The sequence below is a fragment of the Pleurodeles waltl genome, chromosome 1_1 (assembly GCF_031143425.1).
Source record: "Pleurodeles waltl isolate 20211129_DDA chromosome 1_1, aPleWal1.hap1.20221129, whole genome shotgun sequence".
Taxonomy (NCBI): domain Eukaryota; kingdom Metazoa; phylum Chordata; class Amphibia; order Caudata; family Salamandridae; genus Pleurodeles; species Pleurodeles waltl.
Genome location: NC_090436.1, coordinates 292155895 through 293309327, shown reverse-complemented (window position 1 = coordinate 293309327; position 1153433 = coordinate 292155895). Strand labels below are relative to the sequence as shown.

The 1153433-nt window shown below is 44.0% G+C and overlaps 1 protein-coding gene and 1 long non-coding RNA gene across 5 annotated transcripts; one reads left to right on the top strand and one right to left on the bottom strand.

Moving 5' to 3' along the window:
- Positions 1-219382: 219382 nt before the first annotated feature.
- On the bottom strand, positions 219383-221201 carry LOC138283805 (uncharacterized). The gene is made up of 2 exons (XR_011201309.1): positions 221011-221201; positions 219383-219744 (listed from the first exon to the last, which is right to left on the bottom strand). It is a non-coding gene; the product is annotated as an uncharacterized lncRNA (long non-coding RNA).
- Positions 221202-221237: 36 nt separating this feature from the next.
- Positions 221238-1062844, top strand: ARL15 (ARF like GTPase 15). 4 transcript variants are annotated; one of them, XM_069221875.1, is made up of 6 exons: positions 221238-221792; positions 313304-313360; positions 568982-569126; positions 590843-590902; positions 721671-721879; positions 1060939-1062844. In XM_069221875.1, the coding sequence occupies exons 1-6, from the start codon at positions 221781-221783 to the stop codon at positions 1061089-1061091; spliced, it is 636 nt and encodes a 211-aa protein (XP_069077976.1). In that variant the 5' UTR covers positions 221238-221780; the 3' UTR covers positions 1061092-1062844. The 4 variants fall into 4 exon arrangements, with proteins under 4 accessions (XP_069077976.1, XP_069077987.1, XP_069077997.1 ...); XM_069221886.1 differs by lacking the exon at positions 313304-313360 and having other exon boundaries at positions 221268-221792; XM_069221896.1 differs by lacking the exon at positions 590843-590902 and having other exon boundaries at positions 221268-221792.
- Positions 1062845-1153433: the final 90589 nt, after the last annotated feature.

Here is a 1153433-nt window from a genome sequence, read left to right as displayed (position 1 = left end):
CTGAACTGGGCCCCGCCGGCTCCAGCACCGCTCCGCTGGGGACCGCCGTCTCAAGAACCGCTGAACTGGGCCCTTCAAGGCAAGAACCGCTGAACTGGGCCCTTCAAGGCAAGAACCGCTGAACTGGGCCCCGCCGTCTCCAGCACCGCTCCGCTGGGGACCGCCGTCTCAAGAACCGCTGAACTGGGCCCTTCAAGGCAAGAACCGCTGAACTGGGCTCTTCCAGGCAAGAACCGCTGGCCCTTTGGCAGACGTGGCAGGGCAGGATCTGTCTCGGGCAGGGCTGCAGGATGTCCTCTGGCCAACATGCCTCCTCCAGTGGCAGTGGAGTCTGTTATGGACTGTTTGGACTGTGGCTTTGCACTCCCCAGGATGGCCCAGTGGGCAGGCCACCCACTGTATGGACTGTATGGACTGTGGCTTTGCTCTCCCCAGGATGGCCCAGTGGGCAGGCCACCCACTGTATGGACTGTATGGACTGTGGCTTTGCTCTCCCCAGGATGGCCCAGTGGGCAGGCCACCCACTGTATGGACTGTATGGACTGTGGCTTTGCTCTCCCCAGGATGGCCCAGTGGGCAGGCCACCCACTGTATGGACTGTATGGACTGTGGCTTTGCACTCCCCAGGATGGCCCAGTGGGCAGGCCACCCACTGTATGGACTGTATGGACTGTGGCTTTGCTCTCCCCAGGATGGCCCAGTGGGCAGGCCACCCACTGTATGGACTGTATGGACTGTGGCTTTGCACTCCCCAGGATGGCCCAGTGGGCAGGCCACCCACTGTATGGACTGTATGGACTGTGGCTTTGCACTCCCCAGGATGGCCCAGTGGGCAGGCCACCCACTGTATGGACTGTATGGACTGTGGCTTTGCTCTCCCCAGGATGGGCCAGTGGTCATGGAGTCCCCTCGTGGATCTGGCGTCGTGTACTCAAGTGGCTGAGGTGCCCTCCCTTCCCTTCCCCCTGAGGTGCCTGTCCTTTTTTCTTTCTGATGCCCCTGCAGTGTTCTCTCCGTGGAGTTCTTGTCGTGGGACTGGGCCTTGCCCCTTTGCTCAGGACCCCTGTGGTCCACGGACAGTGGTTGGACTACATATAGTTGATGTATATATTTTGTACATAGTTTATTTATTTATTTGGATTACTGCTGTCCATTTTTCAATATATCTGCCCGTTTAGGATCTCTTCTTTTGGTCTTTGCATTATTTCGGAGGGGGGGGTTTGTGGGTTGTGACAGTGATCTGTGGGAATGCATTGATGTGTGTGTTGTAGTGGGTGTGGGTGGGTGGGTGTGTGCCGGTAATCTTTTCCCTCCCCTGTGTCGTAGGTGCAGTACTCACCGATGTCTTCCGCGCCGCCCGGCGTGCTCCTGGTACAGGAGCAGGTATAGGAGTGCGGGGATGACCTGTAACTCGGGTTCCATACTGCCGTAATCTCGCGTGGAGTATGTGGAGGTGAGTGTTTTCCCTGTTCGTAGTCTGTTTCCGCCGTGTTTTTATCGGCGGTGCTCCCGCCCCGGAAAAGGTGGCGGATTGGTGGGTCGTGATAGGGTGGGCGGTACATTGTCTGCCGCCTGGCTGTTGGCGGTGACCGCCGCGCTGTTTGTTTGTTCCGCCGTGGCGGTCGGAGTGTTAATGCAGCGGGCTGTGTTGGCGGTTCCCGCCAGGGTCAGAATTGCATATTTTGGACCGCCGGCCTGTTGGCGGGTTGGCCGCCGCTTTATCACCGACCGCCAGGGTCAGAATGACCCCCATAGTCCTTTACATATGTAGGCATTTTCTCATTCCTCTCACTACAGCGCGGCACTTCACACTCATTGTCATAATCACTATGACACCCAAACTCACCCATGCCAGTAGGATCACTTCCAAATAGATATCCACTGCATTCCTCTCTTCACTCTGCATCCTGTATCACAACATTAGGCTCTCCCCTACATATAGACGCACGCCTTACATTCCAAACTTTGCCATCATCCAATTTCACTGCATTCCTCAAAACTCTCACTATCTTCTTCGGTTCAGACCATTGAGATTTTCCTTTTTCCACAAATCCAGGTAACTTAACTCGAACACTTTGTCCCATTTTGAGTCCACCAATACTGGATCTAACATTATGGTTGAACTTAACCTGAGATTGCAACACCCTATTCTTCATCTCCTCATCACAAACTACCTTAAACTTCTCACGATTTCTTTCCATCAACCACCAAGGGACTAAACCAGTAGAAGGCTTCCTTCCCCTTAACAGTTGAAAAGGCATTTTCCCTGTCACAGAATGTGGCGATGCCCTGTAGGAAGAAAGCATCTTTCTTACTGCTTCCTTCCATGGAATTCCAGACTTTAAAGCTAGTTGAATAGTTTCCTTAACAACCCTGTTAAATCGTTCAACTAATCCATTAGAAGAGGGATTATACAAAGCTACTCTGACATGCTTAATGCCATTTCTTTTCAAGAATGCTGCCATTTTTGTAGAGGTAAACTGCACACCATTATCAGATACTAATATCTCTGGAACCCCTTCTCTAGCAAAAACATTCTCCAAAAACTCTATGACAACCTCAGTAGAAATTTTGCTCACAAACTCAACCTCAGGCCATTTGGAAAAATAATCCATCAAAACAACAGCGTAAGCTTCTCTTGCAGGTAAAGTGGAGAACGGACCAATGAAATCAATAGCCAGTTTCCTCCAAGGCCTGTCAGGTAGTTCAACTGGCAATATCGGTGCAAAACAAGGTTTAGCACTCTTATCACTTTGGGCACAAGCAACACAATTTCGCACATATCTGTCAACCATTGCATCCACTCCTGGCCACCAGAAAAATTCCTTTACCTGCCGTTTATTCCGAGACATTCTACTGTGACCAACATGACTTCTTTGCACAATCACCTCACGTACTCCCTTTGGAGGAATTATTCTGTCTCCACGCATGATTATACCATTTTCTAAACTAAGTTCATTTTGCAATTTCCATAACACTGTACTCTCACCTCTCATAGATCTCTCACTAGGCCACCCATCACTTATATATTTTTTTATCAATTGCATTTCATTATCTTTCATCATTTCCCGTTCCCATACTTGTTCAGTTAGTACTGTTTGTTCCGTCTCACAATTTATCTCAGAACCAGAGATTACATCAGCATACGTGTATGCAACATCACATTCTACGTCATCATGCACATCTTGAATGGGTAACCTAGACAATCCATCAGCAATGAAATTATTTCTACCGGGTACATATTCTATATCAAAGAAATACATCTGCAATCTGGAAGCAAGTCTTGCTAATCTTGAAGACAAATTCCGTCCACCACCCGGTTGTAGAATATTCACTAAAGGTTTGTGATCTGTACGCAATTTAAATTTCCTTCCCCACACATACATTCGAAATCTTTCTAGAGCCCACGAAGCTGCCAACAATTCTTTCTCAATTACTGAGTAATTTCTTTCAGATTGAGATAAAGTACGTGAGGCATAAGATACAATCCAATTCTCACCATTACTTTTCTGCGATACAACAGCCCCAATGCCATAATTGCTTGCATCAACTGCAATTATGCAATCAGCATTCGTTACAAATGGTTTCAGACATGGTGAATTCACAATTTCTCGTTTGATACAATCAAAACATTCTGACTGTTCCTGCTCCCACACAAATTGAACATTTTTCTTTAAATTTTTCCTCAAATTCTCCACCTTGGTTGCATAATTCTCTATGAACCGAGAATAAAATTCAGTAAGACCCAAAAACGACATTAATTGTTCTTTACACTATGGTATAGGTGCGTCCACTATAGCTTTTACATGACTTACTTTGGGACGGATACCTTCAGATGAAATTACGGGGCATATTTATACTCCGTTTGCGCCAGAATTGCGTCGGTTTTTTTGACGCAATTTCAACGCAAAACTAACTCCATATTTATACTTTCGCGTTAGACGCGTCTAGCGCCAAAGCCCATGGAGTTAGCGTCATTTTTTAGCGTGGAAACCTACTTTGCGTTAATTATATGCAAGGTAGGCGTTCCCGTCTAAAAAATCGACTCCGAGGCATGTGCGTCGGATTTATACTCCCGGGCAAAATTCACGCCCGGGAGTGGGCGGGTCAAAAAAAATGACGTACGGCCGCTTTTGCGCCGTTTTTTTGCACCTGAAAAAGGCAGGCGTTAAGGGACCTGTGGGCTCTGAAGGAGCCCAGAGGTGCCCTCCCATGCCCCCAGGGACACCCCCTGTCACCCTTGCCCACCCCAGGAGGACAGCCAAGGCTGGAGGGACCCATCCCAGGGACATTAAGGTAAGTTCAGGTAAGTGTTTTTTTTAATTTTTTTTGTGGCATAGGGGGGCCTGATTTGTGCCCCCCTACATGCCACTATGCCCAATGACCATGCCCAGGGGACAGAAGTCCCCTGGGCATGGCCATTGGGCAAGGGGGCATGACTCCTGTCTTTGCTAAGAAAGGAGTCATTTCTATGGGGGTTGGGAGTGGGAAAAAATGGCGCAAATCGGGTTGAGGCGAAAAAATTGCCTCAACCTGACTTGCCCCATTTCTTGACGCCCAAGCCCCATATCCCCCTACGCCGGCGCTGCCTGGTGTACGTCGTTTTTTTTAACGCACACCAGACGGCGACGGCGGCTAACGCCGGCTAACGTCATTCAATAAATACGGCGCCCGCATGGCGCTTCAGAATGGCGTTAGCCGGCGCTAATTTTTTTGACGCAAAACTGCGTTAGTGCAGTTTTGCGTCAAAAAGTATAAATATGGGCCTACATGTCCTAAATATTCTACCTGGGACTGGCCATCTGGAGGCATCTGAGTGGCCAGTTCCAGCAGGTGATATCAGAGACCCCTTCTGATTGGTGCATACCTGGTTAGGTAGCCAATCCCCTCTAGGGCTATTTAGGGTCTCTCCTGTGGGTTCTATTCAGATTTTACTTGCAAGTTTCCAGCTGTAATCCTCTGCAACTACTACTTCATCCTCTGACCTTGGATCAACCGCAGCCTGCTCCAGGAACCGCTGTAACAGCAACAAAGTATACACAAGGGATACTTTTCTTCTGCAACTTCTGCTCCTGCCAGCAACTGCAACAGTTTCCATGGTGTTCATGCTCTGAGTACTCCCTGTCTTCAGCTTGCACCAGAAGGACCGAAGAAATCTCCAGTGCGGTGACGGAGTTGCTCCCTTGCTCACGCAGGCACCTTCTAAGTCGACGACCGGTTCTCTTGGACTTCTCTCACAGCGACGAGCATGCTCCTTGGAACACAGAGGGTGGACCCCATCAACACAGACTGTCCTGAGGTCCTGCTGTCCCAATTTGGAGGAGGTAAGACCTTGCCTTTCCCCAGAACAACAGTACCCCTGTGCACCACATCCTCTTCACTTTCTGAGGCCTCTGTGCACTATTTGCTAAATTCCTTGATGCACAGCCTGGCCCAGGTCCTCAGCACTCTATCCTGTGACGCTCAACTCGCTGAGTTGATCTCCGGCAGCGTGGGACCTTCCTTTGTAGTGCTGCACCAACTGCATTTTTCACCTCCTTTGTCCCCATGTCCTGGGACACCCGTGGGTGCTATCTGGTGCTCTGAGGGCTCTCTGAAGTGCTGAGAGCCCCCTCCTCCTCACATAGAGTTGAGGTCCCCAGGTCCCTCCTGGGTCCAGATAGCACCTAGTAAATGCAAAACGTGACTTTGCCAGAACCAAGGCTTGTTGGAGGAATCCAGTGCCAAAACTCGCCTGCATCCAACTTCACGACGTGGGACATCCTTTGCATCATGCAGGAACCCGCTGGCATCTTACTAGGGTGCATTTCTGCAGACTTCGTCTTACAGGGGACTCTTCTTTTGCACCCTCTTCTGGGTTGGCAGGGGCTCATGTACTTCCTGGAAGTATTTTTGACTTCTGGACTTGGTCTCCTTCTTTTGCAGGTCTTCAGGTCCGGGAATCCACTGTTTGTTGTTTGCAGACTTGGTTGGTTCTTGCAATAATTCCAATCACAAGGTGTAGTGTGTCCTAAGAAAACTTGCAGTACTTTACTCCTGCTTTTCTTGGCTCTGGGGTGGGGTAAGTTACTTACCTTTACTGTATTCTTACTCTCCCAGCTATTCTGCATACACTACACTTGTCTAGGGGGGAATTTGTGATTCGCATTCCACTTTCTTAGTATATGGTTTGTATTGCCCCTAGACCTATTTTCTCCCATTGCATTCTATAGCATTTCCTATTGTTTGCACTATCCTATGTCTAATTACTTGCTTTATTTTGGTGTCTAGTGTATATATTGTGTATAATACTTACCTCCAGAAGGAGTATTGCCTCTAAGATATTTTTGGTACTGTGTCACCCAAATAAACAACCTTTATTTTTGGTAACACTGAATATTGTCTTTACTTGTGTATAAATACTGTGTAACCATAAGTGGTATTGCATGAGCTTTGCATGTCTCCTAGTTCAGCCTACGCTGCTCTGCTATAGCTACCTCTATCAGCCTATGTTGCTAGAACACTACTACTTTTCACTAATAAGGGACAACTGGACCTGGTATAAGGCGTAAGTACCCAAGGTACCCATTACAAACCAGGCCAGCCTCCTACAGCACCTGCAACAGTTTCCATGGTGTGCACACTCTGGGGAGTCCCTGTCTTCACCCTGCACCAGAAGGACCGAAGAAATCTACTGTGGAGTGATGGAGTCACTTCTCTGCTCCAGCAGGCACCTTCTAAGATGACGACCGGTTCTCTTGGACTCCTCTCCTGGTGACGAGCATGCTCCTTGGAATACAGGTGGTGGACCCCTTTGACACAGACTGTCCTAAGGTCCTGCTGTCCAAATTTGGAGGAGGTAAGAGCTTGCCCTCCCCGTTTGCCACGTCATCTTCACCTCCTGAGGCCTCTGTGCACTATTTGCAAGAATCCTTTGTGCACAGCCTGGCTCAGGTCCCCAGCACTCTATCCTGTGACACTCAACTCGCTGAGTTGTTCTCCGGCGGCGTAGGACCTTCTTTTGTAGTGCTGCAGCAACTGCATTTTGCACCTTCTTTGTCCGGGTGTCCTGTGACCTCTGTGGGAACTGCCTTGTCATCTGTGGGTTCCCTCCAGTGTTGGGAGCCCCCTCTGCTTCCTCGGTCTGAGTTGAGGCCCCCAGGTCCCTCCTGGGTCCAGACAGCGCCATTTTGATGCGATTCGCGACATTGCTTGAACCAAGGCTTGTTGGACGAATCCAGCACTGGAACTGGCCTGCATCCAACATCTCCACGTGGGACATCTTTTGCATCACACCGGAACCAACAGCCATCTTTGGTGCTCTTCTGCAGACTTCTTCCAACCGGAGAATACTCTTTTGCCCCGTCTTCTAAGGTGGCAGGGGCCCCTGTCCTTCCTGGAATCTTCTGCGACTTCTGGACTTGGTCTCCTCTCTTTGCAGGTATTCAGGTCCAGGAATCCATCATTTGTTGATTGCAGTCTTGCTTGGTTCTTGCAATAACTCTAATCCCGACTTGTAGTGTGTCCTAAGGAAACTTGAAGTACTTTACTCCTACCTTCCTGGGCTCTGGGGTGGGGTATTTTACTCACCTTTGTGGTTTTCTTACTCTCCCAGTGATTCTCTACACACTGCACTTGTCTAGGGGGAATGCATGATTCACATTCCATTTTCTTAGTATAAGTACCCAAGGTACCTACTACAAACCAGGCCAGTCTCCTCCACATATCACTGCACATTTGAAATGATGCTGCATGGCACAATAAGCTGAGCTGTTGCACTGCGTCTTTCTTCATACATGGGTAAATATGTGCTACAATGCCCAGACACATACATCATAGTGCTCTACCAATGCAGATTTGTTATCTTACACTCCAGTGATGGATAGTAGTAGCTCATAATTACCATGCCAAGGTTAGGCACCTTGCATACTTGGCCAAATTCTCATGTGCCCCCTCGTACCTGACACTGCATGTTGTTGGCATTCCATGTCTATATTTGGGATTTTCCTATGCAACACATGTGACCCACCCAGCTTCTGATGCCTTTAAAAATATGCACATCTGGATTTGGGTCAGTGTAGTCCAAGAACTCAAGGATGGTGTGGGAGTGACAAGTGGGTGGGTGACAAGTTTGTACTTCCAAAGATTTTTGCTGTTCATTGTGTGTTGCATTGCACATCACACATAGACTAAACATTCTATGTATCTGGTGCATTGATCCCAAACACCCATTTTCCTTGCAGCCCTCTTGCCCCAGCCAACGACACTATGGAAGCACCTTATTTACATTACTGGTCACCATGGTGGACATTTCCACAGTAGCCTCATGGGTTTTGACAATATAGAGGTGCTTAACTGCATTGGCACCATAAGTGATGGCACTAGTTCAGCCAAGCACAGGGAGGTCCATTGCTTGCAATGCTTGTGTCACTTTCACATCTTCCTGTGGCAGGCCTCACAAAGAAGGTTGACAGATAGCACAGTGCAGTCTTAATGTTTGTCTGTCCCATTTGTTCTTCCCTCCCTGTGTAAGAAATATTTCCTTGCATACATCATATCTGGTACAGGCATGTTGTGGTGCAAGGATGTACAAAGTGGATCTAAGCATGCATTTAGTGACTTTATTAATGTGGCACAAGGGGAATGGGCGGCTTAAGTCCACATTGGCATCAAACGATATGATGCTAATGTTGCAGTAAGGGCTTGTAAATATTGGCCCCTAGTGAGACAGTGAGACCTCTTGTGAGTGATGTTATGCATGACTGTTTTTGTGCATGACACCAATCATTCCCCCTACACAGGCAACCTTGCTATATGGTGACTTGGAAGCTACTTTTACAGCAGCACAGATGATAAGCACAGACATGCCCATTTGTTGTGTCTGATCACTTTTGTGCCCATTCCCAATGGTGCACAGAGGCGTCTCGCAGTTCTTGTTGGCCCACCCTGTGCAACAAGCATAGTACATGTTGCCCAATGAGTGTTACACATGGGCAGATGGCTCAGTTGCAACAGTGAAGGGACTATTGTGAGGGTTCGGTAATAGTCTGTGCATATAGGGGGGAAGGTGTGAGTGCATTAGAAGTGTTTGGTCATTATTGTGTCCCCATTTGACCCTTTTGCGGGCATTCAGTGTGTCCTAAGGGCCTCCCCCTTCTGCCATTTATTAGTTTCAAAATTGCCCCCAATGCAACTTACCCTGCATTTTGTGGTAGGTCTTGGAAGTCTGCACTGTCCTGTCCTGGGACTCCAGTGACCTGCTCCTCCTGGAGGACCCCTGCCACTATCTCCTCCAGCTCATCCAGGTCATCCTGAGGTGAGGAACTTCCACCTCCAGTCTGCAGTGCTGCCTTTCGGTTCCTGGCCAATTTCTCTTTAGTTCTGCACTTGCAATCATGCCAGTGCTTCTTATAATCAGTGACAGTCCTCTTCACCTCTGCCACACTATTGACTTTGTTGACAATTGACTACCATATGGCCTCCTTCATTCCTATTGGCAATTTAGAGGTGACAAAGAGCTGGTGTTGGTGCTCTGTCATCTCTCTGATAAAGATGGCATTCTCCTCCTCATTGAAGTAACACTTCCTCTTCCTTTTCCCCTTCTGTAATAATGCATATTGCATAATGCATGCAATATAAGTGAGTCACCCCTCTGGCAGGCCTTACAGCCCTAAGGCAGGGTGCACTATAATACATGTGAGGGTATATGTGTGCATGAGCAAATATGCCCCAATTGTGTTTTTGCTAAACCTTAAGACATAGTAAGTGTACAGGGAAGCCATAGCAAATACATGTGCTGGACACTGGTCATTACGAGTTCCCCAGCTACATGATGGCTTCTCTCAATACTGGGGCGTTTGGTATCAAACAACTCAGAATATTTGTTATAAAAAATTTTTCCCAGAGGGCACCTTAGAGGTGTCCCCTGCAAAACCTAACAGCCCTGGCATGGTTGCTGACTGGTCTTAGTCAGCCTGCCACTCCAGACAGAAGTCTGCACTCCTGGGGTGAGAGTCTCTGCTCTCAGGAGCCAGAACACAAAGCCTTTCCTAGGTGGAGGTCTTACACCGCCTCCCCCCAGGCAGACACTCTGCACCATCGGTCAGCTTCAAATGCTTTACCACATTTGAAATCTGACCCGCCTCTCATGCTACTAGCAGCTGGCTGCCCAGTGGTTTTTACACCACTGGGCAGTGGGAAAACCAGTGGGAAAACCTAGCCAAAGTAGGGGAAGTGACCCCCCTCAGTCTGCCACACTCCTCAGGTGTGGCAGGCGAGGTGACCATTCCATTTCTTTTTTTCCATTTTGGATGGTAGTAAAATAGCCAGTCAGGGTTACGGATGTGACCCCTTCTCACAGGAAGTGGGCACTTGGTGGGTGTAGCCACCCTAAGGTAGGTGGCCCATTGGCCACTACCAGTCACTCCCCGTAGCACCCACTAAATGCAGTTATTTAGTGGGCCTCCCTGGACCTACAGATCAGATCCAATGTACACAAGAAGGCCAGTAACAAAGAAGACCTGAGGGCTGAGAACAGAAGTCCTGCTGCACCAAAACAAAGGGGCCAAACTATGCCTGCTGCTCCTAGGACTCGACAATTGCTGCTGAGGTGTCGTCTGGGAACCTGAAGGACTATACAAAACCCCAGAGCACCTCCAGCCTTCTGAAAATCACCAAGAACCTCCCTCATAGTGAAGGTGTAACTCTCCTGCAATCTGCAAGCAAGAAACTAGTGAAGTCCAGTTCAATGACTGGCTGCTGAGCAAAGAACCAGACCAAGCAGTCTGACCAAAATCCACATAATGGACCCAAATGACAAAACCTTCCAGTGTGCCACGTTTGGTGGCACTGTGCCTTTCAGAGCCTAAGATGTACCACTCCCCAGGGTACTAGAACCCCCAACGTCAGACACCAATAAGGAAAGTCCACTCTGGACTCTCAAAAGTCCATAAGCAAGCACCAGTCAAGGTACTTCAGGGCACCCAAGAACCACTTCCCGAGTGGCCCTCCTCACTTGCAATCTACCCTCCAAGTGACTTGCTCCTGGCTTAAAGGACTCCAAGATGCATGACTCTTGGCTGACCTAGCTGCACAGCACCTGGCCTCCCTGCATCGGAAAACCGACTGGGCTGCAGGGGTCTCGAACCCCTTGAAACCTCTACACTCCAAGTGGGCCCACCAGACAAACCTTTAAGTCCATCTGTGCAGTGTGTTTCCAAGTGGTCCCCTTTTCTGTGGTACGCCAGCTCCTAGACTTTCAACCGCTGCTCCAGCTTCAACTAGGAATTGCCCAAACTGTTCCTGCTGGCCCACAATGCATCTCGATGACCTCGACCTAAAAAAAGAAGGTGACACATGTGAGAGCATTGCCTGATATTATATGCATTTTTAAAGATTTTCCCATTCATTCGCATTGTGCGTAATTACGCACAAAAACATAACATTTCCCAAACTTTGAAAAATCATAACTAAAGAAGTATTTACCATATATAGATGATCTTGGTCTTTAAAATGTTATACAAATATGAAGTATTTTTGCAAAATTTGTCTTGAGTTATTCTTCCAAGTGTGGGTCCACATTTTTTGATACTGTGAGTACAACAAATGCTTAGCACATCTCCAAGGTAAGCCTAACTCCTCACTGATACTACCACAAAAACCGAGCATTAGGTGGTCTACCTTTTACCTCTGGATTCCAAAGTGGGATTGCTTGGACTCTCTGCACAGTGCATGTCTTTTTTGTACACTATATATAGAGAGCCAGCCTCCTACATTTGATGGATCAGCTGTAGGATACAAGACTTTGCATTTGCTGATACCACTTTGTTACTAGGTGATCACACGAATAACTGTAAGAATTGTCTTTAGCCTAGTTGTATTTTGCAATTGGACTATTTTTCTACATTTTAAAATTAATTTCTAGGGCTCTGGTTAGTTGCCTAAAAACAGTGTTTAAGAAAATAAAAGTATTTACTATATTTAGGCCTTATACAAAATTCCCAAAAAGTTTGCAAAAGTTTTGGAAAGATGGTACACGATTTTCCAAAAGTTAAAAAGTTCCCGACTTTAGTGAACAAAATGTTTAATGCAGCGAACCAGGCTAAGGAACTCGACTTGGCCCCTTGGATGGAATTGAGATACCCCCAACTAATGTCTCTCCGCAAAGGTTACCCGGTTCACAATGGTGCTCATGCTATCACAGAAAAGCTTAGGCAGCATGAGGCAGAATATGAGAATGAACACCAAGTGGATGAGGGAGAACCCTCGGCAAAAGAAAATCAAGACAACTGAGAAGAAGCTGAGGAGAAAGAGGTAGGATCCTCTGTTTCAAAAGTAGGAGCCTCCTCAGAGGAGGATGTGGCTCTAGGAAGGTTGACAAAAAGGCTGGCTTTAGAAGCTCAACATTTGGAAATAGAGTGAAAAAAGAGAGTTGGGCCCAGGACCCATCTCGGGTGGCAGCATACAAGTAACTAGGAAGAAAGAGAAATCTTTTAATCTAAAACTCCCCAAAGGAGTTGTCCTACCTTATGCAGAGGGTATACCAAGTGGTTTTCTGCTTATGAGAGAGCCTGCATAGCCTGGGATATAGATAGAAGGCATTGGGGCCCTCTGTTGTGGGAATCGTTCTCAGGAAAATGGAGGGATAGACTTTTGACATTGAATGACAGAGATGCCAGGTCCTATGACCTCATGAAATCTACCATGATTAAGGGCTTTGGACTTACTACTGAAGAATACAGAATCAAAATAAAGGAGACTTGAAAAACCCAGAGTCAGTCCTGGGTAGAATTCATGGACTATTCAGTAAAATGCTGGGTGGCTGTTTAGAAGGTAACAAGGTACAAGATTTTGATGAGCTTTATAATTTAATTATCAAAGAGCATCTACTGAGCAACTGTTACAATGAGAAACTACACCAGCTCCTAGTAGACCTAGGTTCACTTTCTCCTCTAGAGTCCGGGAAGAAGGAAGACCACTGGGTCAAGACAAGGGTAACCAAAACAACAACTGGTGTGGGGGACCATAAGAAAGAGGCCAAAGTGCCCCCCAAGGGAAAGATGGGAACCAAAATAAAAATAAAGAGTCTTCATCAGGCCCCCAAAAACCTGTTCAGCAGGGTGGGCCCCAAGACTCCTCACAGTCTAAAGGTGGGTACTAGGGTAGGAACTTTGATCCCAACAAGGCTTGGTGCCATGAATGTAAAAACAGCGGACACCAAACTGGAGACACTAACTGTAGAAACAAGAAAAATGCCTGTAGTCTACCTGTAGGAAATGCAGTTGCAAATCTCCAGATGGGATCACAGTTGTGGCTTGACCACATTAGTGAATCCACAGGGGTAACATTAGTCACAGAGGGAGGGGGAGACCTATCCTGTGCTGCCTGGCCTACGGACATGCAAAAATACAGGCAACACCCTTTGATTAATGACTCTAAGGTAGAAGCCTTGAGGGACACATGGGCTAGTGTCACCATGGTGACCGGCACCTGGTCCACTCAGATCAGTACCTCTTAGGGAAAAGTTGTCCTGTTACCAATGCTGACAATGTCACAAAGATCCATTCTATGGCAATGATATCTTTTGACTGGGGGGAGTAGTTGGACAAAAATAAGTTGCTGTGTCCCCATCCATCCCTCTGGGCTGTTTGCATGGAAAAGATTGGAGCCATCTCCCTGGGCTGAAGTTGAACTGAGGACTTATGCAGCAATGCTTGGCTCCCAGAATGGGGTTGTGTCAAAACCAGGGCACAGAGCAAACTCCAGGTTGAACAAGAGGTGCAGGATCCTGGAAGAATGGACCAACCCTCCAAGAGAAAAGGCAAGAAGACTGGGCAACCAGCTTCTGAACAGACCACAAGTCAGAACCCCTCATCCCAGAAAGAGGACTTGTTATCCCCAGGGGGAACTGAGCCTACGGAGCTTGGGCCTTACCACATAGAGCTCCTGGTACTAGGGGGACCCTCTAGGGAGGGTCTGTGCAAGGGACAAAAAATCTCACCCACTCTTGAAAGCCTGAGGCAGCAAGCTGCACAGGAAGAAAATTGTAGTGTCAGTGGTAACCACAGAGTTTATTGGGATGATGGACTCCGGTTCACTGAGGCCAGAGACCTCATGCCTGGTGCAACCAGGAGGGTGGTAGTGCCCCAGAATTTTCTTCTCTCTCTAGCCCATGACATTCCCATAGCTGGGTATCTGGGCCAAAACAAAACCTAGCACAGGGTAGTTAATCACTTTTACTGGCCTGGAGTGTCCCATAAGATGAAGGACTTTTATCAGTCCTGTGTCACCTGCCACCCCAGTGTTAAGGCAGAAGGCCACCAGAAGGCCCCCTTAATCCTACTACTTTTGGTTGGGGTGCCTCTCGAAAGGGTAGGGGTAGACATTGTTGGCCATTCTGACCCTCAAACAGCTTCAGAAAATAGATACATTTTTGTGGTACTGGATCATGCAACAAGATACCCATAAGCCATTCCTCTTATGACCATCACTGCCCCTGCAGTGGCCAAGGCCCTCGTGGATATTTTTACTAGGGTTGGCTATCATAGAGAGGTAGTATAAGACAGGGGTTTAAACATCATGTGTACATACTTGCAACAAGTGGCAGGAATGTGGAGTAACTTATAAGGTTCACTACCCCATACCATCCACAGACTAATGGGCAAGTTGAAAGATTTAACTAGACATTGAAAGGCATGATTGGAGGACGCCCTGAAAAGCTCCGAAGGAGATGGGATGTCTTACTTCCATGTCTGCATTTTGCTTACAGGGAAGTGCCACAAAGGGAAATAGGGTTTTCCCCCTCTGAACTTTTGTTTGGGCATCCTGTTGAGGGACCACTGAGTCTTGTGAGGGAAGGCTGGGAGAGGCCTCTCAAAGAGCCAAAACAAGACATTGTGGATTATGTACTTGGCCTTCATTCCAGGATGGCTGAGTATATGGAGAAAGCAAGTAAAAACCTTCAAGCTAGCCAGGAGCTCCAGAAGCACTGGTATGACCAAACAACTGCTATGGTGGAATTCCAACAAGGGCGGAAAGTTTGGGTGTTGGAGCCTGTGGCTCCTGCGGCTCTCCAGGAAAAGTGGTCTGGGCCCTACCCCATACTTGAAAGAAAAGGGAAGGTCACCTACTTGGATGACAATGGTAGTTGCAAAAATCCCGAAAGGATTATACATGTCAACCACCTGAAACCCTATTTTGACAGAGCTGATGTGACCATGTTCATGGTTACAGATGAGGGGCAGGAATGAGGGGCAAGAAGAAGAAAGTGAACCTCTCCCTGATGTCTTCTCCAGCAACCCACAAGATGGCTGTATGGATGGAGTGGTCTTGTCAGACACCCTCACAGGACAACAACAGGCTGATTGCAGGCAAGCCCTCACCCAATATGCTAAACTATTTTCTCCGACCCCTGGTAGGACTAACTGGGGGTGTACCCATGATGCAGACACCGGAGATAGCTTGCCAATCAAAAACAAAATTTAAAGGCAGCCAGACCATGTGAGAGAAAGCACCCATGTTGAAGTCAACAAGATTCTGGATTTGAGTGACATTGAACCCTCTGAGAGACCATGGAGCTGGACCAGTAGTTTTAGTCTCCAAACCTCACTCCAAGGGATGAAAAAGAAAATGAGGTTCTGTATAGATAATAGGGGCCTTAACTCAGTCACAAAAACAGATCTACACCGAAATCCAAGAGCTGATGAGCTCATAGACAGATTAGGGGCAACTAAATACCTGAGTGCCTTCGATCTTACATCTGGGTACTGGCAGATTGGCCTGACCCCTGGAGCAAAAAAGAGATCAGCGTTCTCCACCCCAAGTAGGCACTAGCAGTTCACTGTCATGCCCTTTGGAATAAAGAATGCCACTGCCACCTTCCAGAAGTTGTAGAACGAAGTCCTAGCTGAGTTGGAATCCTTTAATGCAGCATATCTAAATGATATTGCTGTCTATAGCTCCACCTTGCATGTTCAACTGATCCACCTTGTAAAGGTGCTTGAGGCCCTGCAAAAACTGGCCTCACTATCAAGGCCTATAAGTGCCTGATAGGGCAGGGAAATGTTGTATATTTCAGGTTCAACCACTAGAGCCCAACATCCATTCCTTGGCCTGACTGGATACTATAGGAGGTTTGTGAAAGATGATGGCACCATAGTGCCCACCCCTCACAGAGCTTACGTCTAAGAAAATGCCCAAAAAGTTCAACTGGACAGTGAGTTGTCAAAAGGCTTTTGACACTCTGAAGGATGCAATGTGCTCTGCCCCATTCCTGAAGCTCCAGATTACTCTGGGCAGTTTATTGTCCAAACAGACACCTCATAACCTGGGATAGAAGCAGTCCTAGCCCAGCCTAAAGATGAGGTATATGACCAGCCTGTTGCTTTTATAAGCAGAAGACTAGTCACTAGGGAACAAAGATGGAGTGCCGTACAGAGGGAAGCCTTTGCTGTGGTCTGAGCCTTGAAGAAGCTGAGGCCATACTTGTTTCGCTCTCACTTCATATTTCAGACAGAGTATAGGCCTCTCAGGTGGCTGCAACACATGAAAGGTGAAAACCTCAAACTGCTTAGGTGGTCCATATCCCTACAGGGAATGGACTTTAAAGTGGAACACGGACATGGGACAGCCCATGCAAATGAAGATGGCCTTTCCAGGTTCTTCCTCTTAGAGGATGAAGACTCCCCAGGGGAAGGGTAGTTTCATCCCCTTTCTTTTGGGGTGGAGGATGTGATTTCAAAGTAAGTGCTGTGGAAACCTGCTAAACAGGTTTCCAGGGTCAGATCTCTTCCCCAAAACTGTACTATGTATTGGCACTTCAGCCACTCTTGAAGTTCCTAGTAAATGTTACCCCTGGTACTTAGGGCATGGGCACTAAAGAGGGCCCCCAGAGCTGCAGCACCAATTGTGCCACTCTGAGAGGCCGCACACCAGCCTCATGCAGACCGCCATGGCAAGTACATGGCAAGGTGTAGTTAAAAGTTGCAAACATGACATAGCACTCACCAGGAGTGCTACGTCCACTAACACTGCATGCAATATAAGTAAGTCACCCGTCTGGCAGGCCTTACAGCTCTAAGGCAGGGTGCACTATAATGCATAGGGTATATGTGTGCATGAGCAAATATGCCCCTACTGTGTTTTTGCAAAACCTTAAGTCATAGTAAGTGTACAGGGAAGCCATAGCAAATACGTGCGCTGGACACTGGTCATTACGAGTTCCCCAGCTACATGATGGCCTCTGTGAATACTGGGTTGTTTGGTATCAAACAACTCAGAATAATAAATGCACTCTGATGCTTGGATTGGATTTATTATAACATGTACCTAGAGGGCTCCTTAGAGGTGCCCTGTGTAAAACCCTAACAGCCCTGTCATGGTTGCTGACTGCTCTTAGCCACCCTGCCACCACCAGACAGAAGTCTGGACTCCTGGGGTGACAACATTTGCTCTCAGGAGCCAGAACACAAAGCCTTTCCTAGGTACGGGTGCTACACCGTCTCCCCCAGGCAGGCACCCTGCACAAGCAGTCAGCTTCAAAGGGGTTACTGCCTTTGAACTCTGATCTCCACCTCTCATGCTAGCAGCAGATGGCCACCCAGTGCTTTTTACCCCACTTTGAGTGGGAAAACTGGAGGGAAAACTCAGCCAGAGTAGGAGGAGTGACCCCCCCGCCTGCTCCAACCCATTAAGTGTGGCAGCCAAGGTGACCATTTCCACAAGTTATGATACTTTACATGTTTATACATTATATCCTGTTCACAAAGAATGTATTTGTTAGAAATCTGGGACTTGAGGTTCTGTTTATTCAGTTTCTCAAGAGAACTACAGCACTCAGAATGGAAAGGCGGAAAATATGTTCCTCTGTCACTGGCTGAGACACAGCATAAATGCTTTGGAAACATGAATGTCAGTTCCTTTGTGATTGTAAAACATATCTCATGGCACTACTATAGGCAGACACCTGCATTCACTCACAAATATAGCCAAGTACTCACACAATCTACTCAGGTATGCTTCATTCATGAATGAGGCCTGGTAGTGCAGAGTTTGTCTGTGTTCTGCCACTGGTAACTAAAATTAGCCGGTACAACCCCTTTCTGAACATTCAAACTCAAGTTTAAGTTCAAACATGTCACGTCTGTGATATGCTGTAGTTATGCCATGAAGCATGGTGCATTGTGCTTCAGTGATTAAGAAACACACTTTATAGTTTTACAGGCCTAGTTGAGCACTTTCAGACCCCTAACCAAGCACTAGATAGAGTATGCCACTCAACAAGGAACTGACATTCATGTTTCCAAAGGAAGGATGCTCTGTCACAGTCTCTGATACAGAAACAGAGACATTTGTACAGTCACTGACATTGGCATATTGCAAATAACTTACTTATGTGATATGTTGTTGGTATGCCATCAAGCTTGGTGCAATGTGATTAAGTGATTAAGAATGGTACTTTTAAGTTTTATAAATTCACTCATGCACTTCCAGACCCCTAAGCCAAGCACTGCATAGATTATACCATTCACCAAGGAACTGACAATTTTCCAACGCATGGATGCTGTGTCTCACCAGTGTCAGTAAAACAGAGACACTTCTACATTCACTGACATACTCAGAAAGCACTTATATATGCAGCAATATTGAAGGCAACTGCAGACACACTCACATACCTCGGTATTCCCTAACAGAGGCACTGAAGTATATGCTTAGGCACCTATGTACATGTGTACAGACTCATACAGGTACTAAAAACAAGCAGTCACTTACCGGTAGATGTACTAATATATTTCATTACGCTACTAGAAGTAGGTAGGTACAATCTCTCAGATATATAGGCAAGTACTCATACAATATTTTCATGTATGCAGACAAATATACTTTTTAAAAGAGTGAGGCCTAGTAGTACAGAGCCTGTATGTGCCTTGTCAGTAGACACTGAAATTGGGCTGTCAAAGTGCTTTGTGAAGTCTCAAACTTACGTTTAAGTGCAAATATGTCACCTCTGTGGTATGTTGTTGCTATGCCATTAAGCATAGTGCATTCTGCTTTAGTGATTAAGAGACATACTTTTCAGTTTTACAAGCTTAGGTGAGCAGTTTTAGACCCCTAAGCCAAGCATTACATACAGTATGCCAATCACAAAGAAACTGACATTCATGTTTCCAAAGCACACATGCTGTGTCTCAGCCAGTGACAGAGAGACACAGATACTTCTGCATTCTCTGACACACTCAGAAAGCACGTATATTCGTAGCAATATCAAAGGCAATTGCAGACACACTCACATAAGCCTGTATTCTCTATCAAATATACTGAGGTATTTGTTCAGCCAGTCACGTAGAGGTTTACAGAGGTATACAGGTACTAAAACAGGTAGTCTCATACCGGCCGATGCATTAAAATATCTTGTGGCACTACTATAGTTAGACATCTGCATTCACTCAAAAATATAACCAAGTACTCGCAGTATCTACTCATGTTTGCAGAGAAATACTGCTCTGTCATGAACATGGTGCACTGAGCTAAAGTCATCAAGATATGTACTTTTCAGTTTTAGAAACTTATTCACGATGGATGCTGTGTGTCAGCCAGTCAAAACACTTACATATGCAGCAGTATCAAAGGCAATCACATACCAGCAGATGTACTAAAATATCTCATGATGCTACTAGAGGTAGACAGCTACGTTCATTCAAATATATAGGCAAGTACTCACACAATCTTTTCATATACGCAAATACTGTTTTCCAGAAGGGTGAGGCATAGTACTGCAGAGCCTGTGTGTGCTCTGTCAGTAGACACTGAAATTGGCCTGTACAACTCCTTTGTGAAGTCTGACACTCATCTGTTAGTGCTAAAATCTCACCACTGTGATATGTTGTAAGTATGCCATCAAGCATGGTGCAATGTGATTAAGAAGGTATTTTTCAGTTTTAGAAAGTTAGTTGTGCACTTTCAGACCGCTAAGCCAACCCCTGCATAGAGGATACCACTCACCAATGAACTCATATTCATGTTTCCAAAGGATGGATGCTCTATCTCGGCCTCTGATAGAGAAACAGAGACACTTCTACATTCACTGACATACTCAGAAAGCACTTATATATGCAGTAAAATCAAAAGCAATTGCAGACACACTCACATACCCACATATTCCCTAACAGAGGCACTGAGGTATATGTTCAGCCACTTACATAAACATTTACAGAGTCATACAGGTACTAAAAGAGGCAGTTACATACTAAAATATCTTATTGCGCTACTAGAAGTAGAGAGGTACTATGTCTCAGATATGTATGCTAGTACTCACATAATCTTTTCATTTATGTAGACAAATACTGATTTTCAGAAGTCTGAGGCCTAGTAGTGCAGAACCTGTGTATGCCCTGTCATTGGCCACTGAAATTGTCCTGTAAAACTTGTCTGTGAAGTCTCAAACTCATGTGTTAGTGCTAATATCTCACCTTTGTGGTATGTTGTAAGCATGCCATCAAGCATGCTGCAATGTGCTTAAGTGATTGAGAAATGTAGCTTTTAGTTTTAGAATTGTACTCATGCACGTGGACATCTGTAAGCCAAGAACTACCTATACCATATGCCTCATTAAGGAGCTGATCTTCAAGTGTCCTGAGCATGGATCGTGTCATCTAGTAACATAACAACAAAGATACTGCTGCATTCAATTCCATACTTTCAAAAGTATTTTTGTATGCAGCACTATGAAAGGCAATTTAAAATACACTCACATAATGCTATGGTCCCTATAACGGGGCTGAGGTATTTGTTCAGTCACTTACAAACACATTTAGAAAGTCATGCAGGTTCTCAAACAGGACCTCAGATACTGGAATATGTACTAAACCATCTGATGGCCTTCCTATAGGGAGACACCTACATTCTCTCATATATTTAGGGAAATAGTAACATAATCGTGTCGTGTGGCCAGAGAAATTTTGGTTTCATGATGGGTGGGGTCTAATAGTTTGGACCTGTGAAGTATTTGTTCACTCACTTAGACACACATGTTCAGAGCCATACAGAGAGAATAAGAGACAGCAACAGATAGGCAGACGTACTAAGACATGTCATAGTAGTATTAAAGGTGGACAAATACATACATTCACATAAATAAGGAAAAAGTGCATGTATGTAAGATAATTATTTCTTCATGATGGTTGAAATGTACTATTCTCAAACCTGTGTATGTTGTGTCACTAGCTATTTAAATAGGTGTACAGAAGCACTTTCAATAAATTCATAAAGTTATGTTTTACTAGAAGTAAGTGAGCTGTGTGATATGCTACATATGTTATGAACTATAATAACGCAATTCCTTTTGTTGTACTTACATTTTTAACATTTTTAATATACAAGTAAATAGATGGAAATTAAGTGTACCTTTTTTATTCGTTTTCAGGTGCAATAATAGCCTAAGCTGCACAGAGTTGCAGTGCTGTCAAAAAGTGAACAAAAAAAAAGAAAAACAGAAATACTACCTCCTTAGAACTAAGAAACATAAGGTGCAAAATGCTGAAAAAGTAGTGAAAGAGAACACATTTTTTAAATTAGTATGTGGTCACCTTGAAAGACAGCAAAATGGAGTGCATAAAAGTTAAAGTTTCACATCAAGAAAGAAGTGAAAGTTCATGATATCAGAAGTTAAAAATCCTACAAAGAAAAACTGAGTTTAACTAGAAGGCAGTTCAAAGAAGTAAGAGTTAGAATGTTCTGTAGCGGAGTAATCAAGAATCTAATGGCAAGTATGAAGAAGTATAAAAGAAGAAAAGAAGCTGTGAGACCAAAAGAATGTGTTGAGAGTATAGTTGATAATGTGTTTGCTCTGAAGAGAAAGCTTTTTATCTCAATCTTGAATAGAATGAGAACACTAGATAAAATAGTGTTGAGTATGAGGAGAAAAAGCGTAAAGAAGAAACTTACATACAGGACTAACGTTTGCAAAGTTTTTAGTGGGGAATGGACACATTCTTCTAGTACTGAGCCTTTCTTAGATGAAGAAAGCTGCTTGCAAGAGAACAGACTATTGCATGTAGTTGATGAATCTGGGTGGTGTTATGAGATGAAAGATGGTTCTCCTATTGAAAAAGAGGTGATGGTACCTAGAAATGTGGAGGAATTCATAGCTGAAGAGGTTCAGGGAAGGCATAGACAGACCCCTGTATATAAGTCGAATTGTAGCAGTATTTGTACTGTTCGATAGGAATCAATTGACATAGTAATTTTTAGTAAATAGTAAAAGTTTCCATACAAAAGTGTTAAACAAAAAATTGTAGTTTTGCAAAGACTAGATCCATGCAAAGTTAGAAAATATACCAATTAACAGGCACATTCACTAGCATGTTTATCAAAGAGAGTGTACCAAACCACCTTTCATCATTTTAGAATGTTAGCTGTACACCATTTGAGAATGTGTACTCTAGCTAGGAGGCTTTACTATGTGAAGAGACCTGCAGTATGTTTAGGGGAAATGAATAGAGTTATTTTGTCTGGAACAGTGACAGAGTTAGAAACGATTTGTGATGATGTGCAGTTTCATTTCTTTGGACCCGCAGAGGAGTGCAGAGACAATGAACAGTTGTAATCTACAGGTGTAGCAGAACAGGAAATAGCCATTAGTGTATATAACTTTCATGAAAAGATTAGAACGTTTAAAACAAGCTGTTCAGAGAAACCAGACTGTATTTGCATATGCTGTAGTCGCACTGACTACAAAACTCATACTCGTTATGTTATTGTGTCTCCGAAAACTGATGAAGACGACAGATAGATGGCTAGAATTTGCAGCTTATTTATTTGTAGAAGAACGCATTGATTGTTGCAAATGACAAATTATATGAAAGTACTTTTATAGTAAATTAGAGGAGAACAAAATTCCAGCTACATCAGTGTATAACAAGTTAGAACTTGTTCCTATTCCACAAGAACTGCAAGACTTGAATGTTTGTGCCTATACTTATACAATGTGTGAATCAATTCCAAGCAATTGTCCATATGGAGCCAAAGACAGGAAAGTTAACTCCAACAGAGCTCCAGAAGGGTCTAAAAAGGTAGAGTTTTTTGTTTGCCATTAGATTGTAAGCAGAATGTTGAAACTGTAGGTGTGGAAAGAGATTTTAAAGAAGGACTTGTGTTTCTAGTAATTGTTGTGCCTACTAGGAGTAAAAAGATATGGTAAGAGTTAATAGATGTTAGTAAAGTTAAGAAAGCAACATTATATCTGGAACAAAATAATATTTACTATAAAAATGTAGATGGTCTTCAAGATATTTCAAATTTAGATGATGATACAGTACTGTCCAAAGACCAAACTGAAAAGGTGGATTTAACGAGAACAGAATAAATTTATGAACACTACAGTATTCATAATCTACATTCTAAAGACATTATTGGACATGTTTTTAAGCTATTTCAAATTAAAAAAACAAAAGGTGATACATTAATTGTGTGGGAGAAAAGTTGGGAAGCCTGTTGTTTTCCACATCTGTTTCTTACTGGCGTTGGCGGTAGGTATGATGGCCCGCCTGACAAATACCAGCAGCCGGGTACACATCTACTAGACTTTATTCAGAGGATCCCAGATTTCAACAGAGTATTCCCTATATATTTCATCTACTATTTGAGAGTGACTTGTCTGGGTTATCCTTAGCAGTAAATCACATTCTAAAAGTAGCAGTAAATCTCCAGAATCTGACAGCAAGGAAATTTGTTGATAAAGTTCAAGGAAAACATGAACACCTTGAATACAATTTAATCATTATGAGGGCATGCCAACGTGGTAGAAATGAATATTCATATCATCGCCATAGTGAATTAAAATGCATGTTGAAAAATCTAGGATCACCTACTTGGTTTGTGACACTCAGTTGTGCTGAATATGCATGGGACAACCTTTTTGAGCTTTTACGTGAAGCAGACTCAAATATAAAAGATATAAATTCTGAAAACACCAGAAGAAATCGGTTTGATTGATCCTGCAAACATTTGCAGATATTTTAACCACCAATTTCAAGCAATGATTACTTTTATCTGCAAGAAAACAAATCCACCTCTTGGCCAAGTCACTAATTTAGTTTGGCAGAAAGCGTACCAAGCTAGAGGTGCTCCACACATTTATATGCTGTTACGGGTGAAAGAGTCCCCAAAGTTTGGAACAGACACTGATTAGTCTATATTGTAGTTTATAGAAGGATATGTGAAATGCCTAATACCAAAAGACACTTCTGAGAAGAGTTTGAGACAACAAGTTCTTAGATTTCAAACTCATAGGTGTGGCAAATACTGTCATCGGAAATACAAATCAAAAGCAAAGTTTTAAACAGAATGTCGTTTTGGATTACCACGTCATGTTATGTCAAAAGGAAGAGTGAATAGACTTTTGTCTGCAGTGAGACACACTTTGACATGGAAATCACCAAAAAACACATACAACATCAGAGGAACAGAAGCTTCAAAATATATAAATGACTAGAACCTGTTATTCTAAAACTCTGGAATGCAAATAAGAACATTTTGTTGCAGATAATTCTATTGCTGTAGCTCGCTACGTCACTTTTTTCTGTAAAAAAGCAGAAAAGACAGAGATAAAAGAGATGTGGGAAGAGATTTCAGTAGAAAAGAGTCTTACAGTTTTAGGGCCTGATTACAACTTTGGAGGACTGTGTTAATCCGTCCCAAATGTGACGGATATCCTGCCCACCGTATTACAAGTTCCATAGGATATAATGGACTCGTAATACGGCGGGTGGTATATCTGTCACATTTGGGACGGGTTAACACCGTCCTCCAAAGTTGTAATCAGGCCCTTAGTTTGAAAATGCTTTAGCACAGGGAAATTAGTCTTATGAATGTGCAGATAGGTTGAGCTTGGCAAGTTTGTTCACCAAGTCTAGAGGAATTGTATGGGTAAGCCTAGAGTATTAAAGTCTTTCTTAGAAAAAGAAAATCTTGCAGAAGTTGATCCCGACAGTGGAAACATTCTAAAGACTAACATGCTGGATACGTAGGCCCATATTTATACTTTTTGACGCTAAACTGCGCTAACGCAGTTTAGCGTCCAAAAATTTAGCGCCGTCTAACGCCATTCTGAAGCGCCATGCGGGCGCCGTATTTATGGAATGGCGTTAGCCGGCGCTAGCAGACCGGCGCTGCCTGGTGTGCGTGGAAAAAAAACACGTAGACCAGGCAGCGCCGGCGTAGGGGGAAAATGGCGTTAGGGCGTCTTAAAATGGGGCAAGTCAGGTTGAGGCAAAAAAATCGCCTCAACCCGATTTGCGCCATTATTTTCGACGCCCAGACGCCATTTAAATGACTCCTGTCTTAGTAAAGACAGGAGTCATGCCCCCTTGCCCAATGGCCATGCCCAGGGGACTTATGTCCCCTGGGCATGGTCATTGGGCATAGTGGCATGTAGGGGGGCACAAATAAGGCCCCCCTATGCCACCCAAAAAAAAATAAAAAATATAAAAAATTATACTTACCTGAACTTACCTGAATGTCCCTGGGGTGGGTCCCTCCATCCTTGGGTGTCCTCCTGGGGTGGGCAGGGGTGGCAGGGGGGGTCCCTGGGGGCAGGGGAGGGCACCTGTGGGCTCATTTTGAGCCCACAGGCCCCTTAACGCCTACCCTGACCCAGGCGTTAAATAGTGGCGCAAATGCGGGGTTTTTTGACCCGCCACCTCCCGGGCGTGATTTTTGCCCGGGAGTATAAATACGACGCATTTGCGTCGCCGTCATTTTTTTAGACGGGAACGCCTTCCTTGCATCTCATTAACGCAAGGAAGGCGTTCACGCAAAAAAATGACGCTATTTGCCCATACTTTGGCGCTAGACGCGTCTAACGCCAAAGTATAAATATGGCGTTCGTTTTGCGCCGAATTTGCGTCGAAAAAAACAACGCTAATTCGGCGCAAACGGAGTATAAATACGGGCCATAATTCCAAGAGGTAGTGTCCATCTTGAAAATGTGTGTCCCTATGAAGTACTACAGCAGTACACATATAGAAGTAATATCACTGAAAACATTGAAGAAGGAAGATTTGCAGTTACTGGATGTGATGGTTAGTTCGCAAGACACAACAAAAGAAATCAAATTAACCACAGGAAGCTTAGTTGCCAAACTCCAGTCAGAAAAGAGTTTTCTCCTTTGCACTTTTGCAACTGTTCAAACCATGGCGAGCTGAATCAGATTTACCGGGACACTATGACTGTTCTGAAGATTCATTTAATGCTGCAAAATACAGTATTCAGTGTTCTGTCTTTGCAACATACTTACAGATGTTGAAAGATGAGGTACAACAAGAAGAAACTACTGTGGCTGAAATTGCCAGGCACAGTTCACAGAGCAGACACAGTTCTGCACCAGCAAATCAAGATCCTCTTGGAGAACCAGTAATTTAAAATCAACGAAGCAGCTATAGCAATGAATGAAGTGGAGATTGCAATGCAGCAGGCAAGAGAGGAAACTGTGGATTTAGAACAGTAAGTGGAACAACTGAACAGTGAACAGAAATAATTTTCCAATAGAGTTAAAACTAAAATAGAACATGGATTTCTCCACAACAAAAAACGATGTGAATATTCTACCTAGGAACCAATATTACTGTACATCAGTGGACAAGCTGCTACTGGGAAAAGTTTCTTAATAAAATGTTCTCACTAGTTACCTACAGAAGACTACTGATTCAAATTTGTTACGTGTGGTAACAGCACCAGCAGGTTTAGCTGCTCAGAACATTAAAGGAATCACTGTGCAACGACTACTAATGCTACCTGTTGAACATGACAATAAAATGGAATATCAGAAGTTATCTGGTGACGCTTGAAATGAAGTATCCAGAGCACTGAAAAAGATGACTTTTCTTATCATTGATGAAGTGAGCATGGTATTGAACATAATGCTTGCTTTCATACACCTAAGGATGCAGCAAGTTTTAAGAACCAACTATGATATACTATTTGGTGAAAAACATTTAGGGGCATATTTTTACTCCGTTTGCGCCGATTGTGCGTCAAAAATTTTGACGCACAATCAGCGCAAACGTTGCCCCGTATCTAAACTTTGACGCCCGAGCCCACGGACTACAAAATTCCGCCGTGTGCGTAATTTTTTGGATGCGGCAACCCGCCCTGCGTTAATGATATGCAAGGTAGGCGTTCTCGTCCAAAAAATGACTTAAACGGCCGTGCATCGTGTTTATGCTTTCGGGCAAAAATGACGCACGGCTGGGAGGCGGAGCCAGAAAATGACGCACAGCCCGATTTGCGTAAAAAATTAACGCCTGGGTCAGGGCAGGCGTTAAAATGGGGCAAATACACCTGTATTTAATCAGAACAAACAGCAGAGCAGCAGAGCAGCAACAGGGAGACATGGAGGTCATTCTAATCCAGCGTGCACGCAGACGCAAAGCCCAGCAGCAACAACAGCAGCTACAACAACACCAGCAGGGACCCCAAAGGCAGCGCAGAAGGCAGGAGAGGATATTCCGCCCAAGAACCACCCTTCAGGGCCTCAGGGAACACGACATCATACAGATGTACCTGTTGAACTGGCAGGCCATTCAGCAGCTGCTGTGAAACATTGAACAGCAGTTGGCCCCCACTTTGGTGACACCCGCACCATACCAACAGAAACAAAGCTGCTTGCCGTACTCCACATGCTGGCAAGTGGCTCTTTTCAAACAACTGGTGCCCTGGTAGGCGGAATATCACAACCATCATTCTCCACATTTCTGCCCAAAGTACTGGATGCCATCATTCGCCTGACACTCCGCCACATCTGCTTCCCTAACACACTGCAGAAGCAGCAGGAAACTAAACAGGGGTTCTACGCAATCAGTGGCTTCCCACACGTCCTTGGTGCAATCGACTGCACACATGTACGCCTTGTGACACCTGCTGCAACTGAACACCTCTACCGCAACAGGAAGCACACACATTCCATCAACGTGCAGGCCATAGTTGATCACCAAGGAATGTTCACCAACATCGTGGCTAAATATCCTGGGAGTGTACATGACTCATTCATCTTCCGTCACTGCACCATCAACCAACACTTCCAGGGTGGACGGTATGGCAATGGACTACTTGTTGGTAAGTACAAAAACCTACTTATATACACACTGCACAGCAACCCTCTAGAACACAACACATACACCACAACAGCAACATCTAGACAGGAACACACTGAGGTCCTTAAATCACTAGCCATGTTTCTTAAGTCACCATTGAACCTGTCACACATTGGATTTTACTGTACAGCCTAATGTGAAGACATTAATGAGTGTGGTTTCCAAAATGTCACCTTGCAAATTGTAAGTGTCCCAATGACCTTTACATTAATACATTGCATAAGCCTAAAGGTATGGGATGTCCAGGGTACTTTGATATGGACGTGTTAACAACAGTTACAATTTAAACTCTACATGGAACTATCAACTCACCCCAAGTGAAGACACAAGGACACCTGTATCACAAGTCACAATGCTAGGGAGGGCACACTGCACTGAAAATCCCAAAACATACTGATGACAAACGGTTAGCAGACAAACACTTGCTCAGCCAAGGAAACAACACAATGCAGATGGTATAGCCTACAAGTATATGATGTCACATCAGTACACAAAAGAGTCAAAGACAACACAAGACTACTACTGCCATGAAAGGTCTTTTCAATAGTGCCAGCTACATCAACATGATCCCATTCTTTTTCTCTTTCAGCTGATCAGGGGTATGGCATCCAGCCATGGATAATGACACCATTTGGCAACCCGAGTACTGCTGCCGAGTGTGCATACAACGAGGCCCATAAGAGGACACGCAGCATTGTCGAGCGGACCTTCGGCATCCTCAAGTCAAGGTTCCGCTGCCTCGACATCACTGGTGGTAGCCTACTATATTCCCCCGAGATGGTCTGTAGGATCAACCTCACATGTGCAATATTGCACAACATTTGTGTCAAAAGGAACATTCCCCTCCTGGAACCAGACCCATACATGCCTGAAGACGAGGAAGAGGAGGATGCTGCCCTGCAACAGGAGGGGGAACAAACAAACACGGCTGCTGGAGTGCGTAGGCGCCAACACATTGTGAACATTTTTTTAAAAATATTATCACCATCCCCACTTAATGAACTATTGTAAATAAACACTGATAACAAACACCACATCATGGTCTGGCTATTCATTTCTGCACACCTTTAGCTCTAAATATCAGAAGAAGAGTGTCTCCTCATGGAGCATTAATGAGATAACAATCAGGACACAGAAAAATAGACTACAAATGTGATGCCTATCATACAACGGTCACATACACACACAATGTAAATAACTGACATCCTGTACAGTTCACCTTTGAATGGCAATAGCTGAGGACCACACCTATTGCACACATACATGTTGGAAACATGGTTCATCGCAGCAGATGGCACACAACTAAAACATCATCACTCAACTAGGGGAAAACAGGCCTCATACATCAGGAAGTTGACATGCTTTTGCTTCAGGAACAGGAATGTATGACCAGACTCTTGGCAGCAGTAATTCCAAATACATACAATCTTTGCAATGACTATCTGTCACTAGAGTTACACATAAGCAGAACATACACAGCACAAGTGCCACACATATGACAAGCATCCAGCACATCACATCCCATCTACATGTCAGCCATTTTCTAAAAACCTTACACACCCATGCGCCTGGTCACACCCCACCTGTCTGAAGAGGTCCCTGGAATGCTGATATGTGTACCCTGAGATTCCCTCATCTACACACACACACTCACAAGTGTCATCCAGTGTGCCACACCCTTTCCCATGCCTACCATTGTCATAGTACCATCTCACTGCATGGAAGTCAGCTCAAATAATACACTGGCTTGGAGTTTCCAAGGCCTGGTATCACCTGTAGATTGATTCCCGTGTGAAAGGTACTGTAGGCCATTTTAAAGCAAATATCATCCTACATGACTTGTGAGACACTGATGGAGGCCACACCAGTGATCCCCTCCATGCACACCACCCAAATTTACATGCACCGTCCCTGCTGATGCCTCCTACAGCATAGAGGTTGTCATTTGGGCAATTACACCATTAAGCATTGCTACTAATGTTGCCGTGTAAGACTTTATCAGGGTTCATGTGTCACCTTCAAAACAACACAGGACATACACAGTGTGACATGTCAACTGTCTACTGCTCCCTCTGACAAGTCCTAGTCAGACCACTGATCATGTCATTTGTCAAAGAGCTGGCTCCTGATTGACCCAGCATCCTGTCCTGATTAATTTGCAAGTCAGGAACAGCAAACCCCAGGGTGCTGGGGGCCTAAGTCCCCCTCTGCTGCACCCCAAATAGACATTTTTTACGCACATGTGAAGCACACACATGCATAAGGGGCATGTGTGCCCTACATGTCAATACTGAAACATATTTTAGCTACATTAACTCGTAATTAGCACATGGTTACCCCCAAAAAAGGTTTAGGCGACAATTGCATTAACGAAATGCCCTTTTTGCTATTTGGAATAGCTTGATACATGTGCTCTGAAATTTGCTAATTAATACATCCTGTTATCTCTTTCATATTTTTAAAGTTGCTATCAGCAATTACCTACATATGTGCGCTCCTATGAGTAATATCCATTCTGGCCAATCATTACTATTGCACTGTGAATACCTTCTATACATCCTATAAGGGACATTTGCTATAGCTAACCCCAAGGTTTATCACTTAGCACCGTTTGGTCATGCAAAATTCCATTACTCATTTGGACAAATTAAATACATATTTGTCATAATGCGTCATATTTTCACGCATACACCTTGGGCGTCATAATTTTTGATGCACAGGAGTGCAAATAATGCAGAGTCAATTTTTTTTTTAATAAATAGAAATAATATTTGGCTGTGGTTTAATTTTCACCTCTGGAACTGTAAATTATGCCACAAACAAATATTATTTACCAATTATTAAAAATATTTTGACTCTGCATTATCTGCACTCCAGTGCGTCAAAAAATATGACGCACAACCTGTATGCGTGAAAATATGACGCATAATGGAAAAAAACGGCGGCCATGTTATGCAGGATGTGATGTAATAGGATATCCTGTTTACAGAATCTGTACAGTGGGTGTACTTTCACTTTCAGTTTGCAGTCTCTGATTATTCTAGACTGTGTGGCTGTGTGCAAAGTGTTGTCCTGTCAATTTGTGCTTTTGTGTCCAGAGTGCCATCTTACTTGTTGTTTTGTCATCAATATTGTGTTGTAGAATACTGTCTGAGTGTGTGTTGCATAAATTTGTCCAGTCCAGTGTTGTATTTATTGTCTGTGGGAGTCTGTTGTGGGTACTATTATATAGGGGATAGTTGGGCTATTCTATTCTTCTATTCTATTTCTCTTTGTATTTCCTCACTCAAACTTTCCCCATTTCCCCCTTTTTTTTTTTTTTTTTACTACTACTTTTTCCCCTTTTTCTGTGCCTAAATGTCTGGTAGGCCACGTCTCTCCAGGATGGGTGAGGAGGAATTGGGGGGGTTTATATGGCTGGTTTGCCATTTCCTCCCACTGATGCTGGAGGCTGGGGGTAGGGTGATACAGGGTATCACATGGAGGCCCGAAAAGTCAGGTGGGGGAAGGTGCGCCATCACTCGGTGCGTCTGTATGGGAGCCAACAGAATGAGCATCAATTGAAGCACCGCTGGGCTGACCTGATCTCTAGGGAGCAAGATCTGTTGGACCACCTGGGAATCATGATTGGTGGCCATGTTGGTGAGTACAGATCATGTAAATGTGCACAATTAAAATCTGTGTAGTGACATGAGATGATTGGTACCCAATCTGCCAGATAAGTAGCTGACTGTGTGTAATGCTAGGGAAACATACAGGGTAATTGATGCACTATGTGAAGGATGACAAATGCTAGCAGTCAGGCAGCTCATGTTTTCCACACTTACAGGTTGCTTGTAGCAGAATGTAATGTAGTGCCGCCTTTGTGTCAGACAAGCGACACATTAATGACGCAATCAGGACTCTACAGGTCACAATTGCCAGTGAAGTATGGATGTAGTAACATCATACCTATATATGTTGACGCTATAGCTAGACTGACATTGGAAACCCTACATGATGCTGAAAATGAGTGCTGCCGTCACGTCAATTGATGATAGCAATGTGGCCCAGACATATGTCTCATGTGTGTCTGGTAAGTGTGTAGGGAAAGTGTTCACAGAAGTGCCATACCTGTTCGGGATAAATGTGCTCCTTCTCATTTTATTGATACATGCCAGATCTGAACATGAACCATATTTGGAAAGGAGTCAGGTGCCCTCAGGTAACATCTTAGACAGGTATTTTTTGTTACTTGTGCCAAAATTCGATTAGGGATGGCAGTCCAAAGGTATGGACTAGGGTACAAACATCTATGTTTGGTGCCAATCACCATTGTTTGGACACATCAATTTATGAAACTGTAACAGCATTAGGTATTGCCAAAGTACCTGGCCCTCTGTACCATGTACCTAACTGTCACAAATGTGTCATGACCACATAGGCTGTTTGACAGGTCATGAAGTCCTCAAGTACCCAGCTTTTGGATGTCTCTCTTGGATGCACATGATGAGATGAATGCACACCTATATTGTTGCTGCACACTAATGGAGGTGCATGTTTGCCACCACATGACAGTCAGGGCCACTGTATGTGTGTAGAAGTGTGTGTAACTGCAGCAGGAGACCCATCCTATGTAAATGTTGCCCAGGAATTATTCCATGCAGTATGAGCATGTCTGAAAGTGTTTCATTACTCATGTCAGATTATCACATTGTATTTGTATTTGAAATTGTTTGTCAGTGCACGGATTCTGAGCATATTCTTCCTTCCATGCTTTACAGGTGGACCTGCACCGTACACAGTGGGAGAGGTGGCTCATTTTGAGGACCCGACACCTACAGTGAGTGTTGACATGTGTGGTATGTTTTGTGTTTGCTGGTGATGTGTGATGGACTACTGTGTGTTGAACACATTGCAAGGTGTGATGCGCTGCCCAATCATTAGTCTTGTTCCATTACTGGGATTTCAGTTTTCATATTATTTTGAGTTGACCAATGCTTATCCATTTGTCTGATCTTGGGTTTGTAGGCCATTCCTGTAGGGCCCGCTATGGGAACTGGGGTGAGTCATGTGGAATACACTACTTACAATAAGAGTTGCACTGTGACTCGTCTCGGACTGAGTCTGCATGTCAGACTGACATTCTCCCAGATAGTTTCAGCAAATGGCTTGTCTGAAGACTGCTGCTTCCTTATTAACCGATGTACTGAGTACACTGTAGGTTGGATCTTCTGGGAGCATGTACTTCCACAAGTTGTACTAGAAGTGTGTGGGACTACAGTGCAACGGCCTAGGTGTGCATGCTATTCATGATCATGGGTGTTCTTGCTCCTCTGTGTCTGTTGAAAATTATGCCTCACTGGAAGTATGTGATGTAGCCCTAGGTCAGTACATTTTGACATGTTTGGACCTTGGATAGGACAAGGTTTAGCTGACTCCAATTTGTTGATAGCCCTTACTGGTGGTGTGTGTGTGGAGCCAAAAACATGTTGAGCTTTCTATACACTCCTGGGTGTGCATCTATTTTGGGATTGTTTGTTGTTCTTCCCACCCCCCCCTCAAACACAGGCATGGGTTTGTGAATAGGGTACCTAGGACTGAAGCAACCAGTATGTTACACATACTTGTGATTATATGAAATATGGTTTTGAACCTAGTGTACACACTCAGTTATGGCACATGAGTACTATACTAGCAAATCCCATGATTGTTATCACATACACTGACATATGTAGTCCAGGCAATAGGCGGAGGAGGTGCAGCATGACTGTTAGCTGTAACTGTGAGTACTTTGATGACAAGTTATTGCCAGTTGTTACCCATCATGTAGATTTTGTATGGCTATGTGTGAGATGACCTTTGTAGGCAGGCTTTCCATGTACTTCCTCTGAGACTTTCAATGATCTCTATGGTGATATGAGCTGTTACAAGTACAGTTGATGTATTGTCAGATTGACCACTTGTGCTATTCCACACAATGCAGTTCCTATGGTAAGTAGTTGCCCTTGGTCTTCACAGCTGCAAACATGACTGCCGCACAGAGGCATGAATTTGAGAGGCGGGCCATGAGGTACCGACACATCCTGCAGGTGCAGTCGGGGTTCCGAAGGATGGCCCGTAAATACCAGTCGGATCGGGCCTCCGGAGCATGGTGGGCTTCACCACAGGGTGGCCCAAGGTTGCCCACTACAGCCACCACCACCACAACCACTGGTTCTCCCCAAGTGGCCCCAGCCACAGCGGGGACAATTGTCCCTGCCTCTGCAGCACACCCAGGCCCCAGCAGTGTGACAGCTGCAGGACAGTCCAGTGGGCTAGGCTCAACACGCCCACAGAGCACCTCCGCCGGAACCCAAACAGCAGAAGCACCACCAATCGACCCTGCGGCATTCCTGGCTTTGGAACGCAAAATGGACAAAGTTATAAGGAAGGTGGACAATCTCAGCCAGGATGTTGCCTACATCAAGAAGCGGGTCAGGTCTATCAGGCGGACCCTCCGGAGGGCCAACCTCTAGGACTGATGTATTCAATGGACATTATTCCCTCCCCTCCCTCCTCTTTCCTTGTTATCATGATTAGTGGGCTTGGGGGATTAGTGTTAGGTTAGTATAGGCTGTTAGTTTAGTTAGTGTTAGGGAGGAGGGTGGGGATCCTGATTCTTTCTACTTTTCCTTATTAAGTGTGTGGGTGGGTGGGTGGGGGTCAATGTTGGGGTTCCAATTCACCCAAAAAAAATATATGATTGTTTAGGATAGTATAATATGTGTGTAGGTTAGTATGTGTTGTCCTGCATGTGTCCTGTCTCATAATGGTGGGTGGGGGGTTGATGTTTAGATCGATTCGTTATATGTGAAGAGTAAGTTTAGTTTAGGTTAGTTAGGGACAGTTGTGGGTAATGAGTAGTCAGGTTAGATTAGTGTAGGTATGACTTTTCCCTTAGTTGCCTCTGGTGTGATTAGTTTGGAATAAATATTTAGATAACCCTTTGCATTATGTGTTAACTGGTACTTGATCATGGCCTTGGCATCAGTGTAGATGATTGTTGTTCTATGACATGTGTGTCCTATGCTACATACAAAAACAAACTGAGGTGTAAAATGGCAGCTACCCCAGTGCTACCTTGTTAAGTATCCACCATTTGTTAGAACCACCAATCGGAGTTGACATGGATCACAAAGGATTTGTGTCGATGAGTATGTTTTCTACGTCACAAAGTGTGCTTCCAGACTTGGTATTGTGGGGACATTTTTAGGTCGGACTGCAGTGTGATGTTCAGGGACATCTTTGACGATGAGGTCTTGTTAACACTCTTGTCTTCTTGTCTTCATAACTGACATAGATCATTTGTGCAAAAATTCTGCATGATTACCTATTTGGATGTTTACTCAGAAAGGTTGATTGATGCTGTGTTTTGTAGTGTTTGCTTAGATTAGACTGCATACTTCAATGTGTTAGTATTGCATGGTGACAACATTTATCAGCCACTATTAGTTGACTTTGATTTCTCTTGATGAAGCATTATTCTGTCCAACACTGCATGATGGTGTGTGGTTTCTCCCTTCATCAGTTATTCTCCTCAGGATGGGCAGGCTATGATGCAATCGTGCCCACTGCACAGATGTATCTGACTACATGATGTCAGGACAGTTGTATTGACAAGAAACATGATTGTCACACAGGCACATTTGTGTTATCTACTGCACAGTTGATGTGTCAAATTACACAGAGACATATTTGGTGTGCAAGTGCTATTTATTGATAGGTGCTGTAGTGCAATATGTACATTGTCCATGTTTGCTGTGTCCGTTCTAGTGCAATCTTACATGGTGATCCTACAGAAGGGGTGTAGATAATGCTACTGACATGCTGGGGTGATGTTACAGACAGTGCAGAGGGACAGGATTTGCCGATTAGTAGGAGAGAGACATTAACTGGGCATGCTGACAAGTTATACAGTGGTTTGCAGAACAGTCATTGAGTATAGTTGTTGTAAGACTGGCATTTGACAAAACTTAGGACCTTTGTCAAAGTAGGCCATGGTGCAGGAACTAGTGCTTCCAGGTACTCTTCCGTGTGAATGTGATCTGTTCCATGTCTTCTTCTTCTGATGTGTGTGTTGCCTGCTTTGTCCTTGTTGTTGTTGGTTGTGAAGGGGCAACACACACCTCAGTGTTAGAAGACGTGGAGTCAGACATCCCGGTTGCTGCTCCCTGTGAACGTCTTAAGGGCAGTACTGCAGCAAGGAGGGTCTGCTGGTTTTTGAGAATAGCAGCCACATCACGATGGTAGGCAGCCAGGTCAGCCCTGAGGGAGTCATGATTGCACTCGTGCATGCAGTGGAATGTTTGGGGTGCGAGGTGTTGTGGCAACTCCCTTACTGCAGTGGTGAATTCCTTGACAGTTTCTTGTAGTCCTTGCAGTATGGATGTTAGGGCTTGCATAGCTGCTGCCTGATCTGCAGATGACATCATGCACGAGCGCACCCCCTCAAGGCTGGCTGCCATAGTTTGCATCCCCACGCGCACCTCCTTGGCCAGCTCCCGCTGTACTCCAACTACAGTTCTTTCAAAGCTGGTGCCAGTGTCGTCAGAGTCCTCAGCTGTATTGGAGCTGGCAGGGCTTGCAATTCGGGTGGTGGGTGGTTCCTCTGCGCTGGCTGCTTGTTCTGTGCTCCTCCTTGTGACTGAAGGTGGGGTCTGGAGGGTTTCAAGGACCTTTTGGATGGTCTCCTGGGGAATGTTTATGGGCTCGTCATCCATGTCATCAGGGAAATCTGGGACAGGCATATCGGCAGGAGATCCATCTTCCTCTGCAATGAAACAGGGTACAATTAGTGTGTCTGTGTTGTGACAATTGTGACGTGACGTGCCTGCCTTTTGATGAATTCACTTTGTGATCTTGTTTTGTATTGATATCTGCTGTCCTTCAGATGGGCATTCTTCCAGGCCTATGGCCCACCTGTGTGTCACATGTATGTTATTGAGTTATCAGACTTCTCAGCCTCATCGCCTCTAGGTGTTGCTTTATGCCAAATAGAGAATAGCCACCTTTTTGTCCTACTCGACCCTCCATGTATATCCATTCTCATGGTATGACCTTTCACTGGCTGTGGGTGTTCTGATGGTCCTGGCAGCACACTTGACTCTCAGGACCTGCCCCAATCCCTGAGCGTTCACATTGACTTAATTGTAATTGACATGTAGCATATCCTATGCATGGCAATGTTATGATGTGATATGGATGTTGATATTGTTAATGTGTCCTGCTGATGTTGGGTAATGTGTGTTACATTGGATTGCCCTGATAGTCGTATCAGTGTCCTATTTCGTCCTCTGACTGTGCAGGTGTATTTCAGGGACCAGTTCCATGTGTCCCCTCCTCAATGCTGTTGTCTGAGCAGTATGACATTTGTGATGTTGCCTTGTTTGCCAGGCACGGGAAGGACCCTGACATATGCAGCATGGGTGTGTCCTTAGTGGTGTGTCACTCCTATTGTTGTTTACATTGGCTGATGTTTGTGACACCTATGGGCATTGACATTTGCGTGTACTGGGGCCTTTGTCTTGTTTCAGGAGATTGTTGCAGATGTCATCCTCACCCCCTAATTTAGGTATGTATGTTCCATGGGGAGGTTACTGCCATTGGCTACTATAGCTGCACACAGATCAGAGGTGGTAGTGGCAACTGTTGTTGCAGTTACATTGCAGTTGTCGTTTTGGCTAGAGGATTGCTAATAGGGCCCTAGTTACTGTAGGAGATATGTTGGCTGACGAGTTCCAGGATGTACGTTTGACGTAGTGGCCTTCCCTCCTGTCGAGGCTTTCCCTTTGCTCCATTGTTGGCATGACAGCATGCCCCCATGGGACTGTTGTTGGTGTAGTGTAATGTTGTGCCCCAGCTTATGTTCGTGCAGGCCATGCCCCCCTGCAGTACCCCTTTACCCATGCCACTCCATGTATATGATGACTTACATGCAATGTGTAGTAGGTATTTCCCCCCTGCTTACAGTCAACATTATTGTGTTTTAATTCCCCATGCGACTTACCCTGCATGTGTGTTGTCTCGTGGTAGTCTGCACTGTCCTGTCCTTGAATCCCTGTGACGATCTCCTCAGGGATGACGGCTGCGACCATCTCCTCCATGTGGTCCAGGGCCTCCTGGTGTGCTGGACTCCCACCTCCAGTCTGCAGTGCTGCCTTCCTGTTCCGGGCCATCTTTTCCTTGGTCCTGCGTTTGCAGTCATGCCAGCATTTCTCACACACAGTGACTGTCCTGCGTACTTCAGCCACACTGTTAATCTTGTCAACAATTTGTTGCCATATGGCCTCTCTCCTACTGATTGGCAACTTTGAGGTGATAAACAGTTGGTGCTGGTGTTCCGTCACCTCTTTAACCAGGATTTCCTGCTCCTCTGCACTGAAGCGACGCTTTATTTTCTTTCTATAAATGTCCTGGTTCTTGTGTGGGTCCTCCTGGCTGGTTCCTGGTCTGCTGTCATCTTCCTGGGGTCTGTAGTGGCATCTGGGATCCATTTTGGCTCTCCTCTGGTGCACTTGCAGTGTTCGCGGGTATTTTTGACGCTATTGCGTCAAAAAACAGCGCATATCTGGGTTGCGGTGTCGTAAATCAACCCACAGTCATTTCCGCCACGTTAACATCGTTTTCCTTTACGACTTGACGCCGCGGTGTGCGTCAAAAATAATGACTCCCACCTGTTGATTGCGCCGCCGTGCGTCAAAGTATAAATTTGATGCCCGCATGGCGCTACGAAATGGCGTTAGCCGGCGGTAGATTTTTTGATGCAAAACTGCGGCGGCGCAGTTTTGCGTTAAAAAGTATAAATATGGCCCTTATTGTCTTTGGCGATCTACTCCAACTTACCCCTGTAAAAGGACAACCAATTTTCAAAACTCTTCTGCATAATGAAACAAGAATTTCCCCAGGAAGTATTGGAAATGTAAACATTTGGTTAAATTTTGAATACAAAGAATGAGTAAAAAACATGCGTCAAGCATCTGATATTAGAGTAGAAGTTTTTACGAAACAGGAAAAACATGCTTTGGAAAGCCACCTAATGAAGAGTCAATTCTCATCTACTATAACTGCACCGGAACTACTGTTCAATTTCATCAAAGAAAGTAAATCTATGGTATGTTTATCACCAACACTTCAAGGGCCATATTTATACTTTTCGACGCACAACTGCGCCAACGCAGTTGTGCGTCAAAAAATCTAACGCCGGCTAACGCCATTCTGAAGCGCCATGCGGGCGCCGTATTTATTCAATGACATTAGCCGGCGTTAGCCGGCGGAGCTGCCTGGTGTGCGTCAAAAAAAATGACGTACACCAGGCAGCGCCGGCGTAGGGGAATATGGAGCTTGGGCGCCAAAAAATGGGGCAAGTCAGGCTGAGGCGAAATTTTCGCCTCAACCCGATTTGCGCCATTTTTTTTGACTCCCAACCCCCATTTAAATGACTCCTGTCTTAGCAAAGACAGGAGTCATGCCCCCTTGCCCAATGGCCATGCCCAGGGGACTTCTGTCCCCTGGGCATGGTCATTGGGCATAGTGGCATGTAGGGGGGCACAAATCAGGCCCCCCTATGCCACAAAAAAAAAAAAAATTACTTACCTGAACTTACCTTATGTTCCCTGGGATGGGTCCCTCCATCCTTAGGCGTCCTCCTGGGGTGGGCAAGGGTGACAGGGGGGGTCCCTGGGGGCATGGGAGGGTACCTCTGGGCTCCTTCCGAGCCCACAGGTCCCTTAACGCCTGCCCTGACCAGGCGCTAAAAAACAACGCAAAAGCGGCTGGACATCATTTTTTTTGACCCGCCCACTCCCGGGCGTCATTTTTGCCCAGGAGTGTAAATACGGCGCACATGCCTCGGAGTCACTTTTTTAGAGGGAATGCCTACCTTGCATATCATTAACGCAAAGTAGGTGTCCACGCTAAAAAATGACGCAAACTCCATGGACTTTAGCGCTAGACGCGTCTAACACCAGAGTATAAATATGGAGTTCGTTTTGCGTTGAATTTGCGTTAAAAAAAACGACGCAAATCCGGCGCAAACGGAGTATAAATATGCCCCCAAGAGTCCTCAAACTTTAATGAAAAATTACTTCAACTGGAAAAAGAAGAAATTTGGGAAATTACAGCTATTGACAAAATGGAACATCAAGGAGTCACAATATTACTGACAGATAAACAACAATCAAAATTTGATTTTTTTTTTAAATCAGCATTGAAAACAGCAGGATTAGAAGTGTTTTCATATCTGTAAAAACTGTTGAATTATTTTACAACGCAACTTGAATGTTGAGGCTTAGTAAATGGTGCGATGGGTAAAGTTTTTGATTTTATTAACTTTCCAAATAGAAACAATATAGAGTATTTAGCTATAAAATTTGATCAGTTATATGATGTTAAGAAGACTGGCCGATGTATTGCACCCTTTTTGCTTGTACATCCGTCAACAGCAGTTTAGCATATGCAGTAACCATCCATAAATCATTATATGCGATAAATATCTGGTCCAGCAACCCCAGATATTTTTCAATGTTTTCTACTCTCTACTGATGAAGGGCAATAACCCAGAAACACGTGTATAGAGATGAACAGCAAGGACTGCACTAACTTTAGTGAAAAACTACAGACACTTTCAAGTAAGCGTTAAATTTGAACTGCATTTACCAGGATGCAAAGGGGCGAACTCGACTGGGATGTGAGGCAGTGTGCTCCCAACCCGCCTTCCTCCATAAATCCCAAGGTCTAAGTGTAGATTCAGCTTTGGTTAATATTGGAAGCTCTGATTTCAAAGAAGGAATGTTATATGTAGCATTGCCATGGATTAGAACTTTATCTGACTTGTTTTTAATTGACTCTGTCGAAAGCAAGGTTAGTGCTGATGTAAACTGTGTACGAGAGTATAATCTGTTAAGAAATCTTTACGCTCCTCATTTAGGGCAGTACCCTGTTTATGGGAAACGTATACTGTGCCCAAAGTGGAAGATTACAAAACAGTCCATGGACCCTCAAGAAAAAAAAAGGATAGAAGAACAACACAGACAGTGCTGAGAAGAGAAAACTGGAGAATAATAGTGAAATTGTTGGATACCAGCTAGAAAACAGTTCAGGTGTCAACTGTTATGCAAATATCATTCTCAACACGCAATTCCATTTACTCCATGCAGTAAACCAAATTGAACAAAAGTCAGATAAGAGAATGTGTTCTGCACTGTATATTTGAATGAATGACAGAACTGTAACACAATCTGCTTAAGGGATCCGAGATCTTTTAGATATATGTACTGGATCTATAATATTTACTTTGAACACTTAGCAAGATGCACAGGAATTTATTATGGTGTTGCTTACAAGAGAAAGTAAATATTGATGATCTTTTTGAATGGACAATTGGAGCCATAATTGTCAAGGTAGCTCTTATAAATCTAGCGCTGGCATCAACTCTGAAATATGTTTTTTACTTAACGTTACCAGATTGTAAAAGAGTGCCTTTCAACAAATTGTATAGAAATGCTTACCAAAATATGATCTTCCCAGACTGCAGATCAGACCTTGTCTCTACATTATTACTACGAAGAACAGGAAAATACCTTATTGAAATGCTGCAGTGATGTAGAGCAGATGGTTCCTAATTGCAAACTGAAATTGCAAACTTCAAAGCTGGACAAATATCTTTTTCAAGAAAAACTCTTACTACTTTGGCTATCATCTTTAATGAAGGAGTTAATATATCCTCTGGACGCTACACTGTGTATTTGAAAAGCAAAAGCGGATGGACAGAATGCAATGGCATCAACCTAAAACCTCAAATACAAACAAAAGCTTCCCTTCAAACTACCAAATTCATATTTTCTTTTTCTTAGACCAAAGTTCTACTGAAAAATTATGATCAAAGAAGTGGAACAGTGTTTCATGTACATTGTTTATCTGTTTTGTAGATATTTTTCAGCCTATTAAAGATAATGGTGGTCATTACAACCCTGGCGGACGGTGTTAAAGCGGCGGTAAGACCGCCAACAGGCCGGCGGTAAAAAAATAGCAATTACGACCGTGGCGGAAACGGCCAACAAAGACAGCCACTTTAACACTCCGACGGCCACGGCGGTACAAACAAACAGCGCGGCGGACACCGCTAACCGACAGACAGGAGACAAAGTACCGGCCACACTATTATGACAGGCCAATCCGCCACCTTTTCCGGGGCGGATTCACCGCGGATAGAAACACGGCAGAAACAGGAATTTCAAAGGGAAAACGCTCACCTCTACACACTCCACTAGGAACAAGGACACCATGTAACTGGAACTCCAAATCCTACCTGCAATAGTCTTCCTGCTCCTCTACCAGGGGCACGAACGCCGGTGGCGAAGACCACGGTGAGTACTGCACCTACGACACAGGGGAGGGGGGAGGAAAAAAACAGGGAAAGATACACGCAACACCCCCACCCTCACCCACTACAACACACACACTAATGCATATCAATACATCACAGTTACACCCCCCAAGCCCCTACGGAAGAATGCAAAGACCAAAGAAAATGAGTGTAACCATCGGAATATATTACAAACAAGTAGGCAGAAATATATATATATATATACACCATGTACAAAATATATACCAGGCATAGTAGTCCAGGTACTGCACAAAGAAAGTCCGTGGAACACTGGGACCACACGGTATGGGCGAGGCCCACACAAGATTCCCGACCATGACGGAGAGAACACTGCAGGGGCATCAGACAGCAAGAAAACAGTCACCTCAGGGGGAGGGAAAGGGGGGGCACCTCAGCAGCTTGAGTGCACGACGCCAAATCCACGAGGGGGCCGCATGCCCACTGTTACATCCTGGGGAGTGCAAAGCTACAGTCTTTCAAGTCTCCCAAGTGGGTGGTTTGCCAACTGTTCAATCCTGGGGAGTGCAAAGCCACAGTCTCTCAAGTCTCTACAGTGGGTGGTTTGCCCACTGTTCAATCCTGGGGAGTGCAAAGCCACAGTCTCACAAGTCTCTACAGTGGGTGGTTTGCCCACTGTTCAATCCTGGGGGGTGCAAAGCCACAGTCTCTCAAGTCTCCCAAATGGGTGGTTTGCCCACTGTTCAATCCTGCGGAGTGCAAAGCCACAGTCTCTCAAGTCTCCCAAGTGGGTGGTTTGCCCACTGTTCAATCCTGGGGAGTGCAAAGCCACAGTCTCACAAGTCTCTACAGTGGGTGGTTTGCTCACTGTTCAATCCTGGGGAGTGCAAAGCCACAGTCTCTCAAGTGGATAACAGTCTCCACTGGTTCTGGAGGGGGACTGGTGCCCAGAGTGCTTCATCCTGTTTAGGACAGAGGTAGTGGTTGACAGTCTCCACTGGTTCTGGAGGGGGACAGGTGCCCAGAGTGCTTCATCCTGTGAAGGACAGAGGTAGTGGATGGATCTCTCCACTGGTTCTGGAGGGGGACTGGTGCCCAGAGTGCTTCATCCTGTGAAGGACAGAGGTAGTGGATGACAGTCTCCACTGGTTCTGGAGGCGGACTGGTGCCCAGAGTGCTTCATCCTGTGAAGGACAGAGGTAGTGGATGGATCTCTCCACTGGTTCTGGAGGGGGACTGGTGCCCAGAGTGCTTCATCCTGTGAAGGACAGAGGTAGTGGATGACAGTCTCCACTGGTTCTGGAGGGGGACTGGTGCCCAGAGTGCTTCATCCTGTGAAGGACAGAGGTAGTGGATGGATCTCTCCACTGGTTCTGGAGGGGGACTGGTGCCCAGAGTGCTTCATCCTGTGAAGGACAGAGGTAGTGGATGACAGTCTCCACTGGTTCTGGAGGGGGACTGGTGCCCAGAGTGCTTCATCCTGTGAAGGACAGAGATAGTGGATGGATCTCTCCACTGGTTCTGGAGGGGGACTGTTGCCCAGAGTGCATCACTCACCCCGTGACGGACCCAGTTGCGTCAGTGCCCCTGCCGCTCATGGGCTAGCGGTGCTTGAGTTGGCAGTGCCCTGTTCAGCGGTGCTTGAGTTGGCGGTGCCCTGTTCTGTGGTGCTTGAGTTGGCGGTTCCCTATTTAGCGGTGCTTGAGTTCGGTGCTTGAGTTGGCGGTGCCCTGTTCAGCGGTGCTTGAGACGGCGGTGCCCTGTTCAGCGGTGCTTGAGTTGGTGGTCCCCTGTTCAGCGGTGCTTGAGTTGGTGGTGCCATGTTCAGCGGTGCTTGAGACGGCGGTCCTTCATGGCCCAGCGCGGTCCTTCATGGCCCAGCGCTGCTTTTGATGGCGGTCCTTCATGGACCAGCAGGGCTTTTGCTGGCGGTCCTTCATGGCCCCGCGGGGCTTTTGCTGGCGGTGGCCTCCTGGGCAGCTGTGCTGGGGCTGGCGGTGGCCTCCTGGGCAGCCGTGCTGGGGCTGGCGGTGGCATCCTGGGCAGCTGGGCTGGGGCTGGGGCTGGCGGTGGCCTCCTGGGCAGCTGGGCTGGTGCTGGCGGTGGCCTCCTGGGCAGCTGTGCTGGGGCTGGCAGTGGCCTCCTGGGCAGCTGTGCTGGGGCTGGCGGTGGCCTCCTGGGCAGCTGTGCTGGTGCTGGTAGTGGCCTCCTGGGCAGCTGTGCTGGGGCTGGCGGTGGCCTCCTGGGCAGCGGGGATGATGGCGGTCTTCTCCGCCGTGCAGCTCTTCCCAGACTTGCCGGGTTTCTTGTGGCCCTTCCCCACCTTGGAAGGTGTCAAAGCTGACTCCACACTCCCACTGGGACCCCTGGGAGCGGCTTTGGTGGCTGGAGTCTTCCCCCTCTCCCGCCGGGCACTGGCCAACTTCTGATGCTTCACAGGTGGGGGACTGTCTGTGCTGTGGCTCCGTGCCACACTGGCTGTCCTGGTAGCCGGTGCACTCCACATACCGGTGACTACAGGCACCACTGGTCCCGGAGATGTTTTGGCTGAGGTGCGACTTATGACCTATGAGATGGACAGGGTGGGGGAGGTGTGGGAAAAAGGTCAAGGGTGGACAGGAAAAGTTTTTGGGACACACTGGGACGGGTAGTTGGAGGGGATTTGGGAGTGGAGGAAGAGGTGGTGGTTGTAGGAGGTGTTCGTTTGCTGACTTTGGGTGAAGGTGCATGCGCTGGAGGCTGTTGTGAGGTGGATGGCTGTTGGGTGGGTGTGTGCCTATGTTTGTGTATCGTGTGAGGGGGCGTCACAGACACACTGGGAGAGGACACAGGGGACGTGTGAATGGTAGTGGGGGTGGTGACTGCACGTGAGCGGGGTGTGGTGGTGGGTGTGCTGGATAGGGATGTAGTGGCTGTAGAGGTAGTGCATGCAGGTGTGAGTGTAGATGAGACTAGGAGGGAGGAGGGAGACGACGCAGAGGTGGACACAGTGGAGGCAGTGGATGTTGGTGTGTCTGCATGTGTGTGTTGCTTGCGTGAGTGCCTGTGGGATGTGTGGTGCTTATGTTTGCCTGAGCTTCCCTTGTGTGTTGAGGTGTGAGCAGGCTGGTCTGATGGTGTGCTTGGGATAGGCAGAGGTACAGGGGATTGGGTCTGGGTGGAGGAAGTTGGAGGGGGGAGGCTAGAGACGGGGGCGATGGCTGCCATCAGTGCTGAGGCCAGAGTTTGAAAAGCTCGGTGAAGGGCCGCCTGACCAGAATGAATGCCCTCCAGGAATGCATTAGTTTGTTGCAACTGCCTTTCTACACCCTGGATGGCATTCAAAATGGTAGACTGCCCAACAGTGAGGGACCTGAGGAGGTCAATGGCCTCCTCACTGAGGGCAGCAGGGGTGACTGGGGCAGGGCCTGAGGTGCCTGGGGTGAGCGGGCACGGGGCGAAGGCTGAGGGGCTGCTGGGAGGGCGGTGCTGGTAGGAGGGGTGGTGGCTGTACCTGTAGATGCGGGGCACAGACGTTGCCGCCACCACAAGGGAGCTCTCATCAGAGGACGAGTCCGTGTCGCTGGTGTCAGCTCCTGTCCCCGCACGGAGCTCCCCTCGCCCTCCGTCCCACGGGTGAATTCCCAGTCCGTAGTCTCGCCCTCCAGGGCCATGTGGGATGCAGCTCCCTCCTGCTCTGGTGCCACTGCTCCTCCGCCTGATGATGCTAATGCACACAAGAACAGGGAGACCACAAAAAGGGGGACGACAACAGAAGAAAGACATGTTGAGTGCATGGATTACCGCTACCGTTGGCGGACACGACAGACACAGAAGCCCCCTGCACTATGCCGCGCTCTTGGGCTCCACTGTTCAATTCCTGGGAAATGGCCTACAAGGCTATGGACGACATCTGCACACATAGATGACACAGGGGCATGACTAGGTGTACTTGGCACTCTACAGAGGTGGGGTGGGGTGCCACATGGCCTGCCTTACGGAGGGGCCTTGCCTACGGAACTCGCCCTGGCCTAGGGAAACTCTCAGCCCTCCTCCCCCACCCAGACACCTCCACTGCACACAAAGTCAGCAGAATGAGAGTGTACTCACCCCCTTGTGTCTGCTGTGATGCCCTCAAGCGCCCATCCAACTCCAGGTAGGCCACCGCCAGGATCCTGAACATCAGGGGGGTCATGGTGCGACGGGCACCCCTCCCACGTTGGGAGGCCATCCCCAGCTGAGCCTCCTCCATCTTCTTGCTCCAGCGGCGAATGTCCTCCCATCTTTTCCGGCAGTGGGTGCTCCGTCTGTGGTAGACCACCAGGGTCCGGACGTCCTTGGCGATGGCACGCCAAATATCTTTCTTCTGGTGGGCGCTGACCTACATGAAATGTACAGGGGAAGAAGAGAAGTCATTACCAACTGCACCGTCAAAGTGATTGGCCCCCATCCCTACCCTTGCCATGTGGCACATGCATTCACCATCTTTCATGCACGCAGCACTCTGCCCCCTTCCTTCTTACATCCAGCCCTCTCCACACAGGCATAGCCCATACAACATGCTCCCTGTGTACTTACCTGTTTGTCTGGAGGACTGTAGAGTAGCGTGTACTGGGGGAGGACCCCATCCACGAGCTTCTCCAACTCCTCCGATGTGAAGACAGGGGCCCTTTCCCCAGACGCACGAGCCATTGTCTCTTCCAGACCGAGGTCACAGCAGCACTTGCAGTGTAGGTCCTCTCCTGTCGAAGATCAGGTATAGAGTGATTGAACAGATAGAAAATGGCGGTCACGTCCGCGGCGGTGCGTACCGTCACCGCCGGCGTACATCGTCATTGGCTCCTGGGACCCATAGGGTCCAATGTTAACCAATGCAGCATTGTGCCGTAGTCTTCGACCACCTACCGCGACGGTGTACAACGCCAGCGCAGTTACCTCACATCCCATTGTCCCACTTTAGAGGTCAGGCAGCCGCCATTTCAGGGGCCCACATGGCTTCATTTTCAACTGTGTCACACATACCTAGGCCTAGATTCAACACACATACAGGCCACCTTTTGTGTATAATTGGTGTTCTGGGTAAACTGTGGGTACGTACCTCTGAGTTGTTTGACTCTGTGCTCGCTGTTGTCCTTCATAGGCACCATCCGCTGGGACATGTGAGGAGATGGTGGCATCCTCCGGTGTACCGACCGTTGGTGGACCTGTCGACAATGGAGGAGCGACATTTGATATTCACCTACTGGCTTGACCGTGCCACAATCCAGGAACTGTGTACCCAGTTGGAGCCAGACCTGATGTCAGCAATCCGCCATCCCACAGGAATCCCCCCTCAAGTGCAGGTGCTGTCAGTGCTCCATTTCCTTGCAAGTAGGTCATTTCAAACAACAGTGGCCATGGCATCAGGGATGTCCCAGCCTATGTTTTTCAACGTATTGTCCAGAGTGTTGTCTGCCCTTCTGAAACACATGCGGAGCTACATCGTTTTTCCTCAGGTGGAGGATTTGCCTACAGTGAAAGGTGATTTCTATGCCCAGGGACATATCCCCAACATCATAGGTGCCTTTGATGGGACCCATGTGGCTTTGGTCCCCCCCACGGGAGTGAACAGGTGTACAGAAACCGGAAGAGTTATCATTCTATGAATGTACAGATGGTATGTTTGGCAGACCAGTACATCTCCCATGTGAATGCCATGTTCCCTGGCTCAGTGCATGACGCCTACATCCTGCGGAATAGCAGCATCCCTTATGTGATGGGTCAACTCCAGAGGCACTGTGTGTGGCTATTAGGTGAGCACCTGGAAGCAAGTCAGTGGGAATGGTTGTCTGGGTCTAAGGTTATCCCTCCAGGTTAGTGTATGTCTAACAGTTGTCCCTCGCCATTTGCATGTGACTCTGGTTACCCCAACCTGTCATGGCTACTGGCCCCAGTGAGAAATCCCAGGACAAAGGCAGAGGAACGCTACAATGAGGCCCATGGGTGAACTAGGAGGGTGATCGAGCGGACCTTCGGCCCCCTGAAGGCCAGGTTCAGGTGCCTCCATATGACAGGTGGATCCCTATTCTACTCTGTGAGAAAACAGGGCTGATTGCAGAGGCCCCATAACTTTTTGCCCCCATTTTCCTCTTTTTGCTGGTGTTTTCCTGACTTTGATGGTGCCCTGGGTACTGCTAACCAGTCCCAGGGCCTGTGCTCTGTGTAAAATGGATATGCAAATTAGGCTAATTATAATTGGCTAAGTTAACCTACCTATAAGTCCCTAGTATATGGTAGGGCATGTAGGTTTAGGGACCACAGCATAGGTGGTGCACACCTAGGTGCATTGCTGAGGTGCCCAGTGTCATTTTAAAAGCAAGCCTGCCTTGCTGGCTGCTTTTAAATTAAAGTTATATGCAAATTCGACTTTGGAATTAAAGGTACTTCCAAAGTCTTAAACTACCTTATTTTTACATATAAGTCACCCCTAAGGTGTGCCCTATGTGCCCCTAGGGCTGGGTGCCATGTAACTATAAGCAGGGACTTTATAAAAATAGATTTATAAGCCCTGGTGAGGTAAAAACAGCCAAGTTCGTTTTTCCCTCATTGAAGTAAATGGCCTTCATAGGCTAGAATGGGCAGACTTTATTTTAAATTTTAAAGTCTCCTTAAATGTTACATACCAAGAATTTGGTATCAAATTGATTGTTGTAATAAATCCCACAACTTCCAGTTGTTGGATTTAATATAACTTGTCCAGGTAAAAAGTTTAGACTTTACCTAAAAAGTTGCCAATTTCAGCTCTGCATTGTTTTTGCTGCTGTGCTCTGATTGGCCAGCCTGCAGCAGCTTCTGCCAGGCTGCCTTGATGAGGTGTGAAGTGGCCAGGCTTCACACAAAGGAATGTGCTTGGGGGAGAGAATCTCCCCTCAGCAGATGGTGAGGCAGGAAGGGGGAGGGCTGCCAAACTGGTCTTCAAAGGCAGAGAAGGACATTTGGAGCACCCAGCAACACCCCCACATCCTGCAACCCCAGACAATTAGGTGCCCCCTTGATTAGATTAGGAGAGGGCAGGAGAGGGGTGTGTTTATGATTTTTAGCCACACCAGTGGGTGGGCTCAGCCAGATGTAACCTCCAAAAATCAGATTCATCCATGTTGGATTTTTAGAGACTGTTGCCTTCTGGGATGGATTTTTGCCACACTTCCCAGGAAGTGGTCATCACAGGGGGACGACCCTGTCCCTGATTGGAGAACCAGGGCCCCCCTGCTTTTCACCCAGGAGCAAGGATAAAACTGGCAGACCTGCACCCACGCCTCAGATCCCCTCCAGAATTCAACAAGAAAGGAACTAAAGAAGAAGAAGGACTGCCCTGCTGGACCCCTGGCCTGCACCTGGACCCTGCACTCAGAAGGACTGCACCAGTTGCACACTTGGGCTTCACCACAAGAAGGACTTTGCCTGGCTTCAACTGGTTCAAGGAGGGACTCCCTGTTTGCTACAGGTGAAAAATTGCTAAACCAGAGTCCCCTGCACCAACTCCCGAAGAAAGCGACCAGCTGACCACTGTCCAGTGGCCAAAAAGGAGTTTGCGCCAGGTGCATTCTGGGAGTTGAAGTCCGCACCCCCAAGGACCATCACAGAACTTCTGGACCCTTGGGGTGAGCTGTGGACCCCAAAAGAACCTTAAAAGAACATCTGGGTGAAGCCCCAGAAGTTTGGAAAAGATTTGAGAATTTTTGGAAAAAAGCTCCAGAGAGGGACCGACCCGCAGTGGAAATTCTAGCCGGCTTGCCTCAACCGCGACCCGGCCTGACTTCGTGGTTCGTCCCGGTAAAGAAAAACATCCAAAAAAGAGACTAAGTCCGAACGTAAAAAGTTGACCGGGACCTCCCAGCCATCGTATCCGAGAAGGGCTCCATGGACGTCGGATCAAGATCCAGGTTTACCCCGGTCGAAGGATTTTCATCTCGAAAAAACGACTAAGTCCGAAGGTAAAAGTCTCCACCGAGGAAACCCACATCGCGTATCCGGACAAGGGCTCCAGGAGGTCGGATTCAACTGGCAGGTTCGTCCCGGTGAAGAAAAACTTCAAAATAAAGACTAAGTCAGAAGGTAACTTTTTAACCGAGGCCTCCCGCGACCTGTAGCCGAGCAGGGCTCCATCGCGGTCGGCCTGAAAGTTTGACTTTGCCCCGGTCGAGGTGTAACCAGATGACCCGATTGGCGCTTTTTGTTTCTAAGCGCTAGAAAAGTAATAATTCTTTAAAAATTCATATCTCCGGTTCCCCTGAACCGATTTTAATCGTTTTTGTGTCATTTTAAAGATAAAAATATAAACTATTTTTATAAATTGGTTTTGGATTTTTAAACTGTTTCCTGTGTTTTATTTAATTACTGTTTTGTGATATTTGAATGCTTTACACTTTGTCTCCTAAGTTAAGCCTTGACGCTCGTTGCCAAGCTACCAAGGGTTGAGCTGGGATTAATTTACTGAGACCTAACTGTACCTATGTGGAGGTTGGTGGCTTGTTGCTAGGTGTAGGTACCTACCTGCCCTACCAATAACCCATTTTCCAACATAATTGGAAGCAGCGACGGGATCCTGTACTTGTGTTCAATATCACGTTACAGTTTTAGGTAAAACAAATTAAAAATCCTTTAAATTGTCCTAGTGCAAAAATTGTTTTTAATTTTTAATTTGGATTAATTTCAAATATTGAATTTTTGTAATTTTTCTAAATTCTAGTTTCCAATTTTTGCAAAAAGTTTTTGTTGACACAAAACTAGGGAACCATGGAGCTTGATCTGGCTAGCCTACCCACACTGACAGTAGTCCAGCTTAGGGGGTTGTGTATTGAAAGAGGGTTGCCTGCAACCACTGATCTCAGGAAGCAAATCCTGATCACATCCCTGACAGCATGGGCTGAGGCCCAAGAGGTAGAGTCAGAAGAAGCTCCAGAGGAGGGAGAAAGAAGGGAGGATGCAAGCTCTAACCACTCAGGGGAGGGAAGGCATCTGAGCCCAAGTGAGGATGAGGAAGAACGGTCCTCAGTAAACACAGTCACTAGGGGCAGATCCAAAGCTAGTGGTGGGAAGGGGGTCCTTTCAGGAGGAGAGAACCCATCCATCAGAGAAAGAGAGCTGGAGGCCCAGCTAGCATACATAGCTTTGGAAGCAGAGAAGCTGGCCCTAGAAAAGAAAAAGTGGGCATACAAAGAGAAAAGAGATGGAAGCAGCGATAAAGAAGCTGAGGTGTCCATGGGTGGGGGAGTTTGCCCCAGATTACCCAAGGGGGTAGTTCCTGCTTATGTAGAGGGGGATGACATAGATAAGTGGCTGGGGGCCTTTGAGAGGGCACTCCAAATGAGAAGGGTTATGCCTCAATACTGGGGTTCCCTTTTGTGGGAGTTGGTCCCCAACTCAGGGAGGGATAGGCTTCTTACCTTAATGGGGGAGGAGGCAGATTCATACCCTAGTATGAAGAGGTGCTTAGCCAAGAAGTTTGGTCTGACCCCAGAGCAATATAGAATGAAGTTCAGGGACACCCAGAAGGTCAGTACCCAGTCTTGGGTTGACTTTGTGGACATTTCACTAAAGGCACTAGAGGGCTGGATTATTGGTAACAAAGTAGATACTTATGAGGGGTTATACAATCTGATCATGAGAGAGCACATCTTGACCAATTGTACCCAAGAAAGGTTACGCCAGCATCTAGTGGACTCTAAGCAGACCAACCCTAGAGAGCTAGGGGAGGCAGCTGATGAGTGGTTGAGAACCAGGGTGGTTGTCAAGTCCCAGGGGGGAGACTCCAAGAAGGGGGGGACAGGTCCCCAAAAACCTAAGGAGGGAGGTGGTAAGCCCACCACAGAGACTCCCTCTGTACCCCAGAACCCTAAGAAGGAGGAGAGTAAATCCCACTCTGACCAGCAGAGACAGTTAGACCCAGGGTTAAAAAAGCTCTTGGACAGTAGGGCTTGCTTTGACTGTCAGCAGACAGGTCACTTCAGAGGAGATGCAGCCTGTCCAAAGAAGGTGGTTAGCACTGGGCTGTCCAGTGTAGCCATAGAGGAGGATTCCTCAGATGATGAAGTCCTCCTAGCATTGAGCTGGGAGACAGGACCAGATGGTAAGCTGGTGATCCCTGAGGGTGGGAGTAGGCACTTCCACCACATTCAAGTGAATGGGATCCCTACCACTGGCCTGAGAGACACCTGTGCCAGTCACACTATAGTGAGTGACCGGTTAGTGACCCCAAACATGTATGTCCCAGGAGAGACAAGGAAAGTCAAGATAGCCACAGGGGAGGTCACCTCCAAACCTGTAGCCATAGTGCCCCTAGAGAGGGAGGGTATCCTTGACTGGATTAGGGTGGTAGTCAGTGCTGACCTTCCCCTAGATTGTATCCTGGGCAATGACCTCCCAGAGGTGAGTCTGGTCACAGATGGGGTGGTCGCCCAGGGCGCCCCCCCAACCCAAAGTCCTGGGGAGTCAGTCCCTACAGTTAGGAGACAGGGGTCCCCAAGAAAAGGAAAGAAGAAAAGGAAGGGTAGGCCACTCTTAAAGAGAGTTCCAGGGAGCCAAGGGCCTCCTGCCCCAGTAGGGGGGGAGCCCAGAGTTGGCACTGGTGAGGCCTCACCTGACCCCAAGGAAGTCCTGAGTAGTCAGGCAGCTGTCCAGATGCAAGGTGTTGCCCCTGCACTGACAGAAGGGAGAGCGGAAGGAGGGTGTCTGCCACAGGAGGTGGTAGCCCCCCACTCTAGACAGCAAGAGGGGTGCCAGGACCCCAAAGATGCCCCTAAAGCAGCTCAGCCACCTGTCAGTGGAGAGCTTAGGGTGTGGTTCTGGATACTGACAGCTGTCAGTAGCCTCTGCTGGGTGCTAGCCTTCCTGGCAGCACTGTACTTGGCCTGGGAGGCAGACCCCAGGGCCAATAGCAAAGTAGGCCCCCTGACCCTATTGGTCATGGTGGGGTTGCTCAAGTGTTGGGTGACCTCTTTAGGTAAGCTAGGTGTTGCCCTAGCAAAGTTTGGAGTAGGGGAGGTAGGCACCTCACTACCCAAGTTGGCAGAGAGAAAGGAGGAAGACCCCCCTAGAGGAAAGTTTCAGTTTGAGTTGGGTCCTTTTACTGTTGGGATGGCTTCACTACCCATAGGGAGTGCCCCTGACAGGAGGATATAAGGCAGAGTAGGCCCTGCAAAGGGACAGCCAGTTTTCTTCGCTGTCTTCCTCACCTAACAAGCCAGGAAGACTCTCCCAGGGTTGGGCTGAGTCTCCTGGGCGTGTGGGCTGGGGGGGGGTTGTGTGAGAAAACAGGGCTGATTGCAGAGGCCCCATAACTTTTTGCCCCCATTTTCCTCTTTTTGCTGGTGTTTTCCTGACTTTGATGGTGCCCTGGGTACTGCTAACCAGTCCCAGGGCCTGTGCTCTGAGTAAAATGGATATGCAAATTAGGCTAATTATAATTGGCTAAGTTAACCTACCTATAAGTCCCTAGTATATGGTAGGGCATGTAGGTTTAGGGACCACAGCATAGGTGGTGCACACCTAGGTGCATTGCTGAGGTGCCCAGTGTCATTTTAAAAGCAAGCCTGCCTTGCTGGCTGCTTTTAAATTAAAGTTATATGCAAATTCGACTTTGGAATTAAAGGTACTTCCAAAGTCTTAAACTACCTTTTTTTACATATAAGTCACCCCTAAGGTGTGCCCTATGTGCCCCTAGGGCTGGGTGCCATGTAACTATAAGCAGGGACTTTATAAAAATAGATTTATAAGCCCTGGTGAGGTAAAAACAGCCAAATTCGTTTTTCCCTCATTGAAGTAAATGGCCTTCATAGGCTAGAATGGGCAGACTTTATTTTAAATTTTAAAGTCTCCTTAAATGTTACATACCAAGAATTTGGTATCAAATTGATTGTTGTAATAAATCCCACAACTTCCAGTTGTTGGATTTAATATAACTTGTCCAGGTAAAAAGTTTTGACTTTACCTAAAAAGTTGCCAATTTCAGCTCTGCATTGTTTTTGCTGCTGTGCTCTGATTGGCCAGCCTGCAGCAGCTTCTGCCAGGCTGCCTTGATGAGGTGTGAAGTGGCCAGGCTTCACACAAAGGAATGTGCTTGGGGGAGAGAATCTCCCCTCAGCAGATGGTGAGGCAGGAAGGGGGAGGGCTGCCAAACTGGTCTTCAAAGGCAGAGAAGGACATTTGGAGCACCCAGCAACACCCCCACATCCTGCAACCCCAGACAATTAGGTGCCCCCTTGATTAGATTAGGAGAGGGCAGGAGAGGGGTGTGTTTATGATTTTTAGCCACACCAGTGGGTGGGCTCAGCCAGATGTAACCTCCAAAAATCAGATTCATCCATGTTGGATTTTTAGAGACTGTTGCCTTCTGGGATGGATTTTTGCCACACTTCCCAGGAAGTGGTCATCACAGGGGGACGACCCTGTCCCTGATTGGAGAACCAGGGCCCCCCTGCTTTTCACCCAGGAGCAAGGATAAAACTGGCAGACCTGCACCCACGCCTCAGATCCCCTCCAGAATTCAACAAGAAAGGAACTAAAGAAGAAGAAGGACTGCCCTGCTGGACCCCTGGCCTGCACCTGGACCCTGCACTCAGAAGGACTGCACCAGCTGCACACTTGGGCTTCACCACAAGAAGGACTTTGCCTGGCTTCAACTGGTTCAAGGAGGGACTCCCTGTTTGCTACAGGTGAAAAATTGCTAAACCAGAGTCCCCTGCACCAACTCCTGAAGAAAGCGACCAGCTGACCACTGTCCAGTGGCCAAAAAGGAGTTTGCGCCAGGTGCATTCTGGGAGTTGAAGTCCACACTCCCAAGGACCATCACAGAACTTCTGGAACCTTGGGGTGAGCTGTGGACCCCAAAAGAACCTTAAAAGAACATCTGGGTGAAGCCCCAGAAGTTTGGAAAAGATTTGAGAATTTTTGGAAAAAAGCTCCAGAGAGGGACCGACCCGCCGCGGAAATTCTAGCCGGCTTGCCTCAACCGCGACCCGGCCTGACTTCGTGGTTCGTCCCGGTAAAGAAAAACATCCAAAAAAGAGACTAAGTCCGAACGTAAAAAGTTGACCGGGACCTCCCAGCCATCGTATCCGAGAAGGGCTCCATGGACGTCGGATCAAGATCCAGGTTTACCCCGGTCGAAGGATTTTCATCTCGAAAAAACGACTAAGTCCGAAGGTAAAAGTCTCCACCGAGGAAACCCACATCGCGTATCCGGACAAGGGCTCCAGGAGGTCGGATTCAACTGGCAGGTTCGTCCCGGAGAAGAAAAACTTCAAAATAAAGACTAAGTCAGAAGGTAACTTTTTAACCGAGGCCTCCCGCGACCTGTAGCCGAGCAGGGCTCCATCGCGGTCGGCCTGAAAGTTTGACTTTGCCCCGGTCGAGGTGCAACCAGATGACCCGATTGGCGCTTTTTGTTTCTAAGCGCTAGAAAAGTAATAATTCTTTAAAAATTCATATCTCCGGTTCCCCTGAACCGATTTTAATCGTTTTTGTGTCATTTTAAAGATAAAAATATAAACTATTTTTATTAATTGGTTTTGGATTTTTAAACGGTTTCCTGTGTTTTATTTAATTACTGTTTTGTGATATTTGAATGCTTTACACTTTGTCTCCTAAGTTAAGCCTTGACGCTCGTTGCCAAGCTACCAAGGGTTGAGCTGGGATTAATTTACTGAGACCTAACTGTACCTATGTGGAGGTTGGTGGCTTGTTGCTAGGTGTAGGTACCTACCTGCCCTACCAATAACCCATTTTCCAACATACTCACCAAAGAAGGTGTGCCAGATCATCGTGGCCTGCTGTATGCTTCACAACTTGGCTTTGCGACGACAGGTGCCTTTTCTGCAGGAGGATGCTCCAGATGGCGGTGTTGTTGCAGCTGTGGAGCCTGTGGACAGTGATGAGGAGGAAGCAGAAGAAGAAGACATGCACAACAGGGACTCAGTGATCCTGCAATATTTCCAGTGAGACACAGGTAGGAATACAAACCTGCCTACTACATGTACTTTGACACTACTACCTCTCTCCTGTCTGTCGTTTTCACCCAGTGTATGGTCACTGAGTTGCCACTTTCCCTTACGATTTCACAGATGTGGGTCCCACTGTGTGACATCTGCTTAGATTCCTAATGGACTAGAGCTGTGTGACAAAGGTATGTTGACGTTACTATTTAAAAAACATTTTGTCACTGTAATTGCTAATACACTATTTCGAAATCACAGACAGACTCCAGATCATTTGGTGCTTTAGGTGTGTTTATTTAAATGCTCAATATTGGAGGGGGTAGTGAAATGGTGAGGGGTGATGGCGGAGGAGTGTCCATGGCAGAGTCCAGTCTATTAGTCTCACAGGTGCATTGCCCATATGGGCATAGGAAGTGGAGCTGGGGCAGTTTAATTATGGCCAGGGTGACAAAGTGGGACAGTAGGATAACAATCAGGGTGGTCTCATTTCTTGGCGGGGGTCTTGGCATCGTGCTCTGTCTTTGTCCTGGATCTCAGGGACCGTTTGCGGGGTGGTTCTCCCTCTGCAGGGGGTGGGGTGCTGTTGTGGTGGTCCTGTGGTGGGGTGTCCTGTCCACTAGCGCCGGCGGAGGTGGTGGGCAGTTCATCGTTCATGCTAGTGTCTCGGGCCCCTTGTAGTGCCACAGTGTCCCTCCTGGTGTTGAGTACTTCCTTCAGCACCCCTACGATGGTGCCCAGGGTGGAGCTGATGGTTCTGAGTTCCTCCCTGAAGCCCATATACTGTTCCTCCTGCATGCGCTGAGTCTCCTGAAACTTGGCCAGTACCGTTGCCATCGTCTCCTGGGAGTGGTGGTAGGCTCCCATGATGGAGGAGAGGGCCTCGTGGAGAGTGGGTTCCCTTGGCCTGTCTGCCCCTGTCGCACAGCAGCCCTCCCAGTTCCCCTGTGTTCCTGGGCCTCCGTCCCCTGGACCGTGTGCCCACTACCACTGACTCCAAATCCCTGTTGTTGTTGGGGTGGTGGGCTATCCTGGGTTGCCTGTAGTGGTGAACACACAGCTGATTGACGTGTCCTGGGAACTGAGGTATGGGCCCGCTGGGTGGGTGCTGTGCTGGTGTTTCCAGAGGGGGGAAGGTCTGTGGTGGCCTGTGCCTGTGTGAGGGGAACCGACTGTCCAGAGGTCCCTGATGGTCCGGGCTGGTCATCTAGATCCAGTTGGACAGAGGTGCTGTCATCACTGTGGGCCTCTTCTGTTGGTGGTGTGGACATGTGTGGACCCTCCTGTCCGGTGACGTTGGGTAGGGGTCCTGCAGGGGTATAAAAGGATGTTTATTAAATCTGTGTGTGTAATGGTGTGCAATGAGTGGGTCACCGTGTACCCCAGTGCTAGCATTCCTGTGTGGGAGCTTGTGTGATGATGGTTTAGGGGGGTGTATGGGTATGTGCAGTGGGCATGCTTTGGTGATGGGTGTCCATGCTTTGTTGTTGCATGTAGGGCTTGGTGGTGGAATGTGTGGGTTGTGATGTTGGGACATATGTGAGGAGTTGGGGTGCTGGGGGTGAGGGTGAGGGTGAGGGTGGGGGTATGTGATAGCATGCAGGTAGGGTGGGGGATGTAATAGTAAAGCTTTGTCTTACCAGAGTCCATTCCTCCACCTACTCCTGCGAGGCCCTCAGGATGCAGAATCACCAAGACCTGCTCCTCCCATGTTATTAGTTGTGGGGGAGGAGGTGGGGGTCCGCCGCCAGTCCGCTGAACCGCCAGGTGGTGTCTTGAGACCACAGAGCGCACCTTCCCCCGTAGGTCGTTCCACCTCTTCCTGATGTCCTCCCGATTTCTTGGATGCTGTCCCACTGCGTTGACCCTGTCCACTATTCTTCGCCATAGCTCCATCTTCCTAGCTATGGAGGTGTGCTGCACCTGTGATCCGAATAGCTGTGGCTCTACCCGGATGATTTCCTCCACCACGACCCTGGGACGTGGGAGGAGTGGACAGGGCAAGGAGGTGTGCACGTTTAGGGGCGAGACGGGGTGGGCCAGTGGGGTCAAATAGGTCTACATGGGATAGGAAAAGTTTCTTAGGGGCAACTGGGGTGGACCTGGAGGAAGGCGTGGGAGTGGAGGTAGAGGAAGTGAACGTGACAGGTGTAGGTGTGCATGACGTGGGTGCAGGTGACTGGACAGTATGCTGAGGTGTGGTGGATGTGTGAAGGGTGGGTGTTTTGGTGCATTTGAGTGTCTTGGGAGGAGGGGGGGTGGGCACAGTGGGACAAGACAGGCTGCCAGTGTAAATGTATGTTGTCTAGGTGTCTGCAAGTCTGGTGAGTGTGCTGCATGTGTCAACTAAAGTCATTGTGGTGAGTGCAGGTGTGGTGTCTGGGGTGCATGAATGGATGTTTGATATTGTGACGACTGCAAGAATAGGGTCTGCAACATTGAATTAGGATGCAGTGCCTGTGGGTGTGCATGTAGAGGGGACAGACAGGGAGGCGGAAGCAGTGGACACACTGGGGGAAGTGGATGTTGGTGTGTGTGCATGTGTATGTTGGCTGTGTGTATGCCTGTGGGGGGAGGTGTGGTACTTGTGTTTTGAAGTGTACTTCTTGAGTGTTGAGGTGTGTGCCTGCGTGTCAGATTGTGTGCTTTGGACGAGTGAAGGGAGTGGGGTGCTAGAAGGGGTAGAGGTGGTTAGAGGGGGGACAGAATGACCAGGGACACTGGCTGCTGTAAAAGAGGAGGCCAGAGCCTGAAAAGATCTCTGCAGGCCAGACACGGCACTGTGATTGCCATCCAGATAGGCATTGGTCTGCTGCACCTCTGATGCTGACCCCCGAAAGGCATTGACGATGGTTGTCTGCCCTACAAAGATGGTTCTCAGGAGGTCAAGCCTCCTCCATGAGGGCAGCAGGGCTGACTGGGGCAGGGGAGGAGGTGCCTGGGGCAAAGGAGACTCCCACCCTTCTGGGTGAGCAAGCATGGGCAACTCAGTGGGGAGCAAATGGGAGGGCGGTGATGGTATGGGGGTGGCGGAAGACGACACAGAATGGGTATGCCCACTAGGGTCCGCCACTGCCAGGGAGCTCCCATCGGAGGAAGTATCAGAGCCACTATCTCCGGTGGTAGTTGCTACCCCCATGGTACTACCCTTACTCTCCAACCCACTGGTCCCCTTGGTGTCAGACGACTCTGCCTCTGTGGAACCGTGGGCGCTGCATCCCCACTCGCCGGTGCCTCAGCTCCCTCGCCAGATGATGCTGATGTACACAGACAACGCAAGAGAACAGGGATGGGAAGACAAAACAGGAGAGACACTTGTGAATAGCTGAATGGAAGTACATAACTGGTTCACACATACACCCACCGTGAAAATATTCCACCAGGCAGGCCCCATCGGTGTACAGACCACTTGTTGATTTGCGGACCATGGTGGAGCGTCACATCATTATCAATTACAGGCTGACTCGTGCTACTATTCATGAACTTGTGCATTACTGGATCCAGCACTGAGACCGGCTAATCATAATCACCATGCCATCCCTACTGAAGTGCAGGTGCTCCCTGCACTCCATTTCAAGTGACAGTGGGCATGGGTGCAGGTTTTTCACAGCCAATGTTTAGCATTATACTGTCCAGATTCCTGAATGAATTTGTACAACACTTGCAGTCCTATGTGAGGTTTCCCCAAAGTGCTGACCTCCCTGCCATCAAGTCGGACTTCTATGCCTTTGCCAACATACCCCATGTGATAGGTGCCATCGATGGCACCCACATAGCTTTCATCCCCCCAAGAGTCAGTGAACAGGTGCACAGAAACAGGAAGAACTTTCATTCCATGAACATTCAATTGGTGTGTACTGCAGACCAGTACATCTCACATGTGAATGCCATGTTCCCTGGATCATTCCATGATTCCTTTGTGCTAAGGAACAGTAGTGTGCCACACAAGATGGAACAACTACAAGGGGACAGAGGATGGATCATAGGTAGGTGTGTCTGACACTTATTGCCACATAGCAGACTGAGGGTTGTCATTGACAGTCCTGTTTTGCCCCCTTTTTTAGGTGATTCTGGCTACCCCAACATGTGTTGGCTCCTGACACCGGTGAGGAATCCTGGGACAGATGCAGAGAGAAATTACAATGAGGCCCATGGACAGACTAGGAGGGTGATAGAGCGCACAATAAGTCTCCGGAAGACTCGATTTCGTTGCCTACATGTCTCTGGCGGTTCCCTGGCCTATGGGCCTGAAAAGGTGTGTAGAATAGTGGTGGCCTGCTGCACGCTGCACAACGTGGCTGTGAGGAATTCTATCCCCCTCTCTGAGGAGGAGGGTGCTGTATATCCAGACCTGCTTCCTCAGAAATGATATGTGAGTGGTCGTGATAATGAGGAGGGGGAAGATGTACATTCCAGGACCCAACTGATGCAAATCTACTTCCAGTAACTATGTGGGACTAATTGATGAGATTGCTGTCTGTGCAGCACACTGTCAGTGTGCCTTTTCATCTAGGGGTGGGTTGGGTCAATAGACATTACGACTGTTACCAGGTCTGCATAGGACATGTAACATTATAGTATAATAGTTCGACAATTCTGTAGGCACAACAACATGTTATGCGTGGGGTGCCATTCCTGCTACTCAGATAAGAATACATGATTTATAACACAGTTGCATCCATACTTCAATTTGTTTCGACATAATTACAGGGGACATTGTAATTGGTGAACTGGTGTTTTATTTGGTGCAGGGATTACATCGTGCAGTTTACAGTGATGGGAGTGGGATACTGGCGGTTGAACATGGTCGCAGCATTTGTTGTCAGTAGTGGTATGTCCATCTATGTTTTCCAGTGTTTGGTGTTGTTTTTACACAGTTTGGTCGTTGGTTCAGTGGGACACTTGGAGGACAGTTCTTGCCAGAGTCACTTCTTTGAGGGGGCCTTGGTCTTGGCAGGTGTTCCTGTGCCATATTTGGGCCTGAGGGACCATTTGGGTGCCTGGTGTTGGCCAGTACGGGTTGAGATGCATGTCTCCTGTGTGTTCTGAGATGGTGGAACATGTTCAGTTACTGATGCTGATGTTGTTGTCTGGTCTGTATCTCGGCCTGTAGTAGGGGCTTCCTGGTCTGTGTGGGCCTCAGGCTGTGTTGGGACAAGGTGCAGCAGTGCACCTGCTATGGTGGCCATTGTGGCATTGTGCAATTTCCATTGATCCATGGCCTCTTGGTGGTGTGCTACCTGCATCCTTTGTCACTGCTCTAGGGTGGACACTATCTGGGCCAATCTGTCCTGGGTATGGTGATATGCTCCCAGGACCTCAGAAAACACGTCCTGGGCTGCAGCATCAATCCCGTGGCCTCCCCCCTGGGCCAGTGATGCCCTCCCACTGGACGTAGCACCCTGTGCCTGTGTCCCCTGCACAGGTCTGGCGGTACCAATTGTACTGGGGCCATCGTTTTCCTGTCTGTTGGAAGGGGGTGACTGTGGCCTCTGTCCATGTGTTCTACCAGTCTGTGGCCTGGATACACAGGTGTGGGGACGGTTGCCCTGGGCTGATGTTGTTGGCTCAGTGGTAGGGGTGTCAGTGGTGTCCTGGGTGGGGCTGCTAGATGATGACAGTCCAGGACTGTGTGAGGGGCCAAGGTGTTCGTCAATGTCCAGGGTTCCATCTCCAGTGTCCTGGGAGGTGCCTCTGTTTCCCTGTGGGGCATGCCACTCCTTGTCCTGTCCGTCAGGGTGGCATGGGTGGTGGTACCTTTTAGGGAGAATGGACATGTCTGTTACAATTGCATGATCTGATGGGGTGCACAGGTCTGGGCTGTTTTTTGCAGGTTTTCACACTTTGGGGACTGCAGGGTGCCTTTGTGAGGTTTGCATTGCATTTTGCTTTGGATGTGGAGGTGCATTGTGGGTGGTGTAGTCCCTTTGTGATTCCTTGCAGTTGTAGGTGGCTGTGCACAGGGGGATGGATGTGGGCCTGTTAGTGGGTTTGTGGGCATGCAGGGTGACATCAATAGCGCCATGAAAGATTACGCTATTGCCCCCTACCCTGTGCCATGGTGCACAGTATTTTGAATACGGCAAACACATGGTGGCATTAGGGGGCACTAAGGGGTGCAGGGAAAGTGGCGCTGCACTCAGTGCCGTACCACTTTCCATAAATCTGCCCCTAATTGCCACTGTTGGAGCTTCGGATGGCTATTCTCCCCTGCACTGCATTCTCGTTGAGCCCTTGCTTAACGTCTACTGTGGAACATTTTGGGATGATAAAGCATGCTTGTGGTACCACAAGAATATTTCTTTGAAGTGCCCCTCAATAATATCTTATCACAGAGGCTGCACTGGACCAGTTTTGCACAATTTTGCTCTCCCCAGTGGTATGGTATGGTAAAGAACTCTTGTGCATTGATTTTATTTTTGCAGGGGGTTCTTCTTCTGATGAGCTTTCCTCAGGGTGGTGAGCAGCTTCCTTTCCAGTACTAACAGATGCCATTTTATATTTTCAAAAGCAAAAACAAAGTACAAAATTACCTCAAAATTTAGGGGCATATTTATCCTCCATTTGCACTGAATTTGCGTCATTTTTTTGACGCAAATTTGGCGCAAAACGATATTTATAATTTGATGTTAGACCCGTTTAACGTCAAAATATTGGAATTTGCAACATTTTTTAGATGCGTGAACCTACCTTGCGTCAATGAGATGCAAGGTAGGCGTTCCTATCTAAAAAATGGTGATAACCCCATACCCCTATATTTATCCCCCTGTGATAAAATGATTCAAGGGTGGGAGGAGGCGCTAAATAATGCTGCAAAGCTTGTGTTGCACCATTATTTAACGCCTGGGTCAGACCAGGAGTTAGAGGACCTGTGGACCCATTTACATGGTTAAACACCATAAAATGGGTCCACAGGTGCCCTCTTCAAGCCCCAGGAACACCACCGCCCACACCAGAGGGACACCAGATGATGGGCTACCCCGTCCCAGGTAAGTAGGGTAAATATAGGTAAGTATTTTTTTTTTTATTAAAGTGCCATTGGGGGCCAACCTGGGTGCAATGGCCATGCCCAGGAGCCACTGGTCTCCTTGTGCTGGCCATTGGGGTGGTGGGCATGACTCCTTTCTTTTCTAAGACAGGACTCATGTGGTATGGATGGTTCGCATCAGAAAATGATGCTAGGCTGGTGAGAGGCAACTTTTTTTGCCTCTAACCAGCCTAACGTAATTTTTGGGTGCAAAACCACCTTCTCCGATACCGCCACCCCCACCCAGCTAACGTAATTTTCTTTTTACGCTAGCCCACCCTTTTGCACTGGCTTGTGGATTCCACAAATATGGTGCCCATCTGGTGCTAAACCTTTTGATGCAAAACTGCATTAGTGCAGTTTAGCATCAAAAAGTATAAAAATGCCCTTTAAATTTAAGAGCAGCTCCAAAACAACTCACTAGAAACAGGACTGCAAGTGAAAAGAAAAACAATTGGGTGTGGGCCAATCGTATCACTTCATTCCATGGTCATGTGAGCTTCACAATTGATGGTGATGACGAAAACGTATTTAAAAAGTTTTGAAAATGATGTTTAAGCACAAATATCTCTATAGTTAACTGTTTACAGTACACTTCTACATTCAAGAATGATTCACAATATTTCTATATATGCTATTTTCAATTCCTCCAAAATACGCTGAATCCGCAATTAATTGCGAAAACAGAAGATACGTATCGCTACATTTTGCGACATAATTGCAATTAATAAAGAAGAGAAAAAATACATACCTCAAAAATAAATCTATTTTATAGTAAATAGTAGGGGGCATCCATTTCAACTCGGCCACGCCAGTCTATGGCATACTAAGTGGTACAACCTCAGTGGTTGCTGACTTTGGATTTGGCACCATGCTGTCAAGTGGAATATGTTTTGAATAGCGCCTGCTGCCACTTTTCCTTTGCTCTACCTATTTTCAGGCAACTTTAACAATGTGAAGATAATTATTATCATAATAAATGTTCTTTCTGAATAGATATCTGACATCTTTCTGCTACAACTTTACACTCTACTGTAACGTGAAGCAAAAGGTGACTATGCCTGCTGCAAAGAACATATACCATGCACATTAGAAAGTACATATAACTTAAAAAATGTCAGAGTGTTACTGCTTTTTTGAGAGAGATTCTTTTTGTATCCCCACTCTTTCATCATCCTAATGCTGCAAACATAGTTCAGTTGAGTATAACTCAATTTTTAATATTAAACAGAAACTTCAACCATGGTACTAAGGCCCTGATTTATACTTTTTCACACAAAACTTCATGCAAAACTGCGCTAAAAAAAATGACGCAAATTCGGCGCAAATGGGGTATAGCTATGCCCCTAAATTTTAAAGTGTCTGTTTGTGCTTCCACAGAACAAGCACTCTTAAACTATACCGCCTACAAGTTTGGATAGCCTGTGCCTCCTGCATTTTCTTACTTTACATTTCCTAAATTATTTACACACATGTATGATTTTCTCTGTGCTATAACACCCTACTTTACTATACTATAAATGATGTTAGCAAACTAAAAACTTTAAAAATGTTTCTCAGAGAAAGTCTACATGAAGACTTCAGTAGTTCTGATAAAGGGTGGCACTGAGGGAATCTATCACAGAGGTGGTCATTGGGGGAAGCTACAATCATTTTCACACTGATTGTTACCAGCACTGAAAGGGGTTCTGCAGTCAGTTATGCTGGGGTATCTCTTTGATTTTATCAACAATTTGTACATACACAGTAAAAATTAAAAGCACACTCTGTCCATGTCTCAGCACATTGTTAGGATGGGTGGTTATACTTATTGGACACTGGGCCTGACCCTCTGGCCAATCACCACCACGTACTGTGAAATATTGTACACAGTGGTAGATGGATTAATGTATAGTATCAAAAACTACTTTACGTTAAAAAAACCATACAGATTCAGTGAAATAACCAAAGGTTACAGGGACGTTATAGTTAGAAAATAGAATTTAAAAAAACTTAGAAATTCACTGAAAACACCAAAGGCTACAGGGACGTTATAGTTAGGCTCACATTTTAAATGGACAAAACCAGAGGAATTCACCAGCTATATTTAGCTGACCTAACTATAACTTACTCCCCTGCAATGCCCAGCTTATGGCCTCACATATTACATCACCCATTACATGGTTTAGTGACATTACTGATGACATTTCAAATTACATCACTGATGATATCTCAAATGACATCACTGATGACATCATCATAGAACCACTCACACAACCACTGACATACCCATTAAAAGACTCATACAAACACTCACACACCTAGCCGCTGAACCACAGAGCTACTCACACATCAACTCACCCATACAGCTACTAACGCAACCACTAACTCACATATACAGCCACTCATGCACCTACTAACAGACCAGTACAGCCACTCATTCATTTAGTCATACAGACATAGAGACACTTACACACACTCATACAGCCACTCACACACTGAATATGTCATCCATACAGCTATTTACACATCTACTCACTCACCCATTCAGTGACTAACACAACCGCTCACTCACACATACAGTTACTCACAGACCTACTCACTTACTCATACATATACTAATACTTGTGCTCACTCATCTATACAGTCACTGAGACAAACACATACTCTCCCACACAATCTCTCTCACACTAACTTACTCACTCATAGAGTCACTAAGACATGCTTTCACTCACACACACAGCCACTCACTCATCCATACAAGCACTTACACACCCATTTGCACCTATATAGCCACTCATGTACTATCACTCACCCACACAGACACTTCCGCACCTGCTCAGTCAGCTAACTACTCATACACCCTCTCATTCATCATTGACAGCTAACACACCCACACAGTCACCCATACAGCCATTCATTCACCCTGCCATTCAGCAATAAAGCCACTTACACACCCACTCACTCACCCATACAGATACTCACACAGCTACTCACTTACTGACATAGCTACTAACACACCCACTTACCCATCCATACAAAAACTCAAACAGCCAGTCAGTCATGAGTACACTCTCTCACATACCACTCTCTTTCTATACACACCTTACACACCCACTCACTCACCCACAGAGGCACTCTCATAGTCACTTACCTTAGTATACATGTTTAACACTCAGTAACATTTAGAAAATACTGAAACTCATGGGATGCTGTCTTCAGTGATGTCATTTGAGATGTCATCAGTGATATAATTAGTGACATCATTTGAGATGTCATCAGTGATGTCACGGACCATGTAATGAGTGAAGTAATATGTAAGGTCATAAGCAGGGCCTTGAAGGGCGTAAATTACAGTTAGTTCAGCTAACTTTAACTGCTGAATTTCTGTATTTACACCCTGTCCAAGTAGTGACCCTCTCTCTAGTCAGGGTAAGGGAATCACACAGCTAAGATAACCCCTGCTCAACCCCTTGGTAGTCAGGCTTATCACAGAGGCAATGTGTAAAGTATTTGTACACACACACAGTAACACACTAAAAGCACTAAAAAAGGACTCCACACCAGTTTAGTAAAATAGGCAATATTTATCTGAATAAAACAAGACTGAAACACCAAAAATCCAACATACACAAGTAAAGATATGATTTTGTAAAGGTTAAATCTTAGTATAGTGCTTAGAAACACAATAGCTCCAACTGGCGCTATCACGACGTCTTGACGGAGTTGTCCCCAACAGTCCGACGCCACTTGCGAGAGAGTGCGGGACGATCACAGAGTCGCACAGACCCCAGTACAGTACCTTAGAAAATGATGAGGAAGCAAAGACGTTGCATGGTGTTAGGAGGTGAGGAGACACTGGAGCCAATGCAGTGTTGGTTCCTTACTGCTACCAGGGAGGTGAGGTATAAGTTCCTTACTGCTAGGCAGGGGAGGTGAGGCATTGGTTCCTTACAATTGCAGGGAAGGTGATGCAGCGTCAGTGATGAGGCGTTGGCTCCTTACGACCCGGCAGGGTCAATGAATCCAGCTAGTCAAGACGGGAGGCGTTGACTTGCAGTGTCACAATCACACTACAGGGCCACAGGTGCTACGGTGGAGTTGGGTGTCACGGACGTCGGAAACATGTCACTCCAGACTCACGCTGTGGCGGGACTTCAGAGGTGCTACTGCAGCGTCGTGCCTGTTTTGCAGGTCATGGATGCTGCACTCAGTGGGGACTGCGGGTTCTGAAGTCAGTCTGGAGTCGATGTGCTTGGTTTCTTCTTGGTTGCACCAGAACTCACTCCCAAGGGCCCAGGAACTAGATTTTCCACCACTGAAGAACAGAAGGCAAGCCAGCAAGCTCTTGGAGTCACTTCGTTTCTGGGTTCAAGATCTCATCCAGGCAAGGAGGGCAGCAGGCAGCAGGTTAGCACAGCAAGAAAGCAGTTTTCCAGCAGCACAGCAGAGTAGCAGTCCTTGTAGGAACAGAGTAGTCCTTCTTCTTGGCAGAGTATCCAAAGGTCCAGAGGTGTACTGAGTTGGCGGTGGCTGAGGCGCAGTTCCCATGCCAAGTGGTGCCTTTGAAGTAGGGGAGACTTCAAATTAGGGCTTTGAAGTGCACAGAGGTCTTTCCTTCCTGCCCTGGCTCCAGACTCACTATGTGGGTTTAAGAAGTCCCTTGTATGGGAACAGGACACAGCCTATTCAGGTGTAAATGTGAGGCTGTAGCCAACTCCTCCCTCCCATCCTGCCCAGGGTGGTCTATCACGATGTTGATGGCTTACCAGTCACACCTAATCTCTCTTTGTGTGTGGCTGTCTACACAGAAATCCACAAGCCTAGCTCTCACCCCACCCCAGTCATGAATTGAAGACAGGCTGCGGGCACACAGGTCCGAGAGCAGGAAAATTCAAACTTTCTAACAACAGCATTTTCAAAATCATAACAATAAATCCGACTTTACCATTAAAGAGGATTTATCATTACAATTCCATTGGTGCTAAATATGACAGGTCTATCCCTTCCCCATCAGGAATTACAGCTTATTACATGTAAAAAGGAATCCCCAACATTATCATGTGAGAGGGATAGGCCTCAAGGTGATGAAAGCGAATTTGGGAGTTTTTCGTTACCAGGACATGCACAACTTAGAAGCATATGTCCTGCATTTTACTTACACTGCACCCTGCTGTATGAGCTACCCAGGGACTGCTTATGGGTGACCTATATATAATAAAATCATCCACAGATGACAAAGGTCATTCACAAATGACCAGAGGGTGCAGATAGGAGATAATTAGGAGGCCCAATCTTCCAAGGGCAACCTACTTCTGATGTACATGGCCTATGGTCACGAACAACATGGGATGTCCACACAGCATAGCCAGGTGTCAAATATGCTGTGGATGTCCAACACCCACTACACATTATGTTCTACTGTGCACAGCCACAGGGCCTACACATTTAAACTGGAAAGGTATTTTTGGGGGAGAAGTAAAAATAGTAAAAAATTATTTGTGATGTTTTTAGTTACTTTTTCGTAGCACATCAGATCTTTTTCAATTTTGTTCCCCTGACTGTTTAGTATGATGTGTGGTATTTCCTAAACATTTTCAGATGTGTCCCCTTGCATTCAGCAATGGGGCACATTGCTTAGGTTGTCCCTCTTTTACTTCTGGACCTCTTCTCTCTGTTTCAGCTCATGCAAATGCATTTGAGTGCATCTCTTGAAAATGTTTGGTCATCCTTTTTGTCCCAAATGAAGACATCCCAGAATGGCTTCTTTGCAGTAGTTGGATGTCAAGTGGCCATGTTATCTTGAGCACATTCACTGTTTCTCTCCTCTACGATGTGTGCAAAAACTGACTCATTGGGTGGGTGCTCAACTGATGTGGAAGTTGTAAGCACTTCTAGATCTCCTGCCTCTTAGTCTTTCGAAGTTCCTTTTAGTAGTCTGTTGCTTTCCATCTCAAGTCTGCTGGCTTTGGTCCTGTAACATTCTGTTAGGACTTTTTATGTCTTTTTTCTCAAGAGTTACAATTAAAATGGTCCTTTTTTCAAACAAATGGAAATTGTTTTTAAATATAAGCTCAGTGTATAACCAATCAGGCGTCTCCTTTCATGTTTTGCACCATTAGGATTTGCACAGAATTTACAGTTGCCAGTGACACAGAAGCTAGGAATTACGCTGGATCCCTGGTTGTAGATACAGAGACTAGAGAGCCTGCGCCTAACTCAACTTTGACAACCAGCCTCCAATGTGCCCGGCCTTTAACTATGTAGAGAATGGGTTGACCACTAGGCTTAACCTATGGCAAGGCCCTGCATCAAACCCACTACAAGCAGCCAATACAAGCTGCCCTCAGAGAGACTTTGGGGGTCATTCTGACCTCGGCGGTCAGAGACCGCCGGGGCCAGGGTCGGCGGGAGCACCGCCGACAGACCGGCGGTGCCCCGCAGGGCATTCTGACCGCGGCGGTTCGGCCGCAGTCAGATGCGGGAAACCGGCGGTCTCCCGCCGGTTTCCCGCCGGTTTCCCGCTGCCCTGCAGAATCCTCCATGGCAGCGGAACAGGATGGCGGTAGGGGGTGCCGCGGGGCCCCTGGGGGCTCCTGCAGTGCCCATGCCAATGGCATGGGCACTGCAGGGGCCCCCGTAAGAGGGCCCCACAAAGTATTTCAGTGTCTGCTATGCAGACACTGAAATACGCGACGGGTTCCACTGCACCCGTCGCATCTTCCCACTACGCCGGCTCAATTCTGAGCCGGCGTCCTCTTGGGAAGGTTGATTTGCCCTGGGCTGGCGGGCGGCCTTTTGGCGGCCGCCCGCCAGCCCAGGGCAAATCCCAAAATACCCTCAGCGGTCTTTCGACCGCGGAGCGGTATTTTGGTGGGGGAACTTTGGCGGCGGCATCCGCCGCCCGCCGAAGTTAGAATCACCCCCTTTGTGCCTAACCTGCCATAATCAGCCAAATGCCACTGAACATAAACTGGCTGTCGGTTGCAAATGGGATTATCCCATGATCTGTCACCTTAGAGGAACTGATAACCCAGTAGACACCAGAGATTTTACTTTATCCAGGCAGAGTCCAGTACAGGGTCAAACCCTGGCACCCTTGACATGAATCAGGAATGGGGCTATGTTATAAAGGGTAGACTCTCCCATTCCTTACACTGCCTATCAGGCAAGGATTCCAGGTCATGAGTTGTGTAAGAAAGTACCAATTACGTTTACCTGGCTGCTGCAACCTCCTTCAGCATAGCATGACTCCCGCCACCTACCATGTGAATTTTAGTTCACCTTGGGTTTCAGGGATCATTTTCTAAATGTAACAAATAAAGCAAAGTTGTGAGTTGAACCTTACAGCAGAAGGTGTTTGGGGCTGATTCACAAAGGTAAGTACACTTGCTATGTTTGGTATTCACAAACTCCAAGTGTAGATTTGCCATAAAAGTGTAACCTAGATGTCTCCAGCGACCCCCAACCGGAGGGGGTAATGTCAAAGTATCCATAATTTGTGACTGCAAAGTTGCTAAACATAGCTTACAACTGTATTTTATGACTTGCATAGATTACACACTCCTGGCGATGTCTCTGCTTTTGGGATGGAGATTCGGCATGGGGGTGAATGAGAGACTCTGCACCGAAGGTGGAATCTCCATACATGGACATATCCAATTGGCAGTGAATTGGAGATCACCACATTGCAATTAATTTTAAAATGAAATAACCATTGAAATCAATCAAGCGCCCCTGAGATACGTTTACTTGCAACCACATGTAGACTGGCCAATTCTTAGAATCTATTCTTTCCTCCACAATATTCTCCTCCTGCTACCCACCTTGACCTACTCAGAACCTGTTTGGGACACTGACTGAACAAAGCATGCTGTATGTGCTGAGGAGGAAGGCAAATTTCACTGACGAGGAGACAGCCCTTGTAATGGTTTGAGGTACAAAACTACAAACTCAGTGGAGCTAGAAGGCAGCCTTGTGGCAGAGATGGCTTATGACATCAATGTATTAGGGGAGGAGGTCCACAGTGTGGGGGGATATAAAGAAAAATGACAGGATCAGGGCAGGCGGGTGAAGGAGAAGTTCTCCAGTCTTGATCGTGTTGGAGCTCTTCCTGGAGGAGCAACTGATGCCTGTCTCTGTCTCACCCCCTTCGAGAAGGACACCCTCACCACCATGCACCCCCACCTGCTACTTGGGCTGCCCCTTGGATCCAAGACTAATGTGGTACCAGGTAAGACTTTAACTTACACTCCCCATACTTTTCCCAGCTTCTAGCTCTGTATGTTTCAAGTATGACGAAGTATGGCAGCCTATGTTTAATATTTAGCATAATGTTACTTACAGTACAGTTTCCTTTATATTTTTTCATCCAAAAAATACAAGTCCCAGAATTCAATCTAAAAAAACTGGGAATGGCTTAGCTATTCATCATGTGTGGACCTTTATCTAGCTAAGACTTTGGGGGTGATTCAGACTATGGCGGACGGCGGAGGCCGTCCGCCATAGTACCGCCGCCAAATGACCGCACGGCGGTCAAAAGACCGCGGCGGCCATTCAGACATTTCCTCTGGGCCGGCGGGCGCTCTCCAAAAGAGCGCCCGCCGGCCCAGAGGAAATGCCCCTGCAACGAGGACGCCGGCTCAGAATTGAGCCGGCGTAGTTGCAGGGGTGCGACGGGTGCAGTTGCACCCGTCGCGTATTTCAGTGTCTGCAAGGCAGACACTGAAATACTTAGCGGGGCCCTCTTACGGGGGCCCCTGCCGTGCCCATGCCATTGGCATGGGCACGGCAGGGGCCCCCAGGGGCCCCGCGGCACCCCCTACCGCCATCCTGTTCATGGCGGGTTTCCCGCCATGAACAGGATGGCGGTAGGGGCTGTCAGAATCCTCATGGCGGCGGAGCGTGCCCCCGAGCAGCGGTAAGTCGGCGGGAGCCCGCCGACTTGCCGCTTCTGACCGCGGCTGAACCGCCGCGGTCAGAATGCTCGTGGGAGCACCGCCAGCCTGTTGGCGGTGCTCCCGTGGTCGGTGGCCCTTGTGGCCACCGGCCGCCAGGGTCAGAATGACCCCCTTTGTCTTTCAAGAATTTAAGCTACAAGCATCCAGTACATCTCGGTACTTCAGTCATACCTGCACTGCTTGCTGTACACTACACCACTTATAAACCACCTTTCGCACTAGTTTTAATATTGTTTTTTAGTGTTTGATAAGTTTATTTCAAAGATTCCTCAAACAGCTAAAGTGAATCCTTCAACTAAGTCAGATGTCCATGTACCTTCAGCGGGGGCAACACACAGTTCCCATTTTGCAGCAACAAACACCACCAATGGCTGATATGTGCCTATGTTACCAAGAGGTGTTGTGTTCTGTAAACCTACCTAAAATGTGATTGTGGCCATCATTACAACCCTGGCGGTCGATGATAAAGTGGCGGTAATACTGCCAACAGGCTGGCGATAACTACCTCCAAATTATGACCATGACGGTGAGAACTCAGATAGACAACCACTTTACCACACCGACCGCCAGGGTGGAAACAACAGCCACCACGGCGGTAACCGCCCACAGCCAGGCAGAAGACAAAGTTCTGCCCACCGTATTAAGACCCCGGAAACCGCCAACTTTTCCGGGGCTGTACCAACGACATCAAAAGCCTGGCAGAAAAAATGAACAGAAGGGAAAGGACTCACCTTTGGAGACACAGGGAACAACTACTGTATGCCGCCATAGAGCCTGAGCTGCATGTCTTCCCAATGATTTTTAACCTCCTGCTCCACCACGAACACCAACGATGGGGAAGACAACGACGGTGAGTACAGCCACCTAGCACACGGGTGGAGGAAAAAGAGAGTGACACACACATGCACAACACACACACCCACCCCAACACTATCCACACAATCAGCTGCAGTAATAAAACATATTAACCTCGTACCCCTGATGAATAATGCAAGGACAGCAGGAATGTACGAAAGTGAGTGTAATAAGATCAACACAGTAGAAATAAGAAAATGCAATGTAACTGTTATATACGTATGTACAGTTCAAGGGACACTGCCCAGTCCTCATTGTGCATGGGCCACAGGGCCAGGCCAAAGTCCAAGGCCCCACTTGTCACCTACATCAGCACAGAGAGAACACTGGGGTTGGTGAGTGTTGTACCCACTGGTTCTGGAGGGGGCATCATCTCCTGTGATCTTGATCCTGGGGAGGCTGGGGTAGGTGGATGTCTTACCCACTGGTTCTGGAGGGGACATTGTGCCCTGTGCTCTTGATCCTGGGGAGGCTGGGGTTGGTGGGTGTCTTACTCACTGGTTCTAGAGAGGGCATCGTGCCCTGTGCTCTTGATCCTGGTGAGTGCAAGGTCACACTCTCTCAGGTGGATGTCGTACCCACTGGATTTGCAGGTGGTAGGCCGGACAGCAGCCCATGGATGCAGGACTGCATACCGTCTGCCGGCGGTAACGGCTGCTCAGTGGTGGTAGTGGTGCTGTTGCAGCCACTGGTGGGGGGAGGCTCCACTGGTGGTGGTGCTGCTGCTGGTGTAGGGAGGCTCCATCCCATCCTCTGCAGCCTCGGACAGCTGCACAATCATGGTTGGTAGTGGGGTCTCCGTCTGAGTCCCTGCCCCAGGCCCCTTGTCCTTCCTGCCTGCTGGTGCTGGCTCCTTGCCCTTCCTGGCTGCAGCTGGTGCTGGCTCCTTGCCCTTCCTGGCAACAGCTGGGGCTGGCGTCTTGCCCTTCCTAGCTGCAGCTGGGGCTGGCTTCTTGCCCTTCCTGGTAGCAGCTGGGGCTGGCTTCTTGCCCTTCCTGGTAGCAGCTGAGGTATGCTCCTCTGTCTTCCTGGTAGCAGCTGTGGCAGGCTCCCGTTCCTTGAGGCTGTCTGGTGCAGACTCCTTCACCCTCAGGACATGTGTCCTGGATCCTTTCCCACCACGAGTGGGTGTGGTGACTACTGGGCCCGTGGACTAGGTGGCTGAGGTGCTTGGCTGGGTTTTTTCCACCCTGGCCAGACATGCAGGACGGGGGGAGGGGTAGGGAAGAGATCAAGTTGGGCAAGGAAATTGGGGGGGAGAAGGTTTGGGAGTTGAGGAAGAGGGAGTGGTTGTAGGAGGTGTCTGTCTGCTGATTTTGGGTGCAGATGCATGGGCTGGATGCTGTTGTGAGGTGGATGGCTGTTGGGTGTCTGAGTGCTTACGTTTGTGCACCTTGGGAGGAGTGGGCAGACACAGTGGGAGAGGACACAGGGGACGTGTTGTGGAGGTGTCTGTCAGTGAGGTGTGTGTTCTGCTAGGTGTGGTGGTGATGATGGTAGTGGATGAGGATGTAGTGCATGCAGGTGTGAGTGTGGACGGACCTTGGGGGGAGGCGGAGGTGGAGGAGGAGGGGGAGACAGTGGAAATTGTGGATGTTGGTATGTCTGCATCTGGATGATGTTTGTGTGAGTGCCTGTGGAATGATGTGTGGTGCTTGTGTTTGCCTGGGACACTCTTGTGTGCATGTTCATCTGCCTGTGTGCTTGGGATAGGGTGGGGTTGAGGGGAATGGGATTGGGAAGAGGAAGTTGGAGGGGGAAGGGAGGACACAGGGACAATGGCTGCCATCAGAGAGGAGGCCAGAGCCTGGATTGATCTCTGTTGGGCTGCCAATCCAGTGTGAATGACCTCCAGGAATGCATTAGTCTGTTGCATCTGGGCTGCCAGCCCCTGGATGGCATTCACAATGGTTGACTTCCTACAGAGATGGATCTCAGGAGGTCAATTGCCTCCTCACTCAGGGCAGCAGGGCTCACTGGGGCAGGGCCTGAGGTGAAGGAGATGCCCACCCTCCTGGGTGAGCGGGCACGGGAAGCCCGATGAGGGGCTGCTGGGAGGGTGGCGCTGGTACGGGGGTGGCGGCTGTACCTGTAGCCTGGGTGGTCACAGAGGTGTCTGCCACCACCAGGCAGCTTCCATCGGAGGAGGTATCTGTGTCTGAACTGTCCCCTCCAGTCTCCACTGTGGTGCTCCCCTCGCCCTTCATCCCACTGGTGCCCTCACCGTCGATGGACTCTGCCTCCTTGGTCCTGTAGGATGCAGCTCCCTCTGTCGCCAGTGCCTCTGCTCCTCCGCCAGATGATGCTAATGCACATAAGGACAGGGTGACAAAACAAAAAGGGGGGAAGAGACAAGGGATTCACTTGGTCAATGGCTGCACCAACACCACCATTGGTGTACACACCACTGCCACACACAGAGAACAGCCCTATGCACTATGCATTGCACCAACAGTTATATTGTTAGCCACCAAGGCATGGGGAGGAGCACAAACCGCCAAATGCAGCACACCTGGGACCCACGCAGCCCTGACCAGTAGTGGATGCCTACGAGCTAGGTAGCACATTGATCACTTCAGAACCCTAGCCACCATGGGACCTACTCTGCAATGTCAGGTGTGGACTAGGGGCACCCACTGACACACATCTCCCACCCGGATACCACCCTACCATGCGTAACTAGTAATGATGGGAACTGTACTCACCCCCTTGTGGCTGTTGTGGTGCCCTCAAGCGCCCATCCAGTTCAGGATAGGCCACCGCCAGTATGCGTGCCATCGGGGGGTCAGAGTTCGATGGGCAGCCCTTCCTCGTTGGGAGGTCATCCCTAGCTTATCCTCCTCCGTCTTCAATGTCCAACGTCTCAGGTCCTCCCACCGTTTCCGACAGTGGGTGCTCCGCCTGCCATAGACCCCCAGGGTCTGCATATCCTTGGCGATCGAACCCTTCTTTTGATGGGCGCTGACCTGCAGAGGAAATACACACAGGAAAATAGTATCAGTCAGACAGTCCTGCCTGTTACACTTTTGGCCCACCATACCTCTTCACTTTACCATTTCCACACACATGGCCCAGCACACAACCTGTACGCTGCCAGAGGACTTCCACCAACACCCCGTACACGAGGCCTTCACACACACCACTCCATGCATTCATGCCACATGCATCGTGCCCAAAGTGTACTCACCTGTTGGTCTGGAGGCCCATACAGTAGTCCGTACTGGGGTAGGACCCCATCCACCAGTGGATTCAACTCCGCCGAGGTGAAGGCAGGGCCCTTTCCCCAGTCACACGGGCCATGGTAGGTTCCAGACACAGGTCACAGCAGCACATGCAGTGTGGGTCCTCTCCTGTTGAAGGTCAGGTAGCAAGCGAGTGATCAGATAGAAAATGTCATTCACGCCCACGGTGGTGCATACTGTCACCACCAGGAACATCACCATTGGCCACTGTAACACATAGAGCCCAATGTTAACCAATGAGGAGTTGCAAGGCGGTTCCCGACCGCCACCCGCAATGGCGCACAACGTCAGCGGAATTACCTCACTTCCACCTGTACCTCCACACAGGAGATCTGGATGCCATTTCAGGGGGAGGCAGGCCCTGGATAATAACTGCGTCACAGTTAAAATTTGGACATACAGGACAAACCCCACTTACCAATTACAAATTAACATCATGCATTGTACTGTTGTGGCTCCAATGTTCAGTTTGTGACCGGCTCCTCACTCTTTTGTCCCTTAGACTGCTACCGCTGTGGATGAACAGGAGATGGAGACATACCCCCATGTACAGACCGCTGGTGGACTTAGGAACAATGGAGGACAGGCACATTATCCTCACCTATAGACTTGACAGGGCCACAATCCCAAAGCTGTGTGTCCAATTGGAGCCTGACCTGATATCTGCTATCCGACACCCCACTGGGATCCCCCCCTCTTGTGCAAGTCCTATCTGTGCTCTATTTCCTGGCAACTGGTTCTTTCCAAGTGACAGTGGTCTTGGCAGCAGGAATGTCACAGCCAATGTTCTCAATGGTGCTGAAAAGAGTTTTGTCTGCCCTGATTAAGCACATATGCAGCTACATTGTTTTCCCCGAAGTGGAGGATTTGGCCACAGTGAAGGCTGACTTCTATGCAATGGGACATATCCAATGTTTCCTGTAAGGCGCGCGCACCTTTCCTTCCCCCATCGCGCAGGCCCTTTTGGCAAGCGCGCACATTCTTGCAACGTTGCTCCCTGCATCGTGCGGCAGAGAGGACATCAGCGCTGCGTCTACAAAACAGACACAGCGCGAGGACAGGGTCACTCTTTGCCACCGAGCAGGAAGGACATCTTCAGGACGCAGGTTTGCTTCAGAACATTAGAAAATGTGCTGTTATCAACTTTTCCATCATTGTCATACTTCATAGTTGTTTATATGCATTATCACTTTCTCAGCTCAAATAAGCCTTTTAGAGTGATAGTCGTGCTCTCCTATTGCAGATAATGCTCATATTTGAATCTGGATTGAAGTCAATGAAAACAGCGTTTAAATGCTGCGGGGAGTGTTTTAAACATCATTTGGCGTACTTTAGCATACAAGCGAGCAAGTGATATTTATGTTGAAAATTAATGGTTAATGAGCTAGGAAATGCTTCAGAACAGTAGAAAATGTACTGTTATCAACTTTTCCATCATTGTCATACTTCATAGTTGTTTATATGCATTATCACTTTCTCAGCTCAAATAAGCCTTTTAGAGCGATAGTCGTGCTCTCCTATTGCAGAAAATGCTCATATTTGAATCTGGATTGAAGTAAATGAAAACAGCGTTTAAAGGCCGCGGGGAGTGTTTTAAACATCATTTGGCGTACTTTAGCATACAAGCTAGCAAGTGATATTTATGTTGAAAATTAATGGTTAATGAGCTAGGAAATGCTTCAGAACAGTAGAAAATGTGCTGTTATCAACTTTTCCATCATTGTCATACTTCATAGTTGTTTATATGCATTATCACTTTCTCAGCTCAAATAAGCCTTTTAGAGCGATAGTCGTGCTCCCCTAAGGCAGATAATGCTCATATTTGAATCTGGATTGAAGTCAATGAAAACAGCGTTTAAATGCCACAGGGAGTGTTTTAAACATCATTTGGTGTACTTTAGCATACAAGCGAGCAAGTGATATTTGTCTTGGAAATTAATGGTTAATGAGCTAGGAAATGCTTCAGAACAGTAGAAAATGTGCTGTTATCAAATGTTCCACCATTCCTATACTTTGTGGTAGTTTATATGCGTTATCACTTTCTAAGCTTAAATAAGCCTTTTTGAGCGATATACGTGCTCCCCTAAGGCAGATAATGCTTATATTTGAATCTGGATTAAAATCAATGAAAACAGCGTTTAAATGCCGCGGGGAGTGTTTTAAACATCATTTGGCGTACTTTAGCATACAAGCGAGCAAGTGATATTTGTCTTGGAAATTAATGGTTAATGAGCTAGGAAATGCTTCAGAACAGTAGAAAATGTGCTGTTATCAAATGTTCCACCACTCCTATACTTTGTGGTAGTTTATATGCGTTATCACTTTCTAAGCCTAAATAAGCCTTTTAGAGCGATATACGTGCTCCCCTAAGACAGATAATGCTCATATTTGAATCTGGATTGAAGTCAATGAAAACAGCGTTTAAATGCCGCGGGGAGTTTTTTAAACATCATTTTACGTACTTTAGCATGCGAGCAAGTGATATTTGTCTTGGAAATTAATGGTTAATGAGCTAGGAAATTCTTCAGAACAGTAGAAAATGTGCTGTTATCAAATGTTCTACCATTCCTATACTTTGTGGTAGTTTATATGCGTTATCACTTTCTAAGCCTAAATAAGCCTTTTAGAGCAATATACGTGCTCCCCTAACAGGTCATGTCCTTGGGGTGTGCAACCAGGTCACAAAACTGCCTTGATGCCTATTGCATGGAGCAATGATATCCCTTTTTTGCTTTAGTGGTATGAAGAGGCTAATGCCAAAGATCTTGGCTAGTTATGCGCTGCGCGCGGGTGAATGGTCAATTTCTTGGCGCACGTATCCTTGGATGCAGCGCACAGAGGACGCACACTGCCGCCCACAGTGGAAAAACATTAGAGGGAACATTGGACATATCCCCAACATAATTGGGGCGATTGATGGAACTCATACTGCATTTGTCCCCCCCGCCAGAATAAACAGGTGTTCAGAAATCGAAAGTGTTTCCACTCCATGAATGTCCAGATGGTGTGCTTGGCGGACCAGTACATCTCCCATGTCAATGCTAAGTATCGAGGGTCAGTGCATGATGCCTTTATCCTGAGGAATAGCAGCATCCTTTAAAATATCCTTTCAATATATAATAGTAAAATAACATGTAATTATTTATTATTTTGTTTTATGCAGGTTCTGTAATGTTGTCCCATCCAACAGCTCCCCCAAGAGAGACTTTTGCTCCTGGCAATAATATCACAAGAGGACTAGCACCACACAGCACACAGATGGCAGACTCTGGTAAGTTTTGTGTCAGCTATTTTTACCAAATTTCTAATAACTTTATTTTTACTTCTTATTTCCTAGGTGTATGTGTTTTTCACTCATCTCTGTTGTTCACAAGCTCAATATGCTAGACAGCAGGTTTCCTTTTCCTTTTCCTTTTTCCATTATTGCATACTCTTTATGCCAATGTAAGGGTGTGAACTTAATGTAAATGTTGCCTTGTTCTAGGTATAAAAATATAATTTGCGTTAGTTTCCAAAGAAGTTTTCAAAACTTTGCTTTGGCATCTTCTTGTAACATATCCACTTACCTAATCTAATATGTATGTTTCTCATTCACGTCAGCTTCTGTAATAACAGGCCCTGGTGACAGCCTTTAGAAAACTAACATCTAGTACATCAGGGGACATATTGGTAACAGTAATTAGGCTCTCTACCATCCATTCATCTGGTAACGTGTTTTTTAGTTCCACATCGCATAGCCTAGTCACTCAAAAACTGTTTCAAAATGTATTTGAAAGTGTATTCAAACATCTAAAATCATGTTATTGTGTTCTGTAATCACTTGTATATGTTTTTGCAATGTATCTGCTTTTTTTGTTCAGGATGACTTATTAAGATTGAATATAAAAATTGAAATTACAACTTCTATTACTGGCTGCTGGATCAAGTGTTTGTCCATTACAACTTTAAGGACTCCTTTTCAGCAGCTGACATCAAGGGGAAACTCAAAATCACTCATCTCTGTGGATGGAGGTGGTGACTTTGCCTTGTAAATATTTTTTAATCTCATCCATGGTTCAATCATTCATACCAAGTGTTGAGTTCAACTAACCTCTTAATATGTCTGTTAAAATTATTTGTGAAATATGTAGTAAAACGTTATGTTGCTAATAGCACTGAAATTGGAATGTGATGTATTTTATCTGTTGCAATCTTCTTCTCCCAGGTACCGGGGACACTGAACCAGACAATGATGCTGAACCATCTACAAGTAGCCTTCTCTCAATCATCTGAAATAGAAGATACTGCTGTTAAGGAGAAGATAGCGCCCATTCATGAATCTCCTCCCCATAACAATTCAGTTGACACCCTTCTCCGTGCTGATTATTTGAGACGGCCACACATGTGTGAGTGGTTGACATGGGTTTATGAGGGGCAATGGATGGATGCATTTTTCAATTGGCAAAATAATGTGCATTACGACATTTCATCAATGTGGGCTACTCTGTGTGAACTTTCAGACTTACTCAAAGGATTCCCTCAGATGGCTGACAGCCAGCTTCGTGCCTTGGATAATGTTGAGAAATGTTACCAAGACATGGCTAAGATGCACCAAGAACAGCTACGAATTTATAGGCACAATGCCTTGGCCATGAAGATATTCGAAGCAGTGACTAAAAAAAGCCAAAGTGAATCTTCACACCCAACACATGTAGAAGATTCTACACAGACAACTGCTTGACCTGCACCACAGCCTGCTTCACCTGCAAAGGCTCCTGTCCCACCTGCAGTGACTCATGCCCTACCTGCAGTAGTTCTTGCCACACCTGCAGTCACTCCTGCCATACCTGAAGTGGCTCCTGCCCCTCCTGTTACTTCTACCCACCAGCACTGTCACCTCAGTCACAAAACCTTTTACCAACAGCACTGCATAGGTGGAGTAGTAGGAGAAATCCCCCATAATAAGTGCATTCACCTTTGTTTATACAATTATTTGATAATAAACATATCAGCACTTTTTTCTACTCAAGCTTGTGTCAAGTTGAAAATGTTTTTGTTTGATATTTCTGGTTGTTCCACATATATCCGCATATATGTCTTGAACAATGTCAATTCGAAAGGTAAGCATTTTTTAAGAAAATAGACACATACAAAGAATATGCTAAACAGACTTTTTTTTTATCAAAGGACATTGCATGCAACCAACATTATCATAAATGTTTAAAAGAAAGAGATTTTTGATTTTTAATTTGTACTTTTCTATAAATAAGGATTTTTAAAGCAAAAAATAATGATACAAATTTAAAGAATGGCTTTTGGAACTGGAAAATATAAAACAAATAAACCCTTGATTCAGAATGTGAAAGTTAGCTTTGAGAGGGTTTGGCAAAATATAATAAAAGGTCAGGAAGCATCAAGCTAACCAATCTATATAAAAAGAGAATAACAAAAAAGTCCATAGTCCAAACATAAGAGCCCACTGTCACATAACACACGGAACTCTGACTCCCAAGCGAGAAGAAGAATGTAAATCTGGGTCCTCCCTTGGGGGACAAGTCACTGTCCATCCTCACACTCTGTTTTCACAATAATGTTCATTCCTATTCTGATGCAGACGTGGATTGGTTGACCAGTGCAGCACCATACACCCCATGAGAAGTAAGAGCACAAGGAATTGCAAGGTAAACAGTGAGGGCAGGCAAACTAAGAGATGGGATGACAGGAGGTAGGTTGGGTTGGGGAGGCAGGTGGTCAAGGTGGTGATTGCACCAGTTAAGGTATTCAGCCCTATACAGAGCTTCTCCTTGTGCATCTGGACCTCTCCCATTAAGTCCCCGATGGCCTGTGGAATTGCTCCCTGAGCCGCTAAAATGGGAATCATCACATAATTGAATGAAGCGACTGTGAGAAACTTACTATCAACAGATTAGTTAGCACATGAGGGACGTAGGGTACCTGGAGCAGATTTGTCCTTCGACTCATGTTCTTCCAGGTGGGCTCTTGGTGGAGAAGGATGTGCAGGGGGTGCAGCTGGAGGCCTGATGGAATGGGGACCTCAGGAGGTGAGGAGGGGTTGGGAAAGGCTAAGATGTTGTGGGATACCACTTCTAGAGCTTCTTCTTATTGGCAATGAGAGCCTACATTTTCTGTTCCCTGGATGAAAGTGCCCACTTCCACTAGCCCCCTCCCCCAGAAATCTCTGGAGTCTCTTGGTGGTGGAACGCCTTATTCTCCAGGTGGGAGCACTACCTTTCTGTTGTTAGATTCCTTCCACATGGGTGGTGTCAAGGTGTCATGCCCACCCCTGAGCCAAGATTGTTCTTTCCTGCCCTGGTTCTACTTTGTTGTTGCTTGGTCAGCCCAGTCAGCTAAAAAGCAATAAAGAAGCAAAAGTATTGAATTGGTTCATTCTATTTGACTTAAAACATATGGTTATTAATATTGCTGACATGGTAACATAACCAAACAACTTCCTGTCCTGTGCTTTCATATGATAATGATGTAAATTGCAAGTGGTTTATTTAACTGATTCACACTATAGATATCACACTTTACAAGTATGTACAAGGTTGTGTGTGAAATGTTTTAAGACTAAATACACATATTGGAAATGTAGGTTCCCATAAGGTTACATGCACTGTTCATGCTTAAGTAAATTACATGTTTAGAAGCAGCCAACAAAGTATTATAACTAAACTTTTACAGTTATATATTTCTTGAGCAACAAAGTTCTTTACATTAATCAGTAAATGTGTGATCTTATACAACATGAAAAACGTGTTTTGTGTTGGTAATAGGGTGGAAAAAGTCAGGTTAAAATAAAGTATAAATTGAACACATGACAAGACATATCACACAAAACTCATGTCTGCCAATGTACATGTACTGGCAATGAGAAATCATCCGATGGCCATCATTACCTTCCTATATTCAGACGAGTTACTGTAATAATCCTGCGTTCCATGTAGGGTTTTATTTATGGCCTCCTGCCATCCAGCTATTCAGTGATGCTGAAGATCTCATGAGAAGCAGTGATAATTGGTGTATAACCAAGGATGAGGCCTAAAAAGACCACGTCCATTCTGACAAACTCAGCTTGGTTTACAGCTATGTTGGAGTTTTTGCTTCCTGTTTGATTCAGGCTCTCCTCCATAGTCATTTAGGGCCGTATTTATACTCTGGTTGCGCCGAATTTGCGTCGTTTTTTTCGACGCAAATTTGACGCTAAACTAACGCCAACTAACGCCATATTTATACTATGGCGTTAGACGCTTCGGGCGCCAAAGTGCCCGGAGTGAGCGTCATTTTTTAGCGTGAACCCCTTCCTTGCGTTAATGAGATGCAAGGGAGGCGTTCCCGTCTAAAAAAATGACTCCCAGGCCTTTACGTGGTATTTATACTCCCGGGCAAAAATGACGCCCGGGAGTGGGCGTGGCCAAAAACGGCGCATTTGCGCCGCTTTTTAACGCCTGGGTCTGGGATGGCGTTAAGGGACAAGTGGGCTCAAAATGAGCCCACAGTGCCCTCCCCTGCCCCCAGGGACCCCCCCTGCCACCCCTGCCCACCCCAGGAGGACACCCAAGGATGGAGGGACCCATCCCAGTGAAGTACAGGTAAGTTCAGGTAAGTATAATTTTTGTTATTTTTCAAAAAAAAATTGTGGCATAGGGGGGCCTTATTTGTGCCCCCCTACATGCCACTATGCCCAATGACCATGCCCAGGGGACATAAGTCCCCTGGGCATGGCCATTGGGCAAGGGGGCATGACTCCTATCTTTACAATGATAGGAGTCATGTTGATGGGGGATGGGCGTCGAAAAAAAATGGCGCAAGTCGAGTTACGACGATTTTTTCGACGTAACCTGACTTGCCCCATTTTAAGACGCCCATGCGCCATTTTCCCCCTACGCCGGCGCTGCCTGGTGTACGTGTTTTTTCTCGCGCACACCAGGCAGCGCCGGTCTGCTTGCGCCGGCTAACGCCATTCAATAAATACGGCGCCCGCATGGCGCTTCAGAATGGCGTTAGCCGGCGCAAAACTTTTTGACGCTAAACTGCGTTAGCGCAGTTTAGCGTCAAAAAGTATAAATATGGGCCTTAGTTCCCACAGCAGCTCCCGTCCCCATCTCCACCCTGAAGGCCTTCTACCTTACCTTCCTCCACTCAGTTGGCAGCTGTGACTTTGGAATCTTCTTGATGCTTTCCAAGCCCCAAACTCTTGTGAATGTTAACAACACAAATAATGAGGATCAGAATTATGCGTTTGGCTTCCTGGATATCTGGGCAATTCTATCAGTACAGGCCAGTGCATTGAACCTTAGAATGTTTTTGTTTACACGTCTTACCATCACACGTCTTACAGACTGCCTGTAGACTTTGTTAAAGGTGTTTTGGCAATTTAAAAGAGTTTCCTTTACTACAGTGGAATATGGACTTAAACTGTAGAACCTTGAGAGGTTCTTTCTGATCTCTCTGGAGACCCTGCATGGTACTTTTTCACAATGAAAGGAGGTTCTTACGAGACAGTCGTCTAGAAGTATGTGGGTGAGTGCGCATTATTGTAATTGTATTATGGCAGTACTTATTTGCACAAAAACGACATCAAAGTGCATCCCTGGACTAACACACTGAGACGCTTCTTCTTTTTGTGGTTTTGTAGTGCATGTCAGAGCAGAGGTCGATTGATTAGACTACTGATAGTTGCCTTAATCCCGGCAACCTTTCTGACAGACAGTGTCCTGAACCAAATAGAGTTAAAAGCTGGATCTTCTTTGGTTATTCTGAATCCCCTTTCCCTAGGGGATTGATTACCGACATTTGGTTTTCGGTGCTAGTGTTGGAGTCAATAAAATAGGGACGGGGAAATTATCTTCGCTCCCACAGAACTCAAACACTAAGGTGAATGACACCTGACAGAAAGTCAAACCCACAACTATCAATCTGTCCCAGCAAAAGTGGAACAGGGTTCCCCCCCAATTAGGTACGCCACTAGTTTCCCCAGGAGCACCATCAGGTCCATGGATGGAGAAACTAGCTAATGCTTTAGTGACTGTCCAGGCAGAAATTCAGTTAAAAACAGGAGAATCCTGCCTTAAAACTGTAACTGTCCAAGTATAAGCAGGCAATAGACTCCTGGGGAGACAAGATGGAAGCACTTGCTAAGGGCAGAGAACCTGTTCTGCATCCAGCTACCTTCCCTGCTGCTCTAATTGGCATATCTCCTTCAGGTTCAACAACATCTTCGACAAGATCTCAACAAATTATCCTTCTATATGATAATGAACATTCAGAGACACTTAGGGGCTGATTTAAGAGCCCCTAGGGCCTCCTTACGCCACATTAGAGTCATTTATGCTAATATGGCCCAACAAGGCCAAGATCGCCGCGCCTAATTTACAAAGTGGCGCAATGCATGCATTGCGACACTTAGTAACCCCTTACACTACAATATGCCTGCGCCAGGCATAATGTATGCAGAGAGGACATTCCCCCGATAGGTGGCCCAAAACAATGTGCAAAGAAATCTAAAAGATTTCATTGTGTCATTTCTTTCAGTGCTTTTAACGCCAGCTCAGAGCAAGTGTTAAAAGGAGGCATGCCATTGTTTTCAGTGGGCCTCAATGGGCTTTGCAGGATTAGGGTCAAAAACATTTACGCTAATCCTGCAAAGTTTGGGACTAGCGTAAAAAATGTTGACGCTAGTTCCTGTACCTACCGCCATGGTGTACCGTATCTTAGATACAGAACACACATGGTGGCATTTGGGGGCACTAAGGGGCACAAGAAAAGTGGGGCTGCACTGGGTACAATGCCACTTTTCTTAAATCAGGCCCTTTGTTTTGCTCTGGTAGATACCCATACTTTTGGAGTAAAGTTGGGGGTTTTATGGTTGCAACAACACAATCCTAGAATCAGCTGGTCAGCTAGAACAGAAACCTTGGATTCCAGTCACTGTCTCTGTTTTTGCTATCGGGAAGCCACTGATTGAGTAACCACACTGACTTGTGCAGTGACGTCCACACATAATACTGAAGTATTTCCTTAGCCCTAGTGGGGAATACGCTTCTGATTTCGATAAACTCAAGGCTATTACTCTGCCCCCTCACTGTAGTTTTGACTGCAGAACTGACCTCATACCTGGAGCTACATTACCATGTACTAGATTATATGCCCTTACAGAAGCTGAAAACAAGCATTTATGGGATCATTTAAATGAACTTCTTTCTTACGGTTTTATCCATCATTTCTCATCACCTGTTTCTTCCCCCTTTTCTTTGATCCAAAAAAGAATGAGGAATTAAGGATCTGTATCTGCTATACAACATTTAACAAGGTCACCATTAAAAACAAATACCCATTACCTTTGACCTCGGTGGTTTTGGATCAGGTACAGAAAGCCACTATATATACCAAGCAAGACCTACGCCGGAGCCTATCATCTTATTCATGTTCACAAAGAAGATGAATGGAAGACAGCTTTTAGGACTAAGAATGGCCTATACAAGTAATATATAATGCCATTTGACCTCTGCAATGCCCCTGGCGGCGTTTCAATTCTTCATCAATGAAGTGCTGCGTGATTTCCTCAATCTTTTTGTTATCATCTATTTAGATGATATTTTGATCTATTCACAATCAGAATAAGAGCACATACAGCATGTTATGGCTGTACTACAAAGATTACATGAAACTCATCATCTATTTCATGTCAGACAAATAGACTTTTGGGATTTATCATAACATCAACTGAGATACAAATGGATAAAAATAAGGTTGAAGCTATCCTAGCTTAACCTACACTGCCATGTACTAAAGACATTCAAATTGTACTGGGATTTGCCAATTCCTATCAACGTTTCATCACACAGTTCTCCAAAATTGTAACACCCATCACGGCATGATTAAAGAAAGGAATACCCTTCTACTGGTCCTCTGCAGCAGAACGTGCATTTCTCCAACTAAAGGCAAATTTTACATCTGCCCCTGTCCTTCAACATCTGGAAGTGCCCTACTTTGTTGAAGCGGATGCGTTCCAATACACTGTAGTGGGTATTCTCTCTCTCAAAGAGACAAAGGGGCATATTTATACTTCGTTTGTGCCGGATTTGCGTCGTTTTTGTTAACGCAAATTCGACGCAAAACTAACTCCATATTTATACTCTGGCGTTAGACGCGTCTAGCGCCAAAGTCCATGGAGTTTGCGTCACTTTTTAGCGTGGACACCTACTTTGCGTTAATGATATGCAAGGTAGGCGTTCCCGTCTAAAAAATTGACTCTGAGGCATGTGCGCCGTATTTACACTCCCGGGCAAAAATCACGCCCGGGAGTGGGCGGGTAAAAAAAAATGACGTCCAGCCGCTTTTGCGTCGTTTTTTAGCGCCTGGTCAGGGCAGGCGTTAAGGGACCTGTGGGCTCGGAAGGAGCCCAGAGGTGCTCTCCCATGCCCCCAGGGACCCCCCCTGTCACCCTTGCCCACCCCAGGAGGACGCCTAAGGATGGAGGGACCCATCCCAGGGAACATAAGGTAAGATCAGGTAAGTAATTTTTTTATTTTATTTTGTGGCATACGGGGGCCTGATTTGTGCCCCCCTACATGCCACTATGCCCAATGACCATGCCCAGGGGACTGAAGTCCCCTGGGCATGGCCATTGGGCAAGGGGGCATGACTCCTGTCTTTGCTAAGACAGGAGTCATTTCAATGGGGGTTGGGAGTCGAAAAAAGAATCAAGCCAGATGCATCCAACAGCCTTTTAAAAAAAAAAAACGAATCCCAGCCAAACTGAACTATACTATTGCAGAGAGTTAGCTGTTGGCTATTAAATTAACGTTCCAGGAAAAACACTGTACAGGGGGACGAGGCTCTGCATGTGGAGGGCAATACCATACATACAGTAAAAGACCCAAAGCACACAAAAATAAATCTGTTGGCTGAATAGAAATAATGTAAAAAATGATTTACAATAAAAAAAAATGTTTTGTAGGTAGGAGAAATAATTTAGGGACAAGTGAGGTAATATTTTCTACTATTGAGCACAACATTAAATTTACACACATGATGCTAAGTGAACAGAGTTGACTCTGGTATTTTTGGGCAGTGTGTTAGTTTCCTAACATTCATAATTGTCAATAGACTATCCAACAATATAAAGGCAGCAAACTAACTAGCAGCTCCAGAGAAAAAAGAGCTGACCAGTTTTCAAGTACCTGCATATCCTGACCTATGTTTTGTGAAACACCGAACTTCTCTAGAGGTAGACGTATGTGAGGATTAAAATCTATGTGTAAGTTGTTTCATATGGCGATGTTGTGCAATGCACAACTGACTACAATAATCTAGTACACAACTTTAGGGGAGTATACCAGCACCACACACATACTGTCAGGATATCTGAATCGTAATCCGATGGCCAAAAAAAGTGTGTTCAATAATAATTTGTGTACATATGTGTGACACAGTGGTTAATTTGAGCCAGTGGTTTCCGGCAATTATGACGGTTTGCCACATGGTGGCACTGTCTATGTAATTTTGGAATGAACACAAATAATTCTATTTACATTAAAAATCGCTAATATCCATCATCCAAGCCATTCTTCTAGTTTTGGGTAGCCCTGAATAGTCTGAATTGCCACACTTGTAGGAGTGTCATAGCTAGTAGTTGTGTTGGCACAGCCATTGCCAGCTCAGATAGGGCCAATGGGTGGTGCAAGCTGCAGTGGCCTCCTGACAAGGGCCCTGGCAATTTTTTTTTTTTTTACAAATTAAGCACTGGTATGGCCAGTTGTACCTTCGCTGAGATACAGTGGTTAGACAACAGAAAGGTGTGGGGAGAAGGAGAGAGAGAGCAAGTATAACTAGCATCACCTTAAGGGAAAAAAAGGGCATTCTATTGCATTGGAAGTATATTATGCATCCTACCTACATGCAGTGTGTGTCAGAGTCAGGTGTGTTGATTGTGTTTAATTAAATCAGGGTGACTTTTAAAAAGACATCCATACTGCTAGCCATGAATGTGGGTTTGGTACTTACCAAGAAGCCACATGTCACCAAAATCACCACCAACCATACAACGTGCAAGAGGTGACTGACAGAAAATAAAGCTGTTGTGTGATCTTCCATGATAGGCAGCATACACATCTGTAAAGCACTGCTGTGACATCACAGACACGCTGCACATTGATGGAGTGTCAGCAGTGTCTTTTGCAGAGAAGGTGTGCTGAGGTGGCTGAAGTGCCCTCCTGGGTACAGGCAATGGCAACTAGCGCATGAGGGGAGTAGGCAATGGCATAAAATTGCTGAGCTAACCTTTGTCTTTCCACCAGTGACTGTGGCATCACAATAAACGGGTACACTCTTTTGTTGATGCATCTTAGTACCTGATGCAAGCATCAGGACTGACTTGTGTGTGAGATGCCAACAATGTCACAGGACACCCTCTGGAAAGATCCAGTGGCAGGAAAATGTAGTGCAGCTACTACTTTCACAAAGGCTGGGATAGCCTAAAAATGCAGCTCTTGGTCCCACACAGCAACCATGTCCAAGATGACATCAGGTAGGAAACTGTGTTCGGGAATAACAGCTTCCCTGGACATCCCAGAGATGTTTATCCTTTGCCTGTATGCCCTCTCTGTTTTCCATCCTCAAATAATTCTCCCTCAAAAGAAGATGCAAACCCAAAAACATGTTCCACAAAGTTTGGTTGTGTAGGATAGTTTTTTATTTGATCAGCCTACCCGTGATTGTTTTTTGGCGTTAATGCAAGTCGGGTGTAGATGGGAGGTGGAGTTGAGAGCAAACATTAAGGGGCTGATTTAAGAGCCCCTACTGCCTCCTTGCGCCACATTCGCATCATTTTTTTATGCTAATGTGGCTTAACAAGGTGAAAATCAATGTGGCAAATTTACGAAGGGGCGCAATGCATGCATTGCACCACTTTGTAACCCTTTGCGCTACATTAGGCCTACGCCACGCATGATGTATTGGGAGCCAAAAAAATGGCGCAAAGAAATCTAAAATATTTCTTTGCATCACTTATTTTGGCACTTTTAACGCCTGCTCAGAGTAGCCATTTAAATTAGGCATACCATTGTTTTCAGTGGGCCTCAGTGGGCTTTGCAGGATTAGCGTCAAAAGTTTTAACGCTAATCCTGCATAGCTCCGAACTAGCGTCAAAAATGTTGAAGCTAGTTCCTTTAACTACAGCCATGGTGCACCGTATCTTGGACACAGCGCACACATGGGGTGTTGGGGGGGTGCTAAAGGGCAAAAGAAAAGTGGTGCAGCACCACTTTTCTTAAATCAGGGGCTAATTACATTACAAGTAAGTGCTGACATTTTTTTTATATAAATGTATTTCTTTAAGATTTGTAAATTTGCTTTTTAAGAACATGCACATAAAAATATTAAGTTTAATTTATAGATTATATTTATATTATACATTAAAAATGTTGTGCATTGAGTTTAAAATTGTATTTAACAAATTAACTATTCATTTTTTTTAAACATAAAATTACATCTGAAGTTCAATTAAATTAAATGCATTATATTTTTTTAAATAAAAAATAATATAAGATCAGAGATTAAAAGCAATTTTACATAAAATGATTTGTATGTTTTTGTTAGAAGGATCCTGGCTCCATTATTTCCTATGGAAGGTTGTTGCAGTACCAGGGTTTGACCATATGTGGTGCTTGACTTAATACTGTTTTTCAGTTTGGGCTATAACAACTATAGAGTGCAGTTTGTGAATCTCAATCATGTTACTTTTTTGTGGGTGGGTGGTATTTCTCTCTAACCCACTCTCTCTCCCTCTGTAAACCTCTACTTACTCCTCCCTGTTCCTCTCTCCTTTAGTAGTAAATATGTCCCCTTTTCCACCCACTTCCCTTTGCACCGCTCACATTTACTATTAAAAACTATACTTACATGTGCAGAGGCTCTGCAGTTGGAGGGGAGAACTCCGCAAAAAGAAAAGCTAGGACTGGAGGAGGCGTAAACTCTGCACCAAGCTTTTGAATAGCAACTTGCAATACTGCAAAACGTACTACAAAGTGAAGCTTGAGAATCAGGCCTTAGGCTTCTAACCCCCAGCTACCATCTAGATGTCAGCTATCATGGGGACCAGATAAGAGGTTGTGGTGTCCTGTATGTAAGAAATGAGGCAATGTTCTGGAATGTTGAGTAGTTACTGAGGTGGAATATGGAGAGAATCAAATGAAGACGGCTGCTGTTACCTAATGGTGGATGAGGTCTCTGTTTATGCTGGTCTTAATAAACCACTGTGCAATTATAAATCTACTCAGAATGTTTACATGGATCTTACACTTGGCGATGAGGGCCAAACTCACTGAGAGACCTCAACACCTAAGAAATTCTCAACAGACTGAAATGCCGGCTTGGCAACTTTGCATGCGAGATTCAATGTATGAGAACAACTTAGCTTGAGGTAGCAGTTTTACTCATTCTTGAGGAAGCGAGATTGGTTCGGTGGTGAGGAAGCGGTGATACTCGTGAGTCCCATGGATCAGCTTCCAAGACGGTGTGTGTTCCACGGATCTGCTGTAAACATCAGAGCGTGTTCCACGGATCAGCGGTCAACATTTGTGCATGTTGTATTTACTACTGCCCAGAGGACCTGTTGCGTGAGTACACTTAAAAACTTCAATTATTTATTTCAAAAGTTAACCATGCTCTCCGCTTGTCTCGCACACACAGAGGTTTGCACTCGCTCACGGTTAGGCCTGCATGCACTCACTCGTGGAGTCTGTTCAAGTGTACCACAGTGTTGGAGACCTTGATGACGAGGCACGTGCGGTGTGCATCATTGGATCATCGCGCTGCTGTCGACACCCACCGTACCAGAAATCTTGATGAAGCAGCACGTATGGTGTGCGTCATTGGATCATCGTGCTGCTGTTGAACTTTGCAGCATCAACGCTGAACACCTGATTTACTTCAGCAACAATGGTGCATTAGGGTGCACTCACCAGGACAAAGTGCCTTATCAGCGGTGTATCCTCACCATATTAACGGTGCATTACTGACAGTGTTGTACTCATCAGGACAAAGTTGGTGCATTGTCAACAGTGATACACAAATTTATTTTGAAGAGGTATGTCTTCACCATATTAATGGTGCGTTACTGACAGTGTTGCACTCACCAGTATGTTAAGAGTGTGTCAACATTGATACACACACTCCTCATTTTACATTTTGTTACACACACCAGTACAATAACTAACAATACTAGAACTTAATACAAACATAGGATTAAATTATAGGTTTTCTGTGGTACAGTTTGAGATTCGTAAGCACTGTTTCTCCTGTTATAGAAGTGAAATATTAAGATGATTCAAAATGTTCCTGCGCCTTCATTTTTCTTGACTTCTCCTGGTGACCCGTCTAATCCATGGTTAAAGTGGAAAAAATGATTCAATCACTATGTTTGTTTGTGGAACTTCCCTCAGTGCGGAGAGAAAAACTCCACTTTTAATACATTGACTTGGATCAGAATGGAAGGAAGTTTTTGAACATCTTCCTGAACTTCTGGATCAAGTTGCTGCAAATCTGAATGAGTATGAGATATGTCTCAAAAGGTTGAATGTACATTATCTAACCAAGCTGAGTGCTGTTCTTAAAAGGTACCATTTTGGGAGGAGAATGCAGCGTCCTGGAGAGACGGTAGAACAGTATGTCACACAATAACGTAAACATGCTTCTACTTGCAATCTTGATGTATCTCTTGAAGAAAGGTTGAGAGACCAACTGATGTTGGGGTGTGCGTCGGACAAAACCTGGGAAAGTATGTGGCAAAAAGACAATCACTCTCTTCAGGAAGTTCTCACTACTGCCAAGACATTTGAACATTCTTGAGCCAACGAGCTGACGAGCTCTGGTTGAGCACCTGCGTGCCAGTGAGTATTACATAAACCTGAGAGGACTTTTGGCAGCATTTCCAGCAACCCCACAGACAAAGCTGCTCTCTTCTGATGAAGGGCTGAACCCAGAAACACATGTCCAGAGATTTACAGCACTTGCTGCACCTACTAAGGTGAAAAACTACAGTTTACTTTATGGATAAAAAACAAACTTTGACTGCATTTACCATGATGCACTGGGGCTGACTGCATGCTGGAGTGTGAGGCAGGGTGCTCCCTTTCTGGTTTTCCTATTCAAAGGCATGTTTTGATGTACTGCAATGACAAGGGAGAAGGAAGCACTGGAAAAGTAGTACAAGGTAAGACTTCCAATAAGGTATCTGCAGTGGTCAACCCTAGTTTGAAGTCTGTGCAAGGAAAGTGCTTCAGGTGTGGCATCTCTGGGCATTTTACTAATAAGGAATGTCCTGGTTGGAAGACCATGTGTATGATCTGTGGATGCAAAGGACACTTCGCTAAGTGATGCAGATCGGCAAAGGATTAAAAAAAGGTGGAGGAGGTAGAGTTTGATGAGTCTGATGTAGGAGATGTGGAGGTAAGTAACATATTTCAAGTGAAGGGGTCTTCTAGTGATGGCCAATTAGAGGTAGTTAAGGGCAGTAAAAAGCCAGTCAAAATGCTGTTTGACTCGGGGCTAAAATAACACTCATCCTAAAAATCTTTTATGAACAAAATGTAAGTGGGAAAATGAAGCTATTTAAACCAGATATCAATCCAAAAGGATATGGGGGAGAGCCAATTGATTTATTGGGTTATTTCTGGGGCAAATTTGAGTTTAGGGACATAATCATACCAGGAAAAGTATATGTTTTTATGAAAGGTGATTCCCTTAGTTGGTTTCATCAACGTGAATTGTATGCACATCTAGGTCCCAATGAGAATCCCTCTGTTTGTGTCAGTAACAGATCTGTGATCAGCTCAGTTTCAAATGAGAGTGAGAAGTGGATGAAGGAGTTTTCAGAAGTGTTTGTTAACAAGTAGGGTTGCTTCAGAAAGTACTACCATCTTATAAGAATGACGTTGAGTGTATCACCAAAAGTAGCTAAAGTCAAGAGTGTACCATTACTGGTGAAAGAAAGCATGAGAGCTGAATTGGACAGACTGATTAACAGTGGAATCGTGCAAGATGTGGAGGCCACAAGTTGGTTCTCTTCTGTTGTCATGGCACGTAAGGCCAATGGTGAGGCCAGACTCTATGTGGACCTGAGAGAACTTAATAACACGGTGATTGTAGATCACTATTCATCCCCAAATATATGTGAAACGTTGAGTTCCCTTAATGGAGCAAAGCATTTCTCATCTCTAAATCTATCTTCCGCATACCATCAAATAACTTTGCACCTACATTCCCAGGAGTTAACTGCATTTGTCACACCCTTTGGTACCTTCAAATTCATGAGAATGCCCTTTGGCCTTATTTCAGTGACATCAGTGTTCCAGAGAGTAATGGGGTGTGTTCTTAAGGAAAATATATCAAGATGATATTTTGAATGTAAGAACGCATGATAAAGAACATAATGATTGGCTGAGGAGAGTGTTCTCGAGACTCTGTGATGCTGGCTTGACTTTGAAGGCTGAAAAATGTAAATTTGATGTACAGGAGATTGAATAGTTAGGCCATGTAGTGAGTGCTTCTGCAATCAAACCAAAGGCTGACCTGGTCAACACGATTTGAAATCTTAATACTCCACAGGATAAGGAAGAAATTATGAAATTTTTGGTATGACTGAGTTTTACAATAAGTTTGTTCACATTTGGCTGAAAAACTTCATCTATGAGAGAGTTAGTACATAAAGGGAAGGAATTTGTGTGGTGTATAAAGTGTGATGAGGAATTTGAACTGGTAAAACAGTGTCTAAAAACACATTTTGATCCAGCAGATGAGTCATGGATATTGCCATATCCAAGCTCAAAATGGTTGGGGCAGTTCTGATGTAGAAGAAAGATGGTATAGAGCAGACTGTTCTATTCATATCTTGTACGTTGAAGGGAGCAAAAGTCAATTACTCAAATGTAGAGAAAGAAGCCCTTGCATTATTCTGGGCTGTACGTAAACTAAGAAAATTCCTCTGCGGTGAGGGTTTCATACTTAAAATGGATGACAAACCTCTTAGGGAAGTTTTCAGCAAGAAAGGAATAGACTTTGTTTCTCACAGGATACGCAAGTGGGTAGTAGCACTACAGGAATTTAACTGTGTCATATTTACCAGGTATTGACAATGTTTTGGCCAATTGTTTGTCAAGAATGGGTGATGTATAGAGTGAGGTGTCAGAGGAAGGAGACTGGTTTGGTGGTGAGGAATTAGAAAAAGAAGTTAAGGTATGTCTGTCTTGGTGGGATAATTTCCGAGAATGAGTGGAGAGATAATTTGAGGAGTAATAACATATTGCAAAAGGTGATGACAATGGTTTTGATAGAATAGTGTGAGAAAAATAAGTGTGGTGATGATTTGAAGGGATTTTGACACATCATGATGAATTATCAGTTGTTGATGGTATGCTCATGAGAGACATTAAATTAGTTCTCCCAGTCAGTGTGCGCAGAAAGTTACTAGATCATGCTCATGCAAGTCAGATGGGTTTAGCCAAAACCAAAGAAAGGGTGAGAGAAGGATACTGGTGGCCAGCAATGGATATGACTATTGAAAGAATGGTGAGGAACTGTGTGGAGTGCTCACGCAGTGATAAAGTATTGAAATGTCAGACACAGCCTATGGTGTTGAGGGAACAAGCAGAGGGTCCTTGGTCTGACATTGCTATAGATATCATGGGTCCTGTGAAAATTAATTCTTATGATCGTTATGTTTTGGTATGTGTGGACATGTTTTCACTCTGGCCTGAGATCATGATAGTGAGTTCGGTGGAGTCTAAGGTAATTATTGAATTCTTGGAAGATCTGTTTGAGAGGGAAGGTTTTTCTTCATCGTTACTCTCAGATAATGGGGTGTAGTTCACATCAAGGGTAGTAGAAGAATTTCTGAGACAAAGAGGAGTGAAATATAAGAAAGCTGCACTATATCATCCTGAAAGTAATGGTGCAGTGGAACGGTTTATCAAGGTTTTGAAAGAATCTAACATGCTCTGATGTCAGAAAATAAATGGGCAACAGCCATAAATGAAAAAGTACAAGAATACCATTTTATGCCACCTTCATCAACTCGAGCATCTCCTTTACAGCTGTTAAAACTGAGGGTGGCAAACGCAAAAGTAATACCATTGTGGGTGTCAGGAAAACAAATAATGGTGAATGATCAGATTGGAGAAGTAAAGGATTGGAGAGAAAAAGAAAGAGAGAAGATGGTGAAGAGAAAGAGGAGGTACGATGTGAAAAAATCTGTTAAGGATAGAGTGGTGCATCTAGGGGACTGGGTGAAAATAAAATCTCCCAGGAAGGGAAGTGGTGTCTCTAAATACAGTCAACCCTTTGAAGTAATCAATAAAGTAATCAAGGTGTTTAAAAATGCCATAAAAATGAGTGACCACAAAATTTGGAATCTGAATAGAGTAGCAAAGTACATTCCATCATCTGAAGAGGGGTGGACAAATGAGAATCTAGTTTAGGATAATGAGGTTTTAGAGGACATAACTTCCTATAAGGTTAGGGGATCAGTAGGCCTCAACGTGTGAGAAAAGCTTTCCTTTGTTTGCAAGACTATGTAAAGTAGACGTATAAGTGAGAAAAGCTCCCCTTCGTTTGCAAGACTATGTAAAGTAGATGTATACGTTTCTACTTAGTGTAGGTAGAGTAGATGCTCAAGTTTGCAGTAAAGTGAATGTTTTGTTTATGTATGCAATCTTTGCAGAGTTCATTATTTATGTTTTCTTTGTATAAAATATAGCTTGTATATTATGTTAGTGGGTGAGGGAGGTGTTGCGATGTCTTTTTTAAAATTTGTTTTAATATTTTTATTAGTACTCAAAACAGCCAAAAATCAACATATGTATAGTTACCAACAATCACAACAATAGATCTGCAGTTCATTTAGCCACATATAACATATCTAATATAATCATCACTTATTGGCTAGCCCCATCTTTCTCACCCTTTTTGTCTACCTCTTTTTCCTTTTCACTCATACAGAGCCTTTTCCAACTGGTATACTGCTAGGAGATGATCTAACCAATTATGATATGTAGGAGGTGCTTGATCAAGCCATCCCGAAGAAATTCACAGTCGATATGCTGACATAATCATAAAAATAAATTTTCTGACAGTAGGCTTCCTTTGCTTCGTAACTCCTAATAACACCACCCCCGGTGTTAACTCAATTTCTAGTCCTACAGTATTTTTAATAATCTTTTCCAGTTTCACTTGAATATTCACTAATTTGATACAAGTCGCAAACATATGAATTATATCCACCCCATGTTGTTGACATCTAGGGCAATGTACCCCTTGTTCCCGACCCCATTGTGCTAATTTCCTGGGTGTTATATACAAGTTGAATATTGTTTTATAATGTTGTGCCTGGAGAGACGCTGCCAGCAGGGAGGTACACCCTAACTCTAGAGACTCATAAAAGGCTTCCTCTTCAACGTTTAGCTTAATACTCCATTTTTGACTATACTTCCTTAAATAATCAGGAAGATTGTTTGTCAATTCCACATATAATAATCATATCGTATTCTTGTCAGGTGAGTTGATCTTATCTAGTAAGGAATTCTTAACAAACCCTAGAGGTCCAGCAGTCTTTCGTGAAATAAAGTCTCTGACTTGTAGGTATTTAAAATAGCTTGTTTGGGCTAATTCAAATCTCCCCCGTAGGTTTCCAAAAGCCATAATTGTAGAGTCTTCAAAAAATCCCTGAGCCTTTGTATGCCCTTTTGATTCCACTTCTTCATAATACTGTCGTGAAAAATCCCAGGGAGGAACCTATTATCTTTGATCAAAGTATAGTAATTATACCTTCCCAATCCCATTTTATTTCGCAGCGGACCCCAGATTTTAAAAGCTGCCTGAAGAACTTTAAACCGAGTTTTCTTAAAATAGCTTGGTTCCAAGAGCTTGAACATCGCCTCTTTTGCATCCGAGCCAATTAATAGCTCATAAATGCTAGGGACATATTCCTTATCATTTGCAAATGTTCCCCTTATGAACAATGATTTCATATACTGAATTGCAGCTGCTATTTGGTACACCTTAAAGTTGGGGAGGGACCATCCGCCCTTTCCCCTTGAGAGTGTCATCTATTTGCTTGCCCTGCGTATCTTCCCGTATGACCAAACAAACCGCATAATTAGTTGGTCTAATTTCCTAAACCAAGATTTCTCAATTTCCAATGGAATTGCACGAAATAAATATTGTATTTTTGGTAGAAACGTCATCTTTACCAAATTACACCGCCCCATGATTTTCATGTGCAAGTTATTCCATCTACTAAAGCTATATCTGGCATTTTCTATAATAGGCAAAAGGTTAGACCGGACAATCTCTTCTACCTGAGGTCGAATATCAATCCCTAAGTACACTGCGTGATCTACTTTCCGTGTATCTGACGATCTACAATACTCATTCATAACTATTTGTGTCTTATCTCTGTTGAGGAGATAGCCGGAGACTACCCCAAAATTTTCTGCCTCGTCCTCGATTTCTCTCAGGGCAAGATCAGGGTTCGCGGTTATAACTGCCACATCGTCTGCATAAGCCAAACCTTTTGTTGACCACCCATGACAAATAACTGGCTGAACATTCGTACTTTTTTCCAAAACTCGTAGGAAAGGGTCTAAGTACAGCGCAAATAATAATGGTGAACATGGACATCCCTGCTGTGTACCCCGTCTAATCCTAAAGGAATGGGAGCATTCTCCCCCGATCCGTATGCTAGCACTCGGTTCCTTATATAGTGCTTTGATAGCTGTAGTGAATCTTTCCCCTAAGCCATATACCCTTAATATATCCCAAAGATACTTCCAATTAACTCTGTCAAATGCTTTCTCTGCATCCAATAAAATCATAGCCATAGGTTCTGCTGCCACATGTGTAGCATCAAATAATGCTATAACCCTCCTTATGTGATCAGTTGTATCCCTACCGGGAACAAAACCATGCGGGTTACAACTAACCAACTGGCGAATGCATCCAGACAATCGAGCCGCTAATATTTTGGAGTAAATTTTTGCATCACTATTCATCAAGGTGATAGGGTGATATGAGCTTAAACTATCCGGATACCTCCCTTTCTTTAAAAATACCACAATATTCGCGGAGCCCCAGGATGGGGGAGGATTACCACCCATCTGCACATGAATCATCAATTCCAACAAAACTGATAACAGCACCTTCTTAAAATGTTTGTATAGCTCTAAAGGAATACCATCTGGCCCCACAGCTTTTCCACTTGAAGTGCCTCAAGTGCATCTAACGTTTCTTCCACTGCCACCTCCTGTTCTAATATTTTTTGATCATCTGCTGTAATCTGGCTACACCTAGTTGGCATCAGCCAGTGACTAGCAATATGCTCCTGTTCCATGTTAGCTGTGTCATATAATTCTGTATAGTATTCCTGGAAGGCTTCTCTAATAGAAATCAGGTCTCGTTACTGTCAGCCCAGCCTTATTTTGTACTTGCATGATTATACCGGACGTTGCCTTCCGCATAGCTAATATATGCCCTACTTTTTCACTACATTCATAACACTCACTTCGTTTTGTTGCTATTTGGCGATCTCTATCCTTAATTACTAATACCAATGGGTTATGATCCGCCATAAAGCAAGGGTATAGCTTAATCTCTAATTTGTCTAGAAATATTGGAGACACAAAAAAATAATCCAGTCTAGCAAATTTCCTATGTGGTGCAGAAAAATAAGTATACCCCGGTTTAGGGCCTTCCAGAGCTAACCATACATCTATTAACCCAACCTCCTTTTGCATATTCTTAAGAGCCTGAAAAACTCTAGGCTTCCGCCCTGGATATTTATTCCTTCTAATATCTCTTAGGCTCTTTGCCCCATCCCATGACCCATTAAAATTAAAATCACCACAGATAATGTATGGTGCGGGCCATAGTGTCAATTCTACAGATATAAATTCAAATAATGAGGGGTCATCCTCCACTAAACCGTATAAGGAACATAATGTGAATCTAACATTCCCTACTATACACTCCATTATTACCCACCTACCAATTGTATCTACTTTCTGCTGATTAACAATGCAGTTAGCACTAGCTGCCATAATCGCAACCCCCTTTGTTTTAGTCATCTGTTCGGTACACCCTAGTAACCGCAAACCCAGGCTTTCTAACAATTTCCTATCTACCTTTTCTACATGTGTTTCTTGCAGGCAGTAAATATCTGCTTTTAACGTTCCTAAATCATCTGCGTTTTTTTTCCTCTTCCGGGGGGTATTTAGACCACATATATTAATGGTTGCTATCCTAATGCTCGACATGTATACAATCTCAATTTACAACATTTGACTAGCTTGGGTGGTTTAGCTTTAAACCTAGCTCGTGGCCTTCTTACATAAGTAACATCATACATTATGCTACACACCTTTTTGGGTACACATTTTTCTCTTTTCCCCCATCCCCCACCCCAGGCAGAGCTTGTCCCCACCCCCACCCCCCCCATCTCTCCCAAACCCCCCCCTGGCACCCCTTGACCCCCCCTCATGTTGGTGTCGCCTAGGTGCCGCCTGCCACCGACCACCCCCACCCCCTAGTGACCGGCCTCTTATGCTCCCTTTGAGGACACCAAAACTACTTAATTTCTTCACATCATATTAAATTACAGTCCAAGCAAATACTCTTTAGCCTGAAATTCTGAATTAAATACTCAAGTTTTTCCATTAAACACAGTTTTAAGGCAAGCGGGAGCAAGTAAATACGCCTCTCCCCCTTTATCTTGAAAGGGCTTAATCAGTTGCCGCAATCTCTACCTTCGCTCCACTATGACATGACAGTAATCTGGTCGAGTAAAAAAAGTTACTCCGCCGCCACTGCGCAAAGCGTCAGGACGGGCTTTTTCATATATAGACTGTCTCAAAAGATAAGTCCCAAAATAGACCAGAATAGCTCTAGGATGGTTAGGCTCTTCTCTATGACCTTCCCGGCGTACTAATGGGTACCTATGTACTCTCTGAACTTCAGCTTCCCAGTCCCAGTTGGAGAGTTCCGGAAATGCTTCCTGCAGTACTCTAATCATATGGGCCCTGATATTGCCGCCCTCTGCTTCTTCTTTAATGCCAAGGAAGCACAAATTGTTCCGCCTTTGCCTATTTTCCTGATCCTCTAACTTCCACATAATGTCAGTTAATTGTCCTTCGTGCGTTGTAGTTTGCGCTTTCAGAACCTCGATCTCTCCTTCAACAGCCGACGTCCTCTCTTTTATTGAGCTTAGTTCCCCCTCAATTTCTATGCAGGATTTGACCACTAAAAGTTCCTTGTAGCTGTTTTGTAGCCAGCTGTGCCCTACGGCTTTCTGCTCTTGTCTCGATTTGTAGCTCCTTTATTGAATTGTATATGGACTTTAGCATTTCGGAATCTGTATGTCGATCAGCAATTGTATGGGCTGGGCCACTTACCGACTCTTCTGCCCCCCTAGTTGCATTCTGAGAGGGATGGGCCTCTACTGTGCTCATAAGATTTGTACCTGAATAATCCCATTTGAGGGCTTTCCGGGTCTGGGCTGAGGGCTCTACATTATCTCTACTGGGGTCCAACCCCTTGCTTTTCCACCGCCGCTGTCGGACCGTAGACTCTGCGAAGGACAAAAAGCTAGCAGATTCAGAGGAGATATTTTCACTTGACCCTAGGTCACTGTTGGTAGAATCTGAGTCCTCTGTTAAAGAATAGAATTTGTCCCCTCCATCTTTAGATAATTCTGGCCCCCTTGCAGAGTCCTTTGATACCCAGATAGCTTCTTGGGCGGCTTGGGGTAGGGCATGATCTCCCTGTTCTTTAAGTCCAAATTGAGGATTGCCTTTAAGAGCCGTACATGTCTCTGCATCCTTTGGCCTTCCGGGCTCCTATCCCCCCTTGAGCGCTATGCTCTCAGCGGCTTTCAAGGACATAGAAGTTTGCTGCCAGTCCGAAGGGAGGCCCTTCTCTTGACTTCCATCCTCAGAAAACTCTTTCACTTCTCTATCATCCACCTGTCCCATGCTTGCTGTCGCTTGCATTCCTTCTTGGTGGGGGGGAGAGAGATGTGCAAAATTGTCCTCTTGTACGCCTCCCTTCCAAAGGCCCGTAATTATAGACTGTGTTTTCTTTCCCTGGGGGGGGGGACAATAAAGGGCAGTTCTTTTTTGCTTCTTTGCTTATTCCCATAGCCTGTTTTTCACTTATTTTTCCAAGCGCTAGAGTTGGTCTTTTATTACCGGTGGCCATCTCGCTGCTAGACTTTTTAGCCCTGGAAGCACATGCCCCTTCTCCTTTCTCCCCAAGATTGCGATTGGTTTTGGGCGCCATGATAACCATAAAACTGTTAATAATTGAATCACAAGTTTTTTCCAAACGTACTAGCCCAGTTTGCGCGCTCAGCAATAATGCGCCAAAAGTTTTCAGGGAACATAAATTCACAAACTTCAAGTGGACTTGGCTGTACATATCCTGATGTCTGCTCCAGTTCAATTTCCGAGCACAGTTGTCACTCTGAACATTTTCAAAAGACCATTACTCCTACAAGCTTAGCTTAACAGTCTATTACTTTTAACATACTGTCTCATAGCCCCATTCAGCCATGAATCATGCGCTATGTAAGAGCCAACTCATGAGAAAGGAAGCGAAGAGCACACCAAATTTGCAGATTGATATTCAGTAATCCAGCAGAAAAGGAAGTTGAGCTGAAGAAAAAATAGTATGGCCCAAATGGAGCCTTCGCCTCAGACCCAGTACCTGATCACATTTGATGCCCAGCCGCTCCTGGTTCTCCTCCTGGGGTTTTAAATCTTGTTTTCCCTCACCCTCCTGCTGCTTTTCATCCCAGACACGGGGAAGGGAGGGGGGGGGCCAATGCCGATGTTCCTCTAAACGGAGTGGGGCAGTATCCAAGAAGAAGTAACGTCAGCGAAGGACGCTGACAGGCCGGTGCGCGCCGAGCCACCAGCGCGAGCCGGCCTCGGCGTGCAAGGGGACTCCGAAAATCTGCACAGAGCGGCGAGGCGGCAGCGCCTCAGCAACCTCGCTCGCTCCGTGCAGAAACATGCAAGGAGCCCCGGCCTCCTAAAGCTTTCCAGCACACCCTCGGATCTGGGCGGAAAAAAAGGAAGAAAAAGGGGGAACGTTTCTCCCAGGCTGAGGGCGTCCTCAGTCCGCTTTCGGCCGTCGTCCGAGCCGACACCAGAGGTGGGCGTGGCGTAGTGTTGACGCGACTACGCTGATGCCATCTGTCTCATCCAGCCCACAATGGCCATCGTTGCGGTGTCTTGTATCTAAGGAGTGAGGTCATGTTCTGGAATGTTGAGTAGTTACTAAGGTGGAATGTGGAGAGAATCAAATGAAGACAGTTGCTGTTACTTAATGGTGGATGAGGTCTCTGTTTATGCTGGTCTTAATAAACCTCTATGTAATCATAAATCTACTCTATGTGTTTATATGGATCTTACAGGGGTGTTACCCCATAAGTTGCCCAATTCAAGGGACCTGTAAGGTTCTCTCAAATCCAGGTTGTTTCCTGATTATTATAATCAAAATGGAAATTGTTTTTTGTTAAAAGAATTGTCTGCAGTAGCATAATGTTCAGGCCACTGCTTTTTTTACTACTGAATCTGAGGCACACAATGTCTGCCTCATTTGCAGTTATTTTCATCAATCACAAAGCTGAAACTCTTCATCCACATCACTGATTTGTCTGGCATACAGCCAACTCTATTTGCTCACTGAGACCTAGAATGTTCATTTAAGAGAACCTAGAACAAAATTTGGTAAAGGTCTTCCTACACCACTAAAAGTTACAGGCTATCTCCAAGGATTTTCGTGCCACGACCAAAGGATAGCTACTTACTTGTATCAAAAGTAGGGTGCTTGGTCGAGCTGCAACAATAAATCAGATGCTATCTGCCTTTAATTTCTTTTGTTTTGATCGGGTTTAAAATATAATCATTTACATTAAGCAGAATCTCTGATGCATGTACCACTTTGTGTCCATATGCATATATAGAGAATCAGAGACCGGAATTCACCTACTGCGTTGCGCACATATGCATGCTGGCACTCAGAGAAAGCAGTTTGCACAAGCTGGGGAACTTTTGAGCATAAAATAATGCCAGGGTGCTGTATTTTATTTCTTTATAGACAACTTTGAGGTTTGCTTTGATGGCATTCTGATGCATTCTACCAATGATACTGAATACATAACAATATCACCAAATCTGTTTGCAAATGTAGCCCGCAAATGCTCACGTTACCATAGGGGCATTTTTAAGTTTCATTTAATACTAAACATCATTGCTATGTGACTGAAAATGGTGAAGGTAATAGTGAATTGGCTAACCTTCCAGATGCTTACAGACACACACGCACACACACACAACACACACACACACATACACACACACTCACATTATAAGTGAGTTAACCCTCTACGTTTGCCCCAGAATCTCATTTTCAGTACATGTATTTCCAGCCCTCAAATCATCAGGACAGTGTGCTGCCACTCTTGACCTACAATTCCTTGATGTTTTTGTAACCTCTGAAAAGGACATACTTTGACAACAGCTCAGTTTAAGCACCAGTTGTCCCTCTATGCTAAATTGCAAGTCTAAGGCCAGCTTGTACTTTCACTGGTCTCTGTCATTTTAGCCACTGGTCTGTCCTCTGCCTTGCTGCTTTGGCCAGGCCTGAACACAAGAGATAAATAAGTCTAGGACTCAGGGTCGGAGGACCTGCTTCTTTCTACCTCCTGTAAAACAGAAAGTTTGTGTGTTGTTTCCATGTTCCAGTCTTCCTTCGCTCACACCCCACTGGAACCATGCAGTGCTTCATTGCAGCTGGGATAGAAACATCATGAAAAAGCTGCAGGCAAGCGGGCAGGGTGGAAGACCATCAATACACTCTACACTTCTGTATGTCTCTATTTACCTGTGTGTGTGTCAGAGAGCATTTATGTGTGTGTCTGTATGTGTCTGTGCATCTGTCCGTGTGTCTCTGTGTGTTTCTGTGCATGTGAGTGTTGCCATATCAGAACATGCTTAGCATTTTGGTGACCATCCCTCAAATTAAACGGGCACTTAAGACATTAGCTGAGCTTTGCATATATCTGACAAGAACCAATGGCATACGGTGGCCATTCCTGGCAACTACTGAGGATTTCTGACATCCAGTGCACATCTCTGAAATATTATGGCCATCCTTGTCATTAATTGGGCATACCTCGAACATGGTGGCCATGTCTGGCACTTGATGGTCATCAGTGGCATATGACGGTAGTCCTTGATATGTGGAGGGCCTCTGTGACATCTGATGTCAATTCCTGGCATGTACTTATACATGTGAACTTTGTTGAACATTGATGAAGAGTTTCATACTTCAAAATATGTTTTAAAGAAAATTGAAAGCACTGCTTTAAACAGGACACCGCAGAAACTTTCAAGCAAAAATAGCTCAAACCTGCTTGAATTACATTTCACCATGATTGACATGCACATAGAATTTACTTAGACCTAGTGCTTGATTAACAAATGGTGAAAATTGGTCCAGTAGTTTTAGAGGTGTCAAACTTTAAAAATGTACACAGTTATTTACAATTCTTACATTTATATAGTGACACAAGTCCCCTCTGCCAGCAAGAGCTCTGCCACCCAGAGCCTGCTCAATCGTTTCAGGTCTGCTCTGTGTTTTTAACCCATGGAGTCAACAACTAGAGGTTTTCATGGTTTTCACTAGCAAAGCATAAGACTGTTCTGCAAAGATGGTGCACCTAAGAGTACCGCCATCTCTAACTGAGAGTGGCCACTGCCCCTCCTCATGCCAAGGCATAAAGAGGCTAATAGGGTAGCAACTGACACTTGGTCAAGGACACGGGCCTTTTAACTTTACTCAAAGGGGGAAGTGTTATGTCCTGTCTTATGTCACATTTATGTCTTGCACCTGTATCACTTGGTCTGCAGTGTAATGTGGAATCTGGTTAGAAAGAACAGGAGACACAACTGTAGAAGGTAGTTGGATGTCTCACTGTTGTGGTGGGCTGTTGCCTTCTTACTTGAATTCTTCAATAAAGAATATTTTTCTTACCTTCTTGATTTTGTTGTAACACTGGTGATAACTACATACTTACTTACAGATCTGAATGCACATTTAGAGGTGAGTGCATGCCAAGCTTTCTCTGTGCTCTCGATTTAATTTGTTGACAATTTGAAGTGATTAGTCTAATTTTGTTTCTACTTTCCATCACAGTTAATGATCCATGGTGATTTCCACTCATGCAACTGCTTGTTTACTAATACGGTGTGAACTGTAAACAGCGAAGAACTGCAGAACATGTTGTATTGGCAGCCCTCTCCTTTCATTACGTCACTTACTGCTTTGTTTTGGAGACACACTTAAGTGCACATGTGCATATGGCCATCGGTCATTTTGGTCAGGCATTGCGGCAATCCACAATTCAATTGGTTGATGCCTGTTCACTACCAGACCTCATTATTCCTAGGGGGATAGAAGCCTCCCATCACAAGCACTGTTGGAGTCATTGTGCTAAATTTCAATAGTAAACATTACAGTTCATGAGTGGATATATTTAACTTTGCTGCTTGGTTTTCCGTACTGTTGTGCCACAATGCAAGCCATAAACCCCCCACAACCTTTCATAGAATTGCCTGGTGAACCTCCCATAGCTTGGAAAAATGGTTCAGAGCTTTCAATGCATTTTTAGACGCTATTGATGGTTTTAAAATCCAACCAGAAAGGGAACCGTGGCTTTTGGAACATTCTCTTACTATGGAAGGCCAGGAGATTCCTATACATTTACCTACAGTTGCACCAAAGGAGGAGGATGAAATTGATGAATATGATGAAGCAGTAAAACAACTGGATAAACATTTCAGCCAACCTCCCAATTTAGTTATTAGGAGACACACGTTTTTTCAAAAGAACAATCTACGATGGAAACTGTGGTATGTATGTAATGGTTCTTTATGAATTTTGGTTTCCAACTGTAAATTTGGTTCATTTACTGACCAGCTTATTAGGGATTACTTCTTAATCAGGTGCTATAATAAAAAGATCCAGGAGAAGTTATTTACCTACAAAAATCCATCCCTTGAGGAGGCCATAGACATAGCTAACAGCATTCAAGGTTCTAGAAACTCTATCAAAGAACTCAATAAACGTAAGAATTATGCTGTTCTGACAGTCAAATGAAACATACTTCATCCCTACAGAATCATGGAGAAGAGAGAGAGGATAAGTGGAAACAGTGTTTCTTATTGATGTGGCTGCAAGTTTCACATTGCTTCATGTAAACCATGTCCAGCTTTAGGCAAAGAGTGCATCAAGTTTAGCATGATTGGACATTTAGCAAGAGTAAGTCACATAAATCAAAGAAAAAGCACTGTGAATGTGGTACATTATGCTACTGAGCATACTTTGTCTGGAAGCATGGACAATTTTCTTTTATGTGTCAGAGTTCACAAAGATGATTTTCCCTAATATAAAGACCCTATTGAAGATTTTATTATTGGTGTGTTCACATTTCTCTCTGAACTGATTCAGGTTCTAAAATTACGTCAAACAACTTTTAAAAACAAGAATTATAGGAAAAGTATAGCAGTACTTGATTTAAACCTGCAAGGTTACAATGGTGAAAGGATTGGCTTAGAAGGTTTGTTCAACTTTATCATAATATCCAAGGGGCGGGAGGTAGAAAGTACAATCTATGTTTCGCAGCATGGGCCAGACATTCTTGGTTGGCATCATCAAGGATGTATGGATATTGTTCTAAGACCTGTGTCTGATAAACAAGTTTTGTTTGTGGAAGAAAACACTGTGGATGAAAACTTTAATACTTTGGAAGCTGTGTTGACAGAACATAATGACATTGTTGGAGAAAAATTAGGGAAGTTGGAATGATTTGAGAATACCATTAAGCTCAAAGATGGGAACGTGCCTGTGAAACACAAACTTAGATATGTTCCACTGAGTATTAGAGACAATTTGGATACGCTTCGTGTCTAGTTGTGTTAATAGTACCAATTAAATATTCTTTATGGTTGTCCCCTATTGTGGTGACACTCAAGAAAAATAATGAGTTGCGGATGTGTATTGACCTTAGGAGTCTCAATAAAGGTTGATGGACATCCTTTACCTAAGATTGAGTAAATGATTGTTATGCTGACGGTGTCACGGTTTCGGGCGGGTCTGATCAGGACTTTGGTTGGGACACCCCTTGAGGTCACTGAATATTCTAAAGAGGTAGTAGACTGGGGCAGAAGAGCAGCTAAAGGCGTAAACAGAAATGACAGCTATGGACAGGAACAGGAAACAGGAAAGTAAAAGCAGAACAACCCTTGTGTGAACAAACAGGAAACAGATTACTAATGGACAAACACGCTGGGGTTGTACACAGAGTAAGGCGCAGAACCTCCCACAGTGACAGGGAAATTCAAATGCCTCTGTGCAGTTTGCTCTTACAGATAGTCACCCTGCCAGCCCCATAGAAAGGAGGCAGCAGAAGTGATTCTGTCTCTGGACCCTAGAGCACAAACAAGGATAGTACTTACGTACACAAGACACTCTCTTGTGGGTCTAGCTGGAAACACAGTGGCGATTCCTGAGAAAACAGCAATAGCACACTGTCACTGTTAGGCACGAAAGACAATGTATAACACTAGACAAGGATGGGGGCTGGAATTGCCTCCTGGAAACCAGGAGCCAACCCCAGTACAAAGGAGGACACTTATATACTGGTGAAGACTGACTGAACACTTACCAGACACAAATACCAAGAGGAAACAGAAACAGAAGGGACAAACTAAGAGACAGAAGCAGGAACTGGGAACAGGCTCAGGCTGAAGCAAAGGCAGGACTAGGACTGGAACACAGGGCGCAAACTTCTGGCTGGAACAAACAGAGACAGGACTGGGAAACAGAGAGCAGGCTCTGGCTGGAACAGGCAAGGACAGGGCTGGAATACAGGGTGTAGGAATAAGCAGAAAACAGGACTGGGAAACAGAAAGCAGGTTCAGGCTGAAACAAGGCAGGAGCAGGACAGAGAAACAGGGAGCAGGCTCTGGAACAAACAAATAGGTACAAGGCTAAGAGATAGGGAGCAGACTCTGGCTGGATCAATCAGGAGCAGGGCAGAGAAACAGGAAACAGGATCAAGCTGGAACATAACAGGAACAAAACTGGAACACCATCCGATAAGGGATCTGTAACACAAAGGAATCCAACTCCCATGCACGACGGGGATCTTGAGGAAATGGCAGCTTATAAGCAGTTCCAAGCTGGGCTGCACAGGAGAGGTCTCAGGTGTGTGTAATTTCAGACACTTGCAAGTCCTGGAGGAGAGAATCCGGTGAAAAGGAGCAACTGGACTTCTCCTATAGAAAACAATGGGAGATAGAATCCAGGTTTTCCTGACTACCAGGCTGTGCATTATGGGATTTTATAGTCCCAGGAAGCAAATGTAGTACTACAAAAGTATACCATGGCCAAAAGAGAAACAAACCGGATTCAGCAAGGGACCCTAGATAAGTGATCAAGGTGATTCCCCGGCTTCCAACAGTCCCCTCACAGCGCCCCCTAGAAATGGGACGACAGAGTCGTAACAGACGGATGCTAAATGTTTTTCAAAGCTTGACATGTAGTCAGCTTACCACTGGGTGGTACTTGCTAAGGAGTCCAGACTTCTTATTGCATTTAGTATGCCTTTTGAAACATTTCAATTCTGCAGGATGCCTTTTGGACTCGCTTCGGTTGCTGCGGTGCTTCAATGGGTGATTAGTAATGTTTTGAAGGGTCTGGAAAGAGTACCCATCCAACACAAAATTCTATAGTTGGGCAAAAGGTATCATTTTCCAAAAAAAGAGAAGTTGTGTTCTTTGAAATGAGTTGTGGACAATTTGCAGCAATATATTAATAGAGACTAAGGCAAACCTGACTATAACTTAGAGAAATTCATGCTCAGACAGAAAAGGCATGTAGAGAATGGAAAAGAAAGCGAGAACCATGTGAAAGGAAAAAGGAGAGGGGACCGTCAGAACTTTTAAGTAAAGATCAGTTTTCCATGTTGGATTTTAGGAGTATAGAGGACATTTTTTGAGATAGCATGCAATTTACCACTTTACCACTTTGTATGTGTGCTATACAGTGCAACACACATGCAAAATTGGAAACGTTTGGAAAAAATAAATCTTCTCTCCAACTTTACACCACAAGAAGGCATTATTTCTTAATAAGAAATACTGTCTAATAAAGTTAGCAGATAAGGATTAGCATCCAAATTCATGGGTAGGTTCATGGGAATGTCCATGTACCACCCATGGTATGCCTCATTGACACAAGGTAGCACAAAGGGCTGCTTTAGGACTACATTCCAATGCAATTCAGGATTTGCACTTCAAAGTAAACTCAAAAACAACACTATGCACCTAGTTTATGCCACTTTTGTGAAGCAAAACAGGCATGAAAAGTTAGTAAATCCATACCTGAAATTTAGGATTTGAAACGTAACATAATAGTTGGGGGTGTAACACTAATAAAGTTGTATTACTACCCTAGGGAAACCTTTCTAGCAACCTTACAATAACGAAAGACTGAGAAAAAAACAATAAGGTTCTAAACTTATACCTTGCAATTTGCTGAAGCGCTTTGGTGCCAGTTCATAGCTCAATGTACTATATTACAAAGATTGTTACATATGAACTCCAAATTATAAAAGTATCTCGGTGAAAAAAGCAGCAATCCACTGAGCTATCAGAATATAGTACAAATCTGAGATGTGCAAGTTATACATTGTGTTTTGGAGAAGGAACTTTATGCCGGTACACTACTTTATCATAATTCAAAACTGTGAATAGACAAATTACAGATCTCTACATCAGGAGCATTAACCACCAGACTTATCAATCTATTATCCTCTAAAAAATGCCACACTCTCAAAGGTCTCTGCAGGCTGTGCTTATCATGCCTCAGCCTGTCATTCAAAGTGCACTCCCTAGAGCCTGTCACCTGATGCCTTAGCACTGATCAAACAGCTTAAAGTTGACACTGTTAGAGATACACTATGTGAATGAAAAACTGATATTTTGGGACACAATACGTGTTTGCTGCAAGTGACAATCTGATATTTTGGGTCACGTTAGGGCATTTATATCTAACCACAAGATTATATTTTGTGTTAAATTATCTAATGTGCAGCATGACTGCACAAGTGTTTTGGGGGAAAATAGTGCATTTGAGGCAAATGACAAGCAAATGTTTTGGGACAAATAAATGTCCTTATGCAGATAATAAGCATACTTGCTTTCGCATTGACCTGGCTGTCGTAGATGTAGTTGTTTTTTTGAGTAAACATAATAATGTAGTCGTAGTTGTGATGCAGAGCTTTGCTTTAGGGAGAACGCTCCATTGGTACAATGCACCTCTCCGGTTCAGAGTACTGTGAGTTATTAATAGAAAGTACTTTAACGAGTTTAAATTACTTTTTTAAAGTTTATTCTTTAGTTTTCCATTGTTTTTTGTAATCTTTAAATAACAATTAGGACCTTGTTGACACTTTTCATTGTAATTTCCTGTGATGCCGTTTCTTATAAAGTAACTTCCTGTGATGTAATTGATGACAAAGGTCACGGCATCACTTCCTGTGTATCCTGAAATATGGCCCAGAGGATGGTGATAATAATATTGCAATCTGACTCAAAACGATTGGATATCCCCGGCCTAGAATTATCTCTGTAAACAAAATCAAAAGAAGTTACATTTAGTAGGCCAGTTGGCACACATTTTGCACAAAAGAATGCTGAGTGGCAGGAACCTACAACCATTTTTTCAATTAGGAAATAAAAATGATTTAATGCTACAGGGAATTGAAAGACCTATGTTATTAAAATGAATCTGAAGTTAGGGACATGGCAGTAAAGAAGACTACTCTACAATCCACATATCACTTATTTAGAGAGTAATTAAGAGTCTTGATGAATACGGATCAACGTACACTACCCTGGATAAAGCCTGTACCTCAAAGCATTGTGCTTTTAGAAATCAAAATGTTTTTGGATTGACCAATAAAGGAGACCATTTTTTTTGTAGCCAAAATTACAAAGGATTCTCTTTCAAGGACTGAGAAGAGTTTAACTCAGGAATGTCTATGATTCAGTGTTAGAAATGGGGTCTCTGGGGTTGGCAGTGGTTTGCGCCCTGTCCAAGTAGGGACCTTCACTCTAGTCAGGGTAAGGGAATCACACAGCTAAGATAACCCCTGCTCAGCCCCTTGGTCGCTTGGCCTAAGTAGTTAGGCTTATCTCAGAGGCATAGTGTAAAGTATTTGTACACACACACACATGGTAACACAGTGAAAACACCACTAAACTACTCCACACCAGTTTAGAAAAATAGCCAATATTTATATGAGTAAAATAAGACCACAACATCAAAAATCCAACATACACAAGATACGCATTTTCAAAGATTAAATATAGTATGGCTTAGAAACACAATAGCTCTAACTGGGTCTATCCCAATGGCTTGACGGACTTTCTTCCAATCAGTCTGGCACCATCCACGAGGGAGTGCGACTGGCCACACAATCGTGTAGACCCCGGTTACAGTACCTTGGAAAACAATGAGAAAACAAAGACCTTGCATGGAGTCGGGAGGTGAGGCATCGCTGGAACCGGTGCAGCGTCAGGGAGGTGTGGCGTCAGTTCCTTGCTCCTAGGCAGGGGAGGTGAGGCATCAGTTCCTTACAGTTGCAGAGGAGGTGATGCAGGGTTGGCGATGAGGCATCCGTTCCTTTGACAAGGCAGAGTCAATGAATCCAGCGGGTCAAGACACGAGGCGTTGACTTCGCAGTGTCGCAATCACACCACGGTGCCACAGATGCTGCAGCAGAGTCAGGTGCCACAGACGTTGGTGGCGCAGCACTCTGGTCTCACACTGTGGGGGGACTTTGGAGGTGCTGTCGCGTCGGCGGGCCTGCGTTGTGGGTTGAGGTTGTTGCACTCAGCGGGGACCACAGCTCTGGTGGAGGCTGTGGTGCGAGGACAGAGAGCAGCGCTGGTTCCAAAGTAATTCTGGAAGTTGATGTACTAGTTTCTTCCTTGTTGCATTAGGACTCACTCCCAAGGGCCCAGGAAGTGGATTTGGCACCCCTTGGCAAGTCAGGACTCTCAGCAAGAGAGCCCAGGTGCTGGGAGATGAAGTCTTTGGTGTCCCTGAGACTTCTTAACAGAAGGCAAGCTCAGTCCAAGCCCTTGGAGAACCTTTGGAAGAGGCAGGATTTGGAAAGCCAAGTCGAGTCCTTTCACTCCCAGGACAGAAGCAGCAAGCAGCAAGCCAACACAACAAAACAACAGGCAGAAGGGCAGTCCCTCCTATAGCATCCAACTCTTCTTCCTGGCAGAATTTCCTCAGTCCAGATGGATTCTAACTCTATGGTGTCAGAGGTCAAGGTAATTCCCATTCCTCCCTATTGGAGTGATAGTCCTTGCAATAGTGAAAAACAAATTTAGCAGGATTTCACGATCAGGACATTTAAAACACACCAACACATACAATACCCTACCTTTTAAATACACTGCACCCTGCCCATGTGGCTGCCTTAGGCCCACATTAGGGGTGACTTACAGGTAATAAAAGGGAAGTTTTTGGACCTGGCAAGTGGGTGCACTTGCCAGGTCTACATGACAGTCTACAACTGCACACACAGACATCGCAATGGCAGGCCTGGACATGTTTGCAGAGCTACTCGGATGGGTGGCACAACCAGTGCTGCAGGCCCACTAGTAGTATTTGGTTTACAGGCCCTGGGCACACCAGGTGCACTGTACTTGGGACTTACTAATAAATCAGATATGGCAATCAGCGAGACACCAATCACCAATACATTTAGACCGAAAGCATATGCACTTTAGCACTGGTTAGCAGTAAAGGAAAAGTGCCCAGAGTCTTAAAACCAACAAAAACAGGTCAGACAAAATAGGAGGATGAAGGCAAAAAGTCCAGGTATAACCCTGCAAAAGGGTCAGGTCCAACAATCAGCATATTTCCTCACACAGAGAAGGAGATGAAGTGCAAGTAGAGGATGAGGACAAGCTCAAAATTACCATGTCAGATGAATGTGCAAGGTTTTAATTTTTTTCCCATGTGCAGGGGAGGCAAGATTTTCACTGTTTAAAACGTGTTTGTTCATTCAGAGGTAAGCAAGTTGCTTGAGAAACGAGTCAATGTGGTGGAGAAAAATCAAAGGGTAATCTGATTTGTGATCAACCTGACCCTGCCTGTAGTGAACTATACAGGTATGTAGTTCACAGGGATCTCAAGATGTTGGGAATCTATATGTTCCAAAGCATGTTACAGGAAGGGAATTAGCTAGCAGTCGCTATGTTCAAAACGCATTCCTTTTCCAGTACCAATTGACCAAGGTGAGTCAGGCATCACTACAGTTTTGATGGGCGGACAAGAGATGTCACTTTGTTTCATTTTCATTTTTTTTGTCATTCGCTCCTTGCCTGTTTTCAGTTGTACCTAGACGACATCCATATCACATACCAGGATGCCATGTTGTTAAGTGAACATCTAAGGGCTATGGCTTGATTACTGGAGAATATAGGATTCATAATAATCCAGAACATTTTTTGGAGCTCATAGAGGATACCAAGGAGTCACAGCTAGAGCTACTGAAATCTAGAAGATGAGTTATCAAGCAAGAGATTCATAAGCTTCTCTCATTAGAGCCTTGGTTTTTACCTCCGGTATTTGGCCAAAATTAGGAATCCATTCAGGCTATTTTTCAAAGGCCTTCAAATTTCCAGATCCTACAGTGGTTAAAGGTGTCACTTTATTCTGGAGATTTCCCTATGTGAGGAGGAGGCAAAACATGATGTAAATGGTTGAAAATCTGGTGGCCTGCAATGGAAGTGCTATTTTTGGAGCAACAATATATTGAGTGATAGAGCTCAAGCAAGCACTCATGTTGGTGGTCCTAGATGAAGGACCAGAAACTGGAGGTCAATGATCTACGTCAGGGCAGACGCTCCATGTAGATTGCCTTGAGAAGCTTGCAGGGAATTTTGCAGTCAAAGCTATTGTGGAACTGGGGACAAAATGTGGTATACTACAGCATACAGACATTGTCTCAGCAGTTCAGTGCATCAACCAGCTGGGAGTTTGTGGGTCAATAGAACTAGCACATTTGACAAGTGAATTGTGGGATTATTCTTTAGATCAGGAACTAATCATTAAGGCAAAAAACGTACCTAGCTTAGCCAAACAGAGCTTAGCTCTGCATGGGCAATTGGAATTCTTGTTACTTGAGGGGTTACAGAGAATGGTTTCTTTGATTGCAGGTCCTGGACACTCCTCAGTCTTTTTGAGGTCCTTTCGACACAGCCCTTTTCACTTTCCATCTGTCAGTTCAAATTTCATTTATAGCTTTTGATACCAGGTGCGGGGCAAGTGCAGAGATCCCTTTCTGCAGAACTGGGCTTCAGTAAAAGCGCATGCATTTACACCATTTCCTATTTCACTGGTTCTACTGAAACTTACTAATTATTCAGTGAAGCTGATGTTCGTCAGGTGTTAATAAGTTCTGTTTTTGGCTCATTTGTCTTGTGGTGAAAAGGCCAGTAAAGATTTTACATTTGGTTTGAGAGTGGAAGATATCTTGAAGGTTGGTGATTAGTTTTATACTTTGACTATTTCCACTTTTTAAAAAACTGATTGAACATGCATCCTCAGTTTGTATTGTATTGTACTGTAATTACATTTCTATAGCACCTACTGCCCCCAAAGAGGCGCTGAAGAGGTTCACCCTGGGAAGCACGCTGCTCTGGAACCCTAGGTTAGTGGTTATTCCAGTGTTAATAGCTGTAGTGGATTATCGGGATTAGTCTTGTTTGGTCAAGCAAACAATTCCATACATTCACTCCAGTTTTCTTTGTGGTAGATTAACCGGTTCTGTGCCGTGGACGTAATGGTTACGTCCCGCGGCACAGTGCTCATGTGCCGAGGACTTAACCATTACATCCTCGGCACTGAGCTCAGAGGGAGCACTAGCGCTCCCTCTGTGGGCTTTCCTCCCACCCCCCAAAGGCAGGGATGGAAGGGGAAGCCCTTCCCCTTCCACCCCGACCCCCCAAATCTCCCCCGTGACGTCAGCGCGCGATCGCGCGCTAACCTCACAGAGGCCGCCTCCCATCGCGCTGGAAGCTGATCAGAAGAGAAATGCTTTTGCATTTCTCTTCCGATCATGTGATGGGGGCCTGAGAGGCTTCAAAGGTAAGGGAATTAATTTCCTTCCCTTTGAAGACTCTGAGAGCATTTTAGCAGCGGGATCGTGAAGCGATCTGGCTGCTAAAATGCCCACTAGACACCAGGGATTATTTTTACTTAGGAAATTGGCATAAGGGGAGCGACCCCTTGGGCAAGGGTCGCACCCCAGGGGGGCTTTTTTTTTCCAACACCTTTTCTGCCCCCGAGGGGGGGGGGGGGCAGAAACCTCTAGGCGCCAGGGATAATTTTTTTTTTTTTTTTTTTGTGAGGTGGGGAGCGACCCCTTAGGCAAATTATATTTAGGCCATTTCTGCCCCCGTTGGGGGCAGATTGGCCTATTTTTATGAGGCCAATCTGCCCCCACTTAGCCACCAGGGATTGGTGTGTGTGTTTTGTTTGGGGGGCAGCCCCTTGGGCAAGGGTCGCTCCCCATGGGGGCACATTACTGTTGGCCATATCTGCCCCCCTTGGGGGCAGATTGGCTTATTTTTGGAAGGCCCATTGGCCCCCAAGGGGGGCAGAAAGCCCACCAGACACCAGGGAAGATTTGTTTCCAAAATAAAAGGGTGGGGGTATGGCCATACCCCCACCCCAAATAAATGGGGACAAAGTTGTTCTGCCCACCAGAGGGCAGATGGGACACTTACCCCCGATCCACACCCTGGGCGGGCAGAAAGTCTACTAGATGCCAGGGAATAAAAAAAAAAATAGTTGGGTGGTGGCTATCAACCAGTATGGGCCTGGTTATGCCCCCACCCCAACTGAAGGGGGTAACAGTCTTTCAGCTCTCCCCCGCACACTAAAACATCTTATCCCACAGCAAGCAAGAGAACATTTGATTATTTTGGGTTTTCGTTTTACATTTGGGCCATGAGAGCTTGGCCAACTCTCAAAATCGCCCCACTTGGAATGGTGAGGGCTGCACTTTATGGACTTTGGGACTCTGCCATGTAGAAAAATCCACGAGACCTAGACACATCTGAAAACTAAACATCTGGGTCATTCCAGGGTGGTGTGCTTCACAGGCACCCTGCACCATTTTCTTACCCACAATGCCCTGCAAACCTCCAGCTTTGCTGGAAATCACACATTTTTCCCACATTTGTGTGGTGGAACCTTCCGCAATCTGCAGGAATCACAAAATTCCTACCTCCCAGCATTGTCTCATCTATACTGATAAAAATTCTGCTGCACTTGTCAGCCTAAAAATTTTTTTTTTTTCAAACTGCCCTTTTGGACCCGCTTTGGTTCCCCCTCAATTTCGACATGTTTTTGGCTCTTCCCTGTCACAAGCACTTGGCCCACCTACACAAGTGAGGTACCATTTTTATCGGGAGACTTGGGGGAATGCTGGGTGGAAGGAAATTCGTGGCTCCTCTCAGATTCCAGAACTTTCTGTCACCGAAATGTGAGGAAAAAGTGTTTTTTAGCCAAATTTTGAGGTTTGCAAAGGATTCTGGGTAACAGAACCTGGTGCGAGCCCCACAAGTCACCCCATCTTGGATTCCCCTAGGTGTCTAGTTTTTAAAAATGCGCAGGTTTGGTAGGTTTCCCTAGGTGCCGGCTGAGCTAGAGGCCAAAATCTACAGCTAGGCACTTTGCAAGAAACACATCAGATTTCAGTGTAAAAATTTGATGTGTCCATGTTGCGTTTCCTGTCGCAAGCATTAGGCCTACCTACGCAAGTGAGGTACCATTTTTATCGGGAGACTTGGGGGAACACAGAATAGCAAAACAAGTGTTATTGCCCCTTGTCTTTCACTACATTTTTTCCTTCCAAATGTAAGACAGTGTGTAAAAAAGACGGCTATTTGAGAAATGCCCTGTAATTCCCATGCTAGTTTGGGCTCCCCGGAATTCAGAGATGTGCAAATAACCACTGCTTCTCAACATATTATCTTGTGCCCATTTTGGAAATACAAAGGTTTTCTTGATACCTATTTCCCACTTTTTATATTTCACCAATGTATGAATTGTGTCGGTATGCTTTTATGGTATTGTTTTACCGAAATAAAGCTGAAATTGAAATTGATATTTCACCAAATTAATTGCTGTGTGCCCGGTATACAATTAAAACCCGTTGCAAGGTGCAACTCCTTTATTGGCTCTGGGTACCTAGAGTTCTTGATGAACCTACAAGCCCTATATATCCCCGCAACCAGAAGAGTCCAGCAGACGTAACAGTATTTTGCTTTTGAAAATCTGACTTTGCAGGAAAAAGTTACAGAGTAAAACGTGGAGAAAAATGGCTGTTTTTTTCACCTCAATTTCAATATATTTTATTTTAGCTGTTACTTTCTGTAGGAAACCGTAGAAGGATCTACACAAATGAATCCAGAATTTTGTCTACTTTTCAGAAATGTTTAGCTGTCTGGGATCCAGCATTGGGTTCACATCCATCTCTGTCACTAACTGGAAGTAGGCTGAAAGCACAAAAAATAGTAAAAATGGGGTATGTCCCAGTAAACTGAAAATGGGGTTTTGTGATTCAAGTCTGCCTGTTCCTGAAAGCTGGGATGATGGTGATTTTAGTACCACAAACCCTTTGTTGATGCCATTTTCAGGGGAAAAAACACAAGCCTTCTTCTGCAGCCCTTTTTTCCCTTTTTTTAAAAAAAACAAAATTTTCGCTGTATTTTGGCTAATTTCCTGGTCTCCTTCAGGGGAACCCACAAGGTCTGGGTACCTCTAGAATCCCTAGGATGTTGGAAAAAAAGGACGCAAATTTGGCATGGGTAGCTTATGTGGAGAAAATGTTATGAGGTCCTAAGCGCGACGGCCCCAAATAGCCAAAAAAAAGGCTTGGCACAGGAGGGGAAAAGGCATGGCAGCGAAGGGGTTAAAGTAATAGGAGTAAGGTGTGATGATTAGTGGGGAAAGGTGGTTATGAGAGTTCATGCAGATGTTCTGATGGGTTAATAGATGGACTAGATAAGATTAGGTTGTGTTAGGCTGCAAGGGTATGACTTTCCAAAAAAGAGAGGTTGTGATCTTTGAGTTGTGGACAATTTGCTGCAATATATTAATAGAGACTAAGGCAAATATAAATGTAATTTAGAGAAGGTTGCCCTCAGGCAGAATAGGCATGTAGAGAATGGAAAAGAAAGAGAGAGAGACATACGAAAGGAAAAAGGAAAAGTGACCATCAGAACTTTTATAAGTAAAGATCCGTTTTTCATGCTGGATTTTAGGGACATAGAAGACATTTTTTTAGATAGCATGCAATTTAAGGAGGGAAGACTGTAAAATTAAAAAAAAATATTTGCATGTGAAGCCAGTGCTGCATTAGGTACTTTCACAGGTGCTATGGTAAGGCAATCAGTTTGTCCACTGTCAGGTTACCCCTAGACCACTGCTTCAGCAGGAAAGCTGATCAGCTCAGGGGTTGGAAGTGTAAAGTAATGGCAGTACAAGAAGCAAACCTCTTTTTATATTCATCCACACGTTTGGCTCACAGTATTCATTATAAGGCTGAGTGGAATCGATTTGGAAACCTCTGGTTTGACATGACACAAGATGGAGGGAGAGGGCAGCTTCCCTAGACAATGGAAGTGTATTGCCTGCATCCCTATGGCTGGAAGTAGGAGAACCAGTTAGCAAGGGGCTGCAGCTTAGACTTCCTGAAGCATTTCCCTATGGGAGATAATAGGGGTAAGAGACAGGACAGCGATTCTGTTGTGCAAGGTGAAGAGGAACTTTTCAGTGAGGCTCGTGATCCCACTGTCATTTGGGCTGATGACAGGGAATGAATGAAAAAACAATTATATTTTGTAAGTGTGTGCAGCTTTTGCGTCATAAAATGACGCAAATGCAGCGCAAAAAAGTATAAATATGGGCCTAAATGTATTTATTTTAAAAAATTAAGAAGCTATTCAAATAACAGTTATACTTTGAGTGCATCCGAAGTGGTAGATAATCCACGTTAAGCAACCAAGAACCAAGCCTCATTTTCATTTGTCCAAACAGGTAATCAGTTTTCACGTTGTTGGTAGACATTGCAAGAGGTTATTTACAGTGTCACTTTTTTAATGGCAAGTGGATTTAACGAATGCAGTATGGCATTTCCTCTCCTCTGACAGAGAAGGCCAGTAATGAGAAGACACAAGAGGAAGTATTTGCCAATCACCAACACTCCCGGACAGATTAGCGCTGGATAATATCACCATAATTGCTACCAATTAATTTAACAGAAAGGCATGTTCTTGCTAATTACTCAGCGAGAAAGCCGCCTTCCCTGCATTTCAGCAGCGCAATTAGTCTGTGTCCCGCATCCATTTGTGTAAAGGGAAAAAATGTCATTCTGGCCTACAGTGCGCTGTAAGAATCGCAACATAGAATGTATTTAGCGCCTCACATTCCTGTAGGGGGCTTCAAGCATTTTGGTTTGCGTAGGGGTCCTTGTTTGTGTTTTTTACACCGCTCAGTGCTGCAGTCCTGTTAATGGCAATGTTTCTGATTGCCTCAGGAAGGTAGCTGAATTGAACCTATGGACTGGTGGTTGCACACCTCTCTCTGTAGCAGGGGCATTAGCCTACTAAGATATCAGAACACTATCAGAGTTACTAGTGGGGAGTGCAGGGTCACACTGTAGAAACAGCTATAGGGGGAAGCAATTTGATTGTTTATAGTGTTTGCTGTCAAAGTTCCATAGGTGCAAAGCACCATAAAAGTGCTATAAGGCAGTAGTACTGACCTCGCTTCCATACATCTCCAAAGAACAAATTGTGTATTTGGGCACATGGACAAAAAAAATCACAGGGATTTCAGTATCGGGATCACAGAGATTTCTGTTGTAGGCACATTAATCCACCGACCCATGTGTTAGCGGCTGGAATCCAGGGCACATAACTCACAAAAGGAGGCTTGAAAACCACTAAAGTATCCTATGGGAAGGGACTCAATGGGCCAAATTTACAAGAAAGTGGCGCATCAGCTGTTCCCCCTTGCAACTTAATGACACCATGTGTGCGCTCGAATAAATACGGCGCACCATGGTGCACGTCAGGACAATAGCATCAAAATGTCTGAAGCTATTGAGGTATTTTGCCGGATTAGCACCATAAATTGTGGCGCCAATCCTGCAAAGTAAATGGAGGTCTATTGAAAGTAATGGGCACACCATTTTAAAGCCTGCTCTGAGCAGGCGTTAAAAATGATGCAAAAAATGGCACAGTGAAATGTACATTTCACTGCGCTGTTTTTACGGGGCTCCCTGTGGAGGAGTGCCCCTCTTGCATACATTATGCCTGGTGCAGGTATAATGTGGCACAAGGGGGTGCTAAGTGGCGCAATGCAAGCATTGCGCCACTTTGGAAATACGGTGAAGGACAATAGCCTCCTTAACGCCACATTAGTGTAAAATAAATGACGCTAGTGTGGCGCTAAGAGGCGCAAGGGCCTTGTAAATCTGGTCAACTGTTTCGTAGATCTCCGCAGCAGGCGCCTGAATACACTGAATGGGAATGGACAGTGTGCATTTAGTTTAGATCGCAATAGCATCAAGATGTCTGACGCTATTGAGGTACTTTGCCAGATTAGCACCATAAATTGTGGCGCTAATCCCACAAAGTAAATGGAGGCCCATTGAAAGTAATGGGCATACCATTTTAAAGCCTGCTGTGAGCAGGCGTTAAAAATGATACAGTGAAATGTAAATTTCACTGCGCTGTTTTTACGGGCCTCCCTGTGGAGGAGTGCCCCTTTTGCATACATTATGCCTGGCGCAGGTATAATGTGCCGCAAGGGGGTGCTAAGTGGCACAATGCAACATTGCGCCACTTTGGAAATACGGTGAAGGGCAATAGCCTCCTTAACGCCACATTAGTATAAAAAAATTATGCTAGTGTGGCCCTAAGAGGCACAAGGGCCTTGTAAATCTGGCCCACTGTTTCGCAGATCTCCGCAGCAGACACCTGAATACACTGAAAGGGAATGGACAGTGTGCATTTAGTTTAGATTACAGGCTCCTACAATTCACACAATTAGAAGTTCCTCTGGTATTTTACGTTCTTGCCAGTATCACCCGTTTCCTCTCTCCTACAAGTCCCCAAATGAAGATCCCAGACACTGTTTTGAAAAGAAGGCTGACCAGGAGCAACCAATGAATCTGTATTGCAGGGAACTACGGAAAGTCAGAGGGGAGCAGAGACGAGGGAAAGGATGGGAATGTCTTCTGACTGCTAGGCAGCAGATGAGCTTCCTAGAAGGATAGAGTCGAGAGCTCGAGGTTTAAGGGTGTTAAACAGAAGAGTTCGAGCTCCACAGTGGGGTGAGCTTCCCGAAAGTTGGACTCACCCAGAAGATGATGTTGAAGCCAAAGAGGAAATACTTGATGCAGAAGCTAACTTCGAACCCCTTGTGGTGCTTGCGTGACATCATGCTGTGGGCTCAGAGGAGATCTGCTGGTACCAATGGCTGAGGAGGAAACGGATGACGAGGCCTGGTGGTGGGTCATCCAGGCCAGGCCCACCTGCACACACCAGGGAGACCAACAGGGGTAGGTTTGAAGAGGTGGAGAAGCACTTGATGACTTTCAGAAGGGTAAACAGAGCTGGGCAGCTTCTAGCTCCTCCGCCAGATGAGTATGCTCTAAACTTCAGGTCTAGTGTGCCCGAAATTCGTAGTTTGTTGTATGAGGGTTTTAGAACAATCAAAACACTAACACCCCGGCTTGCCTCAAATATGTGATTCTCCAAAGAGATGTTGGGGAATGTAGATGTTATTAGAGAAATGAGGGCTAACGTAAACTGGTCCAGTTCGTTTAACCAGAGCAGTGCTTAATTTCAGACGGTGGTTTCCGGCACCTATTTTTGATGGCAAGCATTTATTTTTCTGCCTCAAGCATTTAGGGGCATATTTATACTCCGTTTGCGCCGAATTTGCATCGTTTTTTTCGACGCAAATTCGACGCAAAACTAACTCCGTATTTATACTTTGGCGTTAGACGCGTCAAAGTTCATGGAGTTAGCGTCATTTTTTTGCGTGAATACCTTCCTTGTGTTAATGATATGCAAGGTAGGCATTCCCGTCTTAAAAAATGACTCCGATGCATATGCGTCGTATTTATACTCCCGGGCAAAAATGACGCCCGGGAGTGGGCAGGTCTAAAAAACCTGCATTAGCGCCGGATTTAGCGCCTGGGTCAGGGCAGGCGTTAAGGGACCTGTGGGCTCAGAATGAGCCCAGAGGTGCCCTCCCCTGCCCCCAGGGACACCCCCTGCCACCCTTGCCCACCCCAGGAGGACACCCAAGGATGGAGGGACCCATCCCAGGGACATTAAGGTAAGTCCAGGTAAGTATTTTTTTTTTTTTTTGTGGCATAGGGGGGCCTGATTTGTGCCCCCCTACATGCCACTATGCCCAATGACCATGCCCAGGGGACAGAAGTCCCCTGGGCATGGCCATTGGGCAAGGGGGCATGACTCCTGTCTTTGCTAGGACAGGAGTCATTTCAATGGGGGATGGGCGTCGTAAAAAAATGGCGCAAATCGGGTTGTGGCGATTTTTTTGCCTCAGCCTGACTTGCACCATTTGTGGACGCCCATACGCCAGTTTCCCCTTACGCCGGCGCTGCCTGGTGTACGTCGTTTTTTTTAACGCACACCAGACAGCGCCGGCGGCTAATGCCGGCTAACGTCATTGAATAAATACGGCGCCCGCATGGCGCTTCAGAATGGCGTTAGCCGGCGCTAATTTTTTTGGCGCAAAACTGCGTTAGCGCAGTTTTACGTCAAAAAGTATAAATATGGCCCTTACTGTTTGCACAAGAGACATACGGGAAAGACGGAGGAAGAGAAAAGCAAAAACGCTTCAGGATTACGCTGCCACAATATTTCGTGCTCACACATATAATTGCTGCAGCCGCGTGTTTCAGACAGGAGCTTTGGGCACCAGCACGTTTTTATTTACAAATTAAGCACTATATCAGAGCATTCGTTTTGAGTAGTTGTAGTCAATTTAAGGATGTGGTCGTGATTTGGAAATATTTCTGTTTGCTATCATGTTAAGTTTGATATTATTAAAATAGCGGCGCAGACGAGTGAATAGATCAGTTTTTATTTGAAGCAGCACAATAGGGGTTGGTGGGCGTGTACAAGTGGCTTTACTGGAAAATGTGTAATGTTAGAAAAATGCATCCCTTTGTGTCAACAGGATATGCAATTTAACAGTTTAATAGTCTTATGAACGTTCAAGAGGATGAGGGAGGTAATGTAAAAAATGTAATCCTATCTCCCACATTTTTATAATCGAGCAACTGTAGGGTTGCATTAAAGAAAGTTTAACGTGAAATTTGTGTCTATACGGAAATATAGATTATACCTGCTTCGAGTACGAAATACATTTTTATTTAATTTTCATAACAATAAAGCCGAGGCCGCTTTTCCAATTGCAGAGCAAATTAAATAAAATTAATGCAATGTGGTTTTCAGTTAGAGACAATAGGTGAACATTGAGGTGACAACGGAAGTGTGAAGTTCTGCATTTTAGCTGCCAATGATGTAGGCTTTGTTGCATCATGTTTCAACCGACCAGCTCACCTATTTTTCAGTCTTAGACAGAATATTGTAGTGATAGACAACTTATCTGGATTTTTTAGGCCTTGAGATTGTGGATGGCGTGTCCGAGAAGGAAGTAAAGATTTACTCTGAGCACTATTCTACCAGGTGTTAACAAGTGTATTATGTAACCGGAATGGGAAGATCAGTCCCTCTGAGGTCCCAGCGCTAATTATAAGACTGGAAAAATTCCAGAGGACAGGTTACAAAACCAGTTCTTTGACTTTTTAACTTAAAAATTCTCAACAGTTCAATTGATGTAACTGTGTATGTGGGGGAGGGGCATGAAGACCGAATTTTCATATGTTTTAGAGCAGTGGTTCCCAACCTGTGGGCCGGGGACCCCTGGGGGTCCGCGAAGCCTCCTCAGGGGGTCCGCGGCTGCTTAAAAATGTTAATAATATTTGGTCCCAGGTATCAGTAATGACTCCTTGGGGGTCCCCGTGTTCCAATAATGATTCAGTGGGGGTCCCCAGGCTCCAGTACTGATAAAATGGGGGTCCACAGAAGTCAAAAGGTTGGGAACCACTGTTTTAGAGAAGTGGGTCAGAAATATGTGTGCAGAAATATGTATGATTTTGACTGTGGCCCAGTTTCATGTTAGCATGAAAGAGTTGGGCTCTGATGTGTTTTTCAGATCTGAGCTTTGACAGTACTGCTGCCAACACACCTATTGCTATAAATAAACATAGAAAGGGCTTCGAGGCTGGTACTTTCTATGTCGTCTTTCTTCGATCAGCCACTTTCGGCCACTGCCTTGAGACTGTCAATCAGTGGAATAGTCATCTCTCATCAGGGGACTTGGTTGGGGAGTTCGAGCGAGGCTGCTGCTACAGAAGTAAGACCGAGGCTGGTTTGCACATGGCAGGTCACTCTCCAGAGTGGCCCAGTGGGCAAAAAACAGATGGGTTGGAATAAGTACCGGTGTCTGAGATTGATTCAAGCATTCCACCCATCACGTTTTTGTTTTTATATTTGAGAGGCCCTAAGGGGCATATTTATACTCTGTTTGCACCAAATTAGTGTCATTTTTTTTTACTCTAATTCGGTGCAAAACTAACTCCATATTTATACTTTGGTGCTAGACCCCTCTAGCACCAAATTTATGGAGTTAAAGTAATTTTTTGAAAGTGGAGTCCTACTTTGCCTTAATGAGATTCAAGGTAGGCGTTCCCGTGCAAAAAATGACTCTATGGCCTTAACACCATATTTAGGGGCATATTTATACTCTGCGGCGTATTTATACTCTGTTTGCACCGAATTAGTGTCATTTTTTTTAACTCTAATTCGGTGCAAAACTAACTCCATATTTATACTTTGGTGCTAGACCCATCTAGCACCAAGGCCCTTATTTAAACTTTTTTTGCACTGCATTAACGTCATTTTATGACACAAAAGTGGCGCAAACTTACAAAATATTGGCCCTTATTTATACTTTTTGCTGCAAAACTGCACTAACTCAGTTTTGCACCAAAAAGTTGAGCACCGGCTTGCACCATTTCTGTGCACCAGCCGGGCACCATATTTATGGAATGGTGCAAGCCGGTGCAAAGAGTAGGCTAGAGTTTAAAAAAATGACTTTAGTCGGGTGGGGCTGGCAGTATAGAAGAAGAGGGTTTAGCACCAAAAAATGGCTTTAGGCAGGTTAGAGTAAAAATAAATGACTCTAACCAGATTAGCGTCATTTTATGGTGCTAAACCTACCATGCCACATGACTCCTGCCTTAGGAAAGGCAGGAGTCATGCCCACCACCCCAGTGGCCAGCACAGAGGACAGGGGTCCCCTGGGCATGGCCATTGCACCCGGTGCCATATATGGGGGCCCATTTCAGGGCCCCCTATGGCACTTTCAAAAATAAAATGCACTTACCTGTACTTACTTGGGATGGGGTCCCCCATCCTCGCAGTCCCTCTAGTGTGGGTGGGGGTGCCCCTAGGGCCTAGGGAGGGCACCTCTGGGCTTATTCCATGGTGTTCCACCATGGAAATAGGGCCACAGGTCCTCTAAGACCTGCCCTGACCCAGGTCTTAAAAAATGGGGCAAAGCAAGCTTTGCCCCATTTTTTGACCCTTCCTCCCTCCTTTGCACCATTTTTACATGGGAGTATAAATATGGTGTTAAGGCCATAGAGTCATTTTTTTGCACGGGAACGCCTACCTTGCATCTCATTAAGGCAAGGTAGGTTTCCACTTCCAAAAAATGACTTTAACTCCATAAATTTGGTGCTAGACGGGTCTAGCACCAAAGTATAAATATGGAGTTAGTTTTGCACTGAATTAGAGTAAAAAAAAAATGACGCTAATTCATTGCAAACAGAGTATAAATACGCCCCTTAGCGTCAAAAAATGATGCTAATCTGCTCAGAATCATTTATTTTGACTCAAAACTGCCTAATGTAATTTTTTTTTTAAGCTATCCTACCCTTTGCACCGGCTTGCACCATTCCATAAATATGGTGCCCAGCTGGTGCTAAAAAATGGTGCAAGCCGGTGCAAAACTTTTTGGGGCAAAACTGCCTTAGTGCAGTTTTGCACCAAAAAGTATAAATAAGGCCCTAAGTGTTACGAGTATGCCTAAACATGGGTCCTATGCTCACTGTGCCATTGAATACAGACTGTACCTCACTGACAAGGCCCAGAAGACTAAAAATGGGCTGAGGTTGCTTGTATTCCAGCCTTTAGCATGCCTAGAGTAGCAGGTATAGCTGGGTTGTTCTTTAGGAGCAGGACTAGGACTGATTTGTAAATGACTGGGTTTTGTACCATGTTGGCAGAGAAGGTAAAATAAAGATGAACTGAAGTGCAGATTGAGTAATTACAAGTCATTGAGATTAATGTAAGAATTCTTCCCTTCACTTCCCATCAGGCAGAACAAATGAACAGCGAAGACTAGCATCAAATCCACTTTGAGCAGGCCACCGGAGGGGGCAGGGATGTTGCCGCATAAATCATCCAATGGCAAACCAGAGTAAATAAAGATGCGTCAAAATTCTATGAGATAGCTGCACATATGACTATGGCACCATCTGAAGATAAAAACTTTTATGGTAGGTCAAGGGCTCTACTGGAAGTCACTCCAGTGACTGTGGACCTTCTGGGTTAACCATGTACAGAACTATGCTCACCTGGATATACCTTGAAATGCAATAGGCATGAAACAACGAAGACAGAATGACTGCCAAATGTAAGAGCAACTCTATTGGAAGGTGTCTGGCAGTAGATTGTTCTTCCTGCTGGCACATCTCTCCTTCTCATCATTTTTCTACAATAACAGCAATAAAGCCTTCAAAACATAGACGAGAGAGGTTTGTGTGTTTTTGTGAGTGTGGGCATGTAGAAATCCCAGGTGAATCCGACCAGTACTTCACATTACCCAACTGAAAGCACTTGTATCCAACTATTTACTTCAGAATACATTTTTTAGGGGTAGGTGCAACACCCAAAAGCCCCCCGCCCCCCCACACTCCCTGGAGCTATGTCTCGGATGGTTTCTAAAAAATACACCACTCACCAGGGAGAATTTCTGCTGTTTCTTCTTCTCAGGCCAATAGATCTTTGACGTTGGCTGAGATTAACAGGAGCTACAAATCACATTATTCAATCAAATATTTACTTTTATTCGAGTCACTAATGAGAGTTTAGAGTGAGTTAAAGGGTCTTATTTTCAAATCCTTTTAGTAGCTCAACTTTATTCAAATTTCCATAGTAAAATCGTATTAGTTCTCAGTTAATGAGAGTTCAGTTCAAAATCAATAATCCATAAGTAAATCACAATACAAAGCAATATGCATGTTCCATTAAGGAAATAATCCCTATTCCAAGAAAAGGACAGAAACGGTGTCAATGCAAGAACCCATAAAAAGTTCTGGCTCAAGAAAGATGTCAGATAAAGCATAAAGCTTCAGCGTTAAAGGGCAGCTAAATTAATTAAAGCAAAAATCTCTCATGAAGAGAAGTACAATAAACTCAGTAGCATCTCCAGCATAGATTCGGGCTCAAAATGGCAAGTGCAAAGGGCTCTGAAAGACAAGTCAGGATTGATAGACATGCCCTACTCTAGGAACACACACTATCACAAACAACACCTATTTTCAATGGTGCAGTTTCTGGTGTCTTCTTTCTTCAGTCAGCCAATCAGCTTTTGATACTCTCATGGGAACGGTTACACTCCCATTTTTCTCACAGGAACACAATAACTCCAGATTGCAGCACTCAATACCGCAACTATTTGTTATTGACGACTAGTTACTTATCTGGGTTCTTCTTGTGATTTATTCTCCTGTTCAGAACTACATTTCTGTGTGTTTCATATCTGTCTTCCTAAATAACAAGCCTATTCATTAGCTTAGAGTGGTAATTGTATAAATAGAAACATCTTCAGACATGAAAAAAACATTTTATACAGCTACTGTTCATTATGAAAAACATGTTGATGGGAATGCCAAGAAATAAACATTTTATACTGAGCTATAATTCTTTAGTCATGTCAGCATGTCAAACAGTATTGCTTTAACTGTTCAGACCTAGTACAAGTAAATATGATTCCCTATTGCAATTTTCCATGTAAACACATTGATTCTCCATTAAATCCTACCAATTAATTCTGCACATTATAATAAAACTTCATTACTTTTTTGATAAAATGCTGCTGCACTCCTGAGTCCTTTAGATTTTGAGTAGTTCAAGGGAGATGGACCTGAAAAGAACTGCTTGGTAACTGTTGAACTGATTGAATTCGAGGTTAAGCTGTTACTGACAATGTTTGAAACAACCAGTCAAAAAAGCAGGCTACAGACCACAGTTGCTGATGCTACAATAGTAACTCTTCCTAAAAAAGGAAGTGTCCTCATATCAACTACTGTCCATGTGGAACTTGGACTTCAAGGTCGTTGGCAAACATTAGCAGGAAGGCTCACCCAATTAGGTCCTGAATTGGTATATCAGGAAGGCATAGTGTGTGCAGAAAAATACGGCACATAATATTAGGAGGCCTTTTCATGACATAGGGGAATGCCCAGAAAATGCACAAATGCCCTTGGCGGCCTCGACCAACGAGAAGAAAGCTTTTGATAGGCTTCATTGGAATTACCTGCTTATGACTCTGAACAATGAGTTTTGATCCTGTAATAACAACAGAGATTACATTCTTACAAACATCACCAACCACAAGGGTCAGAACAGATAAAGTAATTTCTGATGCCTTTCCAGTATAGCGATGCACTCAGCAGGAATGCCCTCTGTTGCCTTTACTCTTCTTGCTGGTGATGGATCACTTTGCCACAATACTCAGGAGGGTTAATGCTAGGAGAGGTATCAGAACAGTCAATCATACACATCTGGTATCCCTATATGTGGATGACATTTTGTTTCATTTGGAAAACACAGACCTGGCCTAAAACTGACTCTAAAATTAGTAAAAGCCTTGAAAAAAACTGCTGTGGTTACAGGTCAAGAAACATAAATCAGATATATTTCCTCTTAAATTCTTAAACTAGTAGAGAACATGGGTCAGCAAGACTCACCATACCTTCATTTAGACTGGACCCCAGACACCTTTAACTACATTAGAGTCCAGGGTTACAGTGAGGGAAAAGGCTTAGACTCTGATTATGAGTTAGGTTTAGTGGTAATTACAGCATGCCAGTGTAAATAGCACGTGAACATCAGGAAATGCCTTTTTTCAGGCACTGTTAGCGTCGGGATGTTAGACAGTTAATCCCTTAAGTGCAGAAACAGTCAGAGCTGTACATAGAAAGACCTCAGGACACCCCCAAAGCACACCAATAACTCCTTTCCGTATGGTGGTGTACCCCTATGAGGGAAAGGAAATAGAAGTTCAAAAATCCTGAGTTGGATGTCCTAGCAAATGCATTCATTTTGTGAAGACAAAACACCTTGAAACAATACAAACATAATTCATTGCAATCCTCTGATATCACTCAGTCATCACAAGCAGAAACGTGCCAAATCCTTCCACCATGGACCCCAAGAGGATAAGGAAGTAGAAGTTTACGAATCCTGAGTTGGATGTCCTGGCCAAAGAGATGATAAGACACCATGACCATCTAATGTGCCTTAAGATACTGAAGACACCCACCAGAAACAAGACCATGCCTGTGGAATGGGATAATGGACAAAATCAATGCTGTAACAACATATTCCCATTGTTAGACCTGACATGCCTTACTGTGGTCACCCCTAACTTTTTGCCTGCCTCCCTCCACTTTTTGGACTCTGTTTTTTCTGGCTCTTAGACTCTGCGCACTTTACCACTGCTAACCAGTGCTAAAGCGCATATGCTCTCTCCCTTTAAACCTGGTAACTTTGGATCATACCCAATTGGACTATTTCATATACTTATAACTCCCTAGTAATGTGCACTGAATGTGCCTAGGGCCTGTAGATTAAATGCTACTAGTGGGCCTGCAGCACTGGTTGTGCCACCCACTCAAGTAGCCCCTTTACCTTGTCCCAGGCCTGCCATTGCAAGGCCTGTGTGTGCAGTTTCACTGCCACTTCGACTTGACATTTAAAAGTACTTGTCAAGCCTAAAGCTCCCCTTTTTCTACACATAAGTCACCTCTAATGTGTGCCCTAGGTAACCACTAGAGCGGGGTGCTGTGTGGGTAAAAGGCAGGACATGTACCTGTGTAGTTTACATGTCCTGGTAGTCACCCATGATGCCATGAACATCATAAACATGTTCCAGACTTTGAAAAGCTTGATACATAAGCACATTCCCAAGCACAAGCATGAAAGCATCGCAATTGGTGAGGGTTCTCCACCTCAGCTCTACCTCAAGTCCTGGGAAGGAAAAATGATGAGCATCCTCAACATGTCCAGAGTTTAAGATATGTATGAAGGTCTCAAGGTCCAAGGAATCAAAGGTAAAAGAAAAGAGAGATGTAATGGGAGACCCTCACTAGCGCCTTGAGACCCTCACGGGTGAGTAGCGCGCTTTATAAATGTTTTTTTATTTGATTTGATTTTGATTTGATATATGTAGTTGTTACTAAGTTGACATGGCTGACAATCATCATGATTGTGAAGAGTGACTGATGTAATTTATTACACAAATTCACATTGATCTATGTATATGCTGCCATGGGGTCTAACAAATCTTTCATGGCACTCCCCGGTTGGGATTCTATACTGCAGAACCTAAACAATAAAATGATGAGACACACACTTTAGAGAGAACAATGACATTTCACACAGGAGGCACAAAATACTGAAGGCATGCTAACAGTATTCCCTTGCCAGGACAATGGTCATTTTGCTCCCATCCTCTCAACTTGTCCCCATCTCATGCATCCCATACTGACAAATGAGTTTCAAACTAAGGAATATGATTTTGTAGAACAGAGGTCTAGTCCATGTGTGCCAGGTCCATCAGGTGCAGTATCAGATATAGATTGACTGCCACTTTGGACAATTTCTAAGGACAGCAACTCATCCATTTCTAAAACCACAAATGTAGCTAGAGATGGGATCTTAGATTCTTCCTTTCAGAAGAGTCTGGCTATGTCATCTAAAGATATTACATCTAAAACACAACTCATACAGAGTCATGTTGGAGTGGACCCTTTTGTGTTCTCTCACAAGAACTCTAGGGTCCATGAGACATTAACATAAAATTTCATAACATGGAATGTGGCGGGAATCAGAAATAAAAAAGATGATGTTGACTGGGGGATGTACATAGACACATTTAGTATATGTTTGTTCCAGGAAACTTGGGCTACCACAAATACATACAGACAGGGGTATAGTTCCTTTTGTAAGGAAGCCAGGCAGTCCTCTGCTGGTAGAGCAGCAGGAGGACTTATTACTTGGATAAGAATATCGGAGGTGGGTAAAGTTAAAGAAGTTCACATGGAATCGCCTGATATATTAGCCCTGTCTATTCAGACAAAGCAAGGTTTACCGTTACTTTGTATTAATGTCTACAAAAGACCAGACCACCCAAACCAAACGTCTCAAACCATCCAGATCCTGAATGCCTTTTTGCTTGACCATTGCTCAACCCATTTTATTATCATAGCTGGTGACTTTAATGTGTCCCTGGAACCTAATTCTGCTTTCTCAGAAATCACTCAGATAGAGGATATGATATGGAATATTCCTCCGTACACATCCCAGAGAAAGCAGCCAAAATCCAATGCCAGGGCCCTGCAAGTTATAAATCTTATATTAACTCATGGTCTTCATCCAGGGAATGGTCGTTTCCCATCTGATGCCCCTGTGAAACCTACATATCTTAGAGGGTCCTATAGTGCCACTCTCGATCTTGTACTAATTGATGTGAGATTATGGTATATTGTTAAAGATCTTAACCAATATAATAGCGATCATGCCCTCCTCTTAGTAATATATGATAGTCAGCTCTTCTTACAAAAGGTGCACAACTACATCATGAAGTCCCTCTTTCCTTAGAGGTATCTTCTAACAAGCGTACCTTGAAATGAGATTCATTTAGAAATTCAAATAAACTATGCGAAAAACTCTGCAATCTTGTTCTCACTTACCAACCACCTGTTAGTTCCTCCCCATGCCCCCCGAATGAGGTAATGGACCTACATGAAGGGTTTTTTCTTGCTATAAGAGAGTTATTTATTAGATCTAGTGGTGTGAATAAATGTGTGGGAGCAAAACTGCTTCATAGGTGGTTTGCTAAGATATGTAAAGATGCCAAGAGCAATCTGATAGGAGCATTAAAACTAAAAGATAGAACTGAGATAATCCATGCTAGGCATGAATACGCATCCGCAATCAAGACTAGCAAACATCAATGGGAAGAAACATCGTGGCAGGAGTTACTGCTGGCGGCCAGAGACAAAGACTCCCATCATTTTTGGACCCTGGTTGCCAGAAATAGGCATAGCGAAAACTCTAGTCTTGATGGTCACATCTCCCCTGAAGATTGGATCGTCCACTTCTCGCAGTTGTACACCTGTGAGCCTGCCTCTCCTCTTGTCTTTGAGAACGAACCCATTGAGGAGCTGCCACTTATACCTAGCCTCACCCCCTTCTCCCTTAAGGAAACTGAGATTGCTATCAGGGCCCAAAAAGTAGGCAAAGCCCCTGGGTTGGATTGTATACTCGCGGACATGTTTAAATCTGATCTTGCCAATTGGGGTCCCTGTGTCAACAGGGTGTCAAACGCCGTTCTAGCAAGTGGCATTCACCCTAAAACTTGAAAGGGAGCAATCATTGTACCTATTCACAAAAAAGGTGAGAGGCGGTACCGGGGAATTATAGACCAATTAGTCTTCTGGATAATTTACAAAAAATATTTTGTTATCAGGTATTGAGCAGGCTTAAGGTATGGATGGAAGATAATCAAGTATTGAGCGACTTACAGGCTGGCTTTAGACAGAAGATTAGCACGGTCGACCAGGCCTTCCGCTTCCTCACGATTAAATGGAAGATAGTAGACCTGGAGGCCAGGAAACTGTTTGTCGCATTTGTAGATCTTAGGTCTGCCTTTGATTTGATCCCACGCAGGAAACTCTGGGAAGTCTTGAATAAAGTTGGAGTGCCGGGCCCTTTGTTAAATCTCATGAAAGAGCTGTATTCAGGGAGTTATGCCAGAATTAGATAGGGACACAAGGGAACTAACAGGTGAGATTGCAGTACACAGAGGAGTGAGACAGGGATGTGTGCTGGCTCCTACACTTTTTCTATTGTTTATTAATGTCTGTGTCTCCTACCTAAGTGTCAGTGATGCACCCAAAATAGAGGGGGAGAGGATTCCTTGTCTCCTGTTTGCAGACAATACTTTGTTATTATCTCAAACTGCCTCAGGTCTTATTAATCTGCTTGAGAAGTTTACGTGCTTCTGCAAAGACCATGGGCTGGAAATGAATACTTCCAAAACCAAATATATGGTGTTTGGTGATTGTAAACACAAAATAATAAGGAAGATATCTTTGGAGGGAGAGGTTTTGGAAAGAGTAACCAATTCTGATTATCTGGGAATAAGACTGGAGGATTCCTATATATGGCAGGCCCATTTATCAAAGTCTGTTATGAGCTTAAAACAAAAATCTGGGTGCATTCTGAGATATGTTGCCAAATCTCCCAGCTTTGCAATTACTGCTGCAATAGAAATATACAAAGCTCAAGCAAGGGGTGGAGTATTATATGGTGGAGAGTTATGGTGTTATTGTAACCTGAATGATTTGGAGAAAGCTGAATTATTGTTCTTGAAAATGCTATAAAAATACCGGTAAGTTCCCCGACTCTGCCCATTAGGTTGGATTTGAATCTGCACCACATTTCGCATACTGCTGCCTTAAGGCCATTGACGCACTGGATTAGGATATGGTCCTTGGACATCTTCGGCCCATACAGAGCTGGGCTTAGTGCCCTGACGAGTACGCAAGCCCTAAAGAAAGTTAGATGGAGCAATTACGTTAAAGAAACCCTTATCAATCTTGGCCTCTGTGATTTCTGGTCAGACCCCTCTCACCTTCCAAAGAATGCTGTGCAGCTTGTGAAAGATGCATATTGACTGTGTGTACAAATGAAAAAACTAGCAAAGGTTCCCTCACTTAGTCTAACTGACAGTTTTTTGTACTTGAAATGCCATTATGAATTTGAGCACTTTATGGACTTGATTGTATCTCCTTCAGCACGTGCACTTTATATCAGATTTAGGTTAGGACATTACCACTTTGCTCTTTTACTTGTAAATAGTCTAATTCTGGCACTGACAATGACTTATGTCCGATGGGATGTGGAGTTGTTGAACATATAGCCCATGTTTCATTTTGCTGCCCTACTTATTCTAAGCAGAAAGCACGTTGGCTTATACCACTCTGCAGATCCATGGGTTTAGGGAGTGGGAGTCTAGCTCTTAGGATTTTTAAATCAAATGCTTATGGTAACGTGGCATGTGCATTGCAAAGTTTCTGGAGGCAATTTGTCCCATTAGACGCAAATCCTTGAAGTCATAATCATGACATACAGTATTATATTTGTCATGAGTTAGCAATTGTAAATCGAAAGCCAATATTATAGTGAGGACCAATGCGAATTAGCCCCTAACTGAGAATATGTGATGCGTTGTGGTTTGTAGTTATGCTTTTTAATACTGTTTTTCATAATTCTCAAATGTTTTTTATCATATTGTATTTTTAGATGAGGCTTGCGATGTGGCAGAATTGTTATATTTTTTGCTTGCTATTACTAGCTAGAGATTTTATATATTTATGGCTTTTGTTCATGTGCTTTGATGGTATTTTATTTTACCGAAATAAAGCTAACTAACTAGTCAAGAAATTAACAGAGAAGGTACTCTTTAACCAAGAATGTTTTCTTTGCAGAAGCTGTTTAAGCCTGAGGTTGAACATTTCTTTCCCCCTTCATTCTTATCTTCCCCCTCCTCTCTCACTAACTGGCTGGACCTGCTCCATGCCAAAGGCCAACAGGGCTCACATGAGAAACCCCAGGGTGATGCACACACTCACCATTGATTGCGCAATAGCAGCACATGTGTCAGGCCTCTGTATATGTAGTTTTGTCTACATTTGATGTTAATAACTGGATCATGGCATTCATATTTGATATGCCATGTGTGTAATGAAAGTAAAAGTAATCTGCTAGCAACGAAAATTGTGTAATGTTTGTTAGATGTAAAAATTAATAAAATATATATTTTTTAAAAGTGCGTCTTCGTTGGGGTGTATCATACCACCAGGTATCAAGAAACGGTAGCTCTAAGGAGCACAACTTCAAAGGTGGTTGTTAGAGCACTCCTAGGGATCTTTTCTAGGGTCAGAATTCCTGAGATAGTGATTTCCAAAACCGGCAGCAAACTTTATCCCCTCATGCATGAGGGAGTTGTGGGAGCAAGCTGGTATGACCTATCACTTTTCCATGGCTTACCACCCACAAACGAATGGGTTGGTGGAAATATTCCATAAGACACTTTTAACAGCATGATGGAGATTCTAATGGAAAACCTCAGGAGAAAGTAAGATCTTCTGATGGCACGTCTTTTTTTCACCTACAGAGAAATTCCATAGCATAAGTATGGTTTAGTATCTTTGAATTTCTGTTTGGGTTTTCTGTGTGTGGCCCGCACCTTAAGCCAAGAGGGGTGAGAAAAAACGTTGAACTCACCTCAAAAGGATGTGGTCAACTGCATTATCTACAGTGGAGGGATTATGCCAGTTCATGGTAATGCCCCTTGTGTTGAAGAAAGCTCCTGCGATTTCTAGCACCTGGCGAATGAACCATGTTCTGCCTGGGCTATAAGAGTTTAGTGTGGCCTACCTGGATGAAATTGCAGTGTTTAGCAATTTGTGGGAGAAAAACCTCTAGCACCTAGAACAATTGCTGTTCAGGATAAAGGAACTGAAACTGACCATCTAAGCAACCAAATGCCAGGTAAGTATGTTGCCTGTAGTTTACTTTGGGCATCAGGTTGGCAATGGGAAGATTCACCCTGGATTTAAAGATTCAGGCCCTCATTTTGAGTTTGCAGGGCGGCTGAGGCCTCCTGCCAAATTCTTTAGGACAGAAAACCGCCACTCTGATTTTCCACCCGCTGGCCCTATTATGAGTTTCCCACTAGACCAGCGGGCAGAACCTGCTGGCCCAGTGGGAAACAGGCCATAACATTGACGCTGGCTCGTAATCGAGCTGGTGGCAATGTTGCCGTGCATGAGGTGCGACAGTAGCTGTCACACTTTTCGCTGCCTGTATTTCAGGCAGTGAAAAGCACGATGGGCCTATCCATGAGGGGCCCTGCACTGCTCATGCCAAGTGAATGCGCAATGCAGGGGCCCCGTGGGGCTCCCTGCACCTCATCTCTGCCAGCCTTTGCATGGCGGTGGAACTGCCATGCAAAAGCCAGTGGAGAGGAGACTCGGAATCCCCAGGGCAGCACTGCTTGCATTGCTGCCCTGGTGGATTAAGACCGCTGGCACCGCCAGGCTGTCGACCAGCGGCAACCTGGCGGTGCCGGCGGTCGGACCATGGTGGCTCTGCCACGGTCATAATGTGGAGGCCAGACCGCCACCTCAAGTCTGGCAGTCCTAGGACCGCCACCGCAAGTCTGGCAGTCCCAGGACCACCACCGCAAGTCTGGCGGTCCCAGGACTGCCAAACTCATAATAAGATCCTCAGTGTGTGTTGGACCACCAGACTCGTAATAAGGGCCTCAGTGTGTGTCAGAGTGTGGTGTTCCCACCACCCAGATGCCAGTGAGAGCCTTTACAGATCTTACTGGTTACTAAAAGTACATTGTAGACAAATATGAGACCATAGTTGCCCCATCGAGAGACCTGACATCAATAAGGGGGCCCAAGAAAATGATATGGAATGAAGAGAGTCAGAGAGCTTTTGAGGAATTGCAGACGCAATGCACCTGTATTGAAGGACCCTGACTACAATTATCCCTCCATAGTACAAAATGGCGCTTTAGATAAAGTAGTTGGAGAAATATTAGCTCAACTTGATGATAACGGTAGAGCGCATTCAATGGCATTTATCAGTCACAGATCACTCTCTAGAGAGTCAAAGTGGGTGGCCATTGAGAAAGACTGCTTTGCCACTATGTGAGCTTTGATAAGGTCCCAGCTTGATACGTTTGGTACCACGTTTGTGATCCAGACAACTCACAAACCACTAAAGTGGACAATGAAAGGTGAAAATTCGAAGTTGCTGAGATGGTCTTTCTCATTACAAGACTTACATTTCACAGTGGGGCAGAAAACCAAAATGGGACAGTGAATGGACTTTCCTGCCTATTTTGCTGATCCAATGGCTAGGCTTCTGTGGAGTAAGGATCTAGCTATTCAGCTCTGGTAGGGGTCGTCTGTTGGTATGGTAAAGTCTACTGCATGGTATAATGACATGTTTCTCTGCCTTGAGTGCCCAATTGAGTGTATATGTGGTATTCTACCTTTTTATTTTCACCTTAGGTGTCACACTAATATGTGTGTATGCAGAGGTCTGTGAGTGTCCCTGACTACGAGAGGTTTGGGATCTGTCCTCCACAAAGGTACATCAAATGTGCCCTGCCTGCCATGAGTAGAATGCATAGAGGGGTGGTCCCAGAAACCATAGTTGAAAGAATTAATGGTGTGATCAGACCTTTTTATCTGGGTTACCTAGTGTGAGGAAAACGTTTTATTATATGGTGTGATTGTGTGACCTCACTGCGTTATAAACTCACAAACATGTCTTGGGTCCAGTCAGGCTCATTTGCAACTTAAGCTCAACCTTAGCTCAATCGCTTGGTAGCTGTGACTTTGAGCAGTCAGGCTTTGTCTAAGGAACAAGTGCAAAGCATTTAGAAGTACCAAAAGAGTTGAACAGCAAAGAAACACAACCCAGAGGAAATCCTAAACAAATTTATAAGAATACCTCATATTTTTATGACTTTTTAGGCACCAAACAGAACAAAATCCACAGAGAGTTCCAGAGACATTAGTTATAAGGCAAAAAATAAATCAATGCTGTTCATTCAAATTGCAAACAAGCTTTGGCAATTACAGCAGTTAGCAGTTACTTGGAAAACTTAAACATTTTTAAAAACATTTTTATAAAGTTGTGTTCAGTTTCTCCAGTCCTAGGGTGACCAACTCCAGCAGGGAGCAAGTCACAGCTGCCAATGAAGCTTGGCAGGACAGTTACCATACAGTCAAAGCTGTCTTCTGTCCAGTTCCAGGCTCTATGGGCGAACGCTATAGACGTAAATGGAGTGGTCCTGATGCAAGGTTTACAGGGTGCTGAAAATGCTGAAGGATGCAGCAGATGCTGATCGGTGATAGGGCACTTCCTGGGGCCACCCCTCAGTCCATAAACACAGTGTGGCAACTTTGTCCGCGGGAGTCAACGCCCCTTGAAGTCCAGAAAAAAAGAGTTGGTACTGGTCTACTAGTCTCCGGTTACGGCTAAACCAGGTGTTCCATTTAATAAAGGCTAGTGTCTGTTTTAGGTGCCCAAACTGCACTCCGATGGCTCACATGGGTCCCACAGACTCAGATGGAACATTTGAGCATCAAGACTCGGTATCCGAGGCTGTTCTTCAGAAGTCAGTGATAGTCAAGTGGTTGTGGCTACCAACTCACCAAGGTCTGGGCACCAGAGCTGCCACTTTTATGCCCAAAACTTACCACCAATGCTTCAAAGGTGAATCCCTCCTGTGTTGGCTCTCTTCCTTGGTTTCAGTGAGCCGGGGCTGTCACAGGTGCATTGTGAAAAAATAATTTAATTATCAGATGCAGTTTTAATTCACACCCATTCCTTTCCCAGGAGCAGGGTCAAGCACAGTTAATAGCTATTTTGTGTGAAGAGGCCGTTGATCCCTCTGCATGGGGACTAGTTCAATTACCTTGTGCCAGTGGAGGGTTCAAAAGCCTGGGAATCTGGTTCTGAGCTGAGCCAGGAACATATGACACATTTTACAGCGCCATAAGGTGTATATATAGGATGATGGGGTCTATAAATTCACACTTGGGATGCATGTTTATCACTAGATTGGGACCTCACTGGACCCTGTAGGCCTAAGTGAAGTGAAACTGCACTTTAGGACAGATTCTACCTAACCTGTGTACACAGTGTAAGCACTACAGACCTTCAGTAAGCACTCCAGACCTGCACCAAAATGCCCACTCACATTATAAGTCATAACGCAAGGCAGTAGCAATTCTTGAAGAGTTCCTTCAGGGGTGTAAGAAAATCCGCCTTACTGGTCCTGGGGAGACCGACTGCTAGTAGGGTCAACTCTAAGCCGAGTTCCTAGCCCAGTAAAGTATCAGGAGGCTAGTCCATCCAGCTGTCCATGGTGTTGCCACCACCCAGTTCTAGTGTCCAACTCTTTCTCTCTTATGCAAGAGCTTTTAAGTGGAGATGGAAAGTTCTTGATGCCAGACACCACTGAGCAAAACTAGGATGCCACCCCACCCCTCCACCCCTGTCCCAACCTTCCTGCACAGCATGCTGGACAATCTAAGATGAGGCTGTCAAGTAGTCCTTGTTATCTCTTTGAAAAAAGTCATCTGGGGCCTAAGCTCTGCCCCTAGCTGACATTATTATCAAGGACTTTCCCATAACAAACATCAGAGGGGAGCCCCCTCATGTGTTGCCTCCAGATGTCTCAGCTTCCTCTTTTGTTCACTGGGCCTCGGCTGCTCCAACCCTGGTACAGTGCAATGGTTGATTACCACATTGCAATTTTCTTCCTCAACTCTTCATCCTCAGGAGTTGAGTGAAGCACTGTTAATTACACCTCTTGTTTGTTGAGACTTTTGTTCTCTCTTCTGGGGAGCAGATTAATTAACTTGGGCCAGGAGGGTGAAAAAAAGCCTGGACTCTGATCCTGAGCTGAGCCAGTGAAATATGACACTTCTGGATGACCCAAAAGATGTACATGTAGGTTATTGGGACTTGTAAATTCAAATTTGGAGTATATGTTTCACCCCAGTTTGATACCTTACTCAACTCTGTTGGCCTAAGGGAAGTGAAGGTGCACTCTAAGGCAGATTTCCCCCATGTGTATAATACAGAGACACTTGAGATAAACAAGTAAACTCTACTGACCTTATTTATGAGAGCCCACTATTATTATAAGCCCTACCCAAGGTCAACATCTAACCTTGCAAAGTCCCTTTTGTTCCAGGCTATCTGTCTGCAGTTATCAGGCCGCGTACAATGGTAGTCTCACATGCTCAGCCTGCACACATGGGAACATGTGAGTGCACATGTGTTCATGCGTGGCCAGCCAAGTGCCCCCTACCTTAGCTGCATCGCAGCAATCTTATCTGAAAAAGTGGGCATTGGCGGTAAACAGGTGCAGTCCATTTACTGTGTGATTAGCGGGGGTAAGACACAAGGAGTGAGACTCTCACACGGTAAAAAGTCCAAAAAACAGGTGAAATATCTGGGTGGATGAAATGGGCAGAACCTATTTCGCAAAAACAAATGGTGAATTGCCTAAAGCAGTGTTTCTTAACCTTATGACTTTTGTCGATCCCCAGTTAATCATTACTGGGACCGGTGACCTCCAATGATCATTATCAAAATCCGGGGACCCCACTATTACTGGAAGCCCAGCCTGAGCAATTTTGATGGTTTGAACAGCAAAACAATACACAAAAATAAACAAGTATTCATCAAACAAATACAAAAATATAAAATATTCTTTTTAATTTAAAAAGAAATATTAAAAAGTCAAATTTGCAATTTATAGAGGAAGGTTGGAACTTTTCCAATTTCAATTGAGGCCACCTAATGTCCATACTGTATTTTGTTTGATGCACATGGACTGCTGTCAAAAATTAATCCAAGGATACCATCTTCATTTTTAGCCTCACATTTTAAATTTCTTCACATTTACAAAACAGCTTACATTTTTTTTATTTGCATTTTCCTTCTTTATTTCTAAAAACTTTATTAATCTGTTAATTTTCTAAGCAGTTTCTGCCCCCCTATGTAAGAGCTACAGACCTCCAGGAGTCCCCTGACCATAGGTTAAAAACCACTTGCTACTAAGTGAAAAAGTAACTTACAAGTGAAAATGTATATGTGTAAGTTCACCTAAGTGAATAGCTCCCTCTCCAGTGATCAAGAGTTTAAACTTTGGTCTTAAGCTCAGTGACTTATGGAGTTCATGCTCTATTGTCTACCTCTCTGCTCGGGCTGACACCAACTCAGTGACTCTTTCAGACATTTCACATTGGTCAGCTATAGTTAAGCTCAGATCTTTTGCAACATAGTCATTTGTTTTGGTCTCTAGTATCTCCTGGGTCAGGGCTAGTGTCTCCAGTATAGCACTCCTTCTGAGTAGTATCTCCTGGGCTCTTCTGCATGCCACTGGAGGGCACAGCAAAGTTGCACCCTCAGGGCATGCTGCGGATTGGCTTCCTACACTATATTTACCTATGCTCTCTCCTTCAAGTTTGCCCATGCTTTACAATCTACACCACGTGTCGCCACTCCCCTCAGGTCAGGACAGTTCAAGAAGCTTCTTCAGGCTAGCCACCACAACCTTTAGTTTAGTGTCTCTTTGTGTTTTGTTGTGCCGGATTAGCCTTTTGACCAGACTGAATTCAGGTATCCCAGTGAGATAAACAGGTTAGTAATTGAATCAGTAACGTACAACACTAGTGTTAACGCGTCCCTTTATGACTAATTTACTCACTTTGGGACTCATTTTAGGCCAATGAATCTTTTGATCCTTATTGAAGACACCTTAGGACGAGATAGCTAATCAACATGTCAATCAATATGTCAATAACGTCATCATTATTTATTAAAACAATGCAATTCACCTTAGTCAATGACATTTAATGAAACTCAGGAAACACCATGACCTTTCAGTCATGAATAATCACACCAGAATAATATGATTTTGTGAAGTTTATTCCCTATTGATTACAATTCTACTAGCAAGTTTATTAGTCTCAAAACCAAGAAACACATTAGCATAGTCACAATATGGCAACACTGATAAGATTTCATCAAAGCAAGAATCACGAATATTAGAATATAACACAGCGTCAGCATAGGTTATTTTCAGCAGAGTAACATCACCACGTTATTCAACAAAGCATAGATTCAGTCATTTGTCTATTTGCGCAGGTTTAGTGAACCCCTCTCAACTAACCTCTAATTAGCATTGGCATGTTGGGCTTCATGCAAAACAATTTAGTAACACCAATTTGGAAAAACATCTAACTATGGTCTCTGTCAAAAGAAGCAGTTGGTACCTAGAAAGGAAAAAGCAAACAGACAATCACAATTTCATTGTCATATAGTTACCCTCCGTATTTGGGTCAGCACTCAGGTTCGGTCTTCGTCCTCCGGACATCAGTTGATTGCCATCAGGAATTCAGCTCTGGTAAAAGGGGGCACATCCCTCGTAAGGAGGTAACGTGTAAACGGCAATCTAAGGGCAAGGATGGTTCTAAGTAAAATTAGCAAGTCACTAAGCAAAGTGACAAAGTGACTGGATCATAGCAAATCGCATCAGCATCTCCCCTAACTCTCTCCTATTCTCTCGCCTCTAGTTCTAACTTACTTCCTGGTGTCAAGGGTTTTTATCCCCTTTTCGTTGTACATCCCCCTAAAATTTGGTTGGACTTAGGGGGTTGCACCCCACTATCTTTAACCAATTGTCTTCATATTAGGTCATCGAATTTGTCACCCCATAACAGTTCTCACGTATTTTATTGGTCCTTATGATTGACGTCTGTAGCGGGTGGAATGTCCGGTATGATTTCATAGTCTTGTGGTCCTTTGCACATCTTCGGTCAGTGGCTCCATTGTCTGTACCGGTTCAGGCGACCTTGTACCTACAAGTAGTCTACAGTGTTGCATTCAGCTAAAATGTTTCTACAAGCAAGTCGAATTTCATGAGAACGGATCTACTACGGTTACATTCAGCTTCTAGTTTAGAGAAAAAACAAGAGTTCATGTCCTTCAGCAGGTCAGCACACTGCACGTTAGAAAAACACATTTAGGCCCATATTTATACTTTTTGACGCTAAACTGCGCTAACGCAGTTTAGCGTCAAAATGTTTTGCGCCGGCTAACGCCATTCTGAAGCGCCATATTTATTGAATGGCGTTAGCCGGCGCAAGCAGACCGGCGCTGCCTGGTGTGCGCGAGAAAAACCACGTACACCAGGCAGCGCCGGCGTAGGGGGAAAATGGCGCATGGGCGTCTTAAAATGGGGCAAGTCAGGTTACGTCGAAAAAATCGTCGTAACCCGACTTGCGCCATTTATTTTCGACGCCCATCCCCCATCAACATGACTCCTATCATTGTAAAGATAGGAGTCATGCCCCCTTGCCCAATGGCCATGCCCAGGGGACTTCTGTCCCCTGGGCATGGTCATTGGGCATAGTGGCATGTAGGGGGGCACAAATCAGGCCCCCCTATGCCAAAAAAAATTATTAAAAAAAAATAAAAAAATACTTACCTGAATGTCCCTGGGGTGGGTCCCTCCAGCCTTGGGTGTCCTCCTGGGGTGGGCAAGGGTGGCAGGGGGGGTCCCTGGGGGCAGGGGAGGGCACTCTGGGCTCATTTTGAGCCCACTTGTCCCTTAACGCCATGCCTGACCCAGGCGTTAAAAAGCGGCGCAAATGCGCCGTTTTTAGCCACGCCCACTCCCGGGCGTCTCTTTTGCCCGGGAGTATAAATACCACGTAAAGGCCTGGGAGTCATTTTTTAGACGGGAACGCCTCCCTTGCATATCATTAACGCAAGGAAGGGGTTCACGCTAAAAAATGACGCACATTCCGGGAACTTTGGCGCTAGACGCCTCTAACGCCATAGTATAAATATGGCGTTAGTTGGCGTTAGTTTAGCGTCGAATTTGCATCGAAAAAAACGACGCAAATTCGGCGCAAACGGAGTATAAATACGGCCCTTAGGCCCATATTTATACTTTTTGACGCTAAACTGCGCTAACGCAGTTTAGCGTCAAAAAGTTTTGCGCCGGCTAACGCCATTCTGAAGCGCCATGCGGGCGCCGTATTTATTGAATGGCGTTAGCCGGCGCAAGCAGACCGGCGCTGCCTGGTGTGCGCGAGAAAAACCACGTACACCAGGCAGCGCCGGCGTAGGGGGAAAATGGCGCATGGGCGTCTTAAAATGGGGCAAGTCAGGTTACGTCGAAAAAATCGTCGTAACCCGACTTGCGCCATTTATTTTCGACGCCCATCCCCCATCAACATGACTCCTATCATTGTAAAGATAGGAGTCATGCCCCCTTGCCCAATGGCCATGCCCAGGGGACTTCTGTCCCCTGGGCATGGTCATTGGGCATAGTGGCATGTAGGGGGGCACAAATCAGGCCCCCCTATGCCACAAAAAAAAAAAAAAAAAATACTTACCTGAACTTACCTTAATGTCCATGGGATGGGTCCCTCCGTCCTTGGGTGTCCTCCTGGGGTGGGCAAGGGTGGCAGGGGGGGTCCCTGGGGGCAGGGGAGGGCACTCTGGGCTCATTTTGAGCCCACTTGTCCCTTAACGCCATGCCTGACCCAGGCGTTAAAAAGCGGCGCAAATGCGCCGTTTTTAGCCACGCCCACTCCCGGGCGTCTCTTTTGCCCGGGAGTATAAATACCACGTAAAGGCCTGGGAGTCATTTTTTAGACGGGAACGCCTCCCTTGCATATCATTAACGCAAGGAAGGGGTTCACGCTAAAAAATGACGCACATTCCGGGAACTTTGGCGCTAGACGCCTCTAACGCCATAGTATAAATATGGCGTTAGTTGGCGTTAGTTTAGCGTCGAATTTGCGTCGAAAAAAACGACGCAAATTCGGCGCAAACGGAGTATAAATACGGCCCTTAATATGAGAGCCAGGCAGCTAGGCCTCGACTCATGCTAACTAAAGCCTAATGATTTATTAGCAAAACCTTTGCATATATCTTATTGTTATTAGAGTAAAATCATATTATAACATAACATTTCAAAAGTATTAGTCAGTTTCATTAGTCCCCGTATATGTTGACGGCCACTCCCCTTGGGCACATTTCAAGCCACGTTTTAGCAAAATACATTAAAACATTTTCTATGCGGGATTATTACACATTAGTACATAAACATTTCATGTTAGTATAGGTTATATAAGCTACGCTCTCTCACTAGTGTTAATTCTGAATCAAGTTTGCCCAACCAGTCACAAAGTAAAAGAGTTTGTTTGAGTCTGTAGCTCTAACTCTGTTTGACCTTCACATACCCCATGGTTTAGATATCACATTGCCAAAATTACTCAGTAATTTAACATTGAACAAAGGGGTGCTTTTCAGAGACACTCTAACCCAAGAAATAGCAAGGTCCACAATCAAGCAACAGCTTCAGTATACAATTTTAGAGCATTCTCTGGAGATCTGCAATCATTGGTGCTCATGCCCTGCTGGCCCGCTGACCTGCCAGCTGTCTCACACTTCTGGAAGGATTAATGAGTTCTGATGTCAACCTGACAGTCTATTGGTGACTCATGAGGAAAAGGGTGAAAGAAATGTTGCAAATTGACGCACCTCCGCTTGAAAAAAAAGCTTTCATCTGTCACTCTGATGGCTCTAGAATACTGGAAACCATGCTCTAGAACATCCTACTGTCTATAGCACAGTCATGCCAAAGGTAACTGTCACACTAGGGCCCATAGTTATACTTTTTTAGCACCGCATTTGCATCATTTTTTTTTACGCAAAAGCAGCGCAAACTTACAAAATACAATTATATTTTGCAAGTTCGCTCAGTTTTTGCATCAAAAAGTGACGCAAATGTGGTGCTAAAAAAGTATAAATATGGGCCTATGTCTCTTGGTCTTTTGTGCGATTTAGTTCATTCCTTTCATTGTCTTAATTCAAACACCATGGAACCATGCAACTGCGCAAGCTCTCACAGGTGATACTGGTAATCTAATTGTGGAACATTTCCACCAAGAAGGTCCCTTCTGATGACTGTGTCCACAAAGTTTACACAGCATCATAAAACAGGGAGAGAGGTGGTGAGAAGTGCTTCTGGATGATGAGAGCAGGGCACTACTGCATGATGGTGAGCATGGGAACGATCCTGACAGTACCTCCTTCCCCAGAAGTCTCCTCTCCATCATGAGGCCTGGGTGTCCAGACTCAACTGAAAACAAGACTTCAGACTCTAACGGGATGTGGGTACACAGGACAATCAGGCGTACATCACAGAATAGAAAGGTGGCAAGACATCTATGGCTACCGTGATAGATGAAATTTGGGGATTCACACATGCAAGTATTGGTGTCTTAACCACATTATTATGGTAGAGGTTCGTTGTTTTAGGGAATGAGGGTCATATCTATCTGTAGCAGTCTTGAATAAAGAAACTGAGACAGCTGTCTCAGGTAAGATTTATTGAGCAATGGGAGGCAGCTTAACAACCGCCCGCATCCGTATCTCATCAGCACCAATACTCCTGCTAACTGTCACAACCAACATTCCAACAATCCACCCCAACATTCTTACTCTACCTACACTGGTAGCTATACTAGCTTACTACACCATACAAGGTGGTAACCAGGTTCATCTTCTTGGTCATTGTAAGCAGAACAATATATAAGGGGTGCATTTTCAGATTGACTTTGCCTGGCAACTATGTTTGTTGGTGAGCTTCTTTGTTCCTCATTCTGCTCTGTCCCCAACATCCCTTAAATTTGCACCATTGTTTTTTTGGCATTTATGCAGGGTTTGTTGATGCTGTCACTACTTACCTCTTTCTCTTTCTCATTCAGCTCTTTTTATCCTGGAATTCATGGATTCAGCCTGCTGACAAAGCTATCATATAGCTGCAAGTTGGTGAGTTGAATTACAAATCGCTATCTATTTAGGCAATTTATCATGACTGATCATGCATGTCAACCCTACTTTTGAGTCTGATGGTGTAATACATTTCATTTACCAGTGGAGATAATGGGCTTAGTACATCTCATACTATTGTGTGTCACCCTTCCCATTCCCTTCTCTTCTGTTTCCCAGGGACCCAATTCTGAATGCCTGTGGTTCTAATATAAGAATCATAGGCTTCATGGAGGCTGGGGTCCATTTGTTTTTATTACAATACTACCTGAGGTCATGAAACTAGGGGCCATATTTATACTTTTTTTGCACCACATTTGTGTCACTTTTTGTAATTGTATTTTTTAAGTTTGTGCCGCTTTTGCCTCAAAAAGTGACACAAATGCGGCGCAAAACAAGTATACATATGGGCCTAGGTTTCTGTGGATAACATTCAGGAACTTCTGCCACCACTCGTGGTGCAAGAACACTGGATGCCAGTTCGGCTTCAGCTGGGTATCTCTTCCAGGAAATCAAATACCAGATTTGGCCTTCGACTGCCCTGGAGTCCAAGATGCACTATTTGTACATATTTTGGGTTTCCTTTAATGAGGAGATGGGGTGGATATGGCATAGCCTGCGTCTGTGCTGATTTCAAGACACTTGACACATAGGGAGTATTCTCATTGGGGCAGGAAGTTATAGCTGGGTGTTCACAAGGTTCACTTGTTTTACTGCCACAAAAGGTCCTATGAAGTGAGAATGGAATCTGCTGGGATAATGTAAGGACAATTTTTTTGGCTGAGACCACTAGTATGTATCCAATCAGCATTCCACTTGTACACAGATTTTTAACAAATTGTCACCAAAAGATTGTGGGGCATATTTATACTCTGTTTGCGCCGGAATTGCGTCGTTTTTTTTGACGCAATTCCGACGCAAAACTAACTCCATATTTATACTTTGGCGTTAGACGCGTCTAGCGCCAAAGTCCATGGAGTTTGCGTCACTTTTTTGCGTGGACACCTACTTTGCGTTAATGATATGCAAGGTAGGCGTTCCCGTCTAAAAAATTGACTCTGAGGCATGTGCGCCGTATTTACACTCCCGGGCAAAACTCACGCCCGGGAGTGGGCGGGTCAAAAAAAATGACGTCCAGCCGCTTTTGCGTCGTTTTTTAGCGCCTGGTCAGGGCAGGCGTTAAGGGACCTGTGGGCTCGGAAGGAGCCCAGAGGTGCCCTCCCATGCCCCCAGGGACCCCCCCTGTCACCCTTGCCCACCCCAGGAGGACGCCTAAGGATGGAGGGACCCATCCCAGGGAACATAAGGTAAGTTCAGGTAAGTAATAATTTTTATGATTTGTGCCCCCCTACATGCCACTATGCCTAATGACCATGCCCAGGGGACAGAAGTCCCCTGGGCATGGCCACTGGGCAAGGGGGCATGACTCCTGTCTTTGCTAAGACAGGAGTCATTTCAATGGGGGTTGGGAGTCGAAAAAAATGGCGCAAATCGGGTTGAGGCGAAAAATTTGCCTCAGCCTGACTTGCCACATTTTTTGGCGCCCAAGCTCCATATTCCCCTACGCTGGCGCTGCCTGGTGTACGTCATTTTTTTTCACGCACACCAGGCAGCGCCGGCGGCTAATGCCGGCTAACATCATTGAATAAATACGGCTCCCGCATGGCGCTTCAAAATGGCGTTAGCCGGCGCTAATTTTTTTGACGCAAAAAAGCGTTAGCGCAGTTTTGCGTCAAAAAGTATAAATATGGCCCTGTATTTTTTCATTTTCCTTAGGATATAAGGAGAAATCTGGGGTGGAACCCATAAGTTCCATAAAACGGGATAAAACAGCTGGACACGTGGATAGAATTGTAATAGGTTAATTCAGTAAGCCATAACAGAACCACCAGAGATCCTGAAGTTTCTGTAAGATAACAAAATAATTGTTTTAGGATTTGGTTGAAACACTTTGGCTTGCTACCCCTTTGCAGCTGAAAATTTGGGCCATAGTGGAGAGTACTTGAAAGTCAGAGCACCATTCTTTCCAGAAATAAGATGTAAACTGACTACAAGGAACAAATATTATTGTGGTGGTCAAACCATGAAGGCAGACTGCATGCTGGAAAAATTGTTGTGCCAACTGTGATGCAGTAGGCAAGCTCTTAAGGGCTACGAAGTGAGCCTGCTTGGTCAGACTTCTACGACCAATTTGATAGTCACACACTGATCTGAAACTAAGGCTAAAAGACAGTCATAGAGATTTGTGCTATCTGATGGGTTGTTATGATTGTTTGAGGTGCTGTCTCTTTCCCTAAGATACTTCCATCTTTAATCTGCTATATGATTCACTAAACCATGACAGAAATGTTATCACAAAATCAAAATCAAAGAAGGACAAGGCCCAACACAACTGTTGTTGAATTAGGCATCTGACAGAGCCCATACATTGCTAGTTGTAATAATGTGTGAAAAAAGTCACTGTATAGTGGGCCCTTGGCAAATAATGCTGCCACTCCTAAAAGGCCTCACAAATTGCAAATTGCAAGCAGCACTTTCTCAGCAATGGTATAGCTGTGTTCCGCAGGTAACAATTTCTGCAACAAGTAGATCCCTGAGTGGATTTTACCAGTTTTGTGGTCTTGTTGAAATAATAAGGCTCATAGGTGATCTTCAGATGCATCTTTCTCGATAAATGGTAATTCAAAGTTCGGGAGTACTAATACGGGTGCAGTAATAAACACTTTCCTTGGGGGAGTTAACTGTTTGTTGAGCCTCCCCAGACCAATGGAATGTCATTTCCTTTCTCAGAAGCTTGGTGGGGTGGCACTATACATGAAAACCAGCCTATGAGCCTGAGGTAAAAATTGACGTTTTCATTCATTTCTTTGCCTCATGCACACCAGATGATAGGCCTTATGTATGTCCAGTTTGGTGTATAGCTTAGATGATTTTACTTGGTCTAAGGGAATTCACCTGATTCTATTCCATTTACCTGAATTTATATAGTGCATGGCTACCCAGCGGGCTTACCGGCACTGTTAGTGCTGATTAAAGTTATGAGTGCAAGATCGAACAGCAAATACATTAAGAAAAGAGATATGTTTTCATATTCTCTCTGAATCTCAAGTGATTATTGTCTCCTCTCAGCTCAATAGGTAGGGCATTTCAAAGAGAAAAGGAGTAATGTGCAAGGGGTATAGTTTTTTAACTGTAATCTTCTATAAACCTCAATAATTTATATCAGTATGGAGCTCACTATTGGCATTGAGATAAAGAAAATACAGGTGAAGCAGCTGAAGTCTCGTACGGTCAGATAAACCCTTTTGCCAGCAAACATCTAAGGGTTCTATTTACTACGTTTTAACGCAGTGTTAAACTGCATTGTACAGCACATATACAAATTGGGAAAATGTTTAAAGATAGCCATTTTAGTTATAGCTTCATACACGTTATTTTAGCAAACTAGGCCTGCCGCTGTGCACTTTAACCTAGACATATTTTATTCAGCTTTGTTTTATTATTTTTCACAATAGCCACATTTTTGGTCTTGTTTTATTTTCTCCATCTAGCTGTTCTTTGCCTAGGCCAGCACTGCGTTCTTAAACAAGACATTTCTTTCACTCTGGGCTTTTTTCAAGGCTGCAGTAAGATAGGTTGCCGGCAAACGTGGTACGCTCTGTCTTTAATGTTCACAGAAACATACACACACTTACCTGGGGATCCTTTCTTGGAACACCAGCCGTTTCATCATAAAAACACTACTTTGACCCATGTATGTTAGAGGGAGATTCCAACCAGATGACCACGACTGTATGCTGATTGCTACATGCTCCGCTGCTTATGTAGACTACAGGCCTCTTGCTCAAGTATGAGGGTTGATGTCTTCCCAGAGGAACCTGAAGGGCAGAACTAGCGCTTAACATGCTGTGCTCTAACATAGCCTAGGTAGGAGCTATTCTAGTTATTCTAGTGACAATATGGTAGTGTTATTTTTATGCTTTACTCTCCTTGTCACAATTTTAATCCTGTCATGCTTCATCGTTCTAGTTATTGCAGTACATGCTTTATTATCTAAGATGCAGTTACTTCAATAAACCTTATTGAAATATATTCTGCCTCTGATTGTCCTTGTATATGTGAGACTAATGTAACTGAGAGAAATGGATGAGATCTGAGTGACTACGATTTCGCTGAGGACTCAATTATGTCATATGCTCGGTTGCCCAATCATCCCTGCTCTTTGGTGGAGATGAGGCACTGCCAGTTAGCCAGAACAAAACCTGGATTAGACGGACAGGTGTCACCTGTAGTGGGTTCAGACTCAGTCCTCCACAGTGCAAGTGATTCTGCCGCCCAAATCCAGTAGTCTCATTAGAATAATAAGAGCTTAGGCGACATGGCGACGCCAACGTTTGGTCAGGCTCTAATTTTCAGTTCCTCCTGAGTATCTCTGTCTCACTACATACAAAGACACCTCAGTACTATATAAGGAGATGTCTGTGGTATTGAGGATTTTCCTCCTAAATTAAGCAGGGAGTACCTAACTAACGCTCTAGGTTGTTCTAGCTTGAACTCTAAAAGGATAATCCCCATTTGGTGTGCTTATCGCTGAACAAAACTCACCATTCATTATGGCAAACCCACAACAGGTAGCAATTGCAGTCAATATGCAACCACCCCTTACTGCACATTTATTGGCATATGGCCTAAAGGCCCAGGGGGTCCAGTTACATTTGTTGTTGAGGCTCATCCAGCCTATAGAACAGAAATGTTTTATTCTTGGGTCATATTTTCAGCAGCTGATGGGAACACAAATTAATTTCATCACTATCCACTTGCACACGTACCTGCACAATACAGAGCATATGCATATCTAGAAATACCTCTATCTTATCAAGAACATAATAATTGGCTTGATGGTGCCCTACCCCATACAATTCTACATATTAGGTTAGGTCCTCTAATTAATGATGGTCCTAACTGGCCTTTATTGGCTACATATACACCTCACCCTGCCACAGTGAACGTAACGGTAGCTAAAGTCTGTCGCTTATATGCTGAGCTTACGGCAATATTCAGACGATTAGTACAGTTTGTAATGCAAACATTAAACACAAACCCAGCATGTGCTGCTCCGACGCAACCACATTCAGTGACGCCAGGCATCAGTCCTGCGACTGTACATTTGATCAAGGGTAAAGTACCGGCCAAACGAGAAGAGATTCTGTTTTGGTTAGCTAAAAAAATAAATGCATTGGAAGCAGTATTTCCCCATACGGGACCTCAGGATAAGCATAGAATATTACCAATGCACTTGCCATTTGAGATGGTTCCCACAATAGATAACATCAAACCCAATATCCAATAAAACATGATGCTAAAGCACCCGTGAAGGAAACCTCACACAACTGGAGTTCCAGGGTGTAATCAAACCTTGCGTTTCACCAATGAATAACCCCTTATTCCCAGAGCTAAACCAGGCCATTCGTATGGAATAGTCTTAGACTAAGGGCATCTAAACAGTCATACATGCACATACGCTATACAAAACTCACATAGCACAGCACCCATGAACAACATAGTGCGTAAAAAATACAAAACAACACTGGACATTTCCAATGGTTTCTTCTGCCCAAATATAGCACCTGAGAGTAGAAACCTAACAAGTTTCAGCACTCTAGGCTCCTAGAAAAATTCTGTTGTTTACCACTGGGGTATAAGAACAGTCCAGGACTCATTGCGGCTCATGTGACTTCAATATTGCACGACATTGACCCTGAAGCATTGTCCTATGTAGATGATATCTATCTCACAGATGATGAATTACTGCAACATCTAAGACGGGTGGACCGGATTGTTGTAGGATTTACTGAATTCGGCTATAAATTCAATTTCAAAAAACAAAAATAGCCTTCCTTAGTGTCCTGTTTCTGGGATACGAATTATCAAGTGAAGGTAAGAGCCTAGCGCCACAATTCTTAGAAAAATGCGTGCAGTTGCAGCCTCCAAATACCATTAAAATACTCCAATCATTATTGGGTTTCCTAAATGTTGGCAGAACTTACATTCCAGATTATGCATCATGTATAAAACCATTATATGACTTAATACGTCCTGACTTTTCCAGTCAATTTTGGACAGTTGAATACACATGCATCCTCAGAGCTTTGCAAACAGACATGCTTGCAGCACAACAATTACACACGAGAGACAATAAAAAACATCTGGTCATCAGAGTAATTGCTGGTGCTATTGGTTTCACCTATGTAACTTTCAATGAGGGTGAGACAGTCCCGATTGCATACAAATCACATTTGTATTCAGCAGCAGAACAACGCTTTGCTCCCACTGAAAAAACTCTCACTGCTGTTCAGATGGCTGTCATTAAAGAAAGACCACTGGCCCAGGGGAAACGCATTATTGTTGTATCTTCAATTCCAGCCCTTGAGACTGTTACCAAAGCCAGCGTTCTAAACGCTAAAGCATTACATCCACGTTGGGTTTAATGGGCAACGTCTTTGACAGCCACTGATGTTAACTATATTTTTGACCCAAAATTACAAACTCAGGAATTGTTACAATACAAACTAGAATATCCAGTTCCAGCAAATACACTGCCTATTGATCAATTTCAAAGAGTCATGTACACCCATGGCTTAGCACAACAATGCAATTGGCACAAAGCATCAATACTTCGCTGCTTGCGCAGTCGTAAGTGGTTACATGGAGGGTAATATATTTTGTCCACAACATACATTCACGCAAACCCTAGGGGATTGCACAGCACAACTATCAGAGCTAAAGGCTCTGGTGATGGCACTGGACATACGGATCCTGCACAGCTAACACTGATTGTCTGTGATTCATACTATAGCGGCCAGTCCTTCAACTAATACTTGCATTACTGGTGCCAGAATGGATTCAGAGATTCTAAAGGCAACACCATCAAACACAGATTTCTGTGGAGGAAAGTAGCGGATCTGAAGGAAATTCTACCAAACATCCATGTTGTACATACACTTTGACACCAGCGCGTTGGAATACATGTTGCTGGAAATACACTGGCTGATGAAGCAGCCAAATCAGCAGTAGCTATGGCTTCTGTTGCTGCAGTAACTCGTTCTGGAATGAAACCAGACAATGACATATGGGCTGCCGTGAAAGCCACGGCTGAAGGCACACCCTATCCAAAAGCATTTTCCGCTAAATATTCCTACCGAATGGGAGGCTTCCTTGACGCAGAAGTAAAAATACTCAGTTACATTAGTCTCGGTGCAAAACAAGTATAAATATGCCCGTAAGTATAGTGTTTTGTACTTGAAGGTTATCCTTCCAGTGGAAAACCTATGCTAGATTCACAGAGACACACCCTTGCACTATGGTGGAAATGTGTGTCTGTGGCGTATGGCCCCTCATTTCTGCACCAGCGTTAAGGAGATAGGAGGAAAATGCCATATTTCTGTAAATATGGTGCTCTCCTGCTTTCTCCTTCTCATACAGCGCAGCATTTGCAGGTGCTGCACTGCGCTGCGTTACAAACTGGTAAACCTGGCCCAAAGTATTTCTTCTTGTTCCATAAAAGTGCAGATTTGACCGCACTAGTCACCCACCCTGGGCAGCAAATCTATCTGGTAGTATATGGACAATGTGGTGGCAGTGTTTCCAACACCTTGGAACTAAAGACATCTTCAAACTGAGAGTATTGGCTATGTAAGTCCTCCTCTTTTTCAGCAGCACTCACTACCACATAAATCTCTGTTTGGGCTTAAACTAGTACCTCTGCCCTACAGAGCTATGTAGTAGAGAGGGTCAGGAAACCTAAACTACGAATGACAGTAAAACAAGGAAAAATGTATGCACCGAATCATCCACTCAGTACCAGTGATATGCAGTCTAAGCCACTGGATCCCTAAAATAATTCCAAACTGGGGAAAATTGATGACATTGAAGCATATTTTTCTTTGTGTACATTCTGCTCAATGATGCACTTGACTGATACAGAAATGGCATGATTGGTTATGAGGTCTTTCTCACAGGGAAGCTAGCTTCTGCATCACAGCAGCATCATTAAATAGCCATATGCTCTAGAATCAAATAAGTTTCTGGCATTCACCTCACCTAGACTTGGTATGTGTATTTCAGTATTTGTAAGGAAGTGTGAAGCTTCTACCTGGGATAAGCTGGTAATATGAAGAGTAGAAGGATCCTTTTGTGAGCTCAAAAAAGCCTCTCTGCCTGCTTTGAGCATATCCTTTTTTCAATATCTGTGAAACTGTGGCCGCTTGCACCGTAGGTTTGGACGGACACTCCTTGATGAAGTATCCATTAATTGCGCAGTATGAACATTGCCCATTATGATGACAGGACTCCTACTCTTCTGTAGAAAAAGGTTCCCTAATATTCCCAGTCTCCATAGGCTCAGGGGCTGGGGTTTCTTGTGTAGATATTTTCCCTTTTTCAAACCCAATGTTGAATGTTCAGTCAAGTCTCTTACTTGACAGAAGTAACAGACCGCCTAGCTAAGCGGAGGTCCAGTCGTAATGTGGGCAATGATCAACTCCACATAACTTTTCTATTTGGGCAAGATTATCCTTGAATTCATCTTGAAGACACTGGCAAAAACGGGGAAAGCCTTTCTCCTCAGGCCAAGATCTTTCCAACATCAGACTATTGAAATGGTTCACATAGGTAAGTGGATCTTTGTTTTTTTACAAAGATCTAGAAGCCCCTGGTTTACAGACGATGTTAAGTACTATGGTCAAATACTTTATTGAATTCTCATTGGAAGGGACCCAACTGTAATATCTTGGGCCATTATCTCTTACCAATAGAACTGCCCAAGTAGCTGTGTCCTCTCATCAATATGAAATTAGGAATGCTACATGTGACTGATCATTTGGGAAGCTGTGGAACAACACATGAAGTGGAACTCTACCTGATTAATGAACAACTGCACCTCGATTGGATCTCCTGTATAATGTTCAGAAACGATCAAAGGTACCGTGGGTGGTACAGTCACTGAAATATTAGTGGGTACAGCAACAGGGGTGCCCTAAATATGATATGATGGTGAGGGTATGTTTTGTGAAATATATAGAAAGAGAGCAAAAAGAATACTGAATGTACTATGCAATAGACAAGCATAGCAGTTGAGGTTAGGGTCAGCTTCACCTACTTTGACTACTCTGTTAGCTAGCACAGTCCAGTATGTTCAGGAACCAACTGAGGATCTGATTTAAGCTTCGGTGGATGGCCTGCTGTCCGTCAGGGCAGCCAGCATCTGTCCTCTTCCTCCCTAGCTGGACTACCACCTGCCATATCTGGAGATCTCCATTAGCCCTGCAGAAATCTTTGTGCCTTCAGAAGAGCTGCTGTCACAGAGGCTTCTCTGAAGGCACTGAAAGACTGGAAAACAGATGCCATGGTTCAGGCAGTTGGCCACTAAACCTTTTTGTTTTCCAAAAAAAAACTCTCAACTTGGGAGTTTGTTTTCCAAAAACAAAACACAAATGACCCTGACACCCTGGGAGGATGTGGAGATTATTTTTCTATGTTTCCTGTTTCCAGGGTTATTTAAAGTGTAGCCAATATATCTTCACAGTAAGCTTGTATCCTACTGGTGATTGAGAGAGGCAGAGACAATGGAAAAAAGTGGTTCAAGGAAAAACAATAAAGGGAGGGAAGAATAAAATGACTGAGACAGAGCAATGCAGGGGAAGGACATGAGCAGAGTGGACAAAGGTGGGAGCACAACAGAGTATGCATGACAGGGGGCAGGACATGCTAATAATGCTAGCTAAGGGGGTGTAACAGAAAAGACAAAGGAGCAGCATAGAGTGGGCAGATGCAAAGTAGGAAATTAGTATTTAGCTGTGCAATGCAGAGGGCAGAAGCAGCAGAAAAGTGCATAGCTGTTGAGGAGGGAGAAGGAAACAGCAAGCAGAGAGAATGGTATAGCTTTGTGACAAGGTAGAGGATAAAGCAGGGTTGAATAAAGGCCGTGGATGAAGTGGGGCTCAATGAAAAAAGGCATTGGAGGCAAGTAGCCAGAGAACTCATGAGAAAGACCACAGATGAGTGTGTGAATAGGGAAGAGCACATCAACGCATATTACAGTAGGCAGAGAATTGAAATAAAGAAATACATAAGGAAGAGATCAGAACAGATATTCAAAAGGAAGTGGAAGTGGTGGTAAAGACAGGAGAGATAGCAGGAGTAGCATAATGGTGAGCATTCACACCTTCTGACCTGCTGCGTACATTGTTCAACCTCATTCATCCTCCCAAATATTACTGTCCACTCGGCCACAAAATTATTCCCTTTATCCACAACCTACATTCTCGATTCAGCAGCAAAGGGAAACCATGTCAGTTTGCCAATGGTAGGAAGATCCAACTAGGTCTACAGAATATTCATAAGTACCTACAGTTCAGCACCTCTGACTCCAGACACGGGCTGCTATAGTTGCAGAACTATCAGGAATTTTATTAGATTTGGGCATTGGGAAAAATCCTTGTGAAGTGGAAAGTCTAACAAAGTGCAATATATTGCCATCTCTCCAGAGTTAATATGCATGGAACAAATTATCTGTCAAATCAACTAGCACTGCAACAGTACTGCCCTCAAACCTCTATTACATTAGATTATTTCCATCATTTATAGTGAAAATGCACTTAGCACTGGAAAGGAGGTACCAATGAGGACTGAAGAGGTGAGTTGCAGGTGAGGGAGGAGACGTTTAGAGAAAGAGTAAGGGACACTGTAATCTAAAGTGATTAGTAATGACAGAATTAACACAGAAGCGATCAGAGCATCAGTTTGGGCTTGTGCATGACTACAATGGGGGGATCCACTGCGTGGGTACATCCACCCTCGCAATAATGTCAGCCACCTCTAGTATGTTTGCTTCTTCTTTCACTTTTCTACACATGAGGGGGCCTCAAGCCAATGTCTCTGTACCATAGGTTGGGCAAGTCAACAAATAAAGATTTATGAATATACCATTAGGATAGCTGGCATCAGTGAATGACTCACGGTATTCCTCCAGAATCTTGTCTAGTTCACATGTTCAAACATTAACGCATCTTGTCTAGGTCACATGTTCAACCATTAAGGGCAATCAGAATTAGTTGACGATACATGACCATGTAGCAGCAGAGGACGGTCCTAATGTCTTGCTTTGTGACACAAACATTGGTGCTTGTATGGTAAGAGCTGTGGTTGGTGTGTGCACAAAACACCCTCCTGAGCCATAGTCGTGATTGTGTAGGCATGAATCTTTACCTTGTTTACTGAGAGAGCCAGAGTTAGTTTGAGGAGACGGAATCAATGTTCAACATTATTATATATACTGTTGAGTCGGTGTCAATAGGTGTGATAACGCGTCCTTCTATGTTAATTTATACACATCGGGACTCGTTTTAGGCCGATGAATCTTTGGACCCAGTGGTGAGACACCGTAAGACGAGATAACTGATCAATATATCAATCAATATATCAATAACATTGTCAACATATATCACCACAATATATCCACTTTAGACATTAGTAAACCTTCGGCGCAACCATGACCTTTCAGTCATGAATAACCACACCTTACTGAAGTTTTGTGAATTTTATTCCCTATTGATTACAATCTAATGGCAAATGTATTAATCTCAAAACCAAGAAGCAAAAGAGCATAGTCACAATATGGTAATAATGCAAAGATCACAGACATAAGATAGTAATATGAAGATGAACAAATCTAGACGCATAAACCTCATATATGTTTAGTTCAGCATAGCACCACGTCAGTCACGTCATTCACGTCAGTCAAGATGAAATGCCTCATCTAACCACAATTAGCATCAGCATGTTGGACTTCATGCAAAACAATTTAGAACATCAATTTGGAAAACATCTAACTAAGGTCTCTAATCAAAAATACACAGCAGTTGGTACCTAGAAAGAAAAGGCAAATAAATGAATTTCAATAGCTACAACATAATTTACCCTCCTCGGAATAGGTCAGCATACAGGATCAGTCTTCGTCTTCAGGACATCAGTTAGATCGCCGTCAATCTATCTAGTCGAATGGCAGGGGACACTTCCCTCATAAGGAAGAAAGTGTAATGGGGCAGTCTATGGGTGAGGATGGTTTTGTCTAAGTCTCAAATCACCAAATAGAGTGACAGAGTTTCTGGATGCAATCGATATCATTCCCTACCTAATGCTCTCTAGTCTCTTGGGTCATGGGCTTTTATCCCTTTTTCGTAATACATTCCCCCAAAATTCTATTGAATAGTCACTACACCCCACTATCTGTAACCTATCAAATTATACATTAAGTAATGCATTTGTCATTCTACGATAATTTACATTCTTCTGATTGGTCTTCACAATTGACGTCTTTCGTAGGTGGCATATCTGGGGTTACTTCATTTTCTGGCACGTTCTTCGGGTCAAGAGTTCTCTTTTCCGTGGTTCAGTATCCTTGAAAGTGTCCATATTTGTTGCAAAGCGTGCAACTTTATCCTAAAGCAACTAGCATGCGGGTGAGAGTATAACAGTCAATGATACAATAAGCGAAGAAAAAGAACAAATGATGGGTCATGGCCTTTTGCAAGTCAGCACACTGGAGAAACAGAAATATATGCTTTAATATGAGAGCTACACAGCTAGTTTTCGACTCACGCTAACTTAAGGCTTATGGATTCTAATAAAATGCAATTATCGTACGTATTAATATATTCAATTAGTCATAATTCAAGCAATTATTCCTTACAGTCAACATTAGTTTATGCATGTGAAAAAAATTCTCCACGTTTAAAATACGTTTCAATGAATAATATTAGCATTGTTAATATAAGCATTTCACATCTAAAATAGGTAATGTTCAAACTACGCTCTCTCAGGTGCAATGGTGTGATGTTCCTAGGCAGGGATTTCCCTTCTTGAATATTGTTTTTGCCAGACATAGACCTCATTTGCCAAGATGGCCACATGGGTAGCGTTATTGGCTTCATTCTCATCTATGTCCTCTGTGTGACATTCTCCTACTATTGGGTCAAAGAGAAAGGGAGGGAGAGAACGAATCATCCTTAAGTGCTGGGATGAACCTATTGTATGCCACCCAGCAATTATACAGTTTGTCTCATACATACACTTTGTAATTGTGCATGACATCAAGAATATGTAAAAGAGAATCTGGCACACACACGCCCAGTCCTATGAGCTTGCTGTGTTATTGGACACTGTTTTCCCATACAGCACTGGTGACGAGGAGCAGCTCCAACATGTGTTCACAGAATTGTAAACTACTCACAGCTTTCGGCTGAATCCTAGCCCAGATGACATGGGCGATGAAGAAAGATGAGAAAGATGTGCACAATGGTATACACCATCGGCCAATGGGAGACAAAACATCACACCCAAGCTAAATGCAAAGTCTTCATTGGAGCAAAACAGTCCAAAGATACTGGTGCCTCAATTACCTTTATGTCGGAGTCACAGAATGACCACCTTTCACCTACTACACCAATGAAGCACATGAAGGTTCGATTCTTCACCTACAGCAATGTCCGTCCGCTTCCACTGAAGGATGTATTCACATGGAACATAATCCACAAATCCAAATTCTGTGTGACAAAGGCATGCTCGGGAACACTTATCAAATCAAAAAAAAAATCAAAAAAATCATTAGCATTTATAAAGCGCGCTACTCACCCGTGCGGGTCTCAAGGGGCTAGGGACAAAGGGGGTGGTTATCGCTGCTCGAACAGCCAGGTCTTTAGGAGTCTCCGGAAAGCGGAGTGGTCCTGGGTGGTCCTGAGGCTGGTGGGGAGGGAGTTCCAGGTCTTGGCCGCCAGGAAGGAGAAAGATCTCCCACCCGCCGTGGAGCGTCGGATGCGAGGGACGGCGGCGAGTGCGAGGCCAGAGGAGCAGAGGGGGCGGGTGGGGACGTAGAAGTTGAGGCGTCTGTTGAGGTATTCCGGTCCCTTGTCGTGGAGGGCTTTGTGTGCGTGGGTGAGAAGTCGGAAGGTGATCCTTTTGCTGACTGGGAGCCAATGCAGGTGTCTTAGGTGTGCGGAGATGTGGCTGTTGCGGGGTACGTCGAGGATGAGGCGGGCTGAGGCGTTTTGAATGCGTTGCAGGCGATTTTGGAGTTTGGCGGTGGTCCCAGCGTAGAGGGTGTTGCCGTAGTCCAGACGGCTCGTGACGAGGGCGTGGGTCACGGTTTTTCTGGTGTTGGCGGGGATCCAGCGGAAGATCTTGCGGAGCATGCGGAGGGTGAGGAAGCAGGCGGAGGACACGGCGTTGACTTGCTTGGTCATGGTGAGAAGGGGGTCCAAGATGAAGCCGAGGTTGCGGGCGTGGTCTGCGGGGGTCGGTGCGGTGCCGAGGGCCGTGGGCCACCAGGAGTCGTCCCAGGCAGACGGGGTGTTGCCGAGGATGAGGACTTCAGTTTTTTCAGAGTTCAGCTTTAGGCGGCTGAGCCTCATCCAATCTGCGACGTCCTTCATACCCTCTTGTAGGTTGGTCTTGGCGCTGGCGGGGTCCTTGGTGAGGGAGAGTATAAGTTGGGTGTCATCGGCGTAGGAGGTGATGATGATGTCGTGCTTGCGTACGATGTTAGCGAGGGGGCTCATGTAGACATTGAAGAGTGTCGGGCTGAGTGATGAGCCTTGAGGTTCTGAGCGAAACGGAGGGAGGTAGACTCTTTGGGAGCGGTTTACGAGGAAGGAGGCGATCCAGTCCAGGGCCTGGTCTTGGATCCCGGTGGAGCGGAGGCGGGTGATTAGGGTGCGGTGACAGACGGTGTCAAAGGCAGCCGAGAGGTCGAGAAGAATGAGGGCGACTGTTTCACCGTTGTCCATCAGGGTTCTGATGTCGTCTGTGACTGAGATGAGGGCGGTTTCAGTGCTGTGGTTGGTTCGGAATCCGGTCTGTGAGGGGTCGAGCAGGTTGTTGTCTTCCAGGAAGGTGGTCAGCTGTTTGTTGACGGTCTTCTCTATTACTTTGGCTGGGAAAGGCAGAAGGGAGATGGGGCGGAAGTTTTTCAGGTCGCTCGGGTCAGCCGTAGGTTTCTTTAGTAGGGCGTTGACTTCGGCGTGTTTCCAGCATTCGGGGAAGGTAGCAGAAGAAAAAGAAGAGTTGATGACGGTCTGGAGGTGCGGGGCGATGATGTTGTCGGCTTTGTTCAAGATGAAGTGCGGGCAGGGGTCCGAAGGGGCGCCGGAGTGGATAGAGTTCATGATGGATTTGGTTTCTTCCGTGCTGATGTGGGTCTAGTTTTTGAGGGTGATGGTCGGGGATGTGGGTTCGGTGGTGTTAGGTTGGGTCTGGTGTCCGAAGCTGTCGTGGAGGTCGCTGATCTTGCGATGGAAGAAAGTGGCGAGGGATTCGCATAGATCCTGTGAGGGCGTGACGGCGTTGGCGTTGGCGCTGGGGTTGGAGAACTCCTTGACGATGCTGAAGAGTTCTCTGCTGTTGTGGCTGTTTTTGTCCAGTCTGTCGGTGAAAAAATTCCTTTTGGCAGTGCGGATCAGGTGGTGGTGTTTGCGGGTAGCGTTCTTGAGGGCGGTCATGTTGTCAGCGGTGCGGTCCTTGCACCAGGCTTTCTCAAGTGCGCGACAAGTTTTCTTTGATTCTTTGAGGGTGTCAGAGAACCAGAGGGGTTTCTTGGTGTTGTTCTGTCGCTGTGAGCGTTTGAGGGGAGCAAGGTTGTCTGCGCGGTTATCAGCTCTTGCAACACTAAACTGCTGTGCACAATTTGCCTATGGCATTCATGCCTGTGATACTGACAACCTGCTACCTGACTGAGGCCAAAACTGCTTGAAGAAGAAAACTATCAAACTCCACATCACCAACAACATCTGCCCTGTAGTGCTACCTCCACAGCCTTCCATATCCAGCTCAAAGTTGAAGCTGAGCTAAAGGTATTGGAAGTAAATGACATCACTGGAAGGGTAGACACGATAACTTCCCGGGTCTCTCCCGCTATTGTGTCTCACAAACCGAAACAACCAAGTAAAGTATGCCTCCCACTGCTGTCTTCAAAAACAGTGCCATCTCACACCAATGGCTGATGACCTATTGGCGGAAGTTAACGATGTATGATGGTTTTCATAAGTCAATCAGCGCTTTAGGTACCACCAGCTTCTTCTAGAGCCAGAGCCCAGGTAAATAGCAACTTTCTCCACGCTCTTGGGTCTGAGATTTTACAAGCAACATAATTTCTGCATCCTGGGCGCCACAGAGGTGTTTTTAGAATGTGTACTCATCGGATTGTGTCAGGCCTAGAGTGGGTGTTAAATGTCATCAGTGACGTTCTGGTGCACAAAAAAACAACTGGCAAGCATAACATAAGACTTCCAACTACTCTGCAATGACTAAAAGACACTAGGTTGACTGTACCCACTTTTTTGGATGCAATTGTTCTACGAGTGGCATGGCTATTGATACTCTCAAAGTCTCAACTGTGAAGTCTGCTACTCTGCATCCTCCTATCTCGGAAGTCTGCAGCTTTCTTGGAATGAGGACTGACTGAGAGAGGTTCATCAAAAATCTCACAACCCTCACTGGCACTCTGAGAGAGTTAATTAAATCCACCATGTGTGGACTTGATCCCAAAAACATCAACGGCCACTTCAACTGAAACCAATTTGCAATATTTTGACCCTGTAATATATCCAAAATTAAATTAATGCCAGCCCAACAAAAAAAACCTGGAGCTAGGATTCCAGCTACTTATGCTAGTGGGCTTTTGCCCTCCACAGACCAGTGCTAGTCACACATAAAAAAGGAGGCTGTGCATTGGTTAAGACGCCCTTTTATTTATATCTGAATGGACACTCATTTTGATTGTGATTAATCATAAACCTATCATACCACTCTTACAAAGTTTATCTTCGAAACCCCTGTTGAAAATAGTAAAATGGATCCTAAAACGTCAACAATTCTTGTGCACCATTTTGGATACACCTTGATAATCATCTGCTGATTATCTTTACTGACACTGATGTCCAATTTCATCTGATGAGACTGTATCTGCAATCAAAACTGAAGAATGTGCTTGTCTGGTTGTTAAGAGGTTTTGACCTCTGCCCAGTCTTCATTAATAACCTCTCCAAAGCCAGTACAGAAGATGTAGGTTTGCAGACAGAGAGGGAACCTGATACATCTCAACATGCAAAAACACACAAACGGATTCCCCCAAATCTAGTAGGTGCTTGCTTCATTGCACCATGGAAGACAGAAGCTTCCCATCGCATAAGATACCTGTCTTTTCCGAGGCAATTGGCTGGTGATTTTGTCAGTTCTCCAGGAAAGAAGTTTGCAGCTTTTGTAAGCTGGCCATTAAGTCATCACTAAAACGAAGCCAGATTATGAAATAATGTTGGTTTCAAATGCCCAATGCCCTAGTAGAGACAGTGATAAAAGGGTGCACTACCTGTAAGGCTATCTACGTTTCTGACCCATACTTGCCGATTATCACTGAAGATCTTTCTCAATTACCGTGGATTAAAGTAAGTGAAAATGTTTGGCCATTTGCCAGATGGACAGCAACACTTTGTCATCACTGCTGATTATTCTAAATATTTTGAAGATTAAGGCCCATATTTATACTTTTTGACGCAAAACTGCGCTAACGCAGTTTTGCGCCAAAAAAATTAACGCCGGCTAACGCCATTCTGAAGCGCCATGCGGGCGCAGTATTTATTCAATGACGTTAGCCGGCGTTAGCCGCCGGCGCTGTCTGGTGTGCGTTAAAAAAAAACGACGTACACCAGGCAGCGCCGGCGTAGGGGGAAAATGGCGTATGGGCGTCCACAAATGGTGCAAGTCAGGCTGAGGCAAAAAAATCGCCACAACCCGATTTGCGCCATTTTTTTACGACGCCCATCCCCCATTGAAATGACTCCTGTCTTAGCAAAGACAGGAGTCATGCCCCCTTGCCCAATGGCCATGCCCAGGGGACTTCTGTCCCCTGGGCATGGTCATTGGGCATAGTGGCATGTAGGGGGGCACAAATCAGGCCCCCCTATGCCACAAAATTTTTTTAAAAAAATACTTACCTGGACTTACCTTAATGTCCCTGGGGTGGGTCCCTCCATCCTTGGGTGTCCTCCTGGGGTGGGCAACGGTGGCAGGGGGTGTCCCTGGGGGCAGGGGAGGGCACCTCTGGGCTCATTCTGAGCCCACAGGTCCCTTAACACCTGCCCTGACCCAGGCGCTAAAATCCGGCGCAAATGCGGGTTTTTTAGACCCGCCCACTCCCGGGCGTCATTTTTGCCCGGGAGTATAAATACGACGCGTATGCATCGCAGTCATTTTTTAAGACGGGAACGCCTACCTTGCATATCATTAACGCAAGGAAGGTGTTCACGCAAAAAAATGACGCTAACTCCATGAACTTTGGCGCTAGACGCGTCTAACGCCAAAGTATAAATATGGAGTTAGTTTTGCGTCGAATTTGCGTCGAAAAAAACGACGCAAATTCGGCGCAAACGGAGTATAAATATGCCCCTAAGTGTTCTCCAAGACTTCAGTAGCTATCATCACCAAGGTATATGTGGCCAGTCTCTGAACTGAGCAGTGAGAACAGGTTCCCCTTACATGGGAAGGACTTTGCCACCTTGACAACTCTGATGTCTCTATGGTGTGGTAACCTGTTCTGTGAGCTGTCTGGTGCACCAAGCATAAACAGAGGCAGCAGGACTGTCAACCTTGGGCTTTTTCTTTGTGTACCAAAGAAAGCCTTGATTCACAGGAAAGGGCATAGACAAGCCTTAGGAGCTGTTCTTCCAAAGATGGTAGTTTCTACAGAGGATGCTATTTCATGTTCCCAATCCAAGATGACGTAAAGCCTTTTCCTGGAAATCAATTCCTGTTTGAATCATAGATTAGGATGTATTTCCAATGAATGATGCAGTACAATGAAATCTTCCCTTATCTTAGATTGTGTTCTTTTTGCTACTATTTTTGTTCTTGAGGTTAGCTTCTAGCAGGTACAACTTTTACTGGATTCTACTTCTGGATTTCCTTGCTTGGCTATTTTGTCCTACCCGGTGTCAAAGAGTTTGGTGTGTTGCCAATCACTTCAGTATTCATCTTCAAGAGCTACAGGTTTGTGAAGAAGGGTTTTGCTCCTATCTGGAACTCTCTGAAGGACACAATTGACACATTTCACATATACTATTTTGTGTAGGGTGGCCCCTTGGCTACTGTGATAATTCATCCTTTCCTCAGGCAATCAAGAAGGGGTCTCAACAGGCCTTCTCAGTGTCAAGTCCTTGACAGATGTGGACCATTAATAAAACCATGTTTATTGCACATGTGTGGGAGCCAAACCCCAATACTTTTCTGAACCACAATATTTTTATGCACCCTGATTTTGAACTCAGGTAGTTTGGCTCCGCCATTTCCATTGATCTAGCGGCAAGAGACACCACCCTTTCCAACATTAAGCTAATTAATTGGCAAAGTAAAATTCCAACAGAAACTGGGACCACTCAATAACTGAGTTCTGGACTCATAAATAATTAAACTAATAAAGATTTATTACAGAATTGTTAATATAAATGATACAGAAAATACATACGTGCCTCGAAGGCTCAGATACAGAACACAGAATCATAAAACCATAGCACAAAATCCTTTTAAGCAGTTAAATCTCTCCAGAAGTTAAGCATCAAACTTATAAAGAATAATGACAGCATCCTAAGGGAGAAGGAGTCTCAAAGTAATTTTACAGAGTATCTGGAGGTAAAGGAGAACTCACCCCCAAACCTTCAAAACTAGGGTATTTTATACATGCTTTATGCATAAACAATTAGCAAACCCAATTTCATGAAGTAAAAGAAAATCTTCTGCTTGTTTCCTCAGCAACTGCACTCTGGAGATGAACAATATATTATGAAATATTTCTCAAACAAAAGCTCATAGAATTATGTTCTTCTGCAGGCCTACACTGGAACTTCCAGAAGGAATTCTTCAAAATGATATATAGGTCACACGGTGGAAACCTCCATTCAGAATACACGCTTTCTAAGACAATCAGCAGTTACATCATTGCAGCCTCTTTTCCATGGAAACTATGAGGGAAGAAGACTTGCAGCGGGTCTCTGATTGGGAGGGTGAATGAGCAGGAGCAAGATGAGCAGAACATCAGAAACTTCATCCATTCTATTAAAAGGAGTTTTGAGGTCCCTTGCCCAGTGTCACTGTTGTTTCAGAAGATGAGCAAATGTCCCATGAATGCTCATCAGGAAGAGACCCAATGGAGATCCTGTTCCAAGCAGTGGTGATCCTTATAGTAGAGTGCTAGTGGTGCCTCATTAGTGTGGTAGATAGAAAAGTGCAGGTATCGCCTTCTAGAAAATCCCATCCCATCTCAGTGACATTTTGTTTTTAGTTCCGACGTGTGTTCCTGAGAGTTAGCAGATACGATTTGACATTTGTAGTTCTTTGTGTTTATTGGAGGAATTTAGCATTGCATAGATGTGTGAATCCAGCCCAGGAAAGTTCCCTGGCTCCTGGCCATGTTTCTGGTTTAGCCCATTATGTGGACAAGTAGAATAAGTAAAATATGGCATACACACTTCAACGACCAACATCATCTAAGATACCAGTGCTGGTGCCTTTATTTAAGTGTCTTGATGACAAGAGGCCTCATGTAGGATTCAGTTTTCAATCAAGCACTTCAATCACTTCATAAGCTAGAGTAACAGATGGTACCAATAAGTGAGAAAGGGCCACAGCACCAATGCTCCAGTCAGTCTCACTGCATGTGACACGATGTCAGGACTGGAGGCTCAGACTGAATATCTTACTCAATTTATTTTGCTCAGCAACCCATCCACAACCATATGTCATAACAATAGTAACACCAAGACTACCTATCCCATGAGTCTCAAAAAAGAATCAGCCTTTCACCAATAATCTTTCGAGTTATCCAGTCTACACTTATTCTTCATACACATAATCTGTCTGATGGATTCCATCATACTGATACTCTTGTTTCTGATTCAATTCTGTGTGGATGATATTTCCTAAGTTTCCCTGCTTTCGGTCTTTATCATGCACTTACATTCTACTTAATTTCACTTTTAGATAAAATACATGTACTATTAACCAGAAGCAACCATTGGTTACTTATGCCCAATGATGAAACTGTTTCCGCAGCAATGGGTGCGTGTCTTGAAATCTCTGAATCTCACTGGGTTGATAATCCTTGCACATGTGTCCTTAACAGAATTGAAACCTTCCTTCACATTAGTGAGGACATTTTACATTCTATATAAAAAATGAAGGCTCAGATTATTCAAGTATAAAGCATGCTTACTACCAATTATGCTACCCTCATCACTGATTTCAAGTAAAAACTACTAAATCAACCACATTTAAGGTATCTTCTAAGCTGCTTGCTAAGGAAAAGGCTTTAGATGTCATACCCACCACTCTCCACTGGGAAAGCCCCAAAACTGGAGGTGTCGAAGCCTGCCTCTTGAATAACCCCTCTGGCACACCTCGCTGTGGTAGGGGAAGAGACAGGTTTGTGTGGCTTCTTCATCACAATCAAGAGCTGATTTGCACTCAGAGGTCTTGAGTCAGGTATCTCTAACCTTTTATGTAATGAGAGCTACTGATCATCAGTGAAATCATCCAGAGCTACTAATATTACTACTGTTGAAATAGTGACATCAACAAGATCACTTTATTGGCTACCCCATGCAAGATTGCACCATGCAGGTGTGTCAGAAGTATTGTAAAAATATTGTATTAATTAAGAATGCCATAGCTGCAATTTCCCTGGCACCAAGATAATAAAAAGCATAAGAAGTCTTTCCAACCCTGCAGGAGTCATCACTCTAATTTCAGCTTTAAATATATTTTTGAATTTCATCAATTGTTCTCCAAATATCAGGTTATAAGTTCTGAAAATAGATTCATTATAGTCTCAAATAAGTGCTTTTAAATGTTGTCATACATATATTAATTTAACCAATTAAAAGGTTGTAATTTAGTAGACTTCGAGGCACACAGGAGAGCTACTTGCAGGTAGCCTACTCATTGGAGAAGCCTGTCTCAGATCCTCTATTGTGGTTTGAACTGAATTCACATTCCCGGTATACGTATCTCAGTTCCGAAAGCAGTGGCACCCTCATCCCTCTAAGTAGTTTACATACTAGATGATCTTCTCCTTCCGGAACTCCCTGAATGGGGAGGTGTCCCCCTGAGATGGCTGATCTACAAGCATTGATTGTGCAGTAAACCTTCCCCAGCGCTTGCCTGTTCTGATAAAAAAATCAGAGTATGGACTACATCTGACCCCACAACAACCAGAATCTGTCCCATACACCAATGGTACCATCTACCCTAGTGAGACTCAAGGTATGTCCCAGGGGGCGCTTGCGGCCCTCCTGACCTTTACATGTGGACCCCTACATAACAGCAGTCCTTGGCTCCTGATTACTTTACCGTGCACTGACAATCAGAAAGCTTTTAAATAAATGGCCATTTATTTAAAGGTTATCATGCTTCGCTTGCCCCACGCCCACCTTCAACACCCAACAGCCACCCTGCTGGCATCAATCACACCAGTCACATCATAGATCAATCCTTTTGACCCCTAGAATAATGTTTGCCAGTACCCATGACCTACCCAGGTTGAACTATATCGTTTGACTTTAGAATCTGCCATGCCCTCCTGATGAGGCTCGAAGCCTGTTCCAAAAGGGCATTCGCTGCTGCACAGAACCAGAATGTTAACAAATGCACTGCTTATGGCGATCACAAAATGCCAGAGCATCTCAAAGCTTCACCTTTATCAGCTTGGTGGTCTCTAAATCACGTTGCAATAAACATGAGTCAAGTGTCTGTCATGCGCGCAGAAGGCAGCATCCTGAATGCTGTTTGCTATTTTCCACATTGAAAACCAGTTAAATGATTTATATACTGGATGCAGTCTTGATGACATTGTCTCTTTTTCTGCATGGTGTACAATGTTCTGCATGTTCCATGTGTTGCTGCACAGTATCTGTTTGGCAGCAAATGCTTGCCTTGTCATGCCAAAAATTTCACCTGGGTGTTTTTAGTGTGAGGGGAAAAACTGGCATACATTGTAACTGGTGTGCATTTGCTTCCCTTATGTATATCTCGAGTACGTCTGTCTGCTGCTATTCGTCATTTCGACGTGTCATTAGTTATTTGCTTTCTTCATGTCCTCCTTGCATGGACCATTGAGTGTGTGCTGCCTTCTGAGTGTGTGCCCTATCCCCCACTGACCTCCGTTTACTGACAAGCCACTAGCTTTTGTTCCTTATGCCACGACGAGGATGATTTAAAGATGACTTGGACTCAGTCGCCTTCATATTTTTTTTCTATTTTTACAAAGTTCTAACAGAATGAAGTTGAACAAGGACAGGGACTGCCTTTCAACTTTCCATGGAGTCCTGGAACCCAGACCCATTCAGCACTCTGCTCCCAGTGTACACTGCAAATGGTGTTTAACCAATCCTCTTTTTGCAGTCCACACCCTGTTCCCCTTTAGAAGTCCATGGACACTATTTTGTTATGATATATGTCACTACTTGAATGTCCTGTTCCAAGCAACTGCAGGTTCGGTTTGCATCCTGGACTAGACTAAAACACAAATGAGTTGTAGGAGTACTGTACATTGAAATAGCCAAAATACAGTGCAGTTCTCCTATAGAATGCTGATGCCATTTCCAGCTTTGAAATTGGCCTTTGAGAACATGCAGCCTGAGCCTGTGTTGGTCTTGACCCAGGCAGTGCAGTTTTTATGTGACTGTAGAAGTGTATCTTTGTGTCGCCGAAGCTGCGGAAATGATTTAAAAACACAGTGGAAATTATTTAAAAAACCTTATTGTGGAGCATAATAAACACGACACAGTGAGGCACTGAGAGACATGAGCACCACAGCAATCAGAACGGCCAACCTTCCAGTACTAAGCCAGTAGCTTGGGCCCTCTCCATATTACCGTACTGCCTGATCACACCAGACACATTCCTGGTCTGCCAGTGCATAGCAAAGGGCTTCCAGTGCACATTATAAGACTGCCAGTGCACATCCAAGGAGCCCAAGGACGGGTCTGCCCTGCCGTGGCCTCTGCATGCCCCTGGTTTGGTGAAGTGTAGCCAAGTGCCATCTCATTCTACGCATATCCACCATGCTTCATCACCATACACATGCTATGAAACCAACAACAGATGTACTTAGAGACTACATAGAGATGTAAACGCAAAGTGATGCATGCACCACTGATACATGCAGTGACACACAGAGTGAAGAACACAGACAAACCGAAGCCTAGGACAGAAAGAGATACACACATAAATATACATTTCCACACACAGGCTGGTACTGGCGAGAAAATACAGATTCAAACTCAGATACTCTATATACATACAAATAGATGTGCATCCATGAAAACAGATACACGGTCTCTGACTCACACATATACAGGTATTCATAAATACACACAAAGTTCAAATACCAAGATTCATACAAGAATACACATAGCCACGTCCACGGAGGCCCCAATAGATGCACACAGGTGTATGCACGAGTACCACAAATGTACATGCATACAGAGGACTCACAATTACCTAACAAGCATAGATATACTGTTTCATGTAGACATATTCTTCCTGCTGACACCACACCAGCCACTCACCACTTTCTCCAACTTCTAGTATTCGGACACACTTCCCAAACCCTCCCGTAGATGGCCAACAGAGCACATTCTTTATGATATGGTCCTTGGCTTCCAGTACCAGCTTCAGCACTAGTCCAATCATCGGATCTTAAGGACCATTTCATGACATCTCCCTGTGGAAAACAACGCTAAGCCTACATAACGTAAGGGGTTCCTGAGGGAGGTGGAAGCCAAAACGGATGAGAGACTACCATGAACCTTGACGTGCACCGTAGGCCAGTTCACCAATGACAATACTTTGCTCACACACAGGGCAGGTTAAAGCACTTAGACAGGTCCTCTGTTCGTTCCTCTTCTCTGCACACTGGGGATACTGGATAACATAAGGCTTTAGACACTATCTATCGGACAGGCATAGGTACATTGGAATTAGGGTTACATTTACAACTTCTCCTATTGCACACCAGTGTTTTAATACACTTGAGAAGACTGATTGTGTATGACACTGCAAAATGTTGGTAATAGTCTTTAACAGTATGCTTTTCTTCTCTTGTGAGTTGTAATGAATATGTGACATGCAGTTGGAAAAACTGGTTAAAAAAGCCTACACAATGTAATGTTTAAAATTGTGTTAATATGTGCAATTATATGCAGGGCCTGTGAAATAACACAATTTCCCAGTCAAAGGTTTTTCCACGAAAATATGAATTAATACCATGTCCCATATAATCTAACATCTGCATGATTTGCATATTGTGCCAAACGTTACCTGGTCACCTTTCAACTATAGATTGCTTACTTTTTACTAGTTTACTTTTTCCCCTATCTCCCCCTGGCTCAACCATTGGTCCTCTGCTCCTCCTTCTTACATATTCTTTAAAAAAAAAAATCACACTTTGTTTCTACTGCTGGCCGGCATCGACAATAACTTTGTTTAGGTTTTGCCAGAGACACTGAATGTGCTGTTGCCAGCGATACATTTTGTTTACTTACAAGGGGCTTTGAGCCCGCCCATTGCTTGCCATTATTTTGGCTTCATTGTCACTCTCATTTCCTTGCTTCTCTTTGGTCAGCGCTTGCGGCTTTACTTCCTCTTCCTGTGTTTTTTACTCCCCTGGAGCATGGCCCAGGTATTGCTTCCTTTCGGCGCCTCTGGCTTTCCACTGCTCGCATGATTTAGTTGCATCACTCCATAAAAATGCATGTTTGCAGGCCACCTCCCCGTCCCTTCTCACTTCCTGTTGTTGCTTGTCCCCTTCCACTCTTCCGACTCTCTCCGTGTAGTACGAAAAGGGGTGTGGTTAAAATCACAGAGTTGACCCTACCAAGGCTAATCCCATTTTACATAAAATGTGCACATCAAGTGAGGTTTGTGGCAACCAAGCTTGCACATAATGTAATTTTGTTTCAATATACGAGTTTTTATATTATGTATTCTTCTATGTGGCACATCTGTCTTTGGAGTGATTCATATCTCATCATTTAAATTTTATTAAGTAATTACGTCATCTGTGAATTATCCTATCTCTTAGGCTGCCTTTTTCAATAGTTACCTTTGCCTGTTTAAAATAATATTTCATGTAGGCCTACCGAGAAATATTGCTGAGATTATATTTACATCTAAACAAAGTCTCACATACCTGCTCAGCTGCACGCAGGCACACCAAATGCAAACACCACCAACACCCACCACCCTATACCACCGATACCACCACCACCCTTCCTCCCCATCACTACCACCCTACCACAACCATTTTACCACAGCTATCCTACCACTACCATCTTAGGACATCCCACCACCATCACCCTACCACAACCACCCTATCACAATCCTAAGACTATCATCCTATCACAACCCTACCAACATCATGCTACCACCACCATCACCACAATAGCACCCTACCACCACCACACCACCCTACCACCACCACCAACCTTCCATCAGCACACTACCTTACCACCACACCACCCTACCACCATGCCGTTACCACCAACCAACCTACTACCACCACCCCCTACCACAACTCTACTACCATCAATCTACCTCTACCACCATACCACCACTTTTTCACCACTCTACTACCACAATCAACCTACCACCACATCCTTCCACCAGCATAACTCTACCACCCTATTACCACCATAACCGCCACCCTCGAACTGCCACCATCCCCACAACCACCCTATCCACTATCACCAACCTCCGAACCACCAAGACCAACATGATAACCTAAGCAACCACCACCATTCCAAGCAACCTACCACCACTTACCACTGCCACTACCAACCTGACAACCATATTACTGCCACCAGCACCACCCTATCACCACTACCCCTTATCACCCCCACCATACCCTCAAGACCACCACCATCACCCTGACCATCCTACCACCACCCTAACCATGACAACCAAAACTACATCCTAACCACCACCATCCCAAGCAGCCTACAACCACCCTAATACTGCCACATCCACCACCCCAACAATTCTACCACTGCCAACACCACCCTAACACCACCACCACCCTAACCACCATCACCCTCATAACCACCACCTTTACCATCACCACCAGTGTAACCACCACCCTCTAGACCACCACCTCCCTCACCCCCATCCACAGCACAACCACCACGCTCACACCACATCCACCACCACACACACTTTCAGCCTAAACACCCTACTTTAACCTCCACAACCACTTTTTCATTCAGCATGGATCTCAATTCCTGTAGAAGCTCTTCAATTTTTAACAACTATTTTCAACTCATTACTTGATTGTTGTTTGCATGAAAAGTTGTAGACTAGGTTTGTACAGTAACTTCTTCTTACCTAATACTATGGTCTAGATATCTAGTAAAGCTATGGCATATCAAAGATTAAGAAACATTTACATGTCATCTATAGCTATCTCTCTAAAGGGTTTTTCCTTACCTGATTCCCTGTGGCCGGGCTATGACTGCATCTCGCCTCTGCAGGCTCCCACCCTTGCAATGGCCTTCCCCAGTTCGGGGATGATGTGGGGTCCTCAGCGACCATCTTGTTTTCTCTCAGTGCATCTCGGCTTGATCATGCCAGTGCAGGCAATTGTGGAAAAATCTCATCCTACATGCTGGCTACTCTGTAACACTGCATGCAGGAGAGTTATTGGAATCATGGTATTTTAACATTTGCCAGGAAACCAAAAGAATAAATCTGCATGGCTTTGAAAAATCTTTTGTAGGAGGCTGGTCTGGCTTATAGTGAGTACCAGATGGTACTTACACCTTGTGCCAGGTCCAGTTATCCCTTATTAGTAGATTAGTAGTATTCTAGCAGCTTAGGCTGATAGAGGTAGCTATAGCAGAGCAGCTTAGGCTGAACTAGGAGACATGCAAAGCTCCTACTATACCACTTATATCATATAGCACTATATCATAAGAATCACAATACTCAGAGTTACTAAAAATAAAGGTACTTTATTTTAGTGACAATGTGCCAAAAATACCTCAGAGGATATACTCCCTTAGGAGGTAAGTAAAATACACAAAATATACACACAAACCAAAATCAGGTAAGTGAACATTTAGAAAGGTAGTGCAAAAACTGTAGAATACAATAGGATGCAATAGGCTAGGGGCAACACAAACCATATACTAAGAAAGTGGAATGCGAACCACTTAGGGTCCCCTGGCCTAGTGTAGTATGTAGAGGGTCGCTGGAAGTGTAAGAAAACAGTAAGGGTGTCCAAGATACCCCACTCCAATACCCTGAAAAGTAGGAGTAAAGGGATACTACTTCCCCAGAAACACACTAAAGTTGTGATAGGAGAATCTGCAAAGACCATAACAGACTGTAAAGCACTGAAGATGGATTCCTGGACCTGAGGACCTGCAAAGGAAGGGGACCAAGCCCAAGAGTCACAAAAGTGTCCAGGGGGGCAGGAGCCCACTAAACCCCGGATGAAGGTGCAAAATGGCTGCCTATGGATGGAAGAAGCTGAAGATTCTGCAACAACGAAAGGTGCCAGGAACTTCTCCTTTGTGCAGAAGATGTCCCACAGAGTGCTGGAGGATGCAGAGCTGTTTCTTTGGAGAAGGACTGCAAACAAGCCTTGCTATCTGCAAAGGTCACAGTTGAAGAAAAAGGGTGCTGCCTGGGCCCAGGAAGGACCAGGAGGTCGCCACTTGGAAAAGGAGACAGAGGGGGCCCTCAGCAACACAGAGAGCCCACGCACAAGAAGGCAGCACCCGCAGAAGTACTTGAACACAGGTTCAAGAAAACTGAGCACGGGGTCGTCTCAACACTACATAAGAGGGTCCCACGAAGCCGGTGGTCAACTCAGCGAGTTGAGCAATGCAGGACGGAGTGCTGGGGATCTGGGCTAGGCTGTGCATGAAGGATTCCTTGCAAAACTGCACAGAAGCCCTATCAGCTGCAGTGCACAGGATTACTGTCTGGAGAGGGGAGGCAAGGACTTACCTCCTCCAAATTTGGACAGTTGGACCACTGGACAGTCTGGGTCACTTGGGACCACAACCTGTGTTGTCATCGTCAGGATGAGAGGGGTCCCAGAGTACCGGTGACGATGAAGTTTGGTGCCTGCTGGAGCCGGAGGAAGATTCAGTCGACCCACTGGAGATTTCTTCTTGGCTTCCAGTGCAGGATGAAAGCAGACAGCCCCCAGAGCATGCACCACCAGGAAACAGTCGAGAAAGCCGGCAGGATAAGGCGCTACAATGGCGCTGGTAGTCTTCTTGCCACTTTGTTGCAGTTTTGCAGGCGTCCTGGAGCAGTCAGCGGTCGATCCTTGGCAGAAGTCGAAGAGGGAGATAAAGAGGAACTCTGGTGAATTCTTGCAAGTTGTTATCTCCGGAACAGCCCCCAGGAGAGACCCTAAATAGCCCTCAGAGGAGGATTGGCCACCTAGAGAGGTAAGCACCTATCAGGAGGGGTCTCTGACATCATCTGCTGGCACTGGCCACTCAGAGGACTCCATTGTGCCCTCACACCTCTGGATTCAAGATGGCAGACGTCTGGGACACACTGGAGGAGTTCAGGCCACCACCCCTGGGGTAGTGATGGACAGGGGAGTGGTCACTCCCCTTTCCTTTGTCCAGTTTCATGCCAGAGCAGGGACTTTGGGGTTCCCTGAACCGGTGTAGACTGGCTTATGCATGGAGGGCACCATCTTTGCCCTTCAAAGCATTTCCAGAGGCTGAGGGAGGCTACTCCTCCCCAGCCCTTAACACCTATTTCCACAGGGAGAGGGTGTAACATCCTCTCTCAGAGGAAATTCTTTGTTCTGTCTTCCTGGGACTGGGCTGCCCAGACCCCAGGAGGGCAGAAGCCTGTATGTGGGTTGGCAGCAGTAGTAGCTGCAGAGAAAACCCCAGAGAGCTGGTTTGGCAGTACCTGGGGTCCATGGTGGAGCGCCGGGGATGCATGGGATTGGCACCCCAATACCAGATTTGGCATGGGGAGACAATTCCATGATTTTAGACATGTTACATGGCCATATTCTGCGTTACTATTGTGAAGCTACATATAGGTATTGACCTATATGTAGTGCACGTGTGTAATGGTGTCCCCGCACTCACAAAGTCCGTGGAAATTGCCCTGAACTATGTGGGGGCACCTTGGCTAGTGCCAGAGTGCCCTCACACTTAGTAACTTGGCACCCAACCTTCACTAAGTGAGGGTTAGACATATAGGTGACTTATAAGTTACTTAAGTGCAGTGTAAAACGACTGTGAAATAACGTGGAGATTATTTCACTCAGGCTGCAGTGGCAGTCCTGTGTAAGATTTGTCTGAGCTCCCTTTGGGTGGCAAAAGAAAGGCTGCAGCCCATAGGGATGTCCTGGCACCCCAATACCCTGGGTACCTAGGTACCATATACTAGGAATAATAAGAGTGTTCCAGTGTGCCAATTAGAATTGGTGAAAATGGTCACTAGCCTATAGTGACAATTTTAAAGGCAGAGAGAGGATAAGCACCGAGGTTCTGATTAGCAGAGCCTCAGTGACACAGTTAGTCACTACACAGGGACATACATTCAGGCAACAACTTATGAGCACTGGGGTCCTGGCTAGCAGGATCCCAGTGAGACAGGCAAAAACAAACTGTCATACACGTAAAAATGGGGGTAACATGCCAAGCAAGATGGTACTTTCCTACACCTTTTCCTCAATTTCAGTTACAAAGTATAAATGGTCTGATTTGTGTTCAAAACAAACTATTTTTCCTTTCAAAACATGCACAAAGAATTATGATTCAACTATGACATGACTTTTTGATCTCTGGTCACAGAGTAGGAAGAGTCAATGAAGATTTGATCAGGAGGTAATTCTGGTGGCCATCTCTTCACCATGATGTTACAAAATCTGTCCAATCATGCAAAGTGCGTGCCCAAAATAAATCTTAAACACAAAAGAAAGTGGGATTATTATTGATACCTGAAATTCCCTCTAATTATTGTGAAATCATCCCTGCTGACTTTGTAAGGGGTTACCTCCATCTGAGAATTGTGCACTATAATGGTTACAGTGGATTTATATATTAAATTGGATAATTTTCAGCCCTTCTTAAATTGCCAACCTCATCAGAAATAGCTGATGTTTTCTACTTTGCCATATACAGAATCAATGGATTACTCTCAAGAAGAATTTCTGATACATCTCCAAGTTCAGGAAACGGCTATGCCATAAGCTTGGAATCCGGAGAGCTCTAATTTCTGGGTTTCACCCTCAATGAAACAGGCAGACTGAGAGGTTATACTGAACTCTTGAAGAATTCATGAGATGCTAAATTTCTGCTGCTCGAAACAACTGGAAGAATTTGTTAGCAACAGTTTGCTCACAATAACTCTGTTCATACTTCCACTGGCTTCTCTCCATTTTTTGTCTTAACTGTGTTCCATTTGAAAACTGTTAGAAATGAGGTCTTTGGTTGGCAGTCAGGTTACCCCCTGTCCAAGTACGGACCCTCACTTTAGTCAGGGCAAAAGAGAATCACCCTCCGCTAACCCGTGGGTACCCCTTTGGTAGCTTGACACGAGCAGTAGGCTTGACTTCAGAGTGCTAGGTGTAAAGTATTTATACTAACACACAGTAACTTAATGAAAACACTACAAAATGACACAACACAGGTTTAGAAAAATAGATAATATTTATCTAAACAAAACAAGACCAAAATGACAAAAATCCACAATGCACAAGTCAAGTTATCACTAAAAATGCAAAAAGAGTCTTCATGTAATTTTAAACACACACTAACACTGTTAGCGTGAAAATGTACCTCGGGTGCGTCAAAAATAACCCTGCACAAGCGAATGTGGGTCAAAAAGGGCTTGCGATGTGTCGATTTCCCTCACTAGCAGGACCTTGCGTCGTTTCTCCTTTCATCGGGTCCGGTGCGTTGTTTCTTGCGATGTGTCGATCCGGTCAGCACTCTAGGGTCCGGGCAGGCCTTGCGTTGTTTTTACACGCCCCAAGGTACTTGCGTTGGAAATCCAGCTGCACCATGATCCGAAAACCACGCAGCATGGGTTGCGATCTCACCAGCCTCCGTCAACGATGCTGTGCGTTGTTTCTCCAGCCCCAGGCATCGATCTTCGGGTCACGTTGCAGGGGTCGATTTTCAGTCACGAAGCCGGTGGCACATCGATTTTTCAGCCGCAGATTGGAGTTGCGTTGCCCTTTTCCCCGCACGGCGTTCTATGCGTGAATTTCTTCCTCTTAGGCTGCCAGCTTCTTCTTTCAGGGTGCCAGGAACTGGATGGGCACCACTTGGCAGAGTAGGAGTCTCTCCAGAGACTCCAGCTGCTGGCAGAGAGAAGTCTTTTCTGTCCCTGAGACTTCAAACAACAGGAGGCAAGCTCTAAATCAAGCCCTTGGAGATCTTCACAAGAAGGAAGGCAACACAAAGTCCAGTCTTTGTCCTCTAGCACAGGCAGAAGCAGAAACTGCAGGATAGATCCACAAAGCACAGTCACAGACAGGGCAGCTCTTTTCCTTCAGCTCTTCTCCAGACAGAGGTTCCTCATGGTTTCCAAAAGTGTTCTAAAGTCTGTGGCTTTGGGCCCCCTTTTTATACCCATTTTCTCCTTTGAAGTAGGCCTACTTCAAAGAAAAGTCTCTCTTGAATGTGAAATCCTGCCTTGCCCAGGCCAGGCCCCGGACACTCACCAGGGGTTTGGAGACTGCATTGTGTGAGGGCAGGCACAGCCCTTTCAGGTGTGAGTGACCACTCCTACCCTACCTCCTAGCACAGATGGCTCATCAGGAAATTCAGACTACACCCCAGCTCCCTTTGTGTCACTGTCCAGTGTGAGGTGCAACCAGCCCAACTGTCAAACTGACCCAGACAGGGAATCCACAAACAGGCAGAGTCACAGCAATTGTATAAGCAAGAAAATGCTCACTTTCTAAAAGTGGCTTTTTGAAACACACAATCTCAAAATCAACTTTACTAAAAGATGTATTTTTAAATTGTGAACTCAGAGACCTCAAACTCCACATGTCCATCCACTCCCAAAGGGAATCTACACTTTAATCATATTTAAAGGTAGACCCCATGTTAACCTAGGAGAGGGACAGGCCTTGCAACAGTGAAAACCGAACTTAGCAGTAATTCACTGTCAGGACATATAAAACACATTACTATATGTCCTACTTTAACCATACACTGTATCCTGCCCGTGGGGCTACCTAGGGCCTACCTTAGGGGTGTCTTACATGTAAGAAAAGGGAAGGTTTAGGCTTGCCAGGTCAAATTTGCAGTTACAACTGCACAGACACTGCAGGGGCAGGTCTGGGACATGATTACAGAGCTACTAATGTGGGTGGCACAACCAATGTTGGAGGCCCACTAGTAACATTTGATTTACAGGCCCTGGCACCTCCAGTGCACCTTACTAGGGGCTTACTAGTAAATCAAATATGCCAATCATGGATAAAGCAATCAACAATACAATTTACACAGAGAGCATATGCACTTTAGCACTGGTTAGCAGTGGTAAAGTGCTCAGAGTCCAAAAGCCAGCAGCAACAGGTCAGAAGAAAATAGGAGACAGGAGGAAAAAAGTTTGGGGATGACCCTGCAAAAGGGCAAAAGTGCAACAAAAACCTTTCCAGATTCTTTGGAAACTGATGGCTGTGTACCTTTGATTCAAGATTCATTAGAAAGGTTACAAAATGTCTGAGAAAAGCTAATGCAGAATCTACAGACCTCGAAATTTAATCAAAGATTACAGGCCTATCAGCGTATGCAACTATCTCCTTCTTAAAAGATAGGAGACTGAGTTTAGCTGTCCTCTACTAATTTACCCAATCTGTAGACGTAATCTCTCTCCCAGGTTTTTGGTCTTTCTGAAATTCCCAAGCTCATTAATTGTGTCATTGCATGATTCAAACTTCCCGTTTCCTGGGAAGTTCATCTTTCTTTCCATGTTTCTCATCCAAAACCCTATCTTTATCACAAAGGTACTCATGTCATTCCTGTTGATAGTCAGCTTGAGTATGAGGTTCAAGACATTTGTGACTCCTGGTATTTCAAAGGGAAACTTCAGTTCATATTGACTGGAAGGGGTATAATCCTTGTGACCGCTCATGGAAATAAGCAGGACAGGTTCATGTGGCCTTTTTGGTTAAACAATTCTACTTTGAAATGTTCCCATAAACCAGGAGCTCATAAGAGTAGGCAGAGTGTAAGCATTTTCCCCTTACCTCATTCACCGCAGCTGACCAGGCTGCAAGGGATCTCTCCGGTGTGGGCTCCTGCCACACAGTGGCCTTCAGGCAGTCTCAGGAAACCACTGCCATCATTTTGTTTTCCCTCAGCATGTCTCAGGTGGATCAAGCCAGTGGAGGTGATTGTGTGGCAATCTTTTCCTGCATGCTGGCTGCACTGTAATGCCACATACATGGGAGGTATTGGAATTACAGTAATTTAATGCCACAAATAATCTGGACATACATTCTTACTATCATTTTTCTTATAATTCTGAAACATGGTGTGACAACTACTGATATTCTTAAAATTGTATTAATCCTGTGTTCCCAGACCCAGATGGCTGATGCTTTTACAAGAATTTCTCGCATCCTGCCTGGCACTATAAAAGTAGTGTCCACTTTGAATCCAGTTGTGTCACAGTTGTGCTTGTTTGATTGCTTGCTAACTGGACTCCTGGAACTACTCCTGGAAATTCTCCACTTTATTTTTCCTTGATTCTCCAGCTCTTCAATCTGATGCTTGGCTGGACTGTTGGAAGGTGTTTCTGGTCTCAAGTTTTCTCTTTTTACTGTTGGTATTAACAATAGCAATTCTAGACATTCAGTTTAATTATGGCATCTGGGAATGTTTCTGAAGATAGTAAGCTGTTCCTATGTACCAAGAAGACTTTACAACTGTCGCCAAGAAGACCTGCTCTTGGCACTATTGACCTGTCAGCTTATTCTACGGAAATCAACAAGTGAACGTTGAGAAGGAACTCTTCGGTATGATGTTGCTGGTAATTCTAGGGAAGGTGCTCGCTAGGCAGATTCACATTTGCATAATCTTCATATTTGATTACTTTGTATATTTTAGTAGATGTGGGGTGGGACTAAGAAAATGTATTGTCCATCGCATTACATGCATACGTTTAATAAAGCAACCTATGAACGCAGTCAATCCTGCTTCAGAGTCAGGTTGTGTGGGCTTTCTTTCTTTTTCTTGTATTTGTCCCTTCCCTAAAGCATGGCCTCATTATTTGTGTCCTTCTACTGCTTACTTTTCAGGTACTCCTTTTTTTTCCTTTTAGTTAAGCACTCCATCACAGTGCATGTGTTTTCCAGCAGCCTCCCTTATCTACTTCTCTTCACCTACAGGCTGCACTCCATGTTGTTCTCGCGCATGTGCTTTTCCACCGCATTCCCCCGAGTTGTGCTTGCCTTTGAGTGCTTCTCCCACCACATTAGTTTCTTGTCTGTCTGCTTTTCCTCATTCTTTGTTGCACTCTCTCTCACATGTGTGATCCTGTTCCCCAGTACCTCTGACCTGTGTTATGTACTTCTCCCACCTCCCTCCGTGTTGCTTCCGACACCACCATCCATGATGCTTCCATCCGAACCGCACCTTCTTTGCTGCTTCCACCCCCTGCTCCCATTCTTGCTTCCCCCACCCACTTTTTTTTTAAATACTTTTGCACGTCCTTTTTTTAATATACCAATCTAACTTATCTCAATAATTAAAAATTAAAAATATCACCTATACATTTTGTAGGCATGCGTGGTGCACACACCCACAGAAAGAGACTGGAGTGGCTGTGTCATAGCATATTTCTTTGGGTTTCCTATTTGGCCATGCTGCACAGAATCGCTGAAAACCATTGGCGAAGCCAATAGGTCCCAAAGCGAGGCCCAGGGCTTTAACTGGTCTAGATCCCTTGAGCCTTCATACCCGGTAGTAATTAAAAATGTACACAGAAATGGGTACAAGTCAGGCCCTATATTCATGGGACAACTATAGTGGCAAAAGCACTTATTGATTTCTGAACGATTGTATGTAAAAAAAATTAAGGTAATCAATGTCTGCGATTTAGCTCCTGCTTATCTTTCACGTTTTTTTATTAAATCTTGCATTCCCTAAGAGCTATTTCCAGGATGTTGTGTTTCTGTTTTTTGTGTACTTTTGAATAGAGCATACTTTGGACTGAGCCACCTCCAGGTGTTTATAATGGACCACGACCGAGAGTTCTGGACCGGAGCCTGAAGGAGTTTCTAACACAGCTGCCAAGTTTTCACATTGGCATTTCTATGGTTTCAATCCATCTATGAGCAACATTCTAATGTCCAATGTGTGATACTTTGAGTGACTCTTTCTCGTGAGTAAATAGAAGCAATTACCAGTATTTGAGTGTCTCTCTCTGTGAGTTTTTAGTCACTGTATCCAGATATCACACAGCAATGGACATCCATCTAAAACAAGCTAGACCTATTGGTGTAGCAAATGCTTATTAGCAGAATCAGATCAATGAGCAAACACAATGATTTTGTTAATAATTAGAATTAAGTATGTCTCAACTCTGAAAGTATTAGACTGTGACTCGCACCATTCTTGGCCTGTTGAAGCGACAGTGTTAGCGGACTGTCTCAATCACCGTTGTCCTCTCATCCACACCAATTTCCTATGCAGTTTCTCACTATTAGCCACTTACCGGGCAGAAGACTGTGTGTGGTGCACCATACTGTGCTGATTGCAGGCAGGCTTAGCCTGGTGATTAGGAGGTAAGAAGCCTGCTCTTGGACTTAACTTCAGGTCTGGCCGCAGTGCTGTCTTATAATACCTCTCCACCACAAGTACAGCTTAGCCAGGCTGCTAGCTGCTGGTGGTGTTGTCCTGCTTTGAGGCAGGCAGGGTTTGCACTCTGTGTCTCTCTCAGCCTCAGGTCCATCGACAAGGTGAAGGCTGGCTTGTCAGCCACTGCTGCTGAGATAGGACAGCATCCCACTCAACACACACACACACACACGTGACCGAGAGCAGGGGGGGGTTGCACACTAGCTTCACCGGTAGTCATTCATTAGAGGTGGGCGAGCCAACAAATTAAGAAGGAGAGCCGAGCTAGAGCAGATCCAAGGGTCGACTCTGGCTCTAAGAGGCCATGCTTGAATCGAGCCTTGAAAATAGTTGGCAGGTAAATTATGTAAGACTATGATACAATCTCATCATGATCCTAACACGTGGGACAGTTTTACAATGGTGTGTCCGATTAAATCTTTTGATTGAGAAGTATTAAAAAGTAAGAGTTTTTAAACAGGTACTGAAAAATATTCCTGCCCCGTCTTGATGACTATGCGATTAGTGGACTAAGAGGAAAGTCTGTTGTCATGTGTGCCCTATATGTGGCTTGGATTTTTATTTTAGGAGCCTGTAGAGGCTCATATATTTGAAGGTGGTATCATACATGATAATGAACAAAAAAGAGGTTCGGTATTTCTCGATCATCACACAATTTGGTCACAGTGCAATTCAGCCACAACAGGGTATCACTTTCCCACATCACAAGTTCATTCATTATCCTTAATTCATTTTAGGATGATGTTAGAGAGTGGATGACAGGGAGATCTGCATTTTATTGTTGGACGTTTTACATAGCGTGAAAATTGCCCAGTGGCCTAGGAGTACTAGTTACACTTTTTTTCTGCCCAGATAGATTTATGTGGGATTCATAGGATGCAGGCGATATTTTCGGTGGTGCCTAGGAAGGCCTCGCCTGTTACAACATGAGTAGCTGAAAAATGCAATAGGCAGGTGCTACAGGTGTACCTGCTGGATTGTCAGTAGTCTTGTAGCAGGCCAGCAATGGCTAGAGGGATGATATTGTCCCTTCGCCCAGGTATGTCCCTCCCACAGGCGGCAGGTCACCAGCAAGGGATCAGTTGGGAAAAGACGCTGCTATTTAGGAGAGGGAGGGTACGGACCCCAGACCAGCTGCAGCAGTGCTTAATTTGTGCTTGTTGTTTCCGGTGCTGAGCACCGGCACTTATTGTTGAGGGCCGGCGCTTTTTCTTCGTCCCAAGCATTTGCTGCGGGCAAAAGACACATATGGGAAAGACGGAGAAGAAAAACGAATAAGCGTCACAATGGGAGAGAGCAGAAAGCTGCAAAAGTGAGCTGAAGTGGCAGGGGGGGCTTGAAATTGAATGAAGTGGCCCGAAATGGCTTCCGGATTAAGATCCCTCAGTATTCCGTGTTCCCACATTTAATTGCAGCAGCCGCATGTTTAAGAGGAGCGCTTTGAGCACCCACCGGCACCTTGTTATTTACAAATTAAGCACTGAGCTGCAGAGTCCCATAGTATTACTACACTAGAGGTGAACGACATCCACAGTCTAAATGACACAGCCCTTTGCGTTCCTGTACAAGCCTGAGTGATGAAATAAAAATAAAAATGTCCATTGGTGATTCATTTGGCGAATGAAATTAGTCTGAGGGGACTTCTGTGGGGGAAGCAGGACATGAGCGATGGGAATCAAGCCAGGAGAGGGAAACAGCAGTATTTCAGTACGGAGAAGAGGCACATCACTCAGGGTCGCATTGGGGCAGGCAACTGCACAGAAAAACACAAAGCTGACAACATTGCTCTGGGCCAATCTGTTGAATGCGTAGTGGTGACGGAGTGCCTAAATGACTAAAGGCCAGACGCTGCCGGATTTACCCATGTGTGTCTGCACTCTCCTCCTCCATATCTGGGCAACTGTATTTATTTATTACTTCAGCACCACACGAGATCGGTCAGACCGAGGCAGGCTGGCTTGTTTGGCAGTGGAAGCCTGGCTTCTGTTGCTTACTATGGTTAAAAAAAAATGTTTTTAAAACAGCTGAGTGCTAATGGTCCCTCCCTGCAGAGTTTACAGTGTCAATAAGACAACTGATTTGCTCCTGCTAGGTTGTAGCAGCACTGCAGGCACTGCCAGAAAGCCAATTTAAAGCGATCATGCTGCTTTTCTTATGCAGCCTTGGTAGCGACTCATAGGGGGTCTAGGAGCTATAATGCGTCACTAATGCATTTATTCACTGTCCAATTCTGGTAAAACCTCCATTACTTTCCGCTTGCCCCTAATTTCCTCCTGTCCTGTCCGGCATCGCGACTAGATGCGCTATTGTCAGGGTGGGAGGGTGGTTTTTCAGTGCTCCTTCAGCCCGTCGTACCGGGTTTGTTGTCCGTGTGTCCTTGTCCCGGCCAAGGGGGGCTCCATAAATGCCCCCCATCACCTCATTGGGCTTTGCTGCCCTGGCGCTCATTGGGAGGTTTGAATGCCTCAAAGGTTGCCCCCTGTTCTCCTTGCTGCAGCTGCTATCTCGCTTACCCTGAAAGCCCCAAAGAAAGCTGTGGAAAAAGCCACTCTGAATAGACCTAACTCGCAAGGGTTGTCCGCAACTGTATCCAGAGCGTCTATTATTTGTGTAAGTTTGTTCAAATCTATGGGGTGTCTGCTGTCTGATTTATGCCCCTCCAGTCGCTTCCAGCCCTTCATGGCAGTTTTTATGTAATGCGAGGCTGTGGGGTCTAATCCTGTTTGTATCTTTGAGAAATGGGCCACAGCTGCAAAGTGGGCTTGGGCCCGTGACTTTGTTTTTCCCTGTTGGTAAGTCCATTTGATGAACCGCTGCGTGGCTGGCCCATTTGCTGCCGGGTCTCCTAGGGATTGGAGTCCTGCTATCTCCAGTACCGTCTTGATGTATTTTTGGATTGAGGGCATTGAACACTAAAATTGACAAATCCGCTCCGCCAGTTCCCAGAGGTCGGCTGGAAAAGGTGTCATCACTGGTCTCGCCTCCGGGGCTAGCTTTCCTGGCGACCTGGGTTGTTGTCTTTCAGTCCCCGAGGCCTCTGGAATATGTTGCCCCGCCTCCTGGGCGAACACGTGTGCCGGATGTTGCCGGAAAACCTCTCCGGGCTGATGCAGAGGATCGGAGAGCACGGAAGGGAAGAAGCTCTTTTCTAAATATATGCAAGTCCTGATTAAATAGATTGCCGGTAGCCAAATTTAACAAATTGGTGCTGACCTTATATGTCAGCCAGTGCCCAGTTCCGTTTTAATAGTTCTAAGGTCTGCCCGAGCTAAGTGCAGACCTGGCGAGATCAGGTGGGGAGTTGCGTCGCCTCTAGTAGGCGGTCCTCCCTCCTTAGTCGCTATGAGGTGCTCGGCACGCATGGTAACTTCTTGGCAGGAGTCGTGTCGCCTTAATCGGCGGACCTCCCTTCCAGGAAGCTTACCTTCTTGCATCGCTTCCAGATGCAGGGGAACCGAGGATCTGGTGTCGGTCGGCGGTTGGGAGGAAACCTCCTGTCGCGTTGGCTCAGGTGGGGCGCGTCACCTCTGGTAGGCGGATCCCCCACCTAGGTGCTCGCAAAACGTTCAGCGTGCTGGCAACTTCCTGGCGGGAGTCGCCTCGGATAGGCGGTCCTCCCTGCCAGGAAGCTTACCAACTTGCGGTCGCGTCGCTTGAAGGCACCCACCGAGGATGTCAGCAATCTGTCGGTCGTCCTCTATGGGAAGCGCTGGAGTGGTGCTGTGGAGCCGGGTGGTGGTCGCGTCGCCCTCCTGGTGGTCCCACTGACCCTGATTTCTTGGATTGCGGCAACGTCTCCGGACCGAATAGGGAAGGATCGGGGCAGCCTGTGGTCACGTCACCCGGCCGGGTGGTCCCACGGGGGCTGTGAGCAAAGCTTGGAGAAGATAGGGTCCGACTCGGTTCTTCTTCCTGGCGTCTTCTTTTTTTTTCGGTGCTCCTTCAGCGCATCGTACCGGGTTTGTTGTCCGTGTGTCCTTGTCCCGGCCAAGGGAGGCTCCTTAAATGCCCCCCATCACCTCGTTGGGCTTTGCTGCCCTGGTGTTCATTGGGAGGTTTGAATGCCTCAAACCCTCCCCATTGGTCCTCGCTAGCTCTTCGCACCTTCTTCCCCCACTTTGTTGTTTACGGGGGGAGGAAGAGGCCCCCTCTGGGCGAGCGCGACATTCCTAAAACCGGTAAAACCGGTCCCTTCCGGGTCCAAGGCGGCCGTTATGGTGCCGGCCTGTAATGCCCCCTGCGGGGGCGGCCTTTGCTCATAATGCATCACTAATGCATTTAAGTGTGGAGATGCAGCCACCAGCACTAAAATGCGTTAGTCTGGCCCCTAATGCATGGTACTTGGCAGGGCTGTTCTAACAGTCAGTGGGTCAAAAAGGTATTCAGAATAAATGGTAATTCATTCGTTGGCTTTCTTGCGAAGCACACAGAACAATGATCATGTATTCCCGTAATTGTGATTCTGTGCAAATGTGGGTGAAGGATATACACAGTTGTCAAAATATTGACAAGGCAAAAGCGAAAGAAAATACGTTGCTTAGAGATAAGTGGGTAATTTGTGTTTTGGGGGGATGGTGAAGTGAAGGAGATGTGATGAAGTGCATTCAGGAGAAAGTAAAAAGTGGGTGCTGAAGCAGAAACAGATGAAGTGTAAGATATGCAGATGGATGATATGTGAAGAGAATAGGACATACATGTCTAACATAGATGGACATAACTGGAGTGATTGAGACACTCTGAAAACCGCTACCTCTTCCATAGACATCAGTAATATTTATTTTACAGCCTCACAAATTCAGCACTGAAACATTTTCACAGGCCTGCCAAGTACCACGCATCACGGGTCAGACTAATGCATTTTAGTGCTGGTGTCCGCATCATTACATTGAAATGTATTAGTCATGCAAACATAGCATCCCCCCATCCCTAACCACCCACCAGGTGCACTCTGAGAACTGCATGATAAACAGTGATCACTGTACTGGATTCCCCTGTGCAGAGAGTGCCTATCGCTAGGAAGTATCACTTTGACTCTTCACTACAATAGCATGAAATGAACTTTGCATCGTGGTTAAATGCTAATCATATTTTGTCCAGTCTTACTCCTCTCTCTGGCCAATGATAATTCCAACTCATAATGCGCTCCACATGGATCCAGGGGACAGCGCCCCACGTGGATCCAGCAAGGCACCTGACCCACTGTGACCATGCAGAGCCTTATTGGCCAGAAGTAGTGAGACTCCAGCGCCGTGCAGGCTGCAGCAACTTTGTTTTTCAGTCAGGGACTGACTAATTTACAAAGCACGGCTTGTGCCACTGGCATTGAAGAGGTGCTCGTGGAGGTCTTCTTCCCACCTCAGGTTCAGAAACTGCTCGCGCTCTGGTGAGGCACCATAACTTATTTGACCTAAACTAGAAGTCGACCGGATCTTTGGACTCACTGAGGACTGTGGTAACTGGAATCATTTAACACAAATCAATACCATGAGAAACATAAACAAATTTTAAACACCATGACCAATTTAACCACACAACAAGACTTCAAACTGAATAAAGTCTCAAAGTTTCATTACAACCACAAAGTTAATGTAACATGAATGGTGTGCAAGACTAAGTTATAAGCATACATGAAAACCATAGGTTGGCCAAAATACTGTTAAAGACTTCAAGAGGATAACACCAATTAACAAAACTATAATATACACATTAAAATCTGACTTCAATGCAGATGATGGTGACATGAGTAAATCATCAAAATTCACTTAATAAAAATCAGTTTTCAGGGCTGGAACATCCTTATCCCTAATATCAATTCAGACATGCATGTGTGGGGATGGGCTAACACATGCGGGCAAAACAAAAGAAGAGAAAAATAATTTGGAAAATTATTTAACGAGGGCAACTCACTATAAAAATACACTGGTGTAATAATCTAAGCTGAAAAGGAAACAAGAAACCACATTATAGATTATACCTCTCCTCATTGGACAGGAGACAGGAAAGATTAGTCGAAAAGAGCGTTCAAAGTTTCTCAGCAGACAGCAGCATCAACGGCAGTGCAGAACACGGCTTGTACATAGGGCAAGTCAGCAGTTCAGAGTTTATTGGGCATATTAGTAATAAACATCATAAGTAACGGGACACATAAGACTAAAGGGAAACTCATAACTTAAAGACTAAGGCCCTTATTACAACCCTGGCGGTCTTCAGATCGCCAGGGTCGCAGTGGTGGTCGGACCGCCACCAATGCGGTGGTCCAGCCTCCGGACTGCCCATGCACTTGGCACTGCACCAGTCAATTTTGATCCGGCGTCAATATTGTGGGCTGTTTCCCGCTGGGCCAGCGGGAAACTCGTAATGGGGCCTGTTTAAAGGCAGCCACACTGGCGGCAACCTGCCCACAGGAGTTTGGCTTTTCCATCAGCCAAACTCGTAATGACCCCCTAAATATGGCAGAAGACTTGGAGAGGAACAGGAGATGACAGCACGAGTCCCCTTAGACAACTCTCTCAGACTGACAAAAAGTTTCAAAAGTCTCTTCCTAACTAGAAATGTCCATACGTTTTTGATTGGTCCTCCAAGTGGGCTCATCTTGCACACATTAACCAATATCCAGTTCGAATTTTAGATGCACACCAGGTTTGCAACTATTCCGGATTTCCTCAGGAAGATGCAAAGTCATCTCGATGAATTCATACAGTTCCATCAAAATATGATACTTATTAGTCGATTCCAACTTTACAATTCTTTCCCACACCTCAGAGGATGATTATAACGGTTCTCATACAAAATTAATAAGGCTTCCTGTCTTATTCAACTGCTAGAACAAATATTGTTACATTGTTACATCAAAACACGTTCTTGGTCTTTAATACAATAGTACATTCACCAACACATCAGCATCCTAGGAATTAATTTAGGTTAAAGAGAACAGAATGAATCAGTATATTTCTTCTACTGCTGCAAAAATGAATCTTCAGACCTAGTCTAGCTAAGAGAGCCTAAATACATATTAATGCAATTAACACATATAAATCCTGATGAACACCTTGCAGTTTGAATCAAATATGCGAAGCAAATTATTAATTTCAAACTTTATTCACAACATATTAGGACACAGTTCAAACGTGCATTTATTTCTCTGCACACATCACTCAGATTAATAAATTAATTTAAATCAATGCAAGTATGATTAATTCATGTTCATTTAATACTCATAATATACTTTATTTCTAATATTCTTCTAGGAATAATACTTTTTAATATTAATTCATGTCAGTAGTTCCCTCGAATATAAATGCATAACATCTTTCATAGCAAACCTCAATGTCAAATACAAAGGTAGTCCCTCCTCTGACTGCAATTCATGCCATCACAAAAAGGCATTCTAATTTACTATGAGACAACTCAAAGCCTTGTAGTATGATAAAGCATAGGTCAAGGTCTGAGGTAATTTTCAATTCTCTTCATGGTAACTTCTGTGTCTGATATTTTTAATTTCAATCTCTTACATTATCTGTTTATTATTTGGTCTATGTTTCCTCCAGAAATTGTAAGCCTTGTAAAAATCAAGTTCACAAATTATGCACACTGTCACAATCAATAAAGGTTTCAGGATCATTCGCATGAATCCATTTCCTAGATCTCCAAACTAAGATCCTCATGTAGAGACTGCTTCACCTACTGTTTTCCAATATTTGTTTGTTTCAGGTCATTCAAGTGATGTTTCAGACTTGTCAGATTGGAAAGATATCCTTACTGTTGTCAGGTATGTACGTGCAAGAATGGTGCATCTTTAAAACTCAACAGACTCCGCCTTTCTTTGCTAAAAGGATGTCTAACACAAGGCGATTCTTCAAAACCATTGATCTTATTGCAACCATTTCTGTGTCCATTAGGAGCACTGCACCTGCAAAGCCAGCTTAACATCTTATCTGCAATGGCTGATAACTTCCTTTTCTTAATGTAATTTAGGCTCATACCTACTGATGGAATAAAAGCTCCTAAAATATTTCCAGTAATTTCTGAACTACTTGTTCCTCCTTTAATCCTCATTTTAAGTACCTTATTCCCTGCTGGATTGTCAATGTTGTCTACTTGATAAATGTTCTGAAAAACCACCCCTAAATAGCATGTGCCATTCCTTCCCGGACAGCTGGAAACACGCAGAAATCCAACCCCTCCTCAAGAAACCCAAGGCCGACCCCAATGATCTCAAAAACTTCCGCCCGATCTCTCTCCTCCCTTTTCCAGCAAAAGTCATCGAGAAGATCGTCAACACACAACTCACCCACTTCCTCGAAGACAACTCCATCCTGGACCCCTCACAATCCGGTTTCAGACGAAACCACAGCACGGAGACTGCTCTCCTCGCCGCCACAGATGACATCAGACATCAAATGGACAACGGCGAAACCTCGGCCCTCATCCTCCTCGACCTATCAGCCGCTTTCGACACAGTCTGCCACCGCACCCTACTGACCCGCCTCCAGGAAGCCGGCATCCAAGACAAAGCCCTCCACTGGATCTCTTCCTTTCTCTCCGACAGAACTCAGAGAGTCCGACTCTCCCCCTTTCGCTCCAAAGCCACCAACCTCATCTGCGGCGTCCCCCAAGGATCCTCCCTCAGCCCCACATTGTTCAACGTCTACATGGCCCCCCTCGCTAAACTGGCCCGCCAGCATCACCTCAGCATCATCTCCTACGCCGACGACACCCAGCTCGTCCTCTCCCTGACCAAAGACCCACTCACCGCCAAAACAAACCTCCACGAGGGACTAAAATCCATCGCCGAATGGATGAACAACAGTCGCCTGAAACTCAACTCCGACAAGACGGAAATCCTCATCCTCGGACGCTCTCCCTCGGCCTGGAACGACTCTTGGTGGCCCGCCGACCTCGGACCCCCACCCACCCCTGCCAGCCACGCAAGAAACCTCGGCTTCATCCTGGACCCGGCCCTCACCATGTCCAAACAGGTCAGCACCGTCTCCTCCTCCTGTTTCAACACCCTCCGCATGCTCCGCAGAATCTTCAAGTAGATTCCAACAGAGTCCAGAAAGACGGTGACCCAAGCCCTCGTCAGCAGCAGACTGGACTACAGCAACGCACTCTACACAGGCATCCTAACCAAAGACATCAAACGACTCCAGCGCATCCAAAATGCTTCCGCCCGACTGATCCTCGACATACCCCGCCGATGCCACATTTCCCCTCACCTGAGGGAACTCCACTGGCTCCCGGTGGAGAAGAGGATCACCTTTAAACTCCTCACCCACGCTCACAAGGCACTGCACAACACCGGACCTTCCTACCTCAACTCCAGACTAAACTTCTACGCTCCCACACGTCAACTTCGATCCGCCAACCTCGCCCTCGCCGTCGTCCCCCGAATCCAGCGCAAGACCTGCGGCGGCAGATCCTTCTCCTTCCTCGCCGCCAAGACCTGGAACTCTCTCCCCACATCTCTACGCCAGACCCAGGACCCCCTCGCCTTCAGGAGACTCCTCAAGACCTGGCTCTTCGACCCCCCCCCCCCCCCAGCGCCTCGAAACCCTGACGGGTACATAGCGCGCTTTATAAATATCGTGATTGATTGATTGATTGATTCCAACCTTTTGCTAACCTGTAATAGGCGTTCATCCCACAAATGTAATATACACCAGACACAGCAGGGTCTTGTCCATTCAACATAAAATCCCACACATTCTTAAACAAAACCTCATGTCTGCATACACTCCTTCCTACAAACTAATTTTCATTTTTTGATTGCAGCCTATATATGCAAAGCTTCCCTACATGTTGCCAATCTAAAGCTAAGCGTCCTTGTGTATTAGGCGTGTTATACGCAGCTTTCTTTTTGTAATCATGTGAAACTACGCCCTAATCTATTTTTTCTTTCATTTTTTTCTTCTATCATCAACTTCATTAATGAACTATTTCTCTACTTGTGTGAGGATGCATGTTAGGTTGTTCCAGTGTGCATATGCTATGCCAAACGTTAGTGTAGGTTCAATGAACCCAGCTACTATATCTATGTTCTTAGCTTTTGCAATGCTGCTCAAATGCTGATTAATAGAAACAAAAGAGAAAACTAGGTCAACGTTTGAGTAAAAACACTGAATGTACTCTTGATTGAACAAATGTGTTAACAGTAAGCTGAAGCTAATGCCATAGTCAGTGGTAAGCTGTGATATGTAATTTCTTCTTGTACTGACAAAGGAATCTGTATGCACACGTAACAGTCAAGAACATTCATTGTATTCACATATTCAAACACCAAACTATAATAAACATTGGAAGACTAATATCCTTTTGCATCATCTAAGTGAAGCAATCCCTCATTCTCATGAAACTTATCCTGCTTAGATGGTGATATTCCCTGCATTGGAGTTGCTGTACTTTGCATACCCTCTTTCACTGAAACACTCATTCCTGTCATCAATAAAATGCACACAATCATGCATACTATGACTAAACCAATGCACACATATTTACATTTACTACATTTACCCTGTCTTGGGTTCATGGCTTCTGTAGAATCCGAAAGTGATAAGAAAAAGAATAAATTCGAAAGCAAAAGTGAGCAAAAATTAAATCCAAATAATTGGCTATTCAAAAGTCTTCTGCCACTTATTTGAAACAGTTTTTGATGTTCTAGAAAGTTCATCGAATTTCAACCAAAAACAGTTTTAAAAAAATAGTTCAAAATGTTTGTCTCAAATATATCATAGTTTGATGATCGCTTATGGTCACTTCCAGTGTACACTGTCTTTGATGGTCAATTTGCAATGTTATTTCAAAACTCAGTTCAAATGCAATATCAAGTTCCAGAATGTTTAACTGAATTTTCACGGTCAAAATAAAAGGCAATACATTTGTTCTCCCATTCATTTGCAAAAAATAGATCCTTTTAGGTGAAGAGTACTTACGGCTTGGCACTCTTTTCCTTTTTGCTCTCCCCACAGCACAAATTTCGTCTTTACTTTGATTTGACTCTTCAATTGTTTCTGTTATAGTTGGGAGTTTATCAGCAACCAAATCAGATGTGGATGCAGGCCATTGATCTCCTTTTACAGTTCTCTTTATGGGTGCAACTGGATTCACAACATTTGCTGCGTTGGCAGGAGTCAGTTGGCTTTGACTTTGCTCTTCTGCATCTTTATCTACATTCAGAATGCTTGCATTTTCACCCTCTCACGTGAGTTCTGCTTCAGCCACTTGTTCAGTCCTCACAACTTGATCAGACCCTGTGTTTTCAAGAGAACACACAACTTTACGTGTGGCTTGCATGTATCCAGTTTGGTTCACCAAGGTAACTTGATAAGGTCCTTTCCACCTTGGTTCTAGGCAAGTCTTCCTCACATGCTTTTGATAAGCACCCATTCACCAGCCTTTATGCTGTGGCAATGTTCTTGAGCAGTTTGAACCATTGCTGCTTCAACCTGATGAGATAAAGTACGAACCACATCAGCCAGACCTTTGCAATAATCCAGCATTAAGTCATCTGTTATGCTTACAAGTGCATTGGCTGGTACCGCTGGTAACCTCATTGCATGCCCTATAAGGACTTCTGTCAGGAGTGAGATGCATGCTCATTAGGACAAGTTGTAATGCATCAGGCCATTTCAACATTGTAGAATACACAAACCTTTGACAATCAAGCTTTCAGTGTTCCATTAATTAGTTCCACCAATCCAGATGCTTCCGGTCTGTAATTGCAGTGCAACTTTTGCTCAATGTTCAGTGTAGCAAACAACACTTTTATGATCTCATTATTAAAATGAAATCCTCGATCTGATTCCAAAGAAGTCGGGAAGCCAAACCTTGGTATCAGTTCCCTGAGCAGCCTTTTGGCTACAGTAAGACTGTCATTCCTACAGGATGGATAGGCTTCTATCCAATGGGAAAACACACACACAATTACCAGCACATACTTCAATCCATTGCAGGCAGGCATCTCAACAAAATCAAGCTGCATTCTGTTAAATGGACCTCCCGATCTGCCTACATGGCCTAAATTAACCACAGTGTGTTTTCCTACATTCATTTGTTGACATGTAACACATCTGTGACATACTGCTTCTGCAATCAAATTTTGGGGTTGTACCATGTCTGCTTAAATGTGTAAATAATTGCATCTCTTCCGAGATGAACTTGACCATGGTAATATCTAGCTATAAAGGTTAACAAACAATCTGATAACATGACTTTTCCTTCGTTTGAAATCCTGACATCATCTTCCTCTCTTTGTACACAACCTGCTCTACTCCCGCGTTCTTTCTCTGTTGTCTCTTCCTACAATCTCTCAATTTCATCCCAGGTATCATCCACTGACATTAGGAAGCAATGATTTGTCTCACCGGTGTCACTTCCAGCACCCCACTCTTCATTGAAGGCGTCGCAATGGAGTGCACAATATCTGACAATTTGGTCAGTGTAGGCATTGACCAACAAGACATAATCATTTGATCTCTGGAGTGCAGTACACTTTTAAACCGCAGTTTTCTCAGGTAATTGTAATGCATTTAATAAATAGTGTATTTTCTCACCATTTTGAATGGGTGATCTTGAAGAGGTCATAAAACCTCCCTGGTGCAATAACTGCCCGAAGTAGTGGACAACACCCTATTGGTTATCTGTGAATATAGTCACTTTGAGCTGCTGAGATACACAGCATGCTCTTGTAAGTGCAACCAATTTGGCTACTTGGGCAGAAATGACTCCTTGAAGCCATGAAGATTTGACTATTCCTGAGACGGTGCAGACTGCATAACCAGCTCTCAGAGTACTCTTATTGTCTCTTAAACAGGAGCCATCAACAAATACAACTTGATCATTCTCCTTTAAAGGAATATCCTGAATACCAGGTCTGGGTTTGGTGCATTATTTAGTGACATTGAGGCAGTCATGTTTCATTTCATTAACATCATCTGGAGCATCAACATTAACAGTTAATAACGTAGTAGGATTTAAAGCTAAACACCTTTTGCTAGTCACATTGGAAGAGCCAAGAACTAATAACTTTTAATGGGTAAGACGGGCATTAGTCAAATATTGGGGTTTAGTTCGGGCCAAAAGGACCTCAACTGAATGTGGAACATAAACAGTTAAAGTGTATCCCATCACAATGCCTTCGCATTGACCAAGACTTACAACATTGGCAGCCACATTCTTTAAACAGCTGGGCAAAGCGGTAGTGACAGGATCCAATGTGGTAGAAAAATATGCCACAGGTCTGTTCTTTCCTTCATGCAACTGTGTCAAAACAGAAACAGTACAGCCATCACGTTCAAGATAAAACAGTGAAAAACATTTTGGGTAATCAGGTATTCCCAAAGCTGGAACTCTGCACAAACTCTCTCTCTCAACTCAGTGAAAGCTTGCATGCATTTTTCATCAAACGGAACTGGGTCAGCAACTTCGTTGTGCGTTAACTTCTGTAGTGGTTTTGAAAGTTCTGAAACATTAAAGATTCAGTGGCAACAGTAGGTCATCATGCCACAAACATTCTGACATCTCTCTGCGTAACTGGGGAATTCATCTGCATAATAGTTATAACTCTCTCTCTCTGGACACTTTCCTTGCACCTTTCTTAATCTGGTGGCCCAAATATTTTACTTGCTTTTGGCAATACTGTAATTTGATTGGGGAAACTTTATGTTTGTTCTCACCCAAATGATTCAACAGGGCTATGGTGTCTTGTCTGCAAGCTTAGAAAGTATTGGATGCAACCATCAAATCATCAATGTATTGTACCAAAGAGGCCTGAAATGGCATGTTTAAGGACTCTAAGTTCTCTTTCAGGATCTGATTAAAGATGGATGGTGAATATGAGATTCCCTGTGGAGTACGGAACCACAAATACACATATCTGCCATATTTGAATGAGAAAAGAAACTGACTATCTTCATGTAAGGGCACTGGGAAAAACACTTGGGACAAATCAATAACAGAAAACCACTCCATTTCACATGGAATCTGATATAAAATTACTGCTGGATTTGGCACTACGGGATAACAGGATACCACAATTTCATTCACCTTTCTCAAATCCTGGACTATGTGGTATTTGCCACTTGGCTTTCACAATCCCATTATTGGAGAATTACAAGGGCTACCCATTACTTCTTTAAAAACTCCCTGCTCAACAAAATCTGTAATTATTGGAGTAGTTCCTTCAACTACTTCTGGGGTCATGTTATACTGTGGCGTTCTGAGAAAGACTACATTTTACTTTATGGTTACTTTGACTGGCTCAACATCACGTATAAGTCCAATATCTTTTCCGGAGAGATCCCAAACTCTCAACATCACTGTGTCCTGTGATTCATCAGACAAGACTCTCACTGGTGTGACAGGAAACAATAAAATGAGAGGATGCATTTCATCAATCACTATTTGTTTGAATTGCTATCCCTTCATGAGTAGAAGTGATGGAGCCTTTTAATTTGCAAAGCAAATCTCTTCCTAACAGACTCACAGGACTTGAAGCGAAGACTAAAAATTGGTGCAAATCCTCAAAGGTTCCTATTTTAACTGAAATAAAGTCCATAATGGGGTTTACCAAATGCTGGTATGCTACTTCTACTACCGGAACTGTCCTTCCAGAAAGGGGCATATTAGGGACTTCTACAGATCTGGCGGTGAAACGGGTTGCTCCAGTGTCAACCAGAAATTCATCATTGGGTACTGTGTGATTAACTGATTTACATTTGCATTTGCTCTTTGGTTTCCGTTCTGCCGAGGAACCATTACCTGTTGCAGTACCATCATAAATTGTGGAATCTGCATTTGCTGTGGGGCCTGAATTTTCTGTTGGGGAAATTCTACTTGTTGTTGGGGAACTTGCATTTGTACTGTTCCTATAGGAGCATTCATGTTTTGATTGTGGGGCCTTTGAACTCTGATTTTTTAAACTGACTTTTGTCGACCATCCATGCATCACCACCACCTTGCACCAAATTATTTACACTATTATATGGATACTTCAGTTTCCAGAGTCCGACATTCCCGCGTGCATGACAAGGAAGCATTCGCTTCATGTTTTGAACATCAGACATCTTTCCCTAAAACTGTACCTTCGTCTCCACAATTGGCATAGCCCTGGCACACAGTTAAGTCCCTAGTAAAAGGTACCCCTGGTACCAAGGGCCCTGTGGCCAGGAAAGGTCTCTAAGGGCTGAAGCATATATTATGCCACCCTGGGGACCCCTCTCTCAGCACATGCACACTGCCTCACAGCTTGTATGTGCTGGTGGGGAGAAAAAGACTAAGTCGACATGGCACTCCCCTCAGAGTGCCATGCCCACAACCCACTGCCTGTGACATAAGTAAGTCACCCCTCTAGCAGGCCTTATAGCCCTAAGGCAGGGTGCACTATACCACAGGTGAGGGCACAGGTGCATGAGCACTATGCCCCTACAGTGTCTAAATCAATTCTTAGAAATTGTAAGTGCAGGGTAGCCATACAGTATATGGTCTGGGAGTTTGTCAAAAATAAACTCCACAGTCAGTCTCTATTTTTATATTGTGACGCCTTTTATCTTGTTTTAAATTTCAAAAATCACATTTTACTTATCAGGGGGCCTAGGTTCAGTGGCATTCGATTGCCATATCTTTTTTAAATTACTCAGCTGATGTTAAGTTAGTGGCCTCTCTCCTACTTGCTGCCTTTTCGGACCGACATTTTTATTCCCCTTCTGGTGCCATTATAGAGACCCCATTTTGGGAGGCACTCTAGTTGTTTGGGTTGCTCTTCCTTGCCTAATTAGTTCCCTATTTAAAAGCCGATGATTCTGGCGTGCAGCGGACGCGTGCAGCGAGCGCGCCACAGGCAAGCTCGTCTGCGCCCGAACGGGCCCAGGGGCCAGAACTCTAACCTAACTAATTCAGGTAAATTGCCTTACTCTTCAAAGGAATTGTTAGGCATTAGGAGTCATTCCAATCATTTTAGTAAAGTTTGTCAGCACACTGTTCATCCTGATTCTCCTATTATAAGATGTGACTCCTGTCAATGGCTCCCTCAGCGTAAATTGTCACCTGCTCTCATGAAAGATTTAGAGCGTACAGGCAATTTTCTTCTAGTCAATTATCGGCCTCTTCCAGCACACAAATGAGATATCTACTCACTAATGAGCGAACATGCTCCAGAAGCTCTTTTTTTTTACTAAAACTTGGCTTTCTGAGGAATCCTCACCAGGTGTGGTTTGGGCTCTACCCTAAGATTATCTAATACATTGCCTGGATAGACCTCTCCTTAAAGGTGGAAGATTCGTAATCATTTATAAAAATTCTATCAATTGCACTTCCCAGCCTATTGCTTTACCTGATAGTGAGAGTTTCTTCTTCTCTTTATTAATCAGCGCTAAGTGTACATTCTCTGGAATTCTAATACACCGTCCCCCTGGTCCATATGGAAGGTTTCTACAGGCTCTTCCAGAATTGGTTGTGTACTTGGCCTGCAAACACCCCAACTTTACTATCCTGGGTGATTTTAACATTCATATGGATGAGATGCACAATACAGCTAGCAAAACTCTTTTGATGGATATGACATCATTAGACCTTGGACAGTTGATCACTGCCCCCACTCATGCCAAAGGTCACACCATTGATTTAATTTTTAGCAACCTCCAAATGCTATTTGTACAACCCTTCCTTTGGTCTGGTTTGATCATTTCTTAATTCCATTTAATATCACAATCACATACTCTTCATCAACATACCACCCTTTTAGGAAGCTGACTTTGCGGCAGTGGTCTAAACTTAACTGTAGGGATTAGTCAGACACCCTAAAATATACCTGCACTTTTCCAATAGAATCATGTTCAGCAGAAAGATTTAATGAATGGATTTCTAGTTCCCTAGATATCATTTTACCGACCAAGATGATGGTTACAAACGGGGGGCAAAAAAAGCCACTTTGGTTCTCCTCTCAATTGTGTCTTTTAAAAAAGGAGTGTAAAGGACTTGAAAGGAAATGGAGGAAAACCTACAGTGATGTTTCCAAATTGGAATACAGAAAATCAGTCAGATTATATCATATGGAAATCAAATCTGTGCAGGCAGCTTAGTATGCTTCTAGAATAGAACAATCCTCTAATTCTCCTAAGGGGATCTTCTCTAACTTAAGGAAATGACTCAGGAACCTGTTGCCTCCAGTCTTATAGAAGCTTACAAAGAATAAGCACACAGCAATAATAAGTAAGCACACAAGCTTACACAGCAATAATTTAGCTTGCTTTTTTCATAATAAAATTTCTGAGATCCAGCCAACCCTTTCTAATGACTCATCTAAAGAGCCTAAAAAGTTATCTCAGACTGAACACCATCACTCCAGACCCTCTCTCTCAGTCATCGAGACCCTCCAGACCCTCTCTCTCAGTCATCCAACTGATGACAGGAGATCTACTTGGAAATTATTTGTTAAGAATAAAATAAGGATCTCATTTGGATCCTGCTCCTCCAGCCATTTTAGTTCAAGGTTTGGATGTTGTAGCGCCGATTTTAACTAATATTTTCAACAATTCTTTTATAGTTGGGAGTCTACCCCAAATTTGGAATCACGCTATTACTAAACCTCTACTGAAAAAACCTAAGCTGGATGCATCTCTACTAAGCAATTATAGACCTATTGTTCTTCTTCCTATAGCATCCAAAAGAGCGGAAAAGCATGTTAACAAACAAATTTCAGGCTTCTCAGAAGAACATAAACTCATACATCCCACTCAGATGGGTTTCAGACCTCAACATAGTACGGAAACCGCCTGTTTGGCAGTGACAGAAGAAATTCAACACTGACTAGATACTGGTGGCTATGCAGCAATTAGTTTATTAGACTGAAGTGCAGAATTTGACACAGTCGATCATAAAATCCTTCTTCAAAGAATTACTCAAGTGGGAATCGAAGGTACTATTTTTAACTGACCTTCTTCCTTCTTAGAAGGTAGGTCGTTTCAGGTTTTGGATTGGTCTTTTTTTTCTGATATCCATTCCTTTAGCAGTGGGGTTCCACAGGGCTCCCCTCTAAGCCCCACTCTTTTTAACATCTCTGGCCCTCATTACAACCGTGGCGGTAAATGCCGCCTACCACCGTGCTGACGGCTGCCAACATACCGTGACCGCGGCGGATATCCGCTACGGGTATTATGACCCACACAGAAAAATCCACCACTATACAGACACCCACACAAGTCCGCCACACCAAAGGACTTTGATAAACTGGCGGTACCAAAACCCACACCGTTACGCCAACAGGAACACGCCCACAGTATCACGACCCACGAATCACCGTGGCGGTCTTTCAACCGCTGTAAACCATTGGCGGTACACACCGCCGTACTCAAAATACACACACACTTACAAAACTACACCACATTGGACAATTCAAAATACACACACCTGACACATATACACACATCACACCCACACACTCACACCACTATAAAACACACACCCACATTACCCACAACCCTTTACGACCCCAAGGATTTGACAACTGAGAGAGAGACAAGGCAGGAGCACCTACTCAATCAGAGGCACAGAACACCATCACACATACACCATCCACGGACCTCATACCACACACCACAACACATCACCCCACACATCACCCCACACGTCCTCACACCTACCACTCACACCACATCCATGGCACCCCAAAGACACCCCAGGTTTTCTGAGGAGGAGCTAAGGGTCATGGTGGAGGAAATCATCCGGGTAGAGCCACAGCTATTCGGATCACAGGTCCAGCAGACGTCCATTGCAAGGAAGATGGAGCTATGGAGCAGAATCCTGGACAGGGTCAATGCCGTGGGACAGCACCCAAGAACAAGGGATGACATCAAGAAGAGGTGGAACGACCTACGGGGGAAGGTGCGTTCCATGGTTGCAAGACACCAGGTAGCAGTACAGAGGACTGGCGGTGGACCCCCACAACTAACAACATGGGAGGAGCAAGTCTTGACGATCATGCATCCTGAGGGCCTCGCAGGAGTAGCAGGAGGACTGGACTCTGGTAAGTCAAATATTTACTACTTCATCCCCACCCTACCTGCATGCCATCACAAACTCCTACCCCTACCCTCACTCCATCACTCCACCTCCTCACATATGCCCCACCGTCACAACCCACCCATCCCAATACCAAGCCCTGCATGCAACACCTATGCATGGACCCCATCACAGACCTGCATGGACACCCATCACCACAGCATGCCCATCACAGAGATTCACCCAGCCCACAAAACCACCACGAACAAAAGGCCAAGCTGACAGGGAAATCACAATCATACAGGGAATCACACCCATGCACAAGACAGCACACGCAGATACATTAACAATGCATTTGCATCCCCACAGGACCCCTACTCAACGTCACCAGAGCGGAGGTGCCAGCTACAACCAGTCCACCCCCTGAAGAGGCCCACAGTGATGACAGCAGCTGTGCACGCCTGGATCAGGATGACCAACCTGGCCCATCAGAGAACTCTGGACAGTCGGTTCCCCTGCCACAGTCCCAAACCACCACAGAGCCTCCCCCTCAGGAAACACCAGCACAGCACCCACCCAACTGGCCCATGCCACTGTCCCCAGGACACGTCAATCAGCAGTGTGTCCACCACTACAGGGACCCCAGGCAAACCCACAAACACAGGAAGATCAGGGACGTGCGGTCAGTGGCAGTGGGCACACGGTTCAGGGGACAGAGGCACAGGACAACAGGGAAGCTGGGTGGACTGCTGTGCGACCGGGGGAGGACAGGCCCAGGGAACCCACTCTCCACGAGGCTCTCTCCAACATCCTGGGAGCATACCACCATTCCCAGGAAACCATGGGCCAGATACTGGCCAAGCTGCAGGAGACCCAGCAGCTGCAGGAGGGACAGTACCTAGGGATCAGGGATGACCTAACAAACATCTACACCATCCTGGTCACCATTGCAGGGGTGCTGGGTGACATGGCCAAGACCATGAGGGAGGCAGTGGCACAACAACAGGCCCCTGACACTAGCCACACAGATGAACAGCCCTCCACCTCCGCCGGGGCTAGTGGACAGGAGGCATCGCCACAGGACCAACAGGCCACCAGCATCCCACCCCCTGCAGAAGGAGAACCACCCCGCAAATGGTCCCTGCGATCCAGGCAGAGGACAGGGAACATTGCCAAGACCGCCGCCAGGAAATAAGACTCGTCTGATTGTCACCCTTCTGTCCCACTATGTCACCCTGTCCACCTTGAACTGCCATTGCTCCCCTTCCTATGCCCCCTTGGACAATGCACCTGTGATACCAAGAGAATGGACTCTAACTGGACCTTCCTCCACCATCACCCCTGCCCATTGCACATCCCCCTCTACTTATGAGCACTGAAATAAACACCCTTGGATCAAATACAAGTACAGAGTCTGTAAATTGATTGCAATATGTATTCGTTTAACAGGCTGTAAACATTTCAATCCATATATCCAAGTATATATACATTGGTATGACCTGTAGTGGGCAGCAGTACACATAGCAGGAACCAGAGTAGGGGACAGGGATCTGAAAATAAAGATGACAAAGGGTAAAGTCAGTGGCCAGAGACATAGGGTAAGAGGCTGTCTTGTACAATGTCCAACAGTTAACTCAAATGTAATATGAACGTACAATGTCTTACCTGTGTGTCACTGGAAGTATTGCAGAATAATGTTGCTCCTGTTGTCAACATCTTCTTCCTCTTCCTCCTCTTCCTCACTGTCCACAGGCTCCCCTGCTGCCACAAGACCATCTCCAGGCGCATCCTCTTGCAGAAAAGGCACTTGGCGTCTCAAGGCCAGGTTGTGCAACATGCAACATTGATCTGGCACACCTTCTTGGGTGAGTAGTACAGGGAGCCATCAGTCAGATGGAGGCACCGGAATCTGGCCTTCAGGAGGCCGAAGGTCCATTCTATAATGCTCCATGTACGCCCATGTGCCTCATTGTAACGTTCCTCTACCCTTGTCCTGGCATTCCTCACTGGGGTCAGTAGCCATGAGAAGTTGGGGTAACCAGAGTCACACACTAACACTTAGGGACAACCCCATACCCAGACATCTACTCGTACTGTGTGGGTACCTTGGCCTCACCTATTAGCCACACCCGGTGCCTCTGGAGTTGGCCCATCACATATTGGATGCTGCTATTCCTCAAGATAAAGGCGTCATGCACAGAGCCAGGATACTTGGTATTCACCTGGGAGATGTACTGATCCGCCAAACACACCATCTGCACATTCATCAAGTGATAGCTTTTTCTATTCCTGAAAATGTGCTCATTTCTCTGGGGATGGGGACAAATGCCACATGTGTACCATCAATGGCACCTATGATGTTGAGGATATGTTACAGGGCATAAAGGTCACTTTGGCCAAATCCTCCACCTGGGGGAACACGATGTAGCTGCGCATGTGTTTCAGCAGGGCTGAAAACACTCTGGCCAACACGTTAGAGAACATTGGCTGAGACATCCCTGATGCCATGGCCACTGTTTGGAAGGAACCACTTGCCGGGAAATGGAGCACTGACAGGACTTGAACTAGAAGGTGGGATATCAGTGGGCTGGCGGATAGCTGACATCAGGTCTGGCTCCAATTGGGCACACAGTTCCTGGATTGTGGCACGATTAAGTCTGTAGGTAATGATAATGTGTCTGTCCTCCAGGTCCACCAAGGGTCTGTACACCGGAGGATGCCACCATCTCATATGCAGCCTCAGCGGTTGGAGCCTATGGAAGAGAACGGTGAGCAGAGGGTCACATTCCCACATCTATTACACTAATGCTGTTTTTTTTTTACTTTACAGAAACAAAATGTGAATCCTAGAATCACTTGCCGTGCCAATGTCTGCTGTGATGCAGTTAGGTCTCATGCCCTGTGCCCCCTGAAATGGCGGATGCTTGACCTGTGAGGATGGACAAGTGGAAATGAGGTAATTGCACTGGCATTGTGCGCCGCTGCGGTAGGCGGTCGATGACCGCCGCGCAACTTCGGATTGGTTATCATTGGGCCCTATGGGTTCCAGGAGCCAATGGCAATGTACTCCGGCGGTGACGGTATGCACCGCCGCGGACGTGACCGCCATTTTCTATCTCATCCCTCACTTGCTACCTTATCTTCAACAGGAGAGCACCTACACTGCAAGTGCTGCTGTGACCTGTGTCTGGAAGCGACAATGGCTCATGTGTCTGGGGAAAGGGCCCCTGCCTTCACTGCAGAGGAGTTGGAGAAACTGGTGGATGGGGTCCTACCCCAGTACACGTTACTCTACGGTCCTCCAGACAAACAGGTAAGTACACTGTGAGCATGATGCGTGGGCCATGATTGTATGGACTGCTGTGGATGTAAGCCATATGTTGGGGGGTGCTGAGGCGTCCGGGCTAGAGTGCAGCATGTAAGGTGGTCACACTATGTGCGTCAGGGGATGGGTGGGAACTTGTGGCCAATGAATCTGACGGTCCGGACGGGTGAATAATTCCCTTTTCTGCTGTCTTTTCCATCCAAGTCAGCACCCACCAGAAAAAGGGTATTTGGCGTGCCATCGCCAAGGAGGTGCGGACCCTGGGGGTCTTTCACAGGTGGAGCACCCACTACTGCAAGAGATGGGAGGACCTGCGCCTCTGGTCAAAGAAGACGGCAGAGGCCCAGCTGGGGCTGGCCTCCCAATGTGGAAGGGGTGCCCATCGCACCATGAACCCCCCTGATGTTCTGCATCCTGGCGGTGGCCTATCCGGAGTTGGATGGGCGCTTGAGGGCATCACAGCAGACACAAAGGGGTGAGTACAGATTCTGAAAGCTGACTTTGCGCGTGTTAGAAGGTACCTGGGTGGGGGATGTGGGCTGTGGGTGCCCCTAGGCCAGGGCGATCATGGCAGGGTAGGTCCCTTGTTTGGCAGGCTCTGGCACACTCCTAACCCAATAGTGTAAGTGGCCATCTACTACTGGGCAGGGTCCTGTGGGTTTCTGGTGTGCAGATGCTGGCGTTAGGCATTGTACCCCATGGGCTGGTGACTGTCTTAGGAAATGGGTGGGCATGGCCGAGTGCATAGGGCTGCTCCCTGTGTGTTGTGTACGCCAACGGTAGTGGTGTTGCTGGCATTGACCAAGTGTATCCTCTGTCTCTTCCCTCCCCTTTTTGTTTTGTCACCCTGTCCTTGAGTGCATTAGCATCATCTGGCGGAGGAGCAGAGGCACGGGCGATGGAGGGAGCTGCATCCCACATGGGCCTGGAGGCCGAATCCACCGAGGGTGAGGGCACCAGTGGGACAAAGGGCGAGGGGAGCACCACGACGGGGACAGGAGGGGAGACCACAGATAGTGACTCCTCCTCCGATGGAAGCTCCCTGGTGGTGGTGGACACCTCTGAGCCCACCCCAACAACAGGTACAGCCGCCACACCCCCCTATCAGCACCGCCCTCCCAGCAGCCCCTCAGGAGGGTGGGCATCTCCTTCACCCCAGGCACCTCAGGCCCTGCCCCAGTCAGCCCTGCTGCCCTCAGTGAGGAGGCTGTTGACCTCCTGAGATCCCTCTCTGTTGGGCAGTCAACCATACTGAATGCCATCCAGGGTGTTGAGAGGTATTTGCAACAAACAAATGCATACGTGGAGGGCATTCACTCTGGTGTGGCGGCCCAACAGAGAGCATTTCAGGCTCTGGCCTCAGCAGTGATGGCAGCCCTTGTCCCTGTGTCTGGCCTCCTCCCTCCAACTTCCTCAACCCAGACCCAATACCCTCAACCCCAGTCTATCCCCAGCACACCTTCAGACCAGCATTCACCCAAATCAACACACAAAGATGGCTCAGGCAAACATAAGCACCACACTTCATCTCACAGGCACACAAGCACCTTACCCATGCACACATATCAACATCCACTGCCTCCACTGTGTCCCCTTCCTCCTCCTTGTCCACCTCACTCCCAGTAGCGTCTATGCTCACACCTGCATGCACTACATCTTCATCCACTACCTCCATCACCAGCACGCCCATCACAACACACCCCTCACGAGCAGTCACCACCCCCACAACCATGCACACGTCCCCTGTGTCCTCTCCCAGTGTGTTCCCTACCCCTCCACTCCCCCGTCCTTCCCCTCGGGCCAGGGTGTCCAGATCTCAGGCCAGCACCTCAGCCACCAAGTCGACTTCTGCAGTGGTACCTGCAACTCCCAGAGGATCAAAGGGGGCACCCATCAGGCCAGGCATAGTGCCACGGACCCCTGCAAAGGACCAAACCATTCCACCACCTGCCAACGTGAAGAAGGGGCCAGCATGCAGCAAGGCCAAGGAGCATGACCCACCCAGCAAGACCTCCTCCAAAACTCCAGCTGCCAGAGCCAATGTTCCAGCAGCATCTGCCAAGGTGAGAAAGGGTCAGAAAAGCCAAGGCAAGGCACTTCAGGCTTCGGAGGCCCCAGGTGAGGGCCTGGTGCCCACCATCAGAACCAACAGCCCTGCCACCTGTACCGCAGCCAGCATCGCTACAAGCACCGCCACCTGCACCGCCGCTTCCAACACTACTGTCAGCAGCAGCATCCCCAGTGGGCAGCCGTCTGAAGCTGCAGGAGATGGGCTGGTGCCTCCCTCCACCACTGAAAGCACCTCCATCAGCACCTGCACTATCACCTGTTTGCAACCTTAGTCGCCACAGGATGGAGTTTGGCCCTGCCTCCATGGAGTATCATGCTACCTCGTCCATGCAAATCTCATGCCTCAGACACCCAGATGAGGGAATGTGAACTGCCACACCCCAAGTGCTGCATCACTGGGCACAAGGCCCCCTCCAGAACCAGTAGAGAAATGCATCAACTCACCCTATCCTTGGCAGGATGAAGCACACTGGGCACAAGGCCCCCTCCAGAACCAGTGGAGAAATGCATCCACTCACCCTATCCTTGGTAGGATGAAGCATACTGGGCACAAGGACCCCTCCAGAACCAGTGGAGAAATGAATCCACTATCCCTATCCTTGGCAGGATGAAGCACACTGGGGACAAGGCCCCCTCCAGAACCAGTGGAAGAAGGCATCCACTTGAGAGACTTGGGAGACTGTGGCTTTCCACTTCCCAGGACCAAGCAGTGGGTAAAGCACCCACTTGAGAGACTGTGGTCTTGCACTCCCCAGGACCAAGCAGTGGGCAAAGCACCCACTTGAGAGACTGTGGCTTTGCACTCCCCAGGACCAAGCAGTGGGCAAAGCACCCACTTGAGAGACTGTGGCTTTGCACTCCCCAGGACCAAGCAGTCGGCAAAGCACCCACTTGAGAGACTGTGGCTTTGCACTCCCTTGCATGGAGCCCCCTCGAGGAGCAGTGCCATAGTACCATCTTCCGGCTGAGGCGTCCCCTCCTTCCCCGTCCCCCTGAGGTACCTGTGTGTTTTCGACCTGATGCCCCTGCAGTGTTCTCTCCGTATTGAAGCAGGAGTCAAGTGTGGGCTTGGCCCATGATTTTTGGCCCAGTGGGCCATGGACATTTGCAAAGAACAGTGTACGGCCTTCTGTAAATACTGTAAATATTTGTATATAGTGTTTTTCTATTTGTTACGTATATCTGCATATTTCAAAAATATAACTTATTTCACTCTATTCCTTTTGTCCTTGTGTTTTTCCAGGGGGTAACGGGGTGTAAATGTACTGTTGTTGCATGTGTTTGTGTGTATGGTTTTGTGGGTGGGGGTGGGGGTGCTGCGAGTTGCGTGTGTGTGTCACTCTCTTTTTCCTCCCCCTGATGGCGTTGGTACTGCCCGGGAAAAGCTGGCAGATTGGCGGGTTGTGATGTGGTGGGCGGCACATTGTCCTCCGCCTGTCTGTTGGCAGTTACCGCTGCGGTGTTTGTTGCTACCGCCGTGGCAGTCGGAGTGTTAAAGTGGCTGTCTGTGTTGCCGGTTTCCTCTGTGGTCGTGATCCCATTTTTTTTACCGCCGGCCTGTTGGCGGTCTTATCGCCACTTTAACACCGACCGCCAGGGTTGTAATGAGGGCCTATATGTCTCCCTCGGCTAAAATTGTGGAACCCTATGGTCTCTCTCTGATATCTCATGCTGACGATACCCAGCTGGTCTATTCTTTTAGCACCAATGTAAACTCTGATCAAGAGGCGCTATCCCCCTGCCTTACAGACATTGCTAACTGTATGTCAGATAGTAAGCTCAAGCTAAATGATTAAAAAACTGAAGTAATGTTGTTTGGCAATTTTTCCCTACTTAAATCTGTCATCTGAATTCCAGAAGACTTGAAAAGACTTCCTCCCCCAAAGGAAACCATAAAAAGCCTAGGAGTATGGCTGGACTCCTCTCTATCGAAGGAACAGCATGCAAAAAAATGAGTGGCTTCTTGCTTCAATCTTTAATAATGCTTAGAATTCTTTTTTTATCCCCCCCCTTTCTCGCCAAAAGACTTATTATTCAAGCCCTCATATTATCCCGCCTAGACTATGGGAATGTGCTGTTCCTGAGTTCTCCCATCTGTGTATTAAGGAAGCTGCAGAGAGTGCAGAATGGGGCAGCCAGGCTACTCATGCCCATCCCCAGAACTGCATCGGCCAAACCAGCCTTAGCCTCCCTCCATTGGCTTACTATCCAGCAAAGGATTAATTTTAAAGCTTTGTGTATGGTACATTGAGCTCTTCATGATAAGGGACCTTATTTTATCAAGCGCATGATCACACCCTACACCCCCCAGAGATCCCTTACATCCTCATCTGCTGCTCTAATTAACACCTGCTGTGTTAAAAAAACAAGATGGGGAGGTAGGTACTTCACCTTCAAAGCAGCGAATCTATGGAATTCCCTCCCCCTGTCACCTTGAATGGGCAATTTCGAACTTTCTTTTTTAGGTAAATTGAAGACTCTACTCTTTCCAGCATAGATTCTCACTGCGATGCCTTCGTCCTCTTTCAGCGCTGGGAAGCCTTCGGGTATCCATGCGCTTTATAAATCTATTAAACTAAACGAAAACTAAACTAAACAGTTCCATAATGGTTACACTGAATACTGGGAAGTTTGGCATCAAACTTGTCAGCACAATAAATCCACACTGATGCCAGTGTGGGATGTATTGAGAAATTCACACAGAGGGCTTCTTAGAGAAGCCCCCTGCATGCCAGCCAAACTGCTAGTGCTAGGCTGACCAGTCTCTGCCAGCCTGCCACTTCCAGACAAGTTTCTGGCCACATGGTGTGAGTGCCTTTGTGCTCTCTGTGACCAGGAACAAAGCCTGCCCTGGGTGGAGGTGCTTCACACCTCCCCCTGCAGGAACTGTAACACCCGGCGGTGAGCCTCAAAGGCTCAAGCCTGGTGTTACAGCGCCCCAGGGCACTCCAGCTAGTGGAGATGCCCGCCCTCCAGACACACCCACCACTTTTGGCAGCAAGTCTGGGGAAATAATGAGGAAAACAAGGAGGAGTCACCCCCTCAGCCAGGTCCACCCCTAAGGTGACCAGAGCTGAAGTGACCCCCTCCTTGGAAAATCGTCCATCTTGTGTTGGAGGATTTAGCCCAATAGGAATAGGGATGTGCCCCCCCCTCCCCAAAGGGAGGAGGCACAATGAGGGTGTAGCCACCCTCAGGGACAGTAGACCCTGAACTCAGGAAATCAGATTCCTGATGACCTACAAAAATGGACTGCCTAGCTGAAAAATCCAGCAGAGAAGGAAGATGACAACTGAAAGAAGAAACTATCTTTAAATAGACTCCCACCACACTCCAGAAACATGAGTCCCCACCACCCTGCACCTGACGCCCCTGGCCCGTGTCCAGAGAAACCAATGACCCAGAGAGGACCCCCAGGCAACACTGACAACGTGTCCACCCTGGGCTGACCTCTGCATCCCCACAACGACGCCTGCAGGGGGAATCCCCTGGACCCCCCTGGCCGCAACTACTCGGGACGAAGATATCCAACGCCTGGAGAAGCACTGCACCTGCAGCCCCCAGGCCCGTGAGAAAACGACCACCGGTGCACTGCCTGCAACATCTGAGTGACCCCCGGGTCCCTCCACTGAATCCTAACTGTGTGCATTACTGTTTGGGTTCAAAGTTCTAACTATACCTATGCAAAGTACCTTATATTTAATGTACTTACCTTCAATTTGAATCTTGTGGTTCTAAACTAAATTAAGAAAAGAATATTTTTCTATATAAAAACCTATTGAGTTAAGTCATTGAGTGTGTGTTCTCATTTATTGCTTGAGTGTGTACAACAAATGCTTGACACTACCCTCTGGTAAGCCTAACTGCTCGACCACACTACCACAAATAGAGCATTAGAATTATCTATTATTGCCTCTGGCAAGCCTCTTGGGGAACCTCTGGACTCTGTGAACACTATGGGCCTGATTACAACTTTGGAGGAGGTGTTAATCCGTCCCAAAAGTGACGGTAAAGTGACGGATATACCACCAGCCGTATTACAAGTCCATTATATCCTATGGAACTCGTAATACGGCTGGTGGTATATCCGTCACTTTACCGTCACTTTTGGGACGGATTAACACCTCCTCCAAAATTGTAATCAGGCCCATAATCTAATTTTGATATATTGTATACAGAGCAAGCTTCCTACACTTCTCCTTTATTCTCTTCTGCTTTAATTAAATTTCATCACTACAGTATTTTCCATACTGCAGTACTTTATCAGTCGGTTTACTCAGCCAGAAAAATCAAATGATTCTGAACTATAGTGCCAATTTCAGGCTTCAATCCTTGGACAAATTTGAGCACAAAATGAATCATATCTCTCAGTTCAATAATCTCTGTACCACTGCATTATTTGAATGATTGCAACAATCTCTCATAATAAGCATGAACAGACTCCTTTGACTCCTGAGCTGTCCTGTTAATTCTCTGCCAATCAACATCTTTAGCGGACACTCTACTTTTAAAAAATTCAACCACCTTATAATAAATTTTCATCACCTCTTCAGATGGCGCACCTGTCATTAGATCTCTTGGTGCTCACAAGTTGGCCAATCAACACTCTGCTTACATTCAACCCACAAATCTGCTGGAACCACAATTTCAAATAAAGTGTTCAAATCTTCCCACAAACACTTTGCAAGCTTAACAAACCTCTCAGTTTGCTACTACAATTCTATTGGTTTTTCCCTCAACTTTGAGTAATCATTGGGAAATGACCATATGTCACTTCTGCTCTATGGGACATTAACAAAATTCCCTCCTAGAATTTCTCTCATTGGCATGATTGTTAGAACTCCCTCAGCCTGCTGTACACCATTTGAAGATGCAGTCAGATTTTTCTTCTGATCTCTTTTCTTGGCCCATCTGCCTTTCCGTTTATCCAATGCTCCCTATGTTTGGATGCTCTGAATCAATTCCTTAATCTGAATTTTCATACCAGCTGATCTCATGTTTCCAAATGTCTCTAGAATTTAATTCTAATCTGTAACTTCTTTTTAACTGTTTAGATGTATTCATCTAATTTTCATACTTTTCTGCCAAATCAGCCAATTTCCCATAGATCTATCCTGCATGATGTGCGACTCATTTTCACTGTAAGAATCCAAACTGTCCAATTTAAGTGTTCCCTCAATCATTTCATTCAATTCCAATTTTAGTTTAGCCAAATTCAATGTCTTTTCTCCCTCTGGTGTATTTCTGGAAATTGATTTTCCACTTAAACTATCTAACTAATCAGTTGGTTGTTGAGCTGCCAATCCTTGTAAACTAATATTGTTACTACTATCTTGCGGTGTAAACTGTGGAAAATTACATGGAGCTCTCATAGCTTCCACCTGACCCAGCACAGATGGACTTACTGAGCATGGGAGACATGTCATATTAGTCAGCGGACCGACTCTATTACATGTCTGATTAGAACTAGAAAAATTAATAGGGGTCATGACTGGCACAGAAGTGCTCAGCCTCTCAATTTCTGCATTGGTTCCAAAAGGAGAATTCATTGCTGACACCAAATTTGGAATCTGTGGGCCACTCTCATTTTTACCCTGGGAATACAACGAGACAACTGGACCTACTGTCACCGGAACTCACAATGCATATGGTCCTGAGAAGTTTGTTTGACTTGGTGGTAATATTGGTCCTGTACCATAATCAGTTAAAACTGTACTAAAAGTCTGATTTTACTGATTTGGGGCAACATTCTGTGGAGTCCTCACTATGGAATACATGAGCATTGTCTGTCTCTGGTTCACAGTTTTTGCAGGTGTAGGCTCATATTGAGTCAATCCTGAATTCTGAATTGGCTGTGACATAACTGGAACTGTGACATTCAAGGTTGTATTGGCAATTTGAACTGTCGGATAAACCGCTGGCAACTGTGCTACAGTAGTAGTAGGTGCATTTGGAGCTATTTGAACCTGGCTTTGAGCAACTGCCGCTGTGGCTATATTCAGGGCCACATTCTGATTTACTGATTCAATTACGTTATAAGATGGGACGATTCTGCAACAGCTGAGTTATAAATGTATCATCTAAATCACTTTCGGTGGTTGTTACCCTTCTGTGTTCATCTAACTTCTGCTCTAGATCTTCTGCAGGTTTCTTTTTGGCTTTAGATACAACACTTCCATCAACTTCCTGTGTTACTGCTGGGAATAATTTCACTGCATGTAATGTATCTGCTCTCCACATTCTCTGCTCTTCATCCCATCTAGCCTCTGCCAGCATCTGTTCTGCTTTTCTCATTCTCCTCTCAAATCTCTCTTTCTGCCTCACAATTAATTCTGAAATGGCAGGTGCTTCAAATTGTGCAGGCTTAGGAAGGGATTTCAATTCATACAACACTCTCCTCAGACTCTCTAATACCCTGAAATTGAAAGTTCTGTAACAGGGAAAAGCGATGTTACCTTCCTTCTCAGTTATTTTGCACCACTGGTTTACCCAAAGACATGCTGAAACTCCTCTTTCCTCCATTACCTCGAATGCTGGTGTACCCTCCGGTGGAGTAGGCTCACACTCTCTAACTGGAATAAAAGCATCTCCTCTTAACACGCTTCTTAAGGCTTTAAAAAAACTTCGTTTTTACACAAATTCAATTCACAAACACAAATTCTACAAATCCAGGAAGTAATTTTCAAACCTACAATCCTCTGCACAAACTGTCCTCAGCCTATAGCAGTGCAGTCTTGTCCACGAATCTGTGCGCGGCTTTTCTTACTAACCGACCAATCCCAACATGGACCAAATGACGTCACACTTGCTTCACTCTGCAGCTGCGACTCACTTCAGAGTTGTCTCATACACTTCTCACATATACACCCTGAATGCAAATATTGCGAGCACCAAACCAAACCTATCTGCTCACTACAGGTAGGACTCAAACGGTTTGAAAGCTGTTCAGCTACACTTCCGACTGTGGCTTTCGCACATACGTTTGTAAGATTTGACCCGCAAATCTCACTCAGGGCGATACGGATTCTCCCTGTGCACACAGGACTCACCTAATTCCAATCAACAACTCACACACTCAAAGAATCTACTGGTATTGTTGACAGCAATCAATCGACCAACACCTCACTGCAGATGATAAATTAAACAAGCGTCCCCATACACTTGTGCGGTACTCCAAAGTCTTATGCCATGCATTACCAATAAACGACAACAACCACATGTGCAATTGTGAGCACAAAGTGCAACATTCACCTGGAATACACAAACTCCTTACTCTCTTACTTGGAGTATGCAAACTTCCTACTCATTTATTTGGAGTACACCAACTACCTACTCTCTTCACACAATACATTTCACAGCTATTTTTGCCAAAAGCATTGCAAGCGCAAACCCTACTGAAGACACATACCTTACCCTTGTAACACAATGCTGGAATTATATCTACACTTTCACAAAGAAAAACTCACAATGTGGGCCAAATCCAATTCCCCTCCTCATAAGGCAAAACCATCCTGTGCTACCAAAACTGATGGAGTGCTCCAGGAGTTCTACTTCCTGCCTCAGGTTCAGAAACCACTTCTGCTCTGGTGAGACACCATAACTTATCCCACCTACACTAGAAGTCAACCGGATCTTTGGACTCAGTGAGGAGTGTGGTAATTGGATTCATTTAACCCAAATCAATAACATGAGAAACATAAACAAATTTTAAACACCATGACCAATTTAACCACAAAACAAGACTTCAAATTGAATAAAGTTTCAAAGCTTTATTACAACCACAAAGTTAATCTAACATAAATGATGTGCAAGACTGAGTTATAAACATACATTAAAATCATAGGTTGGCCAAAACGTCTAGGAGATTGGGCCTACAGCACATCAATACTGTTAAACACTCCAAGAGGATAACACAAATTAACAAAACTTTAATATGCCCATTAAAATCAGATTTCAATACAGATGATGGTGACATCAGTAAATCATCAAAATTCAAATAAGGCCATCCTTAGTCCTAATACCAATTTAGACATGCATGTGTGGAGATGGGCTAACACGTGCGAGCAAAACCAAAAAAAAGAGACAAAAGTAATTTGGGAAAATCATCTAACTAGGTCAACTCACTACAAAAATACACTGGTGTAATCATCTAAGCTGAAAAGGGAACAAGAAAGCACATTATAGATTATACCTCTCCTCATGGGACAGCAGACAGGAAAGATTAATCGAAAAGAGCATTCAAAGTTTCTCATCATCAGTAGACAGACAGCATCAAGGGCAGTGCAGAACACGAGGTGCACCAAGGGCAGGCTAGCAGTTCAGAATTTATTGGGCATATTAGTACTGAACAGCATAAGTAACAGGACATATAAAATTAAAGGGAAACTCATAACATAAAGACTAAATATGGCAAAAGACTTGGAGAGGAACAGGAGGTGACAGCACGAGTTCCCTTAGAGAACTCTCTCAGACTGACTAAAAGTTTCAAAAGTCTCTCCCTAATTAGAAATGTCCATATGTTTCTAATTAGTCCTCTAGGCAGGCTCATCTTGTGCACATTAACGAATATCCAATTAGAATTTTAGATGCACCTCGGGTTTGCAACTATTCTGGATTTTCTCAGGGAAGATGCGAAGTCATCTTGATGAATTCATACAGTTCCGCCAAAATATGATACCTATTTGTCGATTGCAACTTTGCAATTCTTTTCCACAGTTCAGAAGATGATTCTAACAGTTCTCATATGAAATTAATAAGGTTTCCTGTCTTGTTCGACAGCTAGAACAAATATTGTTACACTTGTTAACATTGAAACATGTTCTTGGTCTTTACTACAACCGGGCATTCACCATCACATCAGGAACCAGGAATTCATTCAGGTTAAAGAGAACAGAATGAATCAGTATGATTCCTCTACTGCTGCAAAAATGAGTATTCAGTTAAATAAAGCCTAAATACATATTACTGCAGCTAACGCATATGAATCCTATTGCGCACCTTACCATTTGAATCTAATATGCAAAGCAAATTATTAATTGCAAACCTTATTCACGAAATATTAGGACACAATTTAAACGTGCATTTATTTCTTTGCACACGTAACTTGCGTTAATAAATTCTTTTAAATCAATATAAGTATGATTAATTCATGTTTGTTTAATACTCATAATATACTTCATTTCTAATATTTTTCTAAGAATAATACTTTTTAATATTAATGTATATTGTTTATATTTAATATAAATGCACAACATCTTTCATAGCAAAACTTGATGTCAAATAAGAAGGAAGGTCGCATTGTCCACCATAATTCAAACGTGCATGTTTTTACATTTCGTGTTAACTTCTCTTTTAGGCTTTTAAATGAAACTTATAGGTCACCATATGCTAACTTCTATGCCACCAATTTATTAGTCAAATTTGATCTCTATCAGCATCATGCAGGAGGTGACACCAGTCATTGGCACTCCTGCTCTCGGTATGACACGGGGTCTATAGGCAGGATGTTTTCAAAGCCTGTAGTCCCGCTGGCCATAGCAGCCCCCAGCAGTGCCAGATAATTGTTGGCCCTGCTGTTGAAAACATCACCTATGCAGTTCCACATGTGTTAGGCAGACTGCATTCAGACTGAGCACACAGTCTGAATGCAGGCACTAGGAGAATGTTTTAAGGTCCTGCGGCCCCCAGCCCGTCTACAGCCATTACATCTTCTTTGGTTCCGTGGTGGAAAATAATTAGGATGTGGATTTCCTGAAAAGAAAAGGTAAGAGAATATTTTATTAAAGTCTTACGGATGCTTGTGTTACAAACGTGCCAGCAGCTGAGCAGCGGTGGCAGAACCCGCTGCTCATTGACTGACAGAGAAAGAAAGCATGATAGTCCCACTCGCTCAGAAGGGTTGGGGGGCAAACTAAGCAGCATTTAAAGGAGGCAGTTGTTGCATACAAACAGAGTCCTGGTCATCCATAGTGCTCTGCATAGCAGTCCCACAATGTAATCCAAGGCAAGCACCTTTGCATATATACATTTTGATGTCACCACTGAAAATTATTTTTATACTTGACAGTAGGCAGACATGGACTGGTTTGTAGGTAGACATAGCAATGTTTATCAGAGTATGTGGGCCAGGTCAACATTTTCTATAACATAACCTGAAAGATAAAGTATGTAAGCTAAAATGAGAGGAAAATGCACCTTATGTTTTCTTTAATGCAAAGTGGAGAATAGTGACTTCTGTATTTATAGTACTACAGGGTACCACATTGCGACTCAAAGCAATGAGTATATGCAACACTCATCATAAAAAGCGCCTGTACTGTAGGGACCTTCTATTTCAGAGGTTTTGCAGAAGTTTTATGATCTTTTTACAGCTTCCCTTTGCTCAGAAGTGTGCAATGTCAAATATTTATGTATTTCTACACACTTCATTTCTTGGTTTTACTCACGAGAAAGTGTCACTCGAAGTGTCACGCACTTAGTAGTTCAATGTCACTCGTAAGTACAATGAAACAATGAAAATTTCACACATAACCAATCTGGAAATTTGGCAGCTACATTTTCAATATTAATTATCTGCAACAAAATCATTGTTGTTATTCATTTATCTTAATATGCTAAGAAGCATTAACAAAGCCAATAGTCAAAGCTATGTTTTTGTGATACAAATCTGGGTGCAACGAAAGAAAGCTCAGAGAGGAAGCAAAAAAATGTTCTAGTTTACGCCAGTTTTCTTTTGCTGCTGTCAATTTATGCAATAAAGAGAGAGAAGCATAATTGGAGCCTTTGGTCCTGAAATAGGGTACAGGTGGGGAGGCACACTTTTAAATTCACAGAAATGTAGTAGGTGTTAAATCCATACCCTGACTGAATAATCCACACCCCTTTTAGAGACCCTCTATATTTCAATCTCACTGCATGCCCTGGGGAAAATACAGGCTTTGTCAATGCTTGTTTGTATTATGGCCATGTTCCCGCCATCATAGGTCAGCAAGTATAGCGGGGGATGAATAAACTTACTTGCCTACATCGGGGAAGTCATCCAACAGGCTCAGATATCGTTGAAAGGTACAGCTTTAAGAGCCTTTGTCAACTTAGGCCCACGTGCGTGATCAGGTGATCAGGGTTGCTCCCATCCCGCCCCAGCTAAGGAGGCGGGGCAAAAAACGCCTGGCGTTTCCTGAACCACTGAATCGTGTTGTGAGCCTACAGGGGTTTCAAAGCCCTGTGCCCATGCGCAGTATGTCCAAGAGCTCTGGAACTAGTGAGCTTGCGAGGTGCGCGCGCCAAGAAGCTCGAAGGCGTGCACGATGCGGAGACTATAGGAAATGGCTTGCTGAGAGATTAGCGTGCGCGTTCGCGTTTTACGTCACTCTGAAAACCTAGGGGAAGAGCGGTGGCCGGCGCGCGCATTCTGTGTGTTGACAGTGCGCAGCGCGTGCGTGTTGTGCCCTGCTTTGGATGCTCGCCCAGCTACCTCCCCTCTGGGCAGCAGTAAGCTCTTGGTGTGTCTTTGAGTGCGCGCTAAGGGAACCAGTTGGGGGTTCAGCCAGTGTGCCTGTTCCTTCCCTTGTCGCTGCTTACTGAGCCCCCGGCCGAGGAAAAGAAAAGGATCGAGAGCAGACTCGGGCAGAGGGAGTCCTGCCTGCTGCTCCAGCATACTGTGCAGCAAAAGTAGGTGGTGGCAGCACAGGGAGCCGTTGATCACACCCACCTCCCATTATAAAAGGAGTGCAAGGCACGAACTGACCTGCGGCAAGAGCCGGCTGCTGCTCTCACTACATGTGTACATGGATTATCTGGTATGTCAACTTTCTGCACTGTTGCGTTCTTTAATTCATGCTCATATCACCTTAAGCGGACACCTGCCCTAATTTTCCATTCTAGTATGTAATGCAGTAACAGTAATGATTCTGATCGCACCGAGATCCACAATAGACACTGTGCTACCCCCTCCCCCCAGGTCATCTTCTAATTTGTTCAAGACTAGCATGGATTTATGTTAACTTTTCCTTTTCTCACAGGAAACATGCAGATACACAAGTGTGGAATTTATTATTGGCAAGTGCAAACGAAACACTCAACACCGTTGTGTAATTTGTAGAAGTTCGAAAATAATTTGTAAGGCCACCATTCCCGAGTCCTTTCTCGTGGAACAGTGAAGTCAATATGCAATGTTATGACAGGCAGGTTTTATTCAGTGGAGCGACATAGGGAACGTGTTTTGCCACATGTGGCAGGCATGGCTTGTTCAACTTGTAAAGGCAATAAGTAATGCCACAAATGCATGCTTCAATATTGTGGCAGTACAACTAAACTGGCTCATGCTGTTTCATGGAAGAGTTAAGGAAATGCCTATAGTGGAGAGTCAAATGTTATTCCCTTGGAAATGCATAGGTATCGCAATAGTGGAGAGTCAAATGTTATTCCCTTGGAAATGCATAGGTATCGCAAATTGCCAGATGTGCCAAGTTTGACTTGTAGGACATGGAAGGAAAACAGACACCGCCGCGAGTGTGTAACACAATTCAGCGGGAGCCAAAATAAAACGTGTAGTGCCATATTTTATTTTGTGGCACCATATTAAAATACACAGTGCCACATTTGGCAAGTTCCACAAATAACTAGCCATTCTTACAAGGGTATTGTTATTGTTTGGAAGCACTATGGCATGAGAGCCAAGTGTAAATCTGTGGTGCTGTATATCAAACACAATGCCAAGTGTTGCAAGTTTGAAATATAACAATAAATACACACAATGCCAGAAGTGTGTAATGTGATCGTGCAGAAGTACAAAGACGACATGTACCAATTATCTATTGGTACGAGAGTCAAATTTAGTTCTGCGGATCCACACACAAAATACAATGCTGTAAGCACCAGGTTCTATATGAAGGCCGAATTTGTTTCAGTGCACGAACAGAAATAACTCAGGCCACGTGCGTAAAAGTCAGTTCTCTGTATGTGTACAGGTATCTTGTCATATCGCAAATGACAAATTTAGATTGCAAAAGCGAGCTCAGAATGTGCATTAACACGCATGCCAAAATAGATACCCAAGCAGCGAATTATAGGTACTAGGTGCAAAAGACAAAATGAGAAATAAATAACTCATTGGGTTCCACTGTAATGAATCTGTGGGAGTGCACAACATTAACAGTGCCACCTACAGCAAATTTGAATCTGGGAGTGCAAGAAATGAGCACTGCCGCGTGAAGATTAGGTGGATATGCAGAACAAATGTGCTAAGGAAACGCACAGTGTCACTGCCCTGGATCGATTCTCTGCAGCACAAAGAAAACACGAGTTCCAAATTATGTTCGGATGAAAATCATATACGGTGCTGGGAATGTTGGATTACATTCTGGGCAAGTGTGGAGTGTCGACAAAGCTTATTTCATGCCACTGCAGAAAGTAAAGTAGGGCTTCGAGTGCTGTATCAAATTCCTTGGCAGTAACAAGAAATTGTACAGCTACATTACGCCAATTCTTATGAGTGCTAATAATGAAACATGCAATGATTCTGGTGCAAAACATACTCCATTCACATAAAGTCGCAGTGCTCCCAAAGTTATACATGCACCACTTCAAGTGATATAACTCATTACTCCACAGCAGTGAAATCCCTCCTAAGGCACTGTCCACTCTATGACATTGCAAAGAAGTAGTGTAATGATCTGTCTACCAAAAACATGTTATATGTGTCTGTCACTACATATAAATTTTGCCCATCCATCCGTGCAAAAATTATTTTCCGTAGAGATGCAAAAGAAAGTGTTAAGCTCATTCGATGCCTGTGAAAAAGAGCGAAGTATTAAATGAGGTACATGCTCCCACATTGAAATGAAAAGCAATGTCCTGTGTGGTGCATGCCGCTTCCCAGAAATTAAATATAAAGATGTCACGTCAGTAGGTTCCAAGCCCTTTTTTGTTGGAGCGCAAAGGAAATGTGAATTGCCTAATCTGTGCAAGTGCAAAGACGTTTGCATTGTTTACATTGTGAGCCTTATTTGTTTCTCAAATGGACACAGAGTAGCAAACAACTAACCCATTATCATAGATGTTGAAACAAATGGTGCCATGCTACCAGTGCCTAAACCTGTTCCATGTGTTAGTGAATCATGTCAGAACCCATTCCATGGAAGTACTAAAAGTAACAGAAGCATAAGTGTAAATCTCATTCTGTGTTAGTGCACTATGTTTAATGCTACATGTGGTCAATCCAGAGCAACTTTAATTAAAAAAAATAGGCATAAAATGAATAAAGAAGAACCCTTTCCCTCAAAAACAAACAAGCATTTGCAATGCGATGGGTCTTGCGTTTGCTCGAGTTAGAGCTATTAGCGTTGCAAATTTCGAACTGGACTTTTCTTGCCACATACATTGAAAATGAAATTTAAAACAGTTGACATAAACAAGTCAATTAAAATCGCCACGGCTGCTGTGAGAGCAAGAGTTACTGGCTCCCTGTGTGAATGTCTAGAAAGGATTGCGGCTGGGATGAAAGGGAAACCGAAAGCAGAGGAGGGGCCATCACACGCTGTAACAGGAGGAAGCATGACGTGTGATGGCCAACAAAAATGTTTACTTAGTGAAATCGCCTGGGAGGGAACTCGGCACACAAAGGATTGACATTTCACAAAATGGTCCAATAAAAATGAACCATTTAAGACAAGCACAACAAAGAATGAATAGCAGTAGTGGGCGTGGTTAAAAGCCCATAGAGAGATTACAGCTGGCCAGAGCGCTTGCAGACTCGGCCCTAAAAATCTGCCAGAATCAATCAAAAATATTCGGTTTATTATTATGATTATTATTTGTATTATTATGATTAGTATTGTTGTTGTTATTATTGGTATGCCTGTCCCTGGCACAGAGAAATTCCCAATAGATAAGTGCAGAGGAATGGGAACATGTTGAACAAGAATAGATTATATGTACTTCACTGCACCTTGTTGTCCTGTGTTCATTTTTGCCTCAGTGGGACATTTATGTGGCTCATAATCAGTTCAACCTTTTGATTCCTTACCAAATCTTATCCCCCCTGACTGCCCTATTAACACGTGTATGTACGTCATCAAGTGTGTGCTCAGAACACCATGAAGGTTATAAAACACAGATGTCAAAAGCAATGCTCTTGCAAAGTTTGGACAAGGTCTGTGCAAACATTTGGCAAACAGGAGACACACCAGCGATCACAGGGTTAATCTGTCTACCATCACAGTAGGCACCAGCAGTCTAGAAGAGAAGTAAATGCAGCCATAAAACTTAGTTCCCCAGAGAATGACAGAAAACATAACAGAAACTTAAATATATAGTAAAAAAGCCATGATGTGGTCTCTGAAGATAGAAAAAATACCAAATGTTTTGTTTATGATCATTATTTCTTCTGTTTCTAAATGTCCTGTAATTAGATAAAAACCTAATTCAGAAACCTGCATTCAGTTTCAGTTTTGCTAGAAAAGAATACTGAGGCACACTGAGATAAAATGATTAGCTGAAAATCATTGAATTTATCCAGGACTAAGTTGATTTTGTTAGAGCCCATGTCTCCAGGATTCATAAGGAGAAATAGTCGGGGTTGTACCCCCTAACTATGATAGGATTCTTATATAGAAAAATGCCTCAATTTGTCCAAGGACTTGTGCCTCTGATATCACAGGGGAGGCTGGATTGTGACTCATAAGGAAAAAGACTTTTGCGACTGACTCTGCCTGCCCAACCTGGCTTTTAATGATGTAACCAGTAGGGAAGTCATATGTTTTCTCAGAAGGCTGGTGCCTATAAAAGGATCACATGTAAGTTGTATTTCCTATATGGTTTGTCTCAGCAGCAAAAATATGAGTCCTAATAGACCTCACTGGTTCCTCTCAAAGTTCACCCGAATTTGTCTCAATGTTGCCAAAACAAAATATTAGTTGATAGTAACTGTGGATCCACAAAGGTTGAAGACAGATGGTAACTAAAGATTCCCTTTGCCCAAAAGAACAACACTGAGCCAATCATTTTCATGTATGGCTTCAAGACTATGTAACTATTTTCTGTAGCAGATTGGAAGAACCCATGTCTGTCTAACCCCATTTAGGAAATATCCGTAGAACCAATTTTTAATGAATCAGATTTTAAGATGACTTGCTTCTTGTTCCATGGGACGTTGATCTGTTAACATGTTATTTATGATGTCTATTAATTGTCGTTCTTACTGCATAATGTGAAGAGCTTCGTTGTCATTGTGACTAGGGTTGTAGTAAAGGAATTTTTAGCAATAAGTAAATAACAAATTATAACCAGTGTTGTCTTATGTCCTGGCCTCTAAAGGGACTATTCATTGTTACTTATCTAATTAGAGTTCATTTAAGAATGCGTGCATGTGCTTGGGAAAAAGAATGCATAAACATATGAATGTGTGAAGAAATATCGAAGAAACATAAGCATCAACCAGCTAAACACGTGTGAAGTTATTCAAAAGTTATTTGCATTGATTGGCCCATTATTATCATGATTGTTATAATACACACATATCTGATAGTAACTCGCTTTGCGTAATACTTTTAATAATGGAAGCTCCGCCAGGAGTGCTAAGCCATCAGTTTCAAAATAAAATAGCAAACACTGTCCATTGGTCATGGAAGCCATGTTTTTACTTCAACAGCACAATTTGTAGCCTATCCTAATAAGCAAGACAAAACTACAAGTTCAGGCTAATAAATGTAAAACTAAAAAAAATCAGAGCTTTACTTCTATTTATTACTTGTGGATCTGTGTACAAGTTTTTATAAAGTGCTACACTTTACCTTGTGAATACCTCAGAGCACTAGAGGAAATGACAGATGGTAACTATGAGTGGAGTCCAATTAGAAGGATGAGGCCCATATCCAGAATTCCTCTATTGCAGCCCCTGACTGTAAGGAATATTGTTTTAAAATTGAAAAAAGGGACTTTGCTTCACAGGCACATGCGGACAGTTAAGTTTAGAGGAGTGTCCTGGCCTGTGGGTTGTGGGGTTTGTCTCAGTCAGGCTGAGGGCATTCCACAGTGTCAAGGATATGTTGCCATATCTTCTTGACTGATCATTGGTGGATCAGGCGGGTGAATGATGAGGCGGTTTCTAGCTGTGTTGTAGCATGAGGTCAATTTTTGCAGGTATTCTGGACCTTTGCCACAGTAGGCTTTGTGGACTGTACAAGGAATCTTCAACTATTCCCTAGTTTCTCCTGGAGGCCAGTGGAGAACTTTCAAACATGCTTTCTACATTTTCAGTTTGCGTGGTTTGTAGCCTTTGGCTGGTGAAGTCTTTGGCAGACCCAGTGTAGATGACCTTGTGGTAGTCCAGATGTGCCATCACCAGTGCTCTTGCCACCTCTACCCAATGTTTTGCATGGTGGAAGGATAGCTGCAGGTTGATGACTTTGACCAGAGAGAATGCCAAATCTTTGAAGTGGGTAGTTGAAATGGATGTGATAAGACAATGTGGAAGTGACTGTGATGCTGTGGTGACTACCTTTGCAGGAAAATTTAACTACTCTGAACCCACTGTCTATTCCACCATAATTACCCCAGTAAACAATGTAAAATCGTTGAAGTAAAATTAGAAGAAACATAAAAATCAAGGGCCTCTACTAATGAACCTCTTGGGACAATCACTAAAGACAATCCTCGCAGCAAAACTGGGAGAATACATAATCATCTCAGATTCTTTCAGATTAGTAATTACAAAGAAGTCTTCATTGTGGTCCACGTCCAAACCACCTAGGGAATCGGTGCACAAGGAACATCTTGGTTTGATGAAGAATGCAGAACCCTGAAAAAAGATCAGCCTGTAGCTCCATGCATGCAGTATTCTATCACAAATACTGCAAGTTTCAAGGACTTAAAATAGCTATATAGAGCTGATAAATGGAAAAAACCTGAAGAATTGTTATGTAGTGATGTAACTTTGCTGCCAAAGAAAAAAATGCAAAAAGATTTTGGGAGCTCGCATTCCACAGCTTTCCCAGGAAAGCAAACATTATATTAGAGCAAGTTTGTGGATTGCCCACTTTTTTAAGAAACTCTATTGTGAAAGTGGCAACAAAGTTCATGCTTTTCGAAATACTAGCTCTCCCGCTTAAAGGGAGATGATTGATACAAGTATCAACTCCCCACTTGTAATTCTATTTTCTGAGACATAAAGTGTCCTCATTTGTTAAAAAGGGAATAATGCCCCCGATCCTGACTGTCCCTGCAGACATGTTCCATGCCAATCCCAAATTTCGGGGCTAAATATTAAGAGTATTCTATTCATCACTGACTACTAATTCAATGCCATCATCATGGTGTTCAGCTACATAAAAAAGTAAGCCATGAAAGCCAAGCGGAATATAAGGCGATCTTCAAAATATTTGTCTAGGTTCTGCTTAACCAGTTGCAGAGCTGAGTTGACTGGGGAATAATTTTGTTGCCGCGCATGCAGGATTCAGGAAGGGAATAGGTACTGTTCACTAGGCAATTGGACTTTACAGGGCTTGTATATAATACTCTACAATTAAAATGCAACCATTCTTAGGGTCTAGCCAGCGAGTGCATGCGCTTGTACATGCGTCTCGCATGCAAGACACTCTTCTGTTCAGTAAAGGGCTTGGAGCCTGCCTGTCGCTCACTACTTATTGCTTTGCGTGGCAATCTTCTTTGCAGCCTTGTAATTCGTCAAGGCATGTCTGGCATCATTTCTGTTCCTCTGTGTGGAGCAGGGATCAAGCACTAATTGATTTCACTTAATTAGTGCCCGTCTCCTGCTCCCGACTTGATAGAGGTACTATTTTGTTCTCACTTCCAGTGCCCTGCAAACAGAAGGCTTGTGACTGGCAAAAACGTGCTTAGCGGAACAAACAAAATTGCAATTTTTTTTTTTTAAAGCTAAGTTTATTTTATTTTATTAGGTTGTCTTTTCTCAGTTTCCACTATTGTTTTTGCTTGTGGGCAAGATGACTTTTAACTTGCTCCAAATATGCTCGACCTATTGCATTGCAAATGCTTGTTAACTTTTATAGGTCTAAAATTTGTGTTTGACCTGGTCAACACAGCCAAATAATGGAAACCATGAATCATGTGGAAATTAGCGAACTTCGTGACGCATTACTACATGCAGAAAAAGCCTTAGACACTGAAACAAAACCCCAAGAGTTGTATATGCCTGCTGAAGAATGTAACAGTAGCACTGATATGCTGACAGCCACACCTGTTTGCTAGCCCTTCTATTGTTGTTGAACATTACTTGTGGAGATCTAATCCGAATGTAACCAAGCTATGCGGCAAGGAAATACGGATATTACGTTTTACAGACCATGGTGTTTTGTTATGGTTAACTGAAAATGCTATCCATTAGCAGATGGATATATTTATTGATTACTTAAGGATTAAGATCCAAAAACTTGAACAGTGATAATGAAGCCATCCCATTTTGAAGAAGGAATATTATAATCAACTCTCAACTAGTAGAATGTGGAATTACTTTGACTATCTTCATTTACTTTTTAGCCAGAAACTAGACTGACATGTACACCTAGCGTATGCTACAGGCGTTTAGAGTGAACTACTGTCCTCAGTTTCAATCACAAGGTTGGTTGCCAACCCCTCAGTGTAAATCTGCAGGCGCACAGGCAAAAGGTAGTTGCCTCAGCCATATAAGGAGCTTCGGGCTGTGTATACGCTACTATAAAAAAAACTGCAAATAATTAAGAACAGGTTTCACTTCTTTAGCACCACTGAACCTGGAGCTTAGCATCAAACCAGTTTCGAATATAATTGTTGTACGCCCGCTGTTGTATTTGCTCTGATTGTAAAGAAACCACTCTGGGAAAACATTCCTAAAAACCATAGTCGATTAGAGGCTAAGGTCTCTGGTTGGGGTGATGGGGTTGGGTAGGATTGGGTGCTAACAACTGTTGGGCAGTACATGTTAGATGTGTCCTCATGACTGTGAGGTGGACACATATGGAGCAATCCTCTTGATATCAGATAGGATACAATCAAGCAAGTTAATCAAGAGTGTTGGTCCCTAAAGCTTACATCTATATCTGCTTGTACAGGGCTTCTTTGTTGACACTTAACTATCTTTCCATCATACGGACAGATTTGAGCAATATCTTGCCCAGTTATATCCACAGCAATGACCCGCTTAATATATAAAATTTATACTTGGCATCCTCCCATCCAACAATGAACATTTGGCAAAATAAAACTTTTTGTTGCCAAATAATGACGTTTGTGGTTGTTATTTGGAGGGCCCAGAGATGGCATTGCACTTTATGCTATTTGGAACGTCACCAGTGGCTTGTTTGGTTATTTAAATTGTTTACCATTATATCTTGCTCTGAAGCCTTAAAACTTTGCTACAGAGTAGACAACCCCACAATATAGTTTTACTTAGCAAGCTAGATTTTGTTTGCTTGCCTAATATTTGAAACAGTGTTAGTGGTGTTGAGACAAGGATTTTAGGAGAGATATTCTTTCCTAGTGCCCCAGGTTGAAGGTAACTGACTGCAAATTATTTGCTATAAATTTATTCATTATTCATAATGTATTTTTTTGTTATTTTTACCACAAAATGTGATGCACTTGTGAATCGATTTTTTTATACTCTTGTGTTGTGTATTCTGTTATTTTAATGTAATGTATCACAGCTATTGCCAAAAACAATAAAGAGATTGTTGTTGATTTTGAGGGCAGGGGTGTGAGGGAAAGTTTGGAGTCCAAGATTATCCCCAAGGTACTGATTTTTTAGATAGTTTAAAGAGTGGTTCCCACGGCGTGGGATCTCAGTTGTATGTTGGGTAAAGTTAGATCTTCTTCATTCATTGGAGTAAAGTTTTCCAAATATTGTGTGATGAGATTTTTTTTTGGTTGACTTCCTAGCTGGAAGAATCATCTATGTACATTTGGAAGTTCATCTCTGCCATGGAGTTTACATATATCGACATGGTACAACAGGCAGGAGAGGGACTATTTATGGTAAACACCATAGGGCACCTGACACATTGACAACTCCATCAAACCAATCCTAATTTTTTGGTAAAAAATGTGGAGCAAGGATTGAACCCGTAACAAAGGATGTCTTGTTATGCTTGCCTCATTTTCCATTCTTTCCAGTAGTATTGTGTTGTCAGCAGTGTCATAGGCAGCAGAGAGGTCATGTTTTGTAGAACAGATTTCTTATCTTGATCCATGGCAAAGATAAGTTTTTCCCTTAAATTGGCTAGAGCTAATTATCCGTTCCATTGTACGTCTGGATCCTGACTGGGGGTCATGGAGGATCTTATTTAGTTTAACTTACCTTTATTCTTGTTTTGTTATCTCTCTTTCCATGATCTTGCTAGGAAAGGGAAAGTTGAAAATGGGAAAATAGGACAGTAGTTGCACACGATCTTCAGACTGACATTTGACTTTTTTTAAGAGGAAGTGATGATGGCATTTGTGATGGGACTGGGCACTTATCTGGGGCTAGAGAGCCAGTTATCATGTCGGTGGTGTCCATTGCTATGAAAAGGAGAAATGATTTGAACCATGAGGCTGAGGAAGGTCGATTGCTGATTTGGATGTTATTGCCCTGGATGACATGCTCAGCACTTGGAGGTCTCTGGCAGTGTGTAAATGAGGAGAATGCAGATTGTAGCATCGGTGTTGAAGTAAGAGGAATGGTAGGTTAGGCAGGTGTTTTAAAGAGTGGCACAGATTTTGGCAGTTTTTTATTTGAAGAGATTGACTTGGTCTTTGCATTGCTGTTGAGTACCTCAATGGTCACATTTAAAGACATCGGGTTTTGATTGTTCATAGTAAATGATGAAAATGTTCTGTTCCATTTAACGCTTTGTTTAGATGTTTACGAAGCAAAGTCTTTTCGGCTCCCTTAATTAGCCAGAGGTAGCCTCTCCTTGGTATTTTACAGTGGGCTTTTTCGTCTTCGGTCTTATACTTATGCCATGACTGTTTCAGGCCGAGGTTAGCATTTTTCCTGTAACCTAGTCCTACTCTGAGAGAGGTATTAGTTGCTTCAATGCCTGCCTTGAGTTTCTCATGGAGCTTATACGTTTGAAGTCACTTGTAAGAATAGTAGATGTTGATTTACTGTGCCAAGCTGATAGATTTGGATGGTCAGGTTAATTTAGACAAATAGTGACCTGGCCTTTCCTAACTACATGCTAACTTTTCTTCCAGCAACCAAGTTGTATCTCTACCTGCAAGACTGCTGACGTGAGCAATAGGCATCGTGCAGTGCTAGGCAAAACTCCCCAATAAATCATTATCTGTGGTTGTTCAGCTAAGATTGAAGTTTCTAGTATGTGGCGGGTGGTGTGCAATGGCCTGTCTTCTACCTATAGGAAACCTAGTGCCTGCATAATTTCGATGCGATCCACTATAGGTTTTCAGTTACACTTGTCGACCCATAATATAAGTTGTAGTCGCATGTGATCAAGATTTTGTTGCCTTTGGTTTGAAGCTGTAGTGTTATTTCAGAAAATCCCTTCATTGTGTCCAAGGGCATTTAACTACTGCTAAAACTAGAGAGCTGTTTGAGTTGATGGAGCACTGTGTAGCCTGTGCTTAAAATGGAAATAAAGAAGTGTAGGCAGGACTTTAAGTGGGCCGGGTCCCTCCGGGTTACAGACCCGTTAGTAAGTAAAAACTAGAATTGAAGTGGCTCCATGTTGTGCCCTATTTCATGTCCTTAATTTTACTGACAAAAACAGTCATCAGTTTCTGAACAGTGAATGTAAAAAACGTTAAGGTAATCTATGGCCGTGATTTAGGTCGTGTTCATATTTTACGTGTTACCTAATCTTTCATTCCCTAACAGTGTTTGCTATTTCCAGGATGTTGTGTTTCTGTATTGTTTTTGCACAGCATCTTACTCTTCCATGGTAGTACATGCTTTGAACTGGGACACTCCCAGGTATGTATAAGAATCCACAACATTAGAGCTCTGAAGTTGAGGCTGAAGACAGTGCGCGTTTCTCAGTGAGTCAGAACGGGGTTTGGAATACAGGATCATCCACTCCCTGGGCTGCCTGCAGAGCTCGCAGAGCAGTGGTCATATATTCCAGTTGCAGTTGTGATGAGGTGCAAGGGTGTGTGAGGGCGGTACACAGCTGTCAATATTTTGACAAGGCAAAAGAAAATGCATTGCTTGCAGGCAAGAGGATTGATTGTGAGCTTTAGGGGGTGTGAAGTGAAAGAGATGCGAGGAAATACATTCAAGAGAGAGTGAAAAGAGGGTGCGGAAGAGGAAAAAGAGTTGATGTACGAGATATTTAGATGGAGGAGACGTGGAGGAAAAGAACATGTCTAACGTAGAGTGAACATAACAGAAGTGATACTGTCTGAAGACTCCTTCCACAGAGGCCTCGGTAATGCCTAATTCAGTATCACAATTTCAGAATTGAGTCATTTTCAGTATTATTTTCAACAAAATCATTACTCATGTATCTTAAACAACTAACAGCCTCTGACAAAGTCAATAGTCCTGGCTGTTTTTTGATGTATAGCTGTTGTTTTGTTATATATCTTGATGCAATAACAAGACCGGCGGCTCAGAGAGAAACAAATAGGGAATCACAGAAACGTACTTTACATATTTAAGTCACATCCTAATAGCATAGGCCACACCCCTTCTAGAGACAACCGCCCCCTCTGTTTTCACACGACTTAAAGGCCTGAGTCTAGATACTCACTGTCTCAGAGTACCTGTTTACTACTTAGAAGTGCTGGCACACTCCCATTAAAAGTGTTGGTCCTCTGCTGAGAAGTCCAGGTACTCGTCCTCTCAAAATGAAGAAGTGCATGTACTAATTACCTGTCCATTTAATGCACTGTTTGTAGCTTTGCACTTGACGGGGAGTAAGTTGAGTCAGGAATCTCGGTGCAGGTCATAGCTACCCCTCCTCCTCTTCCTTTGCCCTCGGTGTCTCTGGATGATATTGTGCCACGGTTTGAGTGGGTAGATTAGGCCAGAGCTAGAATTGTCTTTGGACAGCGTTTCAGTGAGTAGTACTAAATAGCAGTTGTAACTGAAGATCCGTGGCTTTCAAGCGTGTGCAAGGCCCGAAAGTCAGCAGTAAACACTTCAAGTGTGCGGCCGGTGCACAGAGCTGTCCTGATTGCACAAGGGAGGGCAGTAGCACCACGCCCACATGCTGGCCAAAAATGCAGGCATAGACTGCTTGTCCACATCTCGGGGACGTGGGCGGCCATCTTCTAGGCTGGTTTGCCTCTGGCTGACTCTCTGGAGCAGTAGGTGGCATTAGCCCTCCGTTGCCCTGTATGCTTTAAATCGGAGCTAATGGGATGTGGCTACTGCTCGCCTTCGTGTGCTACCTTTGTTCGGCCGACAGGAAGTAGGGATGGTGACTCCTCAGAGGACGAGTCTAGAATTCCCGGACCTTCAGCGGGAGCTCATGGGCGCCCCAAGGAAACGCTCCTTCCGGGTTTTGAAGTGCAAAAAGTAGCGAACTTTTTATGCTTCCAATGTTATATTTGCTGCATCTGTACCTGTCCTCTGCTTGAGGAGGAAAGTCCCGTTTTGTTTTTCCACACGGTGTGCGTTGCATGCTCTGGCCTTCAGCGCTGGTGCCCCTGCTACGGGAAGGGAGTACTCCGTGCGCTTATCTGATCGCCACACCTATTAAAGGACAATAACGCGAACGGTGAACTGAAGTATGTTGCAGGTCCGGCCATTTGGCTGCAATTAGATCTCAAAAGATATGACCCCGGCTCTTGTTTTGAAAGAACTTGCTTTCAGGTTTGCTTCAGTGATCCGTGCGCGCGCCCCAGGCCCGTGCTCCGCTGAACTTGAGTGCTTTGCTTGCAGTGGCGAAGTTAAAGATTGTTTAATGAAGGCTGCCCCCCTGCCGAGGGTCGGAGGTGCCTGCTGGAGGCCGCACCGGGCAGTCAGACACAGTGCTTACTTACTGGAGATACATGACAGCGCTAGTCTTGTTTTTCCACTCTTGATTTTATGTTGCAATATAAACATTGCTGCTATTGGAAATAGTCACATCTTACAAATAAGGTTTTCTAGCTGGCGTTTGACAAAGACCGCCTACACTTGCTTTACCATCTGTAAAGCATTCATTGCCATTTCTGTTTTTAAGCTTTTATATGGTAAGTTTGTCGAAATCAGACACAATGGTTCTTTTTCAAGTTCTTACAATCCAAATACCTCACGTGCTCTGGTCTCTGTTCCTCATTCAAATACACTTGTAATGAAGACAACTGTTGTAAAGTTTAAAAAGCTCATATGGCGTGTGCATCAGGTCTCTCCTGCTGCATTTGGTATTTTCCCCGCCCTAGTAACTATAAAGGGTTTTTTATCCAAACACTTAAGACATGGCGAGCCCGCAGCGACCGTATGCGGATCCTTCCTGCCTCCTATTTTTCCAGCCTCCGCTACTCCGGCTGAGCTCTACTTTTCTTGATACAGGTACTGTCCGCTAGCCGCCGGAACTCGAGCTCTCTTCCCCACCCTCTTCTGCGCCTTTACCTCTGCCGTGCTCTGCACCCATCTTCTTGTAATGGACTACCACCCGTCTAACTAGACCCGCACCCGCGACACACAACCGTACAGGCGCGGGCATTTGTACCTTCAGCTGCTCGGCCGGGTGTCCTGTGGAGCGACCCTGCATTCTGTGACCATGGAGTGTGAAAAGATGCCTGTCGGAGCCCAGGGTGTTAAACACTGCATTTTTACCTTTAGAGAAGCTAATACGGGGCACGGAACACTGACGTGGCCCTGAAGCAGCAACGTGTCCCTAATTCATCAGGGGGCAGGCCCCAAGCTTTTCATGCAGTTGCCATATTGTTTTACTCCACGACTCCCTTTACAGAAGTGAGGCTTGGCACGTATGACCAGTGATGCAGAGTGACAAGACCTGGCCAGTATGACCAGCAGGGCACAAGTCCAAAAAAAAAAAAAAAGTGGAGAGACTAACCAAGATAGTGTCCAAGTTACATCATGGCGCATGATATCGCATGTGACATTACAGAGAGTGACATCACAGGAGGTGGCATTACAACCCATGACTTCATAAGAAATGACATCAAATCTAAGGATCTCATAAATATATTTAGTAGCTCTATGATGAATACAGTTGAGCGCATTACGAGTATACATACAAACACCTGATTTGGACAGAAGTCTGAAATTTCTGTAAGCTACACATAAAACAATGTTGCCCTTTTTCAGCATATAGCTTTCTTTGCCCAAGGACTAAACAAACCTTCACCGTCAGGTATATTAGTCCATATGCAGCACATTTTCATGTGGATAAAATTGCTTTAGTTGCCTGCACATGTAACACATACCTGACGCAAGGTAATGCAAAGCAGGGCAATATGCTGCCTTGTGTTCGTGTTTTTTTATTTTTTAAACAAATTAACACAGCTGGGATTTGTGTGGCACTATAAATTCCAAAATAGATTTTGCATAAGGGTTGTGCCAGAAAAGTGAAGCAACTCTTACGTAAAATCTGCACCTCAACTTATACATTTGTTTTTAAAAACCGTGCCATAAAGGAATTGTCAGTAAGGAGAAATGGGACAATAAATCTGTTCTGCTTAATTGGTTGCAAGGTCTGAATTTTAAAATATCTTATAGGGGTAAGGCACCTGCTGCAGAGATCTTTGGGTTCCCAGTAAATCTGGGAGAATTATAATAATGATGGTAAGATAACTTTGATGGTTAATGCTTTTTCTGGGAATATCTGTGCTTTTTATAGCGCCCCTTTTGACAATAAGAAGTATAGAGGGTTAATAGGTCTCCTGAAAAGCACATCATGTGACATGCAGAGGACAGCATTTTATTTTATGTAGATAGGTAAGTGGGTTACTGCTTTTACCACAGAGATACTTTTGTTACTTGCAGTTCATAAATTGTAATCCTTCTAACATAGCGCTGTGAGTTATTACGGACGATATGTGACTCCTACACCGTGTTAATCTCGCTGTTTTGTGTAACACATGCTGAACATTGATGTACAAAATGGTATGATTTGTTGTCATTGTAATGAGTATGTGTGATTTAAAGTGCTCTGACGCCCCTCAAAAACAGTGATATTTATATTGGTATTTTGTGTAAATACTGGGACAGACATCACATCTGGCATTCTTACAGTGTGTGAATATCTCTCATATACAAGGACTGAACAAATCGAAACTGTGCCTCTCAAGTGCTTGTAGAGTACTAACAAGCTGTGAGCCTTTGTTTTCCCTCCACTGTATTTACATCTTAGTGTTAGGTTACAGATGGGTGAGAGGCAGGATACTCCAAAAAGAAAATACCTGATGGCTCCTTAACTTCAGCCTTTGCTCTAGGCCCAGCTGGAATCTGATAAGCCATGTCCCTGCCTGCATATTGTTGTTCGCATCTAAAGCAGACAATGTGAAGGCACTGCTGAAAGTGTCCCGGTGTCTGAAAATCACACCAGACGCGTTCAGCATTTTACAATGGGGCCCAACTTCTTCTTAGCAGTGTGGACGGCGTTCACCCTGGACCATAGTGAGTGGACGCTGTCCACCCGCTTGTACCCCCAACTTGTGCCCTTAGGACCAGTGACTCAGGGTGACCAGATTTGGCCAGTTTGACTAGTGGCTCAGGGTGACCAGACCTGGCCAGTATAACCACTGACGCAGAGTGACGCTATGTCCCCTACATCCCACACTTCCTTCCACAAATGGAAAGACCTATTGAACTTATCATGTAAGTGTCTCTTTATGCAAAAAAGATACTTTGTGCTCTGTGGAGATCACCTGGCCTGAGAATGTGGGGAAGAGTCATTGGGCTTTTGACACACATTGTTTCCTTTGTGACAAAGGTTTCTTGAACCAGTAACCCTTAGGGAAAGCATGTTAAAAGTACCCAATTGTTCATGCATGTCCTACTCTAACCAGTACTGGACATATGCATGTTATGACGTTCAGATACTGATCCGGTTCTGGCCAGATTTCCTCCGGTATCTGTCTGCAACCAAAGAAATGTACAGATACCAGGAACTTGCACTTGAACTTAAGATTCCTGTACTGGTCACCCCTGTTTATTACACATGAGTGTCAAGAGAAGCTTCTCTAGCCAAGTTGCTTCATTCTGAAAAAAGCCCTCTACGTCTTGGCATTTATCACTGAGCATTACACATCAGCATCAGAAAAGGCCAAAAGACTTCCCGTTTCTCTGAAGGCATAGTGCAGTGTCACCCTCTAAGCCAACTGACATCCCAAAGAGTGAGTTAGAGTATTTGTTCAGGCCCTCAATAGTATGTACCTCTATGTTCCTCTTCTAACTTGGTATGGCTATCCAGGATTTTGGGAGTCTACACAGTTATCATGGCCCTGAATCCCTGATTGTGCGAGGGACTGGTTGAGCAGCGAGTGGGGATGTCCAAGGTGAGGCCCTCCGCCTCTGTTCATTTTCATTTGCACTGGTTGAGGCCAGAAGCACTTCCCAGGCTCTAGAGGTGTCCACTTTGCCCCTCCCCCTCTTGGCTTCTAAGGAATACTAATTCCTCCATACTCAGCCCACCTGAAAAGTCCTCGCTTCCAAGGTTTGTAATTAGGCCGCTCCACTGCCTTCCACTGCTTTTCAACCTATTTATAAGCTACCACCAATGCTAAATCAGTAAGTTTAACAGTAACTTGTTTATTTTTAAACGAGACTATTTGAACTGTATACATGTCTCAGGTAAAGTTATGATATGCATGTCTGTCGATCATTAACAAAGAATCCAGTATCTTCCAATGATTTACTAGCCTGGGTCAACTCCATACCATGTGACCTTGGTCTGACCCTCACCCTCCACAGCTAGGGCATTTAGCTGGCCACAGCAGAACTTTTCATTAATTCTCTAATGTCATTCCAGAGCTGTTTCCGTTCCCTATTAAGGACACCCATCTCGCCAGCCATTGCTGTTGAGCAGAAAGTTAAACAGGCCTGAGAATCTGGGGCTGCCATACTCCCTCCTAGCGTGGGGAATTGGAATTTGGCCAGTGATACTCTGTCTGCCAGTGGTCCAAATTAGTTCTGATAGCTGTGCTTTTATTTCCCGCAAACAGATACACTGATCTAGGGATTATAATCTGCAGTGTAGCATATTAGTGTAGGGGCTGTGGGAGTGCCACCATTTTTTTAAATGGTAATTCTGCCTTCCACACATATTGGTAGTGTTTGCCAGAAGAACGCCCCAGTTTTTATCACTGTTATGGCTGCTCTGATGTTCCCATCTATAGACCAGCCTTCAGTCGGTGTATTATTGCCAGTAGGTACCAGATGGGGATAGTCTCCCATTTGAGCTTGCCTATGATGTCTGGTGTTGTTTCCCCCTCTTAACAGTAGATTTACTCCAGCTCCTCTGCACGTCTGCTTGTCCTTCAAAATTGTTCAGTGCCTGTATGGCATTCGCTGTGTCCGAATGCATGTCACAACGGGTCATCTGTGTACGGTGATATATGATGGGAGGTTTTCTTTGTCATTATTCCTCTACAAATACTGCTTCGTCACATTCTACTTGCTATAGGCTCCATTACTATGACAAATAGAAGAAGGGGTACCACGGGCAGCCGTGTCTCGTTCTTCTTTCTACCACATAGGCTTTTGATATAACTTGGCCATTATGGACTCACCTTGTGGGATCAGTGCACCATTCTCGGGAGCCTGCCTCATTCTTTCCATAACTGTATACAGCTACTTACATTTCAAAATGTTGAATGCTTTTTTCAATGTCTATGGATACAAATAGAGTATTTGGGAGTGTTTCAGTGGGATGCTCCATTATTTCGATCAGCCTTCTTCAGTTCATGACCATTTCCTTTCTGGAATAAACCCATTCAGATCCGGGTGTATTAGTTTCTACACAAGAGGCAACAGCCTGTGTGCCTTCATCTTGCTCAATATTTTGTAATCATCATTAAGCCTTGACAATAGCCTTTATGCCATCACATATCTCTTATTTGCTAATATAGAGAACACTTGTGCTTCCCTAGGTGTAGGCCACAAGACTTTTGCACAGTGGCACATTCACACTAGTCTAGGGACAATTTGATCCGGGTATGTTGCGTAAAACTCAGTGGGAAAGTTGCCTGACCCCCGTAACTCTCCCCCTCACCATTTTCTTTATTGTAACTCTAATCCCTGCCTCAGTGATGTCTCCTGTTAGTACCTCTGCTTTCTCAGGCGACAACATAGTCAATCTGCTTCCCATTATAGCTTATCTAAAGGCAGTCAGTCCCTCCATTTCTCTTTTTTTTTTTTACACAAAGTTCTGTAGTAATTTACCAATACTTCATGTATTTCATTCTGAGAATGTGCCAGCTCTACTTGTGATGTTTTAATACCCAGGCTCAGAGTACCCCTTTTTATTCAGATTTGCTAACCAGGCTTGCATGCTTCTTGCTTTCTCACTCTTATCAAAGCATCACCATTTTTCACTTTTTTTAGGGCCGAAGTCGGGGGTACACGCAGGTGGGCGGCATCCACTCACTATTTTCCTAGCGTGGACGCAGATTACCCTGGCAAGAAGTTACCCCCCCTCCCCCCCACCTTTAAAATATGCTGAGCTCGTCCCGGTGTCATTGTAAAAACACCGGAGCACATTCAGCAGCACCTGTACATTGTCTGCTTATGATCCAAGCAACAACGTGCAGGCACGGAGGTGCCTTTTTCTTCTTATTTCTTACTCCAGCTGGGCTGAATTTAAGGGGCCATCGTGCCTCCTTTGTTCGAGTATCCTAGTCGTGACCTATCATGAGCCTAACACCTAGATCCGTGCTTAATTTGTGCTCGTTGTTTCTGGTGCTGAGCACCGGCACTTATTTTTGAGGGCCGGGGCTTATTCTTCTGTCTCAAACATTTGCTGCTTGCAAAAGCCACATGTGGGAAAGACGGAAGAAGGGAACGAAAAAGCGTCACAAAGGTGAGAAAGTGGAAAGCTGCTAGAGTGAGATGAAGGGGCAGGGAGTGGCTTTATATGGATTGAAGAGGCCTGAGATGGCTTTAGGATTACGCCACCTCAGTATTCCGTGTTCCCACGTTTAATTGCAGCAGCCTCATGTTTAAGAGGACGGCTTCGGGCACCAGCACGTTTTTACCTACAAATTAAATACTGACCTAGATGTAAATGCAGTGGAAGGGAACCAAAATCACACAGCTAGTTAGCTTTTCACATTTGAGATAGGCATGATTTTAAGTGTATATATATGAGATGCTGTGCACTGTAAGAGTGCCAGATATGTTGCTCTGTCCCAGTATTTACAAACAATAGCAAATTAAATAAGATTGGTTTGTTTTGTTTCTTTTGTAGCGCTATTCATCCCAGTGCAGTCTACATTGACAACAAATCATAGACGTTTGTAAATTAATGACCAGGATATGTGACATAAGACAGTGAGGGTTACATGATGTAGGAGTCACATATCACCGTTCATAGCTCGCTGTGCTACGTTAGAAGGATTACACTGCAAGTATCAAAAGGATATCTGTGTTAAAGCAGTAACCCACTTACCTATTTATACAAGATAAAAATCTGTTATCTGCATCGTGCATGATGTGTTTTGTAGGAGACACATTAACCCTCTATTTTACTTTAAGTCAAAACTGGGATTAGACAAAACACACATCTTTCCAGCAAATACATCACTTCTAAAGTTATTGTACCATTATAATTGTTCCCTCCGACTTAATGAAAAACTATTAAGATCTCTTCACTAGGTGCCTTAACCCTAAAAGATATTTTCAAATTCAAACTTTGCAGCCAACTAAGGAGAACGGATTTTCTGTCACGTTTCTCATTCTTGCCTATTTTTTTATATCCATCCATGTATTTGTGTATAAATAATATACACAGTCTTCCTAAGACAGGCACACTAGCTTCTCCCTGAGTCAGCTCTTCAATCCCACTTCCCTATCAAAGGATTGTGGTTATTCCCCATTTATATGAGGCGACATCCAGCTAGGCCTCGCTAGTGAGTTCAAGTTTTAGAAGTTCCATGATGGCTTCGGGAAAGTCGAATTGCTTCCGTACCATAGCGTGTCCGTCAGAGCAAGCTGCCCCCAGGCCTGGTAGCTCAGTAGTCATTCTTACCCGCTGTCCATGAAGTGAAGGTTCAGAGGGCCCTGGTGCACGTCGGCAGCCCAGCGGTGAGCACTTAAGATGTTAATTAGGATGTTGGAGAAAAGTGTTAATTAAGTGCCAACTTTAAGGCACTTACTTAACTTATTACAGACGTGGATATGGTGCATGACTTACTTCTGATTAGGGCCAAAGATAGTTTGATTATTTGTGAATTGCTATACTGTAAAGTTACCATGTATTTAGCAATACATATTTTAAAAACATTTTTCTGTTATATGTTTTCTATACTATTGAAGTGAATAGGATTTTAATTTGTGTTTATTGTGGTTTATGTTTTTCTTCAGCCCTGAAGAAGTCCCATTGTCTTTGGGATGAAAAATGTTGGCTGTGTTTGTCATTCATATTGAAGCTGTGATTACCATTTACACGACAAGAAAGGAATAAATGACTATGAATGAGTATCTATTTGAAGTAGATTATTTGGCTTGGACTTCACATATGAAACATTTAGCTTCGTCTTTGACAATTTGAGAGTTGTGCTATCATGTACGGGGTGCCTCTCCCACATTTTTGTATATTATTACTGTGATATTTGAGGTTTTCTGAATGGTTAACCCAATGAGTGGAGCATTTGTGTGGTGCAACGACTTGGAGTGCTGCAACATATTCCATAACGATTCTCAGCTTTTTAGGCTTTCTGTTGGACTTTTGCTTATGCAGGGTCATCCCCAGTCTTTTTGCCTCCTGCCTCCTTTTTTTTCTGACCTGTTGCTGTTGGCTTTTCAACTCTGAGCACTTTACCACTGCTAACCAAGTGCTAAAGTGCATATGCTTTCTGTGTAAATTGTATGTAATTGGTTTATCCATGATTGGCCTATTTGATTTACTAGTAAGTCCCTAGTAAGGTGCACTAGAGGTGCCAGGGCCTGTAAATCAAATGCTACTAGTGGGCCTGCAGCACTGGTTGTGCCACCCACATAAGTAGCTCTGTAATCATGTCTCAGACCTGCCACTGCAGTGTCTGTGTGTGTATTTTTACACTGTAAATTTGACTTGGCAAGTGTACCCACTTGCCAGGCGTAAACCTTCCCTTTTCTTACATGTAAGGCACCCCTAAGGTAGGCCCTAGGTAGCCCCAAGGGCAGAGTGCAGTGTTTGGATAAGGTAGGACATATAGTAATGTGATTTATATGTCCTGACAGTGAAATACTGCCAACTTCGTTTTTCACTGTTGCAAGGCCTGTCTCTCTCATAGGATAATATGGGGGCTACCTTTAAATATGATTAAAGTGTAGATTCCCCTAGAGAGTAGATGGACATGGAGTTTGGGGTCCCTGAACTCACAATTTAAAAATACATCTTTTAGTAAAGTTGATTTTAAGATTGTGCGTTTGAAAATGCCACTTTTAGAAAGTTAGCATTTTCTTGCTTAAACCATTCTGTGACTCTGCCTTGTTTGTGGATTCCCTGTCTGGGTCAGTTTGACAGTTGGGTTGTTTTTCACCTCGCACTAGACAGTGACACAAAGGGGGCTGGGGTGTAACCTGCATTTCCTGATTAGCCATCTCTGCTAGGAGGGAGGGGTGGAGTGGTCACTCTCATCTGAAAGGACTGTGCCTGCCTCTGACAATGCCGGCTCCAACCCCCTGCTGTGTGTCTGATGCCTTGCCTGGGCAAGGCAGGATTTCACAAGTAGGTGTGAGTCCCCTTTGAAGAAAGGTGACTTCAAAGACTAAAATGGGTATAAGAAGGGCACCCAAATCTACAGACTTTAGAAACACTTCTGGAACCAAGAGGAACCTCTGCCTGGAGAAGAGCTGATAGCTGAGGAAGACGTGCTGCCCTGCCTGTGACTGTGCTTTGTGGAGCTTTCCTGCAGTGCTGCTTCTGCCAGAGTAAGAGGGCAAAGACTGGAATTTGTGTGCCTTCCATCTTGTGAAGAAATCTCCAAGGGCTTGATTTAGAGCTTGCCTCCTGTTGTTTGAAGTCTCAGGGACAACAAAGACTTCTCTCTGCCAGCACCTGGAGTCTCTGGAGAGACTCCTGCTCTGACAAGTGGTGCCCTATCCAGTCCCTGGGCCCTTGAAAGGAAAGCTGGTGGAAATCCAAGGAAATCGACTTCGGACGATTCCGGACCGATGCGCTGCTGAATCCGGTAACGCCGCCTGCACCTGGCGCCGTGACCTTCGCTGGAACGCGACACTCTTCGCAGGCCTGTCGCCGCAGCAGCCCCGCTGAAGTCCGCGACTCCGTGGAAGTCGCCGCACCACGTCGTGACCGACGCCGCTTGAAGTGCACGGATTCAACGTTTCGCACAGACGCCGCGATTCCTGACTTCGCGCCTCGGCTTGTTTTCACTCTTCACCAAAGGTACTGTACTTGGGGATCTACACGACTCCGTGTCCAGCGCCGCTGGTGTCGGCTTGTTGGGAACGACTCTGTCACGACGCCGTGTTAACATCTCATTGAAGCATTTTTGTTTCTAAGCGCTATTTTTGAGTTTAATCTTTAAAAATTCATAACTTGACTTGTGTATGTCGGATTTTTGTCATTTTGGTCTTGTTTTGTTTAGATAAATATTTCCTATTTTTCTAAACCGGTGTTGTGTCATTTTGTAGTGTTTTCATTGAGTTACTGTGTGTGTTGGTACAAATACTTTACACCTAGCACTCTGAAGTTAAGCCTACTGCTCTGCCAAGCTACCAAGGGGGTAAGCAGGGGTTAGCTGAGGGTGATTTTCTTTTACCCTGAATAGAGTGAGGGTCCTTGCTTGAACAGGGGGTAACCTGACTGTCAACCAAAGACCCCATTTCTAACACTTTCCTTAAGTTTTGCCAAGTTGTTTCCCTGCCAGGGTATGGATGTTTTTGTTTTTTTGCCTTTGTCACACCTACCTGCTGCAGCGATGCTTCAAAGTTTGTAATGTACCGTATTATGGCAGAGGGTCGCTTTGTTGTTACGATGCTCTTATGCGTAGGAGCTTGATGTAATTCTGAGACTGATGTAATTCAGAGTTATGCTATGTATGAAATGAAAGATCATGTGTGCTTATGTGGGGCTGGCACATTCAGTTACAGTGAATATTCGAGCCCATAGGTCAGTGTTACTTTAAACAAGTATGTCAAGTAGACCATCTGCAGTGCACCATTATAGCAGTGTAACATGTCTAGGATATGCAAATTTCTTATTAGTCAGCATAGTCTAGTGTAGATTCTGATTACTATAGTTTGTGGTGTCTCTCGCTGTTCCTACGTCTCCTCACTTAGGTAGTTTTTCCATGCAAACTAGCAATATTTTCTTCTGATGGTCAATATGTTCTTGAAAGTGCTAGTTGGGACTGGAATTGCATGTGCCTTTTTCTTGTAAGTTACTTTTGTCACCATTTCCTTCTCATCTTTGGATACTAGGTGGCTTACACTTATTTTAATGTGGAGTTGATACTTCTTAGTTTGAAATGTATGGCTCATTCTTTGTGTGGGTGTTCTGGTTGTCCTGATTTCAGGGTAAGCTGTCTGGTTCCACTGGTGAATGTGAACGTGGCTTAGATATAGTTATGCCAACTATAAGAACACAAGAGATGTCTGCTGCTAAAAATGCAGGAGATCGTTTGAGGTATAGTGTGTGATTTGTAAAAACATAAATGCAGAGCCCTAAACATTTTCCTGGGTCCCATTGCTGAATGGCAAGGTTGCCATAACCCTTATCTTTCACAACTCTACACTTGCTTATTGTTACAGGACTTTTATCACCCCCTTTTTCGCCTTTATCTTTGTTTTCCTATCTTTCATTCTCTTTCTTGCATTTCTGTCTTTGTATCTCCCTTTTGTTTGTGGTCTGTCGGTGAAATATGAGCCCTAATCTTCTCAAATGAGTGCCGCTGTCCACCGCAGACACATAAAGTGGTGGGCAGGGCTGAGTAACCATACTTTGCATAAGAGAGTGGGCTCACCTCTGGAGAGCTCAGGCAGCTAAAGCAATCACATCTCCATGGAAACATGCTACATATGGAATGTTCTGCCTGGTGGAGTAAGGTGGCGGCGAGTTAGTTTATTCAATCCTTGGGTAAAGGAAGCTTTACGCTGACAAAAGGTATCAATGTTTTATGTGTAGCTTACAAAGGCGTGGGTCTTCTGCCTAAATCAAGAGTATTTGCATTTTTACTTGTAGTGCGCTCAAATGTACTCATGATAGACCCGCTAAACGTATGCCTGAGGTCTTAAAATCTGTCGCTTTTTGTGATGTCACTTTCTGTATAAACAATGCTTGTGATGTCACTTCCTGTGATACCACGTTCAATGGTATGCACTGTGATGTCACTTGCATACTGCCTAACTTGGTTAGTCCCCTCACTTCTTTATATCCCGCAATAAAATGGGTCTAACAAATACAGAGTTTTTTATGCGCTGCCCCATGTATTGTTTCTTTAAATGCCTCCTGTTCTATTAAGATTGACGGTTCATCCCCTCTACACTAGTACGTCACCTGTGTCATATATGTGATCCTCCACTCAGTATATTCACTTTAAAGGCCTTGCTGGTTTGCAGGAGGGGGTTTTATGTCTGTATTTTTGTGATGTGTAAGTCTCTACCCTTTGCTTTGCACTCTCACCAGGACGGAGCTGTGTCCATTCTGTGTCTCCACCGCTGTGTGTGTTTCCCAGGCTCCTTCATACTCCTCCAATCGCCATCCTCTGTTTTTCACGTAGAATAGCTGAGGCACAGTGTTGTCTCACTTGGGAAATCTAATGCATTAAGTGGTTCACATTTTTTAGAGATTTCTTTCGTTGATGAGTCTGCCCTCTGGAACACTTAAAATAAATAATTAGAGACCCATCTGTACGGCTCGCTGAACTTGGCCTCTGACTCCCACCTCACACAAAAGGACTCTGACGCCATTTCCCGTCTCTAGGAGTTTTTCCCATGTGCCACTTTTATGAGTATTTTTGTTCCCAACCCCGTTCTTTCAATTGTTCTAGTTCACAATGCATTCTGTATCTGCTGTGGAACAGAACAGGAAGGGTTAGGCATAAGTCTAAAAGTGCGTGAAGATATTTCAGTATCCAATGTGCTCATAGACTGATAGAGCGTGTCTTATCTCTGTAACCTTCGGTGGGCAAGTATGGCTTACAAACCTGGCTGCGTTGCCGTGAGGTAAAATGTTGTTGCTGAACAGGACTCTCGTCCCACTGCTCCACTCCTGCCACCTCCCGTGTGCCTTTTTTGCACTGGCGAACAGATTCTCAGATATTTTATTATTTGTTCAGTTTTAAACAAAGCTCCAGTTGTGCTTTTATTTTGAGCGATGTTCCTGGAGAGGGTTTCCCAAAACGTGAGGGGTTGGGTGTGATGCTGGTAGGGCAGAGGCAAGCCGGAGAGCGCCAGTGGTGGCCTCGCGCCTTCAGAGGGAATATTTAAAAAATGCAAGAGACACAAGGAGCTAAAAGGAAATGAAAAAGGTATGCCTTGTTTGGTGATTCGCGTAGGCCAGACCAGAACCATTGGAATTAGTATGCAAGAAGATTATATTGTGTTGCAAAAGTAACTGAATTATGTGTCAGGGAAAGGCTATCTGTGTCTATTATGTGCTCAGAGACACATTCTGCTCTTATTATTAGCTAGTTTGACATTTTAACAAATATTGATACTAAAATACTCCCATTACTAACAGAAACACACCTCTTGCGAAATAAAACTATAAACGATCGGATTCAGAATGTTTCTTCAACAACAATTATTGATGTTTTCTTCTGTGGATTCACAAGAACAGCATTTTATTGATCCCAGAATGAAACTGTTTTTTGTGAAACGTATACTATGTTGCACTCAAGAGAAACCATCAGTCTGTACAAACGCCTTGTTTTAAAAATTGTCATTAGTCCCTCAACCCATATGTTTAACGATGTGTCTTCAGTTTCCAATTTACACTCTAGGCTCTTTGGAGTCCCTCTTTAAGTTAAGGGACAATCCAGCGACCAGTATAGTACATCTTCTATGTAGATGTTCTTAGCATTCAAAAGATCATCCCTTAAAAAGAGCAGCAATATGTTTGGTTTCACTAGTACTGTTCGAGAATGGTGTCTAGGATGTATATTTTGACAGCAACCTTTGATAACTGCACTAGAAACAGATCATATTATGAATGGTCTGGCGTTACCCAAAACTATTTCTTTTTAATAAAAATGTATGCACTGCACATACGTACAGGGGCTTTCAGTCAGCCCTCTTCATCCATTGTCTATTGCACTGTGGCCTCGGGTATTGTTTCAGTTGATAAACTACACAATGAAGGCAAGCATTGTCTAGAGATAAGGTGTATTTTATAGAGTGTCAATAGTCTGGATTAGTAGAAGATAGAGAAAAAGGCCATAAAATGCATCTGACAGGGTAGTGTTCTTAAGAATAACCCCTTGTAGTACCTAAAAGCAGCTCTAGAAAACCTTAAGGGGCAATATTTACCCCTTCCACACTCTACATTTCTGAGGGAAAAGTGAGTAATGGTGCTAATAGCAGAAGGCCACAAGTGTTTTGGGACATTTGGAATCTCCCATACCAGAGGTGGTTGCTTCCTGATCAGTAAATTATAACTGGCACCTAAAGGTAAATGAGCTGAAAATGAATCTTTCAGTAATTGCCTTACAAGGTTATTATTATATTATCTGTTTTCATTTCGTTCACTCTGAAAGAGACCAATCATCATACTCCCGAAAATGGCACAGCAAGCCCTTCACGTGAATACTACAATCCATGCTTGCAATACAGGAAAAACAAAAGTGGTGCAGATTGTAACCACATTCACCTTAGTACTTTTTAATATCAAAATTAGATTAGTAAATTCCAAGACTCAAGTATGTTGATATGTCATATTAATTTCTGAAGCTAAGACTTATGGCCTACGCTTCGCTAGATTTTTAGGTCTTGCTTAAGATGGCATGTATGTGCTGTCGGTTGTGAGAGAGACTGTATAGAAAAAAAGAACTTGGGCCCCAACCTTTGCGTACCATTCATGGTCTTCATTCTTATTTTCTGGCTCATAATTGGACAGCGCGTGCCGGCTTCACTTCATCTTCATTTGTCTGGAGCATGGACCAAGACTTGATTGCTTCATCTTGATTGATGCCTTTCTACTGCTTGTACTTTATTGAGATACTATTTTCTTTTTTCCCCGTTGTCCTTGTCCATGTTGCTTCTTCCTCTCCCAACCCACCTGTCCCGTGTTGCTTCTTCCCATCTCTCCACCATCCTTTTCTGTCTTTTTCTTTCCCATCCCACTCCCTACCCCAACCTTGTCCGTCTTGCTTCTTCCCTCCCACCCACGGTCCCTCACTCTCCTGTTTTACATGTTGCTTCTTATATCCCATCCCCACCCTCCTGTTGTATGTGTTGCTTCTTCCCTGAGTCCCATTGCCTGTGTTCCTAACCCACTCTCCATAAGAAAAAAAAGAGCTATGATGTGGGAAGTTACAAAAAAGTGTTGTAAGCATTTTTTTTATAACGCTTTACAATATGGCTAAAAGACATTGGTAAAGCCAATAGCTTTCACATAGGCGAGACCTGATGGCTTTGCCTGTGCTTGTTGTCATGGCCACAGGCTGGCAAAGCTCCTTGGCTCCCGTAGCCAATAGCGAATGCTGTCTGAACACTTTGTTCCATTGTTGGTTTGCTTAAGTTGGTTTGTTAATTAGATTCACTCTAGAACAACTGGAAAAAGCAATGTAACCTGTGATTGGTGAGAATTGTGACTGCCAGAGAGAGCAGTATGAAACAGGGCGAGCTGCTTAATTATTGGAAGTATACTTTTAAGTAATCTGTTCCTGTGCAGCATGACCTCTGTGTCGTTGTAGCCTTCGGTTTGGTGACCTGTAGGAGAGGGAGTAGGACTAGAGATGTCTAGTTAAGGTAACAGATAATAGGATTGAAAAACAATGTCATGTATTTTTTCTCTGACTATCTTGTAAGTAAGAACACTTGTTTGCATGCGTGATCATACTTAGAATTAATTATGGTGGTAGGTTAAAGGAGGAACTGCCTGCCGGTCTCTTATTCTCCAAAAAGGACATGAAGCCTAAAAAAGTAATCTTTTGGAAGCAGATAGAAATGCTGATAGGGCTGGGACACAGTCAGACAGACATGTGGCTAGCTACATCCTGACACACCTGACTTCCAGTGGCACGTGCCCTGAAACACTCTGATGACAGCCAAAACATGTAAACCTAATTGAGTTCTGCTTACCGAACTATAGAAAAATGTTTTTGCAATGCAATGGGTCTCGCGTTTGCTTGAGTTAGAACTATTAGCATTGTAAATTCCTGACTGGACTTTTCTTGCCACACAAACAGAAAAAAAAAAAGTTAAATAGTTGACATAAGCGAGCCGATTCATAGCGCCCTCCGCCGTGAGCGCCAAGGCGAGACACAAAAGGAAAAAGAAGTTCGCTAGTAGTCAAGGTTATCGGCAAAAGTGTAATATCCATGTCACAGGGTCGGTGGCTAAGACGGTAATAAAACTGCCCCAAGGAGGGGCAAACGTAAAGCATTTACCAATGAAAACAAAGGATTTTTGAAAGGCAAGCTCATGAACGAGTGATAGTGATGAGCATGCAGTGGGCGTGGTTAAAAGCCCAGATACATACCAACATGTCAGAAAAACAGCACTTGCGTGCTGCTATGCTCGACCCAGAAATTACGTTTACTATCTCAAAGAGGGACAGGTTATTCACCTGATTTAGTGATTTGTTGTGAGTAGAGGGGCATAAAAACAAAAGTACTCAAAGTTACAAAACCTAAAATGTATTGATTCATATGGCCTCGTTTTTGTTCTGTTTTTTATTAATGGCAAGTTGGTTTGTTTGATTCTACAAATATTAGTGCAGATGGGCGGGAGAGGTAAAAAAAAAAAAAGTAGATAATGGAGGGAATGTGAGGGTACGTAGTGCATTAAAGTATAAAGATCATTAGAGAGGATATGCTGTGAGCATAGACAGTAAGGGGGTTACTTAGAACAAGGGGTGGAAATTGATCCATGACAAAGTCACGTCTTTGTTTTCTGAATTCAGCTGTGCAGAATGCAAACAAATGCAACTAGATCACACACTTCTTTCTGATGTTTTGTGATGTATGAAATGGTGTTCCATTTATCTAGCTGTGTAATCATTTATTTACCTCCCATAACGTGAAACTGGTGGTTTCTAAAATGTTAAATTGGCACCCTTCAATGTCTGGCTTGTGAGCTTGATGGCTGCTGTGGCAAATTTATAGTTTGCAGGACTGCAGAGCTGAAATGCTACAATAATGTTAGCATATTAGTAATGTAAACAAAGTAGCCAACTATCCAGTTATTGCCTTAAGTACAGTTGGAAATCTCTGATGTATTTCTGCCAAATGTCATTATCTACAGCCCCGAGTATGTGTCGGCTAATTTACCAGGTCTTTCTGATGATGAAAAACGGTTCCTCTGCTCACTCACTGCGATAACTCATTTGTACAGTCATAATGAATCTTATTAATGCGGCTTAGCAATTAGTAACCTGTTGACAAGGGGCATTGTGGACATCTTGTGAATGTGCCAGTGCCCTCACCTTGTAGATATGGCCTTAGTGATTGTAATTACTGACTCGAGTCGAGCATCAGTGTGTGTGTGTGTGTGTGTGTGTGTGTGTGTGTGTGTGTGTGTGTATATATATATATATCTATATATCTATATCAAAAACAAAGTTGTCCTCATGTGAAAGCGCACTCCCAACAGGTTATATATACGGGAAGAAAAAGCAAAGCCAGCAACTCACAGTGAATTCTTTAAGCAGTTTCATTATTCCAGGCCTTAGGTTATAAAATCATCTCTGGACACATGTTTCTAGGTCAATCCTTTCTTCAGCAGAGAAAAATATAAAAGTGTTTCACCCTTGTAGGTGCAGCCAGTGCCGGAAGTGTTCCAGGCATTTCTTTCTTACTGAAAAGACCGGCATGGCTTCAGCTTGTCTAATTCAGGCACCTGATTAATCTCTTTCAATACCAGTCCGCCCCAGTGGGCCTCTCAAGTGAGTACAGTGCATGCTGGTTATGGTGGTCCTGCAATTTTTTCATTTTGCCCCAAGTGGGTTGCTGGAGCCAGACGAAATAATGAACCAAAGTGCAAAACCTTTGTAGGCGAATCCAAAGTAAAATTGTCAGATTTGCTGTGAATATCCCAACCTGATTGCTCTTATGTGACAATCCATTTTTAGTCACACTGACCTGATTTTATAACCTAAGGCCTGGAATAATGAAACTGCTTAAAGAATTCACTGTGAGTTGCTGGCTTTGCTTTTTCTTCCCGTTTATATAACCTGTTGGGAGTGCGCTTTCACATGAGGACAACTTCGTTTTTGATATATATATATATTTATATATATATATTGTAATTTCTTTTGTGATTTTTTTTTTTTTTAATTTTTTTTTTTTTTTTTTTAATATTAAAGACTTTGCCCGGAGGCATCGGAGCCCAAGTGTTGCGCGCCCAAAGCAGTCGCTCCTCCCACAAAAGAGCTCCACTGACTAAGGGAGCCCACTTCAAGTAAATCTGAGTGGTTAGGTCCAATAATGAAGCATGGCAGTTTGAGTGAGTGCGGAAGGCATTGTACAGTAAACCCTATCTGTCTGGGTCACCTGAGGACTCACCTGTACCTAACACTGGCCTCGGTTGTGCATGTTCCTGCCTGTGAATATGCCCACGGCTGCTGCAAGTGCTGTGATTTATGGGGGGTGGGGGGATGTATTGCTTTAAATTATCGAGTGTGTTGCAAATGTATGAGATAAACTTGGTCCCTACATTAGCTCCTTACCTTCTCGATCGTCGATGTGTTAACCCTTGTGTCTAATTCTTTTTAAAATGAGTCTTTTCCTTTGGCTTGGTTCAAATTACAGAAGTTAATTCAACAGAGATACAAGCAAGGTCAATGGAATTATGCTTTAGGGGGAGGAACAAATTATGTGGCTGGTTTGACTAAATTATGCTGCAGGATGAGGGTAATTATGCTGTGTAATGCAGCACATTTTGTGGTATTATGTCACAAATTTAAATTTTTGTTATTTTTAACAAAGTCTGTGCAAATTACGTCAAACGTACCTTTTTAACACCAAATGCAGCAACCACAAAAAGAAAGGTAACACGTCGCTGTGCAGTAAATAGCCTGCGAATGCCCAATAACTTGGGGCAGTTTTTTTTAGCAACTTTTGATGCGTTTGAGTTAACTATTTTGTTAAATTCTGCAAATTGTGCAGGTGGTGATGGACAGTGTGACAAATGCCAGAATTCCATAATGATGCAGAAAATGCTGCACCCCAGAATAATATAATTCAAGCATCTCTGGATATAAGATCTAGAGGTGGGTGAGATACTGAAAGCTCAAGTCAAGCTCGAGGTATTGTTGAAACCTCAAGCCCACAATGAGTCGAGTTTTCGTGTGGCCTCTGCCTCCCTCTATGCAGGATGTGGTGTTACGGCCAGAACTGCTGCTTATGGAACTCAGGAATCAGTTTTGAGAATTGGCATTGGCTCAACATCATATCTTTATAGGCAAATCGCTGAATCTCCCTGAGCTATATGCACAATGCATGTGACCTTGTTTAATGTAACTGGTGCTCAAGTAAAGTGCTCCAATACCTTTGGGTCGAGTTTGCACTATATTTTCAAAACTGCAGAAGAATGCACTAGGAGGTAAAAACAAAGCCTTAAAACATAAGGATAGGCAAATAGATAACCTTTTATTGGCAGGTTTGCACAGAGTGAGACCAGAAAACCCAGATAAATCATGCCTTCCTTGCTTAAATTGTGTGATCTTAGGCACACATTTTATTTCACAAAAGCTCCTTTTTTCTTCATTACTAGATATGAAAGCACTTTCAAATATGTGAGTTCAGACTACCAGTTGTTCAAAATGATCAGATTTAATAAGTACTTCTGGGTGCAGTGCCATGATGTGCCCTATTAATGTCAGAACTTCCACATCAAAGAAATACACTTTTAAAGAGACTTTATCATACTTTACGTGGTTTGTTGTATTACATAACGCGTGTTTTCAGGGCTCGGCTCATGATTATGACTGCAAGATCCGAGCCAGGCCCTTGGCTCGGCTGCCCCTGTTAATTTGCTGGCTAGCCCGCCTCTAATGAGGTTCAGCTATGTAGGGTTCTGTAGGGTGTAAGTGCATTCTAGAAAGCAGCTGTAAGTTGCCCCCGAGGGTACAGATTGTGCCCATGTATGCCAACTTTGAGGAACACGTGGAGGCAGCACGACTTCCCTGTAGCAGTTTTCTGGTCTCTGCGGTGACCTACATTGCAGCATGAGCGAACAAAAACACTCTGGCGTGGCGCAGAGAAACGGAGGTTTGTGCATTGTGCCTGTCGCGGAGGCCTGGGCGGGAGGCAGGTGAACAGCGCCACATTTGACTTCCTAAAGCCACCAACGAGTCCGTTTATAGAGTTTTCAAACTCCATCACATGCTTTGTTGTGTTTCGGGCTACTTCTACGCCATTGTGTACTCGCGCCAGGCCGTTCACGCCCCACGGATGTGCCTGTTTTGAAGTGCTGCAATTTGTCCACGATTGTTTGAAACGATGGGTGTCACGTGTATAAGGTGTATTTGAGAAATGTCACTTTTGTAATGCGTAGGTCTGCGTAACCTTGCCTTTGAGTTTGAAAAATACTCCTCCCTGCAGGATGCTGGCCAGTGGTCTCGGGGACATCTCAAGGGTTTTGGGGGGGGGGGGGCTTGCCTAAACGTATTTTAAGGGCCCCTGTTCGAAACACATTTGAATTTATGATCGAGTTTCCGCTCTTTCATTGCCCTTTAAGGCCAGGTCACAGACCGAGCACAGGCAGACTTGTCCAAATGCCAGATGTGTTTGCAAATAAATAGTGCGTGTTTTCAATACTGTAACACAGCAGCAACTCACTACCTCCCATTTCTCGTACGTAAAGTCCTGTTTTAATCGAAAATACACTTTTTTTTATATGGATGTTGCACGAAACAAACAACATTTCTCTGCAAAATGTCTATAATAGGCTCTCTCAAATAAACCACATTGAAAATAAATCAAACGAAAATGGTATTTAGAACAATGCTGTTTAAGAATTATTCAAGATCATCAGGGAAAGATTGCAGAACAGAGCAGATTCTATCAGCCCCCCCTTGAAAGGCTGGGGCCCTGGGGGATGGTGCTTTTGGGAAAAGTTTATCTGCTCGAAGGCAATATTAAATGTGGTATACCCTGTGGTTTTATATACTTACATGAATGTATGACGGAGCACGTTTAATTCCACTGAACTACTCCCTGTCCCACAAAGAGACTCCTGGCGCCTGTCTGACTGACGTACTTGACTGTTTCGGTGACGGAAGCGGATCTCTGCTGTAAGCGCTGCTAAGCACAGCATGTTCGCTCCCCAGCAGGTTAGAGCAGCTATGCTGGCCTTGTTGCAGTTGCATTTTAAGGTCGAGGCCTTCCGTGCCCGCTGAAGGCCATTTCTTGACCACCCTTAACCGCTTTTCCTGCCTGTGCATAAAGTGATATGGCTGGCATCCACTGCCAGCAAGGATGGAAGTAAATATCGTATAGCGGTGATGTGGATGTCACTGATTTCTGACAAACTGGACAAAATATAAAATAATAAAATGCAAGTTTGTGCTTCCGTAGGATAGATTTAACTAAAACAGGCAGAGCACACGTCCTAAAAATAAAAAAAAGTGGGGGGCACTATGCAAGTGACATCATGGCGTGTGACATCACACCATCATAAGAGGTGACATCACAACCCATGACCTCACAGGAAGTGACATTACAAGAAGTGACATCAGATCTTAACTCTTCATGCGTTTTGCAGGTCTATCATCCATACATTTGAGCACATTATGAGATTTAACAAATGAGATTGTGTCTGGGTTGTGCCAAAAATGTGAAGCAACCCCAACGCAATATGTGGCCCTCAATTTATTCTTTTTTTTTTATGTCTGCCACAAAGAAGTTGGCAACAAGGAGAAACATAGCAGTAATTTGATTCTGCTTAATTGGTTGCAAAGTCTTCATTTTAAACTTTCTTATGGGGTTAAGGCACTTGCTGCAGAGATCTTTGTGTGCCCAGTAAATCCCAGGGAACAATAATATTGGTAAGATAACTTTGGAGGGTAAGGCATTTGCTGGAGAAACCTGTATTTTCTTTAGTCCCAGTTTCGAATCAAAGTAGTGTAAAGGGTTAATGTGTCTTCTGCAAAAAAATCCGCAGATGAAATATTTTTATTTTAGGTCACTAGGTTGGTGAGTTACTACTTTTAACACAGACATCCTTTTGTTACTCACAGTTCGTAAATTGTAATTCTTCCAATATTGGACAGAAAGCTATGCAGGAAATATGACTCCTATACCTTGTAAAACTCGCTGTCTTATATAACACATCTCATAGATTGTTTTACACATTTATAGGATTTATTGTCAATGTATAATGTGAACGTTTGATGTAAAGCGCTCTGACGCCCTACATTGGGATAAGTAGCGCTATAAAAGAAATAAAACAAAATAGTGGTATTTAAAATGTTATTTGTGTAAATTCTGGAACAGACCAACACATGTGACATTCGTAAAGTACATGCATATCTCTCGTATACAGGGATTGAAAACCTGTAAAAAGCATGCCTCTTAACAGTTTATGAAGTGGTAACAACAAGCTGTGAGCCTTTGTTTCCCCTCCTTTGTATTTGCATCTAGGTGTGAGGATCAGATAGGTCCCAGTCAGGATAGTGGAACAAATGGAGGCCTGATGGCCCCTTAACTGCGGCCTTTGTTATGGCCCAGCTGGAGTCTGAAACATGAAAGCCCCCTCCCCGCCTGCACGTTGCTGCTCGAAACAAGAGCATACAAGGTGCAGGCACTGCTGAATGTGTTCCGGACTCATTCAGCATATTTCAGTGAGGCTCACTTCTTGGAGGGTGGACAGCGTTCACCCTGTGAAAATAGTAGACGAATGCTGTGTACCTGCATGTACCCTCGACTTGTGCCCTGAAAACAGGAAGGACTGTAATGTATCCAGAGACAAAAATAAATATTTGTTGACTTGGGTCAGCATCTCTCCTAATAGGTGTCACAGTCTTATTTTCCTATATTCTGACTCCTGTGTTGGAAGAGCAGCAAGCCTCTGCTGTAAATAGTGTCCTCCTTTGCTGCTTTGGAAGAGCAGCGGGTCACTTGTGTGATTAGTTCACTCCTTTCCTTCTTTGGAAGAGCAGCAGGCCACTGGTGTGATTATTGCCCTCCTTTGCTTCTTTGGATGAGCAGTGGGTCACTTGTGTGATTAGTTCCCTCCTTTGCTTCCTTGGAAGAGCAGCAGGCCACTGATGTGATTAATGCCCTCCTTTGCTTCTTTGGAAGAGCCGCGGGCCATCAGTGTGATTAGTTCCCTCCTTTGCTTCCTTGGAAGAGCAGCGGGCCACTGATGTGATTAATGCTCTCCTTTGCTTCTTTGGAAGAGCCGCTGGCCACTGGTTTGATTAGAGTCCTCCTTTGCCTCCTTGGAATAGTAGCGGGTCTCTGGTTTGATCAGTTCCCTCCTTTCCTTCCTTAGATGTGCAGCGGGCCGCTGGTGTGATTATTGCCCTCCTTTGCTTCCTTTGAATAGTAGTGGGTCTCTGGTGTGATTAGTTCCCTCCTTTCCTTCTTTGGATGAGCAGTGGGTCATCAGTGTGATTATTTCCCTCCTTTGCTTCCTTGAAAGAACAGCTGGTCATCAGTGTGATTATTGGTCTCCTTTGCTTTCTTGGAAGAGCAGCTGGTCATCAGTTTGATTATTGCTCTCCTTTGCTTTCTTGGAAGAGCAGCGGGTCATCGGTGTGATTATTGCCCTCCTTTTGCTTCCTTGGAAGAGCAGGGGGTCATCAGTGTGATTAGTTCCCTCCTTTGCTTCCTTAGAAGAGCAGCGGGCCACTGATGTGATTACTGCCCTCCTTTGCTTCTTTGGAAGAGCAGCCAGTCATCGGTGTGATTAGTGCCCTCCTTTGCTTCCTTGGAAGAGCAGCGGGCCACTGGTGTGATTAATGCCCTCCTTTGCTTCCTTGGAAGAGCAGCGGGTCATCAGTGTGATTAGTTCCCTCCTTTGCTTCCTTGGAAGAGCAGCAGGCCACTGATGTGATTAATGCCCTCCTTTGCATCTTTGGAAGAGCCGCAGGTCATCAGTGTGATTAGTTCCCTCCTTTGCTTCCTTGGAAGAGCAGCGGGCCACTGATGTGATTAATGCTCTCCTTTGCTTCTTTGGAAGAGCCGCGGGCCACTGGTTTGATTAGAGTCCTCCTTTGCTTCCTTGGAATAGTTGCAGGTCTCTGGTGTGATTAGTTCCCTCCTTTCCTTCCTTAGATGTGCAGCGGGCCGCTGGTGTGATTATTGCCCTCCTTTGCTTCCTTTGAATAGTAGTGGGTGTCTGGTGTGATTAGTTCCCTCCTTTCCTTCTTTGGATGAGCAGCGGGTCATCAGTGTGATTAGTTCCCTCCTTTGCTTCCTTGGAGGATCAGCTGGTCATCAGTGTGATTATTGCTCTCCTTTGGTTTCTTGGAAGAGCAGCGGGTCATCGGTGTGATTATTGCCCTCCATTGCTTCCTTGGAAGAGCAGGGGGTCATCAGTGTGATTAGTTCCCTCCTTTGCTTCCTTGGAAGAGCAGCGGGCCACTGATGTGATTAATGCCCTCCTTTGCTTCTTTGGAAGAGCCGCAGGCCATTGGTGTGATTAGAGTCCTCCTTTGCTTCCTTGGAATAGTAGCGGGTCTCTGGTGTGATTAGTTCCCTCCTTTCCTTCCTTAGATGTGCAGCGGGCCGCTGGAGTGATTATTGCCCTCCTTTGCTTCCTTTGAATAGTAGTGGGTCTCTGGTGTGATTAGTTCCCTCCTTTGCTTCCTTTGAATAGTAGTGGGTCTCTGGTGTGATTAGTTCCCTCCTTTCCTTCTTTGGATGAGCAGAGGGTCATCAGTGTGATTAGTTTCCTCCTTTGCTTCCTTGGAAGAGCAGCGGGTCATCAGTGTGATTATTGCTCTCCTTTCCTTCTTTGGATGAGCAGCAGTTCATCAGTGTGATTATTGCTCTCCTTTCCTTCTTTGGATGAGCCGCAGTTCATCAGTGTGATTATTGCCCTCCTTTGCTTTCTTGGAAGAGCAGCGGGTCATCAGTGTGATTAGTGCCCTCCTTTGCTTCCTTGGAAGAGCAGCGGGTCATCAGTGTGAATAGTTCCCTCCTTTGCTTCCTCAGAAGAGCAGAGGGTCAACAGTGTGATTAGTGCCCTCCTTTGCTTCCTCGGCAGAGGTTCATCAAAGTCATTAGTGTCTTCCTTTGCTTCTTTGGAAGAGCAGCGGGCTGCTGGTGTGATTATTGCCCTCCTTTGCTTCCTTGGAATAGTAGCGGGTCTCTAGTGTGATTAGTTCTCCCCTTTCCTTCTTTGGAAGAGCAGCGGGTCATCAGTGTGATTAGTTCCCTCCTTTCCTTCTTTGGAAGAGCAGCGGGTCATCAGTGTGATTAGTGCCCTCCTTTGCTTCCTTGGAAGAGCAGCGGGTCATCAGTGTGAATAGTTCCCTCCTTTGCTTCCTCAGAAGAGCAGAGGGTCAACAGTGTGATTAGTGCCCTCCTTTGCTTCCTCGGCAGAGGTTCATCAAAGTCATTAGTGTCTTCCTTTGCTTCTTTGGAAGAGCAGCGGGCTGCTGGTGTGATTATTGCCCTCCTTTGCTTCCTTGGAATAGTAGCGGGTCTCTAGTGTGATTAGTTCTCCCCTTTCCTTCTTTGGAAGAGCAGCGGGTCATCAGTGTGATTAGTTCCCTCCTTTCCTTCTTTGGAAGAGCAGCGGGTCATCAGTGTGATTAGTGCCCTCCTTTGCTTCCTTGGAAGAGCAGCGGGTCATCAGTGTGATTATTGCTTTCCTTTGCTTTCTTGGAAGAGCAGCGGGTCATCAGTGTGATTATTGCTCTCCTTTGCTTCCTTGGAAGAAGCAGCGGGTCATCAGTGTGATTAGTGTCCTCCTTTGCTTCCTCGAAAGAGCAGTGGGTCATCAGTGTGATTAGTTCCCTCCTTTGCTTCCTTGGAAGAGCAGCGGGTCATCAATGTGATTAGTTCCCTCCTTTCCTTCTTTGGAAGAGCAGCAGGTCATCAGTGTGATTAGTGCCCTTCTCTGCTTCTTTGGAAGAGCAGCGGGTCATCAGTGTGATGTGCGTCCTCCTTTGCTTCCTTGGAAGAGCAGCGTGTCATCAGTGTGAGTATTGCCCTCCTTTGCTTCCTTGGAAGAGCAGCGGGTCATCAGTGTGATTAGTGCCCTTCTTTGCTTCTTTGGAAGAGCAGCGGGTCATCAGTGTGATTATTTCCCTCCTTTGCTTTCTTGGAAGAGCAGTGGGTCATGAGTGTGATTAGTTCCCTCCTTTACTTCTTTGAAAGAGCAGCGGGTCATCAGCGTGATTAGTTCCCTCCTTTGCTTTCTCGGCAGAGGGTCATCAATGTCATTAGTGTCTTCCTTTGCCTCTTTGGAAGAGCAGCGGGTCATCAGTGCGATTGGTGCCCGCCTTTGCTTATTTGGAAGAGCAGCGGGTCATCAGTGTGATTAGTGTCTGCATTTGTTTCCTTGGAAGAGCAGCAGGTGATCAATGTCATTGGTGTCTTTCTTTGCTTTCTTGGAAGAGCAGCGGGTCATCAGTGTGATTAGTGCCCTCCTTTGCTTCCTCAGAAGAGAAGAGGGTCATCAGTGTGATTAGTGCCCTCCTTTGCTTCCTCGGCAGAGGTTCATCAGTGTCATTAGTGTCTTCCTTTGCTTCTTTGGAAGAGCAGTCCGTCACCAGTGTGATTAATGCCCTCCTTTGCTTCTTTTGAAGAGTAGCAGGTCATCAGTGTGATTAGTGTCCTCCTTTGCTTCTTTGGAAGAGCGGGCCACTGGTCTGATTAATGCCCTCCTTTGCTTCCTTGGAAGAGCAGCGGGTCATCAGTGTGATTAGTTCCCTCCTTTGCTTCCTTGGAAGAGCAGCAGGCCACTGATGTGATTAATGTCCTCCGTTGCTTGGATGTTGTAAAGCATCAAAAGCTACTTGAGTTATGGTAGTTGGAGACAATTTGTCAGATTCAGTATATGAAGTTTGATATAGCTATTTGGGATATAGTGTGAAAACCAAGTATGGCCAGATGACGTAATGGTCATAGTCTATGTAATTGTCACGTAATGTGGTCTTGAGATATTGAGGATGTTTGGTGTAGTCTCACTCTGTGCTACAGCCGTCCATATTTTTACAGCACTTGGGATGTAAGACGTCTGATCAGCATTAAGGGGCATATGTATACTCTGTTTGTGCCGGAATTGCGTCGTTTTTTTTGACGCAATTCCGACGCAAAACTAACTCCATATTTATACTTTGGCGTTAGATGCGTCTAGCGCCAAAGTCCATGGAGTTTGCGTGATTTTTTAGCGTGGACACCTACTTTGCGTTAATGATATGCAAGGTAGGCGTTCCCGTCTAAAAAATTGACTCCAAGGCATGTGCGCCTTATTTACACTCCCGGGCAAAAATCACGCCCGGGAGTGGGCGGGTCAAAAAAAATTACGTACGGCCGCTTTTGCGCCGTTTTTTAGCGCCTGGTCAGGGCAGGCGTTAAGGGACCTGTGGGCTCGGAAGGAGCCCAGAGGTGCCCTCCCATGCCCTCAGGGACCCCCCCTGTCACCCTTGCCCACCCCAGGAGGACGCCTAAGGATGGAGGGACCCATCCCAGGGACATTAAGGTAAGTTCAGGTAAGTGTTTTATTTGTTATTTTTTTGTGGCATAGGGGGGCCTGATTTGTGCCCCCCTACATGCCACTATGCCCAATGGCCATGCCCAGGGGACTGGAGTCCCCTGGGCATGGCCATTGGGCAAGGGGGCATGACTCCTGTCTTTGTTAAGACAGGAGTCATTTCTATGGGGGTTGGGAGTCGAAAAATATGGCGCAAATCGGGTTGAGGCGAAAAATTTGCCTCATTCTGACTTGCCCCATTTTTTGGCGCCCAAGCTCCATATCCCCCTACGCCGGCGCTGCCTGGTGTACGTCGTTTTTTTTCACACACACCAGGCAGCGCCGGCGGCTAACGCCGGCTAACGTCATTGAATAAATACGGCGCCTGCATGGCGCTTCAGAATGGCGTTAGCCGGCGCTAATTTTTTTGATGCAAAACTGCGTTAGCGCAGTTTTGCGTCAAAAAGTATAAATATGGCCCTAAGTTCTTTGGACATGAAGATGAGGAACTGTAAAAGTGCTAGGAAGAATAATTATGAGGCAGAATAGATTGTCAGATGACATATTTACCATGTGGCGTAACAAGTGACATATGAAGAAGTGTGCTGCAGCAGTAAAACAGAGATTTCTAGAGCTTTGGGTCAATTTGTCCCTTTTCTACCTTCACCAAAAGGCACGAAGTGCTCCAGAGTATTAAACAAGCTCGCTAATGGATTTGTATGAAGATTGTGGTTTGAACTCGAATCGCATTTTTTTCCTGTGGCTAAATATAAAAAAATTGAAATGGTGCCTTACGGCTTTAGCAGAAGCCATTCGTTTAGACGGAAAGTGTAACGTTCTTGCTGAGTGCCAGAAAATCCGTGTGGGTTCCTTTATTTGTGTACATTTTAGCAATTATTGTAGTGAAACTTAAATATTTTTTGCCATAAGTGATAGATCTTTTTTCACATAAATCTGTTATTAACAAACATGTAAACCTGGAAAGTATGGCAAAAATATTGGATCGCATTAAAAAGAAATGTTTGCTGATTGGCAGCATTGAAAGTTGAAGGCTTGCTTATGCAGCATCACTGTCTCGGCTACAAACAGATTATTAAGCATTCATTTGGCGAAATTATGAAGCCAAAATACTGAATCAGAAAATGAACGAGTCACAGAGAGCACCATGCCTGGATGCTGCCGCCTGGGTGGAGTTATTTCTTGTCTCTGCCTCCAAGTCCTAAGCTTATGCATCCTTCCTCTTTTGTGTAGGCGCAGAGCTTCTCAGATGAGAGTGAGCTTATATTTGATGCATTCGAGCTCGGACTGTGTGCCCCCCATGCAGATGGGGTTTTGTGGTTGAATATTCATCCAGCATCTTTAAGTTTAGCTGCAGAAGCTGTAGTGAGGAGGTTTCTGACATCAGTGAAACATATGAACTCAGTTCTGAATGTTGAACCTGCCATTGTATATCTCCGTTTATGGCTAGAGGTGCAACAGGAGAAAAGGTCTCGCGCTGTCAGCTAGGGCTTAGGCAAAATCGATTTAAATCTCTTAGAAACTTCTTTCAGAATTAACTATGTCATGGCTGCTGCAGTATTATCAAAATCTACAGTTCTGATCATTGATATGAAGTTAATGCATTCTCTCTGTCAAAACATAACCGCATACCTCTGTGGTTATCTAGAAATTCAGTGGGCATAGACATTGTGACTAAACGGTAAAATGATCAGTGCTGCTTTCATAAACCATTGTCCCCACCTGTACTTTTTTGTGTGGCTATTTTAGTGTGCTAAATCTAACCCAAAAACATACATACACGACTGTGATGTCACTTTATTTCCCCAAATTAACTGTTCATGGAATTTCTCTTGGCCCCATTCTGTTTGCTCTTGCATTCCCTACACTATAACGTCAAGCTCACTGACATTTCATAATTCCATTAATTCAGGTATTCATAAGGTTGACTCTGTTTCTTCACTGCTGCACTCCATTGTGGATCTTGGTGGTTCTTCAAAATTACCAACCAATTTGGGGTCCTGCTTTCATCTGCAACTCTCCTTAACCCCGAAGGGATTTGGGTTTCACAGGAACTCTTCAAAAGTTCCCTAACCCAGGTGTCTGTCACTGACGTATTCTGGGAGAGGCCTGTGTTAGCCTAATATATATGTTCCCTTAGCGGTGAAAACGTACAAAGGGCTACCCAGTGTACATGTAAAACACTGTAGTGTTATAGCCTTCACCAACGTAGTGTACCTGCATCTCTGACTCCTTAGGTCCCATTACTCCAATTCACTCGCTCTCCAACTCCTACCCCCTGACTGTTCCCTCTCTTTGCAGCATAAATATTCCATTGGTGCATACCAGCAATTCCGTACTTGCTGCATGTAGGATGTCCAGCACAACAGCACATGCACAGAGGTCAGTCACCTACAATATAGTAAATACCGGTTACAGATAAACTCTGAGAGATAGAGCCTGTGTGTGGCAAACTGCACAGCACCACATAAGGTTGCACAGGCCGGAATAACACTGATGCTGTAGTGACTCAGCATCACTCCCTGCTGTGCCATTTACTCACCTGTGAGCACACCGATCATCACCCCCACATGGGTTAAATAGGTTGGCACATATTTTCCAACTATGAACATAGACATGATTCTTATTCATTTTGCTTGGAGTGACCGAATATTTTTGATTAAACAGCCAGGATGTGCTGATACACTCAGACCATCTTTCCAGGAAATTCCCGAAGACCTCCCTGTGTTGGACTTAGACACCTAAGAATAACATAGACCTTTTTTAACTCCTCAGCAATACCCTTTTAGAGACATCTGCAGAGGAGGGTAAAGATGACGCTGTGAATCAGGGCTGTGCAGTCTGCTGGGCGTGCTTTGTTGGATGCAATCAGAGCCGGAGCATTAATCACTGGAACTCAGAGCAACAGAGTAGGAACTAAAATAGAGACAACAAAAATTCAAAAACCAACCCCACTGGAAGTCGAAAGAATGGAAGCCTGAAATAAGGAAATACTCCCATTGAGGAAAGTGGCAGATGAGATGAGAAGGCTGTGGGGTTGTATAAATGGGAATGAAGGGAGACTTAACTACTAGTCACCAGTATGTAAAGGACATACATGTGCTTCTGCACCCCCTGATTCTCACAGCCCCCACAATGAGATCTTACATCCTTATGGCATCAATTTTGCCCATTATACCTAGGTACCCAGAGATTTTAGTTACAGTTGCCACTATATAGTTATCTCCACAGGGCTGACAAAGTCTATTGCAGGCACTGAATTGTTGCAGATTGTACATCGTCTAGCTCTTCTTGTACCTATCTCATTTGGAAGGAATACTTGCACTGTTGCTGCCTGTACTGCACCTACTCAGATTGTGAGGGACCTTGCACTGTTGGTACCTGTTTAATATGCTGCGCTTGGAAGGGAAGCACGCACACATGCTGCCACAATGTAATTGTTTTGTCTAAAATAATCTAGCGCACTCGCTGTCCACCTGCTACCTGTTCTCTGCATTAGTGTCACCTAAAAGGTTTCCACTATAATATAATAAGACAAAACAGTTGGTTTTGTCAATGCTTGTTTATAGGCGTAGTAGTTATTGGAGTTCGGTAAAGGAATTAATCAATCTGCTTGAACAGTGCTTCGCGAGGTGACGAGTACAGATCCACGAGCTGTGTTCAGTACCATGTCAAAAAAGACCTAAAGTATTGCGTCCTGTGAGCCCTTTCAAGAGTCTTGAAACAGCCCGCTATTCCAATTGGTATAATCCTTGGACCCACATTGTGTAAGAGACTGTTAATTACAGATAGATAACAATGGCCGCAATCGCCTGTCACTACACCAGAGAAGCATTTCAAATTTCACAACGCATCTGCATTTCCCCTTTGTTACTATCTCTCCTCATTGCATCTTTTTCCCTTAACCCTAATTCTTTCTTTCTTTCTTTTGTCTCTGTCTTTTTTCTGTAACGCACACTGTCACTCTCTATTGATTCTAGCTCCATTTTAACTTTCCTATAGTTACCTTTCTTTATTTGTGTGTCCAGATCCATCCGTGGTCTCCTCTCCCACAATTTTTAACACACAAAACACCTTTCTCAGCCCATTGTTTTCTTCTCTCAACTGCTTTTCTCCCTCGGTTCCTCTATCTGTCTGAATAGCTCCTTTCTTCGCTCCTGTTATCTTGCCCTCCTATTTCTTCCCGTCAGGGTCTAGCTTTTTCCTACCCTCAGTCTCTCTTATGATTTCCTGTTTGTGCCTTAATTTCTCCCCTGCTTCTTTTCTTTAAAACTTTTTATGATACTTTTGTTTTACCATTTACAGACATCTAAGAAATTATTTCTTCCATGCATTTGCCAGTTTAAGCAGTCACAACATATATCCATGAACAATTTCTCCCAGCCCTCTTTGTCCCATTCCTTTGCATCCACACCCGCCCTCAGTCTGCTGGGAAGCTTCCTAGTCTTTCTGTAATACCCTGGTCAAGCGGGCCAGTGTCAAGGCGCTACATCCGTTCCAGGTCCTGCGCTTCCTCTTCTACCCAGTTCAGGTCATAGAATTCCCCCCATTCCCTCCATTTCCCCCAGACCTTCTCGCACTTCTCAGGCAGTGCCTGCTGGTTCAAACCACTCTTTCCGCTTTAATACACATCCAGTCCCAAGGTTCACTGCCCTGTTTTCAGGCGCTTTGCTGAGCCCCATCTTCAAGCAATGTCCCTTTTTCCTACTACACAACCCAGGTTACAGAACAATAACTGTGCTCAGGCGAGATCCACTTCACATGGGATGCCTTAGAGGATGTACTGCGGCGTCATTGGGAAGGTAGCATCGGGCACCATCTCCAGTTCCTTCACAATTGTGGCCCAATAGGCTGTTATGAGGGGACATTCCCAGAGTGTAGGTAAAAAAAAAAGTGTCTTCAGCCACCTTAAATTTTAGAGACATAGGATTCAGTGCTTGGCCCAGCTTGATTAGTCAGCTTCTGTTATAGTATTTCACAAGTCTGTCTAGATTTGATGGTCACCTCTCTGTGGAGTATCATGACTGCCTCCCCCTTAGTGTCTTCCATGGAGCCTACGCCTCTTTCCCACATCAACATGAGAGACAGAAGTTTGTCTGGCTTCTAATCAGTGATCATGCAGTATGTTTGTGAGACCACTTTAGTGTGGCGCTCTTCATCTAAGATTTCGCTTTCTATTGGATTATGATCCAGGATCTTGTTCAAGGCTAATCTTCCGCTCTAAGGACATGAAGCAGTTGTAAATATTTAACATTTCATTAGGGATGTATAGACCCCTGCTTCTCTCTTTCATTTCTATACTTCTGGGTTGCCTTTGCCATTTCTCAGTGCTGTGCTCCAGATGCTGGTAGATCTTTTTCTGCCACTTGCTCTGTCCTCAGAATACCAGCACCTGTCTGATTCGAGTTACAGTGGGCACCTGTTGCTGTAGCTTTGGTAGCCTTTCTGTGCCTGGTGCTGCTGCATGGTTAATTCGCCCCTAGAAAGTGCCCTATTCCTCATCAGTATACCTTGGTTCCCTATGCCCCTTCGTACTACTCAGATATTTGGCATAGAGGCCTACTAACCATGTGCCCCTTCCCTCATGTCATCAGAAGATATCTGTTGAATTCTTCAGCTGAGATCAAGATAATCACATGCACTGTTTGTCTTCGGTGTTCATTGTTATAGATGCTTTTCTACAGATCCTCCCTCAGGAAAAGATGCACTGTCCTGCCAATTACAGAAAGTGTTTACAATGCATGGACTCTTGGGATGTGTGCTTCCATGTCCTAGAATACATATAAAAGCTGACACTCCTTAGTTTGTGGACAACAACATTTTTGGTATCCTCAAAAGCCCCATCGTTGTTCCCCAAGATCCTGATGGTGGTAACAGCAAATTTACGCCATCAAGTGGTCTGTCTTTCCCTCTGTCTGACCAACTGATTCATCACTGTCTTCACCAGGTTCAGAACCTTAGCATTTACTCTGTGACGTAGTCACGTGTTTAGATGCCCACATAAACAGTTTAGTAAGATAATGAAAAAGAACAGAATTTTCCAAGTCGCCCTGTCTCTGTTGCGGGCATGGTCAAGCACTTTGTGGGGCAGTGGTATCCAGCAGCAGAAACCACCATGTGAGCCCCATGGTAGCACAGAAGCCTCCTGAGGGAGAAGGTGGGTGCTGGAATAGGAACTCACTGCACTTCTCTCTGCTGCGAGAAACAAGCCCAGGAAGACAACCTTAGTTTAAAGAAAGGGTGGGAGGGCATGCATTAAAAAATTGCAACCCACAATGTGCAACAACAGCCAAATGTAAATTGCATGCAAGCAAAAACGGGCACACACATAAAATAGATACTAAACAGTGAAGTTATGACAGTGAAATAGTGAGATTTGAATTAACCTAGGAAAAGGGCAAAATATTAAAAGGCAAGGGAGGGTTCCGCCTCCTTTTAGGCATGTGTGGCAGAGATTATAAGCTGGCGCATGCATGTGTTGTTTAAAAGAATGTGTGTTTGGGGCGGGGGCTTTCCTATGTGGGAAGGGTTTCATTTGGGGCGTGCTGGACAAAGATGTGCTCTGATGGTGCCAAGGCAGACTTGGTGCTGAAACGAAGCGTGCATGTGTCACTGAGATTTCTAGAAGAGTGCCACAGGTTGCTTGTGCATCATACATACTGTGGTATGGGTGATTTGGTAATCCTTACAGCCTTGATAGCTTCATAGCATGACTGGATTTTGATGACTGGTTGTCCAGGTGGATTCACCTAGGAGTTACTGAGAGCTTGAAGACTCCTGTCAAGTACACTGAGGACTAATCTACCCGAGCGGTCAGACTTTACACACTAAGTTGGCTGAGAATTAATCAGATACTGCTATCCAGTCCCCACAGTTCTGATGTTTTAAGATGGCTGAGTATGACCTCAAACACTCGTGTCACTGTTACCAATTGTAATTATTTGGCAGACTAGTATACCTCAGTTGTGGGATGTCAAGGTGGTTAAGTTTCTCAGCCCACAGGCCAGAAAAATTGTGTGGTACACCTAGCCGGTCCTTTCAATGGGATGCATTGCTGAATCAAGTGCATGTCACTATGCAGTGGCTGAAATATCGTCATGCTAAAAATTGAACAACAACATCGATTACCACTTTATTGTTGTGTTAAATATATAGAGGTAAGTGTAGATTTACTTTTCTGAACTCCACATCAGCTTACCTTGACACTGTACCAGTAGGTGATTTTGTGGATTTGATATTTTTTCAGGTTGTAGGGGCATGACACTGCTCTATTCATTAGACATTGTTGATAGATTAGAAAAGTCTCATCTCCTTTCTGGATTGTCAGTGAGATGTTACGGACCACACCTGGGCCAGGAAGCCAAGAGAGGTTGAGCACCTGTCCTCTATTCTTGACCATCTTATTAAACAAGACGTACCCGACGTCCTCCTCTGGCTCAAACTACTCTTGAGTAAGGGATGAAATTAGTTGAGTTTCCCACTCAGGAACCTACCCCTGTGGGCAGCAGGGTTCCTCCGCTCCCAAGTAGCCAATCAGAGCACATTTGTCTCCCTCACTGGGCACGGCTGCACTGGGGAGACACAATACATAATGCGAATAGTCCAATTAGCTTTCCTGGTCTACCGAAGACCAGTGGAATGTCTTTTCCTCAGGAGCCATAAAGCTCAAACTTCTACATTAAATTTATATGCCTACCACAGCTTTGCTATGGTGCCTGTGGCACTACAGGTTGTCTAGTATAACGGAGAGGGGAATGTGTAACATGGCTGTGTTTCTGGTTCTTAAGCACAGTTAGCGACATCCTGAAGATATGGCAGTATGACAGTGGGACTGATGTAGGAAAGGGAATCAATCTCTACATTACCTCTTCAGTGGGGAGTGGAATGTGGCACAGGTGTGGCTCAGGTTCACTATACTGTTTCTGTGCATGATCACCAGACACTCTTCTCTCTTCTGAGAATGGGAATGACTCCCACCCATGATAGCAACCCAGTCACATTGGCCAGAGAGGTCTGAGCTGAAAGAGTAACCGATGCTGTGTATGCTTCTTTACCTACCTGGTCTCACTGGCGATTGGGAAGGCTAATGGCTTACCGTAGCAGCAGCTCCGGCCTTCCATTGGTTTCTTCGTCCCGGCTGTCCTTCACTGGCGATGCTTGATGGCGGCAACAGCTTGACGCGTTCTTGAGTTGGACAGTGGTGGAAAGCGGCTATTCTGTGGTATGAGTTCACAGCAGCTGACCGTCCAGTTTCCACTGATGCCTCTAAGGATGAAGGCGGGAGTAGTGTCTTGACCGCTTGTGTGTGTTTATTGTGTTCACTCCTGCTTTTGTTAGCGTGTTAAATTGGTGGTGAAAAGGTCACATATGTCATAGGGAGTTATGCAGGCAGTTAGCCAGAACCTGCATACAACATGAGAAAGGAACCTGTATATGCTTCTTTCGGGGACCCTCTGGCAGTTACTTCTTCCCACAATTTACTACTACCATTAAAGGACTCCATCGGTGCCTTATGACTCCAGACTTGTGTTTGCAGCAAGTAGCCCTTTCAGTTGGCACAACAGGTAAGCACCATAACAAAAGAAAAAATGACTAACTTGAGAACCTCCCTTTGGTGCTTCACTTATCACAGCGCTACGAAAACAACTCCAAGCTCGCTGCAATAAAACGAAAGTAAACTTGGTGATCTAGTGCTTCGTCTAGCACCGCCCCGCTGGTGGTGGCGGCGCAGTCAGATGTCTTGTGATAGGCAGCGACAAGGCCGATGATTCAATCTTGGGGTCAGCAGAGGGAGAGAACCCGCTCTTATTTGTCAAAGGACTATCTTAGATTTAGTATGCTCTGAAGCTACTCTTCTGAGAAAACAAATCACCCCGAGGGCAAGTAAGCGCAGTGAGCAATGAAGGGTCTACCGTGTTTACACTGGGTCTGAGCTCGCCAATGATTAAGATGCTCTGCGAGGCAGTTCAGCCTTTTCTGTGTTAGAAATCCCAGGTCGGCGCCAAAATGCATCTAATCTCAGAAGTGTGTGTGGGTATATAGGGTGCAAACTTAAGCTGTGAGCTAATGGGGTGCTCTTGTGGAAAGAGGGTGGTGGAAGGTGTGTGGGGCTGGAGGGAGAGAGGACAGCTGAGTGACCGAACGGCGTGGGGGAGCAGAGGACATTCCTCATCTGGCAGCATGGGCTGAGGTTACACATTGATATTGTTGTTTGAAGAGCAGGGCCTTAAGGTGTTTTCAGATAGCGGCGTGGAAAGATTTCAGCTCGAATCGCATTCCACTCCCTTATGCAAGGACGCTCCTTTTTACTAGAGAACAAGGGTGATGGGATTACCTCCAATCCAATGGGCTGCAAAAGTTTGGAGTTTCAATATAAGCACCAAACAAAGAAAACCCCAGGAAAAAGTATGAGCAAACACCAATTATACGAGAGTCTCGCATTCTAAAGCTATTCTCCTGAGCTTTTCACTCTGAGCAGTCCTTTCAGTTTCATGTGCTGGACAGTTGTTTTTAGGTCTGGCTTGACACCTCAGCATTTCCTTCTTACCTTGTTCGATCAGTCGAAAAAGCGCTTTAGGACTCCTTACTGGAGAGGGGCTTTGATCCTTCAGCATCGTGGTTTTCTTAATTACAGCAATTGATTGGGCAGAAGTGGTGCGTTTCCACTGAAAAAGAGCCCTTACAATTTATGCTAAGTTGGAAAGCTTGCACTTTATTCAGCAGGCCTGAATTGTTTATGGTAACAAGCCTGATCTCATCTGTTATTATGAAATGTTATGACAGAGAGTAGGCTATGCCAAACTCAGTAGGCCTTTTAGGATGGGTTGTTACAATGAGTTAAAATCTGTAAACATCTATTTTGTAACATGGAATTTCACAAGTTACAGCAGTGGGCAAGGATTTTGGTATTGCTTATCTTCTCTGACAAGCTTCAGGAGTAGATTTGTACTGTGAGAATCCCTGTTATGTCCACTTAGAAGGGAACGCATATTGTTTTACCACATATTGCAGTTCTAATTTTCTGCATATTTGATTTTTTGATTGCATGCAGATGGTTGCTTTGTGGGAAGGCCTACATTCAATACAGTAGGCCTTAGTTGGTAATGACGACGAGCTAATGATAAAAGGTCTAGGCCGGATTGGTTCACTGGGGAACATCATGTTCGATGCCATAGGTCTGCTCTGTTTATTATGAAAAGTTATGCTAAAGGCAGAAGACCCAACTTATTTGTGAAAAAACGTGTTACTGCCAGGAATCTTAAACATTCCTGTAGTAATTATTATTTTGAGTAGATTTCCTCAGGTGCCAAACAATGGGGATAGTTTCTCATTGTAATACTTCCCGTTGCAACCTTTATAAGAAGGGATTTATTTTTGACAATTGCGATTTTGTACATATATGTAGTTTTACGATCGTAAGACTGATGGTTGCTTTCTGAGAAATAGGACTGAGTTTTCTTTCATAGTAACAAGCTAATGAGAAAGGCTGTAGGGCTGTTTGATTTACCTGGAAACAGTAAGTCCAATGGCAGATCATACCTGTCATCACTGGCCACATGAAAGGCAAGGCTCGACTTACTTACTCTGTGTGGCATTTATCAAAACCAATAGGCCTTTAAGAGTGGATTATTATTAGACTGTGTAACAGCCACTACGCGGGTAATTAGTTGGAATCCCACAGATTATCGTGTCAGGCAAGGGTTTTGTTACTTTCTCTGACAAACCCTAGAAATAGAAGACTTGCACTGCAGTATTGCTTTTTGGGCCCCCATGGGAGGGGTTTTATATATTTTTGCTGAATGTAATTTTTTTATTTAAACATGTTTGTACTGTGATGACTATATACCTGATGGCTGCTTAGTAAGAGAGTTTACACTTCCTACATTAATCCTGTGTTGGCTGTGGTAACAATCCATTAATAAAGTATAAAGGTGTGGTTGGTTCTGTCAAAATGTGGGCATTTCTATTTCCACGGTACATTGGGAAAACAACTGTCAGATGCTGTAGGTCTCATCTGTTTATTAGGAAAAGCCTTAGTTAGTTATTATGAAAAACATACATTAAAGCCAATAGAGCTTTTATGATGGTTTGTCATTATACTCTGTCAAAGCCCGTTTACCAGTATTTTGTTACAAGAAATCTCACAGATTACAGTGGGAGGCTGGGCTTCTGGTGTTGGTTATTCCCTCAAGCAACCCTCATAGCAGAAGATTTGCACTCTCGGAATTCTTGTTAGGCCCACTTAGGAAGGATGCATATTATTTTGCCAACTGTAATTCACATGCCTTATGTCTGTTACGTGTATTACAGTATTATATGACAAAGGCAGTACGGTTGACCTATTTTTTTGGGGGGAAAACATTGTCTATTTCAGAAGTATTGCCTCCTCAGAATGCCTATGTTTCGTTTATCCTTCAGTGGTTTTCTGACAATTATATCTTCCTTCTCTAGGGGTCTGCAGGATAAGGTAGGTATTTTTGTGCCAACCAACGTCTAATTACCCAAGCTTACCTGCACCCCCAAAATGAATTTTCTTAGTTTTGCTCTGTACTTCTGCCATACCTGTAGGTCTAAGTCACAATGAGTGGAAAGTGAGCATTTTTTGTTTTGATGTGCTCATACTGCTTTTCAGGAAACCAGAATGTGCACACTACTAAGTGCTTGAAGAACTTCAAGGTGGCTTGCATAGGAAAAGTTTAGAGTTCATGGTGTCGACTAAGCCATGAGATCTTTGCAGCTAAGACATAAGCCGCCATGAAAAGGTGAATTTTAAATTCTCATGGAAACCACATAATTTCTACGTGCCTTGGATGAAGTGGGTATATAGTTTGAGTGGGTTAACTGCGTGATTGGTTAGACCTTCCCCAATATATACATCTAGCTGGGCAGATGGTTGGTAGGTTGTGGGAGGCCGCTCTTCGCCACTTAATAAGCTAGTAGGATTGCAAATGTTATGAGGCATCCTGGAGAGTGTCTGTGCTGTGCTTTGTGGTCTGGACAGTGTCTTGCAGTGTTATATATCTGACCAGTAGCCAAAGCAAGGTCTTTGGAGGAGGGATGATGTAACCAAGAAGAGACACCTTCGGTCTAGTACAAAAAGCAAGGCATTATCTCTCCTAGGTCCAAGGCATGCTTGTGAGAAAGGATTTTTAATATAGAGGGGTATGGGTGAGTGCCCTACACAGACGACTCCATCACAAACATCTTGCAGTAGTGGGTCGTCAGTGGCAGGAGAGGCTTCATAGCTCTTTTTTCTGCAAATTTGCACCCTTCACTTCATGTGAGCTAGAGCAGATGTAGTTACCAGCCTGAAGTTAGAGTCTACCTGCCGTCTACCTCTCAGTAAGAGTTTGTTTATTGGAGGGATGTTTCATACGATGCATCACATTATATATAACCTTCAAAGAGACCCCTTTGGTGTATTGTTTTCTTCTATGAATTCTTTGTAGGCTGAGGCTGCCTCTTCTTTAGTTCTGCTGTCTATCCTTACGCATGTGCTGTCTTTTGAAAGCAGGGTTTAATGGGCTGTAATGGGAGGTTTTAAAGGTATAAGCAAAGACTCAAAGAAATATCTGCGCTGCAATGTTACTGACTGTTGAAAGATGTAGGACAGGCGAGTAGCTCATGAGCTACTGGTAGATCTCTAGTGCCTCCAAGTAGCTCTCTTGTGTGCCTCTGACTCTACTAAACTGCAATCTTTTAATTTGTGAAATTAATATATGTATGGCAACATATAAAACACTTGTTTGAGAATATAATTATTGTATTTTCAGAACTCGTAACCCGATATTTGGAGAAAAATTTATGAAATTCGAAAATATATTTAAAACTATATTTGAAGCTGAAATTAGAGTAATAACTCTTGCAGTGTTGGGAAGACTTCTTACTCGTTTTATTATCTTGTTGCTGGGGCATTGCTGCTATGGCATTCCTAATTAATACCAGCTTTTTACAATACTTCTGGCAAACTTGCATGGTTCACTGAGGTGGTCACTGCTGACAATCTTGTACGAGGTGGCCACCAAAGTGATCTTGTTGATGTTGTCACTATTGCAACACTAGTAATATTACTTGTAATATTCGGAGCTCAGGATGATTTTCACTGATGATCAGTAGCACTTGTTACATAAAAGGTTAGAGACCCCTTATTTAGTATATTTCGGGCCATCTGTTGTATTTTGTATTTTTACAAATTGTAGAATTTGTATTGCACTCCAAACACTTGATAAGGCTTTCAAGCTCTGCAGTTCATCTTCGGGTCCTGGACCTCGTTTCCAGAGGGCATGATTAATAGGTTGTGGTGCTGTGAGGGGGACATAAAGTTTAGAGATGTGCTCCAACTATGGTTTGTTAGCTGTGCATTGCATTAGCATGAGGTGTTGTATAAAAGTGTGATAATAGAACTGTGACATTAGTGGGCACCCAACCCTTCTGTTTTTTGTGTATGTTCAGAACAAATGATGTGATTAGGAAGAACCAGGGTTTTAACGCACTCTGCAATTCAAAGTGATGTGCCATTATTCTTAATCTAGCAGGAATTGAGTTCTCCATTTTCCACTATTCTTACTCTAACAGATTTTGAGTCCCTCAGTTTCCATTATTCTTAATCTAGCAGGAATTGAGTTCCTTTTTTTCCTTTATTCTTAATATAGCAGGCACCGGGTTCTTTATTTTCCATTATTTCTAATCTAGCAGGTATTGAGTTCCTTATTTTCCATTATTCTTAATCTAGCAGGAGTTGAGTTCCTTATTTTCCATTATTCTTAATATAGCAGGCACCAGGTTCCTTATTTTCCATTATTCTTAATCTAGCAGGAATTGAGTTCCTTATTTTCTGTTATTCTTAATCTAGCAGGCATTGAGTTCCCTATTTTCTACCATTCTTAATTCAGCAGGCATTGAGTTCCTTATTTTAGCGGTCTGAACTGAGAAGGCAGTCCACCCCAATCCCGTTCCTCCCCCCTCCAAGAGCACCAGGCTTATTACAGGAGCGAATGATCAAGAGTGGGGCCAATTTAGAGACAGGTGTATGTCTTTGGTAGCCAGAGTTGTTACAGGGACCACTTTCTTTTCAACATGAACCAACATTATCTTTACTATGCTGCGGTTTGGTGAAGATCTTCTCACAAGTGCTAATGATTTGCTGTTGGCTCGCCCAGTTGTAGTATTCATTTGTCTGATGTCAAGTGGAGTGCAGTCTCCCATGGAACTGTGCTCTGTGATTGCGGATGAGAATTGTAGTTGTTTTCTTCATAATCTGTTCATTAGCACAAACATATTTAATTGGAGCGTTGTAGATGCATGTTATTCTTACTTTAATTATTTTATTGTAGTGCTTAAATCCTACAGTTGACTTCAGCCGTTTTTTTTAATTAGTTATTCATTGCAGTAACCCGTTTTGTTTATATGAGTACATTCTCGTCCTTTTATGCTGCTGTGGTTCTAAATTTGCTTGTCGAGCTGAAGGAAGAGCCATTGTATAGAAAGAATATGTTTACTCAAGGATGGAAGTTTATGTAAAGTGATTTCCTTTCTTGTGTATATTGTTTGTGGTTCTAAAAATTATAATTTTCATTTTTTTTTTGCGTGGTTGTTACGGATGAGTGTGTTTTGCAGCACAGCTGCTTTTATTTTAAATCACAGCAGGTACAAAGGACACATTAAAAAGGAAGTAATTCGTAGAATAAGACTGCCAGAAAGACAGTTATCAAAAGTAGATTAGAGAACTGTAAATCATGCAGGAAAACAACCGATGTTGAGGGAAGTAATCCATGACGAATTTCCTATCATAGGTCCAGGCTATTTCAGAAAGTGACTGCTCAGAAAACTCCTAGAGGAGTGAGAAAAGGGGGACTAGAACTACTTTAAAAATAGCCACCAATTTGTATGAGGCGGCATTCCTCCAAAGGAGAAATAACCTGAGCTGTTGGTCGGTTTATGTCATAAAAAAATCAACAACTCCAAGCTTCTATCCAAACCACCAGAGTGCCCTCGCATCTAACTTAGTTGACTTTCAAATCCATAGAAATACTACTACACTTCCCATACCTGTTTGACAGAGAAATAGTAATCTTAACTGTGATAGAGGATGTTCCTTCTTGGTTCGTCCATCAGCCTCTGTTTGTGCCTAAGAGTCTTCTCTGGTAAGAAGCCCTTGAACTGGAGTTGCTGCAGCTACTGATTCATACGCTTATCAGCCAAACTGAAATTTGTGTGGAAAGGTCATGATGCTACCCAATGAGTGATTGCTACCTGGGGACCGAGCCTTATGCTGTCTAGATACCCATGAGTAGTGTATTCAATAATGGGGCTGTGCAGGTGGAAAGGGTTTGGGGTCAGCATTGAGTAGAAATCATCTGCCTCTCTTGGAAGAGATGGTGAAATTGACATTACTGAAAGGGCACACTCTGTGTAGCCTACAAGTATATCTGGGTCACGCACCTGACCCGAAACCTTGACCTCCTTTGCCATGTCTAGAATCCCAGCCAGTGGTTGAGGTAGATCTATACTTTGCCCTTGCACACTCAATAGTATCCCATGGTTCCAGGCAGGACTGATTTGTATATGCAACTTGGATCCTGCAGCAGTGTGAGCCCAGCACCCATGTCGGGGCATTCCACTGCGCTTAGAGTCTCACATGAAAACAAAAGGTGATGGGGGAATACTTGCAAAAGTTTCTTCTATGGTCTCCATTGTATGGTGACTGATCCCTCAGGGCCTACTGCTGATCTAGAGCTAGTCTGTAAGGTCCAGACCTCTGTGTGCCACATACTCCAATGACCACTGCTCTTTGAAGTGTGTGGACACTGGGTAAGATTGTTCAAAACCCAGAGCAACCAGGAAATCCAAATAAGACAGGAAAGTTTCTGATTCTACCCTCATTGGAGGTAGCTAGTATCTACCATTAACATCATTCTGAAAAAGCATACGTTAGTGGAAGCAGTCTCTGAAATTGTAGTGACCCCCAGGACATCTACCTGAAGTATCCTGCTACATGATGACCTCTGTAATGCGGTAGAGGTATCCAAGCCCTCCCATTCCTTTTTTGAAGAATGAGAGTAGGTATGTTGTCCTGAAAAATTGGAAGCAAGCAGGTGCCGTGCAATACTTGTTACATACAGATGGTGAAGATGATGTTTTTACTAGTTTTAAAATAACTATTTAAGTGCAGGTTTGTACAGTGCATCATGTATAGCCATGCTGAAAATTCAATGTGTACACTATTTAATGTAGCTGGATATATCGTCTGTCCTCATCTGTAGTCACGTGATTCTGTGTGCTCCATCGTCGGCCCCCCCATTGGCCCCTTTGCAGGGTGAAAAAAACAATTTCAAAAGGCAGGCGGTCCAGCAAGTATAGGTGAGTAGAGATTCCCAAGTCACCTGCTAATGCCTGGGCAGTGCCATCCAGTTTGTGTTTGGAACGTTGCCCATATTCTAAAGGTGGTCCAACCGTTTCGACCCACCAGAGGCTTCGAGGTTATGGTTAGATGTCTCCTAGCCAAAAGTATTTATTTTGCAGATTCCCTTTTTTTTTGCTACAGGTCATTAGTGTACTTTCCCAATAGCACCGCTTTGGTGGATTGTTCAGGTGGAGCTTCAGTCACAGAATTTCACAACGGCTCTTTTTTGGGGAAACGCAGGTCACCAGGGACTGGGGCCTGAGAACAAAGTTTCTTCTTCCATTTGTGTGTTTTAACGAGAAAAGCACGAGAGCAAAACCACTGTGAGAAGTGGGGTCATTGCAGACCTGTGCAAGTGAATTGTGAAAGGGAACTCCTCCCAGAAAGGAGCTATTATTTTACCCATTGCATGCTGCCACAGAGCTGCTTCTGAGGTATGGGTTATATGGGCAAAGCCATAAAGATAGCTTCTATGTGACCAGAATAAAAGAGCAGGCATATTTCATAAAACAACATCTGTAAACCATCTATGCCTGTAAAATGACCTTGAGAGCCAGGACAAAATTGCAGACTTCTGAACCATGTCTTTTCAATGGAAGAGACTAGCACCTTACCTAATGATACTCCTGACACTCGAAAGTGTTAAAGCCAAGGAGGTGTATTTGTACTTCCCACACCAGGGGACATTCATGAATCTGGGTGTTACCTTTGTTACTTTTTATATTTAGGGAAGTTTTTTTCCATAGAGAAGATATCACTGCACAAGTACTGGAGCATGTTACAGACAAAATGAATGTGATGCATCAGGACTGCAATGAATGGACCAACATGGTCCAGGTGAACATGACTTAATGATAACAAACATGAGAAGAATTAGCAATGCTTCATGGAAAGTTATTTTTGTAGCCTTTGCTAGTATCTTCTAAGAGAGAGTTCCAGAGACAGCTAACATTTAACTCTTAATGCTCTGAAGAACCTACAACTCTTCCAGGCCAACCACTAAGCGGGGCTATTGACAGCTTCCTTATACATGCCTTAATTTACTGCTGTGCAGTACTCTACAGCATCCTCCCCCAAAAAATCATGTTATCTTACATTATATTGATTTTTATAGCGCATTAATTGCCCAAGAAGGTATTCAGGCACTGGAGTATGTGTGTAGTTTTGTGGTCCTTATGGTTCTTATACGAAGAGCCAAGCCTTCCATTTCTTATGTAGCCCAGTAAGTGAGGAGGAGACTGATGTGTAGAGGGAGGCAGTTCCATTCCTAGATGCAATGTAAGAGAATGAGCGACCTCAGGTTTTGATTTGGCGGATGCAGGAATGTGTGTGAGTGAGAATGGGGCACAGCAAAGGTGTCTGGTGGGTTGGTGAAAGTGTATGCGGCTGTTCAGCTATCCTGGTGCTGTGATGTGTCCAGCTTTTTATGTATGTATGAGGAGTTTGAATTGGCTGTGCTTGTGAATGGGAAGCCAGTGAAGCATCCTTGAGGTGCAGTGTGAAGTAGGTGCGGCATGGGAGGTTGAGTACGAGTCCTGCAGCGGTGTACTGGATGGTCTGGAGTCTGTGTGGGAGTTGTTTGGCGATTCCAGAATAGTGTGTTGCCATAGCCCAGCCTGCTGGTGATAAGCACTTGCGTGACGGTCTGTCTGGTTTTCTGAGGAGACCTCAACAAGTGCACATCACATAGCGAGGTTGTGCTTTGGCTTACAACATGTACATGATAAGTCTACCTTAAAAATACTACACTGCACCTGTTACAATCCATGTTTAAACTCAGAGTTCCCTTTACCAAACTTGAGGCATTCTGGATTAAAGAAACTGCCCCCTCCCCCCCCCCCCCCCCCCAACCTAACCTCCACCAGTCACCATCTAGAAAATTCTGATTATCTAACATGCAATCAACCTGACAACTGAAATTAAAATCCGGGAAATGCATAGTGCAATTGTTGAGTAAAGGACTTCAGCTTCGTCTCTGGTGTACCCTTTACCCACCATTATCAACAAAACCAGACTTCATATTTTTTGGAGGATTTCTGGAAACTGAGCCCTTTAGAAAGCCTGGCTAGAACTGCACTAGGTTGCATGCAAGATACTCAAGTTAGAGGCCCCACCTCTGCCCGACTCCAGCTATGCATGATCTTCTCCTCCTGACTCACTTGGGTATGCCTCAGCATGATGGGACGTCTCAGTAGTGTACACAGACTGTGGAACCTGGCGTAGCTTTTAGACTGTGACTTAACGCCTCTGGCTGTGAAACTGTGGCAGTATTGGGCAACCAGCAGAAAAAAATGTCTGCGTCTCAGTTTGTTTCTTTTTGTGGAGAATATAATTTGAAGAGTCTTTTAGTTCACCTCTGTTCTCGTGGAAGAGGCAGATATTTGCTTCTATGCTGAAGTGGAATTCTGATGATTCCCAAAGCATAAGCAGCACACAGTTCTAAAATCATGACCTACTCCTGAGTTACATTACGTCTTTATGAGTAATTTTCAACTAAGGACACATGATCCCTTCAGTTGCAGGGAAAAATATGGCAATGTATACTTTTTGAGACCAAAAATATTTTTTTCTTTTGCCTGTGTTTTTATTTATATTGGTGTAGGCCAAGGAGCTACTTCAACTATAATTGTTTAACCAAAACAAACACAGAGCAAGGATTGACAAAGCCAAACGTCTGGCAGCAAATAACAGACATATTGGCTTTGAAAGTGCTTGTTGCTTTTAGCTATACAACAATAACGTTTTACAAACACAGTAACAAATCACGCATTGACGAAGCCTTAAGGAAGCCTCCAATGCCAGATCCATTCACTTTGCCAATGCTTGTTTTGCATTCTGCACTGTCCTTTCAGTAACAAGGGAAGTATTTCCACTGCTGTGTAAAGGACAGTGGTGGTAGGGTGGAGGGTAATTATGCCTAAATTTAGGCCAAGCAGAATTCACCTACAACCCCCAGGACCCATGCGACTCCGACACCCGAACTTTGACCCCAGCCCTGCTCGCGGTCCTAGGGCAGCTGGCTCTGAAGGTAAACAGTCGAATTGCAGCTAGTGCGAAGAGCAGTGAAAAGTATTAGTCACGAAGAAACCTTGTTTCTACAGGTCAGTTTTGTCCAGATTGGCTGAATGTTGCTGGGATAAATCCAAAGTTGGACGCAATTTATACAGGAACCAGAAAATGCAATAATGGTTGCAGTAGACTACCACTACTGTGGAGCGATTACACGGTATTAAAGGGGCCATCAAGTGTAGGAAAAAACAGTTTTTTTTTGCCCAGTCCTGCATCTCTAATAATCTCCAACAAACTTCCTAGAACAGTCCTTGTTTGATGGCGTCTGCGTGGGTTTGGCACCTTTAGTGACGACATCCATTTTAAGGGCTCTTAGGGTGAGAACGCTGCCTCTGCTGTACAAGGTACCTGGCAGTGAGAGCGCAGGTGACACAGGAAGTTATTCTAAAGTGGCCACCGAGGCCGGAATGAATAGGTTGACTTTAAACAGGAATCTTACCTTGGACCACGTTTAGTTTCGAACGGAGGATCATACCTGAAGTCGACATTTTGTTATGGATGAGATTATCTTATCTCGGTGATAGAATCAGCTACAGTTATTGGTCTTTCGATGGCTTGGGTCATGCTTTGGTTCAGACTCAGGCCCAGCCCTATAACTCTGGCTTGGCTCTCCCTATGAATTATGTGGCATGCTCACCTCTTGACCTGTCGTAAACATGCCAATGATGTGGATAAAATACTGGCTAGCAGGCAGCTCGGAACAAGACAGGAAGAGGGAGAGACCTTTTTAGTAAGGTAGGAAGAGTTGTGTCTCCGAGCACCAGACGGATCCGTGTTCCTGGGAAACAATACATGAAGCACATTGATGATGTGTTCGGGTCACGTGGTTAACACATCTGTACCGCTCATCGGACGATACAAATGCTTGTGTACCGATTAGTTGTAGCAAACCGAGTCGCAACCTGGCTTCTGTCCTTCTCAGATACCTTTCGGGCCTACCGAGCACACAATCCGGGTCCCCTGCCTTAAGAAGGGCTGCACATTCCTTCGCCTTCCGCTTGCAGGCCGTCCGAGCGTCCGCTGTGGAATGCCTCTCTGTTGGCTTTCATTCTGCCCCCGTCCCCTGCACGTCCGGGCAGAGCAGAAACACATGGCCCTGCCGCGGCCGCCCGTTTACAGTGCTTCCCTCGTGTCGCTATTTTAACTGATTGTGAACAAGCAGGCCAGCGATGTCTGATTGTAGTTTCTGAGCTTTATAAATAATTTTGTGTAAATAAAACTAGACTTCTGCATCCCTAAAACCACCAGACCTGAACGATAAAGCGGTTTGTGGAGTTTATAAAACTAGCAAACTATCGATGCCTTAAAAAAGGAATCAACACAGACTGGAAAGCAAACTAAACACAGAAATATTAGATTTAGCATCAACAAACTTAATCTTTGTTTAATTTCCCTGTTGAAGACAAACATGAACCTTTTCAGACCGCAGGATATTAGGCACTGATTAGGAATTTTTGCGGCACACTGTTGCGTTTTTGCGGCACATTATTTTAGAGACATTTAAAAGTGATGTCGTTATAAGAGGAGAATTTGCAGAAAAAAGCCACAGTGTATACTCTTCTAATCACAACAGCATTCCACCTGTCATCCGTGCTGTGACGCCATCCTCCATGACTTAATGACAAAGCTTTACGCTTTAATGTCAGAAAGTGATACGTATCTCCACTGATCTGCAGGGCCTGAAACTACCCCAAAAATGGAATCAATCCCGGCTTCCTGCATGGGCAAATATTTTATTTTACGGAGCTTTTCACTTGTAACAAGCTTTTCTATATTTTGAGGTGTGTTTTTTTTTTTTTTTTTTTTTTTTTACTTCTCCTTATGGATGCGGATGTGCGGATGCCTGCCTCTTGCAAAGTAGGGTGTTGGTGGGGGCCGAATGGGCTGGCATCACCTTGAAGTAATTAAGTGCAGGATGTGCACTATACCAAAACCTCGCTTGTAAATGGACTGATTGACTGTAATGTTGCCCTAACCATAACAACAGTATAGGCCACGTGTATGGCACACAACAACTGGCTAGTCTCTGGGTTCACTGATGATATAGTCGTAATAGGGGATGATGTAGTCGTAATAGCGGAGAGTTCAAGAATGTTTCTGGAATTACCACTGTTGATAACTGTTACCTCAATGCAAAAAAATAATTTAAAGTACAGAAACGAATGACATGAGCATACTAAATATCCCTACTTTTTAAGTTCTTAGAGCCTTTATCAGACAGCCAAACCAGAACGTTCACTTGGCTGTACCCACTGATTCCCTGGCTCCCTCACCTATAAGCAAGTACCGCTATAAAGAAATTAGTTCGCATTAGTTGAAAAGGAAAGAAAGCTACATGGATCGGTATTTATTTGTAAATCAACAAACCCTGCTGATTTTTTTTCTGGAGCATTTACTTTTTGTTCCTGTTGCACAAGTGCGAAGTAAATGCCTCGTAACAGTACGGCTCTGTAAACAAACCGGCCCTGCTGTTCACTTTCCACGCAGTGACACTGCATTTTCCAAAGGCGTGCTCGCAGTTATTACTCACAATGGTATTTTTTTTTTTTTTTTTTAAAGGGCGACTCTTCATTCTCCCGAAAGTAGGGCACCCGCCACCGACAATATTCTTTTCCTCTGGAGCAGGATAGCTCCATGCAAGACGAGCCTCACACGCGGTTGTGCCCTAGGCAGCCAGGCAGGCAAATGCCAGAGCATGGCACTTGAGCAAGACATTTCGAGGTTGCCTGCCCGGTCATGTCACTTTTCCTTTTATCACCCTCCTGCGCTTGGAATTATAGCATCACGCACCTTGGGCACTTTTGCGCTACAACTGTGATTCGGGAAATCACAAAAGCTGGTGGTCTGCTTAAATGATTTAATGTTTGTCGTGCAATGAGAAGGACAATTTGTTTAATTGTTGATGTGGGCTGTGCCGGTTTGGTTCCAAAATAAAGATCTTAAATACAGATACATAGAACAAATGAAATGTGCCTAACAAGTCCAGTAGCCAAGGCTGAAAAAGGATTATACGGATGTTGTCTGTTGCGCCAAAAGAGCTGTTTCCTTGCTGTGGTTGGCTCTGAATCTGAATTTAGTGGTGTCGACGAGCAATGGAGTAGCTGGGAAATGTAAATACCCCCCACTTTGAACCAAAGTTCTTATGCCACCGAGCATGTGAGGAAGCAAGTTATCACAACCCTCCCCAGAAGAGCTCTCTTGTCTCTTCCAACCAAGCATCGATCCATTCATCCTTTCATCCTTCCATCCACCCACCCTCCCTTTCACTTATCTATCCATTCGTTCACTCATTCATCTTTACATCAATACTTTCACGCATCTATCATCTATCCTTCCTCTCATCCACCCATCCATCCATCCAATCACAGATCCTCCCTCCCTTGTACTCATCCATCCTTTCACTCATCTATCCTCCCTTTCACGCATCATCCACTCAACCATTCATCCTTTTCCCCTTCTACTCATCCATACATCCTTTCACTCACTCATCCATCTATCCTTTCTCTCATCATCCATCCATCCTTTCTGTTATCCATCCATCCATCTATCACAGCGATCGTTCACCCGTTCATCCATCCAGCCTCCCTTTCACTCATCTGTCAATTCTCACTTATCAGTCCTTGCATCATCCATCCATCTATCCATTCATCTATCCTTTCTCTCACCTATCGATTTATCCTTTCACTCATCCAACTGTCCTTTCGTCCATCCATCCATCATTTCTCATTGCTCATCTACCCTTTCACTTATCTATCCATCCGCTCTTTTACTCCAGCCTTTCATCCAACCATCTATCTGTTGACCCTCCCTTTCACCCATCCATCTGTTCTTTCACTCATCCATCAACTCTCTCATTCATTATCCTTACATTCATCCATCTATGCATCCACTGTTTCATTCACCCAATCATCCACCCTTCCACACACACATCCATCCATCCATCCATCCATCCTTTCACTCACCGAACCCACCTTCACATTAATTACAAGCATTTGTCTGCCGAGTTTTAGGCAGAAGGGGCCCATCAAGAACTCCACCCCTGCTGTAGCTGATAAAGTAAGGGGTTCACAATGCCCCTGCATCTATCCAGCAACCGTTCACCCGCTCATCCACCTATCCACACTCTTTCCCTCATCTATCCATTCTTTTACCCATCAATCCTTAAATCCATCCTTTCACTCATCCATCCATTTATCCATCCCTTTGCTCATTCATCAATCCACTCTTTCGCTCCATCCATCAATCTACCATTTCACTCATTCAGCACCCATCCTCCTTTTCCCTCATCCATACATTTATTTACCCTTTTACTTATCCATCCCTCCTTTCATCCATTCATCATTTATCTCATCACTTACCCATCCACCCTTTACTCATGCTTCCATCCAGCCTTTCATCCATCCATTAACCCCCCTTTCACTCATCCATCATTCTTTCACTAATCATCCTTACATTAATCTTTTCCTGCATTCATCCATCTATCCATCCAACCTTTCACTCACACATCCATTCATCCTTCCTTTAACTCACTCACTGACCCACATTTATGTTAATTGCAAGCATTTGTTTGCCGAGTTACAGGCAGAAGAGGCACATCATTCAGGTATCTTGGCTGGGTAAGGTAGGAGGGGGACGAGCTTGTAGTTTTTGAACTTGGCTAGGTCTGCTATGGACTTTTTTAGTACGGTGTTGACAGCTTCCAATTTCTAAGCTTCTTGGAATGTGGCTGTGTTGATAGAGGCATTGATAATGAGAGAGAGGTTTTGCTGAGGGGGGTAAGCCCCTTGAAAAAGGCAAGGTAGGGGCCATGGGTCCGATGGTGCTCCTGAGTGGATGGGCTTCATAGTGGTGGTGGTCTTATCCGTGGTGATGGCGTTAAATGTGGTTAGGGTCTGTTCTTTGGCTGAGATTTGAAGACTAATTTCTAGGATGATGGGATTAGGTTGTGGGTTGAAGTTGTTGAATGTGGCAGAGATTTTGTTGCTGAAGCAGTCTGAGATATCATTGCATCAGTCTTGGCTTGAAGTAGAGTTGCTCACGGTGTCTGCAGACGTGGTAAAATCCCTGATGATGGAGAAGTTTATTTGCTGCTCTTGGTGGTGCCGTCAATTCGATGTATGCTAGGGCCTTCTGCTTGGATTTCTGGATTTGCTGGTTGTAGCGGCTCAATGTGACTTTGAAGATGTTCTTCTTAGTGGTCTCCTGGTTCACTCTCCATCTTTGTTCCAGTTGCTTCCAATGCTGCCCGGTCTTCCGTGTACCACGAAAGACTGTGGTTTCCTCAGTTTGTGTTCTTGCTGTTTTGCTTTGTTTGCAGGAGGCCAGAGTACTGGTGCAGACTGTGATTCAGCCATTGAAGTTTTTGATGTCTTCTGCTAGGTTGCTAGTTTGCACAGGGAGGTTCTTGGAGAGGACAGAAGCTCATTCCTTCTCTGATATGTTATTCCAGCAGCCGTGGGCCCAACCTGTGGTGGCTTGTCTTCTGTGGTGTGGGAAGTTGATGTAGAAACTGACAAGGGTGTTCTATGTTCAGGTGGTGGGTTATTGTTTCTTGGCCATGATGTCGCTGAAAGAGGTGAAGACCGTATTCAGGAGGTGTGCGGCAGGCGTGGGTGGGTCCAAAGACATGCTGGTGAGGACAAGGTTAGCAAAGCTTTCGAGGAGGCTTGACAGTGCAATTGTTCCCTGAACATATGCAAGAAAGAACTTTAGAGTACTATTGAGAGTGGGTCCTGGGCCCCTCTCACATGTTGATTCCCTTGAGTGCAGGATTTCATTGAGCCAAATGTCTGTGCTTCCACTAAAAAGCCTGTTCATATTGCACTTTTTGGCCTGTGGCAAAGCTTATACTCTGAACAGCTGGAGTGTAGCAAGGCAATAATCATGGCTGTATGCCTGGTCTGTTTAATATGAAATGTTATTATAAAGGCACTATGCCTGAGTTATTTATGGTGAAAGCATATCTTAAAGTCAATAGACATTTACGTGTGGATGGGTATTACTCTTTATTCAAGTCTACAGATAGGTACTTTGTTACATGGAATCTCACAGATTGCTATAGTGGGGAAGGGCTTTGGTGTTGCATACCCCGTGGGACAAACCGTGAATATAGAATGTTTGTAGTATGAGCATTTTTTAAAGACATTAGAGGGTTAAGGTTGGCTTGTTATTACACTGACCTAAAGCCTGTAGACAGGTATTTTGTTGCATGGCACCTTGAAGATTACCGTAGTAAGGCAAGGGTTTTGCTGTTTATGACCCACACAAACTGTAGCGATAGACAATTCATACTGTGGTAATCCCTATTGTTAGGAATAGGGTCTCTAGTTGGCAGAGGTTTGCACTCTGCCCAAGTAGGTACCACAATAGTAGTCAGGGTAAGTAAGATACACACTAAAAGTTTACCTGTGCTCACCCTCTGGTAGCTTGGCACAGAGCAGTCAGGCTGAACTAAAGAGGCAATGTGTAGAGTATTTATGCACACACACAGTGAAAGGACTCCACACCAGATTAGAATGTTAGCCAATTTTAACACCAAAACAACAAAAATCCAACATACACAAATCAGGTTATGATTTTTTAAAAGTTAGATCAAAATGCAGTGCTTAGAAGACAGTAGCCAACAGCAACTATCTGGTTGCAGTGGACCGGGGTAAATCCAAAAGTGCAGTTCGGCCACGATGGAGGGAATGCTGGGTACAGGATTCACGCAGACCTGCTGACAGTACCTTTGTTGCGTCAATGCCTGGTGATGATGCGTTGACTCAGATTAGGGGATGCATCGCACTTAGAAGCGATGCATCATTTCCTGATAGGGCAATGTTGTTGATGCGCCAATGTCCAAAAGCAATGAACACTGGTTCCGATGTGTCGGTGCTGCGTCAGCTAAGCTGGGGCTGCGTTGTAAGTTGGGGTTATTGCGTTTTGCAGTCGACGAGTGGTGTTCGGTGGCTTCGGTGCAGGGAGCAGCAAAAATGGCGTTTCTGCAGTGGGATGCATCAGTTCCAAGTGAAGTGCTGGTGTTGTTGCATCAGTTCTTGTGTTGGAACACCGCACCCACCTCCAAGGATCAGGACTTAATTTGGCAACACTTGGCAGAGCAGGACTCACAGCGGAGATACCTAGGTGCTGGTAGCAAGATGAAGATGGGAAGTCTTTGATAGCCCTGAGACTTCAGAAACAGGAGCTCAGTTAGGCCCTTTGTGAAACTTTAGTTTGCAGGATGTAGAGAGTTAGATCCAGTCCTCTCACTCCCAGGCAAGTAGTAGCAGGCAGCAGACCAACACAGCAGACCAAACAGCAAAGTGGCAGTCTCTCCTGATAAGACGTGTGGACCTTCTTCCTGGTAGAATGTCCTCAATCCAGGAGTGTTCCTCCTGTATGGTGTCACAGTACTTGCACCCAAATGTGCCTTTGAAGTGGAGTAGAATTCAAAGAGTGGTTTTGAAGTGCCCCAGTTCTCCTTCAGCCCAGTCCTGTCTGCCAGGAGGTCTGTGGGGGTCATCGGTCCTTTGAGTGGGGTCAGGCTACTACCCTTTGAAGTGTGAGAGCCCCTACACCCTTCCTGCACAGGATGACCTACCGATATGCAGTTGGAATGCAGGGGCAGTGAAGTGTCCTGTGTTTTATGGCAGTCTGGATAGAATGCACAGATGTAGCTGTCACCTAAACCTTGCATAGACCAGGCGTGGATTGGAAGCAGGCTAAGGCACAGAATGGTTAAAGTAAGAAAATGACAACTTTCTAAAAGTGGCATTTTCAGACCGGCAATTTAAAAACACCTTTATCAAAAGATGTGTTTTCAAATTTTGAGTCCAAAGACACCAAACTCAAATTTTCTAGTTTTTCCCAATTGGAAATTACACTTTTAAGATGTTCTAAGGCAATCCCCATACTAGTCTATGGTAGAGATAGTCCTTGCAATAGTGATAAACAAATTTAAGAATTTGTTTTCACTACCCGGACTTGTTAAACTTAAAAGTACATGTCCAACTTCTTAAATACACTGCACCCTGCCGTTGGGGCTAACCAGGGCCTACCTTAGTAGTGTCTTACATGTAATATAAAGGAAGGTTTGGTCCTGGCAAGTGGGTACCCTTGCCAGGTCGAACTGGCAGTTTAAACTGCGCAACAGACTCTGCAATGGCAGGCCTGAGACATGTTTGAAGGGCTACCATAGTTGGTGGCACAACAGGGCTGCAGGTTCACTAGTAGCATTTGACTTACAGGCCCTGGGCACACATAGTGCACTTTACTAGGGACTTAATGATAAATCATATATGCCAGTCATGGAGATGCTAGTGTTACCAAGTCTTAGACACTGAGCGCGTGCACTTTAGCACTGGATAGCAGTGGTAACGTGCCCACAGGCCTAATGCCAACAAAACTAAGTTCAGCACACAGTCCGAACAGGAGGTCAGAAAGCAAGGAGGAAGAAGGCAAAAATGTGTGGGGATGACCCGGCAGAAAGGAACATTTCCAACAGTTATTAAGATAAATTACTGTTGCTTTGACAGCTGTATTTTGTACATATTTGTAATTTTATTACTGTATACCTTATGATTGCCTTGTGGGAAGACATTTGACCAATAGAGTAGGTCTAAGTTGCTTATGCAAACAAGCCATTCATAAAGGTTACAGGCTTGATTGTTTATAATGAAAAGTTACATTAAAAGCATTAGGCCCGACCTATTGATTGTGAAAAGCATATGTTAAAGTCAGTAGGCATTTAAGGGTAGATTGTAATTACTTTGTATAAAGTCTACAGATAGGCATTTTGTTTCATGGAATCTCAGAGATTACCTTTGTAGCAGGAATATTGTAGTAGGCAAGGGTTTTGATGCTGGTTACCCCTTCTGACATACCTTTGGTATAGGAGATTTGCACTGTCCGAGTCCTTGTTAGGTTCTCTTGGAAAAATAGTGTTTTGCTTTGCCAACTCTAATTTTGTATACTGTGGAATTTTATGACTTTATGCCTGGAAGCTTAGTATATGATGTCTCAGTTATATTGACAAGCTAATGATAACCCCCCAAAATCCTGATTGGTTCACCAGGAAAAAATATTTGAGATGCTGTAGAGAGCCACCCGGGCTCTCTGATATAATGTTGTGATTTGAGGGCGAGGGGGTCGGCTCACTCCGAGGTAATAAACAAAGTGAGTGCTGCTGACCCCAGCAGTAGCTCAGTAATGTTACACTAGCAGTGTCTTGTCCCCATTACTGTAGTAGCGACACCAGCGTATTGCCACGCGCTACAGATGCTAAAAGTCTGATCTGTTTATTATGCAAAATTGTGATAAACGCAATTGGCCTCATATTGATTTTGAAAAGCTTGTGTTAAAATCAGTAGGCATTTAAGGGTGGATTGTTATTTCTCTTTGTTATAGTCTATAGATAGGTATTTTGTTACATGAAATGTCACAGATTACCTTTGTGTGGAAGGATTTTGGTGTTGGTTTCCTCCTCTGACAAACCCTAGAGGGAGACGATCTCCACTGTAATTCTTGCTAAAGTCTCTTAGCTGTCTGCCAGGATCTTCTAAAAAAGAAAATTATTACATAATGCATGTATCAATATATATACATATAGGTACTGTTGTGAAATGGGTTCTGCCGGTTTAATATGCTCAGAATTTATTTTCTTTTGGATCACCTGGTTTTGGACTTCCTACAGTGGATGAACCTCACAACTGGTGTCTCACCCATAGGAATCACACAGTAAATGGACTACACATGTTTACTGCTAGTGTCCGCCCTTTAAGATAAGGCCGCTGCGGCACAGCAAGGGTAAGCATAACTTAGCTGGTTATATGTGGATATGTGTGCACAGGTGTGATGGCTGTGCGTGTGAGACTTCCGTCATCTGCAGTCCGGTAATTGTTCACAGGTAGACTGGCGCAGAAGAGACTCTTCAGGGGTAGATTTTGACCAAACAGTAAACAGACAAAGAATGTTTACCGCCAGTGCCCCTCTTTAAGATAAGGCCGCTGTGCCACATCAAGAGAAAGGGGCACTTGGCTGGTTATATGTGAATATGTATGCACAGGTGTGACAGCTGTGCATGTGAGACTGCCGTCATGCGCAGTTTGGTAACTGTGCACCAGTAGCCTGGCGCAGAAAGGACTCTGCAGGGTTAGATATTAACCTGAGGTAGGCCTTATAGGTGGGCACTCATAAGTAGTAAAGTCAGTATGGTTTACTGTTTTTCTGCAGTGACACTTAATTACACGTGTAGGGGGAAATCTGCTTTAGAGTGCAGTTTTGCTTTCCTCTGACCTACAAAGTCCAGTGAGATAACAAACTGAGGTGAAAAGTGCGTGCCCAGTTCAAATTTCTGAGTCCCATCAGATATATGTACATCTTATAGGTCATCCAGAATGATCATATTTCTCTGGCTCAACTCAGGATCAAAGCCCCATGCCTTTTGTCTCTGTGCTGGGCGAAGTTAATTTCTGTGCTCCCCAGCAGTAGGAACAAAGTCCTTCCCGCACGTAGGGAGCAGTTATCAGTGTGTCACTTCGGTCAGAGGAAGGTGGTAGATCATGAGGATTCTCTCTACCTTAGTCATCTAGAATAGTCATTAATTAAAATGCCACTGACAGGTCGATGGATCTTTGATGTCGACAGAGTAGTAAGGAGCCGTAACTGACTTAAAACCATGATCAATTATTATATTTTAGTTCAGTCAGTAAAGAGAGTTAGTGTGAATTAATAGGTTTTATTTTCAAATCTTTTAGTTATTCATCTTTTATTAAAGTATTATTTCGCCAAGTATCATCATTAAAAGTTAATATAATCTATCAGTCGATATTTTATAATAATGTAAATCAACGTATTAGTCAATAAGGCAGTCAATACAATAATAATGCAACAAGTGTGTTCCACAAAGAAACTTCCCTATTCTAAGTTAAATCAGGATTAAATGTGAGCAGGAAAAGGTGTCAGTTCAGATACTCATGAAGAGTTTCTGATGAGAGAAAATCAAGGCATAAGCATGAAGCTTTAGCGTGATAAGCTGGAAAGTATTCTCAGCTAAAGTATTAACAGACCAAGAAAAAACTAAGGGCTCTCATAAAGAGATATCTAAGAAACTCAATGAAGAGTCTCCTCCTGGAGAGTCGAGTAAGGAAAAGGTCTGGGTCAATCTCTGTGTGTGGGGTCGGTGTGTCTCTCTCGTCTAAAGAAAAGAATAGAAGAACACACCCTAATAAAAAATACACAAATTCTGTGTTGCAACATTACTGCTCTTTTTTTCTTCATGATGACCAATAGGATTTCAGCACACTCCTGGGAACAGTTTTACTTCCCATCTTCCCAGAGTACAATCATCTTTCAGACATGAGTTCTTCAGTGTTTCAGCATGTCTTTCTTGTTTTCCAAAAACTTCTTCCCATGAATCATTATTCCTGTCATCTGCATCGTTTGCGGCAAGAACCTTACTATCAGTTGTCTAATGCAAAATAAGTGTGACTAGTTAACAAACAGTAGCTTCCAAAATGGTAACATCTGCAGCAAAGAGAAGAAAAACATCTTTCACAACAAATATTCAATGCAAATATTATAGTCATTTCACTATTAATATATTTTCTATTTAACATGGCACCGTCAGTTAGGTTAAGAGTCCATATTTATTTTTGTGTTACAGGCCTGTAACGATTAAGTATAGCTACCTACTACAAATGCTGTATTTAGCACTCTTCTTTCTTGAACATAAACAGTGCTCATTATTTTAATAAAGCATTTTGTCAGTGACTAAAATTTTCTGCAGCAAAGGGATGGGCAAGAAAATCTGCGTTTCTTAATTAGCTGTCACACTGTACCAGGGCTGAGACAGCCTACACTCATACCAGGGTTGACAGCCCACACCCACTGAACAAAGGATGGAGTCCAGACTTCCAGAGCCAACTAAGGAGGCGGCTCCTCTTTAAAGTTTTGGTGGCAAAGCCCCTGGCAGTGATGTCAACGAGGGGTGGACCTGAGGCTCTCAGAGGAGATGAAACCAGTCAGTCCAGGACGGCACCATCTTGAACTGTCCCTGCATGCGGTGCAGGAGTGTTGCGACATGGTAGAAAGGTCACGTGGTACCCTAGAATTGGCATGGGGTGCCTGGCTTCTAGAACTTCCCACCATTTAAAACCTCTTACACAAGGAGAGAGTGCTATTTTTGCTGGAGCTGGACACTGGAACTGGACAACAGCAGCCATTGACATCTGGAAGGACAATTTCCTTGATGTCATCAGGGACTAAGGACTCTGCCCACAGTTGACCCAAGGGCCAGTGGGTCTCCCTCGAGGACTAGGGAAGCCCCGCCCCTTGCACCCCTAAAGACCAGTTGGGGGGAAATCTGGACTTCTGCGCCCAAACAGGAGGAAAGAAGCACCAGAGGGCAAGGCAAAAACGAAAGGCTTGCTCAGGGAGCCAGTGGAACCAGCTCACTGCAAAGTGTGTCACCTTAGAGGAAAAGACTGAGGAAAAGGCTCCAGGTGGCTAGGGCTTGTCACCAAGAGCAAGAAGAGCAATAATAATAATAATGTAATTTATAAAACGCATGGTTACTCCAGACAGACTATCCTCACGCTGAACGGAGCATTAACCATGCCCAACCCCTGACACAGGAATACAACCCCTAAGGTTGCCTGAAAAACCATGTCTTAAGTTTCATATAGAAGGCTGCTTCAGACTTCCTGTCTTAGTTCAATAGGCAAGGTGTTCCAAAATTTAGGGGGGACGCTCCTTCCGCTTTCTGGCCTCTAAATGCAGTTTTGGTATCCTGGGGATAACCACACGGGAAGTTCCAGCTGATCTGAGGTTTCTATTCGGAGCATACCCTTTTGCCAAGGAGTATAGATAACGGGGGGCCTTTCCCACTTATGGTTTTGTGACAGAAACACAAAACCTTGAAGGTAACTCTCTTCCTTATAGGAAGCCAGTGTAGCCTATCAAGAGCAGCCCCACTAGGCGCCCGTTTGGGATGTTAAGCAAGAGACATGCCGCTGCGTTCGGCACTCTCTGGAGTTTAGCCAATCTGCCTTGTGATACTCCAAGATACAACACATTACAGTAGTCCAGCCTTGAGGTAACTAAGGCCAGGACTACAAATTTTCTGGACTCCACAGGGAGGAAGCCTATATTTTGCTCCGAATTTTCAGAATTCCGAAGCACTTTCCTGCCAGACAGGAAATCTGGCTTTCAAATGCTAGATTGGGGTTTTCCCTTTCTGCTGGGCCACCAGTACAAGCCCTAGTACATCAGGCCACCATGCAGAGGACCAATGTGAGGGCTGTTTCCCAACTAGCAATACCTCAGTTTTACCAGCATTAAGCCTGAGGCAGCTCTGGGACATCCACCCCGCAAGGTGAACCATACAAGATATGAGCCGGGAGGCAGATGCTCCTCTTTCATGAGAGAGAGTGATAATAAGCTGCATATCATCAACATATGATACAACATTAAAACCATGATGCTCTATGACATCAGCAAGGGGGCGCATGTACAGATTAAAAAAAGTAGGGCTCAATGCTGAACCTTGTGGCACCGTTTGCTGCAGCGGCACCCCCTCCAAAAAAACAGTTGTTGAACAACTTGAAAGGTACGATTCTGGAGGAAGCAAGCTAACCACCACAGATCCAACTCCCCAACTCTGTTCTTCCACAACCATTCCAGCAGTGAATTATGGGAGACGGTGTCGAAAGCTGCTCTTAGATTCAGCATAATCAGAGCAACAGTTTTCCCCCCATCTGTTTCAAGGATTCAGATGCTAACAACAGAGCCGATTCCATGCTGAACTGCGGGTGAAAGCCCGATTGTGTCTCATGTGAATGCTCCTTTGCTTCAGCAAATTCCATCAACTTGTCGTTCACGTGTTTCTTGCCCACTTTGGCGCAGAAAGGAAACAAGTATTTGCAATGGGACACACATTTGCTCCGATTAGAGCTTTTGGCTTTGTGAATTCTTAGCTGGACTTTTCTTGCCACATAAATTGAAAATAAAAAGTAAAACATTATTTGACATAAGCAAGCCAATTTAAAGCACTGTTTGTGAATTCGGAAAAGCCACTAATTCAAAGACATATAGCATATTGGCACACAAAGTAGTTTTGCTCAGTGCCGGGAACTATGTGGCAATCAGTGGCATAATGAAACTGCAGAGGGTCCCTCTACAAAGAACATGAAAGCCCCCCCCCCCCTCCAGACTCACTCAGTGCTGGGCTGTGAGGAGGGGGGTCCCCACTGCACCACAGGGGCTGCGGAGCCCTTGTTACTCCACTGGTGTCAATGTGTGCTTTTTGAGACCATAACACTTTTTTTGCTTTTGTCAGTGTTACAATGATGAGGGCCTGGTAGCTCCCACAACAATAAAGTGTCACAAAAGCCATGTCAAAACAAGGCCCGCATTGGCGAAACCAAAAGACTCACATCAAATGTTGGACCGTTGGCTTTACCTGTGCTTGTTTATTTTCATGCTTCCAATAATCTTGTTGAAAATGATTTTCCATTAGGAATATTTTTTGGAAATACCAGCATGAATAACACATTTAACTAAATGATGCTTCAAAAAAATAGCATCTAAAATTTCATAGTAGTGAAACGTTTTTGTCCTACTTGCATTTTGTTCTGAACATTTTATTTTGAAAGCAAAGAATCATCACCCTTGCTTACAATCTTCTGCAAACATTTGCATCTAATCAGAGAGCATCCTGGGAGCATTATACTTAGCCTCACATTGTTAAACATTTCATATGTGTGAACACTTTTTTTTTGTTTTTGTTTTTACTGGAACCACTGTCAGTAGTGCAGTGTAACCTTAAAACATGTATTTACAGTGCTCACCCTAATAATAAAGGCTTTTCAATAATGAACCATAAATACAAGTTTGAACACCATTAACTTAACTTATGGACACACACATTACCTCAACTACAGAGAGTTCCCTTCTCTGTAAACTGGGTGCCAAATGGTTTGTGCTGCAGGGTGTTGGGCCTACTTGTCACAAGGACAAAATAAACATGAAAACTTGTTGTCCTTGACCCCAAACAATATGTCCTGGGCGTCGGGCGATAGGAATTCCACATCCCTGAGTGGAGAACCAAAGTTAAAGGTAACTTGTTTTTTCGCTAACAATGGGTATTTCATAGATTCATAATCTTGAATCAGAAAAGAAAGGTTTAGAATTTTAAACCATTATGCACATTAAATGGGGATGGTGTAATAGAGAAACAGGGTCTCCATTTTTTAATATAGGACATAGAAATGCAGGATATCGGACTGTCCAAATTGGTGGTTCTCAGGAGCCAATTTGAGAGACTATGGACTGACATGAAGTATCTGAACCCAGCATTAGGAGAGAATGTCTGTTAACAATATCAGAATCTTGTTCTAGTTAATTGAGGTCTGAAAACTAGTACTGGCTGGTCCAGAAGGGCCTATGAGAATCCGAATGCAGGGTTCTTTTTCATTTTTGCTATTAGTTTGGATAGGAGGGGAATTGGTAGATAAGTGTAGGCAAACATCTTGTACCACCCTATTGAAAGAGCATTCCCCCAAGAAAGTAGTTGTGAATGCCTGCTTGCACAGTAGTGGCATTTCCTATTGTGCTTTGTTACAAAAGGTCTATGTTTTGCTTCCTCCAGGTCTGCAGTATTTGATTTGGTACATTGTCCTTCCACTCCCTCTTCAATCCTGTAATAGTCTGCAGAGTTAATCTTCCTGCTCATTGTTGGTGCTGGGTTGATGATCTATTCTAAGGGTAATTTTGTTATGAATTGCTCAATGCCATATTTTTTGTGCATCCATTCATGGGATCTAGGAGCATGTTTCTCCTTGTTTGATTATGTAGAACACTGTGGTGGTGTTGTCGGTGTTGTCTGTTCAGATCAGCATTTCTGAGTTGGAAATACGTCAGCGAAAGGACTGCAATGGCTTCCTGATGGCTTTGAGTTTGAGCATATTTATATCCAGGCTCCTTTCTTGCGAAGTCCAGAATCCTCTTGTTACTAGCTTTTGGATGTGTGCTCCCCATCCTTCCACTGATGCATCAGTGGCGACCACTAGATGACATTTTGGTTGAAGGACGGTAAGACCGGACCTTGTGTTTTCCTGTGCTCTCTAAAAGGGAAGTGCATTTTTCATAACTATTGTAATCTCCACCTTGTCCTTGAAGGAACCTGATAACTGTGCCCTTTGTTTGTTCTACTCTTTTTCTGTAGACCTCAAGTGCAGTCTGCTGAACGGTATTAGCACTATACAGGAGTCATCTTGCCTAGTGGTCCCTTGAGGAGGCCCAGGGTTGGGGCATTCAACTCTTTGGGGGACGAGAAACTATAATCCCTATTTAGTCAGATGGACAAGTGGGAATTCATTATTTCCCATTGGGTCTGAACTCTTTCATCTCCATGGCCCTCTGATGCAGCTAATTTTATCAGAAGCCTAGAGCAGAATGTGCAGCAGTTACTGTGAGGGGCCTCCACTTGTTTAAGAGGTAATTGGGAGGAAGGCACTGCACAGCAACGGTCAAAAGAGCTAAAAAAAAAAAAAAAAACCTCTATGGAAACACATTTATATGTTATTTGCGCAGGCTAATAAGGTCGATTAGTCCTCTGAAAATTTGCAGCAAGGAATCATTTGAAAACACCAGGAAACTGTTGTAATGCATTCTGTGCAGCTTTAGTTAAATGATTAATATCCACACTGTGGCTGCAGTTTGACAATTTTTAAGTTGCATATATTGCATTTCACAACCCTTATGCGGTACAAGACGCAATAAAAATAATACACATTCCCCAGCACTCCAGTCACCCTCAGCCTGACTGTTGGTTATATCATGTTGCTAGTGTCATACCCTGAGCCGGCCTGTGAAGGTCAGGCCAGCTAAAGGTATTATTTTCTAGTGCAAGATGTGTTGACTACAGTACCTGTGCATCTTCAGAGTGCATGTGTACTTAGTATCTGATTCTTTATTTGCATAGTGTATGTCCGTAGTGTGTATCTTTCTGCACAGTCTGCGTTCCTGTGGTGTCTCCATGTTTGAGTCTGTCTGCAGATATTTTTCCTCTCAACAGCGTGTCTGCAGTATGTAATTGTTTGCAAGTGTGTGGCTGCAGAGATTCTATATGTGATGGTAGAGTGTGTGTTTGGGTGTCTGTCTTTACAGTGTGTGCCTCTGGTACATTTAACTGTGCACGGTGTTTGTGTGACTGCAGTGTGCTTGCTGAGTTCCTCTCCAGACTATGGCCCTCATCACAACCTTGGCGGTAAATGCCACCTACCGCTGTGCTGACGGCCGCCAAGATACCATGAGCGCGGTGGTATACTGCTATGGGTATTATGACCCACACAAAGAAATCCGCCACTATTGCAGACACCCACACAAGTCCACCAGCCCAAAGGTCAGTGATAAATTGGTGGTACCAAAACCCACACCGTTACGCCAACAGGAATACGCCCACAGTATCAGGACCCACGAATCACTGCAGCGGTCCTTCAACTGCGGTAAACCATTGGTGGTACACACCACCAGGCTCAAAATACACACACATTTACAAAACTACACCACATTAAACAATTCAAACTACACCACATACACACGCCCACACACTCACACCACTATAAAACACACACCCACATTACCCACAACCTTTCAATGAAAAAACTAATTGCGAACAGAGAGAGACACAAGCCAGGAGCACCCACTCAATCGGAGCCACAGAACACCATCACCCACACACCATCCAAGCACCACACAGCACACACCACAACACATCACCCCACACATCCTCGCACATATCACTCACACCACATCCATGGCACCCCAAAGACACCCCAGGTTTTCAGAGGAGGAGCTAAGGTTCATGGTGGGGGAAATCATCCGGGTAGAACCACAGCCACTCAGATCACAGGTGCAGCAGACGTCCATTGCTAGGAAGATGGAGCTATGGCGGAGAATCGTGGACAGGGTCAACACCATGGGACAGCACCCTAGAACAAGGGATGACATCAGGAAGAGGTGGAACGACCTACGGGGAAGGTGCGTTCCGTGGTTGTAAGACACCAGGTAGCCATACAGAGGACTGGCGGTGGACACCCACCTCCTCCCCCACAACTAACAACATGGGAGGAGCAAGTCTTGGCAATAATGCATCCTGAGGGCCTCGCAGTAGTAGCAGGAGGACTGGACTCTGGTAAGTCATATCTTTACTACTATATCCCCCACCCTACCTGCATGCCATCACAAACTCCTACCTCTACCCTCATCCCCATCACTCCACCACCTCACATATACCCCACTATCACAACCCACCCATCCCAAAACCAAGCCCTGTATGTAACACCAATCCATGGACCCCATCATAGACCTGCATGGACACCCTTCACCAAAGCATGCCCATTAGAGAGAATCACCTAGCCCACAAAATCACCACGCACACAAGGCAAAGCTGACAGGGCTTTCACAACCATACAGGAAAACACACCAATGCACAAGATGGCACACGCAGATACAATAACACTGCATTTTCATCCCCACAGGACCCCTGCTCAATGTCGCCGGAGAGGAGTTGCCAGCAACATCCAACCCCCCCCCCAGAGGAGGCCCACAGTGATGACAGCATGACAGCAGCTCTGCACGCCTGGATCACGATGACCAACCTGGCCCATCAGGGACAGTCGGGTGCTGATCAGTATAGGGAAAGGCATTGTGACACGAAGGGTTAATTAGCTTGAGCAGTGTAGATGAGTGTGATGCCTGCTGAACCCCCCCCCCCCAAACAACATGGAAAAGTTCATGATATTATTTTCAAGCTTGTTTGTGTAGAAGACTCCGTCTCAACCTTGAGAACGAGAGTACAGGGAGAAGATGGAATGAAAACAAAGGCTGGAGAAGGGCAGAGCAGCCAAGTGCTGATAACATAGCTAGAAAATGCCAGAAAGAGAGAGAATCCAAGCTTCGAGTTATTTAAGCACTGAAGTGTGGGTGAGGGATCTGAAGCTCGCAGATGGGGTTGTGAAAGCTGCCATGGCCCAGCGCGGCCTCCCTGTTTTGCTGTTCAGAGACCGTGATGCTTGAGGGAGAGAGAGGTCCAAGCAGGCCTCATAATTCATAATTCATAATTGGCGTGTGGTCCTTTATTGAGCGTCCTTATTGACTTATACCGAACAGGTGTCAACCAGTCACCTGGATAAGACAGTTGCCCTGCCACAGTCCCAAACCACCACAGACCCTCCCCCCTCAGGAAACACCAGCACAGCACCCACCCAGCGGGCCCATGCCACTGTCCTCAGGACATGCCAGTCAACAGTGTGTCCACCACTACAGGGACCCCAGTCAACCCCACAAACGAAGGACGATCAGGGACCTGGGTTCAGTGGCAGTGGGCACACAGTTCAGGGGACAGAGGCACAGGACAGCATGGAAGCTTGGAGGACTGCTGTGCGACAGGGGGAGGACAGGCCCATGGAACCGACTCTCCAGGAGGCACTCACCAACATCATGGGAGCATACCACCATTCCCAGTAGACCATGGGCCAGATACTGTACAAGTTGCAGGAGACCCAGCGGCTGCAGGAGGGACAGTACCTGGGGATCAGGGAGGACCTAAAAAACATCTACACCATCCTGGTCACCATTTCACCCAGGGGTGCTGGCTGACATGGGCAACATCATGAGGGAGGCAATGGCACAACAATGGGCCCCTGACACTAGCCACACCGAAGAACAGCCCTCCACCTCCGCCGGCGCTAGTGAACAGGAGGCCCCGCCACAGGACCAACAGGCCACCAGCACCCCATCCTCTGCAGAAGGAGAACCACCCTGCAAACGGTACCTGCGATCCAGGCAGAAGCCAGAGAACATTGCCAAAACCCCGCCAGGAAATAGAACTCACCTGATATTCACCCTTCTGTCACACTCTGTCACCCTGTCCCCCTTGAACTCCCAATGCTCCACTTCCCATGCCCCATTGCACAATGCACCTGTGATACCACGAGACTGGTCTCTAACTGGACATTCCTCCACCATCACCCCAGCCCATTGCACATCCCCCTCTACGTATGAGCACTTAAATAAACACCCTTGGGACAAATACAAATCTTGAGTCAGTCAAATGATTGAAATATATATTGGTACAACATACTGAAAACATTGCAAGTCATATGTACAGTTATATATACATTGGTATGACCCTTAGTGGGCAGCAGTAAACATATCAGGAGCCACAGAGATCTGAAATTAGAGATGCCAAAGGGTACAGTAAGTGACCATAGACATAGGGAAATCAGGCTGCCATGTACAATGTCCGACAGAAAACTGAAAAGTTACAGTGTCTTACATGTGTGTCACTGGAAGTACTGCAGTATGATATTACTTCTGTTGTCCACATTTTCTTCCTCTGCCTCCTCTTCCTCACTGTCCACAGGCTCCACCGCTGCCACAAGACCACCTCCAGGCTCATCCTCCTGCAGAAAAGGCACCTGGCGTCTAAAAGGCCCGGTTGTGCAACATGCAACGATGATCTGACACACCTTCTTGGGTGAGTATTACAGGGATCCAGCTGTCAGATGAGGGCACCGGAACCTGGCCTTCAGGAGGCCGAAGGTCCTCTCAGTTATCCTCCTTGTTCGCCCATGTGCCTCATTGTAATGTTCCTCTGTCTTTGTCCTGGCATTCCTCACTGGGGTCAGTAGCCATGAGAGGTTGGGGTAACCAGAGTCACCTGCAAATATCGAGGGACAACTGTCAGACACACATTAACCCTTAGGGACAACCCCATACCCACACACCAACATATACTGGGTGGGGACCTAGGGCTCACCTATTAGCCACACCTGGTGCCTCTGGAGTAGGCCCATCACATATGGGGTGCTGCTATTCCTCAAGATAAAGGCGTCATGCACAGAGCCAGGATACTTTGCATTCACATGGGAGATGTACTAGTCCGCCAAACACACCATCTGCACATTCATATAGTGATAGCTTTTTCTATTCCTGAACACTTGTTAATTTCTCCGGGGGGGTGGGGAGAGGGACAAAGGCTACATGGGTACCATCTATGGCACCAATGATGTTGGGGATATGTCCCAGGGCATAAAAGTCAGCTTTCACTGTGGCCTGATCCTCCACCTGTGGGAATACAATGTAGCTGCGCATGTGTTTAAGCAGGGCTGACAACACTCTGGTCAACACGTTGGAGAACATTGACTGAGAGATCCCTGATGCCATGGCCACTTTTGTTTGGAAGGAGCCACTTGGCGGGAAATGGAGCACTGACAGGACCTGCACTAGAGGGGGGATACCTGTGGGCTGGCGGATAGCTGACATCAGGTCTGGCTCCAATTGGGCACACAGTTCTTGGATTGTGGCCCGATCAGGTCTGTATGTTAGTATAATGTGTTTGTCCTCCATTGTCGCAAGGTCCACCAGGGGTCTGTACACAGGAGGATGTCTCCATCTCGTATTTATCCTCAGCGGTTCAAGCCTAGGGAGGAAAACGGTGAGCAGAGGGTCATAATCACACATCTAGTGCAATAATGATGCTTTTCTACATTTACAGAACCAGTATGTGAATCCGAGAGGCAATTGATGTGCCAATGTCTGCTGTGACGCAGTTAGGTGCCATCGCCTGTGCCCCCCTGAAATGGCGGCTGCCTGACCTGTGAGGAGGGACAAGTGGAAATTAGGTAATTTCACTGGCGTTGTACGCCGTTGCGGTAGGTGGTCGATGACCGCCGCGCAATTTCGCATTGGTTATCATTGGGCCCAGTGGGTTCCAGGAACCAATGGCGATGTACGCTGGCGGTGACGGTACGCACCGCTGCAGACGTGACCGCCATTTTCTATCTCTTCACTCACTTGCTACCTGACCTTCAACAGGAGAGGACCTACATTGCGAGTGCTGCTGTGTCCTATGTCTGGAAGCGACAATGGCTCATGTGTCTGGGGAAAGGGCCCCTGCCTTCACTGCGGAGGAGTTGGAGAGACTGGTGGATGGGGTCCTACCCCAGTACACGTTACTCTACGGTCCTCCAGACAAACAGGTGAGTACACTGTGAGCATGATGCGTGGGCCATGTATGCATGGAGTGCTGTGTATGCAAGCCACAAGTATGGGGGGGGCTGAGGCGTCCTGGCCAGAGTGCTGCATGTACGGTGCTCAATGTATGTGTGTCAGGGGATGGGAGAGATATGGTGGGGCATGAGTGTAATGGTTAACTAATTCCCTCTTCTGCTGTCTTTTTCCTGCAGGTCAGCGCCCATCAGAAAAAGGGTATTTGGCGTGCCATCGCCAAGGAGGTGGGGACCCTGGAGGTCTTTGACAGGCGGAGCACCCACTGCCTCAAATGGTGTGAGGACCTGCGCGGCTGGGCAAGGAAGACGACAGAGGCCCAGCTGGGGCTGGACTCCCAACGAGGAAGGGGTGCCTGTCGTACCCTGACCCCCCCTGATGATCCGCATCCTGGCCTATCTGGGGTTAGATGGGCGCGTAAGGGCATAACAGCAGCCACAAGGGGGAAAGTACAAATGCAGATTAATTACTTAGCTTTTACCTGGGTGGGGATGTGGACTGTGGGTGCCCGTAGGCCAGGGCGAACATGGCATGGTAGGTCCCTTGTTGGGCAGGCTCTGAAGCACTCCAAACCCAATAGTGTTAGTGGGCATCTACTATTGGTCAGGGCCCTGTTTGTTTAAGGTGTGCGGCTGATGGCTTTGGGCATTGTATCCCATGGGCTGGTGACTGGCATTGTAACTGTTAGTGCATGGCCTAGTGCATAGGGCTGTTCCCTGTGAGTTGTGTACGCCAACTGTAGTGTTGTTGCTGGTATTGACCAAGTGTATCCTCTGTCTCTCCCTCCCCTTTTTGTTTTGTCACCCTGTCTTTGTGTGCATTAGCATCATCTGGCGGAGGAGCAGAGGCACCGGCGATGGAGGAAGCTGCATCCCACATGGGCCTGGAGGCCAAATCCACCAACAGTGAGGGCACCAGTGGAACGGAGGGTGAGGGGAGCAACGCCATGGGGACAGGAGGGGACACCACAGACAGCGACTCCTCCTCCAATGGAAGCTCCCTGGCAGTGGTGGACACCTCTGTGCCCACCCAAACAACAGGTACAGCCGCCACATCCCCTACCAGCACCGCCCTCCCAGCAGCCCCTCAGTGTGTTTCCTGTGCCCGCTCACCCAGGAGGGTGGGCATCTCCTTCGCCACAGGCACCTCAGGCCCTGCCCCAGTCAGCCCTGCTGGCGTCAGTGAGGAGGCTGTTGACCTCCAGGGATCCCTCACTGTTGGGCAGTCAACCATTCTGAATGCCATTCAGGTTGTTGAGAGGCATTTGCAACAAACAAATGCATACCTGGAGGGCATTCACTCCGGTGTGGCGGCCCAACAGAGAGCATTTCAGGCTCTGGATTCTGCACTGATGACAGCCATTGTCCCTGTCTCTAGCCTCCCCCTCCAACTTCCTCTACCCTGTCCCAATCCCCTCAACCCCAACCTATTGCAAGCACACCTTCAGACCAGCATTCACCCAAATCAACACACAAGTGGCTCAGGCAAACACAAGCACCACACTTCATCTCACAGGCACTCACACAAGCACCATCCCCATGCAGACACACCAACATCCACTGCCTCCTCTGTGTCCCCCCTCCTCCTCCTCGTCCACCTCCCTCCCAGTAGCATCTCCACTCACACTTGCATGCACTACATCCTCATCCACTACCTCCATCACCAGCTTGCCGATCACTACACACCCCTCACTGGCAGTCACCACCCCCACATCCATGCACACGTCCCCTGTGTCCTCTCCCAGTGTGTCTGTGACCCCTACTCCCAAAGTACACAGACGCAAGCACCCACCCACCCACCTGCCACCCACCTCCCAAAAGCATCCAGCCCATGCACCTGCACCCAAACTCAGCAGACAGACACCTCCTACAACAACTCCCTCTTCCTCCACTCCCAGACCTTCTCCCTCTTCCCGCCCCAGTGTCCCTAAGAAGCTTTTCCTGGCAAACATTGACCTCTTCCCTACCCCCTTCCCCCCGTCCTTCCTCTTGGGCCAGGGTGGCCAAAACCAGCCCAGCCCCTCAGCCATAAAGTCCACGTCTGCTGTGGTTCCTGCAGCTGTCAGAGTATCGAAGGGGGCACCCGTCCGCCTAGCCAGTGTGCCACCAACCCCTGCCAAGACAAAATCCATTCCGCCACCTGGCAGGGGGAAGGAGCCAAAACCACCCAGCAAGGCCACATCAAAGACTCCAGCTGCCAGACCCAAGGTGACACCACCATCTGCCAAGGTGAGGAAGGGGCACATACCACCAGGCAAGGCACTTCAGCCATCCGAGGCTGCAGGTGAAGGCCTGGTGGCTACCAGCACAGCCGCCCACAGCCGCCAGCACCACCACCTGCACTGCGGCCAGCACCGCCAGCAGCCCCACTGCTAGCACCGCCGCAAGCACTGCCACCTGCACCGCTGCAAGGACCACTACTGTCAGCAGCCCCAGTGGACAGCCGTCTGAGGCTGCAGGAGAAGGGCTGGAGCCTCCACCCACCACTGGCAGCACCGGCACCTGCACCGCAGCCACCACCTGCCCCGCCGCAAGCCCCGCCACAAGCACTGCCACCTGCACTGCTGACAGTAGCACCACTGCCAGCAGCAGCAGCCCCAGTGGGCAGCCGTCCGAGGCTGCAGGAGAGAGGTTGGAGCCTCCCTCCAACAGTGGCAGCACCCCCACCGGCACTACCACCAGTGTGCGGCCGTAGCCTCCGCCGGATGGACTCTCGCCCTGCATCCATGTACTATCATGCATCCTGGTCACTTCAAATCTCGTGGTTGCATCACTGGGCACAGAGCCCCCTCCAGAACCAGTGGAGAAAGGCATCCACTCACCCTATCCTTAGCAGGATGAAGCAGACTGGGCACAGAGCCCCCTCCAGAACCAGTGGAGAAAGGCATCCACTCACCCTATCCTTGGCAGGATGAAGCAGAGTGGGCACAAAGCCCCCTCAAGAATCAGTGGAGAAAGGCATCCACTTGAGAGACTATGGTTGTGCACTCCCCAGGAGCAAGCAGTGGGCAATTCACCCACGTAACTGTGGCTTTGCATTCCCCAGGAGCAAGCAGTGGGCAAACCACCCACTTGAGAGACTTGAGAGACTGTGGCCTTGCACTCCCCAGGACATCGCTGTGGGCAAACCACCCACTTGAGAGACTGTGGCTTTGCACTCCCCAGGACCAAGCAGTGGGCAAAGCACCCACTTGAGAGACTGTAGCTTTACACTCCGCAGGACCAGGCAGTGGACAAACCACCCACTTGAGAGACTGTGGCCTTGCACTCTCCAGGACATCGCGGTGGGCATGGAGCCCCCTCCGGGAGCAGTGGCGTTGTCCCATCTTCCGGCTGAGGTGCCCCCCCTTCCCCATCCCCCTGAGGTGCCTGTGTGTTTTCGACCTGATGCCCCTGCAGTGTTCTCTCCGTATTGAGGCAGAAGCCAAGTGTGGGCTTGGCCTATGTGATATGGCCCTGTGGCCCAAGGACATTTTGAGTGGACAATGTACCGCCTTATGTACATATTGTATATATTGTAAATACTGTTTTTGAATTTGTAACATATATCTGACTATTTCTAATATGGCACTTATGTGGCTCAATTCCTTTTGTCCTTGCGTTCTTCCAGAGGGTTACGGGGTGTTTATGTAATTTTGTTGCATGTGTTTGTGTGTATGGTTTTGGGGGTGAGGGCGGGGGTGTTGCATGTTGCGTGTATGTGTCACTCTCTTTTTCCTCCCCCGTTCCCTGTCTGCTAGGTGCAGTACTCGCCGGGGTCGTCGCCGCCGACGTTCGTACTCCTGGTAGATGAGAAGATACACCAAAATCGGAAACACCTGTAGTTCGGGCTCCATGGCGTCCTGGTTCTTCGTGGAGTGTCGAGAGGTGAGTGATTTCCCTTCCAAATACTGTTTTTGGCAGTGCTTTTGATGGCATTGGTACCGCCCCGGAAAAGCTGGTGGATGGGCGGATTGTGATGTGGTCGGCGGAACCTTGTCTTCCGCCTGACTGTTGGCGGTTACCGCTGCGGTGTTTGTTGCTACCTCCGTGGCCGTCGGAGTGTTAAAGTGGCTGTCTGTGTTGGCGGTTCCCCCGTGGTCGTTGGCGGTATTACTGCCGCTTTAACATGACCGCCAGGGTTGTAATGAGGCCTCTGTGTCTGCAGGGTGTGTGCGTTTTAGTGTATATTGTCAGGGTGGTAGGTGTCTTTACTGTATGTTTGTATCTGCAGTGTACGTCACTGCAGTGTGTGTGTCTGCAGAGTATCTGTTTGCAGTGTGTGGTATTTTAAATGGGTAAGTGTGTGTCTGCTTTGTGTGTGAGTGGTTCAGTGTGTGTCTTTCTGAGTAGGGCTGTTTGTAAGTATTTGGCATTTGCAAAGGACCTGCAGATCTTACCGACTGTATTTCAATAGTTTTCAGGGTATTTCGTTGCATCTTTTAAAACAAGCATTTTTCCCTCCCATTTCAACAAAGCTCCAATGAAGTTAACAATAGCAGAGCAGCCTGAGAAGATTTATGGCCCCTATAAAGGAGATAAGCAATGGCCTGTGTGGGGATGTCTCTGAGGGCTGGCAGGGAGGGGGCCTGGAGACAGAGACTCCAGATGTGACGCTCTGCAGGTTTCACATCATTGCTTCTGGGTTTAGCTACATTCCACCAGAAAGGGCATATTGTGGCTTTGATGAGCAGTGAGTTCAATGTTTAGGCACCGGGTGTTTCTTTTGTAAAATAAGCATATTTTAGGATGTGCGTTATGGTATAATGGCCCAGTCGACGCAATGGCTCTCTTGCCGTGTGAATGATTGTATTTTCTGATCACATGTGTACATCTACCTGAAAAAGTGTGTGCTTCATTGTTATGGCTGGTTGGCGAGTCCATTGTTTTTCACTTTTCTTATTAGATTTAGCAGAGAGGCGTGACAGACATCTGCGAATACACACAAAGTCAATAAATGAGCCACACGACTCATGAAGGGGATCCACACCAGTTTACAAAAATACCAAGTATCTTTATATATGTTTTGGCACCAGAACCAATACGATCCGGTAAATACATCTTGCAGGAAAAATCTTAGCAGTTTTTAAAAGTCGACAGTGCAATTTCTGAGACGCTGCATTGTTATCCTACAGAGAGAAAAACAAGTACTGCATTCAGATATAGTACATCGACGTACGGGACCGATCTCCTGGACTTAGGGTAAGTATTGGGCAAGGGTCGGGACCACACCAACAGGACACACCTGGTGGCGCTGGGCCAGCCAGGTCCAGAAGTGTAGTGCAGCGTCGGATACCCAATGTTAGTCAATGGGGATTGGTCTGGTTGCAAAGAGGCTGCCGTTCTGGACAGGGAATCCAGTCGGGAGGAACCAAGTGGTAGGTTCAAGTCTTGAGATGCTCAGGGATGGAGGGACACCTTCGATCCTCTTCTCCACGGACCAGGGGTGACGGCTGCAGAGGTGTCAGGTTTTTTCCACCGGGAGCACTTGCGGTTGAGGGGGCCTATGGGAAGAGGCTGCAGGCAGCATCGGTGATTCCACAGTGGGCAAGTCCAAGGTAGGCTCTGTCTCTGGAGGGCTAGGGGACCACGTTGGCACCATTGACCCACTTCAGCTTGGGCTAGGTGGCACAGGTGCAGTGGTGCTTTCAGGTGTCAGGTTTTCTGTGGTCTAGAGTCCTTGCAGTTGTCTTAGAGTGCCTGCAAGATGCAGGGAAGCAGCTCCTCTGCTCCACAGGAGTTCCTGAGTCTTTGTTGAAGGCAGGCAGGCCTCCCAGATTTTTGGAGGCACAGTAGCTTGCAGGATGAGTCGACTTTGGCGCAAATCGGTGGGAACAGCAGACAGGCCGGCAGGGCTGGAGCCAAGTCAGGTGCTTCTTCTTTGGGCTGTGCTTTTGCGGCTCTTGGGTGTTCTTCTTGTTTGTAGGTCAGCAGGAATCTGATTTCCTGGTGCAGGGGCTCCCCTACATTTAAGGGTGTTTTGGGGAGTGTAGGGTACTTAGCCCTACGTCACTACACCCACCATATGACCACTTCATGTGGGAAGAGGGCATAACCCTGTCCCAGAGTTCCTAAATCAGACATCACCAAGATGGCAGATTTCTGAAAGTTGTGTCCACATCAGTCAGCTCACCATAGGGGGTGATTGACCTGAGAGGTGGACACACCTCCCTGAATACTACATTTCCTGCCTGTCCAGGTGTCAAATGGACCCTGGAGTAGAGGGTGTTGGCACCTGTCCTGTGAGTGAAGCCATATTTGCCAACCAAGGGGTGGCCACACCTCCCTGAATACTACATTTCCTGCCTGTCCAGGTGTCAACTGGGCCCTGGAGTAGGGGGTGTTGGCACCTGTCCTGGGAGTGAAGCCATATCTGCAAACCAAGGGCAGTGGAATTCTTTGAAGCCCCCTACCTTGGAATGCAGGTTCATAGGTCATACTGTTGGGTGGGATGTGTTAATACCTCTCCCAGAGTAGGCTTTGTGATTGACTGAGCGAGAGCACAGGCTCTCAACCTAGGAGGTCAGACTCGTGTCTGGTGGTGGCCGGCTGGCTAAAACAAGTCAACCCCCACACGGGTAGTTGGTCGGTTTTCAGGGGGCACCTCTAAAATGCCCTCTGGGTGCATGTATTGATAAATACATGTCTGGAATCAGTGAGGGTTTATTAATACGAGATTGGAAACTCGTAGTGACCAGTGTCTAGCACAGGTACTTTAAATGGTTTCCCTGTTCACCCTGTTCACTCATTATATCTAATAATCGACAAAGACATAGCAGGGGCATATCAGCTCATGCGTATATGTCTTTACATGCATTGTAATGCACCCTGCCTTGGGGCTGTAAGGACTGCTGTAGGGGTGTCTTGCATATATTGCATGCAGTATTTAGGCCCCCTGGAACACAGCTGTGGGCAATGTCGTGTTTTCACTTTTAGCTGCACCAATACATGCAGTCTTCATGTTCTAGGTGAGGGGTCCCTGAGTGTGGCACAATACATGTTGCAGCCCTTGGGAACCCTCTTTGGTACCCATGCTCCAGGTACCAGGGGTATGATTTACTTGGGACTTATAGTGAGACCAAAGGTATTGACAATTGGGGAACAATCGCACAGTTTTAGGGAAAGAGATCTGGCACTGGGGTCCTGGTTAGCAGGAGCCCAGTGCACTTTCAGTCAAAATTGCTTCGAAGACCAAGCAAAAAGGCCCGTGGAAGAACATACGTGCTGCTCTGTGTGGGTATGCGGCAGAAGGGAACATTTGCACCAAGAAAGTGTGGCTTTTCCATTATTTGTCTTCATCTTAGCCTGTCAGCCACTAGATCCTTAGCCCACCGCATACCCATGCCCCACAAAAAACTTTAATTAGTATCTATACTTTCTCTTATTAATACACGGGCTGCGGCAATATACATCTTGCCAGGAGTAACACAATGAACCACTGCTTGAAAGCAGCTTTAACATATTGACAGTCAATAGAAAATGGTGCAGCACTGGAAGCGGCCTGTTTCATGAATGCATCACCACATTCCACTGCACTCCATTGTAGGTCCTTGCATGTGTTTTTCTTTGAGTAGGAAAGCCCTAGGAGATAGCTAGACCTATTTCAAGCCAGACCTAAAAACAAATGACGCAAGGTATGGAGACGAAATTAAAATACTATTCTGGTGTGTACTTATAATTGACACAGAGACATTTTCCTAAAACCTTCAGTGTAGATGCTGATTAGGTTGAGCGTGCAAGCGCATTTCGACCTGTTGTAAGTATTTTGTGGGCTTTTAACCATGCCCATCTCATGTCCATCACTTTCACTCTTTTGTGGGCTTGCCTTTCAAAAATCCATTGATGTCATTGGTAAATCCTTTACGTTTGTCCTGCCTTGGGGTATTTGTGTCACCACCTTGCAGACTGACCCTGTTACATGGATTAATGCATGATTGCTGATATACTTCAGCGTGAGCGAATTATGGCGCACACAGCACGAAAGCGCAGGACAGTGCAAACCCCATCATTAATATTGAGGAGCTGATCACGTTGTTTACACTGTTACCTAATCAGAGTCATTTCTTTTGGCTCTCCCCTTTGTGCTCCATAGGTTTCACAAAAACACTTGTAATTGATAAATGCTTTATGTAAGAAACACGGAAATCCCCAAGTGGCTCACCCGACACAGTGGGAGAGACAATACTACAATATTCACTACACTATGGGAAACTTGCCCCTTAATGCTTGGCAAGCATTACTTTTCAAAATATGTTTTCCCCATAACTCAGCCTGTAGTGATCCTAGGACCATGGTACCACCACCAAAAAGTTCAGCACGATACACTCTTTCTGTTTAGGTCAGCTCTGGGTCTCCTCACTAGTTTGTGGGGACCCCTAAATAATAACCCCCACCACCATTCAGTGTCTTTTTAAGCTCTTTTATGGCTGGGACTTGTGTTTTACAGATGAGAGTAGTTTTTGTTTTAAGGGTCTTGTTTGTAATATTATTGCAGTAGTCTTGCTAGCCCTGAAAATGTGTAATGCACTACACCCTCTAGGGGCTACATCTATGATACACTGCATTACTTTCTGCCATTTGTTTTTCATGTGGTGATGCCTTCTAGGGGCTAACTACATAGATACATGACCCTGTTTCTTAAAAATTCTATTTTTATTGTGATGTCCTCTAGGGGCTGTTCTGAGCATTACAATCAACATATTACAATATTTGCAGCACTCAGAAACTCATCCCATAATGCTTTGCAGGGCATTCTTTCTACAAAACATTTTCTCACAAGTCAGCCTGTGGTGGTCTTAGGACAATGGGACCACGACCAAAAAGTTCAGCACAACACGATCTGTTTAGGTCATCTCTGTGTTCCCACACTAGGTTAGTTGAGACCCCAAAATAGTAACTTTTCCCATCATTCAGTATCTTTTTAAGCTCTCTTATGGCTGGAACTTTTGTTTTACAGCTGAGAGTAGTTTGTGTTTCAAGAGCCTTGTTTGTAATATCATTTAAGGAGGTCTGCTAGTCCTAAAAATGTTTAATGTGCAATGCCCTTTAGGGGCTAACTATATGGTTAATACTGCATTACTTTCTGCCGTTTTATTTTCATCTCATTATGCCCTCTAGGTGTTAACTATATAGTTACATAACCATGTTTCTTACGAACACTATTTTGATTGTGGTGTTCTCTATGCTATTCTGAGCATTAGAGTCTAATGCCAAATGTTTATTTCTGATAAAAGTTTTTATTGGGTTATATGATAATTGTATATGTTTTATTGATCTCTTCTCATTGCAATTATGACATTGATTCAGGCCAACTTAACATCCTTATTACACTGTGGCCATTTGCATGATCTTTATATGTTTGGGTGACCCTTTTAGTTTATTTCTCTTGTTTCTCCTCCTTGGCTGTCTTGTGGGTTTTTTTTGGAATTGTGTTAGCCAGCCAGCAACTCTAGTGGTTGGGTGGTGAAAGTGGCATTCTATTGGAATTAGCATAGCAGATTTAAATTAAGATGCTTAATGGCAACATTTACATTTTTGCCTGCAGATAGAGGAAGAAGGTAAATGGAAGTGCTTTAGTTATGTGCAGGGCAAATGGAATTATGTGGCAGGGAAATACCAAATAATGAGGCTAATGACTAATTTATGTGGCAAGAAAAGCCGAGTTATGAATTTACAGCGAAAATAGCTCTAACTCAAGGAAATGCAAGATACATTGCATTGCAAATGCTTGTTTTTGTTTTGTCATTGTAAACATACACAGAAATAGATCAAATTAGTGTTCACGGTTACTCAAACTAGGCTAGGAAATGTAATGAAAGGCTGTCACGTGATGTGTTTAGTCTTGCATAGCCTGCATGATGTTCAGAGTTTGTTACAGAAAGCAATGTAGCAAGCAGTAATTAAGTGAAAGTGGGTTACCGGCATATACCTTTCCTGGTAACCACTTTTTTTTCTCAATCTTTTTAGACTATGTCTGAATGTATCCAGATCTCATGTGCTGTATGTAGAATTGGCATTTACACGGTAAGATATGCATAATTTATGCTGATTCCAATTCATTTTGGACAGCTGAACATATTTAAAGCACCCTTTTCACGTGTGGAATTTATAGAAGCAGTACAGTTCTTGAGAATATTTACACTTTTGTGTTTCATGTGAATTGTCCTTAACTGCACCTTGTAAGTGAATGTTTTAACATTTTAACGTATCAACCTGTAGAAACTTGTACATGGAAAAGGTTTAAGGCCGTTCCAGGCATACTTCACGTGTTCTAGCTCAACACAGCCCAAGCAAGATGAAGTGCAGAGTTTTTTTTAACTTAATATGCATCCCTTACCACCCACCGTGTGAGTTAAAAAGTTTCATTTTCTCCTTTAAGCAGATGTTATTTTTATATTTTTCGCACACATGTAAGCGTTTTTGTAGGAAGGCGTAAGCTATTTGAAAATGTCTAAATAAACAATTCGTGTTTTAAATTTTGCAATATAATAAAGCACATGGTGCTGGGAACAAATGAGCGCTGAGGCTAGCTGTGCTGAAGGGATGCTTGTTGAAGGCAGATGGGAAACGGGGGAGGCTTCTGTACCTGAAAATGTCCTTTCTAGAGCTGATGTTTGGGCGCATGTTGTTTAGAAGTTGGGGGCTAGAGTTTCCAAAAATGTCTCCCCTTTCTTCAGAGAGACAAGATGTCTGCAAGATGAAATGGCTTTTTTGAATTTATGTTTAATTTGAAATGTGAAGGGTGCTTTATAGTAAGATTTAGCGGATCCCTATTCTACACCCAGTGAAGATGCTTAGCACCATAGCTGTCAAGATTTTTAGTATGAGTATGTGTGACATTACATTGTTTGCAGTAGGTCTGTTTGCCATTTGACTACCCTATGAGTGAACTTGCTGAAGGTCCTATGGCAGCTGGATAGCTCATTTCAGATTCCTGAAACTAACTTGCAGAAGGTGTCTTTAATGGGTGACACCATCAGTCCAGTAGGGGCCCTCAGAATCATCTACAGTTGTGTCCAATATGGGCAGCACATCGTCTCACTTGAGCTGTGTCACACTCTGAGATCCGTGGTGGGTGTGGTATATACCTTCTGAGTTAATTCAGTCAGAGGGAGGCATCGAGGGTACAGACCCTCTTTTCTGTGTGAACAAAAAAAAAACATTCTTGCAAAGAGTGGGGGGGACAATGCAGTAGATAATCATGACATCACCTGCCTGGAGCTGTAATGTCGGGGACGGCTCCAGGCAGTCCTGTGTGTCATTGCCTGGGGAGAAAAAGGCACTTTTCAAGCAAGCTGACACCAGACATGGGCTTAAACTTAAATGCATTGCGTGACAATATGTTTACATGCATCAGTGAGCAAAAATGTTAAATGCGTTAGGTTAACCCTTGATGCGTGGTACTTGGCAGAGCTGTAGGAACGTGGTGAATCGTTGCTGCATTATGGCATAACTTGCAATGCTGGGAACTTCTTGTTATCTGGGTCCATTAACTGTTGAATATGACTGCTACGTGGAATGTATTTCAGTGCCTTAGTGCAGGTTGGAGTAATGTAGCGCATATGGTGTTAAAAGAATCTTCTAGAAATTACTTAGTATGAGTTAAAAGGTGACAGTAAATTAATATGCTGGAAAAGTTTGGAAATAGGCTTCCAAAAACGAGAGACAGGAGGTAATGAGCCACTATGCTGCTTGTCGCCTGTGTACCTCAGTAAGTCTGCAGATGTACAGCTTGTCTGTTGATGTAAAATGAGAGGGTTCACCATAATGGGAGGTCCACAACACTTAAAAAAAAAAAAAAAAAAACACTAAAATCCTTCTGACGTCTGCAAGTCCATTGTAATGTATTGCAAAATTGCAAAATTTCTATAGCTCTTACTACCCCTCTTTGGGGCGTTGAAGAGCTTCCCTACATGGGTAGCAGGCTTCAGCATGTAAGATGTGTGGTTGAAATTGTGTTGTATTTGTTTTTATCCTACATGGGACTTGTTTCCATGTCATGTCTGATCACCACTGAGGCACTATTATGGTCATAGGATGCAGCACTTATCATTGTGATGGATGAAGCGCGATACAGGTGTGTTGTTCATGGTTTTCAGTAAGCTGACAACTTTGAGCAGCACTCCAAGTACTTTTATGTTATTTTTGTATGATGATCATGGTCCACTTAGCAGGTTACTATACCGGGCTGTCCATTCTAGGATACTTTGTTTAAAGTTTATGGTCCTAAGCAGGCATAGGTTTGATGGAGACATGGGGAAGAGATCTGCTAGGATAGACGGTTATATCATCCCATATCTGATCGTCATTGTGAAATGTCAAGAAGCGGTCATAACTTGCTAGGACTTGCAGTGTTGGACTGCATTAAAATCTTCCTTTGGCCAGTGGCATGTGAAAAATCTCTTCAGTTGTTCCATGTCTGTTCATTTGATGGTGGATGGTTTATTGTTGGGGACTTGAACACTACTGGGCAATGGACATGGCCTATACTAAGTTTGTCTTATGTGAGATTAAAAGCGTTAAGATGAACTACAATAGATGAACTACAGTAGATTGCCTGACCATTCAGTGTTATGTTATTAGTAATAGTGTAGGCCAGGATGGTTATATATTGTATTGTAATTGCATTTATATAGCACCCAGTACTCTTGATGAGCCATCAAATCACTTGAATCCAGAATTCAAGGTTAATGTTTTTTTTTTCTGAGATTATTATTGGGGTTAGTCTTGTGCGCTTAAGGAAACCATTTCATACATTTACTCCTGTTCTATGTAGTAAATTACATTGACAGGATTTATGACATCTTTAATGGAGAGGAGGTATCTAAATATAAAATTTCCTAGCTTTAGTTACAAAAGATTTCAATTCTATTATGGACACGAAGGTGAGGATTATGCTTTATCTTTCTTCACTTCATTCAACAACAGCCTTAAATCATTAAAGAATTCCTTTCCCTTGATCCTTCGTAAAGGGAAAAAAAAACGGCAACAGCCAATCATAGTCCTTCCTTCTGAATATAGTCCTATTTCCATATCTACACTCCCTCTTTCTTCGCACGACAGGAGCCTCCAGTTATGTTTTGTTCATTCTTGTTTAGAAGTGTCATTCCCTGCAAGAAAAGGAAACCCTTCTAACTCATCCGTCCAAGTGCCAATGAAAAACATCTGTGCACAATATCGTTAAACCATACAACAGATTTAGCAGTATACCTGATAAATAACATATTCCCCCCACCAAACAAATCAGAAAATGTCTTATACCATTCAAATCTCAAGACTCTTACCGTTCATAACTTTAATATAAGGGTGTGACAGAGATCACTCAGACTCGGGTGGAATAATCCTTGCCTCCGTGTCCTTAATAGAATTGAAACTTTCCATCACTAAAGCTAGAAAATGTTATATTCAATGGCTGGACCGTATACAAGGATTATGCTAATTCAAAGCTAACTGATGACCAATGTAGCAACGTTAACTGCAAGTTTGAAATAAAAAGTCTTGAAAATAGTCTGATGACCGATCAGCTGCGTTCAGAATATCTTCCAGTCTAACACCCAAAGAGAAAGCTTTGAAAGCCATAGCGCCTCTCTCTGAGCGAGCGCCATGAACCGATGAATCTATGCCAGCTTCCTGCATGACATACCTCACCCACCTAGTTATAGTGAGAGAAGAGACAACCTTAAATGGCTTACATAAGGAAGTGAGGAGCTGACATTCCCCAGCAAGTCAACATCCTCTGTCATGGCTTCATAGGTTTTAATGCATCTTACCACGCATAGTTTGGGTGTTTTTGTGAAAAGCAGGAGAAAAGACCACTTGAATTACACTTTGTCCTTCTAGAAATGTGAAAAGTAACCCCTTCCGAAGTTAAAACCCTACCTGTAATATCCAGGGATCTCACATCCGACACTCTTTTGTATGAAATTATTCATAACGACATAGCCAACTTACATGATACGTTTTTCCTAGTAAGGTATTTATTGTATTGCCATAAGAAAAAAAGGTTGAGAACCTTGTTCACATCCCGGACAGTGGAATATCTAGGTTTTGGCAGAATAGACACTCTGATTTCCCTCATCAGTGCCCCACTCAAAGGGTGTTCGCCACTGGGTAGCCATCAATCGGAAGGTGTCCTGCCAGTATGACAGACCTAAAGGTCTCCACCGACCTGTACGCCAACCCAACCGACACCAAGGACAATAACAATTTCAAGATCACATCCGACTCCACAGGATCTGTATTCATCGGAAAACACCAGCATAGCCATCATCCCCAAATTTTCTGTCCGCCCACGCCTTTGACAAGAGACGCTCACCCTTCTCCGAAAGGCCTCTGATCATCCCAACAACTCGCCTTTTCCATCGTCCAGCAGAGAACCACAAAGGAGCCCGCCAGAAGCTTCAGGCAACTTACATGCATATTTCGTTCTTCAGATGACCATTTTCCTCCACTGTACATATTTCCACATCTGGCTTTCCATTCTGTTTTGCTGGTGTTGGATTCTTTCACGGTATCCGTACTGGAACCAAAGATTGCTCTCCCATTTCAGGCCTCCGTGCGTGTGGACTGCCACTGCATCTCCTACCGGACATCCTTCGTCAAAGGAACAGACTTTGGGCACTTCAGGCCCCTGTGCAGATGGAATGCTTCAATCATTGAAGCACCCTGTAATGAAGAGGGCCCAGGAAAATTGCCTGTATCGGTGATTCCAGTAAACCAACTAGACTGGCGAACTGCCTAAGGGACATGTTCTGCCGTGACAGAGGCTTTCTGAGTTGTGCCAAATCTTTGTTAACTGCTTTGAGAGCAGACTTATAGTCAATTCTCTGCAGTAGTTGGCAAAACCCAGAAATGTCATCCTTTGCGGAGGAACAAGTAGAGATGACTTCTTTTGATCACGAACCCCAGTTTTTCCAACAAATCAAAGGCCGTCTGAAGCTGATCTGATAGTGCTTGTGAACACTGATTCCTCAGTAGACTGTCGCCAAAGTAAACAATTAGGTGGATACCTAAATAGCGAACGAGCTCCACCATTGGTTTGAAAAACTTGGTAAAGCACCAGGGAGCGGATGACATGCCGAAGGACAGTGTCTTGAACTCGAATGCCAAATGCTGCTACAGAATTTGCAGAAATCGGCGGTGCAGAGGAAAAATTGGAACAATCTGGTAAGCATCCTAGAGGTCCAATCTTGCCAATCAGTCTCCTGGTCTGAACGTATCTCGGCAAAATTTGGATTTCTTCCATCTTGAAGTGAAGATACACCAGCAACTCATTGAATTCCAGGAGGTTTATTACAGGCAATGTCCCCCATCTCTTGTTTTCCACTAAAAAGAGGTTGCTCAGGAACCCTTTCGGGTGTAATACTGTAGGGACAGTTACCCCTTTTTTCAAGAGAACCTGACACTTCTTGATCAATGAGAACCGAGTCCTCCTGGGAGAAGAAGCAAGGTTGAGGCCTGGAAGTCTAGGTTGGTGTCCTGAAGAATTCTGTATGGATTCCCTGGATTGTCTGAAACCCCCTTGCATCAGACGGCCAAACTCACCAATTCTCTAGAAGTAGAGCCAATCACCCTCCCACTCTTAGTTGGTATGAAAAAGGAGACTTCTCACCTTGGGAAGATTCCTGGTCTCTACGGCCTCCACCTCTGGCCTGCTGTTCTGTTGAAGGAGTCTGGATGTGAAGAATCTGTTGTACTTGGACTGATCCTGCCATTGTGCCAGGTGGAAGCCTTGGCCTCTTTAGGGGACGTTCGACAGGAAGCAGCCATATGATCATCCCCTACCACGACCCACCCCAACAAAAACCTTGGAGGAGAAAACTTTCTTGATGGAGCCTGCACAGTGTCAAGGGAATTAAAAGTGGCAACAAATTTGCCCAACTCCTTCATAAAGGGGTAGCCAAACAGCCCGCCTTGTGCCATGGGGCCAACCTCTGACGTTAACAAGTCACCTGATTTTGGGTCAACTTTCATTAGCAGGGAGCTGCCCCTCTCTGTTGACAATTTTCATTGCCTATACAAATGACTACCCTTTGCACCCAGCCGGATAGAATTAATGGAAAATTAGAGATCCAGACTGTTTTGCCTCCTCTGCCATGTCTAGGATCTTGGCCAGGAGACCCGTGTCATCTAACAGTTTAAACTGACACGACTGCCAGGAACAGTTGATGTCCTTCTTGGGGTCCCTTCTGTGTTTGACCGAGAAAGTGAGGGTCGTTCTCGGGGGTCATAGCTTCCTTCCCCTCCTTCTCTAGGGGTTTTCGCAAACGCACCACCACATATGCTACCACCTTGTCACTGGGGGACCACATCGAGAACCTAGGATGAAACAAATCGTCAGGATCTAGCATGTCTGCCGCCAAATTGCCCAACTGAGAGCCAGGGCTAGACCGGAGTTGGAAAACTTCGGCCCAAGACGGGTGCCACAGTCTAGAGGGACCCGGTTCCGCATCCCATAGGGCCTCAGATGTGGCTGGGGACAAGTAATAGGGTTCAGTGTCTGCTGATTGTGGCTTGGAATGGAGGTAAGGTTTTTTACAGTGCTCAAAAACGTCCTTATTCTTATCCTTAGCCTCTTAGGTGCTGAGTACGGCGTTCCCCCTAATTTCACAAAGGGCCGCAGACTGAGCTGGTCCTGCGGTGCCAGTAATATAATGCTGATAGCCAACAAAGTATAGACCCTCTGAAGTAGGTATCACGGCCACCTCACCAAGAAAATGCCACAGAAGAGAGAATCTCTTTTATATTGGCCCCCAGATGTGGGCTTCGGGGTTCCAGGCTGCTTTCGGGGAGGACAAGTGAGGCCAAGGCTCTGTGGCACTCACGTTGGCTTTCCCACTGTTAAGGGAATCAAGCATGCGGGGGCCGCGGAGACGGAGGAGCATCTCTATGGATTAGAGCACATTCTAGTGGCCCACATGCCCTCCCACACTCACGCAGCTCTGAAGTAAACAGTGAAAGCCTATGTGAAGATTGGTGAATGCAATCCTGTGGGCACCTGTCGAGGGAAATTGAAAACACTGCACAGTCACATAAAAATACCATAAATCAAGCGACAACACCAAATATATGAGGAAGAAAAGAACACTTCACTGCACGGCCGTCGAGCAGAGAAGAAAGAGTAGCATAGCTATGGACAATGGACTACAAACTAAAGGGAGGACTATGATTGGCTGTTATTTTTTCTCCTTCCCATGGGCTCATGGGGAAGGAAGTCTTTAATGTTTTAAGGCTGCTGTTGAATAAAGTGAAGAAAGAAAAAGCATAATCCTCGCCTTCGGTCCTGCCATAGAATTTATGCACATGCTTGGTGGTCCCAGTAGATGAGCAACATCAGGTTAGTTATTGTTAGGTTGCATGGTATGAATCTTTTAAAGGATAGGTTGTGATATTTGAAATGATGAATGGGAAATTTGCTGAAATACAATAATAGGGTTAAAAACAAACCTGTACGTGACTTAAAGTAAGCCATGCTTAGAGAGAGGCATGCAGAGTATGTAAATTAAGTAGAGGGCCATTTGAAAGGAAAGGCTACAGTTGGAAGTTGTCAATTTTCATGGGATTACATAGCATGTTGTTTAGGGTGCAGCCTACCAGACAGTGTAGCTGTCTGATTTGCTAAAGGCATATTGGGGTCAGAAAGGTGACCTGGGAATGCATTCTGCTTGTTGATTACCATTGGCTTTGTGGTTTGTAACTCACACTTTCTGGCTTTCCATTTGGTAGCTTTATTTGCTTTAGACTCTCCAGGTTGAGTTTGTCTCCCATGCTGTCTAAATCAGGTTTTCTGTATCCTTCCACAAACTTGCTCTCTGTTAACAGGCCTTTAAATTTGGTTCTTATCTCGTCATGCTGCACCACTCCACTTTATGCCACTGCACTCTATGCCACTTCACGTTACACCTCTCTGCTCTACCCTGCACCGCTCTACTCTATGCCAAAGCACTCTCTGCCACTGCACTATTTACCACTGCACTCTACACCTCTCCAGTCTAGATCACACCAGTCTACTCTGCACAACTCCACTCTACGCCACTCTGCAACACTGCTGTCTGCGCCACTGCACTCTATGCCAATACACTCTACGCCAATGCACTTTATTCTCTAACACTCAACTCTATGTCCTTGCACTCTATGCTAATCTACTGTACGCCACTCTAGTCCACTCTGCACCAGTGCACTCTATGCCACTACCCTCTACACCACTTTACTCTACGCCATTACACTCTATGCCACTCTGTGTAACTGCACTCTACCCTGCACCACTCAACTCTGCGCCACTCTACTCTGAAACAATCTACTTTACGCAACTGCACTCTACGCCACTCTACTCCAGTCTCCACCACTCCACTCTATGCCACTGCACTCTACACCAGTTTGCTCTTAACCACTGCACTCTACACCAATGCACTCTACACAACTGCACTGTCACTGCACTCTACACCACTGCACTGTACTTTGCATCACTGTACTATGCACCACTACTCTCTATGCCACTGTTTTAGTGCACTCTGACACTCTACTCTGCAGCACTGCACTCTCCACTGCTGAACTCTTCCCCTCTGTACCCTACACTAATGTACTGCATGCCACTGCACTTTATGCAGTTGCAATTTAGGGCACTATACTCTACTCTGCACCACTCTAGGGTACTCTACACTGCACCACTCGATGCCACTGCACTCTATGCCACTCAACTCTGTGCCACTGCCTTCTGCATTATTCATCTCTATGCCACTCCGCCAACTACGCTATTCTACTCTATGCCACTCTGCTCTGCGCTACTCTGTACTACTCTATGCTCCACCACTCTACTCTGCACCAATCCACTCTACTATGCACCACTCTAATCTACGCCACTGCAGTCTACGACACTGCATTGTACGCTGCTGAATTCAATGCCAGTGCACTCTGCAACACTCTACGCCAATGCATTTTACACCAGTCCACTCTACTCTATACCACTCCTTTGTATGCCACTCTGTGCGACTACACACTATGCCACTCCAATACACGACACTCTCTGCCACACCATTCTACAATATTTTACTCTAACCATTGTCATTCCACTGTACGACACCCTACTCCAATCTTTGCCATTCCACTGTACAGCACTCCACGCCACTCTCCTCTATGCCCCCAACCTTTAGCCATGCTGAACAGTAGCATCGGTGGTGAACAACATGGCTAAACCACACTGGCAAAGCCAGTAGCTCTAGCATAGGCAAGACTTATAGGCTTTGCCAATGCTTTTTATATGGCACGCAGTTTGAGGATGCAAAACGTGAGGCAGTGCTATATTAGATACATTTTGATAAGGACTAGAGCCAGACAAATTTTATCTCCCTTGAGAGGCTACCACTTCAGCAAGAACAGCTGATCAACTTCATGCCTGGAAAAATCTGGAGAGATTTAGCCTGCGTTCAAAGGCATCAGGAACTTCATGATCGTAGCAGTGTGACAGAGTTTAGGGGTAAATGATGTGAACATCGATAAGGAGGTTCTACAAGTGCTTGACCTTATTTATGCCTTTCGATGTCTACTCAAAGTTTGTCTCGGAGTATTATTTACAAATGCAAAGTGGGATCTAATTTGGATGCCCGTGGCAGTCATGTTCACATTAGCGTAATAATTTATGGCACTAATGTGGTGCTTTACTGGATTGGCGCCATACATGATGACTCTAATGCAGCAAATCACAGGGAGGCCCATTGTTTTCAATGGGAGCGTCATCTTAATGCCTGCCTTAGTCAGGCGTTAATAATGACTCTAAAAGTGACGCAGTGAAATCTAGTACATTTCACTGCACCATTTTTCTGGGCTTTCCTATGTGGGAACGCCCCCTTTGCATACATTATGTCTGGCGCAGGCATACTGTGGTGCAAGGGTTTACAAAGGAGTTAAATGCTTGCATTGCGCCACATTGTAAATATGGCATGTGGGAAATACCACCTTGTTATGACATTTACGTCAAAAAAATGATGCAAATGTGGCGCAAGGTGGAACTTGGGGCATCATAAATATGCCCCTTAGAGTTTTAACAGTCCCAAACACACCAGTCAGTGTTTGCAACAGTTAAAATCCATTTTTTTTTGTGATAAAGCCATTTTTGGAGTCGGTAAAACTTAGCGAATCCTTAACTTAGCTTTGCAAATGGATATAATTCACAATTTGGAATGGATGTGTTGTAGTCATCTCTTTCAAATTACAAATTGATATATGTTACATCATTGTGTTGAAACCATACTCCTCTCCGGTTTAAACTTACTGACTACAGAGCTGGGGTGGTAATGCATTCACAAAAGGAAAGGGGTTCCCTAAGTGTGACCCCTTCCTCACTGTGCATCTTGAAAGTAGGGCTTGCTTGGGAGCAGGCAGGGGGCCACTGCCAATTTTTAAACAAACTTTTAAAGAAAGGACATATTTTTTTAATGAAACCCTGTTTCCTTTAAGAACAATTGGCTGCACTAAAAAGAAAATCTTTGAGAGGGAATTACAGACATAGTGGTCTGCTGACCCTACGAGGCCATTATCCCTGTGATGGCCTCCAATCTGAGTGAGTCGCAATTTGCAGCCTACCTCATTAATATTTATGCAGAAGGTTGGATTGTGACACACTTTGAATACGTTTTGTGTGAACCAATCTATTTGTACATAGGCCGGTTCGCAAAAATACTAGTCTCAATCTGGCCCAAAATTCCCTGACAGGTTTCTTACATTTTGTGCATGTAACGTGGTATCAGGGTGTTACTTAAATTGCTATCTGAAAGTGGAGAAAACAAAATATATGGAAGAAGATCAGTATTATTTATGACATTGCTTGTAATGCACAGTTCTTTGAACCACACACAGCAGCAAGTGCAACAGACAAATGGCACCATACAAAACGAAACTGGATAAATATTGGAACGGTCTGTATGTGTGGCACATTTTGCTAGTGCAATCCAAAATTTGCAGAACAACTGGCATCATTACTTGCTACAGTGTACTGAAATATAAGACGGAAAGATTCACTTAACTGTGTAGAGGTGTAAAATGGTCTGTATCACATCCAGTATCTAGGGATCAGGGGTATGAAATTCCTATAGCCCGACACCCAGGACATATTGTTTGGTGTCAAGGACAACAAGTTTTCATGTTTAATTTGTCCTTGGGACAAGTAGGCCCAACCCCCTGCAGCACAAACCCTTTGGCACCCAGTTTACAGGGAAGAAACTGTCTGCATTTGAGGTAATATTTGCGTCCATATGTTAATTCTGTTTGAACTTGTAGTTATGTTTATTTTAATGCAAAGCCTTTATTATTAGGGTGAGAGTTCTAAATAAACATTGTAAGCTCACACTGCACTACTGACAGTAAAAAAGTGTTCACACATGTTTGAAAAGTTTAACAATATGAGGCTGTGCTACATATAATGCTCCCAGAATGCTCTCTGGGTAGATGTAGATGCTTGGAAGTAGGATTGATTATTCTCTGCTTTCAAAATAAAATGGTCAGAAAAATGCAAGTTGTCAAAAAAACGTTTTCTTAAATTACTGTGAAATTTTAAGTACTATTTATTTGAAGCGTAATTTAGTAAAATGTGTTGATGCATGCTAGTATTTCCCAAAAATATCCATAATGGAAAAATCAGTGTAACCATTTTCAACAAGATTATGGGAAACATGAAAATAAACAAGCACTGGCAAAGCCAGCCGATCCGACATTGGTTGTTAGTCTTTTGGTTTTGTCAGTGCGTGTCTTGTTTTGACATGGCTTCTGTAACACTTTATTGTTGTGGAAGCTGCCAGGCCCTCACCATTGTAACAAACATTAGCAAAAGGCAAAAATGTTTTTTGGTATCAGAAGCCACACATTGCCACAGAAGTTCCTGGATCTGAACAAAATGACTTTTGTGCCAATATACTTCTTGTGGAAGAGCAGAATGGTATCACTCACAGTAAAGCCAGCCGATAATAACAGCAAAAAGTCTTGGTTAACGCCAGACCTAATTAGGGGCCCAATTCTTAAAGAAAGTCACAAAAGTCCACCCATGGCATATGTCTTTGAATTAGTGGATTGCATGAAATTACAGAAGTAGACCAGGAAATTGTACTCCTAGAAAATAGTTGTTAACAGTATTTTAGCATGAGCAAATATGCACATGTAGATTTGCTCATGCGAAAATCTATTGAGCATGTACAAGTTCACTTTCCCTCCAACCACTTTTTGCTCAACCATGGAAGAACTTCTACTTCTGCCCTTGTTAGGAGTAAATTCCCAACCTTTCTCAGTATGGGAAAAGATTAGAGAAGAGCTGGTGAAAATCCTTAAAACATATAAGTTAGTAGGGTTGCACAGACTTAAAGGCATTACAGCCCTGGAACCATTGCTTACTGCTTCCTCCAACCCCAGTATGTAGATCTGCGGAAAGGTGGCAAAATGAGGAAATTTCTATAGAAGGGCTTAAAATTGCTAATATTCAAGCCCTACTATAATATTATCCCTATCATATTCAGAGAGGCTATTATCAGAGCTCTTCCATAATGAGATTGCTGCCATAATTTGTTGCTGCACTACATGGCACAAAAGGGACAAGTAGAGTTTTTACAGGACAAGTAGATTCAAGAATCAATCTGTTCCATGAACAAGTAGATACTTTATTAAATTCCACACTCCTGAGGGATACTGTAGTTATTTTTGAGTCATTGAAACCACCCATTAGACAATTGATGAAACAAATGCTCATGCAGTCAAGTAGCACACGTTTACATAGTGTGTTTCTTAGCCTATTGTGTACGGTTATTATCCATATTTTCCCATCACCTCTTTTCCTCCAGAGTTAATTCAAATACTTTGCCATGGCAATATTTTACAATTGGCTGCTATTTTTCGCGACTCTCAGGATTCTTTTGTTTTGTGACTTCAATTACCTTCTACTCCTACTTTCATTGTGATGTGAACTTTATAACCTAGAGGCACCAAAGACGGTTCTGAAATCTTTTTGTGCGACTTGCTTATGTGTCTCAAATGGAATGTAATTGAATAAGAAATTTGTAGATAGATATCTTTGTCATGAATCTTTTATAGTGCTTGGGAGTACAATTATAACATGGACTGGAGGCTAGTTCACTAATGAATTTTTTGAGTCCTAGTTTGGTTTAAGTTAGGATTGTTTGGAAGGATTACTGCTTCCGCAGAGAGGTATTACACTTATTTCTGATGACTCATGTGGGTTTGTACATGCCTGATGCTACTCTGAATTGTAAGTAGTTTATAAATTTAGAACATCTAGACCATTATTGCTTTACCTTTGGTCCGGGGACACCTGGGGGTTCACAACACCTACTCAGGGTATCCACGACTGCTCGAAAATTAAATATTATCAACAGAGTAATAAAGTGTATGTAAATAAAGGATCAGTACTTGATTTGATTTTGATTTGATTTGAGTTGTTTTGATTTAAAATGTATGCAGGGCACGAATAGCCAAAGGGTGTCTTGGCACTAGCTAAATACTAAGACCTTCAACATCAAACCAATTCAATTACATACAGGGATGCAGAAAACAGCCAGGTTTTCAATAACTTACAAAAGCAAAGAAAATGATCCCACCTTTTCAGAGACTAAGGCAGATTGTTCCAGAACTGGCAAGTGGAATGTACAAAACTGCGACTACCCCATGATACCTTCTTTATCCTTGAAACAACACCAACCTACAGGTGGTGGATCACAACGTTCTTTTGGGAAAGTACCACTGAAATTTACTTTTAAAATACTGTGATCCCCCTCCATGTAGTGCTCTATGAGCCAAACATAGTGCTTTAAAAGCTACCCTTTTTCTGATAGGGAGCCAATAGAGCTCCACCAAAGCAACACTTACAATATTGATTTTGGGGATTTCCTTAATCAAACGACAGGCTGTGTCCTGAAGCAGCTGCAGTTTGTTTGAAGGTCTCTGGTTAATGCCTACGCAAAGGGCATTGCAGTAATGAAGTCTAGACAAGATCAGCGAAATGACGGCTGACTTCTGCAGGTCCGCTGGAATAAAAGGTAATACCTTCCTTAATGTTTTTATAATAAAGAAGGAAAAAGATGTTAGTTGATTAACCTGTTTCATAAATAATAACTCTGAATCAAATATAATTCCAAGATTTCTTACTTTGGAAACTGGCAGTGGAGCAGAACCAAGGGACTGAGCCCACCAAGTATTGTTCCAAAAAGAGGCATTTTTCCCAGATTGAAGAACCTCAATGTTTGGGGTATTTAATTTTAGACAGTTACTACTCATCCATTTTACAATGGCATGAAGTGGTTGTTAAATCGAACTACAACTACCTCATCATTATTGGGGATCGGTACCACAATCTGGGTATCAGCTGCATACGCAAAAGGAGTGAATACGTTTGGCAAGAAGGGCCACATAAATATGAAAAAGCATGGTGCTGAGAGTCTGGCTTTGGGGAACTCCGCATGGCAGAGTGAAAGCTCTTGAGTTAAATTCCACTAGGGTCACCCTTTGCTCCCAATCTGCTAAAAATGAGGAAAGAACAAAAGCAGCTCCTGAAATCCCAATTGTCACCACCCTTTCCAGAAGAACTTTATGGACACTGTGTCAAAGGCTGCGGATAGATCCAAAAGGATCACCACAGCCCTCCCATTGTTATCCATAGTGAGCCTGATCCCTTCTGCGGCTGCTACTAAGGCTGTCTCAGTACTACAACCTGATCTAAAACCGAACTGTGCATCATTTAAAATATTATTACTCTCCAAATAATCTAATAAAACGCTATTAAGATACCTCTCGCTGATCTTCGCAGGATACAATAGACAAGATATTGGTTGATAGTTACCTTACTTCCAACAGGTTTCAAGTAGATTTTTTCAAAGAGGTAAATCCAGAGCTTTTTCCATTCTCTAAGAAAGCTTCCTTCCCTTATAATATTGTCAAATATAGACCAGGACACACCAAAAGTAATCCGTCACAGTTCATCCAAGTGGAAAACAACTGAAAGTCCAAAGCCAAGTTTTATTCTTATCAAGAAGGATAGGTCCAGTATACAGCTTACAGCCGACACGTGTTTTGTCACATTGACTTTATCAAGCCTGTAGATTAAATGAGCAAAGAGAAACGATAATAAGAAAAACAATTCTGATGATATTCAGGGATCATTACGTAAATGATACGGTTGAGAGCATGAACAAACCACTGTAAGTGATCAAACCACCCAGGAGGGAGGATTGATAGTGTCTTTAGAAAATGAGCTGTGACAAACAATCTATAGTGAGGTGTTGACCCATTAGAAAAGAGAAAAAAAAGAAAAAAGAATTGTGCAAAGTTGAATATGATAGGATAAACGTATTGTGAGTGCTATAGGATAAAGCCCTTATATAACCAACTATCCTTTTGAAAGTGAGAAAGTAATACAGTGCAGGATAATCCAAAAATATCAAGAAGAACATACCTAAAGTAGATTAGGTCATCGGAAAAAAATATCCAGTAGTAAGGACAAAGTGCGTTTTTGCAGTTGATGTGTGGATCAGTATATTATCCCTTTTAATATTATTAAATAATAATGTAGGGGTTGGTGCTATTTTTAAGGATATTTCCTGCATTGTCTTAGGTGGAACTGGATCAGCAGGGACTCCTTATTTAGTATGTAAAAGCTCAATCACTTGATTTTCTGAGAGCAAAGGAAAGTCTGAAAACTTAGAATTCTTTAAGTCTTGAGGGAAAAATTCAGCACCTAGAGCCTGTGAGGAACTAGTTGAATCAAACACACGATAAACTGCTTACACTTTAAGTTTAAAATTTAAGGCCAGTTCATCACAAAATAACTGGCTTAGGTGGAGGGGCAATTAAAGGACTGGGGCCCGCTAACATTTGAACTGTACTAAAAGGTTTTCTTGAAGAATTAACCTCATCATTAATTTTAAAAAAAACTATTTTTTATTTTCTCCATAATAAGTTTCTTATACTCCTGTTTAGAGCTTCTGTACTTTATTTTATCATCAGTCTTATTGCTGGATCTCCAGATTCTTTCTAATCTACACATTTCTGCTGCATTTGTCTGTTCTTATAAGAAAACTAGGGTGCAGATGGACTTACTATAAAAGTTCTCAGGGTTTTCTCTGGGAGAAAGCTACAGACCGCATTGGACAACCACTTATACACTCCTACTGCTTCGTTTGAGTGTAGCATAAGCAATGGTCTTGAACCATTATCCTGTTCTTTCAGGCTCTCAAGATTTACTTTATTATAGGCACGATTTGTTTTGTCATCCCAGCTGAAATGACTTTGGACTTTTGTACTGTTAAGTCTAATTTGAAATGGATTGCCTTATTGCCTGACCAAATTAATGGAAGTACCGCTTCCACCTTCAAAGCAGAGTAGTTTGAAAAAATGCCATCTGAAGTGTGCCCTGCAGTATGTGTAGCCCAGGTCACCAGCTGGTTCATATTAAAACAGCTAAACGTTTCTAGCAAACATGCTGATTCTTTGTTCTTGGCATCTTCTAAATGATAACTAAAACACCCAGGATTGTAAAGTTTGAATAGTGAATACTGGTCTTTAGCAGAGAATTTAAAGCATTCAGAAACTGTGCCCTAGTCCCTGCTGGCCTATAAATCAGTACTCAATGGAAGGTCTCACAGGCAATTATTTTACATTTAAATACTATTGCCTCACTATCATCTAATTGTAGAAGTTCACAAGTAAGTTCTAAAAAGGTAAAATAGATAACAACTATACCTCCCCCTAGTTTACCAGTTCGATCAAACCTGTAAACGCTATATCCCACTGGGAGTGCGGAAGCAAAATCTGGAGCAGAGGCTTCATCAGCTCAGGTTTCTGTTAGAAATACCATGTGAGGGCTTTATGTCTCTCAAAACTCAAAAAACTCACAATTATGTTTTATTAAGGACCGGGAATTTATTAAGAAGCCGCTAAAAGTCTCTCGGAGTCCTAATAGCAGTGGCGTAAGTTATGGACAGGTGGGAAAGTCCTCACCGAACGAACGAGTTACTTACCTTCGGTAACGACTTTTCTGGTGGATACATTAGCTACCTGTGGATTCCTCACCTCATGAATACTCCCATGGCGCCAGCATTCGACGGAAATCTTCTTACTAGTCTCTGCACGCCGACGAGGACGTCACTGTCTCGCACGCGACGCCGTCTGACGTCATACAGGCAATAAGAGGTCCTCGACGACGTGCGGACGTCAGTACCAATCATTTTTTACGTGCATGAGAACAACCAGGCAATGCAATGAAAGAACAAAGCAACATCCATTATATTGTAAAAATACACCACATTGTATGAATAACTGTAAATCTTTTTATGTACATATATATATATATATATATATAAAACTCTCTCTTTTAAAATATATACACACACCAAGTATATACATAAAGATATATACACATATACCTATATATATATAAATATATTATATATATACATCTATTGCACCCTCAAAGATCAAGAGGAGCGCCCTCAAGGATTACTTGGCAAGACCATAAAGGCAACGGGGAGGCGGGTGGGACCGTGAGGAATCCACAGGTAGCTAATGTATCCACCAGAAAAGTCGTTACCGAAGGTAAGTAACTTGTTCTTCTGATGGATACAACTACCTGTGGATTCCTCACCTCATGAATAGAGTCCCAAAGCAGTACCACGCCCGGCGGTGGGTGCCTAAATGGTCAAACCAAGAAATCCTGCAGCACTGACCGTGCAAAATGGCCGTCCCTTCTAACCTCAGAATCTAAACAGTAATGTTTTGCAAAAGTGTGAAGGGACGACCAAGTTGCGGCCTTGCAGATGTCGACCACAGGAACACCTCTGGCTAAGGCCGAAGTGGCCGACTTAGCTCTGGTGGAATGAGCTCTAATGCCCTCAGGAGGATCCTTCTTTGCCAAAGAGTAACATATTTTAATACAAAGAACAACCCACCTGGATAGTGTTCTCTTGTGGACTGCCTTTCCTCTCCTCTTGCCCACGTATCCAATAAACAGCTGATCCTCCAGCCTGAAATCCTTTGTTCTATCGATAAAGAAGCTCAACGCTCTCTTTGGGTCCAAACGGTGCAGTCTTTCTTCCTCTTTGGAAGGATGAGGCGGAGGATAGAACGTGGACAAAGTAATTGCCTGAGCCAAATGGAAGGGTGAAACAACCTTCGGGAGGAAAGCAGCCTTGGTCCTCAACACCACCTTATCCCCATAAAAAGTTGTATAAGGGGGTTTTACTGATAAGGCCTGCAACTCACTCACTCTCCTTGCTGATGTTATAGCTATCAGGAAGACTGTTTTTAAAACCAAATACCTCAAGGGGCAAGAATGCATAGGTTCAAAAGGGGACCCCATAAGGAAAGTCAGGACTAAGGACAAATCCCATTGCGGCATAACGAATGGCTTTGGAGGATATTGATTTAGAAGACCTTTCAAGAATCTGATAACAATAGGGGATTTAAATAAAGATGGTTGGTCTGGAAGACATATGAAGGCTGACAAGGCCGATAAATAACCTTTAATGGTAGCCACTGCACAACCTTTCTGCGCCAGAGATAGAGCAAAAGACAAAACGTCCGATAGATGAGCTTGTAAAGGATCAATCTGCCTCTCTCCACACCACGCAACAAATTTAGACCACCTATTAGCGTAGATAGATTTAGTGGAGTGTCGCCTGGCCGCTAATATAACATCCACTACCTCAGGCGGGAGAGAGAAGGAACTCAGGTTGCCCCGTTCAATCTCCAGGCATGTAGGTGCAGACTCTGGAGGTTGGGGTGTAGAACCTGCCCCTGCGACTGCGAGAGGAGGTCTGCCCTGAAAGGGAGACGGAGCGGCGGGCACGTTGAGAGTTGGAGAAGGTCGGAGTACCACACCCTCCTTGGCCAATCCGGAGCTATTAAGATTACTAGAGCCCGGTCTTGGCGAATCTTCCTCAATACTCGAGGAATCAAGGGTATGGGAGGAAACGCGTAAAGCAACTGGCCGCACCAGGTCATTTGAAACGCGTCCCCCAACGCTTCCTGCATCGGATACTGAAGGCTGCAGAACAACGGACAATGCGCGTTCTCTCGAGTGGCGAACAGATCTACCCGAGGAAACCCCCACTTCTGGAAGATTAAACAGACTTGATCTGGATGGAGACGCCACTCGTGGTCTGCCGAGAAGTGGCGACTGAGACTGTCCGCACGCACGTTCAAGACTCCGGCCAGATGGTTTGCTATCAAGCAAATCCGATGGTCCTTTGCCCAGGACCATAGTCGAAGAGCTTCTCTGCAGAGAAGGTACGACCCCACTCCTCCCTGCTTGTTTATGTACCACATCGTGGTAGTATTGTCCGTTAGGACCTGTACCGACTGACCACGAAGGGAAGGGAGGAAGGCCTTGAGAGCCAGACGTACAGCCCGTAACTCTAACAGATTGATGTGAAAAATCTGTTCCTCTGGAGACCAAAGACCTTTGATCTCCAGATCCCCCAGATGAGCTCCCCACCCTAGAGTGGAAGCATCCGTTATGACTGTGGCCACTGGTGGCGACTGCTGGAACGGTTTTCCTTGTGAAAGATTGTTGCTTGCAATCCACCACTTCAAATCCACAGCAGCATCTCTGGAGATCTTGACAGTACCCTCTAGATCCCCTCTGTGTTGAGACCACTGCCTTCGGAGGCACCACTGAAGAGCCCTCATGTGCCAGCGAGCATGCGTGACCAACAGAATGCAGGAGGCAAAAAGACCGAGCAGACGAAGGACCTTGAGGACTGGAACTACCGCTCCATTTCGAAACATTGGAACCAAATCCTGAATATCTTGAATCCGCTGAGGCGGAGGAAAGGCCCGACCCAATGTCGTATCCAGTACTGCCCCTATGAACAGGAGGCGCTGAGAGGGCTCCAGGTGAGATTTGGGCTCGTTCACCGAAAAGCCCAGGTCGAACAACAACTGGGTTGTTGACTGCAGATGACGCAACACAAGCTCCGGGGACTTGGCTTTGATCAACCAATCGTCCAAGTAAGGGAATACTGCTATCCCCTTCCTTCTGAGCTCTGCCGCAACCACCGACATCACCTTCGTGAAGACTCGAGGTGCTGAAGTAAGACCAAACGGAAGGACCGCAAACTGGTAGTGTTGCGATCCCACCACAAACCGGAGATACTTCCTGTGTGACTTGAGTATCGGGATATGAAAGTAAGCATCCTGCAAGTCTACAGACACCATCCAGTCTTCCATGTTCAACGCCAAAAGCACCTGTGCTAGGGTCAGCATCTTGAACTTTTCCTGCTTGAGGAACCAATTCAAGATCCTCAGGTCCAGAATTGGTCTCAAACGACCATCCTTCTTGGGAATCAGGAAATACCTTGAGTAAACTCCTTGACCCCTTTCCTGCTCCGGGACCAACTCCACCGCGCCCTTTAAAAGGAGGACTTCTACCTCCTGTTCTAGCAACAGGAGGTGTTCTTGTGAACAATACGAAGGGCGGGGCGGGATGAGGGGCGGAAACTCCCGAAAGGGAAGGGTGTAGCCTTTTCCCACAACACTGAGAACCCAAGTGTCCGACGTAACAGTCTCCCATTTGGTGAGAAAATGCTGTAATCTTCCCCCTACAGGAGAGGAGTGAGTGGGAAATGGTGGAAGCCTAAGGCTGCTTCCCCTGCTGCACCCCGCCAGAGGATGAGGAAGAGGCAGAGTGCTGCTGAGAGGCTCCCCTGGTGCGGACCCTACCCCTCCCCCTAAAAGATCTATAGGGATGGGAAGAGGCAGGTTGCTGATATCTTCCCCGAAAGGAAGAGGAGGAAGAGCCACGCCCAAATCCCCGAAACCTCCTGAAGAATCTGGAAGAGGCCGTGGAAGAAGGAGCTTGGAGTCCCAACGACTTAGCCGTGGCCCTGCTCTCCTTAAAACGTTCCAAGGCCGAATCAGCCTTAGCCCCAAACAGTTTGTCCCCATCAAACGGGAGATCCAACAATGTGGACTGTACATCTGCCGAAAAGCCCGAGTTACGGAGCCAGGCCTGTCTCCTTTCCACCACAGTTGTGCCCATTGCTCTGGCTACCGAGTCGGTGGTATCCAGTCCCGTCTGGATAATTTGGGTCGCAGCAGCCTGGGCATCAGAGACAAGATCCAAAAGACCCTGGGGAAGCTCTGTAAACGAAGAGGAGATATCATCCATCAGAGCATGAATATACCTCCCCAGGATACAGGTCGCATTAGTGGCTTTTAACGCCAGACTGCAGGACGAAAAAATCTTCTTCGACTGCGCCTCTAGCTTTTTTGAGTCTCTGTCCCCAGGCACCGTCGGGAAAGAACCAGGCGCTGACTTGGACGAACAGGAGGCCTGCACAACCAAGCTCTCCGGCGTAGGGTGCCTAGATAGGAAACCAGGATCAGTTGGAGCCGTCCGATACCTCCTGGCCACGGCTCTGTGAACTGCTGGGGAAGATGCCGGCTTCTTCCACACCTCTAAAACCGGATCCAGCAGAGCGTCATTAAAAGGTAATAGAGGCTCCGCCGCGGCTGAGGCCGGATGCAACACCTCTGTCAAAAGGTTTTGTTTCGCCTCCACCACCGGCAAAGGCAGGTCCAAAAAACTAGCTGCCTTCCGTACCACTGTATGAAAGGAAGCAGCTTCCTCGGTATATTCCCCCGGGGACGAAAGGTCCCACTCAGGGGAAGTGTCCAGCCCACTGGCCGACTCCAGTCCACGCAGCCCATCACCCGAGTCCTCTAGCTCTCCTTCCTCTAGGGCTCGTTGGTACTCCTGCTCCTCTAGTACCCGGAGAGCACGCCTCCTTGAATGCAGTCGTTGCTCAATCCGCGGAGTCGACAACACCTCCGCCGAAGTCGGAGATCGGCGCCGATCTTCCGAAGCCACCGACGCCGCATCCGGCGCCACAGGTAACTTCGGCGCCGACTGAAGAGCAGATGAAACGGATGGACCCACCGGAGTCACAGGCCGAAATCTCGACGTCGACGGGATGGAAATCCCTGGGGCCAATCCCTCCGAAGCCATCGGAGGGGCCACCGGCGCCGACACTGGCGCCGAGCCCACGTTCCCAAACGGGAGAAAGGGCATAAAGGGTGCCGGCCGAAGAGGCGCAGGATCACCCAAAGAAAAGGCCAAAGGCCCAGCCGGAGCACCCCCTGGAGCCATCTGTTGGAAGATGGCATACATCGCATTCAAGAATGCGGAACTATCGGCTCCAGGGGTGGGAAAAGCCGGATACTGGGGTGCCTGACTCGGAGGCGACCCCGACGCCGGCCTCGGCGTCTGCGCCGGAGAAAACACCTGAGGCTCCAATACCTCAATCACCGACGCCTGTCCAGGCGAAGTTGGAGACGTCGGAGAGAGCAACGGCGTCGAAGGATGCGGCGTCACCGTGGGGCTGACCTCCCATGTCCTCCGGCGCCGATCCGGAGACCTGGAACGAGCCTCCCTTGAATGACGCCGAGATTCTCTACGGCGCCGGGAGTCTCGATGACGCCGATGTCTTGGAGAAGACTTTTTCTTGTGATGCTTCTCCTTTGACTTGGCCATAAACAGCTTCGCCTCGCGTTCTTTAATGGCCTTCGGATTCATGTGCTGACACGAATCACAAGTCGAGATGTCGTGGTCGGAGCTCAAACACCAAAGGCAATCGGAATGAGGATCCGTCACCGACATCTTGCCTCCACACTCACGACAAGGCTTAAATCCAGACTTTCTCTGCGACATTATTTCCACAGAGAAAGAGTACGCAGCAAGATATACACTGTAACCGCAAGAGTAACAGTTGCTCCCTCGAAGATAACCGTTTCGAATGCACGGAAAAAAGGGAACTGACGTCCGCACGTCGTCGAGGACCTCTTATTGCCTGTATGACGTCAGACGGCGTCGCGTGCAAGACAGTGACGTCCTCGTCGACGTGCAGAGACTAGTAAGAAGATTTCCGTCGAATGCTGGCGCCATGGGAGTATTCATGAGGTGAGGAATCCACAGGTAGTTGTATCCATCAGAAATGCAAAATTACAGTTATTGCAATACAAACATTCAACTTCACTCATCAAGTTAAACCGTATGCACTCTACAGTCTTACCTTCATGATTGATCTGCAGCAAAAAAGTCTCTATAATATCGTATTGGAGAAGAACTGGCAGGGGTCCTGGCACAAGGTGTAAACTGGTCGGGGACGGGCGCAGACAGGCTTTCCATCATCACACATGTTGTGTGCAGTCGCACATCCATGTCTCTTAAATAGTCTCCTTAATCGGAAGACTAGACCGCCAACCACAAAAATGGCACCCGCTCACTCGCACTAACAGGCAAGCCTAAAAGTGGAACAGTATGCAGCTAAAACACTAGATTAAAACAGATTAAAAAGTGTCAGCAGCCCCTAATCAGTGAAAATCATGTGCAAACTTACTACAAAAAAACAATCTTAGTATACGCTGTGCTGTCACATCTCTAAATAGTCACCTTAATCGGAAGATTATTGAAAAAATGTAAGCGTTCTGTAAATGTGAAAGAATTTGAAAATGGAGGCTAAAGACTAAGGGCCTCATTACGAGGCTGGTGGTCTTGAGGTCGCCAGCCTCACGGAGGTGGGCGGACCGGTGCATTCCAGGTGGTCCGACTTCGACATTACAACCCTGGCAGACGAACCGCCAGGGGACCACTGTCCACGCCAGGAACAGAGTTCCCGAAGGGCTGACGGCGGTCGGACTCATGGTCAGCACAGTGGCGCTGAGTTCAACGCCACCGTGCTGATCAGGAGTCGCATTTCCGCCAGCCATTTCAAACGCGGGTGGAAAGGAAGTGCTAGGGGCTACAGGGAGATATGGTTGTATGCAGTGCAGGGGCCCCCCTGCCCAGCACTTTTGGAATGTATACTGTCTGCTTTGCAGACAGTGCGCATTCTGAGGGTGCGCTTGTGCTACGGTATTGGCTTCAGCTCTCTTGAGGGAGCCGAGACCAATACCGTAGCACTGGTCCCGCTGGACTGACCGGTGGGAATGTCGTAATACGACTGGGGGCGAGCCTGCCCAGTTGACGACGGTCTCATCCCCGCGAGATTGACAGTTGGTTCGTCCGACTGCCAAACTCGTAATGAGGGCCTTAGTTGGTATCCTGCGATTGGTTTGTGGTAGCAGTGCAAGTGCATATAACAGAATACAGTATGAGCAATAGAACTGAATTTAGAAAACTCCAATCTTTCAGCTTAAATCAAAATGTACATTTTATATATTTGATGGATTTTATGAATTCAATAACATTTTTCAAGATTTGTGTATTTGATGAGTGCTTGTTTCTGTATTTTTGTATGTTGTTTTGCTATTTAAATCCTCTACATTGCTTAGACCGTGGTCTCCTCTCTTCCAGTAATGACTCAATGAGGAGAGGTCCCTGGGTTCCAGTAATGATTAAAGTGGAGTTCACAGAAGTCACCCAATTATTATTATTTTATTTTTTTGAGTGAGGGGAATATTGGGATATTTACATACTCTTGATATATTTACATTCTCTTCAAAAGCAAATAAAAGAAAATAAGTCTTTGGCAGTATTTGTTTGTCTTTGAGAAGGTGCTGTGGCTCATATACTTGTTCCTGTTGTGACATAATTTGTTGTGAAGTGATAAATGTGCATGAAACATAAGATTTTCAATGTTTTTGTAATGCTTAAAATATTAACCTTTGAAGTCTGGCTGTTGGCCAAACAACCGCACTACCTCTCCAGTGCAAGTGTTGGCCACTGGCCGACACTGGGGAGGTAAATAAAGGCACTTCTGACATCACCAGGCCCAGTCACAGAAGTGGTGGAGTGTTTTTATCGGCACAAGTGGGGCAATGCTAAGTAGTAGGAATTTTGTGGGTTACTACGTATACTGGAAGCTTCCATCACAGAAATGTAAGGAAAATGCTAAATTTCAGGCAAAGTTTGAGGTCTGCATGACGTTGTGGGTTGAAAAAAAAAACGTCACGGGATCCATCCAAGGCACACCACCCTGGACTCCCTTAGTTGTCTTGTGTTAAAAAATGTCCAGGTGTGCTAGGTTTCCCTAGAAGCCGGCTGAGCTAGGACCAACAAAGAACAGCTACCCACTTTGCAAAAAACTGATCCGTTTTGTGTAGCAAAATGTGATGTATCCATGTTGCGTCTTGGGCCGTTTCCTGTCGCAGGCACTAGGTCTACCCATACAAGTGAGGTACCATTTTTAATAGAAGACATGTCGTAGCATAGAATAGTGAAATGTTTGTTAATACCAATTGGATTATGCTGCATTTGTGCATTCAAAATGTAAGCCACTGTGTAAAAAAGAAGACATTTTGAAAAATATCCTCTAAATCAGATGCTCGAAAGGTTACCCACAAATTCAGAGATGTACAAATAACCACTGCTCATAAACTTCATATCTTGGGCCCATTTCAGAAATACATAGGTTACCTTGATACCTATATATTTCACAACATGGAGTAGTATGTATTCAGAACGCAGTAGTTCTTAAACTTTTGACTTCTGTGGACCCCCACTTTATCATTACTGGAACCTGGGGACGCCCATGGAATAATTATTGGAATCCAGGGACGCCCTACTGAGTCATTACTGGAAGCTCGGGACCCCCGCCTAAACATTGTTTAGGATTTGAACTGCAAAACAATAAACAAAAAAATACAGAAATAATCATTTCATCAAATGCATACACAAATGATAACACATTTTATTTAATTTGCAAACAAATATAAATTAAAAAAATAAAACCTTTTATTTTAATAGGAATGTTGGAGCTTTTCTAAATTCAATTAAAGCCACACATCATCCATATTATTTTCTGTTTGATGCACCTGTACTGCTCCCACGAATCATTCTAACGATACTAATTTAATTTTTAGCCTCCAATTTCAAATTCCTTGACATTTACAGTACGTTTTAAAATTTTAAATTGCACATGTAGCCGCTTTATTTATATAAACTTTGTTAATATTATTTAATTTTATAAGCAATCACAGGCCTGAGGAGCCTTTGCGTACCCCTGTGGGTCCACCGGACCACAAGTTGGGAACCACTACAGTGCACAATGAAAAACTATTGTTGTACTGTGCAGGTCAGTTGTTGGCTCTGTGTACCTCGGGCTCTTGGAGAACCTACAAACCCTATATATCCCCACAACCAAAAGAGTCTAGCAAACGTAGTGGTACATTACTTTTGTAAATTTGCCATTGAGACAAAAAGTTACAGATAAAAATATTGTCACAAATGGCTGTTTTTGCTACTCATTGTCAATATTTCTTTATTTCAACAGGTAGTTTCTTTAGAAAAATCGTGAGGGATCTACACATATGAATTTTGAATTTTAGAATTTTGTCTACTTTTCAGAAATATATAGCTTTGCTGGATCACCCATGGGTTTCACACTGGCTTCCACCACAAACTGGAAGTAAGTTGATAGCACAAAAAATAGCAAACATGGGCTACCTCTTTGAAAAATGCCAAAACTGTGGTAAAAAATGTGCTTTTTTTAATTCAACTCTGCATGTTCCTGAAAGCTGGGAAGGTGGTGACTTTAGCACAGTAAACCGTTCAATGATGCAATTTTTATGAAAAAAACAACACTTTTATCCAGAGCACTTTTTCCAGTTTTTCCCCAAAAATTCAAAACGTAGCAAGATTTTGGCTTTTTTGTTTCCCTCCAGGGGAATCCACGAACACTGGGTGCCTTTAGAATCCCCAGTATGTTGGGGAAAAAAGGACGCAAATTTGGCCTGAATACTCTGTGGAAATAAAGTTATGGAAACCTAAGCACGAACCACCCCAAACAGCTAAAAAAGGGCTCGGCAGTGGGGAAGAAAAAGGCCCAGCAGTTAAGGGGTAATAAAATGTTTGTTTAAAATTCTTATATCACAGTTTCCCAACATCTGCCTAGGTTAGTCTAATCCCTATAGGCAGACGGGAACCATTTTTTCCACAATTTAACTTGGAAACTGAACTAAATAGAGTTGTTTAAGGAATTGCCCTTCTCTTTATGAGGCAATCGATATTCAATGGCTTAATTATGCTAAATCTGGCTTTGAGTCCCCCACAGTTGTTTATTCTTCGGGACAGTCGAAAAACATCCGATTTGAAGGGGACAAAAATGACTTTGCTTGCATTAAAAAATTCAGAGTCCAGTGAATAAATGTAGCTACAGTATGTGCCCACGGCCTGACACATACAACTATGTTGATTGATCCCTATTTGACTTTTGCACTAATACTAATGATCAAATTCTTATTAAAAGTTTTGGACTCAGTTTGTTGCACAGCTTGTTGGCTGCTCCATAAGGGTGATCTCAAGTGAAAGATCTTGTACCGTGTTGGTGCGATATGTTTTCAGAACAGGAAACAATCCATTGTATTATATTCTGTGATTTTTATGCAGATTTACGAACCAAATCTATTTTACCTTTGTTAAAAAGTTAGGGCCGTATTTATACTTTTTGGCGCACAACTGCGCCAACGCAGTTGTAAATCAAAATTTGTTACGCCGGCTAATGCCATTCCAAAGCGCCATGCGGGCGCCTTATTTATGGAATGACGTTAGCCGGCGGAGCTGCCTGGTGTGCGTAAAAAAAAATGACTTACACCAGGCAGCGCCGGCGTAGGGGAAAATGGAGCTTGGGCGTCAAAAAATGGGGCAAGTCGGTCTGAGGCAAAAAATCTGCCTCAACCCGAGTTGCGCCATTTTTTTTTCGACTCCCACCCTCCATTGACATGACTCCTGTCTTAGCAAAGACAGGAGTCATGCCCCCTTGCCCAATGGCCATGCCCAGGGGACTTATGTCCCCTGGGCATGGCCATTGGGCATAGTGGCATGTAGGGGGGCACAAATCAGGCCCCCCTATGCCACATAGGGGGGCCTGGACGTCATTTTTTTTTACCCGCCCACTCCCGGGCGTCATTTTTGCCCGGGAGTATAAATACGGCGCACATGCCTCGGAGTCATTTTTTAGACGGGAACGCCTACCTTGCATATCATTAACGCAAGGAAGGTGTCCACGCTATAAAATGACGCAAACTCCAAGATCTTTGGCGCTAGACGGGTCTAACGCCAAAGTATAAATATGGAGTTAGTTTTGCGTCGGATTTGCGTAAAAAAAAACAACGCAATTCCGGCGCAACCAGAGTATAAATATGCCCCTTAGAGTTTTACTCAGGTCTGGCCGCCCCTACAAAAGTTACCCATGGAATGTATCTGTTTTGATGTTGTGGTTTTTAAAAGGTGTACTTAAGAAACAGAAGAATAATGGACAACTAACATTATATTGTTTGTGAAATTTGTATATGTTCTTTTATGGTTCGTGTGAAACCGAAATTTTGTTTATGATGTTAATGCTTTGACACTTATTGGAGAATGTGATGATATGTGTTGCATGATCTGTTCTTGCTGGTGCCAACTTAGTTAAATAATGTGTTTGTGATCAATTTAAATTTGATGTGATCCCAGTAGGGTGGAATGTTTTGCTATATCAGGAGTGTAGCTATCATTATGTTGGTTGCAACCGCAGTGCTTTGACACAGAGATGTGAGGGCTATCTGCACCCCAATAATGTTTTTACACAACCAGGGGAAAGGGACGAACTTCTATTGCTTTCGTTGTGTCCTTTGAATTCCTTGCTGCATACTGAAGATATTTTGAAGTAGTGTAGTAGCTCTTGCTGGTCCAGATGCAGCGGTCATCTATAATTTTGCTGATCAAGGAATCTTGTTTTCACTTGAATAAATAGTTCTACAGCAGAGGAATGCAGTTTTCTATTTTCTGGACTGCTTATGCATACGTGACTGCTGCTCGCAGCCTGCCCTTGGTACTGACATTTCAAAGGTGGATATAGCTCTGAGTACCTTGTATTATTTATGTATACAGATATGTAGTCCTCGAAAAAGCATTACTGTTTAAAAAACCCTAAATAGGGAAATTTACCTGGGCAGATATACTTTATGCCCATTACGTGCAACTGTTGAATTTCTCTATTTTGTTTTACAAACTGTATTACTTTTCCAATGAATGTCTAAGCTTTTTTTTAAATGTAAGTCTTACTACTGTGTTCGCGTATAACTCAATTTTGACTTTCGGTCTTTACAGTGAATTTCAATTTTTTAAAGTAATTTTGTATGAGAAGTTTGCGGCCAAGCCCATCCCATGGATGGCCTTCAACTCCCTTACGGCAACAGACCCTCACCCCTCATGTAATTTTTTTTCTCCATGGGAGCATGTGGGGGATGGAGGCTTGCTAGATTTCGCGGAGTTTATCAGGAATGCGACAAGCCCCTATATGTGCCCGGGAGTGGAGGCACCCACACCCTGCCCCCTACTTTCTTATTATTTTACTGGGTCCCTGCGTCCTGCAATGGATTTTTCTTTCATGTTGCAGCCAGTGAATTAGATCGCTCCCTCCCGCGGACCATGAGTCTTGGGAGGGACAAAAAGCACTTGTGCCAGATTGCTCTATTTTTTTTAATGTGCATCCTGCAGGATCAACTGTCAACATATCTATACATTTTGAACCCTCATGTCTCAAAAACTACTGAACAGATTTACACTAAATCACAAAACACCCACTTCCTGGGTGAAGAATAACTTTCTGCCAAATTTGGTGCAATTATTCTTGTTTCCCACTTGACGGATCCCCAAAACATTTTCCAGGAAGGAGCGGAGGTGAAAGAATTTTTTGTTTTGGAAAATTTTGTGAAGTTTCGTCAAACGGTGCACAAGTTATTAGCAAAACAAAAAATACTCTTTCCATGGAAACGCTAACTCACATATAACTACACAGTAGCAGCAGCCACTGTGTAGTGTGTGTGTGTGTGTGTGTATATATATATATATAAACATATATATATATATATATATATATATATGTTCAATGGCATGTGTAGCTGCAGATACACATGCTGTGCACATCCCGCCATCTGGTGTTGGGCTCGGAGTGTTACAAGTTGTTTTTCTTCGAAGAAGTCTTTTCGAGTCACGAGACCGAGGGACTCCTCCCATTTCGACTCCATTGCGCATGGGCGTCGACTCCATCTTAGATTGTTTTTTTTCCGCCATCGGGTTCGGACGTGTTCCTTTTCGCTCCGTGTTTCGGATCGGAAAGTTAGTTAGAATCTCGGAAAAATCGTCGGTATTGTTTGCGTTCGGTATCGGGTTAGTTACAACAGATCGACACCGAAGTAAGAAGAGCTCCGGTGGCCCTTTGGGGTTTTCTTCCATCCCCATCGGGGCCTGGTCGGCCCGGCCACGTGTCTCTTCAAGGCTGATGGAATGGACCCCATTCCGCTTATGTCCAGAATGCCATAACAAGTATCCATATACAGATCAACATCTGGTCTGTAACTTGTGTTTGTCACCAGAACACAAGGAGGATACTTGTGAGGCCTGTCGAGCGTTTCGGTCCAGGAAGACACTCAGGGACCGAAGAGCAAGAAGACTGCAAATGGTGTCGGCGCCGACAGGACAAGAGCGTTTCGAGGAGGAAGAAGAAACATTCTCCACCCAGGAGTCGGACTCTGAGGAGATCGATCCCAAGGAAACGCCGAAAACCGTGAGTAAGACGTCGAAAACAAAAACTCACGAGAAAAGCGCTAAAGCCCAGGGGACGCCATGGCTTAACCCAAAAAAGTGGTGACCGAGCCAAGGCACCGAAAAAGGGCACGCTGGTGTCGATGTCATCCGACTCCGGTCGAGATACCGCCACACAGCAATCTCGGACCCGAGACATCAGCTCTGAGAAATCTCGGCACCGTGACAGCGGCACCGAACAAATTCGGCACCGAGACACCACCACGCCGAAAATTCCAAAGGTTTCTTTGGAGCCTAAAAAGACCTCCGAAAAAGTTTCGGTTCCGAAACATCCAGCCTCGGAGCCGAGAACAGGTTCCTATACGGAGGAACAAGGATTAGCCTCACAAATGAAAAAACATAGATTTGGAGAGGAACTTCAAGCTGTAGAGCCAGACTATACTCAAAGGAGGCTCCACATTCATCAAGACACAGGGAAGATAACCACTCTTCCTCCAATTAAAACAAAAAGAAAACTTGCCTTTCACGAAAAGGACAAGGAGCCACAGGCAAAGGTGGCAAAGAAAACAACTCCACCACCTTCTCCACCACCATCAGTGCACACATCACCAGTAGCAACTCCTCCACTGATGCACTCACCGACTCATACTGCCATGAGTCAAGATGATCCCGATGCATGGGACCTTTACGATGCTCCAGTATCGGACAACAGCCCAGACTCATACCCTACCAGGCCGTCCCCTCCTGAGGACAGTACATCTTACACACAGGTGATCGCAAGGGCAGCTGCTTTCCATAACGTCACCTTGCATTCAGAACCAATTGAGGATGACTTCTTGTTTAACATGCTAACCTCCACTCATAGCCAGTACCAAAGACTACCTATGCTCCCAGGAATGCTAAAACATTCAAAACAAATCTTTCAGGATCCTGTTAAAGGCCGAGCCATAACTCCAAGGGTGGAGAAAAAGTACAAGCCACCGCCAACAGATCCTGTTTATATTACAACGCAGTTAACTCCAGACTCAGTAGTTGTAGGGGCAGCTCATAACAGAGAAAACTCTCATATCTCGGGAGACGCACCACCTCCAGACAAAGAGAGTCGCAAATTTGATGCTGCGGGCAAAAGGGTTGCAGCACAAGCAGCAAACCAATGGCGCATTGCCAATTCACAAGCGCTTTTGGCAAGATATGACAGAGCTCACTGGGATGAGATGCAACATTTGATAGAACACTTACCCAAGGAGTTCCAAAAAAGAGCACAACAAGTGGTGGAAGAAGGACAAAGTATCTCTAATAATCAGATACGGTCTTCAATGGATGCAGCAGATACGGCTGCAAGGACAGTAAATACTGCAATAACAATAAGAAGGCACGCATGGCTCCGCACGTCAGGTTTCAAGCCGGAAATTCAACAAGCCGTGCTAAATATGCCATTTAATGAACAGCAGTTGTTTGGGCCGGAAGTCGACACTGCTATTGAGAAACTCAAAAAAGACACTGATACGGCAAAAGCCATGGGCGCACTCTACTCCCCGCAGAGCAGAGGCACCTTTCACAAAACACCTTTTAGGGGAGGGTTTCGAGGACAACCTTCAGAAACCACAACATCACAAACAAGGCCCACTTACCAAAGCCAATATCAGCGGGGAAGTTTTCGGGGGCAATATAGAGGGGGACAATTCCAAAGAAGTAGAGGAAAATTCCAAAGCCCCAAAAGTCCTCAAAATAAGCAGTGACTCACAAGTCACACATCCCCATCACATAACACCTGTGGGGGGAAGATTAAGCCAATTTTACAAACATTGGGAGGAGATAACAACAGATACTTGGGTACTAGCAATTATCCAGCATGGTTATTGCATAGAATTTCGCGAATTCCCTCCAACAGTCCCACCGAAAACACACAGTATGTCGAAACAACATATAAATCTTCTAGGATTAGAAGTTCAAGCATTGATCCAAAAAGAAGCAATAGAATTAGTACCAAAACAAAAACTCTACACATAGGAGTTTACTCACTGTACTTTCTGATACTCAAAAAAGACAAAACACTAAGACCTATACTAGATCTCAGAATATTAAATACATACATCAAATCAGACCATTTTCACATGGTTACATTACAAGAAGTAATCCCACTGCTCAAACAACAAGACTACATGACAACACTGGATCTAAAGGATGCATATTTCCATATACCAATACATCCTTCACACAGGAAGTACCTAAGGTTTGTATTCCAAGGGATACATTACCAATTCAAAGTGTTGCCATTCGGAATAACAACTGCGCCAAGAGTTTTTACAAAATGTCTAGCAGTAGTAGCTGCACATATCAGAAGGCAGCAAATACATGTGTTCCCGTACCTAGACGATTGGTTAATCAAAACCAACACGCAAAAACAGTGTTCACAACACACAAATTACGTCATAGAAACCCTACACAAACTAGGTTTCTCAATCAATTACTCAAAGTCTCACCTTCTGCTGTGTCAAACACAGCAATACCTAGGAGCAACAATCAACACAGTAAAAGGAATTGCCACTCCAAGTCCACAAAGAGTCCAAACATTCCAAAATGTAATACAAGCCATGTATCCAAACCAAAAGATACAGGTCAAATTAGTAATGAAACTCCTAGGCATGATGTCCTCATGCATAGCCATTGTCCCAAAGGCAAGGTTGCACATGCGGCCCTTACAACAGTGCCTAGCATCACAGTGGTCACAGGCACAGGGTCAACTTCTAGATCTGGTGTTGATAGACCGCCAAACATACATCTCGCTTCAATGGTGGAACAGTATAAATTTAAACCAAGGGCGGCCTTTTCAAGACCCAGTGCCACAATACGTAATAACGACAGATGCATCCATGACAGGGTGGGGAGCACACCTCAATCAGCACAGCATCCAAGGACAATGGGACATTCAGCAAAAACAGTTTCATATAAACCACTTAGAACTGTTAGCGGTATTTCTAGCTCTGAAAGCATTTCAACCCATAATAACCCACAAATACACTCTTGTCAAAACAGACAACATGACAACAATGTATTACCTAAACAAACAGGGAGGAACACACTCGACACAGTTGTGTCTCCTAACACAAAAAATATGGCATTGGGCGATTCACAACCACATTCGCCTAATAGCACAATTTATTCCAGGGATTCAGAATCAGTTAGCAGACAATCTCTCTAGGGATCACCAACAGATCCACGAATGGGAAATTCACCCCCAAATACTGAACACTTACTTCAGAATGTGGGGAACGCCACAAATAGATCTATTTGCAACAAAAGAAAACTCAAAATGCCAAAACTTTGCATCCAGGTACCCACAACATCAGTCTCAGGGCAATGCACTATGGATGAACTGGTCAGGGATATTTGCGTACGCTTTTCCCCCTCTCCCACTTCTTCCATATCTAGTAAACAAGTTGAGTCAAAACAAACTCAAACTCATACTAATAGCACCAACATGGGCAAGGCAACCTTGGTACACAACACTACTAGACCTTTCAGTAGTACCTCATATCAAACTGCCAAACAGACCAGATCTGTTAACACAACACAAACAACAGATCAGACATCCAAATCCAGCATCGCTGAATCTAGCAATTTGGCTCCTGAAATCCTAGAATTCGGGCACTTAGACCTCACACAGGAATGTATGGAGGTCATACAACAGGCTAGAAAACCTACCACTAGACACTGTTATGCAAATAAGTGGAAAAGATTTGTTTATTACTGCCATAATAATCAAATTCAACCTTTAAACGCATCTGCAAAAGAGATAGTAGGATACTTACTACATTTGCAGAAATCTAAACTAGCTTTCTCTTCCATTAAAATACATCTTACGGCAATTTCAGCTTACCTGCAAATTACGCACTCAACTCCATTATTCAGGATACCAGTCATAAAAGCGTTTATGGAAGGCCTAAAGAGAATTATACCACCAAGAACACCACTGGTTCCTTCATTGAACCTCAACATTGTCTTAACACGACTCATGGGTCCACCTTTTGAGCCCTTGCACTCTTGTGAAATGCAATACTTAACGTGGAAAGTTGCATTTTTAATTGAAATCACATCTCTAAGAAGCAATTCAAGCATTTACCATTCAAGAACCATTTATTCAAATACACAAAAATAAAGTTGTTCTACGGACCAATCCTAAATTTTTACCAAAAGTAATCTCACCGTTCCACTTGAATCAAACGGTAGAATTACCAGTGTTCTTCCCACAGCCAGATTCTGTAGCTGAAAGAGCACTACATACATTAGACATCAAAAGAGCACTAATGTACTACATTGACAGAACAAAACTAATTTGAAAGACAAAACAACTATTTATCGCCTTTCAAAAACCTCATACAGGAAATCCAATTTCAAAACAAGGCATTGCTAGATGGATAGTTTAGTGCATTCAAACATGCTATCTTAAAGCTAAAAGAGAACTGCCTATTACACCAAAGGCACACTCAACCAGAAAGAAAGGTGCTACCATGGCCTTTCTAGGAAATATTCCAATGAACGAAATATGTAAGGCAGCAACATGGTCTACGCCTCATACATTTACCAAGCACTACTGTGTAGATGTGTTAACTGCACAACAAGCAACAGTAGGTCAAGCTGTACTAAGAACATTATTTCAAACTACTTCAACTCCTACAGGCTGAACCACCGCTTTTGGGGAGATAACTGCTTATTAGTCTATGCACAGCATGTGTATCTGCAGCTACACATGCCATCGAACGGAAAATGTCACTTACCCAGTGTACATCTGTTCGTGGCATTAGTCACTGCAGATTCACATGCGCCCACCCGCCTCCCCGGGAGCCTGTAGCCGTTTAGAAGTAGATCTTAAACTTTTGTACATTTGTAAATATATTACTTTAAACTTCATTATGTACATACGCATTCACTCCATTGCATGGGCACTATTACTAGCATACACAATTCCTACCTCACCCTCTGCGAGGAAAACAATCTAAGATGGAGTCGACGCCCATGCGCAATGGAGTCGAAATGGGAGGAGTCCCTCGGTCTCGTGACTCGAAAAGACTTCTTCGAAGAAAAACAACTTGTAACACTCCGAGCCCAACACCAGATGGCGGGATGTGCACAGCATGTGAATCTGCAGCGACTAATGCCACGAACAGATGTACACTGGGTAAGTGACATTTTCCATTCTTTTTTAAATTTGTTTGTGTAACAGAATCATCCAGTCATTTAAAAAAGAAACATCTCTTTCCTGAGAAATTCAGGATAGATGATTGAGGAGTATATGGAAATGTCTGAAGGTTACTTCAGGACCGGTCATTTTGCTTTCCACAAGGCCCTATCCATTTTAGTCAGGGGATAGTTGCAGTCATTTCAATAGAGTAATGCAAAGCCTTTTAAAACAGGATTATTTTTAGTTTTTGTAAAGATATTAGGCTTAAAAGGTTGTTCAAGTCCAGTGTCCATAGTTTGCAAAGTTGAGCTTCCAGGATTGAGTCATCAGGATTGCCTTGCTGGACCTCAGGTTATAATTCAGAGTTAGCAAGGGTGTATGCCTGTGTGTACTTTAGGCCTATGCCCTCTTGTGCCACTGAATGTGGTGCACAGTAAATTGAATTGCATTATTTGTGAAATCATGAGCCAGTGTAATTATTTGAGCGCAGATACAATTTAATCAGACCTTTTAACTCGAAACAGCCTTGCTGCTTGTTTCTGCTGTCTCTGTAGCATCAGTCTCATTTTCTATGTGCTCTTGAATATACGATGTTACAGAAATCAGTCTCAGCAGCACCACTACCACTGGTAATAGAATGCAATTGGTTACATAGATTGTAGCAATGGCCATTTGGTTTTCATAGTGTGAGCTGCAAGAGTGATAGGCTTGGTGCCATTCGTAGAAATGTAGCTCTCCTTCATCCACAGACTCACGTCAGGCATATGTTGGTGTGTTTAGTTCCTGGTTATCTAGAAGTATGCATATTTGTATGTTGTATTTTAACAGGTCAAGAAAGATCAGTGTTTCATAGAGACCTTTTTCGCAGGAGATTATCATGTCTTCTCTGGAGTTATTATTCCCTTTTGTGAATGGTTTAAAAGCTCCTTTGAGGACTTAGAAAATATGAATGTTTTGCGACCGGATTTCGGTTGCAAAACATTAATACATGCAATGAAGAATCAATAGCTGGGCGGGAGCGCCTTTAACATGCCCCTTTCAAAGTCTTATTTGGTATGTAGTACCAAACCCAAATTATGATTCACTAACATGTTACGGAATCGCAGTTTGAGTCTCGTCAATATCAAAATACAATTTGGCGGTCGCAAAAGTTCCGATTTTATAAATTGCAGCCTTTCCGAGTACAAAACGGGTTTGTCTTGTACTTTCTCTTGCAGAGATGTGGCTAAAGTTTGTAAATGCATTTGTCATCAAGAGAAGCTTTTAAGCAAGGCCTTAGTGTTAGGCAGTCAACAAAGCATTAGAATGGAGAATGTCAAGCTTGAAGTAAAAAGTACATGGACAGTCTATGCTGATGTTTCCCCATCCGGACATAAAATTGCCATGATTTTGTATTCTGCTTACCTAAAATGTGTGTATTGATGCAGTAAGTGCACTATACGGATCAAGCCCTGTCATGAATCAGTGGTCAACATATTCTTTACTGTAGAAAACATTTAGATAATTTCACCTAGAAAACAATTGTTGAATCCAATATTATAAGAAAATGCAAAATAGTACATCCAAACGCTTGCGTAAAATGATCCGTATTTTTAGATGGTTTTACTAAGCATTTTCATTTAAAGGTTAAAGCAATGGTATCCAACAGGTTGATCGTGAGCTTCTGAGTAGTTCACACATGATAATAAACTAGCAACTGATTTGATAATATGCAGCTGCCAAAATATTAAGGCAGCACTGTGAAACGCAGTGCACCGCTTTCTGTGGGGCTTCGGAAGCTGAAAGTGCAAACCATTTGGCCCATACTCTTCTGAAACATTATCTGTTTTCTTTCTCTTTTCTTTCAATTTCTTTCTTTTGCTACTTCTTTGTTTCTCTCTTTTGATACTTTCTTTTTCTCTTTTCTTCTGCCCATCTTTCAATGTTTTGTTAGTTATTACTTTTTTCTTTTGGTTAATTTCGCTCCCCTTTCTCCGATTTTTCTGTTCATGTTTCTCCCCACTTTCTCTCCTTGTCGTTTTTTCTTTAATTTTTCATTCTGATCTTCTTTCTCAACAGCCCTTCTTTGTCATCTTTCTTTTTTCTCCCTGTCTCTTTTTCAATTTCTTGTCTCTAACTTCTTCCCTTTTTTTCCTCTCCCTTTTCTATTCTTTTCCCTGTCACTTTCTATTTTCTTTCCCTCTTTCATTCCCTCCTAGTACCTCGCATTAACCTTACTGATTTTCTTTTTTTCATTTTGTTTTTTCTTTCTTGCTCTTCTGTTTTTCTACATTGCCTTTTTGACTTGCTCTCCTTTTCTCTGTGGTACGCTCTTTTTTCTTTTTGTTTTAGACTCATCTTTCTCTACATAATATTTTTCTTTCTTTCTCTCCTATCGATTCTTCCTCGGATTCTTTCTTCGACTTCTTGCTTTTCTCTTTTATTGGTTCTTCTTTGTGTACCTTCTGTTTCTTTTTCTCTTTCTTTTCCCGGTATTTATTCTTGTTCTTTCTTGTTACTATGCCTTCTCTCATGTCTCATGTCTTTTTCTCTTATTCTCTTCGTTGTTTGTCTTGTCCTCTCCTTTCTTCCTCTCCATTTCCTTCTATTCTTTCTCCTTCCCTCTCTCATGATCTCTCACTCCACCTGTCTCTCTCTTCCTTTGTCTGTCATTCACTCCCCTTGCTTACGACTTTGCTCTTTTTTTTGCATCCTTTTTTAGGTCAGGCGTGCAAGTGCTCTGATGTGTTGTAATCTATCTGTGGGCTTTTGAACCACGCCCACCGCAAGCTCATCACTTTCACTCATTCATGTGCTTGCCTTTAAAAAGTCCTTAGTTATCATTGGTAAATGTTTTACATTTATCCCTCCCTGGGGCCGTTTTGTTACCGCCTTGACCATCGACCCTGTTACATGAATAATTGCACTTCTGCCGATACACTTGACTGTGAGCGAACTTCTGTTTCCTTGTGTCTATCTCTCCTTCACGCTCATGCTCGATGGTGGCTGTGGCACTTTGAATCGGCTTGCTTATGTCAACTGTGTTACTTTTCATTTCCAATTTATGTGGCAAGAGAAGTTCAGTTAGAAATTTACAACCCTAATGCCTCTAACCCGAACAAACACGAGACCCATTGCATTACAAATGCTTGTTCTTTCTTTTACTGGCTTTGGCAATTCCTTTCTCTCCTTCCTTCTCGTATTTCTTTCTTCCTCCTCTGTTTCTTTTTCTCGTGGTCTCTTGCTTCCTTCTCCTTTTTTTTAACTCGCATTTCCTTTTCTCTCCTCAACTTCCTTTTTTATTTCTTCCTCTCCTTCCTTTTAGTTACTTTCTTCCTCTCCTTCCTTCCTCTTTCACTCATCATTGCTTCTTCCTTTGTTTAAAGTGTGCCTAGCTTGCTAAGGACATCTCTTCATACATTGTGTGTCATTATTGTCTGATAGCTGTACAGTGTGCTGGTCACTGCTAAGACATGTTATTTTTGCAAACAGCTATGTAGTCTGCCTGGGCCTGATAAAATGTATTATTGCTAAGAAATAAAATCCAACATTGTGGTGACATATATTAACACTTTGATGGTCCATTTTCACTCTGCTGTTGGTTTTATTTTTTAGAGTCAAGTATTTTAGTTTCTATTTTCATGAGCTGTAACATGAAAGCAGTTTGAAGTTCCTGGTTCCTGGTGCTGTAGGACACCCTTCTTCAATCGTGCTCAGTGTTGTTTTTGAACTACAGGGTGGCCTTGTGGTTCCACGGAGGACTAGGATTGAATGGAATTCTGGGAAGCTGATCTTGAGAAGTAGAGTCCTTCCAGGTGCAAGGTGTTATCTGTTATCCGGTGTTCGTCTGGCATTGTCCTCTTCATGCCAAGCTCTTAATTGAAGACTAACCAGAACTGCTGTGAATTCAAAAGCTTTCTGCAACGAAGGTGGGTTCTTTCCAACATAGATTAGAGATAAGGGTACTCCAGAGCGATGACTCCGAAATTCCTAAGGACGGGAAACAGCAGTTACAACGCGGTCATAGCCACGTTGCATTACCCTTACTATGCTTACTTTACCACGCAGGATTTTACAACTAATAAGCCTTTTCCATGCATGCCTTTGCAAACAAATTTCACTTGCTTCGTGGCGGTAATGGGACAACCAGCTTTGTTGGTTAGGTCTGTTACCTTGCCACCCAAAAACCCATATATATACATACATATTGGTGTGTGTATAAATAGCTATCTTTTGGGTGGCAAAGTGTTAGACCTGGTAACCTAAGGGTGGTCCTACCCCAGACATTTTGCCTGTACCTCCTGTTTTGTTGCTGTAACATTTTGTTGGCCTTAGGACTCTGACAACTTTACCACTGCTAACCAGTGCTAAAGTGCATGTGCTTCTCCCCTAAACATGGTGTTAGAAATGGGGTCTCTGGTTGGCAGAGGTATTCACCTTTGTCCCAATAGGGACCCCAATCCTAGTCAGGGTAAGTCACACACAGTCCAAATTATCCTATACCCACCCTTTGATAGCTTTGCACTGGGTAGTCAGGCTTAATTTAGAAGGCAACGTATAAAGTATTTGTGCAATAAACAGCACAATAGCACAGTGAAAACACCACAAAAATACACCACACAGGCCTAGAAAAATATACGATATTTATCTGGTTAAATTAAGGTCAAAACGATAAAGATTCAATAAGCACAAGTTTAGATATCACATTTGCAAGATAAAAAAGAGTCTTAAATCTTAGAAATCAACAGTTGTCTCTTGGTTTCATAAAGTACCTGGTTTGCGTCAAAAATAACATGCACGGAAACCGCAGAGGAGGCGATGCGTGGAAAAATAGGGTGTGCGTCAGATTTTCCCAGGCGGCACAGACAATGTGTCGTTTCTTTCCACGCTGCAGGGGGCTTTGCGTCGATTTCTGGCGCGCAGGCTTGGTTCCTCACTGTGATGCGGGGATCTTTTTGATGCCCAGGGACAAGGTGTGGAAATCCTGGCTGTGTGGGATGAAGTCACAGGCGTTGTGTCGATCTGGTGTGGCGACGTGTTGAATTTTCTGTCGCACGGCAAACGATGTGTCGATTCTTCACTTGACAAGTCGGGCAGCATTGTTCCGGTTCGGCTGTGCATCGATCCGGGAGGGCTGTGCATCTAATTTCCAGTCGCAAGGCAGGCGCTGTGTCAAATCTTCACTCAGTAAGTCGGGCTGCGTTGTTCGGTTCGTCTGTGCAGAGATTTTCTTGTTGCAAGGCAGGCTGTGTGTCATTTCCTGCAAGCTGTGCGTCAATTTTCAGCGCACAAAGGTTTTCTTGAAGAGATGGAGTCTTTTTGGCCCTGATATTTCAGAAAACAGGAGGCAAGCTCAATCCAAGCCCTCGGAGGGCACTTCTCAACAAAGTTAGAGGGCAACAAGGCAGCAGGGGAACAGCAGGCAGCAGTCCTTCTCAGCAAAGCAGTGCAGATGAGTCCTTTGGGAACCCAGGCAGTTCCTCTGGACAGGTTTCAGGTTCAGGTCCAGAAGTGTCTTAGTTGGTGGGATCAGGGACCCAGTTTATATACCCAAAAATGTCTTTGAAGTGGAGGAGACTTCAAAGAGAGGTTTTGAAGTGCACAAGGTCCCCTTTCAGTACAGGTCTGTCTGCCAGGGTCCCAGTAGGGGGGTTGGCAGTCCATTGTTTGAGGGCAGGCCACTAGCCTTTGAAATCTAAGTGTCAGGCCCTCCACCCTCCCAGCCCAGTAAGACCCATTCGATATGCAGATGAGTGCAGGTGTGACTGAGTATCCTGTCTTTGTTGTTTTCTGGGTGAAATGCACAAGGGAGCTGTCAACCAGCCTAGCCCAGCCCAGACATGGATTGGAGACAGGCTGTAAGGCACAGATGGATTTTAAGTGCAAAGAAATGCTCACTTTCTAAAAGTGGCATTTCTAAAATAGTAATATAAAATCCAACCTCACCAATAAGTAGGATTTCCTATTACCATTCTGGCCAAATATGACCTGGTTACCCCTTTCTGATCAGAATCTACCACTCAAGCACTATATGAGGGTAGTCCTAATGATATCCGATGAAAGGAGCAGGCCTCACAGTAATGGTAAACAAATTTAGTTTTCCACTACCAGGACAGATAGAACACACATGTACCTGTCCTTCCTTTTACCTACATAGCACCCTGCCCCATGGGTTACCTAGGACCTACCTTAGGGGTGACATATGTAGACAAAGGGGAGTTTAAGGCTTGGCAAGTACTTTTAAATGCCAAGTGGCAGTGAAACTGCACACAGGCCTTACAATGGCAGGCCTAAAACATGGTTAAGGGGCAACTTATGTGGGTGGCACAACCAGTGCTGAAAGGCCCACTAGTAGCATTCAATTTACATGCCCTGGGCACATGTAGTGTGCACTTTACTAGGGACTTACAAGTTAATCAAATATGACAATTGGGAATGAACCAATGTTACCATGTTTAAGGGAGAGAGCATATGCACTTTAGCACTGGTTAGCAGTGGTGAAGTGCGCAGAGTCCTAAAAACAGTGTCAGAAAAGTGGAGGGAGGCAGGCAGAAATGTGGGGGATGACCGCCCTAAGGCTGTCAGGTCTAGCACATGGTAACATTGGTAAATCTACAGCTGGCATATTTAATTTAATTGTAAGCCCCTTGTAAAGTGGTATACCATATCCCCATTGTCTGCAAATTAAATGCTACTAGTGGGCGTGCATCGGTGATTGTGCCACCCACTTAAGTAGCCCTATAAACATGTCTCAGGCATGCCACCTCGACTTTGCATTCAAAACCTCTTGCCAAGCCTTAAACTCCCCTTTTCATGCATATGTCACCCCTAGGGCAGGCCATAGGTAGCTTATAGGGCAGGGTGCCATGCAAATAAAAAGCAGGACATGTACTTTTAAGCTTTACATGTCCCAGTAATGAAAAAAAAAACAAAGTTATTTTTCCTTACTGTGAGGCCAGTCCCTCTCATATGCCAGCATTGAGCATTTCCTTAAAATAATTTTAAGATGTAATCCCTGATCAGAGAGGAAAAGCTGCATCATATTTCATATCATGGGAATGGTAGTGATAAGTCCTTTTTACTGTTAAAGTCCGATTTATTATTACTATTTTAGAAATGCCACTTTTAGAAAGTGGACATTTCTCTACCCTCACTGCCCTTTATGCCTACAGCCTGTCTCCAGTACACATCTGGCCTTGGAAAGGTGAAAGCTACACTTGTGCATTCCCTTCAGACATCCACAACACATGATACTCAACTGCATCTGCGTACTGATGGGGAGGAGGTTAGGAAGGGCTCACACTTACACTTCAAAAGGTAGTTACCAGATCCCACACAAAGGGGCTGATTACCTCCCACTGATAGTCTGGAGCCAGGGCTGGGCTGAAAGGAGGACCTGTGCACTTCAGAGGAACCTGTTGAAGTCATCCTCTACATCAGAGGCACTTTGTGGCATAAGTACTGGGTCTCTGACCCCTTAAAAACAGTACACTTCTGGATGTAAGACAGAACCCTGCTGGAGTGAAGGCTGATGTGCTGGAGGGTCGCCACTTTGCTGTGCCTGACAGTTTCAAGGAAATGCTGTCCTGCTTGCCGAATTGCCCTTCTGCTTGCAGACCTCTGCACTGCAGATAAAGAACCAAGAACTACCTCCAGAATGACACTAAGGGCTTCGGAGTGGCTTCATTTGAGCCTACCCTCCATGTTTTGCCAGGACTTCAGAGTGGCTTCTTTTCTGCCTACCGCCTGTTTTGCCAAGACTTCGGAGCAGCTTCCTTCCAGCCGGCCACCTGTGTTGCTAGGTAATGGAAATTGACTGCCCGTGCTTGCACTTTCCCGGCTGGCGAACTGCGCTCAGGAGCAACCCGGCTTCTTGCCACAGTGCCGGACCGCCTCGATACCATCTCACCTTTAATCTGCGGCTGCAGTGGTGTATTCCCTAATGACGGAGGCCCGAGCGGCCTTAGAGCTTCCACTGCACTTTCTGGAGTAAAAGTATAAACACCCATTGAGATTTGAATTCCATACTCGGGCCAAACCCGAACGGCCCGACAAGTCTTCGCTGCGCACTTCGGAGAAGGGCACACACCGTAAAGGCTCTAAAACATGCCCCATACAAAGCACGCTTAACCTGACATCTTTTTACAGTGAATGTTCATTGTTTTTTTTTTTGTTTTGCTATTGAGCTACTCCGATAAATAAACTCTATTTTTCATACACTTGTGTCCCCACACCACCGGCTTGTTTTTGAAGGGCACATTTGGTGCCCTCCTTGCATAATCCGTTTTTCACCAGTGCAGGGACCTCCGGTGTGAAAGCACACAAAGGAAATGGGAGTGACAACTCCCCTCTCTATCACCACCCCAGTGGTGGTGCCCAGAGCTCCTCCAGGTGGCCACTTGATTCTGCCATCTTGAAAACAAGATGTGCAGAGGTCCCTGGGAGCAACTGGTTGGTCAGGACAGGTAATTTACTTCAGTAACCCCCTCTGATAGGTGGTCACCCTGCAGAGTGACTAAGCCCCCTGTTAGGGCTATTTAGGGGTTCCCTTGCAGGTGGGTCCCCAAATTCGGCGTGCAAGACTCCTTCAGGACTCCTGTGCATCGACCTCTTCTGCCCCTGGCCACCTGAACCGCTTCAGGAACCAAACAAGCCTGCAACCCCTGAGACAACCTCACTTTGCAACATTGTTTCTTCGGCTCCTTCTAGCATTTGCACAATTTCCCTCTACCCTCTGACCAACTTGGGAAACGGTGAGCCCTTTTCTCTCCTTGCAGGACAGTACCCCTGTGCACTGCGACTCTTGCAGCAATCAAGGCTTGTTGACTCCGGCTCCAAGAGATCTTCAGGCTCCAAGTAGCCCCGGCCTCCAGCACTTCATCCTTGCAAGGACAGTCTCTCCTCTGCTGCTCCAGCAACGTGGGACTCCTCTCCAGGTGTGCTGACTGGGTCTCACTGCAACTTACTGTGTCTGCTGCCAGTGGGTTGCCTGTGGGGGCTGCAAATGCTTCTGCTGGCCCTCCCGAATGCTGAGGGTCAGCCCGGACTCCCCTCCAGGGGTCGAGTCCCTTGGACCTTGCTGGTCCTCTTCTCTGCAAATCCTCTTTTGCCCATATTTGCATTTGCCAAGGCTTGCTGGTGGTCCTCCTGACCACTGAACATCCCCAACCCGGCAACCGATGTGGGACATCATCTGCACGACTCCAAGGACCCCACTGCAGCTCCTGGGCTCGACAGCTGATCTTCATTTTCCCTTGTTGACCCAGAGTAGGGTGGGTAGTGGCTCCTGCCCCACCTAGACACTCCTGTGTGGATTGCACTCTGTCCCCTTCTTTTGCAGGTCCTCTTCTTCCAGAATACACCATTGGGTTCCACTGGACTGGTCCTGGTCTTGCAATCTTCCTTTTCCAAGTCCGACAAGGAAGACAAGGGAACTTACCTCTGCTCTGGGGCACCTAGGTACTCACCTCTTGGGGTCCCGAGATCTCCCAGCTCCCCTCTAACTTCTCCTTTATCCTTGGGTGGGGAACCTCACTTCTCATTCCACTATTTTAGTATATGGTTTGCCCCCCCCCCCTCATAGGGCCCTAACGATTTTTTTCTATTTCTTGCCAATGCTTGTTGTTTCTATATGCTAATTCCTAATATTTACTGTGTATACATAGTGTGTGCTTACCTCCAGTTGAGGGACTGCCTATAAGTAATCTAGTTCAGTGTTACAGTAATAAAGTACCTTTATTTTTGAAACACTGTCTGGCTCTTTTCATGCAAGATAAGTTACTGTGTGACTGCTGTGGTATTGCAAGTGCTTTATACTCCTCCTAGATAAGGCTTGGCTGCTCACCACAGCTACCACTAGAGAGCCCTGGCTTCCTAGACACTGTTTCACTAACTAATATGGATTGCCTGGACCTGGTATAAGATGCAAACACCATAGGTGTCCACCACACACCAGGCCATCTTCCTACAGCAATGACATTTTTAGGGTTTCGGGTGGCTATGGATGTTTGGGTGGAAAGGGCATTTTTAGGGTTTAAGGTTAGTATAGGTATTTGGGTGGCAAGGGAGTTTTTTAGGTTTTGGGGTGGGTATGGGTTTTGGGTGGCAAGGGCGTTTTTAGGGTTTAATGTGGTTATGGGTTTTTGGGTGGTGAGGGTTTTTTAGGCTTAGGGTGGGTATGGGTTTTTGGGTGGCAAGGGCTTTTTTAGGCTTTCGAGTGGGTGTGGGTTTTGGGTAGAAAGGGAGTTTTTAAGGTGCGTATGAGTTTTTAGGTGGCATTGGAGTTTTTAGGGTTTAGGGTGGGAATGGCCTGTCCGGTGGCATGAGTGTTTTTAGGGTTTAGGGCAGGGGTGTCAAGGACATTTTAGGTTGCGTAAGGGTTTCTGGGTGGCTAAAAAGCATTTTTTCAAAATTTATGGCGGGAGTTCCGGTAGATCCGCTGTAAAAAAAACAAAAAAAAACACAAAGCACGGGCATCCGCGCTTTATCTTTTTGAAGCCCCCGGGTGGGCCAAGTTCCGGGGTCATTCTTCTCATAATGTAGGAAGGGCCGTCTGGCCCCCTCTCGCTACCCCGGGGAACGCCACCTCCCTGGGCCTTTTAAGTAATATGCGGGGTCATGCACCCCCCACCTGTGCCTGCAGCGCCGGGTACCACCTCCTTCCCAGGGCATATGTTTAAAAAAAAAAAAAAAAAAAAAAAAAAAAAAAAAAAATGGTGGTCCATTTCGAACCCCCAAGCCCTTGGGCCCACCTCCTCCCAGGGGCTGTGCCATGTTGGTGGAGGGCCACGCGGCTCCCCTCGAAGAGCCACTGATGGCACTGGGGACCGCCAGGGCCGGCTCCTACTACGTGCCAGAGTGCCCACCCCTGGGACATAGCTGTTTGCTGTGGCTTTGCTGCATCCTTGACTGCTGCAGCCAAGTCACAGCAAGTACTTGGCTTTGTGACAGCACGGCCTGTCAAAAAGGTCCCGCTGTCAGAATGCAGAGTTTTCATCTCTGTTCTCTGCACGCAGATATGTTGGGTGGTGGAGCATTGGGACCGCAGGGGAGGCCTTGAGATAGCCCATAAGAGGCCAAAGATAATTTAAAACAATATGAGCAGGGACTTGGGGGAGGCCTTGAGGCTCCCTCTGTGGTCCCGGATAGTACATAGAGGGCAAGGAAAATAACTAAAAAAATGTATGTATATGTAGCGTAATGGTGAAGGTGATAGACCTTCACCGTTACAGCTGAGGGTTTGACTCAAACAGTAGTCTTTTCCCTCCTTTGTATTCTTTTCAACTACAAATGGCTCATACTGAAAGGTGATCTTACTATTTTAAACTGAGAAATATATTTTTGTATTCAATTTGTGCAGAAATATATAATTCTGTGTATATCATACATCAAAGCCTAAAAAACTCTATCTCCCTTTGTCTTTTCCTCCCACTCACCCACCCTCTCAGACACACACACACACACACTCTCTCTCTCTCTCTCTCTCTCTCTCTCTCTCTCACAGACCCACTCAGTCCCTCTTGCACCCACTCACAGACCTGCACAGACACTCACACTCACTCACAGATCCACTTAGACCCTTGTATACCCACTCACAGCCCCACTCAGAACCTCACGCACATACTCAGAGACCCACGCAGACTCTCATACACCCAGTCACAGATCCACTGACACCCTCATGGTCCCACTCACAGACCCACTAAGACACTGATGCATGCAGTCTCACAACCAAACAGAGACTCTCACAGCCATATATATATAGTCACTATACACATATATGTCCATCTTGGTGAATTTCTTAGAAACAAGAAGATACCTCTTTTACTCAGTTACCCGTCTTGTTGTAAAATATCCCTGTCACCAGAAGAATGGCACTTGGTGCCGTCATCTTCATAAACCAGCTCCTCATTGGTCCGACCATATCATAGTACATTAATGAGACGAACAGGAGCAGGTTTGTCTCTGGGTAAGATCAGCAGCAACTTCTTTTAGGATGCATAGAAGACGAAAGGACAGGTTCATTAACATTATATCCTTGTAAAAATGCCATTGTCAAACTTGACACCTGAAACAAATACATCTCTTGGTATTGTGGCTCTTTACCTTCTTACATCTGTGGATTTGGTTTGCAAATCCACTGTTTCATGATGCAAGACTGTACATCATCACTTCCAAAATTTACTAATTTCAGATTTCAGACTCAGGAGAGAAAAAAGACGGTGAAGAAGTATTCTGTACGGCATGGCTGGCAGGAAACTTCCCCTAGCCCCTTAAATAGTTTCTTATCTTAATGAACAATAAAGGACAATAAAATACCATATTTTTCTAATTTTATGTACCTCACTTTTGCCATCAATAGAAAATGTTAGCATGCGAGTTACTTGTCAGAACTCTACGGTGGGGCTGCAGTAGAACACTGTGCTTTATCACTTAAAGCAGTGCGGCAGATATCTCCATGAACTCTTCCACCTATCTAGTGCCATTAAAAATATATCTTACAAATATCTTGTGAATTATAGGGAACGTTTAATGGGTTGATTTGCAGTTATATTTCTTTCCAGGACAGTGGGTGGGAAAGTTAACAATCCTGGAGTAATGCCCTCAGCTTTACCCCCGGCCTTCTGTTTAACCCATGGTCAATAGCCGCTTTTAAATGTCCACCTCCTGAATGTTTTTGCAAGAACAATACTTTCCAACCATTAGGGTAAAGGTGTCTACTAACATCACTCTAAGACTGACTTTTAGTATGTTTCCATGGTTTGTTTCTCAAAATTCTTCAGTTGCTGATTGAGGTGTTTCTTGTCACACTTTGGCGTTCATCTTTCAGTACATCAGAATAACATCTTGAATAAACATACTGTTTAAAACGTATTACTTAACTGTACAAATTAAATAGCATTAAATTACAGAGATAAAAGATGAACGGTTATGCTGTTTTGACAAAGGAAAGTGGAACACTTGCATTGACTCACCTTATATACAGGCATAGAGGAGTAACTGAGACTTACATTGCTGACCCAGCAAGACAATATAGGTTAATGTCACTTTGCTTCTAAAGTATTTGGATGGGAAATTTAAAATATGTCCAACAGCAGGACTTATTTTGAAAATATGAATGGGCCTTCAGTCTTTGACGCTGTGCTTCTTGATAAGCGTCAAACGCACTCACTCTGCTTTCCATTCTTTCTAGAGTGGACAACAATCAAAAGTCGTTTCCTGGAAAGCATGTGATTATCTCAGCATGTTATAGTGGTGGGATGTCACATTTTCTTTTTTTAGGGCGATTTGGGGAATTAGAATTTTGAGGTGACAAATTCATTTGGGCCCATATTTATACTTTTTGACGCTAAACTGCGCTAACGCAGTTTAGCGTCAAAAAGTTTTGCGCCGTCTAACGCCATTCTGAAGCGCCATGCGGGCGCCGTATTTATGGAATGGCGTTAGACGGCGCAATCAGACCGGCGCTGCCTGGTTTGCGTGGGAAAAAAACACGTAGACCAGACAGCGCCGGCGTAGGGGGAAAATGGCGCATGGGCGTCTTAAAATGGGGCAAGTCAGGTTACGTCGAAAAAATCGTCTTAACCCGACTTGCGCCATTTTTTAACGACGCCCATCCCCCATCAACATGACTCCTATCATTGTAAAGATAGGAGTCATGCCCCCTTGCCCAATGGCCATGCCCAGGGGACTTCTGTCCCCTGGGCATGGTCATTGGGCATAGTGGCATGTAGGGGGGCACAAATAAGGCCCCCCTATGCCACCAAAAAAATATATAAAAAATTATACTTACCTGAACTTACCTGAATGTCCCTGGGGTGGGTCCCTCCATCCTTGGGGGTCCTCCTGGGGTGGGCAAGGGTGGCAGGGGGGGTCCCTGGGGGCATGGGAGGGCACCTGTGGGCTCATTTTGAGCCCACAGGCCCCTTAACGCCTGCCCTGAGCAGGCGTTAAAAAGTGGCGCAAATGCGCCGTTTTTTGCCACGCCAACTCCCGGGCGTCTCTTTTGCCCGGGAGTATAAATACCACGTAAAGGCCTGGGAGTCATTTTTTAGACGGGAACGCCTCCCTTGCATATCATTAACGCAAGGAAGGGGTTCACGCTAAAAAATGACGCACATTCCGGGAACTTTGGCGCTATTCGCCTCTAACGCCATAGTATAAATATGGCGTTAGTTGGCGTTAGTTTTGCGTCGAAATTGCGTAAAAAAAAACGACGCAATTTCGGCGCAAACGGAGTATAAATATGGCCCTTGATGACCAGAGTGGTCATAAAAGTTAATAAAAAACTGTCAATTGTGACTATTGTTCTTGCCCAGACAGCTCTCGGTTCTGGGAACTGTCTCGTGCCTGTATCATGGTGCTAGTCTGTCCATTCTGTATTTTACCGGAGAGTAATGCTTCTAAAAACAACATTCACGGTTTGCAGTCCTAGTTCTAGATCTCTTGAGTTTTGAAGTTGCTTTCTGGATTTAATTGAAAATACTAAACTGCCTCTAAATTTTGCAAAAGTTATATGGAAGAAATTCAGTTTTTTATGCAAGGTAAGAAATTGAAATCTTACTTTTTGAAAGTCTCATATTTGTGAGCGCATACTTGTTTATATGTAGTCATCTATGCTCCTTTCAAAGTATTAAGTAGCGCTTCTTTGGTTTATTCGAACGTAGGTAATGATTTTATGAAATATAGATTAATGTTTATGGTCTCCATGATGTGGCTATTATGGGTTCTTCTAGTACAATTGATGCCATTGATTGCCCAACAAACACTTTGCTAAAAAGAGAAAATGACAGGAAGCTTTGCCGCAGATCTACTGGATCCCCCGTCATTGGATTCTATACGACTCTGCTTGGAACCATCATGCTTTTTGCAGCAGATTTTGAAACCTGTTTGCTTGTTTGCAAATATACCAGTCCTGAATCAGAACTGCTTTTTCAAGTTTGGTGCTGGTACTGAAGGATTCACTGTTATTCCTGTGTACCTTTTGTGGTGACTAGGGCACGTTTTCTGAATATACAACTGAGCCTCTTCTCCCCTGAGAAGTTGTTTGATTTGCCCGAGCAAAAGCTATGTTATTTGTACGATAAGACTACTGAAACTGTTGGAGGCTGATCATTGATAAAAAAAAGCATTAACTGCTACTGCATATGAGTACAGTCCTCACCCTCCTTTGTCTACATTTAAATTATATAAAACTTGTAACTGAGACGCTGTCAGGCCACAGTTGGTGACACTGAGAAAACTCTGGGCGTCTTGGGTAGACATGAGGTGTGCTTCATTAAACAAAATCATTAAACAAAATGTGGTTTATGTTCCTCAACCAACAGCTGTAGTAAACAAAGGTATTAGGCCACATACCATTGAAATGTTAGCAGCCAAATGCGCATTTAATTAAATCCACTCCTCCTGGGGTGCAGATCAGACAGGGACCATGTCTTGGATTGTACTGTAGCTCCACCACACACGATCCACGCTATCTGGTTGTTTGAAGTAAGTTTAAAAAAAAAAAACATAAAATACTTTACAAGAATGCAAACTATAGTTTAGAAATCTCTTTACAGCTCATATGAGCTCTAAGATGAGCACAACGTGCGTCAGTTGTTTTGTTATTTTCAAGTTAGAAAGACTGCGATGCAGATGTTTGAAGCATTATTACTGACCAGAATGGATTGGGATATATATTGAGAACAAAGGCTTCAAAAGTGTGCTTGTGGGAGGCAACATGTGAAATAAACTCACACCTCCACAAAATGTAAGTCACTGTTGATGGGCATGGGCATCTCCCGTTACACACTGGGTAACCTCTTCTCCATGTGGCACCCACAGTGAAAGATTGTCTTGAAACATGTTGTAAAAGTATGGCTTTAAACCTTCCTCTATTTGCGCTGATTTCCTGACAGGCTACTGCCCTCCTAACACGTGGTGCTAAGAAGATGGTGTAAAGCAAATACTTTATTCAGTACAATGTTAGTGACCACCAGCTCCCAGCCTGGAGCAGCAGCAGTGGCCAGAAAATGTAGTTGAACACAAGATTAAGCACCATCAGAATATAACTGTGTAGTCGCATTAGCAAAACATGTAAAAGTCTAATATATGAGTTCATTATCTTAATACATTCTTTAATAGACAGTCTACTTGAAAACACTGTGGTAAGGCTAAATGTAGGTGAGTACTTCTGACTATACTGGTATGTGCCAATCGGCCCTAACACATTTGGGATAGTTTTTTGGCCTGCATGGCCCTTAGACTTTTCACAACTATGAAAGGAAGATGCAACTGGGCCGAATCTTGTGAAATCCCACATCCCGTTTCCTGCTGTCCAGACACTCAGCTGCATATAAATGTATGAGCACAGCACACATGGAGTAGCTCACTAGAGACTGAACCTTTATTGCTAATACAAGGATGCTATAGCATCTTGTGATTGATTGGTGAATAGGACTGTGGTCACAGCCCTACAAATTACTGAAAGCTGATAGCCAGAAAAATGATGGGAAGTAATTCCATATTTCCAAATTAACCCATTGACACTCCGTGCTTTATTTGCTTTCTGATTAAAAGTATAGCTTTAGAGGACCTAAGTAGTATATTGTGGGTACCCCATCATTTCTATTTAATTCTGTATAATAAAGGGAGGGAGGCAGCAGCAATAATGTTTCTGCAATAGGACAACTTAATCATATTATCTTGACCAATTGAAGGCCTTACTGGTGAATTCTGAGTTTTGTGCGTTTGTTTCTAAATAACATGGATTGTCCTAACTACACATCTAAATGTTGTTAAGCATTTACGAAAGCATTTATGAAAGCATCTTCCTCCCTGTTGGGTCTTCATGGCAGATGAAAGATGTAAGTCCACCTATCTGTCACTGTGTTTTGCTTGTAGTATGTATGTGTTCATGAAGAGGTCAAAGAACACTTGAAATCAGAGTACTATTAAGAAGGGATTGGCCAAGGTCTAATTCAAGAACGTTGGCCATAGGTATGAAATATATATATTGACACTACTTCAGTTTAAGATGTTACGCCTGAGTAGCATTCAGTCTAATGGCCCAGAGAAGCACTGTAAGGGAATTCTAATTTCCAACTTGTACAGATGGATTGGGAATTTAAGCTCGCAGGTACACAATATAATATGCATGTGGCTTTATTATGAGGATTAGTATAAATATTATTTTCTGAGCTAGGGCTTTTTGCAAGAAGTATTGTAGGTTCTTATCCTCCACTTTACCCCTTAAACCGTGTGATACATCAATTATGTTTCATGGATATAATAACTTTAACCCTCATAGTTTCTATTTTCCAGTGAGAGGATCATAAACCTTTTTAATAAAGTATTAAACTGAAAATAAGTACTGTGCATGTTCGCTTTTTCACTTGTTGGTGCTTTGTACTACCAATTTTTGAAAGGTCTGATTTAGACTGTTCAGGCAATATCAGTCTCAATGGACGAAGGACAAATAAAGAAAACCTACACAAGACAAGATTCAAAGATCAAAGCATCAAGGTCCATGTAAAATTAGGAATAATTTCAGAAAGCAAAAAGACTAGTTAGTCAAATAGTTCAGTAATTCATAAGTAAAAGGATAACATAAGTTTACCTCCAGAAATATTCTAAGTATAGAGTCAAATTCCAATCTGTCGTAGAGACTACTTCGTAAGAATAGGGACAAAGCTCTGGCACACATCCCTAAGTAGTACTCTTTAGGTCTCGCCAGAGACAACATTTGTGCTGTAGCTTGCAAGATCTTTTGTTAATAAAAAAAAAGAATCTTTAAAAGGGTTTAAAGCCAGCCCATTACTAACCATTTGTTGGCTTCATTGTCACTCTAATTTCTTTTCTTCAGATCAGTCAGCAGCAGTTGGTTTCATTTTGCCATGGTCTCTTTGACAGGAACAGCCACAAATAAAATCAAATTAGCCAATATGAGTGGTACATCTTGATTACTCAGCCTTGGTTTTAGTGCCTAATTCTGTCAAATCAGTGCAATCATGTCACTTTACTCAATCTCGTTGTCAGCTTCCTCCCCAGGCAATGGCATCAGTGTTGCAGGATTCAGAATATTTCAGCCTTTGATTGAAATGCTCCCTTCTGCAAGTATAATCTGCTCATACTTAGTCAAGCGGTTCTCTGTAAGATGGGTACATGCCCCCAGGTCTCAATGTGCTGAATGAGAAACCAGCACAGTAAGTGTGTGTCACTTTACAATAATTTCACTTTGCACAGTTGCCACAAAAGAAGCTGCAACCCTCTGTATAGAACCAGGAAGTACCAGGGCCACTGCATCTACGGTAGCAAAAAAGTTTACAATGTGACACTTTATCCCTGTGATTCTGTTAGAGGACTGAAATTGCACATCCTTCTCTTTTACTGTAATTTTACAGGAGACACTTTATACCCATGTTTAGATAGGTAGTTTAACAATGCAGTTGGGTTCAAGTGTACAATCCTCTCTTGTTTTGACTGTGACCAGCAGGTTGTCTATATATTGAACTAGCACTGAGTCACAGGGTACATGTAGATTTCCCATATCCTTCCATGGGATTTGGGAGAAGATTGAAGGATGTTTTTGGATAGCCCTGTAGGATCCTGCACCAAACCCAAACTCTACTGTGGAATTTGAGCACAAAGAGATATTGACCCTATGCAGCGGAATTGAGAGCAATACTTGACACAGATCTATCAGGGTAAACCACTGGGCTTCTTCGGTGATTTGGAGTAGTATTTACTGTAGAATGTGACACCAGAGAACAACAAGTTATCGCTAGGTTATTCATTTTGTGCATGTGCTGTAGCATCCTCCATTTTCTTCCAGGTTTCTTTATTCCTATGATCAGAGAGTTACATGGGCTCCCTAATACATTTCATTTAGAATGCCCTGTTTAGTAATTTTACCAAGAACCTGTGAAACCCCCTCCTCTGCTTCTTGAGTAAGCTTGTACTGAGGAGTACTGGGTTACGCTACATTGCATTTCACTGTAATTTGCACTGGCTCTGCCCTTTTGATCAATCCAATTTCTTTTCCTGAAAAATCTCAGACTTCCTTGTTCACAGTATGTCTTAAATCAGGAGGTAAGTCTTCCTCTGTAAAAGCGCTCGACTCTTTTATATCTATCTATCTATCTATCTATCTATCTATCTATCTATCTATCTATCTATCTATCTATCTATCTATACATCTATCTATCTATCTATCTATCTATACATCTATCTATCTATCTATCTATACATCTATCTATCTATCTATCTAACTATCTATCTATCTATCTATCTAACTATCTATCTAACTATCTATCTATCTATCTATCTATCTATCTATCTATCTATATCTATATATTTATATATAGATATAGATAGATATATTTTAAATCAGAGTCCTTATTATTTGCATGGCAACACCATCTGTTGTTCAGTAAATTAATCAATTCAGTTTGCAGAGCAAGTCAAGTCCTAACACATTATTTGTTTTTGGACTTGTTTATACCTTGACATTAGCTAACAACTTATTAGTCACTTTCTTTATTTGAAATGTCTACAACTTGGGCTTCTTTTCCCAAGAGTGGTATGTTAGGATCCTACACCGGTCTAACCATAACCATAATCAGAAATTATACTGGATGGCCATTCACTTCTCCTTATACAAAAGGGGCATTCTTATCTACCTCTAGGACTGCACCAACCATGCAGTCCTTTTCCTAGCTTGGGCTCTGTCATTGTGCCGATCTCTGTCCAGTAGGAACTCCGAGTGTACCTGCAAATTGTGAAAATTCATCGTTTTTTTATATATATATTTTTATTCGTTTATCACATTTATTACAATCAATGTTAATCACATTCATTAAACTGATATTAATAACATAGAATCCAATCACTACCCCTCCCATCCCATCATCTCCGCGTGGTTCCCATTCCTTATAGTGTTCCGGTGTGCCACCAGTTGTTTCCCTAATCTATGAAATCTGGATATTTGTACTAATAGTACCAGGGGGTGGAATTGGTTCTTGCAGGGGTCCTATGTTGTTAAGGCCTTCCACTTATCCACCCTACATTCCCCAATTGCCCCATTTTTTTCTCACAGACACACCCACACTCTCTGTACACCTTCTTTTCCAGCACCCTACATTATTCTATTCCCATTTCCCAATCTCTGTGGGTGCACCCGATCCCCATCTCCGTGCAGTGTCTTGTTTTGCAAAGATACACCCCAAGTTAATCACATGTTTGTGATACAGTGTGTGATCTGTATTCTCTTACACTCTTAATAGTGCCAGTTTTAATGTCAAATCCAACGTAATGTCTGTGGCTTCTTCTTGGGATCATGTGTAAATTTATCATTAATCACTGACGTTTTTTGTGGAAATCCGTCATTGTTTTGAAAACTTTCCATATTATTCTGTTGCATAAATGGAACTAAGGCATATTTCCATTGAACTGCCTTGAATTCTTTATGTTCTGCCCACAGCCCGTAGGCCTGGGGTAGCTGGCTTTTTCATCACATTCCATGAAATCTCATTCATATTCTGCTGCATTTGGGGAACCATTTGTAATTCATTTTGAAATCTATTTTGATTTATCCTACATTCTCATTTTCAGTGGTGAGTCTTTCTACAAATGTGGTACGGGACATTTCTCATCTGCGCATTATTAACATTCTGATTAGGCACGTTGCTAACAAAGTGTCTACCTCTGCCACAAGGATCACCATTCCTTTTGTTCCATAAACTGCGCTCCGTTGCATTGTACATTGAAACCAGGAACAGAGCCAAAGCCAAAGTCAAAATCTGGTCTAGGCATCTGAAAACCACCTTGACCACGACCACCTTTTTAAATAAACTTAATTTGAGACACCATCAATTTCTCATTCATTGATTTCTTCTTAGTATTGCAACAATCGCTACAATACTACACATAGGCCAGGATCTCATCCCAAGATGAGACCTGCCAACACGTCACACTTGCTGAATATGGAAACTAAACTCAAGGTTTTGAGCCCAACACAAAAGCAGCAATGATTCCACAAACACCCTCTTTCATGGAGTCTTCAACTCCTCTAAACTGTCTATAAATCTGCATCACTCTGTCATAATATGCATGCACCGATTCACTTGAATCTTGTCACTCTCATGATCTAAAACCAATTTACCGGTTTATGGGAAACCTTTCTTTTCAAATGCTCAGTCACCTCTTTATACTTCTGCATAACAACTAGAGATGGTTTATTTTGTTGACACTTCCCTCTTGGGTTTTTCAATTGACCAATTTACAAATCATTTACACTTATTCCATAAATCCCTTGGGATAATAATTTCAAGCAATGTATTCAACCATGTCCAAAGCACCTTTGAAATAGTTACAATCCTTTCCGCCCCTGTATTCCACTTCTGTCAATGGAAATTATTTTTGACACTCTTTTCACTCTCAGAATCGCCTATGCTGAAATTTTTCTTCATTCTACTCTTTTTTGATACTTCAGACTGATCAGGTGGTTCCGTCTATGCCTGTTGAAAATGTGTTATATCCTACTATCGCGTCTCTAACAAGTCTATGAGAGTATCTTGACATTTTTGGGTTTTGGAGAAATTAATTCACTTAGAGCCAGTCCTAAAAAATTTAACTCACAAATTCCCTTTTGTTTTAAATCTACTCACAATTTTTTAGCCAATTCCTGACGTTGCTCAGATTCTTGATAAGGCTTCTGCATTCATATAAGCCAACTCATCTTTAGTGTATTTTCTAATTTTGCCTTTATCAATTCCTGTTTCTGCCATTAATTCATAATCTCCATGATCTCACTATTTGAAGACAAACTAAAAGCTACCTCCTCTTATCTTACACTCAACTCTCCTGCTCCTGTTTCCTGCACCCGTGCTCTCACATGAGCCTCATTTTACAGATATGGTCTTGCTCAGTCCATAAACTCATTCTCTTCCTGAGAATCACTCTCATTCTTTTCAGTCTCTTTTATGTCCTCATTTGTGTCATCTTTTGTTTTTATTTTTGTCTGATTCTTCAGTGATCACCAGGAAGGTACCTATAATTTCTAGCACTTTCTACCTCCAAGCCCTCTTCTTCAATCTCACATTCATCCAGTGGTTGACAGCCTTACCAATTTTTCCTTCCAGCATTTTCTTATTTGCTCTCTTGTTCCCCACGTAGTCCTACTCATTCAAGGCTTCAAACTGCCCAGGTTTAGGCTGAGGCTTCATCTCAAACATGGCATACCTCATACTCTCAATATTTTTCAGTTCCTATGAACAATGGACAGGAAACTATGTTTTTTTTAGGTTGAGCCTGTGAGAGCATGCACTAACGCATGTGCTCTCGCTTGTGAGACTCTTGTGTTTAATAATGGGCTTGGAACCCGCCTACAGTTTACCATTGGTTGCCATCATTTTCGCTCTTCCTTGGTGTCTTCTCATTGGGCTTCAATTACCATGCATCACTTCCTTATATTTCAGTGGTGCACAGCCCAGGTACACATTAATTACCTTTGATTAGTGTCCATCCGCTGGCCATCCGCGACAACTGGTGATGAAATAACCTACAGTGAAGCCCAAGAAATATTAACGAGTAAAAAACAAAAAGTGTGAGAGTTCTTTTTAGTCCGTAATCTTTTCCTCTCTGTATCGGTCACTCCCGATGCCTTGTGCATTATTTGAGCAGCCACTAGATATGCCCACTGCAGGAGTGGCCTCAGGAAAGCGCATGGAGATGCATCCAATGTAAGAATACAGTCCTATTTCCATTCTTTTATGCTCTTCAAGGCCTCCCCGGACCCGTGCAAAGCCTGTGCCCGTGCAATGCTTCACAGGGTCTCTGTGCTACTTATTCTTCACCTCGCCCCCATCTGGTGCTCCCTCCCCAGCACCTCCCTTGTTTTGATAAAGTAAAATAAAAGAAAAAAAAGAAAAAAAGAAAAATCCCTATGATGGAAGCAGCGGTCGCCGGGTCATAGTGTTTTTTTTTAGTTTTTTTTTAGTAGTAATGCTCTCTACAGCACATGCACTCTCTTTCATAGGCGAGACCTATTGGCTTTGCCAATGCTTGTTATTGTCAGCAGTAATTCTATTCCGTTTTTGAGCCATTGTTATGTAGGTAACAACTGATCATTAGCATCTTGCGAGCATGGGTACCATTCAGGTGTGCGGAGTATCCTCCATTAGCAGAAATCGCTGGGTTGTTCAGATACATACCCAATGTATCTCAATTTACAATACACAAAAACTAATTCACCCTATCACATCACAACTTTAAAACAATATTTGAAATAAATACCTGAAACCAAAACGAATAGCTTGTCTATCTCCTGGGAAAGGGATGGAAAATCAGAATCACCACAGGAAGAAGAAAAGGACACCACAGGAAGGGCAGTATTTTCAGCCACACTAAGTTAGGTTCTTGATGAGTGATAACCCATCTTTGATTCAGTGCATCTATTTCCCATGCACAAAGAAGAGATGGACACCACTCTGATTAGTTCATACATAGCTAAACCATAATGGACTTCACAGCTTTAACCCTATAACCTGACATGACCCCACACACATTTCCAGCAGACAACCTTAATATTTGCCTTTAGATCTTAGATTTCCATAAATCCCCTAACCTTTCGCATTAATCCAGAAATCCTTTACACATAAATAACATTAAATTTTATGCAAGAATACAATTTAAAACAACTCCAGCAATTCAGGTTCAACATTAAAGTGCAGCACAGGTTTTAATGCATGCATAAAACAAAACAGCATTGGCATGAAACCGTGGTTTGCACACGCGACAGAACAATTACCTCACTCCAAACCACACATCACAAGACAACAGGAACACACCATCACAAACCACATAAAAATCCTCATATGCACACAAGACAGCTGAATTCACAAAGCCCTAGTGATACTCATGAGATACAACTGTCGCCATCTTCAAGAGGACAGCTGCATCTGGTGTACTACTGCTAGTCCACCTATAATTATCCATGTGATTCCAGGAGCCCCTAACTCTGACAATTTTTGAGGGGTTCACATTTCAATTTTGCACCGAATTTGCACTAATTTGCCCAGTTTCCACAAACCAAATGCCTGTAAATTTCCTTTGCCATCAAAATCTGTTGGCACTTTGCACTATTACCAAAGAGCTGACTAGACGGATTGGGCCATGTTAGTCTGAAAGGACAATGGCCCAAGGCAGATATAAAGAACCTACGTAACAGAAGATTCAAAGTCCAAAACATGAATGTTTATTTCGAAAGTAAAAGGCAAATGGTTAGTCAATTCAAATTAGTGTAAATATCCTACAAGAGAAATTCTTAGGTATGAAAGCAACAAAATGACTAATATGAAGACTGCCTCTGGAGAATGAAGAAATGCTTTGCCACACATCCCAAAATCCGCACATTTTATAGTTTCAGGAGAGTAGAAAATAATGCTCTCTACATACCGTGAGGTGGTAACACGGGGCTGAACTAATAAAGTTACGTGGCAAAAAACAATCAACATTACAAAAATTGTGTTAGGTAAAACAGGCACACTCTAGGAGCCACCTAAAATTAATAACAAAACTCTCCTTTAACCTACATACAAAGGGAGTACACAATAAACCCTTTACAAGTGAATAAGAGCAAAATGAACCAGCAGACAGCATCAGCCTTGCACATTTGCAACGTTACATGCCCGTCTCCAACATTCTTCCTCTGTAGCACATTAGGTGATAAAGTGCAAATAAACATCATGGAGAAGATCACGTTCATGTCTGTTTTATAAAAAAGGAAAAACACAAAGTTAGCTGACAGTGAAACGGGACGAGTGATCCAGTAAATTTATTTTGCGGCCTTCTCTTGTTAATAAATGTGCTCTAACACACTGGACTGCATTGTGGTGGTTCCAAAACTCTAGTTCTTTCTTTTCCACCAGCACAAATTATCTTCAAAGTAAGGTTCTTTGAGTGTTCATTACTCTTATATTATTAGTTCTGATGTTGAGGGTCTCTCTAGTAGTCCTTTAGGTATGTGGCTAGTGACTGTAACTAGGTTTGTAATTGAGCATCTCATTCTGGTTAACCTATGCCAAATGCTGCTTTGTCTGACTTAAAATGGTGTGTGGCTTGGCCCTAATACATTTCAGCCGCCCATGATTATTAGCAAGGCACTTGGATGAGGTGAAGGTAGAAGGTAGAAGAGGGGAAAAGTAGATAGGTGGTTGAGGTAGGGTCATTGGTTATTTTTTCTACACCTGTGCATTAAATCATCTCATATCACTTACAGTTTTGAAGGGCATAATCAGTAGGGAATGCTAGAATAATTATAACATTCAAGTGTTTTGCCACTATTCTTAAATTATAACACGAGTGAGACATGTCCTTGCTGTTAACTGGAGTTCCTGGTGTCAGGTATCCCTTTTTACTGGTGGACTCCTTTGAATGCAAACTATTAACCTATCACTGCTGCTGTACCCTCCCTTTATGCTAGTTATGCCAAGTCTAAAAGATATGTAAACTAGTTTAAGGTACCTTGAAGTCTTCCCTCTGGGTGCATTGCACTGCAGCCTTCTTGCTTTTACACAATTGAATCAACATAATGAGCGATTTTTGACAATAAAACATGCTGTTATTGGTGTATTTAGACCAGTTCTTATTATGAGCTGGAGGTTGCAGGTGGAGCCCACCAGCACTTATTTTGGGGCCCAGCACTTTTATTTCCTCAACAGACTGAGCCAGAGTACGAGAGAAACACAGAAGAGGGCAAGAAGGAAGGGAAAGACGGAAAAACAGTGACAAGGAGAGAAAAGGGAAAGTCTGGAGGTGGATTAAAGAACCATGAGGTGCAGTCAAAACTTTGCAGCTTTGGTATTCAGTACCCTGATCTTCAATAGCATGTGCCGCAGACTTATGAACAAAATATTGGGCATAGAATTATTCTTTTACAAATTAAGCATGGAATTAGACAACATATTTAACTTATCCAAATTATTACCCTGTTCTTATTTACAACCAGGCCTAAATCTTGCTGTTTACCTGAAGAGAGAAACGGATAGTTGCTGGATATGCTTCCAGTAGTTAGCAGCTAGAACATATTTGAACGGGTCTGGATGGTTTATACAGTTATAGTTATTATGAATGGTTTGAGCTTTTATGAATTATCCATACCATAAAAATTAGGCCAGCCTAAACCGGAAAGCTTCAGTGTTCACCTGAAAGCAGTGCTAAACATCTGTTCCTTGTACAAAGAATCAGGTCCAGTGCCACTAGGACTAAGAGAGTGGGAGATGCTGCAGCCCCACCAGATAACCTCGAAGAACTTCAGATGAGGATAAATAATACAATAATGAAGCTCATGAAGTGTTTTTCTTCTGCAGCATTTGCTGTGTTTTCAGACAGGTTAAAATACCAGGCAAAAACTTTAGACAAACTTATTTAAGGTGGGTCCCTATATTTTTAGGTCAAGCGAAAGTGTACGACCTATAGTATTCTTTTAGTATACTTCTGTGGGCTTAAAGCTATTTCATTTGTTCATTTCAGTGTCATTTAAAAATCCTTGCTTGCTAGTGGTCAGTCATGCCCCTTTGTCCCTCCTTTTTCTCTTTTAGAGCAGGGACTAACTACTATATATTTGTGCTTTGTTGTGTCTATCTGTTCTTTGCGGGACTTTTTTTCCTTGGTTTCCTGCTCGTGTTCGGCGAAGCTTCCCTTTTCATTTGCAGAGAATTCTTGCTCTCAGATAACATAACCATGTTGTTCCTGCTTAAATTTCACATGCTGTACTTAATCTTGCATTCTCTGAGTGTTTTTTTTTTTTTTTTTTTTCAGCCAGCATATTACTCTTGTCTCCCCCCCCCTCATAACCTGAATGAACAGCGTAAACCTTTTCTCAAAACGGATGCCGTACTTCATTTTTCAGCACAGGGCCTGAAAGTCATTGAGTATGTGTTGAATTCAAGATTGCAGAGTGCATTATTACCTTATGTGGCCAAAAGAGGTTTGAAGGGACACCTAGTGACAGCCTGAGTTACTGCACCCTTTTTCTGCTTTGTGCACATTAGAACAGTAAATGTTGCAGTTTTTTTTAACAGCCAGCATATTATAAGTGTAAAAATTTCAGATGGGTCCCAGGCTACAGGTTTATCATTCATATTCGTCCAAGGAGGTGGCATTTTGAGGGTGGGTGAATACCACCACCTAATTTAAAACAAGAGGTAGTATTTTTATAGGTGAGGGAAGGGTGTGAGTGCTTTACATGACTTCATGCACAGCAGTTACCTTTTGTTGTTCCTCATGGGGCGGGGGTGCATTTATCACTACATTTGCAAATTGTGGAAGGAAACACTTTATTTCTGTGTGGACAGTGTTACGTCAGCTGTGGGGTGTCAACACTGCTTTCAGAAGTAAGTGCATTTAACCTTTTGTGGGCCTAGACCTTGTAACCTCATTGCAGATGCTTTTAGGGTTAAGGTAGGTGTGAGAGTTTAGCAACATTTCATTCTAAGCTGATGGAACACTTGCAGTGTTCTGATGAATGTGTGGCTGGGTGCTAGAGCACCGATGTTTGTCTTAAAACCATGGGGAAATTATTTAGGGTGGTATCTTAATCCCTCCCACCCAAATATGTATGGGGAGGACTGCTATTAGAAGCTATTGAAAGCAGATCATTAGATTATTTTTGATCTGGGTTAGGTTCAGGACTTCTTTGGTTACTGTTTAGCTCGGCAGGTGACAATTCTGTTTTTTAGATCTTCACAATACAAAGTCTTTTTTTCATCTGACAGGAGGACTTAGATGGCAAAATGCATTTGATGGTATAGTCATTAGCAAGTGTTTTGTTATTTTCGAGTACTGCCTGCTTTATCGCCTCTATGAACTTTTACTGATTTTTTTTGTGCTGCGGACTGTTAGCTTGTCAAGTGAGGCTTAAAGTCCTTCACATAAGTGCAAGCTCCTTTCACACTATCCAGGATCTCAAATCGACACATGCAATGCAGTGAAATATCCGGCCTCTCTGCATGGCTACCAAACCAAAGTCTCTTGTGATGGTGACCTTGTGAGGAGGGTATGGGGAGAAGAGAAAAATGTGTTAACGTAACCATGTTGTTCCTGCTTACATTTCACATGCTTTACTTAATCTGGCATTCTCTGTGAATGTTTGGTTTTCCCAAGATGTTGTTACTAACCTTTTTTTCAGCCAGCATATTACTCTCGTCTTCCCTCCCTCATAACCTGAATGCAGTAAACGTTTTCTCAACACGGGTGCCGCACTTAATTTTTCAGCACAGTGCCCGAAAGTCATTTGGGATGTGTTGAATTCAAAATTGCAGGGTGCAGTACCTTATGTGGCCAAAAGAGGTCCCAAGGGACACCTAGTGACAGCCTGTGGTACTGCATCCTTTCCCTGTTTCATGCACATTAGAACAGTAAACGTTGCATTTTCTTTTCAGACCGTATATTATAAAAGTATAAAAGTGCTAATATAACCATGTTGTTCCTGCTTACAATTCACATGCTTAACTTAATCTTGCATTCTCTATGGGTGTTTGCTTTTTCCAGGATATGGTTACTTTTTTTTTTTCTCAGCCACATATTACTCTTGTCTCCCCTCCCTCATAACCTCTTTCACATTTTCTGGTTCTCCAGCGCCACAAAGTCAAACGAATGGCAATAGCGCTATGCAAGTATCATCACTCCACGGCACACAAAAAACTAAAGTAAAAAAAAAAGCCATTTTCAACGCCAAGAGCTCTAACTTTCAAAAATGCGAGACCGATTGCATTGTAAAGGCTTGTTATTTTCCTTTCTTTGACTGCACACTGTCCTTGAACCTAATGACACTGTCCTTCCATGTATGGATGTATGAAAGGAGGCTGCAGCATGGCAGGTTTTCTTTTTTTTTTTTATAACTGAGGTAAACAAAAACATGTTACTAAACTTAACGTGCATGTTATTTCAAAAGTATTTTAACCATACTATTCATAATTATGAGGAGAGACTGGAAAAAACATTTAAGTAGGTTGAAAATAAATCAAGAGACATTACAGTAACGTTTATATTATACATTTTGACGACTGTAAGACTAAAATCGTTTTCTTTGAGGCAATCCAAAAGCATTTTTAGCCAGAAACATAGGGGTACAGCTAAAAACGTCTTCATTTACTCCTGCCAGAAATTCACAGAAGGAATCCTAGTGGGCGTAAATCGGTTTACTACTGAGGATTTTTCCGCTAGCACCCCCCTCTCTGAAAATTGTTTCAGCACCACTGATCAGGTCATTTGTGGTTTCTTTGAAAGTAAATCTGTTCACTTTTCTGTATGGGGATGATGGAGCAAGCGGTTTGATGCAGAGACTAGTTTACCTGAACAGGATTCTCCTGGAAATTGCTGCACGTTCTGCTGAGCATATTTTCCAAGTGACTGGACCCCGTTCCAACCCAGAGGAAGAATTGTGCCCCTTTGCCACAGGTGACGATATGTACACTCAAAGATCATCTCAAGTTACACTGATATCTACTTACTGTGTTACCCCTTTTTTTACTAGGCTTCTTGGTGCTGCAGAGGATAGAACACAGGTAGAACTTAATAAAGTAGTTGTTAAACTGAGCTGAAAAGAGAGGTTAGACAATTTGGCTTGACAACTATGAGTCCAACGGAGGCGAGGCAGTTATTTCGTTGTCAGCGGTTTCCTAAATCTCTATAGGTTGGATTCTTGATGCAGATTTAAGATCTGCTGAAAGGCCAGGGTCGCCAAAGTAGCAGTATGGGTACTGGGTTCACAGAGAAGTGTCCGTTTTCCCCTGGTAGATGCCATTTACACTTTGTTGACAGCACCTCAAGATTTTAGGAATGGAAAGGTCTGTGTGTGATCCCCATGGCCTTAAAACACTCTTGTGAACAGGGAGCAAATGTACTGAACGCAACATAAGTGAAATATGACCACAACAGGAGATGCCAGAGATTAAACGTTGCTATGGCATTCTGGATTAAGGTACAGGCTAGATAAATAGTGTTGCAGTAGTCCAGATGAGACTGGGGTAGGGTGTTAAGGGCTGCCTTGAAAGCGGGCAGGATTGATGAATGGAAGGATCCATTTGAAGGTCTTAATATGAAAGTAGCATGTATTGGAAACTTTGGACACCTGTGCATCTAACGACAGACGGATGTCAATATAAACGCTAATCTTCTTCATGACTTTGGGGACTGTAGTGAAGGGTCTAATATGTCTGACTAGAGGCTTTGGCTCCAGCTAGCAGTTGAAAGTTAAGTCGGCAAGTGTTCTGCTTAGCCATCCATCAACATGTTAATGAGAGACACTTTATTAGGGATGGTATATAGGTAATCCTAGACTGGCTGTGAGAGACTAAAGACCATTTGCCTGTCATTTATGTGCAAGTAGACCTGGCCCTTGCTACTGTTAATTAGCAAGTGGTCTTGTGTACATGTTGAAAAGATGTGGTGATGGTCCAGACCTCTGGAGGGCACCACGTGTGATATCTCTTGGTTCTGAGCAGTATAGGTTTAGAGAAATGGCCTGACTTGTATTCGGTTATCCAGAAATGATTGTTACCAGGCTAGAGCATGTTTTTTGCGTCATCACTCTGGCCTCATTAATTGTGGAATTAGCCCTTACCATGCATGCCTTTACCTCACACAATAAGTATATTTAAAGTGAGAGAGAGAAAGGAAGAGAGAACTAGAGAAATAGTGTATGTGTTTGCGTGTGTGTGTGTGTGTGTGTTCACTGAAAAAAACAATGGTTAAAGTAAATTTATGAATAGGTGTGATAAAAAGATCAGTTTTGTTTTATAAAAACATTAGAAATTTACTGAAAAAAAACAAAGGTTAAAGTGATGTGATAGTTAGGCGAATATCTGGGTGACAACATTAACGTTAATGTTTTGAGCTAAAAAAACACAGTAGTTCACAAGGTATTGTTAACTGAGCTAAGTATAGCTTGCACCCCTGCAATGCACTGCTTAGGCCCTCACATATTACTTCACTCATGACATGTTCTGTGACATCATTTATGACATCTCAAATGACATCCTGATGACTTCACTGATGACATCATCCAGGGAATATGTTAGTTTGTTTCATAGTTTACAGAGTGCCTGGTAACTACCATGTTACTTCTTTACCTAATGTTCTAAAGCCTGTGTCCAGCCAATGGGTGTAAGTGTTAGCAAAAAACTTGTGCTGCATCATAGTGTGTAGTGGTATTGAGCACAGTATAAATGTTTGTATTGAATAGTAACTCTGTCTGCAAGTGACCGTTGACAATCTGTGTCCAGTATTTTCCACACAAGTTTTGGTTGTACAGAAAATATTTCCAACAGGGAAATATTCAACGTACTACATACTAAGTATTGTAAGCAGCCTTGAGTTGTTAGACAGAATCGTCTCAGCGTGACTATTTCTACAGGACACAGAAATATGTGTGCACCAGGAACTAACCTATGTACATATGCTTGATTTGCCTCAGAAGATGGGCTACCTGTGAAGTTTTCACCACTGTATGAAGGCTGAAGGTTTGAACGTTAGCACCTTCAGACCACGGTTGTTTTAAGCGAATAAGCCTTTCTTTGGACACGTTTTGAATTGAGTATACTCTGTTCTGAGTAGATACTTTAGTAATATTCTGTTGTGTATTTCTTATGAGAGTTTCACTGTTTGCAAACAGTGTGGTACAGAGTAAACTCTCTCCATAGCGGAAACAGTTTACAGGACCCACTTTTCTAGTCATAGCGACTCCGTTTCTCAATGAAAGGTTTGTGACTGGAGGGGTTTGATACTGATAAAGACTGTCCGTAGTAGGACATTAATTATGTAACAGAAGTTGAGTATCTGGAGGAACTTGGTTTTCTCTGCACAGTTGTCATCAGACTGAACACTGTGTGCAGAAGGAGTTACCCTTCTATCAGTAGTTGATAGCCAACATGAACTCGGCTACATAGGAAGTGTATGGTTTAGGATCAGTGTTGCACATAACACAAGCTTGGTTCACCTAAGCGGGTTGTAAATATGATGGCATTAATGATAGTTCATATTGTTATGATGTATTTTGTGCTTACTTTCAGACCTCTAATGCCATACTCATTTATAGAGCAATGTTTGCAAAATAAGGCTGGATGATGTAATCAGTGATGCCATTTGAGATGTCATCAGTGATGTCCTAGAACATGTCAAAAGTGATGTAATACTTAAGGCAATAAGGAGTGCATGTGGGTCACAAGTTATAGTTAACTGTGTTAATTATTTGTGCTAAATGTCTGTGTTTTTTAAAAGACCTTTTAGTTCAAAACATTAATGTTGTTGCTGAGATAATCACCTAAACGTCAGTTTAACACTAGGTTTTTTCAGTGAAAAAAATAAAATATCTATCTATCTATCTATCTATCTATCTATCTATCTATCTATCTATCTATCTATCTATCTATCTATCTATCTATCGATCTATCTTGCTGGCGGTCACCAGTAGGTAGTTATAGATAGGACCTAGTTCCATAGGAAAATCGTTATTTGTTTTGCCAATAACTTTGGTGGCATTTGACGAATCTTCACGATATTTTCAAAATTAGTATAGCAGTCAGTTCAGCTGCTGTCTTGAAAGTTTCGGGGTGATTCGTCTAGTGAAGGCTGAGGAAAAAAGTGAGTGGGTCCAAAATGCACGTTTCCATGCAATTTCCTATAGGGATTTTGAACCCAAATACAGTCCGAAGCACTGGACTTAATTTCAATAAGTTTGGCAGGAAGGTAGCACTTGGTCAAGAAAGCACCCTATTTGTGATTTGGTGAAAATCTGTTCTGTAGTTTTAGAGATATTACAGGAAAAACAAATTTGTATATGTAGGGATGTAGAGGCTCCATGGATCTCGGAGATCTATGCTGAGATCTGATTGGCTGCCAACAATTAAGCCAAGAGGTGTTGGAAGCAATTTTGGGACTCTTTGCCTCAACTGAGTCCCAAAAGAAATGTAAAAAAAAAATGGAGGATCCACAAATCTGGTGAGAAGAAAAAAGAAAAAAAGCTCGATCTCCTGTGCTTGTTTACAATATAGCCCCCGAGTGGGCCAGGTTCCAGGGACATGCAGCAGTTAAAAAAGCAAGATGGGGGAGGGCATGGGCCCCCTTCCTAAGTCCCTTGAAGCCCCGGGGGCCACCACCTATCTGGGGCTTTTCAAAAATATTGGAGGATAGCTGCCCGGATCCCTTTCAGTTGAGTTTTTATGAGCCCCCGGGACCACTACCTCCCCTGGGCTTGATTTTTAAAATGGAGGGGGGCTGTGCAGACCCCTCTCCTGTGGCTGTTTGAAGCCCCGGGGGCCATCAAATCCTCGGGGCTAAATGAAAAACATTAAATGGGGGCCCCCCGGAGCGTCCGGGACCTCCATCTGCCTGGGGCCCATGAAATAATTAAAACTGGGAGGGTGCCGCAGGTCTCCCTACTGGGCCCTGTACGGGAACCACCACCTGCCTGGGACCAGTCCATGCAAACTAAGGGAGGGGGGCTGCGCTGCTCTGCTCCTGGAGCCATTAATGGCTTTGGGGGCTGCCACTCCCCAGGCCAAGCTCCTGCTGTCTCCTGATGTGCAAACTCTATAGCAGTTTGCTTTCGCTTGATGGGAGCTTTGACAGCTCCCACCAAGCGAGAGCAAACACTAACTCCGCTTCCAGCAAGCGGGAGCTAAAAAACTGCTTCTGCTCACTGGGAGCAACGTTTTCATCTGTTTCCCCGCCCGCTGTCATGTGGGCACGGAAACAGATAAAATGATTGTTTCCGCACTCAAGGAGCTGCATTTCTTGCAGCTCCCTACTTGTGGGAACAATGCAGTTCCTCAGGAAGCAGGGAGCCAGCTGGGACCACTGGGGCATTCCGGCTCCCCCTGCAGTTCCAAACAGTGCACACTGGGTGTCCGGGGTGGGGCATGGCACCCAGGTACAAGTGTCCGGGTCCTGGGAGATGTGGCCTCTGGGGCCAAAATCAGCCCTGGGAGAGGGGCCACACGGCTCCCCATCCCTCTTTCAATAATTGTTCAGGGCCCGAGGGATGGAGGCCCTGGAACCCTAATCGGGCAGGGAAGGGGGACCTATTGGGGCTTGGCCACAGGCAAAGCTCTGAGACCAGCCCCCGCAGCACACATCAGAGGCCGTGCGTGGCGCAGAGATGAGTGCTTATAGAGGGATGGCTGCAGCCCAGCCCAGCCCAGGCCAGGCTTTGTATGCCCAAAGGTTGTTGGTGGCGCTAGGTTGGACGGATCGGGGGATGGCTGCATGGCCTAGCTTGCAGCTAACCCCCGCCACAGACGGGCAAAGGACATGCACAGCGGTGGTTGGATTAATGTAAAGTAAGTGAATATTACTTAACGTTAAAAAAAACATAGAAATTCACTGAAAATCAAAGGTTACAGGGACAGTATAGTTAGGAAATGGAATTTGAAACGCCATAGAAATTCACTGAAAAAAACAAAGGTTACAGGGACGTAATGGTTAGGCTCACATTTTACTCCCACAAAACCATAGAAATTCAGCAGTTGTAGTTATGGCTATCTCAAGTAACTATAACGTGTGCCCTAAGGTGACTATAACCTGCGCTCTCGGTAGTCACTGCTAATTACCCCAGATACTGCATCACTCATGACATCTTTTTATAGCATCATTAATAATATCAATGTAACATTTGCAGGAAAATTATTTATGACATAACTGTGCATGGTGGGGACGGGAGTCATAGTCACCTTATGCAGAAGTTATTGTTACTTGAGAAAACCATAACTATAACTGCTGAACTTCTATAGTTTTGTGCAAATAAAATGTGAACCCAACATCCCTGCAACCTTTGTTTTTTTTTTAAAACAATTTTTAATTATTTCTATGTTTTCTTTTTTAATTCTATTACCTAACTGTAACGTCCCTGTAACCTTTGTTTTTTTTCAATACATTTCTATGTTTTATTTTTTAGTGTTAAGTAATTTTTAATTATTTACATTAATCCAACCAGTGCTGCGCAGGCCTGTGGCCGTGTGTGGCGGGGGGTGGCCGCAGGGCAGGCCCTGCAGCCATTCCCGCATTGACCCAACCCCGCACCATGCACGGCCTTTGGCCATGCGCAACGGGTTAGCCACTCTGCCTGGCCTGCGGCCAACACTCCATAAGCACCCAAACCTGCGCCATGATACGGCCTTTATCAATACAAGAAATTAGACCATCGGAATTGAAATCCTGCCGTACTTTCCAGAAAGGCTTTACTTTAATACTCACTACTTCCAAGACCTGTTACTTTTATTTTTGATACTTCTTTGTTTTGACTATCAATTGATTATATATTTGGCAGTGTTGACAGTTTCGTAGCTGATTTTTAAAGCTAAAATATAGGTTTATAAATCTGTTCGAATTGCCTGTTTTTTCCAGATGTATTTTGAGCAGTAAATTAAATCAGGAAACGGTTTTCCCTCTGGGTGACAGTTTTTTGCTCAAAATAGTAGCTTATAGCAAGACCGCCCTGCTGCTGGTGACACTGCATGATGAAAGCAGTAGACCAGATGCTAACTCGAACATCAGGGATCCATGCATGAATTTGCTGCAGTAGCTGCTTACATTGTGCAGAGTCTGGGAAATGTGTTTCCTAGTGCAGAGGTATTAATGTGTTCATGAGCTACATACATCTCCAAAGACTGCACAAGATGCCAGTCAAGCCTAAAGGATGATTTTGAAAATTGTGTTTGTATCTTCCCTTAAGCATCCTAATCATTTAACCAGAGCCCGTGGTCACTGGGACAGACAAAGAAGCCAATGTGAACACAGGGTACACAGTTCACAGGGATTGCATGCACCCAGCCTTCTCTCCTTGGAAGGGTGTTGATCCCCACTCCATCAGAGCATGAAAAGCCTGGTGATAAATGCTCAATTGCTACCAACCTGTCTAGCAGGAGAGTGAGTTTGTCGTAGGTCCCCAAGGACATAGTGTTTTTGTTTGGAGTGTGATGTTATTTGTTGTTCTGGGTCCTCTGCTAGTTATCTGTTCTTCTTACACACAACAGCTAAGGAGGAGGTGCCTTCGGGCCCTCTTTAGAAACAATTCCTTCTATTCATCTGTGGCTCCTGGTTTAGGATTCGCTTTCATGGGCCCACTCGATCCTACATGTTTTAGTTAACCCAGGTTGCCCTGAAGGAGAGGAAGTTGGTGATACAGTTTACAAGTTTTGGAGTAAACTCTTGAGTTCACTTGCCATAGCTATGGGTTCACTCATAAAGCAGAGGTCATCCAAGTTCACCAGTCATCAGCTTGGGAAACCGTGACCTGAATAGTATGGGGTCTGTGATCAAGGTTAGGAAAGAGCTGGTGTGCAAGTTTCGATGGAAGAAAAGAGTAAGATGTAGACATTCTTGGCCGTATTTGAAGAGCAGTGTTCATGTACCCAGCCTCCTTTTTTTGGAATGTTCACAGCAAGAGCCCCAAGTATGACCACTGAAATTGGTCAGGCTTAATTGTATGGCGAAAATACTTGGTGCAAATTTTAGAAACTTGGGCAAAGCATGATTAGTGTCCTCTGTCAACTTATCACCATATGGGATTCTTCGATCTCCAGTTAGTTTGCACAGAACTACTGACTTCCTGGAAATGTATTAATATATGCTAAATTTACAGTATGTGAATATGTAGTTAATCCTTTGCATCTCTGGTAGAATAGGTATGGGTTCCTCAGCATGAACTATGCCCCAATAAGGGATCAAACGGGTGTCCGTAGACTGGGCAAGGAGTTAGCAGCGCTTCTGGAAATATGGCTGGAACTATGTGAGGCCACTGTGTCACAATGTAACTAGAAAGAACAAGCGTTGGCAAAGCCAATAGGTCTGGCTGGCAGGTTGAGACCTCTGTAAAATATTACAGAAAAGCCTTCTACAGTAAAAGAAAATTAGTATTGAATGTAATAAGAATTTAATGTGTGATGTTTCAACATATTTATCAATTGTAAATTTAGTCCCCTATTGTAGGAAGTTGGCTCTGTATGTGCTATTTCAAAGTAAGGAATAGCATGCACAGAGTCCAAGGGTTCCCCTTAGAGGTAAAATAGTGGTAAAAATAGATAATACTAATGCTCTATTTTGTGGTAGTGTGGTCGAGCAGTAGGCTTATCCAAGGAGTAGTGTTAAGCATTTGTTGTACGTACACATAGACAATAAATGAGGTACACACACTCAGAGACAAATCCAGCCAATAGGTTTTTGTATAGAAAAATATCTTTTCTTAGTTTATTTTAAGAACCACAGGTTCAAATTTTACATGTAATATCTCATTCGAAAGGTATTGCAGGTAAGTACTTTAGGAACTTCAAATCATCAAAATTGCATGTATACTTTTCAAGTTATTGACAAATAGCTGTTTTAAAAGTGGACACAGTGCAATTTTCACAGTTCCTAGGGGAGGTAAGTATTTGTTAGGTTAACCAGGTAAGTAAGACACTTACAGGGCTCAGTTCTTGGTCCAAGGTAGCCCACCGTTGGGGGTTCAGAGCAACCCCAAAGTCACCACACCAGCAGCTCAGGGCCGGTCAGGTGCAGAGTTCAAAGTGGTGCCCAAAACACATAGGCTAGAATGGAGAGAAGGGGGTGCCCCGGTTCCGGTCTGCTTGCAGGTAAGTACCCGCGTCTTCGGAGGGCAGACCAGGGGGGTTTTGTAGGGCACCGGGGGGGACACAAGCCCACACAGAAATTTCACCCTCAGCAGCGCGGGGGCGGCCGGGTGCAGTGTAGGAACAGGCGTCGGGTTCGCAATGTTAGTCTATGAGAGATCTCGGGATCTCTTCAGCGCTGCAGGCAGGCAAGGGGGGGGATTCCTCGGGGAAACCTCCACTTGGGTAAGGGAGAGGGACTCCTGGGGGTCACTTCTCCAGTGAAAGTCCGGTCCTTCAGGTCCTGGGGGCTGCGGGTGCAGGGTCTCTCCCAGGCGTCGGGACTTTAGGTTCAAAGAGTCGCGGTCAGGGGAAGCCTCGGGATTCCCTCTGCAGGCGGCGCTGTGGGGGCTCAGGGGGGACAGGTTTTGGTACTCACAGTATCAGAGTAGTCCTGGGGTCCCTCCTGAGGTGTCGGATCTCCACCAGCCGAGTCGGGGTCGCCGGGTGCAGTGTTGCAAGTCTCACGCTTCTTGCGGGGAGCTTGCAGGGTTCTTTAAAGTTGCTGGAAACAAAGTTGCAGCTTTTCTTGGAGCAGGTCCGCTGTCCTCGGGAGTTTCTTGTCTTTTCGAAGCAGGGGCAGTCCTCAGAGGATGTCGAGGTCGCTGGTCCCTTTGGAAGGCGTCGCTGGAGCAGGATCTTTGGAAGGCAGGAGACAGGCCGGTGAGTTTCTGGAGCCAAGGCAGTTGTCGTCTTCTGGTCTTCCGCTGCAGGGGTTTTCAGCTAGGCAGTCCTTCTTCTTGTAGTTGCAGGAATCTAATTTTCTAGGGTTCAGGGTAGCCCTTAAATACTAAATTTAAGGGCGTGTTTAGGTCTGGGGGGTTAGTAGCCAATGGCTACTAGCCCTGAGGGTGGGTACACCCTCGTTGTGCCTCCTCCCAAGGGGAGGGGGTCACAATCCTAACCCTATTGGGGGAATCCTCCATCTGCAAGATGGAGGATTTCTAAAAGTCAGAGTCACCTCAGCTCAGGACACCTTAGGGGCTGTCCTGACTGGCCAGTGACTCCTCCTTGTTTTTCTCATTATTTTCTCCGGCCTTGCCGCCAAAAGTGGGGCCTGGCCGGAGGGGGCGGGCAACTCCACTAGCTGGAGTGTCCTGCTGGGTTGGCACAAAGGAGGTGAGCCTTTGAGGCTCACCGCCAGGTGTGACAATTCCTGCCTGGGGGAGGTGTTAGCATCTCCACCCAGTGCAGGCTTTGTTACTGGCCTCAGAGTGACAAAGGCACTCTCCCCATGGGGCCAGCAACATGTCTCGGTTTGTGGCAGGCTGCTAAAACTAGTCAGCCTACACAGATAGTCGGTTAAGTTTCAGGGGGCACCTCTAAGGTGCCCTCTGGGGTGTATTTTACAATAAAATGCACACTGGCATCAGTGTGCATTTATTGTGCTGAGAAGTTTGATACCAAACTTCCCAGTTTTCAGTGTAGCCATTATGGTGCTGTGGAGTTCGTGTTTGACAGACTCCCAGACCATATACTCTTATGGCTACCCTGCACTTACAATGTCTAAGGTTTTGTTTAGACACTGTAGGGGTACCATGCTCATGCACTGGTACCCTCACCTATGGTATAGTGCACCCTGCCTTAGGGCTGTAAGGCCTGCTAGAGGGGTGTCTTACCTATACTGCATAGGCAGTGAGAGGCTGGCATGGCACCCTGAGGGGAGTGCCATGTCGACTTACTCATTTTGTTCTCACTAGCACACACAGGCTTGTAAGCAGTGTGTCTGTGCTGAGTGAGTGGTCTCTAGGGTGGCATAAGACATGCTGCAGCCCTTAGAGACCTTCCTTGGCATCAGGGCCCTTGGTACTAGAAGTACCAGTTACAAGGGACTTATCTGAATGCCAGGGTGTGCCAATTGTGGATACAATGGTACATTTTAGGTGAAGGAACACTGGTGCTGGGGCCTGGTTAGCGGGGTCCCAGCACTCTTCTCAGTCAAGTCAGCATCAGTATCAGGCAAAAAGTGGGGGGTAACTGCAACAGGGAGCCATTTCTTTACACCTATGCATTACACTGCAGGCGCTCCATGTGAGGTGGAACGATATATTAAACACCCAGTACTAGGAGGAGGAAGAGATGTAGTCCTGTGGATGCAGCCAACGCCCACTCTGTTTATTTTAAAGAATGGTTAACAATATGCCTGCTGATAACTGTGCTTTCAGGCCAGACCTTAAAATGATAAAACAGCCCAGATTCAGAGGACATGTACAAGGGAATGTCTGTTGCTTATGATAGTAGCACCTACCCTAAGTAACACTGTGAACCAGTGCTCACAAAAGGTGGGGGTCATACAAAGCGACGTACTCAAGTTCCAGAGGCAGCTATAATTTTGCAAGCTGTGGAGGAAGAGACCACTGTACCATATCTAGTTCCATAATGGGTTGCGACATAGAGCTACAGGCACAACAAACCTAACCATCTCACCACTATTGTTATGGGGTCTCTAGTTGGCAGAGGTATTCACCCTTGTCCAAGTAGGGACCATAATCCTAGTCAGGATAATTCAAACAATCCAAATTATCCTGTGCCCACCGTCTGGTACCTTGGCACTGAGCAGTCAGGCTTAACTCAGAAGGCAATGTGACAACACCACAAAAACACCACACAGGTTTATAAAAATAGTTTATATTTAACTGAATAAAATAAAGTAAAAACAACAAAGATCCAATAAGCACAAAGTGAAATATCACTTTAAAAATGTTTAAAAGAGTCTCAATCCTTAGAAATAAACAGTTGTCTCTTTGTTACACACAGTACCTGATATGCGTCAAAAATAACGGCGCACGGAGACCGCAGAGGAGGAGATGTGTGGAAAAATAAGGTGATACATTGAATTTTACTACTAAGCACAGATGATGCATCGTTTTCTTCCATGCTACAAGGGATTTGCGTCGTTTTTCGGCACACAGTCTTGGTTCCTCACTGCGATGCAGGAATATTTTGACACCCAAGGATGATGCGTTGGAAATCCTTGATGCACTGGAAGAAGGAACAGGCGCTGCGTCGTTCCGGTACATGAGGCATTGAATTTTCCGTCGCAGGGTAGGCGCTGTGTCAAATTTTAGTCGGCTGTGCAGTGATTTCTCGGTCACAATGCAGGCTTCGTTCGTTTACTGCAGGGGTTGCATCGATTTTCGATGCACAAGGAAGTTCTTGAAGAGGTGAAGTCTTTGTTGGCCCTGAGACTTCAGAAACAGGAGGCAAGATCAATCCAAGTCCTTGGAGAGCACGTTTGGGGAAGGCACAGTCCTTCCAGCAGAGTCAGAGGCCAGCAGAGCAACAGCAGGGCAGCAGTCCTTTTTAGCAAAGCAGTCCAGATGAGTCCTTTGGGCAGCCAGACAGCTCCTCTGACATGGTGCAGGTGTAGGTCCAGAAGTGTCTGAGTTGGTTGGGTCAGGGACTCAGCAGAAATGCCTTTGAAGTGGGGGAGACTTCAAAGAGTGGTTTCGAAGTGCACAAGTTCCCCTTTCAGCCCAGTCTTGTCTGCCAGGGTCCCAGTGGAGGGTTTATCAGTCCATTGTGTGAGGGCAGGGCACTCGCCTTTGAAATGTAAGTGTCAGGCCCTCCACTGTTCCAGCCCAGGAAGACCCATTCAATATGCAAATGAATGTAGATGTGACTGAGTGTCCTGTGTTTGTGGTTGTCTGGATGAAATGCACAAGGTAGCTGTCAACCAGCACAGACCAGACGTTGATTGGAGACAGACTGTAAGGCACAGATGGTTTTAAGTGCAGAGAAATGCTCACTTTCTAAAAGTGGAATTTCTAAAATAGTAATATTAAATCCAACCTCACCAACAAGCAGGATTTTCTATTACCATTCTGGTCATACTAAATATGACCTGGTTACCCCTTTCAGAACAGAATCTACGACTCAAAAAGTATATGAGGGCAGTCCTAATGCCAATTTATAAAAGGAGCAGGCTTCACAGTAGTGGAAAACAAATGTAGGAGTTTTTCACTACCAGGACGTATAAACCACATATGTTCATGTCCTGCCTTTTACCTACATAGCACCCTGTCCTATGGATGTCCTATGGCCTACCTTAGGGCTGACTTATATGTAGAAAAAGGAGAATTTAAGGCTTGGCAAGTACTTTTAAATGCCAAGTCAAAGTGACAGTGAAACTGCACACTCAGGTCCTGCAATGGCATGCCTGAGACATGGTTAAGGGGCTACTTATGTGGGTGGCACAATCAGTGCTGCAGGCCCACTAGTAGCATTTAATTGACAGGCCCTAGGCACATGTATTGCACTTTACTAGGGACTTATAAGTAAATCTGATATGCCAATTGGGGATGAACAAATTTTACCATGTTTAAGGGGGACAGCATATGCACTTTAGCACTGGTTAAGAGTGGTAAAGTGCACAGAGTCCTAAAACTAGCAAAAACAGTGCCAGAAAAGTGGAGGGAGGATGACAAAACGTTGGGGGATGATGTGTCTGTGAGGTGAGTTACACGTGGGCCAGCTGCCATGGGGTACTGCATAACACTCCGCACCACAGACCTGTGCTCTGCTGCATGAAAGTCATTTTTTTCTTGCCTATTAATGCCCATGATTCTCAGGAAAGTTGGGTCAGGTTCAAGGTACATTGGTGAGACACTGTGTTGAATTTCCAGCACAAATATGGACCTGCACACAGATGATCACATGGTTTCCTTATGTGAGTAAATCACGGATGATGGAATAGCCACAAAGGGTGAGTAGTGGAGAGCGGACATTGGTGGCTCAGTGGTGATCTACATCCACTGGAGCAGTCTGGTTTTGACCTCATGGTTCAGTTTTCAGCACGCCCACTCGGCCTTTCATCTTTACGACATCAATAAAATGAGGAGCATTAAGTTGGGAAACAATACCATCTGTTATTGGGTGGAAGATGCTCCTAGGAGTGAACGTGCGCTTTACAAATGCGCCTCATGTTATGTTATATATCAGTAAATCCTGTCAAACAAAGGGTCTGCATGCCTGTGTCATTGGCCAGTTGGTGACCCCTGCAGTTTTAGAAGGAGCCCCTTACATTGTATAATCTTGGCAACTTTTTGCTTTGTTTCTTGATAACATTACCGTGGACCGAATACGTCAAATCTAATTCTGAATGAAGAAAATTGGAAGCTTTTTTTGGTCCTAATTCTCTCAAACTTTAACCATGGAGAATGAAGCTACGTGATAGAAACAATCTGTACATGAAAGATTTATTTTACTTCTGTCCTCTACAGTTTATTCCATTGCCTCTTTAAAATAACAAGTAATCCCTACAATATGCAGAAGGGTAGAATGTAGACCAGAATTATTTTTAAAAATCTGTTAGTATAGAACGTCAACCACATTATTAATGTTTGCACAAAGCCATGAATGTCTCTGGTAAATATTGTCATAGTCTATCTGCTTGAGTGCCTTATAAATAGAACTCAACCTCCAGGATATGATTCAATTCCGATTAAGTGTGAATGGACAGATTTGCAGTTGTCTGCATCTTCCAACTTCATGAAGTGTTTTTTCAAAACTTCAGCCTTTCCAATGAATTAAACGTTTTAAAAACGAGTCTTATAAATTACGGTAAAAAACACACAGCGAGAGAATGATCTAACAAAGACATGTTTTGTAAGGAAAAAATATCCCACAATTACCTTTTGAGGCTTAGTGTACTTGTCAGGATGTGCAGTTTGTGTCGACTTTGCAAAATCTTTTTACGGCAAGAAGATGCTGGATAGGATGTTAATGTGCTTTTGATTTACATATCTTAAGTACACACCCCTTCTATAAAGGAAAAATGTTGCATTTCATATGTACGCAGAAGACATGCTTTTTCTGAATCTCAGAGTTGACCACAAGTTTATTTTTCTTCAATTGCACTGCGATGTTGCTGTGGTATTGACCCAGCAGCGAACCTTTGGGGTACCCCGCTGATGTGTCCTCCCCACTTCTATGTCCCCATCTTCAAGGGGAAGGAATAATACGGGCTTGCAATAGAGGCGCCTGAGAACAGTAATGTTGTCATCGCTGCCGAGCTTGGTGCTTCCTGTGACAAAGAACTATTATATAAAATACAGGGGATAAATGTTAGTGCGTAGATAAAGAAAACGAATTAATGAAACGAGTTAAACCGAGAACCTGGGGATAACTGTTTGTCTGCAACACTGTGCGCTCGTGGTTATCAAGTTCGAGCAGCGCTACAACTGTTATGCAAGCCCTCTAGGCCTGGCGGTTTCCACTTGCTGACCCGTCTGGACACCAACACCGGCAGCCCGCGTGCACGCCCAGAGCGAGACCCGCCACTGCCTTCCGGTCAGAGGTTGTTTGTGATGAGGTGGCTGCAGCTGTATTCTGCTTTACACAACATTACAATGGTGTGCCCCAGAGCAAGGCTTTTCTGCTTAAGTTGTCTTGTGCTTCCTTCCCTAGTGCAGTGGGGTCGCTGGTGCAGTCGACGGTGTAGTTTCTCATAACCGAGTAATGCCTATTGAACGCAAGGGGAGAGCAAGAGAGACTCACTTCATAAGAAAAGATGTGTGGTTGTTTGATCATTAGCGGAATAAACAAATCACAGCAGATGTTACAAGCACGTTGAAACCATCGTTTCTAACTAGGATACCATTCCACATTCCTGGTTACTGTTGGTCCCCAGGGGACTAATCTATCCCGGGTCGAGAACCTTCTATATAGGACTTGGGCTTTGCGTAATTGCTGTTCAAAATTGTGGTATTTCACAGTCATGTAAATGAGCCGGAATGGACCTGATGAAGTTCTGTGTAAGGATTATTATGGAATGAAACGTGTTGGCAGGAAGCTTTTTGAATACTAATGAACTAGTTAATATGAAATAGAAAAAACAGAAGACTGTCAAAGAGATGGTGCATGTCTTTTTGATTAATGAAACTGTATTGGTGAATGAAGTCTAACTACAAACCGTTGGAACTATCCCAAACAGAAAGTGGTTTAAGGTCTTTATTTGCTTGATCTTGGATAGAAATATAGGTATTAAAATTAATTTGGCCACTCATAACACATGGACATAAGTGTGACACATAGGACAATTAATATGGGAACCAACCTAACAAAATAGGAGAAGTGCATTTCCTGGAGAGGGTTTCTGACGGCTGGGCTAGTAATATGACTCTCTGGGGAGACGAGAATGGGTTCCGTTACTGCAAGAGGCAGGTACCTGGAAAGATCAAGCATAATGAGCAATGTCACCAAGAGTGGCAAAGGGGAAACTCACTATAAAAGAGGAAACAATAAATTAACTGCAGTAAGTTGAGAGTGGTGAATGTTCCCTACAGAGTGCACGGGGTTGATTGGCCTCAACAGAAAGTAGCGTGTACTACAAGGGTAAGGCAAAAAGGAGAACTGGACAACATGAGGGATGGTTTATAGGAGTTTACAGCGATGTTCAGTGGTGGGATTCTCCTCTTAGAGTGACTAAATAATAGTACTTGCTACATGAGAAAAAGTGAATGACTGAAAAGAATCGGAGAGAGAATTGCTTTGCAGAGATGCAAAGATACTTATTTACCTTTGCATTAACAATACAGGTAGATGTACACAATAGAGAAATAATATGCCCTGTCTTTTGTGGAACAGAATATTGTTATATGTCAGAAATAGACTGCAGTGCTAGATTACTATGCAACTACTCCAATATGCAGTTTGTTTCACGGAGTCTAATCTTGTAGTTGTATTTGTCCCTTCATGTCACTTTCCGATGCGTACTTACGTTTTTGGGCTCTGTTACAAGTTCCTGGTTATATCCGCGGGAAGATTCTGGGGCAGACACTAATGATTCCCACTGGTGAGATAATGCAGATTACAAGTTTGTCCTTTGGATGGGGAATAACCTGCTCACCCCGGAATTACCAGGACCTATCGCGCAGGTTTTCCAGAATTCTAGGGAGATTCGCTCATATATTTCCCAGCTGCTCTGAGCTGGTGGAAAATATCTCTGGGGGCCTGTGTGGGTGGTGGAAGGGATGAGGGGTGGTCGAAAGAGGGGGTGTCTAGGAGTCGGACAGGCCTTAGTCTCTCTGGACGGTTCCTTGTTTGCCTCTGTGCTGCCCGAGGGGGCGACCTGGTCCAGGCTGCTGCTCTGCCCTGCAACACCAGCGTGTTTTTAAGGGAGAGGATTCATACTGGGAAAACTGTTCTGATGTTTCCAGACCTGAATATTTGGAGTCCGCACAACCCAGGCTCATTAGAGTTGCCTTGAGCGGCACCGACCTTGTATTCTGATCCAGGACACTAGTGATGGAGGCCCTAACGTGGGCATCACAGAATGCATCTTAAGGGCCAGGACTACAATTAGGGCATCATTCTAAACGCCCCTCAAATCCAGTAAATCTGCTTTTTAATCTGGTTTCAGAGTAATGTAGTCGTTTTAAAACCCATGGGTTTTGCCTGTACAGTTTTCCCCTTTTAAAATGTAGTGGAATTTGTGCAGGAAATAAAACAGTACATTGGGAGTTTAGACACCTCATAATGATGGAAAACAAATAGTATTACCATGTTAGCCCTATTCTGAGGTGTGAAGGTTGGAATTACGTAGTAATACTGCACCTGGTAAATACTACACAATACAGTACTGATATTTACCAGGGGTGTTAGTTCCACTGAATTGTATTGGAATAGGAAGGTCATTAGGTATCTTTATTTTCCACAAGGTATTGTTTTTGTCATAAATCATTCGGATAGATTTACATTACCAGCATATTTCAGCGTTTGTGCAGAGGGCAGCATTGAGTGGAACCATAGCATTAAAGAAGCAGCAATTCAGATTTTGTACCTATGCTTTAACAATGGCTCCTCATTCTCTCCTTTCCTTTATTTCTTAACTCCCTTTCTAATTTCCTCACACTCTTCATTTCTCTCACTCCTGTTCCTCTTATGTGCCGATTCTTTCCCTTCTAATTGTGGATTTCCCTGTAACCTGGCGTTGAGACCAGGAACTGATTCTCTAGTCTTTTAAATGCTAACTGTGTATGCATGCGTATGTCCTATGCAGTCAGCCCCCATTGTTGCACATATGCAAGCCCTCGCCGGTTTATTTTTTTGTCCAGTCCTCTGTACATATTCAACTCTTAACTCATTTATGCTCAAAGACTCCATAGAGGGTCTCGGGTCCTGTTATATTTCTTTTGTGTGTATATTCTTTGCTGATTTTTCCTGCGACCCTCTTCCTTCATATTGTGTTGTTTCTGCTGCTGTACTCTGGCTTAACAGATGCATTTTTCTTTCTTCCATTTGTGACAGCTCACTTGCAAACTCTCAGCTTCTTTTACTTGGGAAATAATCACCAAGAGCTGTCTGCGTTCTCTATACCGCCATCTGAATGATGACCCTCGAGAACCACCTGACAGGCGTGCATAGCAAAGATCTGTTGCAAAAGAGATCTTAGATTTCATTACCAGGAAGAGTTATGTACAGGGTCTCTGACATAGGTTTACTTAGTGCAGTTTCCTCTCCATTGATCCCCTCCCTCCCTCATGGAGGTCCTGTCTTCTGACTTGCCCGATGCAAGTAGTGTAAGTAACTCTGTAGTAGGCTGAAGGTAAGCAGTCAAAAGACTATCTACCCCTAGTACCTGACTTGTTATAGCCAGACTCTGCTGACACAGTCCAGCAGAAAGGGCCTAAAAAGTTTAAGTAGAGGATCCCTTGACATTCTATCCCCTTGTTCTGCTGCATCATCCTATTGAGCCCACCTCCACATCTGGATGTTCTTTCCCCGCGCTTCTGTTCCACTGAAGGGGTATCCAGTTTCTGGGCAAAGTGCGAGCTCACGCCCATCTCCCTTTCCACGGCACGGTTCTAGGAAACCAAGATACTTGAAACTGGCAGTCTAGGCTAGCTCCTCCTGTGGGTGCGTTCTGTCTCAGTCACAATCTGACAGAGGCTAGTGTCAAGATGTCTCCTCCACCCCTGCAGTCGAGCTAGGCTTCAATGCTTAACCAGTTGTTGCTGGGAAGAGGAGTATCACATAGCAGGTCTGTTCCTTGCCGTTTGCTATTTCCCTGGCTCAGTCAAAGTAAACGATACCTACCGGGTGGCTGGTAAGAGCACCATTGCTGCTGGTCATGAAGATGATTTATTTTTAAAGTGTGGAGCCTTTGACACGTATGATGTCTTGGGAATGAGACTCAACTTGCTTGTAAGAGTAACCATTATATCCAAGAATACCCTCACAACAGAAATTAAGCAAATTAATTGGTATTCAGACACTTTCTGAAAGGTAGGTAGGTGGGATTCAGTCACACACATATGCAATAGAAGTTTGTGGGTTCCATATAAAGACTTGCCACCACACTGTTTACATTTTATCCTAGGTACCAATAACAGCATTTGTCAGTCAGTCAAAGATGTTTATTTGGGGAGTAATCCCATTAAACAGTACATAAAATCATTCTTAGATCAGGAGTCTACGTAAATGAAATACATTATGAAAACTAATTTAAGCAATTCATAAAACAGTAAAACATGAAAAAAATAGTGACATTCATAGGCATAATACAATATTTAAACAGCTTTGTACAGCATTAAATATATGCAGCCATACTCGGACAAAGTGCCACAATATATCTAAACACTATCACTAATACGAGCGGGAAAATGTGACTGGAGATGAGTGTTGAGGCTACACGATACAGGATTAAGGTCTGTACACGTTCTTTGCGAAAAATATTAAGATGGAAAAGTGCACAATCACTTAGACAAAATGTTCTCTTAAACCAGACAGATGATTGGTTCAAATTAATGACAATCGGCCCTCTACTATTTGACATTAGGATTCTGAAGTCTACTTTATATTACACCACACCAAGCTGACATCAGATCGTAACAATCCATCTCCTGAAAGGGTGGGTGTAAGCCCAGCAAAACAAAAAATTGCAGGTGTGCAGCAGTCTCGATTTTACCAAGCGGGGCACGTCATCAGTTTTTTGATTATCTTCCCATTTGTTACAAAAACATTTCACTGGGGAAATTCCCAGTCTAATTTTAATTACAGTTGTTTAGCGATAGTGGTGTTATATTATCTAGATATGACTCAAATCTATATCAGCATTTAAAGTCTAAAAATGTGTTACTTAATGTTATATGTCTGGGATTAACAAGATAATTTGCCAGGGCAAATGATCCAATTTTTCTTTTTTCATGTAATCTTTAGAGGTATCAATCGCCTTGCTCAGGCTGCTCCATATCTCTTCCAGTCCATGAATATGCATCTACGGTTAAAATCTAACCTAAGTATCCTACAGTGAACTTCAAGCCTTGCTGCCTCCTCTAATGCCTTTCTACACACCGACACCTCTACTGGGCACCATATTTGTCACCACTACAACAACGGTCTAAGATTGATCATCTTCTCGGGACTGGGTATACTGTGGCAACTGTACCAACGGTCTCATAATACATTTCCTATCCAGTATTGTCAATTTAGAGATGTTTTGATGCCCCTACAGTTCAGCACCATGGAGTGCTGACCCCAGAACTGGACATTGTAAATCTCTAGAGACTGATTTGGCGAAGTTGATTTTTGGGGTTTTCAGTATACAACAGCTATATTGCTGCAGCTTTAATGCACTTTATGTAGCTTGTAGGAAAATGCCTCTCATGGCATGGTTACCTCCTAACTTTTTGCCTTTTGTTGATGCTAGTTATGATTGAAAGTGTGCTGGGATCCTGTTGACCAGGCCCCAGCACCAGTGTTCTTTTCCTGAACTGTACCTTTGTTCCCACAATTGGCACATCCCTGGCACACAGATAAGTCCCTTGTAAATGGTACTCTTGGTACGAAGGGTCCTGTGACCAGGGAAGGTCTCTAAGGGCTGCATCATGTATTATGCCATCTTGGGGACCCCTCACTGCCTCACAGCTTGTGTGTGCTGGTGGGGAGAAAATGACTAAGTTGACATGGCACTCCCCTCAGAGTGCCATCCCCACATCCCACTGCCTGTGGCATAGGTAAGTCGCCACTCTAGCAGGCCTTACAGCCCTAAGGTAGGATGCACTATACCACAGGTGAGGGCATATTTGCATGAGCACTATGCCCCTCCAGTGTCTAAGCCAAATCTTAGACATTGTAAGTGCAGGGTAGCCATAAAGAGTATATGGTCAGGGAGTCTGTCAAATACAAACTCCGCAGTTCCATAATGGTTACACTGAATTCTGGGAAGTTTGGTATCAAACTTCTCAGCACAGTAAATCCACACTGATGCCAGTGTGGGATTAATTGGAAAATGCACACAGAGGACATCTTAGCGATGCCCCCTGTATACCAGTCCAAACACTAATGTTAGGCTGACCAGTTTCTGCCAGCCTGCCACATCCAGACAGGTTTCTGGCCACATGGGGTGAGTGCCTTTGTCACACTGTGGCCAGGAATAAAGCCTGCACTGGGTGGAGGTGCTTCTCACCTCTCCTTGCAGGAACTGTAACACCTGGCAGTCAGCTTGAAAGCCTCAAGCCTGGTGTTACAGCGCCCCAGGGCTCTCCAGCTAGTGGAGATGCCCGCCTCTCTGGACACCGCCCCACTTTTGGCGGCAAGTCCGGAGGAGATAATGAGGAAAACAAGGAGGAGTCACCCACCAGTCAGGACAGCCCCTAAGGTGTCCTAAGCTGAGATGACCCCTGCCTTAAGAAATCCTCCATCTTGTTTTGGAGGATTCCCCCAATAGGAATAGGGATGTGCCCTCCTCCCCTCAGGGCTGTAACCGCCCTTTGGGACAGTAGCCATTGGCTACTGCCCCCCAGACCTAAACACACCCCTAAATTGAGTATTTAGGGGCAACCCTGAATCCAGGAAATCAGATTCCTGCAACCTGAAGAAAGAAGGACTACTGACCTGAAAGCCCCGCAGAGATGACGGAGACGACAACTGACTTGGCCCCAGCCCTACCGGCCTGTCTCCAGACTCAAAGAACCTGCACAGCAATGCATCTAGTGGGACCAGTGACCTCTGAGGACTCAGAGGACTGACCTGCACCTTAAGGACCAAGAAACTCCAGAGGACAGCGGCTCTGTCCAAAAACAGCAACTAAGAAATCAACTTTAAAGAGACTACCGCCTCACTCCAAAAGCGTCTTCACACTCTGCACCCGACGCCCCCGGCTCGAGTTCAGGAGAACCAACACCGCAGGGAGGACCCCTAGGCGACTCCAACAACATGGACACCCTGTGTTGACCTTCCTGCACCCCCACCGTGACGCCTGCAGAGAGGATCCAGAGGCTCCCCCTGACCGCGAGTGCCTGGTAACAAAGAAACCTGACGCCTGGACAAAGCACTGCACCCGCAGCCCCCAGGACCGAGAGGAACCAACCACCGGTGCAGAAGTGACCAGCAGGCGGCCCTCATCCTAGCCCAGTCGGTGGCTGGCCCGAGAAGCCCCCATGTGCCCTGCCTGCATCACCAGAGTGACCACCGGATCCCTCCATTGCTTTCAAAACAAAACCTGATGCCTTGTTCACACATTGCACCCGGCTGCCCCTGTGCCGCTGAGGATGTATTTTGTGGGCCTGTTTGGGACCTCCCCAGTGCTCTACAAAAACCCCCTGGTCTGCTCCCCGACGACGCAGGTACTTACCTGCTAGTAGACTGGAACCGGAGCACCCCTGTTCTCCATAGGCGCCTATGTTATTTGGTCCCTACTTTGACCTCTGCACCTGACCGGCCCTGTGTTGCTGGTGCTGGGTGTTTGGGGTTGACTTGAACCCCCTACGGTGGGCTGACTATGCCCAGGAGACTGAACTTGTAAGTGATTTACTTACCCTTGCAGGGTCCACTTTTAAAATAGCTTATTGCCATTTTTGCCAAAACTGTGTATACTACTGTTTTAATTTACAGTTCCATACTTACCTGTGTGAAGTACCTTACAATTTATGTACTTACCTAAATTCTGAATCTTGTGGTTCTAAAATAAAGTAAGAAAATAATATTTTTCTATATAAAAACCTATTGGCCTGGAGTTAAGTCTTTGAGTGTGTTCTCATTTATTGCCTGTTTGTGTACAAAAATTGCTTAACACTACTCTCTGATAAGCATACTGCTCGACCACACTACCTCAAAATAGAGCATCAATATTATCTAATTTTGCCACTATCAGCCTGTAAGGGGAACCCTTGGACTCTGAGCACACTATCTCTCACTTTGAGATAGTATGTACAGAGCCAACTTCCTACATAGCTTAATTCCCACGTCATTATTTTAAAGACATAACTCTCTCAAGCTTTGATCCTTTGATTTTAGTTCACACAAATGTATGTGGGTTTATGGCCATAAATTTAGTCTTGGCTGGAATTTACTTTGATTGCAGAAGATGCCCAATCAATCCAACAGGGCCTGTAGGACCAAAGGTGTCTTGAAAATAAATAGTGTAAAATCTGCAAACAAGAGGGCTGATACCAGTGTCTTACAAAATTTAGGAGAGTTGTTCTGGCAAGAAGCCAGAGAATCTATAACATAATTTATGTAGATTGAAATAAAGTTGGTGCAAGAACACATCCTACGTGCACTCCTTTCTTTATAGGGATGTGTTCTGTTAATTCACCCAATGTGTCACATCTCACTTGTACAAAGGTATTTTCATGCAATCTTATTAGAATGGAGGGGATGTTGTCTGGGACTCCCATTGTCTTAAGGATCATCCACAACTTAGTACGCGGTATCAGATCAAACGCAGACCTGAGGTCCACAGATGCAACATACAAATGCCCCTTTTCTAGGACAGACGTAGAATGTAAGCAATGAAAAGACACAAGTCATTCAATAAAAAGGATGATAAAGGAGCTGCACCCCAAGGCAGGGCAATCACAAGAAGAGGAAGGAAAGCCATTAATCAAGAAGCAAGCAAATGAGATTGATTAGAAGTAGTCTGAGTGGTAAACAGTGTACTAACCCAAAGTCCAATGTAAGTAGTAGTATTGTTCACAATTGGTCTTCACCAATAGGCTGCTAAACTACTTTAGCTGTCTGTAGGTAAGACATAAAGAGGATAATGTTGGCTTTGAACTGACTCTTTCACTCCTAATCTATTGGTTCTTTTCCAGCCGCCCAGCATCCCTGCCAAGTAGCGGAGGAACCTGAAATTAGTTCCACAGATGGTTAAAAAAATATATGGCATGTCTCCACTCCAGCATGTATGTGCACCCTAGCCAGTTTGGTTCCATTTAAAAAAAATGAACTTATTTGTGTGTGTTTCCCATCAGATAGCAGTGAGGTGAATGTGAAGGAGTTCATAAAAAGGAAATAGTTTGTCTGTCCCTTTTTCAGTGTTTATTTTCTGTTGATTTCAGTGATGTTTTCTCATTGTTTTCCAACATTTGAAATCAGTGCTTACTAGTGTTTGTTTCAGCTACCTAAACTAGACAAAAACTGTTTTTCCAGTGTTTCCAAAATGTGTTTTGCAGTGATTGTTATGAAGTGCATATTCAATTTAAAGGACAATTAATGTGGGGTAGTATGTAGTGTCTTCCTATTGGTAGTGTGTCCAATGGACTTATGTTAGATTGTTGTAAGCATAAATAGTTTGTGTATTGCACTTTCACTCACATTTCATTAGCCTTTATAACATCTCATTACCTCCCAGACTCACTGTGAGAACTCTGTCTGGTTTACAGGACCATTAATGGATTCAAAAATAAAGAGTGTTGTATTCAAATGTTTTAACAAACAAATTCCTTGACATAGTTGAAGGTCATTCACCTACTCCTTATAGAATGTTGTAACATTACAGGGCTGTTTAACCCTGCCAAAAGTACATTATGAAACATTTATAATTTTACAGCAGATTAATTTGTAGCCTGTAGTAATGGGGTCGCACACAGGAGCAAGGCAAGAGAACAAACACAGAGTTTATTGCAGTACAAAATAAACACGATCCTCCTCCCGAGCCAGCTCAACACCAACTGCCTCCGTCAGAACGATCGCTCCCACCACATTCTACAAAGCCCATACTACGTCAATTATAACATAGCCCTGCATTGTAAGGCACCCAAACCATTTGCTTTAAGTATGCTTGCCATAGTGTTTCTGCATTCTTTGCCAGACTTTAATAAAGTGGTGCTGCTTTTGGGTGGACATTCATAACTGCCAAGTTTCCCAATATCAAATGGATTACTTGAAGAAAATGAAGACCTTTTAACAGACTTCATACTGTATTCTGGGACTTTAAATTTAGCTTTTAACATTTTAACTATGGATTCATATACCCCAGCAGTAAAAAGCAGCTGGGTAAAAAGCCAGGATTAGGTGACAGTACCGCATATAATGCAATATCTTGCAGCTAAGAATTTTGTTGGTTTTTGGAGGTTCTTGTGACAGCACTCTTTTCACAAGTACCCACCATTATACCTTGCATTGAAAGTTTAAATCTTGGTGTGTTTGGAAGACAACCTCCTATAAATGCTGACTTATTAGAAAAGGGCACTGATGTATCAAAGGATTTACCCATTCTGTATCTGTGGGTAAATATGATAATACATATTGGCCAAGATTCATATGAGTCAGCCATTTCTTTAATCAGTGGAGGAATTAAACATTTCTAAAAATCAAGTATGTTTTTAATAATCTCAGATTTTCTAGTATTTAGACCAAACTTAAATCATACTTTTAAAAAAACTGCACCTTCAACCCAAGCACACCAAATTTGAGGATACATAAGGAAGAAGAAACAATATTTGAGTGAAATTCACAACAAAATTCATGTAGAATAATCTTAGACCAATCTTATCTTATCTTTGTGAATGCTTCCCTTCTAATCTCTTGCTTTCCTTTGCGTCAACAAATCTCCTTGTTATGTCTTCTGGTTTTTAAATGTTTATACCCACAAACCACCTCCTCTGTTGCCCCCTGCCCGCTGCTACTGCTCATTAGTGCTTATATTTAACAAAAATACATTTTTCCTAAAAATATATAAGATGACACATCGCCAGGCACTCCGATATGCAGAAGCTGAAACCCTCACACATCTTACTAGATGTCATGCTTCATCATAGGGTTGCTCGTCGTCAGACTGGCACTGCAATATCTGATGGGCACACACTATTAGTCAAGATCTCCGGCAAAGAGCCCCCTTGTGGGGCCCGTCAGATATTGTAGTGCCAGTCTGACGAGGAGCAACCCTATGATGAAGCATGACATCTAATAAGATGTGTGAGGGTTTCAGCTCCTGCATATCGGAGTGCCTGGCGATGTTTCCTCTTATATATTTTTTGGAACAGTCTATCTTTGTTAAATATCAACATTGTTAGGGAGAGTGTACACTGGACCATTGATTCTCCCTGTCCCTCTCATGATTGTATAACATTAGTGCTTATAACCAACCCCAATCTGCAGCAGCATTGCTCCCCATATTACTATATTTATTTATTTATTTTTATTGAGAGGGCTTGACAGCAATAATTTGCTGCCAGGCCACTACTTTCAGAAAAAATCGTTTTGGCATACATTCATACTTTTAAAATACTTTAAATTTAACACTCCAGAATGGGTATCTGTCATCTTGTATTGATAAATTAAATTTAAAAAATGGCCTTGTAATAACCCATATTATTCTAGATTATATGAGCACATGCATGGTGACGCATGTGCGCCTATCACCTATTTGTGATATTTTTGTAAATAATAGACCCAGTGCACACTTGTGCCCCAGAGCACTTTGGGAATCTCCAGCTATTAAAATATTATTAACGTCCACTGCCAATATTCGATTTTTCAATAAACATGAATACCTTTTGTTAATTATTGCATTGTATTGACCTCTCCACATTTTTTCAAAATCTAGCACCAATTACAAAACACACTACATAACCTGTGCCTTTCTTTATCGCAATCTTCAGTCTTAGCCATATAATTTGATCTGTTTGAAGTGCAAAGGTATCTTATGGATTATGTTGAATTGGTCTGTAGCAGTATATATAAACACCTGAAGCTTGTTCTCTTGCTCGAAACAATGCCTGTGCGTCAAGCCCCTTTTGTCTGTCTATTTTTTATGGAGGTTTCCCTTAATATTTTTACTTCAGTTACAATTCTTTCCTTTACTTTCTTTTCATAATCACCTCAGATGTAGAACTGGCTTCATTTAATAACCACTTCTTAGCTTGAATCGCACAAGGCTTACTGGCATCGCATATACCTTTCTTATCATCCCACCCACTTTGTTAAGTTAGGTTAAAATAAATGTATTTAGTTTGTCATTAGTGTTATTTTATGACTATTTAAGCTTTATTAAGAAATCCTGTTCCTCTTTCTAACTCCCTGTTCTGTCAGTAAGCACAGCAAATGGCCTGCCAGGCATAAATGACAGCGCGGAAGGGGTCGCAAATAAAGATCAACTTCATATTGTTCTTGTTGGACCTAGCCCTTTTGGCAGGTTCATCCCCTGACTTTTTGCCTCCTTCCTCATATTTCTTTCTGACCGCTCGCTGTTGGCTGTAGGACTCTGAGCACTTTATCACTGCTGATCAGTGCTAAAGTGCAGGTGCTCTCCCTTCTAAAGTTGGTATGATTGGCTTATACCTAATTGGCATATTTAATTTACCTGTAAGTCCCTTGTACAGTGGTATCTCTATATCCAGGGCCTGTAAATTAAATGCTACTAGTGGGCCTGCAGCGCTGCTTCGCCATCCACTGAAGTAGCCTTTGAAACCTGTCTCAGGCCTGCTAGCGCAGGGCCTGCGCACACAGTTTTCTGCCACAGGGACCTGGCATCTAAATTTACTTGCCAAGCCCAGAACTCCCCTTTTACTACATGTAAGTCACCCCTAAGGTAGGCCCTAGCTAGCCCTATGGGCAGGATGCTATGTATGTAGAAGGCAGGACATGTGCCTAGTAGCGTGGCCTGTCCTGGTAGTGACAAACAGCCTATTTGGTTTCTCACTGCTGTGAGTGCTGCCTTCTCATAGGATTTCATTAGAAATGCCCTGCCTTATGTCTAGAGGGGTATTGTCTCATTTATGAGGGGTTTCGTGGGCATGTTTGGTATGGTTGTAATGGTAGAGAGAAATGCTGCTTATTGGCGTAAGTGGATTTTTTATTACTATTACAGAAATGCCACTTCTAGAAAGTGAGCTTTTCCCTGTGCTTATGACTCTGGTGTTTTGCAGCTTGACTCCAATCCACGTCTGGGCAGAGTGACAGTTGGGCTTTGTGCATACTTTTCATACAGCCTGCACACAGGGAGGGTGGAGGTGTCACAGAGGAGCATCTGCATTGTGAATAGTCTTCCTGGGCGGGGAGAAGGGGGAGGCGGGGCACACTTGCATCTGTAAAGGCTGTGCCCTGGCCTCACACAAAAGGGTTGTTTACCCCCAACTTATGTTTAGAGCCTGTGCTGGAGGAGAGAGGGGGCACACCAGAACCAGTTGTAACTGGTTAGAACCTCCTCTTCCCTTCTTTGAAACACTTGCAAAACTGAGTATAAGTACAGGGGATTTTCCCCCACATTTTGGAACTGGACACAGAATGCTGCTGGACGGACTCACCAGGAACCGCCATGGACTACTGCTGCTGTGCTGACATGTGACCTGCTTGGTCATGTGGAGGAACTGCCTACTGCCTGCAATCACCTTGTGCTGGCCTGCTTCTGGGCCTTGCCGCCCTGTGCTTCCTTTGTACTGTTGCCCCCAGGGGCTGGGTGCTGTGGCCCCTGAACTCTGTAACTGCCTGTGGTGGCCCTGGAGAAGTGCTATTTGTGCTTTTTATGGTTATGGGCACAGCGCCTGGAAAAGCACTCTTTCTGCTGCCTAGGCGCTTTGAAGAGTGCTCCTGTTTGATATCGTAAGCGCTTTGGAAAGTGCTCTGCTGCCATTAAAAATCACCGCCGCAACACAGGCTCATTGAATTTCCCCAACGCCTATGAGTGCGTTGTTGCCAAGGGACTCACCGCCGCGACCCATCTTTGTTTTGTCAGCACGCTCCTACCATGCCCCCGGGGCGACGCACGCTCCAAGGAACGCCCCCAGGGCACAATCAGGCACCTACTTTGGTGCCTGCTAACCGCTGTAGCCCAGGCGGGCCTTTCTGTGAGAGAAGGAAATGGGTGGGGAAGGAAGCCCACCGGGCCCCGTTTGCTGCTGTGTGGATGGGCAGGGGGAAGGAAGCCTCATCGGAGGTTCCCCCTGCCCCACCGGAGCCCAGATAGTTCTTTTGAGACCGCGGGCTCACTGGAGGCCCCCTGCACCGTAAGGTCTCCCTTGTCGTGCCCCCGCGAGAGTCGTGTGAGGCCCCTTCCAATTTGGGCCCCATATTGTTGCGCTGGCTTTGTCTACCCCCCACCCCTCTGGTGGGCCAGTTGCGGCCTGGGGGCCCCTAAAGAGGCAGGCCCCAGAAGGGGCCCATTATAAAAGCAGGAGGTGGTGCGTGCTGCCCTCTTACCCCCCAAATTCGCGAGGCCCCCATTTTGTGCAGTGGAGCGCCTGGGGCCCCCTTTGTTACCTTGATGGCACGGTAGGTGCTTGACACACAGGACTACAGGTACTTTTTATGGACATACTAGTTTCTTATGTTCCTGACATAGACATTGTGGAGTGATACGTTTTCCTGGTTCTCTGATGATGTGCCATATATGTTTGCTGATGTTCCTTTTATGGGCATTCCCTGCTGATGTTTTCATGACTTGCCATATGTTTTATAATGTTCCTGATATGGGCATTTATGATATTTTTATGACAAATGCATTTATTTAGTAATGTGATTCCTGACTACTACTTATGTTGCAGAATAATAAGTAACTTGTGTGTTATGTGTGACCACTGCTGGTTCTGCAGAGTAACTATTGTGTAACGTTCTGATAACTGCTTGAGTAGTACTGACATGTGATTGGCCTAATAATTACCTTGTGTACAATACAGTTTATTTTTATATAACTTGGTGTTGTGTTTCCTTTGTGGTGGGGATAGTGCATCACATGTGTTGTGTATGTTGTACAAATGCTTTACACATTGTCTCTAGGATAGGCCTGACTGCTCGTGCCAAGCTACCAAGGGGGTGAGCAGGGGGTTATCTTGAAGGTGTAACTCCCTTGCCCTGACTAGAGTGAGTGGGTTCTGCCTGGCTTAGGTGCATACCCTAGCCAACCAGAAACCCCAATTCTAACAGTTCTCCTCTTGTAAAAGTAAACACAGAGTGGAAATAAAGATTGCTTTCCATCTGTATGGGGATCACAGAGCCACAGGCAAAGCGAGATTGCTCCTCATAAGCAACAGGACACCTCGGCTGACCGGGTAATTCTGCTCAAGATACATTCTATAGCCCTGTGTATTGATTGGCCTGTGACTGTTTCTTTCCTTTTCTACTGACCACCTAGATTGGAAAATTCTCTTACAGCCTTTAGAATGCTCAAGAGCCCCAACAATATGAACACCAGGGGCGACTCCTCCGTTAGGGTTGGAGGATTAACCAACAACATTTTTTTTGCTATTGATAGACTGCAACATTTTAAGTTATGCACTTGACTATTGATGTTCTTCAACTCTCACTATGCCCAGCGCAAAAAAGTGTACCACAGGCCTTACTCTCGTAATCTTCTCTTGGTGCACCTGTAGAATGTTGACCAGTGCTCATTGGTCCCCTATCAGTGGAGGGTCCCCTACACACACTCCACCAAAATCAAGCTAGAACCAGCAAGTTTCACAACTGAGGTCACCCAGCACTAAGGGTGGGCTCCTGTTACAATTCAATGCCAAAACCGCAGTGCATCTGTACAAATTGTTTCTTTTTTAGATGGGAAACAGTCATTACAACGCAGCTGTTTACCCAACTAGCCTTTATCACGCATGTGTTACAATGCATGCATCATTACCACAAATTGCCTTTACCATGCATACCATTACAATGAATTATCTTGTAATGGTGTGCATGGTAAGGGCTATGCGTGGTAATGATGGTGAAGGCTATTGGCGTTGTTAGAGGAAACAGGAAGATCATTCCATTTCCTCAGAACGTACTGCGCCGCTCATTAGGAGTGGGGTAAGGGGATTTGGGCCTGGGGGTTGGAGGGGGTACTGTTTTAGAGTGGGGGTGAGGGGATTTGCGTTTAGGGCAGGGGAGACGGTTTTTGGGCTTAGAGCTGGGGTGGGGGGGGATTGGACCTGGGGGTGGAGGGGTACTGCTTTAGGGAGGGGGCAGGGGAGTGGGGGGGGGTTAGTTTTGTCAGCAGGGAGACGGTTTTGGGGCTTAGGGCAGGGGGATTGGGCCTGCAGTGAGGGGGCACTGTTTTAGGGACGGGTTGTGGGGGTTAGGTTTTAGGGTGGGGGATACGGTTTTCGGGCTTAGGGTGGGGGGATTGGGGTTTGGGGGTACTGTTTTAGGGAGGGGGTGGGAGGCTTAGGTTTTAGGGCAGGTGGTTTTTGGGCTTAGTGTGGGGGGAGATTGGGGGTACTGTTTTAGGAATGGGCAGGGTGGTTAGGTTTTAGTTCAGGGGATGGTTTCAGGCTTGAGGGGGGATTGGGCCGGGGGGGGGTATACTGTTTTAGGGAGGGGCGGGAGGTTAGGGCTTAGCGCGGGGGGATACGCCCTAGGAGTGTGGGGGGTGCTGTTTTAGGGAGGGGGCAGGGGTCATGTTTTATGGCGGCGAGACTTTTTTTGGGCCTAGGGCAGGAAGATGATTTTAGGGCTCAGGGCGGGGGATAGGGTTATACTAATTTAGGGTTCAGGGTGAGGGAGGGCATTTTTTAGAATAACTTGGGGTTGGGGGTCGCAGTATGACCTTTACCACGTATATGCCTTTAAAACACATGCTTTTACAACGTAATTCATTGTAAAGGCATGCGTGGTAAAGGATATGAGTAGTAATGGCAACAGAATGCATAGTTCCAACATGTAACCATTTTAGACTGTCTGCATACTGGTGTGGACACTGTTTCTATTTTATTATTATTTATTTGTAAGAGGCACCCTGCAAAAGCTGGCTCTTGACCTCAGTGGCAAATAAAATTCTTCCTGCGCCTAGTTTTGATTCACATTATAGTTGTGTATGTATTTCTGTTATTAGCTACATTTTATATCTTTAAGCGAGCCAAAACATTGCTATGTATATGATTTTGAGTGACAAAGACTATAGCCTTACCTGTCTGTTACTGACAGAATGAGTATGAGAAACTCCATGAAAGCAGTGCCTGAGATGGATGGCTGGAATCAACGTACAGGTCTGAAAACTAGGATAAATAATGAGTTTGAAACCCAGGTCAGTGTTCACAGGCTTTCATTGACCATTGCAAGAAACCATGCAGAAGTGAGGATGAGAAATACCTGAGCTGCAGATCTAGTATCCATGGGTGCTGGCTTTGTTCCCAGGTGTTGCCATCCTGGAAAAGACTCCTGCAATGAGAAACGTAGACTACCTCTAGAAGAAGAAGCACCTGCTGGAGAAAGGGAGCAACTGACTGCCTGCCCCAGAGCATAACTTGCATATTGAAGACTTCACCCTAGCTTACCTTTTTACTATGGAGCTGTGTAAGATTTGGGTCCTAACCATATTGGGGTAGCGCCTGCCCTGAGAGAAGACGCCAACTCGCTGTGAGGTGTGCTGGGAGTGTGGCCGTGCAGAAGGAAGTTGTGCAGAAAAGGAGATTGTAGCTGTGCCAGGAAGGACATAGAACATGGATGATCTAGAGTGGCTTCTAAGAGACGGGTTGTTCTGCAGAGCGAAGCACCATAATCTATGCGACCAAAAGAACGAGCACTTGGGAAGAAAAAAATTAAATACAAGCATTGGTTCCCCAGAGGGAATGGGGCACCCACAGAGTAGAGCTGGAGCTGGAGCTGTTACAAAGAGCCACAGCCCCGATTATCCCCTAGTTGTGAAAACGTTTCACAGCCCAAGTCTACCAGGAGGGAGAATGGTGTGTCCAAAGGTGGGCATCTGATTCAAACCATTGTCAGGCTCAGACTTCTGTGAAGGCCCTGGAAATGTCTGAAACTCTGTGTTAGCGAGATTAATGATGTTGCTACGCAGCGCTGTGTACTAAACTGCACCGTTTTGGTGAGGGACTTGTTAATATTTAAATGCATTAAGTCTTCCTGAAGGTTATTATAGTCTCTTTAGGCAGAGACCTTAGGTTAATTTGTCAAAGGTGTTACAGCCTGATTGTTTATAATAACATATACATTGCGTTGTCAGAAGCAGTAGACAGTTCATAATGATTGTTATTACCTTTACAAAGGCTGTTGGTCTACCTGCACTGCTAGTGGAGAGTTCTTGATGTTGTGCAGCCTCGTTTTTCTTTTTTTTTTAGATTGTTAATCTCACCAAGAATGTATTCATAATGTGTAATATTGGTAATCGTATATTATGAAAATATTTCTAATTTTGCACATATTATTTAGCCGGTAGTGTGTTAAAATCCTTCCTTTTAAAAAAAAAGAAAAGCACTGACTGTACAATTGGTTTTGGGTGGTATGTGTCCTACTGAGTGCTGAGTTTGCAAGCCACCTAGGGAGACTTGGACTACTCTGTTGATGCTACCTTGAGAGTGAAATGCTCAAGACGTGTGTGCGATTTTCAGCTAGGGGAAACATTAATGTGTGGATATGCCCATACCAATGATTAAATGCCTCATTTGATATAATTGACATAATTGAGGTCCTATGACCTGCTGGATGTTTTTGGGCACCTTGAATTTGTCCTCAGATATATAAACCAAAAATTGAACAGTCAGTCAAACAAAACTAATTTCAGGATATGCCGTCTGGTACCAAATGCTCTACCCGTAATAGACTCATTTAAAGTATGGCTTTCTGCTTGGTTTGCCATCCATACTTGGAGTTCCCCACCACAATTGTGGCAATAGGGCCCAGACCCCCTTTTCATTGTGGGTTGGTCTGCATCTTTTGTTTTCAGAAACAAACAAACCCCCAAAGACAGTTTTTTCTACAAAATAAAAAGCAAAGTTACTGATGCACAACGAGCTTTCTCCAAGTCACTAGGTGACCTTAGTTGTTGTTTACTCTTCGTGACTCCGTTGCCTCATAGAAGTTGTAAACAAGAAAAACTCATTGGAAGGCCTACCCAAAGTAGTACTGGCCTTCGAACGCAAGCTAGTGGTCCTATGGCAGCTGTCCTGCCACCAAAGGGTTTCTGATGATGAAATCAAATTAGTCTGTGCATTCAGAAACTAGGCCGTTTCTCACATCTAAATAAGTTTTAGGAACCCCGAGGTCCCAGGGCATCCATAATTTTTTGGCTTAAGCCCTGCTTCCTTCCATCTCTAGATAAGTACCTTAGGTTCCAATCTGCTCTCCGCAATGGGCACAGCACATACTCCTAAACTGGCCTGCTCCTGTCAGTGGGCAGCTATACCATGTAACAAATTACTGACATCCACTGGGGGTTTTGTGGACAGGGACATTTGTGCCTAGGCTACTACCTTCTCTACTCCATCTGGAGTACACTAATTATTTTGCCTATTCCTAAAGTGCTGTAAAACAAAAACCAAATAACACTCATAGTTACACCATTTGCTATTGTCATTAAGCAGAATCGGATTCTGTTATTTATCTTATGGGTCAGATAACAATTTTGCGTACATTAATTTCTTCTACTTGTAAATTGGTGATATTTCTTTCAGTACCCATTTTTAGGTCTCATCTATGACTGCGCATGCACTCAAGTGCGAGAGGCACTGTTTACTAGAAGTGACTTGGAGAACCCGCTGTATGCTTTAAATGGCAATATGAAAAGTGCAGGTACTCACTCTTTAGAGTACCTGCTTGCCCCTGAGAAGTGCCGGCACTCTCCCAATAAATGTACTATAACAGTGCTGAGAAGTGCCGAAACACTCCTTTTTAAATAGAAGAAGTGCAGGTACTCAGAACCGATCAATACCTGCCCATTTAAAGCACCGAGCCCGCTCATTGCTTACCAGTCATTGGCTTCTTTGTCACTTTTATTTGCTGCCTCCTAATTAGCTAGTGCGTTCTGGCTTCCCATCCTCTTCTTTCATCCGGGGCGTTGACCAAGTGCTGATTGCTTTATCTTGATTAGTATTGTAAGAAATTGGGTTATTGGTTGAGGGGGGTTGAGGCTCCACTCAGGCAACAGCTTCAGTCCTTGTCAGGGTGAACCGCAACAAATACTAAATCAACCTGTGCATAACCCTATGGTAGCTTGGCACAAAAGCAGTTAGGCTTAATTAAGAGACACTGTGTAAAGTATTTATGCAGCACACAAACAGTAAAAGTGAAAACACAACACAAGAAAAATTCCAGACCAATTTAGAATAATAGAATACATTTTATTAAATAAAATTATACCAGAACAACAAAAATCCAATCAGTGAAACCCACCCATTGTCAGTGTTTCTGGCTGTGTCATATTGTTTTTTATTGTTGTTTTTTTTAGCTTCTTGTTTACTCCCTTCCTCCTGTTGTTTTTTCAGATGTTCTTTTACGCCAACTGGAAGCCTAGAACACCATGTGCTGTGGGGGTTGCTGGATATGTGGAATCCCCTCATCCTATAACAGGGCACATTGTGATGAGAAAACACTGCTCCATATATTTTTGTCCGTGGATCAGTGTTTTTGAAACTTTAACCTCGTGTCTCTGCTCTGTGTGACATCCATTCTACGCAGAGCTTTAGAAAGTGTATTATCCAGCGATGTGTCTGATTGGATGGGCTTAGTCCTTATGGATCGTTGCACCCACTGTTGTGCAAGACACATATTCTAAACAAAATAGGTATGATACTTTTACTTCTAGCCTTTTACATTTTCTATTGGTTAGTAGCATAATGGTTTATGATATTCCTTATTTTCACGGGCTAGTGACTAATTTGATTACCTTGGAGCCTGGAGAGCTGAAGGTCCATCTATACTTTAGCACTTAAAGTAATATTGCTTGATTGTGAGAAAATAATTTTATGTTCCTGCAATTCGGACTGAAGATGTAAGTTTGCCAAAAAAAAAAAAAAGAAAGCTTTTAAAGTGTGCTCTTTAGTACTATCCTACATTCTTTAACCCACATTACAGTTCACTCTGGGTTCTGTATTCATTCCCCTCAGAACTGGTCCCCACACTTATACTGTGCAAGTCCGGATGTTCGAGATGCTACACTAAACTTTTCTGTAAAGTAATCCACCGCTCTTGAGCTAGGTGCATGTCGCGTGTGATAATGTCATGCAGGAGTGCACCTCATCATGCCCCTTTCATTTTTTTTGCTGATACTGCTAATAGCACAGCATGTGTACAAAGCTTTTCTTTTTCCCGGTGCTGACCAGCAGTAGCAAAGCTAGTAAGTCTACATTAGCAGCCAACAGACAAGCCCTTCTGGCTTTGCTAATGTTTTTTTATGATTGCATTTGTAATTCTCTCCACTTTAAACAAAATTAGTCTTCTGCAAAAATATTACTGCTTTGTATTTTTCTCGTTTGATCATTATTGTCATTTCACTGTATGGAGTGTGTGCTTTCCTGGCATGGTTCTGGAATTAAAATGCCTTACCATGCAACTAAGGCAAAAGCGTGTCCTTCAAACAACATTCCGGGAAGGTCTTCGCTTTCTTCCGCAGGCATGTGATTGGAGCCCTGCTGTTGAGGATCAGCACCTCACAGCCATATTGCCAGTAGAGGTTCCAAGACTTGTTGAGCTCAGCAAATGAAGACTCCACGGGAAACTGAACATCTGTGCTGAATGTGCCCCGAATGTCTTTTCTTAGTTGTCTTTTTTTGTATTTCATGAAGCATAATATGGTGGGTCACGTTGCTGTGATCTTTAAGCTATCTGCAATCCCGAGAGCTTTTTTCTTCCACTACTTATATGGGCCTTATTATGAAAGCCTTGACCTGGCCTACTTTATCAGGAAACAGCAAAAATGAAGTCTCATCTTTTTGCTGTGGCTGATCATGATCTCACTTTACATCAAGGACCCATATGTCTATATTTGTCCCTCAGGCCTAATAATCGCACCCTCCTATATATTTTTGGTTGTTTTGTTCATGGCACACACTGTCTGTAATTATGATGTAAAACGAAGGTTGTTACATATCACTTTTAAGGATTTAGCTAGCATGATGTGATATTCCGGAATAGTACTAAACAGAATGAATTAATTAGATGGCCCACAGAAGTTGGAGGGCATTTAATGTATTTCTGTAGAGCCGCAGGCTTATATGGACTACATGAGTTGTGTGTTTTCAGTAACCTTGTCAAAGGCACTTGAAGAATAGGAGTCTGTAGTCACACATCTTAAGTTTACATGCACATTTTGGTGGTGGTGTTTATGGCTAGCGGCCTGAGAAGTTGACCAGGGTCCTTCTAGTACTTAACTCATGGGTGTGGTGATGGAGATGAAGAGATGGGCAGCTGCAATGAGGGAGTCCTTGGCTCTCTGGTAATGATATTCATTCAAGGTTGTTGTTCCATAAACTCTAATATAGTAGGCAAATCAAATTAATCAATTAATTTTATTTGCGTGACCCCCACCAACACCTTAATACGATGTGGATTGTAAATATTTTAGTAAGTGAATAGGATCCTTTCTATTTCTTCAAGGTAAATTTGGATTTGATAAATGTGCAACTAAAATATAGCATTATACTTTTCCAAAGTAATTCAGAGTCGTTGTTTAATGTTCTCAAAGTTTGTTACCAAGCGTGTCTTAATTCCTAGACTACTTCTCTAGGTGAAGTTTCCATTTTTCAAACATTCTTAAAAAATAACTCTCCGGGTTTCTGCAGGATCTTGAATGGGGGTCCTGGCTTCAGTAACAAAGTATCTCAGTTGCCTAGCATGAATGCTGTAAATCAAGAGGAAACCTGTACCCAACAAGTTCAAAATGGCTGCCAACGTTGCCAAACAGTTCAGTAAACACATAGGAATTGTTATTTGTGTTTGGGTGTTGATGCATAATTCATACTCCTGATACGCTAGAGCTTTTTGCCAAAGATCACTAATGTTTCATGACCACTGCCAGTTTTTCTTTTCTAGGATAAACCCGGTGCTTATGAGCTTTGAGTATTGTGCTCGCCCATCAGTTTTTTTTTTAATGTGTTTATTGAATTTCATTTTACAGTACAGAGATAATACAAACAATTAATAGAATAGCATACAATTAAAAGCATAATGCCACATGTTCAGTAATGGGTGCTGCCATATATGGAATTTTCCAGCAATGTAGTTGGGCGAAATTGGTAGTCAGCCTCAAAGGGTCCAGTAAGAAGAAGACAAAAGCCAAAGACCAGCCCTAGAATATGACATATGACCCGACACTTCGTCATATCACATACAATAGGAGGACATTAAATTAACCCCTGCAAAAAGGGGACATGGGGGGCTGACAAGTTCATCGTTGACAATTTTGGCAGCAGGTTAATTTTGTATAAAAGCGAGTGAACAATAGCAACAAAATCTATAACAAAATAAGAGTTCACATGGCTCTGCCATTTATTGCACACAGTTGAGGTCCAGTGGGAACGTGCATATTGTGGGTTTTCCAGTACCCATCGGTGGTGCTTGGCAGATGGGCAGTAATGATAGGTGTGTTATCCGTACCTCCCTATGGTATGTCAACGCTGCTGTCTACTTTGTGTGGGGAGTTAGACTGAAGCTTGGATAAGATGGTGTCCCAGTAAGTGGCCAAGATTATCTTCCCTGTGCCCAATCAAACATCGAATGTGTCCAAGCAGCCAATAGTGGGGATTTGGGAGATTCCATCTGTGAGTAATACATAGCTTGACCACTATTAATCCCAATTCTAGGGAACAGAAGGGTAGCTCTGTCTTTCTTGTGCCTGCGATATAGACCCAGTAGGCATATTTCCCATTTGTGCAGATCTGGGCGTCCTGTGCATGTGGATAATCAAGACGTGATGCTGAATCAGTAGATATGCAAACATAGGCAAGCCCATAGCATATGTAGTAAGTCTGCATCTATCAGACTACAGCGAGGACAAGGGGCATCTGTTCTATGGTAATAGTTAATTTTGGCAGGAGTGAGATAAGCCCTATTATGATGTAGAGTTAAATGAGCTTAAAATTGGCATTATGTGGCACTTGTCGTGGGATTTCCTACAAGGCAGTCTATTCCTTATCTTTTCAAGGGAGCATTAAGTCAGTTTCCCAGCGTTGTTGTAAGGTTGTGAGTTGTGGGGCAGTATGAGTGCATAGCGAGTCAGCGAACCAGTGTATGAGGTATCTGCCCGTCCCCATCACATGGAGATATTGGACAGTGGGATGAGTCGGTAGCTCATTGGTCATGACTCCCCACCAGTTTCCTAAGTAAGCAATCAGTTATATAATAGGAATTAACCAGGACGGGACACCCAACATGTGCAGGTCAGCAGCATGCCACAAGATCAGCTCCATTGCCATTGTGAATCTTCCACTCCTAGGCGTACCAAGCGACACCAGTGCTGGTGCGTAGGGGATTGTGTGCCTGGTAAGGTGGATACACCTGCAATAGCAATAATAGGCCACTCCCAGTAGCAAGGAATTGGGTGGTCGTGTTTGGGTGCAAGAGTAAAACAGATGAAGGGTACCGGGCAAGTCCAAGGCAGGTAAGAAAGTGACTGTATCCGTCAGGTGCAATCTTGCCAGCAATTTGTCGACCTACTGGATTTGAGAGGCAAGGTAATACTGTTCGAAGTGCAGCACAGCAAGTCCGCCCTGATCTTTGGGCAGGCAAAGCTTTGCCAGGGCCACCCTGCATCTGGACTGGTGCCAAAGTAATTTTCCCACCTGTCTGTCAAAGGGCAGAAATAACTCAGCTAGGATGTAAAGAGGGGGATTGATAATGTAATGTAAAAGTAGGGGCGGCCCCTCTGTAATAGCGGAGAAGCTTAGTCCCCCTGCTCAGAGTCAGTCAGTGAAAAATAAAATGATAATAAAACTATTTTATAATCATGTTATTTTCCACTGACTAACTGAGCCATGGAATCTATGGCGGGCCGGGCAATGGCAGGGAGGAGGAGTGGAGGGAAAAGTCCATCTGACATGCACACTTACATTTTTCCAACAATGCTGTGTTACACAGCTGGGTGGAGAAATGGCACAGGCTCCCTGTGCCTGAGCAAGTGTCAGACCAGCTTTGTCAGGCCAATCCCGGCACTTCTGTCGTGCTTGGTATAGCATGGGAGCAGCATCTAAATTGGGTGGGGAGCCTGTGCTTTTCACCACAGTGATTGCCGGGAAGAGAGGAGCACCAAGGCTGTTGGGTGCGGCAAGTACATTAAAAAAAAAAAATAATAATAATTTATATATATATATATATATATATATATATATATATATATATATATATATATATTTATATATTATTCCCCTGACACACAAACACTCACATACCCCCACCCCACTGCTGTAGATTTGCGGCAGTGGCCACTGTATAAAAGGAGAGGTAAAACCACCATTTTTAGAAGTGCCATCTGTCCCGCAACAGATAGTGGTAACGTGCACCAAAAGGACATCTGGGATCTTAAGAATGTGCCAGCTCAGGTAATGTTGCCATCGATGAGGTCCGCCAGAGAATGAAAGTTTTGCACTCCAAGGTAACGATAGGTGTGAGGCTGCTAGTCCATTTGCAACCCATTTAGAATGAAATGTGGTTTAGGGACATCAGGTAGGAAAGGGAACAGGCAGGACTTAGGCCAAATGACCCTCAACCTGGAGAGGGACTCAAAATGTTCAAGAGTTAAGGCTATCGTATCAGGGATTATGTGTGTGTCTCTAAGGTGCAGTGGTTATTCATCAGCATATAAGGATAATATGTGTATTGGTATGCCCCAGGGTTCACCTCGAACTTGCAGTGCAATCGCTAGTGGTTCAATTGCCAGGGAAAAAAAGTAAGGGGGAGGGTGGGCAGTCCTGCCTTGTTCCCCTTGTGTATGGCAATTGGTTGTGAGATAAGGGAGTCCATTTGGGCCCTCATTAATAGTTGGGTATACAATAATTTCACTAATCGGAGAAAGCGATGGCCAATGCCATAGCGAGGTATCATGTTAAAGAGATAATCCCATTCTGGTGAGTCAAAGGCCTTTTCTAGGTCTACGACCATGCACACCGCACAAGGCCAGCTCTTCAGTGAGCAGGTCATAACTCAAAAGGAACGGCGGAGGTTCAGGGAGGTATTGTGGGTGGGAACAAGCCCATTTTGATCTGAGTAGACTAAAGGTGGGACGAAGGGTGGTAGACAATATGCAAGGATTTTAGCTAGAACCTTCTAATCAGTATTAAGCATAGCCAGTGGTCTGTATGAGCATAATAAGGTGAGATCCTTGTTCGGCTTACGAAGATAGATTAGAGTCGTCTCTTTCTGGAAGGCAGAAAGGCTGCCAACGGAGAGGGCTGCTTCATACATTGCCAGCAGGTGTGGGGGCAAGAAGGGGTACCTTTGCTTTGTAAAACTCCCTGGCAAACAATCGGGACCTGGAGATTTGCCTTTGGCTACCGCTCTGATTGCGACTTGAATTTCAGGTTGCGAGATAGGGCTGTCTAGCTCGGCTCGCAGGCCCGCCCATCTGTTGCGTGCTGGAACGCGAGCCACAAATTATGACATCTTTGCTTTCATTAACATGTGGGGTTAGTAACAGGTATGGGTCTAGGAGCACTCTAGAGTTTATTACTTCTCTTATTCTAGCTAGAAGGGCCTCTGGTTCTTTAGCTGACGGTTGTATCCTAATTTGACAAGCTAAGAGGCAGTCAGATGTTGGTATTGCTTACTCGTTTCTTGTTATTTGTTGTCATCTATCTCTTTGAACTTGCCTCCTTGAGAAAAAGGTGCTCATGGATGTCTGGCCTGAGGATTGATGAAGAACACATGTTGAAGAAAACTTTACATCCACCTATAGTTTTGTCAGGAAATTTAGCACTGATCACTACTAGAATATCATTAATAACAATAAATTAGTAAATAGCTATTTAAAACATTGTTTTCACTCAAATTTGTTGAAAAAAAACTAAACTAAATATAAAACCTTTGTAATCTCAAACAAAGTAATAACAGACACTGAATGAACTATTGGGTAGCTCATACTGCTGATCCACACAAGCGCTCAGTTTTATTTTAAAATCTTTGAAAAACTTGGATTTCTCCAGTGTAGAGGAGGCTGAGTAACAGTCGTCAATAAGCTAGGTTCCTATCCGGAAATACTATAATTACAATCTTTCTTTCTCCATAACGGGAACCTCATCTTATGATGGGGGCTTTGATAGACTACTAACTGCCACTACCTCCAGGGAGGATCGAACAAGAAGGCCAAAACAGGAATTACAATAACTTGCTCCACCTGTGAATGCGTTTTAGCATCTGCATCAATACAGTGTCTGGTGAACATATGAATCAAAATGGCAGTAGCACGTGTAAGCACTTTGAATGTTACCTACTAAGGCCAATGTAGTGGAAGTGTCCTAGTCAAATGAGCACTTGACATCCCTAGAAGGTGCCTGTTTGCATTCTGCCATTATTGCCTTTTAGCTGTGCTTCTAGGTTACTTGATTCTTATTTAATTTGTTCTCTATAATAATGATGCTTTTTATGAGAATATTTATCATCACATGTACTGTCTAAAACCTGAGCTAGTTGAGCCTGTAGTATCAGAGTTACCCGAGATATGTGTGCTGTATGAACTTGCAAGGTATTTGAAACCTCAGTGCTAGGTGTTAACTTCACTACCTGTCATCTGCACAGCTATTGACCTCAGCACTCTTGATTGAACGTAGCGAATATCGTCCAAAAGAAAACCTATTTTCCATATTTATCGGTATCGAAAAATAAATACAGACAGGAAAATATATGGTTTTCTGCCAGTATTTTCTGTAAGAATCAGTGAAGACGTAAAACTGGAAGCCTTAATCATAATATAAGCAACCTTAACCCCCCAAATTCACTACCTTCTTGGAAGGTAAGGCTTGCTTGGGATGCCATGAACGCACTGGAGTATATAATGGGTGTGTCTTCAGAACTGACTGTAAAACCTGTAGCTTTGTAACAAAATTATTCGAAAATTGAATTTTAAAATGCACCATGTTGCCCAGTTCTTGCATTTTTGCCTTAAACACCGCCCTCCACCAATCAACTCCTTTCTGCAGCATGGCATCGTTTTCAGTCCCTTGGTTGCGGCGATGTATGGTGGTTTCCTTACCTCCCCTGAAGGGCACACCCGTGCCAACTGCAATGTGCTCAGCAATGCATCTGCCATACATTTGGTGTGATTATGCTTACAAGTGCAGTTTTTGGTTACATGAACAGTAATGAGTCTGGCTTTCGGCATGTGCTTGGCATTCGTTTCAGGTATTTAAATGAAAGATTTCTCTAAAAGCATCTATTTTCATAGATGTTCACAGTTTTCTGAACTGCTTAGTAGTGGTTTTATTCAAAACGTGTGAATGAACATAGTCTTTCTTTTTGAGATGTGGCCTCATGCTTTCCCCAAAATTTTTTATGAGAATACATGACCAAAAGCCAATACATATGTGAATGCACAGTTATAGCACTTGCACCCTAGTCTCGGATGTTCTACTGACTGTGAAGTGCGGAGGGATTACACTTGTGACGAGTTAACGGCACATGTGCACTCGATCTGTTACACCAGGGCAGGCAGTTCAAGGCTGTGGGAGCAGGAGAAAATATATTCATATATGATATATATAGACATACAGAGGCTTTTGGTCAGCTTTGTTTATCCATTTGCCATCTACCTTTTGCTTCAGTCAACCCTACAAATTAGCCCAATTTCGTGTAATTGGTAGGCCAATCTTTTCTTTCATTTCTGCTTTCATATATTTCATATACCTGTGATTTTGTTTTTCTTCTCTGAAACATATACAGACCACCTTTGGACAATTTAGTTTTACTTTCTGTTTCTTTTACAGCCCATTGTACATGTTTAAAAAATACAGGCTTGCAAACGCTGTGCCTCCTGACTTCGCCGGTGCTTGTTTGTTAGTCGAAGTAGCTCGTCAGATGCATCCTTGATATTTTGTTATCTTTAAAAATATCAACAGTTTAATCTACTTAGAGAGAACCCAATACACAAATATCAACGTTTTACAGTACTAAAGAACTACTGTTGAAATCTAAGCAACTTGCAGAAACTCAGATAGAACTCCTGCAGAAGTACTAAATGCAAATATGAAATCAGCACCTCAAACTGTGGTCACCTGTTTATTGCAGTTCTTCTAAGCCAGCCTGGAATTCCTTGTCCTGTCTGCACTAAAAATACTTCGTGCTTTTTTGCCTCATGGTGCCGATGCAGAGGATTTACAGAAATGCACAGCTTTGTAAACCATTGTCAAAAATAATGACTTTCTGTGGCCAATTTACGACCAGTGAACACTTTTATGGTCATTAAATGTGGTTTTGTGGTTTTCCTAAGCGTTTTTGTAGACGTTCTCTTTTGTTCTCTTTTTTTCTCTTTGGTGCTTGACGTCAGGAAACCAAGTAGCTATAGATGTGTTTCACTCTGGCATGTCTGAATAGGATAGGCACAAACCACTGTCCCCAATGCCTTTTGAAGTAATTTCTTTAGTGGAATCCGAAATAGTGATTCAGACAACTACTTCCGGCTCTCCTATAGACCTCTGCCCTCCCCATATATTAAAATTAGTGGCCTCTGCTGTGATCCCAGTGATTAATCATCTGTTTCATCAGTCACTAGATACCGGTACTTTCCCTTCAGATTGGAAAAAAAATCTAAGGTCTTACCTCTGAGAAAAAAAACTAACGCTAATCCCGCCTTGTTAAGTCATTTTAGACCTATCTCTTTGCTTCCAGCATTAGGTAAAATGCTGGAAAAAATGATACAGACTGCTGTCTAAATTTATTAGGAGTAATGCTGTTTTGCATCCCACTCAACGGGGCTTCTGCCCTGGACACAGTACAGAGACAGCTTTACTTGACGCCCCAGAGTTTATTAAAACCAACCTACATCATGGTAATAAAGCCCTAGTGATTCTTCAAGATGGCTTTGTCGGCTTTCAGTTCCGACTCCCTTGACATCTTGGTCTATTGTTTGGAGTCAGTTAGTATAGTTGGGAAAAACAGAAATAGACTAATTCTTACCTGTCTAATAGAGTTGAGGCTGTCTTTGTTCCCACTTTTAGTTCTGGCCATAAAGAAAAGAACTGGAATATGGGGTTTCTCCTACATACTTGGTACCACTGGCCAAAATTGTTGAGCAAAGGGGCTTTAACTTGGTGTGATATGCAGATGACACTCATCTTATGCTCTCCTCTGAGCAAATTGATATAGAATTGACTGACAGTTTCCAGGCTGGCCTTTCTGAGGTGGTAAACTTGATGCAAAAGAACTGCTTAAAGCTCAACTCAGGCAAATCCGAGCTTCTTTTTTTGGGAAGTACGATCCTTTTGACCTTTTACGATGGTGGATGACCGTCTCTGGAGAACCACCTGCCCCAGCCAAGGTGGTAAGAAATCTGGGTGTACAACTCAATCAAGAACTCTCTTTTAAAGCCTAAATCAGTCCTGTGAAAGGAACCTGTTTTGGCATTCTGAAATCGTTGAGAAAGATTCTGTATATACTACTGCTTCAGACTCGTAAGCTGATTGTGTTAGTTATGGTCACTTCTAAATTAGACCATGCAAACCCCCTTAATTTAGGGACTCCCAACTACCTAATCAGAAAGTTACAACTGTTCTAAAATGTGGCGTCCAGAGCTATTCTTAACGTTGCTAAGACACAATCAATTCATGCTGGCTTAAAGTAACTTCACCGGCTCCCCAGTAAAGAGAGAATTAAGTTCAAAGCCTTGTTAACTGTTTTCCGATAATTCCGAAAATAGGTCCTGTCTACATTAGGAATAGGATTCATCTATACCATCCCTCTTTGTTCAGCTAATCAGAGCCTTTATTCATGTTCCAAGAATCACTAGATCCAGGTTGAATGGTCCTTCCTTTTCATCACTTGCCACCAAGTTATGGAACAGCTGCCAGTTAAGCTCGGAATGTTTGACTCGAAAGTGCTATTTAGGAAAGGGCTAAATAGCTTTTTCTTTGCAGACGAGTAGAATTCCATGAATTTCTTTCCCTGCTGGTTGGTGCTTGGATGCTTCCCTGTGAAGCAGCTGTAGTGCTTTACAAATGGGCAATTAAATTCACTTGCCATAGAACTCTAAAGGAGGCACAGCATGTGAACCCTGGGAGTCCTGATGACGTGTGTCCAATACTAGGTGAAAGAGAAGGTGCAGTAAGCCTTGTTTTGGCATCTCTGGCACAGCTTTGCTTTTCCTCTCTCACAGGTGCAAATGAAAATACCTCTCGGTGGTCATGGGGGGGGGAGGGGCAGCCACTAATGGCCATTTATTGTTAGAGCTATGTTAGAGCTATCAGTAAAAAACTCAAGAACAAATAGGTTTCCCAGGCCTCTTACGAATATAGGAGCTACTGCCTTTAACTAGTGAATGGAGTGATGTTGGGTGCCTTATGGGGGAACCTGAACAGTGTGTGTCGACCCTAGGCAATCTCAAGTGATGGAGGGGAATGAACAAGAGACTGATCAAGACATTAAGAAGAGATGGTTTAGAGCAGAATTCTGTCAGTGTGGATGAGATTCATGATCTCTGGAATGCAGTTTTTGAACTGGATCCTTCTCTGGGCCATCAGTAGGATGTGCACAAGGTGTCCGCAGAAGGAATTCAGATCTTTCTGTGGGATAGAAGCTCATTTCTTTTTGCTTCTTTGCAGTTCTTGGGGAAGTCTCTGGTCAAGGTAAGAAGAATAGAAAAATGAAGCACCTATGATTGTGGGTGTTTTTGTAGCATGGAACTATGAGAGGTGTTTCTCTTTACTAAACATATATTTATGATGCAGAAGCCATTCCAATAAGTTACATCTGATGCATGATCACTTCTCTTAGTGCAGCAGTATGAGGTACACAGGGAAACTTAGAGGCATGCTTACCCTGAGATATCAGCTTTAAACGGCTGTGATTCCCACTGTTAGTTACACTTGTAAGAGAGTTAGTGGCAGATTGGTATGTTTTTTGTGATTTGTTGCGCATGTTGAAACAGTAAAACGATTTGCAATCAATAAACACAGACTTCATTTAGAGTTGACATCTCTGTGGATAGTAGTTGATCTGATCTGAGGAAGGTGCCTTAAGGATCTGAGGAAGGTGCCTTAAGGATACTTCTCAGGGATTTGGTGACATTTGAGAATGGTTATTACATTGATAGACCAGAGGACCATATTAGTCTGAGTGCAGGAGCAGTAGTTTAGTTCACCAAGTAAGAAAGGAATATATGAAGAATCCAGATGTTTGTAGCTCTTCTCGAGCTTACAAATTAACTCCCGCCGCTTGTGTGGTCTTTGTTAAAGTTCCATATAGTGTGATTGACCTCTGGTAAAACAATTGCCCTTCTTATTTGAAAGCATCTTAATATCTGCCATGTTATCATGAACACATCTGTACCAAAGTATCAGCAACAGAAGAACATTTACTATTGCAGTTTTGGTGCTTCCTTAACTATGTTCTAAGATAAAAGATTAAAAGCTGAAGGATTTCTGTCAAGTTTTCAGGTGACCTTAGTCATATAATAGTGGACTAAACCTTTGCAGTCCCAATGGATCCATGGAATGGATACTTGCAGATTTCCTCCTCTCCAGAGCAACTTTTACATGTCACTGCAGGTTTCCATGTCCCAAGGTAAGGAAGGCAGGACAACATCCATTCTTACCCTCTTGTTCACCAGCCCTTCAGCTTAATATTCATGTGTTTCAAATGAAAAATTCCAAGCTTACGTGGATGCTTTTAAGAAATGAGGCAAATTCCGAAGCTTAATACTAGTTCATTTACAGGGCATGATTTAAGAAACGGTCAAATGAGCATAAAGGGATGAAGTGATACCACTGGTATGAGCGAGATAGAACAAATATCCTAAAAGCACTCAATAGCCTGGTTTGCAGACAGCAGGTAGAATTTCCTGTAGTCCCTCAGGTCCGCTCTCATCTTTAAAGCTCACGGAAAAATTTATGACTAGTATTTAATTTTTGGATCTGTGAAAATCCTTACCAGTGTTAAAAAGCGCAAACTTTGTATGCTCAATCCTACAGGGTTGGTGCACTTCTCTGTGTCTCATTGCCTCCACCAGTAGAGCAAATGAGCTATGTATAGAAATAGGGATAGGAGAATGGGATAAGAGGAAAAACACAGACCTCGAACATCCCCAATCTGACTCGTCACTTCTGCTGGACACTGATGTCTACTGGTTGTAGTGGATATCTGAAGAAGACAGGAAAGCTATTAATAACTGTCTGCTGAAGTCCTTCATCTAACGTCACAGTGAAAAAAATGTTTTGCTATGTAGCCTGTTATTCCTGAAACTAAAACTTATAAAACATACTTGTCTACTATACATGTTTACTCTACTCTTCCTTCAGATAAATAACCACCTCAGCCTTCGTAACTCTGTGCTTGCTTCCGAACAAAACCTCCGTAATTGCCTCTGTGTCATAGAAAAGGTGATTACTAGTCGTTCATATTCTGTGGCTTCATTCTTGGCAATTCATGTATCATCTGTTAAGAACGCTTACTCCTATGCATCATCACATATACATATTGTGTATTATAGCTTAACTTTGGAATCCTCCCTATTCCATCACTGGAATAAGCCTGAAATGAAATAACCCCTAAGTCTTTAGCATGCCCAGGGTTGAATTAAAAAAAAAAAAAAAAAAAAAAAAAATGAATTTTCGTGCAGTGGTTCCCAACCTGTGGTCCGCGGACCCCCAGGGGTCTGTGACACATTCACAGGGTGTCCGCAGGCCTGTGCCGGCAAGAAGGCACTTCTCCAACTGGGGCCTCTCGCTGCATTTTCATTCATTGATGCGGCAGTTTGAAAAGATTAGGCAAAGTTCCATGTACATCCAAGAGCTTTCAGGGAATAATAAAAGCGTCAAGATAACTGATGATTAATATACCTGCTGGAGAGAGGTGGGAGTTTTTTCTAGTTATAGTTTTGAGTCATCTAACGTAGCGCAGATGGTTAATATGCCTGTTGCAAAGAACCTATATCATGCAAAGAAAAGTATTTTATGTGAATAACACAGTGGGTTACAGCTTTTGTCACAGAGATTCTTTTGTTTTTCTGCGGTTCATAAATTGCAATCATAATCTAGCACAGTGAGCTATGAACGGCCATCAAAGAGCTGCATGCAAACTGCATGGCACAAATTAGAAAGTTATGTTTTTTTCTCAGTCTTTCGTTAGCCCTATGCTGCGAAAAAGATTTGCTTGCGTAGAAATACACTCTTATTAACAAAGTCAACGCTAACCACTGTGTTATGTTCTGAATCCTGAGTCTGTGCTTCTCCAGACCAAGCACTCTGAGAAAATGCCTACCAATCCTGAGTCTGTGCTTCTCTAGACCAAGCACTCTGAGTGAGAAAATACCTACCAGTATGGATGACATGTGAATCCTACACCTTGGTGTCCCCTGTAAAGTGCTTCAACACCCTACACTGGTATGAGAGGTGCTGTAAAACATGCAATTACATGTGACAGAGAGGCTATGGAGGGATGAGAGGCCCTTATGGTTTTACTTCCTTTCCCCACCACATATTTATGTGAAAAAGCTTTCTCAGATCTCAACTACCTAAAAAAATAAAAACAGAAATTGCTTGGGAAATGTAGAATCCGACCTAAGAATTCAGCTTTCCTAAATAAAACCAAACATTGAAAAGTTAGTCGCCAAGATGCAGCGCCAACCTTCTCATTAACATTTTTCGGATTTTACATATTTTTTCAATATAAAATATTTATATCTTTAGTAATTTTAGTATTTGTTTGGCGTGTATTTGTTTGTGATTTTTTTTGTGAATTACTGTTTTAATGTTTGAAATTTAAATTGTACAAATTGCTTGCGGGTCCCTGGCACCCAGTAGTGATTCAGTGGTGGTCCTCAGGAGTCAATCAATCAATCAGTCAATCAAGGATTTGTAAAGCGCGGCTAATCACCCATAGGGTCTCAAGGCACTGTGAAAAGGTGGGAACCACTGGTTTAGAGTTTTTTTTCTCACTATGATTTAATTTGCAAACTAGTTATCTGCAGTGCCATTGCTATGCAACAACCTTCAAGAAGCAGTCGTTCTTTACAAAATAAATGTTGACTTCACCTAGGAAGATCCTGGCTGCATCAAGATTGTATCATGGTTGTCTAGCAAGGACACCTTGAGACATGCTGAAAGTTATACTCAATATCCCAAGATGACCTCCATTGTTTCCAAAAAACGTGAGAGCACAAAGACTGCTGGTAAATGTTCTATGTCATCTGGATGCCATCACTTGCAGCTTCACACTAGACAGTGTGAACACTGTGTAGAATGCCATCCCTTACTTCTCTGAATTGGATTTTTCCTGTTCGCAGGAGCTTTGAAGTGCTGTGCTATGCCATTGTACTTATCAAGCCATTAGCTGTAAGGCATACCTCCTAACATGCTTCTTGACACATAATTCTCATAATTTTGCCGCAAATGGCTGTGTAAATATGCAACATGGTGTAATGCTGTGATTTCAGGAATTTTGTATAACAATGGAAATGGAAAATTCCCAAAGTTTTTGGAATTATGTTTGTGTAATTTAAATTTTTGCCTCGCTTGTTAAAAAAATAAATAACCTTAGACCGTGACAGAGCTTGATTTGTTGACCTTTCTACCCGCTAGTGTATGCACTGCATTATGCCCTCGCTGATGAAACGGGGCTTACTCTTGCACATATGAATTGCTTAGTAATTGCCATGCAATAGTACATTAAAATACCCACGTGGCTGATGTTTTGTATTATTTTCACTGTTGAAAACTAAAATCAGGATATTACAGTGATACAACAAGTTGCTCTAGCACTTAAGCCACAATACTCAGTAACCATAATTCTTATTCACGTGACTCTGGGTATCTTTATCCTACAACGGTTTGGATGATCAGCTACTCTTCACTCCAGGTGTATGCACATGCATCTGGGTTATATAGGATAAACTACTCCCCACTATACAGCACACAGTGTGTGTGCAAGCACCTGGGTTATATAGGATAAAGTACTCCCCACTCTACAGCACACAGTGTGTGTGCAAGCATCTGGATCATATAAGATAAAGTACTACCCACTCTATAGCACACAGTGTGCGCGCAAGCATCTGGATTATATAAGATAAAGTACTACCCACTCTATAGCACACAGTGTGTGTGCAAGCGTCTGGGTTATATAGGATAACGTACTTCGCACTCTACAGCACACACTGTGTGTGCATGCATCTGGGTTATATAGGATAAAGTACTACCCACTCTACAGCACACAGTGTGTGTGCATGCATCTGGGTTATATAGGATAAAGTACTACCCACTCTACAGCACACAGTGTGTGTGCATGCATCTGGAATCACACAGGATTCCATCTACCATACAAGTTGTGCACACATGCGTCTGGGATTTCATAGCAGAAACTACTCTACCATCATACCAAGTGCTTATGCACTCCCCTGAGATAGATAAACTACTCTTCACTCTCCTTCACAAAATTTGTGTGCATATTATCAGAGATAATTTAGTAAACACTACTCTTCAAACTGTTATACTTGGTGTGTTCACAGGCGTGTAGGATAAACTACAGCACTACCGTACACATGTGCATATGCATCTGGGATTACCTATAATAAATTGTTCTGTACTGTACCATACAATGTGTGTATGTGTGCACGTGTTTTGGATTATGTAGGACAAATTACTGGTCACTTTACCATTTTTTTTTTACACACATTTTTTATAGTTAACACAAAGTAGTTCTGCAATTGTCGTCCATGGTGAATACATAGTCCACATTATAGGTAGTATAACTATGGGCTAGTGGTCCCACTAAGTCAATCTATATTACAAAGTAAACGACAGTAAGCAATCATAAGCACATTTCACACAGCTGCAACTCATAAACGCTCGCAAGCGTAAAAGGTCTGCAGAAGCACCAATTAGGTATTTAAGGGATAATTCCCTCATTAAGCTAACAGAAAACACTTTCCATCCCTCTCAGGGGTGACAGTCAGTGCTGGAGCCGTGCCTGGCAACCAAGGCAGCCCACCAGGTGGTCCACTAGTCAGATACAGCACCTTCAACTTCGACCTCACCCCTGTGCCGGTCAGCCAAGCACGTGCAGACTCTGTGGGCCTCTTGCCCTGACGCACCGCACGGAGCAGTGCACTTCCCTTCCTGTCCGCCCAGATCAGCAAATCCACCTTCCAGCACTAAAACTGGGGTTCCCACAGCATGTTTCCAGTACATCGTAATCCTACATTTGGCAAGTATCAGGGCCAAGTGGATGAATCTGGTCCTGATTTTGTGTTTGGCAGGTTGGGGATAAAAGCCCAGCATAGGACTAGGGTGGGGGTGGGGTGGAGGAGGTAAGGGAGTTGGGGGGCCAAGGAATGGTCTGTAATCTCAGCCAAGAGGTGCACCACCTCAAACAAATAAGAGGATGAATGAGCACAATTCAACAGCATATGGAGGAGATCACCATAAATATCATGGCAGCGCAGAAATGCAGGTGAAGTCAGCAGAATATAGACGCTAAGTTTCTGGGGCGTGAGGTATGTATGAAAACGTAAACATGTATGCGTTTTAAATGGGCACTGCTGGAGATTTTGGTTGCAACCTCCCACATTTTAGTCCAGTCACAGTCAGTCATAGGTGAACCCAAATCCGTTTCCCACCGCTCACATAGCAAGGTAAGGGAGGAGTGTCCATCCGCAGGCAATGTCCTGTACACCTCTGAGACCAGACTTCGTATGTTAGTGGCATCACATGGGAATTAACAGCTACAAAGCAACTGTGGTTCTGCCTCTCGCCTCCCCTAGATCCTACGCACAGCTGCAGCCAGGGTACCACACAACAGAAACAGCCCCTTTGAGAGGCCGAATCCCATGCATAAAGTATCAAAGAAATGCAACACGCCATCCTCCTACAGCACGCCCACCAAATCCAAGACTGCCACTTCTCAGTCCTGCAGTCGAACCCTCTCCATCCCTCGAATCTGCATGATGAGGGTCTGAATCAAAAGATATTGGGGATTCGGAGCAGGCCCGAAGTACCGATAGGTCATGTCACCCTGCAGGAAGGTCTTCCTTTGATTAAGCAAAAGGGTCCACCACAGGGTCTGGTAAACCCAGCATGCTGGGACCCACGTCCCTGAAACCAGCCCACACACCACTGCAATTGCGCTGCTGGATAGTAGGATTTAAAGTCGAGGTGTTCATCCCCCTGTCAGTTGTCACCCACTGCAACTTAACCAATGCAACACAACGCCAGCCCTTGCTCCATATCAAGTCGATCAGAATCGAGTCCAGCTTCAAAATGTATTCCACGGTACCACTATTGGGAAGACTGCAAAACATTACAAAAGGCGAGGTAGCGCTACCAGATTAGCAGTGGTGATGCGGGCCACCATTGATAGGGGCAAAGTCTTCCAAAACCCCACACTCAGCCGTAAAACTGTCTCTGCACACGCACATTGCAGTCCAGGAGATCAGTGATTGTCTGATAGATTCGGACCCCTAGATGTTGCACCAGGGTTTGCTTCCAACGCATGTCACCCAGAGTTGGGGTTCGTCCCTGTCTCTATCAGTTGGAAATAGACTACTTTTGAGCCAGTTCAGGTGAAGGCTGGAGGCCTTTCCAAAGTCCCCAAGGAGATGCATCGCTTCTCCGGTTCCATACTCAACTCACCCAGGTAAAGTAATCAGGTCATCGGCATAGAGTTACATTTTATGGGAAACTCTACTGACCTCTGATCAGTCTATCGTACAACGTATTTTCAGTTGCTCTGAGATATCCTGGCATCACAAAGGAACAGTCTTTCGTGCTGTCATTACATTTCTCACCAGCCTGACATAGTTTGAGATTAAATCATCACAGATAATTTATTCTACTCACAGATAATTTGTCCTGTATGTGTTTGCTCTAATTTACAGGATTTAAATAAGACCTGTGACCAGATTTCTTCAGCTGCCTGACATCAACATCTTTCTGTACCCCTTTCTCTCCTCTGGCTCTCTACTCTATCATTTATTTATGTGTTTCTCTCTTCTCTTAGCTAATTTCTAGTTGTTTATTGTACTCCAAAAGCCGCTATAAAGCACACCTGCGTGTCTCTTTGGTGCACTGGGGGCCCACATTTTTTAGCAACTATGCGAAGTTATATTTTACCTGTCTGCATGCTTCTTTGTGCCAGTGTTACCCGTAAATATCACAGGCTGATGGGCTGTTCATATGTGAGCTTTCAAAGTATGTTATAGCCGTGAACCCTAGATAACTAGTGCTTTTCGCACGTTTTTCAGAGGCCATCCACTTCAGGGTAGCATTGAGAAGTGGCACATTGAAAACCATGATTGATTTTCAATCTGCCCTTGAGGTATGCTGCACACCACTGCTGTTCTGAAATTCTGCTGGCGTCAGAAGTTACTTAGTAAGAGTTTTTGGTCACAGCTAAGTAAGCACCTGGTGCCACCCTTATTAATGTCTCAGATTTCAAGTGTAGGGGAATATACCTATTGTTGTTATTTGACTAAACGAATCGGCAGGCTGGTCTGAACTGCTTATCGAAAGGAGTTCATCAAGACGATATTGCAGGCATCTGTTGCATCCTGGCCTGCTCTTCAGTCCATACAGCCCAGGCACGCAGGGGACAGAATACTTCTCAAAGTTGTTTGACACAACGGAACCTTGCCTAAGTTCTTCTCCACAACATCTCCCATGTCTGGTGACACTTACAAACCAGTGGCCTCATTGTCTATCTTGTCAGCCGGGCCCCTCGATGCCCTTACAGACCAGAATGTATGCCGTTATAGCCTCTATGTACGTCATATTTGCCTATCATTATTTTGTAAACAGTAGTGTTTTCTAAATTTGTCAGGACTAGAACGATATTTAATATATGATTTATTGGCACTCATTCATAGGCATGATATCATTCCAATGAATTAGAATTCCCTAATTATTTTAAGCCTAATACAAAGCAGTTTATTACCCTCGGCATATAAAATGCACAACAGTAATACATTTTGTGCTTTACATTAATGCCTTTAGAGTTATGGTGACATTTATAAACCACTTTGCTTTTAGACATTTGTTAGAAATCGGGTTTCTGATTGGCTAGGGTATGCACCTAAGCCAGGCAGAGCCTACCATTCTAGACAAGGCAAGTAAGTTACAAACCAAATATAACCTGTGCTCACCGCCTGGTAGCTCAGCACTGAGCAGTCAGGCTTATCCCCAGAGGCAATGTGTAATGCGTTTGTGCAAAACACTCACACCAGTGGCACAATAAATACACTACAAATGACACTCTACTCAAGTTGTATAAAAATATGTTTCTATATTGTATATATCATAAGAACCACAATGTCCCAAATCACAAGTACTCTGCATAACCTCAGTCCAGTGTAAGGTGAACTCAACATAAATTAGGGCACGCAATGTTATAGTAAACACCTGTATCACTTAAGTATCACCATAAGCACATGAGACATAATAATTTTGCACATGCACGTAAATCACCAATTATCACTCTAAACACATAGGGTGCAGCATACCTGCACTCCTATTAAGCTTTATGTGGTAATGAGGACCAAAACCTGGGCCTAGCAGCACCTGCTGGCCTATTATAGTGAGTACGGTAATTCTGTTATCTGGGGAAAAGCAAGATTAAGGCCTCCATTGAGAGCTCACCCGTGGTGCCAACAAGATCCAGTGCTCCCAAGGTAAGGTCCTGAGACAGGGATTACCACTGTCTTGGGCGTGGGAGACCTCCACACATTCGGGAAATTCAAAGGCAGCTGTCTGTGAGTGTGAGGCATAACTGCTGCAGAGGCGACTGGTCGGAAGCCGGTTCCAGATTTAGGAGGCATTCCCTCCCGTTTCCAAAAAGGCGTGCGCTGCAGGGGAAGTGCACAGCCTATAGGTGTGAGTGGAAAGACCTCTCCCAGTCTCCCTGTGTGTTGGGCAGGTAGTGCAGCTGCCTGCGTGTGGGCAGTGCAGCTGCTGAGAGCCGCGCCGGCTGGCTATCTTCACCCTGGCCGGGCTGACCCAGGAAGCATCCAAGAAGGAGTGCAGTGCCAGTGCTCTAGACATGTCATACCTGCGGATGGGAATCGTTCCCTGTGGCCCCTCCGAGTCGACCTGCTTCGGCATTGGCTTCAGCTCTGGCTCCAACGGTGCCTCTTCCCACAAGGACGGAGATTTCACTCTGAAGCTCCACTCGCCACGTTCCTCAGAGGAGCAGGCCCCATGAAAGGGTGGGGTTCCTGTTGGTCGGTGATGGCACCGGGGAAAGCACACACCACTCTCCTTTCAACGCCAGTCGGAAGCTCCTTGCACACATGTTGACTGAGGACTCCCCAGGCGCTAAGCAGGAAATGAAGCACTCGTTACGCAGTCAGGGAAAATAAAGCGCTCAACGCTTCCCATGATCTGGGCTCTTCAAGGAACACTTTCTAAAAATGGCATTTCTAAAATAGTAATGTGAAATCCAACTACACCAGTAAGCAGGATTTCTCACTACCATTCCAAATTTACCAAACATGCCCATGCTACACCTTTCAGATCAGAAATTACCACTTAAAATATATAAGGGAATTCCCAAAGCTAACCTATGAGAGGAGCAATTCTCACAGTAGTGCAAAACGCCGATAGGGCTACCTAGGGACTACTTTAGGGGTGTCTTAGGTGTAGTAAAAAGGGAGTTTAGGCCTTAGAAAATAGTTTGGAATGCCAAGTCAACGTGGCAGTAAACTGTGCACACAGGCTCTGCAGTGGCAGGCATAAGACAGGTTTGAAAGGTTACTTCTGTGGATGGCTCAGTCAGCCCTGCAGGGCTACTAGTAGCATTTAATTTACAGGCCCACTAGTAGCATTTAATTTACAGGCCCACTAGTAGCATTTAGTTTACAGGCCCTGTGTATACCACTTTACAAGGGACCTACAGGTAAGGTAAATAGCCAAACAGATGTAAGTCAATCATACCATCTTTTAGGGGGGAGCACATGCACTTTAGGACTGATTACTAATGATAAAGTACCTGGAGTCCTAAAGCCAACAAAAACAAGGTCAGAAAAATAGGAGGAGGAAGGCAAAAATCTTGGGGATAACCCAGCATAAAGGGTCATTTGCAACAACATTGCAGTCTGCTATATTGTGTATTTGTAAAGTGTACTATCATACGCAAGAGTATCCTGGCATTGAAAATGTGTGTGTGCCTAGCCATTCCTATAGTAAGTTGGTTAATTGAAAAACAAGAACACAAGACGAGAGGTAGGAGAGATAAACCCTCCCCCACCTTCTCCTAATCTGATACTCGCACTACAGACAGAGGTAGGGCAAGTATGTGACTCACACCCTTAGTTTCTAGAGTTGTAATCTTCTATACCCTAAATCTCCACTGTTACCCTTGCGTAGACAGTTGTTATTTATAGACGGATAGGCCTTACCCGCATAACAAAATCTAGTTCCCTACATTTACCAGGGCATACTTTATTCTGAGCTCCCTTTTCCCAACATATTGTTTTCGGGTTAAGGTTGAGACAGCTGGGTTAGTACTATCTTAACCCAACGGGCGGACTGGCCAACGATGAAGTATGCCATGATCCCGTGGGTGAGGACTTTCCATCCATAAATAACATCATTTGTCCATGCAGGAATAATAGTATAGAATTAGGGTACAGGAAATTATGACTTGAGAAACGAAGGGCAGGAGTCGCATTCTTGCCTTGGTTTGGTTAATTGAAAAGCCAGGTCTTCAACAACTTGTGAAATTCAAGAAGAGACTTGTATGTGGAGTGGGAAGCGGTTCCACTCCTTAGGAGTGATGTAAGGGAACGCCCATCCTGCTGATCTGGTTCTTTGCATGCATGGGATGTGTGCGAGTAAGAGTCCTGCAGAGCTGAGGTGTCTGGTGATCGGTGGATGAAGATGAGACTTTTCAGGTAGGTTGGGCATTAGTTGTGTGGTCCCTTGAATGTGTGTGTGTGTGAGAAGTTTGAAATAAGGGCGTCTGCATATTGGAACCAGTGGAGATCCCTGAATTGTGGTGTGGTGTGATGGGAGTTCTTTGTGGGAGGATGAGAATGAGTCTGGTTGCTGAGTTCTGGATGGTTTGTATACTTGTAGATGCTTGGTGAACCCAGCATAGAGGTTGTTCCCGTAGTCCAACTTGCTGATGACTGGGGCTTGAGTGACAGGTATTCTGCTGTTGCTTGGGACCCATTTGAAGATCTTTTTTGGCATCTTCAGTGTGTGGAAGCAGAATGCAATTATGGGATTGATTTGTGCAGTCCTCTCCAGTTTGCTGTTGGTGATTATTCCAAGCTTTCTGGCTTGGGTGGTGGGTGTGGGTACAAGTTTGGCCAGTCATCAGTTGGAGTCCCATGGTGAGGTGTACCTGCCAAAGATCACTACTTCTGTCTTGGTGTTGAGCTTGAGATAGTTGGCTTTCATCCAGTTACAGACTTCGGTCAGGCAGCATGTGAACTTATTTCTTCTGTTAGGGATCTTGTCTAAGAGGGAGAGTATGGGGTGCGAATTGTCAGCATAGGAGAGGATGCTAATGTTGTGTATGTGGATGACGTTGTCCAAAGGAATCATGTAAGCGTTGAAGGGTGGAGCTCAGCAATGAACCTTGAGGCACTTTGCAGATAAGTTTGTGGGCTTCTGAGGTTTAAGGCGCCAGACAGACAGTTTGTGTTCCGTCCAGTAAGAAGGAGCAGTGGGTCCTTGGATGTGAATCTCGAGCAGGCTCCTGATGAGGATAGGGTGTGAGACCATGTCAGATGCTGCAGAGTGGTTCAGGAGAATGAGGGCTGCAGTGTCTCCTCTGTCAAAGATCATGCGGATTTCATCTGTGGCGGTGATAAAGGCTGCTTCTGTATTGTGGTTGGGCCTGAACCCAGAGTGTGTGGCATTGAGGAGCTGGTGGTTGCTGAGGTGGTCTATGAGGTGTTGTTTGATAAGTTTCTCTAAGACCTTTGCTGGGTTCTATCAGGTGTTTTTAACTCAATAAATAGATGTAAAATTCTACACTGTTAACCCCATAATTAAGTATGGTTGTCTCCTTTTTACTGCAGACAACTGAAGACTATAGCCCGGTAGTTCTTAATATTTTGCATAAATATTTCGGTTTAAAAAATAAACCCTTTTCAACCTAATTTTCCCAAAATAAAAATGTAATGTAAAAACACATACTCGATAATGTGTAATACGGGTCTGTATTGACAACATAAGGTTCTAATACAATCAAAAATCACGCCACCTTTAGCAGTATGTTTTGTTTCCTGCACAAAATCCCCTATCTTGTAATTACCCAGGCAATACCTGGTACTATATAGAGTGGCCGTAGTAACCAGCCCTCTTTCTATCCATACGTTCATGTACCGCGCAAGCTTCCAGGACCACGGTAGTGGCAGCAATGAAACAGATGGGCACAGCTCCCGAATGACAGACATGCAATTCATTGATGAAAGGAAGTGACATACCTTTGAAGGATGAGGTTTCCTTGCCTTAGTCTAGAATTGTAGGACCTGTTTAGACTTGTTTCCTCAGCCTTTGAACAACAAAGGCATAACTAGCCTCACTTAGGCAAAAAGCCGCAGACAAAGGTACCATTTACACTTAACCACATTGTAGCAAGTGCTACAAATAAACATTTTGGTAGGACTGTAGGCGAGCCAAACACTGTTTGGTTTAAGAAGATTAAATACTTTTACCACTTGTTTAGATAGAGGAAATCTCAAATGTATTGTGTATAATCTTTTTCTGAGCTCTGTGACTAATAGTGCTCACTTACAGTGACCGCAGGTTGTGGACAGAACATTGTTACTTGTTCCACACTGCTTGAGAGATGAACAGGGGTAGAGAGGGTGGGGCGGAGAGGGTGACCAAAAAAAATGACAGAACAGTAGGATTACAAATCCCCCTGTAGGTCAGCTATCGACTTGTCAGGCTATCAGGCTTTATTAGATTGGCAAACACATTGTATCCATCGTTATTGTTCCTTTACCTTCTGCTAATGCATTTTAAATTTGGTTTGCTGGACGCGTGGGTCACTAATGCATTATAAATGATTTGTGTAAGTAATGCAATAAATATCCTCAGCAAAGACGTTTGTGCAAGGAGAATTGCAGGCAGTTTGCAGGGGTACAAATGTGTGTTTATTACAAGAATTGAAGATATTTGTGTGAAATCTTTATTGCAAAGGAAGCATGATGTCAATTGTATGGGGACGCAAAATGTTAAATACATGGGTCGATGCCTGTGGCGGACACCACTTTTAGGATAAGCGGCACCAGTGCTGTAGTCTTGGTTGGCAGATTATTTATTTGTGTCTTTTGGAAAAGTGCTCTGTGCTTCCTTTCAGTTACTTCACACTCCTGTAGGAGACGGCGGTGTACAGTTTGATGAAAAGAGAGGGGAATGGTTGGGCCTGTGCCTATGTTCGATTTTCTTCTTTCACGACCCCTCACATGTGAGGAATTCCATTTAAAAGCAAGTCTGAACAGTTCAGTTTTCTGGATTGTAAGCTGTTGAGCCTGAATCTCAAGGAGGGCTTGAATGCATTCCATATTTTGAGGACCTTCCACATTCTGTAGCCCTGTGGCCTCAGCGTTCTGCCTCCGTGTTTCTTCCTCTTGAATGATCGTTGTTGAATCAGGTGGGCAGGTGTGACTTTTATGGAAGGGGTGTAGTATAGAGCCAGAGTCTGCAGGTATTCTGGACTTCTGCCCAAGAGGCTTTATAGAAGGTCATTCCGAAATAAAGTTCTCTATTAATGATAAGTCCAGCCTCAAAACCAGGTGCTGGTCAGCCTGGCTACCCTCACTGCTACCATTAGGTTCCTTCTGTTCTCCCACACTGTTTTAAAGTCCTCTTGTTTGTTAGTAGTTGCTCAAAGGTGACATGAATGTGTTGCAGTGCTGTGGCTTAACCTGTTTTTTTTAATTTCCACACAGTACTTTCTACTGTGAATTCAGAAGTTACACCAAACTCTTTGGACCAATGTAAGATAATACAGGTGACTAGGTCTGTGGTGGCAAAGATTTTAATGGCTGGATAAGTATTGCGAAGAGGAGAATCTATTATGTGAAGTAAAACGATTTGGACACATTTGTCATGGCATCAAAAGGTTGCAGCCTACATGTTTACTGGAATAAACGGAAACATACCTTTTTTCAAGATTATTATGGCTGATTCCTGACCTCTCGCCATGTACATCATCTGGTTTAAGCTACTACATGAACTTATCATCTGTCTAAACAAGGCATAAAGTCAACACCAGTCTTTTTGTGCGATTTGTGGAGTATTTGTTAGTATTGAATTATTCTGTAAATGTTTTGTCTTCAAAGCACCCAATCGTGTACAAAGGTAGTTTATCTTAAGCTCCTTGAAAGCTGAAAAATCATATGGCCCTATGAGTAAGAAATAGACCTGTGAGGCACCTAATTTGTACTTTTTTAAAGAAATGTGTTCAGTGTCAAGCACGCACCACCCACAACTGAAAATGTGAGGATCACATGGACATGAAATTTAGAATTGTATATAAATTCCAACATGGACTGGAGAAGGCTATTGTCACACTAACAAATTTAGCTACTGTGAAGTGTCACATTGGTGTTTGAATTTAAGCCAAACAGGTCCCATGTGGTTGATGCCTCAGGAGCCCTACAGGTTATACACCTCATAGTGGATTGGGCTGAAGCAATCCCTATCAGGGCTCCAAAAATCCACTCGACCACTCACATTGGCAAGTCTTATTTGATCAGGTCGAGCTATTTTTAATACTTACTGGACCCTTCCAGCGAGTTGACACTTAACAGGTGTTCTGTTCAGTTGAAAAGTGGAGGGGGCAATAAAAGATGCCTTTAAATCTTGTTCTTATTTCACATTTCCTCTGTGTTCACAGATAGAGGTCAAAAGTCAGTTTTTCTTACAATTAATTTTCCTTCTGACTGCAGAGTTCCAGGACTTTGTAAGATGAACTATGTGACCTGCTGCTTAGAATGTAAAATAAAAGGATATAGGGTGTCAGGTTTTTCCTAACACACATTTAAATGATTAGGTCAACTGTGCAAACATTTCAAAATATATTTCATTAGTTGTGAAAGCCCTTTTTTTAAATATTTGTGTGATGAAAAAACAAATTTTAATAGGATGAAAACAAATCAGAATACTTTCTGTTGATGTGCAAAGGATGTGTTTTCTTAAACCCAATTTTCAAAGATTAATACACTATATAGTTTTATCAGTAAAATTGCAAGTTAGTGGAGAGATGTTTAGACATTTCTTGGAAAGTTACCTTGTGTAGATGACAATATTACCACATCATGGTTTAGTAATATATTTATTACAAATGAGTGTTTAAACAAACTGAGAAACACTCCTGCTCTGAAGGCAATGTTGTTAGTCAACTAAAAGAACTCCTAGGTTATGTGTGCTAGAGGTCATGGGTATGTGGGCTAGATTCTTGTGATGCATCCAGCAAACTTTAGTCTACTTAATCAAACAAAAGAGGTTTTGGGGTACTGCAGTAATGCTGAGCTCAGATATTTTAAGGTGCAATCATATGTGAGAATGAAGAAAAAGGCGACTCTGTCAGCTATTTGCCTAGGATCACACAATTTGAGACCCGTATGGGTCAAGTACATTACAGTTAAGTCGAGTAGATTATTTAAGTCACTCGACCTGCATGTCTAGTAACATTTTTATGATTTTTCGAGCCCTGCCTACATATTGATTGTAGTTGTCAAAGAAGGATTGGGTCCAACTCAAAACAGTTCTGTTTCAAGTCCTGTGTTGCACAAAATTCAAATAAAGAAAACCTTTAGCAGTGTTATTTAGATGCAATTGATTCTGTCAAACTGCTTCACAGATGGTGCACTCCATGAAGGTAAGGCCCAACACTAATCATTAGGTTAGAAGAACAGCTAATTGAAGAAACATCCCACCCATGAACAGAGAGGATATAACCCTACTCTCATGCCTGGTGAGAACAGTTACATTAAGCAGTGTTGTGGGTATGCCCAAAGAATCATCTGGAAACCTGACCGATATTATGCCCCACCCTCCTGCATTTGGTCACATCATGATTAATACAGAAACAGATGCAGCTTTCCACCCAGTGCCATAAGTAAAATCCTAAAATATTGGCTTATGATGAATATCAATGGACTCCCGACTATTATAGTAAACAACACATGCCAAATTATGCTGGTGAAATAACATCTAAATCAAGAGTATAGAAATCTGAAGGACATCATGACTGTTCTGAATTCTTGAAGAAAACACAAAGACTAAGCCACAACTAACTACATGAGAAACCAATGCAATAAACCACCAGAAGCGCATGGTAGTAGGCAAAACTGTAAATAAATAATCGCAACTCACAAGCATAAACACGCATACCAACACACCTTCACCCAAGGCACCTGTGATAGCTATGACAGTCACATTTACATGGTTGAAACATTGACACATACACCTGAGGCTGGTAAAAAAAAAAAAAACTAGGACAAGGGTTGAAATTGGATGATGGAGACGTCACAAAAAGGAAAGTGTTCTAGACAGGTGGTCTTCTGGACAGCAAACTGAACAGGAGAGACAAAAGACATGACAGCAAATTTTAATTAGAATCACATAGAAATCTAGCACATGCGCTCCTAGTGCAGTTTAGGCTTCCATTCAAAGCTGAATTGCTTCTAGGATCAGAAAGACAGAAACATGTGGAAGCAATTACTGTTGATTTGAGTCGATGGGCGCTTATTGTGGTGGCGTAAGAGCAGTGTCTCTGAGTCATCTTTGAGTGTTAGCCCTTTGTTTGACGGTCTTAGACTTATGAGGAGGGCCTCACACTTTTGCAAGTAGCTCATGAATGGTTTCATGATCACAGATGTAGAAAGAGATAAATGAGTAATACATATCAACCAAAAATGTTTAATATTTGGTTGTGAAACATAAAGTTAAAGCCAGTAGGACTTGATGGATTTCTTCACCCTTTCAAAGCATTCCCAGTGCCACAATTTGTGTGTTCGCCATTTGATCTGGTGCTCCAAGAAGGGATGGGTCTCTTCAGACTTGTACATAGCCATTTATACCCGAAGACTTATCTCTGACTGCCGCCAATCCAGCATTTTTCTCTGTAAACGTCTTCATGAGAACAGGCAAAGCCATTGGAAAGTTATGACAATTTCATGGATGATACATGGGAGGTAGATTATTAATTGCTTTAGTTGGAAGAATTCTCCAATGGTTATATATCTTATATGTACATTCATGTGTTTGTTCTTTCTCACTGTGAATATCGCAAGGTTTTGTGCATTGCTTGAAAATATAACCCTCACATTAACAATATGAATGTGAGCAGTTATGGGACAGTGGAACTTGTGGTGGGGGGAATAGTAGCAGGACTCTGTTCTTGTTTGCTCGCAGCTTGAGGCTGCTTCTCATCGCTAGATTTCCCCGCCCATTCGTCAGTGACCTTTAAGTGTTTTGCTTCAGGGCAGAAGTGGTGGTTTGGGCTGTCCATTTTAAGATGGGTCTTTTTAGGTTTTGCCTGAACAGCGCTTGCAAAATCTCTTGTAAACAAAAAATAAAAAGGAACTTGGACCACGCCTATTACTTACTGTTACTTACCATTGGTTGGCTTCCATGTCACTCTTGTATTCTTGCTTCAGATTGGCCCTTGCTGCCTTTGCCTTCCTGCTTTCTCCCAGGGCTTCAGCTTTGTTTGTGTCATGGATCATGTCCTTCCACTGGCCACAGGCTCCTGCAGGTAATTTTTTTTAAACTTTTCAACGTGCACTCTTGAAGAGTGCATGTCCCTGCAGCCCATGTCCTGTCCTTTTCCCACACTTTTGTGTTGCTTTTCCCACCCCAATCCCTCGCTGCTGTGCTACGTGTCTAAAAAATCCCACTGACAACGCTATTAGATCATGCATAGGGAAAAACCTATTGGCTTTGCCAATGCTTGTTTTATTCAACATACCAAGAGGATTGTTGCAAGAGGCTCTAAACCATTAGGAGCTGAATTATAGTTGTGTCATAGGACATAGAAGGGGTTGAAGATGCTTATGCGCCCCCGTCTGTAACTCTCATTGTACTGGTATACATTTTCTGGCTTTGAAATTTTATTGAGGTGGTTACTCATTTTCATGATGGTGTTACCCTATGTAAATGATGGTCGGATTTTGGACATGGGCACACATGTCATGAGAATCTAAGTAGGTGTACTAACTACAGGGAGTGCAGAATTATTAGGCAAGTTGTATTTTTGAGGATTAATTTTATTATTGAACAACAACCATGTTCTCAATGAACCCAAAAAACTCATTAATATCAAAGCTGATTATTTTTGGAAGTAGTTTTTAGTTTGTTTTTAGTTTTAGCTATGTTAGGGGGATATCTGTGTGTGCAGGTGACTATTACTGTGCATAATTATTAGGCAACTTAACAACAACAAAAATATATACCCATTTCAATTATTTATTATTACCAGTGAAACCAATATAACATCTCAACATTCACAAATATACATTTCTGACATTCAAAAACAAAACAAAAACAAATCAGTGACCAATATAGCCACCTTTCTTTGCAAGGACACTCAAAAGCCTGCCATCCATGGATTCTGTCAGTGTTTTGATCTGTTCACCATCAACATTGCGTGCAGCTACAACCACAGCCTCCCAGACACTGTTCAGAGAGGTGTACTGTTTTCCCTCCTTGTAAATCTCACATTTGATGATGGACCACAGGTTCTCAATGGGGTTCAGATCAGGTGAACAAGGAGGCCATGTCATTAGATTTCCTTCTTTTATACCCTTTCTTGCCAGCCACGCTGTGGAGTACTTGGACGCGTGTGATGGAGCATTGTCCTGCATGAAAATCATGTTTTTCTTGAAGGATGCAGACTTCTTCCTGTACCACTGCTTGAAGAAGGTGTCTTCCAGGAACTGGCAGTAGGACTGGGAGTTGAGCTTGACTCCATCCTCAACCCGAAAAGGCCCCACAAGCTCATCTTTGATGATACCAGCCCAAACCAGTACTCCACCTCCACCTTGCTGGCGTCTGAGTCGGACTGGAGCTCTCTGCCCTTTACCAATCCAGCCACGGGCCCATCCATCTGGCCCATCAAGACTCACTCTGATTTCATCAGTCCATAAAACCTTAGAAAAATCAGTCTTGAGATATTTCTTGGCCCAGTCTTGACGTTTCAGCTTGTGTGTCTTGTTCAGTGGTGGTCGTCTTTCAGCCTTTCTTACCTTGGCCATGTCTCTGAGTATTGCACACCTTGTGCTTTTGGGCACTCCAGTGATGTTGCAGCTCTGAAATATGGCCAAACTGGTGGCAAGTGGCATCGTGGCAGCTGCACGCTTGACTTTTCTCAGTTCATGGGCAGTTATTTTGCGCCTTGGTTTTTCCACACGCTTCTTGCGACCCTGTTGACTATTTTGAATGAAACGCTTGATTGTTCGATGATCACGCTTCAGAAGCTTTGCAATTTTAAGAGTGCTGCATCCCTCTGCAAGATATCTCACTATTTTTGACTTTTCTGAGCCTGTCAAGTCCTTCTTTTGACCCATTTTGCCAAAGGAAAGGAAGTTGCCTAATAATTATGCACACCTGATATAGGGTGTTGATGTCATTAGACCACACCCCTTCTCATTACAGAGATGCACATCACCTAATATGCTTAATTGGTAGTAGGCTTTCGAGCCTATACAGCTTGGAGTAAGACAACATGCATAAAGAGGATGATGTGGTCAAAATACTCATTTGCCTAATAATTCTGCACTCCCTGTATACACCACGGTGCACTCTATCCCCAACGGTGCCATTTGGGTGGAGGCACTGAAGGTCTGAGAAACTCCAGCACAGGGAGACCCCATACCCTCCAAAGGCAGGCCTGTCTGCCTGCAGTGAAAGGCACTTGTGGCACTTCAAAATGACTGCGTCAGTTTTCCCTTTTGTGCTCTCTTCAGCACATGCACAAGTTTCAGGGTACGAGACAGGGCTGCTGATCCAGCATTTTGTTTGTAATCAGGCAAGCATGCCCCATAGGGTCTATTCTGGGGCAGACGGGCTCAGTGCATCCATTGTTTTCATACGAGGTGCGATGTCCCACTCTACTCCTCTCCTGTGCACAGGTTGGAGGTGGAAGTGCAATTAAGTGGATGGGGTTGAACAGAACCTAATGCATAAATGAAAGGCATGCAATGAAAATCAATACAGATCGAAACAGAGGAACAGTGCTGGACAGTGTTGAATATTACCGAGCAGTGGCTCCACAATGTAGAGCACGAGTGCCGGGCAGTGGTATCAGGAGTGAGTAGCATTGGGCACTTGGCAGCACTAGGCACAGTCACAGCAGTTTGGCGCCAGTTCATCACTGAGCATTGCACAATGCGTTGTGAGGCCTGGGGCTGGCACTTGGGATGCAATTGAGCAGGGAGTCTGGTGACGGGGTTAATTGAGAGCCTGGTTGGGTTGGCGAAGCCTAAAGTGAGCTCTAGGGGTTCTTGTACTTATTTTTTTCTTTCACTGCGCTTTGGCCTGTGGAAGACTTGACTTCAGCTTAATTATCCAGCCAGTTTATATGCCTAATGTCAGTGCGCATAATTATATGTACTCCTGACCTTATGTAAACTTGGAAAGTAAGAAGGAATGCAGGCACTTGGATCATACAACTGATTATTCCTAATTTGCCCAAGGAACTGCTTGTTCAGTCTTTCAGGCCAAGGTAATGAAAACTGGGAGTTTTTAACTATGGTGCGTGCCAAATAATTTCATCATTTTTAACGCAGGTTTTGAAACCAGTTCAATAACTTAATGTAGGAGAAGGACGTGAAAGTGGGGAAGGAACTGAGAGGAGAAGTCAGCTATGTGACAAACAGCCTGGAATATCTGCTGATGCTCTTCCACCTAAAGCATATTAAGTTTCCCACATGACTCCTTCTGTATTGGACAGGCAGGGACATCTGTATTCCCATTGATTCCGGCTTTTTCTGTGAAAGTATATACGTTACTTTACTTGCCATTTGGGTGTTGTATGCTCCCCGGCTACGCATTTGAAAATGCAAGAATGCTGCACAGCAGAGTAAAATACATGACCGTAAAGACCACTCCATGTCTGGGTCTTTACCCTGGTAGTGATGCGCAGGCTCCCCGGGTGGCAGGAAAAAACACCCCAGAACGAGCAGTCACAACTTTTTTCCTGTTTATCTCATAGTAGTTCAGAAAGTTACCAAGAGTCTTGCTCGCTGCCTTTCTAGCCTGATCGGACTTTCCTAACTCAGGTACTTACTGGGTTTGTGCTTCTGCTGCCGGTTCGGGTTTCTTGCTGCTCATCCCGCATACACTGAGTGTGGTTGAGCCGAACAACTTGTGGTGAGAGGGGGATCATGCAAACTTATATCAGCGTTCTGTCTCCTCGTGACGATTGCTGCGGTGCTTCATGTGATATGGCACCTTGCCACACTGAAGAGGATACCCTCAGTGACTGATTCCACAGTAGGGAAGGGGAGACTCAGTGCCAATGAGTGGGTGAGCATTGGGGTTGGCAGGCGGCAGCAGCAAAGGTGATGTGCAGTGCACAGTAAAGGGTGGGAGGTGGTGAGGAATTAATAGAATTTGCAAAGCAGATTTGCATCACACTTACCTCTTTTTAGCTCACTACTGCCCCTATCGATTTCAGCGTGCCATCCAGTGTCTTTTCATGAGGCCAGAGTAGGCCTCAGCATTTCACTACTGCCCTTGTGCAGCAGAAACATAAAAGCAATTCCAAAGCAAGTAGCCATTTGTGGAATTCTGAACAAGTTCTTGGAAAGTGAAACTAGAAGTGTGTGGCGAGATGAAAGGGCAGCTATGGGCGGGGCAATCCACCCAACTACTGCTCAACCCAGCCTCTGCTTGCTCCCATGCAACATATGCAAAAAGAAAGTGTTTGGCGCCACTAATTCCTAATCAGAGAATATGGGCATTTGCCTTCTGAATAACGAGTCCCAGCAGCTGGCAGTGAGCAGGAGTTGCCACTTGTACTGGGACTGAACCGCTGCACTGCTGCCCAGTGACTTATGTTAATTTCAGCTTTTTTGTAGGATTGTTTCAATCTTAGAGAAAGAAGTTTATTTACCTGACTGCTGCTGTATTCATTTATGCATACCCTCAGCTCCCTCTTCTCCAGGTCCCTGTGTGTTCTCCTAACACAACACCAGTGTCTCTTCTCACAGCAGTGGGGGCTTTTGTCACTACCACAGCCTGTGGACTAGTAACCAGATTCCGGCCATTACATTCCTGGTGCCTAAGGCCTCTCACAAGTTAGCGCTTTGGGTATAGGAGCTCTCGGCTTTGGGGTGCATTACCATTCCCTGACCGTGAGCTTCAGCAACATTGAATGTGGCCGCACACTCTCTGAACCCAGTATCACTTTGACTGCCTGAGGGTTTACTTGGTGAAACACCGACTCATTGCTTGGTAAAGTTTCATATGTCTTGCTTGTTATTTGTGAACATGATCTAGGCAACACAGTCTCACCGTATCTGGGGATGGAAGCCTCCCGTGTTACTTGTGCGCCTCACAATGTGGAACATTCTTACCTCTGAGTATAAGCGTCGACTCCTTGGAAAAATCTCACTCACTTAAAGGGAGTTTCACACTTTGGAGCATAGCTGTACTCACTGTATATGACTTGGAGTGCTAATTTTGCTGGGATGTTGTGATCGAGCCTCACGTGATCTAATTTCCGGTGATGTAATCTTTATGCTTATTGATGGTTTTGAAACCTGAAACCTATGTGGTGATGAAAGAAGTCTATGTGGGGAAGTTAGGAGGAATAGGACAGCTGGAGCTGCTGAGCTCTTGCACGGGTGTCTGGATACTATTGGGAAGGGTGAAATATTAAGAAAGGACTTTGAAAAGTTAGACAGGATGATTGGACATTTCTGGAGAGTGATATAGCAGGAAACGTGGGGAAGTCAAAGGGGTGGATGAGTGAAACAGTGCGAGAGGCAGCATAGAGTAATCATACACTTTGGGCCAGATGTTCTATTCTCTGCTTTACCGCAGTTGTACTGCAATTCTTAAGAAATGTCATTTTACGATTTGGTAAATGAAATGTACTATTACATACATGTTCCTGTACGCAGTCTCTTAGGATGCGCTTCCTAAAAATACCGAATTGCTAAGTAATTTCTACACATTCACAAATTGTGAATGGCCCCCGGTTACATCACAATCTGGAAATGTTGTTATATTGTTGCACTATTATTCTGAAGTACAGGCATTTGCTTGGAATCCCAGCTACTTTTCTTTAAATGGCAGCTCAGGGAGGGCGAACCAAGGATTCTTCAAGAAAGTAGAAGCGCACATTCTTATATGATGAGCTGGTATACTGGTGGAGGAGTGTGCAGCTAACAGACACACTTTTGGAAAACCCTCCTTTACTGTGCCTGAAGCCACAAAAAGGCAGATTTGGAGTTGTGACCAAGAAAGGTTCAATCCTGTGGGTCTACCAACTCGTAATTTTTCTGACATTCATAACTAGTGGTAGACCTTCAATCATGAATGAAGGAGAAGCTGGTCAGTAGGTGGAAAGAAGCTGCTAGCACTGGAGGAAGACCTTTTACCAAGCCACTCCCTATAGCCATAGAAGGGGGCATCAAAAACACCCTCACTATGGAAGCTATACCTGGCCTTACTAATAGTGATACTTAAGAACCTCATCAGCAAACACACAGGCTAGTTTATTTTTTCTAAATTAGCACACTACAAATGTTGGAGCTTTAATTATAACTGTAATGACATTATTTATTTTAAAAAGATAACCATTGTTTTGGGCTTATGCAACTGCTCTGTCCATTAACATTTGTTGTGTTCAGTAAATTTCATTGTGGGATTTGCAGTGAAATGACAGTCTTGGAGGTTTTAGCAGTTGAAAAGAATCCAAATTAAAATATTGTGTTACCATGTAATTATATAATTAATTACAATAACGTAAACACTTGTATAATGATTTTGGAGAAAAAAAAAGAAAATAGTGCATCATAGACTGTAGAGGCTTACACCTCGACATAGGCTGTTATGTGTCATTCAGAGTATAAAATTTACTAGCTATCATAAAGTTTCAGTTTTATTAAGGACATGGAGGCGACGATTATGCTTTACTCTTTCCAGTTTTATTACTAAGCATCCTTAACAGAACATTAACCTCCAAAGGCTAAATACCACACAAGTCTTTGCGTCAAAAGTCAACACGTTAACCATAAAGTCCCACATATTCCACATCAAGGAAAAGCATTTCCTCTTTCTTCATGTGAAAACATATCTCGATCCAGGCATTTCCTTCAGAATTCTTGCTTCTGGTCTGATCCTAGGACAAAGAAGAAATGGAATGAAAGTTCTCCAGTTTAGTAAATCTTGCGTAAAGTATTCATCATACAGTAGGAGAAACAATGCAAACCATAATAAGCCAGTGGAATCACCGTATGAAACTCAATTATACTTATCTAGAATGTTGTAGCTTCATAGGATAGAGGGAGGGTAACCTATCAAACAACCTGGGTGTGATACTCCTTGCCTCTGTGTCCTTAATAGAATTGAAACTTTCCTTCATATTAGCTAGGAAATGTTATATTCTGTGTCAGGACTGGAGGCTCAGATTATGCTAGTTTAAAGCTGGTCAGCCACCAGTGAAACCATAGCTATAATCGGTTTAAAGTAAAAACTTTTAAATCACGAGTCTGAGGACCAATCTGCTGCTCTTGCTGTATGTCCCCTATACGGCCCTCCAGGGCAAATACCTTGGAAGACATAGCTCCCCTTGTGGAGTGAGGCCGAAAAGCAGAGGTATCCACACCAGATTCTTGAAGAACTCATTTCACACACCTAGCGATGGTAACTGAGGAAACCGGTTTGAAAGGTTTCTTGAGAGAAATAAATAATTGGGCCGTCCCTGGAGGCTGAAACTCATCAGTCATAGCTTCATACCCTCTCAAGCAGCGAACCACGCACAGTTTGGAATGACCTGGAAAAGCTGGGTAATGAACCACCCTCGTATTAGAGTATGTCTAGATATGGTAAAGGGCACCCCGTCCGGGGTAAACATACATGCTGTAATGTCCTGGGCATGTACATCAGACACTCTTTTACAAGAAATAAGACATAGCAATATTGCCAACTTGCCTGTTAATTCTTTGGGGGACAGGTCCTGCTATCCTGCCATGATTGAAGTGGCCGGAGCACTACATTGACATCCCATAGGGCAAGAGTACCTCGGTTTGGGCGGGAAGGACAACAAAAACCCCTCAGGAAACGTTAGACCAGAGGGTGTTCGCCCACTGTAATGTCATGAAGAGGCACATGCCCTGCTGGTATCGCTGGTCGACAAGCGTAAATCATGTGATATGCCAGTGCTTTATCCATCAACTCAGAATCAAGGTTCAGTCGCAGACACCAGCATGACCATCTACGCCAGGCTGAACCGTATCTCTTTATTGCAGAGTAGGCTAGTGCTAGTCTGATCAGAGAGGGAGCTATTGTCAAAGTCTGGGACTTCCCAATGTCCCATGTAATCTTCCAAACCTTCAGCTGGAGAGTTCTGTCCTGAACCAGTTGGTGCAGGTTGCCATGAGGGTCCGTCAGCAGATGAGTAGTCCCGGGAAATGGGATTGAAAAATTCCATTAGAACTGGATGCTATACTTGAGACTTCCAAATTGGTGTCACTAGGGTTACCTCTGTCTTCTGAAGTCTGACTAGCACATGAGTCTGGCGATCATCGAGAAGGGAGGGAACGCATATCCCTGAAACTGACTCCAGTCTTGAAGAAAGGCATCTCTTGCTTCCGCTAGTGGATCTGGTCGCCAACTGAAGAAGTGTGGTAGTTTATAGTTTAGCCTGGACACAAAGAGGTTGACTTGGCAGGGGCCCCAACTGATTAATGATCTTCAGAAGTAGTGTGGGATCCAGTTTCCATGTGCTGTTATCCTTCAGGTGTCTGGATTGCCAGTCCACAGATTGATTGAGTTTCCCAGGAAGGTTCTCTGCTGTCACTGAGTTTGTTCTCCAGGCAATAATTCCAGAAGTCTCTGGCCAGATCTGCCAGAGCCTTGGATCGGGCACCTCCTAGGTGGTTGATATTACTCATCGATGATATGTTGTCCATCTTTAGTAGGATGGAGCAGAACACCTTGTGGGCCGCTAAATTTTGCAGTGTGAACGATCCTGCGAGGAGCTTTAGATAGTTGATGTGGAGAGCCTCTTTGCATTCTGACCACTGTCTTCCTGTAGTAATATCCCCACAGCGTGCGCCCCAGCCCTGTCAGCTAGCATTGGACTCTTTTACCAGATCCGGGGCTGATCCGAACGTGGCCTGCCATTTAATGCATGCATGTGGTCTAGCCACCCTCGTTATTGGGCCTGGTTTGTCGACCCAAATCCCCATCTGGGGTATCTGAGTCCTCCTTGACATTGTCATCTGTTCTCTGATGAGAGCAGGAATCGTCCTCGGGTGTATACCCAGGTTTGAAATTGTCTTGCCCACCTAGGGTGTCAAGATGCTTCTTTAGGAAGGCATGATGGAGCCTGTCAAAGTTGTCAGAAAGGGGGGAGGTCGCATGCACTTTGGGAGCTTACTGTTGCCCTTAGGGGCTGCCTGAGTGTTGGTGGCAAGCACGAGCCTTAATCCTTCCCAATCTGGGGGTAAAATGCTATGCCGTACCGCCAGTTCAATAATCGTCTGACTCAGGGGAGCCAGAGTCAAAGAGACCGCCTCTCAATGGATGCATCAATGGCATCCACCATTCCTCGTGGATTGGAAGGAGAGCCTGTTCCTTCTCCACAGACTCCCACAGATTATCAGCTAGTAAGGGTAAGGAAGCAATCGTAGAAACAACCTAAGCAAGCATACTAATGTTTGGGCCCAGTCAACAATTTGGTGGTGGCAATGCTTGTTAGCAAATGTTTGTCCTGACACGAATGTGCACTCACCTTTCTAGAATAGGGCTAATAGAGAAAATGCTCCGCAGGAGAACTTCTTATCAGGAGCAGGGAAAATACGTAAAGAAAAGGAGCTGTCACCAACTGCACTCTTTGTGCGCGCTGAAGGAATATCTTCCCTTCACTGGTGGTACTGAAGGGTAGACCATTTCCTTGGCCGCACACCAAGGAATGCAAAGAATGTCAAGGGGAGGGATGTGTCCTCTGCCATCAGGAGACACGCGCCCTCTTGCGGGCCTGACCGTGTTGCAAGAATGCACAGAATGTCAGGAATGCAGGGGGAGGGGCATGTCCTCTGAGGACATGCACACCTCCTGCACCCTCTGTTGCTCCTGACTGCAGACCACGCATCTCACAACCCTGAGCAAGATGCGCTGTGAAGGCAAAACGAAGGGCAAGCTGAGTGCTCCTTTGTTGCCCCTGCAGCACGCCACACAACTCGTTGCGGCGAATGAGGCACACTGGCAGCAGAAAAAACAAGAGTACTCCCCCTAGCGAGCCTAAGGCTTCCGGGTACTGGGGCAACCTGTGTGCTGGTGGTGTCCCAGTGTTACTGAGCCTTCCTACTGGGTTCGGCTCATGACATACTCCTTACAGGACATTTAGGGCAGGACAAAACATTTGCCAGACTTGCCACCCACTTTTATTGGCCCAGAATGAAGATAACCCCAGATACATTCTGTAGGCCCTGTCTCACCTGCCAGGTCAGTGGGAAGTCAGAGAAAAGCTGAACGCTCCCCTGATCCCACTTCCCGTCATTGGAGGGTGTCAACCTCTCTGCCACCCTGACTTCAGCACAGCAAAGTGACTGTTACCAGTTATTGGGATGGTGATCCTCACTGCTTTCACTCACCCCTGGACTCACACATCTGTGTGTCCATGATATTGACACGGTAGACAGTCCCATGTAAAAAACAAAATTTACAGGTTGTCAGATAGGGTAAGGGCCAGCATCCAGAAGAGGTCTCCAAGGTGTTAGCTTTAGGGGTGATTGAACCGTCTAGCAGTACCTGGTCCAGCCCTGTGGTGTTGGTACCAAAGGCTGCCCCACCGGCGCCAAACCCGAACTTCAGTTCTGCGTGGACTACAGAGGCCTCAATTGCTTAACCAAAACTGACACACATCGATCCCTAGAGCTGATGAGCTTATTTACAGACTAGGCGCTGCCAAACTCCTCAGTACTTTTGATTTAACATCAGGGTACTGGCAGATCGCCTTGACCGAGGTCAGCATTTTCAACCCCTGAGGGCTATTACCAATTCTGGGTAATGCCCTTTGACTTGAAGAATGGCCCTGCTATCTTCCAACGGTTGGCTAACAGGGTCCTGGCTGGCAAGGAGTCTTTCTGTGCCACCTACTTAGATGACATTACTGTCTACAGTGCCAGCTGGGAGGAAGACATGCATCACCTCGAAGAGGTGCTTCAGGCCCTGCAATAGGCAGGCCTGACAATCAAGGCCAACAAGTGCCCGATTGGGCAGGGTTCTGTGGTGCATTTGGGACACCTGGTAGGTAGTGGCAAGGTGCAGCCCCTCCATGTCAAGATTGAGACCATCATGGCCTGGCAACCACCTAAAACTCAAACTGAAGTGAGAGCCTTTCTAGACCTCATGGGCGACTACAGAAGCTTCATTAAGGGCTATGGCACTATTGTTGCCCCCTTAACTGAGCTGACTTCTTAGAAGCAGCCAAGGTTGGTGATGTGGACAGAGGCATGTCTGAAAGGCTTTGATTCTCTCAAGGAAGCCATGTGCACAGCACCTGGTCTCAGGGTCCCTGATTACTTCAATGAAATCCTCGTGCGGATGGACACTTCAGAGCATGGCATAGGGGCACTCTTAGCACAGCTGAATAAGGAGGGCCTAGATCAACCGGTAGCCTTCATTAGCAGGAGGTTACTTTCACAGTAACAGAGGTCGAATGCCATTGAAAGAAGCATTTGCTGTGGTCCGGACACTGAAGAAGCTCAGACGATACCTGTTTGGTACTCACTTCCGGGTTCAGACAGACCACAGGCCCCTCAGATAACTCATGCAAATGAAGGGAGAAAAACCTAAACTCTTGAGGTGGTCCATCTCCCTACAGGGAATGGACTTTACGGTGGAGCATCGTCCAGGGATTGACCACGCCAATGCTGATGGTCTCTCCAGATTCTTCTGCCCTAGTGAAGAGAGCTCCCATGGGGCTGTGTAGCTCTCCCCACTTTCAGCTGGGGGGACATATGTTAGACCTGACAGCCTTAGGGTGGTCTTCCCCCCAACTTTTTGCCTGCCTCCCTCCACTTTTCTGATTTCATTTTTCCTGATTTTAGGACTCTTTGCACTTTATCACTATGTAACCCTAGTGTCCTTGCGGGATTCAGATATGGTGCCAAAATCCCACATGCCTGCCAATACTTCCAAGTAAGTGGGTCGCCATTAATGGGCAATGGGTGGAGGCTCTGCGTGACACAGGAGCCAGCATGACAACTGTCAAGTGTCAGGTGATGTCAGCAGAACAGGTCCTACTGAATTAATTCCACCAAGTCGTAGTCGCCGACAATCGTGAGAACTATCTAACAGTGGCTCCGGTTCCCTTTGGGGGGGGAGAGTCTCTGGTACTCTGAAAGTTGCTTTGAGCCCTGCCATGCCTGTCGATTGTCTGTTAGGCAGTGACATAGAGCACACAATCTGGAGGGATGTAGAGCTCAGGTCTCACTTGCAGATCATGGGATTGCCTGACTGGGTCTGTATGACCACACGGTTCATGGGTGCCCGGGAAGTGAGTCAAGGCCATTTGGAGCCTGGAAAAATGGCCCAGACAGCTGCCAAGGAGAGGGGCAAGGGACACGGGAGACTGGTCCCTGAAGTTCTAGTGGTGGAGGTCGACAGGGTCCCTGAGGAGGAGGACCCAGAGCTAACTGGGGAGGACATTGCGACCCTTGTGACCCACCTGTGCTTGCTGGCTGGCAAGTTGAGGATGCACCCACCAGGGAGAAATTCTGCAAAGTACAGAGAGAGTGTCTCACTCTTGAGGGCTTGAGGTGCCAGCCCTCAGCCCATGCAGCAGGTAAAGGATCGGGATTACCTAGATGAAGAGGAAGTGCTTTTCCTTGATGTGGATTATATGGGACTTACTCTATGGTTAATATGATGACTTTTGATGCAAGGACTAATGGGATATGTAGACTTTGGAGGTTAATCTTCTGTTAAGACTGCTGAGTGATAAAATTGGAAAGAGTGAAACATAATTGGAGCCTCCGATCCTGACATAAAATTACCCACATTAACTACACTTCTATGACATTATATGAAATTCTATGTACAGATATAGAAGATCACATTACAGAAGAACACGATAGTCACTATGTGAAACATGTAGGTGATCAGGAATCTAACAAAAATGATATGTTTGGAGTAATGGAGAGCACACAACTCTAATATTGTCTCAATGTTTAAGGAGTGCTGGCTTCTCCGACTTCTATACACAAACTCTGTAGCACTAGATCAAATAAAGCTGTGTCCCATCAACACAGCCCTTTAACCTTTGTGAATGGTGTCTTACGAACAAAATCAGATTTGGTTAGCTGCAAGCCTTGTTGCGAGCTTAAAAAAATATATCTATGAATGTTTACCAGCCTTGCATCCTTGATAGGCTAAAGGGTGTAGGCAGCAAATACCTCAAGGTGTGTTGGTATAGCAACACTCCACTGTGTGTCACTACACAACACATGGTCTAACATAGCAATAAAATGTAAAATAAATAGCAGTTCTGCTGAACGTATACTTGCTGTATATCTCCACCAATGTCTACTGAAACAGTCACCCTGACTCTGAACACGCACTCCTGTCTTGCCATCTCCTGTGGTAGTGTTGAGTAAATAGCCTCATCCTCCTCGACATAGCATCCCATTGTGCAAAATAAAACCCACTCCTTTTATACTTGATTCTTGATTACCACCTAATCCCTCTTGATTCTAATTTGCTAGTGCAAAACCCTGTTTTTGTGAAAGTTCGCAATTAATAAATTAATAGAACATTCAAAAGTAAGAAACACAGATTGATAATCAGTAATTGGAAATAGGTAATCACTAACTACTTTGGTGCAATTTATCCTTTACCAGTCACTAACCTATTGGTGACCAATTACCAAATCGCAATCCGTTTGTACATCTGACCCTTGGTCAGATACCAGCGGCTGTGTTGTGTTTAGTGCTTTAAATGGGCCGGTACTGAGTAGCCGCACTTGTCAAGAAAAACGTAATACTTTTCATTGGACTGTAGCGGGCAGTACTCTGACACCGAGGACCTGCACTTCTATTTTTCCATTTTAAGCAGTGGTTGTGTTGCACGAGCAGTGGAGTGGTCTGGCCCTGGATACTGACACAGTGAGTGTGCCACAGGAGGTAGTTGTGACACGAAGGATGTGGATCGGAAAGTGAGAGGGTATACTTAGCTCTGAGAGAGGCCCCCTCGCAGAGCGGAGGAGGAAGTCCCTGATGCAGGCCTTGCAACAGGGGAGGTGGCACTCGTAACATAGATGTAATAAGCCTCGTAATAAATATTGTCTAGCAAAATAAAGTCATGTATATTCAAAGGAGCAGATACATTCTTTTATGAAGCGGTCAGACACGTCCAAATGTAACTATCTAAATTCAGTTCACTTTTTAAAGGTTTGCTATGAGGAAACAACGCTTGTCTGATAAACAAAAGAGAAATGCCTGTGTGCTCTGCATGCGTTCCTGTTTATTGTTAGTAACTTGCCGTCGTTTGTATTGTAAATAGTTTTACTGTAGAAATGCGTGCTGGGTTTCCGTTCCCATTAGAGTAGGTAGGTGTGGCAATGGCTTGTAGAAGTGCCAGCTGTTTCCTGTTTGCATTAATTCCTGTTTTCACTGATTCTGTTCGCTCACACGGTTCTGATAAATATGTTGGCTGTTATTTTAATTTCCTTCCAAGCATGTTAGAATAAAGCATGTGTAAATATGTGTTTCAGTGACGATATGGCTGGTTTTTAATAATTTATGCATCTTTTCGTCTGTCTCCGGCATAGCAATTATCTCGATTCAATGACATATTTTGTGGTTTTGTTTTCTGATAACAAAAACTATCATAAGATAACGTCGAACTTTTTAGGAGAGGAAGGAGCTTTTGGACCAAAGAAACTATTGTGACCTAAAAGGAATGTATTCATCTCTCTCTGGACCCTATGCATAAAAGTTATACGATTTTGTAACTTATTATTGTTTTGAACATTTTACCCGTGTTTCATTTTAATGTTATGTTACTATCACATGTATGGCACACTTCTGCCATGTGTATGCATTGTGGTATTTCTGGAGTCTAGTTGCTCTTTGTGCATGATTCTGGGATTTCTCATTGACCAGAGCCATGGCGGTTAATATTGGTTCAGTGAGATGAACACAATGTCTCTGATACTGCAGGGAATGTTGGTGCTCTGATTTGTGCGTATTGGGGGCATGTACCAAAGAACTGCAACATTTCTATTTTTAAGAGGCTCGGTTGTCTGTTGCCTGGCTGTAAGTTTCAGTGCTTTTGGGGGGCAGAGACTGTAAGTTATTGCACCAATCAATGAATCCTCCCTATACAGTATTCTTTTGGTGGTCATTGTTTGGCTTTTAGCCTTGTGTTCTCTGCAGTCTTTCTAAGTGTTGAACCAAGGGGCAGCATGTTTCTTTTCTTGACTGACCGACCCTTTATTTTTGCAAAATGTAATCAAAGCACAAAAGCAGAAACCAAAGTTCTGCCATGGCTGCCCCCTTCTGTCGTTGACTCAGTTTTGCTGTGGAAAATCCAGGTCTTAGACTCAGCCGAGGGTGAGTGCTTCCATTTATGGAGGGCGAGGGGCATGAAGAGCCCCTGTTCTGCTGCTGATTACCTCAGTTAGTCATGGCTCCCACCCATAGCTGCCAAGTTTTCCAAGTCCATGTGTGATGTGCTGCTCCAGTCCATTTTTAGGGTTGAGCCTGTGAGTGCATGCGTCTCGTATGGGAGGCGCTGTTGTGAGCAGTGAAGCGCTTGGAGCCCGGCTGTCGCTCACCATTTGTTGGTTTGCGTTTCACTATTCTTTACAGCCTCATAATTCGTCAAGGAATGTCTGGCATCATTTCCATTCCTGGGTGTGAAGCAGGGATCAAAGACTAATTGATTTCAACTTAATTAGTGCCCGTCTGCTGCTCTCGACGTGATCGAGGTACTATTTTATTCTAGCTTCGAGTGCCCCGCAAACAGAATGCTTGTGACTAGCAAAAACGTGCCAGGTAGGACATACAATATAGAAAAGTTTTATTTTTTAAAGGTAACTTTATTTTATTTGGTTAAGTCGTATTTTCTCAGTTTTCACTCATGTGTTTCTTTGTTTTTGCTCGTGGGCACTGTTGTTTATAGATGACAATTAACTTGTTCGAAATTTGCGAGACCCATTGCATTGCAAATGCTTGTTTTGTTTGTATTCTGTCCCTTGTAGTTCTTTTCTACAATGGAATAACTATTGCTACAGTGGCAGAATTCATCGAAAAAAAACCCTGGACTAAAAGCTAGTCACGCATAGACCTGAGAAACTTGACAGCGCTACATAACACTTTTCATCAAAAAAGCCTTTTGTAGATGTACACGGTCTGTGGGAGGTTGTGGGATAGAGTTAGCTTCATTTAAACAAACAAGTGGTTTGAACTTGCCCTCTCCTCCGTCCACATTCTCTCAGAAACCTGATGCCTACTTTGTTAAGGTTAGGTGCCAAATTTTGGTGGAGTGGTGTTTCGCTTAGTGGAAAGACTGTAAGCAAGATTGTTTGGCATAACTCTTATTTCTTGGTGTTGAATGAAATGCAACCTCTTCATATTTATGTGGCTGGGCATTTTATCATGCATTGGAATGAAAATATTACATTCTTTTGCGGCTGTCTGTAGGTGAAATTTCACTTAGCCCTTTCCCTATTAGAGTATCACTGTGTGGCTCACCTCTCTATTACATTTTTAAGGATGTCTTTAGGTGGAGTTTGGCTTATGGCCCTTCCTCTATTTGCATACCCAGGGTGGTTACTCCTCTATTACATCATTTTGTGGCTGTCGATAGGTGGAGTTTGCTTGCGGCGCTTTCCACGTTAGCACACCCCAGGGTGGCTCACTTCTCTTGGGGTCCCAAGTTGGGAGTGATGTAAGCGGCTCGGTCATGGCTGTTTTCTTCCCAATATGTTGTTTTTATCTCCAGTGTCTTTGTGCTTCAGTTTTGTATAAGTTGTTACTGCCCCCACTGCTTCTTTTATGTGACAAGCCAAAATGTCTGTAAAAATGTGTTCATCCCTTCTGATTATACAGATATTAAAGGCAGTTGTGGCTTCATCTGCAGTTTTGTTAGACTCTCTGTAACAGTAGGCTACGATTCTCTGCTTTGTATTGTGCTTTTAATGCAGGTCTTTCTCTATTTTTTTAACGTATTTTTTTAGTTTACGTCTTTAAAACCGATATCTTACAATTTGAAGGCAAGCTATTATTTCCCCAAGCCAAAGTTGTTTTTGTTATGCATGTGAAGCTTTCATCACATTAATTCGAAAGTCCTTTTTTGTAAAACAAACCCAATGTGTTTAAAATCTATTGAAATGGCAACCAGTAGTCCAGGCAAGAGACAGCCACTCCGCTTGGGTGTTATACACCGATCCCATTTAGCTCTCTCCTTTACCTCCTAATATAATATATATTTGTTTTCTTTTTCTCTTATCTTTTGTGTATTACCTACAAGGGAAGCTGCATTGAGTTGATGCTATATTTTCTCAGATGTTCCTTGATTGCACATATTGATTCTTACCGCGCCGCTGCGCAGGTGTTTGATAAAGTCTCCCTGCTTGGGTCCTCTGCTGATCTCCCAACCCATCTGTTCTCTGGCTGTCACCCTCGATCAGATAGTGGTGTTTTTTTTATACTGAGGCTTGAGCCTCATCGCTCCATATTCTCTTTCAATTATTTAATTGCAGTGTTTTTTCTTGTTGATCTGTGACACATTGTCACAGGTGAGTTGGCTCACAGTGTCAGCGCAGTGACCTGCCACGGGTAACATCCAGAAGGGTTTGCAGAAGCGTCAACAAGGTTATCGATTGATGGGTTTCTTTTTGATCCAATCCTCGAAAAAACGTCCAATATTTCAATTCCGTTCTTGTGAAGTAATGAGCACCTGCTGCTATCCGTAGGGCCTTGTTTTGGAGTTTGAGCAGAGATGTCCTGTTTTAGGCAGCCTCTTCACACTGGAGGAGCATATGGCAGCGTGGACCAGATAATTGCATTGATTGTGCAGGAGCGGGTCCATGCTGCCAGGATACTCAAGCACAACACTTCAGCCTTTGTATTATGGAAAGGGTAGTTCCTTCGGTTAATTTCCGGTTCACACATGTGTAGTAGAATGGAGCTTGCAAAAATTGTTTTGAAGAACAGCGGAGGAGATTTTTTCTACTGAAAACTGATTTATTCTCAGTTTTCTAGTGAACGGATTAGAGGCGGAGTGTGGCAGAGTGTAATATACTTTATCAAGTGTCCAGCTACAGTTTACAAGAAAGAAATTACCTATTTTAATAAGGAAATCAATGAAAAATAACGACAATAGAATATCCCACAGTAAAAACAGGTCACGAGCATCCCTTGCATACTATAGTTACATAAAAAAGAGTAGCTTACTATAAACAATATGCAAATTATTATAATATATAATGTATAGCTAACTAGATCCAACATTTAGAATGAATAAAGCAACAAAAAGGGTTTAAAAAAAGAGTGTAAGATAATGGTGGTCATTCTGACCCTGGCGGTCTTTGACCGCCAGGGCGGAGGACCGCGGGAGCACCGCCGACAGGCCGGCGGTGCTCCAATGGGGATTCCGACCGCGGCGGTAAAGCCGCGGTCGGACCGGCACCACTGGCGGGGTCCCGCCAGTGTACCGCCGCCCCATTGAATCCTCCGCGGCGGCGCAGCTTGCTTCACCGCCGCGGGGATTCCGACCCCCCCTACCGCCATCCAGATCCCGGCGGTCGGACCGCCGGGATCCGGATGGCGGTAGGGGGGGGTCGCGGGCCCCTGGGGGCCCCTGCAGTGCCCATGCCACTGGCATGGGCATTGCAGGGGCCCCCGTAAGAGGGCCCCTACAAGTATTTCACTGTCTGCTGCGCAGACAGTGAAATACGCGACGGGTGCAACTGCACCCGTCGCACAGCTTCCACTCCGCCGGCTCGATTCCGAGCCGGCTTCATCGTGGAAGCCTCTTTCCCGCTGGGCTGGCGGGCGGTCTGAAGGCGACCGCCCGCCAGCCCAGCGGGAAAGTCAGAATTACCGCCGCGGTCTTTCGACCGCGGAACGGTAATCTGACGGCGGGACTTTGGCGGGCGGCCTCCGCCGCCCGCCAAGGTCAGAATGAGGGCCAATGTGTCTTAAATAGTGTCAGTAATACACAGTGATGTAAATCTTAATTTCAGAATGCAGACTGGCAAATCATAAGCAATTGATATTAATTTAGACTCCTACCTAGAGTGTGAAGTGGCATTGAATCAATAGGCATTTATATTTTTTTGTTGGGTATCATAAAAGACCAGGGGGATTGTTTTGGAAAATAATTGTTTAGCAGTCTTTGATTTTTTAATGAAGAGCCATTGGGGAGGAGAAAGGCAGTGCTTCATATTTTTTTTGCCCCCTCAGATCGTTAGATACCTTAGGGATGAGGATTAGGCAGGCGTGCATGTGGATACTCTATTCTTTACTCCCTCTGCTGCAAGGCCTTTCCCCTCCTGTGCCGAGCATTTTTTTGGCTATTTGGGGCAGTTCGTGCTCAGGCCCTCATAACTGTTTGTCCACGTAAGCTACCCACTCCAAATCTGCGTCCTTTTTTCTAGCTTTCTAGGGATTCTAGAGGTACCCTGTTTGTGGGTTCTCCTGGAGGAGACCAAGAAAATAGCCAAAATACAGCTAAAACGTCTTTAAAAAAAAAAGAAATGGGAAAAGGACTGCCGACGATAGCTTGTCCCCCCTCCCCGAAAATGGCATCAACAAAGGGTTCGCAGTGCTAAAATCACCATCTTCCCAGCTTTCAGGAACAGGCAGACTTGAATCAGAAAACCACATTTTCAACACAATTTTGACGTTTTACTGGGACATACTCCATTTATACAATGTTTTGTGCTTTCAGCCTCCTTCCAGTTAGTGCCAGAAATGGGTGTGATACCAATGCTGGATCCCGGAAAGATAAACATTTCTGAAAAGTAAACAAAATTCTGAATTCAGCAAAGGGTCATTTGTGTAGATCCTTCAAGGATTTCTTACAGAAAGTAACAGCTAAAATAAAAACATATTGAAATTGAGGTGCAAATAAAAGCAATTTCTATCCATGTTTTCTTCTATAACTTTGTCCAGCTTGGAAGATTTTTTTTAAAGCAATATATCATTACATCTGCTGGACTCTTCTGGTTACGGGGATATATGGGGCTCCTAGGTTCATCAAGAACCCTAGGTACCCACAGCCAATAAAGGAGATGCACCTTGCAACGGGTTTTCATTGTATACCGGGTATACAGCAATTCATTTGGTGAAATATAAAGAGTGAAAAATAGGTATCAAGTAAACCTTTGTATTTCCAAAATGGGCACAAGATAAGGTGTTGAAAAGCAGTGGTTATTGGCACATCTCTGAATTCCAGGGTCCCCATTGTAGCATGTGAATTACAGGGCATTTCTTAAATAGACGTCTTTTTTTACACACTGTCTTACATTTGGAAGGATAAAATATAGAGAAAGACAAAGGGCAATAACACTTGTTCTGCTATTCTGTGTTCCCCCAAGTCTCCAGATAAAAATGGTACCTCACTTGTGTGGGTAGGCCTAGTGCCCCTGACAGAAAACGCCCCAAAACTCAACATGGACACATCGAAAATATCAAATACAAAACTACTTTTGGGGGTGGAGGGGACCTGCGTTTTTGGTCCTCGGCTCAGCAGCCATCTAGGGAAACCTACCAAACCCAGACATTTCTGAAAACTAGACACCTTAGGGAGTCCAGGGGGATGTGATTTATGTGGATTTCCCAGTGTTTTCTTACCCAGAATCCTTAGTAGACCTGAAATTTAGCTAAAAAAAAAAAATCACATTTCCGTGTGGGATCACCGCACCAGCACAAATTTCCTACCACTCAATGTTCCCCCCAGTCTCCTGATAAAAGTGATACCTCACTTATGTAGGTGGGCCAAGTGCCTGTGACAGGGAAGAGGCAAAAACATTTCGAAATTGAGGGGGAACCAAAGTGGGTCCAAACAGGCAGTTTGAAAAAACAAATGTTTAGGCTGACAAGTGCAGCTGAATTTTTATCAGTATAGATGTGACAATGCTGGGTGGTAAGAATTGTGTGGATTTCTGCAGATTCCAGAAGGTTCTATCAAAAAAATGTGTGATTTCAAGCAAAGTTGGAGGTTTGCAGGGCATTGTGGGTAAGAAAATGGTGCGGGTGCATGTGAACCACACCACCCTGGACTCACCCAGATGTTTACTTTTCAGATGTGTCTAGGTCTCTTAGATTTTTCTACATGGCAGCGTCCCAAAGTCCAGAAAGTGCAGCCCTCACCATTCCAAGTGGGACGATTTTGAGAGTTAGCCAAGCTCTCATGGCCCAAATGTAAAACCAAACCCAAAATAATCAAATGTCCTTTTGCTTGCCGTTGGGATAAGATCTTTTAGTGTGTGTGTGTGTGGAGGGGGAAGCTGAAAGACTTTTACCCCCTTCAGTTGGGGTGGGGGCATAACCTTGGCCATACTGATTCTGCCCTCAAAGGAGTGGATCGGGTAACTGCACCATCTGCCCACCGGTGGACAGAACAACTTTGTCCCCAGTCATTTGGGGTGGGGGTATGGCGATACCCCCACCCTCTTTTTTTGAAAAAAAATTGTTCCCTGGTCTATACTGGGCTTTCTGCCCCCCTTAGTGGCAGATAGGCCTTACAAAAATAGGCCGATCTGCCCCTTAGGGGGGCAGAAATGGCCAACAGTAATGGGCCTACATGTGGAGCGACTCTTGCCCAAGGGGCTGCCCACCCAAACACACACACACCAATCATGGTGCCTAAGTGGTTTCTGCCCCCCTGGGGGCAGATCCGCATAATAGAAATAGGCCGATCTGCCCCCAAGGGGGGCAGAAATGGCCTAAAATAAATTTTCCCCCATGGAAGCGACCCTTGCCTAAGGTGTCGCTCCCCATTTGTAAAAATAAAAAAATAAAAAAAATCTCTGGTGCCTAGTGGTTTCTCCTCCCCTTGGGTGCAGATCGGCCTAATTAAAATAGGCAGATCTACTCCCAAGTATGGCAGAAATGATCTTAAATACATTTGCCACACCAGGGGAGTGACCCTTGCCTAAAGGGTTGCTCCCCATGTTTAAAAAAATAGAAAACAAATTATCCCTGGTGCCTAGTGGCTTCTGCCCCCTCTGGGGGCAGGTCGACCTAACTAAAATAAGGCAATATGCCCCCGGTGGGGGGAGAGGGAGCAGAAAAGGCCTTAAAAAATGCCCCCCCCTTGGGGAACAACCATTGCCCAAGGGGTCACTCCGCTCATGTCACATTAAAAAAAAAAAAAAAAAAAAAAAAGCTCCCTGGTGTCTAGTGGGCATTTCTGCATCCTGATCGCTTTACGATTGGGCTGCAGAAATGCTCAGAAAGACATGAAAGGAAAGGCCTTTCCTTTCTTTTCATGCCTTTCTGCCCACCCCCACCCCCCAGTCGGAAGAGAAATCCATCCCTGTCTCGGCTCATGGCCAATGCCAGGATGTAATGGTTCCATCCTCGGTACAGGAGCACTGTGCCGCGGGACATAACCATTATGTCCCTCGCACAGAAGGGGTTAAGTGGGAACCAGTTCAGTGTAATTAAAATTCAAGAGGTATGGAAAGACTTGCATTAATAGCCAGCCTGGTCCCTGTTTGTAATGCTGCTTTGAGACATGGAAGGTGTAGTTTGTGTTTGTGTTTCCGAAATCCAGCTTTGACAGCACATGAACCTGATGAATTACTTGTTTAAAATTATTATTTACATAACAAGTTTGATACTTTGTAGGAGCCTGAGCCAAAGTGTTGGTGTGTGCTTGCAGCTTTGAAATTCTTTTCCCGGTATAAGTCTAGAGGTTTGATACATTTCCTGGTGGTGTACCTGCAATTCATTACAGATTGTGAATTGAGCAGCCTTGGAGTGGGGCTCTGCAGCTTGCAGGAAAAATCAGAAGAAATTCTCATTTAAGTAAGTTAACTTTTCATCATTCTCGATTGGATGCCAGCTACGGTTCGGGAATGGTTTGAATGTCTATGAGAGAGGTAATAAAAATCAAGTTGAGTCTGTTTAAAAATGGTGAGCAATGTTTAAGTATTTGCGAGAGGAGGCCAGTGGTTCCATATACGGATTGTAGAGAGTGGGACAGAGAATGTAACCTTGTGGACTCCCCTTGCCTGAGCTCAGTGGGTTTGAAAAGAAAGTTTGACAGTTTCTTTTGTTGCCACCAGTTCTCAAGGTTTCACTAGAACCATCTGAGGAAATTCGCTCGCTCACTCCTATTCTATCCTTGAGGATTTCAAGTCAAGTGAAATGGAGTGATCTACTCAAAGGCTGCTGGTTGTGGGTGCTGAATCAGCAGTTCTCATTCAGCCTAATTCTAATTTAGAGCAGATAAAGATTTCCTTTATAAAGCATACTTAACATACTGAGGCCCGTATTTATACTCCGTTTGCGCCGAATTAGCGTCGTTTTTTTCGACGCAAATTCGGCGCAAAACTAACGCCATATTTATACTTTGGCGTTAGACGCGTCTAGCGCCAAAGTATTGGCAAATAGCGTCATTTTTTTGCGTGAACGCCTTCCTTGCGTTAATGAGATGCAAGGAAGGCGTTCCCGTCTAAAAAAATGACGGCGACGCAAATGCGTCGTATTTATACTCCCGGGCAAAAATCAAGCCCGGGAGTTGGCGGGTCAAAAAACCCCGCATTTGCGCCACTATTTAACGCCTGGGTCAGGGTAGGCGTTAAGGGGCCTGTGGGCTCAAAATGAGCCCACAGGTGCCCTCCCCTGCCCCCAGGGACCCCCCCTGCCACCCCTGCCCACCCCAGGAGGACACCCAAGGATGGAGGGACCCACCCCAGGGACATTCAGGTAAGTATAATTTTTTATATTTTTTAAATTTTTTTGGGTGGCATAGGGGGGCCTTATTTGTGCCCCCCTACATGCCACTATGCCCAATGACCATGCCCAGGGGACACAAGTCCCCTGGGCATGGCCATTGGGCAAGGGGGCATGACTCCTGTCTTTACTAAGACAGGAGTCATGAAATGGCGTCTGGGCGTCGTAAAAAAATGGCGCAAATCGGGTTGAGGCGATTTTTTTGCCTCAACCTGACTTGCCCCATTTTAAGACGCCCTAACGTCATTTTTTCCCAACGCCGGCGCTGCCTGGTCTACGTGGTTTTTTTCCACGCACACCAGGCAGCGCCGGTCTGCTTGCGCCGGCTAACGCCATTCCATAAATACGGCGCCCGCATGGCGCTTCAGAATGGCGTTAGACGGCGCTAAATTTTTTGACGCTAAACTGCGTTAGCGCAGTTTAGCGTCAAAAAGTATAAATATGGGCCTGAATGTAACTTGTCATAAGAGTTACATTACCCTCTTAACACAGTTTAGTTTACAGATTTAGAGTTTGGCATTGGGGTACTCCGTCACAAACACAAGAGTATTGCACACCACAAATCCTCAGTCGACTTGCCTCATTTAAAGACAAGCAGTCCCGAAGTGTTACAGCAACAGAGCCCCTGTTGACTCCGTCAACTAAATACTTACTCCGATAGCCAGGCTGATGGAAGAAGGACTGTATACCATGTGCCCTATTTTGGATGGACGGTATAATGATTTTTCTTCTGTGCTGTCACTGCCACAAAATCCCCCTAGTGAGGGACAGAAAAAAATCAATAACCCCCACACCCTGGGAGAAAACTTCCAGCCAGGGTTTTGGTGTAATTGGGTTTTTTGTTTTTTAACACCAGCTCCCACTTTGGGAGTTTATTTTTCAAAAATCAAAAAAATTTGAAAGTTGACGACTGACCATTGGCAAACTTTTCCTACATTGAGAGGAACTGTCATGATGGCTTTTCCTGTAAATGTAAAGGGTTGCCTTGGGGCTCTGACGGAATGTAATCCATTCACCAAATGCTTTCTCAATTAGGCCCAGAGTTTTTTTTATCTCCCAAAGCTCATAAGGTTCTTTAGGCATTGTGTAATCTTGCCCAAAAAGACCCAAGGAGACTGCAGAACCCCATGCACTAAGTCTTCACTTTCTGTAAGTCTTCCCAACCAGTCCTATCCTTCCATCAATTACAGCCTGATAAATAAATGCTATTTGTTTGAGCAGGTTCAAAATACAAACTGGAACTAATCTCATTTCACATTATGCCTGCATTATTTTACAGACAAGGGTTATCTATAGAAGATCAAATGGCTTTGCCCAATATTTCAAAGAGAATAAAATGGAAAAACTATGAAACGCTAGGAAAGCATGCATTAGGGGATCCCTAAATATTCCAGAAGCCACAAACAATAAAGTTAGTGAGGACAACAATTTAAAGCTAGGAAAATACATCAGAATGTTGTAAATGATTCACATCTCCTCCAACAGCCAGACAGTTTATGATGAACCTTACAGACTCAGATAAGAATATAAGGGGTCATTATGAACACAGCGGGAAGCCCCGTCGTGTTCATGCTGGCGGTCTTTTCATAGACCGCCAGCCCCCTTGAGACCTTGCTGGCCTCATTACGAACATTCTGCTGGGCCGGCGGGCGGAAACAGTGTTTCCGCCCGCCGGCCCAGCAGAATGCAGGGTCTGGACATTGCCGACGGCTCCACATGGAGCCGTCGTCAATGCCTCAGTGCGGCGGGTGCAGCAGCACCCGTCACGCAGATCACTGCCCGTAAATCGGGCAGTGACCTGCGCGACGGGGCACTGCACGGGGGCCCCTGCACTGCTCATGCCAAGTGCATGGGCAGTGCAGGGACCCCCAGATGGGCCCCAGAGCACACCTTCCGCCAGCCTTTCTCTGGGGACGAACCCGCCAGGGAAAGGCTGGGGGAAACAGGGTTTCTTATCCGGAGGGCAGCACTGCTTGCAGTGCTGCCCTGTCGGATAATGATATCTGCCATTGTCAGGCTGCCTGTAGGCGGTAGCCTGGCGGTGGCAGAGGACCGCCAGAGACGGCCCTCCCTGTTTTTATAATATGGCGGTTCAGACCTCCATGCCGGTGGCAGTCTTTTCCGTCGCCGCCTGCATGGCGGTCTGAACTGCCGGGTTCATATTGAGCCCCATAATAACTTGGTAAGCAAGGATATCACAAACTCTGTAGAATTACGGAAACCTATTGCAATAAACTGCAACTACCAAAAATCTTAAGGCATCCTCAATGTTTGGTTGATAAAACAGGAATGAATTACTGCCATATGCTTTCAATATGCAAATCACCAGGCACAGGTGGGTTACTGAATACCTTCTTGAAAACCTTAAATTTTGTTCCTAATATATGTATTAGATTTTAATCTCCATTGTTGTTAATCCCGGCCCCCTGATATACCTTTGGAAAAAAAAATTGTTGTCCATAGATTTCTCATTTTTGATTTGTGTTTTTGGATCATTTAAAGACATATTTTAGCTTGGGTAGACATTGCTAATCTGGGCCGATTTTTCCTTAACAACATTTTTGAAAATGGTGGATGTGTTGCAGGGATGATGTAACATTTCAGGAACCACTTCTTTCATGATCTGTTAGTGTGTCTGAGCAATCAGCCCCCAATTAGTGCCATTTTATCTACTTTCAGGACATTATACAATTCTAAGGATGGGCACACCACTGTCCCCAACCTCAGATATCAGCAAAAGCATCTGTACAATTAGTGATGTTCCCTTTGGCAGGCCAGGGAACGAAGTCCAGATTTCCATAACTGTTTTTGTCAGTCTTGCATACTGCAGAAATTGAGTTGGTCTAACTGCATAGTTTTGTTGAGCTTGATACAGGTCTCCCATTGGTTCCACGTCCTCCCTCTAGTCTGCTGACTCCAGCCATATCTCACTTGATCTTTTTAAGGGGTTGAAGAAACCAAATTGGCATATAGTTTGCAATTTACTTTTTTTTCACTTGCTCCCAAATTTAACCGATGTGTCTAATCAGATATGGATGTTGTTTAGGTATGTTCACTTCCATCATCAGTTGGTCTGGTAGCGGCATTTGTGTATGTCAGGTAAATTCATGCATCACTGTCCACTCAGTGTTTCTATCACATCCATCTAATTTTACTCTCCTTTGTTTCCATGCCCATACCAATGATTTTAGGAGGTGGACTGTGTGTCCAAAGACCTTTGGTGATACAGCATACATCTAATTTTACAAAACGTAATGGCATCTGAACAGTACTGCCATTTCTGCTTGTGCCACCCTCCATGCCACCAAAAGTGGCAAGGTGGTCCAGAAAGGCTACTTCTCAAGCCCCCCCCCCCTCAATGTCGCAATAATGAAGTCTGCTGGAATTCAGTGTTGTACATCACCTGAATGCCCAGGTATCAGAATTTAATTTCCACTGGATCCCCAAGTGTGTGTGTATGCATTGTTTTCTGTGAGGGCTAATTTTCAAACTGGGAACATGTTTTGATTTTTTCCACTTTATAGAAAGCTTTACTATTTCTCCAATGCCTGTCAGTTTGCAACATAAATGGCAGTGAATGTTCCAAACGTTTTAAATAAACTTGAGTATCACCTGTATACATTGACACAGCATGAACAGGATCTGTTTTTCCTCAGTCTGATAAGGCTATCTGTAGCCAACTGCTCTGCTAAAAGGCAAACAGTAGAGGGGATAAGTGCATCCCAGTCGTTTTCCTTTTCTGTTCCTTTTTATATTCTCTAATTTTTTTTGGTACCATTTAGCCTGTCTTCACTCCGGTTAGGGTTCAGTGTACAAGAGATCTATCAGTTTTAGGATATATGACCACCAACTAGTTTCATTAGCACTTCACACATATACAGCCAGCTGATGGTGTCAACAGCTTGTTGCAAATCAGCTGACACCAGTGTAAGCCAGTCATCTATTCTTGCAGGGTGATGTACCACGTGTAAGATAATGGAAGTTAAGGGCCTTATTTCTGTGTGGGGAAAACCCACATTATTTGGATGTACTAGGCCCCTTGTTATCCCCTCCACTCTTCTTACAAGGGTCCTACTCATATTTTTATTGTTCATGTACATTATTATCTATATAGACCTATATGATTTGTACTGGCCTCTATCAGATTTTGGAATCATATAGACCACTGTCTCCCTTATGGTGGCCAGTAGAGTCCCCAGTCTTAGGGCTTCCTCAAAACCCCCCAGCAGCTTATTGAGTATTGTCCTTTTATAGGCCTAGTAAAATTCTGCGGGTAGACCATAGCTTCCCAGTGTTTCAACTGTTGTCATGTCTTTAATTACTTCTAGAAGTTTGTCTCATCAGCACGACTTCAAGTGCTTCACTTTGTTATTCTGATGGTCTGGGTAGCAGAATATTTGTGATTTCAAGCTGAATGAGCAAAACATTCTGCAATCTAGTTTGTGCATAGAGTGTTATTAAGTAGCCCTTAAAAGTATCCTTAAAGGCTGATTATGTATCAATAGGATTTCTCCTCTTTGTGCCAGTATCACAGTAAGTGGTCTTTCTCTCTGCAGCAGAGAGGTATGTAGCCTATCTGATTAGTTTGTTTCTCTGTGCAGCCTTTGTGTGCGCATGTGTGTAACTGTCCATATATATAGATACACACCAGTGGAGGCCGCTACTGGGTAGTTACAGTTAGGATCTTGTACTGTAGGAAAGGCACTTTTTGTGTTGCTAATAACTTTGGCATCGTGTGACAAATCTCCACGAAGCATTAAAAAAAAAGTGCTCTTTTTTGGCTGTTTGCGCATGGAAAGTTTCAGAGTGATCCCTCATCCAGGGGCAGAGCAAAAAGGGAAATCCCAAAACTTGTTTTCTCATTCATTTTTCCATAGGAACTTTAGACACAGCTACAGCTGAAACTGCTGATCAGTTTACACCAAATTTGGCAGAAAGCTAAATCTAGGTCCAGAAACAGAGCTTTTTTGTGTTTTGATGTAAATCTGTTCAGTAGTTTTCGAACAATTAATGCCCACAAACTTTGTATATCGAGGGATACGGAGGCTCTGCATAGCCTGACAGATCTCAAACTGAGATCTAATTGGCTGCCACCACCTCAACCAGGACTTGGCCCGACTCCTACAAAAACAACTCAAGAAAGACATAAGGAGGAAGGGTAGGAATTTATTTAAACATTTTGCTGGTTTGTTTTAAACTCCCCAGGTGGGTCAGGTCCCTGAGGGAGGGTGAGGGCATATTAATAGTTTGAGGGGTGGGGGATGCATGTGGCCACCCCCCTGTGGCCGATTTTGGCCCGGGGATCCCATTCCCCGGGGCCCGGCTGTGCAGTGAAGGGGGAGTCGCCAACTCACTTCAGTCTAGTCCCCATCACAGGGGCTATAACGTGTAGTGAAAGAGGAGGGTGACATTCGGCCCCCATCCCTGGTCAATCAAGGCACTGGGGATCCCATCCCCTGGAGCCAGGTCCTAGATGAAAAGGGGGAGGGGCAACACGGCCCCACCATCGCCGGGCCACTCTCAGCCCCTGGGACTCCTGGGGCCTGGCCGTATATGTAAAGTGGAGGGGGCCACGCGCCCCCCCCTGAGCAATTTATGACCTTGAGGACCTCATCCACCAGAGCTTTCTTAATTGATGTGGCCAGGGGTGCCTACACCTTGGTCATAGCTGTTCCCTGACTGCACTACCCCCTCTTTAAAAAATGGGGTCCCCAGCATGCGTTTCAAATTTAAGGCCTTCAATTTTGTTCTCACTTCCCCCAGTGACTTAGTCTATTTCTGCACATTTTTGGAAAGATAATGATGGGGTGTGTTGGACCTGGCTTTTTGACAGGGACATCCCCAAACTTTTTGCCTCCTTCCTCCTATTTTTTCTGACCTGTTGTTGTTGGCTTTTGACCTCTGGGCACTTTACCGCTGCTAACCAGTGCTAAAGTGCATATGCTCTCTGTGTAAATTGTACTACTGATTGGTTTATTCATGATTGACTATTTAATTTACTTGTAAGTCCCTGGTAGAGTGCACTACATGTGCCTAGGGCAGGTAGATTAAATGCTACTAGTGGGCCTGCAGCACTGGTTGTGCCACCCACTTCGGTAGCCCTTAACCCTGTCTCAGGCCTGCCATTGCAAGGCCTGTGTGTGCAGTTTCATTGCCACTTTGACTTGGCATTTAAAAGTACTTGCCAAGCCTAGAACTCCCCTTTTTCTACATATAAGTCATCCCTAATGTGTGCCCTAGGTAACCCCTAGAGCAGGGTGCTGTGTAGGTAAAAGGCAGGACATGTACCTGTGTAGTTATATGTCCTGGTAGTGTAAAACTCCTAAATTTGTTTTTACACTACTGTGAGGCCTGCTCCCTTCATAGGCTAACATTGGGGCTGCCCTCATACACTGTTGAAGTGGCAGCTGCTGATCTGAAAGGAGCAGGAAGGTCATATTTAGTATGGCCAGAAGGGTAATATAAAGTCCTGCTGACTGGTGAAGTCGGATTTAATATTACTATTCTAGAAATGCCACTTTTAGAAAGTGAGCATTTCTTTGCACTAAAATCTTGTTGTGCCCTTCAATCCACGTCTGGCTAGGTTTAGTTGACAGCTCCTTGTGCATTCACTCAGACACACCCCAAACACAGGGTACTCAGCCTCACTTGCATACATCTGCATTTTGAATGGGTCTTCCTGGGCTGGGAGGGTGGAGGGCCTGCCCTCACACAAAGGACTGCCACACCCCCTACTGGGACTCTGGCAGACAGGATTGAACTGAAAGGGGGCTTGGTGCATTTCTTAGACACTCTTTGAAGTCACCCCCACTTCAAAGGCACAACTTAGTATAAAACAGGGCCTCTGCCCTACCTCATCAGACACTTGCTGGAGAAGAAACCTGAACCAGAAACTACATCCTGCCAAGAAGAACTGCCTGGCTGCTCAAAGGACTCACCTGTCTGCTTTCTACAAAGGACTGCTGCCTTGCTGTTGCCCTGCTGCCTTGCTGAACTCTTGTCTGGCTGTGAAAGTGCTCTCCAAGGGCTTGGATAGAGCTTGCCTCCTGTTCCTTGAAGTCTCAGGACCAAAAAGACTTCTCTCTTCCTCTTGGACGCTCCGTGCGCCGAACTTTTCGACGCACAGCTTGTTCTGCGGCAAGAAAAACGCCGCACACCGACGCTGATCAACGCGACGTCTTCGGGACGACCGAAACTTTGACGCACGGCCTCGCAAGGACAACGCCGCCCGACTTCCCGGGAGAAATCGACGCGACGCCTGCCGTGAGATCGAAACTTTGACGCACGGCCTCGCAAGGACAACGCCGCCCGGCTTTCCAGGAGAAAGCGACGCAACGCCTGCCGTGAGATCAAAACTTTGACGCACGGCCTCGCAAGGACAACGCCGCCCGACTCCGCCGGAGAAATCGACGCGATGCCTGCCGTGAGATCGAAACTTCGACGCGCAGCCCCGCAGAACGACGCGCAGCCGGAAAACAAGCAGGAAAATCCACGCACAAATCCGGGACATCTGGTACTCCCCGCAAACCACAGTAAGAGACTGTCCGCGCGCCGGAAAACGACGCCCGACTCCCCGCGTGGAAAATAACGACGCAAGTCCGTGTGTGCTGAGGAGAAATCGACGCACACACCAGTTTTCCACGCACCTCTTCTCCTGTGGCCCTCTGAGGAGATTTTCCACCAGAAACCAGGTACTTTGTGTTTAAAATAGACTTTGTTTACTTTCTAAAGACTTAAGACACTTTCTATCACTTCTCAGTGATAACTTTACAAATTCGTATTGCAACTTTGATCGTTTTGACCTGAAGATACCCAGATAAATATTATATATTTTTCTAAATACTGTGTGGTGTATTTTGTAGTTTTATGCTATGGTGTTGTATGATTTATTGCACAAATGCTTTACACATTGCTTCGTAAGTTAAGCCTGACTGCTCGTGCCAAGCTACGGAGGGTGAGCACAGGCTGATTTTGGATTGTGTGTGACTTACCCTGACTAGAGTGAGGGTTCTTGCTTGGACAGAGGGCAACCTGACTGCCAACCAAAAACCCCATTTCTAACATTGGTGATCAGCGGTGAGGATAGGACTTGTGTTTGTGCAGTGACATACAGTAGCTAAGTATTTCACTACCTACCCACAGTTGAAGGTCAACTTGATTTTTCATCTTTTTTGGCTTTTGATTCTCTGATGTCCTCCTGGATATACTATTGATATTTTGGACTTTGGATTTTGGTTTTTGCTGGTAAGATCTTATCAGAATGGGATTGCTTACCTACTCATTCTTTGTTCGTACCGACCACCTCACTAAGGCTGACCTAAGGGAGCTTTGCAGAAAATGGGGCCTTCTTGTAGCAAGGAGATCTACTAAGGCGGAGATGCTCCATCACTACATAGTCTGGGGGGAGGAAAGATGGGCAGAGAGAGAGGCAGCAAGAAACCAAATGACTAAGTACCCCTCAGAGGAGGAGGACTACGCACATGAGGAGGAAGACTACTCAGATGAGGAGGAAGACTACTCAGAGTTGGACAGTGACCCAGAAATAGATGAATGGCTCCGAGGTCAAAGGCGACAGGAGCAACAATTAGAGGAGTATCTTTCAGAGGTTGAGGCAAAAAGACTCTTAGCCCTGGAAGAAGAAAAGATTGCAGCTCAAGAGCTGAGCTGTAAAGAGCTGAAACTGGAGGCCGGAAGGGCTGAGTCCAGTTCAGATGGTGGCTGCAAAAATCTTGCATCTAGTACTGCTGAAGAAGGGCACAAGCCCAGAGATGTGGTGCCCAACTTGAAGAACGGAGTTGACACACCCCAGGCAGTTCAAGGGTATGAGGTAGTTCCCGTTATGCACAGGGTCCCTGAGAAGGATTGGGGAACTGGCACAGGGAGTCATATTCCTACTGGGGGGAGGGACACTTTACTGACTCTAGCAGAGAGTGACAGAGAAAAGGGTTCCCCCCTGGTGGACGTCCTGGATATAGAGTGTAGAGACATCCCAGAAGAGTATGGGTTGAGTGTCAGGGACAGACAGATACTGTCTCACCAGTCTCAGGAGGGTGAAGTAGAGTGCTTTTCCAAGGTTGAGTTACTGGGTGGTTGGGTGAAGGGTACTGTGGTTAATACATGTGAAGGGCAGAATGCTGTAATTGCTGGAGAGCATATGTCTGGTCCTTATTTTCCATAGCTACGCCAACACCAGGTGGAGTGTGAGTTCTCTGACCCCAGGGAACTTACAATGGAGGCAGACTTCTGGGTGAGTACCAGAGAGTCTGAAGAGGCATTTGGGGGTGCTCCTGAAGGGAGTGGTCTAGGTGGTTCCCAACCGAGTGAGGTGGGAAAGGATTGTAGTGTCCCAGGTAGGTCCCAGGTCCTAGAGGGTTCCATGAGGGAACACCAGGAGGGAAGCCTAGCCTGTACTGTAGGGCCATCTTTTGAGGGAAGCCCGCAGTGTCAGAAGAACTTGGGGGGGTGACTGTAGCCAGCATCCCAACAGTTCTGGTGTCTGGCAGTACCCCTCCTAGTGAGGGGGTGCAGAAGTCCAGACATAGGGTTGAGAGGGGGTTGCAGACCCCAGTGGAGGACCTTGAGAGTCAGGGGACAGCTCTGAGAGCAGAGCCCCCCAGGAATGACCCAGGTGAAACCGTTTCTGGTTTGGGGGAAACCCAGACTCTGTCGGATGGGCAGAGGTCGGGAGACCTGCGCCAACCAGACTCTTGTGTGACCCTTGGGGACGGTATGTCCCTTGTGGGGGGTGAGAGTGCCCCCCAGGAAGTCCTGGCATGCCAGGCAAAGATTCAACCTCAGGGTGGTGACTCTAGGTTGGATACCCAGGTTCAGAGGTTAAACTCTGACCTGGTGGGAGGTAGATGTGCCTCCCAAGGAGTCCTGCTGTGCCAGGCAATTGTCCAACCTCAGGGTGTTGACTCTGGGTTGGATGACCAGGTTCAGAGGTTAAACTCTGACCTGGTGGGGGGTAGGTGTGCCCCCCAGAAAGTCCTGGCGTGCCAGGCAATTGTTCAACCTCAGGGTGGTGACCCTGGGTTGGAGAACCAGGTTCAGAGGTTAACCTCTGACCTGGTGGGAGGTAGGCGTGCCTCCCAGAAAGTCGTGGTGTGCCAGGCAGTTGGCCAACCTCAGGGTGGTGACTCTGGGTTGGATACCCAGGTTCAGAGGTTAAACTCTGACCTGGTGGGAGGTAGGTGTGCCTCCCAAGAAGGCCTGCTGTGCCAGGCAATTGTCCAACCTCAGGGTGTTGACTCTGGGTTGGATGACCAGGTTCAGAGGTTAAACTCTGACCTGGTGGGGGGTAGGTGTGCCCCCCAGAAAGTCCTGGCGTGCCAGGCAATTGCCCAACCTCAGGGTGGTGACCCTGGGTTGGGGCACCAGGCTCAGAGGTTAAACTCTGACCTGGTGGGAGGTAGGTGTGCCTCCCTGGAAGTCCTGGTGTACCAGGCAGTTGCCCAACCTCAGGGTGGTGACCCTAGGTTGGAGAACCAGGTCCAGAGGTTAAACTCTGACCTGGTGGAGGGTCAGTGTGCCCTCCAGGAAGTCCTGGCGTGCCAGGCAATTGTTCAACTTCAGGGTGGTGCCTCTGAGTTGAACGGTCAGGTGCAGAGGTTAAACTCTGACCTGGTGGGGGGTAGGTGTGCCTCCCAGGAAGTCCTGGTTTGCCAGGCAGTGATCCAGTCTGAGGGTACAGACCCTGGGCTGGAAGACCAGGTTCAGGGTGTCCCCCCGGACCTGGAGGGAGGGGCTACTGATAACAGTGCCCCTACCATGTTGTCTTCTGAGGAGGCCACTCCTAGTTGGAGGGTGCTGGACCCCAGAAGGGAGGGCAGGGGGAGGGAAGCCTCACCCGGGCCCTAGTCCAACCTGAAGGTACAGACCCCAGGTTGGAGGGCCAGTTGCAGGTTAACAGCCCTGCACTGGTGGAGGAATGGTACAGGGCGACTTCTGTAAGCACCCTGACCATGTTGGACTCTGGGGGTACCGCTCCAGGAGGGAGGGTACAGAGCCCCAGAGGGGAGGACCAGGTTCAGGCTGTCATCCCTGACCTGGTGAAGGGGAGAGTGGTTAAAGGGTGCCCAGCACCTGGGGCTACCACCCCCCACTCTCCACAGCCACAGTGGTTGGAGAGCTTTGAGAGGCCTGGGGCCTGGCTCTCATCCCTGGCAGCTGTCAGTAATCACTGTGGCTTACTGTCCGGGTGGACAGAGTTATCCCTGGGGAGGGGACAAGTGTCACACCCCGGGGGTAGAGTGGGCAACACCACTGTGTTGGTCATGGTGGTACTATCCTGCTCCTGGGATACATCTGTGAGCAAAGTAAGGTTAGGTGCTGCACAGATGGGATCCGCAGGTAATGAGAAAGGTTCCCCATGGGTTGGCTTAGTGGGCCCTGAGAGTATGGACAGAGGGACCCAATTGGAGTCAGGAAGGCGAAGAACTGGAGCATGCCCCTGCTGTTGTGGGCCTGGGTCCTTGTTCTGTCGCCTCAAACAGGGAAGTACATCAGGATAGTGATTGTTCTCCCCTGGCTTTAGGCTGGTAGGGGGTCATGTTGGACCTGGCTTTTTGACAGGGACATCCCCAAACTTTTTGCCTCCTTCCTCCTATTTGTTCTGACCTGTTGTTGTTGGCTTTTGACCTCTGGGCACTTTACCGCTGCTAACCAGTGCTAAAGTGCATATGCTCTCTGTGTAAATTGTACTACTGATTGGTTTATCCATGATTGACTATTTAATTTACTTGTAAGTCCCTGGTAGAGTGCACTACATGTGCCTAGGGCAGGTAGATTAAATGCTACTAGTGGGCCTGCAGCACTGGTTGTGCCACCCACTTCGGTAGCCCTTAACCCTGTCTCAGGCCTGCCATTGCAAGGCCTGTGTGTGCAGTTTCACTGCCACTTCGACTTGGCATTTAAAAGTACTTGCCAAGCCTAGAACTCCCCTTTTTCTACATATAAGTCATCCCTAATGTGTGCCCTAGGTAACCCCTAGAGCAGGGTGCTGTGTAGGTAAAAGGCAGGACATGTACCTGTGTAGTTATATGTCCTGGTAGTGTAAAACTCCTAAATTTGTTTTTACACTACTGTGAGGCCTGCTCCCTTCATAGGCTAACATTGGGGCTGCCCTCATACACTGTTGAAGTGGCAGCTGCTGATCTGAAAGGAGCAGGAAGGTCATATTTAGTATGGCCAGAAGGGTAATATAAAGTCCTGCTGACTGGTGAAGTCGGATTTAATATTACTATTCTAGAAATGCCACTTTTAGAAAGTGAGCATTTCTTTGCACTAAAATCTTGTTGTGCCCTTCAATCCACGTCTGGCTAGGTTTAGTTGACAGCTCCTTGTGCATTCACTCAGACACACCCCAAACACAGGGTACTCAGCCTCACTTGCATACATCTGCATTTTGAATGGGTCTTCCTGGGCTGGGAGGGTGGAGGGCCTGCCCTCACACAAAGGACTGCCACACCCCCTACTGGGACTCTGGCAGACAGGATTGAACTGAAAGGGGGCTTGGTGCATTTCTTAGACACTCTTTGAAGTCACCCCCACTTCAAAGGCACAACTTAGTATAAAACAGGGCCTCTGCCCTACCTCATCAGACACTTGCTGGAGAAGAAACCTGAACCAGAAACTACATCCTGCCAAGAAGAACTGCCTGGCTGCTCAAAGGACTCACCTGTCTGCTTTCTACAAAGGACTGCTGCCTTGCTGTTGCCCTGCTGCTTTGCTGAACTCTTGTCTGGCTGTGAAAGTGCTCTCCAAGGGCTTGGATAGAGCTTGCCTCCTGTTCCTTGAAGTCTCAGGACCAAAAAGACTTCTCTCTTCCTCTTGGACGCTCCGTGCGCCGAACTTTTCGACGCACAGCTTGTTCCGCGGCAAGAAAAACGCCGCACACCGACGCTGATCAACGCGACGTCTTCGGGACGACCGAAACTTTGACGCACGGCCTCGCAAGGACAACGCCGCACGACTTCCCGGGAGAAATCGACGCGACGCCTGCCGTGAGATCAAAACTTTGACGCACGGCCTCGCAAGGACAACGGCGCCCGACTCCGCAGGAGAAATCGACGCGACGCCTGCCGTGAGATCGAAACTTTGACGCACGGCCTCGCAAGGACAACGCCGCCCGACTTTCCAGGAGAAATCGACGCGACGCCTGCCGTGAGATCAAAACTTTGACGCACGGCCTCGCAAGGACAACGCCGCCCGACTCCGCCGATGAAATCGACGCGACGCCTGCCGTGAGATCAAAACTTCGACGCGCAGCCCCGCAGAACTACGCGCAGCCGGAAAATAAGCAGGAAAATCCACGCACAGACCCGGGACATCTGGTACTCCCCGCAAACCACAGTAAGAGACTGTCCGCGCGCCGGAAAACGACACCGACTCCCCGCGTGGAAAATAACGACGCAAGTCCGTGTGTGCTGAGGAGAAATCGACGCACACACCAGTTTTCCACGCACCTCTTCTCTTGTGGCCCTCTGAGGAGATTTTCCACCAGAAACCAGGTACTTTGTGTTTGAAAGAGACTTTGTTTACTTTATAAAGACTTAAGACACTTTCTATCACTTCTCAGTGATAACTTTACAAATTCGTATTGCAACTTTGATCGTTATAACCTGAAGATACCCAGATAAATATTATATATTTTTCTAAATACTGTGTGGTGTATTTTTGTGGTGTTTTGCTATGGTGTTGTATGATTTATTGCACAAATGCTTTACACATTGCCTTCTAAGTTAAGCCTGACTGCTCGTGCCAAGCTACCGGAGGGTGAGCACAGGCTGATTTTGGATTGTGTGTGACTTACCCTGACTAGAGTGAGGGTTCTTTCTTGGACAGAGGGCAACCTGACTGCCAACCAAAAACCCCATTTCTAACAGGGTGATTCTCATGTCATGAAGTCGCATGTTGTCCGAAGTGTTGGAATATAACATGTCAGTAGTTGAATAGCTTGCTCTCAAGGATCTTGGGTTGCCGTCTGGTGGCAGAGCTGATCCCAGAGTTCTGGGAATTCTTTGTGAAGACGAAATTAGTTTTGGTTTCAGATGTTCATAATCAAGTCTTCCTGGAAGAGCTTGAGTGAGGGTCTCTCTCCACTATCTGGGAACCCCACAAATACCGGAGTGTGTTTTTTTGAGTGTTCACCTGCTTGTTGTACATGTTTTTAGGTATTTCATGAGGGACTTAATGACTTGACCTAATCTGTAGACCATTGACAAGTGTGCCCAAGATGCCCTACCAGTGTCTCTTACCATCTGCTATCTTCCTTAGATCAGTATATTAACCTTAATGAAGATACTGCCTTCCTCATTTCAGTGCCCACTGCGCATCCTGGATTGAGTCAGGGTATTACTTGGAGGGTCCCTCATTGGTCTATTTGACATGCTATTGCCATATGATCTTGTGTTGTGGCAGTTCATGACATTGTCGCATAGTGGTCTGTTTTATCTGTCTGCAAGGTTTTGATCAATCTGCCTTCATCCATGCTAACATGTGAGGCAGTCACCAAAGCTCCATGTAGTCCCATTTGCTCTTGCTGGCTTTTACCCCAAATCCTCTCTGAGGAGTTAGGGACCTGCTCCTCACCCACAGGTTTTCCTTCCACCCTCGATGAGCCCTAGGAAATTTCTGTGCCCAAAGTTTTCCTTTATTAAGCAGCCTCCAGGCAGGCCCGCTATCTTCCTGCACTAAAACTCAGGATCCCTGCTTTCAATCCACTCACCATCACTCCACCTCAGTCCACAGTAGTTGATATTTCAACTGCTACGTTAGGTGTGTGAGATTTACCCTGTGGTCTCATGTCTTGCTGGTTTCTGTATCAACTACAGGCCATGGTCATAGCAAGTTTTCACCATTCCACTCCCAGGGAGAGAGATGCCGTTGTCAATCTGTCTTCTTCAGGATTCTCTCACTCAAAATACTGAAATAGCAATTTATCAGCCCCAATTACTGCTGGCAAGGGTCATAAAAATCTGATGTTTTTATTTACGATATATGCAGGATGTTTCAGGATATTAGAGAGGTATTCGGTTGCCTCATTGAACTCTGTTAGTAAGCCTTTATGCCAGACCTTTATGTAGTGTCTTGTATGAATTAGGACGGAACCTTTCTGGCTCTGAACGGACTCAATCAATCAATCACAGTATTTGGAAAGCACACTACTCACCTGTGAGGGTCTCACGGCTGCTAATGCTCGAACAGCCATGTCTTGAGATGTCTCCTGAAGGTAAGTAGGTCCTCTGTCTGTCACAGGTGGGTGCGAGGGGGGAGAACAATCTGCCACCGCGGTAGTTCTCTGGATGCGTGGGACGGTGATGAAGGTAGGGTCAGCGGAGCGAAGCTGTCGGGTCGGGGTGTAGAAGGAGAGCCGTCTGTTTAGGTATTCTGGTCCGGTGTTGTTCAGTGCCTTATGAGTATGGGTGAGGAGTTTGAACGTGATTCTCTTGTTGATGGGGAGCCAGTGTAGGTCTCTCAGGTGGGCTGTGATGTGGCAGAGGCAGAGGATGTCCAGGATGAGGCATTCTGTATGCATTGCAGTCTTTTCTGGAGCTTGGCCGTGGTTCCTGCGTAGAGGGCATTGCCGTAGTCCAGTTTGCTGCTTAGGAGGGCTTGGGTGTCCGTCCGTCCTGGTTTCAGTGGGGATCCATTTGTAGATCTTCAGAAGCATGCAGAGGGTGTTGAAGCTGGAGGAAGAGATGGCGTTGACTTGCTGGGTCATTGATAGTGATGAGTCCAGGATGAATCCCAGGTTGCGTGCGTGGTCAGTGTGGCTGGCCATCAGGAGTCATCCCATGTGGAGGGGCCGGAGCCAAAGATGAGGACCTCAGTTTTGTTGGAATTCAGTTTCAGGCAGCTGTTCTTAATCCATTCGACGATGGCCTTCATTCCTTCGTGGAGGTTGGTTTTGGCGATGGTGGGATCCTTGTTGAGGGTTAGGATCAGCTGGGTGTCATCGGCGTATGAGACGATGTTGAGGTTGTGAGATCGTGCAATGTTAGCGAGCGGAGCCGTAGACGTTAAAGAGGGTCGGGCTGAGGGACGATCCCATATCAGTGTGATGTAATCATGAGAATAGAATGTAGTGAAAGCTTTGTTTAGAATGTTGGGTTCACAGGCACACGCAGAGGAATAAAGACGACTGATTTCAGTGTGTGGCGTAGTCATTGGTGGGAACACAGGCTGGGGAGGATGCTACAACTGACGACGAGATAACTGATAAGTAACCAGAAGAAGAAAGTGCTGTCCTGGAGAATTTGCCGTGGTCCAAACAAACTGCTTGTGCATGCCACATGTACCTTTGTTGATGTGCCGAGTCTACAGTCGGCATATGTGGAGTCACAGTAGAACTCCAGCCGATGTGAAGCATTTGAATGGAAAGAAAGCCTCACTAAAAAATCTACGCATCATTGGTCAAGAAGCTAAGACCCAGACCCTACTGAAAGGTACTGCGCTGCCACGCAAAATAATGTTATACATTGTACAGAGCATTAATGCTCAAGGCAGATACAACCATGTTTACAAAGTGCAGTTGAAGATAATCATAATGTCTCAAAGAACGCTGTAAAGAGAAGCGCTGCAAGGCAGAGATCAACCAGGCGTCATAAAATGCAAACTGAAGTGTAAAAAGGATGAAATAAATGGCTTACAGAGCTGGCCATACCTGAAGCAGTTGCTCACCAAGCTACAGAGTGGGACTTAGAACAACTTCATGGGTCTTCAAAGAACAAAGAGTTGAAGGAAATTGTAGGATTTGTGAAATTTGAAAATGGCAGCTAAGTGAGAAGACACTGTTCCAATTAATTTTAAAGATGATCCTGAGGCTCACATGTCAGAAGACTTTAAAGACCCAAATATGATCATTCAACAGCGTAAGGGAGTACGCGTCTCTCAATGTCAGTAAGTTCCATGCAGTTTTATAATGCTACTGCCTTCTTGAAACCACCACCACCACCACCTTTTGATTCAGTTGAAAACAAAATAATGGCAATGGATGAACTGCTTGAATAGAGACATTTGAAGGTTTCATTGATGTACTTGAAGAAACTGATAACAGGAAAAATTGTCATATATCTCAAAAATCTTGCTGCTGATGGAGTGAAAGAAGTCATGAAGAAAATACAGAGAACTGACGAAGATGTCACATTAGAAATGCGTTAAATCTCAAGTTCAATTCAGTACCGAATGTTGATTATGAACGATACATTTTCAGTCAAGAACGTCTAAGAGTTGGTGAAACAATCGATGAATTTGTGCAATGACTTGATGCACTCATCAAACACTGTAAATTCAATCTTTTATTGATGAAGAAGCTGTGTGTCTTAGAATTATTGATGGATGCTTGTCAGATTAATTCAGACAAAGAATGCTGAGAGAAACTCTTAACCTGGAGTGAGTGTTGATTGCTGCCAGAGCTGAGGAACATGTTGAGAGACAAGCTGCTGCCATGGAGGCTGGAGGTGCCCAGAGCAAGTCAGTCATGAGTGAAAAGTAATTTGAAGCAAAAGACTGAAAGACACAAAGTGATGTCTGAACGTAAAAAGAAGTTGTGTTTTAGGTGTGGATTTTCATTTCCACATGAAAGAAGGTATCTCATCATTGGACAGATATGTCAAGGCTGTGGGAAAGAGAACCATTTTGTGACGGCCTGTAAAGCGAAGGAAAACGTAAGTGTCTCACCGCATGAAGACAAAATAGCCGCCACAGTGTTTCAGAAGCAACGTTTGACGCAGGCCCACAAGGCCAAGCCGCAACATCAGTTGAGGCACATAGATATTATACAAAGTCGATCATCAACTAAATCATTATCAGCATTTGTTCTGCCTCAATAATAAGTGAAAGTGAAGAAAGTGATTGTGCCATGTCGATGTTTACTTCAGAGAAACATGCACATGTTGGACTAAATGCGTGTGAAGAAAGTCAAATAAAAGTTGACATGCCAAAGTAACAATCATACAAACACAGTCCAAAGATTACATTGAAGATAAATGAATGTTCAATACCTTTCATTATCTACAGCTGTGCGTCAATAAATATAATGCCTGAAGGGAAATACATAGAACTGTCTCTATTACCGTGGCCTACGCCATTGAAGACCAAAGTGTATACTTGTGCTGCATTGACTCCCGTAAGGAATCAAGGTTTATTTGCAGCGACAGTGAAACATAAGAAAGCCAAGGTACAATAACCGATCCATGTGCTTCAAGGTACAGTGTCAAGTGCCTGTTTACTCAGTTTCAACAAGGCTTCTGATAGGGGACTGATTTCTGTGAATTACACTATGAATGCTCATCACAAAAAAGTAAGTCAATTCCCTTTGCTGTTTCATGGTTTAGAAAAACTTAAGACTATGAAAGTAAAACTGCATAATAATGAGGATGTCTGTCCTGTTGCTCAGAGACATAGATGAGTTGCTTTTCATTTACAAGACTATGTTGAAAAGGAACTTGAATTATACTTAAGCATGACATTATTGAGCGCTCCACTGGTCCAACACCATGGGTTTCTCCAATCATAGTTGTGCCTAAAAAGGACAGTGAATGAGCTGTGAGCATATGCATTGACATGTCAGGCAAATAAAGCAATTGAACAATGACAACATCCAGGGCCACACATTGCTGACATGATAACACAATTGAATGGTGCAAAGGTCTTTTCTGAACTTGATTTAAATAAAGGTTATCAATTGGAACTTGAAGAATGCTGCAGGTACATTACAACCTTTTCTACACATGTTGGTTTGTTTAGATACAAGAGACTTAGTTTTGGTGTGTCATCAGCTGCAGAACTTTTCCAAGACGTCATTCGACTTATTATACAGTCTGTTATGAATGCATTCAGCTATAGCAATTACACATTAGTTTTTGAAACTACACAGAAGGAGCATGATAGAGTTCTCATACATGTATGTCAATTACGCAGTAATGCAAGTTTGACTTTGAATGCAGACAAGCGTGAGTTCAACAAAACAAAACTGAAATTCTTTGTTCATATCTTTTCTGATAGGGGATATGATTCTTGATCTTGCAAAAGTTGAAGCTCTGTCAAATGCTGATCCCCACCACAAGATTGTTTGATGGTGTATTCTTTTCTGGGCATGGCTCAAGATACATAAAAGATTTTGCCAATGTTAGTGCTCCACTCCGCAAGTTGATGAAGATACAGGTTTCTTTTCAGTGGTCACAAGAATGTGAGAAAAGTTTCAAGAGAATCAAACATGCCATTGCAAATGTTACTGAAATGGCATACTTCAATTCAAAGCGTCCTACAGACGTTGTGGTTGATGTTAGCCTGGTCAGGTTAGACGCTATCCTTGCACAGCACAGTGGATGCCCAAGTGCCTGACAACATATTGTGGCCTATCCTAGTAGAAGTTTGTCCCAAACAAAAGGCGCTTACTACCTGAGAAAGAGAGTTTGGCTGTGGTATAGGCTTGTGAACATTTCCATGAATTCCTGTACGGAAAGCATTTTACGCTGGTAATTGATCATCAAGCTTTGTTGACCATCTTTGGCAATCCAAGAGCCAGGATGCCTCCTCGCCTTAAACAATGGGGACTACGATTACACAATTGAGCATCATCCAGGAAAGGATCAGAATCCTGCTGAGCAATTTTCTCAAGTGCCTTTACAAAGTCACGTTACTCCACCCAAGACGGCTGAAGCCTACATTAATTTCCTTGTCAAGTCAAGTGCACCAGCTACTATATCGTTGTCAGATTGTCACTGCCACAAGCCATTATAGTGACCTGCTGAAGATAAAAGACATAATTACACATCAGTTGTGGAACAAACACATTCAACCTCTCAGTAATGGCGGTGAATATCAAAAATACAAAATTGTCAAAGATGAATTGTCCATAACGCAAGACGGGGTTATACTATGAGGGTCAAGAAACCTGATTCCCGAGAGCCTTTGACAGAAAGTGATTGAAGTTGCTCACGAAGGACATCGTGGTATCATTGCCACAAAGAGAGCTCTCCGAGACCGAGTTTGGTTTCCATATTTAGATGAAAGAGTTGAAAGGATCTCAAGGCCTGTCACATATGCAACTGCCTTTCTACAATGTCACTCAACATGCTCTGAGCATGTCAGAACTCCCTAAACATGCATGGAAGAGAATAGCCATTGATTTCTTTGGTCCACTTGACAATGGACAACATCTGATGGTGATTGTGGCTGAATACTCACGTTTCCCATTGGTTGAAGATTTCTTATCCACGATTCACAAACAAGTTATTGAAAAAACTAGATGGCATACTTGCGACATGGGGTTTTCCTAGCCATTGTCAAGTCTGATAATGGCCCACCCTTTAACAGTTTAAAGACTTATTGGAGCATCTGAACAGCAAACATCAAAAAAATACACCTTTGTGGCTGCAGGCCAATGGACTTGTCTCAGTACAGCGTGCAATTCCTGAGAAGCTCAATTGGAAAATAGTACTAAATTCTACTCAGAACCTATCGTTCAACACCCCCACTCAACCACAGGTGAAAGTCCTGCTGCATTAATCGGAGGGAGAGCCATGACGACTAAGTTACCTCAATTGACCACCAAGAGAAACAAATCTGAAAACATGATTCGTACAAAAGACTTTGCGGAAAATGAAAGCTTATAGAGACAAGAGGCGACAGCTGAAGGATTTCACGTTTAGCAAAGGACATCTGGTGATTGAACAACAGATGTGCAAAAGAAAATCTTCTGCTCCCTATGATGCTGAACATTTCCAAGTGGTGTCAACCAAAAGACATGTGGTGACTGCCCAGTGCCATGGGAAGTCTGTCAGCAGAGACTCTTCTCACTTCAGGCCTGTAATTCATTGGTTGTCAACTCAAAATGGTGAATGAAAGACTGACTTTGAAAAACTCAGTGACTGCTGCTGTCTCCTTACTAACTTTAGCAATCCCCGACACTGAAGATGACAGCTTTCAATTTCCAGTAACTAGATCCACTCCTATGATCAAAGCACCATAAAGACTAATTGAAGTGGTATAGTTGTACGTGTGTGTGTGTGTACGTGTGTGTGTGTGTATATATATATATATATATATATATATATATAGTATGTCTGCTGATTTTGGAAAAAAAATATTTTTTCATATAACAGAGGGAGAGATGTAGTATCGTGCATGTTTTGGGACAGTACCTTTCTGGCTCCAAACGGACTCTATATCAGTATGACATAAAAACTAGAATAGAATGTAAGCAAAGCTTGGTTTAGAATGTTGGTTCACAGGCTCACACAAAGGAATAAAGACATGTGATTTACAGCTCTGTGTGTGGCATAGTCATTGGTGGGAACCAAAGGTGGGGAGGACGCTACACTTTACAAAGTTAATTTATTCCTCATAGCAAAACTCTTTTCATTACTGGAACAGGCTGGCTATCTCCTAAATTCATTGTTAATACAGAATGAAAGCAGTGTACAAAAATCTTAACAAGTACACTCCAAAATGTAGTGCTATCACTTACAACTCCAGCTGAAAATAGTTGAATGGCAAGCCTAGCTTCTTTGGTCACATCATAATTCTCAAAGAGAGGCCAACTAAACCATCCGCTGTAATAACCTAAGACCCTGAAAAGATTTTTTCTAGCGTTTTGCATCTCTTTCTACTAGTGACCTTAGAAAGGGCGTACTGAAGGGAGCTTTTGTATGAGAAGCTTCATGCATACCATGATTGCTTTGGCCTTAGATTATTTTGATAAAAAGAAGGTACACAAGGATGCCTCCACCACTCTTCATGTTAGAACTGGAATCGGTATTTAGGACATTTGAAATGTGGAAAAAAATAGTATATGTTTGCTATTTAAGGCGATGATATATCCCAGGTTGTGTGACGAGTTATAGGTTACAGCAGTATAAAACATCGAAGGCTACTGACTTCCAGATATAAGCCCTCAGGATGACTTTGGCCATGTGCCCCGAAATACCACTAGTGCCGGTGGTCTTAAGACTGCCCTAATATGACTGATCTTTGACTTCCGCCTAAAATCGGGCGGAATTCCTAGACCAGTCGTGCTGCCGGTCGGCTGTGCAGAGGCGGTACCGTCACCGGTACTGACACGCCAAAAAGAGACTGCACACTGTATTAGAACCTGTAATACGGTGTGGCGGTGTCCAGATGGCGAGGCACCACAGGCAGTGGAAGTCCCAGGATCCATCCCCTCCCGGATGACCTCCTCGACAAACGAGGTAAGTAGGTCGTCTAACAGGGGAGGAGAAGGTGTGTGTGTGTGTGTTTGTGTGTATGTAAATGTCGTGAATGCAGGGGGAGTGTTTGTTGGTGCGTGCCTGCATTTGTGAGTAATTGTGTGTGGACTGGGGTGAGGGTTGAGTCTTTGTGTGAGTGGATGGGGGAGAGCGAGTGAGTAACTGATTGCGGCACAGGATGTGTGTGAATTTATGTATGTGAATGGAGGGAAGGGGGAGTGAATGTGTGTGTCAGTGTGAATGGGTCTGTATATCACATTTGAGTGGGGGGGTGTTTGTGTGTTGAAGTGTATGAGTGCATGTGTGCGGTTATGTGGACGTTTGTGCGAGTGTATCCTGGTGACTAGAATGCCTATTCCTGTCGCCAGGGTGCAAGACCGCCAGAAAAATGCTGGCGGTCTCTCGCCTTGTGATACCACTACCGGTATCACGTCATCTGCTGTGCTGGATGTGCTCACCTCCAGCCCAGCGGAACGCGGTAATGTGGCCTGACGGGTGGAGACTTGGTGGTTTGGCTTCGACCAAACCGCCAATCTCCTAATTTGGCAGCATTCACCACCGGCTCGTCGGCGGTGACACCGCCACAGCAGCCCTGGCGGTCTTCGGACTGCCAGGGACATCATGAGGACCATAGAATTAATTGACACAGATCAGAATGCATGCCTCTAAATGTCCATTGGTCTAGTGACATGATAAAGTCTTCAGGTCTTAGATGCCAGGAACTACTTTGGTTTTACTACTCCTAAATAACATGGACGAAACAGTCAATGTCCCTTGTCTACCATCTATCCTGGCACTCAGCGGGTGGGGGCCCTGCCCGCTATCTATTTTCAGACTTGAAGAGTGTCTGTCAGGCTGAGCAAAGGTCAGCCTGAGCAAAGGTCACTTTGACAGACACTATTCTTGTTCAGGTCAGGCAGTCAGACGCTGTACTTGTGCGATATGGCAGGCACATAGCTGCCTGAGCTGAACTGTGTCCGACTGAACATGTCACAGTCCTGTGGGTGTAACCTCTTGAGCCCAATAAATAGTTTGCTGGTCCTGTCCCTCCTGGGGATGGGGAGAGTCACTAATAGCCTCAACCTGGACGCTTGCGTTTTAAGCCCTGAAGTGCCCAGGGCAGAGTGTCTATCAGTGACGCTCATCACAGAATGGGGTGGGGGTCAGCAGTCTCACTGACCCCATCCCACTTTGTGACAAATAAGGGAACTCTCGTTGCCTGACCCATAACAAGGTCAGCCAGTGAGGGGAGGCAGCAGTCCCAATTCTCCAGGAACCACTGAGGCTTCCGTCCTGCCCCCCAAGATCACCGCTGTGGCCCAGTAAGTTGTATTTTTTTTAATATATGGTGCATGTTGTGTATATGTATGTGTGAGTGCATGCTGTGAATAGGTGTGAAGGTGTGTGTGTTTGTTTTTGTGCATGGTGTGTGTTTGTGTGCGTGCATGTGAATGAATGGGCGTGAGTTAGTGTGCATGTGTGACACGACTTCTCCCGCTGCTTGAATTACCTGCGGCGATTGCTGACACTTGCAGTTGAGGTGGTTAACCCGGCCGTGAACAACGTATTAAACATCTCTTTAACTTAAGTATTGGTTCTCCTGTTGTGGAAGCACAGTAAGGTGGTCCCATTATTAAAAACAAAAAAAACAAAAACTCTGCTGACCTTAATATTCTGTTCAATATCCAACCCTTCTCTCTACTACCCACCCACCTCCAGGATACTCAAAAAGATGGGTTAATACAATCATCTTTGACTTCTTGGAGCAGCATGGGTGTTTGCATCCCGGTCAGTTTGGCTACTGACTCAGTACAGGGAGAGCCCTGTTATCGATGGCAGATTACTTCAAGCTGGCACATGAGCAGAAGAAGAATACCACCTTGATTCTGCTCGACCTCTCAGTGCCATTTGACAGTCTTACACTCCATCCAGTTGCAAGGTCTTGGCAATCTTGTGCTTGAGGGTCAGGCACTGAGTTGGAGTGAGTGGTTTTTTTGGACTCCAGGGGTCAAGCGATTTGGCTGTCCCCTTACTCATCAGCTACCAAATCTCTCAACAGTGGGGTGCTGCAGGGCTCTTCTTTAAGCCCCACCCTATTCAATGTGTATATGGTCCTGCTAGCACCCTTGGTTGAATCTTATGGATTTAACATAATTTACTATGCCAGTGATACTGGTTCAACGGACGTGGAAAAATCTTTTTAAGGCTGCTTACAAGCTGTCTTACAAAAAAGACTGAAAGTCATCTGTTTGACTCCTTCAGCTCTATTTGGTGGGAATCGGATTGGCCGGACACTTTACAGTCTCCCTCTCCTGCCAAAGTGGTATAGAACCTGGGATTTAAGTTTGACAATCAACCTCCCTTCCAGCCTGAGGGTGTCTGCAGTTGTTGGATCCTGTTCTCGGTTGCTTCGGACCCTTAAGAAGTTTCTTTATCTGTTACCACTGCACTGGAAGACTGTCGTCTGTGCATTAAACACATCTCGATTGGACTATGCCCGCACTTTCTATCCTGGTCTTTCCGCTGGTTTAACTAGGTGGCTGCAAGTTGTACAGAATGCCGCAGCTCATCTAATTCTGAAGCTGCCTTAGTGTGCTTCTGTATCCATCCAGCTTTGGTCTCTTCCCTGGCTTGCAGTGAAAGAGTATCTTCTTTAAATCTATGGGCCTGGTCTACCGGGCCATCTCTTAGCTCTGTCCTCTGTATCTTGTTGACAGATTTCAGTTTAACCATCTGGCTAGAGCTCTCCAATCTGCCGACTTGGCAGTGGTGGCAAGGCTCACACGAGTGAGGAATGGGGTGGCGGGGTTGCTGTTTCTATTAATTGGCTGCAAAGGCTTGGAACCAGCTTCCTTTGGGTTTCCATGCTCTCAGGTTAAGCTTAAGGCCGTACTTTAAAGGCCAGTCATTTTGTTTCTTGTTTTGCAAATCCTTTGCACTAGAACACCCTTTGGAGTAGCTGTGTGAAGACAGAAAACACTCTCCCTACAAAGCACCATCATTCATTCATTTATTCAATATCAACACAGAATACACTATGAAATCATTGTAGGGTCACTAGCAGTAAACAACAAAGCCGTGATCTGTGTAAAAACACATCTGCAACTCCAATATAGAACAACTGAAAGATCGGAATATAGCGGTCAGCATCACAGTGAGTGCCCTGGAAGGAGGTTAGATTTTTTTTGCCAAAGACTTTTACAAAAAACAGTTATCTACTATCCTTTTTCCAAATCCAGACCACATTGAGACGCCAACCGAGAGCTTTACAATTTCCAAAAACTTGAAAGCACTTTACCTTAAGTAAATCTAAAACATATCTCCAGATTTAATTAGGTAATCTAAGCACTTTAGTTCAGAAAGGGCGTGCAGTGCTAGAGTCGCATAAACTTTTTAACAAGCCTCTGGTGCCTCGTGATTAAGATTAAAAGTCTGCAGTATCTTCATCATCATCTAAAGGAAAAGTCTTTAAGTCTGAAATTTTAGTTCAAATCTCGTTTCACCAAGTACATCACACACCGTGCACTCATTACAAACTTTTTATACTGGTATTATCTAAATGATGTAATTGTTCACATTGTAAACTGACAGCTGCTCCTTACTACAGCTGCTCTCATCTACATATGTGATGAAATGTGCAATCCATAAGAAACCTGCTTTACTTTCTCTCCATCAAGCAAAGCACTGACTTATTTGCATGAGTCTTGTAAAATCTGAGCTGGATGGCAAAACACCTAAACTCAATTTATGAAGCATGATGCCTGCACTCCTCTCTTGCTCAACAGTTACAAAACCAGAAATTCCACATAGTGAATCAAAGTCATTCATGCTTATTATACCTCCCAAAAGATTTGGTATATTCATGGAGCGAAACCCTTCTGTATATGTCACCACAGCTGTCAAGCCTTTTCCTGTCCCTCTGGAGTTGCATGGGCAACCAGCCAGTATACGGCTTATACTGGCAAAATCAGCCCCTCAAACCTTCTCATCTCTCAGAGGAAGGAACACATAATCAAGACCTCTCTCAAAGTAGGTTGATTAACCTTGAGTCTGGGATGTACTGAAACACAGTTGTAACAAGTGCACACATTTTGAACGTACAAAACCATAAAAATTCACCTGTTATAGTTATCTCAAGTAACTATGACTCATGCCCTAAGGTCACTAAAACTTGCGCCCTCACCATGCACTGCTAATTACCCCACAAATTACAGCACTCATGACACCTTTGATAACATCTTTGATAATATCAATGTAATATTTGGAGTAACGTTTTTGGCGAAAAACTGCATGCAGGAGAGTGCAGAGGTGAGAAGTTGACCACATTGGGCAGGCGGGATGGGCAGTGGCAGCACAAGGGACCATGGGGGGCAGGGGAAAGGGGGGCAGGGGCAATAAGCCAGCCGTGCAGGACAGGCAAAAGAGGCAGTGGCAGTACAACCATAGATGTGAACAGACCTGATTGAGGCAGGTGACTCCCAATGTTTTTAAGCCCAAAGGGGCTTTCTTTTATATGTCTCCTACCTAAAATCTCCTATTTTTCAATGCAAGTCAATGGAGAAAATCAATTCCCCAGGTTTTTTCAAAATCTCCCTCTTACTTAGTTCAAAATGTTGCCAAGGATGGTTCATTCAATCACTAAGGGCAGGAGGAATGGGGTAGGGACATGGACTTGGATAACAGAGGGCAGGAGGGATATGTGAAGGGGCACCAAACTGACCTTACTGGGCAGATGTCAGTGGTGCAGCAGCACAATATACCACACAAGGCAAGGGGGGAGGCAGTGCAGCACAACAGACCATGGAAAGCAATAGGAAAGGAACAGGGCCTGGCACATGGACAACAGAGAGCCAAGTGGAAAGAGGCTAGGGTAGTAAGCAGACAATACCGGACAGACAAGATGGGCATTTACAGCATAACAGACCATGTACAGCAGGATGGAGGGAATAGAGGCACAACATTGGACCAGACAAGGCAGGATAGAGGGGATAGGGGCCTGGACATGGAAAACGGAGGACAGGGGGCAAAGGGGCCGGGCTGGAGCAGCAAGCTAACCATAGAGGGCATGCAGGATGAGCACTGGAAGCACAGCACACCATAGAGGTAAACAATAAGACTATAATGGCACACACACATACAACGGAGGGAAGATGGGAGGGCGTCGGGGGCAGCAAGCTGACCACGAAGGACAGGTGGGAGGGGCTATAGCAGCACAGAAGGCCATGCATGGCAAGCAGGAGGGTTAGTGGCAGCACAACGACCATGGTGGGCAAGAGGGAGGAGGCAGAGATATGTACAAAGGACCATGGAGGACAAAAGGGATGGGTAAGAGCTGGAGACAAACAAAAGAGGGCAGGAAAGGAGCTCCACAGCAGACCACGCGGGGTAGGCAGGAGGAACATCTGCAGCATAACAAAGCATGGAGGGCAGAAGGGAGTGGCAGCAAAATGGAACATGGAGGACAGGAGGGAGGGGGTGGGGCATTGCACTTGGACAGGCAGGGTTGAGGTGGCAAGGAGACGCGTCAGTTATCTGACCATGCTAGACAGGCGGGAGGGGCAGTGGCAGCTCAACAGAACACTCAGTAGATAGGAGGGGAAGTGGCAGCACCATGGAACATGGTGAGCATAAAGGCGAGAGCAGGGACGAGCACACACAGACATTTGTTATTATTTGTTACAATTACATATCGAACCTGCAATCAAACGTACCAATGAGGCTCTATTTCGATGCAGGCATTGGTAGCTAAAAAAGCCACTTTCCCATACTATTTAGACCATGTAGACTATTTAGTGATCATTTCTCATATTTCTCACACATTTTTATAAAGTCCTTTTCAAAATACAACATGATATCAGTATAAGTGAACTTGGCTCTAGCATGGATTACTTGAAACAATATCAGACCCTGGTTATGGAAGCCTTTGGCTTGTAAATCATGGAACAGATTTAGCACAGAATGCACCCATTACGTGCACAGTGACGCAATGGCTGCTCTAGGGCTGGCTCAGACATGTTTCATTGTTTGTTATTAAGTTTGGCAAAGGCTTTACAAATCATGTTATTAGAGCTTGCTGTGCATTCCCTGATAAACTCTAGTTCTTGCGAACCTTTTCACCAAACTTTAGCCTTTTGCACATTGCATTTAAAAAACAAACAACAAATAGAAACAGTTTACTGAGATGTTTATTATTTCCGTTTCACCTATGTCCAATGCTATTTGAATTAATCAGTCATGCAGAGTTTAATGTTTTTTCTTCTATGTTTTAGAAAATTAGTTTTTATTTTTGCACCTTTGAAAATTGTATTAGAATGTAGTTCTCTGTTTAAGACTTATTTGAAGTGCCTTTGGAATAGATCTTTGTCCTTAAGCTAAAATATGAGCTGGCCTCATAAAAGTAACATTTGCATGACCACGTTGTTTTTTGCTACTTACTAAAAACAAACAATACTCCGTTTTGGTTGATTCGATATGCTTAAAATCACACTTTCAAAGGCCAAGTGAATGGTTGTGGTTAAATAATGCTTTGTTGTGTGAGGTAGAGGGCATCCTTTATACCTCTTTAGAAATAACTTCCTTGAGTAAACTCCCCTGAAGGCCTCCGGCCCAAAGTAGAGCACTTTGTGACAACGACCCAATCAACGTAAAAGTTAATTATTTTTGATGCTGTATAATTAGGGCTCCCGGTTTTATGGTATTTATTTTTTTACCATTTCCGTCTGTATTTATCCATATTTCTTTTTTTGGTCATTAATCTGTATTTAGCCACATTTATGTTTGTTGCAAGCACAAGATGACACTGCAGCTAGTAATTTTTCACATTTAATAAAATATGCAATGCACACTTGCAGTTGTTTGTTGAAGGTTTAGATATATCAATATATACGGCAAATTAAGTAACACAATGCATTTATCTGTGTTTTTGTCAGTCCTTGATTATCCTGATAATTGTGCTACAAAGGGTTTGTTTGGGTAGAAATAAATTGTTATTAGTAAAGTAAACCATAACCACTGTGTTATGTTCTGAATCCTGAGTTTGTTTCCCAGACCAAGCACTTTTAAAAAATGCCGACCAGTATGGATGACGTGAATCCTGCACCTACACCCTTTGTCTTATAAAACATTTCCATACACTGATTTACACATGTATAATTTATTGTCTCTGTCTCTGTATGTGTATGTGTGATGTGAAGTGCTCCAGCACCCTACGCTGGTAGGAGAGGTGCTATAAAACAAATGCCATACATGCGAGAGAGGAATTCTGGAGAGATTTTAAAGACTGCACACACTTAAAAAGTTGCCAAACAAAACTAAAAACACAGAAAGACGGAATGTTCTATTTTAAGCAAAAAGTATGCATTTATTGTACAGACAAGCAGGCCACACTGAGCATGTAACGTTAAGCAGCCCGTTCTTGGAGAGGATGATGGGGGGATGCAGCCTCTCTTTTAGCAATGTTTGAAATATTTGTTATTGTGATGGCATCAAGCACGCACTGCACTACAAAATCTCTCCCCTAAGTTAACCTGTTCTAACCCTTTGTGATGCAAAGAGCAAGCCCAATGTTATCAAGGAAGTTCAGAAGTGGAATTAAAGCAAATCGGAATATACTTTACAAAGGCAACAGCAAAAAGGAAAGAGACTGCGATCCACAAATCTCACCAGAGAGGGCTAATTGCACAGAAGCAGTTGGGATTCCGCACGCAGTTAAACAAATGAAAGAATATCATTTTTTCTTGAAATAGTTACCATCATGTATGTACACTGCAGGTATGTTTGTTTTTAAATTCCCCAGTGCCTGCCATCTGCCACTAAGTACGCCACTACCTGCTAACAGGCCTCCTTGCTGCCACTCATTGGTATTCACAGGCTACTTTATTAGCACTGACCCCAGAAGGGCCCGCCAGGTGGTGCTTGCACTTCTTACAGTATCCCCCACTCCCTTAACATTCAGCACTTGCTCATGTGTAATTCGAGTAGCTTATCTTAAAAAGGTCACTGTGGTGTGGATTAGGAAGCGGGACAGCACAGTTGTCAGTATTTTTCCGTTTCTATTTCAGTCTGTATTTATATGTAAAAATCAGTTTTAATGGAAAACTGGGAGCCTTATGTATAATGCAATCTAATAATGACTGGTGACAATATCTGAAGCATTCTTGGGATCTCACGCTGTTTCCTGTGCACATGACTCTCGTTTTGGAGCGCCAAAATAATTTTTATGATATACTTGTCTTTTTAGGTCGTGTGCAAGCGTACGGTGTCTTTTATACTTCTGTGGGCTTAAAGCCATTACATTTGCTTGTTTCAGTGCCATTTAAAAATCATTCCTTGCTAGTGGTCAGTCATGCCTCTTTGTCCCTGCTTTTTCTCTTTGGGAGCAGGGACCAACTACTGTATAGTTACGCTTTGTCTGGTTTATCTCTTCATTAGGGGACTTTTTTTTCTTTGTTTCCTGCTTGTGTTCGGTGAAGCTTCAGTTTTGATTTGCAGAGCATTCTTGCTGTCTGTTTAGCTTCACTGTAAAGAAGGCTGTAAATCAGGCTGTTGTTACCTTGGTCACATTTGCTGTTTGTCGGCTCTCTGCGCTGAGTGTGCCTGCGTGCTGTTCTCGGTGCCAAAAGGGAGGGTGGCAGCCCACTTGTTTAATGAATTACTTGTTTTAACTTTGGAAGATTTACATAGGTAGCAGCTATATTAAACAAGAGCATATTAATTTTTGTAGGCACAGGGAAACAGAGGTCTGAAGAGTTATTGCCTGACTCTATAAGTCTACTCTACCCCCAAAACCTATGTTTTGACACCAAAATGAAGTATTTAGGTCTCATGGTTCCTGGAATATTACATCATCACTGCAACACATCCACCATTTTTAGAAATGTCATCCAGGAAAAATTGCCCTGGGTTAGCAATGTCTACTCAAGCTAAATTACTTCTCTAATGATATAAAAACACAAATAAAAAATTAAAATCTCTGGACAACATTTTTTTATGAAAGTATATCAAGGGGTCAGGACTAAGAGGGAATCAATAAGTTAGCTATTCCTTTTCTAAAGCATCTTTATTAGGGTTCACAATTGTTTGGTGCTGTGCTAACTTTGGTCCAGAGACTAGGCAATCAGTCTTTTTTTACCTGAAGAAATTAGTACCTTTTTAAGGCAATGGCAACTACTGTTATTTTAATCGCTCGGCATCAACAGTTCTGTTCATCTTCTCTAAATGGCGCGGCTAAAACATATTGATCATCTGCAGATCCCAGTGAATCTCCTTTATTACTAAAAGGCTGTGTTCATCTTAGATCTGGCCTTGTAATCTGGTTTGCCATATTGATCTCTAAGTGTGGAGCTTTTATATGTGTCTGATATTAATGTTGAAATCACTTAGGAACCCGAGACTTCTTTTCATAACACTCGGAAATTAGACTCCTACCTTATTCAGCTTTTAGTGAGACGATCTGATGTAGACTTTGAGCTACAGCAGTGAGAAACACATAAAACCAAAGAGTCTATATTTAAACACTGGGAATATAAATCATTCAGTATGTCAACAAATATTAAACTAATATAAATGAGTTCTCCGTCTAATTCTCTGCTGCTTCAGATTAGGAAGAGGCCGATTTTTAATTAATCACTATAAAATATAAATCTTAAATCTGTATGGTACAAGTTTGTGTTTCAGGGTTGTTTGTTGTGTTCGTTTTTCCTGTGCACTAATATGTAAGAAATGTTTAGCAGAATAAATCGAGCAGGCAAATCAAAAGCACGTAAATGCAACAAGCTTTGCTATTCTTTAATCTAGTTTTTAAATTTGGTAGGGAACAAATGTATATTTGGAACGTAAAGTCCCGAACTCGTTCTTTATGAGAGGGCGCCACTAGAGGGCAGCTTTCGGCAACATTTAGATTCAAGAGGTTTTAGGGAAGAACAAAGTCTTAGAACTTGAGTATGCTACCAGCTGTTTCACATTAACTATTACAGTACTAAAAACAAGTGCTGGTTTCAAAACATACATTAAGTAAAACGGACAGACTAAAAAAACATATGGTCCATAGGCCTTAACTCATTGCTCTGCAAGCTTAGCTCTTTACTTCCAACCTTCAATTAAAATACTTTCTCTGCACCTTGCTTCAATGTGCCTTTGATGGCCTTAGGGTAGTGCAGATTTCCGAGGATGTTATGCTTTTTAAAACACCAGCATTTTCAGAGAAGCAATAACCACAACAGGAATCATACGCACAGGCATACTTTCTTCATCCAAACATACTGAGTGGAAGGAAAGGTGCACCAGGCATCCGCATTTGATGATTCATAGAGGCAGAAGCTGTATGCAGGCGCTGCATAGATAAGCAAAGGACCAGGCGTATGTGGGACTTAGAACACATATCCAGTGCAATTTTGAAATTACAAAACATTATTCCACATCCAGACATTTTTACAAGCTCCAATTTAACTGCATACTGTGAGCCCCATTCACAAAGCTGTGCATGTAATTTCGATTTACATGTGTAAAGGCTACACGGTGGGGTACTATTAAACCGAAGTTAATACCACACAAGGGTACGCTCGGCCATTGCAAGATATGATTAGTCTTGACATGTTGTGAACTCACACGCAAGCACATGAGTTTGTGGGTATTCACTAACCCGTTCCACGCTCCTTGGGACTCTGGAAATGACCAAAGATGGAGTCTTTTAAAACATAAGAGTTAATCCCTTTCCCGGTTTAGGAGAATGGATCACCTTCAAACTTTGTGAGGGCTTTTTCTCTACCGGGAAATATATTTTGCCCATATGGAAAATATGTGCCATTGCAGCAGTGTGCTGGTTTTTGAGGTTGTATAATTGTACTAACATACAATTCCTTATTTGGCATAAAGGAACACACAGACCTTTGTCAAGGTTTTGCCTGGAAAGCTGCGACTGGCAGGTGGTAACTTATGTTAGAGCAGGGGTTCTTAACCAGTGGTCAGTGGACCCACGGGGGCACACAATGCTTACTTAAGGGGTTTCCCAACTGGTAAAAAAATAACATTAATAGATTACATAAAAAGTAAAAATTTAAAATTAAAAAATGTTCTTTGAGAAGAAATTTGAAATTAAGTTGGTAACCTTATCCAGACTTGTGGCAGGAGTACAGATTTAGCAATAGGAATCTACTGTGGACGATTGGTGGCCCCATTTAAAGCACTGGTCAACGATGATTAAAAGACAGCATCCATTTGGAGCAAAAAAGACACATTTATATGCTGAAGTGCTGCTTATCATTCTATCGTTCCGAAATAAAAAAAAATGAAAAAACTCCAACCTTCCAGTTAAAATCAACATTTGCATTTTTGCATATGTTTGTGTTTGTGAATTAAATAAATAAAATATTTCATAATTTGTGTGTTTGATGTATACTACTTTCTGTATTTTGGTGACTTTTCAGTACTGTTTTTAGATTCAAATCATAGAAATTGTTTAGGTGGGGTTCCCTGGCTTCTAGTAGTGTTTCAGTTGGGTCCACAGAAGTCAAAATGTTAAGAACCACTGCCCTGGAACAGACTAAATTGAAACAAATTGGATGCACCAGAGTACCAGCAGAAAGGGCCGTTTTAATAATAGTTGGGTAGGGTAGGATAGGAGTAGGTGGAGGAAAGGGTAGGAACAGGATTTCACTTTCTGCGTAAAAGGGAGGCACATCTGACATTAGGTTGTGAGATGTCACACTCTTGGAACATAGAGCAAAAATGCTTTCCTTTTAGTTGTTGTAGGGACATTTTTCCTTTATGTATACTTATATCTGATTAGTCTTTCCTTGCAGTAAACCTCCCAGTAAATATAGCAATTCTTAGATGAATATACTAAAACAATATCTTGAAATGATCAGATTTCAAATTTAACCTAGATTGAGCCAAAAAAGCTCTTAGAGATTGTGAAATATTGCACCAGTCCTCCACAGTCTATTAACATAGCTGAACATGAAAAGAACATGAGTAATATAGTTGTATTTTGTTTAAACTAAGATCAAATCTGTTGGAAGAATGGACACCACACTGGTATGTTCAGGAGCATATATCATCTAAGCCACCTCTTACCGCCATACTTGGAGTTTGAACCCCAATGCATTTTATAGTGCTTGAGGGAATGATGTCACACAGATCGAAGACATGGCAAACTGTGGTAATGAGAGCAGGGAAAAAGTCGCCAGACATTTTCCATTTTTGTACAATAAAAAAAAATCCCTACATGCATACCCCAGAAGAAAAGGAACCTAAAGTATAAAGGTAAACAGAAATCGGAGAAGCTTAAAAGTAGAAACACCACTGAGACACTGTTCGAAATGCCCAAGTAAATACTACACATAGGGGCAGATTTACCAAACTGTCAGGAGATCTCATATCTACAGAGATATGTCTCTCCCCTCCCCTCTCAATAGCACCGGTGCTGATTTTAGCCGCCATGTACCACGCACACACCTTTGCGCCATAGTCCAAGGGTCTGTATTTGTGAGTCTAGTATATGTTTTGTACTGTAAGGGCAACCTTCCAGTACGAAATATTATCCTTAGACAACATAAAAGTACTTTCTTACTTTTCATGTGTGCTGTACAGTGCAGCACCCATGCAAATTGAGAACAGAAAGGAGAAACGAATAAAAGTCTACTTATAACGCCTGGTTTCAAAAGGCGTTATTTTTTTATGCAAAACCCCGTCTCACATTTTTTAGTACATAGGGTTTTGCGTCATAAAGGGTGGGTCGTTGCATGGGAATGGCCATGTAACACCCCGTTGACGCTATGTAATACAAAGTAGCGCTTCACGCTAATTTGCATTACTTTTAGTCCTTTTCTGGCACAAAACACGTTTTGCTTTGGACAGTAAAAAAATAAAAATAAACATTTTCTACTGCTTTGCATCACTTTCATGAAGGAAACCCTGCGCAAAATGTTAGTAAGTTGCCCCCACAGACTCTTAGATGATTTGGTCTCTTGCAAATCCTTTTAGATCTTGTGTACTCAGCTACGCTGCCACCTTCAGTTCCAACAGAATCACTGTAACCCTGTTGTTGTTCTCTGTAGACTGGAGAGGCTCCTCGGTTGCATGCTGAGAAATCATCTTAGGAACAATTATTCCGTTGAGATTCCATATCCTACCATGAGATGCTTTGATGGCATTTTTGAAGAATTTGATAACTTTGCTAGGTTCAGTAAATTAAGACCATGATTTGAGTCTCGCGGGTGTACTCATCCTGACCAGTCTCCAATATGGACACTGAAATCTCTCACAGCATGTCTGACATCAAAGTGCCTCTTTCTCACAGCCATCCTTTTTACTTCATATCTAATCCATTCATCCTTCACAGAAACTTTCTCCCAATCCATCTTCCACTCTACCCAGCCAGAAACTAGATTCAAGTTGGGATTTCCTCCTCTAAATAATTCATAGTAGCTACAGGTGCCGTATGAGAGTCAAGAAGACACCCCTGCACCTCTTTTTCTCCAGACCACAGTACTTGGCCAACTGGAGACTCTTGGCATTTTTATTGACTCCCTCTACCAATCTATTGGGATTGTGCTGGTTGAGAATTGACTTCTTGTGAGCAATACCATATAGATTCAAAAACTCAGATTCACAAGGGTACAATTGTACACCATGGTCAATCAAGAGACGTTTGGGAACTCCCTCATTTTAAAACAAACTTTAGAGGAACCTCGTAGCTGCTCCAGACAAAACGACACTGTCACACAAAATTTCAGGCTACCTAGAGAACACGTTGGCGGCCACAGGAATATAGGGAGCAGAGTTCATTCTGTTCGAAGTTTCTACAATGTCTTTACCTATTTCCTGCCAGGGACCATCAGGTAACTCTAAACACACCATAGAGACAGTTCTTGGTTTGTGGATTTTTTCACTCTCCATGCACTCTTAACACTGTCTAATCCCTTTCTCAACCTCTTGATCAATACCGGGCACCAGAATTCAGAGAAAATACTCTCCTTAGTCTTCACAACATCTGAGTTACCCTCAAGGGCAGTGTTTATGACCCTAGTGTGCAAACAGTTGAAGTGTGCACGCTCTTAAAATCAAACAATCACATGCAGACGGCTCCTGTGTAGCCACGCAAAAGGGCCTCATGATCTCATCTAAAATATTTTTCCCAGCCACCCGTCCTTGAAAAACTGGAAGCAAGCAACCAACACCCTAACTTGACTTACCTCATCGTCAGTCTTATTCTGAAATAACACCCTCAGTCACCACACAAACACTTTTATCCAATCACAGGTACTTTCCACATACACAAACTCTCCAACTTTTTTTGTCACTAACCTAGGAGGACATTTGGCAGCACTGTTGTTGGCTCCTATAATGTATTCAACAGTGAATGTATACTCCTCTAATTTCACAGCCCACTTCCTGATTGTGGCAGAGGCCATGTCCAAACCTTCTTTTTATAGCAAAGATCTACCACGTGAGCTTATGATATGTCCACATGGAGAAAACACTGGCCTATAGAAAGTAACTGATGGCCCATAACACAGCCAGTGCCTCCTTCTCAATCAAGGAGTAGGTGATTGTCCTGTCTTCACTGCTATCTGCGTGAAGCAGTACAGCACCCAAGCCCTTGCAAGCCTCAGTGATGATGATTGTCTGCCTTCCATGTACTGTAAATAAGGAGCCTTCTGCAGCTCAGATTTAACTTGGTCATCCATATAGTCCCGGTTCTATTCAAATTTCACATATTTCTTACAGAACCAATAAAACTCCTGGGTTCTCTCAGAGAGATTAGAAGGAACCAACTGTACAATTCTTTAATTCCCAGGAATTAATCTTCCTCTTCGCACAGGGTATTAGGATTATAAATGGTGCCCTCCTATTCTTGGTTGGACATCCCTTCATGGGTCGACAGAGTACGTCCACGATATTTCCTTATTTCCAGAGACACCTTCTCAACATTCATTGTCAAGCCTGCTTCAGATTTTTCCAGAATGACACACACTCTGATTATGGTGTTTCCGGGTTGAGCCACATGCTAGAACATCATCCTGGAAACAATGCGCACCTTCCATATTGCCCAATATAGATTCCATACTCTCTGAAAAAGATCATTCCCTATACAGGAAGCCTCTCAGCTTCGACATTCTTCTGCATATGCGGGCTGACGGATAAAAAGCTTCATGGAGTTAAGCAGACTTAACATGTGCATCAGTCTTAATTCATGTTTGGATCTATAGAATACCTTTGGGCCCACAGGCAAAATACATCCATCCACGTCCATGGAAAAAAGATGAGTCTCTAAAGCCCTGCATATTCACTGTTATGGTGAAGTACCAATGTTAGGACTTTAGTCATAGCTCACAGTTGATTCATCATTACTTGGAAGGCTTTTTTCCTTGCAGTGTCTCAAGTACATTATTTTCTATGACATTTTAAATTCATTTTACATACCTTTTGTGATTGTGCCCCCCTGTTCCCCTGCTGCCCTCATGCCATTTTTTCTCCTGCCTTTTTCCCAGGACCAACCTAATTGTGGTCATAACACACCCCAGTGCCAAAGGCAAGCCCGTCTGCTCCCAGAACACGCCCAGCACGAGGAAACCTGGCTCACCCACTATCCGCCGGTACTCCGCCACTGAGCTCCTGTACTGTCAGCTCAGGAACTGTGACAACAACTGCTGAATCACCTCCCCACGGATCACGGTCGGACCCTTCACCTGCTGCCAATGCCACTTTATCTGCAACATCGAGACCTACTCTGACCCTGCGCCGCTGCCCCCAAGTCTACGAAGCAACCCCAGTGCCTACTGCTCACCACTAGATCCCTCTGCAAACACGTCACGAAAATATGGGACACCATATCCACCCTCAGCCCGGACCTGAAGTTTATCACCAAGACCTGACTCACACCTGTTTTGGCCCGACATCTCCTGCGTCACCCTGCAAGACTACAAACTGATCCACGAACACTGCCAAAACAAACACGGAGGAAGCATCGCCATCATGAATAAGGACGGCCTCCCGTGTTCCATCTCTGAGAAAGAATCATCTCACCTCATGAAACACCTCATCTTCCTGATGCAAATCAATGCCAGAACAACCACCAGGGGAACCCTCGGACACAGCCACCCTGGCACTGCCCCACCTTCTGCAAGGACATCGCCGATTTCATTGTTCCTCTTGGCCATCTACTCGACACACTACATGTTTCTGAGAGATCTCAATTTCCACCTAGACAACCCCAATGACCACAACTCCACCAGCCTCCTGGACAACCTAAACAACATCGGATTCAAACAAATAGTCACCAGCCCCACACACACATGCTGGACCCCATCTTTACAGCCAGCTACAAATTGAGTTCTCCCACACAACAGAGCTCACATTGACCGGCCATCATCTGGTACATTTCTCCACAACCAGCAGACCAGAGCTGTCTACCACACCCCCACCTACCATCCTTCGCAGTTGGGACAAAATCACAGAGACCCATGGACCACTACTCTCAACTCAAGCAAACCCATCCTCTCAGGCAGCCTCAGGCAAGATGCCCACAGTCTATCCTAATGGATCCTCCATGGCACTGACAAAATCGCCCCCATAAGGAACTCCACCTCCAGAAGATCTAGCAAGCCCACCAGGTGGTTAACCCCTGAACTCCGCACACCCAGGAGAGAATGCAAACAACTAGAAAGACAATGGCACAACAGCAGAGTCCATGCGGACCGCATCACAAAATGCACTAAACAATTATCGTCTTTGCCTCAGAGAAGCAAAAAAAAGTCACCCTACATAGCCTCTTCGAGGAAAGCACCAAACGCCCGAAAAAACTTTTCACGATCGTTACAGCATTCTCCTGCCCGGAAGCCTCTGAAAACACAATTCAACACTCTCAGACCTTATGCGACACACTAGCTGACTTCTTCCACAATAGAATCACACTCATACACAGCAACTTTGACCCCCAACCCACCAGCATCGACCACCTGCTGACCCATTCAGGTGGCTCCCCCAGCCAACTGATCAGACTGGAAACCTCTATCCATCCAAGACACAGCAGCTATCATGAGTTCGACCCACTCCAGCTCACTCAACGACCCATGCCCCCACTACATCTTCAACCATGGACAGAAGGAAATCAGCAACACCCTTGTCCCCATCCTCAACATCTCGATCAGGACTGCCACCATCCCCAAAGCCTGGAAGCAAGCAGTGGCCAAACCGCTCCTTAAGAAACTTTCCACTGACCCCAGCAAACCCAAAAATTACTGCTGCATATCTCTACTCCCCTTCCAAGCTAATGTTCTGGAAAGAGCCATCAACCAGCAGCTCTCTGACCACCTGGAAAGACACAATCTACTAGACTCCTCCCAATGCGGTTTCTGCACCAACTAGAACACCAAGACCGCCCTGATCGCTGCAAATGATGACATCAGATGCCTGCTCGACCATGGAGAAAAGGCAGCCCTGATCCTTCTCGACCTCTCTGCTACGTTCAACACCATCTCCCACCACACCCTCATCGCCAGACTCCACCACATTGGGACTCACCAATTCAAGAGCTATTGACTTTGACAATAATTTCTAGCCATGTGGTGCAGCAGTGCGATTGCTGTGTAGCATGGCTTGAAGTAAGAGACAAAGCAGCATATTTGTAGGCCCCTAGCGCCACCTTGCGCCATATTAACATCATTTATTTTTACGTTAATGTGGCCCAACGAGGCCAAAATCCCCGCACCCTATTTACAGGGTGGCACAATGCATGAATTGCGCCACCCTGTAACCCTTTGCACTACATCATTCCTGCACCAGGCATAATGTATGCAAAGAGGGCATTCCCCCCATTAGGGGAGCCAGTAAAACAGCACAATTCCTTGCACCATTTACTACGGCACTTTTAACGCCTGGTCAAGAGCAGGCATTAAAAGAGATCTTCCATTCTTTAGAATAGGCCCCTATGTACTCTGCAGGAGTAGCGCCAACAGTTTGGCGCTACTCCTGCAGCATACATCGATAGAGTCATTAAAAATTATTCTATTGCCCCCTACCATGAGCCATGGTGCACTGTATTTTAAATACGACGCACACATGGTGGCGGTAGGAGGGTGCTAAGGGGTCCAAGGATAGTGGCGCTGCACTTGGTGCAGCGCCACTTTCCATAAATCTGCCCCAGAAAGCGCTATGATGCGTTCATCATCGGCCACATCATAGCATTTTTTTTCTTTACTCTCAATCATGCTGCACAGCAGTACAATATAGCTAAACAAATAACAAGAACTCATAGTAGGTGCGGCCTATGGATTTTGCCAATGCTTGTTGAATAAGGTGCTCTCTTACTGTTGAGATTGTTTTCTTTAAGAGTTTTGCAGCATTGGTTGAGGATTTCCTCCATATTTTGTTAATTCTCTTTATACTTATACTATTTAAGGGCTTCAGCCATAATCGTCTGCCTGGATCATTATTTTTAAAACCTTTCAAATACCACAGAGCTCTTTGTGTGCTGTATTTGCATGAAGCCATAAGCGTTGTTGTGAATTTATCAGAGTGGTTGCATCAGTGGGTCTAAGACCTTTGGGGGGAAGGTGTGAGCGAGCATTTGTTGTGCCAGAGGTGCAAAGAGGCAACTCATTTAAGCGCTTCGGAAATCGCGGAGCTTTTGCTCAGACTGCCACGTTGGATGAATTAGACCTTTGAGTGTGGAGTTATTGGGATGGGTGCAGCGGTGAATTGGTTGTCTGTTTGTTGCACAATACAAAATGATGCCCCCTTGCAGAATGTGGCGAGGGGCCCCTAAGACTCCCATATTTCACAGATATTCGTAGGACTGGGGTCTAAAGGGTGGGTATTCTTCAGGAAATTAAACATACTGACTGCTTAACATAAAAACAGACCTTCAACTAATTCCATCCGTAGTAGAGGTGCTCATGCATAGGTGTGTAACGAGAAAGAGGAACTAGTTAGCCACTTTTTAGTTGTTGTAGCGTGGTCTCTTTTTGAATCCACACGTTGTAGGAAAGGAAATGTTATTTTACCTGTATAGTTTTACCCCAATCAAATAATAAGGTTAATAGTTATTGTTTTCAATAAAGTGTTTGTACTATTCGTGCTGAACATAAATACTAATGTAACCAAGGTGCCAACTACATAAAAAAAGTAACTTCCATTTTTCTAGCTTCCTTTATTGGTCAGCGTGTAAATCCAGCGGTTAAAAGAGTTAGTATTGTGTTAATGATTAGATCAAGTCAGTCTGTGTGAGGTTTGACAGAACAACTGAACATGTGATCATCTATGTAACTCGTGGAGGCAAATCAAAGCACTTCTAAGTGTTAGTGAGGCTTGTCGGAGGGTGTCGGTAGATGGCAGTGTTGCTCCACAGCTCTTTGAGCGCTCAGCAATTCGTGTGCACTGAAAAACTGCAATGTAATAACAATATCCCCACTAAAATGTGGTTTTCATAAAGAGTTTGCAGCAGAGTAAAACACATGTTTGCAATTGATGACTCGCTTCTGGATTCCTTGGGAGTCCTAGTTTTAAAAGCTTGTTGCGGAATTATCGTGTTCTGCGAATGTCAGTGTTCTTACATTTATCGCATAAGAACGGGCTTTCCTGATGGTAAGAACCGAAAACAGTTCGATGATTTAATCTAAAGCCTGAAGTTGGGGTGCCCCTGGCCAGGCGTCAAAATATATGCGTCTGTACCCCTTCTCCATAGTAATGGTCAGTGCGACTTGAGTGTTTTTAGCCAGGTCACCTCTCCACACATTGAGATGCTTTGGCTTCTTTTTTCATTTTATTTTTACCAGCAGCAAATTAACCACGGCAAGTTAGGAGTGTACACACTATATCGTTAAGCGGTGTTATATGTGCGATGGTTGCCCCTTAGTGTCACCTATTTCTAAATCTTTCTGTCGCCTTTCATAGAGAACAAAGCAGAGAGTGTGCTGAAACTCTTAGCATTCACAAATCAATGTGCGAGCTGGTGACCCAGGCCAGGTTTTTCTTGGAATTCTGGTATTATATTGTAATTGGATATAAATAGCACTTACTACCCCTGGAGAGGTGCTGAAGCACTTTATACTCCTGAAACCATGGTTATTGATCAATCATCCCATTATTGAGCTAGTCGTGACCATTAGTGGGGCTGTGTGAGTTCTTGCAGATGGTTGGTGGGATGAATTGATATGCCAGAGAAGATTAAGGGGTTTATTCTAACTTTGGAGGAGGTGTTAATCCGTCCCAAAAGTGACGGAAAAGTGACGGATTTACCACCAGCCCTATTACGAGTCCATTATATCCTATGGAACTCGTAATACGGCTGGTGGTATATCCGTCACTTTACCGTCACTTTTGGGACGGATTAACACCTCCTCCAAAGTTAGAATAACCCCCTAAGTATTGTTAGGTTGCATGGATAGGGTTTCAAAGAAGGCAAGGCTGTGGTCTGTGAAATGAGGTGTAGGCAACTTGCAGAAATACAGTACAGGAGATTAATGGAGACGGGTATGCAATTTGGAGTAGGCTATACATGAAGAGGAGACATTGATGGATGGAGGTAAGAAGGGGACATTCAAGAGATAATAGATGGAACTATTGAAAGTTTTAAGTCCAAGTAAGATTTTCATGTAGGGTTTTAGAATACAGTGGGAGGAGGGTTATTAGGCATAGCATGCAATCTCAGGATGTGAAACTGTAGAGAGAAACTATAGAAAAGACCTTATTTGCTTGTGAGATAGTGCTATATTGAATATTTTGATGGCCATTGGAATCGGGTGAAAAGTCGGCAGCTCGGATTGTAGGCGTGCACCCATACTCTGAGTGCCTGACTGCCACGGTGTCAGGCAACTTTCAGCTACCTGTACTCCTGAACTGGTAATGAGGTGTAAAGGTCTGCGAGTATGAAAATGCAAAGCGAGGCCTGGATCATCTACTCATGCATGCCACGCTCCTCAACCTGCCCTTTTCAGAGTTCTGAACTCCTGTTTGTTATGAAACTGAATTAAAACAAAACAGTGATGTAGCAAATGCCCATGACATGCACTGTCGTTTCTGGCTGCAGAGGAAATTGGAACTCCACTTGTCCTGTGGTACACTTTTATGGGCAAGCGCAAAGCCCTCCATCCAATCTGTAATCTCTCTTTGGGCTTCAAACCACGCCCATGCCACGTCAGTCACTTAAATTGGTGTGTGGGCTTGCCTTTTAAAATCCACTTGCTTTCATTTGTGAAAGGCATGCACACGTCATGCCTTTTCCGTTGTTTAGCCCGCCTACACAGCACCGGTAAAATACTAAAAACATCCGAGGCTCGATGTTTTCAGCCTGGGGTCTGGACTACTTTATCTGTTTATTTTCAACGCAGCGCGATCGCCTGCGTCTTGTTTTTCTTTACAAAGCTAATAGCTCTAACTCAAGCAAATGCGAGATCCGTTGCATTGAAAATGCTTGTTTAGCTTTTGGAAGCTGTCTCATTGGCCCTGATAATGCCAAAGGATGTCTTCCGGTACTCCTGGGTATAACGACTGGATGAGGCTTCAGATGAGCCACTTTGTTATAGGAGACCACAGTGAGGCAGAAAAAACTCGACTAGCACCGCTCTCCAGCTCTCCTGCGTGTTTATTCCCCAAGACTCCGACACAGTTTCTTGTCTATTCATGGTCTGTTAGTCAGGATGCATGGTTTAAGAGTGTCATTCTAGAGGGAGCCTCTACAATTATGTGGCATTAGAGGAAAAAATTATGCTGCTGTGACATGAAATTGCAAATCAAGCAGCTAAATGCTGTCTATTCTGTGGCACTATTATTTCACTTTTGTGTCTTGTTAACACACTTTATTACTGTCTGGGCAAGGTTTCACTTCTGCAGTACCAGTTTAATCCCTAAATACAAGACTGGGCAGCTCGGAGATAACCAGTTAATCTTGCAAAAGAGTCTGCCTCAGCGCAATAGCGCATGGCACTTTTCCCATAACTTTCGATGCCTTTCACCTAGGAACCCTTTTTTAGCTGGAATCTGCAAACTATGCAGCAAATGGCGAGTTATGTGGCAAATGCAGTAAATCTATAATGACGTGGAAAAGGCGGTGGCTGCAGAATTTCCAGTGTTCATGATCATATAATATGCCGGTGGAACATAGTACTGAATAGAGGTATACAGCACCGCAGTCTTATACGAATATGTAATAATTAAACATTAGTGGGTCGAGCACCTTACCAGGTTGCAGTGGGATAAAGAGTACACCAATTTGCTAGTTATTTGGCTTATCATAGACCTATTCTCAAAGACTTATTTTACATTTGCAGATGATTCTAACTTCTCTTAGTCTTAGGTGAAATATAATTTCCACACAGGTCAGTAGGTGTCACACTGCTGCCTTTAAGCAGGTTTCAAAGAAGGACTCTACTGTTGACTGCGGATGTACCATTAGGCATCCAGCAAACCTTTTAATTTACTTCCTGCTTAGCACTGAACTGTAAACAAGATGGCACAGTAGTGGACTGCTTGAGATCCAAGGCTCACATCTATCACTAGTTCTGGGTCTCGCTACCACATGTGGGAATCATGCTGCAATATCCCTGTCTGGTAACCCTCTAACAGGCTGTAGACCCATCTCCAGCCTGAACCCTACCCCAATATGCACCAGGAAACTAAGGGTGACCTGGACATGGGCACACTACAGCCTCAGTAGTTCAGCAATAGGTCACTGGCTCCTAAATACAGTATTCGACTGCATCTTGCACTGTATACATATAGTACTATAGTACACTCACTAACTGCACCTTTAGCCAGGTTTTGTATTTTCCATTACAAACACCATTGGTTCTGTGGTGACCAATGAAAACTGTCCGGTGACACTTGCTTCCTGCATCCAAGTAGCCTTTCTTGTCCCCTGTTGCAAAAGAGGTCTACATTTAGTGTGCATCAAGAAACACATAACAAATGACTTGCTTTGCATCAAACAATAGATATTGCAGTGTTTTAAAAGTATCTGGAAGGACAGCTTGTGAATCATGTAAAAAAAACGTACTCTCTGATTTGTCTTTGGATTGCTTTTCTGCAATCACAATGCTATAGGGCAGTGTTCATGTGTGGGCTTTGCCTTAAGAATCCTATAACTGTGCATCTCCCCAGTTTGTTGGCAAACAGTTGGGGTACCATCATAGGGACCCACAGTAGCTGAATGCACTACTTCACCCCAGCCCCTAACTCATCATTCCACTCAGTTCATCCATCTAACATTCAATAAGGGTGTACATTTTAAGACCAGTTTGAAAGTGAATTTAATGTTTCCAAATTGCAGTATCCAAAAAGGAGCTAATACTTGGGTGCAGATTGGGTGCAGATTATATAGTGCACTTTTGCATACCTTCTTTGCATAGCAGCAGAGACTGTGCCCCATGCTTATGCACTCAAGACCTGCATTAAATATGTGACTGTGGCACTTACGTTTTGTGTGTGTTACAGGCACAAATGGTGGTGTGTGCTACAACTTTTCACTGGCAACACTTTTGGGTAATGAGGGACTAGAAAAAAGTCCTTTGAAATTCCCTCACTCGGCTTTGCGTATTGTTCTCCTTTTTTAGGTTTTGCCTGCACAGTGCTTGGGAAATCTATTGTATTTCATATAAATCTTGAAGGGGCTTACATCCTCCCCCCTTGTTTTCCTTGCTTTTCAGTGGTTTCTGTGCTTGCCACTTACTTTCCCCTGTTTCTATTGTCTGTAACACTAGTTCCTACATTTTCCAATGATTGTTTGCTTTTATTAGTGTCCCATGGCCAAAGTAGTTTCATCGTCTTTCTTTGTTACGTAACGCTTACAGACTTTTGAAAACCTTCTTTGTTATTATTGTGAGCAATCTCCAAATGATCTCTGGGCTGATGTGTGAATAGAGCGCGACTGGAGTAATTATTGCAGTCTCTTTGTTGTTCTGTGAAGCAGACGGTGCTACTGTGGAGGCTGCTCCGTTGGTAGAGCGCCCCTACCCTCAAATGGTGGTGGCGCGGCCCCTTAGATCTCGGGGCTGCCGTGGCCTGAACCTCGCACACTAGTCGTGCATCGGGCTGGCCTTGCCACTTCCGCCCTTTCACCTTACGAGGTGTGAGGGTGGAAGTGATTCGGTAGGGGTCGCACAGGGGCCACGTTACTTCCGGGTCCGGCCACCGGTGCGCATCAGACGGGGGGGCTATTTAAATGCCACGCCCCCCCCCCCCCCAGAAGGGCCTCGGCCTTTTCTGATGCGACGTCTGCGGTCAGAGCACTCGGAACGTCGGAAGCGCGTCCCATTGGCTTCTTCACCCAGCATCTCTACACGGAGGCGGCAGCTCGAGTCAAGTTTCGGCAGCAGGGAAGTCGCGCCGCTTGGAGCCAGACAATCCTTTTTTGTTCGGCTCTTGGTGTTTTAGGCACTTCCAAGGAAGGGGATCGATTCCAGCCTTTACCTAAATTTTGCTCAGCGCTTTCCTTTGCGCACGCTGCCTCGGACCTGTGATCCCTTTTCCTCATCGTTGCAGCGCTGTGCGTGCCCGTTTCCAAGGCAACACATCGGGGCCAGCAGCGCTGCTTGGGCACGATCTTTATTTCTCACAGCCCGCTCGCTGTCCAGGCCCCTTTTTTCTTGGTAAAATGTAATCCCCTTTTGAGTAAACCTTTTCCTTGGGGGCCTACCCCGGCAATCTACTCCCCCCTTTGGTGGCTGGAAGGACTTTCTGGTAATTTTCAATTTCCCCCCCCCCCACCCCCCTTTTTTTTTTTTTTTTTTACAAATTATTGTCTGGGCCTTCCTCACCTGGCTGGGTGGCCCACCAGCATTTTCGTTGGCGCAACGTCATCCCGTTCTGAGCCAGGAACGCTCATCAGGATCTGGGGTAAGTGAAAAATTGCGGGGTGGGGAAGAAAAAGTAGTAACATGTCTTACTCACTATTTGCGCATAGGGGTGTAAATTTGTGAGGAAGGGAAAAAATAGTAGCACTGTGTTGTTTACATTTGTCGGACATTTCAAGATATAAGGGTGGTTTGTGCTTAAGTAATTCAATCTTGTAGTGAGAGTGATTGGTTTAGTGGTTAGCTGCTTGGGTTAGCATTGCTTTTCCGTCTGAGTGTGCATCAAGGGTCATGGCTTGCAATTGCAGTATTGTGGGAAAGAGAAATGGCAAAGACCCTGAATTGTCGCAGTTATTGAAATTGGTTTTGGCAAAATTAGGGGATGGGGAATCAGACAGTTGGAACTCCACATCAGATGGGGAAAACAGCTTTTGTCTAGCCTTGATACTCCCTCTGCTCCTGTTCCCCCAACTGCTCCGTGGGCCCTCACAGATACCCTAAAGAATACAGTAGCGGAACTCAAGTGATAGATTGAGGTAATTGCGGCAGCGCGCATTGTTAGACCAGTGGCTACTAGAACTACAGGCTCGAGTGACAACCCGTCACCGAGCGTGCAGTCTCCTATCCCCAACAATGTGGACAAAGGTAAGATCGGTGAGAGCAACACAAATAAGTGTGGGGGTGGTACTTTGGCAGTGAGCAACGGGCAAGACATCTATTATCCCGGCCAGGTAAGTTCGCAGGCCACGTTGCAGCAGATGTGAAAGAAAGGATTTGGAAAGGGGATTTTGTAGACATTTTTTCGCTCATCAGAGCTAAGACAAGGGAGGTAGAATTGAAAGATAAGGAGGGGAAGGCATCCTCTTCCAATGACAAAAAACCCAAGGAGAACATAACGAATTTTGTTTGGGTTTAATGTTTATATGTCTGTCATGCTTGAGAAGAAACTGGACTTGGCAACTTCTATGATTTTTTATGCTAATAAGATTTTGAAAGCACACCATGTGTACGGAGGTAATGCTTGGATGGAATATGATAGGGACTTCAAGGGGGCTAAGGTTGAGGACCCAGAAACATGTTGGGACCAAACCGAAGTGAATGTATGGCTGTAATGCGTGAACAGTAAGCTGCCTGGGAAGCAGCCTTTTCGCACACAATATTCCAATGAGGAAAAAGGCTCTTGCTGGGCATTTAATAGAAAGGTGTGTTCTCGCCCAGCGGGGTCCTGCAAATTTAAACATATCTGTTCCTTTATGTGGACACCCTTCTCATCCAGAGTTCAAATGCATTTAGAAATCCAAGGAGAAGGTTAAGGAGGGGTGTAAGCCCTCAAGCTGACTTAACATTGCCCTCACCCATACAGATTAACGCTTTCCTCCCATGGCTACAGTCCTATCCTAACAAAGACTCTGCAGACCTATTGTTTAAAGGCTTCTCTTGCGGTTTCTGGATTCCCGCCTTAAAAGTGACCCCTAATCCGTATTGCAATAATCTACTGTCAGCCCAGAGAAATCCGGGGGTTGTTATAAAGAAGGTTGAGAAGGAAAGGTTGTTAGGAAGGTTGGCTGACCCTTTCTCCTCTCCTCCATCCAAGAATTTTGTCTGTTCCCTCTTGGGAGTAGTCCCTAAAAAAGAGCCCGGGTAATTCAGATTAATTCATAACCTCTCAGCCCCACGTGGGTCTTCAGTGAATGAAGCAGTTGACCCCCAACTATGCTCGGTTCGCTATGTCACTGTAGACCAGGCTCTTGAGAAGTTGTGCGACCTAGGCCGGGGGGCCCTTTTGGCCAAGACTGACATTGAGTCAGCATTTTGGCTTCTTGCAGTGCACCCAGATGATTACCATTTATTGGGTTTCCAATTGCAGGGTCTTATTATTACGATAAATGCATGCCAATGGGTTGCAGTGTGTCTTGCAGTTACTTTGAACAGTTCAGCTCCTTGTTGCAATGGATTTTCACCAAGCGCACTGGGCACAGGGATGTGATTCACTACTTAGATGATTTTCTGGTACTGGGCCCTCCTGGATCTGCGAGGTGTCTGTGGGCTTTACGGGCTTTGACTGCCATGTTTGAGGAATTTGGGGTTCCACTAGCCCCAGACAAAACAGAGGGCCCCACAGCCTGCATTACATTCCTCTAGATTGAGATAGACTCAGTGGCGGGTGAGTGTTGCCTCCCCTTGGATAAGTTGGTGGCTTTTAGGAACTCGATTGACTCAGTTCTGGCACAAAAGAAGGTCACGCTACACCAGCTGCAAGTATTAGTAGGACAACCGAAATTTGCACGCCTACAATTATTCACATGGCACGCCCCTTGTCCCGGTCTATCGCAAGGGCTATGGCAGGGTTGACTGAGAAGCATCATCATACCAGACTGTCGCTAGAAGTCAGGGAAGATTTAAAAATATGGGCTTCCTTTTTACAATATTTACATGGGCGGTCATTTGGCCTCCTCGTCCAATCCCTAGTTCTACCCTGGGCCTCTTCACCAATGCAGCTGGCAGTGTAGGTTTTGGGGCCATCCTGGGTAACAACTGGTGTAGAGGGGATTGGCCGGTTGAGTGGCATGGTAATGGGATTACAAAGAATGTAGCATTTCTGGAGCTTTTCCACATTGTGGTTGCTGTCACAATTTGGGCCCTTATGTTCAAAGATAAATCTGTGATATTTTGGTCTGACAACATGACTGTGGTGGAGGCAATTAATAGACAGGATGCCTCATGCAGGCTTGTACTGCGATTACTGAAACACCTAGTCCTAATGTGTTTGAAACTGAATATTACCTTCCATGCAAGACATGTCCCTTGTTTTCATAACAATGCAGCTGATGCTTTATCTCGCTCATTGATACAGGATTTTCTGAGGTTCCACCCACGGGTGGAAGAGAAGATGACGGAGTTCCCAGCATATCTGTGGAAGATTGGAGTCCCGCCCTCTCCACTTTAGTAGCAGCATCCCTAGCAACCCGCACATGCAGGGCATATGAAAAATCATTCCAGCTATACAGACTGTTTTTGAATTCTTGCAAAATTACCGAGTGGTTTGCAATGCACCCATTTGCTGTTTGTCATCTTAGGGAACTTGGCAAACCAGTTTCCTGCGGTAAGGGTCAGCTGTCCGCCGTTTGTTTTTTCGTGAAAAAACTACATAATCAGGAGACTCAACTGAACGCATTTATCATTAAGAGGGCGGTGGCCGGGTGGGCTCGCCTAGATGGCACAAAGAAGGATTCCAAGCGCCCCCTAATGGCTCACATAGTGGGGGGGGGGCTCCTGGACAGTCTTGTGAATGTTTGTGCCTCCCCCTTTGAAGCAACTTTATTTGCGGCTTCATTTTCTACAGCTTTTTATGGAGCTTTTTGCATGAGCGAATTAGTGGGGTCATCAAGGGTGACTACACAGGAGGCCTCCAGTTGGCAGACGTTCGAATCGTCCCGGGGTTGGTAACAATTCAATTATAAAGGTCCAAAACGGATCAACTAGGAAAAGGGTCGACTGTTGAACTTGGGGTTGCTCATGGATCCCCTTTATGCACAGTGGGTCGCTTGGGCTCATACTTAGCAGTTTGCCCAGCATCTGAGGCCTCAGCTCTTTTTTTGCATGAGAACAGGGAGTGCTTATCCCGTTACCAATTTTTGGCAGTAATGAAGGTGGCACTGGGCTGCGGGGGTCGACCCTCAAGGGTACTCATTGCACTCATTCAGGATTGGGACAGCTACTCTTGCGGCCGGGGCAGGGATGTCCCCGGCAGAGGTAAAGTCCATCGGGAGATGGTCATCCAATTGTTATAAGCGTTACATACGGCCTGAGTTGCAATGATAAGCGTTTCACACTCCTGTTTTTTGATTCCTCATGATGGTTACTCATGCAACTTTCTTTTGTTTCAGTCCTATGCCGTCTCGCGTGGTTTGGGTGCCAGGGCACTCTTTTATCCAGCGGGCGGCCTACAGGTTGCAACTGCTCCGTAAGCCCAAGCCGGCGGCGATTCAGGATATGTCTTTTCGTTGGTGTGGGATTGGTGGGCTGGGAGTCACTCAGCTACAGCAACTGGTGGAAATGGCTAAAGGGTGCGAGGGACTCCAGTTCCCGGACCTCATTGTCATCCATATTGGTGGAAATGACGTGGTGAGACTGGGCCGCACGACTCTCAGGGAAACTATTTTAACGGAAAACACCTGATTATCCAAGGAGTTCCCGAGCACTGCCATCGCATGGTCACACATGGTACCTTGTCGCAACTGGGGTCTGAACGTTAAATCAAGGACCATGAATGTGTCAGTTCGTCGACTTAATGCGGAAATATCGAGACTGTGTCCTGGTCCAGGCTGCTTATGGAACATCCCACACAAACTGTTAAAAGGGCCAGACATGTTTCACAGAGATAGAGAGCATTTATCTGACGCAGGAACGGATCAATTTATTGCGGACATTTGGTCTTTCTCAGCTTGTTTGGCGGTAGGGAGGGCGAAGGACTTTTGGGGCCCTGGTCGCCCTCGTGGCGGAAGAGGAAATACTAAATTCACCATAACCAACAGAGGGGTCCGCAAGGCAGGGTCCCCCGGATAACACCAGAGGTAGGATCCTGAAGTCCTGAACCAACCTGTGGATGCACACACCAGCTTGGGGCGTAGGGAGCCCAGATCGCTGGTGTGGGCATGGGGCTTCCGCTCCTGGCTGCCCCGTTACACCCCCATGGCGGATTGGTGTTTGGGAAGGGTGCGGAACCCAAAGCATGAAGACAAGGGACGGCGAAGTCTGGGGAACCGCCCCCTCCAGGGATACAGGTGAGGTACGGTTCTCCTGTGTGGTCCAAAGGAGGTTCATGACAAGAAGGGATCCTGTCACATTGATTTATGACTTGAATAACTGAGTAATTCTTATTGAAATGATGTGAAGATATTTGATGTATTGTATTGTTTTTGAAGTGAAATATTAACTGTGTGTGTTTTTTAAAATAATTCTTCAATATAAAAATAAATTCCCTCCAACAAATAAGTCTTGTCGGTCTGCGTGTGGCAGGTGTTGGGGGAGGGCTTTCTGGTGGCCTCTGGGTTCTATTGTTGCCGACAATGGTCAGCGTTCTAGAGTTCCTTCTCTCTGGTGTGCACCTTGGCTGGCGACCCTTCCTGTTTGTTCAGTCCTCTGTTTGGAATGAACAAATTCACACATATGGCGGCTGCTTGGTAATTTTAATTTCTGTCGGGATGATGTGTGACAAACAAAGTGGTAATGTTCATATTCCTCCATGTTCATAAAATCTATCTGAAGCGTCATCTTTCTCCCATTAATTTTCTCCAGAGATAAGAGATTTCACAATCTAGTGTATCAATGTGAACGCAAGCTGGCTCAGGATTTTATTGAAGAAATGCAATTGTGGTTTTGGTCGCCCCTAGACAGTTCCAAAGTATGATTTTATCTGCCCTGGTTTGATATTTCAGAGTGTGGGCTCACTTGTGGTAACATAGTGGCAGCATCTCATGGGATTGGGTATTATTTGCTTGCAATGATTTAATGGCAGCTTTAACTTTGCTTTCATGTCTCTTGTGCTGCCAAAAGGAATGTATTCTGGGAGTGATGTCCCATATGATGATAATAAACATACGCATTGTGTTTCCAAACTACCTACCATTTTGTCATTTGGTAAAGCTGGAACGTAAACAAGCAACAGCCAGAGCCGTAATACGATGGGCATTTCTGGTACATCTCAGAGTCACTCCCCGGCGGAGCTTAAAGTCAATTAATTTAACCTGAGATGTGTTTGAGTAAGTGCTTTATTGTCAGACAGCACAACTCGAAAACAGAAAGAGACAAACCTTGTCTACTGTTTCTAAGCTGTGCTATCTAAAAATAAAGCAGGAACTCAAAGACATTTTGGGTTAAATGAATTAACTTTACGCTCCTGAGGTGCATTAAACGGACGCACGGCTCTGAGTTGTGACACAAATGCCCATCATGTTAAAGCCTGTGGTTTATTGAAAAGCAGTATAATGAAATATATAGGTTAAGAAGTAGGGGGTTCCAGTGGATCTGTTCAACAAGTGAGTGAACCTGTGTTCCAGTGCTGCCATTGTACACATCCAAGCACGTTGGTATATTTTGGATTTTATAATGTGTGGACCCAGCTCCAAGGGTGAACTGAGTTGTGAGCATTCAAAGACAGAAGAAAAGGAAGAATAAATGCCATTTTTATTTAACCTTTGGTCTTTAACCTGAGATTAGCAACCCATCATTTTTTTTTAAAGGAGCCAGCTAGAGAGCGGGATGGGGCCACCTGTCCATCAGTATTGCTTCACTGAACAGACATCAGATTGTAATGTTTTAAGGTAACAGCGAGCCATGGAACTGAAGCTGAAGATCGATAGAGGAACTAACCTGTGAAAAAGCACCCCATCCTGTCTTGAAGAAAAGGTTGTATGTCAGAACACTGTAGATAGAAATATTGAATAACTTGGCTGCACAGTGATGTGCTTGTTTTTAGGTGATGGTATTTCTGTTAGGGGGGCTTAATTGGTTAGTCAAAGCTTTTACAGAGTTCCTTTAAATTATATTTCACAACTGCTCACCACACTAAAACTTAAAAATATATATTACTCACATAGGCGAATCCTAATGCTTTTACCAATGCTTGTTTCTCCGGGTGGCATAGCAGCTTTGTGGACTTGCTATCAGCCCAGAAGGATGCTCTGAGAGGCCTGCTGAGAGGTTCCATGCAATATCCTTGCTTTTCCTATTGAGAGTGGTTCTGTGGTTGACATTCCTTTTCTTTCCTGATTTTCTAAGTAACTCGAATACACCCCATTCGTGTCTTCCTCGGTTCTCTTCCATTAGGTCTGCGAGACCAGCGAAGGGCTACCTGTAATGCACAAACTTTTTTAATGTCCTACCTACCCGTCCCTTGAGCACTTTTGTTATTTTGGGAAGGATGAGCGGCAGTGTTGGCTGGTTTATGGGGGCTCCCCTGTGAACTGTTTTTATTCCTTTTTTGTTTCAGTGATGAAACATGCCAATTCCTCATATGTTTATTCACTGATTCTCTACTCTGGAAACTCTTGCTAATAAGGGGAATGTCGAACTGAACCTTCTTCCAGCATGTATTAGAGATATATTAGTGCCCAGGATGCACTGCCACTGTTTCATATAAGACCAAGTGTGATTTGTGCCCACATCTCCCAATGTTGCTTATGTATTTGTAGTGAAGGCCCTTAGGTGAGCCGTAAGTTGTGAAGAGCTTTTCCCATGGTGTGAGTGGTCTTACTGCTGTCAGCCTGTTCTCCAGAAGGAGAACCAATGACATAGCTGAAAGTAATGCATTCACTCTATTGCTTTAAGTTTGAACTCTTGCTTACTTTAAATAAAATATTTAGTTCTCTCCCCTTGGAATACCTCACACCCTCCTGTGTCCCATCTCCTAAAGCCAGATCTTAAACATCCTGGTGAAAAGGCAAGATTTCCCAAAAGTGAAGGAAACGACCATGGACAGAGCATCAAAGCATTATGACGTGTGACTGAATCCCATATCTCCAGGGCTGGCTGCAAGATTTCTGAGTAGTTAGAATACTGGCAGTCATGTGGTCCTAGGCAACCAAGGAATGACTCATGGGGCTCAAGCCATCACTGCTACATCCTTATGGACTCTGGTGCCACTCTGTCTTGTGGAGAGACGATTTTATGTAGATTTAGTCTGAGTTGCTTGGTAGTACTACTTTGTTGGGTGAGCTCAGTCCCCCCGATTTCCTATTCACTCCTAGCACTTTCCCAATGAATTGCATTCTTTTCCCTGCTGAAATGAGTGTCAATGGCTTTATGAAGGGCCTTCAGGTGCTTGGCTGGAATTCTCACCAGAAGGGCCTGAAAAAGATGGAACAAGGGAGGAAATACATTAAGCTTAATTGCAGTCACACTACTCACCCAAGATATATAAAGATTCCACCATCACCTCTGTAGGTAAGTAGTGATGGCATGAATCAGTCTGGGGTAGCTAGCTTTATATAGCGATCTAAGCATGGGTGCAATGTATATCCCTAAGTATTTCATTTTGTTACTGGTCCAAAGGAAGGGGGTCCTGCCCGCCAGCTTGCTCACAATTTCTGCTGAGAGGCCTATATTTAATATTTCAGATTTGGCAAGATTGACCTTGAATCCTGACAACCTGTTGTATGAGGCTAAAACTTCCATGAATCCCTTGATTGATCATTCAAGGTTATTCAACAATAATAGGACATTGCCAGCAAACAGTTGGATTTTGTGTTGTTCTTCCTCAGAAGACATCCCATACATGTCTGCTTGTTGTTTTATTCTTAATGCCAGTGGCTCAACCACTAGGGCAATCAAGAGTGGGGAAAGGAGACAGCCTGGCATGTTCATCTCGCCAAAGGGGTATCCTCCATTCTGTTCACATTTACTATAACTTTCACTCTTGGTTGTTTATAGCTTGCGTCAATTCAAGATTGCATGTGGGGCCCCAAGGCTGTTGATGCTAGGACTGGGGAAAGGAATATCCAGTTGACCCTGTCAAATGATTCCTCTGCATTGTATGACAATATCACCAGAGGAATCTTTCTTGTATTCGCTTTTTTCGATAAGATGGAGGTCACAGGCTGATGTAATCGGTTGATTGTTTCTGGGGGATAAATCTTGACTAATCAGGGTCTATTCGGTATGGAAAGTATGACATTAACCTGTTGGCAACCACCTTTGTGAAGATTTTCATATCCGAATTCAGGAGTGCTATAGGGAGTTATGATTCAGGCTTATTGTCAGACTTGCCTGGTTTGTGTATTAAAGATATGTTTGCAGGTGCCATTGAAGGGGAGACTGTATGTGATCGGAGTATGGCATTAAAGGGAGATACTAGATCAGGTTTCAGTACAGATTGCAACTGTGTATAACCTCTATTGGTCAGACCTTGAAGTCCATGTGATTTGTTGAGATGAAGTTTGGGTATGCCATTAGCGACCATCCTCTATTGTAATGAGGAGTACCAAAATATCACTATTAGATTTGATAAGTTTAAAGAGGTTTGCTGCATTTAGGATTTGGAATAGACTAGTTCCTCTTGGCATAGGTCTAAGAAGAAATCTCGAAAAGCCTTGATTTTATCTTTGTTTTTACAGAGAGTATTACTTTAATGCCTTTGGAAGAGGGCAGTACTCCTTGAGTCCGGATTGTACACATTTGGTCAGTAGTTAACCTGTGTTGTTTGCATGTCCACAGATTCTGTGTTTAAGACAAAGTAGGGACTTTTCTGATTTTCTGTTGCTAAGAGCCCTATTTGGCCCCTGGGGGAAGTGATCTTTTCTCAGAACTTTTAATGGGTCTGAGGATCTGTTCTCATTTTCTGGCGTTTTTAACTGTGCTTCAAAGGACGCTTTTCAGGCTTTGCTGTTCTGGTATTGAGTTACCCACTCCGCAAAACAGCTACCCTTATACACCATCCCCCAGTCCTGTGGCTGCATTATGTACTTCTAGTATGACAGTTTTCTCTATCGAGCCAGTTACCATCCAGTTGTTCAATTTGAGATCAGGGTCAGAGGTCTTCTAGAAGCTCACCTCTGCCAGTATGATCCATATGGACCGTTCTAGAGTAATCAACTTCAGGCGACAGCTATTCAGATGATGTGTTTCGCTTTCTGATCAAGGAACTTCACCCAGCATTTGTGATGGTTGGGACTGTCAAAAGTTAATCATCAACTCAACTTTTTCACCTTTTGAGTATCCAGGAGGACCTCCCTATTTATGTGCTGTTTGCTGGGAAGACCTACATCTCTCCAACTTTTCCTTAGGTGTTCCAGTTGGGCTACTCTCCGTCTTTGATGGAGGCAGAGGACTATCCTTGTAAAAATCCAACATTTCCTGTGGTTTTTCCACAGTTTGAATCTTGTACCATTTTGGGTTCATCTGGAACCAAAGGGCTAAAAGGAATGGCCACTGTAGTGGATCTGTCTTCTGTGAAGTTCTGCTGTCAGTAATGCCAGCATCTGTCTTTTGTTTAGTGTGGTTTGTGATATATATTTTTTTTTTTTGGAAGAGCTTAACTGCCTGTACTTGGAAGGTCATGTTTCCAAAGTTTACTACCTGATATCATTATCCTATCCTTAAGTTGGGATGACCCCAGTTCAGCTATGATGTCTATTGGGTGGGTGTCTGCTGCTCCTCCCAGGGTGCCCAGTCAGTGCACTCAGCCATTGGGAATGGGGAATGTTGCTTCTTCTTTCAGGATGTGGCGGCACAGGTCCTCTCAGTACTAGACAGTGTTATCTTCCTTTCGTTTGTTACAAATTCTAACATTGTCTCATTGTGATCTGTCTTCCAGATCTGTGCAATTCTTCCAGAGCATCCTCAGGTCTGCCTCCAATTTTGCTTGTGAGTCTTGCATTTTTTGAGTATTGGCTAAAGTTTGCAATATTATCCTCTTTGGCTGTTACCCAGCTTCCCAGTGATTGCATTTGCCACGTTGGAGAGACCACCAGCTTGGTCTGCTTTTGATGCTTGCAGTTTGCGTGGTGACCATATTCAATATTTTATCATGCAGGTCGCTTAAGCATGCTTGTTGGGCCTCCTTCATGATTGCTGTCCCTTTGCTCCTTTTTTTTGATGCCATGTTGCCCTGTGCCGAGGGTTGAGCAGGCGGCCCTGACTGAGTGGCCTGTCCCCAAAATGTGTTTAGACCTCTTTGTGCTTTCATATACAAGAGCATAGCTATCATTGGTACAGCGGGTGCAGTGTACAGGGTACCAGACCCCTGAGGGTCCTATTGAACCTTGACAATGCTATATTTTACTACTCCAACATTAGTCGAAGAGCCATTTTCCTTTCTTGCACCATGGTCCTTGGCATCCTTGCAATGCTACTCTTTATCTGCTTAGGCACTGACAAGTACAGGGGGCTTACAGAGACTTCCGGAGGAGTTGGGCCTCTGTTGTTGCGGAAGGGGATAATATGGCACTTCACACTCTGGTCGTCTGTGCCTGGTAGGATCGCAGATCAGAACAAAAAACTTGTAGGATTGCAAACGTATTAGTATGTGGGAGGTGCCTCACTATCTGTAAAGGTGTTCATCACTTAGAATTAATTAATTTATCCATGACCTGCTCACATAATTGAGGTAAAAATATCGACGCTGATTATTGCTACATGTATTGCCCCTCTTGTCATCAAGAAGCTTCCATACTTTTATGAGGGACTTGCTTAATGCATATCAGGGCAGGGCTCTGTTCAAATGAGGGCAGGTTGAACATTAGCTAGTTATCCTGCACTTTGCAGACAAACAAGGGCAGTTCTTTACACAGTCCCATGCTGAGATAACGTTAAATACCTGAAGGGTAACTTGCAAACTGCAATACCAAGCACAACAGAGGGCAAAGATGATTATACTATTTCACCAACTCTACTATTCTCAGGTGCCTCAAGGACAAAGAATGAGAAGGAGTTCACAGAATTCTCAAGACAACAGTGCTGGAAGACACAGGTCACCGAAACACCACAAACAGTCCTTGCAGAGGTCCTAAAGGAAAGTGAGGAGGAAAACAACCCTCACCCGTAGCATGTTTTCCTTCAACTACATGTAGTGGAAAGTCAGCATTTGGTGTACAGGACAAAATCCCAGGGTTGGGAATGAGAAAATTGAGAAATACCACAAAAATCACCAATGAGGGGAAAAATTGATTATAGTTTGAAAGTGGCCATTTGCCATTAAAGTCACAGTACCACAAAAACTAAAAAACCTGTGCTTTGGAGAACCACTAACACCAATCAATAAAGAAAACGTGTGCACAATAAATCGTAGCACCTGCAATGCCACAGGAGGCCAGGGCCATTGGCCAAAGGATGTATGCACAGGTTTGGCCACCCACCGTGGGTTGGCGTTTGGGCCTGGCTGAAGGGCAGGTCCTGCAGCCAACCCTCAGTACTCCAGCCAAAGGCTGTGTCAGGTTGGGCACCGGACCTGGCACACAAAAAGCTACGCTTATGACCTCATAATACTTATGCCAGTAAGTAATAACAGTTAAAAGCACAATTTAATTAAACAACAACACAGGTCTAAATCACTAAATTATACTACATTCATCGTTGTCCCTTATATAGAGCTAAGGGTAATGTGATAACATTTGTAATTGCAAGTTACGGTTTGCATGAGTGTTGTGCCAGTTATGGATTGTGAAACATACTGTAACTTGTGAATTTGAGTGGTCTAACTCTTTTTAATCGTATTCATGACTGAGTTTAAGTGAATTTCTGAGGTTTTTTTTAAACATCGGTTAAAGTTTTCTAATCAAGGCAAACCATAACTTTACTTTAACCTTGTTTTTTCAGTGACAACATATAGATTATATATATATATATATATATATATATATATATTCGTATTATATTTATTGCTGGACTGTGGATACAGTATCTCACTCTTATTTTTCTAGTTTTCTGACTGTATTTTGGCTCAGTGTGGCGGGTGGGCGTTACTTTTTTGAGTAAAAACGCATTGTGTATACCTTACATATTTGACATATCTTGATTCTCGTGGTGAATTTCAAGACGATTTTTAGTTTTCAATGCCTGATGTCTTCAAGATTGTAACCAAGAAGGCGAAAACACATTAAAAAATAAAATACTATTATTCTATTTAGTCTGAAAATGTGATCGGCCGTTCACCTGTGTTTATGCCACTTACTCAGCGTTCTGTCTTTTCCAGTGACTGGTTTGCCCTTGTACTCGCTTTCAGATTACTTTAAAAGGAAGCCTGCCCATTTTCGTCTTCTGGAGGCGTATAAACATGTCATACAATGTATATACTGTTATCCAAGATAAAAAATACGCGCAGAAAATAAGAAAGTAGTTCTTCTAATTAAAAGAAGCAAATAAAGTTGGTAAACCTTGGATCACTCTGGTGAGTGCGTCCTTGTGCTTGCCTGATTGAAAACAAATGCTTGCACTGTATAGTAATTTACTGTTCCTACATCTTGAAAGCGCATTGGAGGCACACGTGTTTTTCTCATCTAATACTCTAAAATGAAATTGTTTTATCCTTCAGCTACATGATCAAATCCACGCATTGTGTATTTTCAACAGACTTTTGTGCATTGTGCTGTTCTCAGAATTTGATCGGCGCTCCTGTTTTTATTACCACAGCAAAACCTCTGTAAACTGGGTGAAGATTGACAGATTTTACAGTAGTTACGCGATACTGCTCTGTAAACTTGTCTGCCTTTTTAATCGTGTTACAAATGAGCGCATCCAAGAGCTATGTTAACAAATAATGCAGGTTTCGTAATCCGATTTTACTACACAAAGTGGTGTTTTGGTTCGCTGAACATACTGGATACAATTAACAATAATATTTTCGGTGGTAAATTTATGTTTATGGGCGAAAATGACTTCATTTACACCTGCCAGCATTTCACAAAAGGAAACCTGGCAGGCACTTTTTTGCAGTTTTATGTATTGCAAACTCGACCCAAGGGTACTGCCGCACTATACATGAGCACCAGTTACATTACACAAGGCCACATTATTATTATTATTATTATTTTTTGTCACGCAGAGATTCATTTTCCCAGAACAACAGGATGTTAGGCAGAAGTCGATACTCGAACCTCGTTCCCCATATCCAAAGTGGGCTGCTTTGGCCATTATGCCATATCCTCTCCACAGATAGATTTTCTACTTCGAACTACTGCCTGACAAGTGCAATTGCAGAGAAATATGTTGTAGTAATTCTGTTGCAGAGGGCTGGGAGTGTGTGGAACCAGCCATGATCTCCCTTGTAAGTTTGTGATGTGGCGTAATGGGCAGTGCTGCCGACTTTGGTACTGGGGAACCAGGTCTGATTCTTGGCGTCGGCTCAATGTTCTGTGGTTCTGGGAAAATCACTGGGGGGGGCTTGATTTAGTTCTCGGCGGACGGGTTACTTCATCACAACGGTGACAGATATCCCATCTTCCGAAATATAAATCCCATTGGATATAATGGAATTTATATTTCGGCGGACAGGATATCCGTCACATTTTGCTGAGATCTAAATCAGGCCCTTAGTCTCCTCGTGCCTAAATTAGACAAAAATTAATGTAACTGGTGCTCATGTAAAGTGCTCCAATACCTTTAGGTCGAGTTTGTGCTTTATTTAAAAAAAACAAAAAACAACTTGTATGTTTGTGGGCATTGATAAACTCCAAGCAAGTCTTTTCCACCCTGAAAACACTGTTGTCCCTAGGAAGGTCGGATGGGACCCGGGTCCCAGTTACATCTCTCCAGTCTGCACTAGTGAAATAAGAGCATGAGGAATGTCACAGGACATTCCTAGTAGTATGCCTGACAACCTGCTCCTGGCAGAGGTTGAAGTGGATGGGATAGGAGGAGCAGCACATGCCCATACTTTTTTGATTTATGAAACACCTTTCCCCTACTTTTTTGTAAAATCCGTTCGTTAGAATGCTTCAGCTGAAGTGTCATTCAGTGAGTTTTGTGTGCTGCGAAGCCAAAGCCGGGCAGACAGCTAAACAAGCCTCCCTGCCACAGTACAGTGCCTGCTTGCCTAAAAGAATGCACATTTGCACAATGAGTTAATCTGCAAATATCAAGGGTAATATGCAAATTTAAAGGATGCTTCGGGGTACTGGCTTTAATTGATCAAATCACTCAAAGCTGTGTGATGACAAAGATGTATTCTTTTTGAGTAGTAGTGCAAAGAGTTAACAACTAAGCTATAAAGTGTGTGTTTTTTTAATTGTAATTGTAGTTATATAGGGCTTAATAACCCGGGAGGCATTGAAGTGACAATAATGTAAAACAATCCGCTTTACGTAAAGTCTGGGTATTACTAAATGCCATATTTTGGAAGCACCATTTTATCTTAAACCTTTTTGCGCATTTTGTTGCAGTCTATCTTATACTGTGTAATGCAAGTTTAAAATAATTACTCACATATTCTGTCACAGGCACTGACCTCGTAGCACTGAAAATATACAAGTCATTACACACAGACCTCTGCAGTGCATTAAGTAAAAGAGGTTCCATAGTGTACTATAGTGCATTTCCCACTAACAATTTTTTTAATTAATTTTTCATTTAAACTGCATGTTATTTTATATGTAGCTACCGGATGTTGATAGACCAAAAATGTACAGAATATTTTGTTTTTTTAGCCTCACCTTTGACCCCGCCCCATGCTCAATAACCACCCCCCCCCCCCCCCAATTTCCTCCCACTGCATGCAGCATCACAGTTTCCGATACGTTTGTTAATGCACTCTGACCATTGGCTACTGGTGTAGATTTCCAATCATGCGTGTGGGAATGTTTGTGAATTAAAAAAAGTGGTATATTAGCGCCTGCTCATAAGAGTACTCTTATGGGTCCATATTTACTACTTTCTTGTGAATTGCTGCTATTGACACCTGTATTTAAACAAGCATTGGCAGAGCAAGTAGGTCTCGTCTATTAGACCTATTGGCTCTCCCATTATTTTTTAGCCATGCTGTGCAGTATTGTGGCTTAGGTGCAGAGTGGCTAGATACCCTCACCAGGTATGCAACACCCATTGGGCTGAAAAAGCAGTTTTTAAGCCGTTGTGGGCTAGGCTGGGTCTGACGCCTGAGATGCATTGAAAGTATTTTGCAGGTCTTTTAAACACAATTCAACAGTTAACAAGTCTTTTGGCTGATTTCTCTTCCTCCTGTGCTCCCCCTCCCCCGATGACTCCACTCTTGTAAGGATTTTTACTGCCAGTGGGGGAAGTATATTATATGGAAAATACAGCCTTGGCAAGCAGTTTATTAATAGGGAGTGCCAAGCCAGAGGTCAGCAGTTTATCAGACTTGACTCTAAGCGCTATAACACAAAGAAAGCCCTCTGCATGGTATGTAAATCGTTGTGTGAAAATGTGCTAAGGACCCTTCATAAGGTGTATTTAATTAATGTAAAAGCCTTTTACTTCAGAACACTTGAATGAACAGCCACATTAAATGAGATTTATCACGTCTTGGAGCAGATTTACAAACTTAATGCACTAGGTTTTCAAATGTTCATTTGGAATTTGTTTGAGAGCAAAACTTGTTTTGCACTGCAAATTTCCCGAAAATAATGCAAAGTGTCAAGAGGCTGTTCCGTGGGCAGTGCATGAATGTTCTTTGTTTCCATAGTTTTTAATTCACATGTGTATCTATTCAAAATAGCAGAAAGAGCTTTGTGCTGCAAACTATCGCCTCTTTGAGGCAGGTGTTTAAAAGGAGAAAATATTTGTATATCTCCCCAATTTTTTTCAACTTTGCATCTGTGCTACAGTGGACAGCATGCAGCAAAAGTGGGGAAAGTTTAAAGTTTTCCTAGCTATAGTATTTTGCAATGGAATAGGAACCTTACAGTGCATAACCTATGCTAGGCATCATGCACCCATGCTTGTATGGCGCTAGGTAGCCTGATTGTCCATCAGCGCTAAATTAATAGTATGGTGCTGTCCTGCTGTCTCCTCTCATGCAAGGCAGTGCAGCAACTGTTGTTGCTCTGCTGCTTTGCATTGGTTTTTAGCAACTCTACCCCATACTTTTGGAAACATAAACGTAGATATATTAATGCTTGCAATGATCATGATATTAACGAAAAAAGATACAAGTAAATTATCATGTGAGCCCTAGAAGAATTTTTATAACATATGGAGCAACATTAAAATCTATCAAACATAATTAGCCTCATTTGATTACAAGGAATACACCAAGAGACAACATGACTTGGCTGATAAAGCCAGAACTTTATTGGCCTGGCTTTTGCACTATTAATGCCATTAATGGGGAATTTGAGCGATATTACAGGACCCTTTACCAGGAGCCAGGAGAGGTAAGTGTAGATGAGATCAATACATATTCAGCCCGTATAGAGCTGACGTCTTTGAACCCGTAACTGCATCAGGAACTAGACGAACCATTGGCATTGAGTGAAGTGAAGGCCGCTATTAAACAAAATGCAAGGGGTAAAACTCCTGGCACTGACTGACTCCCCATAGAGTTTTATGCTATGTACCAGTCACTCCTAGCTCCATGATTACTAGAGGTGTACAATAAGGCTAAGACCAGAGGTCACCTTACAGACAGTATGCGAGAGGCCCTGATCACGGTTCTACCCAAGCCTGGCATGGATGCCCTTGATGTAACCTCATACCTCCCTCTCTTGCTTCTTAACCTTGATTACAAGATACTGAGTAAGGTGCTGGCAAATATGCTCACACCCAAGATACACACTATAGTCTACTCTGATCAGAATCCTGGAAGGAATACTTTTTTAAATATTCGTCTGCTCTTCCGAATTTTTGAATGGGCACAACATACAGCTAAGCAGGGTTGTGTTGCATCATTAGATATCCACAAAGCTTTTGATACCTTGTGGTGGAGCTATCTACAGGCAATACTGGTGAAAATGGGTGTTGGTCCTGAGTTTTGTACATAGATCTGGGTTCCATATGAGAAACCCATGGCTAGAGTATGCATGGGTCCTGTTATACCTGAGAATGTTCCTATTGGTCGGGGCACCAGGCAGGGGTGCCCGTTGTCACCCCTGCTCTTTGCTTTGGCCATGGAACCGCTGGCCGGCAGGTTAAGAGAGAGGACCTGGGGATATAGTATGGGAGACCACCCTAACATAGTGTTGATGTATGCAGATGACATACTGATTTATCTATAAGCGAATCATGTGATTTTATTCGAAGTCATGTCTGCGCTTCGCCCACGTATCAGGGCTCCATATTAATTTGGGGAAGTCTTGTTGAAGACACCGGGCGTGATGTCCCCTCCACCTACGAACATACCCCTTCAATGGAAAATCGACACATTCAAATATTTTGGGATTCAGATATATCATTTGAAACAGGACATAATGGATGGAAATCTCTGCAAAGCATTGCTCGGGATTCAGCAGTCCTTTTCCTGTTGGACACAGCTACCGATGTCCCTAATGAGACGGGTAACCATAGCCAAAATGTTGGTATTGCCGATAATCCTATATTTCTTTGCTGCTCTACGAGTAATATTATGAAAGAGTTAAGATGAGGACTCTATATAGTACGCTAGAAAGCGGTGGGCTGGGAGCGCCGAACTTCGAATGTTATTAAGTGGCAGCTCAGTTACAATGGCCCCCTCCGGTGGCTTCAAAATCCGATGAGTCCTGAGATACCGTTTTTGGGGGTAGATTTCCAGATTGCTGCATTAGTAGAATGGCTGTTAGATCCCTCACTGATTTGTTTGATTAGCAGTACTTTCTACATGTGGCTGCGTGGTGTTGGCAGACTTATATTTCACGAGGTAGAAGTAAGCTGACCTACGCGCCTGCTATTTCATTGTGTGCTCCTCCTCCGTGTAGATGATTGAAAGACACTTTCCAAGTGGGAGTATGGTATACAGTAGGCTACACAACCTGGGGCGTCATAGTGGAGGATGGTAAACTGAGAACTTTTGAGGATCTTATTGGAGGTGGGGTACTAGATCTGGACCTGTTCCATGTATATTCCGCCATACGGAGGGAGGTTGGCCGGAACACTTTGGAATATGGATAAAGAACGAGCCCTGACTGGGTCTTTACACGCAGTTTCTCTCATAAATGCAGTTCTGAATGCAGATAGGGCAGGAACGACAACCTTGGTCCTCAAGGAGTGGTTGGAAAACAAATCCGATACAGCGCTACAAGAATCCATGTGGCGGAGATGTTTAGGATCAGTTAGGACAGTATCACAAAATGCTCGATTTCGATTTGTACAGTTTAACTACATACATCACACCTGTATGTCCCACAACATCATTGCCAAGATGTATCCAGGGACTAATGCCACTTGGGCCAGATATCACCAAGAAGAGACACAGTTTTCCATATGGTGTGGTCATGCCTGGTTATAACAATCTTCAGGCAGAATGTTACCTCCTTTTTCTCTACACTCATGATGTCTGTTATGCCCTGTGATCCTACGATGTGTCTCTTCCACTCGGGGGGGGGTGGGAGGTGGTAACAAAAACCACAAAACAACTTGGGGGATTTGAAGACTTTGGCCTTAATCTTAGCGAAACAACATATTACTATGTCATGGAAGGCAAGCACAGGTACCCTCTATTGTTGTGTGGCAAAAGACATACTCCGATGGGCCACGACAGAGTTATCGATCCGTGCAGGTACCAGAGCACGAGACGGCAGATGCAACCTCATGGCACAGTGGTATGAGTTTCTGACGAATCTTGATGCATTACAGACCCCGTGCAATAATTCCAATCCCATATGTGCCGTTAACCAATGCATTCTGAGATTTCTGACGAACCTCTGGGTACTTCCAGTGTCTGTTGTCTTTCTTTACGTGAGGGATGGACAGAAGAATGCAGGAGGGAGTGCGAAGGATGAAACACAGTTTGTTTTAGCTACTTATAATTTGTATATATCCGGGTTGCATTACATGTTATTTGAATATGTGATGTTTGTTATGTCCAACAAAGACTGTAAAACGTAAACACAGCTGAAGGTAATATGCACACAAAGTCTACTTGCCAAATACATATAATATCTAGTGATAATAGTGTTTTATCTATGTTGCAGTTTCTTTATGTGAAAACTAATAAACAAATATTTTAAAAAATCTATCAAACATATACAAGTGAGGTTTTTGTAGAACATACTTCCTAAATGTAGGTTTTTTAAAGGTACACTCAAATGAGAGGACAAAGGAAAAGGAGGCACAATAAAATATGGTAATTGCCTACGGTCACACAATTTAGTGAAGCAGGTAAACCGTTTGATCCCAGGATCCTGGTTTCACATTGCACAATTTAGCCTATAGATGAAGAGGCCGGGAGCTTGGCTATTGAGGTCTTGGCTCGAGGTTCCAAAAATACATCTTCCTGAGTAAAAGTTCTGGATTTGGCTCTGGTCTTCAGTGGCTAGCACACCTCTAGGAAAATGAATTTGCCCAAAAAGCTGAAATAATGTTGCAGGATCTGCTGATAATTTATTTTCTCCACCCTAAGTCCCTTATTGACATCATGATAATCCTAGTTTAAATTACATCTGAAACCCCACTTGTCAACCCTCAATGACATTGTGAGTTCCTTTGAGCGCCTAAAGATAGATGGTCCTGCACTTACAAAGGCCCTCCCCTCGACCATTAGTCACAAAGCTGGATGATTATAGTGTCCGTGTAAGAGGAGAGTGAGTCATCAAATGGGCACACTAGTCATGACGCACTCATATAGGCACACCTCTCACTCAGCACTCACAATGCTAACTATCCATTCACACTACTCACCATCACTCAGCACTTACTTGGGCACAACTCTCACACAGCACACATTAAGTTACCCAACACTCATAAACTTGCACATATGTCTACATATGCACTCACAGAATATTTGTTCTTCCCGTAGTACTAGATGCCTATTTAGATCCATCCACAACCCCAGTGCCAGTGCAAGAGGGAAGAGTATAATAAGGCTGGAAGGTTGATAATGCTCAGGCTGAGTGTTCTGGTGTGGGGGTCAAGATGAGTTTTATTCTGTGGGGATGAGCCTGGAGAAAGTGCTGTTGTAGTACAGGAGGGCAATGCAGGCAAAATTTCCTGGAGTGGGAGCAAGCACAACAGGCTAAGGGTGAAGCACTGCATCTAAGACCGTGGGCTGCTGTGAGAATTGACTGGGGACTGCAGGCTAAGGGTGTGTGTGGGAACAGGCTGTAGATCTACTTGTTGATCCTGCACTTTAGCCCTGTTGGCCCTCATACTGGCAGCTGTGAATGACAGAGGTGTTGGGGGCACCAGTGACCAGACCCCTTTTGCTGCTTCTGAAGCCACAGTGTAGACTAGGATCTGGGCCTCTTTGTCCTGCATATTGGTAGTGCACTGCAAGGGCTGCTAGTGGCACGGACAGTGAGCTGAGACTGTTTAACCTAGTACGGGACAAGGAAGCTGATTGTGGAGGAGTCGGTGTAGTTAGGAAGAAATAACTGAGACTGTGGGGGGTGTTGGTGGGAGGCTTTTTGGGACAAGAGATCACAGGCTATGACTGCAGCAAACTGTACATCTGTTGGAGTGCCAGAAAAGAGGTGGGGTGTTTTCTGCATGTCGCAAACACAAATGGGAAAGAGAACACATGAAGAGGCTCAAACACCACTACGTCATCACGCTGTATGCAGCTGCCATTCTGGATGAGGGCCAAACCCTTAACGGCAATCTCTATTTACCAATACTTCTAGCAGTCATATTACTGCTGGCTAACAGAGCAATGCTCATAGCTAATACTATCAACTCATGGTTAAGAGGGTCATCTTCTTGTACACTGCCATGTCGTTATATTTTAATGGACAGTCAAGTTAGGAAAGAACACCCCTGAGGAACCAATAGGATTGCAAAAAGCCCTCTTTTTTGTCAGCAGCATACAACCTCTGCCCAAATAAGGGCCTTACTCATGGTAAATAACATGGACGGAGCCAACGTCCTCTCCCAGTTGTGTCCTTCAAAGGTATTTTTTTGTTGATCATACAAGTTCTGGTGACAGCCGCACTGTCAAAACTGATCTAAAAAGTAAATCTCAGAAGTACTAAAACACAGCCATATTAAGGTGTTCAAAAACGATTCAAACCACTTTACAAGTACATTAACTCTTCAAGAATAATGCATGGAGTTATGCGGTGTGTTGTGGAATACTGGTGATTATTCAGAATCAGTGAACTGGTTTTAGAACACTATTAGTTTTATTCAAGCTTACCCTGTTTTCACACCTGTGTCTTAAAGCATTTAGTGCAGAGAATCGTGCATCATTTCTGTCTGCACCCATCTGGCCCTGGACCCCCACTGAAAAATTAGTATTAAGTGAATTACAGTGACTACATAGAGATAGGAGGCACACAGTGCAAAGTTTATCAGTTTCAATACATATCCTTTCTATTAGAGCTGACCATGTTCAGGGAGCCATTGGGGCAAGGATGAGCTATTGGGTCTCATCCTTGGGGCTACAGTTATTTGCCTCTGTTGTCCAGAAGTCCATCCGATTACGGCTGTGCAAACTGGGTCAAGTACATCCCCTTCAGCACTTGGGTCTCAGTGGTAGCTATGGAAAGTAATCACAAGCATCTTAGAGAGGTAGTGTAGGGATGGCCAGTGGTAGTCAAAAGTCCTTTGATGAATGCAGATACTGTTGTTGGTGGGGGCTGATGGCAAGCATCGGACTAACTTCTTGTTCACTTGGTGTTGAGCAGCAGATGGACAGTCATGTAGGTAGGGGCACAATAGCATGCTAGCAGCATTTGTGATAGCTACAGGCACAGACCTTGGCTTTAATGTTGAACGAAACTGGCTGTCTTTATGGTGCACTTCAAAGATGTACACTGTGCATAGTGTCCAGTGGATCCCCAATTGGTGTACACAGGCAAAAGTAGATAGTACTAACTCTCTATTTTGTGTGAATGTGGTCCTTTTCTTTTTGGCCTGGGGCGCCCATGTGCGGAGGTGCAGTGGACTGCTGGGGTTACCGTCACCAAAGGTGGATGCGGTTGAGGGGGGCCTGCATAAAGAGGCTTCAGGTGTCGGTATGGAGGTTGCAGTAGGGAAACCCATGATGGACTTTGCTTCTGGAGAGGCTGGGGACCAGGTTGGCGCCGTTCGCCCTCTTCAACACGGGCTGGGAGGCTTGAGTGCAGTGGTCCTGTCCGGCGGTGGTTTTGATGGTCCGAAGTCCTCTTCAGCAGTTCTTGAGTGCCTGCAAGGACGCAGAGGAGCAGCCCCACTACTCCAGGGGAGCACCTGATGCTTGGGTGAAGGCTGGCAGTCCTCCTGGGCTTTTGTAAGTTCCATCAGCTGGAGGACGAGGCATCTTTCTCACAATTGTGGAAGTCCACAGGCAGGCTGGCAGGATTGGTGCTGAGTCCGTCACCGATCTTCAGTTATTGCCTTTTGCGTCACTGGAGTGTCCTACTTCAGGTCAGCAGAATTCTTGGATTCAGGGGTGCCATTGAAATTCTCAATTTAAGGGGGGTTACAGGGAATGCCAGGTGTCAGCCAATGGGTTGTCCACCTTTAGGGTGACTACACCCTCTATGGGCACTTCCGTTGGGAAGTGGGCGCAACCCTGACCCTAGAGGTCTAATTCCATCAAAAACAAGTTGGAGGAATTTAAAAAGTGGTGTCCACTTCAGCTCATCTACCTAAGGGGTGGGACTGGTATGATGTGGGCACACCTCCTAATCTGACTAATATTCCCACCTGTCTTGCTGCCATGAAGTGGGGTCAGGACAGGGGGGGTTAGTCGTCTCCGCCATCTGGAGAGACCTGGATTGCATTACAAAGGCGGCTAGGTCTTTAAAGCTTCCCGCCCTGGAATGTCCATCCTGCCTAGAGGAGGTGCCAACACACCTGCCCAGTGTAGGCTTTTTGTCTCTGGGCTTCGAGAGCACTGGCTCTCAATTTAGTGGGGTCAGAAACGTGGCTAAGGTGGCTGAATTGGTCAGGACCAGTCAGTAAGCACACTAGTAGCTGGTAGGTTTTCAGGGGGCACCTCTAAGGTACCTTTGAGTGCATGTATTGATAAATCCAACACTGGCATCAGTGCGGGTTCACCAATACGAGATGTTTGTACCAAAAATCCCTATCTCCAGTGAAGCCATCATGTAGCTAGGGAACTCGTATTAACCAGGGTCTAGCACATGTATTTAAAATGGCTTCCCTGGTCACTTACTATGTCTGAGAATCAACATAGACATAGCAGGGACATATCTGCTCGTGCAGGTTTGCCCTTGCATATAATATAAAGCACCTTGCCTTAGGACTTTAATGCCTGCTAGAGGGGTCACTTACATAAATTACATGCAGTGTTAGGGGACATGGCACACAGGCTGTGTGCCATGCCGTGTTTTCACTGTTGTCTGCACCAAGACACGCAGCCTGCAATGGCAGTCTATCATGTGCTTGGTGAGGGGTCCCTTATGGTGGCACAGTTTGTGTTGAAGCCCTTAGGGACCCTCTTTAGTACACCTGGGCCCTATGTACCCGGGGTAGCACTTACTAGGGAATTACAGGGTGTGCTAAAGGTTTTGGCAATTGGGGAAACAACTGCGCAGTTTTAGGAAAGAGATGAGGCACTGGGGAACTGGTTAGCATGGAACACAGTGCACTTTCAGTCAAAATCACATCATATACCAGGCAAAAAGTTGGGGCTAACCAGGCCAAAAAATTGTGTTTTCCTACAAATGGCTTCAGCCGCAATCGTTCTTATTGCACTGCGATTCCTACTTGGCACTTCACTTCTGGACTAAGTTCAGAGCTACAGCTCTTGCAGTTAGACAAAACTCCAGTGAATAAGCCCTCTCATCTGAGAAGCTGGCTGTCAGCCAGAAACCAGCTGTCAGTGCACAGCAGTCATCACAGCATACTTCAGAGCAGAGTGATGCTCCAGCCTGGAGTACCTACAACAGAGGTAAAAAGAGGCATGAACTTTCTATAACTGTCTTATCAACAGCCACAATGTACAGTGATCAGGGGAAATACAAAAAAGGCTGACTCACCTAAAATGAGCCACACTGAACAGGATGCTTCAGCCCCAGACTTCACCCCAACCATCTTTCACATGGCGGTGCTACAGGAAGACTAATAATGGCCTCCGTGAATTTCTAAAGGGACCTAGTCATCTCTGTCCCCACTTCACTGTGTAGGTCTCCCCCCTCCAGCTTCAGTAACGTCAGCAAAACACTTCCACCATCTGGGACAGCAATCTCACATCCATCTTTTTCACAGGAGGATGTTAGGTGTTTCTAAAATGGAACCCGCAGGCCTCCATTATAATGGCGCACCTGTGCACATATTGCATGTACAACACAAGCCAAATGTACAACACATGTTTGGAATGTTAGCACAAGCATTAGCTAATTTAAGCAGAACTTTACACAAATGAGGCCTCCTATCCTGCAATACGATAAAAAGCTCTGGCCAATAGTATGGATTCACAAAACGTGGTGGTGCTGCACCATCGATCTTCATGCTAAACCTTTGCAGGGTAGGACAGGCCATAGTGCCAGTGCCCGATGGGCTGCTTTGACTGATTTTGTGGGCTGTTTTTTTCTGTTTCTGGGCCAGTTTTGAGGTCAACTGGACCAGTTTTTACTATTGATTTCCTGCATATTAAAACAAACATTGCTTGCGGCAAGCTCAAATCCATGCAGACTTCCATATCTTTAAAAACACTTATACAGCATGTCTTTACAAGTTCAAAACAGCCCCAATTTGCAAATATGGGCCACTTTTTTTAAAGTATCGAATTCAGTAATGGTGGCTACTTTAATTTTGATGCCTGGGCTTATTTTCTATCCCAGTCTGCCCCGGGACCTAGGTCAAGCCAGTAGTCCACTGTCAGCAAAAAGAGGACATGCTGGAGTGCCCCTCCTCGTTACAGGACAGATCCAGGACCTTAGTCACATCAAGGGACATTATATGCCTGTATACACTAGATTAGCATAAGGCTAGAGCCAAAATCAGGGAAACCAGATACTATGTCTTGCACTTGGGATAGGGCCAACATGACTGTATACCTAGCAGGGGTCATTCCCATCCCAACAGCTTTTTCGGGCAATATGCAATAGTATGTTTTTATTAAATGGCTTCTGTTATGGTCTTTTCAATCTGTACATGTTTAATTGATTCCTGTAAATCTGATGTTTTGTGGACACTAAACAAGTGCATGTGTGCATCTCAGTGTGTAGTCATTGGTCTAAATATACATTAATTCTATGCACACATGCAGTAATAGTCACTCGACGGCATTTCTATGGTGAGCAATGTGGATGTTTCATTTTATTTTCTTCTGGAGAGGGTAGCGTGGAAAGCTGACTATAGCTATTAAAGTCAACAAACCACAATACCAGATGTCTTCCTTGCTTCAATGAGACCTGTCCTGTATCCTGGCGAGCTGACATTGGCTAAAAGCCCGTAGCATAGGAAAGGAGATCTGAATAGGGAGAGCTGTTGAACGACCGATAGACCTGATGTGGGGCCTAAAAGTCACAAACAACAACTCCTCTAGAAGAGTTCAGAGGAAAAAAGGCCATTCATCTGCAATACTTGAAGTAGTAGTAGCCTAGGGGCATCTTTGTTCCTTGGTAACACAGCAGAATGCCTCCTCATCACTGGCCCTTGCTGATTGCAAGTCCCACCTGAATTACTTCCAACCCACCAGTGCCAGTCCCCCTCCTTGCCTTCGACTGTTCAACCACAATTCTAGCAGCACAGCTCAGTTCACCAGATAACAAAATATGAAAACTACAGCTAATTGCCTTTACCTCTTGACCACAGAAGTCTTCCTTATTGCTGCAAAGACTTGTAGGCCATCAGACTCAACAGCAGACCTCTGTCCTCCTGAGTAGTGCTGTAACCAGTCTAGTCAGAACTGTCAACAATTCCTTGAATACAGGTATCTTCCCAGAGGATCTAAATGTCTTACATAAACCGTCCCTAAAACAACCTTGCCTTTAAACAAGAGAACATTCTCACTTCTGGCCAGTAACAGATTATTTAAGTCAAAAAAAAAGATCTGCTTTAAGACCAATATCTGCATTGGAGTAACAGCACTTGAATTCTCCCTTGCCTTTGATACCATCCCAGTCTTCAACAGAGACTTGAAAACAAACAGGGAGCAAACTGAAGCAGATTGCATCTTTTTTTATCAGACAAATCATCATTCTCACTTTATCCCTTCATAGTAACTCCATTCAACTCACAACTAAAATATCTAACAGTTCTACTTCCTATATAACATGTGCCTTCCTCTCCACCAGACATAATCTATTTCTTCAATCTCAACAATTACTGTTCTGCAGATACTACACAGATTATATTTAAGTATGAAACCCCATCTGACTTTGACTCTTATTTAAAAGGGCTGTGCCTCAAGTGGGTCAATAAAAGAAGATCTCTAATCACAGGAAATTAAACATGTAACAAATTGATATACTCATATGCAGCAGATAGATAAAACATCAGACATTAACAAGATGACCACGGCAACCAGGCCTGCCACCAAACAACTCAGCTAAGTGAAACAGGAGTAACCACAGACTTTAGTCTTTCAATCATATTCGGATTTGGTTTCTCCAATATGTTTAAACTGCTCAGTGTGTCACTTATTTCCTTCGTTTTAGCTACAAAGATAGCTCTGCCCACATTGCTTAAAATGCATGAACAGCACCACTTGCTGGAAGAGTTAGCCCGGCCACCCCCATCCCCGAGGTAGAGTCTAGTTGCGCCCCTGACCCACAGTCTCCTAGAGCTACAAGCCCCTGTATACTCTTGCTAAGCCCACAATTTCTCTTTAGCATCCAGACAGTATACGCTGTCTGATAGACTCAACCTAAAAAGGCTGTCGGGAATGGGGCCTCCAGCCTTGATCTGTTATTTGACTGCACTATAATCTGTAATACTATCTGGCTTGACCTGTAACAGTGAAACTTCTATAAAATATAAATCTTTAATATTTTCTTGAGATTTGGACACTTAAGTAGATAATGGAAATGTGTACTGGTTAAGATGATTGTTTAAAAATCTTTACATCAAGTTAACAGAAGCGGGGGTCGCTGTACATTTTTAGACAGTGACAAGTGTCATGTGTTTTGGAGGGTTTATGCTGTAATGTAATGAAGGTGAAAATCGAAATTAATGTATATTTTTCGACCACTGAGATACAGTATTGCACACCCCTATTGCCGAGGTGGATTCGAACACACAAATAATTTTGTTTTAATGTTTTTGTTCTGTTGGTTACTTTTTTATCTGAACAGAGCAAGTGGATAAGAATAAACGGAGATATTTCTGCCCAAATTAACTCAGTGGATCGAGAATATTGGCTGGTTTTCTGTTAATTCTACAGTGCTGCAAAGTGGTTGTAATGACGAGACAACGCTAATAAAATGCAATTAGACGCATAAATAACTAATTTATGGTGTATTTGTAAAGGGTGTCAACATTGCAGTGTAAGACAGGCCTTTCTAAAACAAACAGGAGCAGGTATGTAAAACTGTTCCTTTTTTAAACAAACAGGGGCAGTTATATCCCCGGACAGGCCCCGCTCATTAAATATTCCGTATTTCTCTGCCCTTAGCTCGTGAGCCGTCTCCACCGAGGGCTTGGGGAAATGGCTTGGTGTTCAGCGATGGATTTTATGAGCATTACTTCATGATGGCATTAGCATGTGCTTTGATCCACGTGTGAAAGGCACCGGCTCGGCTCTTGTTGCCATATCCAGATGGCGGGACTGGGAACAAACAGTGGTGTTTCTGCGTCTCTCAAAAGGCTGTCTAGACTGGCCCTGCAGCAGACAGATACCGCCGCCCATCAAATTAGCGCTTGTCAGATTTATGCTAATGGCTCACCCGAGCCCTTCCTGTCACTGGCAGTAGCCACGATTTACACCTCCACAGTTATTTTGTCTTTCACGGGGACAGAGCATTTGTGTGTTTTTTTTAAAAGTCTCCCTCCGTTTCTTTGAACAGGGGTCACCGTTCTGAAAGTGAAAGCGGTGGCTGCGGGTCAGGCACCGAGCTCGATTGATTGGACAAGCTTGCTTGAGGCCTGGTTAGAGGTTTTGTTGTAGACAAAATATGCCCCGCGTCCCCGTTCCGGTAGAACAGAAACATGTGCTGCATGTGTGCCGCACCGGCCGCTTTGCGCTTTCAAGTCTCGCTCAGGCAATCCGAGCTGCGTGCGTTCGCAGCGCGAATTACCTCCTGACAGACAGTATATCCACGCGACTGGAAATGTTTTTCCAAGTCTGGGCTGCTCCCCTTTGATCTTACCTTGCTGGATTTGAGGGCCTTGGGTACAGTACCGCGTTAGGACCGCAGGTTTCTGGCACTGTTCCCGGTCATTCTGTTTTCAGCTGCACTTAATCGCAGTGTGCGCGAGCTTCAATAAATAAGTACTCTGGGTCTCGCGCCTCGCCGCCTTGCAACAACTCCATTGGTATGTGCAAGAGCACGCGACTGCGCTGCGCCATCGCAGCTGAAAGAAACAGCATTGTAAACAAGGGTTCAAAGTGGTGGGAAGCGCATAATACAAAGCAGAGTAGATAAGACCCAGGCAAACCACGCAGAAGGGGATGTCGAGTGGCGGCAGAGTGTACGTCAGCGAAGGTATTAGTGACCGTGATGTTATGTAAAGACAGGGTGGCTGTAGGGTCGAAAGTCTCTGGCACAGTACTTTTTCACTACCCTGCTCCCCATTTTCTCATTCTGACTGAACCTGTTTGTTTTTCTGTTCAGAGGACTTTGGTCATGGGTTCCCCGACCACTGCTCAACGTGAGGCTGGATATTCCTCGCCACCAGTGGTAGATTGTGTTGAGGATAGGAGTACACGTATGGCTGTGCTCTTTTTATCACAGGTAATTTCAGCCTTCTTGACCAGGCCATGACACAACTGGTGGTTTATCGCTGCCCATCGATAAGTAAGGTACACTTTTGTTTAGTTTGTGCATCCCAGTGGGAGAACTGTCTATGTGCTCTTTTTGTGTACATCTTTGTGATCTACCATGACTGTGCCCTCCTCAGTACCCCGGAAGTGTACAAGGGCTGGGTGGGTTGGGGTGCATGGATAGTCTACAAATTAATGTGACTATTATAGGATACCTGACATTCCCAAGGAAATCAGAGTAATAATACACCTTTAGTAGTTGGTTGTCATGGGACTGTACAACACTTACAAGCAAAACACCATTTGTAATTATTGGTTCCCTCCACAGGTTTGGGGACCACTTTAAATACGAGTGGTATAATGGCCTGGCTCCGGCTACCACTGTTCTACAAATAGTCTCACACCTTCGGTTTATTTAGAGTTTACTTTTTGGCTTGGAAGAGTTCTCTACAGCATTGCAGTCAAAAGCTGATAACAAAGACAGGATATCTTGGCTGCTCTCCTTAAAGCAGTAAGGAACATACCCCAGGGCTTAGGCATCAACTTGTTTTTGCTACAGATGAAGAAAGAGGCGAGAGATTGCCTGCTGTGTTCAGGCCCTAGCTAGTGTCCATTATGCCCAGTTATCACATCACTAGCAGTTTCCATTGTAATCATGTAGCACATCAGTCCTTGGTTCCCTTATATGTGGATGGTACTCAGTGATCAGCTTCTATATGGTCAGGTTCCACCATGCAGAATTAGAATGATCAGTTCTCTGTGGAAGTTATTTCCCTACTGTTGGAAATGGCCCCTCTGCAGGGTTATCCCCAGACTTTTTGCCTTCCTCTTTCTCTTTTTCTGACCTCATTTTTGCTGTTTTTTAGACTCTGCGCACTTTACCACTGCTAACCAGTGCTAAAGTACATATGCTCTCTCCCTTTAAACATGGTAACATTGGATCATACCCAATTGGACTATTTAATTTACCTATAAGTCCCCAGCAAGGTGCACTGTATGTGCCTAGGGCCTGTAGATTAAATGCTGCTAGTGGGCCTGCAGCACTGGTTGTGCCACCCACTTTTTTAGCCCCTTTACCTTGCCTCAGGCCTGCCATTGCAAGGCCTGTGTGTGCAGTTTCACTGCCACTTCGACTTGGCATTTAAAAGTACTTGCCAAGCCTAAAACTCCCCTTTTTCTACATATGTCACCTCTAATGTGTGCCCTAGGTAACCCCTAGAGCAGGGTGCCGTGTGGGTAAAAGGCAGGACATGTACCTGTTGACATGTTACATGTCTTGGTAGTGTAAAACTCCTAAATTCGTTTTTACACTACTGTGAGGCCTGCTCCCTTCATAGGCTAACATTGGGGCTGCCCTCATGCATTGTTGAAGTGGTAGCTGCTGATCTGAAAGGAGTAGGAAGGTCATATTTTGTATGGCCAGAATGGTAATACAAAATCCTGCTGACTGATGAAGTTGGCTTTAATATTACTATTTTAGAAATGCCACTTTTAGAAAGTGAGCATTTCTCTGCACTTAAATCTTTCCGTGCCTTACCATCCACGTCTGGCTGGGTTTAGTTGACAGCTCCTTGTGCATTCACTCAGACACACCCCAAACACAGGGTACTCAGCCTCACTTGCATACATCTGCATTTTGAATGGGTCTTCCTGGGCTGGGAGGGTGGAGGGCCTGCTCTGACACAAAGGACTGCCACACCCCCTACTGGGACCCTGGCAGACAGGATTGAACTGAAAGGGGACCTGGTGCACTTCTAAGCCACTCTTTGAAGTCTCCCCCACTTCAAAGGCACATTTGGGTATTAAACAGGGCCTCTGCCCTACCACATCAGACACTTGCTGGAGAAGAAACCTGAACCAGAACCTGCATCCTGCCAAGAAGAACTGCCTGGCTGCTCAAAGGACTCACCTGACTGCTTTCTACAAAGGACTGCTGCCTTGCTGTTGGACTGCTGCCTTGCTGAACTCTTGCCTTGCTGCATAAGTGCTCTCCAAGGGCTTGGATAGAGCTTGCCTCCTGTTCCCTGAAGTTTCAGGATCAAAAAGACTTCCATCTTTCAACTGGACTCCTTGTGCGCCGAAAAATTTTACGCACAGCTTGCTCCGCTGTGAAAAATTCACTGCACGCCGATCCGGAAAGACGCGCTCGACCCCGCAAGGAAAAGATTGACGCGACGCCTGCGGTGTGACTGGAACTTCGACGCACGGCGCGCCTGGACAACGCCGCCCGACTTCCAGAGAGGAAATTGACGCAACGCCTGTCGTTAGGGGGTAAATTCCATGCACAGCCCACCAGAACGACGTGCAACCGAACAACAAGCCCAGGAATCCACCCACAGACCCCAGGGCGTCTGAAAACCCCGTGACCCACAGAGGAGACTGTCCGCGCGCCGGAAATCGACGCAACGTCTTCCCGCGTGGAAAATAAAGACGCAAGTCTGTGTGTGAAGGGGCAAAACCAACGCACACACCATTTTTCCACGCATCTCCTCCCCTGCGGCCCTTTGCAGAGATTTTTCACTCCAAACAAGGTACTTTGTGCTTGAAAGAGACTTTGTTTGCTTTTTAAAGACTTAAGACACTTCATATCACTTTTCAGTGATATCTCTACAATTTCTTATTGCACCTTTTATCATTTTTGACCTGCAAATACTCAGATAAATATTATATATTTTTCTAAACACTGTGTGGTGTATTTTTGTGGTGCTATATTGTGTTATTGTATGATTTATTGCACAAATACTTTACACCTTGCCTTCTAAGTTAAACCTGACTGCTCAGTGCCAAGCTACCAGAGGGTGGGCACAGGATAATTTGGATTGTGTGTGACTTACCCTGACTAGAGTGAGGGTCCTTGCTTGGACAGGGGGTAACCTGACTGCCAACCAAAGACCCAATTTCTAACACCTACTGTGCAGCCAAAACCACCAACCACCCAGAACTACCCATCCAGACCTCGCACCATGTTCCAAATTCTAAAGCACGCCAGAGGTCTGGGCATGGCTGCGTTGTTGACTACTGACTAATGCATTGTAAATGTGCATCTCTTCTTGGTGGATTCCAGTTTCCACAGTGAGATACTGAAGAGGCAGAGGAAAAGAAGACAGGGCACCCACTAGCCTAGACTGATTCACTTCAAGGGACTCAATAACGTCCATCGTGTTGTCCATGGACATCTTTCACACTGAAGGATCTCCATCTTTATGAAGCGCACAGAGTATTAAGGTCATCTTCATCCAACACCTTAACGATCCTCAAGTTCATAAAATCAAGACTGAGAGACTGACATTTTTTGGTCCAAGCAGCAACCCTGTGCGATCAACTTCTATCCAGTGTGGTACTATCACCACATTAGGCATGTTTGGAAAGGCACCTCAGACATGTTTCTTTGTAAACGTGATCTATCTTCCCCTACAAATATGTGGTCGCAGCCCTTCCATACCAAGCTGCCACCCTACACTGGGCCTTTGCATTGCCTTTTCAAAGAGTACTAAAACCATCATGGGTAAAGAGATACAGTCCCTCATTAGGGGGTTACAATAGTTATATCTGCACATACAAACGAGCTGCCCATTTCCTAGGTGTAAGTGTACTTATCTGTGTAGTCCACTTGTCATCCGTTCCGTCAAAGGTTTACACTGAAGAAAAATCCCAGTGTTTTCTACTGCTTTATATACCTGCTACACCTTCCAGAGTTAAGCTCCGTGATGTCTGATCCTGAACTCCATGGTATCTCACTTGTTAACCCGCATTTATTTGACTTACAAAACAGCGACCATTTTGAATAGTCTTCTGTTACACCTTGTTTACTTATCTTCGAGCCCCACTTTTTTGTTCTAGGGGTATTTTGGAGATTACATTCCAGATACCAGTTTTTTCTCATGTATATATTCTTATAAAGAACATAAAACATACACGAGAAATGTCTCTATTGCGGTGACCAATACAGTGCTGAAGAGATATTGTGCTGGCATTCTGGAGATGTTTATAGGCAACATCACTCAGTCTCAAACCCTAGTGCTACTGGAACATCAAGTTCATATTCTGTAGGTATTTTAGTAAGTCACATTCAAAGTGAATGATTTTCTGCAACTATATATTTTTATAAAAAACATCATACCTTCGGAAAAAAACGGTCTCTTTATTTAAGTTACCAACCTTATGATGCTAGAGAGATATTGCAGTGGTCATCTTAGGATGGCCATACTTAGCACGGTTTAAACTTGCATCGTAACAGTGCCAGTATCATGTTAGGTGGAATGCACTGGCCGATGTTATCTTAATCCCTGCATATGGGGTAAATACTGAGGAATAGTTATTTCAAACCCTGGAGCTAGAGATTTAGTTGGTGACAATCCTCTGTTAAAAAACATTGCTGTTCAACTGTATCTCTCACTACTATTACTATATCATAAGCACATCACTGTGATGCTGACATTAATCTAACCTGTCCCACAAAACATTAGATGACATGCATACCTATTCACAAAAAGCATGTATCTTTAGAAGATCGGTCTATACAGATCATATTCCATAGTATTGTATACTCTCTCTAGTAAGTTTTTCATTGAGGCCTTGAATGTATCCATTATGTAAAAATTCAAAATATTTCCCTCGTTTTAAGGTTTTTATAGTGTTTCAGACAGTCATATCGCTTGCATTTGTCTTCTAAGTTCCTCATGGTTTCTTTGTGAAAGACTGCTGTGAAACTTTCACACATGTTCAGGCATCTATTACATAAAGTGGGGGCTACACATTTACATTTTTATTTGCAAGTCGAATATTTTTTAGGTGGAGCGCGCAAGCGCTTTGACCTGTTGTAAGAATCGTGGGCTTGTAACCACGTCTACCTCAAGCCCAGCACTTCTAGTTTGTGGGTTTGCCTTTCAAAAATCACTTGATGTCTTTGGTAAATGCTTTACGTTTGCCCCTTCTTGGGGGCGGTTTTGTTACCGCCTTGCAGACTGACCCTGGTACATGGATAATTAAACCATGGCCGATACGTTTGACTGCGAGCAAACGTCTTTTTATTTTTCTGACTCTCCTCATACTCACGGCGGGCATGGCGCTTTGAATCAGCTCGCTTATGTCAACTGTTTTTCTTTTTCTTTTCAATTTATGCGGCAAGAAAAGTCCAGTTGGGAATTTACAATGCTAATAGCACTAATTGGAGCAAATGCGAGACCCATTGCATTGCAAATGCCTGTTATTCTATTACTGCCACAAAACCTAGGTCACATTTTAAGCAGTGTGTGGCAAAAAAACATGGTTACATCTCCTGCCCATCCCTTTTCTTCTGTGAATGGTTAAATGTTTCTGTTAACATGTTGACTAATCCTGGTCTGCAGGAGCTTACAAAGGCATGTTATGTATGTACACTGCTCTTTCCTGCAACAGTTGAAACCATTAGGTGTCTCATGAGGCCCACTAGATGTTCCTGTGAGAGGCCCTATTGAGGGACAGAGTATATAAAGCTCTGTCTTCTTCCATCTTTTCCCTCTTTGCTGAAAATTGCTGCAAACAAGTTGTTGACCCGACGAGCAACCTGGATCTACATGCACCATTTTTGGCCAGGTCAGATACGGCCAGTCCTAGCTTTTTGCACCTGAAAAATAACGCAGGAGTCTGTTGCTTCTAGCGGCTCTTTAATTTGTTGTATATTAAAAAAGACGCATAGATATATGCTAAAGCAGCTACGCTGTCCTCTGTTATCTCATTGGGCAACGTGAAGACAGTGATGTTGTGCATATGAATGGGTGTGAATCCTCACCCATTCAGCATAGACTCGATTCGTTAAATTGCTTACATTACCTTCCAAACTCTATAACAAACAGTGAAGGTTTGCTTTGTGCTCCTGTAGACCACATTGGCTTTAGGTACATCACTTTAGTTCTGTCCATGCCCACCAGTGGTGCCAGTCAACCATCAAACCAGACAGTGTCTTCCTTTAGGCATTATTTTGGTTACACCATTCTATGAGTTGCAAGATGATGTCCTGGTACTCTATTTATCCTTTGTTTCGTCTTTTTTTGAATGGTGTAGAATAAAGCCCTACTACTCAAGAGATCCCAATTGTGACTCGTTGGACACACAGATGTTTGTAGCATGTGTAAGATATCAACATCAGAAATACATTTTAACTTATTTACTCCCTTTGGATTTAAGCAGTCTGCTGATACCGTCTCTCCCTGCTTTGGTGAACCTGGACATCTTCCCCTTCTTGTTCCCTGCTGTAGCAGTGTGGATCTCTCACCCACACAGCAAGTGACAATACAAGGCTGCCCAGCCCTAATGCAGTCAGGTAATATGTACACCCATCCGCTTACTACATAGTAAAAGGCAACCATATTTTAGGTGCAGTAGCCCCTTACAATAGTGGTGCCAGTGCACCCTCATTTTAAGCATTACCCTTGATTTAGACGAGCATTATACCACAGCTGTTTGCCATGTCCCCCCAGTAACCAGGACATGGGAAACCTCTACATTTCCGGTGAAGCTGGTTCTTAGTCCTGAGCTGAATCCTGTAGAGCTAACTTGATTCAACACCACTAGGTAGTATTGCAAGGTCTGGGGTTCCATAGTGCAGAAGTGAGGAGTGACATGAACCAGCGTGTGCCGCAGGTTTTTTACATTGGTTTGCCCTCCGTGAACACCAGCCTTTTGATAGTGGTTGATTTTCACAAATAATGCTTATTTATATTTAGTTTATTAAACTCATATGGCCGGATTCACCAAAAAGTATACATTTACTCCCACCTACGTTTTGAGTAGATTTATTTTTGTAAATTCTCAAAATGTTGAGGAGTACTCCTGGGAAGCTGCAAGAATCAGAGCTGCCTGTGAGTACCCACATCTGTAAACAGTTTACACAAATACACACGTGCATGCTGTGCAAACGTTCATTTACACGTGTCAACATTTAATTTTTTTCTCCTCTTAAAAACTACTTTCTCTATGTACACATACCCATGCTGCCATTAATGTTAGAAGTTCTCTTGCCGAATTCCCATCTTTGTTACACATTTTCTCAGTCCCAGGAGTAAATCAGCGACTCTATCCATTGTGGGAATGTGTTGTGCAAATGTTTGTGAATGTCCATAAATGCAAAATTATGTAAGTACCCACCAACTTTCAGTGGTATTCCTGTCATGGAACTTACACTGCCTACTCGTGGGGAAATATTTACTCCCTCGTGAACTTAAGATGTAGTGGTTAATTTATAATGAGTATACTGGTGTAAATTGTAATTTTATGAGTTCCAAACGTGAATTTGCACTTACCTAAAATAATTTTAGTAATCACTTTCTTTGTGAATCGTGGCTCAGACAGACTGCACGGCCCTTAGTCATTTGACGCGTTTATAAGGGAAACAACTGAGATATATTAAAAACGGAATACATTTCAAAAAATCTGATTTTAATAAAGAGATGATTGACACTTGTTTTGAAACTAGAAGACTGCGCTGAACATTCCTCTTTTTTTTTTATTTTTAAAGAAGAAAAAAAAGCTTTGTGCTGTACCTGGGTTTCAACTGTTTTGTCTGATTGCAGCAGGTATTTGGTGTAGTTTTCTGCCAGAAACATTATTTTTACACTTGAAATCTAATACTGCAGGAACATTAACAACACGTTCTGTATTCCCCAGGGTACATGCTATAAGTCACATAGTTATTTCTGAATTCCGACTTCTATTTAATGATATCCCCGAACAAATGCCGCAGGCCAGGACACAGGTCCTAAAAAAAGAAGTGGGGGCACAAACCAGGTTAGGTGGTATGCAGGTGACATCATGGCTTGTGACATCACAGCTCATGACTTCGCACATGGAATCTTGGAGAGTGGCATCACAACCAGTGACCTCTTAGAAACTGACACCCTGAGAAGTGAGATATGTTTAGCAGGTCTATCATGAGTACATTTGAGTACATTACAATATTTAACACATTAGATTTTGAGTCGGGTTGTTCAAAAGATTTGACAGAACCCCATCGCAAAATCTGGGCCTTAACTTTCACATTTATTGCCTAAAACTCTGCCAAAAAGAAATTGACAAGAAGAAGAAAAGAGGCAGTAAATCTGTTCTGCTTAATTGGTTGAAAAGCATGCATTTTAAAATCTCTTATGAGGTTAAGTACCTGCTGCAGAGATTGTTGTGTGCTAATTAAATCTCAGGGAATGATAATAATGGTAAAATTACTCTGGAGGTTAACCTACTTGCCGGATAGATCTGTGTTTTTTCTAGTCACAGTTTTGAATCTAAGTAGCATAGAGGTTTAATAAGTATCTTGCAGAGCACATTATGTAACACACAGATAACATATTTTTATTTTATATACGTGGGTTACTGTTTTTAACATAAAGATCCTTTTGTTACTTGCAGTTCATAAATTGTAAGTCGCAGTAAGCTATGAAGGACCTGACTCCTATACCTTGTAACCCTCATTGTCTTATGTAACACATCCTATACATTGATTGACACACATCATTTATGGTCAGTGTATAATATATGTGTGATGTAAAGCGCTCTAACATGCTGCTTTGGGGTGCGAAGCGCTATAGCGCTATCAAAGAAATAAACAATTAAGTGGTATTTAAATTGTTGTTTGGGTAAATACAGGTACAGACTAACACATCTGACATTCTGTAGTGGTAAGCACACAACCATTGAGTAGTTCAATGCACTTTATTTGCCAAGGTACAGAGCATAGAGGCTTGTCCTTGCAACAAGCTGTCCTCCCTCAACTGCTCTCCAGCCTTCCCGCATAACATGCTAGAGCTAGAACTTCATACAAGTGAATCAAGCAAGCCCACGAGACACAAGCCCACAACACATCCCTCTCCCCTCCTTAAAAAAAGACAAAAGAATAATGATTGAATTGCCATACAAATTAATACAAACTGGAGACCAGCCCACAACACACCCTCCTTTAAAATGACAAAAAAGTAATAGTTGAATTAACCCACATAACTTAAACACCTGTACATTCTCCTCAGTTTTTTTTTTAAACAAAGTTTGATCATAACAGAATAGAATAATAATAAAACAACAATAATACAGTGCAGTAATATAATAACAAGACATTTCCTACTTATCACCTTTTTTTTTTAACTTACTTTTACTACTGTCAAGAATATAGCCCCCCAACCACTTTGGTGGTTTTCGTGTTCTACCACATTCTTTCATTCCCACATCAGATGATGCATCCATCTCTTGCCGAAGTGTAAATGTTTTCTCAGGTAAGACTCTGGTAATCCCACTACAATGTGCCATTACTTCCTCTGAATTTTGATCCTCAGAGCGCACAGAGCCTTTGCTTATATCTGTTTGGGTACCCATTTCACAAAACTCATTTTCATCATCCAGCCACTCAAAAGATTTAGTTTATTTGCTCTCTTTATGACCCTTTCACTTTTTAATGTTGTTCAGAGCCACCTGTTTAAGATGCCAAACCTTGCCATTACTTAACCGGCAGCATTGCGCAAACTTCCACTACTTCCTGAGGTTCTTTAAATCTGCTGCCCCCTTTGTTGTGAATCCAGGTTTCTTTACCAGTCACCAACGCAAACAGATTCAGGTTTGGCACTATTTTTAGCATCCTAATAAATTTTGCTCTTCAAATGCCCCTTGGCCATGGTGTCTCTGACATCCTCTGTCGACCATGGCTCCACATAAGTGCCAAATAACCAACCTGGGCTTTAGTTGTTTCTCAGATTTCTTCACCTCTTGATTAATAAAGGTGGCAACCCGATGGTCTCATTGTTAGTGACCCTGTAAGCCCATACTGCTTTCATCAATTGCACCTCCCAGTCTTTATTGTTTACGCAAACTGCCTGGATTATACCCTTAAGCACACAGATGTTCCTCTCAACCATTCGGTTTCCACTAGGATTGTATAGCGAGGCATTTGTAAGTCTTGTTACCACTTTCTCACTATACTGTGTAAAAGCATGAGATTTAAACTACCCCCATTATCGCTTAACACAGTGGAAGGAATTCCTTCTGAACTAAAACGTGATCAATGAAAATTAAAACTGCATTGGAATAAGCATTCTGTACAATTTTGACCACGTGCCTCCTAGAGAAAAAGTCCATAATCACGATAATGTACTTTTGTAGTTGACCCACTGGACCCATTATATCAATAGACTTCCCAAGGATTCTTTGGGTCACGGTTATTGCTCATAGGGGGTCAGATAGTCTGAAGAGACTTGTCTGCTTAAGAGCATTCCATGCATTCTCTGACCATTCACTCTATATCTGAATCAAAACCTGGCCACCAAAACTATTTCTTGACCACAGCTTTGGTACGATTTATGCCAAAATGGCCTTCGTGACATAGCCTTCATAATAATATTTTGATGCTATGAGGAGGAACTATCTTTTCTTCCCATAAAATTACCCCACTGTCAGAGGATAATGCAGAACGTATTTCCCAGAATGGTCTGATAGCGTCTGCTAAATTTCTTTTATCAGGCGACGCTTCCACAATGAATTTAAAAATATTTCTTGTAGTATTGCATTGCCCTTATATTCCTGCTCCAAAACCTGTTTTGTCACTGCAGGTAAATCCAACAAGATTGCCTAAAACATTGTTTAAATACAGCAAGAAACCAATTGTTTAAATAATGTATCCCCCATGGTTGGTACTTTGGTCTACAATCAAAACCCGCTCTTTGCTAATGGGGTCTAACATAATATACATATCTTTCTGGTCACACAAACCCGGAACTGGCGGCTCTTTTCTAACTATATACAATTTACCACTTGACACTCTGTGTTTGAATTTGAAAATTAGCCATCTGAACTCCAGTATGTCTATTTTGTCCTCACCCCAACCTTCAGGGTCAATATCAGATGGAATCAGAAATTCCCAATTTACTCCACAAAATTATCTTTCCAGATCTTTTCATCAATAATTGTGTAAGGGGAATCAGAATCTGCAAAGATAGTTACTTCTACCCCACCAATAGTAATTTCACAATTCGGTTTCCCTTTGGGTGTGTCATCTTGTATATTCAAGCTTAACTTTTCTTTAATATTCGTGACAATATTCAGCATATCCTCATTTGGAACCGGCTCTGAATTGTTTTCTTCTGCTATATCCTTTCCATCATATACACACTTAACACATTTTTCCTTTTGCATACTTTGGCCCAGTGACCCCTGATACCACAATTACTGCATTTCTGATTAATAACAGGACAACTTTTTCTGTAGGCAAGATGTTCTTTGCTGTCGCATCTGTAACATCTACCTCTTTCACACACTTTAGTTTTCTCTTTGTGAGAAGCAGCACTATCTTTTGTACTACAGCTTTTAAGAATTCTGTTCACTGATGCCATTTCCTTCTCATTTTGTTTCGTAGCCACTGGTCTTTTTTTCTGATATTTCCACTTTCAGTACAGTAGCCAAGATCGTATCCTAGAGTGAATCATCATTTACCCACAATCTCTCCTGAATGGCCGGATTGCTTGCATGCATCCCAACCTGATCACTTATTTGATTATCCTGTAAGATGACAAACTTACAGTCACTTGCCAGCTTTCGCAAATCAGCTACATATTCTGTAGTATTCACCTCGGTTTGCTTGTGCTGAAAACTTTTGTATATACTTATACCAATACATACTTTGGGTTGAAAATGCTTATCTAAATCATTAAGCACAGCAGTGAAAACACACAAATCTCCCATTGTAGGAGTTTTAGGCACTCGAGAAATTATTTTAACCCCCATTGGACCCAGGGAATGTAAAAGAATAATTTTCTTTTGTACAAATCAAATCAAATCAAATCAAAAACATTTACAAAGCGCGCTACTCACCCGTGAGGGTCTCAAGGCGCTAGGGGGAAGGGGTTACTGCTGCTCGAAGAGCCAGGTCTTGAGTTGCCTCCGGAATGCGAGGTGGTCCTGGGTGGTCCTGAGGTTGGTGGGGAGGGAATTCCATGTCTTGGCCGCCAGGTAGGAGACGGATTTCCCACCTGCCGTGGTGCGGCGGATGCGAGGGACGGTGGCGAGTGCGAGGTTGGCGGAGCTAAGTTGACGGGTGGGTGTGTAGGAACTGAGGCGACGGTTGAGTTATTCGGGTCCCTTGTTGTGGAGGGCTTTGTGTGCGTGGGTGAGGAGCCGGAAGGTGATCCTTTTGTTGACCAGCAGACATTTTCCCTGCCTCATCATTTGCTTTAATGTAGTTTGTAAAGTACTCTCTCCATTCCGTCCACTTCAAAGGAGGCTCAGGTCCTGATGACCAGAAAGGCTGAGGTGTACTAATGTTGGAATTTGGGTTAGTCATATTTATAATGGGCTAGTTCAGTGAGCAGAGCACTGTCCAGTCTTCACCATTAACAGTCTTCGGATGTACCTGTATACTCCTCAACAACTGGCTTTTTTTTTTTTTTTACACAGCCCAAAAAAAAACACTCAGTTTCCCAGCTTGTAGCATGCACTAGCAACAGAGATCCTGTAAATGCGTCAATTGCAAGGTTAAAAATGAAGCCAGTACTCTCTTTTCTCAACCTCCGGCATTTCACTGAAACCAGAAGTGCCGCTGAACAAAATGGAGTCATGGAGAGGTCAGGTGACCAGCTGATGTGTGCTGTGTTCCACGTGCTAACAAGGCCTTACGCCCACACTCCAATACATGTGTTGCATGAGAAGGCATCAGTTGCTGTTGCCTGGAGACCAAGTTGCGCCCCACAATGCCTCGCACAGCAGTTCTGATAGAGTGTGAAGGAAAGGGGCTGACCGCGCTTCCCAAAATAACAATAAAGCGCAGGCAATCTTGACAGTGTTACTAACCGACTTGCCGACCGCCACAGTGTCTCACCTGCCTGTATCAACTGAGGGATTTTTCACAGGTATGAAACTCTGAAGTGCCGCTACCAGTCTCTGGATGATCCTTTTCTCTCTGGTGGGTTTGTATCTGTACCTTGGCTCTCGTCACCAAGTTGTAGTGGTAAATACATAACCATTCAATAGTTCAATGTACTTTATTTGCCAAGGTACAGATAGAGAGCATAGAGGTCACGTCCTTACAACAAGCCGTCCTCCCTCAAATGCTCTCCAGCCTTCCCACATAACATGCTAGAACTAGAGTGCCATTCAAATGAATACAAGCGAGCCAACTAGACACTAACCCACAACACATTCTTACAGTGCATGCATATCTCCTATATTCAGGGACTGAACAAAGTTTTTTAAGTACCTGTGAAGAGATCTTTTAATTGTGAGGCTTCTCATAGCTCCAAGCCAGGATACTCTAACAAAATGAGGGCTTATGGCCCCTTAACTACGGCTTTTGTTATGGACCCAGCTGGAATCTGATAAAGCCCCCTGGCTGCCTTCTCCTTGCTGCTCGGAACGAAAAGCAGACAACGTGTAGGCACTGCTGAATGTGTCCTGGTGTTTAAAAATTACACCAGGACAAGTTTAGAAAATTTCTGTGGGCCCCAGACTGTTGGCAGGATAGACGGCCTACGCCCTGTGAAAATAGTGGGTAGATGCAGTTTACCCACATGTACCCTCACCTCGTGCTCTGCTGCAGGCCCATGCCAGTATGATGCATATCCAGAGGAGGGCAGCAGTGGTGCTGCCAACCTGGTACCGACCAATATGCTCTAATTAAATGAAGCAAAAGACAGGAGGTGTTTAACCTCTCTTTATAATATCTGATATGTTGGCTCGCTGGATCCCCAAGACACTTGGTCAGGCTATAATCATGCCCACATGATATAAGATGCCCCACCAAGGAGCATACCATAGCCCCGATAATAACAAACTGGGGTGATTTCTCGCTAGAATGAAGAGGCCCCCTTGGCATTGACAAGTCTTGCCAGAGAAGTGCCCCCCTTGGCACTGACAAGCCTTGCCAGCTTGTCCTCACTGGGATGTGAAAAACTTTGAGTCATTGTTTCCACAGTTAGTGAAAATTAACCCTCGAGCTGTAGGTCTTTGAGCACACTGGCCCCACCACTACAGTTGCTTCTGGGGCACACAAGATGTACATGCAGTGTTGTTTTCATGATTACTTGAAGTCTTGTGAACTTGCATGGATCATGCCCCACCATTGAGGTCATATGTCAGTGTGCGAGAGGAACCCCCTTCCATTGTAAAAGGTAGGGTGGTCGCCTCTCAATAAGGGGCGCCAGACGATGTTCAAGAAAGGGTTGTGGACCTGTGGTGCAATCAGTACCCCCAAAAGGAATACTTACATCGCTGTTTCTGGTCTAAGATCGTCTAGGCAACGTCATGTGAATGGGCTCTTTGAAGACCCGGACATAACGTCACTTTCTCAACCTGGAAGATCACCTGGTCCGAGCAGTCTTGCTTGGTATGCACAGAAGCAGGTTACCTTTCGTTGGGATGACTGTCTTTTCCCTGTGCGGGCTTCCTACATATGTGTAAGTAGAGTTATCCTGCATGTGCACTAAATTAGGATACTTATATGGAGCATCCTTTTTCGAGTAGATTCTTCATACAAGCCATTATCAAGGTGGCTCTTGAAACAAAAAGCAGCAAGTCCTCGCCCTGGGTTGCCCAAAGATAACATCGATGGAAAATATTTTGTTGTTAACTAGGTAGTGGTTATGTAGTCAAAGACCTGTCTATGCTAGGGACTTCCGAAAATCAATCGATTTTTATAGCACAGATAATCACCCTTGAACACTTTTCAGAATTCCGCTAGGGAGGTCAGGAGCTGCACCTGGAAGCTATTACATGCCTTTTCTGCAAGGTAGGAGAAAGATTGTCCTCTGCCCATGCTTCTCTTGATAGTGGGTGAGCGAGAGGGAGGCGGGCATGGTTGTCTGGATAGTTGGTGGAAGTTCAGGTGGTGGTTGATTTAGGTCGTTCCAAGGTTGTGTAGGGCCTGTATGCATGGGTCAGCAGCTTGAACTGGCATCTCTTCTGTACAGGGAGCCAGTGGATTTCCTTGGGTTGTTGGGTGATATGAGGACGAGTCTCGCTGTGCTTTTTGAATGCCTCTAGTCTCTGCAGGAGGTGTGCAGTGAGCCCTGAGTGTAGAGCATTGCCGGAGTTCAGTCTGCTGGTGATGAGGGCTTGTGTGACAATTGTGTCTAGTGCTCAGGGAGAGCTGCTTGAAGATCTTGCATTGCATGTGCAGAGTGAAGAAGTAGGCAGAAGAGACTGTGTTGATCTGGGACATCATGGTAAGCTTGTTGGTGAGGTTTCTGGCATGGTCTGACCAGGAGGGTGCTGGTCCTAGTTCAGCAGGGCACCATGAAGTGTTCCAGGGAGTGTTGTTGTTGCCGAAGATTAGTGCTTCCATTTTATCAGCGCTTAGCTGATTCTAGCAGCTAGATACTCTCCGTTACCTCCTTCTTCTGGGTGGGTAGTGGCCCAGTTAGTCCAGCTCTGGTATGATACTCTTCCGTTCTCCAGCTGGACAACTTTTATTTGGCTGTGGACTGTGGACCGTTCTCGCTTTCCTTGATACTGGTCCTTATTTTCCTCTTTATGGCCTCTGGTACTGAGTGAAGATTTGCCACAAAGCTAGTTGTTGTGTCCCACAAACTCCTTGACTAATATGGCCATCTCCTGTTAACTAAACTTACGGTTTCTTTTCCACTCCACTTACATTTCAGCTCTTGATATAATATTTCTAAATCTGGTCTCAGAGGGGGACGTTACGACTCACTTTCTGTTCATGAGGTCATCAGTGAAAGCCAGAGTGATGGTCGCAATTTACGGATTGCACATTAGTTAGTATATGCAAATTATACCAAATCAGTATTCAAGATTTGATATCGTCGATTTGCGATTATTTGTGAACTTGTGAACTTGTGGTTTCACTTCATATCCATTTGTACATCATGATCTGCGATTCGTTAATGTCAAAATTTCCGGGTGAGTCAGAATAATAGAACATCTGTTCCCAGACCACATCTGTTGTGCAACTGACAGACAAATCTAGACTGAATTACATATTTATTTAGAGTCCTGTGACATGATGTCCTTAAGGTCACTTCTCGAGGATGGTAGTCAACTGTGCCTCGGTCTCCTGGGCTGGAGGTTTCTTTCCTCCTCGCCTTGATCAGATTACTGAGCATCTTGAGAGGCGGCGAGGGAGAGGGGCGCGTAGTCTACGCGGTTACCTCGGACTTTCCCCTCAAACTCTACATCCTGTAGCCCCTAAGGTTGAAATATGAATAAAACTGCGCACTGACTTACATTGCTTCACGTGACATTGCCCGCTGGGCTAGCTGTGCTGCGACAGTGTGCACTTCGTTACTGCTCAGTGCGTATGTGGTGAGCATTACACAATGTGCGCATTATATTGCGATGTGAAAAAGACAAAATTGTTGTTCGTCTAGCAGGCTACACCGTGACATCATGTGTGTGAGCCTTGGGGGCTCTGAAACCGAGACTGTTCCTAGCTCGACTATTGATTTTACATTTTGCACCAGATGCCTCAGCCCACACAGAGCTTCGATTGGTACCATCTGCTCATCAGACACTGCTTTAGTGTGACTACACACGCGTTTTCTGAAAGCCGTCTCATTTTTTTCACAATTATTGATAAGTTATTAATGCACTTTTTCATTTAAATGATTGAGACGTCCGATGGTTTAGCTGTTAGTGGGTGGGTTTTGCATAGATTTTTGCTTCATTATATTTCTGTGCTTACTTGGCTTGCATGCTTGCCATTCGACCCTTTTTTCAACAATCTTTGTTTTTTTCTGGACAGTAATAATTGAGTACTCGAACAGCAATGTCAAGTGCCTTTCTTCTTTAAGTGTATAGATTTTCTTCAACGCTTTCTGTCGTAGAGAACATTTTTCACTCAAAAATGTGGAAGCGTTGAACACGTTTTTAATAAGAAAACTGTTCTTCGTTCTCTGTGGGTGGTAGTATTTGTATTCTCTCACAGCTGGTTTATTAAGAGAGGCTGTTCCTTACTTGAGTTCGCAAACTATAAAGAATAAACTACTAGATCCTAAGAAGAAAACTTACAATCTAGAAGGCTAACTTCATTTAAAAATCATAAAGTACTTGGTTTGGAGGGACAAGCGAAATTACAGTCTTGGCAACCTGTGAATGTGCATTCAGTTTCGTCTTTAGCCAGCAGGTGTCGCCCTGTGTGTGGGTATTACTTCGTCCTATTTTTTCACTCTCAGTTGAGTTGCAGGGCGGCTGCAAAATATTTCTAGCTGAGAAAGGGGTTTTATCTTTGCTTCTAACGCTGGTTTTCACACCAGTAGTACATACGACTCTGCTCCTTTAACAGTTTTTTGCAACCAGTGAGCATTTTTTTTATAATAGATACTTCAAACTAATAATGTCGAAATATTTTTTCACTACTGGAGTGCCTACCTCTCCAATAGGATAACATTGGAATTACTTTATTACATCTCATAATTGGGAATTGCATTTACATTATAAGTGTAATTTCCAATATGGAAGAAATAAGTCTGTCAAGTTTGGGGTCTCTGAACTCACAATTTCAAATCACAACTGATGGTGAAGTCTGGTTTTAAATTGTAGTTCTGAAAATGCCGCTTTCAGAAAGTTGGTGTTTTCTTACTTTAGCCTTTTGGTGCCTACTGCTTGTCTCCGATACACGCCTGGGGTAGGGTTACAGCTGGGCTTGTACATTCCCTTTAGAGAGCCACACACAAAGGGAGCTTAGGTGTGACCGATAAGCCATTAACATCCTGATGGCCCATCTGTGGGAGGGTGAGTGGGAGGGGCTGACACACCTGAAAGGGCAGTGTTCTGCCACACTCAAAGAGCTGCACACACTTCTGTAGTGAGTCTGGAGCTAGAGCAGGAATGGAGGGCCTCTGCACACCTTAAGGACACTTCTTTGAATTCTCCCCTTTTTCAAAGGCACACCTAGGTATAAGATCTGGACCTCTGACACCACCAACTCTGTACATTTCTGGACCTGTGGCTACTCTGCGAGGAGGAAGGACTGGTGTGTTGCTGCAAGGACTACCACTCTGCTGAGCTGCTACTTTGCTGGACACCTGCTTTACTGTGCTGACCTGCTGCCCCCTTGCCTGGGAGTGAGAAGGACTGGACCCGCATCCATTTCTTCATCTCAGAACCACAGTGACTTCACAGGCTTGCTGGCTTGCCTCCCGTTTTCTGACTTGTCAGGGACACAAAAGGCTTCCACCTCACCTGCTGCAGCTCCTGGACCCGTCTTCAACCAGCTCCAGACCACTAAGGGGCGCCCCTCCTGTCCTTAAAAGTGGTTTTGTGGCTCCTGAAATCAAGCTTATGGGCTCTTCGCTACCCCAAATGGACACGCTCTCACAAAAACTGTGCAACCTTGCATTCTGGCTCTGTTGCCATGCAAATATGGAGAGCCGACTCAGGTAGCTCCCATTGAGCCTCTAGGACCAGGGAAGGGTTCTCCTTTATACTACCCAGTCCAAAGGGCATGGTTTCTGCCATAAGCCCAAGTATAAATAAAAAGAGCATTAGGGTACTCAAAGGTCGAAATAGAGCTAGGAGACAACCAAATACTCAGAGTCCTCGCTTCTTTAGGCTTGTGGAGTGCTGTCGATATGGTTGGTGGAACATAACCCTAGGTGAAAGGAGGGTGGAAGCAGAGCAGGAGACAGCGAAGGGCTGGCAAGCTTCTCTCTCTTCTTCAGGGATGTTTATTGCACCTTTAGAGAAGGATACAGGGAGATCCCGCTGCTCACCGGTGAGGAGGTGACCTATGATCACAGGTTGCATTAGGAACTGGTTTCCTGTACAAACCAATGGGTGTGCAAGAATAACCATAGGGAGAACTGTTTGTGCCTTGAATAAAGAATATAACAGTGAAGTACTGAACTAACTCACAACTTACTTTCAGTATACCCCAGTCTCTGAAAACGATTAAGCTTTCAAGCTTACGCCTTATCGTTTAAATCCTCAGGGAGTTACTTATTGTATAGCTGCTTGTTAGCTTCACCCCTCCCAATTAAGCACTAATAATGCAAAACTTGATCTGAGGAAAATATTTGCTAAACACAGCTAGAAACCCACTGGCTGAAATGACCTAGGAGCAGAACTTAATCAACCATATGCAGAGTTATCTACATATCCCTCCTGCCCTCTGTGCTGAACTGATTCATAATAGGGATTTCACTTTATTATTCTTCAATCTTTTACATTGCTTAGGAGTGAAGCTTGAAAAAGGCCTCTCGCAGTGTAGCTTGTGCTAACCTATTTCTATCAAAATACTAGCAGATGGCCTTGCAAATACATCACATGAAGTTCTTGCCTGATTAGAACTGATAACCCTGGGTTTGTTCTGGTCTGCTCTTCCTCCTCAAAGGCTACACACATTACATACCATCCAGTATTTTAGTGGAACTAATACACAGGTCATGATTCTGTTACTTTAAATGCTTTGATAGCTTTTGAATGTGTTAACGTGTGTTATATTTTGGTTCTATACTTTGCATTTTATGGGCTTCAGCCGGGTCTGTCTTCTAACCATGACTTGTGCTTTATATGGTACAGACCTTTCAAACTCTGGAATAACTTCAGATCATGTAGCCAGGCATGTTAGACGTCAGCCACGAACATTATGTTGCTGGAGAAACTTGTGGCGGGGGTCAGTCTTGCCCACATTTAATAGAATTCATCAACTTACCAAATTCAGTGGTGAAAACGGACAGGTGTTGTCCCAACCATCTCTACTGAACTTAGCCGGAGAGAGTTTTTCATTGGGAACATAAAAGTAATTCAAAAGCATCTGTCAGAGACGCCGGGTTTTATGTGTTTTTTTCCCCTTTCTCCCTAAAAAAAATGCACAGACAAGAAATATGAAGCAATATTTTATAAGAACTCATTTGAAGTCAATCTTATACATAACGTATACAGCTGTGATAGTCAATATTGAAATTAATGTACGGACTGAGAATGAGCAGAAAGTAAATATTATTAAGACATACAACACTCTACATTAAAGAGATTCACTCCAGTATAATGTGGCTAATAATAGGACTGTGAAGGGCGCACAAGATGTGGTCACTCACTGGAAAGCGAGGGCTAACCCCGTGGAGCTGGTTGCAAAGATAGTTTATATTTTTAAGAGACCTATATATTCATGTACAGAGGGCTTGATATAAAGACAAGATTACTTTGTTTCCTTCTTTCTAAAGGACTGAAAACATTGGTATTGATTTGCGAACCTCAGTGAGAAAAATATGATAGGCTTTCATAATAATATATGCAGTGCAGGATATAAAACAAAAACACCCTTACTGCCTGCTCTTTAGTGATACCTTGGCAAAAATATACCTGAAGCTGTGCTTTTAAAGAGAAACTGGGAGAGGTGGTGGGTCAACACAGAGAGCATGGGGTTCGCTATTTGAAGGGGAAGAATCATGTGAAGGAGAGCGCAAGAAAACACATGTACTCTCATGGCATGCTGAAGGAAAAGGAAGACAATTGTTCTCCTAGTGCGCGCAGTGGGAGGATAGGTCAGCAAGTAAAATGGATAGTAAATATGTGATGCCCCTGGTGGGAAACAAATGTTAGACAGATATTGACAAAGCCAGTAGGTCTTGCCTATAAGAAAGCTATTGGCTTTGGCAGTGTGTTTTAGCCATTATACACCAGTGTGGCTGCTGGATAGAGTGGAGTGAGATAGATTGGATGGATTATGGTATGGTGGATTGGAGTGAAATGGGGGTAGATTCAAGTGGTGTGGGGTAGATTGGGTTAGGGTGGGATAGATTGGCATAGGTTAGGGTACACTGTAGCAGAGTGGAGTAAATTGAGTGGAATGGATTCGTTTAGAGTGATGTAGATTGTGGTAAATTGGAGTGGGGTTGATTGGAGCAGGCGAGTGGTGTAGATTGAATTGGGGTAGACTGAGGGAAGTGGATGGGTAGATTATTGTAGGGTAGATTGAATTGAGGTAGATTGGAGTGAAGCTGGATAGAGTGGTGTGGGGTAGATTGTGATGAGTTGGGGTAGATTGGATTGGGTTAGGTTGGAGTGGGGCAGATTGGAGTTGAGTACATTAGGGTGCATTGGATGGTGTACATTGGAGAAGGGTAGTTTGAGCTGGGGTAGGGTAGATTGGATTGGGTGGAGCGGGTTAGATTGGAGTGGGGTAAATTGAGTGAAGTGTGGTAGATTGGGTAGAGCGGGGCTGGAGTGTGGTAGATTAGGGTAGTGTGGAGTGGGGTACGTTTGGTGGATTTGAGTTGGTAGATTGGAGTGGAGCAGATTGGGGTGGGGTAGGGTAGAATGGTGTGGAGTAGGGTGTGGTGGAGTTGGATAGATTTTAGTGAAGTCGAGATTGTGTAAAGTGGAATGGAGTGTGGTAGCTTGCAGTGGGGTGGATTGGAGTGGGTAGACTGGAGTGGGGTAAATTGGGGTGGGGTGCAGTGGGGTAGATTGGAGTGGTATGTGGGGTCGATTAGGGTGGAGTGGGGTAGATTGGATGGGTTAGAGTAGGGTGGACTGGTACAGAGTGGGGTAGATTGAAGAGGGATGTTTGGAGTGATGTAGGTTGGAGTGGAGTGGGGCAGATTGGGCTGGAATGGGTTGGATTGAGTGGTCCACAGTGGGGTGGGATAGATTGCATTGGGGTGGAGTGGAATGGGATAGATTGGGGTAGATTGGAGTGTAGTGGAGTAGTCAGGCATAGATTGGAGTGGGGTAATTGGAGTGGGGTAGAGTGACAAGGGGTAGAATGTAGTAGGGCATATTTGTGTAAAATAGATTGGACTGGTGTGGGGTAGATTGGAGTGGAGTGGGGTGGATTGGGATGGAGGGATTAGATTACAATGGAGTAGATTTGAGTAGAGAGAGAGATTCAGCGTAGTCTATTGGAGCAGATTTGAGTTGAGTATGGTAGATTGGAATGAGGTGGATTAGTTTAGAGTGAAGTGGGGTAAAGTGGGTGGAGTGTGGTAAATTGGAATGGGGTAGATTGTCGTAGAATAGAGTGGGTTAGAATTTGGTGAAGTGGGGATGATTGGAGTTCAATGAGGTAGATTCCAGTGGAGAAGAGTTGGATAGATGGCTGTGGAGTTTGGAGTGGGTTAAATTGGAATTGAATGGGGTAAATCGGAATGGAGTCGAGTGGAGTGGGGTAGATTAGAGTGGAGTCAGGTAGACTGGACTCGGTTGTATTGGGGTACATTGGAGAGGGGTAGATTGGAGTGGATTGGTGTAGACTGGGTAGATTGGAGTGTGGTAGATTGGAGTGGAATGAGGTTGATTGGGGTAGATTGAGTGGAGTGAGGTAGACTGGAGTGCGGTAGATTGGAGGGAGCGGGGTAGATTAGGGTAGAGTGGAGTGAAGTGGGGTAGATTGGATCATAGTGGAGTGGATTAGGGTAGATTGTAGCAGAGCGTGGTAGATTGGATTAGAGGGGGGTAGACAAGTGGGGTGGGGTAGATTTGCATTAAGTAAATTGGTTGGAGCAGAGTAGGGTAGATTGGAGTGGAGTAGATTGGGGCAGATGGTAGCGAAGTGAAGTAGGGTAGGTTGGGGTAAATTGGAGTGGAGTGGGATAGACTGGAGTGGGTGGAGTACAGTGGGTTAGTGGTGTGGGAGAGGCGTAGAGTGGAGTGGTGTGTTGTATCGTGGTGTGAGTGGCGTAGAATGGAGTGGCGTAGAGTCGAGTGTCGTGTTGCAGAGTGTCTCAGAGTGGAGGGGTGTGGAGTGGCGTGGAATAGAGGGGAAGGGCATGGAGTGGCGTAGTGTGGAGTATGCATGATATGGTAGCGCTCTGCCATTACAGATAATACATTTTCATTTGAAATGACCATTACATTTGCATCAAAATGCTGTTCTACTGCACACAAACTATAATATGTGCAGATGTCATCTCATAGTGTAATGGTGTCTTAATTTGTTTCCATGAGGGAGCACCAATATGAAGATGTCTCACTTCCTCTCCACCCAGCTTTCTCAGCTGGGTAGTTTTTTCCCAGTGTGATGATTCTATACTGTATTTTCTTGATATCTGAAATCTGAAGGCGAGTGGCCATAGTGTCAAAATCATTCACTTCTGCACAGGGTTAATCACGCAATCTTCAGACTGTGGGCATCTTAGTGGCCACAGTATGTTGCAGTGGATTTATATGCTTTAAAAGAAAGCACCCTGTAACATTCAAGTTACTCATTTTGTATTAGAGGGAACATCAGCAGCGTATGGTCAAAGTTGCTATTGTTTGTGAAGTGGATACAGAGTAATCAATTATGCAAGTGAGTCCTTAATGCATTTTCTAAACATTAGAGCAGTGACAAAACACTGTAGCCACTTTATTCACATTAAAGTTGAAAGCACAGAGCTTGGAGACCTGGACTGCTTGAGTTGTCTTGTTGTTGGGACTGAACATTAACTGTTATTGCCTTTTACACACTCAGTCTGGCCTCAACTGTTCTCAGGGGGGTCATGGTGAAGAATTCATGCAAGGAAACACAGTTTGAGACATCTTTTCTGATTAACCTACTTCCTCAGTTTTCCTAAATTAAAGGCATGCCCTAGGGCAGTGAATCCCAACCTTTTTATCGCCGCGGACCGGTAAATGTTTGATAATTTTTCTGTGGCCCGCTTGTTTTGATTTTAATAATTTTAATTTAATTGTATTTAAACATGCCTTCAAGATTTGAAGACCTCGGGCGGCCCGGTACCGATTGATCCGCGGACCGGCACCGGTCCGCGGCCCGGGGTTTGGGGAACACTGCCCTAGGGTAACAAATTCAAGGTGGTGAATGGATTTCATATCAAAAGCTCTGTGCCCTACGCCTTTTAGGTCCATCTTTTAAGGCATGGCAAGGTGTCTGTTTGCAAAAGGCCTATTGAGGGCTTACCAAAACGTATAGGGGGTTACAGCCCGGCCATTGCTTTCCACTGGTTGACTTTCTCACTCTCATTTCTTTATTTCTTATTTGATGACTTTCCATGGCCCATCTTGTGTTTCTCCCTCACTAAGAGCATCGCTTGTTTACCATCTCTCTGACTGACTTTATTTTTATTTTCGGTTAAGCACTCCATGTGAGAACACCTTTTTACCAGATCTTTCCTTTCCCCTCAGTGTGATTCCCCCAAGTGCCCTCGTGTGCGTCTCCTCTGCGTCCTGTCGCTGTCACTTTCCAAAGGGGAGACCTATTCGCACATAGGCGCTTCCTCCGCGGCCTCTTAACTGCCCTTCCCTTCCACGCCTTAATTTTTTTCTAATTAGATAAACACCCTCCCCCACAAAGACAGTTCATCCTCTCACACGACAGTTCCCCATTCACACGTCCTACTCTCCTTCATCTCTCATTTTCACTTTTTTGACATGTTTCTGGTTCTCCTTTTAACTGTACACTTCTCTCCAATACCGTATATCTTTCTCTCTCATTTACTCCAAGGTTCCTTTCTTTTTTACCCTCGTTTTCCTCCCTTGTGTCTCCTTCCCTCCTTTCTTCCTGGATCGTGGTGGACACAGAAAATACACTAGCTCCTAATCCCCTAATTCTCTTCTTGTTTACATTAATGCAGGATTTGCAGTAATTTAGTAGGGTTTCTTTTCTCACATCCAGGCCTGGGATTCAGTACAAAGTCTGTTGAATTTTAACGTCAAGTTTCAGGCAGCGTTGATTTGTTTCATTTTTCGTGTTTTACAAAACATGCCAAGACTAACATTTGTCAGTTGTTTTTTCAATTTAGTAATCAGCATGTTGGTTTGTGGAACACGCTGGTCGGTACAGCCTGATGTTTAGTTCATTCAAGTGGCTAGAGAAATAAAAGTCAGGCTTGTCTTTCTTTTATTTAAACGTGATGATTTATAGCATAAGTAGGGTAAATAAGGTCATCTTGTTTACTTTTTGTTAACCTTCTTTGTTTGCGAACTATTAACCGCGAAAGGAGTTTACAAACTCTAAATCGTTAAATTAACTGCTAATGTGAAAATTCTAGCTGTAGCCTTAAATAACGGATATAGATGGAAGCTTATGTTTAACAATATAGGTGAGATAGCTGTTTCTGGATTCAATGTGTTTCCGTATCGGTTGAGGTCACTAAGCATGTATGCATACTTCCCAGGATAGTGTTGCTTAGAAGTTTTCACGAGCGCCAATTGGTACTCTTGAAGTTAAATGACCTCATTCCATGATTCTTTAACCCGGTCAGCAAAACAACTCATTTCCCCATTGCCCAATTCAGCCTGCCAGAAAACTAATTTCTCTGAGAACTCCTATCTACTAGGTAACCCATTACGTACTTGTGCATGCAATATCACTAGGCAACCCTTTACACCAATGTACTCTCTAGTTCACATAGAAATCCATTTCAGTCTGCCATGTAACCAAATCCACAATTGTGCACTCTAGTCCATCAGGTAACGTTTGACATTTCTACACACCCATCCAGGATACTCATTCCAACTTTGTGCATTCCCATTCATGAAGTAACTCATTCAATTATTGTGCACTGTGGCCACTAGGTAAACCATTCATAATGGAGCACTCCAGTATACCTGGTAACCCATCTCAAATAGTTTACTGTGGTCTACTTGTTAACTCTTATCATTGTACGCTGTAGTCAAACACGTAACCCATTCCTTCATAGTCCACTCTTGTCGACCAGGTAACTCGTGTCACTGTTGTTCATTCTGGTCCACCAGGTTACTCATTCAACCATTGTTCAATCTGGTCCACCTGGTAACTCATTTGAGTATTGTGCACTTTAGCGCACTAAGCAGTCCAGTCTAGCATTGTGTGTGCCAGGCCTCCATCTTTATGCTCAAAATATATGAGAAGTTTTGGTTATGACTAACATTTTAAAAGATTTAATAAGACGAAAATGTAGATAGATGTTTTAATAAGAAACTTTGTACAATTTCATAAATACTTCATCAAAAGCATACCTTATTCTTTATTTTAGCCACACATAATTGAAATATAACAAGCACTAGGCAGTACTATTTTTCGATTATATTGTGTTCTCAGTCACAACTTATTTATGCTACATGAACCACGATCATAAGCACTACAAACAATCTCTGTTACAGATCAAAAGTTTGGTAGTTGCAGTTCCTAGATGATGCATGGGGTGTCATATCCACGTGGTCTAGTTGCGACAGTGAAACTTATATCTTTCAACCCCAGTATCCGGGAGATCAGCTCCTGAGGATTTAATCAGGACAGTAAGTAGTTTATGCACTATCTAATGGGTATTGTACTGTCAGTCACTAAGGCCCTCATTATGAGTGGTGGGATTTCACCCAGAGCGATAACTCTGGGTGAAATGCCACCACCTTAAATTCTGAGTGGTTTTTTTTGGCCTGGAATTATTGGGTCGACAAATTCCAGACCCACTAATTCTGGACCCAGAGACACTGGACCCTATTTAAGGTGGCAGGGACTACACGCAGCACACCCCAGCACCACCCCTATTCCGGAAGCAGCAAGGGGAAGCAGTGTTGCTGAAGTCTCCCCTGATCCAATACCCTTCCCATAACCCATCTCTCCCCTTGCTAGTCCCCCTGCGGACACTTCCTGCCTAATCTAAGCAGCCACAAAGTGGGAGTAGTTTTCTCCAGAGTATCGGGAACAACTTCCCAGAAATGGATCCAATATCTGGATGTGTGTGCTTATTCGCCATTCTGGAGGGAAATGTCATGGTAGCCATTTTATGGTCCGGGCATAATGACCTGAATTGAGGATTCCAGCCCTTCCTCGCATCACAACACCATAAAGGGGTCTAAGAAAGAATATTTTTTTATCAGTGCCGCTGATTTCATGGTACAATTTAATAATCAGATGGAATTCAAGATATTGTCTTAATTGAAATTAGTTTTGCAAGAAACTTCTGCTAATTACATGTGTGTTTTTTTTTTATTGGCAGTGTTTTAGAGCGCTTTGCTGCAAGGGACCACCGCCTCCGCGACCAGAGTATGATGTGGTTTGTATAGGCCTTACTGGTGCTGGCAAGTCAAGCCTCCTCTCGCAACTGTGCTCAGAAAGCGCAGACAACATCGTGCCTACTACAGGTACAGTCAAATGTTTAATCTTTGTCTTCATGATAGAAGTTTAAAATATAGTTCTACTCTTGTAAATTAAGGGGCTGTTTTTCAATTCTTTCCTGTTTCCTTGTTTATCGAAAGGGTGACTATCGTGCATTTTTGTATTATCTTTATCAAACGATTTTTCTTAGTTTTTTCCACTTTGTGTCTGCCAGATGCTCCTAATGTTTGCATTAGCACTAGGAATCCCTGACACTATTGATCCAAAATGGTGGTGGAGGTGGCACAGTTTCCTGATCTAGTCTTATTCCATGTCTAATTTTACCTAGGATTTAGCTGATCCTGTATTAAGAACAAATCGACATCACTTAGTGGTCCCTACTGCTAAACTTAGATACTCAAAGGGGTGGGGATAAACTGTATTTTAAAGGCAGGGGGTTGTTGCCACTTCAGCATTTTAATTCCCAGTGGTGAAAAACACAGTACATGGATTTCGCCTCGGGGAACTAACTTTCAGTAAATATTCAAGGCAAATGCTAAATTTCATCGGAGCCCTTAGGATGCATTGTGGCTGGGCTCCGGTAAATAGGGTCCCGGGGCCATAATTGGCCTATGGAAGGAAGAGAGCCACATCGCCCCGTCCTCCTTTATTAATTAAGTTGGCCTCAGGGGATGGGGTCCCTTGGGCCAATATTGGCCTGGGGAGCAGGGCTGCATGTCCCCTCCCTTTTCAGAATAAGGCGGGTCCCAAGGTAATGGAGTCACCGGGGCCAAAATCAGCCTGGGTATTGGGGGCTGCATGCCCCTCTACCCCCCTACTAATGTGCAGTGGGTTCCCTGGGTGGGCTCCAGGGTGCCCACCATTTACTGGCCGAGCCCCAGGAGGATGGGGTCCAAAGGCCAATATCGGCCCAGGGATGGGGGCTGCGTGACCTCCTCCACCTGCTTATTATGTCCAGGCCTCGGGAGATGGGATTCAGGGCCCCGAAATCGGCCAGCGGAGGTAAGGCTGCATGCCTCACTCCCCATTTATATTGGGTTTGCTGCATGCGGGGTGTTGGTTGTATGTGGGGGGTTGGCTGCAGGACCTGGCCACCCTGCCGCACATAGCCTAAGCCAGTGCGTGGCATTGGGGTTGTCTACATGAGGGAGATGGGCTGCAGGCCAACTCCCGCTGCATTAAAAAAATAAAATAAAAAAAAACTTAGAAATTCACTGAAAAAACAAGTTACAGGGACCTTATAGTTAGGAAATATAATTTAAAAACCTTAGAAATGCACCCCCCAAAAAAACCCAAAGGTTACAGAAACGTTATAGGTGGACAATTTACACACAAAAAAACTTAGAAATTCAGCAGTTACAGTTAACTCAAGTGAATAACTTGTGCCCTAAGGTAACTGTGAATCATACCCTTGTCATGCACTGCTTCTTACCCCACATATTAAACAATTAATGAAATCTTCTATGACATTATTGATAATATCACTGCAACATTCGCAATAAAATTATTGGTGATAAAGCTGTGCGTGGCGGGGGCGTGAGTTATAGTTACCTAAGGGCACGAGTTATCATTACTTGAGATAACTCTTAACTATAACTGCTTGATTTCTATGGTTTTGTATGTGTAAATTGTGACCCGAGCTATAACGTCCCTGTAACCTTTTGTTATATATATATATATATATATATATATATATATATATATATATATATATATATATATATATATATTCACACACATAATATTTACATTTGCTAGTGGGACTTTTTGTACCCATTTTGGAGAACAGATACCTCAGCTCAAGAGCTGAGCGAGTTCAAATGGTTGCCCATTGAGATCGGGAGAGAATGCTTGTTGTGCTTATGGCTGCTAGGGTTTTTTTTCCTCACAGCCTCGGCTGTTTGAGGATCCAGTAGGATATGCGCCTCAGGTTGTCTGCTGGACTACCAAGCATAGACAAAACTAGGTATACAGCCTTTCAGTTCCAGGAAAAGTTAAAGCAAAAACATCACTTATGGAAGGCCGCCAGGAGGTAAAGCAAGCAGGCTGGGGGAAAAAGGAGGACACTCTTGGATAAAAGGCAGTGCCAACAGAAAAAAAGAACTAGAGGGCATGGCAGGCAGGAGGAAAAGTCAGACACATAGGGAAAAGGGAGGGGCAGAAGGGAGAAACGAGAGGGAGGAGCAGGAAGGAGAAACAAGAAAGATGTACAGGCAGGGTGTTGAGGAGCACACCGGTTAAAGAAGGAGAAATGAGAGGGGATGGTGGGTGGGAGAAATGAAGAGTAAGGCATGCAAGAAAGAAGGAGCATCCAAGAGCGAGGAGAGAGGCCTGCTTTTGTAAAATAATCCATTGTGCAGTTCAGTGTAAACGCTCCAGATAACCCCTAGCCGCCATGGCATTAGATGAGTGAAAAATACTACTCTGGGCTGAACCAAGATGAAATTGACAAAGTCTTAAGCCAGTGGCGAAAGTGGCTGGTCAAAAAAGACAATTGTTGAAGGAGGAGGACCTAAAGTCCTTTGGAAGGGTCTTGGCTACAGGTTGCCCCTGTTAGACGTGATGATTAGAGAACCAAATAAAATCCGACCCCAGGGTGTTTAGAATTTATTTGATGCAAATATTATGGCATATTCTGTCTTTTTTTGGGAACTATATGCAGATTTTGCCTACTGCACAATAATCCGCATATTCTGGTAAATACCAGCCCGTTCCTCCCAGTTAAATTTCATCGCATTTAATCTTCCAAAATGTAATGAAGGGTATGAACATTCATGGCCCTGATAATTGTGAGGGGTCATAAACATTGAGCTACATATAATTATGATCCCTGCACAAGCAGGGATTTGCACAGGGTTTGCAGTTCAACAGACCACACCTTTATTAGAAACTATGTCCATTTGATGGCAGCGCAGTTAAAGCCCATGTCTGAAAAAGGCATTATCTCTACCAAGAATAACTCCTGTTTATGCCCGAGAAGCATCTGTTAATGTCATGGGGAGTCACAGCAGTTTTTGAACAGAAGAGTTCTGGTTGATGTGTAATGATGTCATACTCACCAAACTGTTACAGTACTCATAGATTATAAAAACATTTTCTGCTGTTTGATATTTGTGCACATTGCTGTACCTTGCATTATATATAGAGAGAGCTACCACAAAATGCTTCGCAAGGTACAATGTGCAAGAAATTGTTATTTTAAAATGTATATTTAGGCAATATGACTTTACAAACATTTCCATTAGAATTATTCAGATCGTAACACAATCTCATTACTTTAAAACAAAAAGCACAAACAATATATAAATACAGCTTACTAACCAGGTTACAAATGTATTTGAACTTTGCAGTTTGGCAGCTGTATCCTGCCAGAAACAGATGTTTGCATTTCCAATATCTGTTGCTTTACTGCCATCTCCGAAAAAATGTGCCCAATGAATGTGTATAACTCTGAGGTTGATCTGTAGAAATCGGTTAAGATTAGTGAGGGCATGAAGTCAGTTTAGTTTCTGGATCAATTGATCTAGATAGATTCAGTGTTGTTTGTGTGCATGCAACTGAGCCAGCAATCATTTTTAATCTGTTTTGTATTGTCTTTATTTTATATTCCCTTTTTGTGTTAGGCCACACTTAATATAATGAAATAAAGAAGTTGATCCTCTTGATATTTGACATTTTGACATTTTTTAATGTGTAAGATCTGATAACTCTTCTGTTATCAAATTATTTGTAACCCTTAACGGAGAATTGATAATATGGGAAATTAAGGAAAAATTATAGGATTTTAGGACCTTCCAGGACAGGATTAGGGTTGAGTTTGCAAAATATTTTTAATCGAGTTAAAAAGATCCAATAGAGATCCTTCCAATAATCAATTTTAGTAGACGTTTGCACATTGGAATATTATAAAAATCTATCAATATTTTTTAAACTTGTAATTAATGTGTATTGGTAGAAAGGAAACTCTAGAAAATAATATTTCAGTTTAAGGATAAGCCAGGAAAGAGGCAACCAGCATTAGATGGAACCGAGCCTCGATTAAATATGTTTTGGAATAAATGCAGATGGAACCTAAAAGTGTGATTACAAATACGCATAATCACTCCTTGTTTAAACATCTATCAAATCGTTTACTAAAATGCACGATCTGTCAGGTGGTTCTGCTCCCCTGGAGATAGTGCAGGGCTTTGAAAGGTACGTTGGAAGCTCTGTAAAAGCTTGCTCTAACACAAGCATACTTTAAAACGTTTTCAAAGACTGTGAGACAACTTAGACTTATAAGTAGCTTGTGCTTAGAAGATTCAAGAATTCTTGTTAAAGTGGTAAACAAAGGTTCCTTAATGGGTGTCCTATTTCACAATACGGTCAGCAATTTAACTACAGTCTCACTTAGGGCATGCCTTTAAGATAGCAGTATGAAGTATGGGTATGCAGTACTTTGAACCATTCTTTCAGGTCAAGTTCCACTTTTAAGTGTCAAATTTTGATATTTATCTTTTAAGGTGTGTGTAAGCATGTATAAGCATTTTATTGAGAGGAAAAAAAGTTATTCCTAAATTTCATAAATTAACCAAAGGCAAAAACAATGGCATTTGGCAGTAAGCCAATAAAGAAGAGTTGGTGACTGTCAAACACCTGTCTACAAGAGGTAGACAAGTATGAATACTTCTGAATTTTGTTTACATGGACACCTCCCTGGGAAGGACATAGGCGATTGATCTGCACTAACTGAATAGCAACAATGATTGCACTAACCAGAGTTAATATTGCCTGCTGTGTGCTTTCAGTTGCTCTGTTACTCAAAGCATACGAGGGGACAGTTGTACCTATTGCTCTGTACGGGTTCTGTAGTTACCTAAAAGTACTGTGATGGAGGCACTTAATTGGAGCTAGGACATGTTGGCTGCTATAAAGTACTTTTTTAAAGTACCACAAATGGGAGACTTAACCATTTCAAGAGAAAGTTTGGATCAACTAATGTATAGGGACACTGAAATTAATTTGTCTGTGACTCCCTTTGTAGCCTGCCTAAACCTATTATATTAATTGGGATGATATTAACATTGAATTGAAAGAATGGCTAAATGTATTTAGGAGGAACTCTTCCGAGAGAGTGTTGCAAGATCTTCTTTCCTACAAGAGTTGGGGTAGCACCTTAAAAGTTTTATATTCATAAACCTAAAACTAATTTGGGGAAAAGGTTCTTTATGGGACTGGCTACAGACAACTAAGCAGTTTGTAAGACCTCATGTCTTACAAACTGGCTGGCCACAGACAACTAAGCAGTTTGTAAGACCTCATGTCATTAGTTCTTCAAAAAAAAAAACACACACAAAATTGGGGTAAAGAGGAGGGGGTCGTGGCCAAGATGGTGACCTGGTAATAGCTGACCTATGGAGCTCCACCATGCGTAGCAAAAGAAAGCAATCCCGGCAGCGCCATGGGGTGTTGACCCTGCTGGAATGGTGCTGTGATGTTGGTTCTCACAGGTGAGATGATCCCTGGCTGCAGAGCACCTCACAACCCACGAAAACAGTCTTGCGGTAGCGGTGTGCCGGCTGCCGCAGTTACAAGATGGCAGCCGCGGCCTGAGTCCCGGGCCACCCTGAGTGGAAACACTGGGACATGGCCAAGTGGCTCTGACCAAAGCTCCCCCCAATAGTGCGCTGAAGTAATCTGGGGCTCCGTCGACCCATGCGCCTCCCGCATGAACAGGTGAGAGTTGCTATGGGCACATTGGAGAAGCGCCACATGGAAAGGAAGGCACGCTGCCAGGCCCTGACTCTGCCGCTCACTCATCTCCTGTGCAGGACCTATGTGGAGCGATAGAGTCCTGCCTTCCGGACGTCTAGTTTCTCGATACATGCATGCCCTGAACTTAGGCCCTGCCTGAGGAGGTGTACAGCACTGCCCCAGAAGTCTTCCTATAGTGTCCAATGGCATGGGGGGTGTGCTGCAAGCAGATTCTGGTACTACTTATTGGCGCTCATCCTAGCACCCAGCAGTGCAGTGTTTGACCCCCTTCGCCATGGACACACTACCCAACAGCTCTTGGTGACCCCTGCGTTTGGCCCCCCCAACGTACATACGGCCTGTGTGGGCGCTGCCATATACCACCTACACAGGCAGTTCCAGCCCCTCTCTTAGCGTGCTTATATACCTCCTTTAGCACCTCGGGAACTCTCACTGTCACAGTGAGGAATGCCACCATTACAGTAATCCCCAAACCAGGGAAAAATCCCATGCACTGTGCCTCCTACCGCCTTATCTCTTTGTTGAATGTGGGCGCCAACATTTTTACTAGTTTTCTTACAGCTCGTCTAGTCCCCTATATTCAAGGATTAATCAACCCCAATCAGACTGGATCTAGTCCAGAGAGGGGCTGTAGTGACAACACTACACACCTCTGTTACCTTATAGATAAGGCACACGTGCACGCATATCAGCTCTCTCGCTGTCGATCTACACTGAAAAAGCGTTTGACTGTGTCCACTGGCCATACCTGCGGGAGGTACTATACAAAATTGGGCTCGGCCCCTGATTCCAGAAATTGATCTGTTGCAACTATGCGGCGCCAGGGGGCACAGGTTAGGGTGAATGGTATGCTGTCACATCCTCTTGCTATTGAACGTGGCACCTGGCAAGGCTGCCCCTTGTCCCATGCCCCCTCTCCTCTTTACCTTGTTTATGGAGTCCCAGGCGGAGAGGATACAGAGTAATCCATTGATTTCAGGCATTCCCATGGGTGACAGAGAACATAAATTGTCTATGTATGCAGATGACGTCATGTTGTCCCTTACCAATCCCTTCACATCCCTCCCACACCTAATAGCAGAACTAGAATCCTTTGGCAGGGTCTCCAGATTCAAAATGCAAGTTCTGGGTCTTACAATCCCACACACAGACTGCCAGCAACTAATCCAAAGTTTCCCCCACTCTTGGGCTACACAGGGGATCCCCTACCTGGGATTGCAAATTTACTCTGAGCTAGAGAAAATGGTGGAGTGTAACTATGGGATGCTCTTCTCCATGGCGTGAACAGACCTGGGTTCTTGGCTGGGAGGCTCCCTTCCATGGTTGGGGTGATTGGTGGCAGTCAAAATGACTCTACTGCCCAAAATATTTTACGTAATGCAAACACTGCCAATCCAACCTCACTCCTCCACAAACATTTTGGGGAAATTACAATTGATTGAGAACTACATATGGGGAGGAAAAAAGCCTGTATGGCAAAACATCAGGCATACTGACAGAGGAAAGGTGGATTGGACATTCCTAACGTAATGTAGCACAACGAAGATATGTGGTGGAGTACATTAAAACTGAGACCAAGAAACACTGGTGCTTTATTGATCAAGCTGTGATGGTAGAATCCACATCTGGAAAGTGCTATGGCTTTCCTAATAGCACAGGCCACCGGGGTGTACATCTCCCTAGTGTTGCGAGCCACAGTAGGCACATGGGGCAAGGTGCAACATAGGACAAACCTCTCTTCCCGCATCTCACCACTGACGTCGATTCTCCGGAAACCTGACTTCACCCCCGGCCCTCCATGATGCGCCATTTGTGCAATGGCAGATGAGTGGCTGTAAGAGAGTGGGTAACTTCATGATGGCCTCCTAGTTTTTATGCAACTCCAGGAGTACTATGCCCTGCTCTCCAGCGCCCACTGGCAATATTTAGCTATTAGACACTGGGTCACACAACCTTATATGAAGCCCCATGCCAGCCACCCTCTAACATCTTTTGAGTGGTGGCTTCTAACTTGCATCACAGACAAGAAGATCCAATCAAACATAAACACCTTTCTTAACACACCGACACAAAAAACACCATCTCCTGCACAAAGACGGTGGTAGTTGGAGTGCAACTGTTTCTTTACTCCTAAGGAATGGACAGTCATCTTACGCCGGACGCATACCTCCTCCATTAGTGCCGGCTCACTGAAATACTCTAGAAAATTGTACAGTTAACTCCAAGTCTTCTGGTCTGATGTTTTAGCAGATATCAATGAAATATATAACACTGATATGTTGCATTTCCCATGCTGTATCCTACTAGGCCTCCTCAATGTATTAACTTACCCGCTCTGGTTGGAGAGGGGCAAAGCTATCATGCTCACTTTCTGTGCAGCAAAGCAAACAATCCTGGCCAGGTGGGGGGTCCAGTTCTGTTCCAATGAAGCAAGACTGGCTTTACACACTTTTGGATATCTTAGGAGTGGACAGGATTGCAGTGGCAATCAAGTGTGAATTTCCCCATGTCGATAGGATTTGGGGCTCAACCTGTTATAAAGAGACAGTGCTGTGTACTAATCCCCCTTTTGTATTAATTTTCAGGTTGAACGTAAATATTTGACTACTTGTGTACTTTTAGTATACTTCTTTTGGCTTTTGTTGGTTGCAGTGTCCTTTAAAAATTCTTGCTCGTTAGTGGTCAGTTCCGCCTTTTTCTTCCTCCTTTTTCTGTTTCAGAGCAGTGATCAACTACTGTAGTATTCCACTTTGGTTTCTTTATCTGTTGCTGTGACAGACTGTTTGTGTTACTTCTTTGGTTCTCCCATTTCACTGTGGGTGTTTTAGGCTGGTAGCTGCCTTCCTTTTATTGCAGCATTCTATTCCTCCCATTTCCACCCATGTCGCTGACATTTTTTTTGGCTTTATTCCAGTGCTGTCTTCGTTTACCTCAGACTCTTAAAATAAGCTATTTTACAAAAGAAACATCAGGTCGTTTAGCTCACTGCTCACGAAAGCCACAATATGCCCTTTCTGGGAGAACATAGCTAAACCTAGAAGAAATAATGTTAAACTTGCTTAGCCTCGCATCGTATCTGAGGTCTCTCTCTCTCCAGTGCCCCTCCCTGCCAGCGCTCATGACATAGCACACAGGACATTGCTTATCTCCTTTAGTGGGGTCATAAATCTTCTAAGGCTGCTCTGCTCCTTTAAATGCAAGGCAAGAATGCTTGCAAGACGTTTCATTCTGTTTAAATAAAAAGAAAATATTGTTCCAGTCTTATTTTCCAATTTTTGCTCAGACTTTTACACAGTTAGAGGTAATGAAGTCATCTTCACATCTCTCCTTAAGGGCTTGTGATTTCTTTTGTCAGCAGCCGCCAGTGACTACCAAAACATGGCGGGAAAAGACAAAATTGTGAGACGTGGTTGACCAATTTATATTGCAAGAAAAGTCCAATTCTGAATTTACAATGCCAATAGCTCTAACTCAACAAAATACGAGACCTATTGCATTGTAAATGCTTGTTTACTTTACTGTCATGATAGAATGTTGCTTGAGTTTTATTTTTTTTTGTAAATAGATACACTCTCAAAGGATTTCTTAAAAATGCAACAAAATGCTTTCTCTTGGTCAGAGAAATCCACTATGCACTATTTTCTTGTGTGCCTTTTAAGTTCACCCCTTAAAACACAAACATCATCTTCTGACTCATTTTCTTAAAACTCTTCTTTGAAGTTACAGCTTATCTGTACTAATGCAGTCTGTTCGGGAAGGGGCTCAACTCCTAGCTTCCACAGTGTTGTCGCCCAAGATGTAGCCAAATATGTTGGAATTTCTGTTTTAGGACAGCTTGAACATATCTCCCAGTCACCGAGAATGCCTAAACACTTCCCCTACCAAATAACAAGGCCTGTTGATTTTGCCATACTTGTTACTAACTGTCGGTGCCTGTCATGAAATCTTTTGTAACTGAGATTTAGTTTGCTCATTCACTTTTGAAAGATTGACTACAAGTGATCTTGGCCAACTGGAGGTTAAATGTGTGTCTGCGGCTTGGGTTTTATGGGTTTAAGTATTCATTACTTAGTGTTTTGTCTGTTCTATGAACTGCTACAAAATAATATACTTTTTTAATGATAATAGTATTCTAAACGTTTAAGCAGTTTGTTTGTTGCATTATATGTTTAGTCCTAGTTTTGCCATTATGGGATGAAAATAAAATCTTAGGCTGAAATGATTTTAAGTGTTTTAGATTGTATTTTAAGTTCAATTGGCTATATGTTAAATAAACAACAGTTAATAAATATTATAGTTACTCTTCATAGTGCCTGTCAAGACAGAGGAGGAGCAAATTAAAAATAAAATGAATCACGGGACAGATGGACGAAGAAATGTGTGTGCGATTTCCCAATTGCGAATTTTTGTGATTCATGATTAGGAAGTCGCAAACTGCGGTGTACTAATGTGTCTCAGACACATTTAGCGATTCTTGGTGGGTCGCAAATAGACTTGCCTCATCAATATTCATGAAGTAGGTTGCAATTTACGACCCAATGGGAATCGCCAAATATCACAGGGATGGTGGCCTGCTGGGATCAGGAGATCACCATGTCTGTGGTTGCTTTTTAAATATAGCAAGTTTTTTTTTTTTAATGCAGCCCATTTTCCTTAACCCCTTCGCTGCCAGGCCTTCCCCCCTCAGGTTCCAGGCCCTTTTTTTTTTTTAGCTATTTGGGGCAGTTCACGTTTAAGCCCTCATAACTTTTTGTCCACATAAGCTACCCATTCCAAATTTGCGTCCTTTTTTTCCAACATCCTAGGGATTCTAGAGGTATCAATAGTGTGTGGGTTCCCCTGAAGAAGACCAAAACATTAGCCAAAATACAGTGATTTGTTTTTTTGTTTAATGGAAAAAAGAGCTGCAGAAGAAGGCTTTTGTTTTTTTCCCTGAAAAAGGCATCAACAAAGGGTTTGCTTTGCTAAAATCACCATCTTTCCAGCTTTCAGGAACAGGCAGACTTGAATCAGAAAACTACATTTTTCAACACAATTTTGGCATTTTATTGGGACATACCCCATTTTTACTATTTTTTGTGCTTTTAGCCTTCTTCCAGTTACTGACAGAAATGGGTGTGAAACCAATGCTGGATCCTGGAAAGCTAAACATTTCTGAAAAGTAGACAAAATTCTGAATTCAGCAAGGAGTCATTTGTGTGAATCCTAAAAGGTTTTCCTACAGAAAATAACAGCTAAAATAAAGAAATGTTGAAATTGAGGTGAAAAAAAGGCCATTTCTATCCATGTTTTACTCTTTTATTTTTTCCTGCGATGTCAGATTTTTGAAAGCAAAATACTGTTACGTCTTCTGGTTGTGTGGATATATTGGGCTTGTAGGTTCATCAAGAACCCTAGGTACCCAGAGCCAATAAATGAGCTGCACCTTGCAATGGGTTTTCATTCTATACCGGGTATATAGCAATTAATTTGGTGAACTATAAAGAGTGAAAAATAGGTATCAAGAAAACCTTTGTATTTCTAAAATGGGCACAAGATAAGGTGTTGCGAAGCAGTGGTTATTTGCACATCTCTAAATTCTGGGGCCCCATACTAGCATGTGAATTACAGGGCATTTCTCAAATAGATGTCTTTTTTACACACTGTCTTAAATTTGGAAGGACAAAATGTAGTAAAAAGACAAGAGGCAATAACACTTATTCTACTATTCTGTATTCCCCCAAGTCTCCAGGTAAAAATGGTACCTCACTTGCATGAGGAAAGCAACATGGATACATCACATTTTTACATTGAAAACTGACGTGTTTTTTGGAAAGTGCCTAGCTGTGGATTTTAATCTCTAGCTCAGTGGGCACCAAGGAAGACCTACCAAACCTGTGCATTTTCTAAAAGTAGACACTTAGGGGAATCCAGGATGGGGTGACTTGTGGGGCTCTCACCAGGGTCTGTTAACCAGAATCCTTTGCAAACCTCAAAATTGGGCCAGAAAAACACTTTTTCCTCACATTTCAGTGACAGAAAGTTCTGGAATCTGAGAGGAGCCACATATTTCCTGCCACCCAGCATTCCCCAAGTGTCCCGATAAAAATGGTACCTCACTTGTGTGGGTAGGCCTAGTGACCACGACAGGAAATGCCCCAAAGCACAACGTGGACGTATCACGTTTTCCCAAAGAAAACAGAGCTGTTTTTTGCAAAGTGCCTAGCTGTGGATTTTGGCCTCTAGCTCACCTGGCACCTTAGGAAACCTAACAAACCTGTGCATTTTTTAAAAAAAGACACCTATGGGAATCCAAGATGAGGTGACTTTTGGGGCTCTCACCAGGTTCTGTTAACCAGAATCTTTTGCAAACCTCAAAATTTGGCCCAAAAAATACTTTTTCCTCACATTTCAGTGACAGAAAGTTCTAGAATCTGAGAGGAGACACAAATTTCCTTCCACCCAGCGTTTCCCCCAAGTCTCCTGATAAAAATGCTACCTCACTTGTGTGGGTAGGCCTAGTGCCCGCAAAAGGAAATGCCCCAAAACACTATCTGGACACATCAAAATTATCAAATACAAAACTACCTGTTTTTGAGGGGGGAACCTGCGTTTTTGGTCCTGGTCTCAGCAGCCATACAGGGAAACCTACCAAACCCAGACATTTCTGAAAACTAGACACCCGAGGGAGTCCAGGGAGGTGTGACTTGCGTGGATTCCTCAGTGGTTTCTTACCCAGAATCCTCAGCAAACCTCAAATTTAGCTAAAAAAAATCACATTTTTCCCACATTCTGTGTGGGATCACTGCGCCGGGACAAACGTCCTACCACCCAACGTTCCCCTCAGCCTCCCGGTAAACACGATACCTCACTTGTGTAGGTGGGCCAAGTGCCAAAAACTGGTTGAAATTGAGGGGGAACCAAAGCGGGTCGCCCCAAAAAAATTTTAGGTTGACAAGCGTGGCAGACTTTTTATCGGTAGAGATGAGACAATGATGGGTGCTAGGAATTTTGTGGATTCCTGCAGATTCTGTAAGGTTCCATCACAAAAATGTGGGAAAAATTTGTGATTTCCAGCAACATTGGAGGTTTGCAGCGCATTGTGGGTAAGAAAATGGTGCTGGGTGCATGTGAAGCACACCACCCTGGAATCACCCAGATGTTTAGTTTTCAGATGTGTCTAGGTCTTGGGGATTTTTCTACATGGCAGCATCCCAAAGTCCAAAACGTGCAGCCCTCACCATTCCAAGTGGGAGGATTTTGAGAGTTAGCCAAGCTCTCATGGCCTAAATGTAAAACCAAACCCCAAAATAATCAAATGTCCTCTTGTTCACTGTGGGATAAGATGTTTTAGTGTGCGGGGGGAGAGCAAAAAGACTGTTACTCCTTAATTCAAAGGCCTTTCCTCTTCTTTCATGCTTCTCTTGCCCCCTCCACGTGATTGGAGGAGAACTGCTTGTGCATTTCTCCTCCGATCCGCGGGGTAGGCCTCTGATGAGGTCAGCGCGCGATCGCATGCAGACGTCATCAGACGCCGGGGGGGGGGGAGCTTGTAAAGGGAAGCTATTCCCCTTCCATCCCTGCCCAGGGGAGGGGGGTATGAGGCCCCCGAGGGGAGCGCTTGCGCTTCCCCATGAGAGCCCCTATGTGGACGTAACGGTTACGTCCTGGGCACCCGAGCAGTGCTGCCCAGGACATAACTGTTACGTCCAGGGCACCCAAGGGGTTAAACTTGATGCTTTTTAAAAAGAAAACAAAAATTTTTTATTTTTATTTTTTAAGAGTAGGCAGTGGTCCATGTGACAACTGCCTTGCCCTTAAAAATATTTGCACCCACATTGACAAAGAGGAAGTGGTCCCCTGGGGACCCCTTCCCTTTTTGTGAATGGGTTGCCACCAACTTGAAGTTAGTGTTAAACTGCAAATGGTTTGGGACTGCATTGCTGTTGCAAAACATTCATACATCATACTGCAAGTCACTATTAGGAAGGGAGGCCCTTAACACACCTCTTCCTAATACCGAATCGCACACCCTATTTGCGATTGAGTAATAGGTTACTGAATCACAAATAGGGTTTGGTACACCCCCATATGTTTTTTAGCAGTCACAAGCGGTCCGATTGTGCAAATTGGACCATTTGCAACCACTAAAAACCTTCGTACATTGGTGTTTTTACAAAGTAAAGTTCTGGAATCAGTACTGATTCTGACCTAATAATTGCAGCTTGAGGCCTATCTTTGTACATTAGACATGGAACAAACAGAGGAGTTGTTCACAGAGATATGAAAACTATGTCCTGTGCTCAATGCTTTCAAAATCTGCCAAGTAGAAGTTCCCTTCTTTCCTTCCCTTAGTCCTTTTGTATTTGGAACTGTCTTGACCCCATCAGTTCAGAACTGTTGAGCCTGTTACGGTTGTGGATGTCACTGTGTACACTAACCAGGAGAACCAAACCTAAGAATTGAATCCATAAGATGGTAGCTTGCACTAGAGACCATCCATTGCATTCAAAGTTGTGCTAAATGTCTATAAAACTGTATAAAAAGACATTCACTCTCTTACACTTTCTTGAAGGTACCCTGGCATATTCCAGCAGTGCATTACATTGGTTCAGGTACCCATTGAAGGCATAATACAGCTTGGTGATGAGGTGGAACTCCTATTATTTCAACCCAAATGATGAAGTACTGAAAACAGAAACAGAAACAATAAGGACAGTTAGAAGTAGAGTTACCACTTGCCCTATTTTCATATAGTGAGAGTTTCACATCCACTTCAGGACTACAGATTCTAGTACCTCACATGTACCGCCCTAAGGGCTAGCATTAGTGATCTTGCCCTCTATGTGAGGCCAATCATTACAATTACATTGACCTGACTTCAAGCCCTGAAACTCGGAGGAGTTGAAGTCCTCACAGGCTATCCAGTTTGCTATGCCCACTTCTTTCAGTCTAGTGAAAGAGCCAAGCCCTTATTCACAATGTATAGCTGATCAAAATACTTGCTAGTTTGTATTACAGATATTTTAATCTAGCATTTTTCTACTATGTACCAACTTCCACCCCAAATGAAGCCTAAAAACCCTGAGAGCCCTTCATCTTGATTGCCTGCTTCTACCTTAAATGAGAACAGTTTTGCCAATAGCACTTTTTGTTTACTCAAACAAGACTCCTATACTTTCTCAAAGTTACTGTAATGTAAGGATTATTCCCAATTTAGAGCATCCTACGTTTTGCCTTAGTGTTCATCTATTCAAAGAATATGCTTACTTGCCTGATCTTTCTGTTACTTGTCATCAACAAGGGACCTTTCCCTTTTGTCAACAAGTAGGAATTATAGGTTATCATGTTTACTGTGGTTTCTTACCTCTTATGGAGGACCCAGAGTGTTTTATGGATAGTCAGATGAATGGGTACTACTACTTCTGTGCTGTATGGATAGAAAAAGGGTGTTAGTTGAAATGTAATCTGTTTTTGGAGAGTTTTGTCCTTGTACTTGAGGCCCGAAGATAGTGCTTCATACTTGATGCATTGGCATGTTGGAATGACCTAAGCAGTACTTGATAAGTGGAAGGATTGTGAAGATAGGTGCCCAGGCTGCATATATAAACCAACTGGAGTCTTCTCAGAGTCACTTGAGCCTTGTGTTTGTGAAAAACAGGTTTCTCTTTCGAATTATTGATGGGGTTTATTTTCTTTGGCAGTTTATTCCATGACTTGAACATCTGCTTTCACATAGGAGCGTTCTTTTGGAATTGTGAAATTACTAGGAGTGTACCCATTCTTAAACAGAGGTATCTTCTGCAGGTATTTAGTCTGAGTTCATTTTGTTACACATGGACCACCAGATGTGCAATATATTATGCTTTGAAGGAAATACTTCTTAAAACTGATAACCAATGTGATGCCATGAGAGCAGGTGTATTTAGATCCCGCCTATTTAGCTTTGGGACCTATCTGACCACCTTGCTCCGGATTCTTTGTAGCTTACTGATTACTTTTGTGGTGAGTCAAAAGCAGAGAACATTTGAATATTTTGTCTGTGTGAGAGAACGGGGCTGATTGCAGAGGCCTCCCAACATTTTGCCCCCATCTTTTACTTTTTGCTGGTGTTTTCCTGACTCTAATGGTACTCTGGGTACTGCTAACCAGTCCCAGGGCCTGTGCTCTGTTTAAAATCAGTATGCAAATTGGGCTAATTATAATTGGCTACGTCAACCTACCTAAAAGTCCCCAGTATATGGTATGGCATGTATGTTTTTGGACTCTAGCATAGGTAGTGCACCCATAGGTGCACTGCTGAGGTGCCCAGTGTCATTTTAAAGGCATGCCTGCCTTGTTGGCTGCTTTTAAATTAAATTACATGCAAATTCGACTTTGGAATTAAAAGTAGTTCCAAAGTCTTAAACTACCTTATGTTTACATATAAGTCACCTCTAAGGTGTGCCCTATGTGCCCCTATGGCTCAGTGCCATGTAACTATAAGCAGGGACCCAGAGCCAAATTTGTTTTTCCCTCATTGTAGTGAATGACCCCCATAGGCTAGAATGGGGAGACTTTTTATTTTAATTTTAAAAATCCTCTTAAGTAACAGATACCAGATGTTTGGTGTCAAATTAATTGTTATAATAAATCCCACAACTTCAGTTGTTGGATTTAATTTAACTTCTTCAGGTAAAGAGTTTTAAACTTTACCTGAAAAGTTGCCAACTTCTGCTCTGCAGTGTTTTGCTGCTGTGCTCTGATTGGCCAGCCTCTGGCAGCCTGGCCAGGCTGCTTTGATGAGATGTGAAGTGGCTTGGCTCAGCACAAAGTGATGTGCCTGGGGGAGGAGATCTCCCCTCAGCAGATAGGGAATCAGGAAGGGGGAGGGCTGCCAAACTGGTCTTCAAAGGCAGAGAAGGACATTTGGAGCAACCCACCAACACACTCACATCCTGCAAACCCAGACAATTAGGTACCCCCTTGATTAGATTAGGAGAGGGCAGGAGAGGGGTGTGGTTAGGATTTGTAGCCACACCAGTGGGTGGGCTCACCAGACGTAACCTCTAAAAATCACTTTCAGCCATGATGGATTTTCGAGGAATGCTGCTCCCTGGGATTGATTTTTGCCACACTTCCCAGGAAGTGGTCATCACGGGGAAGGACCCTGCCCCTGATTGGAGAACCAGGACCCCCCTGTTTTTCACCCAGGAGCAAGGATAAAACTGGCAGAGCTGCACCCACACCTCAGATCCTGATCACATTCCAACAAGGAAGAACTACAGGAGAAGAAGGACAGCCCTGCTGGACCCCTGACCTGCACCTGGACACTGCAGTCTAAAGGACTGCATCAGCTGCACACTTGGGCTTCACCACAAGAAGGACTTTGCCTGGCTTCAACTAGTTCAAGGAGGGACTCCCTGTTTGCTACAGGTGAAAAATTGCTAACCAGAGTCCACTGCACCAACTCCTGAACAAGCCAACCAGCTGACCACTGCCTAGTGACCAAAAAGGAGTTTGCGCCAGGTGCATTCTGGGAGTTGTAGTCTGCACCCCCCAAGGAGCATCTCAGAGCTTCTGGAACCTTGGGGTGAACTGTGGACCTTACAAGGACCTTAAAAGAACATCTGGAAGAAGATCCAGAAGTTTGGAGAACTTTAGAGAACTTTTGGAAAAAAGCTCCATCGAGGGACCGACCTGCCGGCTTGCCTCAACTGTGACCCGGCCTGACTTGCAGGTTCGCCCCGCTGAAGAAAATGTCCAGAAAAACGACTAAGTCCTAAGGTAAACTTTTGACCGTGGCCTCCCATGGGCTGTAGCCGAGCCGGGCTCCATCGCGGTCGGCCTTAAACTTTGACTTTGACCTGGTCGAGGTGCGAACAGATTGACGCTTTTTGTTTCTCATGCGCTAGAAAGCAATAATTCTTTAAAAATTCATATCTCCGGTTCCCCTTATCCGATGTTATTAGTTTTGGTGTCATTCTAAAGCTAAAAATATTTCCTATGTTTATAAATTGATTGTGGATTTTTAAACTGTTTCCTGTGTTTTATGTAATTACTGTTTTGTGATATTTTAATGCTTTACTCTTTGTCTCCTAAATTAAGCTTTGTTGCTCGTTGACAAGCTACCAAGGGTTGAGCTAGGTTTAATTTACTGAGACCTGACTGGACCTAAGTGGAGGTTAGTGGCCTACTGCTAAGTGTAGGTACTTACCTGCTCTTACCAATAACACATTTTCCGAAAGTCTTGACGTTGCTAGAGCTACTGATATTTGTATCCTAAATGAGAGCCCAAGGAAGGGAAAGATGAGCCACAGGCATCTCATTATTTAGAAAGAGCTTCAACAGTTTGATGACATGCTATTGAAGTGGAAGTTCGGAATCCATGATCACCTGTAAGTTTGGATTTTTCTCTTCTTTGTTAAAATGATATAGGGTTATGGTTTTGCCATGATCTGCAGTTGAGTATTCCTGTTTTAGTATAGATATGTTTGAGATTACTCTTTAGCATCCATTGTTCCACTGCTAGACATTCACTGAGCCCTCATGTCTTTACATGTGCTGGTTGTTCCTGTTTTGAGATTATCTAAGTGTTCTGAACATAATTATAGGAAGTGATGTTAAAATAGAAAGCAAGATCAGGAAGGGGACTAGGTAAATATTTAAAAAGCATGGGGTGGCTGTTTATCCCTGTGCAAAACCTGTTAACAGTTAAAGAGCGAAGGGAGGTAATGAGACAATATGAGATCTATCTTTGAGGTAGCATTTTATCCATTTGAGAGCTATGCCATCTAGTCCATTGTCTACAAGTTGTTAGTTTACTGTGACATATGCTGTAAATAGGTCAAGTAGAATTAGGGCAGCCACTCCATTAGTGTCATTGAAGTTCTTGAGGTCATCACAGCCTGGAGCTTTATGTTAATTTGGTGCTTCTTCCAGATCTGAACAAATTCTGTCCAACAGTAGACAGTTTTGCATGATGAAGGTTCAATGAAGGCTGAAGACTTTTGAATGTGTTTGCTTAAGAATGGTCAATTCAGTATTTCAATATGAGTCAGTAGTTTACAGGATCAGCCTGGTAGAGCGCCAGCTTTTTTAGTATTGTTTAATGTAACATATTGTGAGACCACTTAGGAAATCACCAGTTGATAGGAGTTAATTATATTTCTTACTACTATGACTGCAAAAGGCTCTAAGAGAATGGATTTGAAGATGCTTAAATAGCAAGGGTATGCTCTTGAGCCTGCCATGTTTCTGCTTTTTGTTAGCTTTGTTGTCATTTAGCATTAGTAGGTTGAGCAAGTATGGTGTAGATGTGAGGGAACCTGCTTTGGCATTGACGACAGTAGAAAGTTGTAGTTGCTTTTCTTGTAAAGGAAGTAAAAGTCCACTTTTTTCGCTTTTTCAGTGTATTTGACAGGACGTTGCAGAGTTCCTGAGAATGTTTTACACTTGTTGAGTTAGTTGAAGGTCTCTTTGGTTGGGGATTTAGGGCCAGATTTACAAAGGTGCTTTGCTATTGCAAAGCTTGCAGTTTACAAAGTTACAGGGTTTGCGACCTCAGAATGTTTTTTGTTCTTTTTTTTATTTGCTGATCCCTTTGTGCAATCCAAACAAGCATTTCTGAATCATAAAATTAGATTTCCAACACTTTTTGAATCGCAATTAGGAGGGGTATGAAAGAGACACCCGCTCCTAATTGTTAGATTTTATAGAATGTCTCAGTGGTTTGCAACCACAGTTGTGGTTGAAAACCACTGATCAGCTATCAACACCTCCAAGGAGGTGGTAACTGATTCAAAAAGAGAAGGGTACAATTTCTGGTGACCACAGGGGGAAGAGGAAGTGGGCCCACAGATTTATTTTTTTCACAGCTGTATTTATTTCCTAGAGGACCAAGAATTGCTTTAAACAAAGGTTTCCTTTTGGGGATGCAAACTTGCAAAGACAGGGATTGTGGTCTTCTGTTACTCACAGGCCACCATGTCTTCGTTTGTAGCCAATCACAGAGGGTTACCAGTAGAGACCTGCCTAATTAATATTCATTGGGTAGGTCTGTCTGCATCCTCTTATGACTGGAGATTTTGTGATGTGAGCTATTAATACATGAGGTGCATCACAAAATCAGAGACAAGCCACAAAAAATTGGTGTGCAGTTTGCAACCACTTTTTGTGACCTGTCTACTCTATTGGGCCTATACTGTCTGTTCTGTGATGAGAGTATTAGGATCTCTTGAGCTTGAAAGAGATTCTGTACTATTTTTAAACTTTTGTTGTGGGTCTATGTTTTTCCATATTATTTTGTGAGAGTTGGTTTCAGGTTTTCAAGATTTACATCTGAGTCAAACCAAGCTGCTTTCTTACTGTTTGGTCTTCACCATGTAAAGTGTGTCATCCATGTTAACCGTGACCAGAACTATTTATGGACATTTCTAAGCCCAAGAGAAGTGAACTTTTCAGTTTTTCTTTGAAGGGCTTAAGTTGATATTCTTCTGAGAATAAGTGGTTGTAGCTGGGATGGGATCAGTAGATACTTATGTTGCCACTGGAAAGCTGAGCAGCTTGAAATGAAAGAAGTGTTGGGTGCTCCACACTGAGGCCTTGTTATTTTTTGACTAACTACAGTGAATATAGCATTGGAGTTATGGCCAACCAATTGAGTGGCTCCTGTGACCAATTGGTGAAAGTCTAATTCTTCATTGTTAAAAAGTAGGCTTCAGATCAGTCATAGGTTTGGTTTATCAAATCAGATGTTGAGATCTCATAGGATTAGTGTTTTGTATAGTCCGTTGTAATGTGTGGTGTTGAGTCTAGGAGGGCATCTGCAAAGAATAGATTTTGCTGTTGGGTGATAGAAGAGGAGGAAGAAACTTAGAAAGAGGTATTTCCTTACGTAGTATGGGAGCTGCATTGTCACCTTGCGTAGTTTCTGTGATGACACGGTCTGGTCTGAGGTTTACAAGACGTCCTAGTTCTGATTTCTGTTTCTGTGAGTGATTTGACATTTAGTAGAATGAAGACAGATACTTGTTGTCCGTCTGGGAAGGGTTGTTGTGGTAGATTGTTGGTTATGCCCTGCTTGCTGCCGTAGAAGTGAAGAGCTATCAGGATTTTTTTCAGGTTAGGAATGGATCAGCCATCTTGGGTGATCTTTCTGGTGCACCATCCAGTTTGCATGGAAGGTGGGAAGGTATTGGATCATTATTGATATTTAGAAGTTGGATACTCAATGATCTAATTCCTTGATCCTTCCCCCATGGGATGTATGTTTGATTGAGTAATCTCCATTAACAGTTCCCTAGTTGAATCTGCCCAGCACTTAGTTCTTCCATAATACTCAGGTTTCTAGTGCCTCTTTAAAGTCCACCTCAACAGTTTCTAGTGTGACGTGTTCTCTTGAATTTTTCCTGCTTTTGTGAGGCACCAGTGTCCGTTTACTAGAACACTGTGATTCAAAAAGCCTTCCTTGCAGTGTAACTGTACTTCATTATCTACATAGGTTATTCTGCAATGGCACCCATGATGTGATAGCTGGCAAAAAGAATGTGTGAATTAATTGTTCACTTCTGACACCAGTGGGTGATCTGTTGGTCTAGAGTTTTAATCTCTGGAAGTCCTATGTAGGCTTTTATCCTTCTGAGGCTAATAAATCGAGTACAATAGAAAGTGGGTAATACCAACACCTGTTGTAGAAAGGACAAAATATGCAATTTAGCACCACAAAAATATTATTTGTATGTTGCCGGGCCTGTACAGACACTGGGTTCTACAAAGCCCTGCCTGCATATCTACCTTAGAGTTAAGTGAAAGTAGGTAAACTGTTTCATAGAACAGCTATGTCATCCTCAATATAATAATACTCTCTGTCCTGTTGTACTCCCTCATTTTAATGTAAAGATTCAGGAAGTAAATGTGGCGTTTTCTAAATGCACTGGAGATATCCTGGATAGAATATGCTCTACAGTACATGTGTATTCGTTTCTTTCAGCCTCATTTTTAATATTGTAAATTTTATTTCTCTTTCAAGGTTTTAGCATTAAAGCCGTTCCATTCCAAAATGCCATCTTGAATGTAAAAGAACTTGGAGGTAAAATAATTATTCTTACTTTAGATTTAATTTGTATTCCTTGTCTTGAAATACTTTGCTTAATATATTAAATGTAATGGTCCAATAGTTTAATGTTTCCCTAATATAGTGTTGATCTGCAGGTGTGCTTAATGGTGTATTGAATGGTGTCTATTAAACAGTGCAGAACATACCAGACTGTTCAATTAATGTCAGGATTTCTGACCACTGATCAGCATCTCTGCTACGCTATCTTGCGCATAGAGATGAACAAATTGTATCTACAACTTTTAACATGCATTTTAAACAAGCATTAGCAAAGCCAATAGGTCTCACTTTTGGAGATATTGGATTTGCCAATAGTTTTTGGCTGTGACCTTGAGCAAACACAATTTACCGTCAAGCGATTTGGCTGGCGCTGAGCACTAAAGATCATGGGCATCAAAAAGGAACAGTTGAGGGGCATTATTCTCCTGGCCCCGCAGTTTTTGTGGGCCTCGTGATGCAAATTTTGTAATCTATTTTTAAGCAAGCCTGGTCTAATGAGGCAGCAAGCATAACTACACCACCAGATTGTTCCAGTTGTTGGAGTTGTGTTTTCTTTTTTCCTTGGAGGATGTAACCTAGAAACAGGTGCTTGTGCTATGTGAATCTCTGCATGATATTTTTAACCCGGGACCTGCAAAAATGTCTGTCGTGTGACAAAGGGGATAAAGATACGCATTTTCAGACCCTTCATGGAGGCCAGGTGCTTTGTTTTGAAGTGGGTGTTCTTTCACTTCTTTCTTGGGAGCTGTTGCTGAGGGGTAGCAATGTTGCTATCCGTACAGAAATATATATATTTTTTAAATGTCTGGGATATATGAAGCCGTCACATTTAGTTTTCCGCTCATGCCATAAGTAGCAGCATGGAAAATAGTTACTAAACTCTTTTCTATTACTCAACACTCCCCAAGGCTTTCTCGGTTAAAGAAGGAATCAGCTGCACATGTTGGTATTTCTTCAAAGTTTAGAAAGAGCAAAGAATGGCACTACTATTGCTCGATTCTGGGAAGAAACAAAATGTGCTTCATGCAGCACAATTGCTGGTCTAGATGTGCTGCTTATCCACAGATACATTTGTGCACAGATTATCACAGTGAACAAGTACTGGACCAGCAAGATTTAGAATACTACATATGTTGTGTACTCAATACGACAAGCATTGGCAAAGCCATTAGGTCTCACCTATACAAGAGGTATTAGCTTTGGCACTGTGTTTTGCAATGTTGTACATCAGAGTGGGTGTTGTTCAGCATGGCTAAACGTTAGTGGCGTGGAGTGTCAGAGTGGAGTTTGGGAGTGGAGTGTTGTAGAGTGGATTTGTTGGAGTGTCATAGAGTGGAGTGGAGGTCTAGAGTGTCTTACAGTTGAGTAGACGGGAGTAGAGTTCAGTAGCAGAGAGTGTCAATGAGTAGGTGTAGGAAGTTGGCTCTATATATACTATTTCAAAGTGAAAGATTGTGTGCACAGAAAAAAAAATAGATAACACTAATGCTCTATTTGTGGTAGTGTGGTCAAGCAGTAGGCTTATCAGAGGGTATGTTAAGCATTTGTTGTACACATAGGCAATAAATGAGAGCACACACACACAGACTTAACTCCAGGCCAATAGGTTTTTATATAGAAAAATATTATTTCTTAATTTATTTTAGAACCACAAAATTCAGAATTCAAGTGAGAGTACATAAATTGTAAGGTACTTGGCAAAGGTAAGTATGGAACTTTAAATGAAAACAGTAGGGTACACAGTTTTGGCAAAAATGGCAAAAAGCTATTTTAAAGGTGGACACTGCAAAAATCAACAGTTCCTGGGGGAGGTAAGTACAAGTTAGTTTAGCAGGTAAGTAAAGCACTTACAAGTTCAGTCTCCGGGGCATAGGCAGCCCACCGTTGGGGGTTCAAGTCAACCCCAAACACTCAGCACCAGCAACACGGGGCCGGTCAGGTGCAGAGGTCAAAGAGGGGCCCAAATAACAAAGGCGCCTATGGAGACTAGGGGTGCTCCATTTTCAGTCTGCTAGCAGGTAAGTACCTTTGTCCTCTGGGTTCAAGCCAGGGGGGTTTTGTAGATCACTGGGGGGGGTCCCAAACAGGCACACAAAATACACCCTCAGTGGCACAGGGGCGGCCGGGTGCAGTGTGCAAAGTAGGTGTCGGGTTTTACATTGGTTTCAATGGAGGAACCCGGGGGTCACTTTGGCGATGCAGGGAGGGCACAGGGGGTTTCTCAGGCCAGCCACCAACTGGTCAATGATGAGGGCCGCCTACTGGTCTCTCCTGCACCGGTAGTTGGTTCCTCTCGGGCCTGGGGGCTGCAGGTGCAGTGCTTCTTCCAGGCGTTGGGTTCTTTGTCACCGGGCAGTCGCGGTCAGGGGTAGCCTCTGGATTCTCTCTGCAGACGTCGCCGTAGGGGTGCAGGGAATTTGTCGCAGGGTGTCCACGTTGTGGGAGTCACCTGGGCGTCCTCGCTGCAGTGTTGGTTCTTCTGGACACAAGCCGTGGGCATCGGTTGCAGAGTGTTGGGGACTCAGGCTTCAGGAGTGAGGCTGGAGTCCCTTTAAAGTTTTGTTTTTCAGGCAGAGCCGCTGTCCACAGGAGTTTCTTGGTCCTTTGGGTTGCAGGGCAGTCCTCTGTGTCTGCGGAGGTCGCTGGTCCCGCTGGATGCTTCGCTGTTGCAGGTTCATTGAGTCTGGAGACAGGCCGGTATGGCTGGGGCCAAGTCGGTTGTAGTCTCCGTCTTCTCTGTGGGGCTTTCAGGTCAGCAGTCCTTCTTCTTTAGGTCATTAGGAAATTATGTTATCCTGGGTTCAGGGTCGTCCCTAAATACTAAATTTAGGGGGGTGTTTAGGGCTGGAGGGCAGTAGCCAATGACTACTGTCCCTGAGGGTGGCTACACCCTTCTAGTGCCTCCTCCCTTTGGGAAGGGGGGCACATCCCTAATCCGAATGGGGGAAATCCTCCAAAGCAAGATGGAGGATTTTCTAAGGAAGGGATCACCTCAGCTCAGGACACTTTAGGGGCTGTCCTGGCTGGAGGGCGACTCCTCCTTGTTTTTCTCATTATCTCCTCCGGAGTTGCTGCCAAAAGTGGGGGCTGTGTCTTGGGGGCAGGCATCTCCACTAGCTGGAGTGCCCTGAGTCGTTGTAACACCAGGCTTGAGCCTTTGAGGCTCACTGCTAGGTGTTACAGTTCCTACAGGGGGAGGTGTGATGCACCTCCACCCAGGACAGGCTTTGGTCCTGGTCACAGAGTGCACAAAGGCACTCACCCATGTGGCCAGAAACTAGTCTGGAAGTGTCAGGCTGGCAGAGACCGGTCAGCATAGCACAAGCAGTTGGGCTGGCATGCAGGGGGCAACTCTAAGATGCCCTCTGTGTGCATTTCTCAGTAAATCCCACACTGACATCAGTGTGGATTTATTTTGCTGAGAAGTTTGATACCAAACTTCCCAGTATTCAGTGTAGCCATTATGGAACTGTGGAGTTCGTGTTTGACAAACTCCGAGACCATATACTCTTTATGGCTGCACTGCACTTACAATGTCTGAGAATTGGCTTAGACACTGTAGGTGCATCGTGGTCATGCAGCTATGCCCTCAACTGTGGTATAGTGCACCCTGCCTTAGGGCTGTAAGGCCTGCTACAGGGGTGACTTACCTATGCCACAGGCAGTGGATTGTGGGCATGGCACCCTGAGGGGAGTGCCATGTTGACTTAGTCTTTTTCTCCCCACCAGCACACACAAGCTGTGAGGCAGTGTGCATGTGCCGAGTGAGGGGTCCCTAGGGTGGCATAATACATGCTGCAGCCCTTAGTCCTTCCCTGGTCACAGGGCCCTTGTTACTATGGGTACCATTTACAAGGGACTTATCTGTGTGCCAGGGCTGTGCCAATTGTGGAGACAAAGGTATAGTTTTAGGGAAAGAACACTGGTGTTGGGGCATGGTTAGCATGATCCCAGCACACTTTCAATCTTAGCTAGTATCAACAAAAGGCAAACCGTTAGGGGGTAACCATGCCAACAGTGGCATTTTCTTACAGTAGGGTGGAGTGGAATGGAGTAGATTGAGTTAGTGGGGTGGGTTGGATAGGATTGAAGAAGAGTGGGGTGCATTGGATTGGGGTAAAGTGGGGAGAATGAGTGGGTGTGGTAGACTGAAATGGGGTGAGGTGGATTGGAGTGGGATGGATTAGATTAAATTGGGGTGGTTGTTTGAATTAGAGTGATAGGACTGGTGTGTGGAGGATTGGAGTGGGGTGGATTAGATTGGTCTCGAGTGGTGTAGATTGGATTGGAATGGAGGGGGGGGTATTGGATTCACTTGATTTGATTGGAGTGGGGTGGATTGGATTGAAGTGGGGTGGATTGGATTGGAGTGGGGTGGGGAGGATTGGATTGGAGTGGCATGGATAAAAATCGGGTGGGGTGATTGGATTGGGGTATGGTGGTCTGCAGTGGGATGGATTGGATTGCAGTGGGCCGGGGTGATTTGGATTGGATTAGAGCAGGGTGGATTGGAGAAGGTTGATTGGAGTTGGGTGGATTGGAAGGATGGATTGCATTGAGGTGGGGCGGATTGGAGTGTGGTGATTGGATTGAATTGGATTGGGGTGAATTGAACTGAACTGGGATGGATGGATGGATTGGATTGGGGTGGGTCGGATTGTAGTGAGGTGGATTAGAATGGGTTGGATTGGGGTGGATTGAAGTGAGGTGGACTGAACTGGAATGGGGTAGAGTGGGGTGGATTGGAATAGAGTGGGGTGGATTCAAGTGGGGTGGATCTAGTTGAAATGGACGGGGTAGATTGGATTGGGGTGGTGTGGGGTGGACAGGATTGGGATGGATCAGATTGTAGTGTAGTGGATTGGATTGAGTGGGGTGGATTGGATTTAGTGGGGTGTGTTGGACTGAGTACTGTGGATTGGATTGAGTGCAGTGGATTAGGGTGGAGTGGGTGCATTGGATTGAATGGGTAGATTGGATTTAGTGGGTGGGATTAGGATGGAGTGGTTTTGATTGGGGTGGGATGGATTGCAGTGGGGTGGATTGAGTGGATTGTGGTGGATTCGACCGGAGTGGGGTAGATTTTAAGTGCGGTGGATTGGATTGGTGTTGGGTGGATTAATTGGCGAGGGGAAAATTAAGGTGGTTTGGAGTGGGGTGCATTGGACTGGAGGAAGGTGTATTAATGTGGACTGGATTGGAGTGGACTAGAGTGGATTGTATTGGAATGGGATGATTGGGGTGGATTGGATTAGAGTGAGGTGGACTGGGTTGCAGTAGATTTGATTGGAGTGGGTGGATTGGATTAGAGTGGGGTGGGTTGTATTAGATTAGGGTGGGTTGGAGTGACGTGGAATGAGATGGAATTTGAGTGCAGTGGATCAGACTGGAATGTGGTGGGTTGGGGTGGATTGGATTGGGGTGAGGTGTATTGGTGTGGGATAGATGGGACTGGGCTGGATTGGGGTGGATTGTTGTGGGGTGGACTGGATTGCAGTGTTATGGTTTGTGGTGGATTGCAGTGGGGTGGATTGGATTGTAGTGGGGTAAATTGAAGTGGGGCTGATTGTTTTGGGTTGGAGTTGGTTGCTTGGGATTGGAGTGGGCAGGGTGGAGTGGGGTAGGTTGGAGTGAGGTAGATTGTTTTAGATTAAATTGGAGCAGATTGGAGTGGGGCAGATTGGAGTGGGACAGTTTGTTTTGGATCGGAGTGATGCATATTGTAGTGAGGTGGATTAGACTGGATTTGAGAGGGATTGATTGGGTTGGAGTGGATTAGATGGAAGTGTGGTGGATTGGATAGTGGGGAGGGTGGATTGGAATGAGGTGAATTTGGCTGGAGTGGGGCAGATTGGAATGGAATGGAGTGGGTGGATTGTTTTGGATTGGAGTGGGGCAGATTGGAGTGGGACAGACTGAAGTGTGAAGATTCAAATGGGATAGATTGTTTTGGATTAGAGTGGGACAGATTGGAGTGGGGCACATTGTTTTGGATTGGAGTGGGGCAGATTGATTTGGAGTGGTAGATTATTTTGGATTGGAGTGGGGCAGATTAGATTGGGGTGGGTGGGGGGATTTGCGTTGGATGGGGTGGGGTGGATTGGTGTCAGTGAGGTAGGGTGGAGTGGAGTGGGGCAGATTGGGGTGTATGTCATAATTATGTGTTAATGCATTATTTCAGAAATTACACATAATAAAGAAACAATGACGCTTTGCAATATTTAGAACAAGATAATCGTAATATTGTTTTTAGAACAGCACCCACTAGCAAAAACAGAAGAAAACATAAGTGCAAAGTGAGAAAAGATGGCTTGACATAGTAAAAGAAAGCTAGCAATAAAACATAAAACTTTGCAGTTTGGTTTGTCCTGCTGGACACGTTTTTGACAGTCACAAGCCTTCTGTTTGCAGGGCACTAGAGGTTAAAAAGAACACAATAGTAACTCAATCACGTTGGGAACAGCAGACTGGCACTGATTAAGTTGAATCATTCAGTGCTTGGTCCCTGCTCCACATAGAGGAAATGATGCCAGACCTGCAATGACAAATTACGGGGCTATAAATAAGAGTGCCACGCAAGCCAACAAATGGGAAGCGACAGACGGGCTCCAAGCCCTTCACTGTACACAACAGAGCCTCTCAAGCAAGACTCATGCGCTAATGTATGCACTCGTAGGCTCAACCCTAAAAAATATCTGAGGACATCTCTGCCACTGCAGTATGGAGCCTGCTATTGCATTCACTCTTTTTTGCAATCCGTGCAATTCTAGTGCAGTGGAGACGGCTTCCTGATCTGCTTCTTGGTTACTCGCAAAATGAGTGAAGACTCTCACTCCTTGGCAATATAGAAGTCATACTTGTTTGACATCAACCCCAGGCGACGTCTGCCACACACCTAGTCTGTTAATGTGCTGAGAGCCTTAAAGCCGCGAACATCACTAGAACTAGCAGTGAAATACCGTGGCTCTTTGTCCAGTACAATGGTGTTCTGGAGAGTGGTTCAGACCGATCTTTCTACAATTAAGTTAGTCTTTCCTCAACCTACACTTGGACCATACCCAGGTTGCTGCCCCTACAGCTCACTGCTGACAGCGGATCAGCATCATAAATCGCAATCAATGACGTCTGAGTGCTCTAGCGGCATGTGTCTCCAGCGTCAGAGGAACTGCAGTCACCGCTGCACAAGAACAATTTGTATTTGCATATAAGACTTCACCCCCCAATTCTTTGCACATAAATCCATTGATTTCCACTTCTATTCCTCATGTTAAGCCAAAATCTGCTGCACAGCAACTGACCATTGGACTAGTTTTGGCCTCGAGTACCCTTGGATCTTGTGATGCTTTAGTACGTCCACCACATCTCAATGAACATTCCTGGTATCTATTAGTGCTCAGGAACGGAAATGTGAAGTATTGGGCAGAAATTAGGCACTTTGCACGATAAGTGATGCTGTCAAAGAATACATTTCTCCCTCAAAGGCCAGATGACCGCACATCTTTGATACTTTTGGTGTGTCGTGATGATTCCTTGTGAGCTGCATTCTGCCTTCCTCGTTTTCTCATGCATAGGTATCTTTCAGCCTCCATGTTACCGTAGCTGGTCAGGAACTCGTCACTGAAAGCATTTACTGCCTAGGCCGTGACTGTGCTAATAAGCACAGCTTTGCATTTCAGACCTTCTGAGTGCTAGTCGTGACATAGTGAAGGTGTAGTAGGCAATAACTCAAAGAAACTGGGCCCCAGCACCGTGTTCGGGTGGTAAAGGACAGCAAGCATTGGCAATGCAACGGCTCGCATTTCTCCGAGTTAGAGCTATTAGCAGTTGTAAACTCCCAACCGGACTTTTCTTGCCACATTAAATGGAAAAAAAGAGCGGGATTGCGCCGATACAGTTCACTCGTAGTGAAACATATCGGCAAAAGTGCAATTATCTATGTAACTGCAAAAGGGCAATTAATTGTGTAACAGGGTCAATGTCATGGAAAGCGCTCGACTTCTACCAAGCGAGATCCCGCTGCGAGAAAAGATAAAAAGTAGTCCACAAACCGGATGGAAAACAGCGAGCCTTGCATGTTTTCAGTACTTTGTCGCTGCGCTTGAGGAGGGCTATCCACTGGAAAAGGCATGACTTATGCATGCCTTCCACTAATGAAAGCAAGCAGATTTTAAAAGGCAAGCCCACAAACCAATGAAAGACACTGACGTGACATGGACGGGGCTCCTAGCCCTTTCCTAACTACTAAAGCGTCTCGCAAGCAAAACGCATGCGCAAGCGCATGCAATGCAGGCTGGACCCTAAAAATGGGGTGCAGCGCGCTCCTCACACACCTTGACCCTGGTACCACTGCATCTGCTGCACTGTTGGTAGTTCCGCCTCTCGGATTGTCATAATTCATCATAGTCCAGCAGCAGTGCAGTGTACGTCATGCATTACATTTATGTTCACTTAACTACCAAGGAAAAATTGCAGCTTAATATGCATCAACCAATTCTTTCTTCATACACCAGCAGTAGTGTGGTAATTTCATTAGCAAGGACAGAGACTGTCAGTATTTCAGTGGGATGCATCCCATGCCTGACTACCGCGTTGACGAGCGATGATGCAGTGAGCACAAGATGTGCAACTAGTTATGAGAGAAAAGTAGCTGCACTCATTAACAATGCAAATCACAACTTACCGGGTTGATGTCACTCATCTGATATGACCCTAGCCTTACAAATTTTAGGATGTCATTATAAAATTTCCTAAAAATACACTTTAAGGTATCTCAATTTGAAGGGACTACATATGCAACACATTCTCCTCCTTCTTCCTTATTTTCAGTAAAAATGCAAGCCGCTTTCATGCATTGTACGGTAAAACCTTTAGCCAGTGCTGCTTTCTGAACAAAATGGGATGTTTCACTGATGGTGACTGCTGCCAAATCCCACCTATGTTCAAACAGTTTTCTATACCTGCAGATGTAAAAGGTGCATTCAGTAACCTGCACCTTTTCACAGTGAAGTTCGGTGGCAGTTACTTGCAGCTTCAAAAATGCAGCTTTTATCATGAAATCATGCTCCCATCCGAACTGTGTGCTGAAGCGCATACAAATAAGGATATTTCTCCAGTATTGGATCTTTCATAGATTCACATGCTTGAATCATCCCCGTCGTCGAGGTGGGAGCCTCACGGTAAGTTTAAATACATAAAGCAGTAAGTCAGTAAGTGTAAAACCAGTAGGCCCTAGTAGGCCTCATAGGGTATTTTACAGTCTATCCACTTTGTTTTGTGAAAAGACCCAAACTTCAGTGTCAACCAATCAGGATTCAGCCCCTCCCAAACACTCCCAACAGAGGCTGAATTCCCTCAGATTTTCTACCACACGTCGTGTGAAGGGAGTCTCCCTGAGCTCTGCTCAGTTTTCCTTATTTCTGACTGAAGATTGTTTCTCTCAGGAAACTAGCTTTACAGCGTTATCATGTCTGAAAAGACAAAGAAGAGTCTGTTCAGAGACTGTGAGACTTGTGGGAAGAAGAGGCTGCATGTTGATGACCCCCACAAGAAATGCATCTACTGCCTCCATCCAGACCACAAGGTGAGAGACTGCAAAATCTGTCGCACCTTTAGTCAAAAAACCCTCAAGGACCGTGAGGGTAGACATCTCTTATGGCTGCAGAAACAGAAAGCCATAGAACATCCTTCCTCTGACGACAGTGAAGCGTCATCTCATGCTTCTCGCCCTCAGAAAAGAACAGGTGAGAGAGGGAAAGTGTCTAATGAGCCACCAAGGAAGATGCCCAAGAAGACAAAACAAGTCTCTACTGAGACAAAAAAGGATGTTTCTGTTGGACATGGCTTTTTGACAGGGTCATCCCCAAACTTTTTGCCTCCTTCCTCCTATTTTTTCTGACCTGTTGTTGTTGGCTTTTGACCTCTGGGCACTTTACCACTGCTAACCAGTGCTAAAGTGCATATGCTCTCTCTGTAAATGGTACTATTGATTGGTTTATCCATGATTGCCTATTTAATTTACTTATAAGTCCCTAGTAGAGTGCACTATATGTGCCTAGGGCCTGTAGATTAAATGCTGCTAGTGGGTCTGCAGCACTGGTTGTGCCACCCACTTCAGTAGCCCCTTAACCCTGTCTCAGGCCTGCCATTGCAAGGCCTGTGTGTGCAGTTTCACTGCCACTTCGACTTGGCATTTAAAAGTACTTGCCAAGCCTAGAACTCCCCTTTTTCTACATATAAGTCATCCCTAATGTGTGCCCTAGGTAACCCCTAGAGCAGGGTGCTGTGTAGGTAAAAGGCAGGACATGTACCTGTGTAGTTATATGTCCTGGTAGTGTAAAACTCCTAAATTCGTTTTTACACTACTGTGAGGCCTGCTCCCTTCATAGGCTAACATTGGGGCTGTCCTCATACACTGTTGAAGTGGCAGCTGCTGATCTGAAAGGAGCAGGAAGGTCATATTTAGTATGGCCAGAATAGTAATATATAAAGTCCTGCTGACTGGTGAAGTCTGATTTAATATTACTATTCTAGAAATGCCACTTTTAGAAAGTGAGCATTTCTTTGCACTAAAATCTTGTTGTGCCCTTCAATCCACGTCTGGCTAGGTTTAGTTGACAGCTCCTTGTGCATTCACTCAGACACACCCCAAACACAGGGTACTCAGCCTCACTTGCATACATCTGCATTTTGAATGGGTCTTCCTGGGCTGGGAGGGTGGAGGGCCTGCCCTCACACAAAGGACTGCCACACCCCCTACTGGGACTCTGGCAGACAGGATTGAACTGAAAGGGGGCTTGGTGCATTTCTTAGACACTCTTTGAAGTCACCCCCACTTCAAAGGCACAACTTAGTATAAAACAGGGCCTCTGCCCTACCTCATCAGACACTTGCTGGAGAAGAAACCTGAACCAGAAACTACATCCTGCCAAGAAGAACTGCCTGGCTGCTCAAAGGACTCACCTGTCTGCTTTTCTACAAAGGACTGCTGCCTTGCTGTTGGCCTGCTGCCTTGCTGAACTGCCTGGCTGCTCAAAGGACTCACCTGTCTGATTTTCTACAAAGGACTGCTGCCTTGCTGTTGGCCTGCTGCCTTGCTGAACTCTTGTCTGGCTGTAAAAGTGCTCTCCAAGGGCTTGGATAGAGCTTGCCTCCTGTTCCCTGAAGTCTCAGGACCAAAAAGACTTCTCTCTTCCTCTTGGACGCTCCGTGCGCCGAAATTTTCGACGCACAGCTTGTTCCGCGGCAAGAAAAACGCCGCACACCGACGCTGATCGACGCGACGCCTTCGGGACAACCGAAACTTTGACGCACGGCCTCGCAAGGACAACGCCGCCCGACTTCCCGGGAGAAATCGACGCGACGCCTGCCGTGAGATCGAAACTTCGACGCGCAGCCCCGCAGGACGACGCGCAGCCGGAAAACAAGCAGGAAAAACCACGCACAGACCCGGGACATCTGGTACTCCCCGCGAACCACAGAAAGAGACTGTCTGCGCGCCGGAAAACGACGCACGACTCCCCGCGTGGAAAATAACGACGCAAGTCCGTGTGTGCTGAGGAGAAATTGACGCACACACCAGTTTTCCACGTATCTCTTCTCCACCAGAAACCAGGTACTTTGTGTTTGAAAGAGACTTTGTTTACTTTCTAAAGACTTAAGACACTTTATATCACTTTTCAGTGATATCTTTACAAATTCATATTGCAACTTTGATCGTTTTGACCTGAAGATACCCAGATAAATATTATATATTTTTCTAAACACTGTGTGGTGTATTTTTGTGGTGTTATGCTATGGTGTTGTATGATTTATTGCACAAATGCTTTACATATTGCCTTCTAAGTTAAGCCTGACTGCTCGTGCCAAGCTACCAGAGGGTGGGCACAGGCTGATTTTGGATTGTGTGTGACTTACCCTGACTAGAGTGAGGGTTCTTGTTTGGACAGAGGGCAACCTGACTGCCAACCAAAAACCCCATTTCTAACAGTTTCCCATTCAGAGACACTCAAATATTTGCCAAAAAAGGTTCATTCAGAGCCTACTACACCTTTGCATCGGAAAAGCACCTCAAAAAAGACATCCCTGTCTCTGTCACCCCAGAAAGAGCCAGAAAAGGTCTCTTCAGGGAAAAAACACCCGTCGACGACCACCCTGTCGACGACGGTGTCGACGTTGACATCTACTACAGTGTCGGCGACGTTCACAACAGCGGTCTCACCGATGATTATGACTTCGTCGTCGTTATCGCCGACGACGATAATGACGGCAATTTAAAAAAAAAAGGCTTCGTCTGCAAATACATCGTCGACGGCGGAGGCCTCCTGGGTTCACCAATCGACCAGGGCACTCTTATCTATGAAGCACCTCTCAATGAGGTTTAAAAAGGCACTTGAGGAGAGGATACGTTGACGAAACAACGGTCTACGAAGGAACCGCTGACAAAGGATTCGTCCATGAAGGGCCCGTCGATGAAGGACCTGTCGACAAAAACGCCGTCAGTGACGGATCCGTCGACGAGGGAACCGTCGACGATCATATCGTCCACAGCATTAACAGTCTATAAACCATCGACCTACCTGGATACTCCACCGCACCATTCGTCAACTAGTCTGCCTTATCATCAGGACGACTCCACCAGGTTCTTACCCCTTTCACTTATCACCATGGGGGACAAAGCTTCTGATATTCTGCCAATGCATACCTCACCAAGTAAAGTATTGCCATACCCCCCACAACATCTCTTAGATGATGATGACGATGATGCATCCTCACAAAACGACGGAATGTTTGGGGCAGCTAGTAGCCCATCCCAACTCCATGTCAAATGCCAAGATTTTGATGATGAGGACGAACAGCATTACCAGCCTAGTTATGCCTCAACATCCTACCCACAGGCAGAACAAAAATCGCCCCTCTCCATGCCTAGCACACTAGTAGCAGACCTACAATATATGCTGAATGACTACTATAAAAGGTTTCCACCATCAACTCAGACCACGCCACCTAGACCTGAAAGCTACCAGACACCTCGTAAAACCCAGACTACTAATCTTCTGGAAACACCACAGGCTAGCATACCGGTAACTAGCCAAACTCAGGAAGCTCATCCCTCGTCAGACGACGAAAGGGAAGAGGGTGAGCTAAGAGATTCTGCGACTAGTGAATGGGATGATTATCTCGTCCCCACACCATCTCCACCTCCAGCAGGTCCAGTAGATTCGCCTCCAGAAGAAATAGGAGGTTTTCATAATTTGATAGAGAGAGCGGCAAAGCGTTTTGGCCTTTCAATTGTCTCTCATGAAACCGAATGTTTTCTGTACGACTTCAAAGAGCCATCAAAGAGATCGGTAAGAGCTATACCCATAGTAGATTTCTTATAGAAGGAGGGTTTGAAGGCAATGAAAAATCCTGCAACAGTGCCTTCACAAATGCCAAGACTGGAGAAGAAGTACAAAACCCCAGATTATTCTCTGGCCTGTTTAGTGTCGCAGCCAAAACCTGATTCTGTGATATCACAGGCGGCGCAGCGATGTTCCAGAAACCCCTCCGCACCTATAGCATCTCCCCCTGACAAAGAAAGGAGGAGATTAGACAACATCAGTAAAAAATTCTCCTCTGTTGCAGCGGTCACAGTTAAGGCGGCTAACTCCCTCGCCATCCTGGGATGATATGATCGCCAAATGTGGGCAGACATGTCTGCCTTTTTGGATCTACTGCCAGAAGACGTCAAGGTGGAAGCAAAAAAGGTGTTGCAGGAGGGAGAAAGGGTTGCCGCAGAGATTATAGACAGCGCAATAGACATTTCTCTAACTGGCTTCAGACAATTAGCTGGCGCAGCAGTCCTGCGCAGGCAAGGATGGCTTAAGGCCACATCATTTAGACCGGAAGTCCAGAGTAATGTTCTCGACATGCCTTTTGATGGAGAAAGTTTGTTTGGAAAGCATGTCGACGACATGTTACAGGCCATCAAAACTGATACGGATACGGCAAAATCTCTAGGTACTCTTCAATATAAAAAACAACCTTTTCGTGGAGCAAGGGGCAGAGGAAATTACTCCATTCGAGGGGGATACCAACAGTACAGATCCCAGTATCAGTCTTCCTCCACAGGATCACAACACCAGTACCACCAGCAACAGCAGCATTATAGGTTACCACCGGCCGCAGCTTATAAACATCCAACTAGAGGAAGAGGAGCTGCCCGAGGAAGAGATACGGGCAGAATACAATGACCCACCAGTCATCTCAGCACTTCCCCGCCCACCAATATCGAGGGTCGGAGGTCGCATCACTTCCTATTTCCCCCAATGGGAGGCTATAACATCAGACAGATGGGTACTCGATGTAGTAGCCAGAGGTCATACTCTGGAATTCACGCAAACACCACCAATTGTTCCTCCATCGGGCCCACCACCCCCGAGGATGAACCAACTCCTCAAGGAAGTAAAAGTGATGCTGAGCAAAGGAGCGATGGAGCCAGTCCCTTTTTCTCAAAAGAACAGAGGATTCTATTCCAGCTTCTTTCTCGTAAAGAAACCCTCAGGAGACTGGAGCCCCATCCTGGACTTGAGAGCACTAAACAAGTTTCTAAAGAAACAGTCGTTCAGGATGGTAACACTTCAGCATGTCCTGCGTCTTTTAAATGCTGGAGATCTGATGGCATCCCTAGACCTCCAGGATGCTTACTTTCATATTCCCATACATCGCAACCACCGCAAATTCCTAAGGTTCAGAGTGGGTGGTATGCACCTCCAATTTCGAGTTCTCCCATTCGGTCTCAAATCGGCCCCCAGAATCTTCACAAAAATGTTGGCTCCGGTAGCAGCACATCTCCGCCAGTCAGGTATCCAGGTCTTTCCTTACCTGGACAACTGGCTCATAAAGGCACCCTCAAAGTCGCAAGTAATACGTCATATTTCCTATTGCCTTCAATTGTTAGACAGCCTGGGGTTTGTAGTCAACTACCAGAAATCTCAGCTCCACCCCAAACAGGTATTAAACTTCTTAGGAGCAATTTTAGACACAGTCCACAACAAAGCGTACCCATCTCATGAGAGGAAACAAAAACTAACCTCCTTAGCAGGCAGGCTCTCCACAAAAAAGTTTGTTTCAGTCCGCATCTACAAATCATTGCTAGGGATGATCTCATCTTGCGTTCCGTTAGTCCCAGATTGCAGGCTCCATATGTGACCCCTGCAAGAGCATTTGGACATACAATGGACCCAGATCAACGGTTGTGGATGAGGTTGTAGATTTCTTTAGTCATCATTTGTGCAGAATCCATGTCTGGTTACAGCTAACAGGTGGTTACTTGGATTTCCATGCCATGGTTCAGTTTTGGTGATCAACACATGGCATGATTAACGAGTGAATCTGGGGATTTAGAAACGCTATGGTTCTCTGGAAGTGCACTAATGTGTAGATTCCATAAGAATGATAAGTAATATCTTCCGCAGGATAAGAAAGGATCCTCTTTAAACTACTTGAAATTTGTTAAGCTTAACAGAAACAAAAGATTTAAGAAAAAAGGTTTATGTAAACCTCTGTAACCATGTCCAGTGATGAAATTAACACAGCAGAGAAAGTGCGACCTGCAGTCACTCCTTTCCTGAAGGAAAATACCTCCCTTTAATGGGAAGGTGAGTGACATTTGCAATAGAAGCTGACCCAATCCATACTATTGAGTTATTTGATTCTTGGGTTGAGATATCTGCGACTGACACTAGGTCATTCATTAGGTATAAACAGGTAAGCTCACTAAGTTTTTGTGGAGATTTTATGGATAACCTGCCAAGATTCACTATCTTCCCCGAACTGCTAAGGAGACACAATCTTTAGCATAAGCCTTAAGTGGAAATGGTTTAAAGAAAAAACTCAGGCATCTGGTCAGGATAGCAGCACAGCACTTCTCAGGGGTGTCTCACCAAAGGGGGTACAGACAATCACTCAAAGCATTCTTAAAGACAGAGCACAAATATAAACATGACTGGAATGAAGGGCTAAGGCAGTTGAGTACAATAAAGGTTGAACAGAATGTTCGGCTTTCCATTCATCGAACGTATTGTGCTTAGCACACATCAGTCAGGGTCCTGATGTTGAATCCCAGGATGCCACAGGGACACTAACGCAAAGCAGGCAAGGAATGCTGTGAGTATGAAGTATGAACACAGCACAGGTATAACAATGACCAGGAGGAATAACTCACTAAGAAAAGGGGACCTGAAACAAGAAGAAAACAGAATGAAGGGACGCAGAGACTGGTTACGAACTAGTGTGAGCAGCAGCCACTGCAACTATGGAGTGTTGCCAAGCACCTATGAAATGGTGACTGGATGATTTATTTTTGCTCTGCCTCTCAGGACCCATCTCTCACAGCATTGATGCTCAGAAACCTGCAAGCTTTTTTTGTTTTTCTAACTTTTGTATGGCGATAACTGCAATGCAATGCTGAAAGTGTTAACCCCTTATGACAATTGATTACGTCTACCATCTCAAGGAAGGATTGTACTGCAACATATGTTGAGATTCTCAAAGGAATCCTGAAGAATAGTTTCAACCTTCTTGTAAATTTGAGATAATTACGTTTTACTTCAACACTCTACAGTGAGGGTCAGAAAAGTCCAATCGCCTAAGCATAACACTTGTACTCCACTGCTGAAGAACAGTTCTCTTCTATTGAGAAAATTATTTCTGCAGCTCAGATGGCCACCAATGAAGGAAGACCTATAGCTCAAGAGAAGATCATTATTAAAGTGACTTCAGTTACCACATTAGAGGGAGCCACCAAGGTTAGCATTGTATATGTGCGATGGGGGTCGACACAAGCTTTTGCTGATGTGAAGTTCGAACATGATTCCACACAGATGGTACCTTTTATTCCAAATGTGAAACCATGATATCTCAATGAGACAGCTTTGTACACTGATGGTCTGCACAAACAGCTATAGGCATGCAACAAAGGTACTCTTCTGCCTGTGCAGCAGTACAAGGTGGTTTTGAAAATGGCAAGTTTGAATCTTTCTAGGAGACACTAGACCTTTAGGAGAATGCAGCGCTGAAATAAATGCATTTTTGTTGGCCTTACAGAATGTTGACCCAAATGTTGTTACATTAGAAATTCAGACTCATCTTTCTTTATTCAGAGTTATAATGCGGACTTACACCATTAGTTACCCAATGGATACAGAGAGGTAAAACCATAAAAGTGAGCAAGCTTTGAGAATAAATAGGTAGTTTGTGAAGTCACCTCCCAATGTTAGGTGTGAAGCATACACTGTAGCATTCAGTGACAGGGATTCTCATAAGAGCTAATTCGGTCACGGATGAAGTTGCTAAAAGAGCAGTTTTAAAGTGTAACGTTGCATCTGTAACAGCGTCTCATAAAATAATATATTGGGACATAACACTAGCTATAGAAGCATCATCCTCTAAACTGAGTTATATTGTGTAAGCACAAGAGCAACCCAAAATTAAACTAAGTGATTTCAGAAGGGGACTCTGTCTCATTTATAAGAACACCCACTTAGTGGTCACTAAATCAGTGTCCAACATGTATGTCTTATTTAAATATATCTGTAACTTGAGTAGAGTAAGACATTACCTAAGAGTTACCCAGTGAAACATAAGTGTTCATTAGGGACTGATGGCAAAACTCATTGTAAATGTTACATGTGTTGTTGATTGCTATAATCAAACAAATGTTGCAACGTGATTACATTTAACCAAAGTGGTTCATGAGGGAATTGGATCTGCACATATGAGAGTCTCAGCAGCTCATAAGATGTTAATACATTACTTTTCGTGGCCACATCTTCCTAAGATGGTTAAGGAGTATGGGATAGAGTGTATAATTTGGCAACAAACTATACCCACTGTTGCAAGGCCACCTCTAATTCCTTAGACAAAGGCAGCTAAACCATTTGACACAATTTATGATCAGTTTTGCCCTTTGCTAGCTATCAGTCAATATACGTATACCTTGGTAGCTGTAGATGGCCACACACACTTAATGTTGTTATGACCTGAGCATAAAGTAAGGGATCATGCATTCACAAAAGATTTGTTATGCCTGGTTGCCATGGGAGGAGTTATACGTTTTTTACCAATGAGGATCCTCCTCATTCATCTCAAAGATGTTAGCTAATTCCTTTGTTGAAGTGAGAATTTAACTCCAATTTAGTAATCTATTAGATCCTAGAGTAATATAGTGGCTGAAAGGAGCAACAATACTCTTAAACAAATCTTGAGTTTAAGGTTTAAGCATAAGCGCTATTTGAGTTACAAATCTATTTAGCGCACAACAAGCCATTAATAACCGTCTCAAGCAAGCAGTATAAGACCATGCACTTTTTGAAATATGTGAACCTAAATTGTTAATTCCAGATCATCCAGGTCTTACAGATCTGTCTGGACCATTATGCTTTGATTGTCTCCAGGCCTTATAAGAAATGTGTGAAAAGACCACAGCAAGTTCTACCTTGCTAGACTCAACCAAGTTGTGGATAGCTATCAAAACCTGGTGATCAAGTCTGCACAAAGATTGAAGGAAAATAAGTATTTGGTCTACCATACAGAGTAACAGTCATCATCACAAAGGTTATAAGGAATCTAGTTCTAGCTCCCCTACTTGGCAAGAAGAGACTTGTTTAAATTAAAGTGAAAAGGTATTGTGACCAGTTCTGTCAGTACTGCACAGCACCAGCAACTACCAAGGCAATTTCAGATGACAGTTCGAAAACTGATCCCCATCTGTGAGCAGTCTACTTCTCTGGATCAACCAATAGAAAGAGAATTGGAGGTGAATGTTGATGTGTTCAACATCTAACTGCATCAGCACCCAGTCCTGAAACTTGCATTGAAAATACTACATATAGCACACTGGGAGTGCAGAATCACTTCCATCTCCACTATTAAAGAAGAAAGAAAGGAACTGAGTGGTAGAAGATTGCTTTGGAACATTGTGTTTGGAACAGAAACAGGGCTACAAAGAAATTGTTTTAACTGTACCCAAAACTACCTTGGAGGTAGTCAAGTGTGAGCTTATTTGCGATGGTATTCATAGTATTAATTAAACTGGTAGCCTTTGTTATTCAGATTCTATTCTATTCTCCTGGTTTTACATCGTGCATTACTACCCAAATGGGCCTCCTCGCACTGTCAGTGCTAGTTAGAGTACAAAGAACGGGATTGAATGGCAAATAGCTTTAGAAAAAAAATTGGTTCGGTTTTCAGTTTCTTTCTAAAGCTCATGTAGTTATTGTCTCTTCTCAGCTGCCAAACATCTTCTTTACTTCTTCTTTACTTGGGATGACATGGAGAGATGCTCATCCAGCGTAATCCCTAGGCTCTTAACATCCACTTCGGGAAATTAACTTTCACCCAGGGAAGGTGGCAGCTAATTTGATTCCAGAGTGATGAATTATTGCCAACTATCAAAACCTCTGTTTTTCTCCATTTAGTCTTAAACAGCTGTCTGGCATTCAGATGGAGACCTTCTCTAAGCAGCTGTTAAGTTTAATAGAGGTGGAGTTTATATCAGGGGGTAACAAGACAATCAGCCGTGTCGTCTGTGTACGACACCATCTTGAAACCGAAAGAGCCGATGATATCCAATAGGGGCCAGACATACAGATGAAGAGGGTAAGGCTCAGGGACAAACCCTAAGGAACCCCACATATCAGCTGGTGTCTGGCAGTGAAGAATGGTCCCTCACTGATGATGCATTGGCAGTATCTTTCTGGCTTGGATAAGAGGGAATCAGTCAGTGTTGAATTGCAACAGTGCTATTCATCACATCGTACAACATGCAGTTTTTGCCATACCTACAATGCCTTGACAGCCCTTCCTCTTCAAGATGGTGTCTTCTGGGAAAGGTTTCAATATGTGATACTGGGACCCACAGACACTGTTAACATTTCACACACATTTAGGATTATCTTAGGCAATATTATATCACCAGGTCCTTCTGCTATTGACTTGGACATTGCAGTGAATGAGAGACTGTTTAAGGGTCTTCAGTCACACGCTGCGTCTAATACAGTGGTTCCAAATTGCGACTGCTGACCATTACAGGGACTGCTGTGGCTTCATCCCGTGCTTTGAAATGTTTTGCATTGGTCAAGAAATGTTACAACACTCCCAACTATTGTTAAATGGGATCCATGTTTTATGCCTGAATATGAGAGTGAGCTAAGTTTTAAGCTGAAGTTTCCACATTTCTGGGATGTAAACAGATCTAATTCTAAAATGTATTATTTCAGTATGTACAGTGATGAACTAACAGATGTGTAAAAAGTATCTTTTCAGTATGTAGAGTGATAAACTAACACATGCGTGAATCAGAGTGATGGCTGGCAAAAGATTCTAGCACATCATTTCATGCTTGTCTCTTTCCAAGCTATTTATTGTATTTGAATAAGACAGTTTCTAGACCATGTGTTATGACTATGCCTCAGAAGAGTATTTCTTTGTACTGAAAATATCAAAGAGTCATCATGATACTATACCACTGTTGGAAAGTGGGTTATTAGTAGTGGTAAGTTAGTACCTTGCTCTGGCAGTAAGGCCACTAACACAATACAGGGTCAGTAAAGGTATCGGTCAATTATCCCCTTGCTCACCCCTTGGTAGCTATAACAGAGCAGGCAGGCCTAACTTAGGAACCACAAGTGTGAAGCATTCAAAAACACTAATACAGTAAATAAGTAAGACACAACACACAATAAATATCTCACACCAATTTATAAAAATAGGTTATATTTTTACAAGTAAATTGACACCAAAATAACAAATATCTGATGTAGGGAACTGGAGATATGAATTTTAAAGAATAAACACTTTCTAGTGCTTAGAAACACAAAACACCAAATCAGGACATCTGTTGCCGTAGACTGGGCCAAAGTCAAAGTTTGAGGCCGTCCATGATGGAACCCTGGTCGGATACACTAAGCGGGAGGCCTTGATTAACATTTTACCTTCACGCTTACAAACTCTTCTTGAGCTTTTTCTTCAGAGGGCCCTCAGTGCTCTTCACCAGGCCAGATCCTGTGAGGAGTCACCAGCTTGATGTTCAGGGAGCTCCCAGTCAAATCTTGTAAGTCAGACCTTCAGACATTTTCAGCGGGATAAACTTGAAATCCAGGCCAGGTCGCGGTGAGGGTTTGCCAGCTTGACTTCCTGGGTCGCGTCGGTCTCTTTCTGGAACTTTTTTTTTACTGAAGTTCTCCAAATTTCAGGAGATGTTTCCAGAGGTCATCCTTCTAAGTTCCAAGGGTCCAAAACACAAATCAAAGGGTCTTGAAATCTCGAACATGGCCCTTGGAAGGTTGGAACCAAAATTCCCACAATAAACCTGGCCAAATCCTTAAGTACACTGGATGCACTCGAGGCTGGAGGGGGGTCTTGCTAGAGATGATGCAGGTGAAGCTCTGGTAACCTATAGCTGCAGGGAGTCCAGTTCTTGGTCCTTCTTGAAGCAAGGCACAGTTCCCAGGGCTGTACTGCCAGACTGTGCAGCAGGTGCAGTTCACTCGGACGTGCAGGCCAAGGGTGCACATCCAGATTCCAGCAGGACAGTCCTCCTTTCTCTTGCAGTTTCAGGCAGCAGAACAGAGAGGCTAAACACCTCTCACATATTTATTCACAGCTCCAGGGCGTCAGGAAGAGGGGTTCCCCTAACCAATAGAATGCAGGGTGAGTCTCATGTGCATGACCACTCCCTCCCAAGTATTGCATATTCCTGTCCCAGAAAGCACTATTGTGCCAAAATCTATGATGGCTGAAATTTCTTCTGAGCAGTAAGCGCTAACTAAACCAATTCCCAATGTGGACCATTTCCATAGCTCTCCTCCTTCTGACATCTGCAAATTCCTTCCTTTAACCTGGTGTCTGGCTGAGGGACACAGGATGTGGGGGTCTTTGGCCTGACATTCCCTGCCTGTCCTGCTCTTCTTTGAGGCTGGATGCTTTATTACCCCTCCCACCTGCTGTGGCATTCCTTAGCAGCTGCGGAGCTCCCTTTAGCCTCTCCCCTGGAGAGACACATGTCACCTAATGAAAGCAGCCTTGGTCATCCTGTTAGCACTTACCAATCGGGTGAGGGGGTATTCCAGAAGGCTGGATGTTGGCTTATAGAAAGAAAAGACTCATCACTTCTTTTCTAAATGAGTTATGATATATTCGCCAATGGCAAATTGCTGGATTTATCAAAACGTGTAAGTCCTGGAAATGCAATATTGCAATGTTAGCCTGTGGAGCCCAGTATCTACAAAGGGTGGAGGGAAGATTAAATTTGCAGTTTTCCTTCACCAGGGATTATAAAACATCTTTTATAAGGACCCTGCTTATAGCTGCATGACCCCCTCCCCCCCTACTCTGGGACACCTAGAGGAGACACTGGGGTACCTAATATGTACACATAATGTATATCAACACTTATAAAGTGCCCATAGCACCAAAGCACTAAAGTCGAATTGGGACACCATTTCCATTTAAATGCAGTCTGCATAGTCAGGCTGCATTTTATAAATGACAGAAAACCTCCAGCAGTGCCCACTTGCCAAGGGGAGCAAATCTGCTGGGCTTCTATCTTCCCTGCCCTATTATCTACTATGGTCCTATAGGTAGTTGGCACCCCTTTGCCCTAATTTCTACTACGTACTTACAGGGGCTGTCATGCAAATGGTAAGAATTTGATTTTTAAAGACAGGCTGCAAGGCAGGCCTCCCTTTAAATGGACAGAAAGCACACAAAGCAGTGCAAATGCAAGTGCAGAAATTCTGCTAGGCGTCTAATCTCCATGCCCTATTAATACTAGGGACTTATAGGCAGATTGTACCCCCTTGCCCTATTAGCTACTAGAGACATACAGGCTCTATCAGGCCAATTGTAAGGGTACCCTAATACCTTGTGTACTCTACATGTGTGTGTGTTTTAACATGGCACTGGCCTGGGCCAGGCTGGCAGAGTCAGTTACCATCAGTACTAGTCCGCAAAATAAATGTGGGTAAACAGGACAAATGGATGACTTTGCAACAACCAGTTTGAAATGGTGTAGGGGGTTATCTGCAGTTAAAATGATATATTTACAGAGCAGTGGTGCAATTGAAAGGGCATCATATTCTTGTAAAGGTGTTCATAGATGGAACAAACCTGGTAATCAGTGACATCATTACTTTGCTAAAGTCCTTGATGGTCCAGTAGGGGAGACAAAGAGACTAGATTTACTGAAAATGGTGTTACAACGTTCAATGTTGGGAATTCACTCATTAACTTCCATAAAAGAACACATTGGTTAACTAAATGAAAATGCTAGTGTTCAGTTATCAGTTTGTTCTCAAAGAGAAGCTATGTGTAGAATCCTAGACTTTAAGGCATAGAATGCTTAGAAGGTATTTTCTGTTGCTATTGAGAAAGGAAATATATTGAATAATAGTGAATACTCATCATCTGAAATGTCTTCTGCTTTTAAACCATCGTATGTCACGGTAGGACAATGTATAAATTACTTAGGTACTGCAACTACATGCCAGTAAATAACTGCATGACACTTGTAATAAGTCAACTGTTGGTGACAGATGTATGTTACTAACTTCACCTTAGCCTGAAATATCTGAATTTATTATTACTCTGGTGAACAGGCCATGTCTAGTAAAACACAGACACAAATGTAAACTGAAAAAGGAGTAATAATTCGAAAATATCAAGAAGAACTTAATGTCTAGTTGATTATATATTTTTATAATATATATTTATATATATGTTATGTGTATCTGTAAAGGTAAAGCACATTATCACTCACAATAGTATCCAGTGTGTGCCTATTTCTAGAGTTATTGTGTCCGAGGTTCCTTGAATAATAAGTGTATAAGTTCCTTGCAAAATAAATATACAAGGCATGAGATGTCTTGTTCAAATGTACCTGCTTTTAAATAGATGAAAGTATTACAAGATTCACCTGTAATGTTTACTTTTCTCATTTTTAAAACACGTCTAATACCTGCTGCACTTGTGGACTAAGAAACATAGCAATGGTTCTGGCTCAAACATGAACAAGTACTGAAATTCACAGATTTTATTTTTTATGTTGTACCTAATTGGTCGCTCTCCATGACGACATAAAATCATTAAATACCCGGAGGTAGGGTTAGAAGGCCTGAACCACTGCAGTGGGTCCCGAACTCACATTATACATCACAAAGCCACAAGAAACCCTGCGGTAGGCTATACTGCCTGAACCACCAGCAGGAAGACTCCCTGTCTGAGCCAAAAATGCCGACCCACTCCTGCTTCCAAAGTCATTTCCACTGTGTGTGTGTGTGCGCACGCACCCCCCCACCCCCACAACACTGTTTCTTCAGAGCAGGTGCAAGGGCATCACTGTGCCTCTAGATCTCCCATCTTTTCCACACAGGAGGCGATTCCAACCTTGATCTTAATGCATCCCATGTTTCTGGGTCTGTTGGGACGTTGAAACAGGTCTAAGCCTTTAGAGAGGACATGATATATATCTTTGCCCCTTTTCTGGCTCCCTCTGGCACATCTTGGGACCCCAAGTATACACAGGGGAATCTAGTAGGGTTCTCATTGGTGGATCAGTCCTTTTTGGCCCTTGAACTTGCTTCGGGTTCTGCACCAATGTCGATGCTGGTACTGATGGCACTGGCGCCAGAGGAGGATCCACAGTCTGTTTGTGGTATCCAACTCCAATCAAATTAGTCTCAGCCGAGTCCAAACACAGTTGCACTCAGACACTGCACCAACTTTTTGGCTCCAACTCCAACCAGAGGCAGCCATATAGAGACAACAGTGGGGGTGATGGGGAAGAGTTTGCCCCATCCTATGACCAGGATAAATGGAAGATGTACGAAGCTCTGCAAGATGCCAGTGGATTGGATACCTCACCTGATACTCTGTTGGTTCCACCCCCTCCCCCAGGACCATTAACTGAGGAAAGTACATCCTTTGCGACAATCATTAGGAGGAATGCTGAAATCCTTGATCTTCCGTCTTTACTGAGGCCCTTCAGCCTGGCAAGGCACAGACCGAGCTTCTTCTTCCCTTCAAAGAGTCCCTCACTTGGGCAAAGCTATGTTTTGGCCCACCAGTCAATTACCAAGTCGCATGTCACCATAGACCAGCTCCAGGCTACCCGGCTATATATATATAGATATTTTTTTAACCTAGCATCCAACTTCTGAGTGTTTGATGCACCTTTCCGACTACTCTTCCTGACAGAGTCCAAACATAAGAAACATTTTGGCAAGACCATGTTTTCATCAGCCAGGCTTGCCTAGATATCAGTCATTGTCAGCTGCCTCCTTGGATGCACTGTGGAATATGGTTGGTGAGGCTACTGGGACACGTGTAGTGCTTCTGTGCCACTCAAAACGTTTGGCAAAAAGGCAGAATGGTCCCTGGACCTTTTTAAGGAGACGTGAGGCACTACAAGCTCCTTGGGCCTTTTGGCACACGTTTAGTAATCCCCCCAGCAGTTTTTCCATTTTCAGCAATATGAATGAGGCTTGGTGTATCAGCAGTGTCAGGCCTCGCTGCCCACACAGCAAGCCTCTCAGCCCTTTCGAGGTCAGGGCTGAGGCCCAAACAGACAATGACTAGGCCATTAGTAGCAGTGTATTTCTCAATCCCCAACCCCTCCGACAACAGCTTTAAAGCCTCTTTAGTGCACCATCTGTGGCATACATCCATCAGGTGGGTCCTTCAAAGTGTGCACTAGGGCTATGACTTGCCATTCCTTTTTGACCTGCTGCACCTGCCATCATCAGAGCAGCTTTTGGAGGATCATCTGTTCGATTTACAGTAGGAAGTGGAAAGGAGTTCAAAGGAGGACAAATAAGTTACGCAGATGTAATCTGCTTTGAAAGTCAAGATTGAATGTTATTCTCTCTACTTTGTTGTGCCAATGAAGAACAGAAACCTTCATCCTGTTTTCAATCTTTGGCCTCCCAACGCTTTACGGTGGAAAAAGTAAATTCAAGATGTTCATGCTGACCCAGATTCTGTCTGCCCTGGATCCTGGAGACTGGGTGACCCTGCAGGATGCCTACTTTTGTATCCCTGTCTTGCTGGCCCACATGCACTACCCAGGTGAAAGTGGACCTCAAGAACTTTGTTTGCTGTGCTCCATTTCAGCATCACCCGCACCCCTCAGGTGTTCCCAAAGGTGATGGTTGCTGCCTTTCTTTGGAGTTTGGGATACCAGTGTTCCCCTACCTAGGCGACTGGGCTCAACACCATCAGTCGTGGACCACCTCCAGATGACGACAAACTTTCTGACATTGTTTGGGTTCTTAATTAAACTGCTGAATTCACACCTGACTCCTTCACAGAGGCTTCCTTTTATCAGAGCCATCCTGGATATGGTGCACTTTCAGTCCTACCATCTGGATCAACTAGTTCAGGACATTGAGGTTATCATCCCAACGTACCAGCCCCTGTCCTGGGTCTCAGTGAGTATGGTTCTGAGGCTTTTTGGGCATCTGGCTTCTTCATTCTGCACGCCAACAATGACAGATGGCATGTGCAAGCTCTACTGTGGGATTTGAAGTCTTGGGGGGCCCAGCACCAAGGGACCCTGTCGGATTCCATTCAGGTTTTAAAGGAGAGTGCACAAGATTTGCAGTAGTGCCTGCTCAACTGTAATTAGACCAGCAGCAGAACCTGCTCCCTACTTCACCCAGAGATCACAGTTGAGACAAATGCATTACTGCTAGTTTGGGGAGGCTGTCTGGCAAGAGGTTGCACTCATAGGAGTCTGGTTTCTGGCAGAGGCTCAACCCCACATCATCCTGCTTGAGTTGTGGGCAATAGATTTGACGTTGAAGGCCTTCCTGCCATCCCTCAAAGGGAGGCCTGTACAGGTTCTCACAAACACCACTGCTGTATAGTACTGCAGCAAGCAGAGTGGGCTGGGGTAGGTCCTGGGTCAGGAGGCTCTGCACCTCTGGAATTGGCTGAATCATCAGGATATATCCCTGATCATGCACCACCTGAGAGGATCCTTAAATGACAGGGCATAAGACCTCAGCAGGCAATGCCTAATGGACCATGAATGGCAGTTAAACACAGAGGTGGCATAGGCCATCTTCCATCAATGGGTAGAGCCCTGGTTCAATCCCTTCGCCAGCACTGAGAACTCACAATGTCAATGTTTTTGGGTGCTGGAGTTCTCAAGAAGGTTCTCTCTCAGGAACACTTATGTCTGTAGTGGAGCATGGACCTCTTGTATGCCTACCCCCCACTACCTTTCCTGCCTTGAGTTCCGAAGAAGATCAGGAATGATCAGCCCCCAAGTCATCTTACTGGCTCCAGAATTGGCAGAGAGTGTGTGGTACCCAAAAATCTCAGCCTGTGCATCTGACCTCCGATTAAGCTACACCTTCGATAAGTTCTTCAGTTGTAGCAGTCGGATATGGTCTTGCATCTGGGGGTTGTGCAACCTGAATCTTCATGCACAGAGATTAAGTGACCCCGTTCGGAAGCTGTTCATGTAATCCTGGAAACCGGATGCCCTTCAACAGAATCAATGTACCCCCGCATTGGGATAAGTTTGTGACCCTTGTGAGGCAACTGACCTGTTGCAAGCTAAACTGTAGGATGTCTGTTTTTTTGTTTTGTCTGTTGCCCAGTAAAAACTTACAGTGGGCACTGTTTAAGTTACTTGTCAGTCCTCTTACCCTTACTTTACATTTGCCAAAGCAGTTGTCCTTATTGAAATCACCTTTTGTGATGTGCTTTCTTAAAGGTTTGCCATATATGTTTCCGCCAAAGCCCTCTGTAATGCCACAATGGGACTTACATTTGGTTCTCACTTTCCTACTGTGTATCCCTTTAGAGCCAATGCATAGTTGTTTGTTTGCACCGCCTGACCTTAAAAACTGTCTTTCTGTTTGCAAAACCATCAGCATGTCATGTGAGTGACCGTGAGGCCCTCTCAGTCCAGCTGCCTTGTATCACCTTTTTTCCAAACAAATTTGTTCTATGAACTTGAGATGCATTCCTGCCAAAGGTAGTGATGTCTTTTCGTGTCAGACGAACCATCATTCTTCCATCCTTCTTTGCTCCACCTCATTCCTTCAGAGGAGATAGACTTCATCACTTTGACCCCAAGAGAGCACTGAGTTTTTACATTGAATTTAGCAAGAAACATTGGGTGGACTTTAAGCTCTTTGTGGGGTTCTCTGCGGCAAAAAAGGGCAAAATGGTGCAGAAGTGGACCATCTCTTGATAGATAGTGCTCTGTATTAGGGTCTGCTACGAAGTGGCAAAGTAACAGCCTCTAGAAAGTCTCAGGGCTCATTCCACCAAGACCAGGGCTGCTACCACTGTGTTGGCATGCTGAACGGCTGCACTGGCTATTTGTCAGGCTGCTAAATGGGCCTCAGTTCACACATTCATGAAGCACTGTTGCCTTCACAGTCAGGTCTACTGAGATTGGCATTTTGCCTGTTTAGTCCTGCAGGACTTTTTGATCTCAGCAATTCCACAGATCCACCGCCCTGGAAAGTACTGCTTTGGTATCTACTCACAAGGTTAAGCTCAGGCTAAAAGTGTCCATCAGAGGAGCAAGTTACTTACCTTTGGTAATGCTCTTTTTGGTGGATATTCTAACTGCAAATTCCTCACCACCGTCCTACTGCCCTGATCTGCGAAATGGTTTCCTCTTCCTTATAAAAAGGTTCCAATTTAGGAGTCTGCTCATTGGTCCTTCCAGTAAGCTTCTGAAAGAAACTGACATCAGTATGTGAGCGGTGCCATTATGTGACACTGCTTATCACTTCTGGAGTGGAACAAAGATGATGTGGAGTCACACAGCACCATCTCTCAACAGTAGCTTGTTCTTTTGCTTTTCTTTTTGCCATAGGGAGAGGAGGTCAATGCATGGCTTCAGGCCTGCCACTGGAGCTTGACTACAGCTGTGTAAAATCTACAGTGTGACCTGTTAAAATAACTTCTTTAAATAGGTAAAAAGCTCCCTTTTAAATATTTGTAAGTCTCTACTCAGTACGATTTGTAGCCCATAATGTAGGTTGCATGATATTTAAAAATGGGACATGTAGAATATTTGTGTTACCTTACCCCTACAGTGACCAGACCCCAAAGGCTATTTTTATTACTGAAGCAGACCTAGCTGTCCTATGTAGAAACCCAGACTACAGGTTAAAATACTAATACCTTATCTCGGGAATGTGGTCAGCTTGAACAATAATGAAACATCTACTTTTATTAGTAATCAAAAATCAAATTCAATGGTTAAGTCATATTTATAATAAATAGTAAGGAAAATTACCTTTTAGAACGTTATCCTTTAACTGCCTGAACTGTCAGAAGGCTGTTTAGCATTAACCTCCGCTGTCTCCCAGCCTGTGCTCAGCCTGGGAAGAAGTGTGAAATTCTAATAGGCTGAGTTACGGGGACAGAGATGACTCTTCTGAGTCCAAATAGAATATGCAGGGCGGAGGCTGAGTCCCTCCGGTTAACACTGCAGTGTCACAAACTGAATGACAGGTCTCTCTGCAGCATACATATAAGTTTTGTATCCTTTAAAGGGAGCAAACATGATACCAGGACAATTCTTGTTTATACCCTGTCTGGCTACTGAAGGACCCTGCTTTTTTCCTAGCATACGTCTGTCTCTAGATTTGTTGTCTGTACTTTGTCTGCTTCCAACTGGAAATGTGTGTGGACACTAGGATTTCCATAGTACACTCCCCACTCGCACCCCCAGCCTCCGAGCCCAAGTTTAGTAGGCAGAACACCTTCATCAAGAACCTTCACCATCTTGGAGTTCCCCGACTTATTGCATTTTATGCCCGTTGGCAGTAAACGGGAACTACTGCTGCAGTAGGTAGGTCATGTCTTGTGAAACTTTACTTCATTGGTCAGAGAAGGACTATGAGGGACTTAGGATGTTCCCCCACCCACAGGCATGTAAAAACTACAAAGCTGGACCCTGTCCCAGCATTCCTCAGAACACACTTCTAGATTTACAAAAGGATGAGAGGTGGACTGAACCTGAATCACTTGGCATCTGTGACCTGCGAGAAGACCCTAAGGAGGTTGAACCCTCCTTCACTTGAAATCGAAGGACAAAAAGATCTCCAGTGATAGGATGGTTGATCCCTTGTGGGGCTCCAAGTACATAAAAAGCTGAAAAGAACATTCCTGAGAAGAATCCCATCAGCTGATCAGTGGCGACTGGACCTTGGCTGGACTTTTCTGTTGCCTTGTGCCTAACACCCTGAGAGTGTCTATGTGCTTCATGTGAGGTCCTGTGGGCATGAAAGTGTAGTCTTGTGGTTGTTTGGGTACAAAAAGAGGTTTGGGAACTTTATTGAAACCTTTGCTCCACAGCTACAGAATTTCCATTGGACTGACAGGGAAAAATATCTGACCAGTAGTTCACAGCACTGGTTTGAATGTCAGGGTTAGCCCACATGGAGAAGAGATTTTCCTCAAAGAACAACAAAGTCCCTTTTCACATTAGGACTTAAAAACGTTTTAAAGCTTCCCTATTTCCAGGCCTTAGTGGGGACCGTCTACTTCGTGTATCCAACCCATTCGCCATCCTGGTCAGCCTCATATCCCACCTAGGTCCCAGACACCTGCGATCATTGACGACCATTGGCACTTTGTGGTTTTTGGTGCTATTTTCAAATAAAAAAATCATGTTTCTGGTTCCCCTTCTTTGATTTTTGTCATTTTGGTGTAATTTTGCTTATTATTTTTTTTTTCTCTTTTTATAAATTTAAGTGTTTTTTTACTGTATTGTGTTTTCAACTTTTTAACTGTTTTTGTACTTCTGAATGCTTTCTCTTAGTTAAGCCTGTCTGTTCTGTGTCACAGCTACAAGAGTTTGAGCTCAGTGTTAGATTACTGAAACTTTCAACCAGACCTAATAGTGACTTTATTACTTGGGGTGGCAGCAAACCACCCCAACTAATAAAACACTTTCTCACCATCATGCCCTCCACCTGAGAGATTCATTTCGCTCCCGGGCAAAGAATTGCCTTATTACTCTTCTAAACATTAGGCCAGATTAGAAAGGTTCAGGTGTGTTGACTAACTTGCAAGATGGTTTGTGAGCTGAATTGCTGAGAGAATGATTAGCTTTGGAGCAGGAAGGGCTGTGGGGGCATGTTTTAGTCCCCCCACCCAGAATAGATGGGAATAGGCAGCACTGGTATGTATTCCAGTGTCCAGTACCTGATATGGTAAAAGTTGGACAGGAAACAAATCAAGAATTCCATTATACAGAGTCAGACTCAACCTGGATGTTAAGTATATCTGGAACTGGGATCTTTCTAGTTTCAGATACCTTCCAGAAACATACCGCCACTGTTGCCGCTTGAGCCTTCACCCGCCAGCTTCAATTTTAGTAGTAATTGATATTAGTAGGGGAAGCAGTTCTTCTGTCATAATTTACCTCATGGAGTCAAACACTTTTTTAGATCTTTTTTGACGTGGTTTTACCATGTTGCACTGTTGGATAAGAAAGGACTCAAATTGACTTAGCTTGAGATAGAGCACATACACCTGAAGGTTTGAATGGTGTCCAGGGAGTGTTCTAGGCACAGGGTGCCTTTTGAAGACAAGACCTTGAGTATAAGTGACTGATTCAACAGTTAGCTCTTGGTATCACAGTGACATTGGTACCACTGTCCTCTAAAGTGGCAAGTTAATGAGACCTGAAAGCAGTTTCCTGCTGGGGTGTAGAATTCCTATAGCCCGATGCCCAGGACATATTGTTTTGGGTCAATGACAACAAGTTTTCAGGTGTATTTTTGTCCTTGGGACAAGTAGGCCCGACTCCCTGGAGGACAAACACTTTGGCTGCCAGTTTACAGTACCACAATTATGGAACAGTTAAGGAGATTGTCTGCAGTGTCCAAAAGTTAATGCTATTCAAACTTGTGTTTCTGGTTCACTAATGCAAAGTCTTTATTATTAGAGTGACCGCTCTAAACAAATGTTGTAAGCTTGACTGCACTACTGACAGTAGTTCCAGTAAAAAAAACATTGTGCACACGTTTAACAATATGAAGCTAAAAATAATGCTCCTGGCATGCTCTCTGATTAGATGCAAATATTTGCAAAAGGTTGAGAGCAAGATTGATGATTCTTTGCTTTCAAAATAAATGTTCAAAAAAATGCAACTAGGAAAAAACTTTATGCTAAACTACTATGAAGTTTTAGGTACCATTTCTTCGAAGTATCATTTATTAAAATGTGTTGAGGCATACTAAATTTTCAAAAAATATTTATAACGGAAAGTCAGTGTAACCAAGTTCAACAATATTATGGGAAACATGAAAATAAACAAGCACTGGCAAAGCCAATAGGTACGACATTGGAGAGTCACTCTTCGGGTTTTGTCAATGCATGTCTTGTTTGACAAGGCTTTTGTAAAGGTCATTGTTGTGGTAGCTGCTGGGCCCTCACCACTGTAACAAATATAGCAAAAAGCAAAAATACTTTTTGGTCTCAAAAAGCACACATTGCCACAGTAGTTCCCGGCACTGAACAAAACTACTTTGTGTACCGATATGCTCCGTCTGAAAGAGCAGATGATGATCATTCACAGTGAAGCCAGCCCATCAATAGATAGAGAGAGCTAAATAATTTTAATAAAATCAAAAGATCTTGGTTAATGCCAGACCTAATTAAGGGTTGAATTCTTAAAGAAAGTCCCAGTGCTGGGATGCCATTGGTTAGCTATGCGCTATACACATTCAGTAGACTAGACCAGTAGACTAGTCACAGAAGTGCACCCACGGTATATGTCTTTGCATTAGTGCAGATTTACGTATTTCATGAATTTACAGAAGTAAACCAGGAAATATTACTCCTAGAAGATAGTTGTGAACTGTATTTTTGCACAAACATATATGCATGTGTAGATTTGGTCATGCGAAAATTTGTTGAACATTTAGAAGTTTACTTTTTCACTTTTTTTTGACAAACCCTGGAAGCTGTTGTACTTCTGCCCCCTGTTATTAGTAAATTTCCGACCTTTCTAAGTATGGAAAATGATGTGAAGTGCTGGTGCAAACCCTTAAAACATGCAAGTTAGTAGGTTGCACAGTCTCAAAAGGGCATTCTAAACCTGGAACTATTTCTTACCTCTACCTCCGGCTCCAGTATGTAGATCTGCAGAAAGGTGTCAAAATAAGGAAATTGCTAGTAATAAAGCCCTACTGTAGTATTAGCCCTGCCATAATCAAAGAGGCTATTATTAGAGCTCTCATATAATGGGTTTGCTGCCATAATCTTTCACCGCACTGCATGGCACCAAAGGGACAGGTAGATTTTTTTTTTGTACAGGACAAGCAGATTTATGAAGTAACCTGTCCCATCAACAAGTAGATATTTTATTGAATTCCACATCCCTGCATCATCACTAGGGGACGGTCTGTGAGGAAAGGGGATGCATTACATAGTGCAGTCCTCATTTCTTACTTCTGGCAGTGGCATGCATATGGCAGAATAAAGAGTGACAAGAACCAACGAGTTGGACATTGGATAAAGCTGCAAACAATTTGCAGTTTGCCTGTTTTCTGCTTGGTCTGCTGTGTTACCCTCACTTACTTGGTTCTGCTGTAGTCCATGCCTCCATCAACCTCTGTGAATTCACTTACTGTTTCAGTAGAAGCATGATTTTGGCTGATAATGCTTGCTTGTTCTTCTGCCTTTATTTTAGTTAAATCCTTCACTTCCTTCCCCCTCCCCTCCTCTCAACATTTGTGTATAATGTGCATCATCGTCCAATACAGTGCAATGCAGCCTTGCCAAATGCCACGACTCTAGGGTAAAACTAACACATTTCAGTGCCTTTCTCCTTATCACCACACTGAAATGTATTAGTCACGCAATTAAACCTCATCTCAGCCTTCACAGATGGAGGCTTTCAAAGTTCTGTTCTATATTTATTACTGGCACGAGAAAATGTGGGCATTTCTTGGTTACAGGGATAGTGGCTTGTGCAGCAACTGTCACGAATACTGCACTAAAATAAAAAAGCCATGTTTGGCCAAAATATGCCTGTCCTAAAACTGCAACGTTGGTGGTCAAGGCAGTGCTGATTTAAAAAAAAGCAACAACACTAATTGGAGAAAGGAATACCAGCTATTTCTTTTTAAGTCGCAAGCATTCGTTTTGCAAATTAATATTTTGGGGGAAAACGAGTTATATTTTTAGACTACATGAGCCCATAGAGTTCAATAAGTAATGCTCTGTCCATATGTGTGTATTGTCATGTTATCTGCAACAGATGATGAGTGAACAAAAGGAAGGTGCGAGCTTGTTGATACATGGGTAAGAAAAAGGAATAATTCTGGAGAAGAATGAGACAGTGGGGATAGATGGAATAGAGGGAGTAGAGAGGGGGATACAAACGGAAAAGAGAGCGGAGATGAAAGGAGATTTCACATAAGGTGCAAAGGGGGGGATAAGGAGAAGAGTAACATTCAAGGAGGTAAAGAGAAACCAGTGGAATGGAGGGGGAGAGACAAAGAGAGGAAGTCAGAGTGACTTGGAAGTAAGAAGAGCGACAGAGAGGAGGGAGAAAAGATGAAGGAGATAGGTGAGAGAACGGAAGAAGGAACTAGAAAAAGATTGAGCAAGGTGCAGTGGGTTAAGTGAGTGAGAAAAGGAGACAAAGAGCGCAGCCCATAGAGGGAAAGAGGATGTTGGAAAGATAGAGGATGGAGATGAGATTTAGAGAAGCACAGAGAAGGAGAGAGGCAGGAAAGAAAGATGGAAAATGAGGAAAAGAGGAAAATTGAGATCGTGGTGATTGAAGAGTGGAGAGGAAAGGGAGAGAGATTGTAAAGGGAGGAAGGTGGGAAGCAAAAGTATGGAGGAATGTCTAAAGGACAGAGAAAATAAAGATTGGAAAGGTGTTGTGGGACGTTTCCTGTCTGTAACAACAGTGAAGGGAAACATAGGGCCAGGCACATACACACATTTCTCAATATATCCCTACTGAGAGTTATCTAGCCCTGATTTACCTGCTACATTGGTGACTTATGAATGCTGCCTAAGTGATCTTGTGGTCAAACCATCTGGCCTCCTGGTTTGAAGCTGTGTGGTGGTGGGGAATCCTCCAGATTCTAGTGGAGGTGCTCAGTCTGGGGGAAAGGAGGGGATAGACATTTTATGTTTTCGACTTGAGGATTGTATTGTGGGGATGAGTGCCAAGGGTGGATTATCCCCTAGTTTTGGTACTTCCATGGAAGAGTTTTTCCTGTTGAGCTTTATTTCTATATTTGGCCGTACAGCAGACAGACTTTTGCCGCAAGATGTAAGCATTTGTTTTGGAAGGAATGTGGCTGTCATCAACAGTCCTGGTCCAAATTCTTTGTCTGGCACATGGGTACACAGCCGGAACAACGTTAGATACTGTGGCTGCTATGCGCCTCATGCATGTTCAGAATGCATCTGACTTGGCATAGGCACTTAAGGAGCGTACCTGAATTTTCTAAGTCAGTTTCAAGCCCATTCTCCTTCACTTCGGTGTCAGTAAGTCAAGGGAGAAAATAAATTCCCTCGATGTGTTCTTCAGAATCACCCTCGTTTCAGTTCCAAAATGTTGGCATATATGTTACATATTGACATAAACTTACCTACTATATTCTACTCAGTATACTGTGCCACTCTAAGTGCCACACATAATGTATTGAAATGTGACACATAAGAAAATGTGACACATAAACAAACTGAAAACTTGGCAGCTATGGCAATATGTCTAGAAAGGCTTTGCAAAAAAGCATTAAAATGTCCCGATAACAGCTTTTTCATTTTGAGTACTGTTTTTCATTCAGCTTGGTAGAAATAGGACTACAAGTTATTGAAGTTCCACGCTACTAGTGGAGATGCTGTTTATATGTAATCAACTATAAATAAAATAATGGCCCGAATTTTAAGAAGACGTGGCGTTAAACCGTTTCTAACTGGAACAAAGCATTTCTTGACCTAGCACCAGAACATCAGAGTGACGTGCCCTGCATACAAGTTATAAACAAGTTCACCGTTTTTTAGGTCGAGCATAGCAGCGTGCAAGCACTGCTCTTCTCGACATGTTGTAATATGTTCTGTGGGCTTTAACCACACCCGTCTCACGCCCATCACTTTCATTTGTTCCTGGGCCTGCCTTTCAAAAATCCCTTGATGTTGGTAAATGCTTTTGTTTGTCCCGCCTTGAGGCAGTTTTATTACAACCTTGGAGACTGGCCTTATTACATGGATTATCACGATTGGCAAGATACCTTAGTGTGGCGCACAGTTTTTTCTTTTACCTCGCCGCTTCGCTCATGGCGGTATGTTGTTTCTTCTGCCTTGGTTTCGGGCGTCTTGCTGTTTCTTTGCGATATCTGCGGGGCGCTTTTTTTTTTTTTTTTTGCAGATTTATGTAGCGCAAACTCAATATAAAGGTATTACAGCACTTTACATGAGCACACATTACATTACACAAGAACATAATCATTTTGGTAGCAATGAGAGATGAAGTGATTTGCCCAGACTCTCATGATGTTGAACTAGCGCCGAGACTCCAACCGTGTTCCCCAGCTCCAGGGTCGGCAGCTCTGGCTCCTACGGCACATCGGCTCTCCTAGGATTCTTTGTCAGGAGCGTGTAGGGACAGTCTGGGAATAGCTCATTTTTTTATATAGCGCTTGGTAGTACAAGTTCTGCCATTTCATAGTGCTGAAAAGCAGGTGTCATTCTTAACAAAACTGCTGTAATTCATTTGCATCAACATTGCAGGGATGAAAAAGCTATGTCAGGATTATTTATTTTTGTGAAGTTTTATGTAGCGTGAACTCGACACGAAGGTATTGGAGCACTTTATTTGTTTCTTTTTCAGTTTTATATAGCACAAACTCGATTCGAAGTTATTACAGTGCTTTACATAAGAAATGGTTACATTAGTTTGGTAGCAAGGGGCGATTAAGTGATTTTCCCAGAATCACAGGATGTTGAGCCGTCGCTGAGATTTGAACCGTGTTCTTCAGTTTCAAAGTCGGCAGCTGTGGCCCTTATGTCACATCCTCTCCCATAGGGTCTTTGTCGGGTGCGTGTTGAGGCAGTCTGGGAATAATTCGTTTTTTTATATATAGCACTTGGTAATACAGTTTCTGCTATTTCATAGCACTGCATAGCAGGTGCCATTCTTAACAAAATCACTATAATTAATTTGCATTGACCTTGCAGAGATGAACAGGTGAAAATCTATGTCAGGATTGTAATCTGTGACATTCTCGTTCTGTCAAGACCTCTGCAGGGGGTGCATTAACCAACTGACTTGAGCAGAGCTTAACACTAGGTGATAGCATGTGCTCCTGATAACCTCCGGAGGTCACCAACCAAGCACATAGGTTAGTTCTAGGCAAGAAGATGGCAAAATGTGTTCTCTAAAATGGTGGAAAAGGAGTCATGACTCCAGACCCAAGCACTTCATGACCTCAAGCTTGATAGCAAAACACATCCAGCCTTTGTATGTAAATTGGGCCTCTTCAAATAGATTTCAGTTAGTGCAAACTAGATACAAAGGTATTACAACTCTTTACATGAGCACCGGTTGTGTTACACAAAGACACATTCATTTTTGTTAGCAAGGTAACATTAAGGGCCGTATTTATACTCTGGTTGCGCCGAATTTGCGTCGTTTTTTTCGACGCAAATTTGACGCTAAACTAACGCCAACTAACGCCATATTTATACTATGGCGTTAGACGCTTCGGGCGCCAAAGTGCCCGGAGTGGGCGTCATTTTTTAGCGTGAACCCCTTCCTTGCGTTAATGATATGCAAGGGAGGCGTTCCCGTCTTAAAAAATGACTCCCAGGCCTTTACGTGGTATTTATACTCCCGGGCAAAAATGACGCCCGGGAGTGGGCGTGGCCAAAAACGGCGCATTTGCGCCGCTTTTTAACGCCTGGGTCAGGGATGGCGTTAAGGGACAAGTGGGCTCAAAATGAGCCCACAGTGCCCTCCCCTGCCCCCAGGGACCCCCCCTGCCACCCTTGCCCACCCCAGGAGGACACCCAAGGACGGAGGGACCCACCCCAGGGACATTCAGGTAAGTTCAGGTAAGTATTTTTTTTTTTTTTTTAATAATTTTTTTTGGCATAGGGGGGCCTGATTTGTGCCCCCCTACATGCCACTATGCCCAATGACCATGCCCAGGGGACATATGTCCCCTGGGCATGGCCATTGGGCAAGGGGGCATGACTCCTATCTTTACAATGATAGGAGTCATGTTGATGGGGGATGGGCGTCGTTAAAAAATGGCGCAAGTCGGGTTACGACGATTTTTTCGACGTAACCTGACTTGCCCCATTTTAAGACGCCCATACGCCATTTTCCCCCTACGCCGGCGCTGTCTGGTGTACGTGGCTTTTTTCCACGCAAACCAGGCAGCGCCGGTCTGCTTGCGCCGGCTAACGCCATTCCATAAATACGGCGCCCGCATGGCGCTTCAGAATGGCGTTAGACGGCGCAATTTTTTTTTACGCTAAACTGCGTTAGCGCAGTTTAGCGTCAAAAAGTATAAATATGGGCCTAAGTGCTTTGCCCTTACGCCATATCCTCTCCCCTAGGGTTCTTTGTTTGGTGCTTGTTGGGACAGCTCATTTTTAATATAGTGCTTGGTAATGCAGGTTCTGCCATTTTATAGCACTGCAAAGCAGGTGGCATTCTTAACAAAATCACTATAATTCATTTTCAGGCTTCCTCCTCTGTTGTTCTCCTTTTATGCAGTAATTTTTTTTAAAAGTTAGGCTGGTATTGCTAATGTAGAGGAATAATTCCTTTAAAAGTTTAACACACAGAAATAAATGGCTGCCCCCTTTTCTTTGCTGCTAACACATTTGATTCCCTCATTCTCTAGGTTAAATGCTACAAAGGTGCCTTTTTGTGGCTTGTTTGGTGCTATAAAAGTTTAGGTAAACACACTAGAAATGGTTGCATCTCTAGGGTATCAAAGCCAGTCTGTAGGAATGAGGCAAAAACACTCCCAAGATGGCAGCCTTTTTGTGTCCTGTCTCCTGTAGCGACAGGCCTGAGAGGGTTGCTGTGGCACCTGGCATACATCCACTACACTCCAAACCAAAAAACATAGGTAAGAGACAATGTCATTTACAACACCAATAGCTCTTACTCTCGCAAATGCGAGACCTATTGCATAGCAAATGCTTTTTTTAATGGTATTTGCTGTTTTGTATATAAAACCAATGGTAAAACAAAAAAATATAGAGCTGGCTTCTCAGCACGTCTTTTGCAGAGTTCTCTTGTCTCTTAATTACTGACTGCTAGCCTGGCATGCGAGATGGTTCCTTCCAGAGTGTGCATGACCCACTTGTTCTAACTCGTGTTAACTGTTTTCTGGCAATCTTGCTTTGTCTCACAATAAGCTAGAGTCTGGCACTCGCACTGCCATGCGACAGCTGGGAGCTGCAGTCACTTCACACTCAGGAGGCGGCCGCATCTGTGGTGGGAAGTAGACCGTGTCGAGCAGGTGTAGGTGACGGACAGAATATGTCCTTGATTTATGCATATTTCTATCACACTTACAGCTGTTTAACCTGATTTGGTCATGCAGAGTCTCTTGCAGTTTTTGAAATAAGAGTTTGAAGGTTAAATGGCTACCCTAAAAACACCTGATCCCAGTGGGCTGTATGTTTTTGTGTCCATTTCCTGTTTGGTGGATTTTTAATATGCTTACCTATATCACTGTCATAATTAAGGCTATAGGGGGCCCTGCAAAAGAAATATTTTGGGGGGCCCTTGTTTGGAACAATTCTAATTTTCTGCTCATTAATTTCAATTGAATTATACATTAAAGATTGAGATGCAGAAATACGCATAAGTGAGCAAGAGAGAAAGTTCACATGCCTTTGGGACCAGGGTCGGTTGATTTTTTTCAGCCCTTGGCAGACTCGGAATATGAAAGGCTCCTCTAGTTTGCATACAACGTGATATAAATATTAGTGCCATTAATTGTTAAACCTCTCCACCCCCACAATGTGGAAGTGACTTTGCAACAAGCAACTTTCCTCATGCAGATGTCAATAAAACATAACTAATAACCTGAATAAAATAAGTAGATCTATTTTAAGCTTTATGAAGTGGAAATACATTTTAGTAGGCACACAAGGTGGAAAGTTTGAATCAGGTTTCTACAAAACACATATCTTTATTCCAATGTGAAAAAAGTGTTTTCCAGGTAGTACAGTATTATGCATTTTGTGTAATTTATATACTGCAAACCCAATAGGCATTTGGAGGCCTGTAGCGGTGTTGTGACTTGTCATTGATTGCTATGCATGCTTTCCATAGTTCCTATTTCCCTGCTGGTCAGCCAGTGTGTGTGTCAGGTCACGGAATGTTGAGGAGTGCCTGGTTGGTGAATGTCAGTTGGTGGGAGTGGGCTGAGCAGCGAGGATGCTGCTCCTGGTGGGGCGTTACCTTAAACCTCTAACCAGTAACTACGCTGAATAAACCTACATTGTATAAGCTAAAAAGGATCCATTGTTATTTACAACACTGGCAACATGTTTCTAATTGGATGCAGTAGTGGGTATGAAGTCCCTGGTCCTGCCATGAGTTCCTAGGAGGATGTAGTTGAAGGTATGAAGTTCCTGGTCCTGCCATGAGTTTCTAACTGTAAGCAGTTAAGGGTATGACGTCCCTAGTTCTTCAATGAGTTTCTAAGTGGGTGCACTAGTGGGTGTGAGAAGTCCATAAGTTTCTAAGTGTATGCAGTAGGGGGAACGAGAAGTCCCTGGTCCTGCCATGAGTCCCAAATTGGATGCAGTTGAGGGTGCGAGAGGTCCTTGGTCCTGCCATGAGTTTCTAAGTGGATGCAGTGCTGGGTATGGAGAGTTCACTGTTTCTGCAAATATTGTGTGCCCTTCCTAAGGGGTTAAGGACGTTTGTTGTGTGTTCTTTCTAAGGGTCAAGGATGTGCTGTGTGTGGTTGAAGTAAATTGTATTTGGTTTATGTGTGTGTGGAATACTTGGTTGGTGAATGTCAGTTGGTGAGAGCGGGCTGAGCAGTGAGGATGCTGCTCCTGGTAGGGCGTTACCTTAAACGTGTAACTAATCTGAATAAACCTACATCATATAACTTACAAAGGATCTATCATTATTTACAACAGGAGGGTCAAATGCAAAGACACAAACAGCATGTGTTAGGGGAGTAGCTGGTTTGTGCACTGTTGCAGCATCATGCTGTAGTGTTCCTTAAAGAGGAGATGATTCAGCTGGAATCTAAATTGGAACTAGGTTAGGGCTGTCCAGAGGGATACAAGGAAAACGTTCCAGAGTTTTGTGCACAAATGAAGGATGTCTTGTTTTCTTCTTTTTTCCCTACTGAAAGTGTCCTGGCTTCAGGTGTGCAGAGAGCCACCCATAATGGTAAGCATGTTATCCAAGTAAGCAGGAGTGGCTACTCATGATGAATCTGTAGATTATATAACTGGTATTGAAGTGGTGCTGGAGGCCATGAGGAGCCTGTGGATTTCCTTCAGGGTGTAGTAAAGTGACTCTTTTTCTTCAGGCACTAGGGAGGCATGTTGCAGTTTCTAGAAAGTCCTTAATGGTCATTGGCTTCACAGATACACAGTGTAAGTTAAGGTGTGTGGTACACACAATGTGTGAGGAAAAAAAAAATGAAAGCAAACAAAAGAGTTGAAAATAGCTTGACTTGCACTGAAAGCATCTCTCAAGTGAATGTCAAATTAGGCAATGTGATCCACTGAGATAAATGGTAGTGAAATAAAAAGGTGAACATGTTAGCAAGCACTGTAAAGTACAGGTGAGACGTAGGAAAATGACAGCAGTGTGCTGTACAATAAAAGTATTGTTATTTAGGATTTTCTCTGATAGTGATTAGCATTTTTGGATTTTCCATCCCAAGCTTACGTTGTTAAATTTGAAATTTCTAATACGCAATGATATGTAAGCTAAAAGGTTTTAATGGCATGTGCCCTTAGCCATGGCTACAAGAACCATATCATCCCCGCCCCTTCAGCCTTTAAAATGTATAATAGTATCTATTAGTATAGACTTACAATTAGGTGGTTCCAGAGTACATTTCACCCTGTCTTCTTGGTCTTGTAGTGATGGATCGTGGATGTGAGTCCCAGGGACGGGATGGGAACTGAGGTTAAAGGCCTTCTGTACAAAGCACAGCCAAAATCTGAGTGGTACTTGCACTAAAGCCAAGAGAGCTTTACTAAGCCTTGGAAACGGTGCCTTTTTAAGTGACTCTTACAGCTGCTCCACTGTGCTATGAGATAGGCATCTCTGTGTGCAGTGGTGGCAGCAGATGTGAAAAGGCATCAACAATCTTGTGGGTGAGACAGTCTTGTATGCTTCCTTCCATAGATGGGCAGAAGGAGCACTGGAATGCTGGCTTCAGGAGGTCTAGTTGCTGCATCAGAGGATGTAACATACTTGTAGTAGTAGGGAGTAGGAGGGAAACTATACCTGGAAGCCAAAATTATTGGTGTCATCATCCTACTCAGTGGTACTAATTTCACAAACTTAGGACACATGGAAGGCTTGAGGTATCTATGTGAACCTAAGACACCCATGTTTAAATTTATAAACACAGCCAACTCTTCATTCTTACCATTTGACAGTCTTATCTCCTCTATGGGGTGACCTTTCTGTGAACAATTACTTTGCTGCAGGCAATCTATATGTGGTCAACGCTCTCTTACTATGCATTGTCTGATTGCACTGTGCTACCAAGAAGCTTGTTCTCTCAGAAAATTGGGACCTCTGCAAAGGGAAATAGTATTGTAATACAGGTGTTAACTTCCAACAATAAGAGGGTGTCTTTAGGCCAGCAGTACCAAATGTCCCCTTTTTTTCAGTATACTTAGTTCTGTAGGGTGAATACATATGACTGACTGAAAGTTAACTTCATTGCATAAAGTCTAGTATAGCATGTATACCAGAGCTGCAGAGTAGTGAAACTATGTCAACCTTTGTGCAGTTTATGTTGGGAAGCTATAGAGTTACAAACGTTTATGTTCACCTGCATAGGGCAATACAGTTGCACACCAGGCTATGAAACTACAGCCTCATGACGTCAAGTCATAAGGCAGTATGTATAGGCTTGCAGGGTTATAACTGTGACACTTTTTGTTGTTGCCTCCTTCTTCATTGTTGCCCCCACCCTGTGTCATTGCTTGCCCATTTGGATCCTTCCAAGTATTGGGATTTTGTCTTCGTACTGTTTCATTTTTTATCAAATACATATTTTTAATTGGATTGCCTGGTTATTAACCACCATCTCTTTGTTGTGGTCACTGGTTGCTGATTTCGTTGTGCCTACCCGCAGTTTGGAACGCAAACTTTCCACACAGCCTGCTCTCTAACGTAGAAACAGTTAGTGACCTAGTTTCCCCCAGGCAAGCCACGACCTGCATTCTGGTGTGTTCATTACCCATAACTCAGCCTTTACTATAGGGAGGGACGCTTGGGCCTTCACACTGAACTCCATGTGTGTTGCTTGCACAAGGGTTCTCGTTTCTATCCATGTCCAGGCCTGCTCTGTCGCTGCCTCTCTTTGCAGGTATGCTGCCGGTTTGCAAGGGACCCTAACAAGATTAAAACGAGTGACTCTATGTGGGATTTCTGATGGCCGATACACATCTTGGTTCCAAAAAGCGAATGGATGGGGCACAAGAGGAGCAAGCTGCATGATTCAAGATACTTCCGAGAAGCCTTAGGGCTATGTAGTAGCGCCCCCTGTTGGTAAGGTGAGTACGGGCCCTCCACAGCTGCCCACACTACATTGCCTAGCACCAGCTTGAAGAGGACTCATGTACCCTTCAAACGTCTCTGACTAATACAGTGAAAACAGATGTGATTGATACCTATCAAAAGGCTCTATGTCAAGAAGATGACTTTGAATCAAACCTAGTTTTCAGCCAAAGTGAGCGTTTTGGGACTTGTAGTTTCAGTTTACCCAGTGTAAATAATAAGCTACAAGTCAAAGCATGCTCTGAGTTACTAAATTAAAGTTACTTCTCCATGACACAAAGGCCAGTTGACAGCTGTGTATATCAGTGCCAATGCGAGAATGCAACTGGGGTTTAGCGCAATTGTGTCTGAGGCAGTGTAAGAAGAACATTATCTCCCCGTAAGTTCTTTTTGGTAAACTTTCTTTTACGTTACACATACTTGCATGTGCTACACATTTTTACATTTTCAGTTACAGGTGTGGACGCTAAAATCCAAGATTTACCTCAACAGAATGCCCACAATTTAATGAATCGGAGACTATGTTAGGCCTCAATTTAATGAGGCATTGTGTCCCTGCATTAAGACATCTCTCAACACATCAAAAACTCAGAAAAACGGTTGCTTTAGTAAAGGGCCCTCTCAGCGACTGAGTTCTAGATCAGCTGAATAGTTTAACGTTTTTATTACAAAACAAAATAAAAAATGTGCGGCACTGACCCAATGCTTTGATGGCTTTCAGCAACTAGAGCATAGGAGTGCAAAGTCAAAATTATTCAAAGTCTCAAGTGAGCAGCAACATCGAGCATAGGAGTAAAAAGTCAAAATTCTTCATAGTCTCAAGTGAGCAGCAAAATCAGGATTGAATCGGACAGCATCCCTACTAACAGGAAAGATCTCTGGCTCACCTCCAACATAGAGGATTTTTATACATTATTTGCACATATGAAATTAACAAAACAGCAGAATCACTGTGGCGTGATGGAAAAAGTTACTTCTTCAGCAAATCATAGCACAATTATTTATAAATGTCATACTGCTTAGCACCTTAATACTACACACTACATGAATGTTGACACTACCCTTCTACGAAATGCCATCCGGAGATGGTGGAGCAATGAAGATACATGAGCAATAACATATTAAGGAATAAGGCACAGTGAACCAGGGGAAGAACCTTAAAGTTATGCTTGCAGTTCGTGACTGAGCTGGGGAAAGTTCATCGAGAGCAGTACAAACAATGAATTCCCCCGTAATTCGAATCTAAGAAAAATGACAAGCCCATAATTTTATAAACTGCACAATTTAAGCTAGTAAGCATCCTTTCCAATTCATTTTATGCAGTTTCTGTGTTTGTATACAAACAGCTCTTTATTGTATGTAATACTATAGGTACACATAAAAACCATGCCACACGCACTAAAGGACTTGTGTTATTAGGCAAATACGTGATTGTAACCACAATCCTGCCATCGTGTCTCCTGGATCCGACATTCAGCCATTTATTTGCCAAACACAGCTTCTTTAGCCAATGTAATGGGACCTGATTGCTTCCATGCTGCAGACGTGATAATCAAGCACAACAACAGGTAATGTTGGCCAGTCTGGTCCTAAATCAAACTGGTGCTGTTGAGCAGATTCCTCGTACTGCGATCATCTGTAGTCCACAAGAAAGTTAATATACTACTACGACCAGCTGACACAATCGTGCCTTATGCTCTGTACCTGACTCATCCTCTCAAGTTACAGCTTACTTAGTGCCAGGTCGGCAACTAAACATAGACTTGATTGAGTGTGCAGATAGATGCCCAGTTTGAGTTTGCAGATAGATGCCTAGTTTCTGTATCTTGTGTCTGCTACCACCAGCAGTCCACAAGTGCAAAGACAACAGTATGCTTCGTGGCCACTCCGAGGTTACACTACATCTTATCAAAGGCAAAAAGGTGTTTAGCTACATCAAAACAACACTGAAGGAAGTGTTCTCCCTACAAGCCTACATAACATTCAAGGCCATATCCATCCACGTCAAAGCCATTTGAAACAGATCGACTGCATGCCTGGTGAAGAAAATAATCACCTCAAGCGGTCAGCACCAAACAAGAAGTCAAGATATCATCAAACTGGATTTGGAGTATTGCAAGTGGGAAGAGATCAGATAACATGCCTTCTCCGTCTATGCACCCAAGATGAATTTTAAAAGCTCCATCAACATCAGAACTGCTCCTTCCCTAATGCAAAAGAGGAAGCGAAAAGCTATCTCTTCAAAGACCATACCTCTTAACTCAGTAGGAACCCTTGGTAATATGACTCATTGTAAATGGTCATGAATCATACATATTCTGTGCCACTCTGATTTTTCAGCGCCCCATTGCCCATCAGCTAGTTTTGTGCTGTACCAAAGACCACTGCATACATACATCATACAGAGCTAGAACACAGAACACTCAGGGCCTCATTTACAAGCTCCTAGTGGCACACTGCGCCACCAGAGCGTCATTTTTTTGCCACTCTGGTGGCTAAGTGTGCCCACACATATTTGCATGGCCACGCAAAGCCACCTTGCTTGGTTGCTCCTCATGGCCATGTAAATATGACCCCCTTTCATTCATAACTGTGAAAGAGGTTTTCCATGGGTGTTGCTATGGGTGTTCCCACGCAACACCCATGGAATCTGATGCATTCCCAGATTTACAAGGCTGGGAATGCGTCAGATTTCTATGCCACCTCAGTGGTGGTGCTGAAGTGGCACAAAGGGGAGGAATAACATTATTTCTCCCTGCTCTTTCCTCTTGCATTCTGCAGCACACATAGAAAGAGAAAAACACAATTAATGATTGTTCATGTGCAGGAAGGCGTCTCTCCTGCACATAAACAATCACCCCTGCAATGCAGACACCCTTGCACCATGATGCAGGGGTGCCTGTGTTGGCACTAGGCAGCAGTTTGCGTGCCAGCGCAGAGGAAAGTACAAGGGTGCATCTTATTTTTGTAAATACGACACATCCCTGCCATTTCAAAATGACACAGTGCAGCAAGCTGGCTTGCAGTGCCAGGCTGCGTCACGTCTTTGTAAATAAGCCTCTCAGTCTCTTTTACGGGAAACTTTATAACCCCAAAGCACAAAATACTTGCACGGAATATCGCTAAAAGAAGGATTGATTACATTGATCTATAATGTGCGTATTGTGTAAGATAATTGATATTTAAGTAGTTGTATGTAAAATGCTAGTTACTCATTACTTGTTGGGCTTGTACACAATAATTATGCATCAACTCTTATTTCTGCCTACCGTCACAGATTTGGTACTTTCCATACTGACTGGTAATCCGTAGTGGGTTTCAACATCTGGGTTGATGATTGTACTTGCCTGTCCCGATAGAATGTGCTGGGAAATCTTTCTGCTTTGTTCTTCACTGTCAGTTGTTCACTTTTTGCAAGGCATTTGACATGATGTTTTTGACCACCTTCAACACTGCTGCATTTGTATGTTCCTCTGTTCTTTAGTCCCATGAAGTGGTCCTCGCAAAATACGATGCCTAATGAAATTGTAAGAAAATTGAAAAACCTCCATATTTCTACTGTGTAAATTCAAGCTGCTGATTGGTGTAGCAGTTCGCCTTTTTCTGCATACTCCTATATTTTCCCCTTTTATCGACTAACCTTTGGTGGTTTTAGACCTCTTTGCATTGTGGCATTGCCATTCAGTGTCACAGCATGTATGCCTTTTGTCCTAACTTGGTACTGTAAAACTGGTCCACCTGCTTGGCCTAGATGACTTTCTAGTATGTCCCAGATAAGTTGGTGCAGAAAATGCACCAGCAGCATGGAGTTTAAGCCGTATGTAGGCTGAAGTGTGTACGTACTTCACCAACATTTGTGACTGAAATATATGGCTCCAGAGACTGCCTTTGTGTCCTGGCTATGCTACGGTTTTAAAACCACTGCACCAATGCATGAAGGGAATGGTGTATTGCCCTGTAATACAGCTATTTGTATTCATTAGCTAAGTCTCTACTAATGATTTCTGTGGCCGGTCTCCTATCGGCCAGCAGGACAAAGTACTTCATTCCTCGTAGTTGAAAAATGCCAAAAGATGTTTGTTTTTCTGTATTCCAAGTTACGTTTCACTAAACAGTATAATTGTGAATAAAAGTCAATTTTTACAGTTCAGCCTGGCTGGAAACCTTCTTGAAAGTTATTTTCCACTTTTTATTGAAAATTTAATTCAATGGCAAAAGCAGATTCTGTAGTGAAACTAACTTAAAACTGTACTTTGATTTTTCCTAAAAGCCTAGCACAACTTAACCATTTCTGCTGGCCGCCTTTGAAATAGCACCCCAGTTGGGTGTAAAGTGCTAGTCTGCCAGAGAACAAAAAAGCCCCCTTTAAAGCTAGGGAAACTGTTGTACTGCAGACATCCACTACTCGGATGGGGTAAGCGATGTGAGAGGATCAGGAACTGAGCTTCATCAGCAGCCTCATATATCCCATGAACAATTTAAAAGGTGACGCGAGTGACAGAACCTGATCGGGCCAGTGAGTTCTCTCAGGCATAAGTTTCTGTGCACAACATGAGAACAAACTGTTTCCAAAACACTGAGAGGGTGTGGTATTCCCTTATTTCCAGTGGGGCAACCTAGGATGGGAGGCAGAGGTAATGAAATAGACTTGTATAGTTGACTCTGGGAACGATTACAGCAGCACAAAAGATGAAGGACAAAGAGAGGTTGCCTTCTGGTGCAGATTAGGCCAGGATTGGACTCGGGGAATGTTCCAAGTACTAGCTAATGCACTAGAAAGATGGCTTTTTGCCACCACCTCCTATGAACATTCTTGATCTTGGAAGAAAGAAGAATTCTGTCTGACTGCTGGGGAAAGACGCCTGAAGGATTCCTAATCACCATTGGCATCCAGGACTGTAACTGCTCTCCAGGGGTCACCTAGTTGCACAAAAGGTAGAAATATGTACAGACGATTCAGCTGGTCACTTGGGAGTGCGCTGCACCGGGCCATGTAGCCGTGTCTGGAGGGAGACCTGGTGCATAAGAGCCCGCTCTGGTGACCTGGAACTACATGGCAGAGCTGGAGTGACTTTCACAGCAACATCAAATCTTGGGACTCCTGGCTATAGCAGGAAGCTGTGGAAGAGAGGTCTGTTTTACACTCCGAGCAGTGATTGCAGTTGCCATGGAAGAACACCAGAAGACGGAAAGCATTGATTTTTTTTTCCTGGATCTGGGCCATTTGTTATTTGCACTCAGGAATATTCTACTTAAACGCTTAATGATCATGTATGTTTGATGAAAATAATTAAATTGTACACGTTTCAATCAGATATTCCTTGAAAATGATAGCATGTGCATTGGCTTAATCCACACCAATTAGGCCCTTAATCCTGTTGTCTTTCCTTTGTGCTCTGAGGTTTGCTAGAAGCATCATTTCTATGTTTCTCGGGGCTGAATAGAAATAGATGATCAGCCTCCTTCTATCACCCTCATTCAGCAATATTGTTAACACCCCATCTGTTGTGTTGCTGTAAGGACCACGGTGCATCTTTGATCAATATGTAATGAATTGCCCTGATGAAATATTCAATGTCTGCCTGAGGCCAGTAAATGCTTGGAGCACAAGCAAGTCATATCGGTCTCCTACCCTTTCGAAGCCTTCAGCCCACCAGGTTTTGGTGGTGTTATCTAGTGAGTTATCAGATAGATATATTAGGCACGTAAGCTGCTGCATCCCCAGATCTCTTAAGGTACATGTGAGGCAATGTTGAGCTGCATGTACACTCTGTCTGTGAGGTATGCAGAACTACACTTACCGGTATCACGTTTGCAATTTTTTTCAGTCCCAGGTCTTGTTTGACTGTTCTCGCCTCTTCAGTTTCCTCATGATAAGCATTTCACCACTCAGTGTACTTCCAATAGAGTTTAACATCTGGTATTTTATTGGCCTCCCTCCCTGATTGTGAAATGGAGCCTATCAAGTGCAACCCTCCCATAACCACACACCCTTATTAGCACTGAATCTTCTGAAATGTTTTCCGGCATGGTTGGAAATCAATAAAGAAGCCTTGAGAACTCCACATGACCTATAGCACGTTGCAAGTGCAGTTGACCCCCGTAGTCTTAAAATGGCTCTGTGTTTGTACCCGAAATAGAGTCTCTGATCTTGTGTACCCCTAGGTACTTGAAGGTGGTTGTCTCCTATGTAAAATGGGATCTTTTTTTAACTTAATTTTTATTGTTCAGAGGTAAAATAATAAATACATTTGCTAATTCATACAAAAGTCAAATTGAAAAATATTGCCAACTTTTAAACAATATATTCAAACATTTACCTATGTGCAACAAACAAAACATGTTTTGAAGATTAAAGTGCATAGTGCTATTATGTGGCTCATGTGAACTTGGCCAACAGGTTAATATTTTTTTTGCTGTCCTGTAAGGCATATATATTTTCCTATATTTTGACAGTATGCATTTTCAAGGACCAAATTGTAAGAAAAGGAATTAATGTATTTCTTGTTTTTTGTGGTAATAGCGAGAGTGCAACCAGCATTGAGATATAAATTAATCTATGACATCTTAAAGACATCCTATTCATAGATAAATAGCCGGCAAAGCAATAGCGAGGTTTCGAGGAATATTAATCTGTAATTTGCCTTCAAGGTATTCAAATATTGAACACCAAAAACTTTCTAAACTAGGACAACGCCATATGATATGGGACCAGTGCTCCCCCTCTGGTGATTAACATCTAAACATTTAGAAGAACACTTAGAATTAATCATATTTAAAAGCCGTAAGGTACATTAAATAAACCATTTTGAATAAAATCAGATTTTTCGAGAAAAAGCGCCCCTTAAAACAGAAACATTAAACTCATTAACTTTCTTCCCGTTTTCTGGAAATAAAGCACTGTCTTCCTCTTTAACCCATTTAAAAAAGATTAGGGAGTATGTCTTTTTGACTGATGTTCATTAGGTATTTTCTCCAATTCCCATCCAATATAGATACTGGATCCTTAACTAGATTGGGAACCAACCCTTTATTAGAGTACTGTTGAGGTAATATCTATATTCTTGAGTGGAAGATATATTGAATTTTGTTCCCATTGGAGTCAGTTTTCACCCTATTTTACTGTTGGTCATAATTTTGCCCAGGTTTTCTTCCTATCCCAATTTTAAAAATCTATTCATTTAAAAAAAATTGCTTTTTGTCTATTTATTGTAATCCTAAATCCTCAAGACTGGTTGACCAATTAAATTAGGGAATGGACACATTTTATCAAACTGGGATTTCCTTTGAAAAAACGTTGTAAAGTCTTGCAGCAAACTTTGTTAGGAGATTATACTTGAGAATATATCCAATGTTATTGTCTTTTTGTTTCAGATCTGTTATTATCAAAGTGTATTTGTAATTTGTGCAATTTTAAAATCTAAATGAATATTGTGCATAATATGTTTTTATGTTAGGCAGTGCAAGCCCATCCTCAGAAGTAAGCCTTCTACTAGCACAGCATTCCTTTCATAAAAAATATGTAATCATCATCGCTAATTTTTAAAATAAGCTGTATATGAAATGCAAGGTACAGCTCAAAAATGGAAGTGAAATAAAGGTGAAATTGCCATTTCGATTAAAGCATTAAAGCTACTCTGCCAAGAAGTGAAAGAGACAGAGGCTTTGCTTTTGATAATAACTTTTTACTTGCTGTTAGAAATGGGGTCTCTAGTTGGCAGTGATTTGCACCCTGTCCATGTAGGGACCCTCACTCTAGTCAGGATAAGGGAATTACACACCCCCTTGGTAGTTTGGCATGAGCAGTCAGGCTTATCTCAGATGCAATGTGTAAAGTATTTGTGTGCATATACACACACACACACACACACTGAAAACAGCACAAAATTACTCCACATCTGTTTAGACAAATAGCCAATATTTATCTGAATAAAACAAGACCAAAACAACAAATATCCAACATACTCGAGCAAAGATACAAATGTTTAAAGGTTAAGTCTCAATAAAGCACTTAGAAACACAATAGCTACAACTAGGGTTACCACTCGCAAGAGAGTACGGTCCATTCATGGAGTCGCATGGACCCCACGTACAGTATCTTTAAAAACAATGAAACAGAGCCGTTGCATGGAGTTGGGAAGGTAAGGCGTTGCTGGAGCCGGCACAGCGTCCATTCCTTACTGCTACCAGGGAGGTGAGCCGTCACTTCCTTACTGTAAGGCAGGGGAGGTGAGGTGTCGGTTTATTACAATTTCAGGGGAGGTGGTGTGGCATCGGTGGTAAGATGTTGGTTCCTTATGATTTGGCGGGGTCGATGAATCCAGCTGGTCAAGACATACCGGCGTCGACTTTGCGGTGTCATGATCACACCATAGCTGTCATAGGTGCTCCAGTGCAGTCGGGAGTCCCGGACGTCTGGGACACGGCACTTAGGACTCAAGCTGTGTCAGGACTTCGGAGGTGCTGCAGCAGCGTCGTTTGCGGTAGTTGCAATCAGCGGGGACCACAGATCCTAGTGGAGGCAGCAGCATGGAGTCAGACAGCAGCACCGGTTCCAAAGTAGTTCTGGAGTCCATGCACTTGGTTTAACCAGAAGTCAATTCCAAGGTCCGAGGATCGCGATTTGGCACCACTTGGCAAGTCAGGGCTCTCAGCAAGAAAGTCCAGGTGCTGGCAGATGAAGTCTTGGATGTCCCTGAGACTTGTAACAGGAGGCAGGCTCAGTTTACGCCTTTGGAGAACCTTGGAAAGCAGGATGTAGAAAGCAAAGTCCAGTCCTTTCACTCCCAGGCCAAAGGCAGCAAGCAGCAGGCCGGCACAGAAAAGCAACAGGCAGAATGGCAGTCCCTTCTACTGCATCTAGCTCTTCTTCCTGGAAGAATGTCCTCAGTCCAGAAGTGTTCTGAAGTTGTGGTCTCAGGTTCCACTACTTATACTCATTTCTTCCTTTGAAGTAGGCAAACTTCAAAGGAAAGTCTTTGTAGCGTACAAGACCCTGCCCTTCCTACCCCGGCCCCAGACACGTTCCAGGGGTTTGGAGACTGCTTTGTTTTAAGGACATGCACAGCCCTATTCAGGTGCAAGTGTCAGTTTCTCCCACCACTCTAGTCCAGGAAGACCCATCAGGATATGCAGGGCACACCTAGGCTCCCTTTGTGTGACTGTCTAGAATGAATTCATAAACGGTCCAACTGTCATCCTGACCCAGACATGTATTCCACAGACAGACAGAGGCACAGAATGGTTACGCTACAAAATTCCCACTTTCTAAAAGTGGCAGTTTCAAACTTACAACTTACAAACCAGCTTCATCAAAAGTTGTTTTTTGAAATTGTGAGTTCAGAGACCCTAAACTCCAGGTATCTGTCTGCTTCCAATGGGATATTACACTTAAAAGATATTTCAAGGCAAACCCCATGGTACCCTATGGGAGAGATAGGCCTATCAGGACATGTAAAACACACCAGTACTTGTCCTTCATTTTAAATACACTGCACTGTGCCCATGGGGCTGCCCTAGGCCCACCTTAGGGGTAGCTTGAATGTAGTAAAAGGGACGGTTTGGGCATGGCGAGTGGGTGCACTTGCCAGATTGAACTGGCAGTTTAAAACTGCTCACACAGGCACTGCAGTGGCAGGTCTGAGACATGTTAACAGGGCTACTCATGTGGGTGGCACAATCACTTCTGCAGGCCCACTTGTAGCATTTGATTTACAGGCCCTGGGCACACATGGTGCACTGCACTAGGGACGTACCAATAATTCAGATATGCCAATCCTGGATAACCCAATACCAATATCAATTTAGATAGGGAGCACTTCCACTTTAGCACTGATCAGCAGTAGTAAAGGGCCCAGAGTCCTAAAACCAACAAAAACAGGACAGAAGAAATAGGAGGAAGGAAGCAAAAAGTAAGTTTGGGGATGACCCTACAAAAAGATCCAGGTCCAACACTTGCACTAAAAGTGGTTTATAATTTAAAATCATAAAGATTATCAATTTCACCTGAAACTTGATCACTATATAGTGTTTGGGTTGAGCATGGTAGTACTTTTGTAGCTCCAGTTATAAGTTTACAGGGGGGGGGGGGCAATAACAGAGGATAATTTCTGTTTTGATTATTAAGTATGTAGCCTCTCAAAGTTTGGAAAACAGAAACATTCTCAATGCCTTTTTCCTATATTTCTGTATCCGTATCTGTAAAAAGGAGATGGGATGATGGCCATAGCGAGTGGCTCAATTACAAAAAAAAAATAGGTGCGAAACAACACGCTATGTAGTACAGTGCTTAACTTTGAAAGTACCTGTGTCAGATAAATTTAAAATTTATCTGGCCTTTGGCCCTTTATTAAAGATATGTATGACATCTTTGAGCTGGGGAGGTGGAAATTATTTTTTCCTAAAATCTTAAAAAGTCTCTCCCAGCTCACAAATTCAAAGCCTTTCTCAGCATATAGTATAAAATCCATAGCTGGAATTTGATTTATAGTAAAAGTATCAAGTGCTTCAATTACAAAATTAGTATTTGCACATAAATAGCTGCATAATTTATATGTGTGATACTTGTAACACTAGTTGCTATTAACTTCTGTGAAATATTGTAGTCAGAATGTAAGGGAAAAATTGGGTGAAATGAATACGGGTCTTCAAAATTCTTGCTCCTTTTTCAAATACTGACTACAGCCTCGGTATTGAATAAAGAAGGGACTGCACAACCAACCAGAGTAAAATTAGCAAGTTTTAGACAATGAGTATTTGAAACACTCAAAAATGCCTTAGAATTTCTGCAGGATATTTGTCCAGACCACATGCTTTACTAGAGGTTAAGCCAACAATTACTTTAGAAAGATTTTTTTTAGTAACGGTTGGGATAGGAACACTTTTCATTGATTTATATAGACACCTGAGTTTAGTTACTGGTCAGTTTATGGTGTTCCAAGAGGACTGAGTTTATTTCCTTTAGAGTAGTAAAGTGTACAGTGGATGTCAGATACTTCACAGCATTAATTGAGCTTTTATACATTTTCTTGTGTTTCTATCAGGCCATAAATCTGCCTGCATAATAGTCTCTTTGTATAACGTTTGGAGAGCTGTAGAATTGTTTACAAAGCTCTCTACATGGTAATACTCACATAACCTGATTTGCAGTTTTCTACAGCTTTTAGGTCAAGTGTAAGTGTTCAACCTCGTATATACTTTTAGTCTACTTCTTATGGCTTGAAACAATTTAATTTGTTGGTTGAAGTGTCCTTTGAAAATTCTTGCTCGCTAGTGGTTCGTTCTGCCCTTTTCTGCCTTCTTTTTCTGTTTCAGAGCAGTGACCAACTACTGTATTATTCCACTGTGGTTTCTTTATCTGTTGCTGTGACAGACTACTTTTGTTATTTCTTTGGTGTCCCCCTGTCACTGTATGAGTTTTAGGCTGTTAGCTGCCTGTGTTTTATTGCAGCATTCCGTTTCTCCCACCTCCTTCTCTGTCACTGACATTTGTTTTGGCTTTATTCCAGTGCTGTCCTCGTTTAACTCCTAAAATAAGCTTATTTTACAGAAGAAACACCTGGTGCCAAAACATTTAGCTCACTGCCTTCCAAATCCACAATATGCCCTTTCTGGTCAAGTGTAGCTAAACCTAGAAGCAATGATGTGAAAATTGCAGAGTCTCATCTGGAGTCTCTCTCCAGGCCCTCTCCCTGCCAGCCCTCAGCGACATCTGCACACAGGGAATTGCTTATCTTCTTTATTGGGGCCATAAATATTGTCAGGCTGCTCTGCTATTATTAACTTCATTAGAGCTTTGTTGAAATACAAGGCAAAAATGCTTGCAAGACTTTTCATTCTGTTAACTAAAAAGAAAAATACTTTTCCAGCCTTTTTTTTCAATTTCTGTTTAGACGTTTACACAACTCAAGGTAGCGCAGTCATCTATTTGTCTCTCCTCAAGGGCTTGTGATTTCTGATGTCAGTAGCTGCCAGTGACCACCAAAACATGGCAGGAAAAGAGGAAATTATGAGGCAGGGTCGAGCAATTTATATGGCAAGAAAAGTCCAGTTCTGAATTTACAGTGCCAATAGCTCTAACTCAAGAAAATGTGAGACCTATTGCATTCCAAATGCTTGTTTTATTGTCTTCAGTTCATGAATCAAAAATGTAGTGTATGGTTTTCTAACCTGTACTTCAAGCTCATGGTTTTCTACATTGATAATTTTGCTAGAGGCAATGTGATAGTAAATGATTTGTACTCACAGAGAGAGTTTTACGGCATCCCAAATCATATCAACTGCGGCTGTGTTCTTATTCCTTATAAAAAAAATAAATCAGATAGCTTTGATTTGAAACCTCCAGTTCAAGTTTTATTTTCTAGGTATATTTTATTCAGTGCCTACATCGTAGGACTTTGTGATCTTTTAAAACCAGAGACATGAAGCCAAAGAGCATAATGATCAGCGAAACCATTTGGAAAAACAAATGCGTAAACCTAATTATAGAAGTCACAAAGAAATTATTGCGCATGGCTGGTTCAACTTATTTAAATCAGGCAGAAGTACAGGTTTATTCTCGCTTAGTTGGAAAGGCAGTTTTCCAAAGGTGGATCAATGTCAGATCTTTTTGGTATGTAGCCAAAACCCTTGCTATCTTTGCCTTGTGCTGTCTCCAATTTGGCATTGTAGAATCTAGCTCTGGGTCCTGATGAAAATTAAAATCTTCTCCTTTAGTGATCCGGCCGTGGCTGTAAGAGGGAAATGAATGAATCTGGGCTATCATCAATGGGAGCATAAAAAATTATTAGGGTTAATTGAATAGAAAAATAGTACAGTTGATCCGACCCCGCTCGCCGCCTTAATCTTGCTGCCAGGTATGTATTTAATTTCTAAGATCTTAGCAAAGACCCATTCTTCAATAGAGTGAGTTTTTATTCTATTATTCAAGCCGTTGTCATTGAATCTGAAAATCTTTAACTTCTGTGACAGTCAGAATTTTTTTAAATTAGCCTTGATCACTGCCGTAAAAAAAAACAGATATCTGAATTATTGTTGCAAAATAGCCAGTTAAACAATTAATAACTCAACACAAATCTTAGCAGTTGAAAAATAAAGACGAGTCCCTAAAAGAAAATGCATGCGCAAAAGCGTAAAGTGCAAATATATACACAGATGAAAACTTACGATAACATAAGCATTGAAAAAATGCTTTATAATTAAACTGTATTCACTTAGCACTGAGCAATGAAGCAACAGATCTAAAACACGTACGAGAAAATGAGTTTGATAATACTGAAAGTGCAAGAGCTAGAAAAAATAACAAATTACGGTAAAGTGTTTTGAATAGCTGTCCTTCTAAAAACATTTGAAAAACAATTGATAGATTATCATTATGTACCTCCTTTTATGCTGCTCCCATCACAACCCATAACCACTTGTGCTCTGGCAGGTACTCCACCTAACAAAACACCTGTAGCACCCCCCGGACAAACCAGCAGCCAATAACACCATCTCGTGGTGCCAAACGTCACTGTTTCTACTAATCATGGCCCCCACACACTCCACCCATGTTCTATAACACGAATAGAGCATTTCTGACAGCCCAACCAAACCTAAACTGATAGTTAACAGGAACCTGAGCCACAAATCAAAATTATTCAGAATGTTTAAAAAATATATATACACCTTTGAAATTGGTTAACACATGACACTACCCTTGAAGTGAAATCTTCAGTCTGGACAATGGATGTTTTAAGGTCTGAGCCTCTATTGCTCGAAAATGGGGTATCATAGTCTTAATTTATTTTTGCCTTTGAGCTGTTTCCACAAACATGGATGAAAACAATATGAAAAGAGAATCAATTTTGAGCAGAACAATGCCATTTTCTTTGTTTGCTTTTGTAAGAATCAGTTCTTTAACTATTTTACTAAAATAGTTCTGGCATATTTAGCATGTACAGGGGGCCTGAGAGGGAACCCTGGGTACCCCATTATTGTAAGATCGTGTGATCTAAGACCGAATGCACTTCTTATATGCCTTTACCAAAAATAAACAGTTATACCTAAATAACATATCCACGCAGAGATATAAAGTTAAATTCGATTCTGTTAAAAGACTAAAGCCCACTGGCTCAGCCTGCAAGTGATATCATACTTTGTTGTCAGCATTGCCAGTGATTATCACTAGATGGCACTGCAGTTACAGCAATTAACCTCCGAGACCTTTGAGGCTTAATCCGCACATAGCAAGTGCAATTGTTTCCTGCAAATCGCGTCATTTAATAGAGGTTTTTTGGTATTTTAATGCCGGTCTATAATTTGTTGCCACTCAGTTGTCTCATTTTGTTTTGAAAGGTTCTCGGAAACACGCAGACATAATAAAGATTTTTTATTTTCATGGGTCAGGTGTTTGGTTGTTAATGCTATATAAACGCCAACCCAGATGCAGTCAGACGTTGGCAACAGTTTTCACGAGCCTTGCCTCATTAAGAATAGTAAAACACAATGGCACCTGTCTAGAAATGCACTCAGAGTCTGGTGGGCAGCACGGTCGCTAAGTCTAAAATTAATTCAGGTATACTCGCTCATACTTTAGTGGAATTATCAAACAATTCTGTAAGTATCATAAGATGTGTCAGTCACAAATTCCGTGCAGCACCTATTTATAAGCACGACACAATATGTAGTACATTTCCACGTACTGACGTGTTTTTTGTTTAGCCACCTGTAAAATGTGAGAGAGAACCCCACCTTCTTTCTACCAGTTGTTCCACTGAGACAAGGATACTTCTTGGGCTGTTTTCAGAGTGTAAACTATATGCAGATATTTGCTGAATACACAAATTTGTCAGTTTGTTAGTATTCGCTTTTATATGATAGACCCGCCCTGGTGCGCACACATATCCACCGCTATGAGCAGAGTTGCTCATTTGAAATTTCGCCATACTTGTTGGATTTTGTGTGGTTAATCCTATATATGATTGCGAATTTGTATCAGTCCATATCCCATTCCTCGTGAATTTGAAATGTAATCAGAAAATTTGGTGCGCAATTGCCTTTCTAAATTTTGGCCCCAATGTGAGTAGAAGTTAATACCACCTATGCAACTGGTTCACTCATGCTTTTTCGGCCTCTCTGTGAAGAAATTGTTGTAATTTATCTACATTTATGGGAAGGAGAAGTGTTGTTATTTATCTACATCAGCAGTGCCTAACATTAGTATTATATAAGTTTTGTACATTTTCTTATTTTATATATAGTGTGATATATCTGTCCGTTTTATGCCTATAATGACTGTATCTTTAGTTCCTCCCCCACTGTTGTATAGCTATTTTAGCCTTATTTTAGACTCTTTGTTTTATGTTAACTAGGCCTGCCGCTGTGCACTTTAGCACTGTCACATTTTACTCAGCATCACTTTATTTTCCTAGCAATAGCAACATTTGCGGTGCTGTTTTATTTTCTTTATCTCATTGTACTTTCAGCTAGGAAAGCATTGCGTTCTTAGTAGGACATTTTATTCACTCTGTGGTTTCTCCAAGGCTACAGTCAGATAGGGTTGCCGAAAAACGTGGTATGCTGTGTCTCCAACATTCACAGAAAACACACACTTATACATGGGGACTGTTTTTTATGCACGTTAGAGGGAGATTCCAACCATATGACCATGACTGCATGCTGATTGCTGACCGCTTCACTGCAGGTACTTGCCTAGACGGCCAGACCCCTGATCCACATGGAGACGGTGTCTCTCTAGACCACAGGCTCCTTCCTCCAGGTATGAGGGATGATACACCCCCAGGGGGGAAACCCAAAGGGCAGATTAGGCTTATTACGCTGTGCTCAGACATAGTTTAGGTAGGAGAAACATATACATCACTCCTGGTGACAGTATGGTAGGACTATTCTTGTGTTTTACTCTGTTAGCCACCTGTTAGCTTTTATTGTGTTTTATCATCCTAGTTATTGCAATACATGCCTTTTTATCTAAGATGCAGTTACTTCAAGAAATCCTTATGGAACTATATTCTGCCTCTGTTGTCTTTGCCTGTATGAGATCCTTTGGTAACTGAGAGAAAGGGATGGGATCTGATCGACCACGATTCCCCTGAGGAGTCTTCTTGTCATTTGCCCGGTGCCACAATCATCTCTACCAGAGATGAGGTGCTGCTAGTTAGCCAGAGAACCCGGATTAGGCCGACAGGCATCATGTGGTGTGGGATCATACTTAGTATCCACCAACCATGTGATCCTGTCTCCCAACTTCAGTAGCCTCATTAGCATAATGAGAACCTACGCGACACCACATTCCCCATTGTCCTCTTAGTTGGTACTTACTAACATTCCATTGACTCTTTGCTGTGACAGTTGATTTGGTCTGAGCAGATGTGGCTGAGAGGCTGTCACTGCTTTTATCAATAAAAAGTCCTTCTAATCCTTTATTGGGGTTTTAGCATTAATTTACAATATTAGCGAATTATCTACAGTGTAGAGGACAGCATTGACAGCCGTTTCCCCTATTCATTATAGCCACTTATTACTTATCACCCTGCCGGAACTGGCGTATGGTGAGACGTTCCACTCCAACACCTACCTGGAGGTGAGGAGAAGAAGGGTCGTTGTTGGTTGCAGAAATGTTTTCCAAATCCATTGTGGCCTCTACTGCATGCTGTTGAGCTCACACGAGTGAAGATTCCTCCGCGCACTTCATGGGATGTTCTGATTGCATGTACTAAATGGCTGGTTGAATTCCAGAGTTGCGCTCTCAACAGCAACAATCCTGCGCTTCCACAGGATGTTTCTGTCACAGTTGATTGAGTCTTACCGATCACATTGTTAGGAGCTTGGCTTCTGCTCAGCTTTGCCTGCCATCACTTGTGCCTTTGTGTCAGTACGGATATCTTGCACATAGCCTCTTGTGCCCGTTTAGGCAGCTCCAGGAACTCAGAAGAGTCATCTTGCCTCATTGCAGTGTAGTGTCTCTGTTCGAGTCCGTCTCGCTGACAGGCACAGCTTAGCTACAACTTTTACTTCTGTAATACGGAAGGGGATTTATTGAACCAAGTCATCGTAGTGTCTCGCCCTATAAGCAGCTCCAGCAACACGGAAGAAGTGTCTTGCCTCAGTGCAGCATAGTGTCTCTGCACTGAGTCTTTCACGCTGACAGGTACAGCTTTGCAACAGCTCCTACTTCAGGAATGTGTAAGAGGCGTTCTTAAACCAAGTCAGCATAGTATCTCAGCATGAAGCCTGTCACGCTGACAGGCACAGCTTGACACCGTTGAACGGCACAAGGTACACAGAAGTGTTATCCTCGGCTTTGGCATGTTGCTCCACGAAACCTGTCACGCTGACAGACATGACTGTTAATTTTCCAGCATTGGGTCTGCACAAGAACGCGGAAGCATTATTCTCAGCCTCGGCAAGCTCCTCCTTGAATCCTGTCACGCTGACAGGCACAGCTTAAATTTTCCTGTTTCTTCTGAATTCTACTGGAGTATCCCACATTAGTGTGGCCACTACAAGAAGTCTTGTAACGCCTGGCATGCTGACAGGCACAGCTCGTTAATTATTGTTTGCACAGATTAATGATATGTTCTGTCTTAACTGAAACAGGTTCAAGTAACATTTTGTATTGGTATTTTGTATTTATAAAGCGCATTCCAGCCAAGACATCGAAGCGCTAAGAAGGCAGGAGACACGTCCACTGAGTAAAGAGAAGTCAAAAGGAAGGCATTGGCGCGGGAAGAGCCATGTTTTGATTAACCTCCTAAAGACTAGGAAATGTTGTTCTTTCCTAATAGTCAGAGGTAGGGAATTCCAACATTTAGATGCAGCCACTGTAAAGGCTTTATCTCCCCATTTTGCTTTATAGGTACGGGGAACCTGAATTCTGAAAGCTCCTGCTGAGCGAAGAAAACGTTTGGGTTTATAGTTTATAGCAAAGTAGTTTAGAAGTCAGATATTTAGAGCCATTTCCATAGACTGCTTTGTGGGTCAAACATAGGGTTTTGAAAATAATGCGCTGGGCCACTGGGAGCCAATGCAATTGTTTTAGGCTGCCACTAGTCGATGCTGAGCATGAGGTGTTCAGAATTGTCCGAGCAGCAGTATTTTGAATCAACTGAAGTTTATTTAGAGATGATTTATCTAGGTTAAGCAGCAGGGTATTGCAGTAATCCAATTTGGACATCACCAGAGCCAAAGTCGCTGTCATTTTCAATTCCCTTTGAAGAAAGGGAAAGACTTTCTTTAGCATCTTTAATGTCCAAAAGCTAGTTTTCACAATATGATTGACGTGTGATCTAAAGGAAAGACAGTTGTCAAAAATGACCCCTAAGTTTCTTGTAGAGGAAATAGGAACTGGGAGAGTGCCACAGTCAGTCGGCCACCAACGAGAGCTCCACAGTTCATTTCCTGATCCAAAGCAGAGTATTTCGGTTTTGTCACGTTTAATTTAAGACAATTAGAAGTCATCCATCCATTAACTTCCCTCATGCATTTGTTGACACAATCAGCCACTTCCTCCCAATTTTTGGTAACTGGGATGATCAATTGGGTGTCGTCTGTATAAGAGGTTGGTCTAAGACCAAAGGAACAAATCAATTTGGCCAGAGGAGCAACATACAAGTTAAATAAAGTGGGGCTAAGTGATGATCCCTGAGGGACACCACACGGTAAGAGGTAAGCAGGGGATTTAAAGTCACCGCAGCTTACCGTGGTCCATCTATTTTTCAGAAAAGATTCCAACAACTTAAGAGCCTCATCTTTAATACCTGCTTGATGTAGGTGGGCTAACATAATCTGCGGGGAAATTGTGTCAGATGGCACCGATAGATCCACAATAGCCCCTTGAAGGATCCACCATTCTCCGGATCGAATCCGATGAGGTAATGAGGGCTGACTCTGTAGTGTGTGCTTTCCTGAAGCCATGTTGGGAGGCATCAAGTCCTCCTGACTCTATTAGAAAATTAGCTAATTCCCTGTTAATATGCTTCTCCAAAATCTTAGCCAGAAAAGGAAGTAAAGCAATGGGACGCAAATTATTCAGGTCCTGGCTAATTCCATCTTGTTTCTTTTTCAGAGGGATTACTGTAACCTCCTTCCATGAAACAGGATAGACTCCAGAAGTGAGGACCTCATGAAAAATTGGAGCTAAGGCTGTAGAAACAAGATCAGGGGCTAATTGAAAAATGGAGGGGGGCAAGGGTCCATGGGAGAACCTAATTTAATTTCAGACATAATTTTTTTTAATCTTTCTGGAGGTAGGGGTTGGAAGTTAGATAGTGTAGAGTGGTTCATACTTAGATCTATAAGGACTGTATCAGGGTAGCCAACTCTCTCCTCGGAGTGATCAAAATTAGCGTAGATTTGTAAAAGTTTGTTTTGGAAATGCAGAGCTACTTTATTGCAGAATTCCTGTGAATTCTCCAGCTCTGACAGTGTTGGAGGGGAAGTCAGAGCATTAATCACCTTGAAGAGTTCTCTGGGGGTGTTAGAGGCCTCTTTAATTTTTAGGGTGTAATATTCAGATTTAGCTTTGAAGCTCACCTCTTTATAGTTTTTAAGAGCAGTGTTTAGTTTTTCTTTCACAATCAAAGTAGAATTCAATTTCCATTGGCGCTCTTGTTGGCGATACTTTCTTTGGAGTAGCTTGAGGTCTTTTGTGAACCAAGGTTGACTAGGTTTTTTTATTTTTCATGTATCATATGACTTAAGGGGGGCAATTAGTTCATAGCAATAGCAATTCCCTGATTAAAACTATTTAGTGGTGGCAGGGAGAGCTTTTTGGCCCTTTCCCATCCTGCTTCCAGTGCGGACGCTAACTGTTCTTTTTTGATGCGCTTCCACTGCCTAATTGCCTAATTAATTTACGTTTGCAATTGGGTGGCTGGGTTAAGAGACCAGCCATAAATGTGAACGTCAGTAAAAAATGATCAGTCCAGCTTAGCAGGGCATTGCATAATGCCAGCTGGTCCTTGGTCCAGGCAAAAATCCAGTCGATTAGATGTCCTGCGATATGTGTAGCTGATGATACTTTTTTTTCCCAATCTAAGGCTGTCATGAGATTTATAAATTCTTTAATATTCAGGTTTTGAGTCTCATCAAAATGAATGTTGAAATCGCCTAGTATGATGGCCTTAGTTGACACAACTAGAGGCTCTAACAAACCTGTCCAATTCTGAGTAAAATTTTAAAACGGTCCGGGTGGTCGATAAATTAGTAGTAGAGTAAAAAATTATACTGATAAATTTTAAAATACATTGCTTCACATATCTCAGATGGGGCGTTAGGTCTGTTCCATTGTCACGTAAAATTTGATCTACAAATGATCGCTAATCCTCCTCCCCTACTAGTTGTCCTGTCTAATCTATAGAAGGCGTATCCTGGGGGAGAAGCCTCAATAAAATCGGGATTAGAGTCCATTTTGGCCCATGTTTCAGTGCTAAAAAGACAATCAATGTTATTTGACTCGATTAATTCCCTAATTTCTATTTTATGTTTTGGAAGTGAACGGGCATTTATCAGGGCATATGTGAGGGGCCTCCTACTAAAGGACATGTTTTGTACAAGCTTATTCACTATTTTATTTAGCCCTGAGATCTGGGCTCTAGCCTCCTCAAACGTTTGGGGTGCTTGAATCTCCCAGTTGCAGTGCCTACAACTCCATGCAGTAGAATAGTCTAAGGCCATCTTATGTTGGCAGGATTTACCTGCAAGCGAACTGAGATATGTCGGGGAGAGGGTGCAAGTTGTCAGCAATTGGGCATGGTCCCCAGCCCCCAGTCCCGGTCGGGTGCGGACGGGCGCAGACGGGCTTGCCTTAGGTAACTTAAGAGTTAGCAGTCTAACCAGAAGTAGGGCTCTATCTGGCCCTTACTCCCGAAAAATTAAAAACAGCAAGAACACCCTGAAGCAGTAAAAAGAACTTAGCCCCCAAAATGAAGGTAAAAACCAACGTAAAATCTGTTGAAAAGATTACATTAAAATATATTTGGACAGTAACAAATCCTTCGGCACACGCACTCACCTTCCGCTGTGCGGCCGCATTGTAGGTGAAGATATGCCGCCGGGTCGGAAGAGCAAAGCTCACGTGACCCGTGGCGTCTAGACCGCTAACCAAAGAGTTAGAATACAAGGGTTCGGATTTTGCTTCAAGATAGCATTTTATTTTGTGGCAGCGGGTCACCCCAAGAGTGTCGATGGCACTAATAAGTGAAGCCCAGTGCGCTCCTGTTGTAGTTCCCAGCAGGAGAGCAAACTGTTTCGTTGAACACTAAAAGAAAAACAAAAACAAAAAACTGCAGGGCACTGAAGATTAACTATTCTTAAGTGTTGGTAGCATATAATATAGTGGCAATATATTACCTGTACACAGTATTTTCCATTTAATATGGATCCTTGATTTCATGTTTATACTTAACATGGCGGCAGCAAATATGGCTCAGGCCCAACTATTTTTAGATGGAGGTGAACCTATAATGCCCTAGAAGGAATGGGATTTTTTAAAAATTTCCTACCTCATTGCAATTGGAGGCAAAACATTCTCTTTCTCAAAGAAACAGCATAGATTACTACACAATCTAGGCATTCAGGGGGAGAAAGTTTATGAAAACTTGCTAGAGTCTGAAACTGAAGAAACATTTTGGTCAAAAAGTGACTATTGTGTTAGAAAAACACACATTTTTCTGTACAGTACAAGGGAAGAGTGAAAAGGTGTCTAGCTATATTGCAGTATTGAGAGGGGTGGCTGGTGTGTTTGATTTTGGTTTGTTATGCGATTCTCTGGGTAGGGGCCAGTTGGTTTGTTGTACGAACAATCCCTAACTACAAGGAAAGCTTTGGCTGGGAAGCCCCTCACCGGTACCAAAGGTAAAAGTCATTTTTAGCAGCCTATTGCATGACACTCAGACTCCTCAGGAAAGTCGTGGTAGAACACATCTTACCCCTTTCTCTCAGTTATACAAGTCTCATACATGCAAAGACAAACAGAAACAGAATCTTGGTTCAATAGATTTCACTGAAGCAACTGCATTCTATGTAAAAAGTCATGAATTGTGATTATGAGGATAATGAAACACAACGTTATCACAATAGTGACCAGGAAAGTGAAACCCAAGAAGAATCCCACCATGTCACAAAAGTGTCCCTAATATCTCTACCTACACTACTAAGTTTCTACATGAAAGCAATAGCAGTGGTAGCCATAATCCACCCGTCTAGTCCTTGGAGGGAAGCCCAATTGCCATACCTGTGTTAGAGGTAACGAAGAGGTCAATTAGTCTGGTTGGAGTCCTCCGATGTAGACAAAAAGGAAGCATGATGTTGCGGCAGAAACTGTGACAATGTGCAGCATGAGTTGGCAAGCTGGCTGGAATGTCCCCTCTAAGTTGGTAGGGGCTGCATGTTGTTTTATAATAAAACATCTGGTTGTTCTGAGAACTACCCTGACGTGACAGCATGTATTATTTTGTGTAGCGTAGACATTGTACTCTATGGATCAGCAATACCCAGTAAACTATCTTGTATAGCCTTGGAGTGAGCACAGGATGAAATGTCCTTCACAGAAATTAATAACAATTCTACGTGGAAGGGCAACTGATATAAAATAATAAAACATCACCACTAAATGAAGCCTTGATAAAATGATAAAAGGAATAAAATGGCAATTGACTATGTGAAATAGCAAGGGTCCCAGACCCAAGCTAAAATAAATGCGTCTACATTAGCGCTAAAATAACCTCACAACAGGATCTTTGCCTTTGTTTTGACCTAAGAGACCTTAATGCTAATATTTGGATGGACAGTTTCCCTTTTCCCAGAATAAATGAAATGATCATTGTAATTGTAGAGGCTAAACACTTTAGTGTCATTGATCTTCCCTCAGCGTACCACCAAATAGAGTTGCATCAAGATTCCAAATCCTTAACTTAATTTACAAAACCATTTGGAGGCTTTAGGTATTACAGGATGCCGTTTGGCCTTGCCTCAGGGGCTACTGTGATCTTAAGAGTTATGCAATTAATTTTGGGAGGGATAAAAAATGTATTATGCTTCCAGGACAATATATTAATTTATGGTGATTCAGCAGACAACCACAAAAACTTTGAGAGAAAAGTTCTAGCAGCACTAAAAAAGCAGGGTTAACCATAAAAAAATAAAAAAACACTGTCACACTGGTGTGCAGTAATTAGATGATTAAGGTCATGCAATGTCAAGACATGGGATTGAACCTAAACTAGACTAAAAGCAGTAAAAGATGTGCCACCACCCATGATCCAAGAAGAATTGAAATCCTTTTTACGGTTTGTTGAGTATATGACAGAATTTGTTTGGAATTTTGCAGGCATCACTACGTCATTGAGAAGTGTCTTAAAAAAGGTACTCACTTCATTTGAGATGAGGAATGCCAAGAATAATTTAAATCAGTCAAGAAAACTATCATTAATGCCCCATCTCTGGGAAATGTTGATACCAGGCGTAAAACTGGCCTAACCACTGAAGCTAGTGGAAAGGGAATTGGATCCTCTTTGACAGAAATTGTCGATGGTGAAGAGAAAATCAAAGTGTTTGCCTCCAGGGCATTAAGAGATGCTGAATGCAACTATTCGATTGTGGAACGTGAAGCACTAGCTGGTACCTCAGCCATTTTACATTTAAAATATTTCTTATGGGGATTACCTTTCATTGTGCACACAGATCAGAAGTCTTTGATTTATATATTTTCCATGAAAAGGACGGAAAATACTACTCATTGTATAGCAAAATGGCTTTTCGGACTGGAAGTAAAAAATTTGAAATTTAAGTATGTCCCGGGTACAAAGAACTCCGTAGCTGATTGCTTATCCAGATTACTATGTAAATGGGAAGAGACAGAGGGAAGAAGAAAGATGACAGCGTAAGTTCCAAGCCCCTTTTAGGTTTTTTAATAACAAAAGATTTCGCAAGCGCGCGTGCAGACGAAACCTAAAAATGAAAGATGTGTGGAGCTCGGAGTGTAATTGTGAGCTCAAAATAGGAAGTTGTTTTATTGCAACCTTGATATTTGTGATCCTTGTACGGTGGTGAGTGATGTTAGCCAGCATGTTTTGAAGCTGTTTTGCTCAAGAGTTGTGGTGGCAGAAACTTAAGAGTAGCAGTTGTGTCACACAGATCTCCTAATCGATCAGTGAGCGTGAAGCTTTAGTTTGTTGGTGTGGTGTGGACCACTTTAGAAATGACCTTTTGGGCACCAAAATTATCATACGTGTTGACCTAAAAGTCTTAATTGATGTGTTTACAATAAAGGGAGCTACGCTTGCCAAATGGCAGTACAGACTGCAGGAGTTCTGTTCTACTTTGGAAGTATATTAAAGTTGTAAGAACTATCGCAGCGGATTGTCTTTCTTAGTTGCCAGTGTACCAAGTGTCCGTTGTGGAAGATGAGTGGAAGGACAATGCTTTTGTTTGTAACTTAATATACCCTCTTCTATAATGCTGAGTCCTTGAATATGAACATTTTCCTTACCTGCAAGTAAGGTGGTGACTGTATCTTGAAAGAGGTTGTCTGCTCAGTTGAAGTATGTAAAGGGCGGTTGATGATACTTGCATGTTGAGGTAGGGGGTCTGGTCAGGGAGAAGTTAATTGTGACTCACTACCAAGGGATCTGATGTTTCAACTTTCACTTAGAGGGAGGATACCCTCTTCTAAAATGTTGAGGCCTTGAATGGGCGATATTTCCTTACCAAAAGAGAGATTGGAGAGTGAACCTGGAAGGAGGCCGTCTCACTTGAAGTATGAGAATGGTAATGGATGACATCTGCGTATTAAGAAGGAGAATCTAGTTAGGGTAAGGATATTGGGGCTCATTCCAGATGTATCTTCAAAGCTTTCTGTTCCCAAGAGTTCTAACGATGGAGTGTGTTCAGTTGGAGGATGGCAAATGGTTGAGTGAAAACAGATTATCTGTGGTACCATTTGGTGCTGTACAGCAGAGTGGTACGAGTACGGAATGCCAAAAGTGCACTGGGAAAAGATGTTCCTAAATGAGAAGGAGTGCTCCCTAAAAGTTCATAGACTTTGTCACAAGAGGGCATATATTTGGAATCTAGGACTTCTAAGTCAGTTGGGGTTATGTTCCTTCAGTTGTTTGTGTGTGGAGTCTTGTTTGTGCACGTGTAATCTGTGTGTGCATATTGCTGTATGTTACTTTAGCGTGCTTGGTGTCAAAAGTACTTTTCTGTATTTTTTCTGTTAAGGAGGGGAGGTCTGATGGGTGTTTAGCATTCTTGATATATTATGTAACAGTAGGTGTTTAAGATGTGGTGGAAGATTGAATGTTAGAATTTACAGTTGTAGTTGATGGTTGAGAGACATTCATCCAGGAGCCTCATATCTACCGGTCATGCCTTGCATTCATTAAAAATTATTCACCGTTTTCTGTGTGAGTGGCAATTTTCAGTATTTTTGATTTTTTTCCTGTTTGGCTATTTCTTGTTACTAATCTGTTTGTACCACCACCATCTATCCATTAGTAGGACTAGATACTAATCCTACTATCTAGGAATAGATATAGCTATTGATAGCTACTTCGGAAAGAGTTGCACCACTAGTGCGTCACAAATGGTAGTTACTCTCACATGGGTCACATAGTTCCTAAATTTGTTAATATTCCATGTAAATGCTTGCCCTGTCAAAGACTGATCTTTAAATCTGCTCTAGTAGCTCATATCTGTTGTTCAGTGCTTTGAGCTCATATTTCTACCCATAGAATAGTTAGTGGTGATTTTCATTTCTGTAGCTTGAATTCTTTTTTTTTAAAACAGCAAATTTATAGTTAGTTACTGTACAGATTGTTGATGGTTCTTTGTATGACTCTACAGCCATGGTTCAGCCGAGCAACAAAACGCGTGCTTCTAAGATCACAGACTTTATTATCAAGTTAATTAGTACTAGTTCATCACAAGGATACTATTATATCAAAGGAGAGCTAAACAAACATACCTCAATTTAAAATTTCACAGGTATCGTGATGTAAAGTTGTAATTTTATTAAGAACTTGGAGAAGAGGATTATGCTCTCAATCTTTCTTTATTTTAGCTTAGCAGCTTTCACTGAAAACAGTATGAACCCATAACAAAGAAGGACTACGTTTCCCACGAGTCTAAGTAGACCAGATCCAATCATGATTATCTGTCCACATTTAATAACATGCCAGAGGAACAGCACTTCCTCTTTCTTTGTGCTATGAATACCACAGCCACGTCTTTACCAACTTTGGCCTAATTTTGTTTGTTCCCTAAGAGGGAAATAAGGACAATAAAACACATTACTCAATACATCCACCTCTTAGAAAAACAACTCATGCAATTCAGAACTATAGCATTCAAGAGCGATAAAGTCAGGGAGACCCGAGCTTTCATAACAAAGAAAATAGGCAGTATCAACAACAAATCAACATGTACAAGAACCGTATAACATTGTACAATATTGCTAATTATAAACTAAGAGTGTATACAGTCACAAACCCACAATATTTAGCCCAAACAAGAGAATATCTCTGAAAGTTTGCAGGGATGGTAAGTATGAGTGGTAATCTTCAGTTGAAATAATCCTCACCTCCTAGTCCTCAATAGAATTCAAACTTTCCAACATGTTAGCTAGGAAATTTCACATTTTATGCCAGGACCGAAGCTCAGATTATGCTTCAGCAAACTTTTACTGACAACCAGTGATGTTGCCTCAACCACTGGCCTAAGGTAAAATCTCTTAAACGGAGAGTATGATGACTGGCTGTGCTGAGGATGTTTTCCAAGTGACCACCCATTGCAAACACTTTAGAAGCCATGCCCCCTCTCCCACAACCCAAAAGGCATATGGATTTATGCCAGCTACCCACACAGCCTATCACATCCACCATGCAATTGTGGGAGAAGACATTGCTTTAAATGGTTTCTTTAAAGAGAAGAGTAACTAATTTTTTACACACAGTCTGAACTCTTCCGTCAGCCTCGTATGCTCTAACACACCTGACCACATATAATTTTGGGTGATCCAGGAAAGCTGGAAAGTGCAGACTTCGAACATTGGTCTTGGTGGCTTCAGACACCATGTAAGTTATTGCTTTCTGGCAGAGACATCTAGAGCCAGATGTATGAAAGCTTTTTGCAGTTGCAAACGGTGCAAATGCCGTTTGCGAATGCAAAAAGCCATTTCAGAATGTATTGAAGGCATTCTGAAAGCAATTTTAAGGAATCGCTAATATAGCGATTCCTTAAAATTGCGACCCTGTTTAGAGAGTCGCAAATTGCGACTCTCTAAATAAGAAATCGCAAATAAGGATTCCTTATTTGCGATTTCTAAGCACATGTAAGAAGCAATTCCTTAATGCGAATTAGGCATTAAGGAATCGCTATTTACCACCAAGTTGGACTTGGTGGTAACCATGTGCAAGTTTTAAAAATGCATTTAAAATGCATTTTTTAAATGTACATGTAAAGAACACACGCCCTTTTGGCCTGTGTGCACCTTACATGTCCTAAAAAACTTTTTGGGGTGCAGCAGAGGGGGCCTTAGGCCCCCAGCACCCTGGGGTTTTGCATTTCCAAAATTGCGATTTCAAGTTAAGAAATCGCAACTTTGGAAATGCAAAAAATTCACAAATATGGGCCTGCAGGCCCATAGGTGCGAATGGGGCCGGTATCGCAATTTGCGATTCGGTAATAGCATTTGCGATTTTTAAGAAATCGCTATTACCGAATCGCAAATGTGATACATTGCATTTTGAGAATCAGAAATAGCGATTTCTTAAAAATAGCTATTTCCGACTCGCAAAAGGCCTTCTTGGTACATCTGGCCCCTAGTGGCCTAACATCAGGCACCCATTTTACAGGAGACAAAGGAGATTAAGCACAAAAGCATTGCCTTTCCTGCCAAGACAAATACCTATTGTTCTTCCATGATTCAACATGTGGAGCACCACATTGATATCCCACAGGTGCAAATATGTGCACTGGGAGGGAGGAGGGGCAAGACAGTCAAACTTCCTGCAAGAGACGACAAATCAGTGGGTGCTCCCCAACCAGAATCCGATTGCAAGAGTAATGACTGGCTGAAATTGCTGACTTGACAGTGTTGATAGTGTGGTAAGCCAGCCCTTTAGTTAACTTTTCTGAAAGACAGTTCTGTATATGAACTACATCTGCTCTGTCTGGGTCCAGGTTTCATCCCAGACACCAACTGGACCATCTTCTCCAATCAGAGCTATACCTTTTGTTTGTTTTTCTCCTGTAATATGCCATGCCATCAATCAGAGTGACCCACACATCACCAGCGGATGGAAGTGGCCGTTGGCATCTGTCAGAACACTCAGTGTCTGAGGAAGAAGGCTTGGAGAATGTATGGAAAGTTCCAGAAGAATTGGAAACCAGTGTCACCAGGAACAACGAGGAAACTTGCTGATGAACTTGCATGATCAGCCTGGCTATCTTCGAGAAGAGAGGGAAAACATACCCTGAACCTGACTGTAGTCCTGGAAGAAAGCATCCATCGCCAGGACAGTCGGGTCTGGCCTCCAGCTGAGAACACATGTAGCTGGTGATTGAGGCAGGATGCAAAAATATCCACTTGGCAAGGGCTCCAACTGCACATGTCTGTGGAAGATTTTCGGATTCAGCTTCTATGCACTGTAGTCCATCAGATATTTGGAGATCCAGTCCGCTAGCCATTGAAGCTTGCCAGGTAAATACGATGCTGTGACAGAGATCTTGTAATTGAGGCAGAATTGCTGGAAGCCCTTGACGAGTTCCGCCACATCCTTTGACCTTGTTCCTCCTAGGCAGTTGATGTACCTTACTGTGGAGATATTGTCCATCTTTAGCAAGATGGAACAAGAGACCCTTTCCTCTTGTGAGTGAGCGCACCACAAAGGATCTGGTGAGCCGTTCTAAGCAGATGATGTCCAGTCCGCTTTCCTGCTCCAACCAAGAGCCACCGGTTGACATACGATTGAGGCGGGAAGGTCCAGACGCGCACTCGCGTTTCGGATCGGAATCTACTAAAAGCGTGTTGAATATATCTCCGGACCCAGGTGTTCAATGACCATAGTCGACTAGGAAACAGAACACATTGGCGCTTACCAGCAGACGGCTTGCATTTGCTGTACTCCAGATTCTTTGACATACGGCAGCCCTGACGAAGTCAACAGGGTTATTCCCCGGACGAAACACTTGTTGGCTGTGGCTGAGGACTTCAAATGGAACATCACATATGGCAAGCACCGTAGATTTATGGCCTGAATGATTTGGGACTTTGAGGTTTGGCCATGGAATTGATTGGAATACTACGGTTGTCAACTTTCACCAATATGAACTGAACTAGAATTAGACATTAGTATTAAAAGCACAAGATACGTGGAATTATACTGAAGTTGTATAAATTTCTTTTTCGCATTTCACTGAGTGTGCTCACATGATGTGCTTCTAGAGATACATCAATCAGAGTGACCCACACATCACCAGCGGATGGAAGTGGCCGTTGGCATCTGTCAGAACACTCAGTGTCTGAGGAAGAAGGCTTGGAGAATGTATGGAAAGTTCCAGAAGAACTGGAAACCAGTGTCACCAGGAACAACGAGGAAACTTGCTGATGAACTTGCATGATCAGCCTGGCTATCTTCGAGAAGAGAGGGAAAACATACCCTGAACCTGACTGTAGTCCTGGAAGAAAGCATCCATCGCCAGGACAGTCGGGTCTGGCCTCCAGCTGAGAACACCTGTAGCTGGTGATTGAGGCAGGATGCAAAAAGATCCACTTGGCAAGGGCTCCAACTGCACATATCTGTGGAAGATTTTCGGATTCAGCTTCTATGCACTGTAGTCCATCAGATACTTGGAGATCCAGTCCGCTAGCCATTGAAGCTTGCCAGGTAAATACGATGCTGTGACAGAGATCTTGTAATTGAGGCAGAATTGCTGGAAACCCTTGACGAGTTCCGCCACATCCTTTGACCTTGTTCCTCCTAGGCAGTTGATGTACCTTACTGTGGAGATATTGTCCATCTTTAGCAAGATGGAACAAGAGACCCTTTCCTCTTGTGAGTGAGCGCACCACAAAGGATCTGGTGAGCTGTTCTAAGCAGATGATGTCCAGTCCGCTTTCCTGCTCCAACCAAGAGCCACCGGTTGACGTACGATTGAGGTGGGAAGGTCCAGACGCGCACTCGCGTTTCGGATCGGAATCTACTAAAAGCGTGTTGAATATATCTCCTGACCCAGGTGTTCAATGACCATAGTCGCCTAGGAAGCAGAACACATTGGCGCTTACCAGCAGACGGCTTGCATTTGCTGTACTCCAGATTCTTTGACATACGGCAGCCCTGACGAAGTCAACGGGGTTATTCCCCGGACGAAACACGTGTTGGCTGTGGCTGAGGACTTCAAATGGAACATCACATATGGCAAGCACTGTAGATTTATGGCCTGATTGATTTGGGACTTTGAGGTTTGGCCATGGAATTGATTGGAATACTACAGTTGTCAACTTTCACCAATATGAACTGAACTAGAATTGGACATTAGTATTAAAAGCACAAGATACGTGGAATTATACTGAAGTTGTATACATTTCTTTTTCGCATTTCACTGAGTGTGCTCACATGATGTGCTTCTAGAGATACCTTGGAATGTTGTTTCTCAATTTCAGATATTTCAATGACTACAACAGATATTTCTGTACTTTTTATTTAATCTTTGTGGATATAAACGAGTGCCTCTTGTTATTTATTTTTATGAGCTGTATTGACTACCACACAGTTGGGGATTAGGGGTGTGGTCCCCCCAAGGGTGCACTGTATGGTAATTTAGGCATAACTTGATATTTACCTCGTAGCCCTGTGTGCCACTTTTCTCCTATTATATCGCACCCGCATCGCTTAAGAATTCAAGAGCCACTGGTAGCTGTGCACTCCCCAGCCTGACACTTGCATCCGACTCAATGACTATGTCTAGGGCAGAGCTGAAGCTGGCTTTGGTGTTTCACGCCAGCATGTGGTCCATTCACCATTGAAGCTCCAACCTGGCTTCCTCCGACAACTGGATGTTTGCTGTGTAGGAGAGACCTTTGCGCAGAGTAGATGCTTTCAGACACTGAAGGTCCCGGAAATGCAGAGGGATGAAGAAAATTGCCTGAAACAAGGATGCCAGTAGACCCACAATTCTGGCCAGATACCTCCGGGAAACCAATTCCTTCCTTAGCGCCTGTCCTGGTTCCTTTCTGGTGAGTGTGATCTTTCTGTGAGGAAGCTTGAGCATCTTCTGAATTTAATCAATGAGGAAGCCCAGAAAACAGGTTTGAGACTTCTGCTCATTAATAATGAATCCAAGGTCTTATAGGAGTGATCTGTAGATGCCCCAAGAGATGAGGTGGGTCCGGATGCAGCAGGAGAATGCCATCCAGGTAAATTAGCAACCAGACTCCCCTGGAGCACAGTTATTCTACGACTGGCTTCAGCATGTTAGTGAAGCACCAACGGGCTGAATTGAGGCCGGAAGGAATAGTACTAGATTCGTACTCTTGGCTGGCCCACATGAATTGTAGAAACCTATGATGAGATGGAAAAATTGAGACTAAGAAATAGGTGTCTGAGGTTCAACCTCATCATCCAGTCTTCCTATAGAAGAATGTCCTCTAGGAGGTGGAGAACCATCCATCTTGAAATAATGACAAACCACCTAGCCATTGAACTCTCTCGGGCTGATCATGGGGCTCATGCCCTTGTTATTTTACTTGACTAAGGAAAGATTGTGAGGAACCTGCAAGGGTTTAAGACAGAGGAAATTATTGCTCCTTTTTCTAAAGAGAGAGTCGGCCGCCTGGGTAATCAGAAGGGTCTCCTCCTTCAAAAAAAAAAAAAAAAAAGGATCTTGGTCTGTGTGTCTGAAACACGGTGCTGTAAAACCCTATTTAGAAACTTGGAGGGCAAGAAGGGATACTTCTTACTGATGTTCCTCCTGGGACATTGGCTGCGCCTCAGAAAAGTCCTCTGCCCGCAAATCCTCTACCACCACCTTGGGTTTGCAAGAAGCCTTCAAAGTGACTTTGGTCTTGAAACTGGTACTGGCTTGATCCACAAAACCTTTGGGAGGCTGGGGAAAAAGGGCGGCCTTTACTGGCCTCTCCAAAAACACACTTATCAAAGACCTACCTCATGGACTGCTAGGCCTTATCCTACAAAGAGAAGATGGTAACAAAATTACTCAGCTTCTTCACAAACCGGTCTCCAAAGAGGCCACCATCTGCTACTGCACCTGCCTCCGAAGTAGCCAGTTTCCCCAAATTGGGGTCTATCTTGATGAGCAGGGATTGTTGCTTCGCCGTGGAGATGGCACACTCAGCATTGCTGAAGAAACATAGAGCCCTCTGGGCCCAACCCAAATGGATTTGGTCGGAAATACGATCGCCAGAATCTTTAGCCTCCTCTGCAATATCCAAGATCCTGGTTAGGGAGCTGAACACACCAAAAAACTGGTAAATACACACATATGCAACGCTACATCTTCTGCTTCTCTCTTCTCTGCATGATTAAGCATAGACACAACTTCACAACAACATATTTTGAGCATCCCACCAGACCCCACATATAACACAGACAGTAATTGAAAACTTGGAACACATTTGTTACTATAAATATAAGAAAGAATGGGGGGGTTACCATCGGTATCAATACTAAATCCACACTCTACTCAAGAATTGAAGATTGTACTGCACACAAACAAGTCTTTATCTATCATGTATATTTGTATGGATCTATCTATGTGGTATCTGTATAGCACAAACCTAGCAGAAAGGAAGTGTAACGCTGTAGAGGGTCAAAAACAAACCCACATTCAGCATGAGATCAGAGGGGTAGCTGACAGTGGACTTTAACTGTGACTGCATCATGGTCCCTGTGTTTGTGCATCGTGTGAGAGGATCTTGAGTTGTGATTAGTGTGCCATGCATCGAGCACACTGAGTCCTGATTTTACATCTCACTTCTTCACTGTGCCCTTAGGTTCCTCCATAGGTTCTCTAAGATGAGCCACACAAACCCAACACTCAATGTTTCCATATAAGCCGGTGTCTAAATCCATACTCTATCAACCATGCATGACATATGGGGTTGTTCGATAACAGGGAGCCATTTCCGGGCCTCACAGGAAAACAAGTCACTATACAACTTCTACAATACAAAACAATATTTCCCCAAACTTTCAGGTGACATCCTATTGGAGTGAGAAATAACAGATGTTTACCTTTTGACGGCTATAAATCAGTTCTAAACAAATAAAGGCATAGACCTACAACAAAATGGATATTATTTGTATCTGTATTTTGGAAAGAGACTGATTGCCAAATTTGACCCCCCCCCTTCTTAATTAGTTCATTTTAATGAATAACTTTATAAACAGTATAGGCTAGACAATTTGTAATACAGATGGAAGGAGGTTAATGTCATGTTACTTTCAGTCCTCTGTGAAGGAACCAGCAATTGCTTTGTGGTGTGGATGACAGTGTTCAATCTCAGCCCTGAGTCTCTATATTTCCTCTGGCACTACCGCATGGACATAACCAGACTTCAGTACCCAGAGAGTGGGACTGTCACAACAAAAGAAGTTTGCAGCAGCTATGCACCTAATGCTGTGATTCCAGGCAATATGTGGTATCCTACATAGTGCAGCACATATCATCCTGGGCCTGTAAAAATAGGATCACATCACTAACACCCGGATGGTACTCCATTGGCTCCCCTTGACAACCGACACCATCTTCAAAAGCAGCTGCACCAATATGTGTAGTTGGAATTATTAGTTGAGGGGTGTCAGTACCCAAACCAATAAACAAGTCACAGCACAACACAAGAAAAATCCCAAACCAATTTAGAAAAATAGGGAATATTTAGTAAATAAAATTTCATGCTTATGAAAAAAATCAATAGGGTAACCTATACTTATGATTTTTTCAAGTTTAAATATGAAAATACCAGAAAAACGCATTAAGTCCTAACTGTGGTCATCTGATTGCACTTGACTGGTACCTAGACGCAGGATAAGTCTGACTGCTATTGAGCACTGGTCAGGTACAGAAACCAGGTTTGACCCAGTCAGACGTCTTACATTCAGACTTAGTTTCTGAAATGGAAGTCAAACATTTCTCCGGGGGGCAAGACAGCATGCTATCACCAAAGAGGGGTCCACATTTTCACTGGATGAGGCCCGGTGAACCCAGTGGCATTTGGCAGGAAAGAGCTCAATGGGAGACATTTGGATTTTGCAAGAAAGGACCACCGCCAGCCAGATACTTTTGGTGCCTTTGCCCGGTGGAGATTTCTGTGTTCAGATTTAATTACTTTTTGGGGTCCCAGATTTTGGCAAAATGACAGGACTGCAGGTTGTAGCCGAATAGGGCTTCACAAGGCTGGATACTGTTGTCAGATGGTCCTTCCGAACTGGATTCCCAGCTGCAGAAAATCATTGGCTCAGTGGCAATGCACCTTCTTTAGATTAGCTTGGCAGGTTTGACCTACTCCTCCACAGGTATTTGAAGTTAAGATGTTTTAAAGTGATATATGAAGTACACCTTGGCACCAACCAAGGGTCCTTGGAGACGGAACTTGAGTGTTAACACTCACTCCAGCAGGCGCCAGCAACTGGTTATCCAGGAAGTTGCAGAAAAGACCTTGTGTCTCAGTAGCGTAAGGAGAATGTCAGCCTTATGACACTTGGAGCTCACTTCTTTGTCCCGGGTGGAAGAGGGAGAGCAGGTCTAGACTTCTAGGCCCTTCTTTGCTCAAATACAGCAGGTCCAGTCCTTTTTTGTTCCTCTACAGGTCCGGAAAGTGTTCTGAGGAGGGTAATGCGGCTGCTGTATTTATTCCTTACACCAGCTTGTGAGTGGGGATGACTCCTAGCTCCTCCCGCACCAATGGGCATAGGGCCTGAGTACCCTAGGCCTGTGCAGACCGAAAGGAGTGAAGAGCGAGTAATGGCAGTGCTGATCGGAGGCGCTGTACTAGGATCTGGCAACTAATGCATGATCTGTAGTAAAGGCCAAGAAGGTTTCCCTTGAAAAACGGATGTAGCCAGAAGAAATCCCAAATTTAAATTTGCAGCACTATCAGGACGTGCATCTTACACTGTACACTCCGGCTGCGAGCTAACTGGTGAGCATTACCTGAGCCACAGTGTCCTTTGGCAGTGCTGAAACACCACTGTGCTCCAACAAGTGCCCGACGTGCAGGAAAAACAGGAGTCGTGCAACCGGAGAGGAAAGCATCCTCTTAAGCCGTGACTGGAGAAGGAAACCACCTCTTTGATTCATCACAGTAGGATCCTAGCGCCTGGATACTTTCAGAGGTGATTAGATGTGCTCTACTAATCCTGATTGATTGAATATAGACTGCCCCACAATGAATTTCTAGGCTACTTGGTAATGCTCTGCGTATGTGGACCCAGCTGGGGCCCCCATCCGAGGTTTCAGACATTTTTGTAATTGTGTCACTCTTTTACCCTGGGACTTGGGCATAGATAGCAAACATATAATTAGCTGTGGTTAGGGAACAGCTTTTGCTGTGCCATCATCTTCATGTGAAAAACAATAAATCATAAAAGTGCATATTTAAATACAGACATAGAGGGCCTTTGCTTCATCCCTCTTCAGTCATTGGTCTTTTCAACTGTCATTTATAGTTTGCTTCTGCCAGTCACACCACACGGAAGTCAGTCAATCCATTTCAACAATCTTGAACTCTGTTGTTCAAGGTGAATTTCTGTTTTGAAATTTTTTAAAGCAAATTAATGAAATTTGCCAATATACCCTGCTTTATAGACTGCTACATTGTTTTCTGTGTCATATAACAATTCCTGACCTTCCTGAAGTATGCGGAAGTTGTAACACAAAGACGTATACAATGGGAAAAGTGCTCTGGAATCCCACACATAGACAGGACTGTTCAGTCCTTAGGATTTGAGGGGAGATTCCCATGAAGGAGAGCTAGGGTTATACGTAAGAAACTATTTATTTATCTTCTGTGCTTCTTGAGTTTGCTCTTTCACCTTGTATACCTTTATCAAGAAGAGACTACCCTCTTCTCTAGGGTTCTCTTATCTCAATAAGGTTCTGCATATACTTTGACTATTACTCTCAGAACGTCTAAGTGGTCTTTCAGGAGTTTTCTTGAATGAAATCAAATCCCTAAAGGTCTGTTTTTTTTCTTTTTCAAAGGCTTCTTTTCTATGTAATCATTTAGAGTGACATTTTGTTTTTATTTTCCATGATTATTTGTATTTATCTCTGATTTATCATAATGCAGGGCTAGACTGGCTGTAAGCCTTATCGGACGTTTTCTCATGTGGGACTGGTCATATAAAGAACGTATTTTAGATGCCTGGGACAACCTTTGTCACTTATTGCAGCTCCCCTGGGTTTCTTGCAGAAGGCATAGCATGAGTTTAAAGTGAGAGAAAGAGAGAGAGAGGAGAGTGAGCAAAAGAAACAGAAAGAGTAATAAAATGGGTACCGACGAAGACAGTGGGTCTTGCCTTTTGGCTTTACCGTGGCTTTTGTTGGCGCTGTTCAACATTGACAAAAGCAAACACTACGATGTATACCTGAGTTTATGTATATCACCATACAAGCACAAGTATATTTCAGAATGCTAGAATGGACAGTTTTTCCTTTTTCTTTTATCATTCCAAGATAGCAGACAAAACAAAATATTCAAACAAAAATTCTCCAAAAAGAGCCTTTGCTACCATTTAACAGTTCTCTCACTGATGCTTTGATTGCTAATTGTCAAAGCCTTGTTTTTGTCCGCCAGTCTGATGCCAGGAGTTCTGTGACATAGACCTGCCCCCAGTGAACTGGACTTCTCTATCTAAGGACCTTACAAATGGGAGCCCTATTGTGCAGGCCTTGAGAAGCAAGGTCAATCCGAATTCCTACCTGACTTGTCTTCCATATAGGAACGACGCATTGATTCATCTGGTAAAAATAATGTTTTCGTCTGCAAGCCTGGTACTTGCGTCCATAATTATGGATTGTTTACTAGGCAGGTACACGCATGGTCTGTGGGACATGGCAAGCGAGATCTTGCTGGTGGACCTGGGCGACCTAGTGCCTCTCTAGCTCTCGCAATGTATGATGGAAAGGATACAGTGAAGTATGTAATCTGTGCAGTCCTAGAAACTACTGATTGCTTATGGGCTGTTTGCACTAGCGTCATGGTTAGAAGGCACACATGGAGTCGACCCATTTTTTGGTACTGTGCAAGCAATGGATATGTTCTTCGATGGGTCCAGGCTCTTTGCTGGGGGGGAGCGGACTCTGCTCTAGAGACATTTAAAGACACCTGAGCCCTGCCACGTTCTTTGGGGCTACTGATGACAGTGAAACAATTCCCCCATCAGTTCATAATATTCAGAGGCTATTGCTGGGGGCTAACCCAGCGGTTATAACCTTTTGACTTCTGGGGACTCCCAATAAATGACTACTGAAAACCAGGAAACTAAGCAATATCTGTGATATGAATCTCAAAACAATATAGAAAACTATAAAAACAAGTGCCCATTAAACAAATACATATATTATGAAACCTGTTGTTTAATAAACAGCGACAAGATATACAATAATCTAAATTTTAATTTTAATGTGAAGGTTAGAGCGTTTCAAAATTTGGATTTATTTCTAAAGGACAAAGCTATATAACAAGCTCTAGTAGATAGCTTTGTCCTTCTAGCTCCTAATGTATGCTCTCCCTTTGGTAGTGCACATTAATGCTTTAGTTGTCCAAACTAGTGTTTGCTGTACTTGAGCTGCTCTCAAAAATCAAGTTAAGGATACTAACTTAATTTTAGACACCAATATCATATCCCTTCACATTTATGGAATGTTGTAAAATTTTCAATTTTACATTTATCTCTTTTATGTATTCATAATTTATTAATCGGCTAATTTTTTTTTTTGATCAGCAAGTTGCATGTTTTTTCCAAATGCCAATACAGTACACATATTTCAACATTATCACAGTAAATTCCGCATGACCTAGACCTACAATATTAGATCTCGTAGATCCAGTCCATAATATTCCCATCTTTTACCCCATATCTTCCCGTGTTTTTGTGGGCAGCCTCCAGCAACATACATAGATTTTTTTGGTGAACCACACCAGTCCATCTGCACCCCCCATTTAACAATTGAGGGAGTCCGGTAGGATTTCCATTTTCGAGCATAATAACGCTTGGCTTCCATCGTAGTGTTCATTCTGCCTGGAAGCTACAGAGGCCTTCCAGCATGGCTAGTAAGGCCACTCTGTGGGTAAGGTCTAAAGGCTGATCAAGCAACGACTAGAGCTCTCTTGCTATCCTCTGCCTGATTCAGACCATCACAGGGCATGACCAGACCATATGGTAGAAGACCGCATTCTGTTTGGGGCAGCGGAAGCGAGTGGCCGGGCGATCTTACCAGCTTGGTGAAGTCCCAGAGGGGTCATATAAGTTAGGTTAGATAGTAAAGTAGAATCAGTCTGAGGCACGTGGTGATAGCCAGCTCCTGGGTTGCGGGGGACACCCTACTTTCCCTCCAGTCTGCGTCATCCAGATCCCTGACCCATACCTCCCACAGTTGTTTTAGTGTGGCAAACCAGTTTGTGGAGTTGACAACCAAGGAGCAATATACCTGTCGGATAGCATGCAAGCTTCCACATCTGTAATTTGGCCTCAAGAGGACTGAACTCAGGAATGTTGATGGCAGGAGGAATGTTAGCCGTAATTGCAGGTTTTTGTGAAACTGGGTGCAAGAGAGTTGATATTGTTCATGTATCTCCTGGAACGTCTGTATATTACTGCCTGAGTAGACGTCTTCAGGTTCTGTGATGACAATCTTGTCCCATTTCATGAACCCCTGAAGTCCTGCAAAATGATATAACCACCTACTTTGCCATGGGGGGTGGGGGGGGGCAACAGTGTCAGTCTCGGATCCCAGCTCCTACAGGGGAACTCCGCTTCCAGCAAAAGAAGACTACACAGATGATCCCCGGGAGGGAGTGGGGAATAGGTCTTCTGTATAAAATTACCATAATCCTATCCAGCCCCAACAGGCCAAGTCCTGCACTGTAGGTGGGGCATCCCATCTCCAATTAAGACAGTCATTAATGATGATCAGCTGCTAGACCCTATAGTAACATTGATGATCTGTCATGCCCAGCCCTTGATCATACGGAGACAGTCAGAAGTTGGCAAAAGGAATTTGGGGATGACCTCCTGCCTACAGGAAAGAGTGGATTACAGACCTACAGCAGAACACACGCAGACTCAATTCCTCACTGTGCCTAACAATGGGTCATGCAGAGGCCCTGGAATGCCACATAGAAAATGTGGAGGGCTGCTCCCGCCAAAGCAGTATACATGTGGTGGGGCTACGAGAGAACGGAAGGTCAGGATGCAGTTGAATATGTGGAACAATGGTTGCGACGCCTGCTTCCAGCGGAAACTCTCAAACAATTCTTCTCGGTGGAGCATGCTCACCGAGTACCGACATGCCAGCCGCCGCCAGGATCAGCCACAGACCCCTGATATTCCATTTACTGCACTATAAAGATAGAGACACAATCCTACGTGAGACACGTAAACAACAGATCACAGTAGATAGGGCTGAAATAATGTTCTTCCCAGGCTTCACCATCACCGTGCAGAGGAAACGTAGCTCCTTCCTCAACATCAAATGACTGCTCCATGACCTAAACATTAAATATGCTGTCCTTTTTTCAGGATGATTGAGGGTGACATCAGAAGGGAAGTCACTTTTCTTTACTTCTCCAGAAGACACATGGGACTGGATGGAGGTCTCGGGTCACTCGATAATGGGGCACTCACAGCAGCCAGGAACCAAACCTCATAGAGATCCTCTGTGTTGCAGGGGAGAGTGGCCCCAGTCAGGACGCTCCCCTCGATTGAAAGCTGTACCTAGCAGGTCGTAAGGGAGAAAAGAAAAGTACTACAAACATTATCTAATACTGATAATTGAAACGTTATGGCTAGACATCTCTTCTCAGAACTTACAGCCACCTGATATGCCACCTGTATTTTAATGATTACTATGCAGACCCCATGCTATCTGCTATGACTATTCTGCAATTGATATGCTTCCTATATAGTTCATAGGATAAGGGGACATTGTGGTGGATACGCTAACTGGCTCATACTTGGAAAACTGTCACTAGACCAGTGCACACAGGGCTGCACACCTTACTGCATGGACCGCTCTTATCAATCAAGGCCTCTGTGTATGACTTCTTAGCTATACAGCGTGCTGTAATTATTGGCTGTTTAGCTCTCCCCACATCGGTGCCTCTCATGACTGATTAACTTCTGTTAAGTTCGTACTCTTCACAGTTTGGGTGGATACTCGTTGTACATCTGCTCCTTTGGAATTTAAGGTTTAATGTTAACATTACACATGTTTCACGTATTGGCCCATTAATTGCCTGACTCAACTCGCTACCACAATTTTATTACAAGCACGCCATAAACTGCAATAGTTCGGCTACCACTTACTATATGCCCGGCTCTAAGACCACATACAGTATTACTCATGACCCATTTTAACATACTTAGGTGGGACATGAGAGGCATACACACCCCTTCATGATGCTACTCGTTCTACTCCTACTTGAGACAGCACTCCACGCACATTGCACTATTACCAGAAACTTACTTCACACAGGTGAAAAGTGCTACATTACAGCGGTGCTGGCGCAGACAGGTGTTTCCTAGTAATTACTCTACCTATGAATGCGGAGTGCTGATTTGTGGCTGAGGACATGCTCCTAGACCCAGAGGGTCGGTATGTCATAATAACGGGTCGTCTGGTTGGCATCCATTCCTTTAAACTCCATATATGCCCCAAACTCGAACCATACCATCTTTTTCCTTACACTTCTGACCGTATTCCCAGTTTGTAGTACTATGCCATGGCTCATGGGGGGGGGACTTCAGCAGCGTATTGGATATCACCCTTAACCGTTCATTTTCCCCCACTACCACACACTCCTGCATCATTCAGTGCTCATATGTTAACAGATTGTCTTCAACTGTAGAAGTTCTCTGGCATGGCGATTCTGAAACACAGATACAAGGGTGTACTTGTTTTATTTTACACCCCATGACTTACATGTTCACATTGATAGATTAGTTGGTGCTCCCTCATTGCTTCCCTCCATTAATCGGTGGAATACATCGGATGCACACATTTAGATCATAACCCCCTCATTATATAAGTCCAGTAGTCACCTGACGTACCCCCTATCCCTACTTGGCGCCTTCAACCTGCCTTGTTGGAAAACCCTCTTCCCAGAGCCTCACTGCAAGAAAAGATCTCAGACTACTTTGAGCACAATGCTACCAGCGCCTCATCTAAATTGACAGAATGGGACGCTTTCAAGGTGACATTGGGGACATTGGGGGGGGCACTGCCTGGGCATACAGGAATAAATGAGAAACCTTCTTAACAAAGATATAACCAAATTAGAAAGTACCTAATTGGAACTAGAAAACAGAGTAGTGAACGAACCCAGCTGTGCGGGAGAACTATCAGCAGCATAATGCAAGCACACTACATTGCTAGAAAGATTGTGCTGTCTTAATTATGCTGTGCACTCTGCACGCACACATGCCACGGCTGATAGGGCTGGATGGCTCTTTGCGTGGCTTATCCACCAGGAACAACCTCAGCGGCCCATAATGGCATTACGTGTGAATGTGAGCCCCACTCTTTACACGCAAAATGCTATACATGAGGAGCTCACACACCACTACACTCAGGTTTACCAATCAAATACAGATGTAATCCATGAAAATTACAACTCATTCTTTGATGGTTTGCATACACCCCACATCATCATGGACCTAAATGGCCCAATTACGCTGCTAGAAATCGAAGACGCAATTGCAGCACTAGCCACTGGCATATCTCCAGGTCCTGATACATTACCCGCAGAATTATATAAGACCTATGCAACCCAAGTGACTCCTCGCTTACTGGCCACATATGAAGAAGCCCTAGCTGTTGGCAGCCTCTTTGCTTCACAAGGGAAGGCACTGGTCATTTCCTTGCCTAAAACCAATAGGGATCTACTCCTTGGTGGCTCCTACAGACCACTACCGTTGCTTAACACTGATTACAAAACCCTAGCAAAAATACTTGCAGAATGGCTGGCACCTATGGTCCCAACCTTGGCGCACCCAGATCAGAATGGGTTTGTCCCCACACGTAACACCTCTCTAAATTTGCAGCGTTTCTTCAGAGTTATGACCTATGCCTGACATACCTGGCCTTGGGCTTATTGCCTAGTTTCAGGCCTCGAAAAGTCCTTTGACTCATTGGAATGGGAATACCACTTTGCTGCACTGTCCTGATATGGCCTGGGCCAACGCATCTTCATCTGGTGCAATTGCCATATACAGGTCCACTAATCAACGTCAAGATGGGGCCCCTTGTTTTGGCTGCCATCAACATACAAAGGGGAATGGGACAAGGATGCCCTCTATTACAACTCTTATTCTCACTGGCCATTGAACCACTAGTGCTAGCCTTACACCAAGGGGAGACACAATGGGGCATTCTGCTGGGGGATGGGATACATGTCATATCTCTTGATGCCGACGATATATTGCCTTACTTTAAAGATATGCACAACATTCATGACACAATCGCTTCTACTCTACCACAGTTTGTTACCCTTTCTGGACTGCGGGTAAATTGGTTGAAACCCTGAGTGTTTACCTTTCAACCAGATGTACCTGATCCCCACTTTACGTTGGATGACTCAAGATTTGACTGGCAACAACATCCATTTAGATATCTGGGAGTAAGGGTTTACCACACAATGTTGGACCTGTTCGAGAGCATTGCCACTAAGGTGGTAACATCTATAAGAGCACAGATGACCTTTTGGAATACGTTGCCACTGGGGGCGGCAGGAAGAGTGGTACTGTTAAGAATGGTGGTATTGCCCTGTCTGTTGTGCCACTTTGCAAGTCTCCCAATGTACATTCCTGGAGCTTTCTTTAGTGCATTCAACAAGCAGGTCCGCAAACTAATTTGTGGTACGTCAAAATGCAGGCTATCATTTGTGAAACTTTGTGCACCCACAGACAAGGGAGGGTTAGCTGCACCACAGTTTGAGCAATACTATCTCACCACCCAGATTCAGTGGATAGCCATGTGGATGGCAGGACTGCATTTGTCAAACACAGCCACGTCCTCCCCCAGCTGGTCATTAGCTGATATTTTACACTTGTTCCACCCATGTACGAATGCGCAGAACCCCACATCGTTGCTGCTGGCGTTGCATATCACTGCCTTCCCAGATGCCTAGGCATCACCAACAACGTGATGCCCTATGCACTTGGGGCTGGTCCTACACCAAGAACTGGGGGCCACTTGACAATGAACGAACTGTCACCAAGGCACACAGTGGGCATTCATACACTAGTAGGCCTATATACAGATGGCACCCTTGTGCATTATCAAACACTAATAGAGCAAGATGGCCTGCTCCCTGTGCAATTTTTGCGTCATACCTTATTACTGGCCACATTAAGGTGTCACTGGGGAGACATGAATACGGAACCACGTATGCATTTTACAATCTAGTACCTACATGTGCTTGGCAGGAGCAGACGCTTAATTCGCTGGTTCACTGATACGCTTCGCTATCACACCACCCCACAGCTTCTTACCCAACAACAATGCTGGGAAATGGACCTACTGTGCCCTTGCACTGAAAAGTAGTGGGCTGCTCTTCTAGAAGGCCCAAGACATGTGCCTCACAATGCCCTCTTTAGGCTCCTTCAACTGTACATAATACACCAAGTTTACCTTGCACCAGCAAACATAAACAAATTCTCTCATAGAGTAGACAGAAATTGATTGCCTGTTCTGCTCTTATGTGGATGCTGATTTACTTCACATACTTTCGTCTTGCCATTGATGGCATATATATTGGACTAGCGTTACTTCAAGATTAACTCCCTGTACTGGTCGTCCAGACCCCCATAAATAGGAAATATGTATCCTGGGTTTATTCTGTAGAAACAAGAACAGAGTGACCTCCCGCTTCCTAGATTTAGGCTTCATAGTAGCTAAACGTCTCATTACTCCTAGATGAAAATGCCCGGACTCACCATCGTCCATTGCCTGGGAACGCTCGATGCTTAATTGGGCGCCAGCGGAAAGCATGGCCTTACATAGGGAAGACACACCTGGTCTGAGGAAATACTCCATAGCCATTTACTGGGACAATATTCTACAGAATATGCAGCCTCTCCACTCCCCTGATACCAGTGATGGCCTCAGCGTCACAGTGGAGTCCCCGGATATTCAAGGAGTGGCTATGAGCTGAATTTAAATACTATATTCATTTAGTTGCCCCTCCTTGTACCACTCACAAACCACAGTAGCGGTATCCGGGTGCAAAGTATTTGCCAGATATAACAATGGGTAGGAATAATGACAGACGGCAATGGGGTGGGGTGGGGTGTGTTGAGGTGTTATGTTTGATGTTCAACTAATAATATTTTATTAAAATGTAAAATTCTATCACCAATGTCAGTCATATAATTAGTGATGATTCGTCTTAAATAATTGTTGCTTAAGAAGTTGCAACACCAGCACCCCATCTGTTTTGCAAATACCTGCATGATGAACGCATGTCCTGATATCGCAATCAAGATCCAGTATTATAATATACGCAGTATCCTACTGTCTAATACTTGCCACAGATGATTAGCGATCTACATGTTGCGAAATGATTTTGTAGTAAATTGCTAAAATCATGTACTATTAATACGTCCATTGCACACTGCACTGTTATATTTCAGGCATTTCATTGTACTGTGAAACCTTAAATACCTTTAATAAACAATTTCAAACAAAAATAAAATGAAGCAAACACAGGCCGCTTGTAACCGTAACCTTTGTGCTGCCCACTTTTTTGGCCCAAAAAGCATAATTTACATTTACTATTAGATGAGAAGTTATAAACTGTGCAATAGTTTGTGCAGCAGCTCATTCTGTAACGTTTAGCTGAAAGTGTCAGTTATTTATTACCAGCAGTTTGGGCTGAACTAGTTATTTGGGACAAGGGTAGAGCGCCCGCCCCGCAGTGGGGGGGCGCGGCCCGTTAGGGGACGGGGCCTCCGAGGTCCTGGGGGCACTCCACCCCCCTTTTCCCCTCTGCCGGGGGTGCGAGAGTCGGCCGGATTTCCGCCCTGACGCCTCGCGAGGCGTTGGGGCGGAAGTCATGCCACAGGGGGCATGTCGTGGGGCCGGCGTTGGCCGGCCGCCCGCCGGTTCCGCCCGCTGCGCACTGGTGGGGGGCTATTTAAAGGCCCCCCCAAGAAGGGCAACCCCTTCTTTACCTGTGCGCGGCGGCGGGACCTGGCGTGCGGCCCGCGTTTGTTGTGGATACGGCGTCGGCGTAGCCGGGATCGGCGGAAAAACATTGGCGGTATGAAAGGGGGTCGGAGGGGTCCCGGTCTCCTCCTGGGCATCCTTTGTCATTGGCGCGTTGGCCCCGTTCCGGTAAGCACATGGGGTAGTTGGCTTCATGGGTAGAGCTCCCGATTCTGCAACTGGAGATCGGGGTTCGAGTCCTAGCGTTGCATCAACATGCCTGTTATTCTGGCCACATCTTTAGGCGCGCGTGCTGCCGGGGGGATGGCTCGGGCATCCTTTTTCATTGGCGCATTGGCCCCGTTCCGGTAAGCACATAGGGTATTTGGCTTCATGGGCAGAGCTCCCGATTCTGCAACTTGAGATCGGGGTTCGAGTCTTGGCGTTACATTGTTATTCTGGCCACATCTTTAGGCGCGCCTGCTGCCGGGGGGGGTGGCTCGCGCTAATATGGCGGTTTGGCGAAAGCTATGTGGAAACTAAGGCTTTAATCTTTAGGCTCAATACCTTGCTAGAGCGAATGCGTGTCTATGAGGTTTTAGGTAGAATGAGGGTTATTACTTCGGCTTTAAACTTCACGTTGGCCGCAGAGACAAATGCCATCTGTACTAGAGCGAATGCGGATCTGTGAGGTTATTTTCACAAAGATTGTTATTGCTTCGCAGGGGTTAATCCGGCCTGGTTATGCGTTTGGTAGACCGCCCGTACCGTGTTAAGAATCTACTGATGTTTATTAACATCTGCAAGGCTTTATCGTTAGGCCCCTTACCTTGCTAGAGCGAAGGCTTGTCTGCGCTGTAAGTAGCAAAAAAAAAAAAAAAAATGGTTATTACTTCGGCTTTAACTTCATGTTGGTTGCAGAGACAATTCACCGTCTTTATGTTACACCGTTTTTTACTGTCGTGGGTGAGCTAATTCCCACGTTACTCCGGGCCTTTTTGGGCGGTGATTAATCTGGCCTAGTTATGAGTTTGGTGGACCGCCCGCACCGTGTTAAGTCTATCGTGCCCTAGTTCAATTTACAGCGGGTTGTCCAAGTAGAACTATTGATCCCAAAAGCGCCTGAGGTTAACATGTCCAGTGACGAGAGGAACAGGTTTACAAGAATTCTAATTCACTAAACTATCAGCGGTGCTATGTGCAGCGTATCGATTTACAGTGCAATTTCTGGGTAGTACTCTCGAATGCTATGTCAATCAAGCCTAAGAATTCAGGGCCATGTTCCGGGGCAGTCTCCGATCTGTTTGGTCTCCCACATCTAATGCTTCCATTACGGTCCCCGAATGCGTGCCTAGGCGGGGCGCGCGCCCTGGCTTGCGAGGCCTAGCAGCCTTTTGGAAGTATGGTGTTTGGTTTGGAGCGCTGTGGTTTGGGTCGCTAAAGCGCCTGCCTCATAATGAGGAGATCCTGAGGTAAAAATCTCAACGGTTCCTTGAGTATATTCTATTTTATATAGCTTCTTTACTGTCATGGTGGTTTTAATCATTGCGAGCTGATAACCGTTGCGCGTAATGGATGCTGCCAGGGATCCCTCACAGCAGTCTGCTGGCTGAGCCATACTGGGCTGGGAGGGTGTTATGACTGTCATTAAGACAGGTACCTGTGACTACGGGTACTTGGTGATCAAAGGGGAGCATGTTGTGGTAATTTTATGGCTAGCAACCCAAAAGAGGGCATCTTTACTGTTCTAGTTCGCCTTTGGTGTTTGGTCTTAAGTGCTGAATTAGTCATGTTCAATGGAAATTGTTGTAGCAAACATGTGGACAGACACCCAACTAGGTGGTGTACCTGTGCTGTGTTGTTCGCTAGTACGCAGCACGGTATGGTTGGGAGCTATGCAAATGCTGTCGGATCAAAATTTAGCAGCAATTTTAGGCATATGGCCTATGATATGTATGCGAAACAATAGCTTTTGCTATTGGAGTAACCCAAAAAAAAAAAAAAAAATAACACAATAGCTGATACTCTCACCATAGGCAAATGGCGGGAACGGCGGTCTTTCCCCAAGGAAGATTTTCACTTTATTGGGTTTAGTTGCACGTTAAGGAGATATAGCTCAGTGGCAAGGTCTAGGGCCTCTGGGGCGGCAGGCCCCCCCCTGGTCAGGGGTTCGTAAACTTGTTGAACGATGAATCGGAGTATGGGAAGGTGGGTTCGTACCCTTGTGTGTTCTGGGCCTTGTTATGGTGTCTGATATATCGCACTGGATTTGCATTGGCAATCTAAGTTCGCCCAGACTACACTTCCTTCTTAGTTAAGAAAGGCATTTCTCTCCTTTTGGCTGGTTAATGAACAGTCACATCCTTTCATAGGTAACAACAAAATAAATAGTGTTCTATGAATTATCATCAAGTGTAGTTGCTTTTCGCGTAAGTACATTTGGTCTACAGTTTCTTTTGAACTCAGTACTCTCCTTTGAGGTAGTTCGATCTCAGGTTAGAATCATTTCTTAATCAACACACATACTGTATGAATCCTTGGTGCTGGGTCTACATATATACTTTAACAGCATCCCTGTTCCCGAGTGTAGATTTAGTGCCTTTTTTATCAAAGGTTCACCTTCTCGACGAAACAGACGAGACGCCTCACTGTTTCTTAGGGAGGGACGAAAGTCCCCAGGCTGGAGGTGCTTTGTTCACAAGGGTGCTAAGGGGTGATGGGGCCTTTTCGTCGGAGCATTTCCTCATGGGAAGCGGTGGTTTGTCCTGGGTTTTTTATTACACAGTCTCATCAGTTGTCCCAAAACTCGGTTAGTGACCAATACTTCCGGGAGCAGCAGGTTGGAGATACTGGTTGTGCTAATTGCTGGTCATTCTGATTCTAATGTGGATATTTGCAGGTGAAAATTCAATGAGGAGTGTATGAAGAGGGAACAAATGAAATGTTCAGTTGCTAAAGTCATGTAGGTCATGTTAGCACTGGTAAGGAACCATGCAGGCTCCATGTGGGGTGCAGTAAGTGAGCACAGGAGTACACTGAATCCAACGTATTAAAAAAACAAATAATAAATAAATAAATACAAATATATATATATAGAACCGTCACAGTCATAGGCAGGAATGCTGGGTAAAACCAATATTTCACAGGATCTCCGGTAATATGGAACTATTGTCTGGGCGCTTATGTAACATGAGAAGTAGTTAATAGGTATTTGTGCCAGTGGATATAGTACTGTTCCTTTCGGCTCATCGCTTCTCATAATTTGCAGAAGTGTGTGAGAAGTACCATCAGGTGGATGGAATGGTATAACTGAATTAGGCATTGCCAATTAATGAGCATTGAATTCAATCAAGGGGTAGGTCTTCCTTGTTAGCAAACTCTAATTCGGAGAGCATGTAGGGGGCTGGGCTTGGTCACGTGCAAGCATTAATACATAGCAATAATGTATATCCCCGATTCCTGCTTTAAACTAGGGGCAGGGACGAGGTCAGCAGTTAGGTCTCACAAAGGCAATGTCGGCACCAAATACTCTCTTGGCACAGGAACAATTTTCCTCAGCAATAATTTGAGGGGGCATTACATATACGTAATTTAGTGTGCCAAGTTAACATGGCTCACCGCAGGATTTGCATAGAACCTGATGCTACTCTGCGTCTGTTGGTGTTCTCCAACCTTTAAAGCCTGGGCAGTAGAAAAAGAACCCCAGTCATATACAGAATCTCTAAGGTGGCTCCTGGGGCCGGGATAGCTTAACCAGCTAGGGTTTGCATTATTACCTGTAGGCACAGCCGGGGCGCGCGTACTACCAGCACTTAAGGAAGGTCTGGCAAGAAATAGGGTGGGAAGGCTCCTTAGCACCCTGGTGGTGCCACAATGTCTGCATCTTAGGTAAATAGCAATGAGAGCTGGTAGATGGAGCTTCTGTTGACCTTTGGTTGCATTGCGGGGTGAAAGGCTTACACACGAACATAATTCATTGCCTTAGTGGCTCGAATTGAGGGGGGTGGGGGCTCCTGTCCCGGGCCACCCTATCTCTCACCTATGGCGGGTAAGATACCTAATCATTTGGGAGCCCATCCCTTCATCCTTTTGAGGTCAGAACAATGAATACCAATTTTACAGTAACCAAGCTACTGTGAGTCCGTAAATGACTCAGGCAATTCAAAGAGGTAACCGTATGATACCTGTTTAGTTCCTTGCCCTTGGGTTCATAGGTATGTTTGTCAAATACATATCTCTTCGTTCCGTGAATTGGCACTGTTTCATCATGGTGGTGTGGGCAGAGGGGCACCGATGTGCACCAGCATGACTGCACTCACATCTCATGTGTCATTGCACAGCTTACACGAGTCCCTCCCTTCTCGAGCCTTTGGGCTCCTTTCCCTGCCCAATGCAAGCCTAGCGGGGGGCATAGCAAACCCTTGCTGGGTCAATTGCAGGTTGTCTCTCTCTCTCTCTCCTTAGCGGGCCGTCTCTCTCTCGCCCTGTCGCTGGAACCCCTGTGGTCCCACTCCCTAGGAGGCCTGTTCCGGCCAGAACCCTATGATGCTTCAGCAACATTCTGCTGAGACCGCGGCGAGCAGCTGCTCATTTGACTAAAAGGCATCCTGTTGGTGGGCAGTTGAAATCTGTAAGGCAGCAACCCCCATTTCCTGTTGGAGAGGTGTGCACTTCCTCAGCAAGGTTTTCCTTCACACGGGTGTAGATGAACGGGTTCGGTATTGGCTCTCTTCAGACAGGGCGGCGGACTCAAGAATAACTGTGGCCCCCAACTGGTTATTTGTCGGTCATTTCTTCAAGGGGCGGCTGCCGCGGCGGCAAACGCCGGTATGTTCTCAGGGGAAGCAGGAGCAAGCGGCTAGGGGCCCCCTGTCTGCTGCTGGCGTTGTATTCAGCCGGTGATGCATTGGCAAATGCTATTCTGCTTCGCTTATGCCTCGCTTCTGTAAAACACACTCATGCTTGTTTTCTTCTGTTTCAGTAGCAGGACGGGTTATGAGTGCTCAGTCACTCCTTTGTCTGGCAGGCGGCTTACAGGTTGCCTCCGCTCCGTAAGCCCATGCCGGCATGGGCTGCGCAGCATACACAGTGGTGATCGTTGAACTGAGAGTCGCTCACCTACAACGACTGGTCCTGAAGGAGGAGGGGGGCGGGGGACTTCTGTTCCCAGACCTTTTTGCCGTATAGAGGTGAGACTTGGTCATGGAAGGGTAAGCCTACCATGGTACTGCCCCGGTTCAGGGCGTACGGGGAATACCCGACACAAGATTAGTGGTGGTGCAGTCAGATGCTAAGAACAGGGTGCATATCTCTGATGTGGGCACGGACCGATGCAGTGAGGTCATTGGGGCCTTTTTCCCATGGTTCCTTTTTGGTGGGGAGGGCGAAGGACCCTGGGCCTCTGGTCGCCCTCAACTCTGCCAGGGCCCAGGGCGCTTATGGAATATCCCCCACAAACTGCTGAAAGGCGTGCACATGTTTCACAACGACCAGGTGCATTTGTCTGATGAGGGAACCGATCAATTTATCCGTGACATGTGGGGTTTTGCCCGCAGCCTCTTTTTGGGTGGGGAGGGCGAAGGACCTTTGGGGCCCTGGTCGCCCTTGTGGCGGAAATTGAGATAAAAATGTGACTAGAAACAATAGGAGGGGGTCCCCAAGGTGGGGCCCCCAGGAGGACATCTGGGATAGGATCCTGAAGTTCTGAGCCAACCAGCGGATGTACACACCAGATCAGGGGGTAAGAGACCTCAGATCGCTGGGGGAGAACATGGGGCTCCAGCTCCTGCCTCCCCCCATTACACCCCAGGGCTGATTGGTGTTTGGAGGGGGGGCGGAACCCTAAACTGGAGGACAAGGCACCGGGTAGTCAGGGTAACCGTCCCTCCTACGGATACAGGTGAGACACGGGTCACCTGTGTGGTCCAAATGGTGGTTCAGGACAGGAAGGGATCCTGTCAGATTGGTTATGGTCACAAGTAATTTCTCAGTAACATGTAAATAAAAATGTTTTCTTTATTGACTAACCTTGCTATGCTTGCTATTTAATGTTTGGCTTGTTGAAGTTATGAGTTATTTCATATGATGTCTTTTTTTAAAATAAAAGATACTTCTTCCAACGAATAAAGCTTGTCGTCTCGTGCATTCCTGGTGGGGGGAGTGTGGGCCGACTGGAGGCCTCCGGATCCTAGGGTAGAGCGCCCGCCCCGCAGTGGGAGGCGCGGCCCGTTAGGGGACGGGGCCTCCGAGGCCCTGGGGGCACTCCACCCCCCTTTTCCCCTCTGCCGGGGGTGCGAGAGTCGCCCGGATTTCCTCCCTGACGCCTCGCGAGGCGTTGGGGCGGAAGTCATGCCACAGGGGGCATGTTGTGGGGCCGGCGTTGGACGCCCGCCGGTTCCAGCCGCTGCGCACTGGTGGGGGGCTATTTAAAGGCCCCCCCAAGAAGGGCAACCCCTTCTTTACCTGTGCGCGGCGGCGGGACCTGGCATGCTGCCCGAGTTTGTCCCACCCACCCTCTCCTTTATGTTAGTAGTTTGGAAGGAAGTTGGGAAATTGAGATTAAAATGTGACTAGAAACAATAGGAGGGGTTCCCCAAGGTGGGGCCCCCAGGAGGACATCTGGGATAGGATCCTGAAGTTCTGAGCCAACCAGCGGATGTACACACCAGATCAGGGGGTAAGAGACCTCAGATCGCTGGGGCAGAACATGGGGCTCCAGCTCTTGGCTCCCCCCATTACACCCCAGGGCTGATTGGTGTTTGGAGGGGGCGCGGAACCCTAAACTGGAGGACAAGGCACCGGGTAGTCAGGGTAACCGTCCCTCCTACGGATACAGGTGAGACACGGGTCACCTGTGTGGTCCAAATGGTGGTATAGGACAGGAAGGGATCCTGTCAGATTGGTTATGGTCACAAGTAATTTCTCAGTAACATGTAAATAAAAATGTTTTCTTTATTGACTAACCTTGCTATACTTGCTATTTAATGTTTGGCTTGTTGAAGTTATGAGTTATTTCATACGATGTCTTTTTTAAAAATAAAAGATACTTCTTCCAACGCATAAAGCTTGTCGTCTCGTGCATTCCTGGTGGGGGGAGTGTGGGCCGACTGGAGGCCTCCGGATCCTACGACAAGCCTGGTTGGCATGGAGTTTGTGCTATTCTGTAATAACACAGACGAGCTAAAAACAATGAAATGTAAAGTACCCCGAGGAATAGCCAGTGGTTAAGAAGCATTGGATCAAGTATTCCTTTACATCCTTATGGTCTAAAGTACCTTCCCTAGGTAGGAAGGTGTTACGCTGCACTTTACCTACGTGTTCCAAGGAAGGCTGATAATATGTCTGAGTTTGCTTGTGTTCCCTAAAAGAGGGATTGTAATCCAGCAATTTCTGCTGCACATATTTAACGCGATACGCCCAAACTGAAATGCATATGATTGATCCCCTATCCCAGCAATATAGAGAAGCTATAAAGCATTGGAATGGAATACTATCCAAAACATTTTCCAATGACTGAGGAGCATGTGCTCCAGATGTTTATCGATCTATTTTAGTTGGATATATCAAGCACCCGCTTTCTGAAATATAGACCATGAAATTATCTTTCCAATTAGCATTTTGCACTAGTAAAACTTTTGTAGGGTTTTATGCCAATTGTGTTGTAAAATTCTCAAGACAAACGGTCAACTGGGGTAGGACATACACACAAAAGATGGAGTCTCCTCATATTGACTGATTTGTACTATTTTGTTAGGTGTGTTACAATGCTTATAGCCAAGTGGTCATTTTAGTCCATATCACTTCCCCCTTACTTATGTGTCCACACCAGGCAGCTTTCTGTGTGTGCTTACCTTCACACCAGGAGCCATAGGGAGTCTTTTATCAGCATTTTACAATACTGCAATGCCATCCTTGATTGAGTTTTTAGCACTGCAACCATTTCAAAAAGTGGCTGTGTGCCCTTTAGGGCATATTGTCCTGAAGGGCCACTTGATGTCTTCAAGGTGTTGTTCATCCCTATATGGTAGGTGTAATATTTAATTGTGCTATCTTCTAACTGTCAAGGGCTCAAGGACTCTTTGTATGTCATATAGTTCTGCATAAATGACTGCTAAACCATCCTGCACCTTTGTAGCTGTAAGGTTCTGTTACTCTTTTTTATAAAGATAGCAGGATCTCCTCTTCTTGGTCAGGGTTATATATTTAATCGTAACAAATGTGCCAGTACACTGGACTCATCATCCATGCTGTCAATTGTTTCCTGCATGTACTGTATAGTACCATACATCAAGTATGTAGAGACTTCTAGCTGCAGAATTTGATAGAGACTTCTAGTTGCAGAATGTGATAGAGACTTCTAGTTGCAAATTCCGTACCTTAGAGTTTCCCCCAGGCATCAGGAGATTTTTCTTTGAGCAGTACCTCTGCACGCCGTCAAGTGGCGTCATTCGACTCTGTTGTTGTTGGCATTGTGGTGGCCGGATATGACATCGCAGGTCCTATATAGGCACCACCCTGGCGCACTGTCATCAGTTATTTTCTTTCCGCGCCAACCTATGCACAAATCCGGAGAAGAGCTACCCCTACAGTGGCTTTTTGACTTTTTTTTTTTTTTTTACTTTGTGTCGAGCTTGTGGTATTTGGAGCAAGACCATGACCCGAAGTTGTGGTCGGAGTGCCATTCCTAGTCTTGCTCAAGAGGAAGGTCACGAGACCGCTCGCCGAGCTCTTACCACTCGTCGTCGTCTCACTCGAGATCTTCGGGACATTTGTGTAAGAAGAAGTCGTCAAAGAAGTCAAAACATTCTTCAACTTCACCCCGTTGATCGGATTAGGCAATGCAGGACAAGGAGCGTTGACACTCTAGTCCTCTGTTCTCTGAGCCTGTTTCAGGGTTGGCTCCGCTCTGAGTTTTCATGAGCTGGAGCCACCCCTGTCCAATTACAGGAGTTTTATGAGGTCATGCTCCTCATCTTTGGGCAGACTGACCCTGCTTGAATGCCTTTGGGCCCCATAGGGTCAGCAGAGGCCCTCTCGGGTTCCGCGACGGCGGCTCTGGCTCTTGCTCCAGAAGATATCTGCTTCCAGATCCAAACTGATGTCGATCGTGTCACCACGACCTTCCCCGATGACAGTTTTGAAGTTGATGCTCCAGACGCTGACTGGGCTTGTGGTTGCCATCGACCCCATACTCATTGCAAACTCTGACACAGAACTGGACCGACATCACCCGGCACCGATTCAGACTTTGACGGGGACTTTGCTCCCTAGGGAGAATCCTGACCCTTATTCCTATGGGTACGGATACAGTGAGAGTATGAGGGGTCGCTGTATCTCTTAGAATACCAGCTTGATGACCTTGTGGACTGGGCTCAGGAACTGGGTGAAGCCAGTGGTCTAGACACCACTCCTGAGGCTGGCATGCTTTCCCCCACTACCATGGCTATGGTGGAGGGAGCTTCATTTTCTATGGTGGTGCGAAGGGCGGCCGACGTCTTGGGCTTAGAGCTGCCCTCAGTGGCTGTCAGGACTAACCTCCTGACTGAGGCACTTCAATCTGGGGCTTCCACCTCTGTACCCCTTTTGCACTTCTATGAAGCCATTACTGATGTCCTGCTGGAGGCCTGGTCCAAACCCATCATAGGGGCTCCTGTGAACAGAACAATTTCCCGCCATCATAGGCCTGTGCCTAATGACCCAGCTTTTCTGTCCCAACACCCTATCCCTGCGATCTTGGTTATCCAAGCCACCATGTCACATGGCGCGTTCCCTTCTGCTCCCCTGGATAGGGAATCAAAAAGGCTGGATCATCTTGGGTAGAAGATGTTTTCTTCCTCCAGCCTGGCGCTGCTGTATGTTAACACTGCATGCATTTTGGTCCGTTAGACCCATACTTTATGGGACATTGTTGTGCGAGTGCTGTCACAGGTCCTGGAGAAGGCCTGGACCATTCTCTTTCAAGTTGTTGCTGATGGGAGGGCCGCAGCTAATTTCACAATACGCTGTGAGACGGTTACTACTGACTCTCTTGGCAGATCGATGCTTTGACGATGGCCTTGAGGCGCCATGCTTGGTTGAGGACATCTGGCTTTTCAGGGGATGTCTAATCTACTCTTATGGACATGCACTTTAATGGCACCCGTCTCTTCAGAGGCAACGCACTCAGCAGTTGAGTGCTTTAAGGAGTCTCAGGCTGCAGCTCAGTCCCTCAGCCTCACAGCTGCCCCTCTCCCTCCTCTGTCTGCTTTTCGCCCCGTTTGTGGCTATGGAACCATGCCCAACCACTTCCTTTTCCCTCCAGCTACCATGTTGTGCATGCTGCATAGCCTCTGCGTAGCCTAGGCTGTGGGATCCACCATCCGCGTGGATCAGGGAGCCAATAGTCTAGCAAGTCCACTCCCCCCTCCACAGCAGCCTCCAAATCTTCCTAGTCTGACACACTACCATCAGAGACCAGTCGGAGACAGGATTCGCTGTCACCTGCCCCACTGACAGACCATCACATCAAACAGGTGTGTTCTGCAAATAGTCTGATTTCCTCCGCATTATGCGGCCTTTTTGATATTTATTTCTATCTATTTTCAGCCCTGGGCTCTCCTCCCGAGGAGAGTTTGATCTTGAGCGTATCCTATTTGGTATTCTATCCAGCATTTTGGGTAAAGGATTTTTCTAATGAACCTTTATCTAATAAATCTCAACCTCTGAAAGTGGTTCAGCATATCGGGAGATAAGATTGGTCACAGAAGAAGATCATCATTTTTTGGGGGGTTTCCACATGGGTGTGGTTAGATTTCTATACATTTTTGGGTTATTGGAGATTATGTGACTTTTTCCTGACTTTTGTGCACAATATATGTTTTTTCTTCACAGATTTGATTTCATGGTATTTCTGGGCACATTTGGGCTATCCTATTCTTTTTTGCAGCAGTCGTCTCATGGTGTTGGTTGGATGTTCAGTGGCTACAACCATTTTAATGTACTGTGCAATGTTGTTTAAAAGTCTGGGCAATAACAATTGCGAATTGTGACATTTGTCTGCAGGAATGACTAATAGGTGAATTTCCTGAAGAAGGCACTTTCACACCGAAACACATGTTGATTAATTTGTTGTGGTTCCACCATTAAGATATATTGATTTTATTAGTGATTATAGGACCTCTTTATAGATGATTATTGTATTGTGTGATGATGTAAGTCAGTTACAAGTATTTGTACTATTTTGAGTGAAGTAAACACTTTATATAACATTGGCAATGCCAAGATTATTCAAGATGCCTAGACTATTTGCTCTGGATATTTATGCTCCTGCAATTTTTGTCTAAATTTGAGTCATTCCATTTGTTGTGAGATGTGTGACTGTGGAAGCGAAAGTTGTATGAATGTAATATAAATATGGAGTACAAGTTGTTTTGGTTTTAATTGAGCTAGTGTTATACAATTGTATTATATATATTTGCAATAGGATAATAAATTGTGTTGTTGAATAAACAGGATGTTGTTGCTTACTTGTTTTTGCTCTTTTTTGTGAAGTGTATTATGTTATTAACATTGAGATATCATGTAGAGTGTCCACTGTTCATTACAATTTACCCCTCCGCCCATGTCACCATCATGTGATCGCAGTCGGAGGATTACTTGGCACTTCTCAGCGAGTTGGTTTCAGCTCTCTTGGCCAAGGGAGCCATAAAGAGGGTTCCTGTGCCAGAAGTAGGTTGTGGTTGCTATTCCCCCTACTTTCTGGTACCCAAAAAGGACAAGGTCCTCCACTCTATCCTAAACCTCTGGTTCCCCAGTCTCTTCCTCCAGAAGAAGTTCAAGATGCTCACTCTGGCTCAGGTGTTATCTAGGAGACAGGATGGTAGCATTGGATTGAGGATGCTTATTTTCACATCCCTGTCCTGCCCGCCCACAGGCTCTTCTTGCAGTTCACTGTAGGCTACAAGCACTTTCAGTTCACCGTGCTCCCCTATGGCCTCACCAGAGCCCCTTGGATGGTTGCTATTCCTGCTACTTTCTGGGACCTAAAAATGATGAGGGTCTCCACCCTATCCTGGACCTCTAGTCCCTCATTCTCTTCCTCCTGAAGGAGAAGTTCAAGATGCCCACCCTGGTTAAGGTATGTGCTCTGGACCCAGGAGACAGGATGGTAGCATTGGATTTGCAGGATGCTTATTTCCCAGACCTGCCCTCCCACAGGCACTTCTTGTGGTTCACGGTGGGCTACAAGCACTTTCAGTTCACCGTGCTCCCCTTTGGCCTTACCAGCACCCCTCAGGTGTTCACCAAGGTGATGGCGGTGGTGGCAGCTCATCTGCGCAGGTTAAGGGTTTCAGTCTTTTCGTGCCTCAACAACTGGCTGTTGAAGGCGGACTCATCCCAGGCTGTCGTCTCCCATTCTTCAGACTACGGCGGACGTCCTACATTCTCTGGGCTTCACTGTAAACATGCCTAAGTCACACCTGGCTCCTTATCAGAAGCTCCCTTTCATCTGAGCAGTTGAGCGACCCAGTGCAGTTTTGGGCTTATCTTTCCGAGCAGCGAGTCCAGGATATTCAGGCCATGATACAGATGTTTCAGCCTCTGTACTGGATTTCGTTGAGAATGACTCTGAGACAGCAGGGTCTCTTGGCCTCCTGCATCCTGCGGGTGAATCATGCCAAATGGCATATGCGGGCTCTGCAGTGGGACCTGCGATTCCAGTGGGCACAGCATCAGGGGAATCTTTCCGACATGGTCCCGATCTCAGAGGGAACTTCAAGGGCTTGAAGAGGTGGCTGAGGAACCACAACTGGGTCAAAGGCAGACTCCTCCCCCTTTCCCTTCCAGATCTGACAGTAGTGACAGATGTGTCACTCCTGGGATGGGGCAGCTATCTGGCAGAGATGCAAATCAGAGCACTCTGATTTCTGGCAGAATCCAGACTCCACTTCAACCTGCTGGAGCTCAATGTTATCTGGCTAGCATTGAAAGCATTTCTTCCCTCTGTCAGGAGGGAAGTTAGTGCAGGTGTTCACGGACAACACCACCGCCATGTGGTGTTGCAACAATCAGGGCGGGGTGGGGTTGTGGACACTTTTTCAAGGGGCTTTGCGTCTCTGAGAATGGCTGGAACAGCAGGGCATAACCCTGGTGGTTCAACACCTGGCAGGTTCTCTGAACGGCAGGGTGGACAAACTCAGAAGTCGATACCTAGCGAATCACGAGTGGCATCTCCATTCGGAGGTGGCAGAAGGACTCTTTCAGCAGTTGGGAGAGCTTGGTTAGATCTTTTTACCTCTGAAGAGAACGCGCAATGTCAGCAGTTTTGCACATTGTAGTTTCCAAGATGGCTATTGCTCGAGGACGCTTTCTGTCTCGAGTGGAGTTCAGGCCTCCTGTATGCCTTGCAACCCATACCACTTAAGTCAAAAGAGTTCTCAAGAAGATCAGGAACGACGGGGCGCAAGTTATCCTTGTGGCTTCGGACAGGGCACGTAGAGTGGTATCCAAGCTTCTGAAAATGAACATCAGTCCTGGGATCAGCTGTCCCTTCAGGAGGATCTTCTGTTGCAGCACCAAGGGAGGGTTCTACATCCAAACCTGTCAACTATCGGCCTTCTTGCATGGAGATTGAGCGGCAACAGTTGGCTTGTACCTGTGGTTCACCCTAAGCCCTTTATCATGCCTCAGTGGGATCTTGATTTAGTTCTTGCACACCATGTGTGCTCCCTTCGAGCCGCTAAACAATTGTTTCCTCCGGCTGCTTACTATCAAGACTGCCTTCCCAGTGGCAATAACATCTGCACAGAGGGTGAGTGAGTTGCAGGCTTAATCATCAAAGCCTCCTTATCTATCTGTGTTTCCAAAGTGGTGCTTTACACCAGGGCTTCTTTCCTGCCAAAGGTGGTGAACCCATTCCATCTTGGGCGGTCTGTCACCCTGCCCACCTCTTATGTTCCTCCACATCCCTCTAAAGAAGAGGAGTGGGTCCACTGTCTGTACCCAAAAAGAAAGTTGTTCTACTTTGACCGCACAAAAGAGTTCCGGGTGGACGACCAACTTTTTGTTGGGTATGTTGGAGCTAAAAAATGTCAGGCAGTACAGAAGCAAACCATTTTGTGCTGGGTCATTTTCTGTATCAATATATGCTACTCCCTGGCTACAAAGCAGCCTCCTGAGGGCTTAGGAGCCCATTCCGCCAGAGGAAAAGCTGCCACCATGGCGTTAGCTCAGGGAGTCCCAGTCCTGGGCATCTGCCAGGCAGCAACTTGGGTGTCCCTGCACATGTTTTCCAAACACTTCTGCCTGGACAGAAAGGTCTGCAGGGACAGGCATTTCACCCTTTTGGTCCTTCAGGACTTTCTAGTTTAGAAAATGTATCCGCAGCCCACCAGGAGGATATGGCTTGGGTATCTATTCAAAGGTAAGGAATCTGCAGCTAGAAGTCTCTATCAAATGAACAAGTTCTTTACCTTCTGTAATGCATTATCTGGTAGAAGGTATATCTGGCTGCAGATTCCTTACACCCACCCATGCCTCCCCACTCTGCGGGCAGATTTCCAGGGTAAGGGATGATCTCTTTCAGGGCCCTGTTTGGACACACATTTGTCAGTTTACTTCATGGCTTTGTGCTCCTGGCGTGGAAAGTCGTGAAAAGTAACTGAAATCTTCTGGTTGGCGCCTGTATAGGTGACCGCAATGTCACTTCCAGCGCCAACGACGCCAACAACGTGCAGAACCAAACAAAGCCACCCACCGACACGCGGGGTACTGCTCACACAAAAGTTTCTGGATTCAGTCTGACGCCTGGAAATTCAAAGGTAAAGAATCTGCTGCAAGGTAGGTAACTTGTTTGTTAGTGCTTCTATGGTGTCTTCCAGCAACAAGATGTTCCAATTGTTAGTACACGGCATGTCTGTTTCATTTTCAGCTGTTGTGCCTGGAAGGGGGAATCATATAACGATGTGAAATGCAGTTACACCACGCAGATAATGGTAGAGGGAATGGACTTTTTAAGGTGTCATTATTTGAATGACATCAGAGGGACAGTATGGACAAGATCAACGTGTTCGAAGTTAGTATCCAAAATACATTGTATAGTGATAGTCATAAATGTAGGGGTCGCCGTATGTCATTCTGCACTGCTTGCTTGACAGAGGGTTTCCTTCTGTTGTGGTGCACTATATCGCCCACCATGTTTATTTATGTGAGGACTCATGTTGCGACACCATTTACAACTCTGTCCTGCTGCAGAGCGAGCTGGGTAGCTTTTGCCTGCTTTAGACTGCCGTGAACATGATTTGCTAATTAGACACATTAATGTCACAGTCTGTAACATTTCGCATGGCTATAGTTGCTTTATTCTGGATCAGTAGCATCTTTCCTACAATCCCCGTCTTTCTCTGTGATGTATGTCCAGTCCAGAGTCTGGATAATGTGTTGGAATGAATGTGTCCTCTGTGTGTGAAAGTCTACAGTTGGACATAGGCGAAATATCACATTTATAAATGTGATCATGGAGGCACTTAGTTACATTTACATTACGTTTACCTCAAGGTCTTCTTGTTCGATTCTTCCACACATTAGTTATAGCAGATCTGCTCCTTTGTGATAATAATGAGTTCCCAGCCGTCTAATATACCACGTGTTGCCTGTGACGTCATTCGGTTTTGTGCCAATGTCTCTCAGATGATGCCATCTTCTCACAGATGATGCCCCTTCAAAAAGACAGCGTATCTTCAACTCATCCACAGTTGTCATTGTGGATCCCACCGCATTTATCTTTTCTGGCATGTTGTTCAAAAGGGCCGTCTTTTTTAGCAGAAGGTACTTTTGAAGAGACAAATAGCTTGTCCTTATGTTTTGTACCCCACTGATTTCAGCTTCATCATCAGTAAATTTACATTTTCCGTTGCCCCCCTAGCAAGTCTTGTTTTTATATCGGCTCCCTGAGCTCTCCTCCTGGTTCTCTATATCGGCCTCTATTGGTTGTTCTGGTAACTTTCTTCGAACACATGCTCAATTTTCTTAATTTGTGTGCGGGCAGATGTGCAGTGCAAATTAAATGCTGCACTGCGTTATAAGAAAAAAAGACTAGTGCAGGTGCTGTTGCTTTTCACGCAGTGCTGCATTGCATGAAGTTTAATGTATCATGGCCTTCGTCATCTACATGCACGTCCTTTGTATTCACCCATATGTCCAGTTCTTTGTTGCAGGCCCTTCACATTTTTCTTTTCTTTTAGTTCCTCTAGCACCCTCTATGTCCAGGAGCTCTTTTGTTTTCCATTTTATTTTATTCTGAGACGGTAATTGGTACAGCCTTTGCCGCTCATTTCGTAGGACTTCCGATGTAGGTTCTTGTTCTGTCTGTTTCTCACAGATGCTAAATGCAAGTATGTTGAGGTAGTGGGTGGCCACTAAGTACTCCAGTAGTTTTTATTGTCCGTGAGCATTGTCTTCTGTGCCCTTTTTGTTTGGTATAGTTTTTGTTGACTGCATGTAGCCTGTTCTACTCAGGAATGATACTTCGTTCTGTTACTGCTTGATATACACAGGCAGGTGTCTTGTGTATTTTCTTCTGCTTTGTTCCTCAAAATCCATACACACATGCCTACGTAGCCTACTTTCAGGCCCTACCACGCTCTATTAGCTAGCAAAAGAGAATATGAAATAGTAACCTGCTTGGAAGGACATATGGTCTCTGTGGGATGGGAGCACTGCCACACACTGCTGTTGCCCCTGCTCTGACAAACTCATACTTTCTCCACATTTAGGTTTGGGTGGCCTATAGGTTTCCAGTGGCAGCATCACAGCTGGCCCTGCCCTTGACTCAGCAATTCCTCCACCACTGAACTATAGGGTTACCTCGACAGTTGCCTTGCTCTATTGGGGAAGGTTTGACACTCACTGAACCGCCATTGAAGAGATGGTAGTTACATGTGAAAATGTCCCTGAGGCGCATCAAGAAATCTCCCTACTCCTCTGTCTGCCACATTTGTATTTTACTTTTCCGCAACAGTCCCCTGCTTTGGGGGCTTGTAGCTGAAAAGCAAAAGAGAGTGACAAGGGGTAAAAAAAAAAACGTGGGTTTCAGCTCAGCATTCGGATGTGATAAACATGCATTTCCCAAGCTTGCAGGGGCACTCGGATCGCCGACGTGCCTGCCCGGGAGACGGGAATCTGTAAATATTGGTGGGTGGCGCTCCACAAGGGGAGCGGAGGACAGGGCCTTTACTGTCCATATGTTGTAGTGGGCCGCCTGCCGTTATGTAAGTGACGTCCATTGTTTCCTGAGTCACTGTGGAAAGGATGGCACTATTCCGTGTAACCCACCCTCCCCCCAGTGCGATCACAGTTTGTCATACATAGTGATTACACACTATTTTATTTTCGCTGCCCTGGCTGCTTCTTGCCTGTACTCGTGTGGTCTCACGTGTCTGCAGGACTCTTTCTTTGCTTTTTGCAGGGTTCCAGGTGAAAATTTTCCAAATGAGTCAGTGGCTCCTGTGATTAAATATTCAGGCACCCATCCAGTTACAGATGAGTGGAAATAACAGAATTATTGACCTGGTAAAAGCAAGTTAATTTGAAAGAAGTCTGTACTCACTTTTGCAACATTCATTTGCAGTCTGCACATCTGAAGTTTGAGTACTGTACAGTGGTTCCCAACCTGTGGACCCCAGAGGGTCTGCGAAGATTCCGCAAGGGGGCCCTGACTGCTTAGAAAATTAACTATTATTAACAGATTAATAAAGTGTATAGAAATGAAGGGGCTGAATGTACAGTTGACATTTTTAAAACACTGTAAATATGAACGAATTTGAAATTGGAGGCTAAAAATTAAATTAGTACTCTCATATTGGTTCATGGGAGCAGTGCTGGTGCATCAAAGATAATATAGTGTGGACAATGTGCGGCTCGAATTGAAGTTATAAAAGATCCAGCCTTCCTATGACATTTAAAACTTTTATTGTATTTGTTTGCAAATTAAACAAACTGTGTTATCATTTGTGTATGTGTTTGAAGGAATGCTTGTTTCTCTAGTTTTTGTGTATTGTTTTGCATTTCAAATCATAGACAATGTTTAGGCCTGGGTCCCCACCTTTCAGTAATGACTCAGTGGGGGCTCCCTGGATTTCAATAATGATCCATTGGGGTACCCCGGTCACAGTAATGATAAAGTGGGGGGGTCCACAGAACTCAAAAGGTCGGGAACCACTGCTGTAACTGACGGATGACCAACCCTCTCGCTTTCAGCACCCTCTCTCTCACTTTCCATCCTCTCACTGATTATCAGCTAACCCTCTGACAAAATTTCGAGATCATGACATATTACTTGTTTATTCTCTGCTGTTTGATAGGAAACTTAGGCCCTGTTGGTCATCCCCTGTGAAACTTGTTAAGACACTTTCAGTCCCGACTGAGGCTTCCACGGCCCGACTTTAAACATGAGAATGAATGTAATAAGGGTGTGGAACTCCACAAAACATTCGTAGACGTACACCTCTGTGCTCTCTATTCACATTCTCCTGCCACAACATCTCAGCCTCAGCCTTCACTCTCTCGCACCTAGCATCTACTCACTCACCCCAAACATCGACCCGTTCTGCACCATAACATCCAGGCTCTCAAAACCACAACTTCCATATTTTTCATCTTGCGGCATCCAGGTTCTCTGACCCAGTACACTCACTGACACTCCCATCATTCACTCGCTGAAACTCTTGCAATCAACATGCTTGCCGTTCTGATATCCACTTGCTAAGACCCATTTCATCCATTGCTTCACAACTGAGGTTCACTTGTTTGCACCGACTACGTTGAGACAAATGTCCCACGTCTGCTTCCACCCTTCCTCCACACTCCTCTTTCTCCTATCTTCCAGCCCACCCTGAATCTGTATAAAATAATAAGAAAAATAATAAGTTGTCATTTTTTACACTAATTAAGCAAACATAGAAGACTTAAAAAGCAACATGCTAGGATTTACACCTATATGTGCATTACGTTTTTCTTTGCATTGTTTTTTAGTTAGTTTTGTTTTATTACCAGCACTGGATGCTTTGTACCTCCTTGTGAATGTTTTAGAGCACTAGACGAGATGCACTTTAAACACTTTCACAACCATACACATTGGAAGTACTCATACAAGGATGGTTTGTCAGGCATTGTAGAGAATCAGTACCAGGTCGTTGCATTTAATAGGCAGGCAGGAACGGGCAGATTTACTATCAGAACCAGCACCACCTTGTCTCATTGCCAGCCTTATTCTAATGCATTATTGTCTGTTTTATTTTTGAAAAGAGACACACGCTGGTATTCCTCTTTTTACCCTTTAACACCCACATTTATTATCGGAATGATAATCTGCTAAACACGAATTTAGCAAGCAATGCATGTAACATAAAATGGAAGGCACGGCAAGAAACTGCATTGGATGGCCATTCAAGCAATTTCTTAATACACGCATAGCTGCACCTGCCTACTTATGCAACTATTTCTACAGCGACCTGCTGGTGCCTGAACCTGTGCATTAATTTTATCTATCAGTTCCTCCAGACCTTTGACTAGACACCAGATTTCACCATAATTTCAAGTCATGTGCTCTTATAATAATACCCAATGCTAGAATTTATAAAATATTCCTATTAACACGCTAGATCCCCACTGTATTTTCCGTTCCATAGATCCTACTTCGTGTATTTTCAGTCCTTTAGTATTCAAGTAGTCCTTCATTTGTCAAATGACTCTCTGTATATGGAGTGAAAGCTTTCAAAAGGATCAACCATATATACATTTCCCAGTCACCACAGACTTGTTGTATTTGGTCATACATTCATATCTTGGTGAACACAAAATAGGTATCTTTGGTAAAGGTAAGGAAGACATTCATCCTGAAGCATAACACCTGTTATAGGACTACCCTGTTATCATAGGTCTCATTTCACATACATCTATTGAAGGTAAGCAGCCTCATTCAAAATCACCTATTCACGGATACCTTCCATAATCCCATGATTACCCCTATGTAGATACATTTAAAAAAAATCACAAATATTATTATCCTAATTCAGTACATGTCACATTCCCACAATCTCACCTTAATCAGTTGTATAAGAAACTTTGCATGTTTATTTCCAAAGCAACAATATATTAAACAACACTTTTACAAGAGAGTGTTCGCACACATAATGTTATTAAATCATTGTGAAATCTGCAACCATCTGAAATTTTCAAGATAAAACAAAAGCTGTCTCTACGTCAGCAGTTACCTTATTAAATTATATCCTTTCTTTGTACATTCATAGTTTTCTTCTTAAATTATGGTATGTCTTCCTGTAATGACACTTAACCAGCTAGTTAATTGTGCATCAGTATATGCACAAGAAATACCAGTCAAAATAAGCCTCTTTCCAGAAGCCTCACCTTTTTCTGTGAATAGTAATGGGCTTAGTGCCTCACCTAAGCTTAGCCTGCAATACAGTAGCCCATAACATTTCACTTTGCTGCCTTTATTTGGAAGCTGGAATCACGGCTAATCCAGCTCTGCCTCCTTCCTAGACATTTTATAACAACCACTAATAGTGGGATATTTAATCTTTAACTTTGACCAAGTCTTATGCAGATGTCCTTACTAGGTCATGCCAGTGTTTTACTTCATAATCGAAAATCACCACTCTCCTAATGATCAGTGGCAATCCCAGTACCACTGTTATATTGACACCTCACAGTTTCTGCAAAACCACTTGACATCAGTGGAAGTATGGATGGCCTCAAACATTTCCAATTCAGTCAATCCAAGTCAGATCTGTTTTTTTTAATACTGAAGACATTAGCTTAATTGCTTACTTCGTTCTCTCGCTTCTTTCCAATAACAAGTCAGCACCACATTGTATCAAAGACAAAAGCTTAGGGAGTCACTTACTATTTAGCAATCACTGTCAAGGCCTACCTTAACTACATTTTCCTGTTCTCAATATAACTTCCACCATTCTGGAAGAGAAAGCAGTAATATGTTGAACAGTCATTAACTCCTAGTTTTAATACACTGCCCTGCTACCTCAACCGCTGGCATTTCAAATAAAAAAACAAAACAATTTCCATGACAAATTTTATTGAGTTTTATCGTAACGAATGGGCCGAGTACGAATGGGATACGTAGGCTGGCAATTATACAGACAGAAAAAGATCCCTAATTATAATCATAAGAACACAACAATTTCACAGAAAAAAAAAACTCCCCCCATCCCAGCCCCCCATCCCCCACCACAATATGCACTGCTATGTATTTCAGGCTACATTGCATCTAAGCACTTCCATGCTTCTGCACATTTGTCCATAGTTTCTAATTTCTGCAAACAAAAAGGAGCGTTCCGAGCCGGCAGGTTGCAAAATAATCCCCAGAAGTCTGCCTAACATCGCCAAACCTTAGCGTGTTTTTGAGGGCATCCCCTGGCTTGATGGACTGCGGCTTCTAAGCCCTTGTAGTGATCCAGACCTCTCTTCCACACAGCAAAGCACGGAGGGTCCTCCGCTCTCCACTCTCTTGCTGTGTCTCGTTTTGACAAGGTCAGCCCCAGGAATGAGTGTCCTTTTATATCTATTGCCCCCAAAGCAGCCAGTAACCTGCAGGAGGATCACCTTCGAGTTCACGGGTATTGCCTAGGAGAGCACCCACCACCCAGAAAGGAAATCACCTGCTTCCAAAATCTGTGCAAAACATGGCTCCCTTATACCGTATGAGAAAAGGAACCTTCTTTTGTTAGACATCGGAGGCATATTTAGGTGATGTTTAGTGTAATAGGTCCTATGGGGGAATTTAAGCTTTATGAGCTGCAGGCATGCCAATATGGCCACCTCTCGAGGCGACCATACAGCATCAGCCCAGTCATCATCAAGAGCACAAAGGTCAGTATTCAAGGCTGTCCGGAGGGCAGACAATCTATGTGGGCTCTAGATAAGAAGGGTACACTATAATTTGGCTAGTTATGGTTTCCTAGGTCTTTTGCAAGACGTTTCCTCTTGAGAGGATTGTAATCTGGAAGGGAGTCAAGATTGCTCACATATGGGGTGAGCGCATAGCAGATTTGCAGATACCGGTGAAATTTGTTGCAATGAAGGCTGAACTCTTGTTGGAGCTCTTGGAAGTATTTCAGAACTGTATTAGACATTACATCCTCCGTAGAGATACTGGTCAGGTTCCACTTCTTAAAACCTTCCGATGATGTCACCTGCCACAATACTGACCCATGCCATAGTGGTATCTGTTCTGTGAACCTCTCCTACCAACCCATTTGGCGTAGAGTGTTTTTCCAAGTAGTCAGCACTATCCTCATTGCTGGAGGAAAACTGTCATGCCTATCCCCCGATACAGATAAACCAAGAGGGGAAACGTGCCCATCGCCCACCTCTTCACCACATATGCTGGATTTCGCCTGTGGTCACACCACCATTTGTTGATGATTAGCAGATGAGAGGCATAGTAATAGGAGGATACATCCGTGGCTGCAATGCTGCTGTTAAATGTTGATTGAAAGCATTTGCCCAGGGCAATGTGTGGGGTCCCCGCACCTCAAAGAAACCTGATAAGGATTATGTTAAGCTAGTTAAACCACGACCTGGGGACCGGATAAGGATGATTTTGTAGTTGATAAAGCAGCTGAGGCATGGACACCATTTTAAAGATTGCTGAGCTACCGGTGAGTGACAAGGGCAGAAGTTACTAGGTGCGCGTCTCCTCTCTCACACCAGCCAGGACCACCTCCAAGTTGCATGATCGGAAGAGGGTGGCACCGGGGGTTATAAACACCCGAGATATTTAAAGCAATTGGTGTCCCTTCTTAAGTGAGAAGTACAGTCTGTCAGCTACGGAAATGTTAACCTGGTGTCCCTGAAGTCTCGCCAAATATGTGCAATATCTAGATAAGTATCTACCCTGTCACCTCGGGGTCAGTAATAAAGAATAACAAGTCATCTGCATAGAGGGTGATTCTTTCTGAGCGATCTGAACCTCACTAAAAACCTTGCACATGTGCATCTATCCGGACCCAGACTGCCAAGGGCTCCGTGACCAGGGCAAATAATAGTGGGGAGAAAGAACACCCCTGATGCGTCTGCCGCTGAATCAGGAACGGATCCGACACACGACCAGCGACCTGACCACTGCCATCGGATTGGAATATAGTATGTTGACATACCAAAGAAATCCGGGAGCAAAGTTCAACCGGGCCAGCAGTATGAACAGACAGTCCCAGCTAACGGTGTCAAATGCCTTGTCAATGTCAACCAATACTTTTGCAGGGGGGTGCCCAAGGCGATCCGCTAGGGCAAAGGAATTGGACACATGTCAGATGTTGTGGCAAGTGGCTCTGCTTGGCATAAATCTGACCTGGGCTCGGTGAACTAGGTCAGAAATGTGGCGCACCAGTCTGTTTGCTAGAGTCGTAGCTTAGATTCCATGTTAAGCAGTGAGATGGGGCGATATGAGAGTTCGGCCCGGCTTAGGAAAAATTATGATTTCACTGTGGCACCAATCGGGGGGAGCAATTCCTCTGCCCCAACCGCATGTATAACTTCTAGGAGGTGTTTCCCAAGCTTAGGCATATAGGTCTTAAAAAATTCACATGGCAGCCCATTGGGAACTGGGGACTTGCCAGATTTGAGCCCTAAAAGGGCCTATGAGAGCTCTGCCTCTGAGATATCTTCCTCAAGTTGAGTCCTTACTAAGTCTGAGAGGGTTGCGAGGAACAAGTCCTCCACAAGTTCACGTATCTGCTCATGTGGCAGATCTGCATGCCAGGCTTATACATTCGTGAAGTAGGCAGCAGAGCTATCAGCAATCGCACGGCTCAAGTAACGGTGTCCCGTCAGGATTCTGAAGGAAGGGGAGAACAATGGGCTGGCAGGCCATCTGACATAGTCTGTAAAGTAGGTTACTGGACTTATCTCCCCACTGATTGATGCAGCTCTGTGCTGCCCTTCACATCTGCTTAGCTTCGTCTATTAGCAACTGCTGGTGTTGCTGCTGAGCGAGTCCTAGCTGCTGTCGTGCTAAGTGACCATCGGACCTAAGCCTGCATTCCTCCAAGTAACATATCTGAAACTCAATGTCTGCCAGGCTCTGTTGCCTACAACGGCATTCTCCTGTGCAATAACTTATATTCTCCCCTCGGAGTGCAGGTTTAAAGGCTTCTCAAAGGGTTGCTGTGGACTCCACAGTACCTTCATTAAAGAGGAATTATTGCTTTATGAAGCACATGATGTGCGTTCTACATGGGGGGAGCTGTAAGTGGCAAGGCGTAAGTAGGCAACAAACAGCAGGTCTTTGGGGCCCAAGATGCAGGATTATAGCTATCGGGGAATTAATGGTTAGGCCTTTGGGCAAAATGTCAGTGTCAGATGTTCTATGTACATAGGAAGTGGGCACATGGAAATAATGTAGCCGGGAGAAGGACCTGTGTGTTGTCGAAAAGTATGTGAACCCTGAAACCAATGGGTGGTGTCTGACAGTCCCAGAGTAGACATCAAGAAAGCAAGCCTGGTCTGAATCCCGGGCATCATAGTTCCCTGCTTGCGCCATCTATCCACTTGTATATCCACAACATCATTCCAGTTCCCCCCGCCCCCCAATCACTGTTAGACCCTCGGGGAACACACCCCACAGCAAACAAATTGGTCTACAAATGATTGTTCCAGTGAAGGGGGAGCATATACACAGCATAGCATGACAGGTTTGCCATATAGGGTGCCAGGGGCGGCCGCAGAGCGACCAAGATGATCTAGCCAGGTATTAGTGACCAGAAACAGAAGATTCAGATGGATAAGAATACCCATTCCTCCTCGTGAATCCTGCAAATGGAGCACCTCACAATAGCCAAATCTAGTGAGGCAGGGGGCTTTGTTACCAAGGAGATGAGTTTCTTGTAGCATCACAATATTTGCCCTCTGCCTCTTTGCGTATTTTAGGACTGCTCCATGCTTTACCTTGTCTATCCTGACATTCCATGACAGCATTTGGACAGTGCCTGGCGGACCAGCTGACTCAGTTGTGCTCATATTGTGGGTAAGATAGGACATTGTCTTTAGGGGTGCGCAAAGGTGTGTGTGCTGGGTCCGTCTGTGCATTTCAACTACCATTAACAACTAACAATCCCAAAACGTCTCCCCTCACCCCTTACCATATCAACCTAGAAGTACCTGTTGTGGACTATGGATTCATATGACCCCAACTGGGAGTCCCTGGTACCACTTCTTGTGGGTCCCAATCCCCATTAAGCCTAGTAGCCCTGAAGGAGTTTGCTGCTTCCCAGGGTGGCAGTAAATTAAAAAATGTATGGCCTCACAGCCGTGTTTGCTTCGTATACAGTTGTTAATTAACAATCCCCCTTGTACCAAAACATCCTGCATTTATGCAGTGTTAATAAACATTTCTGTATGACAGTTATTCAGGGTCGACCTTCTGTCTGACATTTTTCCAGGAGGATCAGGAGTGGTTTCACTGCTTTCGGGCTGGTTTGAGGGTGGGCAGCCCCTCGTTTCACTGTGCGAGGAATCAGTCCATGCGGGGCGGCATATGGGGACGCAGCATCATTTTCTCATCCGTCCAGTGAAATATTTCTGGAGTTTCGAAGAAGAGAGTTTTGCTATTGCAAATGACTTTTAGGCAAGCTGGGTTCAGGAGCATGTACTGGAGTTTTAGATCCAGAGGCTTTGCTTGACTCCTGCAAAAGATTGAGATTGTTGTTGCACAAGCTTAGTATAATCTGGGAAAATCATGATGTGGCTGGATTGATACAAGACTTTATCATCCTGGTGCACATATTTAAGTATCGTATCACTGTCCATATAGTTCAGTTCACGCAATCACAGGCCTCGGTCTCACCCCCAGAGGAGGCTTCGGCATCTGCATCAGAGCCCTGTGTGCATGTTCCACCACAAAACATGTTGTGAGGGATTCCACTGGAAGTATTGACTTTAGCCACTGTGTCAGAAATGCATCCATAAACTGCCCCTTGCATCCCTCGGGAAAGCCCACAAAGGTCCTGGTGGAGAAGTAGCACATCTGAGCCCACGACTCCTATTTTTACATTAAGGGTGACTCACGATTGCACGATGGCCTCCAGAAGGGCAACATTATCTGGTATCGCAGACCCTGTGAGAAACGCACCAGGTCCCTGAGTGGCGCTGCCAGATTGCGCAGATTTATCCACAGTGCTTTGCTTGGTGGTGGAGGGCAGTTTTTCTTTGGTCATGATTACATCGATATTGCGATTCCAATTCTAGAGGACTAAGAGGTATTCTGGCACAACCCGCTAAACCCATCACAATGGATCAACGAGGGTGGCACGAGCAGTCGGCCAGTAGAAGCCCTACTATTAAATGCTATGCACCCTGCCTTAGGGTTTTATGCCCGTCCAAAAAGGGGTTATTTTGACAGATCATGTCAGCAGTTTTAAATTGGATGGCCAGATTGCGAGATAGGCCAGCATTCATGTTTGCATTGTTATGTAGTGGGTTGCACAATGGTTGCTGCAGTCCAGTAGTGACATTTAACTTAGGTGCACTGGTACACTTTGGACCATATAATGAGGATTTATAGGTAAGTTAAATAAGGCAATTAGGTGTATAGCCAATTTGGACATTTCTTAGTGGTCAGAGCACATGCACTGGGACTGGTTAGTAGAGAGCTAGTGCACAGCGTCAAACAACCAGAATCATAAGTCCCAAAAAAATAGGGGTTATCATGCAAAAAGAGCAATTTTCCTTCAGGTATTCATTACATAATTTCTCAATAAATTCCCAGTGCATTTTAAATATATGTCATTCATCAGTGGGTGAACTTACTCATATACCAGTTGGTGAAAATCAAACAGAACCAATCCATAAATTAGTGGACAAGCAATGAGGATATAATTCTTCACTAGAAAAGACTCATGCCCCCATTATGAGTGTGGCGGTCTTAAGACCGTCACACTCGCCGTGGCTGTCATACCACCATGGACCCGGCGGTAAAGACTGCTGCATTATGAGTCTGGCAGTTTGGCCAAAGCCATACCGTCACAATGCCACCATTCTGGCCGGACCGCTGCGACCGGCGGTGAGCTCCTCCAGACCGGCGGCAGACCTAAGACCACCGGCCCTATTAGGAGGCAGCAAACCACCAGGCTATTTTCAGCGGTCACCCCGCCACGAAAACCCTGGCAGTAACGCACCCGGTGACAGGAATCCCCATTCCTGTTGCTGGCACATGTACCCCCACCCGTCCACACACTTGCAAACACCCCCCATCCATGTACTTGCAACCTCCCATCCACACACTTGCAAACACCCCCCACCTGACTAACACATACATACAAACACCTCCACCTGACCGCATGCATACATACATGCACCCCCACTCGCTTTCAGACTGACATACATGCACCCACACTCGCTCTCACACTGACATACACGTACATCCCCACTTATCTGCACACCTTCATAGATGCACCCCCACTCATCAACACACTCCGACATACACCCCCACTCGCTCGCTCGCATGCACCCATAAGCATCCCAATACACACACCTACTCACTTGCAACCCGACACACCCCTCTCCCCTCTGCTTCCATTCAGACACAATCACCCTCCACACACACACACGCACTCACGCATGCACACAACACCCCCCTCTTACAGACGGTCCACCTACTTGTCTGGGCAAGGTGGTCATCCGGAAGGGGATGGGTTGTCTGTATTTCCACTGTCAGCGTCACACCGCTGTGCAGGGACGACCGTGCCGTATTATGTCTCGTAGTACGGCAGGCGGAGTCCTTTCAGCGTGGCGGTGCTGGCACCTCTCACCTGCCCTCGCCCGGCCTGGAGGTGTCGGTTTGTGGTGGTCTTTGGTCTCTGACTCATAATATGGCAGTCTCTTGGCGGCCTCCAGCACGGCGGTCTTCCAAAAGGACAGCCAATGCCATAATGAGGGCCTCAGTGTTAGGGTTGTCAAACTCTACTGCCTGACTTTCCTTCTACATGATTTCTATACAATTTGTTGCAGTTCAAATAAAAACTTTAGCCAATCATGGTGGTCCGTTGTGCATTAAAACCTTATTGTCTCTATTACATACTAAGAACTAAAACTGTGATGGGAACACAGGTTAAGTCAATTGCTCTAGTGCAAAGCATTGCATATGTTTGTGAGAACAAACTAAATGATCTGAATCAAATTGTAAAGTCTCATAGCCAATGTACCTTGTACATTAAACATTCAAAAGTTTTTTACTACCCTTTAAGAGGTGCTGACTTTGGGAACCATGATAGCCATTAAGAAGAGACAACATAAATGTGCTTACCTCCTTCGATGCGTCGGACGACTGAGATTCATCCGACGCAACTGTCCTCGTGTGCGTTGGACGGCTCCGGGCTGTCCGCACACATGGCACTGGAAATCCCTCTGGTGCAGGCACCAAAGTGATTTCCTTTCTACCAAAACAGCCTCAGAAGTGGGGAATAGCTTCCCCAGCTCCCGAGGCTATTCTGGGTTTTCAGTGAAATGATGATGAGTGCGCACAGTGCGCTGAGGTCATTTCACTGAAAACAAAGTTAAAATGAGCTGGTTGGCTCATTTTACTTGCACTGCCTCGGTGCTCAGGGGGCTGTCTCAGCCCACCAAGCACCAAGGCAGATGGGAGAGGTATCATTGGAAATTGGAGAATCTTCCCTTTCCAATGGTACCCCTATCTAGTGGATCCCTGCTTGGGGATCACCACAGGAGAGTGATTTCCAAGTAGGGATCCAATCACTAGTCACCAAGAAGGGGGGAGCAGCCCCTTGGGCAGGGGTTCTTGCTCCCCATTGTATATTTTGGGCATATTCAGTCTCTCTAACTCCCTGGGGGGCAAATGGGCACAGTCTTTCTGCCCTCCCCTCGCCCTGGGGGGCAGATGGGGATTTTACCCCCGATCTGCCCCCTAGGACTAGCAGAATGCCCACTAGACACCAGACAAGCATTTTTAAACCCCAACTGAAGGGGTCAACAGTCTTTCTGCCCCCCCCCCCCTGCGGACTAAATCATTGCATCCCAATGGCAAGCAAGAAGACATTTAACTCTTTTGTGTTTGATTTTATATATGGGCTAAGAGAGCTTGGCTAACTCCCAGTGTCGTCCAAATTGCAGTGGCGCGCAGCTGCACTTTTTGGACTTGGGTTTGCTGCCACCTGGAAAAACCTACTAGACCCAGACTCTTTTAAAAACTAAACATCTGGGGGAAACCAGGTTGGTGTGCTTCACATGCACCCCCCACCATTTTCTTACCCACAATTGCCTGCAAACTTCCAACTTTGCCTGAAATCAGGCATTTTCCCTATGTTTCTGTGAAGAAAACATCCTAAATCCACAAAATTCCTACCACCCAGTGTTGCCCCAGCTGTACTGCTAAAAACTCTGTCCCAGTTGTGTGGGTGCTCAACGCAGAGTTAGCTTAAAACATTTTGAAAAAGAGCTGCCCGTTTGAACCCGCCTTGGTTCCTCCCCAATTTACACACATTTTGGGCCTTCACTGTCGCAGGCACTTGGCCCACCTACACAAGTGAGGTATAACTTTTTTTTATAGGGAGACCAAGAGGAACGCTGGGTGGTAGGAAATTTGGGCCAGCATTGAGATCCCACACAGAAATGTAAGGAAAATATGATTTTTAGCTAAATTTGAGGTTTGCAGGGTGTTCTGGGCAAGAAAATGTTGGGTGATCCATGCAAGCCGCACCTCCATGCACTCTCCTGCCTGTCTAGTTTTCAGAAATGGTTGGATTTGGTAGGTTTCCGTAGATTGCTGCCCAACCTGGGAGCAAAAACTCAGGTGCCCCTTTGCAAAAATAGGTTGTTTTGAGATAGCTAGTTTTGATGTGTCCGCAATATGTTTTGGGCTCTTCCCTGTTGCGGGCGTTTTGCCTACCCACATAAGTGAGGTAGCATTTTTTTCAGGAACGCTGGGTGGTAGGAAATTTGTGGCTTCCCTCAGATTCCAGAACTTTCCATCACAGAAATGCTAGGTAAATGTGTTTTTTTAAGACAAATTTTGAGGTTTTCAAGGAATTCTGGGTAACAGAACCTGGTAGGAGCCACACAAGTCAGCCTATCCTGGAGTCCCCAGGGTGTTTAGTTTTCAACAATTTACATGTTTCTTAGGTTTCCCTAGGTGCCAGCAGAGGTAGGGCCCAAAAACCACAGCTTCCCATTTTGCGAAAACAGGTCAATTTTGCGTGGAAAGATGTAGTGTATCCATGTTTCGTTTTTGGCCATTTCCTGTCACAGGCAGTCGGCCTACCCATACAAGTAAGGTACCATTTTCATCAGAAGACTTCAGAAAATGCTGGGTGGAAGGGCGTTTGTGGCTCTGTGCAGATTCCAGAACTTTCCATCATAGAAATGTGAGAAGAATGTGTTTTTAGTCAAATTGTGAGATTCTCTGTAAAAAAACTTAAAAAGAAAAACTTGGTGAGAGCCACACAAGTTACCCCATATGTCTAGTTTTCAAAATTGTACAGGTTTGCTAGGCTGCCCTAGGTGCTAGGTGAGGTAGGGCCCACAAACCACAGGTACCACTGCAAAAAAGGTTTAGTTTTGCTTGGTAACATTTGATGAATCTATGTTGCATTTTGGGCTGTTTCATGTTTCACACATTAGGCCTACCTGCACAAGTGAGGTACCATTGTTATCAGGAGACATTGGGAAATACAGAATAATAGAACAAGTGTTATTACCGATTGTCTTTCTTTGCAGTCATTTTGAGAAATGCCCTCAAATTCACATGCTAGTATTACTTACCCCAAATTCAGAGATGTACAATTAACCACTTTTTCCAAACTCCATATCTAATGCCCATTTTGGAAATACATAGGTTTCATTGATACCTGTTTTTCACTCTTTATATTTTACTAAATTAATTACGGTATACCTGGTACACAATGAAAAACCATTGCAAGGTGTAGCTCAGTTATTGGATCTGGATAGCTATGTTTCTTGGTGAACCTAGATGAATTATATATCTCCGCAGCACAAAAGGGTCCAGCGGAGGTAACAGTTTATTGCTTTCAAAATCTGCCATAGTTAGAAAAAGTTACAAATAAAATTGTAGGCAAAAATTTATTTTTTTCAACTCCATTTCAATATGTTTTTATTTCAACACTTGTTTAAAAAAAAAAAAAACTTGAAGGATCTACACAAATGACTCCTTGCTGAATTCAGAATTCTGTCTACTTTTCAGAAATGTATAGCTTTCCAGGATCCACCATTGGTTTCACACCATTTGTACCACTAACTGGAAGGAGGTTGAAAGCACAAAAAATATGAAAAATGGGCTGTCCCAGTGAAATTTAAAAACTGTGTTGAACAAGTTGGGTTTTCTGATTCAAGTCTGCCTGTGCCTGAAAGCTAGGCAGTTGGTAATTTTAGCACTGCAAACCCTTTGTTGATGCTGTTTGCAGGAAAAAAAAAAAAACAGCCGCTTTCTTCCTCAGCACTTTATTCCCATTTTCCCCAAAAACCTCCAAGTTTGCTGTATTTTAACTAATTTCTCAGTCCCTCAAGGGGAATCCACAAACCCTGGGTACCATTAGAATCCCCAGGATGTTGGGAGAAAAAAAAGACACAAATTTGGCGTGGATACCTTATGTGGACAAAAAGATATGGGGGCCTAAACACAAACTACCTCAAATAGGCAAAAAAGGCTTAGCATTGGGGGGAGTCTGGCAGTGAAAGGGTTAAATCACAGGCTACTGCCAGAATGTCAGGGGTCGGTATTCGGACCACAGCGCTCAACTGAGAAGTCCAATCCAAGGTGTTGGACATTCCCTTTGATGTGCAAACACAATTCGTAAAACATGGACAGTGCTGTGCAATATCTAAAAATAGACACTGCACAGTACTTTGAAGCTTTGCTGCACAGGCACCCAGGTTTGTATGCTTATTATGGCTCGAGACGATCAGAAACATTGAGGAGAGGTATCACCCAATATGTGGATCAAACATGATACAGTTATATTTCTGGACAAAATAGATTGGTTCTGCAGCCAACGGAGGCTAAAGGCAAGGCAATGGCAGAACCTCTTCAAAGAAGAAGGGTGTTTCCCAGAAGCACACTAAGGGCAACCAGGAAATAGCTGTACTCTTCCAAGTTGCCCTTCTGCGATCCCAAACCCATCTAGTCAGGAGGAGAAGTTCCCATTACCCTAGGGGCTACAAAGAATGCATTCGGGGCACACATTTAGTTTGTACTAAAACACAAAATCATCCACCTAAGAAAGAACTTCGCCTACAGCTGCGGAAGCTGCAACAGGAAATTCTTGTCCTCCTCATGAAAGGAGCGATAGAGGATGTCCCAAATCCAAAGAGGTAAAGTGTTCTACTCCAGGTCCTCTTTCATAAAGAAGCAAATGGAACAATGCAGACTAATTCTGGCCCTGAGAGAGTTAAACATGTTATTGAAAAAAGAATCCTAGTGGAAGGTGACCTTTCAGGAAACCTTCCTGATGCTTCACGAAGCAGAATCATTTAATTCCCTGGATCTTCTGGATGTATATTTTCAAATCCCTGTACATGATAACTGTAGGAAATAACTCCGGTTTTTAGTGGTGGATCATCAATATGAGTTCAGGGCAATCATAGGCCTAAAATCTGGACCCCGATTTTTCACAAAGTGCCTGGCACCGCTTTCTACTTTCTTGCACAACAGAGTCACCAAATATATCTGTGCTTCGAAGACTGGCTCATGAAAGGTTCATCAACAAAGAGGCAAATTTCTCTAGAACCATGTGTGTCAGCCTGTTTCACATATTTGTCTGATTCTAAATGGTGAGAAATCTTCCATAAACCGAGTTAACAAGGTTTCAGCTCTGGTCATGCAGCTAGAGAAAGCTGTTTGTTCAACAGGATAGTTGTGTTATGTGTATTTGTAAAGCACACTATCTCCCATAAGAATATCCTGGTGTGAGAGTTTAGCCCTGTAGACAGGGAGTGGAATTCGAAGAGCCAGATCTTCGGCTTCTCTGCAGAGTTCAAGAAGAGAGAAGAAGGCTCTAATGCTTAGTAGAACATTGTTGCATGCTTTAGAGGGTGGTGTCAGAGAAGGCTCGCTCTCTGAATTATTTTCTCTGTAAGCATGGGATGTGTGCAAGTAGGAGCATGGCTGAAGGCAAGTTTGTGGATAGTTGATGGAAAGAGGTGTAGTTCTGCAGGTAGGCTATGTTGTCTAATGCTTTGAATGCATGGGCAAGGGGTGTGAACTGTGCACATTTGCATATTTGGGGCAAGTGGAGCTCTTTCAAGTGTGGAGTGATGTTGTTCCTGCGTGGGAGGCCAAGGATGAGTTTGGTAATTTCAGTTTGCATGGTTTGCAGTCTTCTGTTGAGATGTTTTCAAATATTGGCATAGAGTTTCCATAGTCCAGCATGCCGGTAATGAAGGCGCGGATGGCGGTCCTTCTGATGTTACTCAGGAGCCATTTGAAACTTTTCCTCAGTATCTTTAGCATGTGGAAGCAGAATGCGGCAATGACGTTGACCTGGGCAGATATATCCATCTTGGTGTCAATGGCGATCCTAATATTTCTCACATGTGAACTAAGCATGGGAGTGGGCCCGGGGGTAGCTGGCCACCAGGGAGTCTCATGGAGAGGTATTTTTTAAGAAGATCACTACTTCTTTCTTGTTTGCATTGAGCTTTAGACAGTTGACTACTTCAGAAATGCAGGTGGAGAGCATGTTTCTTGTTTTGGGGGAGCTTTTGTCAGCCAAAGGAACAGTATTAGTAGTATGGCGTAAGCATACAAGACGATGTTGATGTCATGAGTGCAAAGATGTTGGCCAGTAGGCTCATGTAAACAATGAAGAGGGTAGAGCTGAGTGATGAGTATTGAGGTATTCTGCAGATTAATTTGTGAGCTTTTGAGGGTTTTGGGGCCAGATTGACTGTTTGGGTTCTTCCTATCAAGAAGGAGCAGATCTAGCAGAGCACCGCTCCTTGAATGGCAATGTTGTGTAGTGTCTGATGAGGATGGGATGAGAAACCATGTCAAATGCTTCTGAGAGGTCCATAAGGGTGCCATTTCTCCTCTGTCCCTGATCATGCCAATGTTATCTGTTACTGCAACGAGAGCTGTTTCTATGCTGTAGTCGAGTCTGTTTATGGACTGGTGGTTGATGAGGTGGTCAGTGATGAGTCTGTTGATGGCTTTCTTTAGGACCTTTACCGTGGAAGGTAGGTGGGAGATTTGCCGGTAGATTGTGAATATGCAGTAGGTGCAGGTGAAAGTTCCCTCTGTAATTGTGTAGTGTGGCACAGCATAGCAGAGATTAAGGACATGGAGCGGTGCATTGTTATTGTGGTGGGTAGAACAGGACCAGGAATTCTGGTGCTAGGCGCGACCAAGACGAGGAACTGCACAAATGGGCTTGAATTGGCATGCCTGCTGCACATCTGTGCTGCCTTATCACAAAACAACATGAAACACCTTGGAACTGATTGCACTTTGCTCTGTCCTTTTTCTCTTTTGTTTTGGTGATACGATGGGGGGCTGTATAATTTGTATATATATGAGGAAAGAACATATGTTGTATTTGTAATAAAGGATGTTCTCCGGAATTAATGAATGGCAATGCTGCATGTTTGGGTATGAGGGTTGAGGTGATTGTGGTTACAATCAGTTCCAAGGGGTTTCATGTTGTTTTGTTATAAGCTTTAACCCAGACCCCTTTGGGTTTCTTGGGTTACCCTCTGTGGCTGGTAAGGCACATCTGTGCTGCAGCCACTATTAAGTGGGTCCTGGGAGGTGGGGAGCACTAAAAGCTGTGGACGGGGCAGAGAGGGGTGAGGAAGAACTGTAGGTGGGAAAAGTAAGTGGTGCTCAGGGAGAGAAATGGTGGGAAGCACAGGCCTAGGTAGAAATGGGACAGAAAACGGGAAAAATCATACAAAGGGGAGCAAAATGGCAAAAAAGGCACAGAGCGTGAATAGAAAACGGGCACAAAAGATACAAAGAACAGGGGCATAAAGACAGAAAAGGCATAAAGAGCAAACAGTAGGAAGACACAATAAAGAAAACAAAAAGTGTCCAAAATATAGAAAAGTGCAAGATGCTTGAGAAAGAGAGAGAGAGGTTGAGTGAGGGAGAGAAAGCTAAAGAGAGCAAGGTGAGAGCCTCAGGCTCAGGAGCCAAGTTTGAGAGGGCCTTGACTGATCCTGGCAGAGGACGTAGGGGAGAGGGTAACTAGGGCTATTGACTTAAACTCTGCAAAAACATTTTGCTTGAAGCAGGCAGCTTTGGTTAGTCTATACAAATCCCTCCTGGGCCTGATGTTCTCTTACGCAGGACTAAACCCCATTTGCTGGCTCGGGAGGAGCCCCATACAACTGGAACGGGACCATTGATGCTGACAAATAGATGGCTTATGGAACCACACATTCCAGGTGACAAGAAGGTTCAAACAGCCATTGTTACAGTGGAGGTTTCTGTCAAACCTCAAATCGACCTCCCATTGACAGCAAAGAGAGTAATGACAACTGACACATCTATGGTAGACTGGGGAGCCCATATGCAGGAACAGACAAGTAGAGTCCTCTGGTGGAACTCAGAGAAAACTCTCAACATCAACATTCTAGAGCTGTGGACCATATGGCTGGGTCTGCAGCCGTTCTTTCCAAGGTCAGCAAGATGGTGCTGATCAGAATGTTGGAATGGACAACACTACCTTTAGGTATTCCATCACAAAACAAGGAGGAACAAGGTCTCGTTCTTTAACATAAAAGTCACAGAAGCTGTGTGACTAGACCATCTACAACAGTGTGTACATTGTAGTAGAACATCTCCCAGGAAGCCAGAATGACAGGCAGATGCTCTCAGCAGTGTTCTGTGACTGTCACTAATGGGACCTACACCAATGCAAAATAGAGGACGTCTTCCAATGATAGGGCCAACCCACATAAGAGCTGTTTGCCACGCTACAGAACAAGGAAAGCCCTATGCCAGCAGGTTCTTGAAATCAGTGTGCAAGGGCAGTGCTTTGTCTATGGCAAGATTCAACGTCTTCATATATGTCTTTTCTCCAGTGCCCTGATCCCCAGGGTACTGAGGAAGACAAAGGTGGATCACTATTTCTTAACCCTTATTGGACCTGTGTGACCTCGCCAGTACTGAGACTGCGACCTTAGAAAGGGCTGTCACCATATCAACCAATACTTCTGAGGATGCATCCACCGCTTCTCATCAACACAATTGAGAGATCATCACAACCTCAAATCACAGAGCCTGTTAACATGGTACCTGACCATCTAGAATGTGGCCATTTGGACATTCCAGCAGACTGCAGGAGCATTCTGGCACAAGCCTGTGCACTAGCAACCACTACTCACAAAGTAAAATGGAAGCATTTTTTTTTACATGTGCTCATGATGCAAAGACGGTGCTTCAAACATTGCATTGATTGTCAACCTGCAACATTTTCTGGTACAACAAAGTGAAGAATCCACTCCTGGATAAAGTGGGACACATCCCACCAGAAGCATGGTAACAATTCCTGCATTTTATGTCTGTTTCTAGAATATATTCATTTTAAGCAGCAATGTGGAAGAGCACTGCAGCTGATTCAGCAGTAGGTCAGGCAGTTCTATGCAGCCTGTTTCAATAAAGGTGTTTCAATAAATGTGAGCCTATTTTTTGCTTTATTCATATGTTATGTACTGCTTGTTATTCTGATTCATGCATGCTATGGTGGAGAACGAATGAAACTAGTTACGTGGCCGATGAAGAAATGTGTTACTTACCCGTAACTTCACTTCTATAGCTTTGGTATTTTTTCAGAAATTCATATGCAACTCTCATTCCTCCCTGGTCAGAGGCTTCCTTCTGTCATATGTACTGCTCGCACTGCTATGAAATCTGAGCTAAGGTGCCCTTTAGGGGGAGAAGGAGAGCTTGCCACTTCTACTATGTGAAACGATGTGGATGTGCTACTACCCACACACTGTTGTTAAAGCCTATACAATTATAACAGTGTTCCTGCTATTTTTGTTACTGGAGATTCCCAGAATGACAATTGGGAATAAGATAAGTATAGATGAAGGAAAAGATACCATCACCGGAGAACTGGAGTTTCATGTAAGTAACTAATTTTTAACTCTTTTTTACTTAATGTTATTCTTCGATGACTAGTGTTCTGATGTTATCCTATAAATACCTCAAAGTCAAAGAAATCATCTGTTTTCTCAGGAGCTGCCAGATCTATTGTCTCTTCCCCTTAATCTCATAGTTTAGCCACTCCTTTCAATAATGCCAGGTTACGGTTGGGCTTTGCGGGCTCGTCTTCACAAAAGGGACCACGATAATGAGAAATAGTTGAAAAAAGGTCCCCTTCATGTACATTGGCCCTTAATAAACATAATGAGGGCAGCTACTAAGTGGCATAAATGTGTGACTCGCATGAGTGAATTGCATCACTAGGCTTGTCATAAGAGAAGTCACTTTTAACTACAGGATCAGATGATGTATTAAATGCCTGTGGGTGTTGGTCACTTCCATGGTGGACATCTATGCAAAAATCATACTAATATGCTGAGATTGGTGTTACCAAAAGTACTGTTGTGAGTCAAGTGGGACCATTCACCAAACCATGTAGCTGACCACTGATATGCAGTAAAGTAGGATTGTACTTAAACTTCTACCATGATATCCTGATGGTGGTCATTAAACCTAAGTTCAGATATAGAACACTTAGGCCCTGATTTATACTTTTTGATGCAAACCTGCATTATTGCAGGTTTGCATCAAAAAGTATACCACCGGCTTGCGCCATTCCTGGACTCCAGCGGGCGTCATATTTAAGCTATGACGCTAGCCGGCAGTAAGGCCCAGTTAGCATCAAAATTATTGACGCTAACCGGGTGGGGGAGGTGTAGGGGAAACTGGAGGTTGTGCGTGAAAGAATGGCGCTAGTCAGGCTAGAGTCAAAAAAATGACTCTACCATGATTAGACTTAAGTCTCCTGGGCATGGCCATTGGGCACAGTGCCATGTAGGAGGGCCCAAGTTAGAGCCCCCTATGGCACTTAAGAAAAAAAAAAAAAAAAACTTACTTGGGATGGGTCCCTCCATCCTTAGGTGTCCTCCAGGTGTGGTTACGTGTGGGTGGGGGTGTCCCTTGGGGCAGGGAAGGGCACCTGTGGGCTGTTTCCATGGTCTCTGACTATGGAAAAAGGCCCACAAGTCCCCTAACGCTTCCCCTGAACCAAGTGTTAAATAATGGTGCTAAGCAGGCTTAGCGCCATTATTTAAAGCCCTCCTCCTCCCGTGTGTGATTTTTGCACGGGAGGATAAATTAGGCACTTGGGCCTTTGAGTTTGTTTTTGCCCAGGAACTCCTACCATGCATCTCATAGATGCAAGGTAGTTTTCCGTGGTCAAAAAATGAGTTTAACTCCAATATTTTGGAGCTATAAGTGTCTAGCGTCAAAATATAAATATGGAGTTAAGTGTGCGCCGGATTTGTGTAAAAAAACTAAAAAACTCAAATCTGGCGCAAACGGTATAAATATGCCCCCTAGAGTCCATCTTGCTTGCTGCAGAGTTAGACCAATTCAAGGTTGGAAATTTGATGTTAAAGTCTCTTGACCAAATGGTTCATCTTGAAAGGGAATTAAGACTTTACTCGCAATGTGGTGCAGTTCACTTCCTATGAGGTTGTTAGTTTTCCACCTGGGGTATAGTGATAGATAATAAGGTTCACACAGTGTCTTTGTAAACATATGATAAACCTACTTAGTGACCTGTTCTAACTATGTTCAAGCTACTTGATGAATGAATTTAATGGCTTGTTGGTTCTGCATGAATGGATCCACATCATGTTTGTTTCCCCTGAAATCTTTGGCTAGTCATAAAGTGGACAGGCTTCTGGAGTTGTCAAGTTGGAGATCATGTCCAGTGCATGTACTGCAACATGTGAAATCTGATATAATTGGCCAAATCTTAATTGGCATATTTCCTTTAGGGCCATAGTATATATTGAAGAAATGCACACACGGCATAGAAAGATAAATATTACCTGTGAACAGTTACACTTAATGTGCCGTCCACTACTGTGACAATGGAAAACAGGATGTGTGCATGCATCATGATCTCATCGGAGGAGAGGTCAGGGTGGTAGCCATCATCAGTAGGGGCATGGGGCGGGGGACTTATTCTGTGATTAGGTGCTAGGACATGCCTGACACATCTTTAGCACCTGAGAGCAGTGCTAAGGATGTGTCTAGCACATCCTTAGTATCCAGTGAGTTAATTTGTTTCTGATTTTGTAAATTGGAGTATGATTTTTATTGTGTTATATTTTGTTCTTGTTAACTGTTTTGGCACCTCTAAATGCTTTACTCCTTTTTTCCAACTTAAGACTATCTGCTCTGTGCCATAGCTATCTGGGGTTGAGCTCAGGGTTAAATTATTGAAACCTTTGTCTGACCTTAACAGATTAGTAACTTAATTACTTGTGGTGACCTACCATCTACCCCAATTAATGATTCATTTTCTTACATCATGGCAATGTTGAACTAGAGTATCAATTCATGACCTTACTCAGGACAGGTTTAGAAATATCATATTTCGTTTCTTTATTGTTCCTGATTCGGGAATGGGTGGTTAAAAGGATGCTGAATAGGAATCATTTCCCTGCTGAAATGCCAGTTCTGTGGATTGACGAGGTTTGGCAGGCTGCGGAGAGAGCCTAGCCTGTCCAAATGACATAGCATATATCGTAATGATGGGTGGCCTTGATAATGGTAATTACTTCCTCACATTAGAGAAGGCTAGGATGCACTTTGGTGTATAACCAGGTCAGTTTTTATTAGACGCTACACTGGGCCAAACTGCACAATGCAGAGGGAGATAAAATTGTTTTGTTCATACAGAAAAAGTCACCTGTCATGCTTGTGTCCGATTTACCCTTTTCAAGTTTCAGCCCAAGGCACACACCGCTCCCACTGTCATAGGTAGAGTCTAGCCTGCTGGCATCAATTGTTGCGCAAGATGTATTGCAGTAAGATCTGACTTTCTCCATATGATTTGCTTCAGTCCAAAACATGGCGGAGATGTGTGGTGACATAGTTGAGAACCGCTAAGCAATTTAATAATTTCCTCCTTCAAACAAGGCAGTATGATTTACTCAAACCTAAAAGGGAAAACAAGATGTAAGAGTGACGGATAGGAAAGGAGGTATGCCAGGCCAGAGTGAAAAATGATGTGAAATCGGTGAATGATTTCAAGACTGGGGTAATCTTGTCATTGTGTTTGTTAAACCCCGTTAAGGGGGGAATATGCTTTTGTTGTAGTTTTTCTGTGGAACCACTTGTCCAGTCGTGTATCCACCATGAACTCTTGTTGGTATTAAAAATATTAGATTATTTTTGTCTTGCTCTTCGCAGTGGCCCATAGTGACCCTTCAATAAAAATGAAAGGCAGACTGTATTTACCTCCTGTTATTTGCTTCTTTTGTGCCTTTACCTTGTGCCCTCAGACCTCTCCTATATAACTATATATATATATTATGGTATTTTCAAATTTTGTACAATTAAAGTATTTACTTAGACTGTTAGGCCCTGGGTGAACTCTAAATTTGGCGGTCTGGAGCACCCCCAGGTTGGTGGATGTAATGTCCTCCACCTCGTTGACTGACTGGGAAAGTCCACCAATCTCTAGAGCTGGCCCTACCTTTGTGAAACATCAAATTATGTTTATGGGACATTCACAGGGGGAAATGGTTCCTAGTCAGAGACAAGTTAATTCACAGCAGTGACTATACGTATTTGAGCACATACTTCGATACTATTAACCTGGGGCACGGCTATGAGCTTTAGCGTAACCACACTAGAGACTCTTAGCAATGGACTTAGGAACATTAACCACAAGTTGGGGCATCTTTCCTTACATTCTTTACTGCTGGCATACAAAACTAAAGTGTCACCCATCATGACCTACGTGTGTGATGTCTGGCAAACTAAACTTCCCAGAACATTCAGTTGTGATGGAGACCAATGCTTGACGGCACCTCTTTCCCTTGAAATCTGCTTTCCTAGTAGAGATAGTAAGACTGGAGCTGAGGGTAGGGCCAAGGTTGGGTAGAAGTATTGAGTTTCATTATCTTGTTAAACGGCTGTTTCTGGCTTTGATCCTAAGTCTTTTTCTAACCGACCAGAAGGCCTATTATCATTGACCTGAGCATCCATTATTGTAGTCATTGGTGTAGCAGCAATTGTTTCCTATTTTTCTGATCTTCTCTCTGCATGCAGTCAGTTTCTGTTCCCTGCAGGCCATGTAACCTCCCCTTCAGTTTACAGTGATCTAGTATGTATATTTCATAACTGGTCGTGCTAAGTATTCCCTCCCAAATCCTACCTCACCATTCTGACTCCCAGGCATGCATGATGTGACCTGATCTGCGAAGTCTTTGATAAAGTAAAAGAGACGCAGTATTATGTAATTATTTCTTATGTATAAAAGAGAACTTTTCATGTTCTGAGAAGTAAAAATTATGACATTTGGTGGTGTTAACTTAATGTGTTTTTTCAAGGAGCTCAAAATATACGAAAATACTGGAGCCGATACTATCAGGGATCCCAAGGGGTGATATTTGTTCTCGACAGCGCATCTTCTGAAGATGAACTAGAAACGTCCAGAAACGAGCTGCATTCTGCCCTTCAGCATCCGCAGTTATGCACCTTGCCATTTTTAATCTTGGGAAACCACCAAGACAAACCAGCTGCTCGCTCAATTCAAGAGGTATTTCGTTTTTATTCTCCATGCAGGCCCGACTACTTTATTATGTTTTAACACGACGCTGCTCAGGAATAACAAAGTTATTGTTAGTCTAAATGCTATATTCTCCGAAAATCAAGTGTATTAATGCTTGCTTGAAGAAATGTTAAATAATACAATGGCGGTTTTCCATTTTAGCACCCTACTTCACTTAATTATCATTTGGCTATGCATATATCAAAATCATTACCATGTGTGTATTTGTGTGGGTGTGTATGTGTGTGTGTGTGTATATATATATATATATATATATATATATATATATATATATATATATATATATATAAGATCTACTGGCGGTCACCAGGAGGTAGTTATAGTTACGACTTAGTTTCTAAAGAAAGAGCGTTTTTTGTTTTACCTATACCATTGGCGCTGCTTCACAAATCTTTATGAAATTTTCAAAACTTATACTTTGCTAAGTTGAGCTTCTGTCTTGAAAGATTCATGGTGATCTGTCTAGCGGGGGCGAGAAAAAAGAGGGGGGTGTCACAAAACACTTTTTCCCCATTCATTTTTCCATAGGACCTTTAGACACGCCTACAGAACAGAACTACACCAAATTTGGCACATAGGTAGATTCTGTTCCACAGATCATGCTTTCTGTGATTTGGTGCAAATCTGTTCAGTAGTTCAAGAGAAATTTAAGGCCAAAAAATATAGATATCTAGGGGCGCGGATCCAACTGTCCCCATGCTGATATCTGATTGTCTCAGAACACTTCGGCAAGGAAGTGTTGGCAGCCATCTTGGGACTCTGCTTCTGCCGAGTTCCAGAAAAAAAGATTTAAAAAAAGAAAAGGGGCCAGGGTAGAGTCCCCTTAGCCCTGGTGCTGGGGTGCTTAAGGGACACCGCCAGGGCTAAAAAGCATTTTTTTTAAAACATTGGAAAAATACACTGATCCATCTGCGGATTTTTCAGATGTATAAGAAATATTCCTATATAGGGACGCGGACCCTTTGGTGGATCCACTCGTGGAAGATCCATGGATCCAGAGGAAAATCCAGGCTCTGATTGGCTGTTTACAACCTGAGAGGAAAGTAGTGTCTGCCGTTTTCCTTCCCACATCAGGCCGCGGGGGGGTTGGAGATGAAAAACTGATGTAAGAGGTCAAGATACAGGTATCCTGACCCCATAGGAGAGATGGAGTGGTCTCTAAGGGACCCCTCGTAGGAAGAAATAGTCCAGTTTTTGTTTTTTTTGGCCCATCCCCCAGTGTAAACTAGTGAAGGATCAGTGGATCCGGAAAAAAAAAAAACACCCCACTCACACTAAATACTGCTGCGCACGGCCAAAAGCTTTGTGTGGCATGGGTTTGGATGCATGCAGCCAACCCCCACCGGTCATGCGCATCAGTGAATGGTTGTGTTATTAGATATTACGTTACATTACAAAAGCCATAAAAACAAAGGTTTCAGGGACGTTATAGTAATGCTGATGTTTTACCCACACAAAACCATAGAAATTCACCAGTTATAGTTATACTTATAGTTATATTTATCTGAATAAAAAATACATTGTGACGTTAGGTAACTTTAGGTAGAGTGACCAAATGTCCCGGATTTCCACGGACAGTCCCTGTTTTCAGTGGACTTTCCCAGTGTCCTGACGCATTTGTTAATTTTAAATAAATGTCCTGGTTTTTGGGAGAAAGGTCATGTCATCCTGCGAAGAAGGAATGAAAGATATGCTTTCTCTCCCACAATCGCCCCAAAAGTTTGAAATAATGTAAGTTTTTTTTTTCTGCCAGGCAGCACAAGAGGAGCCAGATACAGAAGTAAGGCTAAAGGCTTTAGTTCTACTTTTATGTCCGACCTGTCCCAGTTTTTGCGTCTTACAGCCTGGTCACCCCAACTTTAGGCTAGTTATAGTTTCTTAACATAAGTTTAGCTACAACTGCTGAATTTCTATGTTTTTTTATGGGTGAAACGTCAACCTAACTATATAATGTGGGTGCTTTAAGTGCACAGAATGCAGTGACATAAAACCTCATGTTTTCCAGGACCCCATAAAATAGGGAAAATGTGGGCAAACAAAATTATGCACTAGACGTATAAATTATGTGGCAAGAGACACCAAATTTTGCAGCCTGTTCTCTGGCAGTAATATTTTGATCTATTTGAGTTAAAAAGATTTTTTTTGTTGAAATCGCAAATCATGTGATACATAAAATGATGTATGTGTGTGTCATGGTCACCTACCAATATCGTCTTCTTTCATATATTTCATATATAGAGTTTAGAAGTATTTACTCTTCAGACCATGTGAAAAAAAGGTATTTGTAACTTAGTCCCTCTTTGGCACATGATTACTCTCCATTTAAATATTGAATGTGATTGTCTAATGACCAACATTCTGTTTATGCCAACAAACCTTCTGATAATTTGTGGATGAATTTTCTGGTATGATTGTATACTGCAGGAAAGTTTACTCACTCAAATATTGTATTTTCACACATTTTAGACTTCTTTAAGTTCAAACAGTAAGCTTCAGTTAAGAAACTGACAAAAAAAGTTAGAAATTGAAGTCCAATTTTGTACTTTGATTTAAATTGAGACTGCATTCAGTCAGAACATATTATGAGTCAAACCATGCAGGAATAATCTGATTTTCTGATGTAGATGTTTTATTGGGCTAAATTATTAATGGTCGTGCATGATAGCAGTGACTGTGTCTTAGTGTCCAAAAGAGTGTTAGATATCACAAAAGGCTTTTGCTTGTGAGAGTGAAATATGCCACATTAGATGTACGGGAATATTGCAGGCACTATAGTATTTGAAGTATATTTCTTATTTATGTAGAGTGTTAATGGTTCCCAAATGCCTTGTGTTGTCTCGAAAGGGCATGAATTATTCTTGCAATTTATCTAGTGGTAACAATCTCTCACCTTTCCTTTCTCAAAATTAGCCTAAACATCTTTAACAGTGAGGGCTTCTTATCATATTGTGCTTGCTGTTTTAGTCACTGACATATTATAGCACTGTAAATGCAAGCTGCTACTGTTAAATGTTTTAAGGGTACTCTGTATTCGTAGCGTGTGTTGGCAGTATATATGTATGCTTAGTATATCCTGCTATCTAGAGTTGGGCTCTGGTATTTGCAAGTTGTTATAAGTTTTTAAGAAATCTTAGAGTCACGAGGTAAGTTGACTCCTCCTCTAGTGTGTATTGCGCATGTTCCTCAGCTCCTTTGTTAGATTTTTTGCTGCCATTGGATCCGAATGTCGATCTCTGAGCTCCTTGACCTAAGCTCAATTCCTGCATCAACCGTCGACAACATAGACAATCACATACACAGCTGGTGTTACCACAACTTTCAATCTGCCCGCCCGAGCTTGGTCTCGGCCTTCGACGCATCATTCTTTTCTAGACAACAACTCCAACAACGACAAACCCCAGGGATGGTAAAGATGCCCTCAGCTTCTGCCATAAGTGCCACGCCAAATACTCCAGACAGGACCAGTACACAGTGTGTAATCTGTTTGTCCCCGGAACACTATGAAGGGTTGTCTGAGGCATGTCTTGTGTTCCACTCCAAGAAGACACTTCAGCTGCCAAGAGAATGTTGTTGGTCCCATCCTACCATGCAAAGGCATTCAGAAGATATGCCCAGGGAACAATCAACAGAGCTAGAACAAGAAGTCGAAGAAAACCAAGGCACAGACAGTGCCAATGTATATCCCCATACTGCTGACTAGCAGTGGCGACAGCTGTGACTCCGAGCCTGATACATCATCGTAAGGGCATGTGAATACATCGGCAAAAGCCTCCCAAGTCCTGGCAAACTGTGCTAAGGTGGCTTCCCAAACCCCACTGCCCTCGGGCCATGGTGGTCTCTGAAAGCAGCCTCAGGAGCACTCCCACGTCACTCCACCTACAAAACACTCAACATAGTCGAAGTTTAAATCCCTAAAAGTCTCCCTGGTGCTGATACCGAAAAGACCTATCTCAACACCTTCCAAACAACACGTTGTCACAGCTGAAGCTGCCGCCATGGGATCTGAAGCAGCCTTCGGCGCTGACACACTGAGAGACGCCATCTGGGCTAAAACACTCAGACACGCCATCGGCAACGAAACACCATTCTCCAAAGCAGAACGTGTCAATGTCCAAAACACCTTTGATGTTGAAACACACAAAATCAAGGTCAGAGCCTAGACAAGGGCCTGTTCAACCAATTCTTGAGAAACTTCAAGCTAAAGTTTATTCACCCGGACACTGGGAGAGTAGGGGCAAAACTGCCTCCATCTATATTTCACACATTTCCTAAATGGAAGACATTTTTTGAAGAGAAGATCATGGAACCAGAGTCACCTAAGGCCCCCACAAAGAAAAGGACAGAGGCACTAGCGCTATACTTTTCCCTCTTTCTCCTCCTTCTCCATCTCCTCATAAGCCTCTAACTCCTCCTCTTACTCCGTCTTCACTGCCAATACTACAACGACTGGCACTATAGCCACTGCATTCACAGTCCCCTTAATATCTGCCCTCAGAGCAGCCACCCACATCACCTGCACAGTCATCAACAGGTGACATTGATACTGGGGTGGAGGTACCATACAATGCAACATATTTTCCTCACGCTCAAGGGGACCCAGATAATACACGGGACCCATGGGTTTTCGATGATGCAGGTCCGGTAGATGATGGCGATCCAGACCTATATCTATCAAAGCCCTCTCCACCTCATGATGCCACATCTTACCATTATGTCATCAATAGGGCAGCACACTATCACAAGGTAGATCTTCATACTTTAGGGCATAAGGAGGTCTTTTTAGTAGCGACAATGAACAGATCACACAGGATAGCACAGTTCCTTCTCATGGTAAAAGGCATGCTCAAATCCACGCAGGAAATCTTTAGGCAGCCAGTAAAGTCCAGGGTTATAACCCCTAGAGTGGACAAAAAATATAAACTGTTTCCATCATATCCAGCATATGTTAGAGGTCAGGTTCCCCCCGACTCTTGTGCACACTGCTCGAAAGAGGTCATACTCCCAGGGCATTGGAGATGCCTCATCCACAGATAAAGAAATTAAAAAATATTATGCAGCAGGGAAAATTGTTGCTGCAGAAGCAATCAATCACCTGGGCATCACAAATTCTGTGGGTTTACTCTCCCATCACAACCAAGTCCAATGGGATGAGATGCTGGAGTTATTGTAACGTCTCCCAGAGCAACACCACCAAAAGGGAATTCAGTTAGCAGAGGAAGGCAGGACTATATCAAATGCCATCATAGAATGTGTATTGGATTCTGCGGATACAAGTGCAAGTGAAGTGAATACTAGTATTCAGCTCCATGCATGGTTTTAGAGTTTTGGGCTTTAAGCCAGATGTCCAGCAGCATCTCTTAAACCTATCTTGTGGTAGCCAAAATCTGTTTGGGCCACCGGATGATGTAATGCTTGAAAAGCTAAAGACAGATAAGGATACGGCTGAAGCCATGGGGGCCCCTCAAGACCTTACTCCATATGGGGTTTCTTTCGACGGGGGACAGTTTAGAGGGACAGCAAGATTTACAACATCCAACGATTCAAGTAATGCCCAAAAACAACAAGGTTCCTTTCAGGCACACTACTCAAGAGGTCATACTATAGGTCACACCATAAGAACATTAGAGGAAGAGGTTGTGGTTGTGGTTCCACTTCAAAAGCAGCCACACCTTCAAAATAGTGGATACATAAGCCCCCCGCCCCCTCAACGTGTGACAACAGTACCAGCAAGGGAACAGCTACAACAGTATCACCAACAACGGACAAAAATCACTACAGGCCAGTGGGTTTCATCTATCATCAAGGATGGATATTGTTTAGAACTCACAAACACACCTCCATGATACTACCAAGGACATAAAATATGTCACTAGAACATCTTACACTTCTTCAAGATGAAGTCCAATCTCTCCCTCCAACAGGGTCTATAGAAATAACCCCAAAACAACACCAGGGACACAGACTGAACTTCCTGTATTTCCTAATTTCCAAGAAGGACGGGCGTTAAGACCTCTTCTAGACCGCTCAACAGTTACTTCTGCTCACAACACTTTCACATGGTCACACTATAAGACATGATACCATTACTACAGCAGGGAGATTTCGTGACAGCATTAGACCTCAAAGACGCCTGTTTCCATATTCCCATAAATCAAGCGCACTGACGCTAGCTATATTTCAGATCAACGGACAGCACTATCAGGTCAAGATGCTACCATTTGGAGTAAATACAGCTTCAATTGTATTTACCAATGCCTTGCAGGGGGAGCAGCTCATCTCAAAAGGAGGGGGCATACACGTTTTCCCCATCTAGACAACTGGCTCATCAAAAGTTGGAACAAACAATGATGCCTGCAGGATACACAACCGGTAATCAACCTTCTACACAAATTAGGGTTTACACTCAATGTCCTGAAGTCTCACATCCACCCCTTGCAGAGACAACCTTTTCTAGGCCCAACGTTAAAGTGGATCACAGTCAAAGCATACCCCAGTCCAGAAAGGGTACAAAAGTTCAAACTAACATTACCTCTGTTTCGACCACAAATTCAAGTCACTGTAAAGACAGTCATGCGTATTCTAGAAAGGATGGCATCTTGTATAGCCATAGTACCAATTGCTCGACTACATATGTGTCTTCAGTCACTATGGACTCAAGCGGAGGGGCATTGACAAGATCTAGTGTTGGTAGGGACAGCTGCCTGAAGTGGTGGGACAGCAACAATCTGTTGCATGGTAGACCCTGAAGGCCCAATTCCATGGGTCACCACCATATATGCATTACTTCAAGGTTGGGGAGTGCATATTCAGAAGCTTACAGTACACGGTGTATGGTCACTACCTCAAAAAGACTTCCACATCAGTCCTTTTGGAGCTTATCGCAATTAGCCTAGCTATGAAAGCATTTCCCAGTCACCTTCACAACAAGGTAGTCCTAATACATACAGACAATATGACTGCAGTGTATTATGTTCAAAAACAGGGGGGGGGGCACTCATTGCTGCTCCCCCTCCTAGCAGAGCGCATCTGGCACTGGCAATATATCACACAATCTCTCTCCTAGCACAATACCTACCAGGGGTGAACAACGACTTTGCAGATATGCTTAGCAGAACATACCAACAAGTGCATGAGTGGGAAATCAATACACCACTCCTACACTCCTGCTTCAGACGGTGGGTAACCCCAGAGATAGACCTATTTTCAGCACAGCACAATGCAAAAGGCCAAAACTTTGCCTCCAGGTCACCCCCCCTCCCCCCAATCAAAGGGTAATGTCCTGCAGATTAATTGGTCAGGGATATTTACTTAGGCATGTCAGGCATGGTTCACAACCTTCCTACCACCATCTGTAGTGCCATGCAAGAAGATACCTTTTTGGCCACATCTTCTAACTCAAGATCAAGGGAGGGAAATGCACCCAAACCACAAACAGCTCAATCTAGCAATCTGGCTCCTGAGATCCTAGAATTCGGACAACTTAATTTACTACAAGAATGTATGAATATTCTCAAACAAGCACATAAACCAACTACACGAGCATGCTGTGAAGCAAAATGGAAAATATGTGTACATTACTTTCTAAATAAACAAATCTAACCTCTGTTACCCGCAGTGCTAGAGCTTATTGGTTTTCTCTTCCATCTACAGCAAGCAGGACTTGCTGATACATCAATCAGGTTACACTTGACAGCCTTGGCTGCTTACATGCGAAACAGACAACATATGAAACTTTTTAAAGTTCCAGTAATTAAAGCCTTTATTGAAGGACTTAAGTGTCATCGCACCTTCCCCCCACCTGCACCATTCTTGAACCTTAACATTGTTCTCACTAGACTCATTGGTCCTACTTTTGAGCCACTTTATTCCTGTGAACTTCAATTCCTCACATGAAAAGTGACATTCATAGTATTGATCCAACTTCTCTAAAAACAATAAGTGAATTCCAGGCACTTGCATTAGCAGATCCTTTCTTTCAAATATTACCAGCAAAATTGGTACTTCGTACTAACCCAAAAATCCTACCAAATGTGATGTCAGCTTTTCACACAAACCAAACTATAGAGCTACCTGTTTTCTTCCTTAAATCTTATTCAGTAACAGAAAGAACCCTACATACACTAGCTGTTAAGAGGGCATTAATGGTCTACATAGAATTAACCAAGTATTTTAGGCAAACACAACAACTCTTTGTTGCTTTTACAAAGCCACAGCAAGGTTCTCCCATATGCAAAGCAGGGATAGCCAGATGGAAAGTTAGATGCATTCAGACTTGCTACCGCAAAGCAAAAAGTTTACTTGCAGTACCTCCAAGAGCTCACTCCACATGCAGAAAGCCTTTTTAGGAAACATCCCATTAGTGGTTATCTGTACAGCAGCTGCATGGAATAACCTACATGCATTCACAAAACATTATTGTGTTGATGTCTTAGCTAATCAACAAGCTAGTGTAGGTCAAGCTGTATTAAGCACACTTTTTCAAACATCTACATCAACTAATGACTGACCACTGCTTAGGGGAGCACTGCTTTATATTCAGTGCTAAGCATGTGTATCTAAGGCCAACACATGCTCTGAACGGAGTATGTTACTTACCCTGTAAGCATCTTTTGTTAACGTGTAGTGCCGTAGATTTATATGCACCCAACCTCCTGCCCGGTAGCTATTAGTTGATGTCTGGTTTCTTATCTCTCACTATATTGCACTGATCCTAAAGCTCACCCGATGAGCCAAAAGCAATCGAACAAATGCAGTACACACTAGAGGAGCAGTCACTACACATTGTGACACAAAGACTTCTTCGAAGAAAAACAACTTGCAAACAACCGAGACCATCACTAAGGGCCTCATTACAAGTCTGGTGGTCCATCGACTGGCAGACTTGCGGTGGCGCTCGGACCGGTGCCGACAGGGACGGTCCAACCTTCATATTATGACCGTGGCAGAGTGCCCACGGTCTGACCTACCGCACTGCCATGTTGCCGCTAGCTGATGGCCTGGCAGTGCCTGCTGTCTGAATCTGCCGGGGCTGCGTTGCAAGCAGCGTTGCCCTCCGGATTACGACCCGCATTTCCACCAGCATTTGCATGACGTTCCCACTGCCATGCAAAGGCTGGCGGAAAGGGGGTGCTGGGGGCCCAATGGGGGCCCCTGCACTGCCCAGGCACTTGGCATGAGCGGTGCAGAGGCCCCCATGTACAGCCCTGTTGTGCTTTTAACTGCCTGAATTAGGGCATTGAAAAGCGTGATGGGTGCTGTTGCACCCGACGCACTGCAACACTGCCGCCGGCTCTATTACGCCCTGTTCCTGCCCAGCAGGAAACTCAGAATAAGTACTACAGAGGTACAGCCGCATATGCGGTCATCCTGACGCAGGACTTTGGCTGGCGGCCTCTGTCGTAATGAGGGCCTAAATGGCAGGATATGCTAAGCATACGACTCTACGACACTACACGCTAAAAATAAATGCTTACAAGGCAAGTAACAAATTCTTTATCAACCTCTGAAGGATGAAGTGCTATGTCTGTCCTATTGGGATTCAGGCTAAACATGTGGCTTGCAAGGTTTCACAGCTCTCATCATCATGAACTTACCTCACTGAGTCATGTTACTTCACATGTTAGTCCATATTTAGAGACCTCCTTGTTTCCAGATGTCTCATCAGAAAAGCTTGATATTCTTTATATGGAAAAAACGGTTCCCCTATTGTTCATTCTGTTCTTGTCAGAATACAAGACTTTGAATATCTACACCCGCTTTAGTCCCTTTCCTCTCAGTTATCTGTTTCAGGTCTGCCTCGTGTTAGTGTGTTAAAGATATTGCTAAGGACGCCAGCCCTTGCAGCTTTTTTCCGGCTTTGAAACCATTGGTTAAGAAGCCATGCGCCATGGTTCCCGGATATACCTAGTACAAAAACTAATTCCCTCGTAGGGCATCTGCTGCCTATGAAGTGCTGAAAAAAACTCTCTTGCTGGCTGTCAGATAACGCCAGAAAATGTGGACCTCGACCCCGCTCCCCCCAAATATACAGAGAAATACTCCAGTATTATTTGCAGTGATAATCCCACAATCCAGTGCGAGCTCCAAGCCTAGACATTAAACCTTCAATAGAGTTGTATTACCTTCCCCTATAAACCAGTTTATGCCTTTCCCCGTTCTTTCATTTTATCTTCAGGGACGTAAATATAATTGTGCATTTTTTCTGCATGCACGATTATAATATACGTACCCTATTTTTGTGCTGGAGTTCCAAACATGCTATACAAACTGTAAAATAAAGATAGAAAAGTGCACTACTCAAGTATCTCTTAAAATCGAAAACTGAAAACAACATACATATATGTTCAAGTAATTATTTTATACAGAGGGCTGTTTAGAATGCCTCTATATCAGCACTACACACTATCAGTTAAAAATGTGAAGCCTCTATCATAACTCAGTAGGTTAAGGCACCTGCTGACAAGATCTGTATGTGACCTGCATGTTAAAATCAATGAACAGCTCAGGTTGCTTCATATTTCAGAGTTGGCCACCGTAACACCCATTATTTACGATTTATCCGAACAACAGCTATCTTCTATGGATAGCAAACTGATACTTTGCTGAAATACCGCAGTGAAGTGTTATTCTATTAAAATGTAATCGGAGCAGTTATACAATGTATACTCACGGTGGCTGTGTTTTGTGTATTGCTAAAAGAACTTACAAACGGAGCTTCTGTAGCCTGTCCGAATATAGTCAAAGTTTTTCCTTAGCTCTGCTTACACGTAGCGCCCAGCCCTGTCCTGCCTTCTTAATTTCTGGAGACGCCAGGTTCTTTCAAGGTTGCACCAGTCTGTTTGTGACTTACCAGCTTTGTCAGAATGATGAATAAATTATATTGTTAAAGTCCTAACTTAAACTTGAAACAAGGGGTGCACCAAGAGCTAAAGCTCTTTATGTGAGCCATGTATTTCAACCAGGGAATGAGTCTGGCCTTTTGCAGAGTTTTGGGCTTTTGGAGATCTCCCTTTACTATTTCGAAAACAAACTGTTCCAGCTGATTAATTTTCCAGATCACTTATCCAGATAGTTGTTCTAACTCTAAAGTTTTATTGGTATGTTTGATGAGAAGCCCAGGAGTGATACCAGTACTAAAGGCTCTGCAGAGCAACCAGGGGCCTTATTTCCCCACAGTACCAAATGACGCATGACCCTTTACGACAACTGCGTTCAGCTCCTTCCGAGTTACTTTCATGGCTGTTTTAGCTGAGGGTCTCTGTTATTCTACCCAAAATACCAGACCTACCCCACTCCCTGATAGTTTACTTAGCGTTACCTTTGTTCTTTATTGTTTAAATTGGCAGTTTTATAAAGCATTAACCGTACCTTTGGGGTTTTAGGACTAGTCTAGTTGTAGTATATAGTGGCACTTCAAAAGATGCAAAGTGGGTACTTGAAATCCTGGAGAACAGGGATACGTGCACGCCATGACTCAAGAGAATGAATGCTTGGGGCACCATTTTGATGTCTGATTCTGGAATGTAGAGTTGGATTCCCCACAGGTGTCTAGTTAATGTTTGGCAGTTTTTGTTTGAGTTAATGTGCACTTGTTAATTGAGTTCCTTGTTTAGATTGATGCTTGGCGGGTTTATGGAATCAATCAGAGGGTGGTAGGAGTCTAGGATACTCAGAGAGCGAAGCCGATATATAACAGTAATGCGGTTCAGGCCAGAGAGAATTAGAAAATGCTCCCATTTTTAAACTGTAGGTGGTAGCAGGTCATCCATGATTGATTATCCTGTAGGATCGAAGTGAGGGGTGCAATGTCTTCGGGCGAGAATACTTTTAGATATAGCTAAGTGTCATTAGCATACATGTGTTCAGAAATATTGGTCTGGCTGTGAAAAGAGCCATTGAAATTAATGTGGAAAATGAATAGTTGTAGGGGGAAAAGGAGTTTGCGGCAGTTAATTGAAATAGTAGGCATCACAATGTATGACTTAACCTATGACTTAAAGTGTACATCGTCCTTTTTTGTCTATATTGGTAGCCAGGCAACTGGATAAATTAGGAAACGTAATGTGGCCTGTAAGGCAAAGGTAACATGCCCAAATGTTTTTACCCATTCCAAAGTGCATGTAGAATTTTGAACATAGTGTATGATTTATTCTTATGATGCATATAATGCGAACAACTCTCCTGTTTCTAGAAGCATTTCTTAAGTTTTCGGACTGTCATTTTTAATTTCTCTTGAGTGACTCGTTTCATTTAATTACACCAGGCCACTCAACGACTCTTCCTGAACAAGAAACAACAACAGCAAACCAGTGTGTAATTCATCATAAAAATCATAAGCACCGTTTACTTAGTGCTAGAAATGCAAAGTACTGTTTTTGTGTTTATGTCCTGCTGCAAAATGAGAAAAGTGTGCTTCACTGTCGATTTAATACATATTGTGAGTGCATTATGGTGACCTTTAACCAAGAGATATGCTCACAAATTGCCTTATTCCCCATAGTAGTTGTGGAATTCATGTAAAATTATTTCCTTCTTTTTCGCCTGGATGTGCACGTGTGCATATGTAAACGCTCATTTACCCATTCTTAAATGTTACCTACAGTCCATTTGTCCTGCCAATGTTTTTTAATTTTCTCCATCAGGATATTTTTTTTCTTTTGTTGAAACCCTTTACTCTTTTCTCCCAACACTTTTGGGGCTATTCCATTCACATTCACAATGACATGTCTGCTATTAACAAAAGTAAATTAAAAAGTGTTTTCGAGGGGTGAATCTGCTGGAACAAGTTATAAATACTTCGGACTGATGGAACTAATCAGGATCATCGTGTTGTTTATGGATCTGCTGCAGTGTTCCTTTTAAAAAAGTATCATCAACGGATAAACCTAAAATTCTAAAAACAATCCATTTTATTTCACAGAAAGAAAAGTGCTATACATGATCTGACAAAACATCAGTTCTTCGTTCCAGATCATTGCCTGATGGTTTGGGTGTTAACTCCAAAAAACAGAGTTGTAACAAATTGAAGCGGTTATTTGAATGCTAATGTTTTAATCTGCATATTTTGATGTCTTGAATAACAAGTCACCAAGCAATTGTGATACACCAGGTAGGGATAGCATATATCTGAACAGTAAGTATCTGATAAACACTTCTAGGCGCAGATTCCTTACCTTATGGCATCATTGGCGTTGTCTGTGCTGGAAATGACATGTGCGGTGCCGATATAGGCGCCACCTCGGTGACCTCAGTTCCTTTCTTTTCCACTCCATCAGTGTGGGTCCTGTTCAAGCTTCCCTCCGTCTGTTTTTGACTGACTTCTTTCGACCTTTTGTCGAAATCTAGTTTTCCTTTTTTTTCCAACTTTTTTCAGAGATGTTCCTGAACAAACTCACTGGGTTCAAATCTTGTGGTGCATGTCATTGACGGATGACGTGATGGACCCCCACTTGCCATGCTGTGATGCCTGAAGAAGAACCACAGTTATGTCTTGTGCAGAGTGCAAGACCATGAACCTCAAGGCCATCTGTGAGAGAGATCCTTGAAGCTCTTGGCCAATAGTCATGCCACTCTGCACCAGGGCCTGTTCGCATGGGGCTCTCAAGACCGCTCCCAGAGTCACTGGCGCCGGTCCTTGTCCCACTCCAAGACTTCTTCTGGGAAGTCCCACAAGAGGAAGTCCTAGAAATCGAAGCACTCCTCGACTTATCTACATTCCTCCCATCCTTTGGATGACCCGAGGGAACGGTGCAACAAGTCCCGACCTTGCTCACAGGTGGTGCAGTTGCAGCCATCGTCGGAAATTGGATCTGCTCCATGCATTCCCAAATTCCCTGGCGCCGGAGTGACCCATGCCCAATTCCAAGAGTTTAATGCTCCCATGAGCCTCAATTTTGGGTGGGCAAACCCCTCTGGAGCACCCTTGGGCCCCATGGGTTCAGGAGGGTATTCAACTAGGGCTCTGCCATTGCGTTCGCCGTCAGCGCCAGTCAGCCCCTTATGATACGTTGGCCTGGTTGGGACTTTGCAACCTCCTCCAGGGACCTTTTCCAGTGGAGCCATTCCTGAAACTGCCAGTGCCCATCAGCAGTGCCAAACCGATCGTGTTTTTCGGTTCCGTCACGGTATAGGACTAGCATCGGATTGGGTTCCCGAATCAATCCTGGCGCATTTCCTACCACACCTCTGTCCTCCGGACAGAGGATTTTTTTTTGTCTTCCGCTAGCCTGGCACTGCGGTCAGTGAACACTGCATGCTTATTGGGCAATTATTCCCATACTAAGTGGGATATGGTTGTGCAAGTGCTACCTATAGTCGCGGATGAGGCCTGAGACGTACTTTCCCAAGCTACTGCTGACGCAGGCGATGCAGCAAAATTCACAATTAGATGCTGGTTTGATACGACCAACTTACTGGGCAGAGCCATAGCTTCTTCGGTGCCGTTTTGATGTCATGCCTGGTTGAGGAATACTGTTTTTTCAGTGGGATGTCCAAGCCTTGCTCATGAGCAAGTCCTTCGATTGAACTTGTCTCTATAGAGAAAAGGCGGTTTTGGCCATGGAGAGATTCAAGAACAGTAGGGCCACCGCCAGCTCCTTTGGTGCTCTCTGTGGCCCCACAACTCCCTTCTATGTCTATGGTAGGGGCAGTCAGCAGCATCCTTTCCCTCTTAGACACCACAGCAAGCAGGCTCAGTCCTTTAATGGCCACGGATGAGTTTTCCACAGGCTTTATCGGGCCCAAAGCCAGAGGTCCACCCAATCTGCTCCCCATCACCCCCCTTCTCCCCCCCCTCTACCCCCCCCCCCCCCCCCCCCCCACCACCAGGCCCAGCCACACAGTCACAGCCTGTTTGGAAAAATGAATGGATGTGCACAGTAGGTCTGCAAAATATGTATGTTCACTTACCAGTAGTAAAGCATCACAGAAAATACTTCAGATTTGTAATAGGAAGCAGTCATTTTCAATACACCTTCCTTTCATTTGGCCTAAAATCAGGTCCACGCATTCTCATAATACACGACAGTAAAAGCAACTCAACTAAGGAAAGAAGGAATCTTCGTCTAACTTTACATGAATGACTGGCTAATCAAATCACAGAGTCAGTTGAAAGTGGAATAACATTTCAAGATTACATATAAGCAGTTGCACTTGGTCTTCAAATCAACCTACAGAACTCAATCTCAAAACCAGTGCAACCTCTATGTATCCAATCTAGGAGTGACAGTATATACTATAGAAGAAAGAGGGTATCTTTCTGAGGCAAGAGTGTCAATAATCCCAGGCAAACAACATATCCTAAGGAATACTAGCAATCCAACAGCTTAGCAAATCCCCCTACTAGGTTCTATGGTGTTTATCTCATTGTTCCAAATAGAAGGCTGCATATGAGACCCTGGTGACAATGCTTGTAACATTAATCATCAGAAAAAGGACGATTTGGAAGACAAAGTGCAGCGATATCTTTATGTGATACAGTCTTTCATATGGTGGTGCAAGAGTCAGATCCTTCTGAAGGGAAATCCCTCTCAGAAGGTACACTATCGCCATTGTAACAAAAGCATCACTGACATGATGTGGAGCTCATCTAAGCCATCTGTCAGTTCGGGGGCATTGGATGTGCAACACAACTTCATACTATATCAGCTTCCTGGAATTGTCAGGAGTCTGTGTGGTCCTCAATGTCTTCCTTCCATCTGTGATTACGAAAAGCATTCTGCTACAGACAATACGACTGCCACTTATTACATAAACAAGCACAAAAGAAGGAGATAGTAGCCACTGTTAGAAGCACAGATAATTTGGCGTTGGGCCTCAATCAGAGGCAGCTCACTGACAGCAAAGCACATTCTGGATGAAGAGATCATAAGAAACATCTTGGAGGATTAGTGTACACTATCACTAGATATCTTTGTAGTGGCACGAAACAAATAATGCCAAGACTTTGCATCATAAATACTAGAATGAAAATTAGTGGGCAATGAATTTTTGATCAGTTGGTCGGGCAGTTTCTCTACACCTTTCAAACCCACCCACTCATTCCATCAGTGATATTAAAACTACATCTGTCTCAAATAAAAATCTTATAGCCACAGACTGGCCGAGACAATGGTGGTATGCAAACCTTCTACAGATGTCCATCGTACGCCATAAAAAGCTGTCATGCGGACCAGGTCTACTGATCAGATTTCAGGGTTGAAATCTGGTAAGCAACATCTGAACTTAATTTCAATTGAGTTAAGTTAACATCACTTAAATCAAGTTCAACAGCTGAACTTAACATCATTGAATTTGACAGATTTCTGTATTCAGAAGTCAAACAACAGACATTTAAATCTTCCACGGGTGTGTACGGGGAGCTTGAAAGGAGCAAAGCATCCTTCAACAAGAGCCTATTATGCCATGAAGTGGAAACTGTTTTGTATTTGGTGCCAGAACACGAACAATTCAACATTGTGTTAAGCATAAGTTGTATCTACAACTTGGATTACATTTAGAACACTCAAAATTACAATTTCCATCAATGAAGGTCCATCCAGCAGAAATAACGGTTTATAAAAAATCACCAAGTCAGGCTTCATCTTTCAAAACCCCGGTAATAAAGGACTTATTGAAAGAGCAAAAGAGTGCGTTTCCTGCTATCAGAATACCTTCTCCTTGGGAATTGAACCTAGTTTTATCAAAATTGGTAGACCCTCATTTGAACATATTAACAAGGCTACATTGAAACATTGTTCATGGAAAACGGCCTATTTGATTGCTTTTACCTCTGGTACAAAGGTGAGTGCAATACAAGCCCTGCTGTACAGGCTTACTGTTTTCTGTGCAAATAGAGTAGTCATGAAGCTGCATCTATCTTTTCTGCCCAGAATTCTCTACTGTTCATGACTGTCAGTGACTATCCTACGAATCAGAAGAAAATGTTACTTACTTGTAGTCCTAGCTCTGTGTATTATGCAACATTGCGTGTTTTTTGAGGTTTTGATTGAGTGTTAACTATCATATAAAAAATGGAACTTTGCTGGCAACTTTACTGACAATAGAAGGATTCCATCATGATGTAGCATGTTAACGATGTGAGGCCCCAAGGAAGTGATGTATATATCTAAGTGTTTGCTCATTTATGAACAAAGCTACTTATATAGTAATTAATAAGTTGGATGAATGGCGATTCTGAAGGAGGCTAAGCGTCCAGCCACCAGGGCATTCTATACCTTAATGTGGAAGAGATTCTGTATTTGATGCCAGAATAATCAACACGAACCAGTTGTAGATCTAGAGAACGTTGTCCTCCCATACCTCTTGCACTTCGGTAGAAAGTGACCAAATCAGGTGTCTTCCTTCAGAGTTCCTGTAATTCACTTGTGCGATTTTGGGGTTTTGGAAGGTGCCTTTACCCCAGTTAGAGTAACTAGTGCCTCTCAGCATTCTGAACATAGCTAAATGTAAGCTATTGGCACAAAACCCATTATCGAATAGACAAACATAGCAATTTTCCAAAATATGGATTTGGCTAAATTGTTGTGTAATAAGGGGATGGTAAGAACCACTGTGCTACAAGTACACAGTTTGGTATATTCAGGCTAAATTTGTCCTCATATGATAGACTTGATATCACTTTTATTTTGAGGCAGTTTATCCTGCATGATAACTTTTAATTAAGATTTAAGTGTCAAATTATATGCAAGTCAGGTGCCTATTTGTGACTTATTTCCACTTGTGTAGTAACATTTTCAGGCACCTTCCTGAATTTTAGATATGATAATAGTGTCAGGATTAACATGTGCCTTGTGTTGAGTGTGCATAACTCCATTTGTATTATGCATTTTTATCATTTAAGGGGAAACTATGCTTTATAATATTTTCATATAAATCTGTCCCCCAACCAGTGCAGTCTTCACATGCCATTTATTTACGATGGCCTTGGACTTTATTGTGATAATAACATTAATCAATATTATTTTTGAAAGGAGAACTTCCTGTGTGTCCCTTGTCTTGCAACAGTACCAACCCTTATTGCAGTCCCCACACAGACACAGCTTCCATAAACATATGCCACCAGTTAATCATTTTCAGCCTACTTGTGGGGCCATCACCAGACTCAAGAGAATAATTGCAAACTTGTGCAGTAAAATGAAGATGCAGGTATGAAGTTATTAACGCTGTCTATCCCTGACCTAGAACCCTGAAAGTAGTTTGGCAACCATTAAAGACACTGGTACCCATGAGTATTTAAAATCTGTAGTTCGACTGAAGAAGTCAATCACATTATTAAGTAGTATTGATGGGGGCAATTTCTGCGGAGCATCAAATCTACTTATCTCACATGATTTCTAGTTTCAGCATGAACTAGGGCACATGTACTAATCCACAGAATTTACAAATACACAGTCATATCAGGTGAGCCGTGAAACCAATTCCACTGGCTTCCGATGAAATCTAAAATGTAAATAAGCTGGCTAACCGTTGCACACCTCCTAGAACTTAGTTGGTTTCTTCTCAGCTGATAGCTGATCCAACAACTCCCCTTCAAGTGATTAAAGCGTGGAGTAAGTTTCGTATTCCTCCAGGACTGAAATGACAGAACACCCTCATACCTCAACTCTGAGCTGAAAGCATCTGCCTTCAGTTACTAAACCCTTAACCGAGGTCTGTTTAAGGCTACATTCAGCTAGAACTATCTACAAAGGAGGAGCAATTGAAACATTCAGGTTTAAGACCCTTCAGCTAATTTCAGCTGGACTCTAAACCCTGTTTTTAGGTCGACCGCGCAAGCGCTCTGACGTGTTGTAATCTATCTGTGGGCTTTTAATTACACCCACCTCATGCCCATGACTATCATTCGTTCATGGGCTTGCCTTTCAAAAATCCTTTGTTATCATTGGTATATGCTTTACATTTGTCACTCCTTGGGGCAGTTTTGTTACCACCTGGGCCGTCAAACCAGCTATATGGATAATTGCACTTTTGGGGATACGTTTGACTGCGAGCGAACTTCTGTTTCCTTTTGTGTATCTCCTTCACTCTCATGCTCATGGCGGTCGTGGCGCTTTGAATTGGCTCGCTTATGTCAACTGTTTTACTTTTCATTTTCAATTTATGTGGCAAGAAAAGTCCAGTTAGGAATTTGCAACGCTAGTAGCTCTAACTCGAGCAAATGCGAGACCCATTGCATTGCAAGGGCTTGTTTTCTCTCTGGTTTCTGATTTGATCCGTCAGTGTTCTTACATGACTTAAGTGGTATACATGGATAAAAATGTCACTTGCCAACACCTCCTGTGATGTAGATGTCACAAGTTTAAAACCTAGCAAATTATTCTTTCGAGGTCAGTAAATTAAATACCTAAAATTGAACAATAGTAATACCTGTAATTTACAGTGCTTAGAAACGGAGGTGTGGTATAAAGCACTATTAAAAACAAAACACCCACACACTTCTTATCCTGACATTTCAGTGCATTCTCCTGACATCGCTTCCGATACTTATAGTTGTTACAGGTTTCAGAAGCCATCGTAGAAATATTATATTACACACCTCAGATGGCTACGGTACTTGCGTCTGAGAATGTGCTTGCTACTTCTTGAATAGGTTTACTGGTGTATCATGTTGTCAACCCAGCATTCTTTCTTCCACAGCTTATCCTGACCGATACACTGCCGATCTAACAGCCTCCCTGCCCTCTCCTTTCTGTTCATGCCCCAACGCAGATAAATGGCTTTTTTGTCTGGCCCGTGGAAGGTTCACTTTGTCAAGCAGTGTACGCATGAAGTGGACCATACTGAATTGGTGCACAGAAGATAATGTCGAGGGCAGGCTCTTGCCATTATTCCCTCTGGAGCCAAAGCTGTGTGGTCTTCAGCCCCACTCTCTTGCATCCACAGGAAGGCATTCTTCCATCGTATCTGTCTGATGAATAATAGAGCCACAACAGACAAGCCCCCTGCGTGAACTGTGAACTCTCAGCTGACGGGCATTTTACTCTGCAGCCGGCTAAACAAAGATGCCCTCGTGATCTGATGGCGCAGCCAGCGGTATTTCTGAATGTGCCTATCGGTGGTGGTTGCCTAGCGCGCCATGCATAGCACCGTTAGTTTCACAGAGGTGGGTGGGTTACTTGTACTCTCTGTAGTTGTGACTCATTGTTTGTGGGGGTTTTAGGAGTTTATTTTCGTGCGAGTTTATATGTGAAGGACTTGTGCACTTATTCCCCATTTGAACAGAATACAATACTTTATAAGTACTGGTATTTTCTCTTTATGGTTAGTAAAGTAGGAGACATTTATTATTTTAAGCACACATAATGAAATTAGAAATCTGTTTTTATTGTCATTTATCCTGCTTGAAGTGGTACTCTAACTCACTAGAATGCTGTTCAGTATCGTATTTTTAGACACTTAGGTTCATATTTAAGAGCCACTAGCGTCACATTGCACCGCAGTGGTGTCTTTTTTTTTTTTACGCTAAGGTGGCGCTAAAGTGACTTTTCCCCGAGCCATATTTACAAAATGGCGCAATGCATGCATTGCGCCACTTTGTAAACCTTTGTGCCACAACATGCCTGCGCCAAGCATAATGTATGCAAGGGGGCGTTTCCAGCGCTAGGAGGCCTGTAAAAATGGTGCAGTGAAACTTAACAGATTTCACTGCACCATTTTTGGCGTTATTATAATGTCTGCTCAGAGCAGGCGTTAAAATGACGCTCCCTTAGAAACCTATGGGCCTTCTTGCACTTTGCTACACTTGCGTCAACATTTTTGACAATAGTGTAGCAAAGCACCAAAATAGCGTCATAAATTTTGATACTATTGTGCTAACGACCGCCATGGTGTACCATATTTATATCACGGCACAATCATGGTGTTGTTAGGTGCCGGTAAGGGGGGAGAGGATGGGGGTGCAGAAAAAGTGGCGCATCAGCTCTGATGCGCCAATTTTTCATAAATATGGGCCTAAGATTTATGTCCTTTGTTCTTATTTTTGTCTGTTTATCGAAGTTTAGCTTTTGCTCGTCTTGATGGTTTTTAGCCATTTGTACTACCTGTACTGTGAAATAATTCAGGCAGGTGAGCGGTTGTTTTCCATCTTCATTGACGAGTGAAAATCGGGGGATATCGAGAACCTAGGCTCACTTATAATTCTCTAAATAACCCGGATCATATTATGAACTTCCAAAACTGAATTGTGTTATGCAATCAGAACTCTCATGTATGAGGGAAATGACGGCAGAAGGCGCCTGTATTTTTTTTTTTTATATAGATATGTTGTAGTAGTGATACAAGGCGCCCTCCTGACACTGCTCTCTACAGAAAGTGAGAGCATTTCACACAGGTTTGGAAAGCTCCCTGAGTTTCCCCCGCATTCAGTGTGTGCCGTGTTCGAAGTCTGAGATACCCTGACTGAGCCCTCGCCTTGTCGTTCAGCCCTCATCCCTCGCGCGTGCAGGAAGTCGTCACCAGCTGCGAAGGAAGCACGGAGACTTACAAACTGGTGTTAAAGAGTGGGCGAGAGTCCTCGCACCAGTAATGTGGTAGTTGAGAGGGAAGTGGAGGACTGAAGCATAGCAGGAGGGATTTGAAGAGGTCTTGAACACATTAATTGAGTGCTGCTCCGATGATGCCTGGGATTGTATTTGGGGACAGCACAAACCTTTGTCATAACGGGGCAACTGTAGTTTGGTGCATGATACATACAACATGTGGCAAACCATGTATTGAAAAGTATGTCTGTCTGGGTGATATTTATTATCAATTGTGAGGTCTTTGACTTTATGAACACTATTTACCATCAACCCCACCCCTCCAAATATATTTCAGCAGGTTTAACCTGAGGTGTACCTGGAGAAAATACCGGGGTGCACAGGATGGGAACTACCCAGATGACTTGTAATCAGGGCCATAGTAATCAGTGGTAAAGCTCCATATAACCTGTGGACTACAGGTTACAAGCAGATGTTTCCAGCTGGTTCCCACCCCGCTAATGCATTGCACTTGTCCGAAAGGCACCAGAAACCCTCCTTGCCCGAAAACTGCAGTTTCCTTTTTTATGCCTGACCTGAAGAGTGATGTTTCCTACAACTTCTGCATGGTTCAACATTGTAAACGGTGAGTGCCTTTTCTCCAGTGTAGGAAGTTTGTAAAGTGGTTTGTTTTGGGCAGATCGGCCTCAGATTGCTTTCATCCTGTCTTGTAAAAGCTGCGATTTATCTGGTAAAGCACGCATTATTCTTGGTGACTATTTGCGATGTATCTGATGAAGCATGCATTATTCTGGGAGATTATTCATTGACCTTTGCCAAGTATCTACGGAATACAAACAAAATTAGTTAAGCAGTGACTCGACACTCTTCTTATCGGGCAAGTTCAAACTGTCAGATGTTGCTCCTAAGTGAGTTGTAAGGATAGCTTACGGACGGACTTTATTCATAATGCTTTTTTGTGCCTGCGGATTTTTTCCACTGGCTTTTGCTTTAGAACGAACACTGCTCCTTCCCGCCTCTAAAAAAAAATATAATACCATTGTCTTGCTTGTTTACTGCCTCGTTTTTTTCTCACGCCTGGTAACTCGTCTGCGTCTTGCTGTATTTTCAGCATCGTGAGTCACGACGAGTGAATTGTGCGTACCTGGGGTACGTCTTATTGAGCACACTTTTTGTTTTCTGCAGGGTGCTTTAAAAACATAATTTACGCTCCAACCACAACCGCCCGCCAAATAATGTCACCCTCCCCCCCCTACCCCCCACCCCCCGCCCCCCCCCCAAAGATTGACACGTTTGGAACTTCTCTTTATTTAATATGTTGTTAATTACTTGTTGACCGCCCTGCTGTGCCCCCGCCAAAGATTATCAAGAAAGGGGAGTGGGTTGGGGACGCATCTGTTGTTTCAAACATCATCTGTATTTGTATCCCGCCTAAATACCTGCTGCAGAAAAGTTGTTTTTAAGTAGGGATAAAAGTGGTTAGAGGCAGTCAAGTGGAATACATTTCATAGCATCTTTGTCTTCTGATTTATTATACAGAAGTCTGGGGTTTTTAAGCGCACAAAAAGTGTTTCTTGGGCCCATTCGCAGGTTCTTTTGATCATTGATCTAGCTGACCCCAAGCCCAGGGTTCCCTTTTTGACTTCATTTGACATGGACAGCTTTTTGAAGTATAGCCCTCCTTTGGGAGCCTTCTGGCAGTTCCACTTGAGTGACCTGTGATCTAATGAGCGGTAATATGGGGTTAAGCAGCCATTTTGTTTGTTGGAAAGGAAGATGGCTAGACAGAGGGTAGGGGAGCGGCAGTGTCAGCAGAGAAGAAAGATGCGGGGCGAGGGAACAGTGTGAAAAAGACTTGTTAGCTCGCATTAGTTTGCCTGATTTACTTCACAACAGGTCAAGCTAGGCCAAAGACAAGAGGGATGTCATTAAATCTCAGGGTTGGGTATCCCGATATGAGGTGCATTCAGATGGAGTACGGTTATAAATTGCCAGACCCGTATCATTCATGAGGAGTTTACAATGCAGATAATAGAGCCGCCGCGGTATATTTTCAACTTGAAAGGTACATGGTGAAATTTCTCAATAAATACATGTAAAAAGGACGCTTTTTTGTGTTTTCACGGTCAATCGTTTAGCAGTGTGCCAGGGTGTGATGGAAGGGCCAAACTTGCAAGGTCGCTGCACTTTCTCTATGCACTCCGTTGACCCTTTAGTTCTAGGCCCGTGCTTTAGCCAAATGGACTTTTTTAATCGGATAACGAATAAAATGAGCTTGTAGGTTTCTTGCCATATCGTTTTCATATGTACGAAAATAGTAGCGTTAAAGGGAAATTGATTGGTTTATTTTTGACGTCATAATAATGCTTTGTTTGCTTGTCAGTGCCACGCTTTTCCTTGCCAATGGCCAGTTGCACTATTCAGTTTGGAAGACCCGTATTCAGTTTAATTGCACTGTAAAAGGCAAATAAATATTTTATGCCTATTCAAAAGAAATTAAAAGAAATTTTGTGCAACGTATCAATCAGTACACATGCATTTTCTCTCAGACGAATATCGATTGTAATGTTTTGTACATCCTCTACGAACACAAGGACCCGTTGTGTCAGTAAAGTCAATCGCAGCGAAATGCTGGCCTCGAAGTCCCAAGTAGTTCAGCCTCGGATGGGGCGAGCCCATATGTGACGTTCTTAAACATGTCGCTGCTGTTTCTGTTGCTGGTGGCAGTGAAGAGGTGAGTACCTGAGAATGGAGAATCGTTGTCTAAGCAGCACAACGTAAGTGGGGCCTAGCTACCTTTTCTAACAGATGGAGGTCAGGTGCCACAAATTAGTTGTTGTTCCACTTAGGTGCTTTCAGCTCCAAGTTGTTAATACTTAATTCTGTTACTAAGTAAATAACTGCTTTACTTAAGGGCACACATCTTTTGTTTGTCAGATGAGTGTGTCCCACAACTTGCTGCATTTCGTTTGTGACACCAGTATTGCGCCTTTTCAGAAGTCTTGCAAGCCACCTGCAGGGCTTTTGGGTTTCTTCAGCTGATAGTTGCTGAACCCCTCTCTCTCCCAAGTAGTCTACCGGACTGATCGGCAAGCCCGGATGTTGCGCCTGCCTCGTGAGCCCCTTATAGTTCGCGAGAGTAGCTAGGCATTCCCCTGTCTGCCACTTGATTTCCTTATTTGTGTACAGTGGATTTAGGAGCTAAATCATGCATCCCACTGGGAAAAGTATTGTCAGTGATAGTTTGAGTTAAACACTCTGATCTCTACAGAAAATCCGTGTAAAGTGTATTGCACGACTTTTAGCGGTTTTAAAGAATCTGAATTCCATGTCCAGATTTTGCATGGATAACAAAAAGGGCCAGTTTTCCTAAGAAATCTCTAAAACCCCCAAAATGGAAGACTATCCTTCAGTAACACAGATGGGCACACACAAGGTTGCCTTCTGTAACCAGCATGTCATTAATCAGATTGGGACGCAGCATCACCATTGAAACTATAATTACAGACAGACAGACAGGCAGAAGGTAAGTACAGCAGCTGCTTGAATTAAAGAATGAGCAGCAGAGATTGTTCCTGATTCTATCAAGGACAAGGTAAGAGTGCAACCTTAATCTAATATAACGGTATGGGTAGTATGTAAAGGCTTATTCACTCACTTGGGCCAGAGCGAACAAGAGCAGAGCTTCTTCTAGACCTAGGAGAGTCTCATCCCCTAGGACTTTGTAGTTTGTGAGCAATGTTGAGCGTTTCCTTGTTTCCTTTTTGTGGCTATGTGAATGCCTTTGCTGATAATTGTGTCATTGATTCTTCCTTGTTTTGTAACTTTTAGCAATTTGGAGGCAGTATACAACGTGATATCTAAACTAATTTCTTATGTCCTGTCCACTTTTTACACCCGCTCCCCCACTTTCGCTTCCTACCTTATCCCTGTGCAATGTTATTTTTTTCTACTTCAGACTTGCTTTCAAACTTTGGCAAAGGTGGCAGATATGTTACGCATTGTATATGATGCAGTGGAAAAAATACATCTCTTCCACTAAAATCCACTTAATGGAAAGCCTTTACTATATCTGAATATGACAAGGAGGATTCAGCCTTTGCAAGGGATTTTGCACGTGCTTAAGAAACTCTTAAGAATACCTATACATATTGACTTAGCAACTGGAATGTAGTATCGGGGATTTTTAAAGCAAACGTTCAAAACGATATTGTTCTAGGCACTGCAGCTAAATCATAGCTAGTAGGTCTCTTAAGAATGAACATAAAGGGCACCTTGAAACGTGGGTCTGTAAGGGAAATCAGACACAACAAATATTTTGACAGCTGTCACTCTGAGGAGCTAGGTGCATTGTGCGTACAGAACTGTGACCAAAGCGTTCTACGCTGCTACCAACCTAGGTGGGTGGTTTTGGCCTCATGTTGGTCCACTGGGCAGAGACCGCTCAACCATGGTTGGTGTTTTATACAGAAATGGTGAACTGTTGCCACTCACTAGGCTGTTGGATGAAGTTGACCTTTCGCCTTCTCAATTTCTGACCTACTCTGCGACAACACAAACTGTCAAGATTAATGCGATGTACCAGCCATTAAAGAGGAGATTCAGTTGTTGTGTACAGTCGTAAATTGGTGACCTGGCTTTATTGCTCCCTGCTAGAGAAGGCTAAACCTGACCTGTCGTGTCTCCAGGTTAAATGGGAGGCTGAATTGGGCAGAGATTTTTAGCAACAAGTGTTGAGGGAGAGCCTTAACACGCCTGTAGAAGTTTTTAGGAACTTGAGTCTCAAGTACGGTCGGCGTAACTATTTACACATGACCTAGATGTCCCCCAAACGGATAGCCCTGATGATAGGCAAACAGGATGTTACTTGTCCCATATGTGACAGTCATAATGAAGGCTTCTACCATAAAATCTGGAGGGGTATGGAATTCATATAACCCAAAGCCCAGGACATATTGTTTGGGGTCAAGGGCAACACATTTTCAAGTTTATTTTGTCCTTGAGACAAGTAGGCCCAATCCCCTGTAGCACATACCCTTTGGCTGCCAATTTACAGTACCATATTTAAGAGCAGGGACAGGAATTGTCTGCAGCAGAAATAATTTGTGTCCATCTGTTAATGCTATTCAAAATGTTATTTAAGGTTCGTTAATGCAAAGCCTTTATTAATTGGGTGAGCATTCTAAATAAATGTTGTAGGTTTGGACTGCACAAGAAATGTGTACACACGTTTGCAAAGTTTTGAAATATGAGGCTCCCTATAATGCTCTCAGAATGCTCCCAGAATGCTCTCCGATTAAATCCACATTTTTGCAGAAGCTTGAATAGAAGATTGATGATTTTTCCCTTTCAAAAGAAAATGTTCACAAAAAATGCAACAAGGGTAAAAATGTTTTGCTAAACTTCTGTGAAATGTAGGTACCATTTCTTTGCAGAATCATTTATTAAAATGTGCTTATGCATGCTAAACTATTCAAAATGGAAAGTCACTTTACCCAGTTTCATCAAGATTATGGGAAACATGAATATAAACAAGAACTGGCAAAAGGCCAATATTGGTGGCCAGTCTTTTGGTTTTGTCAATGCATGTCTGTTTTGCCTTGACTTTTGTAAAACTTTATTGTTGTTGGAGTTGCTGGGCCCTCACCATTGTAACAAATATTAGTAAAAAGCAAAAATAAGAACACATTGCCACAGTAGTTCCTGGCACTGAACAAACTACTTGTGTGCCGGTATGGTGCTTGTGAAGGAGCAGATTCCACTCATTGTAATGTAATGTAATGTAATATGAATTGTAGAGTATGGAATTTGTCCCGTGTGAGTGTATCCAGGTGCTGAGTAGGAGCAGGTTCTGCAAGTAGGATCAGTCACAGTGAACCCAGCCAATAGATGGATAGAGAGAAACATAATTTTAATAAAACAAAAGGTCTTGGTTGACAGAAAACCTAATTAGGGGCCCAATTCTTAAAGAAAGTCACAGAAGTGCACCCATGGTATATGTCTTTGCATTAGTGCAGATTTGTGTGTTTCATAAATCACAAGATATTTCAGAAGTAGACTAAGAGATCGTAGTCCTAGGAAATATTTGTGAACTATATTTTAGCACAAGCAACTATGTAGGTGTAGATTTGCTAATGCGAAAATCTGTTGAGCGTTTACAAGTTGACTTTCCCTTTAATCACTTTTTCTCCCAACCCTGGAAGAAGTTGTACTTCTGACCCTTGTCAGGAGCACATTTCTTACCTTTCTCAGTATGGGAAATGATCTGATAAGAGCTGATGAACACCTTTAAAACATGAAAGTTAATAGGTTTGCACAGTCTGAAAAAGGCATTCCAGCTTTGGAACTATTGCTTACTGCTACCTCCAGCTGCAGTATGTAGATCTGTGGAAATGTGGCAAAATAAAAACATTGTTAGTATTCAAGCCCTACTATAGTATGAAACCTGGCATAATCTGAGAGGCTGTTATCAGAGTTCTAATATGATAATGCTGCCATCATTTGTTGCCACACTATATGGCACCAAAGGGACAAGTAGATTTTTTTTTTACAGGACAAGTAGATTTATGAAGCAACCTCTCCTCTTGCATGGGCAAGTAGATATTTAATTAATTGTTATTAAATTCCACACTCCTGAGTCTGGGTCTGCCTTGAGGTACAGGTGCATTGGAGAAGTATCATATAGCATCTTAAGTCCCTCTTGGACAGAGGCTCTGCTTACACCAGAGCCCAGTTTGTAGGGGTTGTTCCCAATAACAAAACTGAAAGGAGAGTAAAATACATAGCACCAGAATTATGTTTTGTCAAATGTCACATAGGAATGTATTAAAAGGCTAAAACACCCCCTTTTGTTGACAAAATGAACACAATGTAAATCTAAAAGGTTTACATTACATGCAGAGGAGAGAATAGACATACATAGTAGGCTGTTTGCTCAGCTATGAGAGGAAATCCTAAACAGAAGAGTCAGATGGATCTCGAGAAAAGAAAAGTGGGTTCATAGGTTAAGAACCCCAACCTTTCAAACTCTCCCCACGAATGGCTATATGAACCTTGCTGGAGCAGTATTTGTATGGTACAGAATCACAACAAGCTGTCAGTTGTTGTTAAGCTGTTTAGTGTTATTATGTGTAAATTATACATCAGTGGTTATTTCCACATCAACCTCACTGCATACATGCATCTGTCCCAATGATGGATTCAAACAACCAGCACTGTACTTATGTATTATTTTCAGTTCATTTACGGAAGAATGGTATGCTTCTAAACATCCTGTATTCCTCAAACAGCACAGCAAAGATCAAGTTCATTTAGTTAAATATGGATTTATCAGAGCGCCTACAGTAATGGGGTGATGTTTGAATGACATATTTTGCAGTAAACAGCAAAGCAACTCCATCTAAAAAAGGGTGGTTTTAACAGTCACCTATTAGTTTAAGCTTATATCAGGATCAGGAGGAGCAGTTTATTTCTTCCTGTTGTTTTGAGGGCATAGATAGTAAGGGGCGCACAGAAGGCACTGTATATGAGTAGATGTTTCTGTCCCAAAACCATAATCTTTGTTTTGCAGATATCTGATTCTCTTCAGTAACTCTGAAGCTGGAACTTCCCTGATCCTGCATACAGCAGTGGAATGAACATAGGCTTTAGTGATAAGTATGAATACCTACAAGTCAATGACATGCACATGAAAGCAGTGGTGCTAGCATTAAAGGAAATCCACAGGGTGATCATATGAAAATGTTTAAATTGCATTGGTATTAAGCCCTGTGAGGAAATTTCCATGTTCTCGGTTGTCTGTGCTAGAATACATACTGTTTCTTAGATGATATTGTTGAACCTTGAAAAACACATATTTAATGCCCTCAGATTAATTAACCTTATGTTAGAAATGGGGTCTTTGGTTGGCAGTCAGGTTACCCTCTGTTCAAGCAAGGACCCTGACTCTAGTCAGGGTAAGTCACACACAATCCAAATTATCCGGTGCCCACCCTCTGGTAGCTTGGCACTGAGCAGTCAGGCTTAACTTAGAAGGCAATGTGGAAAGTATTTGTGCAATAAATCATACAATAACACCATGTAGCACCACAAAAATACACCACACAGTGTTTAGAAAAATATGTATTATTTATCTGATGCAGGTCAAAACGATTAAAATGCAATAAGTTTATGTTCAGATATCACTGTAAAAGTGATATAAAGTGTCTTAAGTCTTTTAAAAGCAAACAAAGTCTCTTTCAAGCACAAAGTACCTGGTTTGTGCGAAAAATCTCTGCAAAGAATCGCAGAGGAGGAGATGCGTGGAAACAACGGGGTGTGCGTCTATTTCTTGGGCCGCACACAGGAATGCGTCATTTAGTTTTCACACAGGGGCAGCTGTGCATCGAATTCCGGCGCTCGGTCATGGATCCTCTTCGGGTTGCAGGGTTTTCAGACTCCCCGGGGACGATGCATGGATTTCCTGCGCTGACAGGACAAAGTCGAAGCCGTGCGGTGTCAAATTTTCTACCGCACGGAGGCGCTGCGTTGATTCCTCTCTGGAAGTCGGGCTGTGTTGTTCCGGTTCGGCTGTGCGTCGTTTCGGTGGGCCATGTGTCGAATTTCCGGTCGCTACGCTGGTGCTGCCTTGATCTTCTCGATGCGAAGTCGGGCTGCGTCGTTCTGGTGCGGCATGCAGTGAAATGTTCACCACAGTGCTGGCTGTGCGTAGTTTCTGGCAGGCTGTGCGTCAAATTTCGCCTCACTAGGAGTCGTCCTTGTAGAGATGAAGTCTTTTTGGTCCTGAGACTTCAGGGAACAGGAGGCAAGCTCTATCAAAGCCTTGGTGAGCACTTCTTCACTACAGCCAGAGAGCAGAAAGGCAGAAGGGCAACAGCAAGGTAGCAGTCCTTCATAGAAAGCAGACAGGTGAGTCCTTTGGGCAGCCAGGCAGTTCTTCTTGTCAGGATGCAGGTTCTGGTTCCAGTTTCTTCTCCAGGAAGTGTCTTAGTTGGTAGGGGCAGAGGCCCTGTTTAAATACCCAAATGTGCCTTTGAAGTGGGGGAGACTTCAAAGAGTGGCTTAGAAGTGCACAAGGTCCCCTTTCAGTTCAATCCTGTCTGCCAGGGTCCCAGTAGGATGTGTGGCAGTCCTTTGTGTGAGGGCAGGCTACTGTCCTTTGACATGCAAGTGTCAGGCCCTCAAATCTCCCAGCCCAGGAAGACCCATTCAAAATTCAGATGCATGCAAGTGAGGCTGAGTATCCTGTGTTTGGGGTGTGTCTGAGCGAATGCACAAGGGAGCTGTCAACTAAACCCAACCTGATGTGGATTGTAAGACACTGAAAGATTTAAGTGCAGAGAAATTCTCACTTTCTAAAAGTGGCATTTCTAAAATAGTAATATTAAATCCAACTCCACCAGTCAGCAGGCTTTTGTATCACCATTCTGGCCATACTAAATATGACCATCCTACTCGTTTCAGATCAGCAGCTACCACTCAAACAATGTATGAGGGCAGCATCAGTGTTAGACTATGAAGGGAGCAGGCCTATCCACAGAGTAAAAATGAATTTAGGAGTTTTACACTACCAGGACATGTAAACTACACAGGTACATGTCCTGCCTTTTGCCTACACAGCACCCTGCCCTATGGGTTACCTAGGGCATACCTTAGGGGTGTCTTATATGTAGAAAAAGAGGAGTTTTAGGCTTGGCAAGTACTTTTAAATGCCAAGTCGAATTGGCAGTGAAACTGCACACACAGGCCTTGCAATGGCAGGTCTGAGACAAAGTTAAGGGTTACTTAAGTGGGTGGCAGAATCAGTGCTGCAGGCCCACTAGTAGCATTTAATCTACAGGCCCTCGACACATATAGCGCACTCTACTAGCGACTTATAAGTAAATTAAATAGTTCATTTGGGTATGATCCAGTGTTACCATGTTTAAAGGGAGAGAGCATATGCACTTTAGCACTGGTTAGCGGTGGTAAAGTGTGCAGAGTCGTAAAACCAGCAAAAACAGTATCTAAAAAGTCGAGGGAGGCAGGCAAAAAGTTAGGGGTAACCACCCTAAGGCTGTAAGTCTAACACCTTAGTTATAGATTATATATATATATATTTTATATATAAGCCTCCTTGCCTTCATCACGGTTATACTCACACAAGCCATTGACTCTGTTAATGACCAGAATTTAACATGTGGTTTTCTACCCACCATTCACCATCCTCACCCTTTTTCCTTTAAGTCAATTCAACATGATAAAAAGCAAATCCAGTACTTCTAAAGGGTGGAAAGAGTTTAGTGCACTAATTACTTCTTCGATTACTAATTACCTTACCAATATTAAGGGTGTTTTCAACTCAGAGATGGGCTTTGTGGAGGAAAGAATTGATGCAGTCCAACATCTTACCCAAAATCGACTCTGTTGTTTGCACATTGATAGACCCATCTACGACAAATAGTGGAGCAAGTGCAAGTTATAGAATCAGGAGAGGTCCCCTTCTGACAAACTGTCAGCAGGGAGGTACCATTTAAAGACAGAAGTGAGGTTACCTTACTGAGTGATCACCCTCATGTCGCCTCACCCTGTGATGTTGCTTCAATTGACCACCCTGGATATCTCACAAAGATCAGCAAGCCCATTGATATCTAAAAGGAAAGGAAAAGGAGGACATCTACAAAAAAGCAAGCTTAAGGGTAGCCAAATATCAGTAACACACATTAATCCTATTCATAAAAACATATCTGTGATGACATAAACATGTTAGAAGGCCCCAGGGGACATAAAATGTATGTGCACAAAATTAACAGATCTTAGTAAAAACTTGTTCAAAACTATCAAGGCATGCTGAATGACTTTCATAAGGCGATCCATGCACATTTTAATACACTGGAAGACAAAATCTGCCTGTTAGTTCCTATTCAGCAGTCTTGTGCCATCCAGGCATATACCCAGTCGTAGCAGTGTCCTTGATGAGTCCACTCCTACAAGTGCCCCATTCGATTGACTGTCCATTCTCAACCTTCTGGAGCTAGTAATACCAGTTCTTCTTTGAGAAGGTGGGTAGTCGGTCAGGTTACCCCTCTTACTCAGCCGAATACAAGGAATACGAGACTGGGCCATGAGACTTGTGGCACTCATCTACAATCCTCCCCCCAATGCTTGTGTCCTACTTTATTATTTTGGAGGCGGTTCAACCCTTGGCATGTAAGCAAAAAGAAGACTGCCAGGACCTTAAACACAAACTGGTTTATGGGCTGGAGGAAAATGCTGTATGGCACACTGACTTAGGAGATAGGTACTGGGCAATGGGTTGGTCCTGTGCCAAAACATTCCTCTGGCGACTGCTTGGTAATTAACTTTAAAAGTCAATCTTTGGTGGATCTTGTTCTGCTGAGTGGCAAGGTTATTTTGCCTGTCCGAAGAAGTTGCACAGTTGACAATAAGGGTCTAAGGGCCTGATTTAGATATTGGCAAAGGGGTTACTCCTTCACAACGGTGACAGATATCCCATCCACGCAAATCTAAATCCTATTGTAGTCTATGGGATTTAGATTTCGGTAGAAGGGACATCCTTAACTGTTGCGCCGATAACTAAATCAGGGCCTTAGTCTTTTACCTTGGAACCTAGCTAATATTCATACACGATTATAAACACCTCCTGGCCGGACCTAGTAAAAGATTGACATTATATATTGTCAAGAGACTTGGGTGACAGCTGATATTTGTGTTTATTGTTTTCATGTTTACTGTCACCCAGTAACCCCACACCTGCGGGAAGGCCAAAAAGACGTTTCTGTTAAAATTCAAGGCAGCGGTGCCGCAAAAGTGCATTGTAAGTCTTGGTTCTAAATATTGCATCTCTTATTGCCAGGCCCAATTGATGTTTTGCTCATAAATTTCTATCATAATATTTTTGATAACGGAATAACAGAAGTAATTGACCACCTAGACAATGTTTTGGCAAAATCTGTTACTATATGTAATTGAGATACCTTAGCAGGATATTTCCATATTTATATTTGTAAGTTTAGTAGGCAGCCAGTTTGTGGATTTCTTGATACAAATGTGGCAGATCTGCCCACTTTATACTCTTCCCATTTGGAGAATCCTTAAATGGGCTTATAGCTACGTACTATTTAGTATTCGCTATAAATATTTAAGAGGAGGGTGAACTTTTACATCCCAACTTTTACAAGTTACAGTCATGGAGGTGTTAGTGATTTTATTTCATTATCTCGGGGCATTAAGATTGTTTTAAGTTATATTAGTGGCCACAATCCCCTCCATTTGGTTTTTAATTTAGATATTGGGCTGCAAAGACAGACAGGAGAACTGGGGTCTTAGATTTCTCAGAAAAATAACATCTTGCTGATCAAGTGGGGTAAAGTAGACCCACTACTCTTTTTGAAGGATTTGGTAGTCAATTACTTCGACACTCTATTTTTTAGCCTGGCCCTCCAGTATTATAATTGAGAGTTTTGGTATGATTAGACAGCATTTATTGCACTGGCTTACTGTTCGAAAATTCATGAAATCTATTATTAACATGCCACTACATAGATGGTTCAACTCAGCTTGTACGCTGATGCACAAACAACTCAATGCTGCCCTTAGCACTGTCCCATGAAACACCAATTTGGGTTTTCATGCCTGCACGTTTTATAAGTCAGTTTTGAACATTTGGAATGAGGAGATTTTTGGGACAGCCTGGACCAACCTCGAAGCAGCAGGGTGTGCTAGGGTCAGAAGAAGCTTCTGGGAGGTGGTGAATAGACCTTTTTTCTCTGTCTGTGCAGGTCCTGTAATTGAATGTCACATTTCAGCGGATAACTAGAGATGCTATTTTGAAGGGAATTTTGACTTTGGCTGTGCTATGGTGGATTTATCTCCCAAAGAAAGTGACATTGATTCATAGACTGGTCATATTCTGAGTGAATTAATGGACATCAAGGAAGTAATGTCTGCTGCCTTCCCACCCTGGTCCATCACGATTAGAACAGCTTGATCCCAGGGAGAAATACATTCTTACGATGCCTCCTTTGGCTCATGGAAGAAAGTCCACTATCAATCGCACCACATACAGCCTTATCTCTTGACACCAAAAAGCTTTTAACACTTTAGGATGACTCTACTTAATGGAAATGTTGAAGAGATTGGGGATAGGGATGGGGCCGGAACAATTGTGTTATATTGCCTCGCTCCATGTCACCCCAGTGGCTGGGGTTCGCACAGGCAGTGAGTTCTCTGTCACAATATGAGTGTACAGGGACACTAGGAAAGCTACCTACTGTCTGCGATTATCTTTGCCCTGGCCATGAAGTCTCTCACGGGTCTCTTCTGTAACAAACTCATACTAGGGAATCCCAAGAGCAGTAGTTGGGAACTGACTTGGTGCGTGTTGACGACGCACTTGTATACCTCAGGGCTGTGAGCAGGGACCTGCCTTGAGTGATGGAGGTGCTAGAAGATTTTGAGTGAGTCTTGGGTCTGTGAATGAACTAGGCAAAATCACACCTGTTTCCCTGTATGCACACTCACATGACTACAGCAGGAAGCTTTGCCTCATTTGACCATGGAATGGCAGCCTGACACTTTCAAATACTTGGGGTGAACATGTATCACGTAGAGGACCTGATCCAGAGGAACCTGGGAAGCAATGGTGGCTGGCATGCATCGCACATTCACGTTTTGGGGCTCTCTACCATTATCAGGTAAGGGCAGAGTGGCAATAGCTTAAATGTTGGCAGTTCCTAGATTGTCTTACCATTTCTGTGCTCTCCTGCTCTACCATCCTAATCTCTTTTTCAGGGACCTGGATTCGGTTCTCTCTGATTTGATTCCAGAGGCTGGCCAAAAGAAAGTAGCTCTTAATAAATTGTGTGAGGTTTTGGAGCACTGAATTAAGAATTATACTATGGAGAAGCTTAATTGCATTGGCTCTCTGACATCCACAACACTGAGTGGACAATCATACAGAAAGACCTTTAGGACTGTGCTGAAATAGACTGGCTAGTGAATCCCCAGTGGGCCACACTGCTCCTGGGTCACCTAGCCAAGACCTGCAAGCGTGCTAGTGCATCTATGTCCAGCTCAAATGCCACCTGCTGCCATACTCACTGAGTATACCACTATGGACACTTCAGCCCTCTGCAAGGTGCCTGAACACCACAATATTACACCATGGAGAGAGGCTGGCCTCACCACGCTGGATGACCTATATGTACAGAAAACCCTGCTGACCTTCAGGGAACTCGAAGAACAGCATAACATTGATGAGGGCCAGTTCTTGTCCTGCAATGCTCTAGTGGCTGTGATAGGAAAACTTTGGGGGGCCAGAACGAAGGGAACCCAAACATTTCCCGTCCTTGCATACTCTGTTTACCCATGGTAACGAGAGATGAGCGATCACAGTGCTATACAAAGCGCTACTGGATACTTGCACCACACTACTCCTTACTGTTAAGGATAAATGTGCACCTTTGATCGGTCAGGAGCTTACAGATTGACAATGGCACACTGCATTTAAACAAGTACGTAAGGTGTCCAGAAACCCCTGCCTGAAGTACACCCAATTCAGTTACTTGCACCAGGCTTAACTCACCCCAGTATTTATCCATTAAACGTTCCTGACTGCGACCCCAACTCCTAAATGCCTGCGATGCCTCCGCCTAGAGACAGATTTTTATCAGCTATAGTGGGCCTACCCAATGATAGGACAATTCTGGACAGAGGTGTCAGCAATGCCGACTGACATAACCAGTCGGATGCTCCTGGACGATTCCTCTGCAGTGTATCCAAGTGATCTCACAGTGAACACACAAGAATAAGTATATCATAAAATGTATTGATCTAGCCTATGTTCTTGTGAAACAATGGCCTAGATGCCCCCTCCACACAGCTTTGGTTGCATTACTTGTCTAAGTGGGTAACTGCAGAGGTTATGGCCTGGCACTCAGTGATAACACGCCAAGGGGAGACACTACAGTGGGATGCATGGAACACATATCTAAGAAAGCTAGCAGCAAAGTTTGATGAAATAGCCCTGTGAGTGGTAGACCTCTACCTCACAATCTTAAACTGTGGTACTAACGATTACATTCCATTCCCACTCAACCTGTTGGAACCAAAGTGATATACCACATTGACTCTGACGAATATGACCTTTTTCATCCTCTGCTATCTCCTCCCGGGTAGCAGGTGTGAGCCTGAGAGGTTGTTATCCTTTCCTTCACTGCTACATCACTCCTCCACATCCAGGCAGACCTCAACTATCATGGGGACATTTTACCATCACTGTAAGTGGTGCATTTAGGCTCCTTTCTTGTTCTTGTTGTTTATAGATAGTCTCAAAAGTAATTTAGTCCAACAGGGTGCTGATGTACCTCAGGTAGTTAAACGTCCAGTACCCATCTTGCTTTATGTGGCAATGCAGTACTCCTTGCGAGAACTGCAAATGACCTTCAAACATTGTTGAATGCATTCACTGTTTTCATGAGGCACTTCATGAGCAATCTAGATTTAACAGTCAAGCTTACAAAATCTTTTATCATGAGTGACCCCAAAAATGTGAAATCTAAATTGCACTTCCAGTGCCAAGGTGACACCCAGACGCTCTGCCGTAATATATTTTCTTTCTGCGCCAGTCAGTGCAGATTCAAAAACAACTTACCCGTTGGTCACTTTTTGACGAACTTTTTTTTTGATGTTTGGTCGATGATTTTTGAGGTTTTCTTTCCCTTCCCGGAATGTTGTCTAGGAAGCCTGACTTCAAGCCCTGTGGCGCCTGTCATTGATCAGTGTCAGTGATAGAACTGCATCTTGTATGCCTCTTTTGCCTTGAGCACGACCTGTAGACCTCGCCGACTACCACGTCATGAACCCGAAGGCCTTGAGGGAGCGATCTCTCAAGCTCCTGTTGGCTTGGCGTGCAACACCGCGATGAACCAAATCCCAGTCAAGAGGAAGGTCCCAGGAGCGGTCAAGGAGCCTGAGGCCTTTGTCCCACTCAAAGTTATAGGGCCACTCGGGTAAGACTCACTACCACATAAAGAAGTCATCGAAGAGGTCTTCAATTTCCTTGTCCATCAACCAATGAAATGAGGTAACTTTGTGCATCATTTACGGGAACCAAAGCGACCCATATCCAACTTAAAGTGTTCTATGAGGCCATGCATCTCATATTTGAACTGCCCTTTCCCTCCGGTGTGCCTTCGGGCCCCGAGAGTTAGGAAGAGGCTATTCTAGTCCAGCGTCAAATAGCTCTGATGTTAGTTCCAGTTGGGCCCCTAGGATTCGATATGGGTTCTAGACCATCAAGGTTGTTGCATGTCAACCTTCCCCAGCACTGGTCCCGATGTCAATGCTGCCGGCGCCTACAGACAGCGCCGCTCCAATTCTCATCCCTGACTCTGACACGGAGCTGGAAGGGCATCAGCCAATGCCACCTATGGTGCCAACTGGAGCCATGTCTTCAAGGCCGGAGCCTCAGGCCTATTCCTATGAGCTAGGACTCAGGGAGGATAGGGAGGGATCGCTGGACCCCGAAGAATGCCAGCATTATGAAGACCCTAACATGGAGTGGTGTGGGGATCTGGGTGAAGCCAGTGGACTGGATACTTCTCCAGATACTGGTATGCTTTCTCCCCCTAATGTGGGTACGGAGGAGGGAGTGTCCTTCGCAAAGGCAGTGCGGAGGGCAGCAGAGGTCTTGGCCTCAGGTACAGTCAAGACTAACGTCCTGACCGAGGTGTTGCAACTGGGAGTCTCCCCCTCAGAACATTTACCCCCGTTCAACAAGGTTCTCACAGATGTCCTTCTGGGGACATGGTCCAAACCCAGCACAGGGGCTCATGTGAATCGGGCGATTTCCCACTGACACAGTCCCGTTACAGGGGATCCAAACTTCCTCACACAACACCCTACCCCAGAGAGCTTGGTGGCCTAAGCCTCTACGTCCCATGTAAGTCTTGGTGCATTCCCTACAGCACCCTTGGATAGAGAATGCAAGAGACTGGGCATCCTTAGGGAAAAGATGTTTTGTCCACCAGTCTGGCATTGCAGTCCATGAACACTGCATGCCTTCTGGGCCACTATTCCCACACTTTGTGGGATACATTTGCAGAGGTGCTGCGATCAGTCCCGTACAAGACCTGGCCCATATTCTCCCAGGCTGACGCTGATGGGAGAGATGCAGCGAAGTTCACTATCTGTTGTAGGCTGGATATGACCGACTAGTTGGGCAAGAGCAGTTTCATTGACAGTGGCCTTGAGGTCAGTGAGCACCACATCCCTTTTGGGCCGCTATGCTCATGCTCTGTAGAATACAGTAGTTCAGGTGCTGCTATCGGTCCTAGGGAAGGCCAGGGCCTTCCTGTCCCAGGCTGTTCCGAATGGGTGAAATGCAGCAAAGTTCACTATCCGTTATGGACTGGATACAACCGACTCAATGGGCAAGGCGGTTTCATCGACCTGGTTGAGGATGACTGGCTTTTTTGGGAAGGTCTAATCATCGCTTATGGACATGCCCTTTGATGGCTCCAGTCTCTTTGGAGACCTGGCAGGTTTGTAACTAAAGTGCTTTAAGGACAACAGGGCTATGGCGAGGTCCTTGTGCCTTTCCATGGCCCCTCGTCATCCACAATCTGCCTTTCATTCCTTTCGTGGCCACAGGAGGGTCTTCCAACCGTGCCTTTACCCTCCCAGCCACCATGCTGCACATGCTCCCCAGCCTGTGTATGGCTGAGGGTGTTGTACCCACAGACCCCATGGGTCAGGCAGCCAGCGATTTGGCCAGTCCACCACCCCACCGGAAGCTGCAGCCTCCAAATCCTCCTAATCTGCCCTCGTACCTTCATGGGCATCCAGTTGGCGGCAGGATTCACCATCACCTGCCCCACTGACAGTCCATACCATTGGACAGGTGGGTTCTGTAGATCTTCCAGAGGGGCTACTCCCTTCCCTTCATGGCTACTCCTCCCTCAATGGATGAAGGCTTTTGTCTTTTCCCAGACCTGCACCTTCTCAATTTCTTCTTCAGGAAGGACAAGTTCAGGAATGCCCACATTAGCTCAGGTCCTGTCAGCCCTGGACTCAGGAGACTGGATGATAGCGTTGGACTTACAGAACACCTGTTACCACATCCCCATCCTGCCTGGCCACCGACATTACCTGCGGTTCATGGTAGGCCACGAGTACTTTCAGTGTAAAGTGATACCCTTTGGCCTTACCATGGCCCCTTGGGCGTTCGCCAAGGTGATGGCTGTGATTGTCTTTCCCTATCTCGACGAATGGCTGTTGAAGGCAGGCTTACTCCAGGCTGTCATCTCCCACCTCCTGACTACGGCAAACCTCCTGCACTCTCTGGGGTGACACCTGACTCCCTATCAGACGCCGCCCTTTATTGGAGCTGTTCTGGACACAGTGCAGTTTCTGGCTTATCCTTCCAAACTGCGAGTTCAGGCTATTCATGCTATAATACCGATATTTCAGCCTCTATCCTAGGTTTTAGTGAGACTGACTCTGAGGCTGCTGGGACTTATGGCCTCCTGCCTCCTACAGGTGACACATGCCTGCTGGCATATGCAGGCTCTGCTGTGGGAGCTTAAGTTCTAGTGGTTGCAGCATCAGGGGAATCCCTCCATGGTCCAGATCTCAGAGGGAACTGCAAAATAACTGCAGTGGTGGCTTATGAACCATGACTGGGTCAGTGACAGACCCATCTCCCTTACTCAACCCGATCTGAAAGTAGTTACAGATATGTCATTCCTGGGATGGGGCGGGCATCTGGGAGAGGTGGAGATCAGAGGACTCTGGTCTCTGGCAGAATCCAAATTCTACATCAACCTGTTGGACCTGCGAAAGATGCGACTGGCATTGAAAGTCTTTCTACCCTCAATCAGGGGAAGGCTAGTGCAAGTGTTTATGAACAACACCACCCCCATGTGGTACTGTAGCAAATAGGGCGGGGTTGGGTTGTGGACCCATTTTCAAGAGGTTCTATGACTCTGGACGTGGCTTGAATGTCAGGGCATTTCCCTGGTGGCTCAGCACTTGGCGGGCTCTCTAAATGCCAGAGCGGATGAACTCGGCCAAAAATGCCCAGCGTATCACAAATGGCACCTCCAATTGTCTGAGTGGAGCTCAGGTCTCCTGTACATCTTTCCATCAGTACCACCCCTGCCCAGAGTTCTCAAGAAGATCAAGAATGACCGATCCCAAGTCATCCCTGTGGCTCCGAACTGGGCAAGGAGAGTCTAGTCCTGAACTGTTGAGCACAGCCATTGATCCTCCGATCGGGCTACCCATTCAGGAAGATCTTCTGTTGCAACAGCAGGGGAGGGTCCTCCTCTGAATCCTGTCCAGTCTTGTCTTGAATGAGCTGCAACAGTTGACAGCATTTGACCTTCCTCCTGACATCTGTGATGTCATCTTGGCAGCCAGGTGTCCCTCCACCAAGATGGTAAATGCCTGCCGTTAACAAACATTTGTGTTATGGTGTTCAGAAAAACAGATTCATCCTCCTTCTGCCTCTCTTTCTCAAGTCCTTCTTTTCATTCTCTCTGTTGCCCAGAAGGGCTCTGTCTGCCTTTTTGTGGTTACCCGATCAGCCATCCATCTTCAAGTCTCTTTTTGTACATAACTTCTTGAAAGGTCCCCAGCATCTTTTCCTTCCTCCTCCAGTTATCATGCCTCAGTGGGACCTTAATCTTGTCTTGACTTTTCTGATGTTTGCTCCCTTTGAGCCACTTCATAATTGCCCTCTCAGGCCACTGACTGTCAAGGCGGCCTTCCTTATAAATCACATCTGCCAGGAGGCACATCCAAGCCTTCTTACCTTACCATCTATCCTGACAAACGGGTGCTTCATCTGCGGGCCTCCTTTCTCCCGAAAGTGGTCACTCCTTTTCACGTAGGCAAGTATATCATTTTTCCTGCTTTTTATGCTCCGCCTCATCCCTCTAAGGAAGAGGAGCAACAGTCTAGACCCATAAAGAGTGTTATCATTCTGTGAACAAAAGATCCAGATGGTTGATCATCTCTTTGTGGGGTATGTCGGAGCAAAGAAAGGATGGGCTGTGCAGTAGTGGACCATCTCCAGATGATTGTCCTATGTATAAAGATCTGCTACACATTGACCAGAAGTCAAACTCTGAGGGCTTGTGAGCTCATTCCAGAAGAGCTAGAGCTGCCACCACTGCATTAGCACACAGCGTTACAGTCGTGGACATCTGCCAGGCAGTGTTGTGGGACTTATTGCACATGTTTACAAAATGCTCCTTTCTAGATACCCAGGTCTGTCAGGATGGGCAGTTCACCCGTTCAGTGCTGCAGGACTTCCTCGTCTGAAATTGGTCCGCAGACCCACCTCCGTGAAAGGCATTGGTTGAGTATCTATTCAAAGTTAAGGAATCTGCGGCTAGAAGTCTCTATCAGATGAAGAAGCTACCTTCACTATTGCCTTGTCTGGTAGAGGCTATATCTAGCTGCAAATTCCTTACCGACCCACCCATCCTACCTGCTTTGCAAATGGATTTCTGGGATAGGGCTATAATCCTTTCAGATCTCTAGTTTTCCACACCAGTGGTCAGCGCACCTGGGTGGCACCTACATAGGCTCTGCAAAGGTCACTTCTGGCATGGGCCACGCCAGGCAGAGCTGAATGGCACCACCTACCACCACGCAGGGTTACTGCTCACGGAAAAAAAATCCAGATCCAGTCTGACGCCAGGGGATAATTCTAAGGTAAGGAACCTGTAGCTAGATATAGTCTTTACCAGATAAGGCGTCACTGAGGGTAAGTAACTTGCTCATCTGTCATATAGAACTGGCGATAAATTATTATTAGGATTCCGCCAGAATAGCACCCATGCTTTATGGCTTAAGATATGGCTCCCACTTGAGCCATCTTTTTCAAGATTATATCTTATGGACTGCCTGCAGTTAGAAAATCTGTTGAAGATTCCTTGGCTTAGTTACCTAAAACAGGCTTTCTTTAACTTGGGAGTGTTTAACTAAGCCAGAATCTACTGAGTCAATTGCAAGTTACGAATTAAAAACCTTTTTTTACATTTTTGTAGCAATGAAAGGTTGCATTATATCCAGACTATGCAGTCCTTCTTAATGTATTCTCCTTTAAATACCAGTCATCTTAGAACCTTATTTGGCCCTTATCTGCAACCACAATATAGATTCTATCCCACATGATTTTGCTTAAGCTCGCTGCACTTTTTATCAGCTTTCGCAGTGCAAGGTGGTTGGTTTACAAACCTGCCAAATTGTCCTTATGACAACGTGCCTCCCCAGAGCACCATGCACTTTACATTGCATTGCACTATAAATATCGCAAAACATAAGTGGGGCTACTTCCGATCTTACATGCTTTTGCTATTAGAAATCACAAGTTAGGATTATTATACCTACAGCTCCTTGAGTCTCTGGAAATTTGTCCTTCTATGATTAATTTTATTCATCAGGCTGTAGTAGTTGCGAAAAGATATGAAAGTTTAATCTGATCCTATTGACATATTTTATGCCTTTTACTTATTTAAGATATTAGTTTTATTATGTGCATCAGAGATGAACCGAATTAACTTTTGTGTCTGTTCGTTGAGATTTGTTCTTAAACAATGTTTTGAAATGTTTTGATCTTTAATGTATATTGTGTTCTGATTTTTATAAATGTTTTATTGACATTACTACTGAATAAAGTTTATGATAGTGATGATAAAGCCACTGATGATTTCTGTAAATTGCTCTACTATTGTTCAGTAATTAAAAAAAAATTATCAAGTTTATAACTTCTCGTTGCATACTAAAGCTTTCAGACAGTGACGAGCAAGACAAGTTACATGAGATACTAACTTGTTTTATGACCTCATATCTGGTGTAACACATAGTCTTCTCAATTTTGCAACATCTTTAAAAGAGGTGTTCTCATTTTTAAGGAGTTTTTAAAAGAGACCTTTCTCCTAATGAGCTTTATGAAATAACAATACTTACAGTTACACTTTCTTAATTTAGCCCGATTAGTATTGATAAATGACTGTACTCTGTGTGCAAGCTTTCTAATAGTCTCCCTGTCGAAATTGGACTACAGAAGCATAATCAAGATATGGGTGATTAGAGATAGGAAGGTAAAAAACAGATGGTGTTCATTTCAAACAGATGAGTTCCAAACAAGGACAAGTGGATCATCAACCTAATCCAAGCTTGCAGAAATACAATCTGTTCCTTTGTAATATGTTGTACAATATGTTGTACGATAATAAGACCTTCAGTAACATCTCAAGGGAATATCTTCATTACACTATGTTGACTATGGTCTTCAGTGAGATGTTTTGTAGTGTCATCTTTGCCCTACACTCCATCTCTAAAGGTCAACGATCACAAACTATAGTATATAAGATCTATTTACTGCCTACAAAGGAACAAAATAGAACAAAGGAACAAAAAAGAAATGCCCCATTGGCTGCTCAGCATTGGTTTTGATATCTGTTCTTTCATGCCAGGGAGAGATATATAAGATGGTTGTGTGTAGAGAGAGCTAAAATACACAGTGCTTATTTGTAGCAAACCATCAGTGATTTTTATTCCTAGGTATGCTGCAAGAGCAATTATCTACATCTCCATTTGACCTATCTCAGAGCAGATATTTCAAAATCATTTTAACAACAGGTGCTTCAAATGGCAGATAAGTATTCTGTACATCTGAGTTTAAAAAAAGCCTAAGATTATGCCCCTATTGAAATTCAAATTTGATTTATTTCATCCCTTTATTTAGGGGTCTTGGAAGAAATTAAATAGCTGTCCCAAGTAAAGAGGAAGCTTTACAGTAGATTAAACACTTCCTTCAGGCATTATTCCTAATGTAAATCTAATTCCATGCCGGATGAGAAACCCAGACTTTGTTGTTAGACCAGTGGTCTCCAACCTTTTCTGTGGTGAAAGCTACTTTCTGATCAGTGACAATCATTGTGAGCTATCGAAGGCTAAGCAACTTGCCGATTATTTCCAAACCCACAGACCCAACCTCATTAACTGTAAGTCTAATGTCCATAGAGCTCGATACTATGGTTTACACAAAATACTTTGACTAGGGACATTTTGACACGGGATACGTGAACATGTATGTATATGAATGGGTTATGTATGCTGGTAGAAATGGGGTCTCTAATTGGCGAAGGTATACACCCTTGTCCAAATAGGGACCACAATCCTACTCTGGGTAAGTCACACACACAATCCAAATTATTCTGCACCCACTCTGGTAGCTTGGCACTGAGCAGTCAGGTTTAACTTAGAAGGCAATGTGTAAAGTATTTTGTGTAATAACTCATACAGTAACACAGTCCAAACACCACAAAAATACACCACACGGGTTCAGAAAAATATATTTATCTGGTGAAATTAAGGTCAAAACGATAAAGATTCAATAAGTACAAGTCAAATTGTGAATTTCAGAAGTTGTAGAATAGTCTCTTTTCAAGAAAATAAACAGTTAACGCTTGGTTTCACAAAGTACCTGGTGTGCGTAAAAAATTACACACATGAGGATTGCAGAGGAGGAGATGTCAGGAAAAGATAGGGTGTGTGTCGGTTTTTCTGGTGTGGCACAGATGTTGCATCATTTCTTTTCCTGCAGCACAGGGTTTGTGTTGATTTTCGGTGCGCATCTGGGTTCCTCACTGTGATGCGGGGTTCTTCTTTGATATCCAGGGATAATGTGAGGAAATCCTTGACGCGCTGGAGAAGGCACAGGTGCGTGCGTCGATCCAGTAAGGCGATGCATCAAACTTTCTGTCGCGACATAGGCGCTGCTTCGATGTTCCAATCAGGGTGTGCCGTTCCGGCTCAGCTGTGCATCGTTTTGGTAGGATCGTGAGTCGAATCTTCGGTCGCATAGCAGGTTCCAGTCAGGGGACCATGCTGCCTCGTTCCGAGTCGACTGTGTGGCGATTTCTTGGTCGCAAAGCAGGCTGTCCGTCTCTGCTGGCGGGTCATGCGTCGATTGTCTGCACAGAGGACGTTTCTGTAGTTGTTGAAGTCTTTTTGGCCCTGAGACTTCCTTCAGGAAACAGGAGGCAAGCTCAATCCAAGCCCTTGCAGAGCACTTCTCAGCAGAGGCAGAGGTCAGCGGGGCAACAGCGGGGCAGCAACCCTTCACAGCAAAGCAGACCAGGTGAGTCCTTTGGGCTGCTGGGCAGTAGCTCAGGTCCAGATGCAGAGTCAGTTCCAGGAAGTGTCTGATTTGGTGGGGTCAGAGACACAGTTGATAAACCCAAAAATGTATTTGAAGTGGGAGAGACTTTAAAGAGTAGTTTTGAAGTGCACAAGCTCCCTTTCACTAGAGATCTGTGTGCCAGGGTTGCAGTAGGGGGGTTGACAGCCCATTGTGAGGGCAGGCCACTAGCCTTTGGAATGTAAGTGTCAGGCCCTCCACCCTTCCAGCCCAGGAAGACCCATTCAGTATGCAGATGAATGCAGATGTGTCTGAGTGTCCTCTGTTTGTGGTTGTCTGGGTGGAATGCACAGGGGAGCTGTCAACCAGCCCAGACGTGGATTGGAGACAGGCAGTAAGGCACAAATGGATTTGAGTGCAGAGAAATGCTCACTCTCTAAAAGTGGCATTTCTAAATTAGTAATATAAAATTCAACCTCACCAATAAGCAGGATTTTCTATTAGCATTCTGGCTATACTAAACATGACCTGTTTACCTCTTTCTGATCATAATCTACCACTCAAATCGTATGTGATGGCAGACCTAATGCTAGCCTATGAAAGGAGCAGGCTTCACAGTAGTGGAAAATGAATTTAGGGGGTTTCCACGAACCAGGACATATAAAACACACCTGTATATGTCCTGCCTTTTACCTACATAGCACCGTGCCCTATGGGTTACCTAGGGCCTACCTTAGGGGTCACTTGTATGTAGAAAAAGGGGAGTTTAAGGCTTGGATATACTTTTAATTGCCAAGTCGAAGTGGCAGTGAAACTGCACACACAGGCCTTGCAATGGCAGGCCTGAGACATGGTTAAGGGGCTACTTATGTGGGTGGCTCAGTCAGTGCTGCATGCCCAATAGTAGCATTCTACAGGCCCTGGGCACCTGTAGTGCCCTTTACTGGGGACTTACAAGTACATTAAATATGCCAGTTGGGAATGAGCCAATGCTATCATGTTTTTAAGGAGAAAGCCCATACACTATAACACTGGCTAGTAGTGGTAAAGTGTCATGAGTCCTAAAGCTAGCAAAAATGAGGTCAGAAAAAGAAGAGGAGGAAGGCAAATGGTTTGGGGGTGACCCTGCGAAGAGGCCATTTCCAACATATGCAAATGGCTGTACTGGATGCATTTGTGGCACAGGACATACCCTTTTGCCATATGTGGCACAGTTACATGTATAGCACAAAAATAAACCAGTTGTTTAAATGGAAGACATTTAAAGTGCATAAACATGTTCTGCAAAAATGTTAATAATACAGAAAAATTTTCTGCATTTTAAATTTCTCCTGCTTTAAATAATAGCTACATTTTTCAGTTATAAAATGGCACCATGTGTACCAGCTGTGTGTAAAGGCGACACTTTGAAATGGGAGAAAATGAAACTGAAGAGTTAGCTTCATGTTTATGTGGATTCCATAAAACTCATCGTTTAAATTTTCTCCCATTTCCAAGTGTCACATATATGAATAGTCTACTGGACACTGGCACTATGGAGTCCTGCTGTTTGTAAATGCAACACTTTGAAATGGGAGAACATTAAAATGAAGAGTTAACTTAATAATTGAAGTAACTGGTCATTTTAATTTTCTCACATTTAAAAGCATTCAGAAACATCATTTTGTTCTCACCTCCAATATTAAGTTGACAAGGACTTTTATTTAAGAGTTAAATACCTCAGTGCTTCAGTTCTTCACCTCTGTGCCCCAGCTTGCCTGGGCAGTCTGATGAAAATGTTCTAAAATAAACACATCCTTCTCCTAACTTTAAAAAGTAAATGAGACCCTGTGCTTATTTGAAAATGAACTCAATGCTATGAGCTACTCTGAATGTGTCTGAGAGCTACTGTTAGCGCACAATCAACTGGGTTGTGACACCTGGGTTAGACATTGAGTTGGACATCCTGAAAGTTTCTATCCTTAAGGTAGATATTTGTGCCAATGAAAATGTGTCTTCAAATACAGTTCCTGAAATTCTGGTGTGTACCAGAACACCTTTAAGAAGACTTGGTAGGTTTGTAAAATGTGATTTCTTCACCCTGGACATTCTTTTGTCATTAGTTCTTAAAGATAGGCTTGAAAATGTACTGGTGTGGTGGAATTTATCAGATGTACTGAGTTTGAAAATGCTTATATATTAGCATTTGACTTCTTGTAGACAAAATGTGACCAGCACTCTGAGGAACCCTGGGATTACTCCCATTTCAAGTTTCTTCTACCAAATATGTCTAATGTTAACTGCTGCACACCAGGTCGTTAGTGACTGCACCCTCACACGTTATGACAAATGTCAATGCTTTCTCTGTCTATAAGAAACAAAATCAGTCTTTTAGACAGTGTTGCAAACAGTTGGCAGATTCGTAGGTTGTGCTGGCTGTAGTTTCACCACACATACATTGGTAGCAGCTTTTATATGCCAATATTAGGATTAGACCCACTCTCTAATTTAAATGATTTTCAGCAGCAGTTTTACTCGGGGTATAGAGATCTGCTTGATAAAGTGTTAATTGAAGATTAACACTGAGCCTAAATGCTGAAGGTGTATTAGCAATGAGGCTGGCCTGGTTCATTTATTACATAACTGTGTTGTGGTCACTCTCATATAGGAAAAACTACTCTTACAGACAAATATTACCACAGCCTTTTGCTGCCTGCATGTTGTCAGTCGTATTTTTTATAATTTTCTACGGTTGTATTTTAGGAACGCATCTCTGAAGTCTTCTGTCTCTAAATTGAGATTGATATTTTGTTGGTTGGCATTAGAAAAGCCTCTTGTATATTTATTTTTTTATTTACACACACACAGCATATGCAGTATTATTGTGTACTGTCAATATAGTATATTCTATATATAGTCATACAGTAGTTAGTTGCAATGACTTTAAATTAGTGTGGAAATTCCTGTGATCGATTACTTGAATGCTGAGCTAACTGGATTTGTGCTCCTTACATGTTTTAACAGTAGTTGTTTTGTTCATATAGCCTTAGAACCCGCCGTAGCGGGCTCTACCGGCTATTAAAGGCCCGCTCCTGCGTTAAAGGCCCAAGCTGTAGCCGTAGCCACTCAGGGCAGAATGTTCTATTAAATAAAACAAATTCCTCACAAAGACAGAGGGGATTAAAATCCCCTCTGGCTCCGTGAGGCTTTGTTCACAGCTCTTGCTGTGAACAAAGAGAACATTGGAATGTTGGCGCTGCAGGCTTTTACCGGCCATTAAAAGCCCGGAGCACTCCATTGTTTTCAGAGGAGCTGCCAATGTTCCAAAGTTCTAATAGAGGTTAGAAGACTACAGTTACTTATTTCCTTTGAGATGCTATTACAGTACTGTTTGCAAACAGCCCCGTGGTTAACCCAGTGCTTCGAGTCGTCAGTGATCTTCTAGAAAATTTTCAGAACAGGAAGAACTATCAGTCGATGACGCTGGAAGAGGGACGATAAATCTGCACAAAGAGTTGTACAGTCAGGATGGGGACACTCGACCTATTGAGGCCCGCGTCCTTGTGGGTTTTGTGATTCGTTTTCCTATGGCAAGCCTGCTGGAAGAGATGCATTGCGAATGCTGCTAAGATTGGAAGCATACGGAGTGGTTTTTGTGTGGTAAACATACTTGATTTGCAATAAATCATCCTATCCTGACGTATAATAACAGCAGTAGCAACGCTTAATTGGAGTACGTCGTTCATGTGCAGGAGCCCATGACAATTCTAGACCATATGTGTCCCATGTATCAGTGACATCTTAGTGGTTCGTGGGGCCTAGGCGAGATATATTTGGAGGGGGGCATGGTTGGAATGTCTTTGAATTAACTATCCCTTTTGACTCATTCAAGCCGTCGTGATGCTAAACAATATTGAATTATATGTTAACTCTTCAGAAACGGAGGGGGGTTGGGCTTCCTGTATCCTTTCTAATGGCTCTTGAACTGAAGGCACGAAATCCTCATTTTCTAAGGTACTTGAAAAGTGCAAGGATGAAACATAGTTATAGCGGAGAAAGGAGAGTAATCAGTGCAAGAGTAAATTCAGCTGTGGGCAAGGAAAATTTCCAATTGTTTTGAGTAGCCGTGACGTAGCCTCTTAGAAACTATATGTGAGTTTTATTCGACCTCTCAGTTTGGCCCCTGGATTGGCGATGGAAAATGGAGGTTCATGACATTTCAATACCTAATTTTATCAATAGAGACTTACAGAATCTAGACACATATTGAAGGCCATGATCAGAAATAATTTTCAAGGGTACACCATGGAGATAGAATAGATCTAATTAGAAGACCTCAGTCATTACCGAGACAGTTGGTAACTTAGGAAGAGCAGAGAAATGAGCCATTCTAGAGAAATAATTTAAAGTGACCATGATTCACAATTCTCAAAGGTAAGTCTGCAATAAAATCAGTGGGAATAATCTCCCAGGATCTCTGAGGAACCTTAGGGGTTAGAAGTAATCCAGGTTTTCTTTGTGCCTCAGTTTTCGCTGGACACCGATTTCGCAAGATAGATCCAATTTTATGACTTCTTCATGAAGTGATGACCACCAAAACGTTCTTCTGTTCTTCTGATGAAATCTGTAGTAACCCATTGACTTCTCTGTCCAGAATTTAATGTGTGATAACAGAAATTTAATATTTTGCCCTGGAATTGTTGTATTGGAACAAAGAGTTTATTAATACCAAATTAGGCCATTTGTACAATTTAGCTGAGAATATTTTGTTTTAGTTTGAGTAGATTGATTAGCTTGGATTTTTGACAGATTAAGTCCTAGAATGTAGTAGTGATAGAGGAAAAGAAGGACTGTGGAATTATGATCTTCTCCACAGTTTTGAATCTTTCAGATTTTGGATATTATCTGGAAAAAGAGTCTTCAACTACGTTTTCGGATCTGGGTACTTAAGTAAGGAATAAAAATCAAATGGTTGAAAAAAAACTGGCATGGCGGGTTTTTCTGTTATTCCAGCACTCCTCCTGTTGGATAACTTGTTTTTTTATAATCTGTATGGGCAGTCACTCAGTGTTGGGCTCCCAGTAGGAAACGTCTCCACTCAATGAAAGCAGACTTGATAGCTAGAAGTTTTTTTTCTATGACAGAATAATTATTTTCTGCAGGAGAATTCGTATTTGTTTTTTTTTTTTTAGTAAAAGGCAGTAGTATGTTCTACACCATCCTTTCCAGTTTGAATTAGAACCAACCCCGTGGCTAGGTCTGAGGCATCTGTTTCCATAATGAAATGTTTTGAGCCGAGAAAACTCAATCAAGGATAGCTTGAATCTTTCGCTTGTCCATTTCAGTGCCTTCAAACAATAGGATTTAAACTAAATATTCAACAGAAGATATTTTAAAGAGGCATTTTTCAGCCTAGGCTAAAAACTTATTTTCCCTTATGCGCTGTATAAACTGTTTGGCATGATTCGGGTATTCATTAAGGTCTTCAGAGTAAATCAAAATGTCATCTAGGTTGATCATCATAGACCGAATGATTAGATTTTTAAAGATTGTATTCAGGAACTGTTGAAAGACTACAGGAGCATTACATGACTCAAACGGCATTAACCTGCATTCATAATGCCAAAAAGGTGTTCTGAAGGCTGCCTTCCATTCATTTCTTGAATGAATACAAATTAGGTGAAAAGCACCACTGAGGTCCAGTTTAGTGGTTTAGTGAAGACTTTAGTGCCTTGGACTGCTTTTAAGACTTCTGATATCAGATGCAAAATAAAGTGGTCCTTAATAGTCACCTATAAGCGATATAAGGTAGTAATTCAGATGCTCTGTCAGGAAATACGATGGAGCTGTCGGGCCATGTGCTAGATTATCATAGAGATATTGCCGTAGGACTTGCCATTCTAGAGGGGACAAGGAAAAACTATAGGGAACAATGGTGTCTGGCAAGATATCAAGAACGCAGTTGAATGGATGATTAGGAGGCAAACCCTTATTCGTTGAACTCTTGAAAAAAAAAGGTATTCATGTAAGTATTAGTAATCTCACTGAGCAATGCATCAAACTGAAAAGGCTTGTCTGATTGAACTTCATGATTTTTAAGAGAAGATTAGTTAGCAGTACAATTAGAGATACAATATTCACAACCCCAAAATAAAGTTTTTCCTGATCAATTGATGTAACAATTGAGTCTGGTTAACCAGTTTATTCCCAATATGATAGGATAGTGGGGAGGAGATATCAAGTTGAAGGTTAAAATTTCGTAGTGATTTGCTAATTTGAAAGGTAAGGGATGAAGCCACTAAAGTTCCATCAACAGTTCTATAGCAACAGGTACGTCTTTCTTGAAAACTAGAAAATGGTGATGTGAGGCCGACTGAATATCCATCTAAATGTTGGACGCTGCACAGTTTAGAAGCGCAGATGTCTTGAGATGTTCAGACTGAATTAAAAATTCCCTTTGAAGAAGAACAAAGCTAGCGTTTTTTAGAGGAGTGAGAAGGGGTGTTTGGTTGTCACTCGCCTCTATTCCCTGCACAAGAGGTGAGCGCCTTAGTTTCCCGACTTCCCAGAAATGCTAGCAGGACAGGCTGGGCAGGTGCTTCACAAATGGCCCGACTGACCACAATATATAAACACAGACCTAACTTTCATCTTCTTGTCTTTTCTTCCTCAGTTGAAGGACCTTTAGTGATACCCACTTGCATAGGTTCATCTTGAGGCTCTGAAGACTTGGTTGAAGCTTAAAAAAATTATTGTAAATGAAACTGGTGAACAATTGCTTCTGATGCTCTACACGTTTCCTGCAGACAGCTGTTGACCTGGACGGTTAACAGAATAATGTCTTGAAGCCTCAGGAGCCGAGTGACACTAGCAAGTTCATAATTTATTTAATCCCTTAACCCTTTCCAAAAAAGGATGAAATTGGTAGAGTCAGTCCAGTCTATTTCTCATCCCAGGGCCTTGAATTTTGAAATATATGAATTAAGGTCCATTGATCTCTAGAATTTCTTCTTGAGTGGGAATACTCATGATCTTGGTGATCAAATTCTTTGTTGAATTTCTCGAGGAAAGCTATAACATTATCCAGGAGAGGACTGGAATTGTAGATTAGCCTCATAGCCCAGGTGAAGGCATTACCAGTGGTTTTTACAACAAACCCATCTTTGATCTGTTGTACACATAGATGTGAGGTATGAAGGCGAAATGGATCTGGCAGGCATGTAAAATAAACCTTACGCTTCCTGGGGTTGCCATCAAACTTTAGTTAAGCCAGCCAACAAAGGATTCAGGGTGCCTTGTTGTAGATGGGCCAAAGAATGACAAAGCATTTTCTGTGGTCAAGTTTTCTACTTGTAGAGTTAATTGACAGCTGCCAGTAGGTCTTGAATGTGAGGCACTCCTTGAACCTAATCCATTTTCAGTAGACATTGGCATCACAACCTGCCAATAGCTGATATTTTACGCGATGCTTCAATGATCTTCGCCTGAAGAAATTACCTTTTATCTCCAGTTGGAGTGCTGGACACCAAAATGCAATAGGAAGTCCAGCATTGCTACCAAAAATAATTCAGCAAGAGGGAGAAAAAACTGTTGATTACAAAAAACCTGTTGCCAGCCAGGTGATTGTTCAGAAGACTGAGAGATAACTACAGGAATTGGAAACACAGATGTCACAAAGTCCAGTGAGTGAACACTGATACAGGAACAATTGTGACACAGCTGGACTTACAAATTTGCTACTGTATATAGGCAAAAAACAGAATATGACCTAACTCCAAAATGGTGTCGGCCATTTTGGATTGGGAAAGTAAGTAAATAATAATAAAAAGGAAACAAACACACAGCGGTAACAATAATAATGTACAATTGCTGTACTCTTCCTAACCTAAACTATAGAAGGAGAAAGCAAAAAGTAATGCAACATTCAATTAAATGTTATTGGAAATCCAATACATGGGAATTCCAATATGGGTGCCAGTGAGGATGCTGGTGCATATGTGCTGCTAGAAAAAACAATTTTGGCATCCGTGGGAATATGTGTGTGGCAAGGAAGAAGGAGGGAATTGGTATGGCACCAAACATGTGACATGCATATAAAGATGAAATCATTACACAAATTTGCCAAGAAAACACCTTTGGGGGTGACAAATGGACTAAACAAGTCTCCACCCTTCAAGGTTTCCAAGGGTGAAACATTTTTGGAATCTCTAGTCATGGAGATGTGATGACCGAGACTGTTATTAACACCCCAATTCTGTTACACAAGGGAGATAAATGTAGAGAAATAGAAAGACGCAAGAATTATGCTGTCAATATACTAACCCCTCCACAAACACCCTCTCCCCTGTGGAAGTCAGCCATAGCTTCACAATTTATAATTAAATACCTCCACCACTCCTCACCTTACCAATTCCAAGTTCTGAAGATTTGGTTATGTTACCTCCCTATTATGCTTAAAACGTCAAAATGGGTACTTCGTACGCACAAACTTGGTCATGCTCTAAAATCAGACCTTTTTGGAAGGGCATCTATCACACAATAAATAAAGTGCTATGATGGAGGTTGGTAGAGGACCAAAAACTCACCTTACTATTCTCTTCTGCTGACTAAGAGTCAAATTGCTACAAAATGACATTACTGAAGATTGGGTTGCTTACCTGCAAAATAGACATTTTCAGAAACTGGTGCTCTCTGGAACCCCTCTCTTGAAAGCCTGTTAAAAGGGATGGACCGCTGTATGACTAGGAAAATTCAAGTCTACAGAGTGAAGGGCTACCCACAGAAGCACAAGAAAATGTGATGGGCAGATTGGTGCAAATACGGCCTATCACACTTAACCCAGTGATAAAAGATTTAAAAATGGTCAGCTGGCCTCTATGCTCAGAGACCCTATGAAGGGTGGATCAGAGAGGGGGAGGGTTGTCAGAGTCTCAGGCCTATTAAGATCTTCTGGTTATACTGGTCATACTGGTTACTTGTGAGATTGTGTATTGTATTTATTGTGTTGTACTTATACCAATAAAATAGTTGCTAAAAAAATGTGAGGTAATGAAAGTGGAACTTGAGACCCAGCTTTTTTCTTTTTTGTTTTTTTTAGAAATTTCTTCATTAGATTTTCCATTTTTAAAACAGTACACTCTATGATATTTATGAATAAGTAGGATCTGAGAGCATAAGCGTGTATGTTACTAACATAGTAGGCATTATGTGGGTCATTACGACCCTGGCGGTCAGAGACCGCCAGGGGTAATGTGGCGTCCGTACCACCAACAGGCTGGCGGTACGGAGACCCGTATTACGACCGCGGTGGTAGCGCCGTTTTAGCCCCGGCGGTGATAATCCAAGCAGCGCTGCCCTGGGGATTATGACCCCCCTACCGCCAGCCTGTTTGTGGCGGTTTGCACCGCCAGGAAGAGGCTGGCGGTAAGGGGAGTCCTGGGGCCCACTGGCCTGGGCAGTGCAGGGGCCCCCTAACAGGGCCCGTGCAGCTTTTCACTGTCTGCATAGCAGACAATGAAAAGCGCGAAGGGTGCAACTGCACCCGTCGCACGGCCGCAACACCGCTGGCTCCATTAGGAGCCGGCTCCTATGTTGCGCCCGCATCCCCGCTGGGCCGGCCGGCGTAAACTAAGTTTGCGCCCGCTGGCCCAGCGGGGATGTTGTAATGGGCACCGCGGGAATGCGGCCGCATGGCGGTTACAGCTTGGCGGGCGGCGGGGGCCGTCCGCCAATGTTGTAATGACCCCCTATATCTTATAGTTCTCCCAGCTGTATTGTTCTCAAGTAGATTAGTTACGTATAGCTCATATTTCATCATAATATCTCATAGTGCAGATGCCATTGTCTGTTAGGATTTAGGTATATTCGGTGGATATACTTGAACTGTGTGAGGCAAAATCTTTTTGAGAAGGTGGCTTCTCAAGGGACCATTAGCACACATGTTTACTCCTCATTGTCTCATTGGCCAGTGCCTCGCTCCCACTGACCATTTGGGAATGTGTATGGTTAGGTAATAGGGTTTTGGATAACAGGGACTTTCACCCCGCCACCAGGGTGGAGCTGGGACACGGTAAATGTTGCTTCAAAGGGGCTGAAGTCCAGTAAATCCGCTGGAGCTGTCAAATAAGTGGTGATGGCATGTTGGAGTTCGAAGTATTTATAAAATTGTGTGCAGAGCAAACCAAGTTCTTCCTGGGTTTCCAGATGTAGGATTCAAGGTGCCAGTGGGCTCCACATCATTCAGCAGAGAGATTTCTAACACGTTCTACCACATAAAACCCTCAAGTGTAGTCTTTGACTAGTTACTTTATTGGCCCATCCAGTTTGATGATTTGAGGACTTCCACATATATGTGTTCATGTATTGTTCTGATTGTGATTTATAAATTTGTGATGTATAAATATTTTGTGACATTTCCATTCACCTTTTTCCTTGGAGACATTGGCTTATCTTTGTATTTGTATTAATTCATGTTTTTTTTTTTTTTGCTTACCTCCTGCTGCTTCTAAATTTCCAGAGTGGACCTAATTTTTGAGTTGTTTATTCTACCCTGGATCTAATGTTTACTGTGTTTACCCCGTTTATTTCTATTTATTAGTTGTGAGGAAGTGGATAGCGCATAAGGATAATGGAATTAAAATATAAATGATCTCAAATTGAAAGACTATTGAAGGATTATTATTATATTTTTTTAAATCTTCATTTTCTATCCCCTAAAAATACTTCTGAACCATGACTAAATGCTATTTCCTTCTGAACTATACTCATTGTGGACCTTATTCACTGCCCTATTGCTAATATGGCCGTCTGTTCATGGATACTGAGTGAGGTAGAAGTACAACATTTGGAGCCCACTCTGTCCAAAATACCACCACTGGCAGCCATGACATCCCAGGCTGTTCAGTTTTGAAAAATTACTGTTGTGTGAGCACTTAGTTGATGAGAAGCAAGTCCCAAAGAAACAGAAGTTGTATTTGCCTCCTTTTCTGGTACTTGGGCAGAATTCTAACTTCACAAACAGCTTGCTCCATCACATGTAGATGGAAAAGGATGAAGAAAAAGCCTTTTGTTTACAGAATCACAGAGATTGCATGGGACAGTCTTTTTGATAGGGGAACTGATCAGGAACGTGATGATTAACTAGAATCACATAGGGTAACAACTCCCACATCAGTCTGTGGGCAACCAGCACTAAGTTTAGTTACTACAAACAAACTATATTCAATTTTTCTCTTTGGGTCAGTTGTGGAAGTATAGGAATCCTGAAGCATCTCAGAAGTTAAATGGAGGAACATAGTCAGGAATGACGTTCAGGGCAATGGCACCCCTCACTGTGGTTTACAAAGAGGCTACCATTTTGGGTCTCACAGATCCAGCCACGAGCATCATGGGCAAGGTGAATGGCAGCAAGCATGATACTTTCATTGGAATTCAAATGCCATCAATGCTCTTTAAGCACCACACTGAATATTATACAATGCCCATTAAAGTACAGAATAAGGGACATAGGAATCATTGACAGGCACCCTCTGGCATCAATTGGCAAGGGAATGCAGATTCGGAAATAAGAAAGGCTCAAGCCCTGTTGGATCCCAGTTGCTATGAACACATTTGCTGTCTTTTACTTCGATGAGGTTCCAAACAGTGATCTAGAGGACAAGGCCTGCCGCAAAGATGGGTATCCAGAAACACAATGGGATTCAGTAGCTGGTGACCAGACAGTTACTGTGGGCGAAGTTGGTTATGGTGAGTAGGGGAACCATCCTTTGATGATTGAGGCTGCATGCGTGTCCAGGCTGATTCTGTTCTGGATGGTTTTAGAAAGCAGGTCTGCCATCCAAGGGCTGTATGGAAGCCAGAGGCACAGCAGAAATGGCAGACGTGGCGCCCAGAGGTGCAGAAGCTCTCTTGCAGTGGGGTGAATGGATCCAAGTACAGAGTCCGCAGCACTTCGTAACGGTGTTGATGGTGAGCAGCACTTAAATTATCATTTCCACCGAGGCTGCAGAGCAGACTTCCTTTGATGAACCTTCACACATACCCACTTTCTCGGCTGCAGGTGATGGCACACTTTGGTAGAACAGTCCAGCAAGACCTCAATATTGCAAAACTATATAATCCAGTTGCAGATCTAGAGTAGCAGCTGAAACTGAAGTATCTAAAGAGGGAGAATCATGGGTCAGCCCCCGACCTTGTAGGTGCTTAGTATAGTTTTCTGGGAGGGAATGGTTTGAGTTTACCAGAGTGCCTGGCTTCTGAACATAGCTTGGCTACCTTCTTCTTTAGACTGGAATTATATTCCCTATGTTGTCCCATCAGTCTCTTTGGGGGTCTCTCTCTCAGTTCTGTTTGATCCATGCCTTTTGCTGAACATCAGAGGCCCACTCCTGTACCAAAGACAAATTCTAAAGTGTAGGAACGGAAAATACATCTGTTTGTAAAATATACATAGTGGTTTCATGCATTGGAAGTCAGTGCAACTTTTGTGGACTCCACATTTTGCAATGGCAACTTTAACTGGTAGCAATAGCCCATTCAACATATTCTGTCAATACATGCCATTTCGATAGGGCTTAGGTAGTAGCAGTATTAGAAGTAGTTATGAATCCTCATTTCACCAATAGTGCAAAGTTTTGCATAACTCAAGAAGAATAGTTGGAGTCACTAAAAACTGTAACACTTTTTTTCATGGCAAGTGTGCAGGCAAGGGTCAAGGTGACAAGCTCAGCCACTTGAGTTGAGTGGACCTGAGGCAAACATCGACTTTTATCAACTTCATGTGAAGTACATACAGCAAACCCAACTGCAAGTCCCCCACTGTCATTACTTAGACAAGAGCCACCAACAAAATAAACAAGCTTGTTGATGGGTATTATTGCAGCTGATTAATTAATGCATGGTTTGGTCAAGTGTTCAGTTACCAAAGGAGACTCGTGAAGCTCACTGCCTTAGGAGGGAGGCATCAATGAGGCATGTTTCAATGCAAGGTGATGTATACAAGTGAGATGGGAAGCACAAAACATTAAACTGTAGTATCAAGCCAATCTAGCACTGGAACGATGTTGAGGTTTCATGGTGAGTAGAAGTGCAACCACAGTATGGGGAGCTGCAGCATTACAAGTGGAGTCTAACACAATATTCTATTACGCCTCAACAAGTTGATCAGCATCGGCAACAGAGAACAAGCAAGGTGGAAGCCCTTCAGCCACAGGGTTCATGGCAAATGATTGATAGGCATTAGGATTTGTTTTGGGCCTTGTTATCCTGCACCAGTACTCCAAGAGCATGTCTCTATTTTTTTCATGACAATACAATCTAAAAGACTTACTGTAATCTGGAATCCACGGTGCGGGTGCAGAAGTTGGTTAATGCTTCACTCGTGCAAAGACTATTCTCCTTAAGTCCAGTGCATGGGTTCTGGGATGTCTTTTTTTCCATAATTTTGGAGGGGTGGTACCAAGGCGGTAAAACTCAAAGCTCAAAATCTGTTATCTACAGTATCCTGCCACTGCCGAGAAAATATGTGACAGGATGAGGCAGTTTACTAGTGGCTTCAGGCGGACTGGTCGACAGGTGGTGCTCTTCAGCTGAAATTTTGTTATATAAATATCATATGTGGAGGAGACAAAGGGCCTAAATTAGACCTTGGCGATAATACTGCAATACATCTAAATACAGCGGGCGGGAGACCATCAACTTGATGGTGTTTTCGAGTCTGCTGCCGCAACAGATTGGTGGTAATACTGCCAATCAGCTGCTGTGGCAGACTCGAAAACACACGCAAGTTGATGGTGTCCCGCCCGCTGTATTTAGATGTATTGCGGCTCAGATGCCGCCCACCACCATTTAGTGCTCTTCCTAGCCGTCAGGCTGGCGGGTCTCCGCTGGCCATATTTACATGGTATTGTTCTGCAAGCAGAGTACTGGTAGCGGATTACTGATAGAGGAAGCCAATAGACATCAAACAATGGCAGGGGCTATTGAATAGAGGTAAGTCTCCTTCCACAACACACCACATACACACTGTTCTCCATTGCCATTTCAACACCACTCAACACGTGCATGCAGAAAACACACATTGCCATACATCCATGACACAACACACACAATTGACACTGCACCTACACATGACACAACCACAACAACCGACACAACTTCACACCCATCTACACAAACACACTCACACACAAGCACAACTACACACATCACAACACTCACCTGAATGTTGAACACAGCAACACAATACACAGACCCACTTGTACGTGGCACACATACAGACACACCGGCCACTCCATCTCCCTCTACCTCAACCGCCAATCTACTCACACTCATGGGGAAAGAAGTTTGATTTGTACCTAATTTCTGGTCAGCAGGAAAGGTGGCTGGAGTCTCGCTGTCAGCCCCAATTCCCAATGCCGCCATCAAGGCGGCTGGAGATTCTTGGCAGAGTCTGTGGGACTCAAGTGGTCTTTCACTTATGGTCCAGCCATGTCTAAATGGGCGGGCGGTCCACCAACCCGGCGGATGAGTTTTCTGACAGAAAATCAGCGGTAGAACCATTTCCCCCACTTCTAAATGAGGCCCAAAGTATTTTTCCTTTTGAACCTTATGCCCCTTCTTAGCTAGTTTGGTTAGCAAATAACTAGAGTCCACTTTGCATTCTTCCAAGATGGCAGAAGCAAGAAGCAAGAAGCAAGCCATCAGCATGTTGCACCAAAGTGGAATTATCGGGGAAGAACAAAGTTTATTCATCTCATTGTAAAGCACTGGAAAAGATGAAAGAAGACTCTATAAAGCCCTGAAGGAGCCTTTGCCACATTGTCTGGAATTCACCAAATTAGAATGCAAACACAAATTGACTCCCTTCATGAATGGGGATGGAGAACAAGGCGAAACACAGATCTACCACAGTAACCCATTGGGCAGTGGCTGGGTTACAAGCCAAGACGGTAGCACATTTGGGTGCGTTGGAGAAACTGGGAATCACCATTCTCTTAATGGCACAGAGATCTTGGAACCAGTGGTACACATTGGCCTTGCCTGAATTTTTGATAGGAAAAATAGGAGCATTACATTGACTCATTGTGTTCACTAAAACACTGTGAGAATCACATTTAGCGATCTGATTATCTGAGTTACATAGCTCCACTAGTACTCATATTCATTCATTTCCAGGGGGTTTAAAACACCCCATAATTTGTAATTTGTACAGAAAATGGTAAAGTCTCTATCCAACAGATTTGCAGGTGAAGTTGGGTTTAACAAGAAGGCAAGTTAGTCAATAATGGGAAGGTCTGGCTTTATGAGGGGTGCGGCCGCACTGGCCGTTGACCTTAAGGGTGCGCGGAACTCAGGGGAGAGAGGGACGCTGTGTTTAGCGATAGCTTACATTTGAAAAGAACCTGCTGCAGAGTTACCTGTGCGTCCATCTTTCAGGCAGAAATAAAAATGTCAGGATAACTCTTGTGATTAATGTTCCTGCTAAAGAGAGAGATTTTGTCCCGTGGCAGTTTTGGCTCACCGTAAAGTAGCACAGAGTGTTAATATGCCTACTGCAAAGAACAGATGTGCATTTTATGTGGATAGCTGAGGATATTAGTAAATCCACCCTTTATCGGTGCTCTAAAACAAATTAAATGTGTGTGTGAGAAAGGGGCTTTGGAGGAATGAGGAGCACTTTTGCCAGATGATTGTGAGGGAATCCATGGAAGAGGTCACTGGGGGATGGAGGAGGCACCAAAAATGATTGTCCCACATGGTGCCTCCAGGGTTAAAACCGGCACTGGTAGTGGGACCCAGGGTAACGAAAACTGTATCACTGATGTGGTTGGAAACACGTTGGTTTAAGATGTGGTCGGTATCGACAGACAACCCTGAGAGATGTTTTGGCAGGAACTCCAGGATTTGAGGACTAATAGACTGCCGCTGGTGTCAATAATGCATGAAGTAGGCTTACCATTAATTGCACTATTTAATTAAGGGGACTTCTGTTTAATAGGAATTTGGGTGTTCATCCCACAGTTGTCACCTCTTGGCTGTCCTAGCAACTGGGATGCTTACTTTGCATGACCTGAGAGTAAACCAGGGAGAGTTGGGTTGAGGAGGGATACCCTGAGGTTAGGTTGAGGCAGTCTTTTTTCTAATATCCCAATTGAACACAAATAAAGCATGTGACATATTGCTCTTCTCTTCCCTTTCCATTGTTTCAGTCTGCCCACCCTCCTCCTTGTACACCCAGTTTCCCCCATTGGTGAGGGCTTGTCAGAGGCGAGAGAACTTTAACACGTTAATGTAAAATTGGCATGCAAAATGGCTGTGAATTACTCAATATGGCAGTTGCAAATGCATAGTTGCTTCATTATTAAGCAGCAAAACAAGTTAACAATCTAAATTGTTTTTTTTACTATTTTATGCTTATGAATTAAATGAAATATTTCAGAATGTTAGTTTTTGTTTGATGAATATTTGTTTCCTTATTTTGTGTATTGTTTGAGGATTAATAAAAAGAAATTGCTGAGACCTGGATCACTAGCTGCCAAAAGTGGGTCATTGAGGGTCCACAGCAGTCAAAGAATTGGCAAAGAATCGCTGTGCTAGATAGTTCTTCAAAATACTGCCGCTGTACTGTGGTGGTTGCAAATAAATTTCTTTTATTTGCGTCGGTTCAGCTGTTTAACCTTTCTCTGTTTTGTCACCTATTAGTGGTTTGTTAAAGCACTGAAAAGTTTATGATGAAGCCGAAAATATGACTTTGACTTTCCCTGACATTTTCAAATAAATGTATATACGTGTTAGTGACACGGCGCTAGACGTCTATCCTCACTGCTTGCCAAAAGTGCTCCAGATGTGCAGAGTATTTGCGTCTGCCAGATGTGCACTGACATGTCTTCCCATAATCAACAGCTTGTTTAGTATTTTTAAACAGTCGAAAGCTCCTTTTTATCTACCATCCTTTAAAGTAAAACCTGCTTCGCGTATTACCTAACATGGTGAAAATTATTTTTTCTAAAAGTGGAAACGACCCGACAATGTTTAAGGAAAGTAACTGACACAATAATATCATTGACAGCAGAGGTTCACCAGCAACCATTAAAGAATCATTTTTGTTCAGCTTTATGATTTATCAGTGCTTCGAAATAGCATAAACATGCCTTCTGCCTAAGGACAAGTCTTCTTTTTTGCTTATGCATGTAAAAAACATAGTCTCCGAGGACAGGAGTTACTGCTTTATATTTTTGCACTCCAAAATTGTCACGTGCAGAAAAGAAACTCAATTTGATGAACAGCAACCCAAAAAATATATTGACAATCGGTGTAGGAATCTAAAAAAAGAAAAGAAAGGTTAATTCAAAATATGTACACATGAGTTGAGCGGACTTTTGCACAATTCATGAGCATACTGTCCAGGTTCTTCATAAATGCAAGTGGTGCAGCGTTGCTGATCACTTGAATATCCTTGCATACTCTTTCTGAGGGACATTGAAAAACAAGCATTGTGCTTTGGCAAAGTCAATTAGTCTGGCAGTTATCTGAAAGTAACTTCATACTTTCATCCACGCAGTCATTCATGCATCCCTCCATACACTCAGTCACGCATAAATCCATGGACTAGTTCTTGTGTTAGCTCACTCAGCTATCCACAATACTTCACCCACAAATTCACCAATCATTGATGAGGCACTTTCAGCTATAATCCAGACCAAGTGGCTTTTCTGCTAGTCCGTGAGGGGTGTTAGAGAGCTTCAGGCAGAGAGACCAGTACTGGGATGTCAGACTGGTAGTCTGTGGGGGATCCACGAGTCCTTCCAGTTGTAACTTCCAGTTGTAACTGCTATTTAGTGAGGGTTGTGAGATTGGTAGCCTGTGACTGTTAGCATGTGAGGCTTGTGCGTGCTTCTAAAAATGTGTCACTGCTACTCTTTGGGGGATTATGAGAATGTTTTCTGTAGTGTGTGACTGCTGAACTGTAAGGACTGTGAGATCGCTTGTTTGTGACGGGTGCAAGAGTGCTTTTGACCAGCAGTGCTGCCATTTTGTGATGGGTGTGAGGGTGGTATCTGTATTGTGAGCCTACTTTGCATCATTTCTTTTGTACTCTGTCAGTCGTATAGCAGCAGGTAATTCACAACCGCAACAAGGGGAAAGCATTTATGAAAAGATGACGATTTGTGTCACCATTGACACGCTTTTTTCTTTTTACTGGTACTGATTGGAAGTTTAACTCGGTACCAGTAGAGGAATGAATAAATGAATGAAGATTGGTTCATGGATGCTGATATCATGACAAAGGTGTATGCATAAACGTCTTTATTTGCATTTTAAATTGCTTTTGAATAGTTAAAACAAATGGAAATGCAGTGCAGGCTGCTGCATGACCTCCGTGCATTCAAAACATCTTAAGTAAATGAAAAGCAGAGGAGTGTTTCAGCTCATGAAAGCTAGAGCCAGGTTCGTGCCATTTACCTGGTACGGGCTCAGCTCGAGTTCATATTCGACCCTAGAATCGAGCTTTTAAAGAAATACAAAAGCATTGATCTTGGGTCAAAAATGGATGAACAAATAGAGACCCATCTAGTGGCTAAACTTCGCAATGTGAAACCAGGAAACCTAATATCAGCCCCGGCTTCTCTGCTAAATACTGGGATACTAGGGAATTACTTTATTTCACCAAACCTCCTTTTTTCTTCGTTATCATATGTGAGTGCACCTTGTAATACATGAATTCAGTATGTGCACTGTACCAAAACATCTTTTGTTTGATTTAATAGACCATATTGTTGCTTCATATGTTAGAATCTAGTCCACGTTTTGGGGGCACATGATGACTGACGCCTCTTAGTTCGCTAATGGCATTGTCCTCAGGATGAGGGAGCCTGAATGATTCTAGATTCATAGATAAAACTATCCCTTTAAAGGTAAATCAAATAAAATTGTACTTGCGTGCCAGCCGCCGTCTGTCTTCTGCTCCGGTCCCGATCTTGCACAGGCTGGTGCACACTGCGCAGGCTCCCAGATGCCAATCAAGACACTGCTCTCATGCTGGGGATACTGTTTACCAGTATAAAAACAGTGCTGTGATTGGCCTGAGCAGGCTGGTTTAGCACTCGCTCACGGTCTGAGAGCCTCTGCCTCTTCTCCACCTGGCTGTTGCAGCACAGCCGTTTGGAGAGATCTAAATGCGCATGTCGGTTTGGCCGGGCTTGGCCAGTTGACCTAACCAGCATGCGCACTTACTGTGCGCACAAATCTGCCTCCCCCTGCTGCCTTCATGGCCCTGCCCTAGTCTCAGTTGGCTCTAGTGCCCTATAAAATATAATAAAATGGATTTGTTATCATTTTACTTTCCACTTTTCCGTCTGCTGACTCAGCAGAGGGGGCAACGCTCCTCCACCATAACGGAGGAGACGCTACTGTCTAAGACGGTGTCTCTGGGACATAAAAAACACCAGGTTCCATAAAAAAATAATTCTTGCATCTCCAAAACTTTGCTTTCAGAAAAAATAAATCAGTGTATTTTTGTAACTCTACTGCTATTGATGAGAGGAGTGGTGTACTCACTTGCGCAACATGGTTTTTGAATTAAAATGGTGATAAGGTAAGAGGACGTCTTTTCTGTCCACCTGCTGTGGACTTTCTTAAGACGATGCAGGGCCTTCAAAAGTATATGTAAGTGAAACAAGCAAGAACCTATGAGAGGTGCAGTGTTTTGCCCAGAAGAATGAGATTGTCATCTTTTAATGAAGCCCAGGTCAGACCAGTGCAATGGTTGGGCTGCGCAGTGATCAGTGCACGGATGCAGAAAGTTAACATCTGCACTGTAACATGTTTTTTTTTTGTAACATGTTCGCACAGAGAGAATCTGAAAAAGCGAAAGGGCGACAAGTGCATTTTTGTAGCAAATAAACAACATGAAAAACCTTAAGCAAATATGTTCATTGAGCGGTGCGGGCAGAGGGGAGACTCAGAAGCAGGAAAACAAGTGGCTGCTGATGGGTTAGTGCTCGAGAGTATGCTTAAATGTGGACTACTACTAAATGTGAGAGAGACAGAAAAGGGGCACAATCCGGATACGAAATGCAGATGAAAGACCAGAAGATGAAGTGCATTACTTACCAAATGCACAAGAGGCAAGAAGGGACGGGACGTAGTCCGAGCAGCAGCAGCTGCTTAAAAATTGAAGATCAAGTGCAAGACAGAGGAAGTGAAGTTGAAGTGCTGCATTTAGTAGGCAACATGAAGTGCCATACCTGGTAGACTGATCTGCACGCCTACAAGCAACATGTGCATTCTCACTACATAGTCGATGGCTGAAGTGGGCTGGCCAAGTACCTAATGCTGTTTGCTTATGTGAGTGGGAGAATAATGTGAATGACACAGCAGCAGACCAGTGGATGAAGAACACTGGCTGAAAGCCCCTGTGAGTCATTTTATATAATTTTAGTAACATTAAAGTATTTTGACTAACACTAGACCTAAAAAGGCACAATCTGGATCTGGTACCTCAGAATAATCCAGGGTTCCATTGCGTGGGGAGATTTTATGTAAAGATAGCTGATCTTAAATTGTTCCTTCCGTTGTTAGAATCATTTCTTGGTCAGTATACCTTGCTCTGTTCATTAAGTGAAGATGCCTTGCACTGTGACTTCATTGTTGTCTTATTTAATATGTGAAGGGTTCACAACTCCATTTGAAAAACTCCATGCATATGAGAGAAACCATACCTATATACAGTCTCTGATCGTGAGTGGGCTAGTGTTCGACCTCATTATTTCAGCCTGGGGAAATGTTGACACCCCATTGTTCCATTTTTCCCTAGCGTAATATTACCTTTGCATTATGGGTTCTGCTGGTCACAAAAGGGCAGAACACATCAGTACCAATATTTGTACCCCATTCTGACCCGTAAAATTCAGAGTACTGGATATTTCTTCGTCAGCACACACTTCACCAGATAACTTGCAAAATCGGTGTAGAAAAAACACTGGGTGATTACAAAGTTTGCACACATCTTTCAGTGTTTATTTAAACATAATATGCACAGGAGTCAGCATTACTGTACTCCTCTGGATGAGGGCCATAATGTTTGACAGCATAAAAAGAGTAAAGCTGCCCCGTGCTTTTTAGAAAGCAGTTTCTCGTACTGTAGCAGTTCGGTGGGCGAGAACATAGGTTGTAATATAGTTTTATTGATGTCTGGTAGATTCATGCATAGTGGAAACATATGTTTCAATAGATGGGGTTCTTTTTTGAATAACAGTTGAGGGTATTTTTCTTGGATTAGTTTAGGTGTAGTCAATTTGTGATCTGACATGTTGTTTTCAGATGGTTAACGGACATATGTGACATTTCAGTAGCTAACGTACAGCAGCAGTAATTCTTTCTGTTGTTGAAAATTGGTTATATCTCAATCATGGATCATGTTTGTTTGAAAAGAGTAATGTTAACAACATATCTGTTCCATGATTCCTAGTAGCCTACTGTATCTGATAGAGACTTCTAGCTGCAGATTCCTTACCTTTGATTTTACCCAGGCGTCAGACTGGATCCACAAACCTTTGCTCGGGCAGTACCCCTGCGTGCGCCGTCACCTTCGGGTGGCTCCCTTTGGCTCCATAAGGCATTGCTGTGGCCAGGACTGAGGTCATGGTCACCGATATAGGACCCACCTAGGAGCGCGGGCATCAGTTCTTTTCTTTTGGCTCCAGTTAGTGCAGATACGGAGAGAGCTACCCCTATATCGCTTTTTGGCAGGACTTTTTTCAAAGTTTTGTCAATTTTATCCTCAAGTGTGTCAAGTATGTATTTGAGGAAGGCTGGGTTCAAACCTTGTGGCACCTTTCACCCCGCCATGTGAGTGAAGGACCTCCATCTCGTTTAACTCTGGTGCCTCGAGTGGGACCACGACTCCAAGTCATGCTTGGACTGCGGGGCCATGCCGCTGAAGTGTTTGCAGGAGCGGTCCCTAAAGCTGCTTGCGGCCCAGCAGTCAGCGACCCTGGCACGCACGACTCCTCGAAGGTCTTGGTCCAGGTCTGATTATGCTGCACCACTGGGATGTGGGAGGGGTGATGTCAGTTGGGTTGAGTTAAGGAAGAATATTGATCTGGGGACTTAATGTACATACTGCCAAGAAATCAGTGACTTGTTCAATGTGAAATTCATACCAATTTCAGACCATGTTGGTCGCTGAAAGTCTCACAATGTTGGTTATCGAAAAATCAATAAAATGTTTAAAAAAAAAAAAAGGAGGTCCCAGGACCGCTCCAGGAACTACTGTTGCCCAGTTCAACTATGCACCTCCCCCCGGATCGACACCCACTGAAATTAAGGAATTTTACGAGGCCATGAGCTACGTTTTTTTTAACTGGCTGAGCCCTCTGGTGTGCCTTCAGGCCCCGCAGGGTCAGAGGAGGCCCCATCGAGTTTCACTCCAATGGGGTCTCATGGATCCGATTCCGGATCTGGACCGGCACCGGTCGTACCCAGGTGACCTTCTCCAGCACCTGCTGGCAGCACCAGCCCAATTCTGATTCCCCACTATCCGCAGCCAAAATGGGGATTACGCGCCAACAGCGCCCACAGGTGCTAGATCGTTGGCTGAGCCTTATTTACCTGGAAACTTTGGCACACCAGTGGGAGAGTAGTTTTGACTGGTATCAGGAGCTAGGAAAGGCCAGTGGTCTGGACACCTCTCCAGATAATGGCTTGCTTTCTCCCCCTACTGTGGTGTTGGAGGAGTAAGCTTCCTATACAGTGGTGGTGCGTAGGGGCAGTGGAGATCCTCGACCTCAACCTGCCCTCAGTGGCTGTTAAGACGAACATCCTGATAGAAGTGCTTAAGCCTGGGGCTTCTACATCCGAACCCCTTCTGCCCTTTAACGAAGCACTTACAGATGTCCTGCTGGGAACCTGATCCAAGCCCAGCCCAGTGGCTCATGTAAATAGGACGGTCACCTACTGGGCGACCCTTGCTTCTTCAGTCAACACCCCACCCCTGAGAGCTTGGTAGTCCAAGCCTCCCACTTCCCATGGCGCATTCCCTTGCGCTGCCCCAGACCTGGAATATAAGAGGCTGGACCATCTTGGGAAGAAGATGTTTTCTTCCACTAGCCTGGCACTGAGGTCAGTGAACACCTCATGCTTATTGGGCCATTTCTCACACACCATTTGGGATATGGTTGCGCAAGTGTTGCCTCAGGTCCCGGGGGAGGCCCAAGCCTTATTCTCCCAAGCAGTAAAAGATGAGGGGCATGTAGTGAAGTTCACCATCGGTGTGGCTTAGATGCAACTGACTCGCTAGGCAGAGCTGTTGCGTCAACAGTGGCCTTACGGCGCCACGCCTGGCTGAGGACAACTGTTTTTTCGGAAGATGTCCAAGCAAACCTGATGGACATGCCCTTCAAAGGCACTTGTGTGTTTGGCAAGAAGGCAGACTCAGCTGGAGCACTTTAAGGCATCTCGGGCCTCCTAACAACCCCTCGTCCACTGTCTGCCTTTCACCCCTTTCATGGCTACGGAAGGGGCGTGGTACCGCGCCAACCTTATGCCAGCCACCCTCCTACGCAAACAACACAGGTTATGCAAGGATGTGGGCACAGTGCCTTCAGACCTAGAGTGTCTGCAGACCAGAAGTTATCTGCTATCGAGATAGAAACAAATGTGATGCACTCATTGAGAATATCTTATACAGCAAACATATGTATCAATATTATTATATTGCAAAAACAGTCCAATAATGATGTTCAGTTCTTTAGGATTTATTCATAAAAACTTCAAGTTGTCCTGGACGACAGACCGTACTCCGTGGTATGTAAAAAGACAAATTGATAAGTACTTCAGTACTGCATGAATTTCAGTTGATGGATGAATGTTTGTCGATATAAACCATCATGACAGCCAACACATGTTTCGTCTTAGGGCATTCCCCCAAACGACTTCTTCAGGGCTGAGATTTCATCAAATGGAGTCTCTTCAATCTGGTAATGAACTATGCGAAAATTGCAATCTTTTCAATGGGAAAAAGCGATGCCCAGAAGTATCCAAAATAAGATAAATCCAAAACTAGTCGAACTTGATAACTTGTATGTTAATACCAACACGAGTACGCTTAAAAAAATATCTTGAAGTATTTATGAATAAATCCTAAAGAACTGAACATCATTATCAACTGAACTGATACAGGAGGACACGCTGGGGTAGGCGAAGAAGCAAAAGAGTGTCACAGCAAATTTAGCGACAACCTTATGCTTGTACCTCCTATGGAGCCCTCCCTAGAGTAGGGGATGGGCGGCGTTAATGTGTTTAGTTGACTGGACGGACAGTACGCTTTATTGTAAGTGACTGCGATGTTTGGCCTGGTTTATTAGATTTTTGATAAACTACACTATAATGCCTTAATATTTGTGATTCAGGAGAAGTGTCTTTTTGATGGATGGTCCTGAGGAAGCGTCAGTGGATCTGATAGACCATAAGACGCGAAACATGTTGACCGTTATTTAGGTGGCTTTGAGATAATTTCTTGCCCCATCATTCCTAGAAAGTGTTTGAGCATTACCTCATTTTATCACTTTCAATCTGTTTTTAATCTTGGTCTTATCCCCTTTCTGCCCATTAAATGAGATTTTCCCATTGGGGTATAGAACCAATTTAAACTCTCTCCTTCTCTTGACTCACGACCTGCCTTTAGGTCTCAGTTTACCACAGCAGTTACTTTAAAAGATCTCTGGCAAAGAGCCCCCTAACGGGGAGCCCGTCAGACATTGCAGCGCCGGTCTGACGAGGAGCATCCCAATGATGAAGCATGACATCCGAATGGATGTGTGAGGGCTCTTGCTCCTAAACCATAGGGTTTCCCTTCTTTTCTGCCAGGAACAGTGTATTCATTTTGTCTATTGTTAGTTGGGGAGACTATACACTGGACCTCCAATCCTCCCTGTCCCTCTCTTTGATGTTGAGACTGAGTACATAAACTAGAACTCGCCCCTCTTCCATGCACAGTGTTCTTAGAAATGATGTCATTTGACATGCTGTGAGTATTGTTATGAATGCTATAATTTAACATGGTGCAATATGAAAGGATATAAACAGTGCATGGTGAAGGTGCTAGTTATAGTTTATTTACTCTTCCTAGACAGTTTACCACACTCTGTACAAAGGTGCACAAGTTAGAGAACGTTTTGGGTGAGGCGGAAGTTATAACTTTAATTTATAACTGTAACTTTTTAATTTCTATGGTAAAGTTTTAGTAGTTTATTTTTTTTCAATAGAAATAATAACGTTTTGGTAACTACAACTAATCCAAAACCTTTGTTTTTTTATTGATACACACACACATACATATTTTTGGGAGCATGTGCTGCCATATCGCATAGTTTCAGAGCAACAACACATGCAACCATATGTGTGTGTGTGTGTGTGTGTGTGTGTGTGTGTATATATATATATATATATATATATATGTGTAAACAAATAAATGATTTCCGTGCACTCCGCTCAGCCACAAAACATTTTTAAGGGATTTATTCGGTGCAGAAAAAAAAACACGTTTCGACTTGACAGTCTTCTTCTTGGCTAAGCAGTCCTTTCTCTATTAGCTCTATTTATAGTGCTCTCTTTACAAACCATTACAATGCATTCTGGTCTCAATAGTTCTTTGTGTAAAATATACAATTCACTAAGTACATACAAAATTAATTAAAAATATACTCAAAATTGACCTCATGAAATTATGTGTGTGTTGAAAATTATAACTCAAAAACCTTACTATACTAAATTAGAGAAGGACAATATTAATCATAAATGATAAATTGACAATAATCAGCCTTTTCATTTGGATTATAATAAAAAGTAATTATCAAAGTTCACCACAATATATATTCTCACACAATTCTTTTATCCTATATTGTGTACAAAATCGAGTTCATTAATTAATTATTCATCACAATATTAACTCGTAAATTTAATGATATAATAAATGAAATTCCAAATACATATATTCAGAGATGGACATAAAGCTCCTCATCATAGTTAAGCCCCAAAGGGGTCTTTGTCCTCATTAAGATAATATATTTAGATTCAAGTTGTCTCAATTTGTTTACTCTATCTTCACCTCTTTCATGTTCGGGAATGTGGTCAATTCCATAGTATCGTAGCATTCTCCAACTATTCATTTCATGTTGTTGGAAATGTTTGGCTATGGCATACGTTAGGTCCTTATGTAGAACTGCTCTATCATGTTCTAAAATTCTTTTCTTTAGCATGCAAATTGTGCTCCCTACGTATCTTAAGCCACAGTGACATTCAATTGCATAGACTGTAAATTTAGTATTACAAGTTATTCGATGTTTTATCTTCATTTCCATTTCATCCCATAATTTCACTATTTTGGTTGATCTCCCAATTTTACAAGCTTTGCAGCTAATACATTTAACAAAGCCACATTGTTGTTCTGTTAGCCACTTCTGTTGGTTTTTTATTCTAAAGTGGCTTCTTACAACATAATCTTTCAATGATGGTGCTTTTCGATACGTGATCAATGGACCTAAGCCTATTCTGGGACCTAAATCTGGATCTTTCCGTATGACATGCCAATGTTTACATAAACTTTTCTTAATTAGACCACTTTCTTTGGTGTATTCCATTACCATTCTAACATTGTTATCCTCTGATTTATCTTGTATTTTCTTTGCTTGTTTGGGAACTAATGTATCATCTTGAGAAATCATTTGTACTCTTTCTAAATTTCTTTGTAAAAGTCGGTGATTGTAACCTCTTTGTTTAAATCTATGTATGGTCTCTTTATATTTCAACTGTACTTCCTTATCATTAGAGCAATTTCTACGCATTCTGATTAATTCCCCATATGTCATGCTTTTCAGAAGGTGATTAGGATGAAAACTTTGACCATGCAAAATACTGTTCGTTGAAGTTTTTTTGCGAAAAACTGTAGTTTCTAATTTGTTATTCTCCACGTAAATATTAATGTCTAGAAAATTGATTGACAATTTGCTCATTTCACATGTGAACTGCAACCCCACATTATTCTGATTCAGTTTGTCAAAATACAATTGGAAATCATCCTGTGATCCCTGCCATATTATGAATGTCATCAATTTATCGTACCCAGAGTGCAATTTTTTCCATAAATAGATCATTACCCTTACTCCAAGCTATTTCCCTTTCCCACCAACCCATTGTTAGGTTGGCATAATTTGGAGACAGGGAAATGCCCATTGCTGTTCCACACATTTGCTGGTAAATATCATGATTAAAAATGAAAATATTATTTTTAAGACATAGGCCCTCATTCTGACCTTGGCGGTCTTTTCGCAAGACCGCTGAGTTACCGCCGCGGTGAAGACCGCCGACCGCGGCGGTGTGCCGCTGTGCGCATTCTGACCGCTGGGAGCGTTCCGCCGGAAAACCGCCAGCAGCCACACTGGCGGTCGGCGGGAAAGTGGAGACTGGTCAACCTCCACCGCCACGCCAGCAGAACACCGCCCACAGAATTACGACCCACATTTCTGTGTGGCGGTCTTCTGTTGGCGGTCTTCTGTTGGCGGTCACGTCCCTATGGCTCCCGTCGCCTCCCGGAGGACCAACGCACAAGGTAAGTTGATCGTCCGTGAGGGGAGGGGGTGGGGGGGTGTTGTGTGATGTGGGCGTGCATGGGGGTGTGCGTGTGAGTGTGTAGAGTGGGTGTGTGAGTGCGTGTATGCGGGCGGGGGGTGCTGCTGTGTCTATGGGTAATGTGTGCTGTTCGGCAGGTGCGCATGTCGGCATGTATGTGTGCGGGTATGTGTCCCCGTTGTGTATGTGTGTGTAGGGGGCGTGTATATGTGCATGTTGGGGGTGTGTGCATGTCGGGGTACATGTATGTGCATGTCGGGGTGGGGGTGGGGAGGGGGTTCGTACCACCTCTGGGGGGTGGCAGGGGGGTGGAGGGTGTGGGGGGAGGACTCGGGTGGGTAGTGGGGGGTGGGGGAGACCCCTATCAGTGCCAGGGAAGGAATTCCCTGGCCCCGATAGTGCTTACCGCCATGGTTCGCACGGCGGTTCCCGCCCGCAAGAAACCGCGGCGGTAGGCAGGGTCATAATACCCTTGGCGGTCTTGGGACGACCGCCGGGCCGGAGTGCGCAAACTCCAGCCCCGCGGTCATGACCGCCGCGGCGGTCGGAGTGGAGAAGTAGCGGTCGGTCGCGGCGGGGACCGCCGCGGTCAGAATGCCATTTTTAATACCGCCGGTCTGTTCGCGGTCCGACCGCCGTCTCTCCGCCGACCGCCAGGGTCAGAATGAGGGCCATAATTCTATCATTGATAGCAACATCTTAGAATGTTCAAACTCCACAATACTTCTCTGTCTGAGAAAGTATTCACATGCTCTCAGTCCAATTTCATGATTAATAGACGTATATAGAGATACGACATCTATTGTGACTAATAAATATTAATCAGACCAATTCATTTCAGATAAAATTCATAATAGATCTCCTGAGTCCTTAATGTATGAACTTAAAGTCATCACAATAGGTGCCAAATAATAATCCACATAATCAGAAATTCTCCCATATAACGAGTCACATGCTGAGACTATTGGTCTTCCTGGTGGTGATGTTAATGATTTATGTATTTTGGGTAAGAAGTAAATTGTAGGTATAGTTGGATTCTCCTTTTTCAAAAATTGATATTCATCCAAATTCAAAAGTGATTGTTGATACCAATCATCTAACTTTGAGTGTAATTGATGAATCATTCGATTAATAGGATTGTGATTAAGTTTTTTATAATTAGATTGATCCTTTAATTGTCTATATGCCTCTGCCATATAACTTTGTGTGTCAAGAATCACGATGTTTCCACCTTTATCTGCGGGTTTGATTATGATATTATTGTTCTCTATTAATGTTTTTAAAGCCAATCGTTCATTTTTTGTTAAATTTTCCCGCTGTCCATGATGTCTGACTTTTTGTAACCTTTCCAAATCTTCCAATATTAGTTCCAAGAATATATCAATCTTATTTCCAGGTGATAGTACCGGGCAAAACTTTGATTTTTCTTTAAAATTGCTGAATTGATGTTTATTAATATCTATTTCCAGTTCTCGTAAGACCTCTAATTCAGTATATGCCTCATCCGGCAAATCATAGTATAAATCAAATAATGTTTTCAAATCTTCAATTTGATCAATACACAAATTCGATTGGTTTGAATTGCCAATTATTGTTTCATCCTGGACTGTTTCAATATTTCTCGAATCCATAGAGTGATATTTGCATGCTAAAGAAAAGAATTTTAGAACATGTTAGAGCAGTTCTACATAAGGACCTAACATATGCCATTAATATGTTCATTAATAAATTAACTTAACCTGTTTGGTAATTTGCCATATGCAATACTTAAAAAGGGCTTGCATGGTGCTTATCTGTGTGGTAAAGGTTCTGCATGGTAAAGGTTGCATACCCTTTTTAGTTCTTGCATTGCAACAGCACATGCATTCCATGCACCCTCGTTTGAGAGAGATATTGTATACAACAAGGGGCTTGCAGCCCACCCTTTGCTTAGCATGCGTTGGCTTCATTGTCACTCTTATTTGCTGCCTCCTAATTGACCAGTGCAGGCTGACTTACCCTCCTTTTCTTTTGTCTGGAGTATGGACTATGTACTGATTGCTTCAGCCTGATTGTTGTTCTTCTCCTGATCATGCTGTGATTGGGTTACTATTTTTATTTTTCCTTGCCCTCCTTGTTGAACCTCTTGCCATTTGTATCTATGTTTTACTAAGACCTGTCCTTCTTTGAAATGGATGTTTGTGTCAACGGACGTTTTATGCTTTTATTGTGACAACAGATGTTATCTGCTTCCAAATACATTTTCACAAAGACATGGACATGGGTGCAGTTGCCTTTTTATGTAACATAATATGTAACATAAATGTCATATTTTTTCATACATAGGGACATTAACTGATTTGCACAGAATCACAGGGGGGTTTTACCAAGACTCAGCATGCATTGGAAAAAACAATAGGTCTCGGCTTTGAGGCGATTAGCTGTGGCATTGCCTTCTGTTTATGCCGTACAGCATGGGCATTTTCGGCTTTGACAATGATTTTTAGCCCTGCTGTTTAGCAGCACTCCTGAAATTATTTCTGAAAAGGGATTATGATGCTTCCAGCACTAATGCAGTTTTAAAAGGGCATTAACTCTAGCTGCATCATAGCGCCTTTTAAAATTAGTTTTAGCCACACTGCAAAGCATCTGCGCTGCTGTGGAGCATGGCTATAAAACATTGCTAAAACGAATAGCTCTCAGAGGTGAGACCTGTTGGCTTTGCCAATGCTTGTCAATAGAAGGAAACAAAGAGTACTTAGCGTGAGTGAGGCACTGTGTGAGATTGTGATAGTTTAGTCTGAAGTGGCTGCGTTTTTATTACTTGATAAAAGCAATACTGATAAACAAATTCGGCCCTTAGTCTCCTCTATGTGTCCCCCCAGCAATACTTTTAAGTGGCAGATTCCCAAAGTGGAACGTGTGGCCTTAAGCCGCAGGACCAAGGGTACTTTCCTGAAATACCGCCTCAGACTCCTCCCTATCAGTGCACATGCAGCTCCTTGGCTAAATGCAGCTAGAGAAATTCCCTCTAGTCTATGTGGCCACTCAAAAAAAAAAGTCGGGCCTCACACCTTCTGTATATGCAGATCAACCATAAATCTGCAACGTCGCTGGCTCAGGACTTTATGGAACCAGGCCAGGTTGTGTTCCTGAAGGCAATCAATCATTGCATGCCTAAATTCTGAGGATTCTCGTGTGATCTCCCGTATGGTAAAAGACCTGTTTTGCACCATCAAAGGGTACCCTCGGTATTCACCAGTGTTCCTGGTTGCAGTAAGGGTTTTCAGCCTTGCGCTTCCTTGCTGGCAGAAACCAGGATTACCCCACTCTCTCCTGTCAAGTCACCAGTGTCCCAAATTGAAGGCAGGCATCTTCCTTCTCAGCCTCATCAGCTTCTCTGAGTACCCAGGCTGAGCTCACCTTACACACTCTGTTCACTCTCAGCCAATTGCCTTTGTGCTGGATCGTAGGGAGACATTCACCTCTCAGACCTCGTAAGCTCTCCTGGTTACCTGAGCCAGGATTAGGCGGCTTGTTCTGCTCCTCAGTTGTCACATTCTGAGCAAAGGGGAAGCATCCACCCTCAACTGCCTCATGATTAATCTCGGCTGGGATTACTTTGCTTCCTTTTCTCACTCCCGGTAGTCCCCGAAAGACTATTTTTGGGCTGACAGCCTCTCGGTCCATGCGATGTCGCTGTCCGTAGGTAGTTACGCATCCCCTGCAGCTCTGGCTCTTTGGTCTTGTGGGATGCACTGGGGCTTCTCTCAATAACACTCGCCTCTCCTGTACAGGGCCTGAGCTATTGTATTGTCCTTGGTGTGTGGTTGCCGCCTGTTTCTCAGTGGCAGCGGCCATCGTGCTTGGATCATCAGAAGCCTGGTAGCTCAGCTCTTGGGGATAGTTCTCATTCTTATACTTGCTGGCATCATCATCATGTAGCAGCTTCTCCTTGGTGAGTAGCACCTTTCCCATCTCAGCTGTTATATTTAGTGGTCATTAGGACCAGGTGCAGGCTTGAGATGGCCCTCTGGCTTTTGGAGCTCAGCAAGGACGTGTATGCATGGGTCCTCGTCATTGCCAAGCCCCAGGCAGGTTTTTGAGTTGAGCAACACCAAAGGATGATGGACAGAGTGCTGAAACCTTTCAAACACTCACCCCCAGTCACGGTTCTGGGTTTAATCTACTGTTATTTTGCTCACCATGCCACCCCAGTTTGGACCCAGCCATATGAAAATCAGCCTTGACCCTGTTCCCCATGGGAACAGTCCAACCCAAACTACCAGGCCAGGTCCTCCCTGGAATGGGAACAAGCATCCTGGGAATGGTTTCAGTATATTACCCTTCATCAGCCACACTAGCTTGAATCCAGTGGCACAGTGAGGACGCGACTCACATCGGGGCATACCCTTCCCACTTAGAGCTACTTAGCAACACAAAAGGATGATGAACTGAGTGCTGAAACTTTTCAAACACTCACCCCCATTCTCAGATCTGGGTTTAATCCTTTGTTGTTTTGCTCACCCTGCCATCCTAGTTTGGACCCAGCCATATACAAATGAGTCTTGACCCTGTTCCCCATGGGAACAGTCCAGTCTGAACTGCAAAGCCAGGTCCTTCCTGGACCGGAAACAAGCATCCTGGGACTGGTATCACCATACATTTGTGAGGCTAGCTTGAATCCAGTGGCACAGGGAAAGTGTTGGTGGGGATGGGATACTTGTGGTGTTGCATACTTTGTACAGTGCAATGCTCACCCCCAATTACAGAAAATGTTTGAGGCGACCAAGGAAGAGAGGGATTCTAGCACACGGTGAGAGGCCACTATAGTTTAAAATTAGAGCAAGACCCACTGCAGAATAAAGTGTACTGCGTTTGATACTTAACTTGGACTATAAGGTTCTGGCCAAGGTGTTTTCCAATACAGTAACACCTCTAATGTCAGACTGAAGTCAAAAGTGATCAAACAGGCTTTACACCAGGTGCATTATTATGAATGTCCAGTGCCTTCTCTGTGTTCCGAGAGACTGTCTGCAATTGGGCACACAACCAGTGGTGATGTTGACAGTCCTGGAGAAGGTGGTCGACACCCTATAATAAAAATGGGGTTTGGAACGGATATGCTGAGAAAGATCTGCCTTTTTTATATCAATACAATGGCCAAACTGAGGACAGGTGAGGTTGTATCAGATAAATATTTAGGAGGGGCACCCAGGAAGGCTATCCACTCTCCACTCTTCTGTTTACTCTAGCAATGGAGCCGTTGGTCAGGCAATTTATGTAAAATGCTCACATATAGGGATCGTGATTGGTCGAGAAACACACACAATTTTGCAGTATGCAGATGACATGTTGCTATATTTGAGGGATGTGCACAGGGGCATTGAGGAGATCCTACAACTTTTCTGGGATCTCTGGCAGATGTCTACACTTTAAATTCATTGAGAAAGACTAACCTTTATTCCTTGCAAGAATCAGAGCTGCCCTTACCCTACCCTGCCTCACTCTCCAATATTACGTACAAAGGTTTGATGTTTTGGTAATTAGGAATACACTTATACAGGACAGATGAGGATTTAATTAATGAAAACATACACAAAACGCTGCATGGGGTCTCGGGGTGCATTGGAATCTGGAAGAAGCCCCCATTCTTCCCCTGATCAGCACAGGGCAGGATATCACTTTCCAAGATGGTTGTCCTACCAAGATTGTTCTATCTTTTTACAACATTGCTGATCAAAATCCCAAAAAGCTTGTTTGGCAAAATGAATGGACTGTTAACTGGTCTGATATAGAGTGGTCAACACCACAAATGTTCCGTAAAGTAACTGCAGCCTCACACTATAGATGGAAGCCTTGACGCCCCAGATGTAGAGCCTTATTATGGTGTGGCACAGCTGCAGTTGGTGGACAAATGGTTATCTGGGGATACTAGCTTCAACTTGAACTACTGGATGTACAGATGAAGGAATAGGGACCTAGTGAAATACTCATTTGAGCTGGCATGAGACATACTAAATACTTGCACTTAATATCTGTGGCGAGAGAAAGCATGGTCAAGATGCTGAACTGCAATAAAACAAAAGTACCCTTCTTGCCTCCCCCCAAATGTCAATATGGGCATTTCCGCCCTTCTGCCCACCGTACTGCCTGAGTGGGCACCAGAGTCGGGCTTGCTGCAGGTATAGATGCTTGGGGATCTTCTGGATAATGGCAAGTTTCACACCTTTCAAACACTCAAAGATACTACTGGAATAGGCTGCACAGAATGTTTATTGATTCCAAGGATGCATGTCCCAGATATATATCGCCCATCCCCAATCTTTTGCACATGTTCTAGACATTCCTAGGGCTGCAGTTGTATTGGATTGGGGCCTTTGATCGTATCCGGGAGATCACTGATCTCCATTTAGTGAGATGATTTAAGGTCTCCATGATGGGCCTCTTGCCTGGATCGGCCAGACAAAAGACAGCGTGTAAAGTTTCTGACTTGGCTGTACTGCTTGTCACGTGGCAGATGGCGATAAGGTGGAAAGAGGACAATTCTTCCCTGATACATGGTTAGTATGCAGACTTACACAGGTGAGTGGAGGCAGAAATTGGGCTCAGGGTATGCTGGCCTCTAATGCTAATACCAGGCAGTGGTGGAGTGAAAGCTTTAGTAGATCCCACAAATAGGTTTCCCAATATGCAAAGAAAAGGTAACATCCCTATGGTGATAAGGATTAGTATGGACTAGTGTGAATGTGGTGCTACACTATTGTCTATCTCAGAGCAAGACCCACTGCAGAATAAAGTGTGCTGCTTTCGATGCTTAACTTGGACTATAAGGTTCTTACCAAGGTGTTTTCCAATAGAGTAACACCTCTAATGTCAGGCTTCGTTCACATTGAACAAAACAGGCTTATACCTAGTGGATCCACTATCATGAATGTCCAGTGACTTCTCTATGTTCTGAGAGACTGTCTGCAATTGGACACTCAACCAACGGTGGTGTTGATAGACCTGGAGAAGTTGGGACAAGCACAGATATTGCTGGTATGGTTCCGTAGGTTCGGAGAAGAATTGTTTTGAAATGAGTCTCAAATCCGGTTTGTAGATGGTGTCTTTATTTGTAGATGCTCAGATAGCATTAGATATCGTGGAGATACAGCCAACACGTGTTTCGTCACACAGGTGACTTCATCAAGGCTGGGGTCGCTGGTTGTATGAGTAAGTAAGTGGTGGCGTATAGTGGCGAAGTATCTCTGTAATGAATGAATTGGGCTGAGTTGGATGGTACAGAGTTATAGTTAGAATGGCTGCGCCAAGCAGCAACAGGTGCGTAGGTAAGGTGCTATCTGAGCATCTACAAATAAAGACACCATCTACAAACCGGATTTGAGACTCATTTCAAAACAATTCTTCTCCGAACCTACGGAACCATACCAGCAATATCTGTGCTTGTTTCATTGTTGGACATTACTCTCTGTGTGCTGTGGCCGTTCTGTCCCATTTTGCTCTAGGGTACTCCACAGTACCCATTTGGTACCTACTGGGCGGTAAGGCACCTGGCCGATTTGCACCAGACTTTACTCATATTCAATTTATCTGAACTATCTGCTTACTGCCTAGAAGTGCGGCGCCTCTCACCCTTACCGCCCTTATTTCTGTAGACCTGGAGAAGTTGTTTGACACCCTAGATTGGGAATACCTTTCAGATTGGGAGTGTCCAATATAGACAGGATCGTCAGGGCAGTACGCTGCAAAGTCTTAGTGAGTGCAGGAGAAGCGTTGGTCCCAGCGATCAGTAGGCGGGAGCATCAGTGGCAATTGATGTGATCGGGAAGGCAGTCAGCCTTTGTCTGTGTCCGTGAGTATCTTGACAACAAGCCACGAGCGGCAGAGAAACCCACACAGGCTGGGGAAGGCAGAATATGGGGACTGTGTCAGCTTGCCTTGTAGCGTGGGAGGCTCGATCCTGCCCTCCCGCTCATTGGAAGGCCCCAACTAAAAATACAGGAGCACAAGCAAATGCAGAGCATTTAAAATAGGAGAGGCTCGTTTTTTGTTTTTTAGGCACGTATTGACCTTCCCCACCGCAAAACACCAGCAGGATGGTACCTACCTCTATTTTACAGAACCTGGAGCTTAATTTCTACAGTTCCTTTTGATATAGCACAAACTTTACCTAAAGGTAGTTCAGCGCTTTGAGGCTGGGGGTAAAGGGGCATTTTACCCTCACAGCTGCAAGCCAAAGCTCAAGGAAAGAGTGCCTTGTTTAAGTCCCATCAGACCTGCTGCAAGGCAAATTTCTGTATCCTGCCCTGGGAGCCAAGCGCTGAATCTCATCCTTGCCACCCACAACAATCAATTAACCACTTGTGGGACTCACAGCTGGTTTACTTTATTATACAAACAAGCACCTCGTCCACACCACAGCTACTATATTGAGGAGCATTGTTGGCTGCAGCAGGGGTCCAGCAAGCAACCTAGCCCTTTAAATATGCCACCAAATGGCAATGGAGCAGGCTCAGGGAGAGAGTGCCGCAAACCTGCAAGATACAGGAGTGACACAGACGATGAGGAGTTTTCAGCAGAATGCACAAAGAGGCGCATCGTGGGCAATCAAGGGGAGGATGATGGTCCAGAGTTGGATAAGGACCTGCAGAAGCTTCTCAGAAGAGAAGAGGAGTTGGTGGCACACAGAGGCAACGAGTGGGTCAGCACGCATTTGCTGAGATGCTGGAACAAGAGAACACAGGCACCCTAAGCAGACGGGTGCTATTTAAGGAGAGGCACCAAGGGCGAGGAGCGGCTCACTAGGAAGATCACAATCCCAAGGTTCTAGTAGCCAAGGTTTTGCATCCAAAACAGTGGCCCCTGCAACAAAGGATGACAACCAGCGGCACAAGGAGACACAGTCCCACGACAACAGCACAGAACATCGAGGGTGGAAATCAGTAGGAGCTGGAATGCCTAACAAGAAGTGAAAAGGACAGAAGGGACCACTGCTTCCGCCACATTTGGAATACAGCGGAATCGATAGCTGCAGCGAGGACAGTGATTATGGCCAGAGGACAGTGCCTGTAGCCAGAATGGCAACAGCCATAGGGTCCGAATCTGGCAGGGGCAAGGACAAGACTACAGACACTTGTGAGAAACATTTGCAAAGCGGTACAGGATCAAGGGATATGTTGGGTCAGTTTGTGGCAATGGCTAGGGAGCTGGGGGTACCACTAGCGCATAAAAAAACAAAAGACCTAGTTACGCAGCTAACTTTTTTGGACGGACATATGAAGGCTGCCTCCAGTCAAGGGTTGGGGAGCTCAGGCAGATAAAATCAGCTGCTCCTAAAGAACAGGGCCACAATAGGCGAAATTCAGCAACTTCTCTGGAAATTGAATTTTGCAAACCGCATGATCGCAGCAGGGATGCCATTTGAGAAGCACCTGACATGGTTAATCAGTGGACAGGCAAAAAGATACCACATGGTTAGGCTCACCCGGGGGGTGAAAGATGATGTGACGCAAACTTCCTGGATGGGTTCAATGAAACCTTGATGTGGTGTGAACCTTGGACAACTAGAACTATTCACGGATGCAGAAGGGGGTGAAGATTTCAGGGCCATAATGGGCCCAGCATGGACAGCAGCCTTCTGGGCAGCGCAGTGGCACAAAAAGTAATTACCAAGAGCATCATGGTTCTTGAACTCTTCCCCATCATAGTTGCATTCTCAATATGGGAAGGCCGGCTCTCCAACAGGCAAGTCATTCTGTGGGTGTACTGTCATGCGGTGGTCCAAGATCTGAACCTAGCGACAACTCGTTGCCCATTGGTGTTATGCATGCTGAGACACTTGGTTGGATGTCAGCTGAGTGCAAATATAGCCTTTACAGGCAGACACATTCTGGGATGTGATAACTTGGTGGCTGATGCTGTATCTCGTTTTCAGTGGCAGAGATTCAGAACCCTGGTGCTGCATGTGGATCCCACTATGACACTGGTTCCCGGGCGACTGTGGAGCCTGGTGGACCCAACTTGACAATGTTGGTGGAGAATGCCCTTGCTCCCAAAAAACGCTGCAAAATACCGTAAGTGCTGGGGGACATTTCAGAAGGCGACCTCAGTTCAGGGCCATTATGAGGTGTCAAGCAGGGATGTGGAGACCATCATAAATTGTGCCTTCTTGAAGGGAATGACTAAGGCATGGGTGCAAACCCACCTTAATGCTGTGTCTTATTATGTGAAACTGTGGTAGAGAAGGATCCAGCAGATGCCTTCTACTTCAAGGCAGCTATGAAAGGGTGGGGGCGGCTATGACCAAAACATAGGGATCAGAGGCACCCCAAGGGTTTTGACGTACTGTTGTGGCTGCCCAGGGGAGTACACAGCATTTGCGAGCAGGAAGCCACACTCTTCAGGGCGGCTTTGGTACCAGCATTTTTCAGGGCCCACAGGGTTAGTGAACTAGCAGCCCCCTCTAGATACAATCCAGGGACAGTATGCTTGAGAAGCAAGAATGTTCAGATGGGGGAAAAGCACATGACCATATACCTGTGCCGAAACTAAGACAGATCAGGAAGTCAAAGACAAGAACACATATTTAGATTGCCTGGGGGACAGTGAGTGCTGCCCGGTATGCCTCATGCATAGATACCTGCTGGGGCTACTGTAGGTTAGGCGCTTACACTTTTGACACGGGGATAGTTCATACTTCCTTCCAGTTCAATGCAGTACTCATGATGGCGCTATGTAGGTCGGGGCTTCCACCCAAGCATTTGGTTTGCACTCATTCCACATAGGAGCAGCAACAACAGTAGCATTGAGCGGGCTGAGTGGGGACAACATAAAGAAAATGGGGCATTAGACATCTGGTACCTTTAAGGGCTACATTCAACCTGCAGTTATCTAAGCCGCATTTTTCTTGTAACGGGCCCTCTGGGGTGCAAGCGCAGAGTTTGGATTCTGGAACATTCCTACACGAGGGTTTTTTTCCTCACCTGTTTATTTCAGTGTTCATGCACCTTTTCCCTAGCTCTACTAAAGAAGAGTGTAACGGGCCGATCGGAGATAGCCCCCACACAACACCGACTGGTGCTAACACTGCCCCAGGTGCTCAGGAACAGCCTGGGGCAGGAACCAATCAGATGTCCCTGTCAGCCGTGACGCGGACTCCAGGAAGCGGAACTGCGGAACCCAGAAGAGAAGAAAGGCCGCGTCCCAGGGACGAGAGGCGCGCGACGAGGAGAAGGAAGAGAGCGGCATCGTGGGAGAAGAGACATCTCACCACAGAAGTGAAGAAGACAAGGAGGAGGCAGGCGGGAGAACGAACTTCACGGTGGCCACGGGAGGCAGAGCGAGGAACCCTGCCACGCTTCTGGAGAAGTGTGGCACAATCAGGTGCGTGTCCCTCCCAAACTGAGAGAAACCAGAGTGACGGGAGGAGCAGGATTAAAATAAGCAAGGGGAATTGGGTGGTGGGAATAACGAAAAGGAGAAGGACTAAGGGCACTTTAAGCATACACACTTAATAAAAGAACGCACCGGGGTAGAAAACTGCTACCATACAAAACAAACCGGTAGTTGCAGCACCGAGTGGAAGGGCCTCAGCAGCAAACCACCTAAAAGAGCAGCAAAGGAAGGAGAAGGAGCTGTAAGAGGAATGAATATGAAAGATAGAGATGTGCAGTAAAAGAGGACAGTAAAGGCTACGAAACTGAAGGGAAAGTCAGTATACCAGAAGATAGTAGTGGAAGAGAAGAAACAACAAAAACCCAGAGAGGAAAGAGACAATAGAAAGAGAGATGCAAAGTACACAGTAACAACCGGACCAGAGAAAAGGAAGAGAGAGAGAGAGAGCCAGACATATGAAAGAACAGAGGAGGAAGGACAAGAAGAGGTAGAAAAGGAAAAGGCAGCTAGAGAATAAAACCACTTAACAATACTTCTCTTGTTCTTCTCCACGCATGCGCTTCCTGGGAGCCCTGACAAAGAAGAAAAGAACATACAAGAAGTGAAGAGCCAGGGAGACGAAACAGAAGCTGTCCAGGAAACAATACAAGAAATACAAAATCTATTCGTCATTCCACCATAGTCTTCAATAAAACACATTTGAAATCTCACCCAGAGCTTTGTGTCGTCCTTAACCCGGCCGACCACAAAGAGTTTCTGAACATATGTGTGTAATATATTTTTTGTTACAAATTGTATACAAATATTTTGTCTAATTTTCTTTCTATGCTTATGTTTATCTCCTTCTGATCTAACAGCTCTGAAGAAGTATCTGTGACCCAAAACATGTGTTGGCTGTGGCTGTTTTCTGTTGTTTTCTAGTCTACCATAAAAAAAAAGTAATTCCTAATTGGAAATAAAATAAAAGTCTTTAGAAACGTTCCACTTGTGAAGCAGTGTTGGGCTCAGATCACACCAAATCGATATTCCATGAGGAACCAGAGATCTGGGACATTTAGCGTTGGGCATATTTCCTGAGTTTGGTTTATACATAATAAACAATGTTGTTATAAAACTTTATGACGTCAAATGATGAGCTTTTCTATAAGATAAAAGGATAAGTAGGTTGTGTGGGGAACCTGTAAATGTCTTAATGATTTCCGCTAACAGCAATGTAGAAGGAAAAAGTTTTAGAACTGGAACTGGAAGGAGTCACTGTAGTAACCATGAAGGAAAATCCCTTGATGGGAACATCATCCGACCCCAGGATTCATGGATATAAATTATCATGACATATGTTACTAGAGTATTCCAATCTGGGGAAAGTAACTTGCTCCTGAGTCCAGCCACATTCCATTAAATAATTTGCATTTGATTAGCAATGTTGGACTGGTTATCATAATCATAAATAGAAATATTACGTAATGTTCAATAATGCCTGAAGAGGTTTGGGGCACGTATTGTGTTGATTAATAGAATCTAACAAATGAGAAGCAGTATGACGTGAGAAGTCCCCTAAATAACCCACCAATGTTTGTTCTATAATAATTGCAACAGGGTCTGTAGGCAAATTTTGAGTCTCCACTGTGGGAGCCAAATGATCCACGGCAAGTGTACTTTTAGGTTCAGGATCCGTATTTACCTTGCCACAGGGCTACTATTCCAGACAGTGATGGCAATGTTAATTGTGGAGGGCAAATTCTCCCTACTTCGCCTTATAGATGGAATATCATGAATAGGAGAGCTATCCAGGGGAGGATTAGGCTCAATTGAGGATTGCCAGTCATTTTCATAAAGGCTAGATAATATGGAAAATCAATTCTTGGTTGAAATTGGGACATAAAGATGATGCCTATCAAAATATCCTAATGGAAATACCCAAGTGGAATCCCATAATACATTCATCAAGTTGTGTTTGACTAAAAAAATCATTAACCAGACTTTCAGGTCTGAAGGTAATTACCACACAATTGCCTTTCAAGTCATTATCGAACAGGCCGGCCCATTTAACCCTGCGGACCATCAGGATGTTATGGGCCTCGGAAAGGGAAGAATTAATTTCAGATTGTAGCCAATAAGTTACCTTGTTTTTCAGTTGGACATGAGATTTGTTGGTGTTTGAAGGATGGGCTGGAACATTCACCATTATCACCATATATGGGCTAGCAGCTGATGGAAGGTTAAGTACAACGTTATACAGGTCATGGTCCTGATTATTATTTTCATGCCCACCACCCCAATCCCTTGAGACAGCTGATGGGCCAGGATATAAATGGAGGATGTAGTGATGCTCTATTCAGCAATCCTCCTACTGCCCGCCCCAACTGCATGATCACTGGAAGGTTGATGGGTAGCAAGATTTAACAGAGGAGGGCAACATAAAGCCCTAACGCCTGATGTTACCCTATGTGCAGAATTTGAGCCTGTGGTTCCCCCTAGGTCTCCACCCAGAGTACTAATGGCAGATAAGTGGCCGCCTAAATGCAGTACAGGTAGAGGGTGAGTGAACTCCTTGTAGGACAACACTTTCTTCTGTATAACCCTCAAGTGCTTGTGGATTGGTAACAAAAGTTACTTCACAAATCAGCAAATCTGTCCACAATTTTATCTATAAACTTTGTAGAAAGCATGTTATCACCCTCAATGACTTGAGAGTCCATTGTTCGTGCAGCATTGGCAATAACGTGCTAATTCGTGTTAATCATGGACGTGGTAGATTTTGCACTTGGAGATAAAACATATCTTTCGCACTTCACAGGGGGGCCCATATCAGGGCTGACACTACCTGACAGAGCGCTAGGGTCCTGAATGATAGTTGGGATGAGGGAGTTACATAGTCATTCAGTCACGGCCAACTTGATTCATCTAAATCCTTGTGAACAAAAGTTCCAGATGGTGGAGGCTCTCCATGGGGCGCTGTGGTTGTGCAGTAAGGAAAGAGGTTACGACTGTTATTGTAGGATACAGTGGTCATCGTGTTAGTCCCGTGTTAGTCCCATTGGCCCCGCTGATGGAAGATCCTCCACCAAATATTGCAATTGTGCTACTGGCTCAGGTGTGCGAGACAAATGCTGTTCAACCAGTTCTATTTCTTTGTTGATAATGCCTACTGCACGTTTGATGAAACCGTCTAGAGAAGAATTGGGCAACGTTTTTTTGTGTCCCAGATAAAGCCTTATGCGTCCCTATTATGGGCAAAGGTGGAGATCAAGGGTGAAAAGTGATCTAACCTCGAGCACTCACCGAGCTTGTCTCGCTCTCTTCAAGGTCTCTTGGGCTTCCTTGTTCTCAACACCCCCCAACCTCCAGCGCCTCTCAACATCTACCTCTAGTGCCTTCTACCTCTGGTGCACCCCAACGAAGATTGATACAGGTTCGGATAAAAATACTGGAGCTAGTGGTTGATGAGGCTCCCAATATAAGTCACACTGAGTCACACCCTCAGTCATTAAGAGTCACTATAAGTCAGACCTGTGCACAGGTAGTGCTCACAGTTGTCATTCACATTTTACTTCTGCAAGCCACTGCATAAAGCATGCAGCACAAAGTCAACCAACTTTTGCCAGTGGCTCTCTTGTCTTGCACTGTGAGTGATGTTTTTTATCCTGATCACACGTACACTTCTGCCTAAAAAGAAATTCACGTAAGTGCCAGGGCTGGTGGGCTAGTACTTTTACCTCCTCAGTGCTTTTTTTCTTTCCATACTTGATGCTTTCTTACTAAGTTCTCGTTTTGTGTTCAAACTGTGTTACTGTAATTCAAAGCCAACAGGCGGCCACCACTGCAAATGTCAAACGGGGGTGGGGGGTGACAGGGATGGGGCGGAACAAACGCTTACCTTTTGTGTTCCTGCAATGCGCCACCTTGTGCTCTTCTTCTGGTGTCCCAGCAGTCACTGGGACACCAGCCAAGGCTCCCCAGCAAGCTTTGCACTGCTTTCATGCTAAACCTAGCATGAAAGCAGTGTCAGGATTGGTCTGACCGTCTTAGACTGATGCTCAGCCACTTCTCTGGAATCTATGCAGTTTCTCCAGCCCGGCTGTTTAACCGGCCAGCCAAACACACATATGCACTTAGGTTCACTCTCTCCTCCTCCCCCCTCCCATGACCCATCCCCGCCCCTCCCTGCACTGTTGGCTGAGCCAGCAGATGAAAAATAAACCAATATTAAACCAGTGTTTTATTTTTCATCTCCTGGGTCTTGGGAAGGGATGCAACGCTCCTCCGCAGTTGTGGAGGAGCCGCCCCTGAAAGCCAATTGTATCTTTTCTTAGTGCCAATAATAATCATAGTTTCCTTTGATATGTGTCATATTAAGAAGGGTTTAAGAACACCTGACTGATAGGAGGCTTCCATAGTGTTCTATTAAAATGATATGCAATGGTTAAAAAAAAGAAAGTAAAATTGTTATTGCAATTCATGGCATTTGTTTTGCTTCTATTTTTGTGACATGATTGAAACAATTATTTTTTTAAATCACAACTTTACCAAAGCTCCTTAGGTCTAGCTTGACTGAGCCGTTGCCAATATCACATAATGTTTCCAGTTCTTTAAAATATAATTAGGATGGGGTTTAACTCCACCCAGAGAGCATTATTCTCACCTCTTGCTATTTGTTATTTGGTGTATCATTCCGTCTTCCAGGAAGTGCTTACATTAGAAGACTCAAGTGCCTTTTTTCACTTCTGAAAAGTACACTCGATCATCATCCCGTTTGTCACATTCAGTTCTTTATCTTATGTATGAGTTTTAGACAGACGCAGTCTCTAAAGTGATAAAACAGCATTTGTGCATGCAACTCATGTAAACTACATTTGTTAATACCCATGATTACATGTGGTGGCGCCTGAAAGCCAGACCTGTTGGTTTTGCCAATGCTTGTTTTTCTTTTTAATTTTTGTTTAGTAACTATGGTCTCCGGATATTGTTAGGTTGGGGCTGCTTAATAAGTGTGAGAATGAACTGGAGAGCGAATAAAGCAGTTGGCAGACTGTTTTGACACATTTGATGATATTTAGAGAACAATCCCTATTGTCTTTTGGATTTCCTCTAATATAAATTATTGTTTTATCACTATCTTCGAGCACACCATTAGTGTGCATGTTGTAGAGATATTTTCCTAATGTGTTAATTTGGACAGATATGTTAATAGGCTTCCGTACCCATCCTTTGTTGAATGGAGTCATTATAAAGCATACGAAGACTGAGTGACCACTATGTGTGTACATGCTCATTACCTAAAAAATGTCCTTGGTCTGCTGTTAAAAGAAGATGGTCTACATTAGAGTGTTCTTTAATTCACTGATCTGGTTTGCTGTCACTCAGCATCACTGCAATCTAGGTGCCATGTGACGTGATGGGCAGTTTACGGCGAGCTAACTGACTGATCTCTGTTAATTAGCACGAATAAATCTTGCACTAAACCTTTGAAGAGATCATCTGCAGTAGATGAAAGCTGATGTTTTTCCCAGTGTCACAGACTCGCTGCTAATTATGAAGTCCTGTGACCCAAGAGCAGGAACACCCATCCAAACGATGGTCGGCAACATGAACTTTGAATGCCAAGGCATTTTTTTGAACCCATTGAGTCATATCAGCCATCTACTTCATGGCATTGGTGGATTTTAATATGTATGCCTACATCTCAATCAGTATGGCCTGTCATGTGAGTCATACCCTTGTTTAAGATGATCTTTTCTATAAAACAAAAACAAAGTAATTTACGGAACCAATTTTAATTGGTGGCATCTGATAGTTTGTAGTTTCTCTTTTCTGATAGTTTGGTTATTGTTTTCTTGACAAAAAGCAATAAATAGCTGTTGTATTTCACAACATCTACCAAGTTCAAACAAATTGTCAGCAATCATTTTTTTTAACAAACTAGTTTAAAACCCACTTTGAGCCCACCTTGCTGCCACCCAACTATGGGTCTTTCAGAAGGCACAGGTTACTTGATGTGCTACTTGTACCATAAAGCTTTCCTTAAACTGCATTAATAGGTTCAAGTCACAAAAGTGTTTTTGGCAGAAAATACCTCTTTTATACCTCTCAGGATGTCACAAAACTATCCCTGACAGGTGTGAAGGAATTTACTGATGGAGAATTCTATTCCAGAAATGCAGAGAAATAATCTGCAGGCCACCCCCTACCCTGCCCGTTTTCGGCCTTGGGGACCCACATCCCACGGGTCTGGAATGTTTTTGAGGGGGAGTGGGGTTTCAGCCCTGGGCAACTCATCCCCCAGGGTTGAGAAACTAAAGCAAAAGAGAGTAGGGCCCGCAGCGCCCCTCCCTGAACGATTAGTGGCCCTGGGTACCACATCTCCTGAGTCTGGCTCACTAGCTATTTCCCGAGGAGCCCACCCATGGAATATAGCGGTTTCCCTGCCCGCACCAGCTCAGGCAGGAAAACCTATGTTTGCTCCCACTTAGCGGGAACACTTTCAAAACTCCTACCAAGCAGGAGTGAACAGAAAGTCTGCTACCAGCCGGTGGGAAGTTGAAAATGCTCCCATCGGCTGGGAAGAGACTTTGGCCTTCATTGTGAACATGTCAGTAATGACCGCCACGCCAGCGGTCATTACTGCAAACTGCATGGCGGTTCAGACCGCCTTATTCTGAACAAAGTAGTGAACTGCCTGCCAAGCACCAGTTCACTACTACCCACTGCCAGGCCAGAATCGAGAGCTGGGCCGACGGTAGGCACCTTTGACTCCGTGGTGGAAGCCGGACCAGCGTGGGATAATGATCCCATTTCCACCAGGGATTTCCTGGCGGGATATCCCGCCAGGTAATTCCTGGTGGAAACCATACGGGTGACAGGAATTCTCATTCCCGTCACCTGTATGTGACACGCCAGCCCCCCCTTGCCACTACACCACCCAAGCCCCTAGAACCGCCCCCCACCCCTGAACCACAAAAACCGACCCCCCCCCATTCCTCCACCCTCCAATCTCCCTGTAGGTATCACAAACCCCCCCTCATCATCCCCCAATCACCCCACCCCTCCATACAGATCCCCACTCCACCCCCCTCCATACAGGTCCCCCCAAACCCCAACCCCCCACATCCACATGCACCCATATTCCCACATGCACACACAAATTCATAAATGCAGACACACATCCCCTCCTTCACAGACACACGCACACCCCCATGCACTTATACACTCAACACACACACACACCTCCAACCCTTCCCTTCTGGACAGCACTTACCTGTTCTGTGGTACTGCTGCAGGATGGAACGGGTTCCGTGGATGCTGCTCCTCCGGCATCACCGCGCCTCCATACACCGCCACGCCTATGACAGCATCATCATAGGCGTGGCGGTGTCTAGACTGCAGTGGCGGTGAGGGTGGAGCAGCATCCACCCGGCCACCGACCGCCATCAATGGCGGTGAGGCTCCATGCATCAGAATATGACAGCATGGTCGGCGGCAGGCAGTCCCGCCATGTTCATAATGAGGGCCTTTATCTGTTCCCAACCTCACTGTTGCTGTATGCGGTGTGCCGGCTGGGGCCACAGGGGCCTTGGGGCTCCCCCATGACCCCCATTGGGTAAATGGTGGGTGCCATGGGTGGGCACCAGGGTGCCCACCTTTAAGAAAAGGTGGCCACAGTGGATGGGGACCTGGGTCTGATAGTGGTTTGCGGGGGTAGGGGACACTTTTAGAAATGTCTCTGTGGCCTAACGAGGCTTGGAGAAGGGGGCCATGAGGCCATCACCCCCCCTCATTTAAATATATATGGGCATGGGGTCCCCAGGGCCATAATAGGTTTGGGAAGGGCGCCCCATGGCACCCCTCCCCCCTTTTTTTTTTTTTGTTTAAAAGGCCCTGAGGATGGAGTCCCCAGGGCCAGGCCCTGTGGCCAACCACCTGCCATGCACGGCCGAAGGCCGTGTGCAGTGTGATGTTGGCTGCCTTTTGGAGGGGTTGGCCACAGGACCTGGCATTGCGGGGGAGAGGGGCAGGTGGGGTGAGGCGTGGATTGGATTTACAGATGATAATTATATATTAATCTATGTTAAAAAAAAAACACATTGAAATTCACTGGAAAAAAACAAAGGTTAATGTAATGTCATAGGTAGGTGAAATGTACAGAAACAATGTAACGTTTTAAACTGTAAATACCATAGGAATTCACCAGTTATAGTTAGTAACTAATTCGCACCCTCCTTTTGGGGGGTGGTGGGTGGGAAGATTTCACTGTTAGTTTTGACACTCTTTAAGTGGTCTTTAAAATCATTCAAATATGAGCACTTGTTAGTGCTGCCTACATACACGCGCAAAGATATCCATTTTTTAATTATTTTTGGTGTCATTTGGAATAAACAAAATCCAGTGGATTCCCCTTCGGATGTAACTAACACTCCTATAAGCTACTCCGTTTTCAAGTCCTAACCAGAACTCTCTAAATTAAATCTAGCCCTAAAAGTGCTCAATGCTGAAATGATGTCATTCTGCCAACTGGCTAAGACTTCTTTCTCCCTCATGGTGCGCTTCCGGTCTGCCACTTTCTCTCATGTTTCTGGTGTGGGTTTCCCTGATTTACGATAAATAAATAGCAAAACCGATGTGAGTAAACTAGTGTAATTAACAAGTCGAGTGTTATATCCTCAGGGCAAGTGTCCGCTTGTGGAGGGGGAGACATCCAGATCAAACACTCGGACGTGTTCAGTGTTGATGCAGACAGGAACCGCAGGGGTGATGGAAAGGGCAACATTCTGTTCTGCTTCAATACCACTACTGCCGTCTGAGGCACCTGCTAATGAAGCATTAAGATTAATGAGGGAGTCAGGTGAACACTGAGTGGGACGAGAGTTGCGCCAGTTAATGCTTAAACATCTATTTAAATTCTAAACAGCCCTGGTAAAGAGAAAATACAGATGGAAATTCCATTAATCCATACCTAAGCCACTAAAGGAATTCCCACGCTAAAAAAACACAAACAAAACATTTAAAAAAACAGAAGTGCTACACGTTAAACCATGCAAACTAATTGCACAAGGATCCTGAAGGGACATAATCAACTGGTCCACTGGCGGGAATCCAAAAAGAAGCCCTTCTTTGTCTTTCTTACACCCACAAGCGCAAGGCAAGCACTTTGAAATTGAAGATCGCGGTACATCTTTTTGGTAAAACATCACGCGTAGGCGTAATTTATTATTCAACGTAAACTTCATTCTGTAAATCCTACAGCTATAATAAAACCAGGTCGCTGATGCATGTCCGTAGGCATTGTCTCCTCTGGTAACCTGCATACCCCTGCCTCTCAGTTAATCTCGATACCTACGAAAATTAACCTGGTTGTGAGCCCTTCAGTTTTTCTTTCCGCTGCTGACACCCTCAGTATTTCTGTTGTTGAGGTGAAGGCATTCAATAGGTTATGACATTGCTGGGAGTCAGGCTTCCCTTCTATAAAAAAAATCGTCAAAGTAATGTAGTACTCCTGATAGAGCGGAACGTGGTAACAGTTTACCTGCGTTCGGTTGAATCTTTTGGCTAAGTGGGAACTCTCTGTACTCCTAATCGATCAATCACTTTATATCGATAATCAATAACGAACATAAGCAACACCTTGAACAACATAACACTTAACAATTAGTCCAGAATACATTTCGGCGAACCCTGACCTTTCAGTCAGGAATAACCACACCAGTTTATTGCAAAGTTAGTGAATTTATTTCCCTATATTAACAAAGCTAGCACAATATAGATGTGTCTCAACACCAAATGATAAACATAAATGAACATTAATAGCTGTCCATAACGTCGAAACAAGTGTAATCTATGTAGCATTTGAATCACAAGGCATTCGATAGTGGCAATGCAAAGCACTAATACGATAATCTGTAATGGGCTAATTGCGTACATTTAGTCAGCATAACAAGATCTCCAATTGCATCGTGCGACATATGGAATCCTCATCTAACCTCAAATTAGCATCAGCATGTGGGACTTCATGCAAAAACGATTTGGCAACATCAATTTAGAAAACTCCTAGCTAGGGTCCCTATCAAAATCAGCAGTTGGTTACCTAAAAGAAACACAATGCAATTTTACAATTTCCTTTCATAATTACCAATTCCAATCAGCAATCAATGAAGTCTTCGTCTCACAGGTACCGTTTCTCGATCAGCATGGGACGGGACAAAGGGGCAGGGGTGAACGGGGCAATTGCCTCACGGCGGCAAGTTAAGGCTACTACTTCATGCAAAGGGAAAAATCAAAGTTAGAGTCTCTAGGGCAAGAATCATTAAAGTCTCTTTCTCTCGACTAGAGAAAGCATCAAAGTCTCTCAAAATGGCGTCGCAGCAAAATGGGTCATAGTAGCTACGAAGTCAAAATGGCGGGATGTCCGAAGATAGAGAGAGAGCTTCCCTCTCGTGCACCTGGGTTTTATAGACAACAGTTCAAGTCCTGTAGGGTCTTCATTGGAGGGTTCATAGGTTAGCTTCAAATTGACCAATCAAAAACGACAGTTCTCAAGCTTTTACTTAAGCATACATTATCCTTGGAGATGGGTACGCAATTTGCAACATTGTTTCTCGATTAGCTTACTCTCAGAGGCTCCATTGTCCGCACCTGCAAGCCGACCTTGAATTTAAGAGAAAATATGCCATGCTGGCACCAACTTTAAGATAAGCATGCGAACAGTCTCTGTGGAAAAGTACAGCTTCAAGCAGAAATACACGTTTAATAGCACAGTGGAAAAATACGAACATTTAAACCGTGAGACCAGGCAACTAGGCCAAAGCCTCCGCTAAAGTAATGCTAAGCTAAGGCATTTCAAATAAGCAAATCGTAGCACACGTTTATGATTATGTCGGATTAGTGCAATTCTAATACACCACGTTATATAAAGCACGCGTATAAATGATGGCAAACTACTCTGAGGGCACATTTTGTCCCCGTACAATCTTTATTAATTCGGTTAATGTCACACATGATTATTTCAGCACTACGTTTATGCGTTAATAAATAAAAACCTTCATTTTCTGCTTCATCAATCCCTCCTCTGATGACTACTTGTCATCACACAAATTTAGCCCACAAATTTTATCCCATTAAAATTCTGTCAGCTCCCTTTTCCTTTTAGTTCCCCTAGTTTGCTCTTTGTATTCTTCTGCCATTCTTTTCATTATTTTCTCCTCCTTTCTTCTTTTAATTCTCTCCATGATCATTATTATTCCCCTTTTTATTCCCCAAATTCCAAATACGCAAATTATCACTATTAATATCCCTTCTATTATTTTCAATAATATTCCATTCCAAATTCCCCCAATCCAATGTCCCACTGAAGCAAGTCCCTTTCCAACCTTCTCCCACACTCCTGGTTCCTTCAGTTCCTTCAAATCTGCACTTTCTTTTGTTAGATTAGCAAGCATAGTTTTAATTTTCACACTATTATCAGGTATATAGGTGCAGCAGTGACGTGCACCAATCATTTTGCAAACGCCTCCATCCTTTGCTAAAAGAATGTCTAAAGCAAGCCTATTTTGAAGAGTCATAGCTCTTTCCGCTGCAAGTTCAGCATCCATCAGGATTATAGCACCTGAAAACTTTGTCAACATGTTATCCACTATAGTAGACAACTTTCTTATTTTGATGGAATTCAGCACAACTCCCAATGAAGGAATCATGGCTCCAAATATATCACCTACCACAGCAGCTGCGGTCTCTCTTTTCTGGATACGATGGGATCCAGGTGTCTTTTCAATCATCGATATGTCATCCAGTTGATAAACCTTTGGAAACACTATACCCAAATAACATCTTCCCCACCATCCCTTTGGAAGACGATAATAGGCATTATGCCCACAAATGTAATACACCCCTGGAATGACAGGGTCAAGTCCGTCCATCATGAATGTCCATTTGGCCTTAAAAATAAACGTATGTTTGCATTCACTCGCTCCTACAAAAATATTGTCATAGTAAGATTCACCTCGATATATACAAAACTTCCCTACATGGCAAGCATCTAAAGCGATTTTCCCTTGTGTCTTTATAGCAGCAAAATCATAATTATCTACCGAAGTCCTCTTATGCAGTTCTTTTTCTAATTTTGCCTTCATTTGAGCCCTTCTATCATCTGTGCGATCTAAAAAGCTTATTTCTACAGCAGAGACGGAGCAAGTAAGGTTCTCCCTATGAGCATGAGCCGTTTCAAAAGGTTGCATTGGCTCGAAAAAATCCCTCATAATTTTGTAATCCCAATATTTTGCAGTCTCGCTCAGCTGCGCTATTATAGGGACATAAGCAAAGGTAACATCATAATTTGAGAAAAAATACTGTATGTTAGATTGACCATAAAACCTAGACATTACTATACTACATGTAATCCCATACGTAAGAGGCATGTGGTGATAAGTCACCCCTTCCTTTACTGATGTCGGTATCTGGGTACACACATAACAATCTTTCGCATCCATAGTCTCAACATACTCTGTTAATAAGCGATAGAAAACGTTATACGAAAGCTCTTTCTTATCGTGCAAGAGCCTCTCATCCATTGCTAGTCTTTTCAATGGTGTTAGTTCAGTGACAGTAACAGGAGCAATAGTAGAAGCAGCAATAGTCTCATTCTCACCCTTTCCATGCATTCCAAACACAATTGCCATTATTATTAGTACACATGTTAGTACCAAGCCTATACACACGTATTTACAATACTTCTTTCTATTGTTTTGCATAGCGTACCCAGGCATGATCTGTATAGAATCAGAGAGCTAGAAGCACTTATAAATGAAACTACTTAGCAATTCAGTTACAAAGCTTGAACGAGCACAATGTTCACACCGTCTTCTTTAAAAGGCCAGTCACATTTCGGTTAGCAGCATTTGTCTCAATTCGGTTTAGCAATGTCTCAGCTGGTTGTTTATCTCACGTTAGATTGCAGCAAGCAATACCATTTACTACCGTTTCAATCAACAGAGTCTATGAAACTTTTCTTTTCTATTGGTATCTCTTCTTCTTCTTCGTTCTCGATGCTTAGAGATACAAACTCATCAGTCCAATCATCATTGACTGCATATGCCCATTCAGGACCGGAATACCTCTTGTTTGGTATCCTTTTCCTTTTCAATTTTGCTTCTCTCTTTGATTCTGCTTCGCTGGCACTCTCCTCCTTCGCCAAGTCCTTTTCTTCACTTGACGATTGTTCCACGACGGTCACTTCCTTTCTTTTCTCTTTCACTTTCGGCCTTCCTCCTTCGTTCAAACCTTCTTTACCCTTTTCTTTTATCGGTGAGATACTTAATCTTCTTTTTGCACCGTGTCCATTTGATGGACCTGCGATCTTTTCTGTAGAGGTTTGAGCTTTTTCGTTCTGCTCTTCTTTGTCCCCACCTTCAGGGGAATCAGTCACGTTTTCCTTTTCTTTTTCTGTATCGTCTGTTTCTGGGAAAGCCCCCTTCTGTTCAGGCTCTCCTGCTTTCTCACTTTCTTCGAGCCCTTCGTCACCGTTACTTTCTTCAGGCTCTGTATCACTTTCAGCTGCTTCAGGTTCCTTGTCACCTTCAGCTGCTTCAGGCTTTTTGCTACCCTCAGCTGCCTCAGGTTCTTTGTCACCTGCAGCTTCGTCGTCGCTGTCTGAACTTTCTCCTTGGTCTTCCCCAAGTGAGTCGGACTCTTCGTTCTCCAATAATATCTCTTTTTCTCCTGCTGTTGCTTGTTCGCTTTCAGTTCGCTTTTGTTCTGTCTCAGCACTCGGCACCGTTTTATCAGGCACTGGTAGTTTCAGCGCTTCAACTTCCTCATCTGTGGGACACAACACCTTCTTTGTATGACTGGCGTGAATCCAGTTGGGAACCCCCGCGCACTTCACAGCGGTAGTTGTCGTCAGGATCACTTGGAAAGGGCCTTTCCAACGGGGTTCCAGGCACGACTTCCTCACGTGCTTCTTTATCACGACCCAGTCACCTGCTTTCAGTGCGTGTCCTGGACCTTGGATCGGTGGCAAGGTGGTCGCTTCCACCTGGTGAGAGAAAGAGCGAACCACGTCAGCCAGACCTTTGCAGTAGTCTAACACCATATCATCTGTAATATTCAAAAGCATGTTTGCGGGAACTGCAGGAAGTCTCATAGCCCTGCCCATGAGAATTTCGTGCGGAGACAATCCAGTTTTCCTATCAGGAGTGTTTCTCATTGACATTAGCACTAAGGGCAATGCGTCAGCCCATTTCAAATTTGTTGATGCACATATTTTTGCCATTCTCGATTTCAGCGTACCATTCATCTGCTCCACCAGTCCTGATGCTTCAGGGCGATAGCTACAGTGCAGCTTTTGCTCAATGTTCAGTGCTTCGCAAAGTAACTTCATCACCTCGTTATTGAAGTGACTTCCCCTATCTGATTCTAAAGAGATCGGGAATCCGAAACGTGGTATTAACTCCCTCAATAATAGCTTGGCAACTGTAAGACTTGTCATTTCTACGTGTGGGGTATGCCTCAATCCAATGACTAAAAATGCACACAATCACCAACACATATCTTAAACCTCCATGTACAGGCATCTCAATGAAGTCCATCTGCATTCGGCTAAAAGGACCGCTTGCCCTACCAATGTGGCTCGCGTTCACAACTGTTCCCTTTCCTGGGTTCATCTGTTGGCAAGTGACACATCGATGGCAAACTGCTTCCGCAGCTTGGCGAAATCTGGGGTTAAACCAATCAGTTTTGAACAATCTTATCATGGCATCTCTCCCTAGGTGAGCTTGCCCATGATAGAACCGCGCAAGCTGTGATAAGAGACCATTTGGCAGAACAAATTTTCCCTCATGTGAAACCCATAGCTCGTCTTGTCTCTTTATACATTGTGATTTAATCCAGGAATCTCTTTCATCCTCCCTGACATTATTCTGTAGTGCTTTTAGTTCTTCTATTGTATCTACGACCTTCAAGGCAAATGCTTCAGCTGGTTCGAGTTCTGGTTCACTTATTGTATTCCAATCATCCCTTAACAATATACAGTTCAAGGCACAAAATCTTGCGACTTGATCTGCATAGGCATTTCCCAGAGACACATAGTCCTGTCCTTTCGTGTGAGCACTGCACTTTACCACTGCAACTTCGGCTGGCACTTGAATGGCATGTAACAACTCCCTTATTCTCTCCCCATTTTTCACTGGGGATCCTGAAGAAGTCAGGAAACCTCTCTGTGACCACAGTTGTCCAAAGTCATGCACAATCCCAAACCCGTATTGGCTATCAGTGTAAATGGTGACTTTCATCAATGCAGACAATTGACATGCTCTAGTAAGGGCTACAAGTTCTGCTACTTGTGCAGAATAGACTCCTTGGAGCCATCCCGCTTCCAAGACCCCTGTTACAGTACATACAGCATATCCTGCTTTCAAAATTCCCACCCCATCTCTTAGACATGAACCATCAACAAAAAGAATTTGGTCATTTTCATCAAGTTTTGTATCCTTGATGTCCGGTCGGGGTTTTGTGCAAAATTCAGTCACCTGAAGGCAGTCATGCTCAACGTCTTCAGCGTTCTCAATTTCAGCATTTTCTCCAGGAAGCAAGGTAGCTGGATTCAACGTAGTGCACCTTTTCAGCTGCACATTCGGTGAGCCCAGAATAGTCGTTTCATACCTTGTGAGTCTTGCTCCAGTCATGTGCTGCGTTCGGGATCGGGTCAAAAGTATCTCAACTGAGTGAGGGACCATGACTGTTACTGGGTGTCCCATCACTATTCCTTCACTCTGAGTGAGGCTGATACCAACTGCTGCTACGGCGCGCAAACACCCTGGGAGTGCTGCTGCAACCGGATCCAGAGTAGCTGAAAAATACGCTACTGGTCTGTTTACGCCACCATGGGCTTGAGTCAAGACAGACAAAGAACATGCATCACGTTCATGACAAAACAATGTGAAAGGCTTCGTGTAATCAGGCATACCTAAAGCTGGAGCCCTGCACATGCACTCCTTTAATTCAACAAAAGCATCCATCTCATCCCCTTTCAGTTCGATCTGATCCAAGGCATCCTTCTGGATCAATTTCAGCAAAGGCTTCGCTAGAGACGAGAAGTTGGGAATCCACTGGCGACAGTATCCCACCATTCCCAAAAACTTCCTCACCTCCTTCCTTGTTTTTGGTGGACTCATTTGAAGTACACTGGTAATTCTTTCCTTCATTATTTTCCGTGACCCTTTCTCTATCTGGTGACCCAAGTATTTCACTTTCTTCTGACAGAACTGCAGTTTGGAAGGAGACACTTTATGTCCATTCTCTCCCAAATGGTTCAACAGAGCAATGGTATCGGCTGTGCAGCCACTTTCTGTCTTTGATGCAACCAGTAAGTAAGTCATCAATGTACTGTACTAGGGTTGACTCGAATGGCAACTCTAACTCTTCCAAGTCTTTCTTTAGAACCTGATTGAATATCGACGGTGACTCAGAAAACCCCTGAGGAATTCGGCACCAACTGTACACTCTGTCTAGGAATTTGAAACAAAAGAGGAATTGGCTGTCCTCATGAAGAGGCACAGAAAAGAATGCTTGTGACAAATCGATGACTGAGAACCACTCAGCTTCGCAAGGGATCTGAAACATTATCACAGCTGGATTCGGTACGACAGGGCAGCACTTTATTATGATGTCATTTATTTTCCTCAAATCCTGTACAAATCGGACTTTCCCACTTGGCTTTATTAGTCCCATTATCGGTGAATTACATGGGCTGCTTAATACTTCTTTCAGTACTCCCTGCTTCACGAATTCGTCAATAAGTTGGGCAACTTTCATGAGGGTATCATGTGGTATTGTGGGGTCTGGGGAAAGATCGCATTGGGCTTTACCATCACTTTTACTGGTTCTACTCCTTTCATCAATCCCACCTCTTTCCCTGTCATGTCCCACACTTTCTCTCCGACTGTTTCCTGTAGTTCTGCTGGGATATCTTCTTCAGTTATCATTGGTAAAAGACAAATCAGAGGATACTCTTCGTCAACTGTTTCTATTTCATCGCCCTCTATACTGTCCTCTTCTTCCCCATCACTGCTCGTCTGTATTGTTATTCCCTCGTTCGAGCACATTATCGAACAACCCAACTTGCACAATAGGTCTCTTCCTAACAGTGCAATCGGGCTTGAGTCACATACTACAAACTGATGTACCCCTTGATAGTTACCAATGTTGACTGGTATCGGATCTGTTATTGGGTTCGTCAGATGCCTGTTTGCTACTCCCACCACTTGAACTGTCCTCCCTGAGAGTGGCAAATTTGGTACTTCACTGCTCTTAACTGTTGAACGTGTGGCTCCCGTGTCAACCAGGAATGAGACACGATGACCCATTACTCTTCCCTCTACGTACGGACCCCTTTGATCAACTTCTAGGGATGCCGCAAGCATACAATCTCCTTCCTCTTCTGAACTTTCACTCTCCCATACATTGTTTATTCCACTCTCACTGTGTAATGGGAACTGTTGTACTGTGCCGTTTGTGCTCATTACCTGACCCGTTACCTGTGGAGGAACCATCATTTGCTGCTGACTCATTGGTGCCAAAGGTATTTGCATTTGCTGATTAGGTACCAAAGGTAACTGCTGCTGCATCGGCTGCATTTGCGTCATCTGCACACGGGGCATCTGCATCTGCTGCGGCTGCATAGGTTGTAATCCCTGCAATTGATTTATGGTCTGAAAATTTGGGTTTAGACCTCTCATTTTCGGTCCTCTCATTGTCTGAAATGCATTGACATCATTGTTTTGCTGACCAACACCTACACCTGCACCTGCACCACCATCGGGCACTCGCGTTTCCAATGACCTACGTTTCCGCACGCGTGACACGGCATCACTTTCTTCATTGCCTGCACACCTGTCACAACAGTGTTCAAATCCGGACCATTATTCACAAAACCTCCTCTGCCTCTGCCTCTGGCCTGTGGCTGAAACGCCATGTTTCCTTGCAACTGCGGTTGCTGTTGCTGAAACACCATGTTCCCCTGCAACTGCGGCTGCTGTTGCGGTACCTGCTGTTGGAACCCTTGCATCCCTGGCAACCCTTGCAGTCCTTGCAGACCTTGCAAGCCTGTCTGAGCCGCCTTAAGCTGCATCATCATCACCTTCTCTTTCAGCTTTTTCTGTTTCACCTCAATTTCGTCGCTACAATATTTCGCATAAGTCAAGACTTCATCAATCGGTTTCGACTGCCAGCAGATCAAATGCGATTTTATCATCTGACTTATCTCTGGTCTCAGCCCTTCCACAAATCTGAACACAAAATGAAGCATATCCTTCGCCTCAATTGCTTCCGTGCCACTGTAATTCTTGAACGCCTTCAACAACCTTTCATAGTAACTATGAATCGATTCTTTAGCCTCTTGGGCAGTTCGATCAATTTTCTGCCAATCCACATTTTTCGCGGCAACCTTCGTCTTCAAATGCTCAATCACCTTATAGTACAGACACATCACCATAGGTGATGGTGCACCCGTTTCTCTGTCTCTCTCTGGTTCACTTGTCGGCCAACCTACAGCTCTTTTGCAATCCTCCCACAAATCTGCCGGAACCACAATCTCGAATAGAGTGTTCAGGTCTTCCCAGAGACATTTTGCAAGCTTCACAAACCTATCAGTCTGTTGATACCATTCAATCGGCTTCTCTCTCAGTTTGGGAAAATCATTCGTAAAGGACTGAATATCACTCCTGTGCCATGGTACATGCACTAACTTTCCTCCTGCCGTCTCCCTCATTGGTAACATGGTTACGGTCTCGCTGCTCTGCGGTCTTTTCTCATTGTGCTCTGTGGCACTGTCCCTCCTCTTATCCTTCCTCTTTACCCATCTGCTTTCCCACTTGTCTAAGCACCTCCACACTTGGGCACTCTGCAACAATTCTCTAAGGTGTGCCTTCATGCCTGCTGATCTCATGTGTTCAAAATCTGTGGTCCCAAAATCCAACCTATAGCTCCTGCTCAAGTGTTTCGTCTTGCCTATGTCAATCCCGTTCCTGTCTGCTACTTCCTGCAAACTTTTATGTACCTTGTTTACCTCTTTCGTGATCTTTGGACATAGATACCTCAATTCCTCTTCCGTGTAGGATTCTAACCTGTTCACACCCATATTCCCTTCCACCAATTCTTGTGCTTCCATGTTCAGCCTCATCCTGCTCAAGTAATCGTCTCCTTTCCCACTGTCTGAACTTTGTGTGGAATTTAGACTGTTGAACCACTGTGTCAGCTGTTGCGCATTTACCCCCATCAGTGTAGCATTCACATCGACTGCCATCGATGGTTGTGGCAACCTTTCAGTATTCGATGTTAAAGGTATTATCAGTGGGGGGCTCGACCTCACCAGTGTTGACTGAGCGCATACGGGACTAAACTCCATCAAGGACCCAGACCCAGTTGGCTGAGCCGCTATCGGAGTTATCCCTGGAATGTTTTCTATGCACCTTCTTTCTGTCCCATTCTGCAGCATCTGTCCCTGACTGCTCATACCTAAGTTAGGCTGACTATACAAAGGTACCACTGGACCTACAGTAATGGGCAGTGATATTGCATCTGGATTCTGTCCATTTCCCATATTCTGAGGCACGTTCATCCCCATATTATGGGCCATCATTGCCGGCATGCCCATCTGACTCCCCGTCATTTGAGCATGAACATTTCCTCCCTGCATCTGCTTTTGAGGCATCATAAACTGAGTTGATTCAGCTTGTGCCATTGTTGGGTTGTAACCATTCTGTACGCCCCTTACGGTCGGATCTAGAATCATTCCTCCACTGTTATCACTGCTGTAGTACCCTGGCATCTGCGGTTGATAATTTTCTGCTGGTTTCAACACGGGCACATCTGGATACATTCTCCTGACCTGCGGTATCTGTGGGGTGAGCAGTAAGCTCGGATCCTTAGATCCCGATGGTACTCCTGCATTCTGCGTTTCACTGTTCTGTACCGATGCCGGAGGGGCAGAACTGGTACTTGGACCTTGTCCATTCTCTGCATAAGGTGGTGGACGGTCGTTCAACAACTCCATTATCAACTCCTCATCCTCTAACTCCTCTTCTTTTCTCAACTTTTCCTCGTCCTCTCTGTCCTTGGAACACTTCCTGTCTGTCTTACAGGTAGCTTTCTTACCTGTCTCCTCTTCATCTTTAGTAATTGCAGGGAACAATTTTATTCCCTGTAATACATCTGACCTCCACACCTTCTGCGCATTATCCCACCTAGCATCCGCTAGTGTCTTTTCTACCTTCCTCATCCTTGTTTCAAACTTGTTTTTCTGTTGCTGTCTAGCCATGAGTTCCCATATTGCTAGAGCCTCAAACTGTGCTGGCCTTGGAGGCACCTTCATGTCATACATCGTGAATCTCAAATTTTCTAGGACCCTTATATTGAATGTCCCATGTATCGGGAATGCTACGCTCCCATGTTTCTCTGTCCACTTGTGCCATTGTTTTAGCCAAAGGCACGGAGCTACCCCTTTTTCCTCCATTACAATGTAAGCTGGTGTACCCTCGGGCGGCGTTTCCTCTCCTACGCTCGCTTTAATGTATGATTCTCCCTTCATCGCGCTCCTGAATGCTTTAAGGAATTTCATTTTCTCGTCTTTTAATTCACAAAGTTTATAATCAGTAGGTCACTGTTATTCCACAAAATTTGTAATCAATAGGTGACTTTAATTCCCGGAATACTCTTCACTTGCCTTTCCCCTTCCAATCGAGTCCCACGGACTGTGTCCAATCCGTGCGCGACCCTTCTCTCCAACCAACCTATCCCAGCGCGGCTCTTAGTGACGTCACACTCACACACACTGCGGCTGACAAAGCCTCGCGGCTAATCCTCCTTCACTCAGTTCCTCCCGTAACAACTTTTTGCATATATCGCGAGCTACCAAAAAAAACAAAACAGATCTGTCGGTTTACTACAGGAAGGGTAACACAGTCGCTTCAGGACCTTAGGGACCTTTCACTAACCTCGGCCACTATTCGATCTCTTTCACCAGCCTCGGCCGCTATTCCGTCTTTCTCAATCCCCACATTCGCAAGCAAATCTGACCCGCAGACCTACTCTCAACTTGTCAATGATCTGTTCTAGTGCACTTAGAATCTTGTCAAAGCCCGAAGTCGAAGTTTCTTTCACTCCCTAACACACGTACCCACTCGTTGACCACGCCCGATCAACCTACTAAACCGCCCAGACCACAACATGGATCAACATACTCCGGAGTCTCTTGACCTCGCAGGGCCCGTCCCAACAACAACAACAACCACGTGGACCTTTTTATGCACAAAGCGCCAGACGCACATGAAGTTCGACGACTTCCCTACTCTCACACTCGGAGCCGCACCTCCGCTAACTCTATGAAGTTCGACGACTTCTCTACTTCTACACTCGGAGTCGCACCTCCGCTATCCTTAAAGAGAACCCTCGCAACCTTTTCACACACTCTGCGGCAATAAGCTGTGCAAGCGCAAAACCCTAACTTCACTCATACCATCACTAGTACTGCCAACGCTGTTTCCACATCTCTTTTCTCTCCATTCGCAAGCTTCGAGATCCCGGGAAAGTCGCGGTGGACCTAGCCCATCATCATCTTGTCAATTATTTTCATCCAAAAAAATCTAATTCAACTGTTCGAATGAGGCCTCAAAATGCGTAACCGTTAATTCGACACCATGTACTCTAATGGTACAGGGTCCCAAAAGACAAAACCGTCCTCTGCTACCATCTACTGATAGAGCGGAACGTGGTAACAGTTTACCTGCGTTCGGACGCTCTTTAGGTCGATGAATCTTTTGGCTAAGTGGGAACTCTCTGTACTCCTAATCGATCAATCACTTTATATCGATAATCAATAACGAACATAAGCAACACCTTGAACAACATAACACTTAACAATTAGTCCAGAATACATTTCGGCGAACCCTGACCTTTCAGTCAGGAATAACCACACCAGTTTATTGCAAAGTTAGTGAATTTATTTCCCTATATTAACAAAGCTAGCACAATATAGATGTGTCTCAACACCAAATGATAAACATAAATGAACATTAATAGCTGTCCATAACGTCGAAACAAGTGTAATCTATGTAGCATTTGAATCACAAGGCATTCGATAGTGGCAATGCAAAGCACTAATACGATAATCTGTAATGGGCTAATTGCGTACATTTAGTCAGCATAACAAGATCTCCAATTGCATCGTGCGACATATGGAATCCTCATCTAACCTCAAATTAGCATCAGCATGTGGGACTTCATGCAAAAACGATTTGGCAACATCAATTTAGAAAACTCCTAGCTAGGGTCCCTATCAAAATCAGCAGTTGGTTACCTAAAAGAAACACAATGCAATTTTACAATTTCCTTTCATAATTACCAATTCCAATCAGCAATCAATGAAGTCTTCGTCTCACAGGTACCGTTTCTCGATCAGCATGGGACGGGACAAAGGGGCAGGGGTGAACGGGGCAATTGCCTCACGGCGGCAAGTTAAGGCTACTACTTCATGCAAAGGGACAAATCAAAGTTAGAGTCTCTAGGGCAAGAATCATTAAAGTCTCTTTCTCTCGACTAGAGAAAGCATCAAAGTCTCTCAAAATGGCGTCGCAGCAAAATGGGTCATAGTAGCTACGAAGTCAAAATGGCGGGATGTCCGAAGATAGAGAGAGAGCTTCCCTCTCGTGCACCTGGGTTTTATAGACAACAGTTCAAGTCCTGTAGGGTCTTCATTGGAGGGTTCATAGGTTAGCTTCAAATTGACCAATCAAAAACGACAGTTCTCAAGCTTTTACTTAAGCATACATTATCCTTGGAGATGGGTACGCAATTTGCAACATTGTTTCTCGATTAGCTTACTCTCAGAGGCTCCATTGTCCGCACCTGCAAGCCGACCTTGAATTTAAGAGAAAATATGCCATGCTGGCACCAACTTTAAGATAAGCATGCGAACAGTCTCTGTGGAAAAGTACAGCTTCAAGCAGAAATACACGTTTAATAGCACAGTGGAAAAATACGAACATTTAAACCGTGAGACCAGGCAACTAGGCCAAAGCCTCTGCTAAAGTAATGCTAAGCTAAGGCATTTCAAATAAGCAAATCGTAGCACACGTTTATGATTATGTCGGATTAGTGCAATTCTAATACACCACGTTATATAAAGCACGCGTATAAATGATGGCAAACTACTCTGAGGGCACATTTTGTCCCCGTACAATCTTTATTAATTCGGTTAATGTCACACATGATTATTTCAGCACTACGTTTATGCGTTAATAAATCAAAACCTTCATTTTCTGCTTCATCACTCCCCTTCTGGATGCCCCCTTTTCAGGGTACATTCCTGGAATGTACTAAACCTTCCAAAATATACGCATGAGATGAAGCAGCCGGTTCGCATGCATTTGTGAAAACACCACCGGCCCTCAAACATGAAACCGGTAGGTTGAGGGTATTCAGATGCAGGGGTAGGAGCCTAAATGACTATCTCCATCAGCTTTAGTTCGCCCGGTTGGAGTTACTTCCTGATCTTCTTTCTGACTACGCCAGCATACAGCTATTCCTACTGCTTGTGGGGCACTCATAAAATATAGGGAAACCCTTATCAAACCCTGCCATGACTATGTTAGCCTCCTTGGCCCAATGGTACCCCTTCAAAAATAGTCTGAGCTTGTGTTTTTCCAACAGTGTGTATGCTAGGACAAACATACCCATCCCAGTTCTACTTTTCTGAAAGACCCAAGATGTCTCATTTCTTTTCCTCCTGTTCCTTCTTCATATGTTTCCTTTCCCTATCCTGCAGTTGATTGTCCCCCTCCACATGTGCAGGCATACTTTATTTTAATGCATCACCTGCACTTAATCGTACAAATAATTTTATGACATGTATTTATGATAATTGCAGAAAACATTTTTTTTAATTGGTGAGACATTAGACCATGATTGACTGCATGTTCCAAAAGGCCACCAAAGCTTGTCTTTATTGTTTACAATTTTGCTTCATTAATGTTATTTATTGGCAGTTTTCACACAGTCGGTACCAAATTGTACATGACAAATGTTGTCAATTGATATTTGCATGATTTGTAGTTAAGTACCCAGTTGCTCACAGCTGCCTCAATCACCTCTAGACATGATTTATACCTGACCGGTATGCATTTTCTCTGTGAAATGCTATTTGTTTCTTGGAGTTAGGCAAAGGTTATATCAGATACGAACAGTGGTAGTTAATACAATCATGCCCAGGGTTAGGTAAGAAAATGCAAGTTTCAAGCATTTTTCTGAACTGCAATTTGGTTTTACATAACCTTAAGTTAGTTTATTTATGTATATAGTTCAGATTTTTTATATTGCGCAGATCCAAATCTAAGTGGCTTTCTATTGAACCTTTTTTCATTATAGGAGGAGCATTTCGAAAGTGAGATGCTGAACATAAAATAAATACTACAATGATCCTTTTGAGACAATGTGTGTCGGGTGAGAACACCTGAATACCACAGTTCTTAAATTTTAAAATCTTAGATTAAGTAAGCAATCCAACCATATTTTGTACTTAATAAACATTCAGAGCAGAGCCCAGGAACAGTATTGGAGGACTTCAAGGCCTATATATAATAGGGATTTATATATCTAAGGGGTGCTTCAAGCGCTGTATGGCACTAAAGATAAATTAGAAAAAAAATATTAGCTACCGAATTTAAGTTCATGCATACTGGAAGCAAAGATACATTTAAGGAGACTACGGAGCTCTATTGGAAATACAGTGAAATTGCAAACATGGAGGCAAAACATTTAGGGTAATATACTATTGCCAGACACTTAGGAGAGGGGCACTGGCCTGGCAGAACACTAGCCAGAATGATCAGGCCTCAGTTGGCCTCATACAATATTACTGAAGTAGTCAGGGATATGCGTATCAATCCTGGTCTCTTGTGGGATTTTGTCCTCATTATGACAGTGGAGGGTGGCGGAGGCCACCCGCCAGCGTCATTCCTCCATCAGGCTACATGGGCGGCCTGAACCCTGCCAGCCCTATTTTAAGACTCCCCATTCCACCAGCCTTTCCATGGTGGTGTTAACCGCCATCGACAGTCTGGTGGATGGGGACCCATAATCTCCAGGGCAGCGTGCTTGCACCACTGCCCTGGTGGATTACAACCGCCCGGACCGCCAGGCTTGCGGTGATGGCGGTTGGACCGTGGCGGGTCCGCCACGGTCATAATGTGACGGTGGGACCGCAACGTCAGCGGCGGTCCGACTTCCACTGTGACTCTGGTGGTCAGGTGACCACCAGGGTCATAATGACCCCCATTGTCTGGATTCCCTGCATGGAACTGGTCAAAATCTGAATCCAGCGGGTTGATTGAGGGGTGAGTTCAGTTGTCACCAGAAGTTCTTAATGTACTATTAAGTCTGTGCCTTGCTATAATGTGAAGCACAGTAGACAGCTTTCCAAATGAAGACAAACAATCTCAGTTGTTCAGATTGTCCAAATCAGGTTTAATGGGAGCATCACTGCCATAGAATGCAAGCTTTAAAGCTTTCCCGCTGTGTACAAACAACAGGTTTAAATTCATGTCCAGGAGGACTTCTTAGCCCTCCCCAACCTGCTCATTAGTCTTTCTCTATTTCCAGGCTACACGGTAGTCCATGTTAGGAAATCCAACAAACCCATGAGAGTTGCAGATGTTTATTCTCAGAGTCTGTTCTTTTTATGCTTTTTTCGTGTCCCAGAGATGTTTCTGGCAACAAGGATTATATGTTTCAGCCAACTCTGGGTTCTTGTTGGATTTGTAGCCACCGGTTGAAGGGAAAGTGACTGGATTTTGAATAGGCATAATTCACAATTAACCTGGTGACCTTTGTCACCTCTGGGGAAACCAAGAGTACAGTTTATTGAGCTAGCGATAGGCAGAGGTGTAGATTGTGTGATTTTGCTGTATCCCAATTGACACTCAGAATAGAAATACAAACTACAGTGAAAATAGTGCTCCACGTAGAGGTTGAGAAGCATTTCATGTGAATAATTCAAACCGGTTCAGAAGTAGGTATGCACCTTGTACGGTGTGAAACTAGATAAGTGGAATTGAGGCTTTGGGATGTTTGCAGTCTCATTTCAGGTACTTTGGGAATCACAGCTATAGATCACCCACTCATCTGTTTGACTTTACTGGGTGAAAGGATGATGTGCTATAATTGGCTATGTTTGGGTCCGGTTAAATCTCAGAGGTTGATCCTGGACCTCTTCAGTGGTCAGTGATGAACAGCTTATGGACCATGAGGCTGAGCCTCTAAAGCTGTTGCTGGCCTATGATAGATATAGGTTCCATACAAGATAGTGATAGAGCATTAAGATGATAGATGAGATGGAAGACTGATCCTGATCCTCAGCATCTGTATCTATCTTTGCCTCATAAGATGGTTCATGAGCATAGGAGACAATATACACCCCACAAAGCTGAACATGAGGAAACCAGTTTATTTATTAAAAATACAAAGCCCATGTGTAGGAAGAAACAGAATGCATTTTCAAATAAATGTCAAGCTGTTGTTTTGTTTGTGTCCTAAAATGGTCACACCTAATCCCCCTAAGTTGGCACAACTATGTGCGGGGGCAAGGGGTAGGGAAGGAGAACTTTCTGCTGGGAGTGTAGGGTGCAACGTCCCTAGTTAAATACTATTTACAGGATTGTCATAGAGACCTACCTATCTCCAGACTGAGAATTAGTTTTGAAAATTCTCTATCAGGAATCCTTTTTTATTTCTTTTTGGCACAGCGTACAGCTGCGAGGATTCACATTTTATGTGGCAGGTGAACTACATTGTCTTTTTTATAAGAAGAAATATTTTTTCTGTGATTCTTGGGGTTGTGATTTAATATGTGGTATAATATATTTTATCCAACCTTAATACATTGGCAGAACAATTAGGCCTATGTTTTCCAGATGAAATGACATTCCTAACCCTTTCAGCTCCACCTTTGATGAGCAACATTAACGTAACATAAGAACTGGCACAGGGTGAAGGCTGGGAACCACTAGCAGAGATATTAAAGAGATAGCAAAACCCAGGTGAAAACAGTGTTATGCTGAGCTACTATGACTGAATACCTAGGAGCAAAAGCCACTCCTTCAGGTTTGATTGTAAACAATGAACTTCTAATTTTTATAGATGATAAACCTTTTTAAAAAGCATTGCTTGTTAATGTCCTGGCGGTGTTCCCGGGATTGCCTAATCTTAATCATTAATACAGCAAAACGTCTATCAGAGGCTATGCTCCTCCAAATTAAGGCCATTGAAAACTATGTAAAAGCAAAAGTGCAAATGAGTTTCTTCAAATAAGAACTATACAAGATAAAGAACCCACAAAACTGAAAGAGTTTCTCGCTTATTGATTATTGCAAGAGGACATTAACATTTTAAACTGGAGAAAGTCTATTCATACACTCATGAAGATGACTACGAGATCACAAGATCAAACATCAACCAAATGTAATTCTAAACAAATCTATTGAAAGTCAAATTTGTCCCTGAAGAATGGTCTAGTGATGGCTGTACAAGAGGTATTAGGAGGAGCAGGGGCAGTAATAGAAGGGCAAGGAGGTCTAATTACACATATTACCAACAGCCCCCTCTCCCCAAATGGTCCCTTGGTTTCACCCTTAATGCACCAAACTACCAATAGGCCCTCCACCCCCACCATTCTTTCAAGGGAACCAGCCATTTTTTCAGGCAGAGGAAGGTGGAGAGGTAGGAGGGGAGATTGGAAGGTCCATTGGGAGGAGACCGAAGGAGTTAAAACAAGAAGCAAAACAAAAGAAGCACAACCAGGGACGAGTAGCACATAGATTTAATTGTGAATTTAACACCATAGGCCCTGATAACAGAGAAAAAAAAATCCTCAACAAGGGTTTAGATTTTGTTCTCACTAACCATAATGACACGTTCAAACTTGAATGTGGATTCTCCACATTCTTTAGAAGAAATCTGGTCAAGGCTTTCTTTTCAGAACAGGCTCTAAATATGTCAGTTGCAGCCTATACTGGACGTAAGAAGAAGTTATTCTTTAACCTGCTCAAGTCTATGATACTACCTGAAGTCCTAGCCTTTGAGCATGCATTTATTGAGGATGTGGAAACCCTGGACACCAAACAAGTACATTACCAAACCTGACTGTGAATGAGCAGAATGCAGTAGAATCTCTTAAAGAAAGAAGAGATCTGGTGAACAAACCAGCAGACAGTGGGAGAGCTATAGCTCTCCAGACCAGAGAAGACTAAAATAGATCTTGTACCAACCTCCTCTCAGACACCAAAAATTACCAATTACTGAGCACAGACCCACACAAAGAGATTACAAAGCTTTATTAAAAACTTGATAGTCAATGCTAAACTACTCACTAAAATATTTGCTTTAAGGCTGTACCCCCTACTCCCTACTTTGATGGATCCTGACCATAAAAGGAACATCAAAGCTGTGATTCTCTCGCTTAGTGCCAAGAAGGTGTTTGACAGAGTGAGCTGGACCCTTCTGCAAACTGTACTCGAGAAAATCTGCCTTGGCCCCAAGATGAGGGACAAAATCCTAGCAGCATATGCTACCCCATCAGCTGTTATCAGGGTTAATGGTAGACCCAGACAGCCTGTCATGCTCACCAGGGGCGCTAGATAGGCCTGTCCCCTACTGCCCCTATTATTTGCTTGAGTAGTAAAGCCTCTCATTATTAAAATCCAGCAGTCCCCTCTGATCAGGCCACACAAGATTCATCTCTTTGCAGATAACCTCCTCAACTGTCCAAACCCTCTGAATTGCTACCTCCATTAGTAGCAATCTTGGAAGAATTCAAACGAGTCTCTGGTTTTAAAATCAGTATCACAAAATCACATATTTTCAACCTCATTATCCTGCCACTGGACATTTCACCCTTGCAAGCCCTGCCCCATTCCATTAGGCCCACAAACTATTTGCTACTTGAACCATGACATCTTCTCTCCCCTAGAGGAATGGACTAAAGCTAATTGGCCAGAATACCACCAATAAATTCTCGAAGATGTCCAGAGGTAGAAACCTCTCTACATATTATGGATGGGGAGCATTAAGGTTGTGAAAATGAATACACTACAGAGGGCCCTGTATTTGTTTGTCGTTCCCCACACCCATCCCTACCACTGATATACTGTTGCTCCAAACTAGGCTCCTCTTTAGCATATGGGGACAAATCTCTGCGAAACTCCTAATGTTATCTAGTGATAAAGGTAGCTTGGCATGCTCTAACTTACTAGACTAATATAGGCAGGGCCACTTGAATTATGTGATTGTGCAGCCGCAGCGTTTTTCACATAATTGTAGACTGCTGCACATAACAGAATCGTCTGCTGCATAATCTGCAGACTTTAACAAAAATAATTTGTTTATAGCTCAAACAGTTCAAAAGTTACTAAAAAAGCAGTGACACTTGTTGCGGCACAGTGGAACACCCTTTGGAAAGGTTGACATCTATTTGTTGCTGCTTACTGGTATATTTGGGTGCTAAACCGCTGCTATGAAGTGCAACCTATGCCCAGACAGTGTAAAACTGTGCTATGTTATGCTGCATAGTTTGCCTTTTCTTGCTGCATAATTTTTCTTTTTTCAGCCATTCGGCTCTTCCTTGATGTGTAATTCCAGTGCCCCTAACTATAGCTGCACGCAGACACTACGTGTCGGAATGGGTGCTTAGGGACAGCAAGAAGCCTTGATTCCATGTGGACAGAGCGGTGGCGTGTAGCCCCCCTCTGGGATTTGGCCTGGCTAGTCAGCCACCTCCGGCCCAAAAGTCCATACATAGCCACCACCTCCAAAACAGTACCTGACATCTGGGATCAAACTGCTGTGAAAAAGGGGCCTCGCCACTTTTCCCTCCCTTAGCACCCAGTTTGCTTGGAATCCTAATTGCACACCAGCGCTGGCTCTGACCTCGTTCCCTGAGTGGGAGCAGGACAGATGCAGTACACTGAATGATCTCTACGTGAGGGGTACCATTAAATCCTTTGAACAGTGCAAAACTGAATACCAACTATCCAAATCCTCACGTCTCCAATATCTTCAAGTACTCCATTGGTTCTTTCAACCCCCTAGTTCCCTAGCCACTATGCAAACCCTTACACCATTTGAGAACTTATCTGCTCATTCAGCACCACCAAAGGCTTTGTTTCCAGTACCTACAGGGCATTGAAGATTGCAAACTCTCAACAACCCATCCCTACCAAACTAGACAGGAAACAGCACTAGGAACCCCCAAAACAGCAAAATAGTGGGAGTAACTGTGGAGCGATTACTCCAAAACATATAGAAGTATACCTCACAGGGTAAACATATACAAGCTAATGTTCCAATGGTGCAAATGCCACTCTGACTTAACAAAATGTTCCCTACAACCACCACGCTACACTGGCACGTTGACCATGAGGGGGTGACTTGCATTTTTGGCAGTCCTGTATTGTGATCCCAACATTTTCGAAAGAAAGTATAGGCCAGATATAAATCACAATAGATTATCCCATCCCTGTAGCTCCAATCATACTACTCTTGAGCCCGCAGCCCATTCATTTAGAGGGCATAACCTATTCTGACTGAAAATCAGCCTAGCTATCTGATGGGAGCCGCAAACAAAACTCATTGTCCTTTTTTGGCGGAAAAAAAGGGGCCCCTCTTCTAGCTCTGTGGTTCAATAGACTACAGCATATCTTAGCTATGGAACAAATTTCCCACTCACCGACCTTCATTGACAAGGCGTTCACTATGACCTGGGGCCCACTTATTGATTATATATCTAGACTGAAATATTTGTGCTTCTCACCACCATGCCTAAGTGCCCTGCAGCTTTTTGATTAATCAAAGGCTGATGTCCTGTTGACTTCCTCCTTCTTGTCAATGGCCTCACCATGACAATAAATGACAATCAGTCAGATGACTTGTAGAGCGCAGCTGGTTACCCGTGAGGTATCCAGCCTCTGGCAGGGTCCAGGGTCTCAATCAAAGAGCCAGGTTTTCAGCATCCCGCAGAACTTCTGTATTGTAGGCCCTGAGGTACAGGGGGAGGTAGTTCCAGGCTTTGGCAGCGAGGTAAGGGGATATGGCCTTCCTCGAGGGATGCAGAGTGGAGGTGTCTGGAGGGTTTGTGTAGTCTCACGCAGTGGTTGATGTAGGCCGTCCGGAGTTGTGCAGGGCCTTGAATGCATGGGTGAGTAGCCGAAACAAACATCTCTTCTGTATCGGGAGCCAGTGCAGTTTTTCGAGGTGGGGGATGACGTGGGTATGGTGAGGGAGATCCAGGATGAGTATTGCTGTGGCGTTGTGGATGGTCTGGAGTCTTTGAACTAGGCGGGCCTTGCCACGTAGATGGTGTTTCCATAGTCCAGGCTTGGGTGACTGTTCATCTTGCACCATTGATGAGGGGTGCTGGCCTTTACAGATCTTGCAGGTTGAGTGACCACTCTTCATCCTTCCCCCTCACCACCCCCCAGTGCCTCTCTCGTCTCCTGTCTTGGTGTGAGAGGATGGATGGGTAGAGTTCCCTCTTCCTCCCTCCTTGACTTTCTGCAGATACTCATGATGTCATGATACACCAGCTCTCCTTTTTCCCCTTCTTTCTCTTTCCTTTTCTCTCTATGTGTTCTGGAACATTTGATCTCTGCACGGTGCAAGGGGAGTTATGGAAGTGTCACATATATAATGCCGCTATTATGGCACATGTTTCTATTAGTGGTTGTGATTCTGAGCAACGGTATGCACTCTCATGTGCACCTCATTTGCTTACTAAAACGTTTTGTAACCCCATTCTACCTTCTGAAAACTTAATATATTTGAGCCAAAAAAACTTGATAGGTTAAGTTCTGCCTGAGGACTGGATCAACAATCAAGAAGCAGATTTTCTCATGGTAGAAAACCCATGGATTCCATATTTTTATATGCTGTCCAAAATACATAAGCAGAGAGATCCACCATCGGGCTGACCAATAATTTCAGGTACAGGCTCTATGTTGGATATTTACAAATCCGAAGGGCCCAATTAAAAAATTAAAGTCTGCACAAAAAGTATTTAGTTTTATATATGAAATTTTGTAATGTTGTTGAGAAAGTTCATATCAAAGGATATATTTATTAATGTTAACACCCTTTATCTGTCTTGGATCCTCCTCACAACTTTGTGGATTGATTTCTGCGGCTTATTGTGAGCATTATGCTACCATACATGGAAGAGTATACGAAGGAGACTCCGTTATCCAGACACAGTTTACATCACTCCACATATATCTTTACAGTTAATTTCGCAACCTGCAGCCATCCAATGGTGAGAAAATTTCTAGTGATAGCATATTCACAGTTCTTTCGATAACTTCAGTAGGCCCACCTCCAGTGTGTCGGCTTTTCTGTACATTAAGAAGAAAATCGTAAAGTAGCTCTCACTTCTGAGTACATTAATTCGCCTTGCCACCATTCATCGGCAATAAAGAATTTACTTACTTCAAAGTTATAGACCCGAAGCATTAGGTAATTGGATGTCTCTTGACCCACCACATAGCATTATACTTGAAACTTGGATCATACAGACAGTTTGTAGCCTATGTCACTACCATTAGTTATTAGTCCTCTCCAACCTTGTAATCTCCCTCCAGTGTTAGTAACTCTGGGTACTGCGACACTGAACCTCTTGCAGTGCTCCCTGAAGTCTGTGTGTAAGTGTATAAGACCACAACTTAACTGAAAATGAAACGTATTTAGAAAGCACCAAGCATACTGCATTTATTAATAAGGTTAGATAGTTTATAATGCGGTACCTTCAGTCTGCTTGCACCAACAAAAATCGGGATTTATGATGAAAATGAAGTACATTTTGTCTTGTCTTAACCGGTCTGGAACATTTCTATCTAGTAGATCTTCTGCTTACTGCAGAAACCTTGTGAAAGAATCTCAGGTGCAGCCCTGAGGCTGCAATATCATGTACACATACGTTAACATTTTAATGGAGTATTTACTATTGAGCAACTGATTCCATCATATATGCCAACCCACCTATTCAGGTGGGAGACTACCGATTTCGAGGATAGCTTCTCGTTCCTGATTCCTGCATGCAAAAACCTGATTCCTCTGTGGGCTTCTGCCAACAAGGACTGATCTCGTGTGAGTCGGAGTATTCCCTGGCAGTAACCTGCTCCTGCAAGCCAGTGCCCAACATATTTGTCATGCTCTGTCAGCCTGCCATAGCGCTTCCTCCATGCTCCTGAAAGGTAAGGGAAAAAAGTATAGTTGAATTTCTGATATTTGATCCTGCAGCAGCACACTTGCAAGTCCCATACATGACAGTAGACCTGATGCAGGCCTTATAAGAAGTCAATTGCAAAAAATAGGTGCTCCCGATTTCTTTTTTTCTAAATCTTCCACTTTCCGCTTGTAAAATGTTGGCATATGTGTTCCATTTGGATACATTCTCTAATTAGTATACTAATGGGATGTTATTCAGAGTTCTAGGTAACCGACAGTACCAAAGTTGAACAGTTGTGGTTAAATGTATTTTAATCATTATAGATAAGTGTAGCAAAAAATGAAATGTTGCACTTGATCCATGTTAATACATATTTAAGCTGAAAACTCAAATACGTTTCCTGCGATTGTTTCCTGTTCATTTCTTTTTCCTGGCAAACCAAATAAAGCCTACATTCTCTGCCTGCCTTTTAGCTTTGTCACTGCACATTTGTTCTGTGTAGAATGTTATTGTGGTGAATCGCCAGGTCTTCTCCATATAAATAAAAATGCATAAAAGCAAAATTATTGTTGGGTTTCAAAAAGCATACATTTTAATAGTAACGTCTAGCTTTTGGTGGACTACTTTGTGTGTGAAAGTCCTCCTTGTGAAAAAGCAGAATGTCATCACTTAGAGTGGGGTTAGCCAATGGCTTTAGAAGGCTGATCAATTGCCTCATGTTGTATACTGAAGAGAGTAGAAGAAAATTGTGAATTGCAAAGTAAAAGGGCACTGGATGAAGAGGACTAACTGAAAACCTCTATGAGTATAATATACGTTTAATTTTAGTAAAATCAAAAGGTCTTAGCCAAGGGTCCCCAACGAGTATCTCAGGAGCTACTGGTAGATCTCCAGCACCCTAGACGTAGCTCTTCAAAGTAAAATTTTGCCTAGTACATCACTCAGAGGGGTTTTGCACAGTAGAGAACGCACTGCTCATGGTTACATAAAACATGCAGTCTGAGGCCTGCAACGTGACCGCCTCTATCCACTCTAAATCTGGCAAAGTCATAAGGAGTTTGCACTTATTGTAGGCCCCACACTATCAATCACACAGTGTGTCTGAGCTCTTGGCTAGGAAAGAAGAGTGCTAGCAGGTGCCAGAGTGGAGACACCTATATGTTGGCCTGCAGGAGCCAGAGACAAAATGTGTGAGTTGAGTACATGATCAGCACATGTGCTGAGGAAAACAGGTGCTAGATGCAGAGTTGAGATCTACTTCAGAGCATCAATGTACATCCATCTTTGTGTGTGTATACATGTACATATTTGCATGTCAGCCTCTGTGTGTGTTTGGCATTTTGAGTCTCCCTGATGAACATGATTGCTCCCTGGAAGCTATATGTGTGGCAACAAGGACCACTAAAATGATATGCAACTCCCCATCCTACGAGTTCATCTCTACCACTATGGTGTCCATTCCAGATTTAGTAGTGACCCTGCATACTGTTATCCTTGACATATTTTGGGCATTCCGGGGCTGGTTGAGCATACTGCTTGTCATCATTGACAAACTTTTAGTTGACAATGACAAGCTGATGCTTGGGAAACACATATTTAGTAAAAATGAAAGTGCAATTTTAAAGGCAAAAATTATGTTTCTTTCAGAAAAGACATTTTGGAAATTGTGTTTGTTTCCCCTTAATGGAAGAGGTATTTCACAGAAAAAAATATTTTTCTTTTTAGAAGCTAATATGCTGATGAGGACAGAATGGCTGAGTTTGCAAAACAAATTTAAATCTAATAGTTGAATCTTCATTCAAGCTGAGTTGAGTAGACTTATTGCTGTTGTGATGTTCTTTGTGCCAGAGGCAGCCTGCTGCTTCACCCGTTATTTCATTAGCCATGTGGTGCATTTCATACTGGTAAGGCTTTTCCTGACGTTTCTGTTGGTAATCTCGCCTAAAATGTTTAGACGATTATTAGAGTATTGTTAATGGGTGTAGTTACTGTAGTACTGTGATAAAAATGATTAGTAGCTCAGGATGATGTTCCTCGGGTAGAAGTAGCTCTTAGTATAGAAAAGGTTGGAGATCCCTGGTCTTGGCTAACTCCAGACCTAAACAAATCAGAGTAAGCCAATAAATTCAATATAAATATAAATTATGAATTATGAATTACCCCCTGACACCCTTTTATCAAAGCCTACCGTTATTACCCTAGTATTTTTCAGGGGGTTCTGTAAACAGGAAAAATTGTAATATGGAAGTGGCTGTTTGGGTGATCCTTTCTGAGATGCTCGTGTGCCATTTATTTACTATTTTACTACCCACCTGTAAGCTGAAAATGTATTTTTCAAAGTATGCAACTGGGGTCGTTTAAAAAAAATCTGCAGTCTTGCCTCTTTGGGAAGGTAACAAACAGTAGGCTCCTTTCTTGGGTGACAAGAGCGGGGTTCATCAGACACCTCTCACTGGAAAACGTTTCCTTGATGGCATGAGATTGTGGGAGTGGAGAGACTAACAGTTGTTACTTCTCAAGTATTAAGGCTGACATTTTTTGGAATACTTAAAATTGTAGTAGTATTTCAATTGGCAAAATATACCCATACACGTTTTACACTACAGGATTGATACACACTTTTAAGCAGTCAAGAAGTACCATTTGGGATGTGACACTTGGCCACACTGTTTCCAGTAGGGGCTGGTGGGTCGCAAAAAATAACATGTGGTACTGTGAGTTACAATGTATTTTTTCCCACTCCCACCCTTCTCTAAATTAAGACCTTGGTCACTTTAAGAGAAATAGATCTGACCAGACATTTCAGCTCTAGTATAATTAGTGTGCCATATACTATCTTATTTTCAATTCCTTCGTCACGTCATAGAGTTACTTTTGAGGGTTCACTGTCTATACACTTTGAGAGTCAAGGGAGTGGCTTGCCACTCCTTTGATGCTTGTAGAGTCAAGGGAGTGCATTGGTTATCCAATTGGCATCCAGATAGTATTGCCATACAAACAGTATCTGTAGCAGTATGCAGGTGCTACAGGTGCTGCCCAGTAACAGGACCCACATCAAAAAATTGATTGGGGGGGAAGACACTACCAACCCAAACCAACCCCTAGATGTGGTATTTTGGAGAGGTTTTAGACATGGGTCTGCAATATGTAGAATTTAAACCTATCTATCCAACTTTGTAAAACTATGCTGTTAATAAACACTTTTTAGCAAGCATTGGCAAAGCTAATATGTTTTGCCTATGCAAGATTTAATGGATCTGTCAATGTTTAATAGCGACATAGAAGACAAATGTTTGCAAAAGGAAAGTAGGAGATACTTTCTAGAGCTAGTTTGTGACAAGTGGACAGGCAAGGCAAGAAAGGGGGAGGTGGTGGGGGGAACAGGGCACGCCGCAATGAATGCATGCACCAGAGACAGCCTGCAAAACAACTCACTCTGGTGAAGTGCTACAGTTCAAAATAAAAAAGTACCTCTGCAGGCATGCAGGCAGAAAGCAGTACTTGTCCAAACTTCACAGCATGGAGACACATTGAGCCTAGGGAGGAAGCCAGAGGAGCGGGGAGGCGCTGTCCAATATGAAGCAAGAAAAAAAGAGCAGCATGGGAGCCAACCAATGGTAAGTAAAAGTCAGTAATGGGTGGGCTCTAGACCGCTTTTACGATGTTTTTTTTATTACAGGAGATTTCACAATTGCACTGCAAGTGCTTTGCAGACAAAAAGTAAAATTATGGGTAGTGTCCCCAGCAGTCTTATTTTCCTGGTGAGGGCAATCCCAGGTCAACCTCTCCCTATTCTGTAGTGAGCTTCCTGGAAGGAGTGGAACCAGAAGACGTGGGTTTTAATGTCAGCATCCCAACATGATCAAATTGTGTGGTCACTTGTGAATGTATTCTTCTACTTCTGTTTTTTGCAGAGAATGGAAGTGTTAACGCGTCCGTCTATGTCAATTTATACACATCAGGACTCGTTTTAGGTCGATGAACCTTTGGACCCAGTGGTGAGTCTCCGTAAGACGAGATTACCAAACATCAAAATATATTTTACAATAACCATTAATGAATCTTCGGCGCATTCATTGGTTCTCAGACTCAAATAACCACACCTTGAAGGAAGATTTGTGAATGTATTCCCTATTGATTACAATCTAATAATAAGTGTATTAATCTCAAACCAAGAAGCATTAGAGCATAATCGCAAAGTAGCAATTACGATGAACTTTCAACAATGCGATGATCAGAATCAAAGGATAGATACGTTAGCAGAGAATAGACCATAGTGCATGATAAACAATAGAATATCAGTTCAGCATAGCTACATGTCAGTCACGTCAGTTCCGTCCGTCAAATAAATACCTCATCTAACCTCAAATTAGCATTAGCATGTTGGGCTTCATGCAAAACAATCTAGAACATCAATTTGGAAAACATCTAACTAAGATACCTAATTAAACATACAGCAGTTGGTACCTAGAAAGAAAGGCATATAGATTTCGTTAGCATTAATAATTACCCTCCTCGATATAGGTCAGCTTACAGGATCAGTCTTCGTCTTCAGGACATCAGATAGTTCACCGTCAATCTATCTAAATTAGAAGCAAGGGACACTCTCCTCATAAGGAGGAAAGTGTCATAGGGCAGTCTATGGGCTAGGATAATTTTGTCTAAGCCACAAATAATTTTGTCTAAGACAGAGTTTCTGGATGCAATCGGTATCATTCCCTACCTAATGTGTCTCGTCTCTTGTGTCATGAGTTTTTATCCCCTTTTCGTAATACATTCCCCCAAAATTCTATTGGTTAGTAACTACACCCCATTATTGGTAACCAATCAAATTATACATTAAGTAATGCATGTGTCATTTCTTGATATTAACTTGTCTTACAATTGGTCTTCATAATCAGCATTTTCGTAGGTGGTACGTCCGGGGTTACTTCACCATCTTGGCACACGTCTCAGGTCAGAAATTCTCTTCCCCTCGTCTCATTGTCCTTGAGAGTGTCCATTAATGTTTCGAAGCACATAACTTTATACTAAAAGCTGCTAGCATGCGGATGAGAAGATTCCTTCATGTCTCGAACTAATACAAAAAGAACAATAGCTGGGTCATGGTCATTTGCAAGTCCGCACACAGAAGAAGCAGAAAAATACGCTTTAAATGAGAGTTACACAGCTAGTTTGCGACTCATGCTAACTTAAGACATACAAGTTCTAATGCATACATTTATGATCGTAATAATGTGTATATTTGAAAGATTATTAATTATTCAACATTAGTGTTCATAAATGAGTAAATCTTTACGTTTATTAATATTTTTAACTATTAATTATTAATATTGCTTTGGCAAATGTAAGCATTTCACGTCTATAATCTACGATATTTAAACTACGCTCTCTCAGTCCCTCCTCTGATGACGAACGTCATCACACAATTCTTGATCTTCAATTTTTCACCTTGCGCATAATGCGCATTTCAACATCTTGCCCTTTGTGTGAACTTTCCCATATTTCATTGAACATTTTCTCTCTTTCACTTTCTTCATTCCGTCTGGCTCTTTTTGACAGGTTTCTTTTAATTTTGTCATTAATTTTGCATGCTCCCCATAATCCTAATAGACAGACCAAAACAATTAGTAGGCCCAGCATAATTTTAGCAAGAACTCCATTCCAAATGTTGGTAAACCAGTTTCCTACCCGGGCAATTCCTTTTCCAAATTTTTCCCAGACTCCAGGTTCTTTTAGATCCTTCAAATCTGTACTATCTCTAGTCAGGTTAGTAAGCATGTTCCTAATTTTCTTACTGTTATCGGGTATATATGAGCAGCAGTGACGTTCATTAAGCATTTTGCACACACCCCCATTCTTTGCTAAAAGAATGTCTAAAGCAAGCCGATTTTGAAGAGTCATAGCTCTTTCTGCAGCAAGTTCAGTATCCATTAATAATATTGCTCCTGTAAAGTTTGTCAGCATGTTATCCACAATAGTAGACAACTTTTGAATTTTCATAGAATTTAAGATAACCCCCATTGAAGGGATTATTGCTCCAAATATGTCACCAATGACAGCAGCCACTGATTCTCGTTTTTGTCTAGAATGTTGTATTTCAGAAGATTTAGGTATTTGTTTTAAGTCATCAATCTGGTATATCTTTGGGAAGACTATTCCCAAATAACATGTCCCATACCATCCCCTTGGGAGACGATAATATGCATTTAACCCACAGATGTAATAGATTCCAGGAATCGCTGGGTCTTGTCCATTTAACATGAAGGTCCATTTACTCTGAAACAAAAACACATGTCTACATTCACTCGTACCCACAAACAAATTGTCTTGATCGGATTTTGGTCTGTATATACATAGCCTACCTACGTGTAATGCATCTATAGCTAACTTGCCTTGTGTTTTAATCGCTGTGTAAGCATAATCATTTGCATAAGTACGTTTTTCGAAGCCTTTTTCTAACTTCTCTTTTAATGCTTTGTGTCTGTCATCTGTGTGATCTAAAAAGCTTTTCTCCACAGGAGACAGTAAGCATGTTAAATTGTTGCGGTGTGCATAAGCAGTTCCAAATGTTAGTGTTGGCTCAAAGAATCCTCTAACTAATTTTATATAATGCTCTTTAGCTAGCTTTTTTAAGAGTTCAATTACAGGTACAAAAGAAAACACAACATCCAGATTTGAATAAAAGTATTGTACATGCTCTTGATTATAAAATCTTGTTAGTAGCAAACTGCAGCTAATCCCATAAGTAAGAGGGAGGCTATGATAGGTAACCCCCTCCTGCACAGATGAAGGAATTTTAGTACACACATAACAATCTTTCGTATCCATAGTTTCCACATACTCATTTAATAAGCGATAGAAGACATTAGTAGAAAGTTCCCCTTTTGTATTAGTTCCCTCATGTAGATGTCTAGCATCCTGCTCAAATTTCTCCCACGGTGATAATTTATTAGTTGCAGTGGTAGTCTCAGGTTTTGAAGTTGCATTAATTGTTTCACTCTCTCTCCACGGCATTCCTACAATCACTCCCACGATCATTATTGCACATACAACACCTATCATAAGTCCTAACCAACCACACACTTTACTTCCTTTGTTGCTATAAGCCATGTTTGTATAGAATCAGAAATAGCAGATCAACAATCAACTTAAGATGGCAAACTCTTTCTGCGTATTTACAGCGTCTTCTCTCACTCCAGGACCCTTTTTGTCAGTTCAGGTTAGCAGCTTGTCATAATCAGGTTTCTATAAGTCACATCCAGGTTTAATTGTCTCTTTCCGGTAGGTGTATAAAGTCTCTTTCCTTTTAATATATTTTTTCCAAGGTTTCCTGTTGTTGTTTTCCCTCAGGTACCGTAGTATTGGCCAGGCACTTCTCTATCAAAACAGAATGCTAGGAATTCCTGTTGCCATTCAGAGGTTGTAGCATATGCCCATTCATGACCTGTGTACCTTCGATTTGCTATTCTCTTCCTTTTTAATCCTCGTTCGCCTTGCTGTTCCCCTTCACTCAGATCATCTGCTTGTGAGGTATCACTCTCTTCTATTATTGTCTCGTTTGTTAATTCTCTTATTCTAAAAGGCGACTTTTCCGGCCATGTATCTCCTCTATGTGTCTTGTTTTGGTGATTTCCTTCAAGACGCTGGACAGTAACCTCCTCTTGTGATATGGTGTTTTCTCTTGATAGGCTTGGAACTTGATCAGAAGAGTCTGACTCGTTCTGATTTGAATTTACCACTTCTCTGTCTCTCTCTCCTTCTTGTTCAATACTGTATTCAGGTTCTGAATTGTATTCGTCTGCTTCTGGGAGAACCTCTCCTTGTCTTTGTTCTCCTGCTGCCTCCACTGAGATTGGCACTCCGTCACCTCTCTCAAACTCCCGGCACACTTCACAGCAGTAGTGGTCGTCAATATCACTTGATATGGCCCTTTCCAACGTGGCCCAAGACACGATTTTCTTACGTGCTTCTTGACAACCACCCAATCTCCAGCTTGCAGAGAGTGTCCTGGTTCGCCGATTGGTGGTAACGTGTTTGCTTCCACCTGGTGAGAGAAAGAGCGTATCACGTCAGCTAAACTTTTGCAGTAATCCAACACCATATCATCTGTAATATTCACTAGTGCATTTGCAGGTACCGCTGGTAACCTCATTGCTCTACCCATGAGGATTTCATGGGGGGACAATCCTGTTTTCCTATCTGGTGTGTTTCTCATGGACATCAATACTAGCGGTAATGCATCTGGCCACTTCATGTTTGTTGCTGCACACATTTTTCGCTATTCTTGATTTTAAGGTACCATTCATCTGTTCAACTAGTCCTGATGCTTCAGGGCGATAGCTACAGTGTAACTTCTGCTCGATGTTGAGTGCTGCACACAGAAGCTTGATCATCTCATTGTCGAAATGTCTTCCCCTATCTGATTCTATAGAAACCGGGAACCCGAATCGTGGTATTAATTCCCTCAGTAATAGTTTTGCAACTGTGAGACTGTCATTTCTACGTGTAGGGTATGCCTCAATCCAATGGCTGAAAACACACACAATCACCAACACGTACTTCAAACCTCCACAAACAGGCATTTCAATGAAATCCATTTGTATTCTATTAAATGGACCTCCAGCTCTTCCAATGTGGCTCAGATTTACCACTGTTCCTTTTCCAGCATTCATCTGTTGACAGATGATGCATCTGTGACAAGTAATTTCTGCGGCATGTCTGAATTTTGGATTAAACCAATCAACTTTAAAAGATCTGATCATGGCGTCTCTTCCTAAATGTGCTTGCCCATGATATAATCGGGCAAATTGTGACAGAAGACTATTAGGTAAGACCAACTTTCCATCATCTGAGACCCATATATGATCTGCTCTTTGTGTACATTGCATTTTCTGCCAGGAACGTTTTTCTTCTTTGTTAGCACGGTTTTGTAGTGTCTTTAACTCATCTAAGGTATCAACCACTTGTAATGCTAGATTCAAAGTTGTGTCATTTTCAGGCTGAGGTAGCAATTCCCACTGCTCTTTGAATGATATACAATTTAATGCACAAAATCTTGCTACCTGATCTGCATAATCATTCCCCATTGACACAAAGTCTTGTGATCTGGTGTGAGCACTGCATTTTACCACGGCGATTTCAAGAGGTAACTGAACTGCATGTAACAAATCTCTTATTTGTTCTCCATTTTTCACAGGTGATCCGGAGGAGGTCATAAAACCCCTTTGTGACCAGATCTGGCCAAAATCATGTACAATTCCAAATCCGTACCTGCTGTCAGTATAGATTGTAACTTTCAAATTCACAGCAGCATGGCAGGCCTTTGTAAGAGCTATTAACTCTGCCACTTGTGCTGAAAATACCTTTTCAAGCCAAGAGGCCTCAACTATGCCAGACATTGTACATACTGCATAGCCATCTCTCAATGTCCCTGTTGAATCTCTTAAACAGGACCCATCCACGAACATAATGCAATCGTTTTCTTTTAATTGGGTGTCCTGTATGTCTGGGCGAGGTTTGGTACAGAGGTCAGTCACCTCAAGACAATCATGCTCAAATTCTTCCCCCTCTTTGATTTCTGTATTTTCATTGGGAAGTAGAGTTGCCGGGTTCAGTACTGTGCATCTTTTCAGTGTAACATTTGGTGATCCCAAAATAATCGTCTCATATTTGGTAAGTCGTGCATTTGTCATGTGTTGTGTTTTTGTTCTTGTCAACAAAATTTCAACAGAATGTGGAACCAAAACTGTCAAAGGGTATCCCATGACTATGCCCTCACATTGGGAAAGGCTTTGACCAACTGCTGCAACTGCTCGCAAACAACCCGGTAGGGCTGCCGCGACAGGGTCCAAAGTAGCTGAAAAATATGCTACAGGGCGATTTGCATCTCCGTGGACCTGTGTTAAAACAGACAAAGAACAAGCATCACGTTCATGACAAAACAACAGAAAAGGTTTCTCATAATCAGGCATTCCTAATGCTGGGGCCCTGCACATGCAGTCCTTCAGCTCTAAGAATGACTCAAGTTCTTCTTTTGTTAAAGTGATTGTATATGGTTCATCTTTGACATCTTTCCCTGTCAATTTTATTAGGGGCTTTGCAATGATTGAGAAATTGGGTATCCATTGGCGGCAATAACCCACCATTCCCAAAAACATCCTGACATCTCTTTTTGTTGTTGGGGGATTCATTTGTATGACAGCTGTTATTCTCTCTTTTGATATCCTTCAGGATCCTTTCTCAATTAGATGTCCCAAATATTTTACTTCTTTCTGACAGTATTGCAGTTTCTTAGGTGACACCTTATGCCCGTTCTTTCCCAAATGGTTCAACAATGCAATGGTATCATATTTGCAACTGTCTCTGGTTTTGGATGCAATCAACAAATCATCAATGTACTGCACAAGAGTTGAATTAAAAGGCAGTACAAGAGGTTCCAAATCCTTCTTTAATATCTGATTAAAGATGGATGGCGACTCAGAAAATCCTTGAGGGATTCTGCACCAATTGTACACCTTATCCAGGAATTTGAAACTGAACAAAAATTGGCTATCCTCATGCAGCGGTATTGAGAAAAATGCCTGTGATAGGTCTACTATGGTAAACCATTCAGCATCGCAAGGAACTTGGAACATTATTACCGCTGGATTAGGTACCACAGGGCAACATTTTATCACAATTTCGTTTATTTTTCTCAAATCTTGCACAATTCGAACTTTCCCACAGGGCTTTTTCAAACCCATAATAGGTGAGTTACACGGACTGCTCAAAACTTCTTTCAAAACTCCTTGCCTGAGAAAATCTACAATTATCTGTGTCACTTCAATGAGTACGTCTTGAGTCATGTGATATTGTGGTACTTGTGGGAATACTGCATTTGGTCTTATCTGCACCTTGACTGGTTTAACTCCTTTAATTAATCCAACTTCCTTTCGATTAGAGTGAACACTGGGAATAAAATAATTAGAGGGTAATCTTCGCTCGTCTCCCCTCCTTCTATGAGCTGGCCCTCATCCCCTTCAACATCACTGTTTGTCTGAACTTCTATTCCATCGATGGAACAGGTAATTGAACATTTAGTTTTGCATAATAAGTCCCTTCCCAGTAGGGATACTGGACTTGAGTCGCATACGACAAACCTATGCAGGCCTTGGAAGTTTCCAATTTCAACCTGTACTGGGTCAGTAATTGGATTTGTCAAATACTGATTAGCCACACCAACCACTCGTATAGTGCGTCGCGATAAGGGTAACCTTGGTACTTCCACACTATGGACTGTAGAGCGTGTAGCTCCAGTGTCAACCAAAAATGAAACTTTATAGCCCATTACTTTTCCCTCTACATATGGGCCTCTCTGATCTACTTCTAATGAGGCTGCAAGCCTGCACTCTTCGCTGTCTGAACTGTCATCTGACCATTCGTCATTCATCTCATTTTCACCTCGTAATGGGAATTGTTGTACAGTATTGTTTTGACTCGTCACCTGACCTGTGACCTGCTGAGGAAGCATCACCTGTTGCTGACCCATCGGGGCTAGGGGTAACTGCATTTGCTGTCTAGGCACCATAGGAATCTGCTGTTGCATTGGTTGTACTGGCACATTTTGGAAACGTGGCATTTGCATTTGCTGCATGGGTTGCACACCTGACATTTGCACCAAATTATTCTGATAGGTCTGATTCTGTTATCTCATCCTTGGACCTCGCGGATTCTGCTGTGCACCGACACTCATACTCTGCTGAACTGTACCATCATGCACCATATTTGGACAATCCCGCTTCCAATGTCCCATGCCCCCGCACTCATGGCATGGTGACATCCTCTTCACTACTTGCCCATCATTTTGAATGACAACATTATTCACGTCTAAACTACGATTCACAAAACCTCGACCTCTACCTCTCGGCTGTACCTGAAACCCACCGTTCATTTGCGGTTGCTGGTGCATCATCTGCTGAACACCATTTCCCTGAATTCCAGCTTGTGCAGCTCTTATCTGCATCACCATCACTTTTTCTTTCAGCTTTTTCTGTTTTAACTCAATTTCGTCACTACAGTATTTCGCAGTCTGCAACACCTCATCAATCGGTTTAGCTTGCCAACAAATCAAATGGTTCTTAATCATCTGACCAACCTCTGGTCTCAGCCCTTCAACAAATCTGAACACAAGATGATTCATGTCCTTCGGCTCGATCGTTTCAGTACCACTGTAATGTTTAAATGCTTTTAACAATCTCTCATAATAGGCATGTATTGATTCCTTAACCTCTTGCGAAGTCCGGTCGATCTTCTGCCAATCAGTCACCTTCGGTGACACCTTTTGTTTCAAAAATTCAATGACTTTATGATAATATTTCATCACCTCTTCAGAAGGTGCTCCCGTCGCCTTATCCCTTGCCGGTTCCTTTGTGGGCCAATCTACCCCTCTTTTGCACTCAAGCCACAAATCCGGTGGAACAATAATCTCAAACAAGGTATTTAAGTCCTCCCAAAGACATTTTGCAAGCTTCACAAATCTGTCTGTCTGCTGATACCACTCGATCGGTTTTTCTCTCAACCTCGGGTAATCATTTGTAAAGGACAAAATATCTCCCCTGGACCATGGCACATGGACTAAAACACCACCAGCTGTTTCTCTCATGGGCAGGATTTTTACTGAATCCAGATTGGGTGTAGTCACTGTTTCAATAGACCCTGGGCTATCCCTCTTCCCTTTGTCCTTTTTCTTTGCCCATCGGTTTTCCCATTTTTCTAATGCTCCCCAGATTTGCGCACTCTGAAGCAATTCTTTCAGGTGTGTCTTCATGCCTGCGGATCTCATGTGTTCAAAATCTTTTGTGTCAAAATCTAATCTGTAGCTTCTCTTCAAATGTTTCGTGTTCCCAATGTCGATATTGTATTTGTCTGCCAAGTTTGTTAATCTCTGGTGTATTTTCCCTACTTTTTTGGTAATCTTAGGGCATAAGTATCTCAATTCTGCCTCAGTGTAGGATTCCAACCTGTTCACCCCCATTGTTCCTTCCACCAACTCAGCAGCTTCTGCTCCTAGTCGTACTAGATTCAGGTATTCATCTTGTTTTTCTTTTTCAGAATTGGCTTCGGTTACTGTAGTCGCTGTAGTCTTTTGTGATGTGCAAGTTTTCTCTAACCACTCATTTAACTGTTGTACTGTAAAACCCTGCAGTGAAATGTTCCCTGCATGTATCATTGGAGTATATGAAGTATTAGTACTCATAGTTTGGGGAGTCAGGACTCCCAGCCCTGCTTGTCGTATTGCCTCAAGAGGTGCCCCTAATGGACTAAGGTCCATTAAGGGTCTTGATTGTTCGGAAACCTGTCCTCCTAGGGCCATTATTTGTGGAGTTCTAATAGGCCCTCCTCTTATCATTTCATTAGTCATAACTCCTTGTTCACATGTCCTTGTTCTCTCTTGGGCATATAATGGTACTGGGGGACCAACAGTGATAGGTAGTGATATTGCGGCAGGTGTCTGACCTGATCCCAGGCTTCTAGGAGCTGCAACACCATAGGTCTGCTCTAATAATCCTGGTGCAGGTTCTTTCAAAGGACCCGCTACTGGGTTATACTCTGGTGTCAGTTGTGGTGGTTGTGACACTAACTGTGGGGTTGACTCAATCTGAACCAATCTTGGTTTTGTATATATCGGGTCTGGCGGCACCACCAAGTTCGCAGTAGTCTCGAGCACTGGAACATCGGGATAAATTATTTTAATCTGCGGTGGAGACTGTAACTGTATCGGTACGTCTGGTGCAGTAGGTACACTGTCACCATTCTGTATCAAAGCTGTATCGCTAGTCTGTACCGTATCAGTAACTCCCTTCTCCTGCGTCTGGTTCCCAGGATCCAAGCTAGTGCTCGGAACATCGTCACTCACCGCATAAGGTGGTGGTCGATCATGCAGCAATCTATCCATAAACTCCTCATCCTCTGAATCATCCTCTTCTTCCCAGGACCTTTTTTGTTCTTTATCTTTGCCTGAGTCTTTGTTAGTTTTGCAAGAAGCTTTCTTTCCCTGAGTCTCTTCTCCCTGTGTTATCGCTGGAAACAGCTTTAACCCATCTACTATTCCCCGTCTCCACATCTTATTCTCGTTGTCCCATCTTGCTTCTGCATAGGATTTTTCTGCCCTTGTCAACCTCCTGTGAAACCTTTCCTGCCTATGTTTAAGAGCCATCAGATCCCAGATCGCTAGAGCCTCATATTGTGCCGGTCTCGGAGGTGGTTTCTGTGTACTTAACATCCACCTCAAGTTTTCTAATACCTTTTGATTGAATGTCCCATGTTCCGGAAACGCTAGACACCCTTCTTTTTCTGTCAACTTTCACCATTGTTTTATCCATAAACAAGGTGCAACACCCTTTTCCTCCATAACTGTATAAGCTGGAGTACCCTCAGGCGGTGTAGGTTCCCCGTCGGTTGCGACAATGTACACATCTCCCCTCAAAGCGCTTTTGAATGCCTTAACAAAATTCATTTTATTTATATTTAATCAAGAAACGGCTTAGTTCCCAGGACACTCTTCACCTGCCCTTTGCTCACCCTATTGTCTCTCACGAACGGCAGCCAATCCGTGCGCGACCCCTCTTAACATCTGACCTATCCCAGCGCGGCACCACTGACGTCACACCCATACACACTCTGCAGCTGACAAAGTCTTGCGGCTTGTCCACACCTCGCTAACTTCTTACAACTCATACAAACTAATGCAATCTATTGCAGACATTTTAAAATGACAACACAAATCTGCTGATTTACTACAGGAAGGTTAACACATTCGCTTCAGAACTTTACAGAGATTTCACTTGAAGCCTTGGCCGCTACTCTCTCCTTCTCAGATCCCACATGCGCAAGCAGAATTCGACCCGCAAATCTTACTCTCGACTTGTCAATGACTCCCTCTAGTGCACTTTAGAGCTTGTCAAATCTCCATCGAAGGTTTCATACATACGTTGTGACTCAAACTTGACTTGTCAACCACGCCCGATTGACCTATTAAACCGCACAGATTACAACATAAACCATAATTCTCATCCTACTCCGGAGTCTTAGACCTCAACAGGTCCGTACCTTAACCAACCACGTGGATAATTTTAAACAATAAGCGCTGCATTCACATGAAGTAGGCCGACTTCCCTACTCTCATACTGTGGAGTACGCCCACTCCTGCTAAACGACACTTATCTTGCCCTAAATACACACAATCTTCACAATCTCCTGCAAGATGCATAAGCTTTGAGCAAGCGCAAAGACCCTAACCACACATACTATGGCGCCGAGAACATTCCCAACTCATCTTAGGCAGGCTCCGAGATCCCAGGAGAGCCCATGGTGAACCTAGCCACTCATCGTTTTGCCAAATTTCATTATCACAAAAAACAAAATTAACAATGAAAACTCCGTCCTAGGGCCCCCCAGGGCCAAACCGTCGCTCTGCTACCAGAACTGTTAACGCGTCCGTCTATGTCAATTTATACACATCAGGACTCGTTTTAGGTCGATGAACCTTTGGACCCAGTGGTGAGTCTCCGTAAGACGAGATTACCAAACATCAAAATATATTTTACAATAACCATTAATGAATCTTCGGCGCATTCATTGGTTCTCAGACTCAAATAACCACACCTTGAAGGAAGATTTGTGAATTTATTCCCTATTGATTACAATCTAATAATAAACGTATTAATCTCAAACCAAGAAGCATTAGAGCATAATCACAAAGTAGCAAATACGATGAACTTTCAACAATGCGATGATCAGAATCATAGGATAGATACGTTAGCAGAGAATAGACCATAGTGCATGATAAACAATAGAATATCAGTTCAGCATAGCTACATGTCAGTCACGTCAGTTCCGTCCGTCAAATAAATATCTCATCTAACCTCAAATTAGCATTAGCATGTTGGGCTTCATGCAAAACAATTTAGAACATCAATTTGGAAAACATCTAACTAAGATACCTAATTAAACATACAGCAGTTGGTACCTAGAAAGAAAGGCATATAGATTTCGTTAGCATTAATAATTACCCTCCTCGATATAGGTCAGCTTACAGGATCAGTCTTCGTCTTCAGGACATCAGATAGTTCACCGTCAATCTATCTAAATTAGAAGCAAGGGACACTCTCCTCATAAGGAGGAAAGTGTCATAGGGCAGTCTATGGGCTAGGATAATTTTGTCTAAGACTCAAATCACCAAATAGAGTGACAGAGTTTCTGGATGCAATCGGTATCATTCCCTACCTAATGTGTCTCGTCTCTTGTGTCATGAGTTTTTATCCCCTTTTCGTAATACATTCCCCCAAAATTTTATTGGTTAGTAACTACACCCCATTATTGGTAACCAATCAAATTATACATTAAGTAATGCATGTGTCATTTCTTGATATTAACTTGTCTTTCAATTGGTCTTCATAATCAGCATTTTCGTAGGTGGTACGTCCGGGGTTACTTCACCATCTTGGCACACGTCTCAGGTCAGAAGTTCTCTTCCCCTCGTCTCATTGTCCTTGAGAGTGTCCATTAATGTTTCGAAGCACATAACTTTATACTAAAAGCTGCTAGCATGCGGATGAGAAGATTCCTTCATGTTTCGAACTAATACAAAAAGAACAATAGCTGGGTCATGGTCATTTGCAAGTCCGCACACAGAAGAAGCAGAAAAATACGCTTTAAATGAGAGTTACACAGCTAGTTTGCGACTCATGCTAACTTAAGACATACAAGTTCTAATGCATACATTTATGATCGTAATAATGTGTATATTTGAAAGATTATTAATTATTCAACATTAGTGTTCATAAATGAGTAAATCTTTACGTTTATTAATATTTTTAACTATTAATTATTAATATTGCTTTGGCAAATGTAAGCATTTCACGTCTATAATATAGGATATTTAAACTACGCTCTCTCAGAAGTATTAAAACCATACTAAAGACTGGTAGTATGTGGTTGATAAGAAAACTGGCCTGCAACCGAACACAAGGGAAGGCAGCTTCCGGTCTCACTAAAATGTGATAAAGATAAAGACCTTCAAACAGTAAACCTTCTTTTTACATTGGTTGTACTGATTTACAAAATAGTTGACCTTTGTCCCTTATCTGCCTTTATGTGAGTACTTCAAAATGGGCTTTATACACAAAATAATTACTAAAGACATTTTTCCTGGACAGTGCCCGAGCCCCCCACCCACATAGTTTTCATTAATACATTATTTCGATTTAGTTATAATTTCTTGGCTAAATGGGGGATAGTTGTCAACTTAGAGCACCAATGTGCCCGATTAAAATAATAGCACAATAGACTGTGTATTTAGCAAAATGAGATGACCCATTGAGTTGAACGCTCACTGCTGACCAGTGAGAACAAAGTTGTATTTTCATTTTTAGTAAAAGTGATTACTCTGAAGCATAATCACCATCTCCCGGACCAACCTTTAACTCACTTAGTCGAATGTAAAAGTTTTGGGGCAGGTTGATCTAGGACTGAAACTGCTAGTTCAGGACTGATTCCCCATAGTTGTTCACATTTTCCCCTATTATCATTCATATAGGTAAACATGTTCTTAGAGGTGTTGGGCAAAAGGTACTTTAGATCCTGTAACATTTTGATCACATTTACCAAACACTTTTGCTAGACAGGTCTTGTTCATAGTGTGAGGGAGTTCTTGAAGGGGACTCTGGGGGCTTAGCAGCTTGATTCTCTCAATGCACATCTTCCTGATTGTGATGTCATCAGTTAGGCAAACAGCAAGGTGGTGCTATGGTTTACCATTTACCCGAATGTGAAGCTCTGGCAGGACTCAAGCGGCCCGTGAGTCATACACGTCCCTTCACTAGACTGAAGCTGCATGACCGACTATACTATTCATAGAAGAGCTACACAACGCCAAATGATTTAACCAAGGCTCCAATAGATAAACATAATTACCAAAATCGTAGAGAGCTCTTCCCACAATTAAACCTTATCACCGTTTTGCGAATGTGTATTTCACGTCTGTTTAACTTCTTGATCTTTGTTTTGTATTATTTTTAAGGGCTTTGGCACTTCCTCTATTTGGAGTCGTTGGCTCCAAAAATGAGTCTTCTGAGTTATGAGTGAAAGAAACGAAGTAGTTAGCCCTCCTTTAATCCACTAAATCGATCAAAATGTTTCTTTTGCTGGGATTTCATTAAAAACACAGACTGCCTGAATAAAATCCAAGCAGGGCTTCATTCTCACTCGGATAGTACTTTAGTGCATTTTGGATCATCTCCTGATAAGTGTATGTCAGTTGTGCTACCCATCTGATATTCTTGACTTAGCAGCAGCCTTTGACTTCTGTGGCTCATAACATCTTGATTGATGGTCTTAGGGTGCGAGGCCTTGCTGATGCTGTATGCAATCTTTGAGCTTTGCTCAGGAGGTTTCACTTCCACCTTTTACATCTATTGCCTTTCCCCACATAGTTCATTGCGCTCAGTCATTTTTTTTAATAAAGAGTTTTCACTAATACACTAATTTACGGTCAGATTACTTTTGTATTGCATGAAAAACTGTGCCATCATGTACTAGAGTGACATTTTGGTCCTTCTGTTTAATTATTACTTGACAGTCCGTGATTCACCTCAGCCACACAGTCCAAGGGCCCAGTCCTAACCGCACCCACTCGTGGTGGGAAGGGATCCAGGCCATATGTACTGAAGGGGAAAGAGCCTGCACCAGCCAGCCTAAAGGGGAAGGAGCCTGCCCCAGCAGGCAAGAACGGCAAGGAGCCTTCACCAGCAGCCAGGAAGAGCAAAGAGCCTGCACCAGAAACTTTGACGGAGCCCCCACCACCAACCATGGTTGTGCATCTGTCCAAGGGTGCAGGGGATGTGGAGGATCCTCCCACCAGCAGCACCACCACTGTGCATCCGTCCGAGGGTGCAGGGGATGGACAGGAGCCTCCCCCCCCCCAGCAGCACCACCAATCTGCATCCATCCGAGGGTGCAGGGGATGGGCAGGAGCCTTCCTCCACCAGCAGCACCACCACTGTGCAGCCGTCACCGCCGGCTACTGTGCGGCCTGCCCCCTCCAGAACCAGTGGGTAAGACCCCCACATGATAGACTGTGGCCCATCAATCCCCAGGATCAAGTACAGGGGATGTTGCCCCCTCCAGAACCAGTGGGTAAGACACCCACATGAGAGACTGTGGCCCATCAATCCCCATGATCAAGCACAGGGCATGTTGCCACATCCAGAACCAGAGGGTAAGACACCCACATGAGAGACTGTGGCCCATCATTCCCAAGGATCAAGCGCAGGGCATGTTGCCCCCTCAAGAACCAGTGGTCTTGTTACATCTCCCGGCTGAGGTGCCCCTGTCTCCCGTCCCCTGAGGTGCCTGGCTATTTACCAACTAATGACCCTGCAGTGTTCTATACGTGTTGAAGCAGGTAACACGTGTGGCCTTGGACTTTGGCCTGTGGCCATGTGGCCCACGCAAATTGAGGACTGGACTGTGTCCCTTTTTCTGTAAATATGTATATATCTATTATCTTGCCTAACTTATTATTTCTTCTGTGTTGACCTTATTACAAACACTTTGGCAAAATTGTTTTGTCCTTGCATTATTCAGCCGAGTTACGGGGTCAGATTGTTTTTGTAATGCATATGGTGGTGTATATGGTGTGTGTGTGTGGGGGGGGGTGTGTGTTGTGTGTGTCACTCTCTTTTTCCTCCCCCCCCTCCCTTATGTGCTAGGTGGCTGTACTCACCATCGTTGTCTTCGCCGGCGTTGGTGTTCATGGTGGAGCAGAACATAGAATATCATCGGAAAAACATGCAGTTCTGGTTCCATGATGGCGTGGTTTTTCCCTGTGTCTCCAGTGGTGAGTCCTTTCACTTCTGAGCTCAGTTTCCGCCAAGCTTTTGTTGTCATTGGTACTGCCCCGGAAAAGGTGGCGGTTTCCTGTGTCTTAATATGGTGGGTGGAACATTGACTTCCGCCTGGCTGTTGGCGGCTACCGCCGTGGTGGCTGCTGTTTCCGCCATGGCGGTCGGTGTGGTACATTGGCTGTCTATCGGAGATCTTTCCGCCATGGTCATAATTTGGCGGTAGTTACCGCCAGCCTGTTGGCGGTATTGCCGCCACTTTATCACCGACAGCCAGGGTCGTAATGAGGGCCTCTGTTCCTTAAGAGCGCGTCTTGTTGTTTGTTGAGTAGGAAACTCAGATCCTATGGCTGTATACAATAAGAGTTTTTAATCCTTCTTGTATGCTTACATTGGACTAAACTGCTTCATGTAGCTGACAAGTATATGTTGTACTTTAATGATTGTGCCAAACATTTATACAATAGCATCTGGGTTAAACCCTCACTGCAGCAGTTTTAGCCACAAAGGAAGTAAGTTTAGTACAGTGCTGCAGAATCCAGGATAGTGGGCAGACTCATCGCAAATCTTACCCAACATGCTGCCCACAAATACTGCTTCTGCCACCATTTGCAAGCAGAAGTTACCAGTCAATACCTCTCTGCCCAGGAAAGGGGGCAGACTGATTAATTTGGCCCCCTTTTATGCCAGTAATGGCTATAGATGAGTGTAACTATTATAAAGCTTTCCACCCCCTCTCAATGCTGGGCCTGGACTATTGGCTCAGCAAATTATTGGCCACTCGGTTGTTGCAACATATGCCTGCCCTAGTCCATCATGACCAATCAGGATTCATACCTGGCCTCAATATCCACAGACGCTTTTCCGTCCTAGATGTGACTACCTCTGATAAAAACTGCGGTCAACTTCGAAAAAGCTTAGCTTGGAGTGGCCATAAATCTATGAAGCCCAGGCAAAGTCGACTTGGGCGAGGGGTTTGTTACTTGGACCAAATTGCTCTACACGGCTCATGGCCAGAACCTGCCCAGGGGGAACCATATCTGAGAGCATTGAGCTAGCTCAGGAAACCCAGCAGGGTTGTCTGCTCTCCCCTCTCCTCTTCTCCCTGGCAATTGCGCCTTTCTCTTACCGGGCCTGTTCTGGAGGACCTTATCGAGGCCTTCAGGCGGGAGGGCAGGAACATCACATAGCGTTATATGCTGATGATCTCCTGTTCTTGGAGACCACAGAGGGAGCACTGCATGGGGCGAGAGACATGCTATACTACTTAGGTTCTCTGTCGGGGCTCCACGTGAATTGGCTGGACTCTAGCCTCTTTCCCCTCACTGCTGTTAGACTAGCCCTGAGTGGCATAGGGGACAGGGAGTCAGAGAAACATGATGCGAGAGTTCAGCGTCCTCTGAGGGAATATGTCCTTCTGGAGCTCCCTGACCCTATCAATAGTATGTCGGGGAGCCTTGCTAGAAATGAGATAGCCCTACCCACCTTGCTGTACTTTTTCATCACTCTTCCCAGATGAGTACCTGGAAAGATTTTTAGAGAGCTGGACTCTCTGCTCAGAAGCTTCATCTGGGGCTCTGGTCAATGGAGTGTGGCCCTAGCCACCCTTCAGCGTTCCACAGCTGGTGGGGGACTGGCTGCCTCTGACTTTGAGTCTTATTATCCAGCTATAATGGCTGGCGCAGTGGATAGCGAATCGAACGATGCCCGGGTGCGGGGTACGCCCCTTCACCCCGACCCTCTCCTCGCTGGCTAATGTGCTACTTTGTCTCCGTCCACGCTGTAAATCGGAATCATTGGAACTAGCCATGCTGAGGCGGTGTTGGATCCGACATCTCCAAAGATCGAGATGTTCGATAGCCTATGCCCCTGAAATCCCGATTTGCCTCCTAGCAAGCTTGCCGCATGAGGGTAAGCTGGAGTGGTCTCTCAAACTGGGCCTCTATGAGGCTAATGCCTTCCTGCTTTTTGAGAAGTTCTGGGCAATCTACACTTTGCCCTTCGGACACTTCCTAGTTTACAGAGCTCTTACTACTTTGGTGCGTAACCATTGGAAGCGGGGCCGAGCGGAGCCACGTAAGCTAGCAGCATGTCAATATCTGGTAAGTGCAAAACCGCTGACAAAGCAGTGGCACACCTCTACCGCAGAATTAGATCTGACCTCACCTTGCTCTTGACAAATCTCCGACTGAAATGGGAAAAAGACCTGGCAACACCAATCGATGAGGACGCATGGGAAGCCATCCTAATACGCACGCCTAAAGTCTCACGGAATGCTAGGTTTAAACTCATTCATTTCTTTGTGCTGCACAGGGTGTTTTTGACGCCTGGCAATCTCTTCCGGCAATTTGGGTTGGCGGATGCTAAATGCCCGAGATGTGGTGCAGGGGTGGCGGAATTCTTCCATATGCCCTAGGCCTGCCCTTCGCTGACAAATTATTGGACGGCTATAGCTACTGCACTAACTGAAATACTAGACCGAGACGTCCCCTGCACGCCAGGGCACTGTTTAATTTGTTGGTACCCCCACACTACCAAATTGAAAATTTCTAACCAACCCCAGGACTTAGCACTCTTGCTATGTAAAAAAGAAATTACTAGACATTGGAAGGTGTAACAAGGCCCCTCTCTATTGGCCTGGAAACAGGAACTGTTGAAGTGGGTCAAGGAGTAGGTGAGGTTGCGTGAGTCCAGGCAGGGGCAGGGTTCAGCGGAGGGGGCACAAGCCAGGGGAACCCTAGTCCAAGCCGTGGAGAACACTGATGCTTAATCTGCATATGATAAAATATATTTTTGCTGGCAGAGGAGGGTGTGAGCCATCCATTCGTGATTAGGGTGGGAATAGCAATGTACCAGGGACAGCTGGCACAATTATAACTGGTTGTGCGAGTTCCATGGGTGGGGGGGTCCCCTATAATCATATGCTTGATGAATGCCTAACACCTGATAGTGGCAGATACTGGGCACAGGGCAGGATGGATGTGGGGGGAGTATGTTGAGGAGCGCAGTGCCAGTGATTTGTCATGGTGCCATATTGCAACAACCAGCAAAGAGCTGTTTCACAACAAGCTAGGACTACTTCGAGCAATGAACTCATCTGCTGGGCACTCGTAGTAGCCGATGATAGAATGAAAGAACAATGTACTTGCTTGTTCAGCTACCAACCTATTATCAAGGTCCTGCTTGAATGCCACCTGGCATGTTATTGTACATGTTGATCGAAAATCAATAAGACTTTTTTTTTCCAAATATATATATTTTTTTACTTTTCCTCTAAGTTCAAACAGCAAAAATATAACAGTAGAAAAGAGAGCCACTGTTGCTAGGCGACTCTTAGCCAATACTGAAAAGAGTGTGAAATCATCTGTTGTTCAGAAATCTCCTTAAAAACAGCTATTCAAACAGACCTTGTACAAAGATTGGCCACTCAGGCCAAAAGACAAAGCTACTGAGCACCTTACCCACCTTCCCAGCATCCTCCCCAGAGCACAATCAATTTCTTGCAAGCAGGAGTAGACAGAAAGTCATAGCAGAACGGAGCAACACATTAAAAAGATAATGGAAGTAACCAATGATACGATTGCTAAAAGCCAGTAGAGGAAAGCCCATCATTTTCTCCCAGAGAATTACTCTTCTGTTTGTTGCAACTTTCTAACTTTTATGGGTCTCACAACAAAATCCAAAGGAAATATGCGGTGATAGATTTTCTGGATTACGCTAAAGTATAAAATTGATATATGTAGACTTTCCACCTGATGTACGCGTACTGTAATACAAATAGACATTAGCACATTTAAGATTTTTCTCTACAGGGAGGAGATATGTACAGCAGACAGACTCTTTTCCCTACATTACTATTAAACATTGGAATGCTCTCTCAACATTGCTACCCTAGAGATGTACTTATTACTGCAGTTACTTGAGTATTGCTGAGTGTTCATCTACATTTGTATGTAGTCCTACCCAGGAAAACCCTCATTATGGGAACCATGATTGCAGATTTATGTTCGCAAGGTAGTATTTATGCACTCTTTTGTTCAAATCAGGTGCCCAAAATGCTTTGTGAATCTGTTCCGACTTCTCTAGACCAGCCTTTGTTGACTAACAAGAAATGGAGGCAAGTGATTGGAAAAAAAGTTAACAAATGATACACCTCATTGCATACTCTGCCCTCAAAGTAATTCTTAAACATCACCACTCTATTAATTACTTCCTCCTTTCAATGTGCATCTCCATCCAGTCATCATATAGGGATGAACTTTGAACCACATATTCTAACACACAAAGACCAAGCACTAGGCCACTATGTTTAACTGCATGTAATCGAGTATCCTGACTAGATACAGGGCATCTTACAATTCCATTATAAAAAATGTGAATAAATAATGAGCACTATAAGTTTAAGATCTGTCCTAGGTTTTTATTGGAAAAGGTAGTCCTTCTTTAGATATGAAGGATGAGGCTATGGTGGTTTTGCCGTCATACAGACGTGATTATAGTAGGTTTGTAGTGAGCAGAGTCTTCCTGCATTGCAGAAAAAAGGCATCCATTTGTTTTGGGATTCTTCCATGGGATCTACAAAATGACTCCCACAACGTGTGATAGGTGCAACACAGTATTACTTAAGGGTAGGTTCTGGTAGCAGGATGCACTTCCAAACTCAGTTGATGTGCCTCCATAAGAGCAGAGGAGCATCGCCCACCCTGCTGCCATCGCAGCAAACATGAAAAATAAAAGGGTAATAAAAATATTTAATTACCGTTTTATTTTTCAATGCAACGGGCCAGCCCAAACCAAGTGTTAGGGCAGGGCCATCCACTGCTGAATGGCAGCAGGGGAGAAGGAATGGTGCACACCTAAAGTTTAAAGTGTGCATGTCACTTGGGCTGGCTGTCTTGCACGGCAAGCCTGGCATGTACACTTTAAACCTCTCCAACCCAAGCTGTTTTAGACTGCCGGTGTGAATAGGTGGCACAGGCCTCCAGGAAGCACTGAGCCAGCCCACACTAACCAATCCTAGTGCTTCTCTCATGCTGGTTAACAGCATGAGAGAAGCGTCTTGACTGGTTAGGGGAGTTAGCTAAGACATCCCTTGCTGCCCTTTTGCAGCAGACTGGAGAGGAGTAGGTCAGTACGTGTTTTTTAAAAAAAAATGATGTACTGTTTTTAGTGTTTATTTATAAATTGAGAAATTTGCACTGCCGTCAGCCTCTCAATGGTGGTCGCTTATAAACATTGTTTATAATGGACTAGGATTGAGAGCTCTAGGATTGCAGCTAAGGGCATTCCTGGAGTGCCCGCCTGATCGCCCCACCACTTTCTAAAGCTGCAGCATTTACTACCGAAACTGTTAAGGAAACAACCACCCTGTGCTACAGACCTGAGCTATGCAGATACAAATTAATACCTTAAGTACAAGGGCCTCACTTTTACTTCAATGACATATTTTAGCGAGCTGCCTTAAAGAAATAATAAGGGAATTGCTTGAAAAAAACATTGCATATCGCTCACACTTAAATTATTACTTTACCTTTACCACTTGGATTTTTGGTTTGGCAAAAAAGTCAATAATTATCAAACAGGAAGGACATTTTGTTGAAGCAGGGCTCATCTGAACTGAGCTCTGCTTCCAAGAGCCGAGGCGCCCAGAGAGAAGGAGGCTTTACTACTTTGCCATCTGTAAATTTACTGCTGTTTCCCTATATTGCACTGTTGGGCTTGCAAACGAATGAGTTTTGCCATAACTGCAATGTATATAATCATTTAATCGGTACGGTGTGGTCCTTCATTGCTGGAAACCATGTCAGAATGAAAAATATTCTCTTCCTGTTTGGAAGATAGGTGTTTACAGTAAAATGGTTCATTAGTAAAATTCACAGAGAAAAACAAGCTTTTAATAGCTAATTAAACATACGTTTAATTTTCATGGGACCCAAATAAATAGAACAAATCTTAAATCAACAGTTCCTCAATCGAGCACATTTATATTAGATGAACTTCTTTAAATAAATTACATTTTAGTAGTATCCAATTTTCAGCCTAAGTATTTACCATAAAAGGAAACATTGATTCATATGCAGCAAATGGCTTATCAGTGTGCATTTGCGACCACAAAATCTCTAGAGGCATTTAAAACAACATTGCTCAAATCCATGGGTACTCAGTGCTGAGTACCAATTGGCTGTATAACATGGGTACTCTCAAATATTTTACAAAGGGCCAAAAAGTATGGTATGTGGTTGTGCGATGGGAGTAGGGAAAGTTCCACCAGACATGACCTCCATGTCATGCACATGATGTGAACTGTGAGTTGTAGAGTTATTTTGAGTGTTTTATTCCATACTGCCCTTGAGAAAAGGCCTTTGCCTCTATAAGAAACATGGATTTGACAAAACTGTTGCATGGTGTATCTGAGTTGTTATCCCTAAGCTTTCTCTGCTTGCTATCACTAACTTTGGAAGTCACGTGTTCAAAGGCAGTATATTGTGTATTGAATTAAATTGAAATAGAATCTTAGACTTACAATTGCCTAATGCCTTTAGGGGCATATTTATACTCTGTTTGCACCGAATTAGTGTCATTTTTTTTAACTCTAATTCGGTGCAAAACTAACTCCATATTTATACTTTGGTGCTAGACCCCTCTAGCACCAGATTTATGGAGTTAAAGTCATTTTTTGAAAGTGGAGACCTACTTTGCCTTAATGAGATGCAAGGTAGGCGTTCCCATGCAAAAAATGACTCTATGGCCTTAACGCCATACTTAGGGGCATATTTATACTCTGCGGCATATTTATACTCTGTTTGCACCGAATTAGTGTCATTTTTTTTTTACTCTAATTCGGTGCAAAACTAACTCCATATTTATACTTTGGTGCTAGACCCATCTAGCACCAAGGCCCTAATTTAAACTTTTTTTGCACCGCATTAACGTCATTTTATGACACAAAAGTGGCGCAAACTTACAAAATATTGGCCCTTATTTCTACTTTTTGCTGCAAAACTGCACTAACTCAGTTTTGCACCAAAAAGTTTAGCACCGGCTTGCACCATTTCTGTGCACCAGCCGGGCACCATATTTATGGAATGGTGCAAGCCGGTGCAAAGGGTAGGCTAGAGTTTAAAAAAATGACTTTAGTCGGGTGGGGCTGGCAGTATAGAAGAAAAGGGTTTAGCACCAAAAAATGGCTTTAGGCAGGTTAGAGTAAAAAAAAAATGACTCTAACCAGATTAGCGTCATTTTATGGTGCTAAACCTACCATGCCACATGACTCCTGCCTTAGAAAAGGCAGGAGTCATGCCCACCACCCCAGTGGCGAGCACAGAGGACATGGGTCCCCTGGGCATGGCCATTGCACCCTGTGCCATGTATGGGGGCCCATTTCAGGGCCCCCTATGGCACTTTCAAAAATAAAATGCACTTACCTGTACTTACCTGGGATGGGGTCCCCCATCCTCGCAGTCCCTCTAGTGTGGGTGGGGGTGCCCCTGGGGCCTAGGGAGGGCACCTCTGGGCTTATTCCATGGTGTTCCATCATGTAAATAGGGCCACTGGTCCTCTAACGCCTGCCCTGACCCAGGTCTTAAAAAATGGGGCAAAGCAAGCTTTGCCCCATTTTTTGACCCCTCCTCCCTCCCTTGCACCATTTTTACATGGGAGTATAAATATGGTGTTAAGGCCATAGAGTCATTTTTTTGCACGGGAACGCCTACCTTGCATCTCATTAAGGCAAGGTAGGTTTCCACTTCCAAAAAATGACTTTAACTCCATAAATTTGGTGCTAGACGGGTCTAGCACCAAAGTATAAATATGGAGTTAGTTTTGCACTGAATTAGAGTAAAAAAAACCTTGACGCTAATTCAGTGCAAACAGAGTATAAATATGCCCTTTAGCGTAAAAAAATGATGCTAATCTGGTCAGAATAATTTATTTTGACTCAAAACTGCCTAACGTCATTTTTTGTTAATCTAGCCTACCCTTTGCACCGGCTTGCACCATTCCATAAATATGGTGCCCAGCTGGTGCTAAAAAATGGTGCAAGCCGGTGCAAAACTTTTTGGGGCAAAACTGCCTTAGTGCAGTTTTGCACCAAAAAGTATAAATAAGGCCCTTAGTATCTTATCTGTAAACATTAGGAGAGCTTACAAACCAGCTCAATTAATATAGTGAGTGCTATATAAAATCCATAATTATACCTCCCTTTAACTATCATTGCACGAAACCCTAATCTCCTATCCGCAACATGATGAGCAATTCACTGAGGTGGGCAGACAGAAACACTCAAGCTCCACTGCTAGATGTGGTACAGTGGGAAATTTTCAGCGTTGGCACTAGGAGACTGGACATTTAATCGTTGCTTTACCATTTTGCCAAAATATGCAGACTGTGAACTCTCTTGTAAAGGTCTGGACAGGTTACACAAGACAGTGGCATTTCTTTGCTAAGAGTAGTCCTAGAGTCTCACCATCACTCACATCCCATATTGTAATGAGGAAGATGTTAAGTATGGCACTAGAAGACATTGTTTTACTGATCTCAGCCTCCCCTTGTTCTCTTAGTAAGTCTGTGTAATGAGTTAGATAGTAAGTATGGAACCAGAAGACGTGGTTTTTACTAATCCTGGCCTCACATTTTTCTTTTAGTAAGTGTCTGCTTCTTTTTGTGTTACAGAAATGGGAAGAACTTGAACTAAATATTGATAGTAAGTATGTTGTGAGAAAGCAAAACTGTTACCCAACAATCATTTGATTGTACCCTTGGGGAAGAATATACCCAGTTTTGTGGCCTACTCATTAAATGTGGTGTAGTGAGAAAGTTGTGATTTTTGAAAGAAGGAGGCCTGCAATGTTGTGTTGGTATTCATGCTTTACCAAATTGTTTGATGATGGTTATATCATGTCATCTCCTTGCCTTTGTTCCCTTATCAATATGTGATGGAGTTGGGTGAGCCACCGAAGACTTGAGCCAAATGTTGGTGGAGCATAAAATGAGCCAAACTTGCATGTAGCTTCTGTCTGCCACCCCTTCTCTTACATCATCTGCCAAGAACTAAAGACAGAGCATTGCATTTGATGTAAAATAAGCGGGGGAATAGATATCCATTCAGTGGCTGAATTACATATTGTGAAAACAAAAAACCTGGGATCAATCTCACCAAATTGTATGATCCTAGGCAATTATTTTATTTCACCTTGCCTCCCTTTTCTTCAAGAGCACTTTGAAATGCACGAGTTCATGTTGATTTAATAGACTGTTGTTCCACCTATAACAATAAACTAGTCCTTGCAGAGTGTGATGTTACTGGTGGTTCCCTAAAGGAACTGTTGTTAGAGTTGGGCAGGGGGGGATGACAGTTTCTAAGTTAATGTTTGAAAACTATCACTTTTAATAAATGCCACTCAAATGTGATAGAGACTTCCAGACACAGATTCCTTACCTTGGTATGTTTCCTAGGTGTCACATTGGATCCTGAAATTTGTGATGTGCCTGGTGCCTATCTTTTCTACGCCATTAGCACGGATTTGGATCGAGGTCCCCTCACTTTCTGACCGAATTTGTGGACCATTTTTTCACATTCTGTCAGCCACTGTACCTGTTTTCCACTCTTTTATGGAGAATGTCTCCTAAGAAACCGACTGGTTTCAAACCTTGTGGAGCCTGCTACAGGCAAATGTCTTTGACCGACCCCCACTTGGTGTGTCTGTGGTGCCTGGAGTGGGACCACAACTCCTGGGCCTGCATTGTTTGCAGGACCATGAGTCCGAAGGCCATCCCGAGCAGGCTATGGAGCTTCTGGCTCCTAGATCTGCAATTCTGTTCTGCTCCAGGTCCATTCACGAGGGAGGCCCTTGAACCACTCTCGGAGTCACTTCCGCTGGTCATCATTGCAATCTCGGGCTTCTTCAGGTGAGTCCCATAAAAAGAAGGCCAAGAAGTTGAAGCGTTTTTCAACTTTTCCGTGCGAGTCCCGTTCATAGGACGAGGTGCTGGAATGATGCCACTGTTCCAGACCCCGCTGCCGGTCGTCCCTTTAGAGCCCACTCTTGACACTAGGTCTGCACTGCACTTCCCAGAGTTTGCCACAGCGACCCACATCCAACTTCGTTAATATTACGAGGCATTGAGCCTCCTTTCTAGGTTGGGCTGTCTGATCCCTCTGAAGTGCCTTCAGGCCCCATGGGTTAGGAAGCAACTCTGACTGGGTATAGGCTTGCAGATTTGCCTTCAGCACTAATCAGACCTGCAGGATCCGAATCGGCCAAGACTGCGACTTTGCAGGCTTTTTTGGGAACTATTCCAGTGGCTCTATTCCTGTTGCCAAAGACACCCATTGTGATTCTCGACTCTGATATGGAACTGTATCGGCATTGCCCAACGTCAGTTCCAGCGCCAATCCGAGCCCAAACGGTGTGAATTGGCCCTATTCTTCTAATGGTCCCTCTGAGGAACATGAATTGAGGGGAACTGAGGATCCCTATGGTTATTCTCCCCCCTAGGAAAGTCCATGGCTGACGACTACTAGTTTGAGGACCTGGCTGACTCCAGTGGGCTCATCTTTCCCTCCACAGTAGTTGCAGAGGAAGAGGGGCTTTCTTTGCGATGGTGATGCAGAAGGCAGGCTGAGGTCATGGACTTGACGGTGCCCGTGGTACATGTCAAGACAAGCATCTTGACAAAGGTGCTTCAATCTGGTTATCCCCCACATAGCCCCTACTTTACTTCAATGAAGCCTTCACTGATTTCTTACTCAGGCTTTGGCCTAGCTTTTCACAGGCACCACTGTGCAGAGGATCATCGCTCGCCGCCGTTGCCCTGTTCCCTGTGACCCAGCCTTCCTCACTCAACATCCCACCCTTGAGAGCCTGGTGGTCCAGGCCTCCACCTCCAAAATTAAGCTTGGTGCATTCCCTACCACACCACTGAATAGGGAATCCAAGAGGCTGGATACCTTCGGAAAGAGGATTTTTTCTTCTTCCAGCCTTGCACTGTGGTCAGTGAACACGTTATTATACCAGTATTCCCATACTTAATGGGATACTGTTGCACAAGTGCTGCCCATTGTACAGGAGGAGGCCCAAGCCATACTCTCCCTAGCTATTCCTGACGAGAAAAATGCAGTGAAGTTCACAGTCAGATGTAGATTGGATAACGACTGACTCACTGGATAGAGCCATTGCTTCTACAGTGGCGCTTCAATGTCACGCCTAGCTAAAAACTACTGACTTTTTTTCGGAGGATATCAAGGTATCCCTTATGGACATGCCCTTCAATGGCACTTACCTTTTTCTGCAACAAGGTGAATAGTAGAGCCACGCTAGGTTGTTGGGGCCCACAATGTTCCGGTGACAGCCGCATTCCCCCCCCCCTTCTATGGCTATGGTTGAGGCTATCAGCAGCATCCCTTTCTCCTTAGCCACCACGGCCAGCAGGCACCTTGGTCCTTTAGTGGCCGTGGCTCCCACAAGCCTAGTAGAAACCGAGGCCAGAGGTCTACTCAATCCGCTCCCGTCCCTCCCACACTCCCTTGCTGGGAACAACAGGCTCAAAGCCCCTTTAATATGCCCTCATACCATGATGGCCACCCAGTTTTTGGCAAGAGTCAGCCATGTTATTTGCCAACATAACAGCAAACTCGCTTTGCTGTTGTCAGTTCCACCAGACATGACCTCCCTGTCAAGTAGGCCCTGCAACCCAGGCCTGAAGCAACTGATTGACAGATCACAGGTGGGGTGACACGTAGCCCATAGACAAACGTGCATGATGGGAAAGACCCAGATTGATTCCCAGATAGGCAGCAACACCACAAAGGTCGTAGGAAACTGGCCCCCAATAAAACACATTTGGCCGGAAGGGTATGCGTTCCCAAAACACCATAAAGTTAGATGCCACATGAGGTTAGGAACACACAGCCAACCAGAACACTGCACACACACAACACACAGTGATCACGAGCTCCCCATGCTGGACATCTGGTCATGTTACCTACTAGTCCACATTATGTCCACGCATGGGTGAGACACCTGCACACTTTATCAGGTGGTGGGATTTACGACCTCGTAATTAGGTCCGGATTCTTTTTTCAAAGAATGTATTAAATTGTTTTATTGCACTCCAAGACAATGTAAAAAAAGACGCTCACAACTCTGTAACTTTGAGAGACAGTCATCAGACCCCAACTCTGTACTGTGCTCTCCCGAGCCGTTGCATTTAATTAAACAGGCTGTTCCTGCTTTGCCAGATGCCTCTTGTCTTTCATTTATTTAAGGCCAATTTGCATTCAAGCACAAAGCACAACCTGTCCTCAATGGCAGGAGATAACATCGGGCAAATGGGTGCTTCAGATTGCTCAGCAGGGTTACACCCCACCTTTCCAACAGACCCTGCCACGTTTCCCACCATCTCCCATTCAGCTGACAGAGGACCACCTTTCACTCTTACAACAGGAAGTGCTGGCTATTCAGTCTAAAGGAGCCATTGAGAGTGTGTCTGAATCAGAAGTTGTTTGTGGTTGCTGTTTCTGCAATTTTCTGTTGCAGAAAAAAGATGGAGGCCTCCGACCTATACTAGCCCTATTCCCTCTCAATTATTTTCTGAAAAGCGAAAAAATCAATATGCTCACACTAACTCATGCATATTCCCTTGACCCTGGAGACCGGATGATAGAGTTGTACTTACAAGACACCTCTTCCACATTCCTGTACTGCCTGCCCAAAGGCATTACCTTTGGTTCACGGTGGGCTGCAGGCATTATCAGTTGGCTGTGCTCCACCTTTGGCATTACCACCACCCTTCGGGTGTTCACCAAGGCGATGGCAGTGGTTGCAGCACATCTGTTGAGTTCAGGAGTCCCGTTCTTCCCCTACCTCAACAATTGGCTGTTTGAGGCGGACTCACCCGAGGTAGTCATCTCCGACCTCCAGACTATGGCGGACCTTCTGCATTCACTGGACTTCACTATAAATGTGCAGAAGTCACACCTGACTCCCTCTCAGTTGCTCCCTTTGATCTGAGCTGTTCTGGATACAGTGCAGTTTTGAGCCTATCCTCCGAAATTGAGAGTCCAGGATGTTCAGGCTATGATGTGTCAGCCTCTACCCTCGGTTTTGGTGAGTTGACTCTGAGGCTGCTGGGTCTCATGGCCTCCTGCATCCTGCAGGTAAAACATGCCCTTTGGCATATGAGGGCTCTGCAGGGGGATCCAAAGTGGGCGCAGCATCAGGGAAACCTTTCTGACCTGGTCCAGTCTTGAAGCGCACCTGCAAAAGATCTGTAGCAGTGGCTGATGGATTGAGATTGGGTCAGTGGCAGTTTCCTCTCCCTTCCCCACCCAAAGCTCACAGTGGTGACAGTCCTAGGCTGGGGTGGCCATCTGGGAGAGGTGGAGGTCAGAGGACTCTGGTCTGCAGTGAAGTTTCAACTCCACATCAGTTGGCTGGAGTTGAAAGCGATCCAACTGGTATTGAAAGTCTTTCTTCCTCCTATCAAGAGGAGGCTATTGCATGTGTTCACAGACAACACACTGCCACGTGATATTGCAACACGCAGGGTAGAGTGGGGTCATGAACCCTGTGTCAAGAGGCCCTGCGTATCTGGACATGGCTAGAACGTCAAGACATTTTCCTGGTAGTTAAGCATCGGGCTGGCTCTCTGAATGCCATAGCGCGAGAACTCAGCTGTCTATGCATCGTGAATCATGGCGTCTCCATTCGAAGGTGGTGCAAGCTCTCTTCTGATATATTCACCACCACCAAGAACACACAATGTCAGCACTTCTGCGCACTGGAGTTTCCAACGAGGCTTTATCTCCGAGACATCATTCAACTCTAGTGGAGCTCAGGACCCTTATACGCCTTTCCGCCTATACCACTCCTGCCTCGAGTTGTATAAAAGATCAGGAATGACGTGCTTCAAGTCACCTTGGTGGTTCTGGATGCTCATGCTCCCGAACTTCTGAGCATGAGCATCTGTCCTCCAATCAGGCTGCCATTTCAAGGAACAAGGCAGGGTCCTGCATCTGAACCTGCACACTCTTCATCTACATGCATGGATATTGACAAAAATGACAGTAGTGTGTGATGTCAATCTGGCAGCCAAGTGTCCCTCAATGAAAATGGTACATGCCTGCTGGCTGGACACATTTATTGTTTGGTGTGCTGCTATGTCCACTGATCCCTGCCAAACGACATTACCTGTGTTTCCCTGTGAGCCGCAATCACTTTCAGTTTGCTTTGCTCCCCTTTGACCTTACCAGCACCTCTAGAGTGCAGTGGGTGGTTTCAGCACATCTTCGGAGGTCAGTGGCTCCAGTCTTCAATTATTTCAATGATTGGCTGTTGAAGGAGGGCTTGTATCAGGCAGTCATCTCCCACATCCACACTATGGCAGTCCTCTGCACTGGCTTGGGGTTCACTATCAACATGCCATAGTCACACCTGACTCCTTCTCAGACTCTCCCTTTCATCAGAGCTGTTCTGGCCACAGTGTTGTTTCAGGTTTTTCATCTGAAACAGCGGGTCCAGGATATTCAGGCTATGATTTCAGAGTTTCAGCCTCTATCGTGAATTTGGGTGAGACAGACTTTGAAGCTGTTGGGCCTAACAGCTTCCTGCATTTTGTTGGTAGTGCATGCCTGTTGGCATGCGCAGGCTTTGCAGTAGGATGTGAAGTCCCAGTGGGCGCATCATCAGGGGAATCTCTCTGACATTGCCCAAATCTCAGAGGGAACTGCAAAAGTTATAGCAAAGTTAGACACAATTTTTACAGTTTAAAAGAAAGATTTAAAACGATGCTGCATAACTTTTTAACACAGGTGAATTACATTTTGATGCTTCACTTCAGATAAACAAAATAACAGGCATGTCTCAGAAAGGCAATTGTGAAATATTGTTATGGTTTCAAGATGGACAGTTGTGCAGTGGATTGTTATATTTTTTTCTGGAGCAGAAACGGGGCATGTTGAGGTGTTTTTATCTGCTATCATTTCCTATCCTTCCTATCTGTCTTCCTTCAGTCTGCTTCAGGACAACATGAGAATCTCTTGAAATTGCTTATTGATGCTTATAACTACAGCTGCCTCAGTTTCCTATCCTAAACAGTTAAAAGGGAGTGTGGCCAAGATAGAGCCATGGAACACCAACATTATCAGATCTCCAGTGCTGCGTGTCTGTGTGCATTAATGCTTTGAGGACATTGGGTAAGACCCAGGATTAAGTAATACCTCGGGGTCTTGTCTGCTTCAGAGAGAAGGTTGCAGGATATGTGATCATGGATCTCCTCCCCACCAAATCTTGGGTCTCCCATGGCTCCTGTGCGGTGGTAGGAATAAAGTGGCAGATAAGTAGTTAGATTTGGAGGTTTCCGTTACTGTCTTGGGCACCCAAAGGGAGTTGGATAAGTGATAAGTCCTGTGGCAGGAGAGTAGTTTTCTTACCTAGTTGAATGCTGAGGTGTGAGGACTGGCGATGACATCTAAAAACATTGTGAGCAAACAGTACATTGTGTGCTGACTGCTGTGGAGCAGTGAAAGCTAGCAGGGCTTAATATTTAGTCTAAATAGAAATGGAAGAACGACTATGGCAGCAACTGTGGGACCAATTTGGACTGCTGAAAGATTTACAATAGCTAATCCATTCTCATTCCTCAAACTGATGTGTCTGTGCAAGCCAGCTCAACTTCTGTGTCGCCACATCTTTTGGTCTCTCAGCTGAGCTTGTCTTATTGGGGAAAGTTGATCCCGGTGGGACGGAGCGTCATAACACAGACACCAACAGTTTGTTTCATCTCCAAGATGGACTCTGGTGGTTTAGCTGGTGGTAGCACAGACATCGTATTAAGGCGAGGCAGCCATTTTAAGGTCAGGTGGCCATTTCTAGTGACTAGGCTGCAGCTAGGAAGCATCTAGTAGCTAAACAGTTTAGATAATGAAGTGTTGCTGAAGAACGATCCATTGCCATGGTGGTGGATCAGGCCCATCTCTGGAATTCCTGGCAAATTCCCAGGCCGTATGATTCATGGTGAAGTGGACTACGGGAGAAGTGCTCAATGAGAGATACTGATGGTGCACTCTGACTAGTCCAGTGGTAAGAGGAGGCGTTTGAAGATGGTTTTGAAACTGTTGCCAGGTCTGAAAACATACCAGAGGGACTTTGGACCACTCCAACCTTGTGTAGTAACCTCCAGCTTTTTCTCCACAAATATGGGTCAGAACTGTAAACCTTCCCTGAAACCAGATTTCCTAGGTTCTCATCACCCTCCACACTGATGTTGGAGATGCTGCAAAAAATAGTGAACTACAGTGGGGACTGGTAAGAAAATGAACAGATTGAATGAAATCCAGGTGAAGTTGGAGACCACTGGAGACATCAAGTTGGGGCTTGGCTTCTGTGGTGAGAGAGATTAAGGAACTAATGAAGGATAATCGAATGCTGGTGGATAACCTCAAACAAACTTGAGAATCGTGTTTGGGATGCTTCTCTGAGGATCAGTGGGCTCGCACTAGATGTGAGGAATGCAGATTCTTAAGAGCTTTTTGGAGGCTGTTAGGAGGAGCAGTACCAATTTGCGAGTTAGGCCTTTTATCTCTGTATAGTGAATTGTTTCAGCATCATGTCTAGGCCAGAATTAGACCATTAGAAATTATAACACGGCTGTCATTATGATCATCATACGGCTGGGTAGCAAGCAGACCAATGTCCTGAACTGGTTGTAGAAAAAAAGGTTACTTTTTAAAGATTCATGAATCATGATTATTCCAGACATGCAGTAGCACAACAGAGAGGAGAAAAAAAGACTTAGATCCAGTTGATTACGATTTCTTGGACCCTGGGGCACTGGCAGGGATGGTGTGGTGCAGCTGGGAAGACGCAAACTCCAACTTAAAGCAGTGGCTGAGGCTCATGAGATTCCTACTACTTGTGATATGGGCAGGTGGAGCTGATATCTTGAGGCTTAAATGAAAGGTGGGTGTCTCTCTTAGTGGGTAAAGATGTGTAGGAGATGAATTACTCTGCTTGGTCCTGAAATGTGGTAGACTTGGAAAGAGAAGGAAAATCAAGGTTCCTGGGTTGGAGATAACTCACTAAGTGTTATTAGATTTTACTCCTATTCCCATGTGAACTTAGTCTTGATAATGTGTTTGGATTTCTTCTGTGTGTTTCTTAGGTGTAGTGAGATGTGGTTTGTTCCACTTATAGTACGTTGTGTCCATTTCTAAAATCTAATAAAGATTTATTTAGGAAAAAAACAATTTTAAAGACTTGCCCTGAATAGTGTTGTTGAGTACATGACATCAAATGGTAACTGTATGGTTCTAAAACCTTGAGTCTTCTATATCCAACTGAATAAACTCAATCCACCAAATCTACCTCTCTTCCATCCTAAACTGCGTTGCTGTCCCTTGTGCCTTCACCGTCCAGGCTCACATACTCCATTGTGTATTGGTAGTCTGACTGGGAATGGATTCTCCTTGCTCTCCGCTTGCTGTGGTGACCGGTACAAATCCATGTACTGCTGCACAGCAAAGACTCAGTTCTCACACCCCACCTCTTTTCCTTTTGGATTATCTCTCTTGGTGACGTGATCTCTTTTTATATCTCCTTTTACAACATTGTAAATGACAACACGCAGATATGCATTTCCTTACAATTTAGTTTTGACTCCCTCCAGGGTCAAATAAATGGCTGCCCATGTAACATCTGTTGGAGGAAAGTCATCCATGCTGATTACTGAATTTTGCCTTCTCTAAGGTTGTTGAGATTCCCTCATCCACTATTCCCAAATTATCTCTTGACTTTTGCTTCATCTCAAAACCCTTCTAGTTTCCTCCTGGTGTGCTAGATGTTGATTTGGGCAGAAAGATATACATCTCTCCTTTAACTTCCTGGACATCAACATTTGTCAGCAGCTATCCATTAACTATTTGCAAAATAATCACCATGTCACCTCTCAATCGGACAAAACCGTTGCCCATCTTTTTCACACAAATCCTGTATGTTCTTCCACATTCAACTGCAAACATAAAGCAGGTTCAGCTGCTCCATTCTTTACACTAAGCATCTTCTTTTATACTTCTGATCATTGATTTTGAACCTTAAGTTCACCTAGAAGTTAGAATCATATTTTTACCTATTAGTAAGCCACTAAAATACCCTTTCCATAGACCTCAGTTCAGTACCCACCTTGAGATGCTCGAAGGAAAACATTGCCACTGATGACTGACTCAAATGTCTCCATCCATTAAATAAATCACAGGAACTAATAAACTGGACTAGTTTTATTCTCTGTACAATTAATTCAGGCGCAAAGGTAAATTGCTCATACTCCACTTCTGAGAAACCCCAACTGCATTCCAAAAATGCCTTTGTGAACTCTCACAACTAGGCAAACTAGATTCCTTTCCTAAATTGCTGGGCTTCATCATTGAATAAAAACATATATAATGTTACCTCACACCTCCAAGTTCAGGCCTGCGGCCAACTATTTCTTAAAAAAAAATGTAATCATACAGTTTCTCACATTGACTACATAATCACTGTTCTTGACCTAGTTCTCCACATTTTACATAGATTCACATGCTTAAATATTCTCCGTCGTTATGGTGGGAGTCCCACAGTCATAATTATGAGCAGTGCATTGAAAAAAAATACAAAACCAAATGACATTGTAAACCAATTCATGTCATTTTAGAATAACCAGAGCTCAACCAATCTGAGGCACTGTTTCCCCTCTTTCCCCTCCAAGGCCACCATACCTTAGATTTCTAAATGTGTATCATGCAAGAGTGAGTCTCCCTGCTCAGTTCTTCAGTGCCTTTTAGTCAGCTTTGACCTCTACAAACAGATTTGTTGTTCTTCAAGCATTCTTAAGGTAACATCCGAGCTGCAGTTTTCTGACAAAAACAACAATTTCAAAGGGTCTAGAAAATGTCTTTTAGGTTGTGTAAATCTTGTGGTAAACCAAGATTATTCTCAGAATATCCACATAAGGAATGTCTATATCACTTGTATTCCCTCTACAAGTCTAAGGAATGTAAGCATTGCCATCCCTTTTCGGCTAAGATGGTAAAATACAGGGAGACAAGGCTTCTTTTGTGGCTCCAAAATAAAAATGCTTTGGAGGATTCTACTTCTGGCAATGAAGTGCAGGAACCACCTTTACACTACAAAAAGTGTAGACATGTGGAATCAGTCTCCTTTGGAAAGCCTTCAGAAACGATTAGGCACCATAATAAATATGCTAGGTCAGTCAAATTTTCAAGAAAGAGAGAGTCTTATTCATCTCCCTCTCAAAAGAGATCAATAAAGATCAGGTGTGAGCCTTCAACTCCTTTTTTTTAAAGATTCATCTCCTGAAACGGAAAAGCCAGCTATGGATGCATAGTCACCGAGTAAACCACTGACAAGTAATCTGACAACATGACTGTCGTCAAGCGCGATGATGACAACTACAGTATCCACTACAATGACAAGTGACAACTCTTTCGAAAACATTGCTGATGACATCTTCATTGACAAAGCAGATCAGCTTGTCTACAAGTCTTCAAAGCTCTAGGCCTCAAGGACAAATCCCTAATGCCAGGCAGGTTGTGGGGGCAGTCCTGAATACAGATCTTTGCAAAGCTTTCACTACAATAGAAATAACTCAGTGCCTAAAAAAACTTAGTTTTGTCACTTTAAAAAAAAAGCTATTTTTTTGTTTTAAAATAGAAGTCACTGTTGGGTATGATGTCATCTTGCATACCGTTGGTTTCCAGGGGCAGCTCCTCCATAGGGGTGGAGGAGAGTCTCTCTCCCCCCCCGCCAGCAGCAGCTGCTGCAAACCTTTTCCCAAAACACAATCATAAACTGTGTTTATGATCGTATTTTGGAAAAAAAGGGCGGGTCCACGGTGGTGACATGCACTGAGGGGGAGTGCACAGCACTCCCTCTCAGAGCGCATGTGTGTTTAACCAGCCGTCTCGGGCCGGCCAAACACTTATGCGCACAGGGCTCTACAGACGCTTCCAACCAATCCTAATGCTGCTTTGAGCAGCGTCCGTATTGGCCGCAGGGCAGGCTGGGAGCCTGTGCCTGCAGTCATGAGGAGACGGAGCAGAGCGGATGGAGCAGCGCGCGGTGGAGTTGGTAAGTGTTTTCTTTTAATTATTATTTTGTATTTAATTTAATTATCTCCTCCCCTCCCCTGTGCGTGCCGCCCTTCCCCTTCTTTTAAGTGCGAGCCATGACTGTTGGTTTCAAACTATTGAATCCGAATGGCGTCGCTGCAGGAAAAAGTGGATGCTCATTGGATACAAACCTATGGGACATTTGAGGAAATAGTCAACATTACACCAGTCTCGAAACAAGCTATATCATGGTGTGAGAAAATGAGCTCCCCGGGCATGTCTTTCCTTTGCTCTCACCCGCAGTTTGTAAGGACAATGTACATTTCTCTAAAGATTTGGGGAGCACATTTGCAGGTCCTCAATCTATGGAAAGTGGACATCTCAGGACATGCAGAGGCACATCAACCAGCTAGAGCTAAAAGCATTAGTTTTGAGCCTCCAATCCTTTTTCCTCAGAATAAGGAACTCAGTAGTTTTAGCCTGGACAGACAATACCAAAACCATGTTGTACCTAAAACAAGCAAGGAGGGACAAACTCGCCATTCTTGTCAACAGAAGTTCAGAAGATCTGAAGATGGAGTCTCCTCCACAAGGTTACATTACGTATGGAACAGGTTCCAGTGCTAGAAAACAAATGAGCTGATTCTCTCATCAGTCCATATACAGACTGCCACAAGTGGGAGCTAAACCAGCAGCAGCTACTGAACATCTTTTGAATTAATTAATGAGTGAATGAATGGGAGGGACTTATATAGCGAACAGCTACTCTGAGGAGTGTTTCTGGCCCTAACAGGCAGAGCCCAAGTACGCAACTCCATACAGAGATCTTACTGCACTCTGGCGAAAAGCCAGGTTTTGTGTTTGTTATAGAAAGTGAGCTCAGAAGAGATCAGGCGCAATTCACAAGGGAGCTCATTCCAAGTCCTTGCCACTTAAGAGGGAAAGGCTTTACTGCCCCTTCGAACACATTTGAAGAGCAGGATTGCCAAAAGTGAGGCAGAAGTAGAACACAGCACTCTAGCTGGGATATAGTGGGAGAACCTCACAGCCAAGTAGCAAGGACAAGACAGATGCACTTCCCTGTGAACCAAAACTAAGGCTTTAAACAAAATCGGATTTGTAACAGGCAACCAGTACAGAGGTTTTAGAGCAGCTGCGGTCAAAGAGCAACGCAGCAGGTGAAGAAGTAGCCTGGCTGCCAGAAGAGCCCTGCGGGAACCCTTGGTTAACTGCGTTGACCTCCGAGGAGAAAGGAGCGAGCCAGACTGATTAGCCTCTAGCAGTCAAGAAAGAATTACATCAGTCCCACATTGTACCCTCCCACACCCAAGACAGAAAGACGGTGCAGGAGGATAGAGTGTATTCTGCAAATGGAAACTCCAAATCTGTACCTGTTTGCAACAGATCAAAACTGAAAGTGCCATTTCTTCACAAGCAAATATACACAGAAACATTCAAGGGGGAACACATTTCACAGTGCCTGGCAGGAATGTTTGTCCTTTCCCTCTGATCACCAGAGTACTTCACAAGATGAAAAGAGAAACTTGCCATGTACTCCTAATAGCTCTGGCTTGGCCAAGGCACTATTGGTGCACAGAGTTGCTTCTCCTATCTGAACGTCAACACTTTCCCTTCAGGCCAGTACCATATCTCCTAGCAATGAACAAGGGCCAGGTGGTTCATCCAAACCTGAAGTCACTCAACCTTTTGACCTGACTCCTCAAAACGGTGTGTTCTGTTCCTTAAACAGATCTCAAGACTTTAGGAAAAGTCTAGAAAAAATAACAATGAATACAACAAGCAAATCCTATTAGGTTAGAACTATGTTTTGTATTTGGTGCTCCTGTAAAGATCTACACCCATTTTGATCTACTCTAGAGCAGAGTCTACATTATTCTCAATTTTGTGTAGAAAGTGGAATCAGAAATCTCTTTGGTCCATCCGACTAATAAAATAATTTATTTTATGACTCTTTAGGGTGTTTCCTCCATTAATGAGGCCAGCGGTGACAACACAATTAAATACAGTTCTATCCCAGCTGATGAGAAGTCGGCTCGAACCTACTCATAAAGATGAATTTGAATATGTATCCTGGAAGGTGGCTTTATTACTGGCTCTCACTTAGGGCAGACAAATAAGTGAGTCAGACTTGTATGATTAACAAGCCTTAGTTACATTTTGAAGAGGATAGAGTGATATTGAGGTCCAATCCTCATTTTATTCCGACTTCCTTTCACTTAAATGAACCATAACTTTCATCAACAACCCTGAGAAAGCTCTATATAATTTGGATATCAGGAGATGTTTAAAGTTTTATATTGAAAGTAATAATAATGTCAGAGAATCCAATCAACTCCTGATAGCCTTTGATCCTCCTAGAAAAGGCTACGCTCAATCAAGAGATGGCATAGCTTGCTGGATTTCTGCGACCATTAGTTATTGTCATACAAAGCTGGCATACCATTGGCTGGTAACATGAAAGCACATTTTACAAGAAGAATCACCACTCCTATACCACTGTTTGCTGGGGTCTCATTACCAAACATTTGCAGGGTGACAACTTGTTCTAACACATGTTTACTAGCCATTACTTCTGGATTCGGCATCAAAACCAGAAACAGCAGTGTTTCAAGCAATGGCCTTTGCTTATTCTGGATGATTTTCAGTACCCATCGCAACATCTTAAGGTATTACTGCTTGGTATTCGAATTCAAGCTTGTGAATCAATGAATGATTCAATACTGGAGAAAAAACAATGCACTTACCTGTACACTGTGGTTCTCCAGTACTGGCATATTTCATAGATTCACATCCAATCCTCCATCCTCCCCATTTGGGCTCACTACTCTGAATATCTTTTCTATTTATTTAAGTAAAGCTTGTGCAAGAGATCTGAGGTCTGGTGGCCCTGGAGGGGAAGGATGCTTCAAGGGCTGCTCTCTGATTGGTTGAGCTCTTGTTCTTCTTAAACAATGTGAATTGATCTACATTGTCACTTGGTTTTGTGCTGTTTTTCAATGCGTATCTAGACACTGCCTGTAATTATTACAGTGGAACTTCTACCATGATGACAGGAAATATTCAAGCATATGATCTCTGAAAGATGTCAATATTGGAAAACGACATTGTACAGGTAAGTAACTTTTTGTGTCTCTCACACTTAGTTAGACAGTGGCAACATATTAAGTGAATCTGCTATCTCTTCTCAAAACCATTCTCTATGCATCCCCTCACCTCAACAGAAAATAAGCACAACACAATTCTGAGAGAACTTTGCTGCCTCCCATTTGAAGATAGATTGACTTCAAAATTACTTGCAATAAACAACAACTTTACATCTCGGCCTTTCTTATCCACCTGAAAAATAAAATTCTCATGCTCTGAGAAGAAAGAGACACAAGAGACAAATATTGCACCTTGCTTGAGATCTTTGGACAAGAAGTCCTAAACTCATAAATTGGCAGCATTCACCAAGAATATTGAAATAATTACCTGAAAATCTGATAGTCACACTGATGAGAGTCTGAAAATCCCTAAGAAGTTACTTTTTTACAACTTCGCTGGGGACTATAATTGTTGTTTTTCTTTTCTATGAAATCTCTAAAATTTCTCAATAATTGTTGGTGTAAATACTATCTGCTTGTTGCTTGTTTACCCCTCCCTTGCTCTTATGGATTGATTTGCAAATATTTTTAAATATTTAAACTTTTCCTAGTGCACCAGTTTTGATTCTTTGTTTTAAATAGATAATTTTGTGAGTTATTTCATAATCTGCAATGTAGATTGAAAGTCTTAACACTCGAGTGGCATGTTTTGAGTATTCTAATATCTTGCTTCAGAATTTCGTCTTGTCTACCTTCTATTAAGAAGGTTAATGGTATCCACACTTAAGAAATGCTGCTGCACAAAACATTTTCCTTGTTCATTTTCCTTGTTCATTTTGTTAAAAAAAGGGGTCCACACAGTATGCCTTGTGAATCAGAAACAATGTTCGGTTCAAAGATAGGAAAGCTGTGTGTGTGTCTAGGAGTGGATCTCCCTCCCATCTCAAAGTAGCTTTGTTTGAGACTGTCACTGCCCTCTATTATCTTTTGTTTGACTTCTCCACTTAGCTGGATCAGGTTCTGTGCACACAGAGAAAAATACCTCTCAGGGTTTTTTTTGTGCAGGAAGGTGTCCCTTCCTGCACAAAAACAAACCTGCTTACAACCCAGGCCCCCCTGCCCCATGATGCAAGGGCGGCTATGTTGGTGCTAGATAGCCAAAAGTGCACCAGTGCAAGGAATGGTCATTAATGTGTCAGATGATGTTAAATACAGGGCATTCCTGACCTTTCGTGCAGCGCAGCAAGCTGATTTGCTGTGTTTCGCTTGGAGAAATTATAATAAATATGCCACTGAGTTTATAGATGCATAAGAGTGTCTAGATCCTGTTGTCCACTGCCTAGTGTGTGTAAATTCCCTATCCTGACCTTTATTAACATTGTTGTATTCATAGTCCTTGATTCACCATTGCTTTTTCCAACTACAATACTTTTTGTGGTGATGTAATAATTACACACCTTGACACTGTAGCAACGTGTCTGCTTTACTTCAGCTATGTGGATGGTAGAGTTATGTAGCAGGGATACAAAGGAGTGAAGGGTCAGTGCTTGAATTACATGTGGCTAAGAGGGAAGTTCAGCATGTGGTGTGCTGCGAAGAGGTACCGCACCCGGCAGCGCACAGAGATCCAGAGCCCATTCAAATTTCACTGGCGATGTCCTCAGTCCTTTCCCTCGGCACAGGAGACTGTTAGCTCTAGCGATCTGGCTCTGCCTGGTGGCTGCTGTCTCAGAGTGTGCTTCAGTGCTTAATTTGAGCCGGTGGTTTCCAGTGCTCGGCACCAGCACTTAATTAATAAAACCATTACTTATGTCAGTTGGGCTCATGGTGGCGCTGTTTGTCTCCTTTGGAGATGGACATAACAACTGCTATTTATTACTTCAGTATACATTAGAAATGACTAATTCCTGTATCCAAAAGTGCTCTTAAAGCTTTGAGGAACTGAAATAGTCCGAATCGTCACACTTGGAGTGTGATGGTTAGTAGTTGTGTTGTTACTGTAATCGGCAATGGGAGGTGCAAGCTGAAGTGGCCTCCTGAAGAGGGCCCTGGCACTTATTTTTTCACGAATTAAACACTGGTGTGCCTTATGGCCATTCAAATGTTTCACTGGATTGCTGCCACCATATTACAAAGGCTGTCTTAGTTGATTTATTTTGATAAAGATTGTTTCCATTATTTATGTTTCGATGTTTCTCGTCTGGGTTGGGTAAGAGTTCCTCCCTGTACTGAAATAGGAGAGAGAGTGAAATGAAAGTAGAGTAGTCCTTCAGGTATTTTATTTTGTGTGTGTTAACAGCATCTGTCTAGCACCCATCTGCTGTTAGTATGACCCAGAGGCACTATAAAATACTGTAGTGAATGGCTTTCAAATTAAACAACACATAAACTAAGACTAAGAACTAGAAACAAGAGAATACAACTATTAAAAAGTCTCAGGCAGAGGATCTAGATGTAATTGCCCTGTTTAATGAGACATGAAAGGTAAAAAGCGTTCTTCAAATGCCCTTTCCAGGCTGCTCTCCAGACACAGCCTTTATATAGTGATGCTGCTTACAGAAGGGTAGTCTTCGGCCTGAAGTAGGACAAACAGAGGCATAGAGAGGCATGAGGTTTCTGCACTTGACTACCATCAATCCACCCTGAAAGTTTGATCCAGGAAGACAAAAGACTTGGCCTTATTTACAGGGTCGCCTTCACTCTACACAACCAAATCTGTAATTCCACTCTCACTGCTACCATTTACCAGAGGGCAGTGTTTCGGGGAGTCTTAGCAGCCCCTTGCTGACAAAATCTTCAGTGAATATCTATGCAGGGCCCTGTCAACTACATCAAGGACTCTAGTGTCATGATCTCCACCCTCCAGCCACTGGAATACTTGCAATAGACTTCTACTGTCTGGGAAAGCTGTTCTCTCCCTCCATCTTTGTTCAATATAAATCTAGAGGCATTCAAAATGAATCCCACTTTGCATTGTCATTAATATTGGGATCCACACTTGAATATGAACACCAGAAGGCATCCACTCTAGCATTTGCAGAATCTTCTTCTTTGTTTGATTTATTTACCCACTTATTTTCTCACACTGCTGTGATCTGGAGGTTACTGCTTCCGTTGAACACATTGTATTTTCTATTGATATTTCCCTGTGAGTCCAGTCATGAATTTATCCACCCATCCCATGAGCTGATCAGCTGTCTTTACTGTAGCAGAGGTCTAGTGGTAGCCTAGCAGTGGACAGGCTTTCACCTGATTCTAGTGCCTATCTGAGGTATTTAAAATAGCACTACCTTCACATACAAGTAATGTTTCTTTTGTAAGGTCTTGCACCCTCAAAGTGCATGCTATCTCGGAAGGCATCCTCTTTATTTCCAAAATCAGGCTTTAAAACTGACCTTTGCATAAAACGTCTGGTTTTTGCCTCTCCTATTTTCTCTCAAGCAGTCCTTCCCTTCCATGTTGTTCATGCCTCCTCTGACCACAACTTTCATCTAATATACAATTTTGTGAAGTTTTAATAAAATGTGAACTTTTTTTACAATAGCAATTTTATTCGAGGGGGAGAGCTCTCCCAGGAAAGTTATGGACTAGGATGGAAGGGCCTCTCCCTCCCTCCCCCCGACCTAGATAATATTGCTTAAGTATTTATGAAATTAGTGTAACGAGAATGGGTTTTGGTTTTGTACCTTTTAGCACACGAAGGGGTCTGAATTGACCTAGTAATGGCTTACATGAGGGTTATTTGTGCTATAAAGCTTGCACACGAGCTAGTATCACCAGCTGAACAGGTGCGTTAATGGGTTGCTAAAAACCCTGGCAAGTTGGATTAATTTCGTAAGGCTGTATTCTCCAGTGTGTGCCCTTTATAGTTCTTCTTCAAATAAAAGTCAGATTTACTGTAAATTTCAAGAAAACTCAAATTTTTTTAGATTGATAAACGACTTTTATGAAAACCAATACATGTAGTTTTGATTGATAAACTACTTCTATAAAAACAAACACATGTAGTTTTGTAGTTGTCAGCTAGGGAGGACCTTGATGAGAATTGGGTTACCAAAGAACAAAAGCCGTCTAAGCTGGGCCATCCTTTGATTGGCTTTGGATGTTATTGGTGCATGCTCCAGTTGTAGTGCAAACACAGCCGCACGCTGACATTGCAAACCTCTGCTGGTGTTCAAAGTAAATAGCTTACATCTTTTGCTGAAGGTGTTTGTCGCTTTTCTTTCTCGATCAGGAGACGTGTCAGGCTTGGGGTGGAAGTGGCCTTCTTTTGGAATGTTAATACAAGGAGGGCTTACTCCTGTTGTTTAGCATCTCTTTAAACTAAGACAAAAAAATCAGGGCCTGAATGACTATAGCAGCGTGGCGAAATACTCAAATGTTTAGTTAAAATTTTGGGACGTTTGAAATCCTATTGAGATCCCTTTCCCAGGTCGCAGCGCATTCACATGCACTCAGCAGGAAACTTCATGGAGATGCACATTTGGGCAGAAGGTCTTTGGCAGGGCATTTTCCAGAGCCTGTGCCTTTTCTTCTTTTGAAGAAAGTAATGGCTTAAGTCTGACGAAAGCCCAGTCCTTTTTGTAGGTTCCTCGTAAGAATTTACTTATGGTTCACAGACTTCCACCCACCCTCAGTGTCTGGAGCCTCAGAAAAGAAGTTAAAAAAAACACATATCCTAAAGTGGGATCACAGGAAATAAAGATTTCGTGACGTTTCCCAAAAAAAGGGCAAAACGAAATCTCAAAGCGCAGGAATCTTTAGAAAAACACGCATTAAGTTTATTTTTACTCTGGGAAGTTTGCTACCCATTTCCAAATATAACATGCCATTGTGACAGACATAAAAAAAAGTGTGCTTTCATTAACCCCTGGGGTGCAAGGTGCTGCAGTAGGATGTGCTAACAGATGTGTGCATGTTGACCTAATAATAACCATTTCCGTACCGTTTTCACTTAGATCTTTTCTGGTGTTTTAGTTCCTGCAGCCATACAGGTGCATCTTTTAGGTCCTCTATAAACTATAGGATGCCTTGTATCTTCAGAGTTGCACTCACATTGCTCAACGTGTTGAACCTTGTCTTTTCAAGGTTCTCCCTTAAGGCTAAAATAACATCATATTTGCTTATACAGTGTACAACGCTGATTATGTTTTCATGTAAGCACATTATACATTTTGTACTTTACAGAATACCAGCAAGTACAGTTTGTAAAACTAAACTGTATACGTCCAAAACGTGTAAAGCTTCTAAAAGTTCATAACCTACTTACATGGGTTTTTAGCCATTGCCTTGTCTTGCCACAAAAAAAGGATGTGCCGGATCAAAAAAAATGTTTCCCACTGTTGCTATGTCATAAATGATTTCTCGGCTGAGCAGACAGAGTTCTCAGAGAGTCTTGGCAGTGCAGCACTAACACTGTATGGTTATAGTTATGTAATCTTTTGCTAATAACTTTGGTGCTGTTTCACGAATCAGAAAGAAACTGTCCAAAAAACAAGTTCATGCACCTCAACTCCGTCCTAGAATGTTTCGGGGTGATCCGTTAAGCCTGGATCAAGAAAAAGAGAAGCCCGAAAACACTTTTGTACTCATGCAATTTTCATATGAAACATTAGAAAACAATACATGAAAAAATGACTGAACACAACTAAACCATTACACCAAATTTTACACACAGCTGGATCTATACTCGTAAGGCTTACCTTTTGTGTTTTGGTATAATACTGTTCTTCCATTGTTGAGAAATTAAAGTTAAAACTTTATAGATATCTGTTGCCGCTGGAGAAGACGACAAAAAATGGATTCTGTTTGGTCCACAGGAACCCTGTGGGATCGAGCAGTGTGATTAGTGGCAGAAACAGGAAGAAAGAAGTTATAGCTGGCATTATAAGACTCAGGGTTACAGTCGCCTGGAAAAAAAAAAATGTAAAAAGCGGGTATGTGCTTCTTTAGTTGGATGGCTGCCTGTGGGGGTGTACACCACCTGCGGGCGGGTAGGTCACAGGGCATTCGTCCGTACGTGATTGGGAGTTGGCCGACCACAGGGTGTTGGCTGCAGGGCCCTCACCGTACATTGCTTATGACCTCACATATTACAACACTCATGGTGTGTTTTCTGACACCATTGATAACATGATTGATAACATCTGAAATGACATCATTGATTAATTATGTGCATGGCGAGGGCTCAAGTTTAACTTACTTCAATAAAATATAACTTGTGAGTTCTAGTGTTTTTTTTGCATTTAAAACGTTATGTTATGACTGACATTTTCACCTAACGATAACATAATTTTAACCTTTGTTTTTCAGTTAATTTCTAGATATTTTTGAAAATAAAGTTAGATATTGTTACCCCACCTATTATGTCACTTTAACTTTTGGATTTTATACATACATATGTGTATGTGTGTATATATATACAATGTCCTGTTGAAGGCTTCGGCCGAAACGCGTAGACAGTTGGTTGGGACAGTGTGTGTGTTTTTTTGAATGGTGGGCACATCACTGATTTTCGTTTTGTGCTTTCTGTACCAACTTTTGCTGGTTTGATTTACCTGCATTCTAATCTTTTTTCAATAAATAGCAGCCGATGAAATTATCGATAAAAGTGTTTTTTTTAGTATTTTACCAGCTGGTATTGGATGATGTGCAGCCCTTGGTGTGCGATTTAAATGCACCATTTTTTCTGAATATATATATATATATATATATATATATATATATATATATATATATATATATATATATAATAATGTGTATGTGCATGAACATATATATGTTTGTGTGTGTGTGTATATACAAATATATATGTATATGTATGTATATATTACTCAGTGGTGGTCGCCACTGGGTAGTTACAGTTAGGCTCGTGTTTCCATGAAAAAAGCATTTTTTTTTTCCTAATAACTTTTAAGCAATTTGACAAAATGTTTACAAAACTTTCCACAAAAACATCTCATCCAGCTCAGCTCCGTCCTAGTAAGTTTGGGGGTCATCTTTCAAGGGCGGGCCAAGGAAGAGAGGAGGCTCAAAAAAAGCATTCCCCATTCATTTTTCCATATTGACACCACAAAAACTGCTTAACAGAATGATGCCAAATTTGGCAGAAAGATAAGTCTTGGTCCAGAAAGCCTGCTTTTTGTGATTTGGTTTAAATCCATTCAGTACTTTTTAGGGAATTAAGGATCAAAAACGTTGTATATTTCATACTGGATCCGCGGGGCCAGAAGACCTCAAGATGAGATCTGATTGGCTGCCACCAAATCAACAAGGATGTGAAGCTGCAAAGGATCCGTGGGGCCAACAGACCTCAAGATGAGATCTGATTGGCTGCCATCACACCACATCAACAAGGATGTGTTGGCAGCCATCTTATGACTCGAGACTCATTCCTAAGGTGATGAAAAGACATATGGGGGTAGGGTATGCATCCCCTCTCGCCCTAGGTCTGAGGCTGAAGTGGGTCCCTGAGGAATCACACATAGGGTCAGAAACATTTTTTTAAACACCCTAAATTGGGTGGGCTGGGCTGGATGTGGGGGGCGTGGACTACCTCCCTGTCCCTTCAGAGGCCCCAGGGACCAATCCCCTGGGGCTGTCATCAAAATAAAGGATTGCGGGCTGCGCCTCCTGTCCCGGAGCCTCAGTAGGCCAGAGGGAAACCATCCCCCAGGGTTGATGTAAAATTAAAGAGGAAGGAGCACACCATTCTCCACCGAACCTGTAATATTCCCAAGGACCCCATTCCCTTGGGCCTGTTCAATTACCCACCCTCACCATGCACTGCTTATTACCCCACATATGATGTCATTCATGATATCTTGTATGACATCATTGATGATCACTGCAAAATTTGCAGTTAAGTGATGAGACAACTGTGCATGGCAGGAGGTGCGAGTTACAGCTACCTTCGGGCATGAGGTATAGTTACTTGAGATAAATATAAAGGAATTTCAATGGTTTTGTACATTTAAAATATTACATCGTCACTGAAATTTTCACCTAACTATATTGTTATTTTAACCTTTGTTCTTTTCAGTGAAAAAAAATTGATATATATATGTGCGTATGTATGTGTAAACCAAAGATTAGCAGGCACACGATAGTTAGGCTCACATTTTAAATGTACAAAACCATAGAAATTCACCTGTTGTAGTTAGAGTTTTCTCAAATAACTATAACACGCACTAGGGTAACTGTAACTCGCACCCCTGCCATGCACAGTTTTTTCATAATTTTCTTTCTGCAAATATTATATTGATATTATGATGTTATTTAATGATGTCATTTGAGGGGTAATTAGCAGTGCATGGCGAGGGCACAAGTTATAGTTACTTGAGATAACTCTGTCTATAACTGGTGAATTTCTATGGTTTTGTATGTTTAAAATGAGAGTCTAACTATAACGTCTCTGTAACCTTTGGGTTTTTAAGTGAATTTCTATGTTTTTTTAAAAATTCTACTTCCTAACTAAAACGTCCCTGGAACCTTTTTTTTCCAGGGAATTTTTATTACTATTCGTTAATCCAACTACCGCCGTGCTCAGCCTTTGGCCATGCGCATCAGGAACAGAGGGCCCTGCAGCCAACCCCCCCTAGCCACCCCAACCCACGCTGCAGACAGTCTTTGGCCTTGCATGGTGGTAGTTTGCCATGACCTGTCTTTCTGTATGTGAGAATAGGTATGAGAGAGTGTATTTGGGTGTGAGAGCGGCTGTGAGGGCGTCTATTTGGGTGTGAGAGTGGGTACATCACTGTCTTAGTGGGTACGTCAATTTCTGTGAGTGGGTGCGTGAGGGTTTCACTGGGTCTATGAGTGGGGGGGTGAGAGTCTCAGTGGGGCTGTGAGTGTCTCAGTGGGTCTATGAGTGGGTGTGTGAGGGTCTGAGTGGGCCTGTAAGTGCGTGTGTGAGGGTCTGAGTAGGTCTGTGAGTGTGTGTGCAAGTGTCTAAGTGGGTCTGTGAGTGGGTAAGTAAGGGTCTGAATAGGAGACAAGAGATTAGAAAAGGGAAACAGAGAGAGAGAGATAGAATGAGAGGTAGGAGAGTTTTCTAGGCTTTGATGAATGATATACTTAAAATGAGATATTTCTGAACAAATTGAAAAGAAAAATGTATTTGTCAATTTAAAAGAGTGAGATCATCTTCAGTATGACCCTTTAACTTTTGACGTTTAAAATAAATTAAAGAAGTAAAATAACCACAGACACACCTGAAATAGAACCCTCAACTTTCAGTGTGAGGGTCTTGGACCTTAACCTTTAGGCCATAGGTGACTCCTTACTGTGATGCTTCCAGACATTGTGACAGTCAACCCATGCATGTGATGGGAAAGAAACGTGAATGTTCCATCACTAGGAAGGTTTAATACACTAGTAAATAGACTAGTAAATAAACAAACGTGTTGCCAAGCAATACTAGGGTTTGAACCTTCAGCCTACTGAGCGACCGCACAAGACCTTGACCATTAGCCCAGAAGTGACTCTGTTCTGCTCTGCATCCAAATATAACTATAACATTTGTACCAAACATCTTGCCAGTCTGAATGTTCGAAGTCATTGCATGGAGACCTTTGCTATGACAATCTCTCTCTTCCATTCCATTGTGGGATTCCCCTAGTCCCAGCCGGATCCCTGTGTCCTGCAGGAGCCGACATTGCTCCCATAAGCAGAGAGTTGCTTTAAAAAGCAGCTCCCTGCTTGTGGGTGCTATGTTTTCATCTATTTCTCTGCACGCATATTTGTGTGCAGGGAAACAGATACAACTTTGCTTTCTGCCAGCTGGAGCTCTTTGACAGCTGCTGCTTTCAGAAAGCGCACTTTGTTTGCTTTTGCTTTGTGGGAGCTGTCAGCACCCCCATCATATGTGTTTAACGTGTCGGGAAGGTGGCAGGCCTCCTGCACAGAACTAAATATTTGCTCTGGGAGGTGATGGTCCCCAGGGCTGTGGGGGAGCCAGGCGGCCCCCCTTAAATTGGATTTAAACTTTGCCCCGGGGAGGTGGCAGTCCCCAGGGCGGCAGGGGGCCAGGCAACTCCCCTCCCGCATTGGATTTAAACTTGGCAATGCAGCAACCCCATTAACTTTTTAAATGCCCCCGGGATCTGGCTTGCCCAGGTGAGCCTGCGCTGTTTTTTTTTTATTTTATTTTTTTACTGAAAATGTAAAAATAAATATTTTTTTCCTCTGGTGGGTGTCCCTCTGGGACCGTAGCACCAGAGTTAAGGTGTCAGTGTCTCTACCATGACCCCTTTTCTTATTTTTTACAATTTTGTCTGGGACTCAGCTGAATCTGAGTTGCAACATGGCTGCCAACACTTCCTTGCTGACTATATCTCAGCACGAAATCGGGAGGGTTCGCGGAGCCTTCACCTCCATACATATGCAAATTTGGATTTTCTTAAATATCTCAAAAACGACTGAAAGGATTTACACCAATTAACAACAAGCATTTGTAATGCAATGGGTCTGATATTTGTTCGACTTAGAGCTAGTAGCGTTGTAAAGTCCTTATCGGACTTTTATTGCCACAGAAAATGAAAATGAAAATTAATACAGTTTTACAAAAGCTAGCCGAACTAAAGCACCACGCCATGAGCGTGAAGGAGCACACAAAATGAAACAGAAGTTCGCTCGCAGTCAAACATATCGGCAAATGTGCAGTGAGATCGTGCTGCGTAGGACATTAAAAAAAAAAGTTGTTCTGAACACAAGGAGCCTCGTATGTTTTCAGTAGTTGGCTGGTGCACTTGAGGAGGGCTAAACACCGGAAAAGGCATGATGTATGCAGCCTTTCACAAATAAAATCAAGCATTTTTTAAAAGGCAAGCCCACGAACCAATGAAACTGATGGGCATGCGATGGGTGTGGTTAAAATCCCACAGAGAGATTACAGCAGGCTAGAAGCTCGACCCTAAAAAGGGTGCTTTCTGCACCAAGAGCTACAGTTCTGCTAAATTTGGTATAATTCCGTCCAGTGGTTCTGGTGCTATTGCTGTTCAAAATCCCAATGGAAAAATGCATGGGGGGCAAAGCTTTTTACCACATCCCCTTTTTCTTGGCCCCAGCTTGACGGATCCCCCCCGAAACCTTTCAGACAAATGCTGAAGTGAGAGTTGTATTTTCTTGAAAAAATTTGTGAAGATTCCTCAAACAGCGCCTAAGTTATTAGCAAAACTAAAAACTTTTTTCTATAGAAACTAGGTCCTAACTATAACTACCTAGTGGACATCGCCAGTAGTTAATTGTTGGACTTTTCATCCTTGGTGTGGTCTCCCTTAACTTTTTGCCTCTGTTTCCCAGGTTGTTGATGTGTGCTGCACTCTGATTTTGCTGTTTTTGTTACTCTGGGCACTTTACCACTGCTAACCAGTACTAAAGTGCAAGTGCTCCTTTACAAAATGTGTATGTAATTGGCTTATCCATGATTGGCATATTTAATTTACTAGTAAGTCCCTATGAAAGGGCACTAGAGGTGCCAGGGCCTGTAGATCAAATGCTACCAGTGGGCCTGCAGCACTGTTTGTGCCACCTTAATCATGTCTCAGACCTGCCACTGCAGTGCCTGTGGGTGCAGTTTTAACTGTAAATTCGACTTGGCAAGTGTACCCACTTGCCAGGCCTAAACCTTTCCTTTTCTTACATGTCAGACGCCCCTAAGGGAGGCCCTGGGTAGCCCCAAGGGCAGGGCGCAGTGTATGGTTAAGGTAGGACATATGGTAATGTGTTTTATATGTCCTGACAGTGAAATGATGCTAAATCTGTTTTTCACTGTTGTAAGACCTGTCCCTCTCATAGGTTTAAATGGGGGATACCATTAAATCTGATTAAAGTGTAGATTCCCTTTGGGAGCGGATGGACATGGAGTTTGGGGTCTCTGAGCTTACAATTTAAAAATACATCTTTTAGTAAAGTTGATTTTAAGATTGTGTGTTTGAAAAAGCCACTTTTATAAAGTGAGCATTTTCTTGCTTATACCATTTCTGTGACTCTGCCTGTTGTGGATTCTCTGTCTGGGTCAGATTGACGGTTGGGCTGGTTGCACCTCACACTAGACAGTGACACAAAGGGAGCTGGGGTGTAGCCTCTATATCCTGATGAGCCATCTGTGCTAGGAGGGAGGTGAGGAGTGGTCACTCACACCTGAAAGGGATGTGCCTGCCCTCACACAGTGCAGTCTCCAACCCCCTGGTGAGTGTCTGGGGCCTGGCCTGGGCAAAGCAGGATTTCACATTCAAAAGAGACTTTACTTTGAAGTAGGCCTACTTCAAAGGAGACATTGGGTATAAGAAGGGCACCCAAAACCAGAGACTTTAGAACACTTCTGGAAACAAGAGGAACCTTGCATGGAGAAAAGCTGAAGAGCTGAGGAAGAAGAGCTGCCCTGCCCGTGACTGTGCTTTGTGGAGCTATCTTGCAGTTGCTGCTTCTGCCAGAGTAAGAGGGCAAAGACTGGACTTTGTGTGCCTTCCATCTTGAGAAGAAATCTCCAAGGGCTTGATTTAGAGCTTGCCTCCTGTTTGTTTGAAGTCTCAGGGACAGCAAAGACTTCTCTCTGCCAGCACCTGGAGTCTCTGGAGAGACTCCTACTCTGCCCTGTGGTGCCCATCCAGTTCCTGGTACCTTGAAAGGAGAAGCTGTCAGCCTAAGAGGAGGAAATCCACACAAAGAGTGCCGTGCGGGGAAAAGATCGACGCTACTCCGATCTGCGGGTGAAGAAAGAACACGGCTGAAAATCGACGCTCGCTGGAATCGTGACCAAAGAATCAGCACACGGAGCTGGAGAAATGACGCGCTGCATGGATTTCGGATCATCATGTGGCTGGATTTCAGACGTACACACCGCTGGGCGTGTAAAAACACCGCAAGGCCTGACCGGATCGACGCATCGTTCTCCTGCAGAGAGAAAAAACAACATGCCCTGACCCAACAAAAGGAGAAACGACGCAAGGTCCCACTCGTGAGTGGAATCGACGCATCGCAAGCCCTTTTTGACGCACACCAGCCCATGCGGGGTTAATTTTGATGCACCCAAGGTTCATTTGCACGCTAACAGTGTTAGTGTGTGTTTAAAACTACATAAAGACTCTTTTTGCTTTTTAATTGATAACTTGACTTGTGTATTGTGGATTTTTGTTGTTTTGGTCTTGTTTTGTTTAGATTAATATTCTCTACTTTTCTAAACCTTTGTTGTGTCATTTTGTAGTGTTTTCATTAAGGTTTCAGTTACTATGTGTGTTGGTACAAATACTTTATACCTAGCACTCTGAAGTTAAGCCTACTTCTCTGCCAAGCTACCAAGGGACTAAGCAGGGGTTAGCTGAGGGTGATTCTCTTTTACCTTGACTAGAGTGAGGGTCCTTGCTTGAACAGGGGGCAACCCGACTGTTAGCCCCATTTCTAACAGCAATATAGTTATATTCTTGATTATAATGGTTAGTAGATTTATCTATAGTAATGTCTTTCGGTACCCAGTGCCACTTGTCATATTGTAAACATGCTCTTTCTTCTAACATCGTAATTTCATCGCCTTGAATATCTGTTTCACAGTAATTAATTTATATATTGAGCCTGTCTCTCATTGTTCATACGCATCCATTATGCCACTTAATCAATCAAATGAAAATGAATATACATATAATGATGATAAAAATAACATATACTCAAGTAAACAGTGCACACTACATAGACATCTAAGGGAATCCAATCCAATTTACGCAGCCAGGAAAAATAAATTAATTATCTGTTGGCCATACTTTAGATGGTAAAATTGTTTTGAGTAACTGACGGAATGATTTGCATCAGCAATCCTATACACAGAAGCCACGCATAGCAGGGGTTAGCAAAAGGGCCTGGCCTTCACTCAATCCCCTGTGCACGCCCAGTCCCTGCTGCGTACGGCCAAACGTCAAACATTGCAGGGATTGGCTGCATGGCATATGCTTTGGTAATGCTCTGTACCCAACACCTGCATGTGCCCAACCGTCACTGCACAAGGTTTGAGCTTCTTCTTTCTAGTCCTCTGGGCACTGATAGACTCATTGGGCTTCAGAAAGGCTTATGGCCAAGGACTGAGCTTCAGCATCATCTGTCACTGACTAAACTTATAGTCTCAGGCAGCCACTTTGAGTCAAAATTAGCTGCAAGCAGGCTTCGAAAACGTTTTACAGAAGTGAGTGAGCTCTACCTTGTTATGGAGCTACCAGAAGTGCCCAGTGTAACAGCACAAGATATAACCCATCCCTCTACAAGGAAGATTCTTACTCAACCACCACCTCAAGAACAGACTTGAATAGCACAAACAACATCCTGGAAGAAGAGGGAATTCACCTTTAGGGAATAACTATTCTAGAAATTAGAATTCTATCCTATTCCTAAAAAGAATAAGGACAGGGCCACCAGCCTTCTTCACTTTTCCACTGTCCAGCACAGCCCTATACACCACCACAAGCCCATATACGACCACCACTGCCATCGCCTCTAGTGCCTGTTCACTCTTACCATTCAGACTGAGACCAACGGAGTCCTTATGTTCCTGATGGCACTTGTTTTGATCCAGCACCACCGGGGAAGGAAACAGAGGAGGATTATCTATTGGGCCACATGACCTCCACCATGGTGTGGCACGCCTTAATACTAAAGACAGTGGAGCTACTTAGAGTAAAACTCCATGTAAAGGAAGAGTTACTTGTTTGAAAACCAAAAGGTCAGTCCAGTACTTATCTATGCTAAACAGGGCGACCAAGTTTGCCACTAAGTATGTATTTAGCCACTAAAGGTCAGAATGGTAACCCCAAGGGTGGAGAGGATCTATGACCTGCCCCAGATGGCCCTCTGTCCATTTTTGGACATGTAATACTGATATCCTTAGTCATTACATGGACCACGCAACTGGGGATGCCCATCCTGCTGACAAGGAGAGTAAAAAGAGTGACAGCTGGCAAACATTTCACTTTTGCAGCGACTCAAGGGAGAATTGACAACTCTGTTTACCTCCTTTTCCAATAAGGTAGATACCAATGGGAGGGAATGGAGCAGTCCATGAAACAATTTCCAGAGTCATATCAGAAAAGAGGAAAAGAACTCATGGCAGAAATAAACATTTTCTGTGCCAGAGGCTCCTCTGCTTCTAAACAGTGACTTGCCCTCATCCCTCCGGATTGCAAAGCACCTGTCAGGGGTATTACGAGATTACTTTTTCCACTGTGGGAGGAAATAACCTTGGATGAGTGGGTCCTTTTGATAGTTCAACAGGGATACCGTTTTGAGCTCCACACCATACCATCAAAAATGCCATCTTGACAGCACTCAATGAGTCTAGAGCACCTACGATTGTTGCAATAGTTAGTACAGGCACTTAGCAGCAAAGGTGCCATTAAACTAGAACCCCACGTGGGCAGGTACAAGGAGTCTACTCTGTGTCCTCTGAAAGGACTTAACCTTGCAGTCTATCCTTAACATCATGCCAATAAATCGTTACACCCTATAGGAGCGATTCAGAATGGCAACCCTTAAGGACGTCACCTCGCTGCTCTGCCAAAGACACCACATGGCAACCCTTGCCCTCGAGGGTGCCTACTTCCACATCCCTACACCCGGCACATCACTGCTACCTGTGCTTTGTTGTAATTGAACACTACCAATTCAAAGTTCTACTGTTGAGGATCTCAACAACCCCAAGAGTGTTCACCAAATTTTTATTGGTGATAGCAGCACATTTGGACCATAAATGTCCTCCCCTAGTTCAGTGATTGTCTGATAAAGAGCTACAACAAACAACAATACCCAGCATACTGGAGGACAGTGGAGTCACTATTGCACAAATAGGGTTCACAGTCAATGTAAAAAAAAAAGTCACATCTTGATCTACAACAAATGAAACCTTTTCTGGTAGCTGTATTAAACTCCTTCACATAGAAAGCTCACCCATAAAAGGAGATGACAGAAGCATTCCCTTGGGCTATTACCTCTTTTTCAGACACCATGTCATCTTATGATGAAGATAGTGATGAAATTGCTCGGATTAAATGCCTCTTGTATTGTAATAGTGACAGTCACAAGGGGTGTGTCAGTGGGAACACCTAGTGTTGGTAGAGCCCAGAATTCAGCACACTCCCCGGTGGCGGAACAACTTGTGCTGGTCTTACTACTTCTAGAAGCTCAGCCACATCTGACCATTTCCACAGACACCTCACTCATGAAGTGGTGAGCATGTCACCATTGTGACTATTTAGGGGGTCATTCTAACATTGGCGGGCGGCGGAGGCCGCCCGCCAATGTACCCCCGTCAAAATACCACTCCGCGGTCACAAGACCGCTGAGGGTATTTTGAGATTTGCCCTGGGCTGGCGGGCGGCCGCCAAAAGGCCGCCCACCAGCCCAGGGCAAATCTACCTTCCCACGAGGACGCCGGCTCCGAATGGAGCCGGCGTAGTGGGAAGGTGCGACGGGTGCAGTTGCACCCGTCGCGTATTTCAGTGTCTGCTTTGCAGACATTGAAATACTTTGTGGGGCCCTCTTACGGGGGCCCCTGCAGTGCCCATGCCATGGGCATGGGCACTGCAGGGGCCCCCAGGGGCCCCGCGGCACCCCCTACCGCCATCCTGTTCCTGGCGGGAGACCCGCCAGGAACAGGATGGCGGTAGGGGGTGTCAGAATCCCCATGGCTGCGGAGCGTGCTCCGCAGCCATGGAGGATTCACCCGAGCAGCGGAAAGTCGGCGGGAGACCGCCGACTTTCCGTTTCTGACCGCGGCTGAACCGCCGCGGTCAGAATGCTCGAGGGAGCACCGCCAGCCTGTTGCCGGTGCTCCCGTGGTCGGTGACCCTGGCGGTCACCGGCCGCCAGGGTCAGAATGACCCCCTTAGTGTTCAAACTGTGAGAACTAAAGGAATGTTAACTCAGTTACTTGGAGATCTCAGCATATTCAGCTGACATGCAGAGTATTTTGCACACACATTTGATGAAAAGCTTTCCTAGTAAAGAAGAACGACAGAGCAACCATGTACTACATTTAGAAACGTGGTAAGTGGCGAGACCCGCTCTTCTCAGCTGTAAATGCTAGTCCAAAGGACAATCACTTTGTAGACTTGCTAAGCAGGACGCATAAACAAGTCAGTGAGTGGAATATGAATCCCCAAGTACTTCAGAGGTACTTTCAGAAATGGGGCACAACCACAGTCAATCTATTCACCACTCTAAAAAATGGAAAATGCCCTAACTACGCGTCCAAGTATCCACAACCACAATCAGTGGGAAATGCACTATGGATAAATTGGTCAGGGATCTTTGGTTACGCTTTTCCTCCTCTACCTGTGATTCTATATGCTTTGTGAAAAAAATTAAGCAAATATCCATGATTGTTATGCTGGTTTATGGTAGTCGATGCTGTTAGAAAATGTCTCTCTCCAGCATGAAAAGTGACCCATCAGTCTAGACCTGCGGACTCCGCATTGAGCTCCAGTACACTAACCTCAAATAACTCAACCTACCGATTTGACAACTGAGGTCTTAAAGTTTGGTTACATACAACTTCCTAAGGAGTCCATGCAAATCCTGCATGGAAGCCCAGCCCATTGACATGCTATGCCACAAAATTTAAAAGATTGCTCCATTACTGGCTAAATAAACAAATAGAATTACACAAACCAGTGGTGCAAGATATCATGTGTTACCTTCTACCCCATTAAAATGCTGGAATATCATACATTTCTATTTGGTTACAATGAGCCATTGTAGTAGTCTGCTTACAAAATAGTGAACACACTTTGTTCAACATTCCTGTAATTAAAACCTTTATGTAGGGGCCTATGAGAGGTCCTCCTAGCACTCCATCAGCTCCTGCATGTGACATAGATGTGGTACAAAAAAGGCTTAAAAGACCTCCTTTTAAGTCATTACACTCTTGCAACTGCAGTGTTTCTCTTGGAAAGTAGTCGCAGTCACCTCACTAAGGAGAGTAAATAAGTTGGAAGCGCACACACAGGAGGAATCTTTTATACAGGTTCAGAAAGAGAATCAGCCTAAGGACAAACCAAAAGTTCCTGCCCTATGTGGTTTCCCCTTCCTATGTTAGTTTAGACAGTTGGGTTGCCTATTTTCTTTCCTGATTCCGAGAAAGTACCAGAGAGCGCATTAGACACATATTTCAAGAGGGCACTAATGTACTGCATTGTAAGAACAAAATCCATCCACAAGACCAAGCAGCAGTTCATTCCTTTTACAAAGCTCCACTTGGGAACTTTCATTCCAAAATACGCATTGCAAGATGGATAATGAAGTGCATACAGACATGCTAATGCAAAACATACACTGCATTCTATTTCCAAAGCACATTCCATTAATAAGAGCTGTAAAGCTCTTTCATAGTTAATTTCACACATATTCACTAAGTATTTCCACACACACTCTCTAAGAATTATTGTGAGGATTTTCAAACCCAGCAAGAGTCGTTGGTGGGCCAGGCAATGTTGAAGCTTTATTCCAAATATCTACATCATCTGCTTGTTAGCCGATCATTTATTCACTGGGGAGTACTGCTTTTCAGTCTATACGAAGCAGGTGGTTTACAGCAGCACATGCTACAAACAGAAACTGTTACCCTGTAACCATCTGTTTGTATTGTGTAGTGCGGTAGATTCACATGATTCCCTGGTAGCAAGAATGATCTGAGATGTTTGATGTTACCTTTACAAATTGCAGTGCGCTATACACCTGTTTTCTCATGATTCACTCCACTCCACTTTACACTACTCACTTGCTGAGGAAAACAATTTGAGGTGGATTCTTTGTCCTGGTGCATTGTGGGATTAAGAAGAGACATGAGATAACCCAAGACTGAAGACTTCTCCAAAAACGGCTTGCAAACGTCTTTCGGATGTCCTAAGAATCGCTTTGTTAAAAAAAACACCAAAAAAACAAATTAGGTTGCATACTGTGCACTGACTGACTGAAAATCAATTCTGATTTTGTGAACCAGTCTATGTATTATCAAGGCAGTTCGAAAAATTGCCATTCTGACATTCTGAGTGGGTCATAACTAGATCTCCCTTAAATTCAAGAGGTAGGTTGCAAGTGGCAACTTGCACCAGTTGGATGGCATCACTAGGATGATGGCCTGCTGGAGACAGCAGGCCAGCATACCAATTTTTTTTTTTTTTTTTTTCAAAGTTTAAGAATTGGCAGTAGTCCCCTGAACTACTGCACACTCCCTGGCAAACTTTTTTATACATTCAGAAAGGGGCGGAGGATACAAGGCACTATTTATACCTTTATGTAATAATAGCTTGATAGTGCCATCTCAGTGAGCTTTCCTTACAGAAACAGTTTATAACCCAAAAGAGCCAGTGCAGCTAGATATATAGAAAAAAAATATTGAAATACCAAATTCTAGCCGTAGTGCTTGGACTGGGTCAGGCGAACCAACTACAAAGAGAGAGCTTAAGATCCTCACTACTACTTCTTTTATATATATATATATATATATATATATATATATATATATATATATATATTTTTTTTTTTTTTTTTTTTTTTTTTTTTAAAGGACCTCACTTGGTGATCAGTATATTCTTTCTTCCACGTAAAAAAACTAGCAGGGATTTTGGACTTCCATATGGGTATTTAATTGTTAAAATGTTGTATTCTACCTGGTTTACAAATAAAAGGCATTTAGGGCCCCAACATGAGCCCATATTTTAGAACTTTATAGCGCAATGTGAGTCTGGCCGGAGATCATATGAAAATGCTAATCGTAGGTAGGTGTATGTTTTATGCACTTCATTTTGTCAATAACCATGTCCTAGTTGAAAATATAGTATATTCTTTCAAACAATAAATGCTACAACCTTGCTTTTTTGCACCCTGACCTTGAATTAGCTCAAGGTTGCTAACTGGAATAGTGAATGTAGGTTACACTGAAAACTAGTGGGTGTGTGATCAAACAAAATTCAATCATTAGCATATGGTAACGCTTAGAAATGAAAGAGATGCTAACTGTGGAGGGTGGGGAACTGGAGGGTGTTTACATTCCAACGATAATTTTATTTTTCTTTAGCTGGTGGTGGTAGTGTAGAACACTGGGGTGTTAACATGGAAATTATCTGGATCCAAGGAGACCTCAGTGGTACTATGTGTGTTATTGGAGAACAGAGATTATAAATATGTTCTAGCAGTTCTTACTGTGGGATTACAAAAGTTGAGTTACTTATTCTAGTTAAATAGGATCTTGTGATGATTTGCAGACAATTTTGAGAATGTTTTTCCAGGCTGCGCTCTCCTGGTCTTTCCAAAACAGATCTGAGGTACAATGTATATTTTTTTCCTTCTCACCTGTTTTATCCTCTTCGCTCAAAGTCTAGTGGATGTACAACGTGTCTCAGTATCATCTTAGCCAACTGTAATGATAGCAGATGGTCTGTTTCATTCCCGAAGGTGTTTGGTGCATTTGTGAGTTAATCTGAGTAAATATCTCTTTTGGTGCATCTGGTCTATAAAATCAGGGAGCATTTCATACTCAAACAGTAAAGCTTTGGATTTCCATATAATGATTTCATAAACTCTGTGGGTTCGTCCCACTTCAAATGCCACTTACTTATCCCTTGATGAGTGATTGACATTTTAATGGATGAGATAGAGTGATTCCTCAAATTGTTTTTTTTTGTTATTGCTTGACCCTTGGTGATGCACCAAAAAGGCATGGCTTGAAATAATATAGTACGTCAGTGAGGACCTGTGTACCTCCCCTCATTGGATTGGCAGGCATATGTTCTTCAAAGTGGGCTAGATTTATTATACTCCTTATGTCTCTAATCTTTGAGTGTAAGAGAATGCAACAGCTGTCTGATTTGCAATAATGTGTGGGAGGTGCCGCAAGAATGAACAGTAATTCCTTAATGTCTTTGTTCCATTCAATCAATAGTTGGAAATTTTTTGCATTAAAATCTCCCATAGTTAGAAGCCAATCAAGAACGTCCTTGTTGATTACTTAACAAATATATTCAAAAAGTGATAGTGTTTTTGCATTATTTTTGGTACCAGAGCGGAGGAAACATTAAGAGACACGTATGTTTTTTTATGTGAAAAAGGGGGCATTGAAAATTAACCTTATTGCTTATATGTGATTACTCGGAAGAAGATGAACTTTATCGTTCTGTACCGAGTTGAGTGATAGGAGGAAGTCGAATTCACTGTTAACATGACCTTTTTTATTAGTTATAGTATGGTTACTAATCATGTAATAATTGTCTAGAGCAAAGTTGCTATTACACTAAGTTTCGTGAAGACAAATTATATCTGCTTTATAATTTAGGTGTAGTTGTTTCTTTTCATTGCTTGGAGTATTTACATTTTTAATTTACAGTTTAAACCTCTTGAATGTATTTTAGAATGATACATTAAAAAGTGTGCAGGCGTGCCAAAGCAAACAAGCATTGGCAATGCCAATAGTTCGGCGTTCACCTTTTAAAGGCAAGATATATTGACTTTGACAATGCTTATTTCTGCTGTTAAGATTGGCATATATTGCTGATGCAATAAGAAAACTATACTTGACTGAAAATGCAGGTACAAAATAGGAAAAAAACGCCTAGAAGTCTTTTATTTGCAGTCAGATGCCACTTTCTGTGCACTTTACAGTTCAACAATTTCGGAGACCCTATCGAATGCTTCTTAGACTGAACTGACACAACACAATGTTTTTGGCTTCATGGTCCTGACAATTTTTCAAGCTGTTTATTTCATGATATTTTCTACTTAGCTGATTTATAAAGCGATATAGAACCCCTAGATATGTAAATGCGTTGTGGGAAGGTATAACTAATTAAAAAAAAAGATTAGTCTCTGCAGGAGTATAAAGAATCAGTGAATGGCTTTTGTATATGCCCTAACAGTGGTTCTTAACCTATGGTCCGGGACATCTCCCTAGGGGGTTTGTGACTGTTCAGAAAATAAATATTATTATCGGATGAATAAACTGTACAGAAATAAAGAAGCAAATTGTAAAACTGTAAAAGTTCTGTAAATGTGAAAGAATTTTAAATTGCAGACTAAAAATTAAGTTGGCATCATTAGATTGGTTCAGTTGACTAGGGCAGCGGCATCAAACAGAATATAGCATGGTTGGCCTCTGTCGAATTTAGAAATCATCCAGCCTTCCTATTTGAGTTAACATTATGAGATTTTTTTTTTACATTTGTTGAATCAAAATATTCATATTTTTGTATTAGTTTGATGAATGCTTATTTATGTATTTTTTATTTTGTTTCGCTGTAAATTGCTTAGGCTGGGATACTTGACAAACAGTAATGACTCGGTGGAAGTCCGCGGGTTCCAGTTATGGTTAACGGGGGATCCACAGACTTCAGAGGGTTAAGAACCACTGCCCTAACTCATTGGGATAACTGAATGCAGCCTAATGTTCATAGACGAATACATCGATCAATATTTGCCGTTTAACTTGGCTAATGGATTTTTTTTTTTTTCTCTTTTTTTGTGTGCAAATTTTGTATATATCCAATGCATTGCCTGTCCCAACGTACATCTATCATGTATTCATTTCACACGCTAATAGATGCAGTCCTGTTGCTCCTATGTTTTTTTATTTTTTATTTCAGTTCAACATTGGCAGCATCATGTTATCTGTTGACAACTTCGGAGCTTTTTGAAAGGTTTGGAATGGAGGCACAAAGCCCAGATCGAATTTCAGAAAATGCAGTTAGGCACAGGAAATGAAGGGCTTGACCTACGAAAAGGATATTTAGAATTTCCCAAGTTGAAATAAATGCCAATTCGCTAAATAGAAACCACTTATTATGACGTACATACCTTTCCTATAGCAAGTTACGGGTCCGTAACCATTCCGTATTTTTACATACCGAATCGGAAATTACAAATCGATGTGAGTGGCAAATTAAAACAGATTCGACGGCAGAGAGTGATGACCTGACGCATTTTGGGAATTACATTTACTTTCAGCTGCACAGCAGAAACAGAAATTATCTCCCTAGACTGTCTGATAGCATCAGAAAGGCGAATGTGGCAAAAAAAGAATGTTCTGCAAAATAGAGCTAGAAATATTAGAAGAGTGTGACTTAAAACATGACAATTTCTTTGAGAAAACATACTTTCGTTTCAAGTGACAACTAAAAAGCAAATTTGAACAGGAATCCATCAATGAATAAATGCAGTGGATGTTTACAAAGAGGTCGGTGGAAGAGATCAGGAGCTGCCGGTACGAACTGAGCTCTTGCACTGAGGAGAAGGTAGCACCCAGAAGACAGGAGGCTGCAGGTACAAGTGGAGGATCAAGCACAGAGCCGCTACCCACCCCTTTGCAAGAATTATTAAAGACAACACTCCAACCAGGAGCTAGAATATAGGTGCTTCTGCCCAGATGCTCCAAGTTGGTTATTTACAGTTTAATTGTATAAATATATCTACTAAACACTAGTTTTATAAAATATTACGTTTCAGGTTTTCATACTGTTCACAACAAAACTATGCATTCTGGGTAATGTAGGTCATATACTCTTAAAACAAATACTTAACATAATTTTTAAAAGTACTCTATTTTAGTATGGGGGTTACAATTTTGGATTGTGTTTATGGTGGTATTTTATTGAAGGTTTCAGAGCAACGACTTCTATGTAGCCAAATCCTCTGGAAGATTGTCATCTTGACTGGTTTGTGTCATGCGGAGTTCTTCCTCCACCCTTCATTCTCCCACATCCAGCTATTTACATTTGGAGTTTTGCTGCATAGCCAATGTATTGCTAGTCTGTTTTTTTAGCTAATATTTTTCCTAATACGTCTGGAGGCTGTACTGAGCCTGCCTGGTCAACTGTATCTACGTCTGAATCTCTATTCCATATTGTACTGCGACCAGTTCCGAGTACGCCTTTATTTTCGGACATTCCCAGGTCGAGTGTAGGTAAGTTGCCTTTGTCTGCTGACACCTTGGGTAGTCTTGATTCTTTGTTATGTCGATTTTGCATAACATTCCTATGCAGGAAGTTAAAATGAATTAAAACGGAACTGGGCATTACTAGTCGCTGTATGTGTGAGGGCTTTCTCCCACTGTTTATCCGCTAGATCTGTGCCATAGTGCTTGCCATTTGATTCAGGCCTTAAACGGGTTCTTTTTATTGTCTTCCCTAACTGCTACGTGTATTCTTTTAATCTCCACTTTACCCTGGTCCATTTGCAAAAGGTTGTCCATTGTGTACGATCTGTGTAAGGTCACTCATCATTTCTACCCCATAGTTGCCTTGCAACATTACGTATCGCATAGTATTGCAAACATTGACCGACCCCAAGACTGAAGCTTTCCATTACACTGAGCAGTGTGAATATACAATCTACGTCATATAAATCTGTCGCCTTTCTACAACCCCATCCTTCCATTATGTCATGCCCATGCTTTCCTTTAATTGTCAGAATTCAGATATTTCCCATATTGGAGGGTCTTGTGAATATGAAAATGTCTTACCCCATCTAGTGAAGATCATGCACATGCCTAAGCGCGATCTGTGCTGTTTGTGGGACACCATTTCCTGCTCGAACTCTGACATACAGTCTGGTGGCTTGCGTATTTCTGTTCAGAGCCCCCTCCAACAGATACACATCTGTGCTGTCATCCATGTCATACCAGGGCTTCAAATCATTATTCAAAGTTAGATTGACTTGTTTGATAAACCTATCCCTAGCATAAACCTCCACATCTGTTGGATCAAATAGCCTCACCGTGTGTCTGAAAATCCTGTGACTCCTTCTTTGTTGAGCTCCAAGAATCCACATCCTCTTCACTACATCTTGGAGTGCAGCAGTGGTGAACGATTGAGGTGCATTTTGGGCCCACTTTTATATTTTGCACTGGTTGCTTTCTGTTTCCTGTTGATGGCTTTATGGACATGCAAAATGTTGTGTTTTTTATCAAATTTCCTATTTGTGAATGTTTTTTACATTAAAATATTGATTCACTATTTGATAATCACACTTAGCGATTCCGTATTATATATAAAGAAATAGCTAAATATGCAGTACAGTGTGCAATTTTAAGAAATACGCTGTTAGCAATTCTTTGTATATCAGAAACACCCCATTTAGTGGTTGCTAACCAGTTTGTGACCAGTTAGCGACTTGCTATTTTTTCATACATTAGGCCCTTAGAGAACATCAAGGGTATTAGAATTGCAATGAATTCACAGCATGCATCATGTACTCAGGTGCAATAATGGTTGTATTGACGTGGGGTGTCCAGCATAGGTCCAGGACTGCCAGGTCCGTGATAAAATATCAGGATAACCTCAAGCTACGTGCATGGGGGGGAAGGATCATATAGCACCTTTAACACTGTAAGCTTCACACATTTTGAATTGTCCCTCTAGAAAATAAACATTTTGTTGACTAATACAAACCAGAGGGACGCAGATGCTCACAGCGAAGGAAAAACATAAACTTCACCTGTGCCAATGAAAAGGCGGTGAAAAAAAACAGCAGTTGGAGTCAAACGCGTAGGTTTGTTTATATATCTATGGGACGTAGACGTTTCAGTAAAGTTTGTCTCAGTTGTAGGTGGTCTCTGTAGATACAACAGTGCTAGTTCAGTGTCAGTTAATTATATATAATAATCACAAATGCAGATTGTGCTGGCTTGGTTTAACAACTTAAGACAACACTGAATCACAAGGCAGAAGTTTCCAGCACTGACACAGGGATTTTCCCGTAAATGTGTTTGTCTCCCAAGAGAATCTTTTTGTTGAACACACAAAAAGCAGATAATGTTTTGTTTTCTTGTGTATTTACGTAATTAACATTTTCATATCATAATACATCTGGGTGGTCTAAGCCTGAAAATGTTGATTTGTTAAGAGAAGTTACAGGTTTCAGTTGTAATCACTGAGCCACGATGTACATTTCTGTTGTATTTCATACCTTGTGTGAGGCTAAGGGGCTGGGCTTGAGAAATAGCTTGATGTTAAAGATAGCATTCCTTATATTAGTTAGAAATTGCATTGATTATAATGCAGTGTGCTGTAGGAATTTAAAACTAAACATTTGAAATGTTATGCCATACAATTTGCGCTACTTTGTCCCACCACCCTTTGTAGATTCTTGAGCTGTTACTCTATACCAGGAGGCCATCAAAGCGCCTCTTCATACTACAACAAGCATTTGCAATACAATGCGTCCCACGTTTGCTCGAGTTAGAGCTATTACCGTTATAAATTCCTAACTGGACTTTTCACACCACATAAATTGACAATAAAAAGTAAAACAGTTGACAGAAGCAAGTCAATTCAAAGCGCCACTGCAGCATGAGTGTGAGCTAGAGTTATTAGCTCCCTGTGTGAATGTCTAGAAAGGATCACAGCAAACTGAAACCGGAGGAGGGCCTTCACACACTGTAACAGGAGGAAGGGTGAAGTAGTGTGATGGGCAACAAAAATGTTTAACTATTGAAATTGCTTTGGAGGGAACTCAGCATACAAAGGAGGGGCATTTCACAAAATGCACCAATACAAATTAAGCATTTAACACAAGCTCAACAAAGAATGAATAGCAGTAGTGGGTGTGGTTAAAAGCCCACAGAGAGATTACAACAGGCCAGAGCGCTTGAGCGCTCAACCCTAAAATGGCAATTTACACGGTTGGGCCAGTGCATGGACACACCCAAAACCTGTTTCCCAACAAGGCTGTCTTACCTAGAGGTCAGTACATTTTCACAGCTGGAGAAGATGCTTAAGTTTTGTTCAATTCACACTGTTTTATGAGTACCTAGGTGCTATATTTAATGGGCTTAAGTTTTGCCTCGTCCAAGTGCGCTCAATTCCTGGTCACCTGCATATACATCAAGTAAACATATTGAAAGTATGACAATCCTGCAAGTTGCTTTTCTCAGAAGGTCTAGTCCTTGGTGCACTATGACTATGATGTGCTTTTGTTTGTTTGAGTTGAGTAATGCAGTCCCTCTTTAGAGCCAAGACTTTTGCCAGTTTGAGAAGCCCTTGCTTTATTTCCATATGGTTTCCTTTTAAGACCCATACATGTTAAACTAAGCTGTGGCTTGTATACTTTCTGTCCAATGGAATTCAGTTCATTTCGAGCGCAACCCTAGCAAGCACAAAGGATCAGCAGAAGAACCCAACTTAAATCTCCCACTTCCTCTAAAGTCTGCCCTTAACATGAATGACAAACAGACAGAGAGAAAAAAATATGGAGCAAGGTATGTAAAGGAAGAGAGGAACACTGAAGGTAGCTAGCACACCCCATGGAAAAAAGGTAAGGTGAGGGTACCCTAGCTCGAGTGTTACAACCAGTGAGATAAACAATAGAACCTAGAAATTGTTAGACACAAAAAATTGCACACAAATTAAAAAGATCAAACCCACAGGTTTTCCTTCTTGTTTCAGACTTGAGGCTGTAACTTTCCCCATGGAAAACATAGATACGTTCCGAGGAACACAAATTAAGGAAGTCTGAAAAAAGATCCAAAACATCAGAATGCCAGAAATAAATGGCATACAGGTCTAACATAGGCTGGCTCAAGGAAGGAACTAGAGGAAACTAAAGAAGCCTAAAAACGTTGATTCAGGAAAGGAAATAGAGGAAACTAAAGAAGAGAAAACATAGCAAAGTATAGGAACATAGAAATGGGAACAAACTAGGTCACAGGCTGCAAGAGGAGTCGTAGCAAGAATGAAATGGTTGCCAGATGCCGGGTTCCTTGTACTTCTACATGTACTGCCTTTTCCCCCTGCTGCTCTGGAAGGGCATTGTGTGGCCTTCACTCTCAAGCCTGTCCCTCTCTTCAGGAGGACCTCAAGCGCTCCTACAGTTTCTTTCTCTGAAAAAGATGTGAATGTGTGCTTGAGTGATCTGCAACAGATGAAGTAAAACCTCCACATATTTCATTACGTGCTTGCTTTCTGCTTCTTTAGGGTTGCTAGACTAGAGAAACAAGTGAGTGACCTGACCCGACAAGCTCCTGCTCCAGCAGATCCAATATATAAATAAGAACAGTAGGCTGACACTGTGATGTGTGGAATAATATTGTCCAGCATTGGATCTTTCATATACTCACATGCTTGAAAAATTCTTCATCTTTAAAGAGGCAGTCTTCTGGTAACTTTAAAACAGCAGTATGAGAGTATTAGTTACCTAAATGACCTTAAACCAGTGTTACTTTAGTAGCACACACACTCCTCATTGAAAAATACCTGAAGTCCAGTCTATGGGGTGACCTTGTTATTCACTCCTACCAGATGTCTTCTCACCTCATACCTCTGCCACGTGTCATGTGGAAAGGAAGCTTCATAGCTTTGAACCAGGTTAGGTCTGTATTTTTCTTCAAATTACCACCTTAATCCTTTCTTTTGGTGGTATGTATGTGATTCCACTGCTGCCTCTGAACTTGATTTATTTCTTGAATGTGGAAACTTCTCAGACATTTCTCCAAAGCATGTGAGGTTTGTGGTAAACAGAAGGTCTACACTAATGTCCCTCACAAAATTTGTTTTAACTGGCTCTAACCAAGCTATAAACCCAGAGATTGCAAAATATGCAGAGCGTATTCTGCCAAGACTCTACAACAGCCAAGGTTAGGCTCTTCCGGTAGCATCAACATTTAAATCCCAAAATACCCCCTCATCTGAGAATGAGTTTGTCCTAAGTGCCCCTCTGGCACTGGAAGAGACATAACTGCATGGAATCCTCTTAAAGTGCTAAACTAGACTCCTCCATTGTACGAATTTGCTATTACCTACTAAGAGCCACCTGCTACTATGCTACACAAAAAGCTGGTAAAAACCACTCTTGGTGATGCTGTTGAGGACATCACTGCCAGCTATGCCTCGGAATCAGCTCTCCAGCTTGTCACAAAGAAGTTGAATTACTCCTCATCAACTTCACCTTTGACGACTCTGCTGTTAACGACCCCTATATCGAAGTATTGAATATGCTGTCACAGGTATCAGTATCCACTGACAAGGTCCAAGGAGGCACTATGCAGGTGAGACACCACACCTCTCCACCAATAGAGGCATCCAGACTAAGAGACTGCACCAGTGTGGGACTTTACTAGACAAGAAGGTGCCCAAATTCGTATTTGCAGTTTTTTTCTCAACACTCACCTGCCGAGGAGTCTTTAAGCTGAAATTGCAAAAAAAATGACACTGAGCAATAAATTAAAAACAGTTGTCCTTTCCCAAGCACTTTATACCTAAATTAATGGAATCCCAAAGCTAGTGTGAAAAATGAGAAGACACAAACTACTTCCACTTTCCTGAAGGAGCGTAGTAAGAAAAAAACACCATGCTAACTAGCCTAAGCGTCCCTTGTAGATCACTAAGTGCATTTAACGGGGCTAAGCCTCAGACACAGTCTTGCACCACTTACACCTAACTAAATGTAATATCTCTGCATAGTTATGTTACTTTTAGTTCTAAGAATATATGTGTTTGTGTCAGGAATCCAGACTATTCAACTGAAAAAAGATGCAGCTGCAGTAGGAGTCCGAAAGCAGGAAACAGCTAATGTTTGCATTTAAATTTGGCAAAGGTTACCTAGAAGTGAAATCCTCCTCTAACCCAACATCCCCCCCACCCATTATCAATAATAAACAATGGCAATAAAATTCCAAGGTATTGGCTAGCAGTTACTGGATATCTTTTCTTACCATTTCTTACCCACCTGTGTCAGAGTGGGTTTCTCCCAGGCTGAAACACGTTTCTCAATATTAGACAACTTTGGCGATGCCTTGCCTCATCGCCAAAATCTGTAGTCTTAGTGATTGACCCTAAAAAGGCTTTTGACAGCATTATCAAGGTACTAAGACAATTGGGCCTCACGGATACCATGAGACAATGAATATTCTAGCTCTGTGTTCCACTGTTGGCAAGAATACATGCTGTTAGATTGATCTCGGAGACATGCTGCCTTTGGAGGGGCACGAGACAGGGGTGTTCCCTCTCTCTGCTGATCTGTGCAATGACAATGGAGCCCATGGCTAGTACTATGCATACATGCATTATGCTTCTTACAATTTGATTCTTTTTATGTAAAAATTGGAACTCATGGAGATATGTTCGTTCGGAGTGTAAAACCTCCTTTTCGGACACTAATTAGTAAAACGCATGTATAAGATTCAACTGAATGTTTTCTATGCAACGTTATATAATTTTATACTTCTGACACAGAATTAGGGAATGTAATATATAAGAAATCTAATTGTATATAAGTTTACAATGGAAGATATGTATGTTACCTTTCAGCCCTGACTGGAACATTGACAACAATTGTGAGGAATGGGGATTGTGTGGAAGAAGAGAGCACTACAAACAGGAAATAAAACAAGACGAACCTGAAAAACACACCATGAGGATACTGACTCTAATTTGACTTTGAACGTGTGCCTTGGATTTTATTCAAGTGCAAAGTATACTGGCAACACACATGGTTTAACACAATGAAAACTCCACAAAAAAACTCAACACCCGTTTAGAAAAATAGAGAATATGTATCTGAGCAAAACAAAACCAAAACAAGAAACATCCAACCAGTAGAATTTAAGATATGAATTCTTAAAGATTAAATCCAAAATAGTGCTTAGAAATCACTAGCAGTCAAAAGGTCACTTGAGGTTGCGAAGTTTAGGCAGACCGCCATGGAGGGTAGGCCGGCTACAGAACCCAAGCAGGGTCTGCTGAAACTTTACCTTTGATGGAGCAAACCATCGACTTCGAGAGCATGATGTGTTGGTTCCGATCCTGGCATTGGGGCCCGGTGTCGAACTCTGTTGAAGTGAATGAGATGCATCGTCGTCAAGCCGTGCAGAGTGACCTCATCAAGCTGCACAGACTGTGAATCCGCTGCCGTCAAGCAGCCTCTATGTCAATGGAGTGATGCATTAGAATTTCTCCCGTACTCGAGGTGATGCCTCGATTTTTTGCAGGAATTGGCTGCAGAACCCACCTCTGAGGCCCAGAACTGTAGGGGGCACCTCAGGCAACAGTCCAGCAGCACCAGCAGAGTTTCAAGTAGTCTTTGATGCCCCTGGGATTGTAGATGATGAGGGGGGAAGCCATCAAGAACTTGGAGTCACTCTGGTCAGCCAGATGGGTCCAGTCCTTCTCCTAAGCAGGGCAGAGATCAGCATTCAGCACAGCAGGTCAGCAAAGCAGAAAAGCAGTTCCTTAGAACAGTCAGTCCAAGCAAAGTGGCAATCTTTACAGCACAGCAGACTTTACTCCAGCAAAGTTCTTCACAAATCCAGAAGTGTACTGAGTTGATAGGGTCTGAGCCCCATTACTTATACCAAAAAGTGCCTTTGAAGTGGGGGTAAATTCAAAGCAGCTCCTCAAAGTTCCCAGGTCCCCCTTTCATCCCAGCGCTGGCTCCAGACTATCAGTGGGGGGTAATCATCCCTTTGTGTTGGGACAGGCACTTTTCTATTGAGGTGTAAGTGTGAGCTTCCCCACACCCTTCCAGCCCAGGAAGGCCCATCAAAATGCAGATGAGTTCTTTGTAACAGCCACCCTTCCTGAGTTTGTGGCTGTCTAGAGGGAATGCACAAAGTGTAGCTGTCACCTAGCCCAGACGTGTATTTGAGACACACTGCAAGAGCACATAGAGCAGTAAGAACAGAGAAATGCCCACTTTCTAAAAGTAGCATTTCTAAAATAGCAATGTTAAATCGGATTTTACATTTAAAGAGGAGTTATCATTATCTTTCCAACAGTATGAAACATGATGCAGCTACTCCTTTCTGATCAGGAATTACAGCATATTAAGGGATTCCCAATGCTGGCATATGAGAGGAATAAGCCTCAGAGTAATGAAAAATGACTGAGAGAGAGTTTGTCATTACCAGGACATGTAAAACTCAAAAATGCACGTCCTGCCTTTAATTTATATAGCACCCTGCCCTATGGGCTACCCAGAGCCCACCTTAGGGGTGGCATGTATGTAATAAAAAGGGAGATTAAGGATGGCAAGAGGTTTTAAATGCCACGTCGAATTGGCAGTGAAACGGCACACACAGGCTCTGCAGTGGCAGGCCTAAGACATGTTTACAGGGCTACGTAGGTGGGTGACTCAGTCAGTGCCACAGGTCCACTAGTAGCATTTGAGTTATAGGCCCTGGGTATAGGATATACCACTTTACAAGGGTCTTGCAGGTAAATTAAATATGCCAGTTGTCTGCATTTCCACAATGTTAGGCCATCAATCATTCCTAAACCTCCAGGACTGGCTGAATAAAGGCAGTTCCCACCGGGACCATGAAATACTGAACTACAATTTGCCTTAGAAAATTCAGCAGGCTAGGCATCATTTTAAACAAGGAAAAACCAACGCTGCAACCATAATGTGCTATCCAATTACTGGGTGAAATCTTAAATACCTCAGATTGGAAAGTGTACTCTTCACTTACAAATTCAGATGGCACATACCCACCTCCCCCTGAAAAGGCTTACCATAAGTTATTTGCTCTTTTAAGACTTGTGCCTGAAATCTGAGATTAAATGCCCTCTGGAAGAGGTGGAGATCTGGCCACTCTTAACTCACTGGCAGATGTTTGTCAATAAGGTGAGTGTGCTTTTAAAGTGACACTAGTTAAGGCCTGTTGCAGTTTCTCTCATATTGCTGTTTTAAAGTGATGACATAATTCCCACCTCATCAAAAGATAATGATTTGAGCAAGTGAATCTGTGAAAACAGGGCAACTCTAAAGAGCTGTAGTTACTGATAAGTAACTTTTTTTTCCTACCTGCCAGTTTACAAAGCAGCTGTAGGACTGCACAATCCCTTGCAGCTCTACGTATATGACCAGATAGTTATTTGTCAAATACTTTTCTTTGAGTTGATGATTTGTAGAGAATAGGCACATAGTTCTTCTGTTGCCCCTATCAAGGAAATACATGGGAAGTTACCCGGACCAACAACTGAATTATCTTGGTGGATAGGACCTGTTCCAAGTTGGCAACGACTCCGTTTTCTGATTTGCAGTGGTGCAGTCCGCCTGACCTACTGAAGAACTGGCTCCTGGAAGCTGGTTGCTTGAAGAGTTGCTGGAAAGTCCAGAGGGTGCTGCATGCCTGCACAGGCTTTACAGTTAATTGTAATTCTCAAACCCTTTGTGATGTGGACTTATTTGAATGGGGAGAACGGATCTGATTGGCAAAGCTTGGACCTGTTAGATTTCTGAGAAGTGGAGGAGACCATTGAACAAATGATGGTTGCAGCTCTGAGTAGAATTCCCAGCTAAACAATTTGCTAGGTGTTTGTTTTGGGCCTTGTTGCAGTGAAGAAACACTCCGACAGCATTTACCACTTGGACTAGGTCACTGAGTATATGACCTGAAGGTTTCTTGAGGTTTTGGTTGAAATAAAATTACCTTTACAATTTAGGAAATTTCCAAATAGAAAACATCAATTTTGGACATCAACTATTCAAAAGGACGGATTGCTTCATAAATGTACTTGCCCTGTATAAACAATCCACTCGTCTGACTCATGCCTGGAAGGACAAATGATGCTAATTTTAATTTTAATATTAATATTCTGATTTTACCAGTCACCGACAATACCAGGGTTCTACATTTGTCAAGTATTTGAATAGTCACAGGCTCTGTTTATGAATTGTCTTTCTTAAGAACAGGTTTTTTAAGGACTGTAGTGGGTGAATATGCCAGTGCTTTTGTCATACTAGAGTTGTGATTATGGTACAGGTCACGACATACCATTGTTATAATTGTTCCATTGGTAATTTCTCACTCAAGTTTCTGAAAAACTGTCCTCTGAAATGCTTTGAAATATTTTGAACTCACTCTGTTTCACAAAATGTTACTGTAAATAAATCCAGAGTTTGTTTGCAGGTCGGTGCCTAGATTGCTGATTGAGAATAAACAAGATGATTCGCTGTTTGAGTCTGACAGTCACTCAAGCACATCCTGTAATTCTTCAGCAAGTTCTTTCATCCTAGTGTGCTAAGTTACCTTTTTACCAGAATTGTGAGCACACAAGTCTCAAGTTTACATTCTGCAACTAGACACACTGCAAGGTGTTGTCAGTCAAAATGGAGTGGGCCTTATTCTTGACCAATTTATGGTACAGCTCTTGCTTCACCAACATCTAAATATGGCCCCAAGTGTGTTCTACCCATCATGAGACAGACATACTATTTTAGGCCTACCAAGCAGCAGGTATTCCAGTCTTATCCACTGGAAAATTGTTCCATTGCTAAGCTTGCCACCTATCTTTCTCAGCTTGCTCAACTGATCCTGCTTAGCTTTCCACATATCTAATTATCCACACAATTGCTGACATGATTTTGTTTAACTCAATAAACAACATTAGCCTTTGTCTCCTACATGAAATCCTAAAAGTTGAACTATCCTTTGAACACTTCACCAAAGTGTTCAGTGTGTGTTTAAATAAAATCATGCATTGACTGTTGAGGCTTTTTTTTTACATCTCAACTGTAAGTGTGCATTTAAATTTTCAAGTGTTGGAATACATAGTAAATAACTGCTGAATCTGTTTTTTGAATTATTTGTTTCAGTAGCCTGTGATGAGTCTACATATCCCTAGATATTTAAAAGCAATAGGTTGGCCTCAGTCCCAACATTTAAACGTAATATTTTGGAACATTTCAAATGTCTAAACTAGCTGTAATGGCTTTCTTTGAATGAAGGTCCAAAATGATTATTCCCTCTGGTGTATAAAGTATTTATCATGTAATAATAGAAGTTGCACAATAGCCTATTACTGGACTACTCAACGATGCAGGCATGCACAATAAAAAGCTAACTGATTTGATTAATGTTGCTTTCTTCATTTAAGCATAGACGTTGAGACTCTGGAGAGAGGGTGGGATCCGCTTTGCCTAATTTGAAGCAAGCAGGAACTTCAGTTGTGTGATTTGTTATGCACCCCACTGTTGAGGTTACCATTAGATTAGTGAATGTTTTTAAAAACACATCCTTGCCTTCTTGTGGATACCCCAAACATCCAATGTGGTATGCAGATGCTGTGTAGGGTGATGGAGGGAAATGCTTTAAAATGATTTAAAATGTTAACTCATTGATCTGAGAGGAATTCACCTACTGAGACAATCCTGGAAAGACAATAAAACAATTACTACATTTCTGCAGTATCAGTTGAATAGTATCACTTAATGGATGGATTGTCTATAGCACAAAGCTATACAGGAAGACGTTTAAAGGCTATGCATATAAGAGTGGACAGGAACTGTCGAGTGGCGTTTTTTGCAAAATATGCAAAATGGTGCAACTATCTTCTGAAGACATATTTTTTTAATGTTTTAGTTTTAATGGTGTATGGAGCTGTAACCGAATAACTGATATTAAACCAAAAATGAACTACCTGGGTCAATCAGACGAGTAAAAAATGCTCTGAATAGTTCTGCCACATTTTTGCGTAGAACTCCATTATTATAAAATAGATGCAGTTTCTAGTTCTGTTCAACTTCTCCTGATTATTCCTGCCTCCCAGTCAGTGACCATCGGCAAAGCCATCTCACCCCTCTTTTTGCAGAGCATCGAGGGAATGATGTCAACCTAACAGCAACGTAAAACATTTGTTAGAAAGTGTGTATCTTGAACAAGGCTTCCTAAAGTATCATTTTCAAGGACGTCCGCTGGAAGTTCCACTAGAGATGTGGTGTTAATTCTATGAACCATTGTTTAAGAAATGTTTCATTTGTTTTATACATCCCCGGCCTGCAGTTGCTGAGGAAGCAAGCAGAAGATTTCTCTTACCTTTAGAAATGAGGTGGTGCTAAATAATTGCATAATTTTTAATTATTACTTTGTTTCTGATTTACAAAGTACGACTATTATTATACCATGCTGAATTTGCTGAATATATTAATAATGTATGTGATTTTCCTATAAAACCTCTGGGATTCTGTGTTTCGTTGAAATACTTTGCCATTTTCCTTGTAGGTGACCTGTTATGCTGTTGGTGCTCTTCATGAGTCTGACACTTAGAATGTTCATTTAGATTATGCCATAATAGGGTTTTGTGACTCTGTACTTACTCTGTACTTCTGTAACTTTGGCCTTATGCATTTCTTTCTGTTTTTCTGAACTAGAACTCAGACCTTTATGTGTCCAATAATACATTATGTTTAACTCTGCTAAATTGTGGTTTCCTGATGAGGACTTTCCAATTGCTAGATCAACTGTAGGTTCAGGTGCCGAATTATATTGGTAAAGATTTTGGGGTGATCAGTTACTGGGGTTCGGCCCCTACAGTAACATTATAAAATTGAGTACTAAAATCGAGTGAGGATGGATAGAATGACAGGGAGTTCTATTCTTAGTTCAGCCTTTGGAGGAAGAAGGAGCCCTGTAATTTGTGTTGGTGGAGCATGAGGTACAGCAGATGTTTTTTTCTCCTTTTTGAAGGGGAGCAGGTCTGATCTGCTGTGGTATTTGGTTCTTGATGCTGGGTGTGCAGCTTGAGATGGCTTATCTTCTACCCTTTCCGCACATGTTGACTTCAAGTCTTTCGGCATCATGTCTTTGTATACTAAGTTCCCCCTCTCATAAAGTGAAATTGTATGCCAGCAGGTCATAAATCGTGTGTTAAAGGTGTTGTAGGCATGCAGAACCAACTTTCATTGGGCCTTAATAATGGAGTTGATGTGATAGTGCCAGTAGAATAGTGAGGTTTTCATGAAAGCACGTAAAGTGGATCTCCCTAACAACTTGTTGGGGAGTAAAAGATGTCCGCAATTGGGTGTAGTGAGGCTTTTTGGCCTGTGGTCCGGATACCACTGCACCTGCTTCACAAATGACAGGTAAATGCATATGAAAAGCTGTGCATGAAAGATTCTTTTCAATGGAGGAAAGGTGAGCTCAGGGACACTGGGTAGAATGGCTTTACTACCATCCAGGTAGGAAAGAGTCACAGTTTAAATGTTCAAAGTTACAAAATACAACATTGTTAAGTTTTATCAGCTCAGCTATAGACACTTTACCAATAAAAAAACAGAGTAGAAACTGTTAATTATACATGTACACCCAGTAAATTCGAAAACCTTGTGAAGTTTCAAGCAATTGCACATGTATATAGCAAAATACATTCACATCTTGAAAAACATCAAAAGTTTGTCAGTGTTGGGTTTGTCAAGAAATCCTGGCTGTTTCCACATTAGTGTGTTTGGTGAACATGAACTTCGCTGGATGAAGAAGAATTACTTGGATCTCTACTACCAGCAGTTTATTTGCCACTGTATGAAGGTCTATTCTCTGAGGGCGTCTGTGCTAATTTAAAAATGTGGTTTCTCTGGCTTTCTTCAGAGCAGCTGATTTCAGAATCTTTTCTGTATATTCCTAATCCCTCTAATTATGAGCAGCCCCTTACCTGCTATCACTTATTCGTTCTGTCCTCAGTTGCACCCTGTCTTTTGATGAGGATCAGTATTTTACTTCTTTAAAGAAGCCAAGGGCTGCTATGCTAAAGCACATGCACCATTTTCCATATGCTCAGGTTTGAATTCCAGGCGATAAATATGTGCTACATTTTAGTTTTGAAAATGTGTAAACTCTGCTCTTTTGGAAATTTCGTTTTTTAGGTTTCAGATCTTGATTCCCCCTCCATGGAAGGCTCAATTTTCTGCATTTCTCAAGAGTTTGCTGTCAATTAAACTTCAGTTTTGCCAACACCAAAAGTGCTTCATCGTGGTGTTGGAGAGTTGATGTATAGCATCCATATATTTTTATTCTTGCTGTGAGAGCTCTGGGTCAAGAGTGACTCACTCTGCAATCTAAGCTCTACATAAATCTCTGAGTTTTAAAGTAGATTAGGAGGGGGGTCTATTTTCTTCATTGATGTTTAATATATTTTCTGTTTCTGACCAAGTATTACCCAACCTTCAACCCATTACAACATTGACCTGTGAAGATGTAATACGTGGATCTACCTCACCAGCTTAGAGTAGCATTCACCTCATCTATTACGGTTTCCTGGTAGTCAGTAATTCCAAACATGTGCATACTGTATCTTTCCACAATTCAGTTTGAGCATTAGAGGTTATCAGGTCTTCTGATTCATCACACAACTGTATCAGTGTATTTGCCTTGCTATGATGTCCCTTCCACATCTTCATGATCATGGTGGGCAGCCCCAGTTAATTCACTCTTTTCATGCATCAACTACTCACCTTTTCTTTGCATTAATTGCCAAATCGTTCGTGGAAACTTCCTGACCTGTTCAGCAACAGTTGTGGCTTCTCTGCTCCCTAACCTGCTGTACCACTATCCAGAAACATATTTCTCAAAGTAGCTCAATGCCAGTTCTGCAGACTGCTTGGGTTGCCTTGCTTCATACTGTGGAATTCTTCGCTCATGCCCATGTATGGTTCCATTCTGAGCTGCCGAACTGGGCAAAAATTGAGTTTATGAACCGAGACTTAAAGGTCTAAAGCCATTTTAGCATGCTGATCAACTCAATTTCCGAACTTGTTTTGCAAATTTAGGCATCAGCAAGCAGTATCCTTAAACATGCCATCATGCCTTATATCTAATGCCCAATTCCGTGTTGTAATGGGAGGTTGTTCTTCTGGTTTCATTTTTGCCTTATATTGTCTTCTCATGTTTATATGCACGCAATTAACTATTACTCTGGCAAACGTTTGCCATTTTGGGGCCAATCACTCCATCCACAAGACTTCATCATCATTCCTTCTAGACTGTCCCATTTCCTCTCGTAGGATCTCGCTTTTCAGTTCGTCTTATCCCCCCCTCTGTAATTTGAGGTGTACTTGGGGTGACATAACCTATTAAACAGAGCTTATGTATATGCATAAAATGTTGAAGGATTCTTCATCCAGCTTTTTAAATATTTAAGGTTAAACAAACTTCTTTCCATGCTCCTTCTGGAGGCAAGACTTGCTGATAAGGTTGTGATCCTAGTTGGCTTCCCGCTCAATGTCAAGGACTGGAGACATCAGCTCATGCATAATGCTTCTTGAAGTCCCCAGACCACTCACATACATTATGCAAGAGCATAAGTCACCTGTGTTTTGCTTGGGTGGGGAGTGCACCTTTCCCAGACTTCTGTTGAACAGGAAGGCACTCACTGGTCTGATTTGGTACTACTTTTACTCACACTTATTTTAATAGTTCACAAGCCCTCAGATCAGATCAAAATTGAATTCTTGAATTATTCAATATCAGACTCATAGGCTCATGGGTGCTTCAGAGGGGTTATGTTGATATATTAGGCATGAGTACGTCATACCTTGATTTGACTCATGGATTGTAAGTTCGTCACCAATACCAGTGCACATGGAACAGCATATTAAAGTCATTGTCATCACCAGTACCCTGGAGTATCGAGAAGCAACAATACATGATGGATAACACCTTAATATTGCTAGTAGTACCCTATTTTTAGTGCACGGTGGTCACTGGCAACAACATAGTGTAAGAAGCACCATTCAGATATCATTGTCAGCACCTTGGGGTTTTAGTGGTATTCTTGCATGTTAAGTGCCACGTTCATTTTTTTCACTGCATCCTGCCTTTAAGCCTCACTCTGATATTATTTGCATCTATATGATAAGCAGCACAATCATGTCAAAAAAGGACTAAGGGGAAAAACAGTAATACATTGATGCTATTGGCATACCCCATGTATATTAAGCAGCCCCATATTGTTACAGGCAATACCAGGGAATAAAAAGAATCATCATCATGCTACTACCAGCATCCTAGGCCTTTAACACTTTCATATTATAGGCAGCACTACTGTATATTATGAGGAAAATTCCTTTTCACGCGGCCGGAGGACCGCCTAGCGTAGCCACGCATTTGCCAGACCCACGCAAATGCGTGGTTAAGACACCATGCATATGTGTGATTAAGACACACAGCAGGAACACCCTGGAGAGGATGGATAGGTGGGGCTGGGGCGGGTGGGGATTTTTAAGTATGGGAAGTATGGGGTGGGGTAGGTTTTATAGTTCAGGGCTGGGTTGTGGGGGTCGGGATAGTTTTTAGGTCAGGGCAGGGTTAGGTTTTAGGGTTAAGGGCGGGGGATCAGGGTAGTTTTTAGGACAGGGAGGTGTAGGTTTTAGGGTTCAGGGCAGGGGTGGGGGGATCAGGGTAGTTTTTAGGACAGGGCGGAATAGATTTTAGGGCAGGGTAGGTTTTAGGGTTTGGGGCAGGGGTCGGGCAGGTTTTAGAAGAGGATGGGGTAGGTTTTAGGGTTTAGGGTAGGGGTCGGGTAGTTTTTAGGACAGGGTGGGGTAGTTTTTAGGACAGTGTAGATTTTGGAGTTTGGGGCCGGGGTAGTTTTTAGGACAGCACCGTGCCACAATGACAGTTTGTTATTGACAACACACTGATATACACAGCGGCTTCTATCACTGGCAGTCTTCTTATAACACTAGCAGCATCCCGAGAAAGTGAGCAGGGTCCTGATATTAATGACTATTTGCCGCTAGCTTTTTAGGGCTTGGTGGGTGGGGCTCAAACCGTGCCTAGTGGTACCCAGCTGTGACATACCATGGCCATTACTTTCAGCACTGTGGCTTTCACGTACATAGTGGCAGGCCACCTTTCTGCTTTCTTGACAACATTCTGGTTATCTGTGGCATGATGGGGAACTGTATTTTGCATAATGTTGACTAAAGCATAGGATATATGGATTTCAGGTGATATGCTGTAACATATTGAATGAAATGATCGTAATCCCATTTAACATTTGTAAGTAATAAAGAACTGTAACAAAAAATTCTATCCTCATATTGAGAAACTCATACAATGATCCTGACAGCCATGAAGTATGCAATGTCAAGGAGATCATTGCAGGGTCTATTTCCATTCCTCCATGTTTGTAGGGGCGCACACTGGCCTCATAGACTGCTTTTTCAAGTAGTCAAGATTCATCAAGTCCTTGTGTCCAATTCTCGGTGTCCGGAGCATTTCTTGAGCAGCAGTTTTGTGCTATGTCACGTTTGGCTGTATTTGGGGCAATACTCAAAAATAGCCTCTGGTAATTTGACAATCCAGTATCTTCTGTAATGTTAAGTATGGTGATATACGTGGGACCAGGTAGATGTGAACCCCCTAACGCATCGATGCAGGTGCATCCCACCCTATTCCCAGTACGTCTGAAGGTCGCTACAAAATCGTCAGACTGTGTGTATCAAGGACACGGCCTTTGTGTGGCATCTGAGGCATTGAGGAGAGGCCTCCCCTGGACATGCCGGAGTCTTTTCTGCATAAAGTACACACTGTGCAGGTACTCAAATCGTAATAGTGGTGGGCTGTCTTTGACATATTGTGGCCATTCGTTTTTTTCAGTTTTTTTTTTAAGCTAACATAGGGTAGAAAGTGGTCACAGTTTACTGCAGGGAAAATAAAAAGATACTATACATTACCACTCAATGCATAATGAGCATCACATAGGATGACTGGTTGCATCCCCGACCCAAAGTATTCATTCTATTAATAATATTAACTCAGAAACATATGATCTTTGTGTTTTGAAAAGGAAATCACAAAGCTTTGTGAAAAACATCCTTAGAAGGGGATGACCAGGGTGGAGTGAATGAGTGAGAAAAGACAATGGAAGTATGTATGAATGTAAGTTGAAGACTTGAGGGTATTACGCTAATGTGGCCCAACAAGACCAAAATAGCCATGTCAAATTTACAATGTGGCGCAATGCATGCATGCCAGGCATAATGTATGCAAAGGGGGCATTCCCCCATTAGAGGGGGACAAAAAATGGTGCAAAGAAATCTAACAGATTTCTTTGCATCATTTGTTTTTGACACTTTTAACGCATGCTCAGACCACACCATTGTTTACAATAGGCTTTGCAGGATAAGCTTATACATTTTTTACTCTGTTCCTGCAAAGTTCTGAACTAGCGTCAACAGTTTTGATGCTAGTTCCTCTAACTACCGCCATTGTGCACCGTATCCTAGGTAGGGCGCACACATGGGGGCGTTGGGGGGGGTGATAAGGGGCACAAGAAAATTGGTGCTGCACTGGGTGCAGCGCCACTTTTCTTAAATCAGGCCCATTGTGTCGAAGGTTGGATCTAGATAATGGCATAAATCAAAATGAAGTAGTCATGTTAAATTTAAATTAAATATGTAATATGGTTGTCACTTGCAGGTTCAAGTCTGCTCAGATTCATTTTGTAGCCTTCTTATTCAGGACAAAGAACAGGGGAAATGTTTTGTGGCTTCAGTTATTCTGTAATGAGTTATTAAGGAGTGTAGATCAGACGTGGTGTGTTACACCCACATTAAAGAATTGTCTTACAGTTTGTGTGTGCCTCAGACAGGTTAATCACAAAGTAGGAATCACTATTAGGAAATCAATTTTAGGAAATCCCATTGCATTTTAGTCAGTGAGCCATTTTTGCATTTCCTAAATAGCGATTTCTTATTACCCCAAAAATCTATTACTATTTTTTTTAAAAGCACCTTAGGGTGCTTTTTTTCTTTTAAATTGCACCTCGTTACCACCAACTAAAAGTCAGTGGTAATTGCATCTCCTAAATGTCCAAGTCACATTTAGGAAATGCTTTGTACATCAGAATAGGAATCGCAAATATGAAATCCTTATTTGCGGTTTCCTTTTCTGGGAATCGCAAATTGTGATTTCTGCAGGGTAGAAATCGCACTTTGTCCTTTCTACATAAGAAAAGGTTTTTTGCATTTCTTAACGGCCCAAAATACCGATCGGACTGTTAAGAAATACAAAAGGGCTTTGTACACCTGGCCCTTATTCTTTAGTCACAGGGGGTCAGCAAAGCAGAAGGCTTCTCTTTTGTCTCTGCTTCACAGGTTTCTGTGGCCACCTACACAGGCCCCTGAGAAGTTCTACACTTCTGAGTGAAGAATCTTCTGGGATCTGTAAGTTACCCCAGTGCCAGCAGAGGAAGTGACTGAACTAATGTGGGTGTATGTTATGATCACTCAGCTCGAAGTCTGTGTCTTCATAGCATGTTATTTTCTACCTGAAGCCATGGCTACAGCAGTTCCCCGATGTATCACCTCCTTGGCTCCTCAACTCTTGTAATGCTCTTCTAGAACCCTATTATATGTGCCCCTGTGTATCTGGATTTTTGTATGTGACTGGTGGAAGTTCTGAATATTGCCACATGAATCCCTATCTATCCATGAAATAACTTTAGGCAATATAAACAAGAAAAGACAAGATTTATTATTGACTTGTTGTTGAACAAATGCAGTGGTTTATCTGGTTTGAACAGTTATAAAGTTGTTTTACTTTCAAAGAATCTGGCATTTCCACAGTGGTTTCCTCAGTAAGATATTTAATGGTGAATACCAGTGCTGAGTTGCTCAAATAACAGATCTAGCTCATCGGCTAATGTTGACTATGACATACTGAGTAAGATATGGACTTTTACTGTAATTTTATTAAGGTTCATAAAGTTGTGAGGATAGAAAAGGTTGGCTGGCTTTGGACCATTGATAGTGAAGATTAAAGTTGCCCTACATGTATTGATGAATGTTGGCCCTGAATGCTTTTGCTAATATTTTGAGTGAGAGGGTTCCTTTGAAAGTTTTGTAGGGCATCACATTTTTTTACCAATTCAGGCAAGCAGTGCAAGCTTTTTATAAAGGCTCTGTAGCATGAGTCTTGCTGTTTGGAGAAAATATGAGATCCTGTTACTATTGAAAAGGAGACCTAACAATTGCCCTTGTCTCCCATGCTTTTTGAAGAGGCCATGGAGATATTGGTTAAACTGTTTGGAGAAATGCAGAGGTTAACAGGGTTACTGTTGCTCAAAAGAAATACACACTTTGTTTATACATGGATACATTTTAACTCTTCCTTCTAGTGGAACTCCCTCTTGAAATTGATGGGGTCATGGATTGACCTGTGTTGTTGAAAGCTGGGATAGGAGTCTTAGATCAACTCTGGCATGATGGAAAAGTCCTGATCTTTAGAAGAGGTACTATAAAGTGACCCAGGGAGCAGGAATGAGGTGGGCTGGGTTAAATGCTTGCTATTTACCGAGGTGAAGGATGACTATGTTAAATGTACATGGAATTCCTAGGAATGGACATGCTGTGTGGTCTCTGCATCCATTAGGGATGGAAATGTAGCAGGGAGAACATCTCTGTGATATGGTTTCTACAGTGACTAAATCAGATACTTAGCAGCTGAGCTGGATGATTCATAATCTGTGTATGTGGCCTTCTCTGTGCACAAGGTATAACCTAGAAAGGACAATATCACAATTTTGGTTATGAGTTGACAGTATATTCCAATTCCACCTGCAGGAGGCTGTGCCAAAGGAAGGCACAGATGATGAACAGCCTTCAATCATGCATGCACCACTACATATCCATTGATGTAGGAGGAGACCAGTTGCTGTATTTCAGTCACCACCACCTATTCACTGGTACTAGCTGAAGCTGCTACCCAAGCACCATCCTGGACCCATGCACCATCACAGGCTGTGACTACCACCCCTGCATCAGCTCTGGCTAGGCCCACCTCCACGAGGACTACTGACTCTCCTACTGTTAACACCACACTTACACCTTCTGATGACAAAGGAGTAACTTTCTATGGCTGTCAAATGCACTCCCATGGACAGCCATCTTATGAATGATAGGTCACCTGAGGGACTTAGTGGCTGTGCAATAGAAATGGGCCAGATTAGCCATGCTGAATCACATACACCAGAAGCAGAACTTGATGTTTGGCGATAAAGTTATGCATCTTGACTGTGAGCAGGCAGACAGCAGTGCCATGCAGAGTATGGCCTTCACTATGAACAGCCTAGCTAAACAACTGACATAGGGAAAGATTTGCCAGGTCTCAAGAAATAAAATTGCATTCTGGAGTTGAAAGAATGGTAGAGGATCCCTGCCATGTAAATGCCAGCTCAGCTGAGAGCACCAACTGTCACTCCCCAAGTCCATCCACTTCCTCCTCTCAAGCCTATTTGTAATGTTATCCTGTTTAGCCTTGTAAGAGATCTACCAGAGCTTCCCAGTGCTAAGAGCAAAATGCAATACTGTGGCACAGAATATACCCAAAAATGTGGAGTATTGTCACTGTAATGCGAAGAGCAAGCTGGGCGGTGCGGGCTGTCATCACTGTAGTACGAAGAGCCGGTAAGGCATCGCGAACGGTTGTTGCTGGAGCTGCGTATTGGCAGTCAACGTGGGCTGTCACTGCTGTAGCACAAAGTGCAGGTCTTGCGTTGCTGGCGGTCACTGTAGCAGAAATAGTCTGGTTCACTGGAGCTTTGCTTTGGTGGTTATCTTGGGTGTAGTACTATTTACTTGGCAACTACAGGTAATTTACATGTGCCAGATTAGGAGTAGACCAATTTTACCATGTTTTAAGGAGGGCGCACAACTACTTTAGCACTTGCTAGCAGTATTAAAGTGCACAAAGTCCTAAAGCCAACAAAAACAATTTCAGCAAAGTAGGAGGGGTGAAGGCAAAATATTTGTGGGAGACCCTGCAGAGAGGGTCAGCTTCAGCAGTTCCTATATATATTTTATTTTGTTAATTATAAAGCTCACTTTTCACCATTGAAGCAATCTCTTGGTGCTGGGAGATTAATAATGAAGGATAGAGATTCCAAAAAAGGAATGACCATATTCATTTAGTTGTTACAGCTTAACAGAACTAGTTTTAAGGCACTCCTTAAAAAGTCTCAGATGCTCACTTCTCTTTATGATTGGCAGATTAATCTTGAGGTGCTGTGGCCTGACGCAGAGTGTATTCCCCTGGCACCTGGGTCACTCTACACTCAAGGAGTTGAAGAAGAAGTAGTCACCACAGCTTATTTACCTAACACACTCCCCCACCCCCTTCATAAATCAAACCATCATACCAGCACTAAACATTATTTCTGTTGCTCTGCTCAACCTCACGAATCAGCTAGAATGCAGAAGAATAACATTGTTTGTTCCCTGAATTTGTGATGACAACCATCAGGAGGCTGATATCCCAATCGTTCCCATTGTCTGTTATTTCTGATATAACTGGTATATTCATTGACACCTGTGGAATCAGATTTTCCCAGTTATCTTGGGGAAATGAAGGCATAAAAACTGCTCTGTTAAATAATATAATGAGCATCTGGGTGGGATATGGCTAAACAAAATGGAATAGTAGATGCATATAGCAGGGCCTCCAAAAACCTCCACCCTGATTCTATGGATGCAGGTGATATTGCTCACTATCATTTGATGCCTAAGTAGTCCTGAAGACAGCAGAGATTCCCCAGTGGACGTGCTCTAATGAAGGTGCGGCAGTTGGTGAGTCCCCGAGTGGACTGTAGCTGAGGCATGCTAGGCCTACTGGAGCTGGGTGTGTGTTTCCCGCAGATAACCAGACTGCTGTTGTCTTAGTTGGCTGCCTGCGGATTCGCTAGCTTGATGTGGCCAGAGGTCCTTTCTACAGGAAGCTTGGTCTCAGTGGAGGAGGAGGTGGGCCTATTGGTGTGGATGGTGGAAGCCAGCCCGAACATTGGGATCGGTGTAGCTTGACCAAACCTTCTGCAGGTCGGCTGGGCTGATGGCAGCTGGGATGGCTGACTGTGGCTTTCTAATGAACCATGCTCTGCAGGGGGAAGATCTGCCAGAGCATTGCTGAGATCTGGGGAAGTATGCTGACCCCTGAGTGTGATGCTGGAGCAATGGTCACCCCAGAGGTCTGAGGAGGAGCTAGGCTTTGATGGAGACCTAGGGTTCAGAGGCAGTGCTCGTTGGATGGCATTGAATAGGACTGATTGTCCAATGTGGTGTCCTGCCGCTGACTTAGTGGCTAAGGCCCAGCGCTGAAGAGAACCTTTGTTGACGTCAGCGTAGTTGTCTAGTGTGCGGTGGATGACAGGGGGAGAAAGCCATGCTTGCCTTGAGCAGTTTGGCATGGTGTGGCTGGGGTGGAGACTGGTATTTAACTTCGTAACTTGAGGAGTTCCATTCACAGCAATGAGGCGCCATAAGCTGGTACTTGGGAGGCATTGATGTAAGGAGACCTGTGCAACAGAGGGTCTAGACATGGGTCCTGTTGGGGCGCATAGGGCTGCTGATGATTGATGTACTGGACTGCATCCCTCCTGGGATTTGTTATCAGAGGCTCCAAGGTATGGGCCACTGTAGTGACAGGTGTCAACCATTGTCTGCGATCTTGAGGTGACTCTAGATGTCTTGTGAGATTTTACTCTGATTGCAGCATGGCTCGAGCACTGCTACCCAACCCGGAGCCATCCTAACAGTGATCAGCGACTCAAGGAAAGCCTCAGATACAAAAATGGACATAGTGGGAGTAGATCTTAACATACTGAGGGCTAACCAAAAAATGATGGCTGACAGAATGGCTGGGGCTGAGATGACATTGGCCTTGATGAACCATAGGTGCAGTTGCAGCAAAAAGTCTAAGCCCTACAAGCACATGTCCACTACTTTAAGTATAAAGTTGAAGGGCGCTCCCGAAGAAATATATGGATCAGTGTATTGCCTGTCTGTGCCTACAGAACTGTCTTCTTACAACAGGTGCTCCTCACAGGCTCATAAATTTTCTCAGAGGAAAGGCAGTATAGGGTCCCAGCAGCACCTCACAGGCCCGGTGCCCCTCTCCAACTTGTGATAAGCCTGCCTACTAACAACTGGTACTTCTCACAGGCTGGTAAGTTGTCTGAGGAAAGGGAGTAGTGTCCCAGCGGCACATCCAAGGCCAAGTGTCCCTCCGCACCCTAAAAAAGTGTATCTAGTCCCATATTTCATCACAGTCCAGCAATAACAGCATATTTCTGGAAGTAAATTGCATCCTTTGATCACTGCACTTAAGGTGCATGCTGCTGCTCCCAGCAAACTTTCATGCAATGGATTCCATCACTGACCCAGCAGCAGCGAATGATTGGACGAAGAAACCAGCTGCAGTTTACAAGAAAGACATTGTTTTAGCTCCATTTCAGAGGAGGATCAGGAGGCTCAACTGATGAAGGAAGTTTAGCATGACTCAAACTGAATGCAGAACAGACAATGGATGATTGTTCTAGGGCCCTAATCGAGGTCATTCGCATGTGTTCTTAATCACCAAATGTATCCACCGAGCAAGTGGATTCGATTGCTGCATTGTCTGACCTGTCAGAGGATAAAGAAGGCACTAGCTACGATGCTGCATCCGATCCTTATGTCACAGCCATGACTGCTGATGATTTCATATGAACAGATTTGTTACTCATTATCAGTAAGATGACCTTACAGCAATAACCAGGGAGTTACTATTTCCTATCTCTACAGGCAGCCTAGTTCCAACTTATTGTTAGTCACACTGCCAGTGGGAGCAGGACCTGTATGCCTAAGTAAGATTGCATAACAATTTGCATAAGGAGAAACACACAGGCAGCTTTCATTAAGGTCAATGACAAGGTCTTCGGTTGCATTGAGGCAGTTCAATGCCTCACTCTGTTGAGTTTTGTGTTGCAAATCCAGGGAACAAACTAGCAAATCTGTTGATGTTGTCAAGAAATATGTTAGCGGATACATTGACATAGGCGGATTGGAGCATGTCCATAAAACAAGAATACATGTGGTCAGTCATGTCTCCCAGCGGAGTGGGGATTGCTTGGTGAGACCTTGCAACTGGGGAAACACATATATCATACTGGGATTGCTTTCCCAAACACAAATAGGTTTTTAAAGTGGAACGTGAGGGGAATGGGGAAGCTGAAAAAATCCCAGATGGGTGTTGCCAGCATTCAGGAGATTTACTTACCACAGGTGGAAGGCCCAGGCGATGGAGAGGTCAATTATTTTACACCTGGTATTCTTTCTTGCAAGGACACTAAAATTGATCAGGTCAGATATCCCATGCCTGTTAACATGGATGGTACGTTTGTTGTTAAATGATAACCTATTATCATGCCCTACAAGCTTCTGTTTATTCTACATACACTCAACCTGTCGCTATTGCATATACCATGATTGTAGGGAGCGAACATTAGTGGTCTAGTACAGTGGTTCCTGAACTTTTAAGAGCCATGACCTACTTTTTAAAATGACAGACGTTCGCAACATACCTATGTTTAATGGCCATGAGACACGAGGAGGGCTATTTTTGAATGTAATGAAAATATTGTGTGGTAGCACATTGTCATTTACAGGCAGCACATTTACAATGGCCACTAACTTTGCACAGGCATATGTGGTACAGTGTAATGATAGAATGCAGCATTAGAATGTGAGGGATCTCATCTCTCTCTGGCACTGATGTCATATCTGACATCAGAGTAGAGTGTGAGAGAGAAGGGATTCCGAGGAAGCTGTTGGAGCTGACTGTTGGCTTGACCAGATCTGTATGTGGCTAAGATACTCCTATTAAAGAACCTACATTTTGTACCATCAAGATTCATCTTTATTACACTTGGCGACGAGGATGTGCAGGAGTATCTTAACACTATATTTTTGGGACTTTACAGTTATACTGATAAAACTATATAGCACTCAAATGATAATGTGTGGAGATTGGGTTTCTGTGAATATTTACCTTTTGTGCATCAAAAAGTAAAGTGTCCTAATTTTTGATCCTATTAAAATCTCCGTTTTCAGCACTCTTCAAAATAAAAAATATAAATTCCTTTATTTTTGCTTTCCTAACTGATAAATGCATACAGTTCATTTACTGGTATTTACAGTTTCTTGTGGGTTGCAGGTAAACTTTTCAAACTTTTCCTTTCATGTTCACTGTACTCCATCAATGTTGTCACATAATTCACTTTAAAATCTCATTCTGCAGTTAGAGTAAGAAAAGTAAACACCAATCCATGTTAAAAGAGTAAGCAGCAATTTGTCAGAAGATAATACCTGACATTTGATATCTGTCTTAGAGCCAAATGTGATGAGATAAACGCAGAATATAAAGGAATCTTTATTGATCAGGCTTCCTCTTCCCACCAAAAATCAGGTTGCAGGCCCACCAGTGGGTTGCAACCCACAGTTGGGAAAACACCGATATGAGCTTGGACAAATCCTTTCCACTCCTGTCCGGTGCCAAAGCATTGGAAGTGCTGAGTATGTGGGGCTAGAATTGGAACCTCACTGATACATGGAGATTAAAACATCATCTAGGCACGTAATTTTGGTTTTATTTGCATGTATACACTAGTCTTGACATAGGTCTTCATGTGACACACATGCGGCATGAGATGACTCACATGGAATACCATAATTCTTTGCTGGCTTACAGTAGAGGAGGCAAATAACTAGCCTCTTTGCCAGATGCATATTTGAGAAGTAGTATTAGGGGCCACATTGTACACTACTTTGAAGGCAATGAAAGCTCCACAGAAAGAATGTTAAATGAGTGGGAGGTTTTTAACATTTGACTTGTGGGATGTGCATTGCGATTTTCTATGACGTTAAATGCGATTTTAACAGAACTTTTTTGCACGGAGGAACAGTTGAAGAACCTAGAAATGTCAGTGGTGAGAGAGGAAGACACAAAACAAGGCCTTACGTGAATGAGGTCAGTTTATTAATCAAAGCGTGAACTTTCACAACCATGTGATTTTAGGGCCAGATGTACTAACGCATTTTCTTGTCACAACCCCTGTGACTCTGTAAATCGCAGGTTTTGCAACAAAAAATATGTTTTTTGAATGCAGTGTACACATTTAGCGATTCAGTAACACTTGTAAGGAATCACTGTTTGGAACAGGTGTCTTAAGGCATCCCTTCCAAATAACAAATCCTTGTGGTATGTATTAATGTTTTGCGACTGAAATGTGTTCGCAAAACATAATATTTTACCGACATCTCAAAGAAGGTGGTAATCCATTTGCAAATAGGAAGGGGAACCTGGTTCTGGCCTGCTTCCTCTTCCCATTTGTGGATGGTCTCAAAAATATTTTTAGGAATAAGCAATGGTCTGTGGGACCACTGACAAATCTTAAAAATTGGCGTTGCAAACCTTTCACTTTTTTTTGTAAATGCATCTGGTTTACCTTTGAGAAAAAAAGGCTACACATGAAAAAAACATTGCTTAGTTTAAAATTGATCACAGGCAGTGTGATCTTCTGAGCACAGCAGGCCACCATCTCTGTAAAGACAGCAAATTGTGTGTCACAATTTGCAACCTACCTCATTAATATTAGTAAGGTAAGTGAATTGCAACCAACTGTGATTTACTATTTTATGAGCCGCCCTATTAGTATGTAGGTCATTTTGCAAAATACTGTTTGATTTGCTAAGTTAGTGCACAAATAGCACCCACTTGTTGTAAATCCATTGTTTGTACATCTGGCTCTTGATAATGCGTCCCTTTATGACCAATTTACTCACTTTGGGACTCGTTTTAGGCCAATGAATCTTTTGACCCTGATTGAAGACACCTTGGAACGAGATAGCTAATCAACATGTCAATCAATACGTCAATAATGTCATCAATATTTATTACAACAATGCATTTCACCTTAGGCAGTGACATTTAATAGGACTCAAAACACCACCATGACCTTTCAGTCATGAATAACCACACCAGTTTAGTATGATTTTGTGATATTTATTCCCGATTGATTACAATTCTAATAGTAAGTTGATTAGTCTCAAAACCAAGAAACTCATTAGCATAGTCAAAATATGGCAACTCTGATAAGATTTCATTAAAGCAAGAATCACAAACATCAGAACATAACAAGGCGTGAACATAGGTTATCCTTAGCAGAGTATCATTGGCACGTTAATCAACAAAGCATAGATTCAGTCATTTGTCCATTTGCGTCAGTTTAGTGAACCCCTTAACTATCCCCAAATTAGCATTGGCATGTTGGGCTTCATGCAAAATAATTTATTAACACCAATTTGGAAAACATCTAGCTATGGTCTCTGTCAAAAGAAAAGCAGTTGGTACCTAGAAAGGAAAAGCAAACAGACAATTACAATTTCATTGTCATATAGTTACCCTCCAAGTTTGGGGCAGCACTCAGGTTCGGTCTTCGTCTTCAGGACATCAGATGGTGCGCCATCAGTCAGGAACTCAGCTCAGGCAGGAAGGGCAAAAGGGGTTCTTCCCTCATAAGGAGGTAAAGGATAAACGGGCAATCTAAGGACAAGGATGGTTCTAATCTAAATTAGCAAGTCACTAGTCAAAGTGACAAAGTGTCTGGATCATAGCAAATCGCATCAGCATCTCCCCTAGTCTCTCCTAGTCTCCTATTCTCCATTCTGATTTACTTCCTGGTGTCAAGGGTTTTTATCCCCTTTTCGTTGTACATTCCCCTAAAACCTAATTGGACAAGGGGTTGCACCCCACTATCTTTAACCAATTAACTTCAAGTTAGGTCATCGAATTTGTCACCCCATAACAGTTCTCACGTATTTGTATTGGTCCAAATGATTGACGTCTTTAGGGGTAGAATGTCTGGTATGATTTCATCCTTTTGTAATTCTTTGCGCATCTTCAGTCAGTGGCTCCATTGTCTGTACCGGTTTAGGCGACCTTGTACCTAACATTAATCTACACTGTTGCATTTAGCTAAAATATTTCTACAAGCAAGATGAACTACATGAGAACGGATCTACTATAGTTACATTCAGCTTCTAGTTTGAAGAAAAAAACAAGAGTTCATGTCCTTTAGCAAGTCAGCACACTGCACGTTTAGAAAAACACATTTAATATGAGAGTCAGGCAGCTAGGCCTCGACTCATGCTAACTAAGGCCTAAAGATTTATTAGCAAAACTTTAATAACATAACCATTAATAATTAGTATAAAACCATCTCCAAATGTAATAATCCATAAACATTAGTAATTTTAATTAGTCCCCGTATATATTGTTGGCCACTGCCCGTGTGCACATTTCAAGCGCACGTTTTTACCAAAACATATTAATACAGTTTCTATGCAGCATTATGGTACATTAGTTCATAAACATCTCATGTTAATATTAATTATATAAGCTACGCTCTCTCGCTCTGAATGAGTGAAACTGGTGCAGTTAACTCACACTGAAGATACACAATCGCCTGGCAATCGGGGTCAGAGAGGGAGTGTCACAGAACATTCATAATGACATAAACAATGTGACGTCCCCTTACTACAGATAATTGTAGACCAGTTTTGATGGATGTGATAGGCACACCCTCAGAAATTACATCTGAAATGCAAGGTTGAATAAATACACAGTTGGGCAAGAGGTGGTACTAGGTGCCCGCTGTATTTAGTAGACCTCAGACGTGCGATGAAAGACTTGGCAACTTGTAAAGTCTCAGGCAGCAATGGTCTTTCATCAGATTTTTTCGTTACCTGTGAAACAATCTTAGCTCCTGAATTCTTGGCCATGTATATGAAAGTGCTTTAGATGGTTGTCTTATCTTACAGGAGTAAGGAGACAACAAATTGACCTTTGTCGGGGCTTCAGCTAGACTGCAGGTCTGGCAAAGTCTTATCACAGAGACCCTTTGGATTTGTCATCTTATGAACCATTTTTGATACCTTATCTAGATTGCAAAATATTGAGGAAAATATTTGCAAAGACGATTTTACAGATTGTTTCTGATTTGAGAGAACCAGATGAAACAGGCTTTGTTCCCCTCAGAAACACGTCCTTGAAGATTAGACACCTTTTGCATGTCATTTGTGGCTGTCCTTTAAATGCACGATTACCAGCAGTATTGTGATACTGAAGAGAGTAGTGCCCGAATCCTGGCCTGGAGTTCGAGGCACGAGACAAGACTGTCCACTATCCCCTTTTAGGTTCTGATTAGCGATGGAGACATTGCCAGCGTTGCTTTGCCGGGAAATGAATCTTAAGGGATGCCATATACATGCACTTTTTCTCCATGCAGACTACATACTGCTATTTCAGAGCAAGGCAAAACCGATCTGGACTTGTTCTGATCATATTTAGATTTGAGGAAATTAGGTTGTGTCTTTTCCTTCAGTGTCCCCCAGTAAAGGATCAGAAGCACCTCACACAACCCCTTTCACAAGAGTGAGGCACCTTTCATTATTATGCTATACAGGTGTACCACCAAGATATTGATCTTAATAAATGAGAACCTATTGTGAGCAAAGCAAGTATTTGTTATGTGATGTCCTTCTGGAAATGCCTACTGTTAGCAGTAATAGACGTTTTTGTTCCAACCAAAATGATAGTCTTACTTTTCCTACTTTACTGGATTTAAGCAGCCCCTTAAACTCCATCTTGTATGGCTTCCCCTCATGCGTAATATTTGAGATTTATAGGTCTTGCCTGCTGACAACGCATGCACTGTCGTCACTGGGAGGGGTATTGTTAACTATATAGGGCTTGGAACTTGTACATTGGTAATTATTCGTTGGGATCATTATCACTCTTCTTTGCTGCCTCCTTATTGCCCATGGCGTGCCAGGCATCATTTTGTTTCATTTCTGTTGGAGCACGGATCAAGCACAGATTAATACATCTTAATTATTAGTGTCCATCCACTGTTCGAGCTCCGATTGATGGACTATTTCTTCTTGCCCTTCACGCCTGTCTCTGTGTTTCTTCTCCTTCAACCGCTGCACCAACATCAAGCTCCACAATATTGTCACCACTTGGTTCCATCTCCTTTATCCCCAGCTGGTATGACATATGCTACTAACCCCTTCTGGTCTAAAATGCATATATTTGTAAACAAAACAGTTCTCGGGTAAAAGACATCAAATGGTTACATAGATTGTAAGTCGAGACAATTTGTATCATATTGCATGGTATTTGCATTTATATAGCATGAGGCTTTGAAGCAATGTAGGTCAACTTGGTGGCAACTCGGGCAACTTTCCATGCCACTACACTCATCACAATGCTACTCTACTCCACATGATGTCACTCCACTTAATGCCACTTCACCCCCCCTGCACTGTGTCACTTCACTAAGTGCCACTCCACTCCACTCAGTGCCACTCCACTCCACTCAGTGCCACTCCACTCAATGCCACTCCACTCCGTGCCACTCCTCTTCACTCAGTGCACCCCACTTCACACAGTGCCACTCCACTTCACTCAGTGTCCTGCACTCCAACTCAGTGCCACTACACTCAGCGGTACTCCACTCCTTACTACGTCCCTGTGCGAAACTCCACTCAGTGCCACTCCACCCCACTCCATTCCACCCCTCTCAGCACTAGTCCACTCAGTGCCACTCCCCTCAGTGCCACTACACTCTGTTCAGCACCACTCCACTGCAGTACCACTACACTCAGTGCCATTCCACGCCACTCAATGCCACTCCACTCCAATCAGCGCTACTCCACTCAGTGCCACTCCACTCCTCTCCAATCAGAGCCACTCCACTCAGTGCCGCTACACTCTGTTCAGTACCACTCCACTCAGTGCCACTCCAATCCAGTGCTACTCCACTCCTCACCAGTCAATTCCAAGCCACTCAATTCCACTCTACTGAATGTCACTCTACTTCACCAAATGCCACTCCACTTAGTGCGGCTCCACTCTGTTCCACTCCAGTGGCATGGCCTAAGTCTCCGTAAAACCCTGTAACCCGAGGAGCAAACTCTGTGGGGGCTCTATGAGCTCTTTTTTTGTTAATTATTTAATAGTCACTGAGGTATTGAGCCCCACCCAAACTTGGGTTGTCAAGACAGGTGAGCTAAGAGAGTGATGGAATGCTATTTTATGCTTGGCTGACTTGATAAAAAGGCCGACATTTAAGAGAGGATCAATACTTCAAAGACGGTAATCAAATTATTAGAAAAAACAATAGCACCAAGATGCTGCATATTAAAACGCACTAAATACATTGTAATAATAACAATCAGAAATAGGCTTTAGTTTGACTTTTCATTGTTTCTAGTTTTGGGTATCCAGATCTCTGGTAGCCTATTTTTGAATTTTCTTAAACCCTTGCACATCATTAACATTTATTTGACGTAGGAGATCTTTTTGCAAAGTCTCGAGGTCTAGTTTTTTTCACTTTTGTTTTGTAGTCCAGCGAACCGAGGTTTTTCGGGCTACGTAAGCATCATACAGAGTAATGCTCAGACCAAGAAAATTGCACTGGTGTGCTAAGGATCAGTTCTCTTTTGTAGATGTTTTTAGAGTTTGAGTTTTTTCTTACTGTCCATAATAATTGAGCTCGGAGGCTTTGGTTGCTATTTTGTTATAAAGTCAGTATCGCTTTTTTATCAGAAATGTAGAGCTGCCGTGTTTTCAGATTGCTTATGTGTGGCATTTCCATGTTTTCAGTGTGCTTAAATTATATGTGACATTTAATTGCTTTAAGTAACACTTTATCTCATCTATAGTATAGCATGTATGTCCATGTAATGAGATACATTACAGAAATGGACAACTGTTGTGCACAGTAATGGCCTGGAAACAGCCCTAAAAGAACTGCAAATCCCAAGTGCCCTTACTAACATGATTGCGTTAAAATGTGAGTAATGTCAGTTTAAACAACTATACACGTCATTCATTGGCAGTACTCTAGTTAATTGAAATTGAGTGTTATATTTAACCTATACTGTATGTTTATTCACTAATGAAAATGTGTTTTCACACAAAAGAGCTGTGGCAGTGATTGCCTTTTCCCCCCTAAGAGAAATGATATAATTAAATATTGCACTTCTTTCAACATTTGCGGAACAGAAATGGGTTCCCCAATGCCACCCTTTTAAAGCTTGTTGAACAATCATTCCTTTGAGGGCAATGTCACTGAGCCACCCAGCAGCTGGGGGCATAGTTATCATTGTTGTAGGTTAATTGGCACCAAGATTCAGAGATGTTTGCAGCCCACCTCACCCCAATTAAAGTAGTTTTTCGTATCCAACTGGAGTTGGATTGGGACTTTTCCCTTGGTTGTAGTAAGGTCCATAACACCTTTGTTACGCCACCGATGAGCAGGACTTTGTCTATGTGCTGCATCACCTGGTAATGTCTAGCACATCTTACAGGGAGTTGTCTTCACATGCTGGAGGGGCTGCAATGCAATTTATACAAGTACATGAATGTAACAACCCTGCTGCTGTTGTGACTGCAGTTTGGTAATCACAGGCAACCAGCATTTGTTTCTTTTGGCTGATTCACTAGAGCCCAAGGCCTTTCTAGAGGCAGGGTGCATTTTACCAGTGAAATCAAGAGTGGATCTTCAAATGCTACAATGGGCTTCCATGTTCAACACCCAGTTATTATGAGTGCAAAGCTTTCGAGCTTCCCAATTTTATTCAGGAGTTGCTTATCCTATTTTCTTTTTCTTTGTATTCTCATACTTGTGCTCCAGTTTTCAGTTATAAATTCAGGGCTACACATATCAGAATGTAAGAAACCCCTGGGCTTCATGATCTATGCATATAGAGAATATGAAACTTAAGAGCTCCAAAGCACTTTTTGACACTGCAATAGACTATAACATGTATTGTTTGTTCCCTCCCTAATGAAACGAAGTGGGCACTATTTTACTTCAGGAATGTCAAGAACGTGCACAGTTTACTCCACAATGAAAAGGAAAATACACTGCTTTATTGAATAACGAAAAGGGTTAATCATTGATTTCACCCTAGAATTGAAAGCGAATGTGCAATTTTTTTACAGGAATGTGCCTCAGTAATGATCCACTGCTATCCATACTCCTGTTTCTCCCACATTGTCTCGTAAGGTTGAGCCTATCAGACATTGTAGCAGTCTGGTTGCTTATCAAGAACACACAGGGGCGCGAAGTCCGCTAATTTCTTTGGTTGGCTTTCCTCTCACTTGCCAGCCTCTCGTTTGTGTCTTAGCATGTCAGTCTTGTAATTTTACCTCCCTTGGCTACGGATTGTCAGCTAGGTCCGCGAAGGATGCCAGAAGGCTTCTATAGGGGGTAGGAAGGTAAGTGAAGTGTTATGGTAGCAATATAGAAATATATACAGTCAGATGTTCATGTATCATTGATTACATAGATGATACCTGTTTAATGCCTTATTCCCCGTATGATGTTTGTCAAGTCAGTATTTCTTCATAAGTACAGGCATTATTAGGATTGTGCCAGTCATTTTGGAATTACTTGGGCCAATCAGTAACTTGAGGATGATCCACAGATATTACAAAAAGGTGTACATGACTGTGGCCTGAATGCTTGTTTTCTAAACATGTCTGTGTTTCCTAGATTCATAAAACTTCTTAGGGCACTAGGTTGTACTCTGTTCACACTGCTGAACACTGTAACTGTGTACACCATCATCTGCAAAGTCAAACTGATTGTTGGGGCAGAGAAAGGTCTCCAGCACAGCCCCAAAGAACACGTCACTGCCTTGAAGTCCGCATCTCAAGCTGAAGTGTTTTTGAGCCCCACCTCAGCAGACATGATGATTATGCATGTGTGCTTTCAATGAGGACTTTCTGTGACATGGAAAGAAACACAGGAGGAGAGAGTGGAAAAACAACTGGTCTTTGGATGGAGTGCCGAACCAAAAAGAAAAAAGTAGTTTCCTGAAAGTGAGCAGTGGAAGGACTCAAGTCAGCCAGTTAAGATGATGGTAAAGAGGCTATGTTCCAGGTAAAGGACAAACACAAGATGGACAGGGAAAGCCATTAATTAGGAAGTAAGCAAATAAGAGTTACAATAAAGCCAATCAGCAGTAAGCAATGAGAGGGATGTAAGAGCCATTGTCAGTTCTTGGAAAGCCCACAATAAGTATTTTGCAGCCAGACAGCTCATTCTGCCTGAGAGGCTCGACCTGAAAAATGTATATTGCGGGGGTTCTCCACACCCACAGATTATTCTACGCATCTCTTTCAATAGGTTAGACAGAAGCGTGCTACCTAACTTGAGAAAGGAGATAGAGAGTCCCTTCAAAGCTATGCAGTTTCCTCTGCCCCTTTATGGCATGTTGTTCAGTGGGAGAGGCTACCCCCCAAAAGTTAACGGGTTTTTAAGTGGGGCAGCCACTCTTATGTTTATAATTTTGTTTAAGGTTGTTCTTTGTGGGGGGATAACTCCCACTACCTCCCTACTCACACTTTTCCCAAAGATCACAACAGGAACAGACTGCTTGGAATTCACATAAGCGTAGAACTTCCCAGAATGAGTCACAAAACTGAACTTCGGTACACAATGACTGTCTGCAGTTTGGGTATAAAGATAAGGCAGAAACTTCCAGGTAGTGTACCAGAGTTTTCTGACCAGAAGCATGCGGTCCACACACCAGTGCAGCAGGGTTGGAACTAATAACCTAGGGGAGAGTTGCTGAACTTGCCAGAAGGACTAGCTACATCCTACTTTAAGGAAGAGAGGTGACTAACTGTTTAGGGGTGGAGCGGAGACTGATGAATTGAGTCAAAGTGATCCCAAAATTATGATAGGGTGCAACCTGCATTGAGATGCTGCGACCAAGTTCTAAATGCCCAGACATGACTTTCTTTTGAGTATGGCCAGACACGTGTGACAGACTGTGTCCCAGAATTCACCCTGAAGAAAATTCCACTCTGCGACTTATTTCCTACAAGGACTGAATTGTTGAGGCAACTGTTGCTCCGGTCAGACTTATTGAGAATCTATGAGTGCTCACAGAAGCCTGACGAGGTTTGGAGGCATGCCACCACAGTGACCTGAGGTGGGCCCATGCTTGTGATTAGACCCAAGTACAACCAAAGAGACAAGATCCTCAAGACCACGGGTACTGCTGACAATCTGCACTTCCCCATCGGATTTCTGCCTGTTCATTGACCTGAAGTGCAAAATCTGCCAGTTGGGACAAGGCCCTAGCTGAAGTGTCTTCTCTTGGCGAACCCGGATGCATATACACCATCACAGCGTGGTGACCTCTGATGACTGTGGCACACACAGTCTGTGAAAGGATTTTAATGAACGTCACCACTGGAACAAAGAAGAGTACAGTGATATTGTTCCCCAGGGGAAAAGATGAGTGCACTTCTGTGGGGCCTAACAGAAAGATTTGTCTTTGATTGAGAGTGACCAGAGCACCAGGCAGAGTGTCCTTTTGCCGCAATATAATCCTCCCCCGCACAGGAACAACCACCCGTATATTGCACCAGAAAAGTTGTCCGATAACGTATATTGCAGGTACTGCGGCTATTTGTGCCCATTAAGCTCCCTCTGCTAAAATGTATACAGTGATCCTTTTTCTTTATTGTTTGTGTTAAAGTACTTTATTTTCTACAGATTGGAGTACTGGCTGGACAATGGTTTATTGCTTATCACTCGATGCCTAGTTTCTAACAGCATATTACCTTCATGAGTAATCTTGTACTGTTTGCCTTCACTCTCTGAGAGTCATGGGTTAAAGGTGTGTACTAGTTGGTCATTAGTGGGTCCAACAGTGAAGTCAAAACCTTGAACTCCAGTAGAAAATGGTTCTGGTTGTTACCGTCTGAGTCTAGCACACCCTTACTGCCAAGTGACTCCTAAAAATAAGTTGCCACTCCAATCGTGTTAATTAATGTTTGCAAATGAGAAGGTGTTTCTTTACGGTTCAGCATCTAGCCACAGTTCTCCCAAGTTGTCATTGTCTGTTATTGTAGAAAGAGGACTACCACTTAAGGGATGACATACTTACAGCATATAAGCTATTACCAGATGAAAGTGTGGAGTCACCACTAAAAGAACCGGAATACAATGTGAAAGGTCCAATTATGTCACTATTACTGTGTAATTGGTGTTCCTTTATGACAAATGAGATTTAAGTTTTACATTATCCTTAGAGGGAGTTACGTACTTACTGTTTTCACCTAGTAGCCATGTACTGAGTATGTGTTATGTCTCTATGGTGTATGAAATTCTGCTGTTCTTCAAGATCATGAAGTAATTGGGTGACCTGAGGAAGTAGAGTGCAGCGATGTTTGATCACTACGTCTGCATTACACACCATCCACATGATTTTGCTGAGTTGTATTTTTCTTGATATAGATATCCTTAGTGTCTGTTAAAGCAAAAAGTGCCACTTATGCCATCTGTTGCCCTTCTCATGTTATGGAAACCCACAGTAGCATACACAGCATTCATTGTATTGAATCTGTTGACTAAACAAGGTACTGGGCATCTAGTAAGTAAGAAGGCCATTCATGACCGGCTTTAACACCTCACAGAAAGTGGGCTGTAACTTGACGTGCAGATTTCTAACTGAATCCTGGAATGCACAAGTAGCAAATAAATGCACCACTGCCAGTATTTTTGTATGAGAGTGGGGCATAGCAGCAGTGTGTAAGCCAGTATTGGGACTCAGTAAGTGGATGTCAAGAGGTTCATGATGGTGTCTGGTTTCAGCCAGTTTGCAGATAGAATGTTGGCTCAGGGCATGTTGAGTGTTTTTACACATCTCCTTATTAGTCTTGGCCTTCTTTTCTGCTTAAGGGGTGACAATGCGTTTTGGTGCTGGGCAGCGTGTGCTTCCTACAGCTGTAAATGGACTTGCAAGAACAGAATGTGTATTTCCTGAGCCTGAACATATTCATTTTTCATGATGGTGCACGAATGTATGTGGATTGTATTCATGAGTATGTGTGATTATTTTGGAGTCTCAATTAAGTTCATAGGCGTTAAGCCTTGGTGGAAAATTGAATGTTGCTTCATATGAATTAAAAGGCTATTCAGACACTGGACTAAAGTCATTGTTGGTTGTACAGTGGTGTATGCTTGTACCCCACCTGAAGAAAATATTTTAATTACGTGTTTACAGCTTTCAAGATTTATGACGTGCTCTGGAGTACAGGAGGTCTTGGAAGCTAGTTGTCCATGTGTTTGAAGCTTTCAAGCAATTCAGAATGTGTGTTTCTTTGTTTCCCACTTGAGTATAAATGCATGCAATATTATAGCTTGCAGTGATACTAGCCTGTTGATTTGTATTTCTCCATGTGGTCAAGCTTAATTGCCCTTAACAGTGTTAGTCCATGGAAACATTCATATCATAATGCACAGCTCCTAATGGGGACCTCGGTCTCAAAGTATGTATGGTTTTCAGACAGCCTTCCTGTAAATCCAGATGCATATTTCGAGTTTTTGTTGTTGTTGTATAGTCTGGTTATAATACGCAGAACGATAGAATTAATACGATTTAACATTAGTGAGTGAGCTTGGAAAGGATTACGTCACTTGGGGCCTTATTTATACTTTTTGGTGCAAAACTGCACTAATGCAGTTTTGCACCAAAAAGTTTTGCACCGGCATGCACCATTTTTTAGCACCAGCTGGGCACCATATTTATGAAATGGTGCAAGCCGGTGCAAAGGGTAGGCTAGCGTTAAAAAAAATGACATGGAGTTAGTTTTGCACCGAATTAGAGTAAAAAATAATGACGCTAATTCGGTGCAACCAGTGTATAAATATGCCCCTTGATATGAAATAAGTAATTAGTCACATATATCGAAATATCTACAGAAATTATAACTTTGTGATGGCAACTAATATGAACTTTGCAAAGATACCAATTCAAGTCTGGTTAATTGAGTAGTGTCTGCACAAACATGTCAAAATGCTGTTAGAAGATTTACAGTCAATTGGAGCTCAGCAGGCCTCACTAAAGAAATCCAGAAAATTCCAGGCTGCCAGTATATGTGAAAGGAACACAACCTCCGAAGCTGATATATTTCTTACCAATTGTGTGGCATCATTGTTTATTTTTTGTGGCATTTTTTAGTTTTTAATCAGTATTCGACATCCGTGCTATCATGACTATACGCAAGTTCATTTGAAAAAGGCACGAATCCATACTTATGCCAAAAATCTCGGTTCTAACATGCCTATTTGCTAAACTACCATTTTTAATAAAACCAACATTTTGCACGTTTGAGTAGGTGAGACAGCATTAATTCAATCAAATATAGATGACTATTTTCATTATATGTCGAACTTCAATAAAAATATTTCAGCACTATTATTCATTTAAGCATACCCCTGTACCATTATATTTTTGCTTCTGTACCTTTGTAGTGAGATACAATTATATAACATTGAAATATGAATCCAAACTGAGGTCCTCAGTTAGAGGCTGGTTGTAACAGAGTGTTCACCAAAAAGTGGAAGTGTCTGTCCACTGTTCTCAGGCGTTCTCCACCTAATTTAGGCATCTGGGGTTGACAGACGAATTGCCACTGAGTCCACAATCGAAAGAACCCACGACATGCATGACATCTGCCATCACCTATTGTTAGATATGGCTTCAGAAGTTCCTCTATTTTTAGGGCAGAGTTCAAACAACATATTTGCTGTGTTTTCTTTTCTCTTCGTGCCCACAATGCGCCCTAGTCATAGACTGAAAAACGTTCAGTGTCTTCTGCGTGAGGGACGTTGAGTTTACATTTTCCAGAAATAGCACCTTACCTTAAAAATGCCGGAAGGTTCGTCATGCCAGCATAGCACTCTCGCATTGTGTATTTTAGCCATAATTGCTTCTTCCATATTGAACAAAGCACAGGGGTCAAAACAAAGGACCACCACACCAAGATCGCTTGATTTATTATCAGTCTGCATCAATTGGACTGCTAGAGACCTTAGTAGCTTGGCAACCAACCTAGCAAATTCTAAATGAGGTCCATAGTCTTCTGTGCCTAGCAAGAGCATCAACTTATATCATTAGCAGTACGGTTGATGTTTATGTATTAAATAGAATCAATAACTACTTGTCTCACTTCCACGTCCTCCTTAATTTAGACATAGAGGGAAACAGAAGAACCTGGTGCCTTGTTGACCATCATGTATGAGGTCCTTTGGAAACCTAAAGCTCACAGCCACCTCTTATATTTTTGCTGTGAGTGTTTTATTCAAGTCAAGGGGGCTTGTGGGAATCATTTGCGTTTTACTCTTCCATGTTTTGTATGAAACATAATAAAACATGTATTTAAACTAAATAGAATCAGCATACACTGGACATATGTCAGACAGTGCCACGTAGTGTTGGTGGCCATTTATATAAGGCACTTTTAAATGTTTATTATGCCCTGTAATAGCACAAAAACATCAACCAATCTCAGTTAACAAAGAATCAGATGTTTATTTCACTGAGAGGTTTTTCCAAGGAGTCCCTTACTTTACAGATAAAAATCCTCACCCACATTTAGTCATTTGCTTCACCAGAGGGTTAGTATCTCATCATAGATATTCTCAACCACATTGACAGAACTCTCGATAGCATATGCTGGAGTTGAAGATTGGAAAAAATGCAATAGAAATATAATCGTCTCTGCATCTGATGACAGCATTACAGGTAGGGACAATTATGTTCCCATTGTGTTACTTTATTTTTAATCTTGTCTAAGCTATCCAGTCAGTAAAGAGTGGGAATATTGCAAGACAATTTCAATTCTAGTTTTCAACCAAGTATTTTCTATGAAGATCTCCCCCAAGGTGGTTGTGTTGTCAGAAAGCTGCAGAGGAAACAAAAATGTCTGATTGAGAGACCTTAATATACTTAATGTTTTTCATCAAGGAAGGGCCAGGGAGAAAAGAGAGACCTGAGAAAAAGTTTGTATTATACATGCTGGGGATTTAGTTAACATTAGGTCTGCTCAACTATATTTTAACGGCATGGACTGTACTGTTCAAGTTTTGTCCCATCTGCAGCGGAAAGTGTATAATTAATCAAGAACATAGGAGCGTTTTTTTTGTTGCTTTTTTCAAGATCATACATAAGAAGATTGTTATGCATGGTCTGTATTTAAGCCAAAGACTCTTATACACAGACACAATTATGTTAGCATACTGGGGGAAAATAGACATGTCACGAGCATTTAAGTTTTAAAAGCAAAGGGGAAATGCCATAGCCATTTGAAGAGATGGGACTTTCAGTAGATATAATATTATTGGGAGCGGCTGAATGAGCATGGCTGATTTAGAGCTTGTAGAACTGTGTTCTACATGGTTGAGGCTCAAGAGTCAGCACCATACATAATTCCTGGTAGGATTACTAGAGAATCTAGGTCTGCCTCTTGCCACAATAGGCTTTTTGAGTGGAAAGGAAGAACTTCCAAAATTACAGAAATCCTGCTAACATTGAACACTTTGACATTTGACAGAAAAATATTTTAAAGAAAAAAATCTCCATGGTTAGACAAAAGTCAGTCAAAAAAAGTGTTGGCAGAGGTCATGAAAATGTATACCCTCGAAGAGTCAATAACCAAGACATACAGAGAAACATAATTTTTGCCTGCCTGATCCCAGTTCCATGTGAAAGGAATGCTGAAAGGAAAGAAAACATTTCAATATCAAAAACCAAAGAACACATCTCTGTGCATGCTGGCCTTGCATTTTCATGTAACTACTTGCGATATGTAGTATGCAGAGCACTTTGTCACATTTCAAATCATCAGTGATACTGCTGTCTACTCCATATGTTCATAAGAGATTAAAGTGGCAAAGAAAAATGTAAAATTATGGTCAGAGGACTACGAGTCCTCTTGAATTTACTAATTCGTTGTTTATTAAATAAACAGAACAGGTGTAATTGTGTGCTTAGAAGGGCACTCATATATAAGGAACACAGGTCGCTAAGCATACATATATTACACTGATTCCCTAAATGCACAAGAATCATGCACAAGTAGACATTTATTTATAAGAACATATTAAAATTGGCTCTGTTCAGAGTACACAACCTTATGTGGCACACCATAGCAGGTATTGCATAAGCAAAAGTGGCAAAGAAACAAGTTGTGACATCACAAATTGCATAGATTCAAAGAAAGTCACACTCCTACTGTTCCCCCTCTGATCCCGTCCCACTTCGATGTCTTCTCTCCCCACAGGTTCTGCAGAACAAGAGACAAGTTGGTATCATAGCGTATGTGCATGTATTTTGAATGAACTTTCTAGTGTTTGCTTACAATTTGAAACAAGCCAATTTCTTTCCATTCTTCTGCTGTACGTTTGCTGGTTCTAGCACTCTTCAGCTGGTGTATGGCGTATTGTTTAAAAATGTTTCATTTGGTTGAATTTCCTATGATGATGTGTTGCTGAAGCTGCTCTGTGCTTTCTTAGAAAGTGGGTTAGTGCTAATGTGTAAAGTTTACAAAGTAGATTTGTTAAAAGAAATAATACATGGAATCACACCATTCTTAATTTATGTATGGGAGCACCTTGATTCTGGATGTGAGCCAGATATTTCCTAAATAGCTAGGGATACAGTATATTTCTTCTCTTTGCTGTTTAAAGGGACTTAGAATAACTACGATTTCTGGCTATGAATTCTGTATTTGAGCCTTTGTGGTATTTTTTGCCTTTCTCTGTACCACTTAAATTGAGATTTCTGTAATAAAACCCTTTACCTTTTCCCTGATTTAGAACTCAGTTATTGAGTGGTCCCAGTTTCTTTTTACTCTTCTCAACTAATGTTGGGCATGATGTGCATGAGGAGGGAGTTCTTTATCACAAGATCAGAGGTGATTAAGCAAAACTTTTAGGTAAATATGAGTGAGCTACATTTTGACTGCATTAAAATTGAGGTTTGGGGTTCTGCTTCCACAAAATGGTAGCAGAGGATAGTGGCATAAACGCATCTCCTTTTTGGTAGGGGTTCCCAATAAGATTCTCCAAAGGTCTCCCAGTCTTTAGTGCCCAGCCTGTTGTTCCTCAGAGTTTTGGAACTCCCAGTGCTGGAGACTGCTCAGAAGTGCAGAGTGTATTCCTAAGCAATTTGGAGTGTAAGTATGAATAGTGTGAACTGGTTTGTGTATGGTGTATGCATTTATGATGTATGTTGAAGTACGTGTTTGACAAATGTATTTTGTGAGTTGTTTCGGTATGTGATGATGATTGTGGGCTCAAATGGTGGATTGATTACTGTTGTGTTGATGTAATATTCACATTTGAAATTCTGCTAGTTTTAATGGTTGGTTTGAATATCGGATTCATCAAAATTCAAAATCTCTAGATATATTGGTTTAATTTGCTGGTATGAGGTGGTGTGTGGAGTGAGACAACGCATATATACAAACAGGGACTCCAAACTACCACGTTTTTACTTTTTAGTTTGTTTGCCTAATTTTTGGTTGGAGTAACTTAGTCTTGAGTGCATGGCAGCAAGTGCATTGACTATGGTGGATTGCCACTGGATGGAAGTGTACTTACTCTGAATTGTGGTTTAAATTGGGCTTTCTGGTTTCCATTCTTGATTTTGAATTTATTCTTAAGTTTTATGATAGTGATCAAATTGTCTTACTTAATTTACTGGCTTTTCCTTCCTATCTAGGATAAACAGGCATGGATTGGATTTCTTTAGTTTATTGGTTCAACATAACATAGGTTTTGTAGTTGTTTCCTTGTGCTCAGAGAAGTCGTGCTGTGATTGGTTAGTCGGCAAGGGAGGAGAGCTGGGATTGGTGAGATGTCATCACAAAGCTGTGCTCTGATTGGTTGCTTGCTGACAAAGCCGCACTATAATAGGTTGACCTTTGCCAGTTATTGATTGTTGTTTACTAGTTTGTTGTGATTTTGAGGCGATTTTTGAGTTATTCTAAGTGGAAATAATGTGCAATGTGTTGAAAAAGCCTAAGGTTTCAGTATTAACTGCTACAGAATGTCAGAAATGACCTGCAGAAGGGACACCTGCATTTGAAATGAAAAGACATTGGTTTTCACATGTACCTGGATCTCAGAATGGCATGATTATACTGCTGCAGACAAAGATTTGCAGTGTCCTTTGATACTAAGAATGTAGATTTCTTTAGACAAACTATGTATTATGAAGCAGATGCCCAAACCTACACAATTTGAGGCTTGAAATAAATGGGATCGAATGACGACAGAGAGTGAGAGAGAAAAAATGGCAAATCAGGTGAAGGGCTCGTTTAGACAGAGGAGGCTCAAAAACAAGTGGGACAAGCAGGAAAATTGCTGGAGAGAGGATATGATAGATTCTGTAAAGACTTTTCCTGCTGTACTAAAGGGAAACATGATAAATACAAGACAAACAAAAGAGAGAAGCAAAATAATGATTCGGAAGAGAAGGATATTTTTTTTAATGTGCTTTTGAATGCTAGACCTCCTCCATGCACTGCAAGAGCAGTGGGGACAAGTAACACTAGTTGAGAACCTGATACGGGTGCTGAGCAAAATGGTGGTACTGTTGTGCAGAGTTCTGCTACTACTGTACTGATACCAGTCACCCGACAGGGACAGTGATGACAGCTGTCCATAGCACAAGTCGAGATACACAAACAGATGTAAAGATTCAAGCTGCTGTACCTGTAAAGCCAGTGGTATTTTAAAAGTTGATTTTAATGAGATGTTGATTTAAACAGGTTGTTGGCTTATGCTGATGAAATTAGATACTTGATCAAAGAAGCCGCCAGATGTGCAAATGAGGCACATGATAAAGTAGAAGTATTAGCTGACGAATTGGAAGTTGACATAAGCAGGATGAAAAATGTGAAATAGATTTATAAAATAGATTTGACACATGATAACATTAGAGAAATGGGTTTAATCACATTGAAAGACCATATTAAGGATTTAATTGAGAAAACCAGGGATTCGAGTGAGTTAAAGAAATAATGAAAAAGATGGAAAAGAGGGACAGCAAATAAAAAAAGTAAATGAAAGAGACTGAGGGTGGAATAAGAAATGTAATACTTAATTCAGAAGCAGGATCAGGAGCAGTTTTGGAGTTTCCTTTGAAAGAAGTTTGTGGGGAACATATATGCATATTCCATTGACCCAAGCTGGTTTTATATGCATTACAAAGAACTTCCTGAAATTGAGAGGATCCTGGAAAGTGGTATCAGGAGGTACACAGGTTGACAAATATTGTTGACCGATTTAAATTCGCTGTTTGAAATTGTGGTTCCTATTGCTTTGTGGATAGAGTGTAAGGCTGTTGTTGGATGGCCTGCACGAGAACCGGCTAGGATTACTGCTTGTGGTGCACCTTCTGACGAGTTAGCTACTACATACAAGAATGTGATCGAGTATCTAAAAAAAACATGTTCCTGAGTTGGATATCAATATGTATAACATTATTAGACCTTCCCAAGGGTCGAAGGCGTCATGACATGCTTTTAATGAGAGGTTTATGCAGATTTTCAAGAAACAGACAAGAGTTTACAACCCCAAATAAGAAGGTGTCAGTGGATTTGTGTTGCCTTTCATTATGGGTTTGAGGTCAGAGATTAGCAATCACATCCAGTCGAGTAAATTGTGTTGGCAGGCGAAGTGTATAGAAGAGATGTTCAAGCTGGCATAAAACAGTAGTGAATATATTGATGGAAAGACAAAAAGAATTAAGAAGTTGATGATTGCCCAGACTAAGAGATCAGATAAAGTCTCGAAATCAAATGGGCTTAAATATCAATTTTGTTCAGTCTGGTATAAATAGACTATATCAAATGCAGATGCATGGTGGTGGGAGAGGAGGAGTTGCTGTGAATGTTGAAATGATGAAAAAGAATACAGCTTGTCACTTCTGTGGGAAAATCAGACACTGGAAGAGGGAGTCATCAAAATTCTAATGGGATTCAGGGAAATATGGAACAACTTCCACAAATGCAGAAAATTAATGTAGTGGTCCCAAGTATCTGAAATTCTGATCTAACTATACAGAGTTAGAGCCAGAAATAATTTCAAATGCTGATGCCTTTAGTGCCAGAGATCCACTACAACATGGGAAACAAGATGCCCTGTACTTTAGGGTACAAGCAGAATGAATTGATTCTGAATGATGAGTTGGCAGGGAGTAGTTCCCAATTACTGTGACTAAGATGGGAAGAGGATAACTTACTTGGAGCAGTTCAGAGGTAGACCAAAGTGGCCCATATGTTGAAGGTGAAGTCAGTGCCATCCCGACACATTTTTGACCTCTGCAGGGGCTACCTGTTCTACAGTTGGTGCTATGGAAGTCCCAAACCTAAGCCCTCTCCGGAAGATAAGTCCAAGTTGTAGGGGTCAGTAATAAACAAATTATTAATCAGGTTACTGTAGATATTCTAGGTACAATTGGTCAGATGAAGTAAGAGCACCAATTTATTTTGAGAGATTAAGTCCTGTAAACTTATCGGGAAAGGAACTACTCTACAAATAAATTGCGTGATTTATTGCACACTCGTTGTGTTGAAATTGAAACAATGTTTAAGAAAAACTCAGTAGACTTGAGAGCTGAATTATTCCCAGTTTTAACAAAAGAAGGCCTGACTCTGGATTTAAGGCATACTGTCAAAGATGAGGTATGGGAATTTTACTGGATAAGAAATTAGATTGATTAAAAGAGCAAAGCCAATTAAAATAAGAGTAAAGCCAGATGCAATATTTTCTTAAACTATACAATACAGACTTGCAAAAGAGGCAGAAGAAGGAATGAAGCCAGGGTCGAAAAGATGATTGAGCAGAGAATCCTCCGCGAGTTACTAGGTGATTCTTGTAACTCTCCCTTGATGTGTATTGAAAAGCTGAATGGCATGTGATGTTAGAAATGGGGTCTCTGGTTGGCAGTCAGTTTGCAACCTGTCCAAGTAGGAACCCTCACTCTAATCAGGGTAATGGAGATACACAGCTCAAGTAACCCCTGCTCACCCCCTTGGTAGCTTAGAACAAGAAGTCTGGCTTATCTCAGAGGCAATGTGTAAAGTATTTGTGCAAACAAGCAGCACAGTAACACAGTGAAAACACCACAAAAGGACTCCACACCAGTTTAGAAAAATAGCCAATATTTATGTAAATCAAACAAGAACAAAACTCCTCCATACACAACTAAAGATATGATTTTTTTAAGGAAAAAGAGTCTTAATCCGTAGAAATCAATGGATGCATTGTTTTAGCACAAAGTACCTGGTATGCGTCAAAAATAAAGCTGTACAGGCGAGCGTGCTTCTGAAAAGCTAGCGATGTGTAAATTCCTTACTCGCAAGTGAGGCTGTGCGTCAATTCTGTCCTCGCAGGGAAGGGATACGTCAATTTCCAGACAAGTAGCCTCAGGTCTGTGCAGTGATGTGGAAGATTTTGACGCCCAGAGTCGATGTGTGGAAAATTCTGATGCGCTGTGCGAAGGGTCCGCTTTGAGAACACGCCTTGTGTCGATTCTCCAGCTTCAAGACAGGTACTGTGTTGAATTTCCAGCCACAGGACAGGCACTGTGTCGATTTTTCTGACACACATACAGCGGTGCGTGGATTTTCCCTCGCAGGTTGCCAGCTTCCACTCCTAAGGGCCGAGGGACTGGATTCGGCACCACTTAGCAAGTCAGGACTCTTAGCAGAACAGCCCATGCACTGGTAGATACAATCTTTGATGTCCCTGAGACTTCAGAACAGGGGAAAAGCTCAGTCCAAGCCCTTCGGGAAACTTCACAAGCAGGTTTTCAGAAAGCAAAATCCAGTCCTTTTCCTCTTACGGCATCCTGCAGCAGCAGTAGGCCAGCACAGCAAAGCAACAGACATAGTGGCAGGTCCTCCTCAAGCATCGAACTCTTCTCCTTGGCAGAGGTTCCTCTTGATCCAGAACTAATCTAAAATTGGGGGGTCAGCAGTCCAATATTTATACCCATTTCTGCCTTTGAAGTAGGCAAACTTCAAAGAGAAGTCTTTGTAGAGCACAAGACCCTGCCTCTTCCTTGCCCTGCCCCAGACACACACTAGGGGGTTGGAGAATGTATTGTGTGAGGGCAGGCACAGCCCTTTCAAGTGCAGATGTCAGCTCCTCCTGCCCACTCCAGCCCAGGACGACTCGTCAGGATATGCAGAACACACCAGCACTTTTTGTGTCACTGTCTAGAGTGAATTCACAAACAGCCCAACTCTCAGTCTGACCCAGAACTGTTTTCAGTAGCAACGCAGAGGCACAGAATGGTTAAGCAAGAAAATGCCCACTTTCTAAAAGCGGCATTTTCAAACAGACAATCTAAAAACCAACTTTACCAAAATATGTATTTTACATTAGGAGCTCTGATACCTCAAACTCCATACCCGTATCTGCTTCCAATGAGAAGCTGCACTTAATAGATATTTAAAGGAAGTCCCCATGTTAACCTATGGGAGAGATAGGCCTGGCATTAGTGAAGTCCAAACTTGGCAGTATTTCACTATCAGGGCATGCAAAACACATCAATACATGTCCTACCTTTAAAATACACTGCACCCTTCCCATGGGGCTACCTAGGGCCTACCCTAGGTTACGAAGGAAGTTGTCTATCTCGGACACCTTACCGAAAAACATGTGAGGACAGTCTTAAAAAAACATGACTCCTCAATTCTAAAAATGAGCCAGCCGACCAACAAGAGGGAGGTTGAGATGTTTCTTGGAATTGTTGGATACTGTCGTCAGTGGATTACGAATTTTTCATTGATTAAAACTTCTTTAGTAAGGTTTACATGTTGTGATGTTCAAGATTCACAATCATTTGACAAAAGAATGCTCTGATGGTTTGAAAAATTGAAAGTGAGTTTGTGTCATGCACTCAGGATGTCTGATTACAGTCTGATGTTTTTTTCGTTTATGCCATGAGAGAAGTGGATGTGCACTTTCGATCCTAACGCAGAAACATGGCGGTCTAATGTGCCCAAGTAGCTTACTTGTCTGCTGTTTTGAAGCCAGTAGCTCTAGTTTTATCTCAGGTTGTTTGAAATCAGTTGCAGCTGTTTGAATTGCTAATGACCAAAGTGAAGGAATTATGACTGGCCATATTTTAACTGTATATGGTCCACATTCAGTTCAAATTGTTTTGATCATGATGAGCAACAGCAGGCTGGCTCGTTGTGAGCAAACCATACTTGAAGCAGTGAACAGGAGGTGTAATATCTTAAATCTAGCAACACCACTTCCTGTTTTTGATAGAAGTTGTGAAGTTAGGTAAAATTATGAGATGATGATGAACCAGACCACAGTTGTATTGAGGTTACTGCATTGTGTACAAAAACAAGACGAGATATTAAAGGGACCACTTTAGAAATGGCTGATTGGACATTGTTTACTGATGGCTCTTATTTAAGCAACTAACATGGAGCCTTGAGAGCTGCCTGTGCAGTATGTTTCATCTGGAACTTTTAAAAGCATCTTCTCTGCCAAACATAACTTCAGCACAAGTGGCAGAATTTGTTGGATTGTCGAGAGCTTGCTGCTTGTCAGAGGTTTTGGATGTATCAATCAGTATGGTTTGGGAGTTATTCATGGGTGTGGTCAGTTGTGGTAACAAAAAGGTTTTATGACATCCTCGGGAGTTCTGATAAAAATAAAATAGTGCTTATATATTGGATTTGTTGAAAGCAATGCAAAAACACAAAAGAGATTGCTGTGGTCAGGTGTGTTGCCCTTAAGACTGGAAATGACATAATTACACATGGAAATAAATATGCTTACCAGTTGACAAAATATTGTGCATTGCCGGACAAAACAGTTGTACAAGAAGATGAAAATGAGAAATATTCAGTATGAAATACGAAAAACATAAATTGTTTCTTTACGAGTTCAGTCTTTTGAGAGATTTACAGGGTGATGCCCCAGAGGACGGGAGAGTAGAAGAGACTAAGCTACAAGAAGAATTATCAGGATTTGTATGTAAAAGCTGAGCATAAATAATGTATTACCATATTCCAAGTTGTACCTAATGTGTAAGTATTTGCACAACAGATCTCATGCAGGAAGGGATAGCCCAATTCAAATATTCAAAAAGACCTGGGAAAATATGGGATTTATAAGTGTTGCTAAAGATGTTTGCGATTGATGTATGACATGCCATTTAAATAATCAAGGTAAAAGACAGTTACTATCCTGAAGCATAATGGCAAATCAGCGGGCTCCTTTACAAGACTTCAAGCAGATTTATTGAAATGCCAAACTGTAATGGATGAAAGTACATATTTGTGATGATCTGCTTGTTTTCTAAATAAAGGGGAGATTCTGACCTGTTTTAAGAGCTTCTGGTGAAGATACCTTGACCGAGGAAGACATTGACAGTGGTGAGTATGGGTGATGGAGCATCCCCTTAGAGCTTGATTAAGAATAAGGAGTAAAACATAATGTTCATAAGAAGTACCTTTGAAGGATTTGAGTACGTCAGTAAAGTCTGCAAAAGATAGGGTTTTGAATGACAACCGTTGTGGAATTGTAAGGAAGAGAGAGGGCGCAAGAGCTGAAGCAGGCTTTGTTTTGTCAATATGCTATTGGATCTTTAGAATATAGTAAGAGAAGTAGTCAAACAAAAAGTTTTGTTTGCAATACCAGTAATTAGGGTGTTTCTGGAAGGTATTAATAAGGTATATCACCCACATACTGTGCCGGCACCCTACTGAAGTTTAAATGTAATACTCACAGTACTAATGAGTGCACTGTTGCATCGAGTGCTTAAGATAAATTATAAACACTTGCCTTTGAACACTACGTATTTAATAGCAAAAACGTAATTATGATCAGGCAGTGAATTAAATATCTATCAGTATAGGAACCTTATCTTGTCACTCATGAGGACATGGTAGTGTTAGGAGCACATGGAAAGTATGTGAAAAAGGTAGTTCTGCCATACTTCAACTCGTGCTATTTCCAAATACCTTTAAACTCAGCAGAAGGAGTATTACATATTCTGGATGAGAGAAAAACAATAATAATGTACTATTTACTAGGAACTAAAGACATTAAAAATATATACCTTCTTAGTAGCATTTTCTTAGAAGGCTACTTAGTAATGGTCATCAGTGCTGGGGCAGATGGAGCAGTGGGTTTCCATTTTTGTTGGGGAAGGATAAATGTAAAGTTGAAGCTCTCCACGTTACTGAGTTGCCCTTGTACAGTCACCTTGTCATCACTGTTTATGTATATTCTGAGGCTTGCTTGGTATGTGTTCCCTGAGACAATAACTAATGTGCAATCTCTCAGGATTCTTTGGAGACATTAAATGTCATCTCACCTTAAATGATTCATTTCAAATGATTCCGATACTTGTCTGCACAGAATAAAGGGTCTGTTTTGAAATGCTAAGTTATGGACATTGCCACCTGGCCGATGTGAGAGTTCTCGTTCTAGGACTTTGACGGTAATTAAAAATGTTAATGTATTGATGCTTGCAGGCCAAGTTATTTACATTCAAAACATATTGGTAGATATTTAATCATAATTTAAGGTTTATAACCTGAGCCAGTTTTTCCAGTATCAGAAGCTGTGTGCCCCCCTACTTTGCGTCTGTCCTGTGAGTGCTTATTTCATCCATTGCGACATGAATCACCAAACTGGTATGCCTAAGCACCTCAAAATCTTTCTCAGTTTAATAATTTGAATTTCTATAGGTGCTCAATTGTATGGTATCCTTACTGTGTGTACTGGTTAGCTACTGCTTTTTTTGATTTGTGTAATATTGTTTTGTATTGCGCTGAATATAAATAAGTAATGACTTACTTACTGCACTTAATCATTTATCTCTGCTCTCTCATACACATTTAGTGCACGAAAACCATCCTGCAACGGTGTGTTAAAAATGTATTTGTGTGTGGCTGTCACTGAAAGCCACAAGCGTGAATGTCAGATTATAAATCTGGTAATTCACTGCTATGATGTAGCAACAGTTGTTAACAAAAGTTGTGGCCCAATGTTGCCACATCACAAAGAAATTACTGAGGCAATCAGAGCAACCTGGAAAGCAAAGAGCACAGCTTCTGTAATAGAAGGAAGGGAAGGCACAGAGAGTGGTGGAATAGGTGGCAGGAGTCAAGGTATTTTTTATTATTATTTTTTACATTTGGGGCAGGGGAAAGAGGCCATGTTATGTATGGCTTCCCCATTACTGCTCCTTGTCTAGTTTATGTTACTCAAAACCTCTCCGTGAAAAACATCCCTGTAATTCACGGTTACCCATTTATAACACTACTTTCAGAATGAGGACATGCTTTCAGAATGAGGACTTATTTTATTCTTTCCTGTTACTAGCTTTTTTATGGTTATTCTCTCATTCCCATGTACCAATCTCAGGGAGAATTGACTGTGTCAGACAACAAAGTTTTGCTTCCTTTACATGTACAAGGTATTTTAAGACTCACCTCGCATGAACCCCTCTTCCTTTGGAACAAGCAGAGTAAACAACCTGTCTCCCAGGCATGGGGTCAGACATTGAAATGAAATATGTAATAGATTTTGCATGTACTGGGATTGCTAGATTTTCCTTTCGTGTAGAAACTCTAAATTATGATTATGGCTCCACTGCGAATTTAGGAACTGCTGCTCATTTGTAGTCAGGTCAGGAAAGATGATTTTGTTGTCATCCCTGGTGGTCTGAGTCACCAGTACATTTTAAAAGATTTTTAGAAAATGTTCAAGCAGAAATTAGGACAAAAGTCAAATATCCCCGGAGACAAATAATTTTAACAGCATTTTTCCAATATACATTATAAAGTTCAGAGGTTCTATCTTTGTATTGTTCCACATTGTGGTTAGGTAGATGAGGAACATGTAAAAATATTGTGATGCAAGAAATTACTATTAGTCTTAGACGAATATATAGACATTTTAATACAGCCGAGCTTGAGTTACCTAGTGTTTGTGCATTTTAATTGCACAGTCTTTCACAAAATTCCTGGTTTTCTTTGTCTCTCTTATTCTCCAGAACTGCAACTAGAATGAAGTCCAGTATGAAGTGACAGAGTCTTGTGGTCTCAGGCAGAGGACCCTGCAGCATCTGTTGTGTTACTAAAACATTTATAAGAAGCTTTCTGATCTTTTGATCATTAACAGGCAACAACGTTCTTTGAGCAGAATTACTTCAGTGGCGTATATGCACTCATTTCTCCCCAGGAAGTATTTTCAATAAAGCTACACGTAGACATTGTGTGTCTGGTCTTCAGCACCATCTCGATACAAAAGTAGCCCTGTGAGAATAGGCATACATCTTAGTAGCCACTTTATATATGGTCGAAGTAAGGAAAAATGGAAGAGTAATCTGCAGAAGTTAATCAGATCATCCAGTGCTCTTTGGACAACTGATTTGTTGGTTGTGAAAGAAACTGCAGTCTCAACCCTCAAAGGTTGACACTGACGTCGACTTCTCGACTTATGCTCAAAAGTGGAAATTAAAAAGTAAGGGAAAAGCTCTTGATTCAAGCATTCTTTTTAACAAATAAATAATAATAACAAAATAAATTAATAAATAGACAGCACCGTTCATAAAGAAGTACTAGCTTGCAATTTCAAAGTCAGCAATAGCATCACTGGCATATGGGATCTTTATCTTCTAAACATTTATGGTCATTAAGAGCCCTTATCAAGAAGTAGAGCAGGCCGTTGTTCTGTTAGCAAGGCCACCATGCAGTCTGCATCCAATTAAATCTCTCCTTCCTCTATTTGCTTCCAGTATACCAACACAATGTATGATCCACATTACCATACACACTGCCTTTCTACATCATAGGATGTGCTCCTTAATTGGAACATAAATGAACAATATGCAACTCGCATGTTGACTTCCCAGTAATAAGTTGGCACACCGAAGCAGTGAGTTTACCGCTGAACACTATAGAAGTCGCCATCTGCAGGCTGCAAGTTTAAATGCTTGTAAGGACCACTCAGCCTTTCTTTTTTTCCCTCATCACAGTTATCCAGCTGTATCTCCTTGCAGGAGGCTGCTTTCATGTGGTAAGGCTCTCTGCTATGAATATGCCAGAACATGCAGAGCTGAGTCGTGTTATACTCATCGGACCATTCATGGCATTCATAGCTGGGAACCATTCAGTCATCGGGGCTATAGTTTAATTTTGTTCTTCTAGTCTGAACTTGTTGAGACTATAAAACATGTTGTATTGACTTGACTTACACTTTCCAAAATTCTAAGGGGAACAGAGAAATCCATTTTCTATATAACTTAGATCCAGATTAAGATTTTGGATACACTGGTACAAGACATATATCGGACACATGCACAAATGTAATTTTGTTGTCAGTATTCATTGCCAAATGAATGCTGACACCACAATGATGGTAAATTCACACCTGTCAACTATGTCCATGTGTGCACATGTGGACCTGTACCTGTGATATTGTGCTTCCATTTGTGTATGTGAGTCAGTAAGTGTGTGTGTGTTTGTGTGTGATTGGATTGGCTGGTTCAGGTGGAGGGAGCTGAAGTGTGTGATGTGGTTGTGTCAGAATGTGTAACACTTGCATATGGGTCTGATGTTGTGCATGTTTGGTTGTGTCTTGTGTTACTGTGTGTAACATTCAGGTGAGTGTTGTGTGGTGGTCGTTGTGATGTGTGCAGTTGTGCTGTTGTGTGAGTATGTGGATGAGTGTGTAGATGTGTTGGCTCTCATGGTTGTGTCTTGTGTGGGTATAGCCTCAATAGTGTGTGTATGATGTGTCATGGATATATGGCAATGTGTGTTTTCAGCATGTACACGTTGTGGTGAAATGGCAATGGGTATTAGTGTGTATGTGGTGTGTTGTGTACTGCGTTGTGCAGGGGGACACATCTGGCTAATGTACAGTATGTGTATGTGTGTGTGTGTGTGTGTGTCTGTGTGAATTACCTCCATTCCATAGCCATTGTTCTATGTCAATTAGGTCGGCGACGGCCTCTCTCTGACAGAAACCTGCCACCATTACACCCTCTGCAGAGCTGTAACATCTAAATATGGTTGGCCGGAAGACACCAGCCTGCCTGCTTGGAAGAGCACTCCATCGTGACTGCCGGCTCAGCCACAATACATCTAAATACGGCAGTTTGAACAACGTCTGCTTGACAGAGAACTTGGGTCCACCTGTGTGGCGGATTGGCGGTAATACGGCCACGATATAAATTAGGCCCTTATTTAGATATTTCAAAGATCACTGAACTTAACTTTGTCCCAGAACTCCTTCAACTCTGGGCATTCCACAAACATATGAAGGTCGTCTGCTCTGACTAAATTGCACTGCCTGTATCAGGGCGCATTCCCCTCAGTTATCTTTGCCAGCTTGTGCGGTGACCAATATGCCCTGTACAATGTAAACAGATGAATTCTTTAAAAGGCTGAAGGGCTCGCCTTGGCATATAAAGTGTTGAAAAGCACTTGCCACAAATTCTCCATCTGTTCACTTGCCAAGCAACCTACCCAGATTCTGTACGGTAATGGTGAAGCAAAATCTTCAGCTTTGTAGAGCAACTCATACCATTTCATGATCTCCTTATTAAACTTTGGGAGTTGGAAGCTATCCTCAATCTCTGCAGATTATTGCAGTTCATGCTTATTTGCCGATACTCAGGAAAGTAACTAAAAATACTTAGGCTTAGACTATATGCCCTCCACCTTCTCATCCAGATTGGATCATGACTTCAATGTATTACCTTCCAGCAGCCGCCCCATCTTCTAATCCCTGCAATTTGTAGTGGCACACACATACCATCCTAAAAACATTCTGGGGTAGTGGGAGAATCCAGTATCGGGGCATATGCCGAAAAGTATGCCTCCAACTCCCTGACCTTATCAACTATTTAAAGCTTGTGTAACATCTAGGCTGATAATACCTTGATTATTCTGAAACAAAAGAAAACAGACACTGAAATCTGTGAATGCCTGCAGTCATTAGGCACCTGGAAGCTACAAAATCACCTCAAACTAAACCACTCATTCACTGAGATCCTATGTTGTGGACTATGGAAAACTTAGAACACGCCACAGTCTGTGCTTTACCTAGCATACCCACAGAAGTAAAGAACTTGTGTGTGATTATGGACTCCCAACTGTCACTACAAATTCAAGCCAATTTGAAGAAAACTACCTTAGGCACCACAGAAACACTGGAATGCATCTTTCCATACTTAAGATACATCCAAAAACTCCAAACATCCAAAAACTATAAACCTAAAGAGCATTAGTATTATCTTGCTTCACAGTGCCAATGAACTATACATGGGATTCATTAAATAATTAGTCAAAAAGTTTCAAAGAATTCAGATTGCAGCTGCCAGGGAAGTTTTCAGCCTGAACTGGTGCAGCCATATCACTATGATGCTCAGGACTTTGCATTGTATCCCTGCTGCATCCCTTCTGCCATCCAAATTTAGCCTCTTTATCCGAAGAAAGATCCTTAACTTGCAAATGGAACCAGTCTTAACCATACCGCCTTACAAAAGGGCCTGTCAGTGGAAGAGGCAGCACAACCTCAGTACAAATCTGCAAAAGTATGGAACACCCTATCCAAGAAAACAGAAAATTGATCAAATCTTGACCCTTCCCCAAACCAGAATTTCCTTCACCTTAAGGCTATATGTTCTAAGACCAGTATGTTAAATAAGATGAGGCCACAGCCACCTGACTGACCCAAGCACTTCTGAATCAAACTTTGAATTACAACACTGGATGACCCAGCCACAGCCAGTCTCAACCATGCTACTCACCACTTCTTGCTGACCTTCAGTTTACAGTCGGATTGTACCACTAAGTACCCTGGTGGTCTATATAGTGACAGGGTCCCCACTGGCCACAATCCAGATGATAACTTCCTCATGGATAAGCTTAGGGGCCACCACCACTCTTTATGGTATTCCTTACAAAGATGGTGAGTAGTTGATGGTGTGTTTGTGTCTCTTTCTCACACTTTCTGCAACACCTCTTGCTTAGGCTTCTACTCCTATAAAGCTCTACACTGCACCCAGCCTAATGCAAATCAGAGTGATACGGGTCCTTGTGAGACCATAAAGCGCTTTACAAATGATACTCAAGGAGTAGCTACTTACTCAGTGATCCATGAAGCGCTTTGGACTTCGCAAAGGGTTAAAAAGCACTGTATTAACAGCCATACAATACAATAAACTGAAAGCATTTGTTGAAGAGTGCAAGTGTATCATTAAGATAACTTCACTTGAAAGAAGCATCACAACACATTAGCTTCTCTACTGTGATGTAGGTTATCAGAACTACTAAATCTAATCAATCTGAAAAACATGGTCGCTGCTTGAGTAACTGTGAAAGAACTGGACCTCTGCTACCAATCTGGTGGCAATGCCATTAAACTTTTTTTTTCAATGAAAATATTTCACTAATACAACACATAATTATTAGGCCTGGGAAAAATGTTGATTACTCCAGAGTAATTGGTGTGATTTTGATAATCGCCCCAAAATTGCCAAGATCACGCCATTATTCCACATTGTGTAACACAAGATGTACCATTTGGGTAAATTTGTGAACGTGAGTGGCCTTTCAGGTAGACTTTTTACCTGAGCCGACCATTTAGGTAAATTTTGAATGCGAAACTACAAATCGTAACAGCAGTGTTTTGAACATGAGTTGTAGTGTTTTTTTTTTTTTATGTGCGCAGTCAACAAATGTTCTAGGTATAGTTTTTTACCTGTGCGGACCATTTGGGTGATTGTTTTGCACAGAATGACAAATCTGAACAGCAGTGTTTTGTATGTTATCAACCGAAATCAACTTGAAATAAAAATTTTGAGTTCAATTTTTAATGGACCATACAAGATGCATTTTGCATAATTATGCGAGTTATGTCCACCCCTAGTAACTATTCAGCTTTTTTTTAAACTAAATAGTGATGTTATTAGGGACTCCATTTAAATTAATTGATATGTTAAAGCAGTGTATTGGAACTCTAATGCCACAACTTCTGATATCTGTTTTCTAGATTTGCCTCGACATTGTAGCTGTCTTCAGAACTTTTTTTTGCCAATTCTTTAAAATACACTTGATGGGGCTTTGACTCCACCCATAGGTGCTTTCCTTCCAGGGAGCACGTGGTAATGATGTTTTTGTAGTATTGCCTGCATTGTAAAGGCATGCGTGCTAAACGCATGCGTGGCTCTGTCATACAACCAGTCTGAATATGATCGATTGTGTGACTGTGGCAGACATGCTAAACTATCTACTTTAATAATTGCATAGTGCACCATATTGTTATGTCATTATGATCTGACCCTATGTGTTTGTTGTATTTTAAATCTGTATGCAGCACGCTGAAAATTGGACAGGGCGATTTATACTCCACATCATGGCACAGGCAATAAGGTGTCACTACGACAGAATATATACCAGCAGAAGGACAGAAGACAAATATCTTGGCCTTGGGTATGCAGCTGCTAGTACTGGGAAAGGAGCAGTGGAGATTAAAAACATTGAGGGCCTGATTATAAGTGTCCCGATTATAAGTGGCCCTGAGGGGTAGTCTGGATTTATCGCACCCAATAAAATCTGACATCCTGGGGTTCAGAATTTATCGATTGCGGCGAATAGCACCTATTTTTTCTGTTAATGGAAAATAACAGAAAATGTTTAGTGCACCAAAATCTGCATTGCCAGGTAATCAATTACCAGGACTTTTTGCCTCTTTTAATTCCAGCGGCTTTAGCCTGCCAAAATTTCTTGGGAGTAGAAACTTGATCACACCTGGATATTAACGGGTGCAATAAATAATGCATCTTTTATAATTAAGATTCCTGTGCAAATGTGTTTGTGCAGGGGTTGCATATTTACGTGGCACGTAATCAGGGCATTACACTGAAAAAAAGACTATTCAGTTGGTATGGGTGTTGAATGGCGTTAGAACAGAGAGGCTTTGAGAATGGGGCAGGTAATACAACACATGTATTCTGAAGCATTGAGGTAAAATACATAGCTGTTTAGGCTAGCGTTAGCCAAGACCTTTTGATTTTAGTAAATGTATCTATATAATATACTTATTTTTATGTACTCAACCAGACATTTTTATACATTGCTCTGTTGTATCTTCTACATTTCCCCCGCCCACTTCAGCATATAGAATGGGGAAAAGGGTCCGCCTGCTTTAACCACTGGCTAACTTCACTGTCAGTGACTTCATTCTACTTTTTCAACAGGTGCACATCTGCACCTGGGCCCCTAGCCTGCCACTTGCCTGTGGCCTCCAGTTCTTGCTTGTTTCAGCCTAATCCACTTGCCACCGTTTGACCAAGTGACACTGCCGCTGCCCACGTTATCCTGCTTAACGTTCTTCCCACTCACCTTTCTTCCCACCGGCAAAAACCCTGCTATGTAGTTGCTGAGATCTTCAATAAGTTTCCAGACACACCAGTTGAGTTCAAATACTTCAGTCAGGAACAAGAGAAACAACAACCACCAGTGTCCAGCTCTAGCTGTAATCTAAGAGCCAGATCTTCAGGTCATAACATTCTGATTCCAAATGTAATCCATCCCACACAAGAGAGAGAAACACACTACACAGAATAATAAATCCCAATCGCAAATACCACACCACCCTCCTTCCCAGAAAATAAATCTCCGAAAATGTTCCCACAAAATCCAAGGTAAACCCCATATAGAAAAAAAAAAACTACTTATGCATGATCGGTCTATGAAACTTCCAAATGCAACCATTGCCAAGTTTTGCTGCCCCCCTAAAAACCTTGACAACACACCTCAGATCACTAAATTGAGACTCTTCTTGGGAGTTTATGGGTAAGCTAACTCTTACCATGGCCCCAATGTTAAAAGAAAAGTCCTTGACATCTTTGCAAGCATCATAACGTTTTTTCCTGTCTTCAAGTAAATGTTCTTCCCTGGATCTACTAGCAGCTAATTTCTTTTCATGACAAAAGGAAATCTATCCCATGGGGACACACTTCGGTGTTGGGTTTATCTTTGCAAAATAGCTTAAAAGGACATAGAATGTAGAATGTGGATTGTAACAATACTCTTCCACCCTTTTCTCCGCCAGCTTCACCTACTCCTGATTACTTTGTCTAGGAGTTTGAATAGTTTCCTTCAGTGTACGGTTGAATCTCTCAACCATGCAGTTAGGTTCTGCATATTTTTTTGTGCAATATACCTGTTCCAGAAAGAACATTTTCCATTTCTGCCTAAGTGAATTGCAGTGCTAGTAAACCACAGAGGGTAACCCAAAAACCTGATCGGGCTGGGTAGAAGATATCATTACATACGACAATGCCCTAACGGGGGAAAACAAATTGTTTATATATCATAAAACAACATAGGTGAAAACAAACAAACTATTTATTCCTACAAATATAATATTCATTTATTTACTTATACATAAATATCAATTTAATATATTCATATGTGAACTCCATTATCTGTGAGGATACAAGATGGATTCCCTACTTCTTTGCATTTTGTTCAGAAACTTACATAAAGTATATGTAGATATGTCCTAAATCACTGTGAGTTCTGGCCACCATGACAACATATCCATCAAAACCACAACATATCTATTTGCACCACCTCTGGTATCCACTGGACCTATCAAGGGCAGTTTCTTTCCATACATCTCTAGGAACCGTTCTATTAACCATCTGGACTGTTCTCACTTTTTGGCCTCTGTCTCCCAATCTGCACTTGCAGCAATCTCTCACAATTCTTTCAATTTGTATATACATCTCCGGCCACCAAAATGTACTTCTCAATTGCTTCTTGGTTTTGCAAATGCCTTGAAGACCTGACTAGGCCAAATCTGTTCAGTGTTTTCTCACAACCACTGGAGGAACCAACCTGCCCCTTGTTGCAACAGACTATTGCACACAGAAGGTTCATTTTTCACTCCCTCAAATGCCCCAACACTAACCTTCACCAATCTCCTCCTTCCTCCAAACCTAGCATCACCTTTGTAATGTCTTCATCCTTTTGCCTCCCTTCCACCCATTCACTTTCAGAAATACAACCATCAGTGACAACACACACTTTGCACTTATTTTCTTTCCACCAGTTTTTGCCATCTTGATCAGAGAACTGAGAAAATGATCACCAATCTTCAGTCCTGTGTTCAGTTTCTCGAACATTCTCTTGTAAAGCCACTAATTACTTGGTAATGCAGGAGGAAATACTCTCAAGACCTTTCTTTTCAAACACGTCTTGTAGCGGGGTGACTACAAACTTACAAACCGTCAAGAATTCCTTGCGTGTCCTTACTCCCCAAAACACAGCCAAAGCTGTCTTTTCAGTAGTCGAGAAGTTGACTTCAGCTCCCTTTAGTGACCTAGAACTAAAAGCAGTGGTGGTAGTGGCATTGCCTTGCCTCTGCTTAAGCACTGCACCAAGGCCTTTACCACTGGCACCACTGATAGTATACCTGGTAAACGAGGTAAAAAACTTCTCAGATGTTGTGCCTTAACTAATCCTTCTTTGATGTTGATGGATTCCTTTTGACATTCTTCAATCTAGCAGAACTGCACTCCCTTCCTTAATTACTCCTTATTGGCACTGGTGCGACTAGCAAACTTTTGATGAAACCTAGTGTAAAATTCAGCCATTCCTAGCGATCCCTGAACATCTCTCTTTTTTCTGGGTTGGACAGATCAGTAATGGTTTAAATAGGTCATCTTGAGGTTTAATACCATCACCTGAAATGGGATGCCAAGATTTGTTATCTCTGGCAAACAGAAATTACACCTGTCCATTTTTAGAGTAATGCATTTCGAGCACAGGATTTTCAAGACTTCTCAGATTTTCTCCAAGTCTGAAGGTAAATTTCCACTGAAAATCAGAATGTCATCTTGGAAAAACGTTATACTAGAGACATTTCCCAGCATGCGATTCATCATCCCCTGAAATACAGAGGCCACAGAGCATAAGCTGAGCGACATCTGGTTTAACCAATATACTCCAAATGGAGTCACAAATGCTGTATAGTTTTTAGAATCTTCTCTTAGGCATACCTGGTAGTAGGCAGAAGTAAGGTCGTTAGTAGGGGAAGATCTTAGCCCCTCCCAACAACCCTACCATTTCCATAATATTGGTCAAGGGAAACTTATCCTCCACAACTTGCTTGTTCAATTGCCTAAGGTCAACACATAATCTAATTTCTCCTGAGCTCTTAGTGGCAACCATTATGGGAGCAAGCCATGCTGAAGCCTCCACAGTTTCAGTAATTCCTTTTGAAATCAAACACCCCAACTCAAGCTTCACAGCTTCAAAAGATTGATCTAGATATTCTGGATCTTACAAGCATACAGGCACAGCCCCTTTTGTAAGGTGTATGCAGTATGCATACTCTTTCACACATCCCACCCTTTTTGCAAAAATCTCAGGACTTCCTTGTGAGAGAGTGATCTTGGGACCAGTTGATGCTGCTATTCATGTATTAACTTTCCTTACTTGAACTTGGGGCGACGCATTGGGGTCAAAATAGATTCCTAAAAGCTTTATATGAGGCCATCTCAAAATATGATCTTTCATTAGGACTTAAATTTTCTCTTCTATAACATTATCCCTAAATTGAAATTTGCCAACTAAGAAAAATCCCATAGCTGAAAGGAGTGACATCAGGATCTGTAACTTCCCCTCAAAACCACTTGCCAAGTCAGAATCTGAAATTAGAGATACTTCTAACCCAACACCATAATGTTAACTGAAATTCCATGAGCAGCACCTCACCAGAAGGGCGTTCACAGTTAGTGTTGTTAACACAACTTATATCATTTATAACTTTGTAAGACAATCGCAGGGGGATCCATGCCTATTTCATATCGTTTATCCTTCACTAAGGCAGGTTTACAACATTTGATGAAATGACCCCTGTTCCAACATTTCCTGAACATTAATTTAACTGTAGGACGATCCTTAGAATTGGCCAAAATGGTTGGGTCTTTCACACATAAAACATGGAAGTATTACCATAGCTTTTCTTCTGGCTGGATGACTATATTGGGTGTATCCCTGGGGTCTTTCTTTGGGCTTTTCTATGTTTTTTTTTTTTATATACGTAGCATGGAATGCTCTATCCTCTTAGCCAGAACCAGAACTTCAGATAATGTAGGGTCATTTTTGAACCAAAGTTCTGAACAAACTTTATCGTACTTGCATTCTAGCATAAACTAGACAATTATCCTATCCTCAGTAGAGTTTTCGAAGTTACAATTTGAGGCTAACTTGCCTCCAGCAGCTACAAAGTCTTCGTCAGACTCACATCACCCTGTTTTCTTTTGCCAAAATGAAATCTTTGCTAATTAACAGACACTTTAGGTAAATAGTGTTCATCCAAAAGTTTGATAGCTTTCTCAAATTAATTTTGTGCACGAGATGCATCACCCTTATCAAATGTTTCACACTTAAGCAATTTTTCAAAAACAGATGTTTCCCTCTTCTCTCACAGATAGTGGAGTAGCCTAGAGGTCTTCTTCTCTGGTGACATATTGGAGCTACACACCTTTAAATAATTAATAAACACCTTCTTCCATTTGGACTATGGATGAAGGGGATCCCTTGGTGAGGGCACATGGGTGAGGGTAGAAAGACATGTTACATATCATGTGGACAATAAGTGAAATGTAAATAAGTTCTAGGAATAAAAATGAGCAAAACACCAAAATTGCAGTGAAAAAAACGAAAAGAAAAATGTTATGTTAGAGTAGAACATAACACAATAATAAGGCTAAACAGAAGAGGGGTTATTCATTGTAAACCTCCTTATTCCCATTTTTTTTAATTGACCTCTTTGAGAGAGAATGAAACTCCCTTTCTATTTTCACTCCTCAAACCATTGGACTGTGGGAGCCACTTCCTTTGGAAAGCTAGTCAGCTTTCTATTTTAACTCTTGCTTCACTTGGTACTTCTGCTGATGAATCCCAGGAGAGGAAATGTGAAGAGCGCACTCCATAGGAAACTCTGTGAGTCTGTTTATATTATTGAAGTGATGTTCAGCGCTCTTAACAGTAGGGCGACACACACCGCAGTTTGATCTCAGCAGCATGGGCTCCTGCTCACGCCGCTGCTTAGAGAGACAACACTGAGATAAGCAGCACTGGCTCCAGTTTCTGCATGCGCCCGCTAGTAGCATGACAGGGCATGGAATGAACAGTGCTCACAGTGATTCAGTCTCCAGCATGCGCTTCCATGATCCAACTTCTGCGCATGCTGCCCAGTAGCATGGCACCACAAAGCAGTCCACACATCTGCGAGGACTCTAGGGCACACAACCAAGAAGCTTGTTTAAAAGATTGGGCATGCACTAAGGGGCCAGGTATTCACAGGCACAATAAATGACTGCTCACAGGTGAGAGTAATCCATAAAAGGGCCTCAGTCTGCCTACACCACCAAGAAGTTTGTTTAAAAGACTGACGCCACCACCCCACGCCAGCTGTCCACCATCCTCCTCAACTTCTAATCCCTCAGGAAACACTCCACCGAAATCAGGGACCTCCTCAACAGCAACACACCTGACCTTCTCCTCCTGACCAAAACATGGCTGATCCCAGCCTCCAACCTGGGTATTGTTGCAGCCATGCCGCCTGCCTACAAAACCATACACCAGACCCGCACCCACAAACCAGGTGGACTCACAATCATCTACAAAAACACGATTGACTGCACCACCTCCATGGACTCCGATACCAACCTCATAGAACACCTCCACATCAAAATACAAATGGACTACAATGTCACCTTGTGGGAAACCCTCGCCTATCATCCCCCGATCCCCCAAACAGAATTCTGCAAACACATTGCAGACTTCATCGCTCCCCTCTCCATCAAGAGATTGGGGCAAAATATCTGAAGAAAACTGGACCAAGACCCTACAGGAACACCCACCCAACCACACTGGAAACCTTGATGTCAAAAACAAGCGATTAAATGGATCACTGACTGATCCAACTGCACTGATCCCACCAGAACAACAACAAACATTCAAGCTGGTACACAAAGAGCCTTAGGGAGTCCAAGCGCCACTGCAAACGACGTGAGAGAAAATGGAGACTCAACAAAAACACCACTGCAAGATCCACATACAAAACTGCCCTCCACCTATCACAAACAACGAGACGCAATGAAAAAGGCCATAACTCTCAGACTCAAAGCCAGCCTCAACAACTCCAAAGAACTCTTCACAATTGTCAAGAAGGATTTCTCTAGTCACACAGCTGCCAACTATGACATCATCCTAAGTGCTGTGCAACAACCTCTTAAATGTCTTCAAACAGAAGATTGCCAAGATCTACAACACAATTAACTCACAGTATATTGATACGAATGCTCAACAGGACACCTCCCTCATCGCCAGACAGCAGCTAAGCAACTGGAAGCCCCTCTTGAATGAAGACATCACTGCACTGATGAATACCATCGACTCAGGAGCCCCCTCAGACCCATACCCCCATTTAATATGCAACCTTGGAAGAACCATCATCTCCCTTGTGCTCACTGCTGTGATCAACATTTCCATTGCCACCGCCACCTTCCCGTCTTGCTGAAAAAATGTAGAAGTCATCGCCCTATTGAAGAAACCAACAGCGAACCTCAACACCCTCAGTACCTACAGACCCCTCTTGCTTCTGCCTTTTCTAGCTAAGGTCATGGAGAAAGCCATCAATAGTCAACTCGCAGACCTTTAACTCCATCATCTCCTAGGCAGCTCTCGATCTGGCTTTCACACCAACCGCAGCACAGAAACAGACCTTATTGTGGCCACCAACAACATCAGAAGCATCCTCAACCAAGAAGAAACGGCTGCACTCATCCTCCTTGAGCTCTTCGCAGCTTTTGATACGTATCCCACAAGTCATGCTTAATGTCTACATGGTGCCACTCATAGATATTGTCACAGCCCACGGCATCAACATAGTATACTACGCCGATGACACAGAGCTCTTCCACTCCCTTACCAACTCAACCAGCACCGCCAAAGCAAACTACGCCAAATGCATGAGCAGCGTCACTGCTTGAATGAAAACCAACTGCCTCTAGTTCAACAGAGACAAAACGAAACTCCTTATCTTCAAATAACAGTCACACCTCCTGGGACCCCTCTTTGTTGCCTTCCAAACTTGGCCTTTCATCCACCCCTGCGGATCATGCCAAGATCCTCTGGATCATGCACAATGCCAACATCTCCATGAGCAAACAGATCAACACGGTCTCCTTATCATGATTCCATATCCTGGGAACGGTACGCAAGACTTTCAAGTGGATCCCACTTAATGCCAGACAAACAGCCACCCAGGCTCTTATCACAAATAGACTTGACCATGGAAACACCTTTTACTTCGAAATCACAGCCCATGTTCTATGCCAAATCCAAACCACCCAAAATTCCGCCCCCAGTCCCATCTTGAACATCATGCAGATTAACCACATCTTTCAACAATCTCCAGAGCCACCTTCTGAACTTTTACAAACCCACCAGACACCGTTGATCTGTGTCCCAGGCAAGATCACATCTCCTTTGCATCAAGAAGACCAGAAGCGGAGGACACTAATTCTCATATCTCACAGCCAAGACCTGGAATGACCTTCTGTAACACCTCAGAAGCCTCCACTCCCTCATTGATTTCTGAAGGAACCACAATACATGGCTCTTCCAGACAAAACAGGCATGATCTCCTCTTCCTCCCTCAGGCCTGCCCTACTCAGTGCCTGTATACCCTCACGGGTGATTAGCTTCACTCTCCAAATCCACATAACATAACATGCAGACTAGTTCCCTTCAGTGCCAAAGACTACTATGGCAATGTGTGCTTTTGGAGACTTTTTGGGGGGGTCCACTTTTGTTTTTGTCCTATTTTTTTTTCATATTTGTGAGGGCCGGGCAACTCCCACAAAAATGTTTTTTAAAAAAACATAGCAAGGCTGGCAGCCAGCCTCAGACTCATTGGCTTTGCCAATGCTTGCTCAGTACTTGGACTATATGATAAAAATAAATAGTTATGTGTTAATGTGATTTTTTGTAATTGTTCAAATGTAAATTGCCCGAGCATGTAATTAGTGCATGAGCTCTACATGGAACTGCAAAATAAATACATTGGTGTAAAGACAACTATATGCTGTAATAAGGCATAGATCAGCAATGGGAGAGGTCGACACTGAAATGGGCCAAAAGGCACATCGGAATACCAGCAACTTAACTCTAAGATAGCACAGACAGTAACTGAAGCAGAGAGACATAGGCACTGTCACAGGGAGTCTATTCACTTGAAATAAGAATATATGAGCCCTAGGTAAATTGGTACAGAGGCTCGTACTCTGAGAAATGGTATACTCAGGCAACAGGACAGTAAATACTTTGACCCTAGGACAAAAAATTAACTAACACTGAGATGGGGAAACCCAGACATACTTTGACAGGGAGACGCATACCTTTGATTGGACAGGGAGACATGATAGGAAAGGGAGAATCTGACCCTGGGGCTCTGGGACATGTATACTAGGGCAGGAAGAAACTGACATGCTCTCTGTGACAGCGAGTCACTGAGTCACACTGCGTGGAGTTGGCTGGCCTCAGGGTTGGTTGCTGTGGCCAACCCCCGTCGCACACAGCTAAAGTCCGTACCGGCGTGCTGTTGGCGTTAGAAGTCAGTTGCATTACCTAGCTAATGAAGTGAAGCTCTGCGGCGGTTCTTGTCAACTTCAGAGAAAAGTGTTGCTAATACTTGAAATCCCAGCCTTCGTGGAGAAACGTACCTTGAACCACACCTTCTCGGGATGAGCATCCAAAATTTGGAACTTCATTCCTCTTTGACCCGTACGCCAACCACCCTAACCCTCCCCACTGGATTTCGGATTCTAGATTCACACTACCTGTTTAAAAAAAAACAAAAAATTACAAAGATTTTATCTTTCATAAAGTGTTATCAAACGCCACCCAGGGTTACCTTGGTCTGATGTTTCTGAAGCAAGGAGAATGCTGTTATAATCAATACATGAGACAAGAATATGTAATTATTGTGTATATATGTATATATATAATTCAGTGTAGATAAATAGAGTAACTTAGAAATGTACACATTTAATGTTCCTATATGTGTTAACGTGGTACATTCCACTCACCTTGGAATGTTGGGACTTTGGACCAACCTGGAGCTTACCATGGAATGTTGAGATTGTAATGAGCTGGTTTGGTTGTGAGGAGTCAAGCAATAAACATCTACTACTTCAGCTTCCATTTGTGATTACTACAGACTTCCTTTTTGGCGATGAGGATGGGATCTATCGGTTGAAGAACTGCGCAGGGGCAGTGTGACTCCTCACCCCTGTACCTGATGATATATGAAGCTGTGTTGAGGCTTTTGAGTTATCTGGAAGGGCGCTGTGAAGTCTTCTACCTGTGTTCCTGAAGTTCCAGGCGTCTGTGTTAGAAAGTGGGTTACAGATGACGAAAGGCAGACACCCTGCGCGTCTCTGAATATAACTACTGTGAAGGGGGAAGTTCCGAGCTCCACACAACGTGTAAAGCACATGTAGTGTTGACTGCAAGTGTCGTAGCAAGATAAATATCGTTCCACCTCCACGGAAGATTAGAGCCGGAGTTACTCAGAAAGGCGAGATCCTGTAAGTGCCGTCGCTGACAGCACAGGCACCATTTGAAGAAAAATCGAAGTGACAGTAACGCTGTTCAGACGGAACAGGCGTGGAATAGGCACCACGTCAGAAACGCCTCAAGCAGCAAGCCGTAAAACTACTAGGACGGTAAATCAGTTGTCAACAAATCGGCAGCATTTATTCTTCAACGCGCTGCGGGTGATTTCAAGGTCATCGAAAGTTTAACTCTGACCTCTCAGCAACCCGGCAGCAATAATCTTGACGCTTCGTGATATTCTCCTGAGCGTCATCCAGAGGATTTCCCGACGGTTCACCAACTCGGCATTTCTTATTGAGCGCTCGTGGCGTTTCTTCTCAAGCATCACCGCGTGGTTAACCTTTGCCTTCCCAAGACCCGGGACGGTATAATCTGCAGGGAAGGGAAGTCATTTGCAGTTAACCTCTGCCTTCCCAAGTACCAGGACCGTATAAACTGCAGAGAAAGGAAAGTGAAGTCATTATAGGGAACTTTTGGAAAATACTATCTGTGTCAAGTAATAACTTTTCAATTGTGTATTACTTACTAACAAGAGTTTGTGAATAGATTGATTAATTAAGTGAAAGGACGCAAAAGTTAAAATGTATATTTTTGTGTGAATGCATTGAGGAGCATCAAGTTAAATGTTACTGGAGCTACATTAGTGTGGTTTTTAAGGATATATATATAGACATTGTAAGTAGATATTGAGTATAAGAGTAACTGCTAGTAGTGGGCCATGGCTGTAGCTAGTATGTCTCAACCTCCTCCTTTCCTGAATGATATGGGTGAACCCAGTCTACTATGGAAGGACTGGAGACGGTTGTTTGAATCTTACTTGATAGCGATTGGAGGAGAGAAGTTTTCTCCACTAAGGAAACAACATATTTTACTGCACAATTTAGGAGTACAGGGGCGTAAAGTTTATGACAATTTGACAATTTTAGGGGAAGAGGAGGAGGATGAGAATGAGGGACTGGATGTGTATGAAGAGACTCTTTAAAAATTGGAAGGACACTTTGGTGTAAAAGTAAATGTGGTGCTTGAAAGACATAAATTTTTCAGTAGAATTCAAGGGAAGGATGAGAAAGTTTCTAGTTATATGGCCAGTCTTAGGGGTCTGGCTGCAACTTGTGACTTTGGTAGCCTTGAAGATTCTCTTATTAGAGATCAATTAGTGAGATGTACCAATAATAGCAAAGTACAAGAGAAACTGTTAATTATGAGCCCTTCTTTGAAAGAAGCCATTGAGGTAGCTAAAAGCATTGAGCAAACAGCAGAATGCATAAGAGCGTTTAAAAATTCTACCATAGGGGAAGAAGTAAAGGAGGTTAGAACTATATCTAACCAAGATAGCAAGGATCCTAGCGGAATGGAGGAAATCAAAATTCAAGAAATTTCTAATAAGAAAAGTGCTTTTGGGAACTCTAGAAACAGGTGTTACAGGTGTGGTAATGCAAAACATTTAGCTAACAGCTCTGAATGTCCGGCCCGTAATTGCATATGCAGAAAATGTGGAACCAAGGGGCATTATGCAAGAGCATGTAAAGGAGAGAAAAATGAGAGTTATGGGAGGAAGGTTGTACATAAAGTGGAGGATACTCAAGACATTCACAGCAAATTTGTCCTGCAAGTGAAAGAGAGCAAGGAGAACACAGGATTGAAGACCACTTATCCGTCGTGTGAAATCAATCTTAATGGAGAACGAGTAAGAATATATGCTGACTCCTGTTCTCCATTCACTTTTATACATTTTGACACTTTTGAGAGTAAATTCAAGAGTAAGGGATATGAGTTACAACCAGCTGATATCAGTCCAGGTGGTTACAATAGTGATCCTATACCCCTGAAGGGAATGATGTCCATGTACATAACCTTCAAGGGTAGATCGACTACAGGTAAGGTGTATTTCACCAGCAAGGGTTCAAATCTATTAGGATGGGAGCATCAGCGTGATTTAGGTATACGCTTTGACCCTAACAGAGATGAACCGGTGTTGTTGGTGGGAAATACGGAAAATGATTATAATGTGTGCAGTGAGTTTCCAAGCCTTTTCGAGGATAGACTGGGTCGGTTAGTTGATTATCAACACAAAATTGTGGTTAAAGAAGGTGCAGTTCCAATTGCACATAGGGCCAGACCTGTACCGCTCATGATGCAGGAACCTCTCAAACAGGAGTTGTCGTTTAGAGCAGTTGGGAGTTATTGAGCCAATTGATAGTGCATTGTGGGTCGCTCCGGTTGTAATCACTAAGAAATCAGGAGGTCATGGAATTCGCGTCTGTGTAGATCTGAGGGATTTGAACAATAATATTTGGGTGGAGAGGTTTCCTTTACCAAAAATCAATGATATGCTGAGTACAATGGGACCTGCAAAAATGTTCAGTGTCTTGGATCTCTCATCAGCATATCATCAAGTGGAGCTTCATCCATCATCACGTCCTCTTACTTCATTTATTACGCCTTTCGGAGCTTACAGGTACCGCAGGATGCCCTTTGGATTGGCATCTGCTGCGGCTGTGTTCCAACGCATCATGCAGAATATTTTGAAAGATATGGAACACGTCTTGTGCTTCCAAGATGATGTATTGATTTATGGTGACAGTAGGCTGGAGCATGATAACACTCTAAGGAGTGTTCTTCAAGCTCTATACAAAGCAGGAATGACAATTAAAAAAGGAAAATGTCAATTTGGGGTGTCATCAGTAGAGTACCTGGGTCACACAATTTAGGAGGAGGGCGTCAAACCTAAATATGATCTAGTGAGAGCGGTAAAAGAAGCTTTAGCTCCCTCAAACAAACAAGAACTTAGATCCTTTCTGGGCCTAGCCGAATACATGGCGAAGTTCGTACGAAATTTTGCCATAATTACAGCCCCTCTAAGGACACTTTTGAAGAAAGACACTCCATTTGTATGGAGTAGGGAAAGCCAACAAGCATTCTGTGACATTAAAGAAGCCATCATTAAGTCACCATATTTAGGAAAATGTGATCCTAAATTAAAAACATATGTAGCGACAGATGCCAGTGGCCAAGGGTTAGGAGCAATGTTATGTCAGAAAACTAATGGACAGGAGAGAATTGTGGCATTCGCTTCAAGAGCATTAAGTGAGGCAGAAGGAAAGTACTCAACAATTGAAAGGGAAATGTTGGCCTGTTTCTGGCCATAACTCATTTTAAATTTTTCTTATGGGGTTTACCGTTTGTGATCAAAACGGATCACAAACCTTTAATCAATGTATTTACTACGCAAGGTAGGGAACGTGGTACTCCAAGGATTGCCAAATGGTTATTAGGTTTGGAAGGGTATAATTTTAAGGTGGAGTATGTTCCTGGTGACAAAAACAACATTGCTGATTTCCTGTCCAGATCTACGGGAGGTAACAGAGCAAATGGGAAGGTTACGGAACACGAAGAGGATTTGCTAGTGGGTGAATCCATTTTGTGGATAGATCTGGCTAGCCTTACTAAAAAAGAATGGGTAGAAGAAACAGAACGGGACCCAACATTGAAATTAATCAAGAATAGAATTGTTAATGGGTGGCCTGGTAAAGTAAAAGATGTGGAAGAACCTTTAAGGAGTTATTGGAATGTTAGATTTGAACTTCACATTTCAAATGATTTGGTGATGAGAGGCGAAATAATTGTACCCCCTTGCAATCTTTGGAGCAAACTGGTAAAACTGGCACATGAGGGTCATTTAGGCCGCAGCCTCACGAAAAACAAGCTGCGTGCCACGTACTGGTTCCCCCCAGATGGATGGTGAAGTAGAGAGTGTAGTGCGGGATTGTTGGGCATGTGCTGTGAGTGATAAATCTCACTCAATACGCAAGGCTCCTTTGTCTCCTGTGAAAATTCCTGTGAAGCCATGGGATAAGCTTGGTCTTGACATCTTGGGGCCCATGAGTCACCTAGGGAACAAGGGTCAGTACATGTTTGTCCTGGTTGATTATCACTCCCACTGGACCATGTTCAAGATAGTTAACCAAATAACCACAGCTGAGGCCATTAAATTTCTTACAGAAGCATTTATGAGAGAAGGTATCCCAAGCACCTTGGTGACAGATAATGGCGTGCAGTTCACCTCTGACAACATGAAAGAATTCCTCAAGAAATGGGGAGTGTATCATTTTAGAACGGCGTTGTACAATCCGAAAGCTAACGGTTTAGTTGAAAGGATGAATAGAGTGGTAAAAGAGTGTATCCAAAGAGCCAATGTATCAGGAATGCAGGGGGAAGTAGCACTGAATGAGATGCTGTGGTCATATCATACGACACCGAACTCAGTCACGGGTTTGTCACCTTTCCATTCACTGAAGGGAAGGCAGCCTGGTACCAAATTGAATCCTAATTGGTTAAAGGGTGGTGAACACGTTTGTGAACGAAGAGATATATCTGCAGAGTGCTTCAAACAAAAACAAAACAAATATGTAGAGTGGTACAATAAAAGATTTGGAACCAAAAACAGGTCATAGTATGTAGGTCAATGGGTGAAAGTTCGTCTTCCTAGATGCACTCAGGGTAGCGAAAGTAAATTTTCCGATCTTATTAAGATCAAAGAAGTGCATCGGAATGTGGTTAAACTACAGGATGGTAAGGTTTGGAGCATGGACCGCATCGTACCTATTGGTGGAAGAAAAGACAGGCAGGAAGAAGAGATGGAAAATGTGGACAATGATGGACATGTTTCGAATACCTTCCAGAGAAGAGTAAGTTCCCGTGACCGGAAATCTCCACTGTGGCAGAGAGACTATGTACTCCTTCCGTAAGGGAAGGAGATATGTTATAATCAATACATGAGACAAGAATATGTAATTATTGTGTATATATGTATATATATATAATTCAGTGTAGATAAATAGAGTAACTTAGAAATGTACACATTTAATGTTCCTATATGTGTTAACGTGGTACATTCCACTCACCTTGGAATGTTGGGACTTTGGACCAACCTGGAGCTTACCATGGAATGTTGAGATTGAAATGAGCTGGTTTGGTTGTGAGGAGTCAAGCAATAAACATCTACTACTTCAGCTTCCATTTGTGATTACTACAAATGCTTTGTAAATATGACATTTAATTTTAATTTTCTCCAATCCTCTAACTCCGGATTAGGGACTCTGATAATTCTTCTTCCGTGATAACCATTGTTCTGCGGCTCCAAGATCGTCAATTTGGGAATAGTGATTGGTAGGACGTTCATCTTCCCCTACATCCTCGCTGCCTGGTTATGAACTGTTTGTATATTTGGATTCATTTTGACTTGTAATACGATTACTTATGATTTACAGCTGATGTGTAACCAAGAGTGCCTACTGCATAATACCTACTTGTATTTCCTCGCAGAGTGCACTTTATATTGGCCCCCAGTTTTGGGGCCAATGTAACTACGAGCTTGTTTGTCTGCTTTAGAAGTTTCTGTTGTGCTATTATCTTATATTTTGCACACACTTCTTCCTCGAACTGTCTGACTGAAAAATGTATACCTCGTGTAGTGTACGTATTAGCGGCCTAATTGCGTATTACACTCTGCAAATCTGTATTATTACAATATGAATATATATATATAATAAATAGTTAGAGTAAATATTTATGTATTACGGACACGTGTAGAACATCAAGTAGGCTGCAGTGATAAGCCACTGTACCATTGTCCGGTTGTATTTTTTGGTGGTATGAACATTTGTTCAAGTCTGTGATACCGCAGTTAACTGAAAGTCACATATATATACATATATGTATACCACGAGTTACCGAGGATTTGAAGTGAGCACTATACTTAGGAGAAACGCGCCCTTTTTAACATCTATTAATTGAGCATTGTGTTGATAATGTGATTTAGCATGTACATTTTCAAATGGCCGAACTGCTATAATCATCGATGTCATCAGTGGTATCGTCGGTGATGTTTGTGAATTTAAATTGAACCTGTGGCATTGCTTCACATTTTCTAATTGAGATAGTGTGTGTGTTTTGACTATTTATTGTACATTTTATACAGTCAGTGAACAATTTATGTTTATATCTGTTCATAAAATTAATAAAGAATTGAAACACACACAAAAAAGATTGTGTGTGCACACTTAAGTAAGCAGCATTGATATGCCATGGATAATTGGCTGCTCATATTTTTAGGCTTTATGAAGATATGTTTTAGTCTGTCATACCGAAGTTTGAAATGTTTAACATCTGTGGTGTATTTCCTTCCGGCGTAATAGGAACATTGCAGCACCTATAATTGAACCACTCTAAGCATCAGTGCTCAGTTCCACACCCCAAATTACTTTCAGCATACCACATAAAAAGTGGAAACCCCAAACCGAGGGGGCGGAGAAGGGATGTTTTCTTTTCACCATAACAGTTGGTTTGGGTCTAGTAATAAGTCCTCCTTTTGATACTTTTAATGTTGAGGTTCTAGAACTAATCATTGGGCAGATTAGATTTTCAGAGCTATCTGATGTCTTTAAGCTGATGTTTAAAAGTTGTGGTTACAAAGTTTTATAAAGCCACAGAAACTGTCCAAGAAGTGTGGGGGCACTAATAAATATGTTGTATTTCCATGGAGGAATCGAGCTGTAGATTTGCATTCTCCCTTACATAGCTTCCCAAACGCACCTCATTTTTTTAATCATTGAGCGGATCGTATTTGAGAGCAGGCTCCGTGTAGAAGATTAAATCCTCCAGTGTAGGAACCTCGCTTGTTTGCTTTTGAGTAGAGTTAACTGTACAGTCCCCAACCTGCTGAGATTCCAGAGTGGCTGTCCGTCCCTATTCTCGGCTCCAGACTCATTGGCATTTCTGACCCCTGCAGTCTCCCTGTAAATAAATAATTAATTATTCAAGGGCACTAAATGAACAAAAGTGAAGCAAGTGTATTTCAAAAGCGCAATTTTCACACGTCCGCAGTGTACCTCCCAGACTGCTTTGAGGAATTATTTGAATGCCAGGAGTGATTTACGGGCCCACCGTGACATTAAGCTCCCTTCCTTCGTAGGGTGACAAATTGCAGGTGGATTTCAAGTCAGCAATCTTAATTGCTGTCTTGGAATCTTCAAACGTCATATTTCCGCGATTAGTTTCTGTATAGAATGTACTCAGCCATATTTGAGCGCCAGGGCGAGCCAACGGCTCAATAATAGTGCGCGGGAGTGTAACAGAATATTGTCGAAACGCCGGGCGCCTGGTCCGTATTCATTCGTCCCACTAGTGGTGACATCAAAGCAGCACATATCGCTGCTGCGGATCCGGCGGCCTCCTCCTTGAGCCAAGCTACTACGTCTGGGCCGTGTTCAAGAATAACTCGAGGCTGCCGCTTGAAGCAAGCCGCATTGTGCTGTCTGGACGCCCTCTAAATGTCTGAGACTGGAGCAGGTGATGGATACAAGGCAGCAGGTGTGCACTGTCTGCGTCCAGAAACTCTCAGATCCGTCTGCGCCTTCTAGTGTGGGCAACTTTTCTGATCTATGACAAAACGGAGGAAAGATAAGGGATATCATACGAACAGCTACGGTGTTCCAGAGGGTGCAGTGGCTAGCGGTTGGGCTAGCCCAGAGCAGACCTCTCTTTCTAACACAAGCTAGTCTTGGCTTGCGCTCTTGCGCAAACTACCTGTTCGCGAATCACAGAAATCTAACGATGTAAGCTGTCTACAGAACCTTATTTTCTCACATAGGTGCAGATCCTACTATGAAGCATGAAGATAACTGCTCTTTCGTGAAAATGTTCTCTGTTTCAGAAAACAACCCAAGGCTACCCTTTTCCCAGGGCTGACCAGCTGCACTAACTTTCAGCTACTTCATCACTAACTCCACTTGTGGAGAAGGCCTGTTTAGCAATACGAATTAACGCACCATTCATCTGACAAGAAGTAATTCGTCATTGTATGAAGAAGTTAAAAGAATCCCCTGTCTGCATAATCGACTGTGACGCAAGCGCTGCCTTTTTGCCAGGCTGGCGCTTTACAAACATCACTTACATACATGTTGACTGTTTTTTGAGTGATCATATTTCACTTTGAGGTAACAAAAGGCAGTCGGCATAGTTTGTTGCCCTTTCTTTTGCATTTAGATCTGGGTTTCCTCATTTGCTGAGTTAAAGAAGGAACCGTTTTATTTTTATTTAAATACATACCTTATTATTTTCACTGGAAAAAACAGCAGTTATGGAAACAACAGCCATCGTCAACCATGTCACAGATAGGGTAGGTTCGTACAGTAGAAACACATCGAAACCTGAGTAGTATCATGCTCAAAACGCACACGTACGTGTATCTAGTATAATACAATGGGTTAGCCCCGGAGGCTTTCAGCATGGGCCAACACATCCAAAAAAAAAAACAAAGTTGGTCCTCATCCCTGCCAACAGACCCCTCATTGTCTGTTTGAGGCGTGTAATCAAGTGCCCTCAGGGACCATAAATCCGACCATAAGTTCCACCAAAGATGGAGACGTTGTTTCTGCCAGTGCCGTGTTTAGGACTTTTGGGGTCCCCTTGCAAGTTATATTTTGGGGCCTCCACTTCGGAACAACTTTGAATTTTATTACCCATTTTTCCTTACTCAAAGCCGTTATGATGCCGAACAAACTTTGAGAAACCAGGTTCACACAATAACACATACAATAAGTATTTACAGGCAGTGGTGGCTGGTGGCCTTTAAAAGTGGTGGGGTGTAATCTTTGGCTCAAATTCCAGTAATCAATCTGCGCATCTGCTCTGATGGTTTCGTTGGAGGATGGAGGTTTGCTCACACTCATTTGCAGTCACTCTCTCTCAGTATTACTTATTCTCTGTCAGTCCCATTAACTTACTCTGATTCGTGCTGTTACTTACTCTCACTGACTCCATGTCACTGGCTTATTTGGTCTCATTCTGACCTACTCAGTCACACTCATTCTGATCCATTCATTCTGACTCACTCAGTCTCACTTCTTCTGACTCACTTAGTTCCATTCACTCTGACTCACTCATACTCATTCTGATTCACCTAGTCCCACTCTTATACACTTAGTTCCCATCACTCCAATTCACTCAGTATCATTACTCAGTCTCAGTCATTCACTCCCTCAAACTGATTCAGTATCAGTTTGACTCACTGAATACACCTGACTGACTCAGTCTCATTTCAACTCTGACTCAGTCAGCCTTACTTTGTCAGTCTCCTTCATTCTCAATCAGCCTAACTTAGAACCACTCATTCTCACTCAGTCAATCTCACTCTGCACTCACCCTTCCGAACAATGGCATGCACCTGAGGGACGTGGCCAACGAGCGTAAATAGGGAACATGACTCCATGTTAGACTCATCCTTCCTAATACTTATGTGCACACCAGTGACGTGGTGGCTCCAGAAGATGAGAGGGTATTGGACAACGATAGACAGGGACCCAATGGGCAGCCTTTGGGAGATAGAATTCTGGTGGACCCTCACTACATGCACCCACTCCTGAAGAACACTGAACACAGCAAGCAGTGCTGTAAAGACAGCAGGACTTTGAGAGAGTCCACAGGAAATCTTGGAATAGGAGACCTCTGAAGGCAAAGTGTTCACCTCACCTCTACATTTGAACTGGATCTTCTCGCAGTACATAGTGCTCATCTCTTTTTTGTGAAGTTATTGCAGCCACAATCGTACAGATTTGGTCGAGCTGTAAAGAAAATAAGTTACTATCACCCATTTCAGTGATCCTCAGTTCATCATCTTCAGATGGATGTGACAAGACCATCAGATGGGAGTTCTAAGTTGTGTCCTGCTGTTTGTACACCATTCGCCATTCATCATTGGAATTAGACCACTGACTCATTTTCTGACTTTCTCCAGGGCAGAGAAGGAGCTGTTGTAGAGATGGTTTGTGAATTCAGAAGGAATTGCAGCCTGTCACTCTCACATGCTGCTGCCTCGCAGATCGGGGTCCAGCTGCAATCCGATTTAATTAAATAAGCCTCCCACCCTTTTCTAGGGGATTTTTCTCCACAGATCAAAAGAGCATACTCATGTGAAGAATAGTGCCTCTTACATATTGTTTTAAAATTCAAGATGTAATTTCTTATTTTTAAATGATTTTTTTACTTTACAGACCGGCAGGTTTTTGTTTAATGTTTGTCCCATTTAAAATTCTGAAGCTTTTAAAGCACATTATTATGTTAGTTCGAATGTCCTTTCCTAGATTCATTTTGGATTAAACAAAAAAACCTTCATACTCACTCTCATTCGTACATTCTCATGCAGTCTGACTTTCTCAGTCAGAGACTCTAACTTTTACTCACACACACAGACATGATCACACATACAGGTGCTCTATCTCAAAGACTCACTCATACACAGACACACACTTCTACCCGCAGACACTCTCACCTATACACAGACAACATTAACAAGTAAGAAAGATGTGATTAAAGAGTGCCATTACTGAAGTGAATCACTAAATTAATGCAATCAAAACAGGGTAGTGAAAAACGTGGGTCACTGGTAGGATGTAATCATTGGTACGAAGCAACCAGCACAATGTTGGAAATATTTCTCGAATAAAGTTGCTGCGAAACTGCTAACAGAATAGACAAGCAGTGTATGTATGTGAATATTTATGTGAAAACTGTGCGTTCAAAAAAAACAAATTGATATATGTTCACAGAAGGATATTTTAAAATTGACTAAAAATCAGTGTAAGGTTATCTAATAGAGCATACTCAGATTGCTTTTGGATATAAGTGAATACATGCCTCAATCTTACTATTGTAACCTATTGACCACTAATTGCAGTACTGACAGTGACACCACACTAGCATAGTCTTCGGCTTACATTTGAGATACTCTCTTTCATTTGATCGTATAATTCAAACCCAATTTATCCCTGAACTAAGAAAAATCCATTTAGCCTCTTTTTCTATAGAAGAGATTCAGCTTGTTGAAGTGCAGAAGACTCTTTTTTCCAAAACAGCCATTTTAATATGTGTTGGATTATGTGAGGTGTTAGAAAAGTGCTCTTGAAAAGTTTCTGTGTGGTGAGTCCAGTGTAGTACAAACCACAGGGTCACTGTATCCCATAGATGTTGTGAGTTAAATTGCAATTAGTGAAAATTTATTGGTTCCAAATTTCTCCACTCTGTAGAATCATTGCCTATCATGTCTTTGTAGTAGACCTCACATTGTAGGTCCCACAAGGGCGATGTCCAGTTTGAAAAAGTGTATTCCAGAGAGTCTTTGAGTTACCTTGTCCTCACAAAGTTGCTGGTGCACCACCTTATCCCTCAGGTTGCTGGATCGTTTGAAAGTGAATCGGTCGATGAGTGTGTGATGGGAGACTGGGACGAAAGCTGCAGAGAGGTCAAGCAGGATCAGGGCAGCAGATTCTCCTCTGTCAAGTAGTCTGTGGATGTCATCTGTTGTGGCGATCAGAGCTGTCTCAGTGCTGTGGTTGGCTCAGAAGTTTGATCAGAATGGGTCCAGTAAGTTGTTTCTCTCCAGGTGCTCTGTGAGTTGGCGGTTGATGGCCTTCTCTAGGACTTCAGTGGGGAATGGGAGCAGAGAGATTGGATGTTAGTTCTGGGGTCTGCAGAGGTTTTTTTGAGGAGGGGTCTGATCTCTGTGTGTTTCCAGGCTTCAGGAAAGGTGGTTGTGGTTACTGAGGCATTGAGGATGGTGGTGAGCTGACAGCTAATCTCCTCTCTTCCAAGGTTGAAAAGTCGGTGGGGCATGGGGTCAATGGCATTCCACGTATGTTCCACATTAGGTTTTCGGTGATGTTCTACCAAAGCTGATGTCTGGATGTTGTATGTTCTTTTGAAAACTCATACATTTGCTGCCAGTGCGCCTGCTGTCATAACCAGTCTCGCATATCCATGCACCCAACGCCACATGGCATGTGGTGACTCTCTTATAACACCACACAATCACAAATGTACCAGTAGACCTGATTTAGGTGAGAGGTTCTCGATTTTTGAAGCCAAAAATGGCTTTATTTTAGCTTTCTTTCCCCTAACATCGTCTCCCCTTCAATGCAAGTCAGTGGAAAAAATAAGGTCACCTCCAGTGCTTAATTTGTAAATAAAAACGTGCCGGTGTCCAAAGTCCTCCTCTTAAACATGTGGCTGTTGCAATTAAATGTGGGAACACGGAACACTGAGGCGGTGTAATCCTGAAGCCATCTCGGGCCTCTTCAATACATATAAAGCCACTCCATGCCCTTTCAGCTCACTCTTGCAGCTTTCTACGTTCTCTCTTTGTGATACTTTTTAGTTTTTCCTTTCCTCCGTCTTGCTGATATGTATATTTTGCTCACAGCAAATGCTTGAGGAAGAAGAATAAGCCCCGGCCCTCAAAAATAAGTATTGGTCCTCAGCACCTGAAACAATAAGCACAAATTAAGCACTGGTCACCTCCCTTTTTCATGTTTACAAATGTTGGAATGTATGCAATCAGCAAACTACATCGCATCGCTGAGGCATGGGTTGGGGAGTGGGCAGTCTCCCACTTGTATATGTCCTACTCACCCTAGCACCACTGGTGACAGCTGCACCAGCAAAACCAAATACTGCCCTCAGGGCCTGGGAAGAGGGAAGTTGTTGCAGGATTATATTTTACATTTAGTTACTCTTTTTCAAGAATGTAGTCTTTCTGTATTTTTCGTCATGCAATATAATACTTATGTATAGTATACATTGTTAAAAGAGTCACCTCTATGTCTCAGTAAGTTCAAGTTGTGTGTGTGCCATGACTGAGAGCTGTGGCGTTCAGGTCGAATGCAGTGGGAATGTCTCACAGAGCCCCGAAAGTGAGTCATACAGACATTCGTACTAAGTGCTCCTTCAATCCTTGGCCTCTCTGCAAAGTGCCCTGAGCAGTGAACTAGTATGCCTATTGTGAATATATGCAAGTGTGTGAAGGAGATACCCAGCTGTCAACAGTTTGACAGGGAAAAAGTTAAAATGCAGTTCGTACTGGTGAGAAGGTGCTCTGTGTGTGGGGGTGGGGAAGTGAAAGATGCAAGGAAAGTTGTGAAGAAGGGCATGAAAAGGATTCTGAAGAGGAAAAGAATGAGGTGTGAAATTTGCAGGTAGTTTCAGAAAGATATAGGGAGAGAAAAAGAGCAGACATGTCTAACCAAGAGAGTGGTGTGCAGGAAAGAATGGAAGTGATTGAGACACTCTGAAGGCCATAGCTCCTTCCTCATCCTTATTAATGTTTAATTCACAGTCTGCTTTTCATATATATAGATTTGCATTTTAAAGATGAAATAGGGCACCTTAGCATGTGCACCTTATATAACATTATCATTATTTTCATGAGTTTTGGTCTGTTGTGGAAAAAATGAAGAAACCGCATTAAAATAGGATTGTTTGATTGTCGCATGGGGAAACGTGCCCTTCCATGAAATGATATTCAAAGAGTATGAAACATATACATACTTTATGGAAAATAGCGATCTGAAAAAGACATCCATACATAACATGACAAAGGAGATACATTTGGTTTAATAGAAATTTAACAGTTCATGTACTTCACAGAAATTACCTGAATGTTTTGTACCTTTTTTTGCTGTGTCCTCCTAAAGGAGTACATAATATTGTCTTTGTTTAAATATTTATACTTTATTCATTTCTTTGTTAAATTTGAGAATTATTCACAGTATTTATGGTTGATAATTATGTTGGAAGCAGATATGACAAGTAACTTGGGAAATGACCACTGAAAAACAATGCATTTTAATGGAGGTGTGCCAGTGTTTGAAATTGTTTTCAACATTCTAGTTGTTGGAAATAATGGTTAGGACTATTGCACTGTGTCACTTTAAAACAGGATGTTTTGAGCCAAGGACTCTATTGTCCAGTGGAAGGCAAACCACTAAAACGCGACTGCCATTCTCTTTTGCACTTGGTGTGTGTGTGTGTGTGTATATATATATATATATATATATATATATATATATATATATATTCACTGAAAAAAAGTTACAGGCATGGTATATGCAGGGACACATTTTACACACACAAAACCATAGAAATTCAGCAGTTATAGTTATACTTATCTGAGAAGTTAGAGTTATATTTATGTTAAGAAACTATAACTCGTGATCTCAAGTTACTTCACGGCACAAGTTATAGTTTCTTCAAATAAGTATAACTATAACTGCTCAGATAAGTATAACTATAACTGCTGGATTTCTATGGTTTCTTGTGTGTAAAATGTGAACCTACCTATAATGTCCCTGTAACCTTTTGTTTTTTCAGTGAATTTCTATGGTTTTATTTAACATAAAGTAAAATTTAATTACCATATGTTAATCCAACTGCCAGCATGAAGAGCCTTTGGCCAGGCTCTGCAGCCAAACCCCCACAAGCTGCCAATTCCCCGCTGCGCAGGGCTTTGGCTGCACAATTTTATTTTTCCTTTAATAACGCCAAGACTACTGAATAGATTCACACCAGATAACAAAATACACTCTTCTTGGATGAACATCTGGCTTTCTACCAAATTTAGAGTATTGGCGTTGCATGGGAAAAAAGCATTTTGGGACCGCCCCTTTTTCTTGGCCCCCACTTGATGAATCACCCCAAAATTACCCACACAGCAGCTAAAGTGAGCGGCAAACTAGTTTGGAACATTTCGTGAAGATTCATCAAATGGCGCAAAAGTTATTAGCAAAACCAAAAAAGCTTCTTCTGTGGGAAAAGTGGGCCTAACTATACCTACTCGCTATTGCCAGTAACTTATATATATGTGAAAACGTGTCTTTGCCGACATGGTGCAAGAAAAATAAAAACTATGCAGTCCTGAGGTGTTGACATCTGGCTAGTGATTTTGTGCTGACTTTGGGAATCACATATATATGTGTGTGTGTGTATATATATATATATATATATATATATATATATATATATATATTAATTACCCAGTGGCAGTCGCTACTGAGTAACTATAGTTAGGATGATGTTACTATAGAAAATGCCTTTTTTGGTTTGCTAATAACTTTGGCTGTTTTTGACAAATCTTCGCAAAACTTTTCAAAACAGTACTCTTTTGTGCTTAGCTCTTTACTGAAAGTTTCAGGTAGATCCTTCAATCGAGGACTAAGAAAAGGGGCTTCTCAAAACCAATTTCTCATGTAGTTTCAATAGGGATTTTTGAAACGCACTGCAGCCCAAGTGACTGAGCAGAATTACACAAAATTTGGCAAGAAGCTAGATCTTTGTCTAGCGAGCGTGCTTTTTAGGGTCGAGCCTGCGTCGCAAGCACTCGTGCATGCGTATCGCTAGCGAGGCGCTTTAGGTATTAAAAGGGCTCGGAGCCCCGTCGACGTCACGTCAGTGTCTTTCATTGGCAAGTTGGCTTGCCTGTTAGAATCCGCTTCTTTTGATTAGTGGAAGGCACGCATACGTCATGCCTTTTCCGTGGTAAGCCCTCCTCGAGCGCAGTGACCAAGTACGGAAAACATGCGAGGCTCGCTGGGTTGTGGACTACTTTTTCTCTGTTTTTCGGAGCGCGATCTCTCTGGGCAGAAGTCGAGCGCTTCGTTAATTGCACTTTTGGCGGTTACGATCATAATTGCACTTTGTGTGAACGGTACAGCGCGATCGCGCTGTTTTTTTCTTTTAATGCAGGGAAAATCCAGTTGGGAGTTTACAACTGTGAACAGTTGTAACTCCGACAAATGCGAGACCCTAGTGCATTGCAAATGCTTTTTATGATTTGGTGTAAATCCATTCAGTAATTTTTGAGAAATTAAGATAAAAAAATATTTGTATATCTGGAAGATTTGGGTTTGCAGGACTTTGGCTCTATAGAGCATTCTGATTGGCAGAAGGGAAAAATGTTTCCCCTATGGTCACCTTGCTTCCTGTGGGAGTGAGGGTCCCGGAAGAGCAAGTGCTCTAATTGGCTGACCGCAACATGAAAACAAATATTGCAGCGGTCAATCCAGGACTCCGGGACTTTGTACCCTGTCCTGAAAATGTTAAAAAATAACCAGTATAAGGGGGCATGGTATGGATACCCTGCACCCCAGGCCTTGTGGAGGATGGTCCCCAGAGGGACTCCCCTTGCGGCCAAACTTTTAAAAAAATAAACGTTTTTGCTGCAATCCCGCATGAATTCCACCAGTTTTCAGCAACAAAAAAAATGTCGCCATTGATTTTTCTGTTTTTTTCATCAAAATGACCCTCAGGGTGGGCATGGCCTATGGTCAAAATATATTTTATTATTTAGGGAGGGGGTCTGCGTTGGTCCCTCATCCTCAAGCCAATTTGGGCTGTGCAGACTCTATCCCTGAGGCTCACCATTTTGCAAACGGTAGGGGCACAAGGCACCTCTCCCTAAGCCTTGTAGGGCCCGAGGGACCCCATCTCCTGGGGATGCTACATTTAAAATAGGGGAGGGGGGCATGCGGCCCTCACTCCTTAGCCTGATAAGTCCCCAGGGACCACAGCCTCTGGGTCACCTTATGTATTTAAAAAAAGGCATGTTCCAAGTGGCCTCCCTCCAGGAGCCTTATAAGACCCGAGGACCCCATTCCTCGGGCCCCCCAATGTAAAAAAAGGAGAGATGGCATGAAGCTCCCCTCACTGAGCCTCCTATGGCCTTGAGAACCCCATTCCCTCTGGCTGGCTTCATTATATGTCCTGGGGAGCCCACTCCCGGGACACAGTTTCCCTGCCCACAAGAATGTCGGAAGGAAAAAAATCTGCCCTTCCACATGGCAAGAGGTGCAAAAATGCCAGCTGGGTGGGAGCAGCCATTTTTTCCCTGCCTGCACTCTTGAGGTCAGGGAAACAGATAGCTTCCGCGCAGTAGTAGTGTAGAAGAATATCTGCCCTCCCTGCGCAAGAGCAATGCTGGCTGTTGACCCATCCAGGATGGGTGCAGGTGGGGGGCCATGGCTCTGCATGCAGATCCCAACTTTTGTTTTGCAACCGTCCCGGGTGGGCACTAGGACACCTACCTAAGGTACCAGGGATGAGATCCCTGTGCCGCCTCACCTTTAAAGAAATTAAACAGCCCCTAGGGATGGGTTAACAGAGGTTTGTCAAGGCTCAGTGAGGAGGGCTGCACTCCTTTGCATTATTTAAAAACAAAACGAATTGCTAGCTCCACCTGGCCTCCCAGGATGGGTGGTGGCGGGGGGGGGGTAGGACTGGGTCATCAAGGGCACCCAGAATAAAACAAGGAGTGCCCCATAAGGCCCTGGGTGTTTTAACACAATATGTGTTCATGCATCTGGTGCCCATATAAGAGGCAGTGGCACCACTAGACATTTTTCTAATGTTGAGGGGACACTGCAGGGAGTGCAGCACCCCCAAGCAACATAAGAAAAAAAACAGTAAGTCTTTTGGGTCTTTGAAGCCATGACCCAAGAGAGCTTATCATATTTTTTAAAAGCCCTCCTAGCTGGAGCTCTATGTTATTAAGCTGGATTTCAGAGCTCCCTTGTGGTCGGTTTTATGGCTGCACTTTGTAGCTTGAAAAATGTCTAAAAACAAAACTCAGAGGCACACTGAGTTCTTTTAAATAAAGCTTTATTCACTTTTTTAATGGCAATCACTTTTATTAAACATTGAACTGTGTGAATTAATGAAATATACATTTCATTATAATTATTAATAATGTTCTGTCAAAGACAATATATATGCTTTATATATATATTGACATTCTGTCCCTTTCTAAACCCAATAGGCTTACTTTAGGACAATACATTTTCGGGTTTATTTTGTCCTTGGGACAAGTAGGCCCAGCCTCCTGCACCACCTACCCTTAGGCTGCCAGTTTATAGTGCCACATTATGGAGCAGGGAAGGGAATTGTCTCCAGTTAAGGTAATATTTGTTTCCAACACAGCATTACATCAGAACTGTGGTACCAATGTAGCATGGGTTATTATATAAACTACACACTGACCCAAGGAGGGCAGAGGGTATTCCTGTCATGACCATAATGGGATGCATACTGTTTGACAGGCAGTTTTGCTGGTGCTGAACTTCCAGCTGCCCAAGAGGATTGCCATCTACATGATAGACGGATTCCCGATAATCTATCTAGGTATGAGGCTGTGGCTGATCCCTTAGGTCGGGCCAGGTAGAGGGTTACAACCACTATGCTTTCAGACGTAGGGTTAGTTAGGAATCTCTAGGACATCTAAAACCACACACAACATGAAGGGGTTGTTCATCTTTGTTTCATCCGCCTAATTATCACAGCACATACTTTTTATACCAGAGCGCGATTGCTTCAATACATGTATTGAAAACTTATTCTGCATCTTATGTCTCAGCTTGACATGAGTTATTAACTGAGCAAAAGGGGTACGATCTGTTTCCACGGCTTCCGTGAGGAGTCTGAGTGTCATGTTCAGGTTGCCGTAATCACCTTTTAAACCGGCAGGGTTGGAGGTTTGGGTGAGGCATTGTGATCTAGCCAGGAGTTGGATCAACAGCTGCTAATGGTGTGGGGTGCACTCACTCTCCCACAGTCAGCAGTTCTGCTGTCCTAAATACACCGTCCTAATACCAAAGTAGGAAACGCATGACAAAATACAGTTGTCACTGGAGGTCTTCCTGCTTTTAAACAACCCTCCCTGCACTGTGTGCTAGGATATAGCTTAAAAGAAAGCACATTTGCTAGCATACCCTGAAGGGAAGGGGTGGCCAAGGTTTGGTATCCGGATTTTCAGTAAATAACTCTATTTTCCCGATCCATTTCCAAAAGGTATCTTGTCAGACTTTTGGTCTCCTGTGATCTTTGAAACTCCCTCGGGTAGGGCCAGCAGAAACTGTTGGAATGGAGTGGTTTTGGTAGAACTGGCTTGTGGTTGATGGGATTAAGAGGGTGGTCCTTACTCACAAGGCAGTCCACTGCTGTGATAGATTTCACCTAAAATAAATGTTGTGATTTTATTGCAAAAAAAATCACAAAATCTACATCACATTACAGTACATGCTAAGAGTGTTTTTGTAGAGCAACATCTTGAGGACTGAATCAGGATCACCAAACAGTGGAATGGAAGTTCTTTTTTGAAAGTCCTCATTGGTTCATTGGCATTTCAGGAACATCCCAGAAGGAATGTGGGAACATGTGTAACCTTTTGTGCTAAGAGGAATCCCTGTCTGCACAAATAGCTCTGCATGATCTTCCTTTACTTAACTCTTTGCCAAGTGAGCCTGACTGCAAGAAATTGGCCATGCTGTTTCCCAACCTTCTTCCTATAGCAGCTTGGACCAGCCGTGTTGGAGACCACTGCCAGAAGGTTGTGGAAGATGAAGGTCCAGAAGAGGCTTTTGGACATTCCTAGTTTGCCAATTAACTGATGTGGTGCTTGAGAGACTGTGGGAAACCTGTTCTAGGTCTGGTGTGATCCCTACAACTGACTTCAAAAGGATTGGAATCCCTACAGTCATTCAAGAAGAAACCACTTGAAAAACATTCCAGAAAGTAACTTTGCTGTACAACATTAATGTTTGGATGTAAGCCCCATATTTTGGGGTTTCAGAATACTGGAGTGAAGCAAAATATCCATGTGGGCTGGATACACCCTTGTCAGATAGTTTCACCTCCTCACTTGCTTAGAGCCTTTATTCTCCCCCTAAAGCTGTTCAGGAGGGCCTCCCACTTAAAGTAGGACACTTGTCCTATATAATTTCAGAATTTTTAAATGTACCTCTTCAAACTACCAAAAAAAGGTATGCAATTGGAATGTGAAAATCTTCATAGTTAACAACTCCTTCATCTGATGTGATTTTGAGGGCTTGCTCACCAGCTTCATGTGTTCCCCTTGTCATCTGTGCTTTTTCCACTCAGTGGCCAGCATCCACAGAGGGAACTCATGTTTAATGTCTATTAGACCTGGCAACCTCTCTAGATGTCATGTGTATTTGTAAAGTGCACTATCACCTGCGAGGGCATACTGGTGCTGAGCAGGTGTATGTGCCTAGCCCTGCCAGTTGTGGGTTGGTTACTTGAAAGCCAGGTCTTCACCTTTTTGCGGATTTCAAGAAGAAAGGAGGAGTTTCTAGTACGGAGAAGGAAGCTGCACCATGCTTTTGGAACAATGTAAGAGAATGTCTGTCCTCCTGATCTGGTTCTGTGTATACACGGCATATATGCGAGTAGGAGTCGAGTAGTCATTTGAAGATCTTCCTCAGCATCTCCAGGGTGTGGAAGCAGGAAATAGTGATGCCATTTACTTGTGTGGTCATGTCCAGTTGATGATTATTCCGAGGTTCCTGGTGTGGGTGTGAGAGTAGGTCCGACTTCGACTGGCCACCAGTTGGAGTCCCTTGGTGAGTTGTTCTTGCTGAAGATCACTACTTGTGTCTTGTTGGTGTTGAGCTTGAGTTAGTTGGCTTTCATCCAGTTAGCAACTTCAATTATGCAGACAGTGAGCTTGTTTCTTGTGTTGGGGGTCTTGTCTGAGAAGGAGAGTATGAGTTGTGTGTTGTCGGTGTAGGAGAGGATGTTGATGTAGTGTGCGGGATGATGTTGGCCAAAGGGATCATGTATGCATTTGAGAGGGTGGGCTTGAGCAATGAACCTTGAGGCACTACATAAATGAGTTTGCGGGCTTCCGAGGAGTAATGACAGCTTGTGTTTTATCTGTTGAGAAGGAGCAGATCCAGTGGATACCGGGATCTTGGATGTCAATCTTGTGCAAGCGCCTGATGAGGATGACGTGTGAGACTGTGTTAAATGCTGCACAGAGGTCCAGGATAATGAGGGATGCTGTGAAGGATGAACATGTAAGGACTAATGATGAGGGGTGTGATGAAGCCCATGATGTTGCTGGCGAAATTGATGCGGTGTCCTGGTAGTCTATATACAAGGGTTCCACCAAGGAAGAAGTTGGCCTAGGGATGTGCAGCTTACAGATTGGTCCAAGATCGAGTTTCTCTCCTCCAGAACTGAGAAGGTAGAATTATAACTACCAATTTCAAACTGACTGCATGCACTCACAATATGGCCATTTGAGGTGCTTAGATAATACACATTTTAGAAAAGAGAAATGTTATTCTTTTCCTTTGAATGAAGGCAGTGTCTTTTTTGCATTTATAATCAATGGGCTATTTTCCCTTTGTCCATACATTATGAATCCCACTGCCTGATTTTCTTCAATTATGTTTTATTTTCCTTATTTAAGGTGTCTCATTTTTCTTAAATGTTATGTAGTCTTCTCATTCTTTAGTTCTTTAACTGCATTGCTGTTTTTCTGGTTTGCTATGCATAGCACCTCGCATGTTTTCTTTAGGTACTGTCTTCCTGCTTATGTCAAGTTTCAAATGGTGAGTCAAGGTCTTCCTTATTTAAACTAGTTTACCTTAATGAAACCATATGTTTGTGCATGTGGGAATTCAGCTAATGCTCATGTCAAGACTGTGGCTTTGCTTTCCTCATAGCCTGTAGGTGGATCTTCCTATAACTATTAAGCAGGTATGATTGGGATAAAAACTATGATTTCCATAACATTAAAAGAGAGTTACTCAAGTAAAGTACTTTAGATATTTCCCCAAAACTCTAACCAGATTTACTGAAGGTAACAAGGGTAAATGTTGTTACCCTCCCCTCCTCACACATCACGTCAGATCTCCCTCAGCTCCCTTCCTCGGCTGATAACTCTACCACTTACTTTTAGTTGGGAACAGCGCAATGCACATTCTTATCTTTTTTACTAAATTTCAATTTTTTATTCACTTTGTTTTAGAACTCATTATTACAATATTATGTTAATTCAGTGCTTTAAACTTGCTGTTTTCAAGCAGCACTACTTCCAAATTTTTGCCATTAGCTAACAATGTACTATAACTGCGTTCCCAAACTGTGAAATGGGTCCCAAACTGATTTTTAGTGGCAAGTTTGGAATTGCGCGAACAATAAATAAAGATGCTTTTGAAATTCTGTGTTTATCTTGTGGTATTTGGTGGTGCTTCAAAGTTAGAGGTCAAATGTCATGCTATGTCTTTTGACAAATTGCTGCTTATTCTTTTAACATGGGTAATTGTGTTTACTTTCTCTGACTGCATCGTGAGAGGAGCTTTTTAAGTAAATTAGGTGATAAACTTCCGAGAGTATACGGATTGTGAAAGGAAAGAGTATAGGATGTCATTGTTGCAACATAATAAAATGTAAATACATGTTAATGAACTGTAGGCGTTTTGGTAATTCTGAAGTGTGCTTGAAACAGAGATTTTAATAGGTACTTTACGTGGTGATAAACCTGATTTCCACACATTATAATTTGTGTGTATTATAGTTTTATCAGTAAACCTGTATGCCTGTTCAAATTTAGTGGCCATTTCAATGGAAAATATAGTCTGTAAATGACAATGCTCTACCACAAAATGCTTTAATTAAGTTCAAAAATCGCCCACTTCATGTCCGTTAAAGGTAGGTGGGTCACATAAGTTTATTGTTCTAAAAATTGAGTTGTGGTTCTAAAAGGCTTGGGAAGCACTGCACTATAATGTTATTAGAATGTTCTGTCTGGTAGGAGCAGATTTCTTAAATAAAAGCAAACATTTCCCATGAGTATAAGGGAATGTAATAGATCCCAGAGGATCCTGGCAGATTCCATTCCTGTCTCCTGCCATGCAGGATTATAAGTGGCTGGCAGTAACAGCAGTGGCCGATTACACCAGCTGGCTCAGCCTATGCTTTAACTCCCATTAAGTTGTAAACAGCTCCTGTACAGTGTTACAAACCAGTGGTTAGTTGCCCGCCTGCGTGCTGCTTTTAGGTTTGAACTACCTAGTCCGTTATGGCAGGCTGAAGTAGGACCTATTTACCTGTCCATAGTTTGGATTCTTCTCTGTAAGTAGCTTCGGTTGCTACTACAATGGTTTACCCCTAAATAAGAGAAAGTGGCAGATGTGGGGAAGGAAGAACCACATTTTCACTTTTATCTTGATATCAACCCCTGCCTTTCCTTTCCTTCAGATAAATCTGGAAGATTATGAAGTTTGTTTGTTCAACAGTTCCTGCGATAGAGAGATGAGAGGTCCTTCATGATGGAAAAAAACTTTTTAATATTCAGGCTGCAGGCATATACCATACGTTTATGCTTTCTGAATTGCTCACAATAAACTGCAACATAAGAATGGTCTAAAACGTATATTTCTTAAACACCAAAACTTGTACGTATGTCTGCAATTACCTTTGGGCTCTTACATGATAGACCTCAGCATAGGTGCATGGACATAGCAGGCTTAATGCCATTGAAAGTGACTTTCAACATTCCATATTGTGCCCCGTACCGAATCACATCTGTTGTACCCCTACCACCACCTGTATGTAGGTGGTGCACACTTTTGCCTTACAGTGTGTGGTTCGAACAACTTTGGGGACTACGGTTCCGCATGATCCTTTCCTTTTGGGAACCTGGCAAGCAGGCACACTCACACAGAAGAACCATCTTTACCATACCCTGACAGCAGTTGCAAACAAAGGTGTAACTTCTTGTTGACAACAACTGCTGTAGACTGCCTGAAACCAATGGAGGGACCAAACCCAAAATGATTTGAGACATTGAGAAACTGACGCATAGGTTAGACTCAAACTGAAAGAATAGCTGTTGCAACAGTGCTTTATATGAGGCTATGTTTCCCCCGGAGAGGATAGGCAGATGAGAAATATACTAATGCTCCGATTAAAAAATTACAAGAAGCTTAAACAATGGATCGGATGTTGGGGCAGGACTGCCAAGGTCACTAGACAACGAACTTTGTTTTCTACCTGTGTGCTGTCATCGGTACCTTTATAGGAAAAAGTGAAGTCTGGGGATATTACTTTAAATTTTTTTATGTAGATAAAACGATATTAAGGCATGTCCTCATTGTGTACAGTATGACTGTAAGCCTATGCCATCTGTTATACATAATGTTATAATTGTGTGGACTCAATTAATTGTAATTAAATTCATAAGTTTACATTTACATGACATTACAATCAAGCATTTTTCATTTATGCCTTTTGTGAAATTGCCCGTTCTTTCAGAGAAATGCTGTTTTTTCCCCCAGCGAAACGTACAGTGTAAAATCATCTACTGATGTTTTAAATATCAGCAAAACATCTGAATTAATTTTATTATCCTATCTTTTAATACCTGTAATACCTGCCTGCTAGACTTTCCTCTCGTAATTGTTTATAAAGACAAGTTATACATGTTTTTTTTAATGTCACAGTTTTTTCTAACTTCATGTAATTTGCAAAATTGAATTCCCGTAATTTCCTTCACTTGGGATTAAAACATTAATAGTTACTTGAACCAGTGAAGTACATTTGAATAATTGATGCTACAACTTGCCACTGATGCATCAGCGGTTCGTCTTTCCCAAACGGAAAGGAGCCTGTCTAGTCTGACCGATCTAAAGTGTCCATGTTGTGTGAAATATGGACAGCGTTGAAAGAATAATATCCTAATTCTTTGCATTTACACACCCTGCCACCGAGCGAGATCCCACCTAGCGAGATCAAATAAGGCTAACAACGTCTGCTTATGTTCAACCTTAACTATCCCTTTCCAGGTCCACCACTTCCACTATTTGTCATGACCGGAACAGTTGTCATCATCAAAGTGTTCAAGTAGCAGTCCATGCAAATGTTAATGTTGTGGTACTCAAATGTTGTGGCCTGCAAGCACCCTCCTCAGGGAAGCCACTGAAAGAGTGCTCCCTAAAAGGTGTTAAAGGGGCATGTCAACCTGCCAGTTACCCGTTCGATCCCGTAAAACCAGATGTTGCCTGTCAAGTTGCTCGTAGCCCTTAACAAATCTCTCAAAAGGTCAGACTGACACAGTACCTGTGCATCAAAGAAATTTGACCTGCTTCGGTCATTTAGTCACAGAGCGTTGCTTTGACACAGAATTTCATAAACATGCATTTCTTTAGAAGGCAATGTCCTGCATTCAAGCTATCCCTGAATAGCTAGTATTTTTCTAACTTTACACACTAGCTTATGGAACCACTTTCCTAGAAATCATAGTGTCACTCGTCGGGTTTGCAGTGTCATACGATGTTAGATGACTAAGAGGTGAGAAGCGATCATACTGGTTATTTAGCTTGCATTATAACTCCGTTTTCCCATATGAAAAACGCAGTTGTGCGTCAAAAAATTTAACGCCGTGTAACTCCATTCCAAAGCGCCATGCGGGCGCCTTATTTATGGAATGACGTTAGCCGGCGCTGCGGACTGGTGTGCGTAAAAAAAAATGACCCACACCAGGCAGCGCCGGCGTAAGGGAAAATGGAGCTTGGGCGTCAAAAAATGGGGCAAGTCAGGTCTGAGGCAAAATATTGGCCTCAACCTGATTTGCGCCATTTTTTTTGACTCCCAACCCCCATTGAAATGATTTCTGTCTTAGCACAGACAGGAGTCATGCCCCCTTGCCCAATGGCCATGCACAGGGGACTTATGTCCCCTGTGCATGGTCATTGGGCATAGTGGCATGTAGGGGGGCACAAATCAGGCCCCCCTATGCCACAAAAAAAAAAAAAAAAATACTTACCTGAACTTACCTTAAGTTCCCTGGGATGGGTCCCTCCATCCTTGGGCGTCCTCCTGGGGTGGCCAAGGGTGGCAAGGGGTGTCCCTGGGGGCATGGGAGGGCACCTCTGGGCTCCTTCCGAGCCCACAGGTCCCTTAACGCCTGCCCTGACCAGGCATTAAAAAATTACGCAAAAGCGGCTGGACGTCATTTTTTTTTTACCCGCCCACTCCTGTGCGTCATTTTTGCTCGGGAGTTTAAATAAGGCGCACATGCCTTGGAGTCATTTTTTAGACGGGAACGCCTACCTTGCATATCATTAACGCAAGGTAGGTGTCCACGCTAAAAAATGATGCAAACTCCAAGATCTTTGGCGCTAGACGGGTCTAACGCCAAAGTATAAATATTGAGTTAGCTTTGCGTCGGATTTGCGTAAAAAAAAACGACGCAATTCCAGCGCAAACAGAGTATAAATATGCCCCCCAGTGCCTTAAAAACACAGTCTTTTTCTACTACCCATGGTAGCCAATACGTAAAGCTGCTTTTGTGGGCGGGCTCAAGTTGCTTATGATACAGTTAAACCATTGTATGGTAAACCCAAGTATCGACAGTGCCCATCACCCCCATCCAGTCTTTGCTTGCATAACCGAATTAGGCATAGCTGCCAAGGTTGCAGATTGCTATGTGTAACATTTTCATAATTTCAGTGTAATTATGAGTGACATTTCAATGACTGAGTGACATGAGCAAAATCAAGCAACAAAGGCAAGGGAAACACTGACTTACTACTATAAAAATCATTAATTATAGCTGAGTGGGTGACTGCTCTTGGGTCTAGCGCCACCCATGGCTACCTGAGTTCAGTACAGTTGCATGGTTCGGTGCGTCTTGCTGAGATGAGGCTTTCTTAAAAATTGATTTGTGTTATCGGTCAGAAATTCCAATACTCTTGAAATCCGCAACAGAAGGAATTTGCAGATGATTCTGGTGCGGATATTATAGAAAAAACTGCACAGAGGTCATTCAGGCGCTCATTCATAATGATTCTCTGGTATTTAGACTCACTAAAGCCCAGCCGCTGAAAGTTCACTATCAGAGACACTGGAGTGGCACCATTTGCCGGAAAAACACTCAGCATCAGGGAAGGTCCACCCCAAGAATACGTTTGCTGATGCAAGGAACTACAGGCCACGCCACGGCGCTGCAGGGTCGACTTAGCTGCTAATCATTACAGCGAGTCAGCTGAGCCCAGTCTGCCACGGCACCAGCCCGAGGCAAGGAGTTCTGCTTGCAGACTCAGGCTGCTAAAATTAAATTAATATTCTTAATGTATAAATCAACAAGAACATGTATGCCATGAATCACAGACTCACAGACCTTAGAGCATCCAATGTGTTTTGCAGCACAGCACGGTGAGGCACCAAACTGACGGCACAGGCAGCAGTGGGGCAAAGAAACACAACTGCCGCTCGCCGCCTCACTCACTGTTAGCAAATCAAATGGACACACACTGTGTGATTATTGTTGCAGTGACGTGACACCGCCAAGGCCGGACCAGGCTGAGTGAGCAGCAGCTAAGATCGGATAATGAATGGAGCCACTAACTCAGCTGAGCTGGCCCCCCAGACTAGCCAACCCATTCTGATTGCTGAGAGAAAGCAGCACTGAACGGTATGTGCAGCCAGAGCAGTGCACTCTGCTAGGGCAGCGTACGGTCCACGTTGCTTGCTTGTGTGCTACTAATAGAGGGCGGCTTTCCCATCTTCCTCGTGTCTGCCTCAGCATCGGTGATGTCAGGAGGAGCTATGAATGCGTGACTTTTGCATTTTAGTGCAGTGATGCGGAAAACCACACTAAAATGCGTTAGCCTAACCCCTGATGCATGGTACTTGGAAGGGCTGCTTAAATGGATTCCACACTGATGTCCAAAGTGTTTTTGTGTTGTCATCCTCAGTAGAGAGAGAAAACGTTATGAAGATTTTTAAATGTATCTATTTAATTTCACTAAACACAGTCTTTCCCGCTCACCAGCCTGTGAAACCACGACTCCCCATCACCTGTCACAGATCCATTCAAGCAAAGCAATTGAAGTCAGAACTCACAGCTATCCTCTCGCAACTCCAGTCAGTTGGCAGCTACACTAGCTTTCACACTATCACTGCTCAGGCAGTCTTTGTGTGTATTTGCACAGGTGTGGCTAGATGGACGAAAGGTCTGCTAAATTTTGTGCTGAAGTGTCTAATGGGACTAAAGTTATTAGCGAGCCTCTGTTACCGACAGTAATATAATTGCAGGGAAAAACGACATTAAAACAAAGTTGTAATACAAGGACTAATACATTTGCAAGGCATACATTTTAGTATGTATTTATCAGTTAACTATAAAGTTTGTTAGGGTAAGTTTTGAAATAGAATTTTGGAGATATCGATGCGATATAATTTACTTAGTTCCTTCTATTTTATGGGCTGTACTGTTTGTGGTTGTCATGATTAAAAACAACGTCTGTATTTGTGCGAATTCATCATCCAACATCAAAGTTACTGAATGCCCAATAAATGCTTTTCCTGTTCAACTGCGTAATATGATCCAATGTTGCCATGAAGGAGTTCTGGTGACATCATAAACCACAAAGCCCAGTAGATTGTAAATGCTACCTAAACCCCGAGATAGCAGTAGAGGCACAATATAGGCATATATCACACATGGAACCTGTTATGTATGTTTTGTATTGCATGCTTATTCTGGAGTACTTAGCATGAAAACATAGTTTTCTTCAAAGTGCAGCTAACAATGGGTATTGACTAGCATTTGAATGTTTTAGATTTTTTTTTACCTATCTTGAATACATTTTTGTTATAAAAAAAAAACATTTACTGCATAGTCATGGATTTGTATTCTCCACATAATTCTTAAACTTTGCAAATTTCACACAAAAATATTGTATCTAGTTCAGATAGATGAAAATAACACTTGGCAGAGAACATGCCAACTACTTTGCGTTTTTTAGTGCATCATTTTGTAAATTTTGCTGCATAATTTATTCCTTCATGCTACATAATCGTAGTATATATATATATATAACCTACTGGCAGTCCCCACTAGTTAGGACCTAGTTTCTATAGAAAAGGCTGTTTTTGCTTGCCTATATCTTTGGCGCCGCTTGACAAATCTTCACGTAACTTTCCAAACAAATTTGACAGTCGCGCGAGCTGCTGTCTGGAAAGTTTCGGGGTGATCCGTCAAGCAGGGGCTGTGATAAAGGGGGGTTGAAATTTAGAGCATTTTCAATGGTAATGCCCATAGGAAAATTTGAACAGCGATAGCACAAAACCACTGGACGGAATTATACCAAATTTGCCAGAAAGGTACCTCTTGGTCCAGAAAGAGCCCTTTTTGTTATTTGGTGTAAATCCATTCAACAAACCCTTCGATCTCGTGCTGAGATCTGATCGGCTGCACTTCAGCAAGGAAGTGATGGCAGCCATCTTGAGACTCGGCTGAAGCTGAGTCCCAGAAAAAAGAATAAAAAATCCAAAAGGGGCCAGGGTACGAACACCCTGACCCCTTAGCTCTGGTGCTGGGGTCCCAATCTTTTTAGTTTTTTTACGCTAATTCGCGATGGGGTCCCGAATCTGTGCTAAAAAAGGTTTTAAAAAAAACAAGCACGGGCTCCCACGCATGTTTTTAAATAAGCACCAGGGTGGGCATGGTCCCGTGGGCACTCTTTTCTTTTTAATAGGAGGGCCTCCTGGCCCCTCCACAGCCCTGGGGACCACCACCTCCCTGGTGCTATAATGAAATATGAGCCTCCCGTCCCCTAGAGACCGCCAAGCCTGGGGAAAAAATGCTTTCAATATGTGGGGGAGGCCCAATGGTCTTCTCCACAACCCTGGGGACCCAGGGCTATAATGAAATATGAGAGGGGGATGTGCAGCCCCCTTGCGCCCCAGGAACCACCACCCCCAGTGCAAAATGTTTTTAATATGCAAGGGAGGCCCAATGGCCTTCCCCGCAGCCCCAGGGATCACCACCTCCCCGGGGCACATACTAAATAATGTGAAGAGTGTCGGTTTCGGACCCCCTTTAGACCCGGGGATCACCACCTCCCCAGGGCTATGGTTGTTGGAGGGAGGGCTGTGTGGCCCGCCTCACGTTGGCACTGATGGCCCTTTGGGCCACCTCCCCCCCCCCCCCCCTCCCCCCACGCCGGCTCCTGGTATGTCCTGGGGTGCCCACCCCCGGTACATAACTGTTTGCTTTGGCCTGGCTGTAGCTTTGAAACTGCAGTTAAGCCACAGCAAACTCTCTGGTTTTTGACAGCGGGACCTGCCAAACAGGTCCGCTTTAAAAAAACAGAGCTTTTATCTCGGTCCCCTGCACGCAGATATGCGTGCTGGTAACATAGATGAAAGGCTTGCTTCAGCAACCACAGAGCTGCTAGTTAAAGCAGCTCCTTGATTGCTGAAGCATTGGGACCGTGGGGGAGGCCTTGGATCTTCCATCAGTTTGTTCTAATACTTCTGAAAGATCTTTCTGATATGCATGTGTTCTCTGTTATATGTTAAAATTAGACTGATTTCTTGTTCCATAGCCTTGTCCTTCGATATATTATTTTGTTTGTTGATAATCACGGTATCTGTGCGATTGATGGCATGTGCCCTTTCATATCCTCTTTTAATTTGTTTTTCTTGGTGTCCTCTTGTGCAAAATCCTTGCATAGTCAATTGACTGTTCATTTAGAAATTGACTGCATTTGAGCAATTCCCTTTGAGCTTCAAGATCTCACCATATGGAATGTTACTCAGCATGAAGTGAGGATGGGAGCTTGAGCCAGGCAAAGTGGAGTTAATGGACGTCCCTTTTGGATATAGTGTTGTTTGAAGATTGCCACTCTTCACATAAATTGTCACATCCAGAAAATGAACACTTTTATTTTCTGTTGTATAGGTAAATCTCAGACCTACTTTATTTTAATTTAGTACATTGAAAAATGTTTTAATCTGAGGGATGGTTCCATTCCAATTTATAAACAGATTGTCAATGTATCTTGTCCACAGAACTACTTTGTCCATGTAATTTTGAAGTGGTACACCCCAGGCAATCTCCTTTTACCACCACCCCATTGTCAAATTTGCATAGTTAGGAGGAAATGCCACGCCCATGGCGGTCATGCACTTCTGCTGATATGCTTTTTTATTGAATAAAAACACATTTGTTCAAGCAGATTTCTACCATTTCCAATAACTTTTTTGCATGCTCAAACTCTCCCACTTTCCGTTGTCTTAGAAAATATTCAGCAGCTGGGAGGCCCACTTCATGTTTGATTGATCTATACAGCAATACCACATCAATTGTTACCAGAAAATATTGTTCATGCCATTTGATGTCATCTATGAACCACAGTAGGCCCCGTATTATAAATGAGCCTGATATAGCTGTTGTTGTCCCTCAATTACCTGTTTGCCTCCTTTATATATTGCTCTTTATCCATCACCATTATGTTTCCACCTTTATCCACGGGTTTGATGATGATGGCAGGATTCTCTTGTAAATATTTCAGGGCACGGCTTTCATTTTTTGACAGATTCTCTTTCTTGCCTTAATTTCTCAGTTTCTGTAATTTTTCCAAATCTGTTGTGAAAAGATCATAGAATAGATCTATTTTGTTCCCCAGGGGTAACACTGGACACAACCTGGAGCATGGGTTCATGTCACTATATTGAGGAGTATACGTCTCAATCCCACCATCAGCCTGTCTGTTGTCAACACTACTGCCTCTCTGTATTTCTAAGATGTTCCTGAGGTCAGACATTTGATGAACCACCTCAAAGCTTTTTATGCACAACAAGACACAGAAGGGCACTTTTTTGGCAACATTTTGTGAAGGTTTGTCAAACGACGCCAAAGTTATAAGGAAACCTAAAAAATTGAAACTAAGTCCTAATTACGTGACCGCCAGTAGATTATATATATATATGTGTGAGTATATATATACATCGAATTTAACAGAAGCTAAGTTTTTCCCCAGGAAGTGTGTTTTTTTGTTTTTTTTGCTCTGGGGTTTGGTGTAAATCTGTTGAGTAGTTTAGGAAGAATTCAGGTTCTAAATGTATAGATGTTTGGATGTCTGAAAGGTTGGGCTCGCAGGAAATGTAGAGGAGTCCCACGGGCATGCATATTTTTTTTCTTAAATACAGTGTTCTGATTGGCCGAGACGTGCCTTTTTTCCGTCAGCCATCTTGCTCCTGTGGGAGCGAAACATAACAATAGGAGCTTGTGCTGTCCTTAGCTGGCCACAACTGAACAAAAATGTTGCAGCCATAATTACAGGGCTTGTGAACTTGATCCCTGTGTTCTAAAAATAATAAAAAATATAATAGGGTATAAGAGGGCAGGGTAGGGGGACCCCCTGAACATTAGGGACAACAGCTGGCCCCTAGGTCTCATTGTAATACTCAACATATCAGATAGAATGTGGGACACTTCACACCAGAATCCAGCAACTGGAGTGCTATGTATAAAATCAACATTTGGAGTGTTGCACCTAACACATAGAGAATCAGCTTGCAGTGTCATCTTAAACAGTTTGAGGTGTTTAATAAGTTTGATGGAGGAATTTAAAATGATAGGGTGTAAGAGGAAGTTGGGGAAGAGAGTTCTCAATTGACTGCAGCATTACAAAAAATCTTTATCTGAGATTATGCATCTGCGGTCTGCCCCTCATTTTGCCCTAGCTCACGCACCACCATGGGGGCTTCTTTTTTCACTGTCAAGTACAGTATGGATATTGAGCATTTCTGAAACTGAGTGGCCAAGAGCATTGTTGGTGCCTTGGATGCAGCCGACTCTTAAGAGAAAGCAGTTCCTACACAGTGCCTGGAGATGACAATATGTGAGGATGTTGAGTATAGAACAATCCACCTAATTCACCATGCCAGGGCATTCTAGGAATTGTCTGTTAGGGAAAAGTTAACCTATCAAGTAAATTCACTATTTACTCAATATGTCTAGGGCAGTTTTCTCCACAGTAAGCAGAATCAGTAGAAAGTGGGTAAGAGATTGTTCCGGGGAGTACAGTATTGGATATGCAAGTCACTGTGCATGGCTAGGGCACCAGTAACAGTTACTTGAGTTAACTATAACTGGTGAATATTGGTGTTTTTTACCTTAAAACATTACGTTTTAACCGACATTTTCACCTAACTATAACGTCACTTTAACCTTTGTTTTTTTCGGTGAATATCTATGTGTATTCACCGAAAAAAACACAGTTAAAAACTAACTTATGTTTTCGAGCTCAAATGCAAAAACTACTGAAATTCACTAGTTATAATGACCAACTTGTACAACATACTCCATAAACTGCACCACTCACCATGTTGTTCTCTTTTATGGTATTGTCTTTGTTTCGTGACTGTTTGGAAGTTGGTGTTTTGAGCATGGCGTTTAGTGAACGTTATAGTGGATGTTGTGGCAATTTCATTGGTTTTGCCATGCTTCAGCCAGAACTCTAACAATATAATTTTTAACCGTGTTTTTTCCAGTCAATTTCATTGTTTTTTTTTATGAGGTTCTTACTCTCCTACTTTTCTATTGCCACTGCACACGCCCTATGAGATGCCCAATGTGGGTTGGCTGCAGGGCCCGGCCCTTGTGGCTTGTGATTGTCCAATGCCTGCAGCAGGACTGGGAGCTGGGCCTAGATTCCGGACAGGCCCTTCTCCCAACACACTGCCTTCACCCAACTCTCATGGTGCGAGGGATTTTTGTTTACAGGCATTTATGAGTTAATATCCACTACACATACCTTGTTGTTCCAACTAACAACCCCTGAATAGCGCATGTTGTCCCTTGCTAGAAGTAATTGCTTGTGGCCTCCATGAGGTTAAAAACATAAAAGTATATGGCATAAATCGACTCTAAACCTCAAATACAGAAATTATTAATAGCTCTTAGCTGAGAAGCTAAAGCAGAAGCAGGCTCACCCAGGTTTATTTTGACAGCAACCAACTTATGAATGTATTGATTGAATGCTTAGAACACAACCAATTTAAAGAATTTACCCCTTAAATAATAACTTTTTTGAAGGGGAAAGTGCCGGGATTTGGTGGTTTCCTTGCAGACATTTACCAGAATATATCACACTCCTGGTGCCTCGTGTGGTTGCTCTGTATGCGTAAGCCTTTGAAAGGGGACTACTTCCTGACAAAACTAGAGAGGCTCTCTTAGTCTTGGTTCCTAAACCCACAAAAATCCTAAGGACGTGGCCTCGTCTAGATTAAGGTCCATACTAAATTTTGACTATAAGATCCTCAGTAAAACTTTAGGAGGAAGGTTTCACTCGCACCTCAGAGCCTTGATACTCAAGGACCAAAACAGGTTTATACCTTCTTGTAACATCTCTTTTAACATCTGCCAATTGCTTGAGGACAAACTACCAGAGAAATGCGGTTGTCCTCTTGACCTCATAAGGCCTTTGACGCTGTGCACTGGGCCTACCACATGGCCGCTATGCAGCGGATGATCTTGGGAGAGGGATGGAAAAGGTGGGTGATGCTCCTATACGCTGGAGCGAGGGGCAGTGTGTGCATTGGCCAATGCATCTCTTTCCTCCAAGTGAGACCAGCTGGGGCACCAGTTAGGGCTGGCCACTGTCGCCCATTCTTTTTGCCCTGGTTCAAGGATATGAATGCCCCCTTGTGGGCATTCATATGAGATGGAAGACAGGATTTCATTCTGCCTTATATATCGACAATCTGGGCAGGGAGTGCTGGCAGTACGGTATTTTGAACTCTACTATGCTGTGGCACAGTTGCAGTGGATGGCCCAGTGGCTCATCGACATGAGGCAGGAGGAGCTGGGCTCACTCAGAGAGGCTCTAAACGAGGGATCTCTCATTGCAGTCGTTCTAGGTAAGAGGAAAGTCGCAGCAGGGTACAGTAAGATGCTCGCTGTCGCTCTACAGACTTGGAAGAATGTTGTCAAGAAAACCAGGTTATAAAGATATGCTCCCTCACTACTGCTGGTGGGACTCCCAAAAGCTAGGGGTGGATAAGTCACCACTAGGTGGATGGAGAAATAGACAGCAGCAGGGTTGATTATCATAAGGAAGTTGCACTAACAGCGAGCTACAGAGTTTCATATCCTTGACAGTGGAGGATGGCCTGTTTGAGTCCCAGTTTATGGCTTATGGTGCTCTCTGCAGCACAGTACGTGTCACATGGGGTGTGTAGACTGATTAAACCTCCATCATATGACACCCTGCAGACACTCCTTACATTTAAGAGGGGCTGAAAGCTGAGCTCTTGGTTATATAAAACCATGCTTTCCATGAATGTGGGATACATGGATTGCTCTAAAACAAACAGGGAAAAAACTATTAGAGGGCTGACGTACAGAAAGTGGACCAATATCCTTCAGTAAACACACCAAATGTTCAGAAACAGTAGATTGTAATATACCCAGCTCAGTTACCTCCAAACTACCTTCCTGACACCTCACAGACTGAATATAATAGTGGGAACTGAGGATAAGGCTTGCCGAAGTTGCTCGCTGGTGGATACAGAATTTTTACGTATTGTCTAGGCATGCCTGACAGTACCTGATTTTTGGTGTTGGGTGACACAAGACATAGAACGATCAACGATTCGCGCAGACCTTGTGGAAGTAGCATGTATATTGGGCCTGTATTCCTGACCACAGGCTTTTAAAGTGGGCTCTAGAATTTTTGATCCTGGACTGATCATTGATAAAAGAGCAGTTGTGATGCATAGGAGGTCGCCAGAAGGAACCCGCATGACAGGTGGAAGCAGAATTCGAGAAATGGGTATTATCTGAGGAATCTGCATTGAGAAGAAAAGAGAAGAACAAAGGAGTATGCGCAGAAAGTAAATGACTGATAACTGGTCTACGCTACTTGGCATTTGTAATGAGTGGGAGGAGGAGGCACCTATGTCTCTCCCGCCGCCATAACCAGTATCTCCCAAGGGCAGTAACTATGTTGCAGATGGTGACGATTCATTTGCAGTGGATAGTCAAAGTGAATAAGAGGGATTGATAAATGGCTCGTCTGCTACTCTTGGATATCAACTGTGTGGGGGTGTTTGTAGTTGTAGTTTGAGTTTCATAGTTTGTTCAACTTTCGAACCCTGTGACGAGAAGCTGTTAAACAGGAATTTTGCACTAATTCTTAGTGATGCAGTCTGCCATTTGTCACTAATATCTTGAGGGTTAAAGAAGAGTGGTCTCCGTTTTGCCACTGTACAAGACTTGTTCTTCTAGGTTTTGTTGAACAGGGATTAGAATCACACTTTCACCCTCGCTGTTTTCCCCGAATAGATTCCAACAGGACAAACCTGTCGAAATTTATTGGCAGAAAAGGCCTGGGGGGAAAAAGGAAAAACATGCGTAATTCAGTGTGTCAAAAACTGATTCTGCATGTTTTTTTCTACTATAAACGATATTTACAAGGCATAGTGAACAACTCACCTGAGGTAAAGGTATTTATTGTGTGTGGTAAATTACCACCCTATTTCACCCAAATTGTAATGGGGCCTTAGACCTACCCCAGGCCTCAACTCGTCTAAAACGTTCCAGTGACCTTGCAAGTAATCTCCTGTTTTCCCCAATTGGCTCTTGAACATCCTATATCTCCTTCACAGAAACAGATCTCACTACCCAAGAAAGTTCACAGCTGTTCACAAAAGGAAAAGAGAATACTGAATTCCTCATTTCTCAGCTTTCGTGTCTTGTTCCTGAAGCTTACCCTCCTTCTCTTAGAATACAGATGGCCTTGGGGCTTCCACCAGAACACATCACCAGCACAATTGGCTGAAGCACTGCTGCTAGTCTTTGTTGGGAAGGAGATATGCATCAATTTACATATTAGTCTTCTCTCTTGCTCGGTCCATAATGCTGTGTTTTCTCCTTGGGCATCTAGCAGAACCAATTTTGGATAGCCAACTCAAACTTACCTTTCAGCAATTAGCAACCAAAGGAACAGAAGAGGAAAATGTTTCTGTAGTCAACTAGGTAATCGTGTGCTATCTGTCTGGTGCATCTTGCAACCCACCCCACCACACACACACACCCATCAGGTAATGTACGATTATGTGCGTCTTGAATTCTGTTTTGTCTAGATTAAACCACCAGCTCTTCGAGTTTGTGGCCTCACATGGCCCTTGTAGTCTCTCCTATCAGTCTTTTTTTATAATCGACATTACATTGGTCAGGTGATCAGTGAGCAACTAGTCAAATACATTTCCAGACCATTCATCGTGTCCTATCGGGACAAAGTGGTTTTGAAGAATTATTCTACCTTTGTTCTCAAGGCATTGTTAGAGTTCACCTAATCAAGGACATTTTCCTGCCCACTTCCTATTGTGCCTGAATTCTTTCTAGTCTGTGGTACTGTCACACAGTCGTTGTAACATTCCTGTCTTGATATTACCAGAGTTCAGTGTTCCATTGATCAATTTTTGTACCCTGCAACGAGCTCTGAGATCAGCTATGCTAAATGTTGAAGAGAGGTCATTTTATCTGGTATCCAAGCACAATCTACCAGACCTAATATGTCTCCATTGTTTTCTCAGGCATGTACCTTTGTAAGAGATATGTAAGACAACTACATGGGCTGCTTAAATCTCATTCAGTAGGTATTTTGCTGTTAACGCTTCTTCCCAAAGAGATCTATGAAGCCCGGCCATACATTAATGAGACAGACCCACAGCTTATGAGTTGAATCAAGTTACCTTTTTGGTGACTCGTTTACTTCTACTCCATAAGGCCTCTACTGTTATCATTATCCTCTTGCCGACCCCTCAACCATCAGCCAAAAACAATGACCAGCTCTTTTTTACACAAGGTGTGTGTAACAGTGTCTACCTTTGCAGGGTTATGGTACATGCCTGGATATGTTGAATGAACCAGGAGCAAAATGGTCAAATTAAACAGCTTTGGAACAACATCCAGTCCTGCGACATAGATTACGGGAGATAACTCAGAGACTAATAACAAGCGTTTGCAGTGCAATGGGTGTCACATTTGCTCCAGTTAGAGCTATTGGCGTTGTAAATTCCTAACTGGACTTTTCTTGCCAGATAAATTGAAAATGAAAAGTAAAACATTAGTTGACATAAGCGAGCCGATTCAAAGTGCCATGGCCGCCATGATCATGAGTGAAAAGGAGAGACACAAAAGGAAAAAGAAGTTTGCCCACAGTCAAACATATTGGCAATCGTGCAATTATCCATGTAACAAGGTAAGTCTGCAAGGTGGTAACAAAACTTCCCCAAGGAGGGACAAACGTAAAGCATTTACCAATTATAACAACTGACTTTTGAAAGGCAAGCCCACGAAAGTGATGGGCGTGAGGTTGGCGTGGTTAAAAGCCCACACTACTTACAACTGGTCAAATCGCTTGCGCGCTGGGCCTAAGAAAGAGCTAGTGCTAAGGTAACTTGTTCTTTTTAGAGAGGATGACATGGATCCTGCTTTTGAGATAAAACAGCACGAGTCAGGCACGCTTGTACACAAATGTGCTAATGTAAAAAGGAGGTTGCTTGTATTTTCTTATATCACAGGCATGATTTGACATGTATGGTGAGCAGTAATTATTTAAACCGAAAAACTATTACTCTGCCAACCAAACCGCTTAAAGTAACGGTAGAATTTGTATTAGTCAGTTATTATTTTATTGGTCATAATGTTAAACTTCAAGTTTTTTTGATATCTTGTCCTTTTGGCTCATTCACAAGAAGAAAGCACAGCTGTCTTTTGAATATGTTTGTGTGGTAAATATCCAGTAATGTGGTTTCCTTCGGTGCTACATGTGTGGTCAAGTGGCTGTGTAAACCTTTCCAAATACTCTTTTCGATGTTTAACTAAAGGGCTTGGAACACATTACAGTAAACTTTGAAACTGAGCAGCACCTCTAAACTTATGAAAAAATAAGTCGGAAAATGTGAAGATGTTCTGAAGCAGCATTTCAGCTAAGATCTGAGGATATTTGTAAATAGTTAATATAAAAAGATCGTTGCTTAAAAAGTTATTAACTGTGTGGCTGATTGCCTTAGCAAGTGGTTTGGCACACTCCTGTGTTTATAATTCAGGAAAGAGGGCATTCACAAGCTCTTACGAAATGAAATCGAACGCAAACATCTGGTGATTTACAACTCCAGTTGGTCCATTGTTGAATAGCCTGCCCTGTGTGACACTACTCTGCCTTAAGCACCTTATATTCGAACGTTGACAAATGATGAATGGGAAGAAAAATCAGTTAAAAGTTATTAGAATGTCATAGGGTGTGTTATTGCTGTTCAAGAAAGGAGTTTCCAAAGTATGCCACTGGTCAGGCTTGCCAAAGTGTGAAGGATTAGTGGTGATAATAAGGGTTGCTGTGAAGGAAAAGATAGGACTGCATGAGAAAGACCGGCAGATGTGGGTTTGAATTCCAAAGTAGACGCCTCTGTGGTTAGCCATTAGGATTGGTCCCTCTTGTTTGTTAAACTGCTGATGCAAACTTTGTTCCTAGCCGCAAGTTAATGGTACATAGAGTTATATAATTTTGGATCGCTAACATACCGAGAGGCTGGTGGGTCAGACGGATTGTAATTGATGCCGCTAACAAGTTAGTGCAATTACTGATACTTATTCACAGCAGCAGCTTTTCTGGGAAAGTGGGGAGTAAGACTGTAGAGAGTCAGAATGTGTTCAGTTATTGGATACTCCACAACATGTACCATTTTGATAGCGCAGTGATTGAAAAAAGAGAGCCAGAAGTAAGATTGGAGAATAAGGAAATTTATGAGAAGAGAGATATTTATTGTATAAATTTAGACATTGGTTTGCTTTATAAATTGATAAGTGGTGAACTAGAGCCCATTGATTACTCAACATCTCTTTCTACAGTTGACTCAGCGCCTCAACATGATGCTGTGTATTCATGTGTTTAGATACGACATCGATATTATTTAGCAGTACATTAAATGAATAACAAGAATGCTGAATTATGTTGATGAACGTCCAGACTTTATTATTGATTCAATTTTGTAAGGTTAAGACTGAAATTAGTTATTGGCTTAGGGCTGTTTGAGGGGTTAAAGTATTGTTAAGGGTATCTTTAACCCCTTCGCTGCCAGGCCTTTTCCCCCTCCTGTGCCGAGCCTTTTTTTGGCTATTTGGAGCAGTTCGCGCTTAGGCCCTCATAACTTTTTGTTCACATAAGCTACCCACGCCAAATTTGCGTCCTTTTTTTCCAACATCCTAGGGATTCTAGAGGTACCCAGACTTTGTGGGTTCCCCAGAAGGAGGCCAAGAAATTAGCCAAAAAACAGTGAAAATTTTGTTTTTGTTCAAAAAAATTGGAAAAATGGGCTGCAAAAGAAGACTTGTGGTTTTTTCCCTGAAAAGGGCATCAACAAAGGGTTTGCGGTGATAAAATCACCAGCTTCCCAGCTTTCAGGAACAGGCAGACTTGAATCAGAAAACCCAATTTTTCAACACAATTTTGGCATTTTACTGGGACATACCCCATTTTTACGATTGTTTGTGCTTTCAGCCTCCTTCCAGTCAGTGACAGAAATGGGCATGAAACCAACGCTGGATCCCAGAAACCGCAACATTTTTGAAAAGTAGACAAAAATCTGAATTCAGCAAGGGGTAATTTGTGTAGATCCTACAAGGGTTTCCTACAGAAAATAACAACTGAAAAAGAAAAATATTGAAATTGAGGTGAAAAAAACATCAATTTTACTCTACGTTTTACTCTGTAACTTTTTCCAGCAATGTCAGATTTTCGAAAGCAATATACCGTTACGTCTGCTGGACTCTTCTGGTTGCGGGGATATATAGGGCTGATAGGTTCATAAAGAACTCTAGGTACCCAGAGCCAATAAATGACCTGCACCCTGCAGTGGGTTTTCAATCTATGCCGGGTATACAGCAATTCATTTGCTGAAATATAAAGAGTAAAAAATAGCTATTAAGAAAACCTTTGTATTTCCAAAATGGGCACAAGATAAGGTGTTGAGAAGCAGTGGTTATTTGCACATCTCTGAATTCCGGGGTGCCCATACTAGCATGTGAATTACAGGGCATTTCTCAAATAGATGTCTTTTTTACACACTGTCTTACATTTGGAAGGAAAAAATGTAGAGAAAGACAAGGGGCAATAACACTTGTTTTGCTATTCTATGTTCCCCCAAGTCTCCCGATAAAAATGATACCTCACTTGTGTGGGTAGGCCTAGCGCCCGTGACAGGATATGCCCCAAAACACAACGTGGACACATCACAGAAAACAGAGCTGTTTTTAGCAAAGTGCCTACCTGTAGATTTTGGCCTCTAGCTCAGCCGCCACCTAGGGAAACCTACCAAACCTGTGCATTTCTGAAAACTAGAGACCTTGGGGAATCCAAGATGGGGTGACTTGTGTGGCTCGGACCAGGTTCTGTTACCCAGAATCCTTTGCAAACCTCAAAATTTGGCTAAAAAAACTCATGTTCCTCACATTTCTGTGGCAGAACGTTCTGGAATCTGAGAGGAGCCACGAATTTCCTTCCACCCAGCGTTCCCCCATGTCTCACGATAAAAATGATACCTCACTTGTGTGGGTAGGCCTAGCGCCCGCGACAGAAAACGCCCCAAAGCGCAACGTAGACACATCCAAATTTTTGAAGGAAAACAGAGGTGTTTTTTGCAAAGTGCCTACCTGTAGATTTTGGCCTGTAGCTCAGCCGCCACCTAGGGAAACCTACCAAACCTGTGCATTTCTGAAAACTAGAGACCTAGGGGAATCCAAGATGGGGTGACTTGTGTGGCTCGGACCAGGTTCTGTTACCCAGAATCCTTTGCAAACCTCAAAATTTGGCTAAAAAAACTCATGTTCCTCACATTTCTGTGGCAGAACGTTCTGGAATCTGAGAGAAGCCACGAATTTCCTTCCACCCAGCGTTCCCCCACGTCTCACGATAAAAATGATACCTCACATGTGTGGATAGGCCTAGCGCCCGCGACAGGAAACGCCCCAAAGCGCAACGTGGACACATCCAAATTTGTGAAGGAAAACAGAGGTGTTTTTTGCAAAGTGCCTACCTGTAGATTTTGGCCTGTAGCTCAGCCGCCACCTAGGGAAACCTACCAAACCTGTGCATTTCTGAAAACTAGAGACCTAGGGGAATCCAAGATGGGGTGACTTGTGTGGCTCGGACCAGGTTCTGTTACCCAGAATCCTTTGCAAACCTCAAAACGTGGCTAAAAAAACACATGTTCCTTACATTTCTGTGGCAGAAAGTTCTGGAATCTGAGAGGAGCCACGAATTTCCTACCACCCAGCGTTCCCCCACGTCTCCCGATAAAAATGATACCTCACTTGTGTGGGTAGGCCTAGCGCCCGCGACAGGAAACGCCCCAAACCGCAACGTGGACACATCCAAATTTGTGAAGGAAAACAGAGGTGTTTTTTGCAAAGTGCCTACCTGTAGATTTTGGCTTGTAGCTCAGCCGCCACCTAGGGAAACCTACCAAACCTGTGCATTTCTGAAAACTAGATACCTAGGGGAATCCAAGATGGGGTGACTTGTGTGGCTCGGACCAGGTTCTGTTACCCAGAATCCTTTGCAAACCTCAAAATTTGGCTAAAAAAACACATGTTCCTCACATTTCTGTGGCAGAAAGTTCTGGAATCTGAGAGGAGCCACGAATTTCCTTCCACCCAGCGTTCCCCCACGTCTCCCGATAAAAATGATACCTCACTTGTGTGGGTAGGCCTAGCGCCAGCGACAGAAAACGCCCCAAACCGCAACGTGGACACATCCAAATTTGTGAAGGAAAACAGAGGTGTTTTTTGCAAAGTGCCTACCTGTAGATTTTGGCCTGTAGCTCAGCCGCCACCTAGGGAAACCTACCAAACCTGTGCATTTCCGAAAACTAGAGACCTAGGGGAATCCAAGATGGGGTGACTTGTGTGGCTCGGACCAGGTTCTGTTACCCAGAATCCTTTGCAAACCTCAAAATTTGGCTAAAAAAACACATGTTCCTCACATTTCTGTGGCAGAAAGTTCTGGAATCTGAGAGGAGCCACAAATTTCCTTCCACCCAGCGTTCCCCCACGTCTCCCGATATAAATGATACCTCACTTGTGTGGGTAGGCCTAGCGCCCGTGACAGGAGACACCCCAAAACGCAACGTGGACACATCACATTTTTTCATTGAAAACAGTGCCTACCTGTAGATTTTGGCCTCTAGCTCAGCCGGCACCTAGGGAAACCTACCAAACCTGTGCATTTCTGAAAACTAGAGACCTAGGGGAATCCAAGATGGGGTGACTTGTGTGGCTCGGACCAAGTTCTGTTACCCAGAATCCTTTGCAAACCTCAAATTCTGTCTAAAAAAACACATTTTCCACACATTTCGGTGACAGAAAGTTCTGGAATCTGAGTGGAGCCACACATTTCCTTCCACCCAGCGTTCCCCCAAGTCTCCCGATAAAAATGATACCTCACTTGTGTGGGTGGGCCAGGTGCCTGCAACAGAATAAGGCCCAAAACTTGTAGAGATAGAGGGGATAGCACAGCAAGTTTATAAGGACATATTATTTTATACATCTTTAGACTGACTCTGCTTTGGGGACCCACATAAGTGAGGTGTCATTTTACTTGGGAGGCTGAGGGGAACACTGGGGAGTAGGAATTTTGTGCTGGAGTGGTGATCCTACGAAGAAAAGTAAGGAAAATATGCTTTTTTAAGCACATTTTGAGGTTTACAGAGGAGTCTGGGTAAGAAAATGTTGGGGGATCCACGCAAGCCACACCTCCCTCGACTCCTTGGGGTGTCTAGTTTTATAAAATGTCTGGATTTGGTAGGTTTCCCTAGATGAAGGCCGCACACAGGACCAAAAACATAGGTGCCCTCTCCCCCCCAAACACAGGTAGTTTTGTAATATATCGTTTTGATGTGCCCACATACGTCCGTGATGTGCCAAACACAAAATTTTTGAAAAGAAACACAGTTAGGTTATGTGAAAAAGACCCCTCACCCACCAACCAAGTTGGTGGCATGCTTCATCATCGGGGTCCCACCTGAGGCACCTAGCGTGTCACAGGTGTGCTGCGACGCCTGATTACAGCGGAGCAGGTTTTGTCATTTTTACCACACATACTGGTTGGATTTGGCACGAGGGTGAGTGATGGTTCAGTGGATCAAATTTTACTAACAAGAGCTTTCACAAAAATGAAATGCACTGTTAGTAACTGAAAGGCAAAAAACTGAACCAATGACTCACAGCTCGTGAGCTGTAAAGCCGCGACAAGGAACCAACCGCTTTACAGTCCATTCACACAACTTTCATACATGACACACACAAGGCCATTCACACCGCCAGCCACGGGCCCAGCACATTACAACACTCACATCGACAGACAGCGCCACTCAAGGGCCCATCACTTACATATGCCCACATGCCTGATACAACAATCACACCAGCTGATGGGAGTGTGTGGACTGGTGTTTGGCTGGCAGTGTGTTGCAGTAGCCAACAGCAAGTCAATATGTACACTCTCAGCCAAGCCCCACTCCACCCACAATGGCATCATTTTTTATTTTTTTTTAACAGAGGAACCCCTAACTAAGTAGAAAGAATTACAAAACTACAAACACAAAAGCTCTAACTAAGAACATGACAGAAATGCTAACCATGAAACTAAACACATAAAAATACAAAACAGACATGAGTTTACACTCATGGTTGTTCCCAGAAATTCTTCTGGGTGTGGTAATTCTTAAAACAACCACCCACACACAGCCCAGGCTTTGAAGGACAATCTGGGCAGTACATTCGAGTCTCCCTCCGGATACCTCTTCGAAAACACACTCTACATTTCTTAGCTGGAAAGTCTTTTTTGGGTGTGGGAGGAATGTGCTCAGCAAAGTGGCGATCTTTCAATCTAGCCACATCCTCCACCACTGCTCCTCTAGGAACTCTGGCCTGTTCCACCACAATAAGGCTCTCTATCACTGACTCCTGAAATTTCACAAATGTCATCTTTGACTCTGGAGACCTATCCCTAAACACAATAAAAGCATTGAAGGTTGCTAAGTGGAAGAGGTGAAGTGCTAACTTCTTATACCAAACGTAAGACTTACGAATAGCAGTATAAGGTTCCAACCTCTGGTCAACTCTATCTACACCTCCCATGTGCTTATTATAATCTAAAATGCACACAGGTTTGCGCACTTCAGCAACCTGGCCCCAAACAGTCACAGGGGAAGTACTCTCATCATGGATGGTACTTAGCATGTAGACATCCCTCTTGTCTGAAAATTTCAAAGCTAGCAGCTCCTCGTTCCGCAAGGCACAGCACTGTCCTCTCTCAAGTTTTTTACAGACAAGCTCCCTTGGATAGCCTTTCCGGTTAGAACGGATTGTGCCACAAGCAACTGTGTCCACTCTAAACAATTCCTTGAACAATTGCACACCAGTGTAGAAGTTATCTACATACAAATGGTGACCTTTGTTGAACAGTCGTCAACCAAGATCCCACACAATTTTCTCAGTAACTCCAAAAGTGGGAGGACAACCAGGGGGGTCAATATTGGAATCCCTACCAGTGTACACACGGAAACTATACACATATCCTGTCCTACTTTCAGACAGCATATACAATTTAATTCCATATCGTGCCCTTTTGCTAGGAATGTACTGCCTAAAAACCAAACGACCCTTGAAGAGGACCAAAGACTCGTCCACACTTAACTCTTTGCCTGGAACATAGACCTCCGAAAACCGATCTACAAAATGATCAAGGACAGGCCTAATCTTAAAAAGACGGTCAGAATCTGGGTGATCTCGTGGCAAGGCTAATGCATTGTCAACAAAATGCAGCATCCTAAGAAGAAGCAAATACCGATTACGACTCATGGTCGCTGGAAATATACCTGTTGCCATCAAGGGACTAGTAGACCAATAAGAAGCCAGTGACGGCTTCCTTATCAACCCCATCAAAAAAGTCAAACCCAAAAACTTTTTTAACTCCTCCAAATTTGTGGGAATCCACTGGGCAGCTCTAGAGTGTGGTCTAAGTCTAGCAGCGTTGTCCCTCAAATGCTGCTCCGCATACAAATTAGTCTGCTCAACAATCTCTTCCAAAAACACATCATCCATGAATAACTCAAAGAAATTGATAGGCATAAAGTTCTCTGTATTGGCGTTACACCCCGGGAGACCAGTAAAGGCAGGCAACTCTGGCTGCTCCATGTTTGGGGCAACCCAGACATCAGGTCTTATAACGGGAAACCTTTCAGCCCCAGGTTGCTGCACTATTGGCACATCAATGTCCTCCTCTAAAACAGGCCCTTCATCTGCACTGAGTGTGGCTTCATCATCAGAAGATTCCCCTCCAAGAGAAACATCACTGCCAGAATCTCTGACTTCCTCCTCTGCCTCAGATGCAGAGTCCGTCTCATAGTCATGATCAGACTGTGACTCAAAAAGCATACCAACCACCTGCTGAGCGGTCATCCTGCGGCTAGCCATGATCTCTCCTGCTAAAATTAACTGGACAAATTCACCACCAACAACCAGCACTGTGTAAGACAAGTAACAAAGTGTAGCTTTGTTAGTAAGAGTTATAAACTCAAAAACTATACCGCTCACTTGCCTGAAAAAGCTTGATTCACCAGCTACTACACAGCAATCACCAATGATATCCCACTAAAAATAAAGAAAGTAAGGCAAATTAGAAATAAGACAAAACAAATATCATTGTGCACAAACCTAAGGACAATTTCACACACAATCCTGCATTTAGTACACCCCCTACAAACATGTCATTCATGCATGGCAACAATACTCCTTTGGAGAAAATTGTTTTTACTTACCTAAAACATGCAACTGTGCAAACTGCAGGTCAACCACCGCCAAAACCGCAAGGAGCCACAGCAAATAAAGCAAAAGCTTTGAACTAGAATAAAAAGGAGGAAAACATTTTTTATCACAAATGCAAAGACTTCTTCAGTTGACAAACACCCCACCATCAAACATTTAGAAATTGGTGCCTAAGTGGATTCTGCCATAGGGGCAGATGGGCCTACTAATAAAATAGGCCTGTCTACCCCAAGGAAGCCAGAAAATACAGTAGTGTGTCCCCATGGAGAGCGACCCTTGCCAAAGGGGACAGCCCTCAAAAAAAAAAAAAAAACACACACAACACTATCCCTGGTGCCTAAGTGGCTTCTACCCCCCTTGGGGGCAGGTGGGCCTAACAAAATAGGCCCATCTGCCCCCAGGGGGTGTAGAAATGGGCAACAGGTCAATGCCCCCCTTGGGGGGGGGGGCGCCCCGTGACCAAGGGGACGCCCCCCCACAAAAATAAACAAATAAAAAAAATCCCTGGCGTTCTAGTAGTTTCTGCCCCCCTTGGGGGCAGACCAGCCTAAAAATAATAGGCTGATCTGTCTCCAAGGGGTGCAGAAATGGCCTGGGTACATGTGCCCCCAAAGTGGGGGGCGACCCTTGCCCAAGGCCCCCCCCCATCCACTAACACACACACACACACACACACTATCCCTGGTGTCTAAGTGGCTTCTACCCCCCTTGGGGGCAGGTGGGCCTAAGAAAATAGGCCCATCTGCCCCCAGGGGGTGTCGAAATGGGCAACAGGTCAATGCCCCCCTTGGGGGGGCGCCCCGTGACCAAGGGGACGCCCCCCCACAAAAATAAACAAATAAAAAAAAATCCCTGGCGTTCTAGTAGTTTCTGCCCCCCTTGGGGGCAGACCAGCCTAAAAATAATAGGCTGATCTGTCTCCAAGGGGTGCAGAAATGGCCTGGGTACATGTGCCCCCAAAGTGGGGGGCGACCCTTGCCCAAGGCCCCCCCCCATCCACTAACACACACACACACACACACACACACTATCCCTGGTGTCTAAGTGGCTTCTGCCCCCCTTGGGGGCAGGTGGGCCTACCAAAATAGGCCCATCTGCCCCCAGGGGGGGCATAAATGGCCAACAGGTCAATGCCCCCCTTGGGGGGGCGCCCCGTGCCCAAGGGGACGCCCCCCCACAAAAATAAACACATTAAAAAAAATCCCTGGCGTTCTAGTGGTTTCTGCCCCCCTTGGGGCAGATCAGCCTAAAAATAATAGGCTGATCTGCCCTCAAGGGGGGCAGAAATGGCCCTAAAAGACATGCCCCCCAAAGGGGAGCGACCCTTGCCCAAGGGGGCACCCCCCCATCCACTACACACACAATCCCTGGTGCCTAAGTGGCTTCTGCCCCCCTTGGGCAGATGAACCTAAAAAAAATAGGCCGATTTGCCCCCAAGGGGGGCAGAAAAGGCCAACAGTTCTCTGCCCCCTTGGGGGGGGCGCCCCTTGCCCAAGGGGGCACCCCCCCCCCACATAAATACACATAAAAATAAAAAACCCTGGTGATCTAGTGTTTTCTGCCCCCCTTGGGGGCAGATCTGGCTAAAAAGTAGCCAATCTGCCCTCAAGGGGGGCAGAAATGGCCCTAAAAGACATGCCCCCCAAAGGGGAGCGACCCTTGCCCAAGGGGGCGCCCCCCCATCCACTACACACACAATCCCTGGTGCCTAAGTGGCTTCTGCCCCCCTTGGGGGCAGATGGACCTAAAAAAATAGGCCGATCTGCCCCCAAGGGGGGCAGAAAAGGCCAACAGTTCTCTGCCCCCTTGGGGGGGGCGCCCCACACATAAATGCACATACCAATATAAATCCCTGGTGATATAGTGTTTTCTGCCCCCCTTGGGGGCAGATCTGGCTAAAAAGTAGCCAGATCTGCCCCCAAGGGGGGCAGAAATGGCCGTAATAATTGCCCCCTAAAGGGGAGCGACCCTTGCCCAAGGGGCCGCTCCCCGCGTGCCAAAAACAGGAAACAACAACAAAAAAAACAAATCCCTGGTGTCTAGTGGGCATTCCTGCTGCCCGATCGCAATGCGATCGTGCAGCAGGAATGCTCAAAGAGACACCGGGGAAAGGGAAAAGCCTTTCCTTTTCCCCGGTGCCTCTTTAGCCCCAACCCCCCACCCACCGGGAAGAGGAACTCACCTCTTCTCTCGTCGCTGCACAGGAAGCAAATGGCTTCCTGTGCGGCGAGGATCCCATAATGAAGTCAGCGTGCGATCGCGCGCTGACGTCATTATGGGGGGGTGAGGGGGGTCGGGGGTGGAAGGGGAAGGGCTTCCCCTTCCATCCCTGACTTTGGGGGGTGGGGGGGAAGCACACAGAGGGAGCGAGAGCGCTCCCTCGGGGCTGTGTGCCGAGGACGTAGTGGTTACGTCCTCGGCACAGCAGCACTGTGCCGCGGGACGTAACCACTACGTCCGCGGCACAGAAGGGGTTAATTTTAGATTTGTTGATCAGCTGCTCTCTTCTAGAAAATCCTAAAAAAAAATCCTGTTTTAATCTTGGAGAAAGAGCTGGTTCAGTTCCTGATGACTGTTGGGCGTAAAGTTATATATCAATGTTCTCTGACGATAATGAGGGTTAAGATTTAATACTGATTGATATTTAGTCAAGTCTGAGATTTAGGGCCTGATTTAGATTTCATTGGACGGGTTACTCCGTCACAACGATGACGGATATCCTGTATGCCAAAACATAAATCTAATTATTTCCTGGGGGATTTATATTTTGGCAGATGGGACATTCGTCACCGTTGAGACGGACTAACCTGTCCGCCAAAATCGAAATTAGGCCCTCAGTTTAACATAAAGTTTGGGACTATGTTATAGGGACTTTTTTTGTCTCATGTTTATCGTAAGGTTTGTGCTTGGAATTATGTTAGACTGTAGTTTTTGCAGTCCCATCAAAGGAGGGTGCTGTGAAACCCTATGTTTTTGATCCGCAGGTGATGCCTGGGATTCGGGTTTTTCATTCTCCTCTTCCTGTGATGCTGCATCATTCCAAGACCTAGTTCTTACGAGGTCTGCAAGGCTGAAGAGAGAAGTTAGTGCTTGATACAGAGTCTGGCAGATGGGCACGCCTCTACAAACGTGATGGCTATCCCCTCTGCTTTATTACAAGTGCATTACAATATTGCCATCTGTTGAATGTTCTTGCCTAGGATTTATACAATGTGCAGTGTCTTTCTGCTGCTTCCTATGGTAAGAAAAGATGAAGCATAACACTACCTTTGTATTACTAATCAGAAAAACAAAATGCTTGAAAATACTTTAAAAAACCTATATTTTTAGCTCAGTAGCCACTCACTGTGAACCGAGTGCCTGCCCTACTATAGAAAAGAGGCCTGTATGTTCCACAACGCCCCCATATTCCACCAATGAGTTATATGAAGGTTGTTTACTCCTGCTCCTGTTTGTACACTAAGCAAATACCACTGTTTGAAATAGTTTGTAGAACGCTACTGCCCAAAAGTTGCAGTTCCTGACCCGCTACCAAAAATAATGACGTTGATTGAGAGTAAAGGGAAGAGGCTGGGGGGCAATTTATAAATTTGTGAATTGTTCTACAGTGCTGTGTTTGGAATCTTATGCTCTATTCAAAAGGCCAATAAAAAGATATGTTAAAAAATAATGATTAAAGGTAGTCGGTCCTGTAGCTGCTTAGTGGGCATTAGCAATCTTACTTTAAAAATGTGGTATATGATAATTGACTTGAATTAACTACTTGCATATGTAGTCATGCTTCCCACCGTAAATGTGATTACAATTCCTTTATTAATATACTGAAGGGAATAACCTACCTTTCAGCGCTAATAAACAAATAAAATTCATAAGTGACATATATGCGGAAGCTGACTTACAGGAACATAGGATGATGGAACCATACCAGCCAACTGTTGAAATACAGAATGCAGATAGTATAGTTTAAGAATTTTGTGAAATAAAGCCAACTAGTAACACATTCCTTGACTAAAACTAAAGACGCATCCAATAGCTGAAATGAAAGACCTCTCAGGGCCTGTCGCATTTATGAAAACAGTTACACCTTGGGCATCTGTCTGCAAATATATGCTGATACCTTAAGTAGATGTGGCGTGGTGGAATTAAAATTCTCCCTCGCATTCTCAGCAGTTCCAGGTTTTCTGTGGCAGAGCCCGAGATTACAAAAGCTATCTTGGCAGAAGCCATGTGCTTAAGCTGAGCTCTAGGAAGGAGGCTAGTGCTCTCTCCCTCCTTATATCAACCTGCAGGGTTCCATGCCTCCAGCAGTTTTCAGACAACAATAACAATGTCAAGATAACGCTGGTGATTAATGGACCTACTGGAGAGACATTGGAGTTTTCTTTAGTGGAAGTGTTGACTCATAAAGTAGCGAAGAAGGTTAATATACCTGCTGCAAAGCACATGCACCATGCAGATCACAGTAGTGCAAACAGTGTAAATAGTTCAGTGGGTTACTGCTTTTGTCAGAGAGATCCTTTTGTTACTTGCAGTTTATAAGTTAAACTCCTAACACTGCCCAGTAACCTATTAACTGTCATCAAAGAGTTGTATGCAAACTGCAGGGTATAGTTTAGAGTGTGATGTTTTAACTCCAGTTTTTCATTATCCTGATGTTTCAAATGGGTTCATTCCAGTAGAAACCAATTCTTATTATAAAAGACAATTCCCAACCATGGTGTTAAGTTTTAAATGCCGAGTTTGTGTTTCTCCAGATGAAGCACTCTTAAAATGTACTGCTTGCTAGTATGAATGACATATGATTCCCATACCTAATTTAATCCCTGTTGTGTCCTGTAACATTTCCTATACACCTGTTTACACATTAATAATTAATTACCTCTGTGTATTATGTGTGATGTAAAGTGCTTTGACACCATACCCTGGTATGAGTAGCGCTATAAACCAAAAAAAGAAATGCATGTGAGAGAGTGGTTATGGAGACTTGAGGGGCACTGTTAAAGGAAGGTCGTGAGGAAATTCGGGAAGAAGGAGGTTTTTGAGGGGCACCAACAAACATTGTTGCACCGGGCACCACCCGCGCTAAAGCTAGCCCTGATCATCGCCACTCTGGAATTCATCACTCAAAGGTTTTCAGTGCAAGTAAAAATTACCTTCTGCTCCAACACTTCTATGTGGTAGGATGAATCTGATTTGTTCCCAAGGTACTGGTGGAGAATTATCTGCAGTGAGGCTCCCACCTTGTAGTCTGATGTGTCTGTCGCCGCCATGAGCTGTTGACATGGTAAGTGGCAGGGTCATGCCACCAAAAGGATGGGAGTGCGTACCCACCATCACAAGGCTGGGACCAGAGTCGTCGGAAATTTCATAGGCTCAGATTGATTGTCAGGCTGTCGGTTTTACTCCTCTTTGGTATAGAGCTGCTACATAGTAGATTTAAAATTGGGGTGCCAGTCCTGTGCAAAAGGAACTGAAGCTTGTATCTTGGAAAAATACAGTTAGTGGCATTGAAAACAAATAGTGTTGACTTTTACTGGTTGTGCTAGTCCTACCAGAAAACAAAGATACTTACTGTGTTCTTTCAGCATGGGTACATAAAAGTTGGAATATTTCAGATCCAACTAACACATCAAGTCATTGTTTTGGAGAGCTGTCAAGACCTGTGCCAGAGTGGGCAGTTGGACCTCCACAGGCCAAAAAAGCTGATTTCCATTGCAGAGATCTCAAATGGTGATGGGTTGGTCACCTGTTTTTATGATAAGGTAGTAATGAGAATACTGTCTCTGCCCCGTTTATGGGAACATGACTGATATTGTAGCCTGTACAGGATCTAGGGCCACCTACATACGTTCTTGGCATGACAGATGTGGCAAATGTTGTGGGATGTGGCAAACAGGGTGAGCTGTAGAGCTTTAAGAGGATCGATGAATTTGCTGTTATCTTAACCTAGTGATGGCAGAGTAAAGAAAACAGCAAGTTCTTCCCATCCCTAGTATGGTCAGTAAGGTTTTTCTAAATGGCGACAGATGTTCTGTGGAATGTGGCAACACACAATACTGTGAAGAAGGAAATGCTTCATTTTACAGTATCCTTCGTTTTTTACAATGCTGTCTGTGTGTGTTTTAACAGTAGAGAACGAATGTTTCTGTGACATCACTATGTCAAAATACATGTGAGCTTGGCAGTGTTACTGTCATATACTACCTGCCTGAATAGATAGAACTCAACTATTAGCACGATGTAGCTGTGTGTAAAACATTAACTCTCTGATGTTACTTTTCAGTGGCTCCTAAATGAGGCTAACTCATGTGTTTATGTAATAGGAGACCGCCCATGGTGCAATCTGGTCTTCGCCTTTCTTTTGATGGATATTATTATCTTTAGTGGTCTTCCTTAATCTGCGTGTACTTCCTCTGCTATTCTGATCCTATTTCAGTAAGAAGCTAGATAAAGTATTTACACAAAATCATCTAGTCGAAGTCTAACCCCTGCCTTTCTCAGCCCATGAATCTCCAAGTATCCTCTGACCCCTTAAAGTGTCGAAGTGATACCTGCAACCTATTGCGAAGACAAGCTCTGCTCTCATTTCAACTTTTCTCAAGTTTTATGAGTAATGCTTTAGAGGAATCAATTTCATGCTAAGTGCGTCTAATCTGTAAACGGGCCGTTTAAACAATACCTTACTCGTGTGTAGCAGACCATTTTACAAGTAACTGATAGTTTTACAAGCCAGTACTTCAGACAGGATAATTGGTTCTCTGTGAGATGTGAGTTTGGGGCCTGTGCTTATTAACATCTCTCAAATGTTTGCTGAAGGTTTTGAGCTAGTTTATACTACAGAGTGCACTTAAATCATATGTGGGACTTTTCTGATTTTCTGTTTTTTCTTTAGTTATAATAATTTGATTTATTAGGTAATTGTATTAGAATCATAGTGGGTGTATTCAGAATCTAGCGTAACGCTCGGGAAGTTTTTTACATCAGCTGGAAAATGGGTCTATATTTAAACCAGCGCAGATTGATTAACATAAAAGCAAAAATCCTAATATCAATTTGAACAAAAAGAAGGCAGTGCTGCTTACAACTAACCGATGAGCTCGTTATAAATGGAACAAAACCACTGGAAACAGTAGAAAAAGCTTGAGAAATATTATTTGCGCTCACATGGAGTAAAGAGTGTCACAGGAAATCTGGTACATAACAACACTGAAAAGTGTTGGCAGGAGATGTGGTGTAAGGTGACGGGAACTTCCATGCTGTGGTGGCTACATTTACATGTTTACACTGAATGAACTGAATTTTTCATTTCAAACAAGTTTTTTTGTATGAGGTTAGTAGACAATTCCATATCATCAGGAACACTGTTGCAGTTCTTGGATCTCACTTTGCAAATCATTGCTTCAGGTGTGTCTCAGGAAGTCATACCTCTTACAGATGGCCTCAGCCATTTAGCCGAGTACGAAACACCACTGAGTAATATCACCCAGATATTGACATGTTATTTTAGAAATGAATGAGAGGAGTAGGAACCACTTACGGGGAACACAACCAGCAAACAATGGGCAAGATTTATATTTCAGCAGACAGGATACTCTGTCACAAAGGTGACGGATATCTTGTCTGCCATATTTCAATTGCCAGTTGATATAATGGACACGTAATATGGCAGATGGGATATCTGTCATGTTTGTGACAAAGTATCCTGTCCGCCAAAATATAAATCAGGCCATACATGTCAGAATGTAAGTACTGCCAATTTGCGATATTTGATCCACACTTGTGACAGGAGGATCAACTTTGATCTGCAAGGTTGATGCAGGAACAGGGTGTTCTTCCCGCACCCATACAATTGCCGACAACTACATTCTGAACCTTTTTAAGCATGTGACGAACACCAACTGGATTACAACTCATAAAAACTTTAGAGCATTCAGTTGGAGATGACTTTGTATCAAGGACCAAGTCCAACTCCCTTCCATCTCCCACTCACCCCAATACCTCTTTCCACCGTATTGTCACTAGTGTGAAGGATGTAAGATGTGGGTAATTGAGGTGGGTTAGGGGAGACGTAAAAATGTTTGTGTTCAGAGGTGGCAGTCAATGCACGAGGAAGCAACTGGCCTGTGAATAGAAATCAAGAACGCAACCTAAGGGTATTGAAGCGCTCTACATGAGCACCAGTCACATTACTCAAAGTCACATTCATTTTTAGGCACAGGGAGATTAAGTGATCTGCCCAGAATCACAGGATGCTGAGCCAACACTGAGACTCAAACCTGGTTCACCTAGCTCTAAAGTCGGCAGCTCTGGCCGTTACGACACATTCTCTTCTTGCTTTAGTGACTAGCACCAGCCTGGGCACAAAATGTGTTTCCGTCCAGGACGCTATCTGAGCAAAGGCTGGCTCTGATTGTTAGTTATAGTCTTCGATTAACAAATAGTTTGAGTATGGCCAGACCCAAATGAATGTGTGGAATTCTCTTATGTAGTTTCAGAAGCAGGAAACAAGCTCTTGCTATGTTGCATTTCCTGAACATCTGAAGGACTCAGTTCATGGCACCATGTACCTTTTGAAGTGGGAGGATTGCAGTCAGACAGTCCCAATTCTCTGATCCATGATATCCTGCCCATGGCACATCTGCAGCAGGACACTGGCACTACTGCTGGCTGGTTAGCACATCTGAAGTTCAGCTGGACTGAAGTTGGAAAGCTTTACCTGACTTCGCCACAGGTGAATTTGCAAGCTTCACCAGCGAACTAGAAATTTAGCACAAGCTACATACGAGTCCTATACAGGATTGATAGAAGGATACCAGCATGATAAGAAGATTATCATTTTCCATTTTACTGTTGAAACAAGTATGATCGTATTTGCACGATATATTTCTGAAATATATTGTCAGAGCTTTAAGTAGGATGAAAAAGGTGTGTCGGTCTCTGAAAGGGATGTGGACAAAATGTCAACTCCTAAACATTTCAAAGAGGCATTGTCTAGGTAATTAAGGCAATGGCTTAAAACATGTCCACTAAAAATGTGCGCTTCTCACAGTGTGCCACATGGTTAGTATTTGAGTGCCTCTCTGCGATCTTTCTGTTATTGCATCCAGACTTATCACACAATAATTGAGCATGCACCTACAACAAGCCAGACATATTAGCTGTGCCAGTACTAGTTAGCAGTATTAGATAAACGAGTAACAACAATGTTTAGAATTGAAAATGTTTCAGTGCTGAACGTATGAGCCTGAGACTGTCAACCTACTATTACCAAGGCTTGTGGAAGGGATAGTGGTCTTTGAAGTGTCACAATAACACCTGTTCTTCCCTTCACACCACCTTCACCTGCAGCCTGTTAGTAAGACACACGCTCATAATCCCCACATCATTCTGAAATCCTCCTTCACCCTACTTGTACCTCATCTCTTTTCTTTTCTGCACCCTCTTTCCACTCTCATACTCTCTCATCACCATCCCTTTCCACGCAATGCACTCATGCACTTGTAAGCACTTAATTTTATTTTTGCCTGTCAATATTTCCACAGGTTTGTTCCTCCTTCACACGCTTTTGCATATGATCATAATTACAACTGGTGCATATCATCGTTGCTCTTTGTTCTCTGCAGAGAGGCCAAGGATTAAATAAGCATGTATTTTGAACAACTTTATGACCCACCTAAAGGCACTTTGACAACCTCGCACTGCGTTCAGCCTCAACTCCAGAGCTCTCAGTCGTGACCTGCTATAAAGACCCACCCATAACCTGAACTCACACAGACACCTACAGGCAGCTCAATTCACAGTACACGCAAAGCAAGATTAATATATTGCATGAAAAAACTCCAGACAAAACACATCCTAGACACATAAAATACTCCTATGGAAGTAAATTAATTAAAACGTGAGAGGTAAACAGGAGCTACCTCACTAATGAATTACCTTAACCTGCCCCTTCAAAGTCAGTTTTTAATTACTAGTAGTTCTAAGACCCGGAGGGACTAGACCCACTTAAAATCCTGGTTATTGTATTAAAGGCTATTTAGAGACTGAATATGATCAACTTTTAATTCGTTTGCAATTTGAAAGCTGCTTTTAGGTGATTAAATGCAACTAGAAAGCGTGTTATTCAGTATGTTTGCAGGTCAGCAAACCTGGAAATATAAGTCAGACAAAAGTACTGTTTTTGTCTAAATGTTCTGCATGTATGTTGAGATTTCTCTGTTCATTTTCTCTGTAATTAATCTGTTTCCTGTTTATTGAAAGTAGCAGATATGATGAATGCATTTAATGGCCAGTACGGAATGCGGCTGGGTGTAGTTATACTGCAGCGCATGCACGTGTCTGTTAACGTATAGCGACTGATGCTATATACCCAAGATTACTAAGCCTTTAATATAAAACGCTATGGATGTGAACTCTCATTTCAATGGGACCAATTTCGCCTCATTTCCTGCAGGTTCAGTGAAAATGGCGTGGTATTTTGGAAGCAAAATACATTCTGTAGTGTAATCCCAAGCACCGTGTCGAAAAGCTGATTTAAAGGGCCTACCTACAGCGAACTGTAGTGTTTTGCACGTATTATTTCTCCAAATGCCACCCCAACACGTTGGGCAGCAGTCTAATCATTTACCTAACAACATCTCAGGTTTCACTCATTTCACACCCTTAAGCGAGACGCGCTTCCTCGGTCTGAAATACTTTCCAAATATGAAGCGAGGAGGGATTCCAAAGCCCCTGGCCTACTTTTACCGTCAAGCAGTGCCTGGTTCTGTATTTTTTTGGATGGGGAGGGAAGGAGGGGTAGTGATCATTCACACCTTCTGACACATTTCACAGTTGCTTTTCATTGAAATATGGGAATGAAAAGAGGAGACGATGGCAGCCCATAAAACCGAATGCACAGACAGGTCTCTGACGTGGAGACAATCCCATCGCGCAAACAGCCTGTTCGTACCTCGCCCCAGGAAGGATGAATATGTCAAGTAGGTGAAACATCAGAAATCTCAAAATAAATTTTTCTCTGTTTCTGTCACTGCAAACTTTGTCGATTCTGCGCCCTTTGTGTGGAAACATAAACAAGTTGTACATTTGCCTAAAAAATGGGAACTAATTTTTTTTTTAGTGTTGGTTCCAACCCTTCGACATGATTTAGTTTGGGATCAGCGCAGCTTATTGGCCACCTTACAAAATTAGAAAGTCAAATTTTATTTTAAAAAAACTTGCACAGTAATGTATATTTTTTCTTATTTATTTATGAACAATGCACCACAGGTAGAGATCGCTCAGGGCTGGTAGCCAGATGCCCAATGTAATATATGCTCTCTTCCTGTTGGCTGATTCCCCTCCCCTCACCCCCCCTCCCCAAATAACTTCAGAGAGACAATCGGTGAGTGTATTATAGGAGTTCATCCTCTCAGCTATTGAGAAGCAAACGAAGCATCAGTTTTTCTAAAGTATGTCTGATTCAAAATGAGTTTGTAACTAAGGGTTCGGCTACACACGTTGCTCTTTTTGTCTACTCAGTGATGCCTACCTGGCACACAGTTCAGGAAGTATCCATAATAGATTAGTCCGAATGGCTAGCCAGTGATAAGCTTAGATCTCATTCAGGTGATAGTATCCTAGTTTAATATAATCAAATGTTTTCAGTTCGAAGTATGACAGACGTATGCAATGCTTTCCTGGTGGTGGTGGTGTTTTTGGGTTGTAAGTGTGCTCAAAGTTAGCCTTTTGCCTTTTAGTGAAGACGCTTCTGCAGTGTTAGGCAGTTATCAGCTGATTGGCAGTTATCTGACTGGATAACTGAAAAATCTATTGCTTCATGAGATACATAAAATCCAAATAGTAATCAAATAAATTCCATACATTTTGAGCTTTCAGACCACTGTTGTTTGTTTAGTAGCAATAACAAGACATCTATTACACATCTGCATCCATTACAATATTGTTTTCTTTATTCACATGGTGCCATTCGTTTTTTAAGGGTACACATAATTATTCTGCCTGTAACAGTTATTATGAACAGAATGACATTCTGATATTCTCTTAAAGAAACTTTAGTGGCATTCAGGACTGTCTAGTGATGATGAAATATTAAATCGAAATGGCTATTCTCAACGATGCTGACCTGTTTTATTTAGTTCTGTTTATCATATAGGCTACCACCCAGTGGGAGACTGTGCAGTATAGAGATGCCTACTACTTACAAATAACTGATAGAAATGCTTGACAGTTTTCCTTACTGAAAAGCGTTATACCTTAAAACAAACCAGCAAAATACATTTGTATGGTGCGAAATGGGAGAAGAAAATCGAGATCTGAAATGTGAATTTAACTACTACTGTGCCAGCTCCGACCTCTTGCCACATCTCCCTGGTTTGTAATGGTTGCTAGGAACAGCTACTATTTTGTGGCCCTGCATGTTAAGCTCTCTGTAATAACTGAAGTGACCCATTGCGCTACATTCTTTGAATTGCTGAATGTTTTTAGCGTAATGCAAAGGGCCAAAACGTAAAACCCCCTGGAGGCTAGAACATGGTTATCTCAAAAAATACTTCTGATTTTATTTTCACAGTATATCTTTGAATCAAAATGTGCATTCACTTCAGTTTCGTCATCATTTCAGGTTTATTTAGTATTTGGCAAAGTACAGATTTTCCGTTAAATAACTCGAATCAATACCAATAATATTTCTGTAACATGACTCCCCCTCAAAGTGATGGTGCAGGCCCAAATGTCTTATCTCATCCTCATATAGACGACGGATTCTCAAAATGAAATCAGAAGATAATAATAAACATTGAGTCCACATAAACAGTGACTATTAGTTGCACCATAGGCCTTTAACTCTGTACTCGGAATTTACCGCTGTCAGAATATACAGGATGGGGCAAAAGTACAACTATGATATGCTTTGGTTTCCAACTAAGTAATGATCTCATTACTTACCAGTAACCTTCATTACCCCGAGTTCAGGTGCTCCTCACTCCAATCATTACAGAGTGAGGTGGCCCCGCCCCCAGACAGCCCCTTCACATACATTCTAGTTTGTTTTATATTTTCAGTATAAATAACCTCTCCCTCTATCATAGCATCTTGCCCGTTAACAATCCAAAGCATATGGTTGGTGCCGTCCAGAAGGGAGGGTGTCATGTGACTGAGGCGAGCAGCATCTGAACTCGGGGTAGTGAAGGTTGCCGGTAAATAATAAGCGTGTTTGGAGTGGACCACAAAGCAGCTTTGCAAATGTCTTGAAGAGATATATCAGCTGCTTCAGCCGATAAGGTAGCCACCTCTCTAGTGGAAGGTCCCTGAATCATGACAGGGACATCTGAACCTGCTGAAATCTAGGCTTAGGATATAGGCTGCCTGACCCACCAACTTAACGTTTTAGCGGTAACCTTTTTACCTCTGTTAACCTGTCCATGGAATGCAAAAATGTAATTGGTCTCTCTAAAGTCTTTTTGTTCTCGGAAAATACATTTGTAGTACCCTTTCATATCTAAAACCGCTGGAATTAAATCTGTCCAGTTATCATCTATGATTGGCAAAATTATTTCTTGAGCTAGATTTAATTTTTTTTGTATCTTTGGCCTAAACTTTGGACCAGGTCTTCAAACAACTTGATTGGGAAGGAATTTTGAGTAGGGGTAATTAATCACTAAGGAGCCCAGTTCCCCCATTCTCCTTGCTGTCTTTATTGCTACTAGGAAAGCTAATTTCGTTGATACCCAGGCTATGTTGGCAGTTTCTAGAGGCTCAAATGGTGGTTCTTGGAAGCTCTTAAGAACAGTAAATAAATCCTACTCTGCTACTGGAACAGGGGGTCACTGGTTTCTTTAATCGAAAAGTTATTAAACATTTAGCCACCAATGAAGTGATCTGTGAGAGATCCGACCCCATTTCTTTAAAGGCTCAGATTGCTGCCCACTGTGCTGCTAGAGTAGCTGGAACCAAACCCAATAAAAAGCCATCTAGTAAAAACTCAAAAATTTGAAATGGATCAAAGGTCTCAGGATTCATATTTCTAGAAAGACACCATTTCCCAAAATGAGCCCAATGGTTAGAGTATGCCTTCAGAGTTGAAAGATTTCCTAGACATTTGAATGTCGTGTTCTTTGGAACGTCCAAGCTTTCATAATACTGCCCTTTCAACTTCCATGCCATCACATGCAAACTTAACAGTTCTTTGCGAGGCAGGACTGGAAATTGGAGAGGCAAAGGATCCAACGAAAGTTGGCGAAATTGATGTCCTGATAGGTGTCTTAATAGAGGAATCCATGGTCCGTGTGGCCACAATGGGGATAGTGAAAATCAACTTCACATTCTCTGACCCAACTATGTGAAGGACCTTAGAATGGAATTGGGGCCCCTTGTGCCATGGAATTGAGAAAGCATATACTGCTCAATCCATTGGATCCCATGTGACTGAATAGAATTGAGGTAGCAGTGCATTGGCTCGGGATCCAAAAAGGTCCAACCATGGCATCCTATACCAGTCCATCATCACAGCAAATGTTTCCATACTGAAATTAAATTATACTGACGATGTAATATTGTGGCTTAAGCTGTCTGCTTGAACATTGTCCTTACCAGGAATGTATACTGCCTTGAGGGACAAGACGTTTTTTTTTCTGTCCAAGAACGGATTTTTGCAGCTGAGGCCATTAGAGACTTGCTCTTCGTGCCTCCATGCCTGTTAAAGTAACTCCTTTCCACCTGATTGTCTGTGTTTATCAAGATTGTTTTCTGAGACAGGTATTGAACAATGCCTTGTAGAGCACACCATATCGCTCTGCGGTCCTTCCATTTGGAAGATTGAGTCCTATTGATAAAATACTGTGTTCGATTTTTAAAACCATCAAAGTGGACATCAAGTAGAATCAGAACAATAAGCATACAATTGTCTGTCATCCAATTCTTGCTCACTTGGCGTCATAATAAAGTTCACATCGATAGTCAATAGAGATACAATAGCAAAGAGCAAGTAATGTTATAACCACTATATACAAGCAAGATGAACCCCTATTTAAAAATCTGATTAATTGCCAATTGAAATATGACACAGCAAATCCCACTACAGTGTATGAGTCATAGTGTGCAGGAATCACAAAAGGAAATGTAACTACTCCAAATAAAACACGTAGCAACACTACATATTACAAAAGGGTGAATGCAGACATGCATAAAACTTATTTAAGACTTATCAACTCAGAAGTTAATTTGTTAGATAGTCACATCATCGTAGCAGATTTAACATAGCATACCAAATTAGATAAAATTATTGTTCCTAGAAAGATATCACAATTTAAAGAGAAGATTTGATCTAGAGCTGCTCTCGTTTAAACCAGACATTTACTAAGAAACGACTAGCCAAATATACTACTGGGCCAGAAGTATCCATCTTTATGAGGCGTAGAGTGTCCAAATATCGATTGATTCCTAAATTCAAAAACAAATAGCAAATCCCCTAGCTGCGCAAACCATGACATCCTATACAGAAGGGCAAAATATGTTCCTCAGTCTCAGAGGTCAAATTTCAAGCTGGAAATATATCAGAAGTCTGTCCTTTCCCCCACTTACTACTAAGTGATCTGGGCAGGCCTCAGTGAAATCTACTAACTCAGGGCCAGATGTAGCAAAGGCTTTTACCCATTCTGTGTCTATGGGAAAAAGTGTTGGTACATATGGCCCTTAGTCCTCATGCAGGTTGCTGATATCGAACGCATTCAGCTGCCTGCTTTGTGCTCAGAGTAGCAATCTGCTGAGGGTGAAGGAAGTTACATATTTCCGTTCCGGTTGGCTGAGGCACTAATGACTCACTATAAGGTCATCAGCACTTCTTTGTTCAAGTCTCATCCAGGGGCTGGGAGCTACCTGGAGCTTAACGCTTGATGCCGATTCTGTGGAGGAAATAAAGACACTCTGAGTGGCGCTTCAGAAATGCTTGAGCTGAAGTATTTTGTAAGCAAGTTTTTGATTTTTTAATTAAAGCTCTGTATTTAAGAAATATCCATGTGCTGTTAGAAGGTCGGATATATATCTATATGTATGTATGTATGATTACAATAATAATTAGTGCACTTGCTAATGCGTCTTTATTACTAACCAAAGCCATTTTCAGCAACTTTAGAATAAAAAAAAGTTTGGGATAAAACGAGCATTTACAACGCCAAGAGGTCTCACATTAGTGACCTATTGGGTTTCCCAATTGTTTTAGACATGCTTTTCAGCACCCTTGATTCTAGTCAGCATGGTTAAAGTAAAACAAAAAAATAAAACTTCTATTCGGAATCATTTTGTAGGTGCGTGCACCACACATGCATGCGCCTAAAAAATGACGCAGCTACCTTTTTTGTTATTAGTTACCAATGTGAGTTGAATAGGAAACTACAAACAAAATACTCAAAAGCGTTTGTTTTGGGTTTTAATTTTTTTTTTAAAGCAGGTATTGGAGAGCGGAAGCAAAAGAGGTGAAACAGACGGGGTCGGCAGCAACACAGGTGAGGGTGGGAGAGCACAGAAGCAACGCAAGGGAAAACAGGCTACACAGAAGCAACACATGACGAGCAGGGGGACAGTGAAGCAACAAGGGTAGGGCGGGAAATGCAAAAGCAACATGGGGAAGGTTAGGGGGGTACGAAAGCAACACAGTGGGGGGGGGCAGAGGCGGATGCAACACGGAGAAGCACATGGGTGAGCGCAGCAGTGAGGGGAGGCTGGGAGAAGCACAAGAGGACAACCAGCAGCATGAAAGGCGAGAGAACCTCACAAGGGTGATGGCTCAAAAACATGTGCACGCTCTCCGAGTGCCTACGCAAAAAGAAACAAGAGGTTCCCTAAAATCGAGCACAGACCACATGCAAATGTGCACATGGTACCTTTTTTAGTTATAAGTTACCAATCTGAGTCGACTAACTAACAAGGGAGATGGCTCAAAAACATGCTCACGCTCTTTGAGTGCCTAAACAAAAAGAAAAAAGTAGTTCCTTAAATTTAGCACCGACCACATGCAAACATACACATGGTAAAGGGAGAATATCTATGGCAGCGACCAAACACAAGGTTAAGAAGCAGGCAGATGAGAGTGACAAGGAAAAGTAAGCAGTGTCAGGTTCTCAGACACTCTCTAGTTATGGTAAGCCACAATATGACTCGCAACAGACAGCACATACGCTGTCTAGTTGGTTATATCTAAACAGTAAGGTTCTACACTTATACCTTGCAGTTTCCTTGCAGCTGCTTGAAGCTGGGTTCTAGCTCACTGAGCTATATTACAATGTTTATTATTTGTAACACAAAGATCTCTGCAGTTAAAGCAGTAACCCACTGAGCTACATACATAAAATATAAATCTTTGACCTGCATGTCACACGTTGTGCTTTGCAGCAGGCACACTAACCTTCTGTACAGTTTTATGATGAGTTGCCCAATGAATAGACTGCACACACATTTCTCCATCAAGTGCATTACCCGCCCTTTTCCTTATTGCTATTATAACCGGGAAATTGTTTCTGACCAATTTAGAGAACAGATTAACTATCAAATTCGATTTTGTTGCCAATATCTTTTGGGCAGCTTTTTAAAAAATATATGTGCAAGTTAGATTCCATTCCACCTTCCTAATAGCTTTGCCCCTTGTGATTTCACCCAGTATCCACTGCCACCCCTTGACTAGAATACCCATTTTATTGTATTCCAGAGTATTTTTTCCATTCCCATCGTTAATTGATAAACTTACACAGAGAGCATATTATAAACATATTATAATCAGGATATAAGAAGACAGAGGTCATGGATGGACGGAGGAAACGCACTCAGAGAGCTCATTATAGATAAGCAGATTTTAGATCAACAGACTTTCTCATGTAAAATATGAAGCATGGGCATTTCTTGGCAGTCTATTGTGTGGTACATTTTATGTACGTTAAATTCGCTGCATATACTCTTGATTGTATGAAGCATTCTTCTTTTAGGGGTAAAGAGTAACTGCGTGGCAATTAACATGCCTTTAAAATCACTCGCCAGTTGTCTTAAACAAACACTGTAGAAATGATAAACAGGTGCCCTGTCTGTAAATGTATCAAAATCTCCTTTGACAGGTGGCGCTCTGAGCGTTGGAATACACAGTTTGCTCTTATTAGCAGGCTCTGTTTTAAAATAAATGCAGAATATGTGATTATCAGGTTAGAATAGAGAACCTCAGCTGCTGAAATGTAGGAATTCAGTTCATGAAGAACCGTCAACCTACTGCAAGTATCGTGTGTAAATAATGTCACAAAATGCAACATGGATTGAAGTTGCTGATGGGCTGGTCACGTTCGTCTACCAGTAGGGGGCGTGTGGCAGACATTTAGAGGGTTAGATGTCCAGGAGTCTCAGGTTACCCAGCCATATTTGTCAGCTTAACACCAGCAGGCCTTTTAGTCAAGTGACTGCACTTAAAGCTCGCTTTGTTCAACGATGTTATACAGTTTCCGCATCGCCCCCTTGTTAATGTTGCATGGAGAGAATGCAGTTGCTAGAACACAAACTGAAGTGTTAGCCTTTCATCTTTCTTGCAGGAAATGACCTCCTGTTTGATCTTGATATTGCTATTAAAAAAGTCCCCTTTCTCACAAAACGTAATCTACTGTACTGCACTAGTCACCAGTGAATAGGTATGTGTATGTACATAAACACATCCATATCTGTGTTTCATGTATGTGTCTGTGTGTTGAAGCATTGAAAAATGTGTTGCTGTACAGATACGTGAGCGTTGTCTAAGAGCCAATATTTGGTCGCCATTCTGCACCATGCGTGTCTCCAGAATTCCTGTCCTCTTTCCTTTGATCTCGTCTAACCTCTTAGGTTTTAAAATACTTAGCAACTTGTTTACAGCAGTGTTGCTAGATGCAGTGTCATATCTAAAATGGACATGATGGCAACTGCTGCAGGCATGTGGGTAGGCTTGTCCAGTTCCCCGCCTTCTCTGAAGATGGTGCTGTGACAAGTGTGTTTTCTAAGAGTGTTACCAATCTTCCATAACCCCTGCCGTTCCCATGCAATGCCTGATCAACCAGGCTCAAATGAACTATTATTGCTCACAGCATAGCAACCTAAGTTATGCGCTGCTTTTAATGAAAGCAAACGAGCAGGAGAACGTCAGATCTACTAAGATATGGTGCTGCAGCTATCTTCACAAGCGCTAGCACACATTTTAGCTGTCTCAGACCTTTGCACCGTGGTGTAAAGGTATGTGTGTCAAAGTTGTGTGCATGGGTTTAGCAGAGGTTTTAATTTTTTTATTTTTATTAAACACTATGCTTAGACTAAATTTAAAATATATCCCACTTTGCATGTTGCCGTACAGTGCAGCATTAATGACAATTTTCAAAAGTTTGGAGAAATTAAAACTTTTTTCCTACTTTGGACCTGCCTCACTAAGACTTCTTTTTTGATGGAAAACCCAGCCCACCAGTGTTAGTAGATAGGATTTTGCATAGTAAAAAACATTGGTGATAGCGTAGAAATGCCTGTGCACCACCCACAGGGCCCCTCTTTGACTGACATATAGTAGTGATTAGCACTGCTTTGAGTTACTTTGAGGCAACTTTTCAATGTGCTGGAAAGTAAATCCCAAATGAGCACTTTGTGCTGGTTTGAATTACTTTTGGTGACATTGCACCGGTGCAAAGTGTTGATAAATCAGCCCCCAAATCTGCAGCTTGTCCACCTCTACAAGCATCAACACCACCACCCTGCTGGAAACAATAAGGTGTGTATACCCAAGGATTTGGTGCCCAGTTATGTGGTGGGAGATGACATTGACAAATTGTTTTCTGGTTATGAAGTTGCACTAAAGGCCCATAGGGTTCCTGGAGAGCACTGGGGGGGTTGGTCTGTGGAAACACATGCCTACACTTGGGAGGGACACACTTCTAACATTAGAGTTTGGGAACCAAAACAAGTACACTCATATGAAAGCCATTTTAATTGCCAAATTTGGACTGACCCCTGAGAAGTATCGCCAGAGATTCAGGGACAGTAACAAGCTCCCCAACCAGTCCCGGGTAGACTTCATTGATTTTTCCAGTAAGGCACTGAATGGTTGGGTGCGGCGCAGCAAAGTCATTGATTATGTTGGGTTGTACAGTGTAATCCTGGAAAACAATATTCTCAGTACTTGTTTTACAGAGTTGTGCCAGTACCTAGTTGACAGTAAGCTGACTGATCCCAGGAAGCTTGCTGAGGAGGCGGACATCTGGACTAGCACGAGATTGTCCAAAAAGGTATCTCGGGGGACACCCACAAAGGTGGTCAGAGTTCCTAACAAAGACAGAGGGGGGAGAAAAACTTAAAAATAAGGAGTGCTCTAAAAGCCCTCAAAATATTTCCCAAGGGAATAGTGGTTAAGAGTCCCAGTCTGAGACGAAAGGGTTCTTTGATCACAAGACAAGGAGGTGGGTTCCCCAATGTGCAGAGCGCTCCTAGTAGGGTCACTCTAGGGGTGACTCCAAATGTCCAAAGAGGGCACAGTTTCCCCATTGGTGGGGAGACAGCTGGTGGCTAATGTAGCGCTCGGGAAGGAGGTAGTCCAAGATAGCTTTGGGGAACAGACAGAGGTAACCCTAGTGTCCCTAGGGGATGCAGATATGGTGTCAAAGGCCCACATGCCTGCCAGTACTTCTAAGTATAGGCAGTGGGTCACCATTAATGGGCTACAGGTGGAGGCTCTGCACAACACATGAGCCAGCATGACTACTGTCAAGGGACAGCTGGTGTCAGCAGAGCAGGTCTTGACGAACACATTCCACCAAGTCATAGTCGCTGACCATTGTGAGAGCCAAGTACCAGTGGCTGTGGTTACCTTTGATTGAAGAGGGGGGTCTCTGGTACTCTGAAAGTAGCTGTGAGTCCTGCCATCCTGTAGATTGTCTGTCAGGCAATGACCTAGAGCATACTAACTGGAGGGAGGTAGAGTGCAGGTCTCATTTAGAGATGATGTGATTTACTGAGTGGGTTTGTATGACCACATGGTCTATTGAGCCCGGGAGGGGAGTCAAGGGTGTCTGGAGCCTGGAAGAATGGCCCAGTCAGCTGCCAAGGAGGGGAGCTTTAAAGGGCTTGGGAAACCAGTCCCAGACGTTCCTGCTTTGGAGGTTGATGGGGTCCCTGAGGAGGAGGCACCTGAGCCAACCGGGGAGGACATTGCCGCTCTAGATGACCTGCCTGAGCTTGCTGGCTTGCAAGTTAAGAGTGGGCCCCACCAGGGAGAAATTCTGCAAAGCGCAGAAAGAGTGTCCCACTCTTGAGGGCTTAAGACAAGAAACCTCAGCCCATGCAGCAGGTGAAGCCTTTAGGGATCACCTGATTTACTTGGGGAATGACTTCCTATATAGTGAGCCTAAGGCTCTGGGTACTGGGGAGGCACGTATGCTGGTGGTACCCCAGAGTTACCGGGCCTTCTTACTGGGTTTGGCTCATGACATGACATACACCTGGCTGGACATTTAGGGCAAGACAAGACCTTCACCACTCTTGTCACCCACTTTTATTGGCCCAAAATGAGGACAGCCACAGATACATTCTGCCGGTCCTGTCCCACATGCCAGGCCAGTGGGAAGTCAGGGAAAAAGCCAAATGCTCCCCTGATCCCATTTCCCATCGTTGGCACCCCCTTTGAAAGAGTGGGCATCAAGGCCGTTGGTCCATTGGCCCCCAAGACAGCCCTAGGCAACAGGTTCATCCTGGTCTTGGTGGACCATGCCACCCGCTTCCCAGAGGCAATCCCTCTGAGTACAGTGACTACACCGGTGGTGACCAGAACCTTGATGGGGATCTATGCCCGTGTGGGGTTCTCCAAAGAAAGAGTGTCTAACAGAGGCACTAACTTCATGTCAGCATACATGAAGTCCATGTGGGATGTGTGTGGTGTAACCTACAGGGTCTCCACACCCTATCATCCTCAGTCCCGTGGTGTAGTTGAGAGGTTCAACCAGACCACAAAGGGTATGATTGCAGGCCTACCTTAGGCCACGAGGCATAAGTGGGATGTCCTTTTGCCATGCCTTCTCTTTGCTTACAGAGAGGTGCCTTTAGTCCATTTGGGCTTCTCTATGACTACCCTGTTAGGGAGCCACTAAGCATGGCCACGGAATGGGTGGGAGAAAGCTCCCAGGAAAGATTCTACCCCTCCCCCCGTCAGCTACATGTTAGCCCTCTGCAACCATATGCACCGCTTCTGGAAAAAGGCTAAAAGCAACCTTAAGGCCAGTCAAGAGGTAATGAACCACTAGTACGATCCAGAAGGCCACTCTGGTGGACTTTCAGCCTGGCGGCAAAGTATGGGTCATGCAACCGGTAGAGCTCAGCTCTCCAGAATCGCTGGACTGGCCCATATGAAGTCAAGGAGCGAAAGTGGGAGGCCACTTACTTGGTGGATCTACAGACCCCTAGGAGAACCCCCTAAGGGTGCTCCATGTGAACAAACTGAAGCCTCACTGTGAGAGGTCTTAAGTCAGCATACTCCTAGTGACAGATGAGGTTGTAGAGAAGGAGAGTGAACCTCTCCCGAACCTCCTGTTTGCACAGTAAAGTGATGGGTCCATGGAGGGTGTCAGCCTCTCTGACTCCCTGACCTGAGATCAGCGAGGTGACTGTTACCAGTTACTAGAAACGTTTTCCTCCCTGTTTTCCCTCACCGAGACACACACATCTGTGCATCCATGATGTTGACACGGGAGACAGACCCACTGTAAAGAACAGTATTTACAGGTTGTCAGACAGGTTGAAGACCAGCAACAAGGAGGAAGTTGCCAGGATGCTAGTACCAGGGGTAATTGCAACCATCAAAAAGCCCCTGGTCCAGAACAGTGGTGCTGGTACCGAAGGCTGCCCCACCAGGTGCCAAACTAGAAATTTGGTTCTGTGTGAACTACCGAGGTCTCAATTCCGTCACCAAGACCGACGCACACCCCATCCCCCCGAGCTGATGACTACATTGGCAGGTTAGGCACTGCCAAATTCCCCAGTACCTTTGACTTGACATCAGGGTACTGGCAGATCACCTTGACTGAGTGGGCAAAAAAGAGGTCAGCATTCTCAACCCTTGAGGGACAGTACCAGTTCCAGGTGATGCCCCTTTGGCTTGAAGAATGCCCCTGCTACCTTCCAACGGTTGGTTAACAGGGTCCTGGCTGGTAAAGAGACGTTCTGTGCCGCCTACCTAGACAACATAGCCATCTACAGTGCCAGCTGAGAGGACACCCGCTTCACCTACAAAAGGTGCTCCAGGCCCTACAACAGTCAGGTCTCACAGTCAAGGACAGAAGTGCCAGATTGGGCAGGGTTCCGTGGTGTACTTGGGACACCTGGTAGGTGGTGGCAAGGTGCAGACACTCCATGCCAAGATTGAAACAATCGTGGCTTGGCAACCACCTAAAACCCAAACTATAGTGAGAGCCTTCCTAGGCCTCACTGGCTACTACTGCAGATTTGTTAAGGGAAATGGCACCATGGTGGCCCCCTTAACTGAACTGACTTCTAAGAAGCAGCCCAGTTTGGTGATCTGCACAGAGGCTTGTCAGAAAGCCTTTGATTCCCTCAAGGAAGCCATGTGCACAGCACCTGTGCTCAGGGCCCCTGATTACTCCAAGGAATACATAGTGCAGACTATCACTTAGGAGCATGTCATAGGAGTAATTGTAGTACAACTGAATCAGGAGGGCCTAGACCAACCGGCAGCCTTCATTAGCAAGAGGTTACTTACATGGGAGCAGAAGGGAAATGCCATTGAAACAGAAGCATTTGCTGTGGTCTGGGCACTGAAGAAGCTGAGACCATACCTGTTTGGGACTAACTTCTGGGTTCAGACAGAATACAGGCCCCTCAGCTGGCTCATGTAGATGGGTGAAAATCCTAAACTCTTGAGGTGGTCCATCTCCCTACAGGACTTTATGGTGGAGCTTCGCCCGGGAGCTGACCACGCCAATGCTGATGGTCTCTCCAGATTCTTCTGCCTTAGTGGTGAGAGCTCCCAGGGGATTGGGTAGCTCTCTCCACTTTCAGCTGGGGAGACACATGTTAGACCTGACAACATTAGGGTGGTCACCCCCAACCTTTTTCTGGTTTTAGGACTCTGCACAATTTTACCACTACTGTCCTGTGCTAAAGTGCGTATGGTCTCTCCCCTAAAGATGGTAACATATGCCCAGGGCCTGTAAATTAAATGCTACTAGTGGGCCTGCAGAACGGATTGTGCCACCCACATAAGTAGCCCTTTAACCGTGCTTCAGGCCTGCCATTGGAAGGCCTGTGTGTGCAGTTTCACTGCCACTTCGACTTGGCTTTTAAAACCACTTGCCAAGCCTTAAACTATACTTTTTCTACATATAAGTCACCCCAGTGGTCACAAGTAGGCTGCAGGCTGGGTCCAGGAGTTTGGTTTAGGAGAACCACAGGCTGGACAAGGATGAGGGCCGCCTGCTGAGCGTTGCTGCATCGGAGATCGGATTCCCGAAGGCCAGGGGGTGCGGTTTCAGATGTGCCTTTTGGTGTCAGGAATCTTCGTCTGGTTCTCTCGCGGTCAGGGAGGTCCTCCGGTTTTAAACTGCAGGCCTCGTTGTGTTGGACAGGAGGGGTCAATCCTGGGTGGACACTAGGTCAGAATCAGCTCTAGTCAGTTGGGCCACCTGGACATTGTGGATATTATGGCACAATGCCTGTTCGTGTCCAAAGCGGGGGTGTGGGAGTTATTGTTTTGTTACAGTTTTTCATATAAGTTCTGACTGGGCAGTGGGCACTGGTTAGAGGGTGGAGGAAGCAGCTGGAGCTATGGGGGATCTTCCTGTGGATCCCTGGTCTTGTAGTATCTTTATATCTGTATGGCACTCCATTTAATGTGCTGACTTGGACATCAATGGAGTCCCAGGGCTTTGAATGGGATGCCATGAAGGTGGTCATGCAGGGCTATTGTATTAAGACATCTTGGGAAGAGAGATTTCCTTACTCTGCAGTGTATCGGCACTGGAAGCGCTTTTAAGGAGCACTGAAGTTGAAGCAGTAACAGTGGATGAGGGACAAGCACGTCTGACAGAGCTCTGTCGTCAATATTGGGACTGAATAACATAAACTATAAAGCTTCACTGGCTCGCCAACATGCAAACAGTGACAGCCAGGGTGTGCGTTAGCATATCTACTACGATCAGCAGTCCCTAGAATCCTTATAGAAGTAATCCACAACTCGGCTGGCACTGTTGTAAATACCCAAGCAGACATTAATGTGGTTTTCATCCAGTATTACGAGAAGTTGTACTCCTTACCTGAAGACCTCCCTCAACGCACATTAGGGATTATATCCATGAGGTTTTCTTCCCTCGCCTGACACTCCTGCAATTGCTGGAGTACCCTCTGCGAATAGAGGCAATCCATCAAATGACTTGAAATAAGATTCTTAGGACCAACGGGTTTCCTGTGGAATAGTATGCAACTTTTAGGGCCACCCTTACCCCCAAACTACTTGAGGTCTTCCAGAACGTTAATCAACGAGGTGTTTTTGTCAGATTCCCTCCGAGAGGTCCTCATAGTGGTGCTTCCTAAGCTGGGCAGAGACAACCTCAATGTGGGCTCTTATTGCCTTCTATCAATGTTGAACATTGATTATAAAGTTTAAAGCAATATACTTGCCAATAGGCTGCTCCCTTTGCGCCGGATGTTGGTGCACCCGGATCAATGTGGGTTTATTTCCCAGCAAGAAATATACTACAACACACACCGGTAGTGTAACATTATGGGTGCCATGGAGGAGACCAAAGACCTACCTGTGGCGGTCTCCTTAGATTTTGAGAAGGCATGTGACACTCTCTGGTGATCCTGTTACAGTGCTGAAAGCCCTTGTGTCCTGAGTTTCACAGGTGGATCAGGCTGCTCTACATGGAGCCACGAGCCAGATTGCAGAAGGGACATAAAAAATCATGCCAGTTCCCAATCGGGAGAGGTATCCGGCAAGGATGCTCCCAGTCGCTCATAATTGTTGTGCTAGCCAGGGAGCTCCTTGCCACATTATTATGAGCCACAGAGCCTGATTGGGGGATAGTGAGGGTTATTGGTGTGTGCGGATGATGTACTAGTGTAACTATGGGATCACATGATCAAACTTCCGTCCTATGACTTGTTAGACCACTTTGGTGATGCAACGGCCTCAAAATTAACTGGGGGAATTCCTGCATCTTCCCTCTACATAGGGTGGAACACACTGAACAGTTGGAATTAGAACCTGGTCGGCTGGCTTAGTGCTTTGAGACCTTCCAATATCTTGGTGTGAATAACACACCATAAGGGATCTCTTGGATGGCAATCATGGTCGGGCCCTAACATCAATGCATCAGTCCTTGGACCTTTGGGCACGCCTGCCCCTATCACCTATGGACTGGGCATCCATAGCCAAGATGATAGTTCTCCCACGTCTCCTATACTTTTTTGGTAGTGATTCCAGCAGTGCCTTCAAAATCGTTTTTAAAGACCTGTGGAGATTTGTGGCTGGCCTGATTTGGCGTGGCATGTGGAAACTGGTGTTGATTCACATGCTTTAGCTACCACTGCTGAGGGTGGACTGGGGGCACCGGACCTTGAGCTTTATTTTGTAGTGGCAAAGTTGCAGTGGCCCATTCGGTGGCTGGTGTTCTACATTAGGTGAGAAAGGAGGTCAGTTCAGGCAGAATTGGTTGACATTGGTGTATTAGACTGGCTGCTGTCCCCCAGGGTTCTGTCGGGAGATCTGGGCAGACTGGGGTGAGTAGCTAAACCCTGCTGGAATAGATATATCCAACCCAGTTCAGAATCCGATGCCATAGGCTCCACAGTTACAGATTTGGGTGCACCTACGATGAGAGCCCTGCTTACGGCATATGATCTAGCTCTGTGGCAGGAGGCAGGGGTGTCTTGATTAGGTGACATATATAATGAGGGCTCTCTGCGCTCCTTTTAGGATATGCAGTACATTTATGAACTAGAAGCTGGTCTTTTTCTGGCCTACAGTGCTTTGGTCCTAGCAATTCGGAATACCTGGACAGTGGGATAAGAGTAACCAGGCCTCCACCATGGGCTTCAGTGCTTCCTCATGCATGAGCTCAGCAGACGGGCAGTCACAGTGATCTACACTGCATTGGAAGTTGCTGAAGCAGATTCTACATTGCGTAGCAAGCTCCGGTGGGAAGCGTATCTGAGGGTAGCATTGTCAGTTAAACAATGGGGGATGGCGGTGGAACAGGTGAAGTGCATTTCTCGAAATGCGTGCCTGAAGTTCACACAATTTAATTACCTGCACCAAACTCAACCTACACTGCACCAGTTGCGCAAAATGTTTTCTGCTGTGGCCCCGGGTTAGTCCGCGTTGGACCCGCCCTGATGCCACCTTTAAAATATGGTGTGGAATTGCCCGCTGTTGACACAGACATGGGTTCAGGTAATGGAGCACATCTCTGCGATGGTTGACATACAAATGCTTCCTGATCCTCTACTGAGCCTGCTAGGAGTTAATAAACAGACAAAACACACCCAAAATGTAATGAAACTGGTTGACCTGGCCTTAGCTCTGTTTAAACGCTCAGTTGCAATGTCTTTGAAGGTAGCCTAGCCCCCCACTATTGCTTATTGGCTCCTAGTGGGTCATGACCGACGGCTTAATGGGTAAGGGTGCTACCACACTTTGGGATACATACTCAAATTATTTGACAAGTTAGAACTATTTTGCCTTACTTGTTGATGTGAGATTGTTCCCAGCGTTGGGTGTAGATTTGATAAGAGTTAAGGATAGACTGGCATCTCCATCGCCTCTCCCGCACCCCCTTGCTGATGGTCTGTGTATGAGCTACTCTGGTTCCCCTGTGCTCTCCACTTCCCCCCGCTATGATGTCCATACTATGTACATTGATTATATTGTGATCTAATGCATGTGCGTGATGCCACCCTCAAGACCCTAGTCAGCTGTTCTTAACTATTTGTAGTTTTTTCACTATCTGTATACTATTGGCAACACTTCTACTGAGTGCATTGCACTGGTTTTATTCAATTTGTTATTTCATTGGACCAACACACATACACAGTGTTATACTTTCTCTTTGCCAATTGCTAATTTGCTATGGCTTTATTGATTCCTTCAGTATGAACTGTAGTGTTGATACTTTATTTGCCAACTATATATGACCTACTGATGTAGTTTGTAAAATGCCTATAAAGAAATATTTTAAAAAATGCCTCGCAAAGTTATCACAGAACTTTTATTTTTAATTAAGTTTATTCCTCTGCTTCAGCGTGTTCCAGTCAGTACAGTGTACTGAACGTTCAGATGTTTGGGTCTGTTTTGCATAGTTGTGGCTCTACTGGGAAGCTCTACTGAAAGACTAATATTTCTAATGAAAATAATCTTAGACAAAAGAATGTGCAAACTAAACAATGATCAGGCACAAGATACCTGTGGGTTTTGTTTTTTACAATTGCTGCATGAACTCAACCTCAAACAGTAATTTTAGCGCAGAGAGAAATAATGTTTGAAATGTCAAACTGTTGTGTAAAGAATTTACTCTGTATCAAATGAAGCACAGGAAGAACAGCCCTGGCAGTGTTGTTCTCTAGTCAACTGAGATTAAATGGCCTCTCCAGATCAAAACCTTCCCTTCTAGACACATTTCTCTATGTTGCGCCGGCTTTTATAGTTCACATGTCAGTGAGCCAATGCTTCTCGTGCCAAGCCCATGCGGATTTCTGGTGTGATTTGTTTTTACAAAGAGTAATTGTGTTTTTGTGCATTTGATGAAGTTAGTTCTACTTATAAGTGGCCTGTGGACTACGATCCGATTAAATGCTCGATGTTAGTGGTGAATCGCAGTGCATTTATTCTTTTGTATTCTTGATACATGTTCACAGAACTTTTCAACATAAAAAATAAGGCACATGTTCAGCAACAGTGCACAGGGTGCAGGTAAAAAAGTCGTATATAGAGATTGGCATGCGGCTGTTATGTTATAGGGAGCATTTTCCTATCAGCTCTTAAAAGATTATTATTTGAGTTAACATAAGCCATGCTTAAGGTCGTGTGCTCTTTCAAGCTGCAGCTTATGCAACCTAAAAGTTCCTAGGGATGTACAGTCACTGTATTTTACTTCTCTTTTTACCCACTTCAGCTTTCAGTCCTAAAGAATTTACTTCTGTTGCACTTCTCCAAATGTTCCTTCATATTTGGGCTTTCTTAACAGACAACACAAAAATTTAGGAGAATTTCGTGGCGTTTCATAGAGATGGACAAGCTCCCCAAACGTTTATTTTGCAGTATTTAGCTGGAAGGAATGTGAAAAAGGATTGGAGATAAAAACATTTTGATTGCAACAAGGAAGCAGATGAAAACATTACTGGCATTTTATCACAAAGCTACTCTCGTAGTCTAAATGCTTTGATAGCACGGTAAAATCTCAGCAGTCGACAAGACTCTAACAGTGCTTTTTGTTACAGTTCTATAACTACCGCCCCATAAATACCAGTGAAGCTACCTGTCTTGGGTTGATTTTGCAATCTTTTTATAGGATATAAGGCCAGATGTATACGTATTCTGGTCCCAATTTGATATCAGAATCTTATTTTGCAAATCGACCTTTGTATGTACTAATATGTCCATGCGCAAAATGAGGGATCAGAGTGGGTTGCGGTCCAACTCATTTAATTAATTCTAATAAGGGTGCCTGAAAATTACAACTCACGTCAGTTGGCCAGATCAAAGGGATGTGGTCTACAAGGGTTAGAGGACTACTGTCTCTGTGATTACTTAAAAAAAATATTTATTGTTTTTTAGCAGCCCGAATTTCTTGATGTAGACATTCTGCATTTAAAAAAACTTTTTTTTCCAACGTTTCAATGGAAGTTGGCCACTCCCTACTCCATCTGAAAGTTGTATCTGTTTGCCAAGGGAAAGTGGGGCAAAGAGAACCTCTTCCTTTTAGCTGACACCCCAGCCTTTCAGTAGTTTGCAACTTAAACTCTGGTTGCAAACCTTTGATAGAACTGGTACCAATTAGTTATTTAAAAGGGACACGCAAAACATACCTCTTCCAAATACCAAACTGCAGTAAGCAGTTTGTGAGTTGGTAAAACGTTACTGACTCCTACAATTAGGTGTTGTACACGGGAAAAAATGTTTATGCTGTTCTTAAAACTCTTGATGGCAAGTACCTCCAGCTTCCCTTAACAGCAGTTAAAGTCAGCCAATGCAGTTGGACCCTGGATGATAGCTTTTCCATGGGACATATGTTATCTTTTGTGCCAAATACCATTTTAGCCACCTCTCTCTTAAGAAAAGTGATTCACTTGGTTCATCTTTTCTTGAGACTGTTTTAATTGACTGCACGTATTAGTTTTCATGGGGAAGTAGCAGAAGGTGGACGTAAAATAAATCTGCACCATTATGTTCAATTAACACTCTTCTTTCTTACTGGAGACTAGGGCTCAAAGGTTAACACGCTAAAAATAAATCCCTTTCATTCTCAGTCAGTGGCACCCCTAGACTTGATTTTTGGGGGTGGGGCACACAAGAGGCCACAGATAATCTATTTTACATAAGCATTTATAGAGGCTGTTTCATTCAGCCCTCTTCATTCACTGTTCGTTCATCTGACATTCACGCTTTACTTTCAGCCACCACAGAAGCAGAGGCAGGATTTGGTGCAAGGCAATCCTCAGGGGGTACAGAGCAAGGTAATTTGTCTGGTTTGTGAAATTGTGCATATTAAAAAAAGATAGATAGAATCCAAGTATGAGGGGAAAAGCCAACCTTTATTTATTTTAGTAAGGGCCTGAAAACTGAAGTTTTTGGCTGTCGTACAATTTAACTTCTTGTGCCTGGAAACTCTGATGAAGAACATCAGATTGAGCCCTCCATCACAGATTAGACTTGTAGCAAATTGGGTTACTGGTTGAGGAAGGTGGAACCCTACTCAAAGAGCAACCACAATCTCTGTCAGGGTGAAACCCAAGAAAACTCAGATTCCCCCAAATCCTGTGCTTAACCCTCTGGTAGGTTGGCACAAAGCAGTCAGGCTTAACTAAGAGGCAATCTGTAGAGTATTTATGCAGCACTTCAAACATTATTTAAGTGAAAACTCAAGACAAGAAAAATCCAACGCCAATTTAGAAAAATAGTGTAAAATGTAAGAAATTATGTGAGACCAAAACAATAAAAATCCAGTCAGTAGAACACAGGTATGCAGTTTGCAAGCTAAAAGTGAAAATAGTGCCTACAAGCTCAAAGCGGCAACTGTGGTTATCTGGTCACGCTGGACCTGGGCAAAAGTTCACGTCAACTGCAATGGTGTGTGGGCCGGAAACAGGGACCGAGTTAGGCCCACTGAACAAAGTACCTTAAATCTTGGGTGCGAAGCGTTGCAAGATCCCTCATAGTGGATGCGTCATGCAGCGTTGGTTCCGACGAAGCTTCAGGGCTGCGATGTGGAATTCTGCATCGTCATTGAGGATGCCATCAATGAGGGGCTGCGATGATAAGGACTGAGTCAAGGTTGCGGTGATCTGCAGTGGTTTTGAGAAAGCTGCAGGCTGGAATATGAGGCCCTGTGTTGGGGATGTTCCGCACAGTGGCACTACAATGCATCAACGAGGCGATGCATCACACTGCCTCGGTTCAACTCATAGGACCACAGCTGGGCTTGTAGAGCACCTTCAGTCCTTCTTCCAAGGGTCCAGGACTGGAGTGGCGCCACTTAGGGGGCAAGACTCACAGCAGATAGAGAGATAGAGTCCAAGTGTGGGGTTCAAGGTGGTTGGAGCCTTTTCTACCCCTGAGGCTCTGTTAAAGAGGCAGCCAGTTAATTCTTGGAGTCACTTTGGTGGTCCTGGGTTCAAGATGCAGATCCAGTCTTCACTCAGGCAAAGGAGTAGTAGCCCTTTTTGTACAGCAGGAAAACAGTCCCTCTGAGTCTTCCAAAGGTCTACTGAAAGATTGGGTCTGATGGTCCAGTATTTATACCTGGTGCCCACTTTGAAATAGGAGAACTTTTTAGAGGCTTCCACCCCTGACATGCTTGGAAATCTTTACCTCCCTACCTGGGCCACAGCTTGTTCCGGTCACAAAAGACAAGTGTCAGAACCTTTGTGAGCTTGCTAGGCAGAGTCTTTGTGAAGTGTAAGTGATGGCTTCTCCACCTCATCAAGTCACATATGGCGCTTCGTGCCAGCACCTTTTTGTCCTTTAGCTCACTGTCTGGGAGTAATACACAAAGAGCAACTGCCAGCTATATCTAGTCATGTGACCCAGGATTAGGCTGCAGGCATCAAATGGTTGGGACAAGAAAATGCCAACTTTAACAGTGGCATTTTCAGGATTGTGACTTAAAATCCAACTTTGCCATTAAATAGGGCTTTAAATTACATATCTTTTGACACCAAACTTGACATTCCTACCTGCTCCCAGTTAAAATTTATCACTTATTAAATGTAATAAGTTAACCTAGTGTTATCCTATGGAAGAGTCTGGGCTTGCAATAATGAAAACAAGTTTAATATTTTTTTCCCTACCAGGACATGTAAAAGTAAAAAGTACCTGTTACAACTTTTAAATACACTATGCCCTGCTCTCTGGACTGTTAAAGGCCTACCCTAGGGGTGACTTATATGAATTGAAAAGGAAGGTTTAGGCCTGGCAAAAGGTTTATTTTGCAAGGTCGGACTGGAGGTTTAAAACTAACCACACACGCTGCAATGGCAAGCCAGATACATGTTTAAAAGGATTATTTAAATGAGTGGCACAATCAGTGCTAGAGGCCCACTAGTAGCATTTAGGGGCATATTTATACTCTGTTTGCGCCGGAATTGCATCGTTTTTTTTTACGCAAATCCGACGCAAAGCTAACTCCATATTTATACTTTGGCGTTAGACCCGTCTAGCGCCAAAGATCTTGGAGTTTGCGTCATTTTTTAGCGTGGACACCAACCTTGCGTTAATGATATGCAAGGTAGGCGTTCCCATCTAAAAAATGACTCCAAGGCATGTGCGCCTTATTTAAACTCCCGTGCAAAAATGACGCACGGGAGTGGGCGGGTCAAAAAAAATTACGTCCAGCCGCTTTTGCGTAATTTTTTAACGCCTGGTCAGGGCAGGCATTAAGGGACCTGTGGGCTCGGAAGGAGCCCAGAGGTGCCCTCCCTTGCCCCCAGGGACACCCCCTGCCACCCTTGCCCACCCCAGGAGGACGCCCAAGGATGGAGGGACCCATCCCAGGGAACTTAAGGTAAGTTCAGGTAAGTATTATTTTTGTAATTTTTTTGTGGCATAGGGGGGCCTGATTTGTGCCCCCCTACATGCCACTATGCCCAATGACCATACCCAGGGGACATAAGTCCCCTGGGCATGGCCATTGGGCAAGGGGGCATGACTCCAGTCTGTGCTAAGACAGGAGTCATTTCAATGGGGGTTGGGATTCAAAATAAATGGCGCAAATCGGGTTGAGGCCAAAATTTTGCCTCAGACCTGACTTGCCCCATTTTTTGACGCCCAAGCTCCATTTTCCCCTATGCCGGCGCAGCCTGGTGTGGGTCATTTTTTTTGACGCACACCAGTCAGCTGCGCCGGCTAACGTCATTCCATAAATGAGGCGCCGCATGGCGCTTTGGAATGGCGTTAGCCGGCGTTAACATTTTTGACGCACAACTGCATTGGCGCAGTTGTGCGTCAAAAAGTATAACTATGGCCCTTAATTTGCAGGCCCTGGGTACACGTAGAACCATTTTACTAGGGACTTACAAGCAAATAAAATGTGCCATTTGGATGTAAACCAATTTTATTGTGTTTAAAGGAGAGAGCACAAAAACTTAAAAGCCAACAAAATGGGTTCAGAAAACAGGAGGGTGAAGGCAAAAAGTTTTGGGATGACCCTGTAGAAAGAGTCAAGTCAACCAGGTGACTAACTCATCATCATTGCTCCGTTTTCAGACCCTGTACAACTCATACGTAACCACAAATGTGACATGCAGTCCTTTACAAAAACATCCTAAATATTTTTACTGTATACTCATCATTATAACCTCTCTTCTTAATGAAGGAATATTATGAGGTCCCCGGGCAGATTCATACAGTCTTAATAGGTTTTTGTGTTTCCTGGTGTTCCCGTTGTTCTCACAAATTTCTCTTCTAGCTGTTCTGGCCTATTTCTCAAGTTCGATTTGCATCACTTTGTTTCCTGCCTCTGATCCGGCTTTGTCCTATGTGGTTCAGAGTTTCTGTCATCAACTGCAATGGGTGATACATTTGTAGGTGATATTTAAAACACAATATGCAAGTCAAGTGATATTCTGCAAATGATATTCTAGTATCACGCCTATGTAACTGCAGACAGAAACCTTGAACCCGTAGTGTCTGCTATATAGATAGTAAATATTATAATTCTTACATCTGTTAGTACAATGTCATTTACTTTTAAAAGCAATCATGTAATAATCAACAGTGATCCCAAAACTGGAGTAAAACATTTTTATTTTTATATGAACTTATAGATAACACAAGGAGCCATGGCTGGCCTAGGATGTTTTTGTTATTTTTTAAAAGCACTTTTGTAGTGCACAATCTGCCACTCATGTGGCATCTTACAACTTTTGGGTAGCACTGGGCATGACTATCCAAATGTTTTGCTGGGTGAAAAAGGAGGGTCGTATCTAATTGCTCACATTGCTCTTCTCCTGGTTCTGGTGCCCATAGTTGTGAATACATATGTGTGGAAAACGACTGATAGTGAGCATTGCTTGATGCCTTTATAGCTAGGTATTTACATATTTGGGGCAGGTGGATTATTTCATTTGGTGGATGTGAGTAATAGGTATAAATTCTGTACATAGGGTTGATGAGAAATCCACATGTATTTGTGGACTGTCCGGCATCTGCCAAACTGTAAACTGTTCCCTTGGTGCATATTGGCTTTATGTTCAGAGTTCCGTTGTCATTTGTGTTGTTTAAGATGATGTGTTGTATGTGAAGGTGGGCAGTGGTGTTGTGAGCATGTCAATACCCAACTATATGTCCAGGTCTGGTGGCTCAGTGAACTAATGCATCCACTGCAAGGATCTTGTTCGACCCTGTGGCCATAGCTTTTACGCACCCTGTTTGTTTTTTCCTACTGTCTCTGGCTGCAAACAGGGCCACCAGGGTACACAAATTTGCTTAGTATGAAGCACTGGACAGGATAACAACATTTGCTCTCTTTGTTTACTGATTGAATGATGCTTTCTTGAATGCCCATATCAAGGATGGGTTACTTTTTAGAAAAGTGGGCAGGATTACAACATTAGCTTTCTTTGTTTACTAATTGAATGATACTTTCTTGGATGCCCATATCAAGGATGGGTTGCTTCTTAGATTTTTTAAAAATAGGTATGGAAAAATTAAATGTTATGCTTGTACATGACATAATAAGTTCTTTATAAATGTAATTCTTAACTATTAGATGTTTCATATCTAGCTGTGAATGTTGGTTGTATTGCAATGGTTTTAAATAACTATGCTAATAAATAGAATCCATGGCCATAGGTTAGATTCTCCGTGGGTCCACTTGTCCTTTGCAGCCTCCTAAGGTTGATAAAATGTCTGTCATTGACTTGGGTAATAACAAATGCTGTTTATAGTGCCAAGACACACTTCTGGTAATTTTATACTTTACAGTATTTGGCATTTCTGTGCAGTTTTAGATGTTTAATGCTGAGGTTATGCCTGTGTTGTGTGATTTGGAATGTGCACTGCTGTAAACAAGTTAATACCCAACCATATGTTTCATTGGAGCTGTTTTGAAAGTGCATGCTGAATATTGTTTAATGTGTTATGGTGACAGCTTGTGAGTTCCTGCTAGGAGGGTAGCACGGTTGTAAGTGAGGTGATATACAAATATAGGATGTATCTGCATTGTGTTGGTTGTCGTTGTGTGAATCATGGAAGGATAAAAGGCAAAAGGAACCTTTCTAGGATTTGAATCTGTGGTCTGCAATACGGCTCAGAGAAACAGTTTTTCTTCTGGCTGTTCTGCAAACCTGCCTAATTTGACAGGGTTGTTCGGTGCGGAATGGAGGAGTTTAAAGAGTAATTTACGTTGAAACCGGTATGTAGCATTGTGAGTGGACCACTGACATTCATGGATAGTACCCTGTTGTCTTACTTCTTTCTTCCTCCTTCTAAGCAGGAGTTGTTTAAAATGTTCAGACAAACAAAACCAAAACTCATTAGGCACGAGGCATCACCCATGGCATCTCACAAATAAAGTGGGAAGCTTGTAGGGTAAATAGGAAATCTGAGGAATAAAAACCAAAGGACATATTTACAAGGAATTGGCTTAGGGCAGCTTCACAAGCTTTTCTGCTGTGATGCCCTACCCCAATTCAAAAGGGCAAACATGCCCTGTGTTAACAAGATAAACTGCATTTCTGCCCTTTCCCCCTGTGTTGGCACACAAATTTCTGCCTAGCCCCAACATAGGAACCCTTACACCACAGTACAAGGGTTTTTGCGTTGTTGGCAGGATTGTTTTTGTGCTTGGAGAGACTCCTTTCTGCACAAAAACAGTCCAAAGAGGCATTATCCTCTATGTGTGCTGCAGAATGTAGCACACATAAAAAAAGGAAACAACAAGGAGAAATAAAGATATTTTTCCTTGTTGTGCCTGCCCTGAGGTGGTGAACAGTCTTGACTCATTCCCAGGTTTACAGATTCTTGTAAACCTGGGAATGCATCAAAACCCACGGGTGTTGCGTGGGAACACCCACTGCAATGCACATGGTACGCCTCCCTTACACAGTGTAAGGCAACGCATTGACTTGCTCCACGTTACAACCTTCTTACAACCTGTCTTTCCACCGCTCTCGTTCCTCCACTGCACTTGTGCTCGGTGAGCATTCAGGGATGCTGCAAAGAAGACCATGTTTTCCGCTCAAATTTTCCATCAGTCGAGACACACATGGGCACAGACTTTTATGCTACACCCACCTCCACACATGTAATGCTAAATATACCACATACTGGAAACCCAATAGCGTTATGGCACCCGGGCATTCATGATGCACCAAATAAAAGCACCTGATCAGAGACTGAATCTTGACAAAAATGTTATTCTTGAATTGCTTTGGAACCAGTCATTGATATACCAAATACTCTCAGCAGGGCTGGCTTTAGGGCGGTATGAGCGGTGCGGCTGCACTGGATGCTGACCTCAGGGGGGTGCTCTGTTTAGCAATAACTTTTGAAACTTGCGATTTAGAAGTCCCTGCTGAAAAGTCCCATGTGTGTCCAGCCTTCAGGAAGCAATTAAAATGTCGAGATACCTCTTGTAATTAGTGTTCCTGCGAGGGAGAGAGAGATGGGAGTTTTGTCCAGGGGCAGGTTTTACTTGCCATAAGGGAGAGTAGAGGGTTAAAGTGCCTGCTGCAAAGAACAGACTTATATTTTCTGTGGATTGCTGAGTGGATTAGTAAAGTCTGCCGTTACAAGCGCTTTAAGACAAATGAATGTATGTGAAAGGGGGGCTATGGAGAGATGAGGGGTACATTTGCTGGGTGGTAGTGAGGGAAGCCGAGGAGGTGGTCATGCTGTGGGGAGCACCAAAAAAGACTGTCGCACAGGGTGCCATCAGCGCTAAAGCTGGCCCGGGCTCTCAGCCCTGTCTACGCCTCATTACTCACTTGTGAAAATCTTGCAGCTGACTCAATACAGAGTGCATACAGACTGTACATGTGTGCATGCTGCTCCTCCAAAGTACAGACAGGTAAAGGCAACAACTGAAACCTTTGTACCCCGGCTAGGTGCAAATTGTTTTTCCCAAAAGAATCCGAGTGCACTGTTCTTAGGTCATCCAACGATAAAACATTTTCTTTAGTAAAGCATTTTTAGACAGAGCTGCCAACTTGATTGTCCTGGTGGGTTTCTTCCCTAGAGAGAGGTACAGGTGGTGTGGGGATCACAGAGTGTTTTGCCTTACATCCAGGCACACAGGAGACCCTATGATCCTCTCCTCAAGCCCTTTTCCCTGCTCATCATCTCTATTCTCTCGATGCCCCACTCCCCCCCAATCTGAGGCACGCCAGATGTCTAAAGCAATTTTAGAAACAAACCTTTTGCATTTGATAAAAGCTGGAAATCTGATGATTTCTCCACATACAGTGTCTCTTACAGCCGTTGTGGTGGCACAGCAACCTTCATATGTGGGTGCCAAATAAAGCAAGGATTAAAGGCTTTGGAATGAATAAATCTGTTTGATTCTCGTTCTTCCTTAGCTTTCTTGTTTTGAGAAGAAATGGGGACAGACTCCTGGCTTGACTGCCGACCTCTTTGCCAGAGCAGGGAGGCAGCCAAGAAATGGGTTCCAGTATCATAAGGAGCAGGGCCGATTTTATTGTCGGTGATGCCCAGTGTGACAATTTTTCTGGATGCCCCTCCCCCTCACAACTTCATTCTTCACCGATTCCCTCACTGCTACTCTCCAGTGGTGCCCCTCACCTCTATATAACCCCTCTTTGATATTACATTTCTTTTATAATGGTTCTCATCCAATGTAGGATTTCTGAGACTTTACATCACGCACGTATTATACAGAGAAGATGAATCATACAAGCGTGTAAATCAGTGTATGGGAAATGTTACTTAAGACAATGAGACTTCAAGGTGTAGGAGTCACATATCATCCATACTGCAAGGCATTATAGGTTAAATCAGGAGAAACAAACTCAGGATTTAAAATATTTGTCTATACTAATACGATTGATTACTATCCAAAAGAACCATTTGTATCCACATTAGAATAACGGAAAAGACTGAGGAAAAAAGTCCTAAACCTATTCTGTGACAAAAAGAGTAACCCTCTGAGTTATTGACATAAAATACAAATCACTGATCTGCATGTCACTTGTGCTGTGCAACAGACACATTAACCCTCTGTGCAGGTTTATGGTTAGTGACTAAACAAAATACAGATCTCTCCAGCAAGTACATTAACCACCAGAATTATCTTACCAATAATTTTATCACCTGAAAATTGTTGGACACACAAAATTCTCCGCAGGGTGCCCATTTCACCAGTCACACTTAACCTGTTTGATTTGTCCTCTATTCTGTCAGAGCACAAATTGTGCCTCCAGAGATTGACAGCCAATGTGGTAGCACCAGTTGCACTGCCCTGAAGCAGGTACTGATGGGAATACTTTTATTTAGTGCCTTTAGTATTTGAAAGGGAGGTTTTGAGCTGTCAAGAGGGCTTATTGTGACAGATCGAATTGCAGTTTTTGCTCGGCTATCGAAAGCGTCTGAGAAACCTAAATACTAGACTGGTAGCTTAAAAATGTTAAAGTTGAATTTTAGAGTCTGGATTGTAAATTTCATATTTTTGGCGTTTTGTTTTAGAGATTTCTGTTACAGCTTGTGATTTGTCTGCTTGACAATAAGTCTGCCTGCTAAATATAGGGAAAGCAGACCTGTAAGGAAATTCACATGCATTGTACAATTACAACTGTCAATGTTTGGTCACATGACTTATTTCATCTCACTTTCGTTAGCAAATTAAAGAACGGTCATTTTTGCCAAACCGAAATATTTTGGATATTGTTTTCAAAATGTTATTGATTTGTTTTTTGTTTTTTCTCCAGATCAAAAAGTATTTCGAACTGGAACCGCTAGCAAGAGGAAAGCGGTGGATTTTACAACCAAGCTCCCTGGATGACATGGAGTCCATGAAGGAGAGTTTTATGATGTTCATACAGTTGTTAGAAGAGAAAGACCTCGAACCTATACAAATGTGAGGAGCCCAGGAAAAAGACTGACTCTCGAACCATAAACCTGGTGGACCGCCTGCCTAATCAGTCCAGTGGTGTTTCAACAGAAAATCGTGTTTCAAGTTTATTGTATTGGGACTGAGTTTAAAAAGAATGATCTCTCAATCAGATATGTGATGCCGTAATTTGCATTGGAGGCAGCTCTTCCCTGCTCAGAAATTTGTACCACTTTTTCTCTTATGTGGGTGGCATTCTTCCATGTTGTGACTGGGATACACACGATTAACTGTGTGTTGAAATTACATTCTGTATCGCAAAGACAATACCCGTTCTGGTTTCTGAGGTCTGTGTCATGGTAATGAGATTAGTACAGAGAAATAATATATTCATGAAGATTGTTAAACATAGTTTTTGTTTAATAAGGTTGTGTTGACCATGTGGATTACCAGGAGACCGAACATATTCGGAACGGGGGTCAGGAATACATATTCCCAAAATACCAAAGGCGCCCTCGGTGCAGATTGTTCACAAGATCATGATCACAAAGTTAGAGTTCTGCATGTATGTCTTTTTTAAGGGCACAGTTATGAATTTAGTGTTTTGACACTTCAACTCCAGTGCACATGTTGGTTTAAAAATGTATAAGCACACCCAAATGCTCACGCGAAGGTCAAAACATGGGCATGCCCGATTAAAATAATATTTAATTAATTATAACTAATGCATGCTGTGCAACTGAGATGCATTGTTAAAAAAATAAGTTTAAAAGAAGGGATCCTCGAATCATTGCTATAACTGCGATGTTGTACGTTGTGGAAGATTTTAGCCTCTGTTCTCGAATATATTTTGTTGAAGAAAAAAAACTAAAGAATAATTCTTTCCGGGCCTAGGACATTTGTTTTTCGATGATTTTTTATGCAATGTACTTCTCGAGCAGTGCTCGTTTTTAGTATGAAGACCAGCATCATAAGAAAATTGTTTTTAATTCATCATTTTGATGAAAAGTCTTATCACTCGAAATTATTTTTCGTGACGTTTGCACCACACGGAATATTGTCTTTTTAAAAAATATACTGCGGGTTAATGTAGCTTAGCCATCTGTTAAAGGACTTTACGTGCGCTTTATATGTACATCCGAACCTGCCCAGGGCTGCTCCTCAGACCAGTGTCTGCGACACTTCTCCAGCCAGAGCGAAAACACTATCAATCAGTACTTGACAACAGCTGTTTGTGACAAGCTGCTGTCTGAGGCCTACTACTTTATAACTGTCAGCAACTGCCCTCCCCCTTTGTCTGCCAGTCTGAGCTGGACTTGCTGCTTTATCACATATTACTGTATGTTCTATGCCTCCAACTTGAAAAGTATTTTGAAATGTCTAAGTGCTGTTTCTCGATGTCCTTTCTTGCTGTATAATGTGCCACGCGTCCTCGGTTGTGATTTCCAGAGATATGTATGACCTATTATGTACTGTTCTTCTTAGCTTAGTGCATTTCATTGTATTTATAGAAGTTACAGATTTTTGTACCATATCAGCTAACTGTTGCCTTTTTCTAACGGCAATTAATTTATATTACAGAAATTTGTACCTTTATGATAGTTGAAACCTATTGGTTGATAGTTATCTGCCATATGTATATTAACTGTACAATAAATTCTGCAATCTTTCTCAATAACATAGCAGTTTACAGTGATAAGTGCCGGACATTGGAAACTAACCTGTCTGTGATTGTGTATAACTTTCAGTGTCTATGAATGAAAATAAATTCTAAGTGGAATGTATATGATAAGGGTGTATTGACTTTTTTAAGGAATTGGTACTAATGTCAATTGTTCTTTTTTTAAGATCACTAACATTTAAATCACCTGTGCTTTTTCTGTCCAGTCATTGATGAAAATGAAACAACAAATAATTCACAGTTGCCCTAGACATTTTAAGAGCGCAGTTCATATTGTTCAAAACTGTCAGCAATGGTTCGATGTGGTTTACAAAATGTCGGATGAGGCTGCAGTTTCGATTGCACTGCGTAGATTTAACCAGTGCTGGTTTCATATTGCACCAACGTTTCCAGATTGCATATATGAATGTTATCTAATATTGCAGATGTTGGAGCAAGATTGTACAGGTATAAGTGGAATCTGTGTGGTTTGAAAATTAGGGTGCAAAATTGCACCATCTCTGTTGCAGTCTGGTTACCTGGGCTCCTCATCCGTACATGGTAAAATAGGAAGAGTCATGCATTGTCTTTGTAATTTGCAGCATAGGTTAAATTTTTAAATTTTTAGGTTACTCATAAAGGTACTAGGATGTAGTATCTTCATGCAGTCATTGTAAAACTATGTTTGGCACAACGTTAACCAATTGACATATTGACAAGAATAAACCTGCATCCCATCTACCTCATTTCTTACGAACTATTAATTACCGGGCTCGATGGTGTAAATAAACCACATGAGAATGTTCATTCTGGTTAATAAAAGTTAGTTTTAGAATCCTATATTCAAAAAAGACAGTTTAAGTTATGACTGTTTTAAACTACTTGTTGCCACTGGATATATATTTATTACCTCTTCAATGCTACCTTGTCTGAGTCCTTGCTGAAATAAGGTGAGTCAGATCTCCCCCTAGGAACCACATTACAGAGCTAAAAGAAACTAAACTCACTCAACATCTCCGTGCACCTATTCTACTACCCCAGACTCCACCTGCTTATCCGGGGCCAACATTGAAAGGAGTCTGAATCACGTCCTATTTTGCCTGTTTTCTGCCAGGTCCTATCTTACTTGATGGTGCAGCGTAGCTTGCAGTGAGGATTGTGTGATCACCATTTCTACTATGTTGCCACCAGGTAAATCAGACAAGAGTTGTTCTCCCTGTTTATAGGCCATGGACACTGCTTTTTGTAATAATCGTCTCTTTTTCCCCACTATGTAGGAGTTTTTTTTTGGTTGCCTCTCAGGGTGTCTGCAAAGCATGCATGAGGAGGTGGGTTGTGGCCAATGAGGAAGTGCCACTCTCGCCATGTCGATTTTGCTTGAAAGAAGGCTCCCTATTTCATACAGACAGAATCACACTGCAGGCAGGCACATCCTCCTCTCATTATGGCGCATTAGTTGGGTATATGCCGCTTAAAGTTGGGTTCTAGCAAAGACTTATCACTACCAAGAGTCCTCACAAAAAGAATAGGGGGGCCATATTATTTAAAGATAGAAGACAAATCTGATGATCTAAGGCAACGGTACTCAAAGTACGGCCCGTGGGCCGCCAGCGGCCCCACGGACCTAGCTTGGCGGCCCGCGAGACGCACAACAAACGCCATATCATAATGGCCGCAGTATGTAAACATAGAAGAGGGCCGTGGGAGCATGCGCAACAGTGGCTTCCTTGCGCATGCTCCCGCGGCCCTCCTCTATGTTTACGTACGGCGGCCATTGTTTATGGCGTTACCCTGACGATCCTGGAAGCCAAAGCCCCATAAAAGTCAGCGCTTGCAGCTAACTTTTACGGGGCTTTGTCGTCTGCTTCCTGTCACCGGCTCCACTTTGTGGCATCTTTACAGTGCTTTGAGTCAGGTAAGGCTCTTTGGTTATTTATTTATTTGTTTTTAATGTAGTGTGTGTTACTGGGGTAGGCGTGAGAGCAGATTGCGCTGTGTGTGTGCGCTGTGTGTGTGTGTTACTGGGGTTGGGGTGAGAGCAGATGGCGCTGTGTGTGTGCGCGCTGTGTGTGTGTGTGTGTGTTACTGGGGTAGGGGTGAGAGCAGATGGCGCTGTGTTCAGATGGCGCTGTGTGTGTTACTGGGATAGGGGTGAGAGCAGATGGCGCTGTGTGCAGATGGCGCTGTGTGTGCATTGTTTAGCATTGTTTTGAAAAAGGGGGCGGGTGGTTGTTCCCCCTCTAAGCCCTGCCCCCCCCCGCTGTCACTTCAGTGCGGCCCTCGGCCGCAAACCATACTGCAATTTTGGCCCAGAGAAAAAGTTTGTGAGTACCCATGATCTAAGGTATGAGATTTCCTGGTTTCCATGTTTTATAAATTCCTCGTAAAACGTTTTCAGTGTATCCAGTTCTCTATGGGGATTCAAGTGTCTGGCTAAGAGGACTTAGTTTGCCTGTCTGAGGAATATATATATCTATATAAAGAAGGTGGTGGCTAACATTTTAGGCATTTTAATGGCCACCTACTGGATCTTATATCAGAGGATCTGCAGCAGGAGCCTTATTAGATCTGATGTATGCCTTTAAGTCAACATGGAGAACAGAAAGCATTCAGTGAGAAAGCGCCATTTGGAAGGAAGGGGTGATCTTCCTGCCAGAAGCCACAAAGCTGACCTCCCTGGGCCCCATTTGTCAGTGCTGTTAAAATGGAGAAAACATGGAGTACAAGTGAACACCAGATCCCAGAAGATTCTCAGTTGTTTTTGTCAGACTCTTAAGGCTCCTCACATTCTTCAATTGCCTTCCTGAAATACAAGGAGATTCTAGAGATGAGGCCAGTACAGGTTTGTTCAAAGATCAGAGCGCCTTTCAGTATTTAACTAATTGGCAAAAAAAACTACAACTGAACTTTGAGTGGAATGTCCCCTCTTCAAGCTCTACGATGTTTTATCATTTACAGCAGTGCTTCCCAAACGTTTTAGAATCACAGCCAACTTGTTAGTACAACAAACTTTCATGACCCTTCCAGCTTTAGTGGACATGATGCAGGCAATTTTTTAAATGTAACTAAAGCATCACGTGGAAGCACAATGTCATTTACAGACCAGGCAAACATACAGTTTTGCTGATTAACCTTTATTGCACACAAATGATAATGTATGAAAATCAGGTTTCAGTGAATATTTATGCCACACCAAGTACAGTCTTGATTTGTTTTGAGTCTATTGAAATCTTTGTTTCCATCACACTGCAGCATTACAAAAAATTGTGCCTCATTTTTGCTTTGCTAACTGGTGAATGCGTACAGTTCACTTATAGGTATTTACATTTTGTTGTGTGTTTTAGAAATAAAAAAAGCCTTTTCCGTTTACACTTCATGTACTTTACTTTCTCTGTCTGCAAAGTGCAGAGGTGTGGAATTTGATAAAATATCTACTTGTCCATGGGACAGATTGCTTTATAAATCTACTTGTCCTGTTTGTAGCCATTTTAGTTATAGTTTTATACACGTTATTTTAGCATACTCGGCCTGCCGTTGTGCACTTTAACCTAGATATATTTTATTCAGCTTTGTTTTTATTATTTTAACAGCAGCCACATTTGTAGTCCTGTTTTATTTTCTCTGTCTAGCGGTTCTTCGCCTAGGTCAGCGCTACGTTCTTAAACAAGACATTTCTTTTCACTCTGCTTTTCTCAAAGCTGCAGTAAGATAGGTTGCCGGCAAAAGTGCTACACTTTGTCTCCAATGTTCACAGAAACATACACACTCTTACGTGGGGATCCTTTGTTGGAACATCAGCTATATTATTCTAAAAACACTGCTTTGACCCATGTACGCTAGAGGGAGATTACAGTGAGATGACCACAACTGTATGCTGATTGCTTTGCTGCAGCTGCGTATGTAGACTACAGGCCTCTTGCTCCAGTATGAGCTAGGGGGAACCTGAAGGGCAGAATTAGAGCTTAACATTCTGTGCTCTAACATAGCTTAGGTGGGAACTATCACCAAAAAACCTTAGTGACAACATGGTAGCGTTATCCTTGTGTTTTACTCTCCTTGTCACAATTTTAATCCGGTTGTTCTTCATTGTCCTGGCTATTGCGATTCATGCTTTATTCTCTAAGAAGCAGTTACTTCAATAAAACCTTACTGAACTATACTCTGCCTCTGATTGTCCTTGCATATGTGAGACTCATGTTACTGAGAGAAACGGCTGAAATTTAAGTGACCACGATTCCCCTGAGGAGTAATTTATGTCATGTGCCCTGTTGCCCTAATTATCCCTGTTGTTGGGTGGAGATGAGGCACTGCTAGTTAGCCGGAACAAAACCAAGATTAGGCAGACAGGTGTCACATGGTGCGGGATCAGACTCAGTCCCCCGCAGTACAGGTGATTCTGCCGCCCGAATCCAGTAGTCTCATTAGGATACTGAGAACCTAAGCAACAGTCCTGCAAGAAATCTCATTTGTCCCGTTGGTGCCATGTAATGCTGCAACAAGTTATAGCAGCAATCTCGTTATATAAGAGCTCTGATAATAGCCTTTCTGATTATGCCAGGGCTCCTTCTGTTGTAGGGCTTGTATACTAGCAATTCCCTTATTCTGCGCTTTCAACAGATCTACATACTGGGGCTGGAGATAGGGGTAAGCAATAGTTCCACGGTTGGAATGCCCTTTTGAGTCTGTAGAAACCTACTAACTTGCATGTTTTAGGCGTTTTCACCAGCTCTTCTCTAATCTTTTCCCATATGAGAAAGGTTGGAAATTTATTCCGGATTCAGGCAGAAGTAAAACATCTTCCAGAAATGGGAAAAGTGCTTGAAGGAAAAGTGAGCTTGTAAACACCCAACTGATTTTCACATGAGCAAATCTGCACATGCGTATTTGTTCGTGATAAAATATAGTTCGCAAATATTTTTTAGGAGTACGATTTCCTAACCCACGTCTATAAATTCTTGTGAATTCATGAAAGCCGTAAATATGCACTAATACAAGGACATTTACCATGGGTGTACTTTTGTGATTTTCGTTAACAGTTGGCCACCTAATCTGTTATCCAGGACCTTTTATTTTTATTAAAATTCTATCTCTCGCTCTGTTTATCAGCTGGCTTCACTGTGAGTGACAGTATTTCCCTCTTTCACAAGTAGCATATTGGCACATGAAGTAGTTCTATTCAGTGCCAAGAACTACTGTGGCAATACATGCTTTATGAGACAAAAAATATTTTTGTTTTTTGCCAATGTTTGTTATGATGGTAAGGGCCCTACAGCTCCCACAAAAATAATATTTTACAAATACCATGTCAAAACAAGACACATATTGACAAAAACAAAAGGCTGTCCACCACTGTCAGACCGATTGGCTTTGCCATTGCTTGTTTATTTTCATGTTTTCCATAATCTTGTTGAAATTGGTTATACTGGTTCTTCCAGTAAGAATATTTTGTTGGAAACGCTAGCATGCATCAACACATTTTAATAAATGATGCTTTAATGAAGCTAACATTTCACAGTAGGTTACCAAAAAGTTTTTTTCCTAGTTGCATTTTTACAAACATTTTATTTTAAAAAACAAAGAATCACTCTTGCTTTCAAGCTTCTGCAAATATTTACATCTAACCACAGAGCAGTCTGGGAGCATTACACGTAGCCTCTGACTGTTATACTTTGCAAACCTGTCTACACATTTTTATTCTGCAACCACTGTCAATTGTGCAGTCTGAGCTTATTAATGAACCATAAATACAAGTATAAACAGTATCAGCATATGGACACAAACTCTACCTTAACTGTAGACAATGTTCTTCCCTGATCCATAATGAGATACTGTAAACTTGCAGCCAAAGGGGTGCTGCTGCAGGGGGTTGGGCCTACATGTCATAAGGACAAAATAAACATGAAAACTTGTTGTCCTTACTCAAAATAATGTCGTGGGTAGGAATTCCCCACCCCTGAAAGTGAGTTTGAAAACACCAGTCTCCATATTAAAGATTAAGCAACAGAAGACAGGCTGACATTTGACCTCTGTCTGTGAAGTGTAACAAATGTGACAAAATAAATACAGATAAACACCATAAATTGGCCCACAACCCACAGTTTGGGAAACAGTGATTTACAGGTTAATCTTCCTCCACGTCTTCCAGCAAGTACGAAGATCCTTGAGCTTCTTCTTAGAGAATAGAAGGATCCTAAAAAAGCATATTTGCCAAGGCTTTTTTCAAGTCTTTATACCTTAACCTGTTCTGTGCCCAGGACGTAATGGTTACGTCCTGAGGCACAGTCCTGCTGTGCCCAGGATGTAACCATTATGTCCTGTGCACAGAGCCTAGAGGGAGCGCTAGCGCTCCCTCTGTGGGGTTCCCCCCCACACCTCTAAGTCAGGGATGGAAGGGGAAGCCCTTCCCCTTCCACCCCCAACCCCCCTTCCAGCGTGATTGAAGCATTTCTCTTTCAATCCCATGGGGGAGGCCCGGAGGGGCTTCAAAGGGAAGGAAATCTATTTCCTTCCCTTTGAAGTCTCTCCCAGGGTTTCAAAAGCCAGATTGCTTGCAATCCGGCTTTTGAAACCCCACAAGACACCAGGGATTTTTGTTGTTTTTTGTTTACATGGACTTAAGGGAGCAACCCCTTGGGAATTTTTTGGGGAAGGCTTTTTCTGCCCCCGGGGGGGGGGGGGGGGGGGGGGCAGAAACCTGTAAGCACCAGGGAACAATTTTTTCTTGTTTTCTTTTTTTTGTTATGTTTTGGTTTTTTTTTAGGTGGGGAGCGACCCCTTAGGCAAGGGTCGCTCCCCTAGGGAGCAAATTATATTTAGGCCATTTCTGCCCCCCTTGGGGACAGATTGGCCTATTTTGATGAGGCCAATCTGCCCCCAAGGGGGGCAGAAACCACTAAGCACCAAGGATTTTTTGTTTTTTTTGTTTTACAGATGGGGAGCGACCCCTTAGGCAAGGGTCGCTCCCCTGGAGGGGCAAATTGTATTTAGGCCATTTCTGCACGCTTTGGGGGCAGATCAGCCGATCTTAGGTCAATCTGCCCCCAAGGGGGGCAGAAACCACTAGGCACCAGGGATCTTTTTTTTTGCCTTGTCACGCAAGGGGAGCGACCTTGTAGACAAGGGCCGCAAATTTATTTTAGGCCATTTCTGCCCCCCCGGGGGCAGATCGGCCTATTGTTATTAAGCCGATCTGCCCCCAGGGGCGGCAGAAACCTCTAGGTGCCAGGGCAAATAGTTTTTTTGTGTTTTTGTTTGTTTTTTTAGAGATGGGGAGCGACCCATTAGGCAAGGGTCGCTCCCCTGGGGGGCGAATTGTATTTAGACCATTTCTGCCCCCCTTGGGGGCAGATTGGCCGATTTTAGGTCAATCTGCCCCCAAGGGGGCAGAAACCACAAGGCACCGGGGAATCTTTTTTTGGCGCCAATGTCACGCAGGGGGAGCGACCACGTAGGCACGGGTCGCTCCCAGGGGGGCTTTCGGGCGGGAATTTATTTTAGGCCATTTATGCCCCCCCGGGGGGCAGATCGGCCTATTGTTATTGGGCCGAGGGGCAGAAACCTCTAGGAGCCAGGGCAAATTGTTTTTATGGGTTTTTGTTTTTCTTTGTTTGTTTTTTTAGAGATGGGGAGCGACCCATTAGGCAAGGGTCGCTCCCCTGGGGGGCAAATTGTATTTAGAACATTTCTGCCCCCCTTGGAGGCAGATTGGCCGATTATAGGTCAATCTGCCCCCAAGTGGGCAGAAACCACAAGGCACCGGGGATTTTTTTTTTGCCACCAATGTCACGCAGGGGGAGCAACCCCATAGGCAAGGGTAGCTCCCAGGGGGGGTTGGGAGGGTGGGGGGGGGGGTTTATTTTAGGCCATTTCTGCCCCCCCCGGGGGGCAGATCGGGCTATTGTTATTAGGACGTTCTGCCCCCGGGGGGGCAGAAACCTCTAGGAGCCAAGGCAAATAGTTTTTTTGTGTTTTTGTTTTTTTTTGTTTGTTTTTTTAGAGATGGGGAGCGACCCATTAGGCAAGGGTCGCTCCCCTGGGGGGCAAATTGTATTTAGACCATTTCTGCCCCCCTTGGGGGCAGATTGGCCGATTTTAGGTCAATCTGCCCACAAGGGGGCAGAAACCACTAGGCACCTGGGATTTTTTTTTTGGCGCCAATGTCACACAGGGGGAGCGACCCCGTAGGCAAGGGTCGCTCCCGGGCGGGGGTGGGTTTGGGGGGGTGGGGGTCAAATTTATTTTAGGCCATTTCTGCACCCCCTGGGGCCGGCTGAGCTAGAGGCCAAAATCCACAGGTAGGCACTGTTTTCTATGAAAAAATGTGATGTGTCCACGTTGTGTTTTGGGCCATTTCCTGTCGCGGGCGCTAGGCCTACCCACACAAGTGAGGTATCATTTTTATCGGGAGACTTGGGGGAACGCTGGGTGGAAGGAAGTTTGTGGCTCCTCTCAGATTCCAGAACTTTCTGTCACCGAAATGTGAGGAAAACGTGTTTTTTTGTAGCCAAATTTTGAGGTTTGCAAAGGATTCTGGGTAACAGAACCTGGTCAGAGCCCCACAAGTCACCCCATCTTGGATTCCCCTAGGTCTCTAGTTTTCAAAAATGCACAGGTTTGGGAGGTTTCCCTAGGTGCCGGCTGAGCTAGAGGCCAAAATCTACAGGTAGGCACTTTGCAAAAAACACCTCTGTTTTCTTTCAAAAGATGTGATGTGTCCACGTTGTGTTTTGGGGCGTTTCCTGTCACGGGCGCTAGGCCTACCCACAGAAGTGAGGTATCATTTTTATCGGGAGACTTGGGGGAAGGCTGGGTAGAAGGAAATATGTGGCTCCTCTCAGATTCCAGAACTTTCTGTCACCGAAATGTGAGGAAAACGTGTTTTTTTAGCCAAATTTTGAGGTTTGCAAAGGATTCTGGGTAACAGAACCTGGTCAGAGCCCCCACAAGTCACCCCATCTTGGATTCCCCTAGGTCTCTAGTTTTCAAAAATACACAGGTTTGGTAGGTTTCCCTAGGTGCCGGCTGAGCTAGAGGCCAAAATCTACAGGTAGGCACTTTGCAAAAAACACCTCTGTTTTCTTTCAAAAAATGTGATGTGTCCACGTTGCGTTTTGGGGCGTTTCCTGTCGCGGGTGCTAGGTCTACCCACACAAGTGAGGTATCATTTTTATCGGGAGACTTGGGGGAACATAGATTAGCAAAACAAGTGTTATTGCCCCTTGTCTTTCTCTACATTTTTTCCTTCCAAATAAAAGAGAGTGTGTAAAAAAGACATCTATTTGAGTAATGCCCTGTAATTCACATGCTAGTATGGTCACCCCGGAATTCAGAAATGTGCAAATAACCACTGCTCCTCAACACCTTATCTTGTGCCCTTTTTGGAAATACAAAGGTTTTCTTGATAGCTATTTTTCACTCTTTATATTTCAGCAAATGAATTGGTGTATACCCTGTATAGAATGAAAACGCACTGCAGGGTGCAGCTCATTTATTGGCTCTGGGTACCTAGGGTTCTTGATGAACCTACAAGCCCTATATATCCCCGCAACCAGAGGAGTCCATCAGACGTAATGGTATATTGCTTTCGAAAATCTGACATTGCAGGAAAAAGTTACACAGTAAAACGTAGAGAAAAATTGATGTTTTTTCACCTCAATTTCAATATTTTTCTTTTTCAGTTGTTATTTTCTGTAGGAAACCCTTGTAGGATCTACACAAATTACCCCTTGCTGAATTCAGAATTTTGTTTACGTTTCAGAAATGTTGCGGTTTCTGGGATCCAGCATTGGGTTCATGCCCATTTCTGTCACTGACTGGAAGGAGGCTGAAAGCACACCAAATCGTAAAAATGGGGTATGTCCCAGTAAAATGCCAAAATTGTGTTGAAAAATTGGGTTTTCTGATTCAGGTCTGCCTGTTCCTGAAAGCTGGGAAGCTGGTGATTCTAGCACCGCAAACCCTTTGTTGATGCCATTTTCAGGGAAAAAACCACAAGCCTTCTTCTGCAGCCCCTTTTTCCCATTTTTTTGAAAAAAAACAAAATATTCACTGTATTTTGGCTAATTTCTTGGCCTCCTTTTGGGTAACCCACAAAGTCTGGGTACCTCTAGAATCCCTAGGATGTTGGAAAAAAAGGACGCAAACTTGGCTTGGCTAGCTTATGTGGACAAAAAGTTATGAGGGCCTAAGCGTGAACTGCCCCAAATAGCCAAAAAAAGGCTCGGCACAGGAGGGGGGAAAGGCCTGGCAGCGAAGGGGTTAAACAAAGCAAAAATGAACGTTTCTTAGATAAAGTTGGATCGCACATTATGTTATATGGCTGGGAGATCTCTGTTGTTTCTCAAAATGTTTCTCTGGCAGATCCAGTGGACAAAAGGGTTGACACTAGCCTTATAAAGAGCTATGCTGGACTTACTCTAACTCCAAGAGCAGGTATTTATGCAATCTTTGCATCCCATCCAATAGTTAAGAGACTTCCAGGCAGTAGCTTCTGAAGTTGAAAAAGACTGTTCTACTTTATTGGCAGGGTTGGAGTTGTAGGCAAATGTTTGTTAGATGTTACCTGTGACCTCCTGAAGATTTCTGTTATTCCTGCTGAACTTTATGCAGCACAACACCAAGTATATTTAAATATATTTAAGAGACTGGGAAGTTGAAGGGGTATAAAAGTCTGAATCACTATACCTCACCATTTCCAGCATTGCAGCTTTTTGGAAACTTGTTGGACGATCTTAAGTGAGCTTTTAAGAATCAAAAACATGCTCACACATTCGAAATTCATGCTAAGCCTTATGAACCCTTCAAGCATTTTTTCCAAAAGTACCTATCTAAATGTCTTGATGTACCAGCAGGAAAGGGAAGATATCGCTCCTCTTAATTTTGAAACCAGGGCTGTCAGTGCTCCCCATCCTCTTCCTATAAATCAAAGCAGTACTCCTGGCTGTGCCACATCCCTGCTTGATACTCTAGTAGGAGGTCATCTTTCTTTCTTTTATCAGACTTTGGCAGATGAGGTGGGGCAGCTGGGCTTTTTCTTGGCTTTTTAGAGATGCCTTGAGTTTCAGGAGTGGTTCCAACAGCTTTGTCTAGGGATCTCACACCCATCACCATGCCCCGTTATAAGGGATTTTTGGTCAGCTGGAGAAAAAAAGCAGGAGAAAAATCCCATTATACCATTACCTTTAGAGGAACAGACGAGGGAGTTTACAGTACTTCTAGTGGCAAAGCCTTCACAGGATTTTAGACACATTTCAAGATGAAGACTTTTCAATTGATTATTCCTTTAATATCCCCTTGAGAACTGAGAACAAGCATAGAGGTTCAGGATGCATGATTCCATACCCCTTTGTAAATCAGTGATTTCTAAGATTTTGTGTCCAGGGTCTTTATTGGCAGTTTGAAATCTACCATTTTGAGTCAAGTTCAGCTTCAAGAATATTCTCAAAGGTGCAAGTTCCATTAATGGCTGTACTTCACTAATTTGTGATCATACTTCATCCATACCTGGATGACTGGCTAACCCATAGTCCATCTACAACAGGAGTAGTTCAGGACTTCATCCATAGCTTGGCAACTGGCTAATCCATATTCCATCCACAACATGAGTAGTTAAGGACATGTTAAGAGTTTGTCAACAACTGGTACATCACAGATTTCTTATCAACATCAAGAAATCCCGTTTCAGTTCTCAACATCTGTATTTCATCTGAACCACTTTCCAGGTTTCATAAGTATTTGTTTATCTTCCTGAGTCGAGAGCCTTAAAATTTAGACTTTTATAGTGGTTTTGCCAGAGTAGGTTTAGAGTGAAAGTATACATGGTGAGTCTTATTCAAAGAGTTCCATGATGTAGACATTTCTTCCCTTAAAACTAACCGTTAGTTTCAGTTTTGTTTTCTGCCTGTTCCTGTAGGAATCCTGTGTTTGTGGTATGTTGGGCTTGTTTACAATTGGACACTTTGGTTAGACATCTGCTCCAGTTTTGGCCTCTTTTTCAGCACTACAAATTTGTAGTTCCAGTATCTTCCTCCATCAGAGAGATGCTTCAGTTATGGTTGCACCAAGCAGAACTCAAGTGCCGAGTTCCCCTGTCTCTACCCCACCTTGTGCCAATCACTGCAGATGCCAGCAAGATGGGATGGGGGCAACCTTGTGGTCCCATTCAGCTCACGGAAAGTGGCCTCAGTCAGACCTTAGCCATTCCAACTGGGGAGAGCTGGCAGCAATTCTGAAAGCTCTCTTCTTGTTTTCCCCGTTAACAGTGGTAAGACAATAAAGTAGCTAAGCCTGGAAATAAACAAGGTTAGGAACTGAGCAGCCTCTCTATTTCACTTAGCTGTTCAAATCTCTTCTTGGGAAAAGGAACATCTACTTGTCCTGTCCGTCTCCCACATTCAGGAAGTCTCAATGGGTTGTATGACACAACCACGCATGCCTTAACAATGTAGTCGGAACCACAACCACGTCTTTCCCACGCATGCCTTTACAATTAATTTAGTTGTAAAAGTATGCTTGGTAAAGGAATTAGTGGAAACGGCATGCGTGGCTGTGTTATGCAACCCCCCTTAACCTAAAAAAAACTACCCCAACCCGCCCTGAGGCCCAAAGCTACCCCCACCCCTAAACCCCCCGCCAAAAACCCTGGCCCCTGCTTAGATAACAAACTACCCCGACCCTCCCATCTATCCTGAGCCCTAAAACTTCCACCATTGCTAAACACTAAACTACTCTGACACCCTCCACCTGCCCTGAGCTCTACATCTTTCCCCCACCCCTAATAACTAAACTACCCCCACCCTAAAAGAGAAACTATCCTGACACCCCTCCACCCGCCCTGAGCCCTAAAGCCTTCCCCCACCCCTAATAACTAAACTACCCAAAAAGCCCCGAGCCCTAAAAAATAAACTACCCTGACCCCACCACCCCTAAAAAATAAACCACCCTGAAAGCCCTAAATCTACCTCACTGCTAAAAACAAATTCCCAAACTATTCCCCAGCGCCACTTACCCCATGTGTCCTCTCCGGATCTTTCCTCCTCTCTCCCCTTCTCCCGCCCTTCCTTAAACCTTTCCCGCCTCTAAAAAAAATAAATAAACCGGCTTGACCTCCCCACCCCTAAAAAATAAACTACCTCGACCCTCCACCCAACCTAAGCCCTAAAATATAAACTGCCCTGACACCCCCACCCTGCCCCTAAAAAATAAACTACCCCGACCCCCCCATCAACCCTAAGCCTTCAATCCACCCCACCCCTAAAAATTACCCCCTCAATCCTGTCCCAGCCCCACTTACCTCACAGCATCCTCTCCCAATCCTTCCTGCTCTTATCTCTTAACCACTAGACTGCTCTCTGCCTTATTTCTCCCTTAACCATGCATATGAGTGGTTTAGGTACATGCATGGTTAAGGCACAGAAAAACGTCTGCGTGGCTTAGGCCGCATTGTTTAGAACGTTTGCCTTCTCAATGTGCAATGGACAGCAATCAAGGCAATTAGGGCTCTTTGGGTGGGGAGTGGGAGGGGCGGAGTTAGCGCTCTGCACTTATTTTTATTGTTCCTTCTTGGGATTTACCCTTTGTCCTCAGAGCTTTTAAGCAATCTCTAATGAGCCAGTAGAGAAGGTTTTGTTGAACTTTCTGATTTTTTAAAAGTTTTCTTTCTAGTTGCCATTATGAACAGCTCGCAGCCTCCCTGTCTGCAGCTTTTTCTAGACAGCTTGGTGCTCTGTTTATGTTCAGATTTTAAAGCCTACTCCTTTTCGGGCAGGCCAGGAAAATTATTCCACCTTCCGTTTAAATTAATTCCCCATTCTCGGAAGAGAAACTTTTACTTTTCTTGAAGCAATCAAATTCCTTCTCGCTCTGCTGATTTCAGGCTGTAGTTCTGCTGATTTCAGGCCATGTGAAAATATTTTTCTTCGTTTTTGGTCCTGTCAAGCAATATTGTAAACTTTTTTCTTCCTCTCTAAGCCGATAAATTAAGGGGCATATTTATACTCCGTTTGCGCCAGAATTGCGTCGTTTTTTTGACGCAATTTCGACGCAAAACTAACTCCATATTTATACTTTGGCGTTAGACGCGTCTAGCGCCAAAGTCCATGGAGTTAGCGTCATTTTTTTTGGGTGGACACCTACTTTGCGTTAATTATATGCAAGGTAGGCGCTCCCGTGTAAAAACTCGACTCCGAGGCATGTGCGTCGGATTTATACTCCCGGGCAAAAATCACGCCTGGGAGTGGGCGGGTCAAAAAAAATGATGTACGGCCGCTTTTGCGCCGTTTTTTAGCGCCTGCAAAAGGCAGGTGTTAAGGGACCTGTGGGCTCTGAAGGAGCCCAGAGGTGCCCTCCCATGCCCCCAGGGACACCCCCTGTCACCCTTGCCCACCCCAGGAGGACACCCAAGGCTGGAGGGACCCATCCCAGGGACATTAAGGTAAGTTCAGGTAGGATTTTTTTTTTTTTTTTTTTTGGGTGGCATAGGGGGACCTGATTTGTGCCCCCCTACATGCCACTATGCAAAATGACCATGCCCAGGGGACAGAAGTCCCCTGGGCATGGCCATTGGGCAAGGGGGCATGACTCCTGTCTTTGCTAAGACAGGAGTCATTTCTATGGGGGTTGGGAGTGAAAAAAAATGGCGCAAATCGGGTTGAGGTGAAAAAATTTCCTCAACCTGACTTGCCCCATTTCTTGACGCCCAAGCCCCATATCCCCCTACGCCGGCGCTGCCTGGTGTACGTCGTTTTTTTTAACGCACACCAGCCGGCGGCTAACGCCGGCTAACGTCATTCAATAAATACGGCGCCCGCATGGCGCTTCAGAATGGCGTTAGCCGGCGCTAAATGGGACCTGATAGTCTCTGGACTCACAATGTAAAATCGCAATTGATGGTAAAGTTGGATTTTAAGTTGCAAGTCTCAAAATGCCACTTTTAGAAATTTTTCATTTTCTTACTTTAACAATTCTGTGCCTCTGCCTGTCTTTGATTACTTGCCTGGGTAGGTGACAGCTGGGCTCCTGGGCATTCCCTCTAGATAGCCACATAAATGGAGCTAGATGTGCCCGATGAGTCACTAACATCTTGATGGGTCATCCGGGGCAGGATGGGAGGAAGAAGCAGACACACCTGAAGAGGCTGGGTCCTGAGCCCTCACAAAGGGATGCGTAATTCCCTGTAATGTGTCTAAAGCTAATGAAGGCAGGACAGGGACTTTTTGCACTTCAAAGGCCTCTCTTTGAAGTCTCCCCCCCATCAAAGGCACAATTTGGTATAAGTATTGGACCCCAAACCCCAGCAAATTAGTACACCTGTGGACTTAGAACATACTGCCAGGAACAAGAGCTGCTGCGCTACTGAAGGGACTGTTACTCTGCTGGAACTCTGCTGTATTTTGCAGGACTCCTGCTTTGATGCACTTGCCCTGCTGCTTATTGCCCTCCTTGACAGGAGATAGAAGGACTGGACCCGCATCTCTACATCCCCAGAACCAAATTGACCCAAAGGGCTTGCTGGCTTGCCTCCTGTTTTCTGAAGTTGCAGGGACACAAAAGACTTCTAACACTTCTGCTCCTGGACCCATCTTCAACTAGCTCTTGACCCCCAAGAGGCGCCTCTCCAGTCCGTGGACCTTAAAAGTGGTTTTGTGGCTCCTGAATTCAAGCTTTTGGGCCCTGTGAGACTGCGAATGGGCCCGCTTGCATCAGAGCAATGTCTCTCGCACAAAGAATTTAGCGCGAGCCGCCGCAAGTTTGTATCTTCACGCTGCCAGCAAGCTGCCAGCTCTTGACTGTGAGGCTGCAGTCTGCCCTTCCGCAATGCCTGGCCGTCTTTTCTGACCCAGGGACCACCACTAGCAGCACTTCCCTTGCACCTGTCGAACTTCTTCCCCACAAGTGAGACTTTTGGCTAAACTTTGAGAAGATAAAACTTCAGCTGGACTTACATGGGACTCTATCCGGCTTGCGCTCCATCGCGGTTGGCATGCACTTCTGGATTTCACCCAGTCTAGCGTAACCAGATAGCCCGCATGGCGCTTTATGCTTCTAAGCACTATGTTGCATGTTAATCTTTAAAAAATCATATTTCAACTTCTATTTATTGGATTTTTGCCATTTGTTCTTAGTTCACTCATAAACATAAGCTCTATTTTTCTAACCAGATGTGCTGTATTTTTGTGTGGTGTTTTCACAATTTGACTGTTTTAAATGTTTCACAAATACTTTATAAATCACCTCTTAAGCTAAGCCTGACTGCTCTCTGCCAAACTACCAGAGGGTGAACACAGGTTAACTTTTAGTGTGTCTCTGACTTACCCTGACAAAGACTGTGAGTCAGGGCCTCCCTGCCGGACCCAACTTGGGGATGCCTACCATAAAGTTTATGATGATTTTTTTGCTAGGAGCACTTTCAAAGACAGAGCGCTCCATTCAGTACCTCCCCATAATCAAGGGCATGATAAAATCCACCTCAGAGATTTTCAAGCATCCCTTCAAATATCGGGTAGTCATATGTCGTCTAGAGAAAATGTATAAGCCAGCGCCCTCTGACCCACTGTACATCAGTTGTCAGGTTCCACCAGATTGTCACCACTGCTAGGAAAAGGGCAGCAGCCCAGGCCACAGATGACACTTCACCTCCTGACTAGGAGAGCAAACAATTTGATGTTGCAGGCAAAAGACTAACGCATCACCTGTTCCTTAGGCCTCCTCTCTCGGTATGATGGAGCTCACTGGGAGAAAATGGAGGGGCTCCTACAGCACACCACTCTAATCAATACCATAGAAGGATAGAAGATTTTGTTGAAGAAAGGAAAGCCATTTCCAACACAAATTTCAAGTGTGCCTTAAATAGAGCATATGCAGCAGGCATTAGCGTGAACTCCTCAATCATCCGCTGATGCCACTCCTGGATCTGTGTGTCCGGCTTTAAGCCAGAGGTGCAACAGCACCTTGCCAACTTGCCATTGGACAGGGAGCACCTGTTCGGACCTCAGATTGACACAATGCTTGAGAAAATTAAGGAGGACACACAAAACAGTCTTGACCCTGCTCCCCGTGGGAACAGTCCAGCACAAACTGCCAGGCCAGGTCCTCCCTGGACCCCAAACAGGCATCCAGGAAGCAGTTTCAGGGTATCACCCCTCACCAGCCAGGCTAACCTGTATTCACTGGATGGATCCAAACTGGGGTGGCATGGTGAGCAAAAAAAAAAAAACAAGGATTAAACCCAGATCTGTGAATGGGATGAATGTTTGATTTGTTCCGCATTCCGTCCACCATCAGTTCTTTTTGCTTTTGTTGCCCTAAGTGGGAAGGGTATGACCAGACGTGGAGCCTGTGCTCATTGTCCCACTGGATTAAAGCTAGCCTGGCTAATGAGGTGTGATACCCTGAAATCGATCCCAGGATGCTTGTCTCCGGTCCAGGGAGGACCTGACTTGGCAGTTCAGGCTGGACTGTGTCTATGGGGATCACGGTCAAGGCTGATTTCCATATGGCTGGGTCTAAACTGGGTTGGCATGGTGAGCAACAAAATGATGGATTAAACCCAGATCTGTGACTGGGGGTGAATGTTTGATTCGTTTTGCATTCCGTCCATCATCTGTTCTTTTTGCGTTTCTCAGCAGATACATCCTGTTAGAACATTTCCATGTGGTCACACTGCAGGATTTAATTCCCTCTGCTGATGTAAAGTGACTTCATGGCCACAGTGGACCTAACAGATGCCTACATTCACATTCAAATCCATCCAGCTCATCAGTGCTACTTCCATAGTAAGTGTTTAATACTACTAGTTCAAGGTGGTGCCCCATGGCATCACCAAGGCTCCAGGGGTCTTCACCAAATGTTTAACGGTGGTAGCTGCTCATCTCATGAGGGGAGGAACTCACGTCTTCCCCTACCTAGATAATTAGTTGATCAAGAGCACAAGGTGATAGGAACTTCTAACCACACCCAAGCCACAACCCTCCTCCAGAGCCTGGTGTTCACAGTAAACACCACAAAATTCACTTAGAACCACTCCAAGTCCATCCCTTCCTATGGTCAGTCCTAAACACAGTTGTGGGCAACGCTTTTCCAAGCCCCCAGAAGGTGCAGGCATTCCAACAGCTTCTACCTCTTTTTCAGCCACTCCATCCACTTTCAGTGTGCACTGAAAGACATCTTCTAGGAAAGATGGGCTCATGCATTGCCATACTGCCCCACACCAGACTGCATTTGCATCCGCTTCATGAGTGCCAGTCAAGCCAATGGTCACAAGTGCATGGTCAGAGAGAATTTAGTGTTGATATGGACCAGTACCCATATCTCTGCAGTGGTGGAACAACAATAATCTGTTGTGAGGCAGGCCCTTAGCAGACCCAGTTCTGCAAGTGACCATCACCACAGTCTCATCTTTAGTCAACTAGTGGGGTACACCTCAATGACACAACAACCTAGGGTCTATGGCCACCTCACCTGCATGGTCTTGACATCAATAACCTGAAGCTGTTAGCCATTCACCTAACTCTCAAAGACTTCCTTAAACAGATTTAAGGCCAGGTAGTCCTTATGTGCACAGACAACATGACCACCATGTTCTTCAAAAACAAGGAGGCACACACTTCCTTCAGTTGTCTGCTCTGATGCAGCGAATCAGGCGCTGAGTCATCTATCACCAAGTTTATCCCATCTTCTAGGATATGACAGTGACTTTGCAGACCTGCTCAGCAGGACGCATTAACAAGTCCACAAATGGGAATTCCACCCACGAGTCCTACTCCCTTACTTTCATATATGGCACCCCAAACATAGAACTTTTTGCCACATGCAGAAACGCAAAATGCCCAAACCAGGTTTCCACACCCCCAGTCCATAGGCAGTACCCTGTGGACTAACTGGTCAGGGATTTTTGCTTATGCTTTCCTCCTCTTCCACTGATACCATATGTGGACAGGAGGCCCCTTCTGAAAATGTCCATTACCCCGAACAAGAAACTCCCCAACAGGCGAAACCTTCACACACAAAACCATGGTAAAGTCAGACACCTAGGCCCTTATTTATACCCACAGGTCCCCTATCGCCAGCCCTGGCCCAGGCGTTAAATAATGGCGCTCAGCAGGCTTAGTGTCATTATTTAAGGCCCTCCTTCCATGTGTGGTTTTTGCACGGGAGGATAAATAGGGTGCTAGGGTTTTTGAGTCATTTTTTGCCCAGGAACGCCAACCTTGCATCTCATTGATGCTAGGTAGTTTTCCACAGGCAAAAAATGACTTTAACTCCAATATGTTGGCGCTAGCCATGTCTAGCTTCAAAATATAAATATGGAGTTAAGTTTGCACCAGATTTGTGGAAACAAATGACAAAAATCAGGCGCAAACAGAGTATAAATATGCCCCCAAGTCCCCAGATAGCTCAACCTGGTGATTTAGCGCCTGAAGTCTGAGAGTTTGGTTTCCAGGGTCTACCTCAAGAGTGCATTGACATAGCCAGAGAAACTTGTAGGCTCATTACATGTACTTGCTATGATGCTAAGTAGAAGCGGTTTGTCCACTATTGCAACCCAAACCTCATAAACCCTCTTACTCCTACGGTGCATGACATAATTTGCAACCTACTACACTTATAACCCCACCCCCTAGCATACCGCAGTTAAAAAAATGTTGTCCAGAGATTTTCATTTTTGATTTGTGTTTTTGTATTATTAGAGCTGTAATTTAGCTTGGGAAAACATTGCTGATCCGGGCCGAATTTTTTTAGACAATATTTTTTTAAATGACGGATGTGTTGCAGTGATGATGATGTAATATTTCAGAAACCACGAGACCTATATACTTCATTTTGGTGTCAAAACATAGGTTTTAGGGGTCAAGCAGTCTTATAGAGACAGAAAATAACTCCTTAGAGCAACCCTTCCACCATTTTCCAAAATGGCAGCTATAATAGATGAAGAATAGACATATATAGAAATGAAACAAATAATAATGTTTTTTAATACTTCTATGTATACACCAAACAATGTTTATGATTTGAATATGAAAAAAATAATATAAATCACTCCTGGTTTAGGCACATTTTTATAGTTCACTTTATTTGTTTCGGCAATCGCTCACGGTACATTTGCAGAATGTTGAACATTTGAGAAGAGCATATACACAGGGACATCTTTTTGTAGCACAGGTTTTGTGAGTACATGTAAGTTCTGTGGGTAGAAGCTTCAGAACATTTGTCGGTTTTAGCACCCCATCAATATCTTCCCAACAAAATTCACATGGATCTTTCTCTACATATGCATGATCCAAAACATTTACACATCTTCTGATCAATTAGAAAGCTCTTTTAATGTGTCCATGCACAGAATATAATGTCGGTGGAAGGTCACTTAGCGGGACTGATCTCTTGAACTCACTGTACCGAAGATCGTCAAGTATGTAACAGAACTCCTTTTCCACACACGTATTTTTCTATGTCTTTCAAGTCATATTCTTCTGTCTCAGGAAATACTTTTAGAAACATTACAGGTTCAACCGTTAAAGCTCCAAGCTTTGTTGCAATTTTGCTGATAGTGTCATCACCCGTGAGAAAATGTGCCTTGATAAGAACACTGGCCATCACTGGGTCAAGTTTCTGGGTCAGAATATGAAGCAAGATTAAGGCCCTCATTACAACCCTGGCGGCCGCTGTTAAAGCGGTGGTAATACCACCAACAGGCCGGTGGTAAAAAAATTGGGATCATGACCACAGCGGAAACCGCCAACATAGACAGCCACTTTAACACTCCGAACGCCACGGCAGTAGCAACAAACACTGCCGCAGTCACCGCCAACAGACAGTCGGAAGACAATGTATTGCCCACTGTATTATGAAAGGCCAATCCGCCAGCTTTTCTGGGGCGGTACCAATGACATCAAAAGCACAGCGGAAACAGTACACTTAAGGGGAACCACTCACCTTTCGGCACTCAAAGAAGAACCAGGACGTGTTGAGCCCGAGCTGTAGGTCCTCCCCATGTTGGTGTATCTACTAATGCACTGGGAATTTGAAAGAAGGCGGCGGCGACGACGACGGTGAGTACTGCACCTAGCACACAGGGGAGGGCGGGAGGAAAAAGAGAGTGACACACACACAAGCAACACGCAACACCCCCACACCCCACCCTCACAACACCATACACACCAACACATCCAACAACATTACAGATACACCCCGTTACCCTCTGGAAGAACGGGAGGACAAAAGGTATTGAGTTAAATCAGTGATGTTTTTGAACATGCAGATATAGTTAAGGAATATGAAACAATAGTATATATAAATATTTACAAAATGTACAGAAGGCCGTACACTGTCCTTTGTAAATGTCCGTGGACCAGTGGCCCAAAAAATCATGGGTGAAGCCCAAACTTGACTCCTGCCTCAAAACGGAGAGAACACTGCAGGGGCATCAGGGGGAAAAAAACACAGGCACCTCGGGGGAAGAGGAGGGGCGCAACTCAGCCGGAAGATGATACTACGCCACTGCTCCTCAAGGGGGCAACATGCACACTGCTTGGTCCTGGGGAGTGCAAAGCCACAGTCTCTCAAGTGGGTGGGTTGCCCAGTGCCTGATCTGAGGGAGTGCAAAGCCACAGTCCCTCAAGTGGGTGGGTTGCCCACTGCTTGGTCCTGGGGAGTGCAAAAGCACAGTCTCTCAAGTGGGTGGGGTGCCCACTGCCTGGTCCTGGGGAGTGCAAAGCCACAGTCTCTCAAGTGGGTGGTTTGCTCACTGCTTGGTCCTGGGGAGTGCAAAGCCACAGTCTCTCTAGTGGGTGACATGTTCCACTGGTTCTGGAGGGGGCTTTGTGTCCAGTCTGCTTTATCCTGCTAAGGATTGGGTGAGTGGATACCTTTCTCCACTGGTTTTGGAGTGGGCATTGTGCCCAGAGTGCTTCATCCTGCCAAGGATTGGGTGAGTGGATGCCTTTCTCCACTGGTTCTGGAGGGGGCATTGTGCCCAGAGTGCTTCATCCTGCCAAGGATTGGGTGAGTGGATGCCTTTCTTCACTGGTTCTGGAGGGGGCATTGTGCCCAGAGTGCTTCATCCTGCCAAGGATTGGGTGAGTGGATGCCTTTCTCCACTGGTTCTGGAGGGGGCATTGTGCCCAGTGATGCTGCACCTGGGGTGTGGCAGTTCCCATTCCCTCACCTGGGTGTCTGATGCACAAGATGTGCAGGGAACAGGTAGCATGATACTCCATGGAGGCAGAGCCACACTCCATCCTGCGGCGACTTAGGCTACAAACTGCTGGTAGTGCCACTGCTGGTGGTGGTGCCTCAAGTTGTCTGTGCAGGGTCCAGGACGTCTCCTGCAGCCTCGGACGGCTGCCCACTGGGGATGCTGCTGCCGTTTGATGTAGTGGCACTGGCTGGGCATGTGGCAGTTCATATGGCGGTGCAGGTGGCGGTGCCTGCGGCGGAGATGCTGCCGGTGCTGCCTGTGGTGCAGGTGTCTGTAGTAGTGGAGGGAAATACCAGGCCATCTCCAGCAGCCTCGGATGGCTGCCCGCTGTGGATGATGCTGGTGACTGTTGTTGTGGCAGCGGCGGTGCAGGTGGCGGTGCAGGTGGTGGTCATTTCGGCGGTGCTTACCGTGATGCAGGTTGCTGGCCTTTCAGGACAAATGGTGGTCTCCAGTCCCTCACCAGGGGGCTCCAAGCCCTGAAGTGACTTGCCCTTGATTTTGTGTCCCTTCCCCACCTTGGTAGATGCTGCTGGGACCTCGGCACTGTCCTCTTTTGTTTTGAATGAGGCCTTGCTGGGTGGGTGGTGCGTCTTGTCCGTGCTGCATGCCAACCCCTTCTTAACCTTGGAAGGTGGCGGAATCGGGTGTTCTTTTGCATCGGTAGGTGGCACACTGCCAGCCCTGACGGGTGCCCCATTTGATCCTCTCAGACTTGCAGGGACCACAGCAGACGCCGATTTGGTGGCTGAGGTGCTGGCCTGGGATCTAGACATCCTGGCCCTAGGGGAAGGACGGGGGGGTGTAGGGAAGAGGTCAACGTTAGCCAGGAAAAGTTTTTTTGACACACTGGGACGGGAAGTTGGAGGGGTGTGGGAGCGGAGGAAGAGGTAGTGGTTGTAGGAGGTGTACGTCTGCTGAGTTTGGGAGAAGGTGCATGTGCTGGAGGCTGTTGTGGGGTGGATGGCTGTTGAGCGGGTGTGTGCCTGCGTTTGTGTACTTTGGGAGGAGGGCTCACAGACACACTGGGAGAGGACACAGGGGACGTGTGCATGGTTGTGCGGGTGGTGACTGCTTGTGAGGGGTTTGTTGTGTTGGGCGTGCTGGTGATGGAGGCAGTGGCTGATGATGTTGTGCATGAAGATGTGAGTGGAGACGCTACTGGGAGGGAGGTGGAGGAAGAGGAGGAGGGGGACACAGTGGAGGAAGTGGATGTTGGTATGTGTGCATGGGTATGATGCGTATGTGAGTGCCTGTGTGATGATGTGTGGTGCTTATGTTTTCTAGAGCCGCTTTTGTGTATTGATGTGTGTGCATGCTGGTCTGAAGATGTGCTTGGGATAGGGTAAGGTAGAGGGGATTGGGTCTGGGTAGTGGAAGTTGGAGGGGGGAGGCTGGACACAGGGACAATGGCTACCATCAGTGCTGAGGCCAGAGCCTGAAAAGCTCTCTGTTGGGCCACCACGCCAGAATGAATGCCCTCCAGGTATGCATTTGTTTGTTGCAAATGCCTCTCGACACCCTGGATGGCATTCAGAATGCTTGACTGCCCAACAGTGAGGGATCTTAGGAGGTCAATAGCCTCCTCACTGAGGGCAGCAGGGCTGACTGGGACAGGGCCTGAGCTGCCTGGGGTGAAGGAGATGCCCACCCTCCTCGGTGAGCGGGCATGGGAAACACGCTGAGGGGCTTCTGGGAGGGTGGTGGCTGTATCTGTTGTTGGGGTGGGCACAGAGGTGTCTGCCACCGCCAGGGAGCTTCCATCAGATGAGGAGTCCCTGTCACTGGTATCCCCTCCTACCTCCGTCGTGGAGCTCCCCTCGCCCGCCGTCCCACTGGTGCCTTCACCCTCAGTGGATTCGCCCACATGGGCCATGTGGGGTGCAGCTCCCTCCGTTGCCTGTGCCTCTGCTCATCCGCCAGATGATGCTAATGCACACAAGGACAGGGTGACAAAACAAGAAGGGGGGGATAGACAGACGATACACATGGTCAATGCCAGCAACACCACTACAGTTGGCATACGCAACACACACTGAGCTGCACTAGGCCATGCCGAACCACCCACTAAGGTAGTCACCAGCCCATGGGGTACAATGCCTAACGCCAGCATCTGCACACATGACACCCACAGGACCCTGCCCAGTAGTAGTTGGCCATTTGTACCATTGGGGTCGGGGTGCTTCAGGGCCTGCAAACAAGGGACTTACCCTTCCATGATCGCCCTTGCCTAGGGGCACCCACAGCCTACATCCCCCACCCAGCTAGTTCCTAAAGCATGCAAAGTCTGCTTTCTGAAAGTGTATTCCCTCCCTTGTGGCTGCTGGGATGCCCTCAAGCGCCCATCCAACTCCGGATGGGCCACCGCCAGGATGCGGAACATCAGGGGGGTCATGGTGGGACGAGCACCCCTTCCACGTTGGGAGGCCAGCCCCAGCTGGGCCTCCGCCTTCTTCTTGGTCCAGCTGCGCAGGTCCTTCCATCTCTTGCGGCAGTGGGTGCTCCGCCTGTGATAGAGCCCCAGGGTCCGCACCTCCTTGGCGATGGCACGCCAAATACCCTTTTTCTGGTGGGCGCTGGCCTAGAGGGAAAAGACAGCGGAAAATGTAATTACTCACCTGTCTGGACCATCACACTCCTTGCCCACCAGTTCCCACCCATGCCCTGACGCACATACTCTGACCACCTCTCATGCAGCATTCAGCCCAGGACGCCTTAGCACCCCACAACATGTGGCTTACATCCACACCACTCCAAACAGGCATTGCCCACGCATCATGCTCACATTGTACTCACTTGTTTGTCTGGAGTACCATAGAGTAATGTGTACTGGGGGAGGACCCGTCCACTAGTTTCTCCAGCTCCTCTGCAGTGAAGGCAGGGGCCCTTTCCCCAGACACTCGAGCCATTGTCGCTTCCAGACTCATTTCACAGCAGCACTTGCAGTGTAGGTCCTCTCCTGTTGATGGTCAGGTAGCAAGTGAGTGAATAGGTAGAAAATGGCGGTGACGTCCGCAGCAGTGCGTACCGTCACCGCCGGCGGACATCGCCATTGGCTCCTAGGACACATAGGGCCCAATTATAACCAATGCAGAGTTGCGCGGCGGTCATCAACCGCCTACCGCGACGCAGCACAACGCCAGCGCAGTTACCTCATTTCCCCCTGTCCCTCCTCACAGGTCAGGCAGCCGCCATTTCAGGGGTGCACATGGCATGGCACCTAAATGCATCACAGCACATATTGGCACATATACTGACTCTCAAATTCACACACTTCTTCTGTGACATTAATTCAAACACAGTTGTGATATCTATGTGGTAAATGACATTCTACTCACCGTTCTCCTCCATAGGCTACAACCGCTGAGGCAGCATATGAGATGGAGACATCCTCCGGTGTACAGACCCCTGGTGGACCTGTCCACAATGGAGGACAGACACATTATCATCACATACAGACTTGATCGTGCCACGATCCAAGAACTGTGTGCCCAATTGGAACCAGACCTGATGTCAGCTATCCACCAGCCCACAGGAATCCCCCCTCTAGTGCAGGTCCTGTCAGTGCTCCATTTCCTGGCAAGTGGCTCCTTTCAAACTACTGTGGCCATGGCATCAGAGATGCCTCAGCCAATTTTCTCCAACATGTTGACCAGTGTTGTCTGCCCTGCTGAAGCACATGCACAGCTACATCATCTTTCCCCAGGTGGCTTCTATGCCCTGGGATATATCCCCAACATTATTGGTGCCACTGATGGTACACATGTGGCATTTGTCCCCCCTCAGAAATGAACAGGTGTACAGGAATAGAAAAAGCTATCATTCGATCAATGTGCAAATGGTGTGTTTGACGGACCAGTACATCTCCCATGTGAATGCCAAATATCCTGGCTCTGTGCATGACGCCTATATCTTGAGGAATAGCAGCATCCCTTATGTGATGGGCCAACTCCAGAGGCACGAGGTGTGGCTAATAGGTGAGCCCAAGGTCCCCACACAGTATGAGTAGGTGGCTGGGTATGGGGTTGTCACTAAGGGTTAGTGTGTGTCTAACAGTTGCCCCTCGATATTTACAGGTGACTCTGGTTACCCCAACCTCTCATGGCTACTGACCCCAGTGAGGAATGGCAGGACAAGGGCAGAGGAACATTACAATGAGGCACATGGGCGAACAAGGAGGATTATTGAGAGGACCTTCGGCCTCCTGAAGGCCAGGTTCTGGTCCCTCCACCTGACAGGTGGATCCCTATACTACTCACCCAAGAAGTTGTGCCAGAACATCGTGGCATGCTGTATGTTGCACAACCTGGCCTTGAGACGCCAGGTGCCTTTTCTGCAGGAGGATGAGCCTGGAGATGGTCTTGTGGCAGCGGTGGCGCCTGTGGACAGTGAGGAAGAGTAGGCAGATGAAGAAGATGTGGACAACAGAACAAACATTATACAGCAGTACTTCCAGTGACACACGGGTAAGAGACTGTAACTCCTCTTCAGATTTCAGTATACTTTAGGACATTGTACATGGCAGCCTCTTACCCTCTGTCTATGGCCACTGACTGCTCCCTTTGGGTTTCCTTTTTTCAGATCTGTGTACCCCATTCTGGCTTCTGCTATGTGTACTGCTGCCCACCAACTTTCATACATTGGTATATTTTATGAACATAGACATTGCAATACTTTGAGAATGTAGTGAGAATACATCTTTCCAATCAATACACTGACTCCAGTGTGGTTTATATTTCAATGGTGTTTATTTTTTGTGGTAAATGGTATGGGGGTACGTGCAAGGGGCTGGGGTGATGGTGGAGGAAGGTCCATGCTAGAGTCCAGTCTCTTGGTATCACAGGTGCATTGTCCAATGTGGCATAGGAAGTGGAGCAATGGCAGTTCAAGGTGGACAGGGTGACAGAGTGGGACAGAAGGGTGACACTCAGGAGAGTCTTATTTCCTGGTGGGGGCCTTGGCAATGTTCTCTGGCTTCTGCCTGGATCACAGGGGCCGTTTGTTGGGTGGTTCTACTTCTGCAGGGGGTGGGGTGCTGGTGGCCTGTTGTTCCAGTGGCGGGCCTCCTGTCCAGTAGCGCCGGCGGAGGTGGAAGGCTGTTCCTGGGTTTGGCTAGTGTCAGGGGCCCGTTGTTGTGCCACTGCCTCCCTTATGGTCTTGCCCATGTCAGCCAGCACCCCTGCTATGGTGACCAGGATGGTGTAGATTTTTGTGAGGTCCTCCCTGATCTCCAGGTACTGTCCCTCCTGCAGCCGCTGGGTCTCCTGTAGCTTGGCCAGTACTGTGCCCATGGTCTCCTGGGAATGGTGGTATGCTCCCATGATGTTTGAGAGTGCCTCGTGGAGGGTCAGTTCCCTGGGCCTGTCCCCTCCATCGCACAGCAGTCCTCCCAGCTTCCCTGTTGTCCTGTGCCTCTGTCCCCTGAACCATGTGCCCACTGCCACTGACCCCAGGTCCCTGATCGTCCTGTGTTTGTGAGGTTGCCTGGGGTCCCTGTAGTGGTGGACACACTGCTGATTGACATGTCCTGGGGACAGTGGAATGGGCCTGCTGGGTGGGTGCTGTGCTGGTGTTTCCTGAGGGGGGAGGCTCTGTGGTGGGTTGGGACTGTGGCAGGGGAACCGACTGTCCAGAGGTCCCTGATGGGCCAGGTTGGTCATCGTGATCCAGGCGTGCAGAGCTGCTGTCATCACTGTGGGCCTCTTCTGTGGGGGGACTGGATGTTGGTGGCACCTCCTCTCCGGTGACGTTGGGCGGGGGTCCTGTTGGGATGCAAATGCATTGTTATTGTTTCTGTGTGTGCCATCTTGTGCAATGGGTGGGTTTCCTTTGTATATGTGTTTCCCTGTCGCCTTGTCCTTGTGTGATTGCTGATTGTGTGGGCTAGGTGAGTCTCTCTACTGGGCATGCTGTGGTGATGGGTATCCATGCATTGTTGTTGCATGCAGGGCTTGGTATTGGGATGTGTGGGTTGTGATGGTGGGGAATATGTGAGGTGATGGGAGTGAGGGTAGAGGTGGGGGTATCTGATAGCACGCAGGTAGGGTGGGGGGGATAAAGTAGTTAAGATTTGACTTACCAGAGTCCAGTCCTCCTGCTACTCCTGCGAGGCCCTCAGGATGAATGATCGCCAAGACTTGCTCTTGGCATGTTGTTAGTTGTGGGGGAGGAGGTGGCGGGCCACCGCCAGTCCTCTGTACAGCAATCTGATGTCTTGAAACCACAGAATGCACCTTCCCCAGTAGGTCATTCCACCTCTTCCTGATATCATCCCCGGTTCTTGGATGCTGTCCCACGGCGTTCACCCTGTCGACGATTCTCTGCCATAGCTCCATCTTCCTTGCAATGGACGTCTTCTGCACCTGTGATCCGAATAGCTGTGGCTCTACCTGGATGATTTCCTCCACCATGACCCTTAGCTCCTCCTCAGAAAACCTGGGGTGTCTTTGGGGTGTCATGGATGTGGTGTGAGTGATATGTGTGGGGTGATGTGTTGGGGTGTATACTGTGATGTGCGTGGCTGGTGTATGAGTGATGGTGTTCTGTGCCTCTGATTGAGTGTGTGCTCTTTGCTTGTCTCTCTGTACTTGGTCTCTTTTTTTTAGTTGTAAGAGGTTGTGGGTAGTGTGGGTGTGTGTTTTATAGTGGTGTGAGTGTGTGGGTGTGGTGTGTGTATGTGTGTCAGGTGTGTGTATTTTGAATTGTCCAATGTGGTGTAGTTTTGTAAGTGTGTGTGTATTTTGAGTGCAGCGGTGTGTACCGCCAATGGTTTACAGCGGTTGAAAGACTGCTGCATTGATTTGTGGGTCATGATACTGTGGGCGTATTCCTGTTGGCATGATGGTGTGGGTTTTGCTATTGCCAGTTTATCACTGACCTTTGGTGTGGCGGACTTGTGAGGGTGTCTGTATTGTGGCGCTATTCTCTGTGTGGGTCATAATACCGGTGGCGGATTACCGCTGCGGCCACGGTATCTTGGCGGCCGTCGGCACGGCGGTAAGCGGGATTTACCGCAGGGTTGTAATGAGGGCCTAAGTGTCTTTTCTTACCTGTTATATAACATATCTGTAACTGACAATCCCTGACTTATGAACATTGAAACAAATCTAAATAGCACAATAATAACATCTGTGTCATTTGACAGTACAGTGACTCAATTGGAACCATTTCGAACAGCCCACTCAACATGTGGCACAACACAAAGGTCGGCTTCCTCCGATTTGCTGTTAAGTTGTTGAACAATATGGCCCGTACCTTTTGACGATATCTCTGCAGGCACAAACCCCTCATTGACAATCATTCCACTTGCAATAATTGGAAATTCAGTGTTCAAGCATCAGCAAAGTATTGGCGAGTTAGCATCTCAAAGTTAATTTTGTTTGATGTTGATGACCAGAATTTATCAAGTTGCACAGGTGTATGTGTCGAGTTTTTGATGCAGGCAAGGTCAATTGCTCCCCCTGTAGTCCACAACAACAGCAGTTTTCACAGAGGTCACCTTTTCAAATTGAAATTCTTCAGGTGAAAGTTTTTTTCAAGCTCTTGTACAAGTTTGTGCTTCACTGGTTTGTTTGCAGCACCTCCATTAAATAATGCGTTTGTTGGTAGAAGGTCATGTGACAGAATGTCCTTGATAAATTCACCTCTTTCTTTTGCTACATCCATCTCTCTATGTGCTTGTGAAAGTTCTTTTTTTGTAACCTATTTTGTAGTGGCTGGGTGGACAAAAATCTTGCTATGACAATTGAAGCATGGAAGTTTAGATTTAGTGATTATGTCAGCTTTTTCTATTTCAATACAAATCTCTCCTGCTTCAGTTCTGCTTATAGTTTCGATCCATGTTCCAGGGCATGTTGTAGACGTGTCTATATCATTATCCTCATATTGTTTGGTCACAAAATTGTCTTGTCGCACAGGCTCAGTAATTTCAAAGGGTCTTCCTTTCTGCTGCATGAAATGAAGAAGGCTGTCAACAAGTTTATTAAAACGTTCCCCTCTCTTTTCCACCAGCTCGTGGTGAGGAACAGTTTCACGATGGTCCATTAAGTTTGAATTTGTCATCTCTCTGAAAACATTGCAAATGGAAAGAACTTCATGGTAAACTAGCTGCTATTGAGCCCTATATTCACTTTTACCTTTCTGACCAACAATTCCCTTGGAACTTTTCTGTGATCTCTGGATCATCTGTTCCAGTTTCATATCTGGAGCCACAGCATTGAACATTTACTCTCTGTCTTTCACCACAAAGTGTCTTTGAATTACTTTTCTTTAGAGGCATGGGGGCATATTTATACTCTGTTTGCGCCGGAATTGCGTCGTTTTTTGTGACGCAAATCCGACGCAAAGCTAACTCCATATTTATACTTTGGCGTTAGACCCGTCTAGTGCCAAAGATCTTGGAGTTTGCGTCATTTTTTAGCGTGGACACCTACCTTGCGTTAATGATATGCAAGGTAGGCGTTCCCGTCTAAAAAATGACTCCAAGGCATGTGTGCCGTAGTTACACTCCCGGGCAAAAATGATGCCCGGGAGTGGGAGGGTCCCCTAATGCCTGCCCTCACCCAGGCGTTAAATAATGGTGCAAAGCAAGCTTTTCACCATTATTTGACCCCTCCTCCCCGTGCGGGATTTGAGCATGTGGGATAAATATGGCGCTGAGGCCATAGAGTCGTGCTTTGCACGGGAATGCCTACTTTGCATCTCATTGATACAAAGTAGGGGGCATATTTATACTCCGTTTGCGCCGGAATTGCGTCGTTTTTTTTAATGCAATTTCGACGCAAAACTAACTCCATATTTATACTTTGGCGTTAGACGCGTCTAGCGCCAAAGTCCATGGAGTTAGCGTCATTTTTTAGCGTGGACACCTACTTTGCGTTAATTATATGCAATGTAGGCGTTCCCGTCTAAAAAATCGACTCCGAGGCATGTGCGTTGAATTTATACTCCCGGGCAAAATTCACGCCTGGGAGTGGGCGGGTCAAAAAAAATGACGTACGGCCGCTTTTGCGCCGTTTTTTAGCGCCTGCAAAAGGCAGGCATTAAGGGACCTGTGGGCTCTGAAGGAGCCCAGAGGTGCCCTCCCATGCCCCCAGGGACACCCCCTGTCACCCTTGCCCACCCCAGGAGGACACCCAAGGCTGGAGGGACCCATCCCAGGGACATTAAGGTAAGTTCAGGTAAGTGTTTTTTTTTTATTTTTTTTGTGGCATAGGGGGGCCTGATTTGTGCCCCCCTACATGCCACTATGCCCAATGACCATGCCCAGGGGACAGAAGTCCCCTGGGCATGGCCATTGGGCAAGGGGGCATGACTCCTGTCTTTGCTAAGACAGGAGTCATTTCTATGGGGGTTGGGAGTGAAAAAAATGGCGCAAATCGGGTTGAGGCGAAAAAATTGCCTCAACCTGACTTGCCCCATTTCTTGACGCCCAAGCCCCATATCCCCCTACGCCGGCGCTGCCTGGTGTACGTCGTTTTTTTCCACGCACACCAGGCAGCGCCGGCGGCTAACGCCGGCTAACGTCATTGATTAAATACGGCACCCGCATGGCGCTTCAGAATGGCGTTAGCCGGCGCAAATTTTTTTGACGCAAAACTGCGTTAGCGCAGTTTTGCGTCAAAAAGTATAAATATGGCCCTAGGTTTCCACGTCTCAAAAATGACTTTACCTCCATAAATGTGGCACTAGACGGGTCTAGCGGCAAAGTATAAATATGGAGTTAGTTTTTCACTGAATTTGTGTTAAAAAAAATGACGCAAATCTGGCGCAATAAATATTCCCCCTAGTCTTCTAGGTGTGTGGAATGTCAATCACATAATGATATCAGGCGTCCGCAGGAGGGCATAAGTTATTATGTAGGCAGAGAGCGTAAAGATCCCACCTCGGAATGGCAGTATCCCCACCACGCAACCGACAGTCATTTGTCATGGATTTGGCTCCAGCCAAAACCCATTTATGGGTGACTTAAAGCCAGTTATCTCTTGTAGGGGGGATGAGGTGCCTTCCAGTTGATGACAATTAGACACTTATAGAGCACGGTTGCAAGATCAGTGAATTTCAGGTAGTGTTTATTGCGTTTGTACTTGGAAGTATTCCCAGGAGACATATAAGTGGGGTCGAAGGAATATGAACCCCTACAATCTCGGATATACGTGTCATAACCTTAGTCCAAGCTTGCAACAGTAGAGGACCTTCCCAAACCATGTGAATAAAAGTGGCTAATTCGAGGTTGCATCTGTGGCATCTAGGGCACGTCCCTGGGAAAAAATTTCTGAGCTGATAGGGTGTAAGGTAAGCCTGATGTACACAATTCAATTGGGTATATTTCAGACGTGCCTTATGGGAGACACGCTTGACCTGCATGAGGGCCATATCCCATTGTGTAGTAGTGAGCTCTATGTTTAGGAAGTCCTCCCACCTCACCCTACTCCGAGATGGTGGGCCACCCATCCCCTTAAAAAGTGCCTATTATAGGCTTGATAGGGTTGTTACGGCTCTACAATCCAAGCCGTGCGTAAGAATACACTGTAGCCCTGCATGTACTAGAGGTTCAGGTGTTTCTGGGGGCCATATGCTTGCAAGCTTCGCTCTGATAGCTGAATAAGGTAAGAAAAAGGCCCACCCTCACACCATGTTGCTCCTGTAAGTCCAGGAAGGAGAGTAAGGCACCGTCTTGATACAAATCGCCTAGATGTACCAGCCGAGTCTCCCTCCATGGGATGGAATCATGTATTCCCAATAGGCCACTCATGGCTGGTAATTCCCGTAAATGTAATTCCGGTGCATATGGGAGTGGTGCCCGTCTAACGTTAATGTATCGTGTCGAGGTGAGTTTGGCTATGCGTAGCAACAGTCCAGGTCTACAGTACCACCCATCCGAAGAAAACAGCCATTGCTGGAGGCTGTCATTTCTCACGTCAGCTCTTATCAGGCGCACCTCTCCCATTCCAGTATCTGCCAGCCAGCACATTGACCATTGTAGCTGTGACACAGCAGAATATAATTTGAAATCAGGAGGTCCAAGACCTCCCTCTCAACAAGGCCATTGTAGGATCTTCAATGAGGTTCTACTGCGTGCCGATCACCACACTAGGGCCATCTCTAGTCTCCGTAGGGGTGAAAGAAGGATCTAGGTGGAATCACTGGTAGAGCCCCGAAAAAGGTAGAACAAACGTGGGAGTGCCAGCATCTTGACTATCGATCCCCTGCCCATGGGAGACAAAGGCAATCACATCCAGAATTGCATAGACTGGCGTATAGAAGACAATACCTGTTCGTTGTTACCCCTGCCAAGTGCTTGGATGTATGATAAACATTGACTCCCAAGTAACGGAAGGTATCAAAGGCCCAGGGGAGACGTCCTCCCTGTAACAGGCCGCGGTGTTCTTGTGCTACCTTCCACAATGGCAAATACAGGATTTTCCCCAATTAATCCTTAGGCCCGCAACCTCTCCAAAGTGCGCAAGTAAGTCATATAAATGCGGTAAGGTGGTGGCATGATCCTGCAGGTATATAAGAACATCGTCGGCATACAATGAAACAACATGCCATGCAAGCCCTATTGCAATGCCCCATTTCTGGCATTGGGAATGTAGTACCGTAGCCAACAGTACCCTGGCCAACACAAACAGGACCGGGGACAAGGAGCAACCCTGCCGGGTGCCCCATCCTATTGAGAAAGAGAGCAAGATGACGTGTGCTCTTTGGTCTGTGTACAGGATCTCAACCCATCTGAGAAATGTAGGTCCCTATCCAAAAGCTCGTAGGGTTTGTAACAGATAGTCCCAACCCAGCATATCAAACGCCTTCTTGAAGTCCAAAGAGACCACCACTGGAAGAACCGCTTCCCCGGACAGGGCATCAACAATATGGCACAGTCGTCTAATATTAGAATGTGTAGCTCTCACCGGAACAAGGCCACGCTGGTCAATGTGAATAAATGTACTTATTATTGGACAAAGCCTGTTAGTAAGAATTTTGCTTAAGACCTTATAGTCAAGGTTGAGCATTGACAGCGGCCTATAAGAGCTCACTTCTAAAGGATCCCTACCAGGCTTCAACTGCACAATGATCAGGGCTTCCCGAAGCGATTCAGGAAATGTGTCACACTGGTGTGCCTCACTGTAGACCTCACGGAGACGAGGGACTAGAGGGGATCCAAAGGTCGCATAGTACTAGACAGGGAACACCTCCATGCCCAGTGTTTTGCCCCTTGCCATCTGTTGACTCGCTAATGTAATTTCCTCTAACTGGAGGGGTTGTTAACAACTCCCGTTGTTGTGCCAGTGACAAGGTGGAAAGCAACCCGCACGGTGCCATGTAGATTGTGCAGAAGGGGAAGGTGCCTCAAGGGCAGTATACAATTGTTCAGAGCATTTAGTGAATACTTCATTAATGTCCACCTGAGTGTTCTGGACAGTCCCTGTGTAATCCCGTATGGCTCCTGTCAGGGTCCCAGGTGTCTCCATTTTCAGCAGCCATGCTAATATATGCCCTGGCTTGTCTCCGCCAGCGTGCTGGCAGGCCACATAGGATTTACAATCTAGGTTTCTAGCCTGTTACACTCTCCCCAGTAGTGGTGGAGCTGGGCCGCCAGTTTCCGACATGCACTCAGGAGGGTGACCGCCTCAATCTCCAACGAACGCAAAAGCCTCTCTGATTCAACGTCACTACGGGTAAGGGTGGAGCAGGCACCCCATGTCATGTAGATACAATTTCCCTGCAAAACCGCCTTCACTGCCTCCCACTCCACCCCACCAGATCTCCCCGATCCCACGTTTGCTTGGAAATAAGTGGAGATGTCTGTGGCTATTGTGGTGTGATATACAGTGTCCTGTAGAGCCTCAGCTCCTAGGTGCCAGGAAGGGATTGCTGGACATGGCCTCCCCCACTGAAACGTGACCTTAAGCAGGTTATGATCTGAAATAGTTCTGCTGAGGTATTAAGAACTGTGCATTAATGGCCAACTTTCGGAATTACAGAGGAGATAATCGAGACGTGTGTGTACTTGATGGCCTGGAGCATAATAGGAGTATTCCCTTTCATCTAGGTGACTCAGGGCCGTATTTATACTTTTTGACGCACAACTGCGCCAACGCAGTTGTGCGTCAAAAAATTTAACGCCGGCTAACGCCATTCCAAAGCGCCATGAGGGCGCCTTATTTATGGAATGACGTTAGCCGGCGGGGCTGCCTGGTGTGCGTAAAAAAAAAATACTTACACCAGGCAGCGCCGGCGTAGGGGAAAATGGAGCTTGGGCGCCAAAAAATGGGGCAAGTCAGGCTGAGGCAAAATTTTCGCCTCAACCCGATTAGCGCCATTTTGTTTGACTCCCAACCCCCATTGAAATGACTCCTGTCTTAGCAAAGACAGGAGTCATGCCCCCTTGCCCAATGACCATGCCCAGGGGACTTCTGTCCCCTGGGCATGGTCATTGGGCATAGTGGCATGTAGGGGGGCACAAATCAGGCCCCCCTATGCCACAAAAATAAAAATAAAAAAATACTTACCTGAACTTACCTTAAGTTCCCTGGGATGGGTCCCTCCATCCTTGGGTGTCCTCCTGGGGTGGGCAAGGGTGGCAGGGGGTGTCCCTGGGGGCATGGGATGGCACCTTTGGGCTCCTTCCGAGCCCACAGGTCCCTTAACGCCTGCCCTGACCAGGCGTTAAAAAATGACGCTAAAACAGCTGGACGTCATTTTTTTTGACCCGCCCACTCCCGGGCATCATTTTTGCCCGGAGTGTAAATATGGCGCACATGCCTTGGAGTCATTTTTTAGACGGGAACGCCTACCTTGCATATCATTAACGCAAGGTAGGTGTCCACGCTAAAAAATGACGCAAACTCCAAGATCTTTGGCGCTAGACGGGTCTAACGCCAAAGTATAAATATGGAGTTAGGTTTGCGTCGGATTTGCGTAAAAAAAAACGACGCAATTCCAGCTCAAACAGAGTATAAATATGCCCCTCAGTCTCCATACATCATGTAAGTCTAGGCTCTTAGTCCACTGTTGGAAATGTTTTGTTGCATAGACACCCGCTGTGCCCGGCATGCGGGGCAGCGATCAAGACCAATCCGAGTTATGTATACAGTTAAAGTTGACCCTCCCATAACCCTGGGACCTGCGGCTGTGATAACATAGTGGGGGATAAGGTATCCAGGAAGGCAGCTTGGGCAGTATTACAAGCAAATAAGGAGACCAAATATAAAGGGCGGTCGTCTAAGGTACCCTCTACCATTATATATCTGCCTTTAGTATCTGACAATATCTTATTGGTTATAAATGGAACCTCAGGCTCAACTCAGATTAAGACACTGCGGGCATTGGATGAATAGCCCGTTCCAGAAGTTTGGCCACCCCATCTGTTACAAACTTTGGCAAACTCACCTTTGGTACGGTGGGTCTCTTGAAGGAAAGCAAAGTGAATATGGCGGCGTCGGAGATATACATATATTTTATGTCTCCGGTTCGGTCTCGCTATACCCTGAACATTCCATGTAAGTACATTATACGTTGCAGCCATGAGAACCATGTATTAATGTCCAAATACATGTCAGTGCCATTGATTCCCTTCCTGGCGACCCCCACATTGCCCGCATAACAACATTGCGTGTTCCAGACAGATAGGCGAAACATTATAACACAAACATCATAAACAACTCCCGTTCCCCAGGCCTGAGTGCTTAACAACACCATGCCACCCTTAGTGAAGGAAAACATCAATATCTAGTCTTATGGCATGTAGTTCCTTGTGGAACAGATCTCTGGGGGCAGAGTCAAGGAAAGAGCAAGAGTGAGCCCAGTGTGGGCCAATATAAAATAACAGGATACAGTTACTGGGTCCTTGTCTTTACTAATCATCTTTTTCTTCGACACTGATTTAGGATCTTCCTGCTTGTCTACCGTATGGAAGAGAAACAGTTTCACAGGCTGTCTGCAGATCCTGGAGTAAACGATGGCCCCATGTGGAGCGGAGTGCCAGATGACTGTGAGCCAACTGTACCAAAACCAGAGTCGGTCGCCCGCTCAGCCCGCAGGGCAGTGTAAGAGTTTGCATTGCAGAGAGAAGCCTCTGTGACCGCTTGCGCTTGTTCTGCAGTTGCTTGATCTCTAGTTGGTTTAGCCCTGGGTGGCCTTTTTTTCAATTCCTGGATGTGGATGTTAGCCAGTCTCTAGATTCCTGAGTCTCCGATGGTGTGCTTACTAGATTCTTGGTATGGAGCCAGGTCCATACGTCTTCTGGAGAGTGGAAGACATGACTCACTTCACCATCTATCACTCGAAGCTTAGTCAGGAACAGCAAGGCATATTTAAAATTTGCCTCGCACAGACCTTGTTTCACTTTAAGGTAAGAGTTTTGTTGTCACTGTACCGCCATGGTGAAGTCAGGATATGCTGTAATCGAAGCATTGTCCTATTACTAGGGTCCTTTTGGTTCAGATCCGCTGCAGAAGCAGGTCTTGGTCCCTGTAATTAAGCAGCCAGGCCATTATTAGTCATGGCGGAGCACCGGGCACTGGGGGTCAACCTAGTATGCAGTGTGCTCTCTCAATAGAAAATAATTTTGGTGTCTTGCCCTCCAACACAGTCTTTGTGAACCAAGTTTCAAGGAAAAGCTCTATGCTGGGGTCCTTGGTGCGCTCTGAGAAACCCAGGAGGCGAACATTATTGCAACTGGAGCACCCATCCGCATTCTCAGCACTATGCTGCAATGTAGCCATGTCATCTTCCATCTGCTGCAGCCAGGTGTGAACATCCTGCACTGTCGGCCTCACCGTGGCAAGAGTGAATTCCGCTTCCTCCACGTGATCCACTAATTTGTGATGGTCAGTAGTAGATTCACCTCTATAGAGAATGCCTCGATCTGGGACTCATCATGATAAGCGTCAGCATGAAGCTTCCCCATCATGATAAGCGTCAGCCTGGAGCGAGGCAGGGTGGCAAAAGCACTAGAACTGGCCAAGCGCCTTTCCTAGGTCAGTCACAGGGTGGTGTTATCCATACCAGAATGTAGGCAGTTCACAGGGTACACAATGTTACAACGGCTGCACAATGCCCAACTTAATGTTTCATTAGTCACCAGTGACAGCCAACAGTCTCCGAACCTCTTGCTCGGTCTCTCAGTGCTGTTAGGGGCACTTCAAGTCACTCCTTCGAGAGGCTTATTGATGCCTCACTCTGTATCAGGGCCAAATCACGCACGCACATACTCCACGAGAGTGTGCGATTTTGCCTCCTCGATTCCAGGACTGACTTGTCAAGTAGTGTCCAAGCGCCCAAACCCAAGTGGGTGGCCTAGCTCCAGGCGTCTAAGGGGCATATTTATACTCTGTTTGCGCCGGAATTGCGTCGTTTTTTTTACGCAATTCAGACGCAAAACTAACTCCATATTTATACTTTGGCGTTAGACCTGTCTAGCGCCAAAGATCTTGGAGTTTGCGTCATTTTTTTGCGTGGACACCTACCTTGCGTTAATGATATGCAAGGTAGGCGTTCCCGTCTAAAAAATGACTCCGAGGCATGTGTGCCGTATTTACACTCCCGGGCAAAAATGACGCCCGGGAGTGGGCGGGTCAAAAAAAATGACATCCAGCCGTTTTAGCGTCATTTTTTAACGCCTGGACAGGGCAGGCGTTAAGGGACCTGTGGGCTCGGAAGGAGCCCAGAGGTGCCCTCCCATGCCCCCAGGGACACCCCCTGCCACCCTTGCCCACCCCAGGAGGACACCCAAGGATGGAGGGACCCATCCCAGGGAACTTAAGGTAAGTTCAGGTAAGTATTTTTTTTTTTTAAATGTTGTGGCATAGGGGGGCCTGATTTGTGCCCCCCTACATGCCACTATGCCCAATGACCATGCCCAGGGGACAGAAGTCCCCTGGGCATGGCCATTGGGCAAGGGGGCATGACTCCTGTCTTTGCTAAGACAGGAGTCATTTCAATGGGGGTTGGGAGTAAAAAAAAATGGCGCTAATCGGGTTGAGGCGAAAATTTTGCCTCAGCCTGACTTGCCCCATTTTTTGGCGCCCAAGCTCCATTTTCCTCTACGCCGGCGCTGCCTGGTGTAAGTCATTTTTTTTTACGCACACCAGGCAGCTCCACCGGCTAACGTCATTCCATAAATAAGGCGCCCGCATGGCGCTTTGGAATGGCGTTAGCCGGCGTTAAATTTTTTGATGCACAACTGCGTTGGCGCAGTTGTGCGCCAAAAAGTATAAATACGGCCCTAAGCGTCTTAGCGAATATAGTGCTGGGGTTGAATCATTTTCACTGGCACCTCCTTCAACATAGTCCCACACCCTGCTTTCTCTCACCTAGCAAGGGTCAGCGAGGGTAGAGGTTTGGGGGGTGGTGGCGGCTCCCCCGCAGTCGCATCCTCCCCCAGTGGATCCAGTCAGCTTGGCTTCTCTCTAGCCTTGCTCCTCAATTAAGCTACGGTCAGCCAAGGTGCCACCGTGGAGTCGCAGGGGTCAGGGCCGAGATCTCTGCTTCCAGTTTGGGTGCAGCGTGGGCCCACCTCTGCTCGTCTCTCTCTGGCCCCAGGATCTGCCACTGCACGCGCTTCCCGGCCGCGACCTACAGACATGCCCAGCGGCCTCTCAGTCCACAGCTCAGCAGCCACTCTCTTCGCTGCCTCTCAAGCGACCGGGATCGGCTCGCTCAGCTCCCCATAGGCTCCGGTGGCTAATGGCGCTGATTGAAGGCCCTCCAAAACGTGGGCATCAGCCTTCACAATAGGATAATTGCCGGACCCACCTGGAGTTCCAGTCTTACATGACAAGCGCATTCGCAATCTTGGCCATGCCCCTTCCAATCGTATTCATTGAAGTGATTAGCTCTCTACTTTTACACTTGTTATAGACTGCATGGGCAATCATCATGCATAGCGTTGTTTTCTTTTTGCCGTGATGTAATTCATAAAACATGAGTTGGAAAAGAAAGTACATTTGCACAGCATAAACCTGTCGGTTCATAGGATTGCCTTCCCCTTCTGCGCTTATGTCTTAAAAGCCATCATGAATGTTGTTGGCTTCTGAGCCGAATTCAAGAACTTTTGCTTGTAACAGTTTTGCTTTCTGATTGTCAGGGTTTGGAGTTTGCAAGAATAACAAAATGACAGCCGTGTTAGGGTTTCTCATGTTTATTGCTTATACGTACGGGAGACACAAAGCTCATAGCTTTTAGGTCTTCTCCTTTTCTCCTGCAGGTAGTGGTTCCAGGGTGTTAGGACACCAGGCCGAGGATCTCAGAAAAGAAGGAGAGTACAACAGGGAATTGTCTCTGTTTTTTTAGAGTTCATAAATCTATCACCATTCACCTGGTGTGCATGTGAAGGGAAGAAAAAACAAGAAATAACACGAAATGTATGCACACCATACGTTGCCACCACTACCCTTTTGTTTAGGTAATGGTAGTTAGGTGGAGCGTCTTATACACTAAGGGACATATTTATACTTCTTGACGCACAACTGCGCCAACGCAGTTGTGCGTCCAAAAACTTAACGCCGGCTAACGCCATTCCAAAGCGCCATGCGGGTGCCTTATTTATGGAATGACGTTAGCCGGCGCAGCTGACTGGTGTGCGTCAAAAAAAATGACCCACACCAGGCAGCGCCGGCGTAGGGGAAAATGGAGCTTGGGCGTCAAAAAATGGGGCAAGTCAGGGCTGAGGCAAAATATTGGCCTCAACCCGATTTGCGCCATTTTTTTGGACTCCCAACCCCCATTGAAATGACTCCTGTCTTAGCACAGACAGGAGTCATGCCCCCTTGCCCAATGGCCATGCCCAGGGGACTTATGTCCCCTGGGCATGGCCATTGGTCATAGTGGCATGTAGGGGGGCACAAATCAGGCCCCCCTATGCCACAAAAAAAAGCAAAAAAAATTACTTACCTGAACTTACCTTAAGTTCCCTGGGATTGGTCCCTCCATCCTTGGGCGTCCTCCTGGGGTGGGCAAGGGTGGCAGGGGGTGTCCCTTCCGAGCCCACAGGTCCCTTAACGCCTGCCCTGACCGAGCGTTAAAAAATGACGCTAAAGCGGCTGGACGTCATTTTTTTTTAACCCGCCCACTCCTGTGCGTCATTTTTGCACGGGAGTTTAAATAAGGCGCACATGCCTTGGAGTCTTTTTTCAGACGGGAACGCCTACCTTGCATGTCATTAACGCAAGGTAGGTGTCCACGCAAAAAAATGACGCAAACTCCAAGATCTTTGGCGCTAGACGGGTCTAACGCCAAAGTATAAATATGGAGTTAGCTTTGCGTCGGATTTGCGTAAAAAAAAAGACGCAATTCCGGCACAAAGAGAGTATAAATATGCCCCTAAATGTGAGAAGATGGAGTAGAAAACAAAAATAAGGAACTCTAACCTATTCAGACCTCTGGGGTTCGCCTATTGAGACCTTTGCTGCTCCACCCAGGCTTGCAGTTTGTCACACATCTGCCTAAGCCACATCCAACCGGGAATGTGGGTGGGACTCTGTGCATCTCAGCGGGGTCCTCCAACCATCACCTCCAGTGCTGGCCTTGTCCAGCATCACTGTCTCCTTCCCGATCGGCTCCTGCAATGTGGTGACGTTCCTTGTCATCTTCGTCCCGGCGATTTCCAGTAGCGGTTCTCAGAGTGGCTTATCCTTGTCTAGTGGCATTCTCTGGTCTGATCGCGCCACTCCCCGTGCTCTTCCTCCTTCCAGCACCTCCACAACAAAAATGTAAGGATTGTGGATCAAGAGGGCATCTGCCATTACTCTTCCATGAAGCCCTGCTTAAAGAGACCATGTGCAATATCCTGCAAAGAAAGATGGATGTCCTGCATGTTAGTGAGAGGCGGAGGGGAAGGCGCCGCCCATCCCGGTAGATCATCTGCCTCCTCACACATCCCCACCCTAGAATTTTCCCGATCGGGGAAAAGGGGGAAACAAGATAAAAGGTCTGCATTCCCTTGGTCCTTGCCCTTCCTTTTGATCACATCAAAACGGTAAGGCTGGAGAGAGAGAAACCACCACAGAACTATATCATTGTTCACTTTGTACTGATAGAGCCAAACTGAGGGGTGCATGATTGTTATAAAGTATATATGGTTTCCCTTCCAAATAGTAGCACAGTTTTTCAATACTCCACTTGAGGGCAAGACACTCCTTCTCAATCGTTATATAGGCCCGCTCCTGAGGGAACAGTTTCCTACTGACATAACAAATGGTCTTTCACGTCCTTTGGAGTCAGCTTGGGAGAGGACGGCCCCAATTCCTATGGCAGAGGCATCAGTCTATAGAATTAATGCCTTAGTAAAATCGTGAGGTGCGAGAATGGGACTGGAAGTAAGGGCCTAGTTCAAGTCCCGGAAAGCTGTAAGAGTGGGTTCTGAGGGTGATATCAGGGCTTTGGGGACATTAATTTCCAGGGGCTGACAGATTGGGATACTGGGGAATGAGCCTCCTATAATAGCCTAGGAGTCCTAAAAATGCCTTCAAATCCCTTCTTAGGGTGGGGAATGGAGTGCTAGCTATGGCTTATACTTTTTCCGTTTGTGACTAAATAACACCATCCCCTAGGAGGTATCCAAGATACTTCACTTTTACATAGGCAATTTTTGATTTGTTGGCATTGATATGTAATCGGGCTTTCTGTAATTCCAAAAGGATGGCTTGTGGGTGACGGAGATCGTCAGGTCAGTTGTTACTGCAAATCACAATATGATCTAAGTAGGCTGAGGAATACCCACATTTATTCTGAATCAGGGTATTCCTGAGCATCTAGAATGTTGTGAGGGCCCCACGGAGCCAAAAGGGTAACACGGTAAAATGGTAGTGCCCATCAGGAGTTGCGAAGATGATTTTTCGCTTGGTCACGTGGCTTTTGTGAGGTCAATAGTGGAAATGTACTGGGACTTACCTAGTTGTTCGATCATTTCGTCTACTCTGGGTAGGGGGTAGCTGTCTAGTTTAGAAACCCTGTTCACCATTCTAAAGTCAGTACAAAAATGGATACTACCGTCTGGTTGAAGAACACCAGTTACTGGTGGAGGGTACTATGACCCTCATATTTAGCATTTGTTGGATTTCGTTTGGAAGGGCCTAGTTTCGGACAGCAGGTACTCTATAGAGTCTTTGTTTTATGACCACCCCTTCCTCTGTGGGGATGAAATGGACTGCTGGGGGGACGGGGGTCTTCCTTTCCAGATCAGAAAAGGTTTCTGTGCAGGACTTTAAGAGATTGTCTAGTTCTTCCTTCTCTGTGTCAAGTAGGTCAGGGTTAAGTTCCTCTACAGTGGTAGATATAGGTATTGCTGTATGTTCTGTTTTAGGGAGTGGTCCTAGCCACTTCTTAAGGATATTAATATGGTATATCTGTTCATTCCTGGGGAAGACCTGGATGTGATAAGTGGTTTGGTTTATTCGTTTTATGATTTTGTAAGGCCCCTGCCATTCGGCTTTTATCTTTGCGGAAGAGGTGGTTAAGAGAACCAAGACCCAGTCACCTACCTGATATTCTCTCCATTTCTTTCCCTTATCATAGAAATATTTTTGTTTCTGTTGGCTCTTCTACAGGTTCTGTGCTGGGGCTCTCAACTTCCCTAAGCAGGATTTAAGATTATTTGAGGAATCCAACGAAGGGTTCGCTTCATTTTCAGTGTCCTTCTCCCACATCTCCTTTGTGATTTCCAGGAGGGTACAAGACAGACAACTGAAATAGATTTCCAACGGGGATGTACCAAGGCTACTTTGTACCTGCCCCGGAGGAAGTAGTTGGTCCCAATCCCTGCCGTTAACCGCCAACATTTTTTTAACGTGAGCTTGAGACTCCTGTTGTACCTCTCTGACAGACCATCGGTCTGGGGATGGCACACTGAAGTTTTAGATGTCTTATGTGTAGTTGCTCACAGACTTGCTTCATCATTCTGGGGACAAAGAACGTCCCCGGGTCCTTAAGGATTTCTCTCGGGAAGCCGATACGGGAGAATATTTCTATGAGATGTTGTGCTATGGCTTTGGTGTTTGGACCTCTCAGCGGTATGGCCTCTGGGTATTGTGTAGCCTAGTCCACAAGGACTAGAGCCTACTGGAACCCTCTGGTGGATCACGGCAGGAGGCCTATCAAATCCATTCCTACCCTATCAAGGGGCCTTCCAATTATAAGTAGAGGTTGTAATGGAACCCATGGTGGTTTATAGGGATTTTTTTCTGACAGACCTCACAGTTCTGACAGTATGCCTTAACTTGTGCAAATATACCAGGCCAATAAAAATGCCATAAGATCGCTTGGCTGGTATTCTCAGTACCACAGTGACCACCCAATGGATGTGACTTGGGAAGAGGAGCACTTATTCCCTAAAATCAATAGGCACCAGCAGTTGAGGTTAGTCATCAAGACATCTAACCCTATATAACCATCCCTCCTGTACAATAAACCTGGGACAAGGAGGATCGGGCCCATTTTGTTGGGCTTTGGCAGACTGACAAGCGTTAAGCAATGTATTAACTTTCAGCTGGGTAGTTCTAAAGTTCTTATTGAGGACCCGGGGTTCAGGGGAAAGGAAGGCATCCAATGGGGTAGAGGGAACATACCCACCTAGTAAAGGGTGTCTCATAAGAGATTTTAGAAAAAGGGATTATTTCTACCTCAAAAATACTTTTGTTTTGAGGTGTTACTTAAAGTCAATTGGGCTACTGTGTAGGTCTTTGTGTCCCCATGTACACAGCAAATCCCCACTACCATATGCAGGACTATATGTGACGGGTGTACCAAATTAGATCTGACAACGGATTGCTTGCAGGGCTAGCAGGGCTCTCACCCACTGGTCATTGACATGTAGACTTACGTAATACACACCTCCCATTTCATGAGTGTACTATATGACGCGGAGCACATAGCTGATGTCCTTTTCCTTCTTTTGTTTGCAAAACCGAGCAAGGTGACCCGATTTACCACAGTCTGAACACTGCGGCCCTGGCACAGCCACAGTTTATGGATGGCTACTTCTGTTCCTCCAAAGCTCTGGGAGTCTGTGGGGTTTTTCTCTATCTTTGACTGTGAAGTGGAAGGGACCTTAAGGGGTTTCTCTGGTTCTAGGAAACCACTTCAGGTATGGACCCTGGAAAGCGAGGTGGCCATCTCAACGGCATGTTCAGGAGTAAGCCCCACATGCTGCCTTAACTATCTTTGAGTGGGTAATGGCAGGGATCCTAGGAACTGCTCGAGATATATCTTCTCTCTGAGTTCTTCTTTGCTAGACGCCTGGGGTTTCAGCCACCTATCGCCGGCGTCTTTTATCTTATAAAAGAGTGCTTTGGTATATCACCCGGCTCTCCTCTTTCCTTGTGGAACTTGAGGCGATAACTCTCGTCATCTACTCCCAACGGGTCCATGATCACTTTCTTGATATCGTCATAAGTGAAGGTTCCATCCCTGTTCGCTATTTGGTAAGCAGCCTGGGCCTCCCCTGTGAGTAGAGGATTGAGATAGAAAGGCTAACGTTCTGCCGGCCATGCACTAGCTCTTGCGGTTCACTCGAAGATAAGGAGGAAAGCCACAGGATCTTCAACATACGGTGGTGGCTGGCACTGGTGGTTGTCTGGCTTGAAAAATCCCGGTAGTTAACTGTACTTATCCTTTTGACAATTTTGTCAGGTTTTCGTCCTGGGCACATATTGTGAAAACAGTACAGTCTATTGCTGCCTGACTCATACGCTTTACTAGGGACCATTCCAGTTTCCATTGGCCTCCTCATAGTTGTTTTACAACATCCTTCATCTTGTACAAATAGGCTTATGGCTGCATTCTCTGCCACTTGTCAGGGTTTCGGGTTAACAAGAATGATGAAATGATAGCGCAGTTAGGATTTCTCGGGTTTATTGCTTATAAATATGGGAGTCACAAAATTCATAGCTTTCAGGTGTTCTCCTTTTCTCCTCCAGGTAATGGTTCCAGGGTGTCAGGACACCATACTGATCTCGGAAAAGAAGGAGAGTATGACAGGTAAGTGTCTCTGTTTTTCTAGAGTTCATAAACCCGTCACCATTTACTCGGTGTGCATGTGAAGGGAAGGAAACAGAAGAAATAACACTATACGTATTCACACCATACGTTACCACCACTACTCTTTTGTTTTGGATATGGTAGTTAGGTGTAGTGTCTTGTATCCCAAATGCGAGAAGGCGGTGAAAAAAACAAAACAAAAATAGGGAAGTCTATCCTATTCAAACCTCCCCATTTAATGTCAGGGGTTCACCTGTTGTGACCCTACCTGTGCCCCCCACAGGCTTGCAGTTCCCTCCAGGAACGTGCTTGGGGCTCGGGGCATCTCAGCGGGGTCCTCCGACAGTCGCTTCCGTGCCGGCCTCGTCCAGCGTCACTGGCTCCTGCGACATGGCAGCGTTCCTCGTCGTCTCCGCCCTGGTGATTTCCAGTTGCGGTTCTCCTACTGGCTCATCCTCATCTGGTTGCATCCTCTGTCCTGAATGTGCCTCTCCCCATGCTCTTCCTCCTTCCGGTGGCTCCACACTGCAGCCATAAGAATTGTGGATCAAGAGGGCTGTGTGGGACTCTGTCCCTTCCTCTTCCATTAAGCCTGGCTTAAAGGGACCATTTGCAATATCCTGTGAAGAAAGAAGATGGACGTCCTGCATGTTAGTGAGATGCAGAGGGGAAGGTGCCGTCCATCTGGGTAGATCGGCCTCCTCACCCCTATATTAAACAATGATGTAAAAAATGTTAAGGCAACATCAGGCATTCTTGTTGATTCCCATGATTTGCGGAACTGTGGGGCATCACACAATTTGTCATTAAGCCCAACATCTAGATCTTTCAGGACATTTCTTAAAAAGGTACCTGATTATTGTACTGCAACCTGTGATCCTTTGTTGGCAGCAAGAACTTCAGGAGTCAAATCAGCTGAGAACACCATAAGTGGCTCATTCTTTTTGCTAGACTGACAAAAAGGAATTCTGTCATTGTACATTCTCACCTGAAAGATCCTATTTTCATCATTATGGATCAATGCAGTTTCATTAATGTTGGCAATTATTTATTTGATCTCACTGAGTTTGAACCTGTAGCCAACACTCAAGAATGGCTTTAAAACTTAGGGGCATATTTATACTCCGTTTGCGCCAAAATTGCGTCTTTTTTTGACGCAATTTCGACGCAAAACTAACTCCATATTTATACTTTGGCGTTAGACGCGTCAAAAAAATTAGCGCCGGCTAACGTCATTCTGAAGCGCCATGCGGGCGCCGTATTTATTGAATGACGTTAGCCGGCGTTAGCCGCCGGCGCCGTCTGGTGTGCGTTAAAAAAAAACGACGTACACCAGGCAGCGCCGGCATAGGGGGATATGGGGCTTGGGCATCAAGAAATGGGGCAAGTCAGGTTGAGACAATTTTTTCGCCTCAACCCGATTTGCGCCATTTATTTTCACTCCCAACCCCCATAGAAATGACTCCTGCCTTAGCAAAGACAGGAGTCATGCCCCCTTGCCCAATGGCCATGCCCAGGGGACTTATGTCCCCTGGGCATGGTCATTGGGCATAGTGGCATGTAGGGGGGCACAAATCAGGCCCCCCTATGCCACAAAAAAATAACCTTACCTTAATGTCCCTGGGATGGGTCCCTCCAGCCTTGGGTGTCCTCCTGGGGAGGGCAAGGGTGACAGGGGGTGTCCCTGGGGGCATGGGAGGGCACCTCTGGGCTCCTTCAGAGCCCACAGGTCCCTTAACGCCTGCCTTTTGCAGGCGCTAAAAAACGGCGCAAAAGCGGCCGTACGTCATTTTTTTTTACCCGCCCACTCCCGGGCGTGATTTTTGCCCGGGAGTATAAATCCGACGCACATGCCTCGGAGTCCATTTTTTGGACGGGAACGCCTACCTTGCATATAATTAACGCAAAGTAGGTGTCCACGCAAAAAAATTACGCAAACTCCATGGATTTTGGCGCTAGACGCGTCTAACGCCAAAGTATAAATATGGAGTTAGTTTTGCGTCGAAATTGCGTAAAAAAAAAACGACGCAATTCCGGCGCAAACGGAGTATGAATATGCCACTTTATGTTCTTTTGCCCTGCTTACTCTCTTCCCAGGTCTAAGTGGATCCGTAACATCTGTCGCGAAATGGGGATAAGAGACTGTGCTTCTGCTTTGAGGATTTTAAAAAGCCACCACTCCACGGTTTTAATACACGCTGTCAGCAAATATTTATTAGCAGCATGGCGTATACGCAATTCCACTGTTAGGATTGTGTTTTAATCACAAGTGGCCTATATTTTTACTCCTTATAGAATTGTAGGGGGGGGGGTTGCAGCTGTATTGTGTATTGTTGATAAATGTTAACTGAATTATGTTTTAGGTATTTATGTCATATATTATTTGGATTTTACTATTTTTATTACTATTGTATATTCGCTTTGATGATCGATTGATCGAATAAAGCATGTGTTAAAAAATCAAAGGCAGAAACAATGAACAGGAACCAAGATCACAATGTTCTATCAATAGGAAGTCAGGCACATCACGTTACAAATGCCAAAACACAGACACACTAATTGTACAGGCACCTCCATTTTGTGTTCCTCTGTGCATCTCTCCTGTGTCCTGATACAGCCCAGTGTTCAAGGATTGCAAAGAGACCTAGGTAAGGAGCCCAAAGATATTTTCTAGTCAAATAGTATTAATTGTTCAAAAAGTGTTTGTTTTACTGTGGACTCTCTGTGTTTTCAGGCAGCCTAGCCTCTTTTAAAGTGGTGTTTGTTTCAAAATCGTTTTTGCTGTGACTGTGTGAATTCCCTTGCTAGTTTGTGGCTCCCCCCCCCTTTTTTCCCCCCCCTCTGCCCCCCTTTTTTCACCCCTATTCTTAGTAAAAAGACTACATAGATCTTTCAGAGTGTGGTTTTAGGAGACTGTTTTTAATCTGTTTGTGTGATTTAAATTGTGCTTAAAAGCTGTCTGCCCCCCTGTATGTTTTTGCCTTAAAAAAGCCCGATTTTAGAGTGTGCGCCCAGAACTATTGCAGTGTTTGTCTCTTAAACAATCTCCCCCTTACCTGAAAAGTAGACTCTGCTAGCTTGGAAGTGTGGATTCAGCCTGTCTGTATCCAAGGAGATACTGAATAGAGCAGCAGTAGCCTCCCCCCAGGCCCCAGGGACTGGACTTTTAGTTAACTTGCTCCTTATATAGGTTCCTCGTGGTTGTTGCATATGCTGTTGTGATTGGTTTTTGGGAGATGGTGTTTCATTGGTTGCTAGCTCCAGGGATGCATTTATGATTGGTGGATAGGGCTAGGATTCTGATTGGCTGTTGGTTTCTAGGGCTGTGATTGGTGGATAGGGCTGGGATTCTGATTGGCTGTTGGTTGTAGGGCTGGGGCTGTGATTGGGGGTCAGGAAATAGGGCTGTGACTGGTGATTAGGGCTGGGTCTCCCATTAGTTGGCTAAATCAGGGTTTAAAATTGGATTGGCTAGGGTTAGGACCAGCTTCTTATTGGCCAGTAGGGCTATAAAAGGCTAGGATTCAGGGCGTCTGAGCCCGGGCGTCGAGGCAAAGGGCGGAGAGGACAAGGGCAGTTGCCTGTTTGGGCCTGTTCGGGACAGGTAGGGACTAGGGACTAGGACCAAAAATGCTGCCCAATTCTCATTCCACCAGGAATGGTTTCTACCCCAACACATCCCTCAACATGCAAACACATTATCTGCAAAGATATCCAACTCATGCATCACAAACTGACCACAGACATATTGCATTGCCCCACCACCCAACACAATACCCTACATACAACACATATACACATACACCCCATAACTACTACAGTCAAACACCTTCGTACTCACAGCAAACTCTCCTCTGTCCCCTCCCACTAACACTACCTGCCACCGCCCACACAATACAAAACTACAACATACAATTCTCTCAGTTTCAGTCTCCCAGATACACACTCTCTACACATACTAACCAAAAACACTATCCGCTGTTCGCTTCACACAGACCGCCTGAACTCATAACAATGCCAAAACCCTGCCTTCATAAACATCATCTACACACACTCTTCCCCTCTGCTCACCAATTACACACAACCATACAATCCCCACATTTCACTCCACCACGCATATTACCTCTTCCAGTCATCTCAACTAATACTTATCTCCCTGACACACATCCATCACCTCATATACACCTCATACATTCATCTCCAAAACACATCAACACCCCATCTAACACTCAAATTCCACTTAACAGCACTAACCCACATACAAGTCCCTCACCAAAAACAACTACACCAATAGCCCCTCTCATTATTCCACAAAAACAATACCAACCACAAACATCAGCACATCAAAGCAACACAAACTTACATTACACTCATCATCATACCCACTCTCACCCCCAAGACTACACAAAGGATACAAATTCCAACCTATCTCCACCCCTACCCTCCACTCTTCACAAACACCTACCACAAGCACCCCATCCCAGCAACCTTCATTCAGTCGCCTCTCCTCCATTGCACAATTTAGAGCCTTACATCATGATCCACATGCTCCTCCACCACCCCTAACCCATACTCCATCCACACTAAACAAACGCAAACAAAATAAAAAACATGCCACTCATAGCAACCTCACATCCCCTTGTTTGTTTCATAATAAAACTACCCTACAAAAAACACTACACTCCTCATGGCTCTCTCAGCCACCAAGTTCACAACCCACACACAGACCCAACAAAATGCCTCCTTAACCTGCTGGAAGGGGAAAACTATGTTGAAAAGCCTTGGAGAAACACAGAACTTAAAAAGATAAAGAAACAAATCAGAAAGTTGCAGCGGACCTGGCTCAAAACAAACAACAGTCAAGACAAACTGCAGCTACACAAACTTAACAGGATATACAAATCATCAATCAAAAAAGCTAAAAAAATATACTACTCAGACAGAATTCTAAATGCTCAATCTACAACCAAGGATTTTTACAAAATTCTCAATGAATTTCGAAAACCCACATGCATGGAAGGAAGTCATCCCACCACTCAAGATTTCACAAACAAATTGCAAATCACTACACAACCAAGGCAGACACATTGGACTCCTATTTAAAACAGAAGAAAACCATCAGCACCAACCCCTTTACTAAAATACCCTTTAAGAATAAACCATCCCAACCTCGACAGTCCTTCAAACAAATATCCCAGGATGAATTTATGGATTTGGTCAAAGCAAGCAGACCTTCTGGTTGCCCTTCTGACCCTTGCCCACCACAGATCTTCAAGAACATCCTGCTATCTACTTCCGCTGCCACACCTGTAAGAAGAATCATCAACAACTCTTTAACTTCAGGAACTTTTCCTACAGACCTGAAAAAGGCATACATATGACCATTATTAAAGAAAACAAATCTAGACCGCAAGACCCCAACAACTACAGACCTATCACAAATGGACCTTTCCTGGGCAAATTGATAGAAAGAGCAGCATTCGCCCAGATGTCACAATTCATTGAAGACAATTCTATACTTTCAGACTTCCAAACTGGATTCCGCCCAGGAAGAAGCACTGAATCGGCACTCATGGCAATCTGGGACGATCTTAAAAACACAGTTGACCGAAATGGAGTTGCTGCACTACTTCTCTTGGACCTCTCAGCTGCCTTTGATACGGTTGACCATGACACCCTAACTCAAAGACTCCACGAAGCCGGCATACAAGGGATTGCGCTCGACTGGATTACTTCCTATCTCCAAAAAAGAGCAAATATCATCCACTCACCCCCCTTCTCATCCGAACCCTACCTCACAAAAACAGGGGTCCCCCAAGGGTCAATCATCTCACCTTTGCTTTTTAACATCTACATGATATCTTTACCAGAACTGATCAATGATTTCCATCTCACATGCTACAACTATGCAGATGACACACAAATACTACTTCAATTAGAAGACCCCAAAAACATTGAAAACTCTCAAATCTTCAGTTGCCTCAGAGCCGTTGATCAGTGGATGACCTGGAGCCATCTCAAACTAAATACCTCCAAAACTGAAATACTCATATGTGGAGACTGGAAACATTATGACCCTCTGTGCGTCTGGCCTGAGGATCTCGGACCACCTCCTCAATTATCCAAGGAAGTGAAAAACCTAGGAATCACCATGGATTCCAAACTAACTATGAATGCCCAAGTAGACAAATTAGCATGCACAAGCTTCATCACCTTAAAGACTTTACGACGCATTTTCCCTCACCTCGGATTTCCACACAAGGTGCAAGCTACTATCTCACTTGTATTATCCAAACTGGATTATGCCAATAGCCTCTACCATGGATCATCTCTATCTGTTATGAAAAAACTACAACGTATCCAGAATTCCGCAGCCAGGCTACTATTACATATAAAGCCGCAAGCCCACATCTCCCCTGCTTTGAGAGCACTACACTGGTTACCCGTTGCCAGAAGATGCACTTTCAAGCTGCTTTGTATCACCCACAAAGCTATACATGGAACAGGACCGCTTTTCATCAGAAAGAAAATTACCAAATACATCCAACAAAGAACCCTCCGCTCAAGACTGGCACCCCGCCTTAGAACACCACCATACAAGAAAAAGACTGTAGGTGGTACATCCTTCTCCGTCCAAGCAGCCAAACTATGGAATTCATTACCTCCAACTATAAGAGCCACAGATAACTTTCTTGTTTTCAGGAAACTACTCAAGAGTTGGCTCTTTCCTTCATAACCACCTTTTTCAAACAACTATGAACTGCGGCCCATATTTATACTTTTTGACGCTAAACTGCGCTAACGCAGTTTAGCGTCAAAAAATTTAGCACCGTCTAACGCCATTCTGAAGCGCCATGCGGGCGCCGTATTTATGGAATGGCGTTAGCCGGCGCTAGCAGACCGGCGCTGCCTGGTGTGCGTGGAAAAAAACCACGTAGACCAGGCAGCGCCGGCGTAGGGGGAAAATGGCGTTAGGGCGTCTTAAAATGGGGCAAGTCAGGTTGAGGCAAAAAATTCGCCTCAACCCGATTTGCGCCATTTTTTTCGACGCCCAGACGCCATTTAAATGACTCCTGTCTTAGTAAAGACAGGAGTCATGCCCCCTTGCCCAATGGCCATGCCCAGGGGACTTATGTCCCCTGGGCATGGTCATTGGGCATAGTGGCATGTAGGGGGGCACAAATAAGGCCCCCCTATGCCACCAAAAAAAATAAAAAATAATAAAAAATTATACTTACCTGAACTTACCTGAATGTCCCTGGGATGGGTCCCTCCATCCTTGGGTGTCCTCCTGGGGTGGGCAAGGGTGGCAGGGGGGGTCGCTGGGGGCAGGGGAGGGCACCTGTGGGCTCATTTTGAGCCCACAGGCCCCTTAACGCCTACCCTGACCCAGGCGTTAAAAAGTGGCGCAAATGCGGGTTTTTTTGACCCGCCCACTCCCGGGCGTGATTTTTGCCCGGGAGTATAAATACGACGCATTTGCGTCGCCGTCATTTTTTTAGACGGGAACGCCTTCCTTGCATCTCATTAACGCAAGGAAGGCGTTCACGCAAAAAAATGACGCTATTTGCCCATACTTTGGCGCTAGACGCGTCTAACGCCAAAGTATCAATATGGCGTTAGTTTTGCGCCGAATTTGCGTCGAAAAAAACGACGCTAATTCGGCGCAAACGGAGTATAAATACGGGCCTGCATATGCCTATGTGGATAATTATTTTTTTCAGATTATATGTATATTTCTATTTATTTATAGTTTCTTTGGAAACTAAAGCAAGGCTGTGCGCACAGAGATCCCATAGCAGAAAAAGATCTAGAATCCATCCTGGAGGTGAACTGATGATGTACTGGAGCGTAATCTGTATCTGACTGAGACGCGCGGGTTCTATCTTCCTCTGCTGGAGACACAGAGTAGAAGGTTCTCCCTTTATAAAGCACCTGTAAGCTCCGCCCGCTGAGCCACGCCCAGTCCACCCTCAAAGGAGGTAAAGGAATTCCCGCCTTTTACCAGGATGATGGACAGCTTTCCAAAACGACCCCACTGCGTTTACCGCCGATTCAGGTGGTGCGTTGTTGATGCGCAGAAGCACGAGGACATCTCCACAAAGACGCACTAGTAACAATAACATTGCCAAAGGCACACAAGGTTGCTGGAGACGTTTTACCCCGTGGCCCATCACATACCCCTAGTGTACAATATAAACAGGGCGTATAAAACATGATAGGTAACGCTTACTGACATACTCGTAGAAAATACTCCGGTTGGGTAGACCACGATGCTCATTTTACAGAAACTAAACCTCAACAGCAAGCACTTAGAAATATAAACGTAGCAGGTGCCGCAGTTGAAGCTCAGCTTCTGGAAAGGACAAGCCACCCTAACTCTTGGGCTTGGCAAAGATAAAGCAAGGCTGTGCGCTCAGAGATCCCATACCAGAAAAAGATCTAGAATCCTTCCTGGAGGTGAACTGATGATGTACTGGAGCGTAATCTGTATCTGACTGTGACGCTCGGGTTCTATCTTCCTCTGCTGGAGACACAGAGTAGAAGGTTCTCCCTTTATAAAGCACCTGTAAGCTCCGCCCGCTGAGCCACGCCCCGTCCACCCTCGAAGTAGGCAAAGGAATTCCCGCCTTTTACCAGGATGATGGACAGCTTTCCAAAACGACCCCAATGCGTTTACCGCCGATTCCGGTGGTGCGTTGTTGATGCTCATAAGCACGAGGACATCCCCACAAAGACGCACTAGTAACAATCATATTGCCAAAGGAACACAAGGTTGCTGGAGACGTTTACCCCGTGGCCCATCACGTACCCTTAGTGTACAATATAAACGGGGCGTATAAAACATGCTTGGTTACGCTTACTGACATACTCGTAGAAAATACTCCGGTTGGGTAGGCCACGATGCTCATTTTACAGAAACTAAACCTCAAAGGAAGCACTTACAAATAAATCGTAGCAGGTGCCGCAGTTGAAGCTCAGCTTCTGGAAAGGACAAGCCACCCTAACTCTTGGGCTTGGCAAAGATAAAGCAAGGCTGTGCGCTCAGAGATCCCATAGCAGAAAAAGATCTAGAATCCATCCTGGAGGTGAACTGATGATGTACTGGAGCGTAATCTGTATCTGACTGTGACGTGCGGGTTCTATCTTCCTCTGCTGGAGACACAGAGTAGAAGGTTCTCCCTTTATAAAGCTCCTGTAAGCTCCGCCCGCTGAGCCACGCCCCGTCCACCCTCGAAGTAGGTAAAGGAATTCCCGCCTTTTACCACGATGATGGACAGCTTTCCAAAACGACCCCACTGCATTTACCGCCGATTCAGGTGGTGCGTTGTTGATGCGCAGAAGCACGAGGACATCTCCACAAAGACGCACTAGTAACAATTACATTGCCAAAGGCACACAAGGTTGCTGGAGACGTTTTACCCCGTGGCCCATCACGTACCCTTAGTGTACAATATAAACGGGGCGTCTAAAACATGCTAGGTAACGCCTACTGACATACTCGTAGAAAATACTCCGGTTGGGTAGACCACGATGCTCATTTTACAGAAACTAAACCTCAAAGGAAGCACTTAGAAATATAAACGTAGCAGGTGCCGCAGTTGAAGCTCAGCTTCTGGAAAGGACAAGCCACCCTAACTCTTGGGCTTGGCATAGATAAAGCACGGCTGTGCGCTCAGAGATCCCATAGCAGAAAAGATCTAGAATCCTTCCTGGAGGTGAACTGATTATGTACTGGAGCGTAATCTGTATCTGACTGTGACGCGCGGGTTCTATCTTCCTCTCCTGGAGACACAGAGTAGAAGGTTCTCCCTTCATAAAGCACCTGTAAGCTCCGCCCGCTGAGCCACGCCCCGTCCACCCTCGAAGTAGGTAAAGGAATTCCCGCCTTTTACCAGGATGATGGACAGCTTTCCAAAACGACCCCACTGCGTTTACCGCCGATTCACGTGGTGCGTTGTTGATGCGCAGAAGCACGAGGACATCTCCACAAAGACGCACTAGTAACAATAACATTGCCAAAGGCACACAAGGTTGCTGGAGACGTTTACCCCGTGGCCCATCACGTACCCCTAGTGTACAATATAAACGTAGCAGGTGCCGCAGTTAAAGCTCAGCTTCTGAAAAGGACAAGCCACCCTAACTCTTGGGCTTGGCAAAGATAAAGCACGGCTGTGCGCTCAGACATCCCATATCAGAAAAGATCTAGAATCCTTCCTGGAGGTGAACTGATGATGTACTGGAGCGTAATCTGTATCTGACTGTGACGTGCGGGTTCTATCTTCCTCTCCTGGAGACACAGACTAGAAGGTTCTCCCTTCATAAAGCACCTGTAAGCTCCGCCCGCTGAGCCACGCCCCGTCCACCCTCGAAGTAGGTAAAGAAATTCCCGCCTTTCACCAGGATGATGGACAGCTTTCCAAAACGACCCCACTGCGTTTACCACCGATTCAGGTGGTGCGTTGTTGATGCGCAGAAGCACGAGGACATCTCCACAAAGACGCACTAGTAACAATAACATTGCCAAAGGCACACAAGGTTGCTGGAGACGTTTTACCCCGTGGCCCATCACGTACCCCTAGTGTACAATATAAACAGGGCGTATAAAACCTGATAGGTAACGCTTACTGACATACTGGTAGAAAATACTCCGGTTGGGTAGACCACGATGCTCATTTTACAGAAACTAAACCTCAACAGAAAGCACTTAGAAATATAAACGTAGCAGGTGCCTCAGTTGAAACTCAGCTTCTGGAAAGGACAAGCCACCCTAACTCTTGGGCTTGGCAAAGATAAAGCAAGGCTGTGCGCTCAGAGATCCCATAGCAGAAAAAGATCTAGAATCCTTCCTGGAGGTGAACTGATGATGTACTGGAGCGTAATCTGTATCTGACTGTGACGCTCAGGTTCTATCTTCCTCTGCTGGAGACACAGAGTAGAAGGTTCTCCCTTTATAAAGCACCTGTAAGCTCCGCCCGCTGAGCCACTGCCCGTCCACCCCCGAAGTAGGTAAAGGAATTCCCGCCTTTTACCAGGATGATGGACAGCTTTCCAAAACGACCCCAATGCGTTTTCCGCCGATTCCAGTGGTGCGTTGTTGATGCTCATAAGCACGAGGACATCTCCACAAAGACGCACTAGTAACAATCATATTGCCAAAGGAACACAAGGTTGCTGGAGACGTTTACCCCGTGGCCCATCACGTACCCTTAGTGTACAATATAAACGGGGCGTATAAAACATGCTAGGTTACGCTTACTGACATACTCGTAGAAAATACTCCGGTTGGGTAGGCCACAATGCTCATTTTACAGAAACTAAACCTCAAAGGAAGCACTTACAAATATAATCGTAGCAGGTGCCGCAGTTGAAGCTCAGCTTCTGGAAAGGACAAGCCACCCTAACTCTTGGGCTTGGCAAAGATAAAGCAAGGCTGTGCGCTCAGAGATCCCATAGCAGAAAAAGATCTAGAATCCATCCTGGAGGTGAACTGATGATGTACTGGAGCGTAATCTGTATCTGACTGTGACGCGTGGGTTCTATCTTCCTCTGCTGGAGACACAGAGTAGAAGGTTCTCCCTTTATAAAGCACCTGTAAGCTCCGCCCGCTGAGCCACGCCCCGTCCACCCTCGAAGTAGGTAAAGGAATTCCCGCCTTTTACCACGATGATGGACAGCTTTCCAAAACGACCCCACTGCGTTTACCGCCGATTCAGGTGGTGCGTTGTTGATGCGCAGAAGCACGAGGACATCTCCACAAAGACGCACTAGTAACAATCACATTGCCAAAGGCACACAAGGTTGCTGGAGACGTTTTACCCCGTGGCCCATCACGTACCCTTAGTGTACAATATAAACGGGGCGTATAAAACATGCTAGGTAACGCCTACTGACATACTCGTAGAAAATACTCCGGTTGGGTAGACCACGATGCTCATTTTACAGAAACTAAACCTCAAAGGAAGCACTTAGAAATATAAACGTAGCAGGTGCCGCAGTTGAAGCTCAGCTTCTGGAAAGGACAAGCCACCCTAACTCTTGGGCTTGGCAAAGATAAAGCAAGGCTGTGCGCTCAGAGATCCCATAGCAGAAAAAGATCTAGAATCCATCCTGGAGGTGAACTGATGATGTACTGGAGCGTAATCTGTATCTGACTGAGACGCGCGGGTTCTATCTTCCTCTGCTGGAGACACAGAGTAGAAGGTTCTCCCTTTATAAAGCACCTGTAAGCTCCGCCCGCTGAGCCACGCCCCGTCCACCCTCGAAGTAGGTAAAGGAATTCCCGCCTTTTACCAGAATGATGGACAGCTTTCCAAAACGACTCCAATGCGTTTACCGCCGATTCCGGTGGTGCGTTGTTGATGCTCAGAAGCACAAGGACATCTCCACAAAGACGCACTAGTAACAATCACATTGCCAAAGGCACACAACGTTGCTGGAGACGTTTACCCCGTGGCCCATCACGTACCCTTAGTGTACAATATAAACGGGCCGTATAAAACATGCTAGGTAACGCTTACTGACATACTCATAGAAAATACTCCGGTTGGGTAGGCCACGATGCTCATTTTACAGAAACTAAACCAATAACAATAAAATACACACACACTCTTTTAAACCTGTCTGACTAAGTATTTTTTACCCATGATTCTAATTATGTATTGTATGTGCATATGTGTGTGTATTCATGTGTGTGTGTGTATAAATATATATATATATGTGTATGTATGTGTATATGTTGTTTCTGTGCCTGGCATGTTTGTGGATCATTGCATGGCTCCTGTTTTTTTTGGGTTGTTATACTAGATATCTATGAATTTCTGCTCTCTTTTTATCACTTATCTACTCATCACTCTTATGTCATGTCTCTATCAAACTATCCTCCATTCTCACTCGGACTCATCCCAAATCCCTTCGACCACTTTCATCTCCTAAATATCTCTGCCTAAGCTCTTCCCTCCACCTCCACATCTAACTCACCAAACCTCACTCTACCTCTGTGACCTCCCACACAACCCTACTAAATTTTCCTGCATTCATCTCACCCTGCTACTATGCTCTCCCTAACCCTTCCACATCCTCTTTCCCCTCCGCTCCCCTTTTATTCATCTCAAGCCCCACTCACTGCTGCCGCTCCTGCCTGCCTGCCTGCCTTTGCCGCCTCCTGCCTGCAGATTCCTTCGCTCGCTGCTCCTGGGATTTCCCGCCGCTGCCTCCCTGCGGCCCCGCCCCCCTGTGATTCCATTCGCCGGACCGCTCCCGCCACCCAGCTGCTCCTCCCTCCCGGCTCCTTACTTAAGGGGACCGTAGGGGACCACAGAGTGTGACCGCTCAGCCCTCCACAGGGCTTGGTCGCCCCACTCACTGCTGCCGCTCCTGCCTGCCTTTGCCGCCTCCTGCCTGCAGATTCCTTCGCTCGCTGCTCCTGGGATTTCCCGCCGCTGCCTCCCTGCGGCCCCGCCCCCCTGTGATTCCATTCGCCGGACCGCTCCCGCCACCCAGCTGCTCCTCCCTCCCGGCTCCTTACTTATGATGCCCCCAGAGCGACCGCGCAGCGGACGCGCGCAGCGGGAGCACCGACTGAGCGCCAAAGGTGCGCCAAAGGTAAGCCTGTCTGCGCCCGTCCGCGCCTGGACCGCGCCCAGCGCCAGACCCCTGGTCCTCGCCCTCGCCAGCACACCCTGCACAGCTACGATGCCAGAACCCTCCACGCACTCAACGCCGGCCGAAACACCGCCTGCTACCGAGCCACCCCGAGACGCACCCACGGACCCTTCACCTGCCTGACCTGCCGCTTCACCAGCCTACGACCCAACACTGCACCTACTAAACCGAGCCCCAGCAACAAACACCTGATGTGCATCCTGCTCAACACCCGCTCCGTTCACAGGCATGCCGTCGAACTCTGGAACCTCCTCGACTCGACAGCACCAGACATCGCCTTCCTGACGGAAACCTGGATGAACGCCTCCTCAGCACCCGACGTCGCCATCGCCGTCCCAGAAGGCTACAAAATCACCAGGAGGGACCGCGTCAACCAGACAGGAGGAGGCATCGCCATCATCCACAAGAACACCATCCGCATCACGACCAACTCCGATGACACCTTGACCTCCGCCGAACACCTCCACTTCCAGATACTCACCAACCCCAAGACCACGCTCAGAGGCACCCTCATCTACAGACCACCGGGACCACGCACACAGTTCAGCGAAGACATCACAGACTTCGTCAGCCCCCACGCCATCAATTCCACCGACTACATCCTCCTGGGGGACCTCAACTTCCACCTGGAGGACGACAAGGACCGCAACACCACTGCTCTACTGGACAACCTGGCCAACCTCGGACTCAAGCAACTGGTAACCACCCCTACCCACCACGCCGGCCACACGCTTGACCCAGTCTTCTCATCCAGCAAATATGTCACCTTCAGCCACTCCACCAATCTCCAGTGGACTGACCACAGCTGCGTCCACTTCAGCTTCAGTAAAACGACGACCCACCACCACCCTCAACAAACCCCCTGCAGGAGCTGGAACAAGATCACCGGCGACCAGCTCACCACCTTCCTCAGCCAGACCCCCCCCACCAGCTCAACGGACCCCAACGAAGCCGCCAACAACCTCACACAGTGGATCACCAACTGCGCAGACGCCCTCGCACCACTGAAGAAGAACCCCCCCAGCAGACGCAGCAGCAAGAAAGCCTCCTGGTTCACCGACGAGCTCATCACCTCCAAGAAGAACTGCCGCTCCCTGGAGAACACCTGGCGCACCAACCAGACCACAGACAACATGACGGCCCTCAAACACGCCACCCGCAAACACCACCAACTGATCCACGCCACAAAGAAGACAGCCTTCAAGGAACGACTGGACAACAACACCCACAACAGCAAGGAACTCTTCAGCATCGTCAAAGAGCTCTCCAACCCCGACGCCGGAAACAATGACATCACTCCCTCGCAAGACCTCTGCGACTCCCTCGCAGCCTTCTTCCACAACAAGATCGCCAACATTCACAACAGCTTCGGCCCACCAACCACAAACCCCACCACCGAACCGATGCCCCCCACCGCCACCCTCCGCACCTGGACCCCAGTCAGCACCACGCACAATGAACACCATCCACTCCGGATCCCCTACGGACCCCTGCCCACACCACATCTTCAACACGGCCGACCACATCATCGCACCCCACCTCCGTGACATCGTCAACGCCTCCTTCAACACCGCCACCTTCCCGGAGTGCTGGAAACACGCCGAGATCAGTGCCCTGCTGAAGAAACCAACTGCAGACCCCTCTGACCTCAAGAACTACCGCCCCATCTCGCTCCTCCCGTTTCCTGCCAAAGTCATCGAGAAGACCGTCAACAGACAGCTAGCTGCCTTCCTCGAGACCAACGGATCCCTCGACCACTCGCAATCCGGCTTCCGAGCCAACCACAGCACGGAGACCGCCCTCATCGCAGCCACAGACGACATCAGATCCCTAATGGACAATGGGGAAACTGCGGCCTTCATCCTCCTGGACCTCTCCGCAGCGTTCGACACTGTCTGCCACCGCACCCTGGTACAGCGCCTGAACAACACCGGCATCCAGGAGAAGGCCCTGGAGTGGATCACCTCATTCCTCGCCGGAAGAACCCAGAGAGTCCGCCTCCCCCGGTTCCGGTCAGCGGCCACCGAAGTCATCTGCGGAGTTCCACAAGGGTCATCGCTCAGCCCCACCCTCTTCAACGTCTATATGAGCCCCCTCGCAACCATCGCACGTCAACACAACCTCAAGATCATCACCTACGCCGACGACACCCAGCTGATCCTCTCCCTCACCAGCGACCCGGACGCCGCCAGAGCCAGCCTACACGAAGGGATGAAAGACGTCGCCGAATGGATGAAGAACAGCCGCCTGAAACTGAACTCAGACAAGACGGAGGTCCTCATCCTGGGATCATCACCATCCGCCTGGGACGACTCCTGGTGGCCCCCCGCCCTGGGAGCCACCCCCAAGCCAACGGACCACGCTCGCAACCTAGGCTTCATCCTGGACTCCTCCCTCTCGATGACCAGACAAGTCAACGCCGTCTCATCTTCATGCTTCAACACCCTGCGCATGCTTCGAAAGATCTTCCGGTGGATCCCCACCGAGACCAGGAAGACGGTCACCCAGGCCCTCGTCACCAGTCGGCTGGACTACGGGAACGCCCTCTACGCCGGCACCGCCGCCAAACTCCAGAAGAAACTCCAACGGATCCAGAACGCCTCAGCACGACTCATCCTGGACATCCCCCGACACAGCCACATCTCCGAACACCTGAGAGACCTGCACTGGCTCCCCGTCAACAAAAGAATCACATTCCGACTCCTCACCCACGCACACAAGGCCCTCCACGACCTGGGCCCCAAGTTCCTAAACAGCCGCCTGACCTTCCACAAGCCCACCCGCCAGCTCCGCTCCGCCAGCCTCGCTCTCGCCACCGTCCCCCGCATCCGCAGAGCCACCGCCGGAGGAAGATCCTTCTCCTACCTGGCAGCCAAGACATGGAACTCCCTCCCCATCCACCTCCGGACAACGCAAGACCATCTCGCCTTTAGGAAGCAACTCAAGACCTGGCTGTTCGAGCAGTAGCGTTCCCCCCCCCCAGCGCCTTGAGACCCTCCGGGTTAGCAGTGCGCTATACAAATGCCTTTGATTGATTGATTGATTGAAGCCTTTGGATTGAGTAAATGAAGGATAAACTCCCAATTAACACTTCTGGATTTCTTTCCTCCTCCACCCCTCCATTACTCCAGTCAATCTAACTAACAAACTCTCATATCCGCAACTCAAATTAACTCATAATAATACTAAAACTGTACTCCTTATTAAATTATACTAATCCATCACTAATTCTTGTTGGGTACCGGAGTAGCGTGCTACTCATCGAAAAGCGCTTCAACGCCTCGTCAGGAGTAGTAAGCGCTATATAAATACGATTACAATTACAATTACAATTACAATTACTATATCTCATTGCAGAGGATGATGGCTCTCCTGGGGATATGCCTGTCCTGGACTTCCCTGATGACAGGGATGATGAGCTGACAAACATCAGCCAGAAGACCCTCCAAGGTGTCCTTGGATCCCTCCAGACCTCACCTTCATTCACAAGGAGGAGGAGCACAGAAGTAGCAGCCATCACAGAGGTGCCACCCACCACCCCAATTGTACGATCTGCCAGCTCCAACCCAGCTGAGGACTCTGACGACACTGGCACCAGCTTTGAGAGGACTGTAGTTGGAGTACAGCGGGAGCTGGCCAAGGAGGTGTGGGTGAGGATGCAAAATATGGCAGCCAGCCTAGAGGGTGTGTGTTCATGCGTGATGTCATCTGCAGAGTAGGCAGCAGCCATGCAAGGGCAAACATCAATCTTGCAAGAACTTCAACAATGTGTGAAGGAAATCAGCACAGCAGTAAGGGAGTTGACACAACACCTCCAAAAACAAACCTTTCAACGCGTGCACAAATGCAATATTGACCCCCTCGTGGCTGACCTGGCTGCCTACCACAGTTGACCACAGTGATGTAGCTGCTATCCTTAAGAACCAGCAGCTCCTCCTTGTTGCAGTACTGCCCTTAATAGCCCCACAGTTGGCAGCTACCGGGATTTCTGACTCCATGTCTTCAAACACGGAAGTGTGTGTTGCACCATCAAACCCACCACCACCAAGGGCAGAGGAGATGACACACACATCAGAAGATGAAGACGTGGAACAGATCACCTTCACCCGTAAGAGTACCCAGTAGCACTAGTCCCTGCCACATGGGCACTTATAACCAAGGTCCTATGCTTTGTAACATGCCAGTCTTGCAACAGCTGCTCACAAGCACTGTTCTCCAGCCCACTGTTTACCTTGACACTATGCTCTGTGATTGTCACTCACTACCTCATTGGCAATTCAGGTCCCTCTGCACTGTATGACACTTCACCTCAGCATGTCCAATGACATGTCCTTTTGCACTTGTGTAGTATCACAATAGAAGGCGTCGCACTAATGGACTCACAATCCTGGACTATGTAAATATTGCAGTACAGCACTTTAAAATAAATAGCACTTACACGACCACTTTGTCTCTGTGTAATGTGGCACATCAACCGTAAGGGAGATTAGTGATGTTTGCCTCATGTCAATGCCCATAGAATGTCAATACAACTGCCCTGAAAGATTGTGGGCTGATAACTATGCACTGTGGTCTGGATTGTACCATCATCTGCCCTTCATGAGGGTTAAATCTGAAGTAATTAGAAACATTACAGTATAATGCTGTGTTGGACAGAATAAGTCTTCTTCAAGGGATGTGTTGGACTTTTGCTTATGCAGGGTCATCCCCAGTCTTTTTGCCTCCTGCCTCCTATTTGTTTCTGACCTGTTGCTGTTGGCTTTTCAACTCTGAGCACTTTACCACTGCTAACCAGTGCTAAAGTGCATATGCTCTCTGTGTGAAATTGTATGTGATTGGTTTATCCATGATTGGCATATTTGATTTACTAGTAAGTCCCTAGTAAGGTGCACTAGAGGTGCCAGGGCCTGTAAATCAAATGCTACTAGTGGGCCTGCAGCACTGGTTGTGCTACCCACATAAGTAGCTCTGTAATCATGTCCCAGACCTGCCACTGCAGTGTCTGTGTGTGTATTTTTACACTGTAAATTCGACTTGGCAAGTGTACCCATTTGCCAGGCCTAACCCTTCCCTTTTCTTACATGTAAGGCACCCCTAAGGTAGGCCCTAGGTAGCCCCAAGGGCAGGGTGCAGTGTATGGATAAGGTAGGACATATAGTAATGTGGTTTATATGTCCTGACAGTGAAATACTGCCAATTTCGTTTTTCACTGTTGCAAAGCCTGTCTCTCTCATAGGATAATATGGGGGCTACCTTTAAATATGATTAAAGTGTAGATTCCCCTAGAGAGTAGATGGACATGTGGAGTTTGGGGTCCCTGAACTCACAATTTAAAAATACATCTTTTAGTAAAGTTGATTTTAAAATTGTGCGTTTGAAAATGCCACTTTTAGAAAGTGAGCATTTTCTTGCTTAAACCATTCTGTGACTCTGCCTTGTTTGTGGATTCCCTGTCTGGGTCAGTTTGACAGTTGGTTGTTTCTCACCTCACACCAGACAGTGACACAAAGGGAGCTGGGGTGTAACCTGCATTTCCTGATTAGCCATCTCTGCTAGGTGGGAGGGGTGGAGTGGTCACTCTCATCTGAAAGGACTGTGCCTGCCTCTAACAATGCCGGCTCCAACCCCCTGGTGTGTGTCTGAGGCCTTGCCTGGGCAAGGCAGGATTTCACAAGTAGGTGTGAGTCCCCTTTGAAGAAAGGTGACTTCAAAGACTAAAATGGGTATAAGAAGGGCACCCAAATCTACAGACTCGAGAAACACTTCTGGAACCAAGAGGAACCTCTGCCTGTGGAAGAGCTGAATAGCTGAGGAAGAAGAGCTGCCCTGCCTGTGACTGTGCTTTGTGGAGCTATCCTGCAGTTGCTGCTTCTGCCAGAGTAAGAGGGCAAAGACTGGACTTTGTGTGCCTTCCATCTTGAGAAGAAATCTCCAAGGGCTTGATCTAGAGCTTGCCTCCTGTTGTTTGAAGTCTCAGGGACAGCAAAGACTTCTCTCTGCCAGCACCTGGAGTCTCTGGAGAGACTCCTACTCTGCCCTGTGGTGCCCATCCAGTTCCTGGGACCCTGAAAGGAGAAGCTGGCAGCCTAAAGACAAGAAAATCCACGCACAGAGCGCCGTGCGGGGAAAAGATTGACGCAAATCCGATCTGCGGCTGAAAAAACGACGCGCCGGCGGCTCCGCAGCTGAGAAATGACGCTCGCAGGAAACGCGACCGAAAAATCGACGCACGGAGCAGGAGAAACGACGTGCAGCATCGCTGACGGAGGCTGGGAGATCGCAACCTGCGCGGCGGGATTTTCAAATCATCGTGCGGCTGGATTTTTGACTCAAGTACCGCCATGCGGAGTTATTTTTGACGCACACCCGCCCGTGCGGGGTTATTTTTGACGCACACCAGGTACATTTTCACTCTAGCAGCGCTAGTGTGTTTTTAAAACTACTCAAACACTCTTTTTGATTTTTAATTGATAACTTGACTTGTGTATGGTGGATTTTTGTAGTTTTGGTCTTGTTTTGTTTAGATAAATATTTCCTATTTTTCTAAACTGGTGTTGTGTAATTTTGTAGTGTTTTCATTAAGTTACTGTGTGTGTTGGTACAAATGCTTTACACCTAGCACTCTGAAGTTAAGCCTACTGCTCTGCCAAGCTACCAAGGAGGTAAGCAGGGGTTAGCTGAGGGTGATTCTCTTTTACCCTGACTAGAGTGAGGGTCTTTGCTTGAACAGGGGGTAACCTGACTGTCAACCAAAGACCCCATTTCTAACAGGATGTCTAAGCAGAAAATCATTGTCTTCAAACTTTTCCTCAAGACAATCTTTAGGTATGTGACATTTGACTCAAAATTTTCATCACACACACCATACAGCAGGAATGGATGTGTACGAGTGTACGGACAAATAAGTAACCTGGCAGTACAATGTAAGAAATGATAGGTGTGAGGTATGTATACTATACTACATGAGATTATACCAGCACTCACCTTATCAGGGTTCACATGAACATCAGGCTGCAGGCAGACATACCACAGTGTCCTCAATACCAAATCTGGTCTCAAAGTATGACAGATTGAAAACATTCATCCAAACGTAAATACAAATTGGGAACCATAGTAACCTTGAGTGGTGGGTGCAATGGATGCCAGATGCATAGAGAAGTAGCTTTGGTGTAGCTGTCAATGTGACAGCTCAATTGGGATTTGGATGCAGGACAGAACACAAATGCAAATACTAAATTGACACTGTCCACCCATGCCAATGCCCTGATCCCCAAGCATATGACGCATACTGTAAAGGAGTACCTACATATTTACTTAACTGTAAAAATCGGATGCTAAAACTAGGGGAAACACCTTAACTAACCTAACCTATCCTAACTAAACATTACCCACAAATGGCCCTAACTACCCTAAGCTAAACTTACTTTTCACATTTAACTAAACACTCTAAACATCAACCCCCCACCCCCTTTATATGACGGGACACATGGAGGACAACATATACTAACACACATACTATCTTATACTAAACAAATATATTTCTTTTTTGTTATTTTATTTTTTTATTTTTTTAAATACACAAAAACCCCAACATCATCCACCACCCACCCACAAAAAAACACATGTAAATATATCATACCCTCCACCCCCAACCCACTAATACTAACTAAACTAACAGCCTATTCTAACCTAACACTAAGCCCCCTAAACCCACTAAATATAAGAACCGGGAAAGAGGAGGGAGGGGAGGGAATCATGGCTGAGGGTCTCTAAGTCACAAGTTTGCTGTCCGCAGGGTCTTCTTAATCCCACACACTCTCTTTTTGATCTGGGACACCTCCTGCTGCAGCCTGTCCAGTCTGCGCAACATCCGTTGCATTGCACGAAATTCCACATTGTCAATGACTGCAGCAGGGGTGGTCTGTGTGCCAGTTGTGGAGGGTTGTGCAGTTGCTGGTGCCATGCTTGGAGGGGGAGGTGCAGGGGCTGCTGTCAGTGGTGCAGGAGCGGAGGATGTTGATGGACCTGCTGTGGTTGCTGTCATCCTTACTGCCACTTGAGTCGTACTGGTGGTGCTGGTGGTGGCGGCTGTTGTGGACACAGATGTGCCCCCTTTGGCAAATGCCCTCCACACCCCTGAGGCTCTTTCATGGCGATAACGCCGTGCCATGTGGTGGAACCCAGACTCTACATCCAGAATTTGTCGGTAACGCATCGCCCTCCTCTGAAATTTGTGGATCTGGTTGGCATCCATATTGGCTGCTGTGAAAATAGATAAAGCCAAACATTAATTACATCATTGTGTGTTACAGCTACTGATGATAATCAAAAAATACATCTAATGTAGCTGAAACTGGCCATATCACCGTACAGATCACAGATTCTCCCGGAGGAAGTACATGCCAACGCAGCCTACACATGTCCTATCTAACAGCACAGCAATGCTCAAAAAGATGTGTACATACCTAATTGCGCTAAGGGGCATATTTATACTCCGTTTGCGCCGAATGTGCGTCATAAATTTTGACGCACAATCAGCGCAAACGTTGCCCCATATTTAAACCCTGACGCCCGAGGCCGCGCACTCGAAAAAACCGCAGTGTGCGCCATTTTCTGGAAGCGGCAACCCGCCCTGCGTTAATGACATGCAGGGTAGGCGTTCCCGTCCAAAAAACAACGCACACAGCCGTGCGCCGTATTTATGCTTCCGGGCAAAAAGGACTCTCGGCCGGTAGGCGGAGCAAAAAAATGACGCAAAGCCCGATGTGCGCCAAAGTTTAACGCCTGGGTCAGGGCAGGCGTTAAAATGGGGCAAACACACCTGTATTTAATCAGAACACACAGAACAAACAACAGAGCAGCAGAGCAGCAGAGCAGCAACAGGGAGACATGGAGGTGATTGTTATTCCGCGTGCACGTAGACGCAAAGCCCTGCAGCAACAACAGCAGCTACAACAACAACAGCAGGGACCCCAAATGCAGCGCAGAAGGCAGGAGAGGATATTCCGCCCAAGAACAACCCTGCATGGCCTCAGGGAACACAACATCATACAGAGGTACCGGTTGAACTGGCAGGCCATTCAGCAGCTGCTGAGAAATATTGAACAGCAGTTGGCCCCCACTTTGGTGACACCCCACACCATACCAACAGAAACAAAGCTGCTTGCCGTACTTCACCTGCTGGCAAGTGGCTCGTTTCAGACAACTGGTGCCCTGGTTGGTGGAATATCACAACCATCATTCTCCGCATTCCTGCCAAAAGTCCTGGATGCCATCATTCGCCTGACACCCCGCCACATCTGCTTCCCTAACACACTGCAGAAGCAGCAGGAAACTAAACAGGGGTTCTACGCCATCAGTGGCTTCCCACACGTCCTTGGTGCAATCGACTGCACACATGTACGCCTTGTGCCACCTGCTGCAACAGAACACCTCTACCGCAACAGGAAGCACACACATTCAATCAACGTGCAGGCCATAGTCGATCACCAAGGATTGTTCAGCAACATCGTGGCAAAATATCCTGGGAGTGTACATGACGCATTCATCTTCCGTCACAGCACCATCAACCAACACTTCCAGGATGGACGGTATGGCAATGGACTACTTGTTGGTAAGTACAAAAATCAAACTTATATACACACTGCACAGCAACCCTCTAGGACAAACAACACCTACACCACAATAGCAACACCTAGCCAGGAACACACTGAGGTCCTCACATCACTAGCCATGTTTCTGAAGTCACCATTGAACCTGTCACACATTGGAATTTACTCCACAGCTTAATGTGAAGACATTAATGAGTGTGGTTGCCTAAATGTCACCTTGCAAATTGGAAGTGTCACAATAACCTGTACATTAACACATTGCATAAGTCTTAAGGTATGAGATGTCCAGGGTACTTTCATATGAACGTGTTAACTACACTTTCATGTTTTAACTCTGCATGGAACAATCATCTCACCCCCAGTGAAGACACACGGACACGTGTATCACAAGTCACAATGCAAGGGAGGGCACACTGTTCTGAAAATCCAAATACATACTGCTGACAAACGGTTCGCTAACAAACACTTGCTCAGCCAAGGAAAAAACTCAATGCAAAACTTTTCTCCTACAAGTATAGGTTGTCACATTAGTACACAAAAGAGTCACAGACAACACAACACAACTACTGCCATCAAAGGTCTGTACAAGAGTGCCTCCTACATCTAATTGATCCCATTCTGTGTTTCTCTTTCAGCTGATCAGGGGTATGGCATCCAGCCTTGGCTAATGACACCATTTGGGAACCCGACTACTGCTGCAGAGCGGGCATACAATGACGCCCATAAGAGGACACGCAGCATTGTTGAGCGGACCTTTGGGATCCTAAAGTCAAGGTTCCGCTGCCTTGACATCACTGGCGGTAGCCTACTATATTCCCCAGAGATGGTCTGTAGGATCATACTCACTTGTGCCATATTGCACAATATTTGTGTAAAAAGGAACATTCCCCTTCTTGAACCAGACCCAAACATGCCGGAAGACGACGAAGAGGAGGATGCTGGCCTGCAACAGGAGGGGGAACAGCCAAACACGGCTGCTGGAGTGCGTAGGCGCCAACAGCTTGTAAATAATTTCTTTTCATAATTTCTTATATCAACACTTATTGCACAATTGTAAATAAACACAGATAACAAACACCACATCATGCTTTGGCCTATTCATTTCTGCCCACCTTTAGTTTGAATTTGCTGAAGAAGAATGTCGTCTCATTGTGCAATAATGACATAACACTCATCACACAAAAAATATAGACCACAAATGTCTGCACAGAGGCTATGATGTTTCATGATACATTACCATCCACAGAGGCCAACAGGAGTACAAATGTGGCAATGACACATGCCGGATCCAGACACCTGAGACAGTCTCTCACTCAGCACAAAAATGTAGCTCATTTGAAAGTCTCATTACACGTGTTCAGTGACAGGGTGGGACCATCCATGTGTACGTGACCATGTCCTCAATGGCATGTATCAATTTTTTATATAAACAATACCCAATTGCAACAAGATTAGCTGCCACTACCTCATGAGGAGACCTTGAAGTTACAGTGACAACATACACCCAGACAGTTGATAGTGGATCCACATTCGCCCACACATATAAACATATGTCATCCAATCAACCAAATATTTGCAAGCAGCCGATCACAGTAGTGTCCCAGTTCGAACCTAGCAGGAAGAATGTAACATGCCACTAAACCAGGTAATGCATAAAGGGCCACATACATCAACAACCTATTTGTCATCAGCACATGAGGAACGCCGAGATTTAGCAAACATAGTCAGTGCAAAATGGTATGTCAGATTGCTCCAAATAATCAATAGGGCAAACGTCAAATGGGCTAATGGGATGATTGAATGGCTAACAGTGATTCATACCCTATGGCCTTCCATTAGCCTGCTGCTGCAGGTTTAGCATAACAGCATAAATGAAAGACCTGGATAAATTAGCAAATCTGGAAGGGCAAAACCTAGGGTGCTGGGGGCCTAAGTCCACCTCTACCGCCCCCCAAATATACAAGAATTAGGTAGATGTAAACACATGCATAAGGTGCATGTGTGGCCTACATGTCAAAAGTCAAACACAAATCAGATACACAGGCCCATATTTATACTTTTTGACGCTAAACTGCGCTAACGCAGTTTAGTGTCAAAAAATTTAGCGCCGTCTAACGCCATTCCGAAGCGCCATGCGGGCGCCGTATTTATGGAATGGCGTTAGCCGGCGCAAGCAGACCGGCGCTGCCTGGTGTGCGTGGGAAAAAACCACGTAGACCAGGCAGCGCCGGCGTAGGGGGAAAATGGCGCTAGGGCGTCTTAAAATGGCGCAAGTCGGGTTGACGCTAAAAAATCGTCTTAACCCGATTTGCGCCATTTTTTCGACGCCCAGATGCCATTTAAATGACTCCTGTCTTAGTAAAGACAGGAGTCATGCCCCCTTGCCCAATGGCCATGCCCAGGGGACTTATGTCCCCTGGGCATGGTCATTGGGCATAGTGGCATGTAGGGGGGCACAAATAAGGCCCCCCTATGCCACCCAAAAAAAATTGAAAAATATAAAAAATTATACTTACGTGAACTTACCTGAATGTCCCTGGGGTGGGTCCCTCCATCCTTGGGTGTCCTCCTGGGGTGGGCAGGGGTGGCAGGGGGGGTCCCTGGGGGCAGGGGAGGGCACCTGTGGGCTCATTTTGAGCCCACAGGCCCCTTAACGCCTACCCTGACCCAGGCGTTAAAAAGTGGCGCAAATGCGGGGTTTTTTGACCCGCCACCTCCCGGGCGTGATTTTTGCCCGGGAGTATAAATACGACGCATTTGCGTTGCCGTCATTTTTTTAGACGGTAACGCCTTCCTTGCATCTCATTAACGCAAGGAAGGCGTTCACGCTAAAAAATGACGCTCTTTGCCCATACTTTGGCGCTAGACGCGTCTAACGCCAAAGTATAAATATGGCGTTAGTTTTGCGCCGAATTTGCGTCGAAAAAAACGACGCAAATTCGGCGCAAACGGAGTATAAATACGGGCCACAAAATCATTATTAGGACATGGTTAGCCCCATAAAAAGTGTAAGTGACTATTGCACTCCCTGCTTGGACTATAGATAAATGCATTACCGTGATAAATGTGGACACATTTTTGAGAAGGAATACATCCTGGTATCCCATTCATCATTTCCAAATAGCCATCAGCAATTACCCAAAATATGTGTACAAATATGGTTGATAAACATTTTGAGCAATCATAAATCTTACAGTGTGAATGCCTTCTATACATCCAATAAGGGACATGTGTCATAGCTAACCACAAATGTGTATCACATAGCACCGTTTGGCCATGACAAAGTTCCTTTCACAACTTGAAAAAATGTAGACATTTTTGTGTAAATGCGTCATTTTTTCACGCATACAGCATGGGCGTCATAATTTTTTGACGTACAGGAGTGCACAGAATGCAGAGTCCAAAAATATTATATGAAAAATAATAAAATAATAAGGTACATGACATGTACACCATATTGTCTATGAAGCGTCATATTTCCACGCATACAGCATGGGCGGCATCATTTTTTGACGTACAGGAGTGCACAGAATGCAGAGTCAAAAAATATTATATGAAAAATAATAAAATAATAAGGTACATGACATGTACACCATATTGTCTATGAAGCGTCATATTTCCACGCATACAGCATGGGCGTCATAATTTTTTGACGTACAGGAGTGCACAGAATGCAGAGTCAAAAAATATTATATGAAAAATTATAAAATAATAAGGTACATGACATGTACACCATATTGTCTATGAAGCGTCATATTTACACGCATACAGCATGGGCGTCATAATTTTTTGACGTACAGGAGTGCACAGAATGCAGAGTCAAATATAATTTTCATATTTGGTTCTCATATTTGCCAGCAAATTACAATTCTACTGTAGAACTGTAAACTCAGCCTCACACAAATGTAAGGGAACAATGAAGAAATTAGTTTTGACTCTGCATTATGTGCAATGTTATGCGTCAAAAAATATGACGCACAATCTGTATGCGTGAAAATATGACGCATAACGGAAAAATAAAAACGGCGGCCATTTTCTGCAGGAAGTGATGGAATAGGATATCCTGTTTACATAATCTGTACTGTGAGTTTACTTTCACTTTCACTTTGCAGTCTCAGATTCTTCTAGACTGTGTGGCTGTGTGAAAAGTGTTGTCCTGTGTTTTACTGCTTTTGTGTCCTGTGTACCTTGTATATTGTGCTTTTGTGATCATAGTCTTTGTTGTCTAATATTGTCTTAGTCTGTTTTGTATACTTTTGTCAAATCCTGTGTTTGTTTGTTTTGTCTGTGGGAGTCTGTTCTGGGTAGTTTAAATTTGGGGTTAGTTGGGCAATTTTTCTTAAGTTTTCTTTTTCCTTCACTACTCTACCTTTCCCCATTTCCCACTTTTACTTTTTTGTCTAATTTTTCACCTTTCAATTTGTAAATATGTCAGGTAGGCCTCGGCTTGCCAGGATGGGTGAGGAGGAATTGGGGGGATTCATTTGGCTTGTTTGCCATTTCCTCCCACTCATGCTGGAGGCTGGGGGCCGTGTGATACAGGGGTATCACACGGAGGCACGTAAAGTCCGGTGGGGGAAGGTGAGGCATCACCTGGGCCGGGTCTACGGTAGCATTAGGAATGAGCATCAACTAAAGCACCGCTGGGCTGTTCTGATATCCAGGGAGCGGGATCTGCTGGACCACCTGGGAATCAGGATTGGTGGCCATGTTGGTGAGTACAAATCAATTACATGTGAATAATTGAAAGCTCTGTGGGGACATGTGATGATTGGTACCCAATCTGCTAGATAAGTAGCTGACTGTGTGTAATGCTAGGGAAACCTAATGTGTATTTGTTGCACAATGTGTAGGAAGACCAATGCTAGCAGTCAGATGGCTCATGTTTTCAACAAATACCGGATGCCTGTAGCTGTATGTAATGTGTTGTTGCCTTTGTGTCAGACAAGCGACACGTTAATGCCTCTATTTGAACTCTACAGGTCATAATTGCCAGTGAAAAAGTGATGTTGAAACATCATACCTACATATGTAGACGCCATAGCTAGCTTGAAAATTGTAAACCCATGATGATGCTATAAATGTGTGGTGCCTTCACGTCACATGAAGTTAGCTATGTTGTCCACACATATGTCACATGTGTGTCTGGTTGGTGTGTGTTGAAAATGTCCACATAGCCTGTTTGAGTTTGAGGGGTCATGCAGTCCTCAAGTAACCAGCTTTTGGATGTCTCTCTGGGATGCACATGATGAGATGAATGCAACCCTATATTGTTGGGGCATAGTAATGGAGGTGTATCTTTGACACCACATGACTGTCCTGGCCACTGCATGTGTGTAGTAGGGTGTGTAACTGGAGCAGGAGACTCATCCAATGTAAATGTTGCTTAAAAATACATCCATGCAGTATGAGCATGTGTGAAAGTGTATCATTACGCATGTCATATTCACACAGTGTCATAGTAACTGCAATTATTTGTCAGTGCACGGAGTCTGAGTATATTCTTCCTTTCATGCTTTACAGGTGGACCTGCACCGTACACCGTGGGAGAGGTGGCACATTTTGAGGACCCCGATACCTACAGTGAGTGTGGCCTGAGTGCTATTTTTATTGTTTGCTAGTGATGCATGATGGCCTACTGTGTGTTCAACAGAATTCAAGATTTGATGCACTGCCCGTTCATTGGCATTGTTGCTTTAGTGGGATTTCAAATATCACTTCTGTTTCTGTAGACCAATACTTAGCCATCTCTCAGATTTAGGGGCTGTAGGTCATTCCAGTCGGCCCGCTATGGGGAGTGGGATGAGTCATGTGGAATACACTGGTTAATGTAAGAGTTGCTCTGGGACTTGGCTTGGACTGAGTCTGCATATCAGACTGACATTCTCCCAGATAGCTTTGGCAAAAGGCTTGTATAAAATATGCAGCTTCCTAGTTGAGGATGGACTGTGTACACTGTAGGTTGGATCTTCCGGGGGCATGTACTTCCACAAGTTGAACTAGAAGTGTGTGTGACTAGGGTGCAATGGCCTAGGTGTTCAGTTGACTCATGATCATGGGTGTTCTTGCTCCTCTGTGTGTGTGGTAAAACATGCCTCACTGGTAGTATGTGATGTTGGCCTGAGTCAGTGCATTTTGACATGTGTGGACCTTGGATAGGACAATGTTTGGCTGACTCCAAAGTGTTGCTAGCCCTTCATTGGTGTTGTGTGTGGAGCCAAATACTTGTTGACCTTTCTATACACTCCTGGGTGTGCATTGAATCTGGGATTGTTGGTTGTTCTTCCCACCCCACCCTCAAAGAGTGCCATGTGATTGGGAATAGGGTACCTAAGACTGTAGCAACTAGTATGTTACACATACTTGTGACCTTTTGCAACTTTGTTTAGAACCTAGTGTACACATTCGGTTATGGCCCATGGGTTCAATATTTGCAAACAACAATTTACAAATGGCATTGAGTGAGGGTTGTGATAGTTATCACATAGAGTGACATATGTAGTGAAGTCAGTATGCGGAAGAGGTTCAGCCATAATGTCAGCTGCATTAGCCATTATTTGGATGAGAAGTTTAGGCTGATGTCACCCATCATGTAGAGACATGGATATGCTAGGTGTGAGATGGCCTTATGTATGCAGGCTTCACATGTACTTCCTCTGAGACTTTCAATGAACTATGTTGTGACAATTGCTGGAACAAATACAGTACAAGTAATGTGCAAATGACCCATTGTGCTATTCCACCCAATGCATTTCCCATGGTAAATATTTGCCATATCTCTTCACAGCTGCAAACATGAGTGCCGCAGATAGACACCAGTTTGAGAGGCGTGCCATGCGATACCGGCACATCCTGCAGGTGCAGTCGGGGTACAGGAGGATGGCCCGCAAATACCAAGCAGATCGGGCCTCCGGGGCATGGTGGGCCTCACCACAGGGTGGCCCTACATTGCCCACAACAGCCACCACCACCACATCCACCAGGTCTCCTCAAGTGGCCCCAGCAACAGCGGGGACAGTTGACCCTGCCTCGTCATCAAGACCTGGACCCAGCCATGTTCAACACCCAGGACAGTCCAGTGGGCATTCAACTACTGGCACAAGGTCCACCTCGGCCAGCACACAGACTGCAGCAGCCCCTCCTGTGGACCCAGCCGCATTCCTGGCATTAAGCCATAAATTGGCCACAAAGTTTTTACAAAGGTGGACAAGCTAAGCCAGGATGTGGCATATATCAAGAAAAGGGTTCGGTCCATCAGGCGGACCCTACGGAGGGCCAACCTCTAGGACTTTTGCCATGTTTTACTTTTACCCCTCCCCTCTCTCCTCTTTCCTATTTTGTACTGATAGTTGGGTTTTGGGGATTAGTATTAGGTTAGTATAGGTTGTTAGCTTAGTTAGTGTTAGGGAAGAGGGTGGGGGGTCCTTATTCTTTCTATTTTTCTTTTTTGTGTGGGTGGGTGGGGGTCAATGTTGGGATTCCTGTTTGTTTTAAAAAAATAAATAAAAAAAATAAAAATACAATTAAAAAATACAAAAAAATATATGATTGTTTAGGATAGTATAGTATGTGTGTAGGTTAGTATGTGTTGTCCTGCATGTGTCCTGTCTCATAATGGTGGGTGGGGGGTTGATGTTTAGATCTTTTCGTTATATGTGTAGAGTAAGTTTAGCTTAGGTTAGTTAGGGACAGTTGTGGGTTAGTAGTAGTCAGGTTAGATTAGTGTAGGTATTACTTTTCCCTTAGTTGCCTCTTGTGTGAATAAATAGTAATAAATATATAGTTAACCCTTTGCATGATGCGTTAGGTGCTACTTTATCATGGCCTTGACATCAGTGTAGGTGAATGTTTTTCTATGACATTAGTGTCCTATGCTACCCACCACAGAAAATTGAGGTATAACATGGCAGCTACCCGTGTGCTAACTTGGTAAGTATCCACCATTTGGGAGAGCCACCATTGGTAGTTTGCATCGATCACCAAGGTTTTGTGTTGATGAGTAGGTATTCTACTTCACAAAGTGTACTTCCAGACTTGTTATTGTGGGTAATTTAATAGGTCGGACTACAGTGTGATGTTCAGGGAGATCTTTGTAGATGAGGTGTTGTTAACACTCTTGTCTTGTTGCCTTCATTGCTGACCTAGATCATGTGTGTAATAATTCAGCATGACTTTCCTTCATGGAAGTATACTCAGAAAGGGTGATTGATGCAGTGTTTTCTTTTTTTGTTTGCTTAGATTTTGCTGCATAATTTCATGTTTTAGTATTGCATGGTGCCTACATTTCTCAGCCACCATTAGTTGACTTGGATTGCTATAGATGGAGCATTATTCTGTCCAACACAGCATGATTGTGTGTGGTTTGTCCCTTCATCAGTTATTCTCCTCAGGATGGTAAGGCTATGATGCAATCCTGGCCACTGCACAGATGTATCAGACTACATGATGTCAGGACAGTTGTATTGACAAGCTACATGGTTGCCACACAGGCACTTTAGAGTTATCTACTGCACAGTTGATGTGTCAAATCACACAGAGACATATTAGGTGTGCAAGTGCTATTTATTGATAGGTGCTGTAGTGCAAAATGTCCATTGGCCATGTTTGCTGAGTCCGTTCTGGTGCATTCTTACATGGTGATCCTACAGAAGGGGTGTGGATGATGCTCCTGACATGCTGGGGTGATGTCATAGACAGTGCAGAGGGACAGGAATTGGCAAATAGTAGGAGAGAGACATTCACTGGCAATGGTGACAAGTCATACAGTGGATTGCAGAACAGTCATTGAGTGTAGTTGTAGTGAGACTGGCATTTGACAAAACGCAGGACCTTGGTCAAAGTAGGCCATGGTGCAGGGACTAGTGCTTCCGGGTACTCTTCCGTGAGAATGTGATCTGTTCCATGTCTTCTTCTTCTGATGTGTGTGTTGCCTGGTTTGTCCTTGTTGTTGGTTGTGAAGGGGCAACACACACCTCAGTGTTAGAAGACGTGGAGGCAGACATCCCGGGGGCTGCTCCCTTTGAAGTTCTTAAGGGCAGTACTGCTGCAAGGAGGGCCTGCTGGTTTTTGAGAATAGCAGCCACATCACGATGGTAGGCAGCCAGGTCGGCCCTGAGGGGTTCAATGTTGCATTCGTGCACACGTTGACTGGATTGCAGTTGTAGGTGTTGTGTCAACTGGATGACAGCTGTGCTGATTTCCTTCTGTGTTTTAGCAAGTTCCTGCAAGAGAGATGTTAGGGCTTGCATTGCAGCTGCCTGATCTGCAAATGACGTAATGCTCAAACGCACCCCCTCAAGGCTGGCTGCCATGTTTTGCATCCCCACCCGCACCTCCTTGGCCAGCTCCCACTGGACACCAACTACAGTTCTTTCAAAGCTGGTGGCAGTGTCGTCAGAGTCCTCAGCTGTGTAGGAGCTGGCAGGTCTTACAATTGGGGTGGTTCTTCTGTGATGGCTGCTAGTTCTCTGCTCCTCCTTGTGATTGAAGGTGGGGTCTGGAGGGTTTCAAGGACCTTTTGGATGGTCTCCTGGGAAATGTTTATGGGCTCGTCATCCATGTCATCAGGGAAATCAGGGACAGGCATATCGGCAGGAGATCCATGTTCCTCTGCAATGAAACAGGGTACAATTAGTGTGTCTGTGTTGTGACAATTTTGCCATAACATGCAAGCCTTTTGCTGAGTTTACTTTGTGCTCTGGTTTGGTATTGGTATCTGCTGTCCTTCATATGAGCATTGTTATAGGCCTATGGCCCACCTGTGTGTCACATGTATGATATATAGTTATCAGACTTGTCTGCCTAATCGCCTCTAGGTGTTGCTTTGTACCAATTAGGGAATTGCCATCTTTTTGTCCTACTCGTCCCTCCGTGTATATCTATTCTTATGGAGAGACATTTTGTTGCGTGGGCTCTCATTATCCTAAATGAGACTACTGGATTTCTAGGCAGCAGGATCGATAACGGTGTGGGGGCCTGAGTCTGACCCACTTGTAAAGAACTCTGTCACCCTAAATCTTTTTTATGGCTCTGGCTAACTAGCAGTGCCTCATGTCTCCCACGGGGAATAAATGATTAGGCAGCCGAGCGCATGACATTTTTGCAACTTCTCAGGGAAGTGGTGGTCACTCAGATCCAAACCAACTCTCTCATTTCCAGTATGATCTCATATACAAATGACAAAGACAGTATGGGCCATATTTATACTTTTCGACGCACAACTGCGCCAACGCAGTTGTGCGTCAAAAAATCTAACGCCGGCTAACGCCATTCTGAAGCACCATGCGGGTGCCGTATTTATTCAATGACGTTAGCCGGCGTTAGCCGGCGGAGCTGCCTGGTGTGCGTAAAAAAAATGACTTACACCAGGCAGCGCTGGCGTAGGGGAATATGGAGCTTGGGCATCAAAAAATGGGGCAAGTCAGGCTGAGGCAAAATTTTCGCCTCAACCCGATTTGCGCCATTTTTTTTGACTCCCAACCCCCATTGAAATGACTCCTGTCTTAGCAAAGACAGGAGTCATGCCCCCTTGCCCAATGGCCATGCCCAGGGGACTCATGTCCCCTGGGCATGGTCAGTGGGCATAGTGGCATGTAGGGGGGCACAATTCAGGCCCCCCTATGCCACAAAAAAAAAATATATACTTACCTGAACTTACCTTAAGTTCCCTGGGATGGGTCCCTCCATCCTTGGGCGTCCTCCTGGGGTGGGCAAGGGTGGCAGGGGGTGTCCCTGGGGGCATGGTAGGGCACCTCTGGGCTCCTTCCGAGCCCACAGGTCCCTTAACGCCTGCCCTGACCAGGCGTTAAAAAATGACGCAAAAGCGGCTGGACGTCATTTTTTTTTACCCGCCCACTCCCGGGCGTCATTTTTGCCCGGGAGTGTAAATACGGCGCACATGCCTCGGAGTCATTTTTTAGAAGGGAACGCCTACCTTGCATATCATTAACGCAAAGTAGGTGTCCACTCTAAAAAATGACGCAAACTCTATGAACTTTGGCGCTAGACGCGTCTAACGCCAGAGTATAAATATGGAGTTCGCTTTGCGTCGAATTTGCGTTAAAAAAAACGACGCAAATCCGGCGCAAACAGAGTATAAATATGGCCCTATGAGTTTTATATGATGATTTCATTAAACAACTGTATTTTAGATAATAAGGCGTGAGCCGCAATAACCAGAACAATACAACATAGTAGAATTGAAATAGTCACCAGGAGAGTAAAACTTAAGAACAAAGCTATCATAGTGCCTAACAGTTTCTACTCTCCCTCTGCTTGTTCTATTTAGAGCACAGCATGTTCAGCTTCTAGCTTGCCTTTCCGAATCACTGGGGAGACATCAGCCCTCATACCTGAGCAAAGGCCTGTGATCTGGTTCAGCATCTGCAACAAGGCAGGCAGCGTCTAGTTGTGGTTCTCTGTTCGGAAACTCCCTCTTGTGTGTATTGGGACAAGGAAGTGTTTTTATAACTAACATGTCATTGTGATCACAAAATGTCCCTACGCAGGAATGCGACATCTAAACTCCTACCACGTCTATCGGCAATGTACCAGACTGTATCCTTGACTGAAACACAGAGTGAATATGTTATGGAGAACTCCAGTGCTGAAGTAGGCAAAACAGTGTGAAATGAATACCAAACAAGACCGTAGAACTGGCTATTTGAAAATAACAGTACGATGCCTAGTAAAAAGCATTTAGTGCAAAGTGCACAGAGGCTCTAAGCTGTCAGCAAATGAATAAAATACATTCAGGGCAAAGTGCACAAAGGCCTAAAGCCTGAAGCTACTGCGCAAAGGATAGGTAAAACTTACCACACTACACTTTCACTGGCTGTGGGTGTTGTGATTGCCCTGCCAGCACACTTGCCTCTCAGGACCAGCCCCAAAATCTTTTTATTCACATTGACCTAAATGTAATTGGTATGTGACATATCCTATGCATGGCAATGTTAGGATGTGATATGGATTTAAACATTGTTGATGTTTCCAGCTGATGTTGGGTAATGTGTGTTTAATTGGATTGCCCTGTTTATCGTATCAATGTCCTATTTGGTTCTCAGACTGTGCAGGTGTGTTTCAGTGACCAGTTGCATGTGTCCCCTCCTCAATGTTGTTGTCTGAGCAGTATGACATTAGTGATGTTGCCTTGTTAGCCAGGCACGTGAGGGACCCTGACGTATGCAACATGTGTGTGTCCTTAGTGCTGTGTGGCTCCTATTGCTGTTTACTTTGGCTGATGTATGTGTCAACTATGGGCATTGGCATTTGAGTGTACTGGTGCCTTTGTCTTATTTCTAGAAATAGTTGCAGCTGTCATCCTCACCCCCTAATTTAGGTAGGTATGTTCCATGGGGAGGTTCCTGCCATTTGCTACTATAGCTGCACAGAGATCAGAGGTGTTAGTGTCAACTGTTGTTGCAATTACATTGCAGTTGTTGTTTTGGCTACTGGATTACTGATAGGGACCTAGTTGACGTAGGATACATTTTGACTGTTGAGTGCCTGGATGTAAGTTTGACGTAGTGGCCTTCCCACCTGTCGCTGCTTTCCCTTAGCTCCCTTGTTGTCATGACAGAATGGCCCCATGGGACTGGTGTTGGTGCTGTGTTTTGTCGTGCCCCAGCTTCTGTCTGTGCTGGGCATGCCCCCTTGCCGTGCCCCTTTACCCATGCCACTTCATATATATGCTGACTTACATGCATTGTGTAGTTGGTATTCCCCACCCCGGTTGCAGTTATCATTATTGCATTATAATTCCCCATGTGACTTACCCTGCATGTGCGTTGTGTCCTGGTAGTCTGCGCTGTCCTGTCCTTGAATCCCTGTGACGATCTCCTCAGGGATGACGGCTGCGACCATCTCCTCCATGTGGTCCAGGGCCTCATGTTGTGCTGGACTCCCCCCTCCAGTCTGCAGTGCTGCCTTCCTGTTCCTGGCCATTTTTTCCTTTGTCCTACGTTTGCAGTCATGCCAGCGTTTCTTACACTCGGTGACTGTTCTGCGTTCTTCAGCCACACTGTTGATCTTGTCCACAATTTGTTTCCATATGGCCTCTCTCCTGCTGATTGGCAACTTAGAGGTGATGAACAGTTGGTGCTGGTGTTCCGTCACCTCTTTAACCAAGATTTCCTGCTCCTCTGCACTGAAGCGACACTTTCTTTTTTTTCTAAAAATGTCCTGGTTCCTGTATGGATTATCCTGGCTGGTTCCTGGTCTGCTGTCATCTTCCTGGGGTATGTTGGGGCATCTGGGATCCATTTTGGCTCTCCTCTGCTGAAAGGGCAGTGTTCGCGGGTAAATTTGACGCTATTGCGTCAAAATTGACGGCGCTTTCCGGGTTGCACTGTCGTAAATCGACCCACAGTCATTTGCGTCGCGTTTACGTTGGTTTCCTTTACGACTTGACGCCGCTGTGTGCGTCACAAAATAATGACTCCCACCTGTTGGTTGCGCCGCCGTGCGTCAAAGTATAAATTTGACGCCCGCACGGCGCATCGAAATGGCGTTAGCCGGTGCCAATTTTTTGGACGCAAAACTGCGACGGCGCAGCTTTGTGTCAAAAAGTATAAATATGGCCCTAAGTATCATTGTTCTGCCATTAGACAGCATATGACACATACTGTAAAGGAGTACCTACATATTTACTTAACTGTAAAAATAGTATGCTAAAACTAGGGGAAACACCTTAACTAACCTAACCTATCCTAACTAAACATTACCCACAACTGGCCCTAACTACCCTAAGCTAAACTTACTTATCACATTTAACTAAACACTCTAAACAGCATCCCCCCACCCCCTTTATATGACGGGACACATGGAGGACAACATATACTAACACACATACTATCTTATACTAAACAAATATATATATATATATATATATATTTTTTTTTTTTTTGTTTTGTTATTTTAATATTTTTTTTTTAAATACACAAAAACCCCAACATCATCCCCCACCCACCCACCCACAAAAAAAGGTGCAGGGGCTGCTGTCAGTGGTCCAGGAGCGGAGGATGTTGATGGACCTGCTGTGGTTGCTGTCATCCTTACTGCCACTTGAGTCGTACTGGTGGTGCTGGTGGTGGCGGCTGTTGTGGACACAGATGTGCCCCCTTTGGCAAATGCCCTCCACACCCCTGAGGCTCTTTCATGGTGATAACGCCGTGCCATGTGGTGGAACCCAGACTCTACATCCAGAATTTGGCGGTAACGCATCGCCCTCCTCTGAAATTTGTGGATCTGGTTGGCATCCATATTGGCTGCTGTGAATATAGTTAAAGCCAAACATTAGTTACATCATTGTGTGTTACAGCTACTGATGATAATCAAAAAATACATCTAATGTAGCTGACACAGACCATATCACAGTACAGATCACAGATTCTCCCTGAGGAAGTACATGCCAACGCAGCCTACACATGTCCTATCTAACAGCACAGCAATGCTCAAAAAGATGTGTACATACTTAATTGCGCTAAGTATCATTGTTCTGCCATTAGTCACATAACAAATGCTGTAACGTCCTACACATGTGACAGGCCAACTAATGACTATCTTCTGGATGACAGTCAAGGGCCACAAGATATGTGATTTGTAAATTGAATTGCCAGGATGATATGCAGTTGCTAATCAAGAGTGGGTATCCTAGTTTGGAACAAATGAATTACAGAATTACATGTCTGTGTACTACACTTGGATCCTCACACCTAGGTACACATATTTCATAACCCTAAGCCTGTGCCTCGGGGGGGATGGACAAGCAACACATACTTTCAAACATCAAGGACAGCCAGGAAGCTTTGGACAGCTGTACATGGGTTTAGGCAGTCCACCACAGGTAAGGAGGGTGTCCAACTAGGATAGACACAAACATTGGACACTCCCATCCACATTTATGTTTGTAATTGCAGACAATTGTCAACATCATTTGATACCACCAATACCTGTCCTACAACAAGAAGATAGATGCAAGGCACCCATCTGGGCATGAGCTGCATGCACATCTATGACATTGTACTCAAGTGCCACATACACGTAGCACAACATGTGGAGCTAGATTCTGCTAGGAAGTCAAACATACAGTCTAACATGTTCATTAATGAACAGGGAGGCTCAAGTCTGTGGGTAATACTTTGGCATCCCTATTCTGTGTGATTCACGGTATGACTTGCTGACAAAATCATGAAAATGGCCCTCTCCAAATGTTTTATTACAAAAAATGTAACAACAAATGTCACCCTATTCACATGGCGATGCCTACATGGCTGCACTACAACCCAAAATATGACTCTACGCCACTGATTGTCCAACTCAAATATGGAAAAATAAGTAAAACTCCAGTCGTCACATATCAGATCATGTGCTAGCATGTTATACCTTGCTATGTGTCCAACACATAGGAGTCAATCACACAACAGTTGCAAACACAACACAGAACTGAAATATCAACACTTACTGGATATGTCTGGGTCCACAAATCAAGCCACTTATCCAATTGTGTAAGGGGCAGGTTCACCTGTAAAGCATGAAAGGGTGAAATGTGCTCAATGTCTGTGCACTGTACAACGCTTTAAAGTAAAATTACTGTGTGTGACATTATATCTGAAAGTCCAGCCCCTCGGGCATGATGATACTCTGACATACATACCACTGCAAACATGTTTAGACCCTGTCACTCCAGTGAGTGATACACACACATATGCACACATGCAGTGGCCCTAACTATCATGTGGTGACAAACATGATTCCTCAATTGGTTGCAGGCTCATTTATAGAGTGTACTCCATTTCATCATTTGTTGTTATGAGAGACATGCAAAGCCACATTCCTGGTGCACTGCACTACCAGTCACTCAGGTATTGTGGCTTGTGCATCAAGAGACAATCAGTTACTGTGTGATGCCCATGTGGGTTGAGTTAAGCTCATGATTTATTATGCTTTCTATGGTCCCTTACATGTGGGCCTGTGTTGTGTGTAGGTTACATATGCTACATTTACAGTGTCCCCAGAGCCACATATGCCCCCTATGACACCATAATGGCAGGGATCCTGTGCGTTACTTGATGACAATCTGACGCTAAACATGGATTGGCCATTTATCAAAATTAATCCGACAAAGAAATATATGCTGACAGTGTATATTTTGGTCATCCATGACAGAATGCATGGGCACAGGTGTAGTCATTGCACCTGAAATGTGTCACTCATTGCCCTGTGTGCCCATATTGGGTATTGGAATTCACAGTTAGATACATTCATCATCTTACATTAGGCAATTGGGAGATCAGCGGGGATACAGCAAACTGACACTGTCCCATTTTTGAAACATGGTTTAGCAAATGTCCTACTGTGTCAATCATGATGATGTAGATTTGAATTTGTATGTACCTTGGGAATGGCAGCAGTCACAGGAATGCTGGTCTTCTGATCTTAGCAGACACCCATGTCTGTGATAGCCTTCATACTGGGAAGTTAGCTATTGTACATATGCTGCACTAGATCAGCAGGGGTGTCCCAAACGTAAAGTAGCAAAGTATTTGGGAACTTTTTATGTATGATGGAATTGGTCAGGGGTCCCTTGCACAACATCATGCAAGTTATACATTGTGGCCATGCATTCTCCAACTTCCGGTATCCCATGATGACCCAATACCTTCTGAGAAGTGCATGGCTATAAAGTAACACAGATGGCAAATGCATCAACTCAGTTCCAGCTATTGTGGCCAAGATCAATTTAAAACACACAGGAACAATGAACAGAGGCCCAGGGATATTTGTTAATCCTCAATTTGTATCATTTGCTTCATGTTTTACGCTACAGCTATGGAAAGTAGCACCAAACATTTAGATATGAACCTGTGTGCATTAGTTTGGCATCCATTCCTAATTTATTTGCGGCACAAACCAAGTCAAACTATCAGCCTAAGATATTACCTGAGGTTAGGAAGAACTTTGTACGTATGGCCCAGAATTCAGTTCAGACATGTATTCAATATAATTGAGGACCACATTAATTCCTTGCTTTAGCTTGTGAAAAACATCTCTTTCCTGGTACACTCACAGACCATGGATAAAACATATGTTTGAGCCGCATTACCATCATCTATTGACGTGAAAGCAGCACTAATTTACAAGATCAAGTTGTGTTTTGTAAGTTTGTGCAGCTGTTGCGTCAACAATGATGATAATGTGTTGCATTTATTGTATAACTCAGGGCCACTGTATGTTTAACTTGCATTCCACATGTCCACAAACATTGCCTGTAGCATATCAACAAATCTGCTACTGTCACTACAGAGCATTTAAATGTGCACATTACTCTGAATTGTACTCACCAACAGGGCCACCAATCACAACACCCAGGTGGTCCAGCAGGTCTTGCTCTCTGGCAACAATGTCAGCCCAGCGGTGCTTCAATTGGTGGTCATTGCGCGGTGTGTTGAAAATGCGACGCAGATGGTACAGCACCTTGGACCAACTGAGCCTCTTCGCCTCCGTGTGATACCCCTGTATCACCCTGCCATCTGCTTCAATCATCAGGGGGAGGAAGTGGCACACCAGTCAAATGAATGCCCCCAGCTCCTCCTCACCCATTCTTCCCAGACGTGGCCTACCCAACATGACAGAAATAATAGTACTAATAAAGGGTACAGAGGAAAATAAAGGGAAAGGAGGGAGGAAAATGAAAGTAAAGTAACCCATAAACAGCCCAACTATCGCCAAACTAACAATACCCACTACAGACTCCCAACAGTACAAAGACAAAATTAGACACCAAATAAGACAAATACACATGAACAACTGAGACAATTACAAATAAAACAGATGACAAATAGGATGGCACACAGGAGACAAATGCACAAATTGAACAGACAAAACTCTAAGCACAGCCACACAGTCTAGAAAAATCACAGACTGCAAAGTGAAAGTGAAAGTGACAGTAAACCCACAGTACCATTTCTGTCAACAGGATATCCTATTACATCACTTCCTGCCTCAAATGCGGTGCGTTTTTATTATGACGCGTCAAAATTTTATGACACTTAGGGGCATATTTATACTCTGTTTGCGCCGGAATTGCGTCATTTTTTTTGACGCAATTCCGACGCAAAACTAACTCCATATTTATACTTTGGCGTTAGACCCATCTAGCGCCAAAGATCTTGGAGTTTGCGTCATTTTTTAGCGTGGACACCTACCTTGCGTTAATGATATGCAAGGTAGGCGCTCCCGTCTAAAAAATTACTCCGAGGCATGTGCGCCGTATTTACACTCCCGGGCAAAAATGACGCCCGGGAGTGGGCGGGTCAAAAAAAATTATGTCCTGCCGTTTTAGCGTCATTTTTTAACGCCTGGTCAGGGCAGGCGTTAAGGGACCTGTGGGCTCGGAAGGAGCCCAGAGGTGCCCTCCCATGCCCCCAGGGACACCCCCTGCCACCCTTGCCCACCCCAAGAGGACACCCAAGGATGGAGGGACCCATCCCAGGGAACTTAAGGTAAGTTCAGGTAAGTATTTTTTTTTTTTTTGTGGCATAGGGGGGCCTGATTTGTGCCCCCCTACATGTCACTATGCCCAATGACCATGCCCAGGGGACATAAGTCCCCTGGGCATGGCCATTGGGCAAGGGGGCATGACTCCTGTCTTTGCTAAGACAGGAGTCATTTCAATGGGGGTTGGGAGTAAAAAAAAATGGCGCTAATTGGGTTGAGGCGAAAATTTTGCCTCAGCCTGACTTGCCCCATTTTTTGGCGCCCAAGCTCCATTTTCCCCTACGCCGGTGCTGCCTGGTGTAAGTCATTTTTTTTGACGCACACCAGGCAGCTCCGCCGGCTAATGTCATTCCATAAATAAGGCGCCCGCATGGCGCTTTGGAATGGCGCTAGCCGGCGTTAAATTTTTTGACGCACAACTGCGTTGGCGCAGTTGTGCGCCAAAAAGTATAAATACGGCCCTTACAGTCTGTGCGTCAATTTGTTTTGACGCAAATGCTTAAAATTTACCCCGCATTCATAGTTCCCAATATTTTGAATTGTTAACCAATTTCATGGGGTACAGTGTAGGAATTACCGCTTGGGGCCAATGGATGCATAATGGCTTTGAGCGTCATTTTTCAATGCATATGCGGCAATTTTTGACGCATATGTGTCTTTTTTACGCGTTTGCAACAAAATATATGTCTTTTACTGTGTTTGTGTCATTTCTCACATTTTTTAAGTACATGACAGCTGTAACTGTACAGAGATAGGTTGCACCTGCATTGTGTATTCCAGTGTTTGGGCACATGTGGCAGACCACACTACTGCGGACCATGATACTCATGTTGTTGTACCGGAGGAGCACTCTTCACTGACGCAAGCGATACCCAAATGTTTTGAATACAAATTAGTATTACCCATTTTGAGCAGGTTGTGCGTCAATAGAGGATAGCAAGGCTATGCAACTTAATACATTAATTCATTGCCTGTGTGTCAATGTCTGTGAATTGGCTATTTCAAAATTTGTTGGGCCGTCACGAGACGTGCTTTCATTAATGTGCTTGTATGCATGTGTTGTAAATGTGGTTAAACGTCACAAACTATTCAGTGTAGATATGAGTCAGGAAATGTGTTTGTCATACACGTAGCATCTAAGCTGTGTGAACTACACTGACTTTTGGGACAATACATCTCCCAAGACAAACCATGCACAGGATAGATAGAGGACGGTTGATAATGGCAATGAGTAAGCCATCACATGTACAGGAATGTTGAATACCACATCCTGGTAACTTGTTTGTATACTAGCCATGAGTCAGTCATTTGAAAATGCTATGTAGGTACTGCGTTTGTGGCACAGAGCCAGAAAACAATCCAAAAATGTAATGTCACTCCACAGTTTGAGACCTATATATGACCTATGTTTCTCGTGTGGCAGTGGAGGACCAGCAGACCAATCTGCATGTGTTCACATATTTTCAGTGGTTAATTGCACAAAGGTGTCCAGTTCAAGTGTGTGGCCATGTGTACCCGGTGTCATTATTGTCCTCCATGTTGTCACTGTTACGTGCATGTCTACTCAAGAGTCTGTGGATCAATTTCCTGCATTAACAGAGTATCCTTCAAAGCAGAATTGACCGAAAGCCAAAGGGGAATCAACAACACACCTGGGGATCTTTGAGCTAAGGCACTGCAGAAGTTTTATGAGGCTGACAACAGGGCAACCTTGGTGTGCTCACAAACGTAATGGATCAGTAAATAGAACCCGGCAGCTTTCATCACAACATTTGTACATAGGGTGGTATTGAAAATTCCCACTGCAACAGGGAACATCAATGCCTCCTCGCTGATTAATCTCACAGCTAGTCACCACGCAACCACCATCATTGGGTTGCAGCCAATGTGAATCTGTGTGTGGACCGTGAGGGCACAACATTTTTTTGTCTATGCATGCACATTAGCAAACGTTGTTTTTTGTGCTGGAGGCACCAATCCCAATCCATGCATGCAGCCATAGTACACAGTCACTGTTTGTCACTCATGCATGCATGAAACACAGGCAAGGGATAGTGCCGGGATTAGGCTATATAAATACATGTCCCAGACCTTAATACCATATGTAAACTGATTAAACTATACAATATATTTGTGGATTCATCGTAAACCTACCAGACACAATACCCCAGGAGGAAAGTGAGGGCATGGAAAGCAACTATGAGAGAAATGTAGCCACAGGGAACCTCTATGGTAACACAAAGACAGGTAACAATCAGGCTAACAGGATGCACGCTCTGTCAGGAACTAACATGAACAAGGCAAATGCACAGTGAGCAGACTCAGACTGGAAAAAACGCCCAGAGCAACAAAACTGGATTTGTGCTGTGGGCTGCAACGTTACACAATAACCCAAGGGCTGTGTTACACAAGTGGTTTATACGGCAATGTACGCCAAGGATATTCAGAAAAAGGCAGCTTCTAAACCGTTCCAGGCAGCAGCAATGGCAGTGCAGGTTCACATGGCTGGTCTGCATGGAAGTGCTCACAGGTGTGTGCAGCTTCAGTCTCTCAGAATCCAGTTCAAAGGACCAACAGTACATTTTGCATGGGAAGCAATGGACAGGTGATTACAGGTCCTACAGACTACCAAGCAGTGGATTTTGGGACCTGCAGTCCATGCAGTCGGATGAACTAGGACTATGGCATGCCATACTAAAGAGGGAAGCACACTGCAGTCAGAATGTGAGTCTGGGTGTGTGTAGATGATGGATTATCAGGGTACAAATAGTCCT

Excerpts from the sequence above, each read along its gene's own strand:
- ARL15 (XM_069221875.1), top strand. Across the intron at positions 590,903-721,670 it reads GAATGTAAAAGAACTTGGAG|GAGCTCAAAATATACGAAAA; the intron begins GTAAAATAATTA and ends TGTTTTTTCAAG. Across the intron at positions 721,880-1,060,938 it reads CTGCTCGCTCAATTCAAGAG|ATCAAAAAGTATTTCGAACT; the intron begins GTATTTCGTTTT and ends TTTTTTCTCCAG.